Source organism: Eptesicus fuscus, chromosome 1 (genome assembly GCF_027574615.1).
Source record: "Eptesicus fuscus isolate TK198812 chromosome 1, DD_ASM_mEF_20220401, whole genome shotgun sequence".
Classification (NCBI taxonomy): Eukaryota; Metazoa; Chordata; class Mammalia; order Chiroptera; family Vespertilionidae; genus Eptesicus; species Eptesicus fuscus.
In genome coordinates, this window is record NC_072473.1 from 40,251,333 (window position 1) to 41,224,519 (window position 973,187).

At 40.6% G+C, this 973,187-nt stretch overlaps 3 protein-coding genes, 1 non-coding gene and 6 pseudogenes across 4 annotated transcripts; 4 read left to right on the forward strand and 6 right to left on the reverse strand.

Annotated features, from left to right (window-relative positions):
- Positions 1-27,270: 27,270 nt before the first annotated feature.
- Positions 27,271-28,120, reverse strand: SPIN4 (spindlin family member 4). The gene has a single exon (XM_054716172.1). It carries the CDS (start codon positions 28,118-28,120, stop codon positions 27,371-27,373), a length of 750 nt encoding a protein of 249 aa, XP_054572147.1. The 3' UTR covers positions 27,271-27,370.
- Positions 28,121-143,806: 115,686 nt separating this feature from the next.
- LOC114229025 (vascular endothelial growth factor receptor kdr-like) lies at positions 143,807-820,880 on the reverse strand. Its single transcript, XM_054714449.1, has 30 exons — positions 820,802-820,880; positions 705,336-705,432; positions 637,765-637,985; positions 597,644-597,771; positions 587,056-587,215; positions 586,145-586,281; positions 585,607-585,784; positions 581,756-581,873; positions 579,675-579,847; positions 534,499-534,649; positions 530,597-530,717; positions 501,738-501,846; positions 488,013-488,306; positions 487,386-487,532; positions 487,076-487,201; positions 485,402-485,508; positions 418,683-418,818; positions 417,532-417,636; positions 416,562-416,675; positions 415,206-415,294; positions 413,839-414,046; positions 411,968-412,065; positions 410,457-410,579; positions 410,241-410,352; positions 358,311-358,410; positions 336,821-336,926; positions 265,286-265,392; positions 221,394-221,475; positions 206,643-206,743; positions 143,807-144,008 (listed from the first exon to the last, which is right to left on the reverse strand). The coding sequence occupies exons 1-30, from the start codon at positions 820,878-820,880 to the stop codon at positions 143,807-143,809; spliced, it is 4,029 nt and encodes a 1,342-aa protein (XP_054570424.1).
- LOC103303816 (negative elongation factor A-like) lies at positions 147,984-149,579 on the forward strand (annotated as a pseudogene).
- On the forward strand, positions 170,119-170,640 carry LOC129148793 (ubiquitin-60S ribosomal protein L40-like). The gene has a single exon (XM_054714629.1). It carries the CDS (start codon positions 170,163-170,165, stop codon positions 170,547-170,549), a length of 387 nt encoding a protein of 128 aa, XP_054570604.1. The 5' UTR covers positions 170,119-170,162; the 3' UTR covers positions 170,550-170,640.
- LOC129150392 (small nucleolar RNA SNORA11) lies at positions 197,610-197,739 on the reverse strand. Its single transcript, XR_008557140.1, has one exon. It is a non-coding gene; the product is annotated as a small nucleolar RNA SNORA11 (small nucleolar RNA).
- Positions 212,312-213,448, reverse strand: LOC103303817 (pre-B-cell leukemia transcription factor 2-like; annotated as a pseudogene).
- Positions 249,851-260,371, reverse strand: LOC103303818 (LON peptidase N-terminal domain and RING finger protein 1-like; annotated as a pseudogene).
- Positions 315,188-334,185, forward strand: LOC103303819 (replication protein A 32 kDa subunit-like; annotated as a pseudogene).
- On the forward strand, positions 492,369-493,661 carry LOC103302532 (60S ribosomal protein L13a-like; annotated as a pseudogene).
- Positions 820,881-896,572: 75,692 nt separating the features above from the next.
- On the reverse strand, positions 896,573-900,329 carry LOC103302533 (NADH dehydrogenase [ubiquinone] flavoprotein 2, mitochondrial-like; annotated as a pseudogene).
- Between the last annotated feature and the right edge of the window lie 72,858 nt (positions 900,330-973,187).

Genomic DNA, 973,187 nt, shown 5'->3' on the forward strand with positions numbered 1-973,187 from the left:
CTAGATATGGATGGGACAAGAAATGGACACTGTGAACCATGTCGCTATTGCTGCTGTGCATATATTGACAGAGTGTAATTTTTTTTTATTTCTTGGCAGCTGACTAAAAACTATAGTCTAAACAAAAGCTTTATCCTTATCTATTTAAATAAGCAATTAGTGTTTACTACTGTCATTCTTCTTTCCTATGGCCTCTAAGATCATAACATGGTCTGCTTACTCTGAAGATTTGATGACATGGTAAGGCTGGGCTTCCTGTGAAAAAGCTTAGTTCAAAATAATCACCCATAAAGCAAGATTCAGGATGCTAAGTCATAGCCTGCATTCACTGTTAGTAGAAATCTGTAGCACAGGAAACCTGCAGTGAATTGTATCTTTGAGAGATGTGTGTGTGTGTGTGTGTGTGTGTGCACGCTAAACACATTGCTGAAATCCTTTTAAACAATTAACATTAAATTATATTGAAATAACTTTCACAGAAAATAAAAAATGGAAACACTTAAAGAAAAATGGAATGTAATTAAAGAAACAAAATGTGTGTATGAAGAAAGCACACATTTTCTTTAAGCCATAAAAGTCACAGAAAATGAAAGTGTACTTTAATGGTTATAACCATAAAGTATGTCTTTTTCTCCCTGGCTTACTTCAGTTAGCATAATACCTTCTAGATCCATCCATGTTGTGATGTTACATATAAGTAGAATAAAAAAAAATACACACAACAAAACAAATGAACAAACAAAATAAAACAAAAACAGACTCATAGAATTAGAGATCAAAGGGATGGTTACCACCAGGGAAGGGGTGAAAACAAGAAGGTGAATATAGTCAATGATATTTGATCAGTATTATTTAGGTGACCATGTTATAAGGTATAAAAATATTGACTCAATATATTGTACATGTGGAACCAATATAACAAACACAATATTGTATTGAGGAGGAATATAGGAGGAAGCCTGGGGGGGGAGGGCTAGCAATCTGAATCTGTGCAAGTGACCAGTGTCCTAGTGCACATTTTTGTTAGCCTATAATTAACTCACTGCCCCTGTCTTAGGCAATAGTCTGTTTTCCTAGGTGCTCCCAGTTTGCAGGGGCCACAGGTCAGGAATTTGGCATCTTGTCTGGAATAGGGGGTTGCTGGCACCACCCAGGCCAGACATTTAGATACAATCTAACTTCCCCATTCTAACTGACTCAGGAGGGGCTGTGAAAGCCTGCCACAAAAGCCCGGAAATAAGGAAACAAAGAATTTACAAACACATATAAGGAATAATCTCATTGTATAAGTTGTTCAGGCTTTGGATCTTCGAATCTCCTGAGCTAGCAGCAGTGCTTTAAATAAAGGGTTATTCCTGAATCTCCAGTACTCGTGTATTTTCCCGTCACCTGGTAAATTCTGCCAATGCTTAAATAAAAACTTTTTTTTTACATTATTTTATTTTTTCATTTTTTAACATTATTGTTGAAAGTATCATATATGTCCTCTTTTTTTCTCATTGACACCTTCTAGGCCATACCCACTCTATGACACAGGCCTTTAGAACACTATTGTCTGTGTCCATGGGTTATGCACTATGCATACAAGTTCTTTGGTTGATCTCTTCCCAACCACCCACCTACCCACACCTTCCTGCTGGGATACCATAGTCTGTTTTATGCTGCTGTGTCTCTGGATATATTTTGTCCATTGGTTTATTTTGTTCATTAGATTGCACATATGAGTGAGATCATGTGATAATGATCTTTCTCTGACTGGCATATTTTTGGTAACAGGTTTATAGGGCTTCCATGCAGGCCCCTGTTGAACTTGTCAGGTTTAGTATGGGGCCCCCCTTTTTCTCATCCACACCTATACAAATAATATCATAGTGAGTTATTTTTCTTACTAAAAATTTTGTAATAGAGATAACCTAATTGACCTGTAATAAGCTTAGGTAGAATAAAAATGTTATATTTAATTCTGTTTAAACTTGAAATTATTTTGTACTAGTTTCTATTACATTTCTGAGAATTTCATTTATATAAATGTTTAGTTTTCTTTGAAGATGGCAGCAAAGTTAAACAACTAATCTGCTGCCTCGCACAAGAATTTCAAAAATACAACTAAAAGACAAAACGTCTACCACCCAGAGCCACAGGAAAGCTGGCTGAGTGGTAGATTTACAACTAAGGAGAGAAAGGAGCACAAACGCTGAAAAGCTGAGTGAGGTACTGAGGCGCGAATCGGGCTGGAGGCGGGTGACTGAGCGCGCAGATTTTCTTCAACCCTCAGGGAGACAAGCTCCCGATCACTCTGAAATCCAGTTTTTGGGGACACACGGGGGACCCAGACACCTATGGGGAGAAGCTGGACTCTCGGCCATAGGGTCAGAAAGTGAGAGTGACTTTTTTGCAGAGGTGCGCCCAGCAATCATTGTTTACTGAGCTGGAGCGTGGGACGCGGAGACTTGGAAAAACGGAAAGGCAGAGACGGCTGACGGCAGCCATCACCATTTGCCACGCCCTAGCCAAGTGATGCCCTGAGACCCCGCCCCACCCTGAGGCCCCACCCCGCACATTCTACAAACCTGCCCAGGCTCCACACAGCGACTTTTGCATATAAATGGCCTGTTCTGTGGCAGCTTAACCAAATAAACTGCAGCTCCAGTCAGACTGCTCCAAAACCACCCAAGCAAAGGAGGAGAAAACTAGTCCTTGCTGTAGCTCCTGCTGGGGAACACACAGTACACAAGGGTACACTAAGAATGGGAGGCTGACTCCTTGAACCAATAGGACACCTAGTACACAAAGCTACCCTACCAACTCAGGGAAGCAGCGAAAATGAGGAGGCAAGGAAAAAGATCACAAACCAAAGAAATGGAGGAGAATAAGCAACTGGACATAGAGTTCAAAACCATGGTTATAAGGTTTTTCAAGAATTTCATGGAAAAGGCCAATAAATTTAATGAGACCCTTGAGGATATGAAAAATGACCAACTAGAAATTAAACATACACTGACTGAAATAAAAAATATTATACAGAGACCCAAAAGCAGACTAGAGGATCGCAAGAATCAACTCAAAGATTTGGAATACAAAGAGGCCAAAGACACTCCTCCAGAGAAGCAAGAAGAGAAGGGAATTCAGAAAGTTGAAGATAGTGTAAGAAGCCTCTGGGACAACTTCAAGCGAACCAACATCAGAATTATGGGGGTACCAGAAGAAGAGAGAGAGCAAGATGTTGAAAACCTATTTGAAGAAATAATGAATGAAAACTTCCCCCACCTGATGAAAGAAATAGACTTGCAAGTCCAGGAAGCACACAGAACCCCAAACAAAAGGAATCCAAAGAGGACCACATCAAGACACATCATAATTAAAATGCCAAGGGCAAAAGACAAAGAGAGAATCTTACAAGCATCAAGAGAAAAACAGTTAGTTACCTACAAGGGAGCACCCATACAATTATCAGCTAATTTCTCAACAGAAACTATGCAGGCCAGATGGGAGTGGCAAGAAATATTCAAAGTGATGAACAGCAGGAACCTACAACCAAGACTACTCTACCCAGCAAAGTTATCATTCAGAACTGAAGGGCAGATAAAGAGCTTCACAGATAAGAAAAAGCTGAAGGAGTTCATCACCACCAAAGCAGTATTATATGAAATGCTGAAAGGTATTCTTTAAAAAGAGGAAAAAGAAGAAAGATAAAAATTATGAACAACAAATACATATCTATCAACAAGTGAATCTAAAAGTCAAGAGAATTAAAAATCTGAGGAACAGAATAAACTGGTGAACATAATAGAATCAGAGGCATAGAATGGGAGTGGATTGATAATTCTCAGGGGGAAAGGGGTGTCTGTGTGGGGAGTACGGGAAGAGACTGGCCAAAAATCATACACCTATGGATGACAGCGGGGGGGGGGGGGAGTAAGGGCAGAGGGGGAGTGGGAACTGGGTGGTGGGGAGATATGGGGGGAAAAGGAGAAACAACTGTAATCTGAACAATAAAGATTTATTAAAAAATAAATTAAAAATAAATTAAAAAATGGTGTTGGGAAAATTGGATAGATACATGCAAAAAAATTAAACTAGACCACCAACGTGCACCATTCACAAAAATAAACTCAAAATGGATAAAGGACTTAAACGTAAGATGGAAAAACATAAAAATCTTAGAAGATGCCATAGTCAGCAAAATATCATAGATATGTTGTAGCAATATGTTCACCGATACAGCTCCTAGGCAATGGAAACTAAGGAGAAAATAAACAAATGGGACTACATCAAAATAAAAAGCTTCTGCTTAGCAAAAGAAACCATCAACAAAACAACAAGAAAGTCCACTGCATGGGAGTACATATTTGCCAATGTTTTCTCCCATAAGGGCTTAATCTCCAAAATTTACAGGGAACTCATACAACTTAACAAAAGGAACGTAAACAATCAAAAAATGGGCAAAGGACCTAAATAGGCACTTTTCAAAAGAGGACATACAGAAGGCCAAGAGACACATGAAAACATGCTCAAAGTCACTAATCATCTGAGAGATGCAAATCAAAACGATCAACAAAGGACAAATGCTGGCTAGGATGTGGAGAAAAAGGAACCCTCGTGCACTGCTGGTGGGAATGCGGACTGGTGCAGCCACTGTGGAAAACAGTACGGAGTTTCCTCAAAAAGTTAAAAATGGAACACCTATTTGACCCAATAATCCCACTTCTAGGAATATATCCCAAGGAATCAGAAACATGAATCAGAAAGGACATATTCATCCCTATGTTTATAGCAGCACAATTTACAATAGCTAAGATTTGGAAACAGCCTAAGTACCCATCAGCAGATGAGTGGATTTAAAACTGTGGTATATCTATGTACTAAGCTGTTACAAAAATGAAGGAATTTTTACCATTTGAAACAGCATGGATGGACCTAGAGAGCATTATGCTAAGTGAAATAAGCCAGTGAGCGAAAGGTAAATATCACATGATCTCACTCATTTGTGGAATATGATGAATACCACAGACTGATGAACAAAAATGGATTCAGAGACAAAGAAGCACCAAATGGACTGTCAAACCTCAGAGGAAAGGCAGGGGAGGGGGGATGGGAGGGATATAAGAGATCAACCAAAGGACTTGTATGCATGCACATTAGCATAAGCAATGTACACGGACACTGGAGTGTTGGGGGCTTGTCCTGGGGGGTGGGAGTGGCCAGAGAGTGGTCGATTGGGGTAAAAGGAAACATATGTAATAATTTAAACAATAAAAAAGAAATTAGTAAAAATATAAAAAATAAAAATAAATAACAAATTTTGGTGATGTAGAGAGTGCCTGGGAAGGCACATGAGCATTTTTTTTTTTTTTTTTTTTATTTAATGAATCTTTATTGTTCAGATTACAATTGTTTCTCCTTTTTCCCCACATATCTCCCCACTACCCAGTTCCTAGCCCCCCCTCTTCCCTTACCTCCCCCCCACCGCTGTCCTTATCCATAGGTGTATGATTTTTGTCCAGTCTCTTCCCATACTCCCCACACAGACACCCCTTTCCCCCTGAGAATTATCAATCCACTCCCATTCTATGCCTCTGATTCTATTAAGTTCACCAGTTTATTCTGTTCCTCAGATTTTTAATTCACTTGACTTTTAGATTCACTTGTTGATATATATGTAATTGTTGTTCATAATTTTTATCTTTCTTCATCTTTTTCCTCTTTTTAAAGAATACCTTTCAGCATTTCATATAATGCTGGTTTGGTGGTGATGAACTCCTTTAGCTTTTTCTTATCTGTGAAGCTCTTTATCTGCCCTTCAATTCTGAATGATAACTTTGCTGGGTAGAGTAGTCTTGGTTGTAGGTTCCTGCTATTCATCACTTTGAATATTTCTTGCCACTCCCGTCTGGCCTGCATGGTTTCTGTTGAGAAATTAGCTGATAATCGTATGGGAGCTCCCTTGTAGGTAACTAACTGTTTTTCTCTTGCTGCTTGTAAGATTCTCTCTTTGTCTTTTGCTCTTGGCATTTTAATTATGATGTGTCTTGGTGTGGTCCTCTTTGGATCCCTTTTGTTTGGGGTTCTGTGTGCTTCCTGGACTCGTAAGTCTATTTCTTTCATCAGGTGGGGGAAGTTTTCGTTCATTATTTCTTCAAATAGGTTTTCAACATCTTGCTCTCTCTCTTCTTCTGGTACCCCCATAATTCTGATGTTGGTTCGCTTGAAGTTGTCCCAGAGGCTTCTTACACTATCTTCAACTTTCTGAATTCTCTTCACTTCATGCTTCTCTGGAGGAGGGTCCTTGGCCTCTTTGTATTCCAAATCTTTGAGTTGATTCTTGCAATCCTCTAGTCTGCTTTTGGGTCTCTGTATAATATTTTTTATCTCAGTAAGTGTATGTTTAATTTCTAGTTGGTCCTTTTTCATATCCTCAAGGGTCTCATTGAATTTATCGGCCTTTTCCATGAAATTCTTGAAAAACCTTATAACCGTGGTTTTGAACTCTATGTCCAGTCGCTTATTCTCCTCCATTTCTTTGGTTTGTGATATGTTTCCTTGCCTTCTCATATTCTCTGCTTCCCTGAGTTGGTAGGGTAGTTTTGTCTACTAGGTGTCCTATTGGTTCAACGGGTCAGCCTCCCAGTTACTTGAGGTGGACACTCTTGGTGTACCCTTGTGTACTGTGTGTTCCCCAGCAGGAGCTACAGCAAGGGCTAGTTTTCTCCTCCTTTGCTTGGGCGGTTTTGGAGCAGTCTGGAGCTGTAGTTGGTTAAGCTGCCACAGAACAGGCCATTTATATGCAAAAGCCGCTGTGTGGAGCCTGGGCGGGTTTGTAGAATGTGCGGGGCGGGGCCTCAGGGCGGGGCGGGGTCTCAGGGCGTCACTAGGCTGGGGCGTGGCCAACGGCGATGGCTGCCCTCAGCCGTCTCTGCCTTTCCACGTTTCCAAGTCCCTGCGCCCCGCGCTCCAGCGCAGTAAACAATGATTGCTGGGCGCACCACTGCAAAAAAGTCACTCTCACTTTCCGACCCGATGGCCGAGAGTCCAGCCTCTCCCCGTAGGTGTCTGGGTCCCCCGAGTGTCCCCAGAAACTGGATTTCAGAGTGATCGGGAGCTTGTCTCCCTGCGGGTTGAACCCGCCGGCCCGATTCGCGTGCCTCCGTACCTCAGCTTTTCAGCGATTGTGCTCCTTTCTCTTCTCAGCTGTAAATCTTCCACTCAGCCAGCTTTCCCGTGGTTCTGGGTGGTAGACGTTTTTGTCTTTTAGTTGTGTTTTTGAAATTGTTGTGTGAGGCAGCAGATTAGTTGTTTAACTATGCCGCCATCTTGGTTCCTCCTCATGAGCATTTCTTTAATTATTGTCAGCTGAGTCCAGTCGTGTTGGCAGAGCCACGTCCTGGAAACACACTTTGCCAGTGTCAGGTGTGTTGTCAGCTTGACCTTCAGCTCAGGCGCCAGAGGGTGGGTTTCATTATCTAAATCCAGCCAAGCACCAGGAATAAACACTATTATCAGGGCCCACCCAGAAGTGACAATTACAAAGAACCCACAAGAATGCACATAATCTCCTTTATCTTGGGCTTTAGTAAAACTTCCTGGGTTTTGCTGTATAAAATAAATGCACTGTATTGGCTCTGGGTCCCTGTCTCTCCATCAGAGGACAGTGGTCCCACCCAGTCCCAGCTTTCCCTACTGCATTTGTGTCTGTCTTTTTCATTTTTTCAATCCCCTGTCGCCCCTACTCAGGAACCAGACTGCTCTCTAGCCGTGCTGGACATGGAGAAGAGAGAAATATTTATACATCTACGCAATGGAATATTATGCTGCTGTAAAAAAAGAAAGAACTCTTACCATTCACAACAGCATTGATGGACCTGGAGAGCATTATGCGAAGGAAATAAGCCAGTCGGAGAAATATAAATATCACATGATGTCACTCATTTGTGGAATATAATGAATAACATAAACTGATAAACAAAAATAGATACAGGATACAGAGAAGCATCAAACAGACCCTCAAACTTCAGAGGGAAGGCAGGGGGGAAGGTAAGAAATCAACCAAAGGACTTGTTTGCATGCACATAAGCATAACCAATGGACACAGACACTAGGGGTTTGAGGGCATGTTCTGGGGGATGGGGATGGGGATGGAGGGGGAGAGGTCAATGGGGGGAAAGGGAGTCATATGTAATACTATATGTAATACTTTAAACAATAAAGAATTGGGGGGAAAAAAACAATACACTACCAAAAATTAATACTGTTAATCTTCTCCAACGAGGCCTCTGGCCTTATATCAGGATAACTATACACTGAAGAAAAGGAAATAATCAGACCTTTGGGGGCTACTGGATACTGCCTCTAAATTGACATGAATTCCAGGAGACCCACAACATCATTGTGGCCCTCCAGTCAGAGCAGGGGCTTATGGAGATAAGGTGATCAATGGAGTTTTAGTTCAGGTTTGTCTCACAGTGGGTTCAGTTGGTCCCTGAACTCATCCTATAGTTATTTCCCCAGTTCCAGATTGCATAATTAGAAAAGATATACTTAGCAGTTAGTTAACAGAATCCTCAGATAAGTTTCCTCACCTGTGGATTGAGAAATATATACATGAGAAAGATAAATGGAAGTCATTAGAACTGCCATTACCTAGGAAACTAGTAAATTAACAGAAATACTGCATTCCTAGAAGGATTGCAGCAATTATTGCCACAAAACAAGGACTTGAAAGGTTCAGGAGTAGTGATTCCCACCACATCCTCATTCATCTTTCCCATTTAGACTGTACAGAAGACAGATAGATTTTAAAAGATTGCCATGTCTGATTTTTATGTGATGCATCTTAAGTGGGAAATGTTTAAATCTACGTAGATTAAATAAACCTGAGGAAGTGACAGCACAGATAGTATAATAACTTGAAGATAGCCACCGCTAATTGTCATGATTGACAGTTGCTATTAAATGAATTGTACAATTATTATTGTTTTATTTTCAGAAATAGAAGAATGTCAGTGGGTTGTCATAAGGCTTAGGTAGATAGTGACACCAATTCAAGCTGGTTTTCTCTGATATGGTTTCATTTTTTTGAGCAAATTAACACAGTACCTAGTACTTGATATACAGCTAGTAATCTGGCAAATGCCTTTTTTTCCCACCCTTTTCCATAAAATCCACCAGAAATAGCTTGCTTTAAGCTGTCAAGGCCAGAATTACATCTTCATTTTCCTATCTCAGGTATATATCAAAGTCTCCAACTCTTATGTCATAATTTTGTTGATAGGTAATTTGATCACTTTTCCCTTCCACAACATACCACACTGGTACATTACATTGGTTACATCATGCAGATTGCACTTTGAGAGTGATAATTGGAAACGTTTCTAGACTTATTGGTAATAAGACAGTTGTGGGTCAAAGGGTGGCAAGCGAATACAACTAAAATTCAGGAGCCTTTTGCCTCAGTGAAATTTCTATGGTTCCAGTGGTATAGAACACATCAAGCTATTTCTTCTAAAGTGAAAGATAAGTTGTTGCATCTGGACCTCCTACAACAACAACAACAACAAAAGCATGGGATTTCTCAGTCTCCATAATCTTTTGAGGCAATACCTGCAATAAATGCATATATGAATGAATGAATGAATTCCATTGGTTTTGTTTCTCTGAAGAACTCGACTAATAAACTTGCTGAACATAAAAAGATCTCTCTCTCTCTCTCTCTCTCTCTCTCTCTCTCTGTCTTTTTCACTCATCTAAATTCACATACTATATATGTACACCTCGAACCTGTTAATATTTATCAAATTCTTGTTACTTTGTTTTCCAAAATGCTATGCCCACCTTACATATTTGTTATTGGTCTGAAGGTTACTTAAAGAATAAAAGACCATGTGGTATTCATCTTAGTATCACAGTATAGCCTCTAAAAACATGTCTTGTCTGTTTTGTTTAATTATATGTATAAATAAATGATAAAATAGGCAAGTATTAATCTAAGTAATTACAGTCAAAAGCTTGATGTATGGGAAGATCCTACATAGGTTTTTTTTGGTATTGTTTAGTTGGTATCTTTAAAAATCAGACTATACCCTTTATGGTATGAATGTTTAATGAGGGAATAAAGGACAAATGTGGAAAATATGTGAAGCAAATAAAACATGGATTATTTTCATTTTCAAAAACCCTGAATATAGTTTAGACCAGTGATGGGCAACCTTTTGAGCTTGGTGTGTCAAACTTCGCCAAAACACTGAGCATAACTTGGGTAGTGTGTCACTTTGAGGAAAAAACATTATTTCGCAAATGTTTCATCCTCAGTAGCAGCAAATGTTTCATCCTCGGCATGCGGCTGCCTCAGCGGTTGTGTGTCATCAGAAATGGCTACGTGTGTCAGTGCTGACACGCGTGTCATAGGTTCGCCATCACTGGTTTAGACAGTCATGAGTAAATAAAAAAATACTTAAAATTAATTGGTTCAGTAAAATAAACAGTCAAATTAGTGATAACAATTTTTTCTATCGTTATAAAAATATTTTACCCAAACAATAGACAATAAAGAATTTCATGAGAACAAGATGGTAGCATAGGTAAATGCTGGTACTCGCCACCTCCCACAACCACATCAAAATTACGACTAAAATACAGAACAACCATCATTCAGAGCCAATAGAAATCTGGCTGAATGAAAGTCCTACAATTAGAGAAGTAAAGGAGAAAGTACATTGAGACTGATAGGAGGGGTGAAGGTATGAAACTGGCTGGTCTGACACCCACATGTGGCATTTTTTTAATTGAGAGGGTTATCTTTGCTTCAGAGGCCTCCTGTGAGAAGCAAGGGGTCCCAGCCCCATCCCATATCCCCATCCCATGGTTCCAGAGCTGGGAAGAGAAGTCCCCATAACTTAGGGCTGTAAAAAACAGTGGTGATTGTGGCTGAGTGACACAGAGACTGCTGGAGACCCAGGCAGTCCCTCTTAAAAGTGTAAGCACAAGGACTTAATAAGACAAAATCCCTCTGGGATCCAGTGTTAGGGCAATGGCTCACGGGGGATTTAGGGACACACCAGGAGGAACTGCATTGTTTGGCATCAGAGCAAGAACTTAGGGGTGGCTTTCTCCCAGACTGGGGTGCTCACAGGTCTCATTTTTCCTACCCAGAGACTTCCCCCATTGCAGAGCTGACTAGCAGCCATATCTGACTTTCTATCAGCATGGCTCACACTATTCACTCCACCCTGGTCATTCCCTGAGATCCACCCAAACCCAATTTGCAGCCATACCCAAACTGCTTGCAGTGGCTTTTCCATATGAATGGCCTGTCCTGGCTCAGGCTTCAGATTTCACTAAAAATCTCTCAAACAAGCAGCAGCTAACTTCAGCATGCCCCATACCTATCAATAAGAGTTCCAAGACCTGACACTAGTACAAGCCTGCCCCATTTCACAGCTTGGCCTTGCCTGGGCAATTCCAAACCCAATAAAAGTAGCATCCATGTGCAGATAGCTCTGTAGCTCATGCTGGGTAACTTTTTACCACAGAAGAAGGCCCAGAGATAGCGCACATAGTGGACAGCTTCAAACCATACCAGATTACAACTGTACACATCCACAAGCATCATACTCAAGGGGAAGATTCAGTGACCATCAAAGTCACACTGAAGCAAGTCCTGTTCCATAGGAGTGTCTCCTGCATAGCAGCTTTTTCACTGTAGTCACAGCTGGTTCTCAGCCATTAGTCCTAGAGGTGAACTCTTCCCAGTGATGCCAACAGCAATCAAGGCTCAACTATAACAAGACTGTGCACACAGCCCACACCTAAAGTATCCATCACAGGTGACAAGGGAGGCTGATTCACTGGCCCCTACAGAACATATACTATACAAGGCCACTCTATCAATTCCAGGAGACATAGCAGCTCTGCCTAATACATAGAAAGAAACACAGGGAAGAAGCCAAAATGCAGAGACAAAGAAAGATGTCACAAATGAAAAAACAGAAGAAATATCCAGAAAAAAAAAAAAAACTAAATGAAATGGAAGCAGGAAAACTACTGAGTACAGAGTTCTAAACAATGTTTATAAGGATGCTCAAGGATCTTCATGAGAGCTTCAAGGGACTTAGTGAGATTTTCAAGGATCTTAGTATTTCAAAGATGAGAAAAAGGTCCAGTAAGAAATAAAGGATACACTAACTGAAATGAAGAATAATGTACTGAAATAAAGAAGAATCAACAGTAGAGTAGAGGATTCCTAGAATAAAATCAATGATTTGGAATATGAGGAAGCAAAAACCAACCAAGCAGAAGAGCATAAAGAAAAATGAATAAAAAATATGAAGATAGTGTAAGGAACCTCTGGGACAACCTCAAGGGTACCAACATTTACATTATGGACATGCCAGAGGAGAAGAGAGAGAGAAAGTTATTGAAAACCTATTTGAAGAAATAATTCCAGAAAGCTTCCCCTACCTGGTGAAAGAAATAGACTTACAAGTCCAGGAAGCCCATAGATCCCAAACAGAGAAACCCAAAGAGGCCCACACCAAGACACATCATAATTAAAATGTCAAGGGTTAAAGACAAAGACAAAATCTTAAAAGCAGCAAGAGAAAGCAATCAGTTACCTAGAAGGGAGAGCCCATAGGACTGTCAGCTGATTTCTCAATGGAAAATTTGCATGTCAGAAGGGAGTGGCAAGAAATATTTAAAATGATGAATAGCAAAAACTTGCAAACAAGATTACTCTACCCAGCAAAGCTATCATTTAGAACCGAAGGTCAGATAAAGAGCTTCACAGACAAGCAAAAGCTAAGGGAGTTCACCACCAAACCAGTATTATAGGAGATGTTGAAGGATATTATTTAAGAAGAGGAGGAGGAGGAGGAGGAGGAGGAGGAGGAGGAGGAGGAGAAGAAGACGAAGAAGAAGAAGAAGAAGAAGAAGAAGAAGAAGAAGAAGAAGAAGAAGAAGAAGAAGAAGAAATAATATTAAAAAATATGAGCAATACAAATGGCAATAAATATATATCTATCAATAATTATATCTAAAAATCAGAATAAACATACAAGGAATCTAATGAACAAAGTAAACTGATGAATAAAATAGTACCAGAGGCATGAAAATATAGAACAGAGTGACAAATCTCATAGAAAAGGGGGGAGGGAGCAGGAAGAGATTAACCAAATATCTTATTTGTACTAGTATATATGCATTACCTTTGGACGCAGACAATAAAGTGGTGAAGGTTTGGGAGGGCAGGAATCAGGTGGAGAGGGGCCATGGGGTAAAATATGGGGGACATATATAAGACTCTCAGCAGTAGAGATTTTTTAAAAACATGATTCTTGGCTGGTATCCCAAAGAAGAGGAGATGTCTATCTGTTTTTTTTCTAATAAGATGTAAGCTCCAAGAGAATAGACTTTGACAGTTTTGTTTACCTTGTGGTCAAAGCTTCTTCCCTCTGACTCAACGCAAGCAGGTATATCAATAACACAATGGAATGAAACTTGGGTGTAATCCAGGAGTCCTGAAAGTTAGTGGGTAAAGACAGTTTCTGGACACAATATTCTATATTATTTTTTAAATTTTTCTCCCATTAAAACATCCCGATAACGCTGCTGGCCTCCTGGAAGTCAGCCTCAGGCACCATAGCCCCTTCCCCTCCTTAGATGCTCCACAAGTTTGAAACAATATAAAAGTGGCCGCCAGGTGGCTCCCGACAACCTGCGGGCATCCCACCACCCACCCAGAGGGCCTATATTGCCTCCCAGACCCTCCCACCCCCCTTGGGATGGGTGCCAGATGCAGGGCTCATGGCTGGCAAGCTCCTCTGAGGTGGTGGCGTGAACCTCTCCCGATCAGGACTGACTGGGCACAAGCCAGTGGCAGGTGCAGCAGGGGCCAGGTTGAGCAGGAGCGGCAGGCAGGAGCAGCAGGAGGCATTGGACTGCCAGTTTCAGCCCAATGCCCGCAAGCCACGCTGAGGGACCCCACCCATGTGCATGAATTCGTGCACCAGACCTCTGTAACTATTATAATAGACTTACCTCTGTAACTATTATAATAGACTTCAAGTTGTTTTTAAGGAAATTCTGATCTTCGTTAAGATGTTGACTCCACTCATGTAGCTTTTAAGTCTTTGTTAATGGGTTGAACAGAGAGATCTTTCCTTCTTAGTTAAGAGAACCAGGATTGAATGGGAAACCATGTATACCTTAGATTTGGTTAATTTGGTCATGAATCAGGGTGCCCATTCTCTAGATGAACCTCTTAGCAGTAAGATTGCCAAGGTTTTTTATTTTCAGCCTTGGGCAAATAAGAGGCACTATGCAAAACTAAAAGATAGCAAACTTTTGCCATTATTCCAAAGAACCAGAGCACTGGAAAAGGGACTGCCATAAGTTTAAGCATTTCAGATGCTTTTAGCCTTCTAACCAGCCTTCTAATCAGATTTTTTCAAGGTCATATTAATTCCCAATGATGATGCTTCAAAAAACTATTGGTACTTTTTCCAATCCATTCTTTTAATTGGCTGTGAGAAACTTCTCTTCTAATTGGTAAGGGAACTATTTATATTCCTATTGACGCTTGGTGCTCAACCCCACTGGTGCAAAACAGCCCCTATTTTGGAGTTATAAAACAGTTCAAATTTGGAGATTTCAAATAAACCTCAATAGGTTCATATCTCTGAACCTATTCTTTTTGCTTAGGACCCTTAGGAGATAAACATTGTTTTCTCCTTAGTTCTTCTGCCCCTATCTATTCATTACGTTGAGACTTCCTAGAGAAGTATCATGCTAGAAAATAATGTTGAGTTTGACGGTAACTGTCAGAATTGCCAATTAGATCAATTAAATGGCCTTTCAACATCATTCATTTGTTCCGTTTTTGATATAACAGTAGCTTAATCTGAGAGCACTAATCAATTGTCCCTATTGGACCAAATGTCATTTTCTCTATGGGCAAACTCTTCAACCGATGTTGGCAGAATCCACAGTGCACCTCCTATTATGTTTCAAATTGTTCATTCAAAACCTTTTCCCCAAATTAATCGATATCCTATAAGAGAGGCCTTTTGATATATAAAACCCATAATAGATTACATAACTCAAGGCCTTATTATTCCTTGCACTAGTGCCTGTAACATTCCTATTTTACCTGTGAGAAAGCGAAAGGGATGAGGGTAGAGGTTTGTCCAGAGCTTTGAGCAATAAACCACATTGTAATCCCCTAATACTCTTTTGTTCCTAACCTCATATGCTGTTAGCATCTATCCCAACTGGAAGTAAATTCTTTATGGTAATTGATTTATGTAGTGCATTCTTTATTATCCCAGTTTGATGAAGCCAGCCAGTACCTTTTTGCCTTCACTTGGGAGGGAAAACAATTTACCTGGACAGTAATTCTTCAGGGTTTTACTGAAAGCACTCTTATTTCTCACAAATTATGAAGATTTATTTGGATGATAAAAATTTCCCAAAAGGTTCCACCTTATTGCAATATTTGAATGATTTACTTCTTTACTCTTCTTCTCAGTTTCCTCACAGGAAGATACCATCCATCTATTAGACCTCTTGTCCTTAAAGCAACATAGGGTCTCTAAAGAAAGTTACAATTTGCCCAAACTCAGGTTTGGTATTTGGGACATCTGATATCAAAAGAAGGACTACACCTGGATTCAGACAGGCTTTGGGGTGTCCTAAGTTTCTCAAGGCCAAAAACTGTCAATTGTGAGGTTTTCTTGGGTTAGTTGGCTATTGCCAAAGTTGAATCCTATATCCTCTGTTATGGCAAAACTCCTATGCATCTAACTAAATGACAGTGCTGATCCAATTTTATGGAAAGAACAGGATGATGTAGCCTTTAAAGCTTTAAAGGAGAGAGTTTAATAAACCCACCTGCTCTTGTGCATCCTTATCTGATTCCCTTTTTTCCTTTTTATACATGAAAAGAAAGAGAATGCCTTTGGGGTGCTCACTCAAAAACATGGGAGTTACCATAGTCCCCAAGAATACTATAATCAGCAACTGGGCCCTGTGGCTTGGAGATACATCATTGCCTTAGAGACATTGCTGCTATAGCTTTCTTGGTTAAGGCCACAGAGAAAAATTTTTACGGGATCCCCTCTAACCATTTTTGTACCTCATGCAGAAGCTCTCTTGAATTTTCATCACACCCAGCATCTTTCCATTAGTTGCCTTATTTCCTATGAAATCTTTTTGTTGAATAGTTCCTGTATAAGTTTTTCATGTAATAACCTTAATTCAGCTATGCTTCTTCCTTCTGAAACTGATGAAGCATCTCATAACTGCTTGGCACTGATAAGTCACCTCATGACTCTTTGTAAGGATTCTTAGCAGACTTCACTAAGTAAAGCTTATTTCTTGAGGTTTATAGTTGGCTCATATAAAAATGTAAAATGGTAAGTACTGTGCTGGTTATACTATTGTAATCCATTTTGAAGTCATCAAGGCAGCACTTTTGCCTTTAGCCATTTCAGCACAACAGGCTGAATTATATGCCCTAACTCCAGCTTGCAGTTTAGTAAAGGATGAAACTGTCACAAAAAAAGAAAGAAAATAAAAGAAAAAAGAGAGAGAACTCATGGACATGGACCACAGTGTGGTAATTGTAGGGGGGGAGTGTGGGGGGATAAAAGAAGGCATGGAGGGGATAAATGGTGATAGGAAAAATAAATTAAATAAATTTAAACTATCAACATGTATACTGACAGTAGATGTGCCTTTGGAATAGTTCATGACTTTGGAATGTCATGGAAGCCATGTGGTTTACTTACCTTCAATAGAGATAAAATTAATAATGGTTCATATGTTCAGGAATTATTTTATACTATACTTTTTCCTGATGCTTTAGCTATTATTATGACTTTCTAAACTTAACTCCAAAAAGCTAAACGAAATCATTTTGCTGACATTTCTGCTAAAAATGCTACCCATAAATGCATCAGCAGCTGTCAAACTTCTCTCTTGGTCCAAAGAGACATTTCCCAAGTTGCTAAATTAGAAAAAGTGGCCAACAATTGCCTTCTGAAAAAGATTAGAAATTCAACAATTGCAAGTTTTATAAAAAAGACAAAGCTCTGTTTTGGATGAAATAATAACCCAGTCCTACCAGAAACTCTAAAATGTCCACTTCTTACATGTATTAATGCATCAGTCCATTGACAATATTGATTCATGAATCAATATTGGTGGAGAGATATTAACAAGGCTGAAAAAAGTGCCTACTTTAAGTGTCCCACCTCTCCAAAGTACAACCCAAAGAAGCCTGTTCACACTGCCCTTGGACATTTTTAATTGCCTAATGGGCCATGTGAAGTTTGGCAAATAGGTTTTATGCAGCTTCCCTTGTTTTATGAGTATGTGTTTTAGCCATGATATGTATGTTTTCTCACTGGATTAAAGCTTTCCCTTATAGATAAGCTAATGCCTCTACAGTGGCTAAAGTCCTCTTATAAAAGATTATTCCTACTTGGGGAACACTTGTCAAACTCTACAGTGATTGAGTAACCCATTTTACAGGTCAAGTGCTACAAGTCTGCTATTTGGCCAGTTCTACAACATTTTCACTGTGCTTAAAAATCATGAATCTTCAAGTTTGGTTGCATGTACTAATGGCATATTACGACTTTTATCTGTGTCCTTCTTAGGAATTGTCCCTGGCTTAAGGGAGATGTCTTGCCCAAGATTATGCCCCCTATCCAGGCATAGCCTTTATCCAATGACTTTTCATGGCAGGGTACAAAGGCCCAGGATTCTTGCCTCAATTCAGAACAACTATAAAAACCCATCCTGGCTCTGAAACTCCCTGTGGAATTGGTGGAGGCCTTTGTTGCTTCTGCATTGCAGTTCAATTTCTCTTTGTCGAATTAGCGTTTTTTACTGCCCCTCCCACAACACAGCCAAAGGGTGATCCTGAAATATCCTCCAATAAACTTTCTGCATGGAAAAACAAAACAAAACAAAGATTCAAATGGCAAAATTTGTAGAAACTCCTCAAATTCCTCGCCAAAAGCATTGCCCTTATTCCTTTCAAAATCTCAAATCTCCCTCTTTTGGGAATCATAAGCTTTCACTTTTAGAGATAATTACAAGATATCCCATTTGTTTGGCTTCTGCTTCTTTAGACCAAAAGTTGGAAAAAGGAGACATATTTCAATATTGTAAATGCTTCATTGTTTCTAATGAAAATAATCATGGTTTTGTAGAGCAATCTTTTTACAGCACACCAACAAAAAGTTCAAATGTGTATACATTTTAGATACATAGTAATGTTTTCTAGTTCCTGCTCTCCCAATAGTCCCCAAGTCCAGATTATTTTATGTTGTTTCTGATGACATTGGGTTGTTAACATACATACAGTAAGAAAGGGGTTCAGTCCTGGACTAGGATCTGGAGATAGAAGTGAAAATCTAGACAAAATGCCTGCTCTCTAGGAGCATATATCCTAATGAGGGGAGGAAGAGAGCCACCCTTACAGCATGGCCATTATATTCTCTCATAGTGATTCAGAAATCTTACCTAATAATAGACAAATATATAAATTGACCGTACCTTCGCTATGCCCACAGCCAATCAGAGTGAGATAGTATGCAAATTAACCCACCAAAGATGGCGGTTAATTTGCATATGAAGGCGGGGCGGGCAGCACCATGGCCTGCTTCGGGGGTACGGGTCCATCGGAGGCGGAGGAGGCCCTGAAAGCAGCGCCAGACATCGCCCACAAGGTACCAGTACATCGGCAGGGGAGGCGGTGGGGTGGGCAGCGCCAGACGGCACAGGAGGGGTCCGGGTCCATCGCAGGCCCCAGGAGGGGCAACGGCCTGCCTAGCCACTCCCCAGGGTCCCTGGGAAGATCGTGGCCCCGGGGATGTGAGGCCGGACCTGCCTAGCCGCTCCAGGGGGCCCCGGGGAGGCGAGGCCGGACCCGCCTAGCCGTTCCCGGGGGTCCCTGGGAACAGCGCCGTCCTAGGGAGGTGAGGCCGGACTGCCTACAAGCTCCCAGGAGCCCCTCGGACTATCGCCGCCTGGGGGAGGTGAGGCTGGACCCGCCTAGACCCTCTCGGGGGTCCCTGGGAGGATCGCGGCCCAGGGGACGTGAGGCCGGACCGCCTACCAGTTCCCGGGGGTCCCTGGGACGATCATGGTACCGGGGATGTGAGGCTAGACCCGCCTAGCCATTCCCCGGGGGTCGTGGGGAACAGTGCCGCCCCGGGAGGCGAGGCTGGACTGCCTACCAGCTCCCAGGGGCCCCTGGGACAATTGCAGCCCCGGGGACACGAGGCCGGACAGCCTACCAGTTCCCGGGGGTCCCTGGGACGATCGTGGCCCCGGAGACGCGAGGCTGGACCTGCCTAGCCGTTCCAGGCGGCCCCTGGGACGATCGCGGCCCAGGGGGGGCGAGGCTGGACCCGCCTAGCCGCTCCCTGGGGGTTGCGGGGAATAGCGCCGACCCGGGGAGGCGAGGCCAGACATCCTACCAGCTCGCAGGGGCCCCTGGGACAATCACGGCCCTGGGGATGCGAGGCCGGACTGCCTACCAGTTCCCTGGGGTCCCTGGGACGATCGTGGCCCCGGGCCACGAGGCCAGACCGCCTACTAGTTCCTGGGGGTCCCTGGGATGATCGCGGCCTGGGGAGGTGAGGCTGGACCCGCCTAGCCACTCCCGGTGGTCCCTGGGAACAGCACCACCCCAGGGAGGCGAGGCCGGACCTGCCTAGACGCTCCTGGGGGTCCCTAGGAACAGCGCTGCCCGGGGGAGGCAAGGCTGGACCCGCCTAGCTGCTCCCGGAAGTCACTGGGAACATCATAGGCATGGGGTTGCTGAGACACAGACATGGGCATCTGGCCACAGATTCATAGCTTCCCGGAGATGGAGGGCAGGTTTCTGCCTCATCTGCACAGAGACAGAGGTTCTGCAGTGCCCCCAAGACGTGGTGGGCCCAGCCAGGGATCAAGGGGCATGGAAGGACTCCTGAGCAGAAGGACAAGGACCCTCACTCCTGAGGCCGGGGTTGAGGGGTGGGGCCACCTCAGTGGAGGGGTGCTGCACTGCAGGGTACTGGACTGAATGACGTGATTCAGAGAAGCTCCCAGTGTTAACGGGCCTCGCTCAGGTGGCCTTCACACTTCAGAGGCAGCGACTCCTGCTCCTGCCTTGACCCAAAAGCAAGCCCGGGGTGTCCTGCCCCATGGCAGAGCATGCCTAGGCAGTGAGTGTGAAGCCTTCTACCTGCTCTGGAGAAGCGGGGGCAGTAAAGAATGGGGGGCAAGGGACGGGGAGAGGAAAGAATGTGGAGCATCTGCAATGAAGAGGTGCTCGAGAAAGAGACTCGGAAGACTGACTGGAAGGTTTGTTCTGTTTGCCGGGCGGCTGCCTCTTAGGAAGCTCAAAGAGCATGGCTCTGAGGGCTTCCTGTGTGCTGAGTCAAGTTCCACAGCCAACTGGAACTGGCCTCAGTTTCCTGGTCTGTAAAATGGATGAAGCATGTCCCAGTGCCTTCACTGAGCTTTGATGGCCAATTGAGATACTATATAAAGAAAATGAGGGAAGAAGTGAGAAAGAAAAGGAAGGACGAGCAACACAAAAGAAACACTGAAAGGAACCTGTAAACCCATTGTCACTTAAATAGGGAATATAGTCAATCCTCTCTAATAAAATGGTAATATGCAAATTAACCATCACTCCGCTACATAAGCCATGCCAACCAGCCAAGCCACGCCCACCAGCCAATCAGGGCAAGTATGCAAATTAACCCCATCCAAGATGGCTACGGCCACAGAGAGCAAGGTTTCCCAGGTAACAGAGGAAGCCAAGCTTTCCATAGCCATTGCAGGCCTAAACCTCCACTCAAGCTACAAAGTTTCAATTATAGAAGGTAGACAAATTCAAACAAATGGCGGCAGAATGGAGCTTGAGAGAGCAGGCCAGGGTTGCCAGCGGCAACAGGGGAAGCAAAGCACCGCACACCCTGGCCAGGCTCACCCGCTTAAGGCTACAAAGTTTCAATTGTAGAAGGTGAATAACTGCCACAGAAATGGCTGCCACCCCGGAGGGAGCAGCAGGCTTGGCTCAGCTCCAGGCTACAAAGTTTCAATTGTAGAAAGAAAATAAATTCCAGATACCAGGGCCTCTGCTTGGGTTGTCAGGGGGCGTGGCTGGCCTGCAAACCACCACAGGCCCCTCGCTCAGGCCGCCCCACACCCCAAGGGAACCCCACCCTGATCCGGGACACCCTTCAGGGCAAACCAGCTGGCCCCCACCCGTGCACCAGGCCTCTATCCTATCTAATAAAAGAGTAATATGCAGATTGGTCATCACTGCAACACACAATATAGCTGCCCCCATGTGGTCAAAGATCCTGCCCCCATGTGGACACAAGATGGCCACTACAAGATGGCCAGCAGGAGAGGGCAGTTGGGAGGCACGTGGCCTGCAAGGGAGGGCAGTTGAGAGAGACCAGGCTTGCAAGGGAGGGCAGTTGGAGGTGATCAACCCTGCAGGAGAGGGCAGTTAGGGGTGACCAGGCTGGCAGAGGAGGGAAGTTGGGGGCAAACAGGCTGGCAGGGGAGCAGTTAAGCATCAACCAGGCTGGCAGCGGAGTGGTTAGGGGTTGTTCAGGCTGGCAGGCAGAAGCGTTTAGGGGCAATCAGGAAGGCAGGCAGGCAAGCAGTTGGGAGCCAGCAGTCCTGGATTGTGAGAGGGATGTCCGACTGCCCGCTAATCGGGCCTAAACAGGCAGTCGGACATCCCTCCAGGAGTCCCAGATTGGAGAGGGTACAGGCTGGGCTGAGGGACAACCCCTCGCCGTGCACAAATTTCATGCATTGGGCTTCTAGTAGTGTTATAATGATGGTATGATCCCAGGTGGGTACTAGAAATATCAGGGAACACTTTGTAAAGTATATGATTGTCTAACCACTATTCTGTAACTAATATAAAACCTGAAACCAATACAAAATATTATTGAATGTAAATAAATGAAAATTGGAGTGAAATTTTTATAAATTTCAAAGTTTAAATAAAAGCTGTAAAGGAAGGAAGGGAAGAATAAAAATAGTGTTTTTCATTTTACCACTTCATTAAAAAGACAGTTGTCTTTATATGGTGCTTTTATACTTTTATACTTTTCTAATTCATTATCTCATTTTAATTTCCAGGCAACTTAAAGACAAGATAATTATTCCCTCCACTATTCAAAGAAAAGAAATCTTGGTGTCTGGTCCTAATGATTCAATCGTCAAGCCCTTATTGTACAGCAGGGTTAGTAAAATTTTCTGTGCAGGGTTATATCTATACTATAAAAGCCTTGGGGGTGATCAGGCCAGGAGGGGAGGGTATTTGGGGGCAATCAGGCCCGCAGAGGAGCAGTTAGGTGTCAATCAGGCCAGCAAGGGAGCAGTTAGGGGGCAATCAGGCAGGTAGGTGAGTGGTTAGGAGCCAGCGGTCCCGGATTGTGAGAGGGATGTCCAACTGTAGGTTTAGGCCCGATTCCACAGGGATTGGGCTTAAACTTGCAGTTGGACATCCCCCGAGGGGTCCCATATTGGAGAGGTGCAGGCTGGGCTGAGGGACACCCTCCCCAGTGCACGAATTTCGTGCACCGGGCCTCTAGTATCCAATATTTTTTTAGTGTTGACTGAAAAATAATATCCAAAAAAAGAAAATTAACACCAACTGGGTGTTTTGTCACCAAAAAGGATTTATTTGGGAAAAAGAAGGCTATTGCAACCCAATGTATGCAGACGTGGCAAGTGAAATACATACTCCAGCCTGTGTGCCAAGATGGAGGAGTATTTTTATAAAGGAAAGGGAAGGGCAAGTTAGAACATAGAGCTTTATTATAAACATAGAATTCTTCCTGTGTAAAGTTCTTGTGATTATGTAGAACAATGGTCGGCAAACTCATTAGTCAACAGAGCCAAATATTAACAGTACAACGATTTAAATTTCTTTTGAGAGCCAAATTTTTTAAACTATATAGGTAGGTACATTGTTATTAACTTAATTAGGATATGTGGTATTTTGTGGAAGAGCCACACTCAAGGGGCCAAAGAACTGCATGTGGCTCGCGAGCCACGGTTTGCCGACCACTGATGTAGAGTATGAGTACTTCCATAAGACCTAGTTTTACCCATAGGCCCTGCCCTCCCAACTTGCCCTGGCTGGGTAGCTTAGTTGGTTAGAATTTCCTCCTAATACCCCAATGTTGCGGGTTTGATCCCTAGTCAGGGCATATACAAGAATCAGCCAATGAATGTATAAGTAAGTGGAACAACAACTCAATGTTTCTTTCTCTCCCTTCCTCTTTCTCTTTCTCAAATAAATTAACAAATAAGTAATAAAAAAGAGATGAACTGTATATCATATAGTTTGTTGCATAGTACATATGCACCACTCTAACCCTTTAATGGTATTTATCACATTCTTTTTACCTTGTTTTGTAGACTTTTATACCTACCTTATATCTTTGTTATTGGTCTGAAGGCTACCTGAAGGATAAAAAAAAAAATGTGTTAAGAAAGAATTATTTTTGTTTTGTCCATCCTCATGTACTAAACTCTTAAAATAATCCTAGGTTGGGGCCAGGATCCCTCTGAGTTTCAGGATGTTGGATTTCCCCATTATTATGGGGAAATATAACACCTAGTTCCGGTCTTGTGAACAGGGTGAGTGGTGGATAACTGCTTTACTACAGCCAGGATACCATCTGCATGAGAGCTGAAATTTTGTCTTTTTTAGTCAATTGCCAGTGCTGTGGCTAGGGCCTAATCTCCCTGAGTGTCAGGAGTGGTAATAGTACCTAAAACAGCAATTTGTATTCTAAAGTCTGTATTATTTTGCCATCAATTTCCTAATTGGATAAAAAAATTATCTCTAAAACAAAAATCAAAATAACTTCCACATGTTTTAAAGTTTACTATGCATTTTAAAATTTTTAAAAAACTCAAAAATCATACTTTTATTGATTATGATTATATTTGCAATAAATATATAAAACAGACAAGATTTGCACCAAATTCATGATAGTGTCTCTCCCTACAGAGGAAAGGAAACATTATGATATTAGAAAAGGAATTTATTATTTATAATGCTCTAACTTTTTAAAAATATGAATCTGTATCTAAAACAAAAATGTTGACATTTGTTAATTTTAGATGAAGGTAAACAAATGTTTCTTATATATTTTATATTTTTCATATTGTTTTAATTTTTAAAAATAAAAAACACAAAGAAGTTAAGAGACCATTACAGCTTATGACTTTATTATAATGTTTTCAGAACTGAATATATCTAGGACATATGCATATGCAACAAACAAGTACATAAAACATCTGAATAACATAATTGAGAAGCATGATAATAGATAAAAGTTTAACTTTGTATTTCACAGAGAATATACATTCTGTTGTGTGTTTTTTTTAATACATTCTGTTTTAATAGAAGGTTTAAATAAACCAATTACCATTGAAGAATTAAGAAAGCTAATTAAGGATATACCATCAAAAGTGTCACTGGGCTTAGATTATTTTACAACTTAGTACTAGCTAATTTTTAAAGAACAAATAATTCTAATGGTATTTAAACTATTCCAGACAACAGGAAAATATTGAAAATTCACCAACTAATTTTCTAAGCTAGCACAATTTTAATAAAAAAACTTGATAAAGAGTGCAAAAAGGAAAAAAAAAACACAATTTCATTTTGAAATGCAAATCAATAATTCTAAATAAAACATTGGTAAATAAAATTCAGCAATATATCATATGATTATTACACCATGCATGACCAAGTAGGATTTATTCCAGAAATACAAGTTTGGTTCAACATCAAATTCTTACCACTCTAATTCAATATGTCAACAATTTAAAGGGAAGAGTCCTAAAATTTTATCAATAGATGCTGAAAAGACATTTGATAAAACTTATGAGACATTTTTAGTAATAATGCTTTAAATAACAGGAATAGAAGCAACTCCCTAAACACGTTAGTAGTTAATGACCATTTACCAGTAATTAAAAGCAAATGTCATATTAACAGGGGATACTAAAGAAAATCCCATAAAAGTTAAGAATCAGCTGGGCATGTCTGCCACGATCATTATTCAAAACTGTTTTAGAGAATCCAGCAAATGTAATAATAATCAATATAAACATTAGAAAAATAAAATTACCTCTATTTGCAGGTGAAATGATTATATCTAGAATGTCAAAAATATTATATTTAAAAAAACCAGTGTAATTTACAAGATTTAGTAAGCTGATTAAAAAAATAAAAATAAAAAAGATATATAGTTTGTCTATATTGGCAAAAATAGCAAGTTATAAATGAGCAGGAGAAAATGAGCCATTCAGAATGTCAAAATGTGATAAAAACTGTAAAAATATTTAGAAATATATTTAATCTGATATGATGGACCTAGATGAAGAACATTACAAAATCAAAACCAAACGATTTTAATGATGTATCCAAACTCTTGAATGTTAAAGATTAATATTATTAACATAATCCTCTAAATATATAAAAATGTAATACAATTCTGATTAAGATATTCATTTTTTTTTAAATGTGGAAAGAATGCCTTTAATTTTCATATAAAAGAATGAATGGCGAAGACAAGTTATATAAACGAAGAAGAAAAACAACAACAACTAATGAGAGGTAACTTGCTTTACCAGAGTCCAAAATTCAAGGTTAAGCCACTATAGTTAAAATAATGTGACATGGGTCAGAAATTGGAAAATGGATGATTTTTAAAATAAATGTGATAGTACAATCAGTTACCCAATGTAAACAACATGTATAGTTGGCCATCTATTTTATACCATATACAAAAGAATTTCCAGTTGGATCAAACAGTGAAATCTGAACTTTTTAGAAAAAAAAATGCAAGTGTATATTTGTATGACTTGGGGTTGGACATTCATCTGAAAAAAGACAGAAAACCAAAAAAAAAAAAAAAAAAAAAAAAAAAAAACAACTAAAAAGGAGAAAGTGGTCTATCTAAAAAAATTTTAAACCTGAAAAGTAAAATATACCATCAATAAAGTCAAGATTAATGATAGGATAGAAAAATCATAACACATATGGGCTACAAATGATTAATATGCTAATATGCACCATATAGTAAATATAGTCAGAATTCTAACAAATTTATAAAGAAAAGATCAAAGATTCAATAGATAAATGAACATAGGATAAACACCAGCAAATCACAAAAGAGAAAAGTCCAAAAAGCAAAGCAAACAAACCCCCCTAAAAACAAACCAACAAACAGAAAACCTCATTGAGTTTGCCAATTAAAGAAACAATACAACAAATTTCTGCCTTTCAAATTTGTAAAAATTAAAGAGTACTGGAGAGGATGCTGGAAAATAAGAATTTTCATTTTAGGTGGTACATTTGCAGTACCTTTTAAAATTAAATATAAGCCCATCTAGCGATCTCATTTCTAGGAATCGACCTTATAGAAATAAAAGCACTAGTATGTATTGAGCAGTTAATAAATATGTACTCTGTATGCAGCTGTTGGAGGCAGAAGAGAGAGAGAGAGAGAGAGAGGAAGGGAGGGAGAGGGAGAGGGAGGAATGGGTGATTTATTTAATAAATGTGCTGGCACAATCAGGTATCCAATGTGAACAAATGTATAGTTAAATCTTTATCTTATACCATATACAAAAATAAATTCCTGAGAGGGAAATGGACGATGTATTTAATAAATGTAATGGCATGATCAGGTATCCAATGTGAACAAAATGTATAACTGGATCTTTATCTTAATATTATATAAAAATAAATTCCAGAGGGAGAGGTGGGGAGGGAAAGAAGGATAGAAACATGGAGGGAGAGGGAGAAATATCTGCAGCTACTGATCATAATGAATTAAGAAAAGCAATGACAAAGAAATGATGTGGCTTGTCATTTTTTCAGAAAAAACTGCAACAAACTTTTTGTAAAAGGATTGGAAAAAAACATAGGGCCTGCATTATGTTCTTAACACTTGTTATCTGAGGAGAAGAAATAAGGAAGGTAAGGGAAAAGAGGGGAAGGATATGGTGAGGGGTTACACCATTAATTTTTCTTTAGTTTTTCATTATTCCAATGGTAATGAACACTTTTCAATTTTCTATGAGCACCCCCTTTAAATTTTTCGATTACAGAACAAGGCAATATTATAGTTACCAAAGCACACTTGGGCAAAACTGTGGAACTAGTAAATGTATAAGATTTAGAGGCACAATAAGTAATAAGTAATAAATTCCTGACTCTCTGACACCAAAACTGTTCTCAAAAGTACAATTACAGTAACAGGACATATTTTACATTTAATAGTTCCACAAATTTTGCAAAACACACACAATGAATTTAGGGGGTTTTCACCAAACCATAGACATAAATGTGAATATCATCATCAAACTTAATGAAGTAGACAGACGGCTTGGCCACCACTTGATGGATGAAAATGCCGGTTCTCTTGGACCCATCATCTTTGGCGTGCTCCACCTGCTTGCCCACGAGGCTGTCAATCACTTCTCCAGGCTCCCGCTCTGCTGTGGGGAAGTAATAGTTGGAATCTGGAATGATGCGCAGGTCACCATCTTTGTAGTCATCCAGCAGTGTGTACATATAAAGTACCGGATCTTTCTCGTAGGTGATGTAAAACCAAGTGTCCATCACGGGGGCTCGTGCCAGGACCATGCCCTTCCATTCATCTTTCCTGCCCTGTTCCCCCTCAAACACATGCCCCACTGCCTTGCCAATCAGGGAATCTGCGAGGCGCGAATCAATGCGAGGAGTTGGCACTCTCTCAGGAAGGATCTCTAGTGCTAAAACTCTCTTATCTCGGTGCAGTTCTAGTCCATACACACTATCTTTGCCATCATATTTGATGATGTAGAGAGTGGGCTTCACAGAAACCTGCTCGAGCACTGTCCCCTTCCATTGCTCCACCGGCTCGTTGCCTTCCTTCCAGCCGTGTTGAATGCGGCAGCCTACGATGTTCCTACGAGTGAGGAAAGTGGGCTTGCGCCGCTGCTTCCTGTGGGTGTGCCTTTTCTTCATCAGGTACGCAGACACACCATCTACACCCATTGGAGGCACAGTTGGGGGCGACATGGTTCGGGGTTTAAGGAGGCTTTGGCAAAGCTGCCACTTGCCCGATTAAGCTGAGAAAAAGCCAACACCATCCAATAGGAAATCTTTTTTCGTGATCTCTGACTCTCTTCACTAAGCACAAGGATTTCACCAGTGCTTGGTAGAAACGCTCTAACTCTAACCTTGGGTACTGGGACTGCGTGGGCCTCTGGATACTGTTCTCTCCCGCCCAGGAGGGGTGTCTGCAGCAGTGGCGGTTGCCGCAGGAGATGGCGCGCTAGCTGTGCTGCCCGCGCCTAGCTCCCGCCCAGACTCCCAACCCCAAGTCCCGAAATGACCACTTAGCTGTTATCGATGGTGCTGCAGTTTTGAAACGGCGATGCCGAAGGAGACCGTTGGAAACGCAGGAAAGGGATGAGAAGGATGGCTGCAACAGCAAAGGCGCCGGCGGCGAGGGGTCTCTGACGAGTCCCAGAGGCCTTGACTTCGTTGTGCTGCACTGTTCGGCCTAGCTCCGGCGCCAGGGCTTTTGCCGCTTAGAAACTGGACCCCTCGGAGCCCGCCTGCGCCTCGGCCCCGCCCCCCGCCTTCCCCCACTCCCGCTCCTCACGCAGCCGCAGGGGCCGCAGCGGGGCGGGTCAATGCGCGCAAACGTTCAGTCCACTGAGTTTCAGGCGCTGGCTCCTTCATTTCCTCACGTGCCCCACGACTGCTTCCCTCAAACCGGAGCCAGACTGGCCGGCTCCCCTCCTCCCTTTCTTTGGCCTCCTGTCGCCGGTCTGCCTCCTCCACAGCAGCACCATCTGCTTTCTATCTTCCAGGAATTCTTCACAAAGCCTTTACTTAAAAAAATAATAATAATAACATTCAACACACTAAGTTTGTACATACATATTATTTTCTTTCACTTAAAGGGATATGAGACTAGAGAAGGAAAAGCCTGTGTACAGTCCACCATCTTGTGCCAAATTATCCTTTATATTTTCTATCTGATCATTCGGTAATGCTTTTTCAATAATCTTTTTTTTTTTCTGAATGTAAAAGAAATGCAGACATTGTGGAGCTGTACTACAAATCAGTAAGAGACAAAACTATCCCCAGTATCCTTAATCTTACCATCTAGATATACACAAAATGTTGCTATACTTTCTCTTTCATTAATAAATCGATGCATATATTTCAGAAAATACGGAGCAGATTTTATTACTTTATAGCTTTTATTTTTCATTTATATCATGAACATTTTCACAGGTTATTAAATACTCTGAATATATGACTTTTTAATGGTTCTGTAATGTTCATTTTTATGGATGGTCCATTAATGGTCTATGAAAATATAGATAATTAAACTAGTTTACATTCACATATGGATTAATTGAGCTAGCATAACATATTTTCAAAGAATATTTAGTGACATGGAGGTCTTCATTGGGATAAGAGCTATGTGTGAAAAAGGATATTTAATAAAAATTGTAGCCCCAATTTTGTAGAGTTAAAAAAGAAAGGGTTTTTGTCATAAATATTTGTTGTTTTTCTGACTATAAATATACTGCATTCTCATATGGAAAATCTGAAAGATAGCAAAGTGTCCATAATTTCCCTATCTCAAGTCACAAGGCAGTTATGAGGATTAAAAGGGAATGTCTATAAAACTTTGTCTTATATACTACTTTATAACATGTCAATAAAAACCAGGGAAATATAGGCCACTCATTCTCATTCCTCCACCCTTCACTGGTGAGAAGAGAAGATAGCATATCATCATGTGTAAAAAAGGCCATTAATTCATAGAGAATTGTAGAAAAGCAGGGGAGAGAGCTGCAAGGCAACAATACTGACTGTCTCCACATTTCGCTAACTTTCAAGACAAGGAGAGAAAAACTTAACATTTGATAACTAATTGGGCAGAATATGTGTTGATTCCTCGATTTCCCATGTCTCCCAGTCCAAGGACTTTAAAGATGAAATAACTCTTCAATATTATAATGCAATAAATTAATTTCAAGGAAACAAGAAAACATATATACTAAAAGGTATTTCCAAACTCTTTAGAATGGCATAGTGATGTGTACATAGTCACACATATATATGGCCTTAACACTGAAAGTCAGAAGGTATATGTAAATGTCATGTCATTATGTTTCACAAATAATTTCCTCAGGCAATCCCCCAGACCAAAATGTGCCAAGCTGTTTTTGTTTAGAACAGTTGACAAGTGAGAGACCACCCAGAGGGCACACAAAAGCAGGGAAAACAATTTACTCAGACTCTTTGGTTGTATATTTAAGAGAATTCTTGCTCACCGCCCCACAAAACAGCCTGGGAAACAAAAGAATTTTTAATATTCTTTCTTCTCTAAAACTATGATTTTGATGTTTAGATCATTCCCTAACATTATGGATTCAGTAGGCCTTACCACACTATGGCAAAGTTTACTTTGTATGTCTGCCCACTACACTATAAACCCATTTGAGAAACGACTTTTATCTTGCAACCCAAATGCCTTACAAAAAATAGGTACTCGATGAATATTTGTTAAAAGAATAAATAAGTGGTTTCAGCTGCCCTGCTCCAACCCAAAGAAATCCTCCCAAATGAAACAAGTTGTCTTACATAAGCCTCTCAAGATTGGAGCCCTGGTGACTTAAAATCTCCCACAGCAGTTTTTTTTTTTTTTTTATACTTTCAAAACATCCAGATCACTGACCCTGTGAATATGTGTCCATAAGTCTGAAGATGATTAGGAGAACACCATTAACCTGCAATATATGTATAATAATATCTACCTCAAAGGGTAGCTATAAAGATTAAGTGATACAAATACAAGTGAATTTCTTAGCACATGAACTGGCTCATGGTAGGTACTTATAATCTCTTAACCTCTAAACTTATGCTCTCCTTTACACTGAAGCCCTCTTGGTCAGGGCCTGAGTGTGGATCAAAGAGGTACTGTTGGCAGGATTTTTCTCTTATAGCCAGTTTCAGAGCAATCTTTCAAATGCTGCAAGTTTCTGGAAGTTCAATTTCTGGGTAAATAAAAAGTTATTTAAAATATGTTTGGGGGATATAGTGTTAATTTATAACTGGAGGGGTAGTGGAAATAGGCATAAATGTTGTTAATTCCATTGTATAAGGCAAATTATAAATACCTGCTGAGAAGTACAAATTAAGTACTGGAGACCCAAAGGAGATAGTAATTTGTTATAGCTGGGGAGTTTGAAAAGACAACTTGAAAGTGTAAGAGAACAAAAGGAAGACATTCAGAAGGTGGTAGAATAGTGAGGCCTTTTCAGTCTAAGCAGAAAACGGCTGGAGGAAAAGCACAGAGGGGTGCATGGACATAGGATATGTGAAAAACCAGTCAGGAGCTTGTGGCTGGAGCACAGATTTGCCAGGATAAGGAGTAGGGGATGTGGTTTGTGGTGGGAAGTAAGGCTAGTCAACAGTCTCAAATGCAGGAAATTGATCTTACATCCACTCTGTGTGGAAGCAGATAATGTTCCAATTCCTCTGACAGTGTAGTGTTGGCAACACTGAAAGAGAGCTAATCTTCCATGTCCCTTCTGGCAGAAGCAGGCAGTGCTTCCCTAAGCAGGAAGTGTTTTCCTGTCAGAATAGTAGTGTAGGTGGTGCTGAGCATAGAGCTGATCTTCAATTCCTCCCTTAGCAGAAGCAAGCAGTGTGGTGCTCTGATCCCTTTGCCAGAGAAGTGTCAGCAAAATTTAACAGCGAGTTGTTCCTCCACAGTCATCTGGTGGTATAAGGTACTGAATAATAGTGATCTCTATTCTATAGCCTTTCTTCACCTGCTCTTCCCATATCAACACAACATTGATGAGAGTAAGCAAAGTAGAGTGAGGCAGGGCTAGTCAGCACTCTGTTTCCCTACATCCTTGCTGGCAGTGAAATCCAGTAATGAGCTGAGTTTTCATCCCTATCCACCATCAGTGAGGCTAAAAGATGGGAACAAGATAGAACTATATGGTATTCAAATTTCCCTACAACTTTGGTGTCAGGCCCAGTGGCAGATAAGCCTCCACTCTCACTTGGAGGCCATGAGATTGTATAAGTCAGTACCACACTTTCACCATGAAGAAATTTTCAGATCTCAGAAGGGTGCTAAACTTCTATCCATCCCACTCATGTGCAATATGGCAGTGTGAGTCAGTTCTCCACTTTTGTAAAGGTGGTCTCTAGAGATCCCATAAGAAGCCTAATATGCATACTTACCTGATCCTCCAGCTACAAAACAACAAAGGGGATGTCTGAGAAAAACAGATTAAATAGAATACAGAGATTCATAATATAATACCAAAAAAGACAATGATACAATAAAAATCAAAATTCATGCAAAGAGCAAGGGATTTGAATGTGACAATTTGAATGTGACAAGACACTTACCAAATGGAAATTATAGAATTATAAAATAATTAAAGTAAAAGTATCTTGGGATGGAATCAATATAAGACTAGAGATGACAGAAGATAGAACCAGCACATTTTGGGTCAGAAAAATAAAATTTATCCCATGTGAACAACAGAGAGAAACAGACTGAGGGGAAAAACACAAACAGTTTCAGGAAACTGTGAGCCAACAAAAGAGTTAACATCTATAATTGCCTTAAAGGAAGTGAAATTCTTAGCTATAGGTCTACCAAAACATGTAAAGGATCTGTATACTGAAAATTAAAAATGGTAATACCAGAAATTAAAGAAGACCTAATGGAAGAACATATCATGTTAATGGCTTTGAAAACTCAGCATAGTAAATACATAAATTCTCTCCAAAGTGATCCATAAATTTAATGCAATTTCTAGGAAAACTTGAGCAATGTTATTTGTAGAAATATATAGGATTATTCTTAAATTTATGTGGAAAAGCACAATATCTAGAATAGCTAAAACAATTTTAAAAGAAAAGTATATTGTAAAAAGAATCATTCTAACTCAAGTTAAGACTTACTGTATAGCTACAATAATCAAAAAAAGGTGGTGTTTACAGAGCAATAAACATAGAGATGATGACACAGAAGAGGGAACCCAGAACTTGACTCACACAAATATGTCCAACTGATTTTTGGCAGTTCAAAAGCAATTCAATGGAGAAAGGATAGCATTTTCAACAAATGGTGCTGAAGGAATTGGACATTGCACTGACCCTCCCCCCGCAAAAAAATGCTACATCTAAACCTCTTATCTATACTAATAAAATGGTAATATGCTAACTAGACCAGACATCTTTCCGGATGTCCTTCCAGACAAAGTCATGGTGGTGGGAGCCAAGGCAGAGGTGGTTAGAGGCAACCAGGATGGCAGGGGAGGGCAGTTAGGGGCAACCAGGCAGGCATGCAGAGTGGTTAGGGGTGACCAGGCAGGCAGGCAGAGTGGTTAGGGGCGATCAGGCAGGCAGGTAAACAGTTAGGAGCCAGCGGTCCAGGATTGAGAGAGGGTGTCTGACTACCTGTTTAGGCCCAATCCCACAGGCATATCTATACTAATAAAAGGGTAATATGCTAATTAGATGGGACATCCTTCTAGACGTCCTTCCACACAAAGCCACGGTGGTGGGAGCTGAGGCAGAGGTGGTTAAGGGTGACCAGGCTGGCAAGGGAGAGCATTTAGAGGCAATCAGGCCAGCAGGGGGGGCAGTGAAGGGTGACCAGACTGGCAGAGGGGGGCAGTTAAGGCCGACCAGGCCAGCAGGGGAAGGCAGTTAGGGGCAACAAGGCCAGCAGGCAGGTGAGCAGTTAGGAGCCAGCAGTCCCAGATTGGGCCTAAACCGGGCATTGGACATTCCCAGAGGGGTCCTGGAATGGAGAGGGCGCAGGCTGGGCTGAGGGACCCCCACACCCGTACACGAATTTCGTGCACTGGGCCTCTAGTCTATATATATAAAAGTTCAACCAGGAGATCAGGAATTTGATTGCTCACTATGATGTGCACTGACTACCAGGGGTTGGCGCTAAATGAAGGAAGGCTCTGGCCAGCAGCCAGAAGGCCCCAATCACCCCTGATCACTGGCCAGATCTAGGGACCCTACCTGTGCACTAATTTCATGCACCAGGCCTCTAATCTTATATAATAACTCAAAATGAAAAACTGGCTAAAATATAAAATGTAAAGATATAAAACTTTTACCAAAAGCTCATATGTTTTGAATCTAGTATTAGCTGAAGGGTTCTTATACTTGACACCAAAAGTAGGATCCTTCAAAGAGGAATTGGTAAATTTGACCTCATTAAAATAAAATTTAAAAAAAAAATAACTTTTGCTGTACGAAAGACTGTTAAGATATTTGAAAATAGTATATTTCACAAAAACCTTATATCTCAAAAATGTAAAGAATTGTGAAAACTTGCAATAGAATAGCCAACAATCCTAATATATAAAAAGCCAGGGGCCATCATGACCAAAACAACCGGACAGATGGCTGAAAAGCAGGCTGCGTGGGGCAACATGGTAAGCAGGGGTGTTAGTGAAGGATGACTAAACAACTGAACAGCAGGCTACATGGGGCAACCAGGCCGGCAGGGGGGTTAGTGAGAGACGACCAAATGACTGAACAAGCAGGCTGTGTGGGGCGACCAGGCCAGAAGGAGGGCAGAGGGGGTGACCAGGCTGGCAGGGGGCACAGTTGGGGGTGACCAGGCCAGCAGGGGGCCAGTTGTGGGTGACCAGGCTGGCAGGGGGGGCAGTTGGGGGTGACTAGGCCTACAGGCAGAGGCGGTTAAGGGTGATCAGGCATGCAGTGGGGGCAGTTAGGGGCGATCAGGCATGCAGGCAGAGGCAGTTAGGGGTGATCAGGCAGGCAGGCAGGCAGGTGAGCAGTTAGGGGCCAGTGGTCCCAGATTGTGAGAGAGATTTCAGACTGCCGGTTTAGGCCCAATCCCAGGGATCGGGCCTAAACCGGCAGTTGGACATCCCCATGGGGTCCTGGATTGTAGATGGTGCAGGCTGGTCTGAGAGGGACCCCCCCCCACCCGTGCATGAATTTCATTCACTGGGCCTCTAGTCTATATATATAAAAGGCTAATATGCTAAGTGTCTGTCCGGGTAATGACATCACATAGCAACACCCGGCTTCCTCTCCCTAGCGATGACTAGCTTCCTTGCAGTTTCTTCAGCCCAAGAACATTACTTGCTTTATAGCCAGGTGCAAACATTTCACACTTAACCAAATGTCTATGAAGCATTTTCCTGTGCCTCATCTCATTTGATCCTCACAGAAATCCTAGAGTAGGTAGACAGGAGACTCGGTGGAATCCTATTTTCTTTTCATTAGCCGGAAAATGGAGATTTAGAAAGTTGAGAAACTTGACCCAACTGAAAAGAAGTAAGAAATGGTGGACCTTGAAAATAACTTCAGGTTTTCTCACTGTGCAGAATGTAGTTAAACACTGCTGCAGTTAAATATTTTACCCTTTGTTCTCCCTGCGTGATCTAAAATAACAATCTGCTTCATGTTGATATTTACTGCTGTGTAGCTGACAATTACCTGAAAGAGAAGTTGGGGTGCTTCACTGGGCTGGAAAAAGTTTAGCTACATCAGAAGGCAGGTCTAATTAAGCAAGGTTATTCTATATATATAAAAGACTAAGTTGACTCACGCATACATGATATATATAAAGCTCTTGCTGATGCCAATCACACGTGTGTTTCCATCTATCATTGACAATCGTGAATTTGGTTGACACTTCTATTATAAAGGACAAATAGCAATATTAAAGTATTTCTTCTAATTAATTTCCTTTCAATGTGCACGAATTTGTGCATCAGGCCACTAGTCCAATTAGAAAATGGTAAAAGACATGAACAAACATTTCACAAATAGGAGTAAGTACACAAAAAGATCATTAGCCTTTAGGGAAATATAAATTATGACCATAATGAGAAGTCACTACACATCCAATAGAATAGCTAAAATTTAAAAAATAGTGACCATAGTAAATTCTGGGAAGGATATAGAGAAATTGGTTCTCTCCTACATTGATGGTTGGAATGTAAAATGATATATCCTCTCTGGAAAACATTGACAGTTTCTTATAAAATCAAACATGGAAATACTATACACCCAGCAATCATACACTTGGGCATGTATTTTAGAGAAATAAAAATTTATGTTCACACAAAAACTCTTATGGAAATTGTAATAGAAACTTTATTCATAATTCATAAAATACAGAAACAAACCACATGATCTCCAAATGGTGACTGACTAAAAAACAATGATACATCCATACCATGGAATACTAGTTAGCAATAAAAAGAAACAAACTATTTATGCAAGACACAATTTGGATGAATCTTAAGGGAATTGAGGTGAGTTTTATAAAAAGCAGTATCAAAAAGTTATATATTGTATTATTACATTTGTATGTAATTCTTGAATGACAAAATTTCTAGTTTAATGGCTTGCCAAGATTAGGGAGCTAGAGTGGGAAGGAGGTGGCTATAGTTATGAAGGGTAGCACAAGGAATCTTTGTGATGAAACTTTTTTCTTGATTGTGCAGGTTGTCACACTAATCTGCATGTGATAAAACTGCATAGTTGTAAATACACATACACAAACGGGTCAATGTATAACTATAACTGGTGAAATCTGAATAAGTTTGAGAGTTATCCTTGTTAGTTTACTAGTACTGCTGTGATTTTGTACTGCAATAATGCCAGATGCTACTAGAGGGGAAATGTGGGGGCAAAAATACAAAGGATTTCTTTGTATTATTTCTTACAACTGCATGTGAATCTACAATTATCTCAAAATCTTTTTAAAAAGAAAAATTGCATCTGTAAAATGTAATAGGTAAGGAACACTATTGAATATACTAGAGGCCCAGTGCATGAAAACTCATGCACTGGAGGGGGGTCTCTCAGCCCAGCCTGCCCCCTCTCACAGTCTGGGAGCCCTCAGGGATGGGAGGTGACCCAGCGATCAGGGGAAGGCAATGCCCCATCACACCCCTGCTGCTGCCACTGCCGGCAGCGCAAGCCTCGGCCGGCCCGGGTTACCTGAGCCTCGGGTAGCCCTGGGTGGCTGGGCAGCCACCATCCAAGGCTTGCCTGTGCCTCGGGCCAGCCCTGGGCAGCTGGGCAGCCGCCATTTGAGACTTGCCTGCGCCTCAGGCCAGCCCTGGGTGGCTGGGGCGCTGAGGGGACTGGGGGACTCTGGAGGCAGGGGCCCCAGCGGAGATGAGGGACTGGGTGCTCGTCGTCTTGTGGCTGTGGGCGCCACCATCTTTGAGGCCACGGCAGTCAATTACCATATTCCCCCCTTATTGGCTGTGGGTTCTGCCATATTTGTGATGGTGTTAGGGTCAATTAGCATATTCACTCTTTATTAGATAGGATATTTCTAAATAAAAATTTAAATTGTATGATAATATTTCTTATTAAAGTAAATAACAATGAATACTATTTTACTTAGAGAATAAATAGTTATTGCTCTAGCTGGTTTGGGTCAGTGGATAGAGTGTTTGCCTGCAGACTGAAGGGTCCCAGGTTCAATTCCGGTCAAGGGCATGTGCCTTGGTTGCGGGCACATCCCCAGTAGGGGGTGTGCAGGAGGCAGCTGATCAATGTTTCTCTCTCATCAATGTTTCTAACTCTCTATCCCTCTTTCTTCCTTTCTGTAAAAAATCAATAAAATATATATTGTATAAAAAAATAGTTATGTAACTCAGGGCAAGTCATTTAATCTCTCTTTGCTTCTACATCTAACAAAAAATAAGAAATTTGACTAATTCATCTCTAAAGTCCCTTATGCTCCAAACTTCTATCCCTCCTAATAATAGACAAATATACAAATCGACCATACCTCTGACATGCCCACAAGCCACGCCCACCATCCAATCAGAACGAGTATGCAAATTAACCCAACCAAGATGGCTACAGCCACAGAGAGCAAGGTTTCCTAGGTAACAGAGGAAGCCAAGCTTTCTGCCTGCCCTGGCCAGGCCTAAGCCTCCACTCAAGCTACAAAGTTTCAATTATAGAAGGTAAACAAATTCAAACAAATGGCGGCAGAATGGAGCTTGAGAGAGCAGGCCAGAGTTGTTGCCAGCAACAGGGGAAGCAAAGCTTTCCGCACACCCTGGTCCGGCCCACCCACTTAAGGCAACAAAGTTTCAATTATAAACCCAACACAAATGGCTGCCGGAGCCCCAGGCTTGGCTCCGCTCCAGGCTACAAAGTTTCAATTGTAGAAGGAAAATAAATTCCAGATATCAGGGCCTCTGCTTGGGTTGCCAGGGGACCTGGCTGGCCTGCAAACCACCACAGGCCCCTCGCTCAGGCTGCCCCATGCCCCAAGGGAACCCCACCCTGATCAGGGACACCCTTCAGGGCAAACCAGCTGGCCCCCACCCATGCACCAGGCCTCTATCCTATCTAATAAAAGAGTAATATGCAGATTGATCATCACTGCAACACACAATATAGCTTACCCCATGTGGTCAAAGATCCTGCCCCCACGTGGACACAAGATGGCCACCACAAGATGGCCAGCAGGAGAGGGCAGTTGGGAGGCACCCAGCCTGCAAGGGAGGGCAGTTGAGAAGGACCAGGCCTGCAAGGAAGGGCAGTTGGAGGTGATCAGCCCTGCAGGAGAGGGCAGTGAGGGGTGACCAGGCCAGCAGAGGAGGGAAGTTGGGGCCAAAGAGGCTGGTAACAGAGTGGTTAGGGGGTGATCTGGCTGGCAGGCAGAAGCGCTTAGGGGCAATCAGGAAGGCAAGCAGGCAAGCAGTTGGGAGCCAGCAGTCCTGGATTGTGAGAGGGATGTCCAACTGCCCGTTTAGGTCTGATCCCTTGAGGGGTCCCATATTGGAGAGGGTATAGGCTGGGCTGAGGGACAACCCCCCTCCGTGCACGAATTTTGTGCACCAGGCCTCTAGTGATTTGATAAAAATGGAAAACTGAGAAAAAAAGGTGGAATTAAGAAATAGGTTTCAGGTATAGTTGTCCAGTAGCCAATACATGTAAATTGTAGATAAAGAAAATATACAACGAGGTAAGCCTAGGACAAAGTGACAGGGCACTTAATAACCAACAGATCTAGCCTGGACATGTGGCTCAGTGGTTGAGCATCGACCTATGAACCAATCAGGGCATGTGTCTGGGTTGCAGGCTGGATACCCAGTGTGGAGTGTGCTAATAAATGATTCTTTCTCATCATTGATGTTTCTATCTCTTCCTCTTCCTTCCTCTCTGAAATCAATAAAAATATCTGAAACACACACACACACACACACACACACACACACACACACACATACACACACATCAATAGATCTACACTTGGCTGGCGTGGCTCAGTGGTTGAGCATTAACCTATGAATGAGGAACTCATGTTTCAATTCCTTGTTGGGACATATGCCCAGGTTGCAGGCTTGATCTCCAGTGTGGGATGTGCAGGAGGCAGCCAATCAATGATTCTCTCTCATCATTGATGTTTCTATCTTTCTCCCCCTCTCCCTTCTCTGAAATCAATATACATATATTTTTAAAAACAACAGGTCAAGATATTTTTTTTTCTCTGTTGGGTAATTCAGAATTGCAGAAAGATTTGCTAAATTGTCTGTAAAAATTTAATCTTGTCTTATAGTATTTTGGCAGGGTTTTATGTAAGAGTTGATGGGAAGAGTAAAACTCTTGAGTTTTTCCATTAGACATATACTGATAAAGGCTTTGGCTCTGGTTGACAAAGTTATTGTTCAGGATTTAACAGTGTTCACCAAATGCCAAATTATTTCCTCTGAGTGATGGAATGAAGATGGAGACCAGCTGTTGAAAACCAAATATATATATATCTGTTAGTTTGATTACCGTATTTTCCGGCATATAAGACGACTGGGCGTATAAGATTTTCCTGGGTTAAAAATTTGTCTTATATGCTGGAAAATACTGTAGTCCAATATATCTAATTCATTATATCTAATCCCATCAATATAGTCCAATATACTGTATTTTCCGGCGTATAAGACGACTTTTTAACCCAGGAAAATCTTATACGCCCAGTCGTCTTATACGCCGGAAAGTATGGTACTAAATGTATTTACTGATATTTTTCTCATTCTTGCAGATTATTTTTAAAGCTATAAAAAAATAGATAAAATCAATGAGCAGAGAGAAAACCCCTCTATATTATGAAGAGTAATAAACTAACACTAAATGTTCTGGGTTTTCTTAGTTGACTGTTATTAAATTGCTGTATGACTCAGTTTCTGTACTATAGTTTAGTATATACAAAAGAGGGAAAATACTATCTACCTTTTACTTTTCAGAAAACAATATGGAATTTAATTATGTAGGAGACTATTTAATGTTTTAAGCTACTTTAAAAAAAGAATAATACTATGTAAATATAGGATTACTTCAATTATTTATAACTAGAGGCCCAATGCACGAAATTTGTGCACAGGGGGTGTGTGTCCCTCAGCCCAGCCTGCACCCTCTCCAATCTGGGACTCCTCGAGGGATGTCTGATTGCCCGGTGGGATCGGGCTTAAACGGGTAATCGGACATCCCTCTCACAACCCAGGACTGCTGGCTCCCAAACGCTTGCCTGCCTTCCTGCCTAATTTCCCCTAATTACTTCTGCCTGCCAGCCTGATCACACCCTAACCACTCCCCTGCCAGCCTGATCAATGCCTAACTGCTCCCCTGCTGGCCCAATTGCCCCTACTGTCCTCCCCTTCCAGCCTGGTCAACCTTAACTGCCCTCCCCTGCAGGCCTGGTCCCCCCAACTGCCCTCCCCCGCTGGCCTGATTGCCCACAACTGCCTTCCCCACTGGCCATCTTGTGGTGGCCATCTTGTGTCCACATAGGGGTGGCCATCTTGTGTGTTGGAGTGATGGTCAATTTGCATATTACTCTTTTATTAGATAGGATATGAAGAAATAGCAGATACATTTTAAAAAATGACTTTATAAAATAGAATGTCAGAGATTATATTCCTGGTTCACTAAGAGTAATGAATTTCACTGCTGCTTTTTCAAAATGTCTTTATTTATTACAAAATCAGATTAGGTTCAGTTACTATGAAATCATAAATATTGCATACAGGATGGGGCAAAAGCAGGTTTACTTATGTTCATGTGGAAAATAATACATTAATTAATAGATAATAATATAAGAATAACCTCTGTGTTTTGCATACTCACAACTATAAACCTTTCCTCCTCACCCTGTATATTCTGTTATCTATGTAAGATACGTATAAACAAAGCTATTACCACCATGATATTTAAGGTAAAGAGTACAGTAAGTTTTAGAATATATCTTTCAAAATTATTTTGAAAACAAAAAGTTCTATGACTAATAAGAATATCTGAGGAACTAGTTCTTGGATTCCTACCTCCTTGTCTCATGAATTTTCTTTCATTAAAAAAGAAAAAAGACACAATAGATCACCCACCATAATTCTGTAAGTGGGTTACAAAAAATATTAAAATGAAGGTTTCTATTATTATTTGATAAAATATATATTTTCTGTTGGTCTGCTTTGAAACAAAGCACAGGTATAAAGTTAGTGAAAATTAAACTTAATACATCTGAACTAAAAGATTCCCAAATGGTCATTGAGGAGTGGCTTCCCAATTCCACATCTGAGATATGAACTTTAGACCACACTATTTGAGAATACAGGCTAGGTAGAGAAAGGGAGACACAAGCTCACTATTAAGAATGTCAAACTATACATAGAAGTGTAAAAATGAAAGAAAAAATCACCGCAAACCTCACCATCCATATATACATTTTTGAGGAGATATGGCAATAATATTATATTCCCCTATTATTTAAAATGTCATGTCAGATTACCTCCTTAGAAGCAAAATTAGAACATATGTACATACTTGGGAAAGGGAGCATCATTAAAAACAAACAAACAAACAAAAAGCAGTTGAAATTCAGGCTTATATTTTTTCAAAGGAATGCTCTGACAAAAGAAATGGCAATAAAGATAAATTGGTATTTATATCTGTTTAAAAAAAATTAAGACTACTGAAATCCATAACTGTCCACTAATACATATTCTTCATTCTCATGAACTTTTGCAAAGTCTGTGGGATACAGGATGAAAAGGAGATCTGCCTTGGAAATGGTCTGAGGTGGAGCCAAATATCACACTTTAACTTTTAGCAAGCATTAGAATTTACTGGAAAGCTTGAAAAATAAGCAGATTAGAGATTTCATTACTCAAGGAATGCATAAAAATTAATATAAACATTCCATAGTATACATTTCTAACATACTGATGAGATCAGCTAACATGAAATCCTCCTCTGAATGGACTTGACAAAACATAGGAGAATTATGTCAATCCTCTTGACTGTGTTATAATTGTACATATATGACTCAAAAAGAATGTTTAGAGAAGGCTAGTCAAGTTGAGCCAAAGCTGGCTATATCCCAAAGTTAGATAGAATTTAGTTACCACCCAAACACCCATTTTAACAGTTCAAGTCTTAGTAGTTTTCTTTGTTTAACTGAAAAGTTGAGTACAACCAACCCAATAGAAAATATTAGTAGAGTGGGACTTTGTAGATTAGGAAGCTAAATTGTTATTCTCTCAGCTTATTTCTTGTTTAAAATTCAGCTTTATTGTGATATAATTGATAAATAATATTATATATATTTAAACTGTGCAACTATATGTTTTAGATATGTATGTATTATGAAATAACCATAAGTTAATTAACAAATATATCACCTTATATAGTTACCATTTTTAATTTTATTGGGATGATATTGGTTAATACAGTGGTGATACCAGATATATTTTTATTGTCCAGCTGGCATGGCTCAGCGGTTGAACATCAACCTATGAACCAAGAGGTCCTGGTTTGAATCCCAGTCAGGGCACATGCCCGAGCTGTGGGCTCAATCTCCAGTAATGATTTTAGAGAGGAAGGGAGAGGGAGAGAGAGATAGAAGCATCAATGATGAGAGAGACTCATTGTTTGGCTGCCTCCTGCACACCCCATTCTGGGGATTGAGCCCGCGACCTGGGCATATGCCCTGACCTCCTTGTTCAGGTTGATGCTCAACCACTGAGCCACCACAGCCAGGGAGAATTTTATTAATTTTTAAGGTTGATACTATCCATGTGTGTGTGTGTCACAATTTTTTATCCATTTATCTTCCTACAGAGTTAGGTTGTTTTTTCTGTCTTGACTGTTAATGCTACAATAAACATGGAAGTGCAGATATCTCTTTCAGATACTGATTTTATTTCCTTTAAATAAGTTCTACTATTAATTTTATGAGGAACCTCCATATTGTTTCTCCACATTGGCTATACCAATTTATATTTCAAAAAAACATTGTAAAAGAATTTTCCTTTCTCTCCATACTTGCCAACATTTATCTTTTTGATAATAGCTATTCTAACAGGTGATAAATTTCATTGAGATTTTAATTTGCATTTCTCTGATGAATAGTAATGTTGAGCACATTTTCATACACTAGTTGACCTTTTGTAGGTCTTCTTTAAAGAAATGCCTATTTAAGCCCTTTGCCCATATTTTATTTACTTTAAAAAATTAAAGTAAATGGGGTGACATCGGTTGATAAAATTTATAGGTTTCAAGTGTGCAATTCTATTATAACACATCATCTGTATATTGTATAATGTGTTCATCACACCAAGTCAAGTCTTCCATCACTATTTATCCCCCTTTGCCCTCTTCAACCTCCTCTCAGCCACATTTCCCTCTGATAATCACCATGCTGTTGTCTGTGTCTACGGGTTTTTTTGTTTGTTTGTTTGTTTGTTTGTTTGTTTGCTTAATCCTTCCACCTATTTCACCCAACAGCAGCCCAAGTGCCCATCAATAGATAAATGGATAAAAAACTTTGATACATTTACACAGGGGATGCTACTCAACCATAAAAAAAGGAGAAGGAAATATTAACCTTTGAGACAGATGGATAGACCTTGAGAGTATTATGCTAAGTGAAATAAGCCAGTCAAAGAAAGACAAGAAACATGATTTCACATATATGTGGAATATGATGAATAAAATGAACAACAAAACCAAAATAGAAACAGACTTTGCACATATTTTAATCAGGTTATTTGTTTTTCCTTTGAGTTCAACGAGTTCCTTTATATTTTGGATATTAAACCTTTTTCAAATGTATGCTTTGCATATATTTTCTTCCATTCTGTAGGTTGCCTTTTCATTACGTTGATTGTTTCCTTTGCTATTCAGAAGCTTTTTTTTTTTCTTGATGCAATACCAATTGTCTTTTTGCTTTTGTGCCATGTGTTTTTGGTATCATATCCAAAAAACCAGTGCCCAGACCAATATGAAGAAGATTCATCTATATGTTTTCTCCTTCTCATTTACTGTTTTCACAGGTGTTTCACTTAAGTATTTAATCCATTTTGAGTTTATTTTTGTATACAGTGTGAGATAAGAGTCAAATTTCATTTTTATGCATGTGGGTATCCAGCTTTCTCAAAAAAATTTATTGAAGAGACTATCATTCCCCATTGTGTGTTCTTAGCACCCTTGTTAAAGATCAGTTGACTATTAACACATGGATCTATTTCTAGGCTCTGTATTTGGTTCCATTGATCTATATGTCTATTTTTAACACCAGTGCCACTGTTTTTGAAATTTGTAGTTCTGTAATCCTAACTTATTTCTTAAATAACATATTCATACTGGCAAAACAGGCTTTCTAAAGGCTCATGTCAGCTGCTTTGGCTACCTTTGTTTACCCTCTTGGCTTGTTCTAGAAATGTAGAAGTCCAAGTATTTCTGAGGATCACCTAATAGTCTAGCTACAAATTTGGGCCTTGTCTTCAATAGGGAGTTAAACTGACTGCAAATAAGAGTTTGCAACTGATTGCAAATAATTCAGTGCTGCTAATTTCATGTCTTCAGAAGTTATTTTCCCAATGTAGCAGTTAACAAAGTCTCATTACTTTCTTAAGAACTTAACAAGTGGCATTTTTTAAAATGGGGAAATGTCTCTATAAGATTTGTTATCAACTTAGAGTAATTTAGATAACCTTATTTATTTGTTCTGTGTAGCAACAAAATTCTAGTCACTATCTAAAATAGAGTCATAAGAAACCCTCTTTCTTTCCATATCTAAATGTTTATTTATTCTGTTTTATAGTTAGAAATTTAAAAACAATGGAAATAAAATAAAAAATTGATGAAAATACCGAGGGAAGGAGGTATAAATTTGCAAAGCATAACTTCAGATGATTTTTAATACAGACAAGGAGATTTTGCATTTTCTAAATGCTCAAATTATGGACATGAAAGGACCACATTTTCTGATATATTTGATATATTTAGAATGATTAGTAGATGATTAATAATGAAATGTCTGTATTTGCAAAAAGGTCACATAATTAAAAAAATATAGATGAAATCCTTTTACAGGAGAGTAGCTGGGAGATGTTACTCAGAATGTCCAGGAGGAGAAACAAAGATGGCAGCATAGGTAAACACCTGAACTTGCTGCATCACACAACCACTTCAAAACTACAACTGAAAGACAAAACTAGTATCATCCAGAACCATAGGAAGGCTGGCTGAGTGGAAATTCTACAACTAGAAGGAAAGAGAAAAGCACACTGAGACTCGGAGGAGAAGTGGAGGTGCAGAAGTGAAGTGCAGAGGTGTGGAGGCACGTGTGGAGAGGGCTGGCAGCTGAGTATGCTGTTGTCTTTTTCAGTCCAGAGGGAGACACAGGCTCCCGACTGCTCTGGACTCTGGTTCTGGGTGGGACTCTGGGGATCCAGGCTCATACAGGGAGAGGCTGGACTGTCTGGCATTGGGTGGAGCTCGGGGGCGGCTTTCTCTCAGAGGTGCTTGCAGCGATCGTTGTTCCTGCACAGTGCCATGGGACACAGAGACACAGGAACTCTTCCAGGCAGGGCTGATGGTCAGCCATTGCTGTTTGCTCCACGCTGGTGATTCCCTGAGACCCTGCCCCATCCAATTTGTGCACAGAGGCTTTTGCATATGAATGGCCTGGCCCTTTGCAATCTGAAACCTAATGTACTGCATCTGGGTCAAAGAGCCACAGAGCCTCCAAAAGAAAACCCAAGGCTCAATAGCAGCTTGCATTGCTTCACCGCTGGGCCTCATCTGGGAACCTCCAAATCCCAAACAAAGAGAAGGAATCTGCAGATATCTCTGTAGCTCCTGCTGGGTGGCCTCTCTCCTTGGAGATCCAAGAGCCAAGGTACCCAGGGGTCAGAGAGAGACCATCCAGACTACAACTCTTCAGATCCATAAGAGACACACTCAGGGGGCAGACTCAGTGATCGCCAAAGCCCCATTGAAGCAAGTCTTTCCCCACAAGGGTGTATCCAGCACAGAAGTTCTCCCATCATAGACACAACTGATCCTCACAGCCAATTGGCCTGGAGGTCAATTCCTCCCAGTGATACCAACAACAATCAAGGCTTAACTACAACAAGACTGTGCACACAGCCCACAAAGGGATGCACCAAGAGTGTCCACCTCAGGTAATTAGGGAGGCTGAGCCACTGGGCCCTATAGGACACCTAGCACACAAAGCCATGCTATCAACAAAGGGAAGCAGCCAAAATGCTGAGACAAAGAAACAAGTCACAAATGAAAGAAATGGAGGAAAGCAAACTACTGCATATAGAGTTCAAAACCACAGTTACAAGGTTTTTCAAGAATTTTCTAGAAACCGCTGATAAATTTAGTGAGTCCCTTGAGCATATGAAAAAGGACCAACTAGAAATTAAACATACACTGACTGAAATAAAGAATAATATACAGAGATCCAACAGCAGACTAGAGGATCGCAAGAATCAAGTCAAAGATTTGAAATATGAAGAAGCAAAAAACACCCAACTGGAAAAGCAAAAAGAAAAAATTATCCAAAAATATGAAGATAGTCTAAGGAGCCTCTGGGACAACTTCAAGCGTACCAACATCTTAATTATAGGGGTGCCAGAAGAAGAGAGAGAGCAAGATATTGAAAACCTATTTGAAGAAATAATGATAGAAAACTTCCCCTACCTGGTGAAAGAAATAAACTTACAAGTCCAGGAAGCACAAAGAACCCCAAACAAAAGGAATCCAGAGAGGACCACACCAAGACACATCATAATTAAAATGCCAAGGGCAAAAGACAAAGAAGAGAATATTAAAAGCAGCAAGAGAAAAAGAGTTAGTTACCTACAAGGGTGTACCCATATGACTGTCAGCTGATTTCTCAACAGAAACTAGGCCAGAAAGGAGTGGCAAGAAATATTCAAAGTGATGAGTAGCAAGAACCTATAACCAAGATTACTCTACCCAACAAAGCTATCATTTAGAATTGAAGGTCAGATAAAGAGCTTCACAGATAAGAAAAAGCTAAAGGAATTCATCACTGTCAAACCAGTATTATATGAAATGCTGAAGGGTATTCTTTAAGAAGAGGAAGAAGAAGAAAAAGGTAAAGACAAAAACTATGAACAACAAAGTGACAACAAATATATACCTATCAACAAGTGAATCTAAAAATCAAGTGAATAAAAAGTCTGATAAACAGAATAAAATGGTGAATATAATAGGATCAGGGACATAGAAAGGGAGTGGACTGACAATTCTCGGGGGAAAGGGGTGTGGGGGGTGTGGGAAGCGACAGCACAAAAATTGTACACCTATTGATGAGGACAGTGGGAGGGAGTAAGGGCAGAGGGTGAGGTGGGAACTGGGTGGAGGGGAGCTATAGGGGGAAAAAAGAGGAACAACTGTAATAATCTGAACAATAAAGATTTATTAGAAAAAAAAGAATGTCCAAGTACCGTATTTTCCGGCTTATAAGACGACTGGGCATATAAGATTTTCCTGGGTTAAAAAGTTGTTTTATAATCCGGAAAATACAGTAGTCCAATATATCTAATCCATTATATTGAATCATATCAATATAGTCCAATATACCATACTTTCCGGCGCATAAAACAACTTTTTAATCCAGAAAAATCTTATATGCACAGTCGTTTTATATGCCGGAAAGTATGGTAGATATATTTTGAGAACTCATTATTCCATTTAAAGTTGGCTCTCAAAAAATGCCATTTAAGCCAAGTGTATGGTTTATACCAGGGGTCTAAAGTATATATGCTCTAAAAATACTGCATGGGAGAATATCTTTGCCAATTTCATATCTGATAAGGGTTTAATCTCCAAAATTTATAGGGAAATTATACAACTTAACAAAAGGAAGATAAATAATCCAATCAAAAAATTAGCAAAGGACTTATATGGACACTTTTTGAAAGAGGAAATACAGAAGGCCAAGAGACATATGAAAACATGCTCAAAGTCACCAATCATCTCAGAAATGCAAATCAAAACAACAATGAGCTACCATTTCACACCTGTCAGAATGGCTATCAACAAATCAACAAAGGACAAGTGCTGGTGAGGATGTGGAGAAAAAGGAACCCTCGCACACTGCTGGTAGGAATGAAGAATGGTACAGCCACTGTGGAGGACAGTATGGAGTTTCCTCAAAATTTTAAAAATGGAACTTCCATTTGACCCAGTAATTCCACTTCTAGGAATATATCCCAAGAAATCAGAAACACCAATTAGAAAGGATATATGCACCCCTATGTTCATAGCAGCACAATTTATAATAGCTAAGATTTGGAAACAGCCTAAGTGCCCATCAGCAGATGAGTGGATTAAAAAACAGTGGTACATCTACAGAATGGAATACTATGCTGCTGTAAAACAAAAGGAACCTTTACCATTTACAACAGCATGGATGGAACTGGAGACCATTATGCTAAGTGAAATAAGCCAGTCAGAGAAAGATAAATATCACATGATCTCACTCATTTGTGAAATATAATGAACATCATAAACTGATGAACAAAAATAGATCCAGAGACATAGAAGCATTGAACAGACCATCCAACCTCAGAGGGAAGGCAGGGGAGGGGGCAGATAGGGGGCGGTAAGAAATCAACCAAAGGACTTGTATGTATGCAAGTGGACACAGACAGTAGGGTGGTGAGGGAATGTGCTGGGGGGTGGGAATGGCCAGGGAGAGGTCAATGGGGGGAAAAGGAGACATGTAATACTTTAAACTATAAAGAATTTAAGTTAAAATAAATAAATAAATAAATAAATATCTAATAATATCAAGGGTATATAAAAAAGGTCAGAAGAAGAAAATCAAGAGGATTTTGTCCTCCAAGTATCAGAAGCAAATACTATAGGCATAAAAATTTATAACAGTATAATACTTTTTAAAAAGCCACCTTGATTACCCTCCAATTTGACAAATTACCAAAATGTATTTTAGCTATAGTATGGGATAGTGTAATATGTGTGTAATTTTAAAAAATAAAATTATATATATATATATTGATTTTAGATAGGAAGGGAGAGGGAGCGAGAGATAGAAACATCAATGATGAGAGAGGATCATTGATCGGATGCCTCCTGCATTCCCCCTACTGGGGATCGAGCCCACAACCCGGGCACATGCCCTTGACTGGAATCTAACCTGGAATGCTTCAGTCCACAGGCTGACACTCTATCCACTGAGCCAAACCAGGTAGGGTTGTGTGTGATTTTTAAAGTTCTCTTTGCATCTGGCTGGTGTGGCTCAGTGGTTGAGCATTGACCCATGCACCAGGAGGTCACCATTTAATTCTCAGTCAGGGCACATGCCTGAATTACAGGCTTGATCCCCATTAGGGGGCATGCAGGAGGCAGCCAATCAATGTTTCTCTCATCAATTTTCCATTTCTCTCTCCTTCTCCCTTCCTTTCTCTCTAAAAGCAATAAAATCATATTTTTTAAAAAAACTCTCTTTGCCAATGTTTAAAACAATATATATAGAGAGTAAATCCCTCCTATTCACACATCGTGAATAATTCAGAGAGAAAGAGGAAGTTGGAAAAAAGTAAAAGCTGTCCAGCTGTTCTCTACAGCCTTTTGTGTAGTAGATTGTTCTCATTGGCTTTAAATAAAGTGTTGTTCTGTTTATCCTATGTCTGTCTGCTTTATTTTAATGAAGGCTACAAGTAAAAAAGATAGGAAGATCCAAACAAAACAAATAAAGCCCTGGGCATGTATTTTGAAGGATTTAAACCTGTCACAATGATATAAAAGGAATTTAAAACCTTTAAAAAATATTTTTGACCCAAGAAATCAGTTGCCTTGGCCAGGTAACTGAGTTGCTTAGAGCATCCTCCTGATACACCAAGGTTGCAGGTTCAATCCCTGGTCAAGGCATATAGAAGAAGCAACCAATACCGAATGCTGAAATATACTATAAAACCATTGTAATCAAAACAGCGTGGTACTGGCATAAAAACAGACATATAGATCAATGGCAGAGAATTGAGAACCCAGAAGTCAACTCAAGCCATTATGCTTAATTAATAATTAACAAAGAAGACACGAACATAAAATGGAGTCAGGACAGTGTCTTCAATAAATGTTGCTGGGAAAATTGGACAGCACCATGTTAAAAAAAATGTGCAACTATACCACCAACTTACACTATACATAAGAATAAACTCAAAATGGATAAAATTCTTAAATATAAGTTGTAAAATCATAAAAACCTTAGAACATAGAAAGCAAAATCTCAGGTATCTCATGTAGCAGAATTTTACTGGCTATATCTTCTAGGGCAAGAGAAATGAAAAAAAACAAAACAAAAACAAATGGCACTACATCAAATAAAAAAGTTTCTATACAGCAAAAGAAACCATCAACAAAGTGAAAAGGGACCCAATATATGGGACAACATATTTGCCAATGATACATCTGATAAGGGATTAATCTCCAAAACATATAAAGAACTCAGACAACTCAACAAAAGGAAGAGAAACAATCCAATTAAAAAAATGAGCAAAAGACCTAAATAGACATGACTCCAAAGTGAACATACGGAAGGTCAAGAGACATTAAAAAAAATGCTCAAAGTCACTGATCATCTGTGAGATGCATATTAAAATTACAATGAGGGAGATTAAAAATAGGGCAGAGTAAGTGGATGCTGCATGGACACACTCCCAGGAACAAACTGTAATTACAACTAAAATACAGAAAAACTTCATGAATAATCAATGGAAGAGTTGCTAGAGAAAACACTAATAACTGAGGACCAAAAGTGGAGACCACATAGAGACTGGTAGGAGGGGCAGAGGTGCAAAAGTGTCCGGTGAGCTCCCACAGACAGCAACTGAAGTTCTGGAGAGATATCTCAGCTGTGGGGGTTTGCCACTGAGAACTCTGGGGTTTAATCCCCAAGCTGGGGTCCCCAGCAGAGAGCACTGGAACTGAGAAGGGTACCCATATAACATCTGATTCTGAAAAGCAGCAGGGTTGCTGTCTTCCAGGGAGAGACAGCTAGAAATTCAGGCACCCTCTCAAAGGGCCAATGCACAAAATTCCCTGTGGAGCCATCCACCTTGTGCTCTGGCAAAGGGAGAGCAGAGTGGACTGTTGCTGTGTGAGCAGAAGCCAAAATTGGGGGCTCCGGGGTTAGAGCTCAGAAGTCAGACACCCCCAGTTTCCTGTGCTGAGTCAGTCCGTCATGCTGTGGAGATCATCTTTCTCACCCAGACATCTGATCTACAGGTGGACTTGCCTGGAGGGAAGACAGTTGACCCACCCTATTGAAAAACACATTGCCCCAGAATTGCTGAGGCCCATTAAAAGACTGAGAATAACAGCTAAAACTGGTTTGGCTCAGTGGATAGAGCGTCGGTCTGCGGACTGAAAGGTCCCAGGTTCAATTCCAGTCAAGGGCATGTACATTGGTTGTGGGCACATCCCCAGTAGGGGGTGTGCAAGAGGCAGCTGATCGATGTTTCTCTCTCATCGATGTTTCTAACTCTCTATCCCTCTCCCTTCCTCTCTGTAAAAAATCAATAAAATATATTTAAAAAAATAAAATATATATTAAAAAAAACTGAGAATAACAATTAGCCTCCCAGCAGAAGCAATAGACCCACCCTGTTGAAAAAACTCTTGCCACACCTGAGGACAATTGCCTGAGGGCAATTCAAGACAGAATCCTATCAGTCTGTAGACAGAGGTGGTCTCTGAAGGCTTTGAATCTGCCTGATCTAAATAGTCATAAACATGCCTGGCTGGTGTTGCTCAGTGGTTGAGCATCGACCTATGAACCAGGAGGTCATGGTTTGATTCCCGGTCGGGGCACATGCCGGGTTGTGAGCTCAATCCCTGGTGTGGGGTGTGCAGGAGGCAGCTGATCAATGATTTTCTCTCATCATTGATGTTTCTGTCTCTCCTTCTCCATTCCTCTCTGAAATCAATTTTTTAAAAAAATAAAAATAAAAAATAAAATAAAAATAAATAGTCAGAAACAGTGCTTGATACTCTCCTGCACTAGAGATTGAGAGGCATAGCAGATCTACCTAATACATAGTCACAAACCCAAACAGGCAACAGAAATGACAAAGAAATAACCCCCAAATGAAAGAACAAGAAAATTCTCCAGGAGAAGAGATAAATAAAATGTAGTAGCTATGAAAATAGAAATAAAGAATGACATAGCACAAATAAAGAACATATTGGAAGGAATAAAGAGCAGATTATGGGAAGCTGAGGATCAAATCAGTGAATTAAAAGACAGGGTTGAAAAAAATCACTCAGAGAACCAAAAAGAAAAAAACAATTAAAAAAACAGGAGGACAACGTAAGTGAGGTGTGGGCCAGTGTGAAACGTAACAATATTCGAATATCAGATGTACCAAAAGAGGCAGAAAGTGAGCAAGGGATAGAGAACATGTTTGAAGAAATAATGACAGAAAACTTCCCTAAGCTGGTAAAGGAAAAAGTCACACAAGTTCAGGAGGCACAGAAAACCCAAGCAAGAAGAATCCAAACCGGCACATGCCCAGACACATCATAATTAAAAGGCCAAAAATTAAAGACAAAAAGAGAATCTTAAAGGCAGCAAGAGGAAAGCACACTGTTACCTACAAAGGAGCTTACATAAGGCTGACACATAATTTCTCAACAGAAACTCAACAGGCCAGAAGGGAATGTCATGAAGTACTCCAGGTAATGGAAACCTAAGAACTGAAACCAAGATTACTATATCCAGCAAGATTATCATTCAAAATAGATGGTGAAATAAAGAGATTCCCAGACCGAAAAAAAAAAAAAAAAAGGGCTAAAGGAGTACATCACCACCAAGCCAGCATTACAAGAAATGCTAAAGGGACTGCTATAATGAGAAGCTTCATACATTGGTTAGCAAAAATCAAACAAAATTGCTTAACAGTGATTTTAATATGACAGCAAAAGCATAGGCAACAAAAACAAAAATAAATTAGTGGGACTACTTTAAACTGAAATGTTTCCTCACAACAAAGAAAACAATCAAAAGAGTTAAAAAAAGAACCTATGAAATGGGAGAAAATATTTTCGAACCATACATGTGATAAGTGGCTAATATTCAAAATATGTAAGGAACTCAGACAATTCAATAGAAACAAACTAGTAATGAAATTAAAGTGCCATAAAGTCTTTATTATACATTTCTCAAAAAGAAGACATACAAATGGGCAACAGGTATATTTAAAAGTATTTAACATCAGGGAAATGCAAATACAAAATGCAATGCAATATCACCTCACCCTGTCGGTATGTCCATTGGCAAAAAATAAAATAAAATAAGACAAGTGTTGGCAAGGATATGCAGAAATCAGGACCCATTCACATTGTTGATAAGAATGCAAAAAAAGGTGCAGCAATAATGGAAAACCGTATGTTTATTCCTCAAAACATTAAAAACGGACCTACTATATGATCCAATAATCCCACTAATGGGAATTTATCCCAAAATAATTAGATCAGGATCTCAAAGAGATATTAACACTCCTATATTTATTACAACACTATTCTTTGTTCTTGTTTAGAGGATAGGAGAGGGAGTAAGAGGAAACGTGGATGTTACAGTGAAATATCTATGGGCTGCCTCTATGGGCTGCCACATGCATGTGCCCCAGGGGCACCCTCTTGTGCATGGAACAACACCCAACCAACTGAGCCACACTAGCCAGAACTGCAGCACTACTCTTAATAGACAAGATGTGGAAACAACTTAAATGTCCTTGGACAGAAGAGTGAATAAATGAAAAACGCTATGTATATACAACAGTATACTATTCAGTCTTTTTTTCTTATTAAGGTATTATATGTGTACATATCTTACCATTGCCCCCCACCCCACTCTCATATATGCCCTCACCCCCCAGAGTTTTGCGTCCATTGGTTATGCTTATATGTATGCATACAAGTCCTTTGGTTGATCTCTTATCTTCCCCACCTCTCCTTAAACTTCCTGCTGTAATTTGACAGACTGTTTGATGCTTTACTGCCTCTGTATCTAACTTTTTGTTCAACAGTTTATAATGTTCTTTATTATCCATAAATGAGTGAGATCATGTGGTATTTTTCTTTAATTGACTGACTTATTTCACTCAGCATAATGTTCTCCAATTCCATCCAAGTTGCTGCAAATGGTAAGAATTCCTTCTTTTTTATGGCAGCATAGTATTCCATTGTGTAGATGTACCATAGCTTTCTTATCCAGTTATCTGCTGATGGGCACCTAGGGTGTTTCCAGATCTTAGCTATTGTAAATTGTGCTGCTATGAACATACGGGTGCATATATCCTTTCTGATTGGTGTTCCCAGTTTCTTAGGATATGTTCCTAGGAGTGGGATTACTGGGTCAAATGGGAGTTCCATTTTCAGTTTTTTGAGGAAACTCCATACTGTTCCCCACAGTGGCTGCACCAGTCTGCATTTCCACCAGCAGTTGACGAGGGTTCCTTTTTCTCCGCATCCTCGCCAACACTTGTCTTTTGTTGATTTGTTGATGATAGCCATTCTGACTGGTGTGAGATGGTACCGCATTGTTGTTTTGATTTGCATCTCTCGGATAATTAGTGATGTTGAGCATGTTTTCATGTGTCTCTTGGCCTTCCTTCTGTCTTCTTTTGAAAAGATTTTATTTAGGTCCATTGCCCATTTTTTTATTGGATCATTTATCTTCCTTTTATTAAGTTGTATAAGCTGCCTGTAGATGTTGGAGATAAAACCTTTATCAGTGATACCATTTGCAAATATGTTCTCCCATAGAGTGGGCTTTCTTGTTGTTTTGTTGATAGTTTCTTTTGCTGTAAAAAAGCTTTTTATTTTGATGTAGTCCCATTTGTTTATTTTCTTTTTAGTTTCCATTGCCCTAGGGGCAGTATAAGTGAAGAAGTTCTTTTTTGGCATATGTCTGAGATTTTACTGCTTGTGGATTCCTCTAGTATTTTTATGGTTTCCCGTCTTATGTTTAAGTCCTGTATCCATTTTGAGTTTATTTTTGTGTATGGTGTAAGTTGGTGATCTAGCTTCATTTTTTTGCATGTATCTGTCCAATTTTCCCAACACCATTTATTGTAGAGACTGTCTTGATTCCATTGCATTTTCATACTTCCTTTGTCAAATATTAATTGAGCATACTGGTTTGGGTCAATATCTGGATTCTCTATTCTATTCCATTGATCTATATGTCTGTTCTTGTGCCAGAACCATGCTGTTTTGAGAATATTGGCTTTGTAATACAGCTTGAAATCTGGTATTGGGATCCATCCTACTTTATTCTTCTTTCTCAGGATTGCTGTGGCTATTTGGGGTCTTTTTTTATTCCAGATGAATTTTTGGAGAGTTCTTTCTAGGTCTGTGAAAGATGCCGTTGGTATTTTAATGGGGAGTGTATTGAATCTATAGATTGCTTTGGGTAATATGGACATTAGAATGATGTTGATTCTATCAATCCATGAACATGGTATGTTCTTCCATCTGTTTATGTCTTCCTCTATCTCTTTTTTCAGTGTCCTTTAGTTTTCCACGTATAGGTGTTTTACCTTCTTAGTTAAGTTTATTCCTAGGAATCTTAATTTTTTTGGTGTCGTGGTAAACGGGATTGCCTTTTTAGTCTCTCTTTCTGTAAGTACACTATTGGTGTATAGAAAGGCCATATATTTCTTGGTGTTAATTTTGTATCCTGCTACATTGCCGAATTCATTTATTAAGTCTATTAGTTTTTTACGGAGTCTTTCAGATTTTTTATGTACAATATCATGTTGTCCACAAAAAAAAAAAAACAAAAAAAAAAAACAGCTTTACTTGTTCTTTTCCAATTTGGATGCCTTTTATTTCTTCTTCTTGTCTAATTGCAATGGCTAATACTTCCAGTACTATGTCAAACAGGAGTGGTGAGAGTGGGCATCCCTGTCTTGTTCCTGTTCTTAGAGGAAATGCTTTTAGATTTTGTCCATTGAGTATGATGTTTGCTGTGGGTTTATCATATATTGCTTTTATTATGTTGAGGTATGAGCTTTCTATTCCCACCTTGTTGAGAGTTTTTATCAAAAAAGGGTGTTGGATTTTTTCAAATGCTTTTTCTGCATCTATTGATATGACTATCTGATTTTTATCTCTCAATTTGTTTATGTGATGTATCACGTTTATTGATTTGCGGATATTGTACCATCCTTGCATTCCTGGGATAAATCCTACTTGGTCATGGAGTGTGATCATTCTGATATACTTCTGGATCCGATTTGCTAGAATTTTGTTGAGGATTTTGGCATCTATGTTCATGAGGGATATTGGCCTGTAATTCTTTTTCATTGTGTTGTCTTTATCTGGATTTGGTATTAGGGTGATGCTGGCTTCATAGAAGGAGCTTAGAAGTGTTCCTTCCTTTTAATTTTTTGGAATAGTCTGAGGAGTATATAGGTTTTAGTTTTCTCTTGAATGTTTGGTAAAACTCTCCTGTGAAGCATTCAGGCCCCGGGCTTTTGTGTGCCATTAGTTTTTTGATGACTGCTTCAATTTCGTCCATAGTTACTGGCCTGTTGAGCTGTTTAGATTCTCCCTGATTGAGTTTTGGAAGGTTGTATTTGTCTAAGAATATGTCCATTTCCTCCAGGTTGTCCTGTTTGTTGGAATAGAGTTGTTCATAGTATTTTGTAACAATCCTTTGTATCTCAGCGGGGTCTGTTATTATTTCACCTCTTTCATTTCTGATTTTGTTTATTTGGGTCCTCTCTTTTTGCTTCTTGGTGAGCCTGGCTAGAGATTCATTAATCTTGTTTATCCTTTCAGAGAACCAGCTCTTGGTTTTGTTGATCTTTTGTATTGTTTCTTTGGTCTCTATGTCATTTATCTACGCTTTGATCTTTGTTATTTCCTTCCTTCTGGTTACACTGGGCTTTTCTTGCAGCTCTTTTTCTAACTCTTTGAGTTGTAGGGTTAGGTAATTTATTACCACTGTTTCTTGTTTTTTTGCAGTAGGCTTTTAGAGCTATGAACTTCCCTCTCAAGACTGCTTTCGCTGTGTCCCATAGATTTTGGATTGTTGTGTTTTCATTGTCATTTGTTGCCATGATGTTTTTTATTTCTTCCTTGATCTCTATGGTGACCCAGTCCTTGTTTAATAGCATGCTGTTTAGTCTCCATGTGTTTGATTTCTTTGGATTGTATTTATTGTAGTTGATTTCCAGTTTTATGCCACTGTGATCTGAGAAGATGCTTGATATAATTTCTATCTTCTTGAATTTGAAGAGACTTTGCCTGTGACCCAGCATCTGTTCTATCTTTGAAAATGACCCATGTGCACTTGAGAAGAATGTATATTCTGTGGCTTTGGGGTAAAATATTCTGAAGATGTCAATTAACTTTATCTGGTCTAGTGAGTCATTTAGGATTGATGTTTCTTTGCTGATTTTTTGTTTAGAGTATTTGTCCAATGGTGATAGTGGAGTATTAAAATCTCCTACTATGATTGTATTGATGTTGATCTCTCCCTTGATATCCTCTAGGAGTTTTTTTTTTTATATATTTTCATGTTCCTATATTGGGTGCGTATATGTTTATCAGAATTATTTATTCTTGTTGGATTTCTCCCTTTAGTATTATGAAGTGGCCTTCCTTATCTCTTGTTATGGCATTTACTTTGAGGTTTATTTTGTTAGATATAAGTATTGCTACCCAAGCTTTTTTTTCATTTCCATTTGCCTGAAAGATATTTTTCCATCCCTTCACTTTCAATCTCTGTGAGTATCTTGTCTGAGATGGGTCTCTTGTAGACAGCATATATATGGGTCATGTTATTTTTATCCATTCAGCCACTCCATGTCTTTTGATTGGAGCATTTAGTCTGTTTACATTTAAAGTTATTACTGAAAGGTATTTGTTTGTAGTCATATTTATTTTTGTGTCTGTGTTCCTTTTTACCTGTTTATTTCTTCTTTTTACAATATTTCCTTTATCATTTCTTGCATTGCTGGTTTGGAGGTGATAAACTCCCTGAGCCTTTTTTGTCTTCGAAGAACCTGATTTCCCCTTCAATTTTGATTGATAGCCTTGCTGGATATAGTATTCTTGGATTCAGTCCTTTGCTTTGCAACACTTTATATACCTCCTTCCATTCTCTTCTAGCTTGTTGTGTTTCTGTTGAGTAATCATTTGATAATCTGATGGGTGTTCCTTTGTAGGTTACTCTCTATCTCTCTCTTGCTGCCTTTAAGATTCTCTCTTTATCATTTATATTTGCCATTGAAATTATGACATGTCTTGGTATGGGTCTTTTGGGGTTGATCCTGCTTGGGACTCTCTGTACTGGTGTAACTTTTATCTTTCCCATATCCGGGAAGTTTTCTGCCATTATTTCTTCAAATAGATTTTCTAATCCCTGCTGCTCTTCTTGTCCTTCTGGCAGCCCTATTATATGCATGTTACTTCATTTCATGTTGTCCCGAAGATCCCTTAGGCTTTCCTCCTGCTTTTTAATATTTTTCTCCAATTGCTGTTCAGATTGAGCTTGTTTCTGTACCTGATCTTCTAACTTGGTCCTCACTAATTCGGTCCTCTGCTTCTTCTAGTCTACTGTTGAAACTTTCCATGGTGTTTTTGATTGTAGCTATATCACTTTTCATTTCTTCCTGATTCTTGCATAAGTTGTTGATTTTCTCATCCATCCGATGTATAAATTCCACGACCATTACTCTGAACTCTTTTTTGGTCATGTTGCAAGCTTCAGTTTCACTAATTTCCTTTCTTGGCGAATCCTCATTTTCTTTCCTCTGTGAATTGTTTCATCTCCCCATTCTGACTATCACCAGAAAGCTCAAGCTTCAGTTTGCGTGCACCTGGGTCGTGTGCTGTGGGGACTTCGCTCCACCCGAGTTTCACTGAAGTGCTCTGACACTAGGATGTGTGGCTTCTGTTGGTTTGTGGAAACCAGGCTTGCCCAGGGTCAGTGTCCCCGGTGTTCCATGTGGTCTCGTGTGCACACTTAGAATCAGGGGCCCTGTCTGCACCACACTGTTGGTATATGCCGAAAATGAGATCCTTAGCATGTGCCAGGAGTCAGAGTTTCCCTGTGTCTGCACCAAGAATCGAATGTCAGTGTCTCTGTTGCTTTGTGCAGTTTCTCATTGAGAATCAGGGTCCCTGTGTGTGTATGCACCAACAATTGGAGTCACTGGCTCTTAGTGTGAATGCGCTGTGAGTCAGGGATCCCAGGCAGCTGTGTCCAGCGTGCCAAATTCCCTGAAGTGGAGCTGTGTCCTGTGTGTTCTCTCTCTACTGAGGCAAACTGGCTAGGGCTTCGCACGTTCTCAAATTCCCCAAAGGGGAGCCCCTCTGTGCACGCTCTAAGATTCCCTGAAGGGGAGCTGTGTCCCTCAAGGCAAATTCCCCCAAATTCCCCAAAGGGGAGCCCTCTGTGCGTTCTGTCAGATTTCCCTGAAGGGGAGCTGCGTCTGTCCCATGAGCCAAATTCCCTAAAGGGGAGCACATCCTTGAGGGGGCGCTCTGCAGCTTGGGTGAGCGGCAGGTCTATCAGTTAATATGGCATTATCAGTGAGCCTGCAGGGAGGGGGATAGGCTCTGACTCACGGAAATCTGCTGCCGGGAAGTCTATATTCTTGTTGTCTGTTGGTCTGAAGCTGTGATAGCAGTTCTCTGTCCCCAGTGGCTGCAGGGTCCTGGTTTGTGTCTGAAGCCAGGATCCGAGTCTCAGGCAGCTCTGTTTCTCAAGATGGAGCCGTCTCTGCATCCGCACCAGCCGCCAAGAAGTGTCCGTTTTGTGCGCGGGGCTCCGCCGTCTAGGACTGCCCGGTTAGGCAGCCCCTTGGAAGACCTACAGAGTCTAACTGACCCTAGCTCACACACACACACACACACCACAGACGTCTACACTCTCCTCTATGGGTTCCTCACTCACACTCTCTCTCTCCCTACCTTCCTGCTGGTTGCCATCATTGTCTGGATTGTTTCACTATTCAGTCTTTTAAAAATCTGCAATATGCTACGTGGATAAACCTTGAAAACATGTGCTAAGTGGAATAAGCCAGTCATTTAAAGACAGTATTGCATGATTCTACCTAATATAGTCAAATTCATAGAATCAAAGAGTGGAATGATAGTTGCTGGGGGTTGAGTGGAGAGTGAATTAGGGAGTCACTGTTCAAGGAGCAGAAAATTTCAATCACACTAGATGAATAAGTTATGAAGATCACTGTACTACACTCTACGTATAGTTAACTAGCATATTTTACATAAAAATTTTATTAAGGGAGTAGATCTCATGTAAATGTTCTTTCCACAATAAAAGAAAAATTGGGTATGAGTGAATCATTACACAGCTCCATAGCAAAATGTTTACTATAATATACTATAATGTTTTACATATATACTAGAGGCCTGGTGCACGAAATTCGTGCACGGGGGCGGGGGGTTGTCCCTCAGTCCAGCTTGCACCCTCTCCAATCTGAGACCCCTTGAGGGATGTCTGACTGCCCGTTTAGGCCCGATCCCACCGGACATCCCTCTGAGAATCCAAGACTGCTGGCTCCCAACTGCTCGCCTGCCTGCCTTCCTGATTTCCCCTAACCACTTCTGCCTGCCAGCCTCATCACTCTCTAACCACTCCCATGCCAGCCTGATTTATGTCTAACTGCTCCCCTGCCAGCCTGTTTTCCCCCAACTTCCCTCCTCTGCCAGCCTGGTCACCCCTAACTGCCCTCCTCTGCAGGGTTGATTGCCTCCAACTGCCCTCCCTTGCAGGCCTGGTCCCTCTCAACTGCCTTCCCTTGCAGGCCTGGTCCCTTCCAACTGCTCTCCCCTGCTGGCCATCTTGTGGTGGCCATCTTGTGTCCACATGGGGGCAGGATCTTTGACCACATAGGGGCAGCTATCTTGATCTTGTGTGTTGGAGTGATGGTCAATCTGCATATTACTCTTTTATTAGATAGGATAGAGGCCTGGTGCAAGGGTGGGGACCAGCTGGTTTGCCCTGAAGGGTGTCCTGGATCAGGGTGGGGTTCCCTTGGTGGGTGAAGAGGCCTATGCCAGGGGCCTGTAGTGGTTTGCAGGCCAGCCACGCCCCTGGTGACACAAGCAGAGGCCCTGGTATCTGGAATTTATTTACCTTCTACAATTGAAACTTTGTAGTCTGGAGTGGAGCTAAGCCTCCTGCCCGATCCGTGGCTGCTGCCATTTCTGTTTGGATTTGTTTACCTTCTATAATTGAAACTTTGTATCCTTGAGTGGAGGCCTGGGCCTTCCAGAGTGTGTGGAAAGCTTGTCTTCCTCTGTTGCCAGGGAAACCCAAGCCTCCCTTCTGGTAGCCATCTTGGTTGGGGTTAATTTGCATACTCTCCCTGATTGGCTGATGGGCGTGGCTTATGTAGCATAGTTATGGTTAATTTGCATATTACTCTTTTATTAGAGAGGATAAAAGCCCAAAGACCCTTTTGGTGGAACAACTAGAACGACTGGTCGCTATGATGTGTACTGACCAGGGGCAGATGCTCAACTCAGGAAGCCAAGCTCAGGGCTGGCAAGTGCAGCAGTGGTGGTGGGAGCCTCTCCTGCCTCCGCAGCAGCACTAAGGAGTGGTGAGCCAAGTGGTAAGGAACAAGCAGGAGGGCGGTTAGGAGTGAGGGGTCCCAGATTGCAAGAGAATGCAGGCCGGGCTGAGGGACTCCCCTCACACATGAATTTCATGCATTGGGTCTCTAGTATACTATAATATACTATAAAATATGAAATAAAGATAGATTTTATACACTACTGAGTGAGTATACTTTTACCTGAATTAAAATATATTTTACATTATAATATTTCCCAGAACTATTTTTCTCTATTTTCATCATGAATTCTATTCAGGTACAATCATCTGCGTTGTTGCTTTTCAATGCAATCAATTGATCCATTACTCTTTTGCTTGCTGAACTAGAGACAAAAGATACACTCCTTTAATTACCAAAATTTGGTCTACTTTAATAGGAAATATCTACAAAACTAGTGGATATTCTAGGTCTATGCAGTTGTCCTTTTATAATTACTCTGTATATTTTATATACTCTCTTTCAAGTATTATGCAGTTCACAATTTAAAAAATCATAAAACTATCTGCCAGTATGGAGGTAGAAGTGCTTAGTAAATCTTAAGAGATTCCCTAGAAATTCTTACTCTTGATGCAAGAAAATAGCTTGCAATGTGAGCACTTGGAAGAAGCACTCTAAATCAGTGAAAAGAGATTGTAAAAAGAAACCTTCTAGAGGTGAAGTAACTAATATTTATTTCTGAATTTTACAAAGTCCTTTATTTTTTTACAAAGTTACAGTTTTAAAAATTCTGTTTAGAAAACCTATAGCAAATTTAACGTCTTTTCCCTTTATTCCCATTATATATTTTTATCTTTCTCTATCACAATATACTACTTAAATAAATTGATAGTTAAGAAAAGGATAAAACTTTTTTTAAATAAATCTTTATTGTTCAGATTATTACAATTGTTTCTCCTCCCCCCCCCCATATCTCCCCATCACCCGGTTCCCTCCCCCGCATTGTCCTTATCCATGGGTGTATGATTTTTGTCCAGTCTCTTCCCATACCCCCCACACAGACACTCCTTTCCACCTGGGAATTATCAATCCACTCCCATTCTATGACTCTGATTCTATTATGTTCACCAGTTTATTCTGTTCATCAGATTTTGAATTCACTTGATTTTTAGAATCACTTGTTGATAGATATGTATTTGTTGTTCATAATTTTTATCTTTACTTTTTTCTTCTTTTTCCTCTTTTTAAAGAATACCTTTCAGCATTTCATATAATACTGGTTTGGTGGTGATGAACTCCTTTAGCTTTCTCTTATCTGTGAAGCTCTTTATCTGCCCTTCAATTCTGAATGATAACTTTGCTGGGTAGAGTAGTCTTGGTTGTAGGTTCTTGCTATTCATCACTTTGAATATTTCTTGCCATTCCCGTCTGGCCTGCATAGTTTCTGTTGAGAAATCAGCTGACAGTCGTATGGGTGCTCCTTGTAGGTAACTAACTGTTTTTCTCTTGCTGCTTATAAGATTCTTTCTTTGTCTTTTGCCCTTGGCATTTTAATTATGATATGTCTTGGTGTGGTCCTCTTTGGATTCCTCTTGTTTGGGGTTCTGTGCACTTCCTGAACTTGTAAGTCTATTTCTTTTACCAGGTGGGGAAAGTTTTCTGTCATTATTTCTTCAAATAGGTTTTCAGTATCTTGCTCTCTCTCTTCTGGCACCCCAAAAATTCGGATATTGGTACGCTTAAAGCCATCCTGGAGGCTCCTTATGCTATCCTCACACTTTTGGATTCTTCTTTCTTTCCGCCTCTCTGGTTGGGTGTTTTTTTCTTCCTCATATTCCAGATCTTTGGTTTGACTCTTCGGACGCGGTGGTATACTCTGTATATTCTTTATTTCAGACAGTGTATGCATAATTTCTGACTGGTCATTTTCTATTTTTTTGGTATTCTCATTTAGGTCCTTGAAGGTCTCTTCAAGTTTCTCAGCGGTTTTTAGTAGATTCTTGAGTAACCTTATAAATATGGTTCTGAACACTGTGTCGTCCATTAGTTTGCTTTCATCTATCTCTCCTACTTGTGGCATACTTTGATGTCTCCACATTTTGTCTGCCTCCCTATGTTGATGGAGTGGCTTTGTGTGGTCGGTGATCTATAGGGGCCGGTAGCTCAGCTTCCCCAATCTCCCTAGGTGGTCGCTCTTGGTACTCCCCTTTGTGGGCTGAGTGGAAAGTCTTGGTGTAGTTATAAACCCTGATTGCTGTTGGTACACTGAGAGGAATTGACCTCTGTTCCAATTGGTTGTGAGGGCCTGCTGTGTCTATCACAGAAGAATTGCTGCGCTGGAGACACAGTAGGGCTTTGGTGCTCACTGAGTCTGCCTCTTGAATGTGGCCCTTATGAGAGTGGTTGAAATCTGGTGTCGTCCACACTGACAGAAAAGTTACTCTCACTCTCCGACCGATGGCCGAGAGTCCCGTAGGCGTCTGGGTGCCCCGTGTGTCCCCAGAAACTGGAGTTCAGAGTGGTTGGGATTGTTGGTATCACTGGCGGGAATTGATCTCCAAGCCAGTTGGCTGTGAGGATCAGCAGTGTCTCCGCTGGGAGAGCTTCTGTGCTCAGCTTGGATAGGGCGGAGTCTCAGGGTGGCGCAGACAAGCTTTGGTTTCCTGTCTGCTCCGCCCTAAGAGGGGCGCTTTCTCCGTGCCCAAATTAATGGCTGCACGCCTCTGAGAGAAGGCAGCTTTCGAGCCTCTCCTGCTGCCTAACAGACCAGTTTCTCCCCAGCTGGGGCTGGGTTTCAGTGCAGAACGGAGGTTTTGTTTTTCTCCTGAACGAGAAATCCAGTCACTGGGAGGGCTGTGCTCAGCTTGGATGGGGCGGAGTCTCAGAATGGTGCTGACAAACTTGGTTTCCATCTGGGCCGCCCTAAGAGGGTCAGTTTCTCCGTGCCCTAATCAATGGCTGCGCGCCTCTGAGAGAAGGCAGCTTTCGAGCCTCATCTGCTGCCAAACAGACCAGTTCCTCCCCGACCATTGCTGGATTTCAGTGCAATCGGGAGGTTTTGTTTTTCTCCCAAATGAGAAAGCTAGCCACGCAGTGTCTGCTGCCCTCCATCTCCGCGCTCCGAGCAAGCCTGCCACGTATTCAGCCGCCCACCCTTTTCCGTGCTCACGGATCTCCGCACCTCCACAGCTCCTGAGGCTCAGCGTCCCCCTCTCTTTTTTTCTCTAGTTGTAGGTTTTCCACTCTGCCAGCTTTCCGGTGGTTCTGGACGGTGTGCGCTCTGTTTTCCAGTTGTAGTTTCAAAATTGTTGTGGTAGGCAACAGTTAGGTGTTTACCTTATGCTGCCATCTTGGTTTCTCCAAGGATAAAACTTTTTATTTGGTTACTTTCTGTAAAAGAAATCAGAGATAAAGAGTAGTAACTTTCAGATTAGATTATGGTATTTAGGTTTTGATACATTTTATTACATAAAACCTGTTACCTTTGGATTTTTTGAATAATTTCAAAATGAAAAGATAATTAAAATCACAGATCAAAATCCTTACTTATTTAAGATATTTAAGATTTTTAAATATTCAAAAATAATATTTGTTTCTAAAATGATTAGACAATTGAAAAAGGAAGATATTTTGCAGCATTTTTAGAATCATATTTTGATTGTGAAAAAAATTATTAAATGTATTGGGGTGACATTGGTAAATAAAATTATATAGGTTTCAAGTGTACAATTTTATGATACATCATCTGTATCACCCCAAATCAAATCTCCTTCCATTACCAAATATTTGAACCCCTTTACTATCTCTCCCCATCCCCTTTTCCCTCTGGTAACCACCATACTCTTGTCTGTCTCTATAAGTTTTTGTTTGCTTGTCTTGCTAGTTCCTTTGTTAGTTTCAGCGTTATATCCCTCATTTGAGTGAAATCATATGGTTCTTGACTTTTTCTGTCTGACCTATTTTACTTAACATATTCTCAAGATCCATCCATAAAAAAATAAAAATAAAAAAGATCCATCCATGTTGTCACAAATGGCAATATTTCATATTTTATTATGGCTGGGTAGTATTACAAAACAGTCAAAAACATAAGTGTAGAAAAGAAAGCTTCTTCAATAAATGGTGCCACACACAAAAGAATAAAAATAGACTGTTATTTGTCACCATACACAAAACTTAATTCAAAAAGGATCAAAGACCTAAATATAAGACCTGAAACAATAAATTACATAGAAGAAACATAGGTACTAAACTTATGGATCTTGTCCTTAGAGGGGATTTAATGAATTTGACTTCAAAGACAAGGGAAGTAAGAGTAAAAATAGATGAATGAGCCTACATTAAACTAAAATGCTTCTGTATAGCAAAGAAGATAGTCAACAAAACAAAAAGGCAACCAACTGAATGGGAGAAGATATTTGAAAGATTTTAATAGTGTGCTATAAGTAGAAAACATATGGCTATCATATAGGATGATAAGATCTCAGATGCTTTGGAATAATTTCATTCGTAATTAAAAAGGCTATGTATTAGTTTCCCATGGCTTCTCTAACAAATTACCAAAATTTTGTGGCTTAACACCACACACATTTATTCTCTTAGAGTTCTGGATGTCAGAATTATGAAGTCAGTTTCACTGTCTGAAATCAAGATATAGGTTAAGCTGCATTCCTTCTGGAGGCATTAGGGGGAAATCCATTTAATTTTTTTCCAGCTTCTAAAGCTGCATTCCTTGACTTTAACCTCTTCCTCTGTCTTCAATGCCATACATAACATCTTGTTTCAGTGGTTACATTGCCTTCTTCTCTATATAAAATATCACTTTGCCTCTCTCTTATAAGAGCACTTGTAATTGGATGTAGGGCCAACCCAGTTAATCAGGGATGATCTCCTCATCTCAAGATCCTTTACTTAGTCATATCTGTTATGTGTTTTTTTTAAATTTACCTTTATTGCTAAAAGTATTATGGATGTCCCTCTTTCTCCCCCATTGACCCCCTCCTCCCCACTCCTGCCCTCTTCCCCAGGCCTTCAAGGCACTATTGTCTGTGTCCATGGGTTATGCATATTTGCATTTAAGGTCTTTGGTTAATCTCTTCCTGCCCACCAGCTTCCCTCTGAGAATCATCAGTCTGTTGCATGCTTCCATGTCTCTGTATCTATTTTGTTTATCAGCTTATTTCATTCATTAGATTCCATATATAATTGAGATCATGTGTTATTTGTCTTTCTCTGACTGGCTTATTTCGCTTAGCATAATAATCTCCAAGTCCTTTCATGTTATGTTTTAAAAGGCAATATGTCCAATTTTCAGGGATTAGAACATGGATATATTTGGGGGCCATTATTCAGCATACCTAAAGCTATAAAACTATTTCTATACCTCAAGAAAAATCTTTTAAGGGCATACTACATCTCTGAACATAAATGATTATTTCAATGGTTTTATAAAATTTTATTTTAAAAACTGATAAATTCAATCTGCCTGTTTTTTGTGAAGAAAAATATTTCATTTCTCCTAAAATTTGTATTTGAAAGATATATTTTAAAATACGATAAAATATTAGCTAAGTATCCCATGAATGTTTAATATTGAATTTTTATTACAAATTTTTAAAAGATGGGGAAAGAACAGAAACTGTCACACACACAAGAAATGGATTGTTATTCTCACAGTCCTTCTACCAACTGATGTCACAACTTTAGTTTCTATCTTCTTTCTTTCCTTTGAGTATTTTCTATCTCTTTTACTACTTGAACTCTCTCAAGAACAAGTTCATTCTCATTCCCTTCTTCCTATATTGTTTGTCCTCTGACCTTCCCTATATCCTTATTCTCTCTTATTTTCTTCACACTGCCATATATTTGTGGAGAACATGCAACTTGCTTAAACAAATACTGATTGAGGCCATAAGCTTATGCAACTGCCCAGTCTAGGGACTTCTTAGAACACAGTAAGGAATAAGAAATTGTCCTCAAATAGCTTATATTATCTCAAAAAGAGAATAAGACAGGTGGAGTGAATGCAATACAAGCAAACTCCGGAAGAGGTATGCTCCAAATGGGAAGATATGTTCAATTGGATATTCATAGTAGAGAAAGTTGTCATAGGAGTGGGACTTGAGATAAAAAAATGCAATAACACTAAAACTACACACTCCTTATTTAACCCCTGCCCACTGTCTCCTACTCAATTTGGTCCTGTCAACATAGGTGTGTCTGAGACACAGAAACACTGTCTACTAGAATCCCATTTCTCCAAACGTTTCTTTGGTTTTACACTTCTCTTTCTTCAGTCAACTTTTCAGGAATAGTTTTCATAAGAAATAATTGCACTTTCATTGGAAAATATTGCTTTCCCTAGAGAGCACAAAGGAACATCCAGCAACATCTGGCAGTTTTGGCTATATTTCAACCAGTTTTGCTTTGGCTTGGTCTCAAGAAACAAACCAAATGGAAAGTATCACTGAGACAATGGCTTGAAGTCAGTGCATTCCAAGCAGCAGAGGAAGCTATAGATCTGGTCACTGTGGAGTGGGGTCTGATAGGAAGGGAGGATTGATGTGTATGGACTCGAGGTGGACTGTCAATATAAAGGCCTAGACATGATATAAACCAAATGGCACCAAAGCTTTATTCAAGAAAAGTAAAGGTCAAGGAGGGGGGGGGGGGTATGTAATACTTTCAACAATAAAGTGGTTTTTTTTAAGGAAAGCATCTCTATTGCCCCCCACAGACCTCAATACAAACATGCATGCTTATTTGTATCAGCAACAGCAATAGAATTTCCTTTCCTATTTTTCCATTTCTGCCCCACACAGAGTAATTCCATGTCTTTAGTCCTGATTTTTATTTCTTTTTCTTCTTCAACCCTCACATCCAATAAAATATATAGAAAATCCCTGATTTAAAATATCTTGCATTGTGGTCCCTCATTTGTGGCAAAAATTGCTACTAGACTGCCCAATAATTGTGTTGATACCAGCACTGAAGCCCAATGCCTGTATCAGTTGCCATCACTGACAAACCTATCTAGAGCTGAAGTGACTGATCTAGCTCTATTTAAATTAGAGAGCAAGAGATCAGGTAAGAAGACATTGCCTTGAAAACTGCTTCTCTCCAAATACATGCCTTTAAAACATCTTCAGAAATATGCATTCATACAAATTTTCAAAAAATGTTTTAAGGCAAAAAACACTAATTTTTAATTTAGTTCACAGATTCTTGGAACAATCATGAATTGCTTCAGAGATATTCACCAGAAAAAAGTGAAAACATATTTTGTTCCAATTTTTTAGACTCATATGTAAGAATCCTATATTAATGCAGAACATTTTCATAAAAAACATTTATATGCAGCTTTTCCTCTTAACTGACTTTATGTATTTAACAATAATTTATAAATTAATATAGTCATCTTATTTACTTTTCATTTATTTTTATGATCACTTTTGGTATTTCATAGAATTCAATGTGTTTTCAGGAATGCAAAGCCAAAATACTACTTAAATTTTAATAAATGAGCATCTGGCTTAAGGTTTCTCTTGAAACCTTCAGAAATATTGTCCAAGAACTAACTTGGCCAAAATTGGGAGTTTCCTCTAGTGGAAAAGAGCCTGGAATGATTCAGAAGTTCCGGATTCTAGTTCCAGTTGTGAGGCTGAATTATGTGACTATGGCCAAATTTCTTAACAGTTTTAAGCCTTAATTTTTCTAAACATAAAATGAGCCCTTAGATTGGATAATTTTTAAAGTTCACGTGGAGTTTTTTCCCTTCTATAAATTCCTCCAGGATTTATTTATTGCATAATTTAGGATTTAATTATAGTATGGCTCTGCTTCAACTCAGAGTATAAACTTGATGAAGCAGAATATCTGCACTTCTAGAACACTCTTAGTGTTTAGCAGTGTTGAGCATACTAGCATAGTGCATATGGAATGCAGGGACTCAAGATAAGCAAAATATAATTGGGTATAATTGGGCATAGCTACCACTACTCCAGAGTTTTTCCCTCAGATTTTCAATTAAAAATCTTATTTTGTTTTAGTAAGCTATTGTGATTAAACCCCAATGAACATATTCATGTAAACCCCAATCACAAAGCTGATTCCCAAACTGGAATCTCAGTTTATTTTTTTAAAGTGACAATTCTAGTTTACAAGGAGACATTTTTACTAATTTTAACATACAGTTGGGTGCTCCTTAAAGAAAAGTGGCACAACAGAACCCCTAAATATCCAACAGCAGTGTTAAGCAATGGGGGCTGCTAATGAGAAGGGTGGAAAAGAAGGTCCACTGCAACATGTAAATAATTGGTAAAGGATGGTACTTATCAGTAAATATTTAAAAAATGGTTTAATTTTTATGGTAATGAAAGAAATGCTGACTGAAACAAGAGTGAGATACCATGTTTTAACACATTACTAATGTTGTTTAAATATCTGACAACACATTGGGGACAAGAGAGCAGAATTCAGTAGAACTTATTTAAACCAGCAACATACTGGACAATGTTTTCTAGAACAAGTGTAGATTTTCATACCGGTCAAAAAAGTCACTAGATCCTATTATATAACAATTAAGAAAAAATACCTGATTATTTATAACCATAATCACATTTATTTAAATACATGCTCATATGAAGGTTATTACTAGAGGCCTGGTGCACGAAATTCATGCACAGGGGGCGGAGGGAGGGGGCAGTGTATCTGTCCCTCAGCCCAGCCTGCACTGTCTCCAATATGGGACCCCTCGAGGGATGTCCGGTGGGATCGGGCCTAAACAGGCATTTGGACATCCCTCTTACAATCCAGGACTGCTGGCTCCCAACCACTCGCCTGCCTGCCTGCCTGATTGCCCCTAACCACTTCTGCCTGCCAGCCTGATCACCCCTAATCACTCCCCTGCCAGCCTTATTGATGCCTAACTCCTTCCCTGCTGGCCCGATTGCCCCTAATTGTCCTCCCCTGCCAGCCTGGTCACCCCTAACTGCCCTCCCCTACCAGTCTGATTGCCCCCAACTGCCCTCCCCTGCATGCCTGGACCCTGCCAACTGCTCTCCCCTGCAGGCCTGGGTCCCACCCAGCAGCCCTCCCCTGCAGGCCTGGTCCCTCCCAACTGCCCTCCCATGCTGGCCTGATTAACCAAAACTGCCTTCCCCTGCTGGCCATCTTGTGGTGGCCATCTTGTGTCCACATGGGGGCAGCCATCTTTGACCACATGAGGGCAGCCATCTTGTGTGTTGGAGTGATGGTCAATTTGCATATTACTCTTTTATTAGATAGGATTAGAAAGTAAGCAAAGTAGAATAAACATAGTTGGAATTTACCATAAGTATATAAAGAGAGGATTGGCAGCTTCATTAATAATAATTTCAAGTTTAAAACAAACTAAAAATTCAATAATCCATATTTACTTAGTGGTGAATGTTTTTAATTGAATTTATTGGGGTGACATTGGTTAATAAAATTATATATGTTTTATGCATACAGTTCTATAAGATATCATCTGAATATTTTATTGTGTGTTCACCACTCCAAGTCAAGTTTCCTTCCATCAAGTGGTGAATGGTTTTTAAACTGAGTATTACTTTTGGAAATCTAAATCAGAAATATCTTCAGGAACCTTTAATTAGTGCCTTAATTCCAAGACGATCAAGTTTCTGTTTGTGTGACAATCTTCATTATAGAATTGTTATGTAAATTAGCAGTTGATAGGAAATTGGGTATAGTTGCTAACACCTCAGTGACAGAATATAATTACAAATAACTTTAACAAGGAGCCTTTAAAAATCAGCCAAAACTACCCTGGTCAGTCAAGGAAAGAAAAAACTGTGTGTGTGTGTGTGTGTGTGTGTGTGTATTGTTTGTGTGTGTTTTAATTTAGGTAAGACAAGGTAAGAAAACTCCCTTTCCAGAACAGTATGGCTCTGACTGAGAACAAAGGAAGGCATAATCACATCAGGTAGGAGTTTTTCCCCAGGCCTGAGAGGCACAGAAACTTCTCTTTCTTTTACCATATCTCCATAGTCTCTCACTAACACTGTTCAAATGCTATCAATTTCCATCTGAGTTCTTATCCATACCTGAAGTGTCTAAAGGCCATTATAGATATCAACATTGGCAAAACCAGCAACTATTCTGCTCTAAACTGGTTCAGACAATAAAGCTATGCTCCCATAACAATTTTTCCTTTGCTCTATCATGTCATTTTCATAAGGTCCATGTAGCTCAGAAACATGGAACCAGGAGAGGAAGGACTAGGGGAACATGCATTGCTATACTTTTGTATTTTTGTTTTGTGTACCCTTGGACTTAATGCTGTCATCAGGCTTTACCGAAGAACAATTCCGAAATATTTTCTTTTAAGCAGGCTCAAGTCTTAAGGATTTTGCTTAGGTAGAATGCTTAGGATATGATTAATCTAAAAAGCTTATTTCATAAAAGATGTCATGTTACCATTCTGGTCTTCAATAAACAATATTTTCTTTCCATAATAGGAAATGCCACCCAGGATGTAGGTTCAAATTTCACTTTACTTTATGGACCCCAAGTTTTCCCATGTCATTTGATTCCTTTCTAAATATTTTTTAAGCTGTGTACATTTCCACTACATATCAGTAAACAGCTGCCAATTCCAACTCAAATGAAGCTAATTAGAGTTAAGTGCAAAGGAAATTTATGAAGAGTAAGTTTCCTATGTATTACATTTTGAAGAGTCTCTTAAGCAATACACTATTTTCTTCCAGTACTCACCACCTCTAAGTTACAGATTCACAAAGAAGATGTAGAGAATTTTAGTTAAACACAAAATACTCAAATGTTGGCACAGTAGGTAGAGAACAAGGTGAGTGTATATCCAGAACTCCCAGCTCTTGGGTCATCTATTTTACAGCCTTAGAGAGCAAGGCTTTAACAGCTGGAGTTCATCAGTCACAAATCACTACAATCAGGACACAAGGCTCTGTTAAAATGACTGTCCCATTTTAATTGATGTAGAGTCAAAACTTACATTTTATCAATTCAGGACATGTGTGGGAGAGTCAGTCATTTTTATATATTTTAAGTGCTCATGTCAATGATAATTTCAGATAACTTACAAAATTTATATTTTATTCACAGGCAAGCCTCCCTAACACCTGCAGTTATTGGATAATCCCCCCAAAAGTTTCTTATCACTAATTGGCATTCTACATGTAAATGTAATACCACTCTATTATACACATAAATTTAGAATATTTTATTGACAATTATGCTGATCGGGCCTTCTAATATTGTATAGGCACCTCGCACCGACACCAGAGAGGTGTTCCCAGACAGTCCCCTGAGTCAGTGGAGAGGGCTGTCCCCAACCTTGATCCTTGTCTTCTCATATAAATGAATTTATACAAGAGACCTTGATTATCTTGTGAAAAGCCAATTTATTAAGGCAATTAAAGCATGCACCTTTACTGAAAAAGCAAAGCAAAGCAAGTAAATCTATACATCTGTCGTATGAAGCGCAGATGGGCTCTCAGCTAATCTGAAGAGCCAGTCTATAGGTCTCAAAATTGCACTGCTGACTATTTTGGTACAGATTAATTCTCAAGGTCCATTTTTTTTTTTTACTTTGTTGTGGCCTTCCAAGAATTCATGAGAAGAACCTGGCAACTTTACTTGCCAAGCCTTGAGTCTGCTAGCTTCTCTGCTTAGGGCAGTCAGTGGTCGGCAAACAGCGGCTCGCGAGCCACATGCAGCTTTTTGGCTCCTTGAATGTGGCTCTTCCACAAAATACCACATACCCTAATTAAGTTAATAACAATGTACCTACCTGTATAGTTTAAGTTTAAAAAATTTGGCTCTCAAAAGAAATTTCAATCGTTGTACTGTTGATATTTGGCTCTGTTGACTAATGAGTTTGCCAACCACTGGCTTAGGGAGTAAAACTGCCCGTTTTTTTCTTTCCCCTTTACCTCTCCCTTCCTTCATTCTCTCATTAAGGAGGTTTTTTAACCATTTGCTCTGTGTCATTGGCTGGGGAAAATAATGGCTTGTTAGTTACAAGTTGGCTGCAAATTGCCTACACTGTTTGGCCTTGTTTTAATTTTCCTGTCTCCTACTTTGGAATCCTGGACCTCAAAAAGGCAATCACCTAGGCAAAGATTTTTAACGGAGCAAGCTATTCCTTTAAGATATTTTTCTTGGCACCTAGAGAGACAGTAAACAACATGCTTCCTGTAAAATATCAGGAAGGTATTTTCTGACTACTCTGGGATGTATTAGTTGAAAAATCACCTATGCCTATGAATCTAGCAATAAAATTATACTTTTATTAAATCTTTTGAACCTGAGACATGGTTAAGATTGTGCCACTGCAATGCTGAAGAATACAGTTGGAGCTTCAGACAGTTTACTAAGCTAACCATGCAGGAATCCAATTGGCTTAGTAAACTCAGGATGCCTTCAACATCTCCTCCAGCTGCCATGGAGAGACAAATCAAAATGAGAAAATGTCAGGAGTTCAAGTTTGGAATATCTATGACTTTAGAAAGTGATATTTGTCTAAATTAAGATAACATATTCACATTTTCTATGCTTCCAAACTAATAAAACCTCATTAACTCAGAGTCTAGTCTGAAATCAGCTTGAGGATAATTTCGCTTCAATTGGAGTTTACTTTTTCACTTCTGAAAGAGTATAAAGATGTATTAGCCAGGATTCAGAAACACAAACAATATAGAGATTTATTATAAGGAATTAGCTCATGCAATTATGGTAGCTGAGAAGTCCCATGATCTGCCATTTGTAAGATGGAGATCCAGGAAAGTTGGCTGTGTAGTTCCAGTCCAAGTCTGATGACCTGAAAACCAGAAGAGCTGATAGTATAAATCTCAATCCAAGGGCAGGAAAAAACCAATATTCCAGCTCAAGCAGGCAGGCAGGCAGGGAAGAAATACTTCTACCTTCTACATTTTGTTTTATTCAGGTCCTCAATGGATTAGGTTGGGTATGGCAATCTACTTCACTGAGTCCATAAATTAAAATGTTAATCTCATTCAGAGGTATACTCAGAAATAATATTTAATATGGACACCCTGTATCTCAGTCAAGTTGACACAAAATTAGCCATCATAATGGAGGATTATATGAAATCCAATGTTTTTTTTTTTTCTTTGTTTTTTTTTAAAAAATATACTTTATTAATCTTTCACAGAGAGGAAGGGAGAGGGATAGAGAGCTAGAAACATCGATGAGAGAGCGACATCGACCAGCTGCCTCCTGCACACCCCCCACCGGGGGATGTGCCCGCAACCAATGCACATGCCCTTGACCGGAATCGAACCCGGGACCTTCCAGTCCGCAGACCGACGCTCCATCCACTGAGCCAAACCGGTTTCGGCGAAATCCAATGTTTTGAGTTCTAGGCTTGCTTTCATGGTGTGACCTTGGAAATCACTTAGCTTCTCTAGTCATCAGTTTTCTCATCCATAAAATTAATGGAGTGGATTGGGTAATTTTTATGGGTCTTTGATTTTCTAATAGTCTATAATTTTGTGACTCTGAAAACTAATTTTTCCCAAACCAAACTGCAGAACCCCTTATAAGGTCTTGTGGCTGTCCAGGATTTGCTGAGTAAGCCAGACTTTAATTAGAATATTCAATCTACTTAAGAATCTAATAATTTAAAGCACATTAACATGCACATTGTTTGAATTAAAGTACTTGGGGCAGGAACACCTCCACTCTCTGATACCCTCACCTTGGTGAGAACAGCTGAGAAATAGAAATTAAGCAAAAACACTGCTGTGAAACCAAATAGTTCCTGCACTAAGACTCACAAAATACACTCAAAAGAAAGATCTGAGATGAGTCATAAAAAATGTCCACTCCTCTAACCAACTTCAAGTAACTAAATATATTATGATTTCTTTTTTTTTTTTTAAATTTCAATTCTTTATTGTTTAAAGTATTACACAAGTCTCCTTTTTCCCCCATTGACCTCTCCCTGGCCGCCCCCAAACCCAGCACATGCCGTCACAACCCCCATGATGTGTTCATTGGTTATGCTCATATGCATGCATACAAGTCCTTTGGTTGATCTCTTACCCTCTCACCCCCCGCCTTCCCTCATAGGTTGGACAATCTGTTCGATGCTTCTATGACTCTGGTACTATTTTTGTTCATCAGTTTATGATGTGCATTATATTCCACAAATGAGTGATATCATGTGATATCTGTCTTTCTCTGTCTGGCTTATTTTGCTTAACATAATGCTCTCCAGTCCACCCATACTGTTGCAAATGGTAAGAGTTCCTTCTTTTTTACAGCAGCATAGTATTCCATTGTGTAGATGTACCACAGTTTTCTAATTCACTCATCTGCTGATGTGCACTTGCTATTATAAATTGTGCTGCTATGAACATAGGGGTGCATATATCCTTTTTGATTGGCATTTCTGTTTTCTTTCTTCTTTAAATTTCTTTATTGATTAAGGTGTTACATATGTGTCCTTATTCCCCCATAACTCCCCAACCCCCCCACTCATGCGCTCACCTCCCTGTTGTCTGTGTCCATTGGTTAGGCTTATATGCATGCATACAAGTCCTTTGGTTGATCTCTCCCCCTTACCCCTCCCCTCCCCTACCTGGTTGGCATTAAAAAGAAATCTCAAGGCCCTAAATTGAATATATGGAAAGAGATGCTGTGATCAATTGGAACTGTCTGCCATAGACAAGAGGAGCTATGTTAGCAAATCTTCACATGGAATTTAATCTTAATTCATATAGAATTTTACAAAATTGAATTATTTAATTTATTAGCTTACAACACAATGAAAAATATAATTTAGAAAATAGGAGAGGGGTTGAAAAATTTGGCCTACTACAAGTTGAGAATAGCTAACAGTAAGGATATAAACATGAAAATTATTGTAGCCATAGATCAAAATTTCAACAATTTAGGACATTTCATAAAAAATATACTGGTGCTACAAATGACAGTAGTCCAGGCCTGAAAAGAGCATTCCATTGTGTTCAGTTTGGTAATGATATGTACATTGGTGGCCCTGAGTTATTGTGAAAAGGATAGAATTACATTCACTGTACTTTGATAAATAAAATCTAAATTTCTGAGCTGTGAATAATTCGTATCCTCCAGATACCAAAAACTTAACCTCTAGATATACAAATATCTTGGTGCTCCCAGAGTATGGCATTCTTTCTTCGTTAAGGGCATTTAATAATATTGTTTTGTCCGCCTGTAATGCCTTCTTTTACATGAATGAATCTTAGCTATGTATTCTTCTTACTCAGCTCCAAGTTTTAATACCTCTGAGATGCATTTCTGGCAATATTCCACCATCTCACCACATCCCATAATATCACACTTGGCCCTAGTGCAAGATTGTACCTCTTGCCTTCTGCTACCCTGGTATCTAATTCATACGTCTCAAATCACTCATAAGAGAATATAATAATCACTAGTTGCCTTATCTTGCTGTCTAAATTAGATTGTGAGCTTGTTCAGATCAAAGAGCTTATCTTATTCATATATCTCTCCTCGGTGACTAGCCAACCCATTGATGTTGTACTTAATAAATGAATTAAAATTAAAACTATCTATAAGGCTTAGGGATTTTCAAGATTTTATGGTATTCAGAAATTTGCCAATATAAAAAAGGCTGTTGCTATTTAGAACTTAGTCCATTGACTTGCTACAGTTGGCTCAACCAAACTTCTAGGAAGTTTGTTCCAGTCACTTGAGTGTGTTAAAACTCCTCTGTTGAAAAACATTCTAAGATACATTCTCTGTAGTAATCTGAATATTACACAATTGTTCTAAAGTGCTGAATTCTAATTTAAAAGGATAATGTAATAATAGTTTTTCATTTATTCATTCCAAAAACACTTAATGGGTATCTATTATGTGTCATGCACTGTGCTAGTCCCTAGGGATGGAGTGGTGATGGACACTCATCATGCACTTATAAAGATCACAGGCCATTCATGTTCTCTGTTAATTGAAAAAAAAAAAAAAACAACTCCAAATATGGTAACAGAAGTAATTTAAATTACAATAGCTCAGTGCTTTTAACAGACTTAGGCTTAGAAAATTAAAACTATCAAAAGATCAATCCTGTGATATATTATTTTTCCAATTTTATAGATGAGGCAATTGAAGCTTTGTAATGTTAGCTAACTTGCCCCAGGTTACACAACTGAAAGGTATTGGGCCATGGATTCAAATCCAGGAAGATGTGGATCCAAAGCCTGTTCAATTTCCCAATCTTCATGGCCCATTCAAAATTACACAGAAAAAAAATGAGGTCATATATATGTACAGTATGACATAATATTTATAAAGGTGTTTAAAACTCTGATCATTTCCTTGGTTCTAATCACTTCCTTTACATTCATGTAAAAGATGAGAAATAATCACTTTGGCAATGACACTTATTTTCTAAGGCATATAGCTATCACACAATTTCTATAAATATCTAACAACTGAAACCAAAACGTGGGATGTTTGAGTTCGAGTTCGTTCTCTCGCAAAAACAAAAAATTAAGTCATGGACAAAAAACAGTTAGCAGAACTTAAGTTTATTGGGAGAAGCTAGTCCTGGAAAAGGCGTAGCTGGGGTTCCAGGGGCAACCCAGTGTCCAGAACTTCCTCTTCATGTTATAGTCAGGAGTAGTTCAGCATCCAAGCTAATTAAAGTCTAGTAGTCCATGTGTAGAGTCCCACATGATCATAAGCCACGTGGGCAACTAGGAATGTGCTCCCCTGCATAGGAACCTCAGGTATCCATTGTGCACTGTGGCAGGGGAGAGAGAAAAGGAAGCTCGTGGGCTTTTTTTATGTATGCTTGTTAGTTCCTAATTGGTCATTTCAAGGAATTTTGTCTGAGCAACATCCTTGGGATTGGTTATATGCCTCACTGCCTTGTGATTGGTTATCTGCAATCTGCTTGTCTTATTAACATTCATACATTTTAAAGCTCATGACCTTTCTTCCCCACCCAGTTGTCTTGTCTTAGTAACTCCACCTAGTTGGCTTCCGGGGTTAATTTCTCTCCCCCCATGGTCCCCATTCCTGTCTACCTAGCTATTTTTTCTGTCTCCTCACAACTACTTATTCAATGAGAATGTCATAACCAGTTTCCTGTAGTTTATAATTAGTTAGTTAATACTTTTATTACTTTTTGTTTTATTTTCCCTTTATAAAATAGACCCTCTCATCATGTAGACAACATTAAGGTTGTAAATGAGTGTAAGATATGTCTTTCATGTCATATAATTGCTTTAACTGGCAGATATTTTCTGAATTTACTGATGCTTAGCTACACTTTGGCTCTTTTTGAAAGAGTATCATTAAATATTTCCTTATTTGCATAAAATTCCACGTATCAAACTTAAGGGCCAATATTTATGTTCATATATTTATAAATAGCCTTGAACACATATTTCTTTATTTACATATGTCTGGCTAGGCTCATTTGCATATTTTGTGGTCTATAATGAAAAGGCTGAATTTTACTAGTATAACAGGTAACCCATTCATTTAGGCTTTCCACATTCACTGCCTTGTCTGCAGGGGACTCCTTGTTCACAGGAAGGAAGTGACCTATAGTTGTTTCTTACACAGGATTGACATACAGTGATTCCTTCTTGCTCCTTTATCCAAATAAGACAGTCAAAAAGCCCCAAAGCACCCAGGGAGTAGAATGCCAATGGCTTATGAGTTAATCAGATTATATGACCAATTTATATTTGAGACAAAGGGAAAATTGACTTCCTTTCATCTACATACAGGTAGTAATATACATTGATTTCAGATACTACAATGACACAAGAAATCCTCCATAAGTTTACCTACTCAAATAAACACACCAACCACATAACAGTGTCTCCAACATTTTACCAGAATCCGAAATTCACAATAGAATGTACTGCAAGCTGAGTGATGCTTTATACTTGTGTCTTGTGTGCCTTCAAATAAAGAATGTACCTAACTTTTAAATGATAACCATTAGGAACACCAGACTATAAATTGGGCCTTACTAGTACTATAGAGAATGTTTGAACATCATGTACTCTAACCTTTGCAAGGGATCATGTGCATGTTGTAAATGGAATGACAATAAAAACAGGTTTCTGTTTATGCCCAAATCATGAACCTATTGCAGGATTTCTTTCTAATCTTCAGTCACATTAGCCCTTTGAGAATGCAGTAGTACTTAAACTGTGAGTAAACTTATACTAGGCATAAAGAAGTTTAGCAGACATACAGATGATCAACAGGTGCATGAAACTCTGCTCAACATCACTATTCATCAAGAAAATGCAAACAAACCCACAGTGAGATACAACCTCACAACTATTAGTATGAATATTATTAAAGAAAACACAAGAATGGCAAGCATTTGAGAGGATGTGGAGAAAAGGGAACCCTTGTTCACAGTTGACAGGAATGTAATTTGGTGCAGCCACTGTGAAAACAGTATGGAGATTCCTCAAAAAAGTAAAAAATATAAGTACTGTATGATCCAGCAATTCCACGTCTGGGTATTTATCCCCTCCAAAAAACTAAAACACCAATTCAAAAAAATATATGTATATCCATGTTCATTGCATAATTATTTTCAATAGCCAAGATATGGAAAAAAAATAAAAAATTTAAGTGTCCCTCTATGGATGAATGAATAAAGAAGATTCATCTATGGATGAATGGAGATTTTATATATATACATATACTAGGGGCCCAGTGCACGAATTTGTGCACCTTGAAAGGAACTGTGGGCTGCGAGGCTGCGGTGGGCACAGGGGCTGGTCTTAGCCCATCCTTTGCACCCCTGCCCAGCCCCTCCTGCCATGGCCCCAATCCCCTGTCTGCCAGCAGCCCCACTCCCATTGCTGCTCCCACACGCTGATGGCGCTGGCCCCACTGGCATCTGCTGATGGCAAAGAGTGATTGGGGCCAGCTCCAGCAGCAGGTGCGAGTGGGGCCAGTGCTGTCAGCAGGTGTGAGCAGTGGTTGCTGCCCTGATTGCCCCTCAGGAGCAGAGGGAGGTGGAGAAGCCCTCAGGGGCAATCAGGGCCAGCAGCTGCTGCTTACACCCACTGAAGGTGCTGAGTGATCAGGACTGGCACTGGGCACTGGCAGCGGGTGTGAGTGGGGTCAGCACTGGCAGCAGGTGTGAGCACCGGGTGGGACCGCGGCACATAGGAGCAAAGAATTTTCAGTAACCACCAGAAGCTCACCCCGATGACAGCAACCACCACCTCACCTTGGTCTGGCGCCCCCACTCACCTGCTCCATCATCCTGCTGCAGCCGACACCCACCATGTTCTGCACTCTGCCACCTGCTGCTGATGCCCACTGTGTTCCTCGAGCGCCCCCTGGTGGTCAGCACACGTCATAGTGACCAGTTGTTCAGTTGTTCAGTTGTTGAGCCATTCAGTCTGTTTGCATATTAGCATTTTATTATATAATATATATATATATACTATCATATATATACATATATATGTATATTACATATTACATATATGTATATGTAGTAAACACATTTTAAGTTGAAAATATAAAGTTAAAATGCACATAACACAACTAAGTTACCAAACATTATGTCTTAGCCTAGCCTACCTTAAACATTCTCAGAAAACTTAAATTAACCTTCAGTTGGACAATTATCTTGAGCTTCAACAATTACCAATACCTGACAAACTTGTCACCTCTATGCTATCATCTTTTCCATGCATTGCCCACATATTTTGAAGCAAATTCTAGACATTTTATTTCATATATGCAATCATATATATATGACATTTATGTAATCCTATCCAATAATAGACAAATATGCAAATTGGCCATACCTCCGACACACCCACAAGCCACGCCCACAAGCCACGCCCATCATCTAATCAGAGCGAGTATGCAAATTAACCCAAACCAAGATGACTACAGCCACAGAGAGCAAGGTTTCCTAGGTAACAGAGGAAGCCAAGCTTTTCACCTGCCCTTGTCAGGCCTAAGCCTCCACTCAAGCTACAAAGTTTCAATTATAGAAGGTAAACAAATTCAAACAAATGGTGGCAGAATGGAGCTTGAGAGAGCAGGTCAGAGTTGTTGCCAGCAACAGGGGAAGCAAAGCTTTCCGCACACCCTGGCCCAGCCCACCCACTTAAGGCAACAAAGTTTCAATTATAACCCCAACACAAATGGCTTCCAGCCTCGGAGAGCGCCCCAGGCTTGGCTCCGCTCCAGGCTACAAAGTTTCAATTGTAGAAGGAAAATAAGTTCCAGATACCAGGGCCTCTGCTTGGGTTGCCAGGGGACGTGGCTGGCCTGCAAACCACCACAGGCCCCTCGCTCAGGCCACCCCACGCCCCAAGGGAACCCCACCCTGATCAGGGACACCCTTCAGGGCAAACTAGCTGGCCCCCACCAATGCACTAGGTCTCTATCCTATCTAATAAAAGAGTAATATGCAGATTGACCATCACTGCAACACACAATATAGCTTACCCCATGTGGTCAAAGATCCTGCCCCCATGTGGACACAAGATGGCCACTACAATATGGCCAGCAGGAGAGGGCAGTTGGGAGGCAGCCGGCCTGCAAGGGTGTGCAGTTGAGAGGGACCAGGCCTGCAAGGGAGGGCAGTTGAGAGGGACCAGGCTTGCAAGGGAGGGCAGTTGGAGGTGATCAACCCTGCAGGAGAGGGCAGTTAGGGGTGACCAGGCTGGCAGAGGAGGGAAGTTGGGGGCAAACAGGCTGGCAGGGGAGCAGTTAAGCATCAACCAGGCTGGCAGCAGAATGGTTAGGGGGTGATCAGGCTGGCAGGCAGAAGTGGTTAGGGACAATCAGGAAGGCAGGCAGGCAAGCAGATGGGAGCCAGCAGTCCTGGATTGTGAGAGGGATGTCCGACTGCCCGCTAATCGGGCCTAAACGGGCAGTCGGGCATCCCTCCAGGGGTCCCAGATTGGAGAGGGTACAGGCTGGGCTGAGGGACAACCCCCTCTCTGTGCATGAATTTCATGCACCGGGCTTCTAGTCATATTATATTCTTCTATTCTTCATATATACATATACATATACATATACATGTACATATACATATACATATACATATACATATAGAGAGTTATAAAGAAATATAAAAATTTGGCTCACATGATTATAGAGTCTGAGAGGTCCCAATATATGCAATCATCAAGTTGGAGACACAGTACTGCTGATAATGTAATTTCAGTCCAAGTCCAAAAGCCAGAAAACAAAGACCTGATAAATTCCAATCCAAATCCTGACAAGCTTATGACTAAAGTACAGCCAATGTCACAGTTTCAGTCCAAAGGCAGCCTTTTTGTTCTATTCAGGTCTTTGATTAGATGAACCTCCCACATTGAGAAGGGCAATCTACTTTATTCAGTCTATCAATTTAAATATTAATCTCATCCAAAACACCCTCACAAACACACTAGAATTATGTTTGGCCAAATATTGGACACTGTGGCCCAGTCAAATTGATTCATAAAATTAACCATCACCATCACATGTCCTTTTTCTTTTTAAAAAAAGTATATATTTTTTATTTCAGAGAGGAAGGAAGAGGGAAAGAGAGAAACATTAATGATGAGAATCACTGGCCAACTGCCTCCTGCGTGCCCCCTACTGGGGACCAAGCCTGCAATCTGGACATGTGCCCTGACCAAGAATCGTACCATGACCTCCAGGTTCATAGGTCAACATTCAACCACTGAGCCACACTAATCAGGCTGTCCTTTTTCTTTTTGTTGTCTAAATTGTTTGATAATTGAAGGAAAAATCATAACATTATCAGAAGGCTCTCAAAACATGTGGAGGATATATTAAAATTATATTATAAATAAGAGAGGATAAAGGGACCTAAAAGGAGGTAAGGTTTCTATACTTCATTCACACTGGTAAAATGCTGACACCAGTACTTAGTAATAAGTTATGTATGTATAATGTAATACATAGAGAAACTGCTAAAAAAAAAACCTCAATACAATAACATACACTGAAAACACTATGTATAAATCAAAATGGGATTTAAAAAAATGTTTATTCCCACAAAATTTAGTACATAAATGTTCGCATCAGCATTATAGTCAAAAAGTAGAAAAAAAACAAAAACAAATGTACATCAAATGATGAATGGATAAAGTGTGATATAGTAATAAACTTGAATATTATTCAGTATTAAAATTAATGAAATACTTATATTTTATGTGATGCAGATGTGTCTTGAAAGAATGCTAAGTGAAAGAATTCTGCAACAAAGGACCACATATTATATGATTGCATTGATAAGAAATGTCTAGAATAAGTAAATTTATACATAAAAAAAATTACATAGGGCCAAAGAGGGGGATGGGGACACTTTAGTGGACATGAACAGCTAAGGGAAAAATATCTTTAGGTGTAATGAAAATATTCTATATTGACTGTGGTGATAGATGTACAACTGTTGTCATGTACTAAATCTTATTGAATTGCACATTTTAAATGGTATATAAATTCATATCTTGAAAAAACTACTTTAAAAAATAAGAAATATAGGCATGGAAAGAAACACCTGGTGTTAACTTTAATAAAACTTAAAAGTCTAGCAAGGTTCAATGGTGGGAGTCTGGGGATAATAATGAAAGAAAGCATTTGGGCCATCCAGAGTGTCTCAGTGGTTGAGCATCAACCTATGAATCAAGAGGTCACAGTTTGAATCCTGGTCAGGCCATATACCCTGGTTGTAGGTTCCATCCCCAGTGTGGAGGAGAGAGAGAGAGAGAGAGAGAGAGAGAGAGAGAGAGAGAGAGAGATTAGTTATTGGTTTTACAATTTCGAGCTGTAAGTAGCCTGGTGCCTGGTACATGGTATCATGTATATGGACATTCATGAAAGTTTCCATTGTATTCTTAAAATAAATACACCTCTTCCAGAGTTAGCATCAGTGTATCTGTTTCTTGCTACCAAAGCTCCTACCTATAACCTTTGTTAAAGGACAAGATCCAAGTGGCTGTATGATGTATCATATACTAACATCCCCATCTACACTAATAAAAGAGAAAGATGCAAAATGACCGTACCTTCGTAATGCCCACCAGCCAATCAGGAGTGAGTATGCAAATTAACCCAACAGAGATGGTGGGTTAATTTGCATATGCAGGCACCGAGCGGCCAGGGGCGGGGTGGGATGCAGGCATTCCACACTGCCCCAGCTGCTCAGGGCCTCTGGGCAGCATGGGAAGGTGGGGCCAGAGTGGAAAGGCAGTGCTGGCAGCCAGGGAAAGGAAGGCCCATTCTTGCATGAATCTTTGTGCATTGGGCTTCTAGTATATATATATTGTATTCAAGGGCAGCAAATTCTTCAACTTACTAGAGACTTGAAAAGAGAAGACAAACTAAGTCATGTAGATACTTCCTTAAAAATTGTGGGATAGATGAACAGAACCTATAGCCAATTAGCTGGGTTTCTGTAGTGGAGCAGGCTTGAAGCGAAGCATCAAGAGCATACTCAGAGGCCACGATGAGATACACATCACCACTATTTGGAGTGGGAAGAAAAAGCCGTATGTCAAAGAAAAGGGATGCTGGGACAGAAATGAAGCAGAGATGACTATGCAGAAGGAGACGTTGCCATAATTACTGGCAGATTCCTAGTTCCTCCAAGCCCAGCTGTAGAGTAGCTTCAATTCCTGGATTCATTAAATATTGCGGTGTCCTTAGTACACAACTATTACTCTTTTAAAACTAGAATAAGTAGATCTGTCCTTTATAACTAAAAGTACTGTAACAAAAAGTACTTACAATAAAAATATAATTTTAGAATGAGAATAGCAAGAAGATTATTCGCACAGCCATAAAAATAGTGAAAGTTTTGAATAATACCAAAGACAAAAGTCTAAATATGGTTTATTTTACTTGCCATGACCCTTTAATACATTTCCTCATGTTGTGGTGAACCCCAACCATAAAATTATTTTCGTTGCTACTTCATAACTGTAATTTTGCTACTGTTATGAATCTATAGAGCCTAAGACCATCGGAAAACACAGATATTTACATTACGATTCATAACAGTAGCAAAATTACAGTTATGAAGTAGCAACGAAAATAATTTTATGGTTGGGGTTCACCACAACATGAGGAACTGTATTAAAGGGTCGCGGCATTAAAAAGGTTGAGAACCACTGCTCTATATGATCTAGACACCTAGTTCACCTTTCTAACCTCGTCTCACTGTGTCCCCCTCATTCACTGGGCCCTAGCCTCAGTGGTTCTATATTTCTTGAACATTGCAGGCATATAATTACCTTCCCTCTGGCTGAAACACTCTTCCCCAGATAACTGGATTCCTTGCATTCTAGTCTCCTTCATATCATTGCCAATATTTACTCAAAGGAGCTTACCCCGATGATGTTATTTAAAACTAAAACTAAAACTAAAACTTCCTCCTCTTGTGACCAAGAGCACTGCCTTTCCCTGCTTTATTTTTCACCTTAGCACTTGTAGTCATTTGACAGACTATACATTTTATCATCCCTAACCACTCCCCTGCCAGCCTGATTGATGTCTAACTGCTCCCCTGCCAGGCTGTTTGCCCCTAACTGCCCTCCACTGCAGGCCTGGTGACACCTAACTGCCCTCCCCTGCAGGCCTGGTCCTCCCCAGCTGCTCTCCCCCGCAGGCCTGGGGAGGACCTAGAGAACCACTGAGAACCACTGAGGCTAGGGCCCAGTGAATGAGGGGGACACAGTGAGACGAGGTTAGAAAGGTGAACTAGGTGTCTAGATCATATAGAGCAGTGGTTCTCAACCTTTTTAATGCCGCGACCCTTTAATACAGGCCCATCTTGGTTGGGTTTGTTTTCATATTTGCTCCTGATAAATATCTTCCCTCCCAACTGCCCTTCCCTGCAGGCCTAGTCGCCCCCAACTTCTCTCCTCTGCCAGCTTGATCACCCCTAACTGCCCTCCCTTGCAGGCCTGGTCCCTCCCAATTGCCCTCCCCTGTCAGCCTGATTGCCCACAACTGCCCTCCCTTGCAGGCCTGGTCCCTCCCAACTGCCCTCCCCTGCTGGACATCTTGTTGTGGCCATCTTGTGTCCACATGGGGGCAGCCATCTTGTGTGTTGGAGTGATGGTCAATCTGCATATTACTCTTTTATCAGATAGGATAGAGGCCTGGTGCATGGGTGGGGGAGGGCTGGTTTGCCCTGAAGGATGTCCCAGATCAGGGTGGGGGTTTCGTTTGGGCGTGAGGCTGCCTGGGCGAGGGGCCTATGGTGGTTTGCAGGCTGGCCACACCCCCCAGCGACCCAAGCGGAGGCCCTATTATCTGGGATTTATTTATCTTCTACAATTGAAACTGTAGTCTGGAGCGGAGGCAAGCCTTCTGCTTGCTCCATGGCAGCAGCCATTTCTGTTGGGGTTTATGTATCTTCTATAATTGGAACTTTGTAGCCTTAAGCAGAGGCCTGGGCCAGCCAGGGTGTGTGGAAAGCTTGGCTTCCTCCATTTCCAGGGTCAACCCTAGCCTCCTGCTCTTTCCAGCTCCTTGGCTGTTGCCATTTCTGTTTGGATTTATGTATCTTCTATCATTGAAACTTTGTAGCCTTGAGTGGAGGCCTAGGCTGGCAAGGGCAGGTGGAAAGCTTGGCTTCCTCCATTTGCCAGGGAAACCCAAGCCTCCCTTCTGCTCTCTGTGGCCGTAGCCATCTTGGTTGGGTTTGTTTTCATATTTGCTCCTGATTGGCTGGTGGGCATTGCTTGTGGGTGTAGCAGAGTGATGGTTAATTTGCATATTACTCTTTTATTATATGGGATAGTATCAAATATCAGATTTATTTTTTATTAGGTGCATGTCATTTCAAACACCCTCAGAACCTGATTACAGATGTTCATCTGTGAGTGAGATATTTAAGTACTGATTTGAAACAATTATGTATTTAACAGGTCAATATCCAGCAATTTAAATGTGTTATTTCTCAGAATCTGAACTACTGTCAAGAAATACTCAAATGAGATGAATATAGTGCTTTTTACTTCAATATTAACACAAGTAGCAATTAATTCTCCTGGTGGAGAGAATAATGTTTGTATCAACAGACAGTTCTTCTGCTGGACATAAAATTCTCCTATTATCTGTTCTACTGGGACAGATTTTATGTCAGGTCTCCAAATAGGAATTACATTTCCATGAACTATAGCACATCCTCAAGGTGATCCTAGAACAGCCAGTTTCCTGAAGCATATGTCACAGACACAGCAGGTTAAAAAAAAAAAAATCAAGTGACATGTTGTTTTACATTGATTTTAAGAATAAAACTCATTAAGAGGTACATTTACCCTTTAAATACAGAATGATTTTATAAATTAGGTTTCAGCTGAAAGGACAATTTAGCACTTCAAACTCCTATAAACTTACTGAAAATAAAGCCATATGTACAGTAAGAAATAGTTTCTACGCAACTTCCATTTATCCTTTTGCCATAGTTTAAATTATTATATTTCCTGATCCAAAAACCAGAACACATGATTTGCTACCCTGGGTGTAAGAGGTAACCTGAGTGATGCTTTTACTTTTGTCATGCCAGGTACTGGAACCTCCAAGCATTTTAATGGTTTAGGCCAAAACAACAGCACATATGAAATCTGAATTGATCCAGGCTATCCAATTACTATGGTCACCAAAGTTACAGTAACTGTAATTGAGAGCTCTCCCTACACATACTCTACCAGGAAGGAATGGTGACTTTTTCTCCTTTAGTCAGCACCTCTTTCAGGAGGTTAAGGGAGAGGGAGGGTGGGAGATGAAACACAACTGATTGAAGTCGCATTAGCTGCCAAAGGTCTTATGCATAGATAGCTTTGCTACGTACCTCTTCCCAAGATGTTGGAGACAAAAGGAGTTGTTGTCTCCAATTGTCACATGCTACTACAGTGACAATTTAGGGATCCTTCAAATGGAAGATCACTCCCAATTACACAGGACCATGATCTTGCAGTAGGCCTGTGCTGAAGAAATCCTTGTGTTTGACAAATGCTACTATGAACAAATAGAACCAATACGTCAGCAACCAAGGGCAAGCAGGCAGAAAATGCATCAAGCATGCATGCACTCAAACCAAATTTCCTGATTAGTTTATTTCTCCCAATCCATTTTCTTCAGTTCTGCTTTTAAACCAGGGCCATGGTGGTAGGGCATTTAACAGGAAAGCTCAGAAGTATTCTACCCACTTTAAAAATACCTTTGCTTAAAAACACATATATCCAGTGATTAGCAATTAAGATGTGAAAAAATTAACTACTTAGTAGTTAAACTCTACAAATTATCAAAAGTTGTGGCCTAGGATCAGCTGCGTTACAAAGGGAAGCCATACTGAATTTTTTATTTTTTTATTTTTTATTGCTTAAATATAAGTTCTTTATTGTTTAATGTATTACATAAATCTTCTTTTTCCCCCACTGACCTCTTCCTGGATGCCCCCAACCCCTAGCACATGCCCTCATCCCCGCTTCTGTGTCCATTGGTTATGCTTATATGCATGCATACAAGTCCTTTGGTTGATCTCTTACCCCCTTCACCCGCTGCCTTCCCTCATAGGTTGGACAGTCTATTCAATGCTTCTATGACTCTGGTTCTGTTTTTCTTCATCAGTTTATGTTGTTCATTATATTCCACAAATAAGTGAGGTCATGTTATATTTATCTTTCTCTGACTGGCTTATTTCACTTAGCATAATGCTCTCCAGGTCCATCTATGTTATTGCAAATGGTAAGAATTCCTTCTTTTTACAGCAGCATAGTATTTCATTGTGTAGATGCACCACAGTTTTCTAATCCACTCATCTGCTGATTGGCACTTAGGCTGTTTCCAAATCTTAGCTATTGTAAATTGTGCTGCTATGAACATAAGGGTGCATATATCCTTTCTGATTGGTGTTTCTGTTTTCTTGGGATATATTCCTAGAAGTGGTATTACTTGGTCAAATGGAAGTTTCATTTTTAATTTTTTGAAGAAACTCCATACTATTTTCCACAGTGGGTAATAGTTTAATCTCTAAAATTTATATGGAACTCATACAACTTAACAAAAGGAAGATAAACAATCCAATCAAAAATGGGCAAAAGACCTAAATAGACACCTTTTGAAAGAGGACATACAGAAGGCCAAGAGACATATGAAAACATGCTCAAAGTCATGAATCATCTGAGAGATGCAAATCAAAACAACAATGAGATACCCCCTCACACCTGTCAGAATGGCTATCATCAACAAATCAACAAAGGACAAGTGCTGGAGAGGATGTGGAGAAAAATGAACCCTCTTGCACTGCTGGTGTGAATGCCAACTCATACTTCATTTTTAAAGCTTTTTCTCTGAATGGTTAACAGGTCTTTCAGCATTAAAATTGTTTTTGCATTTAATCTCTGAAAGCTGTTCATTGTTTTCTTCATTTATAGAATTTTAAAATAATGGAAGCTTTGTAGAAGACTATGTATAAACCTGGCTCCTACCTAAAGGAATCCCTCCTCTCAGAATATGATAAATGTATAAAAATACACAAATACTAAAAACTAAAAACGGAAACCCAAATGCACTATATATTTTTTGCTCTACATGCCATTAAAATAGCATATATTTATTAATATTTGTAAACTATTTCCATTGAGCTATTCTTTTAAAAATTTATTTATAATGTACATTTATATTATTTGTGGTTATTGATACTACTTTCTAAACTGAAGTACATTTGGTGAAACACAAATAGGATGTCTATATGTGAACCTAACCCTTACAAGTGGGTATATGCATCTTTCTGTCAAAGTGAATATTAGATATTCTAAGTGGCTAAATGGATGAGAGGGTATAGCTGGCAGGCAGTCATTGAGACATTGTGGCTAACATGCCCTGAGTCAGGGTAATATTCTTTGAACTTTATACTACAGAACTTAAATTTTATTAATAAAACAATATTTTATCAAAGTTTTGAGTATCTACATAATATGTTCAGGGCTGGGTTTTTTTTTTAATCACTCTGATAATTAGAGGAAGAAGCAAGAAGAGATCCTCTTTTTAAGATGTCCCTAGAGTTTTCTACCACCAGCCCAGACGTATGATAAAAGACTAAACTAAAACATTCATTCATTCATTTAACAAATATTTATTAAGGGTCTATTATATGTAAGATGCTGTTCTAGAAGTTAATATGTCTGCAGACTATGAAAATCAATGATGAAAACCAACATCCTGCATATTCCAAAATGGCAGCAGAATAAGTGGAAACTGCATTGACATGCTCCCAGGAACAAACTGGAATTACAACTAAAATATAGAAAAAACATCAACTGAAGACTAGTTGGAGAGAATCCTGATAATTAAGGATGGAAAGTGCATAATGCATAAAAACTGGTAGGAAGCAAAAAGGCATGAAATGACTGGTTGGGGACCCACAGACAGCAGCTGAAGTCCCAGAGGGATATTTTAGCTGAGGGGGGTTCCCAGTGAGAACTCTGGAGACTGAGCCCCAAACTGGGCTCCCCAGACCAGAGCAGCAGAACTGACAAAGGTGCTCACAGAACATCTGGCTGTGAAAAACAACAGGATTGCTGTTTGTCAGGGAGACAGCTGAAAATGCTTGCACCCTCTTAAAGGGCCAACACACAAAATTTCATGTGAAGCCACTCACCTGGGGTTTCAGCAGAGGATAGGGCAGAGTGGACTGCAGCTGTATGAGCAGAAGCCAGAGTTTGGGGGTCTGTAGTTAGAGCTCAGAAGAGAGACACTCTGGTTTCCTGTACTGAGTCATATCTTCATACTGCAGAGGACAGTTTCTCTTAAAGACCTTTTTCCGGGGGGAGGGGGAGGAGGAGGAGTAACTTTGCCATCCTATTGGAAAACTCCTCGTCCCACTTTGTGCAGTTTCTGAGGCCCATTAAAAGACTGAGAATAACAATTAGCCACCCTCCACCCCCACTGGAAAATCTCTACCCCATGCTGTGGTCAATAGCCTGAGGTTAATAAAGACTGAAAAGCAATCAGACAGTAGGCAGAAGCAGGTCAATGGAGGCTCTGAGTATTTGCCTGATCTAATTCAGGGTCTGGGGCTAGGAAAAGCAGACCTTGGTGCACATCTTGATCTTTTCCAAAGGCACTGAGCCACAGCAGAGGGAGCCAAAAGCTGTGATTGCTGATAGCTCCAAACAGGGTACTCAGGGCCAGTCAGAAACAGTATCTGACACTTTCCTCAACTAGAGATTGGGAGACAAAGCAGATATACCTAGTAAAAAGACACAAGCCCAAACAGGCAGCCAAAATGGGGAGCCAAAAAACAAAAAACAAAACAAAACAAAACAAAAAACCCAAACTAAAGAACAAGAGAATTCTCCACAAGAAAAGCTAAATGAAATGGAGAAAAGAAATTTATCAGATACAGAGTTCAGAATAATGATGGTAAAGATGTTCAACAGCATGAGAAAAGATATAGTAACTAAGAAATATGACATACCAATAATAATGAACAGAGTGGAAGGAATACACAGCAGATTAGGTGAAGCTGAAGATCAGATCAGTGAATTAGAAGACAGGGTGGAAAAAAATTAATCATTCAGAGAACCAAAAAGAAAAACAATTAAAAAACTTAAGAGAGCTCTGGGACAACATAAAACATAACAATATTAGCATTATAGGTGTACCAGAAGGGGAAGAAAGTGAGTAAGGGATAGAGAACGTGCTTAAAGAAATAATGGCAGAAAACTTCCCTAACCTAGTAAAGGAAAAAGTCCCACAAGTTTAGGATGCACAGAAAACCCCAAGCAAGAAGAATCCAAACAGGCACATGCCCAGACACATCATAATTAAAAAGCCAAAAATTAAAGACAAAGAGAGAACCTTAAAGGAAGCAAGAGAAAAGCAATTTGTTACCCACAAAGGAGCTCCCATAAGACTGTCACCTGATTTCTCATCAGAAACTCTACTGGTCAGAAAAGAATGGCATGAAGTATTCAAGGTATTCAAAAGCAAGGAACTGGAACCAAGATTACTATATCCAGCAAGATTATAATTCAAAATAGATGGTAAAATAAAGAGATTCTCAGACAAAAAAAAAAAAAAAAAAAAAAAAGCTAAAGAAATTTATCATGACCAAACCAGCACTACAAGAAATGCTAAAGGGACTGATATAATGAGAAGAAGAAATAGAGAAAGAAACATAGGCATAAGAATTAAAAAGGGCATGGAGAGTAGCTATGAAGGCAGGAAAATAACTAATTGAATAATTCATATACTGGTGTCAGAAATCTAGGCACACACATAAACTGAGAAGCAGGAAAAAGCCATGTATCAGAGGTCAGGTAGACAAGCAGAAAAGAACCAAGAGAACAGGGGATTGGGGCATGCGTGGGGAGAGGGGTGGGATGGGAATGGGGGGATGAGGACAAATACGTGACACCTTAATCAATAAAGAAATTAAAAAAATAAATAAATAAATAAATAAAAAAAAAAAAAAAAAAAAAAAAAAGAACCAAGAGAGAATAGTTGCCCAAGGCAAGGCAGAACTGAGAGACAGATGGAGGCATCAGCCCCCAAAGGAGACCTGGGCACTGGACCATGCTATACAAGTCATAGACTGCTTATCAAGCTCCCATCAGCAGATGGAGTGGATAAAAAGATGTGGTACATTTACACAATGGATTGCTATGCAGATGTAAAAAAAGAAGGTACTCTTACCACTTGTAAAGGCATGAATGGACCTGGAGAATACTAAACAAAGCAAAATAAGCCAGATAAATATAAGTATCACATGATCTCACTCATATGTGGAATCTAAAGAACAAAATAAACCGATGAACAAAATAGATCCAGAGACATAGAAACACAGAACAGACTGTTGAACCACAGAGGAAAGGCAGGGGAAGGTGGATGGTTGGGAAGAGATCAATGGAAGAACTTGTATGAATATATGCATAACCCATGAACACTGACAATAAGGTAGTGAAGGCCTTGGGCTGGGGCAGGTGCAAGCTAAAAAAGGTCAATGGGGGGAAAAGAAGACATATGTAATACTTTTGACAATAAAGATTAGGGAAAGAAAAGAATTAAATGGGCAATAAATAAGTACCTATCAATAATAACCTTAAATGTAAGTGGAATAATTGCTCCAATCAAAAGACATATGATAGCTGAATGGATATGAAAACATGGCCCAACTTTTCTATCTACAAGAGAACCACCTCAGAACAAATGACTCACAGAGGATGAGAGAGAAGGGATGGAAAAAAATTTTCCATGCAAATGGAAACAAAAAAGCTGGGGTAGCAATACTCATATATGCATCCAATATAGGAGCACCTAAATACATAAAATACTTTTGGAGGACTATAAGGAAGAGAACAACAACAATACAGTCATAGTATGTCATGTTAACATCCCATTGAATTGACTGAATAGATCTTCCAGATAAAAAAAATTGACAAGGACACAGTGATTCTAAATGACAAACAAGATCAAACCAATTGAATTGACAATTTATAGAACATTTCACCCCAAAGTTGCAGAATACACATTCTTCTCAAGTGCACATGGGTCATTTTCAAAGATAGACTGCATGATAGGACACAAAACAAGTCTCTACAAGTAGAAGATTGAAATCATATCAAGCATTTTCTCATATCATAATGGAAAGAAATTAGAAATCAACTACAGTAAATACACTAAAAAACATCCAAACACATGGAGGCTAAATAGCATGTCATTAAACAATTAATGGGTTACTAATGATATCAAGAAATAAATTTAAAAATTTCCAGAAACAAATAGAAATAAACAAACAACAACCCCAAATCTGTGGGATGCAGTAAAAGCAGTCCTGCGAAGAAAGTTTATAGCACTACAGTCCTATTGCAAAAAAAAAAAAAAAAAGAAAGAAAAAAAGAAACATTAATAATGAACTATTTAACCCTAGAACTTAAAGAATTAGAAAGAGAACAACAAAAAGCCCAGAATTAGTAGAAGGAAATAATAAAGATTAGAACACAAATAAATGACATAAAGACTAAATAATAATAATAATAATAATAATAATAATAATAATACAAAAGATCAATGAAACCAAAAGCTAGCTCTTGCAAAAGATAAACAAGATTGATGAATCTTTAGCCAGACTCAAACAAGAGAGAGGACCCAAATAAAGAAAATAAGAAAGGAAAGTGGTGAAGTAACAACTGACACCACAGAAATATAAAGGATTGTAAGAAAATACTATGAACAACTATATGCTAACAAGCTAGACAATGTGGATGAAATAGAAAAATTCCTAGAAAAATACAATATCCCAAAACTGAATCAGGAGGAATCAGAAAACCTGAATAGGCCCATTAAAATTAATTAAATTCAAGCAGTAATAATAAAAATAATAAAACTCCCAGCAAAAAAAGCCATGGTCTGGTTGGCTTCACAGGGGAGTTTTACCAACATTCAAGGAAGAACTACAAACTATCCTCTTCAAACTATTCCACACACACAAAAAAAAAAGTAGCAGAAGTAAGTCCTTCTCTATCAGTAATCACTTTAAATGTAGGTGTATTAAACTCTCCAATCAAGAAACAGAGATGTACAGAATAGTCTTAAATTAAAATGATCCAACCATGTCTTTACTACATGTAACTAACATTAGCTACAAAGACACACATAGGTTGAAAGTGAAAGCATGTGAAAAGACATCCTATGCAAACAGCATAAAACGTTGCTATCTTAAGTTGATATCACTTATAGTTAAATCTTTCCATTTCTGTAAGTACTTGTAAGTAAAGGCTTCCTGTTAATTGTATATCTGCAAGAGTATTAATGGGGCCTGGGACTGAGAGTTTCCAAGCTTGAAGGCATGATTTTACATGTTAATTTTATTTTGAGATTGGCAGAATCTGAAGAAATTTCTAGGTATATTATATAATGGGTTGAAGTTTGCTGCTTGTGGGTTGAGCTCCAAAGAGCTGTCACTTCCCAAGTCATCTCTAACCCTCTTATGTGTCTCAGTTTCTCTCCCCAGCTGTCTAATACAATCATGAGGACTCAGAGCAATAGGTAACTAACCTTATGTGTGCATCCCTAGGTGAGACAATTATTTAATTACAGTTGCATTGGAATTCCCTATGGGGTTCCTTCATATTGTGAGGGATGCCCTCTGACACCTTCACAAAGATTCTTAAATACCTAAGAATACTTGAGTTTAAGCTGGAAGGAGTAAGCGTCCCTTACCTTAGAAGCCAAAAAAGCTCAGGCTCTCGTTTATGCAGCAAAAAGTTTTGTTCAGATTCTCAGAAAGCAATTTCAATTGAAAAGCCAGTGTTAATAACCAGCCACCTATTCTTCTTCTGTCCGTAAGTTATCTCCACTTTTATCCTTAGCCTAGGTTTTCTCAACACTCAATGTTTAGCTTCACCTTGAGAATTAAAAAAAAAAGATCAAACATAGTTGACATCTTACCTTAAAACAGGAAGGTGTGGAATTTCAAGAAAATTCCTCCAAGCTCCCCCAATGCAAAGTGAGGAGCCGGTGAAGCACAATGGGCCCTGCTGGCACCTAACATGGGTCTGGGTATGCAAGGTGGTCCTGGGTGGGCCTCTTTGGAATCCTGCCACACTATGCCATAATAAAACAATTCAAGGAAAGAAACCCTCAGGAGATGGACGAAACACTTGTAAACTACTAGTATGAGGTATGGACAAAGAATGGTAGGCTGGAAGTACAGCTTGTAAGCAAGAATCATGCAAGAGCATGCCGTGGTAATGAGAAATCAAGTATGACATTGGTCTTAGTTGGTTTCAGACAGCCAGGTAGTGAGGAGATAGAAGAGGATAGCTAGTTTGGGATGGGACCATGGAAGGGGAACTAGAATAAAGAGCTGAACCCAACCTCAGAAATAAACAATGTGACCTAGAGTTGAACCCAGCCACAGAAGCAAACAAAGTGACCTAGAACTGAACCCAGTTGAGTGGGAAAAGGCAGTGATGTCACCTTGGACCTGATATGGCAGTCCTCAACCAGGTCTGTCCCGCAGGTGAGAACTTGAGCTTTAAAAAGTATGGATGTAGGGAGGGCAGACAGCTTGCAGATAACCAATCACAAGGCAGTCAGTGAGGCATATAAAATAACAAATCCCAAGGATGTTGCTAAGGCAGAATTCTTTGAAAGAACCAATCAGAAGCCAGCAAGGAGAGAGCTTCTAAACAGAGAGCTTCTGCGGCAACCCACTTGGGTCCCCTCCCTGCTGGAGGGAGTCTCTCTGTCTCTCAAATAAGCTTTGCTTTCACTTACCTTCTTTGTCCGTGAACTCATTCTTCAATTTTGTGAGACAAGGAACATGGATCCGATCACAGCACTTCGGTTTCATCTTTGGAGGTTCCACCGAGATCTATGGAATGGTAAGCAAAGCCCACCTGAATGAGGGCCAAAATTCACTCTTGCTCTTTCTCTTTTATTTAGAGGCAAAAACACTAGGACCCTGTCCGTCAGTTAAAAGTGATCAGCATGGCCATTGGTCTGAAAGACACAGGGGACAGGCTTCTCATGGAATGGTCAGTCTAATGCCTCCTATCTCAGGAGAATGTTGGACTGGCTGTGAACCCATCTTCCCTCTTTCTCTATCCTTTATCATGCTTCCAGAAATTGGGTGGAAGGAGGAGACCAGAGTCTTTCAGATGTTGACCTCAGTCAGTTGAGTTGATGATTATGAGAATCCTTTCCCACAGGTGTCCAGTTGAGCATGAGCAGATAATTCTTCCTCATGGCAAATAATTCCTCAGCCCAGATTCCATAGACTTAGGGTTCTTCACCTCTCTCTTTAGGACATATCTGGGGAAGAATTGTACAAGAATCCTATACAGGCTGACAGGCAGGCCACTCCACCACTGCACATGGTGTCCCATGAATTTTGTTATTTCCACTTGAGGACACGGGGGGATCCATATAATTTGCCTCCCATTCCTCTAGGAGGCCCTGGCCTGACACACATCAGAGGGCTCAGCACCACTTGACAAAGGCCCTTCAATATTTTCTTTTCTGTTCCTCCTGGACTGCCCTTTTGAACCCAAATGAGTGGGCCCTTTATTAGGCATGCCTTTTGTCCTCAGGGGCCAGAATATTGGCCCTCATTCAGGTGGGCTATTGTCCATGGCACCCTGGTTCATCAACATTAGTAGACTTTCATCTTACCCATGAGCCCCAAAGACAGGCATATTCTTTTGATGGTCAGTACGGACATAGACAACTCTTAAGACAAGTCACTAGACTCTTGGAGTCTAGGGAATTGTCCTTCTCTCCAAACCCTCTGTCTACAGGTTATCCTCATTGTTGTCTTGAGAGGGGCCCAATGGGCTCTTCAAAAATATTTTAGTTATCTAGACAGCTCTAGAAATCAGACCAGGGTTTGTTCCTCTCCCATTATGGGAAATTCACACAGGTAACATGGAAGATCTCATTGGTAAGCGTGACTAGTCTGACAGACACTTGCATATAGTCATGCATATGTGAGCACAAGCAGTAGGGGTTAAGTGAGATAGGACCTCACTGGTAAGCATATATAGTTGGGCCGGTAAGTTCTGTTAGTGGATGTACACTAGCGAACAATCTTCTTCTTATCCTACACAGGGGATGCCTTGTGAGAGCCCAAGCTAGAAGGCACTGGATGCCACTCTGTTCTTTTTGTCTTTTTCAGATAGGGAACTCCTCATCTACCACCAAAGTCAGCACCCCCATAGATTGTAGACTGAGGAACTTGGATTCATTTGATCCACAAACTCTGAAGAAAAAGTGTCTGATCTTCTTTTGTACTCAAGCTTGGCCTCAACATAACCTTGCAGATGGAGAGACATGGCCTCCAGAGGAAATAATTAACTATAATACCATCTCGCGATTAGACTTTTCCTGTAGGAGACAAGGGTCCCATATGTTCAGGCCTTCATTGCTTTAAGGGACAATCAGAAATTGTGTCAGCTTTGTAGAATTGATCCCTCACTTTTGGCAGCACTAACCCAAAGCAGTACCAGAGAATCAGAACCACCTAGGGAGACAGTGGAGCCTATTGCTCCATCAAGTGTATTTGAACCATACTTTCCTCTTTATCTGGGACCCCAGGAGGACTAGTCCCACCTAGACCAAAGGGGACTTGGTCACCCCAGCCCTCAGCTACTCTCTGCCACTTTCAGGTGGTGGCTGATGGAGAATTCAGTCCTACTTGGGTCCAGGTACCATTTTCCCTATAAGACTTAAGATGAATTAAAATAGATTCAAGAAAATTTTTAGATGACCCTGACAAGTATGCAATGTTTTTCAGGGACTGACTCAAACCTTTGATTTGCCATGGAAGGATGTAATGCTTCTCCTAAGTCAGACCCTCTCGGGATCAGAAAAGCAGTCAGTCATAGAGGCAGTCTAACAGTTTGGGGATGAACAAATGCCAGTAGGGCCCCCACTGATCAGATTGACCATTACCCCACTGGCCAACAGGCTGTACCCTCGGAAGACCCTAAATGGTTGGATTATGAACGAGAATATTGGAATAGGCCTGTTTGATCCAAGAGTTAAGCAGGTGCTGCTCCAAGCCCTTGAACTACTCTAAGTTGTCAAATATAGATCAAGACAAGGATGAGAATCCCTTGGCCTTTATGGACAGGCTCAAGGAGGCACTGAGGGAGTACACCTCTATGTCCCCAGAGTCCTTTGAGGGCCAACTCATTTTGAAAGACAAATTTGTAACTCAATTGGTGCGAGATATTAAGAGGAAACTAGAGAAGTTGGCAAATGGCCCTGAGAGTACCTTAGAAAACATCCTAAAACTAGCCACTTTGTTCTTTTATAATCGGGACCAAGAGGAGACTGAGGAGAAGAAGGCCAAATGAAGGGAGAAGGCTGCAGCCTTGGTAGCGGCCCTTCAGGATACTAAAATTGGTGTCCCAGTGGATGTAGGTCTCTCACGGTTACTTGCTGTAACTGTGGGTCTCTCATAGTTATTTGCTGTAACGGTGGCCAACAAGAGCATGTCTGGAGGGACTGCTCATGGGGAAACAAGAAGCCACCTGCCAAGTCCTGTCCTATCTGCAGAGGTAACCACTGGAAGTAGGACTGCTCAAAGGGGTGCAGACTCTCATGGGCTGATCCGACATCTCAGATGATCCAGCAGTAGAACTGATGGGACTCAGGGCCTTCCCACCTGGCTCTGAGATGGACTATCATCTCAACCCAGGATCCCTAGGTAATCTTGACTATTGAAGCAAAGAAATTAATTTCCTCCTTGACACTGGATCCACCTTCTCTGTTCTCCTCTAAAATCCTGGCCTAAACCTCTTCCCATTGTGTGACTGTTAAGGGCGTGTCTGGCAAACCGATGACTGGGCATTTTTCTCAGCCTTTGAGTTGTAACTGGGACTATTTGTTTTTCTCACATACCTGCCTGATTATGCCAGAAAATCTGACTCCCCTATTGGTGTGAGATATCTTGGTCTATTTTGGTACCACTATATGCATGGCACTGGAACAAGTATTCTGCCTACCATTGGTGGAAACCAAAATAAAATCTGAGATCTGAGCTATTCAAGGGAAAGTTGGCAGAGTGATCATGGCAATACCCGTTTGGATACACCTTAGGGATTCAGCTTCCTTTTCACATTAGAAGCAGTATCCCCTCAAGTTGGAGGCAAGAAAGGGACTACAGGCTATATAGCCAACTTGAAGACCCAAGGTTAGTAAAACTATGTAACAGCCTTTGTAACACTCCTATTTTGGAAGTCCAAAAGCCCAGTGGAGAGTGGAGGCTTGTTTAAGACCTCTGAACAATAAAGAGGCAGTAATCCCTATACATCCTATAGGTCCTAATCCTTATACCTTACTCACCAAAATTCCAGAAGATACAGAATGGTTTACAGCTTTATTGATGTGTTATTATTATTGTAGTCTCTGTTGGATTACTCATATATCTAATTTTCTCTCCCCTGCTTCAAGTCTATGCATCCTTCTCTTTTCTCTTTCTTTGCTAGCCAATTTTTAATGCTTTCCCCGCCCCCTCCTCTCTAGCTCTTTTCTTCTCCTAATTGCTTAATTAGTTTCACTCACTAAACTCAAGCCTTTCTGCTCTCTCCTCTGTTCTCTTTTTCCAAAACTAGATGAATATATAGATAGATAAATTTTTTAAAATGTTGTTTTTGGTTTTTGTCTTTTTAATCTTTTTATTTATTGATTATTTTGTTTTTTACATTTCTTCTTATCCATTAATTCTCTTTCTACCTCCTCTATACTGAACCGTGGCCATTCCCCTATTCATTCAATTCCTTTACCTTACTTTCTGGATATAAGCTCTGCCTCTACAGATTCTGTCCCACCTTTTTTTCAGGGTATTTGTTGTTTGCATTTTCTGTTTATTTTGTGGAGTTTTCTCCCCATATATATTTTCTCCCCTTATTTATTTTTTTCTTTTCTCTCTTACCTTTTTTTTCCTTTTCTCAATATCATTTTTGCTCTATTTTCTCTCTCCTAATTCTCTTTTCTCAGGTGGTCACTTTTATTGGTATTATCAGTGTCATGAGTACATTCATGTTTTATTCCCTTTGTTTTATATCTTGTTGAGTTGTATATTGTGATGTTCCATCAATGTGGCAGAGAGTGAGCCATATAACAAGACACCCTGAGAGGAGACTCCATCCACAAATGGAATAATAACACTCAAGAATTAACTACACCAAGAGAACCCAAATATCCCAAGTAGGGGGAATCTCTAGAATACCCAGCCCAGAAGACCTGAGAGATTGCACCACTGGGTCCCACAAAACATCTACTATACTAGGTGTACCGGTTAATAATGCAGATTTTTTTCAATAGATGGAGTTACACATATGTTGATATATATTCGATTTGATATGTATGCTATTTTGTTGTATTGACAACAAGCTTCAAAACTTCATATGTCAAATTTTATTAAGGTGTTAACATCATAGATATTTTTACACTTACAAATGTCGAATTTCATGCTAAAAAAAAGAGCATTTGTGGGAAGTTATAATTCATTACTTTATTTTGAAGAAAAATGCTGCTGAATACTTCGGAAAGCTTATGGTGAACATGCTCCATCTCAAGATACTTGTGAACACTGGTTTAACCCTTTGCACTCGCTTGCTTTTTTCTAGATTCCTTTATTCTAATGCTAACCGTGTCGAGTTACACTCAACATCTGAGTGCAAAAGGTTAAGCACTTTAAAAGTGATGATTTTGATGTGAAAGACAAAGAACGTCCAGGTCAACCAAAAAAATTTGAAGACCAATAATTACAAGCATTATTGGATGAAGATGCATGTCAAACTCAAAAACAACCTGCAGAAAGATTAAACAATTTCCAGTCATTTACAAGCAGTGGGAAAGATTTTAAAGGAAGGAAAATGGGTGAAACATCAAATGAACAAAAGACAAATGGAAAACCAAAAAGTCATCAATAAAATGTTGCTTCAACAGCACTAAAGAAAGTCTTTTTTTGCATCAAATTGTGACTGGTGATGAAAAGTGGATTTATTTTGAGAATCCCAAATGCACAAAATCATGGGTTGATCCAGGTCAATCATCAACATCGACTGTAAGGCCAAATCACTTCAGAAAGAAGACAATGCTCTGTGTTTGGTGGGATCAGGAAGGTGTGGTGTATTATGAGCTTCTAAAACCAAGTGAAATCATTAATACTGATCATTACTGAAAACAAATAATCAATTTGAACCACACTTTGATCGTGAAATGATCAGAATGTGCCAGAAGACACAGCAAAGTAAATTTGCTTCATGATGACGCACCATCTCACACTTCAAAACCAGTTAAAGACACATTAAAAGAACTTGCCTGGGAAGTATTAACCTACCTGCTGTATTCACCAGACCTTGCTCCTTTATATTACCACTTGTTCTGATCGATGGCACACGCATTTTCTGAGCAGCACTTCAAAACATACGAAGAAGTGGAAAATTGAGTCTCTGAATGGTTTGCCTCAAAACAAGAAAAGTTCTACTGGGACAGTATCCACAAATTTCCTGAAAGATGGGGAAATGTGTAGCTAGCGGTGGGCATTACTTTGAATAAAGCACTTTTGATGTTTCTCTTGAAATTATCATGTTTTCTTTGATTACAAAATACGTTATTTTGGTACACCTAGTATAAGACAAACTTTCTTTGATTACAAAATACGCTTAACTGGTACACCTAGTATAAGACAAACTCAAAAAAATATGGGTGACATAGAAGTGAGATCTAATAAAAAGAAACAACAAAAACAGGGAGACAAAGAAACACCCACCATACAAAAGAAAAGGAGGAATCACCAAAAAAGAAAGTAAACAAAATGGAGGCAAGCAATTTGTCAGAGAAAGAATTCAGAGCAATGGTTATAAGGACACTGAAAAGGATGGAAGACAAATTCAATAGCATGTGTAAAAATCAAGAGGAAATGAAGAAGAATCAAGAAGAAATGAAGAATGACATAGTTTCAATAAACAACACAATAGAAAGCATCAACAGTAGACTAGAAGAAGCTGAGGACCACATCAGCAAGCTAGAAGACAAGGTAGAAAAAACACCTAAGCAGAATAGCAACTGGAAACAAAACTTAAAAGCAGGCGGACAGCCTAAGGGAGCTTTGGGACAACATGAAACAAAACAAAACAAAACAACATCCCCATAATAGGGGTACCAGAAGGAGAGGAAACTAAGCAAGGGATAGAAAACCCATTTGAAGAAATAATGACATAGAAACTTCCCTGATATTGGGAATAAAAAACTTACATAAGTCCAAGAAGCACACAGAGTCCCAAACAAGATGACCTCAAAGAGACCGATGACTAGGCATTTTTTCTCAGTGATAAAGAATCTTAAAGGCTGCCAGAGAGAGACAGAAAGTTACATATAAGGAATCTCCCATTAGACTATTAACTGATTTCTCAACAGAAACACATCAAGCCAGAAGGGAATGGAACAATATATAAAAAGTGATGCAAAGCAATGGACTGAATCCAAAAATACTATACCCAGCAAGGCTATCATTCAAAATTGAAGGTAAAATCAGGAACTTCACAGACAAAAAAGGGCAAAGTGAGTTTATTACCACCAAGCCAGCCATGCAAGAAATGCTAAAGGGACTAATGTAAAAAGAAGAAATAGGAAGGGAAGAAAGAACAGAGGCATAAAGAATAAAAATGGCATGTAATACTTAATAAAAAATTGCAAAAAAAGAATAAAAACAGCGACAAACAAATACCTATCCTAAATAATAAAAGCCCAATATGCAAATTGACTGAACGGCAAAATGACCGGTCACTATGATGTGCACTGACCACCAGGGGGCAGACGCTCAATGCAGAGCTGCCCCCTGGTGGTCAGTGCACTCCCACAGGAGGAATGCTGCTCATCCAGAAGTTGGGCTCACAAATGGTGAGCACAGTGGCAGTGGCAGGAGCTTCTCCCATCTCCACTGCAGGCGGGCAGTAGGGAGTGAGAGGTCCTGGACTGTGAGAGCCCCGGACCGCGAGAGGGATGTCTGACTGCCAGCTTAGGCCCAATCCCCGTAAGCCAGTAGGTGGACATCCCTCGAGGGCTCCTGGAGTACGAGAAGTCACAGCTGGGCTGAGGGAGTCCCCCCCCCCCCCACAGGGCATGAATCTTGTGCACCAGGCCTCTTTTCAATAATAACCTTAAACATAAATGGGTTAAATACTCCAATCAAAAGACATAGGATAGCTGAATGGATAAGAAAACATGATCTATATATCTTCTCTCTACAAGAGACCCACCTCTGAACAAAGGACTCACACAGACTGATAATGAAGGGATGGAAAAAAGAAATTTTCAGGCAACAGGAAATGAAAAAAAAATCTGGGGCAGCAATACTTATATCTGACAAAATAGACCTCAAAGTGAATACCATAACAAGAGATAAGAAGAGCCACTTTATAATACTAAATGGATCAATACAACAAGAACATATAACTCTCATAAACATATATGCACCCAATACAGGAGCACCCAAATACAGGAAAACAACCTTGGGAAGATATCAAGGGTGAGATTGACAGCAATACAATCATAGTAGGGGACTTTAGTATCCCATTGACACCACTGTATAAATCCTCTGAACAAAAAAAATAAGCAAAGAAACATCAATCCTAAATGACTTACTAGATCAGATGAAATTAATTGACATCTTCAGAAAATTTCACCCCAAAGCTACCAAATATACATTCTTCTCAAGTGCACATGGGACATTTTTAAAGATAGACCACATATTGGGACACAGGCAAAGCATCTTCAAATTCAAGAAGATAGAAATCATATCAAGCATCTTCTCAGATCACAATGGCATAAAATTAGAAATCAACTACAATAAAGACAATGAAAAAAATCAAACACTTGGAGGCTAAATAGCATGCTATTAAACAATGATTGGGTTACCAGAGAGATCAAAGAAGAAATAAAATGGTAACAAATGACAATGAAAACACAACAATCCAAAATCTATGGGACACAGTGAAAGCAGAATGGTTTACAATCTTACACCTTAAGGATACCTTCTTTTGTATACCTTTGCATCCTGATTCACAGTTTCTTTTTGCATTTGAAGCTCCCTTAGAGCAGTCTACCAAATTAACTAGGACTGTTTTGTACCAGAGATTTAGAGATCATCCCCACTTGTTTGGTTAGGCCTTAGCTCAAGATTTATGCCATTTTGAACATTCACAAACTAAGGTCATTCAGTATGTTGATTACATTTTACTATGTGCCTGTTCTGATAAGGTCTCCTAGGAAGGTACAAGAGCCTTACTCAACTTCCTGGCAGAAAGAGGTCTAAGGCTCAGCTCTGCCAGACATCTATAACATATCTGGGCTTAGTCCTGACAAAAGAACTAGGGTGTTGGGCGAGGATAGGGTCAAGCCTATTTCTTCCTTCCCTCTGCCCCATACCTTAAAACAACTGAGAGGTATTTGGGGCATTACTGGATTTCATAGATTATGGACCCCAGGGAATGGAGAGATAGCTAGCTCAACATCTATATCAAATGATTAAGTAAGCTCAGAAAGAAAATCTATCCTTACTTGAATGGGAGCCAGCATCAGAATTGGCCTTCAAACAACTTAAACAGGCTCTTCTCCAGGCTTTGGCTCTGAGTCTTCCCACTTGTCAAGATTTTAATCTATATGTGACTGAAAGAGGTAGTATGGCCTTGGGGGTTCTGACCCATCCCCATGGTTCTATACAACAATCAGTGGGGTACCTGAGAAAGAAATTGGACATCATAGCCAAAGTCTGGCCAGCCTGCCTCAGCTGTGGCAGCAGTAGCCTTGCTGTTACCAGAAGCTACCAAACTGACACTGGGAAGAGACTTTGCTGTGTACACCCCCCACCCATTATGTGTCTAACCTCTTAATTTCTAAGGGAGGACTTTGGCTCTCAGACAGCCATCTCCTCAGGTACCAGGCACTTTTATTAAAGGGACCAGCTTTCCAGCTAAAAATTTGTCACACTCTTAATCCAGCCACCTTCCTTCCAAAGGAGGGTGAAGACATAATGCACAATTGTGAGCAGATTACTAGTATACTTCAGACTTATTCAGCAAGGGAGGGCCTGAGAGAAACTCCCTTGTAGAACCCAGACTTAATACTTTATGCAGATGGATGAAAGTTCCTTTGTGGAGCAAAGGGTATGATAAGCAGGCTATGCAGTTGTAACCTTTGATAGCACTATTGAAACTGCACCCCTCTCTCCTGGGACTAGTGCCCAGCTGGTTGTCCTCACAAGATACTTACAGTTAAGCCAAGGTCAGAGAGTAAACATTTACACAGACTTTAAGTATGCATTTCTGGTTCTCCATGCCCATGCAGCCATTTGGAAGAAAAGGCACTTCCTGACAGCTAACGGATCCATTAAATATCATAAGGTGATCGATAGGCTCCTATCAGCAGTCTACCTTGGAAGTGGCAATTATAGAATGCTGAGATCATCAAAAGGGCATGGAAGAGATTTCAGAAGGAAACAGGAAAGCTGACCTAGCTGCCAAGGTGACTTCTAGGAAGCCATTAACTGAGAACATGGAAACACCTTTAACCTGGGAAAACTCTCTTAGAGAATTAAAGCTTCAATACACTCCAGCTGGAAAGGAATGGGCCCTTGACAGGGGATATTCTCTGGATACCTCTGGATGAATACAAACCAATGAAGGTAAACTGCTCTTGCATGAGGCCAGTAGATGGAAAGTTATTTGAACCCTACACCAGGCCTTCCATCAGATGATTCAGCAGTTGTTCATAGGCAAGAATCTCCTGAGAAGTACCCAACAGGTCATTAGGGCCTGTGAGATATGCTAAAAAGATTAATCCCCAGAATAAAAAGCTTGCCCTACCCAGAACTCAAAGGATAGGCAAACACTCTGGAGAATATAGGCAGATTAACATTACATATATGCCTAAATCAAGAGAGAATCAATACCTCCTAGTGTAGGTAGACACTTTCACTAATTGGGTGGAAGCATTCCTTTGCAGGACAGATGGCACAAGAAGTAGTTTAAATAAGTTCCTGAAATTATTCCCTAATTTGGGTTGCCTAGAACCCTCCAGAGTCACAATGGCCCATCATTTAAAGCAAGTGTCACCCAGCGGGTCTCAAAGCTTTGGGGATTCAATATCATTTACATTGTGCTTGGAGGCCACAGTCCTCAGGAAAAGTGGAGAAAGTTAATGATATCTTAAAGAGACATCTGAAAGCTCACCCAGGAGAATTACCTTCCATGGCCCACAGTGCTCCTCATAGCATTATTTACAATTAGAAATACTCCTCAGAATTTAGGCCTTAGCCTTTGTGAGATGCTGTATGGCTGTCCATTCCTTACCAATGACCTGTTATTAGGCAAAGAAACAGCTACACAGGTATAGGACATTATGGCCCTAGCGAAGTTTCAGTAGACTTTATAGCAGTTTACTGAAGCAACCATTTCCCTTTTGTCCCCTGAAGATATGGTATTGGTGAAATCTCGCCCCTCTCTCTCTTCCACCTTAAGCCTTCTATGAGAAGGGCCTACACAGTGATCCTGACTATGACCACTGAAGACAAGGTCAAAGGGATTGACTCCTAGATTCCCCACTCAAGAGTGAAGGTCTGGACACCAGGTGTCACTGAGGAGGGGGAAGACCAGGAGGAGAATCCAGCAATACCTGATCAGAGTGACCAGTACTCCTGTGAGCTCCTGGAGAATCTGAAGCTCCTCTTCCTAAAGGCCCCAAGAAAACCCAGAGATCTCAGGATAGAAGCAATCAGGGTTACAAATGGTCATGGAAATGGAACCCCAAATGTCAGCTCCCATCTTCCATGGACTGTTAGATCGTCTGCCTCCGACAGAGCTCTAACACCCCCTACTATGTACCTCTTCAGATGGAAGTAGCCAGAGTGATTGTCGACCCTATTCCCAACAGTAGTTGGGGTCTGCAAATTGGAGGCGGAAATGAGGAGATGGAAGAGGGCTAAGTAGTTAGGGATTGGACCATGGAAGGAGACATAGAATAAAGAGCTGAACCCAGCCACAGAACAAAGTGACCTAGACTGAACCAAGTTGAGTGGGAAAAGACAGTGACATCACCTGGGACCTTACAAATAAAAAGATTTGTAAGAAAATGCTATGAACAACTATATGCCAACAAGCTGGACAATGTGGATGAAATGGAGAAAGTCCTCAATCAGATCCATTCTGCTGGCAGGAACTTGAGCATCAAAAAGTATGGATGATGCCCTGGCCAGTTTTGCTCAGTGGATAGAGCATCAGCCTGCAGATCAAAGGGTCCTAGGTTCGATTCCAGTCAAGGGCACATCCTTGGGTTGCGGGATTGGTCCAACATACAGGAGGCATCCAATGAATGATTCCCTCTCATCATTGATATTTCTATCTCTCTCTTCCTCTCTGAAATCAATATAAAAATAATTTTAAAAATAAAAAAGTATGGATGTTGCTAGGGCAGGCAGCTTTCAGATAACCAATAACAAGGCAGTCAGAGAGGCTTATGAAATAACAAATCCCAAAGATGTTGCTAAGGCAGAATTCTTTGAAAGAACCAATCAGAAGCCATCAGGACATACATATAGCCCTAGACAGTGAACTTCTGTGACAACCCACTTGGGTCCCTTCCATACTAGAAGGAGTCTGTCTATCTCTCAATAAATTTTGTTTTCACTTACCTTCTTTGTCCGTGAAGTCATTCTTCGATTTTGTGACAAAATGAACATAGATCTGATCACAGCACTTTGGTCTCATCAGTAAAAGTTATGGATCAGGACATGCAATGAGGGCCTGGCAGTGCTAAGAGGTGAGGCAAATACAGAAGGACCCCAAAGAACCTATCCCAAAGGAATATTTTATGAAATATTTAAAGAAGAATGATAGGTACAAATGTAGAAGGAGAGATTAAAAAGGGTGGCAGACTAAGTGGATGCTGCACAGACACACTCCCACGTCCAAACTAGAATTACAACTGAAATACAGAAAAAAAAATCCCTAAATAATCAACTGAAGACTTGCTGGAGAAGACCCTGATAACTTAGGACAGAAAGTGGAGACTGAATAGAGACTGATAGGAGGAGCAGAGGCACAAAAAGGCTAGCCGGGCTCCCACAGACAGCAACTGAAGTTCTGGAGAGATTTCTCAGTCATGGGGGGTTGCCACTGAGAACTCTGGGGTCTAACCCCCAAGCTGAACCCCACAGCAGAGAACACCAGAAATGAGAAGGGTACTGACATAACATGTGGCTGTGAAAAGCATCAGGGTTGCTGTGTGCCAGGAAGAGATGGCTGAAAATGCAACACTATCTTAAAGGGAAACAAAATTCTCTGTGCAGCCACTCACCTTTTGCTCCAGCAGAGGACAGGCAGAGTGGACTGGAGCTGTGTGAGTAGTAGCCAGGGTTGGAGGCTCTGGGGTTAGAGATCAGAAAGCAGACACCCTGGTTTCCTGTGCTGAGTCATTTCCTCCTGCTGCAGAAGTCAACTTTCTCAAGCAGACATTTACTATCCAGGTGGCTTTGCCTGGGGGAAAGACAGTTGACCCACCCTATGGGAAAAAACCTTACTCCACATGCAGAGTTTCTGAGGTCCATTAAGAGACAGAATAAAAATTAGCCTCCAGGAAGAAACAATTTCACCAGCCCTGCTGAAAAAATTCTCACCACACCTGTGGACAATTGCATGAGGGCTATTCAAGACTGAATCAAATAAGTCTGTAGGCAGAGGTGGTTTCTAGAAGCTTTGAGTCTTTGCCTGATCTAATTAGTCAGAAACAGTTTTTGACACTTTCCTGCACTAGAGATTGAGAGGCATAGCAGATCTACCGAATACATAGTTACAAACTCAAACAGGCAACAAAAATGAGGAGACAGAGAAACAACCCCCAAATGAAAGAAGAAGAGATTCTCCAGAAGAAGAGATATATTAAATGGAGATAAGAAATTTATCTGATATACAGTTCAGAGTAATGATGGTAAGGATGTTCAGCAGCATGAGAAAAGATATAGTAACTATGAAAACAGAAATAAAAAAAAGACATAACACAAATAAAGAACACATTAGAAGTAATAAAGAGCAGGTTAGGGGAAGCTGGAGATTGAATTAGTGAATTAGAAGACTGGGTTGAAAAAAAATCACTCAATCAGAGAACCAAGAAGAAAAAAAATAAAAAAAAACAGGAGAACAGCTTAAGGGAGCTGTGGGACAACATGAACTGTAACAATATTTGAATAGTAGGCAGGCCAGAAGAGGAAGAAAGAGAGAAAGAGATAGAGAGCATGTTTGAAGAGATAATGGCAGAAAACTTCCCTAACCTGGTAAAGGAAAAAGTCACACAAGTTCAGAAGGCACAGAGAGTCCCAAACAATGAGAATACAAACAGGCCAAGCCCTAGACATGTCATAATTAAAATGCCAAAAATTAAAGACAAAGAGAGAATCTTAAAGGCAGCAAGAGAAAAGCAAACTGATATTTACAAAGGAGCTTCAATAAAGCTGATACCTCATTTTTTATCAGAAACTCAACAGGCCAAAAGGGAATGGCATGAAGTACTCAAGGTAATGGAAATCAAGAATCTGAAACCAATATTACTATTTCTATCAAGGCTATCATTCAAAATAGATGGTGAAATAAAGAGCTTCCCAGACCAAAAAAAAAAGACTAAAGGAGTCCATCACCAAGCCAGCATTACAAGAAATGCTAAAGGGACTACAGTAAGGAGAAGAAATAGAGAGAAAACCTAGGCATACAGAATTAAAATAGCAATAATAAAGAAACTATCAATAATAACTTTAAATATAAATGAGTTAAATGCTCCAATCAAAAAACATAAGGTAGCTGAGTGGATATAAAAATATGACCCAACTATATGGTGTCTACAAGAAACCCACCTCAGAACAAAAGACTCACACAGGATGAGAGTGAAGTGATGGAAAAGAAAAAAAGCTGAGTAGCAATACTCATATCTGACAAAATAGAATTCAAAATGAAGGCCATCACAAGCGAGAAGAAAGGTCAATACATAATACTAAAGGGATCAATCCAACAGGAGGATATAACCCTGGTAAACATATATAAACCCAATAAAGGGGCATCTAAATATATTTTTAAAAAAACTTCTAGAGGACTTTAAGGGAGATATCAACAACAACACAGTCATAGTAGGGGGCTTTAACATCCCACTGACTTCACTGGATAGATCTTTCAAATAAAAATTAACAAGGAAACAGCGACTCTAAAGAACACACTGGATCTGATAGATTTAATTGATATTTATAGAACATTCAAGGCCCAGTGCATGAAATTTGTGCACCGGGGGGGAGGGGGTGATCCCCTCAGCCCAGCCTGCACCTCTCCAATCTGGGACCCCTTGGGGGATGTCCCCAGGATCAGGCCTAAACCGGCAGTTGGACATCCTTCTCACAATCCTGGACCACTGGCTCCTAATTGCTCACCTGCCTGCCTGCCTGGTAGCCCTTAACTGCTCCCTCTGCCTGCCTGATCGATTCTCACTGCCTCTGCATGCTGGCCTGATCACCCCTAACTGCCCCCTCCCCACTGCTGGCCAGGTCACCCACAACTGCCCCCGCCCTGCCGGCCTGGTTGCTCCTAACTGCCCCCCCTCAGCCTGTTCAACCCCTACTGCCCCCCCTGCTGGCCTGGTCACCCCCAACTTACCCCCTCTGCTAGCCTGGTTGCCTCTTACTGGCCACCCTGCTGGTCTGGTTGCCCCCAACTGCCCCCCCCATCACCAGCTTGGTCACCCGACACAGCCTGCTGTTCAATCGTTTGGTCATCCCTCACTAACTCCACTGTCGGTCTGGTCGCCCCACACAGCCTGCTTGTTCAGTCGTTTGGTCATCCCTCACTAACTCCCCTGCCGGCCTGGTCATAGGCAGGCATCTTATGAGGGCATGATTGTCAATTCGCATATTACCTCTTTATTATATAGGATTTCACCCCACAGCTGCACAATATACATTCTTCCTAAGTGCACATGGATCATTCACAAAGGGAGACCACATTTTAGGACACAAAACAAGTCTCTACAAGTTTAAGAAGATTGAAATCATATCAAGCATCTTTTCAGATCAGAGTGGAATGAAATTAGAAATCAACTAAAGTAAAACAAAACAAAACATGCAAACACATGGAAGCTAAATAATATGTCATTAAACAATTAATGGGTTACTAATGATATCAAGACAGAAATAAAAAACTTTCTGGAAACAAACAAAAATGAACACACAAAAATCCAAAATCTCTGTGACACAGCAAAAGCAGTACTGAATGAGAAGTTCATAGCACTACAGGCCTACCTCAGAATACAAGAAAAATTAATAATGAACTATTTAATCCTACTACTAAAAGAACTAAAAAGAGAACAACAGAAAAGCCCAGAGTAAGTAGAAGGCAGGAAATAATAAATATTAGAGCATAAATAAATTACATAGAGACTAAAAAAAATACAAAATTTCAATGAAACCAAGAGCTGGTTCCTTGAAAGGATAAACAAGATTGATGAACCATTAACAAGACTCATCAAGAAATAAGAGAGAGGACCCAAATAAATAAAATCAGAAACAAAAGCAGAGAAGTAACTACTCACACCACAGAAATAAAAAAAGGTTTGTAATAAAATACTATGCACGACTATATGCCAACAAGCTGGACAATGTGGATGAAATGAACAAATTCCTAGAAAAATACAATCTCCCAAAACTGAATTAGGAAGAATCAGAAAACCTGAATAGGCCAATAACAACTGATGAAGTCAAAGCAGTAATCAAAAAACTCCCAGCAAACAAAAGTCCAGGTTCAGATGACTTCACAGTGGAGTTTTATCAAATATTCAAAGAACTAACACCTATACTCCTCAAACTTTTCCAAAAATTCTAAGAAGAAGGAACACTTCAAGCTCTTTTTATAAGGCCAGCATTATCCTAATCCCAAAAACCAGATAATGACACTACAAAGAAAGAGAATTAAAGATCAATATCCCTGATGAACATAGATGCTAAAATCCTCTACAATATATTAGCAAATCAGATCCATCAATATGTTAAAAAGATCATACACCATGACCAACTGGGGTTTATTTCAGGGATGAAAAGCTGGTACAATACTCGCAAATCAATAAACATGATACATCACATAAACAAATTGAAAGACAAAAATTACATAATCAAACTATACACACAGAAATAGCATTCAACAAAATCCAACACTCATTTTTTTATAAAAACTCTCAGCAAAGTGGGAATAGAGGGAGCATACCTCAACACAATAAGGGACATATATGACATTCCTACACTGAACATACTCAATGGGCAAAAACTAAAATCATTTCCCCCAAGAACAGGAACAAGACAGGAATGTCCGTTTTCACTACTCTTATTCAACATAGTACCTGAAGTTCCAGCCACAGTGATCAGACAAGAAGAAGAAATAAAAGATATGCAAATTGGAAAGGAGGAAGTGAAACTGTCATTATTTGCAGATGACATTATATTGTACATAGACAACCCTAAAGACTCCACTAAAAACTACTAGATTTAATAAATGAATTTGGCAATTTAGCAGGATGCAAAATAAACACCCGAAAATCAATAGCTTTTATTATATACACCAATAATAAAATATATACCAATAATGAATTCTCAGAAACAGAAACTCAACAAACAATCCCATTTACCATTGCAACAAAAAAAAATAAGATACTTAGGAATAAACTTAACCAAGGAGGTAGAAGGCTTATATACAGAAAACTACAGGACATTGAAAAAAAAGTTAGGAGTTTATATAAACAAGTGGAAGAATATACCGTGTTCATGGATTAGTAGAATCAACATCACTAAAATGTCCATACTACCCAAAGCAATCTACAGATTTAATGCAATCTATATTAAAATATCAACAGTATATTTCACAGATCTAGAACAAATAGTTCAAAAATTTATGTGAAACCAAAAAATATCCTGAATAGCTTGAGAAAGCTATCTTGAGAAAGAAAGGAAAAGTTGGAGGAATCACAATACCAGATATCAAGTTATAGAACAAAGCCACCATAATCAAAAGAGCCTGGTACTGGCACAAGAACAGTCATATAGATTAGCAGAACAGAACAGAGATGCCAGAAATAGCCTCAAGCCATTATGCTCAATTAATAATTGATAAAGGGGGCAAGAATATGCAATTGAGTCAAGAGAGTCTCTTCAATAAATTGTATAGGGAAAATTGGACAAATACATACCAAAAAATGACAGTAGACCACCACCAACTTACACCATACCCAAGAATATAAACTCAAAATGGATAAAAAACTTAAATGTAAGTCAGGAATCCATAACAACCCTAGAAGAAACCATAGGCAGCAAAATCTCAGACATCTCTCATAGAAATGTTTTCAGATACATCTCATAGGGTAAAGGAAACTAAGAAGAGAATAAAGAAATGGACTACATCAAAATAAAAAGCTTCTGCACAGCAAAAGAAACCATCAACAAAATGAAAATGGAGCCCCCAGTATGGGAGAAGATATTTGGCAATGATACATCTGATAAAGAGTTAATATACAAAATATATAAGAAACTCATACAACTTAACAAAAGAAAGACAATCAATCCAATTAAAAAATGGGTAAAGGACCTAAATAGACACATCTCCAAAATGGACATACAGATGGCCAAGAGTCATAAGGAAAAATGCTCAAAGTCAGTGATAATCAGAGAGATGCAAATTAAAAGGACAATGAGGTATCACCTCACACCTGTCAGAATGGCTACCATCAACAAATCAACAAATGATAAGTGCTGGAGAGGTTGTGGAAAAAAGGGAACCCTAGTACACTGCTGATGGGAAAGCAGACTGGTGCAGCCATTATGGAAAACAATGCGGATCTTCCTCAAAAAATTAAATATGGAACTGCCATTTGACCCAGTGATAACACTTCTAGGAATATATCCTAAGAAACTTGAACAACAATTAGAAAAAAAATGTATGCACACCTATGTCCATAGCTGCACAATTTACAATAGCTAAGATCTGGAAACAGCCCAAGTGCCCATCAGCAGATGAGCGGACACAAAAGCTGTGGTACATTTATACCATGAAATACTATGCAGCAGTAAAAAAGATGAGTATCTTACCCTTTGAGACAGCATGCTGGGACCTGGAGAGTATTATGCCAAGTGGAATTAGTCATGCAAATTAAGACAAGTATCACATGATCTCACAGATATGTGGGATCTAATTAACAAAATAAACTGATGAATGGAGTGGAAGTATGGAACAGGGTGTGGAATCTTGGAGGGAAGGCGGGGAGGATGAGTGGGTGGGTGGGAAGTAATCAACCAAGAACCTTGTATGCATATGTGCATGGCTCATGGACACAGACAATGGGCTGGTGAGGGTCTGGGGCAGGCGGCAGGGGCAGGCTGGCGGGGGTCAATGGGAGAAAAAGGGGACATATGTAATACTTTCTACAATAAGAATTATTAAATATATATATGCATATTCAATACAACACTGAAGGAGCATATATCAGGGAAATGTGCAAAGTGAGCACATCTCATTTCCCAAGGAGAAAGCACAGTGTGTTATATTGCACTAGAGGCCCGGTGCACAAAATCTGTGCACGGGGCGGGGGGGGGGGGGTGTCCCTCAACCCAGCCTGCACCCTCTCCAATCTGGGACCCCTCGAGGCAGTTGGACATCCCTCTCAAAATCCAGGACTGCTGGCTCCCAACTGCTCGCCTGCCTGCCTGGTTGCCCCTAACCGCTTCTGCCTGCCAACCTGATCACCCCCTAACCACTTCCTGCCCAGCCTGATCAATGCCTAACTGCCCCCCTGCTAGCCCAATTGCCCCCAACTGCCCTTCTCTGCCAGCCAGGTCACCCCTAACTGCCCTCCCCTGCAGGCCTGGTCCCCCCCACTGCCCTCCCCTGCAGGCCTGGTCCCCCCCACTGTCCTCCCCTGCAGGCCTGGTCCCCCCCACTGTCCTCCCCTGCAGGCCTGGTCCCCCCAACTGCCCTCCCCTTCAGTCCTGGTCCCCCCAACTGCTCTCCCTTGCAGGCCTGGGTCCCCCCAACTGCCCTCCCCTGCAGGCCTGGTCCCCCCCACTGTCCTCCCCTGCAGGCCTGGTCCCCCCAACTGCCCTCCCCTTCAGTTGTGGTCCCCCCAACTGCTCTCCCTTGCAGGCCTGGGTCCCCCCAACTGCCCTCCCCTGCAGGCCTGGTCCCCCCCAACTGCCCTCCCTTGCAGGCCCGGTTGCCCCTAACTGCCCTCCCTTGCAGGCCTGGTCCCCCCCAGCTGCCCTCCCCTGCAGGCCTGGTTGCCCCCAACTGCCCTCCCCTTCAGGTCTGGTTGCCCCCAACTGCCCTCCTCTGCCAGCCCAGTCACCCCTAACTGCCCTCCCCTGGAGGCCTGGTCCCCCCCAACTGCCCTCCCCTGCTGTCCATCTTGTGGTGGCCATCTTGTGTCCACATGGGGGAGGCCATCTTTGACCACATGGTGACAGCCATCTTGTGTGTTGGAGTGAGGTCAATTTGCATATTACCTCTATTATATAGGAATAGGATGGATTTTTCAAAGAAATAATACACACAATAAATTCCTCTCACACACATCATCATGCCAAAGACTGTTAAACATGGATTCTTGCCCATTGAGGCACAGCAGGATAAAAATTATAGGATGTTTAAACAGGTGTCTCCATGGCTGTTCACCATTGCTGTCAACCAGAATGTTCCAAACGGTTCCTCTCAGACTACTTGCATTAATGAATATGATGGTGTCAAAAACCATATGGGATTCTGTACTTGCCTTAATGAAAATTTATTGCCCCATGAATGATTAATGCTTAATCTGAATGTTTCATAGTTTCTATATTTCTGAGATACCACACAATGGAACTCATCTACATTTTATGTTGCTCTTTCCATCCCCATTAAAAATATAATTAATTGCTGCATCAGTTTTATTTTACTAAATTGCTCATTTTTTAAGAAACTAAATATTACAATTTATTTCATCTTCATGATTACAGATATTACAGGGCAGGGTGGGTAAACAAGGAAAATAAAGCAAATTTCTTTCTCTGTTAACCATATGCAGAATTTTGGCATTTTCATGATATACAGGTTGACTTAATTCATTGACTTAGGTTGAAAGCTGGCCATAGCAACAAATCTTTGCAATTTAGGATCTTCCTCCATAGCATACTCTAAGGATCTTAATGACTGAACTACACTATGAACTCTGAAATAGTGTTCACTCTAACATTCTTGAAGCTTACACATCTTAATCTGAGATATGACTCCTCTTGTTAAGGCAGGGAACTGTTAAAAAGCTTCCTCTTGGCTAACCCAGTCCACCATTGAGCAATCTTAACAGTTAAGTTACTATATAAAAATAAAACTGCTCCCAAGCATTGATTGAAACAGTTGTACTGGGATCCCTTTTCAAAGTATTAGCTCCCTGAGATAAAAGAGGTCCTAACCAATTGCTTCCATGAACAATGACCCCAGTATAGTATATCTAATGTCCTTTGAGGCATAACTCAAGAGGTCAGGCAATCATGACTATCCTGACAAATTTATCAGTCAGTGAAAACCTCCCCTATGCTGTTCATAGCAGCTGCCTAATTGCTCATTTTTAATCATTAAATATTTGCTGCAGAAATTTACCTGAAGAGATTTCACGCATCTCTAATAATTTAAATTTTGTTTGGAATCATAATAACTATCTGATATTCTAGATAACCCTAAAATGAATTGTCTTATCTGTCAATGAGAAGGCATATGTGCATTCTTCAATCAATTTTGGATGACTAAAAAATAAAATAAAATAAAAGATATAAATACTTGTTAAAAAAAAGAGCTGTGATATGATCATCATAAAAAAATAATTGAAAAAAATATCCTTTTGTGAGGATCAACAAAAACACAAAAACAAAAAACTGATAGAACTGTACACTGAAATGCATGAATTTTACTACATGTGAATTATACCTTAATGAAAATATCTTAATTTAAAAGATTAAAAAAATAAAATCTAACACAAAGGAAACAAACAAAAAAAGATGTAGAAGGAGTGTTTGAGTCAGGAAGTTAGCCCAAATGAACTGTCATTGTTCACTGCTTCTCTGGTTGTGGGTCCCAAGAAAGGAGATTGAAAGTATCAGAAGGTGCCTCTAGACATGGGAGGCAAGCACCACTTAATGAGAAGGGAAATAAGGTGATCCAAGTAATGGTACCATATGTTACCAGTGATGTTGGCAGCGAAACAGAACTAGTTACCAGCAAGTTGGACCTCGGTTCTTGAGTTTGGCAAAGAAATAATTCAGAGCCAGGAAAGCAAAATTATAAGAGAAAGTTCATTTATAAAGTTACAGAGTTATTAGAAGTGAGCCAGTTTGTCTGTATAGGCTAAGGAAACAAGTTACAGAGGCATAAGAAGGACTCTTATAACTTAGAAGAGTGAAAGGTAAAGGTAACAAACCCGAGGGGAGAATGAGGGGGAAGGAAAATGTGTGGCATGCTCCCCCAGAGGGAGGTTTTGAGCTGGATCCTTTGTCTTGAGGGTTTTAAAGGCTGGAAGTTTAGGGGAGGATCTTAATAGAATATTCATCAGCTTTATGCAGATACCCCAAAATGAGATTTATTTCCCTGACTTTATCTGTCCTTGGGTGTAGTTTGCACAAGTGGCACTAATTGGATTTCTGCTCTCTATCTCCCTGAGTAGAGTTATTTAAGCTATTTACTATCTGGTTGGGGGAGGAGAAATGTAAACCATTTACTCTTAAGTGTCCTTGGTTAGGGAAGATAATATTTTTTTATTTACTAAATGGCTATAAAATGCTTGGCTGTTTAACTATCTGTCTCAGTTTCCCTATTCCACTTGTCCTGGCTTACTAGCCAGTCTCATTTCCATTGACCTATTTACAATTTTACTTATTCTTTTACTGGATGTATTGAGTCTACTAATGAGCCCATCTAAAACATTATTTTATTTATTTATTTATTTATTTATTTATTTATTTATTTATTACTACATGTGAATTATACCTTAATGAAAATATCTTAATTTAAAAGATTAAAAAAATAAAATCTAACACAAAGGAAACAAACAAAATTCTCACCCCTTTCCCCTGAGAATTATCAATCCACTCCCATTCTATGCCCCTGATTCTATTATGTTCATCAGTCTATTCTGTTCTTCAGATTTTTAATTCACTTGATTTTTAGATTCACTTGTTGATAGGTATGTATTTGTTGTTCATAATTTTTATCTTCACTTTTTTCTTCTTTTTCCCCCTTTTAAATAATACCTTTCAGCATTTCATGTAATACTGGTTTAGTGGTGATGAATTCCTTTAGCTTTTTCTTATCTGTGAAGCTCTTTATCTGCCCTTCAATTCTGAATGATAACTTTGCTGAGTAGAGTAGTCTTGGTTGTAGGTTCTTGCTATTCATCACTTTGAATATTTCTTGCCATTCCAGTCTGGCCTGCATAGTTTCTGTTGAGAAATCAGCTGATAATCGTATGGGTGTTCCCTTGTAAGTAACTAACTGTTTTTTTCTTGCTGCTTGTAAGATTCTCTCTTTGTCTTTTGCCCTTGGCATTTTAATTATGATGTGTCTTGGTGTGATCCTCTTTGGATTCCCTTTGTTTGGGTTTCTGTGCACTTCCTGGACTTGTAAGTCTATTTCTTTTACCAGGTGGGGAAAGTTTTCTGTCATTATTTCTTCAAATAGGTTTTCAGCGTCTTGCTCTCTCTCTTCTTCTGGCACCCCAAAAATTCGGATGCTGGTATACTTGAAGTTGTCCCAGAGGCTTCTTACACTATCTTCTACTTTCTGAATTCTCTTCTCTTCTTGCTTTACTGGAGGCGTGTCCTTTGCCTCTTTGTATTCCAAATCTTTGACTTGATTCTTGCGTTCCTCTAGTCTGCTGCTGGGTCTCTGTATAATATTTTTTATTTCAGTCAGTGTATGTTTCATTTCTAGTTGGACCTTTTTCATATCCTTGAGGGTCTCATTAAATTTGTCGGCTTTTTCCATGAAATTCTTGAAAAACCTTATAACCGTGGTTTTGAACTCTATGTCCAGTGTTTGTTCTCCTCCATTTCTTTTGTTTGGGATCTGTTTCCTTGCCTCCTCATTTTCATTTTGCTGCTTCCCTGAGTTGGTAGGGTAGCTTTGTGTCCTATTGTGTCCTATTGGTTCAACGGGTCAGCCTCCCAGTTACCTGAGGTGGACGCCCTTGGTGCACCCCTTTTTAGACTGTGTGTACAGCCTTGTTGTAGTTAAGTCTTGATTGTTGTTGGTGTCACTGGGAGGAATTGACCTCCTGGCCAATTGGCTGTGAGGACCTGCTGTGTCTATAAAGGAAGAATTGCTGTGCAGGAGACAAGTTTATGGGCCGGGACTTCTTGCAGTAGGGCTTTGGTGCTCACTGAGTCTGCCTCTTGAATGTGTCCCTTATGCGAGTGGTTGAAATCTGGTGTCGTCTCACGCCAATCACTAGATGCCCTCGTTTCTGGATCTCCAATGGGGTGCAGGTCAAGTACTGTCTGAGGCCACTCAGCAGGAGTTACAGCAAAAACTGCAGTTTTCTCCTCTTTGCTTGAGTGGTTTTGGAGCAGTCTGATTGGAGCTGCAGTTTATTTGGTTAAGCTGCCATAGGGCAGGCCATTTATATGCAAAAGCTGCTGTTTGGAGCCTGGGAGGGTTTTTTGAATGTGCAGGGAGGGTCTTAGGGCGGGGCGGGGTCTCAGGGTGTCACTAGGCTAGGGCGTGGCAAACAGCAATGGCTGCTAGTCTGCCTTTTCTGCCTTTCCCATTTCCAAGTCCCTGTGTCCCATGCTCCAGTGCAGTAAACACTGATTGCTGGGCACACCTCTGCAAGAAAGTCACTCTCACAGGCAGTTTGGAGAACAGTGGCTTTGTACTATAGCTTGATATCTGGTATTGTGATCCTTCCAAGTTTGTTCTTCTTTCTCAGGATTGCTGTGGCTATTCGAGGTCTTTTTTTTTTATTCCATATGAATTTTTGGAGAGTTTGTTCTAGGTCTGTGAAATATGCTGTTTTCATTTTAATGGGGAGTGCATTGAATCTATAGAATGCTTTGGGTAGTATGGATATTTTAATGATGTTGATTCTACCAATCCATGAACATGGTATATTATTCCATTTGCTTATATCTTCCTCTATCTCTTTTTTTCAATTTCCTGTAGATTTCTGAGTACATGTCTTTTACCTCCTTAATTAAGTTTATTCCTAGGTATCTTAATTTCTTGTTGCAATGGTAATGGTATTTTTTTAAAGTTTCTCTTTATGTAAGTTAATTGTTGGTGTATAAAAAAGTCATAGATTTCTGGGTGTGAATTTTATATCCTGCTACATTGCCAAATTCATTTATTATGTCTAGTAGTCTTTTGGTGGAGTGTTTAGGGTTATCTATGTACAATATCATGTCAACTGCAAATAGTGACAGTTTTACTTCTTCTTTTCCAATTTGGATGCCTTTTATTTCTTCATCTTGTCTGATTGCTATGGTTAGCACTTCCAGGTCTATGTCGAATAGGAGTGGTGAAAGTGGGCATCCCTGTATTGTTCCTGTTCTTAGGGGAAATGGATTTAGCTTTTTCTCATTGAGTATGATGTTGGATGTAGGTTTGTCATATAAGGCTTTTACTATGTTAAGGTATGAGCCCTCTATCTCCATTTTGCTGAGAGATTTTATCAAGAGAGGGTTTTGGATTTTGTCAAATGCTTTTTCTGCATCAATTGATATGATTATATGATTTTTATCTCTCAATTTGTTTATGTGATGTATCATGTTTTTTTGATTTGAGGATATTGTACCATCCTTGAATTCCTGAAATAAATCCCACTTGGTCATGGTGTATGATCTTTCTAATGCAATGCTGGATCCAATTTGCTAGAATTCTGTTGAGGATTTTAGCATTTATGTCATCAGGGATATTGGTCTGTAACTTTATTTGTGGTGTCTTTATCTGGTTTTGAGTTAGGGTAATAATGGCTTCATAGACAGAGCTTGGAAGTGCTCCTTCATGTGAATATTTTGGAATTGTCTGAGGAGGATAGATTTTAGTTCTTCTTTGAAGTTTGGTATAACTCCCTGTGAAGCCGTTTGGTCCAGGGCTTTTGTTTGGCGGGAGTTTTTTGGTTACTCCTTCAATTTCATCAGTAGTTATTGGCCTAGTCAGGTTTTTTTATTCTTCCTGATTGAATTTGGGAAGATTATATTTTTCTAGGAATATGTCCATTTTGTCTAGGTTGTCCAGTTTGTTTGAGTAAAGTTGTTCATAGTACTTTTTTACAATAATTTGTATGTCTGTGGGGTCAGTTGTTACTTTACCTCTATCATTTCTGATTTTGTTTATTTGGGTCCTTTCTCATTGTTTCTTGCTGAGCCTTGCTAGAGGTTCACCTATCTTGTTTATCCTTTCAAAGATCCTTTCAAAGAATGGGGGCTCTTGGTTTTATTGATCTTTTGTATTGTTTTGTTTTGGTCTCTGTCATTTATTTTCGCTCTGATATTTGTTATTTCCTTCCTTCTGCTTACTCTGGGCTTTTCTTTTTGCTCTCTTTTTAATTTTTTAAGTTGCAGGGTTAGAGAATTAATTAACATTTTTTCTTATTTTTTTGAAGTAGGCCTATAGAGCTATAAACTTCCCTCTCAGGACTGCTTTCACTGTGCCCCATAGATTTTGGATTGTTTTGTTTTCATTGTCAGTTATTTCCAGGATGCTTTTCACTTCTTCTTTGATCTCTTTGGTAACCCAGTCATTGTTTAAGAGCATGCTATTTAGCCTCCAATGCTTGAATTTTTTTCATTGTTTTTATTGTAGGTGATTTCTAATTTTATGCCACTGTGATCTGAGAAGATGCTTGATATGATTTCTATCTTCTTGAATTTGAAGATGCTTTGCCTGTGCCCCAATATGTGGTCTATCTTTGAAAATGTCCTGTGTGCACTTGAGAAGAATATACACTGAGTGGCCAGATTATTATGATCCCTGAACGCATAATAATCTGGCCACTTTGTATGTCCTACATAATAAAAGGCTAATATGCAAATTGTCCCCTTGACCAGGAGTTCAACCAGCAGGCAGGCCGGTCAACTGCCCATGTCCCCTCCCCCTGGCCAGGCTGGCCGGACCCCACCCATGTACGGATTCATGCACCAGGCCTCTAATATATATGCTGAGTGGCCAGATTATTATGAGTTCAGAGATCATAATAATCTGGCCACTCAGTGTATAATCTGTTGCTTTGGGAAGAAATGTTCTGAAGATGTCAATTAATTCCATCTGATCTAGTGAGTCATTGAGGATTGATGTTTCTTTGCTGATTTTTTGTTTAGAGGATTTATACAGTGGTGTCAATGGGGTATTAACGTCCCCTACTATGGTTGTACTGCTGCTATTCTGTCCCTTGGTATCTTCTTGAAGTATTTTTTTTTTTAATGTATTTAGGTGCTCCTATATTGGGTGCATATATGTTTGCCAGTTATATCCTCTTGGTGAATTGCTCCCGTAAGTGTTATGAAGTGGTCCTCCTTATCTCTTGTTATGGCCTTCACTTTAAGGTCTATTTTGTCAGATATAAGTATTGCTACCCCAGCTTTTTTTTTTTTTTCATTTCCAGTTGCCTGAAAAAAAAAATTTTTCATCCCTTCCTTATCAGTCTGTGTGAGTCCTTTGTTCTGAGGTTGGTGTCTTATAGACAGCAGATATATGGATCATATTTTCTTATCCACTCAGCTACCTTATGTCTTTTGATTGGAGTATGAATTCATTTACATTTAAGGTTATTATTGGTAGGTACCTGTTTGTAGCTATTTTTATTCTTTATGCCTTTGTTCCTTCTTCACTTTCTACTCCTTTTTACAGCAGTCTCTTTAACATTTCTTGCATTGCTGGCTTGGTAGTAATAAATTCCCTTAGCCTCTTTTTTGTCTGCGAAGCTACTGATTTCACCTTCAATTTTGAGTGATAGCCTTGCTGGGTATAGATAGTATTCGTGGATGCATTCCCTTGCTTTGCATCACTTTGTATATTTCATTCCATTCCCTTCTGACCTGATGTGTTTCTGTTGTGAAATCAGTTGATATTCTAATGGGAGATCTCTTAAAGGTAACTTTCTGTCTCTCTCTGTCAGCCTTTAAGATTCTTACTTTGTTGTTGATGTTTACCAATTTAATTATGATGTGTCTTGGTGTCAGTCTTTTTGGGTTCTTTTTGTTTGGGACTCTGTGTGCTTTTTGGACTTGTGTGACTATTTTCTTCCCAAAATCAGAGAAGTTTTCTGTCATTATTTATTTAAACAGGTTTTCTGTTCCTTTCTACTCAGCTTTCTCTCTTTCTGGCACCTCTATTATGCAGATGTTATTTCATTTCATGCTATCTGAAAGCTCCTTTAGGTTCTCCTCCTACTTTTTAAGTTTTTTTTCCAGTTGCTGCTCTGCTTGGGTGTCTTTTCTACCTTGTCGTCTAACTCAATGATGCTGTCCTCAGCTCTTTTTAGTCTACTGTTGAAGGCTTCCATTGTGTTTTTTTTTATTGCTTCTATGTCATTCTTCATGATCTCTTGATTCCTTTTCATATTGCTGCCATTCTAATTCAGCTCCTTATAATTCTCATTGAGCTGTGTGCATTTGTCATCTAGACATTTGAATATCCTTATAACCATTATTCTGAATTCTTTCTGTGACATATTACTTGTCTCCTTTTCATTGAATTTCTTTTCTGATGATTCCACATTTTCTTTCCTTTGGGGATTATTTCTTTGTCTCCCCATTTCTGCTGTAACATTTTAATTGTTTCTATGCCTTAGATTCAACTGCTTTGCTACCCAGGTTCTTTTGGGGAGATAATGTGTAGTTAGTGATTTTTGGTTCCCAATGGTGCAGTGTCTCAGATCTCCTGAGCTTGGTGTTTTAGTGGAGCCACCTACTTGATCTATTTGGGTTCTTCTGATGTTTGGGTCTTGAATGTTAGTTTCTCATTTGTGGATGAACTCTCATCAAGGGTTGTCTGACAATGTGACTCACTCCTGGACTCATTGTGAAAGCTGTTCTAAATGTGCTCACGGTTCTGGCTCTTGTGGAAATGATCGCCTGAGGTCTCACTAGCATGCACTCATTGTGAGATCCTGGAGTCCACGGCCTGGGAGGAAGGGTCTAGGGGCCGGAGTCTCAGGTAGTGTGACTCTGGCCAATGTTGTCTGAATCTTGCTGGAATAGCATCACTCTGCAAATCACTGAAAATGTCCTGGAGCTTGTGATGGTGGGACACAGCTGTCCTGTAGTCTGTGGATGAGGAAGTGGGAGTCTGGCCAGGGTGATTTCACTCTGTAAATCACCAGGAGGTCCAGGAGCCAGCGGCTGGGGATGCGGGAATCTTGGAGTCTGTGGCTGAAACAGTGTGACCTTGTCTGGGTAGGCAAGCCCTCAGTAGCTCACCACGGTGTCCAAAAACCGGCTGCCCGGGATGGGGAAGCTGCAGATTCTGCTGAGGGAGCCATGTGCCCTTGGTTGGAGAGGTGCATGCCCAGTGGCAGCTCACAGAGGAGCCCAGGAGACATCTGCTGGGGTGGTGAGCTCAGAGGGTCCGCTGCTGGAGTGGCGCGACCACTGTGTCCAGAAACCGGCAGCTGGGGAGGGTAGAGTTGTGGTTTCTGCTGAGGGACCCATGCATCCTTGTTTGTAGAGGCACACACCCAGTGGTGGCTCACAGAGGGTCTCAGGAGCCACCTGCTGGAGCAGTGGGCTCATGGGGCCCGTGCACTGGAGCAGCATGACTGCAGTATCCATATGCCGGCCTCTAGGGAGCAGGGAGTTATGGATTTTGTTGGGCGAGCTGTGTGCCCTTGGTTGGAGAGTCATCTGCCCAGCGGAAGCTCACAGAGGGTCCCAGAAGCCACCTTCTGGGGCAGTGGGTTCGTGGGTCCCATGTGCTGGAGTGGCACCACTACAGTGTCCAGACGCAGGACGCTGGGAAGTGGGGAGTTGTGATTTCTGTTGGTGGAGCCGTGCACCCTTGGAGGTGGACATCCTGGGGTCTGTAGGTCTGTGGGTTAGGCAGCATGTCTTTGGCTGGAGTGGCTTCAGGATCCTGGGCAGTGTCCAAGGCCAGTCCGGGTGGTAGTGAGGCTGGGTTCCTAGTGGAGGCTGCTCTCCACTCCAAGATGGCATGGGCTCCATGCCCAAGCCCTGCAGCCCAGGGAGTGCCTGCAGTAGTGGCAGTGGCTCTCCATCCAGGAGATCCTGGTATGCCAGCCTCTGATATTCCTGCAGGATCTAACTGTTCCTCAGTCACACATGCACATACCACACATGTCCACACACACTCCTTTCACTCTGTCACTCACTCACACCCTCTCCCTCACTGCTGTCCTGCCAGTCACCATATTGCGAATCCCTGGCCTTAATTTTTAAGACTGATATTTATTTGGCATTCTGAGCAACTTCTACATTCAACTTATTTTTAAAACATTGCCCCTCCACTTGACATTTCCAATACATTGTCACCTCATCAGCCTTTGGCACAGGTTCACTGATACCAACTAATGATATACCTGAATGATTCCATGATTGACCTGAATGATTCCTTGATTGTAACAGGGTATCAGCAATATAGGTGTGTCCTAAACCAAACAAAACCCAGCTAGGTCACTTTTTTGCTTTTTCACACTTGTGAAATAATGAAAACCTATGGTTGTCTGGAAATTTGTTTACTCAACATAGGGTAAAATTCAACTTTATAAAACCGTCTCAAGTAAAATGGTAAGGGAAGAAGAGATATTGCTTGGAAGAAGTAGTACTTAAAGCCTTCAGAAATATATAAATGCCAAATAATATCAGGGAGACAATAGCTCTGGAGTGTGTGTGTGTGTGTGTGTGTGTGTGTGTGTGTGTACTTCAATGTTTAAAATAAAAAAATATGACTTGATTACATAATAATAAGATACACCTTATGGAAGTGGAAGTTTTATTCACTTGGATACACATTCTCCTTGTGGCTACGGAGAAAGCTAATGAAAAGCTCTATGTTATAAGGGATTTATTTTGGTTTGGGATTTTCCTGGCATATTTGTAGTCAGAAAAGAACAAGTTGTACAAAAGAAGTGTGAGTTATGGGAGGTAGAGGGCTGCATCTTACAAGTGGAATATTTTGTCAAAGCTTGAAATTTCTTGAGTATTAGATTGCACTATCTTGATCTTCATCCATTGGTCAGGCAGGGCCCTCTGCCCACATTCTTATAAGCATGACAGTAGCATAAATCTAGGGGAAAGCTTTGCATTTTTTCTCTGTAGGGTAAACTGAAAATACGATATTACAAGGTCAGGGTTAAAGAGCAATCCCATATCAAAAAGGTTCCTAACCTTCTTCCATTACCCTATTTTTTTGGAGAAAGTATGTATTTTGTTGTTGTTGTTGTTTTAGCTAAGGAGAATAGCTGTCTCATGTCAGGATAGCTTCTTGTTGGAAGGGGAGAAATACCAGCAGAGTACAATGACTCCAGAATTTGATGGGCTTTTTACAAAACAGTCAAAGAGAAATAATAATACAATTAATACTTATTTGATACAGATGAGAAATTCCAAAATACTGAAGTATTGCATCAGACTGCTTGGTGGTAGTGCCAGCAGCAATGTTCCTATGGTTGCTACTACTGTTGCTACCTTAGCTATAAGTATATCACTGGGTGGGATAGAGAGAGGGGTCAGTGACTTTTTTGAATCACTCCCCTTATCTGCTTGCCAATAGACAAGATTAGAGAGTTAGGATGAAGGTAAGAATTGATCTCTGAGAGGAATCTCATTGTCTAATTGGGGATGGAGGGACTGCAGAAAAAACACACAATAACAACAGTCTGACTGCTGGTGAACATACCAGGGTGAGATTAGCCCTCTGTATACAAATCAGTCCTATTTCTGTTATCAGCTACTTTTGGTATGAATATATATTGGTGTCAGAGAGCTTCTTGGAGGGAGTGTTTGTAGAACTACAGAGCAAAGGGGGACACCTGAGCCAAGATACCCTTTCAAGCCATGCAAATAACCTTTAGCAAGTCCTGGAAGTCATTCCCTAACAAGGCTGCTACTAGGAAGCTGATAAGTACTCACAGATGCACAGGAGTCCAAAGAGGAAAATAAAAGAATGAAAGCAGTTATCAACTACCTGTGTGTTTATTATCCTAAGGAGGATACTAGAAGCCTCAAAATTTTTATTTGAAGAGTCAAAAGTGTCTCAAAGCCCTAAGGGCCTTGTTATTCCCATGGTCTAGAAACAGTCAGTTTAAAAGTCCAGCAAATGTGACAAAGAAAGGCTCATCGAGAAACCAAGATGGCGGCATAAGGTATACACCTGTACGTGCACAACCACACCAAAACTACAACTAAAAGACAAAACGGTGATCATCCAGAACCACGGGTAAGATGGCTGAGTAGAAGTTCTACAACTAGAAGGAAAGAAAAACGTGCATTGAAACTGGGTAGTAGGTGCAGAGGCGTGGAAAAGCAGAGGTACAGTGGTGTGCGAACCAGGCAGGCAACTGGATGAGCTGTTTTTTTAATCGGGAGGGAGATACAAGCTCCCGACTACTCTGAACTCCAGTTCCAGGCGAGACTCTGGGGACCCAGACTCCTACAGGGAGAAACTGGACTCTCTGGCATTGGGTCGGAAAGCAAGGGTGGCTTTCTCACAGAGGTGCTTGCAGGAATCATTGTTACTGCGTGGGGGTGCAGGACATGGGGAAGTGGAGACACTGAGATACAGAGATGGCTGACTGGCAGCCATCGCTGTTTGTTCCACCCTGGTGACACCCTGAGATACCGCCCCACTCAAGCTGTGCACAGCAGATTTTGCATATGTATGGCCTGTCCTTTCACAGCCTAACCTAACAAACTTCAGCTGGGTCAGAGAGCTCCAAAACTTCCAAACCCCAAACAAAGAGGAGAAATCTGAAAATTTTGCTGTAGCTCCTGCTAGATGGCCTCAGGCAGTGGTTGACTTTGCACCTCCTTGGAGATCCAGGAGCCAGTGCACCTAGTGGTCAGTGTGAGATGATACCAGATTGCAACTCCTCACATCCATAAGTGACACACTCAAGAGGCAGACTCAGTGAGCACCAAAGCCCCACTGAAGTAAGTCCTGCCTCATAAGGGTGTCTCCAGCACAGCAGTTTTTCCATTATAGACACAGGGGTCCTCACAGCAAATTGGCCTTGAGGTCAATTCCTCCCAGTGATACCAACAGCAATCAAGGCTTAACTACAACAAGATTGTGCACCCAGCCCACAAATGGGTGCACCAAGAGTGTCCACCTCAGGTTATTGGGGAGGCTGAGCCACTGGGCCCTATAGGACACCTACCACACAAAGCCACTCTATCAACACAGGAAAGCAGCCAAAATGCGGAGACAAAGAAACATGTCACCAATGAAAGAAATGGAGGAAAGCAAACTACTGGATATAGAGTTCAAAACTTATAACTTACAGTTATAAGGTTATATAGAGTTCAAAACTTATAACTTACAGTTATAAGGTTACTCAAGAATCTTCTAGAAACCTCTGAGGAACTGAGTGAGACCTTCAAGGATCTTAATGAGAATGCCAAAAAAAAAAAAAAAAAAAAGGAAAAGGACCAGTCATAAATTAAGCATACACTGTCTGAAATAAAGAATAATATACAGAAATTCAACAGTAGACCAGAGAATCCCAAGAATCAAGTAAAAGATTTGAAATATGAGGAAGCAAAAAACACCCAACTGGAAAAGCAAAAAGAAAAAAAGAATCCAAAAATATGAAGATAGTGTAAGGAGCCTCTGGGACAACTTCAAACATACCAACATTCAAATTATGGGGGTGCCAGAAGAAGAGAGAGAGCAAGATATCAAAACCCCATTAGAAGAAATAATGACAGAAAACTTCCCCTACCTGGTGAAAGAAATAGACTTACAAGTCCAGGAAGCACAGAGAACCCCAAACGAGGAATCCAAAGAGGACCACACCAAGACACATCATAATTAAAATGCCAAGTGCAAAAGACAAAGAGTGATGATTAAAAGCAGCAAGAGAAAAACAGTTACATACAAGGGAGTACCCATACGACTGTCAGCTGATTTCTCAACAGAAAATATGCAGGCCAGAAGGGAGTGGCAAGAAATATTCAAAGATGAATAGCAAGAACCTACAACCAAGATTACTCTACCCAGCAAAGCTATCATTTAGAATTGAAGGTCAGACAAAGTGCTTCACAGACAAGAAAAAGCTAAAGGAGTTCAGCACCACCAAACCTGGATTATACGGAATGCTGAAGGATATTCTTTAAGAAGAGGAGGAAGAAAAAGGTAAAGATAAAAATTATGAACAACAAAGTGACAACAAATACATATCTGTCAACAAGTGAATCTAAAAATCAAGTCAATAAAAAATCTGATGAACAGAATAAACTGGTGAATATAATAGAATCAGGGGCATAGAAAGGGAGTGGACCGAAAATTTTCGGGGGGAAGGAGGCATGAGGTCTGCAGGAAAAGATTGGACAAAAATCTTACACCTATGGATAAGGACAGTGGTGGGGGTTAAGGGCATGGGGTTGGGGGAAACCGGGTGGAGGGGAGCTATGGGGGGGGGGAAGAGGAATATCTGTAATAATCTGAACCAGGGGTCCTCAAACTTTTTAAACAGGGGGCCAGTTCACTGTCCCTCAGACTGTTGGAGGGCCGGACTATAGTTTTAAAAAAAAAACTATGAACAAATTCCTATGCACACTGCACATATCTTATTTCGAAGTAAAAAAACAAAACAGCAAAAATACCCGCATGTTGCCCGCGGGCTGTAGTTTGAGGATGCCTGATCTGAACAATAAATATTTATTTAAAGAAAAGAAAGTAAAAAGAAAAAAAAGAAAGCCTCATCACATTGAGTGCAATATCTTAAAAGTCTTAGCCAACAAAATTAGAGAAAGATAAGTAGCTACAAAAGACTCCTGGAGACCATGCAAGAATCCCTGAGAAACCTGGTTAGTTGGACTCCCGCAACAATCCAAGCTCTACTCCATAACCCCACAAGTAATTGGATGGGTCCCAGAGTCAATATTAACCCATTCTTTCCCTCCCTTTTTCATTCTCTCGGGTAGAAGTTAGCTATCAGCAGAGCAGGTTGGGCAAATATTACCAAGTTTGAAGTAATATTTGTCCAACCTGGAACACTGGAAGGAGCTCAATGTAAGAAGAAGATGAAGTTTGGTAATTCCCAGAGTGGGTAGCTGAAATTTGGAACTATTGTTGGATACCATTTTTTATTCCGTATGAGACAGATAGTCCAGCCTGCAGAAAGGGTCCATTATAACATGCACCTTTTGGAATGGGATAACAAGTTAGCAATGTTATTTCTGTACATATGTGTATATGGCTACATAAATATGTACTTCAATAAAAGGAAGACGTAGTAGTTAAGTTTAAAACAATAGATTAGTAAATTACCAACAAAAATAACATTTGGCTCCATGACGGGTTTGGCTCAGTGGGTAGAGCGATGGCCTGCGGACTGAAGGGTCCCAGGTTCAATTCCAGTCAAGGGCAAGTATCTTGGTTGCAGGCACATCCCCAGTGGGGAGTGTGCAGAAGGCAGCTGACCAATGTTTCTCTCTCATCAATGTTTCTGACTCTCTATCCCTTTTCCCTTCCTTTCTGTAAAACAATCAATAAAATATATTTTAAAAAATCACATTTGGGTAATGTATCAACTTTGGGCTGTGGCCAAGAATCTTTCAATAAGATAACGGAATGCTCACTGTACCTGCTTACCATGGTTGGCTGAAGGCTGGGATATCTGCCAATGCTTCAGGTGAGAAGTGACATGACAAAAGGCGGTTTGACTTTCATGGTGGGCACAGAGTGCAATATACAGATCTTGTATCACAGAAAAATGAACTTGAAACCTGTATGATCCTATTAACCAATGTCATCCTGATAAATTTAATAAAACATAAAACTTGAAATATTTTTTTCTATTTATTGCATTTAGAGAAGGAGGAAGAAAAAGAGAAAGAAACTTTGATTTGTTGTTCCACTTATTAATGCATTCATTGGTTAATTCTTGAATGTGTCCTGACCAGGGATAGAACCCACAACCTTGGCATGTCAGGATGATGTTGTAACCAACTGATCTACTTGGCCAAGGCCTAGAAGTGACATTCTTGATGGAGGGTTTTCCCCATTCAAGAGGTAAAAAGAGGTGAGGAGCCTCCCTTATTGCTTAACTTTCCTGGCTATGGCCCAATATGAAGTCCAAATGGAGAATGGGGAACAGAAACAAAAGAGGTCTTCAGCAATTGAGAGCAGTAGTAAAGGAGTAGAAGCCATTGTCTGAAGTAATTTGGCCAAGGCTTTTGACTTAAGGACACCTATTCTGGAAATTGATTAAACAAACAAAATAAAGTATGAATTATGTCAATTTAAAATCTGGAGCTTCAAAATAACTTTTTAACAGTTTAACAGTTTGAAGTGTTACTATTGTTTGTTTGTCCAAGCATCTCATCATGAAATCTTATGGAGAGGAATGTGGTCATTTCTTAGCAAATTATAGTGCCTGAGAACTCTTCTGAGGGGTCCTTACTAGTAGAACTGTCTGAGGATGTTTATATTGTTTTTGTAGCTACATGAAATCCTCTTAAAAATTCTGGTCAGTTCCTGCTTTGAGAAAAAGCTTTTTATAAATAAGAAGCAATGCAAGCATGTCTTGCCAAAGCTGAATCCTCTTTTTCCCCCCATTAATTTTATTAAGGTATTACATGTGTACATATCTTCCCATTTCCCCCCCCCACCCCACTCCCATACAGGCCCTCACCCCCCAGTGTCTTGTGTCCATTGGTTATGCTTATATGCACTCATAAAAGTCCTTCGGTTGATCTCTTATCTTCCCCACCTCTCCCTAACCTTCCCACTGTAATTTGACAGTCTGTTTGATGCTTTACTGCCTCTGTATCTATCTTTTTGTTCATCCTATCTAATAAAAGAGTAATATGCAGATTTACCATCACTCCAACACACAAGATGGCTGCCCCCATGTGGTCAAAGATCCTGACCCAAAGTGGACACAAGATGGCCAACACAAGATGGCCAGCAGGGGAGGGCAGTTGGTAGGCACCAGGCCTGCAAGGGAGGGCATTTTAGAGGGACCCAGGCCTGCAAGGGAGGGAAGTTGGAGGCGATCAACCCTGCAGGGAAGGGCAGTTAGGGGTGACTAGGCCAGCAGAGAAGGGAAGTTGGGGGGCACACAGGCTGGCAGGGGAGCAGTTAGGCATCAATCAGGCTGGCAGCGGAGTGGTTAGGGGGTGATCAGCCTAGCAGGCAGAAGCAGTTAGGGGCAATCAGGAAGGCAGGCAGGCGAGCAGTTGGGAGCCAACAGTCCTGGATTGTGAGAGGGGTCCCAGATTAGAGAGGGTACAGGCTAGGCTGAGGGACACCCCCCCTCTCTGTGCACAAATTTCATGCAACGGGCCTCTAGTCAGTTTATAATGTTCTTCATTATCCACAAATGAGTGAGATCATGTGGTATTTTTCTTTCATTGACTGGCTTATTTCACTTAGCATAATGCTCTCCAGTACCATCCAGGTTGCTGCAAATGGTAAGAATTCCTTTTTTATGGCAGCATAGTATTCCATTGTGTAGATGTATCATAGTTTTCTAATCCAGTCATCTGCTGACAGGCACCTAGGCTCTTTTCAAATCCTAGCTATTGTAAATTGTGTTTCTATGAACATAGGGGTGTATATATCCTTTCTGATTGATGCTTCTAGTTTCTTAGGATATATTCCCAGGAGTGGGATTACGGGGTCAAATGGGAGTTCCATATGTAGTTTTTTGAGGAAACTCCATACTGTTCTCCACAGTGGCTGCACCAGTCTGCATTCCAACCAGCAGTGCATGAGGGTTCCTTTTTCTCCGCACCCTTGCCAGCACTTGTCCTTTGTTGATTTGTTGATGATAGCCATTCTGACAGATGGGAGATGATACCGCATTGTCGTTTTGATTTGCATATCTCAGGTAATTAGTAACTTTGAGCATGTTTTCATGTGTCTCTTGGCCTTCCTTCTGTCTTCTTTTGAAAAGATTCTATTTAGGTCCGTTGCCCATTTTTTATTGGATCATTTATCTAGCTTTTATTAAGTTGTATAAGTTGCCTATACATGTTGGGAATTAAACCTTTATCAGTGATAACATTTGCAAATATGTTCTCCCATACATTGAGCTTTCTTATTGTTTTGTTGATGGTTTCTTTTGCTGTTCAAAAGCTTTTTATTTTGATGTAGTCCCATTTACTTATTTTCTCTTTAGCTTCCATTGCCCTAGGAGCAGTATAAGTGAAGAAGTTCTTTCGGCATATGTCTGAAATTTTGCTGCCTGTGGATTCCTCTAGTATTTTTATGGTTTCCCATCTTATGTTTAAGTCCTGTATCCATTTTGAGTTTATTTTTGTGTATGGTGTAAGTTGGTGGTCTAGTTTCATTTTTTTTGCATGTATCTGTCCAATTTTCCCAACACCATTTATTGAAGAGACTTTCTTGCCTCCATTGTATGTTCATGCCTCCTTTGTCAAATATTAATTGAGCATAGTGGTTTGGGTCAATATCTGGATTCTCTATTCTATTCCATTGGTCCATATGTCTATTCTTGTGCCAGTACCAGGCTGTTTTGAGAACAGTGGCTTTGTAGTACAGCTTGAAATCTAGTATTGAGATCCCACTTACTTTATTCTTCTTTCTCAGGATTGCTGTGGCTATTCAAGATCTTTTTTTATTCCAGATGAATTTTTGAAGAGTTCTTTCTAAGTCTGTGAAATATGCCATTGGTATTTTAATGGGGAGTACATTGTATTTATAGATTGCTTTGGGTAGTATGTACATTTTAATGATGTTGATTCTACCAATCCAGGAACATGGTATGTTCTTCCATCTGTTTACATCTTCCTCTATCTCTTTTTTCAGTGTCCTTTAGTTTTCCGCATGTAGGTCTTTTACCTCCTTCATTAAGTTTATTCCTAGGTATCTTAATTTTTTTGGTGCGATGGTAAATGAGATTGCTATTTTAGTCTCTCTTTGTGTAAGTTCAGTATTGGTGTATAGAAATGCCATAGATTTCTTGGCATTAAATTTGTATGCAGCTACATTGCTGAATTCATTAATTTAGTCTAATAATTTTTGATGGAGTCTTTCGGGTTTTTATGTACAATATCATGTCATCTGCAAATAAGGACAGCTTTACTTCTTCTTTTCCAATTTGGATGCCTTTTATTTCTTCTTCTTGTCTAATTGCAATGGCTAATATTTCCAGTACTATGTCAAACAGGAGTGGTGAGAGAGGCATCCCTGTCTTGTTCCTGTTCTTAGGGGAAATGGTTTTAGTTTTTGCCCATTGAGTATGATGTTAGCTGTGGGTTTATCATATATAGCTTTTATTATGTTGAAGTATGATCCTTCTATTCCCACCGTGTTGAGTGTTTTTATCAAGAAAGGGTGTTGGATTTTGTCAAATGCTTTTTCTTCATCAATTGATATGACTATGTGATTTTTATCTCTCAATTTGTTTATGTGATGTATCACGTTTATTGATTTGTGGATATTGTACCATCCTTGCATTCCTGGGATGAATCCTACTTGGTCATGGTATATGATCATTCTGATGTACTGCTGGATCCAATTTGCTAGAATTTTGTTGAGGATTTTGGCATCTATGTTCATGAGGGATGTTGGCCTGTAATTCTTTTTCATTGTGTTGTCTATATCTGGTTTTGGTATTAGGGTGATGCTGGCTTCATAGAAGAAGCTCGGAAGTGTTTCTTTCTCTTGAAATTTTTGGAATAGTCTGAGGAGGATAGGTTTTAGTTCTTTCTTGAATGTTTGGTAAAAATCCCCTGTCAAGCCGTCTGGCCCGGGCTTTTGTTTGCTGGAAGCTATTTGATGACTGCTTAAATTTATTCCATAGTTATTGGCATATGGAGCTGTTTAGATTCTTCCTGATTGAGATTTGGAAGATTATATTTTTCTAGGAACATGTTCATTTCATCCATGTTGTCCAGTTTGTTGGAATAGAGTTGTTCATAGTATTTTGTAACAATCCTTTGTATTTCCGTAGGGTCTGTTGTTATTTCACCTCTTTCATTTCTGATTTTGTTTATTTGGTTCCTCTCTCTTTGCTTCTTGGTGAGCCTGGCTAGAGGTTCATCAATCTTGTTTATCCTTTCAAAGAACCAGCTCTTGGTTTTGTTGATCTTTTGTATTGTTTCTTTGGTCTCTATATCATTTATCCCCACTCTGATCTTTATTATTTCCTTGCTTCTGCTTACACTGGGCTTTTCTTGTTGCTCTCTTTCTAACTCTTTGAGTTGTAGGGTTAGGTAATTTATTACCATTGTTTCTTGTTTTTTTTTTGCTGTAGGCTTGTAGAGCTATGAACATCCCTCCCAAGACTGCTTTCGCTGTGTCCCATAGACTTTAGATCGTTGTGTATTCATTGTTGTTTGTTGCCATGATGTTTTTTATTTCTTCCTTGATCTCTCTGATAACCCAGTCATTGTTTAATAGCATGCTGTTTAGTCTCCATGTGTTTGATTTCTTTGGATTGTTTTTATTGTAGTTGATTTCCAGTGTTATGCAACTGTGATCTGAGAAGATGCTTGATATGATTTCTATCTTCTTGAATTTGAAGAGACTTTGCCTGTGACCCAATATATGGTCTATCTTTGAAATTGACCCATGTGCACTTGAGAAGAATGTATATTCTGTGGCTTTGGGGTGAAATGTTCTGAAGATGTCGATTAATTCGACCTGGTCTAGTGAGTCATTTAGGATTGATGTTTCTTTGCTGATTTTTTTAGAGGATTTGTCCAATGGTGATAGTAGGGTATTAAAGTCTATTACTATGATTGTATTGCTGTCTATCTCTCCCTTGATATCCTCCAGGAGGTTTTTTTTTTATGTATTTGGGTGCTCCTATATTGGGTGCATATATGTTTATCAGAATTATTTCTTCTTGTTGGATTTCTCCCTTTAGTATTATGAAGTGGCCTTCCTTATCTCTTGTTATGTCCTTCACTTTGAGATCTAATTTGTCAGATATAAGTATTGCTACCCCAGCTTTTTTTTTCATTTTCATTCACCTGAAAAACCTTTTTCCATCCTTTCACCCTCAGTCTGTGTGCATCTTTTTTCCTGAGGTGGGTTTCTTGTAGACAGAAAATATATGTGTCATGTTTCTTATCCAATCCATTACCCTATGTCTTTTGATTGGGGGCATTTAATCTATTTTCATTTATAGTTATTGTTGATATGTACTTATTTGTAGCCATTTTTATTCTTTACCCCTGTGTTCCTTCTTAGCTTCCTATTTCTTCATTTTATAGCAGACCCTTTAGCATTTCTTCCATTGCTCGTTTGGTGGTAATAAATTCCCTTAGTCCTTTTTTGTCTATGAAGCTCCTGATTTCACCTTCAATTTTGGTTGATAGCCTTTCTGGGTACAGTATTCTTGGACTCAGACCTTTCCTTTGCATGACTTTGTATATTTCATTCCATTCCCTTCTGGCCTGATGAGTTTCCATTGAGAAATCAGTTGCTAGTCTGATGGGGCTTTCTTTTTATTTTTTTAAAGTATATTTTATTGATTTTTTACAGAGAGGAAGGGAGAGGGATAGAGAGCTAGAAACATCGATGAGAGAGAAACATCGACCAGCTGCCTCTTGCACACCCCCTACCGGGGATGTGCCCACAACCAATGTACATGCCTTTGACCGGAATCGAACCTGGGACCTTTCAGTCCACAGACTGTCGCTCTATCCACTGAGCCAAAGCGGCTTCGGCTGGGGCTTTCTTTTTAGGTAACTTTCTGTCTCTCTCTGGCCGCTTTTAAGATTCTTACTTTGTCGTTGGTGTTTACCAATTTAATTATAATGTGCCTTGGCATCGGTCTTTTGGGGTTCATTTTGCTTGGGACTCTGTGAGCTTCTTGGATTTGTGTGGGTTTTTCCTTTCCTATATCAGGGAAGTTTTCTGTAATTATTTTTTCAAACAGGTTTTCTATTCCTTGCTCAGTTTCCTCTCCTTCTTGAAACCCTATTATGCAGATGTTGTTTTGTTTCGTGTTGTCCCAAAGTTCCCTTAGGCTCTCCTCCTGCTTTTTAATTTTTTTTCTAGAAGCTGCTCTACTTGGGTATTTTTTCCCACCTTGTCTTCTAGCTCACTGATGCAGTCCTCTGATTCTTCTAGTCTACTGTTGATGCTTTCTATTGAGTTCTTTACAGCAGCGATGTCATTTTTCCTTTCTTCTTGGTTCTTCTTCATTTCCTCTTGGTTCTTACTCATATTGTTGAATTTTTCTTCCATTATTTTCAGCCACCTTATGACCATTTCTCTGAATTCTTTCTCTGACAGGTTGCTTGCCTCCATTTCGCTTACTTCATTTTCTGATGATGCCTGTTTTTCTTTCATATGCGGGCTGTTTTTTTGTCTTCCCATAGTCTCTCTTCTCTGGGTGTCTGGTTATGTAGTTCTCTCTCTCCTGTGTTGATTTAAAGGCACAAAATACAACACTACCAGGTACAACGCACAAGGCACTGAACAGGAATGTATTCACGATGTTAATAACCCCAAATAAAGGTGACCACCAGAGAAAGGCAAATTAGGCAATAGGAGAGAAATAAGAAGAGAAAAGAAAAAATAATTAAGAAAGGAGTGCCAAAATGAAATTGGGAGAAGGAAAAAAAAAGTAAAAGAGTAAAGAAAGAGAATTAGAAAGAAAAGGGGAACAAACTATATATATATGGAGAAAACTCCAATAGAACAGCCACTAATCCCAACAAATGCCAGCAACAAGAACCTGGAGATTAATACAAACTACAAACAACAACTAATATCAAGTGAGGTGAGAGATAACAGAAGCAAAAAAAAAAAAAAAACAAAAACAAAGCAAACAAAAACAAAAAAATAAGCAAAACAATCTCACAAAAAAGCATAAAATTAGATATAATCAACATTCAAGCAAACAACAACAAAATGACAGAGAGAAAAACAATTTTTTGGATGGTGAAGACAGAGAAGTGAGAGGTGTGTATGGACTTGGAGCAGTGGATTGGAAATTAGATCTATAAGTAGGGTGAAATTTTAACAGGGGATAAAAAGAAAGAATAGGTAAAATATAAAGCAAGAAAAGGGTAAGAGAAACAGGACACCAAAAAGGGAAAAGTTAGGAAGAGAGTGCTGGCATAAAGTAGAGTTGAGATAGAGTAAAATGATGCTAAAGGAAAGATAAAAATAGAATGTAGAACACTAATCCCAAAGTAAAATAAAGAGAAAATAGTCACTTTTTTAAAAAAAAAAAGGTAAAATAGTAGTAGTAATAATACTGATTGAAAGTAAAAATGTAATAAGTAAAACGGTAATATCAAGTGAGGAAAAAAAATTATTTTCTTAAGTAAAAGATGAAAAAAATAAAATATAAAAAAATAAAACGTGCAGTACTGAAGGTCATTCACTTCCTCTATTGTTTTGTTTGGCATGCCTGTTTCCCAGTCAGGACAGTATTGCAGTTCCCTGCGTTCCACTGCTCCTCAGTGTTGTAAGCCAGTCCTGATTTTCAAGCAGGCATTGTGTCTTAATTTCTTGTATTCTTTTATTTGTGATTACACAAGAGTCAATTTGTGATTCAGCCCATGGGTGGTAGTGTTTCTGGATTGACCTCCGGGTCTATAGGTCCTCTCTAGCTTGTGCTTAGATCTTTCTTTCCCTGTGGCAGTCAATACCGGTTTGTGGGAATGGGCTGCCCCAGAGCTCATTCTCCGACGTTCACTCCCTGCTCTGATCCCCAGGTTCCAGAAAATCAACTTTCCCCTGCAGTCTCCTAGGGTGTCCACAACTGTATGATACTATGTATTGGGCTTAGTAATCAGAAGAAAGGATTTGAAGAGGAAAAAGCACAAGTGTGTGAACTCCAGAGCTGCTCGCAAGTCTGTGCAGTCCCTTTTTCCCCCTTGGGTCTAAGCAGCTGGCCCACTTTTAAAGTTTTTAGGCTGTCCTTTTGTGTCAGATCAAAATGGGTTGCTTTTTAGAGATCCTTTTGGTTAGCATCTCTGAGGACCCCCTTCCACATTCACAGATCACGCCAGCCCCAACAGCCACGGATTTCTCCAGGCGCAGACTTCCCCCGGTCCTCCAGCTCCCGCAGTGCGCGCATTTTTCTGTCCTGCCGGGACCAGAGACCTCACCTTATCCCAGGCAAAATCTGACCTTTCTGTGGTGGAGTGCAGAGCTCCTCTGAATCTGCGTGTTTGCGCCAATTGAGGACCAGTGTTCTAGGGTTTGCAGCTGTTCATTGGGTGCTGCGGTTGTAGATTTCCAGGCTTCTGATAACATCCACTTTTCCCTTCAAGATGGCCTGGTCTCTGTGTCCAAGCCGGTGGCTCTGGGAGGGAATCCAGCAGCAGTGGGGGCTGCCTGGTCAGGGGAGCCCCATCCAGCAGTCCCCCACCTTCTCCTGAAGTATAGCTGTCCCTTAACTCACCAACAAACACTCCCCGTGCGACCCTCAACTGTTCTATCTGCTCTGGGACAAGGCTCAGGACACGTCTGTCTATTCCGCCGCCATTTATTTTCTCCAAAGCTGAATCCTCTTGCCGAATAAATTATGGAATGACCTTATCTTCACAAAAATACTGGGTAGCAGAGCCATGTGCATTACTGAAGAGGTTTGTGTTTTGTTTTGTTTTTGAACACTTGAGAGGCTCTTATCCCTAGTTAAGCTAAATCAGAAAAATATGATAAGAGCATCATTGACTCTGTCCGTATGGATCCCACTACATAAAGTTTGTATTAGCCAAAGCTGTTGACCATCAGGAACAACTGGTAATTCTCATTGGGTAGGTGGCCAAATTATGATCAATTTCTTGCTATATCTACAGCCATCATTTCTCAGCAGAGATAGGAAAGAGTGAGGAACTGGGTTTGGCCCTTCACCATAACCTTCCAGTGGTAGCTTACTCCATTCAACTCATACGGTCTGCCTGCCTAGGCCAGTAGCAAAGCTGATTCAGACCATTCCCTAGGAGCACAGCTGAAAAACAAGCACTTCCTGGATAAAAACTGGAGGAAAAGAACCATCTTAGTAGTAGTTGGAGGCTAATGGTAATCCCCCTATCCTTTTTTCCATCACACATGTGTCACAACTTTTTCTGAGCCAAGCAGCAAATGTTTCTGGTATTGTCAATAGGCTAAGGCATGGGGGAGGTAAAAGGATTTGCATTTACTTCTTTTTTTTTTTTTTTTTTGAAAATCACCAACTTGGATTTTTTTTCTAGGGTTAAAGGCCCTGTGTCTCTGGGACTGTTTACAAACTTAAAAAAACGATATTGATTGCTTGATTTGTGAGAGAGGGAGAAAGAGAGAGAGATTTGTTGTTCCACTTATTTATGCATCATTGGTTGATTCTTGTATGAACCCGCAATATTGGCATATCGGGACAATGCTCTAATCAACTGAGCTAACTAGCCAAGACTACAAACTTCTTAAATGGACAGGAAATGGAGCATCTTGACTTCTGCTGCCTTTTATGTCACTAATGCTCTTGAGACACAAGTGAAATTTAGATTTGAGCAGTTCTGGGATACTTTGGGCCACTATAGAAGATATGGGAGAGTTGGAGCAGAAACCCAGGCCAATGATCCCATGAGGAAAGGTGTCTTTTCTGTGTGCGGATTACACTTCCATCCTTTCCTAGCCAAAAAGGAAAGCAAAGAAAAAAAACTACTCTTGAGATCTCTTTCAGTGGCATAATCATTTACATTAGCAAATGTTTATGTGTTTGTACACATGTGGCTACATGGTCTAAACAGTGGGAAAAGCATTGGGTTAGTAGTCAGATGACATGCATTCAAGCCCCTTAGTGGTTGGTTCTTAATTTTCTCATATACAAAATGGAGTAGGAAGGAACCAGAGCATCTTTTAGGTCCTCATTTTTGTAGAATGCTGGTTACTCCCATTTTTCCCTGATGTTATGAGAATGAAACAGAAGAAACTCACTATCTCTAAAGTCAATGGATAGTCTCACTATATAATACAGGGATGAGCACATTGTTAGCCTGGTGTGGCTTCATGATCCTGTGCTTAGAGTGGAGGTGGGACACACTGCCTTGTCGGATGTGATTCAACTGAATAGGTACTTTAGAAAGAGGAGATTAAATACAGGGCCAGTATTTATCATAGTCACCCCTGACCCTCAGGAAGGGGATTACACTTCCATCCTTTGACAGAGAGGTAAGGACATGGACTTTCTAGAAGCAGAGAAGTATAGGCCAATCTGGAAGTGCAATATGCACAAACCCTTCCTTCATTGATTTTTCTCTGAGTCCACACAGACACACCTTATGTGTTGCTATGTATATGAAATGTGGATCTTGGAGCTTAAGTATTAAAGTCATGGTACTGTTGAAATCCACATGAGTGTGATTGGATGTTTTCTGGCATGGGAACAACACAAAGGTGATAAGACTGGTAGTTTGTAAGGAGAATATCCTAAATATAGTGGGCATGACCAACTCCCATTGGAGCTTCTACAAATTGCTTAAAACTAAAGGATCCCTCATGGGTGGCATTGCATGTAAATTGTTGCCAACGCCCTTCTACTGGCAAACCCTAGCAAATTTGGCTGCTTTCATTTTTTAAAGACATCCAGGTAAAAGTCCACCAAGTTCTGTTTGGAAACTAATTGCCAAGATCTGAATATTATGGAGTTACAGTTCCTGATTGGAGGCTCTAGAGGTCTTTGAGGATTCAACAGAGATTGTTCTGTCTAGTGGCCCTCATGAAAATATACGGGGCTAAGTTGAAGGGGTGGGTGCATATGGAACTACTGAAGGTGCTGTTGTAGGGCTTTACACACCCAAGTAGAGTCGTTGGTGTTTAATAGGAAGATAAATGGCATTGAATATCAAGTTGTCTCTCTATCAGGCCTGAGGACCTTGCTTGGGCCAGCTGTGCCCCCAAAAGTTGTGAAAATCAAGATTCTCAGCCAAGGTGTTCTTCTTTCATTCTCCAGTCCCAAGTTAGTAATTCTGTTACCATGATATAAGTGTGAAAAGAATTAGTGATTACTGAGGCAAAAAATGAGTAGTTTGAAAGGGATGGAAAAGGGCAATGATAGTAGGTTATATAGGTACAGTGCTGTAGTGGACCACGGAGTTATAGTCAGGTGGTGGACTGTGACTTTCGATGGTAGAATCCAGTGGCAGAAGGGACGTCTCCTTAATCTGGTCTTCCTCTTCAAGCTCAAAGGCTGAATGGTATTTCATAAGCTCCATCTCAGTCTCACTCTGAAGGGACTCCTGGTTCTTGATGACAGCATTCAGGCTATTCAGAGAGAAAAAGAAACACACTTAGCCTAGATCTGATGATTTTAGAGATAGGAGGGCATATTTTAGACAGAGGAACGCTAGATGTTGGCAGACATGTGGAAAGACTGAAGCTTCTTTTGAAAATATCAAGTTTTTCCCTTTGGTCAGCATAAGTCTACATGAACTATGGTGACCTGTGCTAAGCAAATGAGAAAACTCAGGAAATAGAAACTGTGGCCCCTTATAGCAGGCAATTTTTTATCTGACTGTGAAAGCCATTAGTAATATTTACAATGTAGCATTTGCCTACTGCTAACACTCAAGGCCCAAGAAGTTTTACAGAGATGTGTAACCTTGGGAGATTTGTGGTGTGTGCTTCAATTTATTCAAATGTAGGATGAATTTGAGGAAAGTTGAATTAGATGATCTTTAAACTCTTTATGGTCCTAATATTTTCTTTGACTATTTTGGGCCTATAAAAATGGCAACCACATATAGTTTAACTTAAAACTTTGAGGTGTCATGCTGTCTGTCACAAAAAGAATCCCCTGTGACCCTAGTGTTGTTTCTTCTCTTCATTATCACTCACATTCTTCATATGTAAAAGAAGGAATGAAAGGTCTCTAGGCATACCAGAGTGGTTTCAGTAGGGGTGGAAGACTAGGAAGCATCTCCTTTCTCTGGACCCTGGGACACTGAGTTTCTCTTCTTATATTCCTTTATTCCTCATCTTGAGCCCCTATGTTACAAAGGAACTTCCCCTTATTTGTCTCTATCACCTAACAATCCCTGAGATCCCTTAGTGGATGTTAAAGCCTGAGGGCACTTCCCTAAAGGGGCCTTCCTTGTTGCACAGACTGTTTAGGGTCCCAGGACCTTTGTAGCCTAGGCCCTGGCTTATGATCTGGAGACAATAGCCCCAGTTTTCCTACCAGTTTAACAAAATTCTTAAAAGGTATTTAATGAGATTCTTTTACATAAAATATTTTAAGAACTCTATTTTTATTGTACATGAGACTTTAGGAATCAAAATAAATAACTTTTTTTTTCTTTTTCCTGGAACATAATTCAATGATATATAGAATTTTTCAAGTTGAGAAAATGCTATAGCTTTCTGCATGCCATTCTTGAATGAGCTTCAGTGTGTTCAGGGAATGGGGAAAAGGAGTCATCTCTGAGGGGCCCATACCTCTGTAACAAAGTATACCACTGACATGGTTGTCATGCCATTTAAAGGTATATGGTTCTTCTGTCAAGTAGAAGATGCCTTCACACTACTGCTTATTCTTTTGTGGCTTAAGACTTTTATCTCCTGGGTAAGAGCAGCAAACCCTGAAAGAGGCTATGTATAAAAATGTTATATCATCTCCCATTGGGAAGAAACTTGTCTTTTCCAAAATGTAGATCTCATTTCCCCACTATGGATCAACCTGCTTATTCTCTGATCTGTCCAACACTTCTTGGCCTCCTTCATACTCTGCCTTTGCCCATGCTTTCCTATAACTGGAATACTTTCTTTTTACACACTTATCTAAATTCTACTTACCATCCCAGGTCTTATTCAGATCCCACTTTGCCAGACAGATCCTACCATCCCAGTAGGCAAGCACCCTTTTCCCCTACCTGCCTTGAACTCCTAAGGATTGTAGTTAAAAGAGAAGACTCTAGTGGCCAAAATTCTATGTTCAAATTAAGCTCTGATATTCATTAAGTTAATAAATATCTCTGTGCATTAGTTTCCCTGTCAAAGAAACACATAATTAACACATAGAATTGAGATGACTGAATAAAATTTTATACAGAAGCTACTTGGAACAGCCTAGAACATGGTAAGTGTTTTAAAAGTGTTAGCTATTTTGAAAGCACCCAAGCAGAGAAAAAAAAAACATATAAAAAATAAGGAAAGTCTAAGGGAACTCAGAACAATATCATTATAGCGGTACCTGAACAAAAAGAGAGAGATCAAGGGATCAAGAAAGTATTTGAAGACATAATGGCTGAAAACTTCCTTAATCTGGTGAAGGAAAATGACACACCTGTCCAGGTGCACAGAGTCCCAATCAAGATGAACCCTAAGCATCCCACAACTAGACACATCATAAATAAAATGGCAATGATTAAAGGAAAAGAGAGAATCTTAAAGCATCATGAGGAGGACAATTAGTTACCTACAAGGGAATTCCCATAAGTATCATCAGATTTATCAAAGAAACACCTCAAGACAATTTGGCATGAAATATTGAAAGTGATTAAGAGCAAGGAGCTACAACCAAGAGTACTTTACCCAGCAAGGCTATTACTTAAAATTGAAGGAGAATAAAGAGCTTCTCAAATTAAAACTAAAAGTTAAAAGAGTTCATTATGACAAAACCAATATTACAAGAAGTGTTAAATAGTCTTCTTTATGAAGAAGAAAAAAAATAAAAATAGTTATAAAGAATAAAATGGCCCTGACCAGTTTGGCTGAGTGGACAGAGCGTCGGCCTGTGGACGGAAGGGTCCTAGGTTCAATTCTGGTCAAGGGCATGTACCTTGGTTGCAGGCACATCCCCATTAGAGAGTGTGCAGGAGGCAACTGAATGGATGTTCCTCTCTCATTGTGTTTCTAACTCTCTACCCTTCTCCTTCTCCCTTCCTTGCTGTAAAAAATCAATAAAATACATTTAAAAAAGAATAAACTGGCAATTAATTACATACTTATCAATAACCAATTTAAATGTAAATGAATTAGATGCTCCAATCAAAAGACATTGGGTAGCAAACATGACCCATATATATGCTGTTGACAAGAGACCCACCTCAATACAAAAAATAAAGGACTAGAAAAAGTAAAAGTAAAGGGATAGAAAAATATATTTTGTGCAAACAAAATTTTTAAAAGCTGGGGTTGCAATACTTATATTAGACAAATAAACTTTAAAACAAAGGCCAGAGAGGAGAAAATGCGGCCAAATAGGCAGACCAGTCTGGCACCTCGTCCCAGGGCCAGGCTGGAAATACAACTAAGTTGGAGAACATGCACCTGGAATTAACAACTGAGGTCCAGTTGAGGAGGTGACTTATAACAAGGAAGAACAGAAAACAACTGGAGATGAGTAGGAAGGGCGAAGTCACAAGAAGAGTAGGCTCAACCCTCAGGGATGGCAAGGGATGCTGAGAGAGAAAAGAGCGCTGTGCTATGGGGATAATTGTTCCAGGACCACAGACTGGACTCCATACACCCAACCAGCTGCACTACCCAACCCATGGTGGCACTTCCTGATCTATAGCAGGGCGACACGCAGTGCACATATCATCCAATCAGCTTCAAAAGGTAGCAGGACTGCTGACAGCAACAGAGTCTGTAGCCAGCAGACCAGAGCCAGTGGGAGAGTCACAGTTTCGTGGGTTTTTAAAAAATCTCTAAACCCAGAGCACAGGAGTTTTCATGTGCAACTATACACCTGAGGCATTGACGCAGGAAGGGAGGCGTGAACTTGAGGTGCCTGAGGAGAGGCTTGGGTGGGAAGCAGGGCAGAAAAACTTGGAAAAGCAATAGCCAGGAGTGCTGCATTGGGTTGTTCATATGTTTCCAAAACAGCCATTTTCCCTGGGAGGAACTAGCCACTCCCAACCCAGGGTGCAGGTAAAGGGGGAAAAAAAATCCCACAAAACTCCAACAAGCTGATACAGCCGGCCACACCCTGCATTCTGAGCTTTACTGAGGAAACAAAGGCAGTTGCCAAGATTATGGGTCTGAAGTCTCCAGGAGCGCTCGTGAGTGCATTGGAGGAAGGGCCATCTGCCCCGCTATTCTAGGAACCAGATTGATAAAAACTTCAGGATCCTCTCTTGCCCCATTGGTCTCCATACAAGGACTTCTGTCCAGCCAAGAGCAGACTAATATTTTGGGCCACTCATGGAGGAATAGCTCTGGGACAGGAAAAAAAAAAATCACATCCATAGATGTCAGCTCAGCGGTGGCCATTGGCATCCCACCCCCACACACAAGATGGTGTCCATGCTGGAGAGCAACACAGGCCTGTGGCTGCACAACAAGCTGGGCGCCACGGACGAGCTTTGGGCGCCACAGAGCATCACCTCACTATTCATGGCCGTGGTCATCCACAACATCCGCCTCTGCTTCCATGGCCTTTCATCTCCGTGAAGCTCAAGCTGCTGCTTGGGACACTGCACCTCCCAAGCCACACTGTGGCAAGATGAAAGGCGCCCTGACGAAGATCATCCAAATGGCTACCCTGGACTCGGACCCCTGGGTGCTCATGGTAGCCGACATTCTCAAGTCCCTTCCAGACACGGGCTCGGTTAACCTTGATCTTGAAGAACAGAATCCCAACATTCAGGATGTTCTAGGAGAACTTCGAGAGAACGTGACCGAGTGTGAGGCGTTCGCCATGCTGCCTCTCGAGTGCCGGTACTTGAATAAAAAGCACCCTGATGACCCTCATCGGCCCCCTCAGCCCCACCCCCACCCCACCACCAGTGAAGTACTTCCAGCTAAAGAGGAAACCAAAGAGTACCACGCTGAGAGCTGAGCTCCTGCAGAAATCCACTGAGACTGCCCAGAAGCTGAAAAGGAGCACGGGGGTGCCCTTCCACACCAAAGGCTGGGGGCTGCTCTGGAAGATGGACACCACAACCCCACTCAAAGGCATCCCAAAGCAGGTGCCCTTCCGGAGCCCCACGGTCCCCAGTGTCTTCAGCTCTGCCGGGAATCGGACCCCCATCCCACCCTTGAGGACAACTCTGCAAAAGGAGAGAGGCGTGAAGCTGCTTCACATTTCTGAGCTGGATATGGTCAGTGCTGGCCAAGAGGCAAAGAGAAGAAGGAAGAACGTTGGACATGGAAGTGGTGGAAAAGCCGGTCAAGGAGGAGACGGTCATCAAGAACACCACCCCTGATTACGCAGCTGGCCTGGTGTCTACACAGAAACTTGGGGCTCTGAACAGCGAGCCTTCACTGCCCTCCACAAGCCACCTGCCTACCACACCCAGTGTGGTCCTGGCCATGTCCTACAGCTCCAGCCCCGAGACTCCGCCAGCCCCACCTTCCCTGGAAGCTAGCCACCCGGAGGAGCCCAGCACTTCAAGCCCTGCCCTGCCATCACAGTTCAAGAAGAGGGCACCCTTGTACAATAGTGGCCTAAGCCCAGCCACGCCCACACCCGTAGCACCTGCCTCACCCGTGACGCCTACCACACTCCTGGCTGTCACCCCTGCTGCCCAGGAAACTCCAGTGGCCATGGTGGACCCACGGACTCAACCCCCTGTCCAGCAGCAGCCCAATAAGAATCTGTCCCTCACAAGAGAGCAAATGTTTGCCGTGCAGATGTTCAAGATGGCCAACAAGGTCATGGGGCCTGAGAAGGCCCTCATCCTGGGCTTCATGGCTGGCTCCCAAGAGAACCCGTGCCAGAAGCAAGGGGACATGACTCAGGTCAAGCTCAGCAAGCACACAGAGGACCTGCCCAAGTCAGACGGCCAGTGCAGCACCACCACACTGGTGGACACCGTGTTCGAGATGAACTATGCCACGGGCCAGTGGATACACTTCAAGAAATGCAAGCGCATGGCCAACGTGTCCTAGGGTTGCCTGCGACTGCCTCCATCAGCGACTCAGGCTCTGAGGACGAGGCTCTGGCTTCTGAGAGGCCAGACTTCACCATGCCGCTGAGTCCCAGCCCCCAAGCTTTAGATACATTCTCGGGGTGTTTTGGACTTATTTTTTTAAGTTTTAAGATGGGTTACTTTTTATATGATCTATGTCACTTTTTTGGATTCAATATTACATTTTTAAATGTTAAAGTTAACCAAAAAGTTATAACTTCCTAATTTTAGTGACAGCTCTGCCTGTTATAGACTTTTAGCTTTTTTTATTTTTCTTAAACTCCATTGACCACGAGGGAGGGCTCTCCCTGCCCTCGAGGTTGAGGGGACCAAAGGGGGGTCAGGTGGGGCTGAGAACAGGGTGGGGACAGGCTGCTGATGGCCTAGGCACACTCCCCACCCACAGGTTTTCTACTTGTCTTTTGTATAGTTGTGAGCATTTAAGACCAGTCTCTGGGCACCTGTTCATTGTACAAACTACCTGAGAAATTAAAGTTTAGCTTTTCTAAAACAAAACAAAAACAAATAAACAAAAAGCACCCATTATATTCCTTGAAAGTGAAATAGCACCAACCCCACCTAAAATCCTGTCAGAAACAGACCTTTGAGTAAGTAAGATTGACAGCTGGTTGACAGGCAAAGGTGGACTGAGGCAGAACATGTGAAACCAGGGGAAGTGTGCTGAAACAACCCTGGGCCCCACACTGCTAACAAACCTAGTCTAGAGGGCACATTGGTCCCTCCTGCTTGCAGTCAAGGTCTGTGGAGATAGACACAAGTGGTGGACCGGTGGATCACTTGGAGCTTCAAGCAGGTTGCTAAAAGCCAAAAGACAGTGCCTGACAGTAGTTAACTCCTAAGTAGCTAACAGGACCTCCAGAACTGGCAGACAGAACAGAAGAGTGGGGACCTAATCCAGCTCCCATGGGGCATTAAAACTCAGCTGAAACGAATGACATTTTACTTTTTTTGCACCCTTCCTCTCTTTTCTTTTTTCTTCCTGTTGTTCTTCTTCATTTTACTTTTTTCTTTTTCTTTCCCCCCTTTTTAAATTGTTATTTTTATCTAATTTATTGATTTATTATTATTCTACTCTCTGTTGCTTTGTTCACATATATTCTTCTTCCCTGCTCCTACTCAATTTTCCCTTTTCTTTTCTTTTTTTCACTACTCATTTTTAATGTATTTTTCTCTGTTCTTTTTCTCTTTTCTTCTCCTAATTTTTTAACTTGTTTCACTTCCTAAATTTAGGCCAACCAGCCCTCTACTCTATTCTCATTTTCCAAAAAAATTTTTCTTGTCTTCTCATTTATTTTCTCCCTCATTTATTATAAACTGTGATCCTTTCCCTATTCCTCTAATTCTTTATTCTAATTTTTTTTATTTAAGCTCTACATGTACAGATTCTGCCCCCAACCCCTTTCTTGGTGTTTTTTTGATTGTGCTTTTTGGTTTATTTGTTTGTTTGTTCCATTGTGTCTTCTCCCCATATTTTTTCTTTCTTTTTTCCTATCACTCTTGCTCTCTTCTCTCTTTCTTAGTTCTCTTTTCTCTGCCGGTCAATTTTGTTAGGGCTATATGGGTCTTGCATATATTCTTCTTCTTTTCCTTCTGTGTCATATTTTGTATTGTTTTATTTTTTGCTGTTCAGTCAGAACCTCCACAATGGCTGGAAAAATGTGGTCAGGAGTTCACCACATAATATGACACCCTGAGAGGAGACTCTATCCACAAACAGGACAATAATATTCAATACACAACTAAAACAGTAGAACCTAAATATCTAAAGTAGTGAGCCTTCCTAGAACACCAAGCCCAGGAGACCTGAGAGACTGCACCAATGGATTGCACAAAAAATCTACAACATAAGACCAAGTCAAAAATCTAGGTGGCATAGCAGTTTGATCTGACAAGTAGAAACAAATACAAAGGAACAGCAAACATGTGAAGAGAAAGAAACAATTCTCACACGAAAGAAAAGGAGGAATCACCAGAAAATAAACTAAATTAAGTGGAGGCAAGTAATTTGTCAGATAAAGAATTCAAAGTAATGGTTATAAGTATGCTCAAACATCTGAATGAGAATTAGAAGCAACTCAATGAGAATTATAAGAAGCTGAATAAGAATACACCAACATGAATAAGAACCAAGAGGAAATGAAGAATGACATAGGTGCAATAAACAACAACCTGAAAGTTTTCAACAGTAGACTAGAAGAAGCTGAGGACTGATTCAGCAAGTTAAAAGACAAGGTTGAAAAAAAAAAAAAAAAATCAAGCAGCAACTGGAAAAAAAAAATAGAAGCCAGAAAGAGAGTTTAAGGGAGCTTTGGGACATAATGAAAAGAAGCAACATCCCAATAATAGGGGTGACAAAAGAAGAGGAAGCTGAGTAAGGAACAGAAAACCTGTTTGAAAAAATAATGACAGAAAACTTACCTGACATAGAGAAGAAAAAGTCACACAATTCCTGGAAGCACAGAAAGTCCCAATCAAGTTGAACCAAAAAAAAAAAAAAAAAAAAAAAAAAAAAAAAAAAAAAAAAAAAACTACACTAAGACACAAGAATTATCGGCAAAAGTAAAAGACAAAGAAAGAATCTTAAAGGCTGCAAGAAAGTTACCTACAAGGAGTCTCCCATTAGACTATCAACTGATTTCTCAACAGAAACACAGCAGGCCACAAGGGAATGGCATGAAGTATACAAAGTAATTAAAAGAAAGGGACTGAATCCAAAAATACTCTATCCAACAAGGCTATCATTCAAAATTGAAGGTGAAATCATGAGCTTTGCAGACCAAAAAAGGCTAAAGTTTATTACCATCAAACCAGCAATGCAATAAATTCTAAAGAGACCACATTGTGAGAAGAAAAAATAGAAAGAGAGGGAGGAACACAGGCATAAAGAATAAAAGTGGCAACAAACAAGTACCTATCAATAATGACCTTAAATGTAAATGGATTAAATGCTCCAATCAAAAGACATAGGGTAGCCAAATGGATAAGAAAACACGACTCATATATATTTTCTATAAGAGATCCACCTCAGCACAATGGACTCACACAGACTGAAAGTGAAGGGATGGGAAAAAAATTTTTTAAGGTAAATGGAAATTTGAAAAAAAAGCTGGTGTAGCAATATTTATATCTGATAAAATAGACCTCAAAGTGAAGGCCATAAGACAGAATAAAGCAGGCCACTTCATAATACTAACGGGATCAATACAATAAGAAGCTATAACTCTGGAAAAAATATATGAACCCAATAAAGGATCATCCAAATGCATAAAAAATATTCTGGGAGAGATCAAAAGCAATACAATCATTGTAGGGAAATTTAATACCCTACTTAAATCACTGGATAAATCTTCTAGACAAAAAAAAATCAACAAGGAAACAGCAATCCTAAATGACTCACTAGATCAGATGGAATTAATTGACATCCTCAGAACATTTTCCCCAAAGCTACAGAATATACATTCTTTTCAAGTTCACATGGCACATGTTCAAAGATAGACCACATGATAGGACACAGCTAAGTTTCTACAAATTCAATAAGATTGAAATCATAGCAAGAATCTTCTCATATCACAATGGCATGAAATTAGCAATCAGCTACAATAAAAATGCTCAAAACAATCAAACACATGGAGGCTAAATAGCATGCTATTAAACAATGAAAGGGTTGCCAAAGAGATCAAAAAAGAAATAAAAAACATCCTGGAAACAAATGTAAATGAACACACAGCAAGCCAAAATCTATGGGACTCATTGAAAACAATCCTGAGAGGGAAGTTCATAGCACTACATGCCTATACCAAAAAATAAGAACACAGGTAATATGTTATCTAACACTACAACTTAAAGAATTAGAAAGGGAGCAACAAGAAAAGCATAGAGTAAATACAAGGAGGTAAATAATAAAATTGGGGCAGAAATAAGTGACATAGAGACAAAAAATATAAAAGTTCAATAAAACCAAGAGCTGGTTCTTAGAAAGGATAAACAAAGTAGATGAAGCTCTAGCCAGACTCACCAGGAAACAAAGAGAGAGGACCCAAATAAAAAAGATCAGAAAATAAAGGGATGAAGTGAAAACTAAACCCACAGAAATACAAAGGATAATTTAAAAAAATTACTGTGAGGGAATTTCTTCCAACAAACAGGACAACCTGAACAAAATGGATATACTGCTAGAAAAATACAACCTTCCAAAACTCAATCAGAAAGAATCAGAAAACCTGAATACTCTGATAATTACTGATGATATTGAAGTAGTAATAAAAAAGACTCCACCCTAGCCAGTTTGCCTAAGTGGATAGACTGTCAGCCTGCACACCAAGGGTCCTGGGTTTGATTCCAATCAAGGGCATATACTTTGGTTGCAGGCTCCTCCCCAGTCCAGGCCCTCGTTGGGGTGTGTGCAGGAGGCAACCAGTCAATGTGTTTCTCTCACATCAATGTTTCTCTCTGTCTTTCCGTCTCTCTTCCACTTTCCTTAAAAATCAATGGAAAAATATCCTTGAGTGAGGAGTAACAAAAATAAATAAATAAAGGTTCTTTAAAAATAAAAATAAAAACTTCCAGCAAACAAAAACCTTCAGAGGGGAGTTTTACCAAATATTCAAAGAAGAACTAACACTCATCCTCCTCAAAGTTTTCAAAAAAAAAAAAATTCAAGAGGAAAGAGCACTTCCAAGCTTTTGTTATGAGGCTAGCATTATCCTAATTCCAAAACCAGATAAAGACACTACAAAGAAAAATAATTATTAGCCAATATCCCTGATGAGCATAGATGCTAAAAACTTCAACAAAATATTAGCAACTTGGATCCAGCAATACATTTAAAAAGATCATACAGCATGACCAAAGCTGGTATAATATTCCAAATCAATAAATGTGATACAGTACATAAAATATTGCAAGAAAAAATCACATGATCTTATCAATTGATGCAGAAAAAGCATTTGACAAAATCTGACACCCTTTTCTAATAAAAACTCTCAGCAAAGTGGGAATAGAAGGATTATACCTCAACATAATAAAAGCCATATCTGACAAACTTAAAGCCAATATCATAATCAATGGGCAAAAACTAAAACCATTTCCCCTAAGATCAGGGACAAGACAGGGGTACCCTATTTCACAGTCTTGTTTGACATAGTACTGGAAGTGTTAGCCATAGGAATCAGACAAGAAGAGATAAAAGGAATTCACATTGCAAAGGAGGATGTAAAACTTTCATTATTTGCAGATGACATGATACTGTATGTAGGAAACCCTAAGAACTCCATAAACACACACACACACACACACACACACACACACACACACACACACACACAAAACAACTACTAGATTTAATAAATGAATTTGGTAACAGCAGGATACAAAATTAACACCCCAAAAAACAATGACATTTTTATACACCAATAATGAACTCTCAGAAAGAAAAACTGAAAAACAATTCAACTTACCATTACAACAAAAAATTAAGATATGAGGAATAAAATTAGTCAAGGAGGTAAAAGACTTATACTCAGAAAACTACAGAACATTGGGGAAAAAAAAGGAAGGTATAAACAAGTGGAAGAATATAGCGGGTTCATGAATTGGTAGAATTAACATCATTAAAATTTCCATATTACCTAAAGAAATCTACAGATTCAATGCAATCTTTATTAAAATACTAACAGCATAATTCACAAATCTAGAACAAACACTCCAAAATGTTTATGGAAGCAAATAAGACCCTGAATAGCTACAGCAATCTAGAGAAAGAAGAACAAACTTGCAGGAATCATGATACCAGATATCAAGTTATGGAACAAAGCCAACATAATCAAAACAGCCTTATACAGGCACAAGAACAAGCATATAGATCAATGGAACAGAATACAGAACCCAGAAATCAACCCAAGACATTATATTCAATTAATATTTGACAAAGGAAGCAAGAGCATATAATGGAGTCAAGATAGTCTCTTCAATAAGTGGTATTGGAAAAATTGGACAGATACATGCAAAAAAATGAAACTAGACCACCAACTTACACCATACACAAAAATAAACTCAGATGGGTAAAAAGGCTTAAATGGAAGACATGAAACCATAAAAAATCCTAGAAGAAACCATTGGCAGCAAAATCTCAGACATCTGTCATAGCAACATGTTTATGGATACATCTCCTAGGACAATGGAAATTAAGGAGAAAATAAACAAATGAGACTGCCTCAAAATAAAAAGCTTCTGCACAGCAAAAGAAACCATCAACACAACAACAAGAGAGCCCACTGCACAGGAGAAGATATTTGCCAATAATACATCTGATAGGGGGTTAATCTCCAAAATATATAGGGAACTCATACAACTTAACAAACGGAAGACAAACAATCCAATTAAAAGATGGGCAAAGGACCTAATAGACACTTATCCAAAGTGGACATATATATGGTCAAGAGACATATGAAAAAATGCTCACATTCAAAACCACAATGAGATACCCCCTCACACCTGTCAGATTGGCTATCATCAACAAATCAATAAATGACAAGTATTAGCGAGGTTGTGGAGAAAAGGGAACTCTAGTACACTGCTGGTGGGAATGCAGACTGATGCAGCCACTGTGGAAAACAGAATGGAGTTCCCTCAATAATTAAAAATGGAACTCCAATTTGATCCAGTAATCCCACTTCAAGGAATATATCCCAAGAAATCAGAAACACCAATCAGAAAGAAGGTATGCACCCCTATGTTCATAGCAGCACAATTTACAACAGCTAAGATTTGGAAACAGCCTAAGTGCCCATCAGCAGATTAGTGGATTAGAAAACTGTGGTACATCTATACAATGCAATACTACACCGCTATAAAAAAGAAGGAACTCTTACCTTTTGAAACAGCATGGATGGATCTAGAGAGCATTATGCTAAGCAAAATAAGCCAGTCAGAGAAAGGTAAGTATCATATGATCTCACTCATATGTGGAATCTAATGAACAAAATAAACTTATGAAAAAAATAGACGCAGAGCTATGGAAGCATGGAACAGACTATCAAACTTCAGAGGGAAGTCAGGGGAATGTGGGTGTGAAGAGATCAACCAATGAATTTTTATGCATATATGCATCACCCATGGACACAGACAATGGGGCTGGTAAGGGCCTGGGGGATGGGGGGTGTGCGGTTAGGAGCAGACTGGAAGAGGTCAATGGGGAGTTAAGGCAGACTTATGTAATACTTTCATCAATAAAGATGAAAAATAAATAATTAAAAAATAAAACAAAATAAAAAAAGCTATAAAAGAAACAAAAAAGGACTTTACATAATAATAAATGGATCATTCTAATAAGAGGATAAAACCCCTGTAAATGTTTATACAACCAACTTAGTAGTATCTAAACATATAAAACATATCTTGGTGGACATAAAGACATAGATCTGCAGTAATACCATCACAATAGGATAGATTTGACATACAGAAAATTGACAAGGAAACAGCAGCCTCAAATGACACACTAGACTAGATGGATTTAAGTGATATTTTCAGAGCATTTCACCCCAAAGCAGCAGAATATACATCCTTCTCAAGTGCACATTGAACATTATGTAAGATAAACTTTGTGTTAGGATACAAAATAGGTCTCAATGATTTTAAGGTTTAAATCATATAAAGCATCTCCTCTGATCAAAATAGTATGAGACTAGAATTATAAGAAAAACAACATAAAAACATATAAATACATGGGGGCTAACTAACATGGTCCTAAACAATAAACAGGTTAGCAATGAGATCAATGAAGAAATCAAAAGTTACCATGAGACAAATGAAAATGAAAAAAATCAACACAAAGTCTATGGAACACTGAAAAAGCAGTCCTAAGAAGGAAATTCATAGCAATACAGGCCTACCTTGAGAAACAAGAAAAATGCTAAATAAGTAATGTAATATTTGACTTAAAGGACTTAGAAAAAAAAGAACAACAAACAAAGCCCAGAGCAAGTAGTAGAAAGGAAATAATATAGATCAGAATGGAAATAAATGGAAAAGAGTCTAAATTGACAATGCAAAAGGTAATTGAAACCAAGAGCTTATTCTTTGAAAAGACAAAGAAGGTTGCAAAGTTTTAACCAGACTTATCAAGAAACAGAGAGATTATGCAAGTAAATAAAATCAGAAATGAAAGAGGAAAAGTAAACAACTGACATCATAGAAATAGGAATTATTATAAGTAAATATTAAAAACAATTATATTCCAACAAAGTAGACAATATTGAAGAAATAGATAAGTTCCAAGTAACATATAGTCTTCCAAAACTGAATAAAAAAGAAACAGAAAATACAGGTAGTCTTCAAAAATGTATACACATTTTAACAGCTGATAGCTCAATTTTGAAAATTAAATATATATTAATAAATACTGCCTTTACAATAATTCAAAGTGTGTGTGTATATTCTTTTGGGATACCCTATATGTACAAACTGATTACAACTAATGAAATCAAAGGAGCAATCAGAAAACTCCCAGCAAATAAAATTCCTGGACTGGATGGCTTCACAGTTAAATTTTACCAAGCATTCAAAGAATAACTAACACCTATCTCTCTCAAGCACTTCCAAAAAATTCAGAAGAAATGAAAACTCAGCAAGCTCAATTTATGAGAGCAGATAAAGTACTACAAAGAAAAAAATTGTAGGCCTTTATTCCTGATGAATGTAGATACAAAATCCTCAACAAAATATTAGCAAACTGAATCCAGAAGTACTTTAAAAAGATTATAGTCAAGGGAGACAAAATGGCAGCAGTATAGATGGATGTGTCCTGAGCCTTGTCCCAGAACACATAGAGTGAGCAACTAAATCAAATAACACCCACCCCAAATTGGCGAAGTAGACACAGCTGGTGAGACAATTTGCAGCCAGGAAGGGCAGAGGACACCTGGAGAACAGTAAAATCAGGGATCTGGGCCAGAGAGAACTGCGATACCTCCGAGCCCAGAGGGTCAGAGGAAAACTGCATGGCACCAAGGCTGATCCGTCAGGATAGGCACAGCACCTGACTGTGAAAAGGAGGTCTGTAGGGCTGCTGGTGGCAGGAGATTCTAGATCTGGGTCCACAGTCACGAAAGACTGAGCCCAGAGGAGGCAGCCTGGAAGGCTGCCTAGATCTTGCAGGGCTGGGAGGAGAGGTGTAGCTCTTTATCCTCTTTTTGGTCTTGGCTTTTCTTCACTGAACCTAGTTCATAGGACCTTTCAAATACAGACACTCACCTGTGGCTGAGGTTCAGAAGGTGGTGCGGACAAGTGGAGTCTGGGGAGAGGCTGGGGTGAGGAGAGGGTTCAGGAGAGGTGGCCACAAGTCTGGCGCTGAGTCATACCTGATTGTGGGACCTAGATAGCCATTTTCTCCTGAAGAGATAGCCCCTCCCTGCAGTCTCCAGGCAACCAATACAGCCACACTTAAACTATGCCCTGAGTGGTACAAAAGATAAAAAAAAAATCTGAATAGTCCCTGAGAGTCCACAGGGACTGGCCTAAAGAGAGGCCTTCAGTCCCAGCAACAGGAAACTGAGAAGCCACAGACAGTACAGAAGAGTGGAATCTTAACCCAGCCAAAGGAATGACACTTTGCTTTTTCATTTTTATTTTATTATCTTTTTTTCTTTATTTTCCTTTTTTCATTTGTTTCTTTATTTTCTGTTTCTTTGCATTATTTTCCATCATTCTAATTTATTTTATTTTTTATCCTATTTTTAAATCAATTTAAAAATTTTTTATTAGTATTTTCTTCTCTTTATTTCTTCTTATCCATTCATCCTCATTCTACTTTCTCTATACTGAACTGAGGTCCTCCCCATATTCATCCAATTCTTAACCTTACCTTCTGTATATAAGATTCTGTCCCCATCTTCTTTACTGGGAATTTGGTGTTTGTATAATTTTGGTTTACCTGTTTGTTCTCTGGTGTTTTCTCCATATATATATTTTTTTCCCTTTTTCTTCTTTTTTCTTTTCTCACATACCATTTTTATTCTCTCTTCAATATCATTTGTGCTCTCTTTTCTCTCCCCCAATTCTCTTTTCTCTGGTGGTCACTTATATTGGGGTTATCAGTGTTGTGAGTACATTTGTGTTTTGTTCCCTTTGTGTCGTGTCTTTGTCAAGGTTAATTTTATCCTTTTTGGCCAATGTGCTAGAGCACGAGCCACATAACCAGACACCCGGAGAGGAGACTTCATCCATGAATGTGTCAATAACACTCCAGACCCAACTATAGAAACAGGAAGAAGATGGCAGTGAGGGAGAGAGTGTGAGTGAGTGAGGGAGCAAAAGAGGAGTATGTGGTCGTGATGTGTATGTGTGTGTGTGACTGAGGCACAGTTAGATCCTGCAGGACCTTCTGGGGCAGTCTAACTGGGCTCACCTAACTAGGAAACCTCTGCTACCATTGCAAACGGTCCTGGAGTGGCTGGCTCTTCCTCAGAGGCCTCACCTTTTTTAAAGGGAGAGCTGCTGTGACTGGGAGCTCAGCCTCACTTCCACTCAGGGTGCCCTAAGATAACATCTGGGATTCTACAGCCAACCCTGCCAGGGACCTGCTATCTTGGCTGCAGTCCCACGGTCACTGAGACTCCAGCCACCCTGGGCACAGGCTCCAGTGAGTTCTGAAGTGTGTTCTCCTCTGACTGGCCCAATGTTTTAGCCCAGGGCCCTGCAACCAAGTGAACAGCAGACATGTGAGCAGCCTACTACCATCCGAGGAGCAGTAATCCCGTGAGCAGCCTGCCCCATGCTGAGGAGCAGCAGCCTCACGTGGCCTGCTCCCATCAAAGGAGCAGCAGCTGTGTGCGCAGCTCACCCCTGTCTGAGATGCAGCAGCCACATGGACAGCCCACTCCTGTCCAAGGCGTAGCAGCTGCGTGAGTAGCCCACCCACATTCAAGGAACAGCAGCCATGTGAGCAGCCCACCCCCATGTGAGGAGCAGCAGCTTCACAAGCAGCCCGCCCCCATTCGAAGAGCAGCAGCTGTGCAAGTGGCACCGCCCATTTGAGAAGCAGCAGCCATGTGCATAACTCACCTCCATCTGAGGAGCAGCAGCCTCGTGAGCAGCATGCCCCTGTCCAAGGAGCAGCAGCTATGCCAGTGGCCCACACCCCATCTGAGGAGCAACAGCCATGTGTGCAACCCAAACCTGTCCAAGAAGCAGCAGGCACATGAGCAGACTGCCCCCATCCAAGGAGCAGCAGCCACACGCACAGCCTGCCCATGACCGAGGAGCAGGAGACCCACACAGCCCGCACTCACCCAAGGAGCAGCAGCCATGCGCACAGTCCACCTCCATCCAAGGAGCAGCAGCTCCCTGAGTAGCCTGCCCCTATTCGAGGAGCAGCAGCTTCCTGAGAAGCCCACTCCGGTCCCAGGAGCAGAAGCTGTATGAGCAGCCCACCCACATCCAAGGAGCAGAAGCCCCATGAGCAGCCTGCCCCCGTCTGAGGAGCAGCAGCCATGTGAGTTTCCCAACCCCATCCAAGGAGCAGCAGTGGTACATAACCCACCTCCATCCCAGGAGCAGGAGCCTCGTGAGCAACCCACCATAATCTAAGAGGCAGCCTCCCCCCACCAGACAGAGGAGCCACAACTGCGGCAAATAGCGCCCACAAGAGGAGTTGCCAACAACTGAGGAGCAGCCGCTGCCACAACCACCTGAGGAGCAGCCTCCACCCAAGGAGCCACTGCCACCCAAGGAGCAGCCCCTGCACAACTCGACAACTAGATCCTTTGGTGAAAACAAAATTGGGTAGACAAAGCAACCTGCAAAGGACAGAAAAGGAGGAATTGCCAGAAAAACAGCTAAGTGAAAAAGAGCCATGCAATATGTCAGAAAAAGAATTCAGAATAAGGGTCATACAGTTCATAAACCAGATGGATGAAAATATCAACAACTTACGTAAGAATCAAGAAGAAATAAAATGTGATGTAGCTGCAATAAAAAACACTATGGAAAGTTTCAACAGTAGACTAGGAGAAGTGGAGGACCAAAGTAGCAAATTAGAAGACAGGGAAGGAAAACACACCCAAACTGAACTGCAATTAGAGAAAAAAATTAAAAGACAGGAGGAGAGCCTAAGAGAGCTTTGGGACAACATGAAAAAAAGCAACATATGAATAATAGGGGTGCCAGAATGACAGGAAGAGGAACAAGGGTTAGAAAATCCATTTGAAGAAATGTCAGAAAACTTCCCTGATATGGCGAAGAAAAAAATCACACAAGCACAGAGAGTCCCAAACAAGATGAAACCAAAAAGACCCACACCAAGACATGTCATAATAACAATGGCAAAGAGAGAATTTTAAATGATGCAAGAGAGAGACAGAAAGTTATGTACACGTGATATTCCATTAGATTATCAAATGATTTCCCAACAGAAACACATCAGGCCAGAAAAGAATGGAAGGAAATTTACAAAGTGATGCAAAGCAAGGGACTGAATCCAAGAATACTCTATCCAGCAAGGCTATCATTCAAAATTAAAGGGGAAATAAGGAGCCTCACAGATAAAAAAAGGAGGTGGGGGGCTATGAGCGTTTATCACTACCAAGCTAGCAATTCAAGAAATGCTAAAGGAACTGGTATAAAAACAAGAAACAAAAAGGGAGGAAGGAACACAGTCACAAAAAATAAAAATGGCTAAAAACAAATACCTAACAATAATAACTTTAAATGTAAATGGACTAAATGCTGCAATCAAAAGACATTGATTGGCTTAATGGATAAAAAAACATGACCCATATACATATATGCTGTCTAAAAGAGACCAACCTCAGAATAAGGGAATCAAACAGACTAAAAGTGAAGGAATAGAAAAATATCTTTCAGGCAAATGGAAATGAAAAAAAAGTTGGAGTAGCAATACTTATATCTGAAAAAACAGACCTCAAATTGAAGGCCATGACAAGAGATAAGGACAGCCACTTCATAATACTAAAGGGATCAATACAACAAGAGAATATAACCCTGATAAACATATATGCACCCAATGCAGGAGCACCCAAATACATTTAAAAAACAAATTCCTCGAAGGTAACAAGGGAGAGATAAAAAACAATACAATCAGAGTAGGGTACTTTAATACACCACTGACATCCGTGGATAAATCCTCTAGACAAAAAATCAGCAAAGAAACAGCAATCCTAAATGACTCACTAGACCAGATGGACTTAACTGACATGTTCCAAACATTTCAACCTAAAGCCACAGAATATACATTCTTGTCAAGTGCACATGGGACATTTTCAAAAATAGACCACATATTATGTCACAAGCAAAGTCTCTCCAAATTCAAGAATATTGAAATCATATCAAGCATCTTCTCAGACCACAATGGCATAATATTAGAAATAAACTACAATAAAAACAATCAAAAAAATTAAAACACTTGGAAAAGGGAGAGTGGATCTTGTCGGAGGCCTGAAAATCCACAACTGCAGCGACTGCTGAACAGTTGTGAGACCCAGAACACCGCTCCCCAGGTGGCGCGAACAATTGGATTCAAAGGAGCTCTTCACTACAACATGGAAAGGTCAGATTTCCCCGGGATAGCATGAGGTTTCTGGTCCTGCCGGGAGAGAAACATGCAAGCGCATGGCGGGAGCTGGAGGACCTGGGAGGTCCATGCCTGGAGAAGCCTGTGGCTGTTGGGGCCAGTGTGATCTGTGATTGTGGAACGGCATCACCAGAGCTGCTAACAGGGGGGATCTCTAAAGAGCAACCCATTTTGATCTGACGCAGAGGGATAGCCTGGGAGTTTCAGGGGTGAGCAGTCTGCGTGAACTTTCCCCGCCAGCCTCCATAAACCCATATTGAGTGCCATAGAGATAAAAAGGCTAGAGAGGCCTTAGAGTCCTGGAAGTCAACGCAGAAACACTGCCACCCAGAGGCTGAATCACAAATTGACTCAGGTGCAATCAATGAAGGAATAGAGAAATTAAGACACCGCCTGCTTAAAAACCAGGTCTGGCTTACAACACTGAGGAGCAGTGAAACGCAGAGAACTGCAATACTGTCCTGACTGGGAAACAGGCGTGCCAAACAGAACAATAGAGGAAGTGAATGACCTTCACTACTGCACATTTTATTTTATTTATTTTTATTTTCATTTTTTGCATTATTTACATAAGAAACTATTTTTTTATTTTTTCCTTACTTGATTTTACCTTTTTAATTATTACATTTTTATTTGCAATCAGCATTATTACTACTACTATTTTACCTTTTTTATTTTATTTATTTTTCTTTTTTATTATTATTTTTTAAGTGTCATTTTATTTTCTCTTTATTTTACTTCAGGATTAGTGTTCTACAGTCTATATCCATCTTTCCTTCACCATAGTTTCATTCTATTGTAACTCTACCTTTATGCCATCACTCTCTTCCTAACCTTTCCCCTTTTGGTTTCCTGTTAATCTTAACCCTTTCCTGCTCTAGATTTTCCCTATTCTTTCTGTTTACCCCCTGCTAAAATCTCACACTACTTACATATCTAATTTCCAATCCCCTGCTCCAAGTCCATACACACCTCTCTCTTCGCTATCTTAACTATAAAAAAAATGATTTTTCTCTCTGTCCTTTTGTTGTAGTTTGCTTGAATGTTGATTATATCAAATTTTAATGCTTTTTTGTGAGATGGTTTTGCTTATTCATTTTTGTGGGTTTTTTTTTTTCTGTTTGCTTTGTTTTTGTCTTTTACATCTGTTTTTCCCTTGCCTTGCTTGATATTAGTTGGTATTGTACTTTGTATTAATCTCCAGGTACTTGTTGTTAGCATTTGCTGTGATTAGTGGTTGTTCTATTGGAGTTTTCTCCACATATATATAGTTTTTTCCCCATTTCTCTCTTAGTCTCTATTATTTTTTTTATTTTTTTCTCCTTTTCCCAATTTCATTTTGATACTCCTTTTTTTTTTCTTTTCTTTCTTTTTACTCTTCTTTCTCTCCTATCCCCTAATTGGCCTTTCTCTGGTGGTTACCTTTATTGGAAGTCATTAATATCGTGAATACATCTCTGTTCAGCGCCTTGTATGTTGTACCTGTTTGTGTTGTATTTTGTGCCTTTAAATCAACGCAGGAGAGAGAGAACTACATAACCAGACATCTGGAGAAGAGAGACTATGGGGAGACAAATAAATAGCTCACATATGTACGAAAAGCAGGCATCCCCAGAAAAAGAAAGTAAACGGATTAGAGGCAAGCAACATATCAGAGAGAGAATTCAGAGAAATGATCATAAGGTGGCTGAAGAGAATGGAAGACAAATTCGAAAATGAGTAAGAACCAAGAGGAAATGAAGAAGAACCAAGAAGAAATGAAAAATGACATCGCTGCTGTAAAAAAACTCCATAGAAAGCATCAAGAGTACACTAGAAAAAGCAGAGGACTGTATCAGCGAGCTAGAAGACAAGATGGAAGAAAATACCCAAGTACAGCAGCTTCTAGAAAAAAAAGATTAAAAAGCAGGAGGAGAGCCTAAGGGAACTTTGGGACAACACAAAACAAAACAACATCCGCATAATAGGGGTGCCAGAAGGAGAGGGAAATTAGCAAGGAATAGAAAACCTGTTTGAAGAAATGACAGAAAACTTTCCTGATATATGGAAGAAAGACCCACATAAATCCAAGAAGCACACAGAGTCCCAAGCAAAATGAACCCCAAGAGACCAATGCCAAGGCACATTATAATTAAATTGGCAAACACCAACAACAAAGTAAGAATCTTAAAAGTGGCCAGAGAGAGAAAGAAAGTTACATACAAAGGAACCCCCATCAGACTATCAATTGATTTCTCAACAGAAACTCATCAGGCCAGAAGAGATTGGAATGAAATATGCAAAGTCATGCAAAGGAAGGGTTTGAATCCAAGAATACTGTACCCAGCAAGACTATCAATCAAAATTAAAGGTGAAATCAGGAGATTCACAGACAAAAAAGGACTAAGGGAATTTATCACCACCAAACCAGCAATGCAAGAAATGCTAAAGGGTCTGTTGTAAAAAAAAAAAAAAAGAAGAAGAAGAAGAAGAAGAAGAAGAAGAAGAAGAAGAAGAAGAAATAAGAAGTGAAGAAGGAACACAGGGGTATAGAATAAAAATGGTGACTTATAAGTACCTATCAATAATAACTTTAAATGTAAATGGATTAAATGCCCCAATCAAAAGACATAGGGTAACAGATTGGACAAGAACACAAGACCTATATATCTGCTGTCTACAAGAAACCCACCTCAGAAAAAAAGACGCACACAGACTGAGGGTGAAGGGATGGAAAAAGGTTATCCAGGTGAATGGAAATGAAAAAAAAAAAAACCCTGGGGTAGCAATACTTATATCTGACAAATTAGATCTCAAAGTGAAGGACATAACAAGAGATAAGAAAGGCCACTTCATAATACTAAACGGCGCAATCCAACAATAAGAAATAACTCTGGTAAACATATACGCACCCAATACAGGAGCATGCAAATACATAAAAAAAACCACTGGAGGATATCAAGGGAGAGATTAACAGCAATACAATCATTGTAGGAGACTTTAATACCCCACTATCACCATTGGACAAATCCTCTAAACAAAAATTCAGCAAAGAAACATCAATCCTAAATGACTCACTAGACCAGATGGAAATAATCGACATCTTCAGAACATTTCACCCCAAAGCCACAGAATATACATTCTTCTCAAGTGCACATGGGTCATTTTCAAAGATAGATCATATGTTGCAATATAGGCAGAGTCTCTCCAAATTCAAGAAAATAGAAATCATATCAAGCATCTTCTCAGATCACAGTGGCATAAAACTGGAAATCAACTACAATAAAAACAATCCAAAAAAGTCAATCACATTGAGACTAAACAGTATGCTATTAAACAATGACTGGGTTACCAGAGAGATCAAGGAAGAAATAAATAACATCATGGCAACAAATGACAATGAAAACAAAACAATCCAAAATGTATGTGACACAGCGAAAGCACTCTTGAGAGGGAAATTCATAGCTCTACAAGGCTACTGCAAAAAACAAGAAACAATGGTAATAAATTACCTAAACCTACAACTCAAAGAGTTAGAAATAGAGGAACAAGAAAAGCCCAGTGTAAGCAGAAAGAAGGATATAATAAAGATCAGAGAAGAGATAAATGACATAGAGACCAAAGAAACAATACAAAATATCAACAAAACCAAGAGCTGGTTCTTTGAAAGGATAAACAAGATTGATGAACCTCTAGCCAGGCTCACCAAGAAGCAAAGAGAGAGGACCCAAATAAACAAAATCAGAAATGAGAGAGGTGAAAGAACCACAGACCCTGCTGAAATACAAAGGATTGTTACAAAATACTACGAACAACACTATTCCAACAAACTGGACAACCTGGAGGAAATGGACATATTCCTAGAAATTTATAACCTTCCAAAACTCAATCAGGAAGAATTTAAACAACTCAATAGGCTAGTAACTATGGAAGAAATTGAAGCAGTCATGAAAAAGCTTCCAGCAAACAAAAGTCCGGGGCCAGACGGCTTCACAGGAGAGTTTTACCAAACATTCAAGGAGGAACTAAAACCTATCCTTCTCAGACTATTCCAAAAAATTCAAGAGAGAGGAACACTTCCAAGCTCCTTCTTTGAATCCAGCATCACCCTAATACCAAAACCAGATAAAGACAACTCAATAAAAGAGACGTAAAGAGATGGAAGAACGTGCCATGTTCATGGATTGGTAGAATAAACATCATTAAAATGTCCATACTACTCAAAGCAATCTACACATTCAATGCACTCCCCATTAAAATACCAACTGTATATTTCACAGACCTAGAAAGAACTCACCATAAATTCATCTAGAATAAGAAAAGACCCTTAATAGCCGAAGCAATCCTGAGAAAGAAGAATAAAGTAAGAGGGATCTCAATACCAGATTTTAAGCTGTATTACAAAGCCACTATTCTCAAAACAGCCTGGTTCTGGCACAAGAATAGACATATAGTCCAATGGAATAAAATAGAGAATCCAGATATCAACCCAAACTACTATGCTCAATTAATATTTGACAAAGGAGAAATGAACATACAATGGAGGCAAGAAAGTCTCTTCAATAAATGGTGTTGGGAAAATTGGACAGATACATGCAAAAAAAATGAAACTAGATCACCAACTTTAACCATACACAAAAATAAACTCAAAAGAATACAGCACTTAAACATAAGACAGGAAACCATGAAAATATTAGAAGAATCCACAGACAACAAAATCTCAGACGTATGCCAAAAGAACTTCTTCACTGACACTGCCCCTAGGGCAATTGAAGCTAAAGAGAAAATAAACAATTGGGTCTACATCAAAATAAAAAGCTTTTTTACAGAAAAATAAACTATCAACAAAACAACACGAAAGCCCACTGTATGGGAGAACATATTTGCAAATGTTATCACAGATAAAGGTTTAATCTCCAACATCTACAGGCAGCTTATACAACTTAATAAAAGGAAGATAAATGATCCAATAAAAAAATGAGCAACAGACCTAAATAGAATCTTTTCAAAAGAAGTCAGAAAGAAGGCCAAGAGACACATGAAAACATGCTCAAAGTCACTAATTATCTGAGAAATGCAAATCAAAACGACAATGGGGTACCATCTCACACCGGCCAGAATGGTTATTATCAACAAATCAACAAACGACAAGTATTGGCGAGGATGCGGAGAAAAAGTAACACTCGTGCACTGCTGGTGGGAATAAAGACTGGTGCAGCCACTGTGGAGAACAGTATGGAGTTACCTCAAAAAACTGAAAATGGATCTCCCATTAGACCCAGTAATCCCACTCCTGGGAATATATCCTAAGAAATTGGAAACACCAATAAGAAAGGATATATGAACCCGTATGTTCATAGCAGCACAATTTACAATAGCTAAGATTTGGAAACAGCCAAGGTGCCCGTCAGTAGATGACTGGATCAGAAAACGATGGTACATCTACACAATGGAATACTATGCTGCCATAAAAAAGGAGGAATTTTTACCATTTGCAGCAACCTGGATGGAATTGAAGAACATTATGCTAAGTGAAATAAGCCAGTCAATGAAAGAACAATACAACATGATCTCACTCATTTGTGGATAATAAAGAATATCAGAAAGTGTTGAACAAAAAGATAGATACAGAGGCAGTAAAGCATCAAACAGACTGTCAAATTACAGCGGGAAGGTTAGGGAGAGGTGGGGGAGTTAAGAGATCAACCGAAGGACTTGTATGCATGCATATAAGCATAACCAATGGACACAAAACTCTGGGGAGGTGAGGGCATGTATGGGATTGGGGTGGGGGAGGCAATGGTAAGATATGTACACATATAATACCTTAATATAAAATGAAAAAAATTAAAACACTTGGAAGCTGAATAGCATGCTATTAAACAATGATTGGGTTATCAAAGAGATCAAAGAAGAAATTAAAAACATCCTGGAAACTAATGACAATGAAAACACAAAAATCCAAAATCTATGGGACACAATGAAAGCAGTCCTGAGGGGGAAGTTTATAGTTCTACAGGCCTACCTAGAAAACAAACAAACAACAACAACAACAAAAATAAAACACAAGAAAAAATGGTAGTAAATAATCTAACTCTACAACTTAAAGAATTAGAAAAAGAGCAACAAGAAAAGCCCAGAGTGAGCAGAAGGAAGGAGATAATAAAATTCAGGACAGAAATAAATGACATAGAGACCAAAGAAACAATACAAAAGTTCAATAAAACCAAGAGCTGGTTCTTTGAAAGGATAAACAAGATTGATGAATCTTTAGCCAGGCTCACCAAGAAGCAAAGAGAGAGCACACAAATAAACAAAATCAGAAATGAAAGAGGAGAAATAACAACAGACCCGAAATAAATACAAAGGATTACTAAAGAATACTATGAACAATTCTATTCCAACTAACTAGACAATCTGGAAGAAATGGACATATTCCTAGAAAAATACAACCTTCCAAACCTCAATCAGGAAGATTCTAAAAACCTCAATAGGCCAATAACTATGGAAGAAATTGAAGCAGTCATCAAAAAGCTTCATGCATACAAAAGCCTGGGGTCAGACGGCTTCACAGGGGAGTTTCACCAAACATTCAAGGAAGAACTAAAACTATCCTCCTCAGACTATTCCAAAAAATTAAAGAGGAAGGAATACTTCCAAGGTCATTCTATGAGCCAGAATTAACCTAATACCAAAACCAGATAAAGACAGCACAATGAAATAGAATTATAGGCCAATATCCCTCATGAACATAGATGCCAAAATCCTCAACAAAATTCTAACAAATGGGCTCCAGCAGTACATCAGAAAGATCATACACCATGACCAACTCGGATTTATCAAGGGATGCAAGGATGGTACAATATCCACAAATCAATAAACAGGATACATCATATAAACATATTGAGAGATAAAAATCATATAGTTGCTCTTTCTCGTCAACGAGACGGCGGAGCAGCCTCCCCAACAGACACAGAAATGCAGATCTTTGTGAAGACCCTGACTGGCAAGACTATCACCCTTGACGTTGAGCCCAGTGACACCATTGAGAATGTCAAAGCTAAAATCCAAGACAAGGAGGGCATCCTGCCTGACCAGCAGCGTCTGATTTTTGCGGGCAAACAGCTTGAGGATGGTCGCACTCTCTCAGACTACAACATTCAGAAAGAGTCCATGCTGCACTTGGTGCTTCATCTGAGGGGTGGCATCATCGAAACCTCCCTCTGCCAGCTCACGCAAAAGTACAACTGCGACAAGATGATCTGCCACAAGTGTTACACCCGCCTGCACCCCCGTGCTGTCAACTGCCACAAGAAGAAGTGTGGCCACACCAACAACCTGCGCCCCAAGAAGAAGGTTAAATAATGCCCCTCCACCAACTCCTTGGGTCTACAGGGCAGCCTTCTACCTGAACCCTGTGATGCTTGGGCCTCAATAAAGTTTCTCTTTTGTTGAATGGAGCAGTAAAAAAAGAATCATATATGCATTTCAATTGATGCAGAAAAAGCATTTGACAAAATCCAACACCCTTTCTTGATAAAAACTCTCAACAAGGTGGGAATAGAATGATCATACCTCAATATAATAAAACCCATATATGACAAACGCACAGCCAACATCATACTCAATGGGCAAAAAGTAAAACCATTTTCCATAAGAAAAGGAAAAAGATAGGGATGCCCACTCTCACCACTCCTGTTAAACATAGTACTAGATGTACTAGCCGTAGCAATCCGACAAGAAGGAGAAATAAAAGACATCCAAATTGGAAAAGAAGTAAAAGTGTCCTTATTCGCAGATAACATGATACTGTACATAGAAAACCCTAAAGACTCCATCAAAAATTATTAGACTTAATTAATGAATTTGGCAATGTAGCAGGATACAAAATTAACACCAATAAATCTGTTGGATTTCTTTACACCAATAGTGAACTTACAGAAATAGAGACTAAAAATAAATCCCATTTACCATCACAACAGAAAAATTAAGATATCTAGGAATAAACTGAACTAAGGAGGTAAAAGATCCTGTACTCAGAAAACTACAGGACACTGGGGAGAGAAACCAAGATGTCGGCATAGGTTAAACACCTAACCTGCAGCCTTGCACAACAATTTCAAAAATACAACTAAAAGTCAAAACGGACATCATCCAGAACCACAGGAAAGCTGGATGACTGAAATGCCCACAACTAGAAGGAAAGAGAAAACCACAAGGAAAATCAGAGGAGTCGTAAAAGCCTGAGGTACGGAGACACGGGCACGCGCGTGTGTGGGGAGGATGGAGCGGGAGAGGACGGGGCGGCTGAGTGCCTGGCCGGCGTTCTCTAGCAGGAAGGAGATAAAAGCTCCAGATTGCGCTGAACCCCAGCTCTGACTGCACTGAACCCCAGTTCCGGGCGAGACCCTGGGAAGCCAGGCTCATACTGGGGGAATTTGGGCTATAAGGTGGAAATGCAGGGGAGCAGCGAAAGGCAGAGCTCCGGAGGTGCGCACGGGAATGCGTGCAGAGGACAGACTGTTGCCTGTGCCACTGAATTGCCCTAGCGGGAAGGAGACAAAAGCTCCGGACTGCGCTGAACCTCAGTTCCGACTGCACTGAACCCCAGTTCTGGGCTAGACCCTGGGGACCCAGGCTCATACTGGGGGAATCTGGGCTGTAAGGCGAAAACGCAGGGGAGCTGCGAAAGGCAGAGGATGGACTGTTGACTGTGCCACTGAATTGCCCTAGTGGGAAGGAGACAAAAGCTCCGGACTGCACTGAGCCCCTGTTCCAACTACACTGAAACCCAGTTCTGGGCGAGAATCTGGGAATCCAGATTCATTGGGGGAGAGACTAGACTGTTTGGCAGTGGGCGAAACTCTAGAGCGCCTTTCTCTCAGAGGTGCTTGCAGGGAGTACAGAGGGACACTGAGGGACACTGAGACCCAGGAAACTCATAGGGCGGGGCTGATGGGAAGCCAAGGCTGTAGGCTCCATCCTGAAACTCCGCCCCATCCAAGCTGAGCACAGAGGCTTTTACAATTTTGCAAGTCTAGTTGAATAAGGCCATCTCCCAGTGTAGACACAGCTGATCCTCACAGCCAATTGGACTGGAGGTCAAATCCTCCCAGTGTACCAACAGCAATTAAGGCTTAACAACACCAAAACTTTGCACTCAGCCCACAAAGGGGGGTACCAAGAGCGACCACCTAGGGAGATTGGGGAAGCTGAGCTACCGGCCCCTATAGGTCACTGACCACACAAAGCCACTCCATCAACATAGGGAGGCAGCCAAAATGTGGAGACACCGAAGCAGGTCACGAATAGAAGAGATGCAGGAAAGTAAACTAATGGGCGACACAGTGTTCAGAACCACATTTATAAGGTTACTTAAGAATCTTCTGGAGGACCAAGATGGCAGCATAGGGCGGACGCCTGATTGTTGCCTACCACAACAATTTTGAAACTACAACTGGAAAACAGAGCAGACACCATCCAAAACCACTGGAGGGCTGGCTGAGTGGATGCTCTACAACTAGAATAAAAGAGAGGGGGACGCGGGATGATGCTGATGCCAGTGAGCCAAAGATCACACTTTAAGAACTATGACTCTGGCGACAAAATGGCGGCCTAGAACGGTCTCCGGCTGAGGGGACGGCTCCGCTCACTGCCAAGCATGGACAGATGAGCCCCTGGGGGACATGGGGTGGGAGACTCCGTGCTTGCTGACTTCGGAGTCATTCGAGAATCTCTGTGCCCCAGAAGCGGCCAGGTGCGCACGCCCGGCGACTGGCCACCGCTGCAGACCCGAGCGCCGTCGCAGCGACCTTGGACCAGCCCGGGTGCACCGGAGCCTCGCCTAGCCCACCGCCCAGCGAGTTCCACGGCAGCCGCCCCGGAACTTTGAGAAAATGGCCGAAGGAATTGCTGAGAGGGAATTTACCAACAGGAATTGGGATCAAGAAGACGAAGCCCCTCTGGGTCCCGGGTCCAGGTGAGGCCACACGCCCCTGGGACTGGGTGAGGCCGCGTGCCCCCAGGTCCGGGTGTAGCCGCGCACCCGTGGCTCTGGGTGAAGCTGGATCCCGGGTTCGGGTGAGGCCGTGTGCCCCTGGGTCTGGGCGAGGCTGGGTCTTGGGTTCGGGTGAGGCTGCACGCCCCTGGGTCCGGGTGAGGCCGCAAGCCCCTGGGTCCGGGAGATGCCACGCGCCCCTGCGTCCAGGTGAGGCTGGGTCCCGGGCCCGGGTGAGGCTGCACGCCCCTGGGTCCCGGTGAGGCCGTGAGCCCCTGGGTCTGGGGAAGGCCGTGCGACCCTGGATCCGGGTGAGGCCTTGCGCCCCTGGGTCCGGGTGAGGCTGGATCCTGGGTCCGGGTGAGACCGCACGCCCCTGGGTCCGGGTGAGTCTGGATCCCGGGTCCAGGTGAGGTTGCGTGCACCTGGGTCCAGGTGAGGCCACTCATCCCGGGGCCCAGGTGATGCTGGGTACCGGGTCCGGGTGAGGCCGCACGCCCTCAGTCTGAGTGAGGCCATGCCCCTGGGTCCGGGCAAGACCAAACCAGAGGGAGTCGGACCTGCATTACCACCATTTGTCCACCAAACAGAACTGAAAAGTCAGTGCTGACATGTACACATAAGGAACTGGTGGACATTGAAATTGGGTCTCAAAAGAACTGTTGGTCCAGAAAGAAACTCACTACAGACTGATTCATTTGCCTGTCAGCATAACTATTATTGCTCATCTCACATTCGGTTCTTATAAGTATATTTCTAGTAACACATGATCTCACTCATCTAGGGGAAATGATGAACAACATAGACTGATGAACAAGAACAAACCCAGAAACAAGGAGGCATCGATCGGACTGTTGGGCCTCAGAGGAAGGGTAGGGGAAGGTGGGGGTAGGGGGGAGAGATCAACCAAAGGACTTCTGTGCATGCATACAAGCCTAACCAATGGTTAAGTTCAACAGGGGGTTGGGGCATCCATGGGGAGGGGTGTGGGATGGGAATGGGGGGATGAGGACAGATATGTGACACCTTAATCAAAAAGGAAATTAAAAAAACAAACAAAAAATTACAGGACACTGAAAAAAGAGATAGAGGAAGACATAAAGAGATGGAAGAACATACCATGTTCATGGATTGGTAGAATCAACATCATTAAAATGTCCATACTACTCACAGTAATCTATAGATTCAATGCATTCCCCATTAAAATACGAACAGTATATTTCATAGACCTAGAATAAATGCTCCAAAAATTCACCTGGAATAAAAACAAACAAACAAATACCCCAAATAGCTGCAGCCATCCTGAGAAAGAAGAACAAAGTAGGTGGGATCTCAATACCAGGTATCAAGCTGTATGACAAAGCCACTGTTCTCAAAACAGCCTAGTACTGGCACAAGAACAGACATATAGATCAATGGAATAGAATAGAGAACCCAGAAATCGACACAAACCACTATGCTCAATTAATATTTGACAAAGAAGGCAAGAACATACAATGGAGTCAAGACAGTCTCTTCAATAAATAGTGTTGGAAAAATTGGACAGATACATGCAAAAAAATGAAACTAGACGACCAACTTACACCATACACAAAAATAAACTCAAAATGGATACAGGACTTAAACATAAGACGGGAAACCATAAAAATACTAGAGGAATTCTCAGGCAGCAAAATCTCAGACATATGCCGAAGTAATTTCTGCACTGATACAGCTCCTAAGGCAATGGAAACTAAAGAGAAAATAAACAAATGGGACTCCACTAAAAAAAAAAAACACACACTTTTGCACAGCAAAAGAAACCATCAACAAAACAACAAGAAAGCCCACTGCATGGGAGAACATATTTGCCAATGTTAACACCAATAAGGGTTTAATCTCCAACATACAGGGAACTCATACAACTTCACAAAAGGAAGACAAACAACCCAATCAAAAATGGGTAATGGACCTAAAGAGATACTTTTTGAAAGAAGACAGAAGGAAGGCCAAGAGCCATATGAAAACATTCTCAAAGTCACTAATCATCCAAAAGATGCAAATCAAAATGACAATGAGGTACCATCTCACACCTGTCAAAATGGCTATCATCAACACATGACAAGTGCTGGTGAGGATGCGGAAAAAATGGAACCCTCGTGCACTGCTGGTGGGAATGCAGACTGGGGAAGCCACTGTGGAGAACAGTATGGAGTTTCCTCAAAAAATTAAATTTGGAACTCCCATTTGTTCCCACTTGTAGAGATATATCCAAAGGAACTAGAAATACCAATCAGAAAGGATATATGCACCCCTCTGTTCATATCAGCACAATTTACAGTAGCTAAGATTTGGAAACAGTCTAAGTGCTAATCAGTAGATGAGTGGATTAAAAACTTTGGTACATCTACACAATGGAATACTACACTGCAGTAAAAAAGAAGGAATTCTTACCATTTGCAACAGCATGTATGGAACAGGAGAGCATTATGCTAAGTGAAAGAAGCCAGTCAGAGAAAGACAAATATCACATGTTCTCACTCATTTATAGAATATAATGAACAACATAAACTGATGAACAAAAACATATCCAGAGACAGAGAGCCATCTATCAGACCATCAAACCTCAGATGGAAGGTAAGGGAGGGTAGGGGAAAAGGGGAGAGATCAACCCAAAGACTTGTATGCATGCATATAAGCCTAACTAACATGACACAGACAACATTGGGGTGAGGGCATGAGTGGGAGTGTGGGAGGCAATGGGGCGATAAGGACACATATGTAATACTTTAATCAATAAAGAAAAATTTTAAAAAAACCTTATACACTGTAATTAAGTGGAAAATTTTCTTGGGATGCAAGGTTGGTACAATATCTACAAATCAAATAACATAATACACCAGCTAAAAAAAAATGGAGGATAAAGATCACATGATATAAATAGATGCAGGAAAATATTTTTCATAAACAAGGACCAATCTTACCTAATAAAAGAGTAATATGCAAATGGACCTTCACTCCAACACAGAATGTGGCCACCCCCATGTGGTCAAAGATGGCTGCCCCAATGTGCACACAAGATGGCTGCCACAAGATGGCCAGCAGGGGAGGGCAGTTGTGGGTGACCAGGTTAGCAGGGGAGGGCAGTTAGGGGTGACCAGGTCTGCAGGGGAAGAGCAGTTAGGAACAATTGGGCTGGCAGGGGAGCAGTTAGGCATCAATTAGGCAGGCAGAAGTGGTTAGAGGCAATCAGGCAGGCAGGAAGGTGAGCAGTTGGGAGCCAGTAGTCCTGGATTGTGAGAGGAATGTCCGACTGCCCGTTTAGGTCTGAACCAGGTTTGGGCCTAAACGGGCAGTCGGACATCCCTCTAAGGGTCCCAGATTGAAGTGGATGCAGGCTGAGCTGAGAGATACACCTTCCCCCCCACACACACCCCCTCCCATGCATGAATTTCGTGCACCGGGTCTCTAGTTTATGATAATCTCAAAATGTGGGAATAAAGGGAATATATCTCAACATAATAATGGTTATATATATGACAAATCCACAGCCAATTTAACACTTAAAGGGGAAAAACTAAGTGTTTCCCTTATTAGGGGTGGGGAACCATTTTTTTTCTGCCAAAAACCATTTGTATATCTATAACATCATTTATGAGCCAAACAAATGTATCAACTTAAAAATTAGCTTGCCCGGCTGGTGTAGCTCAGTAGTTGAGCAACAACCTATGAACAAGGAGGTGACGGTTTGATTCCAGGTCAAAGCACATGGCCGGGTTGATGGCTTGATCCCCAGGGTAGCGGGGGGCGTGCAGGAGGCAGCAGATCAATAATTCTGTCATCATTGATGTTCCTATCATTCTCTCCCTCTCCCTTCCTCTCTGAAATTAATAAAAATATATTTTAAAAAATTAGTCTGCTACATTTGGTCAAACATTTAATTCACTCACCCCTAATGCCAGAACAAATGATATTGAGGGCCTTATAAGGCCCATAGGCCGGACGTTCCCCACCCTTGCCTTGCATTGTTAAGATCAGGAAAATTCAGACAAGAAGAAGAAATAAAAGGCAGCAAAATTGTAAAGAAAGAAATAAACTACCATTATTTCCAGATGACATGATACTATATATATAGAACTAAAGATTCCACCAGAGCTTATAGGAATGATAAATAAATTCAGTAAAGTAGCAGGATACAAAATAAATATCCAGATTTATACACCAATAATGAACTATAATAAGTAGAAAATAAAAAACCAACTCCATCAAAAATATAAAATACTTAGGAATAAATTTAACCAAGGATGTGAAAGACCTCTACTCAAAAATACTATAAGACCCTAAAGAAAGAAATTGAAAAGGATACAAATAAATGTAATTATATATTGTGCTCATGGTTAGGAAGAATTAAAATCATTAAAATCCATAGTACCCAAAGCAATTTATAGATTCAATGTAAGTGTGAAAAATATCAATGGCATATTTCACAGAACTAGAACAAAAAATGCAAAAATATATATTGAACCACTAAAGATCCCAAATAGACTCAGCAATCTTGAGAAAGAAGAACAAAGTTGTACATATCATGCTACATGATATCAAAGTATACTAAAATGCCATAGCAATCAAACAGTATGGCACTAGAATAAAACCAGAAATATAGATCAGTAGCACAGAATAGAGAGCGCAGAAATAAACCCAGGCCTTCATGTTAAATTAATATTTGACAAAGAAGGCAAAAAGACGCAATTGGGGAAGGACAGTCTATTCAATAACTGGTGTTTAGAAAACTAGGTACATGCAAAAAAAAAATAAATAAAACAAGAGAACCTTCTTACAGAATATGCAAGAATAAACTCAAATTGATTTAAGATTTAAATATAAGATTAAAATCCATGAAAGGCCCCCCAAAAAAATCAAAGACAGTAAACCCTCTGACATTTCTCTTAGCAATATTTTCTTTGATATGTCACCTTAATAATGGGATTACATTAAACAAAAAAGTTTTTGCACAGCAAACTATCAACAAAACTAAAGGACAACCTCTTGAATGTGATTTGTCTGTGAGACATCTGATAAGGGGTTAATATCCAAACTTTATAAAGATATCAGACAACTTAACACCAGAAAAACAAACAATCCAATTAAAAAGTGGGCAAAAGACCTGAATAAACACTTCTCCACAGAGGACATACAGATGACCAGTGGACATATGAAAATATGTTCAACATCTCTAACCATCAGAGAAATGAAAATTACAACCACAATGCGATACTATCTCATACTTTTCAGAAAAGTTATCATCAATAAATTAAAAACAGCTAGTGTTGTCTAGGATGTGCAGAAAATAGAAAACTTGTGCACTGTTGGTGGGAATGCAGACTGGTGAAGCCACTGTGGAGAACAGTATGGTGTTTCCTCAAAAAATTAAAAATGGAACTTCCATTTGACCCAGTAATCCTATTTCTAGGAATATGTCCAAAGAAAACAGAAACACCAATCAGAAAGGATATATGCACCCCTATGTTCATAGCAGCACAAGAAACAATAGCTAAGATTTGGAAACAGCCTAAGTGCCCATCAGCAGATGAGTGGATTAGAAAACCGTGGTACAGCTACACAATGGAATACTACGCTGCTGTAAAAAAAGAAGGAATTCTTACTATTTGCAAACAGCATAGATGGACATGGAGAACATTATGCTAAGCGAAATAAGCCAGTCAGAGAAAGATAAATATCACATGATCTCACTCATTTGTGGAATATAATGAACAACATAAACTGATGAACAAAAACAGAACCAGAATCATAGAAGCATCGAACAGACTGACCAACTTATGAGGGAAGACAGGGGGTGAGGGGATAAGAGATCAACCAAAGGACTTGTATGCATGCATATAAGCATAACCAATGGACACAGATCGGGGGCGGGGGTGGGAGGGAGAGGTCAAGGGGCGGAGGAAGAGACATATGTAATACTTTAATCAATAAAGAATTTAAATTTTAAAAAATGGAACTTCCATTTGACCAAGTGATTCCATTTCTGGGAATATATCCCAAGAACCCTGAAACATCAGAAAGAATGTATGGTTTCCCATCTTATGTTTAAGTCCTTTATCCATTTTGAGTTTGTTTTTGTGTATGGTGTAAGTTGTTGGTCTAGTTTTATTTTTTGCATGTATCTGTCCAATTTTCTCAACACTATTTACTGAAGAGACTTTCTTGACTCCATTGTATGCTCTTGCCTCCTTTGTCAAATATTAGTTGAACATAATGGCTTGAGTCTATTTCTGAGTTCTTTGTTCTGTTCCATTGGTCTATATGTATGTTCTTGTGCCAGTACCAGGTAGTTTTGAGAACAGTGGCTTTGTAATATAGCTTGACTAGAGGCCCAGTGCACGAATTCATGCATGGGTAGGGTCCCTCTGGGTGGCCTGTAGGGATCGGGCCGAAACCCGCAGTCCAATGCCACCTGCAGCTCCTTCCTGCTGCTCCCACTCACCCCGGCCCCACTCTGCCTGCTGCGGGTCGCACCCAATCAGTCCCAATTGGGAGAGGCTCATGCTGCCACAGCAGTGCTTGCCAGCCATGAGCCCTTCATCTGGCGCCCTCCCAAGGGGAGTGGCCTGCGGGATAGGGCTGAAACCAGCTCTCTGACATCCCCCGAGGGGTCCTGGATTGCAAAAGGGTGCAGGCCAGGCTGAGGGACCCCACCGGTGCACGATCGGCCTGGGGAGGGACTGTGGGAGGGCTATAGGGCATGTCTGGCCCATCTAGCTCAGTCCAGATGGGCCAGACCCCAGAAGCAAGCTAAACTACCAGTCAGAGCATCTGCCTCCTGGTGGTCAGTGCACATTATAGTAACTGGTCGGCCAGTTGACTGTCTGCCCCCTGGTGGTCTGTGCACGTCATAGTGAGTGGTTGAGCAGCCTTAGCATATCATTGGTATATTACACTTTGATTGGTTGTTCGGCTGTTCTGCCGTTTGGTCTATTTGCATATTACCATTTTATTATATAGGACTAGAGGCCCAGCGTGTGAAATCACGCGAGTCCCAAAGTCTCTCCTGCCACTGCTGCCTCGGGACCCAGAGTCCCTACCGATGCTGCCATGGGACCCATCAATGTACCTCCTGGTGACTGGTCATTTGGTCGTTCCGGCGTTCCAGCCATTGGCTTTTTATAATATAGATATCTGGTATTGTGATCCCTCCAACTTTGTTGTTCTCAGGATTACTGTGGCTATTTGGGGTCATTTTTTATTCCATATGAATTTTTGGAGAGTTTGTTCTAGGTCTGTGAAGTATGCCGTTGGTGTTTTAATGGGGGTTTTATTGAATCTATAGATTGCTTTGGGTAGTATGGACATTTATGATGTTGATTCTACCAATCCATGAACACGGTATAATCTTCCATTTGTTTATATCTTCTTCTATCTCTTTTTGAAATGCCCTGTAGTTCTCTGAGTACACGTCTTTTACCTCTGTGGTTAACTTCATTTGTAAGTATCTTAATTTTTAGTTGCAATGGTAAATTGGATTGATTGTTTAGTTTCTCTTTCTGTGAGTTCATTGTGGGTACATAAAAAAACCATAGATTTCTGTGTGTTAATTTTATATTCTGCTACATTGCCGAATTCATTTATTAAGTCTGGTAGTTTTTTTATGGAATCTTTAGGGTTTTCTATGTGCAATATCATGTCATCTGTGAATAATGAGAGTTTTACTTTCTCCTTTCCAACTTGGAGGCCTTTTATTTCTTCTTCTTGTCTGATCACCATGGCTAGGACTTCAGGTACTATGCTGAATACGAGTAATAAAAACAGACATCCCTGTCTTGTTCCTGTTCTAAGTTGAAATGGTTTTAGTTTTTTCCCATTGAGTATGATGTTGGCTGTAGTTTGTCATATAAGGCTTTTATCATGTTAAGGTATGATCCCTCTATTCCCACTTTGGTGAGAGTTTTTATTAAGAAAGGGTTTTGGATTGGATTTTGTTAAATGCTTTTTCTGTATCTATTGATATGACCATATGATTTTTGTCTTTCAATTTGTTTATGTGATGTATCAGGTTTACTGATTTGCAAGTAGTGTACCAGCCTTGTTTCCCTGTAATAAGTCCCACTTGGTCATGGTGTATGATCCTTTCTTTTATTGCTGGATCTCATTTGCTAATATTTTGTTGAGGATTTTATAATCTATGTTCATCATGGATATTGGCATTTAATTCTCTTTTTTTTGTAGTGTCTTTATCTGGTTTTGGAATTAGGATAATACTGGCCTCTTAAAAAGAGCATGGAAGTGTTCCTTCCTCTTGGATTTTTTGGAATAGTTTGAGAAGAATAGGTCTTAGTTCTTTGAATATCAGGTAAAATTTCCCTCTGAAGCCACATTTACCTCTGGACACAGACTTTTGTTTGCTGGGAGTTTTTGATTACTGCTTCGACTTCATCAGTTGTCATTGACCTATTTAGATTTTCTGATTCAACCTGATTCAGTTTTGGGAGATTGTATTTTTCTAGGAATTTGTCCATTTCATCCATGTTGTGAAGCTTGTTGGCATACAGTTGTTCATAGTATTTTCTTACAATCCTTTATATTCCTCTGGTGTCAGGGGTTACTTCTCCAATTTCATTTCTGATTTTATTTATTTGGGATCTCTCTTTTTGTTTCTTGATGTGTATGGCTAATGGTTCATCAATCTTGTTTACCCTTTCAAAAAAAAAAGAGCTTTTGGTTTCATTGATTTTTGTATTGTTTCTTTAGTCTCTATGCCATTTATTTCTACTCTAATCTTTATTCTTTCATTCCTTGTATGTACTCTGTGCTTTTCTTGTTGTTCTCTTTCAATTTTTTATGTTGTAGGGTTAGATAATTTATTTTTAATTTTTCTTGTTATTTTTGAGTTAGTTGTATAGAGCTATGAACTTCCTTCTCATGACTGCTTTTACTGTGTTTCAGAGATTTGGGGTTGTTGTGTGTTTATTTTCATTTGTTTCCAGAAAGTTTTTTATTTCTTTCTTGATCTCATTGGTAACTCATTAAGTGTTTAAGCTTTTGCACTCAGATGTCAAGATTAAAATTACTCTTTGAATGTATCAGTAATTTGAAATATAAAAAAATCCAAATAAATAAGTTTGTATGAAAAGAAACTCCAGTTTTTTATTCTAGTGCCGCACTTTGTAAAATCTGGGGTATTTAAAAAATTAAATCTCGAGTAGAATAAAGGAATCGAGAAAAAAGCAAGCGAGTGCAAAGGGTTAATAACATGCTATTTAGCCTCCATTTGTTTGAATGTTTTTTTGTGTTTTTACTTTTGTTGATTTCTACTTTCATTCCACCATGATCTATGAAGATGTTTGATATGATTTCATTCTTCTTGAATTTGTAGAAACTTGTTTTGTGTCCTAACACGTGGTCTACCTTTGTGAATGACCCATGTGCACCTGAGAAAAATGTATATTCTGAAGATTTGGGATGAAATGTTCTATAAATGTCAATGAAAGCCATCTGATCCAGTGTGTTGTTTAGAGTCACTGTTTTCTTGTTAAGTTTTTGTCTGGAAGATCTATCCAGTGAAGTCATTGGAGTATTAAAGTCAACTACTATGACTGTATTGTTGTTAATCTCTCTGTTAAAGACCTATAGAAGTTAATTTATTATTTAGATGTTCCTATATTGGGTACATACACTCTTACCAGGGTTATATCTTCTTGTTGAATCAATCCCTTTAGTATGATGTAGTGACCTTTGTTGTCTCTTGTGATGGCCTTCATTTTGAAGTATATTTTGTCAGATATGAATATTGCTACCCTGGCCTTTTTTTGTTTGTTTCCGTTTGCATGAAAACTTTTCCCCATGCCCTCACTTTCATCCTATTTTGAGGTGGGTTTCTTGTAGACAGCATATAGTTGGGTCATTTTTTTTCCCATTCAGCTACCCTGTGTCTTTAATTGGGCCATTTAATCCATTTACATTTAAGGTTATTATTGATAGGTACTTATTATTTTTTAAAATACATTTTTATTGATTTCAGAGAAAAAGGGAGAGGGAGAGAGAGATGGAAACATCAATGATGAGAAAGAATCATCGACCAGCCACCTCCTGCAAGCCCCCCACTGGGGATCGATCCTGCAACCCAGGCACTTGCCCTTGACCAGAATCAAACCCAGGACCCTTCAGTCCACATGCCGATGCTCTATCCACTGAGCCAAACCGGCTAGGGCGATAGGTACTTATTTATTTCCATTTTAATCCTGTATGTGCAGGTTTCTCTATTCCTTCTTCTCCTTACAGCAGTACCTTTAGCCTTTCTTGTAATGCTGGCTTGGTGGTGATGAACTCCTTTTGCCTTTTTTTTTTTAATTGGGGAAGCTGTTTATTTCACCATCTATTTTGAATGATAGCCTTGCTGTATATAGTAATCTTAGTTCCAGATCCTTGCTTTCTATTACCTTGATTACTTCATGCCATTCCCATCTGGCCTGTAGAATTTCTGATGAGAAATCAGGTGTCAGCCTCATGGGAACTCCTTTGTAGGTAACAGTTTGCTTTTCTCTTGCTGCCTTCAAGATTCTCTCTTTGTCATTAATTTTTGGCATTTTAAGTATGGTGTGTCTGAGCCTTGGCCTGTTTGGGTTCTTCTTGCTTGGGACTCTCTGTGCCACCTGAACTGATGTTACCTTTTCCTTTACCAGGTTAGGGAAGTTTTCTGCTATTATTCCTTCAATCACGTTCTCTATCTCTTTCTCCTTTTCTGCCTCTTCTGTGTCACACCTATTATGCAAATATTGTTAAATTTCATGTTGTTCCACATCTACCTTATGCTGTCATCCTGTTTTTCAATTTTTTTTGTTCTTTGATTGAGTGATTTTTCAACCCTGTCTTCTAATTCACTGATACAATCCTCAGCTTTCCATAATCTGCTGTGTATTCCTTCCAATGTGTTCTTTATTTGTACTAGATCATTCTTTATTTCTGTTTCATAGTTACTATATTTTTTCTCATGCTGTTGAGAATTTTTACCATCATTACTCTGACCTCTACATCAGATAAATTTCTTATCTCCATTTCATTTATCTCTTCTTCTGGAGAATTCTCTTGTTCTTTCATTTGGGGGTTGTTTTTTTACCTCCGCATTTTGGCTGCCTGTTTTTGTCTGAGACTATGTATTAGGTAGATCTGCTATGCCTGTCAATAAAGGACAGCATCAAAAACTGTTTCTAATTAGATGAGGCAAACACTCAAAGACTCCAAAGACCACCTCTGTCTTCAGACTGATAGGATTCTGTCTTGAATAGCCCTCAGGCAATTGTCCATAGTTGTGGTGAGAGTTTTTTTCAGCAGGGCTTGGGTAATTGCTTCTGCCTGGAGTTTAATTGTTATTCTGTCTCTTAATGGGCCTCAGAAACTCTGCACTGTGGGGAAAGGTGTTTTTTAATAGGGTGGGTCAACTGTCTTCCCCCCAGGGATAGCCACCTGGATAGCAAATATCTGTGTGAGAAAGATGACTTCCATAGCATGAAAGAATGACTCAGCACAGGAAATTGTGATGTTTGCCTTCTGAGTTTTAACCCCAGAGATCCTGATGCTGGCTTTTGCTCACACAGCTCCAGTCTCCTCTGCCCTCTCTCTGCTGGAGCATAAGGTGATTTGCTCCACAGGAAATTTTGTGTGTTGGCCCTTTAAGAGGGTGTCTGCATTTCCAGCTGTCTCTCCCTGGAAGATAGCAACCCTGCTACTTTCACAGCCAGATGTTATGTGGGTACCTTCTCAGGTCTGGTGCTCTCTGATGGAGGGCCCAGCTTGGGGATTAGACCCCAGAGTTCTTAGTGGCAACTCCCCATAGCTGAGATATCTCTCCAGAACTTCAGTTGTTGTCTGTGGGAGCCGGGCCAGCCCTTTCATGCATCTGCCCCTCCTTCCAGTCTCTATGGGGTCTCTACTTTCTGTCCTCAGTTATCAGGGTTCTCTCCAATGAGTCTTAAGTTGCTAATCCAGGGAGTTTTTCTGTATTTCACTTGTAGTTCCAATTTGGTCCTAGGAGTGTGTCTGTGCAGCATCCACTTTTTCTGTTGCCATTTTTAATCCCTCCTTTGTGATAATTTCAAAAAGTACCCTTTTCTTTTAGGAAAAACAGATGTATCACCATGCCAGAACATATTGATGATGTACCCTTGTGCAGGACACAAACTGCACAATCATACATAGCTGCCTTTGCCTTTGAGTAGATTTGAAGTGCTAAATATGAAAATATTGCAGCCAATGAGATCATGTATAGGACAGGGCTATGCTTGAGGCCTAGATATTGCAGAAAAATGTCATGGCTGGCCCCAGGATAACATAGTTTATATTGGTATCCCAATGCTGAGAAGTTTAACCTACTTAGATGGATAAACATGAAAAATAATATAGGACCACAGACTGGGACTGCTCGTGTCACAGATGCCTACCTGAAGACCACACATATTATCAATCAACACAAAAATATGGCTACCAAGAAGATCTCAAATGATATCTATTCCCTACATATTCTCTCACACTATGAACAATAAACAATAAGCTGCTCTGCCCTTACTGACTCAGGGTTATTGCTGACTTAGTACTCCCAGATGAATAGCATTACCAATTTCTTCCCTGAACACTTTTTAAAAAATATATGTCTATTATTGATTTCAGAGAGGAAGGGAGAGGGAAAGGGAGATAGGAACATCAATGATGACAGGGAATCATTGATCAACTGCTTCCTACATGTCCCACACTGGGAATCAAGCCCACAACCAGGGCATGTGCCCTGACTAATAACTGAACTGTGACCTCCTGGTTCATAGTCAATGTTCAACCACTGAGCCATGCCCACCAGGCCAAGCCTTCCCAAAACTCTTGATGATAAAATTAAATGACTAAAGGAAGTTCGAACATCCCAGCTTGGTTTTGTCACTTTGTTGTTCTGAGTGGGTGGAATAAACTGGCTTAGGTGAAATAAAAAATGTAAGTATGAAGAAGAAAAAGAAAATACTAACAAGATGGCATAGACTTGAATTTCCCTATTACTCCCCTATTAATATAACCAAATGCCCTAGAAATGACTCAACAGAAATTATTTTTAAAAGGACTCTGAAATCTGGAAAAAATTAGTCGAATGACCTAAGAATTTGAGGTACAACAATGCAGTGAGTTCCATGAGTTTACTCTTTGTCTATCATGTATACATTGACTTGATCTTAGAGGTCTGAAAGCAAGAATCATCAAATGACCTTAAGGAGAAGTAGGTCAAGATGGGACATTAGAGGATGCTGAGCTTACCCCCTCCAAAGAACACATCAAACGTGTAACTATATTTAGAGTAATTCCTCCTCAGAGATAACTGAGGGCCAATTGAATAGCTTCAGTACAACAAACATGAGAGAGAAAGAGAGACCACATAAAGAGTGTTGGGGGAACTATAAGAGGTCTTCAGGAGCTGAGGAAACTCTCTAGGAACAGAGGAATCTGTGATAATTGTTTACAAATGTAAACAATATCTGTGTGTTCTGATGGTCTTAGGCTCTATAGCAGCAGTTCTCAACCTGTGGGACAGGTTGAGAACCGCTAGCAGGGTCGCCTAAGACCATCGAAAAACACAGATATTTACATTACTATTCATTAACAGTAGCAAAATTATAGTTATGAAGTAGCAACGAAAATAATTTTATGGTTGGGGGTCACCATAACATGAGGAACTGTATTAAAGGGTTGTGTCATTAGAAAGGTTGAGAACCACTGCTCTAACTCATAGGGGGAAACACACACACACACACACACACACACACACACACACACACACACACACAATGGGGAAATGGAAGAATATGCCACAAATAAAGAAAAAGAAACCCAGAGGGAAAACTCTGATGAAATACAGATCAGTTGTTTTCATGATAAAGAAGTCAAAGAAACTGTCATCAGGATGCTTGATACACTTGAGAGCAGCCTGAAAGAATTCAGAGTGAAACTCAACAAAAAGTTAGAAAATATAATAAAAAAGCAATCACAAATGTAGACTACAATAATTGAAATGAAAAATACTTTAGAAGGTATTCAGAGCAGATAAGTTAATACATAACAGATTAGCAACCTGGAAGACAGTATAGTGGAAATCACCAAATCAGAACAACAAAGTGAGAAATTAAATTTTAAAAAATTAGTGAAATACAAGGGACCTATGAGACAACATCAAGCACTCTAACATTTGCATTATAGGGATTCTAGAAGCAGAAGAGAGAGAGGAAAGGGCAGAAAGTGTATTTTCAGAAATAATAGCTGAAAACTTACCTAATCTGGAGAAATAGTCATACCTTATGTATCACTTGATAATTCCAGGTTTCATTGAGTTCTCCCTTTTGGACCCTCTAAAAATTTTTCTTATCCCCAAAACGAATTCCCTGGCCAATTTCTCCTTCTTGCATCTGCTCTCACCCTTCCTCCAAGCTCTCCAAACACCTCACACTATGAAACAAAATTAGTTGGCTTCCAGTCAAGATGGAGAAGTAGGTAAATGCTGTACTTGCCTCCTCCAACAATCATATTTAAATTACAACTAAACCACATAACAGCCATCATTGTGTACCACCTGAAGTCTATAGCTAAACAGAAGTCCTATAAGTAATATTATACAGATGAATTCACATTAATACTGATAAGAGGGGTAGGGACACAAAACAATCCACTCCCACGCCCACACGTTGGGGTTAAAAACCAAAATGAATTTCGGGGATTCAACTTGGTGACAAGCAGGACTGGAGTGAGACTGAGAGTGTGAGTGAGTGAGTGCAGGGAGAGTGTGAGGTTGTGATTGTGGGAGGGCATCTTTCTGGGGAAGCGGATCTAGCTCTCTGGGTAGAGGAGCTGCTGGCCTCAGCCTGTTGCTTGGCAGGACACTTCTCTCTGCTTGAGAGAATGTAGCTCACCATTTTGGGGGAGCTTCGGGATCCTTTGAGGGAGGACCCTGCTCCAGCTGTCCCAGGCCACGGTGGGAAGTGCATAGCCCCTTGCCTAGGACCCAAAGCCCCCAACACACAGATTAGCCATAGAAGCTCTGTGTGTCTGATCTGTGGGCCTTGGGGGACTGGCTGGCAAATTTGCCAGGTATTGTGTGGGCCTTGCCCTGCAATATTGCTAAGCTGGGCATCTGGCCATCCCTGCAGCCTCCACCAGCAGAGAGGCACTTGGCCTAGCCTTACCACTGGAGAGGCACCTTGCACTAGTGGAGAGGCACCTGGCCCAGCCTATACCCTGCACCAGTGGAGAAGCATCTGGTCTTCCCCAAACCTCCATGAGCAGAGCACCTGACCTGCCCCAACACCTTGACAAGAGGCCTCCTTGGACATAGGGACCTGCTGCCCTGACTCAGCACGCCTAACCCAATGCCCCCGGATGACTGGCTGCGCTGTTTGACACTGCCTCTTAGAAGTGGCCTAACGTCCTCTGAGCCCTCTGATAAACAGACCTGCCACAGTGATCCAGCACACCTCATAGGGTGTCTCCAGAAGATCAGATCCAAATCTGTGACCTGGAGTGATCAGTTGCCCCAGCTAGGCACATATTAATTAATACAAAGGGATAGCCAAAATGGGGAGACAGAAAACAGGCCCTAAATTAAATAACAGGAAGAATCTTAGGAAAAGGAACTAAATGAAATGGAAGCTAGCAATATATCATATAGAGTTCAAATTAGTTTATAAGGATGCTCAAGTTTGAGAAAGAAGAGCAAAGTTAGAGGAATCATGCTACCTAATATCAAACTACACTACAAGGCCACAGTAATTAAAACAGCATGGTACTGGCATAAAACAGATATATAAATCAATGGAACAGTGTAGAGAGCCCAGAAATAAACCCACACCTTTATAGTCAGTTAATATTTGTCAAAGGAGGCACAAGCATACAATGGGCTAAAGATAGTATATTCATTAAATGGGGAAACTTGGACAGATACATGCAAAAAAACTGAAACTAAACCACCTTCTTACACTGCACACAACAATAAACTCAAATGGACTAAAAACTTAAATGTTAGACCCAAAACCATAAAAACTCTAGAAGGAAACACAGACAGTAAAATATCAGACATTTTTCCTAGCAATATTTTTTCTGATATATCTTCTCAGTCAAGGAAACAAAAGAAAAAAGAAACAAATGGGTCAACATCAAACTAAAGAGTTTTTGCACAGCAAAAGAAACCACCAACAGAATGAAAAGACAACCCACTGAATGGGAGAACATATTAGCCAATGATACATCTGATAAGGAGTTAATATCCAAAATGTATAAAGAACTTATAGAACTCAATACCAAAAGATCCCCAAACAATCCAATTAAAAAATGTCCAAAAGACCTGAATAGATATTTCTCCAAAGAGGATATACAGATGGCCAATAGTCATATGAAATGATGATCAATGTCACAAATCATCAGGGAAATGCAAATTAAAACCACAATGAGATATTACCTCATACCTGCCAGAAAGGCTATCATCAACAAATCAGCAAGCAACAAGTGTTGGCGAGGATATGAAAAAAAGAGGACCCTAGTGTACTGTTGGTGGGAATGCAGATTTGTGCATACACTGAGTAAAATGGTATAGAGGTACCGCAAAAAACTTAAAAATTGAACTGCCTTATGATCCAGCTCTTCCACTTCTGGGAATTTATTTGAAGAATCCAAAAACACTAATTTGAAAGAATATATGTACCCCATCTTTATTGCAGCATTATTTACAATAATCAAGATTTGGAAGCTGGCCTGGTGTCTTTCAGTAGATGAATGGATTAAAAATCTGTGGTATAAAAAACAAAAACAAAACAAAAAAGCTATGGTACATTTACACAATGCCATGAAAAGGAAGAAAAGTTTACCCTTGGTGACATCATGGATATACCTGGAGACAATTATGCTAAGTGAAATCAGCTGGTCAGAGAAAGACAAGTACCATATGATTTCACTCATATATGGAATTTAATGAACAAACTGAAATATCAATCAAAATAGAGACAGACTCATAGATAGAGAGCAGGCAGGCAGCTCTGGTGTGGAGGGAGTCTTGGAGAGTGAAGGGATTGAGCAAAAATAATAAAAAGAGAGAAGTCATGGACATGGGTAACGTGGTAATTGCAGGTGGAAGGGTGTGGGTGTGGGAAAAAGAGGGCATAGAGTGGATAAATGGTGATGGAGAAAATAAAATAAATTAAAACAACAACAAAATGGATGTTTAAGGAACTTAATGAGAACAACAGCAGGAAAAAGTATATAGAAACTATGAAATATTATCACTCAGAAATGAAGATTACCATATGTGAAATACAGAATACACTGGAAGTAATAGCCAGTAGGCTGTATGGAGCAGTAGATCAGATCAGTGAATTAGAAGACAAGATAGAAAAATATCACTCAAACAGAATAGCAGAAAGCAAAAATAATTAAAAAGCAAGTGGATAGTTAAAGGGAACTTTGGGACACCATGGAAAGTGCATCATAGGGTTACCATCTGCATCATAGGGTTACCAGAAGGAGAAGAAAACAAGCATGTGATAGAAAACCTCTATGAAGAAATAGTGATAGTAAATTTCCCTAGCCTTGTGAAGGAAAATGCCATACAAATTCAGGAAGCACAGAGAGTCGCAATTAAGATAAACCAAAGAGACCCACACCAAGACATATCATAAATAAAATGACCAAGATTAAAGACAAAAAGAGAATCTTAAAAGAAGTAAGAGAGAATCAGTTACTACAAGGAAGTTCCCATAAGACAGTCTGCTGATTTCTCAACAGAAACACTTCAGGCCATAAGGGATTTGCATGAAATATTCAAAGTAATGAAAATCCAGAAAAGTGCAAGCAACACTGCTCTATCCATCAAGGCTATCAGTTAAAATCAAAGGTGAAATAAAGAGCTTCCCAGACAAACATATACTAAAGGAGTTCATTACCACCAAGCCAGCATTGCAAAAAAATGCTAATGGAACTGCTTTAAGAAGAAGAGAGAGGAACATAGGCATAAAGATGAAAAATGACAATAAATAAGTACCTATTAATAATATATTCAATCAACAGATATTAGGGAGCCAAATGAATAAGAAAACACAACCTATAAATATGCTTTCTACAAGAGACCCACTTCACAACAAAAAATACACACAGGCTGAAAGTAAAGGGATGTAAAAAAAAAATTCCATACAAATGGAAATGAAAAAAACCTGGGGTAGAAATATTTATATCTGACAAACTAGACTTCAAAACAAAGACCATAAAAGAGACAAAGAAGGTCACTACATAATAATTAAGGGATTGATACAACAATAGGATAGAACCCTTAAAATCATATACGCTCCCAATATTGGAGCACATAATCTTGGTGGACTGTAAAGGAGAAAGCAACGGCAATACAGCCATAGTGGGGGACTTTCACACCCCACTGTCATCAATGTTTAGATCTTCCAGACAAAAAATCAACAAGGAAACAGTGACCTTAAATGACACACTAGATTAGATTGATTTAATTGATATTTACAGAACATTTCATCCCAAAGAAGCAGAATATACATTCTTCTCAAGTGCACATGAGTTATTCTCAAAGACAGACCACATGATAGGATGCAAAATAATTCTTAACAAATTCAAGAAGTTTGAAATCATAAAAAGCATCTTCTTGGACCATAATGGCATAAAACTATAAATCACCCACAATAAAACACTCAAAAAATATTCAAACACATGGAAGCTAAATAGCTTTTTATTAAACAATGAATGGGTTATCAATGAAATCAAGGAATAAATTTAAAATAACCTGGAAACAAATGAAAATGAAAACACAAACATCCAAAATCTATGGGACACAGGGAAAGAATTCCTGAGAAAGTTCATAGTGTTACAAGCCCACCTCAAGAAGCAAGAAAAATCTCCAGTAAACAATGTAACCCTACACCTAAAAGAATTGGAAAAAGAACAGTAGAAAAAGCTGAGAGCAAGTAGAAAGAAGGAAATAATAAAGATCAGAGCAGAAATAAATGACGTAGAAACGAAACAAAAACAAAAAACAGCACAAAATATCAATGAAACAAAAAACTCTTTCTTTGAAAGATAAACAAGATTGACAAACCTTTAACCAGACTTATCAAGAAACAAAGAAAGAGGTTCCAAATAAATAAAATCAGAAATCAAAGAGGAGAGGTAACAACTGATATCACAAAAATACAAATGTGTGTAAGAAAATATCACAAACAACTATGTGCCAACAAAAATGACAACCTAGGCAAAATGGACAAATTCCTAGAAACATACAATCTTTTAAAACTGAATCAGGAAAAAGCGGAACACCTGAATAGATGAATAACAACTAGTGAAATTGAAGCAGTAATAAAAAATAAAAAATATATAAAATATAAACCTCCCAGGAAACAAAAGTCCTGGACTGGATGGCTTCACAGGTGGATTTTACCAAACATTCAAAAAAGAACTAACACCTATCCTCCTCAATCTTTTCCAAAATATTCAACAGGAAGGAAGACTTCCAAGCTCTTTTTATTAGGCCAACGTTATTCTGATACTATAACCAGATAAAGACACAACAAAGAAAGAAAATTATAGACAAATATCCCTGATGAACATAGATGCTAAAATTTTCAATGAAATATTAGCAAATCAGATCCTGCCATGCATTAAAAAAATATTACACCATGATCAAGTGCAATTTATTCTGGAGACGCAAGGTTGGTCCAATATTTGCAAATCAATAAATGTGTTACATTACATAAACAAAATGAAAAATAAATATAACATGATCATATCAATAGATTTAGAAAAAGCATTCAATAAACTCCAGCATGCATTCATGATAAAAACTCTTAGCTAAGTGAAATACGTCAGACAGAGAAAGACAAATACCATGATTTCACTTACAGGTGGAATCTAAAGAACAAAATAAACAAACAAAATAGAAACAGACTCATACAGAGAACAGATTGACAGTTATCAGATGGGAGGGGGCTTGGGTGACTGGGTGAAAATATGAAGGATTAAAAATTACAAATTGGTTGTTTCAGAATAGTCAGATATATGTAGATTATAGCATTGGGAATATAGTCAATTACATTATAACTGTTTATGGGTTCAGGTGGGTACTTGAAACATTGGTAGGAACACTATGTAAAGCACATGATTTTCTAACCACTATGCTGTACATCTGAAACTAATTCAGAATGATGTTGAATATCAACTGTAATTGAAAAATAAAAAAGGAATTAACTATTGATATGGACAACATCTTAGATGAAAGTGAAGGTAATGATGTTTAGGGAGAAGAATGCCAATCTCAGTAGGGTACCTATTGCATGATACCATTTATGTATGTAATATTTGTGAAGTAACATAATTATACATATGGAAAATATATTGGTTGCTCTGGGCTATGGATGGGGAGAGAGAGTGTGGGCATAGTTATAAAGTGGTAGCGTAAGGGGCCAATAGTACCTGTGGTTATGGTACTATTATCTATCTTGATAGATGGTGATTACACAAAGCTGTATGTGCTCTAAAATTGCTCAGAGCTATAAATACTCACACACATTCATATGTAACTGGGGGACTGTGAATAGCTCCATGGATTCTATCAATATTATTTCCTTGATTGTGACATTGTACTATAGTTACACAAGATGTTAAAGGAGACTGAGTGAAGGGTGCTTTGGACTTCCATATTTCTTTACACATTCCTATAAACCCAATTGTTTCAAAATGAAAAGTCAAAATTAATATAAAAATTTAAGAAATTTTAAAAATTTAGAAAGCAAATGCTGTCTTTGGGTTTTTTGGGCCCTTGTAACTTTGTATGTTCTGGTGTGGTAAAAATACATTCATCTAAGGGGGGACAAAATAAATATTTTGCATGACAGGCGTAAGATATAATTAAGATGGGTGAAATTTAACTACCTAAATAACTTCCTTGACCATTTCTAACTCTTAGCAGTGGTAGTGCGGTGGTGGTGGTGATGGTGGTAATGGTATTGAAATAAAGATGGTTCCTTATGAAATGTCTGCCAAACACCTGACCAAGCAGCTCAGCTGGTGACTCCCTTTCCAATGTGCCAGTAATGATAAGCTATTCATGCTAGCAGTACTGCAATGAGGAATAAAAAACCTCAAATGCAAATTTCAAAAAAATCAGTTAATTCCTACATAAAACAGAAATAAAACTCATCTTTATAAATTACCTTAACAACAGGCCAGGTGCTGAGCTATGTGATTTATACTTATTTATTCTTTTAATATATATAACTACCTTATGAAATGGAGAACACTCCTTTTTTTTTCATATATATGAGGAAACTGACTCAAAGCATTGCTATTATTTGCCCAAGGTCTCACATACTCAGCTGGGAAGATGTAGAATGAGGGCTGGTGCATAAATGTGTACCAATCTGTAAAATGTTTCCTCAAAAAGCAAAATAATACAATGGATGCAAAAGTTACTTTTTTGAAGACTATAAACACATAGGGATTAAAAAAATAAAGCAGGCATTAAGGTCCTTGTAATATCCTTGTTCTTTGAATAATATATTCTTAATAGTATGGTTGTTTTTGTGTGCACAGATATTCACATACATCAGAACGATGGCTTGGATGGATGGGATGGGTGAAGAATGTCAAACCTGTGACACATGTTAAATCGGAAAGCTTTCTCTTGAGAGAAGCAAGTAACCCAAGCCATGGGTAGCACAACTATCTTGCAAATAACAATCCACAACCCGGGTGCTATTGGAAAATTGAATTTCCCCTTTCAATAAAAATAATTGTAGATAATAATCTGGAATGTACCTGTAGCATTCACCTTGGAAAAAAGAGATAGCACTTGTCACTTTACCTCTGGCTACCTCCTTTAAGAACTTTTCCTTCTACTTAATTACAGAGCTAATGAGAACCTTCAGGGGGTAAGTAAGCTTCTGCAACTGGTGAATGCTTGAAGTAAGGAAAAAAGTTCACTCCCCAGAAAAAAAGAACTTCACAGTGGGAGAGCCTCTGTCTGCCAGTGTTGCTTCTGAGCTGTTTCTGAAACACTGTACCATACTTGGAACTACTGGGATGCGCCAAACAGCTGTCATATATCTCTGGGATCACCATACCCAAGAGTCTCTGTGTTTGTTGAATGTTCACTGCCTGATTCTGTGTCTTTACCTTTGGATTTATTTAGTAATTATACATATTGGAAAAAGCATCTATCCAGGAGTTTGGAGAATGGGACTTTAGTTAGCTTTATGCTAGAGAGATCAAGCTCTAAAACAAGACTGGATTTAGCAGGAAATACAGGGTTGAAATCCTGTCTCTAATACTTAGTAGTTGTCAGAACTTTGTAAATTATTTAATCTTTCAGTATTTACCTCATGCAGCTGTTGTGAAGACTGAGTAACTGGTGCATGGTGTAAGAGTATAGTAGTTGTACATTATTATTAATATTATTATTATTTTATTTTAAATACATTTTATTGATTTTTTACAGAGAAGAAGAGAGAGGGATAGAGAGTTAGAAACATCACTGAAAGAGAAACATCAATCAGCTGCCTCCTGCACACCTCCTACTGGGGATGTGCCTGCAACCAAGGTACATGCCCTTGACCAGAATCGAACCTGGAACCTTTCAGTCCACAGGCCGACACTCTATCCACTGAGCCAAACCGGGTAGGGTTATTATTATTATTTTAAAGAGTGACTTTGACCAAAGTTTATCTCTCTGGGCACCCACACCTATGAAACAAGAATCTTGAAATGCACAAGGTCTTGAGTGTCTTTTCTGATCTAATGGTGACAGATAAGTTTTGGAGTAAAGAAAAGTGAGGCAATGCATATGAGGTTCTCTTGCTAACTTTATTTGAGACTGTTAGCAGTCTGTCTCTTCCTCCTGAATGTATGAGCAGAACCCAGAGGTAACTCTGTGGAACTGGGGTGAGGGGGAGTGGGTAGAAATCTATCTCTGAACACAAAGACATCATGATCAGAGTGGGTTCATGCCTAACTTAGAAGCTGAACAAAGGGTGTGTCAGGTATCTTTGGAGAATGACAGTGTGGTGGCATCAGCACTTAGGCCTTAAACTTCAGCAGGTAAGTGTTATATATCAAATGTCTGTGTCTCCCAAAATTCATATGTTGACATTTAATTCACAATGTGATGGTATTTAGAGGTGAGGCTTTTGGGAGGTGATTAAGTCATGAGGGTGCAGCCCTTACATGAGGAGATCAGAAAGCTAGCTTGTTGGAAGCTGCCCATTGTCTTCACTAGCAGAGAGGTGTGGACAAGGAACCCAGAAGGCTGGTCAACCTTGAAGCTCTGAAAGGTCAGAGCCAAGCACCGACTGTTTAGTTGAGATAATGGTAGCTAAAGCGACTTCCACCTTTTAGTTTTATGTAAATTCTTCCTGATTGGCTATTATTGGAATTGTCTGCCTAAAGGCTATGGGTGTATCCCATCGTCTTAATAAAAGGGACAGCAAGGCCAGAGCGGGGTGGAGTCCTTCCTCTTGAGCTGGGCTCCCACCTGGCCCCCAATATTTCCAAATTAATATTTTCTAGTCTCTTTCATTTGTGTGCGGCCTCCTCCAGAGCCCAAACCCTGAACCTGAATCCTGAACCATGCGGGTTGTGGGGGGGGCACTCACAACTGACAGCCCAATGTGGGGCACTTGCAACTGGCGCCTTCAACATGGGACCTCTGGAGGGGATGATATTTTGCCTAGAGCGAAGAAAGGAAGATTACACCAAAAAGGTGGGGAAAGGATCACCATATAGGTGAGGGAAATTCACCTCACGCAAAGCCCAGGATCAGCTGCAGAAGTCGCGATCTGTAAGTAGGGTGGGAACATCTTTTTCAGCCAGGCTAATGGGGAAGAATTAGGTTATAAAGTAAACTTTATTATAGACTTTTGGTTTGCATGCTTAAGGAATGTGGTTTCTTGTTCAAATTAAAATCTTAATTTGTATTTGGAATCTAAAATCTGTAATAAGAAATGAAACTCCGGCTAGTCACCCCCTCAGCGCTGACACCTACTCACTGGTCTCAGCCCGGGGTGAGAGAATGCAATGCAATTTCCTGAAGTCTCATCCTCTGGGGCTGGCTCCTTTAGGTGGGACCGAACAGGAGGGAATCAGAGGAATTCACACAGAAGTTTCCAGATCCCAGAGGCGGTGCTGAGAGCTACTGGCTGGCCTGCCCTTCAGCTGCACATGTCCCAGGAGGTGTCTTTCCAGGATCTTCACAGCCGATAGGAAAGAGGAGGGACGAGAGAGCAACATGAATGATGACCGAGAATCCTGGGTCAGCTGTCGCCTGCATGCCCCTCCCTGGGATGGAGCCTGCAACCCTGGCATGTGCACCAATGTGGAATGGAACCCTGACCTTCCAGTTCCTAGGTCTATGCTCAATAACTGAGCCACACTGGGCGTAATATCACAGGAAGGTCATGGTATCCTGCCCCCCCATGAGGAGTAAGCCCAAGTTGCTGTTGAATGTGTTTATTGCAAAGGAGCCATTCTTTAGGCACTCTGCTCTCTCCACATCCATCAATGCTTTTTTTTTAACATTTTTCACATTCATTAGGCTTTTTTGCAGAGAGAATTCTGTGATGTTCAGTAAATTCTCACTGCTGGTCAAGAACTTATGAAACTCCGCACATCTCTAAGACTTCTCCCAACTATGAAATCTATGCTATTACGGCAAGAACAGCAGATAAAAGTTTTGTCACACTTTCTACATTTAAAAGGCTCCTCTCCAGTATCTCTCTGCTATGCAGTAAATTTTGAACATCTGCCAATGGATTTGCCACATTCTCGACATTTATAAGGCTTCTCACCTGTGTAAATTCTCTGATAAGTGTGAGAAATGTGTAAAGGCTTTGCCACATTCTCTACATGTATAAGGCTTCTCTCCAGTGTAAACTCTCTTATGATAATTTAGGAATGATTCTACACTGAAGGTTTTGCCACATTCTCTACATTTATGTTATGAGAAGTCTCTCAAGTGTGAACTCTGATATGCAGTAAGTGCTGAGGACCTTCTAAAGGCTTTCAACATACTCTACATTTACAAGGCTTTTCTCCAATATGAACTTTTATGTGGAGTAAGTACTGAGGACCATCTAGACTTTGCCATATTCTCCACATTTATAAGGCTTCTCTCTAGTATGAACTCTCTGATGGGTAGTGAGGTGTGAGGACCATCTATAGGCTTTGCCACATTCTCCACATTTATAAGGCTTCTCTCCAGTATGAACTCTCTGATGCTTAGTACGTTCTGAGGATCTTCTAAAGGCTTTGCCACATACTCTACATTTAAAAGGCTTCTCTCCAGTATGAATTCTCTTATGCAGAGTAAGTTCTGAGGACCATATAAAGGCTTTTCCACATTCCCTACATTTATTAGGCTTCTCTCCAGTATGAACACTCTGATGTGTAGTAAGGTGTGAGTACCATCTATAGGCTTTGCCACATTCTCCACATTTATAAGGCTTCTCTCCAGTATGAACTCTCTGATGCGTAGTAAGGTGTGAGGACCTTGTAAAGGCTTTGCCACATTCTCCACATTTATACGGCTTCTCTCCAGTATGAACTCTTTTATGTGGGGTAAGTTCTGAGGACCATCTAAACTCTTTACCACATTCTCTACATTTATAAGGCTTCTCTCCAGTATGAACTCTCTGATGCCTAGTAAGGTGTGAGGACCATCTAAAGGCTTTGCCACATTCTCTACATTTAAAAGGCTTCTCTCCAGTATGAATTCTCTGATGCGTATTAAGGTGTGAGGACCATCTAAAGGCTTTGCCACATTCTCTACATTTAAAAGGCTTCTCTCCAGTATGAACTCTCTGATGCTTAGTAAGGTCTGAGGAGCTGCCATACGATCTGCCACAATCTCTACAGTCATAAGGTTTCTCTCCAGTGTGAATTCTCAGATGAATACTAAGGGTTGAGCACCGGCTAAAGGCTTTGTTACATACTGAACATTTGTAAGACTTTTCTCCCATATGATTTCTATGATGCTGAGTATGTCTTGACTGAGTATGTCTTGACTGACTAAAACCTGTTTTATTTTCTCCAAGTTTGTCAAATTTTGCAATAGTATGAATTCTTCCCTCATGTACAATAAGAGATGAATGGCATTTAAAGGTTTTGCCACATGCTTTACATTTGTAAGGCTTCTCTCCAATATGAATTTCCTGCTTTAGAGTACAACCTGAAGGCCAATTAGATGTTTTACCAAAAACTTTACATTGATAAGGTTTTTCTCCATTATGGATTTTTGTCATTTTATTTAGACTGAACATTTGACTAGAGAGTCTACCACAAGGAATCCACTTGTCAGCCTCCTCCCCAGAATGAATATTCTCTTGTTTTGTGTAATTTGAAGACTGCTGAAAAGACTGGACACATTGACTTCCTTTGTGTGTCGTCTCCACAATAAGAATAACCTGACGTGTATTGTGATTGAATATTTGGTCAATGACTTGTCCACTTTTATAATGGTCCTCTGCAAGCTCCCTTCTCCACTGATGATTAAGAAATGACTCTTGGAGAAACCAAGATGGCGGCATAGGTGAAACACCTAACCTGCAGCCGGGCACAACAATTTCAAAGGCACAACTAGAGGTCAGAACGGACATCGTCCAGAACCACAGGAGAGCTGGCGGACTGAAATGCCCACAGCTGGGGGGAAGGAGAAGGCCACGGGGACAATCGGGGGAGCCGTAAAAGCCTGAGGTATGGAGAAACTGGTGGAGACACGAGCACGCGCGCCTGCGGGGAGGATGGAGCCGGAGAGGAAGGGGCGGCTGACGGCCTGGCCGGCGTTCACTGGCAGGAAGGAGATAAAGGCTCCGGAGTGCGCTAAGCGCCGGGCTCCGACTGCACTGAGCGCCAGTTCCGGGCAAAACCCTGGGAAGCCAGGCGCAGGCTGGGGGAATGAATCTGGGCTGTGGGGCGCAGGCACAGAGGAGCGGCGGAAGGCAGAGCTCCAGAGGCGCGCACGGGAAGGGGCGCAAAGGACGGACTGTTGCCTGCGCCACTGAACTGCCCTAGCGGGAAGGAGACATAAGCTCAGGACCGTGCTGAACCCCAGTTCCGACTGCACTGAACCCCAGTTCCGGGCGAAACCCTGGGAAGCCAGGCGCACGCTGGGGGAATGAATTTGGGCTGTGGTGGCGGAGGCACAGAGAAGCGGCGGCTCCAGACTCGCGCACTGGAAGGTGCGCAGAGGACGGACTTTTGCCTGCGCCACTGGGTGGCCCTGCTGGGAAGGAGACAGGGACGCCAGACTGCGCTGAGACCCAGTTCCAACTGCACTGAAACCCAGTTCCAGGCGAGAATCTGGGAGTCCAGATTCATTAGGGGAGGGACTGGACTGTTTGGCAGTGGGCGAAACTCCAGGGCGCGTTTCTCTCAGAGGTGTTTGCAAGGAATACAGAGGGACACAGACACAGGAGCCTCATAGGGCGGGGCTGACAGGAAGCCAAGGTTGTAGGCTCCACCCTGTAGCTCCGCCCCAGCCAAGCTGAGCAGAAGCTTTTTCCTGCTGAGTGCCTCAGGTAGTGGCTGACCCACACTGCATTGGAGACCCAGAAACGAGGGCATTTAGTGGTTGGTGGGAGATGACACCAGATTTCAATCACTTGCATAAGGGAGGCATTCTAGAGGCAGACTCAGTGAGCGCCAAGGCATTGCTGCATCAAGACCCGGCCCACAAACATGTCTCCTGCACAGCAACTCTTCCTATATGGACAAAGAGGGTCCTCACGGCCAATTGGCCTGGAGGACAATTCCTCCCAGTGACACCAACAACAATCAAGACTTAACTGTACAAAGGAGGACCAAGATGGAGACATAGGGCGGCAGCCTGATCGTTGCCTACCACAACAATATTGAGACTACGATGGGAGAGCAGAGCAGACACCAGCCAGAAAGACCGGGGGGCTGGCTGAGCAGATGCTCTACAACTAGAATAAAAGAGAGGGGTACGCAGGATGATGCTGATGCCGGTGACCCAAAGTCCACACTTTAAGAACTATGGCTCAGGCGACACAATGGTGGCCAGGAACGTGCTCGGCGCAGTTCCCCCAGCGGTCTCCGGCTGAGGGGACGGCTCCACTCGCTGCCGAGCACGGACAGACGAGCCCCTGGGAGACATGGGGTGGGAGACTCCGTGCTTGCTGACCTCCGAGTCCTTCAAGAATCTCAATGCCCCGAAGTGGCCAGGTGCGCACGCTCAGCGACTGGCCACCGTTGCAGACCCAAGGGCCGACGCAGCGACACCGGACCAGCCCACCGGGCACACCGGAGCCTTGCCGAGCCCGCCGCCCAACGAGTTCTGCGGCTGCCGCCCTGGAGCTCTGAGAAAATGACCGAAGGAATTGCTGAGAGGGAATTGACCAACAGGAATTGGGATCAAGAAGACGAAACCCTGCTGAGACCCGAGTCCAGGCGAGCCTGCGAGCCTCTGGGCTCAGATGTGGTCACACGCCTCTGGGTCTAGGTGAGGCCTCACGCCCCTGGGTTTGGGTGAGGCCACGCGCCCCTGGGTCCAGGTGAAGCTGGATTCCGGGCTCGGGTGAGGCCATGTGCCCCTGGGTCCGGGCGAATCTGAACCCTGGGTCCGGGTGAGGCCGTGGGCCCCTGGATCCGGGTGAGACCACGCGACCAGGGGTCTGAGAGAGGTAACGCGCCCCTGGGTCCGGGTGGCTTCGTGCACCTAGGTCCAGGTGAGGCCACGTGCCCCTGGGTCTGAGAGAGGCCACGCACCCCTAGGTTCGGGCGAGACCATGTGTCCCTGGATCCGGGTGGGGCCTCGTGTACCTAGGCCCGGGTGGGGCCGCGTGCCCCTGGGTCTGGGGGAGGCCAGGCGTCCCTGGGTCCGGGTGAGACCGTGTGTCCCTGGATCCGGGTGAGGCCTCGTGCGCCTAGGCCCGGGTGAGGCCACGTGCCCCTGGGTCTGGGGGAGGCCAGGCGTCCCTGGGTCCAGGTGAGACCGTGTGTCCCTGGATCCGGTTGAGGCCTCGTGCGCCTAGGCCCGGGTGAGGCCACGTGCCCCTAGGTCTGGGGGAGGCCAGGCGTCCCTGGGTCCGGGTGAGACCGTGTGTCCCTGGATCCGGGTGAGACCTCGTGCACCTAGGCATGGGTAAGGTCACGTGCCCCGGGGTCTGAGAGGCCAAGCGTCCCTGGGTCCGGGTGAGACCATGTGTCCCTGGATCCGGGTGAGGCCTCATGCACCTAGGCCCGGGTGAGCCCAAGTGGCCCTGGGTCTGGGAGAGGCCAAGCATCCCTGGGTCCGGGTGCGACCATGTGTCCCTGGAGCCGGATGAGGCCTCGTGCACCTAGGCCCGGGTGAGGCCACGTGCCCCTGGGTCTGGGAGAGGCCAAGCGTCCCTGGGTCCGGGTGCGACCATGTGTCCCTGGATCCGGATGAGGCCTCGTGCACCTAGGCCCGGGTGAGCCCAAGTGGCCCTGGGTCTGGGAGAGGCCAAGCGTCCCTGGGTCCGGGTGAGACCATGTGTCCCTGGATCCGGGTGAGGCCTCATACACCTAGGCCCGGGTGAGCCCAAGTGGCCCTGGGTCTGGGAGAGGCCAAGCGTCCCTGGGTCCGGGTGCGACCATGTGTCCCTGGATCTGGATGAGGCCTCGTGCACTTAGGCCCGGGTGAGGCCACGTGCCCCTGGGTCTGGGAGAGGCCAAGCGTCCCTGGGTACGGGTGAAGCCAGATCCTGGGTCCGGGTGAGGCTGTGCGCCCCTGGATCCATCCGGGTGAGGCTGGGTCCCAGGCCCGGGTGAGACCACGTGCCCCTTGGGTAGGGGTGAGGCCACGTACCCCTTAGTCTGGGTGACGCCGTGCCCCTGGGTTCGGCCGAGACCAAACCAGAGGGAGTCGGACCTCCATTACCACCATTTGTCCACCATCCAGAGCTGAGGGGTCAGTGCTGACATGTACACATAAGGAACTACTGGACATTGAAATTGGGTCTCAAAAGAACTGTTGGTCCAGGGGGAAGCTCGCTACAGATTGACTCATTTGCCTGTCAGCATAACTATTATTGCTCGTCTCACATTCAGTTCTTATTAGTATATATCTAGTGACATATGATCTCGCTCATCTAGGGGAAATGATGAACAACATAGACTGAGGAACAAGAACAGAACCAGAAGCAAGGAGGCATCGATCGGACTATCGGGCCTCAGAGGGAGGATAGGGGAGGGTCGGGGCAGGGTGGGGGGAGGGGGAGAGTTCAACCAAAGGACCTGTATGCATGCATATAAGCCTATCCAACGGTTAAGTTCAACAGGGGATTGGGGCATGCGTGGGAAGAGGGGTGGGATGGGAATGGGGGGATGAGGACAAATATGTGACACCTTAATCAATAAAGAAATTTAAAAAAAAGAAAAAGAAAAAGAAATGAAACTCCGCTGCTGAAACCGCCTCTGGTGCGGAGAAATTCAAAGGTGGCAGGAGAGGGCAGGGCTATCATCTCTCCCGCAATGAGATTACTTAAAGTTTTGTTTAAAAATTATAGAAGAACTCACAGGGAAATGCAAAATTTGGCCAAATTGTGTGCTAGTAATTACTTTGGAAAGTGAAAAAGAAAGAAAAAATTTAAGATCTGTCTTTATCTATTAAGCATGAAAAGATACGTGGCCAGATCTGTTACTGACTCCTTCTCCCAAAGCAAGCAGGATGTGGGGGAAGGGAGACACGTGGCAATCCAATATGGAAGGCCACTCTCCCAGTATGCTAATTTAAAGTCTCCTTTCTTGCCATGAAAAAGTCTTCTCGCCTTAAAAATTTAGAAATGTGTCTGGGATATCTGTGCACTTGTAAAGGGAAAAACTAATTTAAGACAAAATATGCACATGGTCTGATTTCAGATATTAGATAGGTCTTAAACTGGACTTGACTCTTTACAAGGGCTACAGAAATGAAAAATCCAAGACTGGTTTTTTCCTAAGAAAAATGGCGGATTTGACCAAAAGGAAAGAAATTCAAGCTAGTTCCAGCAACAGGATTTACATTTCCATAATAAAGAGTAGTTTTTAAAATGCTAATGAAGGGTGTTAAAAAGCTAACTTTTAAGGCCTTCAAGAAAATCAGTGAATTGTGTTACAAAAGAATTTATCCAAAGTAAATGCCTTAAAATAATTGGAATTGGATTTGAAACTCAAAAATTGTTGAAAAATATATTATAAAGGTCTAAGTAGCCCATGTGTGCGGCCTCCTCCAGAGTCCGAACCCTGAACCTGAACCCTGAACCACGCAGGACATGGTGGGGACACTTGCAACTGTCAGCCCAATGTGGGGCACTCGCAACTGGCAGCCCAACATAGGGTACTCGCAACTGGCAACCCAACTTAGAGTACTCACACTAGCTCACTCTTCTTTCTGCCATGTGAGGATACAAGTACAAGTCAGCCATCTGCAACATAGAAGATGCTCCTTAACAAAACCTGATCATCCTGGCATCATGATCTTAGATGTCCAGCATTCAGAACTGTCATAAATAAATTTTGGTTGTTAGTGAAAAACCAAATTTAAGATCTTTTATTATAACAGTCCAAACAGTGAGTATGTTTGGAAGGAACTTTGTTAGAAGGTGAAGAAGGGTTTATTATTTGCTTTAAAAAAAATTCCACTTCAAGTAATTTGCTGCTGATGAAAAGGGTTGGTCCTGCAGAATAATTTCATAGGTGTCTATAAAATCATGAAGAAGGAAGGGAGGGAAGAAAGGGCCAAGGATCTGGGGAACTGATAAAACATAAATCATGGTTCTTCAGACATTCATCAGTTTTTTTTGTTGCCTTGGAGGTGGAGTGTGGGGATAAAAGAGAGAAAACAGTGGATGAAGATCAAAGCTGTGGTCCTTTTAAAACCTTTGACTAATTGGCTATCTTTGATACTTTGCTTCCAACAATGTTTTGTTGTAGGTATGAATTATTAATCCTTCTTTACAGAAAAGGAAACTGAGGTCAAGAGATAATCTAACAACTGACATCAACAATCTTTAATGTTCAATAAATATGTCTATTTCTCACATCCATTCCAAGCCACCATCATTTCTCACCTTGACTAGAGCAATAACCTTCTAACTGATATTCCTACTTCCATTGTTACTTCCTTACAATCTATTCTTCATACAGTAGCCAAAGTGATTCCTTATAAAAACTATTATTTATTTATTGAGTTGATGAGAGAGATGAGAGAGAGAGAGAGAGAGATCAGTTTATTGCTCCACTTGTTTATACATATATTGGTTGATTCTTATATGTGTCCTGACTGGGGGTCAGACCTGTAACCTTGTCATATAAAGACTATGCTCTAACCAACTGAGCTACCCACTACTAAGCTAGGGCTCAAAGTGAATCTTTTAAAGTATATTTTTATTGATTTCAGAGAGAGGAAGGGAGAGGGAAAGATATAACACATTGATGAGAGAGAAACATCAACCAGCTACCTCTTGCATGCCCCCTACTGGGGATCCAGCCTACAACCTGGGCATGTGTCGTGACCATGAATCGAACCAATGACCTCTCAGTTCATGGTTCATGGGTCAATGCTTAACTACTGAGTCACACCTGCTGGGCTCAAAGTGATTTTTAAAAAATACAAGTCAGACCATGTCATCTCACAGTTCTGAACCCTCCAATGGCTGCTCATCTCACTCAGAATAAAATCATAAGTTCACAAAGCCTAAATGATCTTGTCCTTATATAATTCAAAAAGTTCACCTCATGTCATACTCTTTCCTGCTCTCTCTTTTCCAGGTGTGCTCCCAGCAATACAATGGTACCCAGCCCAAAATAAGCATGCAATAAATATTTGCTGAAATAAGTTAGTGAATAAATCAATGAAAGAATATATGCCATGTGCTTGAAACAGTGCTGGGAGCCAGCCTCTGAGTGAGTACCCTTTATGCTAGAGGGGCTTTAAGTAGAGGCTAGGAAAATACACAGTATAACCCCTTCCTTTAGAGAACTAACATGCTGAGTATAGAAACAGACCCTCTGCCAGCCTGGAAAAACAGTGAGGAACACTTACAGAGCAGTAGAAAGGAGTAGAATGCAAGCATGATTATATTCTATCCTCAAATATAGGATGTGCCAGAAACTGCATCTTTAGTTTCCTCCTCTTCTCAATATCCATTAATCCCAAATTTTAACCTTGGTTAATCTATCTTCTCAGCAATTTCAAATGCTATTAGAAAAATTTGAAAAAAGTTAGGGCTTTAGATATAATGCTCAGAAGGTCTGTGGCTTCTGGGGACTATCTGGGAAGATGTCTCTCATCACTAAGGTGCAAAGGTGCACCCATATCCCAAGTGCCACTGAGAGAGAGAAATCATATATGTGGTAATATGTCTTTTATTGACACTGTGGATTAGAATCATATATGTGCATCTCTCCCCTGATTAAATATCCTTAAGAATGGTACTCACTCTACGGTCATCATCCCATGTGGCCAGAAATGATTTTCCAGGTGTTTCTGGGTCTTGATCTCATCCCAATTCAGCACAGTTGCATAATCTCCTTCAAAGTCCTGGACAGAAAAAGGATAAAGGTATTAGTATACTACCTGACCCATGGAATCAAGCATCTGAGAAGTTGATGAAGGCTTGCAGGATATGGTCTACCATTCTAACCTTTAGGAAGCTGAGTACCTAACACCCAGCTAAAAACCATTCCTCAGCTTCCCTTGAAGCCAGGTATGGCCCTGTGAAATTTAGATATGGGCAGAAGTGATGTGTGCAACTTTAGGGTCATTCCTTAAAAGAAAATTGCTGGTCTTTGATTTCCATTTCTTTCAGGCTTGTATGCATATGAGCCAGCTATAACCATGTGAACAAAGATAACTCCCTTCAATTTTGATTGATAGTTTTGCTGGATAGAGTATTCTTGGATTCAGTCCTTGCTTTGCATCACTTTGTATACCTCCTTCCATTCCCTTCTAGCTTGATGTGTTTCTGTTGAGAAATCATTTAATAATCTGATGGGGGATCCTTTGTAGGTAACTGTCTCTCTCTTGCAGCCTTTAAGATTCTCTCTTTGTCGTTAACATTTGCCATTGTAATTTTTGTTTCCTCAAAAAAACTAAAAATGCAACTCCTATTTGATCCAGTGATCCCACTTCTAGGAATATATCCCAAGAAGCTAGAAACACCAATCAGAAAGGATATATGCACCCTATGTTCATAGCAGCACAATTCACCATAGCTAAGATTTGGAAACAGCCTAAGTGTCCATCAGCAGATGAGTGGATTAAAAAACTGTGGTACATCTTGTGGACAAAAGGGGCCACATGCTGACCTGACAAGTTCAGGGGAGGCCTGTATGGCAGTCTTGCAAACTCAGAGACCTAAAGTAACCACAAAGGATGGTCTGAAATCAAACTTTAACTAAAAGCAGTTATGGTGGGCAGTTACATACTAGACTGGTGTCTTCACTGACAAGGTCAATCTTTACCTTAACTGAGCCTATCTGTCTTTTTGCATCTATGATAACATACCCTTGAAATGTCTGGGTAACTTGTAACTTCCCTTTTTCTGGAGCCCCTGGGGCACAACCAAATATGCTGGGCACCAGGACAGATACCACAGATTCCTTCATTATCATGTTAATTGTTCCTGCACCCACCTAAGTATGTGTCCATCATTTTACTTTTTATCCAATCCCAGGGGTTTCCCACGCTTTGCTTTATCCCACCTCCTTAATCTATCACCAATGAATTTCATGTAACCCACCTACATCCCTCCTTTGATTGAAATGTATAAATACAAATGTAATCCGCCATTCTCGGGAGCATTATCTCAATTCGTTGAGGTTCTGCTTCTGGGCATATGTCAACAGTTTGGCTCAAATAAACTCACAAAAATTATTTACAGGTTTCAATGTTTTTTTTTTTGTGATCTCAACTCATATATGGAATATAATGAACAAAATAAACTGATGAACAAAAACAGATCCAGAGACAAAGAAGCATTGTTCAGACTGTCAAACCTCAGAGGGAAGGTAGGGGAGGGTGGGGGTAAGGGATGAGAGATGAACCAAAGGACTTGTATACATGCATATAAGCCTAACCAATGGACACAGACAACAGGGGCATGACAGCATGAGCAGGGGGTTGGGGGGTAATTGGGGGATTAGGACACATATGTAATACCTTAATCAATAAAGAAATTAAAAATAAATAAATAAAAATAAAAGATCACTTTTAGCCATAAAAAATAACCCCCTATGCCCTAAGGAAAAGTAAAGTAACAATAAAAAAGGAACCTAGATCTTTAGATTACTTCCTAGAGCTGAGTCATTTCCAAGTATGTACTGGCCCCTTACTCTTGGACTATCACTAAGTGAGAAAGAAACTTCTAACTTTTTAAATACTTTATTTAAAGTTGAAAAGCCATTTTTATTGAGGAATTTGGAGGAAGAAATTTCTATTTTGTTAAAATCCTTGTATTTTAGGGATTTTAAAAAAAAAATTATAGTAGCTTAGCCTATCCCCTAATTAATAAGTTTCTCTGTTAGAGAATAACCAATGTGGAGTCTCAGAGAAGTATTGTGTTTCTATTTTTGTGCTTGTTATGTTAATTTATGACTGGAGAAAGTATATACATTTATTTTAACTTCTGCATTGGGTTATTAGGTGAAGATAAAATTATCTATGTGTCTTTATTGAAAAATTTGTAAGAAAAAAGGATAAACTCTCTGTAAAAAGAGGAAATGTTGCCTCCAAACAGCATGGAGGAACGAGACCTGGATGCCTTCCCAGAAGTCAGTGTTTCCAGCACAACGGTTCCCCTTCTCCTGGCAAGCACTAGACATGTCACACTACTGCCAGCAGCTCCCACCCATCCCTCTTCTCTCTCCTCCCCATCCCACAACTCTGGGTCCCCTACAGCCAGGTATCAATGGTTTTCTGAAGGCCCAGGGATAGATGCACTAGGCTTGCCTCTAAACTGGGTCAAAGTGGGAGGCCACGGTTCAATTCCTGGTCAGGACGTATTCCCCAGGTTGTGGGCTCAATCCCCAGTAGGGGGTGGGCAGAAGGCAGCTAATCAATGATTCTCATCACTGATGTTACTATCTCTCCATCTCCCTTCCCCTGGGATAGCAATAAAAATAAGGCCTTTATCATGTTAAGGTATACTCCCTCTATTTCCACTTTGCCAAGAGTTTTTATCAAAAATTGATGTTGGATTTTGGAGAATGATTTTTCTGCACCTATTGATATGATCATGTGGTTTTTATCACTCAGTTTGTTTATGTGATATATCACATTTATTGATTTACGAATATTGTACCAGCCTTGCATTCCTGAAATAAATCCCACTTGGTCATGGTGTATGAACTTTTTTTTTTCATTATTTGTTATTATTTCTAAATAATCATTTATTGTTGAAAATATTACATATGTCTGTTTCCCCAATTGACACCCCTCCAGTCCAAACCCCCCCGCCCCCCCCCCCCCCCGTCCCCAGCCTCAGGCCTTCAGCACCCTATTGTCTGTGATCATGGGTTATGCATATATGCATACAAGTTCTTTAGTTGATCTCTTCCCAACCACCCACCCTCCCCCCCCCTTCCCTCTGAGATTCTGCAGTCTGTTCCATGCTTCTCTGTCTCTAAATCTATTTTGTACATCAGTTTATTTTGTCCATTGAGTATGATATTCGCTATAGGTTTGTCATATATGGCCTTTATCATGTTGAGATATGCTCCCTCTATTCCCACTTTGCTGAGAGTTTTTATAAAAAATCAGTGTTGGATTCTGTTGAATGCTTTTTCTGCATCTATTGATATGATCATGTGATTTTTGTATTTTATTTTGTTAATGTGATGTATCATGTTTATTGATTTGATAATATTGTACCAGCCTTGCATCCCTGAAATAAGTCCAACTTTCTCATGGTGTATGATCTTTTTAATATATTGCTGGATCCGACTTGCTAATATTTTGTTGAGGATTTTAGTATCCGTGTTCATCAGGGATATTGGCCTGTAATTTTCTTTGTAGTGTCTTTATCTGGTTTTGGAATTGGGATAATGTTAGCTTCCTAAAAAGTGCTTGGAAGTATTCCTTCCCATTGTATATTTTAGAATAGTTTTAGGAGTATAGGTATTAATTATTCTTTGAATGTTTGGTAAAACTCCCCTGTGAAGCCATCCAGACAAGGGCATTTGTTGGCTTCAAGTGTTTTGATTACTGCTTCGATTTCATCAGTTGTTATTGGCCTATTCAGATTTCATGATTCTTCCTGATTCAGTTTTGGGGGACTGGATATTTCTGGGAATTTGTCCATTTCATCCACATTTTCCAGCTTGTTGGCATATAGTTGCTCATGGTATTTTCTTACAAACCTTTGTACTTCTGTGGTGTCAGTAGTCACTTCTTTACTTTTGTTTCTGATTTTATTTATTTGGGCCCTCTCTCTTTGTTTCTTGATTAGTCTGTCTAACTATTTATCAATCTTGTTTATCCTTTCAAAAAACCAGCTCTTAGTTTCATTGATTTTTCTGTAGTATTTTTTTAGTTTCTATGTCATTTATTTCTGCTCTGTTTTTTATTATTTCACTAGAGGCCCCCTCTCCAATCCAGGAGTCCTCGGGGGATGTCCAACTGCCAGCTTAGGCCCGATCCCTGGCAGTGGGACATCCTTCTCGCAATCTGAGACCTCTGGCTCCTAATTGCTCACCTGCCTGCCTGCCCTAACCACTCTGCCTGCCTGCCTGCCTGATCCCCCTAACTGCCCTCCCCTGCTGGCCTGGTCACCCCTATTAACTTTCTTTTTTAATCTTATCCCCTTCACACACAATTGTATTTTACTTCCTTATTGGTTTCTCCCTCTCACACAATTTTTATCTCTCCTTTATGTAACACTTTTTCCTACTGACTCATCATTTATAAACTTTTCTTTCCTCCTTATTTCCTACTTCTATTCCATCATCCTTCTTCCCATCTTTCTCCTACCCCCCTCCCCACATTCCTTCTTTCCTTTATCTTTACCCCTTTCCCTCCCTCCCCTTTTCCTTCCTTCCCACCTTAATTTTTTTCTTCACTTCCTCCCTCAGACCTGTTTTTCTCCCTCCCCCATTTCTTCCTTCTTCCCATTCTCCTTTTAAGCTCTACTGGCTGCCCTTTAAAACATTTCTTCCCTCCCTATTTCTCTCTCATCCTACCTTTCCCATATATTCTTGTCTACTTACTTCCACTGTTTTAATATCTATCTATCTACCTGCCTAATTATTCACTATCATTTATCTTTTTTCTTTTCTGACTCCTACTTTTAAAATCTGTCCCCAGTATACAACTATACTTGATTTTCATTATAACTCCTACAGTTCACTCATACATCCTCTTTCCTTCTTTAATTCTGCTGTCTACTGACTCCTTCATAAAGTTCTTCCCTCCCTCCTTCCCTTCTTTTTTTTTCCACCAAGCAATTCTATTGGTTTAAGATGAGCTGCATATGAGGTAATAAAGCTGTGTGGAGCGGGAGGGGTGGGAGGCCCGGGGGTGTGGCCAGGTCATCTGTCCAGAAGTTGTGTCCCCATTTTTTGGCATCTCTGGTAGGTAGGGCAAGGCTGGCATCTCCACAGATCCCAGAGCAGGTAAGGGGTGGGGGAGAGAGAATAGGTGAAACCAGAGAGAGAGAGAGAGAGAGAGAGAGAGAGAGAGAGAGAGAGAGAGAGAAACAGAATAGTCGTATATGTGTCTGAGAGAGAGAGAATGTATATGTGTCTATATAGAAACAATAGTTGTGTATGTATCTATGAGAGAGAGAAACAGAATAGTTGTGTATGTGTCTATGAGAGAGAGAGGATCTGAAAGATAGGGTTCTGGATGTGTTTTTATGTAAGAAATGGGGAGAGAAAAAGATTTAAAAGAAGGGAAAAAAGGGGAGACAGACCCCACCTTCCCCTTAGGGGACCCCCTTCTCTTTGCCATGTAGTCAGCAACCCCAGCACTGAGTTGGCTGGGGTAGGGTGACACCATTTGCCTTTCTCCATCTTATGATTCTCCTATGCCTGGGGCTTGTCCTCTGGATGCCTTTGTCCTCTCCACAACAGTCACGCATGAGCCTCCACCCTGTGGCCCTGAGGGGTGAGATCAGTTGGAAGTGTCAGAATGAACGCTCCCTGGTACTTCTGTTGGGGACATCACTGAGGATGGGGTCACAGCCTCCTGTCAGCCGCCATTTGCCCTCATTTCCCGAGGGTTGTACATATGGCCTCCCCGAGGTTATCTCTGTAGCCCCCTGGGCCCATAGAGTGTCGGAGTGATTCCACCTGGGAAGCAGGCTAGGAATCTCCGTTGAGCCCGGGCATCCCTAGAAACATGTTTCCAGATCCTGAACAATTGAAAGAGCCGCAGAGCCTGCAGAGGAAGGGGGTGTCAGGAAGCTGGTGTGGCTGTGGCCCCCCTGGGTGACAGACACAGCAGTCTTGATGGCATAGATGTTTGCCTCCTCTTGAAACTTTCCGATATTTTTCTTATAGCAGATCTGCTTGTTGCCAAACCAGTTGGAGACCTGAGAGATGGTAATGCCACACTTCTTGGCAAGCTCCTCCTTATCCTCATCACTGAGATATGGGTTACTCAGGTGGGAATAGAAATACTCACTTAGGACCTCAGTGGCCTGTTTGCTGAAGTTCCGGTGTTTCCATCTGGCATCCAGGAACCAGGAGTGCAGGATCATGATGGCCTCGCAGGTGCTCTGCTTGAGATGCATCTGGATGGCGCTGAACTTACGGTGTATGATGCTCACCATCTGCTCTATCTCCTTGGGTGCCACAGGCCTCATGCGTCTCTGATCCCTCAGCATGTTCATGATGTGGGTTGTGAACTCATTACATGCCTGCTCATACTTCTCCAGCTCTGAGTGGTAGATATGGCGAATCTGGGCAAGTTTGCTGCGATAGTCTGAGTGTTCGATGGAGTTGTCAGGGGACACCCCATCCCCGGAAGCTGCTGCAACTGCAGCTGCTGCCACTGATCCCCCTCCCCTTTCTCAGGCCCAGCCACACCTTCTGCCAGAAGCATGTTGTCCAAGCACATAAGCTGGGGGTCCACTGGCTCCTCCTCCTGGGAGCTTCCAATGCTGAGGCCGGTCTTCTTGATTTCACACAGGACGCTAAAGAGAGCTGGCTTCATTCGGTGGCAGTTTAGGGATTGTTTCTTGGCCAGGGCCTCATCCAGGCTCTGGTCTGTGATGGTCATTATCTGCTGCAGAATGTCCCTGATGTTTTGCTTCCCTCGGCTTCCTGAGACACCCCCGCACTACCCCCACTGGGAGGCTCTCCAGGGCCCCGAGGCTCTCCACCCACCAGCCCCAGGCCCCCTGGTCCTCACCTGGAGGGGATGGCCCCAGCAGCTGCTCATCTATAGTGGGGGGTGGAGTCTTGACATCTATGCCATCAAGACTGCTGTGTCTGTCACCCTCCCTGTTTCACCCCTCCCCCACCTGGTTACTTCCCCCCAAACTCGCCAGGGCCGCTGCTCCCTCCACCTGACCCCTGCCCATCTCTCCATCTCCTGGCTCCCCCGGGAGTTCACCCTGGCTCTGAAGGGAAACCTGAGGTACTGGCTGGGCCCCCTACAGGAGACCCCGGCCCCTGGCAGTGGAGAAAGTGGAGCTGGAGAGAAAGGAGGCCCAGGGAGGGGTATGTGTGAGTGAGAGGGAGGAGTCCTCCTTCCCTCCTTAAAGCTTCCATGATGGGGGACGTTAACCCCCAGCCCAGAGCTCAACACCAGCCAGGGGTTCACTGCCTCCCTTCCCTGGCCTCCCTGCCACTCTCCTGCTCCCATTCCCTGCCTGAGATGCCAGGCCCAGAACAGCCCAGGTGCTGCTGCTTGCAAAGTAGGAGCGCCTCCACCCAGAAGGCCTCGGACCGTCCACCCCTCCATTCAGGGACCTGCCAGAGGTCTGCACTGGGCGTCTGGGCAGGGCTCCCCGCTCTGAGCTGCCTGTGACCTGCCCCTCACCTGCTTGTTCCCTTTCTGTATTTCTGTTTCTCCTCTAGGCCTGTCTGCATGCAGGCCTGCCTTCCTCTCCCTCTCCTTTCTTATCCCCTCCTATTGTATCCTATCCTATCCCGGGCCTTGCAGCTGCCAGAGCAGAGGGTGGGGATGCAGCCTGCTGATCCAGTCATGACTGTTATGGTGTAATGGATAATTAGCATATTCCTCTCTTATTATATAGGATTCCTTCTACTTACTCTGGGCTTTTCTTTTTGCTCTCTTTCTAGTTCTTTAAGTTGTAGGGTGAAATAGTTTATTTTTGTTGTGTGTGTGTGTGTTTTTGTTTTGTTTTGTTTTGTTTGAGGTAGGCCTGTAGTGCTATGAACTTCCCTCTCTGGACTGCTTTTGAAGTGTCTCAGAGATTTTGTGTTGTTGTATGTTCATTTTAATTTGTTTCCAAGAATTTTTTTTTATTTCTTTCTTGATCTTATTGGTAACCTATTCATTGTTTAATAACATGCTATTTAGCCTGCATGTGTTTGAGTATTTTGGGGTGTTTTTACTGTAGTTGATTTCTAATTTCATTCTACTGTGATCTGAGAAGATGATTGCATTGAATCTGTAGACTTCCTTGAGTAGTATGGACATTTTTATGATGTCCATAGTATTTTAATGATGTCCATACTACCCAAGGTAATCTACAGTTTCAATGCAATTCCTATTAAAACACCAACAGCATATTTTACATATCTAGAAAAAATACTCCAAAAATTTATATGGAACCACAAAAGACCCCTGCATCAATCTTTAGAAAGTAGAACAATGTTGAAAGAATCACATTACCAGATATCAAGTTATACTACAAAGTCACCGTAAGCAAATCAGCCTGGTACTGGAATAAGGACAGGCATATAGATCAATGGAACAGAACAGAGACTCCTGAAATTGACCCAAGCTATTATGCTCAATTAATATTTGATAAAGGAGGCAAGAGCATACAATGGAGTCAAGATAGTCTCTTCAATAAATGGTGTTTGGAAAATTAACATATACATGTAAAAAAATGACACTAGACCTCCTACTTACACCATACACAAGAATTAACACAAAATGGATAAGGCTTAAATGTAAGATGGGAAGTCATAAAAACCCTAGAAAAAAACCATAGGCATAAAAAATCTCTCATGACAATCTGTTTACAGTTACATCTCCTAGGCCAGTGATGGCGAACCTATGACACGCGTGTCAGCACTGACACACGTAGCCATTTCTGATGACACGCAACCGCTGAGGCGGCCGCATGCCGAGGATGAAATATTTGCTGCTCCTGAGGATGAAACATTTGCGAAATAATGTTTTTTTCCTCAAAGTGACACACTACCCGAGTTATGCTCAGTTTTTTGGCGAAGTTTGACACACCAAGCTCAAAAGGTTACCCATTACTGTCCTAGGCCAAAGGAAACTAAGGAGAAAATAAACAAATGTAACTACATCAAAATAAAAAGCTTCTGCACAACAAAAGAAACCATCAATAAATGAAAAGGGATCCCACTGTATGGGAGAACACATTTGGCAATGATCCTATCTAATAAAAGGGTAATATACAAATTGACCATCACCCCAACACACAAGATGGCTGCCCCCATGTAGTCAAAGATGGCTGCCCCCATGTGGACACAAGATGGCCGCCATAAGTTGGCCAGCAGTGGAGGACAGTTGTGGGCAATCAGGCCAACAGGGGAGGGCAGTTGGGAGGGACCAGGCCTGCAAGGGAGGGCAGTTGGTGGTGACCAGGCCTGCAGGAGAGTGCAGTTGGGGGGGACCAGGCCAGCAGAGGACAGTTAGGGGCAACCAGGCTGGCAAGGGAGGGCAGTTAGGGGTGACCAGACTGGCAGGGGAGGGCAGTTAGGGGCAATGGGGATGGCAGAGGAGCAGTTAGGTGTCGATCAGGCTGGCAGGGGAGTGGTTAGGGGGTGATCAGGTCAGCAGGCAGAAGCAGTTAGGGGCAATCAGGCAGGCAGGCAGGCAAGCGGTTGGGAGCCAGCAGTCCTAGATTGTGTGAGGGATGTCCAACTGCCCGTTTAGGCCTGATCCCAGGCCTAAACGGGCAGTTGGTCATCCCTCAAGGGGTCCCAGATTGGATACAGTGCAGGCTGGGCTGAGGTACAACCCCCCTCCATGCACGAAATTTGTACATCTGATAAAAGGGCCTCTAGTACATCTGATAAAAGGTTAATATCCAAACTATATCAGGAACTCATACAACTTAACAAAATGAAGATAAACCATCAAATTACAAAATGGGTAAAGGACCTAAATAGACACTTCTCCAAAATGGACATACAGATGACCAAGAGACATAGGGGAAAATGATCAAAGTCACTGATCATCAGAGAGATGAAAATTAAAATGACAATGAGGTATCACCTCAGACCTGTCAGAATGGTTACCATCAACAAATCAATATATGACAAGTGCTGGCAAAGATGTAGACAAAAGGAAACCTTAGTACACTGCTGGTGGGAATGCAAACTGGTACAGACATTATGAAAAATAGTATGGAATTCCTTCAAAAATTAAATATGGAACTGCCATTTGACCCAGTGATCCCATTTCTAGGAATATATCCTAAGAAACCTGAAATACCAATCAGAAAGAAGGCATGTACCCCTATGTTCATAGAAGCACAATTTACAGTAGCTAAGATCTGGAAACAGCCTAAGTGTCCATCAGTAGATGAGTGGATACAAAAGCTGTGGTATATTTATACCATGGAATACTATGCAGCAATAAAATAGAAGACTCTCTTACCCTCTGAGACAGCATGGAGGGACCTAGAGAGTATTATACTAAGTGAAATAAGTCAGTCAGAGAAAGTTAAGTATCATATGATCTCACTCATATGTGGAATCTAATTAACAAAATAAAATGATGAATGGATTGGATCCAGAGGCATGGAATCATGGAACAAAGGGCAGAATCTAAGAGGGAAGCTGGGGGAGGGTGGGTGGGTGGGAGGTAATCAACCAAAGACCTTGTACATATATATGTATAACCCTTGGACATAGACAGTGGGGTAGTAAGGGCCTGGGGTGGGGGGTAGGGAAGGGCTGGAGGGGGTTAATGAGGTAAAAAGGGGACATATGTAATACTTTAAACAATAAAGATTTTAAAAAACATATTGTATTTTTTTGCCCAATCAGCATGGCTAAGTGTTTGAGCATCCAGGAGGTCATGGTTCCATTCCTGATCAGCTGGATCCCTAGTGTGGGGCATGCAGGAAGCAGCCAATTCATTTATGTTTATATCTCTCTTTCCCTCTCCCTTCCACTCTGAAATCAATAAAATATATTTTTAAAAATTATCTTTTTCAATCTAAAAACATAGGATGTCTTCTTTTTTTATTTATGTCTTCTGTAATTTATTTCAGCAATGTTTTGTTCTTGTCAAAAATCTAAGACTTGTATAAACTGGGTTGCATTTATTTTTAGTATATTATTCTTTTTGATGTTTTCATAAATAAAGTTATTTTCTTAGTTTATTTTCTGTTGTTTATTTGTTGCTAGTTTATAGAAATTAAACTGATTTATTTTGAAGTGTTGACCTTGTATCCTACAGCATCTTTGTTGAATTTATGTATTAGCGCTACTTGGTTATTCTACCAAATATATATATATATAAAATGTATAATATATAGAGAGAACTATATAAAATATATAATTTTATTTATTCCTTTCCTATATAGGTGCCTTTTGCTCCTGTCTAGAACATCCAGTATAAGTTTAGTAGAAGTGGCAAGAGCGAACATCTTTGTCTTGTTCCTGTTCTAAGGGTGAAAACTCTCAATCTTTTATCTGTAACTATGATTTTAGCTGAGATTTTCATTACTACTGTTTATCTTTTTTAACCTTTCTTTATAGTTGAAAGTATTACAGATGTCACTTTTGTTTGTTTGTTTTTTTCCCATTGACTGCCCCTCCCAAGCCTTCACCACTCAATTGTCTGTGTCCATAAATTAATGTAAGTCCCCCAGTTAATCAGTTCACAATCAACCCCCACACCCACCTTCCCTCTGAAATTCATCATTCTTTTCCATGCTTCTATGTCACTGGATCTATTTTTTCATCACTTTGTTTTTTTCATTAGATTCCACTTATAAGTGAGATCATCTGATACCTATCTATCTCTTACTAGCTTATTTCATTTAGCATAATACTCTCCAGGTCCATCCATGCTGTTGCAAATGGTAAGAGTTCTTTCTTTTTTTACAGAAGCATAGTATTCCATTTTGTAAATGTTCCACAGCTTTTTATCCACTCATCTGCTTATGGGAACTTGGGCTGTTTCCAAATCTTAGCTATTATAAATTGGGGATATACATAAGGGTGCATATATTATTTCTGATTGGTGTTTATGAATTCTTAGGATATATTCCTAGAAGTGGGATCACTGGGTCAGATGGAAGTTCCATTTTTAATTTTTTGAGGAAACTCTATACTGTTTTCCACAGTAGCTGCATTCCCACTAGCATAGTATTAGGGCTCCCTTTCTCCACATCCTGGCCAACACTTTCCGTTTGTTGAATTGTTGATGATACCCATTCTGACAGATGTGAGGTGATACCTCATGTGGTTAATTTGCATCTCATGGATAATTAGTGAGTAAGAAATTTTTCATATGTCTCTTGGCCTTCTGTATGTCAACTTTGGAGAAGTGTCTATATAGATACTTTGCCTATTTTTAAATTGGATTGTCTTCCTTTTGTTAAGTTGTATGAGCACCTTACATATTTTGGAAATTAACCCCTTATTGCATCTGTCATTGGCCAATAAGTTCTCCCATGCAGTGGGCTCTCTTTTCATTATTTGTTGGTTTCTTTTGCTGTGCAAAAGCTTTTTATTTTGATGTGGTCTGATATATACTCCAGAAAACTCATATATTTTTCTCCTGTCAAGTGAAATAGTTTATAGATACCTATTAATTTTAGGTAATTTGTAGTAGTGTTCGAGTCTTCTATTTCCTTGTTGGTCTTCTATCTAGTTGTCCTATTACAGTTTGGCTTTTAAGTGCCAGTCTTGGCAAAAGGTCCATTAAATATATTCCCATGGAGTAGAAGACATCATTAGTGTTTAGCGAGAATCAGGTACAAACTAGAAGGGTCTTAAGGTGTATTTGAGTTCTTTCTCTCTGTCTCTCTCTCTTTTTTTAAATTTAGTTGTGAGGAAATGCTTTAGTGATATCTTAGTTCCACACCATGTGATAAGAGATGCTGGGATCTGTTTGTAACATAATCTACCATGAATATTGCATTAGAACACTATTTATGTGATAAATTGCTGTCATGTGTTAGAGTGTTGCATAAAATTACTTTTGTTTTGGAAGATTTTCAAGAGGAATAATCCCAGGTTTCTGTGATCAAAAACTTGTGCCAGATTCAGTGGCTAGATTTTAAAGGTGGGATCCATTTGGCTAAGACAGCAGCCATAAGTTAGTGTTTTAGTGATATTAATAATATCGGATATTTACATTTTATAAGGCTCTTTCCCAAGTGCTTTGTGTTAATGATTGTAATGGGGTAAATTATTTAATTTTATTTTAGGATTTAGAATCTTGACATATTTTTCCAGTTCATCATTTTCAATGTAATAAGCTTTTTATGAGGACTAGAGTGCCATGAATTTGAGTTTCCACACTTCCACCACCAGCACTGTGATCTTTTAAGTCACATCACTAATCACTTGCTCAATTTTTCATGTTAAAAGGATCATTAGGTTAAATACTTTCCAAGGACCTTTCACCATTCTCATTCCCTAGCTCTCACTTTGTCTTACCAGTTTATCTCTTTTTTTAAGAAAATATTTTTGACACTATTACAGATGTCCCCATTTCATCCCCCAGTTAGCCCCTCCCTCCTTCCCTCTGGCCATCTCTACACTGTTGTCTGTGTCTATGCGTTATGTATATATGTTCTTTGGATAATCTCTTCACCTTCTTTCATCCAGTCCCCCTTCATGCTCCCCTCTGATAGCTGTCAGTCTGTTCCATGTATCAATGCCTCTGTTTCTTTTTTTTTTCTTTTTAAAATATATTTTATTGATTTTTTTTTACAGAGAGAAAGGGAGAGGGATAGAGAGTTAGAAACATCGATGGGAGAAAAACATTGATCAGCTGCCTCCTGCACACCTCCCACTGGGGATATGCCTGCAACCAAGGTACATGCCCTTGACTGGAATCGAACCCGGGACCTTTCAGTCCGCAGGCCGACGCTCTATCCACTGAGCCAAACCAGTTAGGGCTCAATGCCTCTGTTTTTATTTTGTGTATTATATTCCACACTAGCTTTCCCGTTGCAGGAAAAAATCCTGCAATAGGATTTCCCGCTGCACTCTACCCTGCCTCCGTTCCTCCCTTGTTCGCCTGCCTCACCTTCTCCTCCAGCCCGACTGCGTTTCCCTTTTCCCCCGCCCCGCCTCCGCCCCGCCCTTGTCCCCCGCCCCGCCTTCTCCTCCAGCCTGCCCGCGTTTCTCTTCACCCCCGGCCCCGCCTCCACCCCGCCCGCCCCGCCTTCTCTTCCAGCCCTCCCTTGTTTCCCTTCGCCCCTGGCCCCGCCTCCACTCGACCTTTATCACCCGCCTCACCTTCTCCTCCAGCCTTCTCCTCCAGCCCGCCCGCCTTCTCCTCCAGCCCGCCCGCGTTTCTCTTCACCCCCGGCCCCGTCTCCACCCCGCCCGCCCCGCCTTCTCTTCCAGCCCTCCCTTGTTTTCCTTCACCCCTGGCCCCGCCTCCGCCCCGCCCTTCTCCCCCGGCCCCGCCTCCGCCCCGCCCGTCTCCTTCCCCCCCGGCCCTGCCTCCGCCCCGCCCTCCCCCCCCCCCTTGCTTGCTTCTTCGAAGCTTTACTCCCTTCTGCAGCTGTTGGCTTCTTTGGACGCTGTCTTGATATGCAAATTAGCCGCCATCTTTGTTGGGGTAATTTGCATACGCATCCTGATTGGTTGGTGGGCGTGGCTTGGCTGGTGGGCGTGGCTTAAGTGTAGCGAAGGTGCGGTCAATTTGCATATTTGTCTATTATTAGATTAGATATAAATGTTTATCTCTTATTCTTGACAGCAATCTGGACTCCATATCTTGGGTCAGTCCCAAAAGGCATGTGGGTGACTTTAGGGACTGCTTCACAAAGGAAACTCCAGATATCTTGCAACTTGGAGCCATGTAGAAATCAAACAATACTAACCTTAAATACAGCTTCCTCATTTTTCTTGGCCACCCTTATCTCATCAAATGACTCAATCAATGGATCCTTCTGGGATTCAATGCTGTTGTGGAAAAAAAAAGGAGAGTTTTATATGAGCCCCTCTTCTTCCTTTTCTGGGATTGCTGCCTCTCATGGGACAGACTCTTTCAGATTTTTAGCCATTTTGGCATATAACTTGGTTTTTAGAAAGAAAATATTTTAGCCCTTTGGAAAATCCTCTAACAGTACCTATGGGAAAAGTCTGTTACTTGATTGATGACACTTGAGGGAGTGTGGCATTTCCAAATTAGCCCATGAGTTTTAAAACTCTTAAGTTTATTTCTTGAATCTGTAAATGAATAGTTATATACCACCCAGGCTTTAGAGACTCAGTTTCCTCATCTGTAAAATGGAAAGGGGATTGTTCAAAATGAAGAATTCTTAACCTGGAAGACCCATAGCCAAGCGTACAAAGATAAAACCCCCATAAACTTTCTTAAGTTGTATGCAAAATTATATTTTCACATATTTTGGGTAGAGAGTGCAGAGCCTTCATTAGATTCCAAAACATATCCCATAATTGAAAAGAGGTTAAATAACCACTCTTCTAAATGAGCTAATTTAGAACTCTATACTGAGACCCTTTAAAGTAACCTAGAAAAGTGATTCTCAAATTATGGTCTATGGACCAGAAGAACTGTATCACTTGAGAACTTGTTAAAAATTCAGGGTATATATTCTACTCCCAGACATATAAAATCACATTTTTAAGTGGGATTCAGAAATCTGTGTTAAGCAAGCCATTGAGGTGATTCTAATGTACACTAAACTTTGAGAACAACTGACCTAGAACAATTCCATCTTGTTGCTTGGCAGGAAAACCAAGTTTCAGGGAGGGAAAAGATTCACCTAAGGTCATGCAGTAAATCAGAATCCAGGTCTTTTTACGCCTAAGGCAAAACTCACCAAGTTTCAGGGAGGGAAAAGATTCACCTAAGGTCATGCAGTAAATCAGAATCCAGGTCTTTTTACGCCTAAGGCAAAACTCAATACAGGGAAGTAGTAAAAAGACCTGGATTCTGATTTACTGCATGACCTTAGGTGAATCTTTTCCCTCCCTGAAACTTGGTTTTCCTGTAGTGAGTTTTCATAGCTCTGAAATTCTAAGGATCTAAACAAAGGAAAATCATTGAAAAAACTATCAGTAAAGACAATAGCTTTGTTCCACAGTTCAAAATACTTCATTGCCTTGAGTACCTTCTTCCACTTTAGAGCTGCTATGATTAAGGAATGCTTATATGCCTCAGTGTATTTTTATAGGAGAAATAGAACAAAACTCTGTAATATGGTAAAACTCATTTATTCTGACCTAGTGCATTGCTTTAACTTCCCTTTTGTTGATGCCCATAAGAAAAGTAAGTATATTTTTCTATCCTCTTTTTCTTTGACTGAAGGTATCAGCTCTGAAACCAGGTGATACAATTATTGCTGTAAATTAGAGAAAACTTAGACAGACCTAAAGCTATTTTGATGAATCAATGATGAAAACATCAATCTCATGATACACACTCCATGAAAAGTATCACAGAACAAGAATTAAAATAAGACACATATACCAATTTTATAAAATGTTCCCTTCCAGATACAATTTAGTTTTTAGCCAGTGTGATATTAGAGGAAAAAATAGTCTTAAGCTGAGAGCTGAGGGCCTCAATTTTACACTCTGACAAATAGGATTATAGCTATCCTACAAGGCTTTTAGGATACTTGCAAGGTCAATTGTGGAAGCAGGTATGAAGGTGCTTTAGACATAGCTTAAAAAATATAGAAGCATAAAAGTTAGTTCTTTCTCACTGTATGCTTCTTGTGTGTTTCTGTTTGTTCCAAAATATCATATAATAATTCCCACTGTTCAAAAATCCTGAAGAGCCCTAGCTGGTTTGGCTCAGTGGATAAAGCGTTGGCCTGAGGACTGAAGAGTCCCAGGTTCAATTCCAGTCCAGGGCACATGACGGGGTTGTGGGTTTGATCTCCACTAGGGCATGCACAGGAGGCAGCCAAAGATTCTCTCTCATCATTGATGTTTCTATCTCTCCTCCCTTCCTCTATGAAATAAATAAAAGTATATATATTTTTTAAATCCTGAGAAAATAACCGATGCCACAGAAATACAAACAATTATGAAAAAATACCATGAACAACTCTATTCCAACAAAATGGACACCTAGATGAAATGGACATATTCCTAGAAAAATACAAGCTCCCAAAACTCAACCAAGAAGAACCAAAAAACCTGAATAGGCTGATAACTACCAAAGAAATTGAAACAGTAATAAAAAATCTTCCAGCAAACAAAAGCCCTATCCTGGATGGCTTTACACGGGAGTTCTACCAAGCATTCAAAGAAGAACTAAAACCTATCCTCCTCAGACTATTCCAAAAAATTCAAGAGGAAGGCATACTTCCAAGCTCTTTCTATGAAGCCAGCATTACACTAATCCCAAAACCAGATAAAGATACCACACAAAAAGAGAACTACAGGCCAATATCCTTGATGAATATAGATGCTAAAATCCTCAACAAAATTCTAGCAAATCAGATTAAGCAATACATTAGAAAGTTCATACACCATGACCAAGTGGAATTTATTCCGGGGATGCAAGGATGGTACAATATCCGCAAATCAATAAATGTGATATATCATATAAACAAACTGAGAGACAAAAATCACATAATCATATAAATTGATGCAGAAAAACCATTTGACAAAATCCAACACCCTTTCTTGATAAAAACTCTCAGCAAAGTGGGAATAGAGTAATCATACATCAACATAATAAAAGCCCTATATGACAAACCTACAGCCTACATCATACTCAATGGGCAAAAACTAAACTCATTTCCCCTAAGAACAGGAACAAGACAGGATGCCCACTTTCACCACTCCTGTTCAACATAGTATTAGAAGTACTAGCCATAGCGATCAGACAAGAAGAAGAAATAAAAGGTATCCAAATTGGAAAAGAAGTAAAACTGTCCATATTTGCAAATGACATGATACTATACATAGAAAACCCCAAAGACTCCATCAAATAGACCTAATAAATTAATTTGGCAATGTAGCAGGATACAAAATTAATGCCCAGAAATTTATGGTTTTTTATACACCAATAATGAACTCACAGAAAGAGAAATGAAAAAAAAAAATCCCATTTACCATTGCACCAAGAAAAATTAAGATACCTAGGAATAAACTTAAGCAATGATGTAAAAGACCTGTACTCAGTAAACTACAGGACATTGAAAAAAGAGATAGAGGAAGACATAAACAAATGGAAGAACATACCAAGTTCCTAAATTGGTAGAATCAACATCATTAAAATGTCCATACTACCTAAAGCAATCTATAGATTCAATGCAATACCTATTAAAATACCAATGGCATATTTCAAATATCAAGAACAAACTCTCCAAAAATTCATCTGGAATAAAAAAAGACCCCAAATAGCCACAGCTATCCTGAGACAGAACAACAAAGTTGGAGGGATCACAATACCAGACATCAAACTATATTACCAAGCTACTGTTCTCAAAACTGCCTGGTACGGGCACAAGAACAGACATATAGAACAATGGAACAAACAGAATATAGGACCCAGAAATTGACCCAAGCCATTATACTCAATTAATATTTGACAAAGGAGGCAAGGGTATACAATGGAGTCAAAACAGCCTCTTTAATGAACGGTGCTGGGAAATTTGGACAGATACATGCCAAAAAAAAAAAATGAAACAAGATCACCAACTTACACCATACACAAAAATTAACTCAAAATGGCTAAAGGACTTGAACATAAGACGGGAAACAATAAAAATCCTACAAGATTCCATAGGCAGCAAAATTGCAGCCATATGTCATAGCAATACCTTTACAGACACAGATCCTAGGGCAAGAGAGACTGAGAAAATAAACAAATGGGACTACATCAAAATAAAAAGCTTCTGCTTAGCAAAAGAAACCATCAACAAAACAACAAGAAAGCCCACTGCATGGGAGAACATATTTGCTAATGTTATTTCCGATTAGTGTTTAATCTCCAAAATTTACAGGGAACTCATACAACTTAACAAAAGGAAGATGAACAATCCAATCAAAAAAATGGGCAAAAGACCTAAATAGACACTTTTCAACGTCATTCAGAAAGCCAAGAGACACATGAAAACATGCTCAAAATCACTAATCATCTGAGAGATGCAAATCAAAACAACAATGAGGTACCACCTCACACCTGTCAGAATTGCTATCATCAACAAATCAACAAATGACAAGTGCTGGAGAAGATGCGGAGAAAAAGGAACCCTCCTTCACTGCTGGTGGGAATACAGACTGGTGCAGCCATTGTGAAAAACAGTATGGCATTTCCTCAAAAATTTAAAAATGGAACTGCCATTTGACCCAGTAATACCACTTCTAGGAATATATCCCAAGAAAACAGAAACACCAATCAGAAAAGATATATGCACCCCTATGTTCATAGCAGTACAATTTACAATGGCTAAGATTTGGAAACAGTCTAAATGCCCATCAGCAGATGAGTGGACTAGAAAACTATGGTACATTACACAATGGAATACTACGCTGCTATAAAAAAGAAGGAACTCTTACCATTTGCAGCAGCCTGGATGGAACTGGAGAGCATTATGCTAAGTGAAATAAGCCAGGCAGTGAAAGAAAAATACCACATGATCTCACTCATTTATGGATAATAAAGAACATTATAACCTGATGAACAAAAAGAACATTATAACCTGAGAGGCAGAGAAGCATCGAACAGACTATGAAATTACAGCCGGAAGACTGAGGAGTGATGGGGGTGGAGGGTAAGAGACAAACCAAAGGACTTGTATGCATGCATATAAGCATAAACAATGGACACAAGACACTGGGGAGGGGGTGAGGGCATGTGCCAGGGCATAGGGGAGGCCGGGGGAAGGTCAGTGGGGGAAAAATGAGACATATGTACTATTATTTATAATATTTTAAACAATAACAAAATAAAATAAAAATCCTGAAAAAAATGCAGCAGAAATGTGGGAACACAGTTTTGGCCAGGTGGTTCAGATAGTTGGAGCATTGCCCTATAAACCAAAAAAATTGCAAGTTGAATTCTGGTCAGGGCACATACCAAAGTTGTGGGTTCGGTTCCCGGTAGGAGAGTGTACTGAAGGCAACTCATTGAGGTTTCTCTCTCTCCTGGCTCACATAGTTGTTTCCTCTCTCTCTCTAAAATTAATAAAAACATATCCTCAAAAAAATTGGGAAGATAATTCTGCCATTTTACAGGCAGTATAAAAGAGCAGATAAGATCATGGGCTCTGGGGCAATTTTTCTTAGGTTTGCATCCTAGCTGTGAGGCCTTTGACACATTAGTTAACTTCTTTGTGTCTTAGTTTCTTCATCTATGAACTAAAAATAATAATAGTGGCAAAGTTATAATGAAGGGTACATGAGTAAATACACGTAAGATACTTATAATAATGCCTGGAAATTATTACTTGATAAAAGTTAGCCATTAGTCTTGTTGTTGTTATTGAAAGAAGATCCTGAAGTCATATAAGGTCTATTATCAGAAATTTTGTGGAGTGGTTCATTGTAGCCAGGCCTAAACATCGGCAGAAGCACCAAATGGTGGTTTCTGAGCAAGAACATAGGGCATCCAGATTATGAGGCAGCCATTAATGAAGAAGAAATGTTGTCTAGCTCTACTAAGATATAACTGACATATAAAAATATAAACATTTAGACAGGGAAGATGGCTACTGGCAGGAAGGTAGGGAGGGAGAGAGTATGAGAGAGTGAGGGAGCGATAGAGGAGTGTGTGGACATGTGTGGTGTGTGTGTGTATGAGCTAGGGACAGTTAGATTCTGCAGGTCTTCCAAGGGGCTGCCAAATCAGGCAGTCTTAGACTGCAGAGCCCCGCGCACAACGCAGACACTTCTGGGAGGCCAGTGCAGGCACAAAGACCATGCCATCTTGAGAAACAGAGCTGCTTGAGACTAGGATCCTGGCCTCAGCACCACCCAGTCTGGTCTCAGACGCAAATCAGGACCCTGCAGCCACCAGGGACAAAGACCTGCAACCATAGCTGCAGACCAACAGACAACAAGAATCCAGACATCACAGCCGCAGATTTCTGTGAGCCAAGGAGCCTATCCTCCTCCCTGCAGGCTCTCAGGCAACATCATAGTAACTGATAGACCCATCCCTCGCACTGGCAGCAGTGCAACTACAGGAATTTGAGCCTTCGTGCACAGGGACACTGGGAATCTGCTCCCAGCAATGCAATCTGGTGACCAAACCTGAAGCCCACGCATGGTGGCAGTGCCACCTGACTTCGATTCTGGGCTAGTGCACACGGAAGTCTGTTTTCCACAGCACAGGAGTAGACCTCCAGCCAACACAGTGCTACTGTACAACACAGTCACCCAAGTTGACCTGGACCATGATTCTCTGGGCAGGGGGCAGCACTGAGCACCACTGACTTGACCCTGTTTCGTATAGCATGCACCTAGGATCCCTGACTCCCAGTGCACTCCCACTAAGAGCCAGTGTCTCCAATTTTTGGTGCATGCGCACACAGGGAACCTGAGTCTCAGCGAGAGGCTGCATGAAGCAACAGAGACTCTGATACTCGATTCTTGGTGCAGACACAGGGCAACTCTGACTCTTGTCACGCGCAAGGGAACTCTGATTTTCGGCACACACCAACAGCATGGTGCAGGTGGGGTCCATGATTCTAGGTGCGCACACGAGACCACACTGAGCGCTGGTTACACTGATCCTGTGTGAGCCTCGTTCCCACCAAGCCATGGTAGCCACACATCTTAGTGTCAGAGCACTTCAGTGATATTCGGGTGGTGTGAAGCTCCCACTGCACACAGCTCAGGTCTATGCAACTCACTCGAAGTTTGAACCTTCTGGTGATAGTCAGAATGGGGAGATGACACAATCCCCAGAGGAAAGAAAATGAGGAGTCGCCGATACAGGAAGTTAGTGAAATTAAAGCATGCAACATCACCAAAAAAGAATTCAGAGTAATGGTCATGGAATTCATACATCGTATTGAAGAGAAAATCAACAACCTATGCAAGAATCAGGAAGAAATGAAAAGTGATATAGCTACAATCAAAAACACCATGGAAATTTTCAACAGTAGACTAGAAGACGTAGAGGACCGAATTAGTAACTTAGAAGACAAGGTAGAGAAACAAGCTCAATCTGAACAGCAACTGGAGGAAAAAATTAAAAAGCAGGAAGAGAGCCTAAGGGAGCTTTGGGACAACATGAAACAAAGTAACATACGAATAATAGGGCTGTCAGAAGGACAAGAAGAGCAGCAAGGATTAGAAAATCTAATTGAAGAAATAATGACAGAAAACTACCCAGATATGGGGAAGAAAAAAGTTACACAAGTACAGAGAGTCCCAAGCAAGATCAGTCCCAAAATACCCACAACAAGACACGTCATCATTTCAATGGCAAATATTAACGACAAAGAGAGAATCTTAAAGGCTGCAAGAGAGAGACAGAGATTTACCTCCAAAAGATCCCTCATCAGATTATCAAATGATTTCTCAACAGAAACACATCAAGCTACAAGGGAATGGAAGGAGGTTTACAAAGTGTTGCAAAGCAAAGGACTGATTCCAAGAATAATCTATCCAGCAAAACTATCAATCAAAATTGAAGGGGAAATCAAGAGCTTTGAAGACAAAAAAAGGCTAAGGGTGTTTATCGCCACCAAACCAGCAATGCAAAACATGCTAAAGGGAATGCTATAAAAAGAAGAAATAAAAAGGTAAGAAGGAACACAAGCACAAAAATAGAAATGACTACAAATAAGTACCTTTCAGTAATAACTTTAAACATAAATGGACTAAATTATCTAATCAAAAGACATCGAGTGGCTGAATGGATATAAAAACACAACCCATATATATATGCTGTCTACAAGAAACCCACAGCAGAACAAGGGACTCACACAGACTGAAAGTGAAGGGATGGAAAAATATCCTTCAGGCAAATGGAAATGAAAAAAAAAAAGGTGGGGTAGCAATACTTATATCTGACAAAATAGACTTCAAAATGAAGGCCATAACAAGAGATAAGGAAGGCCACTTCATAATACTGAAAGGATTGATACAACAACAGGATATAACCCTGAGAAACATATATGCACCTAATGCAGGAGAACCCAAATACATAACAAAACTCCTGGAAGATATTAAGGGAGAGATCGACAACAATGTAATCATAGTAGGGGACTTTAATACACCACTGACATCACTGGATAAATCCTCTAGACAAAAAAAAATCATCAAAGATACAGCAATCCTAAATGACTCACTAGATCAGATGGACTTAAATGACATCTTCAGAACATTTCACCCCAAAGCCACGGAATATACGTTCTTCTCAAGTGCACATGGGACGTTTCCAAAAATAGACCACATATTGGATCACAAGCAAAGTCTCCCCAAAGTCAAGAAGATTGAAATCATATCAAGCACCTTCTCAGACCACAATGGTATAAAATTAGAAATAAAATACAATAAAAACAATTAAAAAAAACTCAAACACCATGGAAGCTGAATAACATGATATTAATAATGATTGGGTTACCAATGAGATCAAAGAAGAAATTAAAAACATCCTGGAAACTAATGACAATAAGAACACAACAATCGAAAACCTATGGGTCACAATGAAAGCAGTCCTGAGGGGGAAGGTTATAGCTCTACAGGCCTACATAAAAAAAATAAATAAAGAAATAAAGAAAGAAAGAAAGAAAGAAAGAAAGAAAGAAAGAAAGAAAGAAAGAAAGAAAGAAAAAAGAAAAATGTTAGTAAATAATCTAACTCTACAACTCAAACAATTAGAAAGAGTGTAACAAGAAAAGCCTAGAGTGAGCAGAAGGAAGGAGATCATAAAGATCAGAGGAGAAAAAAATGACATAGAGATAAACAAACAAACAAACAAAAAAACAATACAAAATATCAATGAAACCAAAAGCTGGTTCTTTGAAAGGATAAACAAGATTGATGAACCTCTAGTCAGGCTCACCAAGAAGCAAAGAGAGACGACCCAAATAAAGAAAATCAGAAATGAGAGAGGCAAAATAACAACAGACCCCACAGAAATACAAAGGATTGTTAAAAAACACTATCAACAACTCTATTCCAACAAACTAGACAACATGGAGGAAATGGACATATTCCTAGAAAAATATAACCTTCCAAAACTCAATCAGGAAGATTCTAAAAATCTCAATAGGCTGATAACTATGGAAGAAATAGAAGCAGTCATCAAAAAGCTTCCTGCAAACAAAAGCCCGGGGCCAGATGGCTTCACAGGGGATTTATACCAAACACTCAAGGAAGAAATGAAACCTATACTTCTCAGACTATTTCAAAAAATTCAAGAGGAAGAAACACTTCCAAGCTCATTCTATGAAGCCAGCATTACCCTAATACCAAAACCAGATAAAGACAACACAATGAAAGAGAATTATAGGCCAATATCGCTGATGAACATAGATGCCAAAATCCTCAACCAAATTCTAGCAAATGGGCTCCAACAGTACATCAGAAATATAATACACCATGACTAAGTAGGATTTATCCCGGGGATGCAAGGATGGTACAATATCCGCAAATCAATAAATGTGATACATCACATAAACAAATTGAGAGATAAAAATCACATAGTCATATCAATTGACGCAGAAAAAGCATTTGACAAATTACAACACCCTTTCTTGATAAAACCTCTCAGCAAGGTTGGAATAGAAGGATCATACATCAACATAATAAAAGCCATATGCAGCAAACCTACAGTCAACATCATACTCAATGGAGAAAAACTAAAACCATTTCCCCTAAGAACAGGAACAAGACAGAGATGCCCACTCTCACCACTCCTGTTCAACATAGTACTGGAAGTACTAGCCATTGTGATCAGACAAGAAGAAGAAATAAGAGGCATCGAATTTGGACAAGAAGAAGTAAAACTGTCCCTTTTTGCAGATGACATAATACTGTACATAGAAAACCCTAAAGACTCCATCAAAAAACTATTAGACTCAATAAATGAATTTGGCAATGTATCAGGATACAAAATTAATCCCAAGAAGTCTATGGCATTTCTTTACACCAATAGTGAACTTACAGAAAGAGAGACTAAAAAAGCAATCCTATTTACCATTGCACCAAAAAAATCTTAAGATACCTAGGAATAAACAAAACTAAGGAGGTAAGAGACCTATATGTGAAAAACTACAGGACACTGAAAAAAGCAATAGAAAAAGACACCTATAATACTCTCAACAATAAAGATACAAAATAATAAAAAAAGTTTGATATATTTAGATTCCACATGTAGTGAGATCATGTAGTACTTTTCATTTACTGTATGATTTATTTCACTTAACACAGTGCCCTCCAGATCCATCTATGTTATTTCAATGGTAGGAATTACTGCTTTTGATGGTTGAAAAATAGTTCATTGTATTGCTGTAAATTTTCTTCTTAACACTGATTTTGCTGCATCACTAAGTTTTGTGTTTGTTTACATTTTCAATTGTCTTAAGATGTTTCTTAATTTCCCTTTTTAATTCATTAATTGCTCACAAGTAGTTTTTTTTGTTTCCACATGTGTGAATATTGTAATCATCATCATGTTGTTAATTTCTAGTTTTATACAATCATATTTAGAAAATATAGTTCATATGATTTCAGTCTTCTTACATTTTCTAAGATTTGTTTTGTGACTTAATATATGTTCTAACTTTGAGAATGTGTACTTTGTGCTTGAGAAGAATGTGTAATCTGCTGATATTAGAATGAATGTTGTATATACAGGGTGAGGCACAAGTAGGTTTACAGTTGTTAGTACACAAAACACAGTTTATTCTTGTATTATTTGTTGATTATTGTATTATTTTCCATATAAAAAAATTTAAACCTACTTTGCCTCAACCTGTTTGTCAGTAAGATTCATTTGTTCCAAAGTATAGTTCAAGTTTCCTTATTGATATCTCTTACTCTTATTATTGTATTTTTGTCTATCATTCACTTCATATTTGTGAATATTTGCTTAATATATTTATGTAGTCCAATATTGGGTGCACATGTATTTTTAATTTTTATATTCTATTGAAAATTTACCACTTTATTATTACATAAAGAACTTCTTACTCTCTTGTCCGGATTTATGGAATAAAATCTCTTTTGTCTGAGGTAAGTATGTCTATCCCATTCTCTCTTTTGTTTTCCATTTACCTGAAATATATTTTTCCATTGAACCTATATGTATCCTTGAAGCTGAAGTGAGTCTCTTGTAGGTAGCATATAGTTGGGCCTTGTTTTTTGTTTTTGTTTTTAATCCATTCAGCCAGTCTATGCCATTTGATTGAATAACTTTATCCATTTCTATTTATAGACATGATTGGTAGGTAATTACTATTGTCAATCATCTTCAACAATTTTCTGGCTGGCTTGTATTTCTTTCTTCTTCTCTTGCTGTCTTCCTTTGTGAATTGATGATTTTTCCAAAGTGGTATGCTGTGATTCCCTTCTTTATACCTTGTGTGTATCCACTAAAGTTTTTGATTCTGTGGTTACCCTGAGGCTTCCTTGAAATATCTTATAGATCTAACAATCTATTTTAAGTTGGTAACAACTTGACTTTGATCACATACAAAAACTCTACATTTTTACTCCCTACATATTATTTTATGATGTCACTATTTACATAATCTTGAATTGTGTTTATATTAAGAAATTATTTTAGCTATACTTACTTTTAATTATTTCATCCTTTATACTAGAGTTAAGTGATTAACACACCCAATATTATTCTGAATCTAACTACCAATATATGCTTACTTTTACTAGTCTGTTGCATATTTTCATGAATTGACTATGGCATTAAGTTTACTTAAAATCTACTATCTCATACAGACACAATAAAAAGAAAGAGCAAAAAGGAAAAAGAAAAAATTACTCTTCGTGATGAGAACTCTTAGGATTTACCTTCTTAACAACTTTCATATAGATCATATGGTGGTGTTAACTATAGCCATCATGTTATACATTAGATCCTTAACACATTTATCTTATAACTAGAGGCCCAGTGCATGAAATTCATGCACTCAGACGGGTTCCCTCAGCCTGGCCTGCACCCTCTCGCAGTATGGGAGCCCTTGGGAGATGTCTGACTGATGGCTTAGGCCCTGCGGGGAACAGGCCTAAGCCAGCAGTCGGACATCCTTAGCACTGCTGTGGAGGTGGGAGAGGCTCCCATCACTGCCGCTGCATTTGCCAGCCTTGAGCCCGGCTTCTGGCTAAGAGATGCTCCCCCTGTGAGGGAGTGCACTGACCACCAGGGAGCAGCTCCTGCATTTAGCATCTGCCTCCTGGTGATTAGTGCACGTCATAGCAACCAGTCGTTCCACCATTCGGTCGATTTGCAAATTAGCCTTTTATTATATAGGATTGGAAGTCTGTACTTAATGATAACCTTCCGATTCCTCTCCCCAGCCCCCATATCTGTTAACCACAACTCTGATCTTTTTTTATTTTGTTTTTTTTTCTTTGTTTATTTATTTAATTGTTGACAGTATTTCAAATGTCCCCCATTTTCTCCCCCTCTGTTCCCTCCACCCAGCCCCTGTACTACCTTAGGCCTTCACCACATTATTGTCTATGTCCATAAGCTATGCATATATGCATATATGTTCTTTGGTTAATCTCTTTCAGTGCCCCTAACACCCCTCCCCTCTGACATCTGTGAGCCTGTTCCATATATCCATGCCTCTGGACCCATTTTGTTTGTCAGTTTATTTTGTTCATCATATTTCACACATTATTGAGATAATGTGTTATTTGTCTTTTTCTGACTGTCTTATTTCACTTAGCATAATAATCTTCAGGTCTATTCATGCTGTCAGCAAAGGGTAAGAGATCCTTCTTTTTTATAGCTGCACCAGTGTCACAGTGCATGAAATTCATGCATGGGAGGTTCCCTCAGCCCAGCCTGCACACTCTCCAATCGGGACCCCTTGGGGGATTTCAGACTGCTGATTTAGGCCCGATCCCACATCCCTCCCGCAATCTGGGACCGCGGGCTCCTAACCGCTCACCTGCCTGCCTGCCTGATTGCCCCTAACTGCCCTCCCCTGCCAGCCTGATCTCACCCCAACTGCCCTCCCGTGCCGGCCTGATCTTGCCCCCATGTGCACTCCCCTGCCAGCCTGATCTCACCCCCAACTGCCCTCCCCTGCTGGCCTGATCTCACCCACAACTTCCCTCCCTTGCTGGCCTGATCGCCCCTAACAGCCTCTGCCTTGGCCCTTACCACCATGGCTTTGTCCAGAAGGAAGTTGGATGTCCGGAAGATGGCCGGTCCACCCGGTCTAATTAGCATATTGCCCTTTTAGTAGTATAGATCAATTATATAGGATAGGATTGCTTAAATGGGGGGGAGCCTTTTTCATCAGGAGGAGATGCTCTTGGCAGACAAAAATACATAATCCCTATATCTGGACTGATAGCCAGCCATATGCAATATACTGCCAAACTGGTCATTAAAAAATTGAACTGCTTTCTTACACCTTACACCAAACAGCTGTTGCACTTAAAACCCCTCCTCAGCCCCCACCTTAGGTTCTGCCTTCGCAGTTCACTCAGATTAGGTTCTGATTGGTCGGTTTTCTATGCCAATCAGCGTCAAAAGCTCCACCTCCTAGACAGCCATTGACTCTTGTCACTTCACTCCTCGCATTTCACCCAGATTTGGTTCTAATTGGTGAGTTTCTATGCCAGTCAGCGTCTCTGGGCCTAACAACGGGCCTGATCAGATAGGCAGAGCTGATCAGCAGCCCCAGTGGAGGCCCGAGAAAAAGAGAGGCACAGCTGCTGGCCAGGCCCCGAGGGAAAGAGAGAGGCAAGGGCTGATCAACAGCTGCCACAGAAGCTACGGATCAGACCCTGCTTCTCTGTCTCCAGGCCTCTCTTCAGGCCTGATCCACAGTCCCCTTGGTAGTCAGTGCTGGGTTGGGGTGCCTGCAGCAGTGGGCAGTCAGTGCTGGGTCGCCACGGTAATCCAGCACTGACTTCCGGTCAGTTGAGCCTTTGATAATGTTGGATGTTATAACCTGGGTTTTTATATATTAGGATAGTATTCCATAGTGTAAATGTACTATAGCTTGCCCTGGGTGGTATGGCTCAATTGATTGGAGCATTCTCCTATACCACTGAAATGTCATCGGTTTGATTCCTGGTCAGGATACATACCTGGGTTGTGGGTTTGACACCTATTCTGGATGTGTACTGGAGGCAACTGGTTGATGGGTCAATGTTTCTCACATTGGTGTCTGTCTGTCTGTCTCTCTCTCTCTCCCTTCTTCTCTCTCTAAAATAAGTGACCATATCCCTGAGTGAGGATTAAAAAAATTAAAAATAGCTTTGGCCAGAGGTGCTCAATGGTTAGAGCATCAGCTTGTTCACCAGAGTCATAGGATTGATTCCCAGTCAAGGGTATGTACCTGGGTTGCAGGTTCAATCCTGCCCCTGGTGTGTGTGGGAGGCAACCCATCAATGTGTCTCACATAGATGTCTCTCTTTCTCTGTCTCCATCCCCCCTCCTTCCTTTCCACTGTCTCTAAAAATCAATGGAAAATTATCCTTGGGTGAGGATTAACAAAAAAATAAAAACAAAAATAAATGTACCACAGTTTTTTAATCTACTCGTCTATTGATGGACACTTGGGCTGTTTTCTAATTGACTTTAGAGAGAGGAAGGGAGAGAGAGAATCATCAAAGTGAGAGAAAATTATTGATCAGTTGCCTTCCACATGCACCCTAACCAGGGATTGAAACTGCAAACTGGGTATGTGCCCTGATCAGGATTCAAACTCACAACCTTTCATTTATGGGACAATGTTCCAACCAACTGAGCTACAGTGGCCAGGGTCTGATTTCTTTTTCTGTGAGTTTATTTGTTTGTTTGTTTGTTTAGATTCTACATATGGAGATGATACAGTGTTTTTCTTTCTCTCTCTGACATTGCACTTAGCAATATGCCCTCAAGGCCCATTCGTGTTGTCATAAATGGCAGAATTTTCTCATTTTTATGGCTGAATAATATTCCAATATATATATATATATATATATATGATAGGATAACAACTTCTTTATCCATTTATCCGATGATGTGCACCTAGGTTGTTTCCATGTCTTGGCTATTGTAAATAATAGGTGGTTTTCAGCCATTATGCTTTACATATTTTTCCTGCTCTGTTTTTTTCTCTTCTCCTCTTTGAATTCCCATAATATAAATATTGTTTCCTTTCACTGTGTCCCATATATCCCATAGGTGTTCTCCACTCATTATTATTCTTTTTATTTCTTTTTTTCTCCTCTGACTGGATATTTTCAAATGCACTGCCTTCTGGGTGAGTGATTTCCAACCTTTTTCATCTCATGGTACACATAAATTAGTTACTAAACTTTTGTGGCACCCCAAAAATATATTATATTTTCTGTTGATCTGACAAAAATATGTATAATTTTGATTCATTCTCACTGGACAGCTATTGTTGTGTGGGCTGTTGTCATTTTTTTTAATTTGACAATCTAAGGGAAAAGAGGTTAGCGTCACTGAGTAACTAGTCAGGTCTTGCATGCTTTAAAAATTCTTGTGGCACGCCAATGTGCCTGCTTTGGCACACTAGTTTAAAATTGCTGTTGTGGGTTATCAATTATTACTTCTTCATGATTCAGTCTGCTTCTAAAGCTCTCTATTGAATTCTTCAGTTCAGTCATTGTGTGTTTCAGCTGTAGTATTTCTGTTAGTTTTGTATGGTTTCTATTTTTGTTGAACTTTCAATTTTGCTCTTACATTGCTTTCCTAATTTCATTTATCACTAATTAATTGTCTATGTATACTTGTAGTTCACAAAACTTCTTTAACAGGATTATTCAAAATTTATTGTCTAACACTTCATATTTCTCCACTCCTTTAGGGCCATTTATTGCAGATGTGTTAGATTTGTTTAGTAGTTTTATGTTCACCTGATTTCTTTAATCTTTGGTTGTTTTCTCTTTTTTTATTCTTCATCAATAAATGTATTAGGGCCCTGACCGGTTTGGCTCAGTGGATAGAGCGTTGGCCTATGACCTGCGGACTGAAGGGTACCAGGTTCGATTCCAGTCAGGGGCATGTACCTGGGTTGCGGGCACATCCCCAGTAGGAGGTGTGCAGGAGGCAGCTGATCAATGTTTCTCTCTCACTGATGTTTCTAACTCTCTATCCCTCTCCCTTCCTCTCTGTAAAAAATCAATAAAATATATATAATTTTAAAAAATAAATAAATAAATGTATTACGGTGACATAAGATCATTTACTGGTTAATAAGATCATATAGTTTTCATCACCATATATTTGGCCAGCTTTACCCAGTACTAACCACTCACCCCCTTCCTGCTGGTGAGCACCATAGTGTTGCTTGTGTGTATGAGTTTCAGTTTTATATCTCACATATGAGTGAAATCATATAGTTCTTAGCTTTTTCTCACTGACCTATTTCACTTAGCATAATAGTCTCAAGGTCCATTCATGTTGTTGCGAACGGCAGTATTTTATCTGTTCTTATGGTTGAGTAGTTTCTACAGTATACATGTACCATCTCTTCTTTATCCAATCTTCTATTGAAAGATAATTTGATTGCCTCAATGTCTTGGCCACCATGAATAAAGCTGCAATTAACATAGAAGTGCATGTATCCTTGCAAATAAATGTTTTTGAGTTTTTCAGGTACTAGTATATACCCAGATAAGGGATTGCTGGGTCATATGGTACCTCTATTTTTTTTTATTCTTTTTTAAATTTAGTAAATCTTTATTGTTCAGATTATTCCAATTGTTCCTCTTTTTTCCCCCCATAGCTCCCCTCCACCCAGTTCCCACCCCACCCTCTGCCCTTACCCCCCCACTGTCCTCATCCATACGTGTATGATTTTTGTCCAGTCTCTTCCCACACCCCCCACACCCACTTCCCCACCGGTAATTGTCAGTCCACTCTCTTTCTATGTCACTGATTCTATTATATTCACCAGTTTACTCTGTTCATCAGATTTTTATTCACTTGATTTTTAGATTCACTTGTTGATAGATATATATTTGTTGTTCATAATTTTTTATCTTTACTTTTTTCTTCTTCTTCCTCTTCTTAAAGAATACCTTTCAGCATTTCCTATAATACTGGTTTGGTGGTGATGAACTCCTTTAGCTTTTTCTTATCTGTGAAGCTCTTTATCTGACCTTCAATTCTGAAAGATAGCTTTGATGGGTAGAGTAATCTTGGTTGTAGGTTCTTGCTATTCATCACTTTGAATATTTCTTGCCACTCCTGTCTGGCCTGCATAGTTTCTGTTGAGAAATGAGCTGACAATCCTTTGGGTGCTCCCTTGTAGGTAACTAACTGTTTTTCTCTTGCTGCTTTTAATATTCTCTCTGTCTTTTGCTCTTGGCATTTTAATTATGATGTGTCTTGGTGTGGTCCTCTTTGGATTCTTTTTGTTTGGTGTTCTCTGAGCTTCCTGGACTTTTAAGTCTATTTCTTTCACCAGGTGGGAGAAGTTTTCTGTCATTATTTCTTCAAATAGGTTTTCAATAGCTTGCTCTCTCTCTTCTTCTGGCACTCCCATAATTCTGATGTTGGTATGCTTGAAATTGTCCCAGAGGCCCTTACACTATCTTCATATTTTTAAGTTCATTTTTCTTTTTGCTTTTCCGATTGGGTGTTTTTTGCTTCTTTGTATTTCAAAACTTTGACTTGATTCTTGCAACCCTCTTGGCTGCTGTTGGATCTCTGTATATTATTTTTTATTTCACTCAGTGTATGCTTAATTTCTAGTAGATCCTTTTTCATATCCTCGAGGGTCTCGCTAAATTTATCGGCCTTTTCTAAAAAATTCTTGAAAAACCTTATAACCGTGGTTTTGAACTCTATGTCCAGTTGTTTGCTTTCCTCCATTTCTTTCATTTGTGACCTGTTTCTTTGTCTCCTCATTTTGGCTGCTTCCCTGTGTTGATAGAGTGGCTTTGTGTGCTAGGTGTCCTATAGGGTCCAGTGGCTCAGCCTCCCCAGTTACCTGAGGTAGACACTCTTGTTGCACCCCTTTGTGGGCTGTGTGCACAGTCTTGTTGTTGTTAAGTCTTGATTGTTGTTGGTATCACTGGGAGGAATTGACCTCCAGGTCAATTGGCTGTGAGTATCAGCTGTGTCTATGCTGGGAGAACTTCTGTGCTGGAGATACCCTTATGAGACAAGACTTGCAAAAGCCTCTGTGCTCAGCTTGGATGGGGCGGAGTCTCAGGGCAGAGCAGATAGCATTGGCTTCCAATCAGCCCTGCCCTAAGAGGCTCCTAGGTCTCAGTGTCCCGCGGTAATCGCTGCAACCACCTCTGAGAGAAAACCACCCTCAAGTTTCGCCCGCTGCCAGACAGTCCAGTTTCTTGCCGAATGAGTCTGGGTCCCCAGAGTCTTGCCTGGAACTGGAGTTCAGAGCAGTCAGGAGCTTTTGTCTCCCTCCTGCTTGAGAAAGCCAGCCACGTACTCAGTTGCCCACCCTCTCCATGCATGTGCCTCCGTACCTCTGCCTTCCACAGCTCCTCTGAGTCTCAGTGTGCTTTTCTCTTTCCCGACAGTCCAGTTTCACCCCATATGAGTCTGGGTCCCCAGAGTCTCGCCGGGAACTGGAATTCAGAGTAGTTGGTAGCTTTTGTCTCCTTCCCGATTGAGAAAGCTAGCCACGTACTCAGTTGCCAGTCCTCTCTGAACAAGGGTCCTTTTCTCCACAACCTCTCCAACACTTGCCATTACCTGTCTTGTTGATAATAGCTATTCTAACAAGTGTGAGGTGGTATCTCATTGTCGTTTTGGTTTGCATTTCCCTAAAGCAAGTAAAGTTGAACATCTTTTCATATATCTGTTGGCCATATATATGTATTCTTAGGAGAGGTGTCTATTCAGATCCTCTGCCTATTTTTTATTTTATTTTCTTAATTTATTTTTAAGTTTATTTTTATTGATTCCAGAGAGGAAGGGAGAGGGAGAGATAAAAACATCAATAATGAGAGAGAATAATTGACTGGCTGCCTCTTGCATGCCTCCTACCAGGGATCAGGCCTGTAACCTGACCAGGAATCAAACCATGACCTTCTGGTTCATAGGTTGACACTCAACCACTGAGCCACTCCAGTAGGGCTGCCCATTTATTTTGGGGGAGGAGGGATGCCCATTTTTAAATTGGATTGTTTGTTTGCTCAGTGTTCAGTTTTATGAGTTCTTTATATGTTTTGGATAGTAATCCCTCATCAGAGCTGTTGTTTGCAAATATCATCTCATATTAAATTGGTTGCCTAAAGATGTCCAGTCGACTATGTCTAATTAGCATATTACCCTTTTATTAGTATAGATAGCTCCATTCATTTATTTTTGCCTTTATTTCTCCCTTGTTCTTGGCATTAAATTGATAAAAAAATTATCTAAGATAAACATCCATACATTAGGTATCTATGTTTTCTTCTATGTAAGTTATTGCTTCAAACCTTATATTTAGGCCTTTGATCCATTTTGAGTTCATATTTGTACATGGGGACAAACTGAAGTATAGTTTCATTATTTTGCATGTGGATTTCCATTTTCTCAGCACCATATATTGAAGAGGTTTTCTTTCCTTCATTGTGTGTTTTTGTCGCCTTTGTAAAAAATGATCTACCCATATGCATGTCATTTTACATCTCGGCTCTCAATTATCTTCCATTGTTCTGTTTTTCTGCCAATACCATGCTGTTTTGTTTATCATAGCTCTGTAGTATAATTTTTAAGTTAGGTTGTATAACCACTCAGGCTTCGTTCTCTTTTTCTTAGGATTTCTTTGGCTATTCGGAGTCTTCTGTGGGTCTATAGAAATGTGATAAGTTTTTGTTCTATTTTTGAAAAAATAACATTGAAGCATGGTCAATGTTGCTCAGTGGTTATAACGTGGGCCTGTGCATCGAAGGGTCACGTGCTCAATTCCCACTCAAGGGTATATACCTGGGTTGTGGTTCCCTCCTTCTCTCAGTTGGGGAAAATGCATATGTGCAGGAGGAAACCAGTCAATGTGTTTCTCTCACTTTCTCTCTCTCTCTCTCTCTCTCTCTCTCTCTCTCTCTCTCTCTCTCTTTCTCTCTCTCTCTTGTTCTCTCCCTCCTCTCTCCCTCCCTTTTTCCCCTTCCACACTTTCTGAAAAGTAATGGAAAAATATCCTCATGTGAGGATTAACAAAATAATAACATTGGGATTTTGATGGGGATTGCATTACATCTGTATGCTTTGGGTAATATGGCCATTTTAGCTGTCTATTATTCCAATGCAAGAATACTGAATATATTTCCATTTCATCATGTCTCTTTTAATCTCTTTTAATAATGATTTTTAGTTTTCAGTATATAGGTCCTTCACACCCTTTGTAAACTTTATTCCAAGTTTTTTAATTCTTTTTGTTGCAATTGCAAAAGGATTTTTAAGTTTCTTTTTCTGAAGTCTTATTGTCAGTATATAGGAGAGCAGTGGATTTTTGTACATTGATTTTATATCCTGCAACTTTACTGTATGTATTTATTTTTTCTAATAGTTTTTTTGGTGGAGTCTTTAGGATTTTCTATATACAGAATTCTGTCATCTGCAAAAAGTGACAATTTTACTTCTTCATTCTTAGTTTAGATAACTTTTATTTATTTCTCTTAGCTGATTTCTCTGTCTAGGACTTCTAGAACTATCTTGAACATGAGTGGTGAGGATGGGCATCTTGTCTTGTTCTTGATTTTAGAGGAAAATCTTTCAGTTTTTCACCACTGAGTATAATATTGGCTGAGGGTTTGTCATATACAGTCTTAATTATGTTGAGGTGTTTTTCTTCTATACCTATTTCATTGAGTGTTTTAATCATAAATGGATATTGTGTCTTATGAAATGTTTTGCATCATTTGATAAGATAATTTATTTTATCCTTTGTTTTTATATGTGGTATATTACATTGATTTACTTGCATATATTGAATCAACCTTGTGACCTTGAAGTTAACCTCACTTCATCTTGATGTATTTTTGCATCTGTATTCATAAGAAATATTGGTCTGCAGTTTTCTTTTTGTGTTTTATGCTATCCAGGTTTTGATATCTAGGTTATGCTGCCCTCATAGGATGTATCAGGAAGTATTGCCTCTTCTTCTATTTTTATTTTTGTTAATGCTCAATTGAAGATATCTTTTTCCATTGTTTTTTCAGAGAGAATGGAAGGGAGGAAGGAGGGAGGTAGATAGATGATAGATAGATAGATAGATAGATAGATAGATAGATAGATAGATATAGATAGATAAAAAGAAAAACATGGATATGAGAGAGACACATTAATTGGTTGCCTCCTACATGTACCACGACTGAGGGCAAGGAACAATAGAACCAACAACCCAGGTATGTGCCCTTGACCAGGAATTGAACCCTTTTGACCCTTCAGTCCATGGGCTGACACTCTACCACTGAGCCAAACTGGCCAGGGCTCTTCTTCTATTTTTTTTTTTTTTTAGAAAACTTTGAGAAGCTTTGGTATAAAATTTCCTTTGAATATTGGGTAGAATTCACTGGTGAAGCCATCTGGTCTTGGACTTTTATTTTTTGAGAGGTTTTGATGGTTGTTTCAGTTCCCTCAGTGTTGATTTGTCTATTTAGAGTTTCCAATTCTTCATGATTCTGTCTTGGAAGGTTGTATATTTCTAGGAACTTATCCATTTCTTCTATATTATTGAATTTGGTGACATATAATCTTTCATAATATTCTAGTATGATCCTTTGTATATCTGTGATGTGTGTGATAAATTTTCTTTAATTTCTGATTTTGTTTACATCAGTTTTTTCTCCTTTTTCCTTAGTGAGTTGAGCAAGGGGCTTGTCTATTTTACTAATTTTTTCAAAGAACAAGCTCTTTGTTGTATTCATTTTTGTATAGTCTTTTTGTTCTCTATTTCATTCAATTCTGCTCTAATATTGATTATTTCCTTTCTTCTGCTGATTTTGGTTTGCTTTTGTTCTTCTTTTTCTAGTTATTTAAGATGTAATATTAGGATGTTTATGTGGGATTTCTTTTGTTTCTTGAGATAACCCTGTAATAATATAAACTTCCCTTTTATTACTGCTTTTGCTGCATCTCAGAGTTTTGATATGTTGTATTGTCATTCTTATTTGTCTTATCTTTTGATAACATCTTTTATTTCTTGGATTCAATTATTTTGTAGTAGTATGTTTTTTATTCTCAACATATTTGTAGGTTTATTTATTTATTTTTTTAATATCAAAGCCTTGTGGTCAGAGGATATGCTTGGTGTGAATTCAATCTTCTTGAATTTGTTGACCCTGGCTTTATGGTCACATGTGTGGTCTATCCTTGAGAGTGTTCCATGTGCACTGGAGAAGAATGTATATTCTGATGTTCTGGGACGAAAGGCTCTGTAAATGTCAATTATGTCCATTTTCTCTAATATATCATGTAAAGCTGATATTTCTGTATTGATTTTCCATTTGGTTGCTCTATGGAAAGCTGTCAATGGAGAACTAAGCTTCCCAATTATGATTGTGTTTTTGTCTGTTTGTCCCTTTAGTTCTGTTAGTAGTAGCTTTATATAATTCAGTGCTCCCTGATTGGGTGCATATATATTAAGTAGTGTTATATCTTCTTGATGTAGTGTCCCCTTTATCATTATGTAATGTTCATCTTTGTTGCTTGTTACCTTTGTTATCTTTTTTCATTTTTATTCTATTTTTTGAATATTTATTGTTGAAAGTATTACAGATGTCCCTATTTTCCCTCCAATTACTCCCCTCCACCCAGTTCCCCACCCTACCCTAGGCCTTCACCATACTATTATCTGTGTAGATAAGTAATGCATATATATATATATATATATATATATATATATATATATATATATATAAAAGCCTAAGTGACCATTATGACCAGAATGACCAGAATGACTGGAATGACCAGTTGCTATGATGTGTACTGACCACCAGGAGGCAGATGTTCAATGCAGGAGCTGCCCCCTGGTGGTCAGTGCACTTCCACAGCAAGAGCACCACTCAGACAGAAGCCCTGAGCCAGGCTCAGAGCTGGAGAGAGCAGCTGCAGCAGCAGGAGCCTCTCTTGCCTCTGCGGCAGTGCTACTGAGCAACAGCAGCAGTGGCAGGCACAGCAGGGCCAGGATGAGCAGCAGTGGAGCTGTGACTGGCCCCGGCTGGAGATCCTCCCCGGCTGCCTGCCACTTTGGCACTGCTACATCCCTGTGGGGATAGGGCCAAAACTGGCAGTCTGACATCCCCCCCAATGGATTCCAGATTGTGAGAGGGCACAAGCCAGGCTGAGGGACCCACCCATGCATGAATCCATGCACTGGGCCTCTAGTATGCATATAAGATCTTTGATTAATCTCTTCCCACTCCATCTTCCCCCTGAGATTTGTCAGTCTTTTCCATGTTTCCATGCCTCTGGTTCTATTTTATTATTAAGTTCTTTTGTTCATTAGATTTCTCATTTGTCTTTTTTATTATTTTTAGATTCAATTGGTGATAGCTATGTATTTATTGCCATTTTATTGTTCTCCTCCTCCTCCTCCTCCTCCTCCTCCTCCTCCTCTTCTTCCTGCTCCTCCTCCGTTTTCTTCTTAAAGAATGTCCTCCAATATTTCATGTAATACTGGTTTGGTGGTAATGAACTCCTTTAGCTTTTCCTTGTTTGTGAAACTTTTTATCTGACCTTAAATTCTAAATGATAGCTTTGCTGGGTATAGTAATCTTGGTTTTAGGTCCTTGCTATTCATCACTTTGAATATTTCTTGCCACTCCCTTCTGGCCTGCATAGTTTCTGTTAAGAAATCAGCTGATGAGTCCTATGGATGCTCCCTTGTAGTAACTACCTGCTTTTCTCTTGTGGCTTTTAAGGTTCTCTCTTTGTCTTTAACCTTTGACATGTTAATTATGACGTGTCTTGGTGTGGGCTTCTTTGTTTGGGGATTCTCTTGTTTGCTACTCTTTGCACTTCCAGGACTTGTAAGTTTATTTCTTTCACCAGGTAGGGGAAGCTTTCTGTCTTTATTCCTTCAAATAAGTTTTCAAGATTGTGCACTCTCTCTTCTCCTTCTGGCACCCCCATAATGCAGATATTACTATGCTTGAAGTTGTCTCAAGGGCTCCTTACACTATCTTCAAATTCTTATATTCCTTTTTCTTTTTGCTCTTTTGAATGGGTGTTTTTTCCTTCCTTATATTCCATATCATTTATTTGATTCTCAGAATACTCTACTGTTGAATATCTGTAGATTATGCTTTATTTCAGTTAGTGTATGCTTAATTTCTGACTGGTCCTTTTTCATGTCTTTGAAATTCTCATTATGACCCTTGAAAGTCTCACTAAGTCCCTTGAAGCTATCATTAAGTCCCTTGAAGCACGCATTAAAATCTTTGAGCAATCTTATAAACATTATTTTGAACTCTGTACCCAGTAGTTTGCTTGCTTCCATTTCTTTCATTTGTGACATATTTATTTGTCTCCACATTTTGCTTCTTCCCTGTGTTTGTTTCTATGTATTAGAAAGAGCTGCTATGTCTCCTGAAATTTTTAGAATGGCCTTGTGTAGTAGGTATCCTATAGGACCTGGTGGCTCAGCCTCCCCAGTCACATGAGCTGGGCACTCTACGTGCACCTCTGTGTGGGGTGTGTGCACAGTCTTGTTGTACATGAGCTTTGATTGATGTTGGTGTCACTGGGTTGAATTGACCTCCAGGCCAATTGGCTGTGGGGACCTGCTGTGACTATAGTGGAAGAGCTGCTGTGCAGGAGATAACCCTGTGGAGCAGAAATTGCTTCAGTGGGGCTTTGCTATTCACTGAGTCTGCCCGTTGAATGTACTGTTTGTGGGTGCGTAGAGTTATAATATGGTATGGTCTGAAGCTGTCCAGTGGGTGCATTGGATCTGGGGTTTCCTGGGAGGTACAAAGTGAGCCAATGCCTGGGGCCACCTGGCAGGAGCTACAGAGAGATCTGCAGATAGATACTAATTGCATTGGGCTTGGAATTGCACAGGTGAGGCCTAGTTGTGAAGCAAGCAGGCTGGTGATGGTGCCAGGTCTTGCACCTCTTATTAATAGGTTTGGGGCATGCTGATGCCAGCTGCTGCTTGTTTGAGAGATTTCAGCAAAGTCTGAAGCCTAATCCAGGATGAGCCATTCATATAGAAAAGCTGCTGCAAATAGGTTGGGGTGGGGCTGCAAATTGGATGGAGCACAGTCTCAAAGAATCACCAAGGCAGATGGGCCATGCTAATGGAAACTCAGATATGGCTGCCAGTCAGCTCTGAGATGGGGGTATCCCAGCATAGGAACAATGACCCCATGAACACCCTCTTCTAGGAGAAAGCTTCTCCCAAGATCCTGTCCTGATACCAGACAATCCAGTTCCTCCCTGTATGTCCCTGGATCCCCCAAAGCTTCTGCCTGGCACTGTTGCTCAGAGGAAATGGGACCATATAAGTTCATGTGCTGGCCCTTTAAGAGGAATTGCCTGGATCTCCATCAACCTTTGTGTCACTCAGCCACAATCCCTACTGGTTTTTACAGCCTGAAGTTATGGGGATTTCTCAGCTCTGGAACCCTGGGATGAATGGTCTGTTGTGGGGCTGGGACCACTTGCTTCTCATGGGAGACATCTGCAGTGGAGATATCCCTCTTGATAAACAAACAAACAAACAAACAAACAAACAAACAAAAACGCTACACATAAGTCTCAGACCATCCCATTTTGCCCCTCCATCCCTCCTACCTGTCTCAATGTACTTTCTTCTTTACTTCTCCAGTTGTAGGACTTCTATTCGGACATACTTCAGGTGGTTCTGAATGATGGTTTTTCTGTATTTTAGTTGTAATTTTGATGTGACTGTGGGAGGCCACCAGTACCAGCATTTACCTATGCCACCATCTTGGTTCTTCCTCTACCTTTGTTATCTTTAATACTATTTTGTCACAAATAAGTATGGGTATACCTGATTTTCTGTGGAAGTTGTTTGATTGTAGAATTATTTTCCACTCTCTTGCTTTGCGTCTAACTTTGTTTTTGCAGCTTAGATATGTCTCCTGAAAGCAGCATATTGTTGGGTTTTGTATTTTGATCCAAACTGCTACTCTGATTCTTTATTGGGGAATTCAATCCATTTACATTTATGACAATTATTGCTGTATGATAATTTCCTGTAGCCATTTTATCTTTTGTTTTCTGGTAGCTCTATGCCTCCATTGGTTCTTTATCTCTGTGTTTCTGTCTTTTGTTTTAGTTTAGTGGTATTTCCTAATTTTTCCCTCTGTTTCCTGTTTTTTAAAACTATGTCTCAGTGGTGTGTGGGTGTGTGTTTGTGAGTGTGTGTGTGCGTTTGTATGAGTGTGTGTGTGTGGTTACCATTAGGTTTATGAAAAGGAAAGTATCATATATGCAGTTTTTTTTTTCTTTTGAATGCATCTAATATCCATCCTCCTTTGCAAATTCAGACCTTTAACTCCCATGTCTTTTGTTTTAGTTGTTATAAATTATCCCAGTTTATGCTGTAACTTTGTTGGTGATCATATTCATAGTTTTGTTACTTTTGTTCTTTGTTTCAGGTAGAATAACTGTCTTGAGTATTTCCTCTCATGGAGGTTTTCTGGTGATCAATTCCCTCAGCTTTTGTATCTGAACAAGCCTTTATGTCTCCTTCATGTCTAAAGGATAAATTTTCTGGATATATTATCCTTGGCTGGTAATTCCTCTCTTTCAGTAGTTTGAATATTCTGTTCCACTCTCTTCTGGCTTGTAGAGATGCTGCTGAAAAGTCTGATAATAACCTAATAGCCTTTCCTTTATAGATTACTTTCTTCTTTTCCCTGGCTGCCTTGATAATTACTTCTTCATCATTAATTTTTTACAGTTTTAACAAAATGTGCCTTGGTAAAAGGCCTTTTTGGATTACAGTAATTAGATGTTCTGATTGCTTCTTGGATTCTAGGATCTAGCATTGTCTATAAGTTTGAGAATTTCTCATCCACTATTTGTTTGAATAAGCTCTGTTCTTTTCTCTCTGTCTTCTTCTTCTGGTATGCCTATTATTCTTATATTGGTCTTTCTGATGAAGTCAGATAGTTCTCATAGAGTTCTTTCTTTTTTATTTTCAAGTATTTTTTGTTATGAATTTAGCTTTTATTCAAAATTAAATAAGCAAAAGCAAGTTTTTTCCAAAACTTTTACAAATTACTTACATAAAAGAAAGTTAATAAGGACAGTCCTAAGTTTGCAACAAATAATTACAAAAGTGTCTAGGGCAGCATGAGTATAAACCACATCACAGCATGGTGATCTAACTGTCATATGAGTAAGGCATAACTAACATTTGCACCAAGACCAAAATTAGAAAACAAAACAGACTGTAAAAGCTTAGTTCTACATTAAGCTTCTCTTCCCTCAGGTCCTTAATGGGTTTGAACTATGTCATTGTTTTAAACAAACACATCCTGTCAAACTTAAATTACATAGATGGGCAGTTAATGGGAAAAGCCCCCTAAAAGGTACAAACTTAACTGGTAATTGAGTTCTCCATTTGCCTTTATGTACAATTAAATGTAAACCATATTTTCATAGTTTTGAGTGTTTTGTGAATAGATGCACAGTACCATGTCAGGTTTGCAATTGTTCCTGAAAACTGGCTTTAGGTTCTGCACCCCTGTCAGCCACTGGAGTGCATGTGTTTAAATAAATAAGAAATTATTATAGTCAATGGTCAAGACAGTTCAGCAAGAGCAGGATTTCCAAAAGAGTGATGCACAATACCACAGTTTACATACCTGTGCAAATAGAAGCATTCAGACAGAGAAATCTGAGGCAAATTAAATTCACAAAAACTTGTATTGCTACTGTTGTAAACTTGGGCAGTAAATGACCCTCAGCAAGCTCTGCTCTCTATGGCTTTTTTTTTTTCTTTTAAAATCTTAAAGCCAGAGAAAATGCACACATACTACCCACACGCTCGCGCACACACACTCCAAACACATACATAGTTCTCATTTAATTTTAGAATATGGTACATAGTGCAACTTCATTACAATGTAGAGGTTTAACACATTTGCTGTGTGTTTTCCTGTACAAGTTCTTAGGGGTCTAAATCCTAGTTGAGGGTATTCATTTGCAGAACCACATGATTCTGGAGGTTGAGGAAATAAAAAAAATACAACACAAGAGTTTCCATCCATTTTTCAAATCAGCACTGGATGTGCAAAGGCAGCAGACAACCTGGCCATCAACACAGCCAGGTTAGGGTAACTTTAAAGGAAGATCCAAGCAGTTAGTTACTTCGATTGGTCTCTAGAAAAATAGGTCAGGATATGCTGTATCTTTGACAACCATTCCTTCAAAGACTTCATTGACAAAACTGACAGCTGGTATTGGGGATCCACAGGGAGAACTGCAAGAAGCCACCAACACCAGGCAGATCCATTAGGAGTCGCCTGAAGGTTTTCCTCCCTCCTGGGCATTGACCCAAAGTGCTGAAGAATTTGGCTTCGAAATCTGTCTCTTAAATTCTGAAACCAGCTGCAGGCTTGAGAGTGGACCAAATCATGAAGCTGCCTGAGACTCTCTATCTCATCTTCATTCTCCACCTTAACATCTTCCAGATATTCAGTGTCTGCAGTGTAATATCCATCTTTCATTACTCTTTTTAAAACCTTAAGCCAATTTCCTGCAACGGTATCCACCACAGACTTTCCATCAGGTAAGAAATGTACATTTCTTATTTGTAACATACAACCATAATCTGAAAAACCATTCTGTGTGTCACTGACACACATTCCAAACTGTTTATTTCCAGTTTGTATGCTTCTTTGAATCATCAATCTATATCTTGGCTCAAATACATGAAGAGGGCAAGGCACAGTGGGGTAGGCTACAGTGCAAACAAATATTGGGACATTCTTGGTCAAGTGTGAGAGTTCAGCAGTTTCTACATATATTTTTCTCTCAGACAGCTCATCAGGCAGATACATCACTATTAATTCTTCCAACAGATGTGTGACACAGTACCTCCTATCTGCTATTTGCAAAGGGGACAATATGGTGTATAATCTAAACAAAGCTCAAGACAATTCTTACAGAATGACTGTCCACAAAGGGTTGTTATTGGCTCGAAAATCAACCTCATGCACAGAGAACACTCAAAATCTGAGACATCTATTAATTTCTCTGGGATGTTGCCATAAGTAAATGAAAACGTACAAACCTCATTGGGCATTTCTCCTTGCATTTTTAAAAATTTCTTTATTGATTAAGGTATTACATATGTGTCTTCATCCCTCCATTAACCCCCCAACCCCCTCCCACTCATGCCCTCACCCCCCTGGTGTCCAAGTCCATTGGTTAGGCTTATATTCATGCATTCAAGTCCTTTGGTTGATCTCTTGTCCTTTCCCCACCCTCCCCTATCTTCCCTCTGAGGTTTGGCAGTCTGATCGATGCTTCTCTGTCTCTGCATCTGTCCCTGTTCATCAGGTTATATTGTACATTATATTCCACAAATGAGTGAGATCATGTGGTATTTATCTTTCTCCTACTGGCTTATTTCACTTAGCATAATGCACTCCAGTTCCATCCAAGCTGAAGCAAATGGTAAGAACTCCTTCTTTTTTACTGCAGCATAGTATTCCATTGTGTAGATGTACCACTGTTTTTTAATCCACTCATCTGCTGATGGGCACTTAGGCTGTTTCCAAATCTTAGCTATTGTAAATTGTGCTTCTATGAACATAGGGGTGCATATATCCTTTCTGATTGGTGTTTCTAGTTTCTTGGGATATATTCCTAGAAGTGGGATTACTGGGTCAAATGGGAGTTCCATATGTAGTTTTTTGAGGAAACTCCATACTGTCTTCCACAGTGGCTGCACCAGTCTGCATTCCCACCAGCAGTGCAAAAGAGTTCCTATTTCTCTGCAATCTTGCCAACATTTGTCATTTGTTGATTTCTTGATGATAGCCATTCTGACAGGTGTGAGATGATACTGCATTGTTGTTTTGATTTGCATCTCTCAGATAATTAGTGACTTTGAGCCTGTTTTCATATGTTTCTTAGCCTTCCTTCTTTCTTCCTTTGAAAAGCATCTATTTAGGTCCTTTACCCAGTTTTGATTGGATTGTTTATTAAGTTGTATAAGTTCCCTGTAAATGTTGCAGATTAAACCATTATTAGTGATGACATTGGCAAATATGTTCTCCCATGCAGTGGGCTTTCTTGTTGTTTTGTTGATGGTTTCTTTTGCTGTGCAAAAGCTTTTTATTTTGATGCAGTCTCATTTGTTTATTTTCTCTTTAGTTTCCATTGCCTTAGGAGCAGTATCAGTGAAGAACTTGCTTCGGCATATGTCTGAGATTTCGCTGCCTATGGTTTCCTCTAGTATTTTTACGGTTTCCCATCTTATGTTTAAGTCCTTTATCCATTTTGAGTTTATTTTTGTGTATGGTGTAAGTTGGTGGTCTAGTTTCATTTTTTTTGCATGTATCTGTCCAATTTTCCCAACGTTATTTGTTGAAGAGACTATCTTGACTTCATTTTATATTCATACCTCCTTTGTCAAATATTAATTGGGCATAGAGGTTTGGGTTGATTTCTGAGTACTCTATTCTATTCCATTGATCTATATGTCTGTTATTGTGCCAGTACCAGGCTGTTTTAAGAACAGTGGCTTTGTAATACAGCTTGATATATGGTATTGAGATCGCACCTACTTTGTTCTTCTTTCTCAGAATGGCTGCAGCTATTCTGGGTCTTTTTTTATTCTAGATAAATTTTTGGAAAGTTTGTTGTAGGTCTGTGAAATATGCCGTTGGTATTTTAATGGGGATTTCATTGAATGTGTAGATTGCTTTGGGAAGTATGGATATTTTGATGATGTTGATTCTACCAATCCAAGAACACGGTATGTTCTTCCATCTGTTTATGTCTTCCTCTATCTCTTTTTTCAGTGTCCTGTAGTTTTTCGCATATAGGTCTTTTACCACCTTAGTTAAGTTTATTCCTAGGTATCTTAATTTTTTTGGTGCGATGGTAAATGGGATTGCTTTATTAGTCTCTCTACAAGTTCATTATTGGTGTAAAGAAATGCCATAGATGTCTTGGCATTAATTTTGTATCCTGCTACATTGCCAAATTCATTTATTAAGTCCAATAATTTTTTGATGGAGTCTTCAGGGTTTTCTATGTACAATATCATGTGATCTGCGAATAAGGACAGTTTTACTTCTTCTTTTCCAATTTGTATGCCTTTTATTTTTTCTTCTTGTGTGATCGCAATGGCTAGTACTTCCAGTACTATGTTGAACATGAGTGGTGAGAGTGGGCATCCCTGTCTTATTCCTATTCTCAGGGGAAATGGTTTTAGTTTTTGTCCATTGAGAATGATGTTGGCTGTTTGTTTTTCATATATGGCTTTTATTATGTTGAGGTATGATCCTTCTATTCCCACCTTGCTGAGAGTTTTTATCAAGAAGGGGTGTTGGATTCTGTCAAATGCTTTTTCTGCAACAATTGAAATGATTATGTGATTTTTATCTCTCAATTTGTTTCTGTGATGTATCACATTTATTGATTTGCTGATATTGTACCATCCTTGCATCCCTGGGATAAACCCTGCTTGGTCATGGTGTATGATCTTTCTGATTTATTGTTGGATCCAATTTGCTAGAATTGGGTTGAAGATTTTGGCATCTATGTTCATCAGGGATATCGGCCTATAATTCTCTTTCATTGTGTTGTCTTTAACTGGTTTTGGTATTAGGGTGATGCTGGCTTCATAGAATGAGCATGGAAATTTTCCTTCCTCTTGAATTTTTTGGAATAATCTGAGGAGGATAGGTTTTAGTTCTTCCTTGAATGTTTGGTATGACTCCCCTGTGAAGCCATCTGGCCCCGGGCCTTTGTTTGCTGGGAGCTTTTGGATGACTGCTTCAATTTCATCCATAGTTATCAGCCTATTGAGATTTTTAGAATCTTCCTGATTGAGTTTTGGAAGGTTGTATTTTTCTAGGAATATGTCCATTTTCTCCAGGTTGTCTAGTTTGTTGGAGTAGAGTTGCTCATAGTATTTTTTAACCATCCTTTGTATTTCTGTGGGATCTTTTGTTATTTCGCCACTCTCATTTCTGATTTTGTTTATTTGAGTCCTCTCTCTTTGCTTCTTGGTGAGCCTGACTAGAGGTTCATCAATCTTGTTTACCCCTTCAAAGAATCAGCACTTGGTTACATTGATGTTTTGTATTGTTTTTTTTGGTCTCTATGCATTTATTTCTGCTCTGATCTTAATTATCTCCTTCCTTCTGCTCACTCTAGGCTTTTCTTGTTGCTCTCTTTTTCATTCTTTGAGTTGTAGGGTTAGATGATTTACTACCATTTTTTTCTTGCTTTTTGATGTAGGCCTGTAGAGCTATGAACTTCCCTTTCAGGACTGCTTTCATTGTGTCCCATAGATTTTGAATTGTTATGTTTTGTTGTCATTAGTTTCCAGGATGCTTTTAATTTCATTTTTGATCTCATTGGTAACCTCGTCATTATTTAATAGCATGATATTTAGCTTCCAAGTGTTTGAGATTTTTGGATTGTTTTTATTGTGGTTTATTTCTAATTTTATGCCATTGTGGTCTGAGAATATGCTTGATACGTTTTCAATCTTCTTGAATTTGGGAAGACTTTGGTTGTGACCACATATTGGTCTATTTTTGAAAACGTCCCATGTGCACTTGAGAAGAACATATATTCCATGGCTTTGGGATGCAATGTTCTGAAGATGTCAGTTAAGTCCATCTGATATAGTGAGTCATTTAGGATTTCTGTGTCTTTGCTGATTTTTTGTCTAGAGGATCTCTCCAGTGATGTCAGTGGTGTATTAAAGTCCCCTACTATGATTGTATTGTTGTCGATCTCTCCCTTGATATCTTCCAGGAGTTTTGTTATATATTTGGGTACTCTTGCATTGGGTGCATATATGTTTCTCAGGGTTATATCCTGTTGTTGTATCAATCCCTTTAGTATTATGAAGTGGCCTTCCTTATGTCTTGTTATGGCCTTCACTTTGAGGTCTATTTTGTCAGATATAAGTATTGCTACCCCAGCTTTTTTTTAATTTCCATTTGCCTAAAAGTTATTTTTCCATCCCTTTAATTTCAATCTGTGTGAGCCCCTTGTTCTGAGGTGGGTCTCTTGTAGACAGCATATATATGGGTCATGTGTTTTTTTTTTTTTTTTTTTTTATCAATTCAGCCACTCGATGTCTTTTGATTGGGTCATTTAGTCAATTTACATTTAAAGTTATTACTGAAAGGTACTTGTTTGTAGTCATATCTATTTTTGTGTCTGTGTTCCTTCTTACCTTTTTATTTCTTCTTTTTACAGTATTCCCTTTAGCATTTCTTGCATTTCTGGTTTGGTAGTGATAAACTCCCTTAGCCTTTTTTTTTTTTTGTCTGCGAAGCTCCTGATTTCCCATTCAATTTTGATTGATAGTCTTGCTGGATTGAGTATTCTTGGATTCAGTCCTTTGCTTTCTAACACTTTGCATACCTCCTCCCATTCCCTTCTAGCTTGATGTGTTTCTGTTGAGAAATCATTTGATAATCTGATGTGGGTTCCTTTGTAGGTAACCCTCTGTCTCTCTCTTGCCGCCTTTAAGATTCATTCTTTGTTGTTAATATTTGCCATTGAAATTATGACGTGCCTTGGTGTGGATTTTTTGGGATTGATCCTGCTTGGGACTCTCTGTACTTGTGTACTTTTTTCTTCCCCATATCTGGGAAGTTTTCTGTCATTATTCCTTCAAATAGTTTTTCTAATCCTTGCTGCTCTTCTTGTTCTTCTGGCAGCCCTATTATATGTATGTTATTTCGTTTCATGTTGTCCCAAAGCTCCCTTAAGCTTTCCTCCTGCTTTTTAATTTTTTTCTCCAGTTGCTGTTCATATTGGGCTTATTTCTGTACCTGATCTTCTAACTCACTAATTTAGTCCTATGCTTCTTCTAGTCTACTGTTGAAGCTATCCGTGTTGTTTTTGATTGTAGCTATATCACTTTTCATTTCTTCCTGATTCTTTCATAGGTTGTTGATTTTCTCATCCATCCGATGAATGAATTGCACAATTACTCTGAATTCTTTTTCGGCCATGTTGCATGCTTTAATTTCACTAATTTCCTTTCTTGGCGACTCCTCATTTTCTTTCCTCTGGGGTTTGTGTCATCTCCCCATTCTGACTATCACCAGAAGGTTCAAACGTCAAGTTGTGTGTACCTGGGCCATGTGCCATGGGAGCTTCACACTACCCAAGTGTCACTGAAGTGCTCTGACACTAGGACATGTGGCTGCCATGGTATGGTAGGAACCAGGCTTGCCCAGGGTCAAGGTTCTTCAGTGTGGTCTCGTGTGCACACCTAGAATCATGGACCCTGCTTGCACTGTGCTGTTAGCGTGTGCCAAAAATGAGTCCCCTAGCACGTACCAGGAGTCAGAGTTGCCCTGTGTCTACACCAAGAATCGAGTATCAGAGTCTCTGTTTCCACATGTGGCTTCTTGCTGAGAATCAGGGTCCCTGTGTGTGCATGCATCATGAATTGGAGTCACTGGCTCTTATTGTGAATTCACTGTGAGTCAGGAATCCCAGGTGCACTCAGTAAGAAACAGGGTCAAGTCAGTGGTGCTCAGTGCTGCCTCTTGCTTGGAAAATCTGGGTGCCGGTCACCATGGGGGACTGGGTTGCACAGTAGCACTGTGGCGTGCCTGAGCTGCGGAAAACAGTTTTCCATGTGCGCTGCGGAAAACAGACTTCCGTGTGCACTTCGGAAAACCGACTTTCGTGTGTGCTTGCCCAGTGTCAAAGTCAGGTGGCACTGCCGCCCTGCGTGGGCTTCGGGTTTGGTCACCCGATTGCGTTGTGGGGAGCAGATTGCAGTCTCTGTGTGTGCACAGCCTCTAATTCCCATAGCAGCGCTTCAGTCTGTGCACGTGCTCCCAAACTCAAATTCCCCTAGGGGCGCTGCACTCCCTGTGCATGCTCCCAAGCTCAAATTCCTGTAGGGACGCTGTGGCAGGAGCAAGCGGCGGGTCTATCAGTTACTATGGCGCTATTCGTGATCCTGTGGGGAGGGGAATAGGCTCTTTGACTCACAGAAATCTGCAGCCGGGAAGTCTGGATTCTTGTTGTCTCTTGGTCTGAAGCTGTGGTCGCAGTTCTCTGTCCCCAGTGGCTGCAGGGTCCTGGTTTGTATCTGAAACGCGACTGGATGGTGCGAGGCCAGGATCCTAGTCTCAAGCAGCTCTGTTTCTCAAGATGGCATGGTCTCTGTGCCCGCACTGGCCGCCCAGAAGTGTCTGCTTTGTGCGCGGGGCTCTGCTGTCTAAGACTGCCCGGTTTGGCAGCCCCTTGGAGGACCTGCAGAATCTAACTGTCCCTAGCTCATACACACACACACACCACACGTCTGCACTCTCCTCTATGGTTCCCTCACTCTCTCACACTCTCTCCCTCCCTACCTCCTGCTGGTCGCCATCTTCCTCTTCTTGCTTTTTAAGCTTATTTCTTCCATCTTCATTGACAATCACATCCTGTTCTAAGAGAGACAGGTTTCTTTTCAGGACAGCACCTTTTTCTTGAACAGAGAGCAAAGGTTCTGAGGACACTCTTTTTAAGCAATCCTGTCTGGCTGGCATTTCTGTAGAAGTTATAGCCTGTGCTGACCGAGCATGGTTTAAGCTTCTATTGACAGGTTCTGCCAGGGCCTCAGGTATTTCTTCATTCTGCTCTGGGCTAAGCTCACTGGCAGTGTGCAACTCTTCCATTACTGATGGAAAACCAAAAGGTTTGTGCTTAGTACATGGCAATGAACTCTAGGAAGAATCCCTCCAGCCTTCTTTTAAGTTTTCAGGTGATAATAAATCAAATAAAATCTTTTCCACTTCCAGCTTTGCAGGTGCAAAGTCATCATCAAAGGCTAAGCATTGCAGGAATAGTTGTAAGGCATCACATAAAAGCGGGCATCATGGAGTACTTTTACTTTCCTGAAGTAGACCTCAGGCCAACTTGGCAGCTGAAACAGTACTGCATTCAGATCCTCTATGGCTGCTTTGAACTCTCAGAGACCAGCATAGGATTCAGCGAGGTAAATTTTAAAGTCAAGTTGCTGGGCTCTGCTCCTAGTGCCTTGCCAGTGGTGGCTAGGGACTCCCGATGGCACCCCTAGTGCAGCAGTTCCCCTAGTCGGCTGGCTGCCTGTGCTTGCTCCTGCTGGCTCGGGGAACCACTTCTCTGCCAGGTGGTTGATGATACGTTGGTTCTGAAGCCCTAGGTGGCGAATGGCGGGGGGCCAGAGGCAGAGGCCGCTGGGTGGTGCCAGCCTGTCCCCTGCAGAGGCAGCAGTGGGCGTGGAGCTCCCTCCACAGGCAGCGGTGGCAGTAACTGTGGCTGCAGGGCAAGGTCATAGGCTCCCTCTGGAAGCCCCAGCAACCCAGGCAGTTCAGCAGCCGGCCCGCTTCTGCTGTCGGAATGGTGCTCCAGCCCAGCCCTTGGCGGAGCTGGTAGTTGAGCACCACGCTGTCCACCAGGGTGCCCAGGCACTCAGGCAGGACCGGGGCCCCGCGCCTCCAAGTGTTCCATATTCTGCAGTGTTCCTTCAGGTGGCTGCCCAGGGCCAGCAGCTCCCAGCGCTCTGACTCCGCAGTGCCTGCGGGGTGCAAGGCTCCACAAGTGGCCTGGAGCAGGAGGGCGTGGCACGCGGATCCGGTGGGCGGCACGCGCCCAGGAAGCCCCAGGGGCGGGGCCTCATGTCTTTTTTTTTATCTGCATCATTTCTAGATTTCTATCTTTGATATCACTAATCCTTTCCTCCATCTGGTCAGCTCTATCTCCTATGCTTGCTAGATCATTCTTGATTATTTTTATTGACTTCTTCATCTTCAGAATTTCTGTTTGGTTCTATTTTAATGTTTCATTTTCTTTGATGAAGTACTTGTTTTGTTCTTTGATCTTTGAATTCTTGTGTAAGCAGACGTTCCTCTTTCAGAGTTTACAAGTTTGTTTTGACAGAGACAGTTCTTCACAAATCAGCTCAGTTTGGGGTAGGGTCTGCTATTAAGGCATATTTGGGTTGAAGGAACTGTTTGAACTCTGTAGTGAGAAGTTTTGCCACTGACTGAGAACAGCTGTGTAAGACTGTTGACTTGATTCCCTGCTCAGGTAATGCTGTAGAATGGGCTTCACTATTGCCTGGATTCTCTGTTCATGTTTACTGTATGGTCAGGACTGGTTACTACACAAACCATTAGGTGAAGGCATCAATTAGTTTCTCTGGTCTGGCAGGGTAGCAGGTGGGATCCAGGGTCTGCATAGCTCATTGTTTGGGTACCTGAATCAGGCAAGGGTGTGCACTGAATTTTCTTGTTAGGTAAGGTGACCTATATGGGGAAAGCCATGGGCTATACTCTCTTTTTAAGTGCCACTGTAACAAGAACTATTGGATTAGCTATATAGGTTCATGTGTGCTCTGGTTATGTTCTCTATTCAGGCAAGCTGAATGGTATATAAAGTAATTAGTGGGGTATGAATAGTTTCCCTACATGAGTATAGCAGGAGAAGCAGCTCCAAGGTAGGTAAGGCTGTTTGTTTATGGTTTTGACCCTTGCTCCAAGATCTCTGGCTAAATAGAGCCACTAGCTTTGCTATACAGAATATTAGCTCCAACACTCTACTTCTCTGCTTGAGCTTTCTGGGGGTATACAGCCTAAAACTTGCCAGACTGGCTGAGAGCTACACTCATAGCAAGTAGGGCCATGATCAGCTTTTTTGCATAAGCAGAATGGGGAGGGCTCACTGCAGTCAACTTCCAAAGTTTCTTAAACAGGATTTCTGGTTGGGAGGGGCTGGGAGCTATACTCATCAGTGGGTAAGGAAATGAATTAAATCCTCTGCCTGGGTATAGCAGGTAAATCTTCCTTGCCCAGTACTTGCTTTTCTGTGGGGGCAATCAGCTCTGCCTGCCTGCCTCTTGGCTTGAGCATTGCTGGTTTATATAGCTTTCAGATGTTCTGGCCAGCCCTTCTGCTCACATGGAACTGAAGCTACTCTCCATAGCATGTGTAGCTACCTTGGCTGGACATAAGCAGACCAGGCTATAGATCTAGTAAAACCCATTTGAGGTTCCAAATCAAGCAGACATGCACCCAGCAGTGTTCCTGGGTCAGACTACCACTATCTTAGCTCTGAAGTTGAGAAAATCTGATAGTTGGGACTACTACTGAGAAGGAAAACCCCTATTTTGTAAAACTACTGTTTGGAATTCTCTGCTGTTGTTTTAGACAGACTCTTATTCTAAAAAATAACTTTGCTTTCTAGCCTGCTTGAATAATGAGAAAGATAAACTTAGCTGCCTGACCTTGTAGGCCAGACATTAGATATGCCCATAATCTCAATGCCATGCCAGGTGTACTTTTTAATTGGATATAACTGTGTTGTTTTCAAGGCCAGCAGTGAGATAACCACTAAGTGCACATAGGGCTGGTTCCTTAATAAAAAGGGAAGTTCTGCTTGTAGCCTTGCATAGAATTTGAATTCATTTTCTCTAAGCTCACCGAGGTAAATAAAGTGAATCTCTCCAAACTCTCCTCTTGCATTGTTTGATTGTTCCAAATCTCTGTAACACTTACTTGGGTTCTGCATGTAGAAACTTAGTGTTTCAAGACCCAAGTGCTTCTTGTGGCAAGACTCTCTTCCCTTATCCATCATAATCAGATTTCCAGTGGTTGAACCCCACTGATTCTCCTACAATTCCCATTTAGCTAGACCAGAGTAGGGGCTCCCACAAAGTGATCCACAATGCTGGAGGGAGCTGGATGTCCTTGCAGGCTTTCTTTTCCCAGTGGAGAAATAGTAGGTTCAGGAAATACCTTGCCACTTTGTGATGCTGTGGCCTGGGGAAGGGCAATGCAGTCAGCATATACCCATTCTTCTTACCCTTCTAATGCAGTTTGTCTTGATCTCTATGGGGCAGAGTGATGCTTTAGCCACACTGAACTGGTATATTTTTCATAAGTAGTTATTAGCTGTTCTTGTAAGGACAAGAAAATCCAGGAATGACCTATGTCATCATCTTGGTGACATGACTATTTAGTGTTTGATTTTAGACAGCCATATGATAATGTGTTTTGGAGGAGATCATTTTGGATTGAAATATTGAGGTGACTTTTTAGCTTCATTGTTGTGACATTCTCCATCATTATTTATTTAAATAAGCTTTTTACCCCTTTCTTCTGACTTTCTCCTTCTGAGATTCCAAAGTACTGAATGATTTCCTCATTACTTTTCATTCGTTTTTTCTCTTATGATTGGTTAGTTTCAATTGATCTGTCTTCTATATCAGTAGTTATTTCTTTTGTTTGGGCAATTATGTTATTGAGGCTATTTATTGAATTTTTCAGTTCAATCATTTTATTCTTCAGTTCCATAATGTCTGTTTTGTTTTTTATGTTTTCTATCTCACTCTTGAACTTACTTTTTTTTCCCCTTTTTCCCCCCTGACTGCTAAATTGTTAATCTATGCTTTCTTGTAGCTCTCTGTGTATCTTTAGAATTATTATTACAAATTCTTTCTTGGGCCATTCATGGATACCCATTTCTTTGGATTCAGTTCCTAGACGTTTTCTTATTTTTCCTTCAAAACAACTTTATTATAAGGAAGTTTTCTTTGTGGATTTGGTGTTTTCATGTTTCCCTGAATTATAGTGGTTTTTGTAGCCTTGCATATGTGTGTCTGTATATTTGAAGAAGCTATCACCTTTTTTCAGAATGTATGAACTAACTTCATTAAAAAATTAGCCCTTCAGCTGTGGATGGGTTACACTGGAGTATGCTGTGATACTCTCAATTACTGGTGAAGGATGCCAAGTGTGGGGATATGTGGTGGCACTGGGTCCAGAGGTCTTAATGTCTCTTTAACTTAGGCCACAGGAGTCAGCAGCATTGACAACTGTGTAGCCTTTGGCAAATGCTTTGGGGCTTCTTCAGTGGCTGCAAATGTTATTAGGGTCCTCAGAGGGTCCTTCAGGTCCAACAGCTAGGAACCAGTACAACAGCAGTGGTTCCCATAGCTAGTGGTATGCATACAGTCAGCTGAAGGTGCCAGCTGTAGATGCTGTGTAGTGTAAAGGACCAGTTGCATATGCAAACACAGTGGTGTGGGTCAGATCAAGGAAATAGGACCAAGGTCAACTGCAGGTGTGATGGTAACTGAATGGGGCCTGGCTGTTGGTATGCTCTACCACAGCTGCTGGGTCTCACCATGAATGCACAGAAATAAAGGTTAAGTGTTGAGAGTCAGGTCTGGGGCATACAGGTGCATAGATGTAGAAGTTAGCTACAGGTGAACCCTTTGGTGCCAGCTGGTGACATGAGACAGGAATTGATCAAAGCCCTCAAATAATTGTAGAGTCCCTGACTGTGCACATTCCCTCCTTTCACTGCATGGTTTCCCCAAGGAACATGTCACTATAGATTGATAGCCAGCATAAAATGAAACTGATAAAATGAAATTTGATCCTCTACAAGGATCATGCAGCCCTCATGAAGCCCTCATGCAGCCCTCATGAAGAAAAATCTCCAAGTGGAGAAGGCATTCCCTTCCTCCTCATTATTAAATTCGTGCACCAATGGGGTCCCTCAGCCTGGCCTGTGGGGATCGGGCCAAAACCAGCTCTCCAACATCCCCTGAGGGGTCCCAGATTGCGAGAGGGCACAGGCCAGGCCAAGGGACCTGCACTGGGCCTCCAGTATGCATATAAGATCTTTGGTTAATGTCTTCCTGCCCTCCCCCCTCTCCCCTTCCCTCTGAGATTCATCAGACTGTTCCCTGTTTCCATGCCTGTGGTTTCCGCTCCTGCATTGAGCGTCGGCCCCCTGGTAGTCAGTGTGAGTCATAGCTACCAGTTGGACAGTCAAACAGTAGGCCGGTGGGCTGGTCACTTAGGCTTTTATATACACTGAGTGGCCAGATTATTATGACCACCTGATGTTTGTAGGCAAATTAGCCATACACTGCATCGTATGGGATATGGAAGCCGAAAGCCTGTTCAAACACCTTTGCTGTCTGTAGTTACCAAGATAAAACGTCTCCAATTCGCACAAGAACACAAGGATTGGACAGTCGAGCATTGGAAAAAAGTCATGTGGCCTGATGAATCACGTTTCCAGTTGCATCATGCAGATGGCAGAGTGAGAATTTCGTGGAAACAGCATGAAAACATGCACCCCCACATGCATGAGTACAACCCTTCAAGCTGGTGGGGGCAGTGTTATGGTTTGGGGAATGTTTTCCTGGCATGATTTGGGCCCTTTAATTAGTGTGGAACAACATCTGAATAGCACAACATACCTAAGTATCATTGCTGATCAAGTTCATCCTATCATGTTGATGGCATATCCCAATGGAGATGGTTTCTTCCAACAAGACAATGCGCCATGCCATGGTGCTCGTATTGTGTAGGAGTGGCTTCAAGAACATGAGGGAGACTTTACCTTGCTTAGGTGGCCCCCACAATCACCAGATCTCAATCTAATTGAGCATTTGTGGGACGAAGTTAAAAGAGCCATCAGGCAGCTGGTTCCACAGCCATCAAATCTCACAGAACTGGACAGTGCTATTCATCAGTCATGGTGTCAGATTCCTTGCCTCACCTTTCAACATCTCATGGAGTCAATGCCAAGAAGAATCGCCACAGTATTGAAGGCAAAAGGTGGCCCAATGAAATACTGATGGGGTGGCCATAATAATATGGCCACTCAGTGTATATAGATATGATTGGAAATAATAGGTCCAGCCAATGGTTGGACAACAACAGGAGTGCTGAATAAACAACCAAACAAAGCCTCATGGATCAGAGCTCAATTCTCAGTGTTTCTCTAGATGAATGAGAAAATTCCACACCTCATAACTTTAATTTCTCCATTCTTTAAAAAAAGGTAGAATTTAAAGGACTGTGTATGGTATATTTCCTAACACTCCAGATAGGATGACTCCATGATTGTCTTCCTTCGGAAAAACATGGTGACTTATAGCTGTCATTAAATGTGTATAGTGTTATGAAGGAAATGTCAACCAATCAAGTGCAAAATAGGTTAGGCTTGAGTGAACCATGTAATGTGTAAAATATGGAAAACTTTGATAATTGAAGATTTAAAAAAAACATTTATGTGAAAAAAGAAAATTTATGTGATGAGTAATAGAGCTGTAGTACACCTAGTTCCAGCACAATATCATTGGAATCATACTAGTTTTTCAGCCAATGACTATATAATGGGATTTGGAAACTGCTGAGTAAATGCTGCTCCACCCTTGGTGGATTCACTGTTAGCCTCAGCTCCTCTAGGAATCTTCTACTAAGGTCATGACCACCCTATATATTGTATAGATTAGTAAAAGATACCCCCTTTTGACAGAATCCTCCCCCTGACCCTCAATGAATGATAAAGTAACTATGAAAGATGTCCCTTCCTCTAGGCCAGTGATGGGCAACCTTTTGAGCTTGGTGTGTCAAACTTCGCCAAAAAAATGAGCATAACTTGGGTAGTGTGTCACTTTGAGGAAAAAACATTGTTTCGCAAATGTTTCATCCTCAGGAGCATCAAATGTTTCATCCTCGGCATGCGGCCGCCTCAGCGGCCGCGTGTCATTAGAAATGGTTACACGTGTCAGTGATGACACGCGTGTCATAGGTTCGCCATCACTGCTCTAGGCATACAAAGATGTGTCGGGCACAGGGATTATCAAGCAGAACATGAGCTGGATTTGGTCCCCATTTTCTCCATGAGTTGTGTCTTACACAAACTACACAACTATAAATGGAGACCTTGCTTGATGCCTTAACCTTATGTTGATTTCTTTGTTCTCTGAACTCTTATGAGTTAATCCACACCACTTATTTATGCCCTCTTGACAAAACCCTCTAGACTTACTCATAATTATATATGTCTTATCTCAATAGTAGGTTGTCAGTTTTTTGAGTGGTCTTATTTTAGACCCTCTCAGTGGCTAACACTAATGTTGAACACAAAAGTAAATATATTCATTGTTCACTTGAGGTGAATTAAATTGTGCTTAGCCTTATCCTCAATTAGCCTTATCCTCAATTGCCCTCTCCACTTACCACACTAATATACTTTGTTGGCAGGAACACTTTTTTCTTAACTCTTCTCATTTACATGTGGAGGACACTCTGTAAAAGGCACATTCCACCTGAATCTCTTACCCCACCCCTCATTGTGAGAGGGGAAGTTAGTTATCAGATTGGTAAAGAGAATTAATTGCCATGCTTTTTTTCAAGGACTTTCGTTCTTTCAAAGTGTGTATTCTCCCTGAGGGGGAACTCTGAAAATTTAGGGTAAATCTAATCCAGGTAAGTGTTAACCATGCATCTGGTTGCACCTATAAACCAATTCTTTGATCTAGCTTATGTCAACAATAAAGCTGGAACGAAAACCTTAAATTGGCACTGTCATTTATGTTTCAACTGGTTCAGAACTCTTAGAAAAGAGGAGTATAATTTACTGCTCCCCCTTTAAAACAGTTACTAATTCTAGACAATTATACTTGTTAAGAGTTTTCCAAACCATCATCTCAAAGAAACAGAAGCTATTGGATCTCACCTGGCTTCCATTATGATATTACTACTTATGGTCTCTTGTACAGGATCCAGGGCCATGAATGTGGGTGCTCCACCAGTGCCATTGAGGGGTATGTAGTCTTTGCCATCCTGCATGTGAAAACAGATGTATCCATCATTTCCAAGGGACAAATATACTAATTTGTATTTGTGATATTCTTTCCTGCCTACATCTGGCTATAAGAAGAACTGCTGGCCTTCGTTGGACAGTTCAGAAATTTGCTCTACTTCTCTATTTACCTCAAAGTATTTTCTTAACAACTTAGAGCAACATCTTTTGTGCTATACAAGCTGATTAATAATGATGTATTTACAAACTTGTGGATTCAGTGTTTTTTATTAAAACATGTTTTATAAAGAATGTTCCCTTCTTCCCTCTTAATTTCCCCTATCCTCTCTTCTTAAATAAACAATCCTATAAGAGAGGAAGGGAGGACAAACATTAGAGCTTCATAACTCTGTCAGTGTTGGGGAATAGATTCCCAATTAAAACACTCGTTTGCCTGTTACCCATTGCCTCTAGAATCATCTGATGACATCATCTGCCCCTTAGCCCTCTACAGATAATCCATTATCAAGAACCAAATCCAAAATGTGATAAAATAATAATAAGCACTGCTTATTATATGGCAGGCACTGTAATAAATGCTTTGCATCTATTTTCTTATTTACTCACCACATCTTATGAAGAAAGATACTATTAATATCTGATTTTACAAATGTGTAAACTGAGGAATGGAGAGGTTTAGTAATATGCCCAAGGTTACAAAGTTAGTAAGGCCAGGATTCTGTTCCAGATAATTTTTCTTAATCACTGTGTGTTATCATGGCCACAAGTGGAGGTGATGGGTTTTTCCATAAGTGTCTCCATTTTTGTTGTTGTTGTTTATTTATTTATTTATTTTATTGATTTCATAGAGGGAGAGAGAGATAAAAACATCAGTGATGAGAGAGAATTACCAATTGTCTGCCTCCTGCATGCCCCACACTGGGGATCCAGCCCACAACCCAGGCATGTGCCCTGACCAAGAATCAAACTGCGGCCTCCTGGTTCATAGGTTGACACTCAACTACTGAGCCATGCTGTTACCTGTTTTTCTGTCCTTTCCCTGCTCACAGTTCTGAGTCTAAGCAACAGTCTTGTCTGTGTATCTTACCTGCCCTCAAGCTGATATAGAAAAAAATGGAATTAGGAGCTCTGCTTTGGTTCTCATTGCTGAGAAAGAGACAGTAAGCTAACTCCAGGAATAAGAAAACCACCACAATCGAGTGCTGTAATTCTTCAGATCCTAGAAATTCAGGGAAACAGGAGTCTGGAGATCACTCAACATCCTCATTTTATGTTTTCAGGTGAGAAATCTGGGCCTTAAAAGAACTCAGGAAGTGAATTTCCCAGCGTCACATATGTACCAAGCTCATATGCTGAGAAACTCTAGAAACTCTAGAAATAATGTGGTTTAGCCATATAGTTCCACAAGCTGCTTCTTGCATCAATGAGACTTAGTTGTGTACTTAGTCCTATAAAGCAATGTGACTAGCTTGTCAATACCTGAATGAATAAATTAATTTTAATCTTAGCGATGGATTGTTTGCTGTTGTAGGTATCCATGGTTACAAAAAAAGAGAACCTTTTATTGGTCCTTTTCCCCTCCAATTTTGTTGAGGTGTAATTGATAAATGCAAATTGTATATATTTAAAATGTACAACTTAATTATTTAATATATGTGTATATGATGACATAATTACCAAAACCAAGCTAATTAACATAATGAAACTTGACCACTATCTGACACCACTCACAATACTTAAGTCAAAATGTATTAAAGGTTTGATTTAAGACCTGAAACCATACAACTCCTAGAAGAAAAAATGTTTCAGACGGGTATTCACAATCATTCTTTGCATATGACAACTAAAGCATAATCAAGAAAATAAAAAATAGCCGAAACCAGTTTGGCTCAGTGGATAGAGTGTCAGCCTGCGGACTGAAAGGTCCCAGGTTCAATTCCGGTCAAGGGCATGTACCTTGGTTGCGGGCACATCCCCAGTAGGGAATGTGCAAGAGGCAGCTGATCGATGTTTCTCTCTCATCGATGTTTCTAACTCTCTATCCCTCTCTCTTCCTCTCTGTAAAAAATCAATAAAAATATATTTTAAAAAATAAAAAATAAAAATAAACAAGTAAGCCTACACCAAACTAAAAAAGTTCTGCACAATAAGAGAAACAATCAGCACAATAAAAAGTCAACCTACAGAATGGGAAACACGTATTTTTTAAACAAAATATCTGATAAGGGGTTAATACCTAAAATATATAAAGAACCCACACAAATCAATACTAAAATAAATTTTAAAAAAAATGGGCAAAGGACCTGAATAGACATTTTTCTAAAGATGATATATGAATAGCCAACAGATACATGAAAAACTTTTCAACACTACACATTAGGGAAATGCAAATCAAAGCCATAATGAGATATCACTCTATGCCTGTTAGAATGGTTATCATAAAAAAGACAAGATATAAGAAATGCTGATGAAGATGTGTACAAATGGGAACCCTGCTGCTCTGTTGTTGGGATTGTAAATTGGTACAGCTAACACGGAAAACAGTATAAAGTTTTTAAAAACATTCAAAATAGAACTATGATATGATCTAGGAATTTCATTCTGAGAATATATAAAGGAAATGAAAGCACTATATTAAAGATACATCTGCACACCCATGTTAATTGCTGCAATATCTACAGGATCCAAGACATGAAAACAATCTGTGTCTGTTTTTAGATGAACATATATGTTTTTACATGTAATTTATATTATTTATCATATTTTTATTATTCAGCCATAAAATAGAAGGAAATATTGCCATTTGCAACAACTTGGATAAAACTTGCAGGGCATTATGTTAAGTAAAATACATCAGACAGAGTAATACAAATACTTTATGTTCTTACTTATATGTGGAATCTAAAAAGGGTCATAAACTCAGCCAGGGTTGCTCAGTGGTTAAGCATCAACCTATGAACCAGGAGGTCACGAATTGATTCCTAGTCAGGGCATGTGCTCAGGTTGCAGGCTCAATTCCCAGTGGGGGACATGCAGAAGGAAACTGCGATTGAAGATTCTCACTCATTTTGATGTTTCTCTCTCTCTCCCTCTCCCTTTCTGTCTGAAATCAGTAAAAAATATGTTTAAAAATATATATTTTTAAAAGATTGTAAAAATGATATATAACTTGATGATCATATTTAACAGTGGTATATATAAAAGTTGTTTAAAAAGTAAATCCTAAGAGTTCTCATCACAATGATAAAAATAACCATTTTCTGTATCTATATGAGATGTTAAATGTTAAAAAGAACATCTAACTGAGAAGGAAAACCCCTATTTTGTAAAACCACTGTTTGGAATTCTAAAAAAAATAACTTTACTTTAGCCTGCTTGAATAATGAGAAAGGTAAACTTAGCTGCCTGACCTTGTAGGCCAGACACTAGATATGCCCATAATCTCAATGCTATGCCAGGTGGACTTTTTAATCGGATAGAACTGTGTTGTTTTCAAGGCCAGCAGCGAGATAACCACTAATGCACATAGGGCTGGCTCTTTAATAAAAAGGGAAGTTCTGCTTGTAGCTTTGCTTAGAATTTAAATTTATTTTCTCTAAGCCCACCGCGGTGAAGCAAGTTAGTCTCTCCAAACTCTCCACCTGCATTATTTGATTGTTCCAAATCTCTGTAACATAATTTGGTGCATTGCTTCGGGAAAACCAACCCATGCTTGGCTCTTTAGCCTCTAGTGAGTGGACAGGGTTATGGGACTGGGGGCATTGGACAGGCCTCCAGGAGGCGCCGCTCTGCTGAATTAGCAGAGTTAAACCAGGGGACTCTGGGCACTCCAGGACCTCAGCCCAGGACCCGGCCAGCATCTGGAAAGAGCGGACAGACACTTCTGGACCTGTCGACAGAATCTGTAAGGTAGGGTCCCCGTCAGTTCAGCCCACTCCAAGTGAGTGGAAGGGGGAGCTTGATCACCTCCCCGGAGGCCATAGAGCTTCCTCAGGCAAATTAATCAGGAATTGGGTGGATTGTTGTTTAAACTCTGAGTGAATGTCTGGTGAAAGTGTGTGAGTGTGGAGGGAGAGAGCCTGCCCTCTCCTCTCTTTTGTGTGGCTCCATGACTTCGGTTACAAAGTCCGAGTGGGCCCCAACCTGTGGTTCCGCGATTCGTCATATGGCATAATGGTGACTCACCCCCATGTGGAGGTGACAAGGCCCAGGGTTTATACGGGTGCACCTTAGCTAAGACGAATCTAAGCTCCCAAGGTACGCAGCCAGGTGGGCATCTGAGTGAGGATCTGTAAAAACAGGTCACCCCCTCACTTGTCTGTCTCTCGCCACTGATCATCATGGGGTCGGGACAGAGTAAACCCACTGTTCTCAATTGCATGTTGAAAAATTTTAAAAAGGGATTTGATGGAGATTATGGAATTAAAATGAAGTCTGAAACATGGATGAATGTGAAGTGGAGGAATTATGAGTTCACTCTGCTGTTTGTTTATGTGTAGGACTAGCCAATTTGTTACCGAGAAGGGGGGAATGGATGCAGTCTTAACTCCTCTGGTAGTTTCTCACCAAGACGTTGGTCGAGAATTCTGTTCTGGGGCATGGGTGCCTGGAGAGCCCCCAAGCCCATCTGGGGAGTTGGGCATTGTTTCAATTATCTGCTCAGCTCCAATTTGGGCTAGTCTGCTGAGAGAGGGTGAGTATGGATGTTTGTTTGTCTTGGCATAACTATCTGTTCATTAACTGGTCTGTGTGAAGTGAAAGCTACTTTGTGCTATATGGCTATGCACATGAGAGTATTTGCTATCTCTTTCTATTGTTTAATTTGTTTAAAGATAGGACCTACTGTGATGGTCTGCAAACGTCTTAAGCAGCGCTGCTGAGTTATTTTTTGTCAGAGGTTTTGCTCTCTACCACAGTGGGAGGGAATCATCCCATTTAGCTAATAAAAATTCCTCTCTCTGTTTATATGTTGGAATAAGTAAGGGTTTCAGTTTGCTCCGATTTGTGAATTTGCTGTATTAAATTGAATTTTTAAAGTCCTAAGGTTAATTTAAAAGTATAAATTTGTGATATTTCAAAGAACAAAGCACTTTTATTTATGGCTTTCTTATCTCTTTTGGTGGTTGGAGATTTCCAGGGACAGGGCTTATAGCTCCACAAGGCGGAGAGATTTACAGGCCCTGTCCCTGCCTGTGACATCATAGTCCAACATGGAACTAAGGCTGAAGTTATTATTAACTATCTCTGGACCAAGTTAACCCTGGTTATGTGTCTTGTGTAGTCTTTCATCTTCATGCTTATATGTTTCGTTTGACTTAATTTCAGTTATTTATTATGATCCTCATAGAGGACATAACCTGGTCTTTCCCTTCCTCTCTGATCCTCATTCTGATAGCATCTGTAACTGGATTAAAGATCTTTTCTTTCAGGAGTCCATCCAGGCTTTCAGCTCCCAAGAAATCTCCACCTGCGAGAGGAGAGAGGGACTCCTGAGAAGGGGCTGGAGGCTCTCCCTCCTGACAGGTGTTTGTTTTGTGTTTTTTTCGTGTTGGTGTCAGGACTGTTTGTTTTGTCTTTTTGTCTTGTGTTTGTCTGTCATATTTGGGCCTTATGTGTGTATTATTTGTTGAGTATTGATTTGTCAAGGTTTTGTCAGTTAGTTGAAATCCTCTTAGAGGACATTGAGTGGTTCTTCCCTTCCTGCTTAACCTTTGACTGTGTGATTAGATTACTGAGCTTTTTATCAAGGTTCCTTGCAAGGTTTTGCCTCTCCTGGAATAACGCTGTATGTGTAACCTGTCCCTCCCCGAGCCGGACTGCAAGATGACTTTTACTTCACAGTCTCTGGTGGACTCCAGGAGTGGTTTTAACTTGTTTTCCTTCAACACACTGGTCCCGCCCACTGGCCTGCGGCGGCAGTCGCAGCAGAGCCAGAAAAAGTGTTGGCTGTGGCAGGGCCACGGAGTTTGCAAGTCTATTACTCTTGTTTCCTTTGTCCAACATGAGTGCCATTTCTGTTTTGCTGAAACATGGGTCAAGAATCCTGTCCTGGGCAGAGGGGCCATCAGGAGAGAATTTGGGGATCAACAGAGGTGGGGCACAGACCCTCACCCCCCCCAACATTGCAGGGGCCTGAACCCTAACCCCTTCTGAGGGAGGTCTCCCGCCCCCATGGCTGCTTCATGCTTCCCATGCCCAGCCCAGATGAGGACTCAGGTGACCAACAGAGACTTGTTCGATAGCAGATGCCCTCTCACTCCAACAAGAATTGTTTGAGTTGTCTTGTACCCATGGTGTGGGAAAGTGGGTTTATGATATCTAAATCCAGCCTACCACCAGCAATGCTCAGGACCTACTCAAGAAGGCAAATAATCCTTTCCACTAATATTTACAGGATAAAATAAGATTGTTGTCAGAGTAATAAATTTGACAGTAAAATAGTAGTCAAGTTTTCAGGCAAATTTAAATTGGCTAGTTGAAACAAGCGAATATTCTAGAAAAACTAATTGTACTGGACAAAAAGGTGTTCCTACAGTGTTAACTAAAATTTTTATTGGTAGTTCATCTCATGATAAAAATGCATACCATGTAATGAACCTAAAACAGTAATATTATAGTGCTAAAAATTAAAATTTAAAAGCCATCAAGACTACATTATAAAATTTTCAAAAGCATCCTAATATTTAAATCAAAAGGGGGGTAGTAGAAGAATATCATGTAAGGAAAAATATCCTGTAAGTAATTACATGTAGAAAATTAATACTTTAGAAAATTAATTGTAAGGCTAAAAGCAAGACACCCATGAAAAACACACAAGGTGAAAAAACAAGCCAGAGGAAAATCATTTGGGCAAAAAATGAAATAGGATCCCAAGTCAAATTTATAGAAAATATTCCTTTATTAACTTTTGGTCGAGAATATGTTTGTATATTTTCAAAAAACAACTCCGAGACAATGTGGATTCCAGCAACAGAGAGGTATCGAAAGGACTACTCCAACCATGAAGACAGAAGAGAAGCAGTCCAGAGATGGAAGACGCTGACGTTGCCTTGCCATACTAGCAGTTAACAGCAGTGCATCACTACAGGTTGCCCAGGACCAAACCAGAGAGGGTCAGACCAGCATTACCACCATTTGTCCACCATCCAGAACTGAAATGTCATGGCTGACATGTACACATAAGGAACTGTGTGACATGGAAATTGGGTCTCAAAAGAACTGTTGGCCCAGAAAGAAACTCACTACAAACTGATTCATTTGCCTCTCAGCATAAACATTATTGCTTGTCTCATTTTCAGTTCTTATAAGTGTATTTCTAATAGCACATGATCTCACTCATCTAGGGGAAATAACAACATAGACTGATAAACAAGAACAGATCCAGAAACAAGGAGGCATGGATCAGATTGTTGGGCCACAGAGTGAAGGTAGGAGAGGGTGGGGGTAAAGGGGAGAAATCAACCAAAGGACTTGTGTGCAAGCATATGAGCCTAACCAGTGGTTAAGGACAACAGGGGGGTGGGGACATGTGTGGGGAGGGTGTGGGCTGCGAATGGGGGGATGAGGACAAATATGTGATACCTTAATCAATAAAGAAATTAAAAAAAAAAAAAAGAATCCTGTCCTGGGATGTGGGAAAGGGAGGCACCCATCAGGGGACTTAGAGGCAGTTGTTCCTGTTATCAGCTCAGATTCCAAGACTGTAAGAATACTTGTTTACTGAAATGGTATAAGTACAGATGTTTGTTTGATATTTTGTTTGTCTGCCTGGTTATAATTATTTGTTCATATGTAGAAGTCTGTGAGAAGAAAAAAAATAAATATTTAATTTGTTTAAGGCTGAGTACTTTGATAGTAACCCCCTGAGTGGCCACTGGGATTCCTTTTTCCCAGGGGTGCTTGCTCTCTGTCAGAGGGGGAATCGGCCCACCTAACAACATTTCTGTCTATGTTAATTAATTTGAAGGTATGAAGTTGTAACAATTGTAGTCCAAAGAATTTTAAAGCAGGGACCAAATTTTAAAGTTAACTATTTACAAGAAGGAAGCCGGAGCTGGCGAACTAATCAAGACTGTCCAGCAAGCTCAAAAACTAAATGAATCTTATTTCTGACACCTGCCGCCACCCAGTCTTAATCAGTAGTGGAGAAACGGTCTCAGAAGTGTTTGTCTCAATTGGCCATTTAAGTTTGATGTGATTAATGATGACAGTAGATTGCAAAATCTTTAGGAAAAAAAGAAAAATATTTTGTGAGCCACTTGGTCCTTGTATATGTATGTCATCTCTTAAGTTATAGTTTTAAGATCAGTAGTTTTTAATAGAAACACACTCAAGCATAGTGGCTTTTCAGAAAGGTCAGGAAGTCTGATTGCAGTGTAGGGGTCACTGGTTCCCCCATGCCACCTTCACTGGCAGGAGGCAAGCGCTTTTCCCAGTGGGAACAGAGAGTGGACTTCCAGATGAAAACACCTCAGTGGGAGCCCTCCTTCGCCACCTGGGAGCCGTGAGGTGCTCCCTGCCTCCGCCCACCCAGTGTCCATCCCCTCCAGGGGTTGTTTTGAGTAGCTGGAGGCGTGGTGAGGAGAGAAATTCCCTTGTGACCCCCTGCGCTCCAATGAGACCCAAGAACCCCCCGCAACTCCTTAGACACTTTTCACCGTGTTCTGTTTGGGGGCTTAAAAGTGGCAGCTAAAAATTCCCCCATCCCCCTTTTCAGGCTTATCAGAATCTGAGATCCTTATCTGTTAGGAAGAATGTGGCATTTTGAATTTCAAGTGGCTGGAGGCCTGGGAACAGGGTGCTGGGTCTGTTCCCTCCTTCCTCTGCTTTTTCTAGCATACAATATTGAAACATTGACTGCTAGACATGTTTAGAAATGCTCAATGGAAGATTTGAGGCATGGTTATGCATTTTTGAAGGACATAGAAAGAAAAAAAAGGCCAGCAGCAAATAGGAAGGAATTAATATGCCTATTGTAGGAAGCAGGGGCACTGGAAGAGAGAATGTCCTGGCAGGTTAGTTACAGAAGCAGAAAGGGGAGACTTAGACTCCAAGGGTCTTTAACTTAGAGGAAGAAGACTGACAGGACCGGGGTTCTTTCCATTAAGACCCAGGGTGACCTTACAAGTGGGGGGAAAAACTGTTAGTTTCCTGGTGGACACTGGGGCAGTTTATTCAGTCTTGACAGAGCCGATGGAATGCGTAACCTCTAAGAAGACAGCAGTCCAGGAAGTCACCAGACAAATTGCCTGTTTTCCTTGGACATCAAAAAGGACTGTGAACCTTGGAAGGAACACGGTAACGCATCCATTTCTGGTTATGCCAGAATGCCCGTACCCCCTGTGAAGACATGACCTTGTACAGGAAATATTTGGATGTGCCATCATATCCTTTGAGGGGGACGGAGCGGGAATTCCTAGGGGCAGTTGGATACTACAACCTGTGGATACCGGGGCTCGCGGAGATTGCTAAACCTCTATACTCAAGTACTGGGGAAACGCAGCTGCTGAACTGGACCAAAGTGGAACAACGGGCCTTTGAGGAGCTAAAAAAGGCTCTCATCTCAGCACCTGCCCTAGCCTTGCCAGACGTCACAAAGCCCTTCACCTCCACGTGAGTGAGGTAAGGGGCATTGCCAAAGGGGTTCTCACTCAGACTCTAGGTCCCTGGAAGAGACCTGTAGCCTATCTGTCTAAGAGGCTAGACCCCGTGGCAGCAGGGTGTCCAGAGTGCCTCTGGGAAGTGGCACCACATCATTGCTGGTGAAAGAGGCAGGTAAGCTGACTCTGGGCCAGGAACTAGCCCTGACAACACCCCATGCTGTGGAGGCCTTCCTTTGAGGTGTTCAGAGAGATAGATGTCAAACACCAGGATCACCCAGTGCCAAGCTCTTCTCCTCGACCAGCCCTGCATCTGGTTCCATAAGACACTGGCCATCAACCCTGCCAGACTGCTTCCAGATGATGATCCGGAAGAACCCATTCATGACTGCACAGAGGTAACAGATGCAGTACAAACAGCTTGCCCAGACCTTACAAATGCCCCGCTATCATCCCCAGATGAGGTACTGTTAATGGATGGGAGCAGTTATGTTTAAGTTGGCATCCGATATGCAGGGGCAACGGTAGTCACCCTGGACCGCACCATTTGGGCACAGTCTCTGAACAGGGGGACATCAGTATAAAAGCTGAACTTTTGGCCTTAATCCAGGCCCTTCGATGGGGACATAGTGCCATCCCCCAGGAAAGAGGGTTACCAACTTCAGCTGGAAAGGACATTAAGAGATATTAGCCTTATTAGAGGTCCTCTGGCTCCCAAGGGCAGTTGTAATAATGCACTGCAAAGGACATCAGAAAAGGGGAGACAATTGAAGCCAGAGGAAATAGAGCCACAAACCAAAAACTGCCAAGGAAGCTGCCCAAAAACCAGTGGGTCCTTTACAAGTTTTAGTAACCCTATGGGACTCCAACCTACGACGGACCCCCTCCTACATCAAACAAGATGAGGAATTGGCAGAATAGAAGCAAGCCATCAAAGGACCAGATGGTTGGTGGACCCTACTAGATGACAGACTGTTGGTCCCAGAGGCTCTAGGTCAGACGTTAGTTGCCCAATCACACCAGGCTACCCACATAGGCGTAGATAAGGTAATTAGAAGCATAGTCACTAGAAGTACTATCTGTGCACAGGTAAATACTAAGCAAGGTAAGAGGTCCCCCCTGGGGAATTCTGGCTCCAGGTAAATTCCCCAGGAGAGCATTGGGAGGTGGATTTCACAGAGTCTAAGCCACCAGCATCAGAGTACAAGTACCTTCTCATAGACACTTTCTTGGGTTTGGTTAAAGCATACCCCACTAGGACAGAAACTACCTCTATAGTTGTCAAGAAATTACTCTAGGAGATTATACCTAGATTGGGGCTGCCAGTAGTCATAGGATCAGATAACAGCCCCACCTTTGTAGCCAAGGTGTCTCAAAGTATAGCTCAAGCCTTAGGACAGGCAAGAGCAGGACTCTAAAAAGAAATTTAACTAAATTTGTCCTGGAAACCGGTGGAAACTGGACCAACCTCCTGCCCTTCACCCTCTTATGGGCCAGGTGTACCAGCTACCAGGAGGGGTTTCCCCCTTTAGAGTAGACCTCCCCCACTCTTCCCAGGGCCAGGGAGAAACTAAAAGCTGGAATTCATAACCATTCCCTTACTCAAGTCCTTACAGGTTCTGCAGTATACCCAAAGAGCTACCCATAAGCTTGTTCGAGTTGCTCTGCCAGTGCCCACTGTGGACCCTATACATCCCTTCCAGCCCGGGGTCTCGGTGCTGGTTTGGTTATAGTTCACTGCTCAAGGACTCACCCTAACCTGAAAGGGACGCTACACTGTTATCCTGAGCACGCCTATGGCTGTTGAAGTAGATGGCATCCAGACCTGGCTACACCACTCCCAGCTCCTGCACCAGGAAACGGCCTGGATCCTGGCAACCAATGCCCTCACCCGTGAGATCCCTAGCCTGGGCTCCACACAGGCCAGGAAGAGACTCGACACCTGCAGAAGAGGAACTGGACTTCAGTGTAGACAGTACTGATGGGGACTGTGGTACTAGGGGCCTTGGTAACTAAAAGAGTTTTGACACCATAACATCCTGTGGTTATTGTCCCACAAGGCTGAAAAGCTTGTGGGACAAGGCGGGGAATGAGAAGGAAAACCCCTATTTTGTAAAACTACTGTTTGGAATTCTAAAAAAAATAACTTTGCTTTAGCCTGCTTGAATAATGAGAAAGGTAAACTTAGCTGCCTGACCTTGTAGGCCAGACACTAGATATGCCCATAATCTCAAAGCCATGCCAGGTGTACTTTTTAATTGGATAGAACTGTGTTGTTTTCAAGGCCAGCAGCGAGATAACCACTAATGCACATAGGGCTGGCTCTTTAATAAAAAGGGAAGTTCTGCTTGTAGCTTTGCTTAGAATTTGAATTCATTTTCTCTAAGCCCACCACGGTGAATAAAGTGAGTCTCTCCAAACTCTCCTCCTGCATTGTTTGATTGTTTCAAATCTCTGTAACATAACATCCCATCACATCTGTATTGTGTAATCATTCAGCAATTTATGAAGGTCAAGTCATTATTCTGTAAAGTTTAAACTTATACAGTGTTGTATGTCAATTATATCTCAATAAAACTGGAAAATGTGTAAAATTCACAAGTTTATACCATATTGAGTTTCATGCAAACATTCACCACAATAAATTTTAGAATACTTCCATCACCCTAAAGGGAAGCCCATACACATTAGCTGTCCCATCCATTCCTGGGAATCCTCTATGCCCTAGACCCGTGGTCGGCAAACTGTGGCTCGCGAGCCACATGTGGGTCTTTGGCTCCTTGAGTGTGGCTCTTCCACAAAATACCACAGCCTGGGCGAGTCTATTTTGAAGAAGTGACATTAGAAGAAGTTTAAGTTTAAAAAATTTGGCTCTCAAAAGAAATTTCAGTCGTTGTACTGTTGATATTTGGCTCTGTTGACTTATGAGTTTGCCGACCACTGCCCTAGATGAACACAAATCTACTTTATACCTCTATAGATTTGCCTATTCTGGACAATTTATATAAATGAATTCATAAAATATATGGCTTTTGTGATTTCCTTATTTTATTCACCTTAAATTTTTTAAAATTTTTGTTTCTTTAAAAAAATCTTTATTGTTGAGAGTATTACATATATCCCTGTTTTTCTCCCATTGACTCCTTATAGCTCACACCCACCCACCCACCCACCCACACCCCTTTTGCCTTCACCACCCTATTGTCTATGACAATGGATTATGCATATATACATTCAAGTAATTTGGTTCATCTCTTTCTACCAATCCACCCACCCACTCCCGACTTCCCATAAGATTTAACAGTCTGTTCCATGCTACTATGTCTCTATCTATTTCCTTCCTCAGTTTTTTTTGTTCATTAGATTCTACATGAGTGAGATGATGTGATACTTGTCTTCCACTGACTGAGTTATTTTGTTTAGTATTATACTCTCCAAGTCCCTCCATGCTGTCTCAAAGGGTAAGAGGTCCTTCTTTTTTACTGCTGCATAGTATTGCATGGTGTAAATGTACCATGGCTTTTTTATCCACTCATCTACTGATGGGCACTTGGGCTGTTTCCAAATTTTAGCTATTGCAAATTGCACTACTATGAACATAGAGGTGCATATATATGTATATATATATATTTTTTTTTTTCTGATTGGGTGTTTCAGGTTTCTTAGGATATATTCCTAGAAGTGGTATCACTGGGTCTAATGGCAGTTCCATATTTAATTTTTTGAGGAAACTCCATACTGTTTTCCAGAGTGGCTGTACCAGTCTGCATTCCAAACAGCAGTGTACTAAGGTTCCCATTCATCCACATCCTTGCCAGCACTTAACATTTCTTGATTTGTTGATAGTAGAAATTCGGATAGGTGTAAGGTGGTACTTCATTGTTTTAATTTGCATCTCTCTGATGATCAGTGAGTTGGAGCATTTTTTTATATGTCTATATATATATGAAAATTAGTCTATTAAGGTCCCTTGCCATTTTTTAATTGGATTGTTCATCTTCCTTTTGTTAAGTTGTATGAGTTCCTCATATATTTTGGATATTAACCCTTCAACAGATGTATCATTGTCAAATATGTTCTCACATGCAGTGGGCTCTCTTTTCATTTTGTTGGTAGTTTCATTTACTGTGCACAAGGTTTTATTTTGATGTAGTCCCATTTGTTTATTTTCTCCTTAGTTTTCCATGCCCTAGGAAATGTATCCCCAAACATAATGCTATGAAAAATATCTGAGATTCTGCTGCCTATGGTTTCTACTAGGATTTTTATGGTATCATATCTTACATTTAAGTCTTTTATCCATTTTGAGTTTATGCTTGTATATGGTGTAAGTTGGTGGTCTAGTTTCATTTTTTTGCATGTCTCTGTCCAATATTCCCACCACCATTTATTGAAGACATTTTCTTGACTCCAATGTAAGCTCTTGCCTCCTTTATCAAATATTAATTGAGCACAATGGCTTGGGTCTAATTCTTGGGTCTCTGTTCTGTTCCATTGATCTACATGCCTGTTCTTGTGCAAGTACCAGGCTGTTTTGAGTACAGTGGCTTTTTAGTATAACAGGATATCTGGCATTGTGATCTCACCAACTTTGTTCTTCTTTCTCAAAATTGATGTGGCTATGTGGGGTCTTTTTGGTTCCATTTAAATTTTTGGAGTATTTATTCTTGATCGGTGAAATATGCTGTCTGTAGTTTAATAGGGATTGCATTAAATCTTTAGATTACTTTGGGTAGTATGGACATTTTAATTATGTTAATTCTACCGACCCATGAACAAAGTATATTCTTCCACTTGTTTATATCTTCCTCGGGTGTTAATTTTATATACTGCTACACTGCCAAATTCCTTTATTAAATCTAGTATTTTTGGTGAAATCTTTAGGGTTTTCTATATACAATATCATGTCATCAGTGAATAATGAGAGTTTTACTTCCTCCTTTTCAATTTGGATGCCTTTTTATTTTTGTTTTCTTCTTGTCTGATCCCTGTGGTTAGCACTTACAGTATAATGTTGAATAAGAGTAGTAGAAGCAGACATCCATGTCTTGTTCCTGTTCTTAGGAGAAATAGTTTTAGTTTTTGCTCATGGAGTATGATGTTGGCTGTAAGTTTGTCACATATGGCCTTTATCATGTTGAGATATGATCCCTGTATTCCCACCTTGTTTAGAGTTTTTATAAAAAACTCGAGTGCACAAATTCGTCATGGGTGGGGTCCGGCCAGCTGCCCCGATTTGAGCGATTGGGCCAGGCTGGCTGGGGTTAGGAGACACAGGAGGTTGGCCAGCTGGCCCCATCCCCAATTGCGTGGGTGGTTGGCCTGTTACAGAGATTCAGAACAATCAAACAATGCAGGAGAGTTTGGAGAGATTCACTTTAATCACCGTGGTGGGCTTAGAGAAAATGAATTAAAATTCTAAGCCCACCGCGGTGATTAAAGTGAATCTCTCCAACCTCTCCTGCATTGTTTGATTGTTCCAAATCTCTGTAACATAATTCGGTGCATTGCTTCGGGAAAACCAACCCATGCTTGGCTCTTTAGCCTCTAGTGAGTGGACAGGGTTAGGGGCACGGGGGCATTGGACAGGCCTCCGGGAGGCGCCGCTCTGCTGAATTAGCAGAGTTAAACCAGGGGACTCTGGGCACTCCCGGACCTCAGCCCAGGACCTGGCCAGCATCTGGAAAGAGTGGACAGACACTTCTGGACCTGTCGACAGAATCTGTAAGGTAGGGGCCCCGTCAGTTCAGCCCACTCCAAGTGAGTGGAAGGGGGAGCTTGATCACCTCCCCGGAGGCCATAGAGCTTCCTCAGGCAAATTAATCAGGAATTGGGTGGATTGTTGTTTAAACTCTGAGTGAATGTCTGCCAAAAGAGTGTGAGTGTGGAGGGAGAGAGCCTGCCCTCTCCTCTCCTTTGTGTGGCTCCATGACTTTGGTTACGGAGTCCGAGTGGGCCCCAAACTGTGGTTCCGCGATTCATCATATGGCATAATGGTGACTCACCCCCATGTGGAGGTGACCAGGACCGGGGTTTATATGGGTGCACCTTAGGTAAGACGAATCTAAGCTCCCAAGGGATGTGGCCAGGCGGGCATCTGAGTGAGGATCTGTGAAAACAGGTCACCCCCTCCCTTGTCTGTCTCTCGCCACCGATCATCATGGGGTCGGGACAGAGTAAACACACTGTTCTCAATTGCATGTTGAAAAAATTTTAAAAAGGGATTTGATAGAGATTATAGAATTAAAATGAAATCTGAAACATTAAGGAAATTCTGTGAAGTGGAATGGCCAGCCTTCGGGGTTGGCTGGCCCTCGGAAAGCTCTTTAGATTGAAGGAATTATGAGTTCACTCTGCTGTTTGTTTGTGTGTGGGACTAGCCAATTTATTACCGAGAAGGGGGGACTGGACACAGTCTTAACTCCTCAGGTAGTTTCTCACCAAGACATTGGTCGAGAATTCTGTTCTGGGGCATGGGTGCCTGGAGAGCTCCCAAGCCTGTCTGGGGAGTTGGGCATTGTTTCAGCTCCATGGGCTAGTCTACTGAGAGAGTGTGAATATGGATGTTTGTCTGTCTTGGCATAATTATCTGTTCATTAACTGGTCTGTGTGAAGTAAAAGCTACTTTGTGCTATATGGCTAAACACATGGGAGTATTTGTTATCTCTTTCTATTGTTTAATTTGTTTAAAGATAGGACCTACTGTGATGGTCTGCAAACGTCTTAAGCAGCGCTGCTGAGTTATTTTTTCAGAGGCGTTTGCTCTCTACCATAGTGGGAGGGAATCATCCCATTTAGCTAATAAAAATTCCTCTCTCTGTTTGTATGTTTGTATAAGTAAGGGTTTCAGTTTGCTCTGATTTGTGAATTTGCTATATTAAATTGAATTTTTAGAGTCCTAAGGTTAATTTAAAAGTATACATTTGTAATATTTCAAAGAACAAAGAACTTTTATTTATAGCTTTCTTATCTCTTTTGGTGCTTGGAGACTCCCGGAATTAGGCTAACAGCTCCACAGGGTGGAAAGATTTACAGGCCCTGTCCCTGCCTGTGACATCATAGTCCAACGTGGAACTAAAGCTGAAGTTATTATTAACTCTTTATAAACACCGTTAACCGTTTGTTTATCTTACTGTTTTCAGTTATTAGGATCCTCATAGAGGACATAACCTGGTCTTTCCCTTCCTCTCTCATCCTGATTCTGATAGCATCTGAAACTGGATTAAAGATCTTTTCTTTCAGGAGGCAATCCAGGCTTTCAGCTGCAAATAAATCTCCTCCTGCGAGAGGAGAGTGGGACCCCCCAGAAGGGGAGGGAGGCTCTCCCTCCAGACAGGTATTTGTTTTGTGTTTTTCCGTGTTGGTGTCAGGACTGTTTGTTTTGTCTTTTTGTCTTGTGTTTGTCTGTCATATTTGGGCCCTATATGTGTATTATTTGTTGAGTTTTGATTTGTCAAAGTTTTGTCAGTTTGTTGTCAGTTATTTGAAATCCTCTTAGAGGACATTGAGTGATTCTTCCCTTCCTGTTTAACCTTTGACTGTATGATGGGATTACTGAGCTTTTTATCAAGGTTCCTTGCAAGGTTTTTGCCTCTCCTGAAATAACGCTCTACGTGTAACCTGTCCATATCTGAGTGGACTGCAGGATGACTTTTACTTCAACACACTGGTCCTGCCCACTGGCCTGTGGAAGAAGCCAGAAAAAGCGGCGGCTGTAGCGGGGACACGGAATCTGCAAGTCTATTAATTTTGTTTCCTTTGTCCAACATGAGTGCCATTTCTGTTTTGCTGAAACATGAGTCAAGAATCTTGTCCTGAGATGTGAGAAAGGGAGACCCCCATCAGGGGACTTAGAGGTAGTATTCCTGTTTTCTACTCAGATCCCAAGACTGTAAAAATACTTGTTTACTGAAATGGTGTAAGTACAGATGTTTGTTTGATATTTTCTTTTTCTGCCTGGTTATACTTATTTGTTCATATGTAGAAGTCTGTAAGAAGAAACATTTAATTTGTTTAAGCCTGAGTGCTCTGATGGATAGCAACCCCCCCAAGTGGCCACTGGGATTCTTTTCTTCCCAGGGGGATTTGCTCTCTATGAGAGGAGGAATTGGCTTGCCTAACAACATTTCTGTCTATGCTTATTAATTTGAAGGTATAAAGTTGTAACAATTGTAGTCCAAAGAGATTTAGAGGAGGGACCAAATTTTAAAGTTAACTATTTACAAGAAGGAAGCCAGAGGTGGCAAAGTCACCAAGTCTGCCCAGCAAGCTCAAAAACTAAATGAATCTTATTTTAGACACCTGCTGCCACCCAGTCTTAACCAGTAGTAGAGAAACGGTCTCAGAAGTGTTTGTCTCAATTGGCCATTTAAGTTTGATCTGATTAATGATTACAGTACTTTGCAAAATCTTTAGAAGAAAAGAAAAATATTTTGTGGGCCATTTGGTCCTTGTATGTGTATGTCATCTCTTAAGTTATAGTTTTAAGATCAGTAATTTTTAATAGAAACACACTAAAGCAGAGTGGCTTTTCAGAAAGGTCAGGAAGTCTGATTGCAGTGTAGGGGTCACTGGTTCCCCCATGCCACTTTCATTGGCAGGAGGCAAGCACTTTTCCCAGTGGGAACAGAGAGTGGACTGCCAGATGAAAATACCTCAGTGGGAGTCCTCCTTCGCCACCTAGGACCCGTGAGGCGCTCCCTGCCTCCTGTCCACCTGGTGTCCATCCCCTTCAAGGGTTATTTTGAGTGGCTGGAGACATGGTGAGGAGAGAAATTCCCTTGTGACCCCCTTCACCCCAATGAGACCCAAGAACCCCTGGTGACTCCTTGGACACTTTTCACCGTGTTCTGTTAAGGGGGCTTAAAAAAGGCACAGCTAGAAATTCCCCCATTCCTTTTCAGGCTTATCAGAATCTGAGATCCTTATCTCTGTAGGAAGAATGTAGCATTTTGAATTTCAAGCAGCTGGAGGCCTGGGAACAGGGTACAGGGCCTGCTCCTTCCTCCCTCTGCCTTTTTCTAAATATTTTAAAATAATAAAAGGTTTAAAAGTTAATTTGAAATTATGAAGATTTTTATAAAGGTTGTACATGTGATAAGAAAGAGGAACAGAGAAAGAAAAACAAGGCCATCAGCAAATAGGAAGAAATTAGTATGCCTATTGTAGGAAGCAGGGGCACTGGAAGAGAGAATGTCCTGGAAGGTTAGCTACAGAAGCAGAAAGGGGAGACTCAGACTCCAAGGTCTTTAACTTAGAGGAAAAGGATTGACAGGACCGGGGTTCCTTTCCATTAAGCCCCCAGAGTAACCTTACAAGTGGGGGGCAAACCTGTAGTTTCCTGGTGGACACTGGGGCAGCTTATTCAGTCTTGACAGAGCTGATAGGACCCGTAACCTCTAAGAAGACATCAGTCCAGGGAGCCACTGGATAAATTGCCTGTTTTCATTAGACATCAAAGAGAACTGTAGACTGGGGTTTGCGGAGAATGCTAAACCTCTATACTGAAATACTGAGGGAATACAGCCGCTGAACTGGACTGAAATGGAACAACGGGCCTTTGAGAAGCTAAAGAAGGCTCTCATCTCAGCACCTGCCCTAGCCTTTCCAGGTGTCATGAAGCCCTTCCACCTCCACGTGAGTGAGGTAAGGGGCATTGCCAAAGGGGTTCTCACTCAGACACTAGGTCCCTGGAAGAGACCTGTAGCCTATCTGTCTAAGAAGCTAGACCCCGTGGCAGTAGGGTGGCCAGCGTGCCTCTGGGCAGTAGACACCATAGCATTGTTGATGAAGGATGCAGATAAGCTGACTCTGGGCCAGGAACTAGCCCTGACAACACCCCATGGTGTGGAGGCCCTCCTTCGAAGTGCTCTGGAGAGATAGATATCAAACACCAGGATCACCCAGTGCCAAGCTCTTCTCCTCGACCAGCCCTGCATCTGGTTCCATAAGACACTGGCCATCAACCCTGCCAGCCTGCTTCCAGATGATGATCCAGAGGAACCCATTCATGACTGCACAGAGGTAACAGACGCAGTACAAACAGCTCGCCAGACTTTACAGATGCTCCGCTATCCTCACCAGATGAGGTACTGTTCATAGCAATTATGTTTAGGATAGCATCTGATATGTAGGGGCAGCGGTAGTCTCCCTGGACTACACCATTTGGGCACAGTCTCTGAATAGGGGGAAATCAGTATAAAAAGCTGAACTTTTGACCTTAATCCAGGCCCTTTGATGGGGACATAGTGCCATGCCCCAGGAAAGAGGGTTACCAACTTCAGCCGGAAAAGACATTAAGAGATAGAGATATTAGCCTTATTAGAGGTCCTCTGGCTCCCAAGGGCAGTTGTAATAATGCACTGCAAAGGACATCAGAAAAGGGGAGACAATTGAAGCCAGAGGAAATAGAGCCACAGAACAAAAACTGCCAAAAAAGCTGCCCAAAAACCAGTGAGGCTTTTACAAGTTTTAGTAACCCTGCAGGACTCCGACCTACAACGGACCCCCTCCTACATCAAACAAGATGAGGAATTGGCAGAACAGAAGCAAGCCATCAAAGGACCAGATGGTTGATGGACCCTACCAGATGACAGACTGTTGGTCCCAGAGGCTCTAAGTCGGACGTTAGTTGCCCAATCACACCAGGCTACCCACATAGGCGTAGATAAGGTAATTAGAAACGTAGTCACTAGAAGTACTGTCTGTGCACAGGTAAATACTAAGCAAGGTAAGAGGGTCCCCTTGAGAATTCAGGCCCCAAGGAAATTCCCCAGGAGAGCATTAGGAGATGGATTTCACAGAAATTAAGCCACCAGCATCAAAGTACAAGTACCTGCTAGTTCTCATAGACAACTTCTCAAATTGGGTTAAAGCATACCCCACTAAGACAGAAACTACCTCTATAGTTGTCAAGAAATTACTACAGGAGATTATACCTAGATTGGGGCTGCCAGTAGTCACAGGATCAGATAACAGCCCCACCTTTGTAGCCAAGGTATCTCTAAGTATAGCTCAAGCTTTAGGACAGGCAAGAGCAGGACTCTAAAAAGAAATTTAACTAAATTTGTCCTGGAAACTGGTGGAAACTGGACCAACCTCCTGCCCTTCACCCTCTTATGGGCCAGGTGTACCAGCTACCAGGAGGGGTTTCCCCCTTTAGAGATCATGTATGGTAGACCTCCCCCACTCTTCCCAGGGCCAGGGAGAAACTAAAATCTGGAATTCATAACCATTCCCTTACTCAAGTCCTTACAGGTTCTGCAGTATACCCAAAGAGCCACGCATAAGCTTGTTCGAGATGCTCTGTCAGTGCCCACTGTGGACCCTATACATCCCTTCCAGCCCGGGGTCTCGGTGCTGGTTTGGCTATAGTTCACTGCCCACGGACTCACCCTAACCTGAAAGGGATGCTACACTGTTATCCTGAGCACGCCCATGGCTGTTGAAGTAGATGGCATCCAGACCTGGCTACACCACTCCCAGCTCCTGCACCAGGAAACGGCCTGGATCCTGGCAACCAATGCCCTCACCCATGAGATTCCCTAGCCTGGGCTCCACACAGGCCAGAAGGAGACTCAACACCTGCAGGAGAGGAACTGGACTTCTGTGTGGACAGTACTGATAGGGACTGTAGTACTAAGGGCCTTAGTAACTAAAAGAGTTTTGACACCCCTGTTCACCATAACATCCCATGGTTATTGTCCCACAAGGCTGAAAAGCTTGTGGGACAAGGGGGCGGGAATGAGAAGGAAAACTCCTATTTTGTAAAACTACTGTTTGGAATTCCTTGAAGAAAAACCTAGCTGCCTGACCTTGTAGGCCAGACACTAGATATGCCCATAATCTCTATGCCATGCCAGGTACATTTTTTAATTGGATAGAACTGTATTGTTTTCAAGGCCAGCTGTGAGATAACCACTAAGTGCACATAGGGCTGGCTCCTTAATAAAAAGGGAAGTTCTACTTGTAGCTTTGCTTAGAATTTGAATTCATTTTCTCTAAGCCCACCGTGGTGATTAAAGTGAATCTCTCCAACCTCTCCTGCATTGTTTGATTGTTCAGAATCTCTGTAACAGGCCAACCCCGCCCCCCAATTGGGGTGATGAATTCCTTTAGCTTTTTCTTGTCTGTGAAGCTCTTTATTTGGCCTTCAATTCTAAATGAGCTTTGCTGGGTAGAGAAGGGAATGGCAAGAAATATTCAAAGTGACAGAGAGCAAGGACCTGCAGCCAGGGTGACCTTCCTTTTAAAGGTCGCAGCTGCTCTTGGGGCTGATGGTTTGGTCTCTGTGAAATCCAGGTCAGTCTTTGCATTGGGCTAGTGGAATCACTGAGGCCTATTTGGGAGTCCCCAAGGCTGAGAGCATGATCACAGAACAGTTAAAAACATGTTTGTGAAGGGATGTTAAGGGTTCTCTCTCATCAAAAAGCCTACACCTGTCTGTGCTACACCAACAAGGTTGCTTTAATACTGAAGTGCTGGAGGCTAGAAACAGTAGTTAGCATAATAAATGCAGGAGGTCCATCAAAAGGTTGATGGACACCTTCAGCAGGGCTGAAAATCTGTTTGTTATTACCTGCTGCTGGAACAGCCCAAAGCAGTTCCCCCAACCTGATAATCTTTTTATTGTTTACCAGGCCTTACCTTTGATATATATATATCTGCTTTGCTGGAGGGCAAAATGTGTGAATAAAAAGCCCTGGGTGTGGAGATTCCTGGAGCTTAGTCACTACAACGAAGTTTCAGTCTGACCCTCTAAAATGCCTTCCAAATTCATATTTCTTCTCTAGCCTCTTCATTCATTTATGCACAGCCCCTTTTCCAGATTCCTGAACCCTTCTAGATGCTGAGAACAACCCTGGCACCGAAGCTTCCATATGCAAGCCCACCTGCCTCCAGGAGCTGGTGGGAGGTTGAAAGTGGCCATGTAGATGAGGCCGGTGCCAGGTGACCTGGCAGGTGTCAGTGGCTTGGCAGTCTGAGCCCAAGGTGCAGGGAGACAGGCTCTGACATCACCACCGCACCCAGGATTTGATGGCAGCGGCTTCAGAGAATGTTGCTATTTTGTTTTATTTTTATGTCCTTTCCCCTTAAACCTCTCCAGGTTGCGTGCATTTGATAGAGGAGCAGCCTTTGCAGCCTCCTTGGGGGGAGAGCATGCCTTTGATCTGGATTCACACACAGCCGGACAGAGTCCTGTTTAGAAACATGTGTGGATCTTGCATTATTTGCGCTATTACCAATAAAGAAGCTTTTAGATTCTGGCACGTAAATATGTTTCCTGCTTATCCACAAGGGCAGGAGGCCGAGCGCAGGCACAGGCACAGCCACAGTTCTCCACTCCATCACAGGCCTCTGTCCAAGGGTGGCAATGCAGGTGCTTCGCACACGGAAGGGGCCAGGGAGCAGGGTCGGGCAACAAATGCAGAACACGGCCATCCATGGCCCTGCTTTTCCCAGACCTTCTGTCTCAGTCCCTACCTTCCCACTCAAGGTCTGTAGCATCTTCCTCTTGAAGCAAATTCAGGTGTCTCCGGGACATGATGTTTATCACACACTGTTTCTGAATCATCCATCTTATATGAAAACTGCTGTTTGAAATTTTAATCCTGCTAGCTGGCTTCTGTAAATTCTTGCTTGCTGGGACTACTCCCACTTTAGAGGGGCCATTAAATCTTCCCCAGACAGGTTTATTAGTGCTGGCGCCAGGCTAGGCCTCTGGTTGAGGTCTCAAGGCCAAGCACATATGGGCTCTTTAAGAACTTACAAAAGGGGCTGGGAACACTCCATATTTGGGAGACAAAGAAGGTAAAATCATATAAATAGGGAGAATTCCTGCATGTTGGGGCCCAGAATTTGAGATACATTTTCTTCTGGACCTGCGCCTAATAAATGTAACTCCATCTCTCTAAGTATTGCTTTGTTCTTCTTTGGTTTTCTGTAACATTTCTCTGTGTGGGTGGTCAGTACATAGGGGGGGGGGGGTGGCGGTCCTGAATCAGGCTTCCTTCGGCATTGTGATGGTGGGGGGGGGACAGCATGAAGATGTGAACACAACCCGTGTGTACTACTTGCTGAGTGCCTTTTGTATACCTTCTGTATACCTGGTGGGCATCTCCCCTCAGAAGGGGTGATGACAGCTCAGTCAGGTGCTCACTGTGTCTGAGACTGGCAGATGGGGGTGCTGATCAGGGGCAGGGCCGGCCAGGGGGAGGGGCTGTGGGGGAAGTTGAAGGGGGGTGATCAGGGCTTGGATCAGACTGGTGGGCTGCCACAGTGCACATCATAGCCACTGGTCATTCCAGTCGTTCTGGTCGTTCTGAGGTAATGTTCACTGGGCTTTTACTAGTGTATATCTATCTATCTATCTATCTATCTATCTATCTATCTATCGATAGATAGATATAGATATAGATATATATAGATGGGTGTTGGATTTTGTCCAATGCTTTTTCTGAACCTATTGATGTGACCATGTGATTTTTGTCTTTCAATTTGTTTCTGTGAGGTATCACATTTATTGAGTTGTGAATATTGTACCAGCCTTACAGCCCTAGAATAAACCCAAATTTGTCATGGAGTATGATCTTTTTAATATATTGCTGGTTCCAATTTGCTTATATTTTGTTGAGGATTTTAGCATTTATGTTCATCAGGGATATTGGCTTGTAATTTTCTTTCTTTGTAGTGTCTTTATCTAGTTTTGGAATTAGGATAATGCTGGCCTCATAAAGTGAGCTTGTAATTTGTGTGTGTGTATGTGTTTTTAATAGTTTGAGGAAGATAGGTGTTAGTTCTTTGAATATTTGGTAAAACTCTCCTGTGAAGCCATCCAGACCAGGGCTTTTATTTGCTAGCTGTTTTTTTTTTTTTTTTTTTTTTCTTTTTAAGTCCTTGCTTTTTATTACTAAGCTCAGCACATAGGATTTTCCCATTATAAACACTCATAGAGACTGCAGGGGAAAGTTGTTTTTGTGGAACCTGGGAATCAGAGTGAGGAGAGACCAACAGAAAACCAGCTCTGGGGCAGTCCATTCGCCCAAACCAGTATTAAGGGTGGCAGGGCAAACAAAATTTAAATTGTGGGTAGAGAGGACTTTTAGCCCCAGATGTCAATGCAGAAACTCTGACACTCAGGGGTTGAATCACAAATTGACTCTTGTGTAAATATAAAGAGGCAGGCTTAGAAACAAAGATATCCCACCTGCTTGAAAACAGGGTTATGGCTTACAACACAGAGGAGTGGTGGATTGCAGGGAACTTAATGTTGTCCTGACTACCGGACAGAAAACAGACGTGCCAAACAGAACAGTAGAGGAAGTGAATGAGCTTCACTACTAAACATTTTTATTTTTTTATCTTAAGAAACTAAATTTTTTCTCACTTGATTTTATCGTTTTTATTAATTTTTATTTTTAATTATTATTATTACTACTATTACTTTGCCTTTTTAAAAGTTTTATTTTATTTTTCTTTATTTTATTTTATTTTATTTTGGTATTAGGGTTCTAAATTCTATTTTCATTTTTGCTTTAGCATTATTTTACTCTATCTCAATTTTTCTTTTATGCCAACAATCTCTTCCTCACTTTTCCCCTTTTTTGTCGTGTTTCTCTTACCCTTTTCCTGCTTTAGTTTTTCCCAATCCTTCCTTTTTACCTCCTTTGAAAAATTGTTCTTACTTATACATCTAATTTACCCTCCCCTGCTCCAAGTCCTTACACACTTCTCTCTTCTCTTTCTTCACTATCCAAATTTTTTTCTCTCTTCCTTTTTTCTTTTTTCTTTTTCTGTTTTATTTTGCTTTGTTTTGCCTTTTTCTTTCTCTCTGTCTTGTTGTTTGTTTGACTGTTGTTTAGTTTGGTTTTTTGTTTGTTTGTTTCTCCCTTTTTTTTGCTTCTGCTTTTCCTTTCCTGAATTGTTATCTTCTTCTACTAATAGCTTAACTAATTCCAATACCAACTCAGGCCTATCTACTCTCTATTCTCCTGTTTCAATTGTTAACAAATACATAGATAGATTAAAGCAGGAGAAAAATTTATATATATATATATATATATATATATATATATACACACACACACACACACACTAATAAAAGAGAAACATGCAAATTGACCATCACTCCACTATGCCCACCAGCCAATCAGAGTGAGTATGCAAATTAACCCAACTAAGATGGAGGCCGCCATGGAGCTGGAGTGAGCAGGAGGCTTAGGTTGCCCCGGCAATGGAGGAAGCCAAGCTTCTTGGCCCACCCAGGCCTCTGCTCAAGGCTACAAAGTTTCAATCATAAAAGATAAATAAATCCTAACAAATATGGCAGCGGCCATGGAGCTGGAGAGAGCTGGAGGCATGGGTTGCCCCCGGCGATGGAGGAAGCCAAGCTTCCCATGGCCTTGGCCTGCCCTGGACTCCGCTCAAGGCTACAAAGTTTCAATTATAGAAGATAAATAAATCCCAACAAAGATGGCAGCGGCCATGGAGTTGGAGCCAGCCAGAGGCATGGGTTGCCCCCGGCGATGGAGGAAGCCAAGCTTCCCACCACCCCGGCCTGCCCTGGCCTCTGCTCAAGGGTACAAAATTTCAGTTATAGAAGATAAATAAATCTCAGATACCTGCTTCCAGCCAGACCTGGCCTATGCTTGGGTCACTGGAGGGCGTGGGTGGCCTGCAAACCACCACAGGACCCTCAAACAGGCTCCCCCATGCCCCAAGGGAACCCCCACCCTGATCCGGGACACCCTTTAGGTCAAACCAGCAAGCCCCCACCTGTGCACCAGGCCTCTATCTTATCTAATAAAAGAGTAATATGCAAACTGACTGTCACTACAACACAAGATGGCTGCCCCATGTGGTCAAAGATGGCTGCCCCCATGTGGACACAAGATGGCCAGCAGAGGAGGGCAGTTGGGAGGGACCAGGCCTGAAAGGGAGGGCAGTTGGGGGCGATCAAGCCTGCAGGGGAGGGCAGTTAGGGATGACCAAGAAAGCAGAGGAGGGAAGTTGGGGGTGACCAGGCCTGCAGGGAAGGGCAGTTGGGGGGGACCCAGGCCTGCAGGAGAGAGCAGTTGGGGGTAACCAGGCCTGTAGGGGAGGGCAGTTGGGGGGGTACCAGGCCTACAGGGGAGGGCAGTTAGGGGCAATCGGGCTCACATGGGAGCAGTTAGGGATCAATCAGGCTGGCAGGGTAGTCGTTAGGGGATGATCAGGCTGGCAGGCAGAAGTGGTTAGGGGCAATCAGGAAGGCAGGCAGGCGAGCAGTTGGGAGCCAGCAGTCCTGGATTGTGAGAGGGGTGTCTGACTGCCTGTTTAAGCCCAATCCTACCGGGATCAGGCTTAAATGGGCAGTCGGACATCCCTCAAGGGGTCCCAGATTGGAGAGGGTGCAGGCTGGGCTGAGGGACACCCCCCCATGCACGAATTTCATGCACTGGGCCTCTAGTATATATATATATTATATTTTTTAATATATATTTTTTCAATATATATATATATATTTATTTATTTTACTTTTCATCTTATACAATCATTCTCTTTCTACCTCCTCTACACTAAATTGTGGCTATTTATCCATTCATTTAATTCCTTGACCTTACCTGCAGGAAATAAGCTCTGCCTCCTCAGATTCATCTGGGTGTTTGTTGTTTGGGTATTTGTTGTTTTCATTTTTTGGATTAGTTTTTTGTAGTTTGCGTTCATCTCTTGGTGTTTGTTGTTTGCATTTTTTTGGATTAGTTGTTGTTATATTGGAGTCTTCTCCTCATATACATATATTTTCCCCCTTCTTTTTTATTCTCTTTATTTTCTCTCTTACATTTTTTTATTTTTCTCAATATAATTTTTGCATTCCATTTTTTTATCCCCTAATTCTCTTTTCTCTGGTGTTCACCTTTATTTGGGGTTATTAGTGTTGTGAATATATTTGTGTTTGGTGCTTTATGTGTCGTGCCTTCTTGTGTTGTATTTTGTGCCTTTAAGTCAATGCAGGAGAGAGAGAGCTACATAACCAAACACCTGGAGAGGAGCGATCATGGGGAGACAAAAAAACAACTCACATATGAAGGAAAAGAAGGCATCACCAGAAAAGGAAGTAAATGAAATGGAGGCAAGCAATATGTCAGAGAAAGAATTCAGAGAAATGGTCATAATATGGTTGCTGAAAAGGATGGAAGACAAATTCAAAAATATATGTAAGAGCCAAGAGGAAATGAAGAAGAACCAAGAAGAAATGAAAAATGACATCGCTGCAATAAAGAACTCAATAGCATCAACAGTAGACTAGAAGAAGCTGAGGACCACATCACTGAGCTAGAATAAAAGGTAGGAAGAATACCCAAGCAGAGCAGCTTCTAGAAAAAAAATCTTAAAAAGTAGGAGGAGAGCCTAAAGGAATTTGGGACAACATGAAACAAAACAACATCCACATAACAGCGTACAAGAAGGAGAGGAAATGGAACAACGAATAGAAAACCTATTTGAAGAAATAATGACAGAAAACTTCCCTGATGTAGGGAAGAAAAATTTCACACAAGTCCTAGAAGCTCAGAGTCCCAAGAAAAAGGAACCCCAAAAGACTGACACAAAGACACATTATAATTAAATTAGCAAACACCAACGACAAATTAAGAATCTTAAAGGCTGCCAGAGAGACACAGAGTTACCTACAAAGTATCACCCATCAGACTAGCGACTGATTTCTCAACAGAAACACATCAGGCCAGAAGGGAATGGAGTGCAATATACAAAGTCATGCAAAGGAAGCATCTGAATCCAAGAATACTGTACCCAGCAAGGCTATCAATTAAAATTGAGGATGAAATCAGAAGATTCACAGATAAAAAAGGACTAAGGGAGTTTATTACCAGCCAACCAGCAATGCAGGAATTGCTAAAGGGTCTGCTGTTAAAAGAAGAAATAGGAAGGGAAGAAGGAACACAGGCATAAAGAATAAAAATGGCAACAAATAAGTACCTATCAATAATCACTTTAAATGTAAATGGATTAAATGCCCCAATCAAAAGAGTGGATAAGAAAACATAACCCATATATCTGCTGTCTACAGGAAACCCACCTCAGAACAAAGGACTCACACAGACTGTTGGTGAAGGGATGGAAAACATTTTTTTCAGGCAAATGGAAATGAAAAAAAAAAGCTGGGGTAGCAAAATTTATATATGACAAATAAGCCCTCAAAGTGAAGGACATAACAAGAGATAAGGAAGGCCACTTCATAATACTAAAAGGAGCAATTCTACAAGAAGATGTAACTCTGGTAAACATATATGCACCCAACACAGGAGCACCCAAATACATAAAAAGAAAAAAAACTTCTGGAGGATATCAAGGGAGAGATTGACAGCAATACAGTCATAGTAGGAGACTTCAATACCCCACTAACACCACTGGAAAAATCCTCTAAAGAAAACATCTGCAAAGAATCATCAATCCTAAATGACTCACTAGTACAGATGAAATTAATTGACATCTTCAGAACATTTCACCTCAGAGCCACAGAATATACATTATTCTCAAGTGCACATGGGTCATTTTCAAAGATAGACCATATATTGGGTCACAGGCAAAGTCTCTTCAAATTCAAGGAGATAGAAATCATACAAGCATCTTCTCAGATCACAATGGCATAAAACTATAAATCAACTACAATAAAAACAATTAAAAAATAAAACACCTGGAGGCTAAATAGCCTGCTTTTAAACAATGGCTGGGTTACCAAAGAGATAAAATAAGAAATAAAAAGCATCATGGCGAGGAGAAAAATGGCGACCGGCAGGAAGGTAGGCAGGGAGAGACTGTGAGAGAGTGAGGAACCCATAGAGGAGAGTGTAGACGTGTGTGGTGTGAGTGTGTATGAGCTAGGAATAGTTAGATTCTGCAGGTCCTCTAAAGGGCTGCCAAACCGGGCAGTCTTAGACAGTGAAGCCCCACACACAAAGCAGACACTCCTGGGCGGCCGGTGCAGGCACGGAGACCACGCCACCTTGAGAAACAGAGCTGCTTGAGACTAGGGTCCTGCCCTCAACAACACCCATTGGCATCTCAGACGCAAACCAGGACCCTGTAGCCACTGGGGACAGAGACAAACAGACAACAAGAATCCAGACTTCTTGGCAGCAGATTTCTGTGAGTCAAAGAGCTTATCCCCCTCCCTCAAGATCTCAGATAGCACCATAGCAACCAATAGACCCACCCCTCGCTCCAGCCGTAAGGCTCCTACTGGGAACGCGTGCACCTGTGCGCCTGTGGGCAGCAGCTCCCCTAAGAGAAATTTAAGCTTAAGAATGCGCTCAGGGGCCGCAGCGCTGCTATGGGAATTTGAGAGACTGCAATCAGCTCCTCGCAACGCAATTGGGCAACCAAACCAAAATACCTCACAGGGCGGCAGTGCCACCTGGCTTGGATTCAGGGCAAGAGCACATGGAAGTCAGTTTACCTCAGTGCAGGCACTCCACACAACTATTGTGCAATCCAGTCCTCCATGGTGATTGGGACCCAAATTCTCCCGACATGAAGCAGCACTGAGCACCACTGACTTGACTCTGTTTCTTATCATGTGAACCTGGGATCCCTAACTCACAGCGCATTCACACTAAGAGCCAGTGACTCCAATTCTTGGTGCATGCGCACACAGGGACCCTGATTCTCAGCGAGAAGCCACAGGAGGTAACAGAGACTCTGATACTCAATTCTCGGTGCAGACACAGGAAAACTCTGAATCCTGGCACCATTTTCAGCACACGCCAACAGCGCGGTGCAGGTGGGGTTCCGGATTCTAGGTGTGCACACGAGACCACACTGAACGGTGAGAACACTGACCCTGGGCGGGCCTGGTTCCCACCAACCCACGGCAGCCACACGCCCTAGTGTCAGAGCACTTCAGTGACACTCAGGTGGTGCGAAGTTCTCACAGCACACGGCCCAGGTCCTTGCAACTCGAAGTTTGAACCTTCTGGTGATAGTCAGAATGGGGAGACAACACAATCCACAGAGGAAAGAAAATGAGGAGTCACCAAGGAAGGAAATTAGTGAAAATGAAGCATGCAACATCACCAAAAAAGAATTCAGAGTAATGGTCAAAGAATTTATACATCGGATGGATGAGAAAATCAACAACCTATGAAAGAATCAGGAAGAAATGAAAAGTGATATAGCTACAATCAAAAACAACATGGAAAGTTTCAACAGTAGACTAGAAGAAGCAGAAGACCGAATTAGTGAGTTAGAAGATCAGGTACAGAAACTAGAGGCCCGGTGCACGAAATTCGTGCAAGGAGGGGGGTTGTCCCTCAGCCCAGCCTGTACCCTCTCCAATCTCGGACCCCTCAAAGGATGTCCGACTGCAGTCGGACATCCCTCTCATAATCCAGGACTGCTGGCTCCCAACTGCTTGCCTGCCTGCCTTCCTGATTGCCCCTAACTGCTTCTGCCTGCCAACCTGATCACCCCTTAACCACTCCCATGCCAGCCTGTTTGCCCCCAACTTCCCTCCTCTGCTGGCCTGGTCACCCCTAACTGCCCTCTCCTGCAGGGTTGATCACCTCCAACTGCCCTTCCTTGCAGGCCTGATCCCTCTCAACTGCCCTCCCTTGCAAGCCTGGTCCCTCTCAACTGCCCTCCCTTGCAGGCCGGGTGCCTCCCAACTGCCCTCTCCTGCTGGCCACCTTGTGGTGGCCATCTTGTGTCCACATGGGGGCAGGATCTTTGACCACATGGGGGCAGCTATATTGTGTGTTGCAGTGATGATCAATCTGCATAGTTCTCTTTTATTAGATATGATAGAGGCCTGGTAAAGGGGTGGGGGCCAGCTCGTTTGCCCTGAAGGGTGTCCCTGATCAAGGTGGGGTTCCCTTGGGGCATGGGGTGGCCTGAGCGAGGGGCCTGTGGTGGTTTGCAGGTGGGCCACGCCCCCTGGGACGCAAGCGGAAACCCTGGTATCTGGAATTTATTTTCCTTCTACAACTGAAACTTTGTAGCCTGGAGTAGAGCCAAGCCTGGGGCTCCCTCCGAGGCCCGAATCCATTTGTGTTGGGGTTATAGTTGAAACTTTGTTGCCTTAAGCGGGTGGGCCCAGCCAGGGTGTGCAGAAAGCTTTGCTTCCCCTGTTGCCAGCGGCAACCCTGGTCTGCTCTCTCAAGCTCCATTCTGCTGCCATTTGTTTGAATTTGTTTACCTTCTATAATTGAAACTTTGTAGCTTGAGTGGAGGCTTAGGCCTGCAACGGCTGGCAGAAAGCTTGGCTTCCTCTGTTACCTAGGGAACCTTGCTCTCTGTGGCTGTAGCCATCTTGGTTTGGGTTAATTTGCATACTCACTCTGATTGGATGGTGGGCGTGGCTTGTGGGTGTGGCTTCTGGGTGTGTCGGAGGTATGGTCAATTTGCATATTTGTCTATTATTATATAAGCTCAAGCTGAACAGCAATTGGAGAAAAAAATTAAAAAGCAGGAGGAGAGCTTAAGGGAGATTTGGGACCACATGAAACGAAGTAACATACGAATAATAGGGCTGCCAGAAGGACAAGAAGAGCAGCAAGGGTTATAAAATCTATTTGAAGAAATAATGACAGAAAACTACCCAGATATGGGGAAGAAAAAAGTTACACAAGTACAGAGAGTCCCAAGCAAGATCAACCCCAAAAGACCCACACCAAGACATGTCATAATTTCAATGGCAAATATCAACGACAAAAAGAGAATCTTAAAGGCAGCAAGAGAAAGACAGAGAGTTACCTACAAAGGAACACCCATCAGATTATCAAATGATTACTCAACAGGAACACATCAAGGTAGAAGGGAATGGGAGGAGGTATGCAAAGTGTTGCAAAGCAAAGGACTGAATCCAAGAATACTCTATCCAGCAAGACTATCAATTAAAATTGAAGGGGAAATCAGGAACTTCGCCAACAAAAAAAGACTAAGGGAGTTTATAACCACCAAATCATCAATGCAAGAAATGATAAAGGGAATAATATAAAAAGAAGAAATAAACAGGTAAGAATGAACACAGGCACAAAAATAGACATGACTACAAACAAATATGTTTCAGTAATAACTTTAAACGTAAATGGACTAAATGCTTCAATCAAAAAGCATCGAGTGTCTGAATGGATAAAAAAACCACGACCCCTATATATGCTGTCTACAAGAGACTCACCTCAGAACAAGAGACTCACACAGACTGAAAGTGAAGGGATGGAAAAATATCTTTCAGGCAAATGGAAATGAAAAAAAAACTGGGGTAGCAATACTTATATCTGACAAAATAGACCTCAAAGTAAATGCCACAACAAGAGATAAGGAAGGCTACTTCTTAATACTAAAGGGATCAATACAACAAGAGGATATAACACTGATAAACATTTATGCACCAAACGCAGGAGCACCCAAATACATAACAAAACTCCTGGAAGATATCAAGGGAGAGATTGACAACAATACAATCATAGTAGGGGACTTTAATACACCACTGACATCACTGGGTAAATCCTCTAGACAAAAAATCAGCAAAGATACAGCAATCCTAAATGACTCACTTGATCAGATGGACTTAACTGACATCTTCAGAACATTTCACCCCAAAGCCACAGAATATACATTCTTCTCAAGTGCACATGGGACATTCTCAAAAATAGAACACATATTGGGTCACACGCGAAGTCTCCCCAAATTCAAGAAGATTGAAATCATACCAAGCATCTTCTCAGACCACAATGCCATAAAATTAGAAATAAACTACAATAAAAAACAATCCAAAAATCTCAAACACTTGGAAGCTGAATAGCATGCTATTAAATAATGACTGGGTTACCAAAGAGATCAAAGAAGAAATTAAAAACATCCTGGACACTAATGACAACAAAAACACAACAATCCAAAATATATGGGACACAATAAAAGCAGTCCTGAGTGGGAAGTTCACAACTCTAAAGCCTACCTCAAAAATCAGAAAAAAATGGTAGTAAATCATCTAACTATACAACTCAAAGAATTAGAAAGAGAGCAACAAGAAAAGCCCAGAGTGAACAGAAGGAAGGAGATAATAAAGATCAGAGCAGAAATAAAAGACATAAAGGCCAAAAAAAAAACCAATACAAAAGATCAATGAAACCAAGAGCTGGTTCTTTGAAAGGATAAACAAGGTTGATGAATATCTAGCCAGGCTCACCAAGAAGCAAAGAGAAAGGACCCAAATAAACAAAATCAGAAATGAGAGAGGCAAAATAACAACAGACCCCACAGAAATACAAAGGATTGTTAAAAAACACTATCAACAACTCTATTCCAGCAAACTAGACAACATGGAGGAAATGGACATATTCCTAGAAAAATATAACCTTCCAAAACTCAATCAGGAAGATTCTAAAAATCTCAATAGGCCGATGACTATGGAAGAAATAGAAGCAGTCATCAAAAAGCTTCCAGCAAACAAAAGCCCAGGGTCAGATGGCTTCACAGGGGATTTATACCAAACACTCAAGGAATAAATGAAACCTATACTTCTCAGACTATTTCAAAAAATTCAAGAGGAAGAAACACTTCCAAGCTCATTCTATGAAGCCAGCATTACCCTAATACCAAAACCAGATAAAGACAACACAATGAAAGAGAATTATAGGCCAATATCCCTGATGAATATAGAAGCCAAAATCCTCAACAAAATCCTAGAAAATCTGATCCAGCAGTACATCAGAAAGATCATACTTCATGACCAAGTAGGATTTATCCCAGGGATGCAAGGATGGTACAATATCCACAAATCAATAAATGTGATACATCACATAAACAAATTTAGAGATAAAAATCACATAATCATATCAATTGACACAGAAAAAGCATATGACAAAATCCAATACCTCTTCTTGATCAAAACACTCAACAAGGTGGGCATAGAAGGATCATACCTCAACATAATAAAAGCCATATATGAAAAACCCACAGCCAACATCATACTCAATGGACAAAAACTAAAACCATTTCCCCTAAGAACAGAACAAGACAGGGATGCCCACTCTCACTACTCCTGTTCAACATAGTACTGGAAGTACTACCCATTGCGATCACACAAGAAGAAATAAAAGGCATCCAAATTGGAAAAGAAAAGGTAAAACTGTCCTTATTTGCAGATGACATGATATTGTACATAGAAAACCCTAAAGACTCCATCAAAAAATTATTAGACTTAATAAAGGAATTCGGGAATGTAGCAGGATACAAAATTAATGCCAAGAACTCTATGGCATTTCTTTACACCAATAGTGAATTTATAGAAAGAGAGACTAAAAAAGCAATCCCATTTACCATTGCACCAAAAACATTAAGATACCTAGGAATAAACTTGACTAAGGAGGTAAAAGACCTATATGTGAAAAACTACAGGACACTGAAAAAAGATAGAGGAAGACATAAAAGGATGGAAGAACATACTGTGTTCATGGATTGGTAGAATCAACATCATCAAAATGTGCATACTACCCAAAGCAATCTACAGATTCAATGCAATCCCCATTAAAATACCAACAGCATATTTCACAGACCTACAACGAACTTTCCAAAAATTCATCTGGAATAAAAAAAAAAAAACACGAATAGCTGCAGCAACCCTGAGAAAGAAGAACAAAGTAGGTGGGATTCAATACCATATATCAAGCTGTATTACAAAGCCACTGTTCTTAAAACTACTTGGTACTGGCACAAGAACAGACATATAGATCAATGGAATAGAATAGAGAACCCAGAAGTCGACCTAAACCACTATGCCCAATTAATAATTGACAAAGGAGACATGAACATAAAATGGAGACAAGATAATCTCTTCAACAAATGGTGTCGGGAAAATTGGACATATACATGCAAAAAAATGAAACTAGACCACCAACTTACACCATACACAAAAATAAACTCAAAATGGATAAAGGACTTAAACATAAGACAGGAAACCATAAAAATACTAGAGGGATCCACAGGCAGAAAAATCTCAGACATATGCCAAAGGAACTACTTCACTGATACTGCCCATAGGGCAATGGAAACTAAAGAGAAAATAAGCAAATGGGATTACATCAATATAAAAAGCTTTTGCACAGCAAAAGAAACCATCAACAAAACAACAAGAAAGTCCACTGCATGGGAGAACATATTTGCCAATGTCATCACTGACAATGGTTTAATCTCCAACATTTACAGGGAACTCGTACAACTTAACAAAAGGAAGATAAATAATCCAATCAAAAAATGGGCAATGGACCTAAATAGACAGTTTTCGAAGGAGGACAGAAGGAAGGCTAAGAGACATATGAAAACATGCTCTAAGTCACTAATTATCTGAGAGATGCAAATACAAAAAAACAATGCAGTATCATCTCACACCTGTCAGAATGGCAATCATCAACAAATCAACAAGCGACAAGTGCTGGCAAGCATGCGGAGAAAAAGGAACTCTTTTGCACTGCTGGTGGGAATGCAGACTGGTGCAGCCACTGTGGAGAACAGTATGGAGTTTCCTCAAAAAACTAAAATTTGAACTCCCATTTGACCCAGTGATTCCACTTTTAGGAATATATCTCAAGAAACTAGAAACCCGAATCAGAAAGGATATATGCACCCCTATGTTCATAGCAGCCCAATTCACCATAGCTAAGATTTGGAAACAGCCTAAGTGCCCATCAGCAGATGAGTGGATTAAAAAACTGTGGTACATCTACACAATGGAATACTACACTGCAGTAAAAAAGAAGGAGTTCTTACCATTTGCAACAGCATGGATGGAACTGGAGAGCATTATGCTAAGTGAAATAAGCCAGTCAGAGAAAGACAAATACCACATGATCTCACTCATTTGTGGAATATAATGAACAACATAAACTGATGAACCAGGACAGATCCAGAGGCAGAGAAGCATCGATCAGACTGCCAGACCTCAGAGGGAAGGTGGAGAATGATGGAGGAAAGTAGAGAGATAAACCAAAGGACTTATATGCATGAATATAAACCTAACCAATGGACATGAACACCAGGGGGGTGAGGGCATGAATGGGGGGAGGGGGTTGGGGGTTTAAAGGAGGGATGAGGACACATATTTAATACCTTAATCAATAAAGAAATAAAAAAAAACCCATCATGGCAACAAATGACAATGAAAACAAAACAATCCAAAATCTATGGGACACAGTGAAAGCAGTCTTGGGAAGGAAGTTCATAGCTCTACAAGCTTACCTCAAAAAACAAGAAACAATGGTAATAAATTATCTAACGCTACAACTCAAAGAGTTAGAAACAGAGGAATAAGAAAAGCCCAGCATAAGCAGAGGAAGGAAATAATAAAGATTATAGTGGGGATAAATGACTTAGAGATAAAAAAAAATACAAAAGATCAACAAAAACAAGAGCTGGTTCTTTGAAAGGATACAAAAGATTGATGAACCTCTAGCCAGTCTCACCAAGAAGCAAAAAAAGAGGACCTAAATAAAAAGAATCAGAAATGAAAGAGGTTAAGTAACAACCGATCCCACAGAAATACAAACAATTATGAAAAAATATCAAAAACAACTCTATTCCAATAAAATGGATAACCTTGATGAAATGGATATATTTTTAGAAAAATACAAGCTCTCAAAACTCAATCAAGAAGAATAAAATATCCTGATTAGGCCGATAACTATGGAAGAAAATGCAACAGCGACCAAAAATCTTCCTGCAAATAAAAACCCTAGTCCAGATGGATTTACAGGGGATTTCTTCCAAGTATTCAAAGAAGAATTAAACCTATCCTCCTCAGACTATTTCAAAAAATTCAAGAGGAAGGCACACTTCCAAGCTCATTCTATGAAGCCAGCATTACCATAACCCCAAAGCCAGATAAAGACACCACAAAAACAAAAGAGAACTACAGGTCCATATCCTTGATGAACATAGATGCTAAAATCTTCAACAAAATTTTAGCAAATTAGATTCAGATATATATTAAAAAGATCATACACCATGACCAAGTGGGATTTATTCTGGGAATGCAAGGATGGTACAATAACCGCAAATCAATAAATGTGATACATCACATAAAAAAATTGAGAGACAAAAATCACATTCTCATATTATTTGATGCAGAAAAAGCACTTAACAAAATCCAACACCCTTTCTTGATAAAAACTCTCAGCAAAGTGGGAGTAGAGAGATCATACCACAACACAATAATAGCCCTATATTACAAACCCATAGTCCACATCATACTCAATGGGCAAAAACTAAACTCATTTCCCCTAAGAACAGGAATAAGACAGGGATACCCACTTTCACCACTCCTGTTCGACATAGTACTGGAAGTGCCAGCCGTAGTGATCAGACAAGAAGAAAAATTAAAAGTCCTCCAAATTGGAAAAGAAGATTTAAAACGGTCCTTATTCACACTTGACATGATACTAAACAATAGAAAAACCCAAAGACTCCATCAAAAAACTACTAAACCGCTGAAACCGGTTTGGCTCAGTGGATAGAGCGTCGGCCTGCGGACTCAAGGGTCCCGGGTTCGATTCCGGTCAAGGCATGTACCTTGGTTGCGGGCACATCCCCAGGAGGGGGTGTGCAAGAGGCAGCTGATCGATGTTTCTCTCTCATCGATGTTTCTAACTCTCTATTCCTCTCTCTTCCTCTCTGTAAAAAATCAATAAAATATATATTAAAACAAAAACAACAACAACAAAAACTACTAAACCTAATAAATGAATTTGGCAATGTAGCAGGATAAAAAATTAATATCCATAAACCTATGGCCTTTTTATACACCCATAATGAACTATCAGAAAGAGAAATGAATAAACAATCCCATTTACCATTGTACCAAAAAATTAAGATACCTAGGAATAAATTTAACTAAGGACATAAAAGACCTGTACTCGGAAAACCACAGGATATTGAATAAAGAGATAAAGGAAGACATAAACAAATGGAAAAACATACCATGTTCATGGATTGGTAGAATCAACATCATTAAAATGTCCATTCTATCCAAAGCAATCTACAGATTCAATGCAATCCCTATTAAAATATCAACGGCATATTTCAAAGATCTAGAACAAACTCTCCAAAAATTCATCTGGAATAAAAAAAGACCCCGAATAGCCACAGCTATCCTGTGAAAGAAGAACAAAGTTGGAGGGATTGCAATATAAGATATCAAGCTATATTACCAAGCCATGGTTCTCAAAACTGCCTGATACTTGCACAAGAACAGACATATAGACCAATGGAATAAAACAGAGAACCCAGCAATAGACCCAAGCTATTATGCTCAATTTATATTTGACAAATGAGGCAAGAGCACACAATGGAGTAAAAACAGTCTCCTTAATAAATGGTTTTGGGAAATCTGGTCAGATACATGCAAAAAAAAAAAAAAAATGAAACTAGACCACCACCTTACACCATACACAAAAACAAACTCAAAATGACTAAATGACGTGAATGTAAGATGGGAAACCATAGAAATCCTACAAGACTTCTTAGGCAGCAAAATAGCAGACATATGTCATAGCAATATCTTTAGAGACACAGGTCCTAGTGCAAGGGAAACTAAGGATAAAATAAACAAATGGGACTACATCGAAATAAAAAGCTTCTGCACAGCAAAAGAAACCATGAACAAAACAATAAGAAAGCCCACTGCATGGAAGAACATATTTGCCAATGATATTTCTGATAAGGGTTCAATCTCCAAAATTTACAGAGAACTCATACAATTTAACAAAAGGGAGATAAACAGTCCAATAAAAAAATGGGCAAAGGGTCTAAATAGACACTTATCGAAAGAGGACATACAGAAGGCTCAGAGACATATGAAAACATGCTCAACGTCACTAATAATCTGAGAGATGTAAATTAACATAACAATGAGATACCATCTCACACCTGTAGGTATGGCTATCATTAACAAATCAACAAATGAGAAGTGCTGGCGAGGATGTGGAGAAAAAAGGAACCCTCCTGCACTGCTGGTGGTAATTCAGACTGGTGCAGCCACTGTGGAAGACAGTATGGAGTTTCCTCAAAAAGTTGAGAATGGAACTCCTAATTGACCCAGTAATCCCACTTCTGGGGCTATATCCCAAGAAACAAGAAGCACCCATCAGAAAGGATATATGCACCCCTTTGTTCATATCAGCACAATTTACAATAGCTAAGATTTGGAAACAGCCTAAGTGCCCATCAGCAGATGAGTGGATTAAAAAACTGTGGTGCATCTACACAATGGAATACTGTGCTGCTATAAAAAGAAGGAACTTTTACCATTTGCAACAGCATGGATGGAACTGGAGAGCATTATGCTAAGTGAAATAAGCCAGGCAGAGAAAGATAAATATCACATGATCTCACTCATATGTGGGATATAATGATCAACATAATTTGATGAACAAGAATAGATACAGAGACAAATGGGAGGGGAGGGGGGTTAGAGAGCAACCAAAGGACTTGTATGTAGGCATATTAGCATAACCAATGGATACAGACACTGGGGCTGTGGGGGCTTTCCCAGGGTGGGAATGACTCGGAGGGGGCGGAAGGGGGGCCGTCAATTGGGATAAAGGAGACATATGTAAAGCTTTAGACAATAATAAAAAAAAATGAGGCTTCCATCTTGGGTGCTTTCTCATGCTGAAGGAAGCCACTCGTCATGTTATGAGATGTCCTAGGAAGAGTACCATTTTTCAAGAAATTGAGGGCGTACTATGGCCAACACCTAGACAGAAAATGAAGCTTGCCAGTAACTGCATAAATTAACTTAGAAATGTATCTACTCCCACATGAACCGTCAAAAGAGCCTTCATTCTCAGCCAAGAGCATTACCGCAACCTCACAAAATACATTGACTCAGAGACCTATGGTGTACCTGGATTCCTGACCCATGGGAACTATGAAATAATAAGTGACTATTTGTTAAATATATTTTATATAGTGGTAAAATATACATAACATAAAATTTACCATGTTAATTTTTAAATTATACAGTTCAGTGACACTAAGTACATTCACATTATTTTGTAACCATCACTATTGTTCATCTTTGGAACTTTTTTTAAAAATTGATTTCAGAGGGGATAGGAGAAGGAGAGAGAGATAGAAAAATCAATGATGTGAGAGACTCATTGACTGGCTGCCTCCTGTACGTCCTCTACTTTGGATTGAGTCCATAACCTGGGCATGTACCCTTGACTGGAATTGAACCTGGGGCCCTTCAGTCCACAGGCCAACACTCTATCCACTGAGCCAAGCCAGCTAAGGCCATCTTCAGAACGTTTTAATTATCCAAAACAGCAATTCTATACATACTAAATAATAATTCCATATCTTCTCCATACTCTTAGCTGGTACCCTCAGTTACACTTTATTTCTCTATGAATTTGACTACTCTAGGCAACTCATATAAGTGTAATCATATAATTTTTGTCCTTTTGTATCTGACATTTCATGTAGCATAATGTATTCAAGGTTTATATATGTTGTAGCATATTTCAGAATTCACTTCTTTTTTAAGGCTGAAAATTTTCTATTATAGTTATATGCAACATTTGATTTATACATTCAATTATCCATGGACACTTCAATTGTTTTTGTCTTTTGGCTTTTGTAAATAATGCTGTTATGACATTGATATAAAAATTACTATTCAAGTCCCAGATTTTAATTCTTTTGGTTATATATCCAGAAGTGAGATTACTGGATCATATGTACTTCAATATTCAATATTTTTTTGAGGAATTGCCATAATCTTTTCCACAATGGCTGCTTCATTTTATATTTCCGCCAACAATGCACAAGGGTTACAAAAATGTCTCCACAGCTTTGCCAATATTTGTTATTTTCTAGATTTTTAAAAAATAATAACCATTCTAGTGGGTATACAGAAATAGTATAAATACCCTAATAGGCATCTCATTGTGGTTTTGATTTGCATTTTCCTAATGATTAATGATGTTGAGCATCTTTTCATGCAGTTATTAGCTAATTGTCTATTTTCTTTGGAGAAATGTTTACTCGAGTTCTTTGTTTATGTTTTAAATTACTTTGTTTTTTTGTTGTTGAGTTTCAGAAATTTTGTATAAATTTTGGATATTAATCCCTTATTCAATATGTAATTTGAAAATATATTGCCCATTGTGTAAATTGCTTTTGCACTCGGTTAATAATGTCTTTTGATGCACAAGTCTTGCATTTTGATGTTGCCCAATTTATTTATTTTTCTTTAATTTTCTGTTCTTTGGGTGTTTTATCAAATAAATCAATGTTGAATACAAAGTACAGTGTTCCCTCTATGTTTTCTTTTAAGAATTTTATAGATTTAGCTTTTATATTTATGTATTTGATCAATTTTTGTGTTAATGTTTCTATATGGTATAAGGTAAGGGATTAACTTTATTCTTTCACAAGTGAATATCCTGTTTTCACAGCACTCTTTGTTGAAATCACTTTCATTTCCCCATTCAGTGGTCTTGGCACTCTTGTTGAGAATTACCTGAACATATAGTGAGATTTATTTCTGAACTCTTTATGATATCCCATGGGGCTATATATCTATCATTATGCCAGTTCCACATTGTTTTGATTCCTATAGGTTTCTTTTAATTATTTAAATCAGGAAGTGTAGTCCTCCAAATTTTTTTTTCAAAATTGTTTTACCTTGGAATCACATATGAAGTTTTAAATATTTCATTTTATTACTGAAAAAATATCATTTGGGTTTTGATAGTAATTGAATTGAATCTGTAGATAACTTTGAGTAGTACTGACATCATTGCAATATTAAGTTTCGAATTTATGTCTTTTTAAATTTCTTTTAAAATATTTTATAGTTTTCAGTGTATATGTCTTTCATCTACTTGGTTAATTTTATTAGTAAGTATTTTAGTTTATTCATTGCTATTATAAATAGAATTTTAAACTGATTTGTATGTGTTGCTGTATTTTGTAATTTTCCTGAATTTATTAGTTCTAAGAGTTCTGGTTATTTTTGAATCTTTAGGGTTTTCTAAATATAAAATCATGTCATCTGCAAATACATAGCAGGTCTTCTTTTACAATTTTCACGCTTTATTTCTTTATAAAATGTTTAGCTTAGTTGTTCTAGGTTTAGCTTAGTTGTTCTAGGTAGGACTTCCAATACTATGTGGCATAAAAGTAGAAAAAGCAGACATTCTTGTTTTGCTCACAATTTTAGAGAAAAAGCTTTCAGTCTTTTGTCATTTAGTAAAATGTTATCAGTGAGTTTTTAAAAAATGACCATTATTATGCTGAAGTAATTTTCTATTAATCTTAAATTTTGTTTTATCATGAAAAGTGTCAAATTTTGTCAAATGCTTTTCCTGTGTAAATTGTGATAAGTTATTTTAAGCTACTAAGATTTGAGGTAATTTGTTATCTAGCAATAGATAACTAATAGTGTTAGTGGTACTCAAAACTGAAGTTCTGTCATAAACAGTTATCTAAATTGTTGGTGGGGCTGGGTAACCAGAAAGTGAGAAGAGTCAGAAAGTTATTTATGAAGAGAAACAGGGGATCCAAGATGACAGTGAGTAGGTGGAAGTTATACTCACCTCCTCCCAGGACAAAATTTTAATTACAAATAAATTATAAAATAACCTGAATAGCCAACAAAAGACTAGTTGAACAAAAGTCTTATAACCAAGGATTTACAGAAGCTACCTCAAGACTGGTAGGAAGGGAAAAAAGGAATGGCTCTGAAGCCATGTGTATTGGTTGAGAATCTGTAAGGATATCTCAGGTACAAAAATCTCCCCTGAGGAATGTGGAGTCTCAACCCCATGCTGGGCTCACCAGCCCAGAACACCAGTGCTAGAAAGAGGAATCCACAAAGCATCTGGCTGTAAATGCCAGCACTGGTTTTCAAATGCTAGGGTGAGATGAGAGGCTATAAGAAATCCAGGTGTCCTCTTAAAGGGCCAGCACACAAAGTCATTTGTGGCCACTCACTCTGGGATAGAGTGAGGGGACTGCAGCTCAGAGGACTGGAGTCATACAGGGAGAGACTGGATTGTGTGGCTTTGGGAAGAAGACCAGAGGGACAACCACCAATGTCCCTGTGCTGAGTACCTTTCCTATGCTGCCTAAAGACTCCATCTTTCCTGTGTCAATACTCCTCTCTATATGGCATCCATCTGGGTATGCACTAGCCTCAGATTTCTAACTCACTGAGGCCCTGCTCCTCCAAGCTTTTGGCCTGCAGAGGAATCAGCTAGGTGCAGCCATCCTGGATCTACATTGCAGTCCTTGGAAGGCTCTTGAGGAGGTCTGGGCAGACTCAGGAGCTGTCAGGGACACATAGGGAGAGACTGAGTGTGGACTGCAGGGCAAAGGACATTGTCCCTGTGTGCTCCAACCTGTGTCACAGTTCATGTGCAAAACCCTACCTATACTGCCAAATCTTAATCTGTTTTAGCCTCATGAACTCTACGAGCCTCACCCTGTCAACTCTCTGTGACCTCACCCCAAAACAAAGGTCTGAATATCCAGCTGGCCTCAAACCCAGCACTGCCACCAGTTTGAACCTTTACCATCCTGGTGAACAACATTTGCACTACCTTGTAACTCACTGAAAGCCTGCCACGTACAGCTCTTATACTGCCAGAGGCTCTTTCAGTGACTGAAACTAAAAAAATAGTCAGAATGTAGAGGTGGATCTTGGGATGCCCAGGACATTTTGCTGACTTGAACCAGGCTCAGTACTGGTGGAAGTCAGCCTCAGTATGCAGCCTGGGCCCTCCTATTCACACCCAGGCCCAGCAAAGGCAGCCACCAATTGGCTTGCTTTGTAGCTCCTGGCAGGTAGCCAAGAGCCAGTCACAGGCAGCACCTAGTATTGACCTTCACCAGAATCCTTTCTAAGAGGCCCCAGAAACAACACATGGTAGTTGGCTTCAGAACACATCAGATCATGACCCAATTACTTCCAAAGGCAGCACACCCAAAGGATGATCTAAGGCATGCATAAGACACTACTGTGGAAAATTCTACTTTGTAAGGTCAGCCACTGAACAGCAACTCATACATTGTATTCAGGGTTAATACTTACAATCAGCCAGCCTAAGGAACACCCCTACCCATAGACAGGTCAACAGCAATCAGATCTCACCTACAATAAAAGGGCTCACTTAACCCACACCTATACCAGGTAATCAGGGAGACCACACCACTATGCTCCACAGAACACCTACTATATAAGGCCATCCCACCCAAACTGAGAGACATAGAATATCTATCTAACACAGAAAAACAAACATATATAGGCACCCAAAAACAGAGAGACAAAGAAACATGCCAGAAATTAAAGAAGAGGAACTGAATGAAGTATAGGCAAGCAATGTACTGGATACAGAATTCAAAACAATGGTTATAACAATGTTCAAATAACTTAGGAAAAAATAGATGGGCTCAATGAGAACTTAAATAAAGATATAGTAAGCATAATAAAAACAGAAACTGTAAAAATAACCAGTAATAAATAAAAGAATGCAGTATCTGAAATGAAGAATGCACTAGAAAAAATCAACAACCACAGATTAGATAAAGAAGAGGATCAAATCACAGACTTGGAAAACACAGTAGCAGAAAATACTCAATCATAACAGAAAAAAGGGAAAAGATTAAAAAAAATTAAATAAAGATAGTTTCAGGGACAATATCAAGTGTAACAATATCTGCATCATTGGGGTACAAGAATGAGAAGAGAGAGAGCAAGGGATCAAGAACTTATTTGAAAAAGTAATGACTGAAAACTTTCCTAACATGGTGAAGAAAAAAGACACACAAGTCCAGGGAATGCAGAGAGTTTCAAACAAGATAAATCCAAAGAGGCCCACACCAAGACACATCATAATTAAAAGGGCAAAGGTTAAAGACAAAGAGAAAATTTTAAAAGCAGCAAGAGAAATCAGTCAATTACCTAGAAGAAACCTCGTATAAGACTGTGAGCAAATTTCTTAACAAAAACATTTTAAGCCAGAAAGATATGGAGCAAAATCTTCAAAGGCATGAAAAGCAAGGGCTGGCAATCAAAAACATCACTGATCATCAGAGAAATGGAAATCAAAATGACAATGAGATACCACATCATACCTGTCAGAATGGCTAGCACCTATAAATCAATAAACAAGTGTTGGTGAGGATGTGGTAAATAAAAGGGAAAACTTAATACACTGATACTTGGAATGCAATTATTGCAACCACTACAGAAAACAGTGTTGAGGTTTCAAAAAATTAAAAATGAAATTGCCTTAGGAACTAGGGATTTCACATCTGGGTATCTAGCCAAAGAAACACTAACTCAAAAGAAGATATGCACTCCTACGTTTATTGCAGCATTATTTATAATAGCCAGGGTATGTAAGCGACCCAAATGCCAATCAATAGGTAAGTGGACAAAAAGGCTTTTTTGTGACAGCATGAGTGGACCTACAGTGTATTATGTCAAATGAAATAACTCAGACAGAGAAAGACAAATACCATATGATTTCACTTATATGTGGAATCTAAAGAACAAAATAAACAAAATAGAAACAGACTCACAGGTACAGAGAACAGACTGACACTTGTTAGAGGAGAAGAGGCTTGGGGAATAGGTAAAAAAGTGAAAGGATTAAGAAGTACAAATCAGTAGTTAAATAATAGCCACATATATGTAAATGACAGCATAGCAAACATAGTCAATAATATGTTATAATTATGTATGGGGCCAGGTGGGTACTTGAAATATTTTTGGGACCATTCTGTAAAGTAAGTTATTTTCTAATCACTATTCTGTACATCTTAAATAAGTTCAGAATAATATGGAATATAAATGGTAATTGAAAAATAAATATATATGGAAGAAAAACAAACAACAAACACTACCCAGCAAGGCTATCTTTTAAAATTGAAGGAGACATAAAGAACTTCCTCTACAAGAAAAAGCTAAAGAACTTCAACACCAAAAAATGAATATTACAAGAGATGTTAAAGAAATTTCTTTAAGAATGAGAAAGAAAAAAAGATAAACATAAATTTGTATAGTAAAATGGCAATAAATATGTATCTATTAATAACACCATTAAATGCGAATGTATTAAATGTTTCAATCAAAAGACATAGAGTAGCTGAATGGAATAGAAAACATTATATACAAACTAGTGGCCCGGTGCATGAGATTCGGGGGGGCTTCCCTCAGCCCAACCTGCACCCTCTCCAATCGGGACCCCTTGAGGGATGTCCGACTGCTGGTTTAGGCCCAATCCCACATCCCTCTCGCAATCTAGGACCGCTGGCTCCTAACTGCACACCTGCTTGCTTGCCTGATCGCCCCTAACTGCCCTCCCCTGCTGGCCTGATCTCGCCCCTAACTGTTCTCCCCTGCCAGCCTTATTGCCCCTAACTGCCTCTTCCTGCCTGATCACCCCCAAATGCCCTCCCCTGCCAGCCTGATCTCGCCCCCAACAACCCTCCCCAGCTGGCTTGATCTCACCCCCAATTGCCCTCCCCTGGTGGCCTGGTTGCCCCCAACTTCCCTCTCCTGCTTGCCTGGTCTTGCCCCCAACTGCCCTCCCCTGCCAGCCTGATCACACCTAACTACTTCTGCCTCAGCCCCCAACACAATGGCTTTGTCCAGAAGGAAGTTATACATCCAGAAAATGGCTGCTTGACCCGGTCTAATTAGCAGATTACCCTCTTAGTCGTATAGATAGATCATATAGGATAGGATTGCTTAAATGGAGGGTGGGAGGCCTTTTTCATCAGGAGGAGATACTCTTCGCAGACAAAAAATATATAATTCCTATATCTGGACTGACAGCCAGCCATATGCACTATACTGCCAAACTGGTCATTAAAAAATTGAACTGCTTTCTTACACCTTACACCAAGCAGCTGTTGCCTTTAAAACACCTCCTCAGCCCCCACCTTAGGTTCTGCCTTCGCAGTTCATCCAGATTAGGTTCTGATTGGTCAGATTCTATGCCAGTCATGTCAAAAGCTCTGCCTCCTAGGCAGCCATTGGCTCCTCACAGTTCACCCAGATTTGGTTCTGATTGGTCGGTTTCTATGCCAGTCATGTCAAAAGCTCTGCCTCCTAGGCAGCCATTGGCTCCTCGCAGTTCACCCAGATTTGGTTTTGATTAGTCGGTTTCTATGCCAGTCAGTGTCTCTGGGCCTATCTCCAGGCCTTATCAGAGAGGTAGGACTGATCTGCAGCTGCCACGGAGGCTGCGGATCAGACTCTGCTTCCCTCTCCAGGCCTCTCTCCTGGCCTGATCCTCAGGCGCCCCCCCCCCCCCCCGCCCCGGTGACCCAGCACTGACTGCAGGACTGACTTCCAGTGCTCAGTCATCCATTTGGTCATTTTGGACGTTATGGACCCTGGCTCATTATATATATATAGATGCTTTCTACCAGAGATCCAATTCAAATCTAAGCATACAAACAGATTGACAACAAAAATATGGAAAAAGTTATTTCATGCAAATTGAAACAAACTAACAAATGAAAAAGGTAGGGTATCAATACTTATATCAAACAAAATAGACTTTAAAACCAAGGTTTTAATAAGATACAAATAAAGACATTACATAATGAAAAAGAAATCAATCCAACCAGAGGATATTACTCTTGTAAATATTTGTGCACCCAACATAGGAGCACCTACACCTATAAAGACAATTTTGATAAACATAGAGGGAGAGATTGACAGTAACACAATCATAGTTGTGGACTTCAAGTCCATATTGACATCAATGGATAGATGATCCAGACCAAAATACAAGGACACAGTACCCTTAAATGAAAGTCTAGAACAAATTATTTAATTGTTATTTTTCAGAAAATTTCACCCCAAAGCAGCTGGATATATATTCTTTTCAGGTGCTCATTGAACATTCTTCAGGACTGACCACATGATAGGCCACAAAACAATTATTTAAAATTCTAAGAAGATTAAAATAATATCAAACATCTTCTCTCAATAAAATACTGTGAAACTAGAAATCAATTAGAAGAAAAATCTTATAAACACACAAACCCATGTAAGCTAAATAGCATGTTACTAAACAATAAATGAGTTACACCGAGGTCAAAGAAGAAATCAGATAATACCTTGAGACAAATAAAAATGAAAACACAATAACATAGAATCTATGGGACACAGTAAAAGCAGTCCTAAGAAGAAAATTCATAGAAATACAGGGCTAAGCAAGAATCAAGAAAAATTGCAAATAAACAAGCTAACCATACAACTAAAGAAACTAGAAAACAAGCAACAACAAAGCCTAAAATCACACAAGGAAAAAAAAAAATTATCAGAGTGGAAATACATGAAATAGAGTCTTAAAAAATACAAAAGTATAAATGAAACCAAGTGCTGGTTCTTTTTTAAATGTTTTTATTGATTTCAGAGAGGAAGGGAGAGTGAGAGAGAGATAGAAACATCAATGATGAGAGAGAATCATTGATCGGCTGCCTCCTGCATGCCCCCTACTGGGGATCGAGCCCACAACCCAGGCATGTGCCCTTGACCAGGATCAAACCTGGGACCCTTCAGTCTGCAGGCCAACACTCTATCCACTGAGAAACACCAGCTAAGGCCAAGCGCTGGTTCTTTTAAAAGATAAATAAGATTGATGAACCTTTAGCCAGCCTCATCAAGAAACAACCAGACCTGAGGGGAGATACCAAGATGGCAGCATAGGTAAACACCTGAAACTGCTGCCTCACACAACTTCAAAACTACAACTAAAAGACAAAATGGACATCATCTAGAACCATAGGAAGGCTGGATGAGTGGAAATTCTACAACTAGAAGTGTCAGGAGCCAAGAGTTGGTCAAAGGATTAACTCTGACCTTACTTCAGTAAGTTACTGAAACAGAAACTCACAGAAACTAGGCCCACTTCCTCTTGCCTGAGGACAAAGCATTCCTTCTGTAGCCGCCCTTCAACCGCCACACCCTTTACTTTAGCCGATTATCTAAGTCCCCACCCCTCCTAGGCATCTCCCCTTCTAGAAACCACATATAAGGAACACTGTAAGAATAAAATTTCGAGGCTTGATCAGAAACCCTTTTGTCCTGCCTCCATTCTTCTGTGTCCCTTGTCTGTCTCTCATTCTCTTAGGTGCGCCGCCTTGGTACCCTCGTTAGAAGACCCTGCTGGCTGGGGCATTTCTGGCGCCCAACATGGGGCCTGAGGGTCGGCTCTCTGGGGAACATCTGCACATCGGTCCGGCCGGACACCCCCTTGAGTTGCTGCGGAACGTGCCGTGAGTGAAGACTCATCCCTTGATCGCCGCGGAGCTGCCCGCCCGTGAGTATGATCGCAGTTGAGTTTTGCAGATGATCTTTTCAGACAAAGATTTAAGAGTGAATTCCTTGTGAGAACGAATTTTTATGCCCCTTGACAGATTTCCTACACTTTGAGCTTCTCGTTTCAACCCCCAGTCCACAAATAAGCACTCGTCTTGCCGATCTGGGAAGAGTTAAGGGTACCGCGATCTGGCTGAGCGAGAACTCTGAATCACCCTGAGGAGTATTTTGTCTCTGGTTGGGTCCTCGTCACGTCTCTTGAAAACCCTGAGCTCGCTTTGTCTTAGTGGTCGTTAACCTGGCATGGGGCTTATACATCCCGACCTATGATACGCAAGCAGGGGCCTTTGGGCAAATGGGGATCGTTGATGAGACAACTGTCCTAGGCACAATGGAAACTCAGGGCTGACCTGGTATGGGGTTTATACGTCCCAGAGGCTTACGCGGAGGAGGCAAAAAATTGAGAAGCTCCCGCATGGACGTGGGCACCTCTCTCAGTTCTCACGAGGTATTCCTCGATGGGCCCAAGGAGTCCCTCAGGACGCCAGGAGTAAGGGAATCCGCTTTCCTTACTGGAACCTTATAAAAGATATAATAAAAACAGGAGAGACAGTCTTAAAAGACAGCTCCTGCCTGTCCTCAGCTTGCCCGTCAGTCGCGGTAGATATACCAGATGACCCACCTAAAGAAAAAACCAAAAAACCCCATCCTACCCCCAGTACCGAAGTCCCCGGTATCTATCCCTCACTTAAAGATTTAAATAAAACACCCTTCGATGATAAACTCTCCCCGGAAGATCAGGAAACCCTTGATGAACAAGATCACGATGGTGAGAATCCCTGGGGTCTCACTGCTCCTGCTCTCAAACCCCCACCATACAACCCCCCCACTTTTTATCCTCCTCCTTTCCGTGCTACAGCTCCTAATCTACACTTTAATTCTGACCCTATCAGACAAGCTAAAGTCTCTCTTACCCGAGACATATCCTCTTTAAAAGAAATCCTCCAACAAAAACGTGAACACCTCCAGCTTATTAAAGAAGTCCAAGCCCTCGAGGCAGAACTTACCACCATCTCTACTAACCCAAACCCTTCCAAAGCCGTCCCAAAAAACCTGAAATCAAAAACCACCCTCCACGCTTTTCCCATCACCCACAGTCAGGGTTCCCGCCCTACGGTCCTTGAGGAAGAAGAAGAAGGCTCTGACTCTCAAACTCAAAATCCAGACTCAGACAATGAAGCTTCAGACACTGAAGACCCCAACTCTAGCCAGAGTAACACATCTGAACAAAAATACCGCCGCCTTAATCTTAAACATCTTAAAGATCTTAAAGCCGCGGTCAGTAACTATGGCCCTACGGCCCCCTTTACCATCGCCCTTCTCGAAAGCTTAAGTGACAAATGGCTCACACCAAATGACTGGCTATCCTTAGCTCGAGCCACGCTCTCAGGAGGTGATTATGTCCTTTGGCGTACAGACTTTGTTGAAAACTGCCAAGAAACAGCCCAACGTAATAATGAAAGTAAAAACTCCCGCTCGTGGACCAGACATAAACTTCTTGGCCGAACCCCCTATGAAACCAATGAAGTCCAGGCCAAATTTCCCCCTGGTTTACTAGCCAAAATCCAAGTCGCCGGTCTTAAGGCTTGGCGCCGTCTCCCCCCTAAGGATTCTGCCACTACCTCGCTAGCCAAAATTCACCAAGGAGCTGACAAGCCTTACAGTGATTTTATCAGCCGCCTCACGGACGCCGCTGAAAGATTAATGGGGGAAGGTGAATCGGAAAGTGCCTTTGTGAAACATCTCGCTTATGAAAATGCTAACCCTATCTGTCAAGAGACAATAAGACCTCATTGATGTGGCAATCTCTCTGATTATATTAAACTTTGCTCCTGTATAGGTACCTCCCACGCCATTGGATTGGCTAGAGGAGCGGCTCTAAAAAATTTTACCCAAGAAAAACAGCCAAATACACAGCAAAAAAACCTGCTTTAATTGCAAACAGCCAGGACATTTCATAAAAGACTGCCCCAGTGGCAAACAACCACGGGCTCCCCCAAAGACCGCTTGCCCTCGGTGCCGACGCGGTCTCCACTGGGCTAATTAATACCAGATCAAGGCATTCAACTTATTTCCACTGAGGCTTTTGGACCCTTACCTCCAGAAACATTTGGTTTGATCTTAGGGAGTGGCAATTCCTCCTTGGCTGGCCTTCAGGTTACCCCAGGGGTCATTGACAATGATTACACAGGACAGATTACCATTCTAGCTTCAGCCCCCTCAGGGCCTATATCCATTTCCAAAGGACAAAGAATAGCTCAGCTTAATATTCAACAACCTAGGTTGGATTCTGCCTTCGGTTCCTCTGATATCTATTGGGTTCAACAGATTACCACTGAGAGGCCACTACTCACTCTTGAATTAGACGGAAAAATTTTTAAAGGTTTAGTAGATACAGGGGCAGATGCCACGGTAATATCAACCCGATACTGGCCCCCCAGTTGGCCCTGCAAAACCTCTGTAACACATCTTAAAGGCATTGGCCAATCTACCAACCCAAAACAGAGCGCAAAAATCCTAACCTGGAAAGATACTGAGGGTAACTCAGGGCAAGTCCAACCTTATATTGTCCCAGGACTACCTGTTAACCTATGGGGACGAGACATTCTACCTCAATTAAAGCTCATTATGTGTAGCCCCAATGAAATTATTACCCAACAAATGCTTAACCAAGGCTTTTTACCAGGACAAGGACTAGGAAAAAATAATCAAGGCATCAAACACAATTAATTGATGATGTCCAAGCTCTTTCAGGGACCATTAGTGATTTTCAGGACCAAATTGATTCCTTAGCAGAAGTCGTATTACAAAATAGAAGAGAGTTAGATTTACTCACGGCAGAACAGGGAGGGATATGTTTGGCTCTACAGAAATGATGCTGCTTCTATGCCAACAAGTCTGGCATCATCTGAGACAAGTTCAAGAAGCTACAAGAAGACCTCATCAAGAGACGAAAAGAGCTATTTGAGAACCCGCTCTGGAGTGGACTTAATGGACTCCTCCCCTACCTCCTCCCCATCCTTGGTCCCCTTGTTGGTTTTCTCAGCTTTAGCAAAACCCATTCAGATTCATTATCAACGCCTGGAAATGGCCGATAGGTGGGACTCGGTTTACCAAGAGCGCGAGCACCTCCGGACCCAGACTCGCTCCTTCCCTATGGGGACAGCATCTTAACCAGAGGGATGATTACCTATGCTCTAGCCAGAGCCAGAGGTATGGGTATCGAACCGAGTGCAGAGCAAAGCATTGCAAGGGAAGGTCGGGACATTTTTTCAACCTCCTCTGGATTTCCCTGAGAGTATACCTGGTTTGCATAGAGGTTGACATCAATAAAAATAATGGCTCTGCCTCTCCTCCCCAAAAGATGTCAAGAGCCACACACTTGGGCGTGCAAAGCCCACGGGAGGAACCAGGTCAATGTCTCCTCGGTCGATTAATGCCCACTCCCGTTTCTTTCTTTTTTTTTTTAATTAATATATTTTATTGATTTTTTACAGAGAGGAAGAGAGAGGGATAGAGAGTTAGAAACATCAACGAGAAAGAAACATTGATCAGCTGCCTCTTGCACACCCCCTACTGGGGATTTGCCCGCAACCAAGGTACATGCCCTTGACCAGAATCGAACCTGGGACCCTTGAGTCCGCAGGCCGATGCTCTATCCACTGAGCCAAACCAGTTTCGGCCCACTCCCGTTTCTTAAACAGAAAGGGAGGAGATGTCAGGAGCCAAGAGTTGGTCAAGGATTAACTCTGACCTTACTTCAGTAAGTTACTGAAACAGAAACTCACAGAAACTAGGCCCACTTCCTCTTGCCTGAGGACAAAGCATTCCTTCTGTAGCCGCCCTTCAACTGCCACACCCGTTACTTTAGCCGATTATCTAAGTCCCCACCCTTCCTAGGCATCTCCCTTTCTAGAAACCACATATAAGGAACATTGTAAGAATAAAATTTCGAGGCTTGATCAGAAACCCTTTTGTCCTGCCTCCATTCTTCTGCATCCCTTGTCTGTCTCTCATTCTCTTAGGTGCGCCGCCTCGGTACCCTCGTTAGAAGACCCCGCTGGCGGGGGCATAGAAGGAAAGAGAAAAAGCACACTGAGACTCACAGGAGCTGCAGAAAGCAGAGGTATAGAGGCATGCGCACGGAGAGGGCTGGCAATTGAGTATGCGACTGGTTTTTTCAAGCGGGAGGGAGACAAAAACTCGTGACTGCTCTGAACTCCAGTTCAGGGTGAGACTCTGGGAACCCAGACTCATCTGGGGAGAAGCTGGACTGTCTGGCAGTGGGTGAAACTCGAGTGCAGCTTTCTCTCAGAGGTGCTTGCAGTGATTACCACGAGACACTGAGACCCAGGGTCCTGTTAGGGCAGGGCTGACGGGAAGCCATTGCTGCTTGCTCTGCCCTGAGTCTCTGCCTCATCTAAGCTGAGCACAGAGGCTTTTGCATATGAATGGCCTGGTCCTTTGAATTCTAAACTTACCTAACAAACTGCAGCTGAGTCAGTGAGACCCAGAACATCCAAAAGAAGGCCCAATGCCCCACCGCAGCTTAGATTGCTTCACAGCTGGGCCTCATCTGGGCACCTCCAAAACCTAAACAAAGAAGAGGAATCTGCAGAAATCTCCATAGCTCCTGCTAAATTAGCACTTCCTTGGTGATGCAAGAGCCAGTGTACCCAGGGGTCAGAGTGGGACCATCCAGATTATAATTCCTCAGATCCATAAGGGACATACTCAGGGGGCAGACTCAGTGAGCACCAAAGCTCCACTGAAGCAAGTCTTGTCTCATAAGGGTGTCTTCAGCACAGAAGTTCTCCCATCGTAGACACAGCTGATCCTCACAGCCAATTGACCTGGAGGTCAATTCCTCCCAGTGATACCAACAACAATCATTGCGTAACTACAACAAGACTGTGCACACAGCCCACAAAGGGGTGCAACAAGAGTGTCCACCTCAGGTAACTGGGGAGGCTGAGCCACTGGGCCCTATAGGACACCTAAAACACAAAGCCACTCTATCAACACAGGGAAGCAGCCAAAATGCAGAGACAAAGAAACAGGTCACAAATGAAAGAAATGGAGGAAAGCAAACTACCGGATATAGAGTTCAAAACCACGGTTATAAGGTTTTTCAAGAATTTTCTAGAAAAGGCCGATAAATTTAGTGAGATCCTCAAGGATATGAAAAAGGACCAACTAGAAATTAAGCATACACTGAGTGAAATAAAGAATAATATACAGAGATCCAACAGTAGACTAGAGGATTGCAAGAATCAAGTCAAAGATTTGAAATACAAAGAAGCAAAAAACACCCAACCAGAAAAGAAAAAAGAAAAATGAATCCAAAAATATGAAGATAGTGTAAGGAGCCTCTGGCACAATTTCAAGCATACCAACATCTGAATTATGGGGGTGCCAGAAGAAGAGAGAGAGCAAGATACTGAAAACCTATTTGAAGAAATAATGACAGAAAACTTCCCCCACCTGGTGAAAGAAATACATTTACAAGTCCAGGAAGCTCACAGAACCCCAAACAGAAGGAATCCAAAGAGGACCACACCAAGACACAGCATAATTAAAATGCCAAGAGCAAAAGACAAAGAGAGATAATTAAAAGCAGCAAGAGAAATACAGTTAGTTACTTACAAGGGAGTACCCATATGATTCTCAGCTGATTTCTCAACAGAAACTATGCAGGCCAGACGGGAGTGGCAAGAAATATTCAAAGTGATGAATAGCAAGAACTTACAACCAAGATTACTCTACTCAGCAGAGCTATCATTCAGAATTGAAGGTCAGATAAAGAGCTTCACAGATAAGAAAAAGCTAAAGGAGTTCATCACCGCCAAACCAGTATTATATGAAATGCTGAAGGGTATTCTTTAAGAAGAGGAAGAAGAAGAAAAAGGTAAATATAAAAATTATGAACAACAAATACATATCTATCAACAAATGGATCTAAAAAATCAAATAAAAAATCTGATGAACAGAATAAACTGGTGCATATAATAGAACCAGGGACATAGAAAGGAAATGGACTGACAATTATCGGGGGGAAAGGGATGTGGGGGGTGCGGGAAGAGACTGGAGAAAAATCGTACACCTATGGATGATGACAGTGAGGGGAGGTAAGGGCAGAGGGTGGGGTGGGAACCGGGTGGAGGGGAGCTATGGGGGGAAAAAAGAGTAACAATTGTAATAATCTGAACAATAAAGATTTATTTAAAAACTAACTAACCCAACTAAATAAATAAATAAAATTTAAAAAAAGAAGCAACCAGACCTAATAAATAATCAGAGAGAAGATTGGAATGAATAAAAAGAATGAAAATGAGAAGTGACAACAGTCACCACAGAAATACAAAGGGTTTTAAGAAAATGTTATGAAGAACTATATGCCAAGTAATTGGAAGAAACACGTATTCTTCTAAAACTATTCCAAAAAATTCAAGAGGAGGAAACATTCCCAAGCTCATTTTATGAGGGATGAAAAAACATATGATAATATTTATAGATGCAGAAAAAGCATTTGACAAAATCCATCACTCATTTATGATAAAAACACTGAATAAAGTGTGAATAAAAGTATCATACATTAAGATAATAAAGGCCATATATGAAAAACACATAGCTAACATCACTCAATGGGCAAAATTAAAAGCATTTTCCTTAAGATCAGGAACAAGACAAGGATGTCCACCTTCACTACTCTTATTCAACATAGTACTGGAAGTCCTATCCATAACAATCAGACAGGAAGAAGTAATAGGCATTGAAATTGGAAAGGAAGAAGTAAAACTGTAATTATTTGTATATGACATGATACTGTATATAGAGAACCCTAAGGACTCTACAAAAAAACTCCTAGAACTGATAAATGAATTCAGCAATGTAGCAGGATACAAAATTAATATTAAAAAATTTGTTGCAATTTTGTACACCAATAACGAACTATCAGAAAGGGAATAAGAAAACAATCCCATCTACAATTACATTTAAAAAAATGTACCTAAGAACAAATTTAACCAAGTGCGTAAGAAACCTGTTCTTGAAAAATTAAAAGAAACTGAATAAATAAATTGAAGATGATACAAATCAATAAAAACATATATTTTGCTCATGGATAGGAAGAATTAACATCATTAAAATGTTCATACTATACAAAGCAATATATAGATTTAAAGCAATTCTGATCAAAATACCAAAGTGTATTTCACAGATCTAGAACAAATAATCCAAAAATTTATATGAAGCAAATAAATACTCCAAATATCCTCAGAAATCTGTAGAAATAAGGAAAAAATTAGAAGTATCATGCTACTTGATAAAAACTAAATCACAAGGCCATTGCAATCAAAACAGCATGGTACTGGCATAAAAAGAGACATATATATCAATGGACTAACATAGAGAGCCCAAAAATAAACCCACAACTTTATCGTCAATTAATATTTGACAAAGGAGGCAAGAACATGCAATGGAGTAAAGACAGTCTCCTCAATAAAGGATGTTGGGAAAATTGGACAGATACATGCAAAAAATGAAACTAGATTACATACTTATACCATACACAAGAACAAATTGAAAATGCATTGAAGATTTAGAAGAAAATATAAGCAGTGAAATCTCAAACATTTTTCTTACCAATATTTTTTCTGATATATTTTCTCAGGCAAGGGAAACAAACAAAAAAAATAAACAAATGGAACTACATCAAACTAAAAAGCTTTTGCACTTGAAAAGAAAACATCAACAAAACAAAAATACAAAACACAGATTGAAAGCATAAAACCACTGATGATACATCTGATAAGGAATTAATATCAAATTTTATAGAGAAGAAAGACAACTTAACACCAGAAAACAAGCATTCCAATTAAAAAATGGGCAAAGTACCTGAATAGACATTACTCCTAAGAAGACATACAGATGGCCAATACTAGTAGACATATGAAAAATTGGTCAACATTACTAATCATCAGAGAAATGCAAATCAAAACCACAGTGAGATATCACTTCACACCTGTCAGAATGGCTAACATCAATAAATTAACAAAGAACATATGTTATCAAGGATGTGAAGAAATGGGAACACTTGCCAAAACTGGTTTGGCTCAGTGGATAGAGCGTCGGTCTGCGGATTGAGGGGTCCCAGGTTCGATTCTGGTCAAAGGCATGTACATTGGCTGCGGGCACATCCCTGGTAGGGGGTGTGCAGGAGGCAGCTGGTCGATGATTCTCTCTCATCGATGTTTCTAGCTCTCTATCCCTCTCCCTTCCTCTCTGTAAAAAATCAATAAAAATATTAAAAAAAAAAAGAAATGGGAACACTAGTGCACTGTTAGTGGAAATGCAAATTGGTGCAGCCACTGTGGAAAATAATGTGGAGGTTCCTCAAAAATGGAATTGTCTTATGACCCAGCAACACCAATTCTAAGGATATATCTGAAGAAACCCAAAACACTAATTTGAAAGAATAGATGCACCCTTGCGTTCTTTGCAGTATTATTTACAATAGCTATGATATGGTTCTTTTTTTCCCCACATCTCCGCCAGCAATTGTTGTTTATTGATTTATTGATGATAGTCATTCTGGCACATGTGAGGTGGTACCTCATTGTTCTTTGAATTTGCATCTCTCTAATGATCAGTGACATTGAGCATTTTTTCATATGTCTCTTGGCCATTTGTTTGTCCTCTTTAGAGACATGTCTATTCATGTATTCTGCCCATTTTTTATTGGGTTGTCTTCCTTTTGTTGAGTTGTATGAATACTTTATATATTTTGGAAATTAACCCCTTATCAGATGTATCATTGGCAAATACGTTCTCCCATACAGTGGGTTCCCTTTTCATTTTGATTCTGGTTCCTTTGCAGTGCAGAAACTTTTTATTTTGATGTAGTCCCATTTGTTTATTTTTTCCTTAGTTTCATTTGCCCTAGGAGATGTAGCTGTGAAAATTCTGCTCTGAGATGTCTGATATTTTGCTGCCTATGTTATCTTCTAGGATTGTCATGGTTTCATGACTTACATTTAAGTCTTCCATCCATTTAGAGTTTATTCTTATGGATGGTGTAAGTTGGTAGTCTAGTTTCATTTTTTTGCATGTACCTATCCAATTTTCCCAACACCATTTATTGAAGAGACTGTTGTATGCTCTTGCCCCCTTTATCAAATATGAATTGAGCATAATGGCTTGGGTTGATTTCTGAGTTCTCTGTTCTATTCCATTGATCTATATGCTTGTTCTTGTGCCAGTATGAGGATGTGGAGAAAAACAAACCCTAGTACACTTTTGGGAGGAATGCAGACTGGTGCAACTACTATTGAAAACAGTGTGAGTTTCCTAAAAAAAATTAAAAATGGAATGGCCATTTGGCCCAGTGATCCCACTTCTAGGAATATAACCTGAGAAGACAGAAATGCCAATCAGAAAGAATATGTGCACCCCTACGTTCATAGCAGCATTCTTTACAAAAAGCTAAGATCTTGAAACAGCCCAAGTGCCCATCAGTAGATGAATGGATTAAAAAAACTATGGTATATTTACACCATGTAATACTATGCAGCTGTAAAAAAGAAGGATGTCTTACCCTTTGCGACAGCATGGATTGAACTGAAGAGTAGTATACTAAGCAATATAAGCCAGTCAGAGAAAGACAAGTATCACATGATTTCACTTATATGTGTAATGTAATGAACAAAATAAACTGATGAACAAAAAGAGATCCAGAGACATTTAAGCATGCAACGGACTGACATATTTCAGAGGGAAGGGCAGCGGTAGAAAGAGATTAACCAAATAACTTATATGTATAGATGCATAACCTTGGACAGACAATAGTGTAGGAAAGGCCTAGGGAGGAGATGGGAGAAGGGTAGAGGGGGTCAATTGTGAGAATGGAGAGGAGACATATGTAATAATTTCATCAATAAAGATAAATTTAAAAAAATAAAAGATATGGAAGCAAACCAAGTGCCCATCAGTAGGTTAGTGTATAAAAAACTTTGATACACTTATACAATTAAATGCTACTTGGCTGTAAAGAAGAATGAAATCTTGCCTTTAACAACAGCATGGATGAACTTAGAGCATATTGTACTAAGTGAAATAGCTCTGACAGAGAAAGACAATCACCATATAATTTCATTTATATGTGAAATCTCATGAACAAAATAAACAAAAAGAAAACATAAAATAGTGTCACAGATACAGCAAACAGACTGACAGTTGTCAGAGAGGAGAGTGATTTGGGAGGATGGGTGAAAAAGGTAATGGGACTAAGCAGTACAAATTAGTAGTTGCAGAATAGCCACAGAGATGTAGATTACAGTATAGAGGATATAGTCAATAGCATAGAGATAAATAAATATGGCAACAAGTGGGAACTTGAAGCAGCGGCGGATATCTGTGTGAAGTACATGATTTTTTAACCACTTTGGTGTACAACTTAAACTAATGCAGAATAATACTGAATATAAGTTGTAACTGAAAAACAAATAAAAAAGAGGATCCAAATAAACAAAAACATAAATGAAAGTAGAAAAGTAACAACTAACACCACTGAAATACAAAGGATTATAAGAAATTCCTATGAGCAACTGCCAACAAATTGGATGATCTGGAAGAAATAGATAAATTCCTAGAAACATAAACTCTTTCAAAATTGAATCAAGAAAATTAGAAGGTCTGAAAAGAACAATTACAACTAACTGAATTGAAGCATTAACCATAAAGCTTCCAGCAAACAAAAATCCTGGAGCAGATGGCTTCATAGGTAAATTTTATAAAACAGTAAAACAGTCAAAGAAGAACTAACACCTGTTCTTCTAAAACTATTCCAAAAAATTCAAGAGGAGGATTCCCAAGCTCATTTTATTGGGTTAGCATTATCCTAAATGCAAAACCAGATAAAGACACCACAAAGAAAGAAAATTATAGGTCAATATCACTGATGAAGATAGATGTTAAAACCCTCTACAAAATATCAGCAAATTGGATCTAGCAATACATAAAAAAGACTATACGCTATGATCAAGTGGTATTTATTTAAGGGATGCAAGGTTGGTACAATATCTGTAAATCAATAAGTGTAATACATCACATAAACAAAATAAAGAATAAACACTACAAGATCATATTAATGGATGCAGAAAAAGGATTTGATAAAATCCAGTACCCATTTATGATAAAAAAAATAGTCTCTACAAACATGGGATAGAAAGAACATACTTCAACATAATAAAGGCCATCATACTTAATGGGCAAAAACTAAAAGCATTTCCCTTAAGGTCAGGTAAAAGACAAAGATGTCCACTTTCCCCACTCCTATTCAACATAGTACGGAAGTCATAACCAAAGCCATCAGACATAAAGAAGAAATAAAAGGAATCTAAATTGAAAAGGAAGAAATAAGATTGTCATTATTTGCAGATGACATGATCATGTATATAGAACCCTAAAGATTCTACCAAAAACTTAATAGAAAAGAAAAATGAATTCAGTAATATAGAAGGATACAATATAAATATTCAGAAATTGGTTGCATTTTCATACACCCAAAATGAAAGAGAATCTAAGAAAACAATTCAATTTACAATTACATTTAAAAAATGCCTAGGAGTAAATTTAACTAAGGTAGTAAAATAACTGTATTCAGAATACTATAAGACCCAGAAGAAAGAAAATGGAAGATATATTGGGCTAATGGATAGAAAGAATTAACATCATTAAAATGTTTATACTATCCAAACAAATCTATAAATCAATGCAATTCCTATCAAAATACCAATGGTGTTTTTCAGAACAAAGCTGAAGTTATCATGATACCTAATATCAAGCTATACAACAAGGCTATTGTTATCAAAACAGTATAATACTTACATAAATAAAAGACACATAGATCAATAGAACAGAATTGAGAACCCCAAAATAAACCCATGGCTATATGGTCCATTAATATTTGACAAAGGTGGCAAGAACATACAGTGGAATAAAGTATCTATTCAATAACCAGTTTCTGGAAAACAGGACAAATACATGAAAAAAAATGAAACTATACCGTCTTCTTACACCATATACAAAAATAAACACTAAATGGACTAAAGACTTAAATGTAAGTTTTGAAACTATAAATCATTGAGAAGAAAATATAGGCAGTAAAGTCTTGGACATTTTTGTAGCAATAGTGTTTCTGATATATCTCCCCAGTCAAGGGAAAGAAAAGAAAAGATGGGACTACATCAAACTAGAATGTTTTTCACTGAAAAATAAAACAATAAAATGAGAAGACAACCTATTGAATGGAAGAAGATATTTGCCAATGAAACATGATAAGGCATCAATATCCAAAATTTATAAAAAAACCATACAACTCAACAACTCCCCCCAAAAAAAAACCCCACACATCCAGTTAAAAAATGGGCAGAAAACCTGAATAGATACTTCTCCAAAGAGGACAACATATGGCCAATAGACATATCAAAAGATGCTCACCATCATCAGAAAAATGCAAATTCAACCTAAATGAGATATCTCCTTATATTTGTCTGAATGGCTTTCATCAATTAATAAAAAAATCAAGAAGTGTTATCAAGGATGTGGAAAAGGTGGAACCCTCATGCACTATTGGAGATAATGCAGATTGGTGTATTCAATATAGAAAGCAGTACAGAGGGTCCTCAAAAAATTAAAAATGGAACTGCCTAATGACCCAGTGATTCTACTACTGAAGATACTAGTATATCTGAAGAAACTCAAAACACTAATTTGAAAGAATACATGCGCCCACATGTCCATTGCAGCATTCTTTACCATGGCCAAGAAAATGAAAGCAACCCATGTACATTAATATACAAGTGGGTAAAAGAGCCATTATACATGTATACAATGGAACTAGAGGCCTGGTGCATGAAATTCGTGCACAGGGGGCAGTCCTTCAGCCCTGCTTGCACCCTCTAACAATCTGGGACCGCTGGCTCCTAACCGCTTGCTTGCTGGCCTGCCTCATCACCCCTAACTGCCTCTACCAGCCTGCCTGATCGCCCTAACCACTCGCCTGCCTGCCTGATCGCCCCTAACCACTCTGCCTGCCTGATCACTCCAACTGATCACCTGCCTGCCTGGTCACCCCTAACTGCCTCTGCCTGCCTGCCTGATTGCCCATAACTTCCTCTACCTGCCTGCCTCATTGCCCCTCATATTACACTTTTATTATTATAGATAATTGCCTTGCTCCAAGTTGTAAGGACCTGCTTGTCATCGAGATAGAAAAGTTTTAATTTTTACTCTTGATAATGGCAATTAACTAACACAGATGGCCACCAAGAAGGTGACTTACCAAAGGGTGTATAGCAAATGGTGCTATTAAGTCCTCTTCCATGAAAGTGTGCATGTTCTGCATTGTATCTTCCTGGGTACATGAAAGAGTGAAGTTTCTGTATATCTTTGCAATCATATGAGCGAATTGTGTGAGACCCCAGACCAGTCTGGTTTGGTGCTCACAGAATAATAGAGCTCTTTTTTTTTTCTTTGCTCCATTGGTGGAGATTTCCTAGAAGTTGCAGGATATCTTCCTTTTAATTTTTCCTTGACATTCGGACTTATGTCTCTCATCTTTGCTTTCCCTCCATCCCCCACCCGCAATAGTAACTTGCCCCAGGCTCACTTCACTCGAGTGTCTAGGAGATCACTCAACACTTCTGCCACCAGAACCACGATTCCCAGCATTCCTAGTGCTCCCTGTGCTCTTGGCTTTTGATTCCCACCCAAGGCCCCTCCCCTCCCCTCCCTCCATGTGGCTGGGGTGCGGACATTGGGCTTGTGTTCCCAGGGCAACGCTTCCAGTGTCCCAACCTGGCCACTATGGGCGCCACCATCTTTGTCGTGGAGTGACGGTTAATTTACCTATTACTCTTTTATTAGATAGGATATTATTCAGCCATAAAAAAGAATGAAATTGTATCATTTGGGACAGCATGGATATACCTAGAGAGTATTGTGTAAAGTGACATAAGTCAGACAGAAAGACAAATACTATATGGTTTTACTTCCATTTGAAATCTAAAATGAAAACTAAATGAGCAAACAAAATGGAAACAAACTCATCTATCTAATAAAAGAGTAATATGCAAATTAACCATCACACTGCTACACCCACAAGCCACGCCCACCAACCAATCAGGAGCAAATATGCAAATAAACCCAACCAAGATGGCTATTGCCACAGAGAGCAGGAGGGAGGCTTGGGTTTCCCCGGCAAAGGAGGAAGCCAAGCTTTCCGCCTGTCCTTGCCGGCCTAGGACTCCACTCAAGGCTACAAAGTTTCAAAGATAGAAGATACATAAATCCAAAGAGAAATGGCAGCAGCCACAGAGCTGGAGAGAGCAGGAGGGAGGCTTGGGTTTCCCCAGCAATGGAGGAAGCCAAGCTCTCCACACACACTGGCTGGCCCAGTCCTCCACTTAAGGCTACAAAGTTTCAATTATAGAAGATACATAAGTCCAACAGAAATGGCTGCAGCCACGGAGCAAGCAGAAGGCTTGGCTCCGCTACAGGCTACAAAGTTTCAATTGTAGAAGATAAATAAACACCAGATACCAGGACCTCCGCTTGGGTTGCCAGGGGGTGTGGCTGGCCTGAAAACCACCACAGGCCCCTTGCCCAGGCCTCCCCATGCCCCAAGGGAACCACCACCCTGATCCAGGACATCCTTCAGGGCAAACCAGCCAGCCCCCACCTGTGCACCAAGCCTCTATCCTATCTAATAAAAGAGTAATATGCAGCTTGACCATCACTCCAACACACAAGATGGCTGGGACATGATGGCCAGCAGGGGAGGACAGTTGGGAGGGACCAGGCCTGCAAGGGAGGGCAGTTGGGGGTGATCAAGCCTGCAGGGGAGGGCAGTTGGGAGGGACCAGGCCTGCAAGGGAGGGCAGTTAGGGGTGACCAAGCCTGCAGGGAAGGGCAGTTGGGAGGAACTCAGGCCTGCAGGGAAGAGCAGCTGGGGGGGGGACCAGGCCTGCAGGGGAGGGCAGTTAGGGGCAAACAGGCTGGCAGGGGAGCAGTTAGGCATCAATAAGGCTGGCAGGGGAGTGGTTAGGGGGTGATCAGGCTGGAAGGCAGAAACAGTAAGGGGCAATCAGGAAGGCAGGCAGGCGAGCAGTTGGGAGCCAGCAGTCCTGGATTGTGAGAGGGATGAGGCCTAAACGGGCAGTCAGACATCCCTCGAGGGGTCCCAGATTGGAGAGGGTGCAGGCTGGGCTGAGGGACACCCCCCATGCACGAATTTCGGACACCGGGCCTCTCTTAGATACAGAAAACAAATTGATGGTCACCAGATTGGAGGGGGGAGAGGGTTGAAGGCATGGACTTTAAAGGAGAAGGAATTAAGCTGTACAAATTACTCTATCCTATATAATAAAAGCATACTATGCTAAGTGTCCGACTGATCAGTCGACCTTGGTTGACCACTCAACCAGTCGCTATAACACGCACTGACCACCAGGGGACAGACACTTAGACTGGTAGGTTAGCTTGCTACTGGGGTCTGGTCAATTGGGACTGGGCAAGAGGGCCAGACATGCCCTGGAACCTTCCCGTGGTCCCTCTCCAGCTGGCTGGCCCCCATAGGCCCCAATTGGGACTAAGTGAGATCACCCCAATCAGCCCTGATCACCAGCCAGTCCAAAGGATCCCACCTGTGCATGAATTTGTGCACTAGGGCACTAGTATAAAAATAGTCACTGGGACAGCCCTAGCTGGTTTAGCACAGTGGATAGAGTGTCAGTCTGCAGACTGGAAGGTCCCAGGTTCGATTCCAGTCAAGGGCACATGCTTGGGTTGTGGGCTCGATCCCCAGTAGGGGGCATGCAGGAGGCAGCCAATCAATGATTCTCTCTCATCATTGATGTTTCTATCTCTCTCTACCTCTCCCTTCCTCTCTGAAATCAATCATATCTAATAAAGGAGAAATATGCAAATTAACCATCACTCTGATACACTGACAAGCCACATCCACCAGCCAATCAGGAGCGAGTATGCAAATTAACCCAAGCAAATGGCTGTGAACAGGAGGCTTGGGTTGCCCCCGGCGATGGAGGAAGCCAAGCTTTCTGCACACCCTGGCCAGCCCAGGCCTCCACTCAAGGTTACAAAGTTTCAATTATAGAAGATAAATAAATCCCAACAAAAATGGCTGCGGCCATGGAGCAAGCAGGAGTCTTGGCTCCGCTCAAGTTTACAAAGTTTCAATTATAGAAGATAAATAAATCCCAGATACCAGGGCCTCCGCTTGGGTCACCAAGGGGCGTGGCCAGCCTGAAAACCACCACAGGCCCCTCGCCCAGGCCACCCCATGCACACAGGGAACCCCCACCCTGATCCAGGACACCCTTCAGGGCAAACGAGCTGGCCCCCACCCGTGCACCAGGCCTCTATCCTATCTAATAAAAGAGTAATATGAAAATTGACCATTACTCCAACACACAAGATGGCTGCCCCCATGTGGTCAAATATGGTTGCCCCCATGTGGACACAAGATGACCACCACAAGATGGCCAGGGGAGGGCAGTTGGGAGGGACCAGGTGGAAGGCAGTTGTGGGCAATCAGGCCAGCAGGGGAGGGCAGTTGGGAGGGACCAGGCCTGCAAGGGAGGGCAGTTGGGGGTATTCAAGCCTGCAGGGGAGGGCAGTTAGGGGCAAACAGGCTGGCAGGGCAGCAGTTAGGCATCAATCAGGCTGGCAGGGGAGTGGTTAGGGGTGATCAGGCTGGCAGGCAGAAGTGGTTAGGGGCAATCAGGAAGGCAGGCAGGCGAGCAGTTGGGAGCCAGCAGTCCTATAGGGGTCCCAGATTGGAGAGGGTGCAGGCTGGGCTGAGGGATACACACCCCTGTGCATGAATTTCATGCACCGGGCCTCTAGTAAAATATATATTTAAAAAATAGTCACTGGGACATACAGTACAGAGTAAGGAATATAGTTCACAGTATTGTCATAACTATGTATGGTGCCAGGTGGGTACTTGAAATATCAGGAGGATCACTTTGTGAAGTACATTATTACCTAATCACTATGCTATAAACCTAAAAGTAATACAAAATAATATTATCCTATATAATATAAGGCTAATATGCAAATTGATCGAATGGAGGAACGATCGGTCACTATGACGCACACTGACCACCAGGGGCCAGATGCTCAATGCAGGATCTGACCCCTGGTGGTCAGTGCGCTCCCACAGAAGCCGGGCTCATGGCTGGCGAGTGCAGCGGTGGTAGCAGGAGCCTCTCTTGCCTCTGTGACAGCATTAAAAATGTCCAACTGATGGCTTAGGCCCACTCCCTTAGACATCCCCCGAGGGCTCCCAGACTGTGAGAGGATGCAGGCCAGGCTGAAGGACGCCCCCCCCCCATGAGTGCACAAATTTCATGCACCAGGCCTCTAGTGTAAATTATAATTGAAAAATAATATTTAAATTAAAAACAGAAGAGAAATAGTGATAGCATAAATTACTTTTAACTATTTGTATAACTTTGGCTTGAGAAGAGGAGGCTGTTTTTCAGAAACATCTTAGCAGAAAATGAAAGGAGTTCTTTATTATGTAATGGTAGAGCATTTAGCAATACAATTACCCATTGTTACATAAAAACTAGAAAATGTGACTAATAAATTGAATGATCTGGATTAGGTTATTTCCAACTAAAATATTGCAGGTTTCATAAGTTTGTTTTTGTTCCTGCTAATAAAATGCAAGAAGAGAGATATGCTTGTGGGAAGAACAAATTGTTAAATAAAAAGGAGTCAGGATTTGATGGTTTTCAAATATTCTGTCTCTCCAAATAATAAAGTATGTGCTAAAATCAATAAACAGCTTCTGAACAAAGAGAAAAATCTATGACACTGTGAAGAAAATATGGTCTAATAAAAAACAACAAAAACAAACAAAATATTTTTTAAAAGAAAATATGGTCTAGAGATTAATTTAAAGAACAACAGTATCTAGATATAGTGCTGTGACCACAACAAGATTCTGAGGCCTAGGGTGAACCCAGCTGACCAGAGCCTTCTGGGCGTCTTTCTTGAAGGAATTGTGACCACGATGTAGAATAAGAGCCTAAGCCCAGAACATTGTACCCTGTACCATATCTCAGCTGCTTTCTGTTACTCTGTTTGATGAAATGTTCAGAATTGGAAGTGTTGAGATAGTACAGGTCACTATTGTGGGGATAATCAGACATGCAGAGAAAGCTCCAACCATTATTTACAAAATAGATGACATGACAGCTGCACCCATGGATGTTTGCCAGTGGGTTGACATAGATGATACCAGTGGTGAAAACACTATGTTCCCTCCAGAAATGTATGTGAAAATGGTTGGCCATCTGAGATCTTTTCAGAACAAAAAAAAGCTTGGTGGCCTTTAAGATTATACCCCTGGAGGATATGAATGAGTTCATCACACACATATTCTGGAAGTAGTGAATGCACACATGATGCTGACCAAAGCTAACAGCCAACCCTCAGCAGGGAGAGCACCTATAAGCAATCCAAGAATGGGTGAAGCAGGGAACTAACTTTGGTGGAATAGTCTCACTTTGGCAAATGGCCTCACTGTGGTCCAAAACCAGGTGCTAAATTTGATTAAGGCTTGTCCACGACTTGAAGGATTAAACTTTCATGACCTCAAGAACCAGCTTCAACACATGCCTATAGCCTCAAGTAAGCAAGCTGTGGATTTTCTAAGCAAAGAGGGACTTATCTATTCCACTGTGGATGATGGTCATTTTAAATCCACAGATGCAGAATAACTGAATTTAATTGATACCCAACATATTTTCCAGCTGGAGCTATTTTCTCAATCTGTTATATCCAGCTGTGCACATGTTTTGAACAATTGACTTCTACAAAGTAGGTTTAATCTATAAAATGTCTCAATTGACATTATTTTGAAAGTTTCTGCTCTTCTGTTGTTGTTTTTTTGAAGCTAAAAGGGAGATAGGCAACTGACAGTGAGGTGAGCCAAAGTGAAACTTCTTGAAGAAGTTAAAAATTAGGTAGTTATAATAACATCTGGGCAGATGGAAGTGGAAGAGGTATACTGCCAAGAGAGTTGAGCAGTATCCTATATAATAAGTCTAATATGCTAAGTGTCCGGTTGTCTGGTCAGCCATTCAACCAATCAAAACATAATATGCTAATGATATGCTAAGGCTGCTCAACTCCTTGCTATGATGTGCAGTAACCACCAGGGGGCAGATGCTCTGACCAGTAGGTGAGCTTGCTGCTGGGGTCTGGCCAATATGGACTGAGCGAGATGGGCCAGACATGCCCTGGAGCCCTCCCGTGGTACCTCCCTGGCTGGCCAACCTCCCGCATCCCTCCCCGGCCCCGATCATGCACTGGTGGGGTCCCTCAGCCTTGCCTGCACCCTCTCAAAATCCAGGACCCTTCAGGGGATGTCGGAGAGCCAGTTTTGGCCTGATCCCACAGGCCAGGCCGAGGGACCACAAATTTGTGCACGAATTTGTGCACCAGGCCTCTATTTACTTAAGGAATACTCAGGAGTTTCTATTTCTAAAATATTGCCTGTTGATGAGTACAACTAGGACCTGTCAGCAGAGAGCTAGCCAAGAAACCTGCTAACTTCTGCCTGGTTTTGTTCCCCATTTTGGTTATGTGGTGTTACTTTCAGAATTGCACTTTTCTTCAACTTGTCATGACTCCTGCCGAGTGTTTTGTTAAGCATGAGGTTCTAGAGTGGTGGCTTTGTGTGGCAGAGGAGAGAAAGAAATGTCACCATGTTTTGTACAAAATAAGTACATTCATATCTTGAATAAAATATATTATTGTAGTGACAACAACAACAACAAAAACACACAACACTGTTTCTAGGAATTTTAAAGTGATTGCAAAACTGGAAAAACAAGGACCTCACCCCCAGTGTGACCTTTTCTCCCCTAGCATATCACTGGTCATGAGGTTTAAAACCTTGTCATTTCATATAGCTGGTCATGCAGCTCTGACACTCCCCTGATCTTTTCTCCCCTGGCATGTCACTAGTTGTGCAGTAGACCCCTTTGAAGGAGGAACATGGAGCTGAAGAGTGGCTTCATGAGAATCCCATACAAGCCCTTACAGGAGCACTCCCTTAAGCATTAACCTCTAAGGCTAATATCTAGGTCTCAGTTGTATTTCAGCTCCAGGCCCAGAAAAGCTGCAAAACCAGAAAAGCCATGCCATGGCTGACATCAGGACCAGCTGCATTGACTAATGACTACTTGCCCTGGCATCAATCAATCAGTGGAGACCACGACCCTTAAAGGAAACACCTGGAAAACTGATGCATATTCTATTGAAATGCTCCTCTGGGACCTCCCCTAAAATTCCCACCTTTAAGAGCATTTAGGACACAGGACCCAACACGCCTTTCCCCACCCACTTCCCCAGGCATGTATTCCTAGCCTCTCTCTTTCTCCTAAGTTCCAAGGGCTTTTATTTTTTGACTCTAGCTTTTTTTCATGAGTCCATTTCATGTGGCTCACTTCTACCTCTGTGACTTTCTGAATAAACTTCCTCTTATAGTTGGAAAATAAAAAAGAGATTTCCTCAAACATTCCATTAAGAGTCTAAATTTATAGATGTGTTTATCTCAGAAAGGTTTTTGGGTGTGGTATGTGTCAAATAAAGTGAGCTTCACTGGAAGACCACAAAAGTTTTGAGAAAATTATATGAGCAGAAACACTGTCAACTTGGACTGAAATGGACAGAGGCCATTAAAATCCCCCAATTCTATTGGCTGTAAGTAGGCTGAGAAAAACACCTGGTGAGTTTCAAATCAATGTATTGAGATAATGGTTCAGACAATGGCAGGTTTTCACCTATTTTTATGTTCCACCTTTTATGAGGAAAGAAATATCATGGCAAACCCAAATTTTAACAAATGCTGTTCCTTCTGACTAGAATTCTTCTTGTACTTTTCCAGTAGTTTAACTCCTGTTCATCTCTCAAGACCCTTATATCCTTTCTTCCTGCTACTCATCATACTCAACTACAAACCTTGTTTTTGTTATTTTGCTTCTCTACTAGATTATGTGTTCCTTGAGATCAGGTGTCATGCCATTTATCTTTAAATCAACAGTGTGCAGTGCAATGCCTGGCACAGACTAGACAGATGCTCAATAAATATTTTAATGAAGAACTGACCTTGTCTCTAATCACATGTACCCTATTCAGGGGTTTATTATTTTTTTCTGTTTTCTTGTTTAACTTTTTCTATGACATTGTAATTACTTCCTTTACATTCCCATAGACTAGATTATGAGCTTCCCGAGTACTGAATTTGGGCATAGTCAAACATTGTAGTGCTCACAGCTCCAAGAACTGTGACTTAATAGCCAACAACAAAAAGATACTGAATGATAGAATAAAGGAAACAATGAATACCTGTTGAACACTGGCCTGAAGGAGATCTCCAAGACGCCCGACCAGGTCAGAGAAGTTGGGTCTCAGGGTGCACACACTGTGCCAGCAGTCAAGCATAGTCTGGTAGCTGAAAATGGAAAAAAAAAAGCCAAGAAAGTCTCCATTTTCTCATTCCCATTTATTTTCTAACTTTTACAATCGATGACACCTCAGATCACATTTTTGCAATTATTTTCAAGCCATGTTCTCTGCTAAGGACTTAAAATGAGGGTTTTTTAAAAGGCTGCCTGCACCATACTTGTCCATTGCTCTTATGTCACCTTCATACCCACATGTTTCAGGTCTGTATGCATAGAAGTACGCACATCATTAGCGATAATTGGACTACTTCTAAGGTCAAATATTTAGAAAACCCTAATTTAAAAAGAGCAACCTAGCATTTACATTTGTTGCCAAACTCCTTTAGCAGTACAAGAATGATGTGAATGGGGACAAAGCTGCTTTTGTCCTGAGGCCAACTGGCTTCAAATATTCTTGAACTTCAGGTTCTTCTCATTATCTAGAAACCTATATAATTGGAGTTTGATCTTCAAATATCTTTACAAATCTTTGGAAAATGGTGTAAAAATGCAATCATTTTTAGATTTTAAGTTGGAACACTGAGTTCCCAGCCTGTATTTTCCAATGACTAGCAAATAAGTTATCAATGAAGTAGTAAACGCAGTTTCATGCTGAAATTGCTTTTTATTAAAACAACTAGTGACCTGGTGCAAGAAATTCGTGCACATTAAAAGGGAATTAATTAGAGGAAATAATTTAATATTGCTATTTTCCCTTTCTCTATAATAGAAGTGTCAGAGATGAAAGAAAATTAGCAAAAGGTATATGAAAATCTTCCTCCTGTCAGAGTCTGGGGCACACCATGGGAACCAGAGTCAAGTCCCCCCCACACCCACGTGTGCTTCGAAATCGCTCAAGACCCAGACCCAGCTGGCCCCACCCCCATTGGGCTAGATCCAGACCTGGCCAGCCCCATCCCATCAAGCCCCGCTGATTGGGGGACACGGCCTGAGGTCCCCCATCAAGCCCCGCTGGGCAGGGGGCATGGCCTGAGGTCCCTTGTCAAGCTCTGCCTGGCAGGGGGCATGGCCTCAGGTCCCACTGCCCAGTGCCGGGGTGTGGGGCATGGCCTCAGGTCCCCTGGCCTGGTGTCAGGGCGCAGGATGCAGCCTGAGGTCCCCTGGCCTGGTACTGGGGTGGGGAGTGTGGCCTGAGGTCCCCCATCAAGCCCTGCTGGGTGGGGGTTGCGGCCTGAGGTCCCCTGTCCAGCCCTGCTGGGCGGGGGCTGCAGCCTGAGGTCCCCTGAGCCTGGCACTGGGGCGGGGGGTATGGCCTGAGGTTCCCTGTCAAGCCCTGCCTGACAGGGGACATGGCCTGAGGTTCCCCATCAGGCTCTGCCAGGCAGGGGATGTGGCCTGAGGTCCCCTGTCAAGCCCTGCCAGGCTGGGGGTGCAGCCTGAGGTCCCCCAGCCTGGTGCCAGGGTGGAGGGCACAGCCTCAAGTCCCCTGCCCTGGCCCAGCGCCACACAGCCTCAGGTCCCTGCCTATTGCTCGTTAAGGCTCGTAACAAGAACTTGGCCTCCGCTGTGGGTGCAGCCATCTTGTTATGGCATGATGGTCAATTTGCATATTCCCTCTTTATTAGATAGGATTGGTAGTCATTAACTTATCTATAAATCTTTATGAAAAAACAGGTCTTCAAATCTGTTTTTATCATCTGCTATATTTGTGTAGATTCATTCATTTTTGAATTTATATTAAGTTTATTGGGATGTCACTGTTTAATAAGATTTTATAAGTTTCAAGTGTACATTTCTATGATACATGATCTCATATTGCATTGTGTGCCCACCACACAAAGTCAAATCATCTTCTATCACCATATATTTGACATCTTTTACCACTTACTACTTCCCCAAGTCCATTCCCTCTTGTAACCACCATACTGCAATCTGAGGCTATGAGTCTTTGTCCATTTGTAGCTTTCAGTTTTATATTCCACACTAGTGGCCCAGTGCACAAATTTGTGCACATTGAAAGGAAATTAATTAGAAGAAATATTTTAATATTGCTATTCTCCTTTCTCTATAATAGAAGTGTCACCTAAATTCACGATCAACAATGACAGATAGAAACACATGTGTGTGATTGGTGCCAGTGAGAGCTTTATATGTATTGTGCATGAGCAAGTCAACTTAGCCTTTTATAGATATAGAATAAACTTACTAAATTAGACCTGCTTTCTGATTTAGCTAAACTTTTTCCAGCCCAGTGAAGCACCCCAACTTCTCTTTCAGGTAAGTGTCAGCAACACAGCAGTAAATATCAACACAAAGCAGATTATTATTGCAAATCATGCAGGTAGAACAAAGGATAAAATGTTTAACTGCAGCAATGTTTGACTATATTCTGTACAGTGAGAAAAACCTGAAGTTATTTTCAAGGTCCACCGTTTCTTACTTCTTTTCAGTTGGGCCAAATTTCTAAGCTTTCTAAATCTCCATTTTCCAGCTAATGAAAAGAAAATAGGATTCCACTGAGTCTCCTATCTACCTACTCCAGGATTTCTGTGAGGATCAAATGAGATGAGGCCCGGGAAAACGCTTCACAGACATTTGGTTAAAGTGTGAAATGTTTCCACCTGGCTATAAAGCAAGCTGTGTTCCTGGATGAAGAAACTGCAAGGAGGCTAGTCGTTGCTAGGGAAAGGAAGCTGGGCATTGCTACGTGACGTCATTACCCAGACGGTTGGACACTTAGCATATTAGCCTTTTATATATAGAGATATGAGCGAAATAATGTTTCTTAACTTTTTCTGTCTGCCTTATTTCACTTAGCATTATATTCTCAAGGTTGATCCAAGTTGTCGCAAATGGAAATATTTCATCTTTTCTTATGGCTGAGTAGTAGTCTACTGTACATATGTACCACATGTTTTTTTATCTAATAATCTATTGAAGCACACTTCAGTTGTTTACATGTCTTGGCCATCATGAATAATGCTGCAATGAACATAGGGTACATATATCTCTGTGAATAAATGTTTTCAATTTTGGGGGATAGATACCCAGAAGAGGGGTTGCTGGGTCAGATGGTAACTGTATTCTTAATTATTTTAGGAACCATCCTATACTGTTTTCCATAGTGACTGTAATAGTTTACATTCTCACCAGCAGTTAATGAGGGTTCCCTTTTCTCCACAGCCTCTCCAAAACGTATTACTTCTCTTATTGATAGTAGCCATTCTAACAGGTGTGAGGTGATTATCACATTGTAGTTTTTATTTGTATTACCCTAATAGCTAATGAAGTTGAACATCTTTTCACATATCTGTTGGCAATTTGTATGTCTTCTTGGGAGAAGTGTCAGTTCAGGTCCTCCGTCCATTTTAAACTGTATCATTTGTGTGTGTTTTTTGTTTTGTTTTGTTTTATTGATTTCAGAGAGGCTAGGAGAGGGAGAGATAGAAACATCAATGATGAGAGACAACCATTGATCAGCCCCTCCAGCACACTCCATATTGGGGACCAAGCCCGCAACCTGATGGGGAATCTATCCATGACCTCCCTGTTCATAGTTTGATGCTCAAGCACTGAGCCATGAATGCTGGGCTGTTTATTTGTTGTTGTTGAGTTTTATGAGTTATTTATATATTTTATATATTAATCCCTTGCCAGAGCTGTTTTGTAAAATATCTTCTGCCATTTGATTGGCTGTTTCTTTTGCTGCGCAGAAGCTCTTTAGTTTGATACCATCGCATTCATATATTTTTTACTATCTTGCCCTTACTTTGGTGTCAAATTAATGAAATATTACTTATGAGCAAGGTCCATAAATTCAATATCAGTGTTTTTTCAGTGTAATTTATTGTTTTAAGTTATATATTTAGGTCTTTGATACATTTTGAGTTAAGTTTTGTATATGCAGATAAACTGTAGTCTAGATTCATTCTTTGAATGTGGCTTTCCAAATTTCCCAGCACCATTTATTAAAGAGGCTTTACCCCCTTCCATTATATGTTTTTGGCTTTCTTGAAAATTATTGTGGGCTTATTTCTGGGATCTCAATTCTGTTCCATTGATCTGTGTATTTGTTTTTCTGCCACTAACATGCCGTTTTGATTATTGTTACTTTGTATTATAATTTGGAGTCAGGGAGTGTGATACCTCCAGCTTAGTTCAATTTTCTCAAGATTGCTCTGGCTATTCAAGGTCTTTTATGATTCCACATAAATCAGATGATTTTTTAATTATATATTTTAAAAAGTCATTGACATTTTTATGAAAATTGCATTAAATTTGTATGTTTCTTTATGTAATATGAACACTTTAAATATGTTGATTTATTTTAACCCATGAACACGAAAAATATTTCCATTTCATTGTGTATTTTTAATCTCTTTAAATAAAATAAACAAAGAAATAATGCTTTGTAGTTTTCACGTAAGTTTGTTACTCCTAGGAATCTTATTCTTTTGTTGCAATTATAAAAGTAATTATATTTTTATTTTTTAGGAAATTTCATTGTTAGTATAGGAATGCAGTGAATTTTTGTACATTGATTTTGTACCCTGAAAATGTACTGTATTTGTTTCTAATAACTTTGTCATAAAGTCTTTAGGGTTTTCTATGTACATAATCATATCATTTGCAAAGAGTTAAACTTTTACTTCTTCATTCCCTATTTGAATGCCTTTTCTTTCTTTCTTTTGCCTGATTGCTCTGGCTAGAACTTCCAGTGTTATGTTGAATAGAGGTGGTGAGAATGGACATCCTTGTTTTGTTCTTAACCTTAGAGGAAAAGTTTTTAGTTTTTCACCATTGAGTATCATATTAGCTGAGGGTTTGTCATATATAGCCTTTATTATGTTGAGGTACTTTTTCTATATCCATTTTATTCTTTGTACATAGATGTATGCTGTATGTTATCAAATGGTTTTTCTGTATCTGTTGATAAGATTATATGATTTTATTCTGCATTTTGTTAATCTTTTCAAAGAACTACCTCATTGATGCATTAATTTCTTGTATAGTATTTTTGTTTTCTATTTCATTCAATTCTGCTCTAATTTTTCTTATTTCCTTCTGCTAACTTCGGACTACTTTTGTTAATCTTTTCCTAATTCTTTAAGATGTAATGATAGGATGTTTAAAGAGATTGTTTCTTTATTTCTTAGGTAAGCCTGTAATAATTTAAACGTATCTTTATTACTGCTTTTGCTGCATCACAAAAGTTTTAATATGTCATATTATCATTCTCATTTTTCTTTATGTATCTGTTTTTTTTCCAAAATGTATTATTTATTGAATTATCATCATTTACTCTGCCTTTACTCAATGCTACATCCTTACACCCCCTTTCCCTTTGATAATCACCAAATTGTTGTCCATGTAAGAGTTTGGTGGGGGTTTCTTTTGCTCAATCAATTTACCGTTATCACCTGGTCTCCCAACCAGTTCCCTCTGACAGCTGTCTGTATTTATGAGTCTGTTTTTATTTTATTTGTTACTTTACTTTGTTCATTAGATTCCACATATAAGTGAAGTCATATGGTATTTGTCTTTCTCTGACTTGCTTATTTCACTTAGCATAATACTCCCCTGGTCCACCTATGTTGTTGCAAAAGGTAAGATCTCCTTTTATTTTATGCATTCCACTATTTAAATGTACCACAGCCTTTTTATCTACTCATCTACTGATGGGCACTTGGGCTGCTTTCAAATCTTGACTATTGCAAATAACTCTGAAATGAACACAGGAGTGTATATATTCTTTGTGATTAGTATTTAGGTTTCTTTGGATATTCCCAGGAGTGCAATCACTGAATCATAAGGCAGTTCCATTTTTAATTTTCTAAGGGACATCCATACTGTTTTCCATAGTGGTTGTACCAATCTGAATTCCCTCCAACTGCGTGAGGGACCTTTTTTTCTGCACATCTTGGCTAACCCTTGTTGTTTGTTGATTTATTGACAATAGCCATTCTGACAGGTGTGTGGTGATATCTCATTGTGGTTTTAATTTGCATTTCTCTCATGATTAGTGATGTTGAGCATCTTTTCATATGTTTATTTGCCATCTGTAGGTCTTCTCTGGAGAAGTGTCTATTCAGGTCCTTTCTCCATTTTTAAGATTGGAGTGTTTATTTTTTGGAGTTCAGTTGTATAAATTCTTTATAAATTTTGGATATTAACCCTTATTAGATGTACCATTGGTGAATATGTTCTTCCATTTAGTGAGTTGTCTTTATATTTTGTAGGTGGTTTTGATTACTGTGGCTTTGTGGTATAGTTTGATATCACGTAGTGTAATTCCTCCAACGTTGTGCTTCTTTCTCCAGAACACTGTTCCTATCCCAGGTTGTTTGTGGTTTCATATAAATTTTTGGAATATTTTTTCTAGTTCTATAACTGTGTCATTGGTGCCTTGATAGGATTTGTGTTGAGTCTACAGATTGCTTTGGATAGTATGGACATTTTAATTATATTAATTATTCCCATTTATGAACACAGTATATGCTTCCACTCTTTTTATTTTATTTTTTATGGATAATATTATTTCTTCTTATATTGTATTTATTAATTTATTGGGGTGACATTGGTTAATAGGATCATACAGGTTTCAGGTGTAGATTTTTATTTTTCAAGATCAGTATATTGTACTGTGTGTTCACCACCCAAAGTAAAATAATCTTCTATCATCAATGGTTAAAAAGTCATTAGGCCCCCCTTACCCTATTCTCTTCCCTCTGGCAACCACCACACTGCTGTTTGTGTTCACAAGTTTCAGTTTTATATCCCACTTTGAGTGAAATCATATGGTTATTAGCTTTTTCTGATTGACTTATTTCACTTAGCATAATGTTCTCAAGGCCCATCCATGTTGTTGCAAATGGCAGTATTTTATCTTTTCTTATGGCTGAGTAGTATTCCATTGTGTATATATACACTACATCTTCTTAACCCAATCTTCTATCATAGGACACTTTGGTTGTTTCCATGTCTTGGCCATTATGAATAATATGGCAATGAACATAGGGGTACATATATATTTGTGAATACATGTTTTGTGAGTTTTTTTGGTATATATCCAGGAGAGGGATTGCTGGGTTGTTTGGTAGCTCTATTCTTTTTTAAAAATATATTTTATTGATTTTTACAGAGAGGAAGGGAGAGAAACATTCATCAGTTTCCTCCTGCACACTCCCTATTGGGGATCGAGCCTGCAACCAAGGTACATGCTCTTGACCCGAATTGAACCCAGAATCCTTCTTCATTCTGTGGGCCGACACTCTATCCACTGAGCCAAACTGGTTAGGGCCAGTAGCTCTATTCTTAATTTTTTGAGGCATTCTCAGACTACTTCCCATAGTGGCTGTGCCAGTCTACATTTCTACCAGCAGTGAAGGAGGGTTTCTTTTTCTCCACAACCTCTCCAACTATTATTATTGCTTATTGTGTTGATAATCACCATTCTAACAGGTGTGAGGTGGTATCTCATTCTAGTGTTGATTTACATTTCCTTATTGCTAGTGAGTTTGAACATCTTTTCATATACCTATTGGCTGTTCATATGTCTTCTTGGGAGAGGTGCCTGTTCTGGTCCTCTGTCCATTTCTTAATTGGGTTGTTTGTTTGGTGTTGAGTTGCTTATATATTTTGGATATTAAACCTTTGTTGGAGCTATTGTTTGCAAATACTACCTCCCATTAGGTTGGCTGTCTCTTTGTTTTGTTGTCAGTTTCTTTTGCTGTTTAAAAGCTTTTTTAGTTTGATATAGTCCCATTCATTTATTTTTGCTTTTACTTCCCTTGCCTTTGATTCATGAAACGTTCTCTATGACCAAGGTCCATAAATTCAGTATCTATGCTTTCTTCTATGAAATTTATTGTTTCAGATATTATATTTTGGTCTTTGATTCATATTAAATTAATTTTTGTATATGGGGACCAAAATCCAGTTTCATTCTTTTGCATCTGGCTTTCTAATTTCCCCAGTGCCATTTATTGAAGAGGCTTTCTTTACTCCATTGTGTGTTTCTGGCTCCTTTGTTGAATATTATCTGCCCATATACATGTGGTTTTATATCTGGTCTCTCAATTATATTCCATTGATCAGTGTATCTGTTTTTCTGCCAATACCATGCAGTTTTGATTATCGTAGTACTTTAGTATAATTTGAAGTCATGTAGTGTTCTTTGTTCTTTTTTCTCAGGATTGCTTTAGCTATTCTGGGTCTTCTGCAGTTCCACACAAATCTGATGATTTTTTAATATATTTCTTTAAATATGACATTTGAACTTAGATGTGAATTACATTAAATATATATATTGCTTTGGGTAATATGGCCATTTTAACTATGTTGGTTCTTCCAATCCATGAACATGGGATATTTTTCCATTTTGTTGTGTCTTTTTCAATCTTTTTAATAATGCCTTGTAGTTGTCAGTATTATAGGTCTTTCATGCTCTTTATTAAGTTTATTCTTAGGTATTTTATTCTTTTGTTTGTAATTGTGAAATGAATTGTTTTTTTCCCATTTATTTTTCTGAAGTTTTGTTGTTAGTATACAGGAAGGCATTAGATTTTTGTACATTTGATTTTGTATCCTGCAACTTCATTGTATTTGCTTATTGTTTTTAATATTTTTTTGATGGGAGTCTTTAGGGTTTCCAAGGTACTGAATAAACTTTTAAATTATTCAGTTTCTTTCTTCAGTGTCTTTAAATTTTTTAAGTACAGGTGTTTTATATCCTTAGTGAAGTTTATTCCTAGGGATATTTTTAAATGCTATAAAAAATGGGGGTTGTTCTCTTAGTTTCTTTTTGTGGTAGTTCATTTTGAAGTATAAAAATTCAACCTATTTATTTTTTCAAAAATTAGACCTTTATTCAAATTATTACAGTTGTTCCTCTTTTCCCCCCCAGAGCTCCCTTCCACCCGGTTCCCACCCCACCTTTTGCCCTTACCCTCCCCTCACTGTCCTCATCCATAGGTGTACGATTTTTGTCCAGTTTCTTCCCTCACTTCCTCCTCCCCCCCCCCGAGAATTGTCAGTCCACTCCCTTTCTATGCCCCTGATTCTATTATAATCACCAGTTTATTCTGTTCATCAGATTTTTTATTCACTTGATTTTTAGATTCACTTGTTGATAGATATGTACCATATTTTCCGGCGTATAAGATGACTGGGCGTATAAGACGACCCCCAACTTTTCCAGTTAAAATATAGAGTTTGGGATATACCCGCCCTAAAAGATGACACCTGGCGTATAAGATGACCCCCGACTTTTGAGAAGATTTTCCTGGGTTAAAAAGTCATCTTATACACCAGAAAATACGGTATTTGTTGTTCATAAATTTTATCTTTACCTTTTTCTTCTTCTTCCACTTCTTACAGAATACCCATCAGCATTTCATACAATACTGGTTTGGTGGTGATGAACTCCTTTAGCTTTTTCTTATCTGTGAAGCTCCTTATCTGACCTTCAGTTCTGATGATAGCTTTGCTGGGTAGAATAATCTTGGTTGTAAGTTCTTGCTATTCATCACTTCGAATATTTCTTGCCACTCCCTTCTGGCCTGCATAGTTTCTGTTGAGAAATCAGCTGACAGTCGTATAGGTACTCCCTTGTAGGTAACTAACTGTTTTTCTCTTGCTGCTTTTAAGATTCTCGCTTTGTCTTTTGCTCTTGGCATTTTAATTATGCTGTGTCTTGGTGTGGTCCTCTTTGGATTCCTTTTGTTTGGGGTTCTCTGCACTTCCTGGACTTGTAAGTCTATTTCTTTCACCATGTAGGGGAAGTTTTCTGTCATTATTTCTTCAAATAGGTTTTTAATAGCTTGCTTACTCTTCTTCTGGCACCCCCATAATTTGGATGTTGGTACGCCTGAAGTTGTCCCAGAGGCTTCTTACACTATCTTCATATTTTTGGATTTCTTTTTTCTTTTCTGGTTGGGTGTTTTTTGCTTCTTCTTATTTCAAATCTTTGACTTGATTCTTGCGATCCTCTAGTCTGCTCTTGGATCTCTGTATATTATTCTTTATTTCAGTCAGTGTATGCTTAATTTCTAGTTGGTCCTTTTTCATATCCTTGAGGGACTCACTAAATTTATTGGATTTTTCTAGAAAATTCTTGAAAAACCTTATAACCATGGTTTTGAATTCTATATCCAGTAGCTTGCTTTCCGCCATTTCTGTCATTTGTGACCTGTTTGTCTCTGCATTTTGGTTGCTTCCCTGTGTTGATAGAGTGGCTTTGTGTGCTAGATGTCCTACAGGGCCCAGTGGCTCAGCTTCCCCAATTACCTGAGGTGGACACTCTTGGTGCACCCCTTTGTTGGCTGTGTGCACAGTCTTGTTGTAGTTAAGCCTTGATTGTTATTGGTATCACTGGGAGGAATTGACCTCCAGGCCAATTGGGTGTGAGGATCAGTTGTGTCTATGATGGGAGAACTTCTGTGCTGGAGACACCCTTATGGGGCAGGACTTGCTTCAGTGGAGCTTTGGTGTTCACTGTGTCTGCCCTCTGAGTGTGTCCCTTATGGATCTGAGGAGTTGTAATCTGGATGGTCCCACTCTGACCACTGGGTACACTGCCTCTTGGATCTCCAAGGAGGTGCAAATTTAGCTCTGCCTGAGGCTACCCAGCAGGAGCTATGGAGAGTTCTGCTGATTCCTCTTCTTTGTTTGGGGTTTGGAGGTGCCCAGCTGTGGAGCAATGCAAGCTTCTGTGGAGCCTTGGGCCTTCTTTTGGAAGTTCTGGGGCTCTCTGATCCAGCTGTAGTTTGTTAGGTAATTTTAGATTGCAAAGGGCCAGGCCATTCACATGTATAAAAAGCCTCTGCACACAGCTCGATTGGGGTTGTAAATTGGGTGGAGTGGGGTCTCAGGGAATCAACAGGGCGGAGCAAACAGCAATGGCTGACCTTCAGCCCTGCCCTAAGAGGCCCTCCGGGTCTCAGTTTCCCACGGTAATCGCTGCAAGCACCTCTGAGAAAAAGCCGTCCTCGTGTTCTGGCCCGATGCCTAACAGTCCAGTTTCCCCCGGTATGAGTCTGGGTCCCCAGAGTCTCACCCGGAATTGGAGTTCAGAGCAGTCAGGAGCTTGTGTCTCCCTCTCAATTGAAAAAGACAACCACATCCTCATTTGCCAGCCCTTTCCGTGCGTGTGCCTCTGTACCTCCGCACTTTACTTCTGCACCTCTTCTGAGTCTCAGTGTGCTTTTCTCTTTCCTTCTAGTTGTAGAATTTCCACTCAGCCAGCCTTCCTGTGGTTCTGGATGATGTCCATTTTGTCTTTTAGTTGTAGTTTTTTTTTTAATAATTATTTTTTAATATATTTTATTGATATTTTACAGAGAAGAAGAGAGAGGGATAGAGAGTTAGAAACATCGATGAGAGAGAAACATCAATCAGCTGCCTCCTGCACACCCCCTACTGGGGATGTGCCCGCAACCAAGGTACATGCCCTTGACCGGAATCGAACCTGGGACCTTTCAGTCCGCAGGCCGACGCTCTATCCACTGAGCCAAACCGGTTTCGGCTAGTTGTAGTTTTGAAGTGATTGTGCGAGGCAGCAAGTTCAGGTGTTTACCTATGCTGCCATCTTGGTTTTCCACACCTATTTCTGGATATTTGTTTAGTGTCCTGCTAATTTATTGAATTCATTTATCAGTTCTAGTAGGTTTTTGCTGGAATCTAAGTTATCTGTATACATTATCATGTCATCTGCAAATAATGACAGTTTTACTTCTTCCTTTCCAATTTGGATTCATCTTGTCTGATTGCTGTGGAAAGGAATTCCTGTTCTATGTTGAATAAGAGTGCTGAAAGTGGACATTCCTGTCGTGTTCCTAATTTGAAGGAAAATACTTTTAGTTTTTGCCAACTGAGTTTTTGTGTTCTCATTTTCATTTGTCTTAGGTTAACTTCTGATTATGTCCTTGATCTCAATGTGAACACATTCATTGTTTAGTAACATGTTATTTAGTCTCAACATCTTTGTATGTTTTTCAGTATTATTTTTCTTGTGATTGATTTCTACTTTCATATCATCAGTTCAGAGAAGATGCTTGATATTATTTCAATCTTCTTAAATTTATTGAGACTTTCTTTTTGCCCTAATTTGTGGTCTATACAACAAAATGTTCTATGTTCCCTTGAGACAGTGGTTGGCAAACTCATTAGTCAACAGAGCCAAATATTAACAGTACAACGATTGAAATTTCTTTTGAGAGCCAAATTTTTTAAACTTAAACTTCTTCTAACGCCACTTCTTCAAAATAGACTCACCCAGGCCATGGTATTTTGTGGAAGAGCCACACTCAAGGGGCCAAAGAGCCGCATGTGGTTCGTGCGCAGCAGTTTGCTGACCACGGCCTTGAGAGAAAATATATTTTGTTGCTTTGGGGTGAAAAGCTCTGAAGATATATATTAAATCTACCTGATCTAATGTGTCATTGAAAGCTGCTATTTCCTTGTTGACTTTTCTGTCTGAATGATCCATCCATTGATGTCAATGAGTTGTTAAAATCACCTCCCATAACTATATTACTCTCAATCTCTCTCTTTATGTTCATCAATATTTACTTTATATATTTAGATGCTTCTAAGTTTGGTGTATAAAGGTTTACAAATGTTATATCCTCTTGTTGGATTGATACCTTTATCATTATGTAGAATCCTTCTCTATCTATTACTATAGAATTTGTTTTAAAGTTTATTTTTTTCAGATATAAGTATTGTGACCACAGATTTTGCTGTTGTTTCCATTTGCATGAAATATCTTTTCTGAACCTCTTAGTTTTAGTCTGTGTGAATCTCTCCTTCTGAGGTGTGTCTCTGATAGACAGCATATATATGGATCCTGTGTTCTTATCCATTCAGCTAATCTATGTCCTTTTAAAATTTATTTATCTTTATTGTTGAAAGCATCACAAATATCAACTTTTTTTTCCCATTGACCACCTCCACCCCATACCCTATGTCTTTTCATTGGAGAATTTAAGCCATTTACACTTAAAGTGATTAGTGATAGTTATGTATTTATTGCTACTGGTTTGGTGGTAACAAACTCCTTTAGCTTTTTCTTGTCTTGGAAGATTATTATTTTTTCTTCAATGTTAAATGTTAGTCTTGCTATTTAAGATAGTTTTGGTTTAAGTCCTTGATTTTCCATCACTTTGAATGTTTCTTTCCAATCCTTTCTGGCCTGAAATATTTCTTTTGAGAAATCATCTAATAGTCATATAGGAGCTTCCTTGTAGATAATTAACGGTTTTTCTCTTGTTGCCTTTATGATTCCCTCTTTGTCTTTAACTTTTGCCATTTTAATTAAGATTTGTCTTGGTGTATGACTTTTGTGGTTATGATTTTTGGGCTCTGTGAACTTCCTGAGACAACTCAGCAGGAAACACAGGGTATACCAGTTAGTTGCCACCTGCTGGATGCTCACACACATTTATGGTGGGGTAAGGTCTCAGGGAGTCATCAAGGTAAGGCCATCAGAATTTACCATGCCCAAGTAGACCAACATTTGGCTGTGTGAACAGAGGACTCTGCATTACTGGGACATGCAAGGGAAGTTTCCCACATCCTACAGCCACACAATTCACTAGTTCCAGATTCTGCCAAGAGCCTGATCTCAGCATGGCAGAGCTGCAGGGAGTTGGGAGAGTGGGAGTTGCTGGTAAGGCTTGGAAAAGTGGGGGGGGGAATGACACCCAACCCTAAGCCATACATCTCAGTTTTTCCTGGTTTCTGTCCAGAGCATGATAAGGTAGAGCCACCAAGAGTCAACAGGATGGGGCCGCAGGATCCTGGAGAGTGGAACTATTGGAACCTTGTGAGTGTGGCTAGTAGCTCTCTCATCAATGGGAGGCACCAGTCAGTTTAACAGGAAAGTGAGGGGAATAGTTTCCACTGCAACGCCACCCAAAATCTACACCCATGCCAGGCAGCTGACTCCTCAGTTGGGCATAATCTCTGCATGGTGGGGAAAGTGGGAGTCCAAGGGTGGGGCTATTGCTTTCCCTCAGGCTGATGCCCTATAGAGAGGAGTGTTCCCCCAAAAAATGGCATCTGTGGTTTGGGAGAGTGACTCTGCACAGGCGTATCAGCAACTGTTTCTTTAGCTTTCTCCCCAGAGCCGCAAAACTTCACACAACTCTAATCTTCTCTGTACTCCCTCCACTGGAGCCCAGGGTGAATGGCTGCAAACAAAATTAGTGTGTTATCCCTTTTAGAGTGCATTGTGTTTCTAGATCCTCCCATTTCTCCGTGGCAAACAGAATCCCTGCTAATTTTCAGACAGCTGTTATGTGTGAGCCTCTTCCTGTCTTCGATGCTCTGGGCTGAGGATCCTGGTATGGGGTTGAAACCTCACACTTCCTAGGGGAACTTTTGCAGCTGAAATATCCCTTTTGAATTACATTCACTGCCTGTGTGAGCCAGGCTAGCCATTTTTTTGCATCTCTGCCCTTCATACCAGTCTTAATGTGACATTTTCTTTAAATCCTTGGTTATAAGACTTCTCTTCAGCTAGTCGTCAGTTGGTTATTCAAGATGGTTGCTCTGTATTTTAGTTGTAATTCAAGTTTAGTCCTGGGAGGATGTGAGCATAACATCCATGTTCTCAGCCACCATCTTGGATCCCCTTTTTCTCTCTGTTTTATTTATCTCACCCTTTATTTCTTCTTTGACCTAGTCATTTTTCAGTAGCATGTTGTTTAATCTCCTCATAGTTCCTGTTGTTGTTTTTAACTCACTTTTTCAGTTGATTTCTAATTTCAGAGTGTTGTAGTTAGATAATATGCTTGGTATGGTTTTAATTGTCTTAAGTTTGTTGATGCTAGTTTTATGTCCCAACACATGGTCTGTCTTTGAGAATGTTCCATGTGCACTGGATAAGAATGTATAATCTGATGTTCTGGGATGAAAGGCTGTGTGATTATAAATTATGTCCATTTGGTCTAATGTGTCATTTAAGGTCAATATTTACCTTCTGCTTGGATTATCTATTGCTGTCAATGGGGTATTTAGGTCCTCTACCCTGATTGTGTTTTTGTCAGTTTCTCTCTTTACTTCTGTTAGTAGTTGCTTTATATATTTGAGTACTCCCTGATGGGATGCATATGTATAAAGAAGTGTTACATCTTCTTGGTGTAGTGTCCCCTTTAGTATTATAAAATATCCATATTTTGTTAGTTTTGTTACCTTAAACTCTATTTTGTTAGATATAAGTGGTTACACCTGCTTTTCTGGATGTCATTCACTTGGGGAATCATTTTCCACCCTTTCATTTTGAGCCTATATTTGTCTTTGCAGTTTATATGTGTCTTCTGAAAGCAGAATATGGCTGGGTTTTGTTTTTTGATCCAGTTTGCTACTCTGTGCCTTTTTATAGGTGAATTCAGTCCATTCACATTTAGGGCGTTTATTGATGTATAAGGATTTCCAATAGCCATTTTGTGTTTTGTTTTCTGGTAGCTCTGTGCACCCATTGGTTCTTTACCTTTGTGTTTCTGTCTGTTGTTTTAGTTTGGTGGTATTCCATACTTTTTTCCTTTGTTTCCTCTTTGTGAGTGTGTGTGTGTGTGTGTGTGCGCGCACGCGCGTGTGTGTGTGTGTGTGTGTGTAGTTACCATAGGTTTATGAAAAAGAAAGTTTTATATATACAGTAATTATTTTTATTTTGAATGCATCTATTCTCCATCCCCTTTGCAAATTCAGATCTTTACTGCTTCTTCTTTTAGGTTTTTGTTGTCACAAAATATTTATGCTGTGAGTTTGTTGTTGATCTTACTCAGAGTTTTGTGACCTTTAGTTCTTTGTTTCAGTTATAATAACCCCCTTGAGTATTTCCTGCAATCAAAGTCTTCTGGTGGTAAATTCCTTTAGCTTTTATATGTCTGGGAAAGTATTTATCCTTCATATCTAATGAATAACTTTGTTAGATGTATTATTCTTGGCTGGTAATTTTCCTCTTTCAGTAATTTGAATATTTGATTGCATTCTCTTCTGGTTTGTAGAGTTTCTGCTGAGAAGTCCTATGATAACCAAATGGTATTTCCTTTATATATTACTTCAGGGGTCCTCAAACTTTTTAAACAGGGGGCCAGTTCACTGTCCCTCAGACAGGTGGAGGGCCGGACTATAGTTTAAAAAAAAAAAACTATGAACAAATTCCTATGCACACTGCACATATCTTATTTTGAATAAAAAAACAAAACGGCCAAAACACCCGCATGTGGCCTGCGGGCCGTAGTTTGAGGACGCCTGGATTACTTTCTTCTTTTCTGGCTGCCTTGATACATCTTTATCATTAATGCTTAACAGTTTTAATAAAATATGCCTTGGAGATAGCCTCTTTGGATTTAGGTAACTAGGTGTTCTGTTTGCTTCTTGGATTTGAGGACCTAGCTCTTTCTCCATAGGTTTTGGAAGTTTTCATCAACTATTTGAATAGGATATTAGTCCCATTCTTTTCCTCTTCTTCTGTTGGTATGCCTATTATTGTTATATTGCTCTTTCTGTTGGAATCAGATAGTTCTCATAGAGTTCTTTCATTTTTTTATGATCAAGTCTTTTTCTTTCATTTGCATCATTTCTAGATTTCTATCTCTTGTATCACTAACTCTTTCCTCCATCTAGTCAACTTATTTCATTTACTCACTAGTTCATTCTCTATCTCTTTTACTGAGTCTTTCATCTCCAGAATTTCTATTTTGTTTGTTTTTAATGATGCAATCTCTTTGGGAAAAGTATACATTTTGTTTGTTGATTTTGTTTCTGAGTTCATTAAACTGCCTACTGTGTTTTCTTGCATGTCATTGTTTTTTTTCAGAACTGCAATCTAGTGTTCTCTGTCATTAAAATCACATATTTCCATATTTATTTTCTGGAGATTTTTCACTTTATTTCTGAGTTGTCTTTCTACTTTGGTTGTTCATAGTATTTGATGGATCCTAACTCTGTCTGGGCATCTATGTATGCATAACATTTCTCTATAGATTGATAAAAAATCTTTCTGTTGTTTTCCAGTAGGTGGTGCTGAATCACACATTTTTAGTTCTCTTGCACTGCTCTGGGTTTTCAGGTCTCCTCAGGGTGGTAGAAAATGGGCTTGTCCCTGTGTTCAGGTCACCTCTGACTCAGGGAACTAACCACATAGGTGAGTGTGGTGGGCAATGGGTTTCCAAATTGGTGATATCCAAGTGCTGTGCCCTGCAGCCAGATGTTGCTAGCAGTCCAGCGTCGAAAGGTGGTGGTGAGGTGATCTGAGGGAAGTTGGTTGCTTTCTTTGTTGCTTTGCTCTCCAAGTAATGGTGGCTAGCTAACTGACCCCTGAGGCCTCCTTTCTGTGTCTCCACCCAACCCTGTGATTAGTTGCAGAATGTGCCTGTTGCTCAGGATAAAGGTATTTCAATAGTACCAGTTCTTGGGTTTGCAGATAATGTGTTCTGCAACCTGACACTCACTGCTGCAGCTTCTTCGGGGGCCTGCTTCTAGCTCTGGGAGCTTGAGGGGAGGGGAGATCTAGGAGGATAAGTTGGGGTAGCCTGGCTCTGTGGCTTTGTTTATCTGTCTGGAATTATCATGCAACCATGGCCACACCTCTGTGATTTGCCCCTGCCCAGGTCACTGGGATCAGCTGCAGGCAGTACTACCCACTTCTACAGGAATGCTCATTCTATCTGTTTGCTCCTTCTGGCTGAAGGGAGTGCCAGTGGCAACCTGATTCCTCCCCTCTCAGAGCTGAGCCCCACCTTGAGCCCCAAGCTGCACATCACTAGCACTGTTTCACCTCTTCTCTATTTCTACCTCTTTGTGTACTCCTACTTGCCCATCCTCAGATATTTCATTGGGTAGATATCTCAGACTTGGTTGTGCATCGAGCAAGAAATCCTTTGTTGAATTATTGCTGTTCAAATTGTTGAAACTTCAAAGGGAGATAACAAGGTGACCTCTCATGCTGCCATTCCTCTGATGTCACTCTCTAGATTCACTTATTGATTCATTAAGAGATCCTAAGCCCTGACCAGTTTGGCTCAGTGGATAGAGCGTCAGCCTATGGACTGAAGGGTTCCAGGTTTGATTCCGGTCAAGGCATGTATCTTGGTTGCAGGCACATCCCCAGTAGGGGGTGTGCAGGAGGCAGCTGATCGATGTTCCTCTCTCATCGATGTTCCTAACTCTCTATCCCTCTCTCTTCCTCTCTGTAAAAAAATCAATAAAATATATTTTTAAAAAAAAGAGATATCCTAAGAACTTGGCTCCAGTTTGGTATAATGTGTGTGGTCACATCTCTTCCAGAAGGCTAAGGGAAGCTATTCTTGTAACTCAAGCTTCTGGTGGCCATTTTTATTCAATTTTTTAAAACATAAATATATAAGTATAAAATCTAAGGTTAGAAGGGACCAGTGACATGGTTACATCTAATAGCTGAAAACTTTCCACAATTTATAAATTTGATAAAAAATGTCAGTGTATGCATCTTCATATGATTTTTGTATTTCTAGTTTCTTAGACCACATTTAAATTATGATAGGCATATTGCATTTTATTGTTCTTTGCTTTATTGCACGTCACACATATTGCATTTTAATCAACATTGAGGCAAAACTCTCCACCTGCACAAAGATTATAATTTTCTGAAGTCTCAAATAATGGTTAGCATTTTTTAGCTATAACATTTCCATTAAGGTATGTACATTGCTTCATTTTAGACCTAATGTTATCACACTTATACTACAGTTTCCCACTGTATATAAGTCTTATATAGTTCATCATTTATTGTTAATTTGATTCCCACCAAATTTCCAAAAGTGTTTAAAATAGCTTACAGGTGTTTAAAATATAAATTAGAAGTTAGAATAGAAACAAACAGAATAACAAAAATGAAATCTAGAGTAAGCTTAATAAAAAGTGATGAACTATATAACTCTTACTAGAAGCCCGGTGCACGAAATTCGTGCACTCAAGAGTGTGGGGGGGGGGCGTCCCTCAGCCCAGATTGTGAGAGGGTGTAGTCCAGGCTGAGAGACCCCACCAGTGCATGATCGGGGCCAGGGAGGGACATGGGATGTTGGCCAGCTGGGGAGGGACTGCGGGAGGGCTCCAGGGTGTGTTTGGCCCATCTCACTCAGTCCCGATAGGCTGGACCCCAGCAGCCAGCTAACCTACCAGTTGGAGCATTTGCCCCCTAGTGGTCAGTGCATGCCATAGCAAGTGGTTAATCAGCCTTAGCATATCATTAGCATATTATACTTTGAATGGGTTGAATGGCCAACCTGACAACTGGACACTTAGCATATTAGGCTTTTTATTATATAGGCTATGCAATGGGAAACAAACAAAAAAAAAACTGTGTAACTTGCACTTGCATTATTGCAATGTTACCTTTATTGCAAGGGTCTGGAAATAAAACTGCAAAACCTTTGAGGTATGCCTTTATACACGAGAAAGGCAAAAGAAGTGTGTTGGCAATAAACAAGATTTTACTTATTATCATACTAATAATAGAGGAATATGCAAATTATCTGGGATGCCGTCATGTCACGACCATTCAGCAGGGTTGGTGGGGCTGTGGGGCCATGGGGCGGGACTCCGCGTCTTGCGTGATTACGTCCCACCCAGGCAGACTCCCCCACAGCCCCACAGCCAAATCCCAATGTGGACCCGGGGTTTACTAAACTTTATTGGAGCTGCTCCCCACACCCCCATCCCCTGCCCCAGGACTGCGTTGACCACAGCAGGGTGCCCTGGCAGCCTCCTGACAGGCAGGTGGCCAGGGAGAGCTGAGTGGGGCAGGAGAGGCAGGGAGCCATGGAGGGGCGGGGAAGCCAGAGCCAAGTTCCTGGGAGTCTGAGGAGAGCACCTGACAGGAGCCCAATCTGCAAAGAAGGAAGAGGAAGAGGCCACAGGGAGCTCTTCCAATCCCCCTGCATGGACACCCTACCCCAGACCCTGCACCCCCAGGGGGACAGAGAGGCTGACTGGACAGGGAGAAGACCCAGCCTTGGGGGTAGCCACAGCCTGCACCTATAACTCCCAATCTCTTCACCCACCACCCTGACCAGGGGCACCCACAACAACAGCACACCAGCAATGACCCGTCAGCGCCCCCAAGGCACCCGGGGCCTACAGCCCACCACTACCGGGCCCCCTTCACTGGGGCCAGGCATGCCTCTCCTCCCTATAACTCCAGACCCAGGTGGAGGCAGGCCCAAGCAGCCCCCCAGGGTCAGACCCATCCCCCCTCCCCTAACGACAGCAGCGGCGCCGTCTCTGCAGTGGAAGCACACTGAACCTCGCCAGGGGCCATGGCTAAATCCGCCCTCCTAGCCCATCTGGCCCTGCCCTGGCCCAGCTCCCACCATGCTCCAGGAGATTGGAGCCCTGCCCTGAGCATGTAGAGCTGTGAAACGGCCACATACTATTTAAAGAATGGTGCCAAGCAGGGAGGTTTGACAGTTACTCCCCCTTCGATGTCACCACCCCCCTAAGACCCCCCTGATGCTCCCCTACTGTCCCCCCGGCCAGCGCCTCCAGGGACAACCATTGCTACAGGGCTGCTGGCCAGAGCCCGCCCCTCCGAGGCCTGTGGAACCCTCTGCAAAGCTTCAATAGCTACAGTCCCAGGAAACAATCATGCCCTCCTCCCCTAATCAGCACCTGCTACCTGCAAGGGTACCCGTGAGCTTAAAAATAACAATTCCTTCCAGTTTGGACATCACTTACTTGATGAAACATTTCTAGGTTTATTAGCTCAGAACCTCCTCATGACAACCCAGTGAGGTTGGCAGAGAAGAGATTACAATTCCCATGGTATATGCGTATGTATTCAGAAACGAAGCTCAGAGAGGAAGTGTCAAGCCCAGGGGTTCCCAAGGTGCAGCACACACCCCACAGGGGGGGGCAATTTTATTTTAAGTGGGGGCAATTTGAGAATGAGTTAACAGTGAATTTTTTGCATTTCTTATGGTTCTAGGGGACCTCATCTACAGCGTATCCTATATAATAAAAGGCTAATATGCAAATGACCGAATGGTGGAATGACAGGTCACTATGATGCACACTGACCACCAGGGGACAGACACTCAATGCAGGAGCTGCCCCCTGGTGGTCAGTGTGCTCCCACAGGGGGAGCGCCGCTCAGCCAGTAGCCGGGCTCATGGCTGGCGAGCACAGTGGCAGTGGTGGGAGCCTCTTCCACCTCCATAGCAGTACTAAGGGTGTCTGACTGCTGGCTTAGTGGGCCTAAGCCAGCAGTCAGACATCCCCCCAGGGCTCCCAGACTGTGAGAGGGCGCAGGCCAGGCTCAGGGGCCCCCCCAAGTGCACGAATTTTGTGCACCGGGCCTCTAGTCTTATATGATCTGTAATGCTTACTTTGACCCTTTTATCCAAATTAATTTAGTCTGATGACCCTTAGCCTGAAGAAAAACTTACATTTCAGGAGTGGAATATTCAGGAGATTTCATTCGTGTTCCGTCTTTAAGCTGACGGCAGAATTCTTCATCTATTTGCACTCCTGGGTATGGTGAGGCACCTGGGACATAAGAAAAAAACATGTGCATTATTCATTCCTATGAAATAAGTAACCCATCAAGATCTTAAAAGGCAGAAACCTGAAAAGAATTCTGAGGAGGACAAACAGCTCCAGATCTATATAGCTATGTAACATACGACTTCCATCTACCTTGACAGTTTAGAGACCTGGCATAAATGATTATCCCAGAAACCACACATATAAATTGCTTTGAGGTTAAGATAAAGGTTTTTAAAATCTACTGATAAATTTCCATTGACTTGGCCATAATTTAATGCTTTTAAATGATATATTCAGGCATTATCTTGTTAGTTGCTTAAATGTAACCCACCTTTCAATGTAAGATGGGTGATTTTTTTAAACCAAAAATATTATGTTTGCAGTTTCTGAATGCCCCTTTTATATTACACTTTAACCTCTGACATTCTAATGTAGTCCAGGCCTCAAGACAAACAAGGGAACAGATTTCCAGCCAGTGTGGACATCTGTCTCCAACTTGGGAATTGTAGTCTTGTGGCATCCAGACCCAAAAGAAAAATAAGGCCTGAGGGTAAATTCCATGTTGATAAATTGGAAAATTAATTACAAAAATATTTTATGGTAAAGAAAAAACACATTTCCCAAGTTTGAATCACAGTTTAAAGTAGATTACAAGATTACAAAATATCAAACCACAGGTCTCTTTGAACATCTATGTCTGTGCATGGGTAGGCTACATTTCCAAAGTCATGACTCTTATTTTGTGCTTTATGTTCAATAGTTATTAAAACTCTAAAATTTATTTTCTAGGACTTTGAGATTCAAGATGGTGACAATATTGCTAAAAATTCATTTAAATAATTTTTGAGTATCTATAAGAAATTTTTAGTATAAGTAATTTGTACCCCTCCTAAATTTCCAATAGTGTTTAAAATGGCTTACAGGTGTTTAAAAAACAAATTAGAAGTTAGAATTAAAAAAACAAACAAACCCAAACAGAATAACAAAAATGAAATCCAGAGTAAGGTTAGTAAAAAAATGATGAACTATCAAAATTTATAATTTGCTGTTAGGAAAACGGCACAACCTTACTTTCAATTTTTTAGTTTTCTGGAAGTTAGTTAAACAATAGAAACCTTAACTGTTACCTAATTCAAGGTAACTTGTAAGACACTATTAATTTTAGTTACTCTTCCTTGGTATCTGGTGATGCATTATTGCTCACTGTAATTCCCCTTCTAGATTTGGTGACTGTTTTGTTGATGTAATATTTTAGGTCTCATAAACTTAAGAATGTGTCATCTAACCTGTGGATCATGATCCTCCCAGACGAATAGAGTTATAACAAACGATCTACATATCATTGGGGGCCATCAGTCATTGTCTGTATCCTGAATACTTAATGTCTCATAGAGGATGATAAAAATGTTTATAAAGCAGAGAGACAATGATGTAATTTACAAAGTTCAAATTATTTTCAGAAGTTCCTCAATTCAGACTAGTTTTTAGTTATGTGTACTTCCTCAACAAATTCATACTAAAAGTATAATCATAAAAATGCAGTTCTTTTCCATAGTTGCACACTCTTGGTGGATAGACGAGCAAAATAGTACGAAACATGGTATCCAGGGTAAATTGTTGAACTCTCACAAATTTATTAAGGCAAAATATGACTTTCAACTTGTGCTTCCATCTGTAGATAAAGGTTAGGAAGATCTGCTAGTTTGAGGGAAACAAACAAACTTCTGTTTAAGGTATGTATCCTGACTAATTTAGAAATTAGAAAAACTTCCTTTGGGTATTATGTCATAAGAATCTCTTGTGCCTACTGCCTTAGGGAAAAAAGGAATATAGCTTTCAGTACCCAGTGCAGCTCAATGGGATTGAGAAATGGCACACAATCCTGAGTTTTCTTATTCAGGAGGAAGGGAGGAAAGTGGGGCTCTACCAAATGTAGTATGAGTTCACTGCCGTAGGGGAAAAAGTTGGATAGTTTGCAGCATCAAGCATGGCTCTAAAATATTGGGAGAAGGCACAAAATCCTGAGGCTTTTTTCACAAGAGAGAGTGAGAGGACAGAAATGTGCACATACCTAAAAAAGAATGAAAGCTTGCCAAAGATAGTCTTTAAAGCACTTGTTCTCAAAGCTTCCTAATGCCGTGACCCTTTAATACAGTTCCTCATGTTGTGGTGACCCCCAACCATAAAATTATTTTTGTTGCTACTTCATAACTGTAATTTTGCTACTGTTATGAATCGTAATGTAAATATCTGACATGCAGGATGTATTTTCATTGTTACAAATTGAACATAATTAAAGCATAGTGATTAATCACAAAAACAATATGTAATTATATATTGTGAAATATTTATTTCTAATTACAAATAAATGAATTTTTTTCTTGAAGCATTGTGTAACATGGGTAACAGTCTTAATATAACAACAGTAAACTACATTGCTACATTTTGCGACAATATGCGTAAAAAGCCAACATCAGCGCGAAGGTTGAGATTGCTTCTTTATCACCAGATCAGAAATTCTCAGGGCAGTTTTTGCAAGAGCACAATGAAGATCATCTTCCACAAAAAGTCTACTTCTGTACTTAGACTTGATAACCAACAAGCTGGAAAACCCTGTTTCACAAAGATATGTTGTTGGAAATGGAAGAAGAAGGCGCAACACAGTCTCAGACAGAACAGGATATGACTGCAAACACTTGATCCAGAATTTTGTAACTGGCATTGTAGAGAAATCAGTTCTTGCTGCATCGCTGTTAATAAGTTCAATAAACTCCTTTTGTGCTATCTCAGGAACATCTTCAACTTTGACTGTGAATGGGCTTCTGGCAAGTGCAAATGGGGTGTCAGGTAGATTTGGAAAGTACGATGAAATTTCGTCTGCAAGCATGTGCAAGTGTTCTTTCACAGAAATTATTATCATAATCCTTTTGTCTGGTTCAATGTCATTTTCCTCAAAGAAAGCAGATAAGGTAGGCAACATGTAAATTTTATTTTCATCCAAATTTTTTTGCCAAAGCTAAAGTTTCATTTGCAATGATCGGATCTTTTCAGATAAATTGAGGCATGTTGCATTTGGTCTTTGCAGTGATAAATTTAACTCATTCAAGATGGCAAAGATGTCAACCAAGTAAGCTATTTTCTGCAGTTCACTTTTATCGCTGAAAAGTGCTTTGAACTGCGGTCTTGCTTTCTGATTAAAAAACGTTTTGAGTTCATCACGAAGCTCAAAAACACGTTTTAAAGCTTTTCCTCTCAACAACCATCTCACTTCAGTGTGAAATAGCAGAACATTGTTGAGCACATCCAACTCATTGCACAGTTGCGAAAACAGTCGACTGTTTAAAGTGCTTGCCTTTACAAAATTGACAGAACTTATGACACTTTTCATTACTTCTTATAACTCTTGTGGCAGCGTCTTCCTTGCTAATATTTGCCGATGAATCATACAGTGAGTTCCGATGACTTTTGGTGACTTATTCAGTATCAAACGTTAAAATCCAGATCGATATCCTAGCATGGCTGGAGCACCATCTGTGCAAACACCACAAACCTTTTCCCAAGAGATCTTATGCTCTTTCAGAAATAAACCAACTGTGTGAAATACATCATGTGCAGTAGTTGTTGTTTCAAGAGGTTTGCAAAAAGAAACTCATCTTTAAAGTCGCCATCATTAATATACCTCACGTAAACCAGTAACTGTGAACAGTTTGCAATGTCTGTAGATTCATTAGGCTGGATACTAAATATTGGAAGTGGAGCAGATTTAATTTCCTGGATTACCTGATCAAGAATATCAGCAGACATGCCATCTATTCTTCTGCGGACAGTGTTGTTAGATAAGGACATTGCACTCAATTTCATAACAAATTTGTTCTGATCATAATTCGAACAATGTCTTTGGCTGCTGGCAACAGTAAATCCTCAGCAATGGTGTGAGATTTCATAGCTCTGGCGATTCTGAGTGCCACCAAATATGAAGCTTCAATGGCTGCTACGTTTTGTTTGTGGTACTTGCCACCAGTGTCAAGTCTGGCTTTCTTGAGTCCATCAGCTTTGCTTCTAAAATAGTTGGTATCCTTGCCGGCAAAGCTTGGATCCTTGCTATCAAAATGGCATTTTAGTTTGTTTGGCTTCATAGATTCGGGTGATAGAACTTCACAACAAATAACATTGCGGTTTCTCAATTCCTGCTGTAATTATTGAGGTAAAACCATACTGTAAAAAGTCCTCACTATATTTTCTTTTCTTAATGTTCTTCTCTACATGATCCATTGTCTTGGGATGGTTTGCTAATGAAAATAATATATAACAATAGCTTTAATAATACAAAAGATGATACATGGCATAGTTCAGTCAATACAGTTCATTAAAGTTTCCTATGATTTACCATTCTCTGTGTTTTTGTTTTTTACATACCTGTTACTATCACAAGGGGGCAGTATTCACATCAACCACAGCTGAATATAAAAAGACCGATCAGCATCCAGATTAAGTTCCCATGGTACAGATTTTTTTTTTTTTTTGCAGTAGTTGATGATTTTACAGTACATGATTTTACATTTACCCAGTAATTATAATTCATGAAGTGTCGTTTTACCTCCAATACTGCTACTTTCAACACAGTAGCTGCTTTTAACTGAGTAGCTACTTTCAACACAGCAGCTGCTTTCTACACAGTAGCTGCTCTCTAGACATGTGTGACTGGTCCGCATAAGTACATTATGGCGCCAACCCTGTCACATACACCTGTATTTGTACAGGGTATATGTGATGGGGTTGGCGTGATGATGTCATCACACCGGGTACTTGTATGTGGGCATATCTGCATGTGGGCGGACCCGCCTGGAGATGGATAGAGTGTTACAGAGATTCGGATCAATCAAACCATGCAGGAGGAGAGTTTGGAGAGACTTACTTTATCCACCACGGTGGGCTTAGAGAAAATGAATTCAAATTTTAAGCAAAGCTACAAGCAGAACTTCCCTTTTTATTAAGGAGCCAGCACTATGTGCACTTAGTGCAGTGATGGCGAACCTATGACATGCGTGTCAGCACTGACATGCGTAGCCATTTCTGATGACACGCGGCCACATGCCGAGGATGAAACATTTGCTGCTCCTGAGGATGAAACATTTGCGACTAGTCTTGGAGTTAGTTTTTTCCTCAAAGTGACACACTACATGAGTTATGCTCAGTTTTTTGACGAAGTTTGACACACCAAGCTCAAAAGGTTGCCCATCACTGACTTAGTGGTTATCTCGCTGCTGGCCTTGAAAACAATACAGTTCTATCCAATTAAAAAGTACACCTGGCATGGCATTGAGATTATGGGCATATCTAGTGTCTAGCCTACAAGGTCAGGCAGCTAAGTTTATCTTCCTCATTATTCAAGCAGGCTAAAGCAAAGTTATTTTTTTTTTTAGAATAAGAATCTGTCTAAAACAACAGCAGAGAATTCCAAACAGTAGTTTTACAAAATAGGGGTTTTCCTTCTCATTCCCCTCACCCCCTTGTCCCACAAGCTTTTCAGCCTTATGGTACAATAACCACGGGATGTTATGGTGAACAGGGGTGTCGAAACTCTTTTAATTACCAAGGCCCCTAGTACCACAGTCCCCATCAGTACTGTCCACACTGAAGTCTAGTTCCTCTCTTGCAGGTGTCGAGTCTCCTCCTGGCTTGCATGGAGTCCAGGCTAGGGATCTCACGGGTGAGGTCGCTGGTTGCCAGGATCCAGGCTGTTTTCTGGTGCAGGAGCTGGGAGTGGTGTAGCCAGGTCTGGATGCTATTTACTTTAACAGCCATGGGCGTGCTCAGGATAACAGTGTAGCGTCCCTTTCAGGTTAGGGTGAGTCCTTGGGCAGTGAACTTTACCCACACCGAGTCCCCGGGCTGGAAGGGATGTACAGGGTCCACAGTGGGCACTGGTAGAGTATCTCGAACAAGCTTAAGGGTGGCTCTCTGGCTATACTGCAGAACCTGTAAGGACTTGAGTAAGGCAATTGTTATGAATTCCAGCTTTTAGTTTCTCCCTGGCCATGGGAAGAGTGGGGGAGGTCTACCATACATGATGTTTAAAGGGGGGAACCCCTCTCGGTAGAGAGTACACCTGGCCCATAAGAGGGTGAAGGGCAGGAGGTTGGTCCAGTTTTTACCAAATTTAGTTAAACTCCTTTTTAGAGTCCTGCTCATGCCTATTCTAAGGCTTGAGCTATACTTTGAGATACCTTGGCTACAAAGGCGGGGCTGTTATCTGATTCTATAACTACTGGCAGCCCGAATCTGGGTATAATCTGGAGTAATTTTTTGACAACTATACAGGTAGTTTCTGTCCTAGTGGGGTATGCTTCAACCCAACCTGAGAAGGTGTCTATGAGAAATAGCAGGTACTTGTACTCTGATGCTGGTGGCTTAATCTCTGTGAAATCCACCTCCCAATGCTCTCCTGGGGAATTTCCTTGGGGTCCGAATTCCAAAGGGGGCCCTCTTACCTTGCTTAGTATTTACTTGTGCACAGACAGTACTTCTAGTGACTATGCCTCTAATTACCTTATCTAAGCTTGGTAGTACCCTCCTCGCAGAAGTTCAGTCTTGGTGATGCTTATGTGGGTAGTCTGGTGTAACTGGGCAACTAACGTCTGACCTAGAGCCTCTGGGACCAGCAGTCTGTCATCTGGTAGGGTTCACCAACCATCTGGTTCTTTGATGGCTTGCTTCTGTTCTGCCAATTCCTCCTCTTGTTTGGTGTAAGAGGGGGCCTGCGTAGGTCCAGGTCCGGCAGGGTTACTAAAACTTGTAAAGGCTCCACTGGTTTTTGGGCAGCTTTCTTGGACGTTTTTGGTCTGTGGCTCTATTTTCTCTGGCTTCAATTGTCTCCCCTTTCTGATGTCTTTTGCAGTGCACTATTGCAACTGCCCTTGGGAGCCAGATGACCTCTAATAAGGCTAACATCTTTTAATGTCTTTTCCTCCTGAAGTTGGTAACCTTCTTTCCTGGGGGATGGCACTGTATCCCCATCGAAGGGCCTGGATGAAGGTCAAAAGTTCAGCTTTTTATACAGATGTCCCCCTATTCAGAGACTGTGCCCAAGTGGTGCGGTCCAGGGTGATTACCGCTGCCCCTGCATATGGGATGCCATCCTAAACATAATTGCTCTCATCTATGAACAGTACCTCATCTGGTGATTATAGCAGGGCATGTGTCAGGTCTGGGTGAGCTGTTTGTACTGCGTCTGTTACCTCTGTGCAGTCATGAATGGGTTCTTCCGGATCATCAACTGGAAGCAGGCTGGCAGTGTTGATGGCCAGTGTCTTATGGAACCGGATGCGGGGCTGGTCCAGGAGAAGAGCTTGGCACTGGGTGATTCTGGTGTTTGATATCTATTTCTCCAGAGCAGCTCAAAGAAGGGCTTCCACAGCATGGGGTTTTGTCAGGGCTAGTTCCTGGCCCAGAGTTTGCTTATCTGCCTCCTTCACCAGCAATGTTGTGGTGTCCACTGCCCAGAGGCACGCTGGCCACCCTGCTGCCACGGGGTCTAGTCTCTTAGACAGATAGGCTACAGGTCTCTTACAGGGACCTAGAGTCTGAGTAAGAACCCCTTTGGCAATGCCCCTTACCTCACTCACGTGGAGGTGGAAGGGCTTTGTGACGTCTGGCAAGGCTAGGGCAGTTGCTGAGATGAGAGCCTTCTTTAGCATCTCACAGGCCCATCGTTCCACTTTGGTCCAGTTCAGCGGCTGCGTTCCCCCAGTACTTGAGTATAGAGGTTTAGCAATCTCCGCGAGCCCTGGTATCCACAGGTTGTAGTATCCAACTGCCCCTAGGAATTCCCGCTCCGTTCCCCTCAAAGGATATGATGGCATGTCCAAATAGTTTCTGTAGGAGGTCATGTCTACACAGGGGGTATGGGCATTCTAGCATGACAAGAAATTAATGCGTTACCGTGTTCCTTCCGAGGTTCACAGTCTTTTTTGATGTCCAAGGAAAACAGGCAATTTGTCCGGTGGCTTCCTGGACTGTTGTTTTTTTAGAGGTTACGGGTCCCATCTGCTCTGTCAAGTCTGAATAGGCTGCCCCAGTGTCCACCAGGAAACTAACAGGTTTCCCCCCCCCACTTGTAAGGTTACCTGGGGGCTTAATGGAAAGGAACTCCTGTTCTGTCAGTTTTCTTCCTCTAAGTTAAACTTTTGCACTCAGATGTAGAGTGTGACTCAACACGGTTAGCATCAGTAGCAGCTCTTTTTATACTCTTTGAATGTATCAATAATTTGAAATATAAAAAAAATCCAAATAAATAAGTTTGTATGAAAAGAAATTCCAGTTTTTTATTCTACTGCCGTGCTTTGTAACATCTGGGGTATTTAAAAAATTAAATCCCGAGTAGAATAAAGGAATCAAGGAAAAAGCAAGCAAGTGCAAAGGGTTAAAGACCCTTGGAGTCTGAGTCTCCCTTTTCTGCTTCTCTAGCTAACCTGTCAGGACATTCTCTCTTCCAGTGCCCCTGCTTCCTAGAATAGGCATATTAACTCCTTGCTATTTGCTGTTGGCCTTTTCTTTCTTTTTATGTTCTTCAAAAATGCATAACCATGCCTCAAATTTTCCATTAAGTATTTCTAAACATGTCTAGCAATCAATGTTTCAGTATTGTATGCTAGAAAAGTTAGAGGGAGGAGGGAACAGGCCCAGCACCTTGTTCCCAGGCCTCTAGCCACTTGAAATTCAAAATGCCACATTCTTCCTAAGAGATAAGGATCTCAGATTCTGATAAGCCTGAAAAGGGGAATGGGGGAATTTCTAGCTGCCACTTTTAAGCCCCCTAACAGAACACGGTGAAAAGTGTCCAAGGAGTCGCGGGGGGTTCTTGGGTCTCATTGGGGTGAAGGGGGTCACAAGGGAATTTCTCTCCTCGCCATGTCTTCAGCCACTTAAAATAACCCCTGAAGGGGATGGACACCAGGTGGACAGGAGGCAGGGAGCGCCTCACGGGTCCCAGGTGGCGAAGGAGGGCTCCCACTGAGGTATTTTCATCTGGCAGTCCACTCTCTGTTCCCACTGGGAAAAGCGCTTGCCTCCTGCCAATGAAGGTGGCATGGGGGAACCAGTGACCCGTACACTGCAATCAGACTCCCTGACCTTTCTGAAAAGCCACTCTGCTTGAGTGTGTTTCTATTAAAAATGACTGATCTTAAAACTATAACTTAAGAGATGACATACACATACAAGGACCAAGTGGCCCACAAAATATTTTTCTTTTCTTTTAAAGATGTTGCAATGTACTGTAATCATTAATCACATTAAACTTAAATGGCCAATTGAGACAAACACTTCTGAGACCGTTTCTCCACCACTGATTAAGACTGGTGGTGGCAGGTGTCAGAAATAAGATTCATTTAGTTTTTGAGCTTGCTGGGCAGACTTGGTGACTTTGCTAGCTCTGGCTTCCTTCTTGTTAATAGTTAATTTTAAAATTTGGTCTCTGCGTTAAATCTCTTTGGACTACAATTGTTACAACTTTATACCTTTAAATTAATAAACATAGACAGAAATGTTGTTAGGCGGGCAGATTCCCCTTCTGACGGAGAGCAAGCATCCCTGGGAAAAAGGAATCCCAGTGGCCACTCAGGGGGTTGCTGTCAGAGTACTCAGCCTTAAACAAATTAAATGTTTCTTTTTTCTTCTCACAGACTTCTACATATGAATAAATAATTATAACCAGGCAGACAAACAAAATATCAAACAAACATCTGTACTTAAACCATTTCAGTAAAGAAGTATTATTACAGTCTTGGGATCTGAGCAGATAACAGGAACACTGCCTCTAAGTCCCCTGATGGGGGCCTCCCTTCCCCACATCCCAGGACAGGATTCTTGACCCATGTTTCATCGAAACAGAAATGGCACTCATGTTGGATAAAGGAAATAAGATTAATAGACTTGCAAACTCCGCAGCTCCGCCACAGCTGCCGCCTTTTCTGGCTCCCTTGCCAATGCCACCGCAGGCCAGTGGGCAGGACCAGTGTATTGAAGGAAAAAAAGTTAAAACCACTCCTGGAGTCCGCCAGAGACTGTGAAGGAAAAGGCATCCTGCAGTCCGGCTCTGGGAGGGACAGGTTACACATAGAGTGTTATTCCAGGAGAGGCAAAACCTTGCAAGGAACCTTGATAAAAAGCTCAATAATCTAATCACACAGTCAAAGGTTAAGCAGGAAGGGAAGAACCACTCAATGTCCTCTAAGAGGATTTCAACTAACTGACAACAAACTGACAAAATCATGACAAATCAAAACTCAACAAATAATACACACATAGGGCCCAAATATGACAGACAAACACAAGACAAAAAGACAAAACAAACAGTCCTGACACCAATACGAAAAAAACACAAAACAAACACCTGTCAGGAGGGAGAGCCTCCAGCCCCTTCTCAGCAGTCTCTCTCTCCTCTTGCAGGAGGAGATTTCTTGGAAGCTGAAAGCCTGGATGGACTCCTGAAAGAAAAGATCTTTAATCCAGTTTCAGATGCTATCAGAATGAGGATGAGAGAGGAAGGGAAAGACCAGGTTATGACCTCTATGAGGATCCTAATAAATAACTGAAATTAAGTCAAACGAAACATATAACCACGAAGACAAAAGACTACATAAGACACATAACTAGGGTTAACTTGGTCCATAGATAGTTAATAATAACTCAGCCTTAGTTCCACGTTAGACTATGATGTCACAGGCAGGGACAGGGCCTGTAAATCTCTCCGCCTTGTGGAGCTATAAGTCCTGTCCCTGGAAATCTCTGACCACCAAAAGAGATAAGAAAGCCATAAATAAAAGTTCTTTGTTCTTTGAAATATCACAAATTTATACTTTTAAATTAACCTTAGGACTTTAAAAATTCAATTTAATACAGCAAATTCACAAATCGGAGCAAACTGAAACCATTACTTATACAAACATACAAACAGAGAGAGGAATTTTTATTAGCTAAATGGGATGATTCCCTCCAACTGTGGTAGAAAGCAAATGTCTCTCAGAAAAATAACTCAGCAGCGCTGCTTAAGACATTTGCAGACCATCACAGTAGGTCCTATCTTTAAACAAATTAAGCAATAGAAAGAGATAACAAATACTCTCATGTGCATAGCCATATAGCACAAAGTAGCTTTTACTTCACACAGACCAGTTAATGAACAGATAATTATGCCAAGACAGACAAACATCCATACTCACACTCTCTCAGTAGACTAGCCCAAATTGGAGCTGAGCAGATAATTGAAACAATGCCCAACTCCCCAGATGGGCTTGGGAGCTCTCCAAGCACCCATGCCCCAGAACAGAATTCTCGACCAATGTCTTGGTGAGAAACTACTGGAGGATTTAAGACTGTGTCCATTCCCCCCTTCTCGGTAACAAATTGGCTAGTCCCACACACAAACAAACAGCAGAGTGAACTCATAATTCCTTTATCTAATGAGCCTTCCGAGGGCCAGCCAACTTCGGAGGCTGGCCATTCCACTTCACAGAATTTCCTCAATGTTTCAGGTTTCATTTTAATTCCATAATCTCCATCAAATCCCTTTTAAAAATTTTTCAACATGCAATTGAGAACAGTGGGTTTACATTTTCCCGACCCCATGATGATCAGTGGTGCAAGACAGACAAGGGAGGGGCTGACCTGTTTTCACAGATCTTCACTCAGATGCCTGCCTGGCCGCGTCCCTTGGGAGTTTTAGAATCGTCTTAGCTAAGGTGCACCCGTATAAACCCCGGTCCTGGTCACCTCCACATGGGGGTGAGTCACCGTTATGCCATATGACGAATCGCGGAAATGCAGATTGGGGCCCACTCGGACTCCATAACTGAAGTCGTGGAGCCACATAAAGAAGAGGAGAGGGTAGGCCCTCTCCCTCCACACTCACACACTTTCACCAGACATTCACTCAGAGTTTAAACAATAATCCATCCAATTCCTGATTAATTTGCCTGAGGAAGCCAAATGGCTTCCGGGGAGGTGTTCAAGCTCCCCTTTCCACTCACTTGGAGTGGGCTGAACTGACGGGGCCCCTACCTTACCGATTCTGTCACCAGGTCCAGAAGTGTCTGTCCGCTCTCTCCAGATGCTGGCCGGGTCCTGGGCTGAGGTCCGGGAGCGCCCAGAGTCCCTCGGTTTAACTCTGCTAATTCAGCAGAGTGGCGCCTTCTGGAGGCCTGTCCAACGCACTCAGGCCCCTAACCCTGTCCACTCACCAGAGGCTAAAGAGCCAAGCATGTGTTGGTTTTCCCAAAGCAATGCACCAAATTATGTTACAGAGATTCGGATCAATCAAACAATGCAGGAGGAGAGTTTGGAGAGACTAACTTTATTCACTGTGGTGGGCTTAGAGAAAATGAATTCAAATTCTAAGCAAAGCTACAAGCAGAACTTCCCTTTTTATTAAAGAGCCAGCCCTATGTGCACTTAGTGGTTATCTCACTGCTGGCCTTGAAAACAATACAGCTCTATCCAATTAAAAAGTACATGTGGCATGGCATTGAGATTATGGGCATATCTAGTGTCTGGCCTACAAGGTCAGGCAGCTAAGTTTATCTTCCTCATTATTCAAGCAGGCTAAAGCAAAGTTATTTTTTTTAGAATAAGAGTCTGTCTAAAACAACAGCAGAGAATTTCAAACAGTAGTTTTACAAAATAGGGGTTTTCCTTCTCAAGAGGAGCAGTGTTTCAGTTCCTAAGACCATCAGAAATATGTGTTTTCCGATGGTCTTAGGCGACCCCTGTGAAAGGATCGTTCGACCCACAAAGGGGTCGCAACCCACAGGTTAAGAACCGCTGCTTTAAAGAATGGAAACGGTGTCTGCTTTATTAAAAGTGCAGATACCTATACAAAGATACAAGAAACACACAGAATTAGGGCAGTGATGGTGAACCTATGACACGCACGTCAGCACTGACACGCATAGACATTTCTGATGACACGTGGCCGTATGCCGAGGATGAAACATTTGCTGCTCCTGAGGATGAAACATTTGCGACTACAGTCTTGGAGTTATAGAAGTGTCAGAAATGAAAGAAAATTAGTAAAATGTATATGAAAAACCTCCAAGATTCTAGTCACAAATGTTTGATCCTCACCTATTAGACACACTGTGCCGGAGGTCTGTAGGCTAAAACAACAGAAGTCCGGCACAGAGCATCTAGTTCTTGGACTTCCGGTTAAGCCAGGATCTTTGCTCTCACTTCCACTGGCAGAGCAGGGAGCAGCGGAATGCAGTGGGGGATGCATCTCTGGGGGCCCTGCCATTACCAGTAACCAAATAACGGTTAACCACAGCAACCATTATCTACTGTTCTGGGGTGTCATGGATTTCTAATCCATCATTACTGAGATACGTGAGGGGGAGGCTGGGAGAGGCAAGGGTTTGTGGAGTGCTATGGGTGCTGTTTCCCGCCATTAGAAATAGCGGCAGCCATTTAATTCACATAAGGAACACCATCTTGCTCCATAGTGCAGACTCCATTTCACCACTATTACTGTTGTGCATCCTTATTAACCCCTATTTCTGCTTATTAACCCTGCCCTTTCCTAAAAGACAGTTATATGCACCATTTTGTGGTTAGTTAGGCTAGTTAACCCCTAATTGCCTACAGGCCTGACGAGCTATCTATAATTCTATCTTCTGTCACTGCCCCCCTGATGGAGAACCCCCAAAATAAAAAAACTAAGGTTAAGTAAAGGAAGTGGTAGTAGCAGTGGCCGACCCTTTCAAGAGACATGGACCAAGATGTATGGCTTTATAGAAAAAAATGGCAGATCATTTTGCATGCTATGTACTGAAACGGTAGTAAGCAGAACGTGGAATATAAATAGACATTTTGAAACTAATCATTCCCAGCTCTTGGAAAAAATTGAGGATGAAAGGAAGGAATACTTTTCCAGGCAGCTAAACCTTTATAAGAGCCAATCTAATTCCATCCTTAAATTTATTAAAGGCTCTACAAATTTAACATCTGTAAGTTTGAGCATTGCTCACTCTATAGCTCATCATGGAAAAGCGCTCAGTGAGGGAGAATTTATTAAAGAAACTCTCCTAAGATGTGCACCAGTTCTTTTTCACGATATGCAGAATAAAGATGCAATTATTAAGAGAATATCTGAGTTACCACTCAGTAGAAATATCATAAAAGACTGAATAATGAGACTGAACACAAACGTAAAACATCAATTAAAGAGAGACATAAGGAAGTATACATATTTTTCTATCTCTCTTGATGAAACTACTGATGTCACATCACATGCTCAGTTGGCAATTATTGGTCGATATTCTGATGGTCTCACAATGAGAGAAGAGTTGATAAAGTTAGTATCAGTGTCAACAAGTAAATCAGGAAGCAAAATATGTAAGGTTGTTATACAAACATTTCGTGACCTAAGCATTGATATCTCTAAAGTTGTGTCAGTGATGAAAGATGGGGCACCAAACATGGTGAGGGAAAAAGTCAGATTTGTCAAATTGTTTACATTGGACATCCGATTGTGCCTTTTCATTGTATTATCCATCAGGAGGCTTTATGTGCCAAGGCAGGATTCACCAACTTAAACGACTTAATGTCAGTTGTTACAAAAATAGTTAATTTAATAGCTGCTCGCCCCCTTCGCAAGCGAGAATTTTCGGCACTTTTATTGGAGGTTGATTCCACCTACAGTGGACTGCTGATGTACAATAATGTAAGATGGCTGAGCCGAGGCAAAGTTCTTCAGCGCTTTGTGGAGTGCTTTGAAGAAATTAAGGTATTTCTTGACGATAAGGATCTGGGAAACTTTCCTCAGGTTAATGATGATAAGTGGGTCAACACCCTGATGTTTTTCACAGATCTCTCTGTTCATATTAATGAACTGAACTTAAAGTTACAAGGTTTTGGCAAAAGTATTGACATTATGTTTGGATACATAAAAGCTTTTAAAAGTAAAGTTAAAATTTTCAAGTGAGATGTAGAAACTAAAACTTATAAGTATTTTCCTTGAGTAACAAGGTATTTTGAGAAGGCCAGTGCAACTGTACAAAATGAAATGGAACTCTTGCATGTGAAGTACCAGCATGTTTTAGACTCGTTACTTGACCAGTTTAGTGATAGATTTAGTCAATTTAGAAGTCTAGAACAGACCATGAAAATAATTAAGTATCCTGATGTAGTAGTCTACAGTAGTTTGGAATTAAATGGTTTCCAATGGATGCAAATGGATGATTAGGAGATGCAACTTGCAGAATTTCAAGACAGTATCTGGGCTCAGATGTTTGTCGACTTGAGGTCAAAGCTTGAGAATCTGGACAGGTGCCGCTTGGAGAATCAAGAGGAGTACCACTACAAACAGGAAATTTGGAGTGCCTGGAACCAACTACCAGACACTTTTAGCACCCTGAAAAATATAGCAATGGCTTTACTCACAATTTTTCCCTCTACATACTTTTCTGAGGCCTTATTCTCAGCGTTAAATAAAATAAAAACCAACAAAAGAAACAGATTGACAGATGAAGTTAGTAGCGCTTGCTTGGGCCTGAAGTGTACAAAATACCAACTTTCAATTGAAGATTTAGCCAATGAAATTTAGCAACAAAAAAGTCACTAATAGGCAGGTTAGTTAAAGAATTCCCCTTCCCCCTCACTTATCTTAGTTCATGGCACCCCACACAAGCTAAATAATATCAAGACCAACAAAAGAAACCGACTGACGGATGAACAAAGAAGTCACTAAGTAGGTAAGTTAAATATTTAGTTTTTGGTTTATTAAATACAATTATATATAATAATTATACATTTATGTTATTTAAACTATAAATATCGCGAAATAATATTTTTTCCTCAAAGTGACACACTACCTGATTTATGCTCAATTTTTTGGCAAAGTTTGACACACCAAGCTCAAAAGGTTGCCCATCACTGAATTAGGGAAATATGACACTACCAAAAGGACAAAAGAAATCTCCAGAAACTGACCCTAAAAATAAAGATCTATAAATTGCCTGACAAATAATTCAAAATAAACATCTTACAGAAGAACACAGAAAGTTAACTAAATAAAACCAGAAAAACAATATATAAACAAAATGAAATTATCTGACCTATGCTTGGAGTAGTGGCTGCTATGGGGAGAGAACATGTGATAACAGGCAAACCAATAGGCAACCGTGTAGGCCTGGCATCCACGTGGGCCCATGCATGACTCCAAGCCCGGGCTTAGGTCTCCAAGTGCAGCCCTAGTGGAGCACAGCCAGGGACATAAATTAAGCTAGCCAGATATGAGCAGAGACTATGCTGGACTGTCAGAGCCAAGGGTGATGGTGCTATAGTTCTGGATCCTGACCCTCCTAGTGGGCACTTATGCTCACCAGGCCTGGGACTTATTCCATTCACCTATGTAAGATTACAAGGGCAAGACAGAGCTAACCCCCCTGGTAATGGATGAGACATCGGGCACCTGGAAACAGTCCTTGGTTTTGACTTCAATACATCTTACCACTATACCGAGAGAGAGAGAGAGAGAGAGAGAGAGAGAGAGAGAGAGAGAGAGAGAAACTATTAACAAAAACATAGAAACCATTCATGACTTTAAAAAAATAAACTGCAGGAAGCCACCGCTTGCCAATACTGTCATGAGCATGCACCAAGGAACACAGGAGGCCGATGGACTTTGAGCATTAGCAGGGCTGACGCTAAGCACTGATTGTACGCATTGAGATAGTTGTGGCTTGGACAAATTTCCTGACCTGATAGCCTCCAAGTAAATGTTTACTGGACCTTAGTGATCTTTGCTAATCTTTATTGAACTTAGAAATGGTTTGTCTGCTACCTGTTTGCCATGCTTTACTGAGAGCAAGATGTGTATCTAAAACTGAATAAAAGCAGACAGGACCCAGTTTCAGTGTGTCTCTTCAAGAAAGAGGCTCCACCTGGCCCCCAATGCCTTCTAAATTCATATTTCTTGTATAGTATTTTCATTTGTACGTCAGCCCCAACTTCAGATCCCGAACCCCACCGCGAACGTCACGGAACTTAAAAAAATAGGTTTAGAGAGAACATACCTCAACATAATAAAGACCATATATGACAAACCAACAGCTAACATTATACTCAATGGTGAAAAGTTGAAAGCTTTCCTACTAAGATCAGGAACAAAATAAAACTGCCTTCTTTCACCTCTTTTATTCAACATAGTATCAGAAATGTTAGTCACAGAAATTACACAAGAACAAAAAGGCATCCAAACTAGAAAGGAAGTAGTAAAATTCTCACAATTTACCTATAATATGATACTATATAAAAATCCTAAACACTAGACCAAAAAACTATTACAACTAACACATGAATTCAGTAAAGTTGCAAGTACAAAACTAATGTTCAAATATATGTTGCAATTCTATACACTAACACTGAGTTATCATACTGAGAATTTAAGAAAACTATAAGATTTTTAATTATACTAGCAGCCCATTTGCAGTAAGAATCCTGCAAGCGCTGCTGCGGCCGCGTGCACTGCCACTGCTGCCGCCGTTGTGGCTGCTGCACCTGCACCTGCGTGCCGCTGCCACCTGCCCCGCTCCGCCCCGCTCCGCCCCGCTCCACCCCGCTCCACCCCGCTCGCCCCCGCCTGGCCCCGCCTGGGCTTTCCCTCTGGCAGCCACCTTGCTTTCCGCTTTTCCTCCCTCTTCCTTCTAAGTTGTCTTCGGTCTTCACTCCTCCCTCCCTCAGTGTATGCAAATTAACCACCATCTTTGTTGGGTAATTTGCATACTCGCCCTGATTGGCTGGTGGGCCTGGCTTTGGATGGTGGGCGTGTCTTGGGCGTAGCGAAGGTGCAGTCAGTTTGCATATTACTATTTCATTAGGTAGGATACAAATAATTAAATACCTAGGTATAAATTTAAGCAAGGAGATGATAGACTTGTACTGTAAAAAATAAAGAAATTGAAGAGGACACAAATAAACAGAAGGATATATTGTGCTCATGGATTTGAGAATGAATATTGTTAAAATTTACATACTCCCCAAAGAAATCTATAGAGTCAACACAATGCCTATCACAATGCCAATGAACTACTTGTCAAAAATAGAATAAATAATACTAAATTTTTATGGAACCACAAAGTCACCAAATAGCCAAAGTAATCTTGAGAATGAAGAACAAAGCTTAAGGCATCACAGTACCTGATTACAAACTATACTGAAAATATATAATACTGCCAAGACCGGTTTGGCTCAGTGGATAGAGCGTCGGTCTGTGGATTGAAAGGTCCCAGGTTCGATTCTGGTCAAGGGCATGTACCTTGGTTGCGGGCGCATCCCCAGTTGGGGGTGTGCAGGAGGCAGCTGATTGATGTTTCTAACTTTCTATCCCTCTAATTTCCTCTCTGTAAAAAATCAATAAAATGTATTTAAAAAAAAAAGAAAATATATAATACTATAAACAGCATGGCATTGGAATAAAAAACATATAATAGATCAACAGAATAGAGTGTGTTTTCATTTTTATCATGTAAATGTCCAGAAATGGAATTGCTGGGTGATATGGTAGTTCTATTTTTAATTTTTTGAGGAACTTCCATACAGTTTTCCATAGTGGCTGCACCATTTTACACTCCAACCAACAGTGTATGAAAGCAAACAAAGACCAGAAATAAATTCATGCTTATATGGCCAATTAACCTGGCAAGGGAGGCAAGACTATACAATGAGAAAATAACAGTCTTCAATAAATGATGCTTGGAAATCTGGGTAGATACATGCAAAAAATGTATCTGCACCACTTTCTTACACCATATAAAAAATAAACTCAAATGGATTAAAACCTGAATGTAAGACATGAAACCTTAAAACTCCTACAAAAAACATAGGCAGTAAACTCTTTGATATTGGTCTTAGAAATATTTTATTTGGATAGATATACCTAGGTAAGGCTGAATAAAAAGCAAAAATAAACAAATGGGATCCCAAATATATAAAAAAAACTCACACAACTCAACATATAAAAACAAACAAAAACAAAAATGGGCAAATGACCCGAAGAGACATTTCTCCAAAGAAGACATGCAGATGCTCAACTGAAATCTAAATTATGTACATAATTAATCATCGCAAATAAAAACCATAATGAGATAATACCTCACACCTGTGAGAATGGCTGTAATTAAAAAGTTGACAAATAGGAGAAGAAAATGGTGGCAAAAATAAGCAGAAGTGTAGTGCACCTCATTCCAGGGCCAGACTTAAAAGCGACTTAATAGGAGACCATCCACCCAGAATGAACAAATTAGATACAGCTGAGGGGACAATTATCAATAAGGAATGGCAGAGGATGACTGAAGAATGGTAAGAACAAGTGTCTGGGCAGGAGAGGGCCCCACGGCCACTGAGTCCAAGAGGGTGAGGTGGAAGCCGCATTGCACTAAAGCCACATCCCTTGGCGACAGACATAACACCCAACTGACAAAAGGAAAACCCACAGGGCAGCTGGCACTCAGGGAATATAGACCTGAGACCACAGCTACAAAAGGCTGCACCCCGACAAGCGCCCTGAATTTTTCTCCCTCCTCTCTTGCTCTTTTCTTCTCCTAATGTTTTAATTAGTTTCACTTCATAAATTCAGGCCTACCTGCTCTATCCTTTTCAAAAAATCAATAGATTAATTAATTAATTAATTTTAATTTTTTCTTCTGTTCCACTCATTCTTTTACTCCCTCCTCTATACTAAACCATGGTCCTTCCCCTATTTATCCAATTGCTTAACCTTATTTTCTGTATTTAAGATCTGCCTCTACAGATTCCTCCCGCCCCCACCTTTTCTGGGTGTTCTTTGTTTGTGCTTTTTGGTTTAATTTTTTGTTTCATTGTGTTTTCTCCCCATATTGTTTCTTTTCTTTCTTTTTCTTTCTCTTTTCTTTTTCTTTCTTTTCTGGATATCTTTTCTTGTTACCAGTTTTTCTCTTTTTCCCTTCTGAATTTTCTTTTCTATGGTGGTCATTTTTATTGAGGTTATAGGTACCTTGTGTACATTTGTGTTCTGTTCCTTTTTTGTCATGTTGCATCGTGTTGTATTTTGTGTTGTTCAGTTAGCACCTCCACAATGTTTGGCATGACATGGTAGGGAGCAAGCCACATGATCAGACATCCTGAGAGAATACTCCATCCACAGATGGGACAATAACATTCAAGACACACTACATCAGGAGACCCAAATATTTCAAGTAGGGTGCCTCCCTAGCACTCCCATCCCAGGATACCTGAGATACTGGACCACTAAAACCCACAAAACATCTACTCCATAAGACCAATTCAAAAATCTGGATGGCATATCAGTTTGATCTAATACATAAAAACATAAGGAACAGCAAAAATGGTGAGACAAAGAAATAATCTCCAAATGAAAGAAAATAAAGAATCACCACAGGAGGAACTAAATGAAATAGAAGCAAGCAATGTGTCAGAGAAATAATTCAGAGTAATGGTTATAGGATGATGAAATGGTGGAATAGGAAATTCACCAACATGTGTAAGAATCAAGAGGAAATGAAGAATGACATTGCTGAAATAAAGAACACAATGGAAGGTTTCAACAGTAGACTAGAAGAAGCTGAGGACCAAATCAGTGAGTTAGAAGACAAGGTAGAAAAAAACATCCAAGCATAGCAGCAGGTGGAAAAAAAATTAAAAAGCAAGAAGAGTCTAAGGGAGCTCTGGGACAACACTAAATGAAACATCCACATAATATGCATGCCAGAAGGAGAGGAAGCTGAGCAAGGAATAGAAAACCTGTTTGAAGAAATAATGACAGAAAACCTCCCTGATTTTGGAAAAAAGAAAAAAAAAGCTCACACAAGTCCAAGAAGCACAGAGAGTCCTTGGACAAAATGAACCCCAAAAGACCAACACCAAGACACATCATAATTAAATTGACAAACATCAATGACAAAGTAGGAATGTTAAGGGCTGCCAGAGAGAGACAGAAAGATACCTGCAAGGGGTCTCACATTAGACTATCAACTGATTTCTCAACAGAAACACAACAGGCCAGAAGAGAATGGAATGAAGTATACAAAGTGATGCAAAGCAAGGGACTGAATCCAAGAATATCCTATCCAGCAAGGCTATCATTCAAAATTAAAGGGGAAATCAGGAATGTCATAGAAAAAAAAAAAAGGGTAAGGAGGTTTATTACCGCCAAGCCAGCAATGCAAGAATGCTAAAGGGACTGTTGTAAAAAGAAGAAATATAAAGGGAGATAGGAACACAAGCATAAAGAATAAAAATGGCAACAAACAAGTACCTATCAATAATAGCGTTAAATGTAAATGGATTAAATACTGCAATAAAAAAAAAACACCATAGGGTGCTGAATGGATAAGAAACCATGACCCATATATGTGCTGTCTACAGGAGACCCACCTCAGAACAAAGGACTCACACAGAGTGAAAGTTAAGGGATGGAATACATTTTTTTCAGACAAATGGAAATTAAAAAAAATTCAAGGGTAGCAATACTTATATCTGACAAAATTGACCTCAATGTGAAGGCCATACAAGAGATAAGAAGGGCCACTTCACAATACTAAAGGGATTGATTAAACAAGAGGATATAATTCTGGAAAACATATATGCACCCAAAACAGGAGCACCCGAATACATAAAAATCTGGAAGATATTCAAGGAGAGATAGAAAGTAATACAATCATAGTAGGGGACTTTAATACTCCACTGACATCACTGGATAAATCCTCTAGACAAAAAAAAAAATCAGCAAAGAAACTGCAATCCTAAATGACTCAGTAGATCAGATAGAATTAATTGACATCTTTAGAACATTTTACCCCAAAGCTAAGGAATATACATTATTCTCAAGTGCCCATAGAACATTTTTGAAGATAGACCACATATTAGGACACAAGTTAAGTCTCTAAAAATTCAAGAAGATTTAAATGTGACACGTCACATAGACAATCTTTCTCAGATCACAATGGCATAAAATTACACATCAACTACAATAAAAAGATCAAACAGTTGTTTAACAACATGCTATTAAACAATGAATGGGTTACCAAACAGATAAAAAAAAGAGAAATAAAAAACATACTGGAAACAAATGACAATGAAAACACAATAATCCAAAATCTATGGGAACAATGAAAGCAGTCCTGAGAGTGAAGTTTTTAACACTACAGGCCTACCTCAAAAAACAAACAAACAAAAAAACACAAAAACTGGTAATAAGTTATCTAACTTTACAACTTTAGGAACTAAAAATAGAACAACAAGAAAAGCCGAGAGTAAGTAGATGGAAGGGAATAATAATCAGAGTGGAAATAAATGAGATAGAGACATCCCCCCAAGAAAAACAATACCAAAGATCAATAGAACCAAGAGCTGTTTCTTTGAAAGGATAAACAAGATTAATTAACCTCTAGCCAGGGTCACCAAGAAACAAAGAGAGAGTACCCATATAAAATCAGAAATGAAAGAGGTGAAGTAACAACAGACCCCACAGAAGTACAAAGGATTGAAAAAAAAATACTATGTACAACTCTATTCAAACAAACTGGACAACCTAGACATAATGGACATATTCCTAGAAAAATACAATCTTCCAAAACTCAATCAGAAAGAATCAGAAAACTTAAATAGGCCTATAGCTACCAATGAATTAGAAACAGTAATAATAAAAAAAAAAAACTTCCAGCAAATAAAAGCCCTGCTCTGGATGGCTTCACAGGGAAGTTTTACCAAACATTCATGGAGAAACTAACACTGATCCTCATCAGACTATTCCAAAAAATCTAAAAGGAAGGAACATTTCCAAGCTCTTTCTATGAAGCCAGTATTACCCTAATTCTAATACCAGATAAAAACACTACAAAAAAAAATTACAGGCCAATATCCCTGATGAACATAGATGCTAAAGTCCTCAACTAAATATTAGCAAATTGCATCCAGAAATACATTAAAAAGATCATATACCATGACCACGTGAGATTTATTCTGGAGATGCAAGGCTGGGACAGTATCTGCAAATCAGTAAATGTGATACATCACATAAACAAATTAAAAGACAAAAACCACATGATTATATCAATTGATGCAGAAATAGCATTTGACAAAATCCAATACCCCTGTTTGATAAAAACTCTCAGCAAAGTGGGAATAAAGGGATCATACCTCAACATAATAAAAGCCTCATATGACAAACCTATAGCCAACATCATACTCAATAGGCAAATACTAAAATCATTTCCCTTAAGAACAGGAACAAAACAGGATACCCATTTTCACCACTCCTATTCGACATAGTATTGGAAGTGCTAGCCATAGCAGTCAGACAAGAAGAAGAAATAAAATGTATCTAAATTGGAAAAGAAGAAGTAAAACTGACATTATTTGCAGTTTACATAATATTGTACATAGAAATCTCTAAAAACTCCATTAAAAAAACACACCTAGATTTAATAAATGAATTCAGCGATGAAGCAGGATACAAAATTAACACCTAATAATCTATGACTTTTTAAATTTTTAAAAAATATATTTTATTGAATTTTTACAGAGGAAAGGAGAGGGATAGAGAGTTAGAAACATAGATGAGAGAGAAACATCAATCAGCTGTCTCCTGCATACCCCCTACTGGGGATGTTCCCGCAACCAAGGTACATGCGCTTGACCAGAATCGAACCTGTGACCCTTCATTCTGCAGGCCAACGCTCTATCCACTGAGCCAAACCGATTAGGGCTCTATGACATTTTTATACACAAATAAAGAACTCACAGAAATAGAAACTAAAAAAGCAATCCCATTTACCACTGCGACAAAAATATTAAGATACCTAGGAATAAACTTAAGTAAGGAGATAAAAGTTTACTCTGAAAACTACAGGATGCTTAAAAATGAGATAGAAGAAGATATACACAAGTGGAAGAATTCAACAAAGGGCCCAGCATGAGAGCCCATCCATGGACTCTGGTACACTTCTAGTACCATCTGCAAATTATCTATTAATCTAGGTTCAGAAAGAGCACCCATATCCACCAGTAAAGTATACTAGGGGGCAGATACAGCTCTAGAACCACCTTTTTCTACACATGACCCTTATAATGTTTGGTAGTAGAGGAAGAGGAGGATGTGGGTGGCATGACTTCATGAAAAGAAAACAGGAGCATCATCCATAGTTCTTCTAGAAAAAAACTGTTATTAGGTGAGAAGTGTCAGTTAAACAGCTTTCCGTCTCTAAGTGGCATATGCGAGTCAGCATCTACTTAGGAGAACATGCGCAATGACCCCTGCAAGGCCAGAATAGATCATAGATCTTGGGTGGAATACCTTATCTCAGGTTTTGACCACACTTTGGAGATGCCTTGCTTGGTCTCTTTCTATCCCAGCAACCTATCTCTTGGATTTAAGACACCATCTTACACCTGATAACTGGTCACAGGTTTGCCTTCAAAGGAAACCATAAATCCACTCAAACTAAATATGTTTCTATCTCAAAATTCTTTCTATCCTCCTAGGAATTTCTTATAACTTAGGGTTTGGGCCTGATTCAACACTCTAAGCTGAATAAGGATTAGCAAAGATGTATCACTGAACCTTCTGTGATGCCGTTGTGAAGGAGCAAGTTCTTCAAACCCTATAAGCTGGCCCTATCCTTCCCTGTAGGGAGCAGCTCTAGAGTTAAGCCTCAGATTGACCTATGGTAGAGCCACAAACAAGTCCCAGCTTAGAGGGCAGAGCCCTCTTAGCATAATTAAGCTTGACCTTATGATGCTCACTAGATCCTTCCTAGGTAGCTAATGGGCTGTGGAAGGTGCAGCAAGTGCTGCCAAACCAAGTGAAACTCACAAGAACATTGTAACTATGTTGACCAGCTCCTTGTTTGTCTCTGACTATAAAATAAAGCCTCAGCTTTCTGGCTGGATCCCTCTCTGTGGCCTCAGCCAGACACAGGAGAGCCACAAAGCCCCAGCTATATTCTCTTTGCCTGTCTTTTCTTTAATCCTTCACCGCTTCCCCTTAGGCTCACTGAACCCTTGTCTGTGCTGGCCTGGCACTCTTCCCCTCCAGCTAGTTTCAACTTTTAGGACCTGTGTGAAGACTCAAACTTTTGAGCCTTCTTTCACTCTCTTCTTAAGCCAGTTATGAGTTTTGCAATAAACTTCCATTCATTATGGTATTATACCATTTAAATAATAAAAAAGCCACATATAGTTAGCACAATGTACATACAAATAAGAATTTGCACATATACTATAAGAAGAAATGTATTTTTATGAATGGTCTAGAATTTGGCTTTCTTATGTTTTTATTCAGGCATTAGATATAATTTTAGCCATTCATCTTGGAGTGTTACCAGTTGAATTAAAAAATCTATGATTCAAGAGAGTGAAATTCCAACTCTTTAGAGAATACACTGAACATTTGTATGGCACTTTATAGTTCAAATAGTACTTTAACATAACAACCTTGTAATATAGAAATTAACACAATTTTTAGATGAGGAAGTTGGAACCCACATTGGAGTAGTGACCTGAAGAAATGGTACAGCAAATGAGAAGTGACACTGGGATTCAAACTCATGTCTGACTTGAAGTCAGATGTCATATTTATACATGTAAATTTCTTTGGCAATATGTCTCTATTTCATCTCTATCCAAAGTCCTTACCATGGCCTATAAGGCACCACATGAAATTTTTCTTTGCTACGTATCGATCCTCATCATCTATCACTTTCCCCTTCACCTAGTGCCTTCCAGCTGTAATGGCCATCTCACTGTTCTTCTCTACACATGAAACATGTTTTAGCCTTAGGGCCTTTGGATTCACTCTTCCTTATTCCTGAAATGGTCTCTTTCCAGATGGCCGATTGGCTAGTGACTACTCTTTCTTCTAATCTTTGCTCAAATGTCACTCTGTCTGAGAAACCGTCTTTGCCATTCTCTGAAATAATATTCCCCTATCACAGTTTATCCTCCTAGCTCAATATTATGTTAATTACTTAATATAAATATTCCATGGTAGATAGAATACAAGCTCCTTGAAAGCAGGTATTTTTTATCAGTTTTGATCACAGATAGGTATCCTTAGTTCAAAGGATAGAGTCCAGCATATAGTAGGCATTTAATATATATTTGCTGTTGTATTTGACATATAAGGAAAAATATGTGCATCTGGTTAGAGTGTTTCTTCCTTATTATCTAGTTTCACAAGCAGTGCCCTTTCTCAGGCTTGACCCCAGGTGCACAGCTTTTTGGAAACTCTTGCCTTTGCCCACATCAGTAAGACTGAAATACCACAGTCAAAGAATTGTACTTTGGGGCTACAGAGAGCCATTTGCTCTTCTCATCACAAAGCACAGTCAGAAGGCCAGAGTTCAAACTTGAAGCCAAAAGGGCTTTGATAAAAGAATGCAGGTGTTAGAAGATTAGATCTGGTTAAAAGTGATATGACCCATTCCAGAAGCAAAAGAACATTCCTACAGTACCACAGAATGACATATCCAGAAGGAACTTTTCACATTTAACCTGTATCCATTGCTCTCCATTGCTTTCAGGGTCTATAGAGGGGGGTGACTACCTTGGGTACCAACAGCTCATTAGAAGCCCAACCTGGCATTGTAATCACGGATTTTTCTGGATGAAGAATAACTCAGAGCCCATCTAGCTCAAACACTCAATTTCATAGATTATGAATTGAGGTCCAATAAAGAGATGTAAGCTAGTGGAATAGGAAATTGGAAGCTGGTACCTTCAGGATCATTATTATAAATTGCTCCAATCTGTAGAATGTAATTGGATACCTAGGGTGCCATTTTTATCTGAATGGATGCTAAGATGTATCATATAGATGTGATGTATTTTACATAAACATCTTGATTATCTTATCCTTAGGAGTTTAAACTTGAATACAGCCTCTGCCTGAAATCAGAGAGAATTTTTTTTAACATAGCTTTTGTCAACGAATTTCTGATCCACTGAGACATGAGAGGAAAAGTTCATAAACAAAAGTTTGGAGGATTTTATTTAATAAGTTCTGAGTTTGGTTCTTGATAGTTGGGTTTCCCAGATCCTGAACAGTTTCCAGAAGAGTACATGCATGGATCTGGCAACCTCCTTTACAAAGCACATTGAAAAGAGGCTGACCTAAAGGCAGAGTAATAAACTAGATGATTTAGAGTAAAGACTTAATTCTGCAATGATGCAAGGACTACAACTACCTATTGGCCTCTGTTTATCAATGACTGAAATGTTTATTCCAAGGAAAGTCTTTGTTGTTGTTGTTGATAATCCTCAACAGAGGATATTTTTCCCATTGATTTTTAGAGAGTGGAAGGAAGAGAGCTACGGGGGAAAAGAGAGCGAGAGATTAAGAGAGAAAAAACATCAATGTGAGAGCGACACATCGTTTGGTTGCCTCCATCACTTGCCACGACTGGGGCAGGGGATACAACCGCAATCCAGGTATACGCCTTGACTAGGAATCAAACCTGTGACCCTTTGGTGCGCGGGCTGACTCTCTTTCCACTGAACAACACCAGCTAAGGCCCAAGGAAAGTCTTCTTTATAAGAAAGGACGTTGATTAGTGACTTTGAACATTTTTTCATCTGTCTCTTGGCTTTCTGTATGTCCACTTTGGAGAAGTGTCTATTTAGGTCCTTTGCCCATTTTTAAAAATTGGATTGTTTGTCTTTCTTTTGTTAAGTTATATGGGTATCCTATATATTTTTGAGATTAACCCTTATCGGATGTATCATTGGCAAATATGTCCTCCCATATAGTGAGCTCTCTTGTTATTTTGCTGATGGTTTCTGATGTAGTGCAAAAGTTTTTTATTTTAATGTAGTCCCATTTGTTTATTTTCTCCTTAGTTTCCATTGTCCTAGGTAATGTATTGGTAAACATACTGCTATAAGAGATGTCTGAGATTTTGGTGCCTATTGCTTCTTCTAGGACTTTTATGGTTTAACATTTTACATTTAAGTCTTTTATCCACTTTTAGTTTATTCTTGTGTATAGGGTAAGTTGGTGGTTTCATTTTTTTGCATGTACCTGTCCAATTTTCCCAACACCATTTATTGAAGAGACTGTCTCTGCTCCAATGTATAATCTTGCCTCTTTTGTCAAATTATTAATTGAGCATAGTGGCTTGGGTCAATTTCTGGGTTCTCTGTTCTATTCCATTGATTTATAAGCCTGTCCTTGTGTCAGTACCAGGATGTTTTGAGCACAGTGGCATTGTAGTATAACTGGTATTGTGATTCCTCCAACTTTATTCTTCTTTCTCAAGATTGCTGTGGCTATTTGGGGCCTTTTTTGGTTCCATATAAATTTTTGGAGAGTTTGTTCTAGGTCTGTGAAATATGCCATTGGTATTTTAATAGGGATTGCATTGAATATGTAGATTGCTTTGGGATGACAATGAGCTATCACCACACACCTGTCAGAATGGTTATCATTAACAAATCAACAAATGACAAGTGTGGGTGAGATTGTGGAGAAAAGGGAACCCTACTATACTGTTGGTGGGAATGAAGACTGGTGCAGCCACTGTGGAAAATAGTATGTAGTTTTCTTAAAAACTTAAAAATGGAACTCCCATTTGACTCAGCGATCGCATTTCTAGGAATATATCCTAAAAACCTGAAACACCATCAGAAAGAATATTTGCACCCTGTGTTCATAGCAGCACAATTTATAATAGCTAAGATTTGGAAACAGCCTAAGTGTCCATCAGCAGATGAGTGGATTAAAAAACAGTGTTACCATCTACACAATGGAATACTATGCTGCTGTAAAAGATAAAGAACTCTTACCATTTGCAACAGCATGGATGGACCTGGAGAGTATTATGCTGAGCAAAATTAGCCAGTCAGAGAAAGAAAAGTATCACATGATCTCACTCATATGTGGAATCTAATGAACCAAATAAACTGATGATCAAAAATAGACCCAGAGACATAGAAGCATGAACAGACTGTTGATCCTCAGAGGGAAGGCAGGGGAGGGTTGGTGGGAAGAGATCAATCAATGGACTTGTATGCATATATGCATAGCCCATGGACACAGACAATGAGGTGGTGAGAGCCTGCAGGGTGTGGGAATACTGGAGTGGGCTGGAAGAGGTTAACCGGGGAAAAGGAGGACCTATGTAATAGTTTCAACAATAAAGATCTTTTTAAAAAGAAAGGACATTGAATCTAATATCACATTTAGGGTTTGAATCCCAACTGTGCCTACTAATTTTTGTGTGGCTTCAGATACATCAGTACTTCTCTGAGGCTCTGCTTCCTCATCTACAAATTGTGGATAATAAGGTCTATTCTAGCTCACAGGAAGTTGCAACAATTAAATGAGATAATAGTAATTTCTTTTAAAAAAATATATTTTATTGATTTTTTACAGAGAGGAAGGGAGAGGGATAGAAAGTTAGAAACATTGATGAGAGAGAAACATTAATCAGCTGCCTCCCGCACACTCCCTACTGGGGATGTGCCCGCAACCAAGGTACATGCCCTTGTACGGACCTTTCAGTCCGCAGGCCGACTCTCTATCCACCGAGCCAAACCGGTTAGGGCAATAGTAATTTCTTTAATTGGTTCAGTACTTTGCAATTATGGAGCATTTTAATATATTCATTATGTACTTTCTACAAATGCTAAACTTCTTAAAGAAAAAGTATTGTTTTCTTCCATGTGTTATGATTTAATAGTGAGATGATATTTGATAACATTCTGTGTATCTTCTTATCTGAGCTTTCAACTCGCTCAACTTATAGAAACAGGATCTGTTCATGGAAATAGTCATGAGAGCCTATGAACTCCAGCTACCAGAAAAATAACCAAGAAAAACAAAAGTTGTGGTTTTACCAAAGACATAATGTGGTCAGTGGATATGGGTATCAAGGGTTATGAAATTCATATCATGATGGAAGTTAATTTGGCAAATTAGAGAAAGGTGAAAGAAACACAAAGATAAGAAAAAATAGGGAATAGCAGAGGGGACGGCAGTAGGAGCAATAGCAGATTGAAAGAGTTTACTGAGGCAAAGAATTATGTAATCCAAGACATTTCCATCAAAAAAGGTTAAAAGAACAGTGTTAACACTCAACTGACTCAAAATATTGCTTTGCTTTCCTGAGCACACTGGATAGCATAGGGTCAGTGCTTCTATTTTTTTTAATTGTTTAACGTATTACATATAGTAGTACATATATCTCCTTTTTTCCCCCCATTGACCTTCCCCTAGCCTCCCCTACCTCCTGTTGCATGCCCTCATCCCACGCCCCCCAGTGTCTTTTGTCCATTGGTTGTGCTTATATGCATGCATACAAGTCCTTTGGTTGATCTCTTTCCCCCCCTCCCCAACACTCCCCAGCCTTCCCGCTGTAATTTGACAGTCTGTTCGGTGCTTTACTGCCTCTGTCAGTGATTCTAAATCCCAGGAATCACTGGAGAGAGCAGTGCTAGCACATATCTTACTTCCTCCTAATGAAGCCTATTCTCAAAAGGATATGTGTGTAAAATGGGTTGTGGGAAGATGTTCCTTTCTGAGCAAAGATCCAGTATGGAGAAGCCTATTCTGAAATTCAAGTTGTTTGGTATATCAATATTTCCTATTGACACTGTCCTAATTTACTGCTTCAGCTTTTGATTCCACATGTTACTTGGGTAAAAAACAAATTGCTTTGTTTCCCATTTGCTGAAAAATCTTTTCTTTCTCCACCTCTTAAATACTTTTCATCTCAGAGACTAGACAGAGAGACCAGACATTCTATATGAGGGTCAAAGCAGCCTCTGTGGACAAGACACATATCTTCCAATCACTTTACTTTTTTTTTCAGCTCTATTTTTTTATTGATTAAAGTATTATATATGTGCCCATATCCCCCATTGTCCCTCCCCCGACTCATGCCCTTACCCTGCTGATGCCTGTCTCCATTGGTTAGGCTTATATGCATGCATACAAGTCCTTTGGTTGATATCACCCCCTTACTCCCACCCTCACCTACCTTGCCTCTGAGGTTGGATAGTCCGATCGATGCTTCTCTGTTTCTAGATCTGTTTTTATTCATCAGTTTATGTTCTTAATTATATTCCATACATGAGTGAGATCATGTGATATTTGTCTTTCCCTGACTGGCTTATTTCACTTAGCATAATGCTCTCCAGTTCCATCCATGCTGTTGCAAATTGTAAGAATTCCATCTTTTTTCACCAGAGTGTAGTATTCCATTGTGTAGATGTACTCCAGTTTTTTAATCTACTCATCTGATGGGCACTTAGGCTGTTTCCAAATATTAGCTATGGCAAATTGTGCCGCTATGAACATAGGGGTGCATATATCCTTTCTGATTGGTGTTTCTGGTTTCTTGGGATATATTCCTAGAAGTGGGATCACTGGGTTAAATGGGAGTTCCATTTTTAGTTTTTTTAAGAAAACTCCATACTGTTCTTCACAGTGGCTGCACCAGTCTGCATTCCTACCAGCAGTGCATGAGGGTTCCTTTTTCTCTGCATCTTCACCAGCACTTGTCATTTCTTGATGATAGCCACTCTGACAGGTGTGAGATGGTACCTCATTGTTGTTTTGATTTGCATCTCTCAGAAGATTAGTGACTTTGAGCATGTTTTCATTTGTCTGTTGGCCTTCCTTCTGTCTTCTTTTGAAAAGTATCTATTTAGGTCCTTACCCCATTTTTTGATTGGGTTGTTTATCTTTCTTTTGTTAAGTCATATGAGTTCCCTATAAATGTTGGAGATTAAACCCTTATCGGTGATAACATTGGCAAATATATTCTCCCATTTGGTGGGCTTTCTTGTTTTGTTGATGAATTCTTTTGCTGTGCAAAAGCTTTTTTATTTTGATGTAGTCCCATTTGTTTATTTTATCTTTAGTTTCCATTGCCCTAGGAGATGTATCAGTGGAGAAATTGCTTCGGCATATGTCTGAGATTTTGCTGCCTGTGGATTCCTCTAAGATTTTTATGGTTTCCCATCTTATGTTTTAGTTCTTTATCCATTTTAAGTTTATTTTTCTGTATGGTGTAAGTTGGTGGTCTAGTTTCATTTTTTTGCATGTATCTGTCCAATTTTCCCAAAGCCATTTATTGAAGAGATTGTCTTTAATCCATTGTATGTTCTTGCCTCCATTGTCAAATATTAATTGAGCATAGTGTTTTGGGTTGATTTCTGGGATCTATATTCTATTCCATTGACCTATATATCTGTTTTTGTGCCAATAAAGGCAGTTTTGAGAACAGTGACTTTGTAATACAGCTTGATATCTGGTATTGAGATCTCATCTACTTTGTTCTTCTTTCTCAGGATTGCTGCAGCTATTCAGGGTCTTTTTTTATTCCAGATGAATTTTTGGAGAGTTTGTTCTAGGTCTGTGAAATATGCTGTTGGTATTTTATTTTTTATTTTATTTTTTATTTTATTTTTATTTATTTATTTATTTTAATTTCTTTATTGATTAAAGTGTCACATATTTGTCCTCATCCCCCCATTCCCATCCCACACCCCTCCCCACGGATGCCCCCACCCCCTGTTGAACTTAACCGTTGGATAGGCTCATATGCATGCACACAAATCCTTTGGTTGATCTCTCCCCCCTCCTCCCAACCTCCCCTATCCTCCCTCTGAGGCCCGATAGTCCGATCGATGCCTCCTTGTTTCTGGTTCTGTTCTTGTTCCTCAGTCTATGTTGTTCATCATTTCCCCTAGATGAGCGAGATCATATGTCACTAGATATATACTTATAAGAACTGAATGTGAGAAGAGCAATAATAGTTATGCTGACAGGCAAATGAATCAGTCTGTAGTGAGTTTCTTTCTGGACCAACAGTTCTTTTCAGACCCAATTTCAATGTCCACCAGTTCCTTATGTGTACATGTCAGCACTGACCCCTCATCTCTGGATGGTGGACAAATGGTGGTAACGGAGCTCCGACTCCCTCTGGTTTGGTCTCGGCCGGACCCAGGGGCACGGCATCACCCAGACTAAGGGGAACGTGGCATCACCCAGACCCAAGGGGCGCGTGGCCTCACCCAGGCCCGGGACCCAGCTTCACCCGGATGGATCCAGGGGCACACGGCCTCACCCAGACCCAGGGGCACATGGCCTCACCCGGGCCCAGGGACCCAGCTTCATCCGGGTCCAGTGGCGCGTGGTCTCACCTGGACCCAGGGGCGCGTGGCCTTGCCCGGGCCCAGGGACCCAGCCTCACCCGGGACCAGGGGCGCAAGGCCTCACCCGGACCCAGGGGAACGTGGCCTCTCCCAGACCCAGGGGCGCGTGGCCTCACCAGGACCTAGGTGTGCAAGGCCTCACCTGGATCCAGGGACACATGGCCTCACCCGGACCTAGGTGCGCGAGGCCTCACCCGGATCCAGGGACACATGGCCTCACCCGGACCCGGGGGCGCGTGGCCTCTCCCAGACCCAGGGGCACGTGGCCTCACCCGGGCCTGGGTGCGTGAGGCCTCACCCGGATCGAGGGACACATGGCCTCACCCGGATCCGGGGGCGCATGGCCTCTCCCAGACCCAGGGGCACGTGGACTCACCCGGGCCTAGGTGCGTGAGGCCTCATCCGGATCCAGGGACACATGGCCTCACCCGGACCCGGGGGCGCATGGCCTCTCCCAGACCCAGGGGCACGTGGCCTCACCCAGGCCTAGGTGCGCGAGGCCTCACCCGGATCCAGGGACACATGGCCTCACCCGGACCCGGGGCGCGTGGCCTCTCCCAGACCGAGGGGCACGTGGCCTCACCCGGACCTAGGTGCGCGAGGCCTCACCCGGATCCAGGGACACATGGCCTCACCCGGACCCGGGGACGCGTGGCCTCTCCCAGACCCAGGGTCACATGGCCTCACCCGGAACCGGGACCCAGCCTCACCCGGATCCAGGGACACATGGCCTCACCCGGACCCGGGGGCGCATGGCCTCTCCCAGACCCAGGGGCACGTGACCTCACCCGGGCCTAGGTGCGCGAGGCCTCACCCGGATCCAGGGACACATGGCCTCACCCGGACCCAGGGGCGCGTGGCCTCTCCCAGACCCAGGGGCATGTGGCCTCACCCGGACCTAGGTGCGCGAGGCCTCACCCGGATCCAGGGACACATGGCCTCACCCGGACCCGGGGGCGCGTGGCCTCTCCCAGACCCAGGGGCACATGGCCTCACCTGGACCCGGGACCCAGCCTCACCCGGATCCAGGGACACATGGCCTCACCCGGACCCGGGGGCGCGTGGCCTCTCCCAGACCCAGGGGCACATGGCCTCACCTGGACCCGGGACCCAGCCTCACCCGGATCCAGGGACACATGGCCTCACCCAGACCCGGGGGCGCGTGGCCTCTCCCAGACCCAGGGGCACGTGGACTCACCCGGGCCTAGGTGCGTGAGGCCTCATCCGGATCCAGGGACACATGGCCTCACCCGGATCCGGGGGCGCATGGCCTCTCCCAGACCCAGGGGCACGTGGACTCACCCGGGCCTAGGTGCGTGAGGACTCACCCGGATCCAGGGACACATGGCCTCACCCGGATCCGGGGGCGCATGGCCTCTCCCAGACCCAGGGGCACGTGGCCTCACCCGGGCCTAGGTGCGCGAGGCCTCACCCGGATCCAGGGACACATGGCCTCACCCGGACCCGGGGCGCGTGGCCTCTCCCAGACCGAGGGGCACGTGGCCTCACCCGGACCTAGGTGCGCGAGGCCTCACCCGGATCCAGGGACACATGGCCTCACCTGGACCCAGGGGCGCGTGGCCTCTCCCAGACCAAGGGGCATGTGGCCTCACCCGGACCTAGGTGCGCGAGGCCTCACCCGGATCCAGGGACACATGGCCTCACCCGGACCCGGGGGCGCGTGGCCTCTCCCAGACCCAGGGGCACATGGCCTCACCCGGACCCAGGACCCAGCCTCACCCGGATCCAGGGAAACATGGCCTCACCCGGACCCGGTGGCGCGTGGCCTCTCCCAGACCCAGGGGCACGTGGCCTCACCCGGGCCTAGGTGCAAGAGGCCTCACCCGGATCCAGGGACACATGGCCTCACCCGGACCCAGGGACGTGAGGCTTCACCTAGACCCAGAGGCGTGTGACCACACCCGAGTCCAGAGGCACGCAACCTCGCCTGCATCCGAGTCCCAGCGGGGTTTCGTCTTCTTGATCCCAATTCCTGTTAGTCAATTCCCTCTCAGCAATTCCTTCGGCCATTTTCCCAGAGCTCCAGGACGGCTGCCGCAGAACTTGTTGGGCGGCGGGCTCGGCGAAGCTCCGGTGTGCCCGGTGCATGGCGGCGGGCTGGTCCAGTGTCGCTGCGTCGGCCCTTGGGTCTGCAGCGGTGGCCGGTCGCTGAGCGTGCGCACCTGGCCGCTTCCGGGGCGTTGAGATTCTTGAAGGACTCGGAGGTCAGCAAGCGCGGAGTCTCCCACCCCCTGTCTCCCAGGGGCTCGTCTGTCTGTGCTCGGCAGCCAGTGGAGCCATCCCCTCAGCCGGAGACCGCCGGGGGAACTGCGCCAAGCACGTTCCAGGCCGCCATTGTGTCGCCTGAGCTGTAGTTCTCAAAGTGTGGTCTTTGGGTCACCGTCATCAGCATCATCTTGCATACCCCTCTTTTATTCTAGTTGTAGAGCATCCGCTCAGCCAGCCCTCTGGTGGTTCTGGATGGTGTCTGCTCTGCTCTCCCGTCGTAGTCTCAAACTTGTTGTGGTAGGCAACAATCAGGCTTCCGCCCTATGCCTCCATCTTGGTCCTCCTTTGTATAGCTAAGTCTTTTTTTTTTAAATATATTTTATTGATTTTCCACAGAGAGGAAGAGAGAGGGATAGACAGTCAGAAACATCGATGAGAGAGAAACATCGATCAGCTGCCTCTTGCACACCCCCCACTGGGGATGTGCCCGCAACCAACGCACATGCCCTTGACCGGAATCAAACCTGGGACCCTTGAGTCTGCAGAACGACGCTCTATCCACTGAGCCAAACCGGTTTTGGCTGTATAGCTAAGTCTTGACTGTTGTTGGCGTCACCGGGAGGAATTGTCCTCCAGGCCAATTGGCCGTGAGGGCCCTCTTTGTCTACAAAGGAAGAGTTGCTGCACAGGAGACATGCCTATGGGCCGGGTCTTGGTGCAGCAAGGCCCCGGCGCTCACTGAATCTTCCTCCCGAATGTGTCCCCTATGCGCGTGGTTGAAATCTGGTGTCATCTCATACAGACCACTAGATGCCCTCGTTTCTGGGTGTCCAATGGGGTGTAGGTCAGCTACTGTCTTAGGCACTCAGCAGGGATTACTGCAAAAACTGTAGTTTCCTCCTCCTGTCTGAGTGGCCCTGGAGCAGTCCGACTAGAACCGCAGTTCATCTGGTCAAGCTGCCAGAGGGCAGGCCACCCACATGCACAAGCCGTTGCTTGGAGCGCAGGTGCGCCTGCAAGACTTGCGGGGCAGGTCTTCAAAACATGCGGGGCGGGTCCCAGGGCGGGGTGGGTCTCAGGGCAGGGCGGGGTCTTAGGGCGGGGCGGGGTCTCAGGGCGCCAACAGGCCATGGCGCGGCAAACCGCAATGGCTAGAAGTCTGCTCCTTCTGCCTTCCACGTTTCTAAGCCCCCTCGTTCCGCACTCCAGTGCAGCAAACACTGATTGCTGGGCACCTCCGCAAGAGTCCCGCCTCTCCCCGCAGGCATCTGGGTCTCCCGCGCGTCCCCAGAAGCTGGGTTTCAGGGTGATAGGTAGCTAATCTCCCCTAGGGTTGGAACAAAAGCTGCGTGTCCCTTCCCCCACCACCAGCCCGACCCACGCGCCTCCGCACCTCATCCCCTCCGATTTCGCTGGTTTCCTCTTCCCTCTTAGCTGTAAATCTACCATTCAGCCATCTCTCCTGTAGTTCTGGGTGGCAGACGCTCTGTCCTCCAGTCGTGCCCCTGAAATTGCTGTGCGCAGCGCAGTTCGCAGTTCATTTGTTTAACTTTGCCGCCTTCTTGGTTCTCCTCTGTCAAAATGACTAGAGGACTTGAATGTAAGATGGGAAATCCTAAGAATCCTCCAAATCGGTGTTGGCGGCCTCCGGGGCCCCGAGGATCTCCCTGGGCAGCTCTGCCAGTTCGGTGGCGCGGATGAGCCCCTCCTGCAGAAAGATGGTCTCTTCCTTCACCGAGAGCCGCTGCGCCGAGTCCGCGGCCGCCGCCACAGCAGCTGCCACGGCGCCCACGAGCCCATGGCCCCGGCTGCGGTGCTGACTGAGAGGAGCAGCCGCCCGGTCTGGGGAGACGCGAGCAGCAGTCGCCACCCTCACCAGTCCATGTTTCAGTTGTATTTCCGAAACTGCCATGCAAGGCAACAGATCAGCCTTTCACCTCCGCCGCCATCTTGCCTCTCTCCTGCTGTTGGTATTTTAATGGGGAGTGCATGGAATCTACAGATTGCTTTGGGTAGTGTGGATATTTTAATGATGTTGATTCTACCAATCCATGAACACGGTATGTTCTTCCATCTGTTTATGTCTACCTCTATCTCTTTTTTCAGTGTCCTGTAGTTTTCTGAGTACAGGTCTTTTACCTCCTTAGTTAAGTTTATTCCTAGGTATCTTAATTTTTTTGGTGCAATGGTAAATGGGATTATTTTTTTAGTCTCATTCTGTAAGTTCCCTATTGGTGTATAGAAATGCCATAGATTTCTTGGCATTAATTTTGTATCCTGCTACATTGCTGAATTCATTTATTAAGTCTAATGATTTTTTGATGGAGTCTTTAAGGTTTTCTATGTACAGTATCATGTCATCCGCAAATAATGACAGTTTTATGTCTTCTTTCCAAATTTGGATACCTTTTATTTCTTCTTCTTGTCTAATTGCTATGGCTAGCACTTCCAGTACTGTGTCAAACAGGAGTGGTGAAAGTGGGCATCCCTGTGTCATTCCTATTCTTAGGTGAAATGGTTTTAGTTTTTTTTTTTTTTCCATTGTGTATGATGTTGGCTATAGGTTTGTCATATAAGCCTTTTATTATGTTGAGGTATGATCCCTGTATTCCCATTTTGCTGAGGGTTTTTATCAAGAAAGGGTGTTGGACTTTGTCAAAGGTTTTTTCTGCATCAATTGAAATGACAATGTGATGTTTTTCTCTCAATTAGTTTATGTGATGTGTCACATTTATTGATTTGTGGATATTGTACCTTCCTTGCATCCCCAGGGTAAATCCTACTTGGTCATGGTGTATGATCTTTCTGATGTAACGCTGGATGGATTTGCTAGGATTTTGTTGAGGATTTTGGCATCTATGTTCATGAGGGATATTGGCCTGTAATTCTCTTTCATTTTGTTTTCTTTGTCTGGTTTTGGTATTAGGGTGATTCTGGCTTCATAGAGTGAGCTTGGAAGTGTTCCTTCCTCTTGAATTTTTTGGAATAGTCTGAGGAGGATAGGTTTTATTCTCCCTTGAATGTTTGGTAAAACTCCCCTGTGAATCTGTCTGGCTCCAGGTTTTTGTTTGCTGGAAGCTTTTTGATGAGTGCTTCAATTTCTTCCATAGTTATCGGCCTATTGAGATTTTTAGATTCTTCCTGATTGAGTTTTGGAAGGTCGTATTTTTCTAGAAATATGTCCATTTCCTCCAGGTTGTCTAGTTTGTTGGAATAGAATTGTTCATAGTATATTTTAACAATCCTCTGTATTTCTATGGGTCTGTTGTTATTTTGCTTCTTTCATTTCTGATTTTGTTTATTTGGGTCCTCTCTCTTTGCTTCTTTTTTTTTTTTTTTAATTTCTTTATTGATTAAGGTGTCACATATTTGTCCTCATCCCCCCATTCCCCTCCCACCCCTCTCCCCACGCATGCCCCAATCCCCTGCTGAACTTAACCGTTGGATAGGCTTATATGCATGCATACAGGTCCTTTGGTTGAACTCTCCCCCTCCCCCCACCCTCCCCCTACCCTCCCCTATCCTCCCTCTGAGGCCCGATAGTCCGATCGATGCCTCCTTGCTTCTGGTTCTGTTCTTGTTCCTCAGTCTATGTTGTTCATCATTTCCTCTAGATGAACGAGATCAAATGTCACTAGATATATACTAATAAGAACTGAATGTGAGACGAGCAATAATATTTATGCTGACAGGCAAATGAATCAATCTGTAGCAAGCTTCCCCCTGGACCAACAGTTCTTTTGAGACCCAATTTCGATGTCCAGTAGTTCCTTATGTGTACATGTCAACACTGACCCCTCAGCTCTGGATGGTGGACAAATGGTGGTAATGGAGGTCCGACTCCCTCTGGTTTGGTCTCGGTCGAGCCCAGGGGCACGGCGTCACCTGGACTAAGGGGCACGTGGCCTCACCCATACCCAAGGGGCGCGTGGTCTCACCCGGGCCTGGGACCCAGCCTCACCCGGATGGATCCAGGGGCGCACGGCCTCACCCGGACCCAGGATCTGGCTTCACCCGTACCCAGGGACGCTTGGCCTCTCCCAGACCCAGGGGCACGTGGCCTCACCCGGGCTTAGTTGCACAAGGCCTCACCTGGATCCAGGGACACATGGTCTCTCCCGGACCCAGGGACGCTTGGCCTCTCCCAGACCCAGGGCCACTTGGGCTCACCCGGGCCTAGGTGCACGAGGCCTCATCCGGATCCAGGGATGCATGGTCTCACCCGGACCCAGGGACGCTTGGCCTCTCCCCGACCCAGGGCCACTTGGGCTCACCCGGGCCTAGGTGCACGAGGCCTCACCCGGATCCAGGGACACATGGTCTCACCCGGACCCAGGGATGCTTGGCCTCTCCCAGACCCAGGGCCACTTGGGCTCACCCGGGCCTAGGTGCACGAGGCCTCACCCGGATCCTGGGACACATGGTCTCACCCGGACCCAGGGATGCTTGGCCTCTCCCAGACCCAGGGCCACTTGGGCTCACCTGGGCCTAGGTGCACGAGGCCTCACCCGGATCCAGGGACACATGGTCTCACCCGGACCCAGGGACGCTTGGCCTCTCCCAGACCCAGGGCCACTTGGGCTCACCCGGGCCTAGGTGCACGAGGCCTCATCCGGATCCAGGGACGCATGGTCTCGCCCGGACCCAGGGACGCTTGGCCTCTCCCAGACCCAGGGGCACGTGGCCTCACCCGGGCCTAGGTGCACGAGGCCTCACCCGGATCCAGGGACACATGGTCTCACCCGGACCCAGGAGACGCTTGGCCTCTCCCAGACCCAGGGCCACTTGGGCTCACCCGGGCCTAGGTGCACGCGGCCTCACCCGGATCCAGGGACACATGGTCTTGCCTGGACCCAGGGGTGTGTGGGCTCTCCCAGACCCAGGGGCGCTTGGCCTCGCCCGGGCACGGGATCCAGCGTCATCCGGGTCCAGGGGCACTTGTCCTCACCCGGACCCGGAGTCCGGCCTCACCTGGACCCAGGGGCATGTGGCCTCACCTAGACTCAGGGACGTGAGGCCTCACTTATACCCAGAGGCGTGTGACCATACCCGAACCCAGAGGCGCGCAACCCCGCCCGCACCCGGGTCTCAGCGGGGCCCCGTCTTCCCGATCCCAATTCCTGCCGGTCAATCCCCCCTCAGCAATTCCCCTGGCCATCCTTCCAGAGCTCCAGTATGGCTGCTGCAGAACTCGTCGGGCGGCGGCTCGGCGAAGCTCCGGTGCACCCGGTGCATGGCGGTGGGCCAGTCTGGCGTCGCTGCGTTGGCCCTTGGGTCTGCATCGGTGGCCGGTCGCCGAGCATGCGCACCTGGCCGCTTCTGGGGCGTTGAGATTCTTGACGGACTCAGAGGTCAGCAAGCGCGGAGTCTCCCACCCCATGTCTCATAGGGGCTCGTCTGTCCGTACTTGGCTGCCAGTGGAGCCGTCCCCTCAGCCGGAGACCGCCGGGGGAACTGCGCCAAGCACGTTCCAGGCCGCTGTTGTATCGCCTGAGCCATAGTTCTTTTGTGTCGCCTGAGCTGTAGTTCTTAAAGTGTGGTCTTTGGGTCACTGGCATCAGCATCATCCCACATACCCCTCTTTTATTCTAGTTGTAGAGCATCTACTCAGCCAGCCCTATGGTGGTCTTGGATGGTGTCTCTCTCTTTGCTTCTTAGTGAGCCTGGCTAGAGGTTCAGCAATCTTGTTTATTTCCAATCACTTTAAATCTCAGTCATCTATAAACATTTTAATTCTCATCTACATTGTGACACAGATACTTAAGAAAATATTTATCATCAGAGTTAGGTGCACCTCGCTCCCAAACAGGCATGCCTGGATGATTTTAATAAAAACCCCTCAGGCAGGGCCAGTGTGGTTTTGTGATTGTCGACCTATGAACCAGGAGGTCACAGTTCAATTCCTGGTCTAGGTACATGCCCAGGTTGCAAGCTCCATCACCAGTGTGGGGCATACAGGAGGCAGCCAAGCAACAATTCCATTTCATCATTGATATTTCTATATCTCTATACCTCTCTCTTCCTTTCTGAAATCAATAAAAATATATTTTTTTAAAAATCCATTGGCACCACAGACACGCCTTTGATTCAGGGTCATGATGTGAGATGTAGACTAATACATATCAGAGCATTGTTTGTTTTTTAAAAAGCCTTGTATCACATCATCTCTAGGCTTTCTAAAATGTTTGAAGGTTTTCTTCCAAGTATCAGGAATGTGGGACTGGGAGTGTGGAGGACTGGTTTAAAGTTTTGCTGTGCAACGTTTTTCAGGGATCCACTGGATTTAGAAACACTAACACCACATATGGTTTGGGTAAGCTTGGCAGTATGCATGGTGGTTAAAAGTGGGGTTTGGGAGTCAGACTGGGATAAAATTCTGGCCTTTGAAAAGTCTTTAAAAAGTAGAGGTGAGCAAAGGATGGGTGGAAGACATCTGTAATGTTGCCAATAGTAAGTTTTTTAAAAGTTAATCTCTCTGTGCCAACAAAGCCCGGTCTGATGTATTTACCTCTTTCCCTGTCTAACCTCACCTCCAGCTACTCTTAATCTTCCACTCTAGCCACAGTGGTCTCCTGTCTGATCCTCAAAATCACTGGGCACACTCCATTTGCTATTTCCCTTGCCTATAATTTTCTTCTTCCAGATAGGTATGTGGCTCGTTTATTCACTCTTCAGGTCTTTACCGAAGTATTGCATTTTCTGTAAGGCCGTCTTTAAGCACCCAATTTAAAATCTAACCCATGTTCTGCTCCATCCCAATACTCCCTAACTCTCCTCTAAGTTTTCTCCACACTAACTTAACTAGCATAATTATGCTAAGCGAAATAAGCCAGTCAGAGAAAGATAAATATCACATGATCTCACTCATTTGTGGAATATATTGAAAAACATAAACTGATGGATAGTTTCTAAGATGGCTGCCGACAGGACAGCAGGCTGCAAGATAGTGTGTGAGTGAGAGAACAAAAGGAGAGTGAGTGGTTGTGCTGGGAGTGTATGTATTTGTGAGTGAAGGATAGCTATATTCCAAGGAATTGTTGGGGACTGCTGGACCGGGTTCCCCTGGCCGGGCAACCTCTACTGCTGCTGAAATATCTCCCAGAGTTGCTGGCTCTGCACAGAGACTGCACCATCTTGAAGGGGAGAGTGGCAGGGATCTGAAGCCCAGCCTTAACTTCAACTGGGGAAACCCTCGGATACCACCCGGGACCCTACAACCACAACCCCCAGTGACCAGCTGCCTCAGCTGCAAACCCAGAAATACCAAGACTCCAGCCTCTCCGAATGTGGGCACATAGAAAGTCTTTCCAGGTGAAGACAAAGCAGTGCAAGTACGTGGACGATCCCTGTGCCTTCTCACAGAGCAGAGAGAAGGAACAGCTGAATCGATTAATATCCACCTGGAATTGGTGAATTAAACACAGCTGGTGAGAAATCTGTGGACAGTGAGGAAATCTGTGGATGGAAAGGTCAGCTATTGCCTAGGGAGAGGTGAGATCTGGGCTCCAGGCAGAAGGGAGACATGTGCACGAAATTTGCATGAAACGTGCACAGCAGGAACTAGAGTCTCAAAGGAAGATTGCACCCCACAAAATATGTGCTGTTGGGGTAAGTGTAGCCCTTGAATGTGGAAGGGGGTCCAGGGCTGCGGGCAGAAGGAGACTATAGAAATTAACCCATGGCAGGGCTGGGCACAGGAGGGCAGTCTGGAGTTCTGCCAGTGTGCCAGCTGCGGAGTGCCAGGGGAAGATGCAAGTCTGTATGCATCCTGTGGCTTTTTTTTCTTCTTTTTTAAATTCTTGCTTCTGATTACTAAGCCCAGTACATAGGATCTTCCAATTAAAAATAACTCACAGAGACTGCAGGGGAAAGCTGTTTTTGTGGTACCTGGAGAACAGAGTGTGGAGAAATGAACAGAAAGCCAGCTCTAGGGCAGTCCATCCCTCTAACCCAGCATTAAGTGGGGGCAGGGAAAGCCATCTAAATGCTGGGTAGGGGAGGAGCCTTTTAACCCTGGATATCAATACAGAAACACTGCCACCCAGGGGTTGTATCAGAAATTGACTCTTGTGTGAATGCAACTAAAGGCAGGCTAAGAAACAGCTTCCAACTGCTTGAAAAAAGGATTGTGGCTTATGATGCGGAGGAGCTGTGGAAGGCAGGGAATACCAATACTGGGCTGTCTACCTGACAGGAAACAGACCTGCCAAACAGAACAGTAGAGGAAGTAAACGACCTTAACTACTCCACATTTTTATTTTTTATCTTTTACTTGAGAAACTAATTTTTTTCTTTCTCACCTGATTTTACCTTACTTTTAATATTTTTGTTTTTAATTACTATTATTAATACTATTATTTTACCTTTTTTAAAAGTTTTATTTTATTTTTTCTTTATTTTATTTTATTTTGTGATTAGTGTTCTACATGCTATTTTTATTTTTCGGGTAGCATTATTTTACTCTATCTCAATTTTTTTCTTTATACCAACACTCTCTTCCTCATGTTCCCCTTTTGCCCTGTTTCACTTACCCTGTTCCTGCTTTAGTTTTTCTCTATCCTTTCTTTGTACTCCCTGTTAAAAAATTATCTTACTCATATATCTAATTTCTGCTCCCCTGCTCCAAGCCCATAAACACTTTTCTCTTCCCTTTCTTTAATATCTGGATTTTCTTGTACTTCCTTTTTGTTTTGTTTCATTTTGTGTTGTTTTTTTCTTTCTTTTTTAAAGAAAATTATTTGCCTTTTCTTTCTTTCTGTCTTGTTAATGTTTGATTATTGATTAGTTTGGTTTTTACTGCTTGTTTGTATTTGCTTTTTTTGTTTTTTTCTTTTGTTGTTTGTTTGTTTTTGTTGCTTTTTTTTGCCTCTGTTATCCCTTTCCTCACTTGTTCTCTTCTTCTACTAATAGCTTAACTAATTACAATCACAAACTCAGGCCTAGCTACTCTCTATTCTCCTTTTCCAATAGTAAATGAATACATAGATAAATAGATTAAAGAAAGGAAAAATTTATATATAAATTTTCATATATACACACACACACACACATATATATATATATATATATATATATATATATATATACCTTAATATATATATATATTTCTCTTTTATTATTATTATTTTTTTTTTTTACTTTTCTTCTTATACACTCATTCACTCTATACTGAATTGTGGCTATTTCCCCATTCATTCAAGTCCTTGACATTACTCTGTGGAAATAAGCTCTGCTTCCTCAGATTCATCTGGATGTTTGTTGTTTGAGGGTTTGTAGTTTACATATTTTGGATTAGTTGTTATCTGTAGTTTGCATTCATCTCTGGGTGTTTGTTATTTGCATTTTTTGTATTATTTATTGTTTTATTGGAGCTTTCTCCCCATAAACATATATTTCACCCCTTCTTTTTTCTTCTCTTTCTTTTTGCTCTTAATTTTTTTTCCTTTTCTCAGTATCATTTTTGCACTCTTTCCTATCCCCTAACTCTCTTTTTTATGGTGGTAACCTTTATTTGGGGTTAATGGTACTGTGAATACATTTGTGTTTGGTGCCCTGTGCACTGTGTCTGGTTGTGGTGTATTTAGTGCCTTTAAGTCAATGCAGGAGAGAGAGAGCTACATAACCAGACATCTAGAGAGGAGTGATCATGGGGGGAGACAAAGAAACAGCCCGCATACAAAAGAAAAGGAGGCATCACCAGAAAAGGAAGTAAATGAAATGGAGGCAAGCAAAATGTCAGAGAAAAAATTCATAGAAATGGTAATAATGTCACTGAAAAGGATGGAAGACAAATTCAACAATATGTGTAAGAACCAAGAGGAAATGAAGAAGAACCAAGAAGAAATGAAAAATGACATCGCTGCAATAAAGAACTCAATAGAAAGCATCAACAGTAGACTAGAAGAAGAGGAGGACTGTATCAGTGAGTAAGAAGACAAGGTAGGAAAAAAAAATACCCAAGCAGAGAAGCATCTAGAAAAAAAAAATTAAAAAAGAGGAGGAGAGCCTAAGAGAACTTTGGGACAACACGAACCAAAACAACATCTGCATATTAGGGGTGCCAGAAGGAGAGGAAACTGAGCAAGGAATAGAAAACCTGTTTGAAGAAATAATGAAAGAAAACTTCCCTGATATTGGGAAGAAAAAACTCACACAAGTCGAAGAAGCTCACAGAATCCCAAACAAGATGAACCCCAAAAGACTGACACCAAGACACATTATAATTAAATTGGCAAATACCAACAACAAAGTAAGAATCTTAAAGGCTGTCAGAGAAAGACAGAGAGTTACCTGCAGAGGTTCCCCCATCAGACTAGTGACTGATTTCTCAACAGTAACACCTCAGGCCAGAAGGGAATGGAATGAAATATGCAAAGTCATGCAAAGAAAGGATCTGAATCCAAGAATACTGTACCCAGCAAGGCTATCAATCAAATTTGAGGGGGAAATAAGGAGCTTCACAGACAAAAAAGGACTAAGGGAGTTTATTACCAACAAACCAGCAATGCAAGAATTTCTAAAGTGTCTGCTGTAAAAATAAATAGGACAGGAAGAAGGAACACAGGCCTAAAGAATAAAAAAGGCAACAAACAAGTACCTATTGATAACCACTTCAAATACAAATGGATTAAATGCCCCAATCAAAATACATAGGGTAGCTGAGTGGATAAGAAAACATGACCCATATATCTGCTGTATACAAAAAACCCACCTCAGAACAAAGGACTCACACAGATTGATGGTGAAGGGATGGAAAAAGCTTTTTCAGGCAAATAGAAATGAAAAAAAAAAAAAAGCTGGGGTAGCAATACTTACATAAGACAAATAAGACTTCAAAGTGAAGACCATATCAAGAGATAAGGAAGGCCACTTCATAATACTAAAGGAAGCAATTCAACAAGAAGATATAACTCTGGTAAACATATATGCACCCAATACAGGAGCAACCGAAGACATAAAAAAACTTCTGGAGGATATCAAGGGAGACATTGACAGCAATAAAGTCATAGTAGGGGACTTTAATAGCCCACTAACACCACTGGAAAAAACCTCTAAACAAAAAATCAGCAAAGAGAAAGCAATCCTAAATGATTCACTAGATCAGTTGGAATTAACTAACAGCTTCAGCTCATTTCACCCCAAAGCCACATAATATACGTTATTCTCAAGTGCACATGGGACATTCTTAAAGATAGACTACATATAGAGACACAGGCAAAGTCTTGTCAAATTCAAGAAGATAGAAATCATATCAAGCTTCTCCTCGGATCACAATGGCATAAAAATAGAAATCAACCACAATAAAAACAATAAAAAAATCAAACACCTGGAGACTAAATAGCATGCTTTTAAATAATTTTTGGGTTACCAAAGAAACCAAAGAAGAAAGAAAAATCATCATGGCAATAAATGACAAGAAAACACAACAATCCAAAATCTATGGGACACCGTGAAAGCAGTTTTGAGGGAGAAGTTCATATCTTTACAGGCCTATCTCACAAAACAAGAAACAATGGTAATAAATTATCTAACCCTACAACTCAAAGAGATAGAAAGAGAGGAACAAGTAAAGCCCAGTGTAAGCAGAAGAAAGGAAATAATAAAGATTACAGAGGAGATAAATGACATAGATACCAAAAAACAACCACAACAACAAAACAAAAACAAAACAATACAAAAGATCAATAAAACCAAGAGCTGGTTCTTTGAAAAGATAAACAAGATTAATGAACCTCTAGCCAGGCTCACCAAGAAGCAAAGAGAGAGGACCCAAATAAAAAAATCAGAAATTAAAGAGATGAAGTAACAACCACAGAAATACAAACGATTATGAAAAAATACTATGAACAACTCTATTCCAACAAAATGGACAACCTAGATGAAATGGACATATTCTTGGAAAAACACAAGCTCCCAAAACTCAATCAAGAAGAATAAAAAAACCTGAATAGGCCGATAACTACCAAAGAAATTGAAGCAGCAATCAAAAATCTTCCAGCAATCAAAAGCTCTGGTCCAGATGGCTTTACAGGGGAGTTCTACCAAGCATTCAAAGAAGAACTAAAACCTATCTTCCTTAGACTACGCAAAAAAAATTAAGAGGTAGGCATACTTCCAAGCTCTTTCTATGAAGTCAGCATTACCCTAATCCCAAAAGCAGATAAAGACACCACCAAAAAAAGAGAACTACAGGCCGATATCCATGATGAGCATAGATGCTAAAATTCTCAACAAAATACTAGCAAATCCGATTCAGCATTACATTGGAAAGATCATACACTATGACCAAGTTGGATTTATTCTGGGGATGCAAGGATGTTACCATATCCACAAATCAATAAATGTGATACATTACATAAACAAACTGATAGACAAAAATCACATAATCATATCAATCAATGCAGAAAAAGGATTTGACAAAATCCAACACCCTTTCGTGATAAAAACTCTCAGCAAAGTGAGACTAGAAGGATCATACCTCAACATAATAAAAGCCTTATATGACAAACCTACAGCCAACATCATACTCAATGTCCAAAAACTAAACTCATTTCCCCTAAGATCAGGAACAAGACAAGGATGCCCACTTTCACCACTCCTGTTCGATATAATACTGGAAATGCTAGCCATAGCGATCAGACAAGAAGAAGATATAAAAGGCATCCAAAATGGAAATGAAGAAGTAAAACTGTCCTTATTCGCAGATGACATGATACTATACATAGAAAACCCTAAAGACTCCATTAGAAAACTACTAGACCTAATTAATGAATTTGTCAATGTAGCAGGATACAAAATTAACACCCAGGAATCTATGGCCTTTTTATGCACCAATAATGAACTAACAGAAATAGAAATGAAAAAAAAAACAACAATCCCATTTATCATAGCACCAAAGAAATTAAGATACCTAGGAATAAACTTAACTAAGGACATAAAAGACCTGTACTTGGAAAACTTCAGGACATTGATAAAAGAGAGAGAGGAAGACATAAACAAATGGAAGAACATACCATGTTCATGGATTGGTAGAACCAACATCATTAAATTGTCCATACTACCCAAAACAATCTACAGATTCAATGCAATCCCCATTGAAATACCAATGGCACATTTCAAAGATCTAGAAAAAACTCTCCAAAAATTCATATATATATATATATATATATATATATATATATATATATATGGCTAAGCAATCATTGCAACTAAACGGATGACCAAACAGGCTGCATGGGGCAACCAGGCCGGCAGGGGTTTAGTAAGGAGCGACCAAACAACTGAGCAGCAGGCTGTGTGGGGCGACCAGGCCCACAGGGGGGTCAGTGAGGGACAACCAAATGTCTGAGCAGCAGGCTGCATGGGACAACCAGGCCGGCAGGGGGGTCAGTGAGGAGCGCCAAAATGACTGATCAGCATGCTGCGTGGGGTGACCAGGCCTGCAGTGGGGGGGCAGTTGAGGGCAACCAGCTGGCGGGGGGGGGCAGTAAGGGGTGACCAGGCTGGCAGGGAGCAGTTAGGGGCGACTAGGCTGGCGGGGCGGCAGTCAGGGGCGACCAGGCCAGCAGAGGAGGACAGTTGGGGGCAACTAGGCCAGCAGGGGTGCGGTTGCAGGTGACCAGGCCAGCGGGGGGGCAGTTAGGGGCGATCAGGCAGGCAGGCAGGTGAGCAGATAGGAGCCAGTGGTCCCGGATTGTGAGAGGGATGTCCCGGATTGGAGAGGGTGCAGGCTGGGCTGAGGGGACCCCCCCCCCACTGTGCAGAATTTCCTGCACTGGGCCTCTAGTCTGCAATAAAAGAAGACCCCGACTAGCCGCAGGAATCCTGAGAAAGAAGAACAAAGTTGGAGGGATCTCATTACCATATATCAAGCTATATTACCAAGCAATGATTCTCAAAACTGCCTGGTACTGGCACAAGAACAGGCATATAGACCAATGGAACAGAACAGAGAACCCAGAAATTGACCCAAGCCATTATGCTCAATTAATATTTGACCAAGGAGGCAAGAGCATACAATGGAGTCAAAACAGTCTCTTTAATAAATGGTGCTGGGTTATTTGGACAGATACATGCAAAAAAATGAAACTAGACCACCAACTTACACCATACACAAAAACAAACTCAAAATGGCTAAAGGACTTGAATGTAAGATGGGAAACCATAAAAATCCTACAAGACTCCATAGGCATCAAAAAAGCAGATATATGTCATAGCAATATCTTTACAGACACAGCACCTAGGACAATGGAAACTAATGAGAAAAGAGACAAATGGGACTACATAAAAATAAAAAGCTTCTGCACAGCAAAAGAAACCATCAACAAAACAATAAGAAAGCCCACTGCATGGGAGAACATATTTGCCAATGATATTTCTGATAAGGGTTTAATCTCCAAAATTTACAGAGAACTCATACAACTTAACAAAAGGAAGATAAATGATCTAATCAAAAAATGGTCAAAGGATCTAAATAGACACTTTTCAAAAGAGGACATACAGAAGGCCCAGAGACATATGAAAACATGCTCAAAGTCACTAATCATCCAAGAGATGCAAATCAAAACAACAATGAGATACCATCTCACACCTGTCAGAATGGCTATCATTAACAAATCAACAAACAACAAGTCCTGGCAAGGATGTGGAGAAAAAGGAACCCTCCTGCACTGCTGATGGGAATGCAGACTGGTGCAGCCACTGTGGAAAACAGTATGAAGTTTCTTGAAAAAGTTAAAAATGGAACTCCTATTTGACCCAGTATTCCCACTTCTAGGACTATATCCCAAGAAAACAGAAACACCAATCAGAAAGGATATATACACCCCTATGTTCATAGCAACACAATTTACAACAGCTAAGATTTGGAAACAGCCTAAATGCCCATCAGCAGATGAATGGATAAAAAAACGGTGGTACATCTACACAATGGAATACTATGCTGCTGTTAAAAAGAAGGAACTTTTACTATTTGCAACAGCATGGATGGACTGGAGAGCATTATGCTAAGTGAAATAAGCCAGTCAGAGACAGATAAATATCACATGATGTCACTCATATGTGGGATATAATGATAAACATTATTTGATGAACAAGAATAGATCGATCTAAAGACAAATGATAGGGGAGGGGTGTTAGAGAGCAACCAAAGGACTTATATGCATGCATATTAGCATAACCAATAGACACAGACACTGGGGCAGTGGGGGCTTGCCCGGGCTGGGAAGGGATGGGGGAGGGGTTCAATTGGGGAAAAAAGAGACATATGTAAAACTTTAGACAATAAAAACAACAACACATAAACTGACGAACAAAAACAGATCCAGAGACAGAGAAGCATCAATCAGACTGTCAAACCTCAGAGGGAAGGTAGGGGAGGGTGGGGGTAAGGGGGCGAGATCAACCAAAGGACTTATATCCATGCATATAAGCCTAAGCAATGGACACCAGCGGGGTGAGGGCATGAGTGGGGGGGGGTAAGGGGGGATAAGGACACATATGTAATACCTAAATGAACAAAGAAAAAAAAAAAGAAAGTAAGAGTTCACACAGAAATTTCTAAGGGTAAGAAGAAAATGTGCTCTAAAAATCCTGATCATAATAGTTCAAATAATAACAGGTATAAAAAGGCTAATGGAGATTAAAGTCCATTCTCAAAAAGAAAACAAAGTAGTCAGGACAAGGAATTGATGTTCCCCACATTGAAAAATAAGGAGGATGAGGAGACCAGATCATCAGTTGAAAAAGAAAACCAAAATTTCAAGGGTCAAGAAAATGGCCGGCTACATGATAAGGATAAGAAATGTGATCAGGAATCAAGCCCCGGAACAGATGAGGCAAAAGTGGATGAGTGCGTTGTATAAGCATCTTATTTCCATCTGTCTCCAGTTTTATGTTTCAGAGATTTGTTGATGAATTTCCTTTATGTTGTTTTCCTCCTTTCATTGTTTTTGGATTGTTTTATGCTTGTCCTTTTTTTAAATGTGGATTTTATTGAGTTGATCTTTTGATAATCTGCAATCTGGATAATTTGTACTATTAAAGTTTTTGTAAACTTGAAAAAAATTTTCCATATATTATTTAGTAATTATTTCTGGTCAGTCTATTCTGACTAGAATACAAGCTCCATGGTGGCAGGGGTACCATCTATCTTGTTTACCACTGAATCCACAGCACTTAGAATGCCTGGCACATAATAGGTCCTCAAAAAATATTTGTTCAGTAAATTTGATCAATCAGTAAAAGAATGAGACAGTTTTTGTTGGTTTTTGGTCACAATGATTTTCTATCTGATTCCATTGTATCCACAGACCAAGGTCTTTTAAGGTCTTAACTTATAGTCAGTGTTGACTTGGAATGGTGAGGGATTGGCCATAAAGAGATACACTTACCCAGAGAGAATATTTCCCACAGCAAGACGCCAAATGACCACACATCACTCTGAGTAGTATAAACCTTGTCAAAAATGGCTTCAGGTGCCATCCACTTAAGGGGGAGTCTTGCCTAGAAAATCAAAATGGGAGAGAGCCATGAAAATAACATCCATAACACCAACAGAGCTCAAGAGCCTGAGCATAGGGCATTGTGCCAGTGAACCTTGCACTTACATCTCCTTTCCAGACATAGTCGGGGTCTTTGTAGATGTCTCTGGCCAAACCAAAATCACAGATCTTCACAATGTTATTATCAGCCAGAAGGATGTTCCGAGCCGCCAAGTCCCGATGAATGCACTAAAGAAAAGAGACAAATGTGGCTCAGATAATTGCTAGGCCCTAGGATGGTGCAAGTTTACTGATTCTCAGCAAGGAGAAAGGCTGGGTACTAAGTATGGAGGGAAAAGGAATGAACATTCAGAACAGGAAAGTGTCTTAGAAGTGCTCAGCCTGAGAAAATGTGATTAAGCTAAAATTTACTGAGAGACTGATGAGTTGGTCTGTTCTGAAATCTGGCTGGGTGGGCAGAATCTCCATTACATGGAATGGTTCCTCCCATTTGGCTACCACTAATATGTTTTGTCCTATGAACCCTAGAACCGTGGTCGGCAAGCTGTGGCTCACGAGCCACGTTCAGCTCTTTAGCTCCTTGAGTGAGGCTATTCCACAAAATACCACGGCCTGGGCAAGTCTATTTTGAACAAGTGGCGTTAGAAGAAGCTTAAGTTTAAAAAATTTGGCTCTCAAAAGAAATTTCAATCGTTGTACTGTTGATATTTGGCTCTGTTGACTAATGAGTTTGCTGACCACTGCCCTAGAACATAAATCTATTCTTTCCAATGCATTCTACTGCTAGTAACATGGGTCACAGAGACCCTTCCTTTCCTTCATTTGGACCACTGCAATGGTGTCCTAACTGTTATCTGTGCCTCCAGTCTAGCCCCATGAACTACTCAATGGTCCACTCTAGTCCTAAAGTCCAATTCCTTAAACATAAACCTGCTTCTACTTAAAATATTTTATTTTGTGGTTATTGGAAACCATCAAAGTTCAAATTTCTTTGTATGATGTTCAAAGTTTTTCATAATCAATGTCAAGCTCTCTGTTTAGCTACAGTTCCTCATCCCCACACCTCCATGCATCCTATGCTCTAGTCTTGAGAACTATAGAAAATTTCCTTGTTTTCAAGTTGTCATGATATTGCTTAAATACAAAGTCCTCTGAAAAGACAATAAATTCTCTAGACTTCCTTCCATATAGTCACAAAGCACTTATTTTATACTTCTCTCATAGGATCCAACCTATTTTGTTATATATAGTATCTGTCTATATCAGTGGATTCTTAGGAAAAAGAATTAGTATCTTTAATGTCTGTATCTCCAGCTGTTAATATAGATAACATAATAAACAATCAACAGACATTTGCTGAAAATGTTTATTCCAATATATAATAACCTACACTACTGGAATGAAATATTCCAGCCATCTCTCACATTGGAGTTTGCAAAGTAAGTCCCTAACAACTGTAGGTAGGCAGATGAGTAGCTGTCTGAAAATATATGAATTAAAGAACAATTCAAAAAATGAAGACAAACAAGCTATTATGGATACTGGTATCATGGAAATCTACCTCCCCTACCTCCATAAACAGTAAAAATGAAAGAAAAGGAAGAATAAACACTCACTTTTCTGGAAGCAAGGAACTCCATGCCCTTGGCCACTTGGAAGCTATAGCAGATCAGGTCCTCCAAGGTGAGGGGGTGCTTGTAAAGATTATTTGAATCTAGAGAAATGAAAGAAGGTTGGAGAAAAAGTCCAGAGGTTGAAAACTTCTCCATAAGTCTGTAGAAGCAGCAGTAGGGAAGAGATAGGAAGAAAGACCTGCCTTCCATAAAAGGTTGCAAAATGGAGGCCAAAATTTTTGACAACAGGACCTTGACTGACCTTACTCTACTATGACCTCCTGTGTTTTTCTAAATGATGGGCATATACTCTTCTGAATGAAAAGAATCTATAAGATCATCTTCAGGTATTTAACAGCTCATACCTTGACTATTCTCCCCCCCAAAAAAATTGAATATATGATTTTTCCAGATTTTGTTGCCAATTCTGGGTGCAAGAGATAATCTGGAAGATATATATGGGATGCCAAAATTTGGAAAGTTTTAGGAAATTCCCATAATTCATGGCCAGAACAGGTCTGAGTTTTTAAAATCACAATGCTTAGTCACTATATATCACACTCTTTGCTAGATCACTTTCCCCCAATTTAGGTTAATAGATGCAAAGTTCAGAAATTCCTTCTGCTCTTTCTGATGTTCTACCAGCAATATATTAGGATTATAAAGGCCTTTACAAAGACTCTAGTCCAGGTATCTACTGTAATTTTACAAATAGAGAAAGTAAAGCCTAGAGAGGAGATATAACTTATCCAAGGTTACAAATTCTATCAGTGGTAGAGCCAGTAATAAAATCCCAATCTTCTCATTCTCAGGACAGTATATGGCCCATCATGCATTGAATCCAGACACAGTTTATTTGTGACCAAAAGTAAAATAAGAGGAACAGAACCAGAAGTATCAGGGGCACCAGTGGATGCCAGTGTCAGGCAGAATAAGACAAGTGTAACTCAAAGTGAATGCTTTCACCTGTCAGTCCAAACCAGGTGTATAGGGTAACATGGAAAGAAGTGGGCTACCTGAGCCTACTCTTAGTTAGCTGAGCCAGATCAATATTGAGATGGTACACACTGGTACACCTATAATACTTGCTTATATAAGCCTCACCAATGGACACAGACAACAGGGGCATGAGGGCATGAGTGGGGGATGGGGGGCTATGGGGGATAAGGACACATATATAATACCTTAATCAATAAAGAAAAAATATGTAAAAAAATGTTCTATATTTATTGGTGAATAGTTATTCTTACAAGCTCTCCAAGTGCCCTTTCTACTGCAATTATCATATCCCTGCCCAGATTTTACCATGATCCAGATACCCCAAGATCCTGTTCCAGAGCTATATCAGGAATCTATTCTGATTGCTCATTAACTGTGCCAATATTTGTTAAATATTTTAATATCTGTAAAATGTTTACATAGCAACAGCCATTTGTCAATACCTTACACATCTGTTAAATATTTTGACTATCAGGCAGTATATGTTAAGTATAATTTATATTATCCCTATGCTGAGTGTCAGTTTTCTCCTTTGCCAAATGGAGATAAGCATACCTATTTATCTCACAGGAAAGTTATAAAGCTCAAGGAAATAATTTATTGGAAAGTGCTTTGGAAACTGAAAAGGTATATACCAGTGTTGGAGACTGTCATTGTAAACTACTTCTGTTTGCTGACAGAAGTGCAAGTTGAGTTCAGAAACAAATGTCCTCCAAGCTGCATATCAACAGTTACAGAGGAAGACATGGTTTTCTGGATCACCTCCCTCAACCCCTGGTATAACCTTTCTGGGAAGTGGCCTCACTCTCCCAACCAAACCCTATCCTCAAACCTCTAATAGCCTTGAGTGTTAGTCAGAAAATGACCCCACATACCTATTTGGTGGGTTATTGTGACCCCCAGAAGGTGGCGGCTACTTTCTTCCTCCTCGTCAGATTCACTATAGCTCTTGTCCTCAATGAAACCAGAGCTGGTGGAACTTCCTGTGCTAGTCACACTCTCTAGACGGTGGTTAATCAGCTGGGTGGGCTTGCAGTCAGAATCATGAGAAATCTTCACCTTTTTATCCAGATTGAGTAGGACCTGAGAGTTTAAATAGATCCTCAGAGCTGAAAAAGACTTAAAAATTATCAATTCTATCCTACCCTTTGTTTCCATTAGGAAAACTGAGGTCTAAAGAGGTGTAAGGATATTGCTCAGAAAGAAAATCTTGGCAGAAGCTGAGAATGCTGACTACTAATATAGAGTTCTGTTCCATGCTCTATAATGTCAGTTGACTCATCCCTGCTGAGAGGAAACATCCTAGATATGGCTGTTGAAGAAGTTTCCTTGCCCAACAAGACAGCAGGCTTTCATGGGGCCAGTATATTTGGTGGCATGTGGTACCCCAAAAGTGCCTGAGCTCTGTGCTTAAAATTGATTATATGTCATAAAAAGAAGACACGCTCTCTTGTTAATTAATTACCATTACTCCTTGTACTTTTGCTAAAATTAGAGTAGAGGAAGAACTTGTGGTTTGAGTTAGCAAATTGCTATCTGGATTCAGAATACCAAGTCACATGACACCCTGGATTCTGGGGGCTCTTTTCTGAATTCATAAAAAAAAGTCAGGTATTTTTCTAAATAAAGCAGTGAATGGCACAGTGCTTTGCAGTACTTTGAGAAATAGAGGCAGCTGACCTTTCCCCAGAGAAAAGGTCAGTGCAGTATGTCCATCTACAGAGAGTAGAAAAGCGAGAAGAGGGGAATATTGACATGTTGGTGACATATGCCTGTGACCATTTCCTCAGGGCTGGAAATTACCCAAATGAAAGGTCCTTATAATTGTACACTTGAAATATTGTCATGCTAACATTTAATTTTTTAAAAATTCTTTTTCCCAGAGCCAGCCTAGGTGCTTCATGAAGCTCCCAGAGCTTCATGAAATATCAGAGAGCTCAAGTTGATGTCTATGAAAGAATAAAGGCATGATGGGAATTGGGCAATATAACTACTCTGGATGTCATATTTTAAACTGAGGGTGACACTAACCAATGACATAATTTCAGCAAATGTCAGAAGAATACTGAAGAGATCATTGAGTTCAAGGCTGTATTAGATATATAAATGCACGCCCTACCTCCCCTGACCAGTAGTCTTTTTGCCTCTGCTTTTCCACTCTTCTCTCTCTTTTTATAATTAGAAAATTTCAGATAGTATTAAAAATAAAAATAGATTGTACAGTTCAGTTGGGGAAACCTACCTTGGAAGCAATAAAATCTCCTCTCTTCCCTCTCAGAAAGTTGGCCAGATTTCCATATTTGCAGAATTCTACAATGACCATCAAAGGACCTACCAAAAGTAATGACCATAGTCATCTTTCCAGAAATATGAAGGTTAGCCAATTCTTAGGCTGGCCTTGTCCTGGTAACCTGTTGACTCACATAGGATTTCTCTAGGTATAAACCAGTTGACTGAATACTTGTGCTGAATACAATAGTGATTTATCCCAGAAACAGCTGGCTGGCTGAGAGTTGGCTGAGGGAAGATTTGGCAGAAGGGGGGAAGTAAGGCCAATAAACCACAATGGACTTTACTGTGGTGTTCTGTAGGCTGGCTAATACGAATGACATAGAAATGGGTATGACAGAGCACTTGACCACATGCAGCTAACAGTCCAATGATGAAGGCAAAGGAATACCCAACTAGCTGGATAGTTCATCCATTTAGTAACTGGAGCTCCTGTTTCTATCCTCCACACTATCATATGTTATATGTAGTTGCGCAGCACCATGGCCCAACTACACTCTCCAAACCCCTGGCTTAGTGCCTCAGACAAAATCAGAAGGGCTCATAAAATGTTTAAAATAAAATTAGCTGAAAGAGACAACTTTTCAGTAGCACAGTAATAGAGGAACAACCAAATGGCTTTTGGTGTAGTTGAGAGAATGACTTCAAATCTGTAAACAGACAGGGGTTGTAGATCTTATTGACTAAGTGGAAGAAACTCCTTCTCAGGCTATGGTGCTAACCTAAGAAGGTGAAAGCTAAGATAGGTATCAAAAGATGGTCTGTGGCAGTGGTTGGCAAACTCATTAGTCAACAGAGCCAAATATCAACAGTACAACGATTGAAATTTATTTTGAGAGCCGAAAACCGACTTCTGCACATGGGCCACGAAGTTTCAATTGCACTGTGTGTGCATGCCTGCACATAGTATTTTGTGGAAGAGTCACACTCAAGGGGCTAAACAGCCACATGTGGCTTGCGAGCCGCAGTTTGCCGACCACTGGTCTATGGAATCCCCTTCCCTGAATATGTTTTCATACCTCCTTAGCACTCAAATGTTTTCTCTTCAAATAATGTGTCAAAGATTCCATTGGATGTCCAAGCTGGCAAGAATTTTAGAGATATATTCAATCTCTTTATATATTGTACAGTATTTCTAGGAACAGGGGTCAAAGAACATGGGTTCTGGAAATCCCATGCATTGCAAGGAATCTCTGTTAGAAGACCTCACATACAGTACATTGAAGCCTGTCTAAATTAGGTCACAGCTTGTGTTTGAGTGCTCTGACCCTTAGAGGGATGTTCTGGCCAGGTATGGAAGACGCCTTACCTCCAGGTTTGGTGCAGGCACCTAGCAAGTTAACCACATTGAGGTGGTGACCAATGTGAATGAGGATCTTCAATTCTGACATCAAAGCCTTAAACTCACTGGAAGTTGCACAATCTGCTTGAAACAAACACAGTAATGCACAAAAGAATTGTTTCTCCTGGGAGAGGCTGAAGGAGTATAGGAGATCCTGTTTAATGCTAAAGAATCCTGGCAGAAATATCCATAACACAATGATTAGTTTTTGTGCTTTCAAAACAATATTATAAATGGAATAATAATATATTCATGTGCACTAGCCTGCCTAGATGTTGAGATTTATGTACTAACAGCTTTAACTACTTTTCTACTTTTAAATTTTGAAAAGGATATTTTTCGATAGCTACTTCTTTTGTGATAAATTATCTCTGCATTACTATCTTGGAAGAGGTAATTGGTGAACTGGCCAAGTTTGATTTAAGCATTTTTCTGTGTGGAGTCAGGATATGTATTGTATCATATTAGGGTGTTTAAACATACACAAATTTATCTATTCAAAATAGGAACTACACTACAAGCTTATGTAGCCCAACCAATGCAGAATCCAGTTGGAAATTTATTGAAACATCATTTACATTTCTATATCATTTACTTCTACTGATGCAGTGAAAGACCATGTAGGAATTCTGGTGGCCAAATACCACTGCTAACTCATATTGGCCTTACCAACAACTAAAAACCTTGGGTTTTTACTTCTGTATTTATGTGGTTGAACCCAGAAGAAGAACAAATTGGCTGACACACAAGGTTCTATGATGATTGGCTCATGTCCATAGCTGAGTTTTCCATGACAAATATTGGTCAAATGAAGGTGGAGTTGTAGTTACCTCCCTCCACTACTTTAATTCTGTATCTTTTACAGTCCAGTTTTCCACCACACCACAAGTATCCTTAAAATGTCTTCCAATGGCCTCCAAAGGAATATAAATATTACCTTTCAGCATTTTCACTGCCACTGTTTTGCAAGTTGAAGCTCTGTCAATGCCAAAGGCACAAGCCTCTACCACTTTACCATAGGCGCCATGACCAAGAATTTTGCCTGAGGAAGCAAGAAATGAAAATGAGTAATAGCTACTGAAAGACCCCAGAGAAAATGGAAAAGTTGGTTGCTTTTACAAGGGCAACATAATTGCCGAGTCAGCATTATCTGGGAGGCCTTTCTAGACCACCCCATGTGAAAAAAGCAATGTTGTTACTCTACATTACTTGAACTTGCCTTATTACCCTTTGTAACACTATGCCTAGATAATATTATGCTGGAATATTTATTATTTCTCCCCATAGAATATGAGCTCTGTGAAGTCTGTTTTATTCATGGCTATCTCCACATCCACCTGGAATGATGCTTAAGATATGGTAGGTAACCAATAAATATGTGTGGAATAAGTGAATAAAGGGCCACCCCATGCCAGCCATTGACAGTAAGGATAATGTGGGTTGGAACAGATTTATGATAGTCTATAGACACAAACAAGTTCTTTAGGTGAAGTTGCTAACACAAACCTATTAATAAGGTTTTAGTCAAGACTCCTGGTCATCTACCTCATTAGGAAGCATATTAGTTACTGGAATATTTGGTACAATTCTGTGGGCATTCATTATATTTCTTATTGAAAGGACTCTGGATCCCAAGTCAATTTCCTTTAAAAAGACTCCATTATAAACCAATACCTTCAATTTTTGAGGTGTTCAAAATTTGTAAAACACATTCCTAAATGTTACCTTACTACATGCTCCGAGTAGCAACAGAATATAAATTAGACACCTATAATTATTAATGTTTTCCTTTTATAATGGAAGAAAGGGGCTCAGAAAAGTTAGGTGACTTGCCTTGGCTAAGGTCACCCAGTTTGGACATCTAAAGTATCCCAGTTGCATGCTATGTATGCAATGTCATTCTGCTCCCCTAATTTTTTATTTTGTTCTTCACATTGCCATCTTTGAAACACATCTTACTTTATTTAGGTTTAAGTACATCCTGGATTTCAAGCCATTGTTTTTTCTTGGGCTTTATACTCAGTGATTTTGTAGCTCTATGGTGAAAGAAATGTGGAAGGGTGACATAACAGAGATTTTTTTTCTTACCTAATTGTAACCTGTCCCTAGGGAATTCCCATTTAGTGTCATCATAAGGAAGCCTGTCACACTGTTGGTCAAGGGGCATCTCTTCAGGATCCATGATGATAGAAAGGTAACCAGTTTTGATTTCTGACACAGTGGGCTGCAGAAAGGTAAAGGAAAACATATTACTGAGTTCTTTTGATCTTCTGAAGATTTATTAGGCCTCTTCCAATTTTAAACTATAAGTTAGTGACATAAAAAACACACATAAAGAGCATAAATATAATAAAGAACACTCCATAAACAAAAATTAAAACAAAAGCTAACAAGGAATAAAGACTTTATAATACTCTGACTAATCATGAAACTGAATTAGAATAAAATGTACTAACAGACATATATATATATATATATATATATATATATATATATATATATATATACAAACACCATGGACATGAACAATAGTTTGGTGAAGGCCAGGGTAGGGGGAGGTGGGAGTGGGTGGAGTTGGGCAAAGGGTGGGAAAAAGGGGGACACCTGCAATAATGTCAACATTAAAAATTATTAATTTTATAAAAAGAGAGAGAATGAAGAAATGGCCTTGACCATGATTTTGGTTAACACAAATAGCTCAACTTCAGAAATTTGGCCAATACTGACCAGTGCCAGTATGCTGACATTAACAATCAGGACCAGCAAGGACACTGTCTGCATGTCCATAGCCCCTCATCCTGATCTCTTTGTTCGGCTTTCCCTCTCTCTCCCCATAAAATCCCTGCCTGCACTGAAATGCTAAGATGGGCTTTGCAAAAGAGTCCCCATCTTTTCAAGATGCCAGCATTAAAATAAAGCTCTTCCCCTTTTCGCCAGCATATGTCTCAGGAGTTTGGTTTTCATGGCAGCAGGCAGTGGAACATTGGTTCTGGTTATAAAACAACAAACTAGAAAAATAGTTACAATTAGCATAACAAATTAATACCCATATTATAAAGAACTATGAAAAAACAATGGTAAAAAGGGATAGTGCAAATAGCAGAGTCACCAACGCTGGGGTTATGTCCCCCCATAAAATCAACTAACGAGGTTGCAAAAGTGATCAGAACTAACTTTTGAGTAGGTTTGAACCCAGTAGAACTTATAACAATGAGGGAAAGACTTGGGTAAGAATCATCTGCTTTGTGGTAATAAAGATATGTTGCTAGTGCCAGAGGGAACAATCTGAACCTTGTTCTAAAAATATTGTGGTTGTAAGCCTCAACATGTCTGGCAAATCCCTCAAAGAACAGTGCAAAACCTATCAAAATTGGAGCATAACCAGGGAAGGGTAGCTTCCCAGAAGGCTTTATTCCAAAGCATTTGTAGGCACAGAAATTTTCCATAACACCTTCTGACAAGGCACAGTGCTAGGGACACTAGGAAAAAAATCAATTACAAAGTAAGTCTATAAAGAAGAATTTAAGAAACAAAATAAAGGTATAAGACATGGAGAAAAAATTGTAAAATGGCAGAAGTAAGTGATTTGATATAGTAATTACATTAAGTACAAACGGCTTAAAATTTTCAATTATAAGCAGAAAATGGCTCTAGCAGGAAGCTCTTACCCAAGGGCCACTGGGAATCTTCACTGGACGGTCCAACCCACCTAAAATGTGGGCACTCCCAATGTTCCAAGTGTTAAACTGACACCTCTTCTCACACTAGAGCCAGCTCCTAACACATGCTCACAAATACAGTGACAAGAGCAAGCTCTAGTAAATAGGAAGCATGTGCAGAAAATAGGCTATGATCTGTGGTCAAGGGGAAACCACAAACTTGAGCTGAAGTGTCACTATCATGGAAATAAGAGATTTCCAGAATCCAGCCTGATAAATTTTGAGATCAAGAAAAGACATTCAAGCTTAGGAATTCTGTGATAAGAGAGAAAGACACATGAGACAAGTATCCTATATAATAAAGAGGTAATATGCAAATTGACTATAACTCCAACACACAAGATGGCCGCCCCCATGTGGACACAAGATGGCCACCACAAGATGGCCGGCAGGGGAGGGCAGTTGTGGGCAATCAGGCAAGCAGGGGAGGGCAGTTGGGAGGGACCAGGCCTGCAAAGGAGGGCAGTTGGGGGCAATCAGGTCTGCAGGGGAGGGCAGTTAGGGGTGACCAGGCTGGCAGAGGAGGGCAGTTGGGGGTGACTAGGCCTGCAGGGGAGGGCAATTAGGGGTGAACGGGCCAGCAGGGGAGGGCAGTTAGGGGAAACCAGGCCAGCAGGGGAGGGCAGTTAGGGGCAATTGGGCTGGCAGGGGAGCAGTTAGGCATCGCTCAGGCTGGCAGAGGAGTGGTTAGGGGGTGATCAGGCTGGCAGGTAGAAGTGGTTAGGGGCAATCAGGCAGGCAGGCAGGCAAGAGCTCGGGAGCCAGCAATCCTGGATTGTGAGAGGGATTCCAACTGCCCATTTAGGCCAGATCCCGGATCGGGCCTAAACGGGCAGTTGGACATCCCTCAAGGGGTCCCCGATTGGAGAGGGTGCAGGCTAATCTGAGGGACACTCCCTCCCCCTGTGCATGAATTGCATGCACTGGGCCTCTAGTATTTATATAAGATTGGTGAAAGCCCCAGAAATAAGCAGGATCAAAGTAAAGTGTCTCCCAATTGAAGGCAAGAAGTAAAGACTGGAGGTGATGAGCACTACTTCAAATTCAAAATCAACACAAAACTCTGAGACACATAAAAAAATTAAGGAAACAGAGAGAAAACATGGCAGCCAACAGGACAGAAGTGATGGAGAGAGTGTGAGTGAGCAAGGGAGTGAGAGAGGAGTGTGCAGATGTGCATGGTGGGTGTGTGTGGGTATGAATGAGGGACAATTAGATCTCATAGAAGTCTTTAGGGCTGGCAGATAAGGCACTCCTGGACAGAGAGCCCCTGTTACCACCACGGGCACTGTCCAGGCAGCAGGGCTCTGGCACAGAAACCACTTCACCTTGAAGGGGAGAGCAGCCAAGGCTAGGAACACAGACTCACCACCACCCAGACTGGCCTTGAACACCACTCTGGCCTGTGTAGTAATTTGAAGAGTGCATGCTACCTCAGCCAGAGTTGCACTACCTTAGCTGCAGAGTCTGGGACCACCGACCCCCAAACGGAGGCTCTGGGACCACACAGTGATTCACAGAGTGCACAGCACCCCAGCCAAAGTCACACTACCTCAGCTTCGGGCTCTGAGATACCCCACAATGAGTCACAGAGTCACACACCACCCTTCCATGGGCTCCCGGACCCCACAATGAGTTGCATCACCTTGGCTATCCCTTTTTACCATTGTTTTTTCATAGTTCTTTATAATATGGGTATTAATTTGTTATGCTAATTATAACTGATTTCTCAACAGAATCACATCAGGCCAGAAGGGAATGGAATGAAATATACAAAGTCATGCAAATAAAGAGTCTGAATCCAAGAATACTGTAACCAGCAAGGCTATCAATCAAAACAGAGGGGGAAATAAGGAGCTTCACAGAAAAAAAGGACTAAAGGAGTTTATTACCACAAAACCAGCAATGCAAGAAATGCTAAAGGGTCTGCTGTAAAAACAAGAAATAGGAAGCAAAGAAGGAACACAGGGGTAAAGAATAAAAATGGCGACAAACAAGTATCTATCAATAATAACTTCATATGTAAATTGATTAAATGCCCCAATCAAAATACATAGGGTAGCTGAGTGGATAAGAAAACATGATCCAGCCCTAGCTGGTTTGGCTCAGTGGATAGAGCGTTGGCCTTCAGACTGAAGAGTCCCGGGTTTGATTCCGGTCAAGGGCATGTACCTTGGTTGCAGGCACATCTCCAGTAAGGGGCATGCAGGAGGCAACCAATCGATGTTTCTCTCTCATCCATGTTTCTAACTCTCTATCTCTCTCTCTTTCTCTCTGTAAAAAATCAATAAAATATATTTTTTTAAAAAAAAAAAGAAAAGAAAACATGATCCATATATCTGCTATCTACAGGAAATACACCTCAGAAAAAGAGACTCACACAGACTGATGGTGAAGGGATGGAAAAAGGTTTTTCAGGGGAACGAAAATGAAAAAAAAAAAAAAAAGATGGGGTAGTAATACTTTTATCTGACAAATTAGATCTCAAAGTGAAGTACATAATAAGAGATAAGGAAGGCCACTTCATAATACTAAATGGAGCAATACAACAAAAAGAAATGTCTGGTAAACATATACAGACCCAATACAGGAACACCCAAATACATAAAAAAATCTTCTGGAGGCTATCAAGGGAGAGATTGACAGTAATACAGTCATAGTAGGGGACTTTAATACCCCACTAGCACCACTGAACAAATCCTCTAAACAAAAAGTCAGCAAAGAAACATCAATCTTAAATGACTCACTAGATCAGATGAAAATAATTGACATCTTCAGAACATTTCACCCCAAAGCGACAAAATATATATTCTTCGCAAGTACACATGGGTCATTTTCAAAGATAGACCACATATTGGGACACAGGTAATGTCTCTTCAAATTCAAGAAGAAAGAAATCACATGAAGCGTCTTCTCAGATCACCATGGCATAAAACTAGAAATCAACTACAACAAAAACAAGTAAAAAAATCAAACACCTAGAAACTAAACAGCATGATATTAAACAATGACTGGGTTACCGGATAAATGTAATAAGAAATAAAAAACTTCATGGCAACAAACAACAATGAAAATGCAACAATCCAAAATCTATGGGACACAATGAAAGCAGTCTTGAGAGGGAAGTTCATAGCTCTACAAGCCTACCGCAAAAAACAAAACAAAAAAACAAGAAACAATGGTAATAAATTACCTAACCTTACAACTCAAAGAGTTAGAAAGAGAGCAAAAAGAATAGCCTAGCATAATCAGAAGGAAGGAAATAATAAAGATCAGAGTGGAGATAAATGAAATAGAGACCACAAAAACAACACAAAATATCAACAAAAACCAAGATCTGGTTCTTTGAAACGATAAACAAGATTGAAGAATCTCTAGCCAGGCTCAACAAGATGCAAAGAGAGAGGACCAAAATAAACAAAATAAGAAATGAAAGAGGAGAAATAAAAACGGATCTCACAGAAATACAAACAATTACGAAAAAATACTATGAACAACTCTCTTCCAACAAAATGGACAACCTAGATGAAATGGACATATTCTTGGAAAAACAAAAGCTCCCAAAACTCAATCAAGAAGAATAAAATAACCTGAATAGGCTAATAACTACTGAAGAAATTGAAATAGGAATCAAAACTCTTCCAGCAAACAAAAGCCTTGGACCGGATGGATTTACAGGGGAGTTCTACCAAGTATTCAAAGAAAAACTAAAACCTATCCTCCTTAGACTATTCCAAAAAATTTAAGAGGTAGGCATACTTCCAAGTTCTTTCTATGAAGTCAGCATTACCCTAATCCAAAAAGCAGATAAAGACACCACAAAAAAAGAGAACTACAGGCCTATATCCTTGATGAACATAGATGCTAAAATTCTCAACAAAATTTTCGCAAATCGGATTCAGCAATATATTAGAAAGATCATACACCATGACCAAGTGGGATTTATTCCAGGGATGCAAGGCTGGTACAATAGCCACAAATCAATAAATGTGATACATCACATAAACAAACTGATAGACAAAAATCACATAATCATATCAATCGATGCAGAAAAAGAATTTGACAAAATCCAACAGCCTTTCGTGATAAAAACTCTCAGCAAAGTGAGACTAGAAGGATCATACCTCAACATAATAAAAGCCCTATATGGCAAACCTACAGCCAACATCATACTCAATGTCCAAAAACTAAACTCATTTCCCGTAAGAACAGGAACAAGACAAGGATGCCCACTTTCACCACTCCTGTTTGACATAGTACTAGAAGTCCTAGCCACCCAGACAAGAAGAAGAAAAAAAAGGCATCCAAATTGGAAAAGAAGAACTAAAACTGTCCATATTTGCAGATTACATGATACTATACATAGAAAACCCTAAAGACTCCATCAAAAAAACTACTAAATCTAACAAATGAATTTGGCAATGTAACAGGATACAAAATTAACACCCAGAAATCTATGGCCTTTTTGTACACCAATAATGAACTCACAGAAAAAGAAATGAAGAAAACAATCCTATTTACCATTGCATCAAAGAAATTAAGATACCTAGGAATAAACTTAACTAAGGACATAAAAGACCTGTACTTGGAAAACTTCAGGACATTGAAAAAAGAGAGCGAGGAAGACAAACAAATGGAAGAACATACCATGTTCATGGATTGGTAGAATTAACATCATTAAAATGCCCATACTACCTACAGCAATCTATAGATTCAATGCAATACCTATTAAAATACCAATGGCATATTGCAAAGATCTAGAACAGGGGTCCTCAAACTTTTTAAACAGGGTGACAGTTCACTGTCCCTCAGACCATTGGAGGGCCAGACTATAGTTTAAAAAAAAAACAACAACTATGAACAAATTCCTATGCACACCGCTAAGTCGGCTGCTAAGCAGGACAGGCAGCAGTGGCAAAAACACCCGCGGGCCAGATAAATGTCCTCATTAGGACACATGTGGCCCATGGGCCATAGTTTGAGGACCCCTGATCTAGAACAATCTCTCCAAAAATTCATCTGGAATGAAAAAAAGACGCTGAATAGCCACAGGTGTCCTGAGAAAGAAGAACAAAGATGGAGGGATTACAATATCAGACATCAAATTATATTACCAAGCCACGGTTGTCAAAACTGCCTGGTACTGGCACAAGAACAGGCATATAGACCAATGAAATAGAATAAAGGATCCAGAAATTGACCCAAGCCATTATACTCAATATTTGACAAAGGAGGCAAGAGCATGCAATGGAGTCAAAACAGCCTCTTTAATAAATGTTGATGGAAAATTTGGTTAGTTACATGCAAAAAAAAATAATAAAAAAAGGAAGAAACTAGACCACCAACCTACACCATACACAAAAACAAACTCAAATTTTCTAAAGAACTTGACTGTAAGACAGGAAACCATAAATATCCTACAAGACTCCATAGCCAGCAAAATTGCAGACATATGTCATAGCAATATCTTTACAGACGCAGATCCTAAGGCAAGAGAGACTATGGAGAAAATAAACAAATGGGACTACATCAAAATAAAAAGCTTCTGCACAGCAAAAGAGACCATCAACAAAACAACAAGAAATCCCACTGCATGGGAGAACATATTTGCCAATGTTATCTCCGATAAGGGTTTAATCTCCAACATTTACAGGGAACTCATACAACTTAACAAAAGGAAGATAAACAACCCAATCAAAAAATGGGCAAAGGACATAAATAGACACTTTTCGAAAGAGGACATTCAGAATGCCAAGAGACACATGAAAACATGCTCAAAGTCACTAATCATCTGAGAGATGCAAATCAAAACAACAATGAGGTACCACCTCACACCTGTCAGAATGGCTTTCATCAACAAGTCAACAAATGACAAGTGCTGGAGGGTATGCGGAGAAAAAGGAACCCTCCTTCACTGTTGGTGGGAATGCAGACAGGTGCAGCCATTGTGGAAAACAGTATGGCATTTTCTCAAAAATTTAAAAAAGGAACTGTCATTTGACCCAGTAATAGCACTTCTAGGAATATATCCCAAGAAAACAGAAACACCAATCAGAAAGGACATATTCACTTCTATGTTCATAGCAGCACAATTCACAATAGCTAAGATTTGGAAATAGCCTAAATGCCCATCAGCAGATGAGTGGACTAGAAAACTATGGTACATCTACACAATGGAATACTACCCTGCTATAAAAAAGGATTTCTTACCATTTGCAGCAGCATGGCTGGAACTGGAGAGCATTATGCTAAGTGAAATAAGCCAGGTGGTGAAAGAAAAATACCAAATGATCTCACTCATTTATGGATAATAATGAACATTATAACCTGATGAACAAAAAGATAGATATAGAGGTAGAGAAGCATCGAACAGACTGTCAAATTATAGTGGGAAGGCTGGGGAGTGTGCGGTAGGGTAAAAGATCAATCAAAGGGCTTGTGTGCACACATAAAGGAATAACCAATGGACACAAGACACTGGGGTGGGGGGATAAAGGCATGTGCTGAGGGGTAGGGGAGGCCGAGGGAATGTCAATGGGGAAAAAAAGGAGACATATGTACTACTATTTGTAATACTTTAAACAATAAAATTAAAATAAAATAAAATAAAATAAAATAAAATAAAATAAAATAAAATAAAATAAAAAAAAATGTCTTTAAATAAACGGCAATAAAAAAGTTGGGGTAGCAATACTTAAGAAGAGATAAGGAAAGCCACTTCATAATACTAAAGCAATTGATACAACAAGATGTTATAACTGTGGTAAACATATATGCACCCAATACAGGAGCATCCAAATAAATAAAAACTTCTGGAAAAGATCAAGGGCGAGATCAACAGCAATATAATCATAGTAGGGGACTTTGATACCCCATTGACATCATTGGATAAATCTTCTAGAGAAAAAAATCAACAAGGAAACTGCAATTCTAAATGACTCACTAGATCAGATGGAACTAATTTATACCTTCACAACATTTCACCAAAAGTTATGGCATATACATTCTTCTCAAGTGCACATGGGACATTTTCAAAAACAGGCCACATATTGGGTCACAGACAAAGTATATCCAAATTCAAGAAGACTGAAATCATATCAAGCGTATTCTCAGATCACAATGGCAAAAAATTAGAAATCAGCTGCAATAAAAATGATAAAAAACTATCAAACACATAGAGGGTACATAGCATGCTATTAAGCAATGAATCGGTTACCAAAGTATCAAAAAAGAAATAAAACACATCCTGGAAACAAATCACAATGAAAATACAACAGTCAAAAATCTATGGACAGAGTGAAAGCAATCCTGAGAGGAAGGTCATAGCACTACAGGCTTATCTCAGAAAACAAGAAAAATTTGTAATAAATTATCTAACTCTACAACTTGAAGAATTAGAACAACGGCAACAAGAAAAGCCCAAAGTGACCAGAAGTAGAGATATAATAAAGATCAGAGTGGAAATAAATGACATAGAGACAAAAAAAAGATTAATAAAAAGAAGAGCTGGTTCTTTGAAATAATAAACAAGATTGATGAACCTCTTACCAGACTCACCAAGAAACAAATGCAGAGGACCCAAATAAATAAAAACACAAATAAAGAGGTAAAATAACAAATTACTCCACAGAGATACAAAGGAGCATGACAAAATAAAATACTATCAACAGCTCAATTCTAAAACACTGGACAACCATGACCAAATCTGCATATTCCTAGAAAAATACAAGCAGGGCACGGTTGGGGTGGGGAGGGAAGAAATCAACCAATGAACTCACATGTGTATATGCATAACTCATAGACACAGACGATAGGGAGGTGAAGACTTGGGGTGGGGGTGAGGGTGAGGGTGGGGTAAGAGTTGTCAATGGAGGAAAATGAGAATTATGTAATACTTCCAACAGATAAAATGGTACATAATAATATAATATGGTTCCTTCAAAAACAGTTTTACTCATAATGCAAGAGTAAGAAAAAAATTTATGCCACATTCATGGACATACATAAATAGCTGAAGCAAACTATCCACAAAACACTAACTAATTAGACATATAGCATTTACACTATTTTATATTTTGTTCTACCATATTCTATTCTTTTAAAAAATATCAGTTACAAGTTTTTTTTTGTTTTGTTTTTTTTGGTCTTTTTTTAAACCTTTATCAGTAATAACATTGGCAAATATGTTCTCCCATGCAGTGGGCTTTCTTGTTGTTTTGTTGATGATTTCTTTTGCTGTACAGAAGCTTTTTATTTTGATGTAGTGTAATTTCTTTATTTTCTCTTTAGTTTCCATTGCCCTAGGAGATGTATCAATGAAGATATTGCTTTGTCATATGTCTGAGATTTTGCTGCCTGTGAATTCTTCTAAGATTTTTATGGTTTCCAATTTTACATTTAAATCCTTTACCCATTTTGGTATATTTTTTTGTATGGTGTAAGGTGGTGGTCTAGTTTCATTTTTTTTGCATGTATCTGTCCATTTTTTCCAACACCATTTATTGAAGAGACAGTCTTGACTCCATTGTATATTCTTGCGTTCTTTGTCAAATATTAATTGAGCATAGTGGTTTGGGTCAATTTCTGGGTTCTCTATTCTATTCTATTGATCTATATGTCTGTTCTTGTGACAGTACCAGGCAGTTTTGAGCACAGTGGCTTTGTAATACAGCTTGATATCTGGTATTGAGATCCCTCCTACTTTGTTCTTCTTTCTCAGGATTGCTGCAGTTATTCAGGGTCTTTTTTTATTCCAGATGAATTTTGGAGAGTTTGCTCTAGGTCTGTGAAATATGCCATTGGTACTTTAATGGGGACTTGAATCTATAGATTGCTTTGGGTAGTATGGACATTTTAATGTTGATTCTACCAATCCATGAACATGGTATGTTCTTCTATCTGTTTATGTCTTCCTTTATCTCTTTTTTCAGGCTCCTGTTGTTTTTCAAGGACAGGTCTTTTACCTCCTTAGTTAAGTTTATTCCTAGGTATCTTAATTTTATTGGTGCGATGGTAAATGTGATTTTTTAAAAATCTCTCTTTCTATAAGTTCACTATTGGTATATAAACATGGCATAGATTTCTTGGCATTAATTTTGTATCCTGCTACATTGCTGAATTCATTTATTAAGTCTAATAATTTTTGATGGAGTCTTTAAGGTTTTCTATGTACAATATCATATCATCTGTGAATAATGACAGTTTTATGTCTTCTTTTCCAATTTGGATACCTTTTATTTCTTCTTCTTGTCTAGTTGCTATGGCTAGCACTTCCAGTACTATGTCAAACAGGAGTGGTGAAAGTGGGCATCCCTGTCTCTTTCCTGTTCTTAGTTGAAATGTTTTTAGTTTTTGCCCAGTGAGTATGATGTTGGCTGTAAGTTTGTCATATAAGGCTTTTATTATGTTGAGGTATGACTCCTCTATTCCCATTTTGCTGAGGGTTTTTTATCAAGAAAGGGTATTGGATTTTGTCAAATGCTTTTTCTGCATCAATTGATATGACTATGAGATTTTTATCTCTCAATTTGTTTATGTGATGTATCACATTTATTGATTTGTGGATATTGTACCAACCTTGCATCCCCAGGATAAATCCTACTTGGACATGGTGTATGATCTTTCTGATGTAATGCTGGATCCGATTTGCTAGGATTTTGTTGAGGATTTTGGCATCTATGTTCATGAGGGATATTGGCCTGTAATTCTCTTTCATTTTGTTGTCTTTGTCTGGTTTTGGTATTAGGGTAATTCTGGCTTCATAGAATGAGCTTGGAAGTATTCCTTCCTCTTAAATTTTTTTGGAATAGTCTGAGGAGGATAGGTTTTAGTTCTTCCTTGAATGTTTGGTTAAAATCCCCTGTAAAGCTATCTGACCCTGGGCTTTTCTTTGCTTAAAGCTTTTTGATGACTGCTTCAATTTCCTCCATAGTTATCAGCCTATTGAGATTTTTAGATTCTTCCTATTGAATGTTGGAAGGTTGTATTTTTCTAGAAATATGTCCATTTCATCTGGGTTGTCTAGTTTATTGTAATAGAGTTGTTAATAGTATTTTTTTTACAATTCTTTGTATTTCTGTGGGGTCTGTTGTTATTTCGCATCTTTCATTTCTGATTTTGTTTATTTGGTTCCTCTCTCTTTGTTTCTTGGGAAACCTGGTTTGAGGCTCATCAATCTTGTTTATCTTAGTTGCAAGTTTTTAAAGTGATTTCATAACCACAATTTGGTTATAACACCACAAATTGAAAAACACTGATACTCTATGAACATTTATGACTCCACCTTACATTCAGCTTCATAAGACCTTAACAGTTTGTGTTGCTTTAAATAAGTAAATAAGACATTAGATAAATTCTATGTCTGTGTACCCTTTCTTTTTCCTTTTCCTACTTTTACCACAGAAGTAACTGTTATTTTAAATTTTATGTTTATTTTTATACATGGTAAACAGTTTTAACTTCCTATATCTCTATAATAAAGAGCCAGGGTGTAACGACTGATCACAACCAAAGGCAGACCATCCAGAAGTCAGCGCTGGGTTGCCATGGCCACCCAGCATTGACTACTGATGCTGCAGGCCTGGTGACCCAGCAATGACTGCTGAGGGGGCTTTGAATCAGGCTAGGAAAGAGACCTGAAGAGAGAAGCAGGGGCTGATCTGTAGTGTCTGAGGCAGCTTTTGATCAGCACTTGCCTCTCTCTTTCCCTCAGAGCCTGGCCAGCAGCCCTGCCTCCATTTCTCTTGGAGCCTCCACCAGGGCTGCTGATGAGCCCTGCCTTTCTGATCAGGCCCTGTTGATAGGCTCAGAGACGCTGACTGGCATAGAAACTGGCTAATCAGAACCAAATCTGGGTCAACTGTGAGTAGGCAGTGGCTGCCTAGAAGACAGAGCTTTTGATGCTGACTGGCATAGAAACTGACCTATCAGAACCAAATCTGAGTCAACTGTGAGGAGCCAATGGCTGCCTAGGAGGCGGAGCTTTTGACATTCACTGGCATAGAAACTGACCAATTAGAACCAAATCTGGGTCAACAGTGAGAAGCCAATAGCTGCCTAGGAGGTGGAGCTTTTGACACTGAATGGCATAGAAACTGACCAATTAGAACCAAATTGGCCAGCAGAGGAGGGCAGTTGAGGGTGAGATCAGGCCAGCAGGAGAGGGCAGTTGGGGGCGAGATCAGGCCAGCAAGGGAGGGCAGTTAAGGGTGATGAGACAGGCAGAGGCAGTTAGGGGTGATCAGGCAGGCAGGTGGTGAGCAGTTAGGAGCCAGTGGTCCCAGATTGTGAGAGGGATGTCCCCAATTGGAAAGGGTACAGGCTGGGCTGAGGGAACTGCCCCCTCCATGTACGAATTTCATGCACCGGGCCACTAGTATCTTATATAATAAAAGCCTAATATGCAAATTTATAACCTTGGGCTGTCTTTTGACCAGAGTTCGACTGGGTGTTTGAATGCTCTTTATGACGTGCACTGATCACCAGAAGGCTCTGCAGAACATGGAGGGCGTCAGCGACATGGCACTGACAGTGGGCAACAGGTGAGGTGTTGCCAACCCCGATGGGCCCTGATGAGAGTGGGACCACAGCAGGATGGTGTAGCAGGTGAGCGGGCAGCGCCAGGCCAAGTCAGGTTCCAGTGGGGGCCCAATCTCCCCATTGATTGCCCAGGAGATGGTGACCAGTTGTGGCGGCAGGGGGCGGAGCCACCAGCCAGCTCCCAGGTAATGAGGGAGCCGGGTGGGGGGCTCGGCCCCAATCGATCACTCCGCAGGCAGGGTGGTGGAGCAGGTGAGGGGGCAGCACCGGCCAAGGTGGGGTGCCAGGCGGGGCTGTGGGGCTGCAAGGCTGGGGGCACAAGCTGGGGCTGCGAGGCTGGGAGCACAAGCTGGGGCCTGATCTCCACAGGCCACCCGAGGGACCCCACCTATGCACGAATTCTATAAAAAGGTATAGCATAACTTTACATATTTAAAATTGTATATAAATGTGTTATGCTCACCTATTCTTCTGCAATGTGTCGGTTATTTTGGTCATTATGCCTTGATATTTACCAAGTTTGGTACCTGTAGCTCAATTTTTTTCCATTTTAACTGCTCTATAGTAAACCATTGAATGAATATACCTCATTTTTTATTAATCAACCTACTGTGGTTTGTAACTTAAATCTTATTGTTGTGGCTATGATGAATAATACTATAACATTCATGTATATACATCTTTCTTATTAGGAATAAGTATTTCACTAGGATTTATAACTAAAAATAGAAGCATAAAATAATAAAACCTGCACATTTTTTACTTTCTTATATATTTCCAAGTTGTTCTCCAAAATAGTTGTTTTCATGTATATATGCAACAGTGTTGTATAAGAGTTTCTATTTCTCTGTATTACTGCCAAATCTAAGCATTATAAGAAAATAATGTGAATGGGGGAAAAATTAAGGAAACATGACATCATTAAAAAAATCTCAATAATCTTCTAGTAAACAATCTTAAAGACAGAATTCTGTGATTGACCCACTAAAAAATTTAAATTATCTGTTTTGAGATAACCCAATGAGCTACAAAATAGACAGTGAAACAAAATTGGGAAAAGAATATATGAACAAAATAAATTTAACTAAAAGGTCAAAATCATAATAAAGAACCAATTATAAGAAAATAAATTCTGGACCTGAGGAATTCAATAAATAAAATGAAAAATGCAATACACAGCATCATCATCAGAATAAACCAAAAGGAAGATAGAATAAATTATCTAAAGGATAGAACCTTTGAAAGAATCCAGTCATCAGAGAAAAACAACAAAAAGCAGAAGAATAAAAAAGAGAGAAAAAAGTCTATGTAATGTATTGGACATCTGCAAGTAAGCAAATATCAGAATTATTGGAGTTCCAGGAAAAGAGAGAAAAAAAAGGAGCAGAACATTTATATTTTAAAGTAATAGCTGAGAACTTACCAATCTTAGGGAGGGATTTAAACATCCAAGTTCAAGAAGCTAATGGATCCCTTCCTGGTTTGGTCAGTGGTTCGAACTTTGTTCCATGGACCAAAGGGTTGTGGGTTCAATTCCTGGGTAAGGGCATATACCTCGGTTGCAGGTTTGATCCAGGGCCCCGTTTGGGTTGCATGCAGGAGGCAACCAGTTGATGTCTTTCTCACATCGATATTTCTCTCTTTCTCTCCTCCCTCCCTCCCTTTCACTCTCTCTAAAATTCATTGAAAAAAATATCCTTGGGTGAGGATAAAATACCACAACACAAAAAGAAGCTAATAGATTAGCCCATTATCTCAATTCAAAATAATATTTTCCAAGACACATTATATTGAAACTGTCAAAAAGGAGAGAATCCTAAAAGCAACCAGAAATAAAAGTATTGTAAAATTCCAAGGAGCGCCATTAGGCTATCTGTGGATTTCTCATCAGAAACCTACGTGCCAGAAGAGAGAGAAATTATATATTTAAAGTGCTAAAAGAAAACTTTGCCAGCCAAGAATACTCTACCTGGAAATGTTAACCTTCAAAAATGAAGAAGAAATAAAGACCTTCACAAACAAATAAAAGCTGAAGAAGTTCATTACCAGTAGACCTTCCTTTCAAAAAAAATGTTAAAAGGATTTCTTTGAGATGAAATAAAAAGGTACTAATTGAAAACATGTATGCATGAAAACACACAAAAAATATACAACAATCTTGGAATGGTAAATATACATGCAGTTTTAGAAAACTCTTATTCTGTAATAGGATGGTTTGTTAATCAGTTAACTATAGCATAAATTTTAAAGGACAAGAATATTAAAAATAACTAAAGCTACTATAATTTGTCAACAAATACACCATATATGTAAGAAGAGCTAAATTATGACATCTAACACATAAAAAGAATGAAATAAAAGGCTAGTTTTGTATGCAATCAGCTAAAAAAGGATGGTTGTATCCATCAGATATTTTAAGGAAGCCTCATGGTAACTAAAAAAATCAAAATATATAGTAGACACAAAAAAGATAAAGAGAATGAAATCAGGGCATACCACCATGGAATATCACCAATTCACAAATGTAGGTAGAAAAAAAGAGGAAAAAAAGAAACAATGGAACTATAAAATAATAACAAAGCAATTAATAAGATGTCATTATGAAGTCCTTACATATCAATAATTACTCTAAAAGTAAATGGTTTCAATTCACAGTTTGGTACTGGAAATATCAAGGAAGAACTAAAACCTATCCTCCTCAGACTATTCCAAAAAATTCAAGAGGAAAGAATACTTCCAAGCTCATTCTATGAAGCCAGCATTACCCTAATACCAAAACCAGATAAAGAAAACACAATGAATGAGAATTACAGGCCAATATCCCTCATGAACATAGATGCCAAAATCCTCAACAAAATTCAAGCAAATTGGATCCAGCATTACATCAGAAAGATCATACACCATGACCAAGTAGCATTTATCCCAGGGATGCAAGGTTGTTACAATATCCACAAATCAATAAACATGATACATCACATAAACAAATTGAGTGATAAAAATCACATAGTCATATCAATTTATGCAGAAAAAGCATTTCACAAAATCCAACACCCTTTCTTGATAAAAACTCGCAGCAAAGTGGGAATAGAAGTATCATACCTCAACATAATGAAAGCCATATATGACAAATCCACAGCCAACATCATACTCAATGGACAAATTTAAACCATTTCCCCTAAGACAGTGATGGGCAATCTTTTGAGCTTGGTGTGTCAAACTTCACCAAAAAACTGAGCATAACTCGAGTAGTGTATCACTTTGAGGAAAAAACATTATTTTGCAATATGTATAGTTTAAATAACATAAATGTATAATTGTTATATGTAATTGTATTTAATAAACCAAAAACTAAATATTTAACTTACCTACTTAGTGACTTCTTTGTTCATCTGTCAGTCGGTTTCTTTTGTTGGTCTTGATATTATTTAGCTTGTGTGGGGTGCCATGAACTAAGATAAGTGAGGGGGAAGGGGAATTCTTTAACTAACTAGCCTATTAGTGACTTTTTGTTGCTGAATTTCATTGGCTAAATCTTCAATTGAAGGTTGGTATTTTGTACACTTCAGGCCCAAGCAAATGCTACTAACTTCATGTGTCAATCTGTTTCTTTTGTTGGTTTTGATATTATTTAACGCTGAGAATAAGGACTCACAAAAGTATGTAGAGGGAAAAATTGTGAGTAAAGCCATTGCTATATTTTTCAGGGTGCTAAAAGTGTCTGGTTGTTGGTTCCAGGCACTCCAAATTTCCTGTTCGTAGTGGCACTCCTCTTGATTCTCCAAGCAGCACCTTTCCAGATTCTCAAGCTTTGACCTCAAGTCGGCAAACATCTGAGCCCAGATACTGTCTTGAAATTCTGCAAGTTGCATCTCCAAATCATCAATTTGCATCCATTGGAAACCATTTAATTCGAAACTACTGTAGACTACTACATCAGGATACTTAATTATTTTCATGGTCTGTTCTAGACTTCTAAATTGACTAAATCTATCACTAAACTGGTCAAGTAACGAGTCTAAAACATGCTGGTACTTCATATGCAAGAGTTCCATTTCATTTTGTACAGCTGCACTGGCCTTCTCAAAATACTTTGTTACTTGAGGAAAATACTTATAAGTTTTAGTTTCTACATCTCACCTGAAAATTTTAACTTTACTTTCAAAAGCTTTTATGTATCCAAACATAACATCAATACCTTTGCCAAAACCTTGTAACTTTAAGTTCAGTTCATTAATATGAACAGAGATATCTGTAAAAAACATCAGGGTGTTGACCCATTTATCATCATTAAGCTGAGGAAAGTTTCCCAGATCCTTATCGTCAAGAAATAACTTAATTTCTTCAAAGCACTCCACAAAGCGCTCAAGAACTTTTCCTCGGCTCAGCTATCTTACATTATTGTACATCAGTAGTCCACTGTAGGTGGAATCAAGCTCCAGTAAAAGTGCCGAAAATTCTCGCTTGCGAAAGGGGGGAGCAGCTATTAAATTAACTATTTTTGTAACAACTGACATTAAGTCGTTTAAGTTGGTGAATCCTGCCTTGGCACATAAAGCCTCCTGATGGATAATACAATGAAAAGGCACAATCGGATGTCCAATAGCTTCTGTAAACAATTTGACAAATCCAACTTTTTTCCCCACCATATTTAGTGCCCCATCTGTGTCACTGACACAACTTTAGAGTTATCAATGCTTAGGTAATGAAATGTTTGTATAACAACCTTACATATTTCGCTTCCTGATTTACTTGTTGACACTGATACTAAGTTTATCAACTCTTCTCTCATTGTGAGACCATCAGAATATCGACCAATAATTGCCAACTGAGCATGTGATGTGACATCAGTAGTTTCATCAAGAGAGATAGAAAAATATGTACACTTCCTTATGTCTCTCTTTAATTGATGTTGTACGTTTGTGTTCAGTCTCATTATTCGGTCTTTATGATATTTCTACTGAGTGGTAACTCAGATATTCTCTTAATAATTATATCTTTATTCTGCATATCATGAAAAAGAACTGGTGCACATCTTAGGAGAGTTTCTTTAATAAAGTCTCCCTCGCTGAGCGCTTTTCCATGCTGAGCTATAGAGTGAGCAATGCTCAAACTTGCAGATGTTAAATTTGTAGAGCCTTTAATAAATTTAAGGATGGAATTAGATTGGCTCTTATAAAGGTGTAGCTGCCTGGAAATGTATTCCTTCCTTTCATCCTCAATTTTTTCCAAGAGCTGGGAATGATTAGTTTCACAATGTCTATTTATATTCCACATTCTGCTTACTACCATTTCAGTACATAGCATGCAGAATGATCTGCCATTTTTTTCTATAAAGCCATACATCTTGGTCCATGTCTCTTGAAAGGGTCAGCCACTGCTACTACCACTTCCTTTACTTAACTTTAGTTTTTTATTTTTTGGGTTCTCCATCAGGTGGGCAGTGACAGAAGATAGAATTATAGATAGCTTGTCGGGCCTGCAGGCAATTAGGGGTTAACTAGCCTAACTAACCACAAAATGGTGCATATAACTGTCTTTTAGGAAAGGGCAGAGTTAATAAGCAGAAATAGGGGTTAAGAAGGATGCACAACAGTAATAGTGGTGAAATGGAGTCTGCACTATGGAGCAAGATGGTGTTCCTTATGTGAATTAAATGGCTGCCGCTATTTCTAATGGCGGGAAACAGCACCCATAGCACTCCACAAACCCTTGCCTCTCCCAGCCTCCCCCTCACGTATCTCAGTAATGATGGATTAGAAATCCATGACACCCCAGAACAGTAGATAATGGTTGCTGTGGTTAACTGTTATTTGGTTACTGGTAATGGCAGGGCCCCCAGAGATGCATCCCTCACTGTGTTCTGCTGCTCCCTGCTCTGCCAGCAGAAGTGAGGGCATAGATCCTGGCTTAACCGGAAGTCCCAGAACTAGATGTTCTGTGCCGGACTTCAGTTGTTTTGGCCTACAGACCTCTGGCACAGAGTGTCTAATAGGGGAGGATGAAACATTTGCGACTACAGTCTTGGAGCTAACTGTAGTCGCAAATGTTTCATCCTCAGGAGCAGCAAATGTTTCATCCTCGGCATGCGGCCACCTTAGCGGCTGCGTGTCATCAGAAATGGCTACGCGTGTCAGTGCTGACACGCGTGTCATAGGTTTGCCATTACTGCCCTATGAACAGTAATAAGATAGGGATACCCACTCTCACCACTCCTGTTCGACATAGTACTGGTAGTACTAGCCATTGCGATCAGACAAGAAGAAGAAATAAAAAGCATCCAAATTGGACAAGAAGTAAAACTGTCCTTATTCGAAGATGACATTATACTGTACATAGAAAACCCTAAAGACTCCATCAAAAAATTATTAGACTTAATAAATGAATTCGGCAATGTAGCAGGATACAAAATTAATGCCAAGAAATCTATGGCATTTCTTTACACCAATAGTGAACTTACTCAAAGAGAGACTAAAAAATCAATCCCATTTACCATCGCACCAAAAAAATGAAGATACCTAGGAATAAACTTAACTAAGGAGGTAAAAGACCTATATGCGAAAAACTATAGGACACTGAAAAAAGTGATAGAGGAAGACATAAACTGATGGAAAAACATACTGTTTTCATGGATTGGTAGAATCAACATCATCAAAATGTCCATACTACCCAAAGCAATCTATAGATTCAATGCAATCCCCGTTAAAATACAAATGGCATATTTCACAGTCCTTGAACGAACTTTGCAAATATTCATCTGGAATAAAAAAAGACCTCGAATAGCTGCAGCAATCCTGAGAAAGATAAACAAAGTAGGTGGGATCTCAATACCAGACATAAAGTTATATTACAAAGCCACTGTTCTTAAAACAGCCTGGTACTGCCACAAAAACAGCATATAGATAAAAGGAATAGAATAGAGGACCCAGAAATCCACCCAAACCACTATGCCCAATTAATATTTGACAAAGGAGGAATGAACATAAAATGGAGTCAAGACAGTCTCTTTAATAAACGGTGTTGGGAAAATTGGACAGATCCATGAAAAAAAATGAAACTAGACCACCAACTTACACAATACACAAAAATAAGCTCAAAATGGATAAAGGATTTAAACATAAGATGAGAAACCAAAAAATACTAGAGGAATCCACAGGCAGCAAAATCTCAGACATATGCCAAAGCAATTTCATCACTGATACATATCCTAGGGCAGTGGTCGGCAAACTCATTAGTCAACAGAGCCAAATATCAACAGTATAACGATTGAAATTTCTTTTGAGAGCCACATTTTTTAAAGTTAAACTTCTTCTAACGCTACTTATTCAAAATATACTCGCCCAGGTCATGGTATTTTGTGGAAGAGCCACACTCAAGGTTCCAAAGGGCCGCATATGGCTCGCGAGCCGCAGTTTGTCGACCACGGTCCTAGGGCAATGGAAACTAAAGAGAAAATAAACTAAAACAAAATAAAAAGCTTTTGCACAGCAAAGAAAACCATCAACAAAACAACAAGAAAGCCCACTGCATGGGTGAAAATATTTGCCAATGTTATCACCGATAAGGGTTTAATCTCTAACATTTACAGGGAACTCATACAACTTAACAAAAGGAAGATAAACAATCCAATCAAAAAATGGGCAAAGGACCTAAATAGATACTTTTCAAAAGAAGACAGAAGGAAGGCCAAGAGACATATGAAAACATGCTCAAAGTCACTAATTATCTGAGAGATGCAAATCAAAATGACAATGCGGTACCATCTCACACCTGTCAGAATGGCTATCAGCAAACGACAAGTGTTGGTGAGGATGCGGAGAAAAAGGAACTCTTTTGCACTGCTGGTGGGAATGCAGAGTGGTGCAGCCACTGTGGAGAACAGTATGGAGTTTCCTTAAAAAACTAAAAATGGAACTCCCATTTGACCCTGTGATCCCACTTCTAGGAATATACCCCAAGAAGCTAAAAACACCAATCAGAAAGGATATATGACCCCTATGTTCATAGCAGCACAATTCACCATAGCTAAGATTTGGAAACAGCCTAAGTGCTCATCAGCAGATGAGTGGATTAAAAAACTGTGGTACGTCTACACAATGGAATATTATGCTGTGGTAAAAAAGGAGGAGTTCTTACCATTGGCAACAGCATGGATGGAACTGGAGAGCATTATGCTAAGTGAAATAAGCCAGTCAGAGAAAGATAAATATCACATGATCTCACTCATTTATGGAATACAATGAACCACATTAACTGATGAACAGGGACAGATCCAGAGACAGAGCTAAGTATCGATCAGATGCTCAAACCTCAGAGGGAAGGTAGGGGAGGGTGGTGGTAAGGGGGAGAGATCAACCAAAGGACTTGTATGCATGCATATAAGCCTAACCAATGGACATGGACACCAGGGGGGTGAGGGCATGAGTGGGGTTGGGGGTTGGGAGGTTAATGGAGGGATGAGGACACATATGTAATACTTTAATCAATAAAGAAATAAAAAAAATAGAAAAACAAAACAAAACAAAACAAAAAAAACAAACAAAAAACTCCCAACAAAGAAAACCTCTGGTCCTGATGGCTTTACAGGTGAATTTTACCAAACATTCAATGAAGAATTAACACCTATCCTCTTCAATCTATTCAAAAAAATCAAGAGGAGGGAGGATTCCCAAACTCATTTTATGAGGCCAGCATTATTCCAATTTTAAGACTAGATAAAGACATGAAGAAAAAGGAAAATTATAGGAAACTATCCCTGATGTACACAGATGCTAAAATCCTCAACAAAATATTAGCAAATGAAATCCAGTAAAACATTAAAAAGATCATAGACTATGACCATGTGGGTTTTATTCTGGGAATGCATGGTTGGTACAACATCCACAAAACAATAAACATGACACACCACATAAACAAATTGAGACTAAAAACCACCTAATCATATCAATAGATACAGAAAAGGGATCTTATAAAATCCACCACTCATTTATGATAACTCTCATCAACGTGGGAATAGAGGGAACATAGCTCAACATAATAAAGGCCATATATGACAAACCTTTAGCCAAAATCATATTCAATGGACAAAATCTAAAGGAAGCATTTCCTTTAAGATCAGGAACAAGACAGGAAAAACACTCTTATTCAACATAATACTGGAAGTCCTAGACACAGCAATCACATAAGAAGAAATAAAAATCATCCAAATTGGAAAGGAAGCAGTAAAACTGCCATTATTTGCAGATAACATGACATTGTATATAGAGAACCCTAAAGATAACCCCCAAAACTACTAGAAGTGGTAAATGAATTCAGTAAAGTAGCGGGATACAAGATAAATATCCAGAAATCAGTGGCATTTTTATACGCCAATAATGAATTATCAGAAAGGGAAATTTAAAAAAAAATCCCATTCACAATTGCTTTGAAAAGAATAAAACATCTATGAATAAATTTTACCAAGGATGTAAAAGACCTGTACTTGGAAAGTTATAAGAGAGTGAAGAAAGAAATTGAGGAAGATTCTAACAATTGGAAGTATATACAATATTCATGGATAGGAAGAATTAACATGATTAAAATGTCCATACTACCAAAAGTAATCTATACTTTCAAGGCAATTCCTATCAAGATACAAATGGAATATTTCAGAGAATTAGAACAAATGTTACAAAAATTTGTCTGGAATGAAAAAAGATACTAAGTAGCAACAGCAATCTTGAGAAAGATGAACAAAATTAGATGTATCACCCTACCTAATATCAAACTATACTACAAGGCCTAGTAATCAACACAGCATGGTACTGGCATTAAAACAGATATATAGATCAATGGAACATAATAGAGAGCCCAAATACAAATCCACACTTTTATCATCCATTAATATTGGACAAAGGAGGCAAAAACATACATTGGACTAAAGATAGTTTATTCAATAAATGGTGTTTAGAAAATTGAACAGATACATCCAAAAAAAGAAACTAGACCACTTTCTTACACTTAACACAAGAATAAACTCAAAGTAGATTAAAGACTTAAATGTTAGACTTGAAACAATGCAAATCCTAGGAGAAAACATAGGCAGTGAACTCTCAAACATTTCTCATAGCAATATTTTTTTTATATATCCCCTCTGGCAAGAGAAACAAAAGAGAAAATAAACAAATGGGACTACATCAAAGGAAAGAGTTTTTGTAGCAAAGGAAACCATCAATAAAATGAAAAGACATACCACTGAATGGGAGAACATATTTGTCAATGATACATCTGATAAAGGGTTAATATAAATATTTTATAAAGAATTTATAAGACACAACACCAAAAAAACCCTAAGCCAATTTAAAAATGGGCAAAAGACCCGAATAGACACACTTGTCCAAATAGGACATACAGATGTCAAATAGATATATGAAAGGATGTTCAAAGTCACTAATCATCAGAGGAATACAAATTAAAGTCATAATGAGGTATCAACTCATAAATGTAAGAATGGTTATCATCAATAAATCAACAAACAATACGTGTTGACCAGGATGTGGAGAAAAGGGTACCTTCTGCACTGTTGGTGGGAATGCAGATTGATGCAGCCATTTTCTTTTTATTTTTTTTTTTTTTAAGTTTTGTATTGCTGAAAGTATTACATATGTCTCCATTTTCCCCCATTGACCTCTCCCTGCCTGTTCCAACCCCCTAGTGTCTGTGTCCATGGGTTATGCTTATATGCATGCATACAAGTCCTTTGGTTGATCTCTTACCCTCCACCCTCCCTTGTCTTCCCTCTGAGGTTTGTCGGTCTGCTCGATGCTTCTATGTCTATGGATCTATTTTTGTTCATCAATTTATGTTGTTCATTATATTCCACAAATGAGTGAGATCATGTGATATTTATCTTTCTCTGACAGAGTTATTTCACTTAGCACTATGCTCTCCAGGTCCATCTATGCTGCTGTAAATGGTAAGATTTCTTTCTTTTTTTATAGCAGCATAGTGTTCCATTGTGTAGATTTACCACTGTTTTTTAATCCACTCATCTGCTGATGGGCACTTAGGTGGTTTCCAAATCTTAGCTAATGTAAATTGTGCTGCTATGAAAATAGGAGTGCATATATTCATTCTGGTTGGTGTTTCTGATGTTTTTGGATATATTCTTAGGAGTGGGATAACTGGGTTAAATGGGAGTTCCATTTTTAATTTTTTGAGGAAACTCCATACTGTTTTCCACAGAAGCTGGACCAGGCTGCATTCGAAATGTTGCAGGATATAAAAGTAACACCCAGAAATCTATGACACTTTTATGTACCAATAATGAACTCACAGAACGAGAAAGTAAAAAAAAAAAAATCCAATTTACCAAAAAAAAAATTAAGATATCTAGGAATAAATATAACTAAGGAGGTAAAAGACCTGAACTCAGAAAACTACAGGATGTTGAAAAAAGACATAGAGGAATATATAAACAAGTGGAAGAATATATCATGTTGATTGATTGGTAGAATCAACATATTAAAATGTCCATACTACCCAAAGCAATCTAGGATTCAATGCAATCCTCATTAAAATACCAATGGCATATTTCACAGACCTAGAACAAACTCTCCAAAAATTCATATGGAATAAAAAAAAATATGACCCCAAATAGTTGCAGCAATCCTGAGAAAAACAAAGTTGGGGGGATCTCAATACCAGATATCAAGCTATATTACAAAGCCACTGTTCTCAAAACTGACTGGTACTTGTACAAGAACAGACATGTAGACAAATGGAATAGAACAGACCCAGAAATTGACACAAGCCATTATGCTCAATTAATATTTGACAAAGGATGCAAGAGCATACAATGGGGTCAAGACAGTCTCTTCAATAAATGGTGTTGGAAAAATTGGACAGATGCATGCAAAAAAAATGAAACACAGACCACCAATTTATATCATACACAAAGATAGACTTAAAATGGATAAAAGACTTAAATGTAAGATCAGAAACCATAAAAATCTTAGAATAATCCATAGGTAGCAACATATCAGACATATGTTGTAGTAATATCTTTACTGACTTATCTCTAGGACAATGGAAACTAAGGAGAATATAAACAAATGGGACTACATTAAAATAAAAAAGCTTCTGCACTGCAAAAAAAAAACTATTAACAAAACAACAAGAGAGCCCACTGCATGGGAGAACATATTTGCCAATGTTACATCCGATAAGGGTTTAATCTCCAAAATTTATAGGGCACTCATACAACGTAAGAAAAGGAAGATAAACAATCCAATCAAAATAATGGGCAAAGGATCTAAATAGATACTTCTCAAACGTGGACATATAAAAAGCCAAGAGACATATGAAAATATGCTCAATGTCACTAATCATCCGAGAGATGCAAATCAAAATGAAAATGAGGTACAATCTCACACTTGTCAGAAGGGCGATCATCAACAAATCAACAAATGACAAGTGCTGGAGAAGATATAGAGATGCAGCCACTTTCAAAGCATATGGAGTTTCCTCAAAATAATAAAAAATGGAACTGCCTTATGACACACTGATTCTTCTTCCAGAACTTTATCTAAAGAAATCCAAAACACTAATTCCAAAGAACATGTATACTCTATGTTCATTGCGGTGCTATTTACAAAAGCTAAGATTTGGAAGCAGCCCAAGTATCCATCAGTATATGAGTGGATAAAAAAATCTGTGGTACATTTACACAATGGAATATTACTCTGTCATAAAAAGGCAGAACATTTCGCCCTTTCCAACAACATGGATGGACCTGGAGAACATTATGCTGCGTGAAATAAGGCACTCAGAGAAAGACAAGTACCATATGATATCACTCGTATGTGGAATTTAATGAACAACTGAAATACGGATCAGAGACAGACTCACAGATAGAGAGCAGATAGACTTCTTGGTGTGGGTGGAAAAGGAGGGGTGAAGGGATTGATCAAAAAAGAAAAAAAGAGAGAGAACTCTTGGACATGGAAAACATTGTGGTGATTGTTGTGGTGGAGGGGGATGGGTTTAGTTGGGAGAAGGCATAGAGGGGATAAAAGGTGATGGGGAAAAAATAAAATCAATGATCAATTTCAAAATTAATTAATTAATTAATTAATTGATTAATTAATTAAATGGGGGTGGGGGGAAATAACACACCCCAAATCTGTCTGTGAAAGAGACCTATGTGCTTATCTTGGAACTCTGGCCGGAGGGGCTGGCTTTTGGTTTGGCCAACTTACAAATTTTCAGTATATGGAAGCTGGTGGACATAACCTTTGTGTTCTTCCTCTACATCACTCCAGATGGGCACCACTGGTAAATTCTATTAAATTCTCTTAACAAATAATTAATTTCAATCCTTCTCAAAGTCTTTGAAAAACTGGAAGCGGAGAGAATACTTCCAAGCTCATTTTGTCAGGCTAGCATTACCCTGATATTAATACCAGACAAGGAAACCACAAGAAAATGAAATTATAGGCCAGTATACCTGATTAACATAGATGCAAAAGTCCTCAACAAAATATTAACAAACCAAATTCAATAATATATTAAAAGAATGATCACCATGATCAAGTGAGACTGATTTCAGGGATATGAGTGATTTAATATACACAAATCAATCAATATGATATACTACATTAACAAAATAAAAGATGAAAACCATATGTTAACCTCAATATACCTTGAAAAACATTTGTCACAAATTAACATTCATTTATGACATAAATCTCCAAAGAGTGGATGTAGTGGGAATATAACTCAATATAACAAAGGTCACATATGAAAAGACCACAGCTAACATCATACTCAACAGTATAAAGCTGAAAGCTTTCCCTCTAAGATCAGGAGCAACATAAAGATGCCACTCCATCCCCTTTTATTCAGTATAGTGCTGAAATTTCTAGGCAAAGCAATTAGGTGAGGAAAAGAAATAAAAGCAAACCAAATCAGAAAAAAAGAAGTAAAACTGTCACTATTTCCAGATAACATGATATATACAGGAGAGCCTAAATACTTCACCAAAAACACCTGTTAGAATTAAAGAGTTCAGTTAAGTTGTAGGATATCAGAACAACATGCAAGTATTTGTTGCACTTTTATGCACCAATAACTAAGAAAGGGAAATTAATAAAACATTTTATTTATGATTCCATTGAAAAGAATAAAATACTTAGGAATAACTTTAATGATGGGGATGGAAGACCTGTACACTGAAAACTATGATATTAATGAAATAAACTAAAGAATAAACAAATGTGAAAACATATTCCATATTTATGGATTGGAAAATTTAATATTACTAAAATGCCCATGTTAAAGCAATATGCATTTTCAATACAATTACTTACAAGTTTCTAGTGGCATTTTAAAAAAAATAGATCAAACAATCCTAACTTTTTAATGAAACTACAAAATACTCTGTGTAGACTAAAGCAATCTTGAGAAAGAACAAAGCTAGAAACATCACACTGTTGACTTCAAACTATATTAGAAAGCTACAGTAATCAAAACAATGTAATATTGAAACAAAAAGTCACATAGATAAATGGAAAACAATGGAGAGCCCAGAAATTAACTCACACTTATATGGTAAGTTAATTTATGACAAAGGAGCCAAGGATATACAGTGGAGAAAGTACACTTCCTTCAATAATTCGTTTTGGAAAAACTGGACAGCCACATGCAAAAGAATGGAAATGCACCACTATCAGGACTGAGGCCACCTTCATGGTGGAGTGAGATTGTTCTCTTTGCCTCTCTCCTTTAATCACCACTAGTGAGACATTTATAGTTTAACAAAGATTCTTCTGCTTAATATTAGGGCTGCTGAAAATCTATGTCTGTACATACAAAGGTGTGTGGATCCGAAGGTATAAGGGAAACAGAACTGAAGGAATAGCAAGTATGACAGCCACTAACCAGTTCCCTGGCCATGGAGGCTGAACCTCCAGCCAGAGAAAGCATGGTAGCAGAGGCGGATATAGGATCCACAATTCCAGCTCCTCTACAGGGCCCTGGAAAAGAAAAAGAAAGGCAGCAGCTGCATTGGTGCCTCTGAATGTGTCTTTGCTCCTAGAAGTGGTAGTTCAATATCTCTGTAGAGCTTTGTAGCAGTACCAGAGATGACACATGTGACACCAGCCTCTCAACCTCAATAGTGCCAGTGGCCACAGGGCTCAGGGCAGTAGCAGCAGTAGGTCTTGCAACCTTCCCCCGCACCTGCCTCATCTCTCAGACACAATAGCATTGACTAAGACCCAGATGACTACACACAGAGTGAGGGCACACACTATAACTGTGTCCCTGTCAGCATTACCCATGACTGCAGATAAACCTGTGACTGCAGTGACACTGGCAACAGCAAGGCATCAGAGAACTGGAGGCACAAGTAGCATGACAAGGGCACCTATGGGAGAAAGCATGGGGGGGTACAGGGTGGAGGAGGTTGATGGGGAAAAAAGGAGGGGACATCTGTAATACTTTCAACAATAAAGATAAAATAAACAAATAAAAATAGGGCACCTGGGACTCCTCTCGCAAAGACAATAGAAGATGAAAAATGCCAGATTAAAAATTAAGATACCTAAGAATAAACTTAACTAAGGAGGTAAAAGACCTGTACTCAGAAAACTACAGGATGTTGAAAAAAGAGATAGAGGAAGATATGAACAAATGGAAGAACATACCGTGTTCATGGATTGGTAGAATCAACATCATTAAAATGTCCATACTACCCAAAGCAATTTATAGATTCAACACAATCCCCATTAAAATATCAATGGCATATTTCACAGATCTAGAACAAACTCTCCAAAAATTTATATGGGATTAAAAATATATATACCTCTAATAGCCACAGCAATCCAGAGGAAAAAAAAAAAGAACAAAGTTGGAGGGATCACAATACCAGACATAAGTTATATTACAAAGCCACTGTTCTCAAAACAGCAAAGTACTGGTGCAAGAACAGACACATAGACCAATGGAACAGAACAGAGAATCCGGAAATCGACCCAAACCATTAAGCTCAATTAACATTTGACAAAGGAGGCAAGAGCATACAATAGAGTCAAGACAGTCTCTTCAATAAATGGTGTTGGGAAAATTGGACAGATACTTGCAAAAAAAAAAAGAAACTTGACCACAAACTTACACCATAAACAAAATAAACTCAAAATGGATAAAAGACTTAAATGTAAGTAATGAAATCATAAAAATCTTAGAAGAATACATAGGCAGCAAAATATGAGATACAGCTTATAGCAATATTTACTGACACATCTCCTAAGACAATGGAAACAAAGGAGAAAATAAACAAATGGGACTACATCAAAATAAAAAGCTTCTGCACAACAAAACAAACCATCAACAAAACAACAAGAAAACCCACTGCATGGTAGAACAGATTTGCCAATGTAACATCTGATAAGGTTTTAATCACCAAAATTTATAGGGAACTTATACAATTTAACAAAAGGAAGATAAATAATTCAATAAAAAATTGGCAAAGGACTTAAATAGATACTTTTTTGAAAGTGGACATACAGAAGTCCAAGAGACATATGAAAAAAAAGCTCTAAGTCACTAATCATCTGAGAGATGCAAATCAGAACAACAATGAGGTACCATTTCACAACTGTCAGAATGGCTATCATCAACAAGTCAACAAATGACAAGTACTGGCAAGGATTAGAGAAAAGGGAACCTTCATACACTGCTGGTGGGAATTCAGACTGGTGCAGCCTCTGTGGAAAACAGTATGGAGTTTCCTCAAAAAAATAATTAAAAAAATGGCCCTAACCGGTTTGGCTCAGGAGATAGAACATCAGCCTGCGGACTGAAGGGTCCCAGGTTTGATTCCGGTCAAGGGCATGTACCTTGCTTGTGGGCACATCCCCAGTAGGGGGTATGCAGGAGGCAGCTGATCGATGTTTCTCTCTCAACGTTTCTCTCTCATTGATGTTTCTAACTCTCTATCCTTCTCCCTTCCTCTCTGTAAAAAATCAATAAAACATATCTTTACAAAATTAAAATGGAACTCCCACTTGACCCAGTAATCCCACTCCTAAGAAAATATCCCCAAAAATCATAAACACCGATCAGAATGAATATATGCATCCCTATGTTCACAGCAGCACAATTAACAATAGCCAATATTTGGGAACAGCCTAAGTGCCCATCAGCAGATGAGTGGATTAAAAAACAGTGGTAAATCTACACAATGGAATATTACGCTGCTGTAAAAGAGAAAGAACTCTTACCATTTGCAACAACATAGATGGACATACAGAGCATTATGCTAAGTGAAATAAACCAGTCAGAGAAAGATAAATATCACATGATCACATTCATTTATGGAATATAATGAACAACATAAACTGATGAATAAAAATGGATCCAGAGACATAGAAGCATCAAACAGACTGACAAACCTCAAAGGGAAGGCGGGGGTGGGGGTGGCGTAAGAGATCAACCAAAGGACTTGTAGGCATGCATATAAGCATAACCAATGGACACAGACACTAGGGAGGTGAGGGCATGTGCTGGGGGATGGGGGTGGTCAGCTAGAGGTCATTGTGGGAAAAAGGAGACATATTTAATACTATATGTAATACTTTAAACAATAAAGAATTAAAAAAACAACAACAACAGTGGTACATCTACACAATGGAATACTATGCTGCTGTAAAAAAGAAAGAACTCTTACCTTTGCAACAGCATGGATGGACCTGGAGAGCATTATGCTGAGCAAAATAATCCAGTCAGAGAAAGATAAATATCACATGATCTTACTCATTTGTGGAATATAATGAACAACATAAACCGATGAACAAAAATATATCCAGAGACACAGAATTATCGAACAGACCATCAAAAGTTAGAGGGTAGGCAGGGGAGGGTGGGTGGTTATTAAGAGATCCACCAAAGAACTTGTATGCATATAAGCATAACCGATGGACACAGACAATGGGGGCTGTGAATGCTGGGGCTGGGAGTTGCAGGCAGGCTGGGAGAGGACAATACGGGGAGAAAGGGACATATGTAATACCTTCAACAATAAAGAATTAAAAAACAAACAAACAAACAAAACACCTGAAAAAAAAATTCTGGCTTTCAAACATTAGCTCACACAGAAGAAACAAAAGTGTACACTATATTGCCACCTACTGGAAAACAGAAGAAATACATCTACCAACCTGTTGAATTGTTACATTTAAAATACATAAGAAAAAAAAGTCCTGGCTGGTGTGACTCAGTTGGTGGAGTATTCTCTCATGCGACCAAAAGCTCACCAGTTCAATTCCTTATCAGAGCACATGCCGGGGCTGTGGGCTATTCTCCACAATGAGGATGGTGCAGGAGGCAGCAGATGGATGTTTCTCTCTCACAGCAATGTTTCTCTCTCTCTCTTCCTCTTCCTTCCTCTCTCTCTAAAATCCATAAAGAACCATATTTTTTTTTTTAAATATATTTTATTGATTTTTTACAGAGAGGAAGAGAGAGAGATAGAGAGTTAGAAACATCGATGAGAGAGAAACATCGATCAGCTGCCTCTTGCACACCCCCTACTGGGGATGTGCCCGCAACCAAGGTACATGCCCTTGACCGGAATCGAACCTGGGACCCTTGAGTCCGCAGGCCGATGCTCTATCCACTGAGCCAAACCGGTTTTGGAAAGAACCATATTTTTTAAAAAAGTAAACAAACCTGTACTTAAATAAGAAAGGTTATTGTTATCTCACTTGTGTCAGCAGGATATCAACTCATCAAGCACCACAAGTAATCATGGTAACACCATATAACAAAAATTGACAATGGTTCAGGAACCAAAATTACAATCCAGAAGATTGTGATATAAATGATAGAGCTGTCAAAAAACCTGTCATCAAAAACTCAGCAAGACAGGGAGAGAAGATGGTGACTGGCAGGAAGGTAGGGAGGGAGAGTGTGTGATCGAGTGAAGGAGTGATAGTGGTGTGTGTGGACGTGTGTGGGTGTGTGTGTGAGTGAAATAGGGACAGTTAGACCCTGCAGTTCTTCCAGGGGGGTTCCAATCCAGGCAGTCTTGGTTGTCAAAACCCCACGGACGCTGCAAACACTCCGGGGAGGACACCAGTGGCACAGAGACCCCACCATCTTTAAGAACAGAACTGCAAGACACTAGAATCCTAACCTCACCACCACCCAGTCTGGTCTCAGAAGCAAACCTGGACACTACAGCCACTCTGGTAGAAGACCTGCCACCCCAGCTGCAGACGCGCGAACCCTGAGACCTCCACCTCCAAAAGTGCGCCACTGAAAGCAGTAAGTACAACCTCCCCCTCCCCAGCACCAGAACTCAGGATTCACCGCATCCCCAGCCCATAGGCACCCAGGCACTCCACTACCCACGCAGTGCTTGGGAACCACTGAGAGCCCCAGAGGGGGTGATTCTGGACAGTCAAGGGTGTGCAGCCCTGCAGTAGAATCTCTGAATTGCCTCTTCCTAAATAACTGCCCAGGGACACCACTGCAATGCAACTTCAGTTTCAGGGTCCCTCAGAGTGCATCAGAGCTTTGCGCCTGCGGGCATGCCACCAGTTCGTGCACACTCCAGAGCGAGCAAACTCAGGGCCACAGCAAGGGAAGGTGCCCTGAGAACATATATTCACAGGGTCCTCTAGGGAGCTGCTTTGAGCCCCTGCTGGGTGTGATTCTGTACAGCCTAGGACGCGCTGTCTCACAGCAGAAACTCTGAACTCCTTTATCCTGAATAACTTCCCACATACACCCTAGCTGCTTAACTTCAGTGCCAGGGCCCCTCAGAGTGCATCAGAGCTCTGCGCCTGCAAACACACCTCCACAGAAGCAAATTTACAACAGGCAGGCACCCTGAGCCCATCTACACACAGGGTGCTAGTGGGAGCCACTGGGAGCTCTCCCAACAGACGGTTCCTGGGTGCCACTGTGAGTCCCCACTGGACACACATGATTTCAACTAAGGTTGCAAGACAGCAAAAACTGGGACACTCCACTCCATAGCTGCTGACTTTTAGACACCACAGTTGTGCCTCTCAAGCTTCCAGGCCTACATCAAGAGAACCCAAGTAGCTCAAGTAGGGAGCTACACTAGATTACCAAGCCCAGGAGAAATGAGAGATTACACCAGTAGCACCATCCCCAAAAGAACCTGAGTAGCAAAGCAAGCGGATCTACAATTAAACCATTACAAGAAAACATGGGGAGAAAAAAAGGAAATTTCCAAAGGGAGGACAAAGAGGAATCACCAGAAAGGGAGTTAAATGAACTTCAGGCTAGCAGCTTAACAGAAAAAGAATTCAGAGTATTCGTTATAAGGATGTTTAAACGGATGGATGACAAATACACACAACTCAATGGGAACTATAAGGAGCTGAATGAAAATGTCACCAACATGAAAAGAAATGAAGAGGAGATGAAGAACGACATAGATGCAATAAAAAACACAATGGAAGGCTTAAAGAGTAGAGTAGAAGAGGCTGAGGATCGCATCAGCTAATTAGAAGATAAGGTAGGAAAAAACACACAAACACAGCAACAACTGGAAAGAAGACTTAAAAAGCAAGAGGAGAGCCTAAGGGAGCTTTGGAACAACACAAAATGAAACAACCTTCGAATAATAGGGATAAAAGAAGGAGAGGAAGAGAAGCAAGGAATAGAAAACCTGTTAGAAGAAAAAATGATAGAAAACTTCCCTGATATTGGCAAGAAAAAAACTATCCAAGTCCAAGAAGTACACAGAGTCTCAAACAAGTTGAACCCCAAAAGACCGACAAAAAGACACATCATAATTAAATTGACGAACACCAACGACAAAGCAAGAAACTTAAAGGCTACAAGAGAGAAACAGAAAGTTACCTACAAGGGATCTCCTATCAGAATATCAACTGATTTCTCAACAGAAACACACCAGGCCAGAAGGGAATAGAATGGAATATACAAAGTGATGCAAAACAAGGGACTGAATCCAAGAATACTATACCTAGCAAGGCTATCATTAAAAATTGAAGGTGGAATCAGAAGCTTCACAGACAAAAAAGGGCTATGAGAGTTCATCACTACCAAGCCAGCAATGCAAGAAATGCTAAAGGGGCTGCTGTAAAAAGAAGAAAGAGAAAGGCAAGAAGAAACACAAACACTAAGGAAAAATATGTCAACAAACAGGTATTTATCAATAATAACAGTAAACGTAAATGGATTAAATGCACCAATCAAAAGACATAGGGTAGCTGAATGGGTAAGAAAACATGACCCATATATTTGCTGTCTACAAGAGACCCACCTTAGAGCAAAAGACTCACACAGACTGACAGTGAAGGGATGGAAAAACATTTTTCAGGCAAATGGAAATGAGAAAAAAGCTGGGGTTGTGATACTTATATCAGATAAAATAGACCTCAAAGTAAAGGCCATAATAAGAGATAAGGAAGGCCACTACATAATACTAAAGGAAGCAATCCAGCAAGAAGATATAACTCTGGTAAACGTATATGCACCCAACGCAGGAGCGCCCAAATACATAAAAAATCTGCTGGAAGATATCAAGGGAGACATCGACATCAATACAATCATAGTTGGGGACTTTAATACACCACTGACATCAATGGATAAATCCTCTGGACAAAAAATCAGTAAAGAAACAGCAATTCTAAATGACACACTAGATCAGATGGACCTAATTGACATCTTCAGAGTATTTCACCCCAAAGCCATGGAATATACGTTCTTCTCAAGTGCACATGGAACATTCTCAAAAATAGACCACATATTGGGTAACAAGCAAAGTCTCCCCAAATTCAAAAAGATTGAAATCATATCAAGCATTTTCTCAGACCACAATGGCATAATATTAGAAATAAACTACAATAAAAACATTTCAAAAAATTCAAACACTTGGAAACTGAATAGCATGCTACTAAATAATGATTGGGTTATCAATGAGATCAAAGAAGAAATTAAAAACATCCTGGAGACTAAAGACAATAAAAACACAACATTGCAAATCCTATGGGACACAATGAAAGCAGTCCTGAGAGGGAAGTTTATAGCTCTACAAGCCTACCTCAAAAAACAAGAAAAAATGATAATAGATCATGCAACTCAACAACTCAAAGAATTAGAAATGGAGCAACAATAAAAGCCCACAGTGATCAGAAGAAAGGAAATAATAAAGATCAGAGCAGAAATGAATGACATAGAGACCAAAAAAACAATACCCAAGATCAACAAAACCAAGATCTGGTTCTTTGACAGGATAAACAAGATTGATGAAACTCTAGCCAGGCTCACCAAGAAGCAAAGAGAGAGGACCCAAATAAGCAAAATCAGAAATGAAAGAGGTGAAATAACAACAGACCCCACAGAAATACAAAGGATTGTCAAAAAATACTATGAACAACTCTACTCCAACAAACGAGACAACCTAGAGGAAATGGACACATTCCTAGAAAAACACAACCTTCCAAAATTTACACTGGAAGAGACTAAAAATCTCAATAGGCTGATAACTATGGAAGAAATTGAAGCAGTCATCAAAAAGCTTCCAGCAAACAAAAGCCCGGGGCCAGACGGCTTCAAAGGGGAGTTTTATAAAACATTCAAGGAAGAGCTAAAACCTATCCTCCTCAGACTATTCCAAAAAATTCAACAAGAAGGAACACTTCCAAGCTCCTTCTATGAAGCCAGCATCAGCCTAATACCAAAACCAGGTAAAGAGAATTACACAATGAAAGAGAATTACAGGCCAATATCTCTCATGAACATAGATGCCAAAATCCTCAACAAAATTCTAGGAAATCAAATCCAGCAGTACATCAGAAAGATCATACACCACGACCAAGTAGGATTTATCCCTGGGATGCAAGGATGGTAAAAACATTCGCAAGTCAATAAACGTGATACATCACATAAAAAAATTGAGAGATAAAAAACATATAGTCATATCAATTGATGCAGAAAAAGCATTTGACAAAATCCAACACCCTTTCTTGATAAAAACTCTCAGCAAGCTGGGAATAGAAGGATCATACCTCAACATAATAAAAGCCATATATGACAAACCCACAGCCAACATCATACTCAATGGGCAAAAACTAAAACCATTTCCCCTAAGAACAGGAACAAGACAGGGATGCCCACTCTCACCACTCCTGTTCAACATAGTGTTGGAAATACTAGCCATTGCAATCAGACAAGAAGAAGAAATAAAGGGCATCCAAATTGGAAAAGAAGTAAAACTGTCCTTATTTGCAGATGACATGATACTGTACATAGAAAACTCTAAAGACTCCATCAAAAAATTACTAGACTTAATAAATGAATTCGGCAGAGTAGCAGGATACAAAATAAATGCTAAGAAATCTATGGCATTTCTATACACTAATAATGAACTTACAGAAAGAGAGACTAAAAAAGCAATCCCATTTACCATCACACCAAAGAAATTAAGATACCTAGGAATAAACTTAACTAAGGAGGTAAAAGACCTATACGCAGAAAACTACACAACACTGAAAAAAGAGATAGAAGAAGACATAAACAGGTGGAAGAACATACCATGTTCATGGATTGGTAGAATCAACATCATCAAAATGTCCATACTACCCAAAGCAATCAAAAATTTCAATGCACTTCCCATTAAAATACCAACGGCATACTTCACAGACGTAGAACGAACTTTCCAAAAATTCATCTGGAATAAAAAAGACCCCGAATAGCCACAGCAATCCTGAGAAAGAAGAACAAAGTAGGTGGGATCTCCATACCAGATGTCAAGCTGTATTACAAAGCCACTGTTCTCAAAACTGCCTGGTATTGGCACAAGAACAGACATATAGATCAATGGAATAGAATAGAAAACCCAGAAATCGATCCAAATCACTATGCTCAATTAATATTTGACAAAGGAGGCATGAACATACAATGGAGTCAAGACAGTCTCTTCAACAAATGGTGTTGGGAAAATTGGACAGATACATGCAAAAAAATGAAACTAGACCACCAACTTACACCATACATAAAAATATACTCAAAATGGATCAAAGACTTAAACATAAGACAGGAAACCATAAAAACAGTAGAGGAATCTACAGGCAGAAAAATCTCTGACATATGCCAAGAGAACTTCTTCGCTGATACTGCTCCTAGGGCAATGGAAGCTAAAGAGAAAATAAACAAATGGGACTACATCAAAATAAAAAGCTTTTGCACAGCAAAGGAAACCATCAATAAAACAACAAGAAAGCCCACTACATGGGAGAACATATTTGCCAATGATGTCAACGATAAGGGTTTAATCTTCAACATTTACAGGGAACTCATGCAGCTTAACAAAAAGAAGATAAACAACCCAATCAAAAAATGGGCAACTGATCTAAATAGACACTTTTCGAAAGAAGACAGAAGGAAGGCTAAGAGACATATGAAAACCTGCTCTAAATCACTAATCATTAGAGAGATGCAAATCAAAACGACAATGTGGTACCATCTCACACCTGTCAGAATGGCCATTATCAACAAGTCAACAAATGACAAATACTGGCGAGGATGTGGAGAAAAAGGAACCCTCATGCACTGCTGGTGGGAATGCAGTCTGGTGCAGCCACTGTGGAGAACAGTTTGGAGTTTCCTTAAAAAACTAAAAATAGAACTCCCATTTGACCCAGTGATCCTACTTCTAGGAATATATCCCAAGAAACTGGAAACATCAATCAGAAAGGATATATGCACCCCTATGTTCATAGCAGCACAATTCACCATAGCTAAGATTTGGAAACAACCTAAGTGGCCATCAGCAGATAAGTGGATTAAAAAACTGTGGTACATCTACACAATTGAATACTACGCTGTGGTAAAAAAGAAGGAGCTCCTACCATTTGCAACAATATGGATGGAGATGGAAAACATTATGCTTAGTGAAATAAGCCAGGCAGAGAAAGATAAATATCACATGATCTCACTCACTTGTGGAATATAATGAACAACATAAACTGATGGGGGGAAAAAAATAGATCCAGAAACAGAACATCAATCAGAACGTCAAACTTCAGGGAAGAAATTGTGAGGTAACCAGAAACCCAAGAATGCCTGAGAACACCTTTCTAGCCACGCTAACAATCATCAGAAGTACGGTAATTTTACCTGGGACAAGAGGGTAAGTATTTTGGACTTATGCTCCTGAACCTTCATGGGTAAGACCCCTTATGTGGGCTGATCCCCTGACTAATGTAGTTACCAATAATACCAAACACCTTGGTCATCCAGGAGGTCCATGGTTGGGGCTAGAAAGTATAAATACACAGGGGTCTCCACCCATCTTCCCTTTTGTATGACCCGAAATCAAAACAATGCCCCTTTGTGTGTACAATTAAAGAGAGGTTTCTGGCTTGTGTGGACACCAAAGAAAGGATGTCACTACTATCACTACTTGCCCCCGGTAGAGGTGCAGAAAATGTAACTAAGACCTTGTCTATATAAAAAGAAATGGACAGCCAGTTTGAAAGAGAATCGCCATGGACTAGAACAAAGAATATCCTTACATGCTATTATTCTACACTATCATTAAAATTTTTCTCAGATTTGGATCACCCCCAGTACTTATAATAGTTCCTCGCACCCTTGGGGATAAAAAAAAATCATCTGATTGGTGCTTGGAGACAAACTTAACACATCTCTTGATATTTTAGAATTACAACAGCATAATGTACAATTATCCCAAGAAAAATTACAAACTAATTATTTCAATGGCAGCAATTTAAAAAGGACATGTAAGGATTTAATCGTTTTCATTGTGTAGAGGGCCTCCTGTGAAGGCACCTGAGCATTCTATATTGGTCCCTCTTACCCTTTAGGCCAAGAGAGACCCTCTTCTCACAATTCAATTGCTCACAGCTGTTGCATGAGCTCTCTGTCCATGTCGAGGTTGAAATCTCGTGATGACTGGTGCCATGGATCTTTCTCTCACCCAGTGGGACGAACTGAGCCCTCCCTGGAGAAGAAACCCGGGTTCCACAAGATATGTGATCAGTGCTGAGGCCCGACCAGCAGGCGAGGGGATCCCAAGGCAGGTGCTGGGCATGGAGGCCATGGGGGCATAAGTTACCAAAGAGACAAAACTGAATCTCACATTACGCTGCTTGGCCCCGGAGGATGGCTGGTTAGCCAGAGATGGGTAAGATTCCTCAAGGGAGGAACAACCTAAGACAGGCAGAGTCACAGAGGGGCCATCAGGAGAGATTTTGGGGATCAACAGAGGTGGGGCACAGACCCTCACCCCCCCAACATTGCAGGGGCCTGAACCCTAGCCCCTTCTGAGGGAGGTCTCCTGCCCCCATGGCTGCTTCGTGCTTCCCATGCCCATCCCAGATGAGGACTCAGGTGACCAACAGAGACTTGGTCGACAGCAGATGCCCTCTCACTCCAACAAGAATTGTTTGAGATGTCTTGTACCCATGGTATGGGGAAGTGGGCTCATGATATCTAAATCCAGCCTACCACCAGGAATGCTCAGGACCTACTCAAAAAGGCAAATAATCCTTTCCACTAATATTTACAGGGTAAAATAAGATTGTTGTCAGAGTAATAAATTTGACAGTAAAATAGTAGTCAAGTTTTCAGGCAAATTTAAATTGACTAGTTGAAACAAGCGGATATTCTAGAAAAATTAATTGTCCTGGACAAAAAGGTGTTCCTAAAGTGTTAACTAAAATTTTTTTATTGGTAGTTCATCTCATGATAAAAATGTGTACCATGTAATGAACCTAAAACTTTAATATTATAGTGGTAAAAATTAAAATTTAAAAGCCATCAAGACTACATTATAAAATTTTCAAAAGCCTCCTAACATTTAAATCAAAAAAGGAGGGGATAGTAGAGAAATATCATGTAAGGAAAAATATCCTGTAAGTAAATTACATCTAGAAAATTAATACTTTAGAAAATTAATTGTAAGGCTAAAAGCAAGACACCCATGAAAAACACACAAGGTGACAAAACAAGACAGAGGAAAATCATTTGGGCAAAAAATGAAATAGGATCCCAAGTCAAATTTATAGAAAATATTCCTTTATTAACTTTTGGTCGAGAATATGTTTGTATATTTTCAGAAAACAACTCTGAGACCATGTGGATTCCAGCAACAGAGAGGAATCGACAGGACTACTCCAGCCATGAAGACAGAAGAGAAGCTGTCCAGAGACGGAAGACGCTGATGTGGCCTTCCCATACTAGCAGTTAGCAGCTGTTCATCACTGCAGGTTGTCCAGGACCAAACCAGAGAGAGTCGAACCTGCATTACCACCATTTGTCCACCATCCAGAACTGTAATGTCAGTGCTGACATTTACACATAAGGAACTGTTGGACATTGAAATTGGGTTTCAAAAGAACTGTTGGCCCAGAAAGAAACTCACTACACACTGATGCATTTGCCTGTCAGCATAACCATTATTGCTTGTCTCATTTTCGGTTCTTATAAGTGTATTTCTAATAGCACATGATCTCACTCATCTAGGGGAAATAATGAACAACATAGACTGATGAACAAGAACAGACCCAGAAACAAGGAGGCATGGATCAGACTGTCGGGCCTCAGAGGGAGGGTAGGGGTAAAGGGGAGAGATCAACCAAAGGACTTGTGTGCAAGCATATGAGCGTAAGCAGTGGTTAAGGACAACAGGGGGGTGGGGGCATGTGTGGGGAGGGGTGTGGGATGGGAATGGGGGGATTAGGACAAATATGTGATACCTTAATCAATAAAGAAATTTTAAAAAAGTGAAAATCATCAAAGAAAACAATCAAACTAAAATAGCAGACAGAAACAAAAAGAAATCAAACAACAGATATAAAGCAATTAGAACACAAAATATATAATGGCAGTAGTAACTCTTCATAAATCAATAATCACTCTAAATGTAAGTAGACTGAACTCACCAATCAAAAGGCTCAGAGTATCTGAATGGATTAAAAACAAGACACAACTATATGCTGCCATCAGGAGATGCATCTCAGCTCTAACCACAAACATAAACTCAAAGTAAAGGGTTGGAAGATGTTACTCCAAACAAATGTTTTCCAAAAGAAATGGGGTAGCCACACCTATATCAGACAAAATAAATTTCAAGCCGGAAAAAGTAACAACAGACAAAGATGAACATTATATCATGATAAAGGGGACAATCCATGAAGAAGACATACCATTTTTTAATACCTATACATCCTATTTAGTACACAAAATCCTACTTAGTACACAAAATATATGCACCAATTATTAACATACCTAAAATAAGAAATTGATAGCAATAAAATAATAGGAGACTTTAACACCCCACTTACACCAATGGAAAAAAAATAACTTCAAATAGAATGTCAAGGAAATATCAGCCTTAAATGATACACTTGATAGACTTAATAGGTACTTACAGAAGATTTCATACAAAAGCAAAAGAATACACAATTTTCTCAAGTGCACGAGGAACATTCTCAAGGATAGACACAAAACAACTCCCAATAGATTTAAAATTTAAATCATAATGATCATCTTCTCTGACAACTACAGTATGAAAGCAGAAATCTACTACAAGAGCTAAGCAAGAAAAATCATAAATATAGGGAGATTAAACAACATGCTACTGAAAAACTATTGGGACAAGAAAGAAATAAAGGAAGGAGTAAAAAATACATGGGAACAAATGAAAATAAAAATAGGACATACTAAAATATTTGGAATGTAGCAAACTTGAAACTAAAAGGGAAGTTCATAGCAGTATAGACCTAACTCAAGAAATAATAAAAATACTACATAAACAATCTGAACTTACACTTTACAGAACTAGAAAAAAAAATTGAAGCCCAATGTCAGTAGAAGGAAGGAATAAAAATCAGAGCAGAAATAAATAGAATAACGACTAAAAGGAAAATAAAACATTAATGAGAATAGCAGCTGGTTCTCTGAAAAGATAAAGAAAATTGATTATCTTTAGCTAAACTCACAAAGAAAAATGAAGGTTCACAAAAATAAAATCATAAACAAGAGGAAAAGTCACAATAATTACCATAGAAATACAAAGGATACTAAGAGAATACTATGAAAAGCTATACACTGCAAAATTGCACAATCTAGAAGAAAAGGATAAAATTATTAGAATCATACAACCACCATAGACTGACATAAAGAAATAAAAAATCTGATTTGATGAAACACTACTAAGGAAATGGAAAGATTAACAGACTGACATATCCCAGCAGGTAAGAGGGGGAGATGGGAAGAGATTAACCAAATAACTCGTATGCATGTATGCATAACCAACAGATTCAGACAAGAGTGCAATGAAGGCCTGGGGTGGAGCAGGGGCTTGGAGAATTGAATCGGTGTAAGGGTGTGGAAAATTGGAGACATCTATAATAATGTCAACAGTAAAATAAAATAAAATTTGAAAAAATAACTCCTCCCTGAAATGTCCAGTACCAGATGGCGTCACTAATTAATTTTACCAAACATTCAAAGAAGATTTAATACCTATTCTTTTCAATGTCTTCAAAAAAATGAAGATGAGGAAATATTTTAATAAATATCACAAAGCAAATATTAACCTGATATCAAACCCAGAGAAGGACAACATACACACACAAATTACAGGCCAATATCTCTGATTAACATATACATAAAAATCCTCAACAAGATATTAGCAACTAAATTCAATAATACATTAAAAGAATTATATACCATGTTCAAGTGGAATTTATTCCAGGGATGCAAGAATGGTTCAATATCTACAAATCAATCAACATGACATATCATGTTAACAAAATGGAAGATGAAAATTATCTGAACATCTGAATAGGTGCAACAAAAGTAACTGACAAGAGTCAACATGTATTTATAATAAAAACTCTCAATAAAATGTGTATAGAAGAAAAATACCTCAGAATAATAAAGACAGTATATGACAAGCACACAGCTAACCTCATCCTCAATGGTACAAAACTGAATGCTTTACCTCTAAGATTGGGACCAAAACAAGGATGCCCACTCTATTCAACATAGTATTGTAAGTCCTAACCATAGCAATTAGGCAAAAAAGTAATTTAAAAAATCCAAAAAGAAAAAAAAGAAGTAAAACTATCAACATTTGTGGATGACATGATTTCATATATAGAAACACTAAAGAATCTACCAAAATACTATTAGAAATAGCAAAAATAAATAAAGTTGCAGGATACAAAATCAATATACAAAAACGTTGCATTTCTATATACTAACAATAAGCTATCAGAAAGAAAAATGTAGAAAATAACCCCATTTATAATTGCAACACTAATAATAGAAACACCTAGAAATAAATTTAACCAAGGAGGTGAAAGAACTGTACACCGAAAATTGCAAGACATTGTTGAATGAGAATTGAAGAAGAAACAATGTTGTTAAATGTTTATATTACCCAAACCACTCCACAGATTCAACACAATCCCTATCTATGCAATGCTGTATAAGTACCACACGCTAACCAATTGAGCCACTGGAGCTCTCACAATCCCAATGCCAAATTTTTACAGAAATAAGTAATGAGATCCCAAAATTTGTGTGAAAACACCAAAGACAACTAATAAATGACAAAGGAGCCAAGAACATACAATGGAGAAAGTAAAGCCTCTGCAATAAACTGAACAGTCACATACAAAAGAATGAAACAAGTCCACTATCTTATGCAATAGACAAAATATAACAAAAATATATTAAAAACTCAAAAGTAAGACCAGAAACCATAAAATACATTGAAGAAACATAGGAACTAAGCTCTGGAACATCACTCTTAATGCAGTTTTTATGTATTTGACCACAATAGTAAGGGAAACAAAAACAAAATTAAAAAACACACACACAAGATTACATTAAACTAAAAAGATTCCTCACAGAAAAGGAAAGCATCAAGAAAATGAGCCTTGGCCAGTTTACTCAGTGGTTGGAAGGTCAGCCCATGGACTGAAGGGTCATGGGTTCAATGCAGGTCAAGGGCACGTAATTTGGTTGTAGACTCTATCCCTGGCTCTGGTCAGGACACTTGCAGAAGGCAACCAATTGATGTGTCTCTCTCACATTAATGTTTCTCTCTCTGTGTCTCTCCCCCTCCCTTCCACTCTCTCTAAATAATAAATGGAAAAAATATCCTTGGATGATGATTAAAAATAAAATAAAATAAAAATGATAGGCAATCAACCAAATGGGGGAAGATATTTGTAAATTATAGTTCTGACAAGGAGTTAATTTTCAAAATACAAAACGATTTCATAAAACTCAACAACAACAACAAAACCATTCTAAATTACAAATGAGCAGAGGATATGAATAGACATTTTTCCAAGAAGTACAGCTGGCCCAGAGACATTAAAAGATGTTCAACATTACTAATTATTAGGAAAATGCAAAGCAAAATCACAATGAGATACTCACCTCACACCTGTCAAAATGGCTTTTATTTAAATGTCAACAAGTATTAAGTTTTGGCAAGGATATAGAGAAGTAAGAACCATCGTGCATGATTGGTGAAATTATAAATTGGTACATCCACTTTGAAAAACACTGTGAAGGTTCCTCAAAAATTAAAAATAAAACTAACATACAATCGAGCAATTCCACTTCTGGACATTTATATGAAGAAAAAGAAGATACTAATTCAAAAAGATATATGCAACCTTATGTTCATTGTAGCATGGCTTACAATGGCCAATGTATAGAAGCTCAGCATGGATAAACATAGAGGATATTACACAAAATGAAATAAGTCAGAGAAGGACATATACCGTATAATTTTACTTATATGTTCAATATAAAAAAAGAGCAATAGACTGATAAATACAAAGAACAAACTAATGGTTAACAGAGTGGAAGGAACTGGGGAGTAGGTAAAATGGGTGAAGTGGACACTTCTAATTATAAAATAGATAAGTCATGGGACTATAATATACACTACAGGGAATACAGACATTAATATTGTAATATATTTGCACATGACAGATGGATATTAGACTTATCACAGTGATGGCATCATCATCATAATAAAAGGCTAATATGCAAATGGTCATCACACCCTCACACATAACGACCAATCAGCAGGAGGTGGGGCTTGATGGGGGGCGTGAGACTCATGTCCTTCACCACCCGGCGGGGATTGATGGTGGACCTGAGGCTGCGTCCCCCACATGGCGCCAGGCCAGGGGACCTGAGGCTGCGTCCCCCACTCAGCAAGGCTTGATGAGGAGGGGCCGGCTGGGTCTGGGTCTGCCCAATGGGGATGGGGCCAGCCAGGTCTAGGTCTCCCACAATTTCGAGGCGCACAGGGGTGGGCGGGGACATGACTCTGGGTCCTGTGGCGTGCCCCAGACTCTGATAGGAGGGAGATTTTCATATACATTTTACTGATTTTATTTCATCTCTGACACTTCTCTTATAGAAAAAGGGCAAATAGCAATATTAAAATATTTCCTCTAATTAATTCCCTTTTAATGTGCATGAATTTCATGCACCGGGCCACTAGTAAGGTATATGTGTAGAATTACTTTGTTGTACACCTGAAAGTAATATAACATTATATGTCAACTATACTGTACCAATAAAAGTTAAACTAAACTGCAGCAGATTAAAAAAATAATTTATGCACAGAATATAAAAGTCTATTTTTTCTTTTCCTTTTTTTTTTACATTGTGAATGACCACTACACACAAAATTTATATCATTGTATTGTAATATTTTTACTCGATATAGATATAATACATATGCCAACTATTGCATAAAGGGTAGGTGGTGCTAAATATAATTGCATAGTAGCAAGTTTTCTATATTTTAATTTTTAAAACTTTTATTGACTTTATTGGGGTGACATTGGTTAATAAAATTATATAGGTTTCAATTGTACAATACTATAATACCTTATCTGTATGTTGAATTATGTCTTCACCATCCAAAGTCAAGTCTTTCTGTCACCATTTATCCTCCCTTTACCCTAAAGTTTTCTACATTTTTTTACATGTTACAATAGTAACTTTAAGTGAACTGTGTAAATTAAGAAAATTTATTGTAACACCAACAGCAACCACTAATAAAATGCAAGAAGACATGGCTAAAGAGCCAAAATGAAATAAAATGGGGTTATATAAAAATATTCAACTATAAAGAAGGCAAGAAAGGAGGATAGTAAGAGGATAAGGAATGGATAAGGAGATCAGCAACAATTTCAACAAAATAAAACAAACACTAAAATAAACAGAACAAAAATAAAACAAACACTAAAATAATAGACATAAATCCAACCATCTATACTAATAAAAGGGTAATATGCTAATTAGAACTGGAGACCTTCTGGACAAAGACATTGTGGTGGGAATGAGGAAGAGGCAGTTAGGGGCGATCAGTCCAGGAGGGGAGGGCAGTTGGGGGTGATCAGGCCAGAACGGGGGGCAATTGGGGGGAATCAGGTCAGCAGGGGGGCAGTTGGGGGTGAGCAGGCTAGCAGGAGGGGTCAGTTGGAGCCAATCAGGCTGGCTAGGGGAGCAGTAAGGGGCAAGCAGGCTAGCAGGGGGGGAAGTTAGGGGTGATCAGGCTGGTGGGGGAGGCAGTTGGGGGCAAGAAGGCTGGTGGGGGGGCAGTTGGGGGTGAGCAAGATGGCAGGCAGAGTGGTTAGGGGCAATCAGGCAGGCAGGCAGAGGGGTTAGGGGCAATCAGGCAGGCAGGCAGCTGAGAAGTTAGGAGCCAGCAGTCCCAGATTGTGAGAGGGATGTCTGACTGCCGGTTGAGGCCCAAGGGGTCCCAGATTGGAGAGGGTGCAGGCTGGGTTGAGGGACACCCTGCCCCCTGTGCACAAATTTTGTGCACTCAGCCACTAGTATCTATAATAATAAAAGTGTAATATGCTAATTAGACCAGACAGCTGAACGGTCTTCCAGACATCCTTCCGAATGAAGCCGGGGCTGCAAAAATTGTGCATCAGGCCTCTAGCTCATAAATAAATGTTAAGAACTAAATACCCTAAAAAATTTCAAAGATTTTAGAATGAATAAAAAGTCAGATCATTTACAAGAGGTGATATCCTATCTAATAAGAGAGTAATATGCAAATTGACTGTCACTCCAACACACAAGATGACTGCCTCCATGTGGTCAAAGATGGATGCCCCATATGGACACAAGATGGCCACTACAAGATGGCCTGCAGGGGAGGGCAGTTGGGGGTGACCAGGCTGGCAAGGAGGGAAGTTGGGGGCAAACAGGCTGGCAGGGGAGCAGTTAGACATCAATCAGGCTGGCATGGGAGTGGTTAGGGGGTGATGAAGCTGGCAGGCAGAAGCGATTAGGGGCAATCAGGAAAGCAGGCAGGCGAGCAGTTGGAAGCCAGCAGTCCTGGATTGTGAGAGGGATGTCCCAGATTGGAGAGGGTGCAGGCTGGGCTGAGGGACACCCCTCATAGCCCCCTGTGCATGAATTTCGTGCAGCAGGCCTCTAGTCTATACTAATAAAAACCTATGTGGTCATCATGCCCTCATGCCACGATGTGCTCACACCGTAACAATCCATCACCAGGAAGCTGCATACGTAGCGGATGTGCACGGGTCGGCGGGGCTGCATGCATGGTGAGGCGTGCGTGGGTGGGTGGGAACTTGATACTGTGTGTGCGGCATTGCTGGGAGTCCCGCGGCTCCACACAGGGCAGAGGCAGGACCCCCAGCTCCGGCCTACCTCTTTGGGGCAATCCATCAAGAAGCCCTGGATGGGTGGGCGGGGCCTACCTTTTTGGGGAGATCGATCACGGGGCTCCCGCACTGTGAGAGGGCACAGGCCAGGCTAGGGAACCCCCCACGCCCAAGTGCACGAATTTCATGCACCAGGCCTCTAATGTAAATATAAGTATACAGATAATATGATAGTAAAAGTATGAAAAAGATGTACCATGCAAAAACCAAACATAAGAAGGTATTGATTTGTTGATGATAGCCATTCTGACAGGTGTGAGGTAACACCTCTTTGTTGTTTTAATTTGCATCTCTCTGATGATCAGTGACTTTGAGCCTATTTTTATATGTCTCTTGGCCCTCTGTATGTCCACTTTGGAGAAGTATCTACTAGTATTTAGGTTCTTTGCTCATTTTTACTTGGATTGCTTGTCTTCCTTTTGTTAAGTTGTATGAGTTCCTTATATATTTTGGAAATTAACCTCTTAATTTATGCATCATTGGAAAATATGTTCTCTAATGCAATGGGCTCCCTTTTCATTTTGTTGATGGTTTCTTTTGCTGTGCAGAAGCTTTTTATTTTGACGTAGCCCAATTTGTTTATTTTCTCCTTAGTTTTCCTTGCCCTAAGATATGTATCAGCAAATAAATCACAACAGATGTTTGAGACTTTGCTTCTCACTGCTAGTGAGAATGCAGACTGGTGCAACCACCATGAAAATAGTATGGGCTTTCCTCAAAAAAATGAAAAAGTGGAACTGCCATTTGACCCAGTTATCCACTTCTAGAATTTATCTTAATAAACCCAAAACACCAATCAGAAAGAATACATGCATCCCTGTGTTCATAGCAGTACAAATTACAATAGCTAAGATCTGGAAACAGCTCAAATGCCCATCAATAGATGAGTGGATAAAAAGGCTGTGTTACATTTACTAGTATATAATGGAATACTATGCAGCTATAAAAAAGAAGGATCTCTTACCCTTTGAAACAGCATGGAGAAACCTGGAGAATATTATGTTAAGCAAAATAAGCCAGTCAAAGAAAGACAAGTGTCACATGATCTCACTTATATGTGGAATCTAATGAACAAAATAAACTGATGAACAAAATAGTTCCAGAGACATGGAAGCATGGAACAGACTGTTGAATCTCAGAGGGAAGGTGAGGTTGGAGGTGGGTGAGGAGAGATTAACAGGGGAATTTATATGCATTTTTGCATAGCCCATGGACACAGACAATAGTGTGGTGAAGGCCTGGGACGGGCAGGTGTGGGGTGGTGGGGACAATGGGGAAAAAAAGGAGGATATCTGTAATACTTTCAACAATAAAAATAGGATGGCGACCGGCAGGTAGGTAGGGAGGGTGAGCGTGTGATCGAGTGAAGGAGTGACAGAGGTGTGTGTGGACGTGTGTGGGTGTGTGTGTGAATGAAATATGGACAGTTGGACCCTGCAGTTCTTCCAGGGGGCATCCAATCCAGGCAGTCCTGGTTGGCAAAACCCCGCGGCCACTGCAAACACTCCGGGGAGGACACCAGTGGCACAGAGACCCCGCCATCTTTAAGAACGGAACTGCTAGAGACTAGAATCCTAACCTTACCACCACCTAGTCTGGTCTCGGAAGCAAACCTGGTCACTACAGCCACTCTGGTAGAAGACCTGCCATCCCAGCAGCAGAAGCGCTAACCCTGAGACCTCCATCTCCAAAAGTGCGCCTCTGAAAGCGGTAAGTGCAACCTCCCCCTCCCCAGTGCCAGAGCTCAGGACTCTCCTCATCCCCAGCCCATAGGCACCCGGCAGTCCACTGCCCTGGCAGTGCTTGGAACCACTGAGAGCCCCTGAGGGGGTGATTCTGCACAGTCAAGGGTGCGCGGCCCTGCAGCAGAATCTCTGAACTGCCTCTTCCTAAATAACTGCCCAGGGACACCCCTGCTGTGCAACTTCAGTGCCCAGGGGCTTCAGAGCTTTGCACCAGCTGGCACGCCACCAGTTCCCGCACACTCCAGGGCTGGCAAACTCAGGGCCACAGGAGGGGAAGGCGGCCTGAGCCCATATATCCACAGGGTCCTCTGGAAAGCTGCTTTGGGCCCCTGCTGGGTGTGATTCTGTACAGGCAAGGGCGCGCTGCCCAACAGCAGAAAATCTGAACTCCTTTCTCCTGAATAACTTCCCACAAACACCCTAGCTGTTCAACTTCAGTGCCAGAGTCTTTCAAATTGCATCAGAGGTGTGCGCCAGCAGGCGCGCCACCAGTTCGCGCACACTCCAGGGCTGGCAAACTCAGGGCCACAGCAAGGGAAGGCGCCCTGAGAACATATATCCACAGGGCCCTCTGAGGAGCTGCTTTGAGCCCCTGCTGGGTGTGATTCTGTACAGGTAAGGGCGCGCTGCCCCACAGCAAAAACTCTGAACTCCTTTCTCCTGAATAACTTCCCACATACACCCTAGCTGCTTAACTTCAACGCCAGAGTCCCTCAAAGTGCATCAGAGCTCTGCGCCTGCAAACACACCTCCACAGAAGCAAATTTACAACAGGCAGGCACCCTGAGCCCATCTACACACAGGGTGCTAGTGGGAGCCACTGGGAGCTCTCCCAACAGACGGTTCCTGGGTGCCACTGAGAGTTCCCAATGGACACACATGATTTCAACTAAGGGTGCAAGACAGCAAAAACTGGGACACTCCACTCCAAAGCTGCTAACTTTTAGACACCACAGTTGTGCCTCTCAAGCTTCCAGGCCTACATCAAGAGAACCCAAGTAGCTCAAGTAGGGAGCTACACTAGATTACCAAGCCCAGGAGAACTGAGAGATTATACGAGTAGCACCATCACCAAAAGATCCTGGGTAGCAAAGCAATTGGAACTACAATTAAAACATTACAGGAAAACATGGGGAGACAGAAAGGAAATTCTAAAAGGAAGGAACAGGAAGAAACACCAGAAAGGGAGTTAAATGAACTTGAGGCTATCAGCTTAACAGAGAAAGAATTCAGAGTATTCGTTATAAGGATGTTTAAACGGATGGATGACAAATACACATAACTCAATGAGAGCTATAAGGAGCTGAATGAAAATGTCACCAACATGAAAAGAAACCAAGAGGAGATGAAGAACGACATAGCTGCAATAAAGAACACAATGGAAGGCTTAAAGAGTAGAGTAGAAGAGGCTGAGGACCGCATCAGCGAATTAGAAGACAAGGTAGGAAAAAACACACAAACACAGCAGCAATTGGAAAGAAGACTTAAAAAGCAAGAGGAGAGCCTAAGGGAGCTTCGGGACAACACAAAACGAAACAACCTTCGAATAATAGGGATAAAAGAAGGAGAGGAAGAGAAGCAAGGAATAGAAAACCTATTAGAAGAAATAATGACAGAACACTTCCCTGATATTGGCAAGAAAAAAACTATCCAAGTCCAAGAAGTACACAGAGTCCCAAACAAGTTGAACCCCAAAAGACCGATACCAAGACACATCATAATTAAACTGACGAACACCAACGACAAAGCAAGAATCTTAAAGGCTGCCAGAGAGAAACAGAAAGTTACCTACAAGGGATCTCCTATCAGAATATCAACTGATTTCTCAACAGAAACACACCAGGCCAGAAGGGAATGGAATGAAATATACAAAGTGATGCAAAACAAGGGACTGAATCCAAGAATATTATACCTAGCAAGGCTATCATTAAAAATTGAAGGTGGAATCAGAAGCTTCACAGACAAAAAAGGGCTAAGAGAGTTCATCACTACCAAACCAGCAATGCAAGAAATGCTAAAGTGGCTGCTGTAAAAAGGAGAAAGAGAAAGGCAAGAAGAAACACAAACACTAAGGAAAAATATGTCAACAAACAGGTATTTATCAATAATAACAGTAAACGTAAATGGATTAAATGCACCAATCAAAAGACATAGGGTAGCTGAATGGGTAAGAAAACATGACCCATATATTTGCTGTCTACAAGAGACCCACCTTAGAGCAAAAGACTCACACAGACTGACAGTGAAGGGATGGAAAAACATTTTTCAGGCAAATGGAAATGAGAAAAAAGCTGGGGTTGTGATACTTATATCAGATAAAATAGACCTCAAAGTAAAGGCCATAATAAGAGATAAGGAAGGCCACTACATAATACTAAAGGAAGCAATCCAGCAAGAAGATATAACTCTGGTAAACGTATATGCACCCAACGCAGGAGCGCCCAAATACATAAAAAATCTGCTGGAAGACATCAAGGGAGAGATCAACATCAATACAATCATAGTAGGGGACTTTAATACACCACTGACATCAATGGATAAATCCTCTGGACAAAAAATCAGCAAAGAAGCAGCAATTCTAAATGACACACTAGATCAGATGGACCTAATTGACATCTTCAGAGTATTTCACCCCAAAGCCATGGAATATACGTTCTTCTCAAGTGCACATGGAACATTCTCAAAAATAGACCACATATTGGGTAACAAGCAAAGTCTCCCCAAATTCAAAAAGATTGAAATCATATCAAGCATTTTCTCAGACCACAATGGCATAATATTAGAAATAAACTACAATAAAAACATTTCAAAAAATTCAAACACTTGGAAACTGAATAGAATGCTACTAAACAATGATTGGGTTATCATTGAGATCAAAGAAGAAATTAAAAACATCCTGGAAACTAATGACAATAAAAATACAACGTTGCAAATCCTATGGGACACAATGAAAGCAGTCCTGAGAGGGAAGTTTATAACTCTACAAGCCTACCTCAAAAAACAAGAAAAAATGATAATAGATCATCTATCTCAACAACTCAAAGAATTAGAAAGGGAGCAACAATAAAAGCCCACAGTGAGCAGAAGAAAGGAAATAATAAAGATCAGAGCAGAAATGAATGACATAGAGATCAAAAAAACAATACACAAGATCAACAAAACCAAGAGCTGGTTCTTTGACAGGATAAACAAGATTGATGAAACTCTAGCCAGGCTCACCAAGAAGCAAAGAGAGAGGACCCAAATAAGCAAAATCAGAAATGAAAGAGGTGAAATAACAACAGACCCCACAGAAATACAAAGGATTGTCAAAAAATACTATGAACAACTCTACTCCAACAAACGAGACAACCTGGAGGAAATGGACACATTCCTAGAAAAACACAACCTTCCAAAACTTACTCAGGAAGAGACTAAAAATCTCAATAGGCTGATGACTATGGAAGAAATTGAAGCAGTCATCAAAAAGCTTCCAGCAAACAAAAGCCCGGGGCCAGACGGCTTCAAAGGGGAGTTTTATAAAACATTCAAGGAAGAGCTAAAACCTATCCTCCTCAGACTATTCCAGAAAATTCAAGAAGAGGGAACACTTCCAAGCTCCTTCTATGAAGCCAGCATCACCCTAATACCAAAACCAGGTAAAGATAACACAATGAAGGAGAATTACAGGCCAATATCCCTCATGAACATAGATGCCAAAATCCTCAACAAAATTCTAGCAAATCGAATCCAGCAATACATCAGAAAGATCATACACCACGACCAAGTAGGATTTATCCCTGAGATGCAAGGATGGTACAATATTCGCAAATCAATAAACGTGATACATCACATAAACAAATTGAGAGATAAAAACCATATAGTCATATCAATTGATGCAGAAAAAGCATTTGACAAAATCCAACACCCTTTCTTGATAAAAACTCTCAGCAAGCTGGGAATAGAAGGATCATACCTCAACATAATAAAAGCCATATATGACAAACCCACAGCCAACATCATACTCAATGGGCAAAAACTAAAACCATTTCCCCTAAGAACAGGAACAAGACAGGGATGCCCACTCTCACCACTCCTGTTCAACATAGTGTTGGAAATACTAGCCATTGCAATCAGACAAGAAGAAGAAATAAAAGGCATCCAAATTGGAAAAGAAGAAGTAAAACTGTCCTTATTTGCAGATGACATGATAGTGTACATAGAAAACCCTAAAGACTCCATCAAAAAATTACTAGACTTAATAAATGAATTCGGCAGAGTAGCAGGATACAAAATAAATGCTAAGAAATCTATGGCATTTCTATACACTAATAATGAACTTACAGAAAGAGAGACTAAAAAAGCAATCCCATTTACCATCACACCAAAGAAATTAAGATACCTAGGAATAAACTTAACTAAGGAGGTAAAAGACCTATACGCGGAAAACTACACAACACTGAAAAAAGAGATAGAAGAAGACATAAACAGGTGGAAGAACATACCATGTTCATGGATTGGTAGAATCAACATCATCAAAATGTCCATACTACCCAAAGCAATCTATAATTTCAATGCACTTCCCATGAAAATACCAACGGCATACTTCACAGACCTAGAACGAACTTTCCAAAAATTCATCTGGAATAAAAAAAGACCCCGAATAGCCACAGCAATCCTGAGAAAGAAGAACAAAGTAGGTGGGATCTCCATACCAGATGTCAAGCTGTATTACAAAGCCACTGTTCTCAAAACTGCCTGGTATTGGCACAAGAACAGACATATAGATCAATGGAATAGTATAGAGAACCCAGATAGATCCAAATCACTATTCTCAATTAATATTTGACAAAGGAGGCATGAACATACAATGGAGTCAAGACAGTCTCTTCAACATATGGTGTTGGGAAAATTGGACAGATACATGCAAAAAAATGAAACTAGACCACCAACTTACACCATACACAAAAATAAACTCAAAATGGATCAAGGACTTAAACATAAGACAGGAAACCATAAAAATACTAGAGGAATCTACAGGCAGAAAAATCTCTGACATATGCCAAGAGAATTTCTTCGCTGATACTGCTCCTAGGGCAATGGAAGCTAAAGAGAAAGTAAACAAATGGGACTACATCAAAATAAAAAGCTTTTGCACAGCAAAGGAAACCATCAATAAAACAACAAGAAAGCCCACTACATGGGTGAACATATTTGCCAATAATATCAACGATAAGGGTTTAATCTCCAACATTTACAGGGAACTCATGCAGCTTAACAAAAAGAAGATAAACAACCCAATCAAAAACTGGGCAACTGATCTAAATAGACACTTTGCGAAAGAAGACAGAAGGAAGGCCAAGAGACATATGAAAACCTCCTCTAAATCACTAATCATTAGAGAGATGCAAATCAAAACAACAATGCGGTACCACCTCACACCTGTCAGAATGGCCATTATCAACAAGTCAACAAATGACAAGTGCTGGAGAGGATGTGGAGAAAAAGGAACCCTCGTGCACTGTTGGTGGGAATGCAGTCTGGTGCAGCCACTGTGGAGAACAGTATGGAGTTTCCTTAAAAAACTAAAAATAGAACTCCCAGTTGACCCAGTGATCCCACTTCTAGGAATATATCCCAAGAAACTGGAAACATCAATCAGAAAGGATATATGCACCCCTATGTTCATAGCAGCACAATTCACCATAGCTAAGATTTGGAAACAGCCTAAGTGCCCATCAGCAGATGAGTGGATTAAAAAACTGTGGTCCATCTACACAATGGAATACTACGCTGCGGTAAAAAAGAAGGAGCTCTTACCATTTGCAACAATATGGATGGAGATGGAGAACATTATGCTTAGTGAAATAAGCCAGGCAGATAAAGATAAATATCACATGATCTCACTCATTTGTGGAATATAATGAACAACATAAACTGATGAGGAGAAAATAGATCCAGAAACAGAGAAACATCAATGAGAACATCAAACCTCAGGGAAGAAATTGTGAGATAACCAGAAACCAAGAATGCCTGAGAACGCCTTTCTAGCCTCGCTAGCAATCATCAGATGTACGGTAATTTTACCTGGGACAAGAGGGTAACTATTTTGGTCTTATGTTCCTGACCCTTCATGGGTAAGACCCCTTACGTGGGCTGATCCCCTGGCTAACGTAGTTACCAATAATACCAAACACCCTGGACATATAGGAGGTCCATGGGTGGGGCAAGAAAGTATAAATACACAGGGGTCTCCACCCAGCTTCCCTTTTGTATGACACGAAATCAAAACAATGCCCCTTTGTGTGTACAATTAAAGAGAGGTTTCTGGTTTGTGTGGACACCAAAGAAAGGGTGTCACTACTATCACTACGTGCCCCCGGTAGAGGTGCAAAAAATGTAACTAAGACCTTGTCTACATAAAAAGAAATGGACAGCCAGTTTGAAAGGGATTTCCCATGGATGAGAACAAAGAATATCCTTACATGATATTATTCTACACTATCATTAAAATTTATTCCCAGATTTGGATCACCCCCAGTACTTATAATAGTTCCTCGCACCCTTGGGAATAAAAAAAAAAAGTCATCTGTTTGGTGCTTGGAGACAAACTTAACATATCTCTTGATACTTTAGAATTACTACAGCATAATATACAATTATCCCAAGCAAATGTACAAACTAATTCTTGGAATGTCTGGCAGCAATTTAAAAAGGACATGTAAGGATTTAACCCTTTTTGTTGTGTGGAGGGCCTCCTGGGAGGGCACCTGAGCATTCTATATTGGTCCCTCTTACCCTTTAGGCCAAGGGAGACCCTCTTGACACAACTCAATTGCTCACAGCTGTTGAATGAGCTCTATGTTCATGTCGAGGTTGAAGTATCGTTATGGCTGGTGCCATGGATCTGTCTCTCACTCAGTAGGGCGAACTGAGCCCCCCCTGGAGAAGAAACCCGTGTTCCAAAAGATATGTGATCAGTGCTGGGGCCCCGCCAGCAGGCGAGGGGATCCCAAGACAGGAGCTGGGCATGGAGGCCATGGGGGCATAGGCTACCAAGGAGACAAAACTGAACCTCACGTCACCCTGCTTGGCCCCAGAGGATGGCTGGTTAACCAGAGACGGGTAAGATTCCTCAAGGAAGGAACAACCTAAGACAGGCACAGTCGCAGAGGGGCCATCAGGAGAGAATTTGGGGATCAACAGAGGTGGGGCACAGACCCTCAGCCCCCCAACATTGCAGGGGCCTGAACCCTAGCCCCTTCTGAGGGAGGTCTCCTGCCCCCCTGGCTGCTTCGTGCTTCCCATGCCCAGCTCAGATCAGGACCCAGGTGACCGACAGAGACTTGGCAGGCAGCAGCTGCCCTCTCACTCCAACAAGAATTGTTTGAGTTGTCTTGTACCCATGTTGTGGGGAAGTGGGTTTATGATATCTAAATCCAGCCTACCACCAGGAATGCTCAGGACCTACTCAAGAAGGCAAATAATCCCTTCCACCAATATTTACAGGGTAAAACAAGATTATTGTTAGAGTAATAAATTTGACAGTAAAATAGTAGTCAAGTTTTCAGGCAAATTTAAATTGGCCAGTTGAAACAAGTGAATATTCTAGAAAAAATAATTGTACTGGACAAAAAGGTGTTCCTGAAGTGTCAACTAAAATTTTTATTGGTACTTCATCTCACCATAAAATTGTGTACCATATAATGAACCTAAAACAGTAATATTATAGTACAAAAAATTAAAATTTAAAAGCCATCAAGACTACATTATAAAATTTTCAAAAGCCTCCTAACATTCAAATCAAAAAAGGAGGGGATAGTAGAGGAATATCATGTAAGGAAAAATATCCTGTAAGTAAATTACATCTAGAAAATTAATACTTTAGAAAATTAATTGTAAGGCTAAAAGCAAGACGCCCATGAAAAACACACAAGGTGACAAAACAAGCCAGAGGAAAATCATTTGGGCAAAAATTGAAAAAGGATCCCCAGTCAAACTTATAGAAAATATTCCTTTATTAACTTTTGGTCGAGAATATGTTCGTATATTTTCAGAAAACAACTCTGAAACCATGTGGATTCTAGCAAGAGAGGAATCGACAGGACTACTCCAGCCATGAAGACAGAAGAGAAGCAGTCCAGAGACAGAAGACGCTGATGTGGCCTTCCCATACTAGCAGTTAGCAGCTGTGCATCACTGCAGACTGCCCAGGACCAAACCAGACAGAGTCGGACCTGCATTACCACCAGTTGTCCACCATCCAGAACTGAAATGTCAGTGCTGACATGTACACATAAGGAACTGTTGGACATTGAAATTGGGTCTCAAAAGAACTGTTGGCCCAGAAAGAAACTCACTACAGACCGATTCATTTGCCTGTCACCATAACCATTATTGCTTGTCTCATTTTCGGTTCTTATAAGTGTATTTCTAATAGCAGATGATCTCACTCATCTAGGGGAAATAATGAACAACATAGACTGATGAACAAGAACAGACCCAGAAACAAGGAGGCATGGATCAGACTGTCGGGCCTCGGGGGGAAGGTAGGGAAGGGTGGGGGTAAAGGGGGAGATCAACCAAAGGACTTGTGTGCAGACATATGAGCCCAACCAGCAGTTAAGGACAACAGGGGGGTGGGGGCATGTGTGGGGAGGGGGGTGGGATGGAAATGGGGGGACGAGGACAAATATGTGATACCTTAATCAATAAAGAAATTAAAAAAAAAAAACAATAAAAATAATTTTTTTAAAAGAAGGTGACCTGCCTATAATAATACCGGATAAATAAACTTCCAGATAAAAAGCATTAACAGAACTATGCACTCATCTTGGGCATAAAATTAAAGGAATGCAACAATATTAGCAATCAATATAAATGATAATTTATTGTAAATTTAATAAAGTATTTTGTTTTAGTAAAAAACAAAATTAATATAAAAATCAGTAGTACTGATTTTTCCTCTTTTCTCAGGTGCCAATATGACAAAGCCTGACATTGTTTCTGATCCTGTCTTTAGAAAAGAAAGAACATACTCCATTTAATAAAAACGCCTATAAAAAAACCTTCAGCTAAGAGTATACTTAATAATGAAATAATGAATGTTTTCCTTTTTGTATTAGGAATAATGCAACAACTTCTATTAAAATTACATTGTTAGTCCTACTCAGTACAATAAGGCACTTAATAGAAATAAAAAATAAATAAAAGGTTTGGAAGGAAGCGGTAAAGCTATTGTTGTTCAAAGATGACACAATAAACATAGAAAATACTAAGGAACCTAAGAAACAACTACTAGATTATATGTGAATATAGCAAGTTTATATGACATAATGGAGATATTTAAAATTATATTTTCACAACTAGCAACAAACAAAAGGAAAATAAAGATCTACAATAAATTACTAGTATATTACAACAGCCTCTAAACAAACAAAAAAACTATAGAGAAATTTAAAAAATATTTTATATTTTATATTAAAAACATAAAATGTTTTGATTAAAATTAAAGAATATATAATTGACAAGATAAATATTACACATTCATGGATCTAAAGATTCAATATTGTTGAAATATTAATTCTCCACAAGTTGGTCTATAAATTCAAAGAAATAAAAAACAATCATGATTCTATCAGGTTTTTTAATAAAAATCCAAAGCTGGTTCTAAAAAAATAAATGAATAAAATAAAAATATATATGGTAATTCAAATAACCTCTAATAGCCAAAACAACTTTGAAAAGGAAAACCAAAATGGGAGGGCTCCCAATATCTTTTTTCAAGACTTATCATACAACTACCATAGTTTGATGTACTGGCATAGTGTAATCTATACCAACAAAAGGGTAATATGCTAATTAGACTGGGCATCTTTGGACGTCCTTCTGGACAAAGCCATGGTGGTGGGGGCTGAGGCAGAGGTGGTTAGGGAGCTATCAGGCCAGCAGTGGAGAGGAGTTAGAGGCCAACAGGCTGGCAGGGGAGACCAGTTAGGGGCCAACAGGCCGGCAGGGGAGACCAGTTAGGGGCCAACAGGCCGGCAGGGGAGACCAGTTAGGAGGCAATCAGGCCAGCAGGGGAGAGGGGTTAGGGGGCGATCAGGCTAGCAGGGGGGAGCAATTAGGGGGAAATCAGGCCAGCAGGGGAGAATGGTTAGGGGGAAATCAGGCCAGCAAGCAGAGGCAGTTAGGGGTGAACAGGCAGGCAGGCAGGTGAGCGGTTAGGAGCCAGCAATCCTGGATTGTGAGAGGGATGTCCGACTGCTGATTTAGGCCCAATCCCGCAGGGCAGGGATTGGGCCTAAACTGGCAGTTGGACATCCCCTGAAGGGTTCCAGATTGGAAGGGTGTAGGCCGGACTGAGTGCCCCCCCATGCAAGAATTTCGTGCACTGGGCCTCTAGTACTAGACAAACAGAACAATAGAACAAATTGGATAGCCCAGAAACATGTCCACATTTAATGCAGTCATTTGATTTTTTAACCTTATTTTTATTGGTGACACCTTTGTAGATGACCCCATTCCCCCACCCCATTGCCCACCTCCTCCCAGACCATAGCCCCACTTTTCTTCTGGCCATCAACACACTGTTGTCTGTATCTATGTTTCAAGCATACACTGTATAGCTTCTTTTGATAAACATTTCACCTTCTTTCATCCAGTCTCCCCTTCTCCATTCCCATCTGATAGCTGTCAGTCTGTTCTATGTATCCATGCCTCTGTTTCTATTTTTTCATCAGTTTATTTTGTTCATTAGATTCCACATATGAGTGAGATCATATGATATTTGTCTTTCTCTGACTGGCTTATTTCACGTAGCATAACCTTCAGGGCCATACATGCTGTCACTAAATGTAAGAATTCATTCTTTTTTACGGGAGTGAAGTATTCTATAATGTAAATGTACCACAGCTTTTCAATCTACTCATCTACTAATGGGCACATGGGCTGTTTCCAGACCATGGCTATTGTAAATGCTGCTGCAATGTTGCATATATTCTTTTGAAATGGTGTTTCAGGATTCTAAGGATATATTCCCAGAGGTAGAATTTCTAGGTCAAATGGGAGTTTCATTTTTAATTTTTTGAGAAAACTTCATACTGTTTTCCATAATGGTTGCACCAGTCTGCATTCCCACCAATAGTGTACTAGTGTTTCCTTTTCTCCACATCCTTGCAGCACTTGTTGCTGATTTATTGATGGTAGCCATTCTGGCAAGTGTGAGGTGATAACTCATTATAGTTTTAATTTTCATCTCTCTGATGACTTAGTGACATGGAGCATCTTTTAATATGTTTACTGGACATTTTTATGTCCTCTTTGAAGAGGTGTATATTCAGATTATAGGTATTTTTATTCATATATTGGTATTTTCCTGATTTCCAAATATAATCATGTATTATTATTATCCATTTATTTACTTTTATTAAAGAAAAAGCAATGACTAGATATGTGTTCCCATTGTAGATTTTCATCAAAGAGTTCATGAACTTAGCCAAGTTATTTCCCCCTTTTAGGCTTTTCATCATAAAGTAAGAAAATTAAAATCATTATTCTCAACCAACTCTTGGCCCTCCCTTTATCTCTTACCATCTTCTCTGGGACTATTACTTCTACTCTACTCAGCTCTTCCTTCCTAATTCCTCAATCCTGGAATCAATGACACAAAATTTAGTCATTTTAATAGTATATTTTCTACATGGTTTTAGAAATATTGATTAGTTGATCTTCAGCATCTTTTTGTTACTGTTATTTCACCACCTCTAGTTTCAAGAACAGTCTTTGCTATCAGTCATTTTTCTCTAAATCTTACGAAAGTATGACTCCTACCTGTCATAAGGTTGGGTTATTTAAGCCCAAGTTGGTGTAAGCACTGACGTTATCACTATGCTGACAGCTCTAGAAGAAGCTAGCCTAGTGGATCATGTCTCTGTCTCTAAGATGGGTCTAGCTGAACACCACAAAATCTCCATGTCCCAGCCATACATTTCCCAGTATAGATTTCTCTCTCAATATCGAGAAAACTCTATTTTAAAGAAAAAAAAACAGTTAGAAAAATGAAATTGCGGGACTTTATAAATAGTTTGAAGAGCTTTTAGAAACCTTCTAGTATAGTGCTTTCAATGTGTGGATTATGACTTATCAGTTTGTTGAAAATATATAGAAATTTACAGGCAGCATTTAAAAAATAGAATAAAATATAAGTGTATTACATAAAGTAGAAGTAAGAAATTTTAAATAAAACTCTTGACTCATTTATACTGGATTGTGGCAGAAAATGTATTTTTCACTGATGGTCTTTGCATAAAAAATGTTTGAAAACACTGCTATAGGCCAATCTCCTCACTTTACAGATGGAGAAATAAACGATCAGAGAAGCAAAGTGCTTGATGAAAGTTACACACATTAAGTTAGCAGAAGAGAAGAAATATGTGAATGCTAGGGGATTATGACTCTGGCTCCAGCATTGACCAGGGCCTAAGGCACATCAAATATCTACTTAACTTGTGATTAAGGGAGTCAAGGAAAAGTAGGTGACTATACCTCAAACTTCATATGGAGACCAAATGGGAAATCATGGACTTGAGCCACTTTTCCTGTGATCAAGGGTGGACATCATCCATCTAGAGTCTCCCTGAGATTGAAATGACCAACTTGACCACATAGCCTTTTATTTCCAATCTCTATCACCATCCTAGATGCATCTTTATGTCAGAATGTTTCACACCTGTAAGAATGGCTATCATCAACAAATCCACAAATGACAAGTGCTGGCGAGGATGTAGAGAAAAAGGGAACCCTCGTGTACAGCTGGTGGGAATGCAGGCTGATGCAACCACTGTGGAAAACATGGAGGTTCCTCAAAAAATTAAAAATGGAATTCCCATTTGACCCAGTAATTCCACTTCTAGGAATATATCCCATGAAACCAGAAACAACAATCAGAAAGGACATATGCACCCCTATGTTCATAGCAGCACAATTCACAATAGCTAAGATTTTTAAAACAACCTAAATGCCAATCAGCAGGTGAGTGGATTAAAAATCATTGGTACATCTACACACTGGAATACTATGCTGCTATAAAAAAGAAAGAACTCTTACCATTCACAACTGCATGAATGGACCTGGAGAGCATTATGCTAAGTGAAATAAGCCAATCAGAGAAAGATAAATATCACATGATCTCACTCATTTGTGGAATATAATGAACAGCAGAAACTGGTGAACAAAAATATACACAGACAGAGAAGCATCAAACAGACTGCCAAATTTCAGTGGGAAGGTGGGGCATGGGGTGAGGGTAAGAAATCAACCAAAGGACTTGTATGCATGCAAATAAGCATAACCAATGAACACAGGCACTAGTGGAGTGAGGGCATGTGCTGGGGGTGGGTGTGGGCAGGGGGAAGGTCAATGGGGGAAAAGGACACATATGTAATATTTTAAACAATAAAATAAAATAAAATAAAATAAAAATTACTCCCCGTCTTCCCTCCCCCCCGCTTCAAAAAAAAAAAAAAAAAAAAGAGGAGCAGAAGAATGTTCTAGGGATAGGGAAAAGATTTATGTTTTACCTCTATTATTAAAGAAAATAGAAAGACATGTGGAATAAGGGATCCCAGAGTAAAGCTAATATCTAGGAGAACCTTAATAATATTCCAGAACTTTTGTCAATCTCACTTCACATCCCTGAATTAAGTTTTGTACCTCTTATTTCTTTCTTGTGATAACATTAAAACCCTTTAAATCAAAAGGTCTGGTTCTTGTGTTCAATGTTAGCAAGCTAAGGAAAACCAGTAGGATTGGCAAACTCTGTAGCCAGCCTCAAGGGAAGTGTGTGAAGTAATTTCTTTTCATCATTTGAGAAAAGAAATCTGAGTACCTGGAGTCTAATGAAAGAAAAGTATGAGAGACAGCTGGCTGGCTCAACTAGCAGGAAATCTTGGAACTCCATGACACCCCTGGGATATCTACCACAGTTTTCCATTAGCTTGGCCTAGAAGACTTCTTGACACATTTTGTAAATCAGGCCTAATGTTGTCTTCCTGCCAATTACCTGTATCAGTTCTCAGCAAAAGGAGATTTTGCCTAAATTGACACTTTAATTTTTCTCTTAATAGTTTAACTTTTATAAAATGGATTTTGTAACACATAAAAATATTTTTAGAATAAGTAGCCTTGGAAACAAAAGTCAATAAAAGCCAATTAATCACTTAATAGGGCTTTAGTTGTAACAATTATATATTTATCTATATTCTACTAAAATATATCACATTAGTCAATATAAAATATATATCCTATATAATAAAACCTAATATGCAAATCGACCAAACAGTGGAATGACCAGTTGCTATGCTGTGCACTGACCACCAGGGGGCAGACGCTCAACACAGGAGCTGCCCCCTGGTGGTCAGTGCGCTCCCACAGGGGGAGCACTGCCCAGCCAGAAGTCGGGCTCATGCTTGTCGAGTGCAGTGGCAGTGACGGGAGCTTCTCCTGCCACCTCCGCTGCAGGCGGGTGGTAAGGAATGAGGGGTCCCAGACTGCAAGAGCCCCAGACATCCCCTGAGGGGTCCCAGACTGCAAGAGGGTGCAGGCCGGGCTGAGGGACCCTTCCCCCAGTGCATGAATATTAAACTACAATCAAGGTGATACAGTAAAATCCCCTAAAAATAATTCTTAAAAGCATTAGTTATACCAACTTAAAATTGGAGATAGGCCCATCAATAGACAAGTGGATTAAAAAGTTGTGGTACAGCCCTAGCTGGTTTGGCTCAGTGGATAGAGTGTTGGCCTGTGGACTGAAAAGCTCCAGGTTTGATTCTGGTCAAGAGCACATTCCTGGGTTGCAGGCTTAGTTCCCAGTAGGGGGCGTGCAGGAGGCAGCCACTCAATGATTCTCTCTCATCATTGATGTTTCTTTCTCTCTCCCTCTCCCTTCCTCTCTGAAATCAATAAAAATATATTTTTAAAAAGTTGTGGTACAGAAGGGGAGGGGTTGGAACCAGGGTAGAGGGGGTCAATGGGAGAAAAAAGGGACATCTGTAATACTTTCAACAATAAAGATCAATATTTAAAAAAAAAGTTGTGGTGCATTTATACAATGAAATATTACTCGGACATAAAAAATGAAATCTTACCATTTGCAATGGCATGGGTGGACCTAGAGGGTATTATGCCAAGTGAAATAACTCAGAATGGTGGTGGCCAGAGGAATTGGTTGATGGGGAACTAGGTGAAAAAGGTGAAGGGATTGAAAAGTACAGATTGGTAGTCACAAAATTGTCAGGGGGATGTAAAGTACAGCATAGGAGTTATAGTCAATAATATTGTAATAACTGTGTATTGTGCCAGTGGGTACTGGAAATACCAGGGGGATCACTTTGTAAAGTATATGACTGTCTAACGATGATGCTGTACAGCTGAAAGTAATATCCTATCTAATAAAAGAGTAATATGCAAATCATCCTTCACTCTGTCACAAAGATGGCCACGCCCATAGCCACAAGATGACAGCACCCAGTCCTCTCAGTCCTGCTGGAGTCCCACAGTCCCGGGGGGGGGAGGGATGGCCACTGAGAGCAGGCAGTGTGAGCGGCCTGGCGGAATGCTTGTTTCGTTGCCGCGACAAAAAGGCAAGTTGCCTGGCTGCGGATGGGCCTTTGGCCAGGCCAGGGTGCGGAAGGCATGCATTGTCACCCCGGCAATATAAAGTAATAGTTAATGCCAACTGTAGCTGGGGGCGGGGGGAAGAGGCACCTTTACAAGGGGAATCTGTACTTGCAAGCTCCTTCCCCTGGGCTTCCCTGGAGGCTCATGGGGAAGATCAGTGCCAGCTGAAGACCAGAGCGACTGCTGCTGGTGGTGGGGGTAGCACGGGGAATCTGAAGATGAGGAGAAAATAGGCAGGAAGCATCACCCACTTCCCTGAACCTTCTTTCATAGAAAGCAAAAGCCTGAAGCCACAGGGGGTTGGGCATTACACACTCTTGCACCCAGGCCTCAAAAGAGGTGATCAATGGTTGGAGTAAAGTGCCTGGAGGGTGCTAGTGCTGAAGCCTGCCCCCCTCCCTCTCTCACCTTTTCCCCTAGTAAGCAAAATCTGTAAGCTACTGAGAGTGAAGGGAAGCAAAACCACTCACCCACCCACAGGGCCACAGATGGTCCTCTGGGCCACGGAGAGCCTCTGGGCAGCAGGCGCAGAGTGGCCAGGCCCCACAGAGAGCTACTGGTGCACGGATTCGTGTGCAGGGCTACTAGTAAAATGATATTGAATGTAAACTGTAATTGAAAAATTAAAAAAAAAATTGAAATGGAATCTGAGTGGGTAGGTGTATTCTTATACCAGTTCCCAATGTTAAAGGAGGCATAAAGTAAAAACATTACAGGCCTTGGCCTGGTAGCTCAGTTGGTTAGAGCATCATCCTGATACACCAAGGTTGTGGGTTTGATCCCTGGTCAGGGCATGTACAATAATCAACCAATGAATGCATAAATAAGCAGAACAACAAATCTCTCTCTCTCTCTCTCTCTCTCTCTCTCTCTCTCTCTTCAATAAAAAAAACAAACTCCATTACATTTTAGTCCCCAATTTCTCTTCTTTCTCACACACATACACACACACATACACACTACTTGCTTGTACATACACTGAGTGGCCAGATTATTATGATCTCTGAATGCATAATAATCTGGCCACTCAGTATACAGTATATATTATATACATACATATATATATATTAGAGGCCCGGTGCATGAATTCATGCATGGGTGGGGTCCGGCGAGCCTGGCTAGGAGGAGGGGACATGGACATGGGTGGTTGGCCGGCCTGCCTGCTGGTCGAACTCCTCGTCGAGGGGACAATTTGCATGTTAGCCTTTTATTATATAGGATATACACTGAGTGGCCAGATTATTATGCATTCAGAGATCATAATAATCTGGCCACTCAGTGTATAGTCTCTCCCCATTGCCTAGATAAATAATCCATCTACCAAGAGCTTGTTCTGAAACACAAAGTATACCATGAGCCAGACCCAAAGCCCCAAAGTGCTTTTTCTCTCCTACCTTTCGGAGTTTTCTAATGACCAGGGTGAGAAGAAGCCAGAAAAGAGTAGCTGCAAGGCCAGTACAAACAAGAATAATGACTTCAATATTGGATTTGTCTTCAGAGCCTGTAAAGACATTGAAGACAGAATTTATTAAAATAAAAATGAGTTAGTACATTGTAGAAACTGACCGAAAGAAAGAGAAAATTACTGTCTTTTACAAATCACATTTATTTTTAAAGGACAAATGTCACCAAGTGCCAAATTGTGTTTGTGCATATATGAAATTTTTATGGAGTGTGGGCATTGCCTTCTGAGACTTATAGAAAAAAAAATCCTTGGTAATTGTACTAGATGACTAAAAAGAAAGAACTGAACAAATATTGTATACAGATATATATCTGAGGCAGAAAGCCAAAATGAAACATTTAAAGTTATGCTCTGCCTAATTAGCTGGCTCTCAAGGACAAAGCCAAAATAGGTGTGAAGTATGGTGTCACATTGCCTGAGTTGAAATCCTGGCTCTACCATTTAACAGCTGCATGACCTTGAGGAAATTACTAACCTTTCTGTGCCTCAGTTTGCCCATCTGAAAATGGGAATAATATAGTTATTATTTAGATGGGCAAACTGAGGCACAGAAATGTTAGTAATTTCCTCAAGGTCATGCAGCTGTTAAGTGGTAGAGACAGATTTCAGAGATTAACCAATGGAATTACATGCATATATGCATAGCCCAGGGAAGGCCTGGGGAGGAGATGGAAGTGGGGTAGTGGAGATCAATAGGGTGGGAAAGGGGATATCTGTAATACTTTGAACAATAAAGAAAAAATTTTAAAATAAAAATAAAAATGGGAATAATAAAATACTTGCCACATAGGGTTATCCAGAGTATTAAATGAGATAATGAGAAGTGAAAATAGCACAGTATAGTGTATAACTTATTTTATCTATCTTATTATTACCAGTTTCCCATTTTTTTAGTTCATTCTGTGGATTATCTCAGACCAATGTCAGGCCAGATTGTTAAATCAGCTTATATGGTTTGCCTGATATGACCTAGAAGAGTATATCTAGCCGAATGTGCAAAAGGCTTTAGAGATGCCAAGATGGTTAGTCCAATCCATAGCATTTCTTTGAACAGATACAACTTCGTCTTTAACAATTAAATAGTCATCATAATAGCATAGGACATTGGAATAAAACACCTTGCCACAAGCTTTAGCAAGTGTCTTACTTTCTTTGGGCTTCATATTCACAATTAAAAGTGGTCAACTTTCTATTTTTATATTTCCAAATGCCATCAAATATTTTCCAACCAACAAAAGGGAAGTAATGCCATTTGATACATTATATTTTGTAAAACATTCCCATATCTTGGCCTTCATTTGTATCACCTCTAAAAAATAGAGCACAGCTGGTGTTATTCTCATTTTAGAAATGAGAAATCTGAGACCCAGAAAGGCTTACATTAGATCCCAACAAGTTCGAAACAAGTATGGGGTTCTGAACTCAGGTTTTCTAAATCATGCTATTCCACATACCTTCTCATTGAAAGTGGATATATTAACTGTATATCCATGTTTGCCTTCTCCATTGTTTCTCTACCCTGTGCCCCCATCACCAAATGCATTTTCTTTATTTTTGGGGTTCCATTACTGATTATCAATATATCCAGGAATTTCCAACTTACCTTCCACAGTGATAAAAGCTGCTGTGCTGACTTCCCCCAACTCATTGGTTGCTTTGCACAGATAGAAGCCCTCATCTTCTTTTTTGGCTCGCTCAATAATAAGGTTGTTGTTCTCAAAGAAGATCCCTGTATCAACAACATCCCCCATTATTTCTGAAGTGTTTGCACTGAAGCCAAATCTTAGAATATGTCGAGCCCCTATCTTATTAAGTCAATCTTGGGACAGTTTCAAAGTCAAGTAATCTCAAAGGAGCTGCACCAACTCAAGCCCTCTTGACTGGAAACAACTACATAAGATCTTCAGACTCACCTGAAGCAGGAATAATAGGAACCCCATTTTTCAACCAGTGGATGTTAGGCCGTGGTGTTCCACTCACTTTGCAATCCAGCAAAATCTTTCCACTGCTGTTAACCTCAATATTGGTAAGATTCTCAATAATGAATGGAGCAACTTTTTCTATAGAGAACAGGGTAAAAAGGCAAGATTTTTGAGGAAGGATACCACATATAAATCACTTAATCTCTGTTTTACCCCTCATGTTTAATCAGACATTGGATGGTTAAATGTTACCTTATGAAGGAAAAGAGAGGATAGATGGGGATAAAATCTACTGTAAGGGTAAAGTGTGTGATGGTTTACATTTTGTATTCTTCAAGGTCATATTTAGCCACTGCAAGCAATGAAAGTGGCTGCTGAAGAGTTTTGGTATTAGAAGGACAAAAAATTCCATTCCCAAATTTTTCTATCATCTGTTTAACACAGAGTATACAAGACCCTTTCCTTGAAATGTCTCCAAGAGGCTTCAGGAAACAAAAGATTGACTGGTCCAGCCTATAAGTAAGACAGAAGTAAGTAAAAGCCCTATTCTGGTTCCACATCCCACACAGTAGTTGTCTTAAATGCTAAAAAGTGATGGAGAAGTCCCTCCAATTCTACCTCTAATTAAGAGCTGAGTATTATGTTGCATTATCTTGGTGATGTTCCTCTGAGTCCAAGCCTTGCACTTATACTGCCCTTTATCCTTCTGGGTCACATTCTTAATCACCAGTGTCAATGAGATGGAGTAGTTATTTTTTAAGCTTTCTGTGTATATAACAGGAATCTTCTCTCCAAGGGGATTGAACCAAGCGAGCTGAGTGTAGATATATTTAGCTGCCTTGCATTTGAGCCGAGCATCATAGCCCTCAATTGTTGAGACCAGGGGTTCTGCCTCCATGAAGCCAGTCACATCTGTGAGGGTGAAGAAATGTCACTGTGAATATGACAAGACCAGATAAACTGACATACAGCAACACACTTTGTTCTTTTTCCTGAAATCCAAGTTGCAGAAATAAAATATATTCCATTAAGGACAAATGTCCAATAGTAAAGACCCAATTACCTTGAATTTTCAGGATCATTCCAGTATTAACACCAGAGTATTACAGAGTCTGAGATTCTGCCAATATGGATGTCTAACATATATATGGTTCAACTTACAAACCTTCAAAGCAATTCCCTCATGTTATCTTTAAAAACAAGCCTCAGACAAATAATATCACCAACCTAATTTCATAGATTAACATAAAACATAAATCCAAATAGATGGCAGAAACAAGACTGAGACACCAGGTCTACTGATGTGAGTTTTCATTTTTGCAATTTCATGCTGCCACTCCACAGGTAAGTTCTTATTTTGGAATCTACATTACAGATGCTTTTTTTGAATTAAAACATGATGTTTACAGGAAAATAGTACTTAAATGCAAAATCCCTCTGGAAAAAAGGGTAGTGAAACTATTTTAAGCACTGAATAGTTTATCACAGATGTGATTAGGAAAGAAAATAGACAGCTTTGTGAAAATGAAACTCTGGATACCCAGATTTTTACTTGAAATATAGCATGCAAAAACACTTTTAATCCTTTTTGCAAATAGGATTGATATAAGTTATAAAAAAATAATTGACTACCATACCAATGTCCTTACCTCCAAAAGATAAAACAATTTTTGTATCTGAACATTACACCCACACACCCACACACACATTTGCACACACTTTATTTTAAATAGAAATGACTACAAATAGCCTGGGGAGATTAGTTGTTCGATAAGAACAACCAGTTGTCCTGATCCAGGCCTAGAGGTTTTAATCCATTAGTTTTTTTGGGGGGGACATGTCTTTTGGGGGTCAGGTATGATAGAAGGTAATCTTTCAGTCAAAGCTTTGTAATTAGAATTAAATGATTAAAATTTTCTACTTGTCATGCCATTGTATTATCGGGTATTTTTTTGTGGCTACTTGCTTCAAGCACCCCAAGAATTGCTCAATGTTATCTGTACCAATATTTATATTGATAAAGTCTACTTCTTTTTAAAAATATAGTAATATTTTGTATTAGGGCTCACAGAATGTTGTTATAAACACAAATAATTTTTGTAAATATATATTTTATTGATTTCAGAGAGGAAGGGAGAGGGAGAGATAGATAGATACGTCAATGAGAGAGAATCATTGATCAATTGCCTCCTGCATGTTCTGTACTGGGGATAGAGCCTGCAACCCATGCATGTGCCCTGACCAGGAATCAAACTATGACCTCCTGGTTCATAAGTCTATGCTAAACCACTGGGCAACACCAGCCAGGTTAAAATAAATAATTTCTTAATTTCTTTTATCTAATATCTCTTGCATCACTCTAGGTTCAGTGTTGGTTTTTTAAAATATATTTTGGTGGTGGGGGAGGTAGATGAGGGTAAAGAAGGGATAAATGGTGATGGAAGGAGACTAGGCTATGGGTGTTGAATACACAATACAATATATATGTTGTATTATAGAATTTTACACTTGAAACCTATTTTTTTAAACCCATGTAACTTCAATAAACTTGGTAAAGTCTACGTTTTAATCAATCAGAGCAGTGATATTCTTGATTGAAAAATATGGCTGTCTAAACAGTTGAGCTGACAATTTTCAAATTCTGGGCCCCTGTTATCTAATCCACTCAATAGTGCACCTTCATATCCCTGAACACTAGCATCAAATTGTTGATGCAGAAGGCCCATTTATTTAGTCATGTGTAAATGACTGCTGAGCATGGAATAATTGGCCCTCCCCTCTCAGACCAATCCTTCCTTTAAATTTTTCTGTGGTTGAAGACACCTTTTTCTTATAACCAAGAATAAAAACCTCACTGTTATCTTTGATCCTTCTCTCCCCCTCACCTTCCACATCTCACTTCCCATCACTTGCCAAATATTATCAATTGTTCCTTTGGCATAACTTTTCCTCACCCGTCCTTTCTGTCTCCACTATGTAGCTATCCCATTGTGGGCAGTCATTACCTCATTCCTGAACAATTAAATGCTTTCTTAACTGAGTTGTTATCCTCCAGTCTCACTATACACCAAACAGTCTCCACAGGCCACCTCATTCATCCTTCTGAACCATAATTTTGATCAAAACCACTATCCCAAGCGTTCAATGACTTCCCACTGCCTCCAAATAAAGTTTATATTCTTCCCTCACTTATTCAAAGTAGGATTCTCTAAGGCTCCACACTTCCTCATCAACCACATCATTTATCTTCTCCATAAATCCTTTGTTTTGACTTGCCCAATTGTTCCACATGCTCCACAAATATTTCACATTGGCTTATGCTAATCTTCCAATGCCAAGTAAAAATTTATCTGCTCAGACAGTTCTCCTCTGTCCACCCACTCAAAAGTAGGCTTCTCCACTCTATCTTAATATTCTCTCTCTTATGCATTACTGCTTCTTTCTATCACTGCAATGTAAAGTCTATGAGGAAAAGAACTACATAAGTTTTAGTCAGTGCCATAGTCCTAACATGTAGCATAGTGTTTATCATGTCACAGATGCCCAATAAATATTGCTATAATGAATGAGTGTTGATTGGTTAATTCCAATATGTATAACTTATGCTCATGCCAACCTCTTCCCTTAAAATGCCATTCCCAAACATATTTGTTTTGTAAATAATAACTATTCATCAATTAGTGTTCTGTGTTTTTTGAAGCCCTTTTGGCTATAGTGTGCCACCCAAATTGACTTCTCCCTTGCTTGGGCTAATACTATCTGAAATTATATACATAATACCTTGAGGTATTAGTCACATGTCTCTCTTTACTATCAGTTCATTTGTAAGATTCTTGAGGATACCTCATGGAGAGTATGAAAACAATTAATATTCATTTACTGTATTTCATAAATTTGAAGCAAACTATCACATGATATATTTTTATTTTTATAAATGTCCTGAGTCTTTTTTATAGATATCCATCTTGTCTCTGTCATTAGCTTGTCTTGACTCTTTAGATTATAAAACTGCTTCAAGTAAGGAATCCTTTCTTGGTTATTACAAAGCATTTTATGAACACTCAAGAATTAACAAATGTTTTTAAATATTATGATTAATGATAAACTTTTTTTGTAATGCAGTTGACAACATATATTGATGGGGATCCTGTAGACTAACTTTTGGGCGATGAGTTTAATATAGCTATGGTTCCTGGCCTTAAACCATTATAAATTCAGGCACTAAAAGGTCAGACGGTCTCAGAAAAGTAAACATCCTTGCTTCATGCCAGGTTGAATCATGTTTCCTGACAAAAGTTCTCATGTATGTCTGAAATCTTGAGAGATAAAGACAAAGCCCTGAATTCTATGCTATGAAGATGTTTTTCAGCTGTAGCCTCGGAAGCTATTAATGTCTTATTTAAAAAAGAACTGAGTACTGGGATGGATGAAATACTTTATTGTCATAGACTAAATTTTTGTGCCCACCTTCTACCAGTTCATATGTTGAGGTCCTAAAATCCAATGTGATGCTATTTGGAGTTGAGACTTTTTAGAGGTAATTTGAAGTTTATATGAGGTCATGAGGGTGAAACCCTTATGATGGGATTAGTGGTCTTATAAGAGGCAGAAAGACAAGAACTTTCTATCTCTCTACCATGTGCAGAAACAATGAGAAGGCAAACATCTGCAAGCCAGAAAGAGAGCCCTCACCAGGGAACCAAATTGTCCAGCACATTAATCTTGGCCTTCCCCTGGCTCAAGAACTATAAGAAATAAATTCATATTGTTTAAGCCATCCAATCTGTGGTATTTTGTTATGTAGAGATTTTTAGAGGATACACAAGTAGGTAGGCTACTCTGTTATCAACATTACTGAAATTTACCTGACCAGTGAACCTAACAGGAAGTTATGGTGGTATTGCTGGTTACATTTGAGTCTCTAGTATCCTCCTTCCTCGTTCTTCCCTTTGCCCTATACGGCCATATGGATGTATGGATTTCAAGCCTGACATTTCAGAGTATGTGCCACTGCTTTTTTTTCCCCATCCCAGCCTAATATAGATATCTCCAATGACTCATGCAAGTAAAATACTTGCTTTCTCATATGTTGTGTACCCTAGAAACCATGACTTATGAGGACTAGATGAAAAAATTCAAGTTTAAAAACCTGGATTTTTTTTTTCATCAGATATTTGAAGGTCTGTCACTGTGAAGAGTAAGTAAGCTGACAGTCTTTGTTTCAACTTCAATGAGTTTAGGAGTGTGGATGGAAGCAAATTTACTATAAGGGCAAGCTTTCTAATAGAGATGCTCCAAGGTTAAACAGGTTTCTTTGGGAAGTAGGGAAACAGTTTTATATAACCATGGACACCCAAGCTGAAGTTGAGTGACTTCTTGGTAGAAATGTTGTGGCATTCAAAGAAGGGAGAGGAAGGTTTTACTAGGTGATTTAGCAGGATCTTTAGGATCCTGACAATGGGTTATTCTAGGACACTGAGAAGGGACAATAAACAAAAGCTTTTCTACACTCTATGACACTGGCCCTTAACTTTCTAAGAATACCCTCCCATACATTTTGCTTCTAGAAAAGTCAAAAGCTGTCTAGAAAACTCTCCATCTGAGGCATATTAGAAGCACAGAGCATCTTTTGAATCCCAAAATCTTTTGTACATTTCCCAGGTGATTGCCAAGGGTGGTGGAGGGACAGATCCTCATGGTCGATGGCTGAGGCCATCTCCTGGGCCATCTGGGGGCAATTGTGGCCAAGGAGGAAGCAACTGTGGCCAAGCAGGGCAACAACATTTCCAGTGATTTTTACAGAAACAAGTTGAAGTACTAGGTCTTTTTCTACAAGGGGATGAACACCAAGCCATCCTGCTGTCCTTACCATTTCTAAGCCCCCAGCAGCATCTTTTGGTAGACCTTGCAAAGCATGGTGCCTGAAAAAATCAAGTGAGGCCAGGCCACCTTGGACTGCCTCAAAGTGTTTGATGGAATGCTGTCACCCTATGACAAGAAATAGCGAATGGTGGTTTCTGTGGCTCTCAAGATTGTGCCTCTGAAGCCTACATGGAAGTTTGTCCACCTAGGGCACGTGGCTCATGAGGTTGGCTAGAAGTACCAGGCAGTCACAGCCACTCTGGAGGAGAAGAGGTAGGAGAAGGCCAAGATCCATTAATGGAAGAAAAAGCAGCTCCTGAGGCTAGGAAACAAGCCAAAAAGAATGTGAAGAAGAAAATTAACAGGTACACAGGGGTCCTCAAGACTCCTGGAGTCCTGGTCTGAGCCAAATAAAATTATTAATTCTTCATGCTTGGTATGGTCTGCCCTTACTCCATCATGGCCCTAGGATTTGAGGGACCTCCGGGGCACCTTTGACCTTCGAAGTCTAAGAACACAGAAGGGGCCTCAAATACTGCTGTTTAAGAAAGGCGTTTTAAAAAGTGTAAATGGCTCCAACAGCTGTAGAGCATAATTTGCCTGTGACCTACTCTTGACAGCTCTAGGAAATCAACAGTTAGAATAGTTAGTTCAGTTTTAATATTTACAAGTAAGCTGGAAAACACAAGGTTAAACTTTCCACATGATCAGATACTATAATGTGCAGCTGTTAGGACATGAGGTGACACTTGGGAACAGGATGAACTTGGTGTTGTACAAGGTATTTACAGATGCACAAAAAGCTGTGGAGTCACCAGAATTGCCCTTTTTTACTTCTCTGCACCTTGTGATCAGAAATGAATAAAATTTTAAAGGAAAAACATCTAGCTGGAAACCACAATGCTATTAATTTTTGTGAAAAATGGAAAAGAAATGAACTCATATACATCAAAGCCTTTGGAGATTTTCCAGAGATAGCCAAGCGGCTTTAGGTATGAAAACCTCAATTCCAGATTCCTTGTGTTTGTTTTAGCTTTGCTGCATCTCAGATACAAGCCATGGTAGGGGCCAAAGGTCAGCTGAACCCAAATGATCAGCTAAGTCACTTTAAATGAGCTATTTCTTCCTTAAAAGCCCAGGTCTCAACCTAAAATTTTTCACTATGAAAATTACAAATCCTGATTTTTTAAATAAATAATAATAATTATTATTATTATCATTATGCTAAGTGAAATAAACCAGTCAGAGAAAGACAAATATCACATGATCTCACTTACCAGTATATGTGGAATCTAATGAACAAAGTAGAACCATAGATATGGAAGCATGGAACAGACTGACAGATCTGAGGGATGATGGGAGGGAAGGAGGCAGGAAGAGATTAATCAAAGAACTTTTATATGTAGCCCATAGACACAGATAATAGATAGGTGAAGGCCTGGGATGGGTGACAGCCAGGTGGAGGGCATCAAAAGGGGGAAAACAGGGTACATCTGTAACACTCTCAACAAAAAAAGTTCAGTGAATAAAAATACAATATTAGATATGTGCCTTAGGTTGCAATTATTTTTTAAAAAATGATGAAATGTTCAATATCTATCTATCTATCTATCTATCTATCTATCTATCTATCTATCTATCTATCCCTTAGTTGGGGCAGAAGTAAAGCCATTCAAAAATCACTATTTTGCTTATAAATCAGAATCCTCATTGGACTTGAGTTATAAATGGGAGAAGTGTCAGTTATTCCATTAGAACTTAGCTTTAGGGTAAAGGAGAGTTTGGAGACTCCATTTTGAGATACTATATTTTTCATCTTTTGGGTGCCTGTGTTTTTAAGACTCAGTTTAATTTTATCTGGAAAAGATGAGTAGCTCATATGCTACCTCCACTGTTAGACTCAGACAGACAATCCTTGTATGTTGTCTTATTTGTATTTTGAGCAACAACTAGAAGGGGTTTGATTCTACTTCATTCCACTGCTTTTGGACATATGACATGGAAAAGAGGCTTTGGATATGACCCATTTATTTTTTCACTAGAAGCCCAGTGCACGAAATTTGTGCATGGAGAGGGGGTTGTCCCTCAGCCCAGCCTTTACCCTCTCCAATCTGGGACCCCTGGAGGGATGTCCGACTGCCTGTTTAGGCCCGATCCCACGTGACCGGGCCTAAACAGGCAGTCGGACATCCCTCTCACAATCCAGGACTGCTGGCTCCCAACTGCTCACCTGCCTGCCTTCTTGATTGCCCCTAACCTCTGCTGCCTGCCAGCCTGATCACCCCCTAACCACTCTGCTGCCAGCCTGGTTGATGCTTAACTGCTCCCCTGCCAGCCTGTTTGCCCCCAACTTCCCTCTTCTGCCAGCCTGGTCACCCCTAACTGCCCTCGCCTGCAGGGTTGATCACCTCCAACTGCCCTCCCTTGTAAGCCTGGTCCCTCTCAACTGCCCTCCCTTGCAGGCCTGGTCCCTCTCAACTGCCCTCCCTTGCAGGCCGGGTGCCTCCCAACTGCCCTCTCCTGCTGGCCATCTTGTGGGAGCCATCTTGTGTACACATGGGGGCAGGATCTTTGACCACATGGGGGCAGACATATTGTGTGTTGGAGTGATGGTCAATCTGCATATTACTCTTTTATTAGAAAAGATAGAGGCCTGATACAGGGGTGGGGGCCAGCTGGTTTTCCCTGAAGGGTGTCCCAGATCAGGGTGGGGGTTCCCTTGGGGCATGGGGCGACCTGAGCGAGGGACCTGTGGTGGTTTGCAGGCCAGCCATACCCCCTGGCAACCCAAGCAGAGGCCCTGGTATCTGGAATTTATTTTCCTTCTACAATTGAAACTTTGTAGCCTGGAGTGGAGCCAAGCCTGCTGCTCCCTCCGTGGCTGGCAGCCATTTCTGTAGCAGTTAATTCACCTTCTATAATTGAAACTTTGTAGCTTGAGTGGAGGCTTAGGCCTGCAACAACTCGCAGAAAGCTTGGCTTGCTCTGTTACCTGGGAAACCTTGCTCTCTGTGGCTGTAGCCATCTTGGTTGAGTTAATTTGCATACTTGCTCTGATTGGCGTGTGGGCGTGGCTTGTGGGTGTGTCAATGGTACGGCCAATTTGCATATTACCTTTTTATTAGGTAGGATACTGTCTGCTTAGGAAGGTCCTATTCTGCTCAGTAGTCTTTCATGCTAAGAAGCAACTTGCCAACAGTAAATTCCTTCTGTTATGTTGGGGCTCAAGCTTGTGAGCTTTGAATAGTCATTCATTTTAGAGAAGAAAGAAGTTCAGTTTCAAACAAAGCTGTGATGGCCCCAGTCTCTACCCACCAATGGGGACAGAGGAAAGAGCTGGTAGGAACTATCTGCAATTATGCTTGCAAAGCCACATCTTAACTGGTATCCATTGCTGAGACTGTGCTCTGGGCTGTTTAGGATCAGGGTAGAAATGCCCTGTCCTGGAGACTTCCCTGTACACATGGTAAATTTCACTTAAAACCAAAATTCACTGTCATGTAGAAGAGCCCAGAGAACACCTGTATGTTCATCTGAGGTTCCTCTTTTCAGCTAATGCAGCCACCTAGATTGGGCAGCTGAGGTGATTTTAGAAAATGACAGAAAGTTAACAGATTTTTCTGACTCATTCTATATTTGCAAATAATAATAATAATAATAATAGTCTTAATTTCCTTGTATTTTATCTTTGACTGATTTAGTTTAAAACTTCTGTATCCTCTGGCTTCTGCTTCTGAAGCTATCAGGAGAGTCAAACTGACTCTGGGTTGGGCTAGGTAAAAGAGAGAAGCAAAATAATCTGAAATGACAGACCCTTTTTCAATTGTCCTGTAAACTTGTCAGAAATGTGCTAATGAATGGACAAAAATATTTATATAAATAGGAAGTTTATAAAATGTCAAAGTAACAGAGGGCAGATTTTCATCCAGAGTCTGGAACACTAAGAACAGAGATTCATTCCTTCCTCATCTCCCACACCTCCCACCTTTCTTATCTCTTTCTTTCTCCCAATACTCCTCACATTGTGACTTAAGACTTTTCACAAAATCATTAAGTTATGGAAATGCAGTTGTATATTTTTATCTCTTTTTTTCTGCCATACTATAAATAGAAAAACTGAGTCCCAGAGAAGGGATGTAATTTACCATGATCATACAACAAGGCTTGGCAATGGAACAAAGACCATATCACCAGTTTTCTAATTTCTAATCCATAATTCGCCTATGGGCTCGGACTCATGTTTTCTTACAACCTAACATCACCATATTCTTCTCCTCTCTCCACAGAATAAATTGGATGGGGCATTTATTGGTAATGAAGATGTCTGATGCATAAACAGTCTTTCAGTCTTTTTTCTGAGTAGCTTAGGGAAAATCAAGCATATTGGGGCATGTAACAATGTCTAAGTCTAGAACAGGATGTTTATAAGTGAATTGCCAGGCTGTTTCCATGGAGAACAGAATGGAGGTGGGAGAGGAAGCTGAAATTAGAACAATGAAATTATAGTTAAATTCGGTATATTTGATGCATAATTTGTAATGGGTTTGAGGAGTAGAGTGAGTTGCTTGAACAATCCCATCTCCCTTGGGGACTACTTCCCTTATTGTATTGTTGGGACATCCATCTTTGAACTTCTTCAGCTCACTTCAGCTGTTTCCCATAAAGTTATTACACAACTCAGGAAAGGATATAAGCTGCTGATCAGAAAAAAATAGGGAAAAGGCTGACTTTCCTGCTTCCATTCTCAATGACTCAGTCTTACGTATGTGTGATGGGGGCATATCTGCCACTCATAGACTCCAATTTCTTGGTATAGCAAGCCGCAGTATAATGTTCACACAAGTTCATCTTGATGAGGTCTATGTAGGTGTAGGATGGTTAAGATACTATTATCAGGAGTAATATTTTAGGATCCAAATATTCAACAAAAACAAGCCTAATAAAAGACATAATCCAGTATTCTATCTTCCAGTATGTTGTTTCTACTAAAGATAGAGGCACAGGACTTGAAGGAGAGACGGAGAGAGAAGCCAGGAAGATTTGGACATAAACTGCCTTTTACTCGTCTCACCCATTCTCTGGCCTAAGTACTGTCTCTAGTTCCAAGGCCCACTGCCTCTGAAATTATCCTGAAGTGTTTCCCTGTTGGCTCAGCTTTGACTATCTGAAAATACTTAGTATTATCTGATAGCTTGGAAACTACATATAACTGTGAATTCTGTTTTCAGATCAAGAAGACTGGTCTCAGAACAAATCCCAGAGCACGTGCTGTTATTTATAAATTCTCAACTAGAGAAGATCCTCTTTTGTCCAATTTACATAAATCATTCTTACAATGTCATTGTGACTTCATTCCTTTTACATTCTCTCTAGGGTGGAACATTCTAAAAGTTTCTATACAGAGGGCATTCTGAAAATCTAAATGAATTATGTTCAATGTTTCATTCTTACATACATGTATCCTCCTTAATAATTCCTATAAGTTAGTAAGGCCTGAGAATAGGAACTATGAAGAAATGACTCTCTGGGTGTGTGTGCTTCTGTGTGAACATTTTACTGTGGCTTGCTTTACCAAGCAATTCTAAGAAGTTCATCTTGATGAGGTCTATGTAGGTTTAGGATGGTTAAGATACTATTTTCAGGAGTAATATTTTAGGATACAAGTATTCAACAAAAACACAGAGAGTACTACTCAAATAAGCTAGAAAACTGAAGAGAGGGCCTTTGTCCTAAGCTTCAAGGAGTCTAAGAACCTAAATTGACCCTCTGGGGATAGAAGTATAAATTATTATCAGCTACACAGAAACTATCTCCGAGTAAGCTAAAACAGGACCTCTGTGGTAATTCATAAGCTGAATATAAGCCAGATTGCACAGTTCTATGATGCCCTCCTAGAAGGTGATATTTCTTGAGTTTTGTAAAACTTTCAATAAAATAATTTTGAATATTTCAGCTTTAAGCCAACTAAGCTACAAAGAATCAAGGAAATGACCCCTTTCCATCTTTGAATGTGAACATTGGCAGGAGCACAGAACCTCTCTAAGGCCAGAGTTATGGCAGCAGTGGCTATCAGGGAGTAAATATCTGAAGAGAAAAGTAATTTATTTGTGCAGAATCTAGGCCAATAGGTCTTTTGTCCTGGCCAATCAAGTTGTTTTTCTTCATAGTATCAGTCTTAGAAGAGTGTTTTGTTTTGTTTTTCCCCCTGTGGTCTTTTTATTTTTTTATTTTTATAGAAATCATATCAAATGTCTCTATATGGTATGGGTTGGCTCTGTGTTTTAGTGAGCTCAAAGATTAAGCAAGTACTTAAGAGTATAGACTCTGCAGCCATGCCACCCAGTCCCACCACATTCCAGCTGTATTTTATTTGTACTTCAGTTACATCAGCTCTGAAATGATAAGTACCTGCTGTATTAACTATCTTGAGGATCAGTTGTATTAAACCATTCAAAACACATAGCACAATATCTGGCACTGTGCTCAATGAATGTTATTTGTGGCTGCTATTGTTTAATTATGGTTAGTGCTCAATGTTGTTGTTGTTGTTGTTATTATTATTATTATTATTATTATTATTATTATTATTTATGGACTCAATCAGTCTCCAGAATATGAAAGGCAGACTCATTGATCTGACATTTACAGAATGTCTTCAAAGCTCTTATAGGAAAACCATGAGTGACTGAAAACTCAGCAGCTCTCCACAGCAGCAGTGGTTTATACTAATAAATTATCCATTGTGGTCAGTTCTCCAACTTCTTTCCAGAAGTTTTGCAAGCTCTCAGTTGAACAAAACTACTTATTTGTGATAATTCTTCACACCTGATTTATCAAGGTTAACAATCCATGGCACATTCTACAATTTTCTCTGTAGTCTCAGCCTTATCTGCCACAAAAGACAATTTAGGAGTGGAATTACCTTTAAAAAGTAGAGAGCTAAAAAAATAATAATAATAAAAAGTAGAGAGCTTAGTTCTTCTGCTCACCACTCCTCACTCCAGAAGTGTCACTTGTTTTTCTTTAGTTGCCTGAAGTATAAACTACACGGTGATAATCATTATACCACACTTGCTAGTGAACAAGAAGTATGAAACTGTCCAGAGTTCATTTCAGAAATCACTTTCCTATTCAACAACCTTACCTCCACCTAAGTTTGATGAAGCATTCTGACTGACCAGGTACCTGGTCACATTATTTCTTCTTTGCCTCACTCTGTCATTTCCCTCTAATGTCCTCAGGAGCAAAATAAGATAGGAGGATGGCATAGAGATATAAATATATACAGATTGCCTATTATGACTCTCCAAAGTACTTCACTATATAGGCTACATACATTTTCTCACTATTGCTCATGGCTGGAGAATGTATACATAATATTTATCACTTATTGAAGACAATATGTGTCAGCTACTTCATAAATACTGTCTCACTTAATCCTCATATACTAATGCCCTGAAGTAGGTATCCTTATTTCCATTGTATATATGAGAAAATGTAAGTCAAAGGTTGAAGCAACTTATTTAAGGTTATACAATCAATGAGAATGTAGTAAAAAAAAAAAAAAGAATTGGCTTAAGAAATTATTTAATTGTTTCAAACTTTTAAAATATTTATAATAAATTATAATGCTTTCAGTTTTAAAGAATGATTAAAGTATCATTCTTTAAGGAATAAAATATTAATATGATTAAAATGGATGAATCTTGAGAATATCATGCTAAGCGAAATAAGTCAGAAAGAAAAAGTTAGGAACCATATGATTTCACTCACATGTGGTATATAAAACTAAAAGGAACAAATGAACAAAGGAAATAAATAAAAACTCATAGACACAGTCAACAGTATTCTGGTTACCAGAGGGAAGGGAGCTGAGGGGTAGTAAAGGATAAAGGAGGGGAAATATATGGTGATAGAAGATGATTTGATTTTAGGTGGTGTTCATGCAATGCAGTATACAGATGATACATCATAGAATTTTAACCTCAAAACTATATAATATTATTAATCAATGTCACCCAATAAATTTATTTTAAAAGTAAATAAAATAAAATTATAATAAATTAATTTAGTTCTGCACAAGATTAGATATCAATTCCTGAGGTTTTATTCTCATCACTTAGATTATTGACTACAACCTAATTTTAACTAGACATTGAAAGAAGCAAATTAAATCATGATGTGTGGGAGCTGGAAATATTATAAATTAAACTAAAAACAAAAGAAAGTTATAACAATCAGATTCTTGCTAAGGTATTATTGTTTTATACTAATTTAATGTGTTGCCCCTTCCAGGATATTAGCATTTCAGCCAAATTCTGCCTTAACCTTAAAAAAAATGAGCTATATGTTACAAATTTTCAGTCAACTTTGCAGTCTTGGAGTTGAGCTGGATAAGAAAAGGTATATTTTCCATGCATCTCTAATCACATCATAGAAGACCAGTCCTATATGCTTTATCCACCCCAGTTCAGAATTTACCTGAGACATAGAAATGTATGCTTCTCTCATCAATGCCAACCTTGTTCATAGCTATGCAGTAGTATATACCAGAAATGTTGCTTGTCAATATCTTCAGGGTGCTCAGAGTCTAAAGAGAAAAGCAATGCATTAGTCCCAGTTAACAAGGTATAGTGGTTATTAATGCTATTCACCAGGTATTTCTGATTCTTGCCTCTTTCAGGCACATAGTAGATTTTCCTTCCTGGATCCCTTGTGCTTCAGTGGGGCCATGTGACTGGTCAAGGATTTGAGAAAGGAAATTATGTTGGTACTTTCTAAGCTAGAGCACTTACCTTCTATGATGAAACTCTCCATACATCATTTTTCTGGCATAATGATCAGCAATGTTTGAGATGATGGCTAATCTGCCAGCCTGCATCCTTAAGTGGCTATAATAAAAAAGTCCTCTTGCTGATGTGCAGTTGGATATATGGCATGGGCAAGAGATAAACCTTTGTGATTTTTGAACCAATTGCATATTGGATTTGTTTGCTTTCATAGCACAACCTGGGCCATCTTGACTAATACATCAGTCTGGAAAGTAGAACTGTATTCATTCATTCATTTATTGAATAAACATTTTTTTAAAAAAGGGACTGAAATGAGAAATTATTCAATTTCATGAGGAAATATACACAAATATAGAATCATTCACAAACTTGCCATATAAGAATTAATTTCCCCAGATCCTAAGATGGCGGCAGGCAGTGAGGGAGAGAGTGTGAGTGAGGGAGTGAAAGGGGAGTGTGTGGACCTGTGTGGTGTGTGTGTGTCTGAGTGAGGAACAGTTAGATCCTTGTAGAACTTTCAGGAGTTGGTGGATCAAGCTCTCTTAGATGGGGAGCCTCCACTACCCCTGAAAGCACTCCTGGGCAGCAGGCACTGGCACTGAAACCATGCCATCTTGAAGGGCAGAGCTTCCATGACTAGGAGCCCAGCCTTACCACCACACAGACTGACCTCAGACACAACCTGGGACTCTACAGTCACTCAGGCCAAAAACCTGCTACCACAGCTACAGACCCGTGGACTCCAGGAATCCAGCCCTCCTGGCCTCAGGCTCCTATAAGTCCCAGAGTGTGTTCCCCTCCTGCTGATCGACTGCAGCACCACAAGCTCCATGCATCCTGGCGCCTGGACACTACTGTGACTCTCGGCATGCACAGGGCTCCCACAGAACCCCTGTGGCCATGAGTCCTCATGCCTGAACTTTCCTGAGACTCTCTCCCGAGACTCTCTCCCAAATCCCGAGACTAACTCCCAAGACTCTCTCCCAAGACTCTCTCCCGAGACTCTCAGTGCATGCAACACTCCCGCTGACCCGCCACAGTGCCACAAATCCCATGCAACTTGGCGCCTAGACCCTTTAGTGATAGCAAAAATGGGAGGACAAAGAAATAACCCCCAAAGGAAAGAAAAGGAGGAATCGTCAGAAAAGGAACTACTAGTAAATGAAATGGAGGCATGCAATATGTCAGAAAAAGAATTCAGTGTACTAGTAATGGTCATCCAGTTCATAAACCGGATGGACAAGAAAATCAACAACTTATGTAAGAATCAAGGGTAAGTCAAAAATGATATAGCTACAATAAAATACACAATGGAGGGTTTCAACAGTAGACTAGAAGAAGTGGGGGGGCCAAATTAGTGACTTAAAATGTAGGGCAGAGAAACAAGTCCAATCTGAACAGAAATTGGAGGAAAAAATTAGAAAGCAGGAGGAGAGCCTAGGGGAACTTTGGGACAACATGAAACGAAATAACATACACATAATAGGAGTGCCAGAAGGACAAGAACAGGAGCAAGGATTAGAGAACCTATTTGAAGAAATAATGACAAAAAAACAAAAAAACAAAAATCTTCCCTGATTAGGGGAAGAATAAAGTCACACAAACACAGAGAGTCACAAACAAGATGATCCCCAAAGGACCCACACCAAGATGCATCATAATTAAAATGGCAAATGTTAATGACAAAGAGAGAATCTTAAAAGCTGCAAGAGAGAGTCAGTTATCTACAAAGGAACTCCCATCAGATTATCAAATGATTTTTCAACAGAAACACATTAGGCCGGAAGGGAGTGAAATGAAGTATACAAAGTGATGCAAAGCAAGGAACTGAATCCAAGAATACTCTATCAGCAAGGCTATAATTCAAATTGAAGGGCAAATCAGGAGCTTTGCAGACAAAAAAAAAAAAAAAAAAAGGCGAAGGGAGTTTATCACTACCAAGCCAGCAATGCAAGAAATGCTAAAGGGAATGCTGTAAAAAGAAGAAATAGAAAGGGAGGAAGGAACACAAGCATAAAGAATAGAAATGGCTACAAACAAGTACTTATCAATAATAACATTAAATGTAAATGGATTAGAGGATCCAATCAAAAGACATCAAGTGACCGAATGGATAAGAAAACATGACCCATATATATGCTGTCTACAAGAGACCCACCTCAGAACAAGGGACTCACACAGACTGAAATTGAAGGGATGGGAAAATATCTTTCAGGCAAATGGAAATGAAAAAAAAAAAAAAGCTGGGGTAGCAATACTTATATCTGACAAAATAGACCTCAAAGTGAAGATCATAACAAGAGACAAGGAAGGCCACTTTATAATTCTAAAGGGATCGATACAACAAGAGGATATAACTGATAAACATATATGCACCCAATGCAGGAGCACCCAAATACACTAAAAGAAAAAAAAAAAAACTTCTGAAAGATATCAGCGAAGATTGACAGCAATACAATCACAGTAGGAAACTTTAATACCCCATTAACATCACTGGATAAATCCTCTAGACAAAAAAAAAAAAAAAAACTAAACACATATGTTGATATATATGCGATTTGATATGTATGCTATGTTGTTGTATTGACAAGCTTCAAAACTTCATATGTCAAATTTTCTGAAGGTGTTAATATCATAGATATTTTTACACTTAAAAATGTCGAATTTTATGCCACAAAAGATCATTTGCGGGAATCTTTAATTCATTACTTTATTTTGAAGAAAAGTGCTGCTGAATACTTTGGGAAGCTTATGGTGAACATGCTCCATCTCAAGATACTTGTGAACACTGATTTAAACACTTTAAAAGTGATGATTTTGATGTGAAAGACAAAGAACGTCCAGGTCAACCGGAAAAGTTTGAAGACCAACAATTACAAGCATTATTGGATGAAGATGCATGTCAAACTCAAAAACAACTTGCAGAAAGATTAAACGTTGCTCAGCAAACAATTTCTGATTGTTTACAAGCAATGGGAAAGATTTTAAAGGAAGGAAAATGGGTGCCACATCAACTGAATGAAAGACAAATGGAAAACCGAAAAGTCATCAGTAAAATGTTGCTTCAACAGTAAGAAAGAAAGTCTTTTTTGCATCGAATTGTTACTCGTGATGAAAAGTGGATTTATTTTGAGAATCCCAAATGCACAAAATCATGGGTTGATCCAGCTCAACCATCAACATCCACTGCAAGGCCAAATCGCTTCAGAAAGAAGACAATGCTCTGCGTTTGGTGGGATCAGGAAAATGTGGTGTATTATGAGCTTCTAAAACCAGGTGAAACCATTAATACTGATGGCTACTGACAACAAATAATCAATTTGAACCAGGCTTTTCAAAACCAGTTAAAGACACGTTAAAAGATCTTTCCCGGGAAGTATTAACCCACCCACTGTATTCACCAGACCTTGCTCCTTCAGATTACCACTTGTTCCGATCGATGGCACATGCACCTTCTGAGCAGCACTTCAAAACTTACAAAGAAGTGGAAAATTTGGTGTCTGAATGGTTTGTCTCAAAACAAGAAAAGTTCTATTGGGACAGAATCCACAGATTACCTGAAAGATGGGGGAAATGTGTAGCTAGCAATGGACTAAATAAAGTGCTTTAAAGCACTTCTGATGTTTCTCTTGAAATTATCATGTTTTCTTTGATTACAAAATCCACCATTATTAACCTAGTATATATATATATATATATATATATTCATACATATATGAGACATAGTCACAGATTATCATATGGTGATAGAGAGAAAGGGGAATGGGTGGAGGTTGAAATAGGCAAAGAAGGGGATGAGGATGGAAAGAGACTTGAATTTGGATTGTGAGCACGTGATATAGTATGCTGCTGATGTTTTATTGAGTTTTATGTTATTTTAACCAATGTCACCCCAATAAATTTAATAAAATTTTAAAAATAGGCAAAGGAGTGGAATAAAGGGTATACAGATGGACAATAGACATATTAAAGATATTCAACATTTCTAATCATCAGATAAATGCAAATTAAAACCCCAATGCAATACCACCTCACACCTGTCAGAATGGCTATCATCAATAAATCAACAAACAAAAAGTGCTGGTGAGGATGTGGAGAAAAGGGAACCCTCATGCACTTTCAGTAGGAATGCAGATCAGTGCAACCACTGTGTAAAAAAATGTGGTGTTACCTCAAAAAATTAAAAATGGAACTGCATTATGACCCAAAATTTCACTTCTGGGAATATGTCTAATGAAACCTGTAACAGTAATTTGAAAGAATATATGAATCCCTATGTTCATTGCAGTGTTATTTACAACAGCCAAAATTTGGAAGCAGCCAAAATGCTCATAAATAGATGAGTGGATAAAAATAGCTGTGGTACATTAACATAATGGAATATTACTCAGCCATAAAAAAGAAGGAAGTATTTCCATTGCAACAGCATGGAAGGAACTAGAAGGTATTGTGCTAAGTGAAATAAGCCTGTCAGAGAAAGACAAATGTAACTAAGACCTTGTCTATACAAAAAGAAATAGACAGCCAGTTTGAAAGGGAATTGCCATGGACAAGAACAAAGAATATCCTTACATGATATTATTCTACACTGTCATTAAAATTTTTCCCAGATTTGGATCACCCCCATTACTTATAATAGTTCCTCGCACCCTTGGGGATAAAATAAATAAATAATCTGTTTGGTGCTTGGAGACAAACATAACACATCTCTAGATATTTTAGAATTACTACAGCATATTATACAATTATCCCAAACAAACTTACAAACTAATTATTTGTATGTCTGGCAGCAATTTAAAAAGGACATGAAAGGGTTTAATACCTTCCACTGTGTAGAGGGCCCCCTGGGAAGGCACCTGAGCATTCTAAATTGGCCCCTCTTGCCCTTTGGCCAAGAGGGACCCGTTTCTCACCATCCAATTGTCCACAGCTGTTGCCTGAGATTCTGTTCATGCCAAGGTTGAAACCTCATGATGACTGGTACCATGGATCTGTCTCTCGCCCAGTGGGGTGAGCTGGGCCTCCTTGGAGAAGAAACCTGGGTTCCACAAGATATGTGATCAGTGCTGGGACCCTGCCAGCAGGTGAGGGGATCCCAAGGCAGGTGCTGGGTATGGAGGCCATGGGGGCATAGGAGACCAAGGAGACAGAACTAAACCTCACATCACCCTGCTTGGCCCCGGAGGATGGCTGGTTAGCCAGAGATGGGTAAGATTCCTCAGGGAAGGAACAACCTAAGGCAGGCACAGTCTCATAGGGGCCATCAGGAGAGAACTTGGGGGTCAACAGAGGTGGGGCACAGACCTTCACCCCCCCAAGTTTGCAGGGGCCTGAACCCTCACCCCTGCTGAGGGAGATCTCCTGCCCCCATGGCTGCTCAGCTTCACATGCCCAGCTCAAATCGGGACCCAGGTAACAGAGACTTGGCCGACAGCAGATGCCCTCTCACCGTAACAAGACTTGATGGAGATGTCTTGCACCCATGATCCAGGGAACTGGGGTCTATGATATCTAAATCCAGCCTAGCACCAGGAATGCTCAGGGCCTACTCAAGAAGGCAAATAATCCTCTCCACTAATATTTACAGGGTAAAACAAGATGGTTGTTAGAGTATTAAATTTGACAGTAAAATAGTAGTCAAGTTTTCAGACTAATTTAAATTGGCCAATCAAAATAAGCAAATACTTTAGAAAAATCAATTGTACTGGACAAAAAAGCTGTTCCTAAAGTGTTTACTAAAATTTTTATTGGTAGTTCATCTCATGGTAAAATTGTGTAACATATAATGAACCTAAAGCAGTCACATTTTAGTGCAAAAAAAGTAAAATTTAAAAGCTATCAAGATTACAGCATAAAATTTCCAAAAGCCTCCCAATATTTAAACCAAAAAAGGGGGGATAGTAGAAGAATATCATGTAAGGAAAAATATCCTGTAAATAAATTACATCTAGAAAATTTTTACTTTAGAAAATTAACTTTCATTTGTAATGCTAACAACAAGACACCCAAGTAAAACATACATGGTGTCAAAACAAGCCACAGGAAAATTGTTTGGGCAAAAAAATGAAAAAGGATCGCAAGTGAAATTTATAGAAAATATTCTTTTATTAACTTTTGGTCAAGACTATGTTTGTATATTTTCAGAAAACAACTCGGAGACCATGTGGATTCCTGCAAGAGACAGGAATTGACAGGAGTGCTCCAGCCATGAAGACAGAAGAGAAACAGTCCAGAGATGGAAGATGCTGACCATGCCTTGCCATGCTAGCAGTCAGCAGATGTGCGTCACTGCAGATTGCCCAGGACCAAACCAGAGAGGGTCGGACCTGCATTACCACCATTTGTCCACCATCCAGAACTGAAATATCATTGCTGTTATGTACACATAAACAACTGTTGGACATAGAAATTGGGACTCAAAAGAACTGTTGGCCCAGAAAGAAACTCACCATAGACTGATTAATTTGCCTCTCGGCATAACCATTATTGCTTGTCTCATTTTCAGTTCCTATAAGTGTATTCTTAGTATCAAATGAGCTCACTCATCTAGGGGAAATGATGAACAACATAGACTGAAGAACAAGAACAGCATTGACCAGACTGTCAGACCTCAGAGGGAAGGTAGGGGAGGGTGGGGACAAGGGAGATAGATCAACCAAAGGACTTGTGTGCTTGCATATGAGCCGAACCAGTGATCACAGACAACAGGGGGATGGGGGCATGCATGTGGGGGGGTTTGGAATGGGAATGGGGGGGTTGATGACAAATATGTGATACCTTAATCAATAAAGTTTTTAAAAAAATACCATATGATTTCACTTATATGTGGAATCTAATGAACAAAATGAACTAAAAAACAAATTAGAAACAGGCTTATAGAAAGTACAGCCTGACAGCTGCTGAAGGGGAGGGGATTTGGGAGGCTGGGTGAAAATGAAGAGATTAAGTAAAAAGAAAACACAAACTGTTAGACACAGACAACAGTATGGTGATTACTAGAGGGAAATGGGGGTGGGAAATGGTAGAAGAGGGTAAAGAGGGGATAAATGGTGATGGAAGCAGACTTCACTTTGGGTGGTGAATACAAAATACAATATACAAATGATGTATTATAGAATTATACATTTGAACCTATATAATTTTATTAACCTATGTAACCCAAATGAATTTAATAAAAAATAAAATAAAGACCAAGTAGGATTTATTCCAGGGATTCAGAAATCAATAAATATGATACATCACATAAACAAAAAATCACTTGATTATATCAATAGATGCAGAAAAAGCATTCAACAGAATCCAGAGCCCATTTGTGATAAAAACTCTCAGCAAAGCAGGAATAGAGGGATCATACCTCAACATAATAAAGGTCATATATGACAAATTTACAGCCAATATCATACTCAATGGGCAAAAAGTAAAAGTGATTCCCTTAAGATCAGGAACAAGACACCTCTCTTATTCAACTTAATACTGCAAATCCTAGCCACAGCTATCCAACAAGAAGAAGCCATCCAAATTGGATAGGAGGAAGAAAAACTGTCATTATTTGCAGATGACATGATATTGTAGCTAGAAAACCCTAATGACTCCATTAAATAACTATTAGATTTAATTAAAATATTAGGCAAAGTTGCAAGATACAAAATTAACATTCAGAAATTAATAGCATTTTTATATACCAATTCAGAGCTCTCAGAAAGAGAAACTTTAATAAAATCCAATTTAATATTGCAACAACAACAATAAAAAAATAAAATATCTAAGAATAAACTTAACCAAGAAGATAAAAAACCTGTGCTGGGAAAATTATAGGACATTGAAAATACATAGAAGAAGATACAAACAAATGGACGTGATAGGGGAGGGGCATGTAGTAGCAATAGAATCACAGGTGTTTAATAGCTACTTACTATAAATAAGAGATTTTTTTAAAAGACTACAGGAAACTGAAGGACGTGTTACAAGAAGAGAACAGGCTCTGAAGATAAGGCAGCCTAGAGCCCAGATCAAAGACAGAACTAACCTGAAGGGAGACAGTGTTCCTGGCTAATCTTTGCAACATTCTGGGGCTAATTGTTGCAAGAAGAATGAAAGAAGGCAGACTCTTGGAATTCACTTACTCTAGATTTTTTCCCCACCCAATAACCCTATATAAGCATTTGTTTGAAATGAAATGTCAAAGAGCAGTTTTTTTAGGATGTCATACTTTCTGCTCAATCCATATTGCCGACAATATGAAATAAACACTCATAAATGACTCAACCTTGTCTCTGTTTATTGGCTCAGTGGTTACAGGCAGGGATGGACTTGATTTTGTGTCTAGTTTCAATTTTAGCAACTGCAGGATTGAAAAGTAGGACCTTTCTCAGGGTGAATATCTGAGATCCCACTGTCTGTCTGTTGTGTTACACTTTTGGTTCTGGCAACCCCCTGTTGTTTGACTTAGTTGAATTGAGCATTTCTTTTTATGGGTACGGGAAGCATCTGCTGCCTACCATCTGAGTTGAGCATGATCAGCTTCGGGTTGCAAGAGATCCCCCATGGTCTTTGCCTGGTCTCTGAACCGCACTGGCTCCAGGTCAAGACATTGCTCTGCTTAAGTTGGCTTCCTAATGCAGGACATCCTGTCTGGTTCTGTGGCTATACAGATAGGAGGGCATGGTAAGCCATAATACTCATGTCTGTCTGTTGTGCACACCTGTAAATATTGTATAAAAGAGTGTTTTTGTTGGTTATTGTTTGATGTGTCTTTATTGCTTAGTTTATTTGTTTGAAAATAGGAGCATGTCTCACTTAGCTAGGGGTCCCAGCTGTTTGTGGTGGGTTGACCCCGTGGCAGGGATTACAGGAACTTCCCAGCAACTGCTGAGAGTTTTTTTCTCTCTGGGTCTCTCCCTACTCTTCATCTCAAGGCATCCATCACCTGAAACGTTTAATGGGCGAAAGGAAACACTTCTCTGGAGGAGTGGATGGACTCCAAGTCTGACTGGGTAAGTCAAACTGGTTTGCACGCTGGGAGTCCTCTATCACTGCCATCCGGGCTTTTTAGCCATCTAGGACTCTGCAACAAGTCATGTGCAGTACCGTTTTGGCAGGGGATAAGACTCTGTGACTTTAGTCCCAGTTCCTCCATGGAAGGAAATCAGTTTCTGTCTGAGAGCTCTCCTCTGTCTGAAATGAAACTTTGGTTAAAATTGCTCTTTGTTTCCTTATCTTTTAGGGATTTTCTTTGATCATTGCTGTTTTGTAACTCATTTGTTTTAACTTCTTTGCCTTAGATTTTGTTTTTGTTTTTGTTTCTGTTTTGAAACAAGCAGCTTGGTCTTGGTTCCATCAGAGGGCCCATTAGGTTGTATTTTAGCTAACTGGTCAATTTAAGTCAATGACTACTTAGAATTGTTTAGACAAAGGTCTTGTTAATAGGAATAAGATTTCTTATGTGCAAGCATTCATGTTGTTACATCATAAGGATTCTACTCAGAAAGAAAAATATGGGAAAATAAATCTTTTAAATGATCCTTAAGTCCTCCTTAAATCATTTAAGTCCTCCTCCTGGAGGGTCGGAACTGCAGAGATGCCCTTATGCAGGCTGATGAAGATGGAGGGGCCACTCTCCCCTTGTAAAGGAAAAAAAAAAAAGTACTTTTACACTAATGCCAGAAGCCCAGGGGTTGCTCCAGTCCTGGGAACAAGCCACAAAGGCCTGATATCTCTATTCTCCCTCTGCCTTTTCTCCAGCTTCCTAAGAGTTGTAAGGTTGGGTTATCTCTGTTACACTTCTAAAAATACACTGAGATTGTCTATACTCCATTGTATGCTCTTGCCTCCTTTTGTCAAATATTAATTGAGCATAATGTCTTGGGTTGATTTCAGTGTTCTGTTCTGTTCCACTGATCTTTATGCCTGTTGTTGTGCCAGTACCAGGCTGTTTTGAGCACAGTGGGTTTGTAGTATAACTTGACTGGGGGCCCAGTGCACGAATTCATGCACCTTGAAAGGAACTATGGGCCGCGAGGCTGCGGTGGGCACAAGAGTGAGTCTCAGTCCATCCTATGCAGCCCTGCCCGACCCCTCCTGCCACACCACGGTCCCCCGTCTGCCGGCAGCCCTGCTCCTCTGCCACCGCTCCCATGCACTGACAGCACCAGCCCTGCTCACACGCGCTGATGGCGTGGAGCGATTGGGGTTGGCACCAGCAGCGGGTGCAAGTGGGGGGCCGGTGCCATTAGTGGGTGCCAGTGGCGACTGCTGCCTCGATCGCCCTTCAGGAGCAGGGAGAGGTGGAGAAGCAATCAGGGCTGGCAGCTGCTGCTCACTTCTACTGATGGTGATGAGTGATCGGGACCAGCACCAGGCGCTGGCAGCTGGTGCAAGCGGGGCCAGCGACAGCAGCAGGTGCAAGCACCAGGCAGAACTGTGGTGCGTGGGAGCAAAGAATTTTCAGTAACTACCAGAGGCTCGCCCCAATGACAGTGACTGTTACCCCACCTTGGTCTGGCTCCCCTGCTCAACTGCTCAACCATCCCGCCACGGCCAATGCCCACCATGTTCCGTGTGCGCCCCCTAGTGGTCAGCGTGCATCATAGTGACCAGTTGTTCAGTTGTTCCACTGTTTGGTCTATTTGCATATTAGGGTTTTATATATATACTAGAAGCCCGGTGCACGAAATTCGTGCACAGAGGGGGGTTGTCCCTCAGCCCAGCCTATACCCTCTCACAATCCAGGATGCTGGCTCCCAACTGCTTGTCTGCCTGCCTTCCTGATTGCCCCTAACCGCTTCTGCCTGCCAGCCTGATCACCCCCTAACCACTCCACTGCCAGCCTGGTTGATGCTTAACTGCTCCCCTGTCAGCCTGTTTGCCCCCAACTTCCCTCCTCTGCCAGCCTGGTCACTCCTAACTGTCCTGTCCTGCAGGGTTGATCACATCCAATTGCCCTCCCTTGCAGGCCTGATCCTTCTCAACTGCCCTCCCCTGCTGGCCATCTTGTGGTGGCCATCTTGTGTCCACATGGGGGCAGGATCTTTGACCACATGGGGGCAGACACATTGTGTGTTGGAGTGATGGTCAATCTGCATATTACTTTTTTATTAGATAGGATAGAGGCCTGGTGCAGGAGTGGGGGATAGCTGGTTTTCCCTGAAGGGTGTCCCAGATCAGGGAGGGGGTTCCCTTGGGGCGTGGGGCGGCCTGAGCAAGGGGCCTGTGGTGGTTTGCAGGCCAGCCATGCCCCCTGGCAACCCAAGCGGAGGCCCTGGTATCTGCAATTTATTTTCCTTCTACAATTGAAACTTTGTAGCCTGGAGCAGAGCCAAGCCTGGGGTGACCTCTGCGGCCGGCAGCCATTTCTGTGGCAGTTAATTCACCTTCTATAATTGAAACTTTGTAGCCTTAAGTGGAGGCTGGGCCTGGACAGGGTGTGCGGAAAGCTTTGCTTCCCCTGTTGCCGCTGGAAACCCTGGCTTGCTCTCTCAAGCTCCGTTCTGCTGCCATTTCTGTTTGAATTTGTTTACCTTCTATATTTGAAACTTTGTAGCTTGAGTGGAGGCTTAGGCCTGCAACAGCTCTCGGAAAGCTTGGCTTGCTCAGTTACCTGGGAAACCTTGCTCTCTGTGGCTGTAGCCATCTTGATTGGGTTAATTTGCATACTTGCTCTGATTGGCTTGTGGGCGTGTCAATGGTACAGTCAATTTGCATATTACCTTTTTATTAGGTAGGATAGATATCTGGTATTGTGATTCCTCCAACTTTGTTTTTCTGTCTCAAAATTGTGGCTATTCAGAGTCTTTTTTGGTTCCAAATAATGTTTGGAGTATTTTTTTCTAGATCTGTGAAATATGCTGTTGGTATTTCAATAGGGATTGCATTGAATTTATAGATTGCTTTGTATGGACATTTTAATAATGTTGATTCTACCAATCCATGAAGATAGTATATTTTTCCACTTGTTTATACTTCTTCTATCTCTTTTTTCAATGTCCTGTAGTTTTCTGAGTACAGGTTTTTACCTCCTTGGTTAAGTTTATTCCTAAATATCTTAATTTTTTGTTGTTGCAATTATAAATAGGATTCTTTTTTTTTTTTTTTTTTTTGTGTTACTCTTTCTAAGAGTTCATTATTGGTGTATAAAAATGCCATAGCTTTCTGGGTATTAATTTTGGATCCTGCTACATTGACAAATTCATTTATTAAATCTAGTTTTTTTTATGGAGTCTTTAAGGTTTTTTATGTACAATATCATGTCATCTGCAAATAATGAGAGTTTTACTTCCTCCCTTCCAGTTTGGATGCCTTTTATTTCTTCTTCTCTGTCTGCTATGGCCAGGAATTGCAGTACTATGTTGAACAAAAGTGGTGAAAGAGAGCATCCTGTCTTGTTCCTGTTCTTAGGGGAAATGGTTTTAGTTTTGGCCCATTGAGTATGATGTTGGCTGTAGGTTTGTCATATAAGGCTTTTATTATGTTGAGGTATGATCCCTCTATTCCTACTTTGCTGAGAGTTTTTATGAAAAAGGGTATTGGATTTTGTCGAATGCTTTTTTGACATCAATTGATATCATCATGTGATTTTTGTCTTGCAATGTGTATCACATTAATTGATTTACAAATATTGTATCAGCCTTGCATCTCTGAATAAATTCCACTTGGTAATGGTGTAGGATTTTTTAAATGTAATGCTGATCTAATTTGTTAATATTTTGTTAAGGATTTTAGCATCTTTGTTCATCAGGGATATTGGTCTGTAATTCTCTTCATTGGTAGTGTATTTATCTGGTTTTGGAATTAGGATAATGCTTACCTCATAGAAAGAGCTTGGAAGTGTTCCTGCCCCTTTAATTTTTTGAAATAGTTTGAAGGGGACAGGTGTTAGGTTTATTTGAATGTTTGATAAAACTCCCCCTGTGAAGCTACCTGGACCAGGGCTTTTGTTTGCTGGAAGATTTTTTTTTTAATTTTTTTATTGATTAAGGTGTCACATATTTCACATATTTGTCCTCATCCCTCCATTCCCATCCCACACCCCTCCCCACGGATGCTCCTATCCCCCTGTTGTCCTTAACCATTGGTTAGGCTCCTATGCATGCACACAAGTCCTTTGGTTAATCTCTCCCCCCTACCCCCACCCTCCCCTACCCTCCCTCTGAGGCCCGACAGTCTGATCGATGCCTCCTTGTTTCTGGGTCTGTTCTTGTTCCTCAGTCTATGTTGTTCATCATTTTCCCTAGATGAGTGAGATCATGTGTTACTAGAAATATACTTATAAGAACCGAATGTGAGACGAACAATAATAGTTATGCTGACAGGCAAATGAATCAGTCTGTAGTGAGTTTCTTTCTGGACCAACAGTTCTTTTGAGACCCAATTTCAATGTCCACCAGTTCTTTATGTGTACATGTCAGCACTGACTTTTCAGTTCTGGATGGTGAACAAATGGTGGTAATGCAGGTCCAACTCCCTCTGGTTTGGTCTCACCCAGACGCAGGGGCGCGGCCTCACCCGGACTCAGGGGCACGCGGCCTCACCCGGACCCGGGACCCAGCATCACCTGGGCCCCGGGGAGCATGGCCTCACCCAGACCAAGGGGTGCATGGTCCTACCTGGACCCAGGTGCGTGCGGCCTCACCCGGACCCAGGGGCGCATGGCCTCAGGAGCGTGTGGCCTCACCCGGATCCAGGGGTGCACGGCCTCAGGGGCGCGTGGCCTCACCTGGACCCAGGGGCGCACGGCCTCACCTGGACCCAGGGGCATGCGGCCTCACCTGGGCCCAGGACCGAGCCTCACCCGGACGCAGGGGCGCGTGGCCTCCCCCGGACCCAGGGGCGTGCGGCCTCACCTGGGCCTGGGACCCAGCCTCATCCAGACCCAGGGGCACGTGGCCTCTCCCAGACCCAGGGATGCAGCCTAACCCTGACCCAGGACCCAGCCTCACCTGGACCCAGGGGCGTGCGGCCTCACCCAGGTCCTGCTGGAAGATATTTTTATTATTGCTTCCATTTCATTGTAGTTATCAGCCTATTCAGGTTGTCTGATTCTTCCCAATTAAATATTGGAAGATTGTATTTTTCTAGGACTATGTCCATTTTGTCCAGATTGTCTAGTTTGTTGGAATATAGTCATTCATAGTATATTTTATGAGCCTTTGTATTTCTGTGTGCTCAGTTATTACTTCACCTCTTTCATTTCTGATTCAATAAATGGTGCTGGGAAAATTGGACAGGTACATACAAAAAAAAAAAGAAACTAGACTGTTAGGTCTGATCAAATAATTGAATCGATACCCCTCCCCCTGAGAACTGACTTTTTAGGGCATTTCACTATGGACATTCCCTTTTGTTGAGACCACACTATACTTGCTGAGACCACATTCCATTATCTCTCCCTTCTGGACTGGCACAGAGAATTCCCCACCCAGAAAAAGCCTGCCAAAAGTCCTTTAAAAACTGCTGACTCCCATCACTGGGTGCTGGAGCCAACTAGGCTCAGCCACCTGGTGTGTGGATGATTGCATAAATTCGTAATCCATCACCATTCTGGCCTAGTGCATTCCTCCTTCGGTGACCTATTTGGTGCCAGAAAACTGGGAGGGTTCCATGGGGATGGGGAGCTATTGCCCCGGCTTTGGTCACCCCACGTTTGCTACTTGGATTGCAGTAGGCAGTGGCAGCTTGACCTGGCTTACCTCTGAATCCTACTAGGGTAACTCCATTGCCTGCCTCTATCAGGCCTCCCTCCCTTATGGGCCCTCCTGAACTGAGGAAGAGGAGCCATTGTCTTGACTCCCATCACCCCGAGTTTGCTACTCAGGTAGATTGCTGGCCTCGATCAGGCCTTCCACCCTCACAGAACGCCCCCTCCTCCCCAGCCAGCCAAGAAGGACTCTGGATCAGGAATCTCTCCTTCTTCACTGCTGACTCTCCATCCCACACTGGCCAATCTTCTCTAGGTGAGTGAGGTTCCACAATTCCCCTGGTCCCGAGTCTTCTGCCCATTCATTCTCACTGAATTCTTGAAAGTCTCTTGTCTCAAAAGTCCTAGCGCTACGCCAGATGACTTCTCAGCCATTTGGCTTTAGGTCCTTCTGGATTGGGGACGCCCGCCCTAAACAGTTACCTTTGGATTTTGGTCTGTCACTCACCACACTCCCTCTGCACACTCATGGGGGAGATCATGCCCAATCACCTCACTTTATTTTGTAACACTGTTTGGCCACAATATAAAGTAGATAATAAGTCTCAATGGCCTGAAAACAGCAATTTTAATTTTAACACATTGCACAATTCAAATAATTGCTGTCACTGCAATGGAAAATGGTCAGAGATTCCCTATGTCCAAACCTTTTTCACCCTTCAGTCCCAATCCTCTCTCTCAGTCCAGCTCTACCCATCAGATCTTTCTCCTTTGCACAAAACATCATACCCCTAACACTTCTGATTCTGAATCTACTTTTGACCCAGCAGACCACCGACCCCTACCCCCTTACACATCCCCTTCCTCACCTGCAGTAGATTACCAAAACCCAGACCTTCCTAACCAGCAGCCACCTTCTCCCCAGCCCCTGAGAGCCCAAATCCCAATAATACAAGCTCCAAAACAGCCTTTTCCCATCTAACACTTGCTCTCAGGCCACCCAAAGACTATCCTCCTAAAGAGCCTCTTCTATTCCTGTGCACATTCTACCCTACCCCTGAGGGAGACAGCAGGAACTCAGGGTATTGTGGTCAATTATGACAAACTTAATGAAATCATGCAAGGCCCTGATGAAAACCTAGCTCTCCTCCTCTCCCACCTCATGGAGGCCTTACAGAAATTGACCACCTTAGACCCCCACCTCCCCAGTGGGAACCCTTCTTCTGAACATCCATTTTATATCTTTTTTTTTATATTTTATTGATTTTTTACAGAGAGGAAGAGAGAGGGATAGAGAGTTAGAAACATCGATGAGAGAGAAACATCGATTAGCTGCCTCTTACACACCCCCTACTGGAGATGTGCCCGCAACCAAGGTACATGCCCTTGACCGGAATCGAACCTGGGACCTTTCAGTCCGCAGGCCGATGCTCTATCCACTGAGCCACACCGGTTTCGGCCCATTTTATATCTTAATCAGCCCCCGACACAGACCATAAACTTTGAAAAATGGACAGAAGTCCATAAATCCCTCAAAACGACCTCGTTAACCTGGCCTTTAAGGTCTTTAATAATGGAGATGAGGAGACCCAAATCCCAAAACAAAGGCGAGATCAGGCCAAGGCTGAGGCCCAGGAGGAAACCTTCCAGCTCCTAGCCAGCACTCTCATGAACCCCACATGAAGTGCCAGTCCTCCAACTGAGGGTAAGTCAGGGGCTAAGCCTACTCCAGGCCCATGCTTCAAATGCAACAAGGAAGACACTGAGAAAAGTTCTGCTCAAACCTGAGACCCCCACCTGGGCCCTGCCTGAGGTATGGAAGGGAAGGCCACTGGAAATCAGACTGAAGTCTGCCCCCTCCAGGTCGGACCTCAGCCAGTCCAGCAAGGCCACCCTCTGTATCCAGTTTGGAGCTCCCAGACCTCCTGGGACTGGCCACCAAAGACTGAAGCTTCCCAGGCCCTGACAGGGCCCCACAGACTTACATCACCAGGACAGAGCCTCAGATAACGACTGTGGTGGCAGTTAAGCCATTCTCCTTTTTAATTGACACTAGGGCCACTTATTCTGCCCTCTCCAAATTTGCTGGGACCCTTGTCCATTCCTCAGTCTCTAGTATGGGAGTTAACTGATTAGTCTCACAGCCATTAGCCACCTCACCTCTACACTGCATCTTACTAAATACCCCCATTCACTCTTTTCTCATTCTACCTTCGTGCCTGGCCAGGGCTACCATGTATTCCTCATAAAGCCCAGTTGTCCCAAACCACAGTCACCTACCTCAGTTTCACTATCTTACCCCACAAGACCAAGCCATTTCTTGGACTGTAAATGTCTTATCTCCTTATCTCCTCCATGAGTGTACCCTCCTCTGAACAAGAAATTTTCTCCTTTCTCAGGCTCACAGGGTATTCTTGTCTCTGGGTTCACAACTTTAGTCTTCTTGCAAAGCTCCTCTGTGACATGACATGGTGAAGGGACCCCCTCACTGAGCCTTTAGATACCAAGGCCAACATTCTCACCCCCTTTAATGCTCTAAAAACTGCTCTCACCTCAGCGCCTTCTTACCCCCCCCCTCCCAAATAATAGTTTCTTTACTAAAACTGCAAATGCTTACTTAACAATATGGCTACTATCAGAAGCTGAATCATTACCACCCAACCTTAACATGTTATCTCTAAGGAAAACATGTGGCAATTTGAAATCCAAGTTGCTAGAGGCCTAGAAACAGGCTGTGGGGCCTGCTCCCTCCTGACCCCCCACCCCCACCTTTCCTCCAGACTCATATGCCTATACATAATTTTCCAAAAGTCTTTGATAACTTAAAGGCTTTGGAACATTACTGGGTTAAGTGATAAACATCTAAATATTTTAAAATAGCATAAAATACTGAAAAATTGATTGCGAGACATATTTTAATTCACCTGTTCTTAGTTTTTATTACAGAAGGTTTCTTGTATTTATTGAATGTATATTTTCTTGAAAGTAAGAGTGTGTTTACAGTGTGTTCATAAATGTAAATGCTGGTTATTTACTTTTTGGCTAAAGCTGGTTATTTGTGAATGGGTAGAAATGCTTGTGAAAGTTGTAGAAAAGTTTGTCCACTGAGTCAGGGCCTGATCACCCCTGATATCCAAAGGGACCCCTTCTCTCCTAGTAAGCTAAAGCAACCCCTCCCAGACTCCCTCTTGTTGCTTATGTCCTAAAGTTGAAATCTAGACTTTGTTTATTTCTACAGTTCATTTCTAGTCCCTGCCACTATCACTGAAAGCCTCACAGGTCTTCCTGCTTGGTATTTAGGAACTTCCCTCCCCTTTTCTAGCCTTCTTAAAAGTTATACACTTCAAAAGACACCAAGTCAGGAATGATCCCATAATACACGGAAATGACAAAGCAGACCAGGAGTCCAAGGCAGTGGCTCAGAGGAAGCCTCCATCTCCCCAACTCTTAGCTAAACCGCATATAATGCCCTAATACACTCAAGAGGAACTTCAGTCCCTATTAGCTCTTGGAGCCACTCAGGAAGATCCATGGTTAAAATTTCAGGGAAAATATATCCTTCCCCAGGGACAGACCTGTGATATCTTATGGGCTATTCATAATTGCCTACATATAGGATACATTTACAACTTCTAAAACCCCTCATCATATCTTATATCCTAGCCTTCCTACTGCAAGATATCACTAAAACCTGTTCTACTTGTTACTAAGTATCTCCACAAGGACAGGTTAGGTCACACCTCCTTCTTTCCCCACTCATCAGTCAAGGGGCCAAATCACTGGACAAGACTGGCAAATTGATTTCACTCATATGCCCATTTAAAAAACACACACACAGAAATATCTTTGAACCCTCATAGATACTGTCTCAGGGTGGGTAGAAGCCATTCCCCACTATGTCTGACCCACCTCATTACAATTAGATAATGGACTTACTTTCATATCTGAAATAACTCAACAGATTTCCTCCACTCTGAGCATCCAGTGGAACTTACATCCCACTACCAGCCCCAATCTTCAGGCAAAGTAGAAAAGGCAAATTCTTAATTAAGTTTCACCTAACTAAATTAACTTTCGAAACTAAAACTACTCTCATACATCTAGCCTTTATGCACATCAGGACAATCCCCCCATGCACCCTCCTTCCTTAGTCCCTTTGAACTCATGTATGGAACACCCTTCTTATTAGGAAACTTCCCTTCCACAGAGAATCCTCTCAGAGACTATGTCACCATTTTAAATCTCATCTGACAATTACTAAAGAACATGCTGATCAGATCTTCCTTCAACCTTTTACAGAAGACATCCCCCTAACTTATCCTAAAGGAAATCAATAATTTACAACCCTGAAGGCAAGGCCCTTATCAGGTACTCTTAATTGCCCCAACTGCAGCTAAACTATCAGGGTATACCCCATGGTTCCTCCTTTCCAGGTTAAAACCCATCCCCAGAACACATTCATCACATGAGCTGGAGTCCCCTAAGTATTACAGCCACCAGATTGGGCCCACCAGATTCCACCTTACCCATAACCCAGAAGAAGAGGACAAATGAGTGAGCACTCCTGCAGGTGCTCCCTATGTACCCTAATGACCCTGACTTCCCTGAAAACCCATCTCCTCTCCCAATACAAATCCTCCAGGTCCTAGCTACTGCCCCCTCTCCTTTTGCATCAGGATTCTCACCTTTCCATGGGACTGCCTTCTACAAAGGGACTTCGATTACCCATGCGATGAGATTTCCTTCTTTATAGATCCCAAACATACCCTTTCCCCCTTGGGACCATCCCTATCTTGTAAGTGTGAATTAGCTCTCCTTCTCATCCTATTCAGCCCTCCTCTCCTACACCCATAAGAAAATTTCTCATCTCCACTCATCCTGAATGAACACTTAACCTTACCCATTCCCTCCATAGCCAGGAATTGCTGGCCCTGCCTTTCCCCCTCCTCTTCAGTGTATACCACCACCCCTATATCAATCAAGAGATGGAATCAGGCAAAAATCAGTCTAGCTTATAAAAAGGAAAAGGGAACTATATTTATCAAAATGGCAGTCACCCTTCTAGGTAATTATCCTACAGACCAGGCGAATCAAGCCTCCCTTCTTTTCTGTACTTGTATTCTATTTCTTACTAAGGTAGCTCCTTCCTCCCTCCCAGTCAGAGGTCTTATCACTCTATACACTCCACTAATCGCCCAGGCTCTTTTATGCTTTACAAGGTCACAGGACAGTATAACAAAAGGCCATCTCCCATCATCAGCTTGCAACACCACAGTCAAACTAGAACTACCAAAGGGCCATTGGTCCCAATGGGTTGACTACCAGGTCTCCCTGGAAGCCAGTGGTTATTTCCTATAGCCGGTCTGTTTTGCTTCTTATCCAACCATCCAGGCCCCAGGCTTCAACTGCTCCTTTCCTTCCCTTTCTCTTTTCCTTTGGATAGCAGCCCATTCTAGCATTCCCTCCCACTTTCACTGCAACAAAATCTCAACCACTCATCTGTCACCCCTTATTGGTAGTGCCATGGTGACTACCCTCTCAGCATGGAGCATGGAACCGGGAAAGTGAATCTCATACTCTTTAGTCCACCTCTTCTCTCTATACTTTTCAGCTTGTCTCCATGATCAGGGATTCTTCTTCCTCTGTGGGGAGAACACATACATCTGTTTCCCCACCAACTGGACAGGAACCTGTACTCTCATCTACCTCTCACCCAATGTAGATGTAGCCCCTAATAATTAGCCTTTACCTGTCCCCATAACCCATCTCACCCAAAAGAGGAGTCCAGATAATCCCTCTCCTAATAACCCTGGGCATCACAGCAGGGGTTGGAACTGCCATAGGAAGCTTAACCACTGCTCTACAATATTTTAAAATCCTGTCTCAGGATCTACAAGAAGGCTCTGGATGCCTAGCAAGGGGCAAAACTGGGAAAACAAGAACCTCACCTCCAGGGTAATCTATTCTCTTGTTTCATATCATTAGTCAGGCAACTTACACCCCTGATCTTTTCCTCCTTAAAGATAACATCTAGGCCTCAGTTTTATTTCAGCTCCAGGCCCAGAAAAGCAGCAAAACCAGACAAGTGATGCTGTGACCAGCTTTTACCTCTGAAGTCACTCAACAGGACTATCTCTCAGCCTTCACCAACCAGTCTTTTGGGGAAATCATGCTGCTGTGACCCCTTGTCCAGCTGACTACTATCAAAGTCCATCCCCCTATGATCTCAACATCCCCTCTCAGCAAGAAGTAACTGCAGAAGACATGACCTTCGTCCCTATTCCATAAAACAAAAAGGCTGGAATGTTAGGTCTGATCAAATAATTGAATTTATACCCCTCCCCTCCGGGAACTAACTTTTCAGGCCATTTCACTATGGACATTCCCTTTTGCTGAGACCACACTTTACTTGCTGATACTACATTCCATTATCTCTCCCCTCCAGACCTGCATAGAGAATTTCCTGCCCAGAAAATGCCTGCCAAAAGTCCTTTAAAAACTTCTGACTCCCATCACTGGGTGCTAGAGCCGTCCTCCAGGCTCAGCCACCTGGTATGTGGATGATCGAATAAATTTATCATCCCTCACTATTGTGGCCTGGTGTGTTCCTCCTTTGCCGACCTAACATAGACCACCAAACTTACGCCATACACAAGAATAAACTAAAAATAGATAAAAGACTTAAATGTAAGTAATGAAACTATAAAAATCTTAGAAGAAACCATAGGCAGCAAAATCTCAGACATCTCTCATAGCAATATGTTTACCAATATATCTATTAGGGCAAAGGAAACTAAGGAGAAAATAAATAAATGGGACTACATCAAAATAAAAAGCTTCTGCACAGCAAAAGAAATAATCAATAAATAAACAGGGAGCCCACTGTATGGGAGAACATATTTGCCAATGATACATCTGATAAGGGGTTAATTTCCAAAATATATAGGGAACTCATACAACTTAACGAAAGGGAGACAAACAATCTAATTAAAAAATGGTCAAAGGACCTAGATAGACACTTCTCCAAAGTGGACATACAGAAGGCCAAGAGACATATAAAAATACTAGAGGCCAGGTGCATGGTGGATTCATGCACTGGTGGGGTCCCTTGGCCTGGCCTGAACCCTCTTGAAATTTGGAACCCCTCGGGTGATTTCAGACTGCCGGTTTCAGCCCAATCCCCACAGGCCAGGCCAAGGGACCCCACCAGTGCAAGAATTCATGCACTGGACATCTAGTATGCATATAATATCTTTGGTTAATCTCTTCCCACCCTCCCCCCTCTGAGGTTCATCAGTCTGTCCCATGTTTCCATGCCTGTGCATTGAACATCTGCCCCGTGGTGGTTAGTGCACTTCATAGCTACCGGTCGAATGTCGAATGGTCGCTTAGGCTTTTATATATATAGATTCTCAAAGTCACTAATCATCCAGGAGATGCAAATTAAAATGACTATGAGGTATCACATCACACCTGTTAGAATGGCTATAATCAATAAATCAACAAATGCCAAGTGTTGATGAGCATGTGGAGAAAATGAAACCCTAGTACACAGCTGTTGGTAATGCAGACTGGTGCAGCCACTGTGGAAAACAGGATGGAGTTTCCTCAAAAAGTAAAAATGGAACTCCCATTTGGCCCAGTGATCTCACTTCTAGGAATATATTCCAAGAAATCAGAAACACCAATCAGAAAGAATGTATGTACCCCTATGGTCAAAGCAGCTCAATTTACAATAGCTAAGATTTGAAAACATCCCAAGTGTCTATCAGCAGATGAGTGGATATAAAAGTTGTACATTTACACAATGGAATACTACTCAGCTATAAAAAATAAAGAACCCTTACCATTTGCAACAACATTGCCCCAGTCCCTGGCCCCAATGCTAAGTGAAATAAGCCACTCAGAGAAAGATAAGTATCACATGATTTCACTCCTATGTGTAATCTGATGAACAAAGTAGACCCAGAGACATAGATGCATAGAACAAACTGTTGAACCTCAGAGGTAAGGTAGGGGAGGGTGGGTGGGTGATGAGAGATCAAAGAACTTATATATATATATATATATATATATATATATATATATATATATATATATACACATTACCCATGGACACAGACAATAGGATGGTGAAGGCCCAGGCTGGGAGGCAGGGGCAGGCTGAAGAGGTCAATGGGGGAAAAAGCAGACAAATGTAATATTTTCAACAACAAATATTTAAAAAATACACTAGGTTCTGCTTCCTGGCAATTGGTGACAGTTTGGCTCAAATAAACTCACAAAAATTCTTAAAAACAAACAAATAAATAAATAAATAAATAAATAAATAAATAAATAAATATTTTTAAAAATACACTGAGTGATCTCAGAGGTAAGGGGGGAGGGGAGCAGGAAGACATTAACCAAAGAACTTGTATGCATATGTGCATAACCTATGGACAGGCAATAGGGTGGTAAAAGCCTGGTGGGATGGCGGTTGCTGGGTGTTGGGGTTCAATGGGAGGAAGAAGAGGAACATCTGTAATACTTTCAACAATAAAGATAAATTAAAAAGAAAAATATGTATTTTCCAGTGGATGTTATAAAATGTATTTGCCCATATGAGAAATGTTACTTACCTACTTGTCACTAAAAAAATCAAGGTTTCTAAGAGTTAAAGATTATCATTAAGTTGGAAAATTTGCATGGTTTTGGTAAAATAAAACTATATTAAAATGGATGTTCTAGAGATTATATAAAAATCTTCAAAGGTCTACAAATTCTGACATACTTTCATTTATGACTCTGATTGTTATTCTAGCTACAATAATCCATACCATGCTCTTTTGATTATTGTCGTTTGCAATATAGCTTGAAATAAGGGAGTGGGATACCTTCCACTTTTTTTGGTCAAGGTTGCATTGGCTATTCAGGGTCTTTTGTAATTCTATATACATTCTATGATTAGTTATTCCAGTTCTGAGAATAATACCATTGATATTTTAATAGAGATTGCATTGAATCTGTATATTGCTTTAGGTAGCAAGGGAATTTTAATGATTTTAATTCTTCTAATCCATGAGCCCGGTATATCCTTTCCTTTATTTGTGTCCTCTTCAATTTCCTTCTTTAATGTGTTATGGTTTTTAGAGTAGAGTTTTTTCTGCTCTTTTTAAATTATTACTAGGTGACTTATGTTTTTTCGATGCTATTATAAATAGGATTGTTATTTTAAATTCTCCTTGTGATCATTCTTTATTCATGTATAGCAACACAGCAGATCCTTGCATATTAATTTGGCATTCTGCAACTTTTTTGAATTTAAAAGTTCTAATAAATTTTTGGTGGTGTTTTTAGGATTTTCAAATATCATCTAAAATGTTAATTACTTACTTATCACTAAAAATCAAGGTTTCTAAGAGTTAAAATTATAATTAAGTTGAAAAAAATTGTATGGTTTTGATAAAATAGAATAATATTGAAATGGATGTTCTAGGGATTATATAAAAATCTCCAAGGGTCTACAAATTCTGACATACTTTCATTTATGACTCTGATTGTTATTCTAGAATAATGATTCCTTTATTCTTCCTTTCTAATTTGGATGCCTTTTTCCTCCTTTCTGACTGCTGTGGCTAATACATCCAATATTATAATAAATACTAGTGGCCTGGTGCACAAAATTCATGCACATTAAAAGGGAATTAGAGGAAATATTTTAATATTGCTATTTGCCCTTTCTCTATAATAGAAGTATCAGAGATGAAAGAAAATTAGCAAAATGTATATGAAAATCTCCATCCTGTCAGAGTCTGGGGTGTGCCATGGGACCCAGAGTCAAGTCCCCCCAACCCATGTGCACCTCGAAATCGCACGAGACCTGGCCAGCCCCACCACCAACAGGTCCCCCGTCAAGCCCTGCCAGGTGAGGGGATGCAGCCTCAGGTCCCCCAGGCTGGCACCGGGCAGGGGGCATGGCATCAAGTTTCCCAGTGGCTTCAGGTCTCCTGGCCCGGCGCCAGGGCAGGGGGCATGGCCTCTGGTCCCCCAGCCCAGCCTCAGGTCCCCCGGCCCCAGCACTTGGGCGCGGCCTCAGGTCCCCTGGCCCTGGCGCCAGGGTGCGGGGTGTGGCCTCAGGTCCCCTAGCCCCAGCACTGGGGCAGGGGGCACGGCCTCAAGTCCCCCGGCCCTGGCGCAAGGGCAGGAGGGCGGGAGGGCGCGAGGGTGTGATGACCATTTGCTTACTAGCTCTTTATTATATAGGATAAGTGGTGAGAATGAGCTTTCTTTTCTTTATCCTCATCTCAAGGATATTGACAGGTAATTTTCTTTCCCTTTTTTTGGCTCTTTAATCTTTTAATGTTCAAATTTACTTCATACAAAATAGTAAGTGCAATGAGCACTCATACACCCCTCACTTTCTTTTTTTGTAATGTCTTTGTCTGGTTTTGGTATCATGGTAATTCTGACTTTGTAGCATGAGACTAGAAGTATCCCTTCTTAAGAAGGATGGACACTAATTCTTCTTTATAGATTTGGTAAAATTCACATCTAAAGATGAATGCTCCTTGACCTTTATTTCTTGGTATTTAAAAAAATATTGAAGAATATTACTGCTACAATATCACTGCTACAATATCATTTATATAATTACTGCTACAATATCATTACTGCTACAATATCATTTCTATTAAATGGGCTGTTTAAATTTTCTTTTTCCCTGGTTCAGTCTTAGAAGGTTATATGCCTCTAGAATTTATCATTTCTTATAGATTGTCAATGTTTTTGTCAGATAATTATTAGTAGTAATCTTCAATAATTCTTTGCATTTTGGTGGTGTTGGTTCCAACTCCTCATTTATTGATGATTTTATTTATTGGGGCCCTCTCTTTCTCTTTATGAGTTTGGCTAAAAGTTGGTCAATTTTATCTTTTCTTTTTTTAAATCAAGATATTTCCTTGTATTTTATTTATTTATTTTAAATTTATTGTTGACACTGTGGCAACTGTCCCCCTTTGCCCCATCCCCTAGGCTCCCCCCCACCACTTTCACCACATTGTTGTCTGTGTCCATGGGGTATGCATATATGCATATAAGTTCTTTAGCTAATCTCTTCCAGTCCCCAGCCCCCTCCCCTCTGAGATATGTCGGTGTATTCCATGTATCCATGCCTCTGGTCCTATTCTGTCCATCAGTTTATTTTGTTCATTAGATCCCATATGTAAATGACATCATACGATAGTTCTTTTTCTCTGCCTGGCTTATTTCGCTTAGCATAATAATCTCCAGGTCCATCCATTCTGTCACAAAGGGTAAAATTTCCTTCTTTTGCATACCCACATAGTATTCCATTGTATAAATGTATCACAACTTTCTTATCCACTCATCTACTGATGTGCACTTGGGCTGTTTCCAGATCTTGTCTATGTAAAATAACACTGATATGAACATAAGGGTGCATATATTCTTTCTGATTGGTATTTCAGCATTCTTAGGATATGTTCCCAGATGTGAGATCACTGGGTCCAATTTCACTTCACATTTTTTGAGAAAATTCCATAAAGTTTTCCACAGTGGCTTCGCCAGTCTGTATTTCCATCAGAGTGCACTAGGGTTCCCTTTTCTCCACATCCTCACCAGCACTTGGTGTTTATTTATTAATGGTAGACATTTTGGCAGATGTGAGGTGATATCTTATTGTACTTTTAATTTGCATCTTTCTGATGATTAGTGACAGTGAGCATTTTTTCATATGTCTATTGGCCATTTGTATGTCCTCTTTGGAGAAGTATCTATTCAGGCCCTTTGTTCATTTTTTATTGGATTGTAAATTGGTGCATTTATTATGAAAAATAATATGGTGATTCTTCAAAAAATTAAAAATTGAGCTGCCATACGACCCAACAATTCACATCTGTGTATTTATCTGAAGAAATAAAAAAATACTAATTCGTAATACTATATAATAAAGAGGTAATACACAAATTGACTGTCACGCCCTCGCACAAGATGGTCACCACCATGTGGTCACAAGATGGCCGCCACAAGATGGCCAGTAGGGGAGGGCAGTTGTGGGCAATCAGGCCAGCAGGGGAGGGCAGTTAGGGGCGACCAGGCCAGCAGGGGAGGGCAGTTGGGGGTGACTGGGCTGGCAAGGAAGGGCAGTTGGGATCGACTGGCCGGGGAGGGGAGGGCAGATGGGGGCAATTAGGCTAGCAGGGGAGGGTAGTTGGGAGCAACTGGGTCAGCAGGGGAGGGCAGTTAGGTGTCAATCAGGTTGGCAGGGGAGTGGTTAGGGGATGATTAGGCTGGCAGGCAGAAGAGGTTGGGGCAATCAGGTAGGCAGACAGGTGAGCGGTTGGGAGCCAGCAGTCCCATATTGTGAGAGGGGTCCCAGATTGGAGAGGCTGCAGGCTGGGCTGAAGGACACCTGCCCCCTTTCACACCCGGCCTCTAGTGATATATAAAACCCTACATTCAGTGCAGCATGACTTACAATAGCCAAGATATGAAAGAAACATTGGTTTTCATTCATAGATAAATGGAGAAAGAAGATATGGTATGTTTGTATATGCAAAGAATATCACTGGGCTATAAAAAAGAATTAAATCTTGCTTAAAGGGTATTATGCTAAGTCAAATAAGTCAAATGAAGAAAGATGAGTACCATATTATTCCATTTAAATGTCAAATCTAAAGAGCAAAATAAACAACAATAAAAAATACTATGTGTCCATAAAAAAGAAGGAATTCTTACATTGTGACAGCATGGATAGACCTGGAGATTATTATGCTAAATGAAATAAGCTAGTCAGAGAAAGACAAATACCATATGATCTCACTTATATATGGAATCTAATGAAAAAGATAAACTGATGAACAAAATAGAAATGGAGGCATGGATACATGAAACAGACTGACAGCTGCCAGAGGGAAGGATAGAGATTGGAACTTGATGAAAGAAGGTGAAGGTATTAGCCAAAAAGAACATATATGGATGGCCCATAGACACAGACAATAGTGTGGTGATGGCTAGAGGGAAAGCGGGGGGCGGGGCGAGAGCTGGGTGGAGGTGGATAAGGGGGGGGGATGGGGACATCTCTAATAGTGTCAACAATGAAAATAAATTTAAAAAATAAAACAGGAACATACTCATAGATACAGTGAACTAACTGAGGATTGCCTGATGAAAGGGGCATTGGAGGGCTGGGTGAAAAAGGTAAAGGGATTAAGAAGTAAAAATTTGTAGTTACAGAATAGTCACACTGATGTAAAATACAGCATAAGGATATAGTCAATAATATTCTATAACTATGGACAGTGCCAGGTTGGTACTAGACTTATCGAGAGTATCACTTCATAAATTATATAAATGCTAACCAGTACACCTGAAACTAATCTTACATAATAAAATCCTAATATGCAAATCAACCAAACAGTAGAAAGACCAGTCACTATGACATGCACTGACCACCAGAGGGCAGACACTCAATGCAGGAGCTGCCCCCTGGTGGTCAGTGTGCTCCCATAAGGGGAGTACCGCTCAGCCAGAAGCTGGGCTCACTGCTGGCGAGTGCAGCAACACTGGGAGCAGGCCTAAGCTGGCAGGCGGACATCCCCCAAGGGGTCCCGGACTGCGAGAGGGCTCAGGCCGGGCTGAGGGGACCCCCCCCCCCCGTGCCAGTGCACAAATGTCATGCACCAGGCCTCTAGTATAAAATAATATTGAATGTCAACTGTAGTCAAAATTTAAAAAAAAAAATAAAGAAAAGAAAGCAGCATCATAACTAAAGCTTATTTTTTATAATTAACAGTCTTCAACCAGACCCTAGGTCTCAGGCATTCCTGGAATTTAACATCAAGTGTATGACTAACAGCCCCACTCATTTACAGCTTATGAGGTCACTTTTACCACAGCAACTCCCAGTGATATACCTTTGTTTTTTCTCCATTTGTCACTACCATCTCTTCAATGGACAGGATCCTGTTGCCTATAGGGAGATAATTTTTCAGAGTCTCATCAGAAAGCTGGATCCGCTTGCCTCGTTCCATACACCTGGGAAAGAATGAGATTGCATTTACAGTCTAGTAAATAAAAAGGGTATGAAGCATAACAAGTACTGCAGATAGTGTATCTTTTAATCTATGAAGATATCACAAAAATTTAGAAGGCAAAATGGTCAGGGAAGGCCTATCTAAGGAGGTGACATTTGAACAGAGTCTTACAAGAAATAAAATATGAGTCATAAAGATTGTCACAAAGATTTCCGGGGAAGACAATTACAGATAGAGGGTAGAACAAATGTAAAGGTCCTGAGCTAGCAACATGCCTGACATATCAGAGGAGCAAGGAGTCCTGTGTAGCTAAAAGTCCATGAGCATAAGAGTAAGTATTATTGTTTTTAATCTAATAGAGGCCCAGTGCACTGTGGGGGGGGGGGGGTCCCTCAACCCAATCTGCCCCATCTCACAGTCCAGGACCCCTCAGGGGATGTCCTACTGACGGCTTAGGCCCGCTCCCCATCAGCCAGAGTCTTGCCTCCCTCTGTGGGAGGTGACCAAGCCAATCAGGGGAAGGTGCTGCCCCCATCACCCTACTGCTGCTGCCACTACTGGCTGCTGTGGCCGCCTGCCCTCGGCCTTCACAGCCACCACAGCTTTGTCCGGAAGGACATCCAGTCTATCTGGTCTAATTAGCATATTACCCTTTTATTAGTATAGAAGATACCCATTTTTTAGGCTGATATAGAATATGAAGCCCTATAAAATTCTCCTTCACTGGTGTCTCCTCCTGAATGAATGTTCTTACGCTGAACCTTAAGCAAAGAGATTAGGTTTATGAGAGTTCTGGGGAGCTGTTGATCAGCCCAGATATACAGAAAAGCATATTACTACAGGGAATGATAATGTACTAGACTTATACTCAGCAAAACTGCAATTCAATTCAAGCACTGCTAGCTTGTGTGGCTTCTTACAGCTCACTTCCCCTTTTCTGAGACTCAGTTTCCTCAACTGTTAAATGGAGCTAATATTAGTTACAATGTGGACATATTTGGAGATCTTAATAAGCACCTGAAATGTTCTGTAAGTATAGACTGTACACAAAGTTTCAAAGACAATATGAAAAAATACTAAAAATATCTTATTCCTATTTTATATTGATTGGATATGAAATGACAATATTTTTGATATATTGGATTAAATATAGCATTAAAAGTTTACTTTTTTACCTTGTATAATGCAGCTACTAGAAAATTCAAAGTTACGTATGGCTTAGACTGGTGTCTGCATTATATTTCTGTTGCATAACTGTTTGCATAACTGACTCCTATTGTTTAAGTCTGAGGTTAAGTATTTTTCCTTCATAAAGTCTTTGTTTTCTAAAATATGTCATTTTTTTATTCAAAGTAGGTCCTGCCCCTTATACTCCTTTTTTGTCTTTTATGTACAATCAAGGATTAAATCTCTAAGAAAACTCATGATATGGCTACTATTTGCTCCATTCAATTTTCATATAAATGTGAGAAATATAGACTAGTATGGCTTCTAAAATAGAGTAGGTACTCAATAAATATTTACTTAATGAAAAATTTGTTATGAGAGACACTTGGAAAAGGTATTTTCTTTTTTTAAAATATATTTTTATTGATTTCAGAGAGGAAGGGAGAGATAGAAACATCAATGATGAGAGAGAATCATTGATTAGCTGCCTCCTGCACACCCCACATTGGGGACCGAGCCAGCAACTTAGGCATGCATCTTGGCTGGGAATCAAATCCTGACCTCCTGGTTCGTAGGTGGATGCTTAACCACTGACACACACCAGCCAGGGGGAAAAGGCTTTTTCTCAGGGGAAGTGTTCACTATACCCTCCTCTTTTCTTCCAAATAGAAAGGTGCAAAAAAAAATGTAACTGGATTTACTGAATCTCAGCTAAGTGAGAACAATGGAAGTCATTTGGGAATTACAGAATGTCAGAGCAAGGAAAGATGACAGGGCAGAACCAAAGTAAGTAAGTGGCTAGGACCACTATTATTCTCCCCATCTAAAAATCTTATCCTGGTGCCTACTGAGAAGAGATAAGTATGCTCTCCAAGTACCTATGTGTAGGCAGGAAGCAACTGAGTGGAGCTTGTTTATAAGAGCTGGCTGAAAAGTACCTATGAGACATAGACTGCCAGCCACTTCTATTTGAAGGTCTAGGTCTTGGTCTGATAACTATACCCCCTTAATTTTCCATCAAATCAAGGCCACATCTTAATGGTCTGGGCCTTCCAAATTGGATTTCCTAGACATTCCCATTCAGAGTTTAAATATCCCCTAGTGATAACCCCTAGTTCATTACCATGTTCCTAAAACTCAACCTTCAGCACAGTGTAGCACTGAGTTAATAAGATGAACTCCCATAGTCAGCTAATATGTAATCCTTCAGACAACAACAGAAACCTGAGTGGACTGGCCTCCAGACTCTTTCAGAGTTATGGCAAAGCAGAGAGTTTGTCATATATGTCAAGCCTGTAGGGAGGTTTGGTGGTAGGAGATGGATGAACATTGATGAAGTTTTCTTAAATACTGACTATTCTGGGATTTGGGGAAAATTATTTCACCTCTAAATTTTCATTTTATTTTTTCTAAATTTATTTATTGATTTTTTAGAGAGAGAGAGAGAGAGAGAGGAAGAGAGACTCACATTGAGAGAAACATCAATTTGTTGTTCCACTTAGTTGTGCATTCATTGGTTGCTTATTTTATGTGCCCTGACTGGAGATCAAACCCACAACTTTGGCATATCGAGACAACACTCTAACTAGCTGAGGTACCCTGGCCAGAGTATTTTTTTTCTAATTCTTATAGGGGCAACAGGTGACTCATTGTCCCAAAGGTGACTGAAACAGACACTTTGAAATAGAGTTTATTGCCACAGAGCAAAAGTCAAAGTATCTAATATGTTCCAAGCATATGATAGGGCATCTATAAATGGAAGCTCTTAAGTGGTAAGAGTCAGGATTCCTGGCTCTCATTGTGAAATCTCTCTTGACTTCTGTGTTGTGTAAAGTGAGTCATTTATCTCCCTGAGCCTCCATATCTCCATTTGTTACCAGGGAAAAGAATCTCTGCCCTACCTTCTACATTAGGATCACAGAAGGCTAAATGAGTGTGCTGTGATCTAAAAATGTTACTTGCTAACAGATTTTCCCATTGTGGGATTATTATTTCAATCAGGTTTATAATGTAAACAGTTCTCAAACCAGTGAGACATGTCCACTTTTTAACCCCATTACTGATTTTTTTTCCATTCAATGACAAATATTTAGAAACCTGCCCCATTCTATTTCTCTTCCACTTAAATCTTCAATCACAATCTAAATTTCCCAGGCCTGTGAACCATAACAATTACTTCTACCTCTAATTTGAGGCTGTACCATTGGCCAAAACCTGGTGTTTGGTGGCTATTGGAATACCACCTCTTATTTTAGATTCCAGGCCCCATTCCAAGATCACTGACAGTACATGTGATATCATATGGAAAAGAAAATCTTCTGGTAAGTTCTTAAGACTGCCAGTCCCTTTGCCTGCAACAGTAAACCTGAGAGTCTAGGCCAGGCGTCCTCAAACTACGGCCCACGGGCCACGTGCGGGTGTTTTTGCCATTTTGTTTTTTTACTTCAAAATAAGATATGTGCAGTGTGCATAGGAATTTGTTCATAGTTGTTTTTTTTTAAACTATAGTCCGGCCCTTCAATGGTCTGAGGGACAGTGAACTGACCCCCTGTTTAAAAAGTTTGAGGACCCCTGGTCTAGGCCATGCAGGGTCCTTTGGCCTGCAAGTCACTTACAGCTCATCTTTCTGGCTGCAGGGCTCCCAAGCCCACATAAAGGAGGGCAGAGGCAGGCCACTTGCTGTACAGCGAAGGATGTTCTCACTGCCTAGGAGTATTGGCTGAATGTTCTTCAAATCTGTATCCTTCTCGTAGATCTTGGGTTTTTCTGGACAAAAGGAGAAAATGACAGAGATTAAGGTCCCACACCAGGGCTGATATTTTAGCTGTACTACCATTACAGGAATCCAAATGGTTAGAATATTGAAATATTTCTACATCAGTTTAAAAATACTTGCTGCCCCTAGCTTTCTAAGTGCCCTCTCCCCACTACCTATCCTGGTCCCTCCCCATGAATAGACCCTTCCCCCCTGTCATCTGCATGACCCAGCAACTCAAAGGTTAATATCTGATGCAACAGAGACATCTAACATTCCATGCTTGCACTAAAGCATGACCTGGTTGGTAAATCCTGTGCCCTACTTGTGATTATTTTTAATATTTCACCTCTTGTAGGCACAATAGAGCCCTGTTGAATAGAAGTAAATCCAAAGCCCCAAGTGGCAGAAGGTGTGTATTTCAAAATAGTATTTTGGATTGGTAGTTTACTAAAGGTAGGACTGATATCAGGTTCACCTCTGTACCCTGGGCACAAAGTTAGTGCCTAAGAGTTATATGTTGAACTTAATTGCAAAAGCTAACAGTAGTGGGTTTTTTTTTTTTCAGTAACATTTATTGTTTGTATTTGGATTTAAGAAAACCACCAACAATAATAGGGTTCTGCATGATTTGCAGGAATCTCATTTCTGGGTTCCCTACCTAAATATCCAACTGCTTGCTTTACTTCTCTAGTTGAATGATAATACTAATAACATCAATGCTACTAATACTAATAATAATTAACTGAACTAGGTGTAAGGCATTGCTTTGAGCACTTTATGCAAATGAATTCATTTAATCCTCACCCTGTGAAGTTGATATTGTGTTTATCCCTACTTACAAATAAAGAAATTGAAATATTAAGTAGCTTTCAGAAAGTCACTCAGCTAGTAACTGGAAGAGCTGGGTTATGAACTCTGGTAGTTTAGCTCTAAAGCCTTCTCTGTCCTATAAACATCACAAACTCAATATTTCTAATAATAATAATAAATATCAAGCATAATATATATAAAAATATAGCACTTACCAAGTCTTGGGAACTGCTTTTAAATTCTTTTTAAAGATAGTATCTCATTTAACTTCATAACATCCCACTAGGAATACACTTTTGTTAGCCCTATTTTACAGATGAATAAACTGAGATGCAGAGAGATGAAGTAATTTGCCCAAGGTTGGTAAAGTGAGTAATTAAACCTAGATAATATGACTCAAGCAGCCAGGTTTATAAACACTACATTGTGCCTCCATTCAAAAATAAAACTCCTCATTTCCCCTCCACCCTATTCATCTTCATATCGGTAATCTTTCCAGTCACCTCAGTCAGAAACCCATGTATCATACTTGAACTCTCATAACTCCCTTACTTCCACATTCCACCAATCACTACAAGAACAGAAACTCAGTAACAGATGAAACTTTTATCAGTGTTGCTCCCCACTTTACCTCCATATTTTACTACAGTCAGTGCTAGGTGCATTGTAAGTGCTCAATAAATTCATGTTTGAACGTGTTAGCCCAGAGTCCTGTGTCATGTGACGGACAGAGCAGAATTCCACTCTGCTTTCCAATGTTGCTGCCTCTAATGTTGCTGCAAGATCCTCAAATCTTATAAAAAGTGGGGATATGGTTTGGTAGTTTGAGTGTCCCTATTTAAAACTAACCTGAATGTGCTTCTTCATAGAAAATGTAAGAGTTAACAGACAGGCCTTTACTATATTGACAACAAAATTTCTCAACATGGTGGGTTGGAGGGCAGACTAACCAGGTTTTTTTCGGCCTTGTTTAATACATTTTTTTCCTAGGGATTGTAAACACAAACTGTTGCCCACTCATTCTCCCTTGGCAATCTGTCTTCAATTTTCCTCCCGCTCTCTCCTTCTCCCCTCCCAGGACTGACCAACTTTAGCTTGTAGTCCAAGATCAGCAATAACTTTTCCTTCCTGCTTCTTGTGGCTGTTACATCAAACTCTAAAAGGGTTCTCACCTTCTTTAGACTCAACACATATCTCTTGATGAGAGTGGAATAACTGGAAAGTTGGCTCGTTCAGCCTGTGAAACACCAAATTCTAGGAAAAGAACCTCGAATATAAATGTGTGTCTCTGGCTGAGAGTAATACTGCCCTTGAACCTCTAGTCCTCATAATGACTACCTCTAGCAATACAATGTCTATTCCTGGCTCCATATGGAGTCAGTCCCACCTCCCCTTCACACAATTTCCTTGTCCTACTCCTGTTCCTTTGTTTGAAGCAAGTAAAATAAGGACAGTCACAGGATTTCCTCTGGTAAATTAATTTTAGGATCAACATGTATTATCCCCATTTTCCATGATCTCAGAGATTTTTTTTTTCTTCATTGAGCATAATCTTGGCTCTAGTATTAAGGAATGAAGGAACATATGACTGACATGTCAAAAACAGGGTTGTGGTCTTTGTCTTTCAATGCTGGATGGGATAATAGACCTGTTTCCTTTCCAAAGGATTGTGGGAATAATTACTAATATTTGCTTTTGATTGGTGTTTTATTAAGAATAAATACACCTGAGAATGAGAGGATGAATGGATATATGAAATAAAAAATCAAGCTGAACCCAAAGAGTACAGGTGGAGAATTAAGTCTAGCAGGGCTAGTATCACCCTTTAAAGTTCTGGAACATTTAAATTCATATAAGCACTGATTGAAAATACTTGGAGAGGGGTATCTTCTCCCAATCATAATTTTAAGTCCCTTTACCATAAACACATCTAGAGTTGCAGGCATACTCATCTTAAAACAGGACAAGAATGCTTAGGTCACTGTGACCTTGTGTCAGTCTCTTCCCCTCTTGAACTTCAGTTACCCAATCTGCCAGACCAGGAGTGGACTGAATTTTAATAGTTATTGTTTCTCCTTCAATAGCATTTTTGTGACTGTTTGAGTCTACAGGATTCTTACCTCATTTAAAAAGTATGTCTTTAGCGCCTCATGGGTTCTATAAACCCTCGTGGGTTTAATAATCTCAAGTAATGTGTAATGAATATCAGGTAGTGAATAAGGCACTGTTTGTACAACAATATTGGTACAAAAGTCTTTTTATTCCTCAGAGATCTTGGCTTTCCTAAGAATATCTTCTAGAGCTCCAGGAAGACAGTGGAAGCTCAGGACCAAATACCTACTCTTTTCACAACCATGGGATACATTGTTTTAAATGCATTTACAGCCACATGAGAGTGACAACCATCCCATTTCCGACCATTGTTTTGTAATTCCCCTGAATCACAAACATGTCAAGAAGGCCCTAAATGACTCAGAAGGCTAGTTCCTGCATAATAATTCCAAATATACATATTATTTAATTATGTCCTTCAAATTTGGTTGTGTAAACTAATCACCATCATGGTACTTGGTAGCCTAGAAAAACATCACTGATTGCTTAAGCTAATTCTAGCTACAGTTTCTTTTGGAATTAAAAATAGCTAAGTTGGGGCAAGTTGTCTCAAGATTCCACAGAGCTGAGAACTTTAAGAAAGCTCACCCACTTTCTTTAGTCATAGAAATATTTTCAAATAGTGACATCACTGAATGAGCCTAGAATGGTAATAAATATTATTCAAATATGCAAAGAATCATGGAAAAGATCCCAACAGCAATTCTTTTTTTTTTATCATTTAAAGTATTACAAATAGTAGTACATATGTCTCCTTTTCTTTCCCAATTGACCTTCCCCCAGCCTCCGCTATCCCCTGGCACATACCCTCACCCCACTCCCAGTGTCTTGCGTCCATTGGTTATGCTTATATGCATGCATATAAGTCCTTCAGTTGATCTCTTTATGCAAGCCTGAGGACCATTATTCCAATAAAGAAGTCAGCTAATTGTGCATTATTATGTGTATTGCAGGGTTGAGTGAGGAGAGTTGTTTAAAACAGTGTATTTGAGAAGTTTTCTATTTAGATCTGAAAAAAATTAAGATTGAGCAGTAGTCAAATAGCAGACAACTTGAACTATCTGACTGGCCAGAATTTCCTTCTGAAGAGAGAAGAAAAGTTACATTTATGGGATGCCAGGCTATAATGTACTAGACACTTTGTTCATAATACAAGAGGTTGCTGCTTACTTAGGGCTTATTCTATGCCAAGTATTTTAATGCAGTAATTTATTCAGTCCTCATAGCAACCCTTAGAAATAGGTATTGTTTTATTTATTTCAAAGAAAAGGAAAAACTGGCACTCTAAGTTAAAAGATATGCCCAAATTGACATGGCTATGAACCAGTGAAGCAGGATTCTGTTGGACTCCAAAACTGTGTGAAGCTCCATGTATTAGGCCATGCTTTCATTCTCAGAGACCAGAGAGATTTCTGGTGCAACTACTATGTGCCAGGGCCCTAAGATAAGGCTTTACATTTATCATCTTGTTTATTCCTTAAAATTCCATTTGGTTATTGGTTTTATCCACATTTAAGACAAGGAAAACAAGCTCAAAGATATTGATGGCTTGACAAAGGTCATACAGATAGTGATTGAGCTAGGATTTGGCTTTAAGAGTTGTGTAACTCCAAGGCCAGGACCCTGTCGTCTGGTAACTATGGTCACATTCCCCAGCATTCTCTTAGCTATGGCACGAGCCTACCCAGTGAAATTATCTTCTTTTTTTTTTCTGGAGCCTGTGGCAGGACCTCTGACACACTCCAAGAAACTTTACAGACAATTTATTAGAAAGGCTTAAAAAGTGGCTTGAGATGTCCTAGAATGTGCTCATCAAGTAGGTTAAGTTTCTCCAGATCTTAGTGATGGGAAGTGTTTCTTTTCTAGTCTCATCAAGGCACTTCTGGGGCCTATTGGAAAGGCAGGGATTTCCAGAAAAGCCACTGGAAAAAACCTCATAAAACACGTTCAAGATACCCATTGGAGTTTTCCATGTTTGAGAAACACCCCATTGGGGTTTTCCATGTTTAAGAAATTTCCCATTGGAGCTTTCCATGTTTGAGAGCACAGCCTCTGGAAGCGTTACATAGGTTAAAATCTTAGCTCTGCCCCTTGCCTGTTCGAACACCTTGTGCAAGTGTCTTAACCTCTCTATGCCTCAATCTCATCTTTAAAATGGGAAAACAATAGTTCCTACATCTCATGGTTTTTATGAAGAAGGACAAAAATCGTATTTCAAAATAGTATGAGGATTAAATGAGACCATGTGCCCAAAAGTACTTTCCAGATTGGTCTGGAAGCTGGGTGCGGGGCGGCGGTGTGTGTGTGGGGTGGGAACACCTTTCACCTTATCTAGTGGAGAGAAACTGCTGAGATTCATGATGCTACCCAGGTTCAGATCCCTAAGAGGATAGATTGTGTTGCTTCTGCTTCATATGTCTAGGAAGGAAATTCCTGAAAACAATTTCAGAACTTCAAACTGATAGGAGTAGCTGGGATTTTCTTAAAATTACAGGGGCCCCAACAAAAGGGTTCAGTATTTAATCATCTCAAATAATGTGTAATTAAAAAACAGAAATGGCCTTTCTCTGAATTGAAAATAAAACACCCGCTCTTCCACTAACCATCTTAAGCAGTCACCTGCCCCAAGTACACAGGTCAATGTGAATTTACAACACTCCTAAAATCCTTGTAATTTCCCAAGTAATTAAAACACTAGGAACATTTTTTGTTCTAATATTTGGTCTTTGACCCTGGTTCCTGATATGAAGCTGAAGATTCTAAATACCTTGGAATTTCCTGGGTGATAGAAGTGTCTTTTATTTTAATCAGGAAACTCTGGGTGGGCTCTTTGATGTCTCATGGATGGGGGTTGCTCAACAAAAAGACCAACCCATAATTAGAAGCTTGGAATATCCAGCCTCAACCCCCATCCTCCAGAGCGGGGTAAGGGGCAGCAAATGGATAAAACTGATCATACCTACATACAAGTCCTAATAATATTGGGCTCAAAGAGCTTTCAAGTTGGTGAACACATCCACATGAAGGGAGGGTGATACATCCCAACTCCACAGGTATCCTCCCACACTTTTGCCTATGTATCTTTCTATCTTGCTGTTCATCTGCATCCTTTATCATATTCCTTAATAAACTGGCAAATGCAAGTAAGTGTTTTCCTGACTTCTGTAAGCCACACTAGAAAATTAATCAAACCTAAGGAAGGGGTCATGGGAAAATCCAATGTGTAGCCCAGTCAGACAGAAGTTGTGGGTAATTTGGAGACATGTGATTGACACCTGAAGTGGGGACTGCCTTATGAGACTGAGCTCTTAAACTGTGGGATCTGATGCTATCTCCAAGTGGATAGTGTCAGATTGTGGTAAATTATAGGACATTCAGCTGGTGTCACAGAATTGCTTGGTGGGGGAAGAACGCCCACACATCTGGTGTCAGAAGTGTTGTGGGACTATCAGTAGTGTGAGAGTAAAGGAAACACACATTAGAGAAAATTGGGTTTTCCCAATTCGGCCAACTGGGTTGGTTTTGGATTATAAGAAGCACAGTTCTAAATTAGTGAGACAGCTATTCAGAACTGGAACACATGAGTCTGGGCTCTTTCCAGATTCTTCCATTAGCAAGCTGAGTGACCTTGGCCAATTTCTTCATCATTTCCAACTTTAACATAAGGCTGCTGGAAACAGAAACAGAGTCATAAATACAGAGTACAAACTGATGCTTGCCATAGGGAAGTGGGATGATGGCCTGGGTAAAAATATTGAAAGGGATAAGAGGTGCAAATCCTCTCTAATAATAGACAAATACGCAAATTGACCATACGTCCGACACACCCACAAGCCACGCCCACAAGCCACGCCCACCATCCAATCAGAGCAAGTATGCAAATTAACCCAAACCAAGATGGCTACAGCCACAGAGAGCAAGGTTTCCTACGTAACAGAGGAAGCCAAGCTTTCCGCCTGCCCTAGCCAGGCCTAAGCCTCCACTCAAGCTACAAAGTTTCAATTATAGAAGGTAAACAAATTCAAACAAATGGCAGCAGAATGGAGCTTGAGAGAGCAGGCCAGGGTTGCCGCCGGCAACAGGGGAAGCAAAACTTTTCCCACACCCTGGCCAGGCCCACCCTCTTAAGGCAACAAAGTTTCAATTATAATCCCAACACAAATGGCTGCCGGCCGGCCTTCCAGGGAGCCCCAGGCTTGGCTCCGCTCCAGGCTACAAAGTTTCAATTGTAGAAGGAAAATAAGTTCCAGATACCAGGGCCTCTGCTTGGGTCACCAGGGGGCGTGGCCGGCCTGCAAACCACCACAGGCCCCTCGCTCAGGCCGCCCCACACCCCAAGGGAAACCCCACCTGATCCGGGACACCCTTCAGGGAAAACCAGCTTGCCCCCACCCCTGTATCAGGCCTCTATCCTATCTAATAAAAGAGTACTATGCAGATTGATCATCACTGCAACACACAATATAGCTGCCCCCATGTGGTCAAAGATCCTGCCCCCATGTGGACACAAGATGGCCACCACAAGATGGCCAGCAGGAGAGGGCAGTTGGGAGGCACCCGGCCTGCAAGGGAGGGCAGTTGAGAGGGACCAAGCCTGCAAGGGAGGGCAGTTGGAGGTGGTCAACCCTGCAGGAGAGGGCAGTTAGGGGTGACCAGGCTGGCAGAGGAGGGAAATTGGGGGTAAACAGGCTGGCAGCAGAGTGGTTTAGGGGGTGATCAGGCTGGCAGGCAGAAGCGGTTAGGGGCAATCAGGAATGCAGGCAGGCAAGCAGTTGGGAGCCAGCAGTCCTGGATTGTGAGAGGGATGTGCGACTGCCCGTTTAGGCCAGATCCCACTGGGCCTAAACAGGCAGTCGGACATCCCTCAAGGGGTCCCAGATTGGAGAGGGTACAGGCTGGGCTGAGGGACAACCCCCCCTCCGTGCACGAATTTCGTGCACGGGCCTCTAGTTCTAGTTATAAAGTAAATAAGTCACTGCAATGTAATGTACATCACAGGGAATATAGTCAATCTATATATATATATATAAAAGGCTAATATGCTAAGTGTCCAACCATCTGACAGGTTGCTATGACACGCACTGACCACCAGGGGGCAGACGCTCAATACAGGAGTTACAGAGCTGCAGTGACTTGGCAGAGGTGGTTCTCGGGTGATGCACCCCAAAACCAGAGAGGAGGAAGCCCAGTTCCTCATGGGACCCTGTGTTTCCACCTTTGGCCCTGGGTTATATTGTTGCTGGGGCACTATTGGCCCCGAATCTGGTTTACTGCACACTTGCATTTGCGTTCCACACCCTCTATGACAGCAACTTTGCACATTGCCCTCTCACACTCTGGGACCCCTTGGGGGGTGTTGGAGAGCCGGTTTTGTTCCAATCTCCACAGGCCAGGCTGAGGGACCCCACCTGCCAAAGGAACCCGCTCACTCCACAGACCCCAGGGAGGGACTGTGGAATGTTGGCTCCAGGGTGTGTCTGGCCCATCTGTCCCAGTCCTGCCCTGTTGGCCACCTTCTAGTTAATTTCCTTTCAATGTGCACTAATCCGTGCACTGGGTCACTAGTAACATTATAATTTGTATGGTGACAGATGGTTACTAGACTTATCATATCTTCAGGTATATAAATGTCAAATCACTATGTTGTACATCTGAAACTAATATAATATTTCACGTTGGCTTAAATTAAAAAAATAAATAAATATTAAGGCTATTAGGTCAGGTGACCTCAGAGGAAAATCTGTCCTGGCTTACTAGTAGCAGTTTACAACTTCTTTATATATATTTGTGAGGGATTGAATAATTCATAAGGGAAATACCTAAAGTCTAATTATATGAGTATACCTTGCCCTCATGGTGCCAATAACTTTTTTCGTCAACTGACTTCTGTCTTTTCTGCCTACTTGTCTCTGTAAAGACCTGAATTTAAACTGATTTATCTACTTAGGAAGAAGGCAAATCAAAAGATTCAGAAGAAAATAGGTATATAAAATGACACCTCCTCTCTTCATTCTCTAGCCTCTTTCTATTGTTTGTTATTTATCAACAATACTTATAAGTGCTATAAGTATTGCATATTTATTGGTTTTGTTTTCCTATATATACCCTTTTATAATATAAGTTTCATGAAGGCCAGAAATGTTACCTTTATTTCCTACAACAATCCCAGTGTCTAGAATAGTACCTAGAAAATGGTAAGGTAGATCTATAATAATTTGATTAATTGATTTAAAACAACTTTTAAATTACAGTTGAAATTAAATATTATTTAATATTAGTTTCAGGTGTACAAGACAGTGGTTAGACAACTATATAATTTATAACATGATCCCCTCAAAAAATTCTAGTACCCATCTGGCACCATATATAGATATTACAATATTATTGAATATATTCCCTATGCTGTAGTTTATATCTCACTAAAGGCCCAGTGCATGAAATTTGTGTACTTGGGGGGGGGGTGTCCATCAACCCAGCCTGCACCCTCTCCAATCTGGGACCCCTCAGGAGACATCCCTCTCACAATCCGGGACTGCTGGCTCCCAACCGCTTGCCTGCCTGCCAGCCTGATCACCCCCTAACCACTCCCGTGCCAGCCTGATTGACACCTAACTGCTCCCCTGCAGGCCCAATTGCCCCCAACTGCCCTCCCCTGAAGGCCAGGTCCCCCAAACTGCCCTCCTCTGCCAGCCTGGTTGCCCCCAACTGCCCTCCCTTGCAGTCCTGGTCCCCCCAACTGCCCTCCCCTGCAGGCCTGGCCCACCCAACTGCCCTCCCCTGACAGCCTGGTCGCCCCTAACTGCCCTCCCCTGACAGCCTGGTCGCCCCTAACTGCCCTCCCCTGCAGGCCTGGTTGCCCCCAACTGCCCTCCCCTGCTGGCCATCTTGTGGCAGGCATCTTTGACCACATGGGGGCAGCCATCTTATGTGAGGGCGTGAGGGTCAATTTGCATATTACATCTTTAGTATATAGGATAACTATTTTGTAACTACCAATTTGTACTTCTTAATTCCTTCAACTTTTCTACCTAGCCCCCAACACCCCTTCCATCTAGCAACCTTCGGTTTGTTCTCTGTATTTATGAATCTGTTCCTATTTTGTTTGTTCTTTTATTTTGTTCTTTAAATTCCACACATAAGTAAAATTATATGCTATTTTTCTTCCTCTGTCTGCTATATTTCCCTTAGCATAGTACTTTCTAGATGGGGGTAGGGGGGCAAAAAAGATCAATGGGGGAAAAAGAGGAACATATGTAATACTTTCAACAGTAAAGGTTAAAACAAACAAACAAAAAAAAACTTCTAGGTCCATCCATGTCACAAATGGTAAGATTTCATTCTTTTTTGTTGCTGAGTAATATTCTATTTTACTCAGGCAAGAGAGACAAAAGAAAAAATAAATTAATGGGGCTACATCAAACTAAAAGGTTTTTTATAGCAATGAAAACAATCAATAAAATAAATAGGCAATTTCATGAGAGAAGATAATTTGCCAATGATACATCCAATAAGGGGTTCATATCCAAAACTTATAAAGAAATTATGTAACTCAACACCAAAAATAACAAAACAACACAATAACAACAAACAATCCAATTAATAAATGGGCAGAAGACCTGAATATGTCCTCTCTGACACTTCTCCAGAGGGGCCGTATAGATGGCTAATAGACATATGAAAAGATGCTCAATGTCACAAATCATCAGAGGAATGCAAATTAAAATCACAATGTGATATCACTTCACACTTATCAGAATGGCTATAATAGATAAATAAAAAAACAATAATTATTGGCAAAGTTGTGGAGAAAAGGGAACCCTCGTGCACCATTAGTGGGATTGTAAAGTGGTGCAGTCATAATGAAAAGCAGTATGGAGGTGCCTCAAAAAAAGTTTAAAATAGAACTACCTTATTACACAGCGATTCCACTTCTGGATATATATTCAAGGAAATATAAAACACTAATTTGTAAAAATATATACACCTCTATGTTCATTGAAGTATTGTTTATAATAGCCAATATATGGAAGCAACCCATTGCCCATCAATAGACACATAGAAATATCAGGGAGAGTTCTTTGTAAAGTATACGACTGTCTAGCCACTGTGCTATTTATTGGAAACAAATACAAAATAATAGTTCATGTAAACTATAATTGAAAAATAAATTTAAAAATAAAACATGCATTTCAAGTGTCATAAGAAAATATAATTTTGCATTTTTTGCTCAGCATTTTTACATAGTTAAAAATAAATTTCCTAAAGCAGTATGTTTCTAGAGAAACATCATTATTTGACAGGAGAAAATTAAAAAAATACATGAGCATGTTATACAATTTTAAAAATAGATGAGGGGACAAAGACAGTGTGGCACATATATGAAATGCAATTTTACTTGGCCATAAAAAGGAATGAAATTTTTTGAGTGATGGAAAGAAGAGTCCTATTATTTCTGCTGCCTCTCTTTCTCCCAAGCAATGGGAGGAAGGAGAAAGAGACAGAGGAAGAGGGAGAGAATTTTAAAAAGTAGCCAAGACACACAGTTAGGATTTTTGACAAAATCCCTATGCCCTTATTCCCCTGTCTCCTCATCTTGTCTACCTACTTTCAGGGTGATAGAAATAGATTTTATGAATTTTTTAGCATGCAATACCTAGCAGGGGATTCCAAACATCTGCCTGAGAGGTAAGACTCTGAGTCACAGATACACATGGATTCTGCCTACTGTTCAAGGAGAAAACAGGTGCTCACTTGTTCAGAATAAGCCCCCTTGACCCAGGCCTTCCCACAAAGCTCCTCTCATCATTCATCCACTTGGCTGACTGATTCCTTTGGCTCCATTTGAACTCAAAAGAATCATCTCACCAAGGTGTGAATGACAGCTGCTTGTATTTCTCTAGCTAAGAAAGGACTCTGAAAGGAACAGGAACAGTTTGAAAAGTTAAACTGCTAATTCCAGAGGCCTTCCTGGCCCCACACTTATCTTCAAACTTCCCAATGACCCACAAAACATTTTGACACTAGTTAGGTGGAGGGAATAAAGAACTGAGAGATGGGAAGGGACAGCGGAATTGTTAGCCTGCCTGAACTTGACTTAGATATCAATGTGTCCTAAATAACTCATAAGGAGACGGAGAGGGAAAGAGGACTGACACAATGATGGATTTTGTTTAGTTTTATTTAGTGTTTATGTTCTCTGATAATTTTGTTGTTGTTTTGCTTTAAGTTGATGTACATTATTTTATTAGTTTTGTTTATTTGTTGTTGTTTATAATCCACATATAACTGACTTGTTTCACTTAGCACAATATCCTCAAGGTTCATCCATGTTGTCACAGGGAGCAATATTTCATCTTTTTTATGGGTAAGTAGTATTTCATTATGTGTGTCTATATATAGACATTTTGACAGTTGTGAGATAATATCTCATTGTGGTTTTGATTTGAATTTACCTGACAATTAGTGATTTTGAACATCATTTTATGTACTTGTTAGCCATCTGTGTATCTTGGAAAAAATGTCTATTCAAATCCTCTTCCCATTTTTCAATTGGATTGTTTGTTTTGATGTTGTTATTGAGTTGCATGAGTTTTTTAAATATATTTTATATTAACCCTTTATCAGATATATGATTTTCAAATATCTTCTCCCATTCAGGAGACTCTCTTTTAAAAATTTTTAAATTGGTTTTAGAAAGAGAGGAAGGGAGAGGGAGAGAGGGATAGAAATATGGATGAGAGAGAAACCTCAATCTGCTGCCTCTTGCACACCCCCACTGGGGATTGAGCCTGCAGCCTGGGAATGTGCCCTGACCAGGAATCGAACCAGCAACCTCCAGGTGCAAGGGATAATGCTCAACCAACTGAGCCACACCAGCCAGGCCAATAGATTGTCTTTTCACTTTGTTGATTATTTGCTTCATTGTGTGGAAGCTGTTTTGTTTGGTGTTGCCATATTTATTTATTTATTTTCCTAAATTGATCTATATTATTGAAAGTATTACAGATGTCCTCTTTTTTTCCCCCATTGAACCCCTCAACCCTGCCCTGTCCCCCTAGGCCTTCACCACACTGTTGTCTGTGTCCATGGGTTATGCATACATGCTTATAAGTTCTTTGATTAATCTCTCCCCACCCACCCACCCATCTCCACCTTCATCTTCCCTCTGAGATTAATCAATCTGTTCCATTCTTCTATGCCTCTGGATCTATTTTGTTCTTTAGATTCCACATATGAGTGAGATCATGTTATACTTATCTTTCCTGAAGAGTAGTATGCTAAGTGAAATAAGCCAGAGAGAGAAATACAAGTCATATTTATTTATTTATTTATTGCTTTTGTTTCTCTTGCTTTTGGAGTCAGGTCCAAAAAAAGCATTGCCGAGATCAATGTCAAAGAGCTTATTTTCTATTTTTCTTCTAGGAGTTTTATGGCTTCAGGTCTTACATTGAAGTCTTTAATACATTTTGAGTTAATTCTGTAATATGGTCTAAGATAAGTAGTCCAGTTTCAGTCTTTTGCATGCAGCTGTCCAGTTTTCTCAACACCATTTATTGAAGAGACAGTCCTTTCCCCATTGTATATTCTTGCCTCCATTGTCATAAATTAATTAATCATATATGTGTGGGTCTATTTCTGGGCTCTGCGTTCTCTTCCACTGATTTGTGTGTCTATTATTATGACAATACCATACTGTTTGACTACTAAGCTTTTGAAGCATAGTGGTCCCTCCTTTGGAAAAACTGCTGTTTGAAACTGCTGTTTGGACTACTCTGTTATTCTTAGAGAGTCTCTTATTCTGTAGGTCAACTCTGTTATTTTTAGACTGTAAAATAACTTTGTTTTTAGCTTGAGTAATAGAAAAGATAAACTTAACTGTCTGACCTTGCAAGCTAGCCATCTAAAGGGGCTGATACACTGATATTGATAATAATTTCCATATTCTGCCAAGTGTTTGTTCATCCAAGGTTATAGGTGTCTATATAGATATGATATGTACTCAAAGTTACAAGTTGCCTGTATAGATATGACAGGTGTTTGTTAAATATGATATATACTCAAGGTTACAAGCTGTCTTACACAAAGAACTAGAAGGATATAAAAAGGAAATACTCCCTCCTGTGTTTGTTCAGAATTTGACAGAGGTAATATGCTCTGACCCTGCATGCAATAAAGATGACTCCTAACTAACTGGCTGATTAAGGTGTCTTGTCCAGCTTGCTGATTTGCGATACAAAACTTTCTAATATATTTTGAAATATGTTTTATTGTTTAAAAGGCACAATTCTTCCTTATATTTAACCAGAAACTGACTCCGTTCAATTTTTATTATCTGCCTTTTAGAATCACACAAGATAGGTAGAGTTTAATTTTTGTAGGTTAAAAATACCCTAGAGAGATATGAACCAAGATGGTGGCATAGGTAAACGTGGTACCTGTATCCTCCCACAACCACATCAAAATTACAAATAAAATACAGGACAACCATCATTCATAACCACCTGAAATCTGGCTGAATGGAAGTCCTACAACTAGATAATTAAATAAGAAAGCGCACTGAGAAAGGTAGGAGGGACATAGGCACAGAAATGGCTGGTTCAACATCCATGTGTGGCAGACTTTTAAATCAGGAAGGATATCTTGGCTGCAGAGGCCTCCCATGAGGAGCAAGGCATCCCAGCCCCACACCAGTTCCCTCAGCCCAGGGTTCCAATGCTGGGAAGAGCGGTTCCCATAACCTTGGGCTGTAAAAACTAGCAGGAATTGTGGCTGAGTGACAGGGAGGCTGCTGGAGTCCCAGGCAATTACTCTTAAAGGACCGGTGAAGGGACTTACTCAGACTCACTACCTCTGAGCTCCAGTGCAAGAGAAGGAGATTGAAAAATTTCAGACACATACAAGGAGGAACTAAATTGAAGGCATCATGGGAAGAACTTAGGGGAAGCTTTCTCCCAGATAAAAGTGCTCATAGATATCATTGTTCCTATTTGGAGACCTCTCCCACCACAGAGCTGACTGTAAGGTGCCATATCTGAGTCTCCATTAACCTGGCCCACACTGTTCACCCTGCCCTAGTGATTCCCTGAGACCCCACCCAATTTGCAGCCACACCCAAGTTGTTTGCAGTGGCTTTTCCATATGAATGGCCTATTCTGAATCAGGCTTAAGACTTTCTTAAAATATTTCAAACAAATAACAGATGGACTCAGTGTGCCCCATACCCAACTCTAACAGCAGCCTGCCTTGGTTCAGAGTTTGGCCTCTCCTAGGCACTTCCTAGCCCAACACAAGTAGCAGGCACCTGCAGATCCCTCTATAGCTTGTGCCAAGTGACCCCAGGCAGGCACAGGCAGTGACTATCTTTGCACTTCCCAGGAGTCCCCAGAGTCAGTACACCTGGTTGACAGATTCAGACCATGCCATATTCCAACTCTACAACACCACAAGTGAAACACTCAAGGGGCAGACTTGGTGAGCACCAAAGCCCCACTGAAGCAAGTCCTATTCCATAGGATGTCTCCTTCACAGCAGCTCTTCTTCTGTGGTCATAGCTGGTCCTCACAGCCAATTGGCTGGGAGGTCAACTTCTCCCAGTGATGCCAACATCAACCAAGGCTCAACTACAACAAGACTGTGCACACAGCCTACACAGGGACCCACCTAGAGTGCCCAGTTCAGGTGACTTGGGAGGCTGAGCCACTGGGCCCTACAGGACACCTATTATACAAGGCCATTCTACTGGAATTGGTAGCTCTACCTAATACATAGACAAAAACACAGAGAAGCAGCCAAAATGTATAGACAAAGAAACATGTCACGATTGAAAGAATAGAAGAAATTTCCAGAAAAAAACACCTAAATGAAATTTAAGCAAGAAAACTACTAGATAAAGAGTTTAAAACAATGGTTATAAGGATGCTCAAGGAACTTAATGAGAGCTTCAAGGATCTTAATGATAATTTTAAGGATCTTAGTGAAAACATCAAAGGATCACTTAGAAATGAAGAAAGGATACACTAACTGAAATAAAGAATAATTTACAGGGAACCAACAGTAGAGTAGAGGTCACTGAGAATCAAATCAGTGATTTGGAATATTAGGAAGCAAAAAACACCCAGTCAGAATAGCAAAAAGAAAAAAAAAAGAATCCAAAAATATGAAGATAGTGTAAGAAGCTTCTTGGACAATTTCATACCAACTTTTGCATCATGGGGTGCTGGAAGGAGAAGAGAGAGATCAAGATATAGAAAACCTATATGAAGAAATTCTAAGAACAGAAAAAAAGTCCTTCCACAATTTATGAGAAGCACATGATGATTAAACCCCAAGACTGTTAGCTCCTCTGGTTCAAACAACCCCTCAGTTTAGGGACAAGATAAGCTACTGTCAAGGCTACATTCTTACATACATATCCTTCCTAACTGCTGGTTTTACAACTCAGGAATAATTAGTAGAAAGTTCCCTTCTGCCTTCCCCTTCAAACAGGCTGCTTTTGAACTCTTCATAACTTTTGCTTTAAGAATGTTTTACACACTTTGGAAAAATACTGATAAGACTCCTCCCTAAGACAACTGCCTGGATTGTCTCCTGAAGAACTAATAAAAATAACCCCTGTGATGTCTGCTCAATTTCACCTAGTAACAGCAACTGCCCCCAAAACCCCCTCCCTTCTTTGTCCAAAGCTTTAAAAGAAAAAGCAGCTTTTTTTTTCTTTGCCTTTGCATTGATTAGCAATGCACTGGCCCTTTCCCTTTGGGGAAATTTTTCACAGCCTGCATCTTAGGCCAATTAAAAACCCAAATAGAAATAATGACAGAAAACTTTCCCTACCTGGTGAATGAAATAGATTTACAAGTCCAGGAAGCACAGAGTCCCAAACAAGATAAACCTAAGAAGCCCACATTATAATTAAATTGCCAAAAGTTAAAGACAAAGAGATAATCTTAAAAGCAGCAAGAGAATTACCTACAAGGGAGCATCCATATAATTGTCAGCTGATTTCTCAACAGAAACTTTGCAGGCCAGAAGGGAGTGGTGAAAAATTTGAAAGTGGATAGAGAAAATGGTAGATGAATAGGCAGATGTGTCATGCACCTTGTCCCAGAGCCAGACTGGAAAAGCAACAAAATCGGAGAACAGCCACCCGGAATTAACAAATTAGACACAGGTGAGGAGACAATTTAAAACAAGGAAGAGCAGTGGACACCTGGAGAACAGTAGGAATGGGCATCTGGGCTTGAGAGGGACAGACAACCAGAGGGCCAAGAGGGTAAGGAGAAAGCTGTATTGCACCAAAGCCCTGTACCTTGGCAACAGGTGTAACATCCGACTGTGAAAAGGAAAAGCCACAGGGCTGCTGGTGCTGGGGAATCTGGAACTAAGATCACAGACATGATAGCCTGCGCCAAGAAAGGCAGCAGAAGTCGGCCTGAACAGCGTGGTGCTGGGGGGAGAGAAACCCGAAGTTTTGTGGTTGTTTTGTCTTTGTCCCCCCCCCCCCCCGCTCCCCCCTGCATTGGAACATTCATAAGCTCCCAATCTTAAGTGGCCATTTCTCCCTTGAAGTGCTAGCCCCTCCCAGTAGCCTAAAGTCAGGTAATACAACCTGCCACACCCTGCCTGCATTTTGAGCTATAGAAAGAAAACAAAGTCAGAGGCCAAGTTTATGAGTCTGAATAGGCCCAAAGACCCCTCAGTGACTGGATTGGAAGAGGGGCTGGTTTGACCCACTATTCTGGGAACCAGACTGATAAAAACTCCAGATTGCCAGCCAGCCCCATTGGTCTCCACCCAAGGATCTCTGACCAACCAAGGGCACAGTAATATTTTTAGACACTCATGGAGGAGAAGCTCTGGGTAAGGAAAAAACAAACAAACAAACAACTCATCTTACTCCCTGAAAGCAAAACAGCACCAACCCCACCTAAAGCCCTATCAGAAACAGTGGCTTGAATCATTAAGACTGACAACTGGCAGACAGGCAGAGAGGGCAGATTGGCCCCACCTGCTTGCAGCCTAGGCCTGTGGAGATGGACACAAAGAGAGGACTTGTGGATCACTTGGAGCTTTAAGCAGGGTGCTGAAAGCCAGAAGACAGTGACTGAGAGTGGACAGCACCTAAGTACCCAACAGAAAGCCTAGAATTAGCTGACAGAAGAGAAGAGTGGGGTACTAAACCTGCTCATATGGCGCATTAAAACTAGGCTGAAGGAAATGACACTTCACTTTTTTATTTTTATTATTTTAAATTATTATTTTATTTTTAACTTTTTTCACCTTTTTCTTCCTTATTTCTCTTTATTTGCTCCTGTTTTTCTTCTCCTTTCCCCATTTTAGCTTTTATATTTCCTTTCTTTTTTCAACTTTTTCAAAATGGAACTTCTTTATCTGCTTTATTGATATGTTATTATTCTAGTCTCTGTTGGTTTATTCATATCTCTAATTTCCTCTTCCCTGCTCCTACTCCATTTACCCTTCTCTTTCCTTTCTCTTCACTACTCATTTTTTTTCTCTCTTCTATTGTTATTTTCTTCTCATAATTTTTAAGTTGTTTCACTTCCTAAATTTAGACCTATCTGGTTTCTCCTCTATTCTATTCAAAAAAAAGAAAAGAAAAAAATTTTTTCTAATTTTTATTTTTTGAAATACATTTTTATTGATTTCAGAGAGGAAGGAAGAGGGAGAGATAAAAACATCAATGATGAGAGACAATCATTGATCAGCTGCCTTCTGCATGCCTCCAACTGGGGATCAAGCCTGCAACCCAGGCATGTGCCCTTGACTGGAATTGAATCTGGGACCTTTCAATCTGAAGGCTGATGCTCTATCCACTGAGCAAAACCGGCTAGGGCTAATTTATTTTTATTTTTGTCTTCTTGTCATCTCTTTTCTCCCACTTCTATTCTAAACCATGATCCTGCCCCTATTCATCCAACTCCTCAACCTTATTTTCTCTATTTAAGCTCTGCTTCTACAGATGCTGCACCCCCCTCCCTTTTCCTGGGTGTATTTTTTTTGGGGGGGGCTTCTTGGTTTATGTATTTTTGGTTGTTGTTGTGTTTTCTCCCCATAGTCTTTTTTTTTTTTCTCACTATCATTCTTGTTCTCCTTTCTATTCCCTAATTCACTTTTCTCTGGTGGTCACTTTTATTGAGGTTATAGGATTCTTGTGTACATTCCTGTTCTGTTCCTTCTGTGACATGTTTTCTGTGTTGTATTTTGTGTTGTTCAGTCAGTTCCTCCACAATGGTTGGCATGATATGGTAGGAAGTGAGCCACATAATCAGACACCCTGTGAGGCTAATCCATCCACAAATGGGATACTAACATTCAAGACCCAACTACAGGAGGAGAACTTAATATTTCAAGTAGGAGGTCTTCCTAGAACTCCCAGAGCAGGAGACCTGAGACACTGTGATACTAGAACCCCCAAAACATCTACTACATAATACCAATTTTAAAAATCTGAGTGGCATAGTAATTTGATCTAATACATAGAAACAATTACAAAGGGACAGCAAAAATGCGAGAGAAAGAAACAACCTCCAAATTAAAGAAAATGAGGAATTATCACAAAAGGAACTAAATAAAATAGAGGCAAGCAATTTGTCAGAGAAAGAACTCTGAGTAATAGTTACAAGGATGCTCAAATGGCTGGATGAGAAATTCACCAACATGTGTAAGAATCAAGAGGAAGTGAAGAATGACATATGTGCAATAAAGAACACAATGGAAGGTTTCAACAGTAGACTAGAAGAAGCTGAGGACCGAATCAGTAAGTTAGAAGACAAGTATGAAAAAAATCCACTCAGAGCAGCAACTGGAATAAAATTAAAAAGCAAGAAGAGAGTCTAAGAGAGCTCTTGGACAACACTAAATGAAACAACATCCACATAATATGGATGTCAAAGGAGAAGTAGCTGAGCAAAGAATAGAAAACTTATTTGAAGAAATAATGACAGAAAACTTCCCAGACTTGAAGAAGAAAAAAGTAACTCAAGTCCAAGAAGCACAGACAGTCCCAAGTAAGATGAAACCAAAAGACCAACTCAAAGACAGATCGTAATTAAATTTGCAAACGTCAACGACAAAGTAAGAATATTAAAGGCTGCCAGAGAGAGACAGAAAGTCACCGACAAGAGATTTCCCATTAGACTGTTGACTGATTTCTCAACAGAAACACATCAGGCCAGAAGGGAATGGAATGAAGTATACAAAGTGATGCAAAGCAAGGGAATTAATCCAAGAATATTCAATCCAGCAAGGCTGTCATTCAAAATTGAAGGAGAATTCAGGAGTATCACAGACCAAAAAAGACTAAGGGAGTTTTTACTACCAAGCCAGCAATTCAGGAAATGCTAAAGGTACTGTTGTAAAAAGGAGAAATATAAGGGGAGATCAGAACACAAGCATAAAGAATAAAAATGGCCACAAATAAGTACCTATCAATAATAACCTTAAATGTAAATGGATTAAATGCTCCAATCAAAAGGGTGGCTGAATGAATAAGAAAACATGACTCATATATATGCTGTCTACAAGAGACCAACCTGAGAACAAAGGACTCACACAGACTAAAAGTGAAGGGATGGAAAACATTTCTCAGGCAAATGGAAATTAAAAAAAAAAAAAGTTGGGGTAGCAGTACTTATGTCTGACAAAATTGACCTCAAAGCGAAGGCCATAACAAGAGATAAAGAAGGCCACTTCAGAATACTAAAGGTACTGATTCAACAAGAGGATATAATTCTGGAAAACATATATGCATCCAATACAGGAGCACACAAATACATAAAAATCTTCTGGAAGATATAAAAGGAGACATACAGCAATAAAATCACATTAGGGGACTTTAATACCCCATTAACACCACTGGATAAATCCTCTAGACAAAAAAAAAATCAGTAAAGGAACAGCAATCCTAAATGACGCACTAGATCAGATGGAGTTAACATCTTCAGAACATTTTACCCCAAAACTAGGGAATATACATTCTTCTCAAGTGAAAATGGAACTTTTTCAAAGATAGACCACATATTAGGACACAGGCTAAGTCTCTACAAATTCAAGAAGATTAATATTATATCAAGCATCTTCTCAAATCACAGTGGCATAAAATTAGAAATCAACTACAATGAAAACAATTAAAACACATGGAAGCAAAGTACCATACTATTAACCTTTTGCACTCGGATGTCAAGTGTGACTCGACATGGTTAGCATTAGAATAAAGGAATCGAGAAAAAAGCAAGTGAGTCCAAAGGGTTAAACAATGAATGGGTTACCAAAGAGATCAAAGAAGAAATTTTTAAAAAAACATCTTGGAAACAAATGAAAATGTAAACACAACAATCCAAAATCTATGTGACAGTGAAAGCAGTCCTGAGAGGTATGTTTATAGCACTACAGGCCTACCTCAAAAAACAACAAAAAATTGATAATCTTACCTAATAATAGAGAAACATGTAAATTGACCGTACCTCCACTATGCCCACAGCCAATCAGAGTGAGTATGCAAATTAACCCAACAAAGATGGCAGTTAATTTGCATACATACATGGGTCCCAGGAACCTCCTCGGCACCCAGGTCACTCCCAGCCAGCCATCGGAGGGGGTGAGGCCCTTCCCAAGCCTAAAACTTGGGGCGGAGGCTTTAGGCTTGGGAAGGGGCCGAGCCTGTGCTTGGAGGGGCAGGGGGTGGCGCTTCCCAAGCCTAAAGCCTGGGGCAGAGGCTTTAGGCTTGGGGAGGGGCCAAGCCTGCGACCTATCGCAGACCATCCGGAAGTCAGCACTGGGTTGCCCAGCTGCAGCCTGGCGACCCAGCACTGACTGCCCAGGTGGCTGAGACCCAGAAAGTGAGTCAGGGTCTGATCTGCAGCCTCAGTGGAAGCTGTTGATCAGTGTACTTACCTCTCTCTTTCTCTCCCTCTTTCTTTCTGATCTTTGCCAGCAGCCAGGCTTTTCTTTCTCTCCCGGCCGCTGCAGAGGCTGCTGTTAAGCCCCAGAGATAGGCCTGGAGATGCTGACTGGCATAGGAACCGACCAAACAGAACCAAAGATGGGTGCTGTGGGGAACCAATGGCTGTCTAGGAGGCGGAGCTTTTGACGCTGACTGGTATAGGAACTGACAAATCAGAACCAAATCTGGGTGCTGTGGGGAACCAATGGCTGCCTAAGAGGCAGAGCTTCTGACACTGACTGGCATAGGAACTGACCAATGAGAACCAAATCTGGGTGCTGTGGGGAGCCAATGGCTGCCTAATAGGTGGAGCTTTTGACGCTGACTGGCATTGAAACCGACCAATCAGAACCAAATCTGAGTGCTGTGGGGAGCCAATGGCTGTCTAGGAGGCAGAGCTTTTAACACTGACTGGCATAGAAACTGACCAATCAGAACTAAATCTGGGTTCTATGGGGAGCCAATGGCTGCCTAGGAGGCGGAGCTTTGGATTCTGACTGGCATAGGAACCAACCAATGAGAACCAAATCTGGGTGCTGTGGGGAGCCAATGGCTACCTAGAAGGTGGAGCTTTTGATGCTGACTGGCTTGAAAACATTAATCAGAACCAAATCTGGGTGCTATGGGGAGCCTAGAAGGTGAAGCTTTTGTCACTGGCATAGGAACCAACCAATCAGAACCAAATTGGCCAGCAGAGGAGGGAAGTTGGGGGTGACATCAGGCCTGCAGGAGAGGGCAATTAGGGGTGATCAGGCTGGCAGGCAGAGGCATTTAGGGGCAATGAGGCAGGCAGGCAGGTGAGCAGTTAGGAGCCAGTGGTCCCAGATTGTGAGAGGGATGTCCAGGGATCAGGCCTAAAACGGCAGTCGGATATCCTACAAGGGATCACCAATTGGAGAGGGTGCAGGCTGAGTTGAGGGAACCCCCGCCCCCTCTGTGCACGAATTTCATGCACCAGGCCTCTAGTAAGTTATATAACCCTACAACTTAAAGAACTAGAATGAGAGAAACATGAAAAACCCAGAGTAAGTATAAGGAAGGAAGTAATAAATATCAGAGCAGAAATAAGTAACATAGAGACCAAAAAAAAAAAAAAAAAAGATCAATAGAACTAAGAGCTGGTTCTTTGATAGGATAAACAAGATTGATGAACCTCTAGCCAGGCTCACCAAGAAACAAAGAGAGAGGACCCAAATAAACAAAATCAGAAATGAAAGAGGTGAAAAGAGGTGAAACAATTGACCCCACAGAAATACAAAGGATTGTAAAAAAAAAATATGAATAACTATTACAACAAACTGGACAAACTAGACAAAATGTACATATTCCTACAAAAATACAGTCTTCCAAAATTCAATCAAGAAGAACCAGAAATCCTGAATAGGCCAATAACTACCAATGAAATTGAAGATGTAATCAAACAATTTCCAGCAAACAAAATCCCTGGTCTGGACAGTTTCACAAGGGAGTTTTACCAAACATTCAAAGAAGAACTAACACCAATACCCTCAGACTATTCCAAAAATATTCAAGAGGAAGGAACACTTTTAAGATCTTTATATGAAGCTAGCATTACCTTCATTGCAAAACCAGATAAAGATACTACAAAGAAAGAGAATTACAGGCCAATATTCCTGATATACATAGATGCTAACATCCTCAACAAAATATTAGCCAATTGCATCCAAAAATACATTAAAAAGATCATACACCATGACCAAGTGGGATTTATTCTGGGGATGAAAGGCTGGTACAATATTCTCAAATCAATAAATATGATATAACTTGAACATAAACAAATTGAAATATGAAAACCACATGATCATATCAATTAATGCAGAAAAAGTATTTGACAAAAGCCAACGCTCTTTTTTGATAAAAACTCTCAGCAAAGTGGGAAAGAAGAATCATACCTCAACATGATAAAAGCCTTATATGAAAATCTACAGACATCAACATATTCAAAGGGCAAATACTAAAACCATTTCTCCTAAAAACAGGAACAAGATGGGGATGCCCACTTTGACCAAATCTGTTTGACATAATATTAGAAGTGCTAACCATAGAGATCAGACAAGAAGAAATAAAAGGTATCCAAATTTGAAAAAAAAGTAGTAAAACTGTCATTATTCTCAGATGCGATGATATTATACATGGAAAACCCTAAAGCAAGAATGTCAAACTCACGGCCCTAAAGACTCCATCAAAAAACAACTAGATTTAATAAATGAATTCAGCAACATAGCAGGATACAAAATGAACACCCAGAAATATATGGCTGATTTATACTACAATAATAAACTCACAGAAAGAGAAACTTTAAAAAATCCCACTTACCATTGCAACAACAACAAATAAATGAAGATACCTAGGGATAAACTTAACTAAGGAGTTACAAGACCTATACTCAGAAAACTGCAGGATGTTGAAAAAAATGCATAGAGGAAGATATAAACAAGTATAGAAATACCATATTCCTGGATTGGTAGAATCAACATCATTAAAATGTCCATACTACCCAAAGTAATCCTCATTAAAATACCAATGGCATATTTCACAGACCTAAAACAAATGCTCCAAAAATTTATATGGAGTAAAAAGAAACCCCAAATAGCCACAGCAATTCTGAGAAAGAAGATCAAAGTAGGAGGGATTGAAATACCAGTCATCAAGTTATATTATAAAGCCACTGTTCTCAAAACTTCTTGCTACTGGCACAAGAACATATATATAGACTAATGGAACAGAACAGAGAACCCAGAAATCAACACGTGCCATTATGCTCAATTAATATTTGACATAGGAGCAAAAGCATACAATAGAAGCAAGACAGTCTCTTTAATAAATAATGTTGAGAAAATTGGACAGATACATGCAAAAAATGAAACTAGTCCACCAACTTAAACCATACACAAATATAAACTCAAAATAAATAAAAGACTAATGTAAGGCAGGAAACCATTAAAAACTTAGAAGAATCCATAAACAGCAAAATATCAGACATATCTCATAGCAATAAGTTTACTGATTCATCTCCGAGGACAATGGAAACTAAGGAGAAAATAAACAAATGAGACTACATCAAAAGAAAAAGCTGCTGCACAGCAAAAGAAACCACTACCACCACTACCACAAACAACAACAACAAAACAAGACAGCCCACTGCATGGGAGAATATATTTGCAAGTGTTACATCTGATAAGGGTTTAATCTCCAAAATTTATAATGAATTCATACAACTTAACTAAAGGAAGATAAACAATCCAATAAAAAATGGGCAGAGGACATAAATATACACTATTAAAAAGTAGACATAAAGAAGGCCAAGAGGCATTTGAAAAAATGCTCAAAGTCACTAATCAAACAAGAGATGCAAATCAAAATGACAATTATGTACTGTCTCACACCTATCAGAATGGCTACCATCAACAAATCAACATATGACAAATGCTGGTGAGGATGTGGGAAAAAAAGAAATCCTAGTATACTGCTGGTGGGAATATAGACTGGTGCAGCCACTGTGGATAACAGTATGGAGTTTCCTCTAAAAATGGAACTCCCATTTGACTCAGTATTCCTACTCCTATGAATATATCCGAAGAAATCAGAAACACCAATCCGAAAGAATATATGTACTCCTATGTTCATAAGAGCACAATTTACAATACCTAAGATTTGGAATCAGCCTTAGTGCCCATCAGCAGATGTGTGGATTAAAAAACAGTGGTACAGATTTTTTTTTTTTTTGACCCGCTTCTACTACCAAGTGACACACAGGGCTTGGGCTTATAATTCCCATGTCCCAGTAACCTCTCCACACGGGGGAAATGGGAGGAAAACCCCATGCCCAGTGCTTTTCTCTGCTGTCCTGAGGGAAAAGATGGAGACAGGAAGATGGCTGCCAATGGGAAGGCAGACTGCAAGATACTGTGAGAGTGAGAAAACAAAGAGAGAGTGTGTGGTCACATGGGGAGTGTTTGTTGGAGAGTTGAGGGACAGCTATACTCCAAGAGACTGTGGGGGACTGTCAAACAGGGCTCCCTGACTGGGCAGCCCCCACTGCTGCTGGGTTCCCTCCCAGAGCGACCAGCTCGGACACAGAGACTGCGCCATCTTGAAGGAAAAGTGGATGTTATTGGGAGCCTGAAAAGCCCAGGGAATGTACAGCTATGGCACCCAGAACAGCAGCAAATCTGAGAAAACCGGCCCAGAATTAGCATAAGCACATAGATTCAGAGGAGCTCTGCACTCCACCACGGAAAGGAGAGAGAGAACTACATAACTAGACACGCAAAGAAGACAGAATATGGGGAGACAAAGAAACAGCCCGCATATGAAAGAAAAGCAGGCATCACCAGGAAAGGAAATAAACAAAATGGAGGCAAGTAACCTGTCAGAAAAAGAATTCAGAGAAATGGTCATAAGGTGGATGAAAAGAATGGAAGACAAATTCGACAATATGTGTAAGAACCAAGAGGAAATGAAGAAGAATCAAGAAGAAATGAAAAATGACATCGCTGCTGTAAAGAACTCAATAGAAAGCATCAAGAGTAGAATAGAAGAAGCAGAGGATCTCATCAGTGAGGTAGAAGACAAGATAAGAAAAAATACCCAAGTAGAGCAGCTTCTAGAAAAAAAAAATAAAAAGTAGAAGGAGAGCCTAAGGGAGTTTTGGGATAACACGAAAAAAAACAACATCCGCATAATAGGGTAGTCAGAAGGAGAGGAAACTGAGCAAGGAATAGAAAACCTGTTTGAAGAAATAATGACAGAAAACTTCCCTGATATAGGGAAGAAAAACCGCACAAATATCCAAGAAGCTCACAGAGTCCCAAGCAAAATGAACCCCAAAAGACCGATGCCGAGGCAAACTATAATTAAATTGGCAAACACCAATGACAAAGTAAGAATCTTAAAAGCGGCCAGAGAGAGACAGAAAGTTACCTACAAAGGATCCCTCATCAGAATAGCGAATGATTTCTCAACAGAAACACATCAGACCAGAAGGGAATGTAATGAAATATAAAAAGTCATGTAAAGGAAGGGTCTGAATCCAAGAATACTGTACTCAGCAAGACTATCAATCAAAATTGAAGGTGAAATCAGGAGCTTCACAGACAAAAAAGGACTAAGGGAGTTTATTACCACCAAACCAGCAATGAAAGAAATGCTAGAGGGTCTGCTGTAAAAAAAGAAATAGGAAGCAAAGAAGGAACACAGGGGTAAAGAATAAAAATGGTGACAAAAAAGTACCTATCAATAATAACTTTAAATGTAAATGGATTAAATGCCCCAATCAAAAGACATAGGGTAATGGATTGGATAAGAAAACATGACCCATATATCTGCTGTCTACAGAAAACCCACCTCAGAAAAAAAGACGGACACAGACTGAGGGTGAAGGGATGGAAAAAGGTTTTTCAGGCGAATGGAAATGAAATAAAAGCTGGGGTAGCAATACTTATATCTGACAAATTAGATCTCAAAGTGAAGTACATAAAAAGAGATAAGGAAGGCCACTTCATAATACTAAAGGGAGCAATACAACAAGAAATAACTCTGGTAAACATATACATACCCAATACAGGAGCACCCAAATACATAAAAAACTCCTGGAAGATATCAAGGGAGAGATTAACAGCAATACCATCAGAGTAGGAGAATTTAATACCCTACTATCACCATTGGAAAAATCTTCTAAACAAAAAATAAGCAAAGAGACACCAATCCTAAATGACTCAGTAGACCAGATGGAAATAATTGACATCTTAAGAAAATTTCACCCCAAAGCCACAGAATACACAGTCTTCTCAAGTGCACATGGGTCATTTTCAAAGATAGACCATATATTGGGTAACAGGCAAAGTCCCTTCAAATTCAAGAATATAGAAATCATATCAAGCATTGTCTCAGATCACAGTGGCATAAAACTGGAAATCAACTACAATAAAAACAATCCAATAAAATCAAACACATGGAGACTAAACAGCATGCTATTAAACAATGACTGGGTTACCAGAGAGATCAAAGAAGAAATAAAAAATATCATGGCAACAAACGACAATGAAAACAGAACAATCTAAAACTTATGGGACACAGCGAAAACAGTCTTGAGAAGGAAGTTAATATCTTTACAAGCCACTGCAAAAAACAAGAAAAAATGGTAATAAATTACCTAACCCTACAACTCAAAGAGTTAGAAAGAGAGCAACAACAAAAGCCCAGTGTAAGCAGAAGGAAGAAAATAATAAAGATCAGAGTGGAGACAAATGACATAGAGACAAAAAAACAACAACAACAAAAAAAAAAAAACAATATAAAAGATCAACAAAACCAAGAGCTGGTTCTTTGAAAGGATAAACAAGATTGATGAACCTCTAGCCAGGCTCACCAAGAAGCAAAGAAAGAGGACCCAAATAAAATCAGAAATGAAAGAGGAGAAATAACAACAGACCTCACCAAAATACAAAGGATTGTTGAAAAATACTATGAACTCTATTCCAACAAACTGGACAACCTGAAGGAAATGGACATATTCCTAGAAAAATATAACATTCTAAAACTCAATCAGGAAGAATCGAAACATCTCAATAGCCCAATAACTATGGAAGAAATTGAAGCAGTAATCAAAAAGCTTCCAGCAAACAAAATCCCGGGGCCAGAGGGCTTCACAGGGGAGTTTTGCCAAACATTCAAAGAAGAACTAAAACCTATCCTCCTCATATTCCAAAAAATTCAAGAGGAAGGAACACTTACAAGCTCATTCTATGAAGCCAGCATCACACTAATACCAAAACCAGATAAAGATAACACAATGAAAGAGAATTACAGGACAATATCCCTCATGAACATAGATGCCAAAATCCTCAACAAAATTCTAGCAAATTGGTTCCAGCAGTACATCAGAAAGATCATACACCATGGCCAAGTAGGATTTATCCCAGGGATGCAAGGATGGTACTATATCCGCAAGTCAATAAACGTGATACATCACATAAACAAATTGAGAGATAAAATCCACATAGTCATATCAATTGATGTACAAAAAGCATTTGACAAAATCAAACACACTTTCCTGATAAAAACTCTCAGCAAGGTGGGAATAGAAGGATCATACCTCAACATGATAAATGCCATACATGAAAAACCCACAGCAAACATCATACTCAATGGGCAAAAAGTAAAACCATTTCCCCTACGAACAGGAACAAGACAGGGATGCCCACTCTCACCACTCCTGTTAGACATAGTCCTGGAAGTACTAGCCATTGCAATTAGACAACAAGAAGAAATAAAAGGCATCCAAATTGGAAAAGAAGAAGTAAAGCTGTCCTTATTTGCAGATGACATGATATTGTACATAGAAAACCCGAAAGAAGCCATCAAAAAACTAATAGACTTAATAAATGAATTCAGCAATGGAGCTGGATACAAAATTAACGCCAAGAAATCTATGGCATTTCTATACACCAATAGTGAACTTACTCAAAGAGAGACTAAAAAAGCAATCCCATTTACCATCACACCAAAAAAATTAAGATATCTAGGAATAAACTTAACTAAGCAGGTAAAAGACCTATACGCAGAAAACTACAGGATACTGAAAAAAGAGATAGAGGAAGACATAAACAGATGGAAGAACATACCATGTTCTTGGATTGGTAGAATCAACATCATTAAAATGTCCATACTTCTCAAAGCAATCTATAGATTCAATGCACTAAACATTAAAATACCAACAGCATATTTCACAGACCTAGAAAGAACTCTCCAAAAATTCATCTGGAGTAAAAAAAAAAAAGACCCCAAATACCCACAGCAATCCTGAGAAAGAAGAACAAAGTAGGGGGATCTCAATACCAGATTTAAAGCTATATTACAAGGCCTCTGTTCTCAAAACAGCCTGGTACTGGCACAAGAAGAGACATATAGATCAATGGAATAGAATAGAGAACCCATATATTGACCCAAACCACTGTGCTCAATTAATATTTGACAAAAGAGGCATGAACATACAATGGAGTCAAGACAGTCTCTTCAATAAATGGTGTTGGTAAAATTGGACAGATACATGCAAAAAAAATGAAACTAGACCACCAACTTACAACATACATAAAAATAAACTCAAAATGAATAAAGGACTTAAACATAAGACGGGAAACCATAAAAATACTAGAGGAATCCACAGGCACAGAAATCTCAGACATTTGCTGATGCAATTTATTCACCGATACTGCTCCTAGGTCAATGGAAACTAAAGAGAAAATAAACAAATGGGACTACATCAAAATAAAAAGCTTTTACACAGCAAAAGAAACCATCAACAAAACAACAAGGAAGCCCACTGTATGGGAGAACATATTTGCAAATGTTATCACTGATAAAGGTTTAATCTCCAACCTCTACAGGCAACTTATACTACTTAATAAAAAGAAGATAAATTATCAGAAAAAAAAATGGGCAACGGACCTAAATAGAATTTTTTCAAAAGAAGACTAAAGGATGGCCAAGAGACATATGAAAACATGTTCAAAGTCACTAATTATCTGAGAGATACCAATCAAAATGACAATGTGGTACCATCTCACACCTGTCAGAATGGCAATCATCAACAAATCAACAAACGACAAGTGCTGGTGAGGATTCGGAGAAAAAGGAACCCTCATGCACTGCTGGTGGGAATGCAGGCTGGTGCAGCCACTGTGGAGAACAGTATGGAGTTTCCTCAAAAAACTAAAAATGATACTCCCATTTGACCCAGTAATCCCACTTCTAGGAATATAACAGTGATAACATTTGCAAATATGTTCTCCCATACAGTGGAAACTAGAAACACCAATCAGAAAGAATATATGCACCACTATGTTCATAGCAGCACAATTTACAATAGCTAAGATTTGGAAACAGCCTACGTGCCCGTCAGTAGATGACTGGATCAGAAAATTATGGTACATCTACACAATGGAATTCTATGCTGCCATTAAGAAGAAGGAATTCTTACCATTTGCAGCAACCTGGATGGAACTGGAGAACATTATGCTAAGTGAAAAAAGCCAGTGAATGAAAGAAAAATTCCACATGATCTCACTCATTTGTGGATAATAAAGAACATTATAAACTGATGAGCAAAAAGATAGATACAGAGGCAGTAAAGCATCAAAAAGACTGTCAAATTACAGTGGAAAGTTTAGGGAGAGGTGGGGGAGATAAGAGATCAACTGAAGGACTTGTATGCATGCATATAAGCATAACCAATGGATGCAAAACACTGTGGGGGGTGAGGGCATGTATGGGAGTGGGGTGGGGGGGGCAATGGTAAGATATGTACACATGTAATGCCTTAATAAAAAAATGGAAAAAAAATTAAAAAATCCAAAAAAATATAAAAATAAAAGTAAATTTAAGCTTAAAATAAGAAATTTAAAAATTTCTTCCACTACTATTTACAAAGTAAACTAAAAGTTATTATTTAAGTATTAAATATCACCATTAATGAGACACCATAATTAAAAAAGAAAGTTAGTTGATGATGGCAGCTGGCAGGTCAGAGGTGAGGGAGAGGAAGTGAGTGAGTGAGGGTATGAAAGGAGAGTGTGTGGATGTGTATGGTGTGTGTGTTAGTGAGTAAGGGACAGTTAAATCTCACAGGAACAGCAGGGGCTGGCAGACCAGGATCTCTTGGACAAGTAGAGACTACTACTGCTGTGGGCATTCCCTGGACTACAGGACTTGGGCATGAAGCCCACACCATCTTGAAGGGGAGAATGGCCTTTTTTAGGGATTCATCAACATCACCACTCAGACAGGACTTTGACAAGGCTCACGACACAGCAGCCACTCCAGCCAAAATCCTGCTACCCTGTCTGCAGACCCACGGAACCTGGGACCTACACCTCCAAAGTGCACCGTTTCCACAGCCGTAAGTGCATCAGAACTCTGGACACCACTTTCTTTCATACTTTTCCAGCTGCACAGGAATCCAGGGCACACCACTCCACAGGCAGCACCTGGGAGCCACTGGGAGCCCCTGCTGGTGTGATTCTGTACAGACAAAGATGCGCTGCGCCGCAGTAGAAATTCTGAAGTTCTTCCTCCTGAATAACTTCCCACATACACCCCAGCTGTTTAACTTCAGTGCCAGGGCCCCTAAAGTGTGTCAGAGCTCTGCGCAGGCAAACACACCACCAGTTCGCGCATGCATTTCCAACGGGCAGGCACCCTGAGCCCATCTATCCACAGGGTGCTTGTGGGAGCTGTTGTGAGTCCTGGCTGGGTGTGACCTTGGACAAACAGGGACGCACTGCCCCCAGCAGTAGAAATTATGAATTCACTCATCCTGGACACCTGCACACACACCCCAGCAGTGTAACTTCAGTGCCAGGGCCCCTCAAAGTGCATCAGAGCTCTGAGCCAGCAAACTCACCACCACAGACACACACATTTCCAAAGGGCAGGCACCCTGAGCCCATATATCCACAGGGTCCTCTGGGGAGCTACTTTGAGCCCCAGCTGGGTGTGATTCTGTACAGACAAGGACACACTGCCCCGCAGTAGAAATTCTGAACTCCTTCCTCCTGAATAACTGCCCACATACACCCTAGCTGTTTAACTTTAGCGCCAGGGCCCCTCAAAGTGCCTCAGAACTCTGCGCAGGCAAACACACCGCTACTCCGCACATGCATTTCCAACGGGCAGGCACCCTGAGCCCATCTATCCACAGAGTGCTTGTGGGAGCTGCTGTGAGTCCTACCTGGGTGTGATCTTGGACAAACAGAGACACACTCCCCCTGGCAGTAGAAATTCCGAATTCACTCATTCTGTATACCTGCCCACAGACACCTCAATTACGCAGCTTCAGTGTCAGGGCCCATCAGAGTACTTCAGCACCCCTCGCTGGCAAATGCATCACGGGTGCCCCTGTGATCCTCCACTGGGAGCATGTGCATAACCACCACAGGTGCAGCAGCAAAAGCTGAGTCTGCCCACCCCACAACTACAGAACTCTGTACACCACAGTCACACCTTTCCAGAATGCAGGCCTCCTGAGACCCATCACCCCAACAGACAGTTCCGGGGTGCCACTGTGAGTCCCTGCTGGACAGGCGTGATTTCAATCGAGGGCGCAAGACAGAAAAAAATTGGGTCAACCCCTCCATGGCTGCAGACTTCTAGAAACCACAGTTGTACATTTCCAGCTCACAGGCCTACATCAAGAGAACCCAAATAGATCAAGTAGGGAGCTACACTAGATTACCAAGCCAAGGAGACCTGAGAGATCACACCAATAGCACCATCCCCAAAATAACCTGAGTATCAAACCAATCGGACCTACAATTAAAATGTTACAGTAAAACATGGGAAGACAAAAAAGCAATCCCCAAAGAAAAGAAAAAGAGGAATCACCAGAAAGGGAGTTAAATGAAACTGAGGCTAGCAGCATATCAGAGGAACAATTCAAAGTAATGGTTGTAAGGATGTTTAAATGGCTGGATGACAAATACACTAACTCAATGACAAATACACACAACGCAGTGAGAACTATAAGGAGCTGAATGAGAATGTCACCAACATGAAAAGGAACCAAGAGGAGATGAAGAACGACATAGCTACAATAAAGAACAATATGGAAGACTTAAACAGTAGACTAGAAGAGGCTGAGGACCGCATCAGTGAACTGGAAGTCAACGTAGGAAAAAACACAAACACAACAGCAACTGGAAAGAAAACTTAAAAAGCAAGAGGAGAGCCTAAGGGAGCTTTGGGACAACACAAAATGTAACAACATTCGCATAATAGCGGATACAGAAGGAGAGGAACAGAAGCAAGGAATAGAAAACCTGCTTGAAGAAATAATGACAGAAAACTTCCTGATATTGGCAAGAAAAAACTATGCAAGTCCAAGAAGTACATAGAGTCCCAAACAAGTTGAAACCCAAAAGACTGACAACAAGACACATCATAATTAAATTGGCGAACACCAACGACAAAGTAAGAATATTGAAGGCTGTAAGAGATAGACAGAAAGTTGCCTAAAAGGGATATACTATTAGAATATCAACTGATTTCACAACAGAAACACACCAGGCCAGAAGGGAATGGAATGAAATATACAAAGTGATGCAATGCAAGGAACTGAATCCAAGAATACTATACCCAGCAAGGCTATCATTCAAAATTGAAGGTGAAATCAGGAGCTTCACAGACAAAAAAGGACTAAGGGAGTTTATTACCACCCAACCAGCAATGCAAGAAATGCTGTTGAGTCTGCTGTAAAAAGAAGAAATATGAAGTGAAGAAGGAACACAGGGGTAAAGAATAAAAATGGTGACAAATAAGTACCTATCAATAATAACTTTAAATGTAAATGGATTAAATGCCCCAATCAAAAGACATAGGGTAACTAGGTGGATAAGAAAACATGACCCATATATTTGCTGTATACAGGAAACACACCTCAGAAAAAAAGATGCACACAGACTAATGGGGAAGGGATGGAAAAAAGTTTTTGAGGCGAATGGAAATGAAAAAACAGCTGGGATAGCAATACTTATATCTGACAAATTAGATCTTAAAGTGAAGGACATAAAAAGAGATAAGGAAGGCCATTTCATAATACTAAAGGGAGCAATCCAACAAGAAGAAATAACTCTGGTAAACATTTACACACCAAATACAGGAGCACCCAAATATATTAAAAAACTCCTGGAGGATATCAAGGGAGAGATTGCAAACAATACAATCATAGTAGGAGACTTTAATACCCCCCTATCACCATTGGACAAATCCTCTAAACAAAAAATAAGCAAAGAAACAACAATCCTAAATGACTCACTAGACCAGATGAAATTAGTTGACATCTTCAGAACATTTCACCCCAAAGCCACAGAATATACATTCTTCTTAAGTGCACATGGGTCATTTTCAAAGATAGATCATATATTGGGTCACAAGCAAAGTCTCTTCAAATTCAAGTAGATAGAAATCATATCAAGCATATACTCAGATCATAATGGAATAAAACTGTAAATCAACTCCAATAAAAACAATCTAAAAAATTCAAACACATGAGACTAAACAGCATGCTATTAAATAATGACTGGGTTAACAGAGAGATCAAAGACGAAATAAAAAACATCATGGCAACAAACGACAATGAAAACACAATAATCCAAAATCTATGGGACTCAGCAAAAGCAGTCATGAGAGGGAAGTTCATAGCTTTACAAGCCTACTGCAAAAAAAAACAAGAAAAAATGGTAATAAATTACCTAACCCTACAACTCAAAAAGTTAGAAAAAGAGCAACAACAAAAGCCTAGTGTAAGCGGAAGGAAGAAAATAATAAAGATCAGAGTGGAGACAAATGACATAGAGACAAAAAAAACAATATAAAAGATCAACAAAACCAAGAGCTAGTTCTTTGAAAGGATAAACAAGATTTATGAACCTATAGCCAGGCTCACCAAGAAGCAAAGAAAGAGGACCCAAATAAACAAAATCAGAAATGAAAGAGGAGAAATAACAACAGACCCCACTGAAATAGAAAGGATTGTTAAAAAAAAATACTATGAACAACTCTTTTCCTACAAACTGGATAACCTGGAGGAAATGGACATATTCCTAGAAAAATATAACATTCTAAAACTCAATCAGGAAGAATCGAAACATCTCAATAGCCCAATAACTATGGAAGAAATTGAAGCAGTAATCAAAAAGTTTCCAGTAAACAAAATCCCAGGGCTAGATGGCTTCACAGAGGAGTTTTACCAAACATTCAAGGAAGAACTTAAACCTATCCTCCTCAGACTATTGCAAAAAGTTCAAGAGGAAGGAACACTTACAAGCTCATTCTATGAAGCCAGCATCACCCTAATACCAAAATCAGATAAAGACAACACAATGAAGGAGAATTATAGGCCAATATCCCTCATGAACATAGATGCCAAAATCCTCAACAAAATTCTAGCAAATCAGATTCAGGAGTACATCAGAAAGATCATACACCATGACCAAGAAGGATTTATCCCAGGGATGCAAGGATGGTACAATATCCGCAAGTCAATAAATGTGATACATCACATAAACAAATTGATAGATAAAAACCATATAGTTATATCAATTGATGCAGAAAAAGCATTTGACAAAATCCAACACCGATTTTGATAAAAACTCTAGCAAGTTGGGAATAGAAGGATCATACCTCAACATAATAAAAGCTATATATGATAAACCCACAGCCAACATCATTCTCAATGGGCAAAATCTAAAACCATTTCCCCTAAGAAGAGGAACAAGACAGGGATGCCCACTCTCACCACTCCTGTTCCACAGATACTGGAAATTTTAGCCATTGCAATTAGACAAGAAGAAATAAAAAGCACCCAAATTGTAAAAGAAGAAGTAAAGCTGTCCTTATTTGCAGATGGCATGATATTGTACATAAAAAACCCAAAAGACTACATCAAAAAACTATTATACTTAATAAATGAATTCAGGAATGTAGCAGGATACAAAATTAACGCCAAGAAATCTATGGCATTTCTATACACCAAGAGTGAACTTACAGAAAGAGAGACTAAAAAAGCAATCCCATTTACCATCGCACCAAAAAAATTAAATAACCTAGGAATAAACTTAACTAAGGAGGTAAAAGACATATACACAGAAAACTACAGGACACTGAAAAAAAGAGATAGAGGAAGATGTAAACAGATGGAAGAACATACCATGTTCATGGATTGGTAGAATCACCATTATTAAAATGTCCATACTACCCAAAGCAATCTACAGATTCAATGCAATTCCCATGAAAATACCAACGGCATATTTCACAGACCTAGAAAGAACTCTCCAAAAATTCTTCTGGAGTAAAAAGAAAGATCCCGAATAGCCACAGCAATCCTGAGAAAGAAGTACAAATTAGGTGGGGTCTCAATACCAGATTTCAAGCTGTATTAGAAAGCCACTGTTCTTAAAACAGCTTGGTACTTGACCAATGGAATAGAATAGAGAACTCAGGTATCGACTCAAACCACTATGCTCAATTAATATTTGACAAAAGAGGCATGAACATACAATGGAGTCAAGACAGTCTCTTCAATAAATGGTGTTTGGAAAATTGGACAGATACATGCAAAAAAAATGAAACTAGACCACCGACTTATAACACACACAAAAATAAACTCAAAATGGATAAAGGACTTAAACATAAGACAGGAAACCATAAAAATACAAAGGAATCCACAGGCACAGAAATCTCAGACATATGCCGAAGTAATTTCTTCACCAATACTGCTCTTAGGGCAATGGAAACTAAAGAGAAAATAAACAAATCAGACTACATCAAAATAAAATGCTTTTGCACAGCAAAATAAACCATCAACAAAACAATAAGAAAGCTCACTGTATGGGAGAACATATTCACAAATGTTATCACTGATAAAGGTTTAATCTCCAACATCTACAGGAACTTATACAACTTAATAAAAGGAAGATAAATGATACAATAAAAAAAGGGCAATGGACCTAAATAGAATTTTTTCCAAAGAAGATAGAAGGAAGGCCAAGAGGCATATGAAAACATGCTCAACGTCACTAATTATCTGAGAGATGCAAATCAAAAAGACAATGCTGTACTATCTCACACCTGTCAGAATGGCAATCATCAACAAATCAAAAAATGACAAGTGTTGGCGAGGATGCAGAGAAAAAAGGAACCCTCATGCACTACTGGTGTGAATGCAGACTGATGCAGCCACTGTGGAGAACAGTATGGAGTTTCCTCAAAAAACTAAAAATGGATTTCCCATTTGACCCAGTAATTCCACTTCTATGAATATATCCCAAGAAACTAGAAACACCAATCAGAAAGGATATATGCACCCCTGTGTTCATAGCAGCACAATTCACCATAGCTAAGATTTGGAAACAGCCTAAATGCCCATCAGCAGATGTGTGGATTAGAAAACCACGGTACATCTACACAATGGAATACTATGCTGCTATAAAAAAGAAGGAATTCTTACCATTTGCAGCAGCATGGATGGACCTGGAGAGCATTATGTTAAATGAAATAAGCCAGGCAATGAAAGAAAAATACCACATGATCTCACTCATTTATGGAAAATAAGAACATTATAATCTGATGAACGAAAAGATAGACACAGAGGCAGTAAAGCACCGAACAGACTGTCAAATTACAGCAGGAAGGGTGGGGAGTATTGCAGAGGGGGGGGAAAGAGATCAACCAAAGGACTTGTATGCATGCATATAAGCACAACCAATGGACACAAGACACTGGGGGGGTGAGTGAGATGAGGACATGTGACAGGGGGTAGGGGAGGCTGAAGGAAGGTCTATGGGGAAAAAAGGAGATATATGTACTACTATATGTAATACTTTAAACAATAATAAAAAAAGAAAGTTACTTTTACTTTAGATGTATGCATTAGAGTATTGTTCAGCATGTGTCTCTCCTATCTGTTTTACTGGAAGGTAACCAAGTTGGTTGTTCTTTTTGAAAGAAAGTAAAAGTCTTTAATGTAGTGATTTATGACAAGCACACAGGAAAAGTAGACTTTAGCAATGTTTACCCAATTAGAAAAGGAACTCCCTAAATGGGGGTCAGGATTGCTCCAGAAAAGGTACAGAAAGAAATGCCCTTCAAATATCTTGGAAGTATAAATTGAAAATCAATGTATTAGGCCTCAAAATATAAAATATGAAAGAATTGCCTTAAGACCCTGAATAACTTCCAGAAATTATTAGGGGGTATTCATTAGTTAAGAATTACCTAAAAATCTGTACAGGGAAATGACAAATGTATTCAATATACTTAGGGAATCCTGAGGGAGTTTTTATTAAGTTTATGTAGGGACCTACAGAATCAATTTCTGATTTTGTGGCTAGCCTCATGCAAGTAGTGAGACAGCAAATATAGCATGAAACAGCAGTTTGCAACCATCTATAAAATCTAGATGCCAAAAGGTTTGGATCCATCTAGTAAATTCTATTTTCCCTACACCAAGGACACTTAAAAGTAACTGATTTATATTTTGCCTCCCTAAACAGAGGGTTAATAGCTTATGTTAATGTACTCAGGGAAACTGATTAGCTGGAGAGATCAACCAAAGGATTGTTTGCATGCATATAAGCCTAACTAATTGACACAGACAACAGGGGGTTGAGAGCACGAGTGGTGGGGTTGGGGGTTAATGGGGGAGGAGCACACATATGTAATACCTTAATCAATAAAGAAATTTAAAAAAGAAATCCAATTAGTATCATTTACTATCCACACCCAAGGACAAATGAAGTTAGAATATAAACCTTATTTCAGACTGATTTGAATTGGCAAATTGAAATAAGTGAATATTTAGAAGAACTTAGTTGTCACCTACTAAAAAAGAAAAACCAATTACTACAGTTTTTATATTACACTCCTATTATTATACCAAAAAATACTAGGCAAGAACTTATTCCTGGAGCATTAACTGTTTTTATTGATGTCTCCTCTAATGGCAAAGCTGCTTATCATACAGTAAATTCAGACCGAGTCATCCAGACTAGTCACACTTCTGTACAAAGGGTTGAATTAGAAGCTATCAAGGCTGCATTGCAGGATTTCCAGGAGCCTCTCAATGTTATTTCTGATCCTGCCTATGCTGCTGGCCTGGTAAACAGAATTAAGACTGCTTGATTAAAATGGTTCAGTGACCAAAGTCTATTTATACTATTTGAACAGGTACAGTAAATTGTACAAAAAAGACAATATCCTTTTTATATTACTCACATCAGGGATTATACCACCCTGCCTGGTTCTTTAACAAAAGGAAATGCATATGTCGATCAATTAGTCACTTTGGTACAAGCCACAGAATCCCACCAGCTTTTACATAAGCTTACCAAATGTTATCTAAACAATTCTCAATCAGTCAACAGCAGGCTAAACAAATTATCAAGGAATGTTCCACTTGTATGTTACATCTGCCTCAAGGGCCTAATACAGGAATTAATCCCTGAGGATTGAAAAGAAACCATATCTAGCAAATGGATGTAACACATTATACTCCTTTTGGATGTCTTAGGGCTGTGGTCGGCAAACTGTGGCTCACGAGCCACATGCGGCTCTTTGGCCCCTTGAGTGTGGCTCTTCCACAAAATACCACAGCCTGGGCGAGTCTATTTTGAAGAAGTGGCATTAGAAGAAGTTTAAGTTTAAAAAATTTGGCTCTCAAAAGAAATTCCAATAGTTGTACTGTTGATATTTGGCTCTGTTGACTAATGAGTTTGCTGACCACTGCCTTAGGGCATTACATGTCTCTGTAGATACATTTTAAAAAGTCCTTTGAACTACTGCATCTACAGGGGAAATGGCAAAACAGGTCATTAATCATTGCCTAGTTGCTTTTGCCATCATGGGAATTCCAAAAATTATTCAAACTGATAATGGACCTGCATACACAAGTTATCATTTCCATCAGTATTGTACAATATGGAAAATCCAACACATAATGGGAATACCATACAATTCTCAAGGATAGGCAATTATAGAATGCCAACATCAGCAGCTAAAATCCCAACTTGAAAAACAAAAATGGGGAATAGTGATGCTGGAGAAATCTCCTGTAAGTAGACTACACCAAGCCTTAATTATTTTAAATTTTTTCACTTGTAATGCTAATGGCAAGACACCAATAGAGCTACACTGATGTCATAATGAGCCAAAAGAAAAAAAGGCTTGATCAAATGGAAGGATCTGGAGTCTGGTTTATGGAAAGGTCACAACCCTTTATTAACCTTTGGTCAAGAATATGCTTGTGTATTTCCAGAAAACTCCTCCACGCTCATGTAGATTCCTGCAAGGAACATCAAACTCCAACATAGAGCCATGGAAAGAACTGATCAAATTAATGAGGACCTTGCACCTGGAGCCTCAACCTGTACCTGAAGCCACAGACAGACGACTACCCCAGCCCCAAATAGCAGAAGACCCAGGCAAACTTACAGACTAATTCCTTAAATGCCTGACAACAATTTAAAAAGGACATGAAAGAATTCAATCCTTTTCATTGGATCTCCCTATATTTGCCTCTTAGCATAACCACTATTGTCTGTCTCATTCTTGGTCTTATAGGGTTATTTATAGTCTGCAGATGTGGAATGAAGAGTCTTTAAAAAAAACTCGAGCCCTACAAATGGCATACACTTTTCAAGATTTACTAAGAAAACTAAAAGGGGGACATGCCGGAGGCTAAAGCAAACAGCAATTAGCATAAAAGTGCAAAAGAGACATTGGAAGGCCAATGGACTTTGATATTCAGCCACACTGAATATCAGCACAAGACTGCCCTGCTGTGATTGCAATGGGTTGAGGTGATTTCCTGACCTTATAATTCTTACATGGTTTACCAAATTTTACCTTTGATCTGCCTGTATGCATTGCTAAAGGGAAAATTTGTATTCAAAGTAAATAAAAGCAGACGGGACCCAGTCTCAGTGTGCCTCTTCAAGAGTGCCTCTTAAAGAAAGAGGTTTCCACCTGGCCCCCCCTATGCCTTCCAAAATTCATATTTCTTGTATAGCATTTTCATTTGTGCTTCAGTCCCTCCTGCAGATTCTGAACCCTGCCATACAGGTCGAGGCACTTATGCAACAGTACATATGGAAGACACTTCCTGTTTTTCCAATATTTATTTTCCCTTTCATCCATAGTAATAGATTTTAAAACAAAATGTGGTTGCTTATTTAAAGACTATGTTTCCTATCCTCCTTAGCAGGGTGACCATGTGTCCAAGTTCTGGTATATGTGCAAATTCCCTCTCTTGCACTTAAATGATAGAACATGAGTTCTCTTTCACTACTTGGTGGTAGAGAGCTATCTCAGAACACATGGATGAAAATGACACTTTAGGAATTGCAGAGCAACCTGGATCCTGGGTCACTGACCAGGGTGGTTATGTATTATCTTGTTTAAATTTTTATTTTATTGATCTTCATATATTTAAGCATATTTAAGAAATTGTATTTACTTTGTTATATTAATATTGTTAATTTTTATTGAGGCATAATTGACATACAATATTATATGAGTTTCATGTGTACATAGTGATTTGATATTTGTATACAATGTAAAATGATCAACAGGTTGTCCAGTCGGTGTTATTTTGAGTCTCTAAAACAACAGCTAAACCTATAACTTTACTAACATGGAAGATTTACATTCAAGTTTTGGCTGCTTTCTAATATACTTTACAATACCTTGGATAATTCACTTTCTCACTCTAAACCACAGCTTTGTCCCCTCCATCTTTAAAATGAAGAGGATAATGGGGTGGGACTAGATTACCCTACACTTGGAACTATCTGGGTGACCCTAAGTGGGTTATTTGTTTTCTCTTGACACCTATTTCCTAAACTTTTATTTTGAGCTATTTTCCCTTTTGGGATGTTGGGCTTCTTCTGGCAGGCTGTGCTGCTATGCTGCTATTCTATTTACTCTACTAGAGTATGTACAGGTTAAAAGAAGAAACCATAGTTATTCTTTAATCATGTATCCCATAGCCATAACGCAGGGCTATGAATCCCTGTCTGTATGGGTGCTTAAATCAGACTCATTATCTTATTCTTTTAGGACCAAAAAATGGTCTCCATATTTATTTAGAAGTTGTCAGAGGATAGTGTAGGGAGCCAATGCAGAGACTGCAGACATATATCCCTGTCTCCAACCCCACCCCATGCCTGCAAATCAACCATTTCTTTGGACGCAAATGGACTATGAAAGGCAAGTGTGCACTGCAATAAGAGGAGAAAACAAAGTTTTATCAGGCCATTCTGTAAGGACATGGGGAAAGATATCGTGGCTGGTGGCTAGCCCTTTACCTTATTTAGTTCACTATCTGCCATGAGCAGAGATTTTATTTTGTCCTAAAAAACTATGAATTGAATTTATCTAACAATGTGGTATCACTAAGGCATTAGTTGGAAACATAATAATAAAAAAAACAACAAGAAAACATTAAAAAACAACAGGCAACATGATCTTGAGAAAGCAAAAACTACACAGCTTTTGATCAGAGAACCCCTAGGACAGATGGAAGGTGTTACTAGGTTTTTGTTGCTGTCTTTCCTTCCTCTTCATATATCTTATTGATGAAATTCTGAGCCAAGGAATAGGTTTAACAGAGAGGAAACATAAAGAAAGTGATAGTGGTGGGTAGGGATGTGGAATTTTGCTCTTTGTTTTGGCTTTGACGTTTATTTGACTAGTTGGAATAAATGATGGTCTGTGTCCTGACATGTTACTTGATATAGAAACAATATCTTGGGAAATAGAATACCTAAGACATGCTGATTAAGTAGTAATGTTCAACAATTTTGGCAAAAGACTCTGATAAAAGATAAGGCAAAGGTGGTAACAAAATATGAGACTTTATTCACCTCATGTGATTTTTATGACAGCCTTGTAAAGCATGTATCACAATGCTTATTTTAAAGACTAGAGGCCCAGTGCACGAATTTCATGCACTGGGGGGAGGGTCCCTCAGCCCGGACTGAACCCTCTCACAGTTCAGCATCCCTCACTCCTTACCGCCCACCTGCTCACTGCTCCTTACTGTTTAGCTCGCTGCTCCTTAGCACTGTTGCAGAGGTGGGAGTGGCTCCCGCCACCCCTGCTGCACTTGCCAGCCATGAGCAAGGCTTCTTTCTGGCTGAGCAGTGCTCCCTCTGTGGGAGTGCATTGACCACCAGGGGGCAGCTTCTACATTGAGCATCTGTCCCCTGGTGGTCAGTGTGCACCATAGCAAACGGTTGTTCTGGTCGTTCTGCTTTAACGGTAGCTTAGGCTTTTATTATATAGATGATTAAACAGAATCATAAGAGCTAAGTGAATTGCTAAGTTCACATGGCCAGTAAGAGCTTGATACAGAGAATATGGGTTTGATACTACATACTAAGGCTAAACTTCCTTTCATTATGTGCTCACTTGATTGCAAAGGTGACAAGTGATCAGCCTAAATTGACTAAAGAGGTGGCAAAACATACCACGTGCTTACCTCCATGTCCAAACTGGAAATGATCTAACCATAGTAATTGTAGTAGTGATGGGGATAGTGGTGGTAGCTGTTTTTAGTTTTTCAAATTAGCCTGCTCTTTTTGGTAGTGGAAGGCCCAGAGGAATCTAGGAAATATTCATAGTAAGCAAGGATGGTCAAATAACAGATAATCTATGGTTTATATAAAACAAATATGCTGAATAAGAATGTAGGAAGCTTTCCTCTCTCCCACAACTTCTGTTCCTTTGCAAAGCTTTGTTGTTGAGAAAGAAAATATGGGGAGGCATAATCCTAGAGCCACATAAGGACACATCTGGCTTCTCCTTTTCTTTCTGCTCTGTGATGAAATAAGACTAAAAATACAAAGGACCATTCTATCCAAGAATGGCTCTTACTTCTCATGGACTTCCCTTCTCCTTAGCAGAAGCCCAATATGTAGGCAAAAGGTAGTGTAGGCTGCTCATAATAGCAGGAAGGTTTTTTACTGGAAGACAATGCAGAGACAGAGAGACTAAAATAGAGCAATGGTTTGGGGGAAGAGATAAACTAACTAAGTCATATAAGCTTTCTAGCCATTAGATAAAGTTGGGGTAAGGACATTATCAGGCAGACAGTGGCCACTGTGCTCAGAATGTATGATTTTATCATTTTGTTCTACTTTCAAGGGAAATCAGCAGCAGTGGATCTAGGATAATAAATAATACAATAGAAAGAATATAGGCTTTTGAGCTAGACAACCTGTGTCCCAATTCCAGTTCATCAAGTTACCAAGCATGTTACATTTCATGTACAGAAACAATTACCAAGATGGAGTTTGGGCTCTCCCCACCTCAAATGATATTTTCTTAATAAGAATAGACCAATTTTAAGGGTCTCTGGTAACCGAAAATAACAGGAAATGAATTTGTCAGAGCTCTGAAAATTCTATGAGCATAGAGGGTTAATCAACAAACATCTTGTGACCAAAAGCACCTTCAAAACCCTTGTCCTTTCATAGCTGAGGTAGTTCCTATTGCATTCCTGTTTTGATATATTTTTCTTACACAGTAGAGACAGGAACCTGGAATTGTTGCATGGATTCCAAATCCCAACAACTCACCATTGACAATCAGTTGTATGGTGAGGTTTTTGTAGAGTCCATGCTTGCTGTTGCTCAGAGCAAAAGTGTAGTTCCCCGCATGCTTTACATTCACTTCCAGGATTGTGAGTTTGTACTTGACAGGGTCAAGTTGAATAGTATGGTTTACTAGGAGTGGTTTTCCATCCTTGAACCTGTGAGGCATGGGGAATGAATGGTTAGTACAGTGACACCTTCTAGGACATATATTTTATACCCCAGGGACATTTTGATTATGCTTCATCATGATCAGCAAGGAGAGGTTAAACAGTAGAATCCTCTCTATAAAATTCTCAGGCTGGAGCAAATTTGTACAGCCACACTGGTATTAACCCTTTGCACTCGCTTGCTTTTTTCTCGATTCCTTTATTCTAATGCTAACCGTGTTGAGTCACACTCGACATCCGAGTGCAAAAGGTTAAAAATTAAATATGTCTTTTCCTTTTTCCTTAATAATAAAAACTTTTGGAAAGTGGCCTCACCTAAGCTTCCACGTCATCACTTTCCATTCATTCCTTAACACTTGAAACTCATGTTTTTTCTCTCTGACATTCAAAAGCATATTCTCCAGGTTTACCAGCAATGCCCTGCTTATCAAAGCCAGTGGCCTTCTCTCAGCATTCACAAACTTCAGATCTTCGAGAGCCTCTGGGACACTATTCTAATCATTGTTTCTCTCTCTTCAATGACTCTTCTTCCATTTCCTTCCCCCTTAATTATGTTTCCTACAGAGCAAGAACTTAAAATACTTCAGCACACTGCTGAAATAAGGAGATAGGGGGCTTTAGATAAGAAATTTAGGAGTTGCTAATGAGCTGAATATGTATAGGGTGTTGTGTAAATATCACTAAGAATATAATAAAGGCTTAAAGCCCCCAATATGAATGTTACCCTGGATTTTGCCTTTGGGTTCTTTTCTCTGGATGCACTCTGCCTGGGTGCATTTATCCACTCCCAGTTGATGACTCCCCAGTTGACAGCTTCAACATGTAGTTCCAGACCCATATTTCAAAATGTTAATTGACCATCTCTAAATAAGCTCATCTTGGTGTTCCTTTCCTGCTCCATTTACACTACATTTTCATCCTGATGAAACCCAGACTGGTAATAGCAGCACCAGTCTCACATTCCACCAAACTTGAAAATTGTGAAAGCACTTCTAATTTTGGGCTTTTAATTCATACATCTAATTGGATACTGAATCCTGAAGATTTTGCTTCTGCAATGTTTTCCATATCTATTTCGTCTTATATCTCATTGCTTTCAAATTATGCAGAGCCATATAATGTCTCACAACTATTGCTGTAACCCAATAAGCTGGTGGTTATTTCTCTATTCTTTCTCCATTTCAAACCATTTGACACACATAAGGCCACATTAATTTTCCTAAATTTTAGCATCAAATTTATCACTCCTGACTCAAGTCTTTGATGGTTCTCTACTGTCTACTTTAATAAGCAATAGAGATTTTAAAAAACAATAATTTATCATTTATTCCTTAGAGCAATTCTATAACAATAAAATATCACCACCCAAATTTTACAGATAAAGAAACTGAAAATTAGAGAGTTTAAGTAATTTGCTTGGTAATTTGATGAACTGGGATTAGAACACAGGTTGTCTGGCTCAAAAGCCCATATTCTTTCTATTGTATTATTTCTTACTCTTCATGGATCTCTATTAGACTGGGTAAGATCACCTTCAAGACTCCTTCCAAATCTGAGATTGTAGAATTTTGCAATGGCCTTGGTACCTTCCCAGTCTTATTTCCTCCTCTCTTTTCAGAGTAGAAAACTCATTTTTCCAAATACATGAAAGATCAATAAAAGAAAGTGGAAACAAGCAAACAAACCTATGGAGGAGAAGATAAAGCACTAGTTTCTAGGGCTGTCAGTGCCCTGAAAGTAGGATGGGGGTTGAGTATATTTCTGAGTCCTCACTACCTAGCCCAGGGTCTGCTGCATGACTGACCTTCAGTAAGGATGTATTGAAGGAACAGGTGTTAAGGGTGGGGATTAGACTCTGGGAAACAGAAAACACCCAAGATAGAAGGCCCCACTTACCAGGTTACATTGGGGTGAGGGAAAGAATCCACTCTTACTCCCATTTTGAGCATACTTTGTCCAGCTGTCACCTCGTAAATGCGGCTTCTCTTGTAGCTCACATTGAGGAATGATTTCTCTGGAAGTAGAACAGGGACGGAATCAGAAGAAGGTTTAACTGAATCCCAATTTTGTTCACACTTCCCATTAGCAATCACATCCTTCCCAGACCCAGAGAGATCAATCTTGATTATCATAAGCTCGTGTTTCTCAGTGTGGATTGGAGGGAGGCACTGTTGGAATTTTTAAAGGGATAATTCTTTTTTTCATTTTTCTTTTTTTAAATCTTCACCTGATATATTCATTGATTTCTTTATTCTTTTTTGTTGTTGACAGTATTATAGATGTCTCCCATTTTCTCAGTTTTTGCTCCCTCCTACCCAATCCCTGCCCCACACCAGGCCTTCCTCATACAATTATCTGTGCCCATGAGATATGCATTTATGCATATATATCATTTGGTTAATCTCTTCCTGTATCCTCCCATTCCCACCCTTCCCACCTCCCCACTGAGATCTGTTATTCTGTTCTATGCATCCATACCTCTGGACCTATTTTGTTCATTAGATTCCACATATAAGTAAGATCATATGGTATTTGTCTTTCTCTGAATGGCTTATTACACTTAGCATAGTAGTCTCCAGGTGCCTCCATGCTGTCTCAAAGGGTGAGAGACACTTCATTTTTACAGCTGCATAGTATTCCATTATGCAAATGTATTGCATATTTTGTATCCACTCATATACTGATGGTCACTTGGGTTGTTTCCAGATTTTAGCTATTTAAATAATGCTGCTAAGAACATAAGGATGCATTTTTTTAAATTTAAATTCTTTATTTGTAATACTTTATTGCTTAAAGTATTACATATGTCTCCTTTTTCCCCCATTGACGGCTCCCAGCCATTCCCACCCCCCAGCACATGCCCTCACCCTCCTATTGTCTGTGCCCATGGGTTAAGCTTATATACATGCATACAAGTCATTTGGTCGATCTCTTACCCCCTACCCCCCACCTTCCCTCTGAGGTTAGATGATCTGTTCAATACTTCTATGTCTCTGGATCTGTTTTTGTTCATCAGTTTATGTTGTTCATTATATTCCACAAATGAGTTAAAATCATGTGATATTTATCTTTCTCCTACTGGCTTATTTTACTTAGCATAATGCTCTCCAGGTCCATCTATGCTGTTGCAAATGGTAAGAGATCCTTCTTTTTTACAGCAGCATGGTATTCCATTGTGTAGATGTACCACCATTTTTTAATCCACACATCTGCTGATGGGCACTTAGGCTGTTTCCAAATCTTAGCTATTGTAAATTGTGCTGCTATGAACATAGGGGTACATATATCCTTTCTATTGGTGTTTCTGATATCTTGGAATATATTTCTAGAAGTTGGATTACTGGGTAAAATGGGAGTTCCATTTTTAATTTTTGAGGAAATTCCATACTGTTTTCCACAGTGGCTGCACCAGTCTGCCTTCCCACCAGCAGTGTATGAGTGTTCCTTTTTCTCCACATCCTCGCCAGCACTTGTCATTTGTTGATTTGTTGATGAGAGCCATTCTGACAGGTGTGAGATGGTACCTCATTGTCATTTTGATTTGCATCTCTCAGATGCATATATTCTTTATGATTGGTGTTTTGGGCTTCTTAGTATATATTCCCAGAAGTGGGATCACTGGGTCAAATGTATGTTATATTTTAATTTTTTAAGGAAACTCCATACTATTTTCCACAGTGGTTGCACCAGTCTGCATTCCCACTAGCAGTTTACTAGGGTCCCCTTTCCTCTACATTCTTGCCAACACTTGTTATTTATTTATTGATGGTAACCATTCTGGCAGGTGTGAGGTGATACCTCATTGTAGTTTTAATATGATGTTCAGTGAAGTTGAGCATTTTTTCATATGGCTATGTTCTCTTTGGAGAGGTGCCTATTCAGGTCCTATGCCCACTTTTTAAATTGAATTGCTTGTTTTTCTGGTGTTGAATTGTATTAATTCTTTGTATATTCTGGAAATTAACTCCTTATTAGATGTATCACTGGTGAATATACTTCTGACAGTAAGTTTCCTTTTCATTTTGTTGACTTTTTCTTTTGCTCTTCAGACACTTTTTAGTTTGATTTAGTACCATTTGTTAAAATTTTCCTTTGTTCCCTTTGCCCTAGGCAATGTATTGGTGAAAATACTGCTATGTGAGATGTCTGTGATTTTATTGCCTATGTTTTCTTCTAGGATTTTTATGGTTTCATGATTTACAATTAAGTCTTTTATCCATTTTGAGTTTATTCCTGTTGTATGGTGAAAGTTGGTGGTCTAGTTTGATTGTTTTATATGTATCTGTACAATTTCAAATGGTTAACTCTTTGTTGTGCAATACTGTCCTGAACTTCTATAAATGATTATAATCCTTGCTCTGTCCGATCCATTCTAGTAGTAACCCCCAGCCATTTTGACAAAGAAAAAGATGCCCTCATGCATTTCCCATCAGGCAGTACTGCCTGTGAGTTGAGAACCAACAACGTAGGCCAATAATGTTTGTCTTATTCTTTGCCAGGTAATTATTTAAACATGGGCAGGTAATATATTTATGAACAATAAAACAAAAGGAGAAATTAGCTAGAGTACATCTGGGAAAGATTTTTCAAACTTAAAAGGAGACACAATTTGTGTAATTTTTACTTTTACCTCTAAAACACTATCACTGGCATATGGGGTTTTGGACTGTGGAAGCATGAGGGGTACTTTGAAGATAATGAATAAAACAGAAGAAGGAACATCCACTAAGTCAATCAGCACTGGAACTGTAAACCTTGGGACTCCTTGTTGCGTGAGGTATTTGTCCTTATTGTTTCAGCTATTTTTAGTCAAGTTTCTTCTTGCATGAAACTGAAGGCAACCCAAATGATACCAGTGGCTGTATGGAACCCAGAAGCTAAGAGAGCAAAAGTAGGTTACCTTATAAACCAGGATATAGAAGGTTGAACTATGCTTAAGTGATTAAATTTCGTGCTACAGAATAAATCCACACTGTGTACGTTTATATTTTTTAAGTATTTGTGTGTGGATAGATATTAGTATTTGTGGCTTAAGGTTTTTATGTATTCATACAAATATTAGTTATGTCTATATAACTACTATGATGAATATGGGTATTGATGTGTTTGTGTGAGCATCTGTTAGTATATTTTTGTATATGTGTATGTATGTACATGTGTCTATAAGAAAAAAGCTTCATGAATACAGGGTAGGTTAAGCTGAAGTTCATTTAATTATTTTCACTAGGAAATCTATGGTCAGATTGATATCAGAAAAACAAGCTAGAAGCACTCTCAAACATTATACTGGTATTATAATGATGCAAAAAATGATGATAATGATAGATGAGAAAAACTGAAGCCCAAGGAGGTGCAACAAGTTATCCAAGATCACACAAAAAAATTGGCAAAGAAGATAGAAGATTCAAGAACCTAGTCTTTACATGGGCCAAAATACTAATAAGCTACTTCACCTTAAATTCCTAAAACATACACCTGTAACTAGCCAACAGGATGTAAAAGTATGTAAGTTAAATCACAATGCTCCCCAGCATACAATCCCCATGCCAGAGTGAAAGAATACAAAAGGGGATGCCTGACATTTGCTAGCTTTTCTGATTTAAGCACCAAAGCATTTGGACTGTAAGATTTAGAGACTATAATACTGAAAAAAATGAAGATATATCTGAGTGATTTCTTATATATAGTGGGAAAAGAGTAGGCAGGCCAGTTTTCAGGGAAGAGTCAGGAGTAAAAGTATTACGTACTGTACACTATGATGGTGATGTTGGCTTGCAAGGCAGCATTGTTTTCTTCCCTGCAAATGTACAAACCCTTGTCTTCCATAGTTACATTCCAAATGGTCAAGTTACTATAACTCTTGTACACTGGGGATCCTTGGTACAATTTTCTTTTAATTTCACAACACCTGGGTGTTGTCTTGGACTGTGGGGTGAGAAAGAAAAAAGAGAAAAATTTCAATTGAGATTATTGAGCACTCCTAGGTACCTGACTTGTCACAGCTCAATAGGAAGCCAAAGAAAATCCCTATGACAACCTGACACTTTTCCTGAACTTCTATTACATTACATATGTAACTAATGAACCATGATGTGGTGAAAAATGAAATGCAAGCCCCTTACAAGAGTGGCTTCCTTAAATGCAGAAGTTGCTTATTATTCCACTTTGTTGATTTGCTTAGCACTTTGCATAGTTCTTGACCCAAAGTAGGAACTGAGTGGGAATGGCAAAGAAAGAGGATGTGGGTGGATTTGTGAAGATTTAGAGCAGGGATACTGTCCTTACATCTTGTCGATTGAATACCCAATTCAGTTTGATTCGTCCATTGAATGTGGTCTCTGCAACACATTGCAGGAAAAGGGTATCTCCTATTAGAAGTTTCTGGTGGTTGTATCTGATGGAGATATTTTCTCTCTTGGTTTCTGGAAAAATATATCAGATGGCATGATAATACTGACAAAGAAGGCAAGAGACAAAAATCTGGATTATGGAGTACTTCTTAGAATTCTCAATTTCTCATTTCTTTTCTTATATGAAAATGTAGACTCAAAACCAAACCAGAAGATTCCATGATTCAGAAACTGCTGGATAAGATTTTATATAAATTATATCAAGAGGCTTGGTGGTGGTGGCAAAGCTATCTTTCTAGTTCTTGAGGTTTTCCAATGAAAAGGATTCTGCAATCCTGCTTAGGAAATCATATACCCAGTTTAATAAACTCTCCATCAGAAAGGTTTTCCTCCTACTGATCTAAATCCATTAAGCCCTTCTGTGGCTAATTCTGCTACATTTCTGAATTCTCTGAGCAAAGGGTCTTCCCTGAGTTAGAAGCCTGTCTTCACTTCTACACAAGAGCAGCATTGATATAAAGTTCCAAGATGTCTATTGTTTAGCCACAATATGTACCATCATTTCATAGTTTTGCAAGGATAAATTTATAAAAGCTAAGTATCTATTGCTAGACACTAATAAACCATTGATTTTATGGATCTATTGATCAGGCAACTGAAAACAGTAGCAGAACTTAGTCTGGGTTTTTTTGCTACATACATTTCTTAAAATAAAAGCTTAGAATCACTTAATAACTAAAGTAATATGGAAGAAATTATAGCTGAAGTAAGGTTTATACAAATAGGAAGTGATTACCAGGAGCAGCAAGATCCCATTTTCTAACCTAAAAACATAAGATCACATACCCAGACGCTGTGGGAGATAGAATGACCTGTGTGTCTTCCCATTAACTTCGGCAATGCACTGGAGCATGCTGCTGTAGAAGTGGTAAGAAGGTCGGGTCACAATGAAGCCTTTCCTGGGATTCCAGTTTTGGCTTACATAAGAAAATGTGGCAGAGTGTAACTATGGGGCAAGAAAGGAGGACATAGAAAGACATACATGTAAAGTTCTGGCCAATCATCAGTATCATGCCCAAACTATCTGTTCTGAAGCCACAGAGAGGAGTGGCCTGCCCTCCCCATCACCTGCCCAAGTTTCCTTAGAACTGAGTCTGTGCTGGTTAACCTTTGTTTTCTTCTCAGAGATTAGTACAGTGATGGGTTCAGAGTAGATACTCAATAAATAATAATTATACTAATAAACACTTACCCAACACTTACTATATGCCAGGCACTATCTTAGCTCAACTCTATGAGATAGATATTAATGTTACTCTCATTTTATAGATGAAGTTCATAGGGGACCCCTTGCTCAACTGATTGCTTATTATTGGATTGAATATCAAGGTTTATATCTCTTATATTGGATATATTTAGAGCCAAAAACGCTGTGCTAAGATTCATTGGGCCTTCTTTTTAAGATATGTAAGAGAATTGCATCTGTCAGGTTCCACATCCTCTCATGAGGGCCCCTGATATTTACTTACATTTTGTCAATGTAGGTGGCTCTTTCTGCCTCAGGTAAGGAAGGATATATGAAAAAAGACTTTAAGGAACTTAATGGCCCACATTAAGTCCATTTGTAGTTTGTGCTTTCATTCATTTAATCAAACATTTAATATTTAATAGTATCTACTCTGTGCTAGGCAATAGGGATCCAGCTACAAACAGCACAGACTGAGTGCTTACTCTCAGCTAGTGTGTTTCTAAACAGATCTGGATTACTAAATCTTCTTTTGATTGATATAAAAGTAATACATACCAATTGTGAACATTTTTTAAAATACTGGAGAAAATAAATAATAATGATGACCTATAGCCCAGAAATAGCCACCAGGAATAATAAAAAATATTTACTTACAGTCTTTTTTCTATGTATGTATATATTGTTACATAGCCATATTTGTAAAGTATGTACAATTTATCCTGTTTGGGTTATTCTATTATTTATTTTACCATTCTTTTATTGTTAGATATTTATATTATAACTAGTAGCCCATTTGCAGGAAGAATCCTGCAAGCGGCCGCTGCAGCCGTGTGCACTGCCGCTGCCACCGCGCCTGCACCCGAGCACTGCTGCCGCCTGCCCCGCTCCGCCCTGCCCGGGCTTTCCCTCTGGCAGCCACCTTGCTTTTCGCTTTTCCTCCTTCTTCCTTCTAAGTTGTCTTCAGTCTTCACACCTCCCTCCCTCCGTGTATGCAAATTAACTGCCATCTTTGTTGGGTAATTTGCATACTCGCCCTGATTGGCTGGTGGGTGTGGCTTGGGCGTAGCAAAGGTGCGGTCAATTTGCATATTACTATTTTATTAGGTAGGATAATTTTTGTTTTATTTAAAACAATGTGACAATGAATATCTTTATGTTTCAATCTTTGCTTATTCACTGGACAAGATCCTTATATGAACAATTACTGGGTCAAAGTGTACAGACATTTTCCAGGCACTTGATATATTTTGCCAAAGTCCATCACAGCAGGATATACTAATTTATATCCACTGGTATATAAGAATGGACCCTATCTTTTAAGGAGGATATTTACAAATTGAAGCATGATCAGAGGAAGATGATAAAAACTATGAAGGTTCTAGAAGCCTCATGATATAAGGAATAGTTTAAGAAACAGGACATTTTTAGCAGGACCAAAGAAACACTTGAGGATGGAAAGTGGTAGGTGGAGTTAGTGATTGGTTGGGGATGGAGTGGCTCTTTCCTAGTATTTGAAGAACTCTTACTTGGGAACTTTTGTGTATAACAGAGGGTATAATGGGGACCAATGAGTGGAAATGACAGTGATGCAGATTTTGGCTCAATCAGATGGTGACTTCTCTGTCACTGAAAGTATTGAAACAATAGCTGAATGACTATTTGTTCAGGGTGCTATAAAATAATTTCTGTGGGAAATTAGACTGTAAGGTCTCTTCTAACACTGAGATTCTATCTCTTTTTGACCCATAGTTCAGTTATCTTATTCTTATCCAACAAGATCTACTCAGAGACTTTTATTATTTTTTTCTTTCTTTTTTAAAAAATATTTTTTATTGGTTTCAGAGAGGAAGGGAGAGGGATAGAGAGATAGAAATGTCCATAATGAGAATCACTGATTGGCTGCCTCTCGCATGCCCCCAACTGGAGACCGAGCCCGCAACTCAGGCATGTGCCCTCGACCAGAATAGAACCTGGGACCCTTCAGTCCTCAGGCTGACACTCTATCTACTGAGCCAAACTGGCTAGGGCTATTTGTTTCTCTTTTCAACTTTTAATTTTATTGTTGTTGACACTATTACAGATGTCCCCATTTTCTCCTCTCCTTGACCACTTCCATCCAGCCCCTGCCCCCCTTCCCTCTGGCCATCACCACACTGTTGTCTGTGTCCATGGGTTATACACATATGTTCTTTGGCTAATCTCTTTACCTTCTTTCTTCCAGTCCCTCCAACCCCGACCACCTGACAGCTGTCAGTCTGTTCCATGTATCCATGCCTCTGTTTCTATTTTGCTCATAAGTTTATTTATTTTTTCATTAGATTCCACATATAAGTGTGATCATATGGTATTTAGTTTCTCTGACTGGCTTATTTCACTTAGCATAATAACCTCCGGGTTTTTAATATCAGGACAAGGTCATCACATATTGTCTAATAACACAAAACTTAGGGTTGAAAGTTTATCAAACTTCTTTTTAGTTTCATGTTTTGTTTTTACTTCTTAAGTATTAACTATTGAATTAAAACATTTAAAATCATTTTTCGAAAACCACTTTTCACCAGAATATTTGTTGGCCTCTTTGACAAGCCCTTATACAATTAGTAATTTCACCATAACCTAAATGTACCTGACTACCAGACATCCCCAAAGAATCTGACAATTAAAAGCCAATAGAATAAAATAAATAAAACACAAATAACATATGGGATAAATTACAATAATCAAGGAGAGTCAAAACACCTTGAGTTTATTGTATGCTTATGCAGAAATTCAGTGTTACAGAAATTCAGAGTAATGGTGGGATATTAAAATATTGCACTATCTGATTGCAGAATTGAAATACTCTGTGTCTTAATACTTTTTCTATTTGAACGACTAAAGACTCAGTCCTAAGAAAGCAACTCATTCATTTAATTAACCCTATAGATTAATGGTTCTCAATGAAGGGCTGGGGAAGGGTTTGGCTCCCCAGGGGATATTTGGTAATGTTTGGAAACATTTTTGGTTGTCACAACTTGGGGGGGGGGAGGGTGATTGCTACTGGCATCTAGTAGGTAGAGGCCAGGGATGCTGTTAAGCATTCCATAATGCACAGGACAGTTCCAACCCTACAACAAAGAAGTATCTGACACCATATGTCAATAGTACTAAGTTAAAAAAAAAAGCCTGCTATAAGATTTCACCTCCAAAATCTCTGTTATGCCCTTCCTCTTCCCTTCCATTCTAAACTAGATTTCCCTTATCTATATTAAACACTTCATTATCCATATTAAACACAATTGCTCAAAATAAGAACCTTATTTTTGTCTCTACCTCTTCCTACTAACCATCCCTGACATCCCTCTCACCACTAAACAAACATGTCCTTTAACTATGTAGTTAAAGGACATGTTTGTTTAGTGGTGAGAGGGATGTCAGGGATGCATAGTTAAAGGACATGTTTGTTTAGTGGTGAGAGGGATGTCAGGGATGTGGTGTGAGAGCTGCCATTTTCATATAAATCCTTCCCCTTTGGCCACAGAAATGGGTCTAGAAATGGGCATCAGATTTTAGGTAGGGCAATCAAAACCTTTTCCTGTGATTATTTTGTAATTTGGGGTCAGAGAAGAAATGCCTCACAGTTGTTCTCTGACAATAAATACTTAATGTACTGTAGATAACCACATCCCCCTTGTAAAAGAAGCAAGACTGTGGTATTCAATAGAGGAGCTGTTACTGAATACATGTCACTGAGGTTTAGCCATACTCTTCTTTTTAAAATACACTTTCCATTTTACCTACTAATTCTAGTGTGTTAGGTTTGTTTGGATTTCTGTTGGTTTCCACGAATAATCCTGGATACTCCATGTTTTCTTACCTCTATTTGTGTTCTTTGCCCAATTATCCACCTAAAGTGCTTCTCGCTATTCACCAGGACCCAGCTTAGTTTAGCACCTTAGAAAAGACTGACTCAGGAAATTAATCTGTTTCTCCTCTTTATTCCCACTGTGTCTAATACATACAGATAGAGCAATTAGACAAACAAACAAATTATTAATAACACTCACACACATACACACACAGGGATACCACACTACTTGTAAGTCAGGAATTGAACCCTGAGAACATCAATTGTGTATATTAAACGAGATAATGCAAATAAAGCTCTCAGCAGAGTACATGGCACTGGTAACGGCCTGTAATGTGTTGAACAGTGACCCCTCTAAAACATAAAACTACTTGCGAAAGAGATGTTATTTATAATAGGAATCTTTGCAGATATAATTAAATTTGGGATCTTGAGATGAGATCACCCTGGATTAGTATAGGCCCTAAGTCCAATAATATGTGTCATTATAAAAGACAGGACAAGAGAAGGCAAACATAGAGACAGGAAGGAGAAGGCCATATAAGGACAGAGGCAGAGACCAGTGTTACCCAGTATCAAGCCAAGGAATGGGTGGAGCCACTGGATATTGGAAGAGACAAGGAAAGATTCTCTTATAGAGCCTTCAGTAGGAATATGTTCCTGCCAACACTTTGATTTCAGATTTCTGGCTTTCAGACCTATGAGAGAATATATTACTACTAGAGGCCTGGTGCACAAAATTCGTGCACAGGGGAGGGGTGTGTCCCTCAGCTGAGCCTGCACCCTTCTACAATCTGGGTCCCCTCGTGGAATGTCTGACTGCCCATTTAGGCCCAACTATATGGGATCGGGCCTAAACGGGCAGTCGGACATCCCTCTCACAATACAGGACTGCTGGCTCCCAACTGCTCACCTGCCTGCCTGCCTGCCTGATTGCCCCTAACAGCTTCTGCCTGCCAGCCTGATCACCCCCTAACCACTCCCCTGAAAGCCTAATCGATGTCTAACTGTTCCCCTGCCTGCCTGATTGCCCCCAACTGCCCTCCCCTGCAGACCTGGTCACCCCCAACTGCTTTCCCCTGCTGACCTGGTCACCCCCAACTGCTATCCCCTGCTGACCTGGTTGCTCCTAACTGCCCCCCCCGCAAGTCCAGTCACCCCTAATTGCCCTCCGCTGCAGGCCTGATCGCCCCCAACTGCTCTCCCCTGAAGGCCTGGTCCCTCCCAACTGCCCTCCCCTGCAGCCCTGGTCCCTCCCAACTGCCCTCCCCTACAGTCCTTGTCCCTCCCAACTGTCCTCCCCTGCAGGCCTGCCCCCCCCCAACAGCCCTTCCAGGCAGGACTGGGTCACCCCCCTGCCTTAAACCCTCCCCTGCAGGCCTGATCCCTCCCAACTGCCCTCCCCTGTAGGCTTGTTCCCTCCCTACTGCCCTCCCCTATAGGCCTGGTCCTTCCCAACTGCCCTCCCCTGCAGGCCTGGTCCCTCCCAACTGCCCTTCCCTGCAGGCCTGGTCCCTCCTAACTGCCCTCCCATTCAGACCAGCTGCCTTCCCCTGCAGGCCTGGTCCCCCCAACTGCCTTCCCCTGCAGCCCTGGTTACCCACAAATGCCCTCCTCTGCAGGCCAACTGCTCTCCCTTGCCAGCCTGGTTGCCCCTAACTACTCTCCCCTGCAGGCCTGGTCCCCCCCAACAGCCCTCCCCTGTAGGCCCGGTCCCTCCCAACTGCCCTCAGCTGCAGGCCTGGTCCTTCCCAACTGCCCTCCCATTCAAGCCAGCTGCCTTCCCATGCAGGCCAGGTCCCCCCCCCCAATAGCCCTCCCCTGCAAGCCTGGGTCCCCCCCCACTAGCCCTCCCCTGCAGCCCTGGACCCTCCCAACTGCCCTCCCCTATAGTCCTGGTCCCTCCCAACTGCCCTCCCCTGTAGGCCTGGTCCCTCCCAACTGCCCTCCCATGCAGGCCTGGTACCCCCCAAAAGCCCTCCCCTGCAGGCATAGTTGCCCCTAACTGCCCTCCCCTACAGGCATGGTCACCCCTAACTGCCCTCCCCTGCAGGCCTGGTCCCTCCCAACTTCCCTACCCTATAGTCCTTGTCCCTCCCAACTGCCCTCCCCTGCAGGTCTGGTCCCCCCCAACTGCCCTCCCCTGTCGGCTTGGTACCACCCTACTGCCCTCCCCTATAGGCCTGGTCCCTCCCAACTGCCCTCCCCTGCAGGCCTGGTCCCTCCCAACTGCCCTTCCCTGCAGGCCTGGTCCCTCCCAACTGCCCTCCCCTGCAGGCATGGTCGTCCCTAACTGCCCTCCCCTACAGGCATGGTCACCCCTAACTGCCCTCCCCTGCAGGCCTGGTCCCTCCCAACTTCCCTCCCCTATAGTTCTTGTCCCTCCCAACTGCCCTCCCCTGCAGGCCTGGTCCCCCTCAACAGCCATCCCAGGCAGGCTTGGGTCCCCCCCCCCACTAACCCTCCCCTGCAGGCCTGATCCCTCCCAACTGCCCTCCCCTGTAGGCTTGGTCCCTCCCTACTACCCTCCCCTATAGGCCTGGTCCCTCCCAACTGCCCTCCCCTGTAGACCTGGTCCTTCCCAACTGCCCTTCCCTGCAGGCCTGGTCCCTCCAAACTGCCCTCCCCTGCAGGCCTGGGTCCCCCCCATAACCCCTCCTCTGCAGGCCTGATCCCTCCCTACTGCCCTCCCCTGCAGGCCTGGTTACCCACAACTGCCCTCCTCTGCAGGCCAACTGCTCTCCCTTGCCAGCCTGGTTGCCCCTAACTGCTCTCCCCTGCTGGCCTGGTCCCTCCCAACTGCCCTCCCCTGTTGGCCCAGTCACCCCTAACAGCCCTTCCTTGCCAGCGTGGTCACCCCTAACTGCTCTCCCCTGCTGGCCTGGTCGCCTCCAACTGCCCTCCCCTAAAGGCCTGGTCACCCCTAACTGTCCTCCCCTGCAGCCCTGGCCCCTCCCAACTGCCCTCCCCTGCAGGCCTGGTCCCTCCCCAACTGCCCTCCCCTGCAGGCCTGGTTGCCCACAACTGCCCTCCCCTGAAGGCCTTGTCACCCCCAACTGCCCTCCTCTGTAGGCCCAGTCACCCCTAACTGCCCTCCCCTGCAGGCCTGATCCCTCCCAACTGCCCTCCCCTGTAGGACTGGTTCCCCCCAACAGCCCTCCCCTTCAGGCCTGGGTCCCCCCATAACCCCTCCCCTGCAGGCCTGATCCCTCCCAACTGCTATCCGCTGTAGGCCCGGTCCCCCCAACTGCCCTTCCCTGCAGGCCTGGTTATATACAACTGCCCTCCTCTGCAGGCCAACTGCTCTCCCTTGCCAGCCTGGTCACCCCTAAATGGCCTCCCCTGCAGGCCTGGTCCCTCCCAACTGCCCTCCCCTGAAGGCCTTGTCACCCTCAACTGCCCTCCCCTGTAGGCCCAGTCACCCCTAACTGCCCTCCCCTGCAGGCCTGGGTCCCTCCCCAACTGCCCTCCCCTGCAGGCCTGGTTTCCCACAACTGTCCTCCCCTGCAGGCCAACTGTCTTCCCCTGCCAGCCCGATCTCCCCTAACTACCCTCCCCTGCTGGCCCGCTCACCCCTAACTGCCCTCCCCTGCCGGCCCGGTCACCCCCTACTGCCCTCCCTTGCAGGCCTGGTCCCTCCCAACTGCCCTCCCCTACTGGCCTGTTTGCCCACAACTGCCCTCCCCTGCCAGCCATCTTATGGTGGCCATCTTGTGTTCACATAGGGATGCCTATCTTTGATCACATGGGGCAGCCATCTTGTATGTTGGAGTGATGGTCAATTTGCATAGTACCTCTTTATTGGATAAGATAGTTTTAGGTCACTCATTTTGTTGTAATTTTTATGGTAATTTGCTATGAATATATTTTGGCAGTGCTTGGCACAGAGTGAACTTGGTAAATGTGTTGGACTGAAGCAAATTATATTAAATTTGACATCAGAATAAGTTTTGTTTTCCTTCTTCATGAAGTTGGATTTGGTTACTGTTACCATTGGTTAAACTCCCTTAAATGTACTGCTGCCTTGCTTTTAACCAAAGTTCACTTCTGATGAAGCTACACTTTAGGAAAAGGGGCCTTCTTCTCTCTACTCCACCTGTTGAGTGTCACTGAAATCCAGTGATGAGACTTAAGTGCAAGAAAGGGAATTCAAACACATACGTGGGTCCTGTGAGGACAGAGCAGGAAGTAGGAAATACACAGACAAGAAGTCTACTTCCAGTCCTAATTATCATGATTATACAGTACTTTCACCTACATAATTTATTATATTTTACAAGGCATAATCCACATTCAGTCTCCTAACTGCTTAAGGATCATTATCCAACCTGAACTCTAGGTTTCCTCGTTCTTAGTCCAGAACTGTTCTCTTTCTGTGGGCTTAAGGAAACTGGCCTGATTCTAGAGACTAGCTCAAAAGCTATTTACAGTGTGATAAAAAACCCTCATATATCCTCTTCAGGGTCACCTCTTTAATTCACCTCTCAGATCATAGTTGTCAAGTTTCAGGATGAAAGTGGTGTCTAAGGGTTGACATAGGGTCTTTAGCTAACAGCTCTTTTAAGGGCAGCAGTGAGTTGAAATTTTTTTTCAGAATACAATGAGATAATAAAGAAGCTAACCTGAACTGCGAAAAATGTTGGCGATTAGAAAAGGAAATGGAATATTATGGGTTGGTGTCTTTGAAACCCCTTTTAGTAGAAGGGTTATATTTTTGGATACTATGAGATTGCCTACTCTAATTAAAGCAGCTAAGGCTTTAGGAAAAAGCAAATCCCAGGTTTGCCTTGACTCTCATACCCTAACACATCCTCTGGAGGTAAACTGGTTACCTAGCAGGGTTTAATTTTAGAAAAGGATGTTTGAAATCAGACAGCTCAGTCCCTTCCTTACCTAGTGCTTCATTTTAGCAGAGTAAAGATACACAGTGATTTCAAGCTCCACCAGAGGAAGAGGTAAAAGAAGCCTGGTGGGTATGCCAGAACACTCTCCCTGCCACTAGGTAGAGGAAAGATGAGGTGAACAGCCAAGCATATGAATTATACAGCAGACTGCATCCTTCCTGCTCCATCCATCCCCACACACCACTGCTTCTTTCTGGACCAGTCCCATAGACAAGGAGTCATCTTCCTTTTCCCTTTAGAAATAGCCTATAGAATGTCTTAGGGAAGAGTGGGAGCTGGTGGCTTAGTGAAGGGAGAATGACCGTATGGCGCTGAGGACTGCTCCTCTGAGTGTATAATGAACTTTCTAACAACCTTAGGGGCAGGTAAGTCTGGGAAGAGGAGGGTTTATCAATCAGGATAGCGTGGTCTTCAGGGAGTGGCTAATGGAATCCAGAGTCTTCTGTACATTGTTAGAGGTTAAATTCTTCTGCCCATGGGCTTTTGCACTTTCTTATGCCACATCAGTTGTTTTACTAGACATAATTTCCTGGCTGACCCAGCAGTACTGACAGAAGGCATTTGGAAAATGCTAACATTCCCTCTAAGGAAAGAAAGCAAAATGATCTTTGCCTGCTTTTGTGAGAGGTCCACAGCTTTTTCCTAACAAGAAAACGAGAAAGGGCTTGGGTGCAGAGGAACAGTGCATCCAGGAGAGGAGGAGAGGTAGCCTTCTATCGCAAAGAAGGTCACAGGATAATAACTGAAACACTTGACAGGGAATCTGAACACCTGATTTTTACTTTTGACTATGACACTTAATGAAATATACATCATAAGCAAGTTTTTCCTTTTCTCTAAGTCTAAGATCTATTAAATATAAAATGGAAATAATAAACCAGCTCTATCCACTTTACAGAGAGTTAAGTGTGCACTTCAAAAGAAATGATATACATGAACCCTTTTAAAATTTGTAGTAATGTTATGCAACTATGGATTGTGAGAGCTTTGGTGGATGTGAAAGTTATCTACAAGGGACATATGTTACTCCATTCATCACCAAGATTGATTTAACTAATCAAGATAGATGAGTTTGTTTCCCCTTTCTCTATTCTTCTTGAGTATTCCTCTGAAAACTATCCACCATTTTCTCTCTATTTAAGAAAAATAATCTCTCTTGTTCTGCATATGGACAGCATTTACATACAGTCTACATGAGGTCTTACAGTACATCTAAGCATCCATTGTCTCCCCCCCACAGTTTTTATACATTCGTGGTGACACTGGCCCAAGGTAAAATGTCACTATGTCTGCTTCTATATGCTGCTCCAAATAGGCAGACACAACACAGCTGGAGCAAGAAATGAGATTGAAATACTATCCCCTACTCTCTTTATGTTTAATAATCTAGATAACAGCAAGTTCTCTATCTGAGACCCCAATAATGAAACTTACCAACTGAAGCTTGACATTGATATCAGGAGAAGTAACTCGGCATGGCACAACCACCTCTTGGATTCCAGTAAACACGGTGATCACCAGTGGTGTATCATAGTAGGTCTGCACAAATACCTGGTTGTCATCTGCAGTAATGACAAATCAGACCAGGATTGCTATTGTCATCAGGATAAGAGTCCATAGTTTTTATATGACACTTGAAGATCATTATATTTAGTTCTATAATTTTATACAAGAAATTTGGTTCAGAGAAGGAAAAGAACTCAACAAAGGGGTACAGTGAGGACTTGAAGCCAAGTACCCTAACTCTTAGGAAAAAAAATTTTTTACAAGAACCAGGAAAGAACACAAGTTTGTTCATAAAAATTTGTAAGAGAAATCCATTCCATTAATTTTACCTATTGTGTCACATGGTATAAGTCAAATTTCTCATCCACATGGTGATGTCTCTGATAATTATCAAATTTTCTGTAATCTAAAATCCTTATTTCTTTTCCATGTAAACTGTTTAAAACCCTATGGATTCCTTGCACATAATGATTGTCAAAACAATTTAAGCTAAATCCATAGTGATTAATGGATTAGGCATATTACATTCTATATCCAGGATAATTGTTTATTTGAATGCTCTATCCCTATATATGCCAAAAATCAGATCACTGCTGTCCTTTTATAAATGAAAATGCATTTGAATGACTACAAGCAATCTCAAGTTACATCTACTTTGTTTATCTACAGGAGATCTCAGACCCAATCAATAAATTTATGTGGGCACTTGCAGTGTAGGCACTTCTCATATGGTAAATACGCAGAATGTCAATCTGAAAATAGAGAATGCTTATATTGGATTCCAAGATGGATGTAGAATAGCTGGAAGCTCCATCTTTTTTATCCCAACCACGGACTGGACTTGGAGCTAAACTGCAGAGCAATTGGCTTGAAAGACCAGTTGAAGTGTTGTGATCTGAAATATTGAGAACAGAGACCACAGAGGAAAGATAGGAGGAGATATGGAGAGGGTCTGGGAAAGGCTGCCTGAACACAGTTCCATAAGGGAAGGAAGAGAAGCTGAGAGCTGCAACATTCAAGGAACAAGACCTGAGGCAGACCCAGCTTCTGGGTTCAGAAGGCCCTGCCCACCAGACAACTTGGGACTCTACCCTGGCAAGCATTAGACAGGCTACTGAGGGCCAAGCAGGGACAGCAACTGATATTGGCTTGCACCAGAGACCCTCCTGGGTGGCCCAGGACCAGCACACCACATGGCCAGCTTCAGACAAAATCAGAGCCATTATCCAGTGAATTCCACAAGCAGCATATCCAAATAGTGATCACAAGAGGCACTAAAATTTGCTGAGGTGAACTCCACTTTTAAAAAATATTTTCTTTAGTCTTTTTATATTTCACTTTTTAATCTTCTCTTTTTTATTTCATATCTCTTATTTCTCTCTTTACTTTTCTTATTTGTTCTTTTCTTTTTTATTTTTTATTCAATTTTTCCATTTTTATTTTTCTACTAGTGGCCCAGTACACAAAATTTGTGCACATTAAACCGGAGTTAATTAGAGGAAATATTTTAATATTGCTATTTGGCCTTTCTCTATAATAGAAGTGTCCGGCCAGCCCCACCCCCATTGGGCGACACCAAGACCCTGCCAGCCCCATCCCCATCAAGCCTCAGGTCCCCTGGCCCTGGCCCATGCCATGCAGCCTCACCCAGACCCGCAGCACTGTGAAACCCCAGACCCGCCGTGCCATAGAACTCATCAATGCACCTCCTGGTGACTGGTGGTTTGGTCATTATGGATGAAAATAAAGTCTTGCATTTAAACATGCACATTCATTTTTAATGCCTGATTTGTCTACATTCTTTATATTGTGAGATAAATAAGATCTTAAGCCAGATAGCATCATAATGCCAAGTTCTTTATAAAATGACACATACCATTCTCTCCACTCAGTATGCTCCATTTGAATGGATTAAATGTATGTGACTCATGAAAGGCACTGCTGCTTGCTCTTAATAGAGGAAGCATTAGCTCATTACCTAACACCATAAAGTGGTTTAAATGGCATATACTGACTTGAAGAACAGAAGGAAAAATAACAAAAAACAAAAACAAAAAACAATGTTCAATGCTGTGGACTGCAGAATCCTCTCCCTTTCCCTTTTTTTTTTCTGCTTTTCCCATGAACCTATTTGCGCTCTGCCTCAAAATCAACACAGAAGACAAAATCAGATGCTGTAATCTGCATTTTATATTACCATTTGAGTACAAAGAGGTGATTTTCAATATTTACTTTTTTTTTTTCTTAATCAATGCAGTTCAAACTTGCTCCTAACGTTCCAGGAGCCAGGCCAACATGGCTGTGCAGACACACCTTTGTTAGGTGCTGTCAGGCTTCAGGCCTTGGGCAGGGAACATGCCAGGTGTGGGTGTGGCTGGAAACGAATCAGCTCTCCTCTCTACATAGCAGGAGTATTTTTATTATAAAATGCAAAGCAGCAGCCGTTTTCCGTTACCCCCATCCCTAGCCCTCCTTGCCCGGTGAGGGCGCGTAGGAAGGGGCTGTGAGGATATTTACTCTTGGCTCTTTGATTTCTCTTATTTAACTGACCCCAGTGACAGCTGCTTCTCTGAGTGCAACGCAAGCCGCCTCAAGGCTAGCCGCAACTGGAAGGCAAGCGGCAGAGCTGACCAGGGGCTTTGACCAAGCCCAAGCACATGGGTCACAGCAACCTCGGCAGACGGGCTGCTCCTGAAGACTCTAGGCCCCTCCCAGCTCCACACCCCAGCTCCCTGCTCTCCCCCTTTCACCCACAGCTTCCACTGGCGTGGTGTGCACCAAGGCTTGGTGTGCTGATACCAGGGTTGCAGGGTCAAGATGCTCTGCCTCCTCCTGGCACTTTGAGCCATAAGCACAGGCAGGGACCTTTCCACTGGGTGTTGGTCTTTGGTCACTAATGAGGTTTTCTGGACTCTCTAGGCCAGGGACAGCCAGGACCTTTGCTTCTGACTAATGCTGTGCCTGCAACCTGCCTGGGGTACCCCCAGCCCTGGGAAAGTGTGTGCGCATGGCCGGCCTGGGTGAGGGGCTGTGGGGGGATGGGGGGTTGGCTAGCCGCCTCACCCTCAATTGAGATGGGAGAGGCTGATCAGGAGTGGGGCCAGGGGAGGGGCTGGGCAGGGCTGCCATCTTGTGAGGGTGTTATGGCATGAGGGTCAATTTGCATATTACCTCATTATTATATAGGATTCTATATTTTATTTTATTATTACTTTTTTAAATTATAATTTTTTTTCTTTCATATTTTTATTTTTTCTTTTCTCTTATTTCCTTTCACATTCTGTTTCCTTTTTTCTTTTTTTCTTATCTAATTTTTTTATTTTTTCTTTTATTATACATTTTAGCCTCTTTTTTCTTCTCTAATTCTTTTTCTCTGTTCTTGTTTTTGTTGTTGTTGGTGGTGGTGGATTTTTTTTTTTCAGCTTAGTCTTATTTTGTCTTGATTTGTTCTGTCAGCACCAGTAAAACAGTTTACATGACTTGGTTGGAGTTAAGACTTATAGTTAGCCAGGCTGAAGGCCAAGCCCACCCACAAAGAGGACACAAGCAATCAAGATTCAATTATAACCTGAGGGACCACATAATCCACACAAGGGACCTTCCAAGAGCATCCACTCAGGAGATCAAGGAGATTAAACCACTGGGTTCCACAGAACACCCACTATTGTAGACCATCCCAGCAAGACTGTGAGTCATATAAGTTTTTCTAAAACATAGACACAAATAAAAAAAGAAACAGCAAAAATGGGGAAACAAAGAAACAGGCCATAATGAAAGAAGAGGAGGAATCTCCAGAAAAAATAAAAAAGAGCTAAATGAAAGGGAGATAAGCAATTTATCAGAAACAGAATTCAGAAACTAGACCAACAACTTACACCATACACAAGAATAAACTCAAAATGGATAAAATACTTAAATATAAGACGTGAAGCCATAGGCAGAAAAATCTCAGATATCTCTCATAGCAATAAGTTTGCCAATACATCTCCTAGGACAATGGAAACTAAGGAGAGAATAAACAAATGGGACTACATTAAAATTAAAAAAAAAAAAAACACAAAACTGCTGCACTGCAAAAGAAACCATCAAAATAAGAAGAGAGCCCACTACATAGGAGAAAATATTTGCCAATGATACATCCAATAAGGGGTTAATCTCCAATATATACAGGGAAGTCATATAACTCAACAAATGGAAAACAAACAATCCAATTTAAAAATAGGCAAAGAACCTAAATAGACACTTCTTCAAAGTGTACGTACAGAAAGCCAAGAAACATGAAAAAATGCTCAAAGTCACTAATCACTCCAGAGAAGCAGATCAAAATGATAATGAGATATCAGCTCACACCTGTCAGAATGGCTATCATCAACAAATCAACAAACGACAAGTGTTAGTGAGGTTGTGGAGAAAAGAGATGGAACTTTAGCACACTGCTGGTGGGAATTCAGACTGGTGCAGCCACTGTGGAAAACAGTATGGAGTTTCCTCAAAAAAAAAAAAAAAAAATGGAACTGCCATATGACCCAGTGACACCACTTCTAGGAATATATCCTAAGAAACCCGAAACACTCATCAGAAAGAATATATGCACCCCTATTTTCATAGCAGTGAAATTTACAATAGCTAAGATTTGGAAACAGCCCAAGTGCTCATCAGCAGATGAGAAGATAAAAAAGCTGTGGTTGGATAGGAAGATGGCTGCCAATGGGAAGGCAGGCTGCAAGATAGTGTGTGAGTGAGAGAACGAAAGGAGAGAGTGTGGACATAAGGGGAGTGTCTATTTGTGAGTGAGGGACAGCTATATTCCAAGGGACTGTTGGGGACTGCCGGACCGGGCTCCCCTGACCAGGCAGCCTCCACTGCTGCTGAAATCTCTCCCAGAGCGACCGGCTCTGCCACAGAGACCTTGCCATCTTTTTTTTTTTTTTTTTTACCTTGCCATCTTGAAAGGGAAAGTGGATGTGATCAGAAGCCTAGGCTTACCATCAATTGGGAAGAATAAGATGCCTCCTGGGACCCTACAACCACTATACCCAGGGATCAGCAGTGAACCTACAAACACCAGGCCTCAAGCAGTGTGAATACATGGACTCGCATGCGTTCTGCACCTTCTCATGGAAAGGTCAGATTTCACCCAGAGAAAGGTGAGGTATGCAATCCAGGCTGAAGGGAGAAACGCGTGCAGTGGGATCTAGAGGTTCAGAGGAAGTCTGCGCCCCCCAAAATCCACAGATGTTGGGGCCAGCATAGTCTGCAAATGTGGAAGGGGCTCCACAGGGCTGCTGACAGAAGAGAACTCTAGAAATCAACCCATAGCTGGTCTGGGCACAAAAAGGCAGCATGAAGCTTTAACAGTAAACTGGCTGTGCTGTGCCAGGGGAAAAAGACCTGTACAGAGATGTGAGCAGATTTGTGCACAGTGCTGGGACAAACAAGTCATGAGATCGTGTACTTATTCTAGATTTTTTTTTCATCTTTAAATCCTTGCATTTGACTACTAAGCCCAATACATAGGATCACCCAATTAAAAACACTCTCAGACTGCAGGGAAAAGTTGTTTTTGTGGAACCTGGGAATCAGAGAGGGGAGAAACAATGAGAAAGCCAGCTCTGGGGCTGTCCATATCCCCAAACCAGTATTAAGTGCAGCAGGGAAAACATATTATAAATACTGGGTAGAGAGGACTTATGGCCCCATATGTCAATACAGAAACACTGCCACCCAGGGGTTGAATCACAAACTGACTCTTGTGTAAATACAACCACAGGCAGGCTGAGTAACAAAGAAATACTGCCTGCTTGAAAACAAGATTGTGGCGTAATTAGATCTCAAAGTGAAGTATATAAAAAGAGATAAGGAAGGCCACTTCATAATACTAAAGGGATCAATACAAAAATAAAATATAACTCTGGCAAACATATACACACTCAATATAGGAACACCCAAATACATTTAAAAAAAAAAAAACTTCTGGAGGAGATCAATGGAGAGAATAACAGCAATACAGTCATAGTAGGGGACTTTAATACCCCACTAACACCACTGGACAAATCCTCTGAACAAAAAATTAGCAAAGAAATATTAATCCTAAATGATAAACTAGATCAGATGGAATTAATTGACATCTTCAGAACATTTCACCCCAAAGCCATAGAATATACATTCTTCTCAAGTGCACATGGGTCATTTTCAAAGGTAGACAGACCATATGTTGGGACACAGGCAAATTCTCTTCAAATTCAAGAATATAGAAATCATATCAAGCATCTTCTCAGATCACAATGGCATAAAACTAGAAATCAACTACAATAAAAAAATCAAACACCTTGAGGATAAATAGCATGCTAATAAACAATTAATAGATTACCAAAGAGATCACAGAAGAAATAAAAAGCAGCATGGCAACAAATGAAAATGAAAACAGAACAATACAAAATCTATTGGACATAGTGAAAGCTGTCCTGGGAGGGAAGTTCATACTCTATAGGCCTACCTCAAAAAACAAGAAACAATTGGAGTAAATTATCTAACCCTACAACTCAAAGATTTAGAAAGAGAGCAACAAGAAAAGCCCAACAATGAGGTACCACCGCACACCTGTCAGAATGGCCATCATTAACAAATCAACAAATGACAAGTGTTGGAGAGGATGCAGAGAAAAAGGAACCCTCCTTCACTGCTCATGGGAATGCAGACTGGTGCAGCCATTGTGGAAAACAGTATGGCGTTTCCTCAAAATTTTAAAAATGGAACTTCCATTTGACCCAGTAATATCACTTCTAGGAATATATTCTAAGAAAACAGAAACACCAATCAGAAAGTATATATGCACCCCTATGTTCATAGTAACAGAATTAACAATAGCTGAGATTTGAAAACAGCCTAAATTCCCATAAGCAGATGAGTGGATTAGAAAACCATGGTACATCTACACAATGGAATACTATGCTGCTATAAAAAAGAAGGAATGCTTACCATTTGCAACAGCATGGATGGAACTGGAGAGCATTATGTTAAGTGAAATAAGCCAGTCAGTGAAAGAAAAATACCACATGATCTCACTCATTTATGGATAATAAAGAACATTATAACCTGATGAACAAAAAGATAGATACAGCATCAGAGAAGCATCAAACAGACTGTCAAATTACAGCGGGAAGGCTGGGAAGGTCGGTGGGAGGTAAGAGATCAACCGAAAGTCTTGTATGCATGCATATAATCATAACCATTGGATGCAAGACACTGGGGGGTTTGGGGTGAGAACATGTGCTAGAGGGTAGGGGAGGCTGGGAGAAGGTCAATGGGGGGGGGTGAAGGAAACATATATACTACTATTTGTAATACTTTAAACAATTAAAAAAACTATTTGAAAAAAAAAAAAAAAGCTGTGCTTGCCCTGACCGGTTTCACTCAGTGGATAGAGCATAGGCCTACCGACTAAAGGATCCCAGGTTCAATTCCTGTCGGGGGCACATGCCCAGGGTGTGAGCTTGATCCCCAGTGTGGGGTGTGCAGGAGGCAACTGATTAGTGATTCTCTCTCACATTGATGTTTCTATCTCTCGCTCCCTCTCCCTTTCTCTCTGAAATAAAAAAGAGCTGTGGTACATTTACACAATGGAATACTATGCAGCAATAAAAAAGAACTCTTACCATTTGCAATAGCATGGATGTACCTGGAGAGTATTATACTGAGTTAAATAAGCCAGTCAGAGAAAGATACATATCACATGATCTCACTCATATGTGAAATCTAATGAACCAAATAAACTGATGATCAAAAATAGACCCAGAGCCATAGAAGCATGAACAGACTGTTGAACCTCAGAGGGAAGAAGGGGAGGGTGGACGGAAAGAGATAAACCAATGAACTTCTATGCATACATGCATAACCCATGGACACAGACAATGTGGTGGTGATGGCCTGGGGGGGGGGTGGATGGGAGTGGGCTGGAAGGGTTTAATGGGGGGAAAAGGAGGACCTATGTAATACTTACAACAATAAAGATTTTTAAGGAAAAGAGATAGAGCTCAAAGTGATGGTTTTAAGAATGTTCAACAGCATGACAAAGGACATAGAAAACATGAAAAGAACCAGTTGGACATGAAGAATAACATATCTGAAATAAAGCATTTATTTATGGAAGAAATAAATAGGTTAGATGAAACAGAGGGTCGAATTGGCAAATTAGAAGACAGGTAGGAAAAAAACACTCAATCAGAGAAGAAAAAATAATTAAAAACCATGAGGATATTTTAAGGGAACTTTGGAACAACATGAAATATAACAACAACTTTATAAGGGTACCAGAAAAAGAAGAAAGTGAGCAAGGGATAGAGAATCTGTTTGAGAAACAATGACAGAAAACTCTAATCTAGTGAAAAAAAAGTTACCAAGTTCAAGAAGCACTGAGAGTCCCAATAAAGATGAACTAAAGAGATCTATACCGAGACACATCATAATTAAAATGGCAAAGTTTAAACACAAAGAACAACCTTAAATGAATCAAGACACAGATACTCAGTCACTTAAAAAGGAGTTCTCATAAGGCTGTAAGATGATTTCTCAACAGATATACTACAGACCAGAAGGGCATGAAGAACTCAAAGTAAGAAAAGCAAGGATATGAAACCAAGATTACTCAATCCAGTGAGGCTCTCATTTAAAATTGACGGTGAAGTAAAGAGCTTCCCAGATGAAAGAAAAAGGTTAAAGGAGTTCATTACCAGCAAACCAACCTAGGAAGAAATGTCAAAAGGACTGCTAGAAGGAAAAGAAATATATACAGAGAGGAACATAGGCATAAAGAATAAAATGCAATAAATAAGGCCTTATCTATCTATATATAAAAAAGGCTAATATGCAAAGTGTCCCCTCTGGAAGTTGACCTGGAGACTGGGAGTTCAATCGCTCGCTATGATGTGTACTGACCACCAGGAGGCAGCGTGGAATGAAGGAAGGCCCCGATTAGCCCTGATCACCAGCCAGGCCTGGGGACCCTATCCATGCATGAATTTGTGAACCAGGCCTCTAGTCAATAATAACCTAAAATGTAAATAGATTAAATTTTCCAATCAAAAGGCATAAGGTAGTTGAATGCATAAGAAAACATGACCCATGTAATGCTGTCTACAAGAGACCCACTTCAGAACAAAAGACACATAACCTGAAGGTGAAGGGATGGAAAAAAAAAATTCCCTGCAAATGTCAACAACAACAAAAGCTGGGATAGCAATACTTATAACTGACAAACTACACTTCAATACAAAAGCCAAAATAAGAGACAAAGAAGGTCACTACATAATATTACAAGGATCAATCCTACAAGGGGATAAATATATATGCACCCAATATATGAGCACCTAAATATATGTTTAAAAAAACCTCTTGGTGGACTTTAAGGGAGAGATTGAAAGCAATACAGTCATAGTAGGGAACTTTCACACCCAACTGACATCATTGAATAGATCTTCCAGACATAAAAATGAACAAGTAAACTGCAACCTTAAACAACACATTAGATTACATGGATTTAATTGCTATTTACAGGACATTTCTTCCCAAAAGATATGCATTCTTCTCAAGTGCATATGGAACATTCTCAAAGACAGACTACATGTTAGGATACAAAATAAGTCTTAACTAATTCAAGAAGACTGAAATCATATCAAGAATCTTCTCATATCACAAAGACATGAAACTAGAAACCAATTATAACAAAAAAAAACCCTCAAAATATTCAAACACATGCAGGCTAAATAGTATGTTATGAAATAGTTAATGGATTACCAATAAGGTCCAGGAAAAATTAAAATACTTCCTACAAACATGAAAATTAACACACAACATCCCAAAATCTATGGGACTCAGTGAAAGCAGTCCTGAGAGGCAAGTTCATAGAATTAAAAGCTTAGTTCAAGAAACAAGGAAAATCTCAAATAAACTATCTAAACATACACCTAAAAGAACTAGAAAAAATACAATAAAAGGAGCCCAAAAGGAGTAGAAGTAGGAAATAATAAAGGCCAGAGTGGAAATAAATGACATAGAGACTAAAAATCAATACGAAATAGCAACGAAACGAAGAGGAGTTTCCTTAAAAAGGAAAACCTAGATTGACGAACCCTTAGCCAGACTAACAAAGAAACAAAGAGAGAGGACCCAAATAAATAAAATCATAAATGAAAGACACAAAGTAACAACTGACATCACAGAAATACAAAGGATTGTAAGAAAATACTATGGATAACAATATGCCAACCAATCCAACAAACTGGGTGAAATGGACACATTCCTGGAAACATACAATCTTCCAAAACTGAATCAGGAAGAATCAGAAAACCTGAATAGACCATTAACAACTAATGAAATTGAAGCAACAATAAAAAACTTCAAACAAACAAAAGTCCTGGATCAGATGGCTTCACAGATTAATTTTACTAAGCATTCAAAGAAGAATTAACATCTATCTTTCTCAAACTATTCCAAATCCCAAATCATAAAGTAATTCGCAATTTTAGACTGCAGAATGAATTATTCTCTGTATCATGAGTTAGGATTGATATAAAAGACAGGAGAGATGGAAGGCACCCATAAACCTTATCTTTGATTTTTCCAGGAATTTTTCAAATTTGTACAGAATATATCCAGAGTGGTTTTGAAGTAATGGTAGAGACCAAAAGGTTTAGGATGATCAGCCTCACCATACAATACCTTCAACATAAGAGAGGAACTTCTCTTTATCTGATGTGTGTGTGTTTTTCCAGAATTGGATATCAAGATCATTTATTCTCTATCAATAAACCTTTCCAAGATAGTGAGTCATTAAACAATATAGCAAATAAAAACAGATGGTGGAAGGAGAGGGGACAGGAACCATAACCCTTCTGAAGGTTCCATAACTCTTATCAGATCAGATGTTGATCCTGGAACCAGAAGAAGAGAGCTCCCTTCACATCCATTCCAATGGCTAACGAGCTCAACCCCCAAATTAGGGAAAGGCTGTCATAAAGCTTGCTGTTCTCCTAAATGCAACAAGCTAAGAGGGAAAGAATAAAGCTGAATCCAGCATGGCAAAGCCCTTAAGAGGTATGCCTGGCATCTTACAAGAGGTAATGTGAATATAGGGGAAGAGAAGAATAATTACAAGCTTTAGAGAGGAGACCCTCCACCACTTTCTACCTGTGTTCCCTTCGTTATCAGAAAAAAAATCTACTTGCTCATTAATATCAAAAGGAAAAATAGTAATTTACAGTGGAAAAGGCTTGCATAAAAACCTTAACCAATTGATCAAATTTAATATCATCAGTTATAGAATAGACACCACAAGACTCTTAATAAGACATCACTTCTTAACATTTTTTTACAACAAATGCATCAACTGAGTTTAATCATAAGGCAACATCATCAGAAAAAAAACAAATTAAGGGACATTCTATGAAACAACTGGCCTATACTCTTCAAAACTATCAAGGTCATAAAAGACTAGGAAAGACTGAGAAGCTGTCACAAAGATTTGGAATAGTTTGAGAAAGATAGATGTTAATTCTTCTTGTCTATAATTGATTTCTAGTTTCATTTCTTTCACAAAGTGGAAGAAAATAGAGACGTGACAACCAAATCTGATGTGGGTTCCTGGACCAGATAAAGGATATTAACAAGATAATTGGTGAAATTTGAATGGGTATACAAGTAGCATTAAACTTATGTTAATTTACTGATTTTTATAATTTTACTGATTTTTAAAAATGCTAACATTTTGAGAAGCTAGTAAAGAATATATAGATTGAGAGAAAAGATAGCGACCAGCAAGAAGGTAGGGAGGGAGAGTGCGTGAGAGAGTGAGGGAGCGATAGAGGAGTGTGTGTATGTGTGGGGTGTGTGGATGTGTGTGTGTTTGTGTGTGTGTGGATTGTGTGGATGTGTGGGGTGTGTGTGTGTGTGTGTGTGTGTGTGTGTGTGTGTGTGTGTGAGAGAGAGAGAGAGAGAGAGAGAGAGAGAGAGAGAGAGAGAGCTAAGGACAGTTAGATCCTGCAGGTGTTCCAAGGGGCTGCCAAAATGGGCTGTCTTAGATGGCAAAACCCCGCTGTCACCACGGACACTCCGGGATTGGCCAGCGTGGGCACAGACCATGCCATCTTGAAAAACAGAACTGCTTGAGACTAGGATCCTAGCCTCACTACCACCCAATCTGGTCTCAGACGTAAACCGGGACCCTACAGCCACTGGGGACAAAGACCTGTGACCACAGCTGCAGATCCACAGACACCAAGAATCCAGACATCCTGGACACAGATTTCTGTGAGTCACAGAGCCCATCCCTCTCCCCATAGGCTCTCTGCAGCACCATAGGAACTGCTGGTCCTGCCCTGTGCAAGCAGGCCTCCTGCCCACACAGGCGGCTCCAGCTCCGCTGCCTGAATTTGAGCTTAGGCACGCAGACACTGGGAATCTGCTTCCCACAGAGCACACTCTTGTGACCAGATCCTATGCCCACACAGGGTGGAAATGCCACCTGACTTTGATTCTGGGCAAGCGCACACAGAAGTCTGATTTTCACAGTGCAGGAGTAGACCTCCTGCCGACACAGGGTGGCTGTGCAACTCAGTCCCCCCAAACAGACCAGGGATCCTGATTCTCTGTGTGAGAGGCAGAACTGAGCACCAGTGACATGACTCTGTTTCTTATCACATGGGCCTGGGATCCCCAATTCCCAGTGCACACACACTAAGAGCCAGTGACTCCAACTGTCGGCACATGTGTACACAGAGACCCTGATTCTCAGTGCGAGGCCACACCAAGCAACTGAGACTCCGATACTTGATTCTCGGTGTGGGTAAAAGGGGACTCTGACTCATGACATGTGCTAGGGGACTCTGATTTTTGACACATGCCAAGGGGGTCTCTTTATCAGCGCAGCACAGGTGGGGTTACTGATTCTAGGTGCATGCACAAGGCTGCACTAAGCGCTGGTGACTCTGATCCTGGGTGAGTGTGGCTCCCACCAACCCACAGCAGCCACATGTCTTGGTGTCGGAGCTCTTCATTGACACTCGGATGGCATGAAACTCCCACTGCAAATGGCCCAGGCCCCTGCAACTCAGCGTTTGAATTTTCTGGTGATAGTTACAATGGGAAGACAATGAAATAATTCCCAAAGGAAAAAAAAAAAAGAGGAGTCGCCAAGAAAGGAAATAAGTGAAATGGAGGCATGCAACATGACAAAAAATAATTCAGAGTAATGGTTGTACAGTTCATACACTGGATGGATGAGAAAATCAACAACCTATGCAAAAATCAGGAAGAAATAAAAAGTGATATAACTACAATAAAAAACACCATGGAAGGTTTCAACAGTAGAGTAGAAGAAGAGGACTGAATAAGTGAGTTAGAAGATAAGGTAGAGAAGCAAGCCCAATCTGAACAGCAACTGGAGAATAAAATTAAAAAGCAGGAAGAGAGCCACAGGGAGCTTTGGGACAACATGAAACGAAGTAATATATGTATAATAGGGCTGCCAGAAGAACAAGAAGAGCAGCAAGGATTAGAAAATTTATTTGAAGAAATAATGACAGAAAACTTCCCTGATTAGGGGAAGAAAAAAGTTAAACAATTACAGAGAGTCCCAAACAAGATGAATACCAAAGACCCACACCAAGGCATACCATAATTACAATGGCAAATGTTAACGACAATGACAGAATCTTAAAGGCTGCAAGAGAGAGACAGAGAGTCACACACAAAGAATCCCCCATCAGATTATCAAATTATTTCTCAACAGAAACACATCAAGCTAGAAGGGAATGGAAGGAAGTATTCAAAGTGATGCAAAGCAAAGGACTGAGTACAAGAATACTCTATCCAGCAAGAATATCAATCAAAATTGAAGGGGAAATCAGGAGTTTCGCAGACAAAAAAAAGGCTAAGGGAGTTTATCACTACCAAGCCAACAATGCAAGAAATTCTAAAGGGAATGTTGTAAAAAGAAGAAATAGAAAGGGAGGAAGGAACACAGGCATAAAGTACAGAAATGGCTACAAACATTAAACGTAAATGGATTAAATGCTCCAACACTGAGAAAATGCAAAGGAGTGAAATTATGCAGCTGGCCCCTGTGACTCTCCTCTCCTTTTGTATTCTAGGAATCTTTGGATTGAGCCTGGGCTAGACTAGAGGTAGTCCAGAGCTGCACTAAGGCTGGTGAGGAAAGGACACTCCCATCCTGGGTCAAGATGGGCCTTTCTTATCCTTATTGCCTGAGCTATTGTGCTGTAGAAGAGAGGGTGTGGACCAGGGGTTTACAATGACTGGGGGCTTGGGGCCAACAGATAAATTTAGAAGAGGAAAAGGTGTGGAAAAAAGCATACACATGTGACTTCTCTCCAAGATCTTTATCAGAATACAAAGGAAAAGCTAAGAGACATTCAAAGTACAGAAAAACTATTGCTGGGGATGAAAGCTATTTTCATCCTTGTGATTTGAATTTTTCAGGTTTCCTTGTTCTAAAAAGCAGAAGGGGAGATCAGAAGGTGTATAGGAGGAGGTAAGGGAGAACTAACTATATACCATGGGCTGAGGGAAGAGGAGATGCAGCCAAAATTGAGGGCTGATATCACTGACCCCTCATGACCTCAGGATGTATATTCAAAGTAAGCAGCAACTCCATCCACCACCATCCCTCCACTTGGCTTTTTCCATGAGAAGAGCAGAGAGAGCAATACCATCCCCATCTTCTTTTGAGGAGAGAGTGAAGTGCATCTTGGGGCCAAAGAAAGAGTTTTTTACAGAAGACAATGGGACCAAACATGCATTCACTTATACTTTTAGCTTAATTCTTAAAAGGAAGAAAGCTGTTTTGGCCTGAGGTTATAAAGTTGCCCCATCAAATATGGTAGCAATCAGCCACATGTGATTATTGAGCACTTGAAACTTGGCTATTAGGAATGGAGATTTGCTGTAAGTGTATAATACACACAGGATTTCTAAGACTTAGTATGGCAAAAAATATATAGAATATTTCATAAATATTTTATGTTGATTACATGTTGAAATATTTTGCATATATCATTTTAAATATACTAGAGGCCCGGTGCACAAAATTCGTGCACGAAGGGGGGTTGTCCTTCAGCCCAGCCTGTACCCTCTCCAATATGGGACCCCTTGAGGGTTGTCCGACTGCGCAGGATCGGGCCTAAACGGGCAGTCGGACATCTCTCCCACAATACAGGACTGCTGGCTCCCAACTGCTTGCCTGCCTGCCTTCCTTATTGCCCCTAACCACTTCTGCCTGCCAGCCTGATCACCCCCTAACCACTCTGCTGCCAGCCTGTTTGCCCCCAACTTCCCTCCTCTGCCGGCCTGGTCACCCCTAACTGCCCTCTCCTGCAGGGTTGATCACCTTCAACTGCCCTCCCTTGCAGGCTTGGTCCCTCTCAACTGCCCTCCCTTGCAGGCTGGGTGCCTCCCAACTGCCCTCTCCTGCTGGCCATCTTGTGGTGGCCATCTTGTATCCACATGGGGGCAGGATCTTTGACCACATGGGGGCAGCTATATTATGTGTTGCAGTGATGATCAATCTGCATATTACTCTTTTATTAGATAGGATAATTTAAGTTAATTTCACCTATTTCTTTTTTCTTTTTTAACTATAGTTACCAGATATTTTAAAATAACACATATGGCTTACATCATATATTTTTTTGGTCAGTGCTGCCCTAAATACTATAATTTATAACCCAGCCTCCCATGAATGGTTAGAACCACTTCAGGGGAAAGTGTGTGCTATCTCTTTTTGTCCTTCCATACTCCCCCTGTGCTCACCATATACACAATTAATAGATACTAATTCAGCACTTCCAAATATGCCATAGCCCCTCAAGTAGTTGTTCCTCAAGACTTAGGTCTAAGTCAATAAACACTTATAAAACAATTTTCTGTATTGTTTATAGATGCTAAATAGAGCATTAAAAAAGTGACAAAATAATATATTTCTTCATGGATCTTACAGACAGACAAAAACTAAGTAACATATATAGAATGTTAGGTGGTGGGATATGTCAATAAATAAAGCAGGGAAAGTGGGTAGGGACTGTCGTGTTTCAAGTCTAAATATGATGGTGTCTTCTTAGTCACCTAAATAGGCAGTTATATCACAACTAGAGGCCCAGTGCACCAATTTGTGTATGGGTGGGGTCCGGCCAGCCTGCCCTGATCGGGGCAATCGGGCTGGGCTGGCCAGGAGGAGGGGAAGTGGGAGGTTGGCCAGCCAGCACTGCCCTTGATCAAGGTGGGGGGCCAATTGAGGGTGGGGCCAGCTGGGGGTAGGGAATGGGGCAGTTGGCTAGTTGGTCCTGCCCCCAATTTGGGGGGGGGGCAATCGTGGGTATGGCTGGCTGGGGGAAGAGGTCATGGGCAGTTGGCCAGCTGGTTCTGCCCCCTGGTCAAACTCCTCGTCAAACTCCTGCCGAGGGGACAATTTGCATATTAGCCTTTTATTATATAGGATATCATAGACTGGGTGGCTTATAAACAACATACATTTATTTTTCACAATTCAGGAGGCTGTGAAATTCAAGATAAAGCCACCAGAAGATTTGGTGTCTGGTGGGAACCTGCTTCCTGGTTTATAGATGGCCAACTTCTTGATGTTTCCAAACATGATACAAGGGACAAGGGAGCTCTCTGGAGGTTCTTTTAATAAGGTACTACTCGCATTCATGAGGGTCTGCATTATTTCCAGCCCCATGTCCCCAAACATTTGAGGAGTGCAATTATATAGCTTCCAACTTGCTGTGGTATCCAGTTTTCCTCCTTTCCCTGTCTATTCCCAAGCTCTGGACCTCTCCTCACAAGGGCATGGGAAGTATTATTTGCTGGGAAATGTCATCTGGTAAGATTATATGAGGACCTGTGGCAGTAGGAAATAAGTCTGCTTGAGTGAGATTTTGGAATAAGGAGTCCCAGTTTGAAGAGGCACTTAAATGGAAGAGGCCCTATTCAGCCATTTCCCACTCTGCAGGGGGAAAGCTAATGAGATTTATATTGAATCAAGCTCTTTTCTTAGAGAAAAGTCTAAGTGTGATATTTGTTAAGATGTTGGTTACTAACATTTCTGAGGTGTATCTTGCATGGACTATCCAAGAGAGAACCTATCTTATATAATAAAAGGCTAATATGCAAATCGACCAAATGGTGGAATGACTGGTCGCTATGATGTGCACTGACCACCAGGGAGGAGATGCTCAACATAGGAGCTGCCCCCTGGTGGTCAGTGTGCTCCGACAGGGGAAGTGCCACTCAGCCAAAAGCTGGGCTCATGGCTGGCGAGCACAGCTGCAGTGGTGGGAGCAGGCTTAAGCCGGCAGGTGGACATCCCCCCCAAGGGTCCTGGACTGCGAGAGAGTGCAGGCTGGGCTGAGGGATCGCCCCTCCTCCCCAAGTGTATGGATTTCATGCACTGGGCCTCTAATATTCAATAAGAGGTCGGTATATAAGATATATAAGAAACACATGCAGCTTAATAACAAAAAAATTTAACAATGTGAATTTAAAAAGGGCAAAGGACATGAAAAGATATTTCTCCAAAGAAAACATACAGATGGCCAACATATATAATGGAAAGATATTTAACATCACTAATCATCAGGAAAATTCAAATCAAATTCACAATGAAATACAGTATCACAGCAATCAAAATAAGTATTATCAAAAACTCAGTACATAACATATGTGGATGAGAATGTGGAGGAAATGGAATCCTTGAGCACTGATTGTGGGACTTCCCAGTGGTGCATCACCTACAGAAAACATTATTGAGACTCCTTTAAATACTAAAAAATGGGGGGGGAGGGTGGCAACCAAATAGGCAGCAGTGTTGTGCATCTCCTCCTAGGGCCAGGCCAGAAAAGCAACTAAATCGGAAAACATCCACCCAGAATTAACAAATTAGACACAGCAGAGGAGACAATTTTCAATAAGGTAGGGCAGAGGATGCCTAGAGAAAGCCACATGCCAGCCATAACCCAGGTAGAACTACCACTGTACCCCAGCAGTGAGTGGTGCAGTACCTCCTGGCAGGCTCCCAGGGGTCTGCAGTGAGTGCACACCTTTAGAGTGAGCTCCCACACCAGGCCTCCTCAGCATCCCACTGGGACCCAGCATCCTAGGATTCAGCTCCAAGACCCCACATTGAGTGCAAGCCAGGGGGAACCCTCTACCCCATCCCCACCTGGACCCCAGAATCATACTGCTAGCCTCACCCAAAGCCATCTGGTACTCACTCCACCCGCAGCACCAGGAACTGCTGGTGGGACAACCTGGAGCAACCCAGAGCACACCACAGGGGAGTTCTGACAGTGCTACCCTGAGCAACCTGCACCCGCTTAACCAAAAGCATAGATTCTTGCTGCCTGGGTGACCTGGAGTAACCCAGCATGTGCCCAATTCAGGCCACAGGGGAGCTCAGACTGAGCAACATAGGGCAATCTGCCCCCGCTCCACACTGAGGAGGGGCAAACTGGAGCAACCTAGTGAATGTCTCACTCTGGGCAAAAAGAAAGTGGAGATTGTGTGACCCAGAACAACCTGCACCTGCTTCTCCCCAGCCCCAGGGATAGTCCTACAGGGGCTACCCATTGCAACCCAGCACACATCTCACTCTGGGCTATAGGAAAGTACTGCCAGAGTGACCCAGAATAGCTGGTGAACCCAGCCAGGGTCCAAAGGACTACACCATAAGTGTGCGGCCAGAGGGATCTAGGGTGCCACCCTGCCATATGTGCTGGGCTGAACAATGAACTGAATGCCAGAGGGCTCTGGGTCCTTATAGGGAGTTACACAACAGAGGAACTGTGCACATGCTCCCACCACCCTGAGCATCAGAAGCAGGCAACCGAGGAACCAGATCAGTGGGAGAAGGGAATACAACTCAGAGAAGGGATAATAAAGGCGGGAGACTCAAGGCAGACCCAGCCTCTGAGCTAATAATTTCTGGACAATTACCCTGTTAGGGTCTTAAACCTCTCAAACCCCAAGCAGGGTGCCAAAAGCAAAAAAAAACAAAAAAAACAAAAACAAAAAAAACAATAAAACTGGGGAGACAAAGAAACAACCCCAAATGAAAGAAAAGCAGGCATCGCCAGAAAAAGAACTAAATGAAACAGAGGCATGCGCTATGTCAGGAAAAGAATTCAGAGTAAGGGTGATATAGTTCATAAATTGGATGGATGAGAAAAGCAACAACTTACGTAAGTATAAAGGGGAAATAAAAAATGATACAGATATAATAAAAAACATGATGGAAGGTTTCAACAGTAGACTAGAAGAGGTAGAGGGCCGAATTAGTGGGTTAGAAGATAGGGCAGTGAAACACATCGAATCTGAACAGCATTTGGAGGAAAAAATTAGAAAGCAGGAGGAGAGTCGAACGTAGCTTTGGGACAACATGAAATGAAGTAACATACGTATAATAAGGGTGCCAGAAGTACAAGAAGAGGAGAAAGGATTAGAAAACTTATATGAAGAAATAATGACAGAAAACTTTCCTGATTAGGGGAAGAAAAAAGTCACAAAAGCACAGAGAGTCTGCAACAAGATGAATCTAAAAAGATCCACACCAAGACACATCACAATTACAATGGCAAATGTTAACAACAAAGAGAGGTTCTTAAAGGCTGCAGGAGAGAGATAGGGAGTTACCTACAAAGGATTGACCAACAGATTATGAAATGATTTCTCAATAGAAACATATCAGGCCAGAAGGGAATGGAATGAAGTATGCAAAGTGATGCAAAGCAAGGGTCTGAATCTAAGAATACACTATCCAGTAAGGCTATCATTCAAAATTGAAGGGGAAATCAGGAGCTTCATAGAAAAAAATAAAAGGCTAAGGGAGTTTATCACTACCAAGCTAGCAATGCAAGAAATGGTAAAGGGACTGTTGTAAAAAGAAGAAATAGAAAGGGAAGAAGTAACACAGGCATAAAGAATAGAAATGGCTAGAAACAAGTATCTATCAATAGTAACTTTAAACGTAACTGGGATAAATACTACAATCAAAAGATATAGAGTGGCTGAATGGTTAAGAAAACATGACCCATATATATACTGTCTAAAAGAGATCCAACTAAGAACAAGGGACTCACACAGACTGAAAGTGAAGGGATGTAAAAATAATTTTCAGACAAATGGAAATTTTAAAAAGCTGGGGTAGCAATATTTATATCTGACAAAATAGACCTCAAAGTGAAGGCCATGACAAGAGATAAGGAAGGCCACTTCATAATACTACAGAGATCAATACCACAAGAGGATATAACTCTGGTAAGCATCTATGCACCTAATGCAGGAACACCCAAATACATTTTTTTAAAAAAAAAACTTGCAGAAGATATCAATGGAGAGATTGACAGCAATACAATCATAGTATGGGAATTTAATACCACATTGACATCACTGGATTAGAGCTCTAGACAAAAAAACCCCAAACAAACAAAACACAAACAAACAAAAAAAACAACAACAAAGAAACAGCACTCCTAAATGACTGACTAGATCAAATGGACTTAATTGACATCTTCATAACATTGCAACCCAAAGCTACAGAATATACATTAGTCTCAAGTGCACATGGGGCATATTTGAAGATAGACCACATATCTGGAGACAGGAAAAGTCTGATTAAATTCAAGAATATTGAAATCATATCAAACATCTTCTCACATCACAATGGAAAAATATTCTAAATAAACTAAAATAAAAGCAATAAAAAATTTAAAAACCTGGAGGCTAAAAAGTGTGTTATTAAACAATGATTGGGCTACCAAAGAGATAAAAAAAAAAAAAAGAAATCATCCTGGAAACAAATAATAATGAAAAAACAACAATCCAAAAATCTATGGGACACAGTGAAAGTAGTCCTGAGAGGGAAGTTCTTAGCATTACAGGCCTACCTCAAATAAAGAAGAAAAACTGGTAATAAATTACCTAACTTTACAACTGAAATAATTAGAAAGATAGCAACAGGAAAAGCCCATCGTTAGCAGAAGGAAGAAAGTAAGAAAGATCAGAGCAGAAATAAATAGCATAGAGACCAAAACAAACAAACAAAAACAATACAAAAGATCAATGAAAACAAGATCTCGATCTTTGAAAAAATAAACAAGATTGACGAAACTCTAGCCAGGCACACAAAGAAGCAAAGAGAGAGGACCCAAATAAAATCAGAAATGAAGGAGGTGAAATAACAATAGACCCCACAGAAATACAAAAGATTGTAAAAAAAAAAAAATACTGTGAACAACAACTCTATTCCAACAAACTGGTCAACCTAGAAGAAATGGACATATTCCTAGTATAATAAAACCTTCCAAAACTCAATCAGAAAGAATAAAAATATCTGAATAGACTGATAACTATGGAGGAAATTGAAGCAGTAATAAAATAACTTCCAGCAGAAGATGTTGGCTGGCAGGACAGAGGTGAGGGAGAGGAAGTGAGTGAGTGAGGGTATGAAAGGAGAGTGTGTGGATGTGTGTGGTGTGTGTGTGAGTGAGTGAGGGACAGTTAAATCCCCGTAGGAGCATCAGGGGCTGGCAGACCAGGTTCTCTTGGACAAGGAGAGACTAACACCACTGCGGGCACTCCTTGGACTGCGGGACTCCAGCATGGAGCCCACACCATCTTGAAGGGGAAAATGGCCTTTTTTAGGAACTCATCAGCACCAACAACCAGACAGGCCTTGGAACTGCCCCACAACACAGCAGCTACTCCAGCCAAAATCCTGCTACCCCAGCTGCAGAACCACGGACCCTGAGACCTCCATCTCCAAGGGTGCACTACTCAGCAGCAGTAAGTGTAACCTCCCCCTCCCCAGCAGCAGAACTTTGGACAACACATTCCCGCGTTTCCAATGCACAGGCATTCAGGGCACACCACTCCATAGGCAGTGCCTGGGAGCCACTGGGAGCCCCCATGGGTGTTATTTTGTTCAGACAAGGGCGCACGGCCCTACAGTAGAAATTGTGAGCACCCTCTTCCTAAATAACTGCCCATGGACACCCTAGCTGTGCAACTTCTGTTCCAGGGCCCCTCAGAGTGCCTCAGAGCTCTGCACAGGCAAAGGCACCTCCACAGATATGCATTTCCAACAGGCAGGCCTCCTGAGCCCAATTATCCACAGCGTGCTCAGGGGAGCAGCTGTGAGACTCTGCTGGGTGTGATTCTGCACAGAAAAGGGCACACTGCCGTGCAGTAGAAATTCTGAATTTCCTCTTCCTGAATAACTGCCCACATTCACCCCAGCTGCTCAACCTCAGTGCCAGGACCCCTCAGAGTGCGCCAGAGCTCTGCGCTGGAAAATGCACCTCCACAGATGCCAATATCCAACAGGCAGGCACCCTGAGCCCATCTACCCACAGGGCACTCTTTGGAGCCACGGTGAGCACTCTCTTGGTGTGATCTTGGACAAACAGAGGCACACTCCCTGTCCCCCCTCCCCAGCAGTATAAATTCTGAATTCACTCATCCTGGATACCTGCCCACAGGCACCTCAATTACGTGGCTACATTGCCAGGGCCCTTCAGAGTGCTTCAGTGTGTCTTTCAGGCAAACTTACCATGGGTGCCCCTGTGAGGTGCCACAAGGAGTGAGCGCCTATCCACCACAGGTGCAGCAGCAAAAGCTGAGAATGCCCACCCCACATCTACATTACTCTGGACACCAAAGTTATGCCTTTCCAGAGTGCAGGCCCCCTGAGGCCCATCACCCCAACAGGCAGTTCCTGAGAGCCACTGTGAGACCCTGCTGGGCAAGCATGATTTCAATTAAGGGTGCAAGACAGCAAAAATTGGGACACTCCCCTCCACGGCTGCTGACTTCTAGACACTGCAGTTTTGCCTCTCAAGCTCACAGGCCTACATCAAGAGAACCCAAATAGCTCAAGTAGGGAGCTACACTAGATTACCAAGCCCAGGAGAACTGAGAGATTACACCAGTAGCACCATCCCCAAAAGAACCTGGGTAGCAAAGCAATAGGATATACAATTAAAACATTACAGGAAAACATTGGAAAACAAAAAAGCAATCTCCAAAGGAAAGAAAAAGAGGAATCACCAGAAAGGGAGTTAAATGAAATTGAGGATATCAGCTTATCAGAGAAAGAATTCAGAGTAATGGTAATAAGGATGTTTAAATGGCTGATGACAAATACACACAACTCAATGAGAATTATAAGGAGCTGAATGAGAATGTTGCCAACATGAAAAGAAACTGAGATTAAGAACGACATAGCTGCAATAAAGAACGCAATGGATGGCTTAAACTGTAGACTAGAAGAGGCTGAGGACCGCATCAGAAAATTAGAAGACAAGGTAGGAAAAAACACACAAACACAGCAGCAACTGGAAAGAAAACTTAAAAAGCAAGAGGAGAGCCTAACGGAGCATTGGAACAACACAAAATGAAACGATATTCGCATAATATGGGTACCAGAAGGAGAAGAAGAGAAGCAAGGAATAGAAAACCTGTTTGAAGAAATAATGACAGAAAACTTCCCTGATATTGGTAAGAAAGAAAACATGAAGTCCAAGAAGCACATAGAGTCCCAAACAAGATGAACACTAAAAGACCGACACCAAGACACATCATAATTAAATTGGCAAACACCAATGACAAAGTAAGAATCTTAAAGGCTGCCAGAGAGAGACAGAAAATTACCTACAAGGGTTCTCCTATTAGAATGCAAAAGGATTTCTCAACAGAAACACTCCAGGTGAGAAAAAAATGGAATGAAATTTACAAAGTGATGCAAAGCAAGGGACTGAACCCAAGAATACTATACCCAGCAAGGCTATCATTCAAAATTGAAGGTGGAATCAGGAGCTTTACAGACTAAAAAAGGGCTAAGAGAGTTTATCACTACCAAGCCCTCAATGCAAGAAATGCTAAAGGGACTGCTGTAAAAAGAACAAAGAGAAAGGCAAGAAGAAACACAAACATTAAGGGAAAATATGACAACAAACATGTACTTGTCAATAATAACATTAAACATAAATGGATTAAATGCAGCAATCAAAAGACAGAGGGTAGCTGAATGGATAAGAAAATATGACCCATATATATGCTGTCTGCAAGAGACCCACCTCAGAATGAAGGATTCACACAGACTGAGAGTGAAGAGATGGAAAAACATTTTTCAGGCAAATGGAAATGAGAAAAAAGCTGGGGTTGCAATACTTATATCTGATAAAATAGACCTCAAAGTAAAGGCCAAAACTAGAAATAATGAAGGCCACTACATAATACTAAAGGGAGGAATTCAACAAGAAGAGATAACTCTGGTAAACATATATGCACGCAATTCAGGAGCACCCAAATACATAAAACAACTTCTGGGAGATATCAAGGAAGAGATTGATAGCAATACAGTCATAGTAGGGGACTTTAATACCCCACTGACACCACTGGAAAAATCAGCTAAACAAAAAATCAGCAAAGAAACAGCAATCCTAAATGACACACTAGATCAGATAGACTTAATTGACATCTTTAGAACATTTCACCCCAAAGATACAGAATATACATTCTTCTCAGCTGCACATGGAACATTGTCAAGGATAGACCACATATTAAGACACAGGAAAAGTCTCTTCAAATTCAAAAAGATAGAAATCATATCAAGCATCATCTCAGATCACAATGTTAAAAAACTGGAAATCAAGTACAATAAAAACAATTCAAAATATCAAACACTTGGAGACTAAATAGCATCCTATTAAACAATGACTGGGTTACCAGAGAGATCAAAGAAGAAATAAAAAACATCATGGCAACAAATGACAATGAAAACACAACAATCCAAAATCTATGGCACACAGCAAAAGCACTCTAGAGAGGGAAGTCCATAGCTCTATAAGCCTACTACAAAAAACAAGAAATAATGGTAATAAATTATCTAACCCTACAACTCAAAGAGTTAGAAGGAGAGCAACAAAAAAAGCCCAGTGTAAGCAGAAGGAAGGAAATAATAAAGATCAGAGCAGAGATAAACGACATAGAGACCAAAGAAACAATACAAAAGATAAACAAAACCAAAGTTGGTTCTTTGAAAGGATGAACAAGATTGATGAACGTCTTGCCAGGCTCACCAAAAAGCAAAGAGATAGGACACAAATAAACAAAATTAGAAATGAAAGAGGAGAAATAACAACATACCCCATGGAAATACAAAGGATTGTTAAAAAATATTATGAACAACCCTATTCCAACAAACTGGACAACCTGGAGAAATGAACATATTCCTAGAAAAATATAACCTTCCAAAACTCAATCAGGAAGAATCTAAAAATCTCTATAGGCCAATAACTATGGAAGAAATCGAAGCAGTCATTAAAAAAAGCTTCCAGCAAACAAAAGCCCAGGGCTCAGACAAAATCCAACATCCATTCTTAATAAAAACTCTCAGCAAGGTTGGAATAGAAGGATCACAACTCAACATAATAAAAGCCATATATGACAAGCCCACAGCAAACATCATACTCATTAGGCAAAAACTAAAACCATTTCCCCTAAGAACAGGAACAAGACAGGGATGCCCACTCTCACCACTCCTGTTCGACATAGTACTGGAAGTACTAGCCATTGCAATTAGACAAGAAGAAGAAATACAAGGCATCCAAATATAAAAAGAAGAAGTAAAGCTGTTCTTATTTGCAGTTGACATGATATTGTACATAGAAAACCCGAAAGACTCTATCAAAACACTAATAGACTTAATAAATGAATTTGGCAATGTAGCAGGATACAAAATTAATGCCAAGATATCTTTGGCATTTCTATACACCAAGAGTGAACTTACAGAAAGAGAGACTAAAAAAGCAATCCCATTCACCATCGCACCAAAAAAATTAAGATACCTAGGAATAAACTTAACTAAGGAGGTAAAAGACCTCTACTCAAAAAACTACAGGACAGTGAAAAAAGAGATAGAGGAAGACATAAATAGATGGAAGAGCATACCTTGTTCATGGACTGGTAGAATCAACATCATTAAAATGTCCATACTACCCAAAGCAATCTATAGGTTCAATGCACTCCCCATTAAAATACTAATGGCATATTTCACAGACCTAGAAAGAACTCTCCAAAAATTCATCTGAAATTAGAAAAAGACCCCAAATAGCCACAGCAATCCTGAGAAAGAAGAACAAAGTAGGAGGGATCTCAATACCAGATTTCAAGCTGTATTACAAAACCACTGTTCTCAAAACATCCTGTTACTGGCACAAGAACAGCATATAGACCAATGGAATAGAATTGAGAATCCAGATATCGACCCAAACCACTATGCTCAATTAATATTTGACAAAGGAGGCATGAACACAAAATGGAGTCAAGACAGTCTCTTCAATAAATGATGTTGGGAAAATTGGACAGATACATGTAAAAAAAAATGAAACTAGACCACCAACTTACACAATACACAAAAATAAACTCAAAATGGATAAAGGACTGAAACGTAAGATGGGAATCCATAAATATACTAGAAGAATCCACAGGCAGAGAAATCTCAGACATATGCTGAAGCAATTTCTTCACAGATACCACTCCTAGGGCAATGGAAACTAAAGAAAAAATAAACAAATGGGACTACATCAAAATAAAAAGCTTTTGCACAGCAAAAGAAACCATCAACAAAACAATAAGAAAGCCCACTCTATGGGAAAGCATATTTGCAAATGTTTTTACTGATAAAGGTTTAATCACCAACATTTACAGGGAACTCATACAACTTAATAAAAGGAAGATAAACGACCCAATAAAAAAAAATGGGCAATGGAACTAAATAGATATTTTTCAAAAGATGACAGAAGGAAGGCCAAGAGACCTATGAAAATATGCTCAAAGTCACTAATTATCCGAGAGATGCAAATCAAAACGACAATGTGGTACAATTTCACACCTGTCATAATGGCAATCATCAAAAAATTAACAAACGAGAAGTGCTGGCTAGGATTCGGAGAAAAAGTTACCCTCGTGCACTGCTGGTGGGAATGCAGATTGGTGCAGCCACTGTGGAGAACAGTATGGAATTTCCTAAAAAAACTAAAAATGGAACTCCCATTTGATCCAGTAATCCCACTTCTAGGAATATATCCTAAGAAACTAGAAACACCAATCAGAAAGGATATACACACCCTTATGTTCATAGCAGCACAATTTACAATAGCTAAGATTTGGAAACAGCCTAGATGCCCGTCAGCAGATGACTGGATCAGAAAACTATGGTACATCTACACAATGGAATGCTATGCTGCTATAAAAAAGAAGGAATTTGCAGCAGCATGCATGGAACTGGAGAGCATTACGCTAAATGAAATAAGCCAGTCAGTGAAAGAAAAATACCACATGATCTCACTCATTTATGGATAATAAAGAACATTATAACCTGATGAACAAAAAGATAGATACAGAGGTAGTAAAGCATCAAACAGACTGTCAAATTATAGCGGAAAGGTTGGGGAGGGGTCGGGGAGATAAGAGATCAACCGAAGGACTTGTATGCATGCATATAAGCATAACCAATGGACGCAAGATACTGGGGGGTGAGGGCATGTATGGGAGTGGGGTTCGGGGGTGGCAATGGGAAGATATGTACACATGTAATACCTTAATCAATTAAAAAATAAAAAAATGATAAAAAAATAACTTCCAGGAAACAAAAGCCCAGGGCCAGATGGCTTCACAGGGGGAGTTTTACCAAACATTCAAAGAAGAACTAAAACCTATCCTCCTCAGACTATTCAAAATAATCAAGAGGAAGGAAAACTTCCAAGCTCTTGTTTGTTTTAAGGACAGCATTACCCTAATCCCCAAACCAGATAGAGACACTACAAAGATAGGGAATTACAGGCCAATATCTCTGATGAACATAGATGCTAAAATCCTCAGCAAAATCATAGCAAAATGAATCCAGCATTATATTAGAAAGATCATACACCAAGACCAAGGGGATTTATTCCGGGGATGCAAGGATGGTACAATATCCACAAATCAATAAATGTGATACATCAGATAAACAAATGGAGAGTCAAAAATCATATCAATTTATGCAGAAAGAGCATTTGACAAAATCCAACAACCTTGCTTGATAAAAAATCTCAACAAAATAGGAATAGAGGGATCATATCTCAATATAATAAAAGCCTAATATGACAAACCTACAGCCAACATCTATACTCAATGGGCATATCTAAAACTATTTCCTCACAAAACAGGAATAAGACAGGGATGCCCACTCTCTCCATTTCTGTTTCCCATACTACTGGAAGTGCTAACCATATTGATCAGAGAGGAAGAAGAAATAAAAGGCATCCAAATTGGAAAAGAAGTAAAACAGTCATTATTCACAGAAAACATGATATTGTACATAGGAAACCCTAAAGACTCCATCAAAAACACTACTAGACCTAATAAATGAATTTGGCAATGTAGCAGGATACAACATTAACACCCAGAAATCTATGGCTTTTTTATACACCAATAATGAACTCACAGAAAGAGATACAAAAAAGAAAATTCATGTTTACCATTGCATCAAAAAAATTAAGATACTTAGATGTAAATTTAACTAAGGATGTAGAAGACCTGTACTCAGAAAACTATAGGACATTGAGAAAAAGAGATAGAGGAAGATATAAACCAGTGATGGTGAACCTATGACACGCATGTCAGCACTGACACATGTAGCCATTTCTGATGACACGCGGCCGCTGAGACGGCCACATGCCAAGGATGAAACATTTGCGAAATAATGTTTTTTCCACAAAGTGACACACTACCCGAGTTATGCTCAGTTTTTTGGCGAAGTTTGACACACCAAGCTCAAAAGGTTGCCCATCACTGATATAAACAAGTGGAAGAATATAACATGTTCATCAATTGGTAGAATCAATATCATAAAATGCCCATACTACACAAAGCAATCTATAGATTTAATGCAATCCTCATTAAAATATCAACAGCATATTTCACAGACCTAGAAAAAACTTTTGAAAAAATCATATGGAACAGAAAAAGACCCCTAATAGCCACAGCAATCTTGAGAAAGAAGAACAAAGTTGAATGGATCACAATACCAGATATCAAGCTATATTCGAAAGCCAGTGTTCTCAAAACTGCCCAGTACTGGCACAAGAACAGACATATAGACCAATGGAACAGAACCCAGAACCCAGAAATTGAACCAATTTCTGTTATGCTCAATTAATATCTGACAAAGAAGGAAAAGGCATAAAATGGAGTCAAGACAGTCTTTTCAATAAACGGTGTTGAGGATATTAGACCGATACATGCAAAGAAAAATGAAACTAAACCACCAACTTACACCATACACAAAAATAAACTCAAAATGGATTAAGGATTTTAACGTAAGATGGGAAACCATAAAAATCTTAGAAGAATCCACAGGCAGCAAAACATCAGACATATGTGGTAGCAACATCTTTTCTAATACAGCCCCTAGGGCAATGTAAACCTAGGAGAAAATAAACAAATAGGACTACATCAAAATAAAAAGCTTCTGCGCAGCAAAAGAAACCTTCAACAAAACAACAAGAAAGCCCACTGCATGGTAAAACATATTTGCCAATGTCATCTCTGATAAGGGCCTAATCTCCAAAATTTATAGGGAACTCATACATCTTAACAATAGGATGATAAACAATCCAATCAAAAAATGGGCAAAGGACTTAGACACTTTTTAAAAGTGGACATACAAAAGGCCAAAAGACATATGAAAGAAAACATGCTCAAAGTCACTAATCTTCTAAGAGATGCAAATCAAAATGACAATGAGATACCACCTAACACTTGTCAGAATGGCTATCATCAACAAATCGACAACCAACAAGTGTTGATGAGGTTGTGGCCAGGGAGAAGTCACTGGGGGAAAAAGGAGACATATGTATTACTATATGTAATACTTTAAACAATAAAGAATATTTAAAAATCTAAAGAAAAATAAATATACACCATAATATAATTCTTACATCCATTGCACCTAACAACAACAACAAAAATAAATAGTAAAAGGAGAGAGATAGAAGAAAAACATGGTGGCCATATGGGCAGATCTGTCATGCACCTCATCCCCGGGTCAGACTGTAAATGCAACTAATTGAAGAACATTCACCTGGAATTACCAACTGAGGTCCAGCTAAGGAGGAGACATATCAAAGGATAGGAAACACCTGGAGATCCGTAGGAAAGGCGAGGTCGAAAGATGAGTTGACAGGCTCCCAAGGGCCACAGAGGAGAGAGAGAGAGAGAGAGAGAGAGAGAGAGAGAGAGAGAAGGGATTGCTGGGCTATGGGAAATGTATTACCTCAAAGACAGAGTCAGGCAATCCAGGCTGGGCTCCACAGCCCCAAGCATGACCCAAGTAACATTTGCAGCTACTTATCCAAGGCTTTGGTGCAGGGAGGGAGGCGCGTACTTGAGGTGCCTAAAGAGAGGCTGGAATTGGGAGCATTGTGGGGCAGGTGGTGGGGGTGACTTTGAAAAACAGCAGCCAGGAGCATTTGGTCATAGGCCCCCAATGGCCATTTTTTTCTGAGAGGAGCTGGCCGCTCCCAGGAGCTGCAAGGCAGGAAAAGAAAAAACTTTGCCCTAGGTGATACAGCCTGTCCCACCATCAGGAGCCCTGTATGTCACATCCTGCATTTTGACACCTCTTCCGAGTAAACAAAAGCATAGGCCAAGCCTACAGGTTTAAACAGTTTTGGGAATCCCTCAGTGACTTGATTGAGGGAGGGGCATCTGCCCACTATCCTGAGAACCAGACTCCTACTTTTCCCACATGGGATAGATGATAAAACTCCAGGTTTCCTGTAGGCCCCACTGGTCTCCATACAAGTATCTCTGTCCAGTCAAGGGCCACTCATGAAGGAGTAGCTCTGGGACAAGGAAACACACTCACCATATTCCCTGAAAGCTAAACAGCATCTCCCCCACCTAAAGCCCTTTCAGAAACAGACTTTTGAGTGATTAAGATTGACAGCTGGCTAGCAGGAAATGGCAGGCAGAGGCAGAGGTTGGGAACCAGGGGCAGTTTGCTAATCCAGCCCTGGGCCCAATGCTGATAACAAACCTTCTTTACAGGGCAGATTGGCCCCTACTGCTTACAGCCAAGGCATTTGGAGACAGACACAAATGGTGGATCACTGCATATCTTGGAGCTTCAAGCAGGTTGCTAAAAGCCAAAGGATAGTACCTGACAGTAGTTAGCACCTAAGTACCTAACAGGAAGACCAGAATTGGCAGAAAGAACAGAAGAATGGAATCCAAAGCAAGCTCCCATGGGGCAGTAAACTGGACTGAAAGGAATGCTACTTCACTTATTTTTGCCTTCTTTTCTCTCTTTTTTTCCTCCCTTTTTCTTCTTTTTTCTCTTTCTTTTCTTTTTCCCTTTTTACAATTTATCATATCTATGTGCTTTATTGATTTGTTATTATTCTAGTCTCTGTTGTTTTGTTCATATATCTAATTTTCCTCTTCCCTTTTCATACTCAATTTTTTTCTACTACTCATTTTTTTCTCTCTTTTCTTTCTCTCCTGCTTTCTCATCTTTTTTTCTTTTTTCATATTTTAGGTCTATCTGCTTTTTCCTCTATTTTCCTTTTCAAAAAGTTTTTTTCTTGCCTTTTCATTTCTTTTCTCCCTTCCTTATTTTAAACTGTTTTCCTTCCCCTATTCCTCTAATTCTTTATTCTTATTTTCTTTATTTCAACTCTGAATCTACATGTTCCATCCTCCTTTTTTGTTGTTCTTTATTTGAACATTTTTGTTTATTTATTTTTTGTTCTGTTTTGTTTTATCTTCATATTTTTCCTTTCTTTCTTTTTTCTACCATTCTTGCTCTCATTTCGCTTTCTTAGTTTTCTCTTCTCTGATAGTTGTTTTGTTGGTGCTGTAAGGATCTTGCATATGTTTTGTTGAGTTTCTTCTGTTTTGTGTTTTGTTGTATTATATTTTGTTCTGTTCAGTCAGCACCTCCACAACAGCTCGCATGATGTGATCAGGGGTGAGCCACATAGTCAGACAGCCTGAGAGGAGACTCCATCCATGAATGTAACAATAATATTCAAGAGCCAACTACAACAGGAGAACACAAATAACTCAAGTACGGGGCTTTCCTAGAGCACCCAGCTTAGGATATCTGAGACTGCACCACTGGGTCCCATAAAACCCCTACTGCATAAGTACACTCCACAAAATCTGGGAGTCATAACAGTTTGATCTAATAAATAGAAATGAAAACAAAGGAATAGGAAAAATGGGGAGAAAAAGAAAACATCAACTGAGAGAAAAGGAGGAATCACCAGATAATGAACAAAATGAAATGGAGGTAAACAATTTGTCAGATAAAGAATTCGGACTAATGGTAATAAGACTGCTCAAACAATTCACTGAGAACTATAAGCAACTAAATGAGAATTATAAGGGTCTTAATGAGAGCTATACCAACATGAAAAGATAGCTTGAAACAATAAATAAGAATCAATTGGAAATGGGGAATGACATAGCTGAAATAAAGAACACCGTGGAAGGGTTCAATAGTACACTAGAAGAAGCTGAGGACTGAATCAATGAATTATAAGACAAGGTATTAAAAAAAACACACACCACATATAAATTTAGAGTAGCAAATGGAAAATAATAAATTAAAGAGCAGAAGGAGAGCCTAAGGGAAGTTTTGGAAAATATGGAATGTAACAACATTGGCATTATAGGGGTACCAGAAGGAACAAAATCTGAGAAAGGAATAGAGAACTTGTTTGAAGAAATAATAGCAGAAAATTTCCCTAGTTTGGTGAACGAAAAAGTCACTCAAGTTCAGGAAACACAGAGAGTTCTGATCAAGATAAACCCCAAAAGACCCACTGCTAGGCACATCATAATTAAAATGACAAACATTAAAGACAAAGAAAGACTATTAAAGGCCATAAGAGAGAGACAAAAAGTTACCTACACAGGAGCCCCTGTTAGACTGTAAGCTGACTTCTCAATAGAAGCACTGAAGGTCAGAAGGGAATGGCATGAAGTATACTAAGTAATGAAAACTTAGGGACTGAGCCTAAGACTACTCTATCCATCAAAGCTATCATTAAAATCAAAGGTGAAATAAAGAGCTTCACAGACAAAGAAAAGGGAGGGGGAGGGAGCTAAAAAAAGTTTATTACCACTGAACCAGCACCGCAAGAAATGCTAAAAGGACTATTTTAAGAAAAAGAAATAATGAGAAAGAGAATAACACAAACATGAAGAATAAAAATGGCAATAAATATGTACCTATCAATAATAACCATAAATGTAAATGGCTTAAATGCTACAATCAAAAGACATAGGGTAGTTGAATGGATAAGAAAGCATGACCCATATATATGCTGTCTACAAGAGACCCCTATCAGAATAAAGGACTCAAACAGAATGAAATTAAATTAATGGAAAAAATTTTTCCAGGCAAATAGAAAAGAAAAAAAATTGGGGTAGCAATACTCATATGTGACAAAATAGACTTCAAAGTGATGGCCATAACAAGAGATAATGAAGGCAACTTCATAACACTAAAAGGATAGAAAAAAACAGGAGAATATAACTCTGGTAATCATATATGCACCCAACATAGGAACATCCACATATATAAAACATTTTTCAGGGGACTTCAAGGGAGAGATCGACAGCAATACAATCATAGTATGGCAGTTTAACGCCCCACTGACACCACTGGATACATTTTCTAGACAAAAAAATCAACAAGGGAACAGCAATCATAAATGACACTCTATATCAGATGGAATTAATTGAAATTTTCCAGAAAATATCACCTCAAAAGGACAGAATACCCATTCTTCTCAAATGCACATGGGATATTTTCAAAGATAGAGCACTTGTTAGGATACAAACTAAGTCTCTACAAGTTCAAGAAAATTGAAATCATATCAAGCATCTTCTCAGATCAAAGTGGCATGAAATTAGAAATTATCTACACTCAAAACATTCAAACACATGGATAATAAATAGCATGCTATTAAACAATAGATTATCAAAGAGATCAAGGAAGAAATAAAAACCATTGTGGAAACCAATGAAAATGAATACACAACAATCCCAAATCTATGTGACATAGTGAAAGCAGTCCTGAGAGGGAAGTTCATAGACTACAGGCCTACCTCAAAAAAATAAGAAAACTGGTAATAAGTTGTCTAACCATAAAAAGATATCTTAAGAGTAAAAAAGAAAAGTCCAAAGTAAAAGGAATTAAATAATAAAGGTCAGAGCAGAAATAAATGGCATAGAGAGTAAAAAAATAATAACACAGAAGATCAATAAAACCAAGAGCAGAGCTGGTTCTTGAAAAACATAAACAAGAGTGATGAACCTAGCCAGACTTATCAAGAAACAAAGAGAGAGGACCAAAATAAACAAAATCAGAAATGAAAGAGGTGAAGTAACAACTGACCCCACAAGAATACAAAGGATCGTAAAATAAATACCCTGAGCAACTATATTCTAACAAACTGGACAACCTGTATGAAATGGACATTTTCCTAGAAAAATACAATCTTCCAAAATTCAATCAGGAAGAATCAGAAAACCTGAATAGGTTAATAACTACTGATGAAATTGAAGCAGTAAAAACAAACAAACAAACAAACAACAACAAAAAACTTCCAACAAACAAAAGGCAGACAGCTTCATAAGGAAGTTTTATCAAACATTCAAATAAGAACTTACACCTATCCTCCTCAAACTATTCCAAAGAATTCAAGAGGAAGAAACACCTCCAACCTCTTTTTATGAGGTCAGCATTATCTTAATTCCAAAACCAGCTAAAGACACCACAAACATAATTACAGGCCAATATCCCTGATTAACATAGTTGCTAAACTGCTCAACAAAATATTAGCAAACTGGATCCAGAAATACATGAAAAAGATCATACACAATGACCAAGTGGGATTTATTCTAGGGATGCAAGGCTGGTATAATATTCTCAAATCAATAAATGTGAGACAGCACATAAACAGATTCCAAGACAAAAATCACATGATCATATCAATTGATGCAGAAAAAGCATTCTACAAAATCTAATACCCTTTTTTGGTAAAAAACTCACAGCAAAATAATAATAATAATAATAATAATAATAATAATTCAATCAATCAACATAAATATAAATAGGGGAAAAAACACTCTCAGCAAAGTGGGACTAGAGGGATCATACCACAACATAATAAAAGCCATATATGACAAACCTACAGACAACATCATACTCAATGGGCAAAAACTAAAACCATTGCCCCTAAGAAGAGGAACATGATAGGAATGCTCACTATAACCACTTTTGTTCAACACAGTATGGCAAGTCCTAGCCATAAGGCATCCAAATTGGAAAGGAGGGAGTAAAACTGTCATTATTCACAGATGACATGATATGTACTTAGAAAATCCTAAAGTCTCTATAAAAAACTACTAGATTTAATAAATGAATTTGGCATGTAGCAGGATACAAAATTAACACCCAGAAATCTATGGCATTTTTATATACCAACTAGAGGCCTGGTGCAAGAAATTCGTGCATTGGGGGGGGGGGGTTGTCCCTCAGCCCAGCCTGAACCCTCTCCAATCTGGGACTCCACAGGGATCTGGCCTAAACCTGCAGTCAGACATAGCCTCTCACAATCTGGGACTGCTGGATCCTAACCACACGCTTGCCAGCCTGATTGCCCCCTTACTGTTCCCCTGCCAGCCTGATTGATGCCTAACTGCTCCCCTGCAGGCCTGGTCGCCCCCAACTTCCCTCCCCTGCAGGCCTGATCACCCACAACTGCCCTCCCCTGCCAGCCATCTTGTGACAGGCATTTTTTGACCATGTGGGGATGGCCATCTTGTGACAACATAGGGGCAACCATCTTGTGATGATGTGAGGGTGTCACGCGAGGGTGCGGGGGCCACCTAGGCTTTTATTAGTATAGATAATGAACTCTCAGAAAGAGAAACTAAAAAAACAATCCCATTTACCATTGCAACAAAAAAATTAAGATACTTAAGGATAAATTTAACCAAAGAGGTAAAAGACCTGTACTCTGAAAACTACAGGACATTGAAAAAAGACATAGAGCAAGGTATAATCAAATGAAAGAATACACCCTGTTCATGGATTTGTAGAATCAACATCATTAAAATGTCCATACTACCAAATGCAATCTATAGATTCATTGAAATACCAATGGCATATTTTACAGATCTAGAACAAACACTACAAAAAATTGTAGGGAACCGCTAAAGACCTGGAATAGCCATAGCCATCTTGGGAAAGAACAAAGTTGGAGGAATCACAATACCAGATAACAGTTTATACTACAAAACCACCGTACTCAAAACAGCCTGGTACTGGCACAAGATCAGGCATATAGATCAATGGAACAGAACAGTGACACCATGAATTGACCCATGCTGTTATGCTAAATGAATATGTGACAAAGGAGGTAAGAGCATCCAATGTAGTCAAGACGGTCCCTTCAGTAAATGGTGTTGGGAAAATTGGACAGGCACATGCAAAAAAAAAAAAAAAGGGAAACTAAACCACCAACTTACACCATACACAAAAATAAACTCTAAATGGATAAAGGACTTAAACATAAGACAGGAAACCATAAAAATACTAGAGGAATCCACAGGCAGCAAAATCTCAGACATCTCTCGTAGCAATATGTTTACCAATACATCTCCTGGGGCAAAGGAAACTAAGGAGAAAATAAATAAATGGGACTACATCAAAATAAAAAGCTTCTGCACAGCAAAAGAAACCATCAGCAAAATGAAAAGAGAACCCAGTGTGTGGGAGAACATATTTGCCAATGATACATCCCATAAGGGGTTAATTTCTAAAATATGTAGGGAACTCATACAACTTAACAAAAGGAAGACAAACAATCCAATTAAAAATTGGCAAAGAACCTAAATAGACACTTCTCCAAAGTGGATATACAAAAGACCAAGAGACATGAAAAAATGCTCCAAGTTGCTAATTATTAGAGAGATGAAAATTAAAATGACAATGAGGTATCACCTCACTCTTGCTAGCATGGCTATAATCAACAAATGATTAAGTGCTGGTGAGGATTAGAGAAAAGGGAACCCTAGTACACTGCTGGTGGGAATGCAGACTGGTGCAGCCACTGTTGAGAACAGTATGGAACTTGCTCAAAAGTTTAAAAAAGGAACTCTCATTTGACCCAGTGATCCCACTTCTAGGAATAGAAATCAGAAACACCAAACAGAAAGAATGTATGTACACCTATATTCATAGCAGTACAATTTACAATAGCTAAGATGTGGAAGCAGATGAACAGATAAAAAACTGGTACATTTACACAATGTAATACTATGAAGTTGTAAAAGAGAAAGAACTCTTACCATTTGCAGCAGCCTGGATGGACCTGGAGAGTATAATGTAAGCAGAATAAGCCAGTCAGAGAAATATAAGTGTCACATGATCTCACTCATATGTGGAATCTAATGAACAAAATAAACTGATGAATAAAATTGAACCAGAGACATAGAAGCATGGAACAGACTGACAAATTTCAGAGGGAAGTCAGGGGTGAGGGGGTGGGAGAGGAATGATTAACCAGGGAGCTTACATGCATATATGCATAGTCCATAGCCACAGGCAATAGAGTGATGAAGGCCTGAGAGGGGTAGGTATGGGTTGGAGGGGGTCAATGAAAAAAAAAAACAACAACAACCACACAAACAAAGAAGACATCTGTAATAGTTTCAACAATAAAGATTTTTTTTTTAAATCTAAAAGTGGATATACCATTAAATCCAGCAACTCTACATTTCTTTGGTATATATCCAAAGATAATGAGAACACTAATTTGAAAAGTTATAAATGCCTCTATGTTCATTGCAGCATTATTTACAACAACTAAGATATGGAAGAAATCTTGGTGTCCATCGAATTATGAATGGATAAAGAACATGTGACATGCAATGGGACATTACACAGCAATAAAAAGAATGAAATATTGCCATTTGTAGCAACTTGGATGGACCTAGAAGGTATTATGCTAAATGAAATAGGTCAGGCAAGACAAACAAATACTGTATGGTTTCACTTATATGGGAAATCTAAATCCAAACCAAAACAAAGGAACAAACAAAACAAAACAAAAACAGACCTTTAGAAACAGACCAAAGGGATAGTTACCAGAAGGCAGTGGGTGGGGGATAGAAAAAAAGAGGAAGAAAATATAGTCAATAATACTGTGATAATTTTGCACAGTGACAGATGATTCCTAGAATTAGTGGGGTAACCACATTGTAAGGTATGTAAATGTCAAATCAATATAGTGTACATTTGAAACTAATATAACCTATGTTATATTATATACCAATTGTACTTAAATTTTAAAAATATTTAAAATTTCAGATCACAAAGCCTCATTTCTAGTAATTATTTATTTTAAGACTCCAGCTCTCAGAATACAAGCCAAGCCTAGAAGGGTCTTGCATATACCGAGGCTTATTATCCTCATATTGTCCCCTATTTGGGTCAGCAGCATGATGTCCAGGGGGTGTGAGTTGGGAGAATGAGGACGTAAACTTTTCTGAAGGCCCACAAAAGGGAAGTTCAGGGAGAACAACATCTCTAAGAAGAGCTTTCATCTTTATGATCTGAATCAAATCTCAAGAGCTTCATATTCAATTCCAAATGTGAGTGAGGAGTCAAGCCAACAAGACTTCAATCTTTATCCCAGTTTGAAGTGAGGATTAAGAGATGGCAAGCAAAGAATGGGACCCTAATTCCTTACTCTAGCACTCTAGGGCCCCCCAAAATTTATCCCATCATTTCTATTTCAGCCTATCTCCTTGTCAACATACTGGTCTTCTGGCAGGCTGGTATGCACCCTGAGCCTTAAACATCCCTGGATGATGATATGTATTTATTGTACCATTTCCCTTTCAATACCTATTACCTCCCCACCCACCTTTCCCTGGGATTTATCATAGAGCAGTGGAGGTTGTTCCATCATTTCTTTTGCATGACAACATAGGGTTTACAAAATGTTTTCATATATTTTATGTAGTGCCTAGTAATTGTAAGGCATTGCATTGAAAGGTTTTATACACACAAAAAACAAACAAACAAACAAAAGAAAGGTTTTATACATATCACCTCTAATGCTTATGAAAAGCCTTCATTTTATAGATGAGGAAACTGAGAATCATAGAGATTAGTGACTTGTGCTAAAAAACAGTGGAGTCAAGACTACAGCTGTTTCCACCTCATCCTAATCCTTCATACTATAGTCCTTTAGACCTACTTAACCTGTGTCGGAATCCCAGAAAGACTGTGGGTTGGGATTTAGGTCTTCTTCAGGGCCAACCTTGCTGCTTTATAGAGATGGGTTGCCAATTAATGTATAAGAAAGTGAAAATATGGCTCAGAGAGAGATGGGGTATATAAAAGGAGCAAAGAAAACAGGTTTCTGAAAGGCATTTACTGTGCTCTCAAGAGGAAATAATAATCCAAAAGGAGCAATAATCCAGCTCCCAGCACCATAGCCACAAGTCACAGAAAGTTCTGGAAAGGAAATTCAAATGATAAGAGCCTTCCTGATCATCCGGAGGTAGAGGAAGATCAAAAAAAGCTTGCCTGTAGCTTGTCAGTGACATGTGCTTCTCCACAGCCACTTCCTTTCACATACCACTGGTAACTACTTGAATTTTGAACAAATCATATTATTTTTCTTGTATCATGGGGTCAGAGATCAAGAACTTCATCTTTGTAAAAAAAGGGGGTGAATAGTAAAACTGGATGTCATTAACAAAATTTCACAGCAGAAGGCCTGTTCTTGCTCTACTGTCCTCAGAAAAGCACTCCAACTTATTCCAAGCTTACCTGGGGTTTTATGTATCTAGACATCCAAAAAAGAATGCAAAACCCTTCAGTCCCAAAGCAGGAGGCACTCACTCACCTTTGACATACACATACACGCTGGTCTTGCCATTAGGATCCTTGATGTCAGCGACATCCTTGTAGCTACATGTGAAGTATCCAGTGTCACCAGCTTCTGTGTGGAAGATGGTGAGCTGGTTGCAAGTAACAAGGGGGTTGTCAGAGCAGGGGTGTTCCAAGATGCGGGCCCGACTCCCTGCAGACCCAATGCCCCAGGTCCAGGTAATGGCAGCCAATCCCCTGAAAATACAATGCAAAAAAAAAAAAAAAAAAAAAAAAAAGCTGAATCAGGTATGGTAGTGGCAATAAAGAAGTAATGTTGCTCCAGCTCCCAATCTGATTTCTGAAGGAAGAGTTATAAAATTTAGTTCCCAAGGAAAAAAAAAATGGCACAGAGGATTAGAAAACCTAGCTATGGGCATGAGAAGCTGAAACAGTGAGTTAAGGGTTTGTTGTTTTCCTTCTCCCTGTCTCTCCCAATATCTTCTCATTTACTCAATCTATACACCCAGCTCAGTTCTCTTCATCAATGCATTGGCTCAGGAATATTTAACATTAAACATCTAAAGGCAGAGGGAATGACTGAGTTAAGTTGTCCTTTCTTGGTTTATTGATTATACTTGGAAAATGAGAACACCACAACTCAGGGAGGTAAAGGGCTTTGCCCAGAATGTTGTTAGCAGGACCCAAACTCAAAGTCATATGTACTAGGTTCCAGTCTAGGTTTTTATTTTTCAATTATACCTTCTTGCCTCATGGAATTTATAAGACATTTTTGGCAAATGCGTTGTAAAAAGACATGTGGCTGGATTACCTCTCCCTGCACTTTGTGGGAGGGAACCAGGGACAAAATTAAGTTTAAATTTATTGTATATCTTCCAGGTACAGACAAAACAATAGAACTCTATATCTTTGTCTCAATGACAATTATTTTGTCCTTCTCCCACTTTCTCATAACAAGAACCTGTGGCACAATAATTGAAAAAAATGCAGAGAGGACAAAAGAACCTGCATATCAAGTCTCAGCATTTACCATTGTTTAGTTACTAGTATGCCAGCCCTCAGCATAAGTAGAAGACAATGGAAATTGGGGGCAGGATGGAGTCAGATTTGACTCCTGTTCTCATGTCAAAGACATATACCCTTCCCCATATCATATATCATCTCCAGCATTCATACATTTGCTAGAACACTGTTTATCATGACCCATAAATTCACTGAAGTAAAGAGAATGTAAACCATGAAGTTGTGTGGGGAGCCATTGCTCACCTTGAGTACATTTTTCAAAAGCAATGCATTTTAAACCATTTTTGAAAAGATAATATATTACCATGATTGTGGTTAAGACTATTAAAAAACAAAATGGGGAGTTATAGACAAGACCAGGAATTAAATAGAGAACAACAGTATAGATACTGCCCACATTCTAACTCCTTATGCTCTGGCTCTTGCACCCTCCATTTACTGTCCACTACCTACCACTGGAGTCTCTGTTCTTATTTGAATGATGATCTCTTTATGGTATGTCCAGCTTCATTCTGGGGTCTTCAAATAAACTATGTGGCCTAAAAACCAGACAGCCTAAGAGAAGGTGTGTACAGATTGAATTTTGCCCCCCACAAATTAATATGTTGAAATACTAACCCCCAGAACCTCAGAATGTGATTATATTTGGAAATAGATAATTAAGTTTAAAGGATGCCTTTTGAGTGGGCCCTAATCCAGCATGATTAGTGTCCTTATAAGAGAAGATTAGTACACACAGATACCAGGGATATGCATACACAGAGAAAATATCATCAGAAGCTACAATGAGAAGGCAGCCATTTGTAAGCCAAAGAAGCAGGCTTAAGAGAAACAAAATCTGTTGATAGTTTTATCTTGAAATTCTAGCATCTAGAACTGTGAAAAAAATGAATGTATGATGTTCAAACCACCTACTATTGGTTATTTTGTTGTGGCAGCCCTAGCAAACTAATAGAATCTCTGAACTGTTATCAGCTCCTATATGAAATTCTATTGTTTTTGTTGGGCTTTGGATCCCATGAAAAATTGTTCCTAGAGTTTTCATTTCCTGACACTTATCTGCCTTGCTTGACTGGAGTCTCATACCTTCCCCTTAGACCCAACAACATTACTGATCTTCTGATTTTTCACCCCGTATATGTAGTACTTCTAATGGCCCCAGTCCACCCTAACCTAGCCTGTAAAGTCTTAATGATTATCCTACATGGTTTGCTCTGACACCAGACAAAGGCATGTAGACAAGCAGACAGTATCTTGGGTACAGCAGTAGCCAAAATTGTTTTTTTTTTAATAAAGCATAGTTCACGTATAACATTATATTACATAGCGATTCACATTTATATTCCTTATAATGTGATCACAATAAGTCTAGTAACCATCTGTCACCATACAAAATTATTATGATAATATTGACTATTTTCCTTATGCTATACATTATATCCCCATTAATTATTTTTATAACTGGAGGTTTGTACCTCTTATTCTCTTTCACTTTTTTCACCCATCCCGCCAACCCCTCTGGCACCATAAATATCTTCTCTGCATCTATGGGTCTGTTTCTGTTTTGTTTTATTTGTTTATTTAGTCTTCTTAGATTCTACAAATAAGTGAAAACATATTGTATTTTTCTTTCTCTGTCTGACTTATTTCACTTAACATAATACCGTCTAGTTTTACCCGTGTTGATGTAAATGCCAAGATTTTATTTTTTAATAGTATATATATTTAAATTAGTGTTTCTGTTTTCTTTGGATAAATACCCAGAAGTTAGATTGCTACATCATATGGTAGTTTTATTTTTAAAGAATCTTCCTACTATTTTCCATAGTGGGTGCACCAATTTTCAATTCCACCAAAAGTGTACAAGGGTTCCTTTTTCTCCACATCCTCACCAATATTTGTTATTTGTTGACTTTTTAAGTAATAGCCATTATGAAAGGTGTGAGATGATATCTCACTGTGGTTTTGATTTGCATTTCTCTGATAGGAATGTTGATCATCTTTTCATATGTCTGTTGGTTATCTGTGTGTCTTCTTTGGAGAAATATTTGCTCAGATATGCTCCCAATTTTTTTTTATCAGATTGTTTGTTTTTCTGATGTTGAGTTGTATGAGTTCTTTATATATTTTGTATATTATCCCCCTATCAGTTATATAATTTGCAAACATATTTTCCCAATCAGTAGGTTTTTTTGTTTTGCTTTATGGTGGTTTCATTCATTAAGCAAAAGTGTTGTAATTTCATGTAGATCCATTTGTTTAGTTTTGCTTGTCTGAGGAGACATTAAAAAATATTGCTAAGATTAATGTAAAAGATTTTACTGCTTATGGTTTCAGGTCAACATTTAAGTCTTTTTTTAAATTTATTTTTGTAAACATTTTAAGAAAGGGGTCGTGTTTTATTTTTTGTATGTATCAGCCCAGTATTGTCAATACCATTTCTTGAGGAGACTATCTTTCACCCTTTGTATTCCCTGCCTTTTTTGTTATAGATTAATTGAACATATAAATGTGGGATAATTTCTGAGTGTCTTCTGTTCTATTGATCTATGTGTCTGTTTTAGTGCCAGTACCATACTGTTTTGATTATTATAGTTTTGTAGTATAGTTTGAAATTAAGTAGTGTGATACCTCCAGCTTGCTTCTTTTCTATCTAGATGGCTGTGGCTGTTCATAGTTTGTTTGTTTGTTTTGTGTGTGGTTACTATAAATAAACTAAAAGTATAAACTAAATAAAAACATATTAAGTATTATTTTTTCTATTTCTGTAAGAAATACCATTAATATTTTGATAGGGATTGCATTACATCTGTAGAATACTTTGAAATGAACATTTAAAAATATTAATCCTTATATTCAATAAGAATGCCAAATCTTTCCATTTATTTGTGTTATCTTCAACTTCTTTCATCGATATGTTATACTTTTTAAAGTATAGGCATTTAGCTTTCTTGGTTAAATATATTCCTAGGTATTTTTTACACAATTGTAAATATGACTGTTTGCTTAACTTCTCTTTCTGATAATTAATTCTTAGTGTATAGATAAGCTACTGATTTATACCTATTAATTTTGTATCCTGCAACTTTACTGAATTTATCTACTAGTTTTTATAGATTTTTGGTCAAGTCCTTAGGGCTTTCTCTATACAGTGGCAGATTTACGTCTTCCTTTTCAATTTGGATGCATGTATTCCCTTATCTTGTCTTATTTCTGTGGCTAGGATTTCCAATCCAATTCCATACAATAAAAGCCTAATATGCTAAGTGTCTGGTTGTCCATTCGTCCATTAAACCAAATCAAAGCATAATATGCTGAGAGTGGCTATTATCAACACCCAGTGATGAGCTGCAAACCTAGGAACACCAGATCTCAAGCAGCGCAAATACGTGGACTCAGATGTGCTCTGAACACTCTCACAGAAAGGTCAGATTTGTCCTAGTAAAAGGAGAGAGAGAGAGCTACATAACCAGATATCTGGAGAAGAGAGATCATGGGAGACAAAGAAATAGCCCTCATATGAAAGAAAAGGAGGCATCACCAGAAAAGGAAGTAAACAAAATGGCAAGCAATATATCAGAGAAAGAATTCAGAGAAATGGTCATAAGGTCACTGAAAAGAATGAAAGACAAATTCAACAATATGTGTAAAAACCAAGAGGAAATGAGGAAGAACCAAGAAGAAATGAAAAAAGGACATCGCTGCTAGAAATAATTCAATAGAAAGCATCAACAGTAGAATAGAAGAAGCAGAGGACGGCATCAGTGAGCTAGAAGACAAGGTAGGAAAAAATACCCAAGCAGAGCAGCATCTAGAAAAAAAAAAAAAAACACAAAAAAACTTTAAAACAGGAGGAGAGCCTAAGGGAACTTTGGAACAACATGAAATGAAACAACATCTGCATAATAGGGGTGGCAGAAGGAGAGAAAACTGAGCAAGGAATAGAAAACCTCTTTAAAGAAATAATGACAGAAAACTTCCTTAATATAGGGAAGAAAAAACTCACACAAATCAAAGAAGCTCAAAGATTCCCAAAAAAGTAGAACCCCAAAAGACCAATGCCAAGGCATATTATAATTAAATTGGCAAACAACAACAACAAAGTAAGATTCTTAAAAGTGGACAGAGAGAGAAAGAAAGTTACCTACCAAGGATAACCCATCAGACTAGCGACTGATTTCTGAACAGAAACACATCAGGCCAGAAGGGAATGGAATGAAATATACAAAGTCATACAAAGGAAGGGTTTGAATCCAACAATACTGTATGCAGAAAGGCTATCAATCAAAATACAGGGTGAAATAAGGAGATTCTCAGACAAAAAAAGGACTAAGGGAGTTTATTGCCACCAAACCAGCAATGCAAGAAATGCTAAAGGGTCTGCTGTAAAAAGATGAAATAGGAAGCGAAGAAGGAGCATAGCTGTAAAGAATAAAAATGGCGACAAACAAGTACCTATCAATAATATCCTTAAATGTAAATGGATTAAATGCCCCAATCAAAAGACATAAGATAGCTGAGTGAATGAGAAAACATGACTGATATATCTGCTGTCTATAGGAAACCCACCTCAGAAAAAAGGACTCACACAGATTGATGATCTAGGGATGGAAAAAGGTTTTCCAGGTGAATGGAAATGAAAAAATAAAAGCTGATTTGGGAATACATATATCTGACAAATTAGATCTCAAAGTGAAGGACAGAACAAGAGATAAGGAAGGCCACTTCATAATACTAAAGGGAGCAATCCAACAAGAAGAAATAACTCTGGTAAACATATATGCATTCAATACAGGAGTACCAAAATACAAAAACAAACAACAACAACAACAAAAAAAAAACTTCTGGACAATATGAAGAGAGAGATTGACAGCAATACAGTCATAGTAGGGGAATTTAATACCCCTCTATCACCATTAGACAAATCCTCTAAACAAAAAATCAGCAAAGAAACATCAATCCCAAATGACTCACTAGATCAGATGGAATTAATTGACATCTTCAGAACATTTCACTCCAAAACCACAGAATATACATTCTTCTCAAGTGTACATGGTTGTTTTCAAAGATAGACCATATATTGGGTCACAGGCAAAGTCTCTTCAAATTCAAGAAGATAGAAATCATATCAAGCATCTTCTCAGATCACAATGGCATAAAACTAGAAATCAACTACAATAAAAACAATGAAAAATCAAACAACTGGAGGCTAAATAGCATGCTATTAAACAATGACTGGCTATTAAATAATGACTGGGTTACCAGAGAAAACAAAGAAGAAATAAAAAGCATCATGGCAACAAATGACAATGAAAACACAACAACCCAAAATCTATGAGACACAGCAAAAGCAGTCTTGAGATGATATTTCATAACTTTACAAGGCTACTGCAAGAAAACAAGAAACAATGGTAATAAATTACATAACCCTACAATTCAAAGAGTTAGAAAGAGAGCAACAAGAAAAGCCTAGTGTAAGCAGAAGGAAGGAAATAAGAAAGATCAGAGTGGAGATAAATGAAATAGAGACCAAAAAGACAATACAAAAGATCAACAAAACCAAGAGCTTGTTCTTTGAAAGGATAAAGAAGGTTGATGAGCCTCTAGCCAGGCTCACCAAGAAGCAAAGAAAGAGTACCCAAATAAACAAAATAAGAAATGAAAGAGGTGAAAAAACAACCGATCCCAGAGAAATACAAATGATTATTAAAAAATACTGTGAACAACTCTATTCCAACAAAAAGGACAAGTGAGATGAAATAGATATATTCTTAGAAAAATATAATCTCCTAAAACTCAACCAAGAAGAATCAAAAAGCCTGAATAGGGCAATAACTACTGAAGAAATTGAAACATTGATCAAAAATCTTCTAGCAAACAAAAATCCTGGTCCAGAAGGATTTGCAGGGGCGTTCTATCAAACATTCAAATAAGAAATAAAACCTATCCTTCTCAGACTATTCCAAAAAATTCAAGAGGAAGGCACACTTCCAAACTCTTTCTATGAAGCCAGCATTACCCTAATCCCAAAACCAGATAACGACACAACAAAGAAAGAGAATTACAGGCCAATATCCCTGATGAATATAGATGCTAAAATCCTCAACAAAATTCTAGCCAACTAGATCCAGCATTACATTAGAAAGATCGTACACTATGACCAAGTGGAATTTATTCCAGGGATGCAAGGATGGTACAATATCCGTAAATCAATAAATGTGATACATCACATAAACAAACTGAAGGACAAAAATCACATAATCATATCAATTGATTCAGAAAAAGCATTTGACAAAATCCATCACCGTTTCTTGATAAAAAACTCTCAGCAAAGTGGGAATAGAGGGATCATACCTCAACATAATAAAAGCCCTATATGACAAACCTACAGCCAATATCATACTTAATGGGCAAACATTAAACCCATTTCCCCTAACAACAGGAACAAGACAAGGATTCCCACTTTCACCACTCCTGTTTGACATAGTAATGGAAGTACTAGTCATAGTGATCAGACAAGATGAAGAAATAAAAGGCATCCAAATTGGAAAAGAAGTAAAACTGTCCTTATTTGCAGATGACATGATACTATACATAGAAAACCCCAAAGACTCCATCAAAAAACTACTAGACCTAATAAATGAATTTGGCAATGTAGCAGGATACAAAATTAACACCCATAAATCTATGGCCTTTTTATACACCAATAATGAACTCACAGAAAGAGAAATGAAAAAAAAATAACAAAAAAAATAACAATGCCATTAACCATTGCACCAAAAAAATAAAAAAAATAAAAATAAGATACCTAGGAATAAACTTAACCAAGGACGTAAAAGACCTGTACTCAGAAAACTACAGGACATTGAAAAAAGAGGAGGAAGAAATAAACAAATGGAAGAGCATACCATGTTCATGGATTGGTAGAATCAACATCATTAAAATGTCCATACTACCTAAAACAATATAAAGATTCAATGTAATCCCTATTAAAATACTAATGGCATATTTCAAAGATCTAGAACAAACTCTCCAAAAATGCATCTGTAATAAGACCCCGAATAGCCACAGAAATCCTGAGAAAGAAGAACAAAGTTGGAGGCATCACAATACCAGACATCAAACTATATTACCAAGCCATGGTTCTCAAAACTGCCTGGTACTGGCACAAGAACAGACAAATAGACCAATGGAACAGAATAGAGGAACCAGAAATTGACCCAAACCATTAAACTCAATTAATATTTGACAAAGCAGCCAAGAGCATACATTGGAGTCAAAACAGCCTTTTTAATAAGTGGTGCTGGGAAATTTGGTCAGATACATTCAAAAAAATTAAACTAGATCACCAACTTACACCATACACAAAAACAAACTCAAAATGGCTGAAGGACTGAATATAAGACGGGAGACCATAAAAATCCTACAAGACTCCACAGAAGCAAAATTGTAGTTATATGTCGTAGCAATATCTTTACAGACACAGATCCTAGGGCAAGAGAGACTAAGGAGAAAATAAACAAATGGGACTACATCAAAATGAAAATCTTCTGCACAGCAAGAGAAACCATCAACAAAAGAACAAGAAAGCCCCCTGCATGGGGAGAACATATTTGCCAATACAGGGAACTCATACAACTTAACAAAAGGGAGATGAACAATCCAATCAAAAAATGGGCAAAGAATCTAAATAGACATTTTTCAAAACAGGACATTCAGAAAGCCAAGAGACACATGGAAACATGCTCAAAGTCACTAATAATCTGAGAGATGCAAATCAAAACAACAATGAGCTACCATCTCACACCTGTTAGAATGGCTATCATCAACAAATCAACAAATGACAAGTGCTGGAGAGGATGTGGAGAAAAAGGAACCCTCCTACACTGCTGGTGGGAATGCAGGCTGGTGTAGCCACTGTGGAAAACAGTATGGCATTTCCTCAAAAATTTAAAAATGGAACTGCCATTTGACCCAGCAATACCACTTCTAGGAATATATCCCAAGAAAACAGAAACACCAATCAGAAAGGATATATGCACCCCTATGTCCATAGGAGCACAATTTACAATAGCTAAGATTTGGAAACAGCCTAAATGCCCATCAGCAGATGAGTGGATTAAAAAACCATGGTACATCTACACAATGGAATACTACGCTGCTATAAAAAAGAAGGAATTCTTACCATTTGCAGCAGCATGGGTTGAACAGGAGAGCATTATGCTAAGTGAAATAAACCAGGCAGTGAAAGAAAAATACCACATGATCTCACTCATTTATGGATAATAAAGAACATTATAACCTGATGAACAAAAAGAAAGATAGATACAGAGGCAGAGAAACATCAGACTGTCAAATACAGTGGGAAGGCTGGGGAGTGTTGGGGGCGGAGGTGGGTAAGAGATAAACCAAAGGACTTGTATGCATGCATATAAGCATAACCAATGGACACAAGACACTGGGGGGTGGGATAAGGGCATGTGCCGGTGGGTAGGGGAGGCCGGGGGAAAGTCAATGGGGAAAAAAAGGAGATATATGTACTACTATTTGTAATACTTTAAACAATAGAATAAAATTTAAAAGGTTAAAAAATAAATAAATAAAATAAAAAACATAATATTGTAATAAAAAACAACAACACAAAGCATAATATGATAATGATATGCTAAGGCCACTCAACCGCTCACTATGACATGCACTGACCACCAGGGGGAAGACTGTAGACCAGTCCACCAGTCGCTATGACGTGAACTTACCACCAGGGAGCAAACGCTCCAACAGGTAGGTTAGCTTGCTGCTGGGGTCCGGCTGATCAGGATTGAGTAAGATGGGCTGGACACATCCTGGAGCCCTCCTGCAGTCCCTCCCGGGCTGGCCAACCTCCCACGACCCTCCCTGACCCCAATCATGCACCAGTAGGGTCCCTTGGCCTGGCCTGCACCCTCTCACAATCCGGGACCCTTAGGGGGATTTCGGAGAGCAGGTTTTGGCAGATCCTGCTCAAAGCAGGAGCTGCCCCCTGGTGGTCAGTGCGCTCCCACAGGGGGAGCGCTGCCCATCCAGAAGCCAGGTTCATGGCTGGTGGGTACAGTGGCAGTGGCGTGAGCCACGACAGTGCTAACAATGTCCAACTGACGGCTTAGGCCCACTTCCCACCGGCAGTAGGACATCCTCTGACGGCTCCCAAACTGTGAGAGGGCACAGACCGGCAGACCGGGGTGAGGGACACCAGAGTGCATTAATTTCATGCACCAGGTCTCTAGTATTGAATAAAAGTGGTGACAATGAACATCTGTCTCTGGTACCTGATATTAGGGAAAATCCCTTAAGTTTTTCCCTGTTGATGCTGATGGTAGCTGTGGGTTGTCATATATGGCCTTTATTATATTGACATATGTTAACTTTATTCTCACTTTGTTGAAAATTTTTATCATACATGAATGCTGTATTTTATCAAATGCTTCTTCTGTGTCTACAGAGATGATTTTTTTCTTTTCTTTTATTAATGTGTTGTAATACATTGATTGATTATAGATATGAAATTATTCTTGCATTCCTGAAATAAATCCCATTTGATCACTGCATTTGGTCCATTTGTTGCATTATTAAAGAAGTTTGGTAATCTTTGTTTAGAATTTTTTACATCTATATCTATCAGGAGCACTGGTTTATAATTTTCTATTCTTGTAGCATCTTTATATGGTTTTGGTGTCAAGTTAATGCTGCTATTATAGAATACATTTGGAAATGTGTTTTCTCTTAAATTTTTAAAAAGTTTGAGAAGGATAGATATCAATAATTTTAAAAATAATATTTGGTAGAATTAATCTGTGAAGCTGTCTGCTCCTGGACTTTGTTGGGAGTTTGATTACTGATTCAATTCCCTTACTAGTAATTGGAGAGTTCATGATTTAGTCTTGGAAGATTTAATGTTTCTAGGAATTTATAGATTTCTTGGTGGTTGTTCAGTTTGTTGGTATATAACTTTTATTTTTAATCTCATAATATTTTGTACTTCTGTAGTATCAGTTGCAACTACTCTTTCATTTATGATCATATTAATTTAAGCCCTCTTTTTTCCTGATAAGACTGGCTCTCAATTTTATTTGTCATTGTAAATAACTATCTCTTAGTTTCATTTATTTTTTACATAGTTTTCTAATTACTTTATTTCTGTCCTAATGTTTATTATTTCCTTCCTTCTACTAACTTTCCACTTTCTTCATTTTTTTCAGTTCCTTTAGGTGTAGGATTAAATTGTTTATTTCATATTTATCTTGTTTCATGGGGTAGGCCTATATTGTTATTAATTTTCCTCTTACAACTGTTTTTGCTATAGCTATAGAATTGGGGTCATTATGTTTTCATTTATCTCAGATATATTTTTTTATTTCCTCCTATATTTCTTTGTTTATTTATTATTTAGTAGTATGTTGTTTTACCTTTAAGTGTTTGAGGTTTTGTTTTTTTCTTGTAATTGATTTCTAGTTTTATACTGCTATGGTAAAAAAAAGATGCTTGATATGATTTCATTCTTATTAAATGTATTGAGACTTGTTTTTTGGCCTAACATGTGGTCTATCCTGGAGAACGTTCCATGTGCATTTGAAAGGAATGTGTATTTTGCTGTTTTTGAATGGAATATTCTAAATATCTATTAAGTTCATCTATTCTAATATATTATTTAAATCCAATGTTTCCTTGTTGATTTTTTGTCTGGATGATATACCCATTTATGTAAGTGGGGTGGTAAAGTCACCTACTATTATTTTGTAACTATCAGTCTCTCTATGTCTGTTGATATTTGTTATATGCATTTGCTCCTAAGTTGGGTGCATATATGTTTATAAGTGTTATATACTCTTGTTGGATGAACCTTTATTATTTTATTATTATGTAACTAGAGGCCTGATGCATGAAAATTCATGCAAGAGTAGGCCTTCCTTCCCCCTACTGCTGGCACGGGCTTCCCTCCAGCACCTGGGAGGCAACCGGGATCCAGGCTTCCCTCCTCCAGCCACCAACAGGCACTTGAGACCCAGGCTGCTTCCCTTCTCCGGCTGTCAGCAGGCTACCTTCTGGGACCCGGGCTGGCTTCCTTCTGGCACCAGCTTTGTCAGGAACGACATCCAGAATGATGTCCGGAAGACGTCTGCACTAATTAGCATATTACCTTTTATTATTATAGATGCCCTTCTTTATCTCTTGTTACTATCATTGTTTAAAAGTCTATTTTTTTATTATTTTTTTATTTATTTTTAATTTCTTTATTGATTAAGGTATCACATATTTGTCCTCGTCCCCCCATTTCCATCCCACCCCCCTCCCCACACATGCCCCCACCCCCCTGTTGTCCTTAACCGCTGGTTGGGCTCATATGTCTGCACACAAGTCCTTTGGTTGATCTCTCCCTTTATCCCCACCCTTCCTAGGGTCCCGGTGCACGAAATTCGTGCACTGGGGAGGGGTCCCTCAGCCCAGCCTGCCCCCTCTCACATTCTGGGAGCCCTCAGGGGATGTCCTACTGATGGCTTAGGCCCGCTCCCCATTGGGTGCAGACCTAAGCCGCAGTCTGGCCTCCTTTTTTGGGAGGTGACTGGGCTGATCAGGGGAAGGCGCCAGTCCCATTACCCCGCTGCTGCAGCCAATGCCAGTCACTGAAGCCACCAAGGTATTTTCATCAACACGGACTCCAGTCCCTTCACCATGAAAAAATGACAACTTTCTTTAGGCATTTTCAAGATGTCTTTCATAGGATATGACATTTCTTTCTTTATTTTCCTTTTTATCCTCTTATGAGGATAGGTTTCCATTGATTTTTTTCCTTCCCTCTGATCCCAGGCTTGGCCCCTCCCCACCCCCTGCCCCTCTGATCGCCAGCTCAGGCCACCCAGGCTGTAGGCTTAGGCAGGCCCCCCCACCCCTCCCATCACAGGCTTGGGAACAGGACTCCCCCCCCACCCCCGCACCTCTGATGGCTGGCTGGGTGTGACCTGGGTGCTGCGGAGGTTCCCAGGACCCAGGTATGTATGCAAATTAACCACCATCTTTGTTGGGTTAATTTGCATCCTCACTCTGATTGACTGTGGGCATAGCAGAGGTACGGTCAATTTACATGTTTCTCTATTATTAGGTAAGATTGCTACCCAAGCATTTTTCCATTTGCATAAAAATGCTTCTTCCATCCCTTCATTTTCCATTTACATGTGTCTTTTGATTAGAAGGGAGTCTCTTGTAGGCAACATATGTATGGAATCTTATTGTTGTTGTTTTTTTCTTTCTTTGTTATTGTCTAAAGTTTTACATATGTCTCCTTTTTCCCCAATTGAACCCCCCCCACCATTACCACCCGGGCAAGCCCTCAGTGTCTGTGTCCATTGGTTATGCTAATATGCATGCATACAAGTCCTTAGGTTGCTCTCTAACACCCCACCCCTACCATTTGTCTCTGGATCTATTCTTATTCATCAAAATATGTTGATCATTATATCCCACATATGAGTGAGATAATCTGATATTTATCTTTCTCTGACTGGCTTATTACATTTAGCATAATGCTATCCAGTTCCATCCATGCTATTGCAAATGGTAAAAGGTCCTTCATTTTTATAGCAGCAGACTATTCCCCTGTGTAGATGTACCACTGGTTTTTAATCCACTCATCTGCTGATGGGCACTTAGGCTGTTTCCAAATCTTAGCTATGGTAAATTGTGCTGCTATGAACATAGGGTTGCATATATCCTTTCTGATTGGTGTTTCTGGTTTCTTTTGATATAGTCCTAGAAGTGGTATTACTGGGTAAAATGGGAGTTCCATTTTTAACGTTTTGAAGAAACTCCATGCTGTCTTCCAGAGTGGCTGCACCAGTGTGCAATCCCACCATCAGTGCAGGAGGGTTCCTTTTTCTCCAGATCCTCGCCAGCACTTATCATTTGTTGATTTGTAGATGATAGCCATTCTGACAGGTGTGAGATGATATCTCAATGTTGTTTTGATTTGAACCTCTTGGATGATCAGTGACTTTGAGCATGTTATCATATGCCTCTGGGCCTTCTGTATGTCCTCTTTCGATAAGTGTCTATTTAGATACTTTGCCCGTTTTTTATGGGATTATTTCTCTTCCTTTGGTTAAATTGTATAAGTTCTCTGTAAATGTTGGAGATTAAACCTTTATTGGAAATATCATTGTCAAATATGTTCTCCCATGCAATGGGCTTTCTTATTGTTTTGTTGATGGTTTCCTTTGCTGTGCAGAAGATTTTTATTTTGATGTAGTCCCATTTGTTTATTTTCTCCTTAGTCTCCATTGCCCTAGGAGTTGTGTCTGTAAAGATATTGCTATGACATATATCTGCTATTTTGCTGCCTATGAAGTTTTGTAGGATTTTTATGATTTCCCATCTTACATTCAAGTCGTTTAGCCATTTTGAGTTTGTTTTTGTGTAAGTTGGTGATCTCATTTCATTTTTTTGCATGTATCTGACCAAATTTCCCAGCACCATTTATTAAAAAGGCTGTTTTGACTCCATTGTATGCTCTTGCCTCCTTTGTCAAACATTAATTGAGCATAATGGCTTGAGTGTATTTTTGGGTTCCCAGTTCTGTTCCATTGGTCTATTTGTCTGTTCCTGTGCCAATACCAGGCAGTTTTGAAAACCGTGGCTTGGTAATATTGCTTGATATCTGGTATTGTTATCCCTCCAAATTCGTTCTTCTTTCTCAGGATTGCTGTGGCTATTCAGGGTCTTTTTAAATTCCAGATGAATTTTTGTAGAGTTTGTTCTAGATATTTGAAATATGCCATTGGTATTTTAATAGGGATTACTTAGAATCTGGGATTGCTTTGGGGAGTATGGACATTTTAATAATGTTGACTCTCTCAATCAATGAACGTGGCTTGTTCTTCCATTTGTTTATGTCTTCCTCTATATCTTTTTTCAATATCCTGTAGTTTTTCTGAGTACAGGTCTTTTACATCCTTAGTTAAGTTTATTCCTAAGAATATTAATTTTTTTGGTGTGATGGTAAATGGGTTTGCTTTTTTAGTCTATGTTTCTGTAAGTTCATTATTGGTGTATAGAAATGCCATAGTTTTCTTGGTGTTAATTTTGTATCCTGCTACATTGCCAAATTCATTTATTAGGTCTAGTAGTTTTTTGATGGAGTCTTTGGGGTTTTCTATGAGTAGTATCATGTCATCTTCGAATAAGGACCATTTTACTTCTTCTTTTCCAATTTGGATGCATTTTATTTCTTCTTCTTATCTGATCGCTATGGCTAGCACGTCCATTACTATGTCGAACAGGAGTGGTGAAAGTGGGAATCCTTGTCTTGTTCCTGTTCTGAGGGGAAATAAGTTTAGTTTTTGCCCATTGAGTATGATGTTAGCTGTAGGTTTGTCATATAGGGCTTTTTATTATGTTGAGGTAGGATCCCTCTATTCCCACTTTGCTGAGAGTTTTTTATCAAGAAACGGTGTTGGATTTTGTCAAATGCTTTTTCTGCATCAATTGATATGACTATGTGATTTTTATCTCTCAATTAGTTTATGTGATGTATCATGTTTATTGATTTGTGGATATTGTAACATCCTTGCATCCTTGGGATAAATCCTACTTGGTCAGGGTGTATGATCTTTCTTATGTAATGCTGGATCCGATTTTCTAGAATTTTGTTGAGGATTTTAGTATCTATGTTCATCAAGGATATTGGCCTGTAGTTCTCTTTTTTTTGTGGTGTCTTTATCTGGTTTTGGGATTAGGGTAATGCTGGCTTCATAGAAAGAGCTTGGAAGTGTGCTTGCCTCTTGAATTTTTTGGAATAGTCTGAGGAGGATAGGTTTTAGTTCTTGTTTGAATGCTTGATAGAACTCCCCTGTAAAGCCGTTCGGACCCGAGCTTTTGTTTGCTGGAAGATTTTTGATCACTGCTTGAATTACTTTGGTAGTTATCGCCCGATTCAGGTTTTTTGATTCTTCTTGGTTGAGTATTTGTGAGCTTGTATTTTTCTAAGAATATATCCATTTCGTCTAGGTTGATCTTTTTGTTGGAATAGACTTGTTCACAGTATTTTTTAATAATCGTTTGTATTTCTGTGGGATCGGTTTTTAGTTCACCTCTTTCATTTCTGATTTTGTTTATTTGGTTCCTCTCTCTTTGCTTCTTGGTGAGCCTTGCTCAAGGTTCATCAATCTTGTTTATCCTTTAAGCAAACCAGCTCTTGGTTGTTGTTGGTTTGTTTGTGTGTGTGGTTTTTTTTTTGTGTGTGTGTGTGTGTGTATGTGTGTGTGTGTTTTTATTCTAGCTCTTGGTTTTGTTGATCTTTTGCATTATTTTTGGGTCTCTATGTCATTTATCTCCACTTTGATCTTTATTATTTCCTTTCTTCTTTTTACGCTGAGCTTTTCTTCTTGTTCTCTTTCTAACTCTTTGAGTTGTAGGGTTAGATAACTTATTACCATACTTTCTTATTTTCTTTTGAGGTAGGCCTTTTGAGCTATGAACTTACCTCTCAAGACTGCTTTCACTGTATGCCATAGATTTTGGATTGTTGTGTTTTTATTGTCATGATTCTTTTTATTTCTGCTTTCATCTCTTTGGTAACCCAGTCATTGTTTAATAACATGCTATTTAGCCTCCAGGTGTTTGATTTTTTCATTGTTTTTATTGTAGTTGATTTCTAGTTTTATGTCATTGTGATCTGAGAAGATGCTTGATATGATTTCTATCTTCTTGAATTTGAAGAGACTTTGCTTGTGTCCCAATATGTGGTCTATCTTTGAGAATGACCCATGTGCACTTGAGGAAAATGTATATGCAGTGGCTTTGGGGTGAAATTTTCTGAAGATGTCAATTAATTCCATCTGTTCTAGTGAGTCATTTATGATTGATGTTTCTTTGCTGATTTTTTGTTTAAAGGATTGTCCAGTGGTGTTAGTTGGGTATTAAATTCCCCTACTATGACTATATTGCTGTCAATCTCTCCTTTGCTATCCTCCAGAAGATTTTTTCTTTTCTTTATGTATTTGAGTACTCCTGTATTGGATGCACATATATTTACCAGTGTTATATCTTCTTGTTGAATTGCTCCTTTTAGTATTATGAAGTGGCCTTCCTTATCTCTTGTTATGTCCTTTAATTTGAGGTCTAATTTGTCAGATGTAAGTATTGCTACCACAGTTTTTTTTTCATTTCCATTTGCCTGAAAAAACTTTTTCCATCCCTTCACCGTCAGTCTGTGTGAGACCTTTGTTCTGAGGTGGGTTTCCTGTAGACAGTACATATATGGGTCATGTTTTCTTATCCACTCATCTACTCTATGTCTTTTGGTGGAGGCGTTAAATCCATTTACATTTAAAGTGTTTATTGATAGGTACTTGTTTGTTGCCATTTTTATTCTTTATGCCTGTGTTCCTATTTCCCTTCCTATTTATCCTTTTTACAGCAGACCCTTTAGTATTTCTTGCATTGCTTGCTTGGTGGTAGTAAACTCCCTTAGTCCTTTTTTATTTGTGAAGCTCCTGATTTCACCCTGTATTTTGATTGATAACCTTGCTGCATACAAGATTCTTGGATTCAGACCCTTCCTTTGTATGACTTTCTATATTTCATTCCATTCCCTTCTGGCCTGATGTGTTTCTGTTGAGAAATCAGTCATTAGTCTGATGGGGGATCCTTTGTAGGTAACTTTCTGTCTCTGTTTGACAGCTTTTAAGATTCTTACTTTGTCACTGGTATTTGCCAATTTAATTACAATGTGTCTTCGTGTTGTTCTTTTGGGGTTCTACTTGTTTGGGACTCTGTGAGCTTCTTGGACTTGTGTGATTTTTTTTTTCTTCCCTATATCAGGGAAGTTTTCTGTCATTACTTCTTCAAACAGGTTTTCTATTCCTTGCTCAGTTTCCTCTCTTCTTGTACCCCTATTATGTGGATGTTGTTTTGTTTTGTGTTGTCCCAAAGTTCCCTTAGGCTCTCCTCCTGTTTTTTAAGGTGTTTTATTTTTTTTTCTAGATGCTGCTCTGTTTGGTATTTTTCCCTACCTTATCTTCTAACTCAATTATGTGGTTCTCTGCTTCTTCTAGTCTACTGTTGATGCTTTCTATTGAGTTCTTTATTGCAGCAATGTCATTTTTCATTTCTTAGTGGTTCTTCTTCATTTCCTTCTGGTTCTTACACATATTGTTGAATTTGTCTTCCATCCTTTTCAGTAACCTTATGACCATTGCTCTGAATTCTCTATCTGACATATTGCTTGCCTCCATTTCATTAACTTTTTTTTCTGGTAATTCGTCCTTTTCCTTCGTATGCAGGCTGTTTCTATGTTACCTCGTGATGACTCCTCTCTGGATGTCTGGTTATGTAGCTCTCTATCTCCTGTGTTGACTTAAAAGCACAAAATACAAAACAACAGGATACAATGCACAAGGCACCAAACACACATGTATTCATGATACTAATAATCCCAAATAAAGATGATCATCAGAGAAAAGAGAATTAGGGGATAAAAAATAAAGTGCAAAAATGATATTGAGAAAATGAAAAAAAAATTAAGAGAAAAAAGATAGAGAAGAAAAAAGAAGGAGGAAAATATATGTATATGGGGAGAATACTCCAATAAAACAACAACTAATCCAAAAAATGCAAACAAGAAACACCCAGAGATGAATCCAAACTACAAACAACAACTAATCCGAAAAATGCAAACAACAAACAACAAACACCCAGGTGAATTTGAGGAGACATAGCTTATTTCCAGAAGATAATGTCAATGAATTGAATGAATGGAGATATAGACATAAGTCAGTATAGAGAAGATAGATAGATAATGAGTGTGTAGGAAGAAAAGTGGGAAGGAAGATGGTGGCTGGCAGGATGGAGGTGAGGCAGAGGATGTGATTGAGTGAGGGGTTTAAAGGAGAGTGTGTGGATGTGTGTGGTATGTGTGTGTGTGAATGAGTGAGGGACAGTTAAATCTGGCAGGATCTGGAAGACCAGGCTATCTTGGACAGGGATAACCTACCACCACTGTGGACACTCCCTGGGGTCTGGGACTCAGACACTAAGCCCATGCCATCTTGAAGGGGAGAGTGGCCTCTTCTAGGAACTCATCAATACCACCACCCAGACAGCCCTTGGACACTGCCTGAAACCTGGCAGCCACTCTAGCCAAAATCCTTCTACCACACCTGCAGACCTGCAAACCCTAGGACCTCCACCTCCAAAGGTGCACCGCTCCTGCAGCAGTAACTTCCCCCCTCCCCAGTGGAAGACTCTGGACACCACAGTTGTATGCTTCCAGCATGCAGGCTTCGTGAGCCAACCACTCCACAGGAAGCTCTTGGGAGCCGCTGTGAGCCCCCACTGGGTGCGATCTTATACAGACAGGGGTACACTGATCCAGCAGTGGAAATTCTGAATTCACTCATCCTGGTTACCTGCCCACAGACACCTAGGTCATGCACCTTCAGCGCCAGGGCCCCTCAGAGTGTGTCTGAGCCCCGTGCCTGCAAAACACACTGCCATAGTTGTGTGTTTCCAGCATGCAGGCCTCATAAGTTCATTGCTCCACAGGCAGCTCTTGGGAGCTGCTGTGAGCCCCCACTGTGTACGATCTTGTATAGACAGGGGTGCATTGCCCTAGCAGTGGAAATGCTGAATTCGGTTATCTTAAATACCAGCCAACAGACACCTAGGTCAAGCAACTTCAGCGCAAGGGCCCCTCAGAGTGTACAAGAGCTCTGTGTGGGAAAACACATTGCCAAAGTTGTGCTTTTCCAGCACACAGGCCTCCTGAGCCCATCACTCCACAGGCAGCTATTGGGAGCCACTTTGAGCCACTGCTGGATGCAATCTTGTACAGACAGAGGCGCATTGTCCCAGCAGTGGAAGTTCTGAATTCACTCATCCTGGATACCTGCCCACAGACACCTATGTCATGCAACTTTAAGTGCCAGGGCCCCTCAGAGTGTGGCAGAGCTCCATGCAGGCAAACGCACCACCACAGTCACGCATTTCCAGTGCGCAGGCCTCCTGAGGCCAACGCTCCACAGGCTGCTCTTGGGAGCTGCTGTGAGCCTCCACTGGGTGTAATCTTATAAAAACAAGGGTGCACTTCCCCAGCAGTAGAAATTCTGAACTTCCTCTTTCTGGATACCTTCCTACAGACACCTTGGTCGCGCGACTCCAGTGCCAGGGCCCCTCAGAGTCCATCAGTGAGCTGTGCTGGCAAACACACCACCAAAGTCATGCTTTTCCAGAGCACAGGCCTCCTGAGCCCATCGCTCCACAGGCTGCTGTGATCCCCACTGGGTGTGATCTTATACAAACAAGGGTAGACTGCCCCGGCAGGAGAAATTCTGAATTCCCTCTTCTTGGATACTTGCCCACAGATACCTTAATTGCGTGGTTCTAGCACCAGGGCCCTTCAGAGTGTGTCAGTGTCCTGTGCTGGCAAACACATTGCGGTTGCCCCTGTGAGTCATCACTGGGTGCGTACGTATTAAACCGCAGGGGAAGCAGCAAAAATTGAGTCTTCCCATCCCACAGCTACAGAACTCTTAAGACCACAGTCACGCCTTTTCAGAGTGCAGGCCTCCTGAGCCCCACCACCCCGACAGGTGGCTCCTGGGTGCTTCTGTGGGCCCTGGCTGGTCATGCATGATTACAATCAAAGGTGCAAGGTAGCAAAAATTGGGAAATCCCCTCCCCGGCTGCTGACTTCTGAACACTGAAGTTGTGCCTTTCCAGCTAGCAGACCTAGATCAAGAAAACCAAATAGCTCAAATAGGGAACTACACTAGATTACCAAACCCAAGAGACCTCAGAGATCAGACCAGTTACACCATTGCCAAAAGAACCTGGAGAGCAAAGCATTCGGCTCTAAGGCACAGAAACAATTACAATGTTACAGCAAAACATAGGGATACAAAAAAGCAATCCCCAAAGGAAAGAAAAAGAGGAATCACCAGAAAGGGATTTAAATGAAATGGAGGCAAGTAACATCTCAGAGAAAGAATTCAAAGTAATGGTAATAAGGATGTTCAAATGGCTGAATGACAAATACACACAACTCAATGACATATACACACAACTCAATGAGAATTATAAGGGGCTGAATGAGAATGTCACCAACATGAAAAGGAACCAAGAGGAAATGAAGAATGACATAGCTGCAATAAAGAACAAAATGGAAGGCTTAAATATGATCCATATATTTGATGTTTGCAAGAGACCCACCTCAGAAGGCTAGAAGAGGCTGAGGACCGCATCAGCGAATTAGAAGACAAGGTGGGAAAAAAACACACAAACACAGCACCAACTGGAAAGAAAATTTAAATAGCAAGAGGAGAGCCTAAGGGAGCTTTGGGACAACACAAAGCGAAACAAGGTCCGCATAACAGGGGTACCAAGAGGAGAGGAAGAGAAGCAAGGAATAGAAAACCTGTTTGAAGAAATAATGACAGAAAACTTCCCTGCTATTGGCAAGAAAAACCTACGCAAGTCTAAGAAGCACATAGAATCCCAAACAAGATGATCCCCAAAAAACCAACACCAAGACACATCATTATTAAATTGGCAAACATCAATGACAAAGTAAGAATCTTAAAGACTGCGAGAGAGAGACAAAAAGTTACCCACAAGGGATCTCCCATAAGAATATCAACTGATTTCTCAACAGATACGCATCAGGCCAAAAGGGACTGGAATGAAATATACAAAGTGATGCAAACCAAGGGACTGAATCCAAGAATACTATATCCAGCAAGGCTATTATTCAAAATTGGAGGTGGAATCAGGAGCTTCACAAACAAAAAAGGGTTAAGAGAGTTTATTACCACCAAGCCAGCAATGCAAGAAATGTTAAAGGGACTGCTGTAAAAAGAAGAAACATAGAGGCAAAAAGAAACACAAACATTAAGAATAAAAATGAGGATAAACAAGTACTTATCAATAACATTAAATGTAAATGGATCAAATGCACCAATCAAAAGACATATGGTAGCTGAATGGAAAAGAAAACATGATCCATATATTTGATGTCTGCAAGAGACCCACCTCAGAACAAAGGATTCACACAGACTGAGAGTTAAGGGATGGAAAAATATTTTTCAGGCAAATGGAAATGAGAAAAAAGCTGGGGTTGTGATACTTATATCTGTCAAAATAGAACTCAAAGTTAAGGCAATACCAAGAGATAAGGAAGGCCACTACATAATACTAAAGGGGGCAATTCAATAAGAAAATATAACTCTGGTAAACATATATGCACTCAATACAAAAGTACTCAGATACATAAAACAACTTCTGGAAGATATCAATGGAGAGATCAGTAGTAATACAGTTATAGTAGGGGACTTTAATACCCCAATGACACCAATGGATAAATCCTTTAAACAAAAAATCAGCAAAGAAACATCAATCCTAAATGACTCACTAGATCAGATGGATTTAATTGACATCTTCAGAATATTTCACCCCAAAGCTACAGAATATACATTCTTCTCCAGTGCACACAGGACATTTTCAAAGCTAGGTCATGTATTAGGACACAGGCAAAGTCTCTTCGAATTCAAAAGGATAGAAATCATAACAAGCATCTTCTCAGATCCCAGTGGCATAAAAGTAGAAATCAACTACAATAAAAACAATGAAAAAAATCAAACACTCAAAGATAAATAGCATACTATGAAACAATGACTGGGTTACCAAAGAGATCAAATAAGAAATAAAAAATATCCTGGAAATCAATGACAATGAACACACAACAATCCAAAAATCTATGGGACACAATGAAAGCAGTCCTGAGAGGGAAGTTCCTAGGTCTAGGGCCTACATCAAATACAAGAAAAACTGGTAATAAATTATCTAACCTTGCAACTTAAAGAATTGGGAAGAGAGTAATAAGAAAAGCCCACAGTATCTAGAGGGAAGGAAATAATAAAGATCACAGCAGAAATAAACAATACAGAGACAAAAACACACACACAATAAAAATGATTAATGAAACCAAGAGCTGGATCTTAGGATGGATAAACAAGAATGATGAACCTCCAGCCAGGCTCACCAAGAAACAAAGAAAGAAGACCCAAATAAACAGAATCAGAAATGAAAGAGGTGAAGTAACAACGGACCCTATTGATATACAATGAATTATTTTTTAAAAAATACTATGAACAACTCTACTCAAAAATAATGGACAACGTCTACAAAATGGACATATTACTAGAAAAATACAAGCTTCCAAAACTCAATCAGGAAGAATAAAAGAACCTGAATAGGCCGATAACTACTGATGAAATTGAAACAGTAATAAAAAAGGTTCCAGCAAAGTAAAACCCTGGACCAGATGGCTTCACAAGGGAGTTTTACTGAACATTCAATGAAGAACCAAAACCAATCCTTCTCAGACTATTCCAAAAAATTCAAGAGGAAGGCACACTTCCAAGCTCTTTCTATGAAGCCAGCGTTACCCTAATCCCAAAACCATATAAAGACACCACAAAGAAAGAGAATTACAGGCCAATATCCCTGATGAACGTACATGCTAAAATCCACAACAAAACTCTAGCAATCCGGATCCAGCATTACATTAGAAAAATTATACATCTAGGCCAAGTGGGATTTATTCCAGGGATGCAAGGCTGGTACAATGTCCGCAAATCAATAAACATGATACATCACATAAACAAATTGAGAGACAGAAATCACATAATCAAATCAATTGGCATTTCACATGGTCTAACACACTTTTCTGATAAAAACAGTCAGCAAAGTGGGAATAAAAGGATACCTCAACATAATATAAGCCTTATATGACAAACCTACAGCCAACATCATACTCAACGGGCAAAAACTAAAACAATTTCCCTAAGAACAGGAACAAGACAGGGATGCCCGCTTTCACCACTCCTGTTCAACATAGTACTAGAAGTACTAGACATAGCGATCAGACAAGAAGAAGAAATAAAAGGCATTCAAATTGGAAAATAAGAAGTAAAATTGTCATTATTTGCAGATGACATGATATTATACATAGAAATCCATAAATACTCGATCAAAAATTATTAGACTTAATAAATGAATTTGGCAATGTAGCAGGATTCAAAATTAATGCCAAGAAATCTATAGCATTTTTATACACCATTGGTGAACTTATAGAAAGAGATTAAAAGGCAATCCCATTCACCGTTGTACAAAAAAATTTAAGATAACTGGGAATAAACTTAACTTACAAGGTAAAAGACCTCTACTCAGAAAACTACAGGAAATTGAAGAAAGAGATAGAGGAAGACATAAACAGATGTAAGAAAATACCATGTTCATGGATTGGTAGAATCAACACCATTAAAATGTCCATACTATCCAAAGCAATCTATAGAGTCAATGTACTACCAATTAAAATACCAATGGCATTTTTTTACAGATCTAGAAATAACTCTCCAAAAATTCATATGGAATTTAAAAAAATTTAAAAAGGCAAATAGCTGCAGCAATCCTGTGAAAGAAGAACAAAGTAGGAAGGATTTCAATACCAAATATCAAGATGTATTAAAAAGCCACTGTTCCCAAAACTGCCTGGTACTGGCACAAAACAGCCATATAGACCAATGGAATAGAATAGAAAACCCAGAAATGGACTCACACCACTATGCTCAATTAATATTTGACAAATGAGGCAAGAACATACAATGGAGTCAAGACAGTCTCTTCAATAAATGGTGCTGGGAAATTTGGTCAAACACATGCAAAAAATGAAACTAGACCACCAACTTACACCATACACAAAAATAAACTCAAAATAAATAAAGGACTTAAACGTTAGATGGTAAAAAATAAATATATTAGAGGAACCCACAGGCAGCAAAATCTCAGATATATGCCGAAGCAATATCTTCACTGATACAACTCCTAGGGCAATGGAAACTAAAGGGAAAATTAAAAAAATGGGACTATATCAAAATTAAAAGCTTCTGCACAGCAAAAGAAACCATCAACAAAACCCAATGCATGGGAGAACATATTTGCCAACGATATCTCTGAGAAAGTTTTAATCTCCAACATTTACAGGGAAATCATAAAACGACAAAAGAAAAACAAACAACAAAATCAAAAAATGGGCAATGGACCTAAATAGATAATTTTCGAAAGAAGTCATATGGAAGGCCAAGAGACATGATAACATGCTCAAAGTCACTAAAAATCCAAGAGATACAAATCAAAACGACAATGAGGTACCATCTCACACCTGTCAGAATGCCTATCATCAACAAATCAACAAATGACAAATGCTGGCAAGGATGCAGAGAAAAAGGAACCCTCGTGCACTGCTGGTGGGTATGCAGACTGATGCAGCCACTGTGGAGAACAGTATGGAGTTTCCTCAAAAAAAAAAAAAAAACACAACTAAAAATGGAACTTCCATTTGACCCAGTGATCCCACTTCTAGGAATATATCCCAAGAAATCAGAAACACCAATCAGAAAGGATATATACACCACTATGTTCATAGCACCCCAAGATTTGGAATCAGCTTAAGTGCCCATCAGCAGATGAGTGGATTAGATAACTGTGGCACATCTACACAGTGTAATACTATGCTTCAGTAAAAAGGAAGGAACTCTTACCATTTGCAACAGCATGGATGGAGCTGGAGAGCATTATGCTAAGTGAAATAAGTCAGTCAGAGAAAGATAAATATCACATGATCTCACTCATTTGTGGATTATAATGAACAACATAATCCGATGAACAAAAACAGATCTAGAGACAGAGCAGCATAGTTCAGATGCTCAAACCTCAGAGGGAAGGTAGGGGAGGATGGGGGTAAGTGGGAGAGAACAACCAAAGGACTTGTATGCATGCATATAAGCATAAGCAATGGACACAGACAACAGTGGGTGAGGGTGAGGGCAGGACTGGGTGGACCAGGGGACAATGGGGGTATAAGGACACATTTGTAATACCTTAATCAATTAAAAATACATTAAAAATTAGGACAAAAAGTACTTATCAATAATAACATTAAACATAAATGGATTAAATGCTCCAATCAAAAGACATAAAGTAGCTGAATGGATAAGAAAACATGACCCATATATTTGCTGTTTGCAAGAGACCCACCTCATAACAAAGGAGTCACACAGACTGAGAGTGAAGGGATGGAAAAACATTTTTCAGGCAAATGGAAATGAGAAAATAGAGTTGCAATACTTATATCTGACAAAGTAGACCTCAAAGTTAAGGCAATACCAAGAGATGAGGAAGGCCACTTCAGAATACTAAAGGAATAGATACAACAAGAGAATATAACCCTGGTAAACATGCACCCAATACAGAAGCACCCAAATACATAAAACAACTTCTGGAAGATATCAAGAGAGAGATTGATAGCAATACTGTTATAGTAGGTGACTTTAATACCCCACTAACACCACTGGATAAATCCTCTAAACAAATAATTAGCAAAGAAACAACAATCCTAATAGACTAACTAGATCAGATGAACTTAATTGACATCTTCAGAATATTTCACCCCAAAGCCACAGAATATACATTCTTCTCTAGTGCAAATGGGACATTTTCAAAGGTAGATCAGATATTAGGACAGAGGCAAACTCTCTTCAAATTCAAGAGGATATAAATCATGACAAGCATCTTCTCACATCAAAATGGCATAAAAGTAGAAATCAACTACAATTAAAACAAAGAAAAAAATCTAACACTTGGAGTATAAATAGCATGCTATTAAACCATGACTGGGTTACCAAAGAGATCAAAGAAGAAATAAAAAGCATCCTGGAAACAAATGACAATGAAAACACTACAATCCAAAATCTATGGGACACAATGAAAGTGGTCCTGAGAGAGAAGTTCCTGGCTCTTGCCTCAAAAAAGAAGAAAAAAATGGTAATAAATTATCTAACCTTGCAACTTAAAGAATTAGAAAGAGAGCAACAAGAAAAGCCCACAGTATACAGAAGGAAGAAGGTAATAAAAGTCAGAATAGAAATAAATGACATAGAGAAAGAAAAAAAAAAAAACAGTACAAAAGATCAATCAAACCAAGCGCTGGTTCTTTGAAAGGATAAACAAGATTGATGAACTTATAGACAGGCTCACCAAGAAACAGAGAGGACCCAAATAAACAAAATCAGAAATGAAAGAGGTGAAGTAACAACTGCCCCCACTGATATACAAAGGATTGTAAAAAAAATATTACTAACAACTCTACTCCAACAAACTGGACATCCTCGACGAAAGGGACACATTCCTACAAAAATACAAGCTCCCAAAACTCAAACAGGAAGAATCAAAAAAGCTGAATAGGCTGATAACTACTGATGAAATTGAAACAGTAATCAAAAAGCTTCCAGCAAACAAAAGCCCTGTACCAGATGGCTTTACAGGGGAGTATTACTGAACATTCAAAGAAGAACTAAAACCAATGGTCTTCAGACTAGTCCAAAAAATTCAAGAGGAAGGCACACTTCCAAGCTCTTTCTATGAAGCCAGCATTACATTAATCCAAAAACCAGAGAGACATCATAAAGAAGATGAATTACAGGCCAATATCCCTGATGAACATAGATCCTAAAATCCTCAACAAAATTCTAGCAAACCAGATCCAGCATTACATTAGAAAGATCATACACCATGACCAAGTGGGATTTATTCCAGGGATGCAAGGCTGGTACAATATCTGAAAATCAATAAACGTGATACATCACATAAACAAATTGAAAGGCAAAAATCACATAATCATATCAATCGATGCAAAAAAGGCATTTCACAAAGTCCAACACCCTTTTCTGATAAAAACACTCAGCAAAGTGGGAATAGAAGGATCATACCTTAACATAATAAAAGCCTTATATGACAAACCTACAGCCAACATCATACTCAATGGGCAAAAACTAAAACAATTTCCCTAAGAACAGGAACAAGACAGGGATGCCCGCTTTCACCACTCCTGATCAACATAGTACTGGAAGTGCTAGCAAATGCAATCAGACAAGAAGAAATAAAAGGCATTCAAATTGGAAAATATGAAGTAAAGTTGTCATTATTCGCAGATGACATGATACTGCACGTAGAAAACCCTAAAGATTTCATCCAAAAAAATATTAGACTTAATAAATGAATTCAGCAATGTAGCAGGATACAAAATTAATGCCAAGAAATCTATGGGATTTTTATACACCAACAGTGAACTTACAGAAAGAGACATTAAAAAGCAATCCCATTCACAATTGCACAAAAAAATTAAGATACCTAGGAATAAACTTAATTAAGGAGGTAAAAGACATCTACCCAGAAAACTACAGGACTTTGAACAAAGAGATAGAGGAAGACATGAAGAGAATGAAGAACATACCGTGCTTATGGATTGGTAGAATCAACATCATTAAAATATCCACACTACCCAAAGCAATCTATAGATTCAGTGCACTCCCAATTAAAACACCAATAGCATATTTCACACACCTAGAAAGAGCTCTTCAAAAATTCATCTGGTATAAAAAAAAAGACCCCAAATAGCTACAGATATCTGGAGAAAGAAGAACAAAGTAGGTGGGATGTCAATATCAGATATCAGGATGTATTACAAAGCCACTGTTCTCAAAACAGCCTGATACTGGCACAAGAACAGATATATAGACCAATGGAATAGAGAACCCAGAAATCGACCCAAACCACTATGCTCAATTAATATTTGACAAAGGAGGCAAGAACATACAATGAAGTCAAGATAGTCTCTTCAATAAATGGTGCTGGGAAATTTGGTCAGACACATGCAAAAAAATGAAACTAGACCACCAACTTACACCATACACAAAAATAAACTCAAAATGGATAAAGGACTTAAATGTAAGAAGGGAAAACATAAAAATATTAGAGAAATCCACAAGCAGCAAAATCTCAGATATATGCTGAAGCAATATCTTCACTGATATAGCTCCTAGGACAATGGAAACTAAAGAGAAAATAAAAAAAATGGGACTACATGAAAATAAAAACTTCAGTACAGCAAAAGAAACCATCAACAAAACAACAAGAAAACCCACTGCATGGGAGAACATATTTGCCAATGTTATCTCGGATAAGGGTTTAATCTCCAACATTTACAGGGAACTCATACAACTTAACAAAAGGAAGAGAAACATCCTAATCAAAAAATTGGCAACGCACCTAAATAGATACTTTCAAAAGAAGACATAAAGAAGGCCAAGAGACATGAAAACATGCTCAAAGTTACTAATCATCCAAGAGATGCAAATCAAAACGACAATGAGGTACCATCTCACACCTGTCAGAATGCCTATCATCAACAAATCAACAAATGACAAATGCTGGCGAGGATGCAGAGAAAAAGGAACCCTCGTGCACTGCTGGTGGGAATGCAGACTGACGCAGCCACTGTGGAGAACAGTATGGAGTTTCCTCAAAAAGCTAAAATTGGAACTTCCAGTGATCCAGTGATCCCACTTCTAGGAATATATCCCAAGAAACCAGAAACACCAATCAGAAAGGATATATGCACCCCTATGTTCATAGCAGCCCAAGATTTGGAATCAGCCTAAGTGCACATCAGCAGATGAGTGGATTATATAACTGTGGCACATCTATACAATGGAATACTATGTTGCTGTAAAAAGGAAGGAACTCCTACCATTTGCCACAGCATGGATGGAGCTGGAGAGCATTATGCTAAGTGAAATAAGTCAATCAGAGAAAGATAAATATCACATGATCTCACTCATTTGTGGATTATAATGGACAACATAAACCAATGCACAAAAATAGATCCAGAGACAGAGAAGCATTGATCAGATGCTCAAACCTCAGAGGGAGGGTAGGGGTGGGGGGGGTAAGGGAGAGAGATCCACCAAATTACTTGTATGCATGCATATAAGCATAAGCAATGGACACAGACAACAGTGGGTGAGGGTGAGGGCAGGATTGACAATGGGGTGATAAGGTCATATTTATAATACCTTAATCAATAAAGGAAAAAAAGAAGAAAAGGAAAAAAAATACAAAAAAATATGTACACATATATTAAAATATATATATAAAGAAAGTTTATATATATATAATTTTTTCCTTTTTAAATCTATCTATGTATTCATTAACTATTGTAAAAGGAGAATAGAGAGTAGATAGGTCTGAGTTGCTGATTGGAATTAGTTAAGCTATTAGTATAATAAGTAAACAAAGGAGGAGAAGAAAAACAGAAGCAAAAAAAAAAGAAAAACAAACTAATCAACAATCAAACAAACAACAACAACAAGACAGAGAGAAGGAAAAAGACAAAGCAAAACAAAACAACAAAAAAGGAAGAGAAAAAATTTAGATAATGAAGAAAGAGAAGAGAGAAGTGTGTATAGAGTTGGATCAGGTGAGGGGAAATTAGATATATAAGTAAGATCAATTTTTAACAGAGGGTAAAAAGAAAGGATAGGGAAACAATAAAGCAGGAACAGTGTAATAGAAACAGGACAAAAAAGGGGAAAAGTAAGGAAGAGATTGTTAGCATAAAGGCAAAACTGAGATAGAATAAAATAATGCTAAAGGAAAAATAAAAATAGAATGTAGAAAACTAATCCCAAAATAAAATAAAATAAAGAAAAAATGAAATAAAACTTTAAAAAGGTAAAATAATAGTAGTAATAATAATAAATAAAATATATTAATAAAAAAGGTAAAATCAAGTGAGAAAAAATTAGTTTCTTAAGTAAAAGATAAAAAATAAAAATGTGCATTAGTGAAGGTCATTGACTTCCTCTAGTGTTCTGTTTGGCATATCAATTTCCTGTCACGTAGTCAGGACAGTATTGAAGTTCCCTGCGATCCACTGCTCCTCTGTATTGTAAGCCAGGATGCCGTTTTCAAGCAGGTGGGACTCTGTTTCTCAACCTGCCTTTAGTTGTATTTATACAAGAGTCAATTTGTGATTCAACCTCTGGGTGTCAGTGTTTCTGTATTAATATCCGGTGCTTAAAGCCCCCTCTACCCAGATTGCTTTAGATTGCTTTCCCTGCCACACTTAATTCTGTGTTGGAGGAAAGACTGTCCCAGAGCTGGTTTTCTGTTCATCTCTTCCCCACTCTGATCCCCAGGTTCCACAAAAACAATTTTCCCCTGCAATTTCTGTGAGTGTTTTTAATTGGAAGATACTATGTACTGGGCTTAGTATTCAAAAGAAAGGATTTAAAATGAAAAAAAAAAAAAAAGCCAGAGTAAGCACGTGGACTCATGATTTTTTCCCCAGGCACTGCATGCATCTCTGCGCACATCTTTTCCCCCTGCCTCTGCACAGCCAGTATACTGGTAGAACTTCAGGCTGCCTTTCTGTGCCCAGCCCAGCTGTGGGTTGATTTCTAGAGTCCCCTTCTGCCAGCAGCCCTGTGGACCCCCTTCCACATTCGCAGGCTACACTGACCCCAACGGCTGCCAATTTTGTGGGGTGCAGTCTTCCCCTAGACTCTAGTTCCCACTGCACGCATTTCTCCCTATAGCCTGGATCCCAGACCTCACCTTTCTCTAGGCAATATCTGACCTTTCCGTCCATGGATTGCCTCACCAGCAGTGTTTAATTCACCAATTCCAGGTGGGTGTTGTTCAATTCAGCTGTTCCTTCTATCAGCTCTGTGATAAGGTGCAGGGCTTGTCCACATCCACGTAGTCGCAACACTTTGTCTCCACCTGGACAGACTATTTAGGCACCTGCAGTCAGGGAGGCTGAAATACCAGTGTTCGCAGTTGAGGCAGCTGGTCCTTGGGCGGTTTGGTTGTAGGGTGCCGGGAGGTATCCGAGTTCTCCCTGGTTGAAGGTAAGGCTGGGCTTCCAATCACAGCCAGTCTCCCCTTCAAAATGGCATGGTCTCTGCGTCAGAGCCGGCTGCTCCAGGAGAGATTTCAGCAGCAGTAGAGGCTGCCCAGCCAGGAGAGCCTGGTCTGGCAGTCCCCAACAGTCCCTTGGAATATAGCTGTCCCTCACTCACAAATACAGGTACTCCCCGCACCTCCACACACTCTCTTTTCATTCTCTCACTCACACACTATCTTGCAGCCTGCTGTCCCGTTGGCAGCCATCTTGGATTCTCCTCTTGTTGTTGTTGTTTTTAATCTATTCAGTCACTGTATGTGTTTTGATTTGAGCATCTTGTCCATTTACATTTGAAGTAATTAATAGGTGTATACTCATTGCCCATTTTATTAATTGTTTTCTATTTTATTGTACTTCTCTTTTCTTCTCTGTTCTATTATCTTATTCAATGATGACTTTCTTTAGTGATATGTTCAGATTCCTTTCTCTTTAATTTTTTGTGTAACTATTATAGGCTTTGGTTTATTACATGGTTACATATAACCATGTGGATATAATATGTTCATATGCAACAAACTATATTTACATTTATACAGTTCATTTTAAGTTGATGGTCACTTAAGTTTGAATGCATTATAAATGGACTACAGTTTTTAATCCCCCATTTATATTTTTACATAATATTTTAAATGTTCTCTGTGTGCATGCCATTTAATTTGTTATTGTAGATACTCATGATTTTATTACTCTTTTATTTTAATCTTTATAATAGCTTTATAATTGGTTGATCCACTAAATGATTGACTTTATCAATGAAATTATTTCTATGCTATAATTTATTGTACTTTGGGCCTTTTCTTTTCTACTTAAAGAAGTCACTTTATCCTAACCTATCATCTTCAAACTATTCCAAAAAATTCAAGAGATAGGAAGATTGCCAACCTTTTTTTATAAGGCTGGCATTACACTAATTGCAAACCAGATAAAGACACTACAAAGAAAGTAAACTATAGGCCAACATCCATGATGAACATACTAGTAGATGCTAAAATTCTCAACAAAATATTAGGAAATTGGATCCAACAATACATTAAAGAGATCATACACAATGACCAAGTGGGATTTATTCCAGGAATGTAATCTTCATAAAATATACACAAACCAATAAATGTGATACATCAAATAAAAAATAAAAGATAAAAAATCACAAGATCATATCAATAAATGCAGAAAAAACATTAGAAAAATCCAGAACCCATTTATGATAAAACTCTAAGAAAAGTGGGAATAGAGGGATCATACCTCAACATAATAAAGGCGCTATATGAAAAGCCTATAGCCAACATCTAATCTAATAATAGACAAATATGCAAATTGACCGCACCTTCGCTACACCTAAGCCACGCCCACCAGCCAAGCCACGCCCACCAACCAATCAGGACGAGTATGCAAATTACCCAACAAAGATGGCGGCTGATTTGCATATCAAGACAGTGTCGAAAGAAGCCAAGAGCTGCAAAGGGGAGTAAAGCTTCAAAGAAGCAAGCAAGCCAGGGGGGCAGGGGGAGGAGAAGGGAGGAGCGAAGTCAGGGCCGTGGGCGAAGGGAAACGAAGGCGGGCTGGAGGAGAAGGCGGGGCCGGCGGCAAGGGCGGAGCGGAGGCGGGGCCGGGGCCGAAGGGAAACGCGGGCGGGCTGGAGGAGAAGGCAGGGCCGGTGACAAGGGCGGGGCGGAGGCGGGGCCGGGGGCGAAGGGAAACACGGTTGGGCTGGAGAAGGTGAGGTGGGCGGCAAGGGCGGGGCGGAGGCGGGGCCGGGGGCGGAGGTGGGGCCGGGGGCCAAGGGAAAAGCAGGCGGGCTGGAGGAGAAGGTGAGGCGGGCGGCAAGGGCGGGGCGGGGCGGAGGCGGGCGACAATGGCGGAGCAAAGGGAAATGCGGGCGGGCTGGAGGAGAAGGCGAGGCGAGCGGCAAGGGAGGAACGGAGGCGGGGTAGAGTGCAGCAGGAAATCCCATTGCAGGAATTTTCCTGCAAGGGGAAAGCTAGTCATATATAATGGACAAAAACTGAAAGCATTTTTCTTTCTAAAATCTTTTTTTTTGTTAATCCTCATAGGAGGATATTTTCTCCATTTATTTTTAGAGTGGAAGGGAGGAGGAGAGACAGACAGAGAGAAACATTGATGTGAAAGAGACACATAAATTGGTTGCCACCTGCACATGCCTGACCCAGGACTGATGATTGAGCCTAAAATTGAGGTACGTGCCCTTGACCAGAATTGAAACCATAATCCTTCAGTCTGAGGGCTGACACTCTAACCATTGAGGAAAACTGGCTAAGGCTAAAAGTGTTTTTCTTTTTTTTTACAATATATTTTATTGATTTATTACAGAGAAGAAGGGAGAGGGATAGAGAGTTAGAAACATCGATGAGAGAGAAATATTGATCAGCTGCCTCTTGCACACCCCCTACTGGGGATGTGTCCACAACCAAGGTACATGCCCTTGACCGGAATCGAACCTGGGACCTTTCAGTCTGCAGGCCGACACTCTATCCACTGAGCCAAACCGGTTAGGGCTAAAAGTGTTTTTCTTAAGATCAAGAATAAGACAGGGATGTTTACTATCACCAGTCTCATTCAACAGAGTAGTGGAAGTCCTAGCAATAGCAAACAGACAAGAAGAAGAAATAAAAGGCATCTAATTTGAAAAGGAAGAACTAAAACTGTCATTAGTCACAGATGACATGATATTGTATGTAGAAATCCCTCAAATTTTCACCAAACTCTACTAGATCTAATAAATGAATTTGGCAAAGTAGCAGAATACAAAATCAATATCTAGAAATCGGTCCCATTTTCATACACCAATAATGAACTATCAGAAAGAGAAACTAAGAAAACAATCCTGTTTCTTGTTGCAACAACAACAACAAATAAATAACTAAGGTAACTAGGAATAAATTTAACCAAGCGGGTAAAAGACCTGTACTCAGAAAACTCTAGGACATCGAAAAAAAATAGAGTAAGGCACAAATAAGTGGAAGCATATACCATGTTTGTAGAATGGAAGAATTAACATCATTAAATTGTCCATACTACCCAAAGCAATCTATAGATTCAATGCAATTCTTATTACAATACCAATGGCATATTTCACAAATATTCCAAACATTTATATGGAACCACAAAAAAAAAATGTCAAATAGTGTCAGAAGTTTTGAAAAAGAAGAATAAAGTTGGAGGTATCACAATACCATATATCAAACTATACCTCAAAGCCATTGTAATTTTAAAAAAAGCCTGGTACTGGCACAAGAAGAGGAATACAGATCAATGGAACAGAAGATAGAGCCCAGAAATCAAGATATGCCTTTATGGTCAATTAATATTTGACAAGGGAGGCAAGAGCATACAATGAAGTAAATAGTCTCTTCAATGAATGGTGCTGGGAAAATTGGACAGATACATGCAAAAAAGAAAAGAAACTAGGCTTCCAACTTACACCACACACAAGAATAAACTCAAAATGTATAAGACTTACATGTAAGTCACAAAACCATAAAAAATCCTACAAGGAAGTATAAGTAGTGAAATCTCACACGTCTCTCCTAGCAATATTTTTACAGATACATCTCTGAAGGTAAGGGAATCAAAGGAAAAAATAGACAAAGGGGACCACTTTAAACTAAAAAGCTTCTGCACAACAAAAGAAAACAACAAAATGAAAAGGGAATCCACTGGATGGGAGAACATATTTGCCAGTGATACATCTGATTAGTGGTTCATATCCAAAATATAAAGAACTTATATAACTCAACACCAGGAAGATAAACAATCCAGTTTTAAAATGGGCAAAAGATCTGAATAGACACTTCCCCAAAGAGAACATACCTATGAAAAAAATGCTCAACATCACTAATCATCAGAGAGATACAAATTAAAACTATAATGAGGTATCATCTCATACCTACCAGAATGGCTACCATCAATAAATCAACAAAAATGTGCAAGCGAGGATGTGAAGAAAAGGGAACCACAGTGTACTACTGGTGGGAATGTTGACTGCTGCAGCCACTGTGGAAAACAGTATGTTTTCCCTAAAAAATCAAAAATGGAACTTTCTTTTGACTCAGTGATCCCACTTCTCAGAATATATCCTAGGAATCCCATAACACCAATCAGAAAGAATATATGCACCCGTATGTTCATAGCAACATTATTTACGATAGCTAAGATCTGGAAAGAGTTCAAGTGCCCATAAGTAGATGATTGAATAAAAAATATGTGGTACATTTAGACAATGTAATACTACCTGGCTGTGGGGGGTGGGGGATGGGGAGAAAGGAACTCTTACTTTTTTCAACAGCATGGAAAGACCTGAAAAGCATTATGTTAAGTAAAATAAGCCAGTCAGAGAAAGACAAATACCATATGATTTCACTTATAAGTGGAATTTGTATTTTATTTTTTTAATTACTTTATTGATTAAGGTATCACATATTTGTCCTCAACCCCCCCCATTCCCATCCCAAACCCCTCCACACGCATGCCCTCACCCCCCTGTTGTCCATGGTCACTGGTTAGGCTCATATGTAAGCACACAAGTCCTTTGGTTGATCTATCTCCCTTATCCCCACCCTCCCCTACCTTCCCTCTGAGGTCTGACAGTCTGATCGATGCTGTTCTTGTTCTTCAGTCTATGTTGTTCATCATTTCCCCTAGATGAGTGAGCTCATGTGATACTAGGAATACACTTATAGGAACCGAAAATGAGACAAGCAATAATGGTTATGCTGAGAGGCAAATGAATCAGTCTATAGTAAGTTTCTTTCTGGTCCCTAAGTTCTTTTTAGTCCCAATTTCTATGTCCAACAGTTCTTTATGTGTACATAACAGCAATGATATTTCAGTTCTGGATGGTGGACAAATGGTGGTAATGCAGGTCCGACCCTCTCTGGTTTGGTCCTGGGCAATCTGCAGTGACGCACATCTGCTGACTGCTAGCATGGCAAGGCATGGTCAGCATCTTCCATTTTTAAAAAATTCTTTTTCCTTTTTTGCTTTTCCAATTGGGTGATTTCCACTACCTTGTCTTCCAAATGAATGATTCTTTTTTTATGCATCACTAATCTGCTCTATTTTTCATTTTAGACTTTATATTCTTCTGTTGTAATCTGTTCTTTTTTAAAAACTTATTAATTTTTTATTTCTGGAATTTTCTATTTAATATATTTTTTTAAATTCTTTATTATTGAAGGTATTACATATGTCCCTCTTTTCCCCGAATGTCCTCTCCAAACCTGCCCCCTCTCCTCAGCCCTGGTATTTACGTCCCCCGCCCCATTGTCTATGTCAAGGATGGGCAACCTTTTGAGCTTGGTGTGTCAAACTTCGCCAAAAAACTGAGCATAACTCGGGTAGTGTGTCACTTTGAGGAAAAAACAATATTTCGCAAATGTTTCATTCTCAGGAGCAGCAAATGTTTCATCCTCGGCATGCAGCCGCCTCGGCGACCGCATGTCATCAGAAATGGCTACGCGTGTCAGTGCTGACACGTGTGTCATAGGTTCGCCATCACTGGTCTATGTACATTGGTTATGCTAATATGCATACAAGTCCTTTGGTTGATCTCTTACACCCCCCCCCCAAAACCCACCATCCCTGCCTTTCCTCTGAGTTTTGATGGTCTGTTATATGATTATGTATCTCTGGATCTATTTTTGTTCAACAGTTTATGTTGTTCATTATATTCCACAAATTTGTGAGACCATGTGATCCTTATCTTTCTCTGATTACCTTATTTCACTTAGCATAATGCTTGCCAGGTCCATCCATGCTGTTGCAAATGGTAAGAGTTCTTTTTTTTCACAGCAGCATAGTATTCCATTGTGTAGATGTACCAGTTTTTTAATCCACTCATCTGCTGATGCGCACTTAGGCTGTTTCCAAATTTTAGGTAGTGTAAATTGTGCTGCTATGAACATAGGGATGCATATGTTCTTTATGACTGGTGTTCTTGATTTTTGGGATATATTCTTAGGAGTGGGATTGCTGGGTCAAATGGGAGTTCATTTTTAATATTTTGAGGAAACTCCATACTGTTTTCCAAAGAGGCTGCACCAGTCTGCATTCCTCCCAACAGTGTACGAGGTCTCCCTTTTCTTCACATCTTGGCCAGCACTTGTCGTTTATTGATTTGTTGATGATACCCATTCTGACATGTGTGGTTTGTACCTCGTTGTTTTTATCTGCATCTCTTGGATTATTCGTGACTTTGAACATTTTTTCGTATGTCTCTTGGCTTTCTGTATGTCATCTTTGGAAGAGTGTCTATTTAGGTCCTTTGCCCATTGTTTGATTGTATTATCTTCCTTTTGTTAAGTTGTATGTGTTCCCTATAAATTTTGGAGAGTAAACCCTTATCAGAAGTCACATTGAAAAATCTGTTCTCCTATGCAGTGGGTTTTCTTGTTGTTTTGCTTATGGTTTCTTTTGTGGTGCAGAAGCATTTTATTTTGATGTAGTCCATTTGTTTATATTCTACTTCGGATCCATTGTCCTAAGAGATGTGTCAGTAAACATATTGCTAGAAGCTATATCTGTTATTGTGCTGCCTATGGATTCTTCTAAGACTTTTATGGTTTCCCATCTTATCTTTAAGTCTTTTATCCATTTTGAGTTTATTTTTGTGTAAGGTGTAAGTTGGTGATCAAGTTTCATTTTTTGCATGTACCTGTCCAATTTTCCCAGCACCATTTGCTGAAGAGATTGTCTAGCCTACATTGTATGCTCTTGCCTCCTTTGTCAAAATTAATTGAGCATAAAGGTTTTGGTCGATTTCTGGGTTCTCTATTCTGTTCCATTGGTTTACATGTGTGTTTTGCACCAGTACCATGATCTTTTCAGAACAGTGGTTTTGTAATATAGCTTGATGTCTAGTATTGTGATCCCTCCAACTTTGCTCTTCTTTCTCAGGATTGCTGTGGCTACTTGGGTCTTTTTTATTCCATATAAATTTTTGGAGAGTTTGTTCTAGATCTGTGAAATATGCTGTTGGTATTTTAATGGGTATTGCATTGAATCTATAGATTGCTTTGGGTAGTATGGACAGTTTAATAATGTTGATGCTACCAATCCATGAACACAGTATATTCTTCCACTTGTTTATATATCTTCTTCTTCTCTTTTTTCAGTATCTTGTAGTTTTCCAAGTACAGGACTTTTACCTCCTTAGTTAAATTTATTCCTAGGTATATTAATTTTTTGTTGCAATGATAAATGGGATTTTGTTGTTGTTGTTGTTGTTGTTGTTGTTGTTGTTGTTTTAGTTTCTCTTTCTGTGAGTTCATCATTGGTGTATAAAAATGCCACAGATTTCTGGGTGTTTATTTTGTATCCTGCTACATTAGCAAATTCACTTATTAAATTTAGAAGTGTTTTGATAGAGTCTTTAGGGTTTCTATGTACAATGTTATGTCATCAGCAAATGACAGTATTACTTCTTCTTTTCTAATTAGGATGCCATTTATTTCTTTTTATCTGATCGCTATAGCTAGCACTTCTAGTATTATGTTGAGCAGGAGTGGTGACAGTGGGCATCTCAGTCTTGTTCCTGTTCTAAGGGGAAATTGTTTTAGCTTTTTCCCATTGAGTATGATGTTGGCTGTAGGTTTGTCATATAAGACTTTTATTATATTGAGGTATGATCCCTCTATTCCCACTTTACTGAGAATTTTTATCAAGAAAGGGTGTTGGATTTTGTCAAATGCTTTTTCTGCATCAATTGATATTTTTATGTGATTTTTGTCTCTCAATTTGTTTATCTGATGTATCATGTTTATTGATTTGAAGATATTGAACTATCCTTGCATCTCCAGAATAAATCCCACTTGGTCATGGTGTATGATTTTTCTAATGTAATGCTGGATCTGTTTTGCTAGAATTTTGTTGAGGGTTTTTGCATCTCTGTTCATCAGAGATATTGGCCTGTAATTCTCTATCTTTGTAGTGTCTTCAACTGGGTTTGGGGTTAGGATAATGCTGGCTTCATAGAAAGAGCATGGAATTGTTTCTTCCTCTTGAATTTTTTGGAATAGTCTTAGAAGGTTATGTGTTAGTTCTTCCTTGAATGTTAGGTAAAACTCCCCTGTGAAGCTGTTCAGAATAGAGCTTTTGTTTGCTGGATGTTTTTTTATTACTGTTTCAATTTATTCCATAGTTATCCCCCTATTCAGATTTTTTTATCCTTCCTTATTGAGTTTTGGAAAATTGTATTTTTTTCTAGGAATATGTCCATCTTGTCTAGGTTGTCCAGTTTTTTGGAATATAGTTATTCGTAGTATTTCTTACAATCCTTGGTATTTCTGTGGCATCAGTTTTTACTTCACCTCTTTTATTTATAATTTTGTTTATTTGGGTCCTCTCTCTTTGCTTCTTGGTGAGCCTGGCAAGAAGTTTATCAATCTTCTCTATCCTTTCATTGAACCAGCTTTTGGTTTTATTGATCTTTAGTATTATTTTCTTTGTTCTCTATGTCATTTATTTCTGCTCTGATCTTTATTATTTCCTTCCTTTCACTTACTCTAGGATTTTCTTGTTGCTCTCTTTCTAATTCTTTAAGTTGTAGGGATAGATAATTTTTTACCAGTTTTTCTTGTTTTTTGTTTTTGTTTTTTTTAGGTAGGCCTATAGTGCTATGAACTTCCCTTTGAGTACTGCTTTCACTGTGCCCCATAGATTTTGAATTGTTGTGTTTTCATTGTCATTTTTTCCAGGATGTTTTTTATTTCTTCTTTGATATCTTTGGTAATACAATCATTGATTAATAGCATGCTATTTAGCCTCCAAGTGCAGAATTTTTCATTGTTTTTATTGTGCCATTGTTATCTGAGAAGATGCTTGCTATGGTTTCAATCTTCTTAAATTTGATAAGACTTTGTCTGTCTCCCAATTTGTGGTGTATCTCTGAAAATGTCTAGTGTGCACTTGAGAAGAATGTGTATTCTGTGGCTTGGGGGTGAAATGTTCTGAAGATGTCAATTAGTTTCATCTGATCTAGTGAGTCATTTGGGATTGCTGTTTCTTTGTGATTTTTTGTTGTTGTTTGTTTGTCTCTTGTTGTTGTTGTTTTGTCTAGAGTATTTATCCAGTGATGTCAATGGGGTATTATAGTCTCCTACTATGATTGTATTGCTGTTGATCTCAGTCTTGGTATCTTCCAGAATTTATTTTAATGTATTTGGGTGCTCCTGTATTTGGTGCATATATGTTTACCTGAGTTATACCCTCTTGTTGTATTGATCCCTTTAGTATTATGAAGTGGCCTTCTTTATCTCTTGTTATGGCCATCACCTTGAGGTCTATTTTGTCAGATATAAGTATTGGTACCCCAGCTTTTTATTTTCATTTCTGTTTGCCTGAAAAAAAAATTTTCCATCTCTTCACTTTCAGTCTGTGTAAGTCCTTTGATCTGATGAGGTTCTCTTGTAGACAGCATATATATGGGTCATGTTTTATTATTCATTCAGCAACCTTATGTCTATTGATTGGAGCATTTAATCCATTTATATTTCAGGTTATTATTGATAAGTACTTGTTTGTAGCCACTTTTATTCTTTATGCCTGTGTTCCTTCTTCCCTTTATATTTCTTCTTTTTATAGCAGTCACTTTAGCATTTCTTGCATTGCTGGCTTGGTGGTAATAAACTCCCTTAGGGTTTTTGTTTGCTTGCTTTTTGTCTCTGAAGCTTCTGATTTCCCCTTCAATTTTTAATGATAGCCTTGATGGATAGATTATTCTTGGATTCAGTCCCTTGCTTTGCATCACTTTGTAGATTTCATTCCATTCCCTTCTGGCCTGATGTGTTTCTGTTGAAAAACCATTTGATAGTGTAATGGGAGATCCCTTGCAGGTAACTCTCTGTCTCTCTCTTATGGCTCTTAAGATTCTCTCTTTGTCGTTTACATTTGCCATTGTAATTACATTTCTTGGTTTGCATCTTTTGGAGTTCATCTTGTTTGGGACTCTCTGTGCTTATGTGATTTTTGTCTTCCCCAAGTCAGGGAAGTTTTCTATCATTATTTCTTCAAATCGGTTTTATAATTCTTGCTTCTCCTCCTGGCACTCCTATTATACAGACCTTGCTTAATTTCACGTTGTCCCTAAGCTCCCTTAAATCTCCCCCTGCTTTCTAATTTTTTATCCATTTGCTGTCCAGATTGTGTGTTTTTCTTTCTTGTCTTCTAACTCACTGATTAGATCTTCTTCTTCTAGTCTACTGGTGAAACTTTCCATTGTGTTATTTATTGCAGCTACATCATTCTTTATTTTCTCTTGATTCTTACATATGTTGGTGAATTTCTCATCTAGATGGTTAGCATGTTTATGACCATAACTCTGAATTTTTTCTCTGATATATTGCTTGCCTTCATTTAATTTAGTTCCTTTTCTAGAGATTCCTACTTTTCTTTCCTTTGTGGATTGTTTCTTTGTCTCTCCATTTTTGCTGTCTCTTTTTGGCTTGGGCACCCTGATTGGGTTCTGAGAAGTTGAACCCCCTAGTGGTCCAATGGTCCAGAACTAACTAGCCTGGAGGCTGGGTCTGCCTTGAGTTTCACACCTTTATTGTATCTGCTCTAAATTGTATCCCCTTTTCTCATGGCTGTGTTCCCTCAGTTGTCTGCTTCAGATTCTCAGGGTCGGCAGAAACATGTGCACAGCTCCTCAGGTGTGTGATTCCCTGTGAGGGCCTAGGGCCTTCTGGCATTCAATTCTCCATGCAGCCCCAGCACCCAAACAGGATGGCACCCTAGAGTGCACTGGCAGATGGCTCTGTACTGGGACTGGGGATGGAACAGGGCAGTGGTACCCCTGGCTTGCATTCATAGCATGGGGACCTGAAGCATGGGATCTGGGAATGCTGGGTCTAGGCTCCAGCAAGGAGGCACAGTTTAAGAGATCTCTCTGGCATGCACTCACTGCTGACATCTGGGAGCCCACAACACAGTACCACACTGATCACTGCTGGGCACGCAGGTTATGGCTGGAAAGCAGCTCCCTGCACAGGTCTGGGGGTGATAACCAAGGTCAGTCTGGGGATTGGTGTGGCTGCGCTCCTGGCCTCTGTTGCTTCACCCTTCAAGATGACATGGGTTCTGTGCAAAAGCCACGCAGGCCTGGGAGTGCCCACAGCAGTAGCAGGAGTCCTCATCTAGGAGAGCCCAATCTTCCAGTCCCTGAGACTTCTGCAATATCTAACTATCCCTCACTCACCCATACACACACCACACACGCATTTCACTCCTTTACTCTTTCATGCACTCTCCCACCCTTCCATCCCTCTCAGCCACCATGCTGATCTCCCATAATTGGTTCTTTTACATACTTTGTGTGTCTTTGTTCAAGTTCTCACTGATTTCATCCATTCTTCTGCCATGTTCATTCAGCATCTTTGTCACCATTTCTTTGAACTCTTTATTTGGTAGATTGCTTGTCTCCATTTCACTTATTTTTATCTGAAGTTTTCTCCTGTTCTTTCATTTGGAAGATAATTTTCTGTTTCCTTATTTTGGCTGTTTCTATGTGTTTGTTACTACGTGATAGGTAGATAAACTATGTTTCCTATTTTGCCAACATGTAAATATTATATATCTACAACTATAGTTTACATCTTTAACTCCAAAAGTCTCCACTCGTAAACAATGTTTGGTGAATTATTAGCATGTGATCACATCACATCCTGTGCTGTAATTGGTTCTGTTGTCATGTGGGGTGACTTTCTGCAGCACTTTTAAGGTGTGCCAGATGATGTTCCAACATGTGCTAAGCCATGCCCCAGCCATGTGCATTTGTTTACTCACAGTGACAGGTGAATGCACACATTTATTAGACCTCTTCATTATTCATTAAAAATTATTGTAATGAATATAGAAAACTTTTTTTGTGAAATTACTAGTAAAACATATTTAATTTTAATTACACAAATGTGTCTACATAAGTAAAAACAGGTAAACTAACTAGTTTGTCCATTTTTTAACATACCGATTGGGAAAACCTACCTTATTACATAACAGAATTTCAGCTTTAACAGACATCCCCTCACCCAAATTAGTCCATTATATTGAGGTTTTACTGTATTTACATTCTCCAACTCCTTTTTTTTTTTTTTTTGAAATCTGCCAGGTCTGGTGGAAGAAGTTGAATCAAATGATGAGCCAGGTATACCTGGAACACAGTCTTTATGTTAAAAACTGTGTTCAATAAATTTTTATTGATTTCAGACACAGGAAGGGAGAGGGAGAGATTGATGGAAACATCAATGATGAGAGAGAATCATTGATTGACTGTCTCCTGCATGGCCCCTACTGGGGATTGAGCCACAATCCAATCTTGTGCTCTGACTGGAAATCGAACTGTGACCTCATGGTTCAAAGGTTGATGCTCAACCACACCATCCATTCAAAAGTAGCCTTTCCTTAGGTGTTCTGTGGGGCCATGTGATTACCAGAGCCAGGTGCTTCAGGTGTTTCACCTTTGTGGAGTGTGTACATCTTCCTGTTGTAGTTGGGTCATGATTGCTGCAGGTGCACCACTGGATGGAGTTAATCTTGAGGCTAACAGGCTTCAAAGAATGGCTATGGCTACTGCAGAAATTAGCATGTTTGAGAGTTGGTCCCATGAGTGGGAGCTGCTCCTGTGCCAGCTAAGGTTACCCATCAATATTATACTTATAGAACCATTTGGGTGGGGATCTGGTGCAGGCTGAGGCCAGCCACTGGTTTTGTTGAGTATGTAACCTCTTTGGAGAAACTTTGGTGCAGTCCAATGACAACCACTTGTACCAAGCTTGGGGCAACTTGATAGTCTCTAAAATGTGAAGCAAGGCCAGTCACTATTTGTGCTGGGTGTGGGGCAACTTGGGAAATGTTAAAATGTTAGTTGAGGCCAGCTGCCATGTTTGGCAGGTCTAGAGTTTCTCAGAATAGGTTATGAGTTTATCCAAAGGTGGTTGCCATGTATGCTGTGTCTAGAGTTGCTTGGGAAAAGCTCTTGCTAGGGCGATGCACACAGCTTTAACCAGGTTAATTGAGATAACAGATTTGGTGCCAAGTAGAAGGACAGTGCAAAAGAAACAAACAAAAACAACACCAATTGCACCCATCAGTCCTTCCATCTTCAGAGAGAACTTCCACTAATCCTTGTACCTCTCACAATCACCCTAATGTTGATCTGTTTAATTTATCTCCATTTGAGCTAGGTGCTTCTCAAACTGCTGCCTCTACACTGGAGCTTAGATCTGGTGACTTTGTTCTTGGGGTCTTTAAGAAGAGCATCTCAGTCTCCCCAAGCTCTTTGTCTCTTTCAGATGCAATCCCTGCTGGTTATCAAAGCCAGATATTATGGGGACTTCTCTTTCTACCACAGATCTTTTGAGCTGGAGAGCCAGATGTGGGGCTCAGACCCTCAGTCCTCAGGGAGGACCACTTCCACTATGATTTCCTTCCTGTTTATGCATTACCACACTTTGGGATCTTATTAGACCACGTCTCTGTCCCTCTTACCTATCTCAACATGGCTTATTCTTTAAATTCTTAGCTATGGGAATTCTGTCCAGCTAGTCTTTATATGGTTCTCAACAATGCTTGCTGTATATTTAGTTGTAATTTTGGTGTATTTGTGGGAGGAGGTGAGATCAGGCTATATCCACTGTCTTTACCAAACATTAAAATGGTTTCTATGAAGGGCCACATAAATATTTTAGACTTTGTGAGTCTCTGTCTCAAATTCTTCTTATTTTTATATGCATATCCCTTAAACAAACAAACAAACAAACAAACAAACAAAAATAATTGCTGAAAGGGCTATAATTTACTGAGTTCAGAAATTTTGCCTCAGCCTAAGTGGTCATCGGCAGATGAGTGGATTAAAAACTGTGGTACATCTATACAATGGAATACTATGCAGTGGTAAAAAAGAAGGAACTCTTACCATTTTCAACAGCATGGATAGACCTGGAGAGCATTATGCTAAGTGAAATAAGCCAGTTAGAGAAAAAATAAGTATCACATGATCTCACTCATATGTGGAATCTAATGAATAACATAAACTGATGAAGAGAAATAGACACAGAAACATAGAAACATTGAACAGACTATCAGACCTCAGAGGGAAGGCAGGGGAGGATGATATGGGGGAGAGATCAACCAATGAACTCATATGTGTATATGCATAACCCATGGACATAGACAATAGGTGGTGAAGGCTTGGGTGGGGGGCAGGGGCAGGATGGGAGAGGTCAATGAGGGGAAAAGGGGACATATGTAATACTTTTAACAATAAACATTTTTAAAATAACAAATAGCCCTAGCCAGTTTGGCTCAGTGAATAAAGCATCTGCCTGCAGACTGAAGGGTCCCAGGTTTGAGTCGGTCAAGGGCACATGCCTGGGTTGTGGGCTTGACCCCCAGTTGGGACATGCAGGAGGCAGTTGATCAATGATTCTCTCTCATCATTGATATTTCTATCTCTCTCCCTCTCCATTCCTCTCAGTAATTAACAAAAATATTTTTTTAAAATAACAAATAAAAAATGAAAACAAATTTTTATATTTGAAACAGACAAAAAAAAAAAAGAATTTGCACCTCTGCCTAATTTCTGAATTCCTACTACAGAACCCCAACATACTGATCCTCAGTTTCAATACCGCTAGTGGTGGGCAAATCCCCATCATCCTCTTTTCCCCAAAGTAGCCCATTCTATCACTAACAAAATATCTGAAAATTATTGCTTCTTAATAAGGAATACAGTCATAGCATACTAGACTTTACTTCCATTGTAGAAGGAATCTGTGGAAATATACCTTACCAAAATAATTCAATATAAGCTGGACATGCATTAGATTAGCAGATTTAATGAAGTTGGGGCACAGGACTTATTATTTAGGATGGTGGGCAGAGGGTGGCTAAGGTATGAGGATCTTTAGAGAGAGAAGACTTGGGAATAAGAGCAAAGATGAAGGACTGGGGTATGTAGAGAGGGGTGGGGGTAAAAAAGGAAAAGATGTTTAAGTTTATTCACACATCACACTCCCAATTTAGACCCATTTTTAGCTCCCATCTCTGAATATTTTATTGAGTCTAAGAGGACACTTTTGAAAATATTCTAGGAGTATAAACTGAGTTCCAGAGATTCCAATAGCAGATTCTCATGCATGCCTAGGTCTGAGCAGTTGGATATTTGGAATGACTAGGCCTCCTATTCCTGATAACATCCTAGGGAGAATCACATGCCAGAGTCTTGGGCTTTCTCACAGGCTGATTCATTTTCCCCATTTACCTTCCACAAGATGCTGGATTTGCATGCGAGTGCACCAAAGGCCTACATCTTAAGGCTTGGAAACTTGAGTTACTTGCACCAAGAATCATTACAAAGGCCCAACTGAACATAAGGAAGTATGGTCAGTCTCTGTTGGAGCTAGGAAAGAAAGCATGAGCTCAGCCTGTTCTATGGACTTATCAAGACTTGGAAAGTATATAGTTGCATGCACCTATAATAATAAAAGTGTAATATGCTAATTAGATAGGACAGCCGAATGACCTTCTGGACATCATTCTGGACATCCTTCCAGATGAAGCTGCAGTGGGGGCCGAGGCAGAGGCAGTTAGGGGCAATCAAGAAGGCAGGCGAGGAGTTAGGGGCAATCAGGCAAGCAAGCAGAGGCAGTTAGGGGTGATCAGGCAGGCAGGCAAGTGGTTAGGAGTGATTAGGCAGGCAGGTGAACAGTTAGGGGCATCAGGCAGGCAGGCAAATGGTTAGGGGTGATCAGGCAGTAAGGTAAGTGGTTAGGGGCTATCAGGCAGGCAGGAGAGCAGTTAGGGGCATCAGGAAGGCAGGCAGTAGAGCGGTTAGGAGCCAGCGGTCCTGGATTGTGGGATCAAGCCTAAACTGGAAGTCAGACATCCCCCGAGGGGTCCTGGATTGCGAGAGGATGCAGGCTGGGCTGAGGGACACCACCCCTCGTGCATGAATTTCATGCACCAGGCATCTAATATTTACATAATAAACAACTCACTGGCTTGGGCATCAAGAGGACTTGGTTCTAATATTGGAAACTTAACAAGTTCCTTCTCATCTTCAGGCCTTGGTATCCTCATCTATAAAGTGGGCCTGATAGAACCTACCTCACAGATTTATTGAAAAGATTTACTGAGTCAATCCATATAAAGTGCTTAGAGCAAAGCCTGTCACATAGTAAGTACCCAACAAATGGTAGTTTTTATGGTTATCATCTTTATCTGTCATGGAAATAATTTTTGAATCACATTTTTTTTCACACTCCACTTCCACTACATCAGAATGCCCTTTATGCTCTACCTTCAAAATGTATTCAGAAGCTGACCACTTCTCATTCTCTCCACTGTTGGCACCCATCATCTCTCACCTGGAACACTGCAGTAGCTTCAGACTCTTTCCCCTTTTAATCCATATCTATCACTGAACCCAGAAGGAGACTTTTAAATATACTGTATATATATCATATCATTCCCCTGCTTAAATTCTTATAGCAACTTAAATTCAAAATCCTCACTAGGGTCTATAAAATCCTGCTGCCACTCCACCTAATCCCCTATCTTTCTTTCCATTGCTTATGTTGTTACAGCCACACCAACTTCTTGCTGTTTATTGATCATGTCAAATTCACCCTTACCTCAAGTTTTCTGCATTTGCTATTCTCCATATGTGGAAAATTCTTCCTCCACATACCTGCATGGCTCCTTCCTTCCTTTTTGTCACTGTTCAAATGATGCTTCTATCTTGACCAATCTTTTAAGAGAAACACCTCCCATTTACTCTGATACTTTACCATAGCACTTGTAATCTTTTCACATACCATACAATTTTCTTATTTATCTTGTCATCTATCTCTCCCAGAGTGTCATCTCCATGAGGGCAGGGATCGTGGCCCATTTTGTTCAGTATCATATCTTCTGCACCTAGTCCAGTGACTGGTACATAGTACGTGCTAAATAAATATTTGTTGAATATATAAGGGAAACGATCCCTTTTTCTATCTACTCTGTAGGGTTGATGTGGAGATAAAATATATTAGTCTCTTGAAACAACTTTGAAAGATATAGAGTCCAACTTTTGTCTTTTTGAGGTTATTTTATTTTCCTAAATGTACTTAATTCCAAATCTGTTCTGAAATTTCCAATCAATAGTCCTGGCTCTTTTAACTTCCCTTTGAGCATGCCTATCTTTTTCATTCAACTGTGAAGTACTCCCCTAGAAATCATGGAGTATGATTTACCCAGTTGTGAATATATGGCCATTCCCACCAGCAGCCAGAGTATTGTGCCTAGTAGCAGACACACAGTAAATTATTCATTTTATTTAGTTTTTTATTCAGTAATTATTATTTGTTTACATCAACAAAATGTTTTCTATACAATAAATGAAGGAGTATATATATCAACCAGTAGGGGAAAAAAGACATCTATGATAATTTAAGTGCAAGGAAAGAAATATTCAAAATTTTATTTGTGTAGTGGAAACTAAAAGTAAGTCAGAAGCTCTTCCACTGCCCAGTTATGTGTCCTTTGGCAGATACTGTCACCATTTCAGTTCTCAACTTACACATTTAAAAGGGGCGGTTAGAAGAGCTCCTCATAGTTCTGAAAATTTCTGAAGAATTATTTGTGATTTCATAAGCCATACTTCCTTCTCTCATTCCTCCACGTCTACCTGAGAAACTATTAGACTGTCATCCAGATTAACTTTCTCTAGGATCTTCTTAGCAGTGAAGCAAATTTTCCCTAAAGTACCAACCAGCCTCCCTGCCAGAGCTAAGCCTGTCTCAAATGCATCACCTGAGGTTGAGTGTCTAACACTTATGGTCAATTAAATCTAGGTTTTATGAGACTAAAGGTCCTGGAAAGAAGCCCTTGGAATAAGTATGATCTATTGAAACATGACAGAGCAGAACACAAGCAGGCCATTGGTGGCAGCTTCTAGTATATGATAGCTAATAGATCAGATGCCATTCAGGGTCACTGGGGTAAAGTGATCCTGTGTGAGCAGAGTCTGATAATGCACTGCGGCTGACTCCTCAATCATGCTTTACACCCAGAGAAGTTTCTAAGCAGGTGTAAGGTAGCCTCCAAAACCCAAATGTCTGGATCAAATATCCTATTAAAAACTCATGTGTATTGTTGGAAGCCCAGGCAGCTAGTAAAGGGCACCCCCTGGAGGGTGAGTACCGGAATCTACAAGACCTAGGTTGGAAGGACCGCCCCCCCCCACCCCGTCCAGTTGAAAATAGAAGTTAAATATCACCACTATCACTTAACTTTAGTGTAATTCACTAGGCATGACAATATGTGTTCTCCCTTTCTTTCATGATAATAAAATATTCACTTTTTTTTTAGTTGGACATATGACCTCCTGGGAAAAACATTGCATTTCCAGCCTCTCTTGCAACTAAATGTGATCATGTGACTAAGTTTTGGTCAAAGGGATATAAGGACAAGTGGTGTACAGAGTTTTGGGGGAAATGTTCTCAGAGATAGAAGGCATGCCTTTCTTTAACTTTCTTTTGTTTTCTAACTAGCTGGAATACATACATGAAAAATGGAGTTTGAATAACTATTTTGGACCACATGATGAAAGCCATTAGTTAATGGAGATGAATCTACAATACGGAAGGAGTATGAGTTTCTAATGATTTCATGGGACTGGCATGCCATCCCCAGATATCCATCCTTTGGACATTTTCCCATAAAATAATTAAACTTTATTTACAAAACCCACTGTTAACTTGGATTTCCTATTGCACGTATTACAATATAACCTTTACTGACACACTGAGGCAGTGGCTATCTTAAAGAAGAAGGAATCATTGCATTCTGTTTTCAGTTCAATTAAATTCCATACACACTTATTGAGCACCTACATCTATATCTGCCACAAAATTTGATCACTCCTTTCTTGAAACTCTGCTCTCCGCTATGACAGTTCTCCCTTATTTCTCCCTCTTACCTATTCACCATATACTTCCCCAAGTCCCCTTTCTACCTGTACAATCTAGAAGCACAGAGGCTCCTCAAGATTATGACCAATATTGTTTTATCTCCTCACTCAATACACTCTCCCTGTTATCCTCATCTATTCATATAGTTTCAACTCTCATCCAGTTTCTGTGAATACTTCTCACATCTTCATCTCTAATATGCTTTCTCTCCCAAACCCACATACTTACTCTTCTCATAATGTTAAATTCTGGTTAGGTCTTTGAAATGAAACTTATCTTTCTGCTAGAATTTCCATCTTCCAGTAATTCACCAAAAGGAATAACACAAAGAAAAGGAGAAGTACCCACTTCCATTTCTCTAGGTATTTTTGAAAACATGAATTTGTTTCTTTGGCCAAATACATGTGAGTCTATAAGAAATGTGACATGAAAAAAAGATGGCAGCTAGTAAGATAGAGGTGAGGGAGAGGATGTGAATGAGTGAGAGGGTGAAAGGAGAGTGTGTGGTGTGTGTGAGAGTGAGTGAGGGACAGTTAAATCCGACAGGAGTAGCAGGGGATAGCAGACCAGATTCTCCTGGACAAGCAGAGACTACCACCACTGCTGGCACTCCCCAGGCTGCGGGACTCAGACACGGAGCTGCCATCTTGAAGGGGAGAGCAGCCTCATCTAGGAACTTATCAGCACCACCACCCAGACAGCCCTTGGACACTGTCCGCGACCCAGCAGCCACTCCAGCCAAAATCCTGCTGACCCACCCACAGACCCGCAGACCCTAGGACCTCCACCTCCAAAGGTGCACCGCTCCCATAGCAGTAAGTACAGCTTCCCCCTCCCTAGCAGCAGACCTTCAGACAACACAGTTGTGCGTTTCCATCATGCAGGCCTCTGGAGCCCACCACCCAGAGGCAGCTCTTAGAATCCACTGTGAGCCCCCGCTGGCTGCGATATTGTGCAAACAGGGTGCACAGCGCCACAGTAGAAATTCTGAATTCACTCTTTCTGAATAACTGCCCACAGACACTGCCGCACAACTTCAGCGCCAGGGCCCCTCAGAGTACATCAGAGCTCAGCACCGCAAACGCACCACGGGTATCCCTGTGAGCTGCCACTGGGAGCGCGTGTATCCAACTACGGAAACAACAACAAAAACTGAGTCTTCCCATCCTACAGCTGCAGAACTCTGAACACTACAGTCGCACTATTCTAGTGCGTAGGCCTCCTGAGCCCACTGCTACAAGGGCAGCTCTTGGGTGCCCTGTGAGCCCCTCCTGGGCATACTCTTATCCAAACAAGGGTGCACTGCCCTGGCAGTAGAAATACTGAATACCCTCATTCTGGATACCTGCCCACAGACACCTTGATCGCATGGCTTCAGCCAGGACCCTTCAGAGTGCAGCAGTGCACCGCACTGGCAAACATACCACTAGTGCCCCTGTGAGCTGCCACTGGGTGCGTGTGTATCCAACCAAGGAAATGGCAGCAAAAACTGAGTCTTCCTACTCTATACCTACAGAACTCTGGACACCACAGTCGTGCCTTTCCAGAGTGAAGGCCTCCTGAGCCTCATCACCCTGACAGATGGCTCCTGGGTACCTCCGTGAGCCCCTGCTTGGCATGCATGATTTCAACCAAAGATGCAAGGCAGCAAAAATTTGGATACCCCCCTCCCAGGCTGCTGACATCAGGACACCGCAGTTGCGCCATTCCAGCTTGCAGACATACATCAAGAAAACCCAAATAGCTCAAGTAGGGAGCTATGCTAGATTACCAAGCCTGGGAGAACCGAGAGAACAAACCAGCAGCACCATCCCCAAAAGAACCTGGGTAGCAAAGCAGTCAGATCTAAGACACAGAAACAATTAAAATGTTACAGCAGGAGTTTCCTCAAAAAACTAAAACTGGAACTGCCATTTGACCCAGTAATCCCACTTCTAGGAATATATCCCAGGAAACTAGAAACACCAATAAGAAAGGATATATGCACCCCTATGTTCATAGCAGCACAATTACCATAGCTAAGATTTGGAAACAGCCTAAATGTCAATCAGCAGATGAGTGGATTAGAAAACTATGGTACATCTACACAATGGAATACTACGCTGCTATAAAAAAGAAGAAACTTTTACTATTTGCAGCAGCATTGATGGACCTGGAGAGCATTATGTTAAGTGAAATAAGCCAGGCAATGAAAGAAAAATACCACATAATCTCACTCATTTATGGAAAATAAAGAACATTATAACCTGATGAACAAAAAGATAGATACAGAGGCAGTAAAGCACTGAAAAGACTGTCAAATTACAGTGGGAAGGCTGGGGAGTGTTTAGGAGGAGGGGAAAGAGATCAACCAAAGGACTTGTATGCATGCATATAAGCACACCAATGGACTCAAGACACTGGGGGGGGTGGGATGAGGGCATGCGACAGGGGATAGGGGAGGCTGGGGGAAGGTCAATGGGGGGGGGAAAGGAAATATATGTACTACTATATGTAATACTTTAAACAATAAAAAAAGAAACACAACCAAAACAAAAATGTTACAGCAAAACATGGGGAGACAAAAAAAAAAAAAAATAAGCAATCCTCAAAGGAAAGAAAAAGAGGAATCACCAGAAAGGGATTTAAATGAAATGGAGGCAAGTAACATCTCAGAGAAAGAATTCAGAGTAATGGTTGTAAGGATGCTAAAATGGCTGGATGACAAATACACGCAACTCAATGACAAATACACACAACTCAATGAGAATTATAAGGGGTTGAATGATAATGTCACCAACATGAAAAGGAACCAAGAGGAAATGAAGAATGACAAAGATGCAATAAAACACAATGGAAGGCTTAAATGGTAGACTAGAAGAAACTTAGGTCTGCATCAGTGAGTTAGAAGACAAGGTAGGAAAAAACACACAAACACAGCACCAACTGGAAAGAAAATTTTAAAAGCAAGATGAGAGCCTAAAGGAGCTTTGAGACAACACAAAACGAAACAACATCCACATAATAGGGTACCAGAAGGAGAGGAAGAGAAGCAAGGAATATAAAACCTGTTAGAAGAAATAATGACAGAAAACTTCCCCGATATTGGTAAGAAAAAAACTACACAAGTCCAAGAAGCACATAGAGTCTCAAACAAAATGAACCCCAAAAGACCAACTCCAAGACACATTATAATTAAATTGGCAAACATAACGACAAAGTAAGAATCTTAAAAGCTGCCAGAGGGTGACAGAGAGTTACCTACAAAAGATCTCCCATTAGAATATCAACTGATTTCTCAACAGAAACATACCAGGCCAGAAGGAACTGGAATGAAATATACAAAGTGATTCAAACCAAGGGACTGAATCCAAGAATACTATCTCCAGCAAGGCTATCATTCAAAATTGAAGGTGGAATCAGGAGCTTCACGGACAAAAAAGGGCTAAGAGGGTTTATTACCACAAAGCCAGCAATGCAAGAAATGCTAAAGGGACTGCTGTAAAAAGAATAAACAGGAAGGCAATAAAAAACACAAACTTTAAGAATAAAAATGAGGGAGAGTAGGAAAAATGGCGGCTAAATAGAGACGTGTTCTAAGACTGGTCCTGGGGCGGAGAGTAAGAACAGCTGAGATTCGCACGGGGAGTGTCTGTTGGCAAACTAAGGGACAGCTAAACTCCAGGAGAAGGTGGAGGAGTGCTAGGCAGGGTTACCCTGAGCATGCAGCACCCACAGCGGCTGGGTCCCCTCCCGGAGCTGCGGGCTCAGAGGAGGAAAACTCACCATCTTGCAAGGAAAGGAGGGTTTTATTGGAGGCCTGAATTTCCGCGACAACGGTGAACACTGAACAGCTGTGAGCACCAGAACACCGGCCCCCAATCTGCGCAAACACACAGATTCAAAGGAACTCTTCACTGCACCAAGAAAAGGTCAGATTTCACGGGGATAAGGTGAGGTTTCTCGTCCCATTGGCGGGAGAGGGAAACGCGAGAACGGCGGGAACTGCAGGACCGGGGAAGTCTGTGCCTAAAAAAATCCGTGGCTGTTGGAGCTGCCGAGATTCATGAATGTGGAATGGGGTCCTCTGAGCTGCTAACAGAAGGGTTCTCTAAAAAGCGACCCATTTGGATCTGACGAGGAGGGTCAGACTAAGAATTTTTCAAAGGAGTGCAGGATGCTTAGTCTTATGCGGAGATCCACTGTCCGCACACTTGGGCTTGTTCTGATTCTGATTACTAAGCCCAACACATAGGAAAACCCAGTTGGGGAATATCCTGAGAGACTGCAGGGGGAAGTTGTTTCTCTGGAACATGGGGAGCAGAGCTGGGAGTGACCATCGGAGCGGCAGCTCTGAGGCGCATACTTCCACAAACCGGTAGTGAGTGACATAGGGAAAAAAAAAAAAAAAAGCTAGAGAGGCCCAGAAGTCAATCCAGAAACACTGCCACCCAGGCACTGAAACACAAATTGTCTCTCATTTAATAAAAAATAATTAAGAGAAATTAAGATACCGCCCGCTTAAAAATCAGGACTGGCTTACAACACTGAGGAACAGTGGAATGAAGGGAACTCCAATACAGCCCGGACCGGGAAACAGGCGTACCAAACAGAACAATAGAGGAAGTGAATGACCGCCACTATTGCACATTTTATTCTTCTTATTTTTTATTTTAATTTAATTTTAATTTTTATCTTAATTTTTTATATTTTAATGTTTTATTTTTTATTTTCATTTTTTGCATCTTTTACTTAAGAAACTAAATTTTTTTCCTCACTCAATTTTCACCTTTTTAATTATTACATTTTTATTTTCAATCAGCATTATATTACTATTATTTTACTTTTTTTTAAAGTGTCATTTAATTTTCTCTTTGTTTTATTTTGGGATTAGTGTCCTACATTCTATTTGCATCTTTCCTTTAACATCGTTTTACCCTATCTCAACGCTAACTTTATGCCATCACTCTATCACTCTCTTCCTAACCTTTTCTCTTTTAATCTCTGCTTTATCTTAACCCTTGCTGGCTTTAGATTTTCCCTACTCTTTCAGTTTACCCTCTACTAAAATTTCACCCTACTTATATATCTAATTTCCAACGCCCTGCTCCAAGTCCATACACACCACTCTCTACGCTACCTTAACTAAAAAATAAAAAAATAAAAAAAATTGTTTTTCTCTCTGGCCTTTGGTTGTTGTTTGCTTAAATGTTGATTACATTGCATTTGTATGCTTTTTTATGAGATTGTTTTGCTTATTCTTTTTTTGTTTGTTTGGTTCTTTTGCTTGCTTTGTTTTTGTTTGTTTTTTACTTCTGTTTTCCCTTGCCTCACTTGATATTAGTTGGTGTTGTAGTTTGTATTAATCTCCAGGTTCGTGTAGCTGGCATTTGCTGGAATTAGTGGTTGTTCTATTGGAGTTTACTCCCCATATTTATAGTTTGTTACCCTTTTCTCTCTTAGTATCGTTGTTGTCTCTCTCGCTTTTTTTTCTTTTCTTTTTTTCTTCTCTTTTCCCAAGTTCATTTTCACACTCCTTTTTTTGTTCTTTCTTTTTCCATTTCCTCTTCCGTTCCTATCCCCTAATTTGGCTTTCTCTGGGGGACACCTTTATTGGAGGTTATTAATATTGTGAATACAATTCTGTTCAGTGCCTTGTGTGTTGTACCTGGTTGTGTTGTATTTTGTACCTTTAAATCAACGCAGGAGAGAGAGAACTATATAACCAGACATCCAGAGAAGAGAGACCATGGGGAGACAAAAAAACAGCCCCCATAGGAAAGAAAAGCAGGCATCACCAGAAAAGGAAGTAAACTAATTCGAGGCAAGCAACCTATCAGAGAAAGAATTCAGAGAAATGGTCATAAGGTGGTTAAAAAGAATGGAAGACAAATTCGACAATATGAGTAAGAACCAAGAGAAAATGAAGAAGAACCAAGAAGAAATGAGAAATGACATCGCTGCTGTAAAGAACTCAGTAGAAAGCATCAAGATTAGACTAGAAGAAGCATAGGACCGCATACGTGAGCTAGAAGACAATTTTGAAAAAAATACCTAAATAGAACAGCTTCTAGAAAAAAAATTAGAAAGCATGAAGAGAGCCTAAGGGAACTTTGGGACAGCATGAAAAAAAAAACAACATCCGAATTATAGGGGTACCAGAAGGAATGGAAACTGAGCAAGGAATAGAAAACCTGTCTGAAGAAATAATAACAGGAAAATTGCCTGATATAGGGAAGAAAAAAACCCACACAAATCCAAGAAGCTCACAGAGTCCCAAGCAAAATGAACCCCAAAAGACCTACATCAAGGCACATTATAATTAAATTGGCAAACATCAAGGACAAAATAAGAATCTTAAAAGTGGCCAGAGAGAGATAGAAAGTTACATACAAAGGAACCCCCTCAGACTAACAACGGATTTCTCAACAGAAACTCATCAGGCCAGAAGGGAATGGAATGAAATACACAAAATCATGCAAAGGGAGGGTCTGAATCCAAGAATACTGTACCCAGCAAGGCTATCAATCAAAATTGAAGGTGAAATCAGGAGCTTCACAGACAAAAAAGGACGAAGGGAGTTTATCACCACCAAACCAGCAATGCAAGAAATGTTAAAGGATCTGCTGTAAAAAAAAAAAAAAAAAAAAAGAAAGAAAAGAAATAGGAAGCAAAGAAGGAACACAGGGATATAGAATAAAAATGACGACAAATAAGTACCTATCAATAATAACTTTAAATGTAAATGGATTGAAAGGCCCAATCAAAAGACACATGGTAACTGATTGGATAAGAAAACAAAACCCATATATCTGGTGTCTAATAGGAAACCCACCTCAGAAAAAAAGATGCATACAGACTGAGAATGAAGGGATGGAAAAAGGTTTTCCAGGTGAATGAAAATGAAAACAAAAGCTGGGGTAGCAATACTTATATCTGACAAATTAGATCTCAAAGTGAAGGACATAACAAGAGATAATGAAGGCCACTTCATAATACTTAAGGGAGCAATCCAACCAGAAGAAATAACTCTTGTAAATATATACGCACCTAATGCAGGAGCACCCAAATACATAAACAAACTCCTGGAAGATATCAAAGGAGAGATTGACAGCAATATAATCATAGTAGGAGACTTTAATACCCCACTATCACCATTGGACAAATCCTCTAAACAAAAAATCAACAAAGAAAAATCAATCCTAAAAGACTCACTTTACCAGATGGAATTAATCTACATCTTCAGAACATTTCACCCCAAAGCCACAGAATATACATTCTTCTCAAGTGCACATGGGTCATTTTCAAAGATAGACCGTATGTTAGGACATAGGCAAAGTCTCTCCAAATTTAAGAAGATATAAATCATATCAAGTATCTTCTCAGATCACAGCAGCATAAAACTGGAAATCAACTACAATAAAAACAATCCAAAGAAATCAAACACATGGAGACTAAAACAGCATGCTATTAAACAATGACTGGGTTACCAAAGACATCAAGGAAGAAATAAAAAACATCATGGCAACAAATGACAATGAAAACACAACAATCCAAAATCTATGGGACACAGCGAAAGCAGTCCTGAGAGGGAAGCTCATAGCTCTACAACCCTACTGCAAAAAAACAAGAAACAATGGTAATAAATTACCTAACCCAACAACTCAAGAGTTAGAGAGAGAGCAACAAGAAAAGCCCAGTGTAAACAGAAGGAAGAAAATAATAAAGATCAGAGAGGAGATAAACAATATAGAGACCAAATAAACAATATAAAAGATCAACAAAACCAACAGTTGGTTCTTTGAAAGGATAAACAAGATTGATGAACATCTAGCCAGGCTCACCAAGAAACAAAGAGAGAGGACCCAAATGAACAAAATCAGAAATGAAAGTGGTGAAATAACAACAGACCTCACCGAAATACAAAGGATTGTTACAAAATACTACGAACAACTCTATTCCAACAAACTGGACAACCTGGAGGAAATGGATATATTCCTAGAAAAATGTAACCTTCCAAAACTCAATCTGGAAGAATCTAAACAGCTCAACAGGCCAGTAACTATGGAAGAAATTGAAGCAGTCATCAAAAAGCTTCTGGCAAACAAAAGCCCGGGGCCAGACGGCTTCACAGGAGAGTATTACCAAACATTCAAGGAAGAACTAAAACTTATCCTCCTCAGACTACTCCAAAAAATTCAATAGGAAGGAACACTTCCAGGCTCCTTTATGAAGCCAGCATCACCCTAATACCAGAACCAGATAAAGACAACACAATGAAAGAGAATTACAGGCCAATATCCCTCATGAACATAGATGCCAAAATCCTCAACAAAATTCTAGCAAATCGGCTCCAGCAGTACATCAGAAAGATCATACACCATGACCAAGTAAGATTTATCCCAGGAATGCAAGGATGGTACAATATCTGCAAATCAACAAACGTGATACATCACATAAACAAATTGAGAGATAAAAATCATATTGTCATATCAATAGATGCAGAAAAAGCATTTGACAAAATCCAACACCCTTTCTTGATAAAAACTCTCAACAAAGTGAGAATAGAAGGATCATACCTCAACATAATAAAAGCTTTATATGATAAACCCACAGCAAACATCATACTCAATGGGCAAAAACTAAAACCATTTCCCCTAAGAACAGGAACAAGACAGGGATGCCTCTCTCACCACTCCTGTTTGACATAGTACTGGAAGTATTAGCCATTGCAATTAGAAAAGAAGAAGAAATAAGAGGCGTCCAAATTGGAAAAGAAGAAGTAAAGCTGTCCTTATTTGCAGATGACATGATATTGTACATAAAAAACCCAAAAGACTCCATCAGAAAACTAATAGACTTAATAAATGAATTCGGCAATGTAGCAGGATACAAAATTAACACCATGAAATCTATGGCATTTCTATATACCAATAGTGAACTAACAGAAAGTGGGACTAAAAAAGCAATCCCATTTACCATCACACCAAAAAAACTAAGATACCTAGGAATAAACTTAACTTACGAGGTAAAAGACCTATACACGGAAAACTACAGGACACTGAAAAAGAGATAGAGGAAGACGTAAACAGATGGAAGAACATACCATGTTCATGGATTGGTAGAATCAACATCATTAAAATGTCCATACTACCCAAAGCAATCTACAGATTCAATGCACTCCCCATCAAAATACCAATAGCATATTTCACAGACCTAGAAAGAACTCTCCAAAAATTCATCTGGAATAAAAAAAGACCCCAAATAGCCACAGCAATCCTGAGAAAGAAGAATAAAGTAGGCCGGATCTCAATACCAGACCTCAAGATGTATTACAAAGCCACAGTTCTCAAAACATCCTGGTACTGGCACAAGAACAGACATATAGATCAATGGAACAGAATTGAGAATGCAGATATCGACCCAAACCACTATGCTCAATTAATATTTGACAAAGGAGGCATGAACATACAATGGAATCAAGACAGTCTTTTCAGTAAATGGTGTTGGGAAAATTGGACAGATACATGCAAAAAAATGAAACTAGACCACCAACTTACACCATACACAAAAATAAACTCAAAATGGATACAGGACTTAAACATAAGACGGGAAACCATAAAAATACTAGAGGAATCCACAGGCAACAAAATCTCAGACCTATGCCAAAAGAACTTCTTCACTGACACTGCCCCTAAGGCAATGGAAGCGAAAGAGAAAATTAATAAATGGGACTACATCAAAATAAAAAGCTTTCTTACAGCAAAAGAAACCATCAACAAAACAACAAGAAAGCCCACTCTATGGGAGAACATATTTGCAAATGCTATCACTGATAAAGGTTTAATCTCCAACATCTACAGGCAGCTTATGCAACTTAATAAAAGGAAGATAAATGATCCAATAAAAAAATGGGTAAAAGACCTAAATAGAATCTTTTCAAAAGAAGACAGAAGGAAGGCCAAGAGACACATGAAAACATGCTCAACGTCACTAATTATCCGAGAGGTGCAAAGCAAAACAACAATGCAGTACCATCTCACACCTGTCAGAATGGCTATCATCAACAAATCAACAAACGACAAGTGTTGGCGAGGATGCAGAGAAAAAGGAACCCTCGTTCACTGCTGGTAGGAATGCAGACTGGTGCAGCCACTGCGGAGAACAGTATGGAGTTTCCTCAAAAAACTGAAAATGGAACTCCCATTTAACCCAGTAATCCCACTCCTGGGAATATATCTGAAGAAACTAGAAACACCAATCAGAAAGGATATATGCACCCCTATGTCCATAGCAGCACAATTTACAATAGCTAAGATTTGGAAACAACCTAGGTGCCCATCAGCATATGACTGGATCAGAAAACTGTGGTACATCTACACAATGGAATACTATGCTGCCATAAAAAAGAAGGAATTCTCATCATTTGCAGCAACCTGGATGGAATTGGAGAACATTATGCTAAGTGAAATAAGCCAGTGAATGAAAGAAATATACCACATGATCTCACTCATTTATGGATAATAAAGAACATTATAAACTGACTAGAAGCCCAGTGCATGAAATTCGTGCATGGCAGGGGGTTGTACCTCAGCCCAGCCTATACCCTCTCCAATCTGGGATTCCTGGAGGGATGTCCAACTGCCCGTTTAGGGCCGATCCTGGTGGGATCAGGCCTAAACGGGCAGTTGGACATCCCTCTCACAGTCCAGGACAGCTGGCTCCCAACTGCTTGCCTGCCTGCCTTCCTGATTGCCCCTAACCGCTTCTGCCTGCCAGCATGATCACCCCCTAACCACTCCACTGCCAGCCTGGTTGATGCTTAACTGCTCCCCTGCCAGCCTGTTTGCCCCCAACTTCCCTCCTCTGCCAGCCTGGTCACCCCTAACTGCCCTCTCCTGCAGGGTTGATCACCTCCAATGCTCTCCCTTGCAAGCCTGGTCCCTCTCAACTGCCCTCCCTTGCAGGCCGGGTGCCTCCCAACTGCCCTCCCCTGCTGGCCATCTTGAAGTGGCCATCTTGTGTCCACATGGGGGCAGGATCTTTAACCACATGGGGGCAGCTATATTGTGTGTTGCAGTGATGATCAATCTGTATATTACTCTTTTATTAGATAAGATAGAGGCCTGGTGCATGGGTGGGGGCCAGCTGCTTTGCCCTGAAGGGCATCCTGGATCAGGGTGGGGTTCCCTTGGGGTGTGGGGCAGCCTGAGCGAGGGGCCTGTGGTGGTTTGCAGGCCGGCCACGCCCCCTTGCAACCCAAGCAGATGCCCTGTTATCTGGGATTTATTTTCCTTCTACAATTGAAACTTTGTAGCCTGGAGTGGAGCCAAGCCTGCTGTTCCCTCCGGGGCGGCAGCCATTTCTGTGGCAGTTAATTCACCTTCTACAATTGAAACTTTGTAGCCTTAAGTGGGTGAGCCTGGCCAGGGTGTGCGGAAAGCTTTGCTTCCCCTGTTGTCGCCGGCAACTCTGGCCTGCTCTCTCAAGCTCCATTCTGCCACCATTTGTTTGAATTTGTTTACCTTCTATAATTGAAACTTTGTAGCTTGAGTGGAGGCTTAGAAATGCAATGGCTATGGAAAGCTTGGCTTGCTCTGTTACCTGGGAAACCTTGCTCTCTATGGCTGTAGCCATCTTGGTTTGGGTTAATTTGCATACTCGCCCTGATTGGCTGGTGGGCGTGGCTTGGTTGGTGGGCGTGGTTTATGTAGCAGAGTTGTGGTTAATTTGCATATTACAATTTTATTAGAGAGGATGAACAAAAATATAGATACAGAGACAGTAAACCATCAAACAGACTGTCAAATTACAGGGGGAAGGTTACGGAGAGGTGGGGGAGATAAGAGATCAACCGAAGGACTTGTATGCATATATATAAGCATAACCAATGGACACAAAACTCTGGGGGGTGAGGGCATGTATGGGTGTGGGGTGGGTGAGACAATGATAAGATATGTACACATATAATACCTAAATAAAAAAAGTGAAAAAAAAAAGAATAAAAATGACAAATATGTAATACCTTAACCTATAAAGAAATTAAAATGCAAAAAAAGAATAAAAATGACAACAAACAAGTACTTATCAATAATAACATTAAATTAAATGGATTAAATGCCTCAAACAAAAGACATAAGGTAGCTTAATTGATAAGAAAACATGACCCACATATTTGCAGTCTGCAAGAGACCCATATCAGAACAAAGGATTCACACAGATTGATAGTGAAGGGATAGAAAAACATTTTTCAGGCAAAAGGAAATGAGAAAAAAGCTGGGGTAGCAATACTTACATCTCACAAAATAGACCTCAAAGTAAGGGCCATAACAAGAGATAAGGAAGGCCACTACATAATACTAAAGGGAGCAATTCAACAAGAAGATATAACTATGGTAAACATACATGCACCCAAAACAGGAGCACCCAAATACATAAAACAACTTCCTGAAGATATCAAGGGAGAGAGAGATAGCAATACAGTCATAGTACAGGACTTTAATACCCCACTGACACCACTGGATAAATCCACTAAACAAAAAATCAGCAAGGAAACAGCAATCCTAAATGACTCACTATATCAAATGGACTTATTTGACATCTTCAGAATATTTCACCCAAGGCCACAGAATATACATTCTTCTCCAGTGCACATGGGACATTTTCAAAGATAGACCACATATTAGGACACAGGCAAAGTCTCTTCAAATTCAAGAAGACTGAAATCATAACAAGCATCTTTTCAGATCACAATGGCATAAAACTAGAAATCAACTACAATAAAAACAATGAAATACATCAAACACTTGGAAGCTAAATAGCTTGCTATTAGACAATGATTGGGTTACCAAAGAGATCAGAGAAGAAATAAAAAGCATCCTGGAAACAAATGAAAATGAAAACACTACAATCCAAAATCTGTCTGACACAATGAAAGCAGTCCTGAGAGGGAAGTTCATAGCTCTACAAGCCTATCACAAAAAACATGAAAAAATGGTAATAAATTATCTAAACCTGCAACTTAAAGAATTAGAAAGAGAGCAAGAAAAGGCCACAGTATCTCTCTGAAAGAATAAACCAGATTGATGAACCTCTAGCCAGGCTCACCAGGAAGCTAAGAGAGAGGACCCAAATAAACAAAATCGGCAATGAAAGAGGTGAAGTAACAACTGCCCCCACTGATACACAAAGGATTGTAAAAAAAAAATACTACTCCAACAAACTGGACAACCTCGACGAAATGGACACATTCCTACAAAAATACAAGCTCCCAAAACTCAATCAAGAAGAATCAAAAAACCTGAATAGGCCAATAACTACTAATGAAATTGAAACAGTAATCAAAATGCATCCAGGAAACAAAAACCCTGGAACAAATGGCTTCACAGGGGAATTTTACCAAACATTCAGAAAGAACTAAAACCAATCCTTCTCAGACTATTCCAAAAAATTCAAGAGGTAGGCACACTTCCAAGCTCTTTCTATGAAGCCAGCATTGCCCTAATCCCAAAACCAGATAAAGACACCACAACGAAAGAGAATTACAGGCCAATATCCCTGATGAACATAGAGGCTAAAATCCTCAACAAAATTCTAGCAAACTGGATCCAGCATTACATTAGAAAAATCATACAACATTACCAAGTGGGATTTATCCCAAGGATGCAAGTCTGGTACAATATCCGCAAATCAATAAACATGATGCATCATATAAACAAATTGAGAGACAAAAATCACATAATCATATCAATTGATGCAGAAAAGGCATTTGACAAAGTCCAACACCCTTTTCTGATAAAAACACTCAGCAAAGTGGGAATAGAATGATCATACATCAACATAATAAAAGCCTTACATGATAAAACTACAGCCAACATTATACTCAATGGGAAAAAAACTAAAACCATTTCCCTTAAGAACAGGAACAAGACAGGGATGCCAGCTTTCACCACTCCTGTTCAACATAGTACTGGAAATGCTAGTCAATGCAATCTGACAAGGCGAAGAAATAAAAGGCATCCAAATTGGAAAATAAGTAAAGTTGTCATTATTCGCAGATGACATGATACTGTACATAGAAAACCCTAAAGACTCCATCAAAAATTATTAGACATAATAAATGAATGTGGCAATATAGCAGGATACAAAATTAATACCAAAAAATTGGTGGCATATTTATACACCAACAGTGAACTTACAGAAAGAGAAATTAAAAAAAAATCCCACTTACCATTTCACAAAAATATTAAGATACCTAGGAATAAACTTAACTTACGAGGTAAAAGACCTCTACTCAGAAAACTACAAGGATGTTGAAAAAAGACATACAGGAAAGCATAAACAGATGGAAGAACATGCCATGTTCATGGATTGGTAGAATCAACATCATTAAAATGTCCATACTACCCAAAGCAATCTATAAATACAATGCACTCCCCATTAAAATACCAACAGCTTATTTCACAGACCTAGAACGAACTCTCCAAAAATTCATCTGGAATAAAGAAAGTGCCCGAATAGCCACAGCAATCCTGAGAAAGAAGAACATAGTAGGAGAGATCTCAATACCAGATATCCAGCTGAATTACAAAGCCACTGTTCTCAAAACTGCCTGGCACAAGAACAGACATATAGATCAATGGAATAGAATAGAGAATCCAGAAACTGAGTCGAACCACTATGCTCAATTCATATTTGACAAAGGAGGCAAGAACATACAATGGAGTCAAGACAATCTCTTCCATAAATGCTAATGGGAAAATTAGACAAATACATTAAAAAAATGAAACTAGACCACCAACTTACACCATACACAAAAATAAACTCAAAATGGGTAAAGGACTTAAGTGTAAGATGGGAAACCATAAAAATACTAGAGGAATCCAAAGGCAACAAAATCTCAGACATATGCCGAAGCAATTTTTACACCGATATAGCTCCTAGGGCATTGGAAACTGAAGAGAAAATAAACAAATGGGACTACATCAAAATAAAAAAGCTTTTGTACAGAGAAAGAAACCATCAACAAAACAACAAGAAACCACTGCATGGTAGAACATATTTGCCAATATTTTCACCAATAAAGGTTTAATCTCCAACATTTACAGGGAACTCATACAACTTAACAAAAGGAAGATAAACATCCCAATCAAAAAATGGGCAATGGATCTAAATAGGTACTTTTCGAAAGAAGAAATAAGGAAGGCCAAGAGACATATGAAAACATGCTCAAAGTCACTAATCATCTGAGAAATGCAAATCAAAACGACAATGAGGTATCATCTCACACCTGTCAGATTGGCTATCATCAACAAATCAACAAACGACAAGTGCTGGAGAGGGTGAGTATAAAAAGGAACCCTCCTGCAGTGCTGGTGGGAATGCAGACTGGTGTAGCCACTGTGGAAAACATTATGGTGTTTTCTCAAAAAACTAAAGATGGAACTCCCATTTGACCCAGTGATCCCATTTCTAGGAATATATCCCAAGAAACCAGAAACACGAATCAGAAAGGACATATGCACCCCTATGTTCATAGCAGCACAATTTACAATAGCTAAGATTTGGAAACAGCCTAAGTGCCCATCAGCAAATGAGTGGATTAAAAAACTTTGGTACATCTGCACAATGGAATACTATGCTGCTGTAATAAGAAAGGAACTCCAACCATAACCGGTTTGGCTTAGTGGATAGAGCGTCGGTCTGCAGACTGAAAGGTCTCAGGTTCGATTCCGGTCAAGGGCATGTACCTTGGTTGCAGGCACATCCCCAGTAGGGAGTGTGCAGGAGACAGCTGATGGATGTTTCTCTCTCATCTATGTTTCTAACTCTCTATCCCTCTCTCTTCCTCTCTGTAAATAATCAATAATATATATATTTTTAAAAAGAAATAAAGGAACTCCTACCATTTGCAACAGCATGGATAGAGCTGGAGAGTCTTATGCTAAATGAAATAAGTCAGTCAGAGAAAGATAAATATCACATGATCTCACTCATTTTTGGATTATAATGAACAACATAATCCGATGAAAAAAATAGATCCAGAGACAGAGAAGCATCGATCAGATGCTCAAACCTCAGAGGGAAGGTATGGGAGGGTGGGGTAATGGGAGAGATCAACCAAGAGGCTTGTATGCATGCCTATAAGCATAGCCAATGGACGCAGACAACAGAGGGTGAGGTGAGTGCAGGATTGGGGCGTGAGAGGGCAATGGGGGGATAACCACACATTTGTAATACCTTAATCAATAAAAAACAACAAAAAATGAAAGAAATGTGACACTGTAGATATCAAGGAAATATGTACTATTTAAGAGTTCAAAAATGTAACCATGACAAAGGAGAGTCTACAGGGGCACATACCGTGTGCTATTGGCATTGCTATAAACAGACAAGTTAAGAGCAGATACTTCCCAAGAGAATTAACGTACATTCTGGCATATTAAAGACTTTAACAGTCAACTTAGTTTTATGAAATGTTGAAAAAGGTAATAATATAAATAAGGGAGCCAAAGACAAAGATACCTGGGTCCAGCTGAAAAGCTATCCTGCTCCACCCAGAGATGTATACTTTTGGAAAACCAGTAGCAAGGAACCTGACCTTTCAGAACCTATCTTCTATTGTTGTAAAAGAAATAAAAAATTTGGAGTGTGATCAAACACTCAACTTTTCTGAACTCCCTACCATGGGTCTTTTAATCAGGAAAAGTTCAAGGGCCTTGATATTGTTACCTGCAGGTTATGTCAAATGTTCCACCAGCCTGGATTACCACTTGATCTCCAAGAATGCTCATCTCTGGTTTCATCATGATCTCTTTATTGGCAAGACCTGAACCAAGATAAAATTTGTTGCTATTAGAATTTTTCAATTGGTTATCATATGTATCTAAATAACATTTCACATTCCACATGAGTAAATTTATATATATGTAAAGCCAACTGCTGCATTTTCTGTAATAGCAAACTATTAGAAAGAGCCAAATGCCTATTGATAAGGGGCTGATTAAATTATTCCATATACATATGATGGTATACACAGCAGTAAAACAGAAAAAATGAAACAATATATGTTATACAGTCTCAAAATAAAAAGCAAAATACAAAATAATATGTATAGTATATAACTATTGGTGTAAAAGAAGAAAATATGGGTATTTATGTATGCACAAAACTGGAAGACACACAAAATTATGTGTAGGTTGTTACCTCTTAGAAGGGAAAATGCATGTAATGTGGCTTTCCACAGTACACACCTGCGATATATTGAACCATTGTTTACAATTACTTTTCATTACTACTCAATATAGTACAAAAAGTCTATTTGCCCACCCCATTGATTTGGAGCTTGGTGATTGATTTGGCCAAATACACACTTATTGAGCACCTACATCTATATCTGATTTTATTGATATACAGTATAATTGATTTTAGCCAGTTGAATTTGGGTTGAGATTATACAGCACCGATTTCAGTTTGGAGTTTTAATAAACATTTCATGGTCTTATTCAATCTCTTCCTTTTCTATCATCATTAAAACAAAGCTGAACTTAGGTAGGCTACTGTTCCAAGGGGAATGACAACTGGAACAGACCTAGACACCACAGGCTCAAGTGAAACCCAGCAGATCGCCAGACAATGCACAATTGCGTGAGCAAGAAATAAATATTTAAGGTGGTACAGTAATTAAATATAATTTAATTAAGTATAATTAAAATAAAACAGAACATATTTAAATTCTATAAGTTTTAACACATATATACACACATGAAACTATGACTTCAATGAAAACAATTCATATATCCATCACCCCTAAAACTTTCCTAGTGTTCCTTTGTAATCTGTCTCTCCAACCCTGCCCCCAGGCAACCAATAATCTGCTTTCTTTCACTAGAGATTAGCTTGAATTTTCTACAATTTTAAAATAAATTCAATTACATAGTATATACTCTTTCATGCCTGGGTCTGTTCACTCAAAGTAATGATTTTGAGACACATGCCTGTCATAGCATACATCAATAGTTCATTCCATTATATTTCAAAAAAATATTCCATTGTTAGGATATAATCACATTTTGTTTAGCTGTTCATCTGTTCATGGATATTTGGGTTGTTTCCAATTTCTGGCTATTATGAATAAGAGCTACTATGGAGATGTGAGGAGACATATGAAAAAATGCTCAAAATCACTAATCATCAAAAGATGCAAATCAAAATGACACCATCTCACACCTGTCAGAATGGCTATCACCAACAAATCAACAAACAACAAGTGCTAGAGAGCATGTGGATAAAAAGGAACCCTCGTGCACTGCTGGTGGGAATGCAGACTGGTGCAGCCACTGTGGAGAACAGTATGGAGTTTCCTCAAAAAACTAAAAATGGAACTCCCATTTGACCCAGTGGTCCCACTGCTAGGAATATATCCCAAGAAACTAGAAACACCAATTAGAAAGGACATATGCACCCCTATGTTCATAGCAGCACAATTTACAATAGCTAAGATTTGGAAACAGCCTAAGTGCCCAACAGCAGATGAGTGGATTAAAAAACTGTGGTACATCTACACAATGGAATACTGTGCTGCTGTGAAAAAAAAGAACTCTTACCATTTGCAACAGCATGGATGGACCTGGAGAGCATTATGCTAAGTGAAATAATCCAGTCAGAGAAAGATAAATATCACATGATGACACTCATTTGTGGAATATAATGAACATAACTGATGAACAAAAACAGATCCAGAGACAGAGAAGCATCGAACATACTGTCAAACTTCAGAGGGAAGACAGAGGATTGGGGGGAATAAGAGAGCAACCAAAGGACTTGTATGCATGCATATAAGCATAACCAATGGATACAGCCACTAGGGGGGTGAGGGCATGTACTGGGGAGTGGGGATGGCCGGAGAGAGGTCTATGGGGGGAAAAGGAGACATATGTAATACTATACGTAATACTTTAAACAATAAAGAATAAAAAAAAGTTATTATAAACATTCATGTCTTTATGTGAACATTTATTGCCATTTATCTTAGTCTAGAGGCCCAGTGCACAAAATTTGTACACTGGGCGGGGAGGTACCTCAGTCTGTCCTGTGCCCTCTTGCAGTCTGGGAGCCCTTGGGAGCTGTCTGACTACCATGGAGGCTGGAGAGGCTACCGCCACTGTGCTCACCAGCCGTAACCCTGGCTTCTGGCTGAGCGGCGCTCCCCCTGTGGGAGCACACTGATCACCAGGGGGCAGCTCCTGTGTTGAGCATCTGCCCCCTGGTGGTCAGTGTGCATCATAGTGACCGATCATTTTGCCGTTCGGTCAATTTGCATATTAGCCTTTTATTATATAAGATGTGTAATGACTGGGCCATATAGTAGGCATATATTTAACCTTTTAACAATCTGACACACTATTTTCCAAGGTGTTTGGACCATTTTGCAATCTCACTAGCAATGAATAGTAGGTCCAGTTGTCCCACATTCTTACAAACATTTCATATGGTCAGTCTTTTAAAGTATAACAAATTTAATGAGTGTGTAGGAATATATTATAGGGGTTTTAATTTGCATTTCCCTGGTGATTAATAATGTAGTGCATATTCTCATGTGCTTATTGACCATCAATATAAGTTTTTTTAAGAAGTGTCTATTCAGCCCAGCCAGTGTTGCTCAGTGGTTGTGCATTGACATACGAACCAGGAGATCATGGTTCAATTCCCAGTCAGGGCACATGCCCAGATTGCAGGTTCCATTCCAAGTAGGGGGAATGCAGGAGGCAGCCTATCAATGATTCTCATCATTGATGTTTCTATCTCTCTCTCCCTCTCTCTTCCCCTCTGAAATCAATAAAAATACATTTTTTTTTAAAAGTGTCTATTCAAATCTTTGTAACTTTGGGGAAGGGGAGTATTTGTCTTCTTTTTGAGTTGTGTTTTTTTGCTTATTCTTTATAGAAGTCCTATGTTTTATATATGTGACGTTGTTGCTCAATTTGGACCTAGATTGTTAGGCAGCATTTTTAAGGTTGCAGCTGACCTGTGCAATACCCTTAGGTATATTTTCAATTATATTCCTTGATAATAAATTGCCTTTCAAAATAAGTAAGTGCAACTAAGTATGCCAGAAAACAAAAAAAAATATTTATTGTCAATTGTTTAAAGTGAAATGAAACTACTATTTATTGAGTACCTACTAAATATGCTAAAGTTTTACTTGTCTTAACTCACTGGATCATCACAACAACTCTACCAGGCAGGTATTATTATACCTCTTTCAGCAATTCAGAAAACTGAGGAAACAAAAAAGAAAACTGAGGTTTAGAGTCAGATAGCCTATAAGTGGTAGGGATTGGATTCAACCTTGTGTCTCCATAACCTCAATGTTACATCTATGAAGTATAGTTTGTCTTTTTTCCAAGTCCAGGGCTAATGTCCAAGTGCCAAAATGTCCAAGCAAGTGTCTAAAATGGAACTAAAGCTAAATTGCATTGAGTGGTGGTGTTATTTTACATTACATTTCATAGCAATATTACCCAAAACATTTTATTTCAGGTTCATTGAGAATTAGTTGATCCTTTCTCTGAGGTTCCAGCAATATACTGTGAGACCATAATTATAGGTCTCAATTTACTCTGCCTTATGGTGAATGGCCATTTTTCCTATGCCTGGCCACCTCAGAGACTAGAAGCCTCTGATGTTGGGAACTGTGTTTATTCACCTGTGTACCCCCACTCCAGAGCACATAGCAGAAGATTGCCCCATGGCCAATTCAAGAAATATGCCATTTCTTAGGTTAATGATGCCATGTGTGAAACAGAGGTTTCAGACATGGTCTTTGCCCTCATAGAGCTCACAGTCTAGTAAGAGAAGCAGACATCAACAAATGATTTCATTGAGTATGTTAAATGCTACAAAAAGTATTTTAAAAAGCTGTGGGAGCCCAGACAAGTCAGTAAACAATGCCACAAATGTTTGTTGACTGAAACGTTATGTGATTTGAAAAATTCCAATTCATCATATCTAGTGTAGAGTTGAAGAACACCAAATGTGGAGGCAGACCACCTGAATTTGTGACTCAGTTCTATTGATTATCTATAGTAGAGGCCCAATGCATGAAATTCGTGCATTGAGGGGGTGGGGTATCCCTCAGCCCAGCCTGAACCCTCTCCAATCTTGGACCCCTCAGGGGATCAGGCCTAAACCGGCAGTTGGACATCCTTCTCACAATCCGGACTGCTGTTTCCCAACCTCTCACCTGCCTGCCAGCCTGATCACCCCCTAACCACTCCCCTGCCAGTCTGATCAATGCCTAACTGCTCTTCTGCTGGCCTGGTAACCCACAATTGCCCTCTCCTGCCAGCCTAGTCACCTGTAACTGCCCTCCCCTGCCAGCCATCTTGTGGCAGCCATCTTTGACCACATGCGGGCAGCCATCTTGTGTGAGGGTGTAAGAGTCAATTTGCATATTACCTCTTTATTATATAGGATAACTGTGGGGACTTTACTTAACTCTTCCACAACTGTCTCATATGTATAATGGGAATAACTACAGAACTTATCACACATGTTTAAGGTGAGAATTAAATAAGTTATTACGTTGAAAACATATTACTTACCCATTGTTTATTATTATTATTACACAGCAGTATTTCCCATAATTTTCTGACTCAACTTTCTACCATTCACATCACTATTAAAGGCTAATAAACTGTCTTCTGAACCTGAGTTTCACCTGGGAATAGAAAATTGTGTGTATGAAGACAGGGAGGAGTTTCTATGAGCTCCCAGAACACTTACATTCACTATAGATTGGTAGCCCAGTACAACAACCCGCTGTTGGCATTGGTTTTGTTTTCTGAAAATGCTCTTGTAGAAGCCAGAATTCTATAATAAAACTGCAGTAAACGCTGGATTTTGTGGATCTCAATATAATGGACTATGAATTTTTTTAAATATATATTTTTATTGATTTCAGAGAGGAAGGGAGAGGGAAAGATAGATAGAAACACCAATGATGAGAGAGAATCATTGATTGGATGCCTCCTGCATGCCCCATACTGGAGATCGAGCCTGCAACCTGGGCATGTGCCCTGATTTGAAATCGAACCATGACCTCCTGGTTCATAGGTTGATGCTCAACAACTGAGCCACACTGGCTGGGCTGGACTTCGGATTTATTGGATACAATTTTTGGTCCTTATGTCATGTGAAAATTAACATCCTGTTAATTTTAAGATGATTTTACCAAGATTTGCTTATAATTAAATTAATAAATTATTTCTGTTAGTTATTTTTACTTATTCATTTTTATTTTTTAATATATTTTTATTGATTTTTATAGAGAGGAAGGGAGAAGGATATATAGAAACATTGATGAGAGAGAGGAGCATCATTGATCAGTTACCTCCTGCATGCCCCCTACTGGGGATCAACTCCATAACCTGTGCATGTGCCTGACCAGAGATCAAACCAGCAACCTCTTAGTTCCTGGGTCAATGTGAAACTGCTGAGCCACACTGGCTGGGCCACTGTTATTTTTAACAAATTTTAGCTGACATATATATGTTCATTTCAGCATTATTTACAATAGCCAAGATATGGAAGCAACCTAAGTGTCCATCCATTGATAAATGGATAAAGAATAAATGTTGCATATACACAATAGAATATGGCTCAGGAGTGATGTCAAAGGAATGGCAGCATAAGGGTGTATCTATACTCTCCCCCTAACTTTTCAACAAAATAACCACCTATAATTCAACAAAGAAGTCCCTGCTCAACACAGATGCACACCTGAACAACTAAGGTGGGCTCCTTGGAATAAGCAGGGAGATGAGAGAAGGGAGGGAAGCCAAACATGGCTACAGCGCAGCAGCTTGTCCACAGTGCAGCTGGGAACTGACAGCAGCAGTTACCAGCAGTTTCCTCAGCCAGTCTGGACCAACAGAGAGCTAACCAACAAGTGGCTGGCTGTTGGAATAGCCACTGGAGTGGCAGCATTGTGTGGTCACGCACACAAACAGTGAGAGTGTCTGAACTTTAGGGGCACATTGTGAATGAGATCTGAGTTGCATGCCTAAGCTGCAAGTCAGCAGACAACCTCCTTCCAGAGTTGCTTCCCAAGGCTGGGCCTGGCTGATGGCTTTCTGGCAAAGAAAGTAGATTGCAGAGCCCTGCCACTGATTAGACTCCCAGGTCTTACTTCACATTGCCCTTGGATTGTTTCCAGGAGTGTACTGTCTGTAGGCCAAGAGCTGTTGCAGTAGAAACACAGTTTCCCTCTGAGACTGAACCCCAGGAAAGGTGCTTGGGCTAGACTTTTGGAGGTCAGGGACTGCCATTACTACGAGGGAAAAACAAACCTCACCCCCAAGCAGCAGAGGCAATAGAGCCCTACGGAAGCTGCAGAGGCTCAAAACTGTGAGTCCAAGGGGGTGGGGGGAGTGGGGGGGGCGGGTAATCTTGCAATTCAGCGCCATCTACTGGAACAGAGTAGAAAGACCTCAGAGATAAATGGGAAAACAAAGGAGAACAACTAATGCCATGAACAACCACAACAACAATGACCAGAAAGAAAATGAAAAATCCCCAGAATACAGGCTGGAACACATGGAATTATGGAAGTTGAGTGACAGAGATTTCAATATTGCAGTTCTGAAAATACTCAATGAGATACGAGAAAATACTGACAGGCAATCAGCTCACTCAGAAAACAAATCAATGTACAAAATGACTATTTATCCAAAGAAATTGAATTATTAAAAAAAGACTATAGAAGAAATCCTGGAAATGAAGTAGGCAATTAAAGAAATTAAGATTGAACTGATGAGCATAGAAAACAGCACCAAACTGAAGAAAGAACTAGTGATATTGAAGATAAGAATCAAGAAATGATTCTGAGGGAAGAAGAGAAAGACCTGAGAATAAAGAAATATGAAATAGCCCTATGAGACCTCTCTGATTCCATAAAAAAAATAACATCAGAATCATAGGCATACCAGAGGAGGAAGAGAGAGTATGGAATGGAGAGTCTATTAAAACAAATAGTGGATGAGGACTTCCAAAATCTATGGAAAGAACTAGATCCTCGAATCCAAGAAGCAAACAGAACACCTAATTATCTCAATCAAAGAAGCTCTCTCCAAGGCACTTGGTAATGAAGCTGTCAAAAATTAGGAAAAAGTCCTCAAAGCATCCAGGGAAAAGAAGAAAGTGACCTACAAAGGAAAACCCATCAGAATTTCACCGGACTTCTCAGCAGAAACTCTACAAGCAAGAAGAGAGTGGAACCAAATATTCAAACGCCCGAAAGAGAGAAATTACCAGCCACACACATTATATCCAGCAACATTATCCTTTAAATATGAAGGAGAAATAAGAACATTCCCAGACATAGAGACACTTAAGGATTTTATTACTAGAAACCTTCATTGCAGGAAATACTCAAGGGAGTTATTCTACCTGAAACAAAGAACATAAGGTCATAACACTACCAGCATTTCCAAAAACTCGCAGCATAAACAGGGATAATTTGTGACAATAAAACATACAAGGGGAAGAGGGACAGGTATGGACAGACAAAGGAAGATGAAGATAAAAAGGGAAAAAAAAAACTATGGTATATATGCAACTTCACTTTTTATAAAACTAATGGCAATCACACACAGAAATTCCCCAAATAAGAAATAGCTTTTAAAAAGAGGAAAGATGTATGGAATACCACCAAACAAAAACAACAGATAGAAGCATAAAGGAAAAGAACCAGCAGAAGCACAGAGTTACCAGAAAACAAAAGATAAAATGGCTATAAGAAATCCTCATACATCAATAATTACCCTAAATGTAAATGGGCTAAATTCACCAGTAAAGAAGCACAGAGTAGCAGAATGGATGAAAAAAAACAAACCCCAAACATATGCTGCCTACAAGAGACATATCTAAACATCAGAGACAAAGGTAGATTCAAAGTAAAAGGGTGGAAAATGATTCTCCAAGCAAATAGCATCCACAAAAAAGCAGGTGCAGCCATACTTATATCTGATAAAATAAATCTCAAGATAACAGGAGACAAAGATGGACACTTTATAATGATAAAAGGAACACTACATCAAGAAAACATAACACTTCTTAATATATATGCACCCAACTAGGGAGCACCGAAATATATTAAGCAGATACTCACAGAACTAAAGGAAGAAACAGATCAAAACACAATTATAGTTGGAGACCTTAATACTCCATTGACAGCTCTAGACAGATCAACCAAACAAAAAAATCAATAAAAATATATCAGCCTTAAATGAAACACGAGACCAAATGGATATAATAGACATTTACAGAACATTTCATCCCAGAACATCAGACTATACATTCTTCTCCAGTTCACATGGAACATTCTCAAGGATAGACCATATGTTGGGTCACAGAACAAGCATCAACAAATTCAAAAAGATTGAAATTTTTCCACGTATATTTTCTGACCATGATGCCATGAAATTAGAAATCAACTGCAAAAAAGAGGTAAAAAAAAAACCACACCGTACAAATACATGAAAATTAAACAACATACTACTAAAAGATGACTGGGTCAAAGAAGAAATAAAAGATGAAATCAAAAGATACATAGAGAGAAATGAGAATGATAACACAACATATAAAAACCTCTGGGATGCAGCAAAAGCTGTAATAAGAGGGAAGTTTATATCACTACAAGCCTACCTCAAGAAACAAGAGAAGTTCCAAGTAAACAACCTAACATCACGCCTAAAAAGACTAGAGAAAGAATAACAAAAGCAACCAAAAGTTAGCAGAAGAAAGGAAATAAATAAAAATCAGAGCAGAATTAAATGAAATAGAGAACAAAAAAATTGTAGAAAAAAGTTATAAAAGACAGAGCTTGTTCTTTGAAAAGATTAATAAAATTAACAAACCCATGGCTAGACTCACTAAGGAAAAAAAAGGAAAAAGACCCATATAAACAAAATCAGAAATGAGAGAGGAGACATCACCACAGACATCACAGATATACAAAGGATCATACTAGAATATTATGAAAGCCTTTATGCCACCAAATTCAATAATCTAGAATAAATGGGTAAGTTCCTAGAAATATATAACCTTCCTAGACTAAATCATGAAAACTGGAAAATATAAATAGACCAATCAGCAGTGAGGAAATTGAAACAGCCATCAAAATACTCCCAAAGAACAAAAGTACAGGACCAGATGGCTTCACCAGTGAATTCTACCAAACATTCAAGGAAGAATTAAAGCCTATTCTTTGAAAACTCTTCCAAAAAAAATTGAAGAAGAGGCAATATTTCCTAACACATTCTACGAGGCCAACATAACCCTAATACCCAAACCTGGCAATGATAACACAAAAAAGAAAACTACAGACCAATATTCCTGATGAAAACAGATGCAAAAATCCTAACCAAAATACTAGCTAATCAAAAAATTAGTACAACAGTACATCAAAAAATAATGCATCATGATCAAGTGTGATTCATTCCAGAGATACAAGGATGGTTCAACATTCTCAAATCAATCAACACAATACACCATATTAACAAAAGAAAAGATAAAAATCCTATGATCTTGTCAACAGATGCAGAAAAAGCATTTGATAAGATACAACATCCACTTATGATTAAAACACTCAATAAAATAGGAATAGAAGGGAAGTACCTCAACTTAATAAAGGCCATATATGATAAACCCTCAACCAATATCATACTCAATGGTGAAAAACTGAAAGCTTTTCTCCTAAGATCAGGAACAAGACAAGGATGTCCTCTCTCACCACTCTTATTCAACATAGTACTGGAAGTACTAGCCAGAGCAATAAGGCAAGAGAAAGAAATAAAAGGCATCCAAATAGGGAAGGAAGAAGTCAAACTTTTTTTGCAGATGACATGATGCTGTATATAGAAAACCCTAAAGACTCTACCAAAAAACTACTGGAAACAATAAACAAATACAGTCAAGTTGCAAGACACAAAATCAATGTATAAAAATCCATTGTCTTCCTGTATACCAACAACAAAACTTCAGAAAAAGAAGTTGAGAAAACAATTCCTTTTGCAATAGCAACCAAAAGAATAAAATACCTAGGAATAAACTTAACAAAGAATGTGAAAGACCTATATACTGAAAATTACAAAACATTATTAAAAGAGATTGAAAAGACGCAACGAAATGGAAAAATATCTCATGTTCATGGATTGGAAATATCAACATAGTTAAAATGGTCACTTTACCCAAAGCAATATACAGACTTAATGTAAGCCCCTCAAAATCCCCATGTCATTTTTTAAAGAAATACAATGATAAATCACTATATTTGTACGGAACCACAAAAGACCCAGAATAGCCAAAGCAATCCTGAAAAAAATAAAAGAACAAGGCTAGAGGTATCACGCTACTTGACTTCAAAATATACTACAGAGCTACAATAATCAAAACAGCATGGTATTGGTAGAGAAACAGATATACAGATCAATGGAACAGAATAGAGAGCCCAGCTATAAAACCACACATATATGGACAGATAATTTTTGACAAAGGAGCCAGAAATGCACATTGGAGTAAAGATAGTCTCTTCAATAAATGGTGCTGGGAAAACTGGAAAGCCACATGCAAACGAATGAAACTGGATTATAGTTGGCCCCTGTGTACAAAAATTAATTCAAAATGGATCAAAGACTTAGACATAAGACCCAAAACTATAAGTCACATAGAAAAAAATATAGGTACCAAGCTTATGAACCTGGGTGGTAGAGAACATTTTATAGACTTGACCCCAAAGGCAAGGGCACTAAAGGCAAAAATAAATGAATGGGACTATATCAAACTGAAGTGCTTCTGCCCAGCAAAAGTGGACAACAAAACAAACATGCAGCCAACCAGATGGGAGATGATATTTGCAAACAGTAGCTCTGACAAAGGTTTAATTTCCAAAATATATAAATAACTCATAAAACTCAACACCAAACAAACAATCCAATCAAAAAGTGGGCAGAGGACCTGAAAATACACCTCTCCCAAGAAGACATACAAACAGCCAATAGATGTATGAAAAGATGTTCAACCTCACTGGCAATCAGGGAAATGCAATTTAAAACTACAATGAGATACCAGTTAGAGTGGCCATTATCAACAAGACAAGCAACAAGTGTTGGAGAGGTTGTAGAAAAAAGGGAGTCCTCATTCACTGCTGGTGGGAATGTAGACTGGTACAACCACTGTGGAAAGCAGTCTGGCAATTCCTCAAAAAATTAAAAATAGAGCTACCATTATTCACGGTAGCCAAGAGTTGGGAACAACCAAAGTGCCCTACGATAGAGGATTGGATAAAGAAGATGTGCTATACAATGAGTGGCCAGATTATTATGATCTCTGAACGCATATATATATATTAGAGGCCCGGTGCATGAATTCATGCATGGGTGGGGTCCAGCCAGCCTGGCCAGGGGGAGGGAACATGGGCGGTTGGCCGGCCTGCCTGCTGGTCGAACTCCTGGTCAAGGAGACAATTTGCATATTAGCCTTTCATTATATAGGATATACACTGAGTGGCCAGATTATTATGCATTCAGAGATCATAATAATATGGCCACTCAGTGTATATACACAATGGAGTACTACAGGGCCATAAGAAAGGATGAGAGTCATTTACAACAACATGGATGGACCTTGAGAACATTATGCAAAATGAAATAAGTCAAACAGAGAAAGCTCAAAACTATATGATTTAACTCATATGTGGAATATAAAACTGAAACTTATGTACACAAACAGCAGTGTGGTGGTTGCCAGAGGGAAGGGGGTGGGGGAAGAAAGAAATTCTAATGTGAGGTGACAAGAGAAGATTTGACTTTGAGTGGTGGGCACATGGCCTTATATACAGATTTTGTAAATTAGTAATCCACACATGTAACCTATATATTAATGTAGACTAATGTCACCCCAATAAAGTTTAAAATAATGAAAAAAAATATGGCTCAGCCATTGAAAATTAAATCTTGCCTTCTGCAAAAAAAAAAAAATTAATGGACCTAGAGGGTATTGTGCTGAGTGAAATAAGTTAGGCAGAGAATGGCAAATACCAGATGATTTCATTTATATGTGGAATCAAAAAAACAAAATAAACAAACAAGAATTCCAAGATGGTGGTGGAATAGGTAAAAGCAACATACACCTCCTCCCAGCGCTGAACCAGAGTTACAACTAAGATTTAGAGAAATCAACCTGAATTAACAACAAAACGATACATGAATAGGACTGCTATATCCAAGGATTGAAAAAATTGTGCTACACAGAGACTGCTAAGACATTGAAAGAGACAGAGACATTGAAAGAGCTTGTCCTTGCACCAAGGGACAGCAGCTGTGAAGCTTGAGAAATATTGTAGCTGCAAAAGTCCCTCCCAGAGGGAATGGGTCTCAACTCATTCTGGGACCCCCAATCCAGAACACCAGGACTGGGAAGAAGAGCTTGCATAGCAGTTGGCATCAAAAATAAGTGTGGACTTTGTCCATTGGAAAGCGGAGGAAGTCTGCTTGAATCCAGGGTAATCTTCCTAACTAACACAGAGGAATTCACTCTTGGGCACTCACCCAAGGCTCTGGTAGAGGGAAGGAGACTCAGGGCATACAGAAGCCATAAGGAAAGTGTCTGGGTGGCACAGCTCTGGAGATCTGGAAGGTAGGCTTCTGAGGTCCCAGTCCTCCCAGGCTGCTCTCAGGCACCATCTCCCAGGGTCCATCACGTCTATGCTTACAGCACAAGCTAGAGAAAGTGCACTAAACCCGTCCTCCAAATACTGGTGCTACCACCCTGCCAATTTCAAATATGGCATAAAGGACTGTTGGCTATATCCAACAGATGCCTGTAGTGAGCTTTTTTTTTTTTTTTTTTTTTTCCTAAAGAAACTATAGAAAGACTCTTAGATGAACACTGAAGTGAGTGGCTTGGGAACAAGATCCAATCTCCCCCCCCACTCACATGGGTTAGGCAGGCAAATAGGAGACATCTGAAATACTCTCAACAATAAAAAATGAATAAAATAAACATACAAGCAGATCAAAAACATACTCAAAGATACAGAGAACATTTTGATGGTTGCCAGATGAGAGTGGGTTTGGGTGGATGGGTGAAAAAGGGAAGAAGGGAAGGTAAGAAGTATCAATTGATAGTAACAGAATAGTCATGAGATGTAAAATACAGCATAGGGAATATAGGCAATAATATAATAGTTGTATATGCTGTCAGCCGGGTACTAGATTTATGGGTGTGATAAATTTATGTCATATAAAGGTCTAACCACTGGGTTGTCTACATGAAACTAATATATTATATGTCAACTATAATTGAAAAAATAAAACTATATTTTAAAAACAAAAAAGGAAAGAAAAAGTTTGGAACTATAGTTCAGTAGCTTGGAAGAGAATAATTTTGACATAAATTTGAAATGTTGACATGGGACACAGATAGAAAGAATCCTTGTCCTTTGATGGCCAGAACACTAACAAGAGTGAATATCATTCATGTATGGCTATCTGTCATCAAGGGATACCAAGTACCAATAAGTACTACTATGATCCTCATTTAAAACAATGATAAAACAGACAAAAAGAAGTTAAGTCACCTAAGAATACACTTAGTAAATGGTAGCACTATGATTTAACCTAGGCAGTTGGTTCCAAAGCCTGTGCTCCTAACCACTATAGCACTTTTTCTTAACCAGTAGCCAATCAAAAGGGCTGAATCAGTGCATTGTGGTTATATGTCAGCACTGCCTCTAATAATACTTAACTTGCGTTGATCCTTTGAGAAGAATAAATCTGGAAAAAAAACTGAGACTGAAGTATTTATAACTCTCCCAGATACATGTGGTTTAGAGCTGAAAAAAATGAGGCAACAAAGAAACCTCAAACCAAGTTTTGTCCTGCACCCCACACAGCCACTTCTCCCTAAAGTCATTTTCACTTGGATCTCATACCAGGTACATTCCTTTCAAAACTCTGGAAAATAATACCTCAAACTCTAGAGCTACTGGTGTTGAAACAAACTCATTTCTACACATTTTTGCCAACATTTGCCAAGAGGAAAAGCCAAGCCTGGGTTGTCAATGCATCAGGAGCAGAAAAGTGTATCCTTCTGAAGGAGTCACTTGGATCAAAATGTTCTTTCTTGTTAACCACAGGCCAAGGTCAGGCAGATTATTTCCTGACCTTTCATAAAGGCTGAAAACCCTTTCTGGGAGTGCCAGTTGCTGATGAAGGAAAAACATTATGCAAGTAGCTATGGAGTAGAGGGGGCACTTCTTAACAATGGCTCTCCAGATATCCACCAAAGTAATCTCCTTCTCCTTCCCTTTCCCCCTCTGCAAGCTGTCTCTTTTTCTTAAGCTTTCTGCTTCACCTTATTTCCCTGCAGTCCAAAGAAACTTGTGTCATCTATGATCTATGCATTTATGCAATTTCTGAAGAGTGTATATAACTGGAAGTGTCTCTTCCATTTTCTTAAAACTATGCTCCAAAGGACAGTATAATCTAAAATTAACTGAGCATGGGTCCCCACCTGTGACATCCTTCAGGAGGAGACCTCGCCACTCAGGGAGAGCAGTTAGCACTGAAAATTCCACCAAGCAAAGCATGAAGTAGGCAGAAAGATTCAGATTAACAGCAGTCATCCTAGAGTATCCAATTCAGCATTGTTCCATCACAAAGAATATGTTGCTGCTCCTCCACAGATGTGCTGTGGTTGAAAACTTTACTGGGATCAGCAGGACCCAGTTGCTGCCATTTCCAGAAATATCCTGCCCTTTTCTGTATCTGCCAGGCTAGTCCAGATGGTTAGTAGAATCATCTGCCAGGAATGGACAAGGATAAATAATCTTCCAGGTCCTTCCAGACTGAATGGCAGGAAAGCAGAATGTTTAAGAGTATGGGGTTTGGAGCTGATGCCCTAGGTTTGAATTTTGACTCTTCCACTTATTAGTTCTGTGACTGTGGAAAAATTACTTAACAAATCTGGTCTTCAGTTTTCTTATCTGTAAAATGGAGATGGTAATAAATAGCACCCACCTGATAGGGCTTTTGTGTGGATTAAGTGGGTCAATATATATAAAGTGCTTACAAAAGTGTCTGATACATAGCAACACTCAATCCAAATTAACTGTTATATGACAAGAGGACAGCCTTCTAATCCAGATCCTGCTTCAGACTAGCTGTGTGATCTTGGACATATTAATCCACTTATCCTTTGGGTCATAGTTACCTTATCCATAAAATAAGGGGAACCAGACCAGCTAGGCTTCATGATTTCTAAAATGCCCTTTTTTCACTCTGGTATCCCATGGGGTTAAAAGCTATTGAAATGGAAAATATAAATGTACCCATCCTCCCTGGATTTCTATTGACAGTCATGCCCTGAAGAAAGCCTACTACTCAGAGAAACTAGAACTATGGAGCAAGAACAGTTGCCCTGGGGGTCTGATGAATCCAAGGCCATTTCTCCGTTGGTCTGACCATTTTATTGCTTAGCTCCATTATTTTCATTAACATGGACCACTTCCTTTCCCAGAGCCCTTACCAGAGGAAGATGGGACAAGAAACACAAAGACAGCTTTATCAAGGCCGTGAGTCTTGGCTGGACAAACCTGATTGATGGATGTGGTATATGATGGTGGTGGGGGGTGGGGAATGATTAAAGAGAAGGAAAGTATATGGTTTGTATGGTATGATTTCCAGGAGGGATTTGAAATTGAAAATAGCCCCAGAATTGGGAACATTTGCAGTCACCAATAAATCAAGACAGACCCAAATAAGATTTGTAGGTTGTACAATATAGCAAGTGACAAAAAAAGTAGAATTTTGGGTATCCAGAGCATAGAGAAAGCCCATATTTGCTTGTCTGGTGGATCCATGCTGACTTGAGTAAGTGGGTCCTAGGGGTAAGGGTAAGGCAAAGAGGCAGAGGTGGACTATTCAGCTGAAACTCTGCTGCAGACTACTTTTATTTCTAATATATTTGTATTGGTTTCAGAGAGAAGAAGGCAGAGTGAAAGAGAGATAGGAACTTCTGCACTGCCCTATTGGGGATCTATCTTGTAACCCTGGCAGGTGCCTTGACTAGGAATGGAACCATGACCTCATGGTTCATAGGTCAGTGAACCACTGGGCAACATTGCCTGGGCAGTACTTTTTTGACTCTGATGAAATTGATAGGTAAAAAGGGAAGACAAGTTTCTCTGGTGAGTGCCAGGAATAAAAACCATCATAGATACATGTTTGGGAGATCACAATCAGTAACTTGGCCTATAGTAGCATTATGTGGCAGGGTAAGCAAATTATCCTGTGATAAAAATTCTCTAACACAGTAATGAAGTTTATAACTGAGTACATGGTTGCCCAAAATAAACACTACATATCCTCACTTCTTTTACAGCTAAGACTAGGTATATGACCACATTCTAACTAATCGGATGCCAAAACTCTAAACAAAATATTAGCAAACAGAATCCAGGAATGCATTACAAAAGATCAAGCTCCATGATCAAGTGAGATTTATTCCAGGTATGCAAGGTTAGTACAATATTTGCAAATCAATAAACATGATACATTACAAACAAAATGAAGGATAAAAATCACATGATCATATCAATAGATAAAGGAAAAGCATTTCATAAAATCCAGCATCCATTTATGATGAAAACTTTCAGCAAAGTGGGAATAGAGGGATCATACCTCAGCATAAATAAAAACTATATACAACAAAACTATGGCCAACATCATCCTAAATGGACATAAATTAAAAGTGTTTCCCTTAAGATCAGGAAAAGACAGAGTTGTCAACTTTCACCACTTATATTAAATGTAGTACTGGGAGTCCTAGCCACAGCAATCAGACAAAAAGAAGTAAAAGGCATCCAAATAGGAAAAAAAGAAGAAAAACTGTCATTATTTGCAGATTACATGATACTGCACATGGAAAACTGTGGGAAACCATGAGAGGCAATCGGGTAAACAATCCAGTAACCTTGTTTTCCCCGCTTTACTGGGGCCCTTTGTTTCACATATTTAGGTTTGATACATAGCAGACTCGAAGAGGGAGTAGCATTGTGGTAGGGACAAAAGTTGCAACATGTTTTCAATAGCAGGGACAAAAGCTGTAGTATGTTCTTGATATCAGAAACTAGGATAGGGAGGTTGGCGGGGAGAGAAGTATAGAGTGTACCTAGGATCCTGTGGAGGCGGGAAAAACATCTAGCCTTGGCAATGACCTTTATGCTTGTACAAGCTGTTTCTGCTTATAAAAAGGGGGTGAGAAAATAAACTCGGCGCGCAGTCTTGAACTGTTTGCCCTCCCGGGAACTAGTGTGTCTGTGTTTTTTAATCCTCACCCCCCTTTTCAGGTACCGTTCAACTGCAGTGCCGGCAGGCTCCGGCAGGTGGCGCCCCGGAACAGGGACCTGAACACAGGGGATTCGGTGAAGGAGCACCGCGGTAATAAGGTAAGAGAACGTTCGCAGAGGTAGTGGGACTCGGTGACAGAGCAGACGGCGGGAGAAGCTAGTGAAAATGGGACAAACTAGCAGTAGCTTACTATATGTGCACATGCTTAAGGGAATGCTTAAGGCTCGGGGTATTGATACGAGTCAAAAGAAAATAGAGTGCTTCATTATGTTTATTAAGGAAGTGTGCCCATGGTTTCCTGAAGAGGGAACTGTGTGTTTAGAAACTTGGGAACAGGTAGGGAAGAGAATTCAAGGGCATTTCCAGGCTCACGGTCCCCGCCGAACGCCGGTAGATGCCTTCTCTTTATGGAGCCTAGTGAGGGACAGTCTAGTAGAGAAGCATGAAGGACAAAAATGGAAAGACAAGCCCGGGTGGGATTTAGGGGAAGCTACAGAGCCATGGGAAGACAAGGCTGGGTGGGAGGAAGGATGCAGTTGGGGAGATCTCTGAGAGACGTTCCTCAGCCCCGGGACTGGTAGAGTTAGGAAAGCCTGCCTGCTAAATTTCCTGATTGACTCTGATAGGAGCCACCTGGATCTGGTTCTTACCGGTAAGAAACTTATTTCTGGTTCTGTTCTGTGGGTGCCCATCTGGGGTCTCTGGAAGGCTGGACACAGCGCTACTTCCGAGACCAGATCCCGGTGCACGACGGTGCCCGGAGATCCTGTTGGTTGTCTTTGTCTTTGTTATTCTGTGTTATTGTGGTCTAATTGTCTTTATCATTAGAATGGGTCAGTCTGCTTCATGTTCTTCTGTCTGTACTCCCCTGCAATGTTTTTTGAAAAGTTTTCAGGAATTCAAGCGGCAAGCGGATGATTACGGAGCCTCCGTTAATACTTTTGATTTACAGAAATTTTGTGAGCGGGAATGGCCAACTTTCCCATATCCCAGTGAGTGGAAGGGGGAGCTTGATCACCTCCCCTAGGTCAAAAACTCAGACTGTCTGATGTATAAATGTAAGTGTGAAAGTATTTGTTATCTCTTTCTGTTGTTTAATTTGTTTAAAGATAGGGCGGACCTGCTGTGACGGAATACAAGTCTTTAGCAGCTGCTGAGACACCTTTTTCTCAGAGCCTTTTGTTCTCCGTCAGAGAGGGAATAAGCCCACTTAGTTTATAAAAATTCCTCTGTTTGTATAAATGAAGGTTTCAGTTTGCTCTGATTTGTGAATTTACTGTATTAAATTGAATTTTAAAGTTCTAAGGTTGATTTAAAAGTATCCATTTATAACATTTCAAAGAACAAAAGAACTTTTATTTACAGCTTCCTTATCTCTTTTGGTGCTCGGAGACTCCCAGCTAACAACTTCACAGGGCGGAAAGATTTACAGGCCTGTGACATCATAGTCCAACGTGGAACTAAGGCTGAAGTTACTATTAACTCTTTATAGACTCTGTTAACCGTTTGTTTAACTTACTGTTTTCAGTTATTAGGATCCTCATAGAGGACATAACCTGGACTTTCCCTTCCTCTCTCATCCTGATCCTAATAGCATCTGTAACTGGATTAAAAATCTTTTCTTTCAGGAGGCCATCCAGGCTTTCAGCTCACAAGAAATCTTCCCCTGAGAGAGGAGAGAGGGACCCCCCAGAAGGGGCTGGAGGCTCTCCCTCTCAACAGGTGTTTGTTTTGTGTTTTGTCGTGTTGGTATCAGGACTGTTTGTTTTGTCTTTTTGTCTTATATTTTCTGTCATAATTGGGCCCTATATGTATATATTATTTATTGAGTTTTGATTTGTCAAGGTTTTGTCAGTTTATCAGTTTGTTAAAATCCTCTTAGAGGACATTGAGTGGTTCTTCCCTTCCAGTTTAACCTTTGACTGTGTAATTGGATTACTGAGCTTTTATCAAGGTTTTGCCTCTCCTGAAATAACGCTCTATGTATAACCTGTCCCTCCCCGAGCCGGACTGCAGGATGACTTTTCCTTCAACACACTGGTCCCGCCCACTGGCCTATGGCAGAAGCCAGAAAAAGCGACGATAGGAAAGGGAGGCCCCCATCAGGGGACTTAGAGGCAGTGTTCCTGTTATCTGCTTAGATCCCAAGAATATAAGAATACTTATTTACTGAAATGATATAAGGACAGATGTTTGTTTGATATTTTGTTGTCTGCCTGGTTATAATTATTTGTTCATATATAAAAAAACAACAACAACACATTTAATTTGTTAAAGGCTGAGTGCTCTGACAGGTAGCAACCCCCCCCCCCCCGAGTGGCCACTGGGATTCTTTTTTCCCAGGGGTGTTTTCTCTCTGTCAGAGGGGGAATCGGCCTGCCTAACAACATTTCTGTCTATATTTATTAATTTAAAGATATAAAGTTATAACAATTGTAGTCCAAAGAGATTTAAAGCAGGGACCACATTCTAAAATTAACTATAAGAAGAAAGCTGGAGCTGGCAAAGTCACCAAGTCTGCCCAGCAAGATTCATTCAAAACCTAAATGAATCTTATTTCTGACACCTGCCACCACCCAGTCTTAATCAGTGGTGGAGGAACAGTATCAGAACTGTTTGTCTCAATTGGCCATTAAGTTTGATGTAATTAATATACATTGTAAAACCTTTCAAAGAAAATGAAATATTTTTACCTACTCTTGGCTTTATCACTAAAGGTTTAGTTTTTAGGATTCATTAAAGGATTGAAGTTTCAAAGAATAAGGAATACTGAGTAGAAGGTCTGAGGCATGGTTATGCATTTTTAAAGGACATAGAAAGAAGGTTTAAAGGCTAATTTAGAAGTGTCTCAATAGAAGGTTGTGTAGGTATAAGAAGGAGAAGAGATATGTTGTAAAGAAAGCAAATAATACAGGCCAGTAAAGCGGGGAAAACAAGGTTACTGGATTGTTTACCCGATTGCCTCTCACGGTTTCCCACAGAAAACCCTAAAGACTTCACCAGAAACTACTAGATCTAATAAATGCAATTTCCAAAGTAGCAGGATATAAAATTAATATCCAGAAAAAGTTTTTATTTTATACACCAATAATGAACTATCAGAAAGGGAAACTAAGAAAGCAAACTAATTTACAATTGCATCAAAAATAAAATAAGATAAAATACCTAGAAATAAATTTAATCAAAGATGTAAAAGACTTGTACTTGGAGAGGAACCAAGATGGTGATGTAGGTAAACACTGCCTCCCACAACCACATCAAAATTACAACTAAAATAGAGAATAACCATCATGCAGAACCACCTGAAATCTGGCTGAATGGAAGTCCTGCAACTAGAGAATTAAAGAAGAAAGCACATTGAGACTCTTAGGAGTGGTGGTGGTGCAGAAGGGCTGGTCCAACATCCACATGTGGAATGTTTTTAATTGGGAGGGATATCTTGGCTGAAGAGGCCTCCCAAGAGGAGCAAGAGGTCCCTTTCCCACACTAGGCCACTCAGCCAAGGGTTCCAATGCTGGGAAGAGAAGTCCCCATAACGTCAGTCTGTAAAAAACAGTGGGATTTATGGCTGAGTGACATGGAGATAGCTGTAGACCCATGCAGTTCCTCTAAAAGGCCCAGCACATGGCGATGATGTGGAAAAAAGAACCCTCACATACTACTGGTGGGAATGAAGACTGGTGCAGCAAATGTGGAAAACAGTATGGAGTTTCTTCAAAAAATTAAAAATGGAACTCCCATTTGACCCAGTAATCCCACTTCTAGGAATATATCCCAAGAAATCAGAAACACCAATCAGAAAGGACTTAAGCACCCCTATGTTCATAGCAGCACAACAATTTACAATAGCTAATATTTGGAAACAGTCTAAGTGCCTATCATCAGATGAGTGGATTAAAAAAACAGTAGTGCATCTACACAATGGAATACTATGCTGCAGTAAAAAAGAAGGAATTCTTACCAGTTGCAGCAGCATGGATGGGGCTGGAGAGCATTATGCTAAGTGAAATAAACAAGCCAGAGAAATATAAATATCACATGATCTCACTCATTTGTGAAATATAATGACCAACATAAACTGATGAACAAAAACAGATCCAGAGACAGAGAAGCATCAATCATACCATCAAACCTCAGACGGAGGGTAGGGGAGGGTGGGAGAAAGGGGAGAGATCAACCAAAGTACTTGTATGCATGCATATAAGCCTAACCAATGGACACAGACACCAGGGGTTGAGGGCATGAGTGGAGGGGTGGGGAGGGCAATGGGGGGATAAGGACACATATGTAATACCTTAATCAATAAAGAAAAAAACAACAGTGATACATCTAGACAATGGAATACTATGCTTCTGTAAAAAAGAAGGAACTCTTACCTTTTACAACAGCATGGATGGACATGGAGAGCATTATGCTAAGCAAAATAAGCCAGTCGGAGAAAGATAAATATCATATGATCTCACTCATTTGTGGAATATAATGAACAACATAAACTGATGAACAAAAATAGATCCATAGACAGAGAAGCATCAAACATACTGTCGAACTTCAGAGGGAAGGTAGGGGAGGATGCAGGGGGGGGGGGCGGTAAGAGATCAACCAAAAGACTTATAGGCATGCATATAAGTATAACCAATCAACACAGACACTAGGGGGGTGAGGGCATGTGCTGGGGTGTGGGGGTGGCTGGGGAGAAGTCAATGGAGGAAAAAGGAGACATATGTAATACTTTAAACAATAAAAAATTAAAATTAATAAATAAATAAAAATAAAAGGGGCAGCACATGGACTTATACGGACTTGCTCCCTCAGAGCTCCAGTGCTGGGGCAGCAGATTGAAAGGATACAGAGACATACAGGGAGGAACTAAATTGTCTGGCATCAGGGTAAGAACTCAGGGGTAGTTTTCTCCCAGACAAAAGTGCAGGGACCTCCTTCCCACTGAGCTGACTGGCAGACACCATTTCTGAGTCTCCATCAATCTGGCCCACACTGTTTGCCCTGCCCTTGTGATTCCATGAAATCTCAACCTACCCAATTTGCAGCCTCACTCAAGCTGCTAGCAGTGTCTTTTCCATGTAAATGGCCTTTTCTGGCTCAGGCTTCAGACTTTCCTGAAATCTCTCAAACAAGCAGCAGCTGGACTCAGTGTGCCCCATACCTCTTGATAAGTGGCTCCAGGTCTGGCACTGGCAGAATCCTGCTAAGGTTCAGAGCTTGGCCTGTCCTGGGAACCTCCTAGCCCAGCACAAGTAGGAGCAATCTTTAGGTCACTCTGTAGCTTGTGCCAGGTGGCTTCAGGCAGGGCATAGGCAGTGGCTGACTTTGTACCTCCTAGGGAGCCTAGAGCCAGTGCACCAGATGGTCAGCTTCAGACCATGACAGATTAGAACTCTACATATCCATGGGTGACATACTCAAGGGGTGGACTTAGTGAGTACCAAAGCGCCACTGAAGAAATTCCTGCTCCATAGAGGTGTCTCCTGCACAGTAGCTCTTCAACTATGGTCGCAGCTGGTCATCACAGTCAATTGCCCTGGAGTCTGTCCCTCCCAGTGACAACAATAGAAATCGAGTCTTAACTATAAGACAGTGCACACAGCCCACCTAGAGTGCCCAACTGAGGTGACTGAGGAGACTGAGCCACTGGGCCCTATGGAACACTTACTACACAAGGCCACCCTACCAATTCCAGGAGACATAACAGCTCTACCTAATACATAGAAGAAGAAGAAGAAGAAGAAGAAGAAGAAGAAGAAGAAGAAGAAGAAGAAGAAGAAAACAACACACAGGGAAGCAGCCAAAATGCAGAGACAAAGAAACATGTCACAAATGAAAGAACAGAAGAAATCTCCAGAAAAATAATTAAATGAAATGGAAACAAGCAAGCCATTAGATTCAGAGATAAGGATGCTCGTGGAACTTAATTAGAGCTTCAAAGATCTTAGTGAGAATTTCAAGGGTCTTAGTGAGAACATCAAAGATATGAAAAAGGACCAGTCAGAAATGAAGGATACACTAAATGAAATGAAGAATAAAATAGATGATGCTGAGAATCGAATCAATCATTTGGAATATGAGGAAGGAAAAAGCATCCAGTCAGATCAAAAGGAAAAAATAATCCAAAAATTTGAAGATAGTGTAAGGAGTATCTGGGACAACTTCAATAATACCAACATTTGCATCATGGGGGTGCTGGAAAGAGAAAAGAGGGAGCAATAAATTGAAAACCTATTTGAAGAAATAATGATAGAACACATCCCCTTCTTGGTCAAAGAAATAGACATACAAATCCAGAAAGCTCAGAGTGTCCCAAAAAGATGAACCCAAAGAGGCTCACCCAAGACACATCATAATGGAAAAGCTAAAGGTTAAAAACAAAGAGAGAATATTAAAAGCATCAAGAGAAGAGAGGCAATGGGGGGATAAGGACACATATGTAATACCTTAATCAATAAAGAAAAATAAATAAAAGCAACAAGAGAAAAGCAGTTAGTTACCTACAAGGGAGTGCTCATAATACTTCCAGCTTATTTCTCAACAAAAACTGTGCAGAACAGAAGGGAGTGGCAAGAAATATTCAAAGTGATGAAAAGTAAGGGCCTATAACCAAGATTACTCTACCCAGCAAAACTATCATTTAGAATTGAAGGTCAGATAAAGACCTTCACAGACAAGAAAAAGTTTAAAAAGTTCATCACCACCAAACCAGTATTACAAGAAATGTTAAAGGCTCTTCTCTAAGAAGAGCAGGGGGAAGAAAGCCCACTGCATGGGAGTACATATTTGCCAGTTATCCCCGATAAGGGTTTAATCTCCAACATTTACAGGGAACTAAGACAACTTAACAAAAGGAAAATAAAAAATCCAATCAAAAAATGGGCAAAGGACCTAAATAGACACTTTTTGAAAGAGGACATACAGAAGGCCAAGGGACATATGAAAACATGCTCTAAGTCACTAATCATCCAAAACATGCAAATCAAAATGACATGAGGTACGATCTCACACCTGTCAGAATGGCAATCATCAACAAATCAACAAAAAACAAGTGATGACTAGGATATTGAAAAAAAGAAACCCTCATGCACTGCTGGTGGGAATGCAGATGGGTGCAGCCACTGTGCAAAACAGTAAAGGATTTTCTCAAAAAAGTTAAAGGTGGAACTGCCATTTGACCCATTAATCCTACTTCTAGGAAGATATCCCAAGAAACCAGAAACACCAGTCAGAAAAGATATATTCACTCCTATGTTCATAGCAGTACAATTTATAATAGCTAAGATATGGAAACAGTCTAAGTGCCCATCAGCAGAAGAGTGGATTTTAAAAAACAGTGGTTCATCTACACAATGGAATACTATGCTGTTATGAAAAAGAAGGGACTCTTACCATTCGCAACAGCATGGTTGGACATGGAGAGCATTATTCTAAGCAAAATAAGCCAGTCAGAGAAAGATAAGTATCACATGATCTCGCTCATTTGTGGAATATAATGAACAACATAAACTGATAAATAAAAATAGATCCAGAAACAGAGAAGCATCGAACATACTGTCAAACTTCAGAGGGAAGGTAGGGGAGGGTGGGGGTAAGAGATCAACCAAAGGATTTGTATGCACATATATAAGCATAACCAATGGACACAGACACTAGGGGGTAAGGGCATGTGCTGGGGCATGGGAGTGGTCAGGGAGAGGCCAATGGGGGAAAAAGCTGACATATGTTATACTTTAATCAATAAAGAATTAAAAACAAGAAGAAGCAGGGGGGAAAAGGTAAAAAATATGTACAATAAAATGGCAATAAATACATACCTATCAACAATTAAATCTAAAAATAAACAAACAAGTAATCTAATGAACAAAATAAACTAATGAATAAAATAGAACTGGAGGCATGGAAATATGGGACGGACTGATGAACCTCAGAGGGAGGTGGGGGTGGGAAAATATTAACCAAAGAATTTGTATGTATATATGCATTACCTATGGACACAGACAATAGGGTTGTAAAGGCCTGGAGCAGGGTGGGATCCGGGTGGAGAAAGGCAATGAGGGGGAAGTAAAGGGGGAATAGCTATAATATTCTCAATAATAATGACATATAATAAATAAAAGATGTAAGACTTGTACTTGAAACATTAGACACTGAAAAAATTAAAGAAAATACAAATAAGTGGAAGTATATATCTTCTTCATGGACAGGAATAAATAACATCATTATAATATCCCTACTACCCAAAGTGCTATATAGATTCAATGCAGTTCTTATCAACATATCAATTGCATATTTTACAGGATTCAAATAACTATTCTAAAAACTTATAAGGAACCACAAAGACCCCGAACAGCCACAGTAATCTTGAGAATAACTAAGTTGGAGGAATAACACTACCTGATATAAAACTAACTACAAAGCCATAGTAATCAAAACAGCAAGATATTGATATAAACACAGACATAAGTCATTGACACAGAATAAAGAGCCAGAAATAAACCCATGCCTTTGTGGTCAATCAATATTTGACAAAGAAGATAAGAGCACACAATGAGGTAAAGGTAGTCTCCAATAAATGGTGCTGGGAAAATTGGATATATACATGCAAAACAATGAAATCAGACCACCTTCTTAGACCATACATAAGAATAAACTCAAAATGGATTAAAAATTAAATGTCAGACTTGAATTCATAAAAATCCTAAAAGAAACCATAGTCAGTAAAATCTTAGACATTTCTTGTAGTAATATTTTTTTCTGATATATCTACTAAGACAAGGAAAACAAAAGAAAAAATAAACAAATGGAACTATATCAAACTAAAAAGGTGTTGCACAACAAAGAAAATCATCAACAAAGTATAAAAGAAAACCCACTGAATAGGAGATCATATTCATCAAAGATACATCTGATAAAAGTTTAATATCCAAAATTCCTAAAGAACTTATGCAGCTCAGCACCAAAAAATAAACAGTCCAATTTTAAAAATAGGCAAGCACTTGATAGATACTTCTCCAAGGAGGACATACAGATGGCCAAAAGACATATAAAAAGGTACTCATATCCTAATAATCAGAGAAATGCAAATTAAAATCAAATTGTGACATCATCTCACACCTTTCAGAATGGCTATCATCAGTAAATCATCAAACAATAAGTGTTGGCGAGGACATGAAGTAAAAGGAACCCTTGTACACTACTGGTGGGAGTGTACTCCACAGAATGGAGCAGCCATTATGGAAAACAATATGGACTTTACTAAAAAATTTAAAAATGGAACTGCCTTATGACCCAGAGATCCCACTTTTGGGAATAAACACAAAACATGATTTAAAAGAATGTATGCACCCTTATGTTCATTGCACCATTATTTTTCAATAGCCAAAATTTGGAAGCAGGAGAAACTAAGATGGTGGCATAGGTAAACACCTGAACTTGCTGCCTTGCACAACCACTTCAAAATTACAACTAAAAGACAAAATGGATATCATCCAGAACCACAGGAAGGCTGGCTGAGTGGAAATTCTACAACTAGAAGGAAAGAGAAAAGCACACTGAGACTCAGAGGAGGTGCAGAAGTAAAGTGTGGAGGTACGGAGGCACAAGTGTGCGGAAAGGGGCTGGCAACTGAGGACTTGGTTGTCTTTTTCAATCGGGAAGGAGACACAAGCTCCTGTTTACTCTGAACTCCAGTTCCGGGTGAGACTCTGGGGACCCAGACTCATACGGGGGGGGGGGGGGGCCGGGCGGAGAACTGGACTGTCTGGCATTGGGCCAAACACAAGGGCAGCTTTCTCTCAGGTGCTTTGCAGCAATTACCGCAGGACACTGAGACACGGGGGCTTCTTAGGGCAGGGCTGAAGGTCAGCCATTGCTGTTTGCTCCACCCTGTTGATTCCCTGAGACCCTGCCCCACCCAATTTACAACCCCACCCCAGCTGTGCGAATAGGCCTTTGCATATGAATGGCCTGGCCCTTTGCGATCTAAAATTACTTAACAAATTGCAGCTGGGTCAGAGAGCCCCAGAACTTCCAAAAGAAGGCCCAAGCCTCCACAGCAGCTTGCATTGCTTCACAGCTGAGCCTCATCTGGGAACCTCCAAAACCCAAACAAAGAAGAAGAATCTGCAGATCTCTCCATAGCTCCTGCTGGGTGGTCTCAGGCAGAGCTAAATTTGCACCTCCTTGGATATCCAAGAGCCAGTGTACCCAGTGGTCAGAGTGGGACCATCCAGATTACAAATCCTCAGATCCATAAGGGACACACTCAGGGGGCAGACTCAGTGAACACCAAAGCCCCACTAAAGAAAGTCCTGACCCATAAGGGTGTCTCCAGCACAGAAGTTCTCCCATCATAGACACAACTGATCCTCACAGCCAATTGGCCTGGAGGTCAATTCCTCCCAGTGATACCAACAACAATCAAGGCTTAACTACAACAAGACTGTGCACACAGCCCACAAAGGGGTGCACCAAGAGTGTCCACCTCAGGTAATTGGGGAGGTTGAGCCACTGGGCACTATAGAACACCTAGCACACAAAGCCTCTCTATCAACACAGGGAAGCAGCCAAAATGCAAAGACAAAGAAACAGGTCACAAATGACAGAAATGGAGGAAAGCAAACGACTGGATATAGAGTTCAAAACCACAGTTATAAGATTATTCAAGAATCTTCTAGAAACCTCTGAGAAATTTAGTGAGACCCTCAAGGATATGAAAAAGGAACAACTACAAATTAAGCATACACTGACTGAAATAAAGAATAACATACAGAGATCCAACAAGAGACTAGAGGATCCCAAGAATCAAGTCAAAGATTTGAAATATGAAGAAGCTAAAAACACCCAAGTGGAAAAGACAAAAGAATCAAAAAATATGAAGATACTGTAAGGAGCCTCTGGGACAACTTTAAGCGTACCAACATCAGAATTATGGGGGTGCCAGAAGAAGAGAGAGAGCAAGATATTGAAAACCTATTTGAAGAAATAATGACAGAAAACTTCCCCTACCTGGTGAAAGAAATAGACTTACAAGTCCAGGAAGTGCAGAGAACCCCAAACAAAATGAATCCAAAGAAGACCACATCAAGACACATCATAATTAAAATGCCAAGACAAAGAGAGAATCTTAAGAGCAGCAAGAGAAAAACAGTTGGTTACCTACAAGGGAGTACCCATATGATTGTCAGCTGATTTCTCAACAGCAGCTATGCAGACCAGAAGGGAGTGGCAAGAAATATTAAAAGTGATGAATAGCAAGAACCTACAACCAAGATTACTCTACCCAGAAAAGCTATCATTCAGAATTGAAGGTCAGGTAAAGAGCTTCACAGATAAGAAAAAGCTAAAGGAGTTCATCACCGCCAAACCAGTATTATATGAAACTAGAGGCCCAGTGCACGAAATTCATGCACAGGGGGCGGGGGGGGGGGGAGGTGTCACTCAGCCCAGCCTGCACCCTCTCCAATCTGGGACCACTCGAGGGATGTCTGACTGCCCGTTTAGGCCCAAACCCATTATGAACAACAAATACATATGTATCAACAAGTGAGTCTAAAAATCAAGTGAATAAAAAATCTGATGAACAGAATAAACTGGTGAATATAATAGAATCAGGTGCATAGAAAGGGAGTGGACTGACAATTCTTGGGGGGTAGGGGTGTGGGGGTGTGGGAAGAGACTGGACAAAAATCATACACCTATGGATGAGGACAATTGGGGGGGGGTAAGGGCAGAGGGTGGGGTGGGAACTGGTTGGAGGGGAGCTATGGGGGGGGAAAAAAGAGGAACAACTGTGATAATCTGAACAATAAAGATTTATTTAAAAAACTAGAGGCCCAGTGCACGAAATTCGTGCACGGAGGGGTGTTGTCCCTCAGCCCAGCCTGTACCCTCTCCAATCTGGGACCCCTCAAGGGATGTCCGACTGCCCGTTTAGGCCCGATCCCTGGGATCGGGTCTAAACGGGCAGTCGGACATCCCTCTCACAATCCAGGACTGCTGGCTCCCAACTGCTTGCCTGCCTGCCTTCCTGATTGCCCCTAACCGCTTCTGCCTGCCAGCCTGATCACTCCCTAACCACTCTGCTGCCAGCCTGTTTGCCCCCAACTTCCCTCCTCTGCCGGCCTGGTCATCCCTAACTGCCCTCTCCTGCAGGGTTGATCACCTCCAACTGCCCTCCCTTGCAGGCTTGGTCCCTCTCAACTGCCCTCCCTTGCAGGCCGGGTGCCTCCCAAGTGCCCTCTCCTGCTGGCCATCTTGTGTTGGCCATCTTGTGTCCACATGGGGGAAGGATCTTTGACCACATGGGGGCAGTGATATTGTGTGTTGCAGTGATGATCAATCTGCAGATTACTCTTTTATTAGATAGGATAGAGGCCTGGTACAGGGGTGGGGGCCAGCTGGTTTGCCCTGAACGACATCCCGGATCAGGTGGGGGTTCCCTTGGGGTGTGGGGCGGCCTGAGCGAGGGGCCTGTGGTGGTTTGCAGGCCGGCCACGCCCCCTGGCAACCCAAGTGGAGGCCCTGGTATCTGGAATTTATTTTCCTTCTACAATTGAAACTTTGTAGCCTGGAGCGGAGCCAAGCCTGGGGCTCCCTCCGAGGCCTGCAGCCATTTGTGTTGGGGTTATAATTGAAACTTTGTTGCCTTAAGCGGGTGGGCCCGGCCAGGGTGTGCAGAAAGCTTTGCTTCCCCTGTTGCCGGCAGCAACCCTGGCCTGCTCTCTCAGGCTCCATTCTGCCGCCATTTGTTTGAATTTGTTTACCTTCTATAATTGAAACTTTGTAGCTTGAGTGGAGGCTTAAGCCTGGCCAGGGCAGGCAGAAAGCTTGGCTTCCTCTGTTACCTAGGAAACCTTGCTCTCTATGGCTGTAGCCATCTTGGTTTGGGTTAATTTGCATGCTCGCTCTGATTGGATGGTGGGCATGGCTTGTGGGCGTGGCTTGTGGGTGTGTCGGAGGTATGGTCAATTTGCATATTTGTCTATTATTATATAGGGTATTTGGAAGTAGCCTATGTGCCCATCAGTGCATGAGTGGATAAAAATCCTGTGGTATATTTAAACAATGTAATACTACATGGCTGGGAGGCGGGGGAGGAAATCTTACCTTTTTCAACAGCATGGATGTACCTGAAGAATATTATGCTAAGTGAAATAAGCCAGTCAGAGAAAGATAAGTATCACATGATCTCACTCATATATGGAATCTAATGAACAAAATAAACTAACAAACAAAATAGAAACACACTCATAGATATGGAGAATGGTCTGACAGCTATCAGAAGGTAGGGGGGTTGTGGGATGGGTGAAGAAGGTAAAGGGATTAAACAAAAAATATATATCATAGACACCAACAACAGTATGGTGATCACTAGAGGGTAAGGTGAGTTCAGGGAGACAGATGATAGTAAAGGGGAGATAAATGGTGATGGAAGGAAACTTGATTTAGAATGATGAACACAGTAAGATATGCTATTGATGTGTCATAGAATTGTACACTTGGAAACCAATATAATGTTATTAACCTATGTTAATCCAATACATTCAATAAAAATTAAAAAACATAAGTTTCTGCTGTAAGCATTACAATTCAATATCTATGCATTATTGCATGCTCACGACCAAAATTTGGCTTCAAAGTCACTCACATGAGGCTTCAAAATCTCTTCATATACATGGATTTTTTACTTTTGCATAAACCCATTGTACTACACACTTAAAATGTGTGCATTTCATGCTATGTAAATAATAGCTCAATGAAGTTTATAAAATTTTCCTGGTAGATCCCAAATGACTCCTTTTCTTTGTCCTTTTTCTGGTCATCCTATATAATAAAGAGGTAATATGCAAATTGATCATCACTCTAACACACAAGATGGCCGCCCCCATGTGGTCAAAGATGGCTGCCCCCATGTGGACAAAAGATGGCCAGCAGGGGAGGGCAGTTATGGGTGACCAGGCCAGCAGGGGAGGACAGTTAGGGGTGACCAGGCCTGCAGGGTAGGATAGTTGCGGGTGACCAGGCCTTCAGGAGAGGGCAGTTAGGGGTGACCAGGCTAGCAAGGGAGGACAGTTAGCGGTGACCAGGCCAGCAGGGGAGGGCTGTTAGGGGTGACTAGGCCAACAGGGGAGGGAAGTTAGTGGCAATTAGGCAGGCAGGGGAGCAGTTAGTTGTTGATCAGGCTAACAGGGGAGTGGTTAGGGGGTGATCAGGCTGGCAGGCAGAAGCAGTTAGGGGCAATCAGGCAGGCAGGCAGGCGAGCGGTTGGGAGCCAGCAGTCCTGGATTGTGAAAGGCATGTCCGACTGCCCGATTAGGCCCAATCCCACCTAAATGGGAAGTCGGACATCCCTCGAGGGGTCCCAGATTGGAGAGGGTGCAGGCTGGGTTGAGGGACACACACAGACCCCCCCATGCCCGAATTTTGTTTTAACATAATAGCTAAGGTCAACCTTGTCAGCAACACTTCCCAACACTGCTCTTACCCTATGTTTTTCTTAGATTATCATGAGAAAGAGCAGACAGCATTCCTCATCCACCATAATTAAGATTTATAGTAACTTTTTCTCACCTACTGGAGGTCTCCAGGTTTTGTGGAAGTATTTTACATTTGACTTCTTCTATATCAAAAGCTTAGTATGAAACTTTTCTATTTCCAAAAGTAGGGAATCCTCCACCTAATGCTATTTTGTTTTTGAAACATCTCATTTGAATACTTTTTTGTCTTTAATCATGAACTCCCTAGGAGACTAAGAAGAATACATTTGAATATTTTATCTCAGTGTTGTCTCTCTGTGAGAATGCATTTTGACTGGAATGCAAAACAAAAACTACAAAACTGAAAGTACCTAGAATGATCAGGAATGTAATTTGGCCACTTGTCTAAATTACCCAGATAAAGATGACCTGGAATCAGAAGCAAGAACAAAGTCATATTGATGCCAATTAACGCCATCACACCAATCAGTTCACATTTGGCCATAGTTAAAGCCATTTGCCTAGAAAATGACTAGATAGAAAAAACAACAACAACAAGTTTTCAGAAGATGGCTGCTGATGGGAAGGCAGGCTGCAAGATAGTGTGTGAGTGAGAGAACGTAAGGAGAGTGTGTGGACATATGGGGAGTGTCTATTTGTGAGTGAGGGACAGATATATCCCAAGGGACTGTTGGAGACTGCCAGACCGGGCTTCCCTGACCGGGCAGCCTCCACTGCTGCTCAAATCTCTCCCAGAGTGACTAGCTCTGCTGCAGAGACTGCGCCATCTTGAAGGAGACAGTGGCTGTGATCAGAAGCTTAGCCTTACCTTCAACCCGGAAGAACTCAGATACCTCCCGCAACCCTACAACCACAACACCCAGGGACCAGCTGTGAACCCACAAACACCGAGTCTCAAGCAGTGCAAATGTGCAGATGTGGACAAGCCCTGAACCTTCTCATGGAAATATTAAATATCGCCTAGTGAAATGTGAGGTCTGCGATCCAGGCAGGAGGGAGAAACACATGCAGCAGGATCTAGAGTTTTAAAGGAAGGCTGCACCCCACAAAATCCATGGCTGTTGGGGTCAGCATAGCTCATGAATGTGGAAGGGGGTCCACAGTGCTGCTGGCAGAGGTAACTCTAGAAATCAACCCATAGCTGGGCTGGGCACAGAAAGGCAGCCTGAAGGTCTACCAGTATACTGGCTGCACAGTGCCAAGGGAAAAAGACTTGTGCAGAGATGCGTGCAGTGCTGAGGGAAAAAGTCACGAGTCTGTGCGCGTACTCTGTCTTTTTTTTTCTCTTTAAATCTTTGCTTATGATTACTAAGCCCAGTACATATGATCTTCCAATTAAAAACACTCTCAGAGACTGCAGTGGAAAGTTGTTTTTAAGGAACCTGGGGATCAGAGCGGGGAGAAATCATCATAAAACCAGTTCTGGGGCAGTCCATTCCCAAAACCCAGTATTAAGTGAGGCAGGGAAAACAAAAACTAAATACTGGGTAGAGAGGACTTATAGCCTTGGATGTCAATACAGAAACACTGCCACCCATGGGTTGAATCAAAAATTGATTCTTGTGTAAATATAACTAAAGGAAGGCTGAGAAACAAAGAAATACCACCTGCTTGAAAACAGGATTGTGGCTTATGACACAGAAGAGCAGTGGAACGCAGGGAACTTCAATAGTGTCCTGACCACCTGACAGAAAACAGGCGGGCCAAACAGAACAGTAGAGGAAGTGAATGACCTTCACTACTGCACATTTTTATTTTTAATCTTTTACTTAAGAAACTAAATTTTTCTCACTTGATTTTACCTTTTTAATTATTATATTTTTAATTTTAATTATTATTATTACTACTACTAGAGGCCCGGTGCACAAAAATTGTGCACTTGGTGGTGGTGGGGGTGTCCCTCAGCCGGGCCTGTGCCCTCTCGCAGTCTGGGAGCCCTTGGAGGATGTTTGACTGCCGCAGATGTAGGAGAGGCTCACGCCACCAATGCTGTGCTCGCCAGCCATAAGCCCTGCTTCTGGCTGAGCAGCACTCCCTCTGTGGGAGCGCACTGACTACCAGGGGGCAGCTCCTGCATAGAGTGTCTGCCCCCTGGTGCTCCATGCGCATCATAGCAACCAGTTGTTCTGCTGTTCAGTCAGTTTGCATATTGGCCTTTTATTATATAGGATTATTTTACCTTTTTTTAAAGTTTCATTTTATTTTTTTTTATTTTATTTTGTGATTAGTGTCCTACATTCTATATTCATTTTTCCTTTAGCACCAATTTACTCTATCTCAACTTTACCTTTATGCCAACACTCTCTTCCTCACTTTTCCACTTTTGTTGTCCTGTTTCTCTTACCCTGTTTCTGCTTTATATTTTCCCTATTCTTTCTTTTTACCCCTGTTAAAAATTCATCCTACTTATATATCAAATTTCTGCACCCCTGCTCCAAGTCCATACACACTTCTCTCTTCTCTATCCAATTTTTCCCTCTTCCCTTTTGTTTTATTTTTTTGTTTTATTTTGTTTTGTTTTTCCCTTATTTCTCTCTCTCTTATTGTTGTGTCTGTTTGATTGTTGATTACTTAGATTTTTTTTTGTGTGTGTGATTGTTTCTCTTTTTTATTTTTGGTCCTGTTTTTCCTCTCCTTGCTTGTTATTAGTCATTGTTTGTAGTTTACATTCATCTCTGGGTGTTTGTTGTTTGCATTATTTTGGATTAGTTGTTGTTCTATTGGAGTATTTCCCCATTCCTTTTTTATTCTTTCTTTTCTCTATCTTACTTTTCACTTTTCTCAATATCATTTTTGCACTCTCTTTTTTTAAATCCCCTAATTCTCTTTTCTATGGTGGTCACCTTTATTTGGGGTGATTAGTATCATGAATACATTTGTGTTTAGTGTCGTGTGCATTGTGCCTTATTGTGTTGTATTTTGTGTCTTTAAGTCAATGCCGGAGAGAGAGCTACATGACCAGAAACCCAGACAAAGAAACAGCCTGCATACGAAAGAAAAAAGGGCATCACCAGAAAAGGAAGTAAATGAAATGGAGGCAAGCAATATGTCAGAGAAATAATTCAGAGAAATGGTCATAATGCTGCTGAAAAGGTTGGAAGACAAATTCAACAATATATGCAAGAACCACTAGGAAATGAATAAGAACCAAAAAGAAATGAAAAATCACATCACTGCAATAAAGAACTCAATAGAAAGCATCAACAGTAGACTAGAAGAAACAGAGGACTGCATCAGAGAGCTAGAACATAAGGTAGGAAAAAATACCCAAGCAGAGCAACATCTAGAAAAAATAAAAAATAAAAACTTAAAAAACAAGAGGAGAGCCTAAGGGAACTTTAAATAACACCAAATGAAACAACATCCACATAATAGGGGTGACAGAAGGAGAGGAAACTGAGCAAGGAATAGAAAAGTTGTTTGAAGAAATAATGACAGAAAACTTCCCTGATATAGGGAAGAAAAAACTCACACAAGTCCAAAAACCTCACAGAGTCCTAAACAAAATAGATACCAAAAGACTGACACCAAGGCACATTATAATTAAATTGGCAAACACAGCCCTGACTGGTTTGGCTCAGTGTATAGAGTGTTCGCCTGCAGACTGAAAGGTCCCAAGTTTGATGCCGGTTGGGGGCATGTACCTTGGTTGTAGGCACTTCCCCGGTAGGACGTGTGCAGGAGGCAGCTGATCAATGTTTCTCTCTCATTGATATTTCTAACTAACTATCCCTCTCCCTTCCTCTCTGTAAAAATAAAATAATAAAATAAAAGGAAATAAAATAAAATAAATTGGCAAACACAAATGACAACGTAAGAATCTTAAAAGTGGCCAGTGAGAGACAGAAAGTTACCTACAAAGGATCCCCCGCCCATCAGACTAGCGACTGATTTCTCAACAGAAACACATCAGGCCAGAACGGAAGGGAATGAAATATATAAAGTCAAACAAAGGAAGGGTCTGAATCCAAGAATACTGTACCCAGGCAGGCTATCAATCAAAATTGTGGGTGAAATTAGGCTTCACAGACAAAAAAGGACTGAGGGACTTTATTACCACCAAATCAGCAATGCAAGAAATACTAAAGGGTCTGCTGTAAAAAAGAGAAATAGGAAGTGAAGAAGGAACACAGGCATAAAGAATAAAAATGGTGACAAACAAGTACTTATCAATAATATCTTTAAATTTAAATGGATTAAATACCCAAATCAAAAGACATAGAGTAGCTGAGTGGATAAGAAAACATGACCCAGGAGAAAATGGCGACGGAATAGAGTCGGGTTTGGAGTCTGTTCCTGGGGCAGAGAGTCGGAGCAGCAGAGGCTCGCAGAGGGAGTGTACGTGGGCAAGCCAAGGGACAGCTAAACTCCAGGAGAAGGCGGGGGAGTGCTGGGCAGTGTTCCCCTGACCGTGCAGCACCCACAGGGGCTGTGTCCCCTCCAGGAGCTGCGGGCTCACCGGGCACCTCGCCATCTTGCAAGGAAAGGAGGATTTTAGTGGAAACCTGACTTTCCGCGACAACTGCAAACACTGAACTGCTGGGAGCACCAGACCACCGGTCCCCTATCAGCGCAAACATTCGGATTCAAAGAAACTCTTCACTGCACCACGGAAAGGTCAGATTTCGCCTGAAATGAGGTGCGGTTTCTAATCCCCGCGGTGGGTGAGGGAAGCACTGGGTGAGGGAAGCGCGGCAGCCGCAGGACCTGCAGGAGCCGGGAGGTCTGTGCCTAGAAAAATCGGCGGCAGTTGGAACTGCCGTGATCCATGAATGAGGAGGGGGGTCTTCTGAGCTGCTAACAGAAGTGACTTCTTGAAAGCAACTCATTTTAATCTGACGAGGAGGGTCAGACTGAGAATTTTCAAAGGAGTGCAGGCTCCTTAGCCTGGTGCACAGACCCACGGTCCGCACACCTGGGCTCTTTCAGACTCTGATTGCTAAGCCCAACACATAGAAAAACCCAGGTGGAGGGGCCCTGAAAGACTGCAGGGGGAAGGTGTTTTTTCGGAACCTGGGGACCAGAGCTGCGTGTGACCATCAGAGAGGCAGCTCTGAGGCGCACACCTCCACAAACCAGTAATGAGTGCCATAGAGGGGAAAAAAAAAAAAAAGAGCTAGAGAGGCCCGGAAGTCAATTCAGAAACACTGCCACCCAGGGGCTGTAACGCTAATTGTCTCTGGTGTAATAAAAAATAAATACGAGAAATTAAGACACGGCTGGCTTAAAAAGCAGGACTGGCTTCCAACACTGAGGAGCCCTGGAATGAAGCTGAACTGAAATACCGCCCAGACTGGGAAAAAGGCGTACCAAACAGAATAATAGAGGAAGTGAATGACAGCCGCTACTGCACATTTTAGTCTTCCTATTTTTTTTAATTTTCAATTCTTTTTTCAATTTTTTAAATTTTTTATTCTCATTTTTTTATTTTCATTTTTTGCATCTTTTACTTAAGAAACTAATTTTTTTTCTTTTTCCTCACTCGATTTTCACCTTTTGAATTATTACATTTTTATTTTCAATCAGCACTATTATTACTAGTATTTTACTTATTTTTTTTTAATGTCATTTGATTTTCTCTTTCTTTTATTTTTGGATTAGTGTCCTACATTCGATTTGCATCTTTCCCTTACAATCGCTTTACCCTATCTCAAAGCTAACATTATGCCATCACTCTTCTCCTAACCTTTCCCCCTTGGTCCCCAGTTTATCTTAACCCTTTCTGGCTTTAGATTTTCCCAACTTTTTCAGTTTACTCCCTGCTAAAACTTCACCCTACTTATATATCTAATTCCCAACCCCCTGCTCCAAATCCATACAAACCTCTCTCTACGCTACCTTAAAAAAATTATTTTTCTCTCGGGCCTTTTGTTGTTGTTTGCTTGAATGTTGATTAGATTGAATTTTTATGCTTTTTTATGAGATTGTTTTGATTATTATTTTTGTTGGTTTGGTTGGTTCTTTTGTTTGCTTTGTTTTTGTTTGTTTTTTACTTTTGTTTTCCCTTGCCTCACTTGATATTAGCTGCTGTTGCAGTTTGTATCAACCTCCAGGCTCGTGTTGCTGGAATTTGCTGGGAATAGTGGTTGTTTTAGTGGAGTTTACTCCCCATATATATAGTTTGTTCCCCTTTTCTCTCTCAGTATCATTCTTGTCTCTCTTACTTTTTTTTTCTTTTCTGTTATTTCTTTTTCTTTTCTTTCTTTCTGTTCTTTTCCCAATTTCAGATTCACACTCTTTGTTGTTTTTTTTTGTTGTTGTTGTTGTTCTTTCTTTTTACTCTCCCTCTTCCACTCCTATTCCCTAATTTGTCTTTCTCTGGTGGTTACCTTGATTGGAGGTTATTAATATCGTGAATACAATTCTGTTCAGTGCCTTGTCTATTGTGCCTGGTTGTGTTGTATTTTATACCTTTAAATCAACGCCAGAGAGAGAAATCTATATAACCAGACATCCGGAGAAGAGAGACCATGAGGAGACAAAGAAACAGCCCCCACAGGAAAGAGAAGCAGGCATCACCAGAAAAGGAAGTAAACGATTTAGAGGCAAACAACCTATCAGAGAAAGAATTCAGAGAAATGGTCATAAAGTGGTTGAAAAGGATGGAAGACAAATTCGACAATATGAGTAAGAACCAAGAAGAAATGAAGAAGAACCAAGAAGAAATGAAAAATGACATCGCTGCTGTAAAGAACTCAATAGAAAGCATCAAGAATAGACTAGATGAAGCAGAGGACCGCATAAGTGAGCTAGAAGACAAGATGGAAAAAAATACCCAATTACAACAGCTTCTAGAAACAAAAATTAGAAAGATTGAGGAGAGCGTAAGGGAACTTCGGGACAATACAAAACAAAACAACATCAGGATAATAGGGGTTCCAGAAGGAAAGGAAACTGAGCAAGGAATAGAAAACCTGTTTGAAGAAATAATAACAGAAAACTTCCCTGATATAGGGAAGAAAAAACGCTCACAAATCCAAGAAGCTCACAGAGTTCCAAGCAAAATGAACCCCAAAAGACTGACACCAAGGCACATTATAGTTAAGTTGGCAAACACCAACGACAAAGTAAGAATCTTACAAGCGGCCAGAGAGAGACAGACAGTTACATACAAAGGAACCCCCATCAGACTAGCAACTGATTTCTCAACAGAAACTCATCAGGCCAGAAGGGAATGGAATGAAATATACCAAGTCATGCAAAGGAAGGGTCTAAATCCAAGAATACTGTACCCAGCAAGGCTATCAATCAAAATTGAAGGTGAAATCAGGAGCTTAACAGACAAAAAAGGACTAAGGGAGTTTATCACCACCAAACCAGCAATGAAAGAAATGCTAAAGGGTCTGCTGTAAAAAAAAAAAAAAGAAAGAAAGAAATAGGAAGCAAAGAAGGTACACAGGGGTATAGAATAAAAATGGCGTCAAATAAGTACCTATCAATAATAACTTTAAATGTAAATGGATTGAATGCCCCAATCAAAAGACACAGGGTAACAGACTGGATAAGAAAACAAAACCCAGATATCTGCTGTCTACAGGAAACCCACCTCAAAAAAAAGGATGCATACAGACTGAGAGTAAAGGGATGGAAAAAGGTTTTCCAGGCAAATGGAAATGAAATAAAAGCTGGGGTCGCAATACTTATATCTGACAAATTAGATGTCAAAGTGAAGGACATAACAAGAGATAATGAAGGCCACTTCATAATACTAAAGGGAGAAATCCAACAAGAAGAAATAACTCTGGTAAACATATATGCACCCAATACAGGAGCACCAAGATACATTAAAAAACTCCTGGAAGATATCAAAGGAGAGATTGACAGTAATACAATCATAGTAGGAGACTTCAATACCCCACTATCACCATTGGACAAATCCTCTAAACAAAAAATCAGCAAAGAAACATCAATCCTAAATGACTCACTAGAACAGATGGAATTAATCGACATCTTCAGAACATTTCACCCCAAAGCCACAGAATATACATTCTTCTCAAGTGCACATGGGTCATTTTCAAAGATAGACCATATGTTAGGACATAGGCAAAGTCTCTCCAAATTCAAGAAGATAGAAATCATACCAAGTATCTTCTCAGATCACAGTGGCATAAAACTGGAAATCAACTACAATAAAAACAACCCAAAGAAATCAAACACTTGGAGACTAAACAGCATGCTATTAAACCATGACTGGGTTACCAAAGACATCAAGGAAGAAATAAAAAACATCATGGCAACAAACGACAATGAAAACACAACAATCCAAAATCTATGAGACACAGCGAAAGCAGTCCTGAGAGGGAAGTTCATAGCTCTACAAGCCTACTGCAAAAAACAAGAAACAATGGTAATAAATTACCTAACCCAACAACTCAAAGAGTTAGAGAGAGAGCAACAAGATAAGCCCAGTGTAAGCAGAAGGAAAGAAATAATAAAGATCAGAGCGGAGATAAACGACATAGAGACCAAAGAAACAATACAAAAGATCAACAAAACCAAGAGCTGGTTCTTTGAAAGGATAAACAAGATTGATGGACCTCTAGCCAGGCTCACCAAGAAGCAAACAGAGAGGACCCAAATAAACAAAATCAGAAATGAAAGAGGTGAAATAACAACAGATCCCGAAGAAATACAAAGGATTGTTACAAAATACTACGAACAACTCTATTCCAACAAACTGGACAACCTAGAGGAAATCGACATATTCCTAGAAAAATACAACCTTCCAAAACTCAATCAGGAAGATTCTAAACAGCTCAACATGCCAGTAACTATGGAAGAAATTGAAGCAGTCATCAAAAAGCTTCCGCAAACAAAAGCCCGGGGCCAGATGGCTTCACAGGAGAGTTTTATCAAACTTTCAAGGAAGAACTAAAACCTATCCTCCTCAGACTATTCCAAAAAATTCAAGAGGAAGGAACACTTCCAGGCTCATTCTATGAAGCCAGCATCACCCTAATACCAAAACCAGATAAAGACAACTCAATGAAAGAGAATTACAGGCCAATATCCCTCATGAACATTGATGCCAAAATCCTCAACAAAATTCTAGCAAATCGGCTCCAGCAGTACATCAGAAAGATCATACACCATGACCAAGTAGGATTTATTCCAGGAATGCAAGGATGGTACAATATCCGCAAATCAATAAACGTGATACATCACATAAACAAATTGAGAGATAAAAATCACATAGTCATATCAATAGATGCAGAAAAAGCATTTGACAAAATCCAACACCCTTTCTTGATAAAAACTCTCAACAAGGTGGGAATAGAAGGCTCATACCTCAACATAATAAAAGCTATTTATGATAAACCCACAGCAAACATCATACTCAATGGGCAAAAACTAAAACCATTTCCCCTAAGAACAGGAACAAGACAGGGATGCCCACTCTCACCACTTCTGTTTGACATAGTACTGGAAGTATTAGCTATCGCAATTAGGCAAGAAGAAGAAATAAGAGGCATCCAAATTGGAAAAGAAGAAGTGAAGCTGTCCTTATTTGCAGATGACATGATATTGTACATAAAAAACCCAAAAGATTCCATCAAAAAACTAATAGACTTAATAAATGAATTCGGCAATGTAGCGGGATACAAAATTAACGCCAAGAAATCTATGGCTTTTCTATACACCAATAATGAACTTACAGAAAGAGAGACTAAAAAAGCAATCCCATTTACCATCGCACCAAAAAAATTAAAATACCTAGGAATAAACTTAACTAAGGAGGTAAAAGACCTATACGCAGAAAACTACAGGACACTGAAAAAAGAGATAGAGGAAGACGTAAACAGATGGAAGAACATACCATGTTCCTGGATTGGTAGAATCAACATCATTAAAATGTCCATAGTACCCAAAGCAATCTACAGATTCAATGCACTCCCCATCAAAATACCTACAGCATATTTCACAGACCTAGAAAGAACTCTCCAAAAATTCATCTGGAATAAAAAAAGACCCCGACTAGCCTCAGCAATCCTCAGAAAGAAGAATAAAGTAGGTGGGATCTCAATACCAGATTTCAAGCTGTATTACAAAGCCACTGTTCTCAAAACAGCCTGGTACTGGCACAAGAACAGACATATTCATCAATGGAACAGAATAGAGAACCCAGATATCGACCCAAACCACTATGCTCAATTAATATTTGACAAAGGAGGCAAGAACATACAATGGAGTCAAGACAGTCTCTTCAATAAATGGTGTTGGGAAAACTGGACAGATACATGCAAAAAAATGAAACTAGATCACCAACTTACACCATACACAAAAATAAACTCAAAATGGATACAGGACTTAAACATAAGATGGGAAACCATAAAAATACTAGAGGAATCCACAGGCAACAAAATCTCAGACATATGCCACAAGAACTTCTTCACTGACACTGCCCCTAGGGCAATGGAAGCTAAAGAGAAAATTAACAAATCGGACTACATCAAAATAAAAAGCTTTTTTACAGCAAAAGAAACCATCAACAAAACAACAAGAAAGCCCACTGCATGGGAAAACATATTTGCAAATGCTATCACTGATAAAGGTTTAATCTCCAACATCTACAGGCAGCTTATGCAACTTAATAAGAGGAAGATAAATGATCCAATAAAAAAATGGGCAACAGACCTGAACAGAATATTTTCAAAAGAAGACAGAAGAAAGGCCAAGAGACACATGAAAACATGTTCAAAGTCACTTATTATCCGAGAGATGCAAATCAAAACAACAATGAGGTACCATCTCACACCTGTCAGAATGGCTATCATCAACAAATCAACAAACAACAAGTGTTGGCGAGGATGCGGAGAAAAAGGAACCCTCGTGCACTGCTGGTGGGAATGCAGACTGGTGCAGCCACTGTGGAGAACAGTATGGAGTTTCCTCAAGAAACTGAAAATGGAACTCCCATTTGACCCAGTAATCCCACTCCTGGGAATATATCCGAAGAAACTAGAAACACCAATCAGAAAGGATATATGCACCACTATGTTCATAGCAGCACAATTTACAATAGCTAAGATTTGGAAACAGCCTAGGTGCCCATCAGCAGATGACTGGATCGGAAAACTGTGGTACATCTACACAATGGAATACTATGCTGCCATAAAAAAGAAGGAATTCTCATCATTTGCAGCAACCTGGATGGAATTGGAGAACATTATGCTAAGTGAAATAAGCCAGTCAATGAAAGAACAATACCACATGATCTCACTCATTTAGGGATAATAAAGAACATTATAAAGTGGTGAACAAAAAGATAGATACAGAGACAGTAAAGCATCAAACAGACTTTTAAATTACAGGGGGAAAGTTTGGGAAAGGTGGGGGAGTTATGAAATCAAACGAAGGACTTGTATGCATGCATATAAGCATAAACAATGGACGCAAAACTCTGGGGGGGAGGGCATGTGTGGGTGTGGGGTGGGGGGGTAATAGTAAGATATGTACACATATAATACCTCAATAAAAATATTAAAAAAAGAAAAGAAAACATGACCCATACAGATGGTTCATGGATAAGAAAACATGACCCACACAGATGCTGTCTACAGGAAACCCACCTCAGAAAAAAAGGACTGACATAGACTGATGGTGAAGGGATGGCAAAAGGTTCTTCAAGCGAATGTGTGTCTTTTTAAATTTCCATTCACTTAAAGAACCTTTTTCCATCCCTTCACCATCAGTCTGTGTCAGTCCTTTTTTTTCTGATGTGGGTTTCCTGTAGACAGCATCTGTATGGGTCATGTTTTGGGGTAGAAATAGTTATATCTGACAAATTAGACCTCAAAGTGAAGGCCATAACAAGAGATAAGGAAGACCACTTCATAATACTAAAGGGAGCAATTCAACAAAAAGATATAACTCTGGTAAACATATATGCACTCAATACAAGAGCAACCAAATATATAATAAACTTCTGGATGATATCGAGAGAGATTGACAGCAATATAGTCATAGTAGGGGATTTTAATACTCTACTAACACCATTGGACAAATCCACTAAACAAAAAAATTAGCTAAGAAACATTAATCTTAAATGACTCACTACCTGATAGAATTAATTGACATCTTCAGAAAATTTCACTCCAAAGGCACAGAATATGCATTCTTCTCAAGTGCACATGGGTCATTTTCAAAGATATACCCCATGTTGGGACACAGGCAAAGTCTCTTCAAATTCAAGAAGATAGAAATCATATCAAGGATCTTCTCAGATCACAATGGCATAAAACTAGAAATCAACTACAATAAAAATATTTAAAAATCAAACACCTGGAGGCTAAATAGCATACCATTAAACAATGACTGGGTTACTAAAGAGATCTAATAAGAAATAAAAAGCATCATGACAACAAATGACAATGAAAACACAACAATCCAAAATCTATGGGACACAGTGAAAGCAGTTTTGAGAGGGAAGTTCATAGCTCTCCGAGCCTATTTTGAAAAACAAGGAACAATAGTAATAAATTATCTAACTATACAACTCAAAGAGTTATAAAGACAGCAACATGAAAAGCCCAGCATAAGCAGAAGGAAGGAAATAATAATGTTCAGAAGGGAGATAATCAACATAGAGATTAAAAAAACAAACAAACAAAACAAACAAAAAACAATACAAAAGATCAACAAAACCAAGAGCTGGTTCTTTGAAAGGATAACCCAGACTGATGAACCTCTAGCCACGCTCACCAAGAAGCAAAGAGAGAGGACCCAAAGAAACAAAATCAGAAATGAATGAGGTGAAGTAACAACTGATCCCACAGAAATACAAATGATTATGAAAAAATACAATGAACAACTCTATTCCAACAAAATGCACAACCTAGATGAAATGGACATATTCTTAGAAAAACACAAGCTCCAAAAACTCAACCAAGAAGAATAAAAAAACCTGAATAGGCTGATAATTACCGAAGAAACTGAAGCAGTGATCAAAATATTCCAACAAACAAAAGCCCTGGTCTGGACAGCTTTACAGGGGAGTTCTACCAAGCATTCAAACAAGAAATAAAACCTATTCTCCTCAGACTATTCCAAAAAATTCAAGAGGAAGGCAGACTTCCAAACTCTTTCTATGAAGCCAGCATTACCCTAATCCCAAAACCAGACAAAGACACCACACACAAAAGAGAACTACAGGCCAATATCCTTGATGAACATAGATGGTAAAATCCTCAACAAAATTTTAGCAAATCGGATTCAGCATTACATTAGAAAGATCATACACCATGACCACGTGGGATTTATTCCGGGATGCAAGGATGGTACAGTATCCACAAATCAATAAATGTGATACATCACATAAACAAACTGAGAGACAAAAAATCTCATAATCATATGAATTGATGCAAAAAAAGCATTTGACAAAATCAAACACCCTTTCTTGATAAAAATGCTCAGCAAAGTGGAAATAGAGGAATAATACCTCAACATAATAAAACCCCTATATGACAAACCTACAGCTAACATCATACTCAGTGGGCAAAAACTAAACTCATTTCCCATGAGAACAGGAACAATACAAGGATGCCCACTTTCACCACTACTGTTCAACATAGTACTAGAAGTACTAGCCATAGCTATCAGACAAGAAGAAGAAATAAAAGGCATCCAAATTGGAAAAAAAGAAATAAAACTCTCCTTATTTGCAGATGACATGATACTATACATAGAAAATCCCAAAGACTCCATCAAAAAACTAATAGACCTATTAAATCAATTTGGCAATGTAGCAGGATACAAAATTAACACCCATAAATCTATGGCCTTTTTATACACCAATAGTGAACTCACAGAAAGAGAAATGAAAAAAAAAATCCCATTTACCTTTGCACCAAAAAAATTAAGATACCTAGGTATAAACTTACCTAAGTACATAAAAGACTTTTACTCATAAAACTACAGGACATTGAAAAAAGAGATAGAGGAAGACATAAACAAATGGAAGAACATAACATGTTCATGGATTGGTAGAATCAACATCATTAAAATGCCTATACGGCCTAAAGCAATCTATAGATTCAATGTAATACCTATTAAAAAACCAATGCCATATTTCAAAGATCTAGAACAAACTCTCCAAAAATTCATCTGGAATAAAAAAAAGACCCCGAATAGCCACAGCTCTCCTGAGAAAGAAGAACAAAGTTGGAGGAATCACAATACCAGATAGCAAGCTATATTACCAAGCCATGGTTCTCAAGACTGCCTGGTACTGACACAAGAACAGATATATAGACCAATGGAATAGAACAGAGAACCCAGAAATTGACCCAAGCCATTATACTCAATTAATATTTGACAAAGGGGGCAAAAGCATACAATGGAGTCAAAGCACTCTCTTTAATAAATGGTGCTTGGAAATTTGGTCAGATACATGCAAAACAATGAAACTAGAGCACCAAATTACACCACACACAATCCGGGCAGTCTTAGACGGCAAAACCCCGCTGCCACAGCAAACACTCCAGAGAGGACACTGACGGTACAGAGACCATGCCATCTTGAAGAACAGAACTGCTTGAGACTAGAATCCTAGCCTCGCCAACACCCAGTGTGGTCTCAGAAGTAAACCAGGACCCTACAGCCACTCTGGTAAAAGACCTGCGATCACTGCTGGAGACCCAGGGACACCAAGACTCCAGGCACCACAGCCGCAGATTTCTGTGAGTCACAAAGCCAATCCCTCTACCCTGCTGCCCCTGTGGCAGCAACATAGAAACTACAAGACCCCAGCAGCACAATAAGGCTTTCTTCACACACAAAGCAGTGGCGACTCTGCCTGACTTTGAGCCTTGGTGTCGGACACTGGAAGTTTGTTTCCTGCAACTAGGCTCTGAGCCCAGGCAGGGAGACTGAGCTAAATTTGTCAAGCTGCATATCCTTAGGGAGGTTGTTTTCTGAGACCAGATCCCGCGCCCAGACAGGGCAGGCAGACAGCCCTGAATTTGAGCCTGGACTAGCGAACTCGGGGATTTTATTTCCTGCAACTAGTCTCTGCGCCCAGGCAGGGAGACTGAGCTGAATTTGAGCCTAGCTGCTCATCCCGAGGGAGGTAGTTTTCTGTGACAAGATCCTGTACCCAAGCAGGGCAGGGAGACAGCGCTGAAATTGGGCCTGGACTTGCGAACTCAGGGAATTTTTTGCAGGGACTAGTCTCAGTGTCCAGGCAGGGAGGCTGTCCTGAATTTGAGCATAGGCACACAACCTTAGGGAGATTGTTTTCTGCGACCAGATCCTGCGCCCACGCAGGGAGACAGCGCTGAATTTGAGCCTGGGAGTGCAAACCTGGGGAGTTTGTTTCCCATGACCAGACCCTGCACCTTAGCAGAGAGGCTGCATTGAATTTGAACCAGGATGTGCAGACTCGGGGAGCTTGTTCCCCTCGACCAGACCCTGTGCCCACACAGGGAGGCAGCGCTGAATTTGAGCCTGGGTGCATAGACATGGGGAGTTTGTTTTCTGCAGTGCACACCTGCGTGACCCGACCCCACACCCACACTAAGCAGCAGTGCCACCTGACTTTGATTCAGGGCAAGCATATACAGAAGGCTGTTTACCACAGGGCAGAGGTGGACCTCCTGCCAACACAGTGTGACTGAGCAACTCGGTCTCCCAAGCAGATTAAGGATTCTGAATCTCCATGAAAGAGGCAGCAATGATCACCAGTGCCTAGACTCTGTTCCTCATTGCATGTGCCTGGGATCTCTGATTCCCAGTATATTCACACTAAGAGGCAGTGACTCCATTTCTTGGCTCATGTGCACACAGGGACCCTGATTCTCAGTGCAAGGTAGCACCAAGCAACAGAGACTCTGATACTCGATTCTCGGCATGGATACAGGGAGCCTCTGACTCCTGACATGCAATAGGAGACTTTCATTTTTGGCACATGCCAGTGGGTTCTCTGTTTCAATGTGGCACAGGCAGGGTCCCTGAATCTAGATGCGCACACCAGGCCACACTAAGCACTTGTGACTCTGACCCAGGGTGAGCGTGGCTCCCACCAACCCACAGCAACTGCAGATCTTGATGTCACACCTCTTCAGTGACACTTGGGGGGGGTGCAAAACTCCCACTGCACATGGCCCAGTCACCCACAGCTCAACATTTGAACCTTCTGGTGATAGTCAGAATGGGGAGACAACGAAGCAATCTCGAGAGGAAAGAAAAGGAGGAATCACCAAGACTGGAAATAAGTGAAACAGAAGCATGCAACATGACAGAAAAAGAATTCAGAGTAATGGTCATATAGTTCATACACCGGGTGGACGAGAAAAATCAACAACCTATGCAAAAATCAGGAAGAAAAGAAAAATGATATAGCTACAAGCAAAAACACCATGGAAGACTTCAACAGTAGAATAGAAGAAGCAGAGGACCGAATTAGTGAGTTAGAAGATAAGGTACAGAAACAAGCCCAATCTGAACAGCAATTAGAGAAAAAAATTAAAAAGCAAGAGGAGAGCCTAAGGGAGCTTTGGGACAATGCAAAACTAAATAACATACATCTAATAGGGCTGCCAGAAGGACAAGAAGAGCAGCAAGGATTAGAAAATTATTTGAAGAGATAATGACAGAAAACTTCCCTGATATGGGGAAGAAAAAAGTTACTCAAGTACAGAGAGTCCCAAGCAAGATGAATCCCAAAAGACCCACACCAATACACACCATAATTACAATGGCAAATGTTATCGACAAAGAGAAAATCTTAAAGGCTGCAAGAGAGAGACAGAGAGTTACCTACAAAGGATCTCCCATCAGATTATCAAATGATTTCTCAACAGAAACACATCAAGCTAGAAGGGAATGGAAGGAGATATACAAAGTGATGCAAAGCAAGGGACTGAATCCAAGAATACTTTATCCAGCAAGACTATCAATCAAAATTGAAGGGGAAATCAGGAGCTTCGCAGACAAACAAAAGGCTAAGGGAGTTTATCACTACCAAGCCAGCAATGCAAGAAATGCTAAAGGGAATGCTGTAAAAAGAAGAAACAAAAAGGTAAGAAGGAACAAAGCCTCAAAAAATAAAAATGGCTACAAACAAGTACCTTTCAATAATAACGTTAAACGTAAACAGACTAAATGCACCAATCAAAAGACATCGAGTGACTGAATGGATAAAAAAACATGGCCCATATATATGCTGTCTACAAGAGACCCACCACAGAACAAGGGACTCACACAGACTGAAAGTGAAGGGATGGAAAAATATCTTTCAGGCAAATGGAAATGAAAAAAGAGCTAGGGTAGCAATTCTTATATCTGACAAAATAGACCTCAAAGTGAAGGCCATAACAAGAGATAAGGAAGGCCACTTCATAATACGAAAGGGATCAATACAACAAGAGGATATAACCCTGATAAACATATATGCACCTAATGCAGGAGCACCCAAATACATAAAAAATCTGGAAGATATCAAAAGAGAGACCGACAACAATACATTCATAGTAGGGGACTTTAATACACCACTGACATCACTGGATAAATCCTCTAGACAAAAAAATCAGCAAAGAAACAACAATCCTAAATGACTCCCTAGATCAGATGGACTTAATTGACATCTTCAGAACATTTCACCCCAAAGCTACGGAATATATGTTCTTTTCAAGTGCACATGGGACATTTTCAAAAATATACCACATACTGGATCACAAGCAAAGTCTCCCCAAATTCAAGATTGAAATCATACCAAGCATCTTTTCAGACCACAATGGCATAATATTAGAAATAAACTACAATAAAAGCAATCCAAAACACTCAAACACTTGGAAGCTGAATAGCATGTTATTAAATATTGATTGGGTTACCAATGAGATCAAAGAAGAAATTAAAAACAACAGAAACTAATGACAATAAAAACACAATTCAAAACCAATGGGACACAATGAAAGCAGTCCTGAGAGGGAAGTTTATAGCTCTACAGGTCTACCTCAAAAAAACAAGAAAAAATGGTAGTAAATCATCTAACACTATAACTCAAAGAATTAGAAAGAGAGCAACAAGAAAAGCCCAGAGTGAGCAGAAGGAAGGAGATAATGAAGATTTGAGCTGAAATAAATGACATAGAGACCAAAAAAAAAAAAAAAGAACAAAACAAAAAATCAATGAAACCAAGAGCTGGTTCTTTGAAAGGATAAACAAGATTGATGAACCTCTTGCCAGGCGCTCCAAGAAGCAAAGAGAGAGGACCCAAATAAACAAAATCAGAAATGAAAGAGGCGAAATAACAACAGACCCACAGGAATACAAACGATTAAAAAAAATACTATGAACAACTCTATTCCAACAAAGTAGACAATCTGGAGGAAATTGACATATTCCTAGAAAAATACAACCTTCAAAAACTCAATCAGGAAGATTCTAAAAATCTCAATAGGCCTATAACTATTTACAGAAAACTCATACAACTCAACAACAACAACAACAAAAAAGAAAACAATCCAATCAAGAAATGGGCAAAGGACCTAAATAGAAACTTTTTGAAAGAAGACATGAGGAAGGCCAAGAAATATGAAAACATGCTCAAAGTCACTAATTATCCAAGAGATGCAAATCAAAACGACAATGCAGTACCATCTCACACCTGTCAGAATGTTAATCATCACCAAATCAACAAATGACAAGTGCTGGCGAGGATGGGGAGAAAAAGGAACCCTCGTGCACTGCTGGTGGGAATGCAGATTGGTGCAGCCACTGTGGAGAACAGTATGGAGTTTCCTTAAAAAACTAAAATGGAACTCCCATTTGACCCAGTAATACCACTTCTAGAAATATATCCCAAGAAACTAGAAACATCAATCAGAAAGGATATATGCACCCCTATGTTCATAGTAGCACAATTTACCATAGCTAAGATTTGGAAACAACCTAAGTGCCCATCAGCAGATGATTGGATTAAAAACCTGTGGTACATCTACACAATGGAATACTGTGCTGTGCTAAAAAAGAAGAAATTCCTACCATTTGCAACAACATGGATGGAACTGGAGAGCATTATGCCAAGTGAAATAAGCCAGTCAGAGAAAGATAAATATCTCATGATCTCACTCATGTATGGGAAATAATGAACAACATAAACTAATGAATAAAAACAGATCCAGAGACAGGGAAGCATCGATCAGACTGTCAAACCTCAGAAGGAAGCTAGGGGAGGGTGGGGGTAAGAGGGAGAGGTCAACCAAAGGACTTGTATGCATGCATATAAGCCTAACCGGTGAACACAGACAACAGGGGGGTAGGGCAAGATTGCGGGGGGTTGGGAAGGTAATGGGGGGATGAGGACAAATATGCAATACCTTAACCAATAAAGAAATTAAAATGTAAAAAAATAAAAACATGAAAAAAGCAAAAATAAATAAATAAATAAAATTTCAATTTTTATGTGTTAAAATGCAAAAAAAAAAAAAGAGAACATTTTAACCTGATAAACATAAAGATAGATACAGAGGCAGAGAAGCATCTAACAGACTGTCAAATTACAGCGGGAAGTCTGGGAAGGGTTGGAGGGGGGAGGTAAGAGATCAACCAAAAGACTTGTATGCATGCATAGAAGCATAACCAGTGGACGCAAGACACTGGGCGGGGGTGTGTGTGAGGGCATGTGCCATGGGGTAGGGGAGGCCAGGGGAAGGTCAATGGGCAAAAAAAGAGACATATGTACTACTATTTGTAATACTTTAAACAATAAAATGAAAATTTTAAAAATAAAAAATAAAAACCAATGGAAAAAATGTCCTTGGGTGAGGAATAACAAAAATAAAAGATTGAGGAGATGAATAGTTCTGAAGAAAATGTGACAATGGGTAACTGTCTGATATAACATGGTTGATTTTTAACAGGGGCTAACCCTTTCATCTAACATCAAAATTGTGCATGGATCCCACCTATCTCAGTGTAAAGCCCAGAGGGGTGCAGTGTGGCAAAATAAGATTGAGTATGTCTTTTGTTTGGCTTCACTGAGATTTTTCTAAATGGAATAAATCATTAAAAATGAGAAGACCACAGACTGCATGTAAAAACAACAACAGGTACTTAAATGGAAAAAAAATTTTTGAATGAATAATGACATAGAGTCAGGGGAATTTTGTCAATTTCATGTTAGCCTATGCATACTGTGTCATTATCCATCAAAAGTATTTTCTAAAACATAACAATAGCCACATCTTACACTTACACATTTAAAAAAAAATATTTTTCTTTTACTATCTTCTTTGATTATCTTAATAATCATATAAGGGAAAGGAAACATAAATCATTATCATCCCCATTTTACAGATGAAAGAACAAAACCCAAAGATTATGAAACTTGAGTAAGGGCACACATTAAGTAAATAGCAGAGCCAAGACTAGAATCTATTCCTACTGATTTCCCACTTCAGCTTTGTTACCATGACTAGACCATACTTAAAGAAGTTAAAGCGGAAAGGGGAGGAGAAAGCTTATTATCACTAAACACCTACTATCTGCTAAACATTTTGATAGGTACTTTATATGTGCAATTTACATTCAGGCTTACAATACCCCTGAAAATGACATATTATCATTTCTTTAAAATCCTTACATGAGGATTTCTTTTCCATTGATTTTCAGAGTGTAATGGAGCGGGGGAAGGGGAGGTGTGAGATAGAGAAACATTGACATGAGAGAGACAAATCAGTTGGTTTCCTCCTGCATGCGCCCTAGCCAGGGCCAGGGATAGAACCCATAACCAAGACATGCGCCCTTGACCAGGAATCAAATCCCTGATCCTTCAGTCCACAGGCCGACATTCTAACCACTTAGCAACACTGGCCAGGGCTATCATTTATATTTTATAGGCAAAGAAATTGAAGATTCAGAGGGGTAACAAGATTTTTCCAAGGTAGCACAGCTATTAATTGGTAGAATAAAGATTCAAACAAAAAATTATTGACTCATACCAGTGGTTTGTTCACTATATGAAGATACAAGTTAATACTCTACTAGATATTATTTAAAGGAAATGTACATAAATCACATCCCTTCCCTATGGGAGCCTACCATCCTAGGTAGTTAGCAGTAATGAACACAAATACAGAACAAAAATCCATATATCAAAATCAAAACATAAGACTAATTGCTGACCAAAATAGTGAGGTAATACCAGTCATTTATTCACATTTAACAATGAATGCCCTATTATGTGCCATATCTTGGACTACATGCCATTGGTAGAAGGCAACAATAGGAATAAATCAGATAAACCATCCTAAGAAGCTAAAATGACAGTAAAAGATAAAATGCAAAGTGAGGTCCGAGAAATGGTGGCGTGAGAGATTCCCTTGGTCTCTCCCCATGAAATTTCAACAAAACCAACTATAACTAAATAAAGAATTCTCTACTCAATATATAGGCATGCCTGAGAGACGCATGCATTTAAGCATCTAAAGCTGGGCAACCAGGAATAAATGGTGAGGCAAGAAGGGAGGAAAGTTTAGATAGCCACAGATGATGCTTTACAGCCAGGAACTTAGCCCTAAGTGGGGAGGAAGTGGATGGTAGCAGGCTCTTCTCTAGGCTGGGAGGAATAAAGAGTCATGGTGTGCAGTCCAGCAGAGACTGAACCACCAGAAATGCCTGAACAAGGACAGAGCACAGGGATTATGCTGCACAGCTGTCCACTTTTGGGTGGTGGTGTTTCAGACAAAGAAATGGAACCATAGAGTGATTCATCTCTGTGGATTCCCAAATCCCACCTCCTATTGCCCTTGCTGTCAATTGAGGAGCATATTATCTGTAACCTGAGAGCTATTGCAGTAGAACTACTGTTTCTCTCTGTAATTAATCCCTGGGTAGGGTGTTTGGGGGTGGGTGGGGGTAGAAATCCAGGATCACCATTGCAGTGAGGGCAAAACAAACCCCCACCCCCAAGCAACATGGCTTTATTGTTACGGAAACCATGAAGGTCAACTTTGGGAGATCTCAGAGGTAAAAATCTTGTGATTCAGCGCCATCTACTGGAAAATAATAGACAGACCTCTTCAGAGAAAGTTGCTAGAGAAGAGCCAATAATACATACATGCATACCTGCCTAGACAGAGGAGACCAGCAAATACCATGAATAACCACAGTAACGAGGAAGTTCGGAAAGAAAATGAAAAATCTCCAGAAAGCAAGCTTGGACACATGGAAATACATGATATAAATAATAGAGATTTCCAGATTGCATTTCTGAAAATACTCAACAAGATGTGAGAAGATACAGACAGGCAATTCAATGCACTCAGAAAACAAATTAATGAACAACAACAAAAAATACTTTACCAAAAAGATTGAAACTTTAAAAAAGAACCAATCAGAAATTCTGGAAATTAAGCATGCATTTAAGGAGTTTAGGAGTAAACTACTGAGCATAGGAAAGAATTAGTGACATTGAAGATGGGAATATAGAAATAAGGCAGAGGGGAAAAGAGAGAGACCTGAATATGAAGAAAATGAAAGGATCTACAAGGACTTTCTGATTCAATCAGAAAAAAAAAAATTAGAATAACAGGCATTCCAGAGGAGGAATAGAGGGAGCAGGGAACAGAGTCAATTCAAACAAATAATGGATTAGAACTTTCCAAACCTATGGAAAGAACTATATCCTTGAATCCAAGAAGCAAACAGAACATCTCATTACCTCAATCCACAGAGGCCTTCTCTAAGGCACATGGTATTAAAACTGTCAAAAATTAATGACAAAAAATAGTCTCAAAGCTGCTGGGGAAAAGGAGGTGACCTTCAAAGGAAAACCCATCAGAATATTACCCACCTTCTCAGTAGAAACTCTACAAGCCTGAAGAGAGTGGAACCAAATATTCAATTGTCTGAAAGAGATAAATTAGCAGCCATGAATAATATATCCAGCAAAATTATCCTTAAAATATGAAGGAGAAATAAAGATTTTCCCAGATATACAGAAGCTGAGGGAGTTTATCACCAGAAAACCTCCAATTAGGAAATATTCAAGAGTTATTCTACTGAAACAAAGAACAGAAGGTCACAAAACTATGAGAACGATCACACACACACACACACACACACACACACACAAACAAACAAAACAAACAAAAAAACTTACAGCATTAACAGGGATAATTTGTGACAACAAAAACATAAATGGGTAAAGGTCTGAACTGGCAAAGGAGAATGAAGATCAGATGCACTCAAAAGAAAAAAAGAAAAAAAAAAACTACTGTATATATGCAACTTTATTTTTTACAGGAGGCCCGGTGCACGAAATTCATGCACAGAGGGGGGTTGTCCCTCAGCCCAGCCTGTACCCTCTCCAATCTGGGACCCCTCGGGCAGTCGGACATCCCTCTCACAATCCAGGACTGCTGGCTCCCATCTGCTTGCCTGCCTGCCTTCCTGATTGCCCCTAACTGCTTCTGCCTGCCAGCCTGATCACCCCCTAACCACTCTGCTGCCAGCCTGTTTGCCTCCAACTTCCCTCCTCTGCTGGCCTGGTCACCCCTAACTGCCCTCTCTTGCAGGGTTGATCACCTCCAACTGCCCTCCCTTGCAGGCTGGGTGTCTCCCAACTGCCCTCTCCTGCTGGCCATCTTGTGGTGGCCATCTTGTGTCCACATGGGGGCAGGATCTTTGACCACATGGGGGCAGCTATATTGTGTGTTGCAGTGATGATCAATCTGCATAGTACTCTTTTATTAGATAGGATAGAGGCCTGGTACAGGGGTGGGGGCCAGCTGGTTTGCCCTGAAAGGTGTCCTGGATCAGGGTAGGGTTCCCTTGGGGCATGGGGCAGCCTGAGCGAGGGGCCTGTGGTGGTTTGCAGGCCAGCCATGCCCCCTGGCAATGCAAGCGGAGGCCCTGGTATCTGGAATTTATTTTCCTTCTACAATTGAAACTTTGTAGCCTGGAGCAGAGCCAAGCCTGGGGCTCCCTCCGAGGCCTGCAGCCATTTGTGTTGGGGTTATAATTGAAACTTTGTTGCCTTAAGCGGGTGGGCCCGGACAGGGTGTGCGGAAAGCTTTGCTTCCCCTGTTGCCGGTGGCAACTCTGGCCTGCTCTCTCAAGCTCCATTCTGCCGCCATTTGTTTGAATTTGTTTACCTTCTATAATTGAAACTTTGTAGCTTGAGTGGAGGCTTAGGCCTGCAACAGCTTGCAGAAAGCTTGGCTTCCTCTGTTACCTAGGAAACCTTGCTCTCTGTAGCTGTAGTCATCTTGGTTTGGGTTAATTTGCATACTCTCTCTGATTGGATGGTGGGTGTGGCTTGTGGGCATGGCTTGCGAGTGTGTCGGAGGTATGGTCAATTTGCATATTTGTCTATTATTAGATAGGATAAACCTAATGGTAACTACACACAAAAATCTCCAAACTAAAACACTTAGCTTAAAAAAAAGAGGAAAGAAGAATGAAATACCACCAAACAAGAGCAACAGACAGAAACACAAAGGAAAAGAACCAATGGAGACACAAAACTACCAGAAAACAAAAAATAAAATGGCTATAGGAAATCCTCATCCTATCTAATAAAAGAGTAATTTTCAAACAGACAGTCTCTCCAAGACACAAGATGGCATCCCCCATGTGGTCAAAGATGGCTGCCCCCATTGGGACACGAGATGGCTGTCACAAGATGGCCTGCAGGGGAGGGCAGCTGTGGGCAGTTAGGGGTGACCAGGCCAGCAGAGGAGGGCAGTTGGGGGTGACCCAGGCCTGCAGGGGAGGGCAGTTGGAGGGGATGAGGCCTGCAGGGGAGGTCAGTTGGGGGGAACCAGGCCTGCAGGGGAGGACAGCTGTGGGCGATCAGGCAAGCAGGGAGGGCAGTTAAGGGTGACCAGGCTGGCAGGAGAGGGCAGTTAGGGGCAATCGGGCCAGCTGGGTAGCACTTAGGCATCAATCAGGCTGGCAGGGGAGTGGTTAGGGGGTAATCAGGCTGGTAGGCAGAAGTGGTTAGGGGCAATCAGGCAGAGGCAGGCAAGCAGTTGGGAGCCAGCAGTCCTGGATTGTGAGAGGGATGTCTGACCGCCAGTGGGATTGGGCCTAAACGGGCGGTCAGACATCCCTCATGGGGTCCCAGATTGGAGAGGGTGCAGGCTGGGCTGAGGGACAAGCCCCCCCTCCCCCCCTGTGCACGAATTTCATACACTGGGCCTCTAGTAAATCAATAATTACCCTAAATGTAAATGGTCCGAATTCACCAATAAAGAGGCACAGAGTAGCAGAGTAGATACAAAAACAAAATTCAATTATGTGCTACCTATGGGAGACACATCTAAGCTGCAAAGACAAAGGTAGATTCAAAGTAAAAGGGTGGAAAATGATTCTCCAAGCAAAACATTCACAGAAAAGCAGCTGTAGCCATACTTATATCTGACAAAATAGATTTAAATAAAACCAAGGGTAACAAGAGACAAAGATGGACATTTTATAATAGTAAAGGGGATGCAGCACCAAGAAAACATAACACTTCTTGGACAAACAATAGTGTGAGGAAGGCCAGGGAAGAGGGAGGGAGCAGGGTGGTGGGGGTCAACAGGGGAGGAAAATGGGGACATCTTTAATATTTTCATCAATAAAAATAAATTTTAAAAAACCCACAGTGGCTTAAAACTATAAACGTATTATTTCTCATGGAAAAAAAAAGAAAGAAAACATAACATTTCTTAATATATCTCCACCCAACCAGAGAGCACAAAAATGTATAAAGCAACTACTCACGGAACTAAAGGGAGTAACAGATCAAAATGAAATCATAGTTGGTGACCTTAATACTCCATTGTCAGCTCTAGATAGATCATTCAAACAGAAAATTAATAAAGAATATCAGCCTCATCCTGGCCAGTATGTTAGAGCGTAATCCCATGCAACAAAAGGTCACAGGTTTGATTACTTGGTCAAGGGCATATACCTGGGTTGCCAATTCAATCTCTGGCTCTGCTTGGGGTGCATGTGGGTGGCAACCAATTGATGTGTCTCTCTCACATCAGTCTTTCGCCCCTCTCTCTCTCCCCTCCTCCTTTCCCCCCTTCCACTATCTTTAAAAATCAATGGAAAAAATATCCTCGGGTGATAATTAATTAAAAAGGGGGAGAAATATTGGCCTTTAATGACACACTAGACCAAATGGACATAATTGGCATTTACAGAGCCTTTCATCTCAGAAAATCAGTTTATACATTCTTCTCCAGTGCACATGGAACATTCTCAAGGATAGACCATATGTTGGGTCACAATATTATCATCAACAAATTCAAGAAGATTGAAATTTTACCAAGCATATTCTCTGCCCACAATGCTTTGGAATTAGAAATCAATTGCAAAAAGGAGTTAAAGAAACCCACAAATGTGTGGAGATGAAACAACATAACACTAAAAAATTACTATGTCAAAGAAGAAATAAAAGATGATATTAAAAGATTTATAGAGATAATTTGACCAAGTGATCCCACTTCTAGGAATATATCCTAAGACACCTGAAATACCAATCAGAAAGAATATATGCACCTTTATGTTCATAGTAGCAAAATTTACAATAGCTAAGATTTGGAAACAGCCCAGTGCCCATCAGCAGATGAGTGGGTAAAATAGTTGTGGTACATTTACACAGTGGAATACTACATGACTGTAAAAAAGAAGAAACTCTTACCACTTATAATGGCATGGATGGACCTGGAGAGTATTATGTTAAGCAAAACAAGCCAGTCAAAGAAAGATAAGTAGCACATGATCTCACTCATATGTGGAATCTAATGAACGAAATAAACTGATGAACAAAATAGATTCAGAGGCAAAGAAGCATGGAACAGACTGACAAATTTCAGAGGGAAAGTGGGGGTGGGAGATTGGTGGGGAGAGATTAACTGGGGAACTTATATGCATATATGCATAGCCCATGGACACAGACAATAGTCTGGTGAAGGCCTGAGGTGGGTGGGGAGTGGGGGGATCAATGGGGAAAAAAAGCAGAAGGGACATCTGTAATACTTTCAACAATAAAGATAAATTTTTTAAAAAGGAGTTATAGCCCTAGCTAGTTTTTCTCAGTGTATAGGGCATGGGCCTGTGGATTGAAGGGTCCTGGGTTTGATTCCAGTAAAGGACACATGCCAGAGTTGCAGGCTCTATCCCTAGGGGGCATGCAGGAGGCCGCCGATAAATGATTCTCTCTCATCATTGATGTTTCTATCTCTCTCTCCCTCTCCCTTCCTCTCTGAAATAAATAAAAATATATTTTTTAAAAGATTTATAGAGACAAATAAGAATGAAAATACTACATATCAAAACTTCTGGGATGCAGCAAAAGCAGTAATAAGAGGGAAGTTTATGTCATTATAGGCCTATATCAAGAAACAAGAGAAATCCAAAATAAACAACATAACATTACATTTTAAATTACTACTAGTAGAAAAAGAATAAAAGCAACACAAAATCAGCAGAGGAAAGCAAATAATAAAAATTAGAGCAGAACTGAATGAAATAAAGAACAAAAAGACTACACAAAAATTAATCAAACAAAGAGCTGGTTCTTTTTTTAAAAAATATATTTTATTGATCTTGTATAGAGAGGAAGAGAGAGGAATAGAGAGTTAGAAACATCGATGAGAGAGAAACATCGATCAGCTGCCTCTTGCACACCCCCTACTGGGGATGTGCCTGCAACTAAGGTACATGCCCTTGACCGGAATCGAACCTGGGACCCTTCAGTCTGCAGGCCAACGCTCTATCCACTGAGCCAAACCGGTTTTGGCAAGAGCTGGTTCTTTGAAAAGATTAATAAAACTGACAGACTTCTGACTAGACTCACTGAAGAACAAAGAAAAGACCCATATAAACAAAATCAGAAATGAAGGAGTAGAAGTCACCACAAACATCACCGATATGCAGAAGATCATACTAGAATATTATGCAGGACTATATGCCACCAAATTTAATAACCTAGAAGACATGGATATGTTCCTAGAAATATATAACCTTTTTAGACTAAATCATGAAGAATTTGAAAATCTAAATTGACCAATCAGCAGTGAGGAAATTGAAACAACTGCCAAAAAACTCCTGAAAAATAAAAGTCCAGATCTGGTAGCTTAACCAGTGAATTTTACCAAACATTCAAAAAAAATTTAAAACCTACCCTTTTCAAACTCTTCCAAAAAATTTAAGAAGAGACAACACTTCCTAACATATTTTATGAGACCAATATAAACCTGACAGCAAAATCTGGCAAGGATAACACAAAAAAGAAAACTATGGCCAATATCTCTGATGAATACACATGCAAAACTCCTAAGCAAAATACTGGCAAATCTAATATAGCAATACATAAAAAAATGTATCATAATCAAATGGGGTTCATTCCATAGGCACAAGGATGGTTCAAACATGAAAATCAATCAATGTAATATACCACATTAACAAAAGAAAGAATAAAAATCATATAATTTTATCAATAGACACAGAAAAAGCATTTGATAATATACAACATCCATTTATGATTTAAACACTCAATAAAATAGGAATAGAAGGGAAGTATCTCAATGTAATAAAGGCCATCCTATCTAATTAAGAGGGAATATGCTAATTGACCCTCACACTGTCACAAAGATGGCGGTGCCCACAGCTGATAAGGAGGAAATATGTTAATTGACTGCCCCACCCTCAAACATGGTGGTGCCCACAGCCAATAAGGAGAGAATATGCTAACCGACTGCCATGCCCTCAAAGATGGCGGCACCCACAGCCATAAGATGGCGGCACCCAGTCCCCTCATCCCCGCAGGAGTGCCTGCCTCCGCACACCTGCCTCCGGAGTCCCCCAGTCCCCTCCGCCCCCCAGCTGCCTAGGGCCGACCCGAGGTGCAGGCAAGCCTCGGATGGTGGCTGCCCAGTTGATGCCCGAGGTGCAGGCAAGCCTCAGATGGTGGCTGCACAGCTGCCCAGGGCCACCCTAGGCTCAAGTAACTAGGGCAGCCGAGGCTTGTGCTGCCGGCAGTGGTAGCAGCAGAGGTGTGATGGGGCGTCACCTCCCCCTGATTGCCAGGTCGCCTCCCATCCCTGAGGGCTTCTGGACTCTGAGAGGGGGCAGGCCAGGCTGAGGGACCCCCATCCAGTGCATGAATTTTTATGCACCAGACCTCTAGTTTATGATAAACCCTTAGCTAGTACTCAATAGTGAAAAATTGAAAGCATTTTCTCTAAGATCAAGAACAAGACAAGGATGTCCACTCTCGCCACTGTTACTCAACATAGTTCTGGAAGAAGTTCTAGCCAGAGAAAGAAAAAGGGAAAGAAATATAAAGCATCGAAATAATGGAAGGAAGAAGTAAAACTGTCACTTTTTTTCTGACGACATGATTCTGTATATAGGAAACCCTAAAGACTCCACCAAAAAACTATTAGAAACAAAAAACAAATACAGTGAAGTTGCAATCCTTCATTCAGTATATCTCTATCCAATCAGGGAGCACGAAAATATATAAACAACTACCAGTACTCACAGAACTAAAAGGAGAAACAGATCAAAATGAAATCATAGTTGATGACTTTAATACTCCATTGTCAGCTCTAGATAGATCATATTTATTAATTTTCTGCTTGAATTAATTTTCTGTTTGTACAAAATTAATGTACAAAATTCCACTGCCTTCCTGTATACTAATAACAAAACTTCAGAAAAATAAAATTTAAAAACCCACAATTCCTTTTGCAATTGCAACCAAAACAATAAAATACCTAGGAATAAAGTTCACAAAGAACTATACACCAAAAACTGCAAAGCATTCTTAAAAGAGACTGAAAAAAGACACAACAAAATGGAAAAATATCCCGTGTTCATTGACTGGAATAATCAACATAGTTAAATAGCCATATTACTCAAAGCAATATGCAGATATAATGCAATCCCCATCAAAATTCCAATGTCATTTATTAAAGAAATAGAACAAAAAAAATCATCAGATTTGTATGGAAACACAAAGGATCCTGAATAGCGAAAGCAATCCTGAACTAAGCTGGAGGAATCACGCTACCTGACTTCAAGTTATACTACAGAGTTATGATAATCAAAACAGCATGGTATTGGCAGAAAAACAGACACACAAATCAGTGGAACAGAATTGAGAGCTCAGATATAAAACCACATTTATATGGGCAGGTAGTTTACAACAAAGAAGCCAGAAACACAGAATGGCATAAACATAGTCTCCTCAATAAATGGTTCTGAGAAAACCAGAAGGCACCATACAAAGGAATAAAACTAAATTACAGTTTGTCCCCATGTACAAAAATTAATTAAAAATGGATCAAAGTCCTAAATATAAGACCCAGAACCATAAGTTACATAGAAGAAAATATAGGTACCAAACATATGGACCTTGGTCATAGAGAACATTTTATGAACTTGACCCCAAAGGCAAGGGAAGTAAAGGCAAAAATAAATGAATGGGACTATATCAAACTAAAATGTTTCTGCACAGCAAAAGAAACCAACAACAAATCAAAGAGGCAGCTGACCAAATGGGAGATGATATTTGCAAACATTAGCCCTGACAAAATATACAAATAATTCATAAATCTTAACACCAAATAAACAATCAACCCAGTCAAAAAATGAGCACAGGCCCTAGCTGGTTTGGTGCTTAGTGGATAGAGCATTGGCAGGCGGACTAAAGTGTCCCCGGTTTGATTCCTGTCAAGGGCGTATGCCTGGGTTGCAGGCTCAATCCCTACAAAGGGGCATGCAGAAGGCAGTCGATTAATGATTCTCTCTCATCATCGATGTTTCTATCTCTCCTTCTCCCTTCCTCTCTGAAATCAATAAAATATATTTTAAAAAATTGGCACAGGATCTGAATAGATACATCTCTCAAGAAGACATACAAACAGCCAATAGATATATGAAAAGATGTTTAACCTCTCTAGCAATAGGGAAATGGAAATCAAAACTACAATGAGATACCACCTCACACCTGTTAGAATGACTATTAACAATAAGACAAGTAACAAGTGCTGGAGAGGTTGTGGAGAAGACTACATTACAACTGCTGGTTTGAATATAGACTGGCACAGCTACTATGGAAAACAGTCTGGCAATTCCTCAAAAAAATTAAGAATAGAACTATCATATGACCCAGCAATCCTTCTCCTGGGTATATACCCCCAAAACTCTAAAACATGTATTTGCAAAGATATATGCTACCCTATGATCATTGCAGCATTATTCACAGTGGCCAAGACATGGAAACAACCAAAGTGTCCCACAATAGAGGACTGGATAAAGAAGTGGTACATATACACAATGGAATACTACTCAGCTATATGAAAATATGAAATACTGCCATTTGGGACAACATGGATGGACCCTGAGAATATTATGCTAACTGAAATAAGTCCATCAGAAAAAGCTAAGAACCATATTATTTAATTCATATGTAGGATATAAAACTGAAACTCATGAATACAAACAGCAGTGTGGTGGTTGTCAGATGGAAAGGAAGAGGGTGTGGGGGTGAGGGAGTTCTAATATATTTTGATGGAAGATAATTTGACTTTGTGTGGTGGACACATAGTGCAGTATACAGATCTTGTAACATAGAGATGTACATTTGAAATTATATTTCTATGTTTCTATTAACCAATGTCACCCCAATAAATTTAATTTAACAAAAGATATAATACACATACCTAAATTATGAATATCCAAAGGAGGACCTGAAATATTCCATGAAGGTGCTACCAACAATGCCCTAAAGAATAGGTGTGGGAGAGCTCCTACAAGCCAGATGATTCTCATAGAGGAAGTAACATTTTAGTTCAGTTTTAAAGATCTGGTGGAATTTGACTAACATGAAAGGAGATGGTTGTCCAGATGGGAAAGTACACTGAGGAAAATGACAGACAGGAAAATCTTCAAGGGCAAACAAAGTTGGGCATGAGGAGGAATACTGTCGGGCAGGGAATAAAGATAAGTGCTGTTAGGTTGGAATATTTTAGCTATATTGCGTAATCCTCATATCAAAGCCGTACTGGCAATAATCAGGGTCAAGGAATCCCAAAGTGGATAATTTTTCCTAAAACAGTTGTATTTTGGATGGTTTGGGCCTTCAATACTTGGAATCAACATCAGGCAGAGACAACATATATTGAATTAGTTGAGACATATGCTGTCTCGATCTCTTACTTTGACTCAGTAACAAGAAACAGACATTAAATGTAAATAAAGCATGGGAAAGTTGGAAATTAAAAGGATCTGGTAGGGAAAATTCAAACTCACTCTGCCATGTCCACTTTAACTTTTTCAGCCATAAGAAGAAATCTAGAGGGTCAATTTAGGACATGAGTTTAAAGGAATAATCTTGTTCCCTGGTTATTGGTTTAACTACTGAGACTTCCTCAGAAGTTGTGGGCCTTTGACAAGCAAATTCAGCTTCATCTGTTCGCAGGTTTGAAATCCTCCTCCCACTTGAAAGGCAGCGGTTACAGTTAGTGTAATGGTTCCCTCTTTAATTAGATAGCCAACCCCTAGTTGGCTCTGTGCTGTCCTGATTCTAGGAAAGCCTGGACTGAAGAGTTAGGGATCTACTTCATGTCTCTGAAATAAGTTATTAAGCTGATGTTACAAATGTTGCTGTGACTCCTTTTTATTCTATATTTTAAAAAGAGTCATATGAAGTTGCAAAGATAGTATAGGGAGTCTTATACATTTTTCATTAAGCTTCCCTCTAATGGTTATATCTTACTTAACTTTAGTACAATATCAAACAAGAAAATTGGAATTAGTATGTGTCTTCTAGAGCATATAACTACTGAAATCAAGGTACAAAATTATCACCACAAAGAACTCCTAGTCAGATCCACTTACTTCACCCACCTCACCATACTAATCCCTGGAAACCATTAAGCTGTTTTCCATCTCTACAATGTTTTCTTAATTTTGAGAATGTTATATAAATAGAATCATACAGTAGGTGACCTTTTGGTATTGGCTTTTTTTGGCATAATTCTCTGGAGACTCATCCAAGTGTATGCATCAATAGTTGGTTCCTCATTGCTGAGTGGTATTCCTTGGTATAGATGTACCATGATTTGTGTAACATTTGGGTTGTTTCCAGTTTGGAGATATTATTTATTACTATTATTATTTGATTAATGAAGTTTCTATGAACATGCATAGATTTTTTAAGCGAACATGATTTTTAATTTCTCTGGGATAAATGCCCAAGAGTGCAATCAAGGGTTATATGAAAATCATATTTTTAGTTTCTCAAAAACTACCAAAATATTTCCAGAGTATCCTATACTATTTTGAATTGCCACCATGATCTAGTTTATCTACATCCTCACCAGCACTTGATATTGTTATCACATTTTATTTTAGCTATTCTGGTAGCTTTATTATGGTCTTAGTATTTCCCTAATGGCTAATGTTGCCCAACATCTTTTTATGTTCTTGTGATTATTTATATATCCTTTCCAGTGAAATGTCTCTTTATCATGCCTGTTCTTAATGAAATCATTTATTTCCTTAAGTGTCTGCAGGCTTCATCAATGACTTTTAGCATAAAGAAAAGGTAGGTATTGGTTAATAAAATTTTATAGGTTTCAAGTGTACAATTGTATACTATATTGTGTATTTATTACCCCAAGTCAAGTCTCCTTCCATCACCATTTATCCCCTCTTTACCTTCTTCTACTGTCCCAAACCCCTCTTCCATCTGGTAATCACCATACTGTTGTCTGTGTCTATGAGGTTGTTTTTTGCTTAATTCCTTCACCTTTTTCACCCAGCATCCCAACAACCTATCCCTCTAACAGCTATCAGTCTGTTCTCTGTACCTATGAGATTGTTTCTATTTTATTTGTTGGTTTATTTTGTTCAATGTCACCCTGATTAATTCAATAATTATTTAAAAAAAGAAAGAAAGAAACGGTGTCAAAATGGCCAACATAACACCTGGATATAAACTGCATCTGGAAACTTACTTTCTTCAATATTCATCCCTTGGAGGAAATAGGCTTGTTCAACAGGGAAATTCATCTCCAGGGCTATTGACAAAGGCCATAAAGGTATGCTCATTATTCTTGTTCATTCAACAGTCTTTAGCATTTCTATTTGGCCCATCATAGATCAGCCACGGGGAAATACAAGATAAGTGACTTCCTTACCCTTAAGCTCAGAAACTCAAAATATCTCATAAATTAAATTTTATACAATATTTTTAAAAGGTAGGTTTGCTTTTTGCTGATTTGTTTGTTTGTATATTTTAGCAACAAAGAATGAGCACCAATACATTTGTACCTTAGGTACATGTACTACTGTTATGGCAGGGTAGGCTCATCTTTCACATATTTATGTCTGACATTGGTTGGTTCTGGGATCTTAATGATAATATACTCAAAACAAAGCCTTACATTAGAATACTTCCTAATAGCTTACAAAGCATATTCTTTTCCAGTATCATTTTATCTTTTCAGCAAACTCAAACAATTATAATGATCTGATTACTTATAGAAAAGGAAACTGAGGCCCAAAGAGCGAAAGGAACTATCCAACGTGATATAGCTAAAAATTATGAAAGAAAGTTGTTGAGCTCAGATGTCCTATATTTTGAGCCTTTCCTCAATTCCATGCTGACATCTATATTCTATGAGCTAAAAACATAAGGAGGAAATAAGAAAATAAATCAAAAAGGAATTCCACAAAGAGATAAGGGATCAAAGCTTGGCATGTTGTTCCTAAAGTTACCAAGGGAAAGTTTTCTTCAGGCATATTCAGGCAAAGAAGAGTTACAAGGCACTAGTCTCCTACAAGGGGTGGCCATGACATACCTTGACCATTGTTGTTGCAAAAAGAATAAAAACAGACAGGAGACTGGCCCACACTATACTGCCTTTGTGTAGTCTTGGCTGATTTAGGTCTATTACCTATTTTGCTCATTAGTTTATTTTGTTCTTTAGATTCCACATATGAGTGAGATCATGTGACACCTATCATTCTCTGACTGGCATATTTCCCTTAGCATAATACTCTCCAAGTCCATCGATGCTCAAAATGGATAAAAAACTTAAATGTAAATTGTGAAACCTAAAAATCTTAGAGGAAACCATGGACAGCAAAATCTCAGACATTTCTCATAGCAATATGTTTACCAATATGTCTCCTAGGGCAAAGGAGAAACCATCAACAAAATGAAAAGAGAGCCCACTGTATTTGCCAATGATACATGCGATAAGGGGTTAATGTAAAAAATATATAAGGAACTCATATAACTTAACAAAAGGAATATAAACAATCAATTTAAAAAATGGGCAAAGGCTCTAAATAGACACGTCTCCAGAGTGGACATACAGAAGGCCAAGAGACATATGAAAAAATCCTCAAGGTCACTAATCATCAAAGAGATGCAAATTAAAACAAAAACGAGGTATCACTTCACACATGTCAGAATGGGTACCATCAACAAATCAACAAATGACAAGTGCCAGCCAGGATGTGGAGAAAAGGAAACCCTAATACACTGCTGGTGGGAATGTAGATTGGTGCAGCCATTGTGGAACACAGTATGGAGTTTCCTCAAAAATAAAAAATGGAACTCCCATTTGACCCAGCAATCCCACTTCTAGGAATATATCCTAAGAAACCAGAAACACCAATCAGAAAGAATATATGCACCCATATTTCATAGCAGTACAATTTACAATAACTAAGATCTGGAAACAGCCCAAGTGCCCATCAGCAGATGAGGCGATAAGAAAGCCATGGTACATTTACACCATGGAATACTATGAAGCTGAAAAAAGAAAGAACTCTTATCATTTGCAAGGGATGTTTTTATTATTAGGGAAGACAAGCTTTGTGATTTTTTAAAAAGAAATAAGTGCAAAGTAACCCTACATTCTTTTTTGTATTGAGGTGGAATTCACATGAAATAAAATTAGCCATTTTAAACTGAACATTTAGTGGCATTTAGTACATTCACAATGTTGTGGGACTACCACCTCTCTCTAGTTCCAAAACACTTCTGTCATTCCAAAGCAAAACCCCCATACTGGTTTCCTAGGGTAGCCACCACAAAATATCAGAGTCTGGGTGTCTTAAACAACAGAAAGTTGCTTTCTCACAGTTCTGGCTAGAAATGTGAAATCAAGGTGTCAGCAGGATTGGTTTCTGAAGGCCATGAAGGAAGAATCTGTCCCAGGACTCTCTCCTTAGTTTGTATATAACCATGGTCTTCCCTTTATATGTATCTGTGTCCAAATTTCCTCTTCTTATAAGGACATCAGTCATATTGGATTAGGACACACCTTAATAACCTCATTTTAACTTAATTACATCTTTAAGGATCCTATCTCCAGATATATTTATACTAGAGGCCCAGTGCATGAAAATTTATGCACTGGAGGGAGGGGCCCTCAGCCTGGCCTTCCCCCTCTCACAGTCTGAGAGCCCTCAGGGGCGGAAGGTGACCTGGCAATCAAGGGAAGTTGACGCTGCATCACACCTCTGCTGCTGTCACTGCCGGCAGTGCAAGCCTTGGCCGGTTACCTGAGCCTTGGGTGGCCCTGGGAAGCTGGGGGACTGAAAGGACTGGGGGACTCCAGAGGCGCCTGCCGCCCTGGTGGGGCTGAGGGCACTGGGCGCCGCCATCTTGTGGCTGTGGGCGCCGCCATCTTTAAAGGAGGAGCAATCAATTAGCATATTCCCTCCTTATTGGCTGTGGGCGCCACCATATTTGAGACAGCGTGAGGTTCAATTAGCAGATTCCCTCTTTATTAGATAGATTTCCGAAGTACTAGAGGTTAGGATTTCAATGTATAAAGTTTGTGGGGTGGTCACAGTCAGCTAATAACAATTCTAAACCTATTAAGCAGTTTGTTTTTAATTAAATTTATGAAGGTTGTATGGGTAAATAATATTATATAGGTTTCAAGTTTACAGTTCTATATAATACATCATCTATGTATTGTAATGTATTGTGTGTTCATCACGCAAAATAAAGTCTCCTTCCATCACTATCCCCTGTTTGCCCTTTTCTACCTGTCATCACCCGCCCCTCCCCCCCATTTACCTCTGTAATCACCATACTGTTTGTTATCTGTGTCTGTGATTCCTGGTGGGTGGGCTTTCTTTTTGCTTAACCCCTTTACCTTTTTCACCTAGCCCACCCCCTCAATCTCCCTCTTCTCTGACAGTTGTAAATCTGTTCTTTGTATATATGAGTCTGTTTCTATTTTGTTTTTTAGTTTATTTTATTGATTAGATTGCCCATATAAATATGTAAAAAATCATATTGTATTTTTCTTTCTCTGAGTTGCTTATTTTACTTAGCATAATACCCTCTAGATCAGGCATCCTCAAACTACGGCCCGTGGGCCACATGCAGGTGTTTTTGCCATTTTGTTTTTTTACTTCAAAATAAGATATTGCAGTGTGCATAGGAATTTGTTCATAGTTGTTTTTTTTTTAAACTATAGTTTGGCCCTCTAACGGTCTGAGGGACAGTGAACTGGCCTCCTATTTAAAAAGTTTGAGGACCCCTGCTCTAGATCCAATCATGCTGTTGAAAAGGTAACTTCCCTTCTTTTTTGTGGCCAACTGGTATTCTATGGTGTAAATGTACCACAGCTTTTTCTTGGAGGGGTGTTTTATTGTTCACACTATTATAGATGTCCCCCATTTCCCACCCCATTTGACCACCTTCACCCAGCCCACACCACCCTTCCCCTGGCCTTCACCACTCTGTCATCTGTGTCTATGGGCTATTTATACGAGTACTAGGGCCCGGTGAATGAAATTTGTGCACTGGGGGTGTCTCCTCAGCCCAGCCTTCCCCTTCTCACATACTGGGAGCCCTCAGGGGATGTCCTACTGATGGCCTAAGCCACAGTCTGGTCTCCCTTTGTGAGAGACAACCGGGCTAATCAGGGAAAGGCACCAGCCCCATCACCCCACTGCTGGAGCCACTGCCAGTCACCGCAGCCACCAAGGTGTTTTCATCAACACGGACTCCAGTCCCTTCACCAAGAAAAAATGACAACTTTCTTTAGGCATTGTCAAGATGTGTCTCTCATAGAATATGACATTTCTTTCTTTCTTTTTTTTTTTTTATCCTCACCTGAGTATATGTTTCCATTGACTTTTAGAGAATGTGAAAGAGAAAGGGAAAGACAGAGAGAGACATTAAAGTGAAAGGAATACTTAGATTGGTTGCCTCCTGCATGAGCCCTGACCTGGGCCCCAGCCAGGGAAGAGCCTGTAACTTAGGTACATGCCCTTGATCAGAATCTAACCTGGACTCTGTGGTTGGCAAATCTAGGCATTATCTACTGAGCCAAACCGTGTAGGGCAGGTTATGACATTTCTTAGCCCTCTAGCAGCAGACCTTCGTTTTTTTCCCCCAGGAGTGTGGTGGAAAAGCCCCAGATCACCTTTTTGGATTCTTCTACCCAGGTTACTAAGAATATTACCAGTGGCATACAGGGAGCTTAGCCAATGAGCAGTCAGAAAAGGTATTTCCTCTGTAGTTCACACCTATCTCCTGTGATCTCTGGCTCCGCCCCTGCCAAGGCCTAAAGCTTCCAGCCCTTGGCAGGGGACCCCCCAGCTGGCTCGATTGCCAGGCTCCGCCCCTGGCCAAGACCTCAAGCCTCTGTTGAGGCTAGGGCCCTGGGCAGGGACCCCTAGCTGGTGCAATTGCCCAGCTCCACCCACAGCCAAGGCTGAAAGCCTCTGGCCAAGGCTTGGGCTCTGGGCAGGGAACCCCAGCTGGCTCCGATCGCTCGCAGGGGACCCCAACTGGCTCTATCACCCGGCTCCACCCACGGTCAAGGCTGCAAGCCTCTGGCTGAGGCTTGGACTCTGGGCAGGGACCCCCACCTGGCTCTGATCGCTGGGCTCCACCCCCAGCCAAGGCTGCAAGCCTCTGGCTGAGGCTTGGGCCCTGGGCAGGGACCCCCAGCTGGCTCCAATCCCCCGCAGGGACCCCCAGCTGGCGCAATCACCTGGCTTCACCTATGGCCAAGGCCGCAAGCCTCTGGCTGAGGCTTGGGCTCTGGGCAGGGACCCCAAGCTGGCTCTGATCACCCTGCTCTGCCCCCAGCCAAGGCCTCAAGCCTCTGGCCAAGGCTCGGGCTCTGGGTAGGGACCCCCAGCTGTCTCCGATCGCTGGGCTCCACCCCCAGCCAAGGCTGCAAGCCTCTGGCTGAGGCTTGGGCCCTGGTCAGGGACCCCCAGCTGGCTCCAATCACCGCAGGGGATCCCAGCTGGTTCCAATGGCCCAGCTCTGCCCCAGCCAATACCACAAGCCTCTGTTTGAGGCTCGGGCCCTGGGCAGGGACCCCCAGCTGGCTCCGATTGCCTGCAGGGGACCCCAGCTGACTCTGATCTTCCCCTCTGATCTTCGGCTCCAATCGCCAGTTCCAACCATGGCCGCTCTCCGAGGCTGCAGCCATCTTGGTTGGGTGTATTTGCATATTCACTTTCTGATTGGCTGGTGGGCGTGGCGGGTGGGCATGGCTTGTGAGTGTAGTGGAGTGATGATTTGCATAATACTGTTTTATTAGATAGGATATGTTCTTTGGCTACTCTATTCACCTTCTTTTATTCAGTCCTCCCACCTCATCCCTCTCTCACCTCTATCAGATTGTTCCATGTATCCATACCTCTGGTTCTATTTTGTTCATCAGTTTATTTTGTTTGTTAGATCCCACATATAAATGAGATCATATGGTATTTGTCTTTCTCTAACTGGCTTATTTTGCTTAGCATAATAATTTCCAGGTCCATCCAAGGGTAAGAGTTCCTGCTTTTTTACACCCATGTAATATTCCATTACATAAATGTACCACAGCTTTTTTATCCACTCTTCTACTGATGAGCACTTGGGCTGTTTCCAGATCTTGGCTATTGTAAATAACACTGCTATGAACATAGATGTGCATATATTTTTTCTGATTGGTGTTTCAGAATTCTTAGGATATATTCTGAGAACTGGGATTGCTGGATCAAAAGGCATTCCATGTTTAATTTTTTGAGGAAACTCCAAACTCTTCCATAGTGGCTGCACCAATTGCATTCTCACCAACAGTGCACACGGGTTCCCTTTTCTCCATATCCTCACCAATCCTTGTTGTTTGTTTTTTTATTGATGATAGCCATTCTGATAGGTGTGAGATGATATCTCACTGTGTTTTCTTTTGGGGGGGTCACTAGCTCTAGTTATTTATCCCCAACAAAGATTCATCATGGGAATGTCCTCCCAGCAGGCTCATGCAGGGCCCAGGTCTATATCTGGCTGAAAGTAGGGGTTGTGGACGTGGGAGTGAAGCTAGCCTGTAGCTTCAGCCTGGCCTGGAACATAATGGGGGGGGGGTCCTAAGTTGGCAGGGAAAGACCTTAGACATCCTTCCTCAGCCCCCCAGACCAACCTGGAGTGCCTCATGAAGAAGGTGGAGGCCAGGGAGGGGAAAGAGCACAGGATTCTTCTCCCAGGATCTGCATCCCAGGTCACATTAAAAAAAAAAAAACTCTTGGGGAGACTGTGGTATGAAGGGAAGAGGCCAAAACCTTTTCTAAGAATGTGAATCACAGCAAGAAAGCATTCATGCCCCAGGCTGCAACATGAAAAATGTGCTGTTGCCAAATCAGGAAAAATAAGATTGAAAATTCAAGCCCTGATTTTTTTTTCAATAATAAACTTTCCAAACCTTTACTAGGGCAACAGAAATGGAAGAAGGCTTGAAGAGTTTGGGTCAGAGGGAGCACCAAGCCCCCTCCTCCACTGTCGCCCCCTCCAGCCAAAAAATGACCCAATGTCTGAGCCCATGAGAGATGTTCAGCCTTTCTAGCTCTCTAGTAGGTGGAAAGGCTCATTGAGGTTTTAATTTACATTTCTCTGACAATTAGTGATGCTGAGCATCTTTTCATGTGTTTATTGCTCTCTGTATGTCCTTTATGGATAAGTGTCTATCCAGGTCCTTTGCCCATATTTTCTAATTGGATTGTTGTTGTTTTGGTGTTGAGTTATTTGTGTTCTTAATGCCAGTACCATGCTGTTTTGATTCCTATGCCCTTGCAGTATAGTTTGATATCAGGTTGTATGATATCAACTTCGTTCTTCTTTCTCACTATTGCTGATGCTATTTGGCGTGGTTTATGATTCCACATAAATTTTTGGAATATTTGTTCTAGTTATGGTATTTGATAAGAATTGTGTTAGATCTACAGATTGCTTTGGGAAATATGGACATTATAATGATGTTAATTCTTCCTATCCAGGAACATAGTATATGCTTCTTCAATTTATTTCTTCAGTGTCATAATTTTCTGAGTACAGGTTTTTTACATCCTTCCAAACCTACATTGTTAAAACTAAAGTTGAAAATTGTGGAGGAATCCCCAGTACTTCCCTAGTTCATTTCTCCTCATATTTCAGATGAATCAACTGATGCCCCAAAAGGAAAGATATTTCCAGGAAGGGAGACATTAACTTAGTTAAACTTAGCACTTTGGTGCCAATGCATGGCCTTCCCCACTCTATTTAAAACTGCAAATCAAGCACTGCCTACCAATACTCCTAATCTCATTTCCCTATTTTGTTTTTCTCTGTAGCACTTATCACCTTCTAATATGTATTTGCTTATTATCTGTCTAGTTTATGTATTTGCTTATTATCTGTCTCCCCCTGCTAAAATGTTCGATCTATGAGGAAATATATTTTACTTTTCGCTGCTATAATCCCAGAACTTGGGACAATTCTTAGCACATTTCAGACAATAAATAAATACTTTTTAGAATAAACATGTTCTTTTTTTCATCACCTCACTCAAGAGTCTAAGAGCAATGAGATATTTAAAGCCCTTTGTTTATTTTTTCCTATAAGATAAGATATATTTAGGTCTTTGTTACTTCACAGGAGGCTAGAAAATTCTACTTACACAGCTGCTGGGTCTCTAAAATACTCCATACTTTGAGTATAAGAGAGCACATCATTGCCTAAATCCAGGTAAGAAACAGTTACTTAACTGTCTCCAACTCTCTCAATCCAGCACCATGATTTGGATTCTAGTAGTTGGAGCAATTAGCCTTGCAACAAGAGATACATCCAGCACTTCTAAGACTGAAGCATAATTGTTTTTTCTTTCCTCCTGCTCCCTTCTAAAGCTACTGGCTTCCAAATACAGTCAATTCACTATTCATAGCTATATTATCCAAGTGGGGGAGTGAACCTTGAGCCTTTTCACTCTGGCTTGATGCCTTTCTGAACCAAATCACTGATCATTAATACCTCCTCCAGAGAAATCAGAAAGGGAAATCAAAGATAAAACTCATATCCAAAATATTTTGCTTTTTTGTTCATAGCTCTGGTAATAGGTTGAGGAAAGGAAGTGGAAATTATTTTTCCTAGAAAGGAGCACAGAGTATCTGTGCATTGTCATGATACAACATTCCCTTCTCTTATGATCATAGATAACTTAGAACTAATTGTGAGCTAAGCTGAATTTTAAACACTTACATCCTGAGATGGAAAAAAAACAACAACATTTATTTATACCGAGAACTGTGACAGATTTTTTTTCCAATTAGCTGCTAAGATTTATATGTTATTTATTAATATATTTTTATTGCAATATCTTAGAATGGAAGAGCCAGGAAGATCCTTAGAAACTATCTTGTCTAATCCATCTATTTTTCAGATGCAAACACTGAGGGAATACACAAATTAAGGTTATACACACAATTAGTTAGAAACAGAATAGTACTTGGGTTTAGTACAATGAATCTTCCAATGTACCTGGTTGCCTTCCAACTTTCAGAAAACTATTCCACAATGTACAAAAGAAAAAAAAGAGATCCAAATCGGGATGGACACAGAAAGGAAGAGACCCATCCTTTCTGACACTTTGAAGATATTGTAATTTTATTAAGTCAACAATCTATACTAATAATAGAGGAATATGCAAATTATCCAGGACACTGTCACAATAACAGTAACGATCAACTGAATAGCAGGCTGTATGGGGCAACCAGGCCAACATGGGAGTTAGTGAGGGACAGCCAAATGACTGAACAGCAGGCTGCATGGGGTGACCAGGCCGGCAGGGGGGGTGCAGTTGGGGGCAACCAGGCCAGTGGGGAGGCAGTTAGGGGCAACCAGGCCAGCAGAGGGGGCAGTTGGGGGTGACCAGGCCAGTAGGGGGCATTAAGGGGAGACCAGGCTGGTGGTGGGGGGCAGTTAGGGGCAACCAGGCTAGCAGGGGGGGCCAGTAAGGGGCGGCCAGGCTGGTGGGGGGGGAAGTAAGGGGCAACCAGTGCAGCGGGGAGCAGTAAGGGGCGACCAGGCCAACAGGGTGGCAGTTGGGAGTGACCAGGCCAGCAGTGGGGCAGTTGGGGACAACCAGGCCAGCAGGCAGAGGTGGTTAGGGGTGATCAGGCTGGCAGGGGGGGCAGTTAGAGGAAATCAGGCAGCAGGCAGGTGAGCAGTTAGGATCCACCGGTCCCGGATTGTGAGAGGAATGTCCAACTGCTGGTTTAGGCCCAATCCCCGGGACTGGGCCTAAACCGGCAATCAGACATCCCCTAAGGTATCCCGGATTGGAGAGGGTGCAGGCTGGGCTGAGGGGACCCCCTCCCATGCATGAATTTCATGCACCGGGCCTCTAGGATCCTATATAATAAAGAGGCAATATGCAAATTGACCCTCACGCCCTCACATCACAAGATGGCCACCACAAGATGGCCACCCCCAAATCGTCACAAGATGTCCTCCCCCATGTCATCACGAGATGGCCGTCCCATGTTATCACAAGATGACCACCACAAGATGGCCACCCCCACATAGTCACAAGATGGTCGGCAGGGGAGGGCAGTTGGAGGCGACCAGGCCTACAAGGGAGGGCAGTTGGAGGGGACCAGGCCTGCAGGGGAGGGCAGTTGGGGGGGACCAGGCCTGCAAGGGAGGGCAGTTGGCAGTGATTGGGGAGGCAGGGGAGCGGTTAGGGGACTATCAGGTTGGCAGGCAGAGTGGTTAGGGGCAATCAGGCAACCAGGCAGGCGAGTGGTTAGAAGCCAGCAGTCCCGGATTATGAGGGGGGTGTTCAACTGCCGGTTTAGGCCAGATCCCTGTGGGGTCCCAGATTGGAGAAAGTGCAGGCCAGGCTGAGGGACACCCCCACAGTGCACGAATTTCATGCACCAGGCCTCTAGTATAAGAATAATCATTGATGCAAAAGTCATGGAAATCATTTCATGGAGGAAGAGTTGCACCCTTCTACATCCATTACCACTTTTACTCAAGCTCCCAGAATGAGATGAACTTGTAGACCTTGGAGAACCCTACTTAACCCTACAGCTATCTTACTCTAAAACATCAAAACTAAAACGATATAAACTAAAGCTCATTTAAGAACCCATCTGAAATGTGTGCTTAATGTGTGAGTGACGGGATTTCATTTCTCTAGTTCATTTCAAGGGAGACTATTTTAAGCCCAACATAAGGTAAACTATTGATATATCCTGCCAAAGGCAAATCTGTGCCAGTAGACTGCCTCAGAAGCTTCACCACATTGAATAGTGGACACTTGTTGATTGTTTTCTCAATATCCATTGCTCTCTCCTGCCTTCCTAACAGACCCATATTTCCCTTCAGACATTTTTCTTTTTCTTCAAAGCAGCACAGGAACTTCAAAGAAAAATGACCTCAACCTTACCTCCCAAGCTTTAGAAGTGAACCCTGATTGACTTAAGCCAATTGGCCAATTTTATTTCTCTGGCCACTGTTATTGTTTGGGGTAAATGTGCATCCTCTAAGCTGGTCTCTTCAAGATGAATTTCAGGATTCTTCCTTGGAATTCTAAGACAGAAGTGCTTTCTCATCCTGATCATGGATGAGGAAATGTTAGTTCAAGAGATCCTGACAGCCATCTGGAACCATGATGGGAAGCCAATCTAAGAATGAAACCTATACTTGAAGATATAGTGGGGAGAGACTGAAGATACTGTATCTTCAATGACATCATTAAACCAAAGTAGCAAACTAACCAACACTGAAGACCACTCTACCTATGAGAACATTATAGAACTATAAATCAATAAATGTACTTTATTGTGTAAAGTACAGCCTGAGTGGAATTTTCTACAGTTTGCATTATTAAGAATCTCAGAGGTTGGCATCAGGAATCATGAGAAGCATCTGTTAACAGGAATAGGCTCCTGGAACAATAGCATTACAGAGTTAGGACTGTACTTAAGGTGGTTTGTTGAAAACAAAACAGAAACCAACCCACAGCTATAGAGAACAAGTTGATGGTTGCCAGAATGGAGGGCTGTAGGGGATGGAAAAAGTAAATTTAATTAAAAAGAAGACAATAAGGGAAAAGAGGATGTGGTTGGAGAAAAATACCAATAATTATTGGATTTAAACAATGCAAATTATTTTCCAAAAAATAAAATTAAAAATGGTTTGTTTAAATAGTATTCCTATCCTGGAATCCCACAACATTGGGATTTAGCCAGTCTCAATTGTTGGGATACTAGAATGAAAAAACAAACTTGCCCTATCCAGTTTTGCTCAGTGGATAGAGCATCAGCCTGCAGACTAAAGGGTTCCAGGCTCTATTCCGGTCAAGGGCACATGCCTGGGTTGCGGGTTCAATCCCCATTAGGGAGCATTCAGGAGGCAGCTGATCAATGATTCTCTCTCATCATTGATGCTTCTATTCTCTCTCCCTCTCCCTTTCTTAAATCAATAAAAAATGTATGTTTTAAGAAAAGGACTTAAGGGGAGATGTGGTAGGTGAAAGTGGGGGAGACAACATCAATTTCCCACTCTTACGTTCAATAGGATAAATGCTGTGAAACTTTAAATTTTCATTTTTCCCGCTCTGCCTGTTTCCCATAAGTTTCATGGCCCTAAAACTAGTTCAACCAAGTAGAGAGGCAACACAATGAGATGGGAAGAGTCATGGACTTGATCCCTAGTTATTCTCAGAGTGAGTCACTGTGTGACTTTGGGCAAGTGTTTACCCCTTCTCTAGATTTCACTGATGCCAGAGAGGAATGAGCTCTCCTAAGGTCACATATATAGGCCATGACAGAAATAAAGCTAAAATTCAAACTTGTTGATACCTGTTGGGCTTTGAATACATAGACTAATCAAAGGGGAAGTGAGTCCCAAATGAGTTCATAATCTACTTGGAGACACTATATATATCATCCAGGAGACACTTCATTTCAGATTAGAATTAGTCCATTATTTTCTTTTGTTTTTTAATATTTTTATTGATTTCAGACAGGAAGGGAGAGGAGAGAGAGACAGAAACATCAATGATGAGAGAGAATCATTGATCGGCTGCCTCCTGCACGCCCCCTACTGGGGATCAAGCCCACAACCCAGGCATGTGCCCTTGACCAGAATCGAACCCAGGACCCTTCAGTCCGAAGGCCGATGCTCTATCCACTGAGCCAAACCAGCCAGGGCTAGAATTAGTCCATTATTTTCCCACCTCCCTCCCACAAACACACATATGTAAGTGTTGCTCAATGTTTGTGTAACCTCAAATTCATATGTTAAAATCTAATGCCGAATGTGATGGTATTAGTAGGTTGGACCTTTGGGAGGTACTTAACACAGAAAATCCCAGGACTAGATGGTTTCATTTGTGAATTCTACCTAAAATTTAAAGAATAATTAATATCAATCCTTCTCAAACTGCTCCAAAAAATTTTAGAGGAGGGGACATTCTCAAACTCATTCTCAAATCCCATCCAGCAATACATTAAAAAGATCATACACCATGACCAAGTTGGATTTATTCTGGGGCTGCAAGACTGGTACAATATCCTCAAATCAATAAATGTGATACATCACATAAACAAATTGAAAGACAAAAAGCACATGATCATATCAATTGATGCAGAAAAAGCATTTGACAAAATCCAACACCCCTTTTTGATAAATCAAAGTTACGCTGACATCAAAGCCAGAGAAGAACACTTCATGAAAAGAAAACTACAGGCCAATATTCCTGAGGAATATAGATGCAAAAATTTTTGATAAAATACTAGAAAAATAAATTCAAAAGTACATGGTCCTGGCTGTTTTTTTCTCACTGGTTAGAGTGTCAACGTGTGGACTAAAAGGTCACAGGTTTGATTCCCAAAAAATTCAAGAGGAAGGAACACTTCTGAGCTCTTTCTCTGAAGCCAGCATTCCTTTAATTGCAAAACCAGATAAAGACACTACAAAGAAAGAGAATTACAGGTCAATATCCCTGATGAACATAGATGCTAAAATCCTAAACAAAATATTAGCAAATCCAATCCAGCAATACATTAAAAAGATCATACACCATGACCAAGTTGGATTTATTCTGGGGCTGCAAGACTGGTACAATATCCTCAAATCAATAAATGTGATACATCACATAAACAAATTGAAAGACAAAAAGCACATGATCATATCAATTGATGCAGAAAAAGCATTTGACAAAATCCAACACCCCTTTTTGATAAAAACTCTCAGCAAAGTGAGAATAGAGGGATCATACCTCAACATAATAAAAGCCCTATATGACAACCCTACAGCCAATATCATACTCGATAGGCAAAAACTAAACCCATTTCCCCTAAGAACAGGAACAAGACAGGAATTACCACTTTCACCACTCCTGTTCGACATAGTACTGGAAGTGCTTGCCATAGCAATCAGACAAAAAGATGAATTACTAGTAAAAGGTGTGCAAATTGGAAAGGAAAAAGTAAAACTGTCATTATTCTCAAATGACATTATATTGTACATAGAAAACCCTAAAGATTCCATAAGAAAACTACTAGATTTAATAAATGAATTTGGCAACATAGCAGGATACAAAATTAACACCCAGAAAGCATTTTTACACACCAATAATGAACTCACAGAAAGAGAAACTAAAAAAAAAAAAAAAATCCCATTTACCATTGCAACAAAAAATTAAGATACCTAGGAATAAACTTAACTAAGGGGGTAAAAGGCCTGTACTCTGAAAACTACAGGACATTGAAATAAAAGAGAGATAGAGGAAGATATAAACATGTGAAAAATATAAAGTGTTTATGGATTGGTAGAATCAATATCATTAAAATATCCATGCTATCCAAAGCAATCTAAAGGTTCAATGCAATCCCCATTAACATAGCAAAGGCATATTTCACAGACCTAGAACAAACTCTCCAACAATTTATATGAAATAAAAAAAGACCCTGAATAGCCACAGCAATCCTGACAAAGAAGAACAAAGTTGGAGGGATCACAATATCAGATATCAAGTTATATTACAAAGCCACTATTCTTAAAACTGCCTGGTACTGGCTAAAGAACAGACATATAGACCAATGAAGCAGACCAGAGAACCCAGAAATCAACCCAATCCATTATGCTCAATTAATATTTGACAAAGGCAGCAAGAGCATACAATGGGGTCAAGACAATCTCTTCAATAAATGGTGTTGAGAAAATTGGACAGATACATGGAAAAAAATGAAACTAGACTACCAACTTACACCGTACACAACAATAAACTCAAAATGGATAAAAGACTTAAATGTAATATCAGAAACCATAGAAATCTTAGAAGAATACATAGGCATCAATATATCAGACATATCTCATAGCAATATGTTTACCAATACATATCCTAGGACAATAGAAACTAAGGAGACATAAACAAATGGGACTAACTCAAAATAAAAAGCTTCTGCACAGCAAAAGAAACCATCAACAAAACAAGAGAGCCCACTACGTGGGAGAACATATTTGCCAATGTTACATCTGACAAGGGTTTAATCTCCAAAATTAATAGGGAACTCATACCACTTAACAGAAGGAAGATAAAGAATCCAATAAAAAATGGGCAAAGAACCTAAATAGACACTTTTTGAAAGTGGACATACAGAAGTCCAAGAGGCATATGAAAAAATGTTCAGTCACTAATCATCTGAGAGATGCAAATCAAAACAACAATGAGGTACTATCACACCTGTCAGAATGGCTATCATCAACAAATCAACAAACAACAAGTGCTGGCCAGGATGTGGATAATAGTAAAAAGGTCTACATTCCCACCTCATACACTGCTGGTGGGAATGCAGACTGGTGCAGCCATTGTGGAAAACAGTATGGAGTTTCCTCAAAAAATTAAAAATGGAACTCCCATTCAACCTACTCCTAGGAATATATCCCAAGATATCAGAAACACCAATCAGAAAGAATATATGCACCCCTATGTTCATAGAAGCACAATTTACAATAGCTAAAATCTGGAAACAGCTTAAGTGTCCATCAGCAGATGCGTGGACTAAAAACCTGTCTACGCATGGAATACTACTCTACTATAAAAAACAAAGAGCCCTGGAGAAACCAAGATGGCGGCATAGGTAAACACCTAAACTGCAGCCTCGCACAACAATTTCAAAAATACAACTAAAAGACAAAACCAGACATCATCCAGAACCACAGGAAAGCTGGCTGACTGGAAATTCTACAACTAGAAGGAAAGAAAAAACCATGAGGAACTGTAAAAGCCTGAAGTATGGAGACATGGGCGCGCATGTGCGGAGAGGACTGAGCCGGAGAGGACGTGGCGGCTGAGTGCCTGGCTGGCATTCTATAGTGGGAAGGAGATAAAAGCTCCGGACTGCGCTGAACCCCAGTTCCGGGCGAGACCCTGGGAACCCAGGCTCATATGGGGGGAAAGTGGGCTGTAAGGAGGAAACTCAGGGGAGCGGCGAAAGGCAGAGGTCCGGAGGCTCGCATGTGAATGCACGCAGAGCACGGACTGTTGACTGCGTCGCTGAATTGCCCTAGTGGGAAGGAGACAAAAGCTCTGGACTGCGCTGAATCCCAGTTTTGACTGCACTGAACCCCAGTTCTGGGCGAGAATCTGGGAATCCAGATTCATTGGGGGAGAGACTAGACTGTCTGGCAGAGGGTGAAACTCGAGGGCGCCTTTCTCTCAGAGGTGCTTGCAGCGAGTACCGAGGGACACTAAGGGACACTGAGACCCAGGAACCTCATAGGGCGGGGCTGATGGGAAGCCAAGGCTGTCGGCTCCACCCTGAAACTCTGCCCCATCCAAGCTGAGCACAGAGGCTTTTGCAATTTTGCAAGTCTAGTCGAATAAGGCTGTTTCCCGGTGTAGACACAGCTGATCCTCACAGCCAATTGGCCTGGAAGTCAACTCCTCCTACTGATACCAGCAACAATCAAGACTTAACTACAACAAGGCTGTACACACAGTCCACAAAGGGGTGCACTAAGAGTGTCCACCTCAGGTAACTGGGGAGGCTGAGCCACTGGCCCATATAGGACACCTAGCACACAAAGCTACCCTACCAACTCAGGGAAGCAGCGAAAATGCGGAGACAAAGAAACAGATCACAAACAAAAGAAATGGAGGAAAACAAATGACTGGAGATAGAGTTCAAAACCACGGTTATAAGGTTTTTCAAGAAACTCCTAGAAAAGGCCAATAAATTTAGCAAGACCCTCGAGGATATGAGAGAGACCTTCAAGGATATGGAAAAGGACCAACTAGAAATTAAACATACACTGACTGAAATAAAAAATATTATACAGAGACCCAACAGCAAACTAGAGGAACGCAAGAATCAAGTCAAAGATTTGAAATACAAAGAAGCAAAAAACACTCAACTGGAAAAGCAAAAAGAAAAAAGAATCCAAAAAGTTGAAGATAGTGTAAGAAGCCTCTGGGACAACTTCAAGCATACCAACATCAGAATTATGGGGGTGCCAGAAGAAGAGAGAGAGCAAGATACTGAAAACCTATTTGAAGAAATAATGACTGAAAACTTCCCCCACCTGGTGAAAGAAATAGACTTACAAGTCCAGGAAGCGCACAGAACCCCAAACAAAAGGAATCCAGAGGACCACACCAAGACACATCATAATTAAAATGCCAAGAGCAAAAGACAAAGAGAGAATATTAAAAGTAGCAAGAGAAAACAGTTAATTACCTACAAGGGAGCACCCATACGATTGTCAGCTGATTTCTCAACAGAAACTATGCAGGCCAGACGGGAGTGACAAGAAATATTCAAAGTGATGAATAGCAAGAACCTACAACCAAGAGTACTCTACCCAGCCAAGCTGACATTCAGAATTGAAGGTCAGCTAAAGAGTTTCACAGATAAGAAAAATCTAAAGGAGTTCCTCAACACCAAATCAGTATTATATGAAATGCTGAAAGGTATTCTTTAAGAAGAGGAAGAAGAAGAAAAAGGTGATGATAAAAATTATGAAAAACAATTACATATCTATCAACAAGTGAATCTAAAAATCAAGTGAATACAAAATCTGACGAACAGAATAAACTGGTGAATATAATAGAATCAGGGGCATAGAAAGGGAGTGGACTGACAACTCTCAGGGGGAAAGGGGTGTGGGGGGTTGGGGAAGAGACTGGACAAAAATCGTACACCTATGGATGAGGACAGTGTGGGGGAGGTAAGGGAAGAGGGTGGGATGGGAACCAGGTGGAGGGGAGCTATGGGGGAAAAAGGAGGAACAACTGTAATAATCTGAACAATAAAGATTTATTAAATTAAAAAAGAAGGAAAAACTCTTTACCATTTACAACAGCATGGATGGACTTGGAGAGAATTATGGTAAGCGAAATAAGCCAGTCAGAGAAAGGTAAGTATCACATAATCTCACTCATTTTTAATATATAATGAACAACATAAACTGATGAACAAAAATAGACCCAGAGACATAGAAGCATTGAACAGACCATCAAACCTCAGAGGGAAGGCAGGGGAGGTGAGAGGGGGGTAAGAAATCAACCAAAAGACTTGTATGCATGTATATAAGCATAATCAATGGACACAGAATATAAGGTGGGAGCAGCCTGGGAGAGGTCAATGGGGGGGAAAAGGAGACATATGTAATACTTTCAACAATAAAGAATTAAAAAATAAAATAAAAAATACAGTTTTTCCAGAAGTGGGGGAAAAAAAGAAAGAAACCTTTCACCCAGTGCCAATCATGTATGATAGGCAATAGAGAGATCAGATTTCAAATTCACTATCCAAATTGGGTCAGCCTTCTGCATTGGCTTGCCCCAAATTTTCTTCACCCTTTTTGGGGTGCCTGTTGAGGTTGACTGAGAGGGGAGGGAGGAATGTATTACTATTACCTATTGATAAATGGCTTTCAATCTATTTACTACACTAAATGGAAATCTTATGTCATAACCCACCTCCTACCTCCTTCCTCCCCCAACAAAAGGAGTGATGTACAGAATTTATTTATCTGCCTCTCCAGGGCTTCAAGGCCCCTTCTTCCGAAAGTCTGAAATAAGTAGGGCCTTTCCTTCTGAGCTTGCAAGTATGGATGAAAGGGGCCACATGCTGACCTGACAAGCTCAGGGGAAGCCTGCATGGCAGTTTTGCAAACTCAGAGACCTAAAATAACCACAAAGGATGGTCTGAAATTAAACTTTAACTAAAAGTAGTTATTGTGGGCAATTGCGTCCTAGGCTGGTATCTTCACTGAAAAGGTCAACCTTTACCTTAACTTAGCCTATCTGCTTTTTTGCATCTATGATAACATACCCTTGAAGTGTCTGGGTAACTTGTAACTTCCCTTTTTCTGGAGCCCCTGGGGCACAATCAAATGTGCTGGGTGCCAGGACAGATACCACAATTTCCTTCATTATCATGTTAATTGTTCCTGCACCCACTTAAGTATGTGTCCATCATTTTACCTTTTATCCAATCCTAGGGGTTCCTCTCCCCCCTCCCCCCCGACACACACACACACTTTGCTTTATCCCACCTCCTTAATCTATCACCAATGAATTTCACGTAACCCACCTAAGTCCCTCCTTTGATTGCAATGTATAAATACAAATGTAATCCACCATTCTCCGGAGCATTATCTCAATTCATTGAGGTTGACAGTTTGGCTCAAATAAACTCACAACAATTCTTTACAGGTTTCAATTGTTTATTTACGTTAACACAATAAAGACCTACTTGACATTAATGATGGCTCAGAAGACCCAATTTGGGGACAAGATTGAAAAACAAGTAAACAATAATTATCTATTCTCAAGATGAGCTTTTTATTGTTCAATTTCAAAGCTCACAGTGACTGAGAAGGAATGCCAGTAGGCTCTTTCCTCAACCTCCCTAGTAAATTTGAACTCTTGACAAACTTTTCTACTGTTATTTTTGTTTGTTTGTTTGGTTGGTTGGTTTTTGTTTTTAAAGTATAATAAGGGAAGTCAACTTATGGTTTCCCTATGATTGCTTTGAGAAGTTTTATTGTGATTTTGTTTGCTTTTTAATTAAGGGAGTAATCCAGTATGCTGTGGGCTCTCATTAAAGAGGAAATGTCATCTCATTTACCCTTACAGTTTCAGGAGATGGCTGCTAAAGTACTCAGGAGTCATGGTAAATAGGGTCCCCCAGGACTGATGCAGGACAAGATATATTTTTCACTGTTTCCTTTTCCTCTCCCACCCTGTAACTGAGACTCCATTATCCTTACTTAATATGCATTCATAGATTCAACTATCACTTCTGTGTAAGTACCTACCTTGTCTGTTTCTAGTTTTTTTTCTTCTAGAATCCCCATTCTAAAATTATGCAACTCAGCTAGAGCATAAGTTGATAAAAGATCCTAAGTCCCACAATCATGTGATCCCAATCTACCTTTCCAACTTGTTCAACTATGTGGTTGGCACTGTCAGCCAGGAGACCTCACTTCCCATCATCAAGCTCATTCTTGCCTTCTCAATTTTACATATATTATTTTTTCACATAAGTTCTCCTTACTCTTTTCAACTTATCTAAAATTCAGTCACCATTCAATGTAGACAGAGTTCCAGGCCCATTGGATACATGTTATTAGTCAGTAATAATTGTGACTGTCTCTCATGTCCTCCCTGTTGGCCTTACATGGCATTTATTCACAACCACATAGTAGACACTTCATTATTCTGCTTATGTTGCCTTCTGACTTGTTTCTTGTATTATAAAATACTAGAGGCCCAGTGCATGAAATTCGTGCATGGGGGGGGGGGTTCCCCTCAGCCCAGCCTGCTCCCTCTTCAATCCAGAACCCCTCAGGGGTTTCCCCATGCAGGCTGTTGCTCAGTCGTTTGATCATTCCTCACTAACCCCCCTGCTAGCCTAGTCGCCCCATGCAGCCTGTTCAGTAGTCCGTTCGGTTGTTTCGGTTGCAATGATCACTTAGGCTTTTATATATATAGATTTTAGTTTCTCCTAACAAGACTACCAAGTTCCCAGAAGGCAGTTAATATGTCTCTTCTTGCTCTTTCATACCATGTGTGTTGTTCTCCATTCACAGCTCCAGTTCAGTGCTAAGTACCCAAAGTATCTCATTCCAAATATTTGATTAATATGTGCTTTAATAATAATAATGATAATAATATCCCTTATACATGTGTAATACTCTATAATTTACAATGAGATTTCCCATTATAGTATTTCAATGGGTCTTTACAACTGTGTTTAAAATAGTAATGTTTTGTTTATTAGTTATGAAAGATCTTAACCTCCCTGAAGCCTCAGTTTTTATAATAATACCTATTTCTCACAAGTCTTCTGAAGATTAAATTAAATACTAATGGATATGAAAGTCCTTTATAAACTTTAAAAGAGATCTGTTTGAAACAAAACTACAAAACTCCCTGTAGTTTAAGGAGCTGTAGTACCTATTCAAGAGATTTGTGGGCTGCAGAGTGCAAAAATATGGATGATCCAGTGCTTTAGAAAGAGAAATGTAGCCCATACTTACCACAGCTATGCATTCTGGAATGGTTCTCTTTATCTTGTATGCTCCTTGCATCATTATGGCATAGGAAACAAGATTTGATAGCAGTGAGGGAATGGAAGAGAATGAGTTAAGGGGTGAGTGGGCTGAGTGGGTGGGCTTGCAAAAGGCCTAGGTGGAAGGGGATGTAGGAACTCCATCTGCTACTTCAACCCTGTGCTATCTTTAATTTATCCTACCATTGCCCCCAGTGCTAGACAGGCTGTCCCTGACTCATGGAGATGATAATTGTTATCCTACATCAGTTCCACACCCAGCTCTGAATCCAAGAACTGGGCTGTTTTTCAGCAATATAGGGGTATAAATTAATATTTCGGTAAATCAAGGTCAATAACAGCCTTTCTCTCTCACTAATTTTTCCCTACATTTTCCTCATCACTCTTTCTCAATTTTCTGCCTCTTCTCTCTTCTTTGATTGATTAAAGTGTCTGAGATATCATTACTCCTATATCCTTGCCAAGAAATGTTTTCGGAGAAGCCAGGGAAAACATTCACCTAGTTTTCAATTGAGAATATGCTATATGCCTCCATTCCGTGCAATGGAAAAATAGACAAATTATGAGGCAGGCTCCTACATTCATGAGATTTGCAGATTACCTAAGGGGAAAAAGTGACATACCTGGAAAAAACAACTAGGGAACAATTCAGGACTATATAAGTGCATGTAAGTATAAGTTCTATGTATATGACTAGTTATATAAACTGTGTTCAGAAAAGTGGAAAATATGTAGATCTTCCCATCTCATTCTAAGAGGCTGATATTACCCCAAATCAAAGGTGGACATGGACAGCACACAAAAAAGAAAGCTCTATGCCAATTTTATTCATGTACAGATATAAAAAAAACTGCTAAGTAAAACATTAGAAAAATGAACTAACCTGTGAATTAAAATAATATATGAGAATATGATATAAATCTGGTATAGTTTATATCACAAATGCAACAATAGCTTAATACTAAGCAATTTACTAATGTAATTTGTTACATTATCAGAATATAAGTAAAAAGAAAACACCTATATGATCATATTGATAAATGCCAGAAAAATTTATAATATTCCACATCTGTTGTGAATTTCTAAAAAAGAAAATAAGAATATTTTAAGCAAATTGGATAGAAAGATATTTTTATACCCAATAAAAGAAAGCTAATATAAACCTACAGCAAACCTCATGAAACATTGGAACCATTCTATTGAAGTTAGAAAAAAGAAAAGAATCACCACTGCTATAAAACATTGTACTAGAGGTCTTAGTCAAGGCAAGAAAATATGTAAGGAATAAAAATGAGGAGCATGGCTTATGCTGTAGATTAACAACATCACTAGTATACCTTCATGCTCTGCATAGGCTGGAAAGTGAAAATCTAGATTCCCCAGGATCTTTGCAATCATGGTTATAGATACTTTAGGGTTCACCAGTCAGTCACACTAGAGCATAATTTGAATTTGCAATAGAATTATTAGGAAGAATGGAGGTGATATGAAAAGCATCAATTTTTACTGTTTTGTATCTAGTAGGCATGTTATGACTCTGGAACCACAGTCTTGAGGGTACATCTCTGATCCCCAGTTACAGCTAAAATAGAATGATTTTTGCAGCCAGCAATTAAGGCATCAATTTTCTAATTTCAACTTTACTGATCCTGGCAGAAAAGTAGCACTTTCCTTGGCAGTTTTTCTGGAAGTCATTCCCTGAAGCCAAACCTAATTTTTAATCTTCCAGACCTTCCAAAAATTTTGGAATTATTCAGTTCACTGTATTAAATAGCTTCCTGCTTAGCATATCTATGGTGGTTTCTATAATCTGTAACTGAACCTTGAATAATATACAAAGTAAAAATATTAGAAATGAAGAAATAATACTCCAATTACTCTATATAGTAATTTTGACCTATATTGAAGTCTATCAAAAGCTTTTAGAAATCAATAAGCTGAACAGATATAAGATTGATTCAAACAAACCAAAAGCTTTTCCATATACCAGCAATAAGCAATCAGAAAATGTGATGAAGATACTTCCATAATAGTTACAAAAAGTATCAAATATCTAATAATAAAAGTATGTAAATATTTTATAAAATTTATAAAAATATGAAAAAATCCTACCTTATAATAGAGAAACATTCAAATTGACCGCACCTCCGCTACGCCCACAGCCAATCAGAGCGAACAAGATGGTGGTTAATTTGCATATGCAGGCACTGAGCGGTCTGGGTCCAGGAAACATCCTCCAGACCCAGGCCGCTCCTAGCCTGTAAGCCCGTACTTAGGTCCTGAGCGGCAGGGGTCCCAGAACGCCTCCTGGCCACTCAGAGCCTATGGGTGTAGGCGCCAAGCAACCTGGTGGGCGGGGCGACGCAGGGATGTTCCGCCCCGCCCCCAGCGGCTTGCAAAGGCTCCTGCACAAAGCTGCAGTTACCACCGCTTTGTGCAGGAGCCTTTGCAAGTGGTTTGGGGCCACGCCCCCAGCCAGGTGCCCAGGACCAGGGCTGCCGCTGGCCTCTGAGGTGTGCCAAGACCCTGGCGGCCACTGCTGTGTGCTGCCTGGGGTCCCTGCAAGCCCCGAGCCTGAGTGCCTGGCAGGGGGCGTGGCCCCAAACCGCAGCTTTGTGCAGGAGCCTTTGCAAGCAGCTTGGGGCCACGCCCCCAGCCAGGTGCCCAGGACCAGGGACTGCCGCTGGCCTCTGGGTGTGCAGAGACCCCAGCAGCCACCACCGGGTGGCAGGGACATGCCCCTAGCCCAGTGGACACAACCCAGGGGCTGCATGAGCTGCAGAGGATACACCTTTTTTAAAAAAATTTTTATTGATTTTTTTTTTTTTTTTTACAGAGAAGAGCGGAGAGGGATAGACAGTCAGAAATATCAATGAGAGAGAAACATCCATTAGCTGCCTCCAGCACACTCCCCACTGGGGATATGCCTCCAACCAAGGTACATGCCCTTAACAGGAATAAAACCTGGGACCCTTTAGTCTGCAGGCCCACAGTCTATCCACTGAGCCAAACCATTTTGAGAGTAAATACCTTTTCTGACAACTCATTGGCTAAGCTCCCTGTAGGCCACCAATTGCAGTGTTCTTGGTAATTTGGGTTATAAGAATCCAAGAAGGTAATCTAGGGTTTTTCCACCACACTCTTGAAGGAAAAAATGAAGGTCCCTTGAGGGGTCCCAGATTGGAGAGACTGCAGGCTGGGCTGAGGGACAACACCCCCCGCTACCCCCCCTCCCCGCTGTGCACGAATTTTGTGCACCGGGCCTCTAGTATAAGTATAAAGATATATTTGTTATATATAAAATTATTATTGTAGCCCTGGTCAGGTGGCTAAGTTGGTTGGAGTGTAGTCCCACCAACTAAAAGGTTTCAGATTTGCTTCCCAGTCAAGTAACATACCTAGGTTTCGCGTTGAATCCCCAGTCAGGGTGCATAGGGAGGCAATTGATCCATGTTTCTCTCTCACATTGATCTTTCCCTCTCTCTCTCTCTCCCTTCCTCTCCCCAAAAATCAATTAAGAAAAAATCATATCCATGGGTGAGAATAAACATTTTTAAAATTATTATTCTACTAGAGGCCCAGTGCACAAAATTTGTGCATGGGGGGGTATCCCTCAGCCCAGCCTGCACCCTCTCCAATCTGGGACCCCTTGAGGGATGTCCGACTGCCCGTTTAGGCCCGATCCCAGTGGGCAGTCGGACATCCCTCTCACAGGCAGTTGGACATCCCTGTCACAATCCAGGACTGCTGGCTCCCCACTGCTTGCCTGCCTGCCTTCCTGATTGCCCCTAACCACTTCTGCCTGCCAGCCTGATCACCCCCTAACCACTCCCCTGCCAGCCTGATTGATGCCTAACTGCTCCCCTACCAGCCTGTTTGCCCCTAACTGCCCTCCACTGCAGGCCTGGGTCCCCCCCGACTGCCCTTCCCTGCAGGCCCAGTCACCCCCAACTTCTCTCCTCTGCCAGCCTGGTCACCCCTAACTGCCCTCCCTTGCAGCCTTGATCACCCCCAACTGCCCTCCCTTGCAGGCCTGGTCCTTCTCAACTGCCCACCCCTGCTGGCCATTTTGTGGTGGCCGTCTTGTGTCCACATGGGGGCAGGATCTTTGACCACATAGGGGCAGCCATCTTGTGTGTTGGAGTGATGGTCAATCTGCATATTACTCTTTTATTAGATAGGATAGAGGCCTGGTGCATGGGTGGGGGCCAACTGGTTTGCCCTGAAGGGTGTCCCAGATCAGGATGGGGGTTCCCTTAGGGTGTGGGGTGGCCTGGTGGAGGGGCTTGTGGTGGTTTTCAGGCTGGCCATGCCCCCCGGCAACCCAAGCAGAGGCCCTGGTATCTGGGTTTATTTATCTTCTACAATTGAAACTTTGTAGCCTGGAGTGGAGCCAAGCCTCCTGCTTGCTCCGTGGCAGCAGCCATTTCTGTTGGGATTTATGTATCTTCTATAATTGAAACTTTGTAACCTGGAGCAGGGGCCAAGGCAGGCCAGGGCTTCAGAAGCTTGGCTTCCTCCATCGCTGGGGGCAACCCTAGCTTCCTATTCTTTCCAGTTCCATGTCTGCCACCATTTCTGTTTGGATTTATTTATCTTCTATCATTGAAACTTTGTAGCCTTGAGTGGAGGCCTAGGCCGGCAAGGGCAGGCAGAAAGCTTGGCTTCCTCCATTGCCGGGGAAACCCAAGCCTCCCTCCTGCTCTCTGTGGCCGAAACCATCTTGGTTGGGTTTATTTTCATATTCGCTCCTGATTGGCTGGTGGGTGTGATGTGTGGGCGTGGCTTGTGGGTGTGGAAGATGTGTGGTCAATTTGCATATTACTATTTTATTAGATAGGATATACTAATTTTTCAACAAAATTAATGGAAGTTGACAAACTGATTCTTAAGATCACCTACAACAGAAAATGTACATTAAAAAGCAAGATAATTTAAAAAAACAACAAATAACTTAGAACAGGTACTTGTTCCACAAGCTATCAACACATACCATATATTTAGAGAAAACAATGGAATATAAAAGAGTGTGTGTATATGTGACCTATTCAATTAATGACGCTGATCTATTGGCAATTACTTGGAAAAAATAAGTTAGGTCATTACTTCACAGCATACAATAATATAAATTAAAGATATTTTAAAGCTTTAATTATACACAAAAGAGAAATAAAATCATAAATGTATTACAATATAAAAGTCTGAAGGCTATTTGTAAAATCTTGAGCAAAGGAAGTCCCTTTAAAACAAAATAGAAAACACATGTAGTACAAGGGAAAATACTGAGAAATTTAAGGCTTCTATGCAACAAAAGACCAAAGCAAAAGATAAGCAATAGACTTGTAGGAATTATTTATATAACTAACAAAAAATAAATATATAAAAAACTTCCTATGGGTAATAAAAAGTCAAAAACCCTAATAGAAAAGTAGACAAAAAATATGAACAGAAATTTCCAAGAAGTTGAAATACAAAAAGCCAATAAATAAAAAAAACAGTCTCAATTGGGAACTTACTATCTCATAAATAAACCCTTTATACAACTTTGTAGGAATTTCTTCCTTAAATTGAGTTGAAATCTATGTCTTAGTGAAACATCCATCCATGAGTCATAGGTCTGCTTTCCTGGCCTACATAAAAGAGAATTAAGATAAAAAAGAAGTAATTTGTTCAAATAGATACAAAAGTTTTGTAGCAGAAATTGGATTAGATTCCTAATCACCAAGTGTTCTTTTCACCCACTTCTACTACAGAACTGTGTTCAGCTGAGAGCTGTCATGAAAATGTGAGACCATAGACCTCCTGCCACTTCTCCTCCAAGTCTTCTTTAGGATCAGCATGCCAGGGTCCCTCAACCATTACTCATAAGATATTTCCAGATTCCTTCTCATTCCTGGGCCCTCTCCCTTCAATACACAAGAGGCTGCTATCAGTTTTTAGTCAGTTCCTTAGGTGATGATTCTTACATGTGTATTATTATTATTAGATGTGAGAAAAGTGCAGGAAACCATCAGATAGGAGGAAGTCATAACAGGAAGTATATTAATATACAAAATTGTCTTGATGATCTGTGGGGCTTTCCACCATCTTTAGATCTTATATTTTCCATTGAGCTTTTGACTCCTATCTCCACCCTTCAAGCATGGTCTCTCTATAAATCATGGCAGCACTCCAAAGCATACAATAGGTTCTTCTATCTGCTCGAGAGCCTTAGGGAGCAGAGATTTGGAGAGTGGTGGGTAAACATAGTTGTCATTTTGCACATAGCTGGGTCTATCAAGGACCTAGTCCTGGCCAGCATGAATGGGATTAAATTCAGGCCATGCTTACTTAGTGTTTTCTCTTGGTCCTTCAGATGCCATTTGACTCCATGCTATGTTGGAAATATTTAATTCAAGGCGTTTTCTTAGCACTCCCAAACTCAAATATGGCAGGGTGGAGTACTCCCAGCAAGTGGTTTCTTCACTAAAGTTCTGCATGTACATCCCACACTGCTATATTCAATCAACACTCAACAGAATTGAGCAAGCAAGTACTTTTAGTTGAATGCTAGTATCTTAGAAGAAATAATTCTCCTTATGGCCTTGGTACCATTAGGACCTTATTCTCATATCATACCAAGAGCAGGTAGGTGGAGGTAGTATCCTTTTGCATTGGATTGATGAGCAGAGGCAACTGTTCTATCCCAGAAAAAAATCTGGATTCATGCCCATTTTCCAGTTACTTTGCCACTGTATTTTTCTCCCTGGGTATATAGTACACACCTAATTTCTTTTTCCAGACCTGTAAAAGGGATCTCAGGAAAAGAGGTGAGAAACTTATTCACACTGAGGTGCCAGAAACTACTAATAGAATGATTTCCCCTACCCTCTATATTTCTATTTTAACTGGGATCAAAGCCCTAAGCCAAGAGTTAAACCCTCTTGATTAAATTTCAAGCATTAGTCATAGGAGGAGAAGTAATTTTTAGTGGAAATTTTTCCTACTCTAGAATTCATATTCCATACCCTAGGACGTGTAGTTAAAAGGACAATGAATGAGAAAAACAGAGTTGTAACTGATTCTGCCACTAGTGTGCAATGAATATTGAAACAAAGTTATTCTGAGACTCAGTTTCCCTATATGTAAAATGGGAAGGGACTGGATGGTCTCTGAACAAATTTTGATTTTCTTAAACATAACGTTATCTGATCAGCTGGGCAGCAGTTTATTCATTTGTCTAGAATCAATAGGATAAAATAAGTGGGTAGCAGGACAAAGAAAATCAGGGAACAGGCTTGGGAAAATGTAATCTCTCTTCTCTTGTCTGCACTTGAATTGAAGTTTCTAAGTGAATATGGTACCTCTGGGAAAGTGCCTTTGCTTTCTTGGCCCCATTATTAAAAAGTGAAGGAGAAGTAAGGGAATCATGATGGGAAGCAGAGGAGTGCTAATACTTATATTACATGGGCAAAGGGATAGTGAAAAAAATCCATTTTTCTAGGAGTTATAAGTTTGGTGATCCTTCACCAACCAGTTATATGGTAATTTACTCTTCCCTGAAAATTATCCAAACTGTTATAACTTTGCATCCTGTGTGTCTTTGAATGATTTTCCTCAGGATATATAAAGAAAGCAGAGACTTCTTGATGACCTATGTCCCAGATTCATCCTTTGGCAAAATTAAACCTCTCCTGCCATGTGGCTTCAACCCATTTCCTTTTCTAACCTCAGTGAAAATTAAGGACAGCTCTATCTACTGTCTTCTTACCTTCTTAGAAAAGCCCATCATAGTGTCAGCAACAGAATCACTGCTCTGGAAATTCTGTCAGGTGACCAGAAGTTCCTCAGCTGGCCAATATTTGAATACACACACACACACAACACACACACACACACACACACACACACACACACATACATACGGTGGGAGAAAAGATTTACAGTTGTGAGTATACAAAACACAGAGTTTATTCTTGTATTATTATTGTATAATCTTCCATACAAACATCTGTAAACCTACTTTTGCTCCACCCTACATATCTATATATCCATAGAGACTGGATGGACACCAAACTATGTCATATGAGAAATAGTTGAAGGACAAAGGATTCTGTTTCTTTAGCTTAAAGAATGTAAGACTCAGAAAAGCTATGATCTATCTCCTGATTTGAAATTGAAAATAGAGGTTCCTAACAGAACATTAAAATCCCTCTAAGCCCGGACATCCTGTTGTTTTGTAATTACCTGGGTATCGAATATTGACCTCTTGCCAGACAACAACCAGCTTCTTTGGCACCTGCTGCAGTGTTTCCCTCATGCTCTAATGTTGCTAATATTATAGACCAGACCATTAGACTTTCCTCCTATAAGAGTTAATTTAGAATACAGCACTTCTGCTCCAGTTTGAAACAATAGGAGCCTAGCTGAGAAAAGCTCTGGTTGTTGAAATCTTATTCTGTAGGCATTATTACCAGACATAATGGAAGCAGTTTAGCCAGAACATCATTTCCTTCTCTGTGGTGACAAAGAATAGACTCCACTGTTCATGACGACAGAGTTGGGTTTCTCCTTCTTTTCCTACCATTTAATAGAAAACAATAACCAATCCAAACACAACCGGCCTTTTCACTCCTATACCATCAACACCCCTAAAGTCAATAACAACAAAGGCTGCCAGTGGTTTTCTAAGAAAATAGGAACTTTTCATACACTGCCTGCTATGATTCTGGAGGGAAGCCCACTTGGTAAAATATTTCATGTCCCAGTCCCCTCCATCTACCCTGTCTTGGCACTAAAGGGCATTTTTAAGCAAGAAGGACTATTTTCACAGCATGCAAGAATTGGTTTTTATTCTGTAAAACCTAAAGGAACTGAAGACCAGATTGGCTGAATAACTTACCTAAGCTCAGATGGATAATGCCAAACTGACAGCCTCACTAAAGTCAAGATTTCAAGTCAGTGTGTCCCACCTTTTTCCAGTGCAGGAAGGAAGCTTGGTGTGGGAGAAGCCAGCTGGATAATTAAAACAGGAAAAAGATTGTTCCCTGAGGAAATTGTCCGCTACTTGATTTTCCACATGTTGGGAGGTGAAGTAGGGGTAAGATTTCAGATGGTGAAAGGGTCTGAGCAAGGAAGTGCCAAGGAATTTGGCCTTGATCATGAAGGCAGTGAGGAATCATTTGTAGCTCTTGATACAATAAGTGGCATGATGAAAATGGTGATTTCATATTATTGAGTGTGGTATATAGGTAAAGTGGAAAAGGGAAGAACAAGAGCCTATTGTAAAGATGATTTACATTGCATCTTGAAGTACTTAGTCTGAGCAAACACTGTATATGCTCATGAAGTCTGAGAGGTACATGTGGTCTACTTTTGACACCTGAGACCTGTACTTATATGATCATCATGACATCCTGTGCAAACAAAACACTAAACCTCTTGAGTCTTATCTAAAATGGGGTAGAATTGTCATGAGGAGTGCTTTGTAAATGATGAAGCACTAAACAATTTTAATTATTATCTCTCTATTTCTCTTCTGTCTACAGAAAAATAGAAACACTAAATAAAGTAACTTTGTATCAGACCATCTGTCAGGTTCATCCTTATCTCTGGGCTAAGATGACACAAGGGAGTGGGCTGATGATGAAAAACAGACCTAAGCGAGATAACTTGGAGTTTTGCTGAGACTGACAAGTAACTTGAGCTTGTTCTCTTCATGCCCCATCTCTAAAGTCAATAAACAACATTTTCCAAGTTTATGGTTCTCAAATTTGGGCACTTATACAGGCAAAGCTTCATCATTAGAATGTGAATTAGGGGGAGGATGAAGATGAGGTTTGCACTTTTAAATTTTTTTGAGTGAAAATACCAAAGCAACATCAACAGATTCTAAAACTTCAATGACAACCAGTCTTATTTGTGGTTTTGTTTTTATTTTTTGTTGTGAAAATAGGAGGATTTTTATAATTAGTGTATGATTGAAATTTTTGGAATCTCTATGTTATGAAGCAAAACGTTTTTGCCTAAATTAATAGGTTGCAAAAATAGATGCATTTCATGTTGTGGTGTATTTATACAATTAAATATTACAAAGCAATAAGAAGGAATGATCTATGGCTACCCATCACAGTTTGGATGAATATTTAAGAAGAAAGACACTAAAGAATATGTACTGATTGTAATTCAATTTATATAAAGCAGAAAGCCCAGCAAAACTAATTTATGCTATTAAAAGACAGGATAATAATTACATTTAGGAAGGATGTGTTGAGAGGGGTCAGAAGAGCCATTTCTGGGATACAGTAATGTTCTGTATTTTTATTTGGATGTTGATTATATAGGTGTATTCAATTTGTAAAATTGACCAATCTGTATTCTGTGTGTACACTTTTCTTCATGTACATTATACTTCAATAAAAGTTTTAATGACTCAGGCAGCCCTGTCCTACAGGAATAAAACAAGTAACATCTGCCAAAATTACAAGGAGGATGGATTCCAAAGCAGGAAGAAACCTCTGTGTAGTGCATCTCACTTCTTAGAATGCCAGAACCACAGACTGACCAAACTTGGAAACAACCAAGTTCTCCACCTAAATACTAGAGTATAAATATGAGCACTAGTCACCTCCTCTTTCTGTGCCCTAAGTCCAAAGTGAATGAGCACCATAGTCAGGCCTGGAACTCAGTGTCCTAACTCCTAAACCATTGTTCTTTGCATTGCACCACACTGCACACTGGTTCCAGAACTTTGCCTGCATACCAAATTACAAAACCTTGGTGATTGAAGGAAGAAAAGTTCCTTTATACACTACACAAAACTGGAGATAAAGCTCTTTGTCTATAGCAATTGTGAAGATCTAGAGAGAAAAATGTAAAAACTTTGTTCACCACCCCCTCTCAACTTCTCCTTAAAAAAATATCAAATCTTAAAATGGTTCCGAATTAAATGATTACGATAAGTACTATAATTAACAACCTCATGCTAATTGGATTCTGAGCTTCTTGAATGTTACATAATTATTAAACATTATAAAAGTTCTCTTGTGTACTGATTTCTGATTCTGGGGATCTGCTAAACTACATGGACATGAGCTCAGACTGAAGTTGTTTGCTCTGTTTCTAGAAAAATAACAGTCCCCTTCCCTGTGCTCTCCACCTTCCCATGTCCTTTCATTTAACCACATGCAGTTCCAGAGCCCCTCAATATTTCTAGCTTTCTATCCCACCACTGGGCTTGTACTTGGAGAAACCACAGAAACTAAAGATTAGAGAATTTTAAAATCCTACCTAATAAAAGGGTAATATGCAAATTAACTATCACTCTGCTACACCCACCAGCCACGCCCACCAGCCACACCCACCAGCCAATCAGTGCAAGTATGCAAATTAACTCCAACTAAGATGGCTGCAGCCACAGAGAGCAGGAGGGAGGCTTGGGATTCCCAGGCAATGGAGGAAACCAAGCTTTCCATACACCCTGGCGGGCCCAGGCCTCCACTCAAGGGTACAAAGTTTCAATTATAGAAGATAAATCCCAAGAAAAATGGCGGCAGCCACAGAGCTGGAGAGAGCAGGCTAGGGTTGCCCCCAGCAACCGAGGAAGCCAAGCTTTCAACCTGCCCTGGCTGGCCCAGGCCTCCACTTAAGGCTACAAAGTTTCAATTATAGAAGGTAAACAATTCCAAACAGAAATGGCGGCAGCCACAGAGCAAGCAGAAGGCTTGGCTTTGCTCCAGGCTACAAAGTTTCAATTGTAGAAGATAAATATATCCCAGATACCAGGGCCTCTGCTTGGGTCGCCAGGGGGCATGGTTGGCCTGCAAACCACCACAGTCCCCTCGCCCAGGCTGCCCCACGCTCCAAGGGAACTCCCACCCTGATCCTGGACACCCTTCAGGGCAAAGCAGCTGGCCCCCACCCATGCACCAGGCCTCTATCCAATCTAATAAAAGAGTAATATGCAGATTGACCATCACTCCAACACACAAGATAGCTGCCCCCATGTGGTCAATGATGCTGCCCCCATGTGGACACAAGATGGCCACCACAAGATGACCAACAGGGGAGGGCATTTGGGAGAGACCAGGCCTGCAAGGGAGGGCAGTTGGGGGCAATAAAGCCTGCAAGGGAGGGCAGTTAGGGGTGACCAGGTTGGCAGAGGAGGGAAGTTGGGGGCAAACAGGCTAGCAGGGGAGCAGTTAGACATTAGTCAGGCTGGCAGGGCAGTGGTTAGGGGGTGATCAGGCTGTCAGGCAAAAGTGGTTAGGGGCAATCAGGAAGTCAGGCAGGTGAGCAGTTGGGACCCAGCAGTCCTGGATTGTGAGAGAGATCCCAGATTGGAGAGGGTGCAATCTGGGCTGAGGGACACCCCCCCAACCCCGTGCATGAATTTCATGCACAGGGTCTCTAGTAATATTAGTAATAATAATGATGATAAACCAGGGTATGGAAGAAAACAATGAAAATGGATTTTGTTAAGAAGTATATGGATAATTACAAAAAAATACTGTGGCTCTCTCTGTCAGCATTTGACTCACGGAAGGAAAAGCTAATGGTTCCTGAGACTGATGGCAATGGAACGCACATGTCCTGAATCGGCATTGACAATGGCAGAGCAACTTAATTGCTCTCCCATGGCTTTCTCTGGTGAGACCAATTGATATAAACATGCCTTTTTTTTAGCTCCAGGCTTGGTGCCCAGGTATGATGTGGTCTAATGATGGGCAGTATTTACTGTAGGTATTCCATCTCAACAAGTGTGGCCAGGCAGGGGCAAGTGAGAAAAATAATCAAACCTAACACAGGTTCCTTTCATCTCTCCAAAGATTGTTGAGCTTAAGATCCTGGGTTCTCAGGCAATTAACCTAATGGGACATAGGTGACATGACAGTATGCAGATCATGAAGTTAATGAAAGCTCTCATTAGGGAGCATGCCACCTAAAATGTCACTTCCTCCATTACCACCTCTGAAAATAAAAAGAAGGGGATTCTCCTACCCTTGTAGAAGGGGCTCTGGAATTGAGACCATCCTTTTCTCTACGTCTTGGTGTACTTCTATGTAATATAATCATAGTTCTTATGTCACCAAAGTCTTATGAAAATTAAGCAATGTGATTCAATTTATAACTACAGATTTTTAAAATAAAATATGTAATAATTTAGTTACTAACTACAAATGCAATTTCATACAGTGTCAAGAATTAGCAGTCAGGAGATGCACATATGTCCAGTTCCAGCTCTGCCAGTAACTGTAAGATGTTGCATAAGTTGCCTCCTCACTCTGAGTCACAAATTTCCCTATCTAAAAAAAGCAAAGATCTGAGTGATTCTACTCATTCTATTAGCAGTATTTCTAGATAACCTACTATGTTCCCTGAAAATACTATATTATTTTACTTATATGTGAAATTTAAAAAATAAATCAAATGAACAAGCAAAATAGGAAATGTATTTATAGATACAGGAAACAAACTAGTGGTTATCAGAAGGGGAAGTTTTGGGATGGATGAAATAGATAAAGGAGACTAAGAGGTATAAACTTCCAGTTATACAATAAATAAGTCATGGGGATGTAATATACAGCATAAAGAATATATTCAATAATATTGTAATAACTTTATATGACAAATGGTAATTAAATTTATTGCCATGACCACTTCGTAATATATACATATATTGAGCCACTATGATATACATCTGAAACTACTAGGAGATTATATGCCAATTATACTTCAATTTAAAAAATTCTGTCATAAGCTACAAATGGATTAACCTTGACTACATTATGCTAATTAAAATAAGCCATTCACAGAAAGACAAATACTAAATCATTCAACTTATATAAGGCATTTAATGTAGTCAAAATCATAGAAACACAAAAAATATGACTAATAGGGGCAGATAGGAGAAGGAAATAGGGAGTTCTTGTTTTGGTTTTATAAGATGAAAAAATTCTAGAGATCTGTATTAGAAGTGTGCATTAATGTACTATATACTTAATATGGCTAAGATGGTAAATTTTGCTATGTGCTTTATACCACAATAATAAAAACAAACATGTTTTAAAAAGAAAGAAAAGAAAACCTGCAGAGCAGAAGCCAGACACAAAAGGACACATACTGTATGATTCCATTTACATTAAATTCTAGAATAGACAAAACTAAGCTATAGAGGCAGAACACAGATCAGCGGGCTGGGGGTGAAAGAGGAAACTGACTATTAAAGGCCACAAAGAAACATTCTAGGATGATGAGAGTCATTTATATCTTCATTGTGGTGGTGGTGGCTATTTGGATATACACATTTGTCAAAATTTATCAAACTATACATTTAAAATGGGTGTTTTTTATCATATGTATATTTTACCTCAGATAAAATTAAGTTTGTAAAGCTAAAAAAGGTGAAGTTTTGATTGCCAGCTGTTCTATCCTGTAGCCTAGGGCAGTGGTCAGCAAACCGTGACTCGCGAGCCACAAGCGGCTCTTTGACCCCTTGAGTGTGGCTCTGCGTTAGAACCACTTTTTCAAAATAGACTCGCCCAGGCTGAAAACCGACTTCTGCGCACGTGCGCACCCACACATGGTATTTTGTGGAAGAGTCACACTCATGGTGCCAAAAAGCCACATGCAGCTCTTTGGCCCCTTGAGTGTGGCTCTTCCACAAAATACCACGGCCTGGGTGAGTCTATTTTGAAGAAGTGGCATTAGAAGAAGTTTAAGTTTAAAAAATTTGGCTCTCAAAAGAAATTTCAATCATTGTACTATTGATATTTGGCTCTGTTGAATAATGAGTTTGCCGACCACTGGCCTAGGGGTACAGATATCTAAACTCTTCTCATCCCCTATGGTGAACTTGCATTTTGGGACAATTTTTTTCTTTTTATTGAAGTTGACCCAGAGAAATCCATCACATTATGATCCTCCATTGTTATATTTCTATTATTTAGAAAAATGAGAAATAAATATAACTCCTACCTCATCCCTAACATAACATTTGGAAAGAATTACACATGCTGTTAAATTCATTTATAATAAATGTCCCCACCATTTTTGTACCTGAGAAAAGTCTTCATTTTCTAGGCCTGCTTAAAAATTTTACATCTACTTATAAAATACTAATACTTTTAGTTTATACCAATTTGCATTCTTATAATCTAACACCCCTGATTCCAATAACTGATTGTATCTCCTAATAAAATAAACTATCACAATTTTTACTGTGTTTGTTTGAAATTGTCCATGAAGATTGGATAAATCCTCAAATCTGATCCCAAAGTAGATGGTGCTGTCTTATTACAATATTGAAAATTCACGAGAAGGAAAGAGAAGGGTAACAAGAGAACACTAAAAGATACAGAGGAGGGAGAGTAAAATAGAGAACTCAATGCTTCAAAGCAGCAGAACACTTCAAAGATCATATCTAGTCAAAATTATCCCATTTTAAAGATAATGAGACTGAGGCTCAGAGAAGGCAACAGACACTTTTCATCACACAATGAGTACTTGACGTACCTAGGCCCAGAATTAGGTTATCTGGATCCTAAAAACAATACTCTTCGCACCGTTAATGCAGCCTGGATGAAGGTGCCCTGCAAGTTTTTGCAAGGAAAAAATGGGAAAGAGGAATCAGAAGGAAACTAAGACGCACTGGAGGCGATAATGGTACAGGAAAATAGAAGAAAAGAAAATTGGCCAGATAGTACAAGGGTGAAACCACCTTTCCCCCTTTTCCTAAACAATCTCTAATCATGGGCAAACATCCTCATTTACTTCCTTGACAGTGTCTTTCCCACAATTATGAAAGAACACAGGAAGATCTAAGGAAACCTATTTGGAGAAGCAAAGCTAAAGTGGGTAGGATCTCAAAATATACTTAACATGCATAGATTTCCTTCCCATCCAGAGGTGCCAGACAGACTGGGGCCAAATTTGGATCTGTCTATGGTCAGTGACTGCCCTGGGAAGTTGGAAAGAGCCAGGGAATAACAAAGAGCTACAAGTTCACCTCTCAGAGATAAAAATCTTCCCCACTTATTCACCCCTTCCTCTGCTCACTGCTATGGTGGTCCAGCCACAACTTTGAAAGTCTCCTTCCCCTTCAAAACACTTTATTATTAATTATTGGGGGGAAAGAAGAGTCAATTGAGTATCAAGCCACACTCAATTTATTAGAATAAAGAAAAGCAAGGTAGGAAAGAGTTGCCAGGTGATCGGGAGGATCAAGAGAAACGATTCCAACAGTGCAGCCTAGTGCTTAAGAACATAAATTAGAATATGGTTAAGAACATGAGCTAGACTGCGTCCATTCAAATTATGCCTATCACTTATAAGCTGTGTGTCTAGGGCCAGTCACTCTGCTCCTTTGTGTCTCAGTTTCTTGACATGTAGTAAGAAATAATAGGAGAAACCAAGATGGCGGTATAGATAAACACCTATACTGCTGCCTCACACAACAATTTCAAAACTGCAACTGGAAGACAGAGCAGACATTGCCCAGAACCACCAGAAAGCTGGCTGAATGGAAATTCTACAACTATAAGGAAAGATAAAAGGACACTGAGACCCAGAGGAGCTGTGGAGGACAGAGGTGTAGAGACACACGTGCGCAGAAATGGCGGGCAGCTGAATATGCAGCTGGCTTACTCATGGCGCACGGAGTGGGTGGGCATCAAGCACGCTGCTAGCTTTATTGTTCAGGAGGGAAACAAAACCTCCTGACTGCACTGAAATCCAGATCCGGGTGAGACTTTGGGTACCCAGACTCATTTGGGGAGAAACTGGACTGTCTGGCAGTGGGCGAAATATGAGGGCAGCCTTCTCTCAGAGGTGCGTGCAGCCATTGCCGTGGGACACTGAGACACAGGGGCCTCTTGGTCAGGGCTGATGGGAAACCATGGCTGTCTGCTCCACCCTGAGACTCTGCCCCATCCAAGCTGAGCACAGAAGCTTTTCCAGTGGAGACACAGCTGATCCTCACAGCCAATTGGCCTGGAGGTCAACTCCCCCCAGTGATACTAACAACAATCTAGGATTAACTACAACAAGACTGCACACAGCCCACAAAGGGGCACACCAAGAGTGTCCACCACAGGTAACTGGGGAGGCGGAGGCATTTGGCCCTGCTAGGACACCTAGCACACAAAGCCACTCCATCAACTCAGGGAAGCAGCCAAAATGCGGAGGCAAAGAGGCAGGTCACAAATGAAGGAAATGGAGGAAAGTAAACGACTGGATATAGAGTTCAAAACCACGGTTATAAGGTTTTTCAAGAATTTTCTAGAAAAGGCTGATAAATTTAACAAGACCCTCCAGGATATGAAAAAGGATCAACTAGAAATTAAACATACACTGACTGAAATAAAAAAAAATATTAAACAGAGACCTAAAAGCAGACTAGAGGATTGCAAGAACCAAGTCAAAGATTTGGAATACAAAGAAGCAAAAACACTCAACCGAAAAAGCAAAAAGAAAAAAGAATCCAAACAGTTGAAGATAGTGTAAGGAGCCTCTGGGACAACTTCAAGCATACCAACATCAGAATTATAGGAGTCCCAGAAGAAGAGAGAGAGCAAGATACTGAAAACCTATTTGAAGAAATAGTGACCAAAAACTTCCCCCCACTGGTGAAAGAAATAGACTTACAAGTCTAGGAAGCTCACAGAACCCCAAACAAAAGGAATCCAAAGAGGTCCACACCAAGACACATCATAATTAACATACCAAGAGCAAAAGACAAAGAGAGAATATTAAAAGCAGCAAGAGAAAAACAGTTAGTTACCTACAAGGGAGCTCCCATACGATTGTCAGCTGATTTCTCAACAGAAACTATGCAGGCCAGATGGGAATGGCAAGAAATATTCAAAGTGATGAATAGCAAGAACCTACAACCAAGATTACTCTACCCAGCAAAGCTATCATTCAGAATTGAAGGTCAGCTAAAGAGCTTCACAGATAAGAAAAAGCTAAAGGAGTTCATCACCACCAAACCAGAATTATATGAAATGCTGAAAGGTATTCTTTAAGAAGAGGAAGAAGAAGAAAAAGATAAAGATAAAAATTATGAACAACAAATACATATCTATCAACAAGTGAATCTAAAAACCAAGGTAATAAAAAATATGATAAACAGTATTAATTGGTGAATATAATATAATCAAGAATCAGGGGCATAGAAAGGGAGTGGACTGACAATTCTTGGGGGAAAAGGGGTGTGGGAAGAGACTGGACAAAAAGCATGCACCTATGGATGAGGACAGTAGGGGGGAGATAAGAGCAGAGGGTGGGATAGGAACCTGGTGGAAGGGAGCTATGGGAGGAAAAAAGAGGAACAATTGTAATAATCTGAACAATAAAGATTTATTAAAACCTAAAAAATAAAATAAATAAAAAATAAAAATAAAATAAAATCTTTACAGAGGAAAAACATAAAAAAATAAATAATAATACTTCCCTAAGAAACTGTTGTGAGGATTAAATGAGCTAATAAAATGTTTAATTTATTTGAAAAGATAAATGTACCTCTATGTTCATTGCAGCATTACAGTGGCCAAGACAAAGAAACAAATGAAGTGTCCCTCAATAGATGATTGCATAAAGAAGGTGTGGTACGTATACACAATGGAATACTACTCAGTCATTAAAAAGATGAAATATTGTAATTTGTGACAACATGGATGGATTTTAAGAATATCATGCTAAGTGGAATCAGTCAGGCAGAAAAAGTCAAGAACCATATGATTTCACTAATATATGGGCTATAAAATTGAAAGCAACAACTGAACAAACAAGAAAAACAAACAAACAAAAACTCATAGACACAGACAACAGTATGGTGGTTACCAGAGAGAAAGGGGGTGTAGGAGTAGTAAAGGGTAAAGGGCGTCAAATATATGGTGACAGGAGAAGATTTGATGTTTTATAGTAAACACATAATGCAATCTACAGATGATATATGATAGAATTGGACACTTAAAATCTATATAATCTTATTAACCAATATCATTCTAATAATTTTTTTTAAATTTCTTTATTGATTAAGGTGTCACACATTTGTCCTCATCCCCCCATTCCCATCCTACACCCCTCCCCACGGATGCCCCAACCCCCTGTTGAACTTAACCATTGGTTAGGCTCATATGCATGCACACAAGTCCTTTGGTTGATCTCTCCCCCCTCCCCCCACCCTCTCCTATCCTCCCTCTGAGGCCCGATAGTCCGATCGATGCCTCCTTGTTTCTGGTTCTGTTCTTGTGCATCAGTCTATGTTGTTCATCCTTTTCCCTAGATGAGCGAGATCATGTGTCACTAGAGATATACTTATAAGAACTGAATGTGAGATGAGCAATAATAGTTATGCTGACAGGCAAATGAATCAGTCTGTAGTGAGTTTCTTTCTGGACCAACAGTTCTTTTGAGACCCAATTTCAATGTCCACCAGTTCCTTATGTGTACATGTCAGCACTGACCCCTCAGCTCTGGATGGTGGACAAATGGTGGTAACGGAGGTCCGACTCCCTCTGGTTTGGTCTCGGCCGGACCCAGGGGCACGGCTTCACCCAGACTCAGGGGCACGTGTCTTTACCTAGACCCAGGGGGCGTGTGGCCTCACCCGGGCCCAGGACCCAGCCTCACCCGAATCCAGGGGCACACGGCCTCACCCGGACCTAGGATCCGGCTTCACCCGTACCCAGGGGCACGAGGCCTCACCGGACCCAGGGGCGCATGGCCTCTCCCAGACCCAGGGGCGGTTGGCCTCACCCGGACCTAGGTGCGCACGGCCTCACCCAGACCCGGGACCCAGCCTCACCCGGATCCAGGGGCACACGGCCTCACCCAGACCCAGGATCTAGCTTCACTCAGACCCAGGGGAGCATTGCCTCACCCGGACCCAGGGGCGCATGGCCTCACCCGGACCCGGGACTCACCCTCACCCGAATCCAGGGGCACAGGGCCACGCCTGGACCCAGAATTCAGCTTCACCCGGACCCAGGGGCGCATGGCCTCACCCGGACCAAGGGGCGAGTGGCCTCTCCCAGACCCAGGGGTGCACGGCCTCACCCGGACCTGGGACCCAGCCTCACCCGAATCCAGGGGCACACGGCCTCGCCCGGACCCAGGATTCAGCTTCACCTGGACCCATGGGTGCATGGCCTCACCAGGACCAAGGGGCGCGTGGCCTCTCCCAGACCCAGGGGTGAATGGCCTCACCCAGGCCCGGGACCCAGCCTCACCCGAATCCAGGGGCACACGGCCTCACCCGGACCTAGGATCCGGCTTCACCCGTACCCAGGGGCACGAGGCCTCACCGGACCCAGGGGCGCATGGCCTCTCCCAGACCCAGGGGCGGTTGGCCTCACCCGGACCTAGGTGCACACGGCCTCACCCAGACCCGGGACCCAGCCTCACCCGGATCCAGGGGCACACGGCCTCACCCAGACCCAGGATCTAGCTTCACTCAGACCCAGGGGCGCGTTGCCTCACCCGGACCCAGGGGCGCATGGCCTCACCCGGACCCGGGACTCACCCTCACCCGAATCCAGGGGCACAGGGCCACGCCTGGACCCAGAATTCAGCTTCACCCGGACCCAGGGGCGCATGGCCTCACCCGGACCAAGGGGCGAGTGGCCTCTCCCATACCCAGGGGTGCACGGCCTCACCCGGACCTGGGACCCAGCCTCACCCGAATCCAGGGGCACATGGCCTCGCCCGGACCCAGGATTCAGCTTCACCTGGACCCATGGGTGCATGGCCTCACCAGGACCAAGGGGCGCGTGGCCTCTCCCAGACCCAGGGGTGAATGGCCTCACCCAGGCCCGGGACCCAGCCTCACCCGAATCCAGGGGCACACGGCCTCGCCCGGACCCAGGATTCAGCTTCACCCGGACCCATGGGCGCATGGCCTCACCCGGACCAAGGGGCGCGTGGCCTCACCTGGACCCAGGGGCGTGTGGCCTCACCCGGATCCAGGGGCACACGGCCTCACCCGGACCCGGGATCCAGCTTCACCCAGACCCAGGGGAACATGGCCTCCCCCGGACCCAGGGGCGCGTGGCCTCACCCGGACCTAGGTGCGCGCGGCCTCACCTGGACCCGGGACCCAGCCTCACCCGGATCCAGGGGCACACGGCCTCACCCGGACCCGGGATCCAGCTTCACCTGGACCCAGAGGTGCATGGCCTCACCCGGACCCAGGGGCATGTGGCCTCACCCAGATCCAGGGGCACACGGCCTCACCCGGACCTAGGTTCTAATAAATTTAATAAAAAAATAAGGTAAAGTATTTAAAACAATACCTGGCATATAGTATACATTTAATAAATGTTAACTCATTTTCATATTTAGATCTCTGCAGGAATATTATGGGGAAAGTAAAGCTAATTATATTCTGCATGGCCCAAAGTTTGGGTTTAGATTTTTAGGATTAGTGTGTAGTAGCCCAGGGAGATAAGGTCTAAATTGAATACAGGAAGATCTTTTGATAATCGGAGTTTTCCTAAGGTGGAATAATCTACCTCTTAAGCTAGTGATGTACAACCATAAACTGGACAATTACCTGGCAAGACAGTAATATAAGAGTTAGATAAAGGTAGGACCAGGTTTTAAATGCTCTTCATAGTCTCTTACCTCTAGCCAGGAGAGTCCATTGTTTCATAAGGCTAATAAGAAATAGCTCATATCACCAAACAGGGAGCTGGGATCCAAGTAGAAGTGAGAAAATGCAGTCTCCATTGGAGAGAGATCTGTATGGTAGCCAGACACACCAGTGCTGCCAACATCAAGAAATTCCACCCCTATTTAATCATTTGAGAAATCCTGAAAGAAGACAGAGAGCTCTTTGCCTATGTCTTTGTTAAAATAATCTTTGGAAAAGTATAGTTAGGAAACCACATAAGTTCAGACTGGGCCTGAAGAATACAGAGCAGTAGAGAACTAGATGTGTGAATGCCTGTAGACATTCTTTAAAACAAATTAAAAGGAAATATTCATTTTACCAGATCAATGCCATAATACTAAATAGCAGGTGTATAATTCTAGCCAGACTTCTAGAAATGCCAATAAGTTGTGTGACTTTGGGCAAGTCTCCTCCTCTCTATGCCTAACTGTAAACCAAGGGGATGAGACAAGTGGGCTTTAAATTGGGGTGATTATATTATTTACCATAAAAATTGAGCAATCATTAATAGTCAGTCTGTGCCAACAAGTAACACTGGGCTGTACTGGGAAAACTGGGATATATGGTCACCCTAAGGATGACATTGCAGTTCTGACCACCTGAGGCCATATAACTCTACAAGTGGGACAAGGAATCCAAATACCTTATGTATCGCAGGATTTCAGAACAAATGTTTGACTCCTAGATGGTTGCAAGAACATTGGTGGCACTTTAAATGCCAAGTTGATAAATTGGAACCTTACTATTTAAAGGAGTTCACCACAGGCCCCTTAGATATACTATCTACTTAGAAAAGGAAAAGGAAAAGGCAGGGTTAACTTCCTAAGATTCTCTGCTCCTTGGAGATTACAACTACCCTGGAAATGATGTCTGAGAGTCATGAACTCTCTGAAATTGGAAAACCCTTGAGATAATCTTGTATTCCAGTTTGCTTCCATTTATTGTCTTTTTCGTTTTAGTAGATGGATCATCATATTAACCTCAACTCTAAACTCAATATCCTACATAATAAAAGCCTAACATGCAAATTATCCCCTCAGGTGGTTATTTGACCACTTGCTATGACATGCACTGACCACGGGGGGCGGTGTGGAACATGGTGGGCATTGGTGATGCACTGCAACCTCTTGCTGGCTACCTGAGGGCAGGGGTGATGTGGATCTAGGTGCAGGGAGAATGCAGAGTGTCCTCCGAGCTTGCTCTCACTCCCCCTGCGACCCTCCCCCAGGACACCAGGGCTCACACACTGGGGAAGCCCACCCCCCTACTTCCCCGCCTCTACCCCACCCCCCATGCTCAGATGAGGACCCCACCCCGCACCCAAGTGGCCTCTTCCGGGTGAGCAAGGCAGTAGCTACTGGGACCACAGGAGCCAGTCAGGTTCCCTGTGGGTTCACGCAGGAGCCAGTCTGCGAGGCCAGCTGGGAGAGAGTGTGCTGCCCACCTGGCTTCAGTGCAGTGTTGCTGGGCAGCCCAGAGGCCTACACTGTGCCCCGGCCCACAGCATCCAGCTGCGCTCACTGCATCTCCGTGTGGGCACTCGGGTGCTGTGACAAAGGTGGAGGGGGGCGTATGGTGTCCCAGGGGCCCAGGTGCTGCCCAAGGACCAGAGGTCATCTGGGACTTGCCATTCCATGTCAGATGTTCATTCTTCGATTGCCGACCAAGCCTAAGGACCACACTCACGCACAAATTTTGTGCACTGGGCCTCTAGTATAAAATAAATAAGAGCAGAACTTCTCTGGTTGAAGGGGGTACAGATAGAAAGACAAAATCCTGACTTACTTGGCCTCCTCCCATTCCCATATCTGAAATCCTAGAGGCCAGCATTACACAGCTCAACAGTCTGACCTGATTTCAAAAACACCAGGACAAATCCAAAGAGCTAGCTTTGCATACAAGATATGTGGAATGCTAAGAACTGTGTGCATGAGATTATGAAGAGCCTTTTACAAAAAGGCAGAGAGGGAGGACAATAGTAAAGCCTATACAAATTGAGGAACCTCTATAAAGTTGGACAAAGACTTCCAAACAGAGAGACTGGGGCTATCAAATACAAGAAATTATGGATTTTGAAAACCTTACCATCCCAATCACCAAGCCTCTGCTCCCACTCCACCTGCCATTCAGAGACTCAGTGTCCTGTCCTTTTGTATCCCTAAACAAAAGAAAGTAAGTCCAAGAACTTAATTTTAGCTTGATCTGAAATATTCCAGCTTTTTTCCCTTTTGTGAAGAGGTCCATTAGGTTCACTAGTAGAAAATACTTGATTTTCCAAAGGATTTCCAATTAGAGATCAGTGTCTGAGCCATTATGATTCAGATAGTTCAGGGTACCACCATGAAAATGACACCTACCTCTGAGGACCAGTTAACTTCCACATTGGCCTTTTGAAATAGTGGAGAGACAGATACATAGTGGTATCCTTCCCTTGCAGGCACCACAATTTTTCTTCATAAAATCTCTATGATCATGTTTCAGCTACTTTTACTTAACAACTTCTCTTCTGCCTTAGGATTTTAATAAACTTCACCTATATGTATATGTAGCAAGTGCTATTTCCTGGGATCACAAAATCCTTTAATAGCAAATAGGAAATCTGAGACCCCACAGAGCTTTCCCAAGATCTCGCTTCCTCCAGTCATTTTTATCTTGACTCATTCACATCATTACCAGAGAGCCTAGCATGGAGTGAAAATTTCACCAGATAATAAAGTTGTTTTCTTTTTTGTTTCTTTCTTGGCTGGAGCCTCTTGCTCCCTAAATTAATTAAGCTATTAACATACAGGGGTGGGCAGAAGTAGGTTTGCAATTGTGCATACACAAAACACAGAATTTATTCTTATATTATTATCCTATCTAATAAAGAGAGAATATGTTAATTGACCGTCATGCCCTCAAAGATGGTGGTGCCCACAGCCACAAGATGGCAGCACCCAGTCCCCTCAGCCCCCCAGCTGCCCAGGGCTGGCCCGAGGTGCAGGCAAGCCTCGGATGTTGGCTGCGCAGCCGCCCAGAGCTGCCTGAGGCTCAGGTAACCAGGCCCAGCCCTAGGGATGACCAAATGACTAAACAAGCAGGCTGCATGGGGTGACTATACCGGCAGGGGTGTTAGTGAGAGATGACCAAACGACTGAACAAGCAGGCTGTGTGGAGCGACCAGGTCGGCGGGGGTTCCATGAGGGGTGACCAGGCTGGCAGGGGGGAGGGCAGTTGGGGTCGACCAGGCCAGCAGAGGGGGGTAGTTGGAGGCGACCAGGCCAGTGGGGGGGAGGGGCAGTTGGGGGCAATTAGGCTGGCAGGGGGGCAGTGAGGGGCAACTAGGCCAGTAGGGGGGACAGTTAGGGGCAACCAGGCCAGCAGAGGGGGGCAGTAAGGGGTGACCAGGCCGGCGTGGGGAGGGCAGTTAGGAGCAATCAGGCTGGCAGGGAGGGGGCAGTTGGGGGCAACCTGGCTGGCAGCAGGGGGCAGTTAGGGGCGACCAGGCTGGCAAGGGGGGCAGTTAGGAGTGACCAGGCAGGCAGGCAGGTGAGCGATTAGGAGCCAGCAGTCCAGGATTGTGAGAGGGATCCCGGATTGGAGAGGGTGCAGGCTGGGCTGAGGGGAACCCCCCCTCGTGCATGAATTTTATGCACCAGGCCTCTAGTTATTTAATAATTATTGTATTATTAATTTGTATTATACCTGTAAACCTACTTTTGCCAACCCCTATATTATATCCAGAGAAGGATGATTAAGAGAGAGAAGGGATTTAGAACTTCAAATATCTACATGAGTACTACAGGGAAGAGGTAGGAACTTTATTCTTTGTAATGTTTTACTCCTTTCTGAATATTCCCAGTAATAGGGGACTCCCTGGCCCCCAAATTAGCCCATTTCATTTGCAGCAGCTAAAATGGTTGGAATGTTCTTGTGTGTAAATGGACCTTCAAACACTTGTAGACAGCTTTCATACAACTTCCCACCCCATCTCAAAGAGCTTTTCCTTCTCCTAGCTAAAAATCCCTACATTTTATTTTTGTTCCTTAACTGAAAAATTTTCAAGAACCCTCTCCATCCAATTTAATCTCATATGAAAACATTCCACCCTGTCACTGTCCCTTTGAGAATGTGGTGTCCAAAGTCAAGCTGCAGTACACCAGGTATAGACTGACCATGAAAAAGAGAGTAGAACCTTTCTGGGTCTTCCTGTTTTTTTCTAGGTCTGAATACTATTTTTTTTAAGATCATCTATAATCAAAATATGTGTTTTACTTACCTGTAAATTGAATATGTCAGCAAAATAATATAGGTGCAAAAATCCCTATCTTTTATCTTTTTCACAAATATGCATCTATAAGCCATGTCTTCCAATTATTTTCTTAAAGGTTTTATTTCCCCCTTCCTCTTGTCTTTGGAGGAGGAGCACCCAAAGTTACAAGCTTGTATTTATATTTATTAACATTCTTAATGCCCTTTTGAATACCAATTTTATAACTGACCATATATTCCTTCTTTTAATTGAATATTTTCTCATTATGCCACAAATATTGTCCTCCTACACAAGCACAAAATTATTGAAGAGAATGAAGCCAATGCCTAGTGTTTTTTCCTCTTTAGAAATTGTCCTCCAGACACATATCCATTCTAAAAATATATTTTATGTGTGCCCCTTAACCAGCAGTTCTGAGGCCATTCCAAACATTTATAAGTCCCCCTAGGTCTAATCTCCATATTTCTCTACAAGAAGAGACTTTACTCAATTCCTCGGGAGACCCTAGTATTCTATTTTTCCAGCATTCCCCCTTTGTTTAAATTCCAGAATTTTACTGCAAAAGAAACTGCATTATTCTGCCAATCCTATCTTCAATCAACTAACACCAGTTCTAATGATTATGGATTTATCTTCCAGGAGTTTAGGAAATAACTTGTAAATAATTAATTCTAGATTCTTACAAAGAGCAACAGTAAAAACAGAGGTTTTGTAATACTTTCCCTTCTTTTTGCAATACAGGACTACAACTGGCAGTCTCTAGATATATGACATCTCTGTGATTACTTAGTGACTATTTTCAGTGATTCATTACTTCCCATCCACATGTTTTCTCAGTGCCCAGGGAAACCATTCTTCTAGCTAGGAGACTTACACCTAATTCCAGCAGTAAGGTGCTCTCTTTTCATCTCCAATCCACAGCAAATGTTATATTACTACCAATATTTGGTTTACTTTTTCTAATCTGGTATTGTCTTTCTTCTTGACAAAAAGATGAAAGCCAAATACAAGTTTTTCCTCTCATTTACAATTAAAGAGCCACGGCTCAAGAGAATAAGGGAACACAGTGTATTTGTGGTAGGGCCAAGACTAAAGACCAGTTATTCAGATATCCATCTTTCTTTCAACTGTACCACAGATATCTCAAAAAAAGAGTTGTTAAATGACTAACACATGATTATTATCACCCTCATTATGTTGGAATTATCTCAATGGACCTTTGGAAGTCCTAGAGGTCCAAAGAATTTAAATACTTTGACCAAGAACATACAGTACACTTCCAGATTCTTACCGGTGATATAAAGTTTAGGTTCAACAGAAAGCCTGGATAGAATGGGAGTGGGTATTACATTTCCAAGAACTGAAAACTGGATGATGGAGGAAAATGCAGATGACAACTAAAAATAAGCTATTAAGATTTTCCAGTTGTGTCTAATGCCCACTGCCTTGTCCAAATCTAATACACATTGGGAATTGGCTGGGGGATCTTGGGTGGAAAGTTTGGCTCTGAGATTTTCTGAATACATTAGAGTCGCAAGAGCTCTAAAGGCTGCAAAGTAAGCCATCTCCAGACTCTAGTACAAGCAGCTAATTACAGAAAGGTGCTAATTACAGTCCTGTTAGCAATTTCCACCATTTGGCCCTGTGGCAAAAGGTTGAGGATCCTCTTGGGTTTCCAGGCTGGAAAAGCAATCACTACCCAAAGCAGCAGGTGCCATCTACCAGAGCAGTCACTTCACCTGCTTTTTCTTTTTAGGAAAGTGTACCAAGTCTGACCCAAAGAATGAGTGCTGTGTTTAGTTGGGGCTTTCTCTGTTTTTGTTTGTTTTTGTTTTGCTGAGTTTTTCAAAATATAACTTAAAAATATTGGGGACAGACATCTTCAAGAATTATAAATGACAACACATTTGAAAAAAAAAAAAAAAACTACATCCAAAAAAGAAAGTAAATTGAATCCTCTGTCCCTTTCTTTTTTTTGAAGTACCCTTCAAAGGTCAGAGAAAGATTTCAAATGTGTATTTTCCCTTTAATTGATCAGTTCCTCACAATTTATGGACTTAATTTTAGGAATACAGTTTGCACTCTGCCTAGAGGCTCTACCTGCGGAGTTATGGCTGTACAACAGAGGGGAAAATGCAATGCTACCTGTCCTGGAATAAATGAAGATATCACTCTCAGAAGGGATTTTTTCTAGATCTTTTGCAGCGAGTGTGTGTTCTCTGTTAGGAAAGTTAGCTAATAACTACCAACCATTACATGCAAAAATTCCCTGTCACAGGCTTGGCCACCCTCACGCAGGGGCCTCCTAGTTCCGTGCATCCAGGACTGTTTTTCTTCGCTGGCCCACCGCTGACCAAGGAAGCTTCCAGCTATAGTTGGCTGCAAGTCTGGCTCAGAGGTGCGCCTGACAAGCCACAGGCCTTCATTGAGCTCTTATTCTCTCTGTGGCACCCCTGACCTGACTTCTTTCGCATGAGCTGAGAGATTGGAGCACCAGGACCACGTGAAGCGCTCAGTCAGCTGTGAGGCGACCAGTCGCTTACCTGGAGTCCCGAGCAGGGTGATCAGGAAGTGGGAAGCCAAAACAGTCAGGGCACCATGAACGTGGCGGGGTGCAAACATCGTGGGGCACAGAGTGCAGTTCCAGGCTCTCACTCCCCAGTGAGTTATTTCGCTCCTCCTTCCTAAAAAAAAGGCAGGGAGTGGGGGATCAAGGATTTAAGTTAAGGGATCTAAACTGTGACCTCTGATTTCTCAACTCTGAATTCCGACCTTACCGCCCCTTCCAGGCCCCCTCCCTTGCTACTCTCCCAGCCTAGGGCCGCCCTCTTTCCCAGAGACCTCTCCTCCAGCCTCAGAGTTACCGAGCTATTCCGAGCTATTCTGTGGAGGAGCACAGTCTAGGCAGTCTCACAGGAACTCTCGCTCTCTGCCTAACACCCTATCTCCTCCCAGGTCCAAAATTCCGTGACAACCTTTCGTGGCAGGTGAGCTTTCCTGGTTCAGAGTGCCCCTACCCCGAACCTGCAACTGGGGGAGTCGATGCTGGCACAAGTACCGCTCAGCTTCTCTGAGGAGCTCCCAACTTCTTTCTGCAAAGAGGAGGCGGCAACATTTGTCTCTGGAGGGAGGAAGTTCAGGACAAAGGAGGGAGGGGAAGGAGGGAAGAACCAGGAAAGGGGGGCTGGAAGGCTGCGTGAAAGATCCCAGAAGAGGCTAGTGCAGCTATCCAGGAGAGTGTCCCTAAGGGACTGATAGCCCTAGGAGCAAGCGCCAAAGTGTACTAGCCTCTGATGGAGCTGCATTTCCCTTTCCTCCTTTCAGGAGCTCACCAGTTCCCTCCCCCAGACTGACTTCTTGGCCTGAGTTTGGTACAGTATCCGGGAAGGATGTGGGGGGTTCTTTGGGCAGGGAGAGGAAACACAGACGTCAGCGCAAGTGCTCCCCAAGGAGAACAGTTCTCGAGTTGGCCTCAAGCCTTCTGAGGCAGGAGATTACTGTCTGTTCAGAAGGTGAGGGCTGGGGCAAATGGGTACCGCAATCTGCTTTGGCCGGGCTGGGTAGGAACAGACAGAGAGAACAGCACTCTGAAGGCTGGAGAGGTTATGAGGATAGATTCTATTGAAGTAATTGGCAAGCAGCAAGGGACATGTGGTTGGAAGTGTTGGGGACTACAATGAGTGGAGAACCCCAGACTTCACAAGCCAGATGGATCCCTTACAGATCTCTAATCCTAAACCCCTGTTACAAAAGAGGAAATTGAGGCACAAAGAGGTCATTTTCCTTTTCTTTGCTAACTTGGCAAGACAGAGTGGATACCTGGGCCAGAATGATTCTTTTTAATTTCTCTACTCCTATCTCTTCCCCGTGAAAGGAGACTGGGTTGTGGAAAGAGGAGAGTGGGATATACACTGCCCCTGGGAACTTGGGGGAGGAGATGCCCCAGGCTGACACTCCACTTCCACCTCCCTCTTCCTCCATTCCTTGAAACTGTGGAAAGAAAATCCAAGTAGCCACCTGAATTCCTCACAAAGCTGGACTTGGGAAACAAGGGCTCTGCTCCCCACACCATTATTCTCCCTGGCAGACTGCTGGCCAAGAGAAACTGAATCATAGAAAGGATAAATAACTGACCTCACATCACACACCTAGGAGGTGGTAGGCCTGGATTCATACTTAGATTTGCTTGATTTCAGAGCTCACATTCAAACGATTGAGATTATACATGTGAAAGTACTTTACCAATGTAAAGGATTAATAAAACCAGAAGCCTTTCAGAAGTTTCCCAATCTAACCCTTTCCTTTTATGCAGATGGAAAAACAGAAGTACAGAGAAGGGAAAGGACATATCCAAGATCACTCAGTGACTTCAAGACAAGGCAAGGCTAGAACTGAAACCTTGAAGCTCAGTCCAGGGTCCTTCCTATTGTAACATGCTTCAGTTCTCAGCTTTGTCTCTCATAGAGAAAATATTTGCACAGTAATTACTCCATTGGGAATTATTTTATGAGTCTCCATTTTGGTGCTTACACTAGGAAGTGGTGGCCAGAAAAGGGTTGTGTACAATGAGCTAGATTGTAAAACCAGAGGGAAAATTGAAAGGACTCGGTGAGGTAAGAGATGGGTTGAAAAGCAGAAACCAAAGCCAGAGGAGAACATGGGTGAGATCATTCACATTATTATGGATTCAACATGGAGAAAGCCTGCTTGTGAAGTAAAACCAAGAGGCAGTCCCTTCATTTGCCTCTGAAGAGATTGTGTGGTAATGCAGGATTATCCAAGGCTAAATTAGCTATATAAGCTATCTCCTCTTCTCCCCAGCTGCCAAAAGGTCTGTTATACTTGTTAAATTATAAGCAATTAAGTAAGTAATAATAAAAATAAAGTTTGGAATGATTTTAATAGAACATGTTATGCTAGAGATAAATAAAGTAAATGGGAATGGCCTGAAGAGGAATGGCAGACTGTGATCATGCCTGATTTACATTTTCAAGGAGATCTAAATAGCTATCTCATAACCAACAGATAGAACTTCACCATAACCCCAAGAGATACTCTGGGCTGTGATTGTGTTTCTCTTTAGCTAGAGATAGAAGCACAAAAAGGAAGGCATTTCAAGGTGACATTCAAAACAAGAAATATTTGGGAGATGAGTGACATAGGTTCATGAGAAAACTCACACAACTGTCCTACTAGTGTCTTTGCAAACAAGAAGAAGGCAAATAATAAATGTAAGACCTGAAACCATAAAACCCCTAGAAGAAAAAATAGGCAATAAGCTGTCATTGGTCTTTGCAATATTCTTTTTTGGGTCTGTCTTCTAGGGCAAGGACAACAAAAGCAAAAATAAACAAATGGGACTACAAAGCTTTTGCATCAAACTACAAAGCTTTTGCATCACAAAAGAAACCATCAAAAAACAAAAAAAAGCAACCTACTGAATGGGAGAAGATATTTGCAAATGATATATCCAATAGGGATTAATATCTAAAATATACAAAGAACTCATATAGCTCAATATAAAAAAAAAGAAGTCAAATTAAAAAATGGACAGAGGACATGCATAGACACTTCTACAAAGAGGACATACAAATGGCCAACAGACACATGAAAAGATGCTCAAAATTACTAATCATCAGGGAAATAAAAATCAAAACCACAATGAGATATCACAACACACCTGTCAGAATGGACCTCAATAAATCAATAAACAAGTTTCAGTTATGATGTGGAGAAAAAGGAACCCTCATACACTGTTGGTGGGAATGCAGATTGTTTTAGCCACTATGGAACACAGTATGAAATTTCCTCAAAAAATTAAGAATAGAACTATCATATAACCAGCATTTCCACTTCTGGGTACTTATCCAAAGAAATCCAAAACACTAATTTGAAAAGATATATGCACCCCTGTGTTCATTGCAATATTACTTATACTAGTCAAGATAGGAAGTAACCTAAGCGTCCATCAATATTTCAATGGACAAAAGAGCTATGGTGCATATAAACAATAGAATAATAATCAACTATAAAAAGAATGAAATCTTGCCATTTGCAACATCATGGATCAACCTAGAAGGTGTTATCTTCAGTGAGATAAATCAGACAGAGAAAGACAAATGCCATATGATTTCACTTATATGTGGAGTCTTTAAAATAAATAAATAATAAATAAACAAACAAAACAGAAATGAACTCATGAATACAGAGAACAAACTGATGGTCGCCAGATGGGAGAGGGATTGGGGGTATGGGAAGATAGGTGAAAAAGATTAAAAAGTACAAATTGCCAGTATAAAAAAGTAGCCACAGGGATTTAGAGTATAGCATAGGGGATATAGTCAATCATATTGTAATGACTATATATGGTACCAGTTAGGTGCTAGATTTTTTTGGGGTGATTACTTCATAAAGTATATAAATGCCTAATCACTAAGCTATACACCTGAAACGAATACAATACCATAATTTAAAAATAAATAAGTAAAAAATTTTTAAAAAAGAGGAAGGCAAGTGATAAAGTAGTTCTGTACCTGTAACAGTTTTTGAGACTGAAAATGGAGGTCAGTCTTCCAAAAACATGTCCCTTCTAAGACTGGGTAACAGCCCTTCATTCAGCAAAAAATTCTTGAACAACTATTGGGTTCTAGGTTTTAGGCCTAGTCATTGCTCTAGGGATCTAGAAATAAGCAAAATACAACACTCACCCAGAGATATCATCTACTAGCCAGGACAAGCATTTTGGCAGAAAGTACTGCAAATGCTCCTCAAGTTACAATGGGATTGCTTCCTGATAAAACTATTGTAAATAGAAACTACCATAAGTCAAAAATGTATTTAATATATCTAACCTACCAAAAATCATAGCTTAGCCTGCTTGCCTTAAACATGTTCATTAGGCCACAGCTGGACAATTATCTTGAATTTCATCTCAAGAGTAATTGAGTTCTTCTTTCTACCAGAAGCAGGGGACACAAAAAGTAGACATGATGACATGGGAAAACCAAAAATACAATATCCAAAAAGTGGTGGCAACACAGTAAAATGTAGAGTATTGATTGTTTATCCTTGGGATCACATGGCTGACTAGGAGCTGTAGCTCATTACCACTGCCCAGAATTACAAGAGAGCATCAAACCAAATATTATTAGTCCGGGAAAAGATCAAAATTGGAAATATAGATTGGGGGGGGGATGAGAAAAGATAAACCACAGAACTTACATATTTATATGCATAGCCCATGGTCACAGGCAATAAATGAGTGAAGACCTTAGGGGTTAAGTAGGTGCTGGAAGGAGGGGGGTAAACAGAGGAGAGGATGGGAGATATCTGTAATACTATCAACAATAATAATACATATTTGAAAAACATTAGAAGTATGGTTTCTTCTGAATGCTTTTTTGCTTTTACACCATCACAAAATCATAACTTGAACCATCATAATTCAGGGACTGTCAGTTTTTGCCTTTCCTTCTTACACAATAATAAACTTTTGGGGCAGGCACATAGCAGCCCAGAATAATACATACTGCACTCCCCAGCATCTTTTGTAGATAGGATAATTATGTGGCATGTTTGGGGCAATAAGATGTGAGCATTTATGTTACAGCTTTCAGGTCATGCCTTAAAAGGAAGAGGTATATATTCCTTTTTGTAACTCTTTCCCCTTCTCTCTGACTGGTGAGCCATATTGGGGAGGCATTCAGATGTCAGAAAACTTGTAGAGATGGTAGAGCAAAAGATAGAAGGATGAGCTTATGTATTAGAGCCATCCAATCAGACCTGAACTGCTCATGACTAATCAGTATCTCTATTGACATATGGCCAGATAATTCTTTGTGGTACATTATACGATTTTTTTCAGGATTCCTGGACTTAAATCACTAGATGTTACTAGAACTTCCTGCTCCAAGAGTCTCCAGACAAATACCTCCTGGGGACCCCTCATGGAGAACTACTGGCCTAGACACTTATTTAAGAGAAAAATCAACTTCTATCTTATTTAGGCCAGTGTTAAATTGGGTTGCTATCACTCAGATACAGAAAAGAAACTGATGGTTGCTAGATGGGAGGGAGAGGTAGGGATCTGGGTGAAAAAGGTGAAGGGATTAAGAAGTACAAGTTGGTTGTTACAGAATTCTCATGGGGATGTAAAGTATAGCATAGGAAATATAGTCAATAATCATATATAATAAAAGCCTAGGTGGTGTCGCATGACTTTGTCACAAGATGGCTGTCCCCACGTCATCACAACATGGCCGCCACAAGATGGCCACCACAAGATGACCACCACAAGATGGCCACCACAAGATGGTCACCACAAGATGGCCAGCAGGAGAGGGCAGTTGTGGGTTACCAGGCCAGCAGGGAAGGGCAGTTGGGGATGAGATCAGGCCAGCCTGGGAGGGCAATTGTGGGCAACCAGGCTGGCAGAGGAGGGCAGTTGGGGGCCATCAGGCTGGCAGGGGAGGGCAATTGGGGGCTAGATCAGGCCAGCAGGGGAGCAGTTAGGCATCAATCAGGCTGGCAGGGGAGCAGTTAGGGGGCAATCAGGCAGACAGGCAGGTGTGTGATTAAGAGCCAGAAGTTCTGGATTGTGAGAGGAATGTCTGACTGCTGGTTTAGGTCCAATTACACAGGGATTGGGCCTAAATCGGCAGTCGGACATCTCCCAAGGGGTCCCAGATTGGATAGGGTGCAAGCCGGGCTGAGGGCTACCCCCTCCTGTGGACGAATTTTGTGCACTGTGCCTCTAGTATTGTAATAATTAGGTATGGGTGCCAAGTGGGTATTAGAAATAGCAAGGGATCACTTTGTAAAGTATGTGCTTGTCCAACCACTATGCTGTAAACCTGAAACAAATATAAAATAATATTTAATGTAAACTATAATTGAATAAATTTAAAAATGGGTTCTTGTAATAGCAACTGATGCCTTATCGTAGGCTTGTAAACCAATCATGATAAGACAATGTGGTGAGTCTGAACTTTTTTGGAAAGAAAGAGAATAAATTAAATGTCACCATGTGATCATTGCTAAAACAGAGAAATGAACAAAATGCTGCCTGAGGAATTCAAGAAAAATTTCAAATTGGTTATGATGTGGAAAAAAGGGAACCCTCATGACTTTTCTTTGGGGCTTGAAGACCATGTAATAAAAAGACATTTATTAGGAAAAGGAAACAGTATATGCAAAATATACAGACCTGAAATTTCAAGACACATCAAGGAAATGTCAGAAGTTGGAGGATAGACAGGTGGTTCTGAAACCTGGGTGTACATTAGAACCATCTAAGGAGATTTTCAACTACATTGTTGTCCAGACCCCATCCTAGATTAATTATGTGAGAATCTCTGATAATGGGACAGAGACATTGTTTTTTCTTAAAAACACTTCCCCCATCCCTACCCAACTAGGACCAGAAGACAGGAAGTGTAAATAAGGGGTAGGGTGGGAAAAAGCATACAGACTAGGATGGAGCCAACCTTGGCAAAACAATGGAAAATTTAAAGCAAGTGAATAAAAAAACAACTTGTTTTTAATGCTGTCCACTCAGGGGACAAGTGGCAAAGAGACTGAGGGTGAGATGAGCCATGTAGGAGGCTGAAGCAGTAGTCCAGATAAACAGAAGAAGTCAAGTCTGAGAGCCATTGCTAAGCTGCATTCTATATGATTTGGTGAACAATTGTGTCTAGTAAGGACTTGTGAGTAGATCAATAGAGAGATATAGTGAAGAAAGACTGAGATATCTGGCTTGGACAATGACTGATAGTGATACCATTCATTGAGCACAGTTTCATGCAGGTTGGGTTTGGCTGAGACAGTGTAACCAGTGTCACCCAGATAGGGCCCTCAATTTTGCTACAGTCTTTAATAAGGAACATTTAATTTAAAAAGTCAGGGGACCTGGTTGTAGTACTATCTCTGTTAACTTTGCTCAGTCATATTCTTTTTTAAATTTATATTCTTTATTGTTTAAAATATTAAATGACTCTCCTTTTTCCCTCATTGACCTCTCCCTGGCCACTCCCACCGCCAGCACATGCCCTCACCCCCTACTGTAGGTGTCCATTGGTTATGCTCATATGCATGCATACAAGTCCTTTGGTTTATCTCTTACCCCCTCACCACCTACATTCCCTCATAACTTGGACAGTATGTTCGATGCTTTTATGACTCTGGTTCTATTTTTGTTCATCAGTTTATGTTGTTCATTATATTCCACAAATTAGTGAGATTATTTGATATTTATCTTTCTCTGACTGGCTTATTTTGCTTAGCATAATGCTTTCCAATTTCACCCATGCTGTTGTAAATGGTAAGAATTCCTTCTTTTTTATAGCAGTGTAGTATTCCATTGTGTAGATGTACCACAGTTTTATAACTCACTCATCTGCTGATGGGCACTTAGGCTGTTTCCAAATCTTAACTATTGTAAATTGTGCTGCTATGAACATAGGGGTGCATATATCCTTTCTGATTGCTGTTTCTGTTGCAGGAATCCATCACTTGCCAATACTACCAGTGCACCAAGGAATGCAGAAGGCCGATGGACCTTGGGCATTAGCAGGGCTGACACTAAGCACTGATTGTTGATATAGTGGTGGCTTGAGGCAATTCCCTAACATGGTAATCTTTTTTACTGTTTACCAAACTTTGATATGCCTGTATGCATTGCTAGAGGGCAAGATGTGTATCTAAAACTGAATAAAAAGCAGATGGGACCCAATCTCAGGGATGCCTTTTCAAGAAAACAGTCTCCACCTACCCCCCTATGCCTTCTAAATTCATATTTCTTGTATAGCATTTTTATTTGTGCATTGGCCCCTCCTTCAGATCCTGAACCCTGCCACGAAGGTTGCTGCATCTGGTGTCTCAAACAGGAAACTGGAAGAGAAGATTTGCCTGGGTGAAAAAATGAAGTGAAAAAGGAAAAGTAGAAATTCACCAGAAAGGTGGGAAGTTCACCATGCACAAAGCCCATGCCAGCTTCAGACTCACGACCATAAGTGAATAGGAATATTTTTTGAATCAGCCAGGTTATATTGGGGAAGAATTCGAGTAAAAGGCAAAAACATCATTGTAAATTTTTAGCTTGCATGCTCAAGGATAAAGGAATTAAGGTGTCAAAAGGTACTCTCTTAAATCAGGCTCAAGGAAAACGAGTGCCCTTGTCATCTTTAACTATGTGGGCTCATGTTTGAACTGCATTATGCCCACTTCGTATTGAAGATCAAGTCTGTAACACCTAAGGCCCCAGATCCTCCACCTCTAGTGTGGAAAGCCTCATCAACCAGAGAAAATGGGGTTAACAGTCCATTTACAAAAGGACTCCTTAATGCTTTGTCTGAAAATTACCATATGATACCTTGGAACTGGCAGATTTTAGCTAAAACAACTTTAGATGCCAGTCAGTGCTATGGAGAGCAGAATATGATGATATCTGTGAACAATGACTAAGATCTGGGCCTCATCTGGCTATACATCCCAGGCAATGTAAAATATCTGAAAGATATATGAAAAGAACTCTGATTTATTAAGTCTTGTCTATGTGCTATGAGCGTTTGTCTATTGATTGTTGTTTTTTTTTAATTTTTTTTTTTTTTACAGAGAGGAAGAGAGAGGGATAGAGAGTTAGAAACATCGATGAGAGAGAAACATAGATCAGCTGCCTCTTGCACACCCCCTACTGGGGATGTGCCCGCAACCAAGGTACATGCCCTTGACCAGAATCGAACCTGGGACCCTTGAATCCGCAGGCCGACACTCTATCCACTGAGCCAAACTGGTTTCAGCTGATTGTTGTTTTATCTATCTTTTTTGTTTGGTGTAATTTGTTTATTGTTAGTCTATTAAGCATGCCTTTAATTTATCTTAGAAAAGAAACAGTAGGTGACCAGGCCATTACTAAATTTCCACAGAGCAAACAGGGTGTGGGGGTGGGGAGAAAGAATATGAGCGGTACACGTGGCTGATAACACAGGTCCTAGGAAAATTCCCTAGATATAGGAGGTAACTAAAAAAAGGCCCCAATCCGTTAATTACTAGGTCTCTTGGTGATCCTGCAATATGGACGCCCACTCTAGGGAGTGTTATTAAATTAAAAGTCTCATTTTGACATGTTTTAGTTTCCTAGTCTGTCATTTGAAATGTAAATAAATAATCCATTTCTCACAAATTGGAAATATGTCCATGGAAGGAAAAAGGCTAGTTTAAGAGGAAGGTGCCCCACCTGATTTGGGGTGGCCTCTTGGCCTAAGCACCATCTCTTCACGGATGCTATAGAACAGGCAAAAAATTTAATTCAGCCTCTGTTTTTCTTTATATGATGGCAAAAATGACACAAGGAAAATATACAGAAAAATTGTACAGCAAAGACAATATCCCTTTTATATTACTCATATTAGGGCACATACCACTCTGCCAGGTCCTTTAACAAAAGGAAATGCATATGCAGATCAGTTAATTGTTTTATTACAGCAGGCAAGACAAATTGTCAAGGAATGCCCCACTTATATGTTACATCTCCTGTAGGTAGACTACATTAAGCTTTAATTACTTGTGTTTGGGCAACAAGATTAGTGTTTCCATAATAATGGGAGTTACTAAGAATTGAGCAGGCAATCTCTTCAGCCCAAGTAGCCTAGGTACAGCTTGAATTGCCTTTATTAGGACAGATTAATCCTATTGCAAATAGTCCCACTGGAGTCATTTTCCAAAATAAAAACTCTCCTACTATTATTGAGTGGGTCCACCTAGGGCATCAATCTTCTAAAACTGTGGTTACATATATAGAATTCATGGCTCAATTATTATCTCAACTCAGAAAGCATTACAGGCAGCTTAGAGGAGAAGAACTCCAATATATCTATCTTCCCCTCACTGGGAAGCAATCAGAAATGTTATTTCAGACTGATTTGAATTGGCAAATTGGACTAAGTGGATATTCAGGGGAGCTTAGCTGTCACCTACTAAAAAACAAGTTACTACAATTTTTATATTACATTCATATTATTATACCAAAGAATACCAGACAGGAACCTATTCCTGGAGCACTAATTGTTTTTACTGATGGCTCATCTATTGGTAAAGCTTATTATCATAAAATGGACTCAGACTGAGTCATCCAGACTAGTCACACTTCTATACAAAGGACTGAATTAGAAGTTATCAAGGTTGCACTACAGAATTTCCAAGAGCCTCTTAACATTATTTCTGATTCTGCCTATGCTGCTGGCTTGGTAAACAAAATTGAGACTGCTCAATTAAAATGACTCAATGGCCAAAATCTATTTAAACTATTTAAACAGGTACAGCAAATTGTACAGCAAAGACAATATCCCTTTTATATTACTCATATTAGGGCACATCCTACTCTGCCAGGTTTTTTAACAAAAGGAAATGCATATGCAGATCAGTTAATTGTTTTATTATTACAGGCAAAACAAATTGTCAAGGAATGCCCCACTTATATGTTACTTCTGCCTCAAAGGTCTATTACAGGAATTAATCCTTAAGGATTGATAAGGGACCATATCTTGCAAATGGATGTAACACATTACACTCCTTTCAGATGCCTTAGGGCATTGCATGTCTCTGTAGATACCTTTTCAAAGGTCCTATGGGCCACTGCATCTACATGGGAAATGGCAAAACAGGTCATCAATCATTGCCTAACTACTTTTGCCATCATAGGAATTCCAAAAATTATTAAAACTGACAATAAACCTACATACACAAACTAATTTCCAGCAATTTTGTAAAAATTCAACACATTATAGGAATATCATACAATTCCCAAGGACAGGCAATTATAGAATGCCAACATCAGTGGCTAAAATTCCAATTTGAAAAACAAAAAGGGGGGATAGTGATGTTGGAGAAATCTCCTGTAGGTAGACTACATCAAGCCTTAATTACTTTAAATTTTTTCACTTGAAATGCTGATGGCAAGACACCTATGGAATTACACTGGTGTCAGAATAAACCAAATGAAAATGGTTTGGTTAGATGGACAGATCCTCAATCTGGGTTATGGATGGGTCCTGATCCTTTGTTAACCTTTGGTCGAGGATCTGCTTGTGTATTTCCAGAAAACTCCTCCAAGCACGTGTGGATTCCTGCAAGGATCATTAAACTTCAACATGGATCTGAGAGAGGAACTGAACAGATTAATGAAGACCTTGCACCTGGAGCCTCACCCTGTACCTATGGCTGCAGACAATTGACTACTCCAGCCACAGGTAGCAGTAGCCCCAAGCAACACACTGAAGATAAGGAATGGGAATTGAATGAGACAGATGAGAAACAGTCAGGAGATGACCTGGGGGATGGAGAAGAAGACAGTCCAGAAAGCTGAGAGAGTTTTTGAGGAAACAAGAACCCCAAGAACACCTGAGAATGTTTTCCTTCCCATGCTAGCAGTCATCAGTTGTGGGATGGTACAGTTTTCCCTGGACAAAGCCAGAGAAGGTTGGACCTGATTGTCATTGCCCACCGTTTGTCCACCATTCAGAACTCAAATATCATTGCTGTCATGTCACAGAGGACAACGATTGAGAAGGGGACCCATAAAGAACTGATGGCCCAGAAAGGAGCCTACTACAAACTAGTTACTTAGATGCCTGGAAGCAATTTAAAAAGGACATGAAAGAACACAATCTTTTTCATGGGATCTCCCTACATCTGCCTCTTAGCATAACCACTATTGTCTGTCTCATTATTATTCTTATATGTTTATTTCTAGTCTGCAGATGCAGAATGAAGAGTTTTAAAGGATTCGAGCCCTACAGATGGCATACACTTTTCTAGATTTATTAAGAAAACAAAAAGGGGGAGATGTGGGAAGCCACTGCTTGCCAATACTGTCAGTGCAACAAGGAATGTGGAAGGCTGATGGACCTTGGGCGTTAGCAGGGCTGACACTAAGCACAGATTGTTGAGATAGTGGTGGCTCAAGGCAATTCCCTAACCTGATAATCCTTTTACTGTTTACCAAACTTTACCTTTGATATGTCTGTATGCATTGCTAGAGGGCAATATGTATATCTAAAACTGAATAAAAAGCAGACAGGACCCAGTCTCAGGGGTGCCTCTTCAAGAAAGAGGTCTACACCTGGCGCCTCATGCCTTCTAAATTAGTATTTCTTGAATAGCATTTTCATTTGTGCATCAGCCCCTCCTTCAGATCCTGAACCCCATTGTGAAGATTGTGGCATCTGTTTTCTTGGGATCTTTTACTAGCACTCACTTGCCTCATTCAATTTTTAAAATTTATCCCTATTATTGACAGCATTACATATGTTCCCCATTTTTCCCACGTTGCCCCCTTCCACTCAGTTTCCACTCCACCTCAGGCCTTCATCACACTATTGTCTGTGTCCATGGATTACGCATATATGCATATAAATTCTTTGATTAATCTATGCCTGAATACCATCAACTTTTTAAAAGCACTGTGTTTCAAGCCTTCCACTAGACCCTATTGTGGGGGTATACAGTAGTGAATATGATGCTTTAGCCTCTCAAGGTGTTCACATTTTATTAGAGGACACTAGAGGCCCATTGAAGGAAGATTCCTGCAAGAATAGGGCTTCCTCGGGACTATTCCTGCAAGAATAGGGCTTTCTGCAGCCGGAGCTTTGCTCCCTTATCCACTGCCTCGCTTCCCTCCCGTCTCCACTGCCTTGCTCCCTTCTCCACAGCTTCGCTCCATTCTGCAGCGCTTGCCTTCCTTCTATGCTGTCTTCAGTCTTCGCTCCATGCCTGTGTATGCAAATTAACCACCATCTTTGTTGGGTTAATTTGCATACTCACTCTGATTGGCGGCATAGTGGAGGGACAGTCAATTTGCATGTTTCTCTTTTATTAGTGTAGACAGCCATATGAAAAATAATTTAACATACTAATATATTTATCAAACTAGTTTTAATGCAACTCATAGTAAAAATATATATTTTACATTGGGGTCCAGTAAACACATACATTTGTATATCATTGAAACAGAAGTTTTATAAAATAATACTTACACTTACCATATGTTATGGAACATGTTATTTTTTCATTCTATTCTATTTCTTGTGTTGTTGCTTTTAAAGCTGGGTACCAATATATTGAACCTACTCATAACCCATTAAATGGAGTAAAAAGGCATACTTTAAAACTACAATTAAATTGTATCAATAAAATAATGCAAAGAACATGATGGGATCCTTTACTGAAGAGGAATGTTTAAATTTTTTTTCAGTTATTTTATTAAAGTATTATATGTGTACATATCTTACCATTGCCCCCCACCCCCCTCCCATATATGCCCTCACCCCCCAGAGTTTTGCGTCCATTGGTTATGCTTATATGCATGCATACAAGTCCTTTGATTGATCTCTTATCTTCCCCACCTCTCCCTAACCTTCCTGATTTAATTTGACAGACTGTTTGATGCTTTACTGCCTCTGTATCTATCTTTTTGTTCAAGTTTATAATGTTCTTTATTATCCATAAATGAGTGAGATCATGTGGTATTTTTCTTTCATTGACTGGCTTATTTCACTTAACATAATGTTCTCCAATTCCATCCAGGTTGCTGCAAATGATGAGAATTCCTTCTTTTTATGGCAGCATAATATTCCATTGTGTAGATGTACCATAGTATTCTGATCCAGTCATTTGCTGATGGGCACCTAGGCTGTTTTCAAATCTTACCTATTGTAAATTGTGCTGCTATGAACATAGGGGTGCATATATTCTTTCTTATTGGTGTTCCCAGTTTCTTAGGATATATTCCTAGGAGTGGGATTACTGGGTCAAATGGGAGTTCCATTTTCAGTTTTTTGAGGAAACTCCATACTGTGCTCCACAGTGGCTGCACCAGTCTGCATTCCCACCAGCAGTGCACTGAGGGTTCCTTTTTCTCCGCATCCTCACCAACACTTGTCATTTGTTGATTTGTTGATGATAGCCATTCTGACAGGTGTGAGATGGTACCGCATTGTTGTTTTGATTTGCATCTCCCAGATAATTAGTGACGTTGAGCATGTTTTCATGTGTCTCTTGGCCTTCCTTCTGTCTTCTTTGGAAAAGATTCTATTTAGGTCCGTTGCGCATTTTTTTATTGGATCATTTATCTTCCTTTTATTAAGTTGCATAAGCTGCCTGTAGATGTTGGAGATTAAACCTTTATCAGTGATGCCATTTGCAAATATGTTCTCCCACCTAGTGGGCTTTCTTGTTGTTTTGTTGATAGTTTCTTTTGCTGTAAAAAAGCTTTTTATTTTGATGTAGTCCCATTTGTTTATTTTCTCTTTAGCTTCCATTGCCCTAGAGGCAGTATCGGTGAAGAAGTTCTTTTGGCATATGTCTGAGATTTTGGTGCCTGTGGATTCCTCTAGTATTTTTATGGTTTCCCATCTTATGTTTAAGTCCTGTATCCATTTTGAGTTTATTTTTGTGTATGGCGTAAATTGGTAATCTAGCTTCATTTTTTTTGCATGTATCTGTCCAATTTTCCCAACACCATTTATTGAAGAGACTGTCTTTATTCCATTGTATGTTCATGCCTCCTTTGTCAAATATTAATTGAGCAGAGTGGTTTGGGTCAATATCTTGATTCTCTATTCTGTTCCATTGATCTATATGTCTGTTCTTGTGCCAGTACCAGGCTGTTTTGAGAACAGTGGCTTTGTAATACAGCTTGAAATCTGGTATTGAGATCCCTCCTACTTTATTCTTCTTTCTCAGGATTGCTGTGGCTATTCGGGCACTTTTTTTATTCCAGATGAATTTTTGGAGAGTTCTTTCAAGGTCTGTGAAATATGCCATTGGTATTTTAATGGTGAGTGCATTGAATCTGTTGATTGCTTTGGGTAGTATGGACATTTTAATGATGTTGATTCTACCAATCCATGAACATGGTATGTTCTTCCATCTGTTTACGTCTTCCTCTATCTCTTTTTTCAGTGTCCTGTAGTTTTCCGTGTATAGATCTTTTACCTCCTTAGTTAAGTTTATTCCTAGGTATCTTATTTTTTTTTTGGTACGATGGTAAATGGGATTGCCTTTTTAGTCTCTCTGTCTGTAAGTTCACTATTGGTGTATAGAAATGCCATAGATTTCTTGGCATTAATTTTGTATCCTGCTACATTGCCGAATTCATTTATTAAGTCTATTAGTTTTTTGACGGAGTCTTTCGGATTTTTTATGTACGATATCATGTCGTCTGCAAATAAAGACAGCTTTACTTGTTCTTTTCCAATTTGGATGCCCTTTTATTTCTTCTTCTTGTCTAACTGCAATGGCTAATACTTCCAGTACTATGTCAAACAGGACTGGTGAGAGTGGGCATCCCTGACTTGTTCCTGTTCTTAGGAGAAATGTTTTTAGTTTTTGCCCATTGAGTATGATGTTTGCTGTTGGTTTATCATATATAGCTTTTATTATGTTGAGGTATGATCCTTCTATTCCCACCTTGTTGAGAGTTTTTATGAGGAAAGGGTGTTGGATTTTGTCAAATGCTTTTTCTGCATCAATTGATATGACTATGTGATTTTTATCTCTCAATTTGTTTATGTGATGTATCACGTTTATTGATTTGCGGATATTGTACCATCCTTGCATTCCTGGGATAAATCCTACTTGGTCATGGTGTATGATCTTTATGATGTATTGCTGGAGCCGATTTGTTAGAATTTTGCTGAGGATTTTGGCATCTATGTTCATGAGGGATATTGGTCTGTAATTCTCTTTCATTGTGTTGTCTTTATCTGGTTTTGGTATTAGGGTGATGCTTGCTTCATAGAAGGAGCTTGGAAGTGTTCCATTCTCTTGAAATTTTTGGAATAGTCTGAGGAGGATAGGTTTTAGTTCTTCCTTGAATGTTTGGTAAAACTCTCCTGTGAAGCCATCAGGCTCTTGGATTTTGTTTGCCGGAAGCTTTTTGATGACTGCTTCAATTTCATCCATAGTTATTGGCCTATTGAGCTGTTTAGATTCTTCTTGATTGATTTTTGGAAGGTTATATTTTTCTAGGAATATGTCCATTTCCTCCAGGTTGTCCAGTTTGTTGGAATAGAGTTGTTCGTAATATTTTGTAACAATCTTTGTATCTCAGTGGGGTCTGTTGTTATTTCACCTCTTTCATTTCTGATTTTGTTTATTTGGGTCCTCTCTCTTTGCTTCTTGGTGAACCTGGCTAGAGGTCCATCAATCTTGTTTATCCTTTCACAGAACCAGGTCTTGATTTTGTTGATCTTTTGTATTGTTTCTTTGGTCTCTATGGCATTTATCTACGCTCTGATCTTTGTTATTTCCTTCTTTCTGGTTACACTGGGCTTTTCTTGCTGCTCTTTTTCTAGCTCTTTGAGTTGTAGGGTTAGATAATTTATTACCATTGTTTCTTGTTTTTTGCAATAGGCTTGTAGAGCTATGAACTTCCCTCTCAAGACTGCTTTCGCTGTGTCCCATAGATTTTGGATTGTTGTGTTTTCATTGTCATTTGTTGCCATGATGTTTTTTATTTCTTCCTTGATCTCTCTGGTAGGTAACTCTCTGTCTCTCTCTTGTTTAATAGCATGCTGTTTAGTCTCCCTGTGTTTGATTTCTTTGGATTGTATTTATTGTAGTTGATTTCCAGTTTTATGCCACTGTGATCTGAGAAGATTCTTGATATAATTTCTATCTTCTTGAATTTGAATAGACTTTGCCTGTGACCCAGCATATGATCTAGGTTTGAAAATGACCCATGTGCACTTGAGAAGAATGTATATTCTGTGGCTTTGGGGTGAATTGTTCTGAAGATGTCAATTAATTCCATCTGGTCTAGTGAGTCATTTAGGATTGAGGTTTCTTTGCTGATTTTTTGTTTAGAGGATTTGTCCAATGGTGATAGTGGGGTATTAAAGTATCCTACTATGATTGTATTGGTAGTAATCTCTCCCTTGATATCCTCCAGGAGTTTTTTTATGTAGTTGGGTGCTCCTATATTGGGAGCATATATGTTTACCAGAATTATTTCTTCATGTTGGACTTCTCCCTTTAGTATTATGAAATGGCCTTCCTTATCTCTTGTTATGGCATTTACTTTGACGTCTACTTTGTCAGATATAAGTATTGCTACCCCAGTTTTTTTTTCATTTCCATTTGCCTGTAAGATATTTTTCCATCCTTTCACTTCCAATCTGTGTGAGTCTCTTGTTTTGAGGTGGGTCTCTTGTAGACAGCATATATATGGGTCATGTTTTTTTATCCATTCAGCCACTCGATGTCTTTTGATTGGAGCATTTAGTCCGTTTACATTTAAAGTTATTACTGAAAGGTATTTGTTTGTAGTCATATCTATTTTTTTTGTCTGTATTCCTTCTTACCTGTTTATTTCTTCTTTTTACAGTATTCCCTTTAGCAATTCTTGCATTGCTGGTTTGGTGGTGATAAACTCCCTGAGCTTTTTTTTGTCTGCGAAGCTCCTGATTTCCCCTTCAATTTTGATTGATAGTCTTGCTGGATATAGTATTCTTGGATTCAGTCCTTTGCTTTGCAACACTATGCATACCTCTTTCCATTCACTTCTAGCTTGTTGTGTTCTGTTGAGTAATCATTTGACAATCTGATGGGTGTTCCTTTGTAGGTAACTCTCTGTCTCTCTTTTGCCGCCTTTAAGATTCTCTCTTTATCATTTATATTTGCCATTGAAATTATGACATGTCTTGGTGTGGGTCTTTTGGGGTTGATCCTGCTTGGGACTCTTTGTACTTGCGTAACTTTTCTCTTTCCCATATCCGGGAAGTTTTCTGTCATTATTTCTTCAAATAGATTTTCTAATCCCTGCTTCTCTTCTTGTCCTTCTGGCAGCCCTATTATACGCATGTTACTTCGTTTCATGTTGTCCCGAAGCTCCTTTAGGCTTTCCTCCTGCTTTTTAATTTTTTTCTCCAATTGCTGTTCAGATTGAGCTTGTTTCTGTACCTGATCTTCTAACTCACTAATTCGGTCCTCTTCTTCTTGTAGTCTACTGTTGAAACTTTCCATGGTGTTTTTGATTGTAGTTATATCACTTTTCATTGCTTCCTGATTCTTGCATAAGTTGTTGATTTTCTCATCCATCCGATGTATAAATTCCACGACCATTACTCTGAACTCCTTTTCAGTCATGTTGCAAGCTTCAGTTTCAATAATTTCCTTTCTTGGCGACTCCACATTTTCTTTCCTCTGTGAGTTATTTCGTTTCCCCATTCTGGCTATCACGAGAAAGCTCAAGCTTCCGTTTGCGTGGACCTGGGCCATGTGCTGTGGGGACTTTGCTCCACCCGAGTTTCACTGAAGTGCTCTGACACTAGAACGTGTGGCTGCCTTTGATTGGTGGGAACCAGACTTGCCCAGGGTCAGTGTCCCCAGTGTTCCATGTGGTCTCGTATGCACCCTTAGAATCAGGGGCCCTGTCTGCACCACACTGTTGGTATGTGCCGAAAATGAGATCCTTAGCATGTGCCAGGAATCAGAGTTTCCCTGTGTCTGCACCAAGAATCGAGTGTCAGAGACTCTGTTGCCTTGTGCAGTTTCTCATTGAGAATCAGGGTCCCTGTGTGTGCATGCACCAACAATTGGGGTCGCTGGCTCTTAGTGTGAATGCGCTGTGAGTCAGGGATCCCAGGCAGCTGTGTCAGGCATGCCAAATTCCCTGAAGTGGAGCTGCATCCTGTGTGTGCTCTCTCTACTGAGCCAAACCGGCTAGGGCGCACACTCTTAATTTCCTGAAGTTGAGCTGGCTCTGTGCACTCTACAGGAGTCCCGGAAGGGGGACGGAGTCTGTCCTGCGCGCCAAATTCCCCAAAGGGAAGCCCCTCTGTGCAGGATCTATGATTCCCCGAAGGGGGAGCTGTGACCCGCAAGCCAAATTCCCCAAATTCCCCAAAGGGGAGCCCTCTGTGCACACTGACAGATTTCCCCGATGGGGAGCTGCTTCTGTCCAGTACGCCAACTTCCGTAAGGGGGAGCGTGTCCCTGTGCAAAGCTCTGCAGCTTGGGCGAGGGGCGGGTCTATCAGTTACTATGGCACTATCCGAGCTCCTGTGGGGAGGGGGATAGGCTCTTTGACTCATGGAAATCTGCCAGGAAGTCTGGATTCTTGTTGTTTGTTGGTCTGAAGCTGTGATAGCAGTTCTCTGTCCCCAGTGGCTGCAGGGTCCTGGTTTGTGTCAGAAGCCAGGATCCGAGTCTCAGGCAGCTCTGTTTCTCAAGATGGTGTGGTCTCCGCGTCCACACCAGTCACCAAGAAGTGTCTGCTTTGTGCACGGGGCTCCGCCATCTAGGACTGCCCGGTTAGGCAGTCCCTTGGAAGACCTGCAGAATCTAACTGACCCTAGCTCTTACACACACACACACCACACACATCTACACTCTCCTCTATGGGTTCCTCACTCACACTCTCTCTCTCCCTACCTTCCTGCCAGTCGCCCCATATTATTTCTAAATTTTTTTTTAAATGAAGGCTTCAGAGGAGAAGTTTTATTTTATTGAAAACTTGAAACATAAGTAGGTGTTGAGCAGCAGAAAGAAGCTAAGAGTATTCTTGGCAAAAACAAATAAAAGCACAAAAGCACAGAGATTAAAAAGCATCCTGGGAACAGGCAAGAAGTATAGTATTGCTGGAGAAAGGGCTGTAACAAGAGATGAACCAGAAAAAACTAGCCTTAGGCCCAATTATAAAAAAACTTGGAGACTGGGAAGTTAGACCAGGAGGTGAGTTTGAGTAATCAGGTAAAATGATTGATTTTCAAATTTGTTTTGTTTTGTTTTGTTTTGTTATTTGGTGGATATATATATATATATATATATATATATATACATATATATACACATATACATACATATATATGTGTATGTATGTGTGTATATATATATGTATATATATGTTTTGTTATGTAAATATGTAGTTAAAAGAACTACATTGTGTTATTTTAAAAGTATGCATTTGAATGGCTTTCTAGGGGCCACTCATTTTTTGTTTTAACTTTTATCTACATTTATTGTTATTTATTTTTTAAATTCTTTTTGTTGAAATTATTATATATGTCCCCTTTTCCCCCATTGTCCTCTCCCAGCCCGCTCCCTGCCCCCCAGCCCAGGCCTACACCCCCTATTAACTGTGCCCATTTGGTTAGGCTTACATGCATACAAGTTCTTTGGTTGAACTCTTAAGACTCCCCCGACCACACATAACCTCCCCTGACTTCCCTCTGAGGTTGAGTCTGTTCCATGCTTCAATGTCTCTGGATTTATTTTTGTTCATCAGTTTATGTTGTTCATTATATTCCATAAATGAGTGAGATCATGTGATACTTATCTTTCTCTCATTGGTTTATTTCACTTAGCACAATGCTCTCCAGCTCCATCCATACTGTTGCAAATGGTAAGAGTTCTTTCTTTTTACAGCACCATAGATTCCATTGTATAGATGGACCACTGTTTTTTAATCCACTCATCTGCTGATGGGCACTTAGGCGGTTTCCAAATCTTAGCTATTGTAAATTGCACTGCTATGAACATAGGGGTGCATATATTCTTTCTGATTGATGTTTCTGATTTTTTGAGATATATTCCTAGAAGCAAGATTACTGGGACAAATGGGAGTTCCATTTTTAATTTTTTGAGGAAACTCCATATTGTTTCCCACATTTGCTGCACCAGTCCACATCCCCACCAGCAGTGTACAAGGGTTACCTTTTTGTTTGTTGATTTGTTGATGATAACCATTCTGCCTGGTATGAGGTGGTACCTCATTATTGTTTTGAATTGCATCTCTTGGATGATCAGTGACTTTGAACATTTTTTCATATGCCTCTTGGCCTTCGGTATGTCCACTTTTGAGAAACGCCTATTTAGGTTGTTAACATAAAAACATTCAAACCTGTAAGGAATTTTTGTGAGTTTATTTGAGCCAAACTGTGGAAAATTGCTGGGAAGCAGAATGTCAATGGATTGAAATAATGCTCAGAGAATGGTTGTTTTTCACCTTCTTTTATACATTACATCATAGGAGAAGACGTAAGTGGGTTACATGAAATCCATTGGTGATAGATTAGGGAGGCGGGAAAAAGCAAAGGGCGGGGGACCTCTGGAATTGGATAAAAAGTAAAATGGTAGACACATACTTGTTTTATTTAGGTGGGTACAGGATATTAACAGTCAACAATTAACATGATAACAGTAACAATGAAGAAATTTAAGGTCTCTGTTCTGGCACCCAGGTGCATTTGGTTGTATTATAACTATTTCTGCAAAGCAAATGTAGCCAAGGATGGCAAGACAAGGAATGGTCCAGCAATTCATGATGAGGCCTTCGTTTCCTTGCTGAGGCACAGCCAGAGGGGATTCTCAAAATCTGGGCTCACCTTCCACTCAGGCTGGGCATCACTCGGCTGGTAGGCTGCTTTCACCCGGGAGTGGTGGATCCAGGTGTTCAGTCCTGCAACCTTGAGAGCTGTGGGAGTGGTTAGTATGACTGGATAGGGTCCCTTCCAAATGGGCTTTTTCCAGTCTTTTACCCAAACCTGGTCTCCAGGTTTATAAGGATGTACAACTGTTCCCAGAGAAATGGGTAACCAATCAGTAACCCATCTGTGGACCTCAAAAACAGTTTTTCCAAGTCCTTGTAGTTACTTCTAGATTTGCAAGTTTCCTGTTTTCCCCAAATTTCCCTTTGGCCGAATTAAGGGAGGGAGTCTGCCATATAGAATTTCAAAGGGAGAGAAACCTACCCTGGCCCTCGGGGCACAGCATATCCCCAGGAGTACAAGAGGCAAGATATCTGTCCAGGGTAAGGTTGTCTCGTGGCATAGTTTAGCCATAGCCTGCTTGAGAGTCTAGTTCAGGGGTCCTCAAACTTTTTAAACAGGGGGCCAGTTCACTGTCCCTCAGACCATTGGAGGGCCGGACTATAGTTTAAAAAAAAAAAAAACTATGAACAAATTCCTATGCACAGTGGACATATCTTATTTTGAAGTAAAAAAACAAAATGGCAGAAACACCTGCATGTGGCCCGCGGGCCATAGTTTGAGGACGCCTGGTCTAGTTCATGCGCTCCACTTTCCCTGAACTCTGAGGCCTGTAAGCTGTATGTAGGTTCCATCTAATTCTTAAAGCCTTGGCTACCTGTTGTACTATTTCTGCTACAAAGGCTGGGCCATTATCAGACCCTATGGTCAGAGGCATTCCATACCATGGAATTATGTCCTTCAGCAATGCCTTAGTGACTTCTCTTGTTTTTTTTCCGTGCGAGTGGGATATGCCTCGACCCATCCTGAAAAGGTGCAAATAAAGACTAGCAGGTATTTATTTCCTCTGCTAGGCCATATTTCTACTTCTAAGTCCTCAAAGAGAGCTTTCCCGCAGCACTGAACTCCTATCAGTCCTACAAGACCCTGTTTGGCATTGTTCTGTGTACAGAGGAGGCAATGCTGAGAGACTGAGACACACAAGGAGGGAAGATGGGCAATTAGGTAGTATCTGCCTAACAAAGCTTCTAGGGCAGTCTTTCCTAAGTGAGTAAGTTCATGTTGCTGGAGGACTACCTTGTGGGCTAACTGTTCTGGGACATAGACCCTATGATCTGAGAGTATCCACCAACCTTCCTTCATTCTCTTGCCCATACCTTGCTGGGCCCATTCCTTCTCCTCAGGAGTGTATTTTGGAGGTTCAGGTAATTTGGGGGCCAACATGATCCGTGTTGGTGCTACTTGTTCTTTAGCAGCCAGCTTGGCTGTGGCATCAGCACATTGGTTTCCTTCTGACACTGAGTCTTTCTCGTTCTGGTGACCTTTGCAATGGATGACGGCTATTTCCTTGGGTTCCCAGACTGCTTCTAGTAACTTTAAGATCTCATTCTGATTTTTTATTCCTTTTCCTCCAGCCGTCAGGAGCCACCTTTCCTTGTATATAGTCCCATGAATATGCAGGGTAGTGAAGGCATAGCGTGAATAAGTGTAGATGTTGGCACACTTATCCTTAATGAGTTCTAGGGCTCTGGCAAGGGCCCAAAGTTCTGCCCTCTGCGATGACCATCCTTCAGGCAGGGCCTGTGCCTCAATTGTCTCAAAGTTTGATACCAATGCATATCCAGCTTGTCTTTTTCCTTCATCTAAGAAGCTACTGCCATCAATAAACAATATTAGGTCCGGGTTCTGTAGGGACCTGTCCGTTAGATCTGTTTGGCTGGAGTAAACCTCCTCTAGGACTTATAGGCAATCATGCTCTGTGGCTCCCTCAGCAACGGGTAAAAATGTGGCAGTGTTAATAGTTCTCACTGCTTCTAGTTGTACCCATGGATTTTCATATAAGAGCCCCTGATACTGGTCATGGTCATCCGAGCATGAGTCAGCCAGTGCTGCTCCCTAGCTTCCATTAGGGTAACAACAGGGGAGCCAAGATGGCGGTGGAGGTGAATGGCTAATCTGTTGCCTCGCATGGCAGTTTCGGAAATATAACTAAAAGATGGACTGGTGAGCGCGGCGACTCCTGCTCGCATCTCCCCAGGCTGGGCGGCTGCTCCTCTCAGTCAGCACCTCAGCCGGGGCCATGAGCTCATGGGCGGCCGCGGCAGCTGCTGTGGCGGCAGCCGCAGACTTGGTGCAGTGGCTCTCGGTGAAGGAAGAGTTCATCTTTCTGCAGGACGGGCCCATCCGCGTCACCGACCTGGCCGAGCTGCCCAGTGAGATCCTCGGGGCCCCGGAGGCCGCCGACACCGACTTGGAGGATTTTTAAGATTTCCCGTCTTACATTCAAGTCCTTTAGCCATTTTGAGAGAGGAAAACCAAGAAGGCGGCAAAGTTAAACAAATGAACTGCGCCGCGCACAGCAATTTCAAAAATACAACTGGAGGACAGAGCGTCTGCCACCCAGAACCACAGGAGAGCTGGCTGAATGGTGGATTTACAGCTAAGAGGGAAGAGGAAAGAGCGAACTCAGAGGTGATAAGGTGCGGAGGCGCGTGGGTCGGGCTGGTGGCAGAGGAAGGGTCGTGCAGCTTTTTTTCCAACCGAGGGGAGATTAGCTCCCCATCACCCTGAAATCTAGCTTCTGGGGACTCATGGGAGACCCAGACGCCTGCGGGGAGAGACTGGACTCTTGGCCTTCGGGTCAGAGAGGGGGAGTAACTTCCTTGCGGAGGTGCGCCCAGCAATCAGTGTTTGCTGCGCTGGAGTGCGGAACAAGGGGGCTTAGAAACGTGGAAAGCAGAAAAAGCAGACTTGCAGCCATTGCGGTTTGCCACGCCATGGCCTGGTGGCGCCCTGAGACCCCGCCCCACCCTGAGACCCACCCCGCCCTGGGACCTGCCCCGCACGTTTTGCAGACCCGCCCCACACGTTTTGCAGGCCCACCTGGGCTCCAAGCAGCGGCTTTTGCATGTGGGTGGCCTGCCCTGTGGCAGCTTGACCAGATAGACTGCGGTTCTAGTCGGACTGCTCCAGGGCCGCTCAGACAAGAGGAGGAAACTGCAGTTTTTGCTATAATTCCTGCTGAGTGGCCTCAGGCAGTAGCTGACCTACACTCCAATGGCGACCCAGAAAGGAGGGCATCTAGTGGTCAGTGTGAGATGACACCAGATTTCAACCACTCGCATAAGGGACACATTTAAGAGGCAGACTCAGTGAGTGCCAAAGCCTTGCTGCAACAACACCTGGCCCATAAACGTGTCTCCTGCACAGCAACTCTTCCTTTATAGACACAGAGGGTCCTCACAGCCAATTGGCCTGGAGGACAATTCCTCCCAGTGACACCAACAACAATCAAGACTTAACTATACAAAGGAGGACCAAGATGGAGGCATAGGACGGAAGCCTGATTGTTGCCTACCACAACAATTTTGAGACTACGATGGGAAAGCAGAGCAGACACCATCCAGAACCACCGGAGGGCTGGCTGAGCAGATGTTCTACAACTAGAATAAAAGAGAGGGGTATGCGGGATGATGCTGATGCCGGTGACCCAAAGACCACACTTTAAGAACTACGGCTCAGGCGACACAATGGCGGCCTGGAATGTGCTCGGCGCAGTTCCCCCGGCGGTCTCTGGCTGAAGGGATGGCTCCACTTGCTGCCGAGCATGGACAGACGAGCCCCTGGGAGACATGGGGTGGAAGACTCTGTGCTTGCTGACCTCCGAGTCCTTCAAGAATCTCAACGCCCCGGAAGCAGCCAGGTGCGCACGCTTGGCGACCGGCCACCGCTGCAGACCCAAGGGCCGATGCAGCGACACTGGACCAGCCCACCGCCGCACACCGGGCACACCGGAGCTTCGCCAAGCCCGCCGCCCAACGAGTTCTGCGGCAGCCGCCCTGGAGCTCTGAGAAAATGGCCAAAGGAATTGCTGAGAGGGAATTGACCAACAGGAATTGGGATCAAGAAGATGAAATCGCGCTGGGTCCTGGGTCTGGGTGAGGCCACGCACCCCTGGGTCCGGGTGAGGCTGGGAACTGGGTCAGGGTGAGGATGGGTCCCGGGTCTGGGTGAGGCCACATGCCCCTGGATCCGGGTAAGGCCGCACGCTCCTGGGTCCGGGTGAGGCTGGGTCTAGGGTCCGGGTGGGGCTGCCCCCCTGGGTCCGGGTGAGGCTATGCACCCCTAGGTCTGGGTGAGGCTGGATCCTGGGTCCGGGTGGGGCCGTGCGCCCCTGGACCCGGATAAGGCCATGCGACCCTGGGTCTGGGAGAGGCCACGCGCCCCTGGGTCCAGGTGAGGCCACGCGCCCCTGGGTCCAGGTGAGGCCACACGCCCCTGGGTCCGGGTGAGGCCATGCGTCCCTGGGTCCGGGTGAGGCCACGCACCCCTGGATCCGGGTGAAGCAGGATCCTGGGTCCGGGTGAGGCCATGTGCCCCTGGATCCGGGTGAGGCCACGCGCCCCTGGGTCTGGGAGAGGCCACGCGCCCCTGGGTCTGGGTGAGGCCATGTGCCCCTGGATCCGGGTGAGGCTGGGCCCTGGGTCCGGGTGAGGCCGCACGCACCTGGGTCCGGGTGAGGCCTCGCGCCCCTGGGTCCGGGTGAAGCTGAATCCTGGGTCCGGGCGAGGCCGTGTGCCCCTGGATCCGGGTGAGGCCACGCGCCCCTGGGTCTGGGAGAGGCCACTCGCCCCTGGGTCCGGGTGAGGCCACGTGCCCCTGGGTCTGGGTGAAGCTGGATCCCAGGTCTGGGTGAGGCCATGTGCTCCTGGATCCGGGTGAGGCTGGGTCCCGGGTCCGGGCGAGGCCGTGTGCCCCTGGGTCCGGGTGAGGGCACTCGCCCCTGGGTCCAGGTGAGGCCATGCGCCCCTGGGTCCGTGTGAAGCTGGATCCCGGGTCCGGGTGAGGCCGTGTGCCCCTGGATCCGGGTGAGGCTGGATCCCAGGTCCGGGTGAGGCCATGTGCCCCTGGATCCGGGTGAGGCTGGGTCCCGGGTCCGGGTGAGGCCACGCACACCTGGGTCCAGGTGAGGCCTCGCGCCCCCTGGGTCCGGGTGAGGCCATGTGCCCCTGAGTCCGGGTGAAGCCGTGCCCCTGGGTCCGGCCGAGACCAAACCAGAGGGAGTCGGACCTCCGTTACCACCATTTGTCCACCATCCAGAGCTGAGGGGTCAATGCCGACATGTACACATAAGGAACTGGTGGACATTGAAATTAGGTCTCAAAAGAACTGTTGGCCCAGAAAGAAACTCACTACAGACTGATTCATTTGCCTGTCAGCATAACTATTATTGCTCATCTCACATTCAGTTCTTATATCTCTAGTGACACATGATCTCGCTCATCTAGGGGAAATGATGAACAACATAGACTGATGAACAAGAACAGAACCAGAAACAAGGAGGCATCGATCAGACTATTGGGCCTCAGAGGAAAGATAGGGGAGGGTGGGGGGAGGGGGGAGAGATCAACCAAAGGGCTTGTGTGCATGCATATGAGCCTAAGCAATGGTTAAGTTCAACAGGGGGTTGGGGCATCCGTGGGGAGGGGTGTGGGATGGGAATGGGGGAATGAGGACAAATATGTGACACCTTAATCAATAAAGAAATTTAAAAAAACAAAGCAAAAAAAAATTATGTAATTTAAAAACTCCTACCTCAACTTTATAGAGTAGGACTATTATACCCATTTTACAAGAAATAAATTATCACTCAAAGGTGATAAGCAACTTGTACAGTTATACAATTGGGAAGTGGCAAAGAAAGGATTTATACTCAGTTCTGAGTCCACATTCCACTGTGGCTGTACTGCCTTAGAGATATTTAATGAGACTGACATGAGTTCAAAGGGAAAGCATTGGAATTAGACCTAATCATTCATATTTGTGAATATCTTTCTTGTGTTGGGATATATTCTAGGTCCCTATACCCACGAAGCTCTTATATTCAGAGAAAAAGAGACTAAACAAGTAACCTAACAAAGTCATCTCAGATAGTCAAGACAAGATGAAATGATGCAAGCTAACTAGGAAAGAGGAATGTCCTCTCCGAAAAAGTAACTTGAAGGAAGACCAACTTGTTGGGGAGGAGCCAGCCCTGTGAAGACTTGGAAGATAGAAAAGCCAAAGTCCTGAGATAGGAATGAGCTCTGGTATTTCAAGGAACAACAACAAACCAACAAAAATGGCATAGCTGGAGCAGAGTAATGAGAAGTTAGAGCGGTTTTGAATTGGCCAAGTAGGCAATAATGAAATCATATAGAGTCTTATAAGGTGTGGTAAAGAGTTTCAATGGTATTATAAGTGTAGTGTGAAAAGGATGCTAACACAAGTGACAAGATGTGATTTATATTGTTAAAGGATCACCAGCTGATGTGTAGAGAATTGTGGGGAGGCAAGAGGAATCAGGTCAGGTGATAATTGACAGAAGTTGCTGAAGGAGCGTAAGAAAATGAAAGAGGAAGAATCAAGAACAACTAAGTTTTTTGGCTTAAGCAACTTGGTGGTTAATAAAGGTGCCATTGCTTGAGATGGCCTAAACTTAAGGATGAAACATTATGGAAGAAAAAATCAAGAATTCTGTTTTAAACTTTCTAAACTTGAGATTCAACCAGCAGAGTAACCCCCAGGGAAGGTACATCTCTCTGTTATCCATTAAAATAATCCTTTCTGCTCTTAAAAAAAAAAAAGGTAAAAACAGAATGAGGTACTTTTACATTTAAGTTTTGTCCCAGGGTAAGCTTATCTTCTTCTTTGACTAATAATGCCGTGGCTGCAAGGGCCCTGAGACACAGGAGCCACCGGAGGCAACTAGGTCAATCTGCTTGGAGAGATAGGCTACTGGTCTTTGCCAGGGTCCAAACTCCTGGGTTATAACTCCTAGGGCTACCCCACTGCTCTCATGAACGAAGAGGTTAAATTCCCATGTCATATCTGGTAGCCCTAGTGCTGGGGCCTCAGTGAGGTTTGCCTTTATGGTGATAAAGGCTTTCTCCTGCTTGGGACCCCAGTCAATGGGTGACTTCTCTTCCCCTTTTAAAGCTTCATAGAGAGGCCTAGCCAGGTCTGAAAACCCTGGGATCCAGATTTGACAGAACCCTGCTGCTCCCAGGAATTCCCAAATCTGCCGCCGGGTGCTAGGAACTGGGATGGCACATACTGCCTGTTTTCTTCCAGTCCCTAGCCTTCATTTCCCTTGGGTGATTCAGAAGCCTAGATACGTGAATTCTTTCTGACAAATCTGTGCCTTTTTCTTAGACACCTGGTAATCTGTTTCAGTTAATAGTCTCAGAAGGGCTCGTGTTCCTTCCCAGCACTGAGCTCGCGTGGAGCTAGCTAGTAGGAGGTCGTCTACATATTGAAGTAGAACACACCCTAAGTCCTGTCCTGGTAACTTAGATCAGATGTTAGTGCTCCACTAAAAAGAGTAGTGGAGTTCTTGAATCCTTGTGGCAGTCTGGTCCAGGTGAACTGCTCCTTGGCCCCCATAGTTGGGCTTTCCCACTCAAAAGCAAAAAGGGGCTGACTGGAGGGGGATAACTGGAGGCAGAAAAAGGCATCTTTCAGATCTAGACATGTAAACCATTCTGCCTCGATGGAATGATTCCTAGAAGTGTGTAGGGGTTTGGCAGCGCCAAATGCAAGGTTATAATAGTCTCATTAACAGCCCGCATGTCCTGCACCGGGTGGTAGTCATTAGTCCCAGGCTTTTTGACAGGCAAGAGAGGAGTGTTCCATGGTGACTGGCATCATTTAAGAAGTCCCCACCGAAGCAGCTGGTCTAAGTGGACCTGGATTCCTAGGCGTGCTTCCCTTGGAATTGGATATTAGTGGATTTTGACACGCTGTGCTCCAGACTTTAAGTCAATTAGTATCAGGGCATGGTCTTTGGCCAGGCTAGGGGGATTTCCTTCTGCCCAGACCAGTGGAAATTCTTCCTCTAATTCAAGCTCTAAAGGTAATGAAAGTCCAGTGGCTTTCTATGAGAGACTGTAGTCATATTCCTTTGATTGAGAGGTATAAAATCTCCATTCTTCCTCTCTGGGCACTGCTACGGACAGGATCATTAGAGAAGTCTCCTCAACTAGGCGCAGCTGTGCTGAGCCATCTAGGGCAAAGGTGATCTCTGCCCCCATTTTGGCTAAAAGCTCTCTACCCATCAGAGGCACTGGACAACCCGGCAAGTACAGGAATTCATGAATTACTTGGTGGCTGCCAAGTTGGCATCAGCGAGGCTGGCAGAATGGTCTATGGGTCTGGTCCCCAGTAGCTCCAATAATGGTGACCTCCTTTCCTGAGAGAGGCACTTCTTTCTGTGTAACTACTGAGTTCTCAGCTCCCGTATCAACCATAAAGTCCACAGTCTGGCCCCCGATTTTCATTCTAACCATGGGCTCGTGGGGGCCCAGCTGAAAAGAGCCCAGTCTGTCCTAATCTGAGTCAGCTGCCATCAGCCCAATAAGGTCTGCTTCAGGTGGTTCTGGTTGATAGAGATTAGGCAGAAAAGGGAGCCCTGTCTTCTTACTTTGACATTTGGGACATTCATTTTTCCAATGTACCGTTTCCTTACAATAGGCACACTGGTCACATCTCAGGCTTGCTCTTCCTTTCCCCCTTGATCTGTCTTCTTGCTTCCCTTTCTTATCTATCTGGGAGTCCGAACCTCTAAAAGATGCTGCTATTATATTGGGCCTTGTTTGTATTCTCTTTTCTTCCTCCTTTCTTGCTGCCCTGTCTTGGTTAATGAAAACCTTGTTTGCTATCTCTAGCAGCTCAGTAGCGGTTTGTTTTTGTTTTTTTCCCTGCAAATCCTTCCAGCTTCTGTAATTTTCTCCTGATATCAGGCTGGGCTTGGCCTACAAAGGTGGAATTTACCATGGTTTGAATTTCTGGGGCCTCAGGGTTAAAGGGGCTGTAGATCCGGTGTGCCTCATATAGTCTCTCCTAGAAAGCCGCTGAACTTTCATCAGGCTTCTGGAAGACTTCGGATATTTTAGCCATATTGGTGGGCTTCTTGGCCTCGGCCCTGACCCCTTGGAGGAAAGCCAGCCGATATCTTTCTAGCCTGGTCCTTCCGTCTTCTGAGTTCAGTGACCAACTGGGTTCCTCATTAGGGAAGGCCTCCCTTGCCCATCTGTCTGTATCTAATATCCCTGCCGGGGCCTGCGTCTGGAGCCACTTCCAAGCATCAGTTACTACTCTCATGCGCTCCTCAGTGCTAAAGAACACAAAAAGCAGCTGCTTTCAGTCCACCCAGGGGGGCTTATGGGTCTGGAAGATCATTTCTAGGAGGTCTACCATGGCCTGAGGTTTTTCAGAATAAGCTGGGGTGTGATGTTTCCAATTCAAGATGTCGCTTGTGGTAAAGGGCTGATAATAATAGACCAGCCCTCCCTCCTGTAAGGTTCCATCTTTGCCAAGTACTTGGGCACCCCGAATCTCCCTGAGAGGCATCTGATGTGCCCGTTGTGCTTTGGGCCCTTGGTCGGCTGAATACAAGTGCCGCCCAACTGGCTCTGGAGAGTACGGTTGGAGGGCGACAGAAGGAGGTGGTGTTTCCAGACTTTCCGGACCTTCCAGGCCAGAGGGGAGAGCACTTGGTGCTGCCTTTGGCACATATGAAGGTGGTAAAACTGGTGGGACTTCCTCGGGGGATTCCTGTAGAATAGGGGGCTGAGCTTTCTTCTGAGGGACCTACTTCTTTTCTCCTGCCTGCTTTTACCCTACCTGCTTCTTATCTCCTGCCACTAAAACCTTATTCTGTCCCCCTTTACACACACAGAACCAGACCCAAGGCAGCAAGGTTTGAGTAAGTTCTACCAGCTGTCTATGTAGGGAAACTGATCTGGGTGTCCAGGATCTCCTGTGACTACATTCCGGATCACCCTGACCAGTCCTTCATCTAAAGAGCCTTCCAAGGGCCAGTCGACCCTGAAGGCTGGCCATTCTAATTCACAGAATTTCCTCAGTGTTTTGGGATTCATTTTAATGCCATAATCCCCATTGAAACCCTTTTCAAAATTTTTCAACATGTAATTGAGGACAGTGGGTTTACTTTGTCCTGACCCATTGATGATCAGTGGCAGAGACAGACAAGGGAGGGGGTGACCTGTTTTCACAGATCCACTAAGATGTTCGCCTGGCCATGTCCCTTGGGAGCTTAGATTCGTCTTAGCTAAGGTGCACCCGTATAAACCCCGGGCCTGGTCACCTCCAAGTGAGGGTGAGTCACCGTTATGCCTTACAATGAATGGCAGAAACGCAGGTGAGGGCCCACTCATATTTCGTAACTGAGGTCATGGAGCCACACAAAGGTTAGGAGAGGGCAGGTCCTTTCCTTCCACACTCACACACTTTCACCAGACATTCACTCAGAATTTAAACAGTCCACCCAATTCCTGACTAATTTGCCTGAGGAAGTCGTATGACTTCCAGGGAGGTAATCAAGCTCCCCCTTCTAGTCTCTCAAAGTGGGCCTGACTGCTTGGGGCCCCTACCTTACAGTTTATGTCGACAGGTCCAAAGGTGTCCGTTCACTCTCTCCAGATGCCGACTAGGTCCTAGGTTGAGGTCTGGGAGTGCCCGGAGTCCCCTGGTTCACTTCTGCTAAGATCAGCAGGGCGCACCTCCCGGAGGCCTCTCCTGTGTCCCCAGGCCTCAAACCTGGTTCACTCACCAGAGGCCAAAATACCAGCGTGGTTAGTCCTTCTTGGTCAGGGGACTAGTGATGTTACAGAAGACTGGAGAAAAACCAAGCAACGCTTAGAGAAATGGAGTTACACTGCTTTATTACGCTGGCAAGCTCAGAGGAATATGTCTCAAATTCTGAGCAAAGACATGGAAGAAGCTTTCCCTTTTTATATTTTTCTAATGTCTTTGTCTGAGTGGGGCTTCCTCCCTTTTGCAAGTTTTCAAAAGAGCTCTATGTACGCTTAGCAGATATCTCTCAGGAAGCCTGTAACCTTGAGTACAGATAACTAAGACACCTGGCATGGGGGTGGGGTAGCTAGGGACAGCAACAGAGCAGCTTGAAAGGTCAGACAGTTGATACAGAAGCCAATAATAGAATTAATTCATAGAACAAAGGACTATTTATGTTTGTGGAAACTTCAAACAGCAGTTTTTACAAAATAGAGGTTACTATGCTTCATGGGGAACTAAGCAACAAACAGATGTTTTCATTAAATCGGATAACAAATAACAGCCCATAGATCCCACAACTATAGCACAATACAGATACCATTCAGATTTCATGGAAGAAATATTTGACAAAAATACAAAATTAATAGAAATTATTTACATGACACTGACATTACTGAGCAGTTTAAATTAATTAAAGGGGGTGGCATATTATTAAGGTTTTGTGCTTCTGGGTTTCTATCTCTGCCATTATCTCTGTGTCTGCAGTGTTAAGTGACCTCAGACAAACCAATTAATCTTTCCTCTTTGCCTTAGCCTTTTCATCCATTAAATGTGCCTACAGTGAGATTTGTCTGCTAGCACAAAATGGAGTTCGATCAAAGCATCACATTTCATACTAGAAGAAGACTACAAAATAACAGTGTTACCCTGTTATAGAAATAACTAGGGGCCCAGTGCACGTGCACTGGGGTTGGGGGTCCCTCAGCCCAACCTGCCCCCTCTCACATACTGGGTGCCCTCAGGGGATGTCCTACTGATGGCTTAGGCCCACTCCCCACACTCCTTTGTGGGAGGCAACCGTGCTGATCAGGGGAAGGCACCAGCCCCATCACCCCGCTGCTGCAGCCACTGCCAGTCACCACAGCCACCAAGGTGTTTTCATCAACACAGACTCCAGCCCCTTCACCAAGAAAAAATGACAACTTTCTTTAGGCATTTTAAAGATGTGTCTTTCATAGGATATGCATTTTTTTTAATCCTCACCTGAGGGTATGTTCCCATTGATTTTTAGAGAGTGTGGAAGAGAGAGGGAGAGACAGAGAGAAACGTCAATGTGAGAGGGCCACTTTGATTGGTTGCCTCCTGTATGAGCCCTGACCATGGGCGCCAGGCTGGGGGGGCATGCAGGGATCCCTGGGCCGCACACAGTGGTGGCCGCTGGGGGTCTCCACACACCCCAGAGGCCAGCAGCCAGCCCCCCATCGTGTGCGCCAGGCTGGGGGCATGGACCCAAACTGCCTCTTGGTGCTGGAGCATTCCCAAGCGGCTGGGGGCACTATGGTGACACGGGATGTTCCCGCACGGGCCTACAGGCTCTGAGCGGCCTGGGTCTGGAGGATGTTTGTGGGACCCAGGCCGCTCAGCGCCCGCATATGCAAATTAACCGCCATCTTGTTCGCTCTGATTGGCCGTGGGCATAGCGGAGGTGCGGTCAATTTGCATGTTTGTCTATTATTAGGTTAGATTAGCCATTAGCCTTCTTATGCTGGTCAGGGCACATACCCATATTGTGGGTTCTATCCCCAGTTAGGAAGTGTGTAGAAGGCAACTGAGTGATGTTTCTCTCACATTGACATTTCTCTCTCCCCATCTCCTTACATCTCCCTCTAAAAAAATCAATAAAAATAATTTTTAAAAAACTAGAAACAATCCAAATATATATTTATAGAGGAATGGGTAAATACAATAAATGTTTGCATAACAGAATATTAGAGAGCAATGATGAATGAACTACAGCTATATGCCACAACAGTTTTTATTATCATTGTTAGTAACTATGTATATTGGCCTATATTCAAATTAAATCTCTCTCCTTAGCTCCAGATCTTTTTATACACCACCTTCCTGTACATCTCCAAAGGAACACAATCATATGTTTGCCATTTACTGGGTGTGTAACCATGGGAAAAGTATTTAACTTCTTTGTGCTTCAATTTTCTTATCTATGACATAAGGGTATGAAAACACTAACCTCATAAAGTTGCTGTGAAGACTGAATAAACACTATTAAAACTTCTCAAGAATAGCCATAAGGAAAGCAAAGGGAATGGCCAGTGTGTAGTGGTCTTCCATGAGTTTCTACCAGAGAAATTTTCCTTTGATATGTCTTAGATATTGAGGTTTCACATAAGCATTCATTTGAAGAAAGGGTTCTTCAGTTTAAAAGAAATAAGAAAACAAGTGACCTTCAAGATAAACCACAAGCTCCCTTAGAAAAGCATATCAAGTTCTTTGTGACCTAGACCTTGCCCAGCCTCATATGTTCTACCCTCAACCGGGTACTACAAACATCATACTCCCTCGTTTAGACAACTTTATGGAAATCCATGGAGATGTTATGCTCTTTCAGTACTCAGTGCATGCTAATCCTACTTCCTTGATGCCCTCCCATCTCTTCTCCACCTGAATAACTCCTATAAGTCCTTTTATGACTTGGCTGAAAAAGCACTTTCCCTGTGAGTCCCTCTCTATCTTTCTCCTTTACTAAGCAGAGTTATGCAAGTTTGTTCTATACTCTCTGAGTATTCTATACATATTATCTCTACTCTTAAAGACACTTTAAGGGAATGGATGTGTTTTATTTCTTTATTAGAGGCCCAGTGCACAAAATTCATGTACGGGGGCGGGGGGGGAGGGAGGGGTGGTCCCTCAGTCTGGCCTGCACCCTCTCCAATCTGGGACCAATCAGGGGACGTCCCCCAGGGATCGGGCCTAAACTGGCAGTCAGACATCCCTCTCACAATCTGGGAATGCTGGCTCCTAACTGTTCGCCTGCCTGCCTGCCTGCCTGATTGCCCTTAACCGCTTCTGTCTGTCAGCCTCATCACCCGCTAACTGCTCCCCTGCTAGCCTGATTGACACCTAACTGCTCCCCTGCTGGCCTGATCGCCCCCAACTGCCCTCCTCTGCCAGTCTGATTGCGCCCAACTGCCCTCCCCTGCTGGCCTAATCGCCCACAACTGCCCTCCCCTGTTGGCCATCTTGTGGTGGCCATCGTGTGGTGTCCATCTTGTGGCAGCCATCTTGTGGCAGCCATTTTGTGACAATGTGAGAGATAGTAACATCAATAATGAGCGATGATCATTAATTAGCTGCCTCCTGCATGCCCCCTACTGGTGATTGATGGAGCTTGCAACCCAGGCATGTGCCCTTGACCAGAATCAAACCTTTCAGTCCACAGGCTGATGCTCTATCCACTGAGCAAAACCAGCTAGGGCAAAACCTTGCTATTTTGATTTCTCTGTAACATAAAATCTAAGATAAAACAGTGTTTTGCTGTGCAAACATGTCTGCAAGAAAATCCTATAGCTCATTAACTCTCTTCTTCAGCCATATTGCTACCCAGGGATTATTTCTGTATAGAAATTCTGGAACTACCAGTAGTAAGAAGAGGATTATAGGAATACCTGTAGATGGGGTAAAGCCATGCCTGTATATCTGAATAATTGAATGTCAGGTGTTTAGAGTCATTTCTACAAAAAGCTGACCTATTAAGCCCTTGGTCAAAAATTATCTCATATTCTAGTGTTTTATTCAAGAATAAAAAATAAAGGTGTTTTTTAAGATTAGATTTTATCTATAAAAGTAATATATAACTTACATATCTGATGCCATAAAAATATATGAAGCAAACACTGACAGAACTGAGGGAAGAAATAGACAGTTCTACAAAAATATTTGGAGATTTCAATACCTTACTCTAGATAATGGATAGAACAACCAGATAGAAGATAAATAATAAAATAGAAGACTGAAACAACACAATAAACAAATTAGATATGAGACATAAACAGGACACTCTACCCACAATGACAACATGCACATTTTTTTCAAGTGTACATGAAAACTTTTTGAAAATAGACCATGTTAGGTGACAAATTAAGTCTCAATAGATTTAATAAGACAGATATAATACAAAATATGTTCTCCAATGACAAAATTATGAAGTTAGAAATCAATAACAAAAGTAAAACTGAACGTTTCAAAAATATGTGGAAATTAAACAATGCACTATTAAACTACCAATGGATTAACTTCACAAATAAAATAAGAAAATATTTATAGATTACTTAAAATAAAAATGAAACATACCAATCCAAGATCAGTGTGGCTCAATTGGTTGGAGCATCATCCTGTGCACCTAAATTTCAGGAGTTTGATACCCATTAAGGCCATATACCTAGGTTATGGGTTCTATCCCCAATTAGTGCACATACGGGAAGCAACTGATCAATGCTTCTCTCTCACATTGATGTTTCTCTCTCTGTTTCTTTATCCCTTCCTCTCTAAAAAAAAATCAATGAAAACATTAAATATCAAAGAAAACTTATGGGAAACAGCAAAGGCACTGCTAAGGGGGAAATTTATAGCTATAAACACATTTTAGAAAAATCAACAACCTACTAGTAACTTTACTATTGAAGAAACTATAAAAATAAAATAAACCCAACGATGGCAGAAAGAGGGAAATAATAAAGGCTAGACCAGAGATAAATGAAATAGAACTAGACAATAGAAAAACAATAGACTAGAGCAATATTACTGCAGAATAGCTGGTGGCTGCAAGCTTTGCTCCCAGCCAAGGACCAGATTTACAGCAAAATGCTGCGCAATCAATTTGAAAAACCAAGTGAAGTGTAACTGATTGGAAATATTACATCTAAGGATCATGGAAGAAACCATGTAGAGACTGACAAGAGGAGGGGAGTTGAGGAATGGGGGCGGCCCCCTCCATCAGGTGCCTTTGCTGAGTGGCCTGAGGGATATCAGCTGCAAAACTCCCTTCCCCTGAGAGTGTGGGGTCTCACCCCACCCAGGGATTCCCAAACCCAGAGCAGCAGAATCTGGAAGAAAAAGTCCTGTTGCATTGGGCAGAGGGAACAAGGGGAATCCTGTCTGCGTGGGAAACTTGGACTAAACCTTCCCAGTGAAGGAGCACTCCTATTGTTAGCAGAGCCAGCCTGAGAAGTTTGCTCAGGCTTTAACTGTTAGAAAGGCTGTGCTGCCATGTTTGGACCCAGTAGAGGGGTCTGCTGGCTGCACTCAGAAGTGACTTTGAGGGACCCTCTTCTTTCTTGGAAAGTAGTGTGCAGAGTCCCAGTTAGTGACTAAAAACTGTTTGGCTTAGAGAAAGGATTCTCCCACTTTGGCGCACAGGGTCAGAACTTCTGTGGAGCCTCTCAGGCTGCTCTGTCCTGGTGGCTTTGGGGCAAGAGGAGGGAAGCAGCACAGTCTGGGATTTTTGGCCGGCACTGTGTAGAGTTCGGAGCATGAGTAGAACTGGGAATTTCAGCACCTGATTTGCTGAGAAGAGCTGAGCAGAAGGATCAGAGTCCTGTGCAAGGCTGATTTTCTAACCCCTCCTGCTTGGACTGGTGGTGTCAGGGAACAGGTTTCATGCAGAGTTGGAATTTTTGGACTGAATCACCCAGGGAGGCTTCTATCTGGGAGACAGATGAACTAGTGCTGGGCTCTGGTACTTCATTGTGGGAGGCTGATCTAAGCTCCATTTGAGCTCCACCAAACAGCCCAAGGAAAGAGAGACAGAGTCTGCCACACCTGCAGGCAGTAAACACCACTCCCAACAGGAGACTGGTTCACACCTGAGCAGTCCCAGATACCCCCACTTGGCACAGTTCTGTAAGGGACAGGAGAGCAGCTCAGAGCAGGACATTCAATGAGTGAGACTGAAAGGAAGTGCTTAGCCCACTCCTGCCTGCTGGGCCAGAAAGGAAACATCCTCAACCAGAGACTTTTTGTTGTTGTTGTTGCTGTTAATCCTCACCCAAGGGTGTGTTTTTTTCCCATTGATTTTTCAGAAAGAGAGAAAGTGGAAGGGAAAGGAAGAGACAGAGAGAAACATCAACGTGAGAGAGGCACATTGATTGGTTGCATCCCACACGTGTCCACATTAGGCCTGCAACAGAGGTACATACCCTTAACCTGAATTAAACCTGCAACTCTTCAGTCCATTGCCAATGCTCTAACCACTCAGAAAATTAGCCAGGGCAAGCAGATATTCTTTTGATCCATCCCTCTGAGCCCAGGGTGGCTGAAACTGCTCCTGCAGAGAAGACTGCAGGCTGTATCCAATCTGAACCTGCAACAAGCTCCTTTCGGGGCAACTAGAGTTGGGAGTGTTTGGTAGAGACTGAGCAGATTGGCTTTGAAGAAGAGACTAATTTATCCTCATTGAATGTCTGACTGTGTAATCTCCAAACAGGGGGACCACTAGCCTGAGCTAGGATAGCCTGGGTCCATCCTAAAGACTCTCATCAGAAATCTCTGGAGGAAGACCAGGTAATCTCAGGGGGGAGGTGGAGTAGTTGACAGGTGGGGGTGGACACAAGGGACCCTCGGTCTGACCACATATTTCCCCCCAGAACTAAGCTAAAAGAAGCCAACACATTTACAAAGATTGGACCCTCCCATGAACACACAGGTCTATCAGACACAGACACAGTGAACCAAGTGGTAACTACACACAGGTAGCCCAAGGCCAGTTGCATGCAACATCTGACTCACTCCAAAAGACCCAGAACCAACTTACATCTGAAACCCACCAAAAATGACCCAGAACCAACACAACTAGTGGTGGACCTCAGACCACATCAGAGCTCAACCCAACTACATACACAAATGGCACACCCAAAGGTGGATCCCGACAGGCTCCAGACCCTGATCAGAATAACCCCACTTTGGAGGGAATCCCCTGCACAGCATCTCATACAAGGTGACAAAGGTTTACCTCTATAGATACCCAGCCTGAAGGGTTAATGATTGTGCTGCTGAGACCATCAAGACACCATGAGACTGCATCTGCATAGCAGATTGCACACTATGGCTATGGATGTGCCTCACAGTAAACCAGCCTGAGGATCAATCTCAACCACAAAAAAAAAAAAAAAAAATCAGAAAAGCAAGACTCAATTACAACAGGAAAATTCAAACAACCACATAAGAGACATTCCTATAGCACCCAACTCAGAAGATCAAGGAGACTACACCCCTGGGAGCAACAGAACAACTACAGAAGGCCTCCTGACCAAGACTGGGAGTCATAGCAGTATTATCTAAAATATTGAAACAAATACAAGGGGACAGGCAACATGGGGTGACAAAAAACAGGCCCCAAATGAAGGGACAGGAGGAAACTTCAGAAAAAGAACTAAATGAAATGAAGGCAAGCAATTTATCAGTTAGAGAGTTCCAAGTAATAGTTATAAGGATGCTCAAGGAACTTAGTGAGAATAATAAAAGCATGAAGAAGGATATAGAACCCATGAAAAATAATCACTCAGAAATGAAAAATGCCATATGTCAAATACATATTACACTGAATAGCCAGTCTGGCAGGGGGGTTAGTGAGGGACGACCAAATGACTGAACAAGCAGGCTCCATGGGGTGACCAGGCCAGCAGGGGAGTTAGTGAGGGATGACCAAACGACTGAACAGCAGGCTGTGTGGGGTGACCAGGCCAGTGGGGGGGGCAGTTAGGGGCGACAAGGCTGGCAGGGGAGGTGCAGTTGGGGGCAACCAGGCCAGCAGAGGGGGCAGTTGGGAGTGATTAGACTGGCAGGAGGGGACAGTTAGGGGCAACCAGGCCAGCAGAGGGAGGCAGTTGAGGATGACCAGGCTGGCAGGGGGGGGGTCAGTTAGGGACAACCAGGCTGGCAGGGAGGGGTCAGTTAGAGGTGATCAGGCTGGCACACAGAGGCAGTGAGGGGCGATCAGGCTGGCAGGGAGGCAGTTAGGGGCAGAGGCAGGCAGGCAGGTGAGCGATTAGGAGCCAGCGGTCCAGGATTGTGAGAGGGATGTCCAACTGTTGGTTTAGGCCCAATCCCGGGGATATCCCCCAAGGGGTCCCAGATTGGAGAAGGTGCAGGCTGGGCTGAGGGGACCTCACCCCATGCATGAATTTCATGCACCAGGCCTCTAGTTACATAATAATTAAAGGATGAGTCCAACAAGAGGATATAACCCTTATAAACATATATGCACCATATACATATGATCTCTGAATGCATAATAATCTGGCCACTCAGTGTACATATATATATTAGAGGCCCGGTGCATGAATTCATGCATGGGTGGGGTCCAGCCAGCCTGGCCAGGGGGAGGGGACATGGGCGGTTGGCCAGCCTGCCTGCTGGTTGAACTCCTGGTTGAGGGGACAATTTGCATATTAGCCTTTTAGTATATAGGATATACACTGAGTGGCCAGATTATTAGGCGTTCAGAGATCATAATAATCTGGCCAGTCAGTGTGTGTGTGTGTGTGTGTGTGTGTGTGTGTGTGTGTGTGTATGTCCACACAATCTTGGTGGACATAAGGAGAGATTGACACCAACACAGTCATAGTTAGATAATTGAACACCCACTCCCATCAATGGATAGATCTTCCAGATAAAAAGTCAACAAAGAAACAGCATCCTTAAACAACACACGAAATCAAATGGATTTAATTGATATTTACAAAACATTTCATCTCAGAGCAGCAGAATATACATTCTTCTCAAGTGCACATGGAATATACTAAAAGATAGACCACATGTTAGGACACCAAATAAGTCTTAAAAAATTTAAGAAGATTGAAATCATATCAAACATCTTCTCAGATCACAATGCTATGAAACTAGAAATGAATAATAAAAAACAGCTCAAAAATATTCAAACATATAGAGCTAAATAGCATGTTATTAAACAATTAATGAGTTACCAATAAGATTAATGAAGAAACAAAAAATTACATGAAAACAAAGGAAAATGAGCACACAACAATCCAAAATCTATGGCTCACAGTGAAAATAGTCCTGAGAGGGAATTTCATAACATTACAGGCCTACCTCAAGAAGCAGGAAAAATTTCTACTAAACAATTCTCAACAAAATATTCTAAAATGAAAACTACTGGGAAAAGAACAGTAGAAAAAGTTGAAAGTAAATAGAAGGAAGGCAATAATAAAGATTAGAGCAGAAATAAATGACATAGAAACTACAAATAATAAAGATCAAGGAAATGTAAAGTTGGTTTTTTGAAAGGATAGAAAAGACTGATGAACCTTTAACCAGATTCATCAAGAAACAAAGAGAGAGGACCCAAATAAATAAAATCATATGAAATAGGCCCTAGTTGGTGTGTTTCAGTGGTTAGAGTGTCTGCCCATGCACCAAAGGGTCACGGGTTGAATTCCCCGTCATGGGCATGTACTGGGTTGCAGGGTTGATCCCTGGCCCCAGTCAGGGAGTATGTGGGAGGTAACCAATCAATGTGTCTCTCTCACATTTATGTTTCTCTCTTTCTCTATCTACCCCTGCTTCCCTCCCTTCCATTGTCTCTTAAAAATAAGTGGAAAAATTATCCTTCAATGAGGATTAACAAAAAAAGAAGAAACGAAATAGGAGAGTTAACAACTGACATCACAGAAATGCAAATGATTGTAAGTAAATATTACAAGAAGCTGTATGCCAACAAACTAAACAATCTGGGTGAAATGAACAAATTCCTGGAAACATACAAGCTTTCAAAGATGAACCAGGAAGAAGCAGAACACCTAAAGAGACAAATAACGAATGAAATCAATGCATGTAATAAAAAATAAAAAACAAAAAACTTCCAGCTAAGTCCTGGACCAGATGGCTTCACAGATGAAATTTACCAAACATTCAAATAAGAACTAACACCTATCCTCTTTAAACTATCCAAAAAAATTCAAGAGGAGGAAGACTTCCAAGCTCTTTTAATGAGGCCAATATTATTGAAATACCAAAAATAAATAAAGACACTACAAAGAAAGAAAATTACAGGCCAATATCCCTGATGAACATATATGCTAAATTTCTCAACAAAATATTAGCAAATTGGATCCAGCAATTATTAAAATAATCATATACAATAATCAAGTGGGATTTATTTGGGGATGCAAATATGGTAGAATATTCTCAAATCAATAAATTTGATAGATTACATAAATAAAATGAAAGATAAAAGTCACATGATCATATCAATGAACACATAAAAATCATTCAACAAAATCCAACACCCAGTTTTGATTAAAACTCTCAGTAAAATGGGAAAAGAGGGATTATACCTCAAAATAATAAATGCTATATATGACAAACCTACAGCCAACATCATACTACATGGGTAAATTTAAAGCATTTCCCTTAATATCAGGAACATGACACCGATGTCTGCTTTCACTACTCCTATTCAACATAGTTCTGGAAGTTCTAGCCACAGTGATCAGACATGAAGAAGAAATATAAGGGATCCAAATTGCGAAGAAGGATGTAAAATTGTCATTACTTGCAGATGACATGACATGGTGTATAGAAAATCCTAAAAACTGTACCAAAAAGCTACTTGATCTAATAAATGAAATCGGAAAATTGTAGAATACAAAAGCCATATCCAGAAATAAATGGCATTATTTTTATACTCCAATAATGAGCTACTAGAAATGGAAACAAAGTAAATAACCTCATTTACTATTGCACCGGCAACAAAAAAGATATCTAGGAATAAATTTAACCAAGGAGGTAAAAACCTGTACTGGGAAAACTTGATATTGAATGAAATTAAGGAAGATACAAATAAGTGGAAGCATATACCATGCTCAAGAACTGGAAGAATTAACACATTAAAACATCCATACTACCCAAAGCAATCTATAGATTCAATGCAATTCCTATTAAAATATCAATGACATATTTTACAGATATAGAAAATATATTCCAAAAATTTATATGGAACAAAAAATAGCCCCAAATAGCCTCAGTAATCTTGAGAAAGTAGAAAGAAGTTGGTCAGATCACAATACCAGATATAAAATATACTACAGGGATAATGTAATCAAAACAGCCTGGTACTGTCATAAGTACAGGCATATATACCAATGGAATACAACAGAGAGTCTAGAAATCAACCCACACATTTATGGTAAATTAATATTTGACAAAGGAGGCAAGAGCATACAATTCAGTAAAAACCATCTATTCAATAAATGGTCTTGGGGAAATTGGACAGGTGAGAGAGAGAGAGAGAGAGAGAGAAAGGAGAGAGAGAGAGAGAGAGAGAGAGAGAGAGAGAGAGAGAGAGAGAGAGATGAGACCACCATGTTACACCATACAAAAGAATAAACTCAAAATGAATTAAAGAACTTATACAACTCAACACCATAAAGACAAACAAACAATCCAATTAAAAAATGGCCCAAAGACATAATAGATGCTTCTCCAAAGAGGACATAAAGATGGCCAATACACATATTAAAAATGATCTACTTCAATAATCATCAGAGAGATGCAAATTAAAACTGCAATGAGGTATCACTTCACACCTGGCAGAATGGCTATCATCAAAAATTAACAAACAACATGTGCTGGTGAGGATGTGGAGAAAAGAGAACCCTAACACTGCTGGTAGGAATGCAGACTTTTGCATTTACTATGAGAAACTGTATGGAGTTTCCTCAAAAAATTGAAAATGTAACTGCCATTTGATGCAATAACCCCACTTCTAGGAATATGTCCTAAGTATCCTGAAATACCAATCAGAAAGAATATATGCACCCATATGTTCATAGCAGTGTTACTTAGCCAAGATTGGAAACAGCCCAAGCACCGATAAGCAGATGATTGAATAAAAAAGCTGTGGTATATTTACACAACGGAATACTATGCAGCTAAAAAATAAGGAATTCTTATCCTTTGGGACAGCATGGAGGACATGGAGAGTACTATGCTAAGTGAAAGAAGCCATGCAGCAAAAGACAAATACCATATGATCTCATTAATATGTGAAATCTAATGAACAAAATAAATTAAAAAACAAAATGGAACCAGAATAATTGATATATGGCACAGTATGATGGGAGCCAGAGTGGAGGGGGTGGGGGGGACTGAATAAAGAAGTTGAAATGCTAAAGAACATATATGCATATTCCATGGACATGGAAAATAGTGTGGTGAAGGCCAAAAGAGGCGGTGGCAGGGTTAGGTGGAGGTGGGCAAAGGGAGGGAAATGGGCAAAGTCTGCAATAATGTTAACATTAAAACTTTTAAATTAAAAAATATTAAGAAAAGAAAAACAATAGAATAAATCATTGGAAACAGAAGTTTGCTCTTTAATTTTGCTCAGCAAAATTGTTAAATATTTAGTTAGATACACTAAGAAAAAATGAGCAATGTCTCAAGTTGCCAAATCAGTAAAGAAGTGGAGACATGAAAGTCTCTACAAGAAAAAAAAAGATAAAAAGAGAGTACTATAAAATGTCAGTAACCTAGATGAAAAGAACAAGTTCCCAGAAACACAAAACATACCAAGAGTAAATAATGAAGAAATACAAAACCTAAATTGATTTATAATTAATTAGAAGAATTACTTAGTAAAGTCTCCAAGCCAAAATAATAATAATAATAAATCCCTGGACCTGATGGTTCATTGGTGAATTATACCAAACATTTAAAGAATAAATACCAATTCTTCTCAAATTTCTTTACAAATTTGAAGAGGAAGGAACACTTCTTAACCCACAGTATGAAATCATCATTATTTATATATTAAACCCAGACAAAGATAGTATAAGCAAACAACAAAATATTATTTCATAAATAATGATGTGAAAATTCTCAAGAAAATATTAGCAAATTGATTTCAGCAGCATATTAAAAGAATCAGACACCATTACCCAGTTTGATTTATACCTGGAAAGTGAGGATGGTTCAACATATGGAAATCAATTATGTAATACACCACTATAACAGAATAAAGGGAAAAAAACACATGATCTTTCAATTGATGCAGGAAACACATTTGACAAAGATCAACATACTTTTATAATTAAAAAAAGCTTCACAAACTAAGAAATAATAAAAAAATTACCTCTACATGATAAAGCCTTATATGAAACACTCATATTAAACACTCATATCAAACTCAATGGTGAAAAACTAGAAGTTTTTTCTATAATATCAGGAACAAGGCAAGCATACTGACTTATGCTACTTCTATTTTACATAGTATTGGAAGTTCTAGCCAAAGCAATTAGGCAAGAAAAATAAATAAAAAGTCATCCATTCTGGTAGGCGTGGCTCAGTGGTTGAGCATCAACCTATGAACCAGGAAGTCACAGTCCAGATTGTGGGCTCCATCCCCAGTGTGGAGAGCTGATCAATGATTCTCTCTCATTGATCTCTCTCTCTCTCTCTCTCTCTCTCTCTCTCTCTCTCTTTACCTCTCTCTTCCTCTCTGAAATCAATAAAAATATTAAAAAATTAAATTTTAAAAATATAAAAAAATAAAAAGTCTTCTAAATTACAAAGAAAGAAGCAAAATTAACTGTTCCCAGATGATATGATCTTATATGTAGAAATGTGTAAAGATTTCACCAAATATATTAGAATAAGTGAATTCAGCATAGTAGCAGAATACAAATTCAACACACAAAAATTCATTGCAGTTGTATAAACTAACAATGAATGATCCTACCTTATAATAGAGAAACATGCAAATTGACCGCACCTCCGCTATGCCCATGATTGAGCCTGCGAGAGGCTGGGGGCGGGACTCCGGGTGGCCTATCTGGCAGTTGAGAAAACCAAGATGGCGGCGCCAAATCCTCTTAGTTCCGGGGGTCCTGGGGAGTGATGGCAACCCTAGAGGGGCATGGTCAGGCACAGCCAGCAGCCTCCCTGGGGTCCCGGGACCCATCGTGACCCGGGGGGGCGTGGCCGGGCACAGCCAGCAACCTCCCCGGGGTCCCGGGCTGGATCGCAACCCAGGGGGGGCGTGGCCGGGCACGGCCAGCAGCCTCCCGGGGTCCCGGGCTGGATCGCGACCCAGGGGGGCATGGCTGGGCACAGCCAGCAGCCTCCCCGGGGTCCCGGGACCCATCGCGACCCGGGGGGGCGTGGCCGGGCAGGGCCAGCAGCTTCCCGGGGGTCCCGGGCTGGATCGCGACCCGGGGGGGGCATGGCCGGGCATAGCCAGCAGCCTCCCCGGGGTCCCGGGCTGGATCTCAACGGGGGGGGGGGGGGGGCGCGTGGCCGGGCACAGCCAGCAGCCTCCCCGGGGTCCCGGGCTCGATCGGGACCCGGGGGTCGTGGCCCGGCACGGCCAGCAGCCTCCCGGGGGTCCCGGGGCAGATCGCGACCCGGGTGGCGTGGCCGGGCCCAGCCAGCTGCTCCCGGGGCGGGGTCCCCGGCGATCGCCACCCTCGCCTAAATGGCTGGTGCTGAGAGGGATCAATGGGGCCAGTGGAAGGAGCAGGTGGTAGTTGACCACCGAGGCCATCTGCAGCAGCCGGATGCAGAGCTGGGGTCCACGTTCTCCAGGTTGGCCTCCGTGGGGCCCGTGTCGCACCCATAGTAGCCAAGTGGGCATGCTGGCATAGTAGCCCCAGCATGAGGCCAGCTTCCCAAGCCAGGCTGCGGAGGGAGGGAGGGCCTCTGGGCTGGGAGCACTCCCCCACCCCAGTGGACAGGGCACAGAGAGCAAGCAGCAGAGAGCAACTAGAGGTGGTGGGTGTGGTGGCCTGGCTTCCAAGAGGCTGGCTTCAGCTGCTGTGGCCTGCGCTGAGGTGGCTGGTGGTGGGGGCAACTGCGTGGGCGCATCCGAGGCTGGGGCACTGGGAGACGTGGGACGGCAGCCCAGAAAGAGAGGCTCCGGAGGACCTGGTCACCGACCCCGGGCATTGAAGCCGCCTCCTACAAGATGTATCCTAGCCTAGGTGTGTGGGAAGCAGGTTCAGGAACCTCTCCCTTTGCGGCGCCAGAGCCCAGGCCTGCCAGCGCCCCAGAGGAGACCCCCACCAGGATCGGGGGCTTGACCAGTCTCTAAACCAGGGTGGCCATTAGCCCAGGCCTGCCAGCACCCCAGAGGAGATCCCCACCAGGATCGGGGGCGTGACCAGCCTCTAAACCGCCCGCAGCCCTAGCCCAGGCCTGCCAGCACCCCAGAGGAGACCCCTGCCAGGATTGGGGTCATGGCCAGCCTTCAAACTGTGGCGGCCCCTAGCCCAAGGAGGCCTCCTGGCCGAGGACGCCTGAGTCTGTTCTTGACCTAGGGCCGGGCTCTCCCCGCAAGGGACTCAGAAGCCACCAGAGTCTAACTGCCAGTCTCTGGGAGTGCATCCACTGTCCACCAAAAAGTAGGGCCATCAAAGCATTCAGTCTCAGTGCAGGCACAGGTCCGTGGCTGACGGGGTGGAGGCCAGACCAAAACAAAACAGCAGAAACACCCTGCCCACCTGGGCGGGTACTGCTGTAGTCCACGTGGCCTGGGGAGTGTAGAAAGGGCTACCTTCTCCCAGGTCCTGTGCTGGCACCTCTGCCTCGCTCACCCTCAAGCCCCCCCGAGTCCTGACAGCAAAGTGTGTGGGGCATTCTGCAGGAGTTGTGCCGTTCTGGGTGCTTTTGCCCAAAGACACACTTTGGGATGAATTCAGAGCCACATCTCTTTCCCATGAGACTGGAAGAACCATGTAAAAGGATTTTGACAAAAGCTTTCCACATCTCTGTTTATTCTTTTGAATCCATAAAACGACCTTAAAAAAAGCATCTGGGCCACCTAAGAAAGAATGCACTTTCTGGCCAGAGCACGCAGGATTCTTTTGCCCAACAGGTTAAAGGGAGCAGAGCTGGCACAGTGGGAATGGCCCTGGTGCCCTATGAGGAGACCGGGGGAATGGGGTTGCCGAAATTCCATAAGCCTCTTGCCACCTTCTCCTTTGCAAACCACACCATCCAGATCCACCAGGACTGGAGGCAACTGGGAATCACAGCCGTGATTTGGGACATGGTGAGCAAATCTTGAGGGGCCTCTGAAAACATCTGCAATTGATTATAAGACTGGTCTTTATTTAAAAAGAAATAAGAGAACAGCTTTGTTGAGATATAACCCATATACTGTACATGTCACCTAAAGTGTACAATGAACTGGTTTTTTAAAGTAAATTCAGAGTGGTACAACCATCACCATGCTCAATTTTTAAATATCTTCATGACCCATCCCCTCCAAAAAAAACTTCTACCCATTGGAATCACTTTCCTGATCACCTTCCCCAAAATAGATTGCACTTTAAAGGTGGGTAAAGGAAAGTTGAGGGAAGTTAAAACACTGCACAAAGGATATTGTAAGATGACAAAGCCCAAAGTGAAGATCATGTGTTTTCTTTAAAAAATATATATTTTTAAAATTTCAGAAAGGGAGAGGGAGAGAGAGATAGAAACATCAATGATAAGAATCACTGATCAGCCGAAACCGGTTTGGCTCAGTGGATAGAGCGTCGGTCTGCGGACTGGAAGGTCCCAGGTTCGATTCCGGTTAAGGGCATGTACATTGGTTACTGGCACATATCCCGGTGGGGGGTGTGCAGGAAGCAGCTGGTCGATGTTTCTCTCTCATCGATGTTTCTAGCTCTCTATCCCTCTCCCTTCCTCTCTGTGAAAAATCAATAAAATATATTTAAAAAAAAAAAAGAATCACTGATCAGCTGCCGCCCACAGGCCCCCTACTGGAGATTGAGCCCAAAACCCAGGCATGTGTGCCCCTGATCAGAATCAAACCTGGACTCTTCAGTCCACAGGCCGATGCTCTCTCCATTAAGCCAAACTGACCAGGGCCATGTGTTTTCTTCAAGTTCTGCGTGGTTGTAATGGTCCCCAAATCTATACTAATAAAAGGGTAATATGCTAATTAGAGTGGTTGTCTTCTGGACATCTTTCCAGACAAAGCCGCAGTGGCTACAAAGGCCAAGGCTCAGGCAGCCATAACCAGCTGCAGTGGCAGCAGCATTGGGGTTATGGGGGTGGTGCCTCCAGAGTGAGGCCAGACTGGGGGCCAAGGCACAGGCAGTTTGGGGTGATCAGGCTGATAGGGGAGGGCAAGGTAGGGGCAATCAGGCTGGCAGGAGATCAAGGTAGGGGCGAGCAGGCAGGCAGGCAGTGGGGTTAGGGACAATCAGGCAGGCAGGCAGGTGAGTGGTTAGGAGCCAGCGGTTCCGGATTGTGAGAGGGATGTCCGACTGCTGGAAGTTGGACATCCCCTGAGGGGTCCCAGATTGAAGAGGGTGCAGATTGGGCTGAGGGGCACCCCCCCACCCCCCCAGTACACGAATTTCGTGCACCGGGCCTCTAGTTTGAAAATAAAATTGTTAAAACTATTCCATTTACAATACCATCAAAAGCAATGAAATATATAACTGAAAAACTAAAGAAGGCATAAATAAATTGAAACATGTCCCATGTTCATGGACTGAAAGACTTAATACTGTTAAAATGTAAAACTACTCAAAGCAATCTACAGGTTCAATGCAATCACTATCAAAATACCAATGACACTTTCTTCATAAATAGAAAAACACATTTTAAATTTTTTTATGAAATCTTAAGGAACCCCAAAATAGCTGAACAATCTTCAACAAAGAAGAATAAGGCAGGAATTCTTGAATTAAAAACTTATGGTAGAAAAGTTATGAAGCAGGAGGAACCAAGATGGCGGCATAGTTAAACAACTAATCTGCTGCCTCACACAACAATTTCAAAAACACAACTAAAAGACAAAAACGTCTACCACCCAGAACCACGGGAAAGCTGGCTCAGTGGAAGATTTACAGCTGAGAAGAGAAAGGAGCACAATCGCTGAAAAGCTGAGGTACGGAGGCACGCGAATCAGGCCAGCGGCGGCGGGCGGCTGGGTGCGCGGCTTTTCTTCAACCCGCAGGGAGACAAGCTCCCGATCACTCTGAAATCCAGTTTCTGGGGACACTCGGGGGACCCAGACGCCTACGGGGAGAAGCTGGACTCTCGGCCATCGGGTCGGAAAGTGAGAGTGACTTTTTTGCAGAGGTGCGCCCAGCAATCATTGTTTACTGCGCTGGTGCGCGGGGCGCAGGGACTTGGAAACGGGAAAGGCAAAGACGGCTGACGGCAGCCATTGCCGTTGGCCACGCCCCAGCCTAGTGACGCCCTGAGACCCCGCCCCGCCCTGAGGCCCCGCCCCGCACATTCTACAAACCCGCCCAGGCTCCACACAGCGGCTTTTGCATATAAATGGCCTGTTCTGTGGCAGCTTAACCAACTACAGCTCCAGACTGCTCCAAAACCGCCCAAGCAAAGGAGGAGAAAACTAGCCCTTGCTGTAGCTCCTGCTGGGGAACACACAGTACACAAGGGTACACCAAGAGTGTCCACCTCAAGTAACTGGGAGGCTGACCCGTTGAACCAATAGGACACCTAGTAGACAAAACTACCCTACCAACTCAGGGAAGCAGAGAATATGAGAAGGCAAGGAAACAGATCACAAACCAAAGAAATGGAGGAGAATAAGCGACTGGACATAGAGTTCAAAACCACGGTTATAAGGTTTTTCAAGAATTTCATGGAAAAGGCCGATAAATTCAATGATACCCTTGAGGATATGAAAAAGGACCAACTAGAAATTAAACATACACTGACTGAGATAAAAAATATTATACAGAGACCCAAAAGCAGACTAGAGGATTGCAAGAATCAACTCAAAGATTTGGTATACAAAGAGGCCAAGGACACTCCTCCAGAGAAGCATGAAGAGAAGAGAATTCAGAAAGTTGAAGATAGTGTAAGAAGTCTCTGGGACAACTTCAAGCGAACCAACATCAGAATTATGGGGGTACCAGAAGAAGAGAGAGAGCAAGATGCTGAAAACCTATTTGAAGAAATAATGAACGAAAACTTCCCCCACCTGATGAAAGAAATAGACTTACGAGTCCAGGAAGCGCACAGAACCCCAAACAAAAGGGATCCAAAGAGGACCACACCAAGACACATCATAATTAAAATGCCAAGAGCAAAAGACAAAGAGAGAATCTTACGAGCAGCAAGAGAAAAACAGTTAGTTACCTACAAGGGAGCTCCCATACGATTATCAGCTAATTTCTCAACAGAAACCATGCAGGCCAGACGGGAGTGGCAAGAAATATTCAAAGTGATGAATAGCAAGAACCTACAACCAAGACTACTCTACCCAGCAAAGTTATCATTCAGAATTGAAGGGCAGATAAAGAGCTTCACAGATAAGAAAAAGCTAAAGGAGTTCATCACCACCAAACCAGCATTATATGAAATGCTGAAAGGTATTCTTTAAAAAGAGGAAAAAGAAGAAGAAAGATAAAAATTATGAACAACAAATACATATATATCAACAAGTGAATCTAAAAGTCAAGTGAATTAAAAATCTGAGGAACAGAATAAACTGGTGAACTTAATAGAATCAGAGGCATAGAATGGGAGTGGATTGATAATTCTCAGGGGGAAAGGGGTGTCTGTGTGGGGAGTATGGGAAGAGACTGGACAAAAATCATACACCTATGGATAAGGACAGCGCGGGGGGAGGTATGGGAAGAGGGGGGGTAGTGGGGAGATATGTGGGGAAAAAGGAGAAACAATTGTAATCTGAACAATAAAGATTCATTAAAAAAAAAAAAACTTATGGTAATGCTATACTAATCAAAATAGTATGGTACAGGCATAATAGTAGCTATACACTGAGTGGCCAGATTATTATGATCTCTGAATGCATAATAATCTAGCTATTATATATATATCCTATCTAATAAAAGAGTAATATGCAAATTAACCATCACTCCGAGACACAAGATGGCTGCCCCCATGTGGTCAAAGATGGCTGACCCCATGTGGACACAAGATGGCCACCAAAGATGGCCAGCAGGGGAGGGCAGTTGTGGGCAGTTAGGGGTGACCAGGCCAACAGAGGAGGGCAGTTGGGGGAGACCAGGCCAGGAAGGAAGCACAGTTGTGGGGGGACCCAGGCCTGCAGGGGGGAACAGTTGGGGGGGACCAGGTCAGCAGGGGAAGGCAGTTGGGAGACACTAGGAATGCAGGGGAGGAAAGTTGGGGGGGACCCAGGTATGCAGGGGAGGGCAGTTGGGGGGAGACCAGGCCTGCAGGGGAGGACACTTGGGGGGGACCAGTCCTGCAGGTTAGGGCAATTGGGGGGGACCAGGCTTGCAGGTTAGGGCAGTTGGGGGAGACCAGGTCTGCAGGGAAGGGCAGTTCAGGGGGGGACAACTGGGGGGAACCAGGACAACAGGGGAGGGCAGTTGAGGGGGACCAGGTCTGCAGGGAAGGGAAGTTGTGGGCTATCAGGCCAGCAGGGAGGGCAGTTAGGGGTAATGGGGCCGGCAGAGGAGGGCAGTTGGGGGAGACCAGGTCTGCAGGGGAGGGCAGTTTTGGGCGATCAGGCCAGCAGGGAGGGCAGTTAGTGGTGACTGGGCCATCAGAGGAGGGCAGTTGGGGGAGACCATGCCAGCAAGGGAGGGAAGTTGTGGGGGGACCAGGTATGCAGGGGAGGACAGTTGGGGGAGAACCAGGCCTTCAGGGGAGGGCAGTTGGAGGCAACCAGACCTGCATGGGAGGACAGTTAGGGGTGACCAGACTAGCAGGGGAGGGCAGTTAAGGGTGACCAGGCCAACAGGGGAGGGCAGTTAAGGGCAATTGGGCCGGCCAAGGAGCAGTTAGGTGTCAATCAAGCTGGCAGTGGAGTGGTTAGGGGGTGATCAGTCTGGCAGACAGAAATGGTTAGGGGCAATCAGGCAGAGGCAGGTGAGCAGTTGGTCGCCAGCAGTCCTGGATTGTGAGAGGGGTGTCCAACTGCCCGTTTATGCCCGATCTCACTCTAGTATATTATAAAGCCACTGTTCTCAAAACTGCCTGGCCACTCAGTGTGTATATATATATATATATATATATATATATATATATATACTAGAGGCCTGGTGCATGGGTCCTGCCAGCTTGGCCAGGGGGAGGGGACATGGGCAGTTAACCGGCCTGCCTGCTGGTCGAACTCCTGGTCGAGGGGACAATTTGCATATTAGCCTTTTATTATATAGGACTAGAGGCCCGGTGCACAAAATTCGTGTATAGGGGTGTGTGTCCCTCAGACCAGCCTGCACCCTTTCCAATCTGGGACCCTTCGAGGGATGTCCGACTGCCCGTTTAGGCCTGATCCCAGTAAGATCAGGCCTAAACCGGCAGTTGGACATCCCTCTCACAATCCAGGACTGCTGGCTCCCCACTTCTCGCCTGCCTGACTTCCTGATTGCCCCTAGCCGCTTTTGCCTGCCAGCCTGATCACCCCCTAATCATCCCCTGCCAGCCTGATTGATGCCTAACTGCTCCCCTGCCAGCCCGATTGCCCCTAACTGCCCTCTCCTGCCAGCCTGGTCACCCCTAACTGCCCTCCCCTGCCAGCCTGGTCACCCCTAACTGCCCTCCCCTGCTGGCCTGGTCCCTCCCAACTGTCCTCCCCTGCAGGCCTGGTCCCCCACAACTGCTCTCCCCTGCTGACCCAGTCACCCCTAACTGTCCTCCCCTGCCAGCCTCATTGCCCCTAACTGCTCTCCCCTGCTGGTCTGGTCTTCCCCCAACTGCCCTCCCATGCAGGCCTGGATTCCCCCAATTGCCCTAACCTGCAGGCCTGGTTCCCCCCAACTGTCCTTCCCTGCAGGCTCATTTGCCCCCAACTTCCTTCCTCTGCCAGCCTAGTCACCCCTAACTGCCCTCCCCTGCAGGCTTGATCGCCCCCAACTGCCCTCCCTTGCAGGCCTGGTCCCTCCCAACTGCCCTCCCCTGCTGGCCATATTGTGGTGGCCATCTTGTGTCCACATGGAGGCAGCCATCTTTGAGCACATGGAGGCAGCCATCTTGTGTGTTGGAATGACAGTCAATTTGCATGTTACTCTTTTATTAGATAGGATATAAGTTCAGAGATCATAGTAATCTGGCCACTCAGTGTATAGATCTATAAAATAGTATAAAGAGCTCAGAAATAAAGTCTTGGAATGTGAGGATGGTTCAACATGTGAAAATCAATCAATATAATACACCACTAGATCAGGTAGAATCATGGTTAAATTATTTTTGAGGAGAGTACCAAGACCAAAATCCAGTTTTTCCTTAGAGATCTTTAAATTTTTACCCATGACTATGTTATCAGAAACTTATATTTTAGAGTATTTGTGGTTTTTACATGAATTTCTGAAGATGAAACACATTTGTCAGAACATTTTCCCAAAGCATTAGAGTAAGACAAGAATTGTCTATAAATGATGAAAAGACTTAAAAATAGCCATGGTTAAAGATCTAGTGAAAGTTCATACGTACAAATAATATAATTGACTTAGCTATCCATTCCAATTTTAGTCAGTCTAACCATATATAAAATTATTTTCTCAAGATTTCTCCTATACGAACCTCCTGAAACATACATAAATCCTCTAAGACATACACAAAGGTTCTGCAACTTACATACACCTTTCAGTTTTGTTCTTTCTTATTTTGAGACACTCCTTTTACTTTAGGACAAAATTAATTTCATTTTTCTTCACACACGCAAAAACAGTTTTCCTTTATATTCTATTCTTTCATATAAAAAATCACACATTCTGTTATTTTCCTCCACAAAAAATGCAGTTTTATATTTTGTTCTACATCTTATTTTTTTCCAGTATTTTTGTAAATTATACATATATATATATATATGTATATATATATATATGTAATTTTTTAATCAGTTTTAGAAAGAAAATATATACAGCTGTCTGCATTTTTTAAAATATATTTTATTGATTTTTTACAGAGGAAGGGAGAGAGATAGAGAGTTAGAAACCGATCAGCTGCCTCTTGCACACCCCCTTCTGGGGATGTAACTGCAACCAAGGTACAAGCCCTTGACCGGAATTGAACCCAGGACCCTTCAGTCCGCAGGCCGATGCTCTATCCACTGAGCCAAACCGGTTTCGGCTGTCTGCATTTTTTAAAAGCTATTTTTTTTCACTTTTGTTTCTGTGAGCAATGTTTTGGTTGGTTCCCAGGTGTTTACATTTCAAATACATTATACAAGTAACAACTTTCAGACACAGATAAAAACTGTAAGTGTTTTTAGGACATGTCACAATTTTAGGAATTTTATATATAATTTCTAGAATATTTATATTAATAAAAAATGTATGTATGTTGCATAATTATTACTTTTTATTTGATAATGCTTTCTGTGTAATTTTATGATACCAAATAGGCCTGATTAGTTTAAGTTCTTCTTTTTATAAAGACAGAAATTTTCTTTGAAATATTTCAGGAATCCATCTGATAATTTTCAAAGTTTTCAAATATCTCAAAGGTTAAAAAAAAAGACTAATTTTGTAATCTTGGGAAGTTTGCCAAACATATAAAAAGTTTTAAAACATTTAATCAGGTAGAATTATAGTTCATTGTGGAACAACACTTAAACTATTTACTTAATCATGGTGATAGTTAAAGACTTTTTAGGAAAACAAAAAGTAAAAAACTTTTAATCAAATATATCTCTTTTAATATTAGGAAGACTAAATTTACTTAAGCAATTAAAGAATTCATGATAAACAGCACAAGGAATCACTTTAATACAACATAAAATCATTGTTTTTCCTTTATAATCTCTTTTTTTCTTTTCTTTTTTTTCCAATTTTTTTTTATTAAGGTATTATATGTGTACATATTTTACCATTGCCACCCCCCACCCCACTCCCATAAATGCCTTCACCCCCCCAGAGTTTTGCATCCATTGGTTATGCTTATATGCATGCATACAAGTCCTTTGATCGATCTCTTATCTCCCCCACCTCTCCCTAACTTTCCCCCTGTAATTTGACAGTCTGTTTGATGCTTTACTGTCTCTGTATCTATCTTTTTGTTCAAGTTTATAATGTTCTATATTACCCATAAATGAGTGAGATCATGTGGTATTTTTCTTTCATTGACTGACTTATTTCACTTAACATAATGTTCTCCAATTCCATCCAGGTTGCTGCAAATGATGAGAATTCCTTCTTTTTTTTATGGCAGCATAGTATTCCATTGTGTAGATGTACCACAGTTTTCTGATCCAGTCATCTGCTGACGGGCACCTAGGCTGTTTCCAAATCTTAGCTATGGTGAATTGTGCTGCTATGAACATAGGGGTGCATATATCCTTTCTGATTGGTGTTTCTAGTTTCTTCGGATATATTCCCAGGAGTGGGATTACTGGGTCAAATGGGAGTTCCATTTTCAGTTTTTTGAGGAAGCTCCATACTGTTCTCCACAGTGGCTGCACCAGTCTGCATTCCCACCAGCAGTGCACGAGGGTTCCTTTTTCTCCGCATCCTGGCCAACACTTGTCCTTTGTTGATTTGTTGATGATAGCCATTCTGACAGGTGTGAGATGGTACCGCATTGTTGTTTTGATTTGCATCTCTCGGATAATTAGTGACGTTGAGCATGTTTTCATGTGTCTCTTGGCCTTCCTTCTGTCTTCTTTTGAAAAGCTTCTATTTAGGTCTGTTGCCCATTTCTTTATTGGATCATTTATCTTCCTTTTATTAAGTTGTATAAGCTGCATGTAGATGTTGGAGATCAAACCTTTATCAGTGATGCCATTTGCAAATATGTTCTCCCATGCAGTAGGCCTTCTTGTTGTTTTGTTAATGGTTTCTTTTGCTGTGAAAAAGCTTTTTATTTTGATGTAGTCCCATTTGTTAATTTTCACTTTAGCTTCCATTGCCCTAGGGGCAGTGTCAGTGAAGAATTTCTTTTGGCATATGTCTGAGATTTTGCTGCCTGTGGATTGCTCTAGTATTTTTATGGTTTCCCGTCTTATGTTTAAGTCCTGTATCCATTTTGAGTTTATTTTTGTGTATGGCGTAAGTTGGTGATCAAGCTTCATTTTTTTGTATGTATCTGTCCAATTTTCCCAACACCATTTATTGAAGAGACTGTCTTGACTCCATTGTATGTTCATGCCTCCTTTGTCAAATATTAATTGAGCATAGTGGTTTGGGTCAATATCTGGATTCTCTATTCTGTTCCACTGATCTATATGTCTGTTCTTGTGCCAGTACCAGGCTGTTTTGAGAACAGTGGCTTTGTAATACAGCTTGAAATCTGGTATTGAGATCCCTCCTACTTTATTCTTCTTTCGCAGGATTGCTGTGGCTATTTGGGTTCTTTTTTTTATTCCAGATGAATTTTTGGAGAGTTCTTTCAAGGTCGGTGAAATATGCCATTGGTATTTTAATGGGGAGTGCATTGAATCTATAGATTGCTTTGGGTAGTATGGACATTTTAATGATGTTGATTCTACCAATCCATGAACATGGTATGTTCTTCCATCTGTTTACGTCTTCCTCTATCTCTTTTTTCAGTGCCCTGTAGTTTTCCGTGTATAGGTCTTTTACCTCCTTATTTAAGTTTATTCCTAGGTATCTTAATTTTTTTGGTCCGATGGTAAATGGAATTGCCTTTTTAGTCTCTCTGTCTGTAAGATCACTATTGGTGTATAGAAAGGCCATAGATTTCTTGGTGTTAATTTTGTATCCTGCTACATTGCCAAATTCATTTATTAAGTCTATGAGTTTTTTGACGGAGTCTTTCGGATTTTTTATGTACAATATCATGTCGTCTGCAAATAAAGACAGCTTTACTTGTTCTTTTCCAATTTGGATGCCTTTTATTTCTTCTTCTTGTCTAATTGCAATGGCTAATACTTCCAGTACTATGTCAAACAGGAGTGGTGAGAGTGGGCATCCCTGTCTTGTTCCTGTTCTTAGGTGAAATGTTTTTAGTGTTTGTCCATTGAGTATGATGTTTGCTGTGGGTTTATCATATATAGCTTTTATTATGTTGAGGTATGAGCCTTCTATTCCCACCTTGTTGAGAGTTTTTATCAAGAAAGGGTGTTGGATTTTGTCAAATGCTTTTTCTGTATCAATTGATATGACTATGTGATTTTTATCTCTCAATTTGTTTATGTGATGTATCACGTTTATTGATTTGCGGATATTATACCATCCTTGCATTCCTGGGATAAATCCTACTTGGTCATAGTGTATGATCTTTCTGATGTACTGCTGGAGCCGATTTGCTAGAATTTTGTTGAGGATTTTGGCATCTATGTTCATGAGGGATATTGGTCTGTAATTCTCTTTCATTGTGTTGTCTTTATCTGGTTTTGGTATTAGGGTGATGCTGGCTTCATAGAAGGAGCTTGGAAGTGTTCCTTCCTCTTGAATTTTTTGGAATAGTCTGAGGAGGATAGGTTTTAGTTCTTCCTTGAATGTTTGGTAAAACTCTCCTGTGAAGCCATCAGGCCCCGGGCTTTTGTTTGCCGGAAGCTTCTTGATGACTGCTTCAATTTCGTCCATAGTTATTGGCCTATTGAGCTCTTTAGATTCTTCTTGATTGATTTTTGGAAGGTTATATTTTTCTAGAAATATGTCCATTTCCTCCAGGTTGTCCAGTTTGTTGGAATAGAGTTGTTCGTAGTATTTTGTAACAATCCTTTGTATCTCAGCGGGGTCTGTTGTTATTTCACCTCTTTCATTTCTGATTTTGTTTATTTGGGTCCTCTCTCTTTGCTTCTTGGTGAGCCTGGCTAGAGGTCCATCAATCTTGTTTATCCTTTCAAAGAACCAGCTCTTGGTTTTGTTGATCTTTTGTATTGTTTCTTTGGTCTCTATGTCATTTATCTCCGCTCTGATCTTTGTTACTTCCTTCCTTCTGGTTACACTGGGCTTTTCTTGCTGCTCTTTTTCTAGCTCTTTGAGTTGTAGGGTTAAGTAATTTATTAGCATTGATTCTTGTTTTTTGCAATAGGCATGTAGAGCTATGAACTTAAGAGCATACTAATAGTAGAGAGATGACATTAAAATTTACCTTTACATAATCACATTATTCATAGTAAAGCTTAATTTTTAAAACAATGTACTAACCATTTAATTTTAGCCAGCTTAATTATAAGAGGTAAAATTATTTTTCTTTCTTCCCATTCTAAAAAAAACATGGAAAATTATTGTCATTCCCCTTACTTCAAGCACATCTCCATAACTTATACTATCTTTTATTGAAAACATAAATTAATTCCTTACATCCAATATAATAAAAAGGTAATATGCAAGTTGTCCATCACTCCAACACACAAGATGGTTGTCCCCATGTGGACACAAGATGGCCACCACAAGATGGCTGGCAGGAGAGGGCAGTTGTGGGCAATCAGGCCAGCAGGGGAGGGCAGTTGGGAGAAACCAGATCTGCAAGGGAGGGCAGTTGGGAGGGACCAGACCTGCAGGGGAGAGCAGTTGGGGGGGACTAGGCCAGCAGGGGAGAGAAGTTAGGGGTGACCAGGCTGGCAGGAGAGGGCAGTTAAGGGTGACCAGGCCAGCAGGGGAGGGCAGTTAGGGGCAATCGGGCTGGCAGGGGAGCAGTTAGGAGTCAATCATGTTGGCAGGGGAGTGATTAGGGGGTGATCAGGCTGGCAGGCAGAAGTGGCTAGGGGCAATCAGGAAAGCAGGCAGGCAAGCAGCGGGGAGTCAGCAGTCCTGGATTGTGAGAGGGATGTCCTACTGGGATCGGGTCTAAACGGACAGTCGGACATCCCTCGAGGGGTCCCAGATTGGAGAGGGTGCAGGCTGGGCTTAGGGACACACAGCCCCGTGCATGAATTTTGTACACCCGGCTTCTAGTATTCATTAGAATTCCTAACCCTTAGAAACTTACATATCTAGTGGCAATTAAAGTAAGTAACTAACATTATATAGATTGGCAAATTTATTAATACATTTCATAACCACTAGAAATGGGCTTTTTGACTGGCAATGATCTACTCTAATAAAATAGAAATATGCAAATTGACTGTACTTTCACAATGCCCACCAGCCAATCAGTAGTGAGTATGCAAATTAATCCAACAAAGTTGGTGGATTAATTTGCATACTCAGGTGCTGAGAGGCTGGGGTGGGGCGGGACGCTTGTGCCATCGCCATGGCAACGATGCAGGCATTCCACACTGCCCCAGCTGCTCCAGGCCTCTGGGCACCGTGGGAAGGAGGAAAAGGGGCTCCAGGACAGAGATAAGGCAGAAAGGTGACTCTGGGCCCAAAGCGAAGGCGAAAGGCGGCTCAGGCCGGAGTGAAGGCAGTGCCGGCAGCCAGGGGAAGGAAGGCCCATTCTTGCACAAATATTCATGCATCTGGCATCTAATATTTTATAATTTTTAGAAACATATGCTTTCTAAATATAGTATAAAATATTTTTATTAACAGACCCAAGTATTTTTACTTTTTCTGAATTAACAAGACAAAAAATAGGTAAAATTAAATTTATTTAGAAATTAATGTTTCAGTAGTTTATCTTATTTGCAAATGATTTAGTTATCTAATAATTTCCATTTTTTAACTTAATTTAAGGTTTCAAGTTACCAAAATACTTTGGAAAACTATTTTTAAGTACATATACTATAAAAAAATTACTTCAAAAAAGTTTCACCAAACAACCTTTTATGTTATTTATATCTACTTAATTTATTATTTTCCAGTAATTACATTTATATTGTTTATGAAAATTTTATGAGACATTAGACAAAATCAGTTATTATCTCAAGCTAGTTTCCTGTTGACAAGCCCTATAATGAAATTAAGACAAACATTTTTTTTGGTAAACCAGAATAAAGTAAAATTATTGTGTTAAATGTTAATAACTCTAAAGATTTGTATGTTTTAATTAAATCAGCAAACAAATTAGCTTTAATATTAAATATTTTATTAGATCACAAAATTCCCTCAAGCATTTTAGTCAGTTTCCATTATATTTCTTAATTTATATAAGTACTTAAATTTCTTTTTAGTTTTTTTTTTAATTTTTTCTTTATTGATTAAGGTATTACATATCTGTCCTTATCACCCCATTGTCCTCCCACACCCTCACTCATAAGATAAAAATAGACCCATATCTTTTCTATACCATTATTTTTGTGTCCTATCTGATACAACCAGCCAAAGACTAAGAGGAGATCTTCACACATGCCTTCGTCCAGACAACTTTACCATTTCTTCTATCACCTACATCTTTTTTTTATCCCCATTTTATTTTATTTTATTTTTTAATTTCTTTATTGATTAAGGTATTACGTATGTGTCATCATCCCCCCATTACCCCCCCATCCCCCCCACTCATGCCCTCACCACCCTGTTGTTTGTGTCCATTGGTTATACTTATATGCATGCATACAAGTCCTTTGGTTGGTGTCTCCCCCTTATCCCCACCCTCCCCTACCTTCCTTCTGAGGTTTGACAGTCTGATCGATGCTTCTCTGTCTCTGGATCTGTTTTTTTTTTTTTTTCATCAGTTTATGTTGTTCATTATTTTCCATAAATGAGTGAGATCATGTGATATTTCTCTTTCTCTGACTGGCTTATTTCGCTTAGCGTAATGCTCTCCAGTTCCATCCATGCTGTTGCAAATGGTAAGAATTCTTCTTTTTCACTGCAGCATAGTATTCCACTGTGTAGATGTACCACATGTTTTTAATCCAATCATCTGCTGATAGGCACATAGGCTGTTTCCAAATCTTAGCTATGGTAAATTGTGCTGCTATGAACATAGGGGTGCATATATCCTTTCTGATGGGTGTTTCTAGTTTCTTGGGATATATTCTTAGAAGTGGGATCACTGGGTTAAATGGGAGTTCCATTTTTAATTGTTTGAGGAAACTCCATACTGTTTTCCACAGTGGCTGCACCCATCTGCATTTCCACCAGCAGGAGGGTTCCTTTTTCTTTGTATCCTCACCAGCACTTGTCGTTTGTTGATAGACATTCTGACAGGTGTGAGATGGTACCTCATTGTCGTTTTGATTTGCATCTCTCGGATGATTAGTGATTTTGAGCATGTTTTCATATGTCTCAGTGCTTAATTTTCTTAAGCCAATTAAATAGAGCTCTTTATATAATCCATCCATCTAATAAAAGGCTAATACGCAAATTGCCCCTTCCAGGGGAGTTCACCAGGGGGCGCCTGCCAACCACCTTTGGTCCCTCTCTCCATCCCCCACCCCCCGCCCTGCCCTTGATCACCCCGCCCCCACTGGGGCGGGCCAGTAGCCGGACCCCACCATCTAGTTGCTAATTTCCTCTGGAGGTAGAAATACTTACATACGTATACACTAAGTGGCCAGATTATTATGATCTCTGAACGCATAATAATCTGGCCACTCAGTGTATATCCTATATAATAAAAGGCTAATATGCAAGTTGTCCCATCGACCAGGAGTTCGATCAGTAGGCAGGCCGGCCAACCGCCCATGTCGCCTCCCCCAGGCCAGGCTGCCCGGCCCCCACCCATGCATGAATTCATGCACTGGGCCTCTAATATATATATATTATATACGCTGAGTGACCAGATTATTATGCGTTCAGAGATCATAATAATCTGGCCACTCAGTATATAAAGACAGAGACAACCAGAGACCTGATAGATTGTTTTTTCAATTTCAGCCATGAAAGAGGTACAATAAGGCAAAACCCATTAATTTATAATGGTTGGTGAGGCTATCACATCTCCTGTGAGGGGGGAATCACTAGTCAGGTTCATAGGAAAGTGAGACAAATTTATCCTCACTTTCCTCAAATTTATGCCCCAAAGTTATATGATTGAGTCACTTACACCCTCTGAGTCTGCCAGGACCTCTACACACCTGCCCAGGTAGGTGACTCCTCAGCTTGTCACAAGCTCTGCAGTGCTGTGCTATAGGGAATCCAGAGAGTGGGGCTATTGCATTTCCCTAGGCTGATTTCATATAGAGAGGAGTGCTCCATTCAAGATAGACAGTGTATGTGACATGGGAGACTGAGTCAACATGGGGAATTCTGGCTACTGTCCCTTCAGTTCTCTTCCTAGAGCCACAAATCTCAGTTTCTCCTCATGAGACTCTAGTCTGTTCCACCCTCCCTCTGCCAGAGCTCCCCATTTCAGAAGATCTGCAGGACCCTCCTCGGGAGTAGGCCACTGCACTTGTCCACACAACTCAGTGCACCCAACCCTCTGCCACAATCCAGTGCATCCAGTCCCTGATGATGTGACCTGGCACCACCATCAATGAAGCCTCAACACTGCATCTAGTCCCCTTGCCCCACCATCAAGAGGATCCTCAGTGCCTGGCCCTGCCGCAGCAAACCAGCAAACCAGTTTTCCGCAGCAAACCAGCAGGGGAGGAGGGGGGACTCTGCCGTGTCCCAGCATGCTTTCCCCACCACCTTGACCCAGCACAAACACCTCTCCACCGCCCCACCTTGCCATTGACCTCCACACTGGCTGGGCCACATTGGCCCCACCACAAGAAGTCAGGTCAGGGAACTGTAGTGTTTTTTCCAAGAGTACCCCAACCCAGAGCACCATTAGAACCAAGGACTGGACAGAAACTGAAAAAGCTGCAGATCTGTGGGAACTCTTAGCAGAGAACAGGAAGTGAGCTAGACCATGTTGATGGCGAAGGTCAATCCTACCTCAGTGCAGGGGAAGCTCCCTTTCTCCCACCTACAAAATGACTGCTTCTGCCCTGGCCTTTCAGTAATCCAAGGCAAGGGGAAACAGTGCTGGACTGGAAATCTGCACACCTGCAGCTGGATCTGAGGGCACAGGGGAGTCTGGGCAGAGGCCACACCCACCAGGGACAAGCAGAGCTGAATATTTAGAGTGCTAAGCTGGAATGATTTTTAAATTTACTTTTTTGTTTTATTAATATTTTTAATCCCCTTCTGCTTGAGATGACTGACAGTGGGTACCTGCAAGGCAAGCAGAGCTGATACATTGGAAAGAGACAAAGTGCCCACTTCCCACACACAACCACTCCCTATGCGAGTCTGTTCAAACCATCTCAGCCAGGACCCAGAATCCCCTGCAGAGCCCACCCCGTTCCCAGGGGGCAAGCTGAAGAGCTCAGAACAATGACATTCAAGATGTGAAACCTGAGGCAGACACAACCTCTGGGGGTATGAAGGCCCCTCCCACCAGAGTACTTTGTGCTCCTCCTTGCGGAGCTTCAGCCAGATTGTCCAGGGGCAAGCAAGGATAGAGACTCACGTTAGTCTGCACCAAAGAACCTCTTGGACGGCCCAGGACCAACACATCAGGATTACCACCAAACCAGCATTGCAATAAATATTAAGGGAACTGCTTTAAGAAAAAGAAAATGAGAGAGAGGGGGAAAAGGTATAAAGAAAAAAAAATGGCACCTAATAAGTACCTATCAATATTAATCTTACATATAAATGGGCTAAATACTCCAATCAAAAGACAGAGGGTAATTGAATGTATAAGAAAACAAGTCCCATATAAATGCTATTTACAAGAGACAAACTATAGAATAAAGATTCACACAGACTGAAAGTGAAGGAATGGAAAAAAAATATTTCCTGCAAATAGAAATGAAAGAAAAGCTAGGGTAGCAACACTCATATCTGATAAAATAGACTTCAAAACAAAGGCTATAAGAAAATACAAAGAAGGTCAGTAGATAATACTAAAGGGATCAACCCAATAAGAAAATATAACCCTTGTTAACATATATGCACCCAATACAGGAACACATAAATATATTTAAAGAAAAATATTTGGTGGACTTTAAGATATAGAAAGAGACCAATACAGTCATAGTAGGGAACTTTAACACCACACTGACATCACTGGATAGATCTTCCAAAAAAAATCAACAAGAAAGAAAAAAACAATGGCCTTAAATGACACACTAGATCACTTGGATCTAATTGATATTTACAGAACATTTCATCCAAAATCAGCAGAATAAACAGTCTTTGCAAGTACACATGATCATTCTCAAAGATAGACCATGTGTTAGGATGCAAAATAAGCCTCAACAAATTCAAGAAGATTGAAATCATATCAAGCATTTTCTCAGATCACAATGGCATGAAACTAGAAATCAACCACAATAAAAATACTCTAAAACATTCAAACATATGGAAACTAAATAGTATGTTACAAAATAATGAATATGTTACCAGTGAAATCAAAACCTTCCAAGAAACAAATGAAAATGAACCCACAACAATCCAAAATCTATGGGACACAGTGAAGGTAATCTTAAGAGGGAAGTTCATGGCATTACAGGCCTACATCAAGAAACAAGGAAAAGCTCAAATAAATCATATAACCCTACAATTAAAAGAAGTAGAAAGAGAAAAATAAGTAAAGTACAGAGTAAATAGAAGGAAGGAAATAACAAATATTAAAACATAAATGAATAGAGATGAGAAAAACAATACAAAAGTTCAATGAAACGAAGGGATGGTTCTTTGAAAAGTTAAGATTGATGAACATTTAGTCAGACTCATGAAGAAATAAAGAGAGTGGGACATTTACACAATGGAATACTATGCAGCTGTGGAGAACAGGGATTGCTTACCCTTTGGGATAGCATGAACGGACCTGGAGAATATTATGCTAAATGAAATTAACCAATCTGTGAAAGACAAATATCACATGATCTCAATTCTTTGTGGAATCTAATGAAATATGAATTGACCAACCAAGACCCAAAGAACTCATATACTTATATGCATAGCCCATGGACACAGACAATAGGGTGGTGAAGACCATATACTTATATGCATAGCCCATAGACACAGACAATAGGGTGGGTTGGTAGGGGCTGGGCGGATGGTGATAAATATGGGGGAAATGGACGACATCTGTAATACTGTCTACAATAAAAATACGTTTAAAAAATAAGAAAAAGAAAGAAACAAAGATTGAACAACCAAATAAATAAAATCAGAAATGAAATAGGTGAACTAACAACAGACACCATAGAAATACAAAGGATTTTAAGAAAATACTGTGAACAAATATATGCCAACAAACTGGACAACTTGAATGAAATAGACAAATTCTTGAAAAATACAATAATCCAAAACATAGTCAGGAAGAATCAGAAAACCTTGAAAGACTGATAACAACTAATAATATGGAAGCAGTAATAAAAAATCCCCAGAAAAGTCCTGGACCTGATGGCTTCACAGGAGACTTTTACCAAACATTCAAAGGACTAACACCAATCCTCCTCAAACTATTCCCAAAAATTGAAAAGGAAGAAATACTTCCAAGTTCTTTTTACAAGGCTGGCATTATCCTAATTCCAAAACAGATAACAACACTACAAAGAAATAAAATTACAGGACACTATCCCTGATGAACATACATGCTAAAATCCTCAACAAAATATTAGCAAATGAAATCTAGCAACATATTAAAAAGATCATACACCATGACCAAGTAGGATTTATTCTAGGAATGCAAGGTTGGTACAACATTTACAAATCAATAAATGTGACACATCACATAAACATATTGAAGAATAAACATCAGATGATCATATCAATGGATGCAGAAAATGCATTCAACAAAATTGAGCATTCATTTTTATTTAAAAAAAATTCTCAGTGATGCAGGAATAAAAGGATCATACCTCAAGTTAATAAAAGATAATAAAAGCCATATATGACAAACCTACAGCCAACATCATATGCAATGGCAAAAACTAAAAAAAAAAAAAAAAAAGTGTTTCCTTTAAAAACAGGAACAAGACAGGGGTGTCCGCCTTTCTACATAGAACTGGAAGTTCTAATTTCAGCAATCAGACTAGAGGAGATAAGGCATCTAAATCAGAAAGGAGAAAGTAAAATTGTCATTATTCCCAGATGGCATGATCTTGTACATAGAAAAACCTAAAGTCTCTACCAAAAACCTGTGGATTTATTAAATGAAGTCGGCACACTAGCAGGATACAAAATCAACATCCAGAAATCAATGGCATTTTTATACACCAATAATAAACTCTCAGAAAAGGAAATTAAAAAAAAACTATCCAATTTACCATTACAACAACAACAACAACAACAAAAACCTATATGTAGGAGTAAACTTAACCAAGGAGGTAAAAGAGCTGTACTCAGAAAAATACTGGATATTGAAAAAAGAAATAGAGGATGATATAAACAAGAGGGAATATATTCGGTGTTCATGGATTGGAAGAATTAACATCATTAAAATGTTCATTTTACCTGAAGCAATCTATAGATTTCATGCAATTCCTATTAAAATAAGATTGGTGGAGGAGATCCAAGATGGCTGCCAATGGGACAGCAGACTGCATGATAAGTGTGTGAGTGAGAGAACGAAAGGAGAGTGCGTGGACGTGTGGGGAGTATCTGTTTTTGTGAGTGAGGGACAACTAAACTCCAAGGGACTTTTGGGGGCTGGCAGACCGGGCTCCCCTGACCAGGCAGCCTTTACTGCTGCTGAAATTTCTCCTGAAGTGGCTGGCTCTACCGCAGAGGCCACACCATCTTGAAGGGGAGACCTGCAGTGATCGAGAGACCGGCTGTGATCAGAACTCCAGCCTTACCTTCAACCGGGGAGACCTCGGATACCTACAAGGACCTTATAGCTACAACGCCCAGGGACCAGATACCTCAGCTGCAAACCCATGCTAGACAGTCCAGTTTCACCCCATATGTGCCTGGGTCCCCCAGAGTCTTGCCTGGAACTGGAGTTCAGAGCAAGCAGGAGCTTGTATCTCCCATTTTAAAGAGCAGCACATCCAGGTGCCAGCACTTTTCACGCCTCCGCACCTCTTACCGGTCTCAATGAGCTTTCTTCACCTCTCTAGTTCTGGAATTTCCACTCAGCAGCTTTCCCGCAGTTCTGGGTGGTAGTTGTTCTATCATTTAGTTGTTGTTTTGATGTGGTTGTGAGAGACAGAAAGTATAGGTGATTACCTATGCCACCATCTTGGTTTCTCCCTCTCTTTGTCTTTAACCTTTGGCATTTTAATTATGATGTGTCTTGGTGTGGGCCTCTTTGGGTTCCTCTTGTTTGGGACTCTCTGTGCTTCCTGAACTTGTAAATCTATTTCTTTCACCAGGTAGGAGAAGTTTTCTGTCATGATTTCTTCAAATAGGTTTTCAATATCTTGCTCTTTCTCTCCTTCTGGCACCCCCATAATGCAAATCTTGGTATGCTTGAATTTGTCCCAGAGTCTCCTTACACTATCTTCATATTTTTGGATTCGTTTTTCTTTTTGATCTTCTGACTGGGTGTTTTGTGTTTCCTCATATTCAAAATCATTGATTTGATTCTCAGAACACTCTACTGTTGAATCCCTGTAAATTCTTTATTTCAGTTAGTTTATGCTTATTTTCTGACTAGTTCTTTTTCATGTCTTGAAATTCTCGCTAAGATCCTTGAAAGTCTAAGTCTCCTGAAGCTCTCATTGAGTCCCTTGAAGCTCTCATTAAGGATCCTTCAGCAACCTTATAACCCATTGTTTGAACTCTGTATCCAGTAGTTTTCTTGATTCAATTTCTTTCATTTGTCACATGTTTCTTTGTCTCCACATTTTGGCTGTTTTCCTGTGTCTGTAGCACTGCCATATCTCCTGGAATTGGTAGAGTGGCCTTGTGTAGTAGGTGTCCTGTAGGGCCCAATGGCTCAGCCTCCCCAGTCACCTGAGCTGGGCACTCTAGGTATACCCCTGTGTGGTCTGTGTGCTCAGTCTTGTTGTAGTTGAGCCTTGATTGCTGTTGGCATCACTGGGAGGAATTGACCTCCAGGCCAATTGGCTGTGAGGATCAGCTGCAACTATGGTGGAAGAACTGCTGTGCAGGAGACACACATATGGAGCAGGATTTGATTCAGTGGGGCTTTGGTGCTCACTGAGTCTGCCTCTTGAGTGTCGCTTTTGGATGTGTAGAGTTGTAATCTGGTAATGTCTGAAGCTTCCCACTGGGTGCACTGGCTCTGGGTCCTCCCAGGAGGTGAAAAGTCAGCCACAGCCTGGGGCCACCCAGCAAGAGCTGCAGAGAGATCGTTAGATGTCTGCTACTTGTATTGTGGTTGGAAGTACCCAAGCAAGGCCCTGCTGTTAAACAAGGTAGGCTGGTGTTAGTGCTGAGTCTTGATAATTTTGGGGCATGCTGAGGCCATCTGCTGATTGTTTGAAAGATTTTATCAAAGTCTGAAGCCTGAGCCAGGACAGGCCATTCTTATGGAAAAGCCCCTGCAAACAGTTTGGGTGGGGCTGAAAGTTGTATAGGGTGGGGTCTCAGGGAATCAGCAAGGCTGAGTGAACAGGACTGAGTGAACAGTGTAAGTCATGCTGATGGAAACTCAGATATAGCTGCTAGTCAGCTCTGAGATAGGGGATGTCCCGTCATAGGAACAATGACCCCTGCACCTACCCTTGTATGTAAGATAACCACTTCTGTGTTCCTGCTCCAATGCCAGACAATACAGTTCCTCCTCATTGTCCCTGGATCCCCCAAAGCTGCTTCCCAGTGTTGGAACTCAGAGGAAGTGGGGCCATGTAAGTTCATGCACTGGCCCTTTAAGAGAAACTGGTGGGACTCCAGCAGCCTCCGTGTTACTTAGCCACAATCCCTGCTGGTTTTTATATCCCAAAGTTATGGAGACTTCTCTTGCCTGCTCTAGGAGCTTGGGCTGGGGATCTGGTGTGGGGCTGGGACCCCTTGCTTTTCACAGGAGACCTCTGCAGTAGAGATATCCCTCCTGAATAAACATGCCACACATGGGTATCCGACCAGCCCATTCCATGCCTCTGCACCTCCTATCACTTTTGATGTACTTTCTCCTTCTCTAGTTGTAGGACTTCCATTCAGCCAGATTACAGGTGGTTCTGAATTATGGTTGTTCTGTATTTTAGTTGTAATTTTGATGTGATTGTGGGAGACAGTGAATACCAGCATTTACTCTACCACCATTTTAGTTCTCCTTTCAATCCAATATTTATCATAATTATTAATATGTAAGGACTTACTGTTACATCTCAATAATTGTTTTCTGTCTCTTTTGTCATTTCTTTTGTTTCTTTCTTCTTTTCTTGCAACCTTACTTTGTAAATTGATGATTTCATGTGCTGGTATTCCTTGATTTCTTCTCTTTCTCTTGTGTGAAAACACTGCAAGTTTTTCCTCTGTGCTATCATAAGGCTAATAAAACATCTTATACAAACAAACAAAACAGAAACAAATTCATTGATACAGATAACAGACTGATGGTTGCCAGAAGGAGGAGGTTTGGGGCACTGGGTGAAAAGAGTGATGTGATTGAGTAGATTGGTAGCTACAAAGTAGTCACAGGATGTAAAGTACAGCATAGTGAAAATAGTGAATAACATTATAATAACTATGTACTAGTATTTCCCCGACCTGCGGGGTCTTCTAGCGGGGGTACCGAGGCGGCGCACCTAAGAGAATGAGAAACAGACAAGGGACGCAAAGAATGGAGGCAAGACAAAAGGGATTCTGATCAAGCCTCAAAATTTTATTTTTACAGCGTTCCTTATATGTGATTTCTAGAAGGGTGGATGCCTAGGAGGGGTGGGGGCTGACCTAGATAATCGGCTAAAGTCGTAACTATAGATAAAGGGTGTGGCAGTTGAAGGGCAGCTACAGAAGAAATGCTTTATCCTCAGGCAAGAGGAAGTGGGCCTAGTTACAGTAACTTACTGAAGGTCAGAGTTAATCCTTTGACCGACTCTTGGTTCCTGACATCTCCTCCCTCTCTGTTTAAGAAACGGGAGTGGGCATTAATCGACCGAGGAGACATTGACCTGGTTCCTCCCGTGGGCTTTGCATACCCACTGTGTGTGGCTCTTGACATCTTTTGGGGAGGAGAGGCAGAGCCATTATTTTTATCGATGTCAACCTCTATGCAAACCAGGTATACTCTCAGTGAAATCCAGAGGAGGTTGGAAAAATATCCCAACCTTCCCTTGCAATGCTTTGCTCTGCACCCGGTTTGATACCCATACCTCTGGCTCTGGCTAGAGCGTAGGTAAGCATCCCTCTGGTTAAGATGCTGTCCCCGTAGGGAAGGAGCGAGTCTTGGTCCGGAGGTGCTCGTGCTCTTGGTAAACCGAGCCCCACCTATCGGCCATTTCCAGGCGTTGATAATGAATCTGAATGGGTTTTGCTAAAGCTGAATCTATTTGCTGTTTTAAGAGGTCGGTTATTTTTCTAAATGCCCAAGGGTCAAATGTAAGAATAAGGAGAAAACCAACAAGGGGACCAAGGATGGGGAGGAGGTAGGGGAGTCCATTAAGTCCACTCCAGAGAGGGTTCTTGTAGCTTCTTGATCTTGTCTCGGACGATGCCAGACTTGTTGGCGTAGAAGCAGCATGGTTCCTGTAGAGCCAAACATATCCCTCCCTGTGAGCAAATCTAACCCTCAAATGCTTTCCTTGGGGGCCTTCCACACAGTGGAAGGGATTAAATCCTTTCATGTACTTATAAATTGCTGCCAAACATTCAAAGAATTAATTTGTAAGTTTGTGATAACTGTACAATATGCTGTTGTAAAATATCAAAAATTATAATGAAATTATAAAATATCATGTAAGAATATTCTTTGTTCTAGGCCATGGCAATTCAATCTCAAACTGGCTATCAATTTCTTTTAATTTCTAAAAGTCATTTCTACACCTTCTGAGGCCTAATGCATTGGTTATCAATTACAATCTGTAAGATATTTGAAGGAAGCCTCTCTATTTCCTTCCAAAATAATTTTCAGGCTACAGAGTTTCATTTAAGATTCTTTGTCTTTCTTTTTATTACAAGCAATCAGTATGGTTACAGTTTGAAAGACAAGCCTCAGGCGACTAGCTAGCTACATTACAAGTACTCTTACAGTAAGGCTGACTACTAATTTACTTTCAGATTTAACATTTTAACAATAATCTTAGTTTACACTGTAAATACTAGTGAAAGAGAATTTAAAATTTTAAAATTTCTCCTTTTCATAAATTTAGAATTATATTTTTAAGGTATCCTCTTAAGACAGAGGGATCATGGGAAGGCTTCAGTAACTTTCTTAGATTTATTTAAATTGCTTACAAAGACATTGGTTTATTTAAAGAAAGGGGTTGGCCTTTGTTATTTCAAGATTGCGGGCAGTAACCACATGGCCAGAGGGGCAGGCAAGATGGCGGCTATCTCACAAGCTGCAAATGTTGCTCCTCCGCTAGCTTAATTAAGAATGCAGGCGGCTACGAGTCAGGATTCAATTACTTTACATTCTTAAAAATGGCTATTGGCGGGAACTTGCCTCCCAGAATGCTGGGGGAAGGGCGACTACACCTTCCTGCATTAACAAGGGCATAGCCAGTCTTTATCTGGGCTACTTTATTTTTATATTTTTCAACAATTTTGAGTTTCAAATCCAATTACAATTGTTTTAAGGCATTTACTTTGAATAAATTTTGTCTTGAAGACCTTAAGGTTAAATTTTTAATACTTTCCATTAGCATTTTAAAAATTACTTTATGGAAATGCCAATCTGCTGCTGGAACTAGCTTGTTTTTTCCTTTTGGTCAAATCCGCCATTTTTCTTAGGAAAAAAGGTTCTGGGTTTTTCATTTTGTAGCCTTTTCATGGTTAGAAAAAAGACTTAAACTTTCAGAGCTTCAATTTTTCAGGTAGCAAATCAAATACTTAGTATTTCTCAAATCAATAAAACTTTTACATTTTTAAGGATACATTTCAAATAAAATATAAGGCATATTCAATTAATTAACTTATATCATCTAGACTTCATACTAGGCATACTCAGATCAACATTTCATTATTTTAAATTTCAATACATTTAGATCATTTGAACTTAAAAGTTTTAAATTTCCAGCCAATAGGCTTGGCACAGCCACTAAATTTTTTAAAGAATTTTTCCTGCTGAGGAAGTCAAGAAACAAACCCATAGCTATTCACATGTAAACTTGCTTTCTACTTCCTGGTGGTTACCTGCCTCTGGGCGGGAAATTTCAAGAGAGCCTTGGGAAGCCTGCCTATATCTCTTTCCCCGGTTCATCTCTTTCCCCGGTTCATCTCTGCCATTTTTAAGGCCAAAACAGTCTCGGGTTTTTATTCTGTACACAGCAAAGAGTTAAGTTCAGGTCAAAACTATGCGCACTCGTTTTTAAACTGTCCTTTTCCCTTCACATGTGCACAGAAATCCCAGATGCACTTATGAATTTGTAAAAGCTTTAAGTCATTAGCTGGAAAATAAATAAAGATGGCGAAGATGAGGCCTTTCAAAGTGGCTTTCTTGGGGAGTGGCGTCCATATTGGATCGCCACGTGTCTCCCTTCCCCCACCTCCTTCTTAGGGGGAAGATTCAGTAATGGTCTGGCATCTGTTTTTATTTTCTGATCTTCCGGGGAGAATTTATCATCTAAGGGGGTCTTTTTAAACCTTTAGGGATTTTCTCTGGGTCAAAAGTCTACTCTTTTCCATCGCTTTGAATCGATGGTGCCCACTAGTGGAAACCAGGGACATGTTTCATGCCTTTCTTTTTACCCTTACTCCTTGCGTCCTGAGGGACTCCTTGAGCCCACCGAGGAATTCCTTGTGAGAACAGAGAGGTGCCCATGTTGATGTGGGAGCTTCTCAATTTTTTGCCTCCTCCGCGTAAGCCTCTGGGACGTATAAATCCCGTGCCAGGTCAGCCCTGAGTTTCCGATGCCTAGGACAGTTGTCTCGTCAACGATCTCTGTTTGCCCAAAGGCCCCTGCTCACGTATCATAGGTCGGGATGTATAAGCCCCATGCCAGGTTAGCGACCACTAAGACAAAATGAGCTCAGGGTTTGCGAGAGACGTGACGAGGAACCAACCAGAGACAAATTACTCCTCAGGGTGATTCAGAGTTCTCGCTCAGCCAGATCGCGGTACCCTTAACCCTTCCCGGATCGGCGAGATGAGTGCTTATTAGCGGACTGGAGGTTGAATCGAGAAGCTCAAAGTGTAGGAAATCCGTCAAAGGGCACAAAAACTCATTCTCACAAGGAATTCACTCTTAAATCTTGTCTGAAAAAAATCATCTGCAAAACTCAACTGCAATCAGATCATACTCATGGACGGGCAGCTCCGCGGCGATCAAGGGACAGAGTCTTCACTCGCGGCGTTCCGCGGCGACTCAAGAGGCGAGTCTTCACTCACAGGAGTTCCGCGGCGACTCAAGAGGCGAGTCTTCACTCACGGGAGTTCCGCGGCGACTCAAGAGGCGAGTCTTCACTCACGGGAGTTCCGCGGCGACTCAAGAGGCGAGTCTTCACTCACGGGCGTTCCGCGGCGACTCAAGAGGCGAGTCTTCACTCACGGGAGTTCCGTGGCGACTCAAGGGTGTCCGGCCGGACCGATGTGCAGATGTTCCCCGGAGAGCCGACTCTCGTGCCCCACGTCTGGGCGCCATTATTTCCCCGACCTGCGGGGTCTTCTAGCGGGGGTACCGAGGCGGCGCACCTAAGAGAATGAGAAACAGACAAGGGACGCAAAGAATGGAGGCAAGACAAAAGGGATTCTGATCAAGCCTCAAAATTTTATTTTTACAGCGTTCCTTATATGTGATTTCTAGAAGGGTGGATGCCTAGGAGGGGTGGGGGCTGACCTAGATAATCGGCTAAAGTCTTAACTATAGATAAAGGGTGTGGCAGTTGAAGGGCGGCTACAGAAGAAATGCTTTGTCCTCAGGCAAGAGGAAGTGGGCCTAGTTACAGTAACTTACTGAAGGTCAGAGTTAATCCTTTGACTGACTCTTGGTTCCTGACACTAGTATGCTGTCAGAGGGTTGCAAGATTTATTGGGATGATCACCTAATAAGTTATATAATGTCTAACCATGGGGTGTACACCTAAAACTAATACAATATTGTATGGCAACTGCAATTGAAAAATAAAGAAACATCTTAGATATAACAGTCTATTTCATACTGACAACAACCACATCAATGGCATATAAAATCTCTACCTTTTTATTTCCACTTTTTATGTCTTTGAGGTCAAAATTTACCTATTTTGCATTGTATATTTATTACCAAATTATGGTAGCTATAGTTATTTCACTCTTCTTTTAATTTAACCTTTATACTAAAGTTAAGTGATTAACACTCCACAATATTACAGTATTAGAATATTATGGATTTGACTATATACATACATTTAGCAGTGTGCTTTTTTTTCTAATTTCTATCAATTTCAGCTTGAAGCTCTTCTTTTTTTGTAGATAGTAGATTCATATTTTATTTCTCCTGTGACATATTTATAGTTCAATATAAAACGAAGGCCACTTGCACACCATAGTCAGGTCTTTTGATGGTTCAGTCAAAATAATGATACCCACAGCTGGCTCACAAGAGAAGTGCCTATTCCTTGGCCCAGGTTTTGGTATTTTGTCACCTTTCATGTCATCAAAAATTTCTTCAGTATCCTTAGGTGTGGGATCTTCCACTTGAAAGCAAGTCGCAGACATCATGAAACTTAACCCCTAATACTCCATCAGGCCATCTCATAGTAGTTGTCCTTTATTTGAGCCACTGGTGCATTTACACAGGTCCCTAAACATTCCAATTCTATAAGAGTGAAAAGTTTGTCAGTTGTGGTCTCCCCAACCTTTATTTCAAGATTTTTCTGAATTGCCTCCACTATGCTGTCAGAGATTCAAAATATGCAAGGACAGATGCAAGGTACAGTAGTGCAGACCAGAATGTGACACTTTCCAACTGGCTTTCAATGTGTAAATTTTATAAAAAGTTGTTACTTCATAGACTCTCGTTGGAGTACCTGTAAAACATCTGTAAACCTATTCATATCAGTGATGGGCAGGCATCCATTTTGTCTTTGAGCTAAATCCAGGACTGGAAACAGAGTTGTTGATTTATTCCCTTCTGTATAGTCTTTTACAGTTGCCTCTCTTCTTATAATATTCTGGTATGAAATGAAATGGGGTATCTATTGTTCTCAGGAGTATCTCTGTGCACAAATAAGGCTTCTCCAGCTCAATTTTGTACAGCTGTCTTATCCAAATTCATTACATGTCATCTACACTGAACAGTGAGGCCAGCCGCCTGGGCCAGAGCACAGCACAAATGATGTTTCAGAATTTCTCATAAAGTAGGTCAACTGATGATTAACTCCTTCAGTGTTGTTTGTCTCTGGAAAAGTTTTTATCTGTCCTTCATTTCTATAGGTCATATTTTTCAGGTAAAGTGCTTTTGCTGGAAGTTTTATTTTTTTTAATATTTTGAGTATCCTATATAATAAAAGCCTAATATGCTAAATGTCCAGTCAACCAGTTGGCCGATCAACTAATCAAAGCATAATATGCTAATGATATGCTAAGGCCGCTAAGGCTGCTCAACCGCTCACTATGACATGCACTGATCACCAGGGGGCAGACAGTTGACCAGTCAACTAGTCACTATGATGTGCACTGACCACCAGGGGGCAAACGCTCTGACCAGTAAGTTAGCTTGCTGCTGGGATCCAGTCAAAGACTGAGTGAGATGGGCCAGACATGCCCTGGAGTCCTCCCACAGTCCCCCCCTGGCTGGCCAACCTCCCGTGTCCCTCCCCAGCCCCAATCGTGCACCAGTGGGGTCCCTTGGCTTGGCCTGCAACCTCTCATAATCTGGGACCCCCTGGGGGATATCAGAGAGCCGGTTTCAGCCCGATCCCGCAGGTCAGGCCAAGGCACCCCACTGGTGCACAAATTTGTGCACTGGGCCTCTAGTATCATATAACTCTCTCCTGGCCTGTATGTTTTTGCTGAGAAATTAGCTGATAGCTTTATGAAAGTTCCCTTGTAAGTTACAAGTTTTTACTTCCCCTACTACCTTAAAATTTCATTTTTATTTGATTTTTAAAAATTTTATTTTAAATGAATATTTACATTCAATATTATGCTGTATTATTTTTAGATATATAGCATAGTGGTTCGAAAATCATATAATTTACAAAGGATTTACATCAATATTTCAATTTTGTTTATTTATTTTATTCTTGAGATTCTACATATAAGTGAAATCATAAGGTGTTTGACTTTCTCTTACTGACTTACTTCACTTATCATAATAATTCCAGGTCCATCCATGCTGTCACCAAAGGTAAGATTTTATTTTGTTATGGCTGAGTAATTTTCCACTATATATATGTACCACAGCTTTTTATCCACTTGTGTATTGATGGGCACTTAGGCAGAATCCATATCTTAGTTATTGTAAACAACACAGCAATAAACATAAGGATTCATATATATTTTTTGAATTAATGGTTTGGGTTCCTACATATATACATCCAGAATTTTAATCACTGGTGCATAAGCCAGTTCCATTTTTAATTTTTGAGGAACCTCCATATTTTTTTCATAGTGGCTGCACCAATCTGCATTACCAACAAGAATGCATAAGGGTTCCCATTTCTCCACATCCTTGCCAACATCTGTTGTTTGTTGATTTCTTGATGGTAGCCATTCTGATAGGTGTGAGGTGATATCTCATTGTGGCTTTATTTCACATTTCTCTGATGATTAATGACATTGAATACCTTTTCATATGTCTATTATGTATGTCCTCTTTGGAGAAGTGTCTATTCAGGTCCTCTGCCCATTTTAAAATTTGATTGTTTGTTTTCTTTGGGGTTAAGTTGCATGAGTTCTTTTTAAATTTTAACTATTAACCCCTAATCAGATATATCATTGGCAAATATCCTATTCCATCCAGTATGTTGCCTTTTCATTTTGTTGATGGTTTTATTTGCTGTGCAAAACCTTTTTAGTTTGAACGTCTATACTACTTTCAATAATAAAGATAAATGTAAAAAACTTTTTCATTTGATGTAGCCCCATTGTGTAACTTTTCTGCCCCCCCCCCCTTGTCTAGGGAGATGTATCAGAAAAAAATATTGCTATGTGAATGTTAGAGATTTTACAGTCTATGTCTCCTGCTAGAATTTTTATGGTTTCAGGTTTTACATTTAAATCTTCTTTCTATTTTGAGTTTATTCTTATGCATGATGTAAGACTTGTCTTGTTTTATTTTTTGCATGTATCTGTCAAATTTTCCCATCACTATTTATTGAATAGACTGTCTTTACCTATTGTAGATTTTCTCCTCTTTTGTCAAATATTAACTACCATATAGGCATGGGTTTATCTCTGGGTTCTTTATTCTGTTCCATTCATGTATATGTCTGCTTTTATGCCAGTGTCATACTGTTTTGATTAGGATAGCCTTGTAGTATAGTTTGGTATCAGGTAGTGTGATACATCCAACTCTGTTCTTCTTTCTTAAGATTGCTGTGGTATTTTTTGTTAATTTTTAATAGTTTTATTATAATTTGTCTTGGAGAGGATCTCATTAAATTGATTTTGTTTGAATACCTATGATCCCCATTAACCTGGATAACCAAATTTCTCCGCATATTTTGGAAAATATTTTTTAAATAAGTTTTCTGGGAAAAAATTCAATGGTGGCAGTGTCATTGGATGCTACACAGACACAGGACTAAACTGTAATTATAACTGAAATTTTTTAAAAAATCCTGAATAACCAGCTAAAAACTAGCTGGAGAGAACCTGATAAACAAGAATAGAAAATGGAGACTGCATAGAAACTGGTAGAAAGGGTGCAGGCTCAAAAAGGCTGACTGGGCTCCCAGACAGCAGCTAAAGTTACAGAGAGATATCTCAGTTGTTGGGGGAAGACACTGAGAACTCTGGGGTCTAAACCCCAAGCTGAGCTCCCCAGCCAAGAGAAAAACATCTGAGAAAGGTGCTCACATAACATCTGGCTGTGAAAAGCAGCAGTGTTGCTGTCTGCCAGGGAAAAATGGCTGGAAATGCAGGCACCCTCTTAAAGTGCCAACACACAAAAGCTCGTGAGCAGCCACTCACCTTGGGCTCTAGCATAGGGAGAGCAGAATGGAATGGGCCTGTGTGAGCAGAAGCCAGGGTTGAAGGATCTGGGGTTAAAGCTTGGAGGGCAGACACCCTGGTTTCCTGTGCTGAGTCTTTCCTTCATACTGCAAAGGAAATCATTTTCAGGCAGACCTTTGATATCTAGGTGGTTTTTGTCTGGGGGAAGGCAGTTGCTCCATCCTATAGGAAAACCCTTTCCCCAATCCTGTGGAATTTCTGAGGCCCATTAAAGACTGAGAATAACAATTTGGCTCCAGGCAGAACCGATTGCCTCATCCTGTTGGAAAACTTTGCACCCCACCTGTGGATGATTGTTTGAGGCTACTCAAGACTAAATACAATCAGTCTTCAGGAAGAAACAGGTCTCTAGAGGCTTTGAGTCTTTGCCTGACCTAATTAACTAGAATTAATGTTTGACACTGTCCTGCCCTAGAGATTGGGAGGCATAGCAGATCTACCAACTCCATAGCCACAAACACAAACAGGCAGCCAAAATGGGGAGATGAAAGAATAAACAACACAAAAACCCAAACAAAAGAACAAAAGAATTGTCCAGAAGAAGAGCTAAATAAAATGGAGATACGAAATTTATCAGAAATAGAGTGGAGCATAATGATGACAGAGATGCTCAAGAGCATGAGAAAAGATGTAGTAATTATGAAGAATGACATAGTACTAATAAAGAACACAATAGAAGGAATATACAGCAGATTAGGGGAAGCCAATAATTGAATCAGTGGATTAGAATACAGGGTAGAAAAAAATCACTCAGTCAGAGAACTAAAAAGAAAAGCAATTAAAAAACAAGAGGTCAGCTTAAGGGATCTGTGGGGCAACATGAAACATAACAATATTTTCAAAATAGGTGTACCAGAAGAAGAAAGCAAGCAGGGGATAGAGAACAAAATTGTAGAAAAGTTTCCTAATCTGGTGAAGGAAAAAGTCACACAAATACAGGAGGCACAGAGAGTCCCAAGCAAGAAAAACCCAAACAGGCCCTCACCCAGACACATCATAATTAAAAGGCCAGAAATTAAAGACAAGGAGAGAATCTTGAAGGCAGCAAGAGAAAATTAATTTGTTACCTACAAAGGAACTCCAATAAAGCTGTCATCTGATTTCTCATCAGAAACTCTACAGGTCAGAAAGGAATGGCATGAAGTATTCAAGGTAATGAAAAGCAAGGATCTGAAGCCAAGATTGCTATATCCAGCAAGGCTAGCATTCAAAACAGATGGTGAAGTAAAAATCTACTCAGACAAAAAAGAGCTAAAGCATATTTCACAGACCTAAAACAAACTCTTCCGAAATTTAAATGGAATAAAAAAGACCTCAAATAGCTTCAGCAATCTTGAGAAAAAAAGGACAAAGTTGGAGGTATCAAAACACCAAACATCACGTTATATTACAAAGCCACTTCTCAAAACAGCATGGTACTGGAAAAAGAACAGACAAATAGACCAATGGAATATATGTACCACAGCTTTTTATCCACTCGTGTATTGATGGGCACTTAGGCAGAATCCATATCTTAGCTACTGTAAACAACACAGCAATAAAATAAAATAGAGAACCCAGTAATCGACCTAAACCATTAGGCTCAATCAATATTTGACAAAGTAGGCAAGAGCATACAATGGAGTCAAGACAGTCTCTTCAATAAATGGTGATGGAAAAATTGGACAGATACATGCAAAAAAATGAAACTTGAACACCAACTTACATCATACACAAAAATAAACGCAAAATGGATAAAGGACTTAAATGTAAGACAGGAAACCATAAAAATCTTAGAAGAATCCATACACAGCAAAATATTAGATATAGCTCATAGCAATATGTTTACTGACACATCTCCTAGGATAATGGAAATTAAGGAAAAATAAACAAATGGGGATAACTTAAAATAAAAAGATTCTGCACAGCAAAAGAAACTTTCAACAAAATAACAAAAAGCCCACTGCATGGTAAAACAAATTTGCCAATGTGACATCTCATAAGGGTTTAATCTCCAAAATTTAAAGGAAACTCATACAACTTAACAAAAAGAAAATAAATGTAATAAAAAAAATGGGCGAAGGATCTAAATAGACACTTTTCTAAAAAGGACATACAGAAGGCCCAGAGGCATATGAAAAAAATGCTCAAAATCAATAATTTGAGAGATGGAAATCGAAACAAGAATGAAATACCACTTTACACCAGTCAGAATGGCTATCATCAACAAATCAACAAACAACAAGTGCTGGTGAGGATGTGGAGAAAAGGGAACCCTGGTACACTGCTGGTGGGAATGAAGACTGATGCAGCCACTGTGGAAAATAGTATGGAGTTTCCTCAAAAAATTAAAAATGGAACTCCCTTTTGACCCAGTAATCCCACTTCTAGGAATTACTAGCCTGACAGGCTTGGGGAAGGCCTGCATGGCAGTCCTGTGGACCCAGAGACCTAAAGTAACAACAAAAGATGGTCTGAAATTAAACTTTGACTGAAAGCAGTTGTGGTGGGTAGTCACCTCCTAGGCTGGTATCTTCACTGACAAGGTCAACATTTACCTTAACTGAGCCTATCTGACTTTTTTTAAAAAAATATATTTTATTGATTTTTTACAGAGAAGAAGAGAGAGGGATAGAGAGTTAGAAATATTGATGAGAGAGAAACATCAATCAGCTGCCTCTTGCACACCCCCTACTGGGGATGTGCCCGCAACCAAGGTACATGCCCTTGACTGGAATCGAACCTGGGACCCTTGAGTCCGCAGGCTGACACTCTATCCACTGAGCCAAACCGATTTCAGCAAGCCTATCTGTCTTTTTGCATTTATAATAACATAACCTTTGAAATGTCTCTATAACTTGTAAGTTCCCTTTTTCTGGTCCCCTTGGGGCACAACCTAATGTGCTGGGCGCCAGGACAGATACCACAAATTCCTTCATTATCATGTTAATTGTTCCTGCACCCACCTAATCCCAGGGGTTTCCTTGCTTTGCTTTCTCCCACCTCTCTAGTCTATCACCAATGGATTTCAAGTAACCCACCTACATCCCTTTCCTTTGATTGCAATGTTTAAATACAAATATTGTTGTAGCATAAATTAGCAAATGAGATATAAGACATCTTAATAAGCCAATTAATTAGGAGTCATTTATTGTGCGAGGCCCAGAGGGAGGTGTCTCTTCCAAATCTCTGAGCACCACATACAGGAAGTCTCCCATATTTATACTTTTCCAGCCTCTTTGTTTGCATATATTACAAAGGGCTCTGTGTGAGTTATTGTTACAGACAGTAGTAACCTTGAATACATAATGAGTTTGTACTTGGTATAAGAATATGGGAATTATTATCAGTAGTAGTCTATTACATTGGATGGCTTCCTTGCAAAGTCAGACAGTTAAGTTTATCTTTTTCTATTATTTGAACTAAAAACAAAGTCATTTTACAGAATAACAGACTGTCTTAAAGTGACAGAGTTTATAATGACAGAGTTTACAGGACTAGGGACTATCTAACAATAGCAGAGAATTTCAAACAGCAGTTTTATACAAGATGGAGGTCACTATGCTTCAATATAACCCGCCAATCTCCGGAGCATTATCTCAATTCGTTGAGTTTCTGCTTCCCAGCATATGTCCAGTTTGGCTCAAATAAACTCACAAAAATTCTTTATAGGTTTCAATGGTTTTTACGTTAACTGAATATATCCCAAGATCTCAGAAACACAATCAGAAATGGTATATGCACCCCTATGTTTATAGAAGTGCAATTTACAATGGCTAAGATTTGGAATTAGCCTAAGTGACCATCAGCAGATGACTGGATTAAAAAACAGTGGTACATCTATACAATGGAATACTATGCTGCTGAAAAATGAAAGAACTCTTAGCATTTGCAACAGCATGGATGGAACTGAAGAGCATTATGCTAAGCGAAATAAGCCAATCAGAGAAAGATAAGTATCACATGATCTTACTCATTTGTGTAATATAATGAACAACATAAACTGATGAACAAAAATAGATCCAGATACATAGAATTATCAAGCAGTCCGTCAAACCTTAGAAGGTAGGCAAGGGAGGCTGGGCTGGGGAAGATTTGAGGGGATGAGATAAACCAAAGAACTTGTATGCTTGTGGGCATAAACAATGGACACAGACAATGGAGGGAGCTGAAGGCCAGGACTGGTGAGCGGGGGCAGGCTTGAAGAGGACAAGGTGGGGAAAGGGGACATATGTAATACTTTCAATAATAAAGAATTTTTAAAAATAAAAATTGGAAAATTAAAATATTTTAAAATTAAGAAAAAAAGAATGTGAGCCCAGCCCTAGCCAGTTTGGCTCCTTGGATAGAGCATCGGCCTGTGGACTGAAGGATCCTAGGTTCAATTCCAGACAAGGGCACATGTCTGGGTTGTAGATTCGATCCTCAGCGTAGGGCATGCAGGAGGCAGCCGATCAAAGATTCTCTCTCATCGTTGATGTTTCTCTCTCTCTCTCTGCCTCTCCCTTCCTCTCTGAAATCAATAAAAATATATATTTTTAAAATCTTCTGCACAGCAAAAGAAACCTTCAACAAAATAACATGAAATCCCTGAGCATGGCAGAAGGTATTTGCCAATGTGACATTCAATAAGGTTTTAATCTCTAATATTTATAGCGAACTCTTACAACTTAAAAAAAGGAAGAATAAACAATCAAATCAAAAACCGGGCAAAGGACTTAAATAGACACTTCTTAAAAGCGGACATACAGAAGGCTTAAGGCATATAAAAATTTCACAAAATCACTTATCATCCAAGAGATGCGAATCAAAACAATGATGTACCTCCTCACACCAGTCAGAATGGCTATCAACAAATGACAAGTGATGGTGAGGATGCACAGAAAAGGAAACCCTTGTACACTGCTGGTGGGAATGCAGTGGAGCTCCCTCCACCTGGAAGCCTGGGGTCTCAACACCACGTAGGAATGCCCAATCCAGAGCATCAGAGATGAGATGAAGAGCCTGAACAACATATGATGGTTGAAATTAAAATGGGACAATCAATGTGTCTGTGCTGTCTGTCACTTCTTAAGCCAATTAAGCAGATACAGAGTTGGATCATATATGAGCTTTTATTCCAATACTGCTGGAAGCATGGGAAAGCAGCAAGTCATCCACAAAAATCTGCTCTGCAGCCCCCCAAAATCCAGCTGCTTATATAGGGTAGGGTAAGGATTACATGGGGAAGTAGGGATTACAGGCATGGGGAAGTAGGAGGCTGGAGTGGGACTCCATTGTTTGGGCAACAAGGTTGTTAATCTTTCCATGATAATAGGCAGTTCTTGAATGAGAATGGTTCCAAGGTTGATTCCCAGGTCCAAGTTTGACTCCCAGGTCTAAGGTTGACTCCCAGGTCCTGGGGGCGTACAACTCCCAGCTAGGTCAAAATGTCCTTTCTTTAACCAACACAAGGCAATCATGGTTAACAGAGCATGATTAATATTTCCCATAACCATAGCTAGTCCCCAATGTTATATTTTTGCCCCTAACATTGCCTCACTGCTATTTCTCTTATCTCATATCTATGAGATTAGTTTTAGATGAAAAGTCAGTCTGGGAGGAGAAAATGGCGGCAGAATAGACAGATGTATTCTGAGCCTTGTCCCGGAGCAGAAAGAAAGAACAGCTGCGGGTCTCACTGGGAGTGTGTGTTAGCAAGGTAAGGGACAGCTGAACTCCAGGAGAAGGTGGGGGACTGCTGGATGGGGTTCCCCTGTCAGGGCAGCCCTCACGGCAGCTAGGACCCCTCCCGGAGCTATGGGCTCGGACTGGGAAATCTTGCCATCTTGAAAGGGAAAGTGGATCTTGTCGGAGGCCTGAAAATCAACAACTGTGGTGACCGCCGAACAGCTGTGAGCCCCAGAACACCGGTCCCAGGTGGTGCAAACGCTTGGACTCAAAGGAGCTCTTCACTCCACCATAGAAAGGTCATATTTCGCAGGGATAAGGTGAGGTCTCTAGTCCCGGCAGAAGAGAGAAATGCACGCGCACTGCGGGAGCTGGAGGACCGGGGAGGTCTGAGAATGGAAAAGTCCTTGGCTGTTGGGGCAGGTGTGATCCGTGATTGTGGAAGGATGTCCTCAGAGCTGCTAACTGGGGGAATCTCTAAAGAGCAACCCATTTTGATCTGAGGCGGAGGGATAGCCTGGGAGTTTCTGGGGTGTGCAGTCTGCTTGAACTTGCCCTTGAGCCTCCGCAAACCAGTATTGTGTGCCACAGAGAAAAAAGGCTAGAGAGGCCTTAGAGTCCTGGAAGTCAATCCAGAAACACTGCCACCCAGAGGCTGAGTCACAAATTGACCCTAGTGTAATGAAAAATAAAGGAATACCAGAAATTAAGACACGGCCTGCTTGAAAATCAGGACTGGATTACATCACTGAGGAGCAGTGAAACGCAGGGAACTGCAATACTGCCCAGACTGGGAAACAGCCTTGCCAAACAGAACAATAGAGGAAGTGAATGACTTTCACTACTGCAATTTTTTTTTAATTTTTTAATTGTTGTTTTTTTATTTTTGTTTTTTGGTATTTACTTAAGAAACTATTTTTTTTTCCTCAGTTGATTTTACCCTTTTAATTATTACATTTTTATTTGCAATTGGCATTATTACTACTACTATTTTACCTTTTTTATTTTATTTATTATTATTATTATTATTATTATTTAAAGTGTAATTTTATTGTCTCTTTATTTTACTTAGGGATTAGTGTTCTACGGTCTATTTTCATCTTTCCTTCACCATCATTTTATTCTATCTCAACTCTACCTTTATGCCATCAATCTCTTCCTAACATTTCCCTTTTTGGTGTTCTGTTTATCTTAACCTTTTCCTGCTCTAGATTTTCCCTATTCTTTCTGTTTACCCCTAGCTAAAATTTCACCCTACTTATATATCTAATTTCCAATTCCCTGCTCCAAGTCCATAAACACCTCTCTCTTCGCTGTCTTAACTATCAAAAAAAATTGTTTTTTCTCCCTGTCCTTTTGTTGTTGTTCACTTGAATGTTGATTATATCAAATTTTTATGCTTTTTTGTGAGATTGTTTTGCTTATTCTTTTTTCTGTTTGTTTTTTATTTTTTGTTTGCTTGCTGTGTTTTTGTTTGTTTTTTACTTCTGTTTTCCCTTGCCTAGCTTGATATTCGTTGGTGATGTAGGTTGTATTAATCTCCAGGTACTTGTTGTTGGCATTTGCTGTGATTAGTGGTTGTTCTATTGGAGTTTTCTCCCCATATATATAGTTTGTTCCTCTTTTCTCTCTTAGTATCATTATAGCCTCTCTTATTTTCTTTTTCTCCTTTACCCAATTTCATTTTGAAACTCCTTTTTTTTTCTTTCTTTTTACTCTTCTTTCTCTCCTATCCCCTAATTTGCCATTCTCTGGTGGTCACCTTTATTGGAGGTTATTAATATCATGAATACATCTCTGTTCAGTGCCTTATGTGTTGTACCTAGTTGTGTTGTATTTTGTGCCTTTAAATCAACACCGGAGAGAGAGAACTACATAACCAGACATCCAGAGAAGAGAGACCATGGAGAGACAAAGAAACAGCCCACATATGAAAGAAAAGCAGGCATCACCAGAAAAGGAAGTAAACGAATTAGAGGCCAGCAACCTATCAGAGAAAGAATTCAGAGAAATGGTCATAAGGTGGCTGAAAAGAATGGAAGACAAATTTGACAATATGAGTAAGAACCAAGAGGAAATGAAGAAGAACCAAGAAGAAATGAAAAATGACATCGCTGCTGTAAAGAACTCAATAGAAAGCATCAAGCATAGACTAGAAGAAGCAGAGGACCACATCAGTGAGCTAGAAGACTAGATGTAAAAAAATAACCAAGTAGAGCAGCTTCTGGGAAAAAAAAAAATTAAAAAGCAGGAGGAGAGCCTAAGGGAACTTTGGGACAACACAAAACAAAAGAACATCCACATAATAGGGCATCCAGAAGGAATGGAAACTGAGCAAGGAATTGAAAATCTGTTTGAAGAAATAATGACAGAAAACTTCCCTGATATAGGGGAGAAAAAATCCACACAAATCCAAGAGCTCACAGAGCCGCAAGGAAAATGAACACCAAAAGACCGATGCCAAGGCACATTATAATTAAATTGGCAAACACCAATGACAAAGTAAGAGTCTTCAAAGCGGCCAGAGAGAGACAGAAAGTTACATACAAAGGAACCTCCATCACACTAGCAACTGATTTCTCAACAGAAACTCATCAGGCCAGAAGGGAATGAAATGAAATATACAAAGTCATGTAAAGGAAGGGTCTCAATCCAAGAATACTGTAACCAGCAAGGCTATCAATCAAAATTGAAGGTGAAATCAGGAGCTTCACAGACAAAAAAGGACTAAGGGAATTTATCACCACAAAACCAGCAATGCAAGAAATACTAAAGGGTCTGCTGTAAAAAAAAAAAAAAAAAAAAAAAAAGAAAAGAAAGAAAGAAAAGAAAAGAAATAGGAAGCGAAGAAGGAAAACAGGGGTAGAGAATAAAAATGGCGACAAATAAGTACCTATCAAAAATAACTTTAAATGTAAATGGATTAAATGCCCCAATCAAAAGACATAGGGTAACAGATTGGATAAGAAAACAAGACCAATATATCTGCTGTCTACAAGAAACCCACCTCAGAAAAAAAGACGGACACAGACTGAGGGTGAAGGGATGAAAAAAGGTTTTCCAGGTGAATGGAATTTAAAAAAAAAGCTGGGGTAGCAATACTTATATCTGACAAATTAGATCCCAAAGTGAAGGATATAACAAGAGATAAGGAAGGCCACTTCATAATATTAAAGGAAGCATTCCAACAAGAAGTAAATCTGGTAAACATATACACACCCAATACAGGAACACCCAAATACATAAAAAAAAACTCCTGAAGGATATCAAGGGAGAGATTTACTGCAAAACAATCATAGTAGGAGACTTTAATACCCCACTATCACCATTGGACAAATCCTCTAAACAAAAAATCAGCAAAGAAACATCAATCCTAAATGACTCACTAGACCAAATGGAATTAATTGATATCTTCAGAACATTTCACGCCAAAGCCACAGAATATACATTCTTCTCAGGTGCACATGGGTCATTTTCAAAGATAGACCATATGCTGTTACATAGGCAAAGTCTCTCCAAATTCAAGAAGATAGAAATCATATCAAGCATCTTTTCAGATCACAGCAGCATAAAACTGGAATCAAATACAATAAAAACAATCCAAAGAAATCAAACACATGGAGACTAAACAGCATGCTATTAACCAATGACTGGGTTATCAGAGAGATCAAGGAAGAAATAAACAACATCATGGCAACAAATGACAATGAAAACACAACAATCCAAAATCTATGGGTCACAGCAAAAGCAGTCTTGAGAGGGAAATTCATAGCTCTACAAGCCTAATGCAAAAAACAAGAAATAATGGTAATAAATTACCTAACACTACAACTCAGAGAGTTAGAAAGAGAGCAACAAGAAAATCCCAATGTAAGCAGAAGGAAGGAAATAATAAAGATCAGAGGGAAGATAAATGACATAGAGACCAAAGAAACAATACAAAGGATCAACAAAAACAAGAGCTGGTTCTTTGAAAGGATAAACAAGATTGATGAACCTCTAGCCAGGATCACCAAGAAGCAAAGAGAGAGGACCCAAATAAACAAAATCAGAAATGAAAGAGGTGAAATAACAACAGACCCCATAGAAATACAAAGGATTGTTTCAAAATACTATGAACAACTCTATTCCAACAAAGTGGACAACCTGGAGGAAATGGACATATTCCTAGAAAAATATAACATTCCAAAACTCAATCAGGAAGAATCTAAACATCTGAATAGGCCAATAACTATGGAAGAAATTGAAGCAGTCATCAAAAAACTTTCAGCAAACAAAAGCCCGAGGCCAGACGTCTTCACAGGAGAGTTTTACCAAAGATTTAAGGAAGAAATAAAACCTATCCTCCTAAGACTATTCCAAAAAATTCAAGAGGAAGGAACACTTCCAAGCTCCTTCTATGAAGCCAGAATCACCCTAATACCAAAAACAGATAAAGACAACACACTGAAAGAGAATTACAGGCCAATATCCCTCATGAACATAGATGCCAAAATTCTCAACAAAATTCTAGCAAATCGGATCCAGCAGTACATCAGAAAGATCATACACCATGACCAAGTAGGATTTATTCCAGGAATGCAAGTATGGTACAATATCCGCAAATCAATAAACATGATACATCACATAAACAAACTGAGAGATAAAAATCACATAGTCATATCAATTGATGCAGAAAAAGCATTTGACAAAATCCAACATCCTTTCTTGATAAAAACTCTCAACAAGGTGGGAATAGAAGGATCATACCTCAACATAATAAAAGCTATATATGATAAACCCACAGCAAACATCATACTCAATGGGCAAAAACTAAAACCATTTCCCCTAAGAACAGGAACAAGACAGGGATGCCCACTCTCACCACTCCTGTTCGACATAGTCCTGGAAGTATTAGCCATTGCAATTAGACAAGAAGAAGAAATAAAAGGCATCCAAACTGGAAAAGAAGAAGTAAAGCTGTCCTTATTTGCAGATGACATATTGTACATAAAAAAAACCTGAAAGACTCCATCAAAAAACTAATAGACTTAATAAATGCATTCGGCAATGTAGCAGGATACAAAATTAACGCCAAGAAATCTATGACATTTCTATACACCAAAAGTGAACTTACAGAAAGAGAGACTAAAAAAACAATCCCATTTACCATCGCACCAATAAAATTAAGATACCTAGGAATAAACTTAAATAAGGAGGTAAAAGACCTATACACGGAAAACTACAGAAAACTAAAAAAAGAGATAGAGGAAGACTTAAACAGATGGAAGAACATACCATGTTCATGGATTGGTAGAATCAACATCATTAAAATGTCCATACTACCCAAAGCAATCTATAGATTCAATGCACTCCCCATTAAAATACCAATGGCATATTTCAAAGACCTAGAAAGAACTCTCCAAAAATTCATCTGGAATAAAAAAAGACCCCGAATAGCCACAACATTCCTGAGAAAGAAGAATAAAGTAGGTAGGATCTCAATACCAGATTTCAAGCTGTATTACAACGCCACTGTTCTCAAAAGAGCGTGGTACTGGCACCAGAACAGACATAGAGATCAATGGAATAGAATAGAGAATCCAGATATCGACCCAAACCACTATGCTCTATTAATATTTGACAAAGGAGGCATGAACATACAATGGAGTCAAGAAAGTCTCTTCAATAAATGGTGTTGGGAAAATTGGACAGATACATGCAAAAAAATGAAACTAGACTAGCAACTTACACCATACACAAAAATAAACTCAAAATGGATACAGGACTTAAACATAAGACGGGAAACCATAAAAATACTAGAGGAATCCACAGGCTGCAAAATCTCAGACATATGCCAAATGAACTTCTTCACTGATACTGCCCCTAGGGTAATGGAAGCGAAAGAGAATATAAACAAATGGGACTACATCAAAATAAAAAGCTTTTTTACAGCAAATGAAACTATCAACAAAACAACAAGAAATCCCACTGTATGGGAGAACATATTTGCAAATGTTATCACTGATAAAGGTTTAATCTCCAACATCTACAAGCAGCTTATACAACTTAATAAAAGGAAGATAAATGATCCAATAAAAAAATGGGCAACGGACCCTAAATAGAATCTTTTCTAAAGAAGACTGAAGGAAGGCCAAGGGACACATAAAAACATGCTCAAAGTCACTAATTATCTTAGAGATGCAAATCAAAACGACAATGCAGTACCATCTCACACTTGTCAGAGTGATAATCATCAACAAGCTAACAAACAACAAGTGTTGGCGAGGATGCAGAGAAAAAGAACCCTCTTGCACTACTAGAGGGAATGTAGACTGGTGCAGCCACTGTGGAGAACAGTATGGAGTTTCCTCAAAAAACTGAAAATGGAACTGCCATTTGACCCAGTAATCCCACTCCTAAGAATATATCCCAAGAATCTGGAAATCCCAATAAGAAAGGATATATGCACCCCTATGTTCATAGCAGCACAATTTACAATAGCTAAGATCTAGAAACAGCCTAGGTGCCCATCAGCAGATGACTGGATCAGAAAACTATGGTACATCTACACAATGGAATGCTATGCTGCCATAAAAAAAAAAGGAATTCTTACCATTTGCAGCAACCTGGATGGAATTGGAGAACATTATGCTAAATGAAATAAGGCAGTCAATGAAAGAAAAATACCACATTATCTCACTCATTTATGGATAATAAAGAAAATTATAAACTGTTGAACAAAAAGATAGATACAGATACTGTAAAGCATTAAACAGAATGTCAAATTACAGTGGGAAGTTTAGGGAGAGTTGTGGGAGATAAGAGATCAACCAAAGGACTTGTATGCCTGTATATAAGCATAACCAATGGACACAAAACTCTGGGGGGTGAGGGCATGTATTGGAGTGGGGTGGGGACGGACAATGGTAAGATATGTATACATATAATACCTTAATAAAAATAATAATTAGCCGAGACAGGTTTGGCTCAGTGGATAGAGCGTCGGCCTGCGGACTCAAGGGTCCCAGGTTCGATTCCGGTCAAGGGCATGTACCTTGGTTGCGGGCACATCCCCAGTAGGGGGTGTGCAAGAGGCAGCTGATCAATGTTTCTAACTCTCTATCCCTCTCTCTTCCTCTCTGTAAAAAATCAATAAAAAATATATTTAAAAAAAAATAATAATAATAATTAAAAAAGGAGAAAAAAAGAAAAGAAAAGTCATTCCGCTGGCCTGCTTCTGCTTCTGCCTTGAAAAGCAGTTCCCATGGATGGAATATACCAAATGCAGGATCTTATATATGTTTTCTATCAACTGAGAATTGTCAGAAAGATTAAAGTAGCACAGTCCTTTAAATTCCTCACAACCATGGTTATGCTGCCCCAGCAAATAATTGATTGCCACCCGATTTTCTAGAACTGCCTCCCTGACCTGGCTCAGTTCTTTATTTATCCCATGTATAGCCTTGGAGGTGGCATTCAGGGCCTTCACCATGCTACAAAACAGCCAGGTCACTTCTACATTAAAGGAGCCTACAATTACCAGCATAACAAAAATGGTTAAAACAAAATCCTCAACAGGACTCCACAGGTGGAGATTGTCAGTACAGTCTGGTACCAAAGACTTGACAAATTCTCTTTTGGTTCAGACCCTGTGATATTTCTAAGGCATAAAGATGGTCAGTAATCCTAAGGAACAGGGCCCCCCTGTGCTATTAGCAGGGATAAATAGGTACCCCACATATCACAAACCAACAAGCCAGCAGCTTAGTATGTACCTTATTATAAGGGGAGGTGAAATTATCAGAATAATTCATATTTTAGTTATTAGATACTAAAAGACAATAACTAGAACACTCACACATTTGCCACAGGGAACTACTGCAGTAACCTTTAGAAGAAACATCCCTGTATCCTCTTCCCAGACAGTGGGACCCAACATATAAAGGTCCCTGTATGACTTCCCAAAATGAATGGAATAATGCTATATATTATCAATAGATGTCCCAAATTCTACTCAGCAAAATGTAAAGGTCAGTTCTACATAGGTTCCTCCATTGCCAGCTTCAGAGCAGTTGGAGTGGTGAGAAGCACACCTCAGGATGCCGCCCATTTCTCCTCCAGTTGGCCCATTATCCATACTGTTCTCCACAATGGCTGCACCAGTCTTCATTCCCACCAGCAGTGCACGAGGGTTCCTTTTTCTCCGCATCCTCGCCAACACTTGTCGTTTGTTGATTTGTTGATGATAGCCAATCTGACAGGTGTGAGATGGTACCGCATTGTCGTTTTGATTTGCATCTCTAAGATAATTAGTGACTTTGAGCATGTTTTCATGTGTCTCTTGGCCTTACTTCTATCTTCTTTCAAAAAGATTCTATTTAGGTCTTTTGCCCAATTTTTTATTGGATCATTTATCTTCCTTTTATTAAGTTGTATAAGTTGCCTGTAGATGTTGGAGATTAAACCTTTATCAGTGATAACATTTGCAAATATGTTCTCCCATACAGTGGGATTTCTTGTTGTTTTGTTGATAGTTTCATTTGCTGTAAAAAAGCTTTTTATTTTGATGTAGTTCCATTTGTTTATTTTCTCTTTAGCTTCCATTGCCCTAGGAGCAGTATCAGTGAAGAAGTTCTTTTGGCATATGTCTGAGACTTTGCTGCCTGTGAATTCCTCTAGTATTTTTATGGTTTCCCATATTACATTTCAGTCCTGTATCCATTTTGAGTTTATTTTTGTGTATGGTGTAAGTTGGTGGTCTAGTTTCATTTTTTTGCATGTATCTGTCCAATTTTCCCAACACCATTTATTGAAGAGACTGTCTTGACTGCATTGTATGTTCATGCCTCCTTTGTCAAATATTAATAGAGCATAGTGGTTTGGGTCGATATCTGGATTCTCTATTCTATTCCATTGGCCTATATGTCTGTTCTTGTGCCAGTACCAGGGTGTTTTGAGAACAGTCGCTGTAATAAAGCTTGAAATCTGGTATTGAGATCCCACCTACTTTGTTCTTCTTTCTCAGCATTGCTGTCGCTATTCGGGGTCTTTTTTTATTCCAGATGAATTTTTGGAGAGTTCTTTTTAGGTCTGTTAAATATGCCATTGGTATTTTAATGGGGAGTGCATTGAATCTATAGATTGCTTTGGGTAGTATGGACATTTTAATGATGTTGATTCTACCAATCCATGAACATGGTATGTTCTTCCATCTGTTTAAGTCTTCCTCTATCTCTTTTTTTAGTTTTCTGTAGTTTTCCGTGTATAGGTCTTTTACCTCCTTATTTAAGTTTATTCCTAGGTATCTTAATTTTATTGGTGCGATGGTAAATGGGATTGCTTTTTTAGTCTCTCTTTCTGTAAGTTCACTCTTGGTGTATAAAAATATCATAGAGGAGGAACCAAGATGGCGCCATAGGTTAAACACCTAACCTGCAGCCGGGCACAACAATCTCAAAAATACAACTAGAGGTCAGAACGGACATCGTCCAGAACCACAGGAAAGTTGGTGGACTGAAATGCCCACAGCTGGGGGGAAGGAGAAGGCCACGGGGACAGTCGGGGAAGCCGTAAAAGCCTAAGGTATGGAGAAACGGGCGGAGACACGAGCACACGCGCCTGCGGGGAGGATGGAACCGGAGAGGAAGGGGCGGCTGATGACCTGGCCGGCGTTTACTGGCAGGAAGGAGATAAAGGCTCCGGAGTGCGCTGAGCGCCGGCTCCGATTGCACTGAACCCCATTCCGGGCGAAACCCTGGGAAACTCACTCACTTTCGCAACTCCGCCGCCCCCGCAGGCTGCCCGGCCCAGGACGCTGGGGATGCCGCCGCAGCAGCGGCGCCCGGAGCCCGGCGGCCTCCCAGCACCCGTCCCCGCCGCGCAGCCCCCGCGCGCCTGGTGCCGCGGGCCGCGCGCCCCACACACCGGACGGAGGCCCGGGCGCCCTCTCCGTGCACCTCCCGGCGGCGCTAGACTTCAGTAGAGTTGACTGAATTCAAGGGATTAAGAAGTACAAATTGGGAAGTTTGAAAAAGATGGCGGCGGAGGTTAAAGGCTGTTCTGTTGCCTCGCACCCAGCGAAATCGGAGGGGATGAGGTGTGGAGGCGCGTGGGTCTGGCTGGTGGCGGGGGAAAGGGGCTTTTGTTCCAAACCTAGGGGAGATTAGCTCTCCATCACCCTGAAATCCATCTTCTGGCGAACCGCGGGAGACCCAGATGCCTGCGGGGAGAGGCGGGACTCTTGCGGAGGTGCGCCCAGCAATCAGTGTTTGCTGCGCTGGAGTGCGGAACGAGGGGACTTAGATACGTGGAAGGCAGAAGGACCAGACTCACAGCCATCGCGGCTCGCCGCACCATGGCCTGTTGGCGCCCTGGGACCCCACCCGGCCCTGGGACCCGCCCCGCACGTTTTGAAGACCTGCCCCGCAAGTCTTGCAGGCACACCTGCGCCCCAAGCAACGGCTTATGCATGTGGGTGGCCTGCTCTCTGGCAGCGGACCAGATGAACTGCTGTTCTAGTCGGACTGCCCCAGGGCCACTCAGACAGGAGGAAGAAACTACAGTTTTTGCTGTAATCCTTGCTGAGTGCCTAAGGCAGTAGCTGATCTACACCCCATTGGAGACCCAGAAACGAGGGCATCTAGTGGTCTGTGGGAGATGATACCAGATTTCAACCACGTGCATAAGGGACACATTCAACAGGAATATTCAGTGAGCGCCAAAGCTTTGCTGCACCAAGACCCGGCCCATAAACGTGTCTCCTGCACAGCAACTCTTCCTTTATAGACAAAGAGAGCCCCCCCAGTGACACCAACAACAATCAAGACTTAACTATACAAAGGAGGACCAAGATGGAGGCATAGGGCGGAAGCCTGATTGTTGCCTACCACAACAACTTTGAGACTACGACAAGAGAGCAGAGCAGACACCATCCAAGACCACCATAGGGCTGGCTGAGTAGATGCTCTACAACTAGAATAAAAGAGGGGTATGTGGGATGATGCTGATGCCGGTGACCCAAAGACCACACTTTAAGAACTACGGCTCAGGCGACACAAAAGAACTATGGCTCAGGCGATACAACAGCGGCCTGGAACGTGCTCGGCGCAGTTCCCCCGGCGGTCTCCGGCTGAGGGGACGGCTCCACTGGCAGCCAAGCACAGACAGACGAGCCCCTATGAGACATGGGGTGGGGGACTCCGCGCTTGCTGACCTCCGAGTCCGTCAAGAATCTCAACGCCCCAGAAGCAGCCAGATGCACATGCTCGGCGACCGGCCACCGATGCAGACCCAAGGGCCGACGCAGCGACGCCAGACCGGCCCACCGCCATGCACCGGGAGCACCGGAGCTTCGCCGAGCCGCCGCCCGACGAGTTCTGCAGCAGCCATACTGGAGCTCTGGAAGGATGGCCAGGGGAATTGCTGAGGGGGGGATTGACCGGCAGGAATTGGGATCGGGAAGACGGGGCCCCGCTGAGACCCGGGTGCGGGCGGGGTTGCGCGCCTCTGGGCTAGGGTGTGGTCACACGCCTCTGGGTATAAGTGAGGCCTCACGTCCCTGGGTCTAGGTGAGGCCACATGCCCCTGGGTCCAGGTGAGGCCGGACTCCGGGTCCGGGTGAGGCCATGTGCCCCTGGACCCGGATGACGCTGGATCCCGTGCCCGGGCGAGGCCAAGCGCCCCTGGGTCTGGGAGAGCCCACACACCCCTGGGTCCAGGCGAGACCATGTGTCCCTGGATCCGGGTGAGACCTCTTGCACCTAGGCCTGGGTGAGGTCACGTGCCCCGGGGTCTGAGAGGCCAAGCGTCCCTGGGTCCGGGTGAGACAATGTGTCACTGGATCCGGGTGAGCCCGCGTGCACCTAGGCCCGGGTGAGCCCAAGTGGCCCTGGGTCTGGGAGAGGCCAAACGTTCCTGGGTCTGGGTGAGACCATGTGTCCCTGGATCCGGGTGAGGCCTCGTGCACCTAGGCCCGGGTGAGGCCACGTGCCCCTGGGTCTGGGAGAGGCCAAGCGTCCCTGGGTCCGGGTGAGACCATGCATCCCTGGATCCGGATGAGGCCTCGTGCACCTAGGCCCGGGTGAGGACACGTGCCCCTGGGTCTGGGAGAGGCCAAGCGTCCCTGGGTCCGGGAGAGACCATGTGTCCCTGGATCCAGGTGAGGCCTTGTGCAACTAAGCCCGGGTGAGGCCACGTGCCCCTGGGTCTGGGAGAGGCCAAGCGTCCCTGGGTCCGGGTGAGACCATGTGTCCCTGGATCCGGGTGAGGCCTCGTGCACCTAGGCCCGGGTGAGGCCACATGCCCCTGGGTCTGGGAGAGGCCAAGCGTCCCTGGGTCCGGGAGAGACCATGTGTCCCTGGATCCAGGTGAGGCCTTGTGCAACTAAGCCCGGGTGAGGCCACGTGCTCCTGGGTCTGGGAGAGGCCAAGCATCCCTGGGTACGGGTGAAGCCAGATCTTGGGTCCGGGTGAGGCCATGCGCCCCTGGATCCATCCGGGTGAGGCTGGGTCCCAGGCCCGGGTGAGACCACGCGCCCCTTGGGTATGGGTGAGGCCACGTGCCCCTTAATCCGGGTGACGCCGTGCCCCTGGGTTCGGCCGAGACCAAACCAGAGGGAGTCGGACCTCTATTACCACCATTTGTCCACCATCCAGAGCTGAGGGGTCAGTGCTGACATGTACACATAAGGAACTACTGGACATTGAAATTGGGTCTCAAAAGAACTGTTGGTCCAGGGGGAAGCTCGCTACAGATTGATTCATTTGCCTGTCAGCATAACTATTATTGCTCTTCTCACATTCAGTTCTTATTAGTATATATCTAGTGACATATGATCTCGCTCATCTAGGGGAAATGATGAACAACATAGACTGAGGAACAAGAACAGAACCAGAAGCAAGGAGGCATCGATCGGACTATCGGGCCTCAGAGGGAGGATAGGGGAGGGTAGAGGGAGGGTGGGGGGAGGGGGAGAGTTCAACCAAAGGATCTGTATGCATGCATATAAGCCTATCCAACAGTTAAGTTCAACAGGGGATTGGGGCATGCGTGGGGAGAGGGGAGGGATGGGAATGGGGGGATGAGGACAAATATGTGACACCTTAATCAATAAAGAAATTAAAAAAATATATATCATAGATTTCTTGGCGTTAATTTTGTATCCTGCTACATTGCCGAATTCATTTTTATTAAGTCTATTAGTTTTTGATGGAGTCTTTTGTTTTTTTTATGTACAATATCATGTCTTCTGCAAATAAGGACAGCTTTACTTCTTCTTTTCCAATTTGGATGCCTTTTATTTCTTCTTCTTGTCTAATTGCAATGGCTAATACTTCCAGTACTATGTCGAACAGCAGTGGTGAGAGTGGGCATCCCTGTCTTGTTCCTGTTCTTAGGGGAAATGGTTTTAGTTTTTGCCCATTGAGTATGATGTTTGCTGTGGGTTTATCATATATAGCTTTTATTATGTTGAGGTATGATCCTTCTATTCCCACCTTGTTGAGAGTTTTTATCAAGAAAGGGTGTTGGATTTTGTCAAATTCTTTTTCTGCATCAATTGATATGACTATGTGAGTTTTATCTCTCAATTTGTTTATGTGATGTATCATGTTTATTGATTTGCAGATATTGTACCATACTTGCCTTCTGGAATAAATCCTACTTGGTCATGGTGTATGATCTTTCTGATGTACTGCTGGATCCGATTTGCTAGAATTTTGTTGAGAATTTTGGCATCTATGTTCATGAGGGATATTGGCCTGTAATTCTCTTTCAGTGTGTTGTCTTTATCTGTTTTTGGTATTAGGGTGATTCTGGCTTCATAGAAGGAGCTTGGAAGTGTTCCTTCCCCTTGAATTTTTTGGAATAGTCTTAGGAGGATAGGTTTTATATCTTCCTTAAATGTTTGATAAAACTCCCCTGTCAAGCCGTCTGGCCCCGGGCTTTTGTTTGCCGAAAGTTTTTTGATGACTGCTTCAATTTCTTCCATAGTTATTGGCCTATTCAGATGTTTAGATTCTTCCTGATTGAGTTTTGGAATGTTATATTTTTCTAGGAATATGTCGATTTCCTCCAGGTTGTCCAGTGTTGGAATAGAGTTGTTCATAGTATTTTGAAACAATCCTTTGTATTTCTGTGGGGTCTGTTGTTATTTCACCTCTTTCATTTCTGATTTTGTTTATTTGGGTCCTCTCTCTTTGCTTCTTGGTGATCCTGGCTAGAGGTTCATTAATCTTGTTTATCCTTTCAAAGAACCAGCTCTTGGTTTTGTTGATCATTTAGGATTAATGTTTCTTTGCTGATTTTTTGTTTAGAGGATTTGTCCAATGGTTATAGTGGGGTATTAAAGTCTCCTACTATGATTGTATTGCTGTCAATCTCTGCCTTGATATCCTCCAGGAGTTTTTTTTTTTATGTATTTGTGTGCTCCTGTATTTGGTGTGTATATGTTTACCAGAGTTATTTCTTCTTGTTGGATTTCTCCCTTTAGTATTATGAAGTGGCCTTCCTTATTTCTTGTTATGTCCTTCACTTTGAGATCTAATTTGTCAGATATAAGTATTGCTACTCCAGCTTTTTTCCCCTGTCCATTCACCTGAAAAACCTTTTTCTATCCCTTCACCCTCAGTTTGTGTGTGTCTTTTTTTCTGAGGTGGGTTTCTTGTAGACAGCAGATATATGGGTTTTGAATTTTTTGGAATAGTTTGAGGAGGATAGGTTTTAGTTCTTTGAATGCTTGGTAGAACTCCCCTGTAAAGCCTTCTGGACCCAGGGTTTTGTAGTTATTAGCCGATTCAGGGTTGTTTTTTGTTTTGTTGTTGTTGTTGTTCTTAATGGTTGAGTTTGGGGAGCTTGTCTTTTTCTAGAATATGTCCATTTTGTCTAGGTTGTCCATTTTGTTGGAATAGACTTGTTCATAGTATTTTTTCATAATAGTTTGTATTTCTGTGGGATCAGCTGTTATTCTACCTCTTTCATTTCTGATTTTGTTTATTTGGGTCCTCTCTCTTTGCTTCTTGGTGAGCCTGGCTAGAGGTTCATTAATCTTGTTTATCCTTTCAAAGAACCAGCTCTTGGTTTTGTTGATATTTTGTATTTTGTTTGTTTGTTTGTTTTTTGTCTCTGTGTCACTTATTTCTGCTCTGATCTTTATTATTTCCTTCCTTCTGCTCACTTTGGGCTTTCCTTGTTGCTATCTTTCCCACTATTTGAGTTATAAGATTAGATAATTTGTTACTATTTTTTCTTGTTTTTTTGAGGTAGGCCCGCAGAGCTACGAACTTCCCTCTCAGAACTGCTTGCACAGTGTCCCATAGATTTTGGATTGTTGTGTTTTCATTGTCATTTAGTGCCATGATGCTATTTATTTCTTCTTTGATCTCTTTGGTAACCCAATCATTGTTTAATGGCATGCTATTTAGTCTCCAGGTGCTTGATTTTTTATTGTTTTTATTGTAGTTAATTTCCAGTTTTATGCCATTGTGATCTGAGAGGATGCTTGATATGATTTCTATCTTCTTGAATTTGAAGAGACTTTGCCTGTGTCCCAATATGGGGTCTATCTTTGAAAATGACCCATGTGCACTTGAGAAGAATGTATATTCTGTTGCTTTGGGGTAAAATGTTCTGAAGATGTCAATTAACTCTATCTGATCTAGTGAGTCATTTAGGATTGATGTTTCTTTGCTGATTTTTTGTTTAGAGGATTTGACCAGTGGTGTTAGTGGGGTTTTCAAGTCCCCTACTATGATTGTATTTCTGTTAGTCTATCCCTTGATATCCCCCAGAAGTTTCTTTATGTATTTGAGTGCTCCTATGTTGGGTGCATATATGTTTACCAGAGTTATATCTTCTTGTTGAATTGCTCCCTTTAGTATTACAAAGTAACCTTCCTTATTTCTTGTTATTGCCTTCACTGTTAGGTCTAATTTGTCAGATATAAGTCTTGCTACCCCAGCTTTTTTCCCCTGTCCATTCACCTGAAAAACCTTTTTCTATCCCTTCATCATCAGTCTGTGTGAGTCCTTTGTTCTGAGGTTGGTCTCCTGGAGACAGCAGATATATGGGTCATGTTTTCTTATCCACTCAGCTACCCTATGTCTTTTGATTGGGGCATTTAATGCATTTACATTTAAAGTTATTATTGATAGATACTTGTTTTTTGCCTTTTTTATTCTTTATGCCTGTGTTCCTCCTTCTCTTCCTATTTTTTTCTTTTTACAGCAGACCCTTTAGCATTTCTTGCATTGCTGGTTTGGTGGTAATAAACTCCCTTAGTCCTTTTTTGTCTGTGAAGATCCTGATTTCACCCTCAACTTTTATTGATAGCCTTGCTGGGTACAGTATTCTTGGATTCATACCCCTGATTTGCATGACTTTGTATATTTCATTCCATTCCCTTCTGGCCTTATGTGTTTCTATTGAGAAATCAGTCACTAGTCTGATGGGAGATGCCTTGTAGTTAACTTTCTGTATCTCTCTGGCAGCATTTATGATTCTTTCTTCATCATTGGTGTTTGCCAATTTAATTATAATGTGTCTTGGTGTCAGTCTTTTGGGGTTCATCTTGTTTGGGATTCTGCAAATTCCTTGGACTTGTGTGAGTTTTTTCTTCTCAACATCAGGGAAGTTTTCTGTCATAATTTTTTCAAACAGGTTTTCTATTCCTTGCTCAGTCTCCTCTCCTTCTCGCACCCCTATTATGCAGATGTTGTTTCATTTTGTGTTGTCCCAAAGTTCCCTTAGGCGCTCTTCCTGCTTTTTAATTGTTTTTCTAGTTGCTGCTCTGCTTGAGTATGTCCTATATGCTCCTAGCTTGTCTTATATCTCACTGATGTGGGCCTCCACTTCTTCTAGTTTATTGTTGATGATTTCTATTGTGTTCTTTATTGCATTGATGTCATTTTTCATTTCTTTTTGGTTCTTCTTCATTTCCTCTTGGTTCTTACACATGTTGTTGAATCTGTCTTCCATCCTTTTCAGCGTCCTTATGGCCATTGCTCTAAATTCTTTCTCTGACATATTGCTTGTGTCCATCTTGTTTACTTCCTTTTTTGGTTATTCCTCCTTTTCTTTGATATGTGGGATGTTTCTTTGTCTCCCCATGATCGCTCTTCTCAAGGGTGTATGGTTATGTAGCTCTCTCTCTCCTGCATTGACTTTCTCTAGGCGATCTGTGACCTTTCCATCTATGGATTGCCTCACCAGCTGTGTTTAATTTGCCAATTCCAGGTGGATGTTATTCAATTCAGTTGTTCCTTCTATCTGCTCTTTGAGAAGGCTTAGGACCCATCCATGTATTCAGCGCTGCTTTGTCTATCCCTGGACAAACTTTTTAGGTGCTTATAGTTGGGGAGTCTGGAGTCTCGGTGTTTCTGGGTTCACAGCTGAGGCATCTGGTCCCTGAGTGTTGTGGGAGGTGTCCAAGGTCTTCCCAGTTGAAGGTAAGGCTGGGCTTCTGATCACAGCTGCTCTCCCCTTCTAGATGGCACGGTCTCTGTGGCCGATCCTGTCACTCCAGGAGAGATTTCAGCAATGTAGAGGCTGCCTGGTCAGGGGAGCCTGGTCTGCCAGTCCCCAACAGTCCTGTGGAATATAACTGTCCCTCACTCACAAATACAGACACTCCCTCCACATCCACGCACTCTCCTTTCACTCTCTCACTCACACACTATCTTGCAACCTGCCATCCCTTCAGCAGCCATCTTGGATTTCTAGTTAGAATTCTTAATCCTTAGGGATCTTTATTTTTATGTAACATATAAGTAATTAACATTACTCAGATTAACAATACATTTACATTTTAAAGAGATATTTTAAATAAAATACAAGACTTATTCACTAACAGATTCAAATCCATCTTCTAGATTCTCTATATGAGGCAAGCTCAGATTAATTACTATTTCAGTATCATGTTATTTCAAAATACCTAGATATTTAATATTTTTACTATTTATCCCAACAAATTCCAAAGTTTTAAGTTACCAAAGACCTTGGAAAACTGTTTAGGAATAGATAATTATCCCTGAAAAAGCTTTGTCATATACCCTTCACTTTGGTTATATTTAATTTGCCTTTATATTTTTGAGATATTGAAGCCAATTATTATTACCTAAGGCATTTTCTTGGCAAATTTTGTAACAGGGATAACTCATGGGCTTATTCTTCTTTACTAAATGAGGGTGGAGTGGCCCCAACTCCTATTTCTGCAGCCTCCTGAAGGGCACTTCTGCAGATCTTGTCCTCTTAGGAAAAAGTCTTGGGAAGTTTAGAAGGTTTTATTTCCCCTATTTTTTCTTAGTATACAAACACTATGAAATTTTGCATATAAGAAGAGATATTAAAAACAGAAACAAAAAAACCCTACAATAAATAAATGAGTATTATAAAAAGGGTGGACTGTGACATTAGCCTTAGAATCTTATCTCACACAACTCAGCACAGCAAATGGGTTCTTAGTGGTACAAAGCCCAAACAGCAGAGACAGAGGATTCCCTATGTTCATAAAACGATGAAGAGCAAACTTATTTCCTCCATAGATAGGAAAGCAAGCAAAAAACATCAATGAGTAACCAAGTTACATTACAGACAGACAAGAACTTTCACTAGCTAAATTCCCAGTGGCTGATGTCTTGAGAGGGAGAGCAGGAATGGTCCCCAAGATGGATAATTCTTGGCAGCTGCTGGAAAGTTCCTGCAATCCCTGCCATGGGTTCAGCCTGCCACAAGTAGCTGGAGCCCTTAGCAAAGTGGGATGTTCCCCTTCTTTAAACAAATTAAACCAAACAGAAACAACAATCAATAGAGACACTCTATGTATAATATTTACAAGCGTGCACAGCTCACAGACAACAGCTTCACACCATGCTCCTTGTCTGTCTAGCCACAGAAACTTCAGAATGCCCTGCATTTAAAAACCACCAAAGCAAAGCAATGTCTCTTGTCACAAAGTGTATCAGACTAAGGGCTCAGAGACCAGGCAAGGACCACTGGAGGTCCCTTGCCATCCGAACTGATCAGGCTCACCCAGGCGAGAGGCAGTAAAATGCCTCCCATGCCATACACAGCACTGCCATACACAGTACATATTTCCTTACAGGGAAGACCAGACAAGAGGCAGCAAGTGCTTCTCGTGCCATATATACATACTTGATTCCTCTTACAAAAAATGCTTGATTTAACTTAGGTCTCAGGTGACATGAAGGGGATTGCTGAGGCTGCAGCTGGAACTCAAAACAGGAAAATTCCTGGCAGCTCTCCAAATAAAGAGTCCAGGCTTCAGTCCCAGGAACCCTCAATCCAGGCAGCAATCAGGATCCTTGGTACTCACCCCAGAGGAGTCTCTCACTTATGTCCCTTCATGGTCACCAGTATATGTAACCTGACACTCAATGGGTCTGTGCTGCCTGTCACTACTTGAGCCAATTCAGCAGATATAGGGTTGGAACATATATGAGCTTTTATTCCAATACTGCTGGAAGCATGGGAAAGCATCAAGTCATCCACAAAAATCTGCTCTGTAGCCCCCCATAAGCCAGCTGCTTATATAGGGTAAGGCAAGGATTACATGGGGAAGTAAGGATTACAGGCATGGGGAAGTAGGAGGCTGGAGTGGGACTCCATTGTTTGGGCAACAAAGTTGTTAATCTTTCCATGATAATAGGCAGTTCTTTTTTTTATTTTTTGACTTTTTTTTATTGATGTATTATATGTGTACATATCTTACCATTACCACCCCACACCCCACACCCATACATGCCCTCACCCCCCAGAGTTTTGCGTCCATTGTTTATGCTTATATGCATGCATACAAGTCCTTCGTTTGATTTCTTATCTCCCCCACCTCTCCCTAACTTTCCCCCTGTAATTTGAAAGTCTGTTTGATGCTTTACTGTCTCTGTATCTATCTTTTTGTTCATCAGTTTATAATGTTCTTTACTATCCATAAATGAGTGAGATCATGTGGTATTTTTCTTTCATTGACTGGCTTATTTCACTTAGCATAATGTTCTCCAATTCCATCCAGGTTGCTGCAAATGATGAGAATTCCTTCTTTTTTATGGCAGCATAGTATTCCATTGTGTAGATGTACCACAGTTTTCTGATCCAGTCATCTGCTGATGGGCACCTAGACTGTTTCCAAATCTTAGCTATTGTAAATTGTGCTGCTATGAACATAGTGGTGCATATATCCTTTCTGATTGGTGTTTCTAGTTTCTTTGGATATATTCTTAGGAGTGGGATTACTGGGTCAAATGGGAGTTCCATTTTCAGTTTTTTGAGGAAACTCCATACTGTTCTCCACAGTGGCTGCACCAGTCTGCATTCCCACCAGCAGTGCACAAGTGTTCCTTTTTCTCCGCATCCTCGCCAAAACTTGTCGTTTGTTGATTTGTTGATGATAGCCATTCTGAAGGTGTGAGATGGTACCTCATTGTTGTTTTGATTTGCATCTCTCAGAAAATAAGTGACTTTGAACATGTTTTCATGTGTCTCTTGGCCTTCCTTCTGTCTTCTTTTGAAAATATTCTGTTTAGGTATGTTGCCCATTTTTTTATTGGATCATTTATCTTCCATTTATTAAGTTGCATAAGCTGCCTGTAGATGTTGGAGATTAAACCTTTATCAGTGATAGCATTTGCAAATACGTTCCCCCATGCAGTGGGCTTTCTTGTTGTTTTGTTGATTGTTTCTTTTGCTGTAAAAAAGCTTTTTATTTTGATGTAGTCCCATTTGTTTATATTCTCTTTAGCTTCCATTGCCCTAGGAGCAGTGTCAGTGAAGCAGTTCTTTTGGCATATGTCTGAGATTTTGTTGCCTGTGGATTCCTCTAGTATTTTTATGGTTTCCCATCTTATGTTTAAGTCCTGTATCCATTTTGAGTTTATTTTTGTGTATGGTGTAAGTTGGTGATCTAGTTTCATTTTTTTGCATGTATCTGTCCAATTTTCCCAACACCATTTATTGAAGAGACTATCTTGACTCCATTGTATGTTCATGCCTCCTTTGTCAAATATTAATTAAGCGTAGTGGTTTGGGTCGATATCTGGATTCTCTATTCTGTTCCATTGATCTATATGTCTGTTCTGGTGCCAGTACCAGGCTGTTTTGAGAGCAGTGGCTTTGTAATACAGCTTGAAATCTGGTATTGAGATTCCACTTACTTTATTCTTCTTTCTCAGGATTGCTGTGGCTATTCGGGGTCTTTTTTTATTCCAGATGAATTTTTGGAGAGTTCTTTCTAGGTCTGTGAAATATGCTCTTTGGTATTTTGATGGGGAGTGCATTGAATCTGTAGATTGCTTTGGGTAGTATGGACATTTTAATGATGTTGATTCTACCAATCCATGAACATGGTATATTCTTCCATCTGTTTACATCTTCCTCTATCTCTTTTTTTCAGTTTCCTGTAGTTTTCTGCGTATAGGTCTTTTACCTCCTTAGTTAAGTTTATTCCCAGGTATCTTAATTTTTTTGGCGCGATGGTAAATGGGATTCCTTTTTTAGTCTCTCTTTCTGTAAGTTCATTATTGGTGTATAGAAATGCCATAGATTTCTTGGCGTTAATTTTGTATCCCGCTACATTGCCGAATTTATTTATTAAGTCTATTAGTTTTTTTATGGAATATTTTGGGTTTTTTATGTACAATATCATGTCATCTGCAAATAAGGACAGCTTCACTTCTTTTCCAATTTGGATGCCTCTTATTTCTTCTTCTTGCCTAATTGCGATAGCTAATACTTCCAGTACTATGTCAAACGGGAGTGGTGAGAGTGGGCATCCCTGTCTTGTTCCTGTTCTTAGGGGAAATGGTTTTAGTTTTTGCCCATTGAGTATGATGTTTGCTGTGGGTTTATCATATATAGCTTTTATTATGTTGAGGTATGATCCTTCTATTCCCACCTTGTTGAGAGTTTTTATCAAGAAAGGATGTTGGATTTTGTCAAATGCTTTTTCTGCATCAATTGATATGACTATGTGATTTTATCTCTCAATTTGTTTATGTGATGTATCATGTTTATTGATTTGCAGATACAGATACTTTCCTTCTGGAATAAATCCTACTTGGTGATGGTGTATGATCTTTCTGATGTACTGCTGGAGCCGATTTGCTAGAATTTTGTTGAGGATTTTGGCATCTATGTTCATGAGGGATATTGGCCTGTAATTCTCTTTCATTGTGTTGTCTTTATATGATTTTGGTATTAGGGTGATGCTGGCTTCATAAAGGAGCCTGGAAGTGTTCCTTCCTCTTGAATTTTTTGGAATAGTCTGAGGAGGATAGGTTTTGGTTCTTCCTTGAAAGTTTGGTAAAACTCTCCTGTGAAGCCGTCTGGCCCCGGGCTTTTGTTTTCGGAAGCTTTTTGATTACTGCTTCAATTTCGTCCATAGTTATTGGCCTATTGAGGTGTTTAGATTCTTCTTGATTGATTTTTGGAAGGTTGTATTTTTCTAGGAATATGTCGATTTCCTCCAGGTTGTCCAGTTTGTTGGAATAGAGTTGTTCATAGTATTTTGTAACAATTGTTTGTATTTCATCGGGGTCTGTTGTTATTTCACCTCTTTCATTTCTGATTTTGTTGATTTGGGTCCTCTCTCTTTGCTTCTTCGTGATCCTGGCTAGAGGTCCATCAATCTTGTTTATCCTTTCAAAGAACCAGCTCTTGGTTTTGTTGATCTTTTGTATTGTTTCTTTGGTCTCTATGTCGTTTATCTCCGCTCTGATCTTTATTATTTCTTTCCTTCTACTTACACTGGGCTTATCTTGTTGCTCTCTCTCTCACTCTTTGAGTTGTTGGGTTAGGTAATTTATTACCATTGTTTCTTGTTTTTTTGCAGTAGGCTTGTAGAGCTATGAACTTACCTCTTAGGACTGCTTTCGCTGTGTCCCATAGATTTTGGATTGCTGTGTTTTCATTGTCATTTGTTGCCATGATGTTTTTTATTTCTTCCTTGATACCTTTGGTAACCCAGTCATGGTTTAATAGCATGCTGTTTAGTCTCCAAGTGTTTGATTTCTTTGGGTTGTTTTTATTGTAGTTGATTTCCAGTTTTATGCCACTGTGATCTGAGAAGATACTTGGTATGATTTCTATCTTCTTTAATTTGGAGAGACTTTGCCTATGTCCTAACATATGGTCTATCTTTGAAAATGACCCATGTGCACTTGAGAAGAATGTATATTCTGTGGCTTTGGGGTGAAATGTTCTGAAGATGTCAATTAATTCCATGTGGTCTAGTGAGTCATTTAGGATTGATGTTTCTTTGCTGATTTTTTGTTTAGAGGATTTGTCCAATGGTGATAGTTGGGTATTGAAGTCTCCTACTATGATTGTATTACTGTCAATCTCTCCTTTGATATCTTCCAGGAGTTTTTTAATGTATCTTGGTGTTCCTGTATTGGGTGCATATATGTTTACCAGAGTTATTTCTTCTTGTTGGATTTCTCCCTTTAGTATTATGAAGTGGCCTTCATTATCTCTTGTTATGTCCTTCACTTTGACATCTAATTTGTCAGATATAAGTATTGCTACCCCAGCTATTTTTTTCATTTCCATTCGCCTGGAAAACCTTTTTCCAGCCCTTTACTCTCAGTCTGTATGCGTCCATTTTTTTTGAGGTGCGTTTCCTGTAGACAGCAGATATCTGGGTTTTGTTTTCTTATCCAGTCTGTTACCCTGTGTCTTTTGATTGGGGCATTCAATCCATTTACGTTTAAAGTTATTTTTGATAGGTACTTATGTGTCGCCATTTTTATTCTATACCCCTGTGTTCCTTCTTTGCTTCCTATTTCTTTCTTTCTTTCTTTCTTTTTTTTTTTTTTTTTTTTTTTTTTTTTTTTTTTTTTTTTTTTTTTTTTTTACAGCAGACCCTTTAGCATTTCTTTCATTGCTGGTTTGGTGGTGATAAACTCCCTTAGTCCTTTTTTGTCTCTGAAGCTCCTGATTTCACCTTCAATTTTGATTGATAGCCTTGCTTGGTACAGTATTCTTGGATTTAGACCCTTCCTTTGCATGACTTTGTATATTTCATTCCATTCCCTTCTGGCCTGATGAGTTTCTGTTGAGAAATCAGTTGCTAGTCTGATGGGGGTTTCTTTATATGTAACTGTCTGTCTCTCTCTGGCCACTTTTAAGATTCTTATTTTGTCGTTGGTGTTTGCCAACTTAATTATAATGTGCCTTGGCGTCGGTCTTTTGGGGTTCATTTTGCTTGGAACTCTGTGAGCTTCTTGGATTTGTGAGCGTTTTTTCTTCCCTATATCAGGGAAGTTTTCTGTTATTATTTCTTCAAACAGGTTTTCTATTCCTTGCTCAGTTTCCTTTCCTTCTGGTACCCTTATTATCCTGATGTTGTTTTGTTTTGTGTTGTCTCGAAGTTCCCTTAGGCTCTCCTCAAGCTTTCTAATTTTTGTTTCTAGAAGCTGTTGTAATTGGGTATTTTTTTCCATCTTGTCTTCTAGCTCACTTATGCGGTCCTCTGCTTCTTCTAGTCTACTCTTGATGCTTTCTATTGAGTTCTTTACAGCAGCGATGTCATTTTTCATTTCTTCTTGGTTCTTCTTCATTTCCTCTTGGTTCTTACTCATATTGTCGAATTTGTCTTCCATCCTTTTCAGCCACCTTATGATCATTTCTCTGAATTCTTTCTCTGATAGGTTGTTTGCCTCTAAATCGTTTACTTCCTTTTCTGGTGATGCCTGCTTTTCTTTCCTGTGGGGGCTATTTCTTTGTCTCGCCATGGTCTCTCTTCTCTGGATGTCTGGTTATATAGATCTCTCTCTCCGGCCTTGATTTAAAGGTACAAAATACAACACAACCAGGCACAACAGACAAGGCACTGAACAGAATTGTATTCAAGATATTAATTACCTCCAATAAAGGTAACCACCAGAGAAAGACAAATTAGGGAATAGGAGTGGAAGAGGGAGAGTAAAAAGAAAGAACAAAAAAAAAAAAAAAAAGAGTGTGAATCTGAACTTGGAAAAAGAGCAGAAAGAAAAAAAAAAGAAAAGAAAAAAAAGTAAGAGAGACAAGAACAATACTAAGAGAGAATAGGGGAACAAACTATATATATGGGGAATAAACTCCACTAGAACAACCACTATTCCTAGCAAATTCCAGCAACACGAGCCTGGAGATTAATACAAACTGAAACACCAGCTAATATCAAGTGAGGCAAGGGAAAACAAAAGTAAAAAACAAACAAAAACAAATCAAACAAAAGAACCAACCAAACAAACAAAAAGAATAATCAAAACAATCTCATAAAAAAGCATAAAAATTCAATCTAATCAATATTCAAGCAAAGAACAATAAAAGGCCAGAGAGAAAAATAATTTTTTTAATGTAGCATAGAGAGAGGTTTGTATGGATTTGGAGCAGGGCGTTGGGAATTAGATATATAAGTAGGGTGAACTTTTAGCAAAGGGTAAACTGAGAAAGTAGGGTGAATCTAAAGCCAGAAAGGGTTAAGATAAACAGGAGACCAAAAGGGGAAAGGTTAGGAGGAGAGTGATGGCATAATGTTAGCTTTGAGATAGGGTAAAACGATTTTAATGGAAAGATGCAAATAGAATGTAGGACACTAATCCCAAAATAAAAGAAAGAGAAAATGAAATGACATTAAAAAAAGTAAAATAATAGTAATAATAATGCTGATTGAAAATAAAAATGTAATAATTAAAAAGATGAAAATCAAGTGAGGAAAAAGAAAAAAATTTAGTTTCTAAAGTAAAAGATGCAAAAAATGAAAATAAAAAAATGAGAATAAAAAATTAAAAAAAATTGAAAAAAGAATTTAAAATTAAAAAAATCGGAAGACTAAAATGTGCAGTAGCGGCTGTCATTCACTTCCTCTATTATTCTGTTTGTTACGCCTGTTTCCCAGTCTGGGCGGTATTTCAGTTCAGCTTCGTTCCACGGCTCCTCAGTGTTGGAAGCCAGTCTGGCTTTTTAAGCCGGCCGTGTCTTAATTTCTCGTATTTATTTTTGATTACACCAGAGACAATTAGTGTTTCAGCCCCTGGGTGGCAGTGTTTCTGAATTGACTTCCGGGCCTCTCTAGCTTTTTTTTTTTTTTTTTTTACCCCTCTATGGCACTCGCTACTGGTTTGTGGAGGTGTGCGCCTCAGAGCTGCCTCTCAGATGGTCACACCCAGCTTTGCTCCCCAGGTTCTGAAAAAACAACTTCCCCCTGCAGTCTTTCAGGGTTTTTCCACCTGGGTTTTCCTATGTATTGGGCTTAGTAATCAGGGTCGGAAAGAGCCCAAGTGTGCGGACAGAGGGTCTGTGCGCCAGACTAAGGATCCTGCACTCCTTTGAAAATTCTTAGTCTGACCCTCCTCGTTAGATTAAAATGAGTTGCTTTTAAGAGGTCACTTCTGTTAGCAGCTCAGAGGACCCCCTTTCACATACACGGCTCACGGCAGTTCCAACTGCCGCCGATTTTTCTAGGCACAGACCTCCTGGTTCCTGCCGGTCCTGCGGCTCGCGCTTCCCTCACCCAGCGCTTCCCTCACCCACTGCGGGGATTAGAAACCACACCTTATTTCAGGCGAAATCTGACCTTTCCGTGGTGCAGTGAAGAGTTCTTTTGAATCCGAATGTTTGCGCCAATAGGGGACTGGTGTTCTGGTGCTCGCAGCCGTTCTGTGTTTGCAGTTGTCACAGAAAGTCAGGTTTCCAATAAAATCCTCCTTTTCTTGCAAGATGGTGAGGCGCCCGGTTAGCCCGCAGCTCCGGGAGGGGACCCAGCCCCTGTGGTTGCTGCCCAGTCAGTGGAACACTGCCCAGCACTCTCCCGCCTTCTCCTGGAGTTTAGCTGTCCCTTGGCTTGCCAACATAAACTCCCCCTGTGAACCTCTGCTGCTCCTTCTCTCCAACCCAGGACCAGACTCCAAAGACGACTCTATTCAGTCGCCATTTTTTCCCTTCAATAGGCAGTTCTTGAATGAGAATGGTTCCAAGGTTGATTCCCAGGTCCAAGTTTGACTCCCAGGTCTAAGGTTGACTCCCAGGTCCTGTGGTGTACAACCCCCAGCCAGGTCAGAATGTCCCTTCTTTAACAAACACAAGACAATCATAGTTAAGAGATCATGATTAACATTTCCCATAACCATAACTATTCCCCAATATTGTATTTTTGCCCCTAACAGAAGCAGTAATAAAAAACACACAAAACTCCCAGCATACAAAAACCCTGGTCTGGATGTTTTCACAGGGGAGAAGAACAACTATCACTTATACTGCTCAAACTACTCCAGAAAATCCAAGAGGAAGGAACACTTCCAACTTTTTTTTTATGAGTCCAGCATTATCCTATTTTCAAATTCAGACAAAGACACTATGTAGAAAGATAATTATAGGCCAATAACCCTGATGAATATAGATGCTAAAATCCTCAACAAAATTTTAGCAAATCAAGTCCAGAGACATATTAGAAAGACCATACACCTTGACCAAGTGGGTCTTATCCAAGGATGCAAAGGTGGTACAATACTCATAAATCAATAAATGTGATACATCGCATAAAAAAATTGAAAGACAAAAATCACATTATCGTATCAATAGATGCAGAAAAATCATTTGACAAAATCCAACACTCTTTTTTGATAAAAACTCTCAGCAAAGTGGGAATAGAGGGATCATACCTCAACATAATAAAAGCCTTATAATACAAACCTACAGTGAACATCAAACTCAATGGGCAAAAACTAAAACAATTGCCCCTAAGAACAGGAACATGACAGGGATGTCTGCTTTCACTGCTCTTATTGTACATAGTACTGGAACTCCTAGCCACAGTGATCAGACAAGAAGAAATAAAAGGCATCCAAATTGGAAAGGAGAAAGTATAACTCTCATTATTCGCAGATGACATGATATTGTACATAGAAAACCCTAAAGACTCCACAAAAAAACATACTATATTTAATAAATGAATTTGTCAATGTAGCAAGATAAAAAGATAACACTCAAAAATCGGTGGCTTTTTTATACACCAACTAGAGGCCTGGTGCACGAAATTCATGCACAGGGTGGTGTCCCCTCAACCCAGCCTGCACCCTCTTTAATCCAGGACCCCTCAGGGGATGTCTGACTGCTGGTTTAGGCTTGATCCTGGGGATAGGGCCTAAACAGGCAGTTGGACATCCCTCTCACAATCCTGAACCACTGGCTTCTAACTGCTCACCTGCTTGCCTGCCTGATCACCCCTAACTTCCCTCCCTGCCAGCTTGATCACCCCTATCCACCTCTGCCTGCCAGCCTGGTCACCCTTAACTGCCCCCCTGCCAGCCTGGTCAGCCTTTACTGCCCCCCTGCTGGCCTGGTCACCCCCAACTGTCCCCCTGCTAGCCTGGTTGCCCCACGCAGCCTGCTGCTCAGTCATTTGGTCATCTCTCACTAACCCCCCTGCCAGCCTTGTCAGCCCACGCAGCCTGCTATTTGGTCATCCTTCTGGTTGTTTCGGTCGTGACAGCCCTTGGCTTTTTTTTTTTTTTAATATATTTTATTGATTTTTCACAGAGAGGAAGAGAGAGGGATAGAGAGTTAGAAACATCGATGAGAGAGAAACATCGATCAGCTGCCTCTGGCACAACCCCTACTGGGGATGTGCCCGCAACCAAGGTACATGCCCTTGACCAGAATCGAATCTGGGACCTTTCAGTCCGCAGGCCGACGCTCTATCCACTGAGCCAAACTGGTTTCGGCAGCCCCTGGCTTTTTATATATTAGGATAATGACGTCTCAGAAAGAGAAGGAAAACAAGCAATTCCATTTGCCATTGCAACAAAAAATCAAGATACTTTGGAATAAGCTTAACCAAGGAGGTAAAAGACTTGTACTTAGAAAACTACAGGCATTTTTGTCAATGGATGGCTGTCAAACATTTGATTTGGAGGAGTGGCATGGACTAGGGGCCTTCTATTAACTATCTTGCTGACATTTATATATGCTGATATGTTTTTTCCCATTACACTTCAATAGTTACTTGTAGTTATATTTCACATTTTCTGTCTTTTTGTGAGTCAATTCTGATAATTTATATTTTCTTATAAAATTATCCATTTAATCTAGAATTATAAATCTAAGGGTCTAAAGTTATAGTTATACTGTCTAATATGATTATTGAGGCTGAGAAATCCTATAATCTTCAATCTGCAAGCTAGAGAACCAGGAAATCCCGTGTTGTAGTTCTGAGAACTGGAGGGCCAGTGGTATATGTGCCAGTGTGAGGGCAAGAGAAGACTAATGTTTCAGCTCATTAGTCAGGCAGCAAACATATTTCCCTACCCTCCACCTTTTTGTTCTATGCAGGCCCTTAATGGGTTGAGAAATGCTCATCCATATTGTGGAAGGCAATCTGTTTTACTCATTCCACCAATTCAACTGCTACTCTCATCCAGAAACACCCTAACAGAAACATCCAGAAATAATGTTTAATCTGGACACCTTGTTTCCCTGTCAAGTTGAGACATAAAATTAACCATCATAGTGTTCTCTGATATTTTAAAAGTCTCTTGCATATATCTGATTATAACCTCCTTTTTATTCCTAGAATTGTATATTTGTCCATTCTCTCTCTGTTTTGTGGTCAGACTTACTACATGTTTTATTATTTCACTGATGTTTTCAAAAAACACTTTTTTAGCTTTATTTCTCAATTTTATGATATTGTTTTTAATTCATGCTTATTATGTAATTCTTTATTTTCCTGAGTTTACTTCAATATTTCAATTTTAACTTTTAGAATTAACTTATTCCACTCTTCAATCTCTCTCACTCTTTAATAAATGTACTTGATATGATGATTTTATTTTATAATGTTTGGTTACATTACATATGCTTTGATATGTAGTGTTGGAAGCCGCCCATTGTCCTCACTAGCAGAGAGGTGTGGACAAGGAACCTGGAAGGCTGGTCAACCTTGAAGCTCTCAAAGGTCAGAGTCAACCACCCACTGTCTAGTTGAGACAATGGTAGCTAAAGCAACATCCACCTTTTAATCTTATGTAAATCCTTGCTGATTGGCTATTACTGGAATTGCCTGCCTAGAGCTATGGGTGGATCCCAAAGTCTTAATAAAAGGGATTGCAATCCCAGAGCAAGGCAGAGTCCTTCCCCTTGAGTTGGGCTCCTGCCTGGCCCCCAATATTTCCAAATTAATATTTTCTAGTCTCTTTCATTTGCGTGCGGCCTCCTCCAGAACCCAAACCCTGAACCTGAACCCTGAACCATGCGGGACGTGAAAGGGGTTCACTACAATGTAGTGCTGGTATTAATTATTAAATAGCTTGTAATTTCAGTGTTGAGTATGACTTTAATACGAGAATTATATGGAAAGTTTTCTTTTTCATTGTAAGTTGTTTTTTCCCATTCCTTGACTTCGCTTTATTGCTTTGTGCTTAAACAATATGAGGTGTGAGACTTCTATTTTTTAATTGTATTAAATTTATTGGGGTGACATTAATGAATAAGATTATATTTTTTAAATTTATTGAAAATTTACATTGTGGCCTAGTATAGGATCAACATTTATAAATATGCCATGTACATTTTAAAAGTATATGCATGGATTTCAAATATGTATGTTTCTATTTAATCAAGATTTCTAATTATGTCATTGAAATCATGTATGTCCTTACTAATTATTTTCTAATCTGTCAAATTATGAGAGTAATTTTGGTCTTGTCAACTTGTGTTTTGGGGGTTTTATTAAAATATTTTTGCTTTGTATACTTTAGTACTATGTTCTTTAATATATAAATTTCATGATGATTATTTATCTTCAGTGGGTTTCACCTTCTGTAAACATAAAATAGCCCATGTATTTAATATTTTGTGACTCAAATACTTTGCTGAAGTAAAATTTCCATTTTTTTTGTTATTATTTGTGATGGCTATGATGCATGCAGGCCAAACTCCTTTTACATTCCTTTCCTCTACTGTAGACCTCTTTATAAGCAGGGGTTTTAGTGTGGCTTGGGTTCCAACAATCATATGCATTCACATGAAATTGGGTGGAGAAAGTGAGGTAGAACCACACTGGGGGTAGATTCTAGACATTGATATTTTTCAAAAGTATACCTGATCATTCTAATTGATAGCCATTGTTGATAACCACTGTGATAAATGGTAGCTGTTGGGTTTTTTGCATGGGTGTGGTGAGTGGATAGAAATAAACCCGAAGATTGGCTTATCTTCAGAGTCTGCAAGGGGAAAAATAGAGAATTCCATATTTGTAATGAGCCAATGTTTATCCACCTCTGCACTTATTGAGGGAGACTAAAGTCACCTAGAACAATGCTCAACTTTAACATGAGTATGAGTCACCCAAGTATTTTGTTAATACACAGCTTCGAATTCATAGGGTCTAAGATGGGGCTTGAGATTCTGCATTTCCAACAATCTCCCAGATGATAACGATGCTATGTTTCATAGACCATTCTTTCATAAGCAAGATCTAGGACACTGGCCCTCTTTTTTCTTGGACTCTGATACTATTATTTGGAGGCTTCTTCATTAAATGCTCCCAAAGAGGTACTCAGTGCCGGGGTTCTTTTCCCAGCTTTAGGAAGGCTTCAGCATTCTGGAGAAAGGGGCTGTGCGTAGATGATTAAAGAGTCCGGAGACTAAAGATAATTTTGAAAGGCATTGGGGGGTCCGAGGATCTTCAGCTAAAGGAGCTGAAAGACTCACCCTTGCCTAAGGACCTTGTGGTATTTATTTAACACAATTTGTCCTAAGGCAAGGTGGAGCTATACACTTCAAAGGGTAAGGTTTCAAAGGGTAGAATACAGAGATTGTCAGTTTGGGGAATAGCCTACAGCTGTTCAGGTGTTTGGCCAACAGGAGGCAATAAAATGCCCTGAGCTGTCTGGCAGCAGACAATCCTATTCAGGTTTGGGGGAAGTGCTGTTTAAGCTGTTTCCAACAGGTAAACTACATATGTGGCTCACCCTTGTTAAGCCGTCCAAGCTTCACCAACCTTTTGATGAAACTCTTGTAATTATTACATACTGGAATTGGTTCCCAGCACTCAGAAGCTACAACATGGAGGTGGCTGTAGCAGCTACTCAATAGGCACCCAATGATACATTGACACAGCTCACAAAGCCATGCCATTTCTCCACCAATAGCCTCACAGCCTCCTATTGCACCTAGCTCCAGCTGAAATTTTAAGGAGAGGTGAGCTCTTTAAGGTAGATCAGTGTAATCACTTTCTAGAAAAGTCCCACCTTGCAAGCATTAGATTTCCTATATCTCAGCTTTGCCTGTTTTTTTCCTTTAACCTGCCTATTGTCTTCTAAAGATTTCTGAAACTTTCTGGTTTGTTCTTTGTATCCTTAGTTGTCCAGCACTGCTATAGACTTTTCTCTTTTATATAGATTTTGTTATGTTGGTGAGATTTGTAAAGATTAATAGAGGAAAAATGTATTGGCTCAATTGGTCACCTTGGAGCAGAAGTCCTACTGTTGATTTCATAATAATTGAAATCTCTTTTCCCACCTATTATTTGAAGCCTGAAGTTCTAACATTGGAATTTCATTTCTTTATTAAAATGTGGGCAAGTTTCCATTCTGAGCTGTTTTCTGAAACAAACAAACAAAAACAAAACACAAACATAAAAGCTGAAAGCAAACATAAATGAGGAAGGTTATAAGGAAAATACACTTCCTTTCATAAAAACCAACCTAGAATCTTTAACTGCAGGTTTTGGCAGGGAAGTGGCTGCTTTACTAAGTGGCCCAAATGTATCCCCTCTGTTTTACTTTCCTTCCAGGGTATGTTTACTTAAATTTAACACAATTTGTCCTAAGGCTAGGTGGTGATATACACTAAAATCTCTTTATGGACTGTTATTAAATCCCCATTGTCATCACTGTACCTAAGCCTAGGGGTCAGGGGCATTGATTACCCTTCTCCATTCTATTCTAAGTGTGGACAAAATCCATTCCTTGATTTCTTCAGTAAGTAATAGTTATCCTGGAAAGTAGCTAAGATTAGTATACCCATTTTCATAAAGCTGAGGTAACAAGAAGTTTAGTAACCTACACAGGTAGTAGTAATTGGCCAAACCAGAGTTGGAATCCTGGTATCACTGTTCCCATACACACAAACTTAACCACTTTAGTGAATTGAATACTAATATATCACAGTTCCACTATCTAAAATGCTCTACCATTCACTTCTGCATTCCTGCTTGAGGAACTGACATACTTACCAGTGACTAAGGCTAGTCAATGACTCTACCTCTGGAAATAGGGGATCTGTGGTTCTGAGGCAGTGAAACAGTAGAATCTCATTTTCCAAAGTTCACAGTTTACTAACTCAGCATTTAATTTGTTGTGTTCATTAGCTTGTAAATTAACCATGACACTAAAATCTCTTTATGGACTGTTATTAAAACTGAGTATTGAATAACTTTTCAGAAAAAAATATTTCCACTAATCAAAATGTGTTCTTTCAAAGGAAGGAAACATCATGTTCAAGGTGTCAATTTTTTTTAAATAACATTTGAAGTGAGTTCCTTTTCTCATAGTTACAACATGATTTGAATAACTTAAATCAATCCCCGATCAGCTAACCTCAAACCATTCACAGAAGGACATGATGAATTTTTAAAAAGGATACACTTTTTCAGATATTTGAATTTCCTTGTGCAAACAGTAAGAACTTCTGAGGTAAATGTATTGTCCACATGAACCAGTAAACAGACTTTGCAATGTGGTTGTAATTCCCACACTGAAAAACTTACCAATTGCTTTTCTTAAGGAATTTTGGAAGTAAATAAAATGAAATAAATGAAACAGAAAAATACCACAAAATATAGATGCCATATTTTTTCAAAGAAAGCTGCAAAAATATTTTTTACCTTTAAAGGATGATATAAAATGATATCATCTTTTTTAATGGACTTAATTAGAAAGGACCAAATGTATATATGAAGAATAATGCATGAGTCCATATATCCATCAATTTGTTTTCTGAACAGAAAGATGGGTTTATGTAGCCACTTGTCCACCTTAACATCTCTCCATATGACAAATCTAGTAGAGTGATAGCATGGACCCATGCTGGAAGAGAGGACAGCAGAGGGTTCATGGAAAGAAGGCTGGGAGCCAGGCATTTATTTCAGAAATGTCTTTCAAATAAATGTTGGGGGTTGGGGGAAGTGGCACAGAGTTTTCTCCTCAAGGCAAGTTTGGACAGATATTTTGGAAATTCTTCAAGAGTACAGGAGCAGGAAAAAAAAAAAGAGTACAGGAGCAGGAAAGTGTTGCATTAAGACCCCTTTCCTTTTATTTGTAACAGCTTTATTGTGATATAATTCACATAACATAAAATCTAACCTTTAAAAAGTATATAATTGCCTGGCTGGTGTGACTTAGTGGTTGAGAGTGGGCCTATGAACCAGGAGATTACAGTTCAATTCCCCATCAGGGCAAATGCCCGAGTTGCAGGCTCAATCCCCAGTAGGGAGTGTGCAGGAGGCAACCGATCAATGATTCTCATCATTGATGTTTCTATATCTCTTCCTTTTTCTCTGAAATAAATAAAAATATTTTTAAAAACATAAAAATTAAAATGTATACAATTTATTGAATTTATTGGGGTGATAATGTTAATAAAATTATAGCAGTTTCAGGGATACAATTCTATAATACATCATTTGTATATTGTATTTTATGTTCAGCACCCAAATAGATAAGTAGATATAAAATTATACAATTTAATGTGCTTTAGCATATTCACAGAATTGTGTGACCATCAGCACTATCACATTTAAATTATTTTTTATCACCCTCAAAACAAACCCTGTACCTCTTAACAGTGACTCCCTATCCACTCCCCAGTCCCGGCAACCAGTAATTTACTATCCATCTCTATGGACATTTCATATAAATGGAATTATACAAAAACCTTTTGAGTCTGATTTCTTGCACATATCATAATGTTTTCAAGGTTCATCCTTGTTGTAACATTTAATTTCATTTTATGGTTGAATACTATTTCAATATGGGAATATACCACATTTTGTTTCACTCTTTATCAGTTGTTGGACATTTCTGTTGTTTCCACCTCTGGAAGTTATTAATAAAGCTGCTATAATCATTTATGTACAAGATTTTATGTAGACATGTTTTCATTTTATTTTTTTAATTTCTTTATTCATTAAGGTGTTACATATGTGTCCTTATTCGCCCATTACCCCCCTATCCTCCCCACTGATGCTCTCACCACCCCCATTGTCTGTGTCCATTGGTTAGGCTTATATGCATGCATACAAGTCCTTTGGTTGATCTCTCCCCCTTACCCTCACCCTCCCCTACGTTCCCTCTGAGGTTTGACAGTCTGTTCGATGTTTCTCTGTCTCTGGATCTATTTTTGTTCATCAGTTTATGTTGTTCATTATATTCCATAAATGAGTGAGATCGTGTGATATTTACCTTTCTCTGACTGGCTTATTTCACTTGGCATAATGCTCTCCAGTTCCATCCATGCTGTTGCAAATGGTAAGAACTATTTCTTTTTTACTGCAGCATAGTATTCTATTGTGTAGATGTACCACAGTTGTTTATCCAGTCATCTGGTGATGGGCACTTAGGCTGTTTCCAAATCTTAGCTATGGGGAATTGTGCTGCTATGAACATAGGGGTGCATATATTCTTTCTAATTAGTGTTTCTAGTTTATTGGGATATATTCCTAGAAGTGGGATTACTGTGTCAAATGGAAGTTCCATTTCCAGTTTTTTAGAGAAACTCCATACTGTTCTCCACAGTGGCTGCACCATTCTGCATTCCCACCAGCAATGCATGAGAGTTCTTTTTCTCTGCATCCTTGCCATCACTTGTTGTTTGTTGATTTGTTGATGGTAGCCATTCTGACAGGTGTGAGATGGTACCTCATTGTCGTTTGGATTTGCATCTCTTGGATGATTAGTGACTGAGCATGTTTTCATGTATTTCTTGGCCTTCCTTCTGTCTTCTTTTGAAAAGTGTCTATTTAGATCAGTTGCCCATTTTTTTATTGGGTTATCTTCCTTCTGTTAAGTTGTGTGAGTTCCCTGTAAATGTTGGAGATTAAGCCCTTATCGGTGATAACATTGGCAAATATGTTCTCCCATGCAGTGGGCTTTCTTGTTATTTTGTTGATATGCAAAAGCTTTTTATTTTGATGTAGTCCCATTTGTTTATTTTCTCTTTAGTTTCCATTTCCCTAGGAGCAGTATCAGTGAAGAAATTGCTTCAGCATATGTCTGAGATTTTGCTACCTGTGGATTCCTCTAGTATTTTTATGGTTTCCCATCTTATGTTTAAGTCCTTTATAAATTTTGAGTTTATTTTTGTGTATGGTATAAGTTTGTGGTCTAGTTTCATTTTTTTGCATATATCTGTCCAATTTTCCCAAAACCATTTATTGAAGAGACTGTCTGGACTCTGTATGTTCATGCCTCCTTTGTCGAATATTAATTGAGCATAGTAGCTTGAGTTGATTTCTGGGTTCTCTATTCTATTCCATTGGTCTATATGTCTGTTCTTGTGCCAGTACCAGGGTGTTTTGAGAACAATGGCTTTGTAATACAACTTGATATCTGGTATTGAGATTCCTTCTTACTTTGTTCTTTCTCAGGATTGCTACAGCTATTCAGGGTCTTTTTTTATTTCAGATTAATTTTTGGAAAGTTTGGTCTAGGTCTGTGAAATATGCCTTTGGTATTTTAATGGGGAGTTCATTGAATTTATAGATTGCTTTGGGTAGTATGGACATTTTAATGATGTTGATTCTACCAATCCATGAACATGGTATATTCTTCCATATGTTTTGGGTAGTATGGACATTTTAATGATGTTGATTCTACCAATCCATGAACATGTATGTTCTTCCATCTTCCTCTATCTCTTTTTTTCAGTTTCCTGTAGTTTTCTGCATATAGGTCTTTTACCTCCTTAGTTAAGTTTATTCCTAGGTATCTTAATATTTTTGGTGTGATGGTATATGGGATTACTTTTTTAGTCTCTCTTTCTGTAAGTTCATTATTGGTGTATAGAAATGCCATAGATTCCTTGGCATCAATTTTGTATCCTGCTACATTGCCAAATTCATTTATTAAGTCTAATAATTTCTTGATGGAGTCTTTAGGGTTTTCTATGTATAATATCATGTCATCTGTGAATAAGGACAGTGTTACTTCTTCTTTTCCAATTTGGATGCCTTTTATTTCTTCTTCTTGTCTGATTGCAATGGCTAGTATTTCCAACACTATGTTGAACAGGAGTGGTGAGAGTGGGCATCGCTGTCTTGTTTCTGTTCTTAGGGGAAATCATTTTATTTTTCACCCATTGAGTATGATGCTGGCTCTGGGTTTGTCATATATGGCTTTTATTATGTTGAGGTATGATCATTCTATTCCCACCTTGCTGAGAGTTTTTATCAAGAAAGGTTGTTGGATTTTGTCAAATGCTTTTTCTGCATCAATTTATATGACTATGTGATTTTTATCTCTCAATTTGTTTATGTGATGTATCACGTTTATTGATTTTTGGATATTGTACCATCCTTGCATCCCCAGGGTAAATCCCAGTCCACACCCTGCACTTGTCCAAGGAACAGCAGCTGTGCGAGCACCCTGCCCCCACTCAAGGAGCAGCAGCTGCATGAGCAGCCTGCACCCAACTGAGGAGCAACAGCCGTGTGAGCAGCCCATCCTCATATGAGGAACAGCAGAGCTGCAAGCAGCCTGCACCCATTCGAGGAGCAGCAGCTGCCCGAGCAGCCCGCACCAGACTGAGGAGCAGCAGCCGCATGAGCAGCCTGCCCCCATCCGAGGAGCAGCAGCTGTGTGAGCAGCCCGCCCCTGTACGAGGAACAGCAGTGCCACAAGCATCCCACCCCCATTTGAGGAGCAGCAGCTGCCTGAGTAGCCCTCCCCAGACTGAGAGGCAGCAGGCAGATGAGCAGACAGCCTACGTCCAAGGAGTGGCAGTTCTACACAGCCTGCACTGGTCTGAGGAGCAGCAAGCACATGCAGCCTGCACCTGTCCAGCAAGCAGCAGCTGGGTGAGTGGCCCGCCCCCATCTGAGGAGCAGCAGCTGCACGTGGAGTTCACTCCCGCCTGAGGAGCAGCAGCCATGCAAGCAGCCCGTCCCCTGTCTGAGGAGCAGCAGCTGTGCTAGGAGCCCACACCAGTATGAGGAGCACCAGCCTGGCAAGCAACCTTCCCCTGGCCAATAAGTGGAAGCCTCATGAGCAGCCCGCTCCATCTGAGGAACAGCAGCAGCAAGCAGCCAGCCCCAATCCAAGGAGCAGCAGCCACATGAGCAGTCTACCCCTGTCTGAGGAGTAGCAGCCATGTGAGCATTCCACCCCCATCCTAGGAATAGCCGCTGTGCAAGCAGCCTCCCCCATCAGCCAGAGGAGACACCACTGTTGCGAACAGCACCCACCACAGGAGCAGCTGCCAACTGAGGAGCAGCCACTTCAGCCACAGCCTGAGGAGCAACCACAGCCCAAGGAGCCACTGTCACCCAAGGAGCAGCCCCTGCATGACTCGACATCTAGATCATTTGGTGAGAAGAAAAATGGGCAAAGAAACCCCCAAAGGAAAGAAAAGGAGAAATTGCCAGAAAAGCAGCTAAGTGAAACAGAGGCAAGCGATATGTCAGAAAAAGAATTCAGAATAAGGGTCATCCAGTTCATAAACTGGATGGAGGAAAAAAATCAACAACTTATGTAAGAATTAAGAATAAATGGATGAAAAACATCAATAACTTATGTAAGAATCAAGAAGAAATGAAGAGTGATATAGCTGCAATAAAAAACACCATGGAAAGTTTCAACAGTCGATTAGAAGCGGAGGACTGAATTAGTGAATTAGAAGACAGGAAGCAAAACACACCCAAACGGAACTGCAATTGGAGAAAAAAATTAAAAGACAGGAGGAGAGCCTAAGGGAGCTATGGGACAACATGAAATGAAGCAACATACAAACAATAAGGGTGCCAGAACAACAGGAAGAGGAACAAGGGTTAAAAAAGCTATTTGAAAAAATAATGTCAGAAAACTTCCCTGATGTGGGGAAGAAAAAAGTCACACAAGCACAGAAAGTCCCAATCAAGATGAACCCAAAAAGACCCACACCAAGACACATCATAATTACGATGGCAAATGTTCAGGACAAAGAGAGAATTTTAAAGGCTGCAAGAGAGAGACAGAGAGTTACATACAAAGGAGCTCCAATTAGATTATCAAATTATTTCTCAATAGAAACACATCAGGCCAGAAAAGAATGGAAGGAAATTTACAAAGTGATGCAAAGCAAGGGACTGAACCCAAGAATACTCTATCCAGCAAGGCTATAATTCAAAATTGAAGGGGAAGTAAGGAACTTCACTGACAAAAAAAGCCTAAGGGAATTTATCACTACCAATCCAGCAATGCAAGAAATGCTAAAGGGAATGCTGTAAAAAGAAGAAATAAAAAGGTCAGAAGAACATAGGCATAAAAAATAAAAATGGCTACAAACAATTACCTTTCAATAATAACTTTAAATGTAAATTGACTAAATGCTCCAATCAAATGACATCGAGTGAGTGAATGGATAAAAAAACATGACCCATATATATGTGGTCTACAAGAGATCCACCTCAGAACAAGGGACTCACGCAGACTAAAAGTGAAGGGATGGAAAAAAATAGCTTTCAGGAAAATGGAAATGAAAAAAAAGCTGGGGTAGCAATACTTATATCTGACAAAATAGACTTCAAAATGAAGGCCATGACAAGAGATACGGAAGGCCATTTCATAATTCTAAAGGAATTGATACAACAAGAGGACATAACCCTGATAAACATATATGCACCCAATGCAGGAGCACCCAAATACATAAAAAAAACTCCTGGAAGATATCAAAGGAGAGATAAACAACAATACAATCATAGTAAGATACTTTAATACACCACTGACATCACTGGATAAATCCTCTAGACAAAAAATCAGCAAAGAAACAGCAATCCTAAATGATTCACTAGGTCAGATGGACTTAATTGACATCTTCAGAACATTTCTTCCCAAAGCCACGGAATATACATTCTTCTCAAGTGCACATGGGATATTTTTAAAAAATAGACCACACATTGGGTCACAAACAAAGTCTCCCCAAATTTAAGAAGATTGAAATCATATCAAGCATTTTCTCAGACTACAATGGCATAATATTGGAAATAAACTACAATAAAAACAGCCCAACAAATTCAAACACTTGGAAGCTGAATAGCATGCTATTAAACAGTGATTGGGTTACCAAAGAGATCAAAGAAGAAATTGAAAACATCCTGGAAACTAATGACAATAAAAACACAACAATACAAAATCTATGGGACACAATGAAAGCAGTCCTGAGAGGGAAGTTTATAGCCCTACAGGCCTACCTAAAAAAAAAAAAAAAAAAAACACACACAAAAAAAATCACACACAAAAAAAAATCACACACAAAAAAAACAAACAAGAAAAAATGTTAATAAATTATTTAACTCTACAACTCAAAGAATTAGAAAGAGAGCAACAAGAAAAGCCTAGAGTGAGCAGAAGGAAGAAGATAATAAAGATCAGAGAAGAAATAAATGTCATAGAGACAAAAAAAAAACATCAATAAAAAACAAAAGATCAATGAAACCAAGAGCTGGTTCTTTGAAAGGATAAACAAGATTGATGAACCTCTAGCCAGGATCACCAAGAAGCAAAGAGATAGGACCCAAATAAACAAAATGAGAAATGAAAGAGGTGAAAAAACAACAGACCCCACTGAAATACAAAGGATTGTTAAATAATACTATGAACAACTCTATTCTAACAAACTAGACAACCTGGAGGAAATGGACATATTCCTAGAAAAATACAACCTTCCAAAACTCAATCAGGAATATTCTAAAAACCTCAATAGGCCAATAACTATGGAAGAAATTGAAGAAATCATCAAAAAGATTCCAGCAAACGAAATCCCAGGACCAGACAGCTTCACAGGGCAGTTTTATCAAACATTTAAGGAAGAACTGAAACCTATCCTCCTAAGACTATTTCAAAAAATTCCAGAGGAAGGAACACTTCCAAGCTCATTCTATGAAGCCAGCATCATCCTAATACCAAAACCAGATAATGACAACACAATGAAAGATAATTACAGGCCAATATCCCTCATGAACATAGATGCCAAAATCCTCAACAAAATTCTAGCAAATTGGATCCACCAGTACATCAGAAAGATCATACACCATGTTTTCATGTTCTAAAAGTATATATATAGGAGGGTAATTACTGTGAGTCATATAGTAACTTTATAAGAAACTGTGAGGTGCCAATTGCCGGGGCTGACCAGAACACCCTGAGCAATGGATGAATAGATTATTCTGACACATGTTTCTGTGGAAGAGAGGCTAAGGGGTCATTTTGCTTTAGGAGCAAATAGCCTCAATTGCCTTCCTCCTTAGGCTTTTATTGTTATAACAGCTTGAACTAAAATTAACTATTAGATACTATCAGTAGGGTAAGCATCCTTGAGAAAGCACATGCATCCTTTAAGCAAGGAAATGTCAAAGTAAACACTCAGGGACTCAGACTTGTTTGGAAAAGTCAAGGTAGGGGCAGGAGCCTTCAGCCAACTCCTGTTCCATGCCTCCCCACATTTGCCCCCTTTTTGTTTTGCTGGCTGTAAAAGATAGAGGGAGCTGGCGAACTTTCTCCTTTGGAATGTCGGGGTCCATGGAGCGCGTTCACTGAGTTCTGATTTTGTAGACTATAAGAAAAACAAAGAAAATTACAATGACAGCAATGGTTATTCTAATGGTTAGTCTAATTAGAAGACAATGTGCTTACAAACATTAAATCTTGCCTTCTAGCAAGGTGTAAGGGACAGGATTATAAAGGGGAAGGGGCTAGCGTGAGAAATGTAGCTACATGCAGGCCTTGGGTCTGTAGAAATCAGCTATTGTCAGGCAATGAGATGATGTTGACGAGATGATGTTGACTCCTGGTGGGTCAGTTTGACCATGCTTATCGGTTCTGCTTGCTGGATTCACAGCTGGGTCACCTCCCTAATTACTTCACACAAGCCTTGAAAAGAAAACTTTAATGAAAACTTAACCCCTTATTCACATGTAAGTATATGTGTTCTAAGATTTAAAATAATATGATTACTTTTTAGATTAATTCAGGTGCTCTACTTATAATTCATTTTAAGATTTCTCTTTATGAACCTTCTATGACTTTATTATAAACATTCTTATAATTTTCGCAATTATTCTTAAGTATCCCTACTCTAATTTCCTTTCTTCCTGTTATATTCTTTTCTTTATATCCCTTATTATAATTTTTATTTCCTCAACTCTAATTCTTCTTTACTTGTACAGACCCTCTGTAACTTATACATACTTTTTACACTTATACAGACCTTCTGTGACTTAACATACCCTTTTGTAACTTACACATACCCTTTTAGTTTGTCTACTTTTTTCTTAATCTCTATACCTCATATTACATGAAAACTATAAATTTTTTCTAATTAGTTATGACTAAAGGTTAGTGCTACCCAGGTTCCTCTATTCCTAGCTTCCAAGCAATTGGAGTGGTGAGAAGTGTTTCTTAGAGTCTATCTTTCCTCTAGTTGGCCTATTGTCCTTGCTCTGCTCATGTCTGTCTAACTGCCTACTCTATCCCCCTCAAGGATCTTGGCTCTGAATTATTTTAGGGAAAGGGGACACGAGATTTCTTCTGTAGCTGCTTCATGCTGAGGTGGGTTGAAGGTTTCTCTCAGAGCCAAGAGATCCATGCTCTCTGACAGAGGGACGATGAGGCCTGGGCACAGAAGGAGGTGGCAATGGTGCCTAGAGGTAGTATTCTCTAGGTGTAAATAGGGCTTGTAATCTGGTGGAGACAAATTGTGTTATAAAATTTAGTATTATTGGGCAAAAGTTAGAACAGTTTCTAATAATTTCCTGTTGAAAAAAATTTTCTACCTAAAGTTACCCTAATTTTTATTAAAGACTAATTTACTTACTGTATTAAGTCTAGTTATAATTTGGCCTGATTATTTGTATGAACACAATAAGAATAACAGTTGATTACATTGGCTATTTTAAAAAAAATATGCTTTGCTCAAATCTCATGAGAAAGTTTACTCCTAGGGCCAACAAGCCAAGCCACACAGTTGCCATCAGGCTTCGCCTGCAATACCTACAGAATTGGGGTTTATTTCTCAAGTTGATGTTTCTACAGGTGTCTTGAGGTTTCTTTTATGCTATCTCTCAGGAAAGCAACCTTCGTTCCTTACCTAGAAACACTGCCATGAATTACATGAACAAGCAAGGTACCAGACTATTTATCCAAAGGGCTTATCAGTTTCAAAGTCAATCTTTATTCCTTAGAGCTTTCTGGTGACATCCAAAGCCCTGGCATGTCTCTCTTTCAGACATGACATTCCAGTAAAGTTTTGGTTAATAAAACTTCTATTGGAAACTGACTTATGTCCTGTTATTAAGAAATTAGATTCTTATTGGATTCATGCAAACAAATATATTGTCATGAGAACAATAATTACCAAAATTATAATTATTTTTAGTTCATTTAGTCCTATAGTCAAATTCTTTTTCTCCTGATTTTTCTTGCTATTATTTCTACAAATCTAGATATTTTATAGAGTAATATAAATGACTGGAATCTTGTCCTTTTTGCAAAAAAAACAATATTCTACAATATTATAACTTATAACAATTAGTTATAGATGAAAGCATATCAGAATCGATTTAATATCTATCTATCTATATAAAAGCCAAGTGACTGGAATGACCAGAATTGAATGATCTGTCTCTATGACATGCACTGAGGTGGCCAACCAGCCCGATCAGGGCCCCAATTGCCCCCCCCAAACTCCCACAGCCCTTCCCTCTAGCTGGCCCAGCCCCAATCAGCCCCCCCTACCCTGATTGGGCTGGCCCACCTCCCATTTCCCCTGGCCCCGATCAGCCCCCATCGGGGCAGGCTGGCTGGACTCCACCCATGCACGAATTCATGCACTGGGCCTCTAGTGCATACATAAATGGAATATAATTACTATTTCTTTATTTGACAGAGCTTCCCATATACCTTAAGTATAAAATTTTTCTTTATAAGGAGAGAAAGCAAATCTTAAAATTCAAACCCTGGGAAGGTAGTCAAATACATTATATTATTATGTATTTATTATTATTAAACAGTATTAAGTAATCTATTAATTTAAAGTTATCAACTTCCTGATTAACATAACATAATTATTTTAATAATATATATAAAACCTTTGCTTCCTAGGCAAATATAGGAAAAACTTTTTTTTCCTTGCTTTCAGAAATAGGCTTATTTTTCTAATGGAAAACATACTAGTACTTTCATTCTTAAGAAGCATAACAGAGATAGTGAATTCCTTAGCTGAGGAACAATTCCCTCAAACTTGGAAATCCCAAGTGGGCTCCAATGACTTACTGCACAGTTACTTTCATTTTCTTTTCATTTTCAAGAGTTCCACAGCGTTTTGTTGCATTCCTGGCTCCTCACACAGGACACCACTTTGCTGGGTCTGACTAGCAGACCCTGAATGATGGAGGAATAGATTACTCTGACACATGTTTCTGTGAAAGAGAGGCTAAGGGGCTGTTTTGCTTTAGGAGCAAATAGCCTCAATTGCCTTCCTTCTTAGGGTTTTATTGTTATAACAGCCTGAACTAAAATTAACTACTAGATACTATCAGTGTGGTGAGCATCCTGAGAAAGCACATGCAAGGACATGTCAAAGTAAACACTCAGGGGCTCAGACTTGTTTGGAAAAGTCAAGGCAGGCTCAGGCACCTTCAGCCAACTCCTGTCCCATGCCTCCCCACAGCCAATGTTAGTAATTTGAGTGCTCATTATGTCCTAGGCATTGTGCTAATTGTTTTTCATGTTATTTTTTTATAATTCTCTAGTTTTACTTTTATTTTTAATTGAATTTATTGGGGTGACATTAATAAAATTATATAGGTTTCAGGTGTACACTTCTATAATACATCCTCTGTATATTGTATTGTGTGTCTACCACCCCAAGTCAAATCAACTTCCATTACTTATCCCCCTTTATTTTCTTCTACATCCCCTATCCCCTTTCAGTCTGGTAATCATCATACTGATGTCTATGAGTTCTTTTTCTTTGCTTAATCCTTTCACATTTTTCATATATTTATTGTTGAGAGTATTACAGATGTCTTCCTTCTTTTTCCCCTCATTTCCCTCCTCCACTCAGATCCTGCCTACCCCAGGCCTTCACCACCCAGTTGTCCGTGCCCATGGGTAATGCATATATGCATATAAATTCTTTGGTTAATCTCTTCCTGCCCACAACCTTCCCTCTGAGATTCATCAGCCTGTTCCATGTTTCTATGCCTCTGGTTCTATTTTATTCATCAGTTTATTTTGCTCATTAGATTCCTTGTTCATTTATTTTGATTTTTAGATTCAGTTGTTGATAGATTTAATGCCACTTTATTATTTGTATTTTCTCCTTCTTCTTCTTCTTCTTCTTCTTCTTCTTCTTCTTCTTCTTCTTCTTCTTCTTCTTCTTCTTCTTCTTCTTCTTCTTCTTCTTCTTCTTCTTCTTCTTCTTCTTCTTCTTCTTCTTCTTCTTCTTCTTCTTCTTCTTCTTCTTCTTCTTCTTCCCCTTTAACCTTTCTTATAATACTGGGTTGGTGGTGATGAACTCTTCAGCTTTTTCTTGTCTGTAAAGCTCTTTATTTGACCTTCAATTCTAAATAATAGCTTTGCTGAGTAGAGTAATCTTGGTTGTAGGCCCTTGCATTTCATGACTTTGAATATTTCTTGCCACTCCCTTCTGGCCTGCACAGTTTCTGTTGAGAAATTAGCTGGTAGTCTTATGGGCACTCCCTTGTAGGTAACTAACTGCTTTTCTCTTGCTGGTTTTGATATTCTCTTTGTCTTTAACCTTTGGCATTTTAATTATGATGTATCTTGGTGTGGGCCTCTTTGGATTCATCAATTTTGGGACTCTCTGTGCTTCCTGGACTTCTATGTCTATTTCTTTCACCAGGTAGGGGACGTTTTCTGTCATTATTTCTTCAAATAGGTTTTCAGTATCTTACTCCCTCTCTTCTCCTTCCAGCACCTTCATGATGCAAATGTTAGCATGATTGAAGTTGTCCCAGATGCTCTTACTATCTTCATATGTTTATATTCTTTTTGCTCTTCTGAATGGGTGCTTTTTGCTTCCTCATATTCCAAATTGCTAATTTTATTCTTGGTATCATCCATGTTACTGTTGATTCCCTGTAAGTTATTCTTCATTTCAGTTAGTGTATCCTTCATTTCTGATGGTCCCTTTTCGTGTTTTTGATGTTTCCACTAATTTCCTTGAAATTCTAGCTAAGTTCCTTGACCTTCTCACTAAGCTCCTCAAAGCTCTCATTAAGTTCCTTGAGCAGCTTGATAATCATTGTTTTGAACTTTATCTAGGAGTTTGCTTGCTTTCATTTGATTTAGGTTTTTTTTCTGGAGATTTCTTCAGTTCTTTTATGTACAACATGTATCTTTGTTTCTGCATTTTGGCTGCTTCCTTCTGTTTGTTTCTATGGAACAGGTAGAGCTGTTATGTACCCTGGAATTGGTAGAGTGGCCTTTTGTAGTAGGTGTCCTATAGGGCTCAGTAGATCAGCCTCCCCTGTCACCTGAACTGGGTACTGAAGGTGTGCCCCTGTGTGATCTGTGTGCACTGTCATGTTGTAGTTGAACCTTGATTACTGTTGTCCTCACTGGAAGGGATTGTCCCAAGGCTAATTGACCATGAGGACCAGCTACAACTACAGCAGAAGATCTACTGTGTAGGAGACACCCCTATAGAACAGGACTTGTTTTAGTGGGGCTTTGGTGCTCACTGAGCCTGCCCTTTGTGTGTCACTTGGGGATATAGTAGTTTTGTATCCTGGCAGGGTCTGAATCTGTCTGCTGGGTGCACCCCAGGAGTTGTAAAGTCAGCCATTGTCTGTTCCCTGCCTAGAGCCTATTGGCACAAGCAATTTGCAGATGTGTACCCTGGGCAGGCCAAGCTGTGAACCTTGGCAAGCTGCTGCTAGTGCCAGGCCTGGAGTGACCTATCAAGAGGTATGGGGCCCACTGAGTCCAGCTTCTGTTAGTTTGAGAGATTTTAGGAAAGTCTGTAGCCTGAACCAGAACAGGCCATTAATATGGAAAGGACACTGCAAATAGTTTGGGTAGGGCTGAAAATTGGGTGGGGTGGGATCTCAGGGAATCACCAGGGTGGGATGAACAGTGTGGGCCAGGTTGATGGAGACTTTGCACTCAAAGGGAATTAGTTTGGGTAAGTCTATGCACCAGCCCTTTAAGAGGAACTGCTTGGGACTCCAGCAGCCTTCTTGTCACTCAGCCACAATCCCCGCTGGTTTTTACAGCCCAAAGTTATGGAAACTTCTCTTCCCATCTCTGGAACCCAGAGCTTGGGGCCTATTGTTCATCTGGAACACCTTGCTTCTCATGAGAGGCCTCTTCAGCCAAGCTATCCCTCCAGATTAAAAACATGCCACATGTGGGTGTCAGACCAGCCCGTTCTGTGCCTCCACTCCTCCTACCAGTCTCAATGTGCTTTCTTTTTTACTTCTCTAGTTGTAGACTTCCATTCAGCCAGATTTCAAGCAGTTCTGAATGATGGTTGTTCTGTATTTTAGTTGTAATTTTGATGTGGTTGTGGAGAATGCGAGTATCACATTTACCTACACTGCCATCTTGGTTCCTTCTCCTCTCTTCACCTTTTTCACCCAGCCCTTCAATCCTCTTCCCCTCTGACAGCTGTCAGTCTGTTCTCTATCTATGTTTCTTTTTTGTTTGTTAGTTTATTTTGTTCTTTAAATTCCACATATGAGTGAAATCATATGGTTCTTGTCTTTCTTTAATTGGCTTATTTCACTTTGCATTATAATCTTCAGGTCCATCCATGCTGTCACAACAGGTGGTGATTTACTCTTTATATAAGTTGTGTGAAATAATTACTAACTACTGTTATTCCCATCTGATAGACAGGGAAACTAAGGATCAAAGAGGGGATGCCATCCCACAGCTAGGAAGTGGTCCCTGGAGCTGGAATTTGAACCTAGGCAGTGTGGTTCTAGCGTGCTTGGAGGAGGAGATGTCCAGGTAATAAAATAAAATTATTGCTTAAAGAAAATATTATTTTGGATTAGCGTATTCATTTTATAGCAGAAGTTTAGAGTTTGGCTTTCATTGACTACAGGGATGTGCAAAAGTGAGTTAATAATAATAAATAACATAATAATAAATAAATAATAATACAAGAAGAAATAAAATCTGTTTCGCCTACTCACAACTATAAACCTACCTTTGCCCACCCCTGTAATCTTTTTAGTTTAACTAAATAGTTAAAAGTGCAAACTCTACAGACAGATGGCTTGGGTTTCAGTGTAAGCTCTGTCACTCACTTATATGACCTTGGACAATTTTCGTATATGCAAAATATTTAAATAATGGCATTTTCCTCATAGGACTGTTGTGATAATTAAATTGATTTAATATTTGTAATGTGCTTAGAATAGAACTTGTATATATATGGTAAGTGCTCAATAAATCTTAAACAAATATTTAGTGGTTGATCTCCCAACCTTTTGGATTATGTAACCCATCAATGAAACTTTTCTGAGCACACTTTCCCAATATAGGTGTATTAATTATAATCATGTATTACTAACAATTCATATTTAATTATTGGAAACCCTTAAGTTCCTTCTTATATCTTAGATAATAGAGAAATTGTAGTATTTTCTTCCATTTCTCATGGATGATCTTGTGTGCTTCACTCTGATCATTTGCCTGTGCTAGATGGGGCATCCAGGTCTGGAGTAGGATTAGAAGTGAGTTATCCCAACTTCTCTAGCACTGCTGTGATACAGGGGGACTGGGCCTGTGTCTCCTATGTGAGCATGGAAAGGGATAGTAACAGGAAAATTGAAGAAGGAACTTCTAGGTGCAAGCATGAGCTCTTTCTATTAGGGATTTCCTCAGGAGGAAGGGAAGTGTCTGCTTACCTATGTAATCAGAGTGTTTTTTAATTTTATAGACATCTATACACTACCAGGTAAAGAGAATGGCCTCAATCTCTCTTTGAGAGGGTATAAAGTTCATTTGAATGCTGGATGTGATGGGCTCTTTTTAATTCTCAGAACTGAGAACAGCAGAAGAGGCCAGGAAAGATCCCCTGCCTCAGCCATGTTTTGATTCTGGCCTCAGTAAACATAGAAAACATGAAGTGCCCAAAAGAACACAATAAAATGTTCAGGATTTCTCTGAACCATTCTGCCTCTTCTTCCATGGCACAGGGAGCTGGACAGAGCTTTAGCAGCCTTTGAGACATCCTTTTACATTTACAGAAGAGGGAACTATAATCCCAGAAAACCTCTTTCTCCTTTTCCCTTCTTTGAAATGACATGGCTTTAGTATAATAACAATAACTGCTCATTTTATTGAGTTACCACTGTTGTAGATGTTTTTATGTATATCAACTTATATTTCATTATAATAAATCCTTATGAGAGCCAGAAATTCTTTTGGTCTCAAGTAAGATAAAGCTCATCTATCTATGAACTAATTAAATTGGAGTTTCTTTTCTCCACATAATAATTTGGAGGTTACTGATTATTTCTATAGTATACTGATGTCATCAGAGAGCCAGTCTCTTCATGTCTTTCCTTGTTAGTATGCAGAACATGAGCCTTATGGTTGCTATTTCATGGTCACAGAAGGTTGCCTTAGCTCCAAGCATCACATCTACATTAAAAGTAAGGAGAAGAAAAGAGATGTTGATGCCAACCATATTTCTTCCCTTTAGCAGGAGAGCAAAAGCCTTATCAGAAATTAGCCCCCTACCAGCATCCTTTCTCTTACATTTCCTTAGTCAGGTGTTGGTCTATGGCTAGCTCTTGCTCCAGGAGAGGTTGAAAAAATGAATATTTAACTGAGCACATTGTTGCCTCAAAAATGGGGGTTCAAGTTGCAAATAAGAAGGAAGAAATGGATATTAGGAAGGCAATCAACAGTTTGTCAGTCATAGATAAGTACAATTATAATCACTATTTTACAGATAGGGAAACTGAGCCATGAAGTAATTAAATAACTTACCCAAGGTCATATAGACAACAAACAGTAGAGCTATAATTTGAATCCAGGCAGTTTGGCTCTACACCACTGTTTCTGGAACATTCATTGTTACAAACTACAATAAGAAAGACCTTTAATATTGTACCCCAGTACACATATATTTTTCTTTAAATCTTTATTGTTGAAAGTATTATATAAGTCCCTCTTTTTCCCCATTGACCTCTTCCATCCCACCCCTGCCCCCCACCCTTTTGTCTGTGTCCATGGGTTATACATATATGCATACATGTTCATTGGTTGATCTCTTCCCATCCACCCTACCCTGCCTTCCCTCTGAGGTTTGGCAGTCTGTTCCATGCTTCTATGTCTCTGGGTCTATTTTTGTTCATCAGTTTATTTTGTTCATTAGATTCCACATATGAGTGAGATCATGTGATACTTATCTTTCTCTGACTGGCTTATTTTGCTTAGCATAATACTCTCCAGGTCCATCCATGCTGTTACAGATGGCAAGATTTCCTTCTTTTTTACATTCCAGTGTGTAAATTCAAAACACTACGTATCTTTTCTTCCTATAATGCACTATTGTATTCTATTTTATTGTATTCTATTCTATTCCATTCTATTATTTAATTTTTTAAAAAATGCTGGTCATACTTAACTAAACTGCTGTGATGACCCTGCAATTTGGAAACAATTTTACTACACTGCTCTGCCTCAATGCAACTACTTCCCTAATGGGATATCAGGGGTACCAAGAATGACTGAAATGCCACTATTTCTTCCTTTTTTTGTAAATGTTTGTCTCTTACTGAATCTGATTTTGGAATAGGGATATATTACTTGAGGGGGTCCTGTTTTATACAGCCAGACACAGTTCCTAATTGACAAAAGCACCACTGAATGCTTTAGTGAGAATGTATAATACATCACACAATACATAGTGAGCACTAATTCATGTGTCTTGGTTGAATCTCACCAAGACGCATACCCTTTGATATGAGGGGAATAGGAAATGAAACAATGAAGTGAAAGCAGTAAAGCAATGAATGAACAAATAAGACAAAGAACCAAAAACTCATAGACACAGGCAACAGTATGGAGGTTCCCAGAGGGAAAGGGGGTGGAGAAGGTATTAAAGGGTAAAGGGGGTCAAATATATAGTGATGGAAGAAGAATTGACTTTGGGGGGCAAATATACAATGCAATATACAGATGATGCATTGTAGAATTGTACATTTTAACCTGTATAATCAATGTCACCCCTGATAAGGTTAATTAAAACTAAATAAACACAAAATAAATTAAGTATGTCTTATTAAACCAGCTACTAGAGTAGGCAATTGAAGCTTAATCCGTAGGGAAGCCCTGGGGGAAAAGGTCAAACATATGTATCATTTTTGTTTTTTGTTTTTGTTTGTTGGTTGGTTGGTTAGAGCTAGCTGAGACTTTATTTTGGAAAAAAAGCAATTGACTTTTAGTTGAGGGTGTGGGAAAGAGGCAGTCCCACAAACAGTAGACTCCATCTCTCAGGGTGGGCTGAGAACTGGGGCTGAGCTTCAGGCTGGTCTCCTCTTCCTACACGCCCCTGCATAGCTCCTTGTCCCACAGGCTCAGAGGCCAGAAGAGAATGCAGTAGCTTTTCACTTTGGCAGGATGTCAGGTGACCCAGACAACAGCTTCTCAATCTTCTTCACAGCCACGGCCTTGGAGGAGCTGGTGTTGGTGCCCCTGAAGGAGCCAGAACCCCTGTCAGAGACAAGTTGGCTTGGAAGCCCAAGCCATTGTTGAAGTTCCCATAGGCCAGAATCAGCCCACTTGAACAGCTGCTTGTGGTCTTAGTATGGATATTCATTTGGCATTCCAGACTCCAGCTGCTTCTCCTTGCCCATCCAGCAGCTTGCATACTTTTGAATTATCACACCTGGGGGGCAAGGGAATCAGAATACTTAAACCTCTCCCCTATTGTCCTGGGTCAATTGGTTAAGGACTACTCCCAGGAAAAGGAAGGCAGTAATTCCCAAGCACTTCTAGACTGCTATATTCTAGGCAAAATGGGTTCTGGCAGCCTGAGAACAACCCTCCAACAAAGATGCAGGTACTGAATGTTGAAAGTCAAGTTGGTGTCCACAAAGTTATAAGGGGAGGTGGATGGAAGACCAATAGCCTCTGTTACAATATTTTATCTTGCATCCTCAATATTATCATCAGCTCTAATATATTCAACAGTTTCTGGGTGTTTGGTCCAGTGCTATTTTGCTATAAGAATGGATGGTACAATGTTGTAAGATCCTCACATGGGGCAGGTTTGAGTTTCAAACCCAACTCACTCATAGTTCTATGACCCTGACCCTCACTTTCCTCATCAGTAAAATGGGAAAGATATTCACACCTACCCCTTAGAGTTATGGTGATGAACCTATAACAGAGCTTAGCACATTAGCAAGTACTCCATCAATGCTAGCTAGTATTAATTAATAACAAAAAGGACTTTGAGTTGATCCTATTGTTAATATATGAAATGGCAAAAGTATATATAACTATATGTATGGTGTTGGAAATTATTGTGGGCTGCTTTATCCAATGCTGAACATAAAACAGAGGGCATGTAATTGATGACCAGGAGGCTGGACATTTAGGAGGGTTATGGCTGAAGCTTTACTGTAGTTGGTTTGCTACCAGAGCTTGGAAACTCACATATCTCATCTCAAGAATACAGTTTCAGAGGAATTTATACTAGAAAGTGATTTACTACTCCATAAGCACCATGCAAGTAGGAGCAGTATCTAAGTCTTTCACCTCTATCCCCCAGATAGTTTAAACGTTCTGCATGCAAGTACATATTTGATGAATTAACAAATAAATGAGTACAAAGTGATGATATACAGAGGTTTTTTTCTCAGTATGACCTAATCTACTAGGATTTTAGTCATGCTATTTCCTCCACTTGGAATACCCTTTATTTTTCGTGCCACCTTCTGCTCCATGCCTGTACTACATGTGTGTAGAAAAAAAAGTCTATACTTGCCCTAAGAGAAATATGATTCTTACCCTCAGCTTCTGGGAGGTAATCTCCAAACTTTTGGAATGTCATATCTGATAGGAATGGGGTGAGGTTTTGGCTACACCAACAATGTGATTTAGGGTGGGGGCTGTGGTTTATCTGGCATCAGATCACTTCCTGAGGAGACTGGGGACTGAGATCAGGCACAGGGGCAGTGATGGAGCCCAAATAAAATTTCTAGGAGCTTGGATGAGCTACTATGATTGGCAATACTCCATGCATATTTTCACATATTAATGCTGAAAATGTAACCTGTACTGACTTCACAGGGAGAGGACCACCGAAGCTCCCCATTTAGTACTTTCTTTTTTTTTTTTTTTTTTTTTTTTTACAATGAGCAACGGCATTTTTATTTATTTATTTTTATTTTTTTTTAATATTTTTATTGAGGTATTATATGTGTACATATCTTACTATTACCCCCCCACCCCATACCCACACATGCCCTCCCCCCCCAGAGTTTTGCGTCCATTGTTTATGCTTATATGCATGCATACAAGTCCTTCGTTTGATTTCATAACTCCCCCACCTTTCCCAAACTTTCCCCCTGTAATTTGAAAGTCTGTTTGATGCTTTACTGTCTCTGTATCTATCTTTTTGTTCACCACTTTATAATGTTCTTTACTATCCCTAAATGAGTGAGATCATGTGGTATTGATCTTTCATTGACTGGCTTATTTCACTTAGCATAATGTTCTCCAATTCCATCCAGGTTGCTGCAAATGATGAGAATTCCTTCTTTTTTATGGCAGCATAGTATTCCATTGTGTAGATGTACCACAGTTTTCCGATCCAGTCATCTGCTGATGGGCACCTAGGCTGTTTCCAAATCTTAGCTATTGTAAATTGTGCTGCTATGAACATAGTGGTGCATATATCCTTTCTGATTGGTGTTTCTAGTTCCTTCGGATGTATTCCCAGGAGTGGGATTACTGGGTCAAATGGGAGTTCCATTTTCAGTTTTTTGAGGAAACTCCATACTGTTCTCCACAGTGGCTGCACCAGTCTGCATTCCCACCAGCAGTGCACGAGGGTTCCTTTTTCTCCGCATCCTCGCCAACACTTGTTGTTTGTTGATTTGTTGATGATAGCCATTCTGACAGGTGTGAGATGGTACCTCATTGTTGTTTTGATTTGCATCTCTCGGATAATAAGTGACTTTGAACATGTTTTCATGTGTCTCTTGGCCTTTCTTCTGTCTTCTTTTGAAAATATTCTGTTCAGGTCTGTTGCCCATTTTTTTATTGGATCATTTATCTTCCTCTTATTAAGTTGCATAAGCTGCCTGTAGATATTGGAGATTAAACCTTTATCAGTGATAGCATTTGCAAATATGTTTTCCCATGCAGTGGGCTTTCTTGTTGTTTTGTTGATGGTTTCTTTTGCTGTAAAAAAGCTTTTTATTTTGATGTAGTCCCATTTGTTAATTTTCTCTTTAGCTTCCATTGCCCTAGGGGCAGTGTCAGTGAAGAAGTTCTTGTGGCATATGTCTGAGATTTTGTTGCCTGTGGATTCCTCTAGTATTTTTATGGTTTCCCGTCTTATGTTTAAGTCCTGTATCCATTTTGAGTTTATTTTTGTATGGTGTAAGTTGGTGATCTAGTTTCATTTTTTTGCATGTATCTGTCCAGTTTTCCCAACACCATTTATTGAAGAGACTGTCTTGACTCCATTGTATGTTCTTGCCTCCTTTGTCAAATATTAATTGAGCATAGTGGTTTGGGTCGATATCTGGGTTCTCTATTCTGTTCCATTGATCAATATGTCTGTTCTTGTGCCAGTACCAGGCTGTTTTGAGAACAGTGGCTTTGTAATACAGCTTGAAATCTGGTATTGAGATCCCACCTACTTTATTCTTCTTTCTTAGGATTGCTGAGGCTAGTCGGGGTCTTTTTTTATTCCAGATGAATTTTTGGAGAGTTCTTTCTAGGTCTGTGAAATATGCTGTTGGTATTTTGATGGGGAGTGCATTGAATCTGTAGATTGCTTTGGGTAGTATGGACATTTTAATGATGTTGATTCTACCAATCCAGGAACATGGTATGTTCTTCCATCTGTTTACGTCTTCCTCTATCTCTTTTTTCAGTGTCCTGTAGTTTTCTGCGTATAGGTCTTTTACCTCCTTAGTTAAGTTTATTCCTAGGTATCTTAATTTTTTTGGTGCGATGGTAAATGGGATTGCTTTTTTAGTCTCTCTTTCTGTAAGTTCATTATTGGTGTATAGAAAAGCCATAGATTTCTTGGCGTTAATTTTGTATCCCGCTACATTGCCGAATTCATTTATTAAGTCTATTAGTTTTTTGATGGAATCTTTTGGGTTTTTTATGTACAATATCATGTCATCTGCAAATAAGGACAGCTTCACTTCTTCTTTTCCAATTTGGATGCCTCTTATTTCTTCTTCTTGCCTAATTGCGATAGCTAATACTTCCAGTACTATGTCGAACAGGAGTGGTGAGAGTGGGCATCCCTGTCTTGTTCCTGTTCTTAGGGGAAATGGTTTTAGTTTTTGCCCATTGAGTATGATGTTTGCTGTGGGTTTATCATAAATAGCTTTTATTATGTTGAGGTATGAGCCTTCTATTCTCACCTTGTTGAGAGTTTTTATCAAGAAAGGGTGTTGGATTTTGTCAAATGCTTTTTCTGCATCTATTGATATGACTATGTGATTTTTATCTCTCAATTTGTTTATGTGATGTATCACGTTTATTGATTTGCGGATATTGTACCATCCTTGCATTCCTGGAATAAATCCTACTTGGTCATGGTGTATGATCTTTCTGATGTACTGCTGGAGCCGATTTGCTAGAATTTTGTTGAGGATTTTGGCATCAATGTTCATGAGGGATATTGGCCTGTAATTCTCTTTCATTGAGTTGTCTTTATCTGGTTTTGGTATTAGGGTGATGCTGGCTTCATAGAAGGAGCCTGGAAGTGTTCCTTCCTCTTGAATTTTTTGGAATAGTCTGAGGAGGATAGGTTTTAGTTCTTCCTTGAAAGTTTGATAAAACTCTCCTGTGAAGCCATCTGGCCCCGGGCTTTTGTTTGCTGGAAGCTTTTTGATGACTGCTTCAATTTCTTCCATAGTTACTGGCATGTTGAGCTGTTTAGAATCTTCCTGATTGAGTTTTGGAAGGTTGTATTTTTCTAGGAATATGTCGATTTCCTCTAGGTTGTCCAGTTTGTTGGAATAGAGTTGTTCGTAGTATTTTGTAACAATCCTTTGTATTTCGTCGGGATCTGTTGTTATTTCACCTCTTTCATTTCTGATTTTGTTTATTTGGGTTCTCTCTCTTTGCTTCTTGGTGAGCCTGGCTAGAGGTCCATCAATCTTGTTTATCCTTTCAAAGAACCAGCTCTTGGTTTTGTTGATCTTTTGTATTGTTTCTTTGGTCTCTATGTCGTTTATCTCCGCTCTGATCTTTATTATTTCTTTCCTTCTTCTTACACTGGGCTTATCTTGTTGCTCTCTCTCTAACTCTTTGAGTTGTTGGGTTAGGTAATTTATTACCATTGTTTCTTGTTTTTTGCAGTAGGCTTGTAGAGCTATGAACTTCCCTCTCAGGACTGCTTTCGCTGTGTCCCATAGATTTTGGATTGTTGTGTTTTCATTGTCGTTTGTTGCCATGATGTTTTTTATTTCTTCCTTGATGTCTTTGGTAACCCAGTCATGGTTTAATAGCATGCTGTTTAGTCTCCAAGTGTTTGATTTCTTTGGGTTGTTTTTATTGTAGTTGATTTCCAGTTTTATGCCACTGTGATCTGAGAAGATACTTGATATGATTTCTATCTTCTTGAATTTGGAGAGACTTTGCCTATGTCCTAACATATGGTCTATCTTTGAAAATGACCCATGTGCACTTGAGAAGAATGTATATTCTGTGGCTTTGGGGTGAAATGTTCTGAAGATGTCGATTAATTCCATCTGTTCTAGTGAGTCATTTAGGATTGATGTTTCTTTGCTGATTTTTTGTTTAGAGGATTTGTCCAATGGTGATAGTGGGGTATTGAAGTCTCCTACTATGATTGTATTACTGTCAATCTCTCCTTTGATATCTTCCAGGAGTTTTTTAATGTATCTTGGTGCTCCTGTATTGGGTGCATATATGTTTACCAGAGTTATTTCTTCTTGTTGGATTTCTCCCTTTAGTATTATGAAGTGGCCTTCATTATCTCTTGTTATGTCCTTCACTTTGAGATCTAATTTGTCAGATATAAGTATTGCAACCCCAGCTTTTTTTTCATTTCCATTTGCCTGGAAAACCTTTTTCCATCCCTTTACTCTCAGTCTGTATGCATCCTTTTTTTTGAGGTGGGTTTCCTGTAGACAGCAGATATCTGGGTTTTGTTTTCTTATCCAGTCTGTTACCCTGTGTCTTTTGATTGGGGCATTCAATCCATTTACATTTAAAGTTATTATTGATAGGTACTTATTTGACGCCATTTTTATTCTATACCCCTGTGTACCTTCTTTGCTTCCTATTTCTTTCTTTCTTTTTTTTTTTTTTTTTTACAGCAGACCCTTTAGCATTTCTTTCATTTCTGGTTTGGTGGTGATAAACTCCCTTAGTCCTTTTTTGTCTGTGAAGCTCCTGATTTCACCTTCAATTTTGATTGATAGCCTTGCTGGGTACAGTATTCTTGGATTTAGACCCTTCCTTTGCATGACTTGGTATATTTCATTCCATTCCCTTCTGGCCTGATGAGTTTCTGTTGAGAAATCAGTTGCTAGTCTGATGGGGGTTCCTTTGTATGTAAGTGTCTCTCTCTCTCTGGCCGCTTGTAAGATTCTTACTTTGTCGTTGGTGTTTGCCAACTTAACTATAATGTGCCTTGGCGTCGGTCTTTTGGGGTTCATTTTGCTTGGAACTCTGTGAGCTTCTTGGATTTGTGTGGGTTTTTTCTTCCCTATATCAGGGAAGTTTTCTGTTATTATTTCTTCAAACAGGTTTTCTATTCCTTGCTCAGTTTCCTTTCCTTCTGGCACCCCTATTATCCTGATGTTGTTTTGTTTTGTATTGTCCCGAAGTTCCCTTACGCTCTCCTCAATCTTTCTAATTTTTGTTTCTAGAAGCTGTTGTAATTGGGTATTTTTTTCCATCTTGTCTTCTAGCTCACTTATGCGGTCCTCTGCTTCATCTAGTCTACTCTTGATGCTTTCTATTGAGTTCTTTACAGCAGCGATGTCATTTTTCATTTCTTCTTGGTTCTTCTTCATTTCCTCTTGGTTCTTACTCATATTGTCGAATTTGTCTTCCATCCTTTTCAGCCACCCTATGATCATTTCTCTGAATTCTTTCTCTGATAGGTTGTTTGCCTCTAATTCGTTTACTTCCTTTTCTGGTGATGCCTGCTTCTCTTTCCTATGGGGGCTATTTCTTTGTCTCCCCATTGTCTCTCTTCTCCGGATGTCTGGTTATATAGATTTCTCTCTCTGGCGTTGATTTAAAGATATAAAATACAACACAACCAGGCACAACAGACAAGGCACTGAACAGAATTGTATTCACGATATTAATAACCTCCAATAAAGGTAACCACCAGAGAAAGACAAATTAGGGAATAGGAGTGGAAGAGGGAGAGTAAAAAGAACAACGAAAAAAAAACAAACAAACAAAGAGTGTGAATCTGAACTTGGGAAAAGAGCAGAAAGAAAGAAAAGAAAAAGAAATAACAGAAAAGAAAAAGAAAAGAAGAAAAAATAAGTAAGAGAGACAAGAATGATACTAAGAGAGAAAAGGGGAACAAACTATATATATGGGGAGTAAACTCCACTAGAACAACCACTATTCCCAGCAAATTCCAGCAACACGAGCCTGGATATTAATACAAACTGCAACAGCAGCTAATATCAAGTGAGGCAAGGGAAAACAAAAGTAAAAAACAAACAAAAACAAAGCAAACAAAAGAACCAACCAAACCAACAAAAAGAATAATCAAAACAATCTCATAAAAAAGCATAAAAATTCAATCTAATCAACATTCAAGCAAACAACAACAAAAGGCCCGAGAGAAAAATAATTTTTTTAAGGTAGCGTAGAGAGAGGTTTGTATGGATTTGGAGCAGGGGGTTGGGAATTAGATATATAAGTAGGGTGAAGTTTTAGCAGGGAGTAAACTGAAAAAGTAGGGAAAATCTAAAGCCAGAAAGGGTTAAGATAAACTGGGGACCAAGGGGGAAAGGTTAGGAGGAGAGTGATGGCATAATGTTAGCTTTGAGATAGGGTAAAGCGATTGTAAGGGAAAGATGCAAATCAAATGTAGGACACTAATCCAAAAATAAAAGAAAGAGAAAATCAAATGACATTAAAAAAAAAAAAAGTAAAATAATAGTAATAATATTGCTGATTGAAAATAAAAATGTAATAATTCAAAAGGTGAAAATCGAGTGAGGAAAAAGAAAAAAAATTAGTTTCTTAAGTAAAAGATGCAAAAAATGCAAATAAAAAATATGAGAATAAAAAAATTAAAAAATTGAAAAAAGAATTAAAATTAAAAAATAGGAAGACTAAAATGTGCAGTAGCGGCTGTCACTCACTTCCTCTATTATTCTGTTTGGTACGCCTTTTTCCCAGTCTGGGCGGTATTTCAGTTCAGCTTCATTCCAGGGCTCCTCAGTGTTGGAAGCCAGTCCTGCTTTTTAAGCCAGCCGTGACTTAATTTCTCGTATTTATTTTTTATTACACCAGAGACAATTAGCGTTTCAGCCCCTAGGTGGCAGTGTTTCTGAATTGACTTCCGGGCCTCTCTAGCTCTTTTTTTTTTTTTCCCCTCTATGGCACTCTCTACTGGTTTGTGGAGGTGTGCCGAAAAAACACCTTCCCCCTGCAGTCTTTCAGGGTTTCCACCTGGGTTTTTCTATGTGTTGGGCTTAGCAATCAGAGTCAGAAAGAGCCCAGGTGTGCGGACCGTGGGTCTGTGCACCAGACTAAGGAGCCTGCACTCCTTTGAAAATTCTTAGTCTGACCCTCCTCGTCAGATTAAAATGAGTTGCTTTCAAGAGGTCATTTCTGTTAGCAGCTCAGAAGACCCCCCTCCTCATTCACAGATCACGGCAGTTCCAACTGCCGCCGATTTTTCTAGGCACAGACCTCCCGGCTCCTGCCGGTCCTGAGGCTGCCGTGCTTCCCTCACCCACCGCGGGGATTAGAAACCGCCCCTCATTTCCGGCGAAATCTGACCTTTCCGTGGTGCAGTGAAGAGTTTCTTTGAATCCGAATGTTTGCGCTGATAGGGGACCGGTGGTCTGGTGCTCCCAGCAGTTCAGTTTTTGCAGTTGTCTCGGCAAGTCAGGTTTCCACTAAAATCCTCCTTTCCTTGCAAGATGGCGAGGCGCCCGGCGAGCCCGCAGCTCCAGGAGGGGACCCAGCCCCTGTGGGTGCTGCGTGGTCAGAGGAACACTGCCCAGCACTCCCCCGCCTTCTCCTGGAGTTTAGCTGTCCCTTGGCTTGCCCACATACACTCCCTCTGCGAGCCTCTGCTGCTCCGACTCTCCGCCCCAGGAACAGACTCCAAACCCGACTCTATTCTGTCGCCATTTTCTCCTTCCTGGTCTCCCCCATTTAGTACTTTCTTGAACTCTTCCCTATGTTTCCTCCCTTGGCTAATTTTAAACTGTATTTTTTAGGCTTCATAATACATAACTGTGAGTATAACAGTAACAGTGAGCTTTATAGGTCTTTCTGGTGAATTGTCAAACTGAAGGGTCGTCTTGGTTTGGACTTACAATTGGTGTTAGAAGTGAGGGTGGTATTCTGTGTGGACTGGTCACCCTAACTCCTCAGTTGCTCTAACCTTCACAAGATGGTAGAATTTTCCTGTCTTCTGAGGCCTAATTCAAACCTTTCCTTCTTTGGTAGAGATTTCTAATGTTCATTCATATCTAGTTCTCCTTGCCTTCTGAGCTCATAGGACTTTTACAGTTTTTTGCTCCCTTAAAGTTAGGTGAGGCCTTGTGATCAATTCTGGCCTTTTGATCTATAACTGGAAGCAGGGCTAGAGAGTTTAGCTGTGAGAAACACTCTAGGATTCTCTCTCCAGCTGTGGTGGTTATAGAAATATGTGTTCAGAAGGAAATGTAGTAAGGTCAAAAGCAGCCCATATTGTGCACCATCACATGGAGAATAGCTATCCTGGAGAGTTACTTGGACCCACAGCAAGATTTACATGAGTAAGAAATAAACACTTGCATGTTAGGCCATTGAGATTTTGGGCATATCTATTACTGCAGCACAACCAAACTTATCCTGACTGCTTATAGATATCTTCCTCAGTCATAATTAACTACTCCATTCACTGAGTGCCTTCAGACCCCCATTTATCCCTGTTATAGCACATGCCTATATGTTCCCACTAAACTCTGAGTGGCTATGAATAGAGATTTTATTTTAGTCATCTTTGCATCCTTAGTGATTCTACCACAAGTCCTGGCTGAGATAACATATACAGCATATTTGGGTTGAATCTAATTCAGCTGTTTGGCAGCAAGACTGGGAGGCATGGCTATTGTGGAGATAGACATAGCCTTACCTAGGAATGTGTCTTAAATGATCCATTGGTGAACTAAGTAGAAGTAATGGAGGCTTTTGAAAAACACAGGCCCACAGTATTCCCATGTGCCATCCCTCTTTTATGACAACAAAAAAAGTGTCCATATGATATTCTGTATTAGTATTAGAGAAGAAAGTCATAGTCCAAGACAGAAATGGGAGAGATGGAACCAGAATAGTGTACTTTTAGGGGACATGAATTTTACCTCCAAATGTCCCTCTTCAACTGTATTGCAAACCCAGCTAGTCTTATTAACGTATGGCCAGGCTGAATTGTTGTCCTGCAGGTGGTAGGACTTCAGGAAATGCTGGAAGTCTCCTATTGTTAATTTGGACTTGGTAGATAAAAGCCTAGCAAGCAAGATCTACCTCATCAGCCCCATAGCCTGGTCCGAACAGAAGCTTCAGGGAGCCAGGGGTGAGTAGATCAACATAAAGAATGAAATTCCAAAACTAAATGGGCCAAGTGACAGTGGTGACCTCCATGACTAAAACACTGAAGTAAGCCCACAGCAGAGATCATGGTCCTCCTCACATTTGTTCTTCATATTAGAGACTAAGAGATAAATGGCTTCAGTCACCTGTTGGAGGCCTAAATTAGAAAACTAAAGAAATAGAGCCCTCAAGGAGCATATAAGGTATTACACTCATTCACATGTTAGAATCAAGTCATTCTATATTCTTGCTTCACCCCTTTACCCCAATCTTCACCACCCTCAGGAACACTCTGAGAGTAAGCAACTCTGAGGTCAGTTTGAATGGGAGTAGGGAATAGGTGAAGAATACTCACAAGCTGGGTAACTTTGGTCACTTTAAATGAGCCCCTGGCTTTTCCAGTGTGAAATGTGGTTAATAACCACCATTGCTAAATGGTTGGCATAAAGATTAAAAGAGACCCTTATATGTAAGGTCATTGAAAATACTAAGAATTCTTGTATTTAGACAAGCCATAAGCCTCCTCCATCACACCTGATGGGAGCCTTTCCAGGATAGAGATAGGTCAGGGATGACTTGTTTAGGTAGAGGCCTTTCCTGGAAGCTGGGATGAGTATCCTTTCTCCATTCTACTTCTGGACATCTGGACACACCACAAAGACATCTCACCTGGCCCCTGAGCCTCCCAGAAAATCCTGAGGAAAGTCAAACAAGAAGCCATCATTCTCAACACAATGATCTTAAAATTGGTAAAGGCCCTATGGCCCTCCCCTTTTGAAGGCCTTCTGAAAATGATACTTGAAATCCATTGCCACCTCTGCTCCCAGTCAAGGGGAAAATCTTAGTAATTAGGCAAAGCAATTTGGACACTTAGTAATTAGAGAGGCAAGTGGCACTTACATCAATGAATATAGCAGCACTCTCATCAGTGAATAAAACTAAGGGCAGGAATAGGTAAATGCTCTTAGAAAATAAGTTTGTAAGTTAGTATGGCCATCCTTTATGGTAATAAATAATATGGATTTATCATGTAGACCATATGGGGCTTTCATAAATAATTCTTCTGGTGATAAGATGTGCTTGATTTTAGGAAAGAATCAGCTGCACCCAGGAGTATAAGACTCCCACTATTTATTTCCCCACTTTCTACTGTAGTACCTTCAGAAGGTCATCAGGGAACACTAAGACCAGGTGCAGTCCTCTTGCTCTGCAGGAGGTAATTGAGATTCAAGTCTGGTAGCTGGGGAAGATAGCTGCTGAGAACTGAGACTTTTAAGTTTGGTGGAGTGAGATGGTAGACCCTATGGGGGCAGTAGAGAAAGAGATTAAATGAGGAGAGCCAAGAAATAAAGAAAGAGTAAAAGATTACTGAAGGAGATGGTTTAATTATCTCTTTCTCCAAATCCTGGTGGAGGGGGATATCCCCAAGGTTTAGACACACAGGGCTTACACCTTAAAACCTTTAAGTAAATAAGTACTTTATTAGGGTCAGTGTTTAGCTGCCCTCAAGAAGGGCAGGTGAGGCAGTGCCAGAACAGACAGACCCACTATTGTGTCTCTGATAGGCAGCATAAGACACCACTTGGGAGTCTGTGGGCAACAAGGAGCATCTATGTATATATAGGTAATACCATATGAAAGAAACAATATGGTCACTACACTAGCTTTGGGTAATGAATCTACCTGTGAGGAGATGGACTCGGAAGCATTAGGAAAGAACTGGGAGAGGGAACTCCTAACTGATATGGTCTCTTGTTGGGTCCATAAAACAACTTCTATGATTCCATGAGTGCCAGGCAGGTACTGAACTTACAGCTACAAGGAAAGGGAACAAGGTCAAGAATGGGCTTTGAAGTCTGGTCCAAGAGCCAGGTAACCTGAAGGATAGTCCCATTGGTAAAGGTACTTGAAGTGCCCCGTTACAGGATCATATTTTATACTTGTGACCAACTCTTCCAGAAAGAACATGAAAGGTCACAGCCCATGGATTGCCTGGCAATGGTATAGCAGGGATGCAGGCTAAGAGTAAGCTGGGATAAGCTGCCCCCACGAGGTAAATTCCCCTTATTTTGCTATTGGAAAACAAGCACACATATAGACACACAAAAAATGGCACGAGAGCTATGCCTGAGGTGTCTTTTTACTTCTTTTATTGAACTCCATAAATATTTTCATAAGGCTTTGTGTCATTACAACATCGTAGTTTTGTTGTTAAACATTTTTTTTAAAACACACAACTTTGACATTTGTTTGATAGGGTCAAATAGTCAATTAGGAGAAACAAAATAAACTGGCAAATGCAGAGCAGCAGGGGTAATCAAAATCACTGTTGCCCATCCAACCACCCCAGCCCACCCCATCCCCAAAGCACTAAAAGATCACTATTTGGCTTTACACTAGAACTGTTAGAACTCTCTTGTTGCTGTTCTTATAAATCCATTAGAGATATACACATAGAGAGAATGGGGGAGAGGGAGAGAGAAATAGGATTTGAGTTTCTGTGTTAGGACCATCTCACAGCAGGGCCCATAGAACACAGTAGCAAAGCCTTTTGAGAGCAAATCCAGGCCTCATTGAGTTGAGGAAAAGGGAGCTCAGGGCCATGCAGAAACAAAGATTTACAGAGTTCTTATGGATAGCACTGCTGTGAGGACACAGAATAGGACTGGACCATGAGCCTAGATAATGGGGATCCCCATTGTGGCTGCTGGCCACTGGTTTTATTTGCTGCCATAGGCTGGGGGAACACTACAACCAAGGGGAAACTGATTTATTGATGTTTCCACACGTCATTGGCATCTGGTGAAGCCAGTGAGTTTGGTGGATGAGAGATGGATGGATGGGAGGTGTGTGGTGAGAGGCAATATCCCTGATCCTGGAGCTCTGGGTACAGGTCTTGGGGAGCACAGGGACAAGGGGGTTTGGCCAAGAGATATTGTAGGCCCAGGGATTTATCTAAGCATCCCCTCTTGGTGGGCTCCAGGACCCTAGAGAAACATGTCAGTGCCAAGTGTAGTGGGGAGGAATGGCAAGTAGGAAAAAATGTAAGTTCAAGGAAGGCCTACCCAGCCATTGAAACACATTCTGCTTGCCAGAGAGGCCATTTTCTCTTATGCATTAGGTACCAGGTTCCTTGCCAAGGGGGTTTAAGTAGCTAGGTCATGTACTGAGCAGTGGTGGCCAGTCCCAAGCCCTGGCCCTCTGCCCAGCTCAAGCTTATCCTTGGCTCATTCTACAAGTCTGATTTGGGTGTAGTAGAATGGAAGCTGAAACAACTTGTGTTTGATTCCCACAGAAGAAAATTTCCCAGGCTGGGTAGGACCTGGTCTGGATCAGGAGACATAGAGCAACAATCAAGCCAGCTACACTGAGGGCCCCTTGCAGCCATGGTTGCTGCTTAGTAAGCTGAGATCCTTTCATGATGCAGTCTTCTCCCAAGGGGTTCTGAACAGACTCACAATCTCCAGATTCCTCACTAGAGTGGTTCTCCATAGCAAGGCCAATCCTTACTTCTTTGTACTCTATTCTTCTTGCTGTTCAACATCTATCCACCCAAGGGGCCATGTGGTGAGGAGAAGCAAGTACTCCTGTACCCACAGGGAACTCTTTCTGGGGGAAGTTAGTTTTACCACAGTGTAAATCCTGCCCCAAAATGAGCCTAAGTATGGGATCTCTGTCTCAGATCCTTTCTCCATAGGGAAAAGTCCCCCTGGAATCCTTACTTACTTGCCTAAAACGTCCTGAGATGGGACAATGTTGGAAATGGGGCCTTCTTCAAGTGCCAGAGTACTTTAACTACAGCAATGCCACCAATCCTCTGGTGTCAATAGAGCAGGAAAAAGAAGAAAGATAGGAAGATGGGAAGAAAAGAGCCATGGAAGATTGTCCATGCAATCTGCTAATAATGATGGAAGTCTCAAATAACTTGAATGGTAGGAACTGCAGGTACATATCTTAGGCCAAGGATGTCTATTTCCATACCCATCCCTGTTTGTTTGTTTGTTTGTTGTTGTTTTTTTTTTCCTGTAAAAGGTTGCTGTTCAGCATTGGTTCTTCTCTAGGTAAATAATTTAAAGGCAGCTGATGATCTTGGTAAGGTAGGGTAGACTCTGTCTTTATCCCTTTATAGACTCCTATCAATGCTGCCTAAATAATCTGCAAATAGAAACTGGGACGAACATGCCCTGGAACTGGTTGCAGTGGGGAGCCCTTTCTTAAATCTATTTGCTACTAGAGGCAGTTGAATCCCTTCCACAGGAGGCAGAGTTTTAGCCTGTTTGCTTCCAGTTCAGATCTTTTAGGTTAGGAGAGGGACAGGCTTAGAAGGAAAACCATAACCATCTTGAAGAACAGAATAATTTGTGAGACTAAATCCTAGATACAAAACTGTCATGACTCAGCAGTGCTGCAACATGGAAAACCCCAGTGCTAGGAGAAGAAATAGCCCAAATGCAGAATGTTCCCTGAACAGAAGTCTTCTCCTACATCATTATACTCTGATATGCCCTTTCTTATATTTGGTTTTTATCCCTCTACAATACCTAAAACACAGTGAAAGCAATAGGAATATTGAGTAGTTATGTCACAGGGCACAACAGAGCACATCCAGACTCACACAACCAAGAAAAGAAGATGCAGGGAAAAGGCTGTTTGGGGCAACTACAGGGCTGCAGAAACATTTGAAGATAGATGGTCAGCTGAAGGAGAGGAGAAAGGGGACCCTCCCTTTACCTAGTAAAAAGTAAAAGGAAAAACAATTCTAAACTCCCAAATCCACTACATTAAATTAAATTAAAAAGTCATCAGCATCAGTATCATCAGGAAAGAAAAAACAACAACAATATAAACACATCTATGGTAATAATGACAAGTCAATGAATCACTCAGGGGAGTAAAGAGATTATCTCAACAAGAAAATGAACAAATAGAAATGTCACTTTCTGAAAGTAAAGGGGAAGGTGATAGAGCAAGAACAAAAAATTTTTAAGAAGGGATCACATGTTTAGAAGTCATTGGTACCTCTTCCTACCAACTATAGATTTCACTTCCCCCAAAGAACAGAAAATGTT

Coding starts and splice junctions, on each gene's coding strand:
- LOC129148793 (XM_054714629.1), top strand. CDS start 170,163: ATGCAGATCTTTGTGAAGACCCTGACTGGCAAGACTATCACCCTTGAC.
- SPIN4 (XM_054716172.1), bottom strand. CDS start 28,120: ATGTCGCCCCCAACTGTGCCTCCAATGGGTGTAGATGGTGTGTCTGCG.
- LOC114229025 (XM_054714449.1), bottom strand. CDS start 820,880: ATGTTTGCACCCCGCCACGTTCATGGTGCCCTGACTGTTTTGGCTTCC. Junction 534,650..579,674: donor CATACAACTGATTGTCAATG/GTGAGTTGTTGG, acceptor CCTTTTGTCCAG/AAAAACCCAAGATCTACGAG. Junction 501,847..530,596: donor CAAATGGAGAAAAAACAAAG/GTATATCACTGG, acceptor TTTTCTCTTTAG/ACTCTGAGCACCCTGAAGAT.